Source organism: Bos indicus x Bos taurus, chromosome X (genome assembly GCF_003369695.1).
Source record: "Bos indicus x Bos taurus breed Angus x Brahman F1 hybrid chromosome X, Bos_hybrid_MaternalHap_v2.0, whole genome shotgun sequence".
In the NCBI taxonomy this organism is placed as follows: domain Eukaryota; kingdom Metazoa; phylum Chordata; class Mammalia; order Artiodactyla; family Bovidae; genus Bos; species Bos indicus x Bos taurus.
In genome coordinates, this window is record NC_040105.1 from 136459373 (window position 1) to 137612805 (window position 1153433).

Genomic DNA, 1153433 nt, shown 5'->3' on the forward strand with positions numbered 1-1153433 from the left:
TTGTATGATTTGACTCCTTCCTGCCTCTCCTTCCTCATATATGTCACTCTCTGCCACCCCCACCCCAATACACTACTCATGTTCACCACACTCCAGATGCACAGGCTGTCTTTCTGCACCTTGACATTGCACATTTCTCATGTCAAATACCATACATTCTTTACTTTGTGCCTGGAATGCTAACTACTGCTCATTCATGCCTCAGATTAGTAGCTGCTGTCTCAGGGACGCCTACCTCACTGCTTCCACCTCAATCTAAATTGAGTCTCCTCTGTTCTCTTGCCAATACTGTGTTCTGTTCTTTCAGAGTGCTCCTCATGGGATTGGTTATATCCATCTCTTGCCAGTGGACTCTAATTTACACAAAGGCTGGAACAGATATGTTTTCTTTACCATTCTCTTTCCAGTACTTAGCACTGAATAGGCACATAGTGGGTATTCTATAAATCTTTGCCTAATGAAAGCATGAATAAGAGAATGAAAATATGTATCGGGAGTCTGTTTCCTTAATCTGAGATGAAATTTTCGTGCTCATTGTGTAGCATGGAAAATGATAGCATCTTAGTTCCTGATTTTCATACAAAATGCATTTAAATTCTGTTTATGATAGACTAGTCTAATAATTGTTAGCATCTAGTAGCAATTATTAATGTACGTAGCTATAAAAATCTTATGGCCATTATTAAGTGTGCGTTTTTGAAGCACAAAATGCTATAGTTATTTCAATACAAATTAATAGTTAACTGTAAGTCAATCGTGATAATTCACTTAAAGGGTTATGACAACGAGGTCGTAAGTTAGAAGTTCAAATGCACTTAAATGCCAACAGGCCAATCCTAATTGTTCTATACTCTTTTCAATTTCTTTTTCAGGAGTGTAATTTCATCTCTCAAACAGAAATCATGGTACATTTTGAAATCAATATCTCCCCTTTTCAACAACTGTGATAGTTAAAAAGTGCCAGAAAGTAATATTCTTAAAAGTATTTCCAATAAAAAGACAAACACTAGCATAAAGTCAGCTTTCAGATCTGCAAGGGAAAGCACTATGTCATCTTTATGAGGGAACAAATTATTGTTATTGCCATATTTTTATGTGTATGCATATCAAACATAAGTGAATTTCATATAAATTAAAGCCCAAGGTGTCATTCTTTAAATGGTCTATAATTTTAAATTTAAGCAAATATTTGAATTCATTATAGCAATAATACAAATGAATTGTCAGTACACCCTATTGAGAAGTCTTGGTTTCTGAAGGTTATGATTAATCTGTAATAGTGATACATTTTATTTTGAGAGTAAGGTGCAGCAACATTGATGGAACCCTTCCAGTGAGGGATATTCTCTATAAATGTACACTTCCATGAGCAGGGCTTGCTATATGGAATGCAAAGTGACTTGCTAAAGCCCAAAGTTAAAAAAAAAAAAAAAAAAGTATTTTTCTTCTCCTTGGAACTCTAGCCAGAGAAGTGGATCCACAGGATCCATCTGGACACTAAGTAGGTATAGGTAGTGAAATTGTTAGTCACTCAGTCGTGTCCGACTCTTTGTGACCCCATGGACTGTAACCCGCTAGGCTCCTCTCTGCATGGAAATCTCCAGGCAAGAACACTGGAATGGGTTGCCATTCCCTTCTCCAGGGGATCTTCCTGACCAAAGGAAGATCAAATCCAGTCAAATCTGGTCTCCCGAATTGCAGGCAGACTCTCTACTGACTGAGCCACCAGGGAAGACCTGGTGGGGTTAGGTAGACAGAAGATTTTAATTGGGGATAGGAATAGAGAGACTTTAACTGACTTTTCTGTTGTTCTCCCGAGCCTTACTTGGGTGTGTGAAAAATGTGTCTGGCTATCTGTTCTGAACATATGGATGCAGAATCATGGCCACAACCTGTTCACATCAAGCTCAAGTGAACTTCCTCTAATGTGACTGCTTTTCTCAGAGGGGCCCATGACTACCTGGAAATGGGCACTCCCTAGCAGCAAACTGGTGACTGCAATTTTATAGTTGTTTATGAAAACTGATTGGGTACAAAATCATTATACCTTTCCCTGCTTCCAATCATAGTAGCCAAAAGCTGCGGTCCTGGCACCATTCATAATCTCTGGTAGTTGATCTCCAGACAGCATTGTTATCAGTTGCAATAGGAAATAATGGTTCACCACAACCAGTATGTACTGAAGCTGTGCCTTTGAAATCATCTTACCATTAGACAAGCACCCTAAAAACCTTCATTTCAGATGCTTCACGTTGATTTTCTCTATGTAATTGTTATTGACTTCAGTCTTCTAATATTATTGTACTTACACTTTTACTTATGAGGGTATTAGAAACAAGATTGAAATAAGTGATATTTTCCATTATGCATTCTTTGCAAAGAATGCAAGCTATGGATTAAACAAATTAACAGAAATCAAAGCTAACTATTGTTCTTTAGGACTGAATTGTTCTAGGAACATGGTAACAGCCATTCATTTTATGCTTGTTGATTAGTAAGTTGTTCACAAATCTTTGAACATATTTTAGCCTCTGCGATTTCTTTACTATTCTAAGTGCTGGCACAGTTCCTGAAACAAGGTAGATGCTCCATATGCAACAGCTGAATTGAACTTATGTGATTACATTAGTTTTGGGTATAAATGTATGTATGCATGCATGTGTGTGGTCTTTGTTAACGAAAAGGTATCTCTTTTAAAATTCCTAGCAAATTATTTGAATATTAATAACATAACCCAGGCAACTGGGTAACTGTCTTATACAGATTGTATGCTCCATTACAACTGGTTATATTTTCCTTCACATTGACCATTCTAAAACTGGCAATTTAGCATGGCTTCTTTCTGATATCCACATTCAAAATAGAAATTCCTGGTCCTGTGAGCAAAACACTTAAAAATTCTTCAATTTCCTGTTACTTAAATGTGTCTAGGGAATCTCTGAAGTTGAATAAATGCTTTCCGAAATCCACCTACAGTATCAGGCTATGGACCTCCAGAAGCACTAAATCGGTTCTGCAGAAATGGAGAAAAGTGAGAGCCGCCTGTACTTTGGAATTAGAAAGGGAAACAATGTTTTTGAAGGAACTAAAGGGAGACAGGTGCAGACCAAATGAATTAAGGACTCCAGGGAGTTGTGCAAGACTGGTAAGGAAAATGAGAGGGAAGAATGTGAGAGAAAACATAAGGAGGAGGCGATAGAGGAGAGTTTCTTTAAAAAAAAAAAAAAAGATGATTAAACAGACTGCCAAATTGCCAGGAGAGAAACAAGCTGAGTTTCCTTTCATGAAATCCCTGGGTATCAACCGTCCCTTCCTCCCTGTGTCTTCGAAATGACTAACAAAGAGGTAGCAAGTGTGAGAGTGAGGATGATCATGGTTTTAAATCGTACATTTCATTTCCATGGCCGTTATGATTTGTCCAAGTCTCATTCTGCCAAAATTCCCTTTTCATTAATGAGGAACTCTCTTTAATCATTATTTACAGAATTCCTTAGACTCAGAGAGTGATTTGAATCACTGGAGAAGTAACTGACCAGATGTTTCTATTTCCTCCTTCTAGAACTCTTAGATGGGAATTGAGGAGGTATCCTGAAAGTCTTTTCCCTCCACAGTTCATTGCTCAGGTAGTTCTTAATGAGAAATCTTTTCTTTATTTAGGATATATATATATATATATCTCCGAAATATATGTTTTCACATATACAGGTATTTGTTTTGTTTTTGGAGGAGGGTAGTGGGTTTTAGGAATGTTCGTTTACATATTGGTGGCTAGACACAGGTTTTATAGCCACCCCTTCCCCATTGCTTTTTCAACTGCCAACAGAGAGATGGTTCTGGAAGCAGTTGCTATCCCCCCCCAGAGTCGGGTTGTCATCTTTTGTTTCTTTGTTGGCAGAGCGAGGGGTGATGGTGAGCGGCAGTAATCCAAATGATTCCTGCCCGAAGCTGAAGGCAGTGTTTAAAAAGGGACGATGGGGATAAACGTTCTCTCGATTCTCTGATTCTTACCCTGAGAGTGTTCAGCTAGCTGTAGTTCCTCCCCTCGTTGGTGTGCTGGGCTTACAATGTTGCCTCTTTGCAAATACCTGTATCAAAACCTGCGAAGATGGGAACACACTGTTCCGAGATCTCCACTGGCATCATCCTGTACTATCTCTGTTTAGGAAACCGAATCCGGTCTCCCTGCTTGGGAGTGCAGGGACCGTCCAGCCCGGAAGCCATGCTCGTGCAGCTGCCACCACCCAGGGAGAAGAACAACTGGAAGCTTTGGTGGGCGCCCGACGAGCCGCGAGCAACTCTTCCTGTTAATTAGCGCCAGCCAAGGCTCCAAATGTGCCTTATTGCAACCCCTAGCGGACTCTCAACTCGCCAATAGTTTCTCGCTTTCCTGTCCCTGCTCTTGCGGAGAAAAATTACAAACGTGCGTGCACACATACACATTTTCACACACGCCCTTCTTTCTTCACTCAAGAAAACCATCGGTAACGTCTGTCTTCTAAAGAAAATTCAACTCTTCGCGCTCTCTTTCTTTACCTAGAGGCTAGCAGTCCCGGCAAACACTCACTGGGCTCTCTCCGCTGCTTTGCGCGCCCCCTACCTGCCTACGGCGGGGGTGGCGCTGGGGGAAGGGGGTCTGGGAGTACGCTAGACTCATTTCTCCAGTTGGTGCCGCTCCCCTGGCTCGGCACTTGGTATCTCCCACCGTCTTGCTCTCGCCGGGAAGCCGGGAAGGAGGAGGCGACTGTGGGCGTCGCCGCCGCCCTTCCCGGAACCGGAGCCAAACCCCGATCCGGGGTCCACGTCTCCCACTTCAGACTCACATCTGGCCCAGCCGTGAAGATATTGGCGGCTGGAGAGTTACTCCACGCGAGGCGCCCCAAGTCCTGAGCATGCCCAGTAGGACTCCTTAGGCTCCCAAAGCGAGTTTCTGAGCGTGCAGATTCCGCTTTTCCGCTTTTTCGCGGAAGCTCAAGAGGGTGGAAAAGGAGGGATCCAGGGCTTGGGGCACGGACCGAACCTGGGTGAGGGGCGGAGCCGGTTGGGGAGCCCAGGGAGCTGGCCGACCAGGCGGGGCAGCCGCTGGAGCGCAGAGCCCGGCTCCGGGGGTGGGGGAGGGGGGAATAGTGTCAGCGCTGACCCGACGCGCCGCCAGGAGGCTGCGTGTGGCCGGCCTTCGCTCACTGAGGTCACGCTGGCAGCGGGAGGCAGTCAGAGGTCCTCTCACAGGGACCGACGCTAAGAAAGCTTGCGGGTCTCTTTCGCACCGCACTCACGGGCTGGGCTTTTCTAGAAGGCGGGGTAGAGGGGGAAAGGAGGAACCCAAACATTTCTCTCTCTCCCCGCCACCTCGCTTTTTTCTTTTTTTTTTTTTTTTTTTGCTAAAGTTATGCTGGCAAGAGACTTTGCATTCTAAGTCAGTCCTCAGGCTTTACACATCGCGGTCGTGATCACGCTTCTGTATATGTGTGTGTGTGTGGTATGTGCAACAGCGCGTGCGTTTGTGTATGTCTTGACTATAAAACACTATCCCAGGTTGATTTGGGGATGACAAACACTCCTCCGAACCCCACTTCCCACCCCACCTAACCCTCTGGAGAAAATAGAAGCTGGTCATGAGAGTACTCTGGCCGGGAACTCATCGTGGTACGAAATCTAAATTTTGTTGATCCATATTTCCTTCCTTTGCTCCCCCACCCCCAGCTTTCTCCTTCCCTCCCTCCACCCTCTAACACCGTGATCTTTCTCATTTTGATTTCCCTTTCCTTTGCCCGCTACCTGCTCCCTCAGCCCTCCTCTTCTGCTCCTCCTCCGGAGCTCCCCCTTCCTCCCCACCCCATCTCAGCTGCGGCTAAAACCTGGAGTCTTGGTGGAAAAGGGAGAGGAAAAAAAAAAAAAAAAGAAAACCTTGGCTGTGGAACTGTCAAACCGGGCATGCTCAGTAGACAGGGCAGGTTTTTTGGTCTCGAGTAGCGGAGAAACATTTTTTGCACCACCGCGACCAGCCTTAGAGCGCGGCGGCGGCGGCCACAGCAACATCAGCACAGCCATCAGCCGTGCAGACGCCCCGCACCCGGGAGCGCGGCGGGCTCCGGCTTAGCCCGGAGTTCACCTCCGAGTGCCCCGGGGGCTGAGCTCATCCCTTCTGCTCGCACATACACGCACACTCTCTTTCACGGACACACACGGGTATACACACTCTCGCACCCACATACGACCCCGGGCGCTAGCACCCTCCGGGCAGCGATCGTCCACTGGCGCGGTAGTAGCCAGGTTCGGTACCTGCCCCCGGCGGCTGCCGGCTCGGAGCACCGTCGCGACGGACCGGAGGAGAGCGATGCTGGGGCCCGAGCGGCAGCTCGAACAGTAATGTGGATTTACAGTCGTTTCCCGCAGGAACCGGCTGAGACGCCTGAGGTCCCGGGCTCCGGCAGCGCCCGGCGGGGCTGAGCACCTGGCGAGGGGGCGGGGGACCGCACCTGGGGACGCCACTGAAACTTGCGCCTGGACTAGGTAGGTGCGTTGCTCCCGGCTCCCACATCCTTCCCTTTGGTTCGCGGCCCCTACCCTCCCGCCTCCCACCCCGAGGACTCGCGGCTAACTTCGCCCCGAGGCTGCAGGCGGCGGATGGCGGCTCCCGGCCCTGAGTGGCGGGCAGCGTCCGCTCGGAGAGCCCGGCTCGAGGTGGCAGAACCTCGGCTCCTTCTTCTCCAGGTCTTCGCCCGGCTCAGGGCTCTGGACCACCCGGGGCATATGGGAGGTCGGCCTTGTCCGCAGTTCAAGCTTTCAGCGGGCCCTGGGGGCGCTGCCCTTCGAGGGCTCACTAGGCTTCTTAGGCGACACTTTTGCCAACCAACTCCTCCGGTTCTGAAAGGCGGGGGGGAGGAGGGGCGGAGTGGGGCTCGCCTCAGCTAGCGCGCAGAGCCCCGGCGCTCTAACAAGTGGACCTGGACGTTGGGGACGGGGCGGGCTCGGTCCGAGAAGAGACAAGGGGGCGCCTCTCCTCCAGCAATTTTCCCACCTGGAGCGTCCGCCAGGGGCTGGGCCACTCGGGTCCCGCTCCTGTCTCTCTGAAGAGAAAATGCCTAGGGTCTAGGACGCACTTGAGTACCTGTTTGCTTTCGAATTTCTCTTTGAACCACACTCGGGGAGTCCAGGTTCCGGGGGAAACTCCAGGACCTCCTTCTAACCCACACCGTCTGGGGCCCTACCCAATGCGTCCTTCCTACACTCCAATCTTTGTCAAGAGACAGTCATTACGCAGCAGTCGGTGCTCTGGGAGCCGTCGGTGTTGGCTTTCACCACGCGCTCAGCTGCGCGGGTTGTGTGTTTTCGCATTTTATCCTGAGATGTGGTACGGGCAATATACCAGCGGACAGCACATTTGCGGAGTGCCAGGTACCCTCTAGGCATACCTGGGGAAATGTAACCTCACTTTCTACTCTACAACGGGCAGGTTGCCCGTTCAATTTTAGGAGGTGGAGAAGGGGAGACAGCGCAACTTGGTGAGTGGATGTGTTTGCAGTCAGGAGTATACTTAAACATTTCAGCAAACCCAGTGCGGTCGGTTGTTTACAGTTGCGGAGACGGACGATCTCACTCCACTCGTAGATGTCGTCTCAACATGTATTTCGCCACCGGGAGAGTAGGGGCGGGGGCGGGGGCTGGGGCTGGTTTGCAGCTCGTGCTAGCCGTCGGCAGCTTTGGGGCTTAGCGGATCTGCATCACTGCTACTGGCGATATGATAATATGGGTAGGTCTCCAAAATGAAGCAATTGGTCGGGAGATGTCCTGAACTTTCCTTTTTTTTTTTTTTAATTTACCTGGAATGTTAATTCGGAGGAGTATTTGAGGTGCCCGGAAAAAATACAAAAAGAAGTTCCTAGTGTCATAGTAGGGAAATTAGTAGCCACTCGGTTTTAGAAACAAAAAGGAAACGAAACACCCCAGTGGATCCTATTAGGTACTGTTAGATTAGCACTTAATTGATTGCGTTTGCGCTAAGGGTCACAGACAGCTTCTTTGAATTTTAGACTGTTGTTCTGTGATCATAATTAACAAACCAGGTACATTATACTATGAGCATCAATCGCTACTCTCAACCTGTTTGGGGAAAACATTGCAAATGTCTGCTTTATCTTTTGATTGAAATATCCTTGTCTGTCTTCTTAGTCCGAAGACTTCCGATTTGGAGCATAGGACACCCCTGTACTGCTAAGAAAGCACAGTCTAAGGAGGAAAGGCTTTATTATTAAAAGGAGATCCACAGCCTTACATTCTGCTCCCTGGTTACCCAGCATTTACTTGCTTGCTTACCACCCCCCTGCTCCTAATACCTGCAACGTGGGGGGAAAATGAATTTTCATAAGGCATTAGTATGACCCTTTAAATAGTTAACTGGAAAAGCAGAATCTTAATTTTGCCATTTTTGTCCAAGTTCATAAGACGTTTTATGTGTGTGTGTGTGTGATGTGTTAAATAATTTACTGTTGAAAAGTTTTTTTTAAAGGGTAGTGTGTAAGTATGTCAAAGTAATGTTGGAATCTTTTAATGATAATAAAAGAAAGTCCCAAGATGCATTCGGAAAGGGATTCAGGTAATTTCTAAAATGAATCCATGCTCTAAATGTTATTTAAAAGTTTTCAGATTGTCCCCCAGAATGTTTTTGAAAAACAGGTGTTTCTGGAAAACAGCTCAATGAACAATGGTTAACCTTTGTATAATAAAACCAATAGAGTCTATTCCCTAGAACCATGCCAGACACATAGTACAAACCGAGTATTTTTTGAATCCATGAATTTGTATTTACCATTAGTTCTAGGTCCCCATTATGAATTAAGAATAGTCATGTCATTTGACAAAGTATACAATGGAACTGAAGGAAAGACTGCTTTGTGGAGTCATTGTGCTCTAAGATTAAGTGAGATCCCAAATATTGAAATAAATAGCTGTGTTAAAAAGTAAAATCAGATTGTATATTAACTACTATCTCATTCAAAGGCCTAATTTGAAATCTAAATACTCTAAAGGTCTTGGTGTTTCACTTCACTGTCATCTGTGTAAATAATGCTGACATGATCATAGTTTCCCTTATAGTCATTATACCTTTCTGATGCCTTTAATACTAAGATTCTTGCTGAAACAGAACAGTCCAACATTCAAGTTTATTCTGTACAATACGATTTTAAATTGTCAAACTGCAAAGTATTCTTTTGATATGGTGCCTCTGAGAACAGAAAGCTTATTTTCCATGACAGTCTTAAAACTTGGAAATGGTTAGAAGGTTCAGTATTAACATAAAGTTTTTTTTTTCCATTTTATGTTAGAAATAGCAATTAGAATCCATGTAATTTTTACTTGAAGCTTTCTTTTCCTGAAAGTCCATCAGTTTCAGTTTTCAGTATTGTTGTCAAGTACTTGGTATAGATTATGGTTAATAAATTTCCTAAGGCTTCCCAAACCAGTGATTTATTTATCTATTTACTTACTTACTTACTGACCTGAGGTCAAAAGAAGAGCAGTACTTTGAATACTTGATGCAAAGATTAATTAATGAAAGCAAATTTTCTTATAATATTCACATATTCTAGCATTCTCACGCACACACACACATCATGCACACACACTTTTAGAAACAATCTCATGAGAATGCCGTGCATCAGATGTGAAACATGTATGATAATTTTATTAATATTATATATGTTTCTTTAAGCTCCTGTATGTAGATTTACCCTTGAAAGTAGTAATCTATGCATGCTTTTTTTTTTTTTTATATAAGAAGATTCCCTTCGTTTACCACTTGGAAGAATGGTTTGAATTGGATTACTAGCACAACTACAGGCAGATTAAATGATAAAGAATATTGTGAAGGATAGTATCTATTAATAGCAATTGTGATCAATAGAATATATCAATGACTGGAAATACAGCTGCTGATTATAAAAAATTAAAAGGAATCAGCTTTCAAAACTGTTTCCATGTACAAAAACTGCTTTAAATCATCTGTAGATTCTGAGTATTAGATTAAATTACTGTTTTGAATTGAAATTACTCCATTTCCTTTCCCTAGATGGTAAAACATTCTGATTCCTGGCTTAATATATAATTTCTTGTCCTTTCTGTTTTCCATTGATTTTTTTTAAGAACTGAGGAAAGTAAATATCACATAGAACCAGCTAGAACTGTGCTTAGTTTGAGCAGGTGAATGCTATAAAAGGTTTCACACAGCTTTTAATTATTCCAAACAACCTTGATGGTCCAACCATATGTGTGTCTACCGTATGTGGTACCCTGTAATGACAATTTATATAATGTATAGAGATTTTATAGTCTGCTAGATGTACTGTGGTACAATTTAGCAAGACCAATGAAATTGCTTACATTTGGAACTCATGAAAAATAGGGCTGAGTGAATTGGAGTATGATGGCATAAACTGAAAATTGTTTTGTAACAATATTTGTACTGAATTGTACTGTGAACATTTCTATATATAATCAAAGCAAACTAGTTTTAATTGGAGATAGTAAATATTTTTACAGTTGATGTTGAATCACTAATGCTTTAAAAATAATCATTTAGAGTCTAATAAATAAAGCCTGTTAAATTCTTATGTAACTTTGGGACTCATTTCTAGACCTGGAAGTATAATCTTGGATAATTTACAGCTTAAAAAAAATTCTGACTTTTACTTCCTGTCCAGGCCTCCACTTTAGGTAAACAATAGCATATGGTGAAACATGCATATATGCCAACTAACCACTATCTCTTGGATGATGTTTTCAATGTGATGTAATGATTCTGAAATATTGGGTTCTCCTTTCCCACCTACTTAAAATGGAGTGGAGAAGGGAATTGGAAAATGGACACAGGAAAATGTGTTAAATCATCTCTTTTTATATCAGTGAATCACGCCCTGAGAAGCTCTTACTCAGAGCCTTCATATCTGTGTTTATGGTAGATATGTGCCAAGATTAATATTTTTTTCCTGGGTACTTATGACAGGTCTCTATGGCTGTATCTAGGTGACACCTAAATATGTGAGTGAAAAGTTCCGTCAACCATCCAGCTGTTTGAGGTGATGCAAACAAACATCTGGTTGGTTGAGAGAATTTTTTACTTGGTCTCTGGATATTTTGGAGTCATTTAACAAGCTGATGAATCCTAATACCTATGTCAAAAAATAAAGACATAAAGTGAAACCCTTTAAAATACATATAGAGTACCTTAAACACTCTTGGGTTACTATAACACGTATAATGAGCCAAATGCTACCCTGAATCTACAGCCTTCTATGAAATGTTTAAGGAGATGCAGTGACAAAGCAGTTATAAAAACAGAAACACACTGGCCTTTTCAAAAAGCCAGGAAATAAAACACTTTAACTTCAATTCTATCTCCCCCACCTCCACCCCCGGTACTGATTCATCAGTTTAAAGAAATCAACTTAAAGAGTTTGATATGTTGGCTTCTTACGATTTCCTGCACCTCACTTTTCACCGATTCTTCCACTGCCATGGAAACTAGACGGGACAGACAGCTGGGAGTCACTAATTCAGGATGGGAACCTGCTTGTTAATTTAATTTCATGCCAGCCTGTTGGTCCCTGAGAGTAACTATAAAAAGCTAGGGGATTGAATTTATGAGCAATAAACAATTAAGCAGAACAAAAATCAGTGCCATCACTGTCATTTTCCTGAAGATCTTACTGCAGCCCCACTTGTCCCTAATCAAGCAGTTCTTTAAAACTAGTCACGAAAAAAGAACTTTGATTTGTGCATTCCTATTGATATTTATGTGTATGCTACAGAGAGTTTTTTGTTCTATGAGGACTTCACAGCTGTAAAATAGTTTTATATTAGCTATTGCATTGAAAAAATATGTTCAGTCAAATTATGATTTTGTAGACTTTTAAGAAGCCTAGTTAGAGATCATAGTAAAGTTAAATATAAACGATGCTTGAATTTTCCGGTAAGGTTCGTTATTTTCCCTTTTCAAGTATAAAAACAATTTTATTAAAATATCTATGCCCCACTTTTTTTTATTACAGAGACCAAATGGATTTGAATACATTTATTTGAAATCTGTAAAACACTCATTTTACCCATCACCATAAAGCATACTGATTGTTTTAACTTTAATTGACTAAGTTGTCAGTTGATAAGTAGTCAACAATGAGGAAATTGTCTTTTAATGTTTCTCATATTCTTTTGTAACATTTTTGTGGCTGATTATGACTAACAAAATTGAATTTGGGGATCACAAACTCTATACGAGCTGAATTGCAATCCATGTTAAGCCTTTTGCAATATTATCAGCTATGGGTTCTGATAAAATAAAATTTTCCCCCCTGAATTTGTAGCTGTACACCAATTTCTATATTATGGCTAAGAAAGAGTAATTCTCAAAAAGGATTTTGGTGAGAAAAAAAAGAGATATAAATCTATATCTATATTTATATGTCACCAGGTAATTTTCTGTTTCAAAGTGACTAGAACTTCAAAATACAGATGTCTCAGATAGAATTATTGAAGATAGAATGAAGTAGTGATTTAAGAGTTTAGGAAAAATAAGATTTTCATTTTTACATTTTAAGGAGTATTTTTGATATCATTATCCAGTTGTTGGGTATTGAATTGCATATATTTTGATAACTGGTTTATTTTTGTTACTTGAGCCATGTCTGAGTAAAATTACCAGAATATCTGAGTAAAATATGAAAATTTCAATCATCATTATTGATCATGTAGATTTCCTAGTATCTATCTGTGTCATATCTTTGTCATGTTGATTTCCTCTAACTTTTCAGCAGAAGCTTGACTTTTGGGTGTATAGTGAAAAAGAATAATCATCTGAATAGTTCCAAATATATAATCAGTTAATTTTAACTCTTCATCTAAATGATGTTATGAAGATAACAACCTCAGTTTCCCTTTAGAAATTAATGCATGCATGCTAAGTTGCTTCAATCATGTCTGACTCTTTGCGACACCATGGACTGTAGTCCAGCAGGCTCCTCTGTGCATGGAATTCTCCAGGCAAGAATACTGGAGTGGGTTGCCATCTCCTTCTCCAGGGGAATCTTCCTGACCTAGGGCTCGAACCTGTATCTCTTGAGTCTCTTGCATTGGCAGGAGCGTTATTTACCACTAGCGCCACCTGGGAAGCCCAGAAATTAAAGTTTTCCTATTTAGATGAAAGATACTGTAAATATTAAGAATGCTGATGAATATATGTATTAATATGTGTGTGCATGTATATGTGTGTGACTTTAAGTAGAACCCCTATATGGTTTTATCAAAGGAAATCCAGTTTCATTTTAATATTTGGAATCACAGCTTAGTGTTTTTAAATGCATGTGTGAATGAGAGTTTTTAAAGCAGCCAAAATAAAAAGTACATTGCTATCAGTTTGCATACTTCGGGGAAAATCTGATCACAAGCTAAGGTCAAGGAGAAAATTTCCCCGTTTCAAGGTTTTGTATAATTGGTGGATTCTAAGTGTTTATATTGGAGAAGGCAGTGGCACCCAATGTTAATTCTAATGCCTCTATGTGGTTGAGACACCAGTCAAAGAGAAAGTGCCAGATTAGCTGGACAATTGGTATATTAGATATTGCAATCCCTGTGTCCCAGCAGTGGATAGACATTTTAAGAAAATTCTTCAGTTCAGAGAAATTAGAAAAAAGATACCGCAGATGGCCTATCCCAATAATCCAGGTTTTTTTCTGGTACATTTAAAATTAAATGTCCTAAGAGATGATTAATTCAGGAAAGTTATTGATAATGAACTCATCTTATGTTACACATCCTTTGCACCTATGATGATGCCTTATTAAAGGTGTCTCAATCTTGCTAATTACCACCTGTGTTTAAATATAGAGTTGTATAAATACACTATAACCACACAGTGGCTGGAAGCTTTCTAAACCTGAAATGTTCCTAGCTAACTCAATTGCTATCAACAAAATGTTTCTGATCAACATTTTGAATGTATACGCTGTGCATTACCCCCCTTTAGCATTAATGATTTTCTTTTTTTAAAGCTGCTCTGCTTAATTGCAAACATTTGAGTGATATTGATGTGTGTTCTCCAGCTCTATTAACTAGCCCCCAAATATATTTGTATTTATGGAATTTTTTCTAAAGTTATATTTATTAAAAATTAAGTGTACATTATAGAAACATATAAGTACATCACCTGTTTGCTTGCTGCATGCTTGAAATGCATATATTTTTGTGACTGTAACTCATATCTTTAGAACTTTAAGGAGTATAGGGAAGCATTGACAGAATTGCTGTGCAAGTCAAGTAAGAAACTCCTTGTATTAATTTCACTAATGAGATCTAGTGACTTCTAAGGGAGAAGGTTGTGCTGTTGATTGGCCAGTTGATACCTATTACTTTAACTTGAGAAGACTCTTGTACCTCTAAGTGCCAATAACATCACTCTCATTTATTCCTCCCTCCTTTCCTTCTTTCTTTCAGCTGTTTCCAAGAGTTGAGGTCGTAGGTACAGATTTATGAGAAAAAACACTCTGGGACATTCACTAAAGTTTTGGGAGTGATTAATCTTTTTATTCTACTTCTAAATCTGACCTATTCTTTAAGTATATACTAAAAAATTATAAATATAATGTGATATTTGTATATTGTTTTTGGCTCATACATTCTTTCAATTATCTTAGGAGCTAAAATAGCACACTAATATTCTGGGTTGGTACCTTTTGTTACAGATTTACTCTGTGCGTGTTTCTATATGTTAGTGCACTTGTGATTGATTTTTCTTGTTTATTCTAAAAAAATGTCAACCTTTAGGTGTGACACCATTTATTTATTTTTTTATTTTCAATAAAGTGTTAACACAAGAGTGCTATATTTTTCATTTGTTTTGTTCTTATCCTCTGTTTGAGATATTGCCTTAATGAAACATTGGACAACTTGTGAAAGTGAAGTAATCTTAATATAAACAATTAGAATTCAGTGCAAGGGAAATATTTTAAGGGTAATTTAACATGGAATAGAGAAAAATTTAACAATATATTTCTGTTAATCATGGAATAAAACATGTTTAAGAAAATATAAAATAGCACTAGACTAAGTAAGAAGGGAACACTGGTCCTAGACATTTAACAAAATACTTGGGACTGCTTTGTTGTTAAGAAAGCAGAAGAATCAGTGTTTACACAGAGCTCTGGGACAATAGGTCTTGAAATCTCAAGTGTTTTCCATAGACTCTCCAAGTCTCATGGACTGGCTTCTTTTTACTGGAGATTTCAGTATTACACAGTTTTGGTTATACTTCATAAAACCATCTTCATGAAGAAAAAACTTCATCTGTTCAGTCATTCATTCATCAAAACTTTGTAAATGCCTGTTTATCCAGTAATACAGAGATATTAAAAAAAAAAAAAACTTACCATATAATGGGGGAGACAGACATTTGAATTGACTTTTAAATAATAGGGAAGAATTTTTTTAGAGAATACAGAGACCCACAGTCCACATGGCTAAAGGATTGTGAAAGGGTACAAGTCTAAATTAGCAATGGGGAATACTAACCCAGGAAAATAGAATATTGTTTTATTTCCTGTCTGGGTTTGGGGAACAGAGGTCAGGGATAATGTCTTATTTCCTTCTGTGTGCCTGACACACAGAGGAGGCTTAGTACATATTTGTTGAATGACTGAGAGTGTTAGTATTTTCCTGCATGGAAAGAAAATCCTGGAGAATTGTGGTTTTTATGATTTTTATCCAAAATCACATAGTGTACTGCACTGTAGCAGAATCTACTGAATTAGATGAGGGCCTTTAAAGTGAGGGGGGCAGGTCACCAACTTTGAGTTTTAGAAAGATGGCAGCCAGTATGAAGGATGGATTGAAGTCCATGAAGAGTACATTAAGGGACTGTGTTGCAATTATGAGGGTGTGAACCATGGCAGGGACAGCAAAGATGGAAAGGAGAGGGAAATTTTTGAAAATTATTTGTAAGGTAACAGCATTTGGGACATGGAAATCGATTACCTTTAAAGGCTAAGGAAAAGGGAGAAATGACACTAAGGCTTTTGGCTTGGAAAATTGTGTAATGCTGTTAAGCAATACAGGGAACATAGAAGAAGAAAAAGCCAGTTTTGATGGGGATAATCAGGTTGTTTGAACTTACTTAATATGAGACACTATCTAGACTTCCTGATAGAGATGATTTGTCACATATGGAAATTGCAGATCTGAAGATGAGGTCTGGAAAAAGATTTGTGTGTCATCAGTCAATGTAGTAGTTGAAATCATAGGAAGGTGAGTTCACCTAGAGAGTATATGTAGAGTAAGAAGAGAAGTAAGGATGAAATCTCCAGACACACTGAACTTAAAACGGTGGTGAAATACGAGGAACGTTCAAGAGAGAACAAGTCAAGAAAGAATAAAGTCAGAGAGGTAGAAGGCGAACCAGGAAATAATGAAATAAAAGCTTAGGGAGAAAAGGGTTTTATAAGTGCCATCTGAGCAAAGACTTGGGAAACTGATTCAGTAAAGGAAATTCAAATGGCTAGTAAGCATGAAAAAAGCTCAATCTCCAATAATCAAAATAAATGCAGATTAGAAAAAATAAATACAAAGAGTTTTGTTTTGTAAGATGACACTTGGTGTAATTGCTCAAGTCCCAAACTTCAGAGTTTTCTTGATTCTTCTTTTTTCACACCTGACATTACTATACCTTCAAGCCATATCCTTTGAATCATTTTCCTCTCATTTTAGTCTAAGCCACTGTCTCTCACCTACACTACTGAAATAGCCTTCTAATTTATGCCCTTATATACATTTTTGACCCTACATAGTTTTCCACACAGCAACTAGGTTGATCCTTTGAAAAAATAAATAAGATCTTGTGATTTCCCCACTTTCTACCCTCTGATGGCTGGCTTGTTATCACACATAAAATAAAATTTTACAAATCTTTACCATGTCCTACACAGTCCTGCAGGATTAGTGTGTGTATGTATATGTATATATATATATGTGTATATATATATATATATATATCTAGTATATATATTAGTGTATATATATATTTAGTATATTTATATATCTTTATATATCTGATTTCATATCCTTCTATTCTGCCCGCCAAATTTTGCTCATAACATTCTAGCCACCCTACCTTCCATTCTGTTCCTTAAACATGCCATGCACTTTTGTCTCCCAGGGCCTTTGCACTTGCTATTCCCTCTGCCCAAAATGAATTTTCTTACTTTGAACAAGTTTTCCTTCATCATAGAGATATTCCATGGCCATCCTATGTAATGAGTCCTCTCTATGCCTTTATCTGCCTCTGTTTTTCCCTCATACTGCTCATCACTATTTGGTATCACTCTGTATGTTTATTTATATTTATCAAATCTACTAATATATAAGATCCCTGAGGGCATGGACTTGGTGTCTGTTTTGCATTCATGTCACCTAGCACAGAGCCTGGTACATAGTAGATGTTTAATAGGAATTGGTTGAATAAATGCATGAATAATAAGGACATGCTGAAATGTTAGTTGGTATGGATTTGGCAGCTTGCAGCCAAAAGCCTTAAAAATGCTCATACCATTTGACCCAGTAGTTCTACCTCGGGATTTGTCCTGAAGAAATAGTGTAGAAAAGCAGCAAAAGCTTTATTTGGCAAAGATTTTCACCAAGCATTATTTGTAAGAGTGAAAAAAATGAAGAAACTTAAATATTCAGCAAGGGAATTGCTAAGTGATTTATGATAAGTTTAGACAGTGTAATATTTTATGATAAAAGGAGAATATTTAATGTTACACTATCAAATAATGAAGCAGAATACACAGTTATATATACCCAATATGTAAGAAGGAAAAAATGACTGGAAAAAGATTAATACCGCAAATAATTATCTCTGTTTAGAGGAGGTAGGTAATAGGTGATGTTTTTCCTTTCTGTATTTTTGAGATTTTCTAAATAAGTCTATATAATTTTCATTACAGAAAAAAATATGTTTATGAAACAAAGAGGAAGCAAAAACACAAATATAAATTGTGTTTCCACATTAGAAGTGAAGTTTAGGTAATAAATAATGAGAATAAACCTATTGTCCTTGAGGACTATACCAATTGTAATTGGGGCCAACTTTTGTATGGCTGCTTTATTTTGAAGAGTTCTACAGCCAGGGAAAATAATTGAGATCCACTGATCCAATCTAGTCTTCATTCACTGGAGAATCAAGGAGGGTTGAGTTTATCATGTTAGGATTTAAACAGGGTGTTCAAGGGAGATTAGGCAAGTTAAGCCTTCTTCATATTGCTGTGGAAAGCACTAGCAATTCACTTCATGTAAAACAGAAGTGATTACTCACTATATTTCTTCATGTCATGTAGTAAAAACAATTAAGTGTAGTTAGACTATAGATTACTTGGCTATTCAGCCACAGTCACCTCTAATGGAAAAGAAGAAAAATAGCATTGACAAGTTTTGGCAGGTCTCATCATTAGAGATTCCCATATTTCCAGAAAAAAAGAAGCTGAAGCCAATAATGTAAACCTAGAAGTTCTCCTGGCCCCCAGGAAGAAAGTGACAATACAGAGTGCTGCAGCATTAATTGTTTGAGAACACTGATCATTGTAATGGGGAAACTGTCTCTGTTATTAACACAATTATTTTCTACAAGGGCTTTGAGTAAATGTCCCATTAGAAAAAAAGCATTAGGGTTTTCAAAGCATGTGTAGCAATTGTAAAAGATATTCTCATCAGTATAATAATGTGTGACTGATATGCATCCCAAAGTCCTTTGAAAGTATAGTGTTAATATAGGTGTTTTGGTGTTTTAGTTATAGTTTGTAATTGAGTAATTATTGAAAAACAAATTTAAAAAGCCCCATTTTCTAAATGAGTAGGGGTTATACTTTTTAAATGCATCTGAGAAAGAGATCTAGCCATATACACATATAAGCATGTTCAAATTAATACATATGAGTACAAGGGATCTTCCCAGCCCAGGGATTGAACCCAGGTCTTCTCCTGCATTGCAGGCGGATTCTTTACCAGCTGAGCCACCAGGGAAGTCCTTTTTTTTGAACCAGATTTTTAGACCTTTCTTCTGCTCACCTCCAATTTATGCATTTTATATCCTTAGTCAATCTCAGATGGTAGTTTCATTTTAAGAAGCTGAGAACTGAAGGATGTAGAATATTATTCTCTAGGTGGGCCCAAACAAGAGGCAGTGGCACTAATGAAAGCTTAGGTTAGATGATCTCTTAATGAGCTTTTCAGATTTGGATTTAGTGCTCTTCTTATAGGCTCTAGCCTACCTCCAAAACCAATCGTTCTGTAAGATGCATTTCTAACACTTGTGGCTCCTGCTGTTTTTGCCTCTGTTATGCATCATCTGGTTGTGTTCAGTGATGGCCCTGTCAAACATTCTTTTTTTTTTTTTTTCCCTCTAAGGGTAGCTAGCCTTCATGCAGTATTAAGACAGTCAGCAGTTTTTTTTTTTTTTTTTTTTTTTTGTGGTAATGAATTATTAAGTCGAACAAAGAGGTAAAAGGTAAGGTAAGTGGTACATGTTGGGAACTGGTAAGTGATGGCAAGTGACTTGGGGTATCTTACATAGATTGTGTGAACTGGCCTTCGCTAATCATAAGGGGGAAGATAGGCTCGTAAAGGCTCAGTCAGAAGGCAATTAATAAGTGAGCAGAGAAGAGCTATCTGATTTTAAAGCCCTCTTGCTTCCCAGTCCTCTGTGTATCTCACCCAGGCGAAATGCTGCATATAGGACAGTCCGATTTTTAAAGCAATTTTGCTAGCTGCCTTGCAGAATCAGCCTGATGAGTATGAAGCCAATTTCTACAGACTGGCTCTGGTATATGTGGCAGAAGAGCCAGAAATACTTTTTGTAGTCTAGATCTAAGTACTTTGTGAAATGTCTTTCCTTAAAAGATTCTAACTTTGCACTATTATGGAACTACATGAACACTTGAGCAGAAGCATGTCTTTTTTGAGCAACATGAACAGTGATGAAAAATGCACATTGGGCAATTAGACTGCAGCCAATCAAGAGCAACACTCTAGTCTATTACAAATGATTTATATATATAGTGTATTGGATATGGAGATCATTACTAATAATATTATACTCTATTATCATTGCAAGGTCACCTTGGTGATCTTTGTCAAAGGTGACAATGATGTTATTGACCTACATTTTTTTAAAAAATTGCTTTTAGATATTGTCTTCTGTCTTGATTTACTGTGTAGAAAATTTAAGTTGTTTGCCCTTATTACTGAGACTTTTGCCTCAAATATTAAAAAAGATGGGTTTGGGAATTACTTAATTGATAAATTGGGGCCATCAGGTTAATGAAGTGCCAATCATAAAGTACTAAAATGTTAATATTTTCCTCTTTTTTTTGCTTTAATTTACCACAATGCATTTTCTAAAATGGATTTTTGAAGGATTTAAAACATATAGCTTTTTATTATATGGGTGATATAAGTTCATTTTAGAAAAATTAGAAATAATATGTTTTTTTAATTTATCAATATATTATTAATATATGTCTATGTCAGTAAAGTATATTATATATGTATACACACAGAGATGAAGATACAGAGTCAGAGACACAGCTGAAAAAGCAATCAAAAATGTAAAAAAAAATGTAATTATCCTCTTCCTCAATTCTTCCAGAGTATGATTTAAAAGCAGCAAATTAAAGCCATAGGTAGAGATGATATGGAATGATAATTAATATCCTAACAGTTCTCATATCATATTTAATGGCTTCTTAGTAAAACATATAGTTGTTCCTTGATATATTTCACCAAACTCCGATTATTGGGCATTAGGTAATTTCCAATATTTATATTAAAAAATCATGAAAAAATTCTTATATATACTTCTTTGTATACACATCTCTGATAATTGCCTTATAAATATATAAACATGGAGTAAATGGATTGAAGGGAGTACATATTTTTTAGGCTTTTGGTACCTATTGCCAAGTTGCCCTCCAAAAATACTGTACCAGTTTACATTACTACTGAAGGAGAAGTATCATATGACATCCTTATATGTGAAATTTAAAAAGAAATGATACAAATGAACTTACAGAACAGAAAGAAACTCACAGACTTAGAGAATGAACTTACGGTTGCTGAGGGGAGTTAAGGATTGGATAGTTAAGGAGTTTGAGATGGACATGTGCTATATTTAAAATGGATAACCACAAGGACCTACTATATAACACAGGGAACTCTGCTCAATGTTATATGGCAGCCTGGATGGGAGGGGAGTTTGGGGGAGAATGGATACAGGTATATGTGTGGCTGAGTCCCTTCACTGTCCACCTGAAACTATCACAGCATTGTTAATTGGCTATAACCCAACACAAAATAAAACGCTGAAACAAAGATACAGTTCTTATGTTAAACATATATGTGACTTCATACAAGGCCCTACATCAATTAGAGGGAGAAGTCTGTCAAGTGGAGTAAATTAATGGGGTTCATCACAGGGTACACTTCCTGCCCTATTCCCCAGTACCAAGTGTGCACATTTGTGGGCTTCCCAGATGGCGCTAGTTGTAAAGAATCTGCTTGCAATGCAGGAGACACAAGAGATGCAGGTTCAGTCCCGGGTGGGGAAGATCCCCTGAAGAAGGAAATGGCAACCCACTCCAGTATTCTTGGCTGGGAAATCCCATGGACAGAGGAGTCTAGTAGGTGACACAGTCCACAGGGTTGCAGAGTTAGACATGACTTAGCACACATGCTCACAAGTGTGCACATGGAGACATATACTCTATCTTATAACTTGCATAAAGAAAGTTGTGTGGAACTTGGGAAACCAAAGTGAGGGGACACGGGTGCTAGTCCTGGCTCTGCCACCTACCACATTATGTGACTTTACGCAGGCAATTTCACCTCTCCGGGCCTCACTTTGCTAATCTTATAACAAGGTTGTTCTGAGAATTAAATGAAATGTGTGTATGAAAGTTTTATGTAGATTGTAAAGGACTATCTTAATATAAGAAATTGTGATTGTTATAAATTGTCTACATTGGTGAAAAGATCTTGAAATTGTGGGTATTTCATCTCAAAATAAGTGGTATATTGAGTGAAAATTAAATAGTATTAATTTGGGAGAGTCTTTGTGGGTGAGAATTCCATAGCCCTTCATGTATACTCATTCATAATTAAGAGATTATTAGAAGCATAGTTAATATAATTATTTGGTGTTTCAAGCAGATCTTTTAAAAAACTGACCCCTTTATCCTTTGTGAATTACAAAATGAAGCCTTTTATTCACAACTCCCATGCCCACTCCCACCCCCACCCTACACGTCTCTCTCCTTTCCCTCATGTAAGGACTACTTTGGACCTGCTTGTACATATGTTTGAAGGATAATTTGGCCTAATTTGTTTACAGGAATTACAAGGGTGACCTTTATTCAGCTGTCTCCTTTTCGATTCTCATAACTTCTGGATCTATCAAGGTATGTACATTCTACACTGAAACTTACTTTGGAAATTGAACACACACATATATGATGTGAAAAGAACAGAATGTTCCACCTTAATAATGTTATATTTATTGAGTACTATGTAAACGAAATGCATTGTTTTAAACTTAAAATTTGGCTATTGTATAGATAATCTTGTGTCCATAATTGTTTGAGTCTTTGCAAATCCAAATGTACAGGCTGCCCTCTGTGTTTGAATGATTCTGTGACCTTTTCCACACACAACTGCTAAAACCAAGAGACTCCTTAACTAATGGGGGCATCTGCAGAGTACAAGGGAATAACAGTGGCCTTTGAGGATGTATACTAAACCATTTAGTAGTTACCGCTGACTGCAAATAAACATGGTCTTTCTCCATAATAATGGCAAAAATATTTCCATACAGATAATACTGCTTTAATGACAAAATAAATAGTTGCCTCCTGAAATGAATGTTTTAATTTTTTAGGAAAGTTCAAAGTAAAATGTCTGTATTGTCATAAGTATTGCATTAATTTATTTACTCTTCCATCTTTCCTTCTTTTCATCTATCCATCTGTGAATCCATACTGGTTAGAAGTCATTGTGACTTTTCATTTGGTAAATATGCCAACATAGATAGAATTCACCTGGAATATTGAGAAAAAGTGATTGCTTCTATATGCCGTCCTGTGTTAGATGGAATATGTGAGAAAATGTGGCAAGATGAGAGAGATTTTCAGATTAATCAAATCTTTGGTTACTTAAAAGATTTCCGTCTTAATTCTTATTAAAAAGAATGGGCTTCATTCTTATTAAAATGTTAAGTTTTTAGTAAGTACGAAATAGGAAGCAGTGACTTTTTTGCTTCAATACCTGTATCTGGCAGTGCTATGCATCGTGATTCAAATATTAATTCTCACCCCACATATAAAAAAATCAAAAGAATGATCTGTATTTGTGATATTTTTGGAATCACTTCATGCTTTCTTTAAAGAACATTAAATAATGAAATTACATAAAAATGAAATCTTTAAAATCTTGGAATTTGCATTGTCCTTCAAAAAACACAGTAGAAGTGCATTAAGAGTTTTTTAATTGGGTTTCAGTTAATTGAAATTAGTCTGTTATGGGAATTTAAAATAGATTTGTCAGTTTTAACTACGCACATAGTTCTATTTGCCATTCTTCTCGAGGTACTGTCTTTAAGGAAATACCATTGCCAAAAAACTCATTTCACTATGGGAAAAAAAAGTAAGATCAGAAAATAAAATGACATTAAAAGAGAAACTTACTGGGAAGGAAGATGTGTCATTCAATCCAGAAAATAATTTTCTTAATTTGGGAATTGTGAGTCTGCTAGTTGTGTAATATTAACTGAAAGGTATTTTTTTCCTATTAAAAAGGTTTAAACGTGTGAAAAATTATAGTCTTGCAAAGCTAATGTGAATGAATAGATCCAAACGGAGGAAAAATGCCTAGCAGGCCAAAAGAACGCACACTTAAGAAAATAATTGACACTAAATATTTAAAAGGTTCAGAGAGCAGCTGCTTTTCCTTCCTTAGAGAGACAACATAGTATAGTAGAAAAGCTCTTGCCTGTCAATCAGAAAACATAGGATCTATTCCCAGTCTTATAAGAGTGATATGGTCCTCCTAGGTCACCGATCTGCTCTGAGTCTTGGTTTTATCACATCTATAACAAAACCTTTTTCATGCTAAAGCAGTTGATGACTTTTATAAAATTAAGGGCTCTTCTCAAGTATGCAAAATGGAGTCAAGATTAGCCATTAACTTGAAATATACACACCAGTTGTTAAAAAGATTGCTGCTTGTTTAAGTGCTTTAGTGCATTGGTAATAGGGCATTTATTTACTTTTTATCTAAAAGCAATTGTGTATGCTAACAGCACTAGCCACTTCCCCCTACCCCCAACCATGCACACCAGTATTGGTGTTATACTAAATTGATTCAAGTAGAAGTTCAGTTAGTTAGTAGTCTCTTTTTCCTTTTTGATAAAATGCTTAACTTTGGGATGTTGTTGTGCTTTTCCTCTATCTCTTGAAGTTCAGCAGAACTGTATGTTTTCTCCCTCTTACAAGGTGGCCATTCAAAGTTAAGTATCTCTCTGAAACTTGGAACCAGTCAAGTGTATAACCTGATGACTTCAGACTCCAGTGTTTTGATCTGGCACCCTTCATGAGCATTGAGTTCATATTAAAGCACTTAAAATATATGCTCCATCATCTACATATCACAGCAGTAACACCCTGGGCACAGGACAGTGCCTGGGAGTAAATAACCACTTGGAGTTAATGATCTGAGGGGCAGCTGAAGGACCATTGACTCTTCCTAGTCAGTCCTTCATCCCTGCTGCTGCTGCTGCTGCTGCTGCTAAGTCGCTTCAGTCGTTTCTGACTGTATGCGACCCCATAGATGGCAGCCCACCAGGCTCCACTGTCCCTGGGATTCTCCAGGCAAGAAAACTTCATCCCTATAAAATGCCTATTCTGAGATGCCAATCCTTCAATAATTTTTCTGTCTCAGATCAGATTAAGGAGTAGCCATAAATAATAGCATTTAATATATAATAATGAGATATGGTAATGCAATAAAATGTCAACAATTCTAATACTATATAAAAATGTCTATTCTGATCAAACCAAGATAAGTAGTGGTAGATGAACTTCATCAGTCACAGTGTTTTAGAAGTGACTTTCCTCTTATTGATTTGAATGAAATATAAGTAAGAATTCCTATGGTTTAGGGGAACAGTTCCCTTTCTTTTGCTCCTTATTCCACTGATGAATGATCCATTTTAGAAATAATTTTAAAATACCTCTGATATCTATTTTAAATACATTTTTAAAAATTTTATATGTTCAGCTTTCTTCTCCCTTTTTAGCACTAGATTCCGTTTTCAAGATATGTACAACTCTAAAATATGTAACAAATGCAACTCTATGATTTCTTTCCCAGAGGAAGCATTTTTCACTTATTTATTACTGTGATAAGCTGTACATTTTTACAATGTGCCAGGCATGGTGCTAGTTGCTGGGGAAACAAAAATCAATGAGGGATTGATTTTTGAGTTTGTGATGGTCCCCAATTACAAACTATTGGTAGAGACGTGAGGACTGACCTATATAGAAAGAGGTAAAATAATCAAGTATTGTATATGTGGATTGCATATGAATTTATTTGCTCATGGCATTCATATTCTTTTTCTAAATTTAAAGAGCTTCACATATCAGAAACCTAATCAAATAGGGCAATGAGATATATAATCTCAAATAGCCCCCACTCAAAAAATCTGTAAGAATCACTGGTCCTGGTAGGCAGAAAACCCCCAAAGATGTCCATGTTCTAATCCCTGGAACCTGTGAATATGTTGCATCACATGGCAAAGGGAATGAAGATTGCAGCTGGGTAAGGTTGTTATTCAGCTCAGCTTATAGTAAAGGAGATATCCTGGTTAACTGGTAAACTCAATGTAATAGCAAGGATCCTTAAAAGTGGAAGAGGGAGGAGGCAGAAGAGAGAGAACCAGAGAAATGGCAGCATGAGAAGACAGTGGCCATGAGCCAAAGAATGGGGCGAAGCCTCTAGAAACTGAAAAGGATAAGGAAAAGGGTTATCTATAAGAGACTCTAGAAAGGAATGTAGCTGTGCTGACACCTTGATTTTAGCCCATCAAGACCCATTTCAGACTTCTGACTTAGAGAACTGTAAGATGAACCTGTGTTGTTTTATGCCACCAAGTCTGTGGTGGTTTATTACAACGGCAATAGAAAACTAGTGTATTGAGATTTTCCCAGTACAGAAAATCTGGGGAGAATTCTCTAGTTGTTAGCAATTGCTGTGGCTAAAAGGTATGGTTCATGCTGATCTTGGTACACGAAGATATTTGTCTAGTGATTATTTTTCCTAGATATCCATATCAGGCCCCTCTTTTGTTGAAGTACAATCACTTATGAGATCCCTGAGACACCTGACAATTCTCTGCTGCTCCCACCATGAGTCTCAGGGAGAATGTAGCCCTCTTTCCCTCTCCTTCTATAGAACACTGATGCCTCTTCCTCCCATCCCCTTATCTGTCATCCTCCTGCCTTGAAGTCTAGGATGCAAGACTTTGTGGATAGGTGACGAGTAGAAAATTCTTTCTTTCATGGGGTACCTACAGCAGTGAGAAAGATATAGGCACTACTATTTTAATAAATTATCCTAGTAGGGGCTTTATGACAAGCATAAAGTTGGAAATTGAATGTAGTATGGAATAGGAGTCTCAAGCTAGTGGCCTACTGCTCAGGATCAGTCTTCAGACATATTTTGTTTGCAACTTGGGACTCTTCTCCTCTCCTCTCCCCTTCCTTTTTAAAATGTTTATAGCTTGAGTGCTCTGTTCAATTCCATAGTGTCTGTCATCCACTGTTGTCTTATTCCTTGCTTACTTGACTTGTGTGATATGATCCTGGTCCCTGTGCTGTAGTAGTTAAGAGCAAATACTTTGGAGTTTAAATGGTGAGATGATCCAATTCTGCCATATATTGGCTGTACACCTTGGGTAAGTAGAATAAGAATAATCTTTCTAACTTCAGTCTTCTCTCTTCTAAAATGAAATAATAATTAGACTTAATACCTCATAGACTTTTGAAGTTTAAAATAGCCTGCACGTGACACATAAAGCACTCTACATGGTGGCTGGTATACAAAATTGTACATCCTTTATAAATATTATCACTGCAACAACCACGCTTAGGGCACAAAGCAGGAGGGTTAATCAAGTCCAGCTAGCACAAGGATAAGAAGCAGGCATCTGAAAAGTTTTAATGAAGAAAGTAATGCTAGTACTGTTGCTTCCTGACCTGCATACAGATTTCTCAAGAGGCAGGTCAGGTGGTCTGGTATTCCCATCTCTTTCAGAATTTTCCACACTTTATTGTGATCCACACAGTCAAAGGCTTTGGCATAGTCAATAAAGCAGAAATAGATGTTTTTCTGGAACTCTCTTGCTTTTTCCATGATCCAGCAGATGTTGGTAATTTGATCTCTGATTCCTCTGACTTTTCTAAAACCAGCTTAAACATCAGGAAGTTCATGGTTCACATATTGCTGAAGCCTGGCTTAGAGAATTTTGAGCATTACTTTACTAGCATGTGAGATGAGTACAATTGTGTGGTAGTTTGAGCATTCTTTGGCATTGCCTTTCTTTGGGATTGGAATGAAAACGGACCTTTTCCAGTCCTGTGGCCACTGCTGAGTTTTCCAAATTTGCTGGCATATTGAGTGCAGCACTTTCACAGCATCATGTTTCAGGATTTGAAATAGCTCAACTGGAATTCATCACCTCCACTAGTTTTGTTCGTAGTGATGCTTCCTAAGGCCCACTTGACTTCACATTCCAGGATGTCTGGCTCTAGATGAGTGATCACACCATTGTGATTATCTGGGTCGTGAAGATCTTTTTTGTACAGTTAGAATTGGACATGGAACAACACACTGGTTCCAAATAGGAAAAGGAGTACATTAAGGCTGTATATTGTCTCCCTGCTTATTTAACTTATATGCAGAGTACATCATGAGAAACGCTGGACTGGAAGAAACACAAGCTGGAATCAAGATTGCTGGGAGAAATATCAGTAACCTCAGATATGCAGATGACACCAGCCTTATGGCAGAAAGTGAAGAGGAACTCAAAAGCTTCTTGATGAAAGTGAAAGAGGAGAGTGAAAAAGTTGGCTTAAAGCTCAACATTCAGAAACGAAGATCATGGCATCCAGTCCCATCACTTCACGGGAAATAGATGGGGAAATAGTGGAAACAGTGTCAGACTTTATTTTTTGTGGCTTCAAAATCACTGCAGATGGTGATTGCAGCCATGAAATTAAAAGACGCTTACTCCTTGGAAGGAAAGTTATGACCAACCTAGATAGCATGTTGAAAAGCAGAGACATTACTTTGTCAAAAAAGGTCCGTCTAGTCAAGGCTATGGTTTTTCCAGTGGTCATGTATGGATGTGAGAGTTGGACTGTGAAGAAGGTTGAGTGCCGAAGAATTGATGCTTTTGAACTGTGGTGTTGGAGAAGACCCTTGAGAGTCCCTTGAACTGCAAGGAGATCCAACCAGTCCATTCTGAAGGAGATCAGCCCTGGGATTTCTTTGGAAGGAATATTGCTAAAGCTGAAACTCTAGTACTTTGGCCACCTCATTGGAAAAGACTCTGATGCTGGGAGGGATTGGGGGCAGGAGGAGAAGAGGACAACAGAGGATGAGATGGCTGGATGGCATCACTGACTCGATGGGCGTGAGTCTGAGTGAACTCCGGGAGTTGGTGATGGACAGGGAGGCCTGGCGTGCTGTGATTCATGGGGTCTCAAAGAGTCGGACACGACTGAGTGACTGAACTGAACTGAACTGCATGCTAGTACTAGAGATAGTCTGTAAATATACACTGGTAAGGTAGGTAGGGATTAGCAATTTGATTTCATCTGATGAACAAATGGTGGGGATGGGCAGACGTTCTATGCAAAAGAAGCAGTGACACAAAAACATGAAATAGCCTGGTCTCTTAGAGGAACAGCAATCATCCTCTTCAGCAAAAGGGTGATGTAGAAGACAGACATGAGAGAACATGAAGCTGCAGAGGTAGGCTAGGGACAGATGAAGAGGGACTTATGTGGTGTAAGAACATCTCCTTTTTCCAGGAAGCCAGTGGTTTTCTAACTCTACTTATGAACTTTGAAGTTTGTTGTACTATGCACTGAGCTTTTATCTTGTCTGATAGGCAACCCTTAAAACCAGTTTACCTAGGAACATGGCTTAAAAGCTGCTTCTATAGTCATAGAGGAACGAGGGAAGGACTTTAATAACCATATTTGTGATATAGAGGGTTCACCCAGGTGATAGTATGAAGAATGGATTGGAGGGGGCAGAACTTCTGATGGCCAGGAAATCATTTAGGAAACTGTTAAAATAGGTCAGATGAGAGATGACAAGGGCCAGATGGCTACTACCAGTGGGAACAATGATAAAGGGATAGGTTGAAAACAGTGGTTCTCAAACTTGAAGGTGTGTTGTAGGGCTTGTTAAATTACAAATTGCTAGACCCTACTCTTGAGTTTCTGCTTCAGTTAGTATGAGGTAGGGCCCAATAATTTGCATTTCTAGCAAGTTCTCAGAGGATGCTGATGCCATGGGTCCAGGGACTACAGTTTGAGGATCTTGAGATTTGAGATGTGCTAACTTTGTAGAACTGATAGGCATGAATCACTCACTAGATATGGGGAGTAAGGGGAAAGTTTCTGACTTGGGAGACTGAATGGAAGGTAATACCATTCACTGTTACTGAGATCAAGTTTAGGCTGAGTTGAAAAATTTTTTTCATGACCCAAGGGAGGGTCTTTAACTAGGATTTGTAGTCAGGTCCTGGGCCTGCTTTTAGATATCTTGACCCTGTACTTTTGCACTGTTTTTTTCCAACCATACCCCACCCACCCTAATCCCATTTATCTGCCTTGGTGATGGAAGGGAAAGTAGGAGTCTAGGTGAGGGAGGTTGAGTTCCATTTTATACCTACTTGTTTTTGAAGACTATGGAACATCCAAATGAGAGAATCTCAAAAAATTGAAAGCTTTAGGGTTTTTTAGTGTTTTTTTTTTTTAATTTAAAATAAGTCTATCTCCTTATATCAGTTTGGTCATCATCTTTCTTTGTATAAAATCAAAATAGTCAAGATACAGGTCCAGATGTAGTTACATTGAACTTTCATCTAGTGACTTCCTGTATATTTGCAGTCAATCCTGTAAGGATTTCTTAGTTTTAAATTTGCTCATAGCTGACAGTCATCCTTTTTATAGTATAGATCAGTGAATCCAAAGCATGTTCATTTTTAAATTCCCCTTGAACACTCCTATGACCTGCCTTTCTCTAAATTGCCGCTTCACCAAAAAGAAAAATCAAAGTATAGCAGAATATCCATGCTGTTAAGTAGGGGAGAGTAAGAGAGTATCATGTAGGTTGCTCTTTTTTCTTCTTTTCTTTTTTTTTTTTTTTTGTGTGGCCTATTTCAGTAATGGTCAGATTTTTCACCAAAGCTACAAGCTATCTCTGTAAGTTTGAGAGTAGGCAAAGAAAAGGTATTGCAACAGAATGAAGTACCTACATTCAATGGTGAGATGAGGAATAAAATAGAGCCTATGAGACCTTAGAGAAGCAGATACTAAGCAAGAAGAAATAAACTGACTTGATTTTGTTGCAAGGGGGCAGTTGTACAAGTTGATCTTTTGTGGCATAGAATATATCCTTACAAAGACAGACAGACAGATAGATAGAGATATATAGATGTATAGATTCTCAATTTACTTGTTAGCTTAGAGTTCCATGAAACTGTAGACTTACCTTAATATGGAGGCAGAAATACTTGGTTTGTAGATTCAATTCATTTTCTTGCAGCATTTAGTGCCAGTCTTTTAAGGATAATGGAAGCATTGTGTGGTTGGTACTTATTCCTCTACTCCAGGGAAGACACACACACACACACACACACAATCACAAAGCTGAAAAAAAAGCCTTGGGTTTTCCCTAAGTGTTTACAGATAAGCTATGATCTGAAATGCATCCATTATTTCCCAACAAAAAGTCCAAAACTGGATGTTTAGGAAATGGAATCAGAGTTAATAGAAATTGCTCTTAGGGTTCCTGGAAAATCTCTCTGAGCAGATCTTCTTTAGGAGTGTTATTTCAGTCCCAGAATATTGTTAACATGACAGGTGAATGCAGCAAAGTACCTTTTGCGTGAGACAAAGTCCAGCGCTCCATCTCACCTTAATAAATTTGAAATCACTGTTTCTTCAGCCTAACATACTTCCAAAGTATATGGAGAATCACTGTATATTATTTTTTAAGGTAAAAAAAAATCAGTGGCAGAAATTCTAAAATAAGTACAGAGGGACCGTGTAATCCCTTGCTGTGTGGTGCACTATCTGAAGTAGTCAGGGTCCTTTCTATAGGATAGACACTGAATTTGCGACCTTCAAGTATTGTCCTACTTTTGCTAGATGCCTGACATATGTCAGATGAAACTATTCAACTTATATGATTTTAAATGGCTGTTTTCTGAGAATACATCAGCCACCTATTTTCTCCCAGACTCATCTGTATGATGACTGCATGTGAACTTTAATTTTAAAAGATACACTTTCAGTGACATGGCTGACTATCACTGTGTGTAATAGATGACTTATTTGTTCTCTTCCTGTTTGCAAAATTCACACCTGGTTAAATGGGATGGATATAATTCACAGTGTATGATGTAAACCTTCAATGATAATTCATGTAAAGTATACAAGTTTTCAATGCCCTTCTTAATTTTATTTATTTTTATACACTGCTTTGTTCAAAAGCACTCTGATTGATGTTCGACTCTTTTGTATACTGTGTATGAACACAAAATAAAAGATGCATTTACTTGCATGCCCTGGTGTAAGCTCACATCTACATACTGTATGATGTGAATACCACCTAAGAGTACTAATTTGCATAAAGCTTATAGCTTTAATCACAAGAGAGCACATGAAGTTACTACTCATTTTATTGTTGACAGTAGTTTGAGGAGGCAGAGAAAGGAGCAGAAAGAAGACTGGTAATTCTAAGAAAGGCTGATTTTCAGTTAAGTACATTTTTGTAAGTCATTTTGTCATTTGGTAAACACACAATGGTTATTCCTTCAGACAGATGAAATATTCATTAGAAGGAGAAGTGAGGAAATGACAGTACTATTAAAGAATAGCAAGGGAGTGGGAGGCCTGTCAAGAATATTTTGACCCCAGGAAAAAGAAATCAGAATTGCCATAGAGAGGGACTACAGAATGCAAACTTTTTCAAAAGTTATTTCCATAAAGTCTGAGGAAATCTTGGCCTCCATTAAGATTTTTGTCCCTGAGAGTCTAAACTGTAAGTACGGTATCTGCTTTGTCTGCAGAATAAAAAAGGAGATCTTCGCTTAATCATTATCCTGGGAGCTGAACATCCTGCTACATTTGAATAAAAATGCCTACTTCATTACTGATGGGAACACAGAGTTCAGCGTACCCAATGATTTACAGTAGAAATTACTGACAGAGCTACCTTATAAATGAATGGGCTGTTTAAAGAATACTAGTTGTTAATGTGTTTAGTATTAGATGAAGTACCTAAGGCCCACAAATTCTAGGAAATCTACCAAATGAGTGCTGTCTATAAACAAAGAAATAGTTCTAGCATACCCTTAGGTAAAACGGAAACTGATGACATAGAAAATAGGATTCTGATGCATCAACAAATACCCTCAGTTAATTTCTCTAGTGAAACCTCTTAAAATTATGGGAAACATAGAGCTGTGAAATAATTGAGCTGCAGGAGATCTCGAAAAATCCTTTACTCTAGGCTTCTGCTTTCAAACATGTGAATGACTGTACAATGGGTAAGGAAGTCCTGTTGTCAGTGTTATGAGTAGAATTCTTTATTTAGCAAATATATATACACCACCTGACCTGCCTCTTGAGAAACCTATATGCAGGTCAGGAAGCAACAGTTAGAACTGGACATGGAACAACAGACTGGTTCCAAATAGGAAAAGGAGTACGTCAAGGCTGTATATTGTCACCCTGCTTATTTAACTTCTATGCATAGTACATCATGAGGAACACTGGGCTGGATGAAGCACAAGCTGGAATCAAGATTTCCAGGATAAATATCAATAACCTCAGATATTCAGATGATACCACCCTTATGGCAGAAAGCAAAGAACTAAAGAGCCTCTTGATGAAAGTGAAAGAGAAGAATTAAAAAGTTGGCTTAAAGCTCAACATTCAGAAAACTAAGATCATGGCATCCAGTCCCATCACTTCATGGCAATTAGATGGGGAAACAGTGACAGACTTTATTTTTGGGGGCTCCAAAATCACTGCAGATGGTGATTGCAGCCATGAAATTAAAAGACTCTTACTCCTTGGAAGGAAAGTTATGACCGACCTGGACAGTATATTAAAAAGCAGAGACATTACTTTGCCAACAAGGGTCTGTCTAGTCAAGGCTATGGTTTTTCCAGTAGTCCTGTATGGATGTGAGTGTTGGACTATAAAGAAAGCTGAGTGCCAAGGAATTGATACTTTTGAACTGTGGGGTTAGAAAAGACTCTTGCGAGTCCCTTGAACTACAAGGAGATCCAACCAGTCCATCCTAAAGGAGATCAGTCCTGAATATTCATTGGAAGGACTGATGCTGAAGCTGAAACTCCAATACTTTGGCCACCTGATGTGAAGAACTGACTCATTGGAAAAGACCCTGATGCTGGGAAAGATTGAAGGCAGGAGGAGAAGGGGACAACAGAGGATGAGATGGTTGGGTGGCATCACCGACTCAAAAGACATGTGTTTGAGTAAACTCCGAGAGTTGATGACGGACAGGGAGGCCTGGCCTGCTGCAGTCCATGGGGTCGTAAAGAGTCAGACACGACTGAGCGACTGAAATTGATTGATATATTTTGTGGGTCATGCACTGTTCTGAGCACTTTACAAATATTAACTGGGTACCTTTGTCATGGCATTCCTTTCCCCTCCTTCTATTCTTTCTTTTTTCTCAATACATCTTTTTCTGTTTCCCTTTCCCACTACTCATTTCTTAGTTTCACCATAGGCCCTCCTTAGCACTCCTCCAGGTTTGTTGGGGCCATCCAGGGTAATGAGGTTACTGAACACTAGTGCAACCCTCTTTTTTTTCTCATTGTTTTTAAGGATGCCATGTAATTTAGGTCAAATTTCTTATAGAAATAAAAATAGATTATTTTATCATTTTGCCTTCTGTGACTTTTCATTTTATCATTGAGATAAATAAAATTGTGCTAGAATAATTTGATATCCGCGTAGAATTGATAGTTACTTCCAGTGTCTTAAGATCATTTCTTTAATAATAATACTTTTGGATAAGACTCGAATTGGAAAGGGGGCTGCATGTAGACTATTCCTTAAATAGTGATTTCCCATCTTAAATTTCCAGTTTGCCAAAACACATAGAATCTTTTTTTCTCATTCTTGGCATTTAGCAAAAGAGGGTGAATGTACTTTCTTCATTTTATATTTTGTCTTCTCATTCTCAAGTTCGTGTTTTTTACTTTGTAAGTAAGTGGTATGGCCAGTAAACGAATATGGTTTCAGCTACTATTTTGTCTCTAAAAGTGAAAGTCGCTCAATCGTGTCTGACTGTTTGCGACCCCATGGACTGTAGCCCTCCAGGCTCCTCTGTCCATGGAATTCTCCAGGCAAGAATACTGGAGTGGGTTGCCATGCCCTCCTCCAGGGGATCTTCCTGGCTCAAGGATTAAACCTGGGTCTCTCACATTGCAGGCAGATTCTTTACCATTCTAATCACCAGGGAAGCACCACTTATATCTCTATTTGTTACTAAATCAACTAAGAAAAGAAATCAAGTTTTAAAAAATCTGACTTGTTTTTCTTGTTTGGATGCTCACATTTTGGAACTCCTGAGTTAAGGCATCTGAATCTTGGACTGGACCTTTTCATATGGGAAATGAATTTCAGACACCTGCACAGAGTGCTTTTATTGTGTGTGTGGTAAGTCTCTTCAGTTGTGTCTGACTTTGCAAACCTGTGGTCTGTAGCCCTCCAGGCTCCTCTGTCCATGGGATTCTCCAAGCAAGAATACTGGAGTGGGTTGCCATGCCCTTCTCCAGGGGACCTTCCCGACCCAGGGATCAAACCCATGTCTCTTAAGTCTCCTGCATTGGCAGGTGGGTTCTTTACCACTGGTGCTACCTACTAAGGGAGCCCAATGTTACCCCTCTAAAGGATGATTCTGGTAGGTATATTCTGAAATAAGTCTTTAAAATGTTTTCATTAGCCTGAATAGAAAGAAAGAAAAAAAAAATGAATCAGAATAACTTGGTTTTCTTGTGTCCTCTAATCCTTTGCCTACTCATTTCACCATTCTAGAACTTGTCTTCTCTTTGCCTGATGTCAGTATTGTTCATTTCCTGTGAAGTTTCCTTGAGTAAAGAAAATGGAGATTTTAGTACTTCTGTGGTGGCCCAGTGGTTGGGACTCCATGCTTTCACTGCAGGGAGTAAGGGAGTTTGCTGCCTGATTGGAGAACTAAGATCCCACAAGCTGCATGACATGGCCAAAAAGAAAGAAAGAAAATGGATATTTCTTCCTGGATTATTTTCTGTTTCTTATACTCAAACTGTAGATATACCCAAGATCTATTATTATTTTTTTCTCTCTGCCTTTTTTTTCTTGGAGATTTTGTCTACCTTTATGAATCTAACTACCATTTCTTATGTAAATAATTTTTAAATATCTATTTCCTGTACTATGGTCCCATATCTCCAACTTCCTGCCACACATGTATACTTGAATCGTCTACAGATATCAGAAATGCGTTGTGTTTCTAATGGTGAGGTCATCATCTTTCTCAGGTTGGATCCCCTATTCACCTTCTCACTTTCTGTCAGTAATTTCTTTATTCTTCCAGCTACCCAGGCTTAAAATCTTGAAGTTTTCTTTGCCCCTTTCTTGTATTGATACTTTGCTCTCTGTATATAATCAACCAGTGTGTCCCATTGGTGCTTCATAATGTCTTTCACTTCCCTCCTTTCTTTTTTGTATCACTGCCATGAGGTTTACCTCTAGTTTAGACAGTTTAGCATCTTGCTTATTAGTCCCCTACTACAGCTTAGTATGTAGCTCTGTCCATAGCAGGAACTCAGTGTATTTTGGTTTTGTGATTGACTGAGGCATGAGTTCCCTCCTACCTCTAGCGACAGTGAGCAAGTCACTTTTGGAACCAGATTTTTTGGAGTCCTTCTTTTCCTGCATGTGTGCACTGTTCCTTTTGTAGCCAAGTGTATATATTTTATCAGAGCAAGTATTATATATCTTTCGTGAGCTACTAGGGGGAAAGGGATTTAAATTGATCCTGAATTAATGAGTTCCAATGCTTTAGAAGGACAATCAGTACATTTTATTTAGTGATGGTGAGATAATAATCTTCATGATGGTGGAGACTATATAAACTTTATTCACTGCTGGACCCCAGCATCTAGCATCTAGTAAGTATTTACAAATGTATTTTGGATGACTTAATCGATAAATGACAATGATACTGATAACTATGCTGTCCCCAAATGGGAGAACAATAATCTCCTGATGTCTTGCCTCATTCATTCTAATATATTAGACTTAGGGGATTGTACCAAACACACTGAGATTTTTCCACATAGGCATATATTTAATGTAATAATTGAATCTTTAAGTAAAATTTATGTCCATTCTAAATTATGCTTCTTATGGGATATCATGGCATGATTTTGCTTGGGCACTACAAATTATATTGATGGAGTGAAATGTGTTTTCATGTCTGTTTGTGAAATGTGGAATGGTATTGAATTGCTTTAAGTGTCATGTTTGAGATGAGTTTAGGCTGCTTTCTTTGAGTTTGACACATTTCAGTCTGTCATCCTGTCCTTAGAGATGCTGAAAATTAAATGGGGATACTTAAATAATTTAATTTATAAACTTGCTTACAGCTATGTGGTTTATCAAGCCAGATGTCGGTAGCCTCAGTTTCTTGTGGCTCAGATACTGCCAGAACATAAATTAAAATTGTTTCTGTGTGTCAGGGATTAGCATGTAAAAACAGAAGAAACTATCTTTCAGAGGACCAGTCTCAGTATAGTCTCTGGTGGGCAGTGCCATTTTTGTTAACCATTGGCTAATTTTGAAAAAAGAAAAAAATATAATTCACTTATAAAACAAGTTCAGTTATACTTCTGGGGAAATCTTGCTCCCTGGGTATAGGATGACGTAACTCATTTCTATAACACAAAGTCTATAATAGAAATGGTATTCTGGTTTTATGCCTCTCCCTCCCCAGAAGTCATTTTCTGTTGTCATCTAATGCAATAGATTTACCCAACTTTTTATGGTTATATTGTCAACATTTCCAGGTTTTCTTTTAGAAATTGGTCTGGACAGTGTTTTAACAGGGTGTTCTTTCCTAGGAAAGATGTATGCATCTGAGCACATCTTCCCCCATACAAATAGAACCTGCTGCTAAGTCGCTTCAGTTGTATCCAACTCTGTGCAACCCCATAGACAGCACCCCACCAGGCTCCCCCATCCCTGGGATTCTCCAGGCAAGAACACTGGAGTGGGTTGCCATTTCCTTCTCCAATGCATGAAAGTGAAAAGTGAAAGTGAAGCTGCTCAGTCGTGCCGACTCTTAGTGACCCCATGGACTGCAGCCTACCAGGCTCCTCCGTCCATGAGATTTTCCAGGCAAGAGTACTAGAGTGGGGTGCCATTGCCTTCTCTGAATAGAAACCTAGTAGTCTCTATATAATTTAAGTGAGGCTGTAGGAGACAACTTGAAGTGGTAGGCACAATGAAGATTCTCTCCCAGCACTGCATACATGCATGCACTGTGGGACCTTGGGTAGGTCAGTTTCTCTATCTGGGTTTATTTCTTATGTAAAATGAGTTTAGGTTGAATCATCTTTTAGTTTCCTTGAATGATCTAGAATTCTTTAAGATGTTTTAAAATCTTCAGTTCAGTTCAGTCGCTCAGTTGTGTCCGACTCTTTGCGACCCCATGAATCGCAGCACGCCAGGCCTCCCTGTCCATCACCAACTCCCGGAGTTCACTCAGACTCAAGTCCATCGAGTCAGTGATGCCATCCAGCCATCTCATCCTCTGTCGTCCCCTTCTCCTCCTGCCCCCAATCCCTCCCGGCATCAGAGTCTTTTCCAACGAGTCAACTCTTCACATGAGGTGGCCAAAGTACTGGAGTTTCAGCTTTAGCATCATTCCTTCCAAAGAAATCCCAGGGCTGATCTCGTTCAGAATGGACTGGTTGGATCTCCATCTTAGGCAACCTTTATTTCAATTCTCTCTGTATTATTGAATTCTTCCCATCCTTTCAGGTCCATGAAATATTCTAAGGTACATGACTCTAGCCTGACTTTCCCATTTTTTGAATTCCTACAATGTTTATATAGTCAACATGCAGAATTTTACATGTTTATATAGTCCTCTATTTTATCTAATTATCTTTTGTGCATTAAAATGCTCTCCCCCACTACAGTGCAAGAGTGTTTAATGTAAGAATATGTCTTATCTTTCTGCTGTTTCCTTCGTTAAATTTGTCACATTATGAAGGACATAGAATTATTAATTGATTTGGATGAGATGTGAATCACTTATCACCTGTATTGAAAGAATTTAGAGTGTAAACAAAGATAGTCTCTTTTCATGGGTGGTTGATTCTTTGGTAGCTAAAAAAGAGTATAGAGGTTGCCTCTGAAATGACTACTCTATGCATGCTTGCATGTTCAATGGTGTCTGACTCTTTGCAACCCCATGGACTGTAGCCTGCCAGACTCCTCTGTCCATGGGATTTCCCAGGCATGAATACTGGAGTGGGTTGCCATTTCCTCTCCAGGGGATCTTCCTGACCCAGGGATCTAACCCCCATCTCCTGTGTCTCCTGCATCATAGATGTATTCTTTACCACCTGAGCTATCAGGAAAGCCCCGAAACTATTACTCTCGAGCCCTTAAATTGAAGTCACATTCCAACCAAAAAGAGTGTTTCTGGTTCTTTAGATCTGGGGGATTCCATTTATAAGAAACAAACCCTTATTTGGCAGGACAGAGCTATTTTGGTTATTTTTCTTCTCTGGACCTCTAATATAAATTTTTTAAGCCTGTCCAGCCAACATAAATTGAGCACATACTACGATCATGTTCTGTGATGAGTTTGGAGGAAGACTGGTGTGTGTAAAGACTGATGATCCTTTTTGCCCTCACGGGGTTCCTAGTCTGGATGTTGAGGTATAATCAACATAAAAACAAGCAAACAAACAAACCCCTTTTACAATATCATGTAATATGAACAGTAATTGATGTATATATGAAGTGATTTGGAATCACAGAGAAGGAAGCTTCTGACAGTACCTCATGTTTTATATCTGGAATATACTATAGAAAAGTGACATTTATTTGGAGTTTAGAAAATGAATAGGAACTTGGCTGTTAGAAAAGGTAGGAAAGTGAATCTAAGTTGGATATATTATAATAAGTAAAAGTATAAAGGCATGCAATCTATGGTATGTCTGAGCGACCATCTGGTATGACTAAATTATAGGGTGTTTAGGGAAAACGTTTCAGAAGAATGGACTGAAGTAGTAGGCCCGCTTCCTAGTTTATCACTGATCTTCCAAGTACATTTCATTCCCTAGAGGATATATATCATTGAGCATTTTCTAAAAGTGATGAAGACCATGCGATGGGGGAGATAGCACACAAGAAGTACTTGGTGTGGAAATATATTCCTTTCTGCTATGAATTTTTCAGAGTCAACTTCTTCAACTGTCTATATATTCAGTGCAGTAATATTTTTGTCCTTTTTCCTTGCATGTCTATTAGGAATGATGAGACTGTCTTAATTCATTTTCATGACTAATTAAAATGGAAAACCACCAAGTTTGCATCTGAAATTAAAATCTTACAACTCGTAGCAGTAGGCAACCACACAGACAGCTGACACTATATCACATTCGGGCTTGAATACAATAAAATTCTTCTGCCAGTTTTGAATGAGGATCTCACTTTCTTGTGTACTTTTTCAAGTCTCAGTGGTGGATGTCTCCTAGTCCCTCAGGCAACCAGAGAATTTAAGTTTACCCTCTTCCTTTGTGTCTACTCCCTGAAAAACATAAAGCCTACTTTCAGAAAAGAAGCTGATAAACTTAGTCATTTGGAACCCTAAAGTGACTTAAGGCTCTAAGGGATGGTCTCTCAGTGCTGTTTGCATTTTAACAAGGGGATAAAGGCCTTGCTTAAATTAAATAACAGACTTTAGAATTCCCTGGTAGCTGCTACCTCAGCATTAACAAGAAGTCACTGATAACACTTTATGTTCTTTCATCTTGTCCAATAATATTAAGCTACTTGAAGTCTGATATTTCTAGCAACTGAAATGAGAATATATATCTAGATTTTTATAATAAAAACTGTATGAAGGATTTGATTTTTTCATACTATCTCTCACACTTACTGTTTCCCTTTATAGTAATGAATAAACAATATTTTAGCTGGAGAGAAAGAGAGAGTGAGAACAAAAGAAGAAAAAGACAGAATGAAGAAAGGACTCTGTCAAAGAGCCAAAGAAAGTTGACTCTGAAAAATTCATAGCAGAAAAGAATATATTTCCACACCAGAAAGATTGTCTGGTCCTTGACTTCTTTCCTCTGAGACCTGTACACTGGCTTCTCCTATGTGTTGCTGAGTTTAAGAAATTGATCTTTGATTGGCAAGGAGAGTGTTAAGGTTTTGATTAGAAACTTAGCTATTAAGAGAGCTGTATTTTATGTAAGGAAATTAGCATGGGCTTGGGCTGTTTAGTTTTAAGATAAAACTAAATCTATTAAAAATTATCTGAGAGTCAGATAGGAAACAAATACCTCCGTTACTTTAAAAGCAAAGCTGTAGCCTGACTGAGAAGCAAATTAAGAAAGAGGAAAATAATTCTGATTTATACCAGCCATGTGTGGCCACCATAGCCAGTTTGTTAGTCAGTTCATTGTAATTGGATTTCTGAATTATTTTTTTCATCTTACATTATTGCCATCTTTAAAAGGAATGTGGTCATTTTTCAGCTTCATGCATTGATAAGTAGGTACACAACTCTCACTCTTTCTCATGTGTGTCTAATTTTTGCCACTCTGCTGAAAAATATGTGACAAAACAGAAGTCAGTATATTGCATTTTGCTTCCTCAGTAGAAAGCAGTTTCAGCAGGAAGTACGGTATAATACCTACTGTTCACAAGTAGAAACAATTTATTCTAGCCTGCAAGTATGCCTGTGTTGTGTACTTAGCTGAGCCCTTGACACTGAGACAGAGGGAAAGCAGATGTGCTTTCTTCCCTCAAAGTGCTTAGCCTCTAGGATGAGAAATATGATCTGTACACACACAGAGTGTATTGGTTTTCTTTGGCCCTCGAGCAAATGATCACAACCTGAGTGGCTGAAAATGACATCAGTTTATTAGCTCACAATTTCTGTAAGTCAGACATCTGAGCATGACTTCCATGATTTCTCTGCTTTGAGTCTCACAAGGCTGCAATCAGGGTGTTGACTGGGCTTGTTCTCATCTGGAGGCTAGACTGGGGAGAAAAATCCACTCCCAACTTCCTTATATTGTTGTCAGATTTCTTCCCAGCTATAAAATTCATGGTGGGTTGGTTCTTCAAAGCTAGCCAGAGAGAGAGAGAGGGGAAGAATCTCTGCTACTTATAACCTCTAACTTCAGAGACAGCCTTAACAGTCTTTTAAAGGGCTCTTCTGTTCACGTTAGATCTACCCAGGATAATCTATCTCTTGCTGCTAAGTCACTTCAGTCGTGTCCAACTCTGTGTGATCTCATAGATGGTAGCCCACCAGACTTCCCCACCCCTGGGATTCTCCAGGCAAGAACACTGGAGTGGGTTGCCATTTCCTTCTCCAGTGCATGAAGGTAAAAAGTGAAAGTGAAGTCACTCAGTCATGCCCGACTCTTAGCGACCCCATGGACTGCAGCCTACCAGGCTCCTTTGTCCATGGATTTTCCAGGCAAGAGTACTGGAGTGGGGTTCCATTGCCTTCTCCGCATTTCCTCTCTAACACCCCTCAACTCTTAAGAACTTGACCACCACAGTGTTCCTTCAATTTTTTTTATCTTACAATTATTTTAATAAAAGCATGTATTATTTATATAATGGGTGGGGACCCCCAAAATGTTTTCAAGGGAGAGAGAAAATCACCTGGATTGCTAAAAGAGAAACTCTACACTCAAGATCTATTCCAGGTTTAGAAAACCAATGGAGATTGGCTGACATCCTGAAAGACTCATCTGTTCTTTAATTTTTGACCAGATAGCTCCAAACTCAGGAAACCTGTAACCCTGCACACAGATAAGAATGACAACAGCAGTAGCTGCTGTTTAGAGGCTGGGCCTTGTGCTTACCTATTTGTATCTGTCATCTCCAGCACTCCTGTACGTTCCAGTTCAGTCCTGTTCAGTTGCTCAGTTGTGTCCGACTCTTTGCGACCCCGTGAATCACAGCACGCCAGGCCTCCCTGTCCATCACCAACTCCCGGAGTTCACTCAGACTCACGCCCATCAAGTCAGTGATGCCATCCAGCCATCTCATCCTCTGTCGTCCTCTTCTCCTCCTGCCCCCAATCCCTCCCAGCATCAGAGTCTTTTCCAACGAGTCAACTCTTCACATGAGGTGGCCAAAGTACTAGAGTTTCAGCTTTAGCATCATTCCTTCCAAAGAAATCCCAGGGCTGATCTCCTTCAGAATGGACTGGTTGGATCTCCTTGCAGTCCAAGGGACTCTCAAGAGTCTTCTCCAATACCACAGTTCAAAAGCATCAATTCTTTGGCACTCAGCCTTCTTCACAGTCCAACTCTCACATCTATACATGACCACCGGAAAAACCATAGCCTTGACTAGACGGACCTTTGTTGGCAAAGTAATGTCTCTGCTTTTCAATATGCTATCTAGGTTGGTCATAACTTTCCTTCCAAGGAGTAAGCGTCTTTTAATTTCATGGCTGCAATCACCATCTGCAGTGATTTTGGAGCCCCCCAAAATAAAGTCTGACACTGTTTCCACTGTTTCCCCATCTATTTCCGATGAAGTGATGGGACCAGATGCCATGATCTTCATTTTCTGAATGTTGAGCTTTAAGCCAACTTTTTCACTCTCCACTTTCACTTTCATCAAGAGGCTTTTTAGTTCTTCTTCACTTTGGGGGATCCTAATTATACGTGAAAAATCCCTTTGCCTTTTTCATATCCTGTTGATTAGAAGCAAGCGACAGATTCTGTCCACAAACAAGGGGAGAGGATTACATAAGAGCGTGAGTTATTGGGTGTTATCCTAGGATATGTTTGCCATGTACAGCAAACACCAAATACAAGCAAAGACAAAATACATGTACCTTGATCCAGACAAGAAATTTAGGTATAAAGTGTGCATAGGAACTGAGGGAACACAAAAAAACTGGGTAAACCCTGCATGAGAGTAGCTCATTTATTGAGCAAAAGTTTATTGTATACTTACCATAAAGACACTTGCTCCTTGGAAGAAAAGCTATGACCAACCTAGACAGCATATTAAAAAGCAGAAACATTAGTTCGCCATCAAAGGTCCATTTAGTCAAAGCTATGGTTTTTCCAGAGTTGTGTATGATGTGAGAGCTGGACTATAAAGAAAGCTGAGTTCCGAAGAATTGATGCTTTTGAACTGTGGTGTTGGAGAAGACTCTTGAGTGTTCCGTGGACTGCAAGGAGATCCAACCAATCAATCCTAAAGGAAATCAGTCCTGAATATTCGTTGGAAGGACTGATGCTGAAGCTGAAACTTCAATACTTTGGCCACCTGATGCAAAGAACTGACTCACTGGAAAAGACCCTGATGCTGGGAGGGATTGGGGGCAGGAGGAGAAGGGAACGACAGAGGATGAGATGGTTGGATGGCATCACCGACTCAATGGACATGAGTTTGAGTAAGCTTCAGGAGTTGGTGATGGACAGGGAAACCTGGTCCATGGTGTTGCAAAGAGTCAGACACGACTGAGTGACTTAACTGAACTACCATATACCAGGCCCGGTGTTAAGATTGGAGGCTGAAGTAAATGCTGAAAGGCAAGTGCCTTAGGTTACTCTTGAAGACAAACAATGCTCAATTCCAGAATACTCTAGAACCCTATTAAAGTATATTTGTCTGAAAAAGAGATATTGAATAAATAGATGATAGAAATATGTTTACTTATAGCCACGAATGGGCTTTCCTAGTGGCTCAGTAGTATAGAATTCTCCTGCAATGCAGGAGACGTGGGTTTGATTCCTGGGTCAGGAAGATTCCCTGGAAAAGGAAATGGCAACCCACTCCAGCATTCTTGCCTAGAAAATCCCATGGACAGAGGAGCCTGGCAGGCTTCAGTCCACAGGGTCATAAAAGAGTTGGACACAACTTAGTGACTAAACCACCACCAGTGTAGTTATGAATTCTTTTTATCTTGCTGTGGAGGTACAATACAGACACACAGAGACACACAGGCATATTAACAAAGCAACATCAATGCGTTTGCCTGAATATAACAATCTGCAAATATATCCCCAGCCAGAAAATTGTGATTGCTTTATTCTGGCCTCTTTATTTACCTTGTGAGGAAGGTGGGGAATTGCAGTGATCAAGGCCAGGGTTTGAAGATCTCATTACTGAGGTTATTCAGGTAAGGCTTGTTCATTTTAAAGCCCTGAAACTAGGAGTTTGGAGGCTTTTTTTAATGGAATCAAAATATTTACATTCAAGAGTTTATGAAAGTAAAAGTCATTGTTCCTAAAAAGTGCCCTCGGACACACACCTAGAGGGACCACTTCCTGCCATTAGATTCTCCATGCTCCACAAGTTTCTTGATCTTTCTACTGAGAGTATAAACAAGCGTACCATTTTCACAGTGATTGTAGTGATGTGACTATCTGCCCCGTTGGGAATGAGACGGAAATCACCAAATCATTTTGTATAGGCTATTGCACAATTGACAGTGATGATAATAAATTTCAGGACACAGAGTCGGACACGACTGAAGCGACTTAGCAGCAGCAGCAGCAGCAGCAGCAGCTGTCTGCTTTTTCAAATCCACTTTGGGATGTTTGCAGTTCAGGCAATTTTGCCTCAGATTTTATGTTCTAAATATTATTCAGGCTACTTTAAGCCAAATGCTTAGTCGGTTTTGAATTTTGTATCCTTACTATCTGCATTCAGACTCTACATAGTATGATACTGCTTAGTCACCTAGAATTGCCGCATCTTGTCAATGGGAGAGTGTGTTGGGCACTAAATCCTGAGAGGAATGGGCTCTTGTTTCATATAGGTATCTCGTAAGTTAATTGCAAAGGCCCTGTCAGGATTCTATTGCAGTGTTTGTTTTCTGCAGGTGAAACTCAAAGATTAAGGAATAGTGTCATATCTGGCTGAAGCTAACAGCCACAGACCAAACTAGTTATGGGGATTTGATTATGGGGAAATGGAATTTATGACTCCACGGTCATTTAGATACCACCCAATATACAATTTTATCTGTCTTCAATTATTTGTATCTCATTTCACAGACACATTAAAGTTATACCAACCCTTACATCCAACCATTTTTGATACTCTGTTTCTCTAAAAATCTCTTTAATAAGAATAAATGTAAATATTTCTAGTATCAATATTTAATATTTTATAGTGTAAACATAATAAGCCTTTCATTTTTGCACTGTAAGTATAAGGTTAGTAATCTGGGTCCTTTCATTTTAATTGTTGACTTTATTACTAACTAGCTGTGTGTCATTGAATAAGACACATAACCTCTCTAGGCCTTGGTTTTCTAGTTTATATCCCAAGGCTACTGTGATAAAAAATCAAGATAGTGTATGCAAAAATACTCTACAGAAAATGAAGTACAGTGGACAGAATAGCTATTAATAATAATAGCAAATGTTGGTAACTTGGTTAGGGCTACTATTTAAATTTATATGGTAACACATTTGTAAATGGTGTTTATGGGCATCCCTAATGTTGCTTCGTTTGAACTTCAGAGTTATTTTCTGATGTGTTTATGATTTTTTAAAGTTACCAAGTGTTAATGAAATAGGCCAAGTTTCTCAAAAATTCCTAATAATATGTTTTCTTTAAAAAGTAAGATATTTTGTTACTAGATTCTACTCCCTAACAAGTACGGTACAGAATGAGAAACAGATACAGGTTTGTTCTGCTTGCAATGCTGGTGTGCATCCATATGCGTTCTCAAAACATGCTCTATGTCAATATGTGTCACATGTGCAAAACTCACATGTCATGAGCACCAAGTCATTTGATTCATTCTTTATTAAAAATTGTTTTCTCTCTAATGGCAAGAACTGTGGCTCTTGAAGTACCCAGAATATAACTCAGGCCAACCACAATGGCTTAAAAATGTGACTACTTTGTTAATTATAGTAGTGATAAAATATATGGAGAACAAGGAGAAGACACAATTTTTTCTGCCCAAAAAAGTTCATGTAATTTTCACTACCTGTGTCCTCTGTGGAGACAAGGTTAAGGAGTTAGCATAATGCTCTGCTTGAATTGTGGACCTAGTGCCACTGGTCTCTCAGAAGTTGAACAGAAAAGTAGCTCAGCTTTGTCTTCCAACAGTCATTAAAAACATCCCTGCTTCTTTTCCCTCTACCTGTATCCATGGGAGTCTCAACACATCAAGGAACATTACCTGTCACTGTGATGCCTTTATGATGCAGGTGTCTAAATTCTCCTTTTTCCACTTTTTATTTCATGCAGCGTAGTAAAGTAAATTTAGGCTTCCTATGGAGAATATGTCTTATAAATAAAATAATGTCTCAGATCTGCATGCACATTTCTCCATGTTAGTGCCTAATGATTTTGTTTTGAACCATGGGTGTATTGGCTATTAATAGAGCCAGAGAATATGGCAAAAATCCAACTTCCTCCACATTTTTGTTTAATATGCAAAACCAATCCTTCTCCATCCTGTTCTTTCCCGCCTTCTCCTCCTGTGTCTCTTCCAGCCTCATAATGGTGTTAAGAATTGGTATAATTTCATTAACTAGAGGTTATGCAAATTAACATAGAAGGTTTCTTTTGATGGTCCAGATAATGTGAATGAGAATCACTTTCTCACTGTAAACTAATCTGTAATGACAGACACTCAATGTCATTTGTGTCACTGACAGCTTTTTATGCCAGCTTTAGCAATCCTTGTCCTACTGAATCGAGTTTGTTTTCTAGGCATAAACACAGCCTTGAATACTTCTTTGGTAGAAGTTGAATGGAGGAGGTGGTTGGTATTGGAAGTAAGCCCTAACTCCCTCTCCAGAAACTTACTGCCCATTGCAGGTTGACCCACTCTGTTATGTCTTTAGTGATAGAACATTGCCTACAACTATGGTATGCTTATACAAATTAACAGTGATTCAGTGGAGAATTAAAGGCACACAGGAAAAGAGCTTTTATCTTACTATTTACTAAATGAAGTATAATTTGGAAGGTTGTTATCACACCTTAGGTGCATTTTTATTCCATTGGAAGAAGTCGATGAGGCAAGTTTACAAATGTCCATGGAGTGTCTACTATGTGCTAGGTACTCTGCCGGGTACAAAGCAATAATTGTGACATTTCAAGTGTTAACTTTAAGTTCTTTAAGTTTTAAGTGCAATACATATTAAGAGAAGAGAAACTTACTGCAGACTGTAGTCGTTACCGATGCTTTTGTAGAGGAGTTGAGACCCTGGAACTTGAGGAAAATCTACCATCTGGAGAGATGAGGAGTGAAAATATTCCATTTGGACAGAATGACATAATCAAAAGCTCAGACTTTATTTTCTAGGCAAGAAAAAATTATTTGAGGATTTTAAGCAGGTATGTGGCATGATAAATGATAATATTGGAGGGATTGAAAGTGCCTTGGGAGGATGGGGGTTTATCATTTAAAAGGTTACCACAGTAAGCTATGTCTGTGCTACTCAGTTGCTTCGTGTCTGACTCTTTGCACCCCCAGTACTATAGCCCACCAGGCTCCTTTGTCCATGGGATTTTTCAGGCAAGAATACTGGAGTGTGTTTCCATGTCCTACTCCAGGGGATCTTCCCAACCCAGAGATTGAACTCACATCTTTTGAATTGCAGGCAGATTCTTTATCACTGAGCCACCAGGGAAGCCCCAAGCTACGTCTGTACATTACTTAAATAAATGGCCATTTCAGGTTTTGTGTACACACATGAGTGCAGTGAATCAAAGACCTAGTTGTTTTGAAATTAACTGACTTGGAACTGTTGTGAAAATAACCAGTTTGATTGAATTCACTTGTTTCTCTCCAAATCAGCTCATTATTATAGAAGCACTATGTGTTAATTACACTCAGGAAAAAAAAAATTACTTAAGCTTGTTGTTTCATGGCTTACAGGCAACCCAGCTTGTAGATAACTTAAAAATTTGGCTTTTCAGCTAGAAGTTTCAGTGTTGTGTCAATACAGCCTTTTAAGAGTTGCATAAGATATTGGCAGGCAGTACTAAGATATGTTAGAATTACTAGGTGTTAGGAAACAGACTTAAGTTATCACCCATAGCAAAATAAATCCTTGAGCAAAGAAATGACAAAAACCCATATAGTATACTTTTAAAATTATTTTCAGTGTTTTAGAATTTGATAACTTATAATTAAAATTTATAGAATGGAGACTGGTTGAGAATGAAAAGTGACTAAAAGGTCCTTTATTTTATATATCATGTTGAAAATAATCCATATTGAAGAATATGATATTGCTAGGAAATAGTCTTTTCTGAAGAGAAGTAGTTCATTTGTCAAAACCATATTCCAGAAGTTACTGCCATGCTAAACATTAAGCAGAGGTCATGAATATTTTTAAGCACGTATTTTCTCATATATGAAAGATGTTTCAAACTACTCTTCCTGAAGGAATACCAACCAACTTCTCTATCCTTAATAATATCCTGGGACATCTTTATTTTTGCTTCTCATAGCCAACCTATGTAGAATTGTTGTTGTTCAGTTGTTAACTCATCTCCGATTCTTTGCAATCTTACGCAGCATGCTAGGCTTCCCTGTCCTTCTCTATCTCCCGGAGTTTGCTCAAACTCATATCCCTTGAGTCGATGATGCCATTCAGCCATTTCATGGTCTGTCACCCCCTTCTCCTCTTGCACCCAATCTTTCCCAGCATCGGGGTCTTTTCTGATGAGTCAGCTCTTCGCATCAGGTGGCCAAAGTATTGGAGCTTCAGCTTCAGCATCAGTCTTTCCAATGAATATTCAGGTCTGATTTCCTTTAGGATTGACTGGTTAGATCACCTTGCAGTCCAAGGGACTCTCAAGAGTCTTCTCCAGCACCATAGTTTGAAAGCATCAATTCTTCAGCGCTCAGCCTTCTGTATGGTCCGACTCTCACATCTGTATGTGACTACTGGAAAAACAATAGCTTTGACTAGATGGACCTTTGTCGCTAAAGTAATGTCTCTGCTTTTTAATATGCTGTCTAGGTTTGTCATAGCTTATCTTCCAAGGAGCAACTGTCTTTTAATTTCATGGCTGCAGTCACCATCCACAGTGATACTGGAGCTCAAGAAAATAAAATCTCTCACTGCTTCCACTTTTTCCAATTCTATTTCCCAGGAAGTGATAAGATCAGATGCCATGATATTAGTTTTTATAATGTTGAGCTTTAAGCCAGCTTTTTCACTCTTGTCTTTCACCCTCAAAAGGCTCTTTAGTTCCTCTTCACTTTCTTCCATTAGACTGGTGTCGTCTGCATATCTGACGTTGTTGATATTTCTCCCAGCAGTCTTGATTCCAGCTTGTGATTCATCCAGCTGGACATTTTGCATAATGTACCCTGCATATAAGTTAAATAAGCAGGGTGACAATATACAGCCTTAACATACACCTTTCCCTATTTTGAACCAGTTCATTGTTTCATATCTGGTTCTAACTGTTGCTCCTTGACCTGCATACTGGTTTTGAAGGAAGCAGGTAAGGTGGTCTGATACTCCATCTCTTTAAGAATTTTCCACAGTTTGTTGTGATCCACACAGTCAAAGGCTTTAGCATAGTCAATGAAGCAGAAGTAGATGTTTTTTTGGAATTCCCTTGCTTTTACTGTGATCCAGTGGATGCTGACAATTTGATCTCTGGTTCCTCTGCCTTTTCTAAATCCAGCTTGTACATCTGGACGTTTTTGGTTCATGTACTGTTGAAGCCTAGCTTGAAGAATTTTGAGCATTACCTTGCTAGCATGTGAAATAAGTGCAATTGTGCAGTAGTTTGAACATTCTTTGGCATTGCCCTTCTTTGGGATTTGAATGAAAACTGACCTCTTCCAGTCCTGTGGCCATTGCTGAGTTTTCCAAATTTGCTAACATATTGAGTGCAGCACTTTTACACCATCATCTTTTAGGATTTGAAATAGCTCAACTGGAATTCCATCACATCCACTAGCTTTGTTCATAGTAATGCTTTCTAAAGCCCACTTGCCTTCACATTCCAGAATGTCTGGCTTTAGGTGAGTGATCACATCATTGTGGTTATGCAGGTCATTAAGACCTTGTAGTACAGTTCTTCTGTGTATTTTTTTATTACCTCTTCTTAATCTCTTTGGCTTCTGTTAGGTCCTTACCATTTGTGTCCTTTATCACACTCATCTTTCCATGAAGTGTTCCCTTGGTATCTCTAATTTTCTTGAAGTCATCTCTATAGTCTTTCCTGTTCTATTGTTTTTGTCTATTTCTTTGCATTGTTCACTTAGGAAGGCTTTCTTCTCCTTGCTATTCTTTGGAACTCTGCATTCAGATGGGTATATCTTTCTCTTTTTCCTTTGTCTTTCACTTCTCTTCTTTTCTCAGCTATTTGTAAGGCCTCCTCAGACAACCATTTTGCCTTCTTGCATTTCTTTTTCTTTGGGATGGTTTTTGTCACTGCCTCCCGTACAATGTTATGAACCTCTGTTCACAGTTCTTTAGGAACTCTGTCTACCAGATCTGAGCCCTTGAATCTCTTCATCACCTCCACTGTATAATCATAAGGGATTTGATTTAAGTCATACCTGAATGGTCTAGTGGTTTTACCTACATTTTTCAATTTAAGTCTGAATTTTGCAATAAGAAAGTCATGATCTGAACCAAAGTCAACTCCAGGTCTTTTTTTGCTGACTGTATAGAGCTTCTCCATCTTTGGCTTCAAAGAATGTAATCACTCTGATTTCAGTATTGACCATCTGGTGATGTCCATGTGTAGAGTCTTGTGTTGTTGGAAGAGAGTGTTTGCTGTGACCAGAGTGTTCTCTTGGCAAAACTCTGTTAGCCTTTGTCCTGCTTCATTTTGTACTCCAAGGCCAAACTTGTCTGTTACTCCAGGTGTATCTCTTGACTTCCTACTCTTGCATTCCAGTCTCCTATAATGAAGAGGACATGTATTTTTGGTATTAGTTCTAGAAGGTCTTGTAGGTCTTCATAGAAATGTTTGACTTCAGCTTCTTCAGTATTAATGATTGGGGCATAAACTTGGATTACGGTGATGTTGAATGGGTTGCCTTGGAAATGAACAGACATCATTCTGTCATTTTTGAGATTGCACCCAAAGTACTGCGTTTGGGACTCTTTTGTTGACTATGATGGCTACTGTATTTCTTCTAAGGGATTCTTGCCCACTGTAGTAGAAATAATGGTCATTTGAATTAAATTTGCCCATTCCGGTCCATTTTAGTGCACTGATTCCTAAAATATCAATGTTCACTCTTGCCATCTCCTGCTTGATCATGTCCAATTTACCTTGATTCATGGATCTAACATTCCAGGTTCCTATGCAAGATTGTTCCCATGCAATATTGTTCTTTACAGCATCAGATTTGACTTTCACTGCCAGACACATCCATAGCTGGGCATCGTTTCCGCTTTGGCACAGCTTCTTCATTCTTTCTGGAGCTATTTCTCCACTCTTCCGCAGTAGCATATTGGACACCTACCGACCTGGAGGTGGGGGCTTATCTTCTGCTTCCATATCATTTTGACTTTTCATATTGTTCATGGGGTTCTTGAGGCATAGGATAGTTAAAACAGTCTGTCTTGAAAATTAGCTATTGATGCTTTCTAGGTAGCTATTATGATGATATTGTCAATGCTGAATAAGTTTTCTGATTGTGACAACATATGGTAAAGGTTAGTCACTGGCTAATGCCACATACCCTAGGGTACATGGGGCAATATGAAGCAAGAGAGTCGCTTTGAGTAAAGAACCACTTCTCTGTTGGAGTTATTGACCACATATTGCCACTACTAATTTATTTCCAGCTTCCTCTAGGGACTAGAGGCAGGCATACCGTTTAAGAGGTCATTAGCACAGCCCAGGAAAGAGTTAATGGTTGTCTGAATTAAAGTATTGGCAATGGGTGCAGTAAGAGATGGGTATATGGTTGAGATATTATGACAACTGAATTTTAAGACATTGAAAACTCATGCAAGGTGCAGTGTTAAGACTGAAAGGGAAGGTAAAATGACTCCAAAGTTTCATCCTTTGGCAAATGGGAATTTGGGTACTATTAAATGAAATTGCATATTTAGGAGGTGGAGTAGATTTGTGATGGGGAAAAATGTTACGTTCTAGACATGGTGTCTTTGAGGTGCTTAATGTAGTAAAAGTTAACTGACTATTGTGATTGTGAGATTGGGATTTAGGTAAGAGATTAAGGTTGGAGTAGTAGACATGTAAGTCACCAGTATATTCAGAGTTTGAGTGTCAACTGAATCTGCAGCAATGGGTACAGTTGCCCATGCAGAGAATATAAAGAGCAAACAAAACACAGCATATAAAATGGACTGAGGAAGAGACCTGAGATGCTGGTGGAAGAAGAGTAGCCAATCAAGAACTTAGTGAAGGGGCAGTCAAAGAGAGAATATGAGAACCATGATAATGTAATATTTTGAAGTCTAAGGGAAAAGAGGGAATCAAGAGGTATGAGGGTGGTCAGCACTGTGACCTGTTGCAGAAAAGTTGAAGAGACTGAAGATTGAAAGAGGCACTTGGCACTTTGACTCTTTGGTGACCTTTATTTAAGGAGCAATTTCAGTGGAGTAGAAAGAGCAGATATCAGATTTCAATGAGTTATTGAAGAAGTAGAAGTAGGAAATATATGCTGGGACACATATCATCAGTGATAGGAACTATGGTGATAAAGTAAAAAGAAATATGAGAATTACCTTAAGGTTATGGATTTTAATTCTAACTGCACAGATGCTTCATTAGGTGTATCCCCAAGTCCATATGCTTATCCCTAATGAATCCAGTACAGCATGGTAAAATTCTATCAATAGCCATTCTAATTTTTACAGTGAAAACAGAGAGCAACAGAGATGAAGTCAAGGAATTCATTCCCTTACTGAATCCTTTTCTGAGTTCTTCTGAGTCTCCCAGCACCAGGCACATAGTAGGCACTCAACAATTGTTAGCTGAATTGAAATAGAATCCCTTGAGAATCTCTATAACACGCTGATTGCTTGAGGCAAAGACAACCAGATAAAAGCTTTTCTGCTGGCAAGGGCCCACAGTTCAGTTCAGTCACTCAGTCATGTCTGACTCTTTGCGACCCCATGAATTGCAGCACACCAGGCTTCCCTGTCCATCACCAACTCCCGGAGTTCACCCAAACTCATGTCCATTGAGTCGGTGATGCCATCCAGCCATCTCATCCTCTGTCTTCCCTTTCTCCTCCTGCCCCCAATCCCTCCCAGCATCAGAGTCTTTTCCATTGAGTCAAGTCTTCGCATGAGGTGGCCAAAGTACTGGAGTTTCAGCTTTAGCATCAGTCCTTCCAAAGAACACCCAGGACTGATCTCCTTTAGAAGGGACTGGTTGGATCTCCTTACAGTCCAAGGGACTCTCAAGAGTCTTCTCCAACACCACAGTTCAAAAGAATCAATTCTTCGGCACTCAGCTTTCTTCACAGTCCAACTCTCACATCCATACATGACCACTGGAAAAACCATAGCCTTGACTAGATGGACCTTTTTTGGCAAAGTAATGTCTCTGCTTTTGAATATGCTATCTAGTTTGGTCATAACTTTCCTTCCAAGGAGTAAGCGTCTTTTAAGTTCATGGCTGCAGTCACCATCTGCAGTGATTTTGGAGCCCCCCAAAATAAAGTCTGACACTGTTTCCACTGTTTCCCCATCTATTTCCCATGAAGTGATGGGACCAGATACCATGATCTTCGTTTTCTGAATGTTGAGCTTTAAGCCAACTTTTTCACTCTCCTCTTTCACTTTCACCAAGAGGCTTTTTAGTTCCTCATCTTTCTGCCATAAGGGTGGTGTCATCTGCATATCTGAGGTTATTGATATTTTCCTGGCAATCTTAATTTCAGCTTGTGCTTCTTCCAGCCTAGTGTTTCCCATGATGTACTCTGCATTAAAGTTAAATAAGCAGGGTGACAACATACACCCTTGACATACTCCTTTTCCTATTTGGAACCTGTCTGTTGTTCCATGTCCAGTTCTAACTGTTGCTTCCTGATCTGCATATAGGTTTCTCAAGAGGCAGGTCAGGTGGTCTGGTATTCCCATGTCTTCCAGAATTTTCCACAGTTTATTGTGATCCACACAGTCAAAGGCTTTGGCATAGTCAATAAAGCAGAAATAGATGTTTTTCTGGAACTCTCTTGCTTTTTCCATGATCCAGCGGATGTTGGAAATTTGATCTCTGGTTCCTCTGCCTTTTCTAAGACCAGCTTGAACATCTGGAAGTTCACGGTTCACATATTGCTGAAGCCTGGCTTGGAGAATTTTGAGCATTACTTTACTAGCATGTGAGATGAATGCAATTGTGCCGTAGTTTGAGCATTCTTTGGCATTGCCTTTCTTTGGGATTGGAATGAAAACTGACCTTTTCCAGTCCTGTAGCCACTGCTGAGTTTTCCAAATTTGCTGGCATATTGAGTGCAGCACTTTCACAGCATCATCTTTCAGGATTTGAAATAGCTCAACTGGAATTCCATCACCTGCACCACAGATGCTCCCATATCTTTTGAAAAAGGAGGGGCTGACATTTTTATTCTTCAGTGCCAGTATTTGGTGCTGAGCCTGTGGTGAAATGCTCTCAGTTTCTGTGTTTTTCAAAGCAATTTTAATTAGTAGTGACTTCATGTATATTAGCAAATGCTCTTAACAGAAACTCTAGAAATTCCCTCACCTAAATACACAGGTACAAACACTGCCTTAAAATCTATTGTGAAATGGAGAATTTTCTATCTGAAACTGAGAACGATTTAGAGTATTATTTCATTAAATATTTGTTATGATTTCTCAGACAAAACATTGCTGACATCCTTTCATCTAACTGGTTTGTCATCCAGACTTAAGTATCTGCATCAAATCTACTTAATCTGTTTATTATGATTAGAACTACTTGTTAGCTTACAAATTCTAAACATTTATTCTGCCTAAAATTTGTGCCACTGGTGGTTTTGCATGCTTCTATATCATGTTAACATTTTTCACATCAGGTTATATACAAGGAAGAACTTTCTAGAAGATATGTTAAACACTGGAAAGTAATGAAGAGAGAAGAATGTGTTCATTCTCTAAGGTCTATTAATGATTTAAATAATTGTCTCTTTGATAATGGGGTGCAGAGGTTCATTGTCAGAGAGGACTGATAGGCATGGCAATATAACCTCATAAAGACTTTTTCTTAATTTTAAATAATTATTTAGCCACCTCAAGTCATTTTTGGTATAAGATGGAATGTAAGTAAATACATTTTATTATTTAGTATGTTCTTAACTACAAATTGAAAAAATAAAACTCAGAGTGGCTTTATCAATGAAGAGATTTATTATCTCACATAACAAGCACTCCAAAGGTAGTGTTTTCCACCTCTGTAGCATAAATACAGCTTATTTTGCTGTTCTTCCATCCACAATGTGTAATTTGTCCCTCATATTATCAATATGGTTACAATAGCTCCAGGTATCACATCCTCACAGAACAATGCAGAAAGCAGCAGAAAAAGAATTACTTTATTCTTATAAGTCTCTAAGTGCTAAGAAATCTTTCTCTTCTTTTACCACCAAGAAACTGTTCCCTCACATACTGTTGGCTAAGATTGGGTCACATGAGTTTTCCTTACCCAGTTGTTGACCAAAGAGAGTGGAATTACCATAATCCACATATACTAATCTAGAGTGACACTCTGTGACTGAGTCTGGGCTTGCAGCTTTAGCTGGGACTGGGGATGCAGCTGTGGATGGAGCTTTTTTTCAACACCTTTATTAAGATATAACAAAATAAAATTCACACATTTAATGTGTACAGTTCAGTGGGTTTTGGTCTATTCACAGAGTAGTGCAACCAACACCACAATCAACTATAGAACATTTATATCACCCCTAAAGGAAATCCTATACTCTTTAAGTAGTCACTCTCTAGTCCTCCTTTAACTTTATATTCTATGCATTTTTTGAATTCTTAGAATTTCTCAATTACTGACTCAAGAAAGATTTGGTATAATAAGCAAACATAATCATTCTTTTTAAAACTGAAATATAGTTGATTTACAATGTTACATTAATTTCAGGTATATAACATAGTGATTCAGTGTTTTTGTAGATTATATTCCATTTAAAGTTACTATAAAATGTTGGTTATATTGCCTGTTTTATATATTATATCTTTGTATCTTATTTATTTTCTATCTAGTAGTTTGTACCTCTTAATCCCCTTCCCCAGTCTTGCCTCTCTCTTTACTCCCTCCCCATGGGTAACCACTAGATTGTTCTCTGTATCTATGAGTCTACTTATGTTTTGTTATATTCATTCATTGTATTTTTTAGATTCCACATATAAGTGATAACACACAGTATTTGTTTTTCTCTGACTTACTTCACTAAGCATAATGCCTTCTAGGCCCATTCATGTTGTTGCTGCTGCTGCTACTAAGTCGCTTCAGTCATGTCCGAATCTCTGTGACCCCATAGACGGCAGCCCACCAGGCTCCCCTGTCCCTGGGATTCTCCAGGCAAGAACACTGGAGTGGGTTGCCATTTCCTTCTCCAGTGCATGAAAGTGAAAAGTGAAAGGGAAGTCGCTCAGTCGTGTCCAACTCTTCGTGACCCCATGGACTTCAGCCTACCGGGCTCCTCTGTCCATGGGATTTGCCAGGCAAGAGTACTAGAGTGGGGTGCCATCGCCTTCTCTGATTTATGTTGTTACAAATGGCAAAATTTCATGTTTTTCTATATAATAATAATGAACTACTAGGAAGTGAAAGGAAGAAAACAATATAATTGCATCAAAAGCATAATATACCTAGGGATAAACTTAGCCAAGGAGGTGAAAGACCTACACTCTGAAAACTATAAGACACTGATGAAGGAAATTGAAGATGATAAAAATAAATGGAAAGATATACCATGCTCATGGATTGAAAGAATTGATATTGTTAAAATGTCCATATTATCCAAGGCAATCCCTATCAAAATACCCAAGACATTTTTCACAGAAACAGAAAAAATAATCCTAAAATTTATGCATAATCACAAAAGATCCCAAATAGCTGAAGCAATCTTAGGAAAAAAGAACAGAACTAGAGGTATCAAGCTCCCTGACTTCAGACTATATTACAAAGCTATAGAAATCAAAACAGCATGATTCTGTCACAAAAACAGACACATACGTCAATGGAACAGAATAGAGAGCCTAAAAATAAAGCCACACACATATGGTCAACTAGTCTATGGCAAAGGAAGCAAAAATATACAGTGGGAAAAGACAATCCCTTCAAAAAGTAGTGTTGATAAAACTGAATGGCTATATGTAGAAGAATGTGATTAGAACTTCTTCTTACAACATTTATAGCAATAAAGTCAAAATGGATTACAGACCTAAATGTAAGACCATAAATAATCAATTTTAAATTAAAATATGGCATGAATAATATAACTCTTCAAATTCATTTGGGCTGATGTGTTAATTACCCCCAACAGATGGTATGCACAATGCAAGAGATGATTAATGTTATAACATCAATTCCTAGAAGACCACAATACTTGTCAGGTCCATATATCCCAAGACTTGGAGTTGGGTTTGGTAAAGAATGGCAAATTAAAAAACTTTTTAGAAACATGATCATGCACATAGGAAGACTTATTTAGGAGATGGGTGCGTGGCAAATCCGTAAGCCAAAGCTGAATTCAATTTGAGAATTTCAAAGGGGCTAATATGAGAAGTTAAGGAGCTTAAAACCAAAAGAGTCTTAGCTTCTTTTTTTTCCCCTTTGATTAGCAATTATATGCCCATGGTGATTTATGTATACCTGTATACCTTCCTGATCATTTATGGGTCATTGTACCCAATTTCTTTTTTGACTGAACTCGGTTTCCTACTGGTTAGTTGTGTCCTTTGTGGATCTCAAAAATCACACCTCTTCATGTGTTTATGAACTATTTCTTCCTTTGTTCTCCTACACAGTTTGGATCTCTAGAGCTGACTCTAACCCTCCTTGTTTAAATAAGCACATTTATTTGTGATTAGATACTGCTACTTGCCTATCCAACAACCATTTGCTCTTCCTTCTTTGTTAACATAATATCAGATATTTTTCATGAATCCTAGAATCCTAGAGTCATAATCATATTTGATATTTTATACATGAAAGAGAACTTAAAAGTCATTTAGTCCTCATTTTCTAACTGTAGGAACTACATTCAAACCTATACCCTCCAGTTGGTCCTGTCATTTCAAACACTAACCTCTATTAGTACTCATGTTCATAATTATACAGTGGTTCCTTGACACCAGTCTGAGCATCACATTTTGCTTACTAATACCACATGGGCCCTTGCTCTCTCTTGGGAACCTATTAAATCAGAATCTCTTGGAGTGGAACCCAAAATTGGTACTTTATGAGCTCCCAAGAGTGATAAAAATGTGCATCTAGTGTTGAGATCTGCTGGTTAGTCTAACTTTCTAAAAAAACTGCTTTGAGAAGTATGGATATTAATGCCATAAAGGGCTATGCTTGGATATAGTCCTAAATTTTTCTGGTTGATATCATGTAGACACTCATGACCTTTCATCCCTACTGCGAAATGCTCCTTGATACCACTGTAACTGGGAAGGACCATAATCGATTCAGTTTGGTATTTTCTGTGATTTTTAAAAAACAAATATTATCTATGTCAGGATGTAGATAAGAACACATCCAAAAAATATTTCTCCCCTTCCATGAATTGGAAATATTTATTTTTGGTTTAGGGATGTATATCACAGAAAGTTCAGTTTCTTCCCATTTGTGGGATATATGCTATATATATTCAGTTTAAAAGATGGGTTTTATACTGAAGCATATCAAGTATTCTGCTCTTTTACTTTTTATCAGCTAGTGAATTTGTTCAAATGATGACCCTTTTCTCCTGATTTAGTGAGATTATTACCCGGATATATGTTCTAGTGAAGCATTCTAGGAAAGATATCTTGGCATTTCTAGGTTTTCTTTTACGAACTGTAATCTAATTAAGTTCTGAATAACATATGATTTTATTTTTATACCTTGGTTTTGGACTCTTTTCACTTTAGAAATGCATTCCAAACACAGCTATCAGTGTTGAATCCATAATGCAAAGTTATTTGGAAATTGCGACATGTTAGTTTGTTCACACCAAATAGACTTGTTGGGAGGTCAGCCATTCTTGGAAATTACTCCCAGAGAAACCAATCATCATCAATTTTTATTACATGTGTATACTGTAAAGTGCTCCAAAATCCATAATAGCAACAAAAACATGATGTCAGTTAATGTATACAGAAGTATATGCTGAGTACTTGGATTGTGACCTGGTGCTGACATTTATATTTTCAAACTGCATTGCATATTGGGGTGATTGCTATAACAAGCTAGTTAAATGGAAGCAGAACATTCTCCCAGAGCTTCTAATATAAGGCAAACAGCCTATGCCTACATGTATGACTACTCAACTCTGCCTGCATGTTAAGATCAGCTAGGGAAATTTAAAAAAAAAAAAAAAATGACACCCAATCTCCACTCTCACCAATTCTGATTTAATTGGTCTGGAGTGGGGCCCAGGCATCAGTATTTTTTTAAGTCCCCAAGATGATTCTCATGCACAATCAAAGCTAAGAATTGCTGGATTTAACTATATGCCTTTTCCTTGTGAGACTACCCCAGTGTCTGATATAATAAATACTCGTTTCATGCAAAGTTATCAGCAGTTGATTTAATAGAAAGCTGAACATTTAGATTCAATTTTTTAGGCAATTCAAATAGGAACATTTGCTAAATGTTTAGAGCAATCAGAGAGCTGCAAATAGTTACCAAAAAATATAATATCAGAAAAGCCCCCATTAAGAGGGTTTCCTAACTAATGATCCATTATGTTTGTGTCTTGCCTAAAATGCAGAAGTGTGAAAAACAAAAAATATACAGGCTTTGACCTCAAGATGTTGGTAATCAACATAGTTTTACTAATTTTCCATGTTCTCCATTTTGTGTGATCTCCTTCCTGGTCTTTAATCCCCTAAGAAATGGAAACAAATACTACTTCAGGTGGATGTGCTTTTTCTTTTCATAATAATTTAAAGAGGAGGAAGGTGAAAATAGGTTGAGTAAACAGACCAAGAGACTTCTGTAGAACTTTCAAGTTAGTTTCCAAGTCTGGTAGCACAGTAATGTCTTTGGTTTATACTCTTTCTGTAACTTCCTACTTTGAGATCTGCTACTGCTGCTAAGTCGCTTCAGTCGTGTCCGACTCTGTGCAACCCCATAGACAGCAGCCCACCAGGCTCCCCCGTCCCTGGGATTCTCCAGGCAAGAACACTGGAGTGGGTTGCCATTTCCTTCTCCAATGCATGAAAGTGAAAAGTGAAAGTAAACTCGCTCAGTCATGTCTGACGCTCAGCGACCCCACTTTGAGATCTAGTTACTCTTAATTGCATCTCAGAAACTTTTCCAAACAAAAATTTCAAGCTAGTTTCCATCTCTTACTCTTTGTCATAACTTCGATGACTTCAGAGTCTTATCCCATATCCCAGGGTTATGACTCCAATTAAAATATGTAAATTTAAGAACTGTAATGCCAGTGCCCTTTATTTTCAGTGTAGATTGGCTCCAAATGCTGGCATAGCTGGGATTTGATCATTACTTTGGCCTATAGTAAATCTAGTTGGGTAGTGAATCAGGTAACATTTAACTAATTGATTGTATTTTCTTTTTATTAATTCTATGTTTGCAGTTGAGTTGAGTTATGTGTGAAGCAGTAAAAACATCCTGCTGTTCTTTGAAAATGGTGTTATATTTTATCACACAGTGTCTTAAACGTACTGTTTAAGGAGATGACATGAGGATTAAAATGCAGCTTTAACCAACGGTATTTTTCACAGAGCTAGAACAAATAATTTCACAATTTGTATGGAAATACAAAAAACCTCTAATAGCTAAAGCAATCTTGAGAAAGAAGAATGGAACTGGAGGAATCAACCTGCCCGACTTCAGGCTCTACTACAAAGCCACAGTCATCAAGACAGTATGGTACTGGCACAAAATCAGAAATATAGATCAATGGAACAAAATAGAAAGCCCAGAGAGAAATCCACGCACCTATGGACACCTTATGTTTGACAAAGGAGGCAAGAATACACAATGGAGAAAAGACAATCTCTTTAACAAGTGGTGCTGGGAAAACTGGTCAACCACTTGTAAAAGAATGAAACTAGAACACTTTCTAACACCATACACAAAAATAAAGTCAAAATGGATTAAAGATCTAAATGTAAGACCAGAAACTATAGAACTCCTAGAGGAGAACATAGGCAAAACACTCTCCAACATAAATTAAAGCAGGATCCTATATGAACCACCTCCCAGAATATTGGAAATAAAAGCAAAAATAAACAAATGGGACCTAATTAAAATTAAAAGCTTCTGCACAACAAAGGAAGCTATAAGCAAGGTGAAAAGACAGCCTTCAGAATGGGAGAAAATAATAGCAAATTAAGCAACTGACAGAATTAATCTGAAAAATATACAAGCAACTCCTGCAGCTCAATTCCAGAAAAATAAACGACCCAATCAAAAAATGGGCCAAAGAACTAAACAGACATTTCTCCAAAGAAGACATACAGATGGCTAACAAACACATGAAAAGATGCTCAACATCACTCATTATCAGAGAAATGCAAATCAAAACCACAATGAGGTACCATTTCATGCCAGTCAGAATGGCTGCTATCCAAAAGTCTACAAGCAATAAATGCTGGAGAGGGTGTGGACAAAAGGGAACCCTCCTACACTGTTGATGGGAATGCAAACTAGTACAGCCACTATGGAGAACAGTGTGGAGATTCCTTAAAAAACTGGAAATAGAACTGCCATATGACCCAGCAATCCCACTGCTGGGCATACACACTGAGGAAACCAGAAGGGAAAGAGACACATGTACCCCAATGTTCATCGCAGCATTGTTTATAATAGCCAGGACATGGAAGCAACCTAGATGTCCATCAGCAGATGAATGGATAAGAAAGTTTTGGTAATGTACACAATGGAGTATTACTCAGCCATTAAAAAGAATACATTTGAATCAGTTCTAATGAGGTGGATGAAACTGGAGCCTATTATACAGAGTGAAGTAAGCCAGAAAGAAAAACACCAATACAGTATACGAATGCATATATATGGAATTTAGAAAGATGGTAACGATATCCGTGTATATGACACAGCAAAAGAGACACAGATGTATAGAACAGACTTTTGGACTCTGTGGGAGAGGGTGAGGGTGGGATGATTTGGGAGAATGGCATTGAAACATGTATAATATCATATGTGAAACAAATCGCCAGTCCAGGTTCAATGCATGATACAGGATGCTTGGGGCTGGTGCACTGGGAGGGGGGTTCAGGATGGGGAACACGCGTACACCCGTGGCGGATTCATGTTGATGTATGGCAAAACCAATACAATATTGTAAAGTAATTAGCCTCCAATTAAAATAAATAAATTTAAATAAATAAAATGCAGCTTTAGTTTATGGAAGAATACTGTTCAACAATAGTCAGTACAACTTACATGCAGTGAAAATGACAATCAACCGATTTATTAAGTGTGGAGACAGATGTCTTGTGTAAAAGATTTCTGTGTCATTGCTGGAAGACGTGAGTGTGCATTATTCATCTCTGCTCAGGCACTACGTTCAAATCCTTTCCAAGTGTTCCCTTTTAAAGCACTTTCATGCTGAATTGCTGTCTGTGAATTTGTGCCTTGTATTTAACACCCAATTTGACTTTTAGCAGAATCACAGTAGCAAAGTAGGGTAGAAACTAAGGGTCAAAGAATAGCTTAATCTGAAAATCCCAGTTTTATGTAGATACAGTTGGTATAAGAGGACTCCAGTGCCAAAGTGTTTTGTGAAAATGAAAGCTTCAGGATGTTAGATGGGATTATTGTATTCAAGTATGCTTGGCATTAAAACATCCACTTTTTTGCTGATTAGCCAACCTTCTCTAATTACCCATCAAGAAACGGGGGGGAAAGAAAGAAATACCTTTCACTTCTGTTTTAGTAGACTCACCTGAGGAATTTAAGCCTCACGTGAGGCTTTTTATTATTATTTTTTTACTCAGGAGATTCACTTTACATCTAAAAGAGGAAAAGACTTTTTTCTCCAAAGGGTTGAACTAGTGTTGAAAGGCTTATAATTAATGCATTAAGTGATTCCGGAAATTGTGTTTGAATAGAATCCCTGTCCCCCCAGTCAGATACCCCAAGGGCGTGCTAACAGTTGAAACTCAGAGAACTCAGCTTGTTTTACCTTTCCTGTGTTAAAAAAGAACACATGGTGGTCCTTAAGCACCATATTTCCTTGATTTAGTTCTTTCTTGGGGGAAACAAAAGTCTCCCTCAAGCTTTTCTAGGGCTCCTGACAGATTCTTTTCTCCTTTAAGTGGTAACTGAATTACTAAGACATTTCCTCTACTGAGGAAAAAGCAGTTAGGGGACTCTAGCCTTGATTTGCGTTTTCACTTGAGATTCAACCTGGTCAGGAAGGAATTGTTTCTTTGAGATTTTAAGACACACCTCCAGTTTTTGCATTATCACTGCCTTAATGGTTCTCTCTTCCTTCTCTTTTCTGAAGCAACTTTTCCAGTGAGTATACTTTGGATTAGCCTTGTCATGCTGCTGCTAAGTCGCTTCAGTTGTGTCCGACTCTGTGCGACCCCATAGACGGCAGCCCACCAGGCTTCCCCGTCCCTGGGATTCTCCTTAGCCTTGTCATAGTCCTCTTTAATAGCATCTACCAGCCTCTTGATCATGTAACACATCTTGAATCCGGACGGTATTTTTGGGTGGCAAATAATCTTGGACTTCACAAGCTTTCTTCTTCACAATATCATAGTTTGTACAAACTAGTCAGGCAAATCTGCTTCTGTGTATTCATAGAACTATGTGGCTGTAGCTCTCTCCTTAGAAATTTTCTTATGGAATGATGGCTCTTAAGTCATACTGGAAAGCTTTCTTTGAATATCATGAACAGAAAATCAAAGTATATGTGTTGTTTTTGACCAAATGAACAAAAATAGTCATTTTTTGGTAATTCATGTCCTCTCCTTTAATTACAATTAAATACTATTCCATATTTATGACTTTTGTTTCCTCTTCAACCATATCTGCATTGGGTGGGGAGGAAAAAGAATTTTCCCTCTGCCTTTCTGTGTTCTTGGCTGTGATCTTAATCAAAGACATGTTAACCGGAGAACAAACAGAAGTGTAATACCATGTATACCTATGTACACATGTAAGATACCCAGGAAAACTGAATAACATTGAAATGGCCCAAGCCAGAGAAGGCAATGGCAACCCACTCCAGTACACTTGCCTGGCAAATCCCATGGATGGAGGAGCCCGGTAGGCTTCATTCCATGGGGTCTCGAAGAGTCGGACACTTACTGAGCGACTTCACTTTCACTTTTCACTTTCATGCATTGGAGAAGGAAATGGCAACCCACTCCACTGTTCTTGCCTGGAGAATCCCAGGGACGGTGAAGCCTGGTGGGCTGCTGTCTATGGGGTCGCACAGAGTCGGACACGACTGAAGCGACATAGCAGCAGCATCTTAAATAGACAAAAAAAGAGTTGGTTGGGAGGCAGTTATACAAGGTTATCAGGAAAAACACAATAAATAAGAGTAAAGTTGTTATGCAGATTTAAGTCCTTGCTTTCTCCATTGAAAAGAGTTTCTGGAGATTTAGAGTCATCTTTCTCTTTCTTATACAAAGAGGGAGTGCAAATCTGCTAAGTCATTTCAGTCATGTCTTCTTTGTGACCCTGTGGACTGTAGCCCACCAGTCTCCTTTGTCCATGGCATTCTCCAAGCAAGAATACTAGAGTGGGTTGCATGCCGTCCTCCAGGGGATCATCCTCACCCAGGGATGGATCCAACCTCAGTCTCTTGCATCTCCAGTATTGCAGGTGGATTTTTTTTTTTTTACTTCTGAGCCACCAGGGAAACCTACAGAGAGGGAGACATCCTTACAAATGGAGATTTCACTTATAAATATCTATTACAAAAGCTTTCCCTTTGTATGCTATTTCATTCATTTAATTGTTTACTAAAAAGTTCTATTAAAGTATAATTATCTTACAATATTATTTTAGTTTCAGATGTGCAACATAGTGATTTGATAGTTTTATACATGAATGATTACAATAGTTACCATCTGTTATCATAAAAATTATTACAATATTATTGATTATATTCACTGTGCTGACATCATATCCTTAAGACTTATTTATCTATATCTGGAAGTTTGTACCTCTTAATTTCCCTAACCTATTTCACTTATTGCCTCCCCTCTGGCCTACCTGTTTGTTTTCTATGAGTCTATCTCTGTTTTGTTTTTTAGATTCCACATGTAAGTGAAATCATACACTATTTGTTTTTCTCTGTTTGACTTATTTCATTTAGCACAGTACTCTGTAGGTCCATCTGTTTTATCACACAAGACAAGATTTTTTTTATGGCTGAGTAATATTTCTGTGTGTGCACAGGTATATAACACACACTAATATGCTCCAATGGACATAGGGGTACATATTTCTTTTCAAATTGGTGTTTTTGTTTTTTGCGGGGAAATACCCAAAAGTGTTCTGTTTTTCATTTTTGAGGAAACTCCATATTGTTTTCCATATTGGCTGCACCAGTTGCAGTCCTACTAACAATGCGCAAGTGTTCTCTTTGCTCCATATCCTCCCCAGCACTTGTTATTTGTTGTCTTTTTGATGATAGCCATTATGACAGGTGTGAGGTGATTCTCATTTTGATTTTGATTTGCATTTCCCTGATGATGAGTGCTGTTGAGCATCTTTTCATGTGCCTGTTGGCCATCTGTATGTCTTCTTTGGAAAAATATCTATTCAGGTCCTCTGCCCATTTTTTAATTGGGTTGTTTGTTTTGCTGATGTTCATTTGCATGTGTTCTTTGTATATTTTCACTATCACCCCCTTATCAGATGTATTGCTTTCAAATATCTTCTCCCATTTAGTCAGCTGCCTTGTTGTTCTGTTAATAGTTTCCTTTACTGTGCAAAAGCTTTTTAGTTTGATGTAGCCTCATTTGCTTGTTTCTGTTTCCCATGCCTGAAGTGTCTATATCTGCTGTTTCTTAAAAATAATCAGCCTAGACTAATTCTTATACCAAAGAGGTATATTTTGGGGTGGTATATTCCAGTCTCCTTCAATTGATCAAGTCATCTCTTAGTTTCTTAAACCCACTGGCATTCATACTATTTCTAACTCTTCACTGTCTTCCATGGAGTATACTGCCCTACTAGATGAATACCCAGAGCAGTTTTATCATAATGCTTTCTAGGCAAACAGATAAATTGAAAGTAAAGTCAACTCCTAGGTAAAAACATCTTTTATTATGTTTGGTACAGTGCTTGGACCTGATATACATGATGGTATTCTTGGGACCCCTTTGGTGGTCCAGTGGTTAGGGCTCTGTGCTTCTAATGCAGCAGGCATGGGTTCAATCCCTGGTTGGGGAACGAAGGTCCCACATGCTGCGTTGTGTGGCCAAAATAATAAATACAAATAAAAATAAATAATTAAAAAAAAATGATATTCTGTAAGACAAATCTCAGTTGACGTTAGCTAAGGTTTGTGAGCTAAGGCTTCCCAAGTGGCGCTAGTGGTAAAGAACCTGTCTACCAATGCAAGAGACTTAAGAGATGTGAGTTTGATCCCTGGGTTGGGAAGATCCCCTGGAGGAGGGCGTGGCAATCCATTCAAGTATTCTTGCCTGGATAATCCCACAGACAGAAAAACCTGGAGGGCTACAGTCCATGGGGTCACAAAGAGTTGGACACAATTGAAGCCAATCAGCACATAAGTTTTGTGAAGTCTCAATATGGTCACTAAAGCCAGGGTTTCTCCACAGAAGTACTATTGATATTTGGGGTTGGCAATTGTTTGTTGTGAGGAGGTTAGGGTTGTAGGATGTCTTGCAGTATCCCTGATCTCTACTTGCTACATGCCAGTAGCATATTCCCCACCAACTGTGACAATCAGAAATGTCTCCAGACACTGTCAGATGTCCCCAGGGTGGGGGTGGGGTGAGGACAAAATTGCCCCCAGTTAATACATCCTGAATTAGAGTATCTTGGGCCTGGCCTTTCAATAAAAAGATAGTTACTTTTCAATAGAAACCATATATACAATTATCAATTAATGCCCATTATACTATTTGTTTGTACCACCCTCATGGCTTTCAGTATGCTTCCTGTATTTGAAGAGTTAAAAATAGCTTCATCTCTTTTCTATGACTGTGACATGATTATGCAAGTAATTTATAATATCCTTACCCAAACCCCATTTTCAAGCATTTTCTCTTACAAAGCAATAATCTATAATATACCACAAACAGTTCATCTGTGTCGTTTTCTGCATTGGTCTCTGATCAGTGTATTATGCTGACTTGCCATTATTTTTAAAGCAGTGATGCTAAACTATTTTGGATAAATACTTTCATTGCTTTTTAACTTTGCTGGAAAGATTAAAGACACTTTCTTTTAATATTTTGGGGGATTTCTTTTCTACCAAAGATTTTTAGCCAGCATTGCTTTTTAAGATATCATGTTCTGATGATTTATTTGTTAAGTTTACCCTTTCAGCATAACTGCTGCTATAAGCTTGAGATGCAACATACATTTTCAAGACCAGTCAGCCCACTAGAATTTCAATTTTTTCCCCATCACATTTGCAGGAACTTTATACAGACAGATTTCCTATTTAAAGATAACTTTGATTTTGTATAAACCTCACTGTGCCATTTAAGTAATAAATATTGGTTCATGAACTGGTTTAACTTTCTGCTGAGAACTGCTAAAAGCCTTTTAATAGAAAACAATAGGGAATGTCAAACATTGAATCACGATCTCACTGAAGCAATTTTTCTTAGACTTTCATCACACAGAAGTTTTCTCTGTGCTCCAATTTTGCTAGAAATTTTGTCTGGTTCAAATCTGTTGTGATGCTTTGTGCCACTTGTCTACCCATATTTTATGAATAAAAGACATAATTTTAATATGTTGCTCACTTTTAATTTATTTAATTTTTATCTATAGATACAGTTACAGACAAAGTGAGATCAGGACTTTATTTTAGGTTAAATATTCACTAGGAGATGTGGCAGAATAGCCACACGTATGTTTAATGGTATATGACTTGTTACTTTGAAGCAAATAAGCTAGAATTCCCCAAATGAGCCACTTATTTTCACTCTGTCTTCTTGCCAGTCTGTGCCCTCTAACCCAGGCCAGCTGTCTCACAACATAGACCAGGTGAAAGGAATGTAGACTTGGCAGAGTTCACCTGTCATATAGAAAATTTGCCAGAACAGTATAAACTACTAGGTTTATTTATTTTAGTATTTTTCAGCTACAATATGCCTTCTGTGGGTTTTGACTAGATCCTAATTTTTACAACTCATGTAGATCTATTGAGAACAGTTAAGAGGGGAAAATATAAATGAAAACCAAACAATAACTCAGCTTACTCATTCTGGCTTCATGTAAACAGTCTGCATGTATGCTATGTGAAAAGTCCCTTTTCCAGCTAGCCACCATTTTTGACTTTACCTTATCTTTCTCCTTCTCTTCCTTTCTTCCATTTCTTATAGAAATGTTTAGCAGTGGTGATCCTTATTAAACATTGTACAAACATGTGTTCATTGCTGAAATAGTGGTTTGATTAGGCTAGAAAATAAGAATGTTGGACCCTAGAGGAGGTGGGTCTTCAGACACCTAAAAGATGTAAGTCATGATTGAAAGTGAAGTTGCTCGGTTGTGTTCGACTCTTTGAGACCCCATGGATTGTAGCCCATGGAATTTTCCAGGGAAGAGTACTGGAGTGGCTTGCCATTTCCTTCTCTAGGGGATCTTCCTGACCCAGGGATCAAACCCAGATCTCCTGCATTGCAGGCAGAGGCTTTACCTCTGAGCCACCAGCGAAGCCCCTAAGTCCTGATTAGGTTGTATTTTATATTCCCTCATTGTGGACTTCCATCCAGTTTAACGCCTCGCATAAGAAAGGTACTTTTTTCCCCCTTTGATCAGTGTATCCTTACATTAGAAATGAAAAATGATCCTATTTTCTTTTCCATTTACTTTCCTCAGTGATCACAGTTAACTCCTCTTCCCAGATGGGGCTAGAAAAAAATTGTATACAGCTTACAATGCAATATGTTAAATATGCTCAGTTCCACAGCACGTGAGGTAAATTGGAACTTATCTTTTGTTGCATGGAAGCACATGACTTGTATGACTTGTGTGTCATATACTCCAGTGTGGCTGGAGCATAAGTTGCATTGGGACAGTTTAAAGGATATGATACTAGAAAGATAGAACCTTAAATGCCAGTTAATGAATTTGGACTTTATTCTGTATGCATAGTCATGGGAAGTGTTTTAAAGGATTCTGGCATAATCTGGTTTCCATTTTGCAGAGAAAATTTTGGAGTAATATTAAAGATGAATTAAAGGGAAAGGATATGGGATATAAACAGTCAGTTAAGAGTTCACTACAGTTATTCAGATGAGAGATAATGAGTGTATGAAATTCACAGGCAGTGTAAATGGAAAGGAACAAATATTTTGTAAATATGATAGACAGAAATTAGTGACTAATTACATATAGGGCATCAGGAGCAATAGAGAAGAATGACCCAAAAACTTCAGCTATGACCTAGGGGAATACAGGAGGAGGACAAGGAGGAGCAGGTTTGATTTGGAAAGGTGAGATTGGATGTGTTTGTTATGAGATTACTGTAGAACACTAGGCATTCAGAACAATGAAACTGGAGTTCAAGAGAGAATTCAGAGTAAGAGATATAGATCTGACAGCCATCAGCATTTATAGAATAGTTTAAACTATGACCTGAGCCACATTGCTCAGCGAGAACATATAGAATTGAGGAGAGGATATAATGCAGGGGAAAGATGGGTTTTAAGAAGCTGGTAAAGAAAAGAAGCAGATAAAGGGACCATGTAGTTGGGCTATGGATGTCCTGATCAGCCTAAAGGAAAACTAGGATATAGTGCTGCTGAGGAACTGAAAGAAGAGAATGCGAAGAAACAAAAGGAATGAGAAGAGAGAAATTGAGAAAGATTGAGAGAGAAATTGCGAGACTTAACAGTGACTGAGAAACAGATTGCTAGGAAGATCAAGAGAATGAGCGAGAGAAATATATGTATGCATAAATACAGAGTTAGAGCCAGAACTTTAAGAGGAAATAAAACTGATAGAGCAAATTTTCAGAAGAGACCATACAGGGGAGATGGAGTTAAAAGCATAGATAAGGGAAGATTCTTAGAAAATTAGGAGGACATTTCTTTCTCTGATGCAGAAGAGAGTAAGAATAGAGAAAATACTTTTTGAAGGATATATAGGTAAGGGAAGTTGAGAGTTCAGATCTGATGATCTTGATTTCTGTAAGAATAAGGGGAAAAGTCCCCCATGACCAAGAGAGTATGCTGGCCTGAGTGAAGTAGGGCTGAGTAAAAGCATAAATGTTAGATTTTTAAAGACCAAGAGTTGTTAAAAAAAAATTATAACTCTACAGTAGAACCAATTAGCAAGAATGTGTGGGTTTTCTCTTGCTTTCAGCTGCCTGTGAGTTTGAAGAGTTAAATAAAAAAATAAAAAAGGGAAGATTGTAAGGTTATGAATTGGCAGATCCAATGTGGTAACAGGTCGGAGGCCTTTTAGGCCTGTGATTACTGATGAGGGTCAGGTAGGCATGTCAGGCTAGTCAAGAAGGGGCTGATCAAGTAGAATGTGATTGGAGGTTTCATTGAGGTTGAAAAGCAGATTTAGTGGGAGTGAAAAAGTATATTTTAAAGCCTAATTATAAGATTAGAGTCTTGCAGATTTAAAGAGAGAGTCTATTATGGCTTAACTAATTTTTATAACTAAAAAGTAATGTTGAGTAAAACATGAAAAGAATCCTTAAATGCCCATGAAGTGTGTGTGCCCATGAAGAGTTGCAAAATCTTTTAAGGACTTTTAAGGAGTAAAATCAGAAAAACTGAAGCTGAAATGAAATGTTCTTTCTGTCTCGTGTGTGTATGTATATGCATGTTTGTGCATGTTAGTCTCTCAGTCATGTCCAACTCTTTGTGACCCATTGGACTGTAGTCTGCCAGGCTCCCCTGTCCATGGAATTCTCCAGGCAAGAATACTGGAGTGGGTTGCCATTCCCTTCTCCAGTATGTATGTATGTATATGTATATGTGTGTGTGTATAGTGTTTATATATGTACAAATTTATATACATATTGTTATACATATATTAATGGGCTTCCCAGGTGGTGCTAGTGGTAAGGAACCCACCTGCTAATGCAGCAGACATAAGGGACGTGGGTTTGATCCCTGAATCAAGAAGATCCCCTGGAGGAGGGCATGGCAACCCACTGCAGTATTCTTGCCTGGACAGTCCCATGGACAGAGGAGCCTGGTGAACTACAGTCCATAGGGTTACAAAGAGTCGGACATGACTGAAATGACTTAACATGCATGAATATATTAATGTTTATTATATGTGGTATATATTATATATTTTTCAGCCTATTTGAAACAAGAAAAGCTTGAAAAAATGGATGAATCCATGTTTAACTGCAAAGGAAAAGATTGAATGAGGAAGGTCTGGCTTGCTAATTATGAACGCTTTAACTTTTTTATACCTCACTAAATGCTGCATTCAGAGAAGGTGATGGCACCCCACTCCAGTACTCTTGCCTGGAAAATCCCATGGACGGAGGAGCCTGGTAGGCTGCAGTCAGTCCATGGGGTCGCTAAGAGTCAGACACAACTGAGCGACCTCATTTTCACTTTCATGCTTTAGAGAAGGAAATGGCAACCCACTCCAGTGTTCTTGCCTGGAGAATCTCAGGGACAGGGGAGCCTGGTGGGCTGCTGTCTATGGGGTCACCCAGATTTGGACAAGACTGAAGTGACTTAGCAGCAGCAGCAGCAAATGCTGCATTAACTTAAAATGTGAATAAATTTTCCTTATCAATATGAAAAACCTGCCATTAACTCTACCCTTCATTGTATTTACTATTAACTCTATCTCTCATCCTCTATCCAGTCCCTAGTTTTGGCTGGTTCTGCATCAGAAATATCTTCTTAAATTGATCTTTATACCTCTCTGTGTTGACATGTTGACTTCGTGTTCACATAAAATTCACAAATGTTGTCTTGTGAATTTTGCTGATCTTTACTGCATATTAAAAGGTATAAAAGTTCTCTTTGAAAAGGGATAGTGTTATAGTTAGGATTGCTATCATAGTTTCCATATTCAGAAAGTTAGAAAGCACGTTGTAAAGAGTTAACTTTGTCCTATGCCAGTGAACCCAACTTTGATCAAACTAAACTCAAGTCCTCAGCTCTGAGAGGGCATTTGTTCTCAGTGTTTTCTGCTTGATTTCCCTCAGTTGAAATGAAATGGATGAATAATTTTAATTTGTCTTTTTTGCATTCAAATATAAAAAGTCATTGAGTGTTAGTTGAAAATTTATGAAGTGACAGTCTTGTTAATAAAGATAAATGAGATGGCTTGTTTTATTAATATTAATGTTGCACATAATGTAGCTCTGCTAAATAAATATAGGGTTACATTTTGCAAATTTTGCAAACTAAAAAAAAATCTATAGCATTTGTAGAGCTTAAGGCCAAGTTGTGATCTTCAGGTGCATTTTATTTGTGGGTAAATTTAAAAAATTGGAAGATCACTTGAATTTATTTTAAATGTTTCTAAGAAAATATTGTTACAGATTTAATGATTTCCAGTATTTGTAGTGATGTCTCAATCATCATACTTAAACAATGAGGACTAATGTAAAACATATAGATGTCTGGTAAATGAAAGGCAGAATCCTCCATGCTTTAATATAAGTCAGTCCCATCATTATGAACTCCATAGGGGAGTCACATGTTCTGGCTACAGTGAAATGCTTATAGCCTCAAAGAAAAAGTCAGGCCCAGATTTTCTGTGGAAGATGGGTACTGAATTAATAGGGGAAAATGGGAAAGGAGAAAGTCTTGGGCATGTCTTCATTTCACTCATTTATTCTTTAAATATTTGTGAGTGCCTATTATGAGATGGTTGGTCCATTACCAACTCAATGGACATGAATCTGAGCAAACGCTGGGAGACAGTGAAGGACAAGGAAGCCTGGTGTGCTACAGTCCATGGTGTTGCAAAGAGTTGGACACGACTTAACAACTGAGCAGCAACAACGACAAAAATTATGTACCAGGTCTATGATGGGTCCTGTGAATAAGACAGTTCTTGCCCTCATGGCTGTTCATCCCTTTACTTCTCAGATGGGGTGCTCATGTGCTTCAATGATATTTTTGCTTCTCTTGGAATTTGGCTGAATCCTTCTGGTCAAAGTCCTAACTTAGTAAAGATGATTAAGATGTTGAGGTAGAGAGAAGGGAGGCAAGTTATTGCTGAACAAAAATGATGTGAAAAGCTTAGGTATTCTCTCCTTAACCTCTTTCCCTTTTGACTGCATGCCTAAGCTTTCACAATGGATTAGCAAGTGGAATGTGTGGGGTAGGCAGCACAGGACTCGATTTCAAGTTTTTTCATGATTATTTTGGAAAGTGATAGAAATTAGAAGCCCAGTTTGGCTACACCAGAGGTAGTTCACTTCAGTTCAGTCGCTCAGTCGTGTCCGATGCTTTGCGACCCCATGAATCGCAGCACACCAGGCCTCCCTGTCCATCACCAACTCCCGGAGTTTACCCAAACTCATGTCCATAGAGTCGGTGATGCCATCCAACCATCTCATCCTCTGTCATCCCCTTCTCCTCCTGCCCCCAATCCCTCCCAGCATCAGGGTCTTTTCCAATGAGTCAAGTCTTCGCATGAGGTGGCCAAAGTACTGGAGTTTCAGCTTTAGCATCAGTCCTTCCAAAGAACACCCAAGACTGATCTCCTTTAGGATGGACTGGTTGGATCTCCTTGCAGTCCAAGGGACTCTCAAGAGTCTTCTTCAACACCACAGTTCTAAAGCATCAATTCTTCGGCACTCAGCTTTCTTCACAGTCCAACTCTCACATCCATACATGACCACTGGAAAAACCATAGCCTTGACTAGATGGACCTTTGTTGGCAAAGTAATGTCTCTGCTTTTGAATATGCTATCTAGGTTGGTCATAACTTTCCTTCCAAGGAGTAAGCGTCTTTTAATTTCATGGCTGCAATCACCATCTGCAGTGATTTTGGAGCCCCCAAAAATAAAGTCTGACACTGTTTCCACTGTTTCCCCATCTATTTCCCATGAAGTGATGGGACCAGGTGCCATGATCTTCGTTTTCTGAATGTTGAGCTTTAAGCCAACTTTTTCACTCTCCTCTTTCACTTTCATCAAGAGGCTTTTTAGTTCCTCTTCACTTTCTGCCATAAGGGTGGTGTCATCTGCATATCTGAGGTTATTGATATTTCTCCCGGCAATCTTGATTCCAGCTTGTGCTTCTTCCAACCCAGCATTTCCCATGATGTACTCTGCATAGAAGTTATATAAGCAGGGTGACAATATACAGCCTTGACGTACTCCTTTTCCTATTTGGAACCAGTCTGTTGTTCCATGTCCAGTTCTAACTGTTGCTTCCTGACCTGCATATAGGTTTCTCAAGAGGCAGATCAGGTGGTCTGGTATTCCCATCTCTTTCAGAATTTTCCACAGTTTATTGTGATCCACAAAGTCAAAGGCTTTGGCATAGTCAATAAAGCAGAAATAGATGTTTTTCTGGAACTCTCTTGCTTTTTCCATGATCCAGAGGATGTTGGCAATTTGATCTGTGGTTCCTCTGCCTTTTCTAAAACCAGCTTCACACCAGAGGTAGAGGTGACATTTATTCCAGACTATTTTTTTTTCTCATTTTAGTTTTATGGTGTAAGCTGTGATTATGAATGTAACTGTATTATTCAGTGTTTACATTTTACATATCAAAACAAGTATTAATGTATTGAATATAAGAGGGGGAAATGTAAAAACTGAGCTACATCTTTAGGTTTATTGGAAGGTTAGCTTTCCTAACTTATGATTCAGGATCACTAACAATGCTAATGACTTTGACCAAAAGTTATCAGAATGATCCTCAGACATCATGTACATTTGGATTTAGTATCATACCTTTCTGTACTTCAATAGGGATCAAAACTATTTCAAAATCATTCTGTTTTGAGAAATTTAGTTTCTTCTTGCTCTTTTAAATGAAAGGATTTGCATTATGACTCAGAATTACTCAGTGTCAATAAGACATCAGAAATGTCTCTGACGAACTTATGGTTACCAGGAGGGAAGATTGAGGGGGAAGGATAGATTTGGAGATGGGGCTTGACGTATACACGCTGCTGCTGCTGCTGCTAAGTCGCTTCAGTCTTGTCCGACTCTGTGCGACCCCATGGACAGCAGCCTACCAGGCTCCCCCGTCCCTGGGATTCTCCAGGCAAGAGTACTGGAGTAGGGTGCCATTGCCTTCTCCGCATATACACACTATTATATATAAAATAGATAACCAAAAAGGACCTACTGGATAGCACAGGGAACTCTACTCATTATTTTGTAATAACCTAAATGTGAAAAGAATCTGAAAAAGAATAGATACATATATATGTATAACAAAATCACTTTGCTGGACACCAGGAACTAACACAACATTGTTAATCAGCTATGCTCCAATATAAAATGAAAACAAATGAAAGATCTCTGAAAAATAAAAATATATAACTTATCCATATGTTTTTTTGAGACATCTAGGTATTTAATTTGATGGTCTAGGAAAATTAACCTCTAGATTGACTATTTTTCCCAAATCTGCAAATGATGTTTTAGATAATGTAAAGGGAGAAGAAGTAAATGGTATTTTAGTCTGTTTTCCAAGAAGGTTTATGCCTTTGTTTTTGGGTTTTTTCTTCATGGAATTAATCATCACAGTATTAGAAGAATTCTTATTTCACAATGTTGCATCCCTTTGCTTTGTGTAGAGAATAGTTAATTTCTCTTTGACAGAATTTCAAATTTCTAATATGCCTATGTTAGCATGTAGGTATTTTGGTGATAGGTACTTTAAAGAAAGTTACAAATGGTTGCACTACATTTACCTAGTAGCTAACATTAGTTTCCATGGCAGAAGATATATAAGCTGTTGTCAGTCCTGACAATATAGAAATAAGATCAGCTTTGTTCAAGAAAGTTTTCATTTAGGTTAATAATATTAGAGTAAAATCCCAGCTGAGTCTATATCAGGAAAGCTTTCATGCTCTGATATCATTATACATTCAGAAATAACAACCTTTCCTTTAAATATAATTAGAGAGAATCTGTTTGAGACTGAATAAAAAAATATATTGGAATACTGTGTACAGTGGAGATACGTACTCTTGCTCTATTGGGAATCCATTTATCTCTGACTCTGAAACTAATCATATTATTAATAGTCATACACACTCTGGGAAACTTGAAAAACAATCAGTTTGTTCAGTTCCAGAAGGACCCTCTGAGATACCTTCTCTTGCCTGAAAAACCCTGTTTGACTCTCTTTCTGAGATGATTATTTTCTACATTTTTTGCATGTGTATGTATCCCAGGATGATGCTTCATACTTGAACTATCTTCAGTATTCATATTCTTTTATCTAATTTTTTTTCTCCTTTGGTAGACCCTGTCAAGTATTATTGATCCTTAACAGATATTTCCTTGGCAGTTCGGGGACCTACATATTATTTCCAAAGGGCTCTAGCATACCATTGGTCTGGAGAATCCAAACTGCTACTGCTATTTCCTTTATATAAGTTTGTTCATAACTGTGTTTGGGCACCATACACTTATACCAGTATACTTAAGATAGGTTAGGTTTTCAGATAGCACTTCTGACCCATGTTAGAGTGACCTGAAGCCTTATGGTTATAGCTATACCAAATGAGGTGGCTAGAAATGTGGAGACGTCATACTCAAGTAGAACTGCAGACCAGGCTTGACTGTCCATGCCAAGGGAAAGAGGCCATGTTGTATAGGAGTGGGGTTTTACAGTGATTTTTTTCTTGAAGAAGTGCAACCATCTTTTTAACTGAAATCCTGTGTGGAACTCCAATATCTAAAATAACTAAGAAAATGCACTTGCCCAGATTAGAGTAGTCTTTCATCTACTCTGTCTTCTGCCTGGCTTCCTCATCATCCCATACCTCTCTGGAGTCCTACGTGCTCTGAGGAATGAGACTGAAATCCACTGGAACAATAGTAACATTTTTTTAATATTTATTTTTATTTATTTGGTTGTACCAGGCCCTAGTTATGGCATGCAGACCCTTAATTGTGGCATATGAGATCTAGTTTCTTGACCAGGGACCAAACCTGGGCCCCCTGTATTGGGAGCATGGAGTCTTAACCACTGGACCATTAGGGAAGTCCCAAGAAAATTTTTTTGAAAAGCATTGATCGTTGACGTTTGAATATTTATTTATTTATTTTACATTTTAAAATTGGAGTGTTGACCATTTAGGGATGTCATATTAAGTCACATAAGAATTATAGTCCTACTATACAAATTGGCCCCACAGACCTGAAGAGGAACTAAAAAGCCTCTTGATGAAAGTGAAAGAGGAGAGTGAAAAAGTTGACTTAAAGCTCAACATTCAGAAAATGAAGATCATGGCATCCGGTCCCATCACTTCATGGGAAATAGATGGGGAAACAGTGGAAACTGTGGCTGACTTTATTTTTGGGGGCTCCAAAATCACTGCAGATGGTGATTGCAGCCATGAAATTAAAAGACGCTTACTCCTTGGAAGGAAAGTTATGACCAACCTAGATAGCATATTCAAAAGCAGAGACATTACTTTGTCAACAAAAGTCCATCTAGTCAAGGCTGTGGTTTTTCCAGTGGTCATGTATGGATGTGAGAGTTGGACTGTGAAGAAAGCTGAGCACCGAAGAATTGATGCTTTAGAACTGTGGTGTTGAAGAAGACTCTTGAGAGTCCCTTGGACTGCAAGGAGATCCAACCAGTCCATTCTAAAGGAGACCGGTCCTGGGTGTTCTTTGGAAGGACTGATGCTAAAGTTGAAACTCCAATACTTTGGCCACCTCATGCGAAGAGTTGACTCATTGGAAAAGACTCTGATGCTGGGAGGGATTGGGGGCAGGAGGAGAAGGGGATGACAGAGGATGAGATGGCTGGATGGCATCACCGACTCAATGGATGTGAGTCTGAGTGAACTCCGGGAGCTGGTGATGGACAGGGAGGCCTGGCGTGCTGCGATTCATGGGGTCACAAAGAGTTGGACATGACTGAGCAACTGAAGTGAATTGATACAAATTGGAATCAGGAAGAATTGCAAATCTGTCCATCTTTACCATTTTAACAAAAGTCTAAGTAAATATATGATATATGATGGAGTTTCATGTAATTTGAAAGCTGAATTCCATACCTACCTCCATATCCACCCACTGGCAGGAGGGAAATTAATTTGTTGAGCATCTCCTGTCTGGCAGGTACCCTGCCATATGTATGGTATTCTCTAATTTAATTCTCACAACAACCCTGGAGATAGCGATTATTCCTGTTTTACAAATAATGAAAATTTGGCTTGTAGAGATAAAGAAACTTATCTAAGTTTGCACAGCTAGGAAGAGAAGAATCTGGATTCTGAACCCTAAACTGGCTGGCTTACACCATGCTCATACCCTTTCCCCAGTGTTATGTTACCTTCCCAAGTAATATAATGAGGGGAGGCAGTGATATCATGAGAGGTAAATTCAAAAGAGTTAGGAAAATCTGCATAAAGATGCCTCTGACCACAAATGTGGTCTTTTTCATTTACTACTTATATTTTACTATGTTAGTACCTCTTCCTTTCATTTGCAATATATTTAGTATCTTCTTCCGCCTACACCCATCTTGTTCTCCCATGCCTCTCTCCTCCTTTCTCTTTTCCCTTCTGTCTATAGAGAGAGAGTTGCACAGTCTTAAGAGGGCTGGGTCCTCCTTTCCTCTAATCAAGATTCTTTTTGGTTACAAAAAAAAATGGAAATTCACTTAAGATAGTAAAATTGGGAGGTTATTGAGAAAACATACAGATAGCTCACAGAATGCAACAGCAAGACATGACTACTATTATCAGAAACTTAGGTGTCTATTTCTACCTCTCTGTGAGTGCATAGTTGTTCTTATGCCTGCTTCTTTTTCTTGGATTCTAACTAAATATCTGCTCTTTCCCCCTTCATACCTATACTCCCCTTAATTGGCTACCTCTTCTTAGTCATCTGAAGCATTGGTCACTCTGGATGTCCAGACTAACTTGGACCTTTCATCCATATGTCTAAGTTTAACCTCCTGATGGCTTATGATTAGCTTGGTCCAGCTCAGGAAAAGTCTCTCTTTCTAGCATTAGGTGTTCATCAGTGGTCCAGTCAGCTATATTGGTGTAGCAGCCCACAGGTTCAGATATAGTCCCTTCAGTAGAGGTTCTAGGTATGGCCTGAACCCCAAGACTTGTCAAGTATACTTTCCTCTATGTTTTACTTTGTTCCCAGGTGCAAAGTACTTTACTTTACTCTCCTCCCTTGTAGCCTCTGGCCTAGGAAAGAGGGACCCTGGTAGCTAGCCGGACTTTGTCCTACAAATGAGATCAGATTGTTCCATCCAGGACTTGTAGTGGGAGATGTGTTTAGTTCAGCTGGACTTGGGCATCCCAGAGTGTGGCAGAGGGCTCAGAAACCTTTGTAGGAAAACAAATGGAAAAATGTTCTTGGGTATTTGTTTTTCCTTGGAGTCAATCCTTACAAAACGACTTTTTGAATTAGAATGAACAACATAAAAAGCCTTTACCATGTGGAAGAGTTGGTATACACATGGGTAAGAAACATGAATGCAATCTACCTTGCCTGAGGTTTTCCTACCTGTGTAAATAGTAGGAAACATATTTCTATATATAAATTGTACTGGATGCTTTGTTTCTCATAGGTTCATCCATACTTGAAAGAGAAGTGTATATGATGTTGCTGCCATTTAAGGCCCAGGACTTCAAAGAGCATCGTCAAACTACACTGCAGCCCTTTTATACTCGTGTGTGTGTGTGTGTGTGTGTGTGTGTCTGTGTTGAGAATGGAGAATTACAGTGTGAGGTGGGAGTAATGCTTGCAATATAGGCTAATAAGGTTATAGGAAAGTTTGGCCTTAGGAGTTATGATTTGAGTAGATGATAACGGTCGTGATATATAAGGACTTGGTTAAGAGAATTCTAGGGCAATGAGTCTAGTCTTGATGTATCATATTGTGAGGTTGCAACTCTGATTTTCTAAAAAGATTAAAAAAGTTTCCTTGGTACTCCTCAGGCATCTTTCATTATGAATATTTAACTGAGGAGGTGAAGAAGAAGGTCATAATCAACAGCTCCTCAAACTTGGCTGCATATCACTTTCAGATTTGAGGGTTTTTCCTGGAAGTGCTTTGCTTCTACCTCTTGCCTCTTCCCAGTGTCAGCAGGTTTAGCAGCAGCTTAGGGAGGGCTCACCACTCTGTGGTTGCTCAAGCTTTTCTTCCTCAGGGCCTTTGTATATGATGAGTCTCCTAAACTTCATGGATAATGATGACTTGTCACTTCAGGGAGGCCCTCCCCAACTATCCTGTCTAAAACATCCCTCCTATTATCTCACTTAACAGTCTGTTTTATTTTCTGCATTTTACTTATCACAACCTACACTTATCTTGTTTAATCATTTTATGCTTTACTGAATGTTTCCCATCAGACTGTATCTATGTCAGTCACCATTGGTATCCCCAGTGCTTTACACAGCGTTTTGCACATAAAAGGTGTTCAGTAAGTATTTGATAGATGGATAAATGAAGAGAGCAGCGGAACATTATCACCCATGATTACAAAGGAGCCACATAAGCCATTGTTTCACTTTAGAAAACATGTACGAAATGTATTGCCACACTGGCTGTGTCTCTGATATTCACTTGGTTAGCATTGGTGTCATCCATGCAGAAAGGGATGAGGGATTTGAGCAAATCATATATATGGAAAGTCCTCACATCTGCCTTTTGAAAATGATATTTATCAAAGTTTATTATAAATATAGAAAAGCCCCCTTATTATAACTGTGCAGGCCAATGATTTTTCATACATTGAATGCACCCATGTAGTCAATACACAGATCAAGAAACTGAATATCCCTAGTACCCTGGAAGCTCCCTTCATGCCTTCTTCTAGTTACTATCCCTTCAAGGTTAACCACCATCTTGTCTTCTAACATCATACATTAGTTTTATCATAGTTTGTACTCTTTCAATATTGTGTTTGTGAGATTCATCCATCAGCCATATTCTTGCATGTCCACACTTAAGCTTTTTAAATGAGTAGAGATGAATCCCAAGACACAATGAGAAGCCAAGGTAATGGGAGAAGGAGGTTACTCATATAGAGTGAAGATTGGAGATTTATGTGCTGAAGTGAGCCATGTTCCATTCAATTCATTTTGCCCTCTTTGCTTCCTCTAGCCTTCCTTCCCAAATCTTAAACATGTAGCTTACAGATATCTTCCCTTGGGAAAAACACTTACTGATCCACTGAAATCCATCTCTGCTACTGCAAAATAAAGAAATAAAAAATCTTTTGAGCCCATGCTTTCTCCCTGAGGTGTGTCCATAGTGCCATTTTTTTTATACCAGGGGCAGCATTTAATTATTGATTCTTAATGCACATGTCTTGAAGGTGTTTATTAAACTGAGTTTAGGAACATTGTTCTTTCCATCTCAGTGCATGAGATTATGAGAAGATCTATTGGAGGGGCAATGAAAAAAACTGATTGAGTTTCTGGACTTTTAACACAGAGACAGATAAAAATAGGATACTATGTGTGATTTAAAATTGGCAAGGACAGGCTTTCAGCATGAAGAAATCTCTTTGAGCTATTAATCATGAGTTATATGTTTTTGTGACAGTGAAAGGTAGAAGCTTTAATTAAACACACCTTAATAACCTTCTCTTAGAAAAATTAAAAAAAAAATAAATGTGGCATCAAATAATCTATGGAAGGTGGGGAGTAACTCTTCTAGAGTCCAATATAATGAGGAAGCACTCCCTGACAGAGAAGGTTGCCAAACACTTGCACAAATTACTAAAGAAAGCTGGGGAATCAGTGGCCATCTGTTCAGCGTGATTCTCAGGCAAATGTGCCTGGAGGCAGGGGGCTGGTTGACATGATCTTAGAAGGGAAAGGCCTTTTGCTTTACATTTGATGATTATTGGAGACTTTTCAAGCCTTAAAAATGCCTTAAAACTTAAGGAATGAAATAAGATGTGCCTTTGGCTCATGTGGCATATGTGTCTCCCTTTCGAACATTTTGAGACTTTATGCCAGAGACTACTTGGAGGCAAAAGACACCATTTATTTTCCTTTTTCTACTCTTAGCACCACACATTAACAAAAGTTATTGTGCTGTTGCTTGGGTAAAGAGCTATTATTTACTGGGCCTCATTTTAAAATGTTTTTATTGCTTTTTAAAGTGGTCAAAATGACACTTTTAAAACCCACAGTTTTGTGTGACCTGCATATTGAACCAGCCCAGACACCACTTGAAAGGTCTTTGCAGGCCACTATGGCTCCATACACAATAATAATCAATACCACTTAGACTACTTATTGGGTGTATACTAGGTGCCAGGAACTGCTAGGCACTTTACATATATTATCTCATTTAATTCTCTCAATGATCTGGCAAGGCAGGTATCATTATTACTTCACTTATAATGAGGGAAATATGTCTTGGCCATGTCAGATAACTAGCCCTCAGTCACATAGCTAGTTGTTCTAAACACTGAATTATGAACTCAGGTCTCTTTGACTCCAAAGCCCACAGTTCTTTTCTGTATTACACTTTCCTAATACTTTGAGAACCCTGGTGTATTTAAAATAAGGCTCTGAAACAAATACCACTTCTGATTTGGATATATTTCTAGGTTCAACTGATTTGTTTCCTAGTCGTTTTTGACATATTGGTAAGATTGAGTTTCAGAATTGGAGAGTCCTAGGTTTGAAGTTTGAAGTCTTCCTCTTCTACCCATCACCTATGTGACCTGCAGCAAGTTAATTAACCTCTATAAACTTCAGGTTCCTCTTCTGTGAAGTAAATCAAATAAAAGAACCAACCTCACAGAGCTATTTTAAGGGTTAAATGAAATGATATAAGTGAAAGCATATATCAAAATAATAAAGAGCAGATAGTGAATTTTCTAGAAATATTAATAACAATGATACAAGAATGGATTTTGAACTTATGGAACCTTGACAGTCTCTCTTCCCCTGCTCAATAGTTAACTTGATTATCTCCTTCAGAAGGCTTTCCAGTTCCAACAGGGCAAGAAAATGTTGCCTACCACTGAGAATTTAGGTTTATCAATTGAATGGAGGCTGTCATAACAAAAGAATCTTGTTTCTCAAACTTAAACTTCTTAGCAGCCTATCTTCCCATTCTTAAGGTCTGAAGAATAACTACAAAAATATAAACTAACCTCAATCAAATTAAATCATAGTGTTCTAGCACCATAAATCTTTAAAATGTTTTATGAGTAGAATTCATGCCTATTTACCTGGCTCTTTCCCTGGTGGCTCAGCGGTAAAGAATCTGCCTGCCAATGCAGGAGATGCAGGTTTGATCCCTGGGTCAGGAAGATGCCCTGGAGAAGGAAGTGGTAACCTACTCCAGTATTCTTACAAGGGAAATTCCATGGACATAGGAGCCTGGTGGACTATAGTCCATGGGGTCACAAAAAAGAGTTGGACATGACTGAGTGACTAAACAACAACATGAGTCTCATATATTGCAAAATAAAGATTGGGACACATGGCCTAAGCAAGAATTTTTTTTTCTGATTTGTAGTCTTATTTATAGGCTAAGATTTATGCAGACATACAAATTAAACTGCATTTATGCATTTTATGCATCGCTCTTATGGGGGGAAATATAGGAATTCCATAGAGTTGAACTCTCCCCAAAATCAGGTGCTGCTCCACCTCCCTCTTTGGGGTGAAAGCTCATCAATGATCTTTTGAATCTCCTTGAAAAGTAGAAGGTGATTAGCATCTATTACAATGTTAATAACTTCATTCTAGAGTTTCCTTGGATTTCTCTTATATACCTTCACTTGTAGAACTCTTATTAATACAGTGCTCAGTTTACAGAAACAAATGTTTTGCCTAATTTTGAGTGTTGGTAACGGTAATGCATATTCAGGGAAGGAAAAAAGATAATTAGCCCCAGGGTTTGATAGACATTATTTAGTAGTTATGCAGGTAATCTAAAATCCTGCATATAATCAATTAATTAGCAGTATAATGAGAACTTTAATTTTCAAACTTCCTATCTAGTGTCTTTCAATCATTGCTGCAAAACATTTGAGAGCCAACAACGCAGAAGTTGCTTTATAGGCCTGTGTTAGAAATGGTCAGATCCCCAGTAACCTAAAACAAATCACACATGTAGAATGATCTTTTTACTCTGAGCGGTGTATAATTTAGGCTTTGAAAAAATTGTATTAAGGAGTAAATCTAGCAACTTTCAGTGATTGAAAAAAAAGCAATTATTGCAAAAACAATTTGCAATCCTGTTCATAGAATACTCACCCAATGCCATGTTTTCTCCTGAGTTTTCCAAGGAAATTGTAGTAACAAGTGAATCTAGATAAAGGATGTTGAAGGCCATGGGGGTTAGTAAGAGTCTTGTTTGTTTTCTGTAGGTCTTTATGTGGCTTTTGCTATTCAGGGTCTTCTCTGCTTCTCCTCCCTCATCCTCTTTCCTCTTCTACTTTGTTCTTAAAGAGATTGCCCTATTAGTTGAGGGTGATTCATTTCTACTAGTGGTGAAAAGGCATTTTCTTCCACCACTCTGAGGTAGTATTAATCTGCTAGGCCTTCATAAATTTCATTGTGAAGGGACTTAATTTGTTTCCATTATGAGAACTTTTGAGCACATTCAGTTATCATAATCAAAAAGCACTTAACTGCATGTGTGCTATGCCAAGAGAATTACAGAGACGCATTTTCTGCCCTCTGAGTGTTCCAGTTGAAAAGTAAGTGCAGGTTTTGTGGATCACTGTACAGAAGGACAGGATGATGCCTGATCTTGCTGAGCAAACTTGAGGTCAGAGTGTCTGTCCAGACCAGAGGGCCTGTCTCACAACTGGGAATTTCAGGGCAGCTGGGAGGCAATACAAGAAGTCCAGCCATGGTAAGGACACACATGGAAGCATGGTTACTTTGTGTAGACGGGAGAAAGAACTGCATCCAGAAAATCAAGCACAGCCAAAGGGTATAGGCAGGATTGGAATCCAAGCATGTTCATGTCAGACAAGAAGAAACAGGTGGTAGAGCTTCGACCCAGATTCAAAACAGATGGACCTGTCTACTTAATAACACAGCCATAGTGGGAATCTATTTTCCTTCCTTTGCCTTAATTTAAACAACTTTTCTGATATATTTGGTTTAAGAATACTGGTTTGGGCTACTTCCTGAGGTGAAGCAGTTAACTATTGATGCTAGAATTGCAACACAAACTGGAATCCTGGAGTGAGCTCTTATTATTTTCCCTTTGAGGCCATATAAATATGAATAATCATTCATTTGAAGATCAGATGATATCTAGTGTCTCTGAGCTTCAGTGTATCTGGATCTTTTCTTAGAATTCCTTCTTTCTTGGCAATGAAATACAGAATATAGACTGACTTCCATCAAAACAGCTTTTAACATTTAAAACAGAGGAAAACAATTGGTGTCTGAATAGAACTTTTTCTCCATTTCTTAGTCCCTAAGGACAGTAGCTTTCCCAGAAAGGGATCTTAGATTATGGTAAATTCCAATGAATCTGGTAAATACAGTGTTAAGTACCAAATTAGTCCCTGTTTGCAACTTAAAAAAAAAAATTATTTATTTTAAAATATTTACCTTGTACCTCTAGTCGTCATTTAGTTTGATGCACATTGGCTACTACACTGGTTTCAACTCAGGCAGTGGTATTCCTTCTTTATAGCGTCGACTGTGATTTGGTAAACAGATACCAGTGCCCTTTCTGGAATAAGCCCTTGGGCGAGTGAGAGAGGAAGGAGTCAAGGTCCTTAAGGGATTCTTGACAAGCTGCTAATTACTTTCGTTAGCATTATGCCACTGTACTGAACGACTTAGCAACAAATGCCATTGTACGTGCATTAAGGATTATCTTGACGTGGAAGCAATGAACCAGAGAATATCACTTGGAACCCTGACGGCAGGAGTAAGGGGTTGAAAAAACTGTCCTAAAGAATTCTGGAGCAGTAAGTCCAAGAAAGAGGAGGGCTCCGTTTAAGTCTGACAAAAAGAAGTTCTCATAATTCTTGCTTGTTTCTTTATTGTGTGTCTGCCTAGTCCCCTCTATAATGAAAGCTCCATGGGGGCAAGGACTTTGTTTTTTCCACTACTGCATTCCCACCACCCAGAATAGTGACTGGTACATACGGATGCTCAACATATGTTTACTGAATGAATGGATCAAAGACCATAAACAAATGAATATAGTCACTCTTAAAACTTGAATTTGAATGACCTTTTTAGAAAAATATTTCAATTAAGTATGATCAAGGTAAATATTTTATAGTATACATGTTCTATTTTAATTTTCCAGAATAATAAAAATACATAATACTGTCTCAGCTAAGGAGACTGATCTTCATGTTGACACTTGATGGTATCTAAAGTAATTAATTTTAAAGTAGTTATGCCAAATTTGTTAGCTTATTCTTGAATCATTAATGAAGATAATGAACCTTGTCATTGATGACAGTACAATTTACTAGCATTTTGTTATTTGATTTCAGTTTTTATTTCTGTTTTGAGCAGTTGTGTAATATTTTCTGGTGTCTCTGCTTATAATGACATCAGTTGTATTTGATCAGGACCCATCCTTATGATTTTATTTAACCTTAATTATTTCCTTATCTCTAAATATAGCTAAATATAAGTAGGATTAAGGCTTCAACATAAGAATCTAGGGGGACACAAACATTGAGTCTATAACACACTCCAAGAGCATCACCACAATAATGCTTAGAGTAACTAACATTTTTTAAAATTTATTTTAGTCGAAGGATAATTGCTTTTCAGTATTGTGTTGGTTTCTACCAAATATAAACATGAGTCAGCCATAGGTTTACCCATGTCCCCTTCCACTTGTACATCTCTCCCACTCCCTCCCCATCCCATCCCTCTAGATTGTTACCAAGCCCTGGTTTGAGTTCCCTGAGTCATGGAGTCATGCAGCAAATTCCCATTGGCTATCTATTTTACGTATGGTAATGTATGTTTCCATGTTACTCTCTCCATACATCCCACCCTCTCCTTCCTCCCCACTAGCCGTGTCCATAAATCTGTTTTCTATGACTGTGTTTCCATTGGTATTCTGCAGATAGGTTCATCAGTAGCAACTAAGATTTATTAAGCACTTTTTTGGATGTACCAGGCACTGTAATAGACACTTTAAATGAATTATCTCATTGTAGTCATCAAATATTTTGGTGTCTTCTCACAATAAATATTTATTTGGCATTCACATCACAATTCCCTGAGGGCCAGTGAAAGGAACTCTTTTTCCATGTAATTATTCAAAACACAGACTCTTTCCATCTTGTGGCTCTCATTTCCTCTGAGTCCTAGGAGTCTAGCCAGTACATGATTAAAAAGAGTGAAGATTGCAAAAGGGAGGTTTTTAGGGCCTATGCATGAAAGTGGTACTTCACCACTTTTCAGTATCATGAACCTAATCACATGGCTATACCTAACAGTTGAGAAATAGAGTCTACCTGTGTTTTGAGGAAGAGGACAACAAGGAAATATAGATCTTGGTGAGCTTCAGCAGTCTCTAGCACACTCATTTGATTTTCATGGTAACCCACTGAGGTCAGTATCATCATTGTCCTTATTTTACCAATAAAGAAAGGAGAAGTAATTTGCTCAGAGTAACACAACTAGTAATTTGGAGTTGAACTCAGTCCAACTTCAGTGGTTTGCTTTTAAACACTATGCTGTTCTTTCTGAACTAGAGATAAAAGCATTATTTCATTACTATAGTGAATGTTTAAAATGTTTAAACCATCTATCAAAAATGTTTTAGCAAATTGCTATGTTTGCATAGATCAGTTTATTTAGTGTTAATTTGTTTTGCTAAGGAAGGAAAGATGAAAAAAAGGAAAGAAGGAAGGAAATAAAGGAAGGAGAGAGAGAGAGAACAAACAAGAATAACAAGCATTTGGTGAAGATTTTGGATGCTGTTTGTTGTATTCAATGTGTATTTATTAACAGAAGTTTATTCACTATCAGGGTCTTTTCTTCATTGGCATAAATTATAGAGTTATTTTGAATGTATTTAGGGTGTGATTGTGATAACAAAGTGTATGGAGTCTTTTGTCTGCTCTCCCCTCATAACTACCTCTTCAACAAAGGAGGTTGTACTCTCCAGAAAGACAATGCAAGCTCATCTCAGAATTTAAATCCATTTGTCCACATTGACTGCAAATTGAAAGGTCAAAGACTAGGATCCTGCTTCCCATTGAACTAAGGGGTTCCTGAAGTGATCCAAGACAGGAGGAATAGAGATTCCCCCTTTCCTTTTATCTAAGTGAATATAGCACTGAATATAAATGACAATAGGCTACCACTTATCCTCTGTGTCTGGAGTGACTTGCAGCCACTTGGATTGGACTTCCTTTTCTTTGTACCACATTAAATGGTGCATTGGTTAATTTGTGCTGTGCTGTGTGCTGTGCTCAGTCGTGTCTGATTCTTTGTGACCCCACTGAAGTGGGTTGCCATTTCCTACTCCAGGGGATCTTCCCGACCCAGGATTAAACCCACATCTCCTGTGTCTTTTTCACTGGCAGGCAGATTCTTTACCACTGTGCCACAATTTGTAATATTCAACAAACATCCTTTTTTTTTTTCTATTCTTGAATTATAGTTGAGAGTTGTAAAGTGTTTAATTGAAATATAGTTGATTTGCAGCATTATGTTAGTTTCAGTTGTCTATTTTAATTTCAGTTGTACAACATAGTGATTCAAAACTTTTATAAAGTATTCTCCATTTAAAGTTATTATAAAATATTGTCTATATTCCCTGTGCTGTACAATATATTCTTGTGGCTTATTTACTTCATACATAGTAATTTATACTTGTTAATCCCTTACTCTATCTTGCCTCTCCCCACTTCCCTCTTCTCACTGGTAGCAATTAATTTGTTCTCTATATCCATGAATCTATTTCTATTTTTTAAATTCATTCATTTCCTTTTTTAGATTTCAAACATAAGTGAAAACACAGTGTTTGTCTTTATCTTATTTCACTGAGCATAATACCCTCCAAGTCCATCCATGTTGTTGCAAATGGCAAAATTTCCTTCTTTTTAAATAATGAATAGTATTCCATTTTATCTGTATCTGCCACATGTACTTTATCAGTTCATCTGTTGATGGACATTTGGGTTGCTTCCATATGTTGGCTATTGTAAATAATACTGCTGTGAACATTTGGGTGCATCTATCTTTTTGAATAAGTGTTTTCCTTTTTTCCAGATATATACCCAGGAGTGGTATAGTATATATCACTATATAGTATATAGTATATATCCAGTGGTATATACCTGGATTGTATAGTAGTTCTATTTTTAGTTTTTTGAGGAACTTCCATACTGTTTTCCAAAGCGGCTAGATAAATTTACATTTCTGTCTATAGTGTATGAGGGCTCCCTTTTCTCCACATCTTTGCCAGCATTTGTTATTTGTGGTCTTCTTAATGATAACCATTCTGACAGGTATGAGGTGATATCTTATTGTGATTTTGATTCACATTTCCCTGATAATTATCGATTTTGAGCATCTTTTCATGTGCCTGTTGGTCATCTGTATGTCTTCTTTTGAAAAATATCTATTCAGATATTCTGCCTATTTTTTAATCACATTGTTTATTTTTTTACATTGACTTGCATGTGGTGTTAATAAACTTTAGATATCAATCCCTATCAGTCATATTATTTGCAAATGTTTTCTCCCATTCAATAGGTTGTCTTTGCATTTTGTTGATGGTTTCCTTTTCTGTGCAAAAGCTTCTAAGTTTAATTAGATCTCATTTATGCTTGCTTTTATTTCTTTTGCCTTAGGAAACAGATTCAAAAATATATTGCTGTAATTCATGTCAAAGAATGTTCTGACTATGTTCTCTTCTGGAAGTTTTATGGTTTCATTTAGGTCTGTAATCCATTTTGAGTTTATTTTTGTACATGGTGTGAGAAAATGCTCTAATTGCATTCTTCTACATGTAGCTGTCCAGTTTTCCCAACACCACTTACTAAAGAGAGTGTCTTTTCCTCCACTGTATATTCTTATCTCCTTTATTGTAGATTAAGTCACCATAAGTGTGTGGGTTTATTCTGGGCTCTCTATTCTATTCCATTGATATATGTGTCCATTTTAGTTCCAGTACTATAGTGATTTGATTACTGTAGTTTTGCAATATAATCTGAGGTCAGGAAGCGTGATACCTACAGCTCTTTTCTTCTTTCTCAAGATTGCTGTTTTCATATAAATTTTAGAATTATTGGTTCTAGTTCTGTGAAAAAATGCCATTGGTGTTTTGATACGGATTGAACTGGTTCCAAATAGGAAAAGGAGTACATCAAGGCTGTATATTGTCACCCTGCTTATTTAACTTCTATGCAGAGTACATCATGAGAAACGCTGGGCTGGAAGAAGCACATGCTGGAATCAAGATTGCCAGGAGAAATATCAATAACTTCAGATATGCAGATGACACCACCCTTATGGCAGAAAGTGAAGAGGAACTCAAAAGCCTCTTGATGAAAGTGAAAGTGGAAAGTGAAAAAGTTGGCTTAAAGCTCAACATTCAGAAAACGAAGATCATGGCATCTGGTCCCATCACTTCATGGGAAATAGATGGGGAAACAGTGTCAGACTTTATTTTTTGGGGCTCCAAAATCACTGCAGATGGTGATTGCAGCCATGAAATTAAAAGACGCTTACTCCTTGGAAGGAAAGTTATGACCAACCTAGATAGCATATTCAAAAGCAGAGACATTACTTTGCTAACAAAGGTCCATCTGGTCAAGGCTATGTTTTTTCCAGTGGTCATGTTTGGATGTGAGAGTTGGACTGTGAAGAAGGCTGAGCGCCAAAGAATTGATGCTTTTGAACTGTGGTGTTGAAGAAGACTCTTGAGAGTCCCTTGGACTGCAAGGAGATCAGTCCTGGGTGTTCTTTGGAAGGACTAATGCTAAAGCTGAAACTCCAATACTTTGGCCACCTCATGCGAAGAGTTGACTCATTGGAAAAGACTGATGCTGGGAGGGATTGGGGGCAGGCAGAGAAGGGGACGACAGAGGATGAGATGGCTGGATGGCATCACCGACTCAATGCACATGAGTTTGGGTGAACTCCAGGAGTTGGTGACGGACAGGGAGGCCTGGCATGCTGCGATTCATGGGGTCGCAGAGTCGGACACGACCGACTGACTGAACTGAACTGAACAGAATTGGTTATGTAGATTGCCTTGGGTAGTATGATCGTTTTCACAATATTAATTCTTTCAATCTACATTGAGGGTTCATTTTCTTTTGATAGATGGTACAATACTATCCTAATTCTAGCTAAGTTGCACTAACAAAGTACAGAATATGAAATTCTAAGCTTCTAAAAGTTATTTTCCTACCATTCAGATGGTATGTTTCTTAAAATGCCAACATATCTCAAACATCTTATTTCAGCCTTCTTGAAGCACAAGAAGGAAGTATTTCTCTAGCAAAGCTGTTCTCCTACCATATTAAGTGAAATTTCTCCAATACTATAATAGTTCTGGTAGCTTTTGAAGGTGGAGGGAGATAAACTGTTTAGACAGTGTGTGAAAGAGCTTAAATGTTTCCTTCCTATATTAAGGAGAGTAGCACACTGAGTTAGTTTCATCTTAAAATAAATTTATGTTCTGTGGTTGTTGGTAAAGAGATAAGGAAGTACACTGGACTGACCTGTTCCGTTATTAAAAGGTAAGTCCAGATTGTTGCCTGTGCTTATATATGTGGTAAAATGAGAGTTCATAGATAATGATATTACAACATTAGGCTTTCATCTGGTGCTGTTGATAGTAACAATAATATGGATTAGGCCTGTCTTACCAATTCTGAAGCACTCTATAATCTGAGAAAACATTGAAGTCAGACTGATAGAACTGAATTAGAGATGTGTGGGTATTAAAATACTCCATCCAACCCATTTCCACATGTACCATCTGTTGTTTCCAGATGTACTGCTTCCTAGAGGCGGTATTCATGGGCATGGTATTATAACAACAACAAATCGGCATTCCTAGTTCTGAGAACTAATTCCCAGAAATACAAGTTTTCATTGGCTGCACTTCAGGGAATTAGACTCCTCTGTGACTAGGGACATGCCATTACAACCATGGTAATGGAAATAGACCAATTCAGAGCTTATAAGGCATTAGGGAGCCTTCAAGTTGGGAGCAGTACAAAGTTTCTCTTATGTGTCTGTAACTCAAGGTAAGTTGAGCAACACTTATTAATGCTCCCCCCCTTGGTGATTAGATATGCCTAGCTCATTGTAGATAATGTGTCAGAAGTATCTCTTCTATGTTAACTTTGATAAGGAAAGTTATAAAACACTCCAAAGGTTCTAGAGTATATGCTTAAAGGCTCGTATATTGTCCAGCACCTTAATCTGGTGCTGTCTGTAAAGCAATGGGCTGTCACCTCCCTCAAGACCACTGCTTGCCTCATTAATACCACTGGAACAAATTATCACTTCACAGCCCAGAAATCTTCTATAGCAGTTGTGGTGATTGATGTAACAAGGCTAAAAAATAATGATGAAATGCATGTTCCAGAAGACAGATTCAAATGGCAGGAGCTTCAAAGGCAATTAAATGTGACACAGAAGGAGTCTTCCTGGAATAAAGTATTTTCAAATAAATGGTAAGATAAGTGTGATAATCTCCTAGACTCACATTACACATAAATTAGTTTTCAATGAATAATTATTTCTGAAGGTTTAGTGTGCAATAAAATAAAAGTTTAGAAACAGCCAGTTTGAACTATTTAAAAAATGTATTTTGGGGTTTAAAATGGGAAAAAAGCAATGCTTTGGGACTGGCATATAGGCTCATAGTCTCATAAAGGGATTCATTTATTTGTAGCCATAGTATTTGAATGACACCTTTTGATATGCTTTAAAGACTCCTGTTGGTTGGAAAGTAATCATGACTACAGATGTCAGGTTTAACTGCCTTCCTCCAAAGTGAATCAAACGATCCTTATGATGTATTGATTCTATACCACTAAGTTACTAACTGTGCTGTGAGAGGAACCTGCCTACTCAAGAGAGTGTACCTGTGCATTAGACAGGCACATCAAGGTCGCCATGAAGGGGAAATTTAAGACATGTGGAAGTAATTGGAACAGCTGGGCAATGTTAAAGCACTCTGGCATCTAAAGTCTTGGAGAAGGTAAACCTCAAACTGCCTTTTTGGCCCTGTAAGTGCCCTTGTTTTCTTGAAATTTGGGCATAGGACAAATAAGATGAACACTGGCTCAGATGTAGCAAGAAAGGTTATTTTTATAGGAATTCTCCACTAAAAAAGTTAGTTAATCAAAGGACTGTACTTCCAAAGAGACATTTTAAATAACTTCTAAATAGTAATTAAAAAAAATCATGTTTTTGAGTTTGGGGTAAAATTATCTGGGGTTGTATTGGATACTTGTTTAAAATTATTTCTTCACTAGTCTATTATTAGCCAAACCTGATGAGGTCATTTTGTTGATTTCTTGGCATAATCAAAGGAACACATTTATTTAAGGTAGATTATGTGTCTCTCTTACTCAGAATTATTGAGATATAAGTCAATGCAAGTCAAAAATCATTCATTGCACTTCAATAATCAGTTTGACATTTTTTACAATATCTCGACCACCCTTTTTAATAACACGATTGAATTATTCAGAAATGTTTTATAATTGTACAGGTCATCATTAACAGTGTTATTTACCCTGAGTGGGAGTTTGAAGTGTCCTTTTGAAAGAAAAATTAAAGATTATTTTTACCTAGTTCTTTAAGTAATATTTTATGTCAAGACACTGGTTAATATGTAGAACACAGAAATATTCACCAACTGTCAAAAGAGGCTGAGGAATTATTTCCACTTTCAGATGTCTACAATTCACTAGGTTAGACTAAGAGACATAAACATGAATCAAGTGACTTTTTATTACTTAAATGAACTTTAAAAAATTGCGTTAGCCTCTTAAAAACTTTGAGTTTGGACTTAGGAAATTCTGCCTTTTACTTTCCTGGCCTGTTAATTGGTTGGAAATACTGAAAATACATAGTTATGTATCATGGATGGCAGAAAACACATATGACTAAAATGACAGCTGCTTGAAATAGAAAAACCAATAAAATGACTGTACTTTTATGACACATTTATAGGCTGGTAATAAAGCTCCTTCCTAATCTCATTCTGTCATCACAGCACCCAAGTGATTTGTGTAATAATTGTTTTATCTATCTTTTTAAACCATGGAAAAGCCAGAAGATGGACCTAATGACCCAGCGTTCCTTTTTTTATTGTTACCATCCTTCAACTGCATGCACATTCATAGTCGTTTTGAAGAAAACCCAGGATTTTTTAGTCCAATCCCAAAAGCATGTCACTAATTCTTGTGACAATTGACAAAGAATAGCTAACATGTATTTTTTTCACTAACTGCTTTTAAACAATGTTGAGAACTGGTTGCTTATATAGCGTAGTTAAATTAAAACACAGAAACAAGCCATCTTAACTGAATACTTGGAACCACCCCACTCCCAATTAGTCATGTAATATTTTCAGAAAGGAAGTATACTTACATTCACTGAGTGCCTGCTCTGGGCCAAACACTGTCGTGTATGTAAACTTATTTAACAGCAATTTCACAACAACATTGTGTGGTAGTTATTTTTATCCCTATTTTTATGGAGGAAGAAACTCAACCTCAGAGATGTTAAGGAGCTTCTCCAGTGACATAACAGCTACTCCATGGCAGAGCCAATATTCAAATGTACATCTGCCTTGTTCTAACTATTACATTGCATAGCTTTTTGTGGAAAATATGTTTGATAATAATGGTTATATTGTAATACATTGGAGTAGATCTGTATAACACTATTCATCAAGATAAAGTATGTGTTTAGTTTGTTAAATTGCTTGATTTAACATGCTGGAATAAATTAAATGCATGAGCAATATCAGAATGTACAGAATTGTGTTGATTATATTAATGCTATTTTATAAATTATAGTAATGATTTTCATATAGGAACAATCTATACAAGTATTTAATGGAAAAAATAAAGTTATTTGCACCCACGCATTCATAAAATTATGGGTTTTAAAGCTACAATTTCTGTTTTCCATAACCTCATATATAAAATAATTCACCTACCAAAATTGAAAAATTATATTGCTTCACATTTGAACTATCTGTTTCTAGGTGTAGGGACTGGAAAGATATTCAGGTGCAAATTATGCTTTAAAAAGAGAACTTAAATATATTTAATTGTATAATATACTTTTAGCTTTAGGTTGTAATACAATCAATTACTTCACTGTGATTTAATATTGACATATTTCTGCTGAAAAAAAGGCCGATGACTATGGAAAGCAATTGTATCATTCTACATGTGTAGAAATATTGCAATATAATTAAATTCCTGTTATGTTCCTACTAATCGTTTATGAATGTTTAAGGCTTTTTATTTTTTTCACTTTCAATTTAAATGATACTTTTTTTTGCAGTATTACAGAAAGAATAGGCAAAACCTAGAAATGTATTTATAAGATACAGTGACTCTATGAGAAAGTACATCAAATGAAGTTCCTATTTTTTTATGAGATGAATCAGTGCTATGTACCTATGATAACCCTTTAATTCCATATAACCTTGTAGTTCAGGGCTTCCCAGGTGGTGCTGTGCACTGTGTTTAGTCACTCGGCTGTGTCCAACTCTTTCTGACCCTATGGACTGTAGCCCACCAGTCTACTCTGTCCATGGGGATTCTCCAGGCAAGAACACTGGAGTGGGTTGCCATGCCCTCCTCCAGGGGATCTTCCCAATCCATAGGTCGAACCAAGTCTTCCACATTGCAGGCAGATTTTTTACCGTCTGAGCCACCAAGGAAGCCCACCTCCACCCCCTCAGGTGGCATTAGTGGTAAAGAACCTGCTTGCCAGTGCAGGAGACATAAGAGATAGGGTTCTATCCCTGGGTCAGGAAAATCCCCTGGAGGAGGGCATGGCAATCCATTCGAGTATTCTTGCCTGGAGAATCCCATGGACAGAGGAGCCTGGCAGTCCATAGTGTCACAAAGAGTCAGGCACAACTGAAGTGACTTAGCATGCATGCATGACCTTGTAATTCTGTAACCTCTCTGAGTCCATAGTTTTCCTTTATTAACTGTGAAATGGGATAGTAACTACTACTCTGGGCTCCTATGATAATCGCATGATATAATATACATAAAGAGTAATGAACAGTGTTGAGCAATGAGTAGTTATCAATTTGTTATAAAATCAATTAATATTTTGCATATGATTCAATATTTTCAAATATGATTTATGAATGTTTTAAAATCTGATGCAAGACCAGAAACTATAAAACTCCTAGAGGAGAACATAGGCAAAACACTCTCTGACATACATCACAGCAGGATCCTCTATGACCCACCTCCCAGAATATTGGAAATAAAAGCAAAAATAAACAAATGGGACCTAATTAACCTTAAAAGCTTCTGCACATCAAAGGAAACTATTAGCAAGGTGAAAAGACAGCCTTCAGAATGGGAGAAAATAATTGCAAATGAAGCAACTGACAAACAACTAATCTCAAAAATATACAAGCAACTCCTACAGCTCAACTCCAGAAAAATAAATGACCCAATCAAAAAATGGGCCAAAGAACTAAATAGACATTTCTCCAAAGAAGACATACAGATGGCTAACAAACACATGAAAAGATGCTCAACATCACTCATTATCAGAGAAATGCAAATCAAAACCACTATGAGGTACCATTTCACACCAGTCAGAATGGCTGCGATCCAAAAGTCTACAAATAATAAATGCTGGAGAGGGTGTGGAGAAAAGAGAACACTCTTACACTGTTGGTGGGAATGCAAACTAGTACAGCCACTATGGAGAACAGTGTGGAGATTCCTTAAAAAACTGGAAATAGAACTGCATTATGATCCAGCAATCCCACTGCTGGGCATACACACTGAGGAAACCAGAAGGGAAAGAGACACGTGTACCCCAATGTTCATCGCAGCACTGTTTATAATAGCCAGGACATGGAAGCAACCTAGATGTCCATCAGCAGACGAATGGGTAAGAAAGCAATGGTACATATACACAATGGAGTATTACTCAGCCATTAAAAAGAATACATTTGAATCAGTTCTAATGAGGTGGATGAAACTGGAGCCTATTATACAGAGTGAAATAAGCCAGAAGGAAAAACATAAATACAGTATACTAACGCATATATATGGAATTTAGAAAGATGGTAACAATAACCTGGTGTACGAGATAGCAAAAGAGACACTGATGTATAGAACAGTCTTATGGACTCTGTGGGAGAGGGAGAGGGTGGGAAGATTTGGGAGAGTGACATTGAAACATGTAGAATATCATGTAAGAAACGAGTTGCCAGTCCAGGTTCGATGCGCGATACTGGATGCTTGGGGCTGATGCACTGGGACGACCCAGAGGGATGGTGTGGGGAGGGAGGAGGGAGGAGGGTTCAGGATGGGGAACACATGTATGCCTGTGGCGGATTCATTTTGATATTTGGCAAAACTAATACAATTATGTAAAGTTTAAAAATAAAATAAAAAAAAAAGAAAATCTGATGCAAAATTTGATTTTTAAAATGAATGAAATTTCAATTACATTACAGCTGCTTATCAGATCCTTTTGCTAGCTTCCCCAACATTGATCAAAATGACACAGACCTCTTAAGAACATGCCTCCTTTACCATGTCTTACCCAGATTTTCCCTCTTGTGTTTCACTAGTTTCCGTCTCAAAGCAGAATGTTTTGGTATGACTGCCTGACATGACTATTTTGATGGAAGCATATTGACATAACCATATCCAAATAATCCTTTCAAATATAAAATCACTGTTTTTTCCTTCCATGGGTTGTATATCATATCAGATTTTTTTTAACTATAGCTCTTTATTTTCATATGGACAGTTCAAAGGAAATAGCAATAGCTTTTGTTTAATGTAAAAAAAAAAAAAAAAAAAAAAAAAGAAATAAAAAAAGCACCACCCCTACACAAACACCTTCCTTGAGAACTTGCTGCTAAGTCGCTTCAGTTGTGTCCAACTCTGTGTGACCCCATAGACGGCAGCCCACCAGGCTCCCTCGTCCCTGGGATTCTGCAGGCAAGAACACTGGAGTGGGTTGCCATTTCCTTCTCCAGTGCACGAAAGTGAAAAGTGAAAGTGAAGTTGCCCAGTCGTGTCCGATCTGTTATTAGAAGGCTGGGTAAAGGATTCTGTAGTTTAGAAGGGAAATACAGTGCAGATTTCTCTAGAGAGCAGTTATTAAAGAAGTTTGGGGGTAAGAAGTTTAAAGCTAGCTTGGTGAGCTTATTTCCCAGGCTCAATGTGATTTGGGAGAGGTGTCATAGGGCTAGGTATAGGGTATTGGGACAGTGGTCACTGCCCAGAGCCTTGGAATGGATTTTGCTGTCACACAATGCAGGCAACAGAGACCGAGATAACTAAAAATAATCAAGGCACCAACCAATGTTTTAGGATTGTGCGTTCATCATATAGGTCCAAAAGGTGTAAGCGTAGGCTGTGTTGGGGTAGAGGTGCTGGGAACTGTCACTGAGGGGCACAGCCTGCAGCAGTTTCCCGAAGCCCTGCTGCTCTTGTGGAGTGAAGCCAGCATTCTTTTTATTTCCCTTTGGGTTGCGAAGGGCAATTTCTTCATGAGCCACGTTGAGGTCCCCACATAGCACAAGGGGCTTGCAGGATGCCAAACCCTTCAGGAATTTGCAAAAGGCTTTATCCCAGTGCTGGCGGTACTTCAGGTGTACCAGACCTCCTCCTGCATTAGGCACATAGGCTGTCACCAGCACAAATGCATCATCTTCAGCCACAATCACTCGGCCTTCCTGATCATGTTCTTCCTCACCAATGCCATAGGAGACTTTGAGTGGGCACTGATGGGAGAGGAGGCCCACACCACTGTACCCCTCCTTGTCTGAAGGAGCTGACCAGTACTGATGGGATAACCCAGACAGCTCTTGAAGTTCAACTGGTAGTTTGTTCTCTGAACATTTGGTCTCTTGGAGGCACAGGATATCTGGGGCTTCTTCTTTACCCAATCTAAACATTTCTTCTTAATCCAGGTTTGAAGCCCATCCACATTCCACGAGCAGAGCCTGAGTGTGGCTGATTTGCCACTGGGTGAAGTTTTCTGATCTGGGAGTCTTCATACAGAACTGCGTCCTCTCCTGCTGCCTCTTTTTCACTCCTGTCTTACTCTTCTTGGCCTCTGGCTTGGTCTTGGGCTCTTCCCCGTCTTCGACCACCACTCCCTTTGTCCTGTTTCAGGCATCACTGTAATGAACGCCCTTCTGCTCCAGTTCCACATCGCCCACTAAAGCAGTATTTTGATCACATTGCTTGCTTCAGTCCCTGTCTGGCTCCTCCTTAACCCAGCACAAAGAATCTGAATCAGGTATTCTTGAACCTAGTTGTCTACCACCCAGACTGCATGGTTCTTTCTCTCCCAGTTTTACTCATATTTAAACTGTTGGATTTTTTTTCATTGAAATGTATTGCTTTTATAGTCATAAAAAAGAGAACTATTTTTAAAATGCATACAATTGAGTTAGCCTCTGAGGGGACGGGTGATTTTTGTCTTCTAAAATCATCATTATAAGAGTGCATAATGTATGTATATCACTGTGGAAACTGTTAGAAGAATTATTCTCATCCATAATCCCCAGTGTCTTATGGGGTTAGCAAAATCAAGAAACTTACCAAAAACAAATAGCCATTTAAAAACCATTTTCTACTGGAAAACAGGACAAATTCTATGATAACAAGGCTAAGTCTGTATATCACTAGAGATTAAGTATGACCATTATAACTGTAAGAGATCATATAATTTGAAATGGTGGCCAGCAAACAAAATGAATTATGACTGATACTCCTTTGTGAGAAAAGCATGTGTGATAAGCATGTGGCTCCTAGTTTTATGTCATGTGGATGCCAGATGGTGCCTAAGGCCAACCTCATCTTTTACTCTATTTCCGAGCTTCTTGTCATCTCATACACTCTGGGATATAGATCAGGGATGGGGTGAGGCTCAAAGATAGGCTGAGGATGACTGCTTTACATAAGCCGAATATTTAATAATTTTGTTGCTTAGACCTTGTCGCATTATTAAAATATAATGTACCCTCTTCCTTTCTTTTTAGTATACTTGTCTCCTCTCTCTACCAAAATATCGAGTGTTAGATGGTTGTGCTACAGATTGGGATTTTGTGTCTGTATGTGTATATGTTGGTGAGTAGGGATGGAGTAGAGAATGATGTATGCAGTTGGTATAAGATGCTGAGACTCATTTTCCATGATTTTTTAGGAAAAATTTGGATTCCCTGTGTCTGTGAAATAATAGAGAATATTAAAATGTGCTTTCAAACTAAAAATTAATCTCTATTCAAAGAGAATTTCTTGGAAAATGCAGTGGAAAGGCCAGAACATTGGGAAGAGATACAGAGATTTGGAGAGATATTCGTGTTAAAAAAAAAAGGGGGGGGGGCCCTTTTTTTGCAAGCAGCCTGCCTGACTTTAGTTATATAGTAATAGACAAAGATTTGAGTGAGTAGAATGACAATAGGAAATATTAATATGTATACATATATATAACTGAATCACTCTGCTGTACACCTGAAACTAACACAACATTGTAAATCAATACTTAAATACTTTAATAAAAAGAAAAGAAAATACCAATATGAAACAGGCTCTACTTTATAAGGCCACGTTGGTCTGGCATATCCCATACAACAGGCAGACGTTCAGATAGTGTCAATGATTAAGCATTTGATGAGGATCTATGAGCAGTGTGTTTTTATAACATAATGGATGCAGGCATTTTGATTCCTGTCTTTGATGGCTTTCAATCTAGAGGGGACCATATGACATACAACTCATTGTAAAGAAGAAAAAATGTTTTAATATTGCTTAGACTGATATTTAAATAGTGTTAGTTCATAGAACTCATATAATCTGGATCAATCCAAAAAAGTTCTCTGAACTAAATGAACCTTAAGATAAAATTTCTAGGAAAGAATTTTGTTACTGTTACTTTTGAATCAGACTTATTAAAGACTGCTCAAGGAACTCTGCAATCTGTATTAGCTTCTAAGCCCAGAGAGGAAGATTGCTGTCTTAAGAAAAAGTTTAAGAACAGAGACTGTTGGAGGCTTTGGTTGGGTTTAGTACATGCTGCTTTATGGTAGCAGTATTTCATCAACTGGTACTATAAAGACTATTACACAGTACTCACACAATTAGAAGATAGCAACCATTCATTTCCATTTTGATCATCTTCAGTTTTTCTAGGATATTTGTAACTTATAGGATAGCCTGATTAAATTTAGTCCCTTGAATCACAAGGAATTCTAGATTATTTCCTTTTTAATTCTGGGAGAATTTAAGCCATCTGTTGCCTTGAAGCAGAGAGATTTAGCAATCAGGCACAGCAGTAAGAAGATATTTGTCTAGGGATGCTATTAATTAACAAACTTGGAAAGCATTCTGCATTTCTTACCTTAAAGTCAAAGGACCCCTAACAAATACATTGGACACTTAGATGATCAAACTTGTCTTGGATCAGATGCTCTTTATGTTCTGCTTTGGATATACAGAATAAAATGTGAATGGAATGTATTAGATCCATTACCATAAAAAGAAAAAGGTACTAAGTGACAAAACTGTTGATTCTGAGATACCAAATAAGTGTGCATTTATAAAACCTGAATGTTTCTAAATAAATATGATGATATTTTCACATTATCCTTTTTCACTTAAAAGTAACTCTCCTGGCATTTCATCTAATGAAGTACTAAATTTAAATTGGAAAATTTGTGCAACAAATTTTGAGGAAACTGAAAGACATTTTTTGTTTCTTCTTAAATCAACTTTATTTAGGTGTAATTACATACAATAAAATTCACCCATTTTAAGTACATACATTAGTGACTTTTGACAAATACATAACCCATAAAAATCACCACCACTATTCAAGTCTTAGGATGTTTCCATAACCCCTTAAGATAGATTTTTTTTTTTTTTTGCCCATTCCTGGTTAATTCTGCCCTATCCCCAATCTCATTGATCTGGGAATCATTGATCAGCTTTCTATCACCATAGATTAAATTTGCCTTTTCTAGAATTTCATGTTAGTGAAATTGTATAGTATTTCAGTTCAGTTCAGTAGCCCAGTCATGTCTGACTCTTTGTGACCCCATGGACTGCAGCATACCAGGCTTCCCTGTCCATCACCAACTCCCGGAGCTTGCTCAAACTCATGTCCATTGAGTCGGTGATGCCATCCAACCATCTCATCCTCTGTCATCCCTTTCTCTTCCTGCCTTCAATCTTTCTCAGCATCAGGGTCTTTTCCAATGAGTCGGTTCTTTGCATCAGGTGACCAAAGTATTGGAGTTTCAGCTTCAGCATCAGTCTTTCCAATGAATATTCAGGAATGATTTCCTTTAGGATGGACTGGTTGGGTCTCCTTGCAGTCCAAGGGACTCTCAAGAGTCTTCTCCAACACCACAGTTCAAAAGCATCATTTACTCTTCTGTATATGACTTCTTTCACTTAGAATGAGGTTTCTGGAGAGTTTGCTTTGAGGGATAATTGACAAATTAAAAATTCTATATATTGAAGGTGTACACGTTGATGTTTTGATATATGCCTGCACTGTGAAATAGCACAGTCTCTTTATTTAATATATTTACCACCTCACAAAGTTGCCATTTTCCCTGTTATTCCTTCCTTTGTTCCTTCCACCCTCCCTCTCACTTTGCCTCCCTCCCTCCCTTTCCTTCATTCCTTTCTGTGAGAATACTTAAGATCTTTCCTTTAAGCAAATTTCAAGTATTCAATAGAGTAGCTATGCACTTCCCAGGTGTCTCAGATGGTAAAGAATCTGCCTGTAATGCGGGAGACCCAGGTTCGATCCCTGGGTTGGGAAGATCCCCTGGAGAACGGAATGGCAACCCACTCCACTCTTCTTGCCTGGAGTATCCCCATGGACAGAGGTGCCTACAGTCCATGGGGTCGCAAAGAGTCAGACACCTCTGAGTGACTTAAGCACAGCACAGAACAGGAGTGTAGACATCTCTTTGAGATCCAGATTTCTCTTCTTTGGATTTATACCCAGAAGTAGGATTGCCAGATCATAAAGTAGTTCTATTTTAATATTTTGAGGAACCTTCATGCTATCTTCAAAAATGGTTGTGCCAATTTACATTCCTAGCAACAGAGTCCCAGGGTTCTGTTAGTTCTCTCTGTATCCTCGTCAGTACTTATCCCTTGCCGTTTTTGCTAATAAGAAGTATGAGGTGGTATCTTACTGTGATTTAGCTTCAGATTTCCCTGCTGATTAGTGACACTAAGCACTTTTTCATGTAACTGTCAGCCATTTGTATGTCTTCTTTGGAGAAGTGTTTATACTCAAATTTTTTTTTTCCAGTCAGACATTTTTTGCTATTCAATTGTGTGAGTTATATATATAATGTTAGATATAAATTTTATATATTTACATATATAAGTCTTCCCTGTTGGCTAAGTCAGTAAAGAGTCTGCCTGCAATGTGGGAGATCTGGTTTCAATCCCTGAGTCAGAAAAACCCCCTGGAGAAAGGAATGGCAACCAACTCCAATATTCTTGCCTGGAGAAGTCTGTAGACAGAGGAGCCTGGTGGGCTGTAGTCCATGGGGTCGCAAAGAGTTGGACAAGACTTAGTGACTAATGCTTTCACTTTTCATATATATATATATAATTTATATGTTAAATATACATTTTATATATTTACATGTAAATATATGTAGGATACTAACCTCTTATCAAATAGATGGTTTGCAAATACCTTCTCCCATTCCATAGGTTGTTTTTTCATTTTGTTGAATTTCTGTCCTCAAGTGCTTCCAGGGTACATAAATAAGAATATCCAGTCTAGGCTTTAACATCAAGCATACTAGAATTGGAGTCCCAGCTCTTCTATTTACCACCTTTTTACTTGTGCAAATTCTTTTACTACCCTAAACCATTACTTTATGGTGAATTTATTATTATTGCTAGGATTGAATGAGATTTTATACATATACACATACATATATATATATATATATATATATATATATATATATATATATATATATATATAAAGTGCTTTTACAATAATGAACTGCCACATAGATATTTCCCACAAATGTTGGTCCCTTTCTTCTTCTGTCCCTCTAAGAATTGACTTTATTCTTTAATACACTTCTGTACATCCCATCCATGAAAGTGAAAGTGAAGTCACTCAGTCATGTCCAACTCTTTGCGACCCTGTGGACTGCAGCCTAACAGACTTCTCCATCCATGTGATTTTCCAGGCAAGAATACTGGGGGTTGCCCAGTATTCTGGGGGTTGCCATTTCCTTCTCCAGGAAATTTTCCCGACTCAGGGATTATACCCAGGTCTCCCACATTGTAGGCAGATGCTTTACCATCTAAGCCACCAAGGAAGTCCAGGGAAGATCCCATCCATGGGAATCTCCTAAAAATACCTTTTGGACCATGGTATACCCTGCCACACAGTGTCCAATGGCGCCTTATTATCTACTGGGTGAAGTCCAAACTTCAAATTCAAAATTCACGGTCCTCTACAATCTGAACCCAGCTGTTTCCTTCCTGCCACTACATGAATATTTCACTCAAGTTCAATTAGTAGACACCAGGGTTTCTTCAGTCTGTCAGAGGGCTTGTTTAAGAGTAGGGAGGTTTGGTCTTATAGGGGTGGATGGTAGTGTGATGATGGAAGTACTGATAGCATTTCAGAGAGATGACAGGATTGAGAAAAAAATTGTCTTTTTCATTCTGCTCCCTTTTCCCATTAAAATATCCTTCAATGAAGTGTGCCCAGGTTATCTCAGCTAGGAAATGTTTCTTTAAAAGACCAGTTACTGCACATCAGCTCTGTGTAAGATATTACCTTAGTAACGAGGACCAAAGTGACCTGAGAGTTCATCACAAATAGGAAACAGACTTGAAAACAGATAATTTTTTAAAAATGTAATATGATATAGTACTGATCATGGCATCCAGTCCCATCAGTTCATGGCAAATAGATGGGGAAACAGTGGCTGACTATTTTTTGGGCACCAAAATCACTGCAGATGATGATTGCAGCCATGAAATTAAAAGACGCTTACTCCTTGGAAGGAAAGTTATGACCAACCTAGACAGCATATTAAAAAGCAGAGACATTACTTTGCCAACAAAGGTCCATCTAGTCAAGGCTATGGTTTTTCCAGTGGTCATGTACAGATGTGAGAGTTGGACTGTGAAGAAAGCTGAGCACTGAAGAATTGACGCTTTTGGACTGTGGTGTTGGAGAAGACTCTTGAGAGTCCCTTGGACTGCGGGGAGATCCAACCAGTCCATCCTAAAGGAGATAAGTCCTGGGTGTTCATTGGAAGGACTGGTGTTGAATAATGGTAAGACACGGACAACATTTGAGACAGAGAGAACAGGAAATGCAGTGGGATAGAATCATACAAAATCTGATGAGGCTTCAGTATAGAATTGGGGCAAAGATGGAGTGGAAAATGAGAAATGAGGCTCTGAAGGTAGATCAGAGTCAGTCTGTGGTTCTTATATTACAATAATAATTGCAATTATAATTTATTGAACACCTACTATGTATTAGGTGCTCTGTAAAGTGCTATATATACATTGCTTTTTCCAAAGATTTCTATCAGCCCTGTGACGTATAAGGAATATTATTCCCATTTTTTTGTTGAGGAAACTGAGGCAGAAAGTAAGTAGTTGCCCAAGGTCACCAACTGGAAAAGGCAGAGCTAAGACTGAAATCCAGGTGTGAATAACCACTGAGTTCATGAACATGAATGGATGAGGCAGTGATGGTAGCAACATGGATGTAGAGCAGAGGGAGTTACATCCTCTGAGGCATCCTGTGAGGTAGAAAGATAGTGTTTTTGGGACCTGATGTTGAGGGATAAACCAGAGTGAGGCATAGAGGGTGATTCTAAGGTTTCTGGCTGGGGAGGTGTGGTTTTGGGAACATGGTTAACCCATTTGCAGACATGGAGAATTTAGGAAGCAGAAGAGTGAGAGGCGTTAATGAATTTGAATTTGGATGTTTCATAAACTTCAGGATCTTCCAGGGGATTGAAGCTAGTCACTAGAGATTTACAAATACAGATGGCGAGATCTGGACTGGATAGACAGATCTGGAATCAATCACCATGTTGACAATAATAGAAGTTGAGTCATGAATATAATTACTCAGGGAGAATGTATAAAAGTAAAAGAGCAGAGCCTCAAGAATAGATTGCCCCTTCCTTGGAAAATAGTTAACATTTTCCTTGCTAACTAGCATAAACTTCCTAGTGTTATACAGAGACTTTTTTTTAAATCTCTCTGATGTCTGTTGGATTATCAACTACTTGAAGACAGAGACTGTTCTGAGTAATTTCTACAAGCATTTAGCAGAAAGCCTTGTGCAGAGTGTGAATTCATTATATTGGATTGTCCTGGAACACTGGATGGTTTTAGAGACAGGACTGTGAGAAACCATAAATAAGGGGCTTTGGGTGAGACCTGTGTATTGGGAGCAGTGGAACTGAGGAGAAGGTGTCAATTTCTCCATCCATACCATAGGGAATGGTATGGATCCATTTCCATAGGGAAATATGGGCTATTTCCCTCATTTAAAGTTGGAAATATAGTCATTTCCCAAAGTACAAATTTTGTGCTTTGTTAAGCAAAGATTCTCAGGCTTGGTGTATGATAGAACTAATGAAGGCAGAGAGAAATCTTCAATTTGAGTTTCCACATTCTGAAGAAAACTTCTGATTGTAATAAATGACAAACTGAGTTCTTTTTTTAATTGAAGGAGAGTTGATTTATGATATTGTGTTAGTTTCTGATGTACAGCAAATTGATTCAGCTATATACATGCATATATATATTCTTTTTAAATTCTTTTCCATTATAGATTATTACAAGATATTGAACAAACTGAGTTTTTTATTTGTTTTAAAATTTAGGAATAGTATTTCAACTATGCCTCACACTGCAACTGCTTAAATGAACTATTCACTGATTATTCTGGGATTTGAGAAGACTCAGGGCACCGAATAAAAGCTGACTATTATTATTTCATTGTTGGTAAAAGACACAATCAATACTTGATTACTCTGAATTAGTACATCCAGCCATGCAAATCTTTAACCTCAGATTAATTAAATGTAGGACCATGACCCAACCTATAACAGTAATCTTTAGTAATAGAGAATTAAGTGATGTAAAGTCCATTTGTAAAGCATGTAGTTGTGCTGAAACCCAAGCTAGTTTTCTACCTATCATTCTGTCTGAAGTATCAACAGAGTTATGGCAAGCAGAGTGTTAACACTGGCATTTCTGAGCTCCTTCCCTTTCTCCCTATTCGTACTATTTTTACCACAGTTCATAAATGAGATATTTCTACACCCTGTGGTATTTTGCATCTTAGTGAAGATTGTTTCCTCTCTTAATATCCCAAATATTTTTACAAATTGCCATTTCTCATGTCCTGAAATATTCATTAAATCATTCAAAATGTAACACTTGTGTATTGGGTACCTGCTATGTGTCAGGTACTATACTACTACACTCGGCATTAGAGATGTTGTGGGGAACAAAACTGACAAGGAACTTGACTATACCTTCTGTAATGAGACAAATACATAATAGACAAACAAAGCATAGGTAAATGAGATAATTTTAGATTAGTGTCATGTAGACAATAGAAGTGAAAGGCAAAGAATAAAAGGAAAGATATATCCATTTGAATGCAGAGTTCCAAAGAATAGCAAGGAGAGATAAGAAAGCCTTCCTCAGTGATCAATGCAAAGAAATAGAGGAAAACAATAGAATGGAAAACTAGAGATCTCTGCAAGAAAATTAGAGATACCAAGGGAACATTTCATGCAAAGATGGGCTCGATAAAGGAAAGAAAAGGTAGGGACCTAAAAGAAGCAAAAGATATTAAGAAGAGGTGGCAAGAATACATAGAAGAACTGTACAAAAAAGAGCTTCACGACTCAGATAATCACGATGGTGTGATCACTCACCTAGAACCAGACATCCTGGAATGCGAAGTCAAGTGGGCCTTAGGAAGCATCACTATGAACAAAGCTAGTGGAGGTGATGGAATTCCAGTTGAGCTATTTCAAATCCTGAAAGAGTGCTGCATTCAATATGCCAGCAAATTTGGAAAACTCAGCAATGGCCACAGGACTGGAAAAGGTCAGTTTTCATTCCAATCCCAAAGAAAGGCAATGCCAAAGAATGCTCAAACTACCACACAATTGCACTCATCTCACACGCTAGTAAAGTAATGCTCAAAATTCTCCAAGCCAGACTTCAGCAATATGTAAACCATGAACTTCCAGATGTTCCAGCTGGTTTTAGAAAAAGCAGAGGAACCAGAGATCAAATTGCCAACATCTGCTGGATCATGGAAAAAGCAAGAGAGTTCCAGAAAAACATCTATTTCTGCTTTACTGACTATGCCAAAGCCTTTGACTGTATGGATCACCACAAACTGTAGAAAATTCTGAAAGAGATGGGAATACCAGACCACCTGACCTGCCTCTTGAGAAACCTGTATGCAGGTCAGGAAGCAACAGTTAGAACTGGACATGGAACAACAGACTGGTTCCAAATAGGAAAAAGGATACATCAAGGCTGTATATTGTCACCCTCCTTATTTAACTTTTATGCAGAGTACATCATGAGAAATGCCAGGCTGCATGAAGCACAAGCTGGAATCAAGATTGCTGGGAGAAATATCAATAACCTCAGATATGCAGATGACACCACCCTTATGGCAGAAAGAGAAGAAGAACTAAAAAGCCTCTTGATGAAAGTGAAAGAGGAAAGTGAAAAAGTTGGCTTAAAACTCAACATTCAGAAAATGAAGATCATGGCATCTGGTCCCATCACTTCATGGCAAATAGATGAGGAAGCAATGGAAACAGTGTCAGACTTTATTTTGGGGGGCTCTAAAATCACTTCAGATGGAGACTGCAGCCATGAAATTAAAAGACGCTTGTTCCTTGGAAGAAAAGTTATGACCAATCTAAATAGCATATCAAAAAGCAGAGACATTACTTTGCCAACAAAGGGTCATGTAATCAAAGCTATGGTTTTTCCAGTAGTCATGTATGGATGTGAGAGTTGGACTATAAAGAAAGCTGAGCACCAAAGAATTGATGCTTTTGAACTGTGGTGTTAGAGAAGACTCTTGAGAGTCCATTGGACTGCAAGGGGATCCAACCAGTCCATCCTAAAGGAAATCAGTCCTGAATATTCATTGGAAGGGCTGATGCTGAAGCTGAAGCTCCAATCCTTTGGCTACCTCTTGCAAAGAACTGACTCATTTGAAAAGACCCTGATGTTGGGAAAGATTGAAGGCAGGAGGAGAAGGGGACAACAGAGGATAAGTTGGTTGGATGGCATCACTGACTCAATGGACATGAGTTTGGGTAAACTCTGGGAGTTGATGATAGACAGGGAGGCTTTGCAGTCCATGGGCTTGCAAAGACTCCGACATGACTGAGTAACTGAACTGAACTGAACTGAAGACAATAGAACAAGATGACAGGATAGAGTGATTTTGTGGTGGTAGTATTGGAGAGTTGTGAAACATTAACTAAGATTGTCACCTCCCTGAGGTGACATTTGGGCTGAAACCTGAATGGTGGCCAGGCAAAGATACAGGAGAAGAGGGTACCAGATGGGAGGAAGAGCAGGTGCACAGACTCCAGGCTGGGAACGAGTTAGCAAATCTAAAGAACCTAAAGAATGTCATGGTGGGCCGAGCTAGTAATGGGGTAGGGGCAGTGAGTGTTTGAGGTGACGTTGGAGAAACAGGTGGGGTCTGGGTCACTTGGGGCCTCTTGGGCCAGGATACGCAGCTTGGATTGTGTTCCAAGAACAGTGGGAAGTCCCTGCTGGCTTTACCAGTTGGCTTCTGCAGTTTGCCTTTGGGCCCCCTGTGTCCCTCATCCTGCTTCTTTCTAGAGTGAATGACACCCAGTTTTCCCTGTTCCAGGGGCGTGCTTGGATCTCGGGTGGTCTAGAATCATCCATTCTGTGCTGTCACTGCCCCTCCCCAGTTTCACCTCCCTCTGCCCCGCCTCTGAGAAATCCTCATCGTTCTTAACAGAGGAGCACAGCTGGAACTGGGGAATCAGATCAGAAAAAGACACCCCCTCCAAGATGGAAAACAACAAGAGTCTTCCTGGAGTGGATCAGTGCCATCTCTTTTAAGCAACATCTCAAGACAGAGGAGTGAAGGTACAACCATGGTGTGTCCAATGCCAGGCAGAGCAGTGTCCCCAGGAAGGTGTCCACCTTGGAGGGAATTCATGGCACAGACCCTGCAACCAGCATCCATCATTTCTACCTATGCTTCACAAGGAGACAGCAGGATGATGGAAGCTTTGGGTGTCTAAGAAAGAGTTTTGAAAAAGGTGCTAGAGATTGAGACTTCTCCATGTGTCCAAGGCATGGAGACTATGTGTGGGGCTCTGAGTCCTTAGAAAAGCTGTCTCTCTGGTGCAGTAAGGATTTATCTTCCTTTCTACCAGAGTGGGGATCATATTGCCTACAGAACTCTCCAGTTCCCCTTTCCTAGACACTATGGGCACCAAACTGCCTTCTTGTTAAATATTTGTACTGTGCTCACAAATGTTGCCATCTCTGCAATCTAGTTTAGTCATCAAACCAACCCTACAAGGTAGGGCTTATTCTATGTCAAAGATTATCAAATTAAAGCTCATAGAAAGTGCCCCCAGGAAAATATAACTGTTTACATAAACTATAGGGAAATGAACATCGAATGTGGTAAATATCTTGGAAATAGAGCCACAAGGATTGTTTTTTTTAAGGCTTCGATGTGGAAGATGAATAATATAGTTTCTTTGTCATTGTTACAGACAGATTAATTCATTAAGATTAGTCTGTAGTTCTTGCTAGAAAACAGCTATTAATTCCAATACAGTGTTGTATTTAGGTTTCTGACAACTAAAATAAAAACTTTTAGGAAGACTTTTCTCTTTTATTTTTTCTAGTTGTTTCATCCTTGGGATAGTTGTGGATTAGTCACCCAATTAAGTCATCCAATTTTGAGTATACTGTTTGCTTACCTATTTACCAATGCAAAACCTTTTTTAATATGAGGAAATTGGCTATTTCCTTTAGTGGGTTGATGTGGTTGAGATGGAGGAAATTGGACCTTTGAGGTGGATAGAGAAGTTCTTATTGATGAAGTGCAGACTTCAGCTATACAGTGACAAATGGGGCAAAAGGAGGTCTGGGATTTTGTGAAGGACATTTGACAACATTTTAAATGAAGGATGGAGTTAGAGATAGATCTTAGTTTCCCTAGACTTCTGTAATCAGTGATGTGCTACATGTAAATCACTCCCCTTTCAGAGTTGTTGGTCGTAAGGAAAAGTTTAGGAAGTAACTGGGAAAGAGCAATTGAACTCAGATTTATAGATTTCCTATAACATGCCAGGAATTGCTGCAAGATTTTTCTAAATATCATCCTATTTCCTTTCCACAAAAACACTGGGAGGAGGAAATATAAAGCCCTCTTTACAGATGAAAGGATGTCACTGACCCTTAAAGAGTTTAAGTAACTTAGTCAAGGGACAAAGCTGCTAAGTGGCAGATTCATGATTCGAACCTAGGTGACTCCACCGCTTACCTTCTCTTTACACTTCAGCCCTTGTCAATGAACACGAATAAACTGGCTTAGTTAAAATTGCTGGTTTGTTTGTATTTTTAAATGTACATCTTAAGCTTCAGGCTGTAAGTAAGTCTTAATTTTACAGTAAGCAAGCAAGATTGACCTCCCTAACTCTGGAAATTCGATGGTTGAATCATGGAAAGATACTTTATGGAACCACTCTATATGATATTTCATTTTGCTCTCAAGTTTAGAAGAGCTATTTCTCTTAAAATCGCAGTTTTTTGGGAATTTGATTAGCTTTTTCTTGGGATTGTCAAAAATATCTAGAATGTTGTAATAAAAACGGAGTCCTAAAAATGTGAACAATCAGGTCGTGGGCCACAGAGAATGTCAAACACTAGTCAACATGGGAACCAAGACATTATGTACTGAGGTATCATTAAGACCTGAGGTGTTAGCTCCAAATGAGAACAAAATGGGACTTGTAATGTTCACAGCTTTCATGATGAATTTATAATATTGAAACCAAATTAACTTGGGGTACCATTTTATAATATTTCCATCAAAAAGAAAATTACCAGAGCTGGAAGAATCTAAGAAAAGCCCATAAGAACTACAAAGGAAAATCCTTATTGGATTTTTAAAAAATGGACTTCCCTGGTGGTTCAGCTGGTAAAGAATCTGCCTGCAATGCGGGAGACCTGTGTTCAGTCCCTGGTTTGGGAAGATCCCCTTGGGAAGGGAATGCCTACTCACTCCAGTATTCTGGCCTGGAGAATTCCATGGACTGTATAGTCCATGGGGTCACAAAGAGTTGGACACAAATGAAAGGCTTTCACTTTTTTTCAAGTTCAACACACACACAACTTTTGCATTAGAGTTGTAAACATTTTTGATTACATAGGAAAATATGTGTGCAATGTCAAGTCTGCTGCCTCAACGGGAATAATTTATTGAGAGTCCAACTGTGGGATTTAAAAATCACTTCAGATTAGAATTATTTTCATCGTGACATTTGTTAGTTTGTTTCCTATACTGCAGCAGAAATCTCCTCACTATTTTGGCTTCATTTTCCATCTCCAGGACACAATCTTGCAAGATCACCTCTCACTCTTATCTCTTGGTGACTGGGCACTGAGATGGGACATTATGAACTTGATCTGACAACTTAATAAGATGTAATAAGACCTGAAATAGGGGCAGTGCCCTCTCGACTGAGAAGATCTAGATAGGTAAAGAATCTTTTCAAGGGTATGTCTAACCAAATTCCCTTTAAGACTTCCCTTTAAAGCATTAAATGTCTTTTGCTGTTTCAAACTAAAATGTGATCAGTTGGAATATTGGCAAAGAACAGGTCATTAGCAAAAACTCCAATGAAGACAATTTGCTTTGGGTTTGATTTTCCTGTTTTTGTGGTTAGCTTAGCACCAGATGGTACCCTAGTGAGTTCCGTATAAATAATACAATCATAGGGTTGAGTGATTCTCTACCAGTCACAGAATCAAGCAGAAAATAGCACTTGTCTTTCTGCACAAGCCCATGTAGATTATCTTATTGCAGATTTGTTCTTATGCAGCTCAAACTCTCAAATTCTTGTTGTGGTTGGTGGGTGTTTTTTTTTTTTTTTTTTTTTCTATTTCTTTATTGGGCAAGCCAGCAGCCAACACCTCATTGTGACCCAGGGGGAAGGACTACTGACTTGAGGCTCTTTAGGTGATACATCCATCCATTGCAGAGAGGAGAAGAGGCGAAGAAGCAAAAATCTCTGCATTCCCTCTCTTGTTCCTGAAAAGGAAGAGTGGCCCCCAACACTCCCTTGACAGTTGGTGCACATTAGGGGGTGAGGGAACTGGCTTTGCCCACAGAAGCCCTGTGGCAACCCCTTACAGGCTTTCAAGGTCCGGCTCAAGTGCCAACTCCAGCCCATGATGCTCAGTGATCTTTCCTCTTTCTCCAGGTTCAGATGACAGTTACAGTTTGTTCCTTAAGATCTAGCTCTTCATTATGTTCTCTTTGATATTATAGTTTCCCTACACCTCTCCTTTTGGATGTAAGTCTTATCTCACCTGTGGGATTCTAAGTTGCTCAAATCTATTTTCTTACAACCTAAATGACTTAGCACAGAATTGGGCATTCAATAACTGCTGTTGAATTGATAACACATATGTGGGTCACAGCTCTCACACACTGGAGCACAGATTTAATGGTCAGTACCCCATTCAGTGAGCAGAGTTTATCTATTATGACACAAAGGATTCTCGTTTCTTAAGAGTGATGGAGAAAGAATGAAAAACTTCCCCTGCTTTTCCGCTTTCGTTTGACTGTCCTGAAGATGACCCATATAGTAGCAAACCACAGAAAAGGTGATGTAGCCCGTTGGAGGAAAATAGGTGGAATCACTGAGAACCTTTCTTCTTTTGAAAGCTGCCTGTATTTTTACCCTGGAAGCACAGATAACCATACGGTGTGTTCAGCATTCACATAGACCTGAAATAAAATTGAGCCACTCAAGTATTTTTCTGAGCTTGGGGCTCTATTTACAAGTCTTTGCTTTAATAGTTCCTATGTATTAGATGTTTTGGAGTGACCTCAAAAAAGCACTTAGGAATTCAGATCAGATTATTAAAACCAGTAATTTATTAATTATAAAGAACTAATTTCTAAAGAATTTATTTCACGTATTTCCCAAAACAACTTATGGTCTGCGACAGAGTTCTCAAAGTGTGTCCTATAGAATATTAGTATTTCATGACATATGAATGGATGCTTCCTAGAAAAATAATTGGTTGCTTGGTTGTTGGGAGAAATGTTATGTATCCTGTTTGCTTCTTGGAGCATCACATAGCATATTAAAGGCTCCAAAGTGTCTTGCAGCAAAAAGCTCTGTTTAATTTGTTTATCTTGGCATTTAGCAAACATATTTGATCTCAGGAAGAGAATAATATTTAGTGAGTATTCTGTGCCAGGTATATATTATCTTACCAAATTTTCACAATAAAATTCTAAAATTCCCTTGTGGCTCAGATGATAAAGAAGCTGCCTACAATGCAGGAGACCCATGTTCAATCCCTGGGTCAGGAAGATCCCCTGGAGAAGGGAATGGCAACCCACTCCAGTATTCTTGCCTGGAGAATTCCATGGACAGAGGAGCCTAACAGGCTATATAGTCCATGGGGTCAAAAAGAGTCAGACACGACTGAGCGACTAACACTTTTCACTTTCACCCATATTTAAAGATAGGGAACTGAGCTTCTGCTGTATTAAATGATTTGTTCCAGGTCAAACAGTGGCAGAGTCTTATATAGTGAATTTTCAGGTTGACTCTGCCACCAAGTAGCTATGTACAACTGTTTTGGACAAATAAGGCAATCTTAATTTCCTTATCTTTAAGTCACATGAAAATAATAATGGTTTATAGATGTAAGGAATTGAATTTATATTACCATGTTTTGACAGAAAAGTGCCATACAGGTAGCATTTGTACTTTTCAAAAATAGGAGGCGGGGGGCAGGAAGAGGGCAACAACTAGTTCCAGGAAACATGTTCACTCAAAACATACAAGGTTAAGTGCTAGACTTATAAGGAAGTGCAAGTGTTAGTCGCTCAGTGTCCAACTCTTTGCAACCCCATGGACTGGAACCCACTAGGTTCCTCTGTCCATGGGATTTCCCAGGCAAGAATATTGGAGTGGGTTGCCATTTCCTCTTCCAGGGGATCTTCCCAACCTAGGGATTGAACCTGTGTCTCCTGCATTGCAGGCAGATTCTTTACTGCCTGAGCCACCAGGGTAGCACATGTAAGAGCAAATGTAAAAAAAAAAAAAAAAAAGTTACAGCTGCCCTGAATGTTTACCAGAACACATATATTTTCACTTCATAACTGCTTTGTATTTTTGGTATAGTTAGATTCTCAGATTCATGGATTGATCACATTGGGGAGTACAGCATTAAAGCACTCAGTGGTACTGTTTTGAAATGTTAAGACTAGAAATACATTATCACTAGATATTGGAACTTTGACCCTTAACAGCAACTTTCTTTGCTTCTATGGCTTTAAGCCAGAAGCTAAGCTTCTTTCTATTTATTTTTGTATCATTCATTAAGAAGGCATTGCAAAGAGCTAATGGTCTTAGAAAGTGGCTCTGCCTCACTCTACCAATTCTAAGGTATGGTACTTGATTCTTAGGACTCTATCATCTGTCTCAATTTGTCGAGTTTACCATACGAGCTAACCCATTTTTACTTGGCCCCTTGGAAGCTTAAGTTTGAGTGAGTTGGATGTAGATACATTTTCCCCCTAAACTTTGAGAGTCTTTATAAATTTGTTCTACCTGTAAATTTAACAGATAAATAACACAGTGTGTAATATAACACTCTGGAACTTATTCCACATACTGACCTGAATGTGGTGATGGGTGTATGACAAAGGGGAAGAAGGCTGCTAATTAGACATCTACTTTGCCAAACTGGAAACTGATTTCCTCGTTACCTAAGTTGAACTGAATTCCGTTTCCAGTCTTGAAGTCATTACCAAGGCAGTGCACAGCTGAACTGAGACAGACTGCATTTTGCATTCTGTATCCCTGAACTATCATTAGCTGATATCATAAATATTGATAGATAGTATAATACTCCACCAAGTTTATTAAAAGAATAATTTAGAAGCCCATGGTGGTTTTATCATCTGGGGTTCTACCATTCTTTAAAGTGCGATGACTGTTTCTGTGGTTTTCCTAGATTTGGTATTTATGAGTTGTTTATGGCTCTGACATTATTTTATGCTAGAATTCATTAACCTTTAAAATGTTTCTGATATGGTTACTCACTATTGTCAGTCACCTCTGGTTTCTAGACACACAGACTGCATCCTAAAAAGAGGAGATGAAACTGATAGCATTCAGATTCACCAGAAGTTGCTTTCTTTGGCTACTTGGTTTCTGAGGTGTAGTGCCAGCTGTTCTGGAGAGAGCAGAACTGCCCTTAGTGTGATGACATTCCAGTTCCTTTGATAGAGCCTCAAATTACAAGCTTTACTGTCTGATAACTGTGATTTCTTGAAAGACGTGCATCTATATCTTTGCTGTAAAGAATAGAAGAGAAATAATGGCACTATTTAAAGGATAGTTTCAATATATAAAAAAGGGTAATTGCTGTGAAATCTGTGCATAGCCTAAACGAGCTTATACTCTGATAAAAGCATTTCTCTAAAGGCAACTGTCTGGGTAGATTAATGCTGCCGTCTGGGTTCTGCTCAATAGAGCTTATGGGACTGAATGGGGTGGACAGTAAAAACAGACAGACATAAAACCCAAAACTTCTTTCACTCTTTTCTAAACCCTTTGGTCTTTATGTAGCTCAAAAGATGAAGCAAGTATCAGAAGTACTTCTTAACGTGCATTAAATACTGAGCCTTCTGCTGCTACGGAGTGACTTAGGAAGGATTGAGGCTGAAGTAAGATGTATTCTAATATTGATTCTGGCCGGAAATAAATGCTTATGTCCTTGAAATAATTTGCCGGTAGCTGTTTATTATTTTTTTTTATACATTAAATAAAAAGTCCTTTGTTCTCTTTCAAGTTCTGGATGGGCTAATTAGCCATTTTGTAAACCAGCATAGTACAGTATTTCATCTGATAAATTAATTTATAGTCTTGCATTGAAATGTAATTAAAGTATTGTTGCAACTAGTTTTTAGTCCCTAATCAGCAATTGCTGTTACTCTTTACATGAATTGGACGGTAAATTTCATTAGCTTGTTTTCCTGGGCAAAAGATAGTGTCTAATTGCAGTCTCTGATCCACAGAGCTACAGAACAAACCCCCCTGGCTTCAGCTTGCTAACCAAAGGTTTGCCATGCCCTGTAAAGATACAGAGATGAAGATGCTCCTTTTAGCTTTGATAACATGTTTTTCATTTCCTTGAGGCTGTCTTTTGGGTTGATGATCCCAATTTATGAACTTGAAGTGAGGCTATTTTTGGCTACAATTTAAGCCAAAATTTGCTTATTTTGTTCTTCCTACATAAATGTCAAGTACAGTTACAATCAATCCATCAGTTTGTCTGCCAATGGTATTTAAAAGTTAATTTCAACACTGAAACTTATACATTCATTCGTTTATTCTGTCACTCAACAAATATTTATGTCTGACTATGTTGTTCAAGGCATTGTACTAAATATACCTTATGATGTTTTTTGTGAACATAGCAGGACAATTTCTTAAGTTTAAAATTTGAAGTTGAAAAAATTAAAAATTTTGAATATCAGATATTTAGTAGAAGCAGGCCAAATTGGTGGCATTATCTATCAGTAAGCATGGTGTATTTTCACAACTTTAATACTTAGTAACTGTGTAAAGAGCAACATATTTGCTGAATTAGCGACTTTTTTGGAAATTTAAATTGTTTGACTGGTAGTCTTTTAAGAAAACACTGACAGATTTTTCTGTAATGGTCTGTGTAATCATGTGATTTACATTGCTAAGCTTTTTTCCTGGGAAGGCACATTGCTGAAGGATTAAAATAAAAAATACTGTACTATGTTTGTGTCACAGACCTCAGTTTTTAACACATTTAGTAAATTAAATTGAAGAAATTAAAAATCAGCGAGGCTTTTGGGTTGTGAGAAGGTTATTTGGAATTTTGCGTAACAGCTCATTGCACCTTAGGTGAGATTTTTTAAAATGCTTAATGTTGCTTTACAACATTGCTTGAATTTGTAGAAATGGGGGTTTTGTGATTGTTTCTACACACATACACACACACACACACACACACACACACACTCTAGTTGAGAACCCAGTTGAGGAAAGAAGGTTGGATCAGTTCAAAATTAGTAGACACACCGTAGTTAATGAATTCACTTGTTTAGTTCAAGGTATACCTTCCTGATTGATTACAGTATAGGCCAGCAAAATATTCTGGTGTTTGAGCTAGTTTACATTATCCTTAAAGGGGTAAAGAAAGAACAGGAAATACCTTCTCATCTCAGCTTGTCCTCAGGCATCAGGTCACAACTACCACTCAGTAGCAGAAACCCAGTCTTCAGGAAGTAGGTCCAGACGGGAAGCCAGCTTTCTAACATGAAGGTTGAGTAGTAATGCTTGGTGAATGTGGAGATTGGACACCCTGGAGCACAGAGCAACACTCTGTGATGGAGGCTGAGCACACCACACAATGTGCCACTCTTTGACTAGCTTTTCTGTGTCCTACCAGGCTCTTGTTTTCACACTGCTATCTCATCTTTTCACCAATCTTTCTTTTAATGTTTTACCATTATGATAGTTGAAAAGAGAGCCTTTCCGAAGCAAGTGCTTGTTGAAGAAACTTTTTCCCATCACTCTGCTGCTGTGGTAGTTCTCCGGAGAAGTTTCCCCACTAGATACCTGATCCAGGTATCATAGGGAATTAGTGGTATTTGTCAAGTCTAGTTGGGCTTCCCAGGTGCCTCAGTGGTAAAGAATCCACCGTCCACTGCAAGAGATGTAGGAGAGTCGAGTTTGATCCCTGGGTTGGGAAGATCCCCTGGAAGAGAAAATGGCAGCCCACTCCAGTATTCTTGCCTAGGAAATCTCATGGACAGAGGAGTCTGTAGTCCATGGGGTTCCAAAGAGTTGGACATAACCAGGCAACTGAGCACTCACACACGCACACCTTATGTCTGGTTAATCACGTATCACAGACTTCCAGGGTAGGGGGAAACCTTCTGTTCATTTAGGCCGACATTCAGCTGATGTTTGGGTCTCTTTTGCTTTTAAAAAGAATCTCACAAGGAACTCATTGCCTCCCGAGACAGCCCTTATTTAGTATTTCCTCAAGGGTATCCTCTTTAATGGCAGTCCCACAGGGTACTTTACAAAAAGTGTTCCATGGTCAAGCAAGTTTGAGAAGTAATAGTCAACATTTAAGCTCTGAGTATTCCTACAGAAAGTAGACTTGTTTAAATTAACCTGAAGCTTCCCTCAGCTAATTTGGTCCTGAAAACTCTTTCTCCCATATAACACATTTTAATATTCATTCTATAGAAAATGTTTCAGTATATGTTTTTTTTCTAGATAATACGTGTTTGTTAAAGCAACATAAAATTGCATTGACTTTTTGGAAGCATGTCAAGCTGACCTTTTGACTCCTAGAGTCTCATTCTCTAGTACTACTTGCTGTTTAGTCACATTTTCCTGTTTTGCTGTGGTTGGCTTTTTGGATTCAAGTATTGGTCTTTTTTTCACATTTCATCTTATTGGATCCAGCTCACCTCTTCAGCTTGCCTTTTTGGATCCTGACTGTGTCATCCTAAACATTCATTAACAGTCTGAGATCTGTGCTACTCACTGATGTCATGAGCATGCCATCTAATATCTTTACTCAATTTGTTGATCAGAAGTGATGAATAGGACTGGGCAAGGTTGGTATTGAAGCGGAAAAGTTAAAATTTTGCCTAACCTCCTGCTCATTCTGTGTCTGTAACTCAGCTTGCTTCTTGCAAAATCTGGATCACGTAGGTCACGTAGTCTCAGAAAGTGGGGACTTAAAATACTAGGAACTGGAGCTTATCTCATTCACCCTTGTCCTGCTCTTTGCAATTGCCCAGCCCTGCAATCCTGTTTAATCATGCCTGTCCATGTAGAGGTCAGGCATCCCCCTCCCAGTCTTGACCACTATTCCCCCATGCATGAAACCCCTTAGTTTAAACCATCCTATTACCAGCTCATGTTGCCCACTATAGTCTGTCTATAAAAACTCTAACCCCTTTGTTCTGGGCTCAGAGCTTGGATAGTTTACTCCTCTGGGCCCTCTGGGGTAATAAATCTGAGTTCTCCAACTTTCCGAGTGTGGTGCTTGGTTTCTCCATTACTGGTTTCTTCAACAGTATCATTCCATAAGCCATCACCCTTTGGTTCCAATTGCTAATCTCTCTAGTTAGTGGCACCCCACTCCAGTACTCTTACCTGGAAAATCCCACAGACGGAGGAGCCTGGTAGGCTGCAGTCCATGGGGTCGCTAAGAGTTGGACACGACTGAACGACTTCACTTTCACTTTTCACTTTCATGCATTGGAGAAGGAAATAGCAACCCACTCCAGTGTTCTTGCCTGGAGAATCCCAGGGACAGGGGAGCCTGGTGGGCTGCCATCTATGGGGTTGCACAGAGTCGGACACGACTGAAGCGACTTAGCAGCAGCAGCAACTAGTTAGTAACAAATCCGTCAGAAGAGTTTCCAGTTTCTCTGGCCTCTAGTGTCTAGTCTTTTAGTTTGCAAACCAATTTTTTTTTCTAAGAGGCAAATCATCTTCTTCTATTATTAGCTCTTCCAATTTTTTTCCAAAGCAAAACTTAATAATTTTGCTTCTAAATATAGTGGCTCATCAACTCTTCATAAATCTAATGCCACATCTTTTCAGGAAGTAATGCTGGTCAAAATCCTGCTATATTTTTGCAGAAAATATTTTGGGGAGATGTCTTAAAACACCAGGGTGTCTTTCTGTGCCTAGATAATTTAGTTGGCGTGGTTTCAGTATATTTGTATTGTAATTTTCTATCTGGAGGAATAGTCTTTTGAAATTGTATACACTAATTAGTGTAGTTTGCAAAATAATAGATATTTTTGTATGTGTGGGAGGTAAGGCTTTCAAATGCAGCATTTAAACATAATTGCTCTTTAAACATCATTGCACTCAAAAGACATGTATTAATTTTTCTTATAACTGCAGGTTTGGGGTGGCCTATTAATTAATCTCCACATCAAGCCAAAAAAAAAAAAATCCAATGATTTCCCAAATGTGTCCCAAATATCCTATTTATCTGAAAGTCTGAAAGTGAAGTTGCTCAATCCTGTCCAACTTTGTGGCACCATGGACTGTAGCCTACCAGGTTCCTCTGTCCATGAAATTTTCCAGGCAAGAGTTCTGGAGTGGGTTGCCATTTCCTTTTCCAGGGGATCTTCCCCACCCAGGGATCAAACCTGGGTCTCTCGCATTTCAGGCAGACGCTTTACCATCTGAGCCACCAGGGAATAGTTTATTTATAATTGTGCCAGTATATTTGCCAAAGTTTAGCCCCAATTATTTATTTACACCAAAATGAATCCTAGAGAAGAATTTTTGCTTTGTTTGCAAATCACTAGAGTAATTTTATTGAGATTTTCAATCTACTTTTCAGTATCAGAGCATCTTCACATTTTTATTTTTAAAGTCGACTTAGAAGTATGTCAGAAGTTGTAGAAAGCTCAAGTTCTGAGACTGAAAACACATGAGTTCATAATTGGCACCATGCGTTTTTTAGTTGAGGTACCTGGGATAAAGGCTTCCCTCTTAGCTCAGCTAGTAAAGAATCTGCCTGCAGTGTAGGAGACCTGGGTTTGATCCCTGGGTTGCGAAGATTCCCTGGAGGAGGGCATGGCAACCCACTGCAGTTCTTGCCTGGAGAATCCCATGGCCAGAGGAGCCTGACAGGCTACAGTTCATGGGGTCGCAAGAGTTGGACATGACTGAGCCACTATATCCCACTCCCACCTGGAATAAGGTTATTCAATGTGTCTGAACCTCAGTTTTTCATTTGTAAGATGTGAGATGAGGATGATGATGGATACTTATCTCTTAGGATTCCTTTAAAGATTACATGAGGAGTATTTAAATAAAGCATGTTCCACATTGCTTTATACACATTGAGAATTGGATAAGTGATAATCAGTCTGTTAAGATTCATCTATAAGCAAAACCCTTAAAATGTCCAGAAAAATTTGGCATGTTATATCAAACTTTTATTTCTACAGTGTTCTTCTAATCAAAATGGTTACATTTTCCCAAAGTCTTCAGTTTTCATGACTGTGGATTTATATTATCTGACTCACAATCATAAAACATGGCAGCATTGTTAAAATTCAGACTGTTCTAGACAGTCTGTTTCACATAGCTACCATCCAGTAGTATCCAAAACGTGTCTCAATCACAGCACTTACCACAGTGCCTGATTCAGTCTGTAGGAAAAACCAAACAAAGCAAAACAATAGGCTCTTTCCATGGGGCATCTGACTATTCTGAATTTTTCAAAGTTTGGGCTTTTTAAGTTGAGTTTAGGACATAATTCTGGGTATTTTGTGTCAGGCGAGTGTAATCTCCTCGGTTCTGTCTTGTCTCAACAAAAATTTGAAGTGAAGGACATTAGAGCCCTCGGCGTGTCACAGCTCACAGACAGACCATGTTATAACTCTTAGGTCTTGGACAGACCATGTTATAGCTCTTAGACAGATCAGTATTACAGCTCCGTGTCACAGCTCAATTATATTTAGAAAATAGCAGGAAAATACATCCTCAAGGGTATGCTGACCCAAAGATGCGAAGAGAAGAGAAGAGAGCCCCCGCCCTTTGTCTCCTCTTTTTATGTGTTTTTTTCCTTCCCACTGGGCCTGCCCTATGTAAATTGGGCTAGCCAGGAGTGCTGTTTGTTCTACCTGAGGTCCTCACTCCAGTCCTCAGACCTTCTTTTGACCTTCCTTTGTTCTATTTTTGTGGGCTTTTCCCTTCCTTGTCTTTTAGCCACCGTCATTTTGGACTCCTGTTTCCTATTCTAACTACCTAACATTTTGTTTCCTTATCAAAGTCAGATAGTTTGATTAATTTTTATTCTGGGTATTTTTCATTCTTTTGGAACAGCCTAAGTTACAAAAAGACAGAAGGTTGTATCATGGGTAAGAGTAAAATGTCTTTGCGTAAGGTATACGCCTATTTAATATTAAAAGGACAATGAGGTTTCTCGACTGAAAAAAATGCACAACCTAAAAATTGAGAATTATGTTTTATTTGGGGTATTTCTGAGGACTGTGAGGCTGGGATATAGCCATGTAGATAGCTCTGAGAAACTATTCAAAGAGGTAAAGGAGGAACTAGGATTTGTAGTTTTTGCTGAGGGAAAATAAAACAAAACATGTATTCAGACTTCAAGAGGTTATTCTTAATCACAAAAAAACAGACATCTCAAGTTAATAATTTTAGTGCTTTTCTACAAGGTGAGAAGAGTCAGGAGTCTGGGTTCATTGAAATTATTCCTTTGATATAACTATCTAGGGCCTGTATCCTGTTGTATTTTTTTTTTTCATCCTGAATTCCCCTCAGGGGCATGGAGAAGAGTACAGTGGCTGATGGCTTGATGGCTACATCCTTTGTTTACTGAAATGGCTGGCAGTATTCTTTGTCTACACGTTTATTCATGACTAGTCCTGTGAGGACCTAGGTGAAGACATCAGCCAGCAGCCCAAGTCCTCTGGAGTGACAGCTCCAGAGAATAAATCCAATAGATGATTTTAGGCAGTCAGCCAGAGCACACAGATTCTTGTGCAATTTGTTTTCTATACAAGGATGCCTTACAGAGGGGACATGAATTTGGGTTGAAATTTAGTCTGCGTTATATTCACTGTAGGCTTCCCTGATGGCTCAGTAGTAAAGAATGCAGGAGATGCAGGTTCGATCCCTGGGTGGGGAAGATACCCTCAAGAAGGAACTCGCAACTCACTCCAGTATTCTTGCTTGGAGAATCCCATGGACAGAGGAGCCTGGCAGTCTACAGTCCACAGGGTTGCAGAGTCTGACACCACTGAGCACACACAGGCATGAGCTGAGAAGGCATAACCCAGCCCCTCTAGAAATATGTTCTTGGTTTCTGTGATATTGTGATTTATAAGAAAAATATATATTTAGTCATAGTTACCATTCAATCGAGAGGTGGACTATAAAGAAAACTGAACACCAAAGAATTGATGCTTTTAAACTGTGGTGTTGCAGAAGACTCTTGAGAGTCCCTTGGACAGCAAGGTGATCCAACCAGTCCATCCTAAAGGAAATCAGTCCTGAATATGCATTGGAAGGACTGATGCTGAAGCTGAAACTCCAATACTTTGGCCACCTCATGCGAAGAGCTGACTCATTGGAAAAGACCCTGATGCTGGGAAAGATTGAAGGAGGGAGGAGAAGGGGACAACAGAGGATAAGATGGTTGGATGGCATCACCAACTCAATGGACATGAATTTGAGCAAGCTCCAGGAGTTGGTGATGGACAGGGAGGCCTGGTGTGCTGCAGTCCATGGGGTCACAAAGAGTCAGACACGACTGAGCAACTGAACTGAACTGAAGGGAGTCTGGTTCTCAGCTCCCCAAGCCCTTGGCATTTCAGATATATAGAGAGATTAAGGTCTGTTTTGTTTTGTTAATGAATGTCCTTAGGAAAGAGCCTAAGGGTGGGGCCTGGTTGCTAGTAGAGCCAATCTAGCTACCACTAGAACTTGGGAACTTTGGGTTGGAACTTTCATTACCATCCCACCCCCAAACTCTGGGGAGGGGAGGGGAGGGGAACTTGAGGTTTAAATAATGGACAATAGCCAGTGATTTAATTGAACATTACTATGTAATGAAGCCTCCATAAAACCCCCAAAGAAAGGGCGATCTTCTGGTTTGGTGAACTTGTGGAGATTTGGGGAGAATGGCACTCCTGGAGGGCATGGAAGTGTTCTTGCCCTTTCCTCTTACCTTCTCTTGCATCTGGCTATTCCTGAGTTATATCCTTTTATAATGAAGCAGTGATCTAGTAAGTAAAATATTTCTCTGAATTCTGTGAACTGTTCTAGCAAATTAAGCAAACCTGAGGAGGTGGTCATGGGAATCTCTGATGGATAACTGACCAATTAGGCAGAAGTACAATGATAACCTGAACTAGCAACTGCCCTTTGAGTTGGGAGAGGGAGTGGCAGGGCAGACAGTCTTATGGGACTGAGGCTTTTATTTATATGTGGGGAATCTGATTCTATCTCCAGGTGGATAGTATCAGAATTGAGTTAAATTATAGGACACCCAGCTGGTGTTCTCCCTTCCCCATTGGAAATTGAGTTTCAGAATACCAAAAGAGTTCCATAATATTTCTAGAAATCATTCAAGGATCACATTAGTGATACAATAGAAAGAGCTGAGGGTTTGTAGTCAGAAAGCCCAGGATTTTAATCCTAATTTCAAGAGTTACTGCTTCGTGACCTTGGTCAAGTTATTGAAAAATTTGGGCTGTTCATCATCTCTTATATAATGTCTGCCTCTAGGATTGAGAGGGAGTGACTCCCCATGCTGTTATCTGGCCCACTGAGGTTTGAACATTTTAAATGATCATATATGCTGTGAGTTTTATTACATTTTGGTGAAATTTGGTACAGAAGTAGAAATAAATGACTTTTGAGACAAAGAAATGACTGTGAAAGTGTGAAAGTGAAAGTTGCTCAGTTGTGTCCAACTCTTTTCGACCCCATGGAGTATACAGCCCATGGAATTCTCCAGACCAAAATACTGGAATGGGTAGCCTTTCCTTCTCCAGGGGATCTTTCGAACCCAGGGATCGATCTCAGGTCTCCCTCATTGCAGGCAGATTCTTTACCAGCTGAGCCACGAGGGAAGCCCAAGAAATGACTAAGTTGCTATTTTAAAGCCAACTAGTCATCCTGCCTACAGTATTTACCATAGGTAAAAATTGCTTCTGGTTCACATTGACTGATAGAATATATGTATGATATTTACAATTGTGTGAATTCTAGAATTCAGAGAACCATCTCTTATATAATGTCTGCCTATAGGATTTAGAGGGAGTGACTCCCCATGCTGTTATCTGGCCCACTGAGGTTTGAACTGCAGATAGGTGATGCCCCATACCACTACATTTTGAATAGCTTGGATTTAAGAGCAGCAAGCCAGGTCACAGAACAGTCACCACAACATCCAGTGTGCCTTTCTTACAAGTATATTTCAGAAATTGATAGGTGGCCTACAAAAATCCTATTCTCTTAAGAAAGTTTAAATTATTTTTTCTTCAATTTCCCAACTAGAAATAGTTCTTTGGGAAGAGCCCATTGCATAGAAAATACACTTAGCTTAGTGGCTTTCCCTAGTGGCTCAGTGGTAAAGAATCCTCCTGCCAATGCAGAAGACTGCACATTTGATCCCTGAGTCAGGAAGATCCCCTGGAGAAGGGAATGGCTGGCTACCCACTCTAGTATTCTTGCCTGGAGAATCCCATGGATAGAGGACCTGGTGGGCTGTAGTCAAAGGGGTCACAAAAGAGTTGGGCACAACTGAGTGACATTAGTGATCTCCTGGACTGTAGCCTGTAGCCCACCAGTCTTCTCTGTCCATGGGATTCTCCAGGCAAGAATACTGGGGTGAGTAGCCATTCCTTTCTCCAGGGGATATTTCCATCCAGGGATTGAACCTGGATCTCCTGCATTGAAGGCAGATTCTTTACCATCTGTGCCACCAGAGAAGTCCCAGAAAACAACAAGCAACAAGAATATTCCAAGGTTCTTATTTACACAGGAATGGGAAAAACCAATAGAAGGTTCTAGGTAGCTTTCATCATTATAATATGCAGTATATATAGATTCTGCATATGTTAGTCAGACACAAGATGTTCTGCAGGAATCCTGAGGTGTAACCTAATACATGACTACAAAATCAAACTCCAGTAATATCCCTATAATTCTTACTAGCTCTAGGAAAACAGGAAGAAGCCCTCCAGAAAATGATTTCCTTTTGTGTAAATTCTTTTAGTAAACAACCCTGAATCATAAAGAATGTTCTGCCTTTTGTTTGCTAGTTGTTTTTATATTTTGATCTGTGATTCATATGTTTAATTCTGTTCCATACACGTAGTTCCTCATTACTTTCTGGTGGTACTTGGGTCAGAACCCATATTAACTTGTGGTTTCCTTGGTTCACAAATTACTACTTCTCTGGGGCACTTTACCCCCATATTACACCATAGAATTACGCTTTACCCCAAAACTGGTTTTTGTAGCACCTACATTTTTTGAAATCACATCTGCTATTGGGTTTTACTTTCCTGAAGAATATTTTCTTTCTTATGACTAGTTTCGTTGCAGAAACCAGTAATCAAGAAACCAAGCACCACACTTGGAGAGTTGGAGAACTCAGGTTTATTACGCCGGCAGGCCTAGAGGAGTTAACACTCGAGTTCTGAGTGCCAAACAAAGGGGTTATAGAGTTTTTATAGACAGACTATAGTGGGCAACACTAACTGTTAATAGGCTGGTTTAAACTAAGGGGTTTTGCGTGGGCAGGAATAGCAGTCAAGATGGGGAGGGGGCTACCTGACCTTTACAAGGACAGGCATGATTAAGCAGGTTTGCAGGGGCTGGGCAATTGCAAAGAGCAGGACAAGGGTGAGTGAGATAAGCTCCCATTCCTAGTATTGTAAGTCCCCACTTTCTGAGACTACATGACCTGTGTGATCCAACTTTGCAGGGTGCAAGCTGAGTTATAGAGGCAGAACAAGCAGGAGGTTAGATAAAATTTTAACTTTTCCTCTTCATTTCCCCCTCTTGATGCTTCTATCACTCATTGTGGAAAGCATCATCACATGTTTTGGTAGGACATTCAGAGCTCCTCATTGTTTAGGGGGCTATATTGAGCTATTACCATTTGTAACTTTATGGATTCAATCCAAGAGGTTATGAACTGGGTAATTGCATTGAGTATACAAGGACCAAACAAGAGCACTGCAAAGAGCATGAAGAGAGGACCCGTTAAAGGGAAAAGCCATGGTATTCAGCTCCAGATAATGTTCCAGTTACCCCAGGAATTAGCTAGTTTCTCTCTCCTTTTTATGATTTGTTCCCTTAGCTGCTGGGCCATGTCCCTGACTATTTCTGATTGGTTTACATAAAAGCAGCCTTCTTCATTCAAGAAAAGGCATAGCTCTTCAGCTGTCAGTAGGTCTAGCCCTCCCCTATTCTGTAAAACCATCTCAGCCAGGGAGTCTATTTGGTCCTATAATGAAGAGCACAGCAATAATATCGATTAGGAATAGAGGCCAGGGTTGACAATAAAAATCTATCAATATTTTGATAGCCAGATCCTCAAGCTCCTGCTGTGCATTAACCAGCCAGCTGCCAGAGTGTGGCTGGAGCAAGGGTGAAGAATCCTCAGGTTTCTGCCATGCATTGACTAGTCAGCTTCCAGAGTGATCAGAGCGGGACCCAGCATCCTTTGTGAGTGAGGGCCTCGTCTTTGGAATAAGACCTTGAGGATGTTTTTGGGTTCCCGAACTGCTTTCCAGGTGTCCTCATCACAGGAAGTCACTGCCTTCTTGACTCTGGTGTGGTGGATCCAAGGGATGACACCTATAATTCTAACAGCAGAAGGGGTTGCCAGAATGACCGTGTGAGGGCCTGTCCAAACTGGCTGAAGTGTTTTTTTTTTTTTTTTCCCTAATCTTTAACCCGTACCTCATCTCCTGGCTGATAGGGATGAACCCAATTGCCCAAAGGAATTGGTGTCCTTTCTAAGGTTTATCAGGCGATATGGCTGAAGACTTTTCCCAGAGCTTGGAGGTGTTGGGACATCTCCAGGTCAACTAGTTGTTGATGGTTTCCCTTGAGCTTTTCTATCACTGGGGGTGGTCCCCGTGTAAGATCTCAAAGGGAGACTAGCCTGAGGACCTCAGGGGGCATTTACAGAGGGAGGTGAGAGTCCACAGAAGGATAAGGCAGCTTGTACTAGCATTGTCTGGGTGTTGGCTGGGGGATATTCTTGTTGAACTGCTGCTGCTGCTAAGTCCCTTCAGTCGTGTCCGACTCTATGCAACCCCATAGACGGCATCCCACCAGGCTCCCCCAACCCTGGGATTCTCCAGGCAAGAACACTGGAGTGGGTGGCCATTTCCTTCTCCAGTGTGTGAAAGTGAAGTCACTCAGTCGTGTCCAACTCTTAGCAACCCCATGGACTACAGCCTACCAGGCTCCTCTGTCCATAGGATTTTCCAGGCAAGAGTACTAGAGTGGGCTGCCATTGCTTTTCAGCTTGTTGTACTACTACTTGGAGAAACAAACTTAACAGTAAAGTTAAAGATATGTGGCCCAAAGATTAATAGAGGAAAGCTGCTGAGGGGCTAGCCAGGAGAATGAGGTCCAGACATTGATTTGTGACATTAGTGTTTCCCTAGGTATGAGAAGATGGAAAAATTCAGACTCATAAAAATATTTACGTGAAAACATCTGACTGTCTGAAGGCCTGTTTTTTTGTTTTTGTTTTTCCCAGAGCACAGAGTGCCTTATTTCTTGTCTCCACCCTGAACTCCTTTCAAGGGAGTGTTGAAGGTCAGCATCTTGTAGTGCTCATGATTTAATCTTTGTAGAGGCAGCTGGCAAGGGCCAACATTCAGTCAGCCATGTCCCTTCATAGCCACATATCTGACCATGTTTTGGGGGCATTTCATGGTAATTGTGTCCCATGATGCTGGGAAGGCTCATTCCCAGGTCTAACAAAGATTTCATTGACAGGCCACTCAGTGTTTTTTCACTAGACCAGGCCTTGTAAGTAGCAAAAGTCTCTGGACCATACCTGTCTTACTAGCCTCTTGGTTAGGAAAATATTTCCTCTTGTTGCTTCTTCCCATATCTAGAGTTACATTATTACAATTATTGATCTCATATGAGACTGTATATCAGCATTTTATCACAGGCTTAGTCACACATTTGGGAATGTAAGAAATAATCTTCTGAAACAAGCTACGTAGAAAATAGTATAGCTAGCAGTTATTAGTAAGGTCACAAGCAAGAATTTAAGTCAAGAACTTTCATTGGGTATAGCCTGGTATACCCCAGGTGATCTGACTCAGTTAAATGATTATAGCTAAGTGTTCACCTCTTGGTTGTACATCATGGAACATCTGAGCTTTATCTAAAGACTGGTTACTGAGATAAGCTTTATAAACAATCTTAGAGTGTCCTTTTTATAACTTAATTAAAGCTTTTTAGCAATATAACATAAGAAGGAACTATCTCAGAAGTGAGTCTTAGTAAGCACAGAACTTAATTAACAAAACTAGAATTTAATATTCAGTGAAGCATAATTTTTTTTTTGGAGAATTCATTGTGAGGGCATTGACACCGTAGCCAGGGAAGCCTTTAACCCATCAAATGAAAATGAGGTCTGTCAGGGAGCCAGGGAAAGCCAAACAGCCATCTTGGATTTCCCATAGCCTTGGCTCTTTGATTTTTAGCTGTTGTTTGTCCATTTTTAATTTCCTGATTTAGGAGCAGACTATTGCCATGTTTTAAGGACATCAGGATAGCAAAAGTCTTACCGTGAGGGGTTAGTTTGTGTAGAAGCAGAATGAGCTTTGTCTACATGTACCATAATCTTAAATAATGAATATTTACTTTACCAATGTAACAAAAAGACTTTAAAAACAAATATAAATCACTTAAAGGCAAAGAAACTCATAATCTGTTATTGAAAGCTGCATTCTAAGAAAACTTTGTTCTCTAAACAGAGAAAAGACCAAATTCCAGTCTGGTACCAGCTTACTGTTAATAACAAAATTTGTTTATCTGCTTAACCTTAGGAAATCTTTTCCATAAATCTTGAAGAACTAGCAGTATTCCTCTAAATGCATGAGAGTAAAACCATAGAAAACATGTTTAAAAATCTGATTCTATTGCAATTGACAAAGAAACTTGGTCATTGTTGTGATATTTAACACTTTAATATGATACCTAGAATTGTAATTGACCATATTTTATCAGGGCATATGAGATCTATATGAATTTCAATTAATTTAAGGATATCTATATTAGTAACATCAACCATACAGTATAACCTGAAAGATTTATCACCCCTTCAACAGTACTTCCCATGTAATTTAACATATCCAGTGGACCCAGGTAGCTTAATAGCTCTTTTGGAAGTCTCAGGGGCCCTCTGAAGCATTCAACACTTAGCTAGAAGTCAAGCTATTTAGGAAGTTTTGTCAATAAAGATCAAAAGGGTTTATAACACTCAGTCAGGTAGGATCATATAGTTCAGTTCAGTCGCTCAGTCATGTCCAACTCTTTGCAACCCCATGAAGCGCAGCACGCCAGGCCTCCCTGTCCATCACCAACACCTGGAGTCCACCCAAACCCATGTCCATTGAGTCAGTGATGCCATCCAACCATTTTATCCTCTGTCGTCCCCTTCTCCTCCTGCCTTCAATCTTTCCCAGCATCAGGGTCTTTTCCAATGAGTCAGCTCTTCGCATGAGGTGGCCAAAGTATTGGAGTTTCAGCTTTAACATCAGTCCTTCCAATGAGCACCCAAGACTGATCTCCTTTAGGATGGACTGGTTGGATCTCCTTGCAGTCCAAGGGACTCTCAAGAGTCTTCTCCAACACCACAGTCCAAAAGCATCAATTCTGTGCTCAGCTTTCTTTATAGTCCAACACTCACATCCATACATGAACACTAGAAAAACCATAGCCTTGACTAGATGGACCTTTGTTGGCAAAGTAATGTCTGCTTTTTAATATGCTGTCTAGGTTGGTCATAACTTTCCTTCCAAGGAGTAAGCGTCTTTTAATTTCATGGCTGCAGTCAACATGTGCAGTGATTTTGGAGCCCAGAAAAATAAAGTCAGCCACTGTTTCCACTATTTCCCCATATAATTGCCATGAAGTGTTGGGACTGGATGTCATGATCTTAGTTTTCTGAATGCTGAGTTTTAAGCCAACTTCTTCACTCTCCTCTTTCACTTTCATCAAGAGGCTCTTCAGTTCTTCACTTTCTGCCATAAGGGTGGTGTCATCTGCATATCTGAGGTTATTGATATTTCTCCTGGCAGTCTTGATTCCACCTTGTGCTTCCTCCAGCCCAGTGTTTCTCATGATGTACTCTGCATTTAAGTTAAATAAGCAGGGTGACAATATACAGCCTTCACGTACTCCTTTTCCTATTTGGAACCAGTCTGTTGTTCCACGTCTAGTTCTAAGGGTTGCTTCCTGACCTTCATACAGATTTCTCAAGAGGCAGGTCAGGTGGTCTGGTATTCCCATCTCTTTCAGAATTTTCCACAGTTTATTGTGATCCGCACATTCCAAGGCTTTGGCATAGTCAATAAAGCAGAAATAGATGTTTTTTCTGGAACTCTCTTGCTTTTTCCATGATCCAGCGGATGTTGGCAGTTTGATCCCTGGTTCCTCTGCCTTTTCTAAGACCAGCTTGAACATCTGGAAGTTCATGGTTCACATATTGCTGAAGCCTGGCTTGGAGAATTTTAAGCATCACTTTACTAGCGTGTGACATGAGTGCAGTTGTGCAGTAGTTTGAGCATTCTTTGGCATTGCCTTTCTTTGGAGTTTGAATGAAAACTGACCTTTTCTAGTCCTGTGGCCATTGCTGAGTTTTCCAGATTTGCTGGCATATTGAGTGCAGCACTTTCACAACATCATCTTTCAGGATTTGAAATAGGTCAACTGGAATTACATCACCTCCACTAGCTTTGTTCATAGTGATGCTTCCTAAGGCCCCCTTGACTTCACATTCCAGGATGTCCGGCTCTAGGTGAGTGATCACACCATCGTGATTATCTGGGTCGTGAAACTCTTTCTTGTACAGTTCTTCTGTGTATTCTTGCCACCTCTTCTTAATCTCTTCTGCTTCTGTTAGGTCCATACTGTTTCTGTCCTTTATCAAGCCCATCTTTGCATAAAATGTTCCCTTGGTATCTCTAATTTTCTTGAAGAGATCTCTAGTCTTTCCCATTCTTTTTTCCCCCTCTATTTCTTTGCACTGATCAATGAGGAAGGCTTTCTCATCTCTCCTTGCTATTCTTTGGAACTCTGCATTCAAATGGGAATATCTTTCCTTTTCTCCTTTGCTTTTTGCTTCCCTTCTTTTCACAGCTATTTGTAAGGCCTCTTCAGACAGCCATTTTACTTTCTTACATTTCTTTTTCTTGGAGATGGTCTTGATCCCTGTCTCCTGTACAATGTCACAAACCTCCTTCCATAGTTCATCAGGCACTCTATCTATCAGATCTAGGCCCTTAAATATATTTCTCACTTCCACTGTATAGTCATAAGGGATTTGATTTAGGGCATACCTGAATGGTCTAGTGGTTTTCTCCACTTCTTCAATTTCAGTCTGAATTTGACAACAAGGAGTTCATGATCTGAGCCACAGTCAGCTCCTGGTCTTATTTTTGCTGACTATATAGAGCTTCTCCATCTTTGGCTGCAAAGAATATAATCGATCTGATTTCAGTGTTGACCATCTGGTGATGTCCATGTGTAGAGTCTTCTCTACACATTGTTGGAAGAGGGTGTTTGCTATGACCAGTGCATTCTCTTGGCAGAACTCTATTAGCCTTTGCCCTGCTTCATTCTGTACTCCAAGGCCAAATTTGCCTGTTACTCCAGGTGTTTCTTGACTTCCTACTTTTGCATTCCAGTCCCCTATAATCAAAAGGACATCTTTTTTAGGTATTAGTTCTAAAAGGTCTTGTAGGTCTTCATAGAATTGTTCACCTTCAGCTTCTTCAGCATTACTGGTCGGGGCATAGACTTGGATTACCATGATATGGAATGGTTTGCCTTGGAAACGAACAGAGATCATTCTGTCATTTTGAGATTGCATCCAAGGACTGCATTTCAGACTCTCTTGTTGACTATAATGGCTACTCCATTTCTTCTAAGGGAATCCTTCCCACAGTAGTAGGTATAATGGTCATCTGAGTTAAATTCACCCATTCCAGTCCATCTTAGTTCGCTGATTCCTAAAATGTCGATGTTCACTCTTGCCATCTCCTGTTTGACCACTTCCAATTTGCCTTGATTCATGGACCTGACATTCCAGGTTCCTATGTAATATTGCTCTTTACAGCATTGGGCCTTGCTTATATCACCAGTCCCATCCACAACTGTGTGTTGTTTCTGCTTTGGCTCCATCCCTTCATTCTTTCTGGAGTTATTTCTCCACTAATCTCCAGTAGCATATTGGGCACCTACCGACCTGGGGAGTTCCTCTTTCAGTGTCCTATCTTTTTGCCTTTTCATACTGTTCATGGGGTTCTCAAGGCAAGAACACTGAAGTGGGTTGCCATTCCCTTCTCCAGTGGACCACATTCTGTCAGACCTCTCCACCATGAACCATCGGTTTTGGGTGGCCCCGCACGGCATGGCTTATTTTCATTGAGACAAGACAGTAGGATCATATGAGTTATTGTGAAATAATATTTATTTCCTTAGCCAAAGTTAACAAACAATTTGAAAGGTAAATATAGAACAGATCAAGAGGTAAAGAAACTTTATTATGAAAAGCAGTTCAACATCTGAAGAAAGTATGTCTTCTTAACAGAGAGAAAGGCTGAATTAAAGTTTTTCACTAGCTTACTTTAAACTCATTTAGGTAAACTTAATTAAATTTATTTTAAACTTAGTTCTAACCATCCACAAAACTTTTTTCAGGGTTACTTTCCGCAAACCTTCTAATCACTTTTTGTAACAGTCAACTGTAAGTCAGACCTACTTTCTTTTCCCTTTATAAAATGTAATTTTATTTTTTATATCTTCTTTATTAAAAACATACATCCTACTTCCTTATTAGATTAGCAAACAAACATTAATACTAGATATTTAATATTGAATATTTCCCAGTTTATTTGAATCTGAAATTTATTGAGGTTAATTTTTCTTTTATTTAGAAATGTTTGATTTGTAAGCACTTACTTTCTCCAGTCCCATCACTTCATGGCAAATAGATGGGGAACCAGTGGAAACAGTGGCTGGCTTTATTTTTCTGGGCTCCAAAATCACTGCAGATGGTGACTGCAGCCATGAAATTAAAAGACGCTTACTCCTTGGAAGGAAAGTTATGACCAACCTAGACAGCATATTAAAAAGCAGACATTACTTTGCCAACAAAGGTCCATCTAGTCAAGGCTGTGGTTTTTCCAGTGGTCATGTATGGATGTGAGTGTTGGACTATAAAGAAAGCTGAGCATAGAAGAATTGATGCTTTTGAATTGTGGTGTTGGAGAAGACTCCTGAGAGTCCCTTGGACTGCAAGGAGTTCCAACCAGTCCATCCTAAAGGAGATCAGTCCTGGGTGTTCACTGAAGGACTGATGTTAAAGCTGAAACTCCAATACTTTGGCCACCTCATGCGAAGAGCTGACTCATTGGAAAAGACCCTGATGCTGGGAAATATTGAAGGCAGGAGGAGAAGGAACGACAGAGGATGAGATGGTTGGGTGGCATCACCGACTCAATGGACATGGGTTTGGGTGGACTCCAGGAGTTGGTGAAGGACAGGGAGGCCTGGCGTGCTGCAGTTCATTGGGTCGCAAAGAGTTGGACACGACTGAGCAACTGAACAGAACTGAACTTTCTTTAGGCCAATTAAATTAGAACTTATTTACAACTTCAATAATATTATCAGAAAAAAAACAAAAGATATACATAAATACAGACAGACAGAGATCTTACAGTTTTCTGTTTGAGATTTAAAATATCTTTGACCCCCTTTTTTTTTCTTTGCTTGGAGTTCTAATTTGCCCAAAGCTGAGGTCTCAGGCAAAGTTGGCTGTGTATTTCAAGGACATGGAAAGGGTTAACTTCAAGCTTTTTCCTAGGCAGGTCTTTTAACAAGCCAGTTGTTATTAATTGTATGTGCAAAAAGAATTGGTTTTGCAGTTTCCAAAAAGAAAAATTTCTCTCACTCTGTTCAATCAGCAGTCATGCACTCACAATCATTCAGAGGCTATCACAATGTCTCCCTTCTCCCGAGAACCCAGGTTTCCTTAACTGTTGCTCCTTTCCCAGGAGCTCCAAGGAGATCATCAGTCACAATGCGTCTCTTCTCCTGAGTCCCCAGTTCTCCCTATCTGATGCTCCCTTCAGCGGAGCTCCAAGTAGGTGATCAGTCTTATCTTCTACCAGTTGGGGTAGGACCTGACTGGGGACTGGGCCCAGGGCCTTACCTAATCCTGCAGCCATTCCTGGTGAGTTGGTCCGTCCCTCCCATGAGTCCAGTTGGGATTCGGCTGTCCATAGCGTTGGAACACTGGTCTGAAAGAGAACCTGGAATACCGTCAGGTGGCGTGCCTCCTTGTTCGTCTTGGGGTTCCTTTGCTCCAGCCTGGCTGAGCCACCTGTCCAGTGACTCAAAGGGCTGGTGTGGTTGGCATCTAGCTGGGGCCTCCAGAAATGTCACAGAAACCAGTAATTGAGAAACGAAGCACCACACTCGGAGAGTTGGAGAACTCAGGTTTATTATGCCAGCAGGCCCAGAGGAGTTAACACTCTAAGCTCTGAGCCGTGAACAAAGGGGTTACAGAGTTTTTATAGACAGACTGTGGTGGGCAACACTAGCTGTTAATAGGCTGGTTTAAACTAAGGGGTTTCATGTGCATGGGAACAGCAGTCAAGATTGGGAGGGGAATGCCTGACCTTTACAGACAGGCATGATTAAGCAGGTTTGCAGGGGCCAGGCAATTGCAAAGAGCAGGACAAGGGTGAGTGAGATAAGCTCCCGTTGCTAGTATTGTAAGTCTCCACTTTCTGAGACTACATGACCTATGTGATCCAACGTTGAAGGAGCAAGCTGAGTTATAGAGGCAGAATGAGCAGGAGATTATGTAAAATTTTAACTTTTCCTCTTCAGTTTTAATGTGCCTTTAGTTTTTTACTGTTGCCTTTATTGACAACATTTTGGGGAGAAATGTTAAATTAGTTCTGCAACTTTTTTGGCTGCTGTAAAGTCTACAAAGCTTTAATTGCAAAGTAATATTGGCAAACATAATAATTTTATAATGCATAAAACACTTTAATTTGACCTTTCTCCTTCCTTTTCTTGATTGAATAGCTTCCTTCTGTTGGGATCCTTAGATTGACAAGCTAGCTAAGCAAGGCATGTGTTTATTTGGTAGACTGAGTTGTCACATTCTAGTTTAATTTTGATGTGTGCTTTGATTAAAAGAATTTATATACAAGGGTGGGACATGCTTTCAGCAGTTGGTAGGGATTATTCAAACATGTTTTCCCTTACTTTTATGTGGATATCTTTCTTTCCAGAACATCACTTTGGCAGATAATGGTGTAAGTATCCTAAGGTAAAGAAAAAAATAAAGTTGTAACTATCCTTTGTCCCAATTACCACAAAATCATCATCCATTTGTCCCGTTAAAAATACTACTCATGGTTTAAATTATCAGTCAGTCAGTTCAGTCGCTCAGTCATGTCCGACTCTTTGCAACCTCATGGACTGCAGCACGGCAGGTTTCTCTGTCCTTCACCAACTCTCGGAGCTTGCTCAAAGTCATGTCCATCAAGTCGGTAATGCCATCCAACCATCTCATCCCCTTCTCCTCCTGCCTTCCGTCTTTCCCAGCGTCAGGGTCTTTTCCAATGAGTCTGTTCATTACATCAGGTTAAAATTATAGGTCTACATTAGATGCAAAGGAAACACTTTTTTCATCTAGCTCTCCTGACCTCTACATGACCTTCTTGGTATTCTGTTTACCTAGGGGCAGGTTTCTGGCCACCTGTCTTTATGCTCCCCCACCACCTTTATGGCAGAAAGTGAAGAGGAACTAAAAAGCCTCTTGATGAAAGTGAAAGTGGAGAGTGAAAAAGTTGGCTTAAAGCTCAACATTCAGAAAACGAAGATCATGGCATCCAGTCCCATCACTTCATAGGAAATAGATGGGGAAACAGCAGAAACAGTGTGAGATTTTATTTTGGGGGGCTCCAAAATCACTGCAGATGGTGACTGCAGCCATGAAATTAAAAGACGCTTACTCCTTGGAAGGAAAGTTATGACCAACCTAGATAGCATATTCAAAAGCAGAGACATTACTTTGCCAACAAAGGTCCGTCTAGTCAAGGCTATGGTTTTTCCTGTGGTCATGTATGGATGTGAGAGTTGGACTGTGAAGAAGGCTGAGTGCCGAAGAATTGATGCTTTTGAACTGTGGTGTTGGAGAAGACTCTTGAGAGTCCCTTGGACTGCAAGGAGATCCAACCAGTCCATTCTGAAGGAGATTAGCCCTGGGATTTCTTTGGAAGAAATGATGCTAAAGCTGAAACTCCAGTTCTTTGGCCACCTCATGCAAAGATTTGACTCATTGGAAAAGACTCTGATGCTGGCAAGGATTGGGGGCAGGAGAAGAAGGGGATGACGGAAGATGAGATGGCTGGATGGCATCACTGACTCGATGGACATGAGTCTGAGTGAACTCCAGGAGTTGGTCATGGACAGGGAGGCCTGGCAGGCTGTGATTCATGGGGTTGCAAAGAGTCGGACACGACTGAGTGACTGAACTGATGGATCAGTTCTCCTGACATCCTGGTGTCATTTGCTTAACATACTCCACTTACATGGTCTCCTATACTACAATAGACTATACTGCAATTAGACATTTGCAAACTTAGCTGATCTCTTAGCATTTCTTTTATAAGACAATCTTTTTATCCCTCCAAAGTAAGCTGCTTTTTCCATTCCTCTGAATAGCTGTCTTCCAACCATGTCTTCCTCTCAGTAGATGATTAGGTCTTCTAATTTCACTAAAATGCAGGTTATCAAGCATGAACGCCCTCAACTTTCCTCACGTCTGTCTTCAAAATAGGCTTAAAAGTATGCTTAAATCATTTTTCCTCTTTCCCTTTTGTTTGTGAGTAACAAACCTGCGCCAGTGTTTTCTCTTCTGTCCTTTTGCTTTCTACTTTCTTCCTGGGTTTCCCTGGTGGCTCAGATGGTAAAGAATCTGCCAGACTATTGTCATCTGTTATCTTCTAACTATCATTGTCTCCAGTCTTGTCCCACAACCCACTGATACATTCTCTTCAGTATAGCCAGAGCAATTTACCAATTGAGCCATGTCACTTTTCTGTTTCCAATTCTTTGTTACCTTAAGATTAATATCTAAAATACTTGACACCGTGAATAAGATCCTTCCTAATCTGGCATGCTGTAGTCTCATTTGCCACCATTCTATTTATTACAGTCATAGTCACTATTTCTGAACTGTAAAACATAATTTTATATCTTTGTGTTTTGCTCATGAAGCTATCTCTTATTCCGTTTATCTACAATGTCTTACCCATCTTCGGGATATAGTAAGTTCCTACTCATTCTGCAAGACCAAGTTGAAATATTGCCTCTATGTGAAGTCTTCTCAAGTCTAACTCTAAGCAGCATTCAATTTCTATATGTTAACATGGCCCTCTTTGCATATTTCTATACAGTGTCTCCACACTGCCTTCAATTATGTGTTTATGTGCCTTTATATCTTTTATAGACTGGTGAGCATCATGTCCTAATCATGTTTGTTTCTCAAGCTTCTAGCATAGTGCCTGGCATGCATTAGACACTCTGTGTTGCTGAATGAGCAAGTAGAAGAATTACAAGTGAGCAGAACAGGTTTCATTTTGGATAGTCTAGAATAATTTGATGCCTCAAACTCTAAACACTTAAAAAGATAACATTACAACAAAATTGTCAAAGTTTGAGATGCCACATATAGTGGCAGAGATAATTATGAAATTGCTAAAGATGTATAAAAGCTGAGGCTTTCATGTTGGTGGGGGAGTAGGGATGCAGGGATAGAAAGAGAAGTAGGGAGGCAGAATGAGTGGCCAACAATGGTGGATCTCCTCTTCAACCCATGACTTCCAGACACACTTCTAGATTTTCTCTTTGGCATGTCCTGTAATCCTCTTAGATGAATACTGGAAGTCACTATCTTTCACTTCTCTCCAGGAATACTGTCCCAAAGGGTCATGTTTACCACTTGACTGTGGTGTCCTTGAATGTTCTTCTTTGTGCTTCTCTATGGTAGAAATACCAAAAGGAGGATGGTTCAACTTACTCCCTTCCTCACCTGCTATGGCTTTATCCCATAGAGCATGCCCAATATTTTTATTGAGTTCTGTCTCAAAAAAGACTCTAAACAGATCCAATAGCCCACTAAGAGACATAACATGAGATTAAACTATGAGCTTCTAAACAAACGTGTTGAAAGACTGCCCTATTTATTCATTTATTCATTAATTCAACAGTCAGATTAAGAGTACCTACTGTGTCCCATATCACAGACTATTCAGAAAAAACATTCATCATGCCCTAAGTGGATGTCATATCCTCACATCCTTTGAGATGATGCATTCCTCTTGCTTTTTAATTTTTAAATAGTTTTTTAGAGTTTATTTACCAGTCATGTATAAGGGTAATTAAAGTTTCTGCTGCTGCTGTTTAGTTGCTAAGTTGTGTCTGACTCTTTGAGACCCCATTGGACTGTAGCCCCCAGACTTCTCTGTCCATGGGATTTCCCAAGCAAGAATACTGGAGTGGGTTGCTATTTCCTTCTCCCAGGGATCTTCTTAATCCTGGGATCAAACACACATCTCCTTGGAAGGTGGATTCTTTACCTAAGTGGTACTAATTGTTAGACCCAACAATCTTAAAAAGTAGCTGAGTGCAGGTAACCTCAGGTAAAGTTTGACAGAAGTCTTACAAAGTAATTGATAAAATCATAATTGACTGTGCAGATGACCCTGATAATTTATGAACCCTCTCTGAAGATCTTTATAAAAGATCAACACCCCTGTAAAATGTTACAGACAATAATAAACTTGGATCGGCTGATCTTTTTGAGGTCCTTTGAGCCCTAAGATCCTATGGTTAGAATCCATGGTTGATATTATAGATTCTAGGACAAACCTCTACTCAGCCCTCTGATCCCTTTTTGGCATCCCATTTAGGAAATCAAACAGTCTTTGGACTAATTTAAAGTACAGTGAATGCTCTTGTCATCACTGGTGATGGAGAAGGACTGTTTTATATCAAGATTTTACTGTGTATAGTTATTCTTAAGCTATGATTTTATTCATATTGTAATTGATCCTATTGTAATGAGCAATGTTATGACATTGACATTTATACAAAGTGGACTCAATGTTAGGAAAAGCCTCCTTGGTCTTGTCTTTATACCCTTTTTCCTGAAAGAGGTCTGGGAGTTGTTTTTTCCTCTTTCTTTTCTATTGTCTGCGTGCGTGCTCAGTCACGTCTGACTCTTTGTGTCCCCATGGACTGTAGCCTGCCAGGTTCCTCTGTCCATGGGATCTTCTAGGCAAGAGTACCAGAGTGGGTTTCCATTTCCTCCTCCAGGGGATCTTCCCTACCCAGGGATCAAACCCAGGTCTCCTGTGCCTCTTGCATTTTAGGCGGATTCTTTACCGCTGAGCCATCTGGGATAATCTCCTAATTTTTCTGATGTCTGCTGTTTTATAAAATAAAGTTTATTTGCAACAGTTTTAGGTTTACAGAAAAATTAAACAGATAGTTTAGAGATTTGCCATTATGCCCCCCTTCACACCCCCACACAGAATTTCCCCTCTTATTAACATCTTGCATTATTATGGCACATTTGTTACAATTAGTGAACTTATATTGATTCATTAACTGAAGGCAATAGTTTATTCAGATTTCCTTCGTTTTTACCTGATGTCATTTTTCTGTTCTAGGATCCCATCCATGTTACCACACTACAGTTACTTGTCATATTGCCCTAGACTCCATTTGACTCTGGCAATTCCTCAGATTTTTTTTTTTTTTTGATGATATGGACAGTTTTAAGGCATATAGGTCATGTATTTTGTAGGATGGCTTTTTATTGGAATATGTGGTATGTTTTCCTCATAATTAGCCTGGGGTCATGGGTGTTTGGGAGGAAGACTACAGAGACAAATACAGTTTTCTTCACAAATTATCATAGGTACATATTGTCAGCAGGACTTTTTGTTGATATTTGCCTTGCATCACCTGACTCTAATAGTGTTTGCTAGGGTTTTTCACTGTAAACTCATGCTTTCCCCCCTTTGTATAGTGTACTCTCAGGAAGAAAATCATTATGTGCAGTCCACACTTAGTGAGTAGAGTTAGAGTCCACTTCCTTGAAGGCAGAATATCACCACAAGTTATTTGGAGTACTGCACAGGATATCTGTCTCTTCTCTCTCATTCATTTATGTAATTTATTGTTTTAGTTTGGGTTTTTTACCTTTTGGCTGTGCTGAGGCTTTATTCCTGCACGCAGGCTTTGTCTAGTTGTGGCGAGTTGGGGCTACTCTGTAGTGGTGGTGCGTGGGCTTCTCATTGCGGTGGCTTATTTTCTTATTGCCCTTGGACTCTAGCGTGCAGGCTCAGTAGTTGTGGCCTGGGGAGTTGGCCTGCAGCATGTGGGATCTTCCTGGAGCAGGGAATGAACCTGTTTCTCCTGCATTGGCAGGCAGATTCTCAACCACTGGACCACCAGGGAAGTCCATGCATTCATTTATGTATTCAGTCATTTATTTATATCAGTGTGGACTCAGGAATATTTATTTTATACTTTAGGTCCAATACTATTTGTTGTTGTTGTTGTTCAAATTGCTCCAACTTTGGAGATCTTTCACTTGGTTTCTGTGACGCTCTAACATACCCCCATCAATGTAAGTTTTTTTTTTTTTTTTGTATGTACTTATGTTTTGGAACAAAGGGATGCTCCTGTTTTTTATTTCCGTTTCATTTTGTACATTCATCTCTTTGCTTTTAATCTTAGTGATTTTTGTAGAAGTTGCTAGAAGATCACAGATGACCACAACAAACTGATTAATGGTTTAGAAAAGTAGAATGACCTTACGCCTTTACTAGTCTCTCACCTGTGACTTCAGATGGCAGTTAATAAGAATTCTTTTCATGCTTTATATTGATTTCCCCAAAATTTAAACTGTTTTCTATACTAGTAACCTGGAATTTATACGTGAAATCGCCTTCTGTGAATTTTAAATTTACTGAATCAGCCTTAGTCTTTACAAAAAAGTAGCTAATATATTTGTGCTCAGACATCATAGGCATTAGTTATAATTAATGAGTTAGAAGAAAATATTTTTCTGTATGAAATATTGAAATATGATATATTGTCTAAATAATTGAAATGGCTATGTAGATTGATTATGCCCTAAAGGTAATTTTAAGGGAGATAATGGACATTGAATATGATAAATAAGACAGTGATTCTCAGGGGGAAAAAAACATAGTTTACATATATCGCCTATGTATACAGATATTGTTATTTACACATAAGTGACATTAGAAATGCTCAGTCTTCTCTTATAAGGCCTGTCAGCATTTTCATTGTAAACTTGCTTTTCAAGGGCACATAACATCTCCTCTAAAATTTCATTTGGGATTTAAACTTGCCAAACACAATTGCAGACTGTGAAAATTTCTTTCGATAATTTAATCAGAATCATTGTTTTTGTCCCAGTGCTTTGACTTGGGGAGAGCTACTTTCTTCCTGTGTCTTGATAAATGGTTGCTCTCTCATCTGAGAATGATGACTGTTGAATGAGAACATGGTCTTAAATTCTCTGAGTTTGATGGGTGGTATGTAACATCATAACTCTTTGATTCTACAAAAGGCAACTTCAAGCAGAGAACATGTTTCCTAAATGACAATGTTCTTTTTTTTTAATGGCCTATTAATGTAGTCCTTTGGGCTGTGCTATTCTCCTCTGTTGATTTCTCTGCAATAACCAGTTAGAAATTATAAATATGAAAAAAAAAGAGTTTATTGGCAATACTTAAAATATCTTCAAATTCTAAGGATGACTTTAACAAGAAAAATATAAAGCCTATATTTTCTTCAAAATTACTAAAATCTCTAGAGAAACATAAAGTAAAATTTGATTAAAGTGAGAGATGCATCATGTTCTTTGCTAGGATATCTGAATTACTAAAATATGCCAAGTTTTCCAATTTAATTGATTTCAGTACAGTTCAGTTCATTTGCTCAGTCATGTCCGACTCTTTGCGACCCCATGGACCACACCATGACAGGCCTCCTGGTCCATCACCAACTGCCGGAGTTTACCCAAATGCATGTCCATTGAGTCGGTGATGCCATCTAGTCATCTCATCTTCTGTTGTCCCCTTCTCCTCCTGCCCTCAATCTTTCCCAGAATCAGAGTCTTTTCACATGAGTCAGCTCTTTGCATCAGGTGGCCAAAGTATTGTGGTTTCAGCTTCAACATCAGCCCTTCCAATGAACTCCCAGGACTGATCTCCTTTAGGATGGACTGGTTGGATCTCCTTGCAGTCCAAGGGACTCTCAAGAGTCTTCTCCAACATCACAGTTCAAAAACATCAATTCTTCTGCTCTCAGCTTTCTTTATAGTCCAACTCTCACATCCATACATGACCACTGGAAAAACCATAGCCTTGACTAGATGGACTTTTGTTGACAAAGTAATGTCTCCGCTTTTTAATGTGCTGTCTAGGTTGGTCATAATTTTCCTTCCAAGGAGTAAGCGTCTTTTAATTTCATGGCTGCAGTCAACATCTGCAGTGATTTTGGAGCCCGGAAAAATAAAGTCAGCCACTGTTTCCACTGTTTCCGCATATATTTGCCATGAAGTGATGGGACTGGATGCCATGATCTTAGTTTTCTAAATGTTGAGTTTTAAGCCAACTTCTTCACTCTCTCTTTCACTTTCATCAAGAGGCTCTTTAGTTCTTCTTCACTTTCTGCCATAAGAGTGGTGTCATCTGCATATCTGAGGTTATTGATATTTCTCCTGGAAATCTTGATTCCACCTTGTGCTTCCACCAGCCCAGCATTTCTCATGATGTACTCTGCATTTAAGTTAAATAAGCAGGGTGACAATACACAGCCTTAACATACTCCTTTTTCCTATTTGGAACCTGTCTGTTGTTCCGTGTCCAGTTCTAACTGTTGCTTCCTGACCTGCATACAGGTTTCTCAAGAGGCAGGTCAGGTGGTCTGGTATTCCCATCTCTTTCAGAATTTTCCACAGTTTATTGTGATCCACACAGTCAAAGGCTTTGGCATAGTCAATAAAGGAGAAGTAGATATATTTCTGGAACTCTCTTGCTTTTTTGATGATCCAGTGGATGTTGGAAGTTTGATCTCTGGTTCCTCTGCCTTTTCTAAAACCAGCTTGAACATCTGGAAGTTCACGGTTCACATATTGCTGAAGCCTGGCTTGGAGAATTTTGAGCATTACTTTACTAGTGTGTGAGATGAGTGCAATTGTGTGGTAGTTTGAGCATTCTTTGGCATTGCCTTTCTTTGGGATTGGAATGAAACTGACCTTTTCCAGTCCTTTGGCCCCTGCTGAGTTTTCCAAATTTGCTGACATATTGAGTGCAGCACTTTCACAGCATCATTTTTCAGGATTTGGAATAGCTCAACTGGAATTCCATCACCTCCACTAACTTTGTTTGTAGTGATGCTTCCTAAGGCCCACTTGACTTCACATTCCAGGATGTCTGGCTCTAGGTGAGTGTGAGTGATCATACCATCATGATTATCTGGGTCGTGAAGATCTTTTTTGTATAGTTCTTCTGTGTATTCTTGATTTAGGAAATTAAAATTTAATTTATGTTTCATATAAATTCAACAAAAAATTCTGTTTACTTATTGACAATGATTCTAAAGTTCACTTTGGAAGAATAAAGATTTTAATAGTTAAAAATGTGTTTAAAATATCAATAAAAGATACTAAGATGTATCACCAAGTTAGAATAATTATTAGTATGGTAAGATTGTAAGGATTAAAGGGTGAATAAAATGAAAGAGATAGCTTTGAAAAATTATCATGCTTATGATTATAAAAGCCATGAACAATGGGATAAAGAATAATTCAATAAATAGTTCTTTGAAAATTAGCCATTCGAGAGGTGAAGGAGTTTACCATAAAACCTCAGACTAGAGTCCCACTTCACATTATATACCTAAATAACTTTTTGAAACATTTGAGTTAAATGTTGTAAAAGTTTAAAACTGAAAACAAATAGAGTTGGCTATTTAATTTTATGATGAAGAGCAATCCCAGAAGAAGGGCTTTGGGTTTAAATCTATAACAAACAACATTTGTTCATAAAAAATACAATTAACAACATGAAAAGGCAGCTCATAAACATGCAAAATATGTGCAATGCATATGACACAGGTCTAATATGTATAATAGATAAATACCTCTTATAAGTCTTAAGAAAAAAGTGAACACTCCTATAGGAAAAAGGCAACAATCTGAGTAGGAAATGCAAAGAAATGCACTTCAACAATAAACATATGGAAAATACAAATTAAAAGCAGATATTTTTTGCCAATAACATTCACAAAGATTAGTTCTTATGAAGATCTGAAGACTGGCAATCTCCTGTACTTATAGAAGAGAGTAAATGTAATTTTTCTGGAAAGCAAATGGCACTATGGAAAAAAATAATAAAGAACTCAATTTCTGCTCCAAGTAGGTACATCAAAAGGTTGACCATTCACTTGCCTAAAACTCTCTTTTCCTTACTGCTGGGTCCCCCCTCTTTCTGGTTGTTCACCCATATTTCAAATTTGTCCTCTACTGTCTTTCTAGTTTGAGTGGGGAGATACCATGGAGGTCCCTCAAACAACCCTCAGTTGTTGCAAATGACTCAGCTTTGGGTTAAGACACTTAATCTAGCATGAAACAGAATGATGAGTGTAGGATTGGGGGTCAGGCATACCCTAGCTTTGCTACCAGGTAGGTAATGACTTTAGGCAAATGGCCTAACCTCTCTGAACCTTATTTTGTTATGGATGAAAAGATAAAATATGTATAAAACAGTTCGTTGCCTGGAATATAGCAGGCAATTAAAATGGTCACTATTGTTACTACTATTGTATATCAGGGACTGCAGGAGACCAATGAATTTCTAAAGAAATTATTGAAGTTTTTAAGAAAAGGTACTTTATTGTTATTATTAATATCTAGTGCTACCAGATGGAGAAGGCAATGGCACCCCACTCCAGTACTCTTGCCTGGAAAATCCCATGGATGGAGGGGCCTGGTAGGCTGCAGTCCATGGGGTTGCAAAGAGTTGGACACGACAGAGTTACTTCACTTTCACTTTTCACTTTCATGCATTGGAGAAGGAAATGGCAACCCACTGCAGTGTTCTTGCCGGGAGAATCCCAGGGACGGGGGAGCCTGGTGGGCTGCAGTCCATGGGGTCGCACAGAGTCGGCCACAACTGAAGCGACTTAGCAGCAGCAGCAGCAGTGCTACCAGAAGGACGGAATATGAACTGAGCTGCCAGTCTAAGTACTTAAGATATAAAGGAAAGAAGTAGCTCTCAGGAAGTATTCTAAGCAAGTGACTCTTAGAGACTTCACCCATTTCTTCCATTTCTCTATTCCCAGCACCAAGCACAGTTCCCAGCAGGTAGTAATATGCAAAGGCTTGTTGATTAGGTGGATAGATGGCTGACTGATGACTGGCTGGCTGAGGTTTGACAAATCAAACCCCTGGTAGCCAGGGAGTAGTGTGAAGGAGTATAGTACATGTGTGTCTGGAGAAGAGGGGCATACATAATTGGGAAGAGAAGGAAAAGGTAAGACAAAGGGAGTCGCAGGATGTGAAAAGATAGCTTCAGTTTTTTGAGTTACAGTCCTCATGACCTTTATGTTGTTTTCACACTCAACTAAAAGAGCTGGGAACATACTGGAAGAAATGCAAACTCTTATGGTCTTACTAATGGACTTGAAAATCCCCTCCTTCACTTCCACCCTCCTAGTGAAAATTAGTGACAAGATGACAAGTCTGTGGGGATCCAGGATCTAGGCTAACAAAGGACCATGGCCTGAGTGACCTATTTTCTTTTTTTTTAATACATGAATGTATTTGTGGTGACAATCTAAAGAGATACATACATCATATGTCCTTTAATAAATTACCATTATTGGAAATAATAAAATTCTCTCAAATAAGAGCTGTCCTAAAAACTTGGAAGCATATGGTTGCCAAGGTTTTTGGAATCTTTTAAAATATGAGGATTCTGAAGGACTTTCAAAAGATTTAGTATTCTCATAGATTATGCATGCACGCGCACACACACACACACACACACACGGACATTTCTTTGTTGTAGGAAGTCCTATCAGGGTTTCAGACTGGTAAATTTTTCCGGAGTCATGACCTGGGTACAAAAGCCCAGGCAGGACATGTTCAGCTTCAGAAGTGGCAGAGGGGAGTCAGGGCCAATAGATGTAATGTTAAGCAGACTTGACTGATGAGGGTAACAGAATCTAGACAGCAGGAATAAAAAATGGGACTAGAAGGGAGGGTTAAGCATTTATTGGGATTGGAACATGATAATTATGTATACTTGTAAATAAACCAAGAAGTAGATACATTTGTTCAATAAGAAAGTTAATCTTTGTGGGAAGACCACAAGAGATGTCAGGCTTTATGAAAGACAAAAAGGGGCACCTACTCATTTGGCTCAAAAAGAGAATACTAGGATGACAAGTGAAAGTGTCAGTCACTCAGTGGTGTCTGACTCTGTGACCCCATGGACTGTAGCCTGCCAGGCTCCTCTGTCCATGGGATTTTCCAGGCAAGAATACTGGAGTGGCTTGCCGTGCCCTTCTCCAGGGTATCTTCCTGACCTGGGGATTGAACCTGGGTCTCCCATATTACAGGCAGACTCTTTACCAACTGAGCCACCAGGGAAGACCTACTAGGATGAGGAAGGTTTTAAAGACAAAGGTGATGTCCACCAATCTTCATTCACTTAGTGAATATTATTGGTGTGCCTTCCATGTGCCAGATAGTGTTCTAGGCACCAGGGGTTCTGTGCAATAATAAAGAAGATCTTCCAAGTTCCTGCTTTCATGGAACTCGTATTCTAATGGGAAGGCAAACAGTAAATGAATAAACACGTGGAGGCATAATGTGTTAGGTATAAATGTTATGAAGAAAATAACCCAAGACAAAGGGGTAAAGAATGGTATAATGCAGTAGGAATAGGTTTTGGCTATGATGGTCATCAGAGTCATCCTTATTCTTGAGGAGGTGACACTTGAACAGAAACATGAATGAAGTACAGTCAGTAACCATACAAAACCTAGGGAGAAGAGACTGGCATTGCAAACAGATTGATTAATAAGTCAATATGCCCTGAGGTGGGGTTAAGCTTGGAGTATTAGAAGAACCGAAAGCAAGCCAATGAGGTTGGAGCTGAGTGATTTTGAGGGAGGCAGGAACAGGTTGTGTGGGACCCTGTAGGCCATGGTGGTGAATTCACTTTATGTTTGCCAGAAAGCCATTGAAGGCCTTTGAGCAGAGGAGTTATGAGATCTGATTTATGTTTTAAAAGATTACCCTGGTTGCTGGCTAGAAAGAGACTTGAGGAAGGCAAGAATTGAAACAGTGAGGCCAGTGTAAAAGGTTATTGCCATAGCCTAGGTGCAGGCTGATAGTGGTGTGGATGAGAGAGTGCTGACGACTGGTTAGATTCAGAAGGTGTTTTGAAGGTAAACTTGATTACAATTTGCTGATCACTTGGCTATGGGATAGAAGGGAAAGAGGAACCAGGCAGGGCACGAGATTTTTAGTCTGAGTAACTGGGTAAGTAGTGATGCAATTTACAGAGGTGGGGTTATAAAGGTGGAGAATCAAGGGACAGATTTTGAACAACTTGAGATCTCTCTTACCTAGTGGCCGATAGGAGTAAGCAGTTGGATACATGAGTGTGAAGTTCAAGGTGTGGTCAGGATTGAAGTTACAATTTGAGGGGTGGATTTATTTAACTGTGGGACTGGACAAGATAATCTAAGGGATGGGTACAGATAGAGAAGAGCTCCTACAGATATGCATTCCATGGAAACTGCTGTCACTGAGATTTATTTGTTCAGTGAACACATGTTTTTGAGTGCTTATTTTATGTTAGACACTGTGTTAAACTCTGGAAATATAGTGGAGAACCAAATATAGCTTCTGTCTTTACAGACCTTAGAATGAAAAGCTACATGGCTGATAAAAGGATCGGGACAAAAATGTCACCCAGAAAGATAGACTAAAACATTGAGCTTTACAAAGAATAAAACAAACATAACAATTGCTGAGTCAGTATGTTCCAGTTAAACCAGAAGACAGAGAAAATGAGTATTCAGGATATGTATGGGAGTGGGAGATGGGGAAGCAGGAGATCAGAGTCAGGGACACTTCCAGGAGTGAGGCTAAATATCTCTGGAGAACATATAGGCAAAGAAGCCTTGGACAGAAAATTTTGAGCCTATGGGAAAATATATTTCTCACTCAGTGAAGGTATGGAATAGTAGTGCATTCACATTGTGCCAGAAAAGATATCCTAGAGTCACATTAGAGAAAAGATCAGAAAGGAAGGAAGTGGTTATAAGCTTAGGTTCCAAAGTCATGTGTAGATTAAAGTGAAAAGTATGGAAAAGTATCTAGGAAGTTGCATGGCATATAGTACACAGTGAATAAATGTTATATAATAATACTTACTCTGATGACAATAAATTTGAGAATATTCTACAGCTGAGCTAGTATTGCTCTTCATTTCCTCCCAACAAACTGAGGGAAGAAACTGAGTTAACTGAGGCTCATAGGTAAGCAGGTCAATGCTTGGTAAATATATCTGGATTTGTACTTTAAATTTTTTTCTTAAGTTGATCCTTTAATTTTTCATTGTTTGTTGGTCAGGGTCTTTTCATATGTCCCCTCTCAGTTACCTCAGAGAGAAAGAAAATATTTTCTTTAACTGGGCATCTTACCATCTCTAGAGCAGTGATTCTCAGACTTGAAGGTGCTCAGGAATCACCATGGGATTTTGTTAACATGCAGATCTCCATTCAGTAGATCTGGGGTGGGGCTTGAGATTCTGTAGTTCTAACAAGCTTCCAGGTGATGCTAATATTGGTGCTGCTTTCCATGAACCAAACTTTGAGTAGTGTTGAGCTAGGAAACCTACCTGGAAAACACTAGAAAACACAGGGCTGGGGCAATCAGTGATCTGAGTCTCAAATAAGTGAGGCATGCTTCACATGATTATCCCTGCTTCTCATCTCAGCCTCAGGTGGTTCTTTTACATTACAGCAGTGTAAGGAGAGCATTTCATGGTGGGAAACTGGGATTACCAAAACAGAAAGCCTGCACGTGATCCCTTACTGCCTCCATGTTGTCCTGAAACAGATGTAAATGCACAGCTGTCAGCTACAGAGAAAGCTCCTGAGGAAAGTCTCCATGGAGCAATATATCTTCCTTTTATCATTTTCCTCTTCATGATGTTTTCTATTCTCAATCCCATGAAAAATCACATAATAGGATTTTTATTGTAACCTGTTTGAATGGATAGGACAATGGAGAAATATTGCAGCCAAGAAAGTGTTCTCACAACTAAAAGAAGTTTATCTGAGAAATGTTTGTGGCAGAACATAAGCCACTATTAGAAATAAAATTTGGACAAGATGAAAAATCATTCAAAATAAATTGCATATTGTTTATCAGAAATACTTGCAATATACAGAAAGATTTTCATTATGATTATTGAGATAAAAATTGTGGCTTTCAAATATATTGTTCCAATATGACCAGCATATTTTATTACAAAAATAGTCCTTCCTCAAGAAAGGCCTCTGATAAATGGAGATTGAAATAGTATACTCTGATGCCACTGATTATCATCAGATATCTTGGCCTTTTCAACATGACCCACCCTTTTAATGAATGAAACATGGAATTTTATTCCATTACTTTAGAGGCATTTATTATCTTTGTATATTGTCCAGTCTTTCTTTCTTGTTTGAAATCATTTAGTTTTCCATCCACAGCCCTTTAGGAATTTTTTCTGTACATGATTGATAGATATGAGAGCAGTATAGTGAAGTGTTTAAGCTCATGGCCTTTAGAGATCGATTTGAATCCTCCTGTTGGCACTTATTACCTGTGTGACATTGGAGAACCAATTTAAGGTTCTGGTGTCGGTTTCTTCATCTGTGAAATGGGAATAATAATAGTCCTTAATTTATAGAGCTGCAAGTAATAGTTAATACTTTAAAACCAGCCAGTGTGCTTGTGAACATTTACTAAGCTTTTCAAATATTGTGGATAATCTTATTAATGATGTTAGATGGTAAACCATTTCATATCAGTGCTTATGTTGTATCTCCCCAGCTAGACTACAAATACATTTTCATTATGGGAGCAATATCTTTTATGTTCTGTTTATTACCTTCAGTGCATTGCTATTTCTGCATGTTTGCCATCGTCACAATGGATTTGGTTTGCAGATACAACTACCATGAAGTAAATTATAAAAAAAAAAAAAAATAGAGACTGCAATTAGGAAACACTGCCATCAATAAGCAAGTAATGAGGTGGGGTAAATGGAAAACATATTTTCTCACTAATAATTAATACTAATTATAATAATCCTATTTATCAAGTACCTATTTTACTATGTTAGACACTATCTCTTATTGTTCACATTAATTATATGAATTAAAAAACTGAAACTCATAGAAATTTAGTAACAAGTTTCAGGCCACTCAAATAGGAGTCACACTTATTACTCACTAATTACATATACTCCTTTGGCTTATTCCTAAATTTGAGATATGATTCTTGGTTAAAACAGCTGAATTGAGTTCACATAACAATTCTGCTTCTCACTAAACATGTGACAAGTTTGAATTCAGAACCCACATTTGTAAAATAGACTCTCTCTCTAAATGTAAATCTGAAGCTTCTTTGTAAAAGACTTCATCCTCTGTCATTTCCTGGGAGTTCTTGCCTCCAGAACTACATAAGTTGATCATTTCCTACAAATCTTTAGTTACTGCCAACCGAAGATGATGTGTCCTCTGTTATCATGCCCCAGGATTTGTCCTCTTTTTCCTCATAGGTATAAGTTATGATAATGCATTTCTGATTTTCCACTCAATGAGAATAATCCAGATGTGAAAACATTGTGTTTCTCCATCTGTTTCAACACTTGGGCTAGTGATCACATTTTAATTAGTAAAGCAGTGGTCCTGAACAGAAAGAGAATGATCAATACTGTTGGTTCAAGTCCAGTTGTACTATAATGAACATCTTGGCTATAAACTGGATTCTTTTGGTTGACTTATAGTCTTGCCATTGGCAGATTATTAAACCAGTAAAAATCTCCTAGTTCTACTTTACCTGGGGCCAGTAATTTCAAGAGTGTTTCCTTTCTCTCCTGATCACTTCAATTATTATTCTTATGAGGTGTGTGTTGAGTGGCAGACTTGGTCAAGGTAGATGTGGAGATGGTGATAGATCAGAGAGTAGGAAAATCTTGATTGTACTTTATTCCCAAGTATCCTTAGTATAGGAATATATTTTGCCTTATGTTGATTCAGTCACCTGAATAATATGCATCTTTAAGGTTTCAATTACAGTTCCTTCATCATTTGCTTTTCTTCCAATTTGAGTATCATTTGCAAACTAGGAAATGTTTTCAATATCCTCATCCAAATAATTACATTCATATAAAAAATCTGTTAATGAAACAGTAGAGCTAAGGGCTTAATTGCTGAAAAATCAACTCTCAGAGCTAGAAAATTCGGTTAAGGTTCCATGGCAACAAGATCTATTATTAACTGTATAAATGTTATCTAATAACATTTTGAAATTAACGTGCTAGTTTAGGTACAAGACTATATATAAAGGTAAGGTGCTGTTTAAAAATAAAATAGTCTGTTTAAATGGTTTCTCTGGATGAAAATTTTGGAAAACTTCCAGTTTCTTCCAATTATTTTAATCCTTATCAAATTTTATGCTCATTTTTCTAACAGTTAATAAGAAAATGCTCCATTTCTTTTGAAATACAACAGCATTTGATATCCAAGTCTTATTTCTGTCTCAGTTTTTTCTAAAGAAAAAAAACTAGCAGAAAAGAAAAATGCAAATACAAATGTAATGAAGTAGGAAAGTTGCTATAGGATGTGTCTAAGAAGGGAATCCAGGAGAGCAGGTCATCCTTTGAAGGAAAAACGTTAGACATGAGAAAAGATTTTTGCAATTTTAAAGTGTGATAAGTATAGCAAAGTATCTGAAGTTGAATGAAAGATATTATTACATGCTTATTTTGCCACAAAGAAGTAAAAACTGGCCCAGGTTAATAAAAATGAATGTAGAAAGGTAGTAAGAGTTTTTAGTAAACACTTTATTCATATCATGGAGAGGAAATGGCACCCCACTCCAGCACTCTTACCTGGAAAATCCCATGGACAGAGGAGCCTGATAGGCTACAGTCCATGGGGTCACAGAGTCGGACATGACTGAGTGACTTCACTTCACTTCACTTAACTTATTCTTATCAAAGCAAAAATGATTGAATACTTAAACTACTGAATGTATGACTGAGAACTTCTAGTAAGCACATTGAACAGATAGCTCAGAAGTGGGAAACACCACTGAGATTTTTCTCATTCCAAACAATACCCATGCTACAGATGGCAAAACAAAGGCCCAGGGCTGGGCAGTAATTTTTCCAAAGGCACACAGTAATTATAGCAGCCTAAGCATGTGGAAGAATGCCAGGTTCCATTCTTCCAGAGCAGGGGCGGGTATCATCATGAGAGATGATGATAGTATTCAAACACTGGAAGAAGCATTTATTGGAAACATGTTGTTTATTCATCACTATGCTGGTTGTCAGAGGGGATCCCAAGCAAAAAGACATAGTATTTGTCCATGAGAAGCTTTTTATCAAATTGGGAAGACAGGGTCTACATATTTACAGCAGCACCTTCAGGACAAGTCCAAATTCAGGTAAAACATGAAGATCTAAAAGACTGCACAGTGCAGACTAAGTACATGTTGCTGGAGCAATTCTTCGTAAAGGTAGTTATGGGGTGAAGTGACTAAAATATTGGACTTCAGCTGCTGGTGCTATATTGACACTAAAGGAAAAGACTGAAAATTGACCTTAATATGAGTACAAATTTAGGTTAATATTAAAGAATAACTTTCACTGAGTACTTCTTGGGACTGAGGAGAAGGCAAAGAAAGTATAGTAAGTTGTTCCACCTTACCTATGGTTTCAGTTACCTGCAGGCAATTGTGGTCTGAAAATAATAAATGGAAAATTCCAGAAATAAACAATTCATGATTTAAATTACATGCTGTTCTGAGTAGCATTATGAAATCTCATGTTGTCCACTCCATCCTGCCTGGAGGTGAGTCATGAGTTTGTCCAGAGCACTGGGCAGCCTTTTAGTAGCCACCTTGGGTATTGATTGAGAGGTAACCCTTATTTTACTTAATAATGGCCTCAAAGCACAAGAGGAGTGATGCTGGCAATTCTGTTATGCCAAAGAGAATACTTAAAGTGCTTCCTTTAAGTGAAAAGGAGAAAGTTCTTGACTTCATAAGGAAGGGAAAAAAAATTACTTACTGAGGTTGCTAAGATCTGTGGTAAGAACAAACCTCTTTAGGAAATTGAAGAAGGGGAAATAAATTAGTGCTAGTTTTGCTGATGCACCTCAAACTGATAATGTTATGGCCACAGTGCATGTTTAGTGCTTAGTTAAGATGAAAAAGATATTAAATCTGTACAGTAACCTATTTTGAGATATCACATTACCATAAATTTTATTAAAGTATATTGTTATAATTTTTGTATTTGATTATTATTGTTTTAATCACTTACTGTACTAATTTATAATTTAAACTTTATCATAGGTATGTATGTATAAGAAAAAAGTATTGAATATATATACATATAGGGTAAAAGTATTGAATATATATATAATCAATATATATTCAATACTATCTAACTATCTGTCTATATATAGGGCTTGGTATTATTTGAGATTTCAGGCATCCACTTGGGCTTTTGGAACATATCTCTCCCCCAATGCCAAGGATGGTTGGGGGCTACTGTATGTGCTTCTTGTTCTTCATAAACTTAAGGTTTGATCGTAGATACAAGGCATTATTTTTGAAGTGTAAGACATAGATAAGGAAGTTCATAATTAATTACTAAATGAGAGACATAAACAGGAAATCAAATGAATATCCTAGAGTGATCTCAAAGAAGAGGATTAGTGACTATATGGTAATGTGGAAATATTGTGAGTTATCAAGTCATACAGATTGGATTCTCATGCAGGCTATGATATTTAGTGGGTGTGTGGCTTTGCTGATCTTCTCTTTCTTTATCTGTAAAACTAGGGGTGTATTATCAATACTTGGGGCTCCCCTGGTGGCTCAGATGGTAAAGAATTTTCCTGCAATACAGGAGACCCAGATCCAGTCCCTGGGTTGCGAAGATCCCCTGAAGAAGGGCATGGCAACCCACTCCTGTATTCTTGCCTGGAGAATTCCATGGACAGAGGAGCCTGGCGGGCTACAGTCCATGGGGTCACAAAGAGTCGGACACGACCGAGCAACTTTCACTTTCGATATCAATATTTGCGTGGGTCCTGTGAAGATTATAAATAATGGATGTGATGGTATGGGACTTTTTGAGGTAGTGAAAACATCCAGAAGTTGATCGTGGTGACGGCTGCACAACTCTGTGAATATATTAAAATGTATTGACTTGTATAATACTTTATTTAAATGGGCAGATTTTAAGGTGTTATCTAAAAAAAATTAAACATAAATTTACCAAATTGGAAAAATTTACCATATGACCTACTCCAATGTATAGACATAAGAATAATAAAAACATATGCTCACAAAACACACCTGAATATTTGTAACAGTGTTATTACTAATAGCCCCAAAGCAGGCACAACCCAAATATCTAACTGTTGAATGGATAAGTAAAATGTAAAATACCCATACAATGGAATCTTATTCAGCCATAAAACAGAATGAAATTCTGATACATGCTATAACATGGATAAATCTCAAAAATGTTATGCTAAGTGAAAGAAGCCAGATGCAAAGGACCACATATCATATGATTCCATTCATAAGTAATATTCGGAAAAGGCAAATCTTTAGAGATAAATAATAGACTAGCTGTTGTCAGGGACTGGGGATGAGAACAGAGAGTGACTGCTAATGGATATTTGGGGCGTAATTAAGTATTGTAAAATTGGTTTGTGGTGATGGTTGCACAATTCAGTAAGTTAACTAAAAATCATTAAATTGTACATTTTAAATGGGTGCATTCTATAGTATGTAAATTATACCTCAATTAAACTAACAGATTCAAAGTGTCAAGTAATATATGCTAAACATAATATAATAGCTTTCATCATTGTTGAAGCAATCAGGGAAGGCCTTCTGAAGAAAGGGACTTTTGATGGTGGGTGATGGATAGGCTTTGGCTAGATAATGGGGAAGGGAAAAAGGAAGGATGAAGAAGTAGGGTGAGTAGTGACGTGTGGTGAGAAATAGGCCTGATGTAATGAGTGTTGCTCATGAGAGTAGGGGGTCTGTTGTTGTTTAATCACTAAGTCGTGTCTGACTCTTTGTGACCCCATGCATTGTAGCCCACCAGGACCCTCTGTCCATGGGATTCTCCAGGCAAGAAAACTGGAGTGGGTGTCCATGCCCTCCTCCAGGGGATCTTCTTAACCTGGGCATCAAACCCACGTCTGCACTGCAGGCAGATTCTTTACCACTGAGCCACCAGGGAAGCCCCTTATAGTGTCTGTACTAGGGGATGTTGTCAGATAAGAAACTGTTGCAATCAGACTAAAGACTGGTTGTACATGGCTGACACATGCTGGTGATGAGTTAAGAATGAAGAGGTTTGAGTGATAGAGTCCCCGGGTGATAGAGACAGTTTGTTGGCTGGCTGGTACTGATCCAAACTATTTAGAGACTGAGTTTGGAAGAGCTTTGGTGATAGGATGTGATACAGGTGGGTTGGGGTGTGATGTGATGTGACAGCTGTCTAAGCAGGAACTTACACAGTAAGATCAGTTTTATGGCTGAGCAAGTAGGCTAGAAGAGCCAGCCTTGAGGAGTCAGGCCCAGAGTGACTAGCTTCAGAACAGGTAAAGTAAAGATAGAGCTGTGATGTGCTGGTTAAAAAAAAAAAAAAAAATGGTGATCCAACTGGCTGTCTTTTCTCTGGCTGCTCTGGAATCATGGAAGAAGCACTGACTATACTACCTTCCAGTCTTATGAGTTAATTAAATAAGCAGCCCTGTCAACATTATGGCTTTCCAACAAATTCACTGAGGTTGCTGAGGGAGAAATGTCCACATGTCTTCTGGAAGTTGTCTAGAATTTTAAAGATTTCCTACTCAACCTGAAGCAAATCCTTACAGTGCTTAATCTAAGCAATGTGATAAGATCATGACCTTTTCAGAAATGCCTTTGATGTCAATCCTAATTCAGCTAAATTTTACCTGACAGAGTAAGAATGAAACATTATAAGCTAGTTTGTCAAGCATCTCAGTAATCTCTTGTGGCAATAACCTGCTATAACTCAGCTCTGCAATGACGGGGACTGGTGAGTGATGTTCTTTGACTTGGAAGGAACTTATTAAGTATTTGACCATTGATTAATGAAGTAAAAACGCACTAAGTAGACCTTGAAGTGAAGTAGACTGAATAGAAACCTAGCAGGCACTGGTCCCTCCTGCCCACTATCCATACTGTGATTTATTTTGAAAATGATGACTGTTTATAGCTACAATGACTCAGAAAAACCAGTGTTGAAAATCAACAGATACAGAGATGAAAAACATTGTGGGTAACTCCTGTCTTGAATTTTAATCACCATTATAAAAGTGAAAAAAAGGGGGCCTATAAAGGATTACAGTTGTGAAAGCCAATTTTTCCTCAAATGACCATTCTGATGTATAAATTTAAAAGCTATGCTATTATTTTTAATAATATAAACATAAAAGATCAAGGAAATTGAAATTGCATTTTTATTTTTTCAGGTACACTTTATGATTGGCTGTAACAGCAAAGTAAGTATATGATATTTTTGAGTTGATCATCCATTAAGTTTTAGAATGCTTTTAATCTCTTCTTCATCAATGTGTTCCATTTTCACAAAGACAATAGATACTACAGTGCAGAGACTGAAGAAATGGGATTATTTTGGTCATTATGACTTTTCTTAATATTTTCATAAGTTATCAGGTTTCTTTCCGTTAAAATTTCTCTCTGTATACACAAAGATTATTGAGTGTTTAGAGGATTGTCAGCACACAGCACACTGGTTTTTCTGCCTCTTGTTTTGTGCCTCAAAGTGATATACAGAGTACATTCTGAAATATTTCACACTGTTGTAGACTATCATCTCATGAATTCTTATTGAGGCTTCTTTGCCATGAGAAACTCTTTTTTTATTGTCCAGGTTAGATTTTAGCATCCCGTTCCAGACTATATATAGTTTTTGAGGCTTCTTTCTAGAGCTAATCTCTCAATGTGTTCATAAGGCAAATGACCAAAAACCTCCCCCTTTATCATAAAAAGGCATTACCTAACATTATGAACAAAATGTAACATTCATAATTGTCAATACCAAATGAGATATAAAATCAAGGTGGCATGGAAGCTTCTGCTAGAGATGGAATGCTTTCCAGTGTTGCCTTGCAGTTTCTTCCCTAGACTTTGAACATATTTTGTTCATTACAGCCCCTCGGACTTTGGATACTGCAGCCCCAAACCTTGCTTCATGACAGTCCCTGTGTGGGCAACTAATTTACCAAGAATTACAATTTCTTTAAAAAGAAAGTGAAAAGATACTAGTGTGTAACACAGAACAACTCTTCATGTCTTGGTGCCCAACAGGTACTCTTATAAATTACTGCCATATAATAGGAGATGGCAATTCCTGCATTACTGCCACTAAAAGATAAATTTATGATGCATTATTCTGTCTTTTATTGTCTCTTAAAACATCATCAGATTGAATTTAGAGTAGCAAGGATACAAAGTATATACACAAGACATCCTTCTCATAAAGTAGAGAAAAGCCAGCCTTCTTTGTGCCTGAGTGCTGTAGTATCAAAATGGAATGACAAGTCTGAGCAACTTCTTGTTTCAGCACACAAAAAATGTAGACCTGTTTCATCCTTTACTTTAAAGAATGCAGGGCCAGTTTGTAATAGGGAAAGAAAAGAGAAAGAAAAGCCAATGTTTCAGTCCTACTGATATCACTAACAAGCTGTATGACCTTTAACAAGTCACTTGAGTTCTCTGAACCATAGTTTCCACCTCTGTAAAGTTTTATGGTTAAATTAGATGACCTTCAGGTTCCCTTTTGGTTTTAATATCTTATAGTCTAATATGATTAATGCACATAATACCATATGTACCTTATTTATAATTGTATGTACCTTAGTTGTATGACATGACAGCAATATATGACTACAGAGCTAGCAATTTTTTGAAGATGAAAAAGACAATGTGGCTGCTGAGGCAGGCTAATAATAGTAGTAGTAGTAATACTTGTATATTATTACTTCACTTAAGAAATATTTATTGAACACCTGGGTGTCACATCAGTAGTAGGTGTAGAAGTGAAAATGAAATATTCCCTTTCCCTTCACATGCGGTAGTGAAGGATATGGTTCTGTAATATAGAAAATCCATTTCCCTAAGTATCTGATTAACTAGATACTTAGGGAAAGGGATGTTAATTGAGGCTTTTAAAAAATTAAGTAGTACAGCTATCTTTTATTTCAGTCTTTGTGGTTAAAACATTTTGTAAAACTGTAGTCCATTTTGCTACCTTAGTGAACATAATTGAGTTTTACTTTAGTATTTGGAATATTTTTTCAGGGTCTCAAGTTCATAATTATGAAATCAGTCCTTATTGTACAGAAAAAGTAAGAGCTTGTGATGAATAGGACCAGACCATTTCTTAGGAGATTAGTTTGTTTTTCTTTAAGTATTCATACATTCAAGATGCCCACTCACTTAATCACCATCTTCCTTTTTCTCATAAAAGTTGAGTATAGAACATGAAATAAAATGTTTCATTAGTTGGGCTTCAGTTAATTAAGGTTTTACTGTACATAAAATCCTGATTAGTAACATGGGAATCTGGTTGGTTCTGGGGGGAATTAGTACACTCAGCTTTCAGTGCCAGATTTGGTTAGGAACGTGGGCTGACTACATGATGGCATCTGGAAGAGATCAGCCAGAAAGGTAAAGGTGGAGTTACTGTTTTTTTACCCAGCTTTATTGAGATTATATAAGATTGTGTAAGTTTAAGACATATTCTGCAAAATGGATAAGGAGATTTAAAATATTAAGGTTGAGGGAATTCTCTCCTGGTCCAGTGGTTAGGACTTAGTGCTGTCACAGCTATGGCCTGGATTCAATCCCTAGGTTGGGGAAATAAGATCCCACAAACTGTGCAGGAGATAGATCTATCTTCCATCTATTTGAAGAGCTCTCTTGTGGAAGGGTGAGTAGAATCCCACTTAGAAGGCATCTGAAAAGTTATCTATTCCAATACCTCCCCTTCTATATATCCATAATATATGTGTATATATATATATATATATGCACACATATATATAAAATCAGTCAGTCAGTCAGTTCAGTCACTCAGTCATGTCCGACTCTTTGTGACCCTATGGACTGCAGCATGCCAGGCTTCCCTGTCCATCACCAACTCCCGGAGCTTGCTTAAACTCGTGTCCATCGAACTGGTGATGCCATCCAACCATCTCATCCTCTGTCTTCCCCTTCTCCTCCTGCCTTCACTCTTTCTCAGCATCAGGGTCTTTTCCAGTGAGTCAGTTCTTTGCATCAGGTGGCCAAAGTATTGGAGTTTCAGCTTCAGCATCAGTCCTTCCAATGGATATTCAGGACTGAGGATATATATAATATCCTCATATATATTCTATGCTATCTCCTTATACATATATTTATATAATACCCCCATATATGTATCCATATAATATTTGAGTCCCTTCTACAGTGTTCCACTAAGTGAGATCATCTGGAGAACTGCTGACGCAGCCCATTCCACCCTTGTTAGCACTTTCTCTAGTTGGGGCAAGTGAGGGCTACTCTTCATTGTGGCACATAGGCTTCTCATTGCCCGGTAGCTTCTCTTGTGGAGCAGCGGCTCTAGAGTGTGGACTCAATAGTTGTGGTGCACGGGTTTAGTTGCTTTGCATCATATGGGATCTTTCCAGACCAAGGATAGAGCCTGTGTCCCCTGCACTGGCAGGTGGATTCTTATTCACTGTACCACCAGAGCAGTCCCCACATCTTTTTTTAAATTTTATTTTTCAGCCATGCTGTATGTGTGATGTTAGTTTTCTGACTGCATATTGAACCCACACCTCCTGCATTGGAAACACAGAGTTTTAACCAGTGGATAGCCAGAGAAGTCCCCTAATATATCCTTATACTCATAACCCATAACTCTTTTAAATTATTTATAATATTTTTATCATGTTTAGGTTTTATGTATTTACCCAGCTGAAACATGAACTCGAGGTTGTATAATATCTTGTTCATATACCTTTCCCATAGATTTAACATATTTGAAACAAATAATGTATAAATGATATATAAAGTAGTATTTTATTTCATTGGTCATAAACCTCATTTATCAGTTTCATTCTGGAAAAGTGATTCATTCAATCCGTAACTTCTTTTGTTAGATTCCATCATATTCTTTTCTTTTCAACCTTTCTCTTTCTTGACTGAAGAATCTTTTTTTGTTGTTGTCCCTTATTCTAATAATTAAGTTTTTTTTCTGGATATTTTCCATATCTGTCATGGAGCAGAACAGTGAGCAGGAATAATTGGGGTTGAAGTGCGAAGAGAGAGGCACTGTGGCAACCATTCATCCTAGGTGAAAATTCTAAACATTGTTATCAATATTTCTTTTCATTCTTCCTTGCTTTCCCCAGGTCAACTTCTAATTCTCACTGTATCACATAGCAATTGTGATTATTTCCAGGTCAGTGGCTTATTATTAGTTTGTCTTTCGTTGCTCAATAATGTAAATCCAGAGTGCATATTTTAGTGTGTGGTACTAAAACGTTAATTCTTACTCTCCTTTGGACATATGTCTTCCTTAGCACTGCATATCAATTCTGAATCAACTTTTCGCTGGAACTTATAGAAAATTAAAGGATATTTCAAAGGCAACTTTTATTCTCTCAAAAAAGGGAAGGCAGGATGAGAAGGAAAAGTATAAAGGTTGAATGGGAGCCTGAAGTCAGTTTCTTTGATATAAGTCTGAAAACAAAAGCCATCTCTTTCTGAAGTGAAAAACAAAACCAAAACAGGAAACAACCACCTAGAGAATCCATTTCAAACTTTGGCAGCATCAAGAAAGCTCTGGCCTGCTACCTAGATTAGACATGATAGAAGTTTGCCTGCCTCACCAGTCTTTGAATAGCAATTCCTTTTGATGACTGAACTTGAGTTACTGAAAGCACAGGTAAGTGATAACAATAGATCAACTGGAACCCAAGAGGTGATGAGCAGAGATGAATGATTTTTAAAATACAGGGAAGCAATAGGAAAATCTTTCATTAAATAGACTATATATATTTCCCCTTCCCTGTCAACAAATAGCATTTCAAATTATTTACCCTAGAGTCTCTGGCAAAATGTGCCTTACCCAGAAGGCTCCAACATGATAAACTGAAATCTGTTTGAACAGCAATGTTATTTTGGGAATAAATGCTCTAAGATGCTTGGGGAATTGTTCATGTCATTGGATGTTTTCATGAGATTGGATTTTCCCCCAGACTTGTTGACTTGTAGTCTCAGGAAAATGAACCCTTTCTTTGGGGGGTGTTGAGGCAAGAATGAGCTGTTAACATTTGGTGTGTATCTCTGTAAACCAATGTACTGTTATGGTGAGAAGTGAACATTGGTCTCTGAGTTGTCATTTCTTTTCTTTTTTTTTTAAATTGCCTTACAATGTTGTGTTAGTTTCTACTGTACAGTACAATGACTCAGCCACATATATACATATACACCCTCTCTTTTTTGGATTTCCTTCCCATTTAGGTCATCACAGAGCGCTGGGTACAGCTCCCTGTGCTGTGCAGTAGGTTCTCATTAGTTTTCTGTTTTCTACATAGTGGTGTATATATGCCAACCCCAATCACCCAATCCATCCCACCCTCCCTGGGCTGCCATTTCTCTTTCTGAGAAAATTACATTCAAAAGCCACTGAAAAGGAAGCATTTATGCCTTAAATCCTACATCTATAAATACGGTTATGTTTGGGCCTTTTAGTTTTTCCTTATGTGAGATATTTCTGCCTTTAAGTAAATGACACATTTAGGTTCAAATATGTAAGTTGAATCAAAAACTAGAAGGAGCTATTCTAATTTGAAGAAACCCTACTTGGGGAAGGAAATTCATAGCAATAGCAGGTTCACTCCTCTTCTGTGGTCTTTTAGGGCTTCTGACCTTCTCTCTCAAGCATAGAATTTTTGCTCCAAGTTCCTTTTTTGCTTGTCCTGATATTTCCTATGCTAAGAGGCAGCTCTTTAAAGAGGGATAGTGTAAATTTCTACCAAATTGAACTAATGTTATAAAAAATGGACCTGAGTTTAAACCAACCAACTAAACACCAAACAAGAGACCACTTAAAGTGGTTAGAACCAGAAATAAAACTGCTAAGTTGCTTCAGTCATGTCTGACTCTCTGTGACCCTATGGACCATAGCCTGTCAGGCTCCTCTGTCCATGGGATTCTCCAGGCAAGAATACTGGAGTGGGTTGCCATTTCCTTCTCCAAGGGATCTTCCCAACCCAGGGATCAAACATGAGTCTCTTATGTCCCCTGCATTGGCAGGCGGGTTTAATCACTGAACTTAAAGTTTGTAGCATTCTCTGAATTGAATACGAAACATGGAAATATTTCATTCAGTTTAATTCACTGACTCAAAAAATGGCTTATTTTCATACTTTACTTCCTTAGAAAAAATCATAAGGTATTCTTTAAAAATTAACACAATTGTAATAGAATTATAGTATATTTTCAGTCTAAAAATGACCTTAGAGGCTAATCTGACTGCCTCCTTTCTCAGATGACAAAATTTAGACCCAGAGAAAATGGACTAAAGCAAGTCTTATGTAACATGGTGTTCTCACAGTTCAGTCATCTTTCCAACACTGCAAGATGTTCCCTATGTAGTTAACTCTTTGGGGATTATAGCTTAAAGAGAACAATAATGAAGGATATTAAAAAAAATCATCAGTGATTTTCTCTTCCTCTTCATTAGTGTAAATAGCTAGGTTCAGAATCTGGCAAATTGGAGGAAGGGGCTCTGGGCTAGAAGCCAGTTGGAACTGGGGAAGGTTGTCCCAGACCCTCTGAGTTTCAGAGAAAAGCTAACCTGATCAGAAATTTATCCATGGAATACCCTTCATTTAGTACCAGTCTTGTGTTCTTTAGTTCCCAGTTTCCCACCAGTTTGCCATCTTTAAGGCATTGACTTAGGCTTGGAAAAATCCTTATAGGTATGTAAGTCATCTGCTCATGTTATCTGAGTCCACAGCTTTCTTGACAAGTGGCCATTAACTACATGCAGGGATGACATATTTCATGCTGTTCAGCCATCCTCATCACTCTCTTCTGAACATGCCCTATTTGGTCCATGGGTTTTTAAAGACAGAAAACCCATAGTTGAATACAATACTCTAAGGACTAGTTTGGGCAGCCCAAATTAGATCAAGAGTATCATATTTCTTGTCCTAAGAGTCTACGAATCCATTCACATAGCCTATGCTCACATCAACCACATCATCCTGCCAACTCATTGTGCTTATAGTCAACTAGAATCTAGTCTCTATACACAGCACTGTTTTAAAGCCAATTTCTCCCACGATGTACTTATGTAGTATAGACAATTTTTAATGCAAATGCAAGATTTTATATATCTGTCTATGAAATTATAACATGTTATATTTGGCTCATAGTTCCATCCTGTCATGAATTTGGGGGGGATCACAATTGTGTTATTCAACATGTTAGCTATTCTGAATAACTCTGTGTCATCAAAAAACTACTTCCTCACCCATGGCATGGGTTAAAAAATTGTTAAATGGGATGCAGGTGAGGGGATTGCTAGACACAAATTAACCAAATTAAACCTTGATATGGTTGTTCATTCATTAAGCATTAACTTAATTGGCACCATCGTTTGTCTCTTGTGTTGTTTAAACTCAGCCAATGGTACATCATGAAAGACTTTGCAAAATGCTTTGCTGAATATGAAACACTTACATCTGTCTATTTCCCTGTTCTATCAATTAGTCAGCCTGCTCAAAAGGAAAGTGAAATTAGTCTGTTAAGACATATTCAGAGTTTATCTGCATTGACTACTGGTACTGGATGCATCCTAGCCTCAGAACTAAGTCAGTAATCTCAGAAATCTTTTGTGAGAGCCAAGAAACATTCAGATCAGATCAGATCAGATCAGTCGCTCAGTCATGTCCAACTCCTTGCGACCCCATGAATCACAGCACGCCAGGCCTCCCTGTCCATCACCAACTCCCGGAGTTCACTGAGACTCACGTCCATCGAGTCAGTGATGTCATCCAGCCATCTCATACTCTGTCGTCCCCTGCTCCTCCTGCCCCCAATCCCTACCAGCATCAGAGTCTTTTCCAATGAGTCAACTCTTCGCATGAGGTGGCCAAAGTACTGGAGTTTCAGCTTTAGCATCATTCCTTCCAAAGAAATCCCAGGGCTTATCTCCTTCAGAATGGACTGGTTGGATCTCCTTGCAGTCCAAGGGACTCTCAAGAGTCTTCTCCAACACCACAGTTCAAAAGCATCAATTCTTCGGCACTCAGCCTTCTTCACAGTCCAACTCTCACATCCATACATGACCACAGGAAAAACCATAGCCTTGACTAGACGAACCTTTGTTGGCGAAGTAATGTCTCTGCTTTTGAATATGCTATCTAGGTTGGTCATAACTTTCCCTCCAAGGAGTAAGCGTCTTTTAATTTCATGGCTGCAGTCACCATCTGCAATGATTTTGGAGCCCAGAAAAATAAAGTCTGACACTGTTTCCACTGTTTCCCCATCTATTTCCCATGAAGTGATGGGACCAGGTGCCATGATCTTCGTTTTCTGAATGTTGAGCTTTAAGCCAACATTTTCACTCTCCACTTTCACTTTAATCAAGAGGCTTTTGAGTTCCTCTTCACTTTCTGTCATAAGGGTGGTGTCATCTGCATATCTGAGGTTATTGATATTTCTCCCGGCAATCTTGATTCCAGCTTGTGTTTCTTCCAGTCCAGCGTTTCTCATGATGTACTCTGCATATAAGTTAAATAAACAGGGTGACAATATTCAGCCTTGATGAACTCCTTTTCCTATTTGGAAACAGTCTGTTGTTCCATGTCCAGTTCTAACTGTTGCTTCCTGACCTGCATACAGATTTCTCAAGAGGCAGGTCAGGTGGTTTGGTATTCCCATCTCTGTCAGAATTTTCCACAGTTTATTGTGATCCACACAGTCAAAGGCTTTGGCATAGTCAATAAAGCAGAAATAGACATTTTTCTGGAACTCTCCTGCTTTTTCCATGATCCAGCGGATGTTGGCAATTTGATCTCTGGTTCCTCTGGCTTTTCCAAAACCAGCTTGAACATCAGGAAGTTCATGGTTCACATACTGCTGAAGCCTGGCTTGGAGAATTTTGAGCATTACTTTACTAGCGTGTGAGATGAGTGCAATTGTGCGGTAGTTTGAGCATTGTTTGGCATTGCCTTTCTTTGGGATTGGAATGAAAACTGACCTTTTCCTGTCCTGTGGCCACTGCTGAGTTTTCCAAATTTGCTGGCATATTGAATGCAGCACTTTCACAGCATCATCTTTCAGGATTTGGAATAGCTCAACTGGAATTCCATCACCTCCACTAGCTTTGTTCGTAGTGATGCTTTCTAAGGCCCACTTGACTTCACATTCCAGGATGTCTGGCTCTAGGTCAGTGGTCACACCATAGTGGTTATGTGAGTCATGAAGATCTTTTTTGTACAGTTCTTCTAAGTGTTTTTATTAATAATACTTCTTTCTCATGAATCCTGGGCTTCAGTTTATTCTTATTAATGATTCTGTTATTCTTTTTAGTTCAAAAATAAGTCTCTTTGACAGAAAAGACAGATACAAAATAGGGGTTATCTACTTATTGATTCCAGGATTGGTTTGACAACTATCATCATATTCATATTCACTCATTTTTTTTTATCATGCCCTGGAGAGACCTTAAAAACCCTCCACCCCTGAATTTTTTGGCCTCCATGTCTTTCCTAAGTTATATTAGCTTAAGCTAGTCACACCCTGTTCTTTACTATATGCTATTATTTTCATATTTTAGCATCACCTTTAAATAATTCTGACTTTGTGAAAAATTCCCCAATGGTAGCCATATCTTCGGAGAAGGCAATGGCACCCCACTCCAGTACTCTTGCCTGGAAAATCCCATGGACGGAGGAGCCTGGGAAGCTTCAGTCCATGCGGTCACGATGAGTCGGACACGACTGAGCAACTTCATTTTCAGTTTTCACTTTCATGCATTGGAGAAGGAAATGGCAACCCACTCCAGTGTTCTTGCCTGGAGAATCCCAGGGACAGAGGAGCCTGGTGGGCTGCCGTCTGGGATCGCACAGAGTCAGACACGACTGAAGTGACTTAGCAGTAGCAGTAGCAGCCATATCTTAATCTGAAGGAAATTCCCCTTTTACCTCCTGTCAGTAGTACTAAGATGATGATGATGAAGGTTATGAAAATGACAATGACAACAACAAAAGTATTATAGGAGCTGACAGGTATTAAGCACTTACCAGGTGCCAAGAACTCTTCTTAGTTCATTCAGACTGCTATAACAAAGTACCATAGACAGATGGCTTATAAGCAGCAGGAATGTATTTCTCACAGGTCTGGAGGCTGGGAAGTCCAATATCAAGGTGCCAGCTGACTCAGGTCCTGGTGAGGGCCCACTTCTTGCTGTGTCCTCACAGGGTGAAAAGGACAAGAGAGGTCTCTGGGGTTTCTTTTATAAGGGTACTAATCCCATTTATGAGGATTCCACCCAAATGACCTAATCTCCTCCCAAAGGCCTCACCTCCTAACATGGTCCCACTGGGATCAAGATTGCAACATGAGTTTTGTGAGGGTGTAAACTTTCAGTTCATAACATATGTGTGTGTATGTGTATGTTCACTCAGTTGCTCAGTCATGTCTGACTTGTTGCAACCCCATGGACTGTTGCCTGCCAGGCTCCTCTGTTCATGGGATTTCCTAGGCAAGAATACTGGAGTGGGTTGCTATTTGCTACTCCAAGGGATCTTCCTGACCCAAGAATTGAACCCGTATCACTTACATCTCCTGCATTGGCAGGAGAATTCTTAACCACTAGTGCCAACTGGGAAGCCCCTCATAACATATTCCTGGATTAATTCTTAATTTCTACAACCCTTTGAGATAAATTGTATCATCTGCATTTCACATATGAGCAATATGATGGCATAGAGAGGTTGAGTACCTTTCCCCAGATCCTATAGTTAGTACGTCTCAGAGCTGAAAGCCCAACATTCGGATTCCATAGCCTGGGGTCTAAAGCTTTACTGCTTGAGAACACAGGTCAGACAGACACTGAAAGGCTGAATTGTCAAAGGAATTATGATGCAGTCTCAGAATATCTTATAGGCGAACTTGTGGGGTGTACAGAATTAGTTTTGGCATGCCTCATCTCCTCTTCTACACATGTAACTACCCTACAGCTTCTTGTTGCCAACCTCTAGGTTTTCTCCACTTGTAAGCTATCCTTAGATCTTCAGCTAAATTATAAAATTCTAGAGAATATGGTTTATGTTTCCCGCATACTGTAGCCAAGCACAATGTTAAATATGGGGTGTATGTGAAATCCTTGTGGAATTATATAAGTGACAAACTTTGGAGCTCATTGTTTAAAAAAATATAATGGGTTGTGTTCTAGAAGAGGTATGTGTGCATGTGCACATTCAGGAGCTCAAACGCATTCTCAAGTGAGCTCTGAGTAACCGAAGGGAAACACAATATTTGGCATAGAGCAGTGCTCAGTGACTGTCTGCTAAATGAATAAATGAATGAGTCAGAGAGGCAGAGTTTCCTTGAATTAAGATCAATATCAGCACGCCCCCATCCCGGCCTTATTTCTGCAAATTATATACTCTTTTGAGCCATTAACTAATGATGCAGTGTGCTAAAATCTTTTATTCAGGTCTGAGTCATAGTAATTATGCTAGCAGTTTACTATACTATTTCATTACAAGTTCAATTAAAAATGTGAGTGTGTATCTGTATGGGATGTGTGTTTGTATATATAATCTTCAAAGACAGATAAGAATATTATGTGTTTTTTGTTTGAGTAAACAGATCAACTTGTAGTCTCTTTCAGCTAGGTGAATACAGTTTATTATCTTAGTATCTGGGTAAATCTTGAGGTGCAAATTTACTCAGACCTATTCAAATTTAATATCAGACTTTAGACAAATCCTTTCATAGCAAAAAATAAATGGAGAACATATGATGGCTTAGGTCTTTTATATATAATTATATGGTTCCCAGAGGGGAGTTATAATTGAATTATAAGCTGCCTCATGAGTATTCTAGCCAGTGTTTAGAGAACCGCAAAGCAGAGCTGAGCAATTTTTTTTTCACCAGCTAGAATGTGAACAAGACACCCTATAATTCAATTATAACTAGCCTCCAGGAACCATATAATCATATTATAGAGTAGTTTGGGGAAACGGCATGTTTTTCCAAACATTGTATATGTTTAAATGATAATTTGATAATTCTACTTTCCCTCTCACTTTTCCTAAGCACACAGGTATGGGGACACCTTCTGTGACCTTATTCTCATGTACTTCAAAAATTTTCTTGAAATAAATTATCATCCTAGGAAGGCCTTAGCTTACAGTTCTTTGATTTTAGGACATGCCACTTAAATTCTTTGGTACTAAATTTTCTCAACCATAAAAAAATATGATTCAATTTAAATGATATTTAAAATACTTTCCAACATAAACATTCACTGGGTCTAACATTAGTCATAGTTCTTCAAAGTAGAAGACCAATAGGATGGATTGATTGATCTATGATATAAATATATGTTTTATTAAAATGTTCATTAGGACTTTTCTGTAAGATATTATGAGAAACCTGACTGAACTATTTGGCCAACCCAACATGAAGTGAGAGAGAGAGAGAGAAAGCAACTACACGAGTGAGGGAGAAGGAGTTTAAGAATTGGCTCACATAATTGTGGGAGCTGGCAAAGTCTGCAGGTTAGACTGGCCGGCTGGAGACCCAGGGTGTTGCAGCGAGGCTGTGAGCAAAATTCCTTATTCCTCACAGTACAACAGTCGTTTCTCTTAGGTCTTCAACTGGTTGGATGAGACATTTATATTATGGAAGATAATCTGCTTTACTCAAAGTCTACTGGTTTAGATGTTAACCACATCCACAAAATATACTTCCACAACAACATCTAGACTGGTGTTTGACCAATAAGTGAGTACTATGGCCTAGCCAAGTTTACACATAAAATTAACCATCCTAAGTCTGTATAGCAAGATAGTTTTGCACTCTTCAGGCTCTGCTTCTTCAAATTGTAGATTATCTTTTAGGAACTTGAATGTAAATTGGGAAGGTGAAACTTTAGCTCTGAAGCTTTGTTATAATTCAACATTGTCATGAATATAATATATGAAAGTAGGTATTTTTATTTCTAGCAAACTGACCCATATGCCTTCATAAAAGGAAAACCATGTGTTTAAATCTGTTTCCTATTGAAGACTTCCTCAAATTTTCTATTCTATAAGTAACTGATGGTACAATAACTCTCCATAGAAAACCCACCCTATCTACTTTTCCACTGTCTTATGGAGGTTTCCTCTGAGTGACTATAGTTCTGCTGGCTATATTAATTTTTAGTATTTGAACTAGTTTTTATTTAAAAATAATTCATACACATGTACATTAGTGCTAATAGCAGCACTATTCTTGACAGTTAAAAAGTAGAAACAACACGGATGTCCATCAAGTGCTCAATAGATAAACAAAATGTGATATATACATACCATGGTACACAACAAATTATGGAAAATTCTTACAGAGGTGGGAATACCAGACCACTTTACCTGTCTCCTGAGAAACCTGTATGCAGACCAAGAAACAACACTTAGAACCAGATATGGAACAATGGACTGGTTCAAAATTGGGAAAGGAGTATGACAAGGCTGTGTATTGTCACTCTGCTTATTTAAATTATAAGCAGAGAACATCATGTGAGATGCCAGGCTGGTTGAAGCACAAGTTGAATCAAGATTGCCAGGAGATGTATCAGCAACCTCAGATATGCAGATGATACCACTCTAATGACAGAAAGTGAAGAGGAACTAAAAAGCCTCTTGACGAAGGTGAAAGAGGAGAGTGAAAAAGCTGGTTTAAAACTCAACATTCAAAAAACTAGATCATTGCATCTAGTCCCATCATCACTTCATGGCAAACAGATGGGGAAAAAGTGGAAATAGGGACAGATTTTATTTTCTTTGGTTCCAAAATCACTGTGGATGGTGACTGCAGCCCTGAAATAAAAAGACACTTGTTCCTTGGAAGAAAAGCTATGACAAACCTAGACAGTATATTACAAAGCAGAGACATCACTGCCAACAAAGGTCTGTCTAGTCAAAGCTATGGTTTTTCCAGTAGTCAAGTATGGATGTTAAAGTTGGACCATAAGGAAGACTGAGTGCTGAAGAACTGATGCTTTTGAATTTTGGTGCTGAAGAAGACCATGGGATATTATTCAGCCATAAAGGAGAGTTCAATTCTGATTCATGGAAAATCAAGGGACTCACCTCCAGACTCAATTCCTATCATAACCACTGTTAATGTCTTATTTTATCCCTTCATTTTTCACTCAAGCATGTTTTAAAACTTTCTGTGTCAGTTCATGTACAGCTTTCACATTCTTTCTCCGTTATGTGGATACATCAGAATCTTTTTAAATATATCCCTCCTGTGGAATTCTTAGTTCTTTCCAGTTTTGCAAAAATGCCACATAGACATTATATCATATCTGTTCACAAAACAGTACAAAAATATATCTGTAGGATAAATTCTTAGACATGAAATTGTCTAGATAAAGGGAATGTGCATTTGAGATTTTGATAAGTATTGATTACTTCCTTGTCCTATACAATAGTTGAACCAATTTAGACTCCCAATGACAGGACTTCAGAGCACTTATTTCTCCTAAGTTAACACTAGATATTATCAAACTTGTTAATCTTTGCCAATATGACAAGTAAAAAAAAAAAAAAAACCTTTTTCTCTTTTCAGTTTGTAATTATGAAGAAAGTTGAACATCTTATATTTTGTTATATGTATTTTTTCTTGTGAATTTTCTGTATGCTTTGTTCAAATTTTATTGGGCTAATTGGTCTTTTTATTATTGATTTGTAAGTGCTCTCAAACATTAAGGAAATTATCCCCTTGTCTGTCTTAAATACTGTCAAGATTCCCCACTTTTTCTTTTGTCTCAGTTGTCTGTTTATGATACTTTTTGGATATGTACTTCTTTAAAGTGTTTGCTTTGCTGCCTTCAAATAGATTGGAATGAACAATAGAAAATATAGTCCAAACTAAAATCACACCGTTTTGTGACTTATTTTTTTTAATGAGACCATGAAGTCCCCTCTGGAGGAAACCTTCAAATCGCAAGTGTTATCAATACTCCACTTCACAGACCCTTGTCCTCAGAGACATCAGATATTCCTTAATTCTCATCCTGAAGTTTGCTTTTAGATAAGGGTATTTTTTGGTTGTTTATTTTTTAATTGGGCACAGATTGATCAATAAAAACATGATAACATTGAACAGATTTCAGATCTTTTTTTTCTTTGCCAGGGCATTCTCACTTCACTCAATATAACAGCTGCCACAGTGCTTACATTATTTGCTAATTTAACTCTATTCCTCTTTTCTCATATACCACATAAGAGTCTTTACAACACACAATTTTATAATAGAGACAAAGAGACACATAAAATGGTTTAAAGTAGAAAAATACAATTAAAAACCCAGAAGACCTGACAATAGAGTATAAGCTAAGGGTTGAAAAGAGTCAGACACGACTGAGTGACTTGCACTTTGCCCCTACTCTGGAACCTCCCCAACCCTTCAGGCACATACCACTGAAAGCACAAGTTTTCCTTATATGTAACGCTTTTCTTGAGATTTGCTCTGGGAATACAAATGGGTGGATATGTGTGTGCAGTATATCATCTTGCAAGAATATCTGCATGCAAATGAGTATGATTCTCTTAGAATAATCATCTCAGGCTATACACTAACTCTAGTGCCTTAACTGCTAACAATTTTCTTAGGGTTTCTTTCTGACTACTGCTTTTAGACCTTGGGAATTATCATGAAATGTACTCACTGGTGGCATTTGTTTTCTTTGAAGACAGAGTTGATTTAGGGGGAACAGGCAAATGCTATTTGGAGTCAAGTTTATTGAATATAGGTGTTCAAAATATATAGTATGACCTGTGATCAAAAACTCCAGAATAGTAAAGCTGATTTTTTCAGTTGCTCATAAACAGACACTAAAGATACTAATCACTGAGGAATTCTAGAAGTGTTCTGAGTAATGACAACATTGTATGTTTACAGCATCACACGGTGACAGAATCAATGATGGAGCCAAGGCTCATTTGGACCGTGCTGATTTTTGGATGTCAGAGTTCTACTTTTAAAATTTTGATATTTGGCAAAACTAATACAATTATGTAAAGTTTAAAAATAAAATAAAATAAAAAATTTGCCTTAGTTCCCCTGCTAAGGAGCCCAAGAAGCCTCATTCTAGGTCAGCAGTGCTGACAGTAGCCCTAAGGGGATAATGACAGTTGCAGAGGTGAGGAAGAGCCCCCTGAATTTTTTTTGGCAGTCTTTAATAATCCGTTGTATAATGACTATTTTTTTAAAAACGAAATCTATTTTTAAAAGAATGCCTGATTATAGTCTGTTTCTGACACAGATACGTTGTTTTAGTTTGGCTTAAATTCATCTCTTATCTCTTCAGAGATGTAAGATATACATCTTGTGACATTCTCGATTATCATTCACATTGAGATACTTCAAAAAACTTTTCAAAAGCTGTCACTTAATGAAATCATTATTATGTCCTAATGTTCAAGAGTTTTTTTGCTTACGGACAACTTCTATTTTCATTGACTTTGATAGCCATTATAGAAGCTTAAGATTTAAATTGATAAAGGGCACAATAATAATTTCTGGTCAATCTTTCCTAGTTTAAGTAAGTTTGGGGCATGATAACTGCTTTTGTTTTTCATTCTGCAACATGTACAGAGGCTAGATGCAATAGAACTAGGAAAAACATTGCACTGCAATTATAAAGAGAATTTTTGGTGCTATATGTGGGGCATGAAAGAAAGTAATTACAAAAACCATTCATAAGAAGTAAATCCTGGTTTCTAAATATGGTATGGTAGATAGGAGGAGGCCAGAGATTTGAATTATTAATAAGAGCCCTGATTTTCAAAACAAAGAATAGTCCTTTACATTTTATGCACATTTCCTTCTATATATATATATTTTTTTCAGATGAAATGTGATGAGACAATCCTATGTTGATTAACTATTTTCACTATGTAACTGTTCAAGTTTACATATAATGAAGTCCTTGTCAGGCAATCCCAGTTCTTGTTAAATACAAACTTCATGTTCCTTCTCACTAGTTTTCTCCTTTTTGGAACACGGCCCTTCACTGCAACTGAATGGATAAAATCTGGGTAGAATAGTCTTCCAAAGGCTTTATAGAATTTATGTTAACGAGATATCATCCCTTCTTTTAAAAAGCATATGTTGAATATCCACTATGCGCTTGTCACTGTGGTAGGTGCTGGAAATATGGGAATGAAGATGGCATATGCCCTTGAGGAACTCCTAGTCTGAGGACAGATGTTGGAGTAAGGGGGGAATTTGGTAATCAGGGCGATAAAATATAAAAGGTACCCAGAAAGAAGTATCTTTATACCTTTATGCCAAAGGCTTTCTCAATCTCTTCTTCCATTAAATTAATAAAAGGCAAATCTGATATCAAGTCCCAGCCCTGCCACTTGGTATCTGTAAAGCCTGGTACAAGTGCTCCAAATTCCTTGATCCTCTGTTTTCTCTTTGTGAAACTGAGGTAATAATAACCTCACAGAATTTGGGTGCCTTATAATTTATGCATATAGTGTGACTAGTCTTTTGTAAACAGTCAATAAATGGCAGGTAGGATCATGATTATTTATATATACTTTGTTTATGTAGATTGCAGTTGTGTGGCTTAGGCTTTTTTTTTTTTTTTCATTTTTGCAAACATGATTGATATTTACAATTTGAGAAGGTTTTTATTATTACAAATGATAAAAGATGCAAGAGATGTGGGTTCTTGCACATCTTGGATTGGGAAGATCCCCTGGAGGAGGAAATGGCAACCAACTCCAGTATTCTTGTCTGAAAAATCCTGTGGACAGAAGTGCCTGGCTGGCTACAACCACTCACATAGCACATTTACCCAAAGTCTTACAAGTGCTTGTAGATCACAGTAAACATGCTTTTATGGTAGCAGTAAACGTGCTTTTTATCACAGTAAACACACAAAAGGATGCATTTTGTATCTGTTCAGCATGGCATGCATATTACACTTGCCTTAAACACAATAATTTCATTTGCTGCTTTATTCCTGTCTCACATATTTTGCCTTCAAACTTCCCTTTTAAGAGTCATGCTAAGAACTGTGCAAAAAAATGTTACCCTCCCTTCATCCACATGTCTGCTTTCTAGTCTCTGATATCTTCCCTGTCAAATTGAAAACTTAAAATTGGGCTCAGTTTAGGACACGAAAAACCTGGAATAAAGAAACAAAAATATTTCATCCTGACTTAATGGCAGAAACTTATATAGGCTGTTTTCCTCTCTGTCCTTTATGTTGCTAGTTTCAAGCTTTCTCTGCTTAATGTTGAAACATTCAGCCATTGGGAAAAAATCAGCCAAATTAGTTGGCAATTTATAGATAGATTATTTTTTAACTGACTGCACTTCTTGAGTTTTTTCACTTTATGATATGTTGGTACAGACTTAAATGTATCTTTCAAATGAGAGATAATATTTGCATTGGAGTAGGAGTGTCAACTTAATCACATTTGTTTTGTTAACTGACGATTAAGCCTAAAATCACTTTTAGTTTATTGCTGATCGAAAGTCCAATAAGTAATTTTACTTCCTTAGTAAATTCAATAAAGGGGTGAATAGCACATATGTGTGTATTAAGGAATATGTGTCATGTGCCAGCTGTTGTGAAACATACTGAGGAAGCAGATAAGATGGTATCTCCTTCCCTTATCTTGAAGAAGGGTCACAGTGTAAATAGAGACCTACTGTAGAAACTTGGTGAGTGCTATGATAGAAATATAAACAGATAAGAGTTATCTTATCTGTTATCTTATCTGGGCAGTTATCTTTTCAATAACTAGAATTTATTCATTTAAGAATTATTTCTTGAGCACCTACTATATGCTAGTTACTATGCAAAGCTTTAGGTATTTAGCAATGAAATACACACTCCCACTTTGTTTTATGGAATTAATAATTGAGATAGCTATAAAAATAGCTATAAAGTTAAAATTGTAACCAGTATGCTGAAGGATGATTACCAAATGGTATAAAAATATATCAAGGAGGACTTCACTGGTAATCCAGTATATAGATGCACACTGTATATCAGGGGCCTTAAACTCATTTGGTGAGCAAGGAAAGCTTCCCTAAGCAAGTGACATTTCAGCTGATAGGTGGAAGAAAAAGCAGGAATGATCAGTGCAAAGAAAGGACAACAATTTGTCGCATTAGGGCAGTGGTTCTCAACTGGGGATGACTTTTCCCTCCATAGAACATTTGGATATTCATGGAGATGTATTTGATTGGCACAACTTGGAGGTTAGATGCTACTTAGCATCTGGTGCACAGAGGCCAAGGATGCTGCTAAACATACAAGGTACAGGGCAACTCCCTCCCCCAACAAAGAATTATTCAGTCAGTAGTGATGAGATTGGGCTTCCCTGGTGGCTCAGTGATAAAGAATCTGCATGCCAATGCAGGAAACTTGGGCTCAATCCCTGATCTGGGAAGATCCCACATGCCTGATCCAGGAAGATCCCACATGCCTGATCCAGGAAGATCCCACATGCCACAGAGCACCTAGGCCACAACTATTGAGCCCATGTGCTACAAACTTTGAAGCCCGTGTGCCCTAGAACCCATGCTCTGCAATGAGAGAAGCTACTACAGTGAGAAGCCCACACACCCACAACTAGAGAGGAGCTCCCACTCACACCAGCTAGAGGAAAGCCCATGCAGCAATGAAGACCCTGGATGGACAAAAATAAATACATAAAATTATTCATAAAAATAGTGACGAGGTTGAGAAACCCTGCCTTAGATTAAAAGAAGGGAAGGTCAGTGTACTGTGGAAAAGTACAGAAATAGTACAAAAGAAACCTGAGTTCAGTTCAGCAAACTTTATTGAGTATTTATTGTGTACTAGGTATGAGGGTGAAAGATATCATTCCTCTCTTTAATGAGCTTAATCTACTAGGGAAAACACAGTAATAGTTTTTTATAGTACCGATGATATAAATAGTTATACAGTGCATAGGACTCAGTGAGAAGGGGTACCTAACACATTTTGAAGAGGTCAGGAAAAGCTTCCTGACAGATAAGATACTCCAATAGATTTTAAATTGTGAATAGGAATGAATCTTCCAGAAACCTCTGGAATCACTGATGTGAGAGAATTAGAAAGTGGACTACAAAAAGTAAACATGGACTAGGCAGCCAAAATTCAGGCTTAGGAAGCAATGGCACCCCACTCCAGTAGTCTTCCCTGGAGAATCCCATGGGCGGAGGAGCCTGGTGGGCTACAGTCCATGGGGTCGCTAGGAGTTGGACACGACTGAGCAACTTCACTTTCACTTTTCACTTTTATGCATTGGAGAAGCAAATGGCAACCCACTCCAGTGTTCTTGCCTGGAGAATCCCAGGGACAGAGGAGCCTGTTGGGCTGCTGTCTGTGGGGTCGCACAGAGTCGGACACGACCGACGCGACTTAGCAGTAGCAGGAATACAAGACAGGCATAGGGCATTCCCTAAACGTAGCAAGCAGGTTCATCCCAGTGGGTCCTGGAACAATACAAATGGAGCCTTGGGCCTGTGACCTGACTGCCTTCTTTGCCATCCGCAGCTCTGTGTAGACAGTTTGGGAGAGGAATGGTGGAGCCTGTGAGGTCTGGATGGAGGGGAAGATGAGGCTTGGTGTGGGCATGCCTGCCTGGCTCTGCAACATCCTCATTCTGTGAGCAGAACAGCATCGAGGGTCCTCTGAGGTTCAGGGCAGGGATGTCAGCAGCTAGAAAACCCAGAAAGTACAACTAGAGGCTTGGAGTCAGTTAAGTAGTTACAAGTCAGGGCAAAGAAAACACAGATTACATTAGGTAATAGATATACTCTGGACTTAGGATAGCTTCAGGATAGTAAGCATGAGACACTGTTAACAAGGACATCTTCATCCTGAGGCCCCAACCTCTCAAAGAACATCTCAACCAGAAGCTTTTTGTGTATTTCCTGCTAGTAAAGGAGTCAATACAAAAGTATTGCAGATAAGTGGATATTTCTTCAAAATAATTCAAAATTTGGAGTATGTAATGTTCATTCTTCTGAAGTTCTTTTTTTTTATGTTCAGAATTGCACCTAGACATGGTATAGACTGTTTAGTTGATTGTATTTTGACCCTTGCGCCCGTGTTGTAAATTCTGATGCTAATTTAATTTAGTTACCTCATTGTTGAGCTATGGATTTTTTTTTTTTTTTTTTTTTTACAGCTAAAGAGGTCTTTAAAGCTCCTGTAGTCTAGTGGGGTTCAAATTTTTACCTTTTATTTTTAAGCAACAGAAACTCCTGTTTTTGAGACAGCATAGCCTAGGGCTCAGGGGCTTCCCAGGTGGTTCGGCAGTAAAGAACCTGCCTGCCAGTGCAGGAGCCGCAGGAGACATGGGTTCGATCCCTGGGTCAGGAAGATCCCTTGGAGGAGGAAATGGCAACCCACTCCTATATTCTTGCCTGGGGAATCCCATGGACAGAGGAGCCTGGCAGGCTACAGTCCATGGGGTCACAAAGAGTTGGACACAACTTAGCAATTAAAGAACAACAACAACAGGTGTAGTGGTGAGAGTGTGGATGGTGGAGCCAGACTGCCTAGGTTCAAATTTGCATCTTTTATTTACTGACTCCAAAAACTTGGGCAAGATCCTTAGTTTCTCTGTGTCTCAATTCTCTCATTTAAAAACAAATGGAGAGCATGTGAAAATTAAATCAGCTAGTGCATTAAAAGGCACTTAGAACACTTCTTGGTACCAAGAAAGTTCTAATAATCTTTTATAGACCCTAAACCTATACAGCGGACAAAACAAAACCATTCTGGGTGAATGGGAGAGGGTAACAGCGCTGCTGCTTGGCCACGTTCCATCCTACAGCAGCTGCCAATGGGGATCCATTCTTTTTTCCTTCCAGTAGAGGCAGCCTAGAGAGACTTTGAAAACCTGGAAATAATTTGAAAACCACCAGTCAAAGCCAGTCACCTGATTTTGCAAATGAGAAAATTGCTTTCGTATATTAACCCACTTAATCCTCACAGAAGTTCCCATTTGGAAAAGTTCAATAACTTGCTCAAGGTCATGCTGCTAGTAAACAGCAGAATGGAATTTGAACCTGTGAAGAAAGACTAGTCATATAATATAGATATTTTTACAAGTTGGCTCCCACACCTACCATCTTCCCAAAGAGGACTTTGTCAGTCATAGATTAGATATTTGATTTTGGAGTCATCTCAAGCTTCCCAGCTGGCTCAGTGGTAAAGAATCTGCCTGCCACTGAAGGAGCCATAGGAGACACAGGTTCAGTTCCTGGGTGAGGAAGATTCACTGGAGGAGGAAATGACTAACCCAATACAGTATTCTTGCCTTGATAATTCCATGGACAGGGAGCCTGGTGGCTATAGTCCATGGAGTCTCAGAGTCCAACATGACTTAAGTGACTGAGCATGAATACAACTTTGTTTAATCTCAATCAAATTACAGCATAGTAAATTTTCAATCACTATTATTTTTCTTCCCTCCATTTTCAGTCAAGTTCTACTTTTTTTTTAAATAATAGCAACTATCATGTCAACTGACTACATTCAGTTCAATTTAGTTCAGTCGCTCAGTTGTGTCTGACTCTTTGCGACCCCATGGACTGCAGCAGACCAGGCTTCCCTGTCCATCACCAACTCCCAGAGCTTGTTCAAATTCATGTTCATTGAGTCCGTGATGCCATCCAACCATCTTGTCCTCTGTCATCCCCTTCTCCTGCTTTCAATCTTTCCCAGCATCAGGGTCTTTTCTAATGAGTCAGTACTTTGCATTAGGTGGCCAAAGTATTGGAGCTTTTCTACTACCTTGCTGCTGCTCCTGCTGCTGCTAAGTCCCTTCAGTCATGTCTGACTCTGTGCGACCCCATACAGGGCAGCCCACCAGGCTCCGCCATCTCAGGGATTCTCCTGGCAAGAACACTGGAGTGGGTTGCCATTTCCTTCTCCAATGCATGAAAGTGAAAAGTGAAAGTGAAGTCGCTCAGTCCTGTCTGACTCTTCTCGATCCCATGGACTGCAGCCTACCAGGCTCCTCCACCCATGGGATTTTCCCAGCAAGAGTACTGGAGTGGGGTGCCATTGCCTTCTCCATTTCTACTACCTTGCTGCTGCTGCTGCTGCTAAGTCGCTTCCGTCATGTCCAACTCTGTGAGACCTCATGGACTGCAGCCCACCAAGCTTCTCCATCCATGGGATTCTCCAGGCAAGAACACTGGAGTGGGTTGCCATTTCCTTCTCCAACGCATGAAAGTGGAAAGTAGAAGTGAAGTCGCTCAGTCGTGTCTGACTCTTATCGACCCCATGGACTGCAGCCTACCAGGCTCCTCCATCCATGGGATTTTCCAGGCAACAGTACTGGAGTGGGGTGCCATTGCCTTCTCCCTTCTACTACCTTAGAGTTTATTTAATTAACTTTGTGCCACTTTAGGAAAATGAGCTTGGGCAAACAACCATTTCTATGCTTGTGTTTTCTGTTGGCAAAGCCTGATACACCCATGTTCTACTCATAAGAGTACTTGGTACTGGTGAGCAGCAGAGTGGGAATTGTAATATCTGTTTTATTTGAGGGATCTGTCCTTTAGGCTGCAGGGTTTGTTTTTTTTAACAATATTAGTCTTCATGTGCAAAATGTCCTTTTCATATTATTGTTATGATGATGATGATGTCTGTCAAGGAGCAGAGAAATCTGGCTGTTTCCTGTCTGGCACTATGGTAGGAATTGAGTTGCTCCTGCTGGAGGGCAAGCAAAGTTTCAGGGACTGGCTGGGCCCTTTCCAATATAAAGTGTCTTTTGTTAAAACTGAAAGCTTTAAATATCTCCACCGCATCCAATTACTTCAGTAATTGAAAAGGATAGCATTCCACTTTAATTATGTGTTCTCATTTCTGCATTTCTTTTAATTTATGGGACAATAAAAAGTAAAGCAATGCAAAAAACAACCATTTGAAGAGCCATTTGGTGCTGTTCCTATTTGACCCCATCCATTTGAGATTTTCGGATTTTCTGTGATTTTGGTCTGCCTCCCTAAGTATAATTGGTTAGCTTCACTGGTTATTTTCAACAGCACATTAAATGCCCCCTAAGACCCTGCTTTCTGGCTGACATTTGACACTGTTTCTGCCGTCACTTTGAAGATTCTGTACTTCTCCAGCTGTCAGGTTCTGGAGTAATCTGCCTGTGTTGCTTACATCAGAATCATTTAGAAATTACAAGGAAACATGAATGGGAATGTCGCTGCATCAGTATTTCTAATGAGCACTTTTTTACTAACTATAGATGAAGTAATAATAATCATAACAACAGCAGCAGCAATAATAAAAGTGAAAGATGGAGGATGAAGGTGAAGGAGGGGGATGTGGAAGATATCATCAAGAAAGAATGGGAAAAATATTTGCAAACTATTTATGTGATAAAGAACTTATGTCCAGAATATATAGGGAACTCTTACAAGCCAATAATATAAAAGGTAATAACCCAATTAAAAAATGGGCAGACACCAGCAAGATGACGTTATAGAAGGTATCACACTCATATGCCCCATCAGCAACAATAATTTGACAGCCATTCACAAACAAAAGCACCTTTGTGAAAGCTTTGAGCTTCAGGTAGGAGATTGTAAAACCCCAGGACAGTCTAACACTGAGGAGGGCATTTTGAGAAGTCACGCCCCTACCAGGTGGCCGATTCCCCAGACGTTGTCCCCAGAAACAGTTCTGTCCCTTGTGGACTCAGCTATAGACCCATTTGGCTTTGGTCCTGCTGCACCATCACCATTTGCTAAAGAACTTGGCAGAAGTCATATCTGACCATGCCTCAGATAACAGGCCTGCTGAACTCAGGCCTGTTATCTTGTCTGACTGTGACCCAGCTCCAGTCCCTCACAGCATCCAGTCCTGTCTGCCTGGGGACGGGGCAGGAGACATGCCTGATTGTGCCCTGAGACAGACCTTCATATCCTGAAATGGCCCTGTGACTCAGTTCCAGCCCCTCTCAGCCATGAGTTGACAACACGTGGCAACGTTAGCCATGGCCTGCTCAGAGACTGGGTATGACACATACCCATCTATGCCCCTGAAGCAGGCCCTTTGACATCGGTCCAACTGAAGATACTGAAATGGCCCCACAACTCACCTCAAGCCCCTCTAAGCTTTGGGCCAAGAATACTCTTGTGTACCTAGGAGCCAGCTGGGAGGCATGGCTGTCTCTACCTTTGGAGGTAGACCTGCTGGCCTTGGTCCAACTGTGGACCTTGAAGCAGTCCCATAACCTGGCTCCAGCTCCTTGCAGCCATAGCCTGGGAATAGTCCTGTCTGCCCATAGGGAGATATGCCTGTCTGTGCCTCTGAGGTGGTCCTTTAATCTTTGGTCCCAATTGCGGACCCTTAAGCCGCCCCATTACTTGGTTAAAGCCCCACTCAGCTATTATCTGGGGCCAATCTTACCTGCCCAGTGACCTGTTGGGAGCCTTCCCAGAGACTCAGAAGGAGCCACAGCTGTTTGCACAGCTGGTGACAGGTTTGCTATCTGCCAACACTGGAGAACCCCTGTCACAGTGCCAGTGCTACTGACCAAGGTCCTAGAGGCAGTCTCATCTACTCAGGGACCAGACCAGATCCACACTTACTGACACCCTGGGAACAGCCCCACCAATGAGCCACATCACCTAGCTCCAAATGACTTGACTGTGACTCTGGAGGCAGTACCATCAGATAAGGGACCTGACAAGAAGACTGTACCAGCTAAAATTACTCTTTAAAGACTAGGAGAGAAACTTGCTTCTTCAAATGCACAAACACCAATTCAGGGTTGCACAGATTGTGAAGAACCAGGCAAACAAGACACCACCCAAAGAAACTAATAACATTTCAGTAACCGACCCCAAAGAAATTGGGAACTATGAAATGCCTAACAAAGAATTCATATAATCCTCCTAAAGAAGCTCAGTGAGATGCAAGAAAACAGCAATAGACAACTAAAATAAATCAGGAAACAATGCATTAGCAAAATGAGAAGATTGATAAAGAAATAGAAACTGTAAACAGAGTGGAACAAAAGTCCTAGAGCTGAAGGATACAGTGATAGGACAGAAAAATTCAGCAGAGAGCTTCAATAGCAGACTTGATCATGCAGAAGGAAGAATCATCTTCCTTTCAAATGACTCACAGAGACCATTTGAAATTAGCCAGTTGGAGGAACACAAAGAAAGAAGAATGAAAACACATGCAGAAGTCAACTAATCTTTGACAAAGGAACCAAGGAATACAAGACAGGCAAAGAATAGTTTCTTCAGTAAGTGGTGTTGGGAAAACTGGTGTCTACATGCAGAAGAATGAAATTGGACCCTTATCTTGCACCATACACAGAAATTAACTTGAAATAAATGAATGACTTAAGTGTAAGACCTACAACCATAAAACTTCTTGAAGAAGCATAAGATAAAATTTTCTTGATATTGGTCTTGGCAGTGATTTTTTTTAAATGTATAACGGTTTGGAATATGACACCAAAGCACAGACAACTAAAACAAAAATGAAAGTGTGGGAATTATATTGAAATGAGAACCTCTGTATAGCAATGGTAACAACTGAAAAAAAACAAAAAGCAAGCTAGGGAAAGGGAAAAATCTGCAAATCATGTTTCTAATAAGGTACTAATATCCAAATATAAAAGGATCGCCTACAACTCAGTAGGTAAAAAGCAAATAACCTGATTTTAAAAACAGACGAAGGACCTGAATAGACTTGTTTCCAAATAAGACACACACATGGTCAATAGATTTATGAAAAGGTACTCAATACCAGTAATCATCAGGGAAATGCAAATCAAACCACAATGAGATATCACCTGTGGTATCGCCTAGTAGGATGGTTATTATTAAAAATGCAAGAGATAGAAGGTATTGGTGAGGATGTGGAGAAAAGTGAACCCCTGTACATTGTTGGTGGGAATATAAACTGGTACAGCCATTATGAAAACACTTTGGAGGTTTCTTTAAAAGTTAAAAATGAAACTATGACATGATCCAGGTATCTCTCATCTGGGTCGGTATCCAAAGGAAATGTAACCACTGATTAGAAATGATTTATGTACCCCATGTTCACTGTAGCATTATTTACAATAACCAAGACTTGGAAACAATCTAAGTGTCCACTAATGGATGAATGGATAGAGAAAATGTTATTTTATATATAAATATACATACACAAAATGGGACATCATTCAACCATAAAAAAGAATTAAATCTTGCCATGTACAAGAAAGATAGACCTTGAGGTATTATACTAAATGAAATAAGTCAAGCCGTGAAAGACAAATACTGTTTGATCTCACTTATATGTGGAACTTAAAAAAAAAAAAAGAAACAAGCCACGCTCCTAGATAGAAAGAACAGATTGGTCATCGCCAGAGTTGGAGGGTAAGGGTTGGCAAAATGGGAGGAGGGGGTCTAAAGGTTCAAACATCCAGTTATAAAATAAATCATGGGGATATAATATAGACCTTGGTGAATATGATTAATAATGCTCTATTGCATCTTTGGAGGTTGCAAAGAAAGTAAATCGTTAAAAGTTCTCAGTGCAAGAAAGCAATTGAAACTGTGACAGATTGTTAATTAGACATATTATGATCATTTCACAATGAATAAAAATATAAAATCATTAATACCCCTGAAATTAATATAATGTTATATGCCAGTTTCAGTTCAGTCACTCAGTCATGTCCAGCTCTTTGCAACCCCATGGACTGCAGCACGCGAGGCTTCCCTGTCCATCATAAACTCCTGGAGCTTGCTCAGACTCATGTCCATTGAGTAGTGATGACATCCAGCCATCTCATCCTCTGTCATCCCCTTCTCCTGCCTTCAATCTTTCCCAGCATCAGGGTCTTTTCAAATGAGTCAGTTCTTCGCGTCAGGTGGCCAAAGTATTGGAGCTTCAGCTTCAGCTGCAGTCCTTCTAATGAATATTCAGGATTTATTTCCTTTAGGATTGACTGGTTTGATCACCTTACAGTCCAAGGGACTCTCAAGAGTCTTCTCCAACACCACAGTTCAAAAGCATCAATTCTTCTGCACTCAACTTTCTTTATAGTCCAACTCTCACATCCGTACATGACTACTGGAAAAAAACATAGCTTTTTTCCCACTGTTTCTCCATCTATTTGCCATGAAGTGATGGGACCAGATTCCATGATCTTAGCTTTCTTAATGTTGAGTTTTAAGCCAGCTTTTTCAGGCTCCTCTTTGAATTTCATCAAGAGCCTCTTTAGTTTTTCTTCACTTTCTGCCATAAGAGTGGTTTCATCTGCATATCTGAGGTTATTGATATTTCTCCCAGAAAACTTGATTCCAGCTTGTGCTTATCCAGTCCAGCATTTCTCATGATGTACTCTGTATATAAGTTAAATAAGCAGGGTGACAATATATAGCCTTGACGTACTCCTTTCTCAATTTGGAACCAGTCTGTTGTTCCATGTCCAGTTCTAACTATTGCTTCTTGACCTGCATACAGATTTCTCAGGAGGCAGGTGAGGTAATCTGGTATTCCCATCTCGAAGAATTTTCCACAGTTTGTTGTGATCCACACGGTCAAAGGCTTTGGCATAGTCAATAAAGCAGAAGTAGATGTTTTTCTGGAACTCTCTTGCTTTTTTGATGATCCAACAGATGTCGGCAATTTGATCTCTGGTTCCTCTGCCTTTTTTAAATCCAGTTTGAACATCTGGAAGTTCACGGTTCACGTACTGTTGAAGCCTGGCTTGGAGAATGTTGAGCATTACTTTCTTAGCATGTGAGATGAGTGCAATTGTGTGGTAGTTTGAACATTCTTTGGCATTGCCTTTCTTTGGGATTGGAATGAAAACGGACCTTTTCCACTCCTGTGGTCACTGCTGAGATTTCCAAATTTGCTGGCATATTGAGTGCAGCACTTTCACAGCATCATCTTTCAGGATTTGAAATAGCTCAACTGGAATTCCATCACCTCCACTAGCTTTGTTCATAGTGATGTTTCCTTAGGCCCCCTCGACTTCACATTCCAGGATATCTGGTTCTAGGTGAGTGATCACACCATCATGGTTATCTGGGTCATGAAGATCTTTTTAGTATAGTCCTGTGTATTCTTGCCACCTCTTAATGTCTTCTGCTTCTGTTAGGTCCATACCATTTCAGTTCTTTATTGTGCCCATCTTTGCATGAAATGTTCCCTTGCTAGTTCTAATTTTCTTGAAGAGATGTCTAGTCTTTCCCATTCTGTTGTTTTCCTCTGTTTCTTTTTTGTTTTGGTAACATTTTATTTTATTCACATAAAAAATTTAAAATAATAAGCAAAGTCATAGCTTTGAATTCTTCACATTGATCACTGAGGAAGGATTTCTTATCTCTCATTGCTATTCTTTGGAACTCTGGATTCAAATGGGTATATCTTCCCTTTTCTCCTTTGCCTTTTGCTTCTCTTTTTTTCACAACTATTTGTATATGTTACTTATACCTCAATATAAAATATAAATAAATAAAATATAAGTAGATGTTTTCCTTTTTCATTGTTTAGAAAGATGATTTTATTTACTTTTATAGTCTGTCAGTTGTGAATATTTAAAATGTTACCATTTTATCCTACACATATCTTGGCCATCAGGAACTTCTATATTGATACGGGATATTGAGTAGGAAGGTACACAGGACTTTTGATCCCCCTTCTTGATGAAAAACAACAACAACAACAAAAAGTCAACTTACTTGAGTGTTCAAAGCAGCATTATTCCTAATAGCCAAAAAATAGAAATTCACAAAATGTCCATCATGTGATGAATGTGAAATATAACAAACAAAATGTGAAATATCCTTGCCAGGGAATATTATTCAGACATAAAAGGCAATAAAGTTCTGATGCATGATACAACATGGATAAGCTTCAAAAATATTATGCTAAGTGAAAAAGCCACACACAGAAGGCCACACATTATATGATTCCATTTATATGAAATGTCCGAAAGAGTCAAATCCAAAGAAACAGTAAGTAGATTATTGGCAAAGTCAAGTGGGCCTTAGGAAGCATCACTACAAACAAAGCTAGTGGAGGTGATGGAATTCCAGTTGAGCTATTTCAAATCCTAAAAGATGATTTTGTGAAAGTGCTGCACTCAATATGCCAGCAAATTTGGAAAACTCAGCAGTGACCACAGGAGTGGAAAAGGTCCGTTTTCATTCCAATCCCAAAGAAAGGCAATGCCAAAGAATGCTCAAACTACTGCACAATTGCACTCATCTCACATGGTAAGAAAGTAATGCTCAACATTCTCCAAGCCAGGCTTCAACAGTGCGTGAACCATGAACTTCCAGATGTTCAAGCTGGATTTAAAAAAGGCAGAGGAACCAGAGATAAATTGCCAATATCCGTTGGATCATGGAAAAAGCAAGAGAGTTCCAGAAAAATATCTACTTCTGCATTATTGACTACGCCAAAGCCTTTGACTGTGTGGATCACAATAAACTGTGGGAAATTCTTCAAGAGATGGGAATACCAGACCACCTGATCTGCCTCTTGAGAAATGTGTATGCAGGTCAGGAAGCAACAGTTAGACTGGACATGGAACAACCGACTGGTTCCAAATAGGAAAAGGAGTATGTTAAGGCTGTATATTGTCACCCTGCTTTTTTAACTTATATGCAGAGTACATCATGAGAAACGCTGGACTGGAAGAAACACAAGCTGGAATCAAGATTGCCGGGAGAAATATCAATAACCTCAGATATGCAGGTGACACCTCTGTTATGGCAGAAAGCGAAGAAGAATTAAAGAACTAATCCTAACCCCTTCTTGGTTGATTGGAATATTCTGGATTTAGATACTGGTGATGGTTGCACATTTATTTGGTTATATTAAAAATCACTGAATTGTATACTTTTTTAGAGTGAATTTTATAATATGTGAATTGGATCTCGATAAAGCTGTTACTGTTTTTTTAAGGGAAAGAGTAATAGCCAACATTGAGCACTTACTGAGTACTAGGTATTAGGCTAGGCCTTCTGCCACACATGATAGTATTGAATGTTCACAACAACTGCATGTGCATAAGTGCTATCTGTTTTCTCCATTTTTACAGATTTGAAAATTGCAGCTTCATAATGTTACTCAAGCTACTTCATAATTTACCCAAGGCCCCATAGGCTAAAAAGTCCAAGAACTGAAATTTAGCCTCTAGATAGCCGTCTGGCACTCTTGATTACTACGTTTTTCCTGCCAGTATTTTTTATAATAACTTTAAGATATTAACATACCATATAGTTTGCCAATTTAAACAAATCACCCATCAGTGTGTTTCTTTGAGTACATTCAAGGATATATGCATGTGACACTAGTCAGTTTTAAGACATTTTCATCTTATAACACGAACAAACCTTATCCCCAACCCCAAGGCCTAAGCAACCACCAGTCTGTCATTGTGCTGGTTGATTGATACTGCTACCTGTAGCCACTTGCATCACTGTATTAACTGTTACAATAGTTGTGTTAGTCGATATCGATACAAAAAGAAATTAAGACGGTAGATTTCCTTTTAAAAATGGCTTTGAAGCCTCCATTACTAGAAAAGACAATAACTGAATATGATTTAAATGTACTAAAGGCAAGGGAGAGACACCGCATGTGTCAATTCGCCCTGTTTCTGGACTTACATTATTTTACTGAGGAGCTGGGTCTACCTGCTCCCTCCAAAAAAAAAAAAAAAAAGGGAAAGGAAATCTTGATTGCAAAAAGTATATTTTGCTTCTGAGCAAGGATACAGAAATTGTTAGGAGCTTTCATTGTCTTTGAAATTGGCACAATGCCCTCCAGCTAAATGGTTTTGCTAAGTGGCTTTGCAAGAAAACCTTTCCTCCCCTCCTTGCCTGGAAGCTACTGCTTTTCCTCCTGACCCTCTTGACTTCAGTTTGAGTGCACGTCTTCCAGTTAACAAGTAATTTGGGGAGTGTCAAAAGGTAACTAGTGTCCCCTGGGTCACAATTAACCTAAAAATTAAAAGGTGGAGTTTAAAATCCTCATTAAGTATAACAAAACCATAAAAGGGAGTTTCTGAATTGGAGTTGGATTTAGAAAGTCACCTTTCAATTAATGAAGCTGACCATACTTACTAAGTACCAGGCTCAGTATTTGAGAGAGGATATATGTTTGAGAGAGGATCTGCAGTATAGTTTAGTAGCGATTAATGGTTTAGGCAAAATGAGTAGAAAATAATTCTTTCTGAGAGCCTTTTTCTGTGATCCCAGTCACTCATTATGCACATACTAATGCCCTTAAATTTTAATTACCACTAATTTCTGAAATATGCTTATGAGTATTACATTATTGGAATTAAGAATTAGTGTTTTCTCTTTTAACCTGGCTAGATAACTGGCAATGTCATATTGCCCTGAGAAATTTTCTTTGATAATTTATTTTTAAAGGTAGCATAATATATATAACTGGGGTCTCTAAAAATGATTTATGGTGAAGTCTTACAGCTTAGTAGTAAATTCTAACTAATATGTGTTACTTATAATGGAGGCCTGTAGCTTGTCAAATCTGAGCTAAAAGCGGGTAACAATATTGTTATTATGTAAACCTTAAACATATGTTTTGTGCTTGATTTTAACTCAAACCATGGTGATGATTAAAATATTTCATAATTCACATGCTAGTGTTTCTTTTAATAATTCTAAAAATTCGTTCTAGATGCAACAAGGTTCTTACTCTAAAAGAGCGCTTAGAATCCCATTTTATAGAAGTCTGTTTGTGACCTCTAGAAGCAGAAATGTAAAAATACCATAATCACCTACTGAACAGGAAACATTGATGGAAGGATTGAGAAATACCACTGCTCTTTTGAAATATTCAAAACTGAATTGTTCCCACAGATGTGCACACCCTCTCTTCTGGTATTTCTATTAAATGCTGCTTGGGCAGTAATAAACTTCATTTACTTATTTAAATGTATTCCTCTCACCCCCATCCCCCAACACATGTCTGAATGAGCAAATAAGCTGTGGGTTCCATTGTCTTAACCTTCTCAGTTACCAGGTTTTTAGGGACATGGAAGGATTTAGAGGTGAAATGAAGGTGACCCCACTGACCCACAGTCAGCATGACACGGTCCTTGAGTTTAGAAATTCAGATAGCCTTAGCAATTCCTTTGTACCCTGTGGTAAATATTTCTGTAGCAGCTGAAGTTGGAGTTAGACTTTCTTCTGTATCCATGGAGGAGAGAAAAGATAACTGGCCCATTTGAAGATCAAACCCCCACCTAGGCCTCATTAGTGCTGGGCTTTAACCAAAGAATATGGGATTATATAGAAAAGAACAAGTAGCAAAGGACAGCTAGCAAGTTCAAGGTTATATGACAAAAATATAGTGCAGATATCTAGGACATTTTCTTCATTAGGAATGCCTTTGAAAGGCTCACACACTTGAGTTCTTTGGAGAGCCATTTAAGATATCTCATGTGTAAGGTTTCAAACAGATTCAAACTGAATTTAGACTGTAGGTTTTTTGACTGAGGTCAAAGATTTTTAGTTGGTGTGAGTGTGTGAGCAAATCTGTCTAAGATGTAGGCATACAGATAAAAATAACACTTTCTAAAAGGGTAGTGTTTTTGTACTTATTTCCTTCATCTTTTAATAACATCTATAAAAAGTGAACAGATTTGGTTACTTAGTGGACCTTCTCTCAATTAAGTTTCTATCATGAGAAATGGGTTGGCAATATTTAGAATTTGCATTTTTGTTTGTTTTTAGTTTTACTCTTCCAGTATTTTTTTTTCCCCAAACTACCTCCAAATCAGGAGTGCAAATATAGGAAATGGTTGCTCTGCTTCTTCAAGAGAAAAAAATTTTCTAGTATTTGTAAATGAAAAATTGTATACTAATGCAAGTGAAGAGTGTTTTTTTTTTTTAATTGAAGTATAGTTGATACAATGTTGTATTAGTTTCTGGTGTAGAGCAAAGCAATACAGATATATATAGGCTTCCCTGGTGGCTCAGAGGATAAAGAATCTGCCTGCAGTGCGGGAGACCTGGGTTCAATCCCTGGGTTGGGAAGATCCCCTGGCAGAGGGTATGGCGACCCACTCTAGTATTCTTGCCTGGAAAATCCCTATAAGACAGAGGAGCCTGGTGGGCTGCAGTTCATAGGGGCCATAAAGAGTTGGACACGACTGAGCAACTAAGAACAGCACAGCATATATATGTGTGTGTGTGTGTGTGTGTGTGTGTGTATTCTTTCCCCTTACATTTTATTATAAGATATTGAATATAGTTCCTTGTGCTATAGAGAAGGCAATGGCACCCCACTCCAGTACTCTTGCCTGGAAAATCCCATGGACAGAGGAGACTGGTAGGCTGCAGTCCATGAGGTCGCTAAGAGTCGGACACGACTGAGCGACTTCACTTCACTTTCCTTGTGCTATACAGTAGAACCTTGTGTGTGTGTGTGTGTGTGTGTAGTAGTAGTAGTTTCTATCTGCTAACCCCAGTTTATCTCTCTCCCACCCCCTTTCCCTTTTGGTAACCATAAGTTTGTTTTCTGTGTCTGTGAGTCTATTTCTGTTTGGTAAGTAAGTTCATTTGTTTCATTATTAAAGATTCCACATATAAGTGATATTGTATGATATATATCTTTCTCTGTCTGACATTCTTCACTTAATATGATAATCTCTAGGTCCATACATGTTGTTGAAATGGCATTGCTTCATTCTTTTTTGTGGCTGAGTAATAGTTCGTATACACACACACACCACATATATATGTATATATACCACATCTTATTTATCCATTCATCAGTTGATGGACACTTATGTTGCTTCCATGTCTTGGCTCTGTAAATAGTGGTACTGTGAACATTGGGGTGCATATATCTTTTCAGATTACAGTTTTCTCCAGATATATGCCCAGGAGTAGGATTGCTAGATCATATGTTGACTCTAATTTTAGTTTTTAAAGGAACCGTCAAGCTGTTTTCCATAGTGACTGCATCAGTTTTCACTCCCACCCACAGTATAGGAAGGTTCCGTTTTCTCTCCACCCTCTCCAACATTTATTCTGACTGTGAGGTGTTACCTTATTGTAGTTTTTTTAAGCTTTCTTTATTTATTTGGCTGCACCAGGTCTTAGTTGCAGCACGTGGGATCTTTTTTTTTTAGCTATGGCATGTGGGATCTAGTTGCCGGAGCAGGGATCAAACCCAGGTCCCCTGCACTGAGTGTGCAGATTTTCAGCCACTGGCCCACCAGGGAAATCCCAACTCATTGTAGCTTTGATTTGCATTTCTCTAATAAATATCAATGTTGAGTATCTTTTCATGTGTGTAATGTCCATCTGTATATCTTCTTTGGATAAATGTCTATTTAGGTGTTCTGCCCAGTTGTTAATTGGGTTATTTGGATTTTGTTATTGAGTTGTTTGAACTGTTTGTATCAATATATATTGGAAATTAGACCCTTGTTGGTTACATCATTTGCAAATATTTTCTTAATAGAGAGGTTGTTTTTTAAATTGAAATTAATTGGTAAAACTGTTTTTGGGCTTAAGCTGAATGAGTCATTGATGTGCTTTAAACTCACACACACACAAAATGAAGAGATCTGACAGAGAAAAATATCTAGAGCAAACTGGTGACAATAATTCTCTAACTTGAGTGTGGGGACTATGTTCTACTCTTCTGAAGTCACAATGACAGTCAGAATTTCCATTGACAGTGGTTATTCTTAACTGGCATTCAGTTCACTTTAGTTGCTCAGTCTTGTCCGACTCTTTGAGACCCCATGAACCGCAGCACGCCAGGCCCCCCTGTCCATCACCAACTGCCAGAGTCTACCCAAACCCATATCCATTGAGTCAGTGATACCATCCAACCATCTCATCCTCTGTCATCCCCTTCTCCTCCTGCCCTCAATCTTTCCCAGCATCAGGGTCTTTTCAAATGAGTCAGCTCTTCGCATCAGGAGGCCAAAGTATTGGAGTTTCAGCCTCAGCATCAGTCCTTCCAATGAACACCCAGGACTGATTTCCTTTAGGATGGACTGGTTGGATCTCCTTGCAGTCCAAGGGACTCTCAAGAGTCTTCTTCAACACCACAGTTCAAAAGCATCAATTCTTCAGTGCTCAGCTTTATAGTCCAACTCTCACATCCGTACATGACTACTGGAAAAACAACAGCCTTGACTAGATGGACCTTTGTTGGCAAAGTAATGTCTCAGCTTTTGAATATGCTGTCTAGGTTGGTCATAACTTTCCTTCCAAGAAGTAAGTGTCTTTTAATTTCATGGCTGTAATGACCATCTACAGTGATTTTGGAACCTCAAAAAATAACGTCAGCCACTTTTTCCACTGTTTCCCCATCTATTTGCCATGAAGTGACGGGACCAGGTGGCATGCTCTTAGTTTTCTGAATGTTGAGTTTTAAGCCAACTTTTTCACTCTCCTCTTTTACTTTGATCAAGAGGCTCTTTATTCTTCTTCACTTTCTGCCATAAAGATGATGTCATCTGCATATCTGAGGTTATTGATATTTCTCCTGGCAGTCTTAATTCAGCTTGTGCTTCTTCCAGCCCAGCGTTTCTCATGATGTACTCTGCATAGAAGTTAAATAAGCAGGGTGACAATATACAGCCTTGACGTATTCCTTTTTCCTATTTGGAACCTGTCTGTTGTTCCATGTCCAGTTCTAACTGTTGCTTCCTGATCTGCATATAGGTTTCTCAAGAGGCAGGTCAGGTGGTCTGGTATTCTGATCTCATTCAGAATTTTCCACAGTTTATTGTGCTCCACGCAGTCAAAGGTTTTGGCATAGTCAATAAAGCATAAGTAGATGTTTTTCTGGAACTCTCTTGCTTTTTCCGTGATCCAGCTGATGTTGGCAATTTGATCTCTGGTTCCTCTGCCTTTTCTAAAACCAGCTTGAATATCAGAAAGTTCACAGTTCATGTATTGCTGAAGCTTGGCTTGGAGAATTTTGAGCATTACTTTACTAGCATGTGAGATGAGTGCAATTGTGCAGTAGTTTGAGCATTCTTTGGCATTGCCTTTCGTTAGGATTGGAGTGAAAACTGACCTTTTCCAGTCCTGTGGCAACTGCTGAGTTTTCCAAATTTGCTGACATATTGAGTGCAGCACTTTCACAGCATCATCTTTCAGGATTTGGAATAGCTCAACTGGAATTCCATCACCTCCACTAGCTTTGTTTGTAGTGATGCTTCCTAAGGCCCACTTGACTACACATTCCAGGATGTCTGGCTATAGGTGATTGATCACACCATCGTGATTATCTGGGTCATGAAGATCTTTTTTGTACAGTTCTTCTGTGTATTCTTGCCACCTCTTCTTAATATCTTCCACTTCTGTTGGGTCCATACCATTTCTGTCCTTTATTGAGCCCATCTTTGCATGAAATGTTCCCTTGGTATCTCTAATTTTCTTGAATATCTCTCTAGTCTTTCCCATTCTGTTGTTTTCTCTATTTCTTTGCATTGATCACTGAGGAAGGCTTTCTTATCTCTCCTTGCTATTCTTTGGAACTCTGCATTCAAATGGGAATATCTTTCCTTTTCACTTCTCTTCTTTTCACAGCTAATTGTAAGGCCTCCTCAGGCAGCCATTTTGCTTGTTTGCATTTCTTTTCCATGGGGATGGTCTTGATCCCTGTCACCTGTACAATGTCACGAACCTCATTCCATAGTTCATCAGGCACTCTGTCTATCAGATCTAGGCCCTTAAATCTATTTCTCACTTCCACTGTATAAGGGAATTGATTTAGGTCATACCTGAATGGTCTAGTGGTTTTCCCCACTTTCTTCAATTTCAGTCTGAATTTGGCAATAAGGAGTTCACGATCTGAGCCACAGTCAGCTCCCGGTCTTGTTTTTGCTGACTGTATAGAGCTTCTTCATCTTTGGCTGCAAATAATATAATCAGTCTGATTTCGGTGTTGGCCATCTGGTGATGTCTATGTGTAGAGTCTTCTCTCATGTTGTTGGAAGAGAGTGTTTGCTATAACCAGTGTGTTGGCTTGGCAAAACTCTGTTAGCCGTTGCCCTGCTTCATTCTGTACTCCAAGGCCAAATTTGCCTGTTACTCCAGGTGTTTCTTGACTTCCTACTTTTGCATTCCAGTCCCCTATAATGAAAAGGACATCTTTTTTGGGTGTCAGTTCTAAAATGTCTTGTAGGTCTTCATAGAACTGTTCAACTTCAGCTTCTTCAGCATTACTGCTCAAGGCATAGACTTGGATTACCGTGATATTGAATGGTTTGCCTTGGAAGTGAACAGAGATCATTCTGTCATTTTTGAGATTGCATCCAAGCACTGCATTTCGGACTCTTTTGTTGACTATGATGCTGCTCCATTTCTTCTAAGGGATTTATGCCCACAGTAGTAGATATAATGGTCATCTGAGTTAAATTCACCCATTCCAGTCCATCTTAGTTCACTGATTTGCATAATGATTAAAAAATGTGGATTTTCTGAATCCTGAACGTAGACTTCGTAGTTTCTATGGCATTTAATGCTGAACTCTTGCCACAAGTAGTAAAAGATTCAGGAGTTAAGGAAAAATGAAAAATAAACAAACTTAGTTCCACCTTTACCTTTGGATATATGCATAGAAAGAATGTCAGTCTACAATCTATGTTACTTTCAACCAACAATAAAAGTAGAAAACTCTTCGTAGCTTTGAGATTATTTCCATATATCATTAATTTTAGGTATGTTTCAGAAAGAAAGCAAAGAATCAACTATTAAGAATTGAATCACTAATGGAATACTAACATCAAAGATAATAAAATCATTGTTGTATCTTGTAACAAGTTTGGAATTACTCATTAAGTTATAAGATTTTTTTAGCTCTCCCTTCCTCTAAATGGTTCAGTTGCCATTTAATATAGAAAAATATTCTTGTATTGGTTTAACCAAAAAGTTCATTCAGGTTTTTCAGTAAGATGCTGTGGAAAAACCTGAACAAGCTTTTTGGCCAACCCAATATAATGACTTGGATTTAATGTGAATGTTTTCTAGGCTGATAAGACATTACAACCTAGAATTCATATAGGCTCTGTTGTAGTTAGTGATGAATCTTTCTGCTAAAGAGATATATTTCTATTTCAGGGTTGTTAAGGAAGATTACCTATGATTTGATGATTTTATAATTTTTAAATTTGTAATTTAATAGGTACCTACTCATCTCTAAAAGATGAAAGCCAAATGAACCTGTTCCTAAACTTTATGCCCAGATGTGATTTTCCTGCCTTATAATATCCTAATTTGTACAGTGGGCTGACCAACCTGTTTAACTCTAGGCCTGAATCTGACTTTTGTCACCTACTATCCCTCCAGAGATTTTTTAAATGTCAGTGTTTATTCAGAGTCTTGAACTTTGTTACCTAATGATATCCTCTTCTAATGGGTCAATTGCATTTCTTTTAAGAGCCCTACTTGGTATATGTTATAAAAGAGGAAGAATTTCTTATCACTGCCCTCTCCTTGTGTGTGTGTGTGCTCAGTCATGTCCGACTCTTTGCAACCCCATGGATGTAGCCTGCCAGGCTTCTCTGTCTGTGGAATTTTCTAGGCAAGAATACTGGAGTGGGTTGCTATTCCCTTTTCCAGAGGATCTTCCTAACCCAGGAATCAAGCTTGCATCTCTTGAGTCTCCTGCACTGGCAGGTGGATTCTTTACCACTGCACCCTCTGGGAAGCCCTACATAGTTTTATTTTGTCCCCAAACAGCTGTGACCACTCATCTGTGGTGCATGAAATTCCTTCTTTGGAGTTAAGGCATTATTGCTCTAGGAGACCCATGCTGAAATGCAATTACCTGTATTGATACATTTTGTTTTATTAGTTTATCCAAGTCGTCTTCAGATTTCTCATTGAAGAGCAGAGTCCTAAGGGAAAGGTTAAATTTTGGCTTGGCCTTGCAATGAGAGGAACAAGTCTGAAGATCATATCATTGTCCATTCTGTTATTAAGTGAGAAGACTGTTTAAATTCACTAGTGTTGCCTATAAACAAGGGAAGGGCTAGGGAAACAAGGAAAGAGGACTTAGAAGGAAAAACAGATCTGCAAAGACCAGCATCACCTACTTTACTGCTCTGGCCAAGCCTGATTAAAAAATGTAACTCAGTTCATTACTGGCATTTACTTCAAGGTATATTGGCTGCTTTTAAACTTAAACTATGTCTAATTCAGTGATGAAGAGAAATTAGTGAACAACCTCAGCTTTTCATATTTTTTTTTTAAAATATACTAGAGTCATACTTAAAGCTGTTGAATAGAAAGTGTCCATTAATTGATGTATGGGATATGTCCAGATACGAGAGATTTCATTATCCTTTGGAAGGTACAAGGAATAGTCTTTAAAAGTCATTAAAGTACATACAGTCTTTTGACCTGCTATATTTACATATGCTTTGCCAGGTATGTACCTCTAAGATTATATCCTCTTCAATTTTTTTTCTACTCTTTCTCCCTTTTATCCTCCTGTCTCTTCATTCATGCCTCCTTCAGCTGTTCTCAACATTGCTAGGCTAAAGTACTATCTAGTCCCCTGAGCGGCACCATTGAGTGGTACCATTGAGTGGTACTATTGAGCGGTACCACTTGAGGGATGTCACGAGGGCTACTTGCTAGTGTCTTTCATTCTGTCCTGCACTGCTGCCTGAAATTGTGGCTAAGATGTTAGCCTAAAAAATAAAAGACCAAAAAACCCCTAAGGATACTGTATATGTCCAAAGTAAGTATTTTTACATTTATTTCTTAGAAGGCAAAAATAAAATATCCCATTTCCTTAAGACTTAACTAACCAGGCATGTTAGAATTGAAAAGGATCTTTGAGGTCATCTCCAGTTTTTAATGAAAGCTGGGTTTTGTTTTGTTTTGGTTTCTTTTTGTTTTGTTTCATAATCCTTTTATTAAATGCGATTTGATATGAAAGTTCAATGAATAAAGTAGATGAACGAGAGAACATTAAGGCTCACTCCTCTGGTCATTATCAGTTCTATGGAAAGTTAGTTCTTCCATTTATTTTAAAATGAACTCATAGTTCATTTTGTGGAGAAAGGTGTTACTAGAAGCCCTGATTCTGATTCCTAATCTGTCCTCTTTCTATCCATTGAACTAGTCTAGTGATTATTAATACTTTTTGTTTAACTCACCCAAATTTCTTCTACTCTATGGAAATAGTCATATTAACATGCTATATAATAATGCTGCAGAAATACTAAATAGTGAAATGACAACCATAGGGACAGTAATCCAAAGGGGTAGGAATAAGGGTGATTCTGATATAGAACCCTTCCTTGCAGAGTCTACAGTTTTTTAAGAGAATCTTTGAAATATGACTACAAAGATTGGGGAAGGGGTTGTATTATTAGCAATTTCTATTGTTTTAACAATTCCTCAATTAACATTAAATTATATTCAACTAAAGTGGCCTTTAATAGAAAGGAGAGTAAATTGTAGGTCACATACTCTCAATTCCAGAAGATTACTTTCTGAAAACAAATAACAGTATCTGGTGAAAACCAGTTTACTGAGGTCATGAGCCTGAATTTTATTGCAAAGCTCCAAATGATGAATAGTATCAATTTTTTTTCCTTCAGCTCAGATTTTTAAAATTAGACAAAAACGATGTTATATATGGCAAAGCAGATGTAATCAGTGAATCCAATTAGAACACTTATTGTGTAATGAATCAGTGGATCCAAATGGAATCTTATTAATCAAAATATGTTATATTAATTAGAGGGACAGTTGATGTCATAACATATATCCAGATGTTTTAAAATATTGGTGATTTCCCTGTATTAAGCCTCTGGGTTTTTGCAATGGATGGGCTTTTTCAATTTCCCAGTATTTGAGAACTACAATCAGAGTGTTAGAGAGGTGCTCTCCATGAGGGAGAGAAATAAATATCATATTATGAGAATTTATGGCCCTAATTTCCATACAATTCTAATTATTCAATTTTTGTTGTCCTGAGTTTCTACAGCTTTTCCTTCAGAAACATTTCTGGAAGACACACAGGCAGGTAAAGATCCAGGGTTTGTTGGGGCCTGAGTTTTATACAATTTGGGGGCCCTCTCTTTAAAAAAGAATACAAGATCACAAATGCAAAATTAGATATGAAAGTGAATATTTAGAAGGGGCCTCTGCAAGTGAGGTGCCGTGAGGCTTAAGCTTCAAGGTAAATCCACTCTGGCATGCAGAACACACCACTAAATAATTCAGTAGTTGATCAGTGAAGGAAAGGGAAATTTTTCAAAAGCCACAACCCTTTGATATTGGCAGAGTTTTTGATATGTTAATGACATGTATAAATACAAGTGACAAGATTGCAATCATTTGGTCAAAGAAAGATGGAATTATAATTCACAGTAAGATGAGATCTACATTAGATCAATTAAACTGTGATAGTGCTGTGACAATCTGGTATATCTTTATGCAGTGCATCTTGAGGAATTTAGTTACAATTATTTTAAATCACTGGTTGTGCGATTTATACCAATGAAATGGGAATTACCAAGAAATACATTCAATCTGATCAAGGTTAATAAGAAAAGGCTCAACATTTTCATAAATGCCCTCTTAAACAGATGGTATTATATAACATGTAAAATGAAATCTAGGATTAAAGAAATGATTCATTTTTAAATTTGTGATCTACAGTCTGAAGTTGAATCTGGAATCACTATAGTTTTAGGCATCTGAGTCAATTGTCCAGGCTGTTCACAAAATAACAGCATCTAGTTGACTTTAGCTTCATTACGAACCTTTGTACACACTTTTATCTATCAGTTTCAGGTTTAATTATGGCTTTTTTTTCCCCCTATAATTCATTAGAAGCCTTTGTTAAAAGTCTGTATACCATTACTAGCAGAAAAGTTAGAATATATGTTGATGGTTACTAATGGTGGATGAGCACAGTTGATTCATGCTTTGGGGACCAATGATATAGGTTAGGGGAGCATTTGGCACCCTGAGAAGTACCACTTGTGGGGCACCACAAAATCTACTGCAGAATGTCTCCTCTCTGTCATACACTGGTGCCTGAAATTCTTCTCACCATCTTGGCTTTGATTTGAGGTTAAAACACTGGTCTGAAAACACAGATCTGAAAAATTAAACCTGCTAAAGGAGAAAAAAAACCTTATCTGATATCAATCCACACCAAAAATAAAACTGATAAGAGCTTAGCTATAAATCCAGTTAAAGGTGTATCTTCAAGAAGATACTGAGTGACATTGGAATGTATTCATAAACATGTAACTTGAATTTAGGGATATAGGTGTGTTAAATTGGCTCATTGACAAAGAGACCTTAGTTCTACTCTTTAACTTGATTATTAGGTAACTTCAGAAAAGTCACTTGAATTCTGTAAGTTGTCCCTCTCTAAGGCAATGGCACCCCACTCCAGTACTCTTGCCTGGAAAATCCCATGGATGGAGGAGCCTGGAGGGCTGCAGTCCATGGGGTCGCTGAGGGTTGGACACGACTGAGCGACTTCACTTCCACTTTTCACTTTCATGCTTTGCAGAAGGAAATGGCAACCCACTCCAGTGTTCTTGCCTGGAGAATCCCAGGGACGGGGGAGCCTGGTGGGCTGCCGTCTATGGGGTCGCACAGAGTCGGACACGACTGAAGTGACTTAGCATAATATGTAGGAATTAGTCTCTTCCAGTGCCAAAGTCTGTTTATTTAAATACATGTTGAGCATCAGTTTTTTTTGTGGCTTAGTCTTCTGGAATATTAATCTGGAGTTCTTCAAACTTGGGTCTGTAAGCCACTTGCCACTGACGATCCTTGCAGTCACCATCTGTTGATGTACTACTAAACTCATATTCACTCTCCCTTTTTTACTATTCACTTTTGGTATAGAGGTCTAGGTCAATTACACTGGTTTTGTGACATGAAAACTAAATTGAAAAATGAAGACTGTATAGGATGACTTAAAATTTCAACTTGAAAATTGTCTACTGTAGACATCCATGGCATAATTCAAAACAGGTGGGAATGTCCTTTTGACCATGATATCTATTGCATATAGTTAGATGTAGCCCTCAGGGAAAATTATAGTAGAGGTCTCAGTTTAAATAGCAGAGTATGCCATGTACCTACAATAGCTGTTGTGAACAATAAGGTGCTTTTATACGGAAATGTATGTTTGTAGAACTTACTATGAGTCAGGCACTGTTCTGAGTGCTTTAATATGTTTACTGACTTACTCTCTATAATATATCAGTGAGGCTTGGCTCTATTATTATCTCCACTTTACAAATGATAGAATTGAGACAAAGAGAGACTAACTAACCTGCTGAAGCTCACAAAACTCAAAGTGGCAGATGATGGAAGGACTGAACTTTCTGAATCCAAGATCATACTGATTAAAGGAAAACAAAGGAAGGCTAAGCTATCAAAGGGCATAGAAACATCTTTGTAAGTAGCCAAGCAAAGCAATTTCACATCTACAAAACTATATTCTAAAGAATATGTAGTTATTAAGAGCTTGGGCTTCCCTGGTGGTTCAGCTGGTAAAGAATCTGCCTGCAATGCAGGAGACCTGAGTTCAATCCCTGGGTTGGGAAGATCCCCTGGTGAAGGGAATGGCTAACCACTCCAGTATTCTGGCCTGGAGAATTCCATGGACTGTATAGTCCATGGGGTTGCAGAGTCAGACATGACTGAGCAACTTTCACTTTCAATAGCAATAATCTACAAGAGTGTTTAGTATGAGATAGAGAGGAAATGTAAGACAAGCATGGCTGGAGAAGTGGTGAAAACAGAGTGGTGAGGTTCTGTTGTTTTACTGAGTCTGTCTTTCTGCCTTGGAATAATGATTACAGTTCCTGCAGAGATACACCTGTGAATGTGATGTTCCATATACCAGTGTGAAACAGATAAAGTTCTTTCCCATTTGAGTCAGTCAGAATGGCATGAGGAAGACAGGGAAGCCTGTAACAAAATCTGGGAGCAAGTAGTGCACAGAACTGAGAACCTTCCAAGAGCCTAGAGAGACTAATTTATGGGGAAAGATTAAAATGATTATTATATACAGCTTTGTCAAGTAATGACTATGAGAAACATGAGAACTGCCTGTAAATATTTGAAGAGCAAATATTACAAGGAGAGAAGGGATTTTCTTATAAATGAAACTGGAAACATCGGTTGAAATTACAGAATGGATCATTTTGGCCTAACAGTGTATAAAACTTCTTGACAGGTTATATGTACTATATTGTAAAATAGATTCGGAAAATAAAACATAAAAGGATCCAATATGGCCTTTAAGAATATCAGTAGGGTTTACTGGAAGGTTCAGTGATGTATATCAAGAGGTATAGTCTAGGTTAAGTACTCTGGTTCTAGAATATGATATCCTTAGATTTGGGAAAGTCATTGCCCATCTCGCTCATAGCAGCATTGCAGTGCAAGTTAAGGTTGTAGTGTTTTTCTTTTTATTGCCCAGTGGCATGTCCAGTAGTTTTTGTGCCTGGTTCCCTGAATAGGTGTTGACTGAGTGACTAACACACACACACAGCAAGAGGGGGTGCCAGTGAGAATCAAAACCTATTCTTCTGAGGGAGGAAGTGCTGTTTCAAGTAGAAATGAGAGGCTAGAACTCAGGAGATTAGACATTGCAAATTGGGCATTTTACTTAACATAGTAAGTATTCACTAATTTATCGGATGAATACATGGATGAATGAACAAATCTCATTGAATCAAAATATCCTAATCTGTAAAGTAAAGTTAGCAAAAAAAAAAAAAAAGCATACCCATTAGCTAAATCAATGTATATGGAGCCTGACAAAGGGTATATATTCAATAAATGGTAGATATTATTATCTGGTGCTCAGTGGCCTGGTACAGAACAATGTTTAAACTCTTCCACTGACTCCTTCCTGCTTTTTCACCCCTCTTTATGCCTGCCTTATCAGGAGGGTGTTGACAGGGGTCATAATAATTAAACTCCTTAGGAGAAGTTAGGACTTCAGAATGAGCCACTATTGAAGCATTCACTTTTGAATTCAAATAAAGTCATTCTGCAGAGTGTAGAAGCCTGATGGTGCCATTGAAAAGAAAAAAATAAATCACCATGTTTCACAACATTGTTCTGGTAGAAGAAATTAAGATTATTTTATACAGTAGTTTGCCAAAGCATTTGCTTATCCTTTTGAATCTCTGTCACCAGAAGTAACCGTGTTTATTAGGCTGAAAGTCCCAGTTGGCCATTGGAATATTCTCATAGACGCTGCAAGTTGTAATGAACATTGCTGTACAAATATATTATATCCTAACCTCTCCTCAACACCCTGTATTATATTGAACTCCATGGAGTTTTTGTCTTTGTTTCCCCTTTACAATTCTTTGCACATTTTGGCGCCTTAACTCACAAGCATTTCAAACTTAAATGTGTTTTTAATTCTCAGATGTTGAAAATCAACACAAATATGTTGCAAAACTGTGATGCTTTATTTAGGGTGAAAAATCATTCTTTTTAAAGATACACTGGTTGAGCTTTCAACAAATGCATCCTCAAAATGAGTATAACAAAAGAAATACCAAGCATAAATTACATTCAAAGATAAATCAGGTAGAAATAGAGAATTTTTACTAAGTGCCAACTGCTACATAATGTTGCTAAGACGTAAAGAATACATTTACATTTATTTAGTAAAGATTAAAGGCATCTCTGTTTGTGAAATGTCAGTTAATAAGGACCAAGAGTTTTTGTTAGAGTGAGCATGCATTTTAATTGTTTCTGTGGAATTTTAATAATGATTAGATTGTCCTTTTAACCCGATTAGTAGCCCTCTGTCTCCAGAGTAGCCTGAGAAAGAATACACAAAATAGTTCCTGGTGTCTCTCTGTTGTTGTTTTTTTTTTTTTTGTAAACTTGTCCACTGAGAGTGACATGCTATTGTTTCTAAGGGAACACAGTAATGGGAGGACAGCACACCTTCTCACTCATGAGGGATAGGCCCTGAGACCTTTTTGACTCCCCACATCCTGAAATACCACTCTAGCATATAATTTCCCTCATAAAATGCAGTAAAGTATAACTGAAAAATTTAACAGACCCTTTTCAGATCATTAATGATTCTATAAATACAAGACTCTAGTCATTTACAAAGCCATTTTCTGGCTAAGAACTAGCACTTTCTTTTCACTGCCAGTATTAGCACTAGCAGTTGTTTTCCTTTTCAGGGCCATTTTTCACACAGAAATAAAGTTAACTTTTCTCACTTTGGAAGACTTGCTACATACACTTGCTACATAGCTAGTGAGTGGCCAGCTCACTCACTATACCAACCTGAGTAGACTATGCTCTCAGCACCAAAGATCCAAATTCATGTGTCAGCAACACTACCGCTTACTAAAGGTCACGGACCCATGGAGTCACTTCATGAGTAATTGAAGTTGCAAATGTTAAATCCATAAATTCCAAGGATCTACTATATTTACTGGCTAAGTGAACTTAGAAGTTGCTCTTCACTGGTTGTTAGAGCAGAGTATCATAAGCATCTGAATCTTATCGGACTCTTGTATATATAATTTTAAATGATTTATAGACTATTATAATGATTTATTGGCCTTCCCTGGTAGCTCAAACTGTAGAGAGTTCGCCTGCAATGCAGGAGACCTGGGTTTGATCCCTGGGTCAGGAAGATCCTTGGGAAAGGGAATAGCAACCCACTCCAGTGTTCTTGCTTGGATAAGTCCATGGACAGAGAAGGCTGGTGAGCTATACAGTCTGACACGACTGAGTGACTAACACAAACACACACGTAATATTTATCAAGAATATAATAACATTAGAGTAAATACTTAGTCTTATTGGGCCAATCTGCTTTTGTGCTTTCCATTGCATAATCTTACCAGTGATCTTAGATCAAAATTGCATTTTTTTTTTCCATAGGAGTTGCAGGCATGAGGCAGTCTTTTGAGCAAGCTCAACTTACTGAGTTAGAATTCGTTGATCAGTGCATATTGATGCCAACTTCTGGAAATGACAATTTTTGGTCTCCCGCCTCCTCTGGTGTATAGTAACTGAGAGCAGTATAACACAGAAAATCCTGCAAAACCAAACAGATTGCAGAAGTCTAGCATCTCGGATGGTATGTAGATTTGTTGCTTTTCCTGGAGGACTCTTATCTGTAAAGCAATAAAGGCAGATAAATAAAGTCTCCTGAATTATATATTGTCTAGGGAGTCAAGAACTCTGGCTTTTAGTCCAGACCTTGACACAAACTATGTGACTTCTAGCAGGTTACTTTATCTCTGGGGGCCATGGCTCCTACAGCTGTAAAATGGGATGATGATGTCTATCTCATAATGAGGCCTCATATAAGGACAAACACACACACACACACACACACACACACACACACACACATACACACACACAATGTGTTCCCTTCAGAAGGTACAATATACATCTAAAATAGTGTTCTTAGATATGCATATATGTATTTTTTCATTGTTGACACGTATAATGAAAACTATTTGTCATTTTATTTAACTGTTGCAGCCCAACAAGAGGTTCAGATGAATAAAATTTGGTCATATACAAAAGGAGAATATTGTGTAGATGAGCTGAATAAATTTTCTTCTGCAATGTATGCAGTTTCTGATTGTTATAGTCAGAAGAGGATACGAAAAAAGAAAGCAAATCTACAGTAATTCAGCACCAATCTCTATAAAGTAAAATGTTCTATAGCAAACTCATGGTTCAAGAGAAGGAATTGTGGCTTCCAGTGTTTTACTGACCCTTTGTTGTTCCCTATCTCCTACTACTTAATGCCAAAACCTGATTTTTCCACTCCTCAAATCACTTCGCTGGCTCTCATGGGGTTTAGCAGGCTCTCCCATCCCAGCTTTTTCTTCTTCATTGATTTTAAAATGGAGTAAGGTCAAGGGGGCCTTAGAAAGTGTCACTACAAACAAAGCTAGTGGAGGTGATGGAATTCCAGTTGAGCTATTTCAAATCCTGAAAGACGATGCTGATGCTGTGGAAGTGTTGCACTCAATATGCCAGCAAATTTGGAAAACTCAGCAGTGACCACAGGACTGGAAAAGGTCAGTTTTCATTCCAATCCCAAAGAAAGGCAATGCCAAAGAATGCTCAAACTACCGCACAATTTCACTCATGTCACATACCAGTAAAGTAATGCTCAAAATTCTCCAAGCCAGGCTTCAGCAATATGTGAACCGTGAACTTCCTGATGTTCAAGCTGGTTTTAGAAAAGGCAGAGGAACCAGAGATCAAATTGCCAACATCGGCTGGATCATCCAAAAAGCAAGAGAGTTCCAGAAAAACATCTATTTCTGCTTTATTGACTATGCCAAAGCCTTTGACTGTGTGGATCACAATAAACTGTGGGAAATTCTGAAAGAGATGGGAATACCAGACCACCTGATCTGCCTCTTGAGAAATTTGTATGCAGGTCAGGAAGCAACAGTTAGAACTGGACATGGAACAACAGACTGGTTCCAAATAGGAAAAGGAGTACGTCAAGGCTGCATATTGTCACCCTGCTTATTTAACTTATATGCAGAGTACATCATGAGAAACGCTGGGCTGGAAGAAGCACAAGCTGGAATCAAGATTGCCAGGAGAAATATCAATATGCAGATGACACCACCCTTATGGAAGAAAGTGAAGAAGAGCTAAAAAGCCTCTTGATGAAAGTGAAAGAGGAGAGTGAAAAAGTTGGCTTAAAGCTCAACATTCAGAAAACTAAGATCATGGCATGTGGTCCCATCACTTCATGGGAAATAGATGGGGAAACAGTGGAAACAGTATCAGACTTGATTTTTCTGGGCTCCAAAATCATCGCAGATGGTGATTGCAGCCATGAAATTAAAAGACACTTACTCTTTGGAAGGAAAGTCATGACCAACCTAGATAGCATATTCAAAAGCAGAAACATTACTTTGCCAACAAACGTTCATCTAGTCAAGGCTATGTTTTTTCCAGTGGTCATGTATGGATGTGAAAATTGGACTGTGAAGAAAGCTGAGTGCTAAAGAATTGATGCTTTTAGACTGTGGTGTTGGAGAAGACTCTTGAGAGTCCTTGGACTGCAAGGAGATCCAACCAGTCCATCCTAAAGGAGATGAGTCCTGGGTGTTTGTTGGAAAGACTGATGCTGCGGCTGAAACTCCAATACTTTGGCCACCTCATGCGAAGAGTTGACTCATCGAAAAAGACCCTGATCCTGGGAGGGATTGGGAGCAGGAGGAGAAGGGGATGACAGAGGATGAGATGACTGAATGGCATCACCAACTCAATGGACATGAGTTTGGGTAAACTCGGAGTTGATGATGGACAGGAAGGCCTGGCGTGCTGTGGTTCATGGAGTCCCAAAGAGTCGGACACGCCTGAGTGACTGAACTGAACTGAACCGAAGGATGATATGATTATTTATAGAACTATCCTTCCCCTTGATGATATAATAAACATTGAATTTGGGTGGTTTAAAAAAATTAGATTTCAAGTCAATTAAATCTTTACCTAGTATTCACCATGTATCCAGACTAGTGTTAGACACCACAAGGTTGATGGAAAATAACCAACACAGTCTTGATACCAAATGTTTTACTTGTTGAGATGTAACATTTTTATGGATAACACTCATGCTGTCTTCCCTTTGAACCAATAAGCTCATGAGCCATGTCTTATTCATCTTGGGGTCTTCCATACTCACCTTTTGGGAAGGATAGGTTTCCATGTACAGGACTGCCCAACACCACTGCATGATGATTATCTATGTGCTCTGTGTACGAAATGCCAGTAACATCTTTCAGTCACTGTAACAACCAAAACCATCCCCACACATTTTCAGATTTGGAGTAACTGTCCCCTCAACTGAGAGTCCAGAGAAGGCAATGGCACCCCACTCCAGTACTCTTGCCTGGAAAATCCCATGGACGGAGGAGCCTGGTAGGCTGCAGTCCATGGGATCGCTAAGAGTCAGACACGACTGAGCGACTTCACTTTCTCTTTTCACCTTCATGCATTGGAGAAGGAAATGGCAGCCCACTCCAGTGTTCTTGCCTGGAGAATCCCAGGGATGGGGGAGCCTGGTGGGCTGCCGTCTATGGGGTCACACAGAGTCAGACACAACTGAAGCGACTTAGCAGCAGCAGCAGCAACTGAGAGTCACTGTTCTATAGCCCCATAGCTGTTACCTTGCACATGACAGGAGCACTGTTAATATTTTCTGAAGGAATGAATTTGTCAAACATAACAATTGGAGAGTAATTGAAAAGAGTATGAAATCACATGTAAGAATCTTTGGAACAGAATATGAGTTCATTAGAGCTATGGGGAACAATATTGGATTATGTTGGGTTGTATGAATTGTTATCTTGGGCTGGACGTTAAAAGCTAGGTAGACTTTCAAAGTTGAATTGGAGAGTAGCATTGCCTGTAAGAGTAGCAAAATTAAATAAAAATAGTTTTTGGAAGATGCCACACTGACTGGGTTAGAAGATTGTTTAGGGAGTTGGTGTAAGAAATGTTTGTTTATGTAGGAGTGGACCAGGCTGTAGACAGCTGAAGGGTCTGGACTTGAGCCTGTAATCAATAGTGTGCTCCCAAAGGCTCATGTACAAGGTTATAACAAGATGGAAGTCTTATTTTATGAAGATGAATTTGATTATTTGGTATCAGTATCAGTATCAGTTCAGTCTCTCAGTCATGTCCGACTCTTTGCGACCCCATGAAGCACAGCACGCCAGGCCTCCCTATCCATCACCAACTCCCGGAGTCCACCCAAACCCATGCCCATTGAGTTGGTGATGCCATCCAACCATCTTATCCTCTGTCATCCCCTTCTCCTCCTGCCCTCAATCTTTCCCAGCATCAGGGTCTTTTCAAATGAGCCAGCTCTTCACATCAGGTGGCCAAAGTTTGGAGTTTCAGCTTCAACATCAGTCCTTCCAATAAGTTGGATTTAAGAAGACACGTGTTGATGACTAGTGAGGAAATTGTTGACATAATCTAGTTGTAAAACATGTCATTCCCCATTTTTTGTGTTTGTTTTCCCATCTATATTTTTCTTTTACTGTTTCTTCATCTGTCTTGGGTATTTTGATACCAGAACTCATTAATGTTTTCTTTTACTTCTCCTTACCCTTCTAGTTTCAGTCAAACATATTCTATATCTTTTGTAAAAATTTTTAAAAATCTGGTTAATTGTATCTTCTGGCCTTTATTTCACAGTTTAAAAGCCTTAAAATTTAAGTACTGGAAGATGGAAATAAGAATCAATTTAGTGATCAATCTGCTCTGCTCCTAGGAGAATAAGAGGAAACATTTAACTCTAAATATGAAGATTATTAAATATGAATGGATGAAGCTCACAGAGGTGCAATGCCTTCTAGTTTCTGAAAAACAAAAATCTTGATGATGAATTGGATTATATTAACTTACGTTTTTCTTAGATTCTTTTATTCAATTGTCAATGTTTAAAAATTTCAGATGGAAGGGGATTAGAAGAGGAAATAGTGTATGTCCTTACTTCTCAGATCAATTGTTACTTAAGATAACCAAAAAGGGGCAATATAATTATTAATATAACAATCTAGGGCTTCCCAGCTGGTGCTAGTGGTAAAGAACCCGCCTACCAATTCAGGAGATGTAAAAGATGCGGTTTGATCCTTGAGTCGGGAAGATCCCCTGGAGAAGGAAATGGCAACCCACTTCAGTATTCCTGCCTGGAGAATCCCACTGACAGAGGAGCCTGGCGGGCTACAGTCCATTGGGTTCCAAAGAGTCAGACACAACTGAAGCGACTGAGCGCTATAGCAATATAATATGGTAACAACTCATTAATTTCTATTAATTTATAAAACAGTTCAAATTAATAACCAATGCAAGATTCGTAGGCTTGTGATTTAAATGTCGAAAGGAATACATTTCCCAAACATATTTTTACTCAAAGTGAAGTCACTCAGTCATGTCCAACTCTTTGCAACCCCATGGACTGTAGCCTACCAGGCTCCTCCATCCATGGAATTTTCCAGGCAAGAATACTGAAGTGGGTTGCCATTTCCTTCTCCAGGGGATCTTCCCGACCCAGGGATCAAACCCAGGTCTCCCACATTGCAGGAAGACGCTTTACCATCTGAGCCACCAGGGAAGTCCAAAGTGTTAGTTGCATAGTCGCATCAGACTCTTTGTGACCCCATGGACTGTAGGTTCCTCTGTCCATGGGATTCTCTAGGCAAGAATACTACAGTGGGTAGCCATTCCTTTTTCCAGGGGATCTTTCCATCCAGGGTTTGAACCTGGGTCTCCTGCATTGCAGGCAGCTTCTTTCCATCTGAGCTACCAGGGAATGCCTATTTATATACAGTCAACATACTAATTTCAAATTGTTTTTATCTACTCATTATATGTCCGTAAGGGACCATCGCTTAGCAGTTAGCAAGAATCATTGTTTGCAAATTAATGAAACTATTGCATTAATTTAAATATTTGAAAATTTAGGCCTTTGAAAAAATTCACAGTTTTCTTACACCAGTAAGATTTTACTCTCTGTGTACAATATGTGTTAACATATAACATTAAGTAGAACAACTGTTAGACTGTTTGAGTGGAGATTAGTGAACTTCTGTTATCATATATACTTTGAAAGGGAATTCTGGGGGAAAAAACATGAGATTGAACATTTTTTGTGAACAAATAGTTAAGAAAATGTAGAATACAAAATTATAAATGATACAGGAAGCTATTTGGGTGGCTCAAAACTAGAATAGTGGCTTTTACCTTGATAATTAAATTTCCTCTGACATTTTTTTGAACTAAAGTCTTTTGGGAAGCCAATAAAAAAATGGTTAGCGTAGATACACTTATGAAGCAAAGACAACAATGTAATTAAGGGTGAGAAGTGTATTTTTCCCGTAAAAGTCCATTTGAGCTTCATGGGTTCCTAAATGTCAACCTTTGAATCTTTCAGGATTTAATTTTGGAAATATTTAGTCACTCTTGCCTGGAGAATCCATGGATGGAGGAGCCTGGTGGGCTGCAGTCCATGGGGTCACGAAAAGTCGGACACGACTGAGCGACTTCCCTTTCACTTTTCACTTCCATGCATTGGAGAAGGCAGTGGCAGCCCACTCCAGTGTTCTTGCCTGGAAAATCCCAGGGATGGGGGAGCCTGGTGGGCTGCCGTCTATGGGGTCGCACAGAGTCGGACACGACTGAATCGACTTAGCAGCAGCAGCAGCAGTCAGTTGTGATTATGCGATTTGAAGGGGGTGGGAAACAATCTCCTATTGCCTGTGAACTCTTTTCAAACATTGATTAGATTAACCAAAAGATATGCCACTTAAATATGTTTAAATGTCTTGAAATACATATTAGTTAAAAAGTAGTAGATACACTAAAGTCACTTAGCAACTTCAATCACTTAGAAAATACAAATGACACAAGTCAAACTCTGAGGCAAATTTCTTTTGTTTAGTTGTGCCAGTCAGTGGGTCAGGTTCATGGTCTACAGTTACTCCAATTACACCCGTGCTTGGTAGCCTTAGTTCTCTGTTCTCATCAGTGGGAACCTTGGGAACTCAGTTGGTCCATGTGTGAAGCGCAGGTCCCTTTTTGCCTAGGCTGTGGGCAGACTATAGTGATATGCAGCACCTCTTGTTTCCTCTTGGCTTTCTAAGAGGCTTGTGGTGAACTTGAGCCTGTGTTCCCTACAGAACCCCTCAACTTTCGTATTGTACTGGTTGCATGAGTTCCAAAAAATAAAACAGCAGAGCATTGTAATATTTACTTTTGAGGTTAAAATAAGTTATCTTAAACATAGGAGAAGAACATGGACTTTGTAATTGGACCAACCTGAATTCCAATCCCAGGTTTGACAAATGAACTTCGCCCTGAAACCTCAGGCAAGTTGTTCTACCACCCTGAGTCTAGGGTCCCCATCTGTAAAATGCCCCAAAATGTGTTTACTACCTGGCCTGGAGAATCCCAGGGACGGGGGAGCTTGGTGGGCTGCCGTCTCTGGGGTCGCACAGAGTCGGACACGACTGAAGCGACTTAGCAGCAGCAGCAGCAGGATGCTTTTTAAAGTGTGGCAAGACATGAGAAGAGATGGGGTATCTTCTTCTGAGTGTTGGAACGAGTTGATATAGGCTGGTTCCTAGAGTGATTAATAACTGTTGAGATTTAGCCTGAGGATAAAAAGAAATAAGAACAATCCTTAACATCTGGCCTATGAATAAATTTAAGGGAAATCAAGTAGGACATAGACCAGGAAAAAAGCAAGGCTTCCACTGACTGGAGCCAGAGAACTCTCCAGAAGAAGAGTGAAAGAACTACCTTTAAGTTCAGGGTCAGGCAGCCTTGAAGGCCTGCCTGAAGGCCAGTGTCATCATTACTCTGAGTGCATCGGGGCAGAATCAGCTGTGCCCAAGGTATTTGCAGAGCAGAAAATCAGAATATTTTATGGCCAGCATCTATAAAATGGAGGACTATACCAGGAAACAAGAGTGAAATTTTTATCTAATGACAATAGGGTTCACATCCATAAAACCAATTCATTTTTACCACAGATCTGTGGAATAAGCATGATGACTATTTTTATCTTTTTTTTTTTTTGTATTTTTTAAAAAATAGACTGGAAACAGGTTTGAGGGAAGCAAGAAAATGATAAAAGATCAAGATAGGCCCATCCCTAACATTTCCCAGGCCTCAGGGTAAAAATCTATATATTATCATATGACTAAAAATTTTAAAGCTGTATGTTAACCTGACATACTTTTAAATAAAATGTATAATACCTTCCTGCCTATGAAATTTATCTTCATAGTGACCTAGAGGATCAGGTTCCAATTTAGAACACTTCTAAATGTCCTCATGTATACACAGTTGACATTCCAGCCAATGTATACACTCTATTCACATCTCCTGCCAACAGCTTCTTCTTGACCCCAGTGAACCTAGGGGTATGGACCCAGAAGTCATTCTGCCATTAGGGGTAAGGACTTGGGGAAGAAACTCTTTAAAATCTTGGAAATGGCTTCTAGCTATTTGGGGAATTCCAGGGTTTTGGACACTGAGAGCATCATGTCTCCCTCCCTTCCTATCTCCCCTTCCCTGTCTTCTTCACCCTCTCATCTTCTTTATGTGAAGCTTTGAGCAATTACTGTGTAAGATATTTGACTAATCAAGTCAAATGTCATTAAAGGCATCTTTACTGTAATACTATGAGTCACTTCAGTCATGTCCGACTCTGTGCGACCCCATAGACAGCAGCCCACCAGGCTCCCCCATCCCTGGGATTCTCAAAGCATGAACACTGGAGTGGGTTGCCATTTCCTTCTCCAATGCATGAAAGTGAAACATGAAAGTGAAGTCACTCAGTAGCGTCCGACTCTTCTCGACCTTATGGACTGCAGCCTACCAGGCTCCTCGGTCCATGGGATTCTCCAGACAAGAGTACTGGAGTGGGGTGCCACTGCCTTCTCCGGAGGCATCTTTAACCTAGCAGAAATTCATAAGAAATTTAAAAATTGCTGCTCAGCTCACAATTTTTAGGCTTCTTTGGTTTCTCTTTTAAGTGCTGTACTTTATTTGGGGGGGGGTGGCATTAAGATGCATTAATATTTTTAAATCAGCTTCTCTGTTCATTTAAATCATTTGATGTTTTATAGAATTTGATATCTTTGGAGTCAATATTTGGAAATCTTTCATGGAATGTGAAGTCAGCATACAGCTGCTAAATGTCAACTTAACTAGTACCTCAGTATAAAATTTTTAATTCTGGATGAGTTTATCCTGGGTCTTTAATGCCAGACTGGTTCCTAAACCTGGGAGAAAGTTTCAGGAACATTAGATTAAATGGTTTTTATTTTCCTCTAAATATTTTTATTAATGATGAAATATGTCAAATACATAGGAATTCCACATAGCATATACTCACATACCCATCACACTTTCCTCAGGTCAAATCTAACATACACCATTTTTCTTTAGATTTATTGTCAGGCAATAAAACATTAAGAACAAAATTGAAGCTTTTTATGTATCATCCCATTTCCCTCCCTCTCACATACAATTAATTCTCAGATATAACCAGTATCCTGAATTTGATATTTATCATTCTCATGTATATTTTTTTCAGAATCCATTTAAATATCTATCCTTCATCAGTGGTATTTTATCTCTTAACATTGTTTCTATGCTGGTATGTGAGGTTCTGTTTCAATCTGTTAATTTATATAAATGGTCTATTAGATTCATATACTAATCCTCCCCTACTAATAGATATTTAGACTGTTCTTCAAATTTAATTTTACAAACAGCTGCATTAGACAGGCTCCTGAATGTTTTTTGTGTGTTTTTGTGTGAGAGTCTTGTAGAGTGTGTACCTAAAAGTTGAATTTCTGAGTCAAAGAGCATGAGTATCTTTAATTTTGCTAGATTTGCCAGATTGCTCTTCAAAATGCATGCAGTAAGACTTCCACCATCAGTACCTGAAATTCCTAATTCTCTATATTCTTTTTTTTTTTCTTTAATTCTTTATTTATTTTTAGCTGTGCTGGGTCTTAGTTACTGCGCAGGAGCTTTTGTGGAGAGCGGGGGCTACTCTGTAGTTGCGGGCCAGGGCTTCTCTTTGCAGTGGGTTCTCTTGTTCTGGAGCATGGCCTCTAGGGCACACGGGCTTGAGCAGTTGTGGCTCCAGGCCTCTAGAGCACAGGCTCAACAGTTGTGGTGCAGTGGCTTAGTTGCTCTGTGGCATTTGGGATCTTCCTGGGCCAGGGATCAAACCCATGTTCCTTGCACTGGCAGGTGAATTCTTAACTCCTGGACCACCAAAAAAGCCCCTAATTCTCTATATTCTTCTCAACATTTGTTTTTGTTAAATTTTTACCAATCTGCATTCATGTTATTTTACTTCACTGATTTAATGTATATGCCATTGATTGCTTATGAAGTAAAGGCCTTTTTCATATGTCTCTCCTCTATTCAGACTTCTTTGAGGATTGCCTCTTGGTATGCTTTGTTTATTTTTCTACTTTTTGTTTACTTGTAGTTTTTAAAGAGAGAAATTCTGGATACCAAACTTTCTAATTAGGATCTTTGCAATTGTCTCCAAGTTTGTGACTTATGTTTTCAGTTTGTTTCTTGTGTCTTTGGTTGATTGGCATTGCATCAGATTTATAGATTAATTTGAATACAATTCATATCTTTATGATATTGAGTCTTCCAATTCATGAATATGTTTCATCTCATCCATTCATTATAATCTTTTATATCCTTCAGTAACTTTTGCAGCTTATTCCATAAAGGTTTTGCAAAGTGTTTGCCAGATTTATCCTTAGGTTCTTCTTAGCTTTTGTTAATACTATACATAGGATCTTACTTTTTTTTCTATTGAATTATCTAATTGGTTATTACTTGTATAGGAGTTTCTATTGATTTTGGTATATTGATTTTGTTTCCAGCAACCTTGCTAAACTTTCTTGTTAGTTCTAATAGTTTTCACTGACTCTTGGATTTTTTTTTTTTATGTGGATAGCAATACCATTTGCAAATGATAACAATTTTGTCCCAAAAATGTCCCTTTCCATTTTTATACCTGATTTATTTTCCTTATTTTATTGCATTGTCTAGTAAATCCATTAAAACATTGAATAGAAGTAGTGAGAGTGTGTATCTTTGTCTTGACTTTAATGGGAACACTTCCAAAATTATATCATTGCTTATTATGTTTACTGCAGGATTTTAATAGATATGCTTCAGAAAATCAGAGGACTACTGCTATATTCCTAATTTGTTATATAAAATAGATTTTTAAACATAAATAGATGGTGATTTTGTTGAATGTTCTTTCTGTATCTATTCCAATGATACATATTTTTGTTTCCTCATTTTGTTAATTTGCTTAATTACATTGATTCATTTTTCTAATGAATGCCTTTCATTTCTTGGATAAACTCAGCTTATCCATGATATTTTATCTTTTCTCACACATTCATGGATTGATTTGTTCTTTTTTGAAAACAGGATTCTTGCATAAGTAAGATTAGCCTGTAATTCTCCTTTCTTAAATTGCCCATGTCAGGTTTTTCTATCATGGTTATACAAGCCTCAATGAATGAATTGGATAGCTTTCCCTCTTTTTTTAGTCTCTGGAACTGTTTATGTAGATAGAAGCTATCTATTCCTTGAAAGTCTTATAAATTTTGCATTTAAAATTGTGTGAGCCTGTGGTATTTTAGAATAGGAGACTTTTGGTTACACATTCCATTTATGTAATGGTTATTGCTTATTTTTAATTTTTTATTTAAAGTGTTTTGGTAATTTATATTTTTATCTTCTATCTCATTTTTCAAATGTATTTACATAAAGATGTTTATAGTTATCTTTTATGGTTTTTGTAGTCTTTATTATATCTGTATTACTTCTTTTTGGTCTTTGCCTTTTATCCTTTTTTATTTATCAGTTTTACCAAAAGATAGTTCATTTTATTTTTTTTTATTATTTTATTTTTTTAACTTTACAATATTGTATTAGTTTTGCCATATATCAAAATGAATCCGCCACAGGTATACGTGTGTTCCCCATCCTGAGCCCTCCTCCCTCCTCCCTCCCCATACCATCCCTCTGGGTCGTCCCAGTGCACCAGCCCCAAGCATCCAGTATTGTGCATTGAACCTGGATTGGCGACTCATTTCATATGTGATATTATACATGTTTCAATGCCATTCTCCCAAATCATCCCACCCTCGCCCTCTCCCACAGAGTCCAAAAGACTGTTCTATACATCAGTGTCTCTTTTGCTGTCTCATATACAAGGTTATTGTTACCATCTTTCTAAATTCCATATATATGTGTTAGTATACTGCATTGGTGTTTTTCTTTCTGGCTTACTTCACTCTGTATAATAGGCTCCAGTTTCATCCACCTCATTAGAACTGATTCAAATGTATTCTTTTTAATGGCTGAGTAATAGTCCATTGTGTATATGTACCACAGCTTTCTTATCCATTCATCTGCTGATGGGCATCTAGGTTGCTTCCATGTCCTGGCTATTATAAACAGTGCTGTGATGAACATTGGGGTACACGTGTCTCTTTCCCTTCTGGTTTCCTCAGTGTGTATGCCCAGCAGTGGGATTGCTGGATCATAAGGCAGTTCTATTTCCAGTTTTTTAAGGAATCTCCACACTGTTCTCCATAGTGGCTGTACTAGTTTGCATTCCCACCAACAGTGTAAGAGGGTTCCCTTTTCTCCACACCCTCTCCAGCATTTATTGCTTGTAGACTTTTGGATCGCAGCCATTCTGACTGGTGTGAGATGGTACCTCATAGTGGTTTTGATTTGCATTTCTCTGATATTGAGTGATGTTGAGCATCTTTTCATGTGTTTGTTAGACATTTGTATGTCTTCTTTGGAGAAATGTCTATTTAGTTCTTTGGCCCATTTTTTCATTTTATTTTTTTTTAAGTGAACCAGCTTTTAGTTTTGTTTCTTTCTCTGCTTTCTTTTTTTCTATTAGAATAATTTCTGTGCATGTTTTTATTTTCCCTTCTGTTTACTTTCTGTAAGTTTAATTTGAGGTTATTTTAATAACTTTTTGAAATAAATATGTAACTCAATTTTCCTACCTTCCTTGTTAGTTAATAAAGGTATTTAATGCTCTTTCCTTCATTGTATAACTGTAGGTATGTCCCTCAGATGTTGATATGTGGACTTTTGCTGTCTCTAAATTCTAAATGTGATTTTTAATTTCCATTATGATTTCATGTTTAACTCATTAGACATTAGGTATTTGGAAGTGTCTTTAAATTTTCTGTACATCTGGGGGTTGAGGACTATCATGCTAGCGTTGATTTCTTAGTGCTCATCATTGTGTTCAAGGGCTCTCACTCATCCTGCCCCTGAGCCAGTGGGTACTAAGTTCAGTGCTGGAGTCTGTGCCTTGTTCTCTTTTCTCTCTAGATCAGCAGTTTCTTATAAATCTGTAACTCTGTTCAGGAGGCCTGCTGTCAGGACTTTTTACTATTCACCTAGGCAGCCTGCCTCAGAGCACTTTTATGGCTGACAGTCCTCTGGAACTGAAGTGTTGGGTAGCACCACATGTTTTCAGACTCAGAACCCAGCACATCATGCTTCACACCACTTTGCAGTTTCTTCTCTGTTCTCAATCCAATGAGGTATTAACCTTGTCTTTGAATGCAGCTGGGTTTTTTATTTTTTTGCTTTTCCCTTTTCATGAATTATCTATCATTTCTATGTATTTAGAATAGGAGGAGTGAGTCATTTTGATTTTCAGTAGCTTTCATATTGTTAAAGCATTTTATTTCTCTGTAAAGATGAAGAATTGGTGTAACAACCTCACTTTCCACTTCCCCACCCTGCAAACAACAGTGTGTATACTTATGGCCTCAATTAATCTTTTATTTTGACTAAACACTCCTCTTCATGAAATGTTGAAAATTCCTTTTTGCTTTGCAGTCCTGTGGCACGATACTTACGCAGGAACTTTCCCCTCTGATTTTTGGAGCCTCCAGAAGTGACTATTCCCAAATAAAATAATACTATTGTGTCAACTATTCACAACATAACTTTAAAAAAAAATTCAGCTTTTGAGTATAAAACTGAAGGTCATTCTGCCTGTTGATAACTAGTTGATTCAAGTAACAGTGAATCATAAGGCCAAATAGAATTGATTGGGAATTGGCAGGACTCTCTGCATTCTCAGGGCTTATCAGGAGATTTGGGGCTAAAGCTATTCACTTCACTGCAAAAAGAGCTAAAAATGTGAAGATCCCTTTTGCATTAGGTAAAGCATATTGACGGAGAAGGTGATGGCACCCCACTCCAGTACTCTTGCCTGGAAAATCCCATGGATGGAGGAGCCTGGTGGGCTGCAGTCCATGGGGTCGCTAAGAGTCGGACACGACTGAGTGACTTCCCTTTCACTTCTCACTTTCATGCATTGGAGAAGGAAATGGCAACCCACTCCAGTGTTCTTGCCTGGAGAATCCCAGGGACGGGGAGCCTGGTGGGCTGCCGTCTATGGGGTCACACAGAGTAGGACATGACTGAAGTGATTTAGCAGTAGCAGTAGCAAAGCATATTGATAGCAATTAGATGAGAATAATAAAGCTAACTAAGTGCATCATTCTAAGCACATCTTAGTAGATAGTAAGGGTATAGGCTTTGGACTAAAGGAGGCATTGAAGAATGCATCTCCTCTACCAGCGTCCAAGACTGAAAACAGTGGCTACATGCTTTATACTGATTATCTGGGAGTGTTACTTATACCGCTGACCCATCTAGTGAATTTTTTTTAGGTTCTTTTGTCCTTATTCATGATGCCCAAGCTGCTCAGTAAAATTGTATGCCTGTTATCACCTATCATCATCTGATGTTACTCTTCTGGAGCATTATTCCTTTCCAGAATCTTAACCTGCCTAGTTGATGAAGAACTATAAGACTTTGTTCAGTCTTCAAAATATAATGTCACATATTCCTGCTGAAAATTTAGCCAAATGGTGGATTCCACAATCTGATACTTGTGACTTTCAGAAATCATGTGGGCCAAAGCTTAGAGGACCACTTATTCCTTTAATCCTGCATATTATTTCTATATACTCAATATGTAGAATATGTGATTTGTAATAAATCTACATTTTAAAAGATCACTGAACACACAAAAGATAAATGAAAAGTCTTATAGAATTAAGTTTTATTTCTTGGGGATCCACAGAGAATATGTGCACATTTATTGCAGACCTAAGTTTCTCGAATATTATAAAATCAATTGTACTTTAACTCATACCTTGGAGGGATAAATGGTCTATTTTAGTAGAGGTGCCTTACTCTAAATTAATTAGGCCCCGTGATGCTTGGGATGCTAAACAGAAATTTCTAAAAGTAATTTTGTAGTAGGCATAGAAATGTTCTTTAAAGGGTTCATTATGTATAATATTTGAGACTGGAGGTTTTAGAGCATTGGGCTGTTACTGAAGTTGCTAAGAGTAAGCATCAAACTCTGTTTAGTATAAGAATTTTGCTACTTGGCCCCCATATCATAATGTCACCCGAATCTCCAAGGAGTTAACTTAAAACAAGATCTTGTATTTTATACATTTGATCTGAAAGCTTTCATCTTGTATTCAGCCTAATTTTACTGAACCCTAAACACCACTTCTGCTGGTTCTTTGGTTTCCTCTTTGTATAGGACACTAGATAAGGTCAATATTAAGAAGATTGAAACCTCTAAGGTTCTGGTTTTATTTTTTTCTACAATTTTACTTTCTTTGGGTCTTTCAGCCACTGAGTGTAGAGTCACTAAGCTGTAAAGTGAGGCCTATTTCCTTGTGGAAAGACTTATTAACTTATTATTTGCCTCACAAGGGTGAAGCGCATATCAATATTTGAATACTGGGGTGGAGAGGCTCGATGTTACACACGAGGAGTTAGCCACATTCATTTCTTATTTTTTTAATTTAAATTTATTTATTTTAATTGGTGGCTAATTACTTTAGACACTCAACAAATAATTTGATGAATGAATGAGTAACCATAAACTGTACTAGAACTTGCTATAACTTCTTAATTTTTTAGTGCTGTATCTTCATCAGAGGAAAAGAGAATAATAATTTCTGGCATGTACAAGTGTCACAACTTAGAGTGGGGTTGGGCAAACTACAATCCTCAGCCATATGCAGCCTGCCTCCTGTTTGGTTTTTTTTTTTGTGTGTGTGTGTGGTTTGTGAGCTAAGAATGATTTTTGAATGGTTGAAACAAACAAAAAAAATCAAAAGGAGGATAATATTTTGTGATATGTAAAATTATATGAAAATTCCAGTTTCTGTACCCCTAAACAAAGCTTTATGTTCATTTACTTACACACTTTCTGTTTTCATACTGCAAAGGAAGAGTTGTGTATGACAGATTCTATATAAACTGAAAAACCTAAAAAATTTACTATCTAATTCTTTACAGAAAAAAAAAATACATACCAACCCCTGACTTAGTGGATTAATGAAACGGTCCTCATAAAGAAACCTGCTAGGGGAAAACCAGTGCAATATAAGTACAGAAATGTTAAAACTTTCATTTCTAAATCTGTTGCTATTATTTCTGAGCTATTTGCTTGCAGGCCTTATAATGGTAACAGGTGCTAATGCACAAGAATAGAACAGTAATTCCTACCATAATTGTCCACATTCATAGAAAACTACAGGTATAGCTACAGCCAGATGTTAAAGAATAGGAACTGAAATGCAAATATAAATGTAAAAGTCTTTACTGGAAGAAAAAGGATAAATGATATAGGAATTGCACCTAAGACCTGGTAAGAAGCACAGGCAAAATAACTGTTTGTCTTTAATTCATGTGTATAATCCCTGGGGTGGATTTTTAATAGCCCAACAAAAGCTCAATAAATTTTCTAAGACCATAAAACAGTTTTCTATGGCAAAAACCTTAATTTCCTTCAAATTTACATAACATCAACCAGTTCAAATAAAAGTTACATTTTATTAACAATGAGTCATAGAGAAAATTTTGGTAATTTATTTACAATCACAACATAAAGCCTTGGTGAGATATTTATATCCCTATGGGGTAAATGTGTAGTGAATTAATTCCGTGGTGGTGGGGAACAAAGAATGGAATATTAGATTTTGAATAATACAAGGAAAATTAGGCAGATTTTAGGACCACAGCCATTTTTAGGACTAAAAGCTTGTAACGTAGGCTATCTTACAAATGTACAAATGGAAGTGAAGTTTAACTAATGGAGTTCATTTAACTAATGTAGACACTAAAACCGGATACTTCACTCCCCGAATGGGATTACATTTTGGCAGTTATCTAGTTAATTTGATTCATGGGGATTTGTAAATTGGATCATTCTGAGTCCAAAGTGAAATGGTGATTTAAGTGTAGCCCAGTGGCCTCTGGAGAAATAATCAATTCTTTAGAATTCATGTGAAGAATTAAGTTTTATCCTAATTACTCACCTGGAGAATTAACTTGAATTTTGAAGCATTTGACTAGGAAAAAAAAAAACCCTCGACCTTCCATTTAGAAAAACCCTCTAGGGAACAAGTTTGGAAATATTTGAGCCCAGAAACAACAGGCCCAAGGCCCAAGGCCCAAGGCCTGAAGAAGAAGAAGAAGTAGTTATATTGCTTCATGGAGTTAGCAGATCTTTTCATTTGTTTATTTAGCAAATATTTATGAAATCCTTCTATATGCCAAGTATTTATGTAGCTACTGGGAATACAGAGGTAAACATGTGGACAAGACAAATAGGTTCTCTGCCTCTCTGGAGCTCACATTCCTGTGGGGGGAGATAGATGATAACTGTATTTAAAAAAAGCTTATTTCAGGAAGCAATGTGTTTCGTGTAATAAAAAAATAAAACAGATAATTCCTAGAGACCGAGATAAGAGATACTACTATGTGGTGAGCGAAGGTCTCCCTGAGGAGTGGCTTTTGAGCTAAGACCTGAAAGATGAGAAGGAGCTAGTAATGAGGAGTTAATAAAGAAGATACATGGAAATATGTGAAATTAATCCCAGTATAGAGGCAGATTTCTCTCTAGAGACTACATGATTTTGCTCCATATTGAAATCCAACCTGTGTTTTCCAGTCAGTACTCAAAAATGCCTTTGAGGGACAATTAGGGCATGGATTTTATTGCTATCATTTTTATTAGATTATTATGAACATTTTATAACTCTTAAGAGTTGTGGAATGTTTTCATGTATATCATACCATTTGAACCTCATGTGGTATGGGTCCTAATAATATCCCCATTTTGTAGAAAAGAAGACTTGGGATTCAGGGAGTTCAAGTAGCTTACCCAAATCCAGTGAGAGAACAGTTTAGTAATTGTGAAGATAGGTCCTTGCATTCAGACCTTTTGTTTCAAATGTTCAAATTGCTCACTTTATTATACCATTTCATCTTACGCCATACCTGTAATTATAAATATCTCACTACTAATTAATATCCACAGTAGACAATGTATTTCTGTCTGATAAAGTAAGATGGTTTAATATGTGCTACTTAGGAAAAATAATCAGAACAAAATTTTCCGTCTGAAACATCATGATGATTTATGATCAAAATAGAGGATATGATTGATTTTATGTAGTATCACACGAGTACCCATACTTAATTTTTTGGCTTCCTCTTTTCAAAGTAATGCAACATGTGTAAATAACAGTATTGTTACTGGTTTATTTTTAAAAGGTGAATGGTTCTTTGAGCATAGAATTAGTGTAAATCTGCAATTCAGTGGGGTTTGTTTGGTTTATTTTTTGTCTTGCTTTCTGTTTTTATTTTTGAGCCTCCCTGGCACTAATGCTTAAAATGCCCACCTGCAGTGACCTGGGTTTGTGGGGTGTTCATTGACTTTATGTCCATAGTGAAATAGTACACATCGTCTTATGTGCAAAACACATTTGGCTATGGTTGACAGGATTTTCATTTTCCATTCACAGATGTAAAGCGTTTTCAATATAACACAAGCCTCAGCATAACAAAGTCAGCAATTTATGAGAGTTATACAGCTCTGCTTACCTTTCATTTGTCAAAGGTTGATGGAAAACATCTATATTGCTTGTTCAATCTGTTAATTGTATGTTTTCATCCAAGCTGAACTGACAAGCTAAGATCTGTCCACTCATATTAGTCTGTAAGGATGTGCTTGTCAATAAGGCCTTTAAACTGCTTTACATGTGACCTATAATTCAAGTAATTTTTAATAAAACAATATTTAAAATTTTTCTACACTTTAACATTACAGTTGTGGCACACTCTAAAAAAGGATGCAAACTTCAAAAACTGCAGTTTCATTATCTCTAAGGTTTGTAACTTAGTTAATTTTAGATGGCTTAATATTACCTTTGAGAAAGGAGTTAGGAAATTGACCACAGAGATAGTGTGGTTTTAATTTTTAAGTTACTCAAACTTTTACAAGGAATTTAGAAAAGCTTGGAGAAGTAACATTGTGAGTTTTAGAGATTTTTTTCCCGGCTATAGATAAGACCTGAAATTTTATTTCAAAATTCAAATTGTAGAATATTCGAACTAGAAGCATAGTTGACTCTGGGCCCCTTGAGAGGAGTGTCTCAACTGCCTAGCTCTGGGTCTAGTATATAAAAGGTGCTCAGTAAACAATTGATGAGTGAGTCAGTGGTCTAACTCATTATTACTTACTATTTTTGAACCTGGGGCCCAAAAAGATAAAATGGGTTTTACATGGTCACACAACGGGGAATGTTAGAAGAGGAAAGAACTCTAGTTTCTTGAATCCCCTTCTCCTCACTGCCCTTTCCTCTACTGTGTGCGTGCGTGTAAGTCGCTTTAGTCCTGTCCCACTCTTTGTGACCCCATGGACTGTAGCCCTCCAGGCTCCTCTTTCCATGTTATTCTCCAGGCGAGAATCCTGGAGTGAGTTGCCATGTCCTCCTCTAGGAGATCTTCCCGACCCGGGGATTGAACCCATGTCTCTTATGTCTCCTGCGTCGGCAGGCGGGTTCTTTACCACTAGTGCCACCTGGGAAGCCCTTCCTCTACTGTACCATGTTTCTTTTAATTAATTTACCTTGCTTCCTCAATCCTAATTTCCAATGACTTGGGTTGAGTAGGTGATTGGCTATTTAGACTCTATCCCAGTATAAGGCTGCACTCTCAAAACAAAGCAAGTATAAATAATATATCAAAGCATATATATGGATCTTTTAAGGTTAATAATTTTTCCATAAAGGGGTCAGCTTTTATTTGCTATGCCTAGCATAGGTTGGAGCTCAGCAGTGACAGCTGAAACTAATGTACAGCAGAGCTTTTTCTCATTAAAGAGCTGTTGGGCAACATTGGAAGCAAGAACATTTTCTGAATAAATGATCAAGTTGAATTGCTTGTTCTGATATATTACATATATGCCCTTATGATATATTGCATAATCCCTTGGGAAGTGTTATTTTATTGATGCACTGGAAGGATGGTTTCACTAAGTGTTGCCAGATAAAATGCCAGGTGCCCAGTAAATTGTAACATCAGAGAAACAATTAATATTTCTTTTTAGTGTAAGTATGTCCCAACTGGGGTTTATTTGCTAAACCTGGCAATCTGAGATTATCTATCACGTAAAACACCCAAGTCTGTCTTGATTTGCTTTTTGACAGCCTGCTCTTCATTGCTCGATTTTAATAGTGGTAGTGATTGCTTTGCTCACTGTCCTCTTCAATGTGTTAACAAATCTTCAGAGCATCACTGTGGGCCAGTTGCTAATGCTAGCAATTTACAGGACCTGTTAACAGATTAGTGATCCAGGCATAACAGAAACCGTTTCCCAGAGGATTTTGGGAGCTGTGGCTAAACATTTGAACTGTTTTTTTAACCTATTCAAACACATATCTCCTCTTAAGAAACATAAAACTTACATCCCTGAACTCCACTGAGAGTGTTATGTTCTGTAGATTCTCTTATGAAAATAGTTTATCATTTTTCATTTTATAACTAGAAAATTATAATAGTAAGTATGCTTTTTCAAGTTACATTCCATATAACATCGTTCTTGAAATTTTGAATTCCACCCCTGGAGAATTAATTAGGCCCCTGATTGAGAATCAGTGGTCTATGAGATGCCAAAACCAATCAAGCTACCTATTTAAATTTTTCTCTTTTCTTTTTTGGCTAAATCAATGTTTCTTCAATGTAACTTCAACAAAAGTTAAATAATAGTTATATAGTTATTTTAATGTGTATCACAAAATTATAGCTTTGCATTCTGCTGGACATATAGAAAGCTTCAGTTTGGAAACCACTGGGGCACATGAAAACAAAGAAGCAGTTTGCCTTTTAAAAGAATTCCATTACCTTCTACCTTCCTCCCCTAATTTGACCAGCTCTTTGAGCCCTTTATAGGTAAGCAGAAGACTGCTGCCTTTAAAGATGGCCACGTACACATCTGAAAAACCTTTTATTGTTAACAAATGTAATATTATAATACCTTGCTTTTTTTTCTCAATTTATCTTTTCAACACAGGGTTATAATTATATTATTCCCATTTTGCAGATGAAAAAGCTAAAATTCAGAGTGAAGCGATACCTGGTTAAACTATTGAGGATCAGATCATATTCTTTAGTATAAACTATAACTTTTTTATCTCTATTGAATTAATTTAAAAATTACAACATTGTACATTTCTGTGCTTCAAGTGTATATTGATATTTGAACTATTAGATTTAAAGGAGAAAATTTTTATGAGGAGATTGATATCTAGGCAATTAGAGCTCTAGGTAAGAAGCTTAGAGATCTGTATTAATTCTCCTTATAGATATTTGTTTTATTTTCACCCAAATGATAGGTTTAGCATCATGCAAAGAAATATTTAATAGCCATGTTTTATATTGTATCATCCACTTGTGGATTAAGCTTACTGAAATGCTGTAGTAGCCCAGGATTCGTACACTTAATCTGGTTAGGCTGTTGCCTGCCAGTTAGCTAGGACTTATTGATTTTTCTCAAGTTCGAGAGCACTGTGACTCAGAAATCTTTACCCTTTGATTTAATCAACATAAAATAAATACCAAACATAAACTGATTTCTGAGTCTATCACATAATATCACTCAAGTGCACACCATCATTTATCATTGTGGCATATCCTGGCCTCCTAAATAAAGGAAAATGCAAATTACCTAGTGAAATTTTTTGGTAGAAAGGTATGAAAACACCATTTTTACAAATTAATTAGACATCCAATATTAGTTCTTCATGTTAACCAAAGGCAGAAATGAAGAATCAGGATCTTTAGTGGTTACTGTGATATGAATTATGTATTTTAAGGTTATTGCAGATTAAAGTATTAAGTACCCCTTATTATTAAAATTAAATACTAAGATATTTATCAAACTCAATTTAAAATTCATTGTCTAAAAAAATAAAATAAAATTTGTCTGTCTTAAAATTTATACATTAATGAAATTTAGATAACATGTGTAAAATTCTAACCTAAAGCAATCATTTTATAGTTACTTTTCACTTATGACTGCCCATCTCCATTTGCCTTGACAGCTTGACTTTTGAGACAATCAGTTTTGTATTTTCTATTTATCATCATAGAAACCTAAAAGGTTACCAACTGCTTTGGAGATGAGGGACATTGAGGTGTAAGATTAAGTAACATCATAAAGGACATTTCTGAAGCTTTTTCCTCAGCCATCACTAGACAGAATTGTAGATTTTGAATATTTCGGTGCTCTTTCTGATTTAAAAAAAAAAAAAAAGCATTCATAGAAAAAGTGAAATATTGCCTGTTAACTAGGTAATCAATCTACACAATGCCCAGCTTTCAGATCCTTGGATACTTGACAAGCTTATTGCCCAGGCCATCTTGAATATATTTAGATAAAGCTAAAATACCATGTTAATCAATGAAATAGATGCCAAATGACCTCAGCTAATATCCATGAAGTGCTTTGATCACATGCACACCCATCTTTGGTCTTGTACTATATCAGTGTTTTCATGTTTCCTTCCTTTAGCTTTCATATAAATTGATTTTAGGGATAACAAAGTATAATTCAGGTTAAATATAGTTCTCACTTGATTTACAGTGTTTTTTTGCAAATATTATACTATTCTGTGAATATCTAAGTCACTTCCAATTTACTATAATGAGATTATCAAGATATATATCCAAAAGAACAGTTTAATTAAATTATTAAAATCTAAAAAACTGGCTCTGGGTATGATGGTGTGATTAAATTATTATAATTGTATGATGCTCTTATTTTAAAGTACAGTTATAAATATATTTAATTTGAAAATCTACTTTATTACTTTAAAGTTGTAAGGAGCCAATTCACTTCTACATGGGTAGTCAAATATTAATTTTGATATTTGAAAGTGGACAAGAATCTTAGTTTCTATCATGGGAATATTACATCATTTTTCCTTGAAAGTTTTCTTGAGCATATAAAGTAAAGCAAATCCTAGATTCTCCTAGTGGAACATTCATCAAAATATTTTCTAGAGATACTCCCTAAACAACAAAAGCAACACACACACACATACACAGAGCAACAACAACAATCAAAAGTTTATCATTTAATAAAATGGAGAAATATTGCATAGTAACCATAATATTATCTTGGAGATTCCCAATGTATATTAGTTAATTAGAGGCTTTATAAAGTTCTGCAATAAAGAAACCTGTTTATTTGACCACAGAAGTATTTTTGTGGCTGTGTGTTACATTTATTAACATCCTAGACAATGAGTATTATGTGGAACACACTTTGGCTAATGCTGCTGCTGCTGCTGCTGCTGCTAAGTCGCTTCAGTCGTGTCCGACTCTGTGCGACCCCATAGACGGCAGCCCACCAGGCTCCCGCGTCCCTGGGATCCTCCAGGCAAGAACACTGGAGTGGGTTGCCATTTCCTTCTCCAGTGCATGAAAGTGAAAAGTGAAAGTGAAGTCGCTCAGTCCTGTCCGACCCTCAGCGACCCCATGGACTGCAGCCTTCCAAGCTCCCCCGTCCATGGGATTTTCCGGGCAAGAGTTTTGGAGTGGGATGCCAATGCTGACCCAGTCTAATTCCTTTCAGTATTCTTTTGGAATGAATCTGGACCAGCAGCTTAGTTTCCTGGAAAAGGCATAGAGCTAAGAGGAAGGCAAGTTGCCATTACTATCCTAGTGCCTAGCCCAATGTCTCACACAAAAAAGGATCCGTCGTTTCTGTTCAGTTACAAACTTGCCCTGGATCAGTCTTTTGAATATTTCTTAAATTTCTTTGTCTTTTGTCTCTTTTTTGTCTACTTCAGACCAAAAAACATAAGATCTCTTGCCCTGGATGTTGGAAAAAATAGTAGAAATGTAAACATTTTGAAAGTAAAAGTACAGTATAAAATGTTACATTATTTTTATATACAGAAATATTTAGGGAAGAGATATCATTTTAAATACTCCAGCAAAAAGAAAAATAAAGCAAATTTAGTAAATATTCAACCTAGGTAACAGGTATGTGGGTGTCTATTATACTATCCTATTTTAATGTAAGTTTGAAAATTTTCAGAATTAAAAGTTTTAAAAATTAAAAAGGGTATACTTTTTGTATGTAAATCTGCAATCACAATTCAAATATGTTTGCATGATTGTGCAGAACAGGGCATAAGATTACAAAGAAGCGTGCCTATTTTGCCATCTTGTCCTCCCTGTAACCTAGAGCAGACATATGTTGAACTGTCATATCTAGTTAGGGTGATCACATCAGAATTTTTCTCTGTGTAAAACCAACTGATTGAAATGAGATTTCAACTTAAAACCTCAGGCTCCTTATGACCGTGCTCTAGCACAGTAATTCTCAAAGCATGTTCCTTGAACCAGCAGCATTGGCATCACCCGGGAACTTGCTTGAAATGCAAATCCACGATCCTACCCCATACTCACTGAATTAGGAACTCTGGGGGCAGAGTCTAGAAATCTGTGTTGTTACAGGTCCCCTAGATGATTGCTGCTTCTCCATCTTTGGAGCATTGTTTACACAGGTTGAGTAGACTAGGGTAGGAGCTGCGAAAGTGTCTGCTCTCTTAATGACCTGAGAGCCTTGCTACGTGCCACAGTGGTCCCATCCACACAAGGCAGACTTCCGCCATGCAGTAAGAACCTTTCATTGTGCGTGTATTTTTAGACACATCTTCTGAATTGCTGTGAATAGCTTATTATCTTGGTTTCTGTGACAAGGATATTCTCTAGCAGGGTCTGCTTATCTATGGATGGTGGGTAACATCCCATCTCCATGCTGCTGCTGCTAAGTCGCTTCAGTCATGTCCGACTCTGTGCGACTCCATAGACGGCAGCCCACCAGGCTCCCCTGTCCCTGGGATTCTCCAGGCAAGAACACTGGAGTGGGTTACCATTTCCTTCTCCAATGCATGAAAGTGAAAAGTGAAAGTGAAGTCGCTCAGTCGTGCCTGACTCTTAGTGACCCCATGGACTGCAGCCTACTAGGCTCCTCCATCCATGGGATTTTCCAGGCAAGAGTACTGGAGTGGGGTGCCATTGCCTTCTCTGTCCCATCTCCATACCTGTGGCATATATAAAAGCACTGAAATTACTGGATCACAGATTTGGGTTCAGTTACTCTTTAACCAGAACTGGCTGCTGAAGTAAAAACGTCCTTTTTAGTTCTGGTAAAAAGCAAAAGAAACCCGTAGTCATCAGGCTGAGTCTTCCAAAACTTATAAAGCAGCCCAAACTCTCTCCCTTAAGGCTTTATGGTAGAGGTGTCTAATATCTTATAACTTGAAAATAAAATTCTAAATCAAGCTTCAGAGGAATTCACAAATCTCTACAATCCACTATTTGAATTAGTGGCGAATTATTAATATTCCCATACAGGGGGAATTGATGAGGAAATGGAAATTTGGGAACTTTTCTCTAATTGCATACTTGGCATTATAGATGCATTCGAAATGCAAAGCAATATAACCCTCTGTTCTTAACATTTCTTAATGAGGAAGGCCAAATTGTTGCTCGTATTTCACTTTTTATGCTAACACTCGGCAGAAGATCTTCCCAAATGTTCATGGAAACACAGGATGAGACATAGCATCACAGGTAATTTCCTCAAAACTTCTCCTTCTCTCTGTTGCCCCATTCAAAAATGGTGGAAGCTTCTGGCTTCATAGAGACCATGGCCATTTCTAATCATGAGACTTACTGGTGCTGTCTTGTTGGCAAATCAAGGGCATGTTCTCACTTTGTATATTGAATCAGTATTGCAATAGGTTTTATCATTTACAATGTTTCCTTTCCTGCTTACTTTTAATTTATTCCATTCTAGAGCAATTAGGACTGTGAAAGAGTCCCAGCCCCATTTAAAAAGCCTCTTGGGACAGTCGAGTTAAGTTATTTTTTTGAAGAGGTGAATTGTAGAAACCAAAGGGCCCGTTAATTAGTAGAATCACTTGGATTTTTAAAGGAAGGATCCATTTTCTGGGATTTCTCAGGTAGTTGCTATAACAGAATCTAGTAAAGAGGAAAAAAGGAAAAAGTAAGTGTTACGAATATGGTTCATTTTCTTCTTTTACATGATTTAAATGAAACATTTTAACTGAAACCCACTTGGAAAGGGCTTACTTTTGTGAGTCAAATGTACAACAATAAGTGTTGAGGCTATTTTTCCTAGCTCTATTGAAATATAATTGACAGACAAATTGTATACTATTTAAGGTGTACAAAGTGTATACCTTAAATAGTATACAATTTTTGTCAACTGTCTGAGCCAACAGGGAAGCTGTAGAGCCTCCGGTTTTGACTTGAATTGTGTTGTGTGCGTATTTAATCTCTTTGGACAAATAGAGGTAGAGATAAAGGTATATGTAGAAGTATATATGAGGTTACGGTAACTAATACTTACTGCTGTAACAAACCACCCTCAGATCCCAGTGGTTAAACACAATGAAAGTTTGTTTGCTTACTTCTTAGTCCAGTGTGGACTGATGGGAGTGGAGTTAAGGGATTCCACTCTATGCTCCCATGCCTCTTATTTTGGTACATAGCCTTTCCTACTCTGCATTGTTTTGTATCCGTGTATGGACATATCTTATTTCTCTAATTAGGTGTCTAGCCACCTTTGGAATCTTATATCTCTTTGTCTGCGCAGTGCCTATCATGTTTGTTGATAATTTTCTACATGTGTGTAGATGATTAAATCAAATAATAGAGCAGATTTAAAGTGGGTTGAATCATAGATGGTTAAAGCAGGGGCAAGAATTTGGACATCATTTGGTCCCAACTACCTCATTTTACAGACAAGGAAACTGAGATCTAGAAAATAGTTCTAAGACATCATTTCTGCCGGTAAATCTCACCTTACACAGTTAGCCAACTGTGTCCTGTCTCATATGGAAAGGATATTATGGGACCAGAGGAGATGATAAAAGGTACCTAACTATGGTGTGCCTTGCTTCCTATTACCTTGCAAGGGAGGCTGGAGGGGTGTTTTAGTTAATCCACATTATTCACTGTCTCTGATGCTTGGCTCCCTTCTTCATCTCATAAATTTATATACAAGGACACTTTCAGATATACAGCAGACTTAGAAAAGAATTGAAATTAGACAAAAATAAAAACAAGGTCACACATGTAAGTACTGGATGACTGGAATACACTCTTAGAACAGTGGGCAAGCCTTTGGCAGGCTTGTAAAAAAGTCCAATCTGGAATTTAATCAAGGCACTAATTTGAATTGAAACGGGTGGGGGAAAAAAAGCAAGCTCATTCCAACTACAGTAAATTGAACTCTAGTGGAGTCAGTCTCTGGTTGTGATTAGAAGCCTTTGAAAGTCTAAAAACCTAGAAAGTCTCAAAAAACTCATAGAGTTGGCAGCTCAAGGTGAGTTTGGGAAAGGCTTTATTTCAGAATATACTTCTCAGGTGGTTGGGCTTGCTGGCCAGCAAGAAACCATGTGGCTTCAACAAATACCACATGTACAGGTCATTTCTAATTTTATGTGAAAAAGCAGACTCAAACAGGTATTAGAATTTTCCATACAGTTTATCATTTGTTGCAAAATAAATAAAGAAGACTTACTATTTTGATATTAAGGCAAGTATCTTCCGTTCATACTGTTGCAGGAAAGGGGACCCCTTCCAGGGCCCGAAACTGGGCTCTTGTCTAACATTCGGAAATGAATTGTCCGAGGAGACACATGTGCTGACAAAGCAAGAGATTTTATTGGGAAAGGGCACCTGGGTGGAGAGCAGTAGGGTAAGGGAGCCCAGGAGAACTGCTCTGCCGCGTGGCTCCCAGTCTCGGGTTTTATGGTGATGGGATTAGTTTCCAGGTGGTCTTTGGCCGATCATTCTAATTCAGAGTCTTTCCTAGTGGCACACGCATAGCTCAGCCAAGGTGGATGTTAGCAAGAGGGATTCTGGGAAGTGGACGGACACCCAGTGTCTCCTTTCGACCTTTCCAGAACTCTTTTGGTTGGTGGTGGCTTATTAGTTCGTATTCCTTATCAGGATCTCCTGTCATAAAACAACTCATGCAAATGGTTACTATGGTGCCTGGCCAGGGTGGGCGGTTTCAATCAGTATTGCTTCCCCTAACAATACCAGACTCTAACTTGATGTACATTAATGTGGCTCCTCTCATATTTGTAACGTGTATTTTGAAAGTATGATGGTTTTAAATGAATTCTGGAACTATAAATTCCACAAAACAATGTAATTTTCTTTATTTATTTATTGTATATTTTTCTATTCTGACATAAATAAAAAGATGGCCCCAGTGTTCAAAGACTTCTGTTATTCTCAACCATGAATTTGAGATGAACTTTCAAGTTTAAACGTTTCCCTTGCTGTAGGTCAGATAGAATTTTCAATTATTAAAAACCATCATCTTGAAGATAAGCATAATTTTGTAGCTTACTTGTAAATTTGTAATTTTAATGACTTAGTTTATGCTGAACATGAATAATAAACTATCACCTATTAAACCTGGAGAGCACCAGAAGTTACTAATATGATTTACAATGCACTGCAAAATGGGATTCATTATTATCTTGCATTTTAAAGATTTGCTGTAGACCAGTATAAACCAAGTATTTACTTTAATTAAGGAAATAACAAGGTTTTTTTTAGGGCTGTGTTTTATATAGAAAATAATTATCCAATAACCAGCAAACTCACCCTTGGTAAGAAGAATTCTCTGCATTTACTGAATTCTACCTGAAAACCCATTCATCCTTTTGAAAGCCAATAAGGCATTTCTAAAAGCTTATCTAGGAGGTGCTGATGGCCCCTTTTCGATCTTGCCAGCTCACCCTGTCTTTAAAGCAAGGTCAGTGGGAGGGCCTTTACTCAAAGGAGAAAGAATTTGAAGTATCCATGTTACTTTTCTTTCTTTCTTTCTTTTTTTTTTTTTTTCTTAAATTGCCTTTGTAGAGCAAGACATTTATTAGTGGGCCTTGACAGATCCTTGAGACTTACAAAATCACAGGTGGAGGGATAATAGGCTAACTTTAGATCATGCTGCAACTCCCCAGCAAGCATTCATTCAGCAGTCCTCCTCCCGCTCTGATATGCCTCTACCATACTGTCTATGTCTGTCTCTCACTCTTCTCTAATATTAACATCTGCTTTTCTTGATGTTTGATTTAAAAATGTATTTCAGGAGGGCTTCTGTTTCATGGATTAGAATCTTTTTCAAGTCCACTTGTATTAATTCATCAAATCAGAATCCTCTACCCTACATGGAAGATCTTTTCCCTTGCTTAGTGAAATTTTACTCATGCTTTAAGCCTAGGTCATCCTTCCATAAAGCCCTTGTCAACTAATCTAGTCCATGTTGATCTCTACATCATTTGAATACACATAGTGTTTATAATGTATCTGTGCTTGGATAGCTCATACACAGGAATTATTCTTCTCTAATGGTCTTTCATCAGAGAAGGCAATGGCAACCCACTCCAGTACTCTTGCCTGGAAAATCCCAGGGACAGAGGAGTCTGATAGGCTGAAGTTCATGAGGTTGCTATGAGTTGGACATGACTGAGCGATTTCACTTTCACTTTTCACTTTCATGCATTGGAGAAGGAAATGGCAACCCACTCCAGTGTTCTTGGCTGGAGAATCCCAGGGACGGAGGAGCCTGGTGGGCTGCCGTCTATGGGGTCGCACAGAGTTGGACATGACTGAAGCGACTTAGCAGCAGCAATGGTCTTTCATAAAACATGTGATGTAAAGTGTATAACCTTTTAATTTTAATATAAATATTAGCAATTTAATATGAATGCACATACTAGAACCAGCATTTATAGAGATAGGTTTTCTTCTAGGAAGTTATTGCTGATTTTAGAGGTGCTGCCACTGCTCCAGAATTTGGGGGGAATACTTTCAGAGAAAAATCCCATCTCATTTCTTCATGTCACATTATGTTCTTGATCCCAAATGAAATTATGTAGCTTGAAAGCATACTTCATTTGACAGACTTTGTTCCAACTTATTTTTTTTTTAGATGTTTACAATATTTAAACTTCACCCCAAGGACAGAAGGTCTCCACTAGTGAATAGGATGTTTCAGGTTTGAGCACAGTCACTAAAAAGAGTTTTGGAAATGTTTGCAGTAGTGTAATACATGTATAGCTCCCTGAGATTGAACAAGACAATCCTCATTCGTTTGTATAACTTCTACTGTATGGTTAAAAATAATCCATGGTTGCTGTGCTCTCAGAAGGCATGTGTGAAATTGTATATCCAAATTGTATATCTTATTGCCTCAACCAGAATGTAACCTCATGACTCAACCCAACATTTAACCTCAGGAAACTTACTTGAGTTCTCTGTGCCTCCCTTTTCCTATAAGTCAAATGGTTATAATAAGGTATGTCTTATAGGATGCTATGAATACTAAATGAGAATACATAGAAAGCAGTTATATATCGAACCTGCCATGCAGCAAATATTCAATAAATATTAGTGGCTCTTGTTATTATCAATACTGGTTCTTTATAAATCCTTGTTCATGTCTACCCTCTTTTCTCAAATCCTGTGGCCACATTTCATATTTTGGATCCCAGTCATCTTACGTTAAGTGGACCATGCTAAAATCATCTCTATTTGTTTCTAAGCTTTCTCTTGAAACCTCTCAGTAGCTTTCAGTAGCTTATTTAATTCTGTTCCAGCTTCAAACCCCTTGATGCCAGTTTCAATGCTTATGTCCTATTACGCTCATTGAAGTCAGAGACTGTATGTCTTTATGGTATCTACCATCATGTAAATTACATTAATAAATAACAATAAACCATAATGAGCTACATTGAAGAACTGGCAGCAACCAGAAAAGCACTTGTGGGAAACGAAATTTTTTTTTTTGCTGAAATGAAACTCTCCAATTTGAAGTCACATGGTGATTGGCCATAATATAGAATCACAGGTGAAGCAATTGAAAAACTCATCCCTTGTAAAATGAACATGGACAACTGATGCTGTTAATAAACAAGTCAGGGATCACTGCCTTGACCTTGTATTATATATAGATGAAAACAGAGTGGTTTAGGAGATGGAGGCTTTCCAGGGTGGTTGAATAAATGGTCAGAGGTCGTTCTACTTGAGCAACCATACTAGCCATGTTGAAAATGGGATAAGGGAGCAATCAGATCTAAAGTAGAAAATTACAGCCCAATTTGTGTTCAGGTCTCCTCTGTATCTTCTTGTGGTATCCAGAACCACTGCCTCACACCTGTTACTACATGTACCAGGAAATTTGAGACTCTGACATTTGACAGAGCGCGTTGTCAAAGTTCTTATCATTCACCTGACCCAAATTAATGGAAGCATTCCTGATGAGAGCACACCAGTAAGGTTAAAACACATTAAACTGAGACCTTTTGTCTCTGCAGAATAATGTTTCTCATTACACAAAGTAATGAAACAGCCAAATCACTATGTACATCTGTGTTTGTTGATACTTGACATTTGGTTTTAAAGTGAGATTTAAGAGGACCTGTATTTAAACTGGGCTGGACTCTCCTGTGATCCAGTTTATTTGCTGCCATTTGGATTTCATTTCTATAGTTGAGCATCCAGTTGCCCCAATATAAAATTAAAAAGCTTCCTCCCTTTAATTAATTATACTTACCGTATTCTGTACTATTATTTAGCTCATTCACCTTGAAGAGTTGGAATTAACTGTATATCAGGGCCATAGACAAATGGTACTCTCAGCTAAAGTTGTGTTTTGGAGAGGTTTTGGAATAAAGTTGTAATTGCTATTGGCTCAAATTCAAACTCCTTAATCTACTAGCATTTGAGGCCTTCCAAAATCTGATCCCAATTTGCCTTTTCCTTTCATAAATTCCCATGCATGTTCCCTGCACAAGATAGTTGCTTAATAAACCAAGTATGTTCCTCTTTCCTTGTACTTTACTGTTGTCTTCATACCTCTGTCTTTTAAAGTGTAGACACTAAAGTGAAATCCCACCTTTTCTTCAAAGTTTTCGTTGTAGTATAGTCTCCACTATGCTTTCTCTCTTCTCTTTAACTTCTTTGGGTCTAGGTGCTAAATGCTGGTGGCTAGATGATAAATGTTTTACAAAGGTAGATCTTTTCAATAAAATTATAATGGCTAAGATGTCAAGGACCACATCTTATTCACTTATAAATCCTCCAGAGTACCGGGCACAATGATAAGCTTATAAACAACATTTACTGACCTGTGATCAAGTAGTTGATTGGCCTGCTGTACCTTTGAAATTGTTATTTGACGAGTAGATATTGCCTGCCGTAAGGAGGATTTTGAGAAGGTGAGAATTTCATGATGAATGAAATATGGTATTGAATTTCATTTGAAAATGCAATGTTATTCTGGAAAGATAAAAGTGGTTGTTTCTTATGGTGGCGATGGTGTTTTTGTTTGTTTGTTTTTGGTTATTTGGTTATTTGCCTTTTAATTGTAATGGAATCAGTAAATCCCCTCCTGATTTAACATGGAATCTGTTGGGAAGCAGCTGTTAGGTTTCTAATCCTGAAATCCAGAAAATAAAATTGGGCTTTCGACTGGAATATCTATTTTTAGGAGTGCTGTACTAGACATGTTTTTGTATGGACTACTCAGAACTAAACTACATATGTAAGATAGTTGCTAACATAGAGCAGCTTGAAAAAATTAGGTTTTTGTGTCACTAAAATATTTTCAGGAACTTGAGTATTTGCAAAAAGCTAGGTCAAAAAGTTAATATGGAGAAGGATTAAGGAATTTGAAAGATCAGGCATCTATTAGATGATTATAGTACTTCAGGATTATAACTTGGATTTTCTAAAGAATATGCACAATTCTCAGATTTCACTCTTAAAAGTCTACCTATTAGTTTAAAATAAAAACCTTCTATAAGTAGTTTTTCCAGAAAAGCATTTCATAAATTTTCTTTATTACGTAACTGAACTTTAAACGTCTAAAAATGTACGCATTTCCGCTTATATTTTTTTAAGGAAGAACGGAGTTCTGTTTTATTTTTTCCTTCCAAATAAATAATGACTTAGTCTGTGAAAGGTTGTTTGTGATGTTTCTATAAAAACACTAGGCATTTTAGAGACAAATTCAGAAACCCAGGTCAGAAATCTTAAAGTATTGAGGAAAAAACTTTGAAAAGGAACTTAAATATTCTTGTACTAGTACTGCCTTCATTCCTTTTATGGTTAATGCTCAAATACTTACCTTTAAAATTCACATATATACATACTACTTTAAAGATAATAAAAATACTTTGTGCTCACATTCTTTTTTTTCCCCAAACTTTAAATTTTTTATTTTGTGTTGTGGTATAGCCAATTAACAACGCTGTGATAGTTTCAGGTGGACAGTGAAGGGACTCAGCCATATGTATACATGTATCCATTCTCCCCCAAACTCCCTCCCATCCAGGCTGCCACAGAACATTGAGCAGAGTTCCCTGTTCTATACACTAGGTCCTTGTTGGTTATCCATTTTAATTATACCAGTATTGTACTGACATTCTTTAAAGCATGTGATTCATTTTTCTACTAATGACACTGAGTTACTGATGCATTCATATACTCCCCGTGGTGAAAGATGTCATACTTATATGTACCAGTTGGCAGAAGTTAAAGGGTTAATTTGAAGCCAAGAAATAGGAAAATGCTCCAATCCTGTGTTGTTGGCCTAAGTAGAAGCAACATTGTGCCATGAAGAGTTCTGAACTAGGACTCAGGAAACTTGGATGCTAACTTTGTGAACTTCTGGAAATTCATGCATTAATTTATTAAATTAGTATTTATTGAATTAAGGTGGGCTTCCCAGGTGGCACTTGCAGTAAAGAACCAGCCTGCCAATGCAGGAGACATAAGAGATGTAGGTTCAATCCCTGGGTCCGGAAGATCTCCTGGAGGAGGGCATGGCAACCCACTCCATGGACAGAGGAGCCTGGCTAGCTACAGTCCATAAGGTCACAAAGAGTCAGACACGACTGAAGTAAGTTAGCATGCACAGGTACATACGAGCTAAGGGCAGGCATTGGGCTGCGTAATGGGGCTACAGTAAAATAAAATAGACAGGATCCCTGACCTGATGGAACTTACAGGCCAGTGGTGAAGACAGACATTCTTAAAATAATCACACATCTATACTATAATACTGTACCCATGATAAGTACATGAAAGGAAAGACAATGCTAAATAAGAGCATATAACAAGGGAATTTAAACAAGTCAGGAAAGTCAGAATAGGCTTTCCCGAAGAAGTGATGACTAATGCCTGAAGATACAAATTAGGCAAAGGGGGAGAGGGAAGATCAAGCAAGATATAGGAAAGGCATGTGCAAAGGCCTGGTGGTATGAAGGAGCTTGGCAAGTTTAAGGGACTGAAAACAATTAGAATGATTAGAGCAGAGGGAGTGAGAATGAAGGTGGGACAAGATGAGATTGCAGAGATCTGCAGAGGCTAGATCGTATAAGGCTGTTTGGGTCATATTAAAGATACCATCCCAAGATACCTTAGAAGAGTTTTTGGCAAAGGTAAGTTGTGATCAGATTTGCAGTGTGAACACATCACTCAGACTACAGCACGAAGAGCAAATCAGAGCAGGACCAAAGGAGAAGCAGGGAAACCACCTAGGAGACTGTTGCAGTGGTACAGCGGAGTGATGTGGCAGGTTGCAGTAGGATGGTGGCAGTGGAGAGAGGTGGAAAGACTCAACAGGGAGAACACCAAATTAGAAGTGCTTAGACTGGATCTTGGAGGAGGCAATGGCACCCCACTCCAGTACTCTTGCCTGGAAAATCCCATGGGCAGAGGAGCCTGGTAGTCTGACTAAGAGCCAGACTCGACTGAGCGACTTCACCTTCACTTTTCACTTTCCTGCATTGGAGAAGGAAATGGCAACCCACTCCGGTGTTCTTGCCTGGAGAATCCCAGGGACGGGGGAGCCTGGTGGGCTGCCGTCTCTGGGGTCGCGCAGAGTTGGACACGACTGAAGTGACTTAGCAGCAGCAGCAGCAGACTGGATCTAGGGATGATATAGAGGGGTATGTCAGATGACTTGTGAATTTCAGGCTTATCTAACTAGGTAGATGGCATGTCATTCCTTGACATGAAGAACACTAGAGGAATTGTGATTATTTGGGTAGGGGGCCAGGAGGGTGACAAAGACTATGCATTTTTAAGTCAGATATATTGAATTTAAGTCATTTAACCTGTTTGGACCTCAGTTCTCTAATCTATAAAATAGGGGTGGTGGTTCATTGAGGTCTTGGTCTCCTCTAGAGCAGAGGTTGGCAAGTTTTTTTCTATAAAGACTTGGACAGTGTTTTTTGGCTTTGTGAAACATGCCACCTCTTGTTGCAACTACTCCATTTAGCTGTTGTAGTTGAATTAAAGCATTGTACTTCAGTTATCAGATAAATCGTCCTTAGACCATGTCAACATGAGCCTACCAACTGACTTGACCAATTGCAGAAACTAATCAGTCAATTCAATGAAGAACCAATTATGTATTCAGTTAATGAGTCAAATCAGTAAAATTAATTGATGCAGTAGACATGAATAGACATAGCTATATGAATTATGAATATAACAGACTCTGCTGCCAACTTAAGGGGTTATGATCAGGAAGGTATGGATTACCCAACAATGTATAATCAAAGCAAATCAGAACTATCATTGTGAAATGAGGGCTGTTCTAGGCATTTACTTTCTGGATAAAGTTACTGTTTTTGCAGATGTGACTTTCTGTTCCAGTCATGGATGTTGCCACTGCTTCTGTTTTGTAGCCTCAGACTAGTGGGACAGTCTAGCTACTAAAATGATATGTGTATACATGCACATTTGAGGAAATAAAACTGTATAAAGAATATTCAATTGTAATCTGATTTTTCAACTTAATGTTTTGGACACGTTAATTTTATTAACTTTTTGTGGAAAAATTATTATTCTTAATTTTATGAATTATCTGTATTTTTTTCTTTTTGGCTACACTGGGTCTTAGTTGAGGCATGCAGGATCTAGTTCCCTGATCAGGGATCCAACCCCAGGCCCCCTCCATTGGGAGTGTGGAGTCCTAACCACTGGACTACCAGAGAAGTCCTGAATTGTCTGTATTTATTTCTCATTTGACTTTATACTTGACACTCAAATGTTTCTGAAATAGCTTCCTCACATCCTTAACTGGTATATATTTTGTCTATAGCCACTGCTCAGTAAATGTTTTATGGGAGTGGAGTAGAAGCATTGTATAATGTACTCCCCAAATTCAGTAGATTTAGATTTTGAATAATGTGCTATTGTTGATGAAATGTTTTTCTGCTCCTCACTATTAATAGGGATGATCAAGGGTTATCCATGTTTGAACATGACTTGTGTAATAGATGTGCAAAATGAGGCTTCTGAGTATATGGACTATGGCAGTTGGGTGAATAATTGAGTATATCAGGGAAAAGTAAAAATTTTAATCGAATCATACCCATTTTCATCCTTATGAAATGCTAGTTAATTTCCATTCTTTATGACTTATCATGAATGAATGCGAGAAAGCAAAACCTAAAAGCAAAAATATTTTTCATAAAATTCTTTCAATTTGAGACAGGTAGGTCGATATTTCCATGATTTATTGAATGAGATACTTTTACTTCATGCTATATTATTGTTATTTAATATTAATTGAACACTATAGACTGAGATGGTTGGAGGGGGGAAAGAAAGGAGTTTGTCAGATCTTAGTTTACCCCAGTTCTGAGCAAACATTTTCCTCTAGCACTGAATCAAAGCCACTCACCCCAACCCTGTGATGAGTGGAACATGACCAGCATGTGGGCAAACTAAAGAGGCCAGACAAAAGAGAGAAAGTAGAGCATTACAAAACCCAGGAAAGTCTTGACTGTGGGGAATAAACAGAAGAAAAGTCTAGACATGTAGGGAATGGTCCTCAGGGAAACTGAGCAGTAAACAAAAATCTTAATAAGCAAGTTTAATATGTAGCAAAGAATGCCAGTGATGGATATCTAGGTATGCTGTTAGTCACTAAATGTTAGGTTTAGCTGTACTGTGAGATGATGGGGCCTGAGATTCAGCAACAGGTTCCCATTTCCCCAAAAGTACTAGAGTGAAGATACTATCCATGCCCAGGGAAGTGTAGACTAGGGAGTATAAGGAGGGAAGTCAAAGACTTGGCTCTAGAGCTAGGAACATGGATGGGGCTTAATTGTAAAGGAGCCATAGTGGAATACTGAGTTTACAAAGTTAGAGCAAGTCCAGCACCAAAGCTGATTTGATGCCAGACACTTGAGTCACTTAGGGCTTTTAAAAATAATTCCACTTGTCTAATTGATCCCAGATTCAGGGATGGAAGGGGGAGCATTGGACACAAATGTGGGGTCCTAGTGACACTGGCTGCTCATATAAAAGGACATGGAGTCAAGTATCTTATCGTTGTTGAGGCAGGATAATAAGAGGTACAAATTTCCCTTTTTGCATCATTTGACTAAAAATGATAGAAACAATCATTAGAACAGCTTTGCTACATGAATTTGAATGCTCTTTCTCTCTACCACAAATACACACACACCACACCACTTACACTCTCACAAATAAACATGAGTCCACCAGAAGAGAGCAGAGCCAGCCTTAAGTGTACTAGCCTTCCCTGTGGTGAGCTGTGCTGTCCCCCAACTATATCCCTTTCTCACTATGATTGGTCTGAAATTCCTGCACTGAACAGTCCTTTGGAAAGAAATAGAGATGGTTGCTGAATGGTTGCCTTGAGGGGGAAATATTCCAGATATTTCAGGGAAGACACAGAAGCGGCAGCAAGTATCCCTTTTAAGTAGGGGTGAAATCCATTTTTACCTCTTTCCCACCTCCCCTCTCGTACCCTTCTTCCCAATAGGGCAAGTCTATCAAATTATGTTCAAACTCTTCTGCACAACAACAAAACTGCCAATCATACATAGTTCATGTCCCTTCCTAGCCTTATCACTCCATGCTCTCCTATACTGTCCCTCTACTTGACAAACGGACCTCCTCAGCATTCTGTGAAAAGCATCAGCATATTTCCACCACACTGCATTAACTCATACTGTTCCCTATACTGATATTTATATCATGGTTCTTCCACTTATGGTGTGACTGTGAGCAAGTTATTTCACCTTCTGTAAACCTCAATTTCCTTGTGTATAAAATGGGAATAATAGTCTCTTTCTTGTAGAGGGATTGTGAGACTTAAATGAGTAATGAATAAAAGCTGCAGACCATAATGCTTGACACATAGGATATGTTCAATATATAATAACTAATTAGTTTTATGAGCATATCTTAAATAACCTATCTCTTTCATGAAATCCCTTCTTGATATGATTTTACGTGCTTTGGACCTATTTCAACATTTCCTTTCACTTCCAGAAATTCTTAATTAACTGCCACTCAATGATAATAGATAATTGTGATGTTGTAATTTATAGTAAGAAATAGATATTTAGTCTTCATCCACTTTTACTGGCACAGAGCTACTAAAATCCTTGGCATTTCCTAAGCTATGATGAGCGCAATAAAGGTGTCTCTTGTTATGTTTATGAGGTGACTTTTGGACCTCACTTAAATATGGAGACTGGTTCCCAGGAAAACCAATCCTGTGACTACAGGGTTGTAACTTCAGTCCACTCCCCTGACTTCTAGGGCTGGGAAAAGGGGCTGGAGATTGAGTTCAGTCACCAAAGGCCAAAGATTGAATTAATCATGCATCATGCCTATATACTAAAACTTCCATTAAAAGCCAAAAGCATGGGGTTCAGAGAGCTACCAGGTTGGTGAACACGTGGAGGAACTAGGAGAGGGCATGGAAGCTCTGCACTTTCCCCCTACTTTGTCCTGTGCATCTCTTCCATCTAGTTGCTTCTGAGTTATATCCTTTTATAATAAACCAGTAATCACTAAGTAAAATGTTTCTCAGAGTTCTGTAAGCCACTCTAGCAAATGAAGTGAACCCAAGGAGGGAGTCTTAGGATCCTTTGATTTATAGCCAGTTGGTCACAGGTACAGGTAACAACCTGGACTTGCAGCTGCCCTCTGGAGTCTAAGAAGTAGGTCATGGGAACCTCCACTCTACAGCAGATATGTCAGAAGCATAGGTAAACAATTTTTTGAATGTTGAGTTTTAAGCCACATTTTTCACTCTCCTCTTTCACCCCCATCAAGAGGCTCTTTAGTTTCTCTTCACTTTCTGCCATTAGAGTGGTATCGTCTTTATATCTGAGGTTGTTGATATTTCTCCCAGCAATCTAGATTCCAGCTTGGGAGTTATCCAGCCCAGCATTTCACAGGGTGTACTCTGCATATAGGGCTTCCCAGGTAGCTCAGACGGTAAAGAAACTGCCTGCAATGCAGCAGACACAGGTTCAATCCCTGGGTCAGGAAGATACCCTGGAAAAGGGAATGGCAACCCATTCCAGTATTTTTGCCTGGAGAATTCCATGGACAGACCATGGGGTCAAAAAGAGTCGGCTACAACTGAGCAACTAACACTTCCACACTTTGACTCTGCACATGAGTTAAATATGCAGGATGACAATATAAAGCCTGTATGTACTCCTTTCCCAATTTTGAACCAGTCAGTTGTTCATGTAACTTTCTAACTGTTGCTTCTTGTCCTGCATACAGGTTTCTCAGAAGACAGGTAAGGTGGTCTGGTATTCCCATCTCTTTAAGAATTTTCCACAGTTGCCTGTGATCCACACAAAGGCTTTAGCATAGTCAGTGATGTTTTTCTGGAATTCCCTTGCTTTTTCTATGATCCAATAGATGTTGGCAATTTGATCTCTGGCTCCTCTGCCTTTTCTAAATCCAGCTTGTACATCTGGACATTTTCTGTTCACATATTGCTGAAGCCCTAGCTTGAAGGACTTTGAGTATAATCTTGCTAGCATATGAAATGAGTGCAATTGTAAGATAGTTTGAACATTCTTTGGCATTGCCTTTCTTTGGGATTGGAATAAAAACTGACTTTTTCCAGTCCTGTGACCACAGCTGAGTTTTCCAAATTTGCTAGCATATCTTATATCATGCCAGGCACTATATTAAGCCCTCAACATGCATTATCACATTCAGTCCTTTCCTCAATTTTATGAGGGAGGTACATTCTCTGTTTTTCCAGGCACCAGTTCTTTTCCATGCCTGTGATGAAGGTGAACAATACATTTATTATTGTTTCTAGGCTCAGTGACTAACGTGGTGGCTGTCTTGTTATAGGCACTCAATGGAAGATTACTGATTGAGGAAATGAACACTGTTCTTTTGCTGTTCAGCAGCCCCCCCCTCCCCACCATGGTGCTCTACCTAGGTTTCTACACCTGGGCTCATCCTTAGCTCCACCCACATTCAGATGTGTCTTTCCTAAGTTAGATACCCTCAGGCCTTTTATTTCTGCTGGACAGCTGATAAATTAATCCTGATAGGATGATAGCAGCAGATAATTACTGTATGTTAATGCGTCACTCCTCCTACATACTTTATTTGCATTTTAATGGAGCAATTCTGGAGATAATCCCTTAAGGCAAAGGAATGAAACTTGAGGGTGAGAAACCCAGAATCAGTACCAAGCTGCAGTTGTAGGGGTGGGGAGGAAGGGTGTGATGCATATATCTCAAGAGTGACACCATATAGATAGCTGCCTACTCAATGTGTTGTGCCAGCTTTGATGAGTAATTTTTAAAAGCCAAGAGTTATTATCCCTGGCTGTCATTCCTTAGTTTTTGTTTTGTTGTGTTTTAAATTATTATTAGATTTGTGGATCCTCTAGAGCAAAACCTCAAGCCCATTTGGGCAAAGATGAATGGCTAAGCCTAATAAGATGCATGGTGCTGTGAAATTAGATTAATTAACTAGGATTTGAATTGAAGTTGAATTTGTCCAGAATGTATTCCTATGAAATGTTTGTTTGCAGTGCCTACAGTGTGCCACATTGAATGTAATTTTTCTTTTTGTATTGGGAAGGAGAGCATGTAGTGGAACATCTTAGAAGAGGAGAAAAATATCTCACTGTATACCCTTCTGTTCTCCACGAGGCCTCAGATTAATTCACCATGGTGTATTCCATTTTGGGTCAATTATATCTTTAAGAGGTCATAAGAGTAACCTTTAAAAATTATATTTTTTAAAATAGAGGTCATAAGAAGTATATTACCACAGATTTTAAAAGGTTTGCTCATTTTACCTTGCCAAGATATATGCACATAATCTGTTTTTATACATAGATGATTAATTTTTAGGTTGATCAGTTCAGTTCAGTTCAGTCGCTCAGTTGTGTCCAACTCTTTGCGACCCCATGAATCGCAGCACGCTAGGCCTCCCTGTCCATCACCAACTCCCGGAGTTCACTCAGACTCACGTCCATCAAGTCAGTGATGCCATCCAGCCATCTCATCCTCTGTCGTCCCCTTCTCCTCCTGCCCCCAATCCCTCCCAGCATCAGAGTCTTTTCTAATGAGTCAACTCTTCGCATGAGGTGGCCAAAGTACTGGACTTTCAGCTTTAGCATCATTCCCTCCAAAGAAATCCCAGGACTGATCTCCTTCAGAATGGATTGGTTGGATCTCCTTGCAGTCCAAGGGACTCTCAAGGGTCTTCTCCAACACCACAGTTCAAAAGCATCAATTCTTTGGCACTCAGCCTTCTTCACAGTCCAACTCTCACATCCATACATGACCACAGGAAAAACCATAGCCTTGACTAGATGGACCTTTGTTGACAAAGTAATGTCTCTGCTTTTCAATATGCTATCTAGGTTGGTCATAACTTTTCTTCCAAGGAGTAAGCATCTTTTAATTTCATGGCTGCAGTCACCATCTGCAGTTAGAGAAATGCAAATCAAAACTGCAATGAAGTGTTATCTCACACAGTTCAGAATGGCCACCATCAAAAAGTCTGCAAACAATAAATGCTGGAGAGGGTGTGGAGAAAAGGGAACCCTCTTACACTGTTGGTGGGAATGCAAACTGGTACAGCCACTATGGAGAATAGTGCAGATATTCCTTTAAAAACTGGAAATAGAACTGCCATATGACCCAGCAATCCCACTGCTGGGCATACACACCGAGGAAACCAGAATTGAAAGAGACATGTACCCCAGTGTTCATTGCAGCACTGTTTATAATAGCTAGGGCATGGAAGCAACCCAGATGTCCATTGGCAGACAAATGGATAAGGAAGTGGTGGTACATATACATAATGGAGTATTACTCAGCTATAAAAAGGAACATGAATCAGTTCTAATGAGGTAGAATAAACTAGAGCCTATTATACAGAGTGAAGTAAGTCAGAAAGAGAAACAGCAATATTGTATATTAATGCATATATATTGAATTTAGAAAGATCTTATATGCAAGGCAGCAAAAGAGACACAGATGTAAAAAACAGACCTTTGGTCTCTGTGGGAGAAGGCGAGGGTGGGGTCATTTGAGAGACTAGCATTGAAACATGTATATTACCATATGTAAAATAGATGACCAGTGCAAGTTCGATGCGTGAAACAGAGCACTCAAAGCTGGTGCTCTGTGACAATCCAGAGGGGTGGGGCGGGCAGGGATGTGGGAGGAGGTTTCAGGATAGCGGGACATGTGCACGCATGGCTAACTCATGTTGGTGTATGCAAAAACCATCACAATATTGTAAAGTAATTCTCCAATTAAAATAAAGTAATTAAAACAAAAGAAGCATTTTCCACAGTTTGTTGTGATCCACACAGTCAAAGGCTTTAGTGTAGTTAATGAAGCAGAAGTAGTTGTCTTTCTGGAATGCTCTTGGTTTTTCTATGATCCAATAGATGTTGGCAATTTGATCTCTGGTTTCTCTGCCTTTTCTAAATCCAGCTTGAATATCTGGAGTTCTTGGTTCACGTACTCTTCTCTGTATCTGTGACAGGAAAATATTTATTTTTTCCCCTGTATAAACTACTGCTGTTTTTCAGTGAATTTTTAATCAGTAAGAAATAATCCATTATCTTGAGTCAATCAAACCTGACTCCAAAAATAGCTACCACTTTGAACTTTAAGCGACAGTAAGTTTTCAGATTGTTTGAGGAACAACCAGTAATCTCATGTTAATGTAAATGCTTGAAGTAATCAGCCAGAGTTTACGGTTCTAGAGGTTGTCTTCTAAATTCCTAGGGAGAGAAACATAAAGGTAGTTAGGAAGCATGAAATCTTTAGCTGAAATCACATAAATATCTTTGAAGACAATCTCATGTGATCTTTTAAGATAAAAAGATATATATATAAAATGGAGAGCATGTGGGCAGTGCTGCAGTTAAGATTATCTGCTGTCATTTTCATGCATTTTCATTTGGTCCTTTTTAGGTGTTTCCATTTGGTCCTTTTTATGCACAGATTTGTTTTGACTTAGTTATAAACAATAGGATGTATTTCTTTTTCCTTCAGTTAAAATTGTATCATATACATGTTTTTAAGTCTCTGCATAGTTTTCTGTATCTTCACTATTAATGATGGCATTATAGCAAATCAAGTGGTATACCAAAATATAGCTATTTCCCTACTTTGACCCATTGGATTTTCCCCCAAATATTTTAGTTCTCTAAACAATGCTGAGATGAATATCTTCAAATATATAACTTTCCTTAATATTTTTTTTAATTAGCATAGGTTCATAGGGGTGAGATTTCAGTCAAGTGTTTAATAGGAAAGCCATCTGATTCTTTTTTAAATTAGGCTAATTGCAGAGACTGTGATCATGAACTTCTTATTGGAATTCCTTACATGTTTAAAATAATGGTTAGTATTATTATCATGGGATCTCAGTTTGGCATACTAAAAAACATTCTTGAGAGCGAAAGGTAAAGTATAGTGTAAGAGAAACACAGGAAAATTTTAAGGCTTTTAAAAGTATGGATTTATAAGGAACCCAGGTCTGGGTGAAGGATGTGGTGAAGGAATGTCGTAGGGCAAGGTGTACTTCTTACTGAAGTGTGAGAAGACATATAGCAGCTTAAGGCCTGCTGGTGAGACAGCTGAGATATATTCACTGGGAAGGCCCTTATTTCATGGAAAAGCCATTTAAATATTCTCTGTAAGGACTCAAAGCTGTAAGTGCTTCTCAGATTGTTGCATATTATATTATCTTGTATTCAGAGGGAGGTGTTTATAAGACATCGCCTAAAAGAGAGTGGTGTACGATCAAGTAAACCCTATGACAGCAGCTTCTACACTTGAAAGAGTCCATGAGGCTTTCAAATTCTTCCTCAGCATAAAGTTTAAGTATTAGATGAAAGTGACAACTCCGTTTCATTTCTTAATTAAAAGAAATGTCAGCCTGACCATCATACTCAGAAAGGTTTAAAAAAATTCAGAAGTATGTTATGTGATATAATTGGGCTAGCCTTCCCCCCCCCCCAAAATGTACACCTTAATATTTCATTTTCATTGATTGAAAGGTCTTAGGTCAAGGAAAAGGGAATTTTAGAAATAAAACATGAAATAACTCCTTCTTTAATATATATCTGATTATCTGATTTTTGAATAGAACTACTATTACTATTATTATTGAACAAAATAATGTGACCACCCCTCCTTATATTTCCCCCTGTGTCTGTTTTGTACAGCATTCTTTTCTAACCTATATCCTGAATATTGGTTAGAAACTGCAAACTTTTAACTACCAGATATCCCCCATCACTGGCACTGCAACTCAGTATATTTGATGTGCCATATTTAATTTTTCATGCTTTTTAAAATGATATTTGAGTTGTGATGTCATATAGAGAGCTACTGACTTGTCACCCTCATTATACTGTGCTTCAGTGACTACTTCCCAAACATTAATTACATTGCACAAAGACTATGTCTATTGTTTTTAGTTTTTTTCCCCCTTAACTATGAACTTTAAATTGCTTTAAAAATTAAATGCAGCCAATTAGTGTTTATAATATTCTCTTAATTAAACACAGTTGGAGGTCCAGGCTATGTAGTATATGAAACACTGACAGCATTGCCAAAAGATAACCCACACCCAGTTCATTTTTTGTGACAAGGAGTTTGTAAATGATTACAGCTCATGCCACATTTGTCAACCTATGTGTATTCTGATGTCAAGATACCTTAGAGATATAAATGACTACTTATCTCTAAGTATAGTGGATGTCACCCATGTGTTAGTCACAGTTGCTCATGAGTAAATGCTGTAAGGGGACACTGCATCAAAGAAAGCTATAGTGGGCCTAGAGGGCGATTCAGGGGGCTTCCCAGGTGGCTCAGTGGTAAAGTATCCACCTGCCAATGCAGGAGCTGCCGAAGATTCAAGTTCGATCCCTGGGTTGGGAAGATCCCCTGGAGGAGAAAATGGAAACCCACTCCAGTTTTCTCCTGGAAAATCCGATGGACAGGAGAAGCCTGGTGGGCAACAGTCCATGGGGTCAAAAGAGTCTGACACGAATGAGCCGCTGAACCTGCACAAGAGGTCTGTGCCTTGATGATAGTGGTGTTTTTATAAATTCTGTGTGATTGCATAACCGGATGCCCAGCTTAATGAAATATTATGCTTTGTACCACTTCCAAGGAATGAGAATTTGGTAAACTGTATTTAGTGTAAAACTTCAAGAAGTATTGTCTTTCTTTGGATACTCAGAAGGTACCTACCTCCAGTTGAGACTCTTCTTCAGGGTCACCATTAGAATTGTCTATTATAGTACTGGCTGAAGCCTCAGTCAATAGAGATTTCTTGACAGAATGCCAGAACACAGAGTTTTGACTGTAATTCACATGCTTTCTTGAAGACAAAAGGGTTAGAGTCAGTCAGTGTGGGCCTTAAATATTTGAAACAGACACCAAATGAGACTCAGTGAAAAAAAAAAATATAGTAGAAATACAAATTCCTTCTCAGTAACTCGAGGCCAGTATCTTCTTCAGGACTCTTACAGCTTTGGCAGAGGGGGAAAAGAACTCTACCTTTGTATCACTGAATCCTGTTAGAGGAATTTTATATAAGCACATGAATACTACAATTTATGTGCTGTGCTGTGCTTAGTCACTCAGTCATGTCCAACTCTTTGCAACCCCATGGACTGTAGCCCGCCAGGCTCCCCTGTCCATGGGGATTCTCCAGGCAAGAATACTGGAGTGGGTTGCCATGCCCTCCTACAGGGGATCTTCCTAACGCAAGGATTGAACCCAGGTCTCCTCCATTGCAGGCATCTTTACCAACTGAGCCACCAGGGAAGCCCAAGAATATTGGAGTGGGTAGTCTATCCCTTCTCCGGGGGAACTTCCTGACCCAGGAAACAAACTGGGGTCTCCTGCCTTGCAGGCGGATTCTTTACCAGCTGTAGGAAGGTCCAAATTCTTAATCTTGTTCAGCAGTGTTAATTCATATGTTCAAGCAACCAGGGGTGTAACACTGAGTCCCTCTGAGGCTGTGGAAGGGAAAGTTTTATCATTGTTCGTTTCTATCTAGAGATGAGCTCAATTCTCCTCATTTATCCATGGAAGACATTCCGTGAGGATTCAGGCCAGTCCTGTCTCTGCCCTAAGGCTTAAAGAATCATGTCTGGCTAGAAGGCAGCCCTGTAAATTTGGTGGTTGCTGGAATACTTTGCCTTTAGAGGCACAAAGGAAAGCACTCTAGTCACAGGACAGCTTCTTTAATGGTCTGCCATGTGACTTAAGTTTCAAAACTAGAAATTAGTACCTTTAGTCAAAGATGCTGAATTTTGAAATGGCCTCTGGAAAAGCTAACTTCTAGTAGGGATAAGCCATTTAGGTCTGATTAGTCATTAATCACTTTGAATAAGTTGTTGACAGGTAACATCTGGAAAGGGGATGAAAGATGCCAGAAAGGGATATACAGACAGATCAAGTAACCTTTGGTGAAAGAGAGGAAAGAGTGGTATATTTAGAGTAGGAATGCAGGAAAGGTGCTGTAGTAGGCTCTTTTATTCAGTCTACGAGCAGCAACAAGCCACTGGAGTTCTGAAGAAGCCAGAAGAAGGGACTGTGTGTGTGGCTGTGAGTGTAGGAGGGGGTGTGCACATACTATACAAGACAGAGAGAGAGAAACTTTACCAATTGAAATCTGTAAGAATTTGGTAAATTATTATTGGAGAGCATTGCTGTTCTTTAATTTTTAATACTGGAAATCCCTTCCTTTTCTTAATGTGATTTTATGACTCTCTAAAATCTTTATATAACTTCTTGCATACATTGTCCCCCTGCCAAAATTTTGCTCCGTTTTAAGCAGTCTGATTGAGTGAGGGCTTGTGTGTTGCTCACGTTTAGGTTGGTGACTTATTCAACCAAATCTACTTATTCATGATCCGTGAAATGAGATGTGTTTATATTATGTGTACATTTTAAGCAGTATGTTAGGCATTTTACTTGCTTCTAAGATACATGGAATTAAGTAAGCTACCAAATCTCTCTAGACCTCCATTTTCACACCTGTATTAGGAAGAGTGAAATGATGATATTAATGACAATGATGATGGCAGCCACCAATAAGGAATGAATCTTTACTGTGTTCCCCACACTAGAATAGGAACGTCACATATATTATTTTAAAATTGTATGTGATATTCTTTTTCTCATTATACTATTAGAATGTGTTCATTATAAGAAAAAAATAAGATAATAGAAAGAAAATAGTCAAAACTTGCCTTAGTGCTATCATCTAATAATCAACATAAGTATTCTATCATCTATCCATTGTTGATACTTTGATGATGTGCATACTCTCAAATTTTTTTTGCTACCAAACACATCCAGCATATGCTTTTGTTAATTCTCACCTCAAAATTTCAAGGTAGATATTATTATTCTAATTTTATAGATGAGCAAACATGAAGTTAAGGGAATAGAAGAGCTGATAATAGAACCCAGGTCTGTCTGACTTAAGACCTTTCTCCAATATACTTCTTCTCATTCTTTTATAATAGAAGTACTTGAGGATACATCCTCCTCCCGTTAGCCAATGTCTGTACTTACACTTAACTGCTGAATGTGTCATTTCTTCCCCTATACAAAACAACTTGCCAGTAAGGTGTCATCTTCACGTTAAGACAAGATTTACCAAATAAAAATGATTGACTATACAGTTAGGGAACCAAGTCATCCAAAGTGATAGTGATATTTCTGGAAAAGTCCTCTGCCTCATCCATGAACCCCTTTACCTCTTAGCTTAAACAGAAATTATTTTTCCTGAGAGTTTCTATTAAAATGATAGCAAAGGTTCTTGTGGCTGATGAAGTAAAATGTTCTTATTCTTAAAAATCTATAGTAATGTCTTCTTCAGATATTCCACAGTGCCCTGCTCTCTAGGATCTTCCTTCCCTGTTAGAGAAGTAGTCTCCCTTGCAATGATTAGATCCTTTGTGTCAAACTAAGGTCTATTTAGAGGTTTTGCAACCCCCAAGGGCAAAAATATTATTCTGCATAGGAGCCTTTAGCTACTTTGCCCTATGCTTTTAGTATTCTCAGTTGCTTCCTGGCTTAAATTCTTATTTTCTTTTCTGGAAATGACTTTCATTTTCTGAAATGATAAATCCCCATTCTCTAGCCAGAGATAAAGCTTAGGCTCAGTTATATCCCCACTTTCCTTGAACTGATGGCGAATCCAGATGACAAGCTAGAGCCTTTCTCCACAGTGGAGAATCTGGATAATTTGTACTCACAAATGGGTCAAGCATATTGCATTCAGTATTCCGTCAAGTCATGCCAAGGCCATGCTCTCACAGGTTTAGTTTTCAAAAGAATGGACTAGGAGGTTGTGTATTTCCTGGCATGGAGTATACCTCTTAGTGAAATGAAAGACACTTTGCAGACCAAAAACTGGCATGAAGCATACCTTTGATTTCATCGGCAAGCATGCCATATGTCACAGAATTCTACTGCTTCCTGTTGTTTCATCTGAGAGCGTCTTTCCTGCACATGGCTCTGAGTTGCAGTTAAGGAAAATGGATAGTGCAGTTAATTGATGTAAATAACTTGAATTCATTTGGGCCTAAGGTAGTTATTTGCCAAATGAATAGTATGCTGAGTTTGATACTCTTTATGGGAGGTAACATGTTACAGTGAAAAGAGCAGCAGACTAGGAATAATGAAACCTGGGTTCTCATCCAAAGTTGCTACTACTGCCTTGCTGTGTTTTACAAATATTTGAGGCTCTGTTTTCTCATGTGAAAGTGGGAGTAATAACATCCTGGCAATGGACTATGTCAGACGGGTGTAAGTGTATAAATTGTAATGCTGTATGTGAGATTTAAAAGTTGAAAATGTCTAAAGTACTTTGCAAAATACTCTTTATATATACCTTCTAATGAATGGCTGAGTAGCCATACATTTATATGAACATAGATTGGAAAAGCAGAAAAGACAGTAAATATTTCATGTTTTCTACACAAAACTTGTCATTGCTAATATTCTGATGAAAAGGTAATATATCCTCAATGTAGAGAACAGGGAAAATAGAAAGAAAATAAAAATCACGCAATACAATACAGAGATAATTGTCATTAGTATTTTGATGTATTTCCTTTCAGTTTTTAATTAAAAAAAAATTGGTAATAAACCTCTATGTATGAGGGGTACTGCTTTTCTGGTTAAAAATTAATAGAACTTAATTATAAGAAATTTAATAGGAAGTTCTCTGTAATCAAGCCCTTTTAAATAATTTTTCACATTTAATTTCCATTTTGTATCTTATTATTTTCATGTAGCATTATATTCTAGGGTTTCCCAAATCATTAAAAATTCTCTGAAGCTATTTTAGCTTTTTAGTATCTAAAATTTTAAACTTATGTGTAAGTAGAGAGCATGATTGACTAAACCCAGCATTTAGCCATCAGATAACTTCATTAATTTTCAGCTCATGGACAGTCTTTATTTATACCTGACTCGTGCCTCTCTTGCCTCACTAGATTTTTTGAAGTAAGTCCAAGATTTCATTTCATCCATAAAACTTTAGCAGATGGCTCTAAGATATGAAGACTCGTCCTTAACCTAATTATACCATATTGCACCTTAAAAATAGACAAAAGTAAAGTAAAGTCGCTCAGCCGTGTCCAACTCCTTGTGACCCCATGGACTGTAGCTTACAGGACTCCTCCATTCATGGGATTTTCCAGGCAAGAGTATGGGAGTGGGTTGCCATTTTCTTCTCCAGAGGATCTTCCCGACCCAGGAATCGAGCCCAGGTCGCCCGCATTGTGGGCAGACACTTTACCTTAAAAATAGACAATTAAACAGTAAATCTTTAATATCAGCAGATATGCTGTACATTTTCAGATTTCTGGGACTATTTCATACATATATGTATAGTTTTTTTCATTTCTTTATTCTGAGAATCAAAATAAGATGTACAGATGAGAATTTATAGCTTTGTCTCTTAAATCTTTTTCAATTTCTATATTTCCCTTCCCACTATTAATTTTTTTCTTACAATTTATGTGTTGAGGAAAATTGATCATTTCTCACTGTCTTGATTTTGCTCTTTACATTCCTGTTGCATTATGTGATAAGTTTCTCTGCCTGTAGTACTTTCTATAAACTGGATGTTAGATTTAGACTCCCACTGGTTAATAGAAATATAATGCAGAATACATATGTAGTTTTTAAATTCTGGGAGCCATGCTGAAAAAGGGAAAACTAGGTGAAATTAATTTTAAAAATATATTTTATTTAACCCAGTATACCCAACTGTTATCACATCCATGTACAATCCATGTAAAATTATTCAGCTCAGTTCAGTCGCTCAGTCGTGTCCGACTCTTTGTGACCCCATGGACTGCAGCATGCCAGGCCTCCCTGTCCATCACCAACTCCCAGAATTTACCCAAACCCATGTCCATTGAGTCGGTGATGCCATCCCACCATCTCATCCTCTGTTGTCCCCTTCTCCTCCCACCTTCAATCTTTCCCAGCATCAGGGTCTTTTCAAATGAGTCAAATTATTAATGAGTTGTTTAAAATGGTTTTTCTTATAGTAAGCCTTTGAATTACTAAGCAAAAAAGCTACAGACCCCTAATGTGTGTAGCATTTTTATAAAGTCCTGCCATTAAAATATCAGGATTTGGGCTAGATTTCTAGCTATGGCCTAGCAAGAATCTATAAAACCACTCCTTAAGAAACAACTATAAACTATGAAGCACTACAAGTTGACAGAAACAACCTTTGAAGCCCCCTGGAAATTAACCAAAAGCCTCCAACATCCAGAAGGCACCTATACTTGAGTAAACTATTGGACTCTGAGTAATAATAATGGGACTCTGGTGTTTTGCCTTGGGCATGCTCATGTGCCACACATACTCTTCCCCACTTCTGTACACATATACATGTGCACGCATTTGCACAGAAGCACACACACACAGATCGGTCAGTGCCCATGTTGGGCAGGCTATGCCAGTTGGCTGGTTCACTTAATGTGGAGAGGTGTACAATGCCCACGTCCAGGGACATTGTTGGTAGAAGTGATACTCTCAGCGGAGTTGAGCCAGTGGGGTGGGTCAACAGTTCTCCTAATCTGAGGTTGTGATAAGCATATTTCAGTCTGAGACTGTGAACACGTGCAGCATGCAGTGGACACTTGAGAGAGCTTGGACCAGTTCTGTTCATTAACCCTGAAGCAGTGCACAGAGGAAATGCAAAAGGCCCAGTGGAAAATGAAAGCTTTGGCAAAGTTGAAAATGGCATGAGCTTTGATTGTTCTCTTTCCCTCACACAGATCCATTGACAGAAGATAGAAAGAACCCTTATAGGTTTGAGGTGGTTGAGGACAACCTCTGTGCAGTTTTTGACTGACCACAAAGCTACGAGAACGCAGAATTCACCCTTAGGAAACCAAGCTTAAAAAGAGAATATAGCAAAAATACTAATCAGAGAAATCAGCAGCCATACATCACTGGGGGATGTATTTCTCAGATTTAGCCTGGGCAGATTACTAAATAAATTTTAAAAATCTGTAATAGTTACTTTCAGGGGGAAAAAAATCAGAATCCAGAGTTGTTATATTTCCCAAAATGTCCAGATTTTAGCAAAAAATTATGAAATATGCAAAGAAAAAGTCAATCAACATAAACTGTATCTGAATATCTCCAGATGTTGTAATTAACAGACAAGACTTCAAAGACTTTTGAATATGTTCAAAGAATAAAAGGAGACCACGAATAATGACTTCATGGAAAGCATGACAAAAATGAACAAACTCATGATTTTCAAGAAGGAAATAAAAATATAAGAAGAACCAAATAGAAATAATTAAAATGAAAAATCCACTAGAGGGACTCGACAGCAGATTTAAGATGGCAATGGAAGCAATCAGTTAACTTGAAGATTGAGCTATAGAAATTGTCTAATCTGAAGAACAGAGAGAAAAAAAATCAAAGAAAAATGAACAGAGCCTCAGGGACATGAAGGGTAACATCAAGAATACAAAAAAAAAAAAAAAAGAATACCAACATACATATTAATACCAGAAGGAAGGCGGAAAAGTGGCAGCAGGACATGCTTAACAAAAATATTTGCAAATTTAACACAAGGACTGTGTTCAGAAATAAAAAGGCCAGAAAAGACATACATGCTCCAATATGGATGAACAGCGGCACAGGGGCATTATGAAAGAAGTCAGATGCAGAAAGACTACATATTGTGTGATTCCATTTATAGAAAATATCCAGAATAGGCAAATCTATAGACAGAAATTGTATTAGTAGTTGTCAAGTGCTGTGGGGAGGTTGAATTGGAAATGAATGCTTAATGGATTTAGGGATTATTTTTAGGATGGTGAAAATGTTTAAAAGTGGATGGTGGTCATGGCTTCAAACTGTGTAAATGTACCCCAAATCATTGAATTTCACATTTGAAGTGGTTCACTGTATATAATTTATATCTAAATAAAGCAGTTTAAAAAGAAATAGTTAACAAACAAAAACAAAAAAAAAAAGATCAGTAATATTGGCTCCCTGAATATGATGTTTTCAAAACAATAGATAACCTAGGATTGATACATTTACAGTTATGAACGTTATTAATTAATAATCATGACTGTAAACTGTTTTGCAAATTACATGGGGCTTTCACATGTTATATTTTATTGGAGTCATCTACCAGCACTCTGGGAGAAGGTGTTTAGCCTTTATTATGCAAAAGGAGCGGCTTTCCTGGTGGCTCAGAGGATAAAGCATCTGCCTGCAATGCAGAAGACCTGGGTTCAATCCCTGGGTTGGGAAGATTCCCTGGAGAAGGAAATGGCAACCCACTCCAGTATTCTTGCCTGGAGAATCCCATGGACAGAGGAGCCTAGCAAGCTACAGTCCGTGGGGTTGCAAAGAGTCAGACACGACTGAGCGACTTCACTTTCTTTCTTTCTATGCAAAAGGAGAAGAGTTAGATGATTTCTCCAGTGCCATATAGTAAGTGACAAACTCTGACTTTCTGACTCCAAGTTCACTGCCATTCCTACTCTATCAACCCTACTGTCTGTGGTAGCAACCCAATTGTAATTATTAATGCATTGTATTACTCCCTGTAGATAAATATGGAAACTTAAATATTAGAAGATGGGATCAAAAAGGTGAAAATCACAGCTCAATCTGTGCTATGTTCTTAGTGAGCATTTATTGGTAGGAAGGCTGAGGAAGTCTAATAAATTTGCAGCTTGTGACCTGGAATGGCGCAGAAATCTGTATCAAACTGATCACACATTGACCCAGCAACACCACTCTTCTTCCAGCCCTCTTTCATGTGGGTGTCTAGTAAAGGCAAAATGTAGTAAGCAACAGAAATTGTGTGGATTTATACCCAATAACATGTTTGCAGAAAGAAAGTGAAGTCGCTCAGTCATGTCCTACTCTTTGAGACCCCATGGACGGTAGCCTGCCAGGCTCCTCCACCCATGGGATTTTCTGGGCAAGAGTACTGGAGTGGATTGCCATTTCCTTCTTGATGGGATCTTCCCAACCCAGGGATTGAACCCGGGTCTCCTGCACTGCAGGCAGACTCTTTACCGTCTGAGCCACCAGGGAAGCCTCCATGTTTGCAGAACAGCCATGTTTTTATAGTTTTACTGGTTTCACTCTGGGCATTGTAGGCTCCTTCCACTTAGATCTAAATAGCTCTTTTCCTGGACATCTTCTTATACCATCCTGGTCCATGAAGCTTATTCTCTTTGTTACATAGGTAATACCTTGCAGGTGCTCTATAGGGTCTAGAAGCCACATTGTCTCCTTCTAAGCTGCAAACTAAAATCTTGCCTAAGTTTCTCACTCATTTCTAGCACCTTCCTCTGAATCTTATTTCAAACAATCTGTGACCCTCATAACAAAGAGGTTAAGAGTACAGGGTCTAGAGCTGGACATTTTGGATTTGAATTCTAGCTCCATTAGCTGTGTGATCTTGGTGAAATTACTTAATCTTTCAGTGCTTCTGTTTTTTAATCTGTAAATGAGGAAAGCATATCTTATGAAATTTTTGAGGATTAAGTGCAATCATGGATGTAAATTGCTTAAAATAGTGCCTGGATCATCTTTTTAGTCCTTTTAGTTCTGATGATAATAATAATGATAATGAGGAGAAGGAGGAGAAGAATGACTATTTAAGCAAGCTGACAACTTGAACTTATACTAGGGGCTTGCCTCTGGTACTTGTTTTTTTGTTTTGTTTTTTTTAATTTCATGTGCTAACCATAACAGCCCTGAGAGGCTCATAGGATTAATGATATTAGGTATTTTCCACACTTTACAGAAGAGAAATGTTGGCACACTACTTTGTCATAAAGCTGGGTCTGGAACATACATTTTAGGATTCTCTCATAGGGCTCTTTCTATTATAATATAGCTTGCTGCCTTTGAAATGGTTAGCATTTGCCCAAAGGAGCAAAATACTTGGTGCAAACCTCAGCAATTATTATTAACCCCTGTATCCACCTCTACAATTAAGTCACTAAAGCGTCTACATGTTTGTAGCATATGTTATGTTAATTGGAGTAGCTCCTTTTCCACATAATACTTAACATAATTGAAAATGAAGTTCAAGTAGTGAGCAGTGAAAATGTTTTTGTTCCCAGTTGTTTTACATGAAACTTGATAGAGTTACTGATAAAGTGCAAATTTCAATGAACTAATGGATAGCAATAGAAAGCTATGATTAATATTTGCTATTGGCAAACGATGAAAGAAATTGATATCTCTGGTTGTTTAATATCATATTTAAAGCCTATTACTTTTCAACATACTGTATTAAATGTGATGCTGCATTTTGGATAAGTGTGTTAATGCTAAAATTACTATGAAATTTACAGAACCTCAGTGGATTTCATTGTAAGAAAAATGAATTGAATATGATTGTTTACTAGGGGAAATAAGCAGCTCTTGTTCTTCTCCAAAGAGTAAAAAGACTTTTATACATTGTTACGTTCAATTTTTTTGAAGATTGTCCCCGTATTAAGTGTTTAGCTGATTTACATAATCTACCACAAAGGATATTGAGAAGTTATAAGAGAAAGACAATTTGAAATTACTTTAGGTAGTTGCTGGAGTTCAGAAAAGATGGTGTGCTGGAGATAGACGTCAGTACAACTCAGAGATTTATTATTATTTTCAAATTACCAAGGTATAGAAGTATGCTAAGTTCAGTTCAGTCGCTCAGTCATGTCCAACTCTGTGCAACCCCATGAACCGCAGCATGCCAGGCCTCCCTGTCCATCACCAACTCCTGGAGTCCACCCAAACCCATGTCCATTGAGTCGGTGATGCCATCCAACCATCTCATCCTCTGTTGTCCCCTTCTCCTCCTGCCCTCAATCTTTCCCAGCATCAGGGTCTTTTCAAATGAGTCAGCTCTTCGCATCAGGTGGTCAAAGTACTGGAGTTTCAGCTTCAACATCAGTCCTTCCAATGAATACCCAGGACTAATCTCCTTGAGGATGGACTGGTTGGATCTCCTTGCAGTCCAAGGGACTCTCAAGAGTCTTCTCCAACACCACAGTTCAAAAGCATCAATTCTTCGGCACTCAGCTTTCTTCACAGTCCAACTCTCATATCCATACATGACCACTGGAAAAAACATAGCCTTGACTAGATGGACCTTTGTTGACAAAGTAATGTCTCCGCTTTTTAATATGCTATCTAGGTTGGTCATAACTTTCTTTCCAAGGAGTAAGCATCTTTTAATTTCATGGCTGCAGTCACCATCTGCAGTGATTTTTGGAGCCCAGAAAAATAAAGTCAGCCACTGTTTCCCCACCTATTTGCCATGAAGTGATGGGACTGGGTGCCATGATCTTCGTTTTCTGAATGTTGAGCTTTAAGCCAACTTTTTCACTGTCTTCTTTCACTTTCAAGAGGCTCTTTAATTCTTCTTCACTTTCTGCCATAAGGGTGGTGTCATGTGCATATCTGAGGTTATTGATATTTCTCCCAGCAATCTTGATTCCAGCTTGTGCTTCTTCCAGCCCAGCGTTTCTCATGATGTATTATGCATGTAAGTTAAATAAGCAGGGTGACAATATATAGCCTTGACGTACTCCTTTTCCTATTTGGAACCTGTCTGTTGTTCCATGTCCAGTTCTAACTGTTGCTTCCTGACCTGCATACAGGTTTCTCAAGAGGCAGGTCAGGTGGCCTGATATTCCCATCTCTTTCAGAATTTTCCACAGTTTATTGTGATCCACACAGTCAAAGGCTTTGGCATCGTCAATAAAGCAGAAATAGATGTTTTTCTGGAACTCCTTTTTCGATGATCTAGTGGATGTTGGCAATTTGATCTCTGGTTCCTCTGCCTTTTCTAAAAGTAGTTTAGAAGTAGTAATACACAATTAAAAAAAAAAATCCTGCTCATTAAATGTGAAATATGAACCAGAGATTCTGGGCCCTCATTTGGGCATTAAGTAAGTTGTTGCCATTTATCTAATGGGATATTATGAAACACTCAATAAATCTTTAAAATTATGATATATATTGTTCCAGTTCCCAAGAACTTTGACCGTATGTCTGTGTGTGTGAGTTTTAGAGTCCAAATTTCCTCAGTAGCAATGGAGAATATAAAATGAGAGTAAGTGCCCAAAATAATTGGTCTACAATTCTTGATTTTTTCTTTTAAAATCATTTTCCAGGTTAGAGTGTTTTTGTGGAGCCTGGAAGCAACACCACCTTTTCCATTCTCTCTCCCTGCTCGCCTCATGTGATCTAGCATCCGTATCCATAAAAATGTTTAGAGTTTTTATCCAAAAATAATGAGAACAAATAGATACAAGAAGCTGGGGAGGGGGGCGGGAAACAGAGCCTAAACAGGAAGAGATGTGAGATTAATTAATCATCACTATTTAGTTGTGGAATTAAATGACTTTCATTTTTCTCTTTCAAAATGGCCTAAAGCGCCTGCCGGGGCGCTGTGAGGAAATCCACTGCAGCTGTTCTCACAACTGAGTCAAATCAGTTGTTTTGGAGGAATATTTTTCCAGTAGGGACCTTTCATGCTCCCATTTTTTAGATTTTGAAAGCACTAATGAAACAGGTTAAACAAGCTCATGTAAACCAGTACAAGTAGACAGAATTTCATTTCAACTCTTGAGTGCTATCTCTGATATAACGGAATATCAATGTACCACAAAAGCAGTCTACTTCTACAGGTATCATTTCCTGGATAAGAAGACCCGTATGCAGTACGTAAAATTCTCAGCCTGTCTCCTGAAAAATGATGATTTACTTCTCTTTGTATTTACTAGAATGTTATGACAGTATCCATGAAACCCCATAATACTTGGCCAGTTCGGTTACAAAAGCCATATGATATCATCATACACACATTGATAGGTATTTTTAAAAAAATAATGTACTTCCATCAAACTAGAATTTATTTGGTATGTAAGTAAATGAAGTCAATCAAACAGTTGGAGTGTAATTAGATACTAACAATTTTTTTCAGAAAGGCTCTTACTTTTATCAAGTTGGTCATTTTTCTAAAACATCTAAAGCAACTGATTTCTGTCCAGCCACTGACCTGCTTTCTTCTTAGTACAATGTTCCTTCATCTAAAAAGGGGAAAAATAAAAAGGGCAAACAGCAAACTATGAAAGATAGTTCAGCAAATATTATAAAGGCTTAATTTATTTGCTTTATTGTACCAATATAGTTTAATTTTTAAAAAACTCAGTAAGATTCCCAGTCTATAAAGACACAAAAACCATAAATAGTTCACAAGAGAGAAAACAGAAGTAGAAAACACATGCAGAGAAAATGTCCAGCCTCACTAATAATCAAGGAAATGCAAATTAAAGGAAGAAGATCCTTTCATTTACTTATTTCAAATAAACATTAAAAAGAAATACTCAAAGTTGGTCAGGGTACAGCTGAAGAAGAGTGTTCCCACACATGCCTGACAGCAGTGTAAATCATTACAGTCCTCCAAAGCCACAAAAATGTTCAAACCTTTTGGCTCATTAATTCAACTTCTTGGAATCTACCCTAAGGAAATAATAAAAAACATTGAAGATGTTCGTATTATTTTTATATGCCTCCAATTATAATACTTATAAATAGAAAGGGAAGAATGTAAATACCCAATAATAGGGGAATGGGTGTGTAAATTATGATACATCCATTACTATACTGCCATTAAAAATGATCGTTACACAAATTCTACAGAAACACATGAAAAACATCTACAGAGACATAAAGAACATGAAAAAATATATGTGTACATTAGGACTGTAAGGAAATGGGCCAGAGTGACAGCAGTAACTCTTACTTGGCTGGTAAGATTATAGGGGAGCTTTCTCCCTCAAGCAATTGTGCCACTTTTAAAGCTATTCTCACCCACCATGAGAGTTCAGTACTTAAGTGTTTGCTTAGGAGAAACAAAGATGAGAAAAGAATCAGCCAAGAGTTCACATTCACTTCCTAAGTCCAATGTTTTCTGAATCAGTCAATCTCCATTAAAATAAAAGGTCATTATTAAAGACAAATTATTATAATAATTTCAAAGAGTACTATCCCCCTTTGCTAGGTGTTCTCCAGGTACTTGGTACTCCCATTTCCTCTTGTCTGGTGTGCTAAGAAGGCCTGTTTTCCTTGGGTAATGTGCTTTGTTTTTTTCTTTAGGGTGGAGTGAGCCTTTTTAGTGAAAGCCCAAACTTGTGAACAGTTCCTACGAGTAGGACAGATCTGTTTTCCAATATGAGAGGGCAGCCATATGCTAAAGAACAAAATATGGAAAGAAAATAACAGCGTAGATAAAAAGGAAGGGAGGTTATGTTCAACACATACATGTATACACAGACTCATGGATTCAAAAGCAATAGTTTACTTACAGTACTCTATAGTAGACTGGAATGAGTGTGAAGGGTTGGGGAAAGGGACAGTAAAGGAAGAAAAGGGAGCTGAGGGGAGGGGAGTGCAAAGTTGGCTTTGAATATACCCACCATTTTTTGGGTCAGTCAATGTAAATTTCCCTTCAATTTCATATATAGTCATGGGATTTTAGAGTTGGAGGAGCTCTTTGAGATAATCTAATCTCCTATGACCTTGAGATAAACTAGAGGCTGCAAGAGAGGGGAAGGTTGTGTACCTTAGGCCACTCTTCCCGGTATTCTTCTGAAAGATAAAGTGGAACAGTGATGTCTTTGGAGACAGATTGTATGAATTGAAATCTCAGCTGTACTGCTAGTTACTAGCTGTGTGACCTTGGGCAAGTCACCTAACTGCTCTGTTCCTTGGTTTTCTTTTTAGAATGCCTATAAAAATAGTACCTACCTCATAGAGTGCTGTAAGAATGAAAAGATTTAATATGTGAAAGCATTTAGGACAGTGACTGGTAGGCGTGATACCTGCTGTGAGGTAGTCACTGCTGTGGCTGCTGCTGCTTCGTTGAGGTTTGATAATCCTACCATTGCAAGGCCAGTCATTTCCCTACATCAAGTTGTCTCTCCCTAGCCTTATGGTGACTAAAGAAATACACAAGAACCTCCTTGGGTCTCCTCTGAAGTCACCTTGAAGTTTATCTTGTTAGCAAGTAGAAAGTGGAAAACACAAGGGTAAACCGCAGGTGGTGACATTTGAATTTATACTCTGCGATCTATCAGGATGAATCTTCTGCAGTAGCAAAGATAATTGACTTCTTTTTTTTTTAGTCTGTTACATAGGAGCATGTGTTTTACCTACACAGTTGCTTTTTTTTAAAGTTTATTATTCATCAAAATAATCGAGAAATTAAAAAATATTTTGGTGTGAATTGCATTATATGTACATTTGGTTTTTCTATGAGTTGACAATATCATCATCATGTCTAAATGACATTGGCTTGTCAGTGGCCCTCCAGGATGCCATGTTGAGCACTGAATGAAAAAGTCAATTAAGCAAATATGAGCATTTTCTTTACCATGGCATATTTAGAACAGCATCTTTTCAGACGTATTGTGTTTTCAAACATTGTTACATTTAAAATATTAATATTTTTCTTAATGTTTAATCACTTTTTATTTTCAAAAGGTAAACTAGTTGTGAGTAATGTCAAGCTCTGTCTCTCAAGACCTGGGTAAATCTCTATTATATACTTTCACAGCTCTAGGCACACAGTTATATATGCCTCCATATCATGTGTCTAAAGAGAACTGGAATGTATTTTCTGCCATCTGGGTCCACTGATGTAAATTTTAAGAAGAAATTGTGGTTGAGGGTTAGGGAGCAGGGAAGGATTATTTTCTCTTGTTTTTTTTTCTTTGTTTCTTTTTTTTTTTTTTTTTTTACCAATTTGTCCTGTAAGATTGTTTCCAGGCTATACTCAATGATTATAGCTGTGAATAGCTGTGATGAGAACATTAAGAATGGTTTAAAATGGATATAGGCATCTCTCACTCTCTCTCCTCATCTCATTTTCGTGTTGCAAATACATATACTGAGGGAAAGAAGAATGTCTAAATTTCTATACGTAAAAATAGAGATTTTAACAGGATAAATCATAGTGACCAAAATACAGTGTTAGGCATTAGAAGTTAAATGGTTTTCATTTTTAAATTTAAATTGACAGGTTTGAGTGACGTAAGTTTATAACCAACTGAAACTTAACAGGGAGCATTATTTTGACCATATCTCTGCTATGTTAATCCCAGGCAGAGTGAACCAAAGACTTCACTGAAAGAGCAAGTAAGAGTTGGGAAGTGTGTTTAGAAAGTAGAACAATACCTATTTATCTCCATATTATGACATTTTATTAAACATTTAATTATTATTTTTTTTTAAATTTTATTTTTAAACTTTACATAATTGTATTAGTTCTGCCAAATATCAAAATGAATCCGCCACAGGTATAAATGTGTTCCCCATCCTGAACCCTCCTCCCTCCTCCCTCCCCATACCAGCAACTCCTACAGCTCAACTCCAGAAAAATAAACGACCCAATCAAAAAATGGGCCAAAGAACTAAATAGACATTTCTCCAAAGAAGACATACAGATGGCTAATAAACATTTAATTATTTTTTTAATTATAAGATTCTTGTTTGTTATTTTTCCATTATCAATGACCTTATGTGGAAAATAGCTCTCCACCCCTGCTCAGTAAACTTTCAGTCTTTAATAAACAAAGAACTGTATGTGTTGGTTAAAGTGAAGTGAAATAAATGTTATTAATGTCTCCTTTTCTGGGTGAAAGTCCAATCTTCAGCTGCAATGATGCATCTCAGAAGTCTGTTATTGTTACATATCTCATGGTGCACTGCTGCTGCTGCTAAGTCGCTTCAGCTGTGTCCGACTCTGTGCGACCCCATAGACGGCAGCCCACCAGGCTCCCCCGTCCCTGGGATTCTCCAGGCAAGAACACTGGTAGCTAAATCAAGGGGCTTCTCTGGTGGCTCAGACAGTAAGGAATCTGCCTGTAAAGCAGAAGACCCAGGATTTGATCAGGAAGATCCCCTGGAGAAGGCAATGGCAACCCACTTCAGTATTCTTGCCTAGAAAATTCCATGGGCAGAGGAACCTGGCAGACTACAGTCCGTGGAGCAGCCAAGAGTCAGACATGACTGAGCAACTAACATTTTCACTTTCACTTTCAAGGCCTAAAATCCAGACAACTACCTACCTTCTGAAGAACATGCTATGGGAACTTGAAAAGAAAGAGATTAAAATTTCCCTTAGATGCTCATTGGAATTTCATTGGTTGTAATGATGGTGGTGGTGGTGAACAAATTAGCAGTCCTTTCCCAATACCTTCATCTTTAATGCTTAGATAGAACTTTGTTTTGTTTTTTTGTGAGTTATTCCATTCTACTTTGTAGTAGAGTTGTTTGTTATCACTTATATTACAACTGTGAGTTCCTTGGGCGCAGAGACTATGGTCTATTCATTTCTACATTTTCTCTAGACCGTCCTATAAGTCTTAAGTAAGTAAGTGAAGTCGCTCAGTCGTGTCCGACTCTTTGCGATCCCATGGACTATAGCCTACCAGGCTTCTCCGTCCATGGGATTCTCCAGGCAAGGATACTGGAGTGGGTTACCATTTCCTTCTCCAGGGTTTCTTCCCGACCCAGGGATCGAACCCGGGTCTCCCGCATTGGAGGCAGACACTTTAACCTCTGAGCCACCAGGGAAGATGTAAGTCTTGACATTGGTTTATTCAATTCATTTAGCAGATATTGATCAAACGTGTACTATATGCAAGGCACTGTGCTCATTTTAGGAATATAGAAATGAATAGAACAAATACAAATCTCCACTTTCATGGAGGTTGCATTTTCGATGGGAGAGACATGTGGCAGATAATATACAAATAAAATATACAGTATACCGTTTAGTGACAAGTTCTATGAAAGACAGGAAGGAGGATGAGAAATGACATTTTTTAGTGGTTTACAATGAGAGGTTGCAAAGGCCCTGAGGTGGAATTGTGCCTGGTATTTTCGGAAACAGCAAGGAGGCTAATATTGGGTTGGCCAAAAACTTCATTTGGGTTTTTCCATAACACCTTATGAAAACCCACACAAGCTTTTTGGCCAACCCAATACATCTGGAATGGGTGACATAGGAAGAAATATCAAAGGATGAGTTTGGAGAGGTTAGGGTGGGTAGAGGTAGACATTGTAGGAGTTCACCTAGGTCATTGTAAGAATTTCAGCTTTTATTTTAAAGGACATGACTGAGCAACTGAACTGAAGGTGCCAATAATGCTTTTGAGCCAAAAAGAGATGATATGGCTTAGATTTAAAAGCTTCATTCTGGCTGGAGTGTGAGGAATGTGCTATAAGGGAGCAATGGTATAAACCAGGGGATCAATTGGGAGGCTTTGGCAATAACTCTGGTGTGGTATTGGGGAAGTAGAGGATGCCTTTGGATTCTGGATATATTTCAAAGGTAGTACCAACAGGTTGAACTGATGGATTGTATGTGGGACGTGAAAGGTGGGAATCAAGCATGAATTCAGAGTCTGTGGCTTGAGCAAACAGAATAATGAAGTGGCCTTTTACCAAGAAAGAGAAGACTATGAAAGAAAGTGTGGGGAAGGGGTGGGAATCAGGAGCTCAGTTTTGAACTCAATACATTTGAGATACCTTTTAGATATCTAAGTAGATACCTTGAGAAAGCTGTTGGATACTCAAGTCTGTGGCACAGGGGAGGGACCTAGGCTGGAGCTGTGAATTGAGGATTTTAGATTCAGTATGTAAGAAGGCATGAACTTAGATTGTTGCTGAATCACCAGTATATATTCATTTATCTGCTTTCTCTCCAAGGATGCTCAGCTCTGATATCAATTCAAGCAAACAAGGGGCCTCCATAGACCACTTATGGAATTTGTAGGTTCAGGAGTTAAATAGTTTTTACTATGTATGTGCCTAGAGTAGTGCTAAGTGGTATGGGGTATATAAAGATGCATAAGACTCAGAGTCTGCCTTCAAGGACCTTAATATGTGGTTAAGGCCTCAACTAGTGCAACTGTTCATGCTACGAAACATTGTGTACCTTTGAATGCTCATCAATCTATCAGCTTTACAGAGTGATTTCAATGTTCTTTTTGTTATGCATGTGATAGAAATTCCCAAAAGTGAGATACTGTACGTGACAAAGGAGCCACCATCCAGATGTCAGTAGATTTCTTTGAAAATGCATATGGTGAAGAGCTGAAGAAAAATCAGGGAGTCATTTTCACTGCAAAATAAAATCATGGCCTTGTTTGGTTTCAAGCTAAGTTTCTTTAACATTGTATGAAAGAGCCAAGTTGCAAAGTTGCAACAGTGCAGGAAAATGATGATAAAATAATATATAGAATGAAGATAAGCACATGTTTACAGGACTTAAAACTTTTCAGAAGGCTTTGACATCTCAGATGGTGTTTGAGCTGCTCAAACCGCTCTGTGCTCAGTAAGGGGGATAATGCCTCTACTGGTCTTAAGAGCCTTATGACTCCTAGCTCAGCGTTCTGTGGGGAAGGGGATTTCTTTCAATGATTTATCATGAAGTTTTAAATTTCTATTTCTAAACCCGATTTAGATCCTGCTGTTTCTACACCACTATACTCACTATAAGTGCTGTTTATATCCTCTTGGTACTATGAAGAACAAAAATTTACCACCACCTAACTCATTAAAAATGCTCTGCAAGCCCGAGGCACAGAAGCCACAATATGAACACAAAGAACTCAGTCCCCCTTAAGGACACTTTATTTCATGAGCCTCTCTAACTCAGATTCATTCTCTTCCTCGGAGCCCCTTTCTTAAATGCAATATTAAACCAGAGGCAAGAACGTGTTTTTTTCTGAATGTAGTTCTCTTACCAGTTTTCATTTCAAATGTAGGATGTGCTGGGTTAATATTTGTACTTCTGGCCACTTGAAAATCTTATATATATATTTTTAATCTGACCACAGACTTTAACATTAAAAACAAGCACACACCGTAGAACAACACAGTCAGTCTTTATTTGCATTCCGTTACACATATTTTTGAAGGCTGTCTCTTTTTAACCCTAAGTGTTTTCTGATACTGCTACCTCCAGCTTAATCCTAAATGCTGGATGAAGTGTGCATGGAACACAGTGTTGTTATTGCCCCAGGCTAGTTTCGTGTCCTGCAGTTTGTCTTTGGCTCCCCTCCTTTGACAGTATTATCAGGACCAATTGTGAATCTGCCAGATGCATTTTCTTGCAAAAGGACAAATCTAAGCAAGCTTGTGTTTTTCCATCCCTCTTTCAGGACTGCTTACACTGAAGGAGTTCCTCTTCCTTTTTTCATGAAACTGAGCTTGCTTCGTCAGAGATGGAGCAAACAGACTGCAAACCCTACCAGCCTCTGTCAAAAGTCAAGCATGAAATGGACCTAGCTTATACCAGTTCTTCCGATGAGAGTGAAGATGGAAGAAAACCAAGACAGTCATACAACTCCAGAGAAACTCTGCATGAATATAACCAAGAGCTGAGGATGAATTACAATAGCCAGAGTAGGACGAGGAAAGAAGTCGAGAAATCTACCCAAGGTATGTTTTTATTGGATTTTTATAGCTAATATGATTTCTCACTGGGGAATGGGTTGTGTGCATAAACTTATGTTTTGGAAACAAATTTGCTGATGTTAATTGGTTAACAATTCGTACTTCTTACATATGCTTAGTGAATCTGTTTCATATGCCAATCCTAACTGGTTGTAGGTTACATGTGCTTTTTACGGATTATGCATGAGTTTGCATGCAACAATCCTCTTATCAGAGCATTCAAAATTTGCTTAATCCTACAAATAGCCATTTACAGATTGAAAGATAAATAATTTATAGTAAGAGGAAAAGTAAACAGCTAAGTGCTTTTCAAGCCATTGCCTATATAGGACGAAAGTCTCAAATAAATCTTCAGCATCAAAAAGAGCTGTAAAAAGTTAGTGGAGACTACCAAGCAAAGGTCCAGAAAGTTTGTCGACAGAATGCTGAAACCTTGTGCAGCATAGTCCAAAGGGAAGCCATGTGTGGGGCATATCCTTTGGACAACCTTAGTTTCTCAATTGTAGATTGACAAGATAGTTTCTAATAAGTAGACAACAGGTAGATAGAAATATGATTTCCTTATTTCTTTTCAGATGATAGAGAAGTGGTATTAGACCCCATTTTCACTTCATAGGAAAAAAAAAGAGATACTGATGTTGGCACTGATTACTTTAAAAAAAAAAAACAATAAGTCTGTGTGGAGATTTTTTTTTAATGATTTGATTATCTAGATCAGTGGTTCTCAAAGCATGGACCCTGGTCCACCAGCAGCAGAATCACCTACTGACTTATTAGAAAGGCAAATTCTCAGGGATCACCACAGATCATGTCAAATTCTTACAAATGAAAATTGCTTTATTGGAATCTTACAGTAGAAAAATTTTAAATTGAGCCAAAATTTGAGATATTCATACCAACATTTAGATATACACTAAATATTTAGATTAACTATGTTACTAATGTTTTCAGTTCAGTTCAGTCGCTCAGTCATGTTTGACTCTTTGCGACCCCATGGACTGCAGCACGCCAGGCCTCCCTGTCCATCACCAACTCCCGGAGTTTACTCAAACTCATGTCCATTGAGTCGGTGACGCCATTCAACCATCTCATCCTCTGTCATCCCCTTCTTCTCCTGCCTTTAATCTTTCCCAGCATCAGAGTCTTTTCAAACGGGTCAGCTCTTCACATCAGGTGACCAAAGTATTGGAGTTTCAGCTTCAACATCAGTCCTTCCAATGAATACTCAGGACTGATTTCCTTTAGGATGGACTGGTTGGATCTCCTTGCAGTCCAAGGGACACTCTATGGACAGAGTTTTGTGACATTGTACAGGAGACAGGGAGCAAGACCATCCCCAAGAAAAAGAAATGCAAAAAAGCACTAATGTTTTAGCTCTTAACATACTTGGTAAAAGTTTTATATCTGTCTTTTCAAGAACTTCATTTTAGTCTTCCCTATTTAGTCTGCTGAAGACTGCAACTTTGTTATGAGTAATTTTTTTCTTCTGCGTAACTGGAAATTGGGAAATATTTTCATATGGGAATTTTTTTGGCTCTATTTTGCTTTAAGCAATGTGTAATTACCATCAATGTTTCTCTATAAGATTGTCTTTACAGAATATGAACTTATAATTGTGAGTTGTAGCTTATAGAATCAGTGTATAGAGTGTTTGACCTAATAATGTTATAAATTTAAATAAGAATGCGTTTCTGGTGACAGTTTGTTCTAAAAATATAAGTGATTTTATATTGAGTCAGTATAAAGACCTAGCCAGATTTTGTCTGCATGCATTGTGCTCAAAATAAATTTTGAGATGAGAGAAAGTTTGTCTTCTAAAATGTCATCCTAATTTCTCTTTAATAGCCTATTATTATTCAGTAAGCTTTTATTGAGCACTTGCTATGTGTCAGGCTTCAAGTCAGATGGTTGGGATGTAGATGACCATGATAGTTTCTGGTTGTAGGAAACTCATAATGTTGTGGAGAAAATAGACATCTGACAAATCATTACACTTAAATGTAGCAGGTACATTTACAGATAAATTGCTATGGAAGTACATGGGTGAATCAGGGTCCATAGAAAAGTGATATTTGATCAATTTTTTCACATTTGAATAAGAGTTTACCAGGAAAAGGATGAGGGCTTCCCAGGTGGTACGATGGTAAGAATTAGCCTGCTAATACCGGAGATGCAGGTTTGATCCTTGGATGGGGAAGATCCCCTGGAGGAAGAAATGGCAACCTACTCCAGTATTCTTGCCTGGGAAATCCAATGGACAGAGGAACCTGGTGAGTTCTAATCCATAGGGTCACAAAGAGTTGGACATGACTGAGTGACTGTACACACACACACACACACACACACACACACACACACACACACACACACACACACACTCAGGAAAAGGACATTCCAAGAGGGCAGATTCTTTTCCAGTAGATCTTCCCCACCCAGGAATCGAATCCAGGTCTCCTGCATTGCAGGCAGATTCTTTACCAACTGAGCTATCAGGGAAGCCCAGAGGGTAGGTTAGCAGGTGCAAAAGCATAAAACTGAAAAGACTTAGCATGATGAAAATTTCAACATGAAAATTGGTGCAATGGCATCAGATCACAAAAAGTCTTCCATGCCCAAGTTAGGAGTTCCATTTTTTCCTTTACACAGTTTTTAAAAAAAGCTTTTAAGTAATAGAGAATTTCATGATGACTTATAATTTTTAGGATGAGAAGTGAAGAGTATTGTAGATGTGTAAGCAGCAGTGTATAAGATTGATTGCAATTGGGGGAAATTGGATGCAGGGAGACCATCTATGAAGCCACTGAATTATCCCAGGCTAAGGATGGTGATGAATGTCTAAACTCTGGCTGTATCAGTAGAGGTGAAGAAACATATTCAAGAGGTATTAGTGTGGTAGAATTGATAAGCCTTAGTAATTGATTACTTGTCGAGTTTGAAAGAGATAACAGAGTCAAAGATTATTCTGAATTTCAAGTCAGAAAACTGGGAGGATGGTGATCCATTTACCAAGAGAAGAAAAATAGGAGGAGTGGGTTTGAAAGGGAATGAGTTTCTTTCTGAACATGTTAGGTTGAAGTTGCTTGGGTGACATCCAGGTGGATTTTCCTGCCAAGCAGTTGTTAATGTATGTCTAGACTTCAGGAAAGATCTGGACTGTTGAAATAAATAGACTTGAGTTCACTGATGTCTTATATAGTAGGAGATGCCTGGAGATGGATGAGATTACCCAGGGAGAATGTGTAGAGTGAGACCTGAAAAAAATTAAGGACCAAAACCCGAATCTATCATCCATGAACTGAAATAAACATGTTTTCGACCTATTTTAATTAGCACCATCATTTGCTATATTGACTTATGTCAAGTATAAAGATCCAGGAAGTGAGAGTTTAGAAAGTTAGTCTTCTTGTCATTGACTTCATGATCTTTAGAGACACCCAGGAGGGAACATATGTGTCTCTTTAGAGGATAAATGAATTAACCTACATCAGGCAAAATTGTGGGCCCCTGGTTGTCTTTTTTTGGTGAAGTCTGGAATCCTCTGTGTTATTTTGGCCCATGTATACCTTTATGTATAAGAAAATGTTCTTGATTTTCACAAATATATGGTAGCATCTTGCATCAAACTAGCTAGAGGTGACCTGACTCATTATTTTTAAGGAATAAAATTCTTAGAAAATCATTGAGTTTTAAGATAGGAAAGAAGAAAGTTAACATAAGTTTGACTGGGCTCCTGCTATAGTATCAGACACTGTGCTAGATGCCTTCTAAGCTCACTAACTGTGCAGCCTTAAGCAAGTTACCTCAGCTCTCTGAGCCTATAAAGTTGACTGCAGAGTTGACTTCATTGTCATCAATACCATAATCGCAATAGAAAAAATAAAAGTAGCAATAATAATAAAAGAAAACTTGAGTAGTACCTGCTGTGTTCCAGGGCTCTACTGGATACTTAAATTTACTCCTCATGAATGCCTTATGAGATGAGATGTTATCTCCAGTTTACCAATGAGGTAACTGAGGCTCGGAGAGAAATAACTTGCTGGTTTTTACAGCCAAGAAGTAGTAAGAGTTGGCCTTGGAAATCAAGTCTATGACTCCAAAGTTTCCATTGTTCACTGTGCTACACTGCCTCCCATATGTACATCATGAGGTTGTTGTGAGGATCAGTTGTGATCATAAATGTGAAAGTGTTTAGAAACTCAGTAATTGTTAGTTTCCTTTCATTTGCTTTCCTAAAATCCTTTTCAGCTTCTTTTGTGTTCAGTGACCAAGGTTTTGCAAGGAGGTTTAAAAAGCCTTTGTGTTCTGATTTTCTTTAGTAAGGGGCAAATGATATGCTATATCATATTCAATATTTATAATGAAATATTTCTGAGTCTTGTTTTTTTTCACTTTTTAGGGAACTTACTGTGTCATTCAATTCAGGACTTGCTTGGGGAAATATTAATAAGAGTAAATACTTGATCCTATTTTAAATCTTCATATTCTTATCTTTATTTGCCAAAAACCCATCCCCACCCCCACTGTGTACACAGAGCACTGGATTTTAAAACCAGTTTTCTTATTTTCCAAAAGCTTTCTAATTAAGAGATGGACCCTAATCTAATATTACACACAATTCTTTGCTAATAGGATGAATGAGCCTTAGGCAAGCTTATTTTATATGATTTTTGGCAGGTCTAATAGCTGGGGTACATTTCCTGGAGGCACACAGGCTAGCAGTTGTTCCCAAGCAGCCTCACTTCCAAGTGAGGCATCAATTAACTAAGAAATGATTATAAAATGAATGAAAATGTGTGGATATATAAATCAAAGATAATAATTTTAGTTATGAGAATTGCCCTATGATTTTTATAATAAGTAAGATTGGTTTTGAATATAGCTGCTTTACTGAAAAGTAATTATGAATGAAAGTCATCCATGCATAACAAATGGTATGAAGAAGAGCTGTTAAAAATCCCACGGGATCATAGATTCTTGAGAACTGCATCTGACACAAACATTTCATTTCTTCCTTCTTAACCTCTCTTGTGGCTTCTCTTTCTCCTAATACGGTTTTTGTTTGTTTTTCTGCTTTCTGTATTGCAACCTAAACCTAAATCTCACATTATCGCCATCTGGTGGAAAGAAAGTAAAATTGCCAATCTGAATTTACCAAAATTACATGGAAGCAAAGCTAATCTGTCATCCTTCCATCCACCTATCCTCCCATCTATCCATCCATCCATCCCTCCAACCATCCATCCATCCCTCCAACCATCCATCCATCCCTCCCTCCACCATCCCTCCCTCCATCCATTTTTTCATTTACTCATTTATGCATTAAACATTCATTTAGTGTCAAGTGTTCCAGGTACTTTGCTAGGTGAATGAAGTTCGTCTTGAAATAAATGGGCACAGATGATTATTATTTTCCTCCTAATTGCCCCTGACTAATAAGCTACTTCAGCCCACAGCAGAAGCTGCTCAAACAGTATTGCCACTTGTGGGTTCAAGGCGTAGACAGAAGCCCAGATTTGAAAAGCACATCTTGACTCTAATTTCAAGCACTTATCAGTAGTATAAACTATTGTTGGCTTATATATAAACAGTTTGGATAACAGTTCCCACAAAAATCTTGAAAGAATTCAGTCTCCAAATCTGTATTTATATGGGATGGCATATACAGATGGCAGGTGTAATATAATGTAGCAAGGCCTGTAAAATGAAATTTCAACCACATTTGATTACCTGTGATGAATTTCCTGCTGTAAGCATGTTATGCTTCTAGTTGTCACAAGTTTCTAGCATAAAAATCTATAGTGACTACCGAAAATTTTAAACTATAAGAGAAAACTAAGTTCTTTAGCAACAACTTCACCTGGTTCATGTCTTTCAGCTAGTATCATTTGTTTATGAAAAGTTAATCAATAGATGGTTATTTATGTAGTATCTAAAACTGCTATGGAATATCCATGGCATTTATGCACTGTACCCTCTACCTGTAGCACAGCAAACGTCCCTAATCAAATCGTGGAACTCTTTCCTGCTGAGCCCAACTGTGGCCTCACATCCTTATCTACACATTATTCTGTGCAAACATTGTCAATCAATTAGAGCTGGCAAGGGAGATGAAACCTATTTCCTATCTGTGGTCTGCTTATCTGTGCCAAGTCTGCCAAGTTAAACTCTGAAGATACAGATGAACAAAAAGCAATCTTTCCCCTCAAAGAATTCAGAGGACATTTAGGAAGGCAGATATAAACTAGCTACAGCACTGCTGTATGATTAATGTTACAAAAGTGGTATATGTAAGTGTTCTTGCCTGGAGAATCCCAGGGACGGGGGAGCCTGGTGGGCTGCCATCTGTGGGGTTGCACAGAGTCGGACACAACTGAGCGACTTCACTTTCACTTTTCACTTTCCTGCATTGGAGAAGGAAATGGCAACCCACTCCAGTGTTCTTGCCTGGAGAATCCCAGGGACGGGGGAGCCTGGTGGGCTGCCATCCATGGGGTTGCACAGAGTCGGACACGACTGAAGCGACTTAGCAGCAGCAGCAGCATGAGAGTCTAGAACCATGTATTCTGCCTGTGGAATGATAATGATGATTATAAGTGAAACATCTAACATTTATTAAGCACCAGTCACTGAGTAAGGTACTTTTGATGGATTGTGTTATTTAATATTCCTAATATGCTGTGAGGTTTGGATCATTATTATCCCTATTTTACAGACGAGTAAAGTGAGAATCAGAGATGCTAAATAACTTGCCCAGTATTACAGAGATATTAAGTAATAGGACTGGGATATTGGAACCCAGGAAGTCTGACATTAGGTCCCACTGCTGTCACTGTATGCAGACATAGCTCCAAATTTAGATCTCGAGTTCCAGGAAATGGTATCTGGGTGTGTGTGTGTGTGTGTGTGTGTGTGTGTGTGTGTGTGTAATCATCTAGAGATAGGTGGTTCCTGAAGTAGCAAGAGTAGAAAAGATCATCCAGTGAGAAGATGTACAGTCAAAAATAAAGAATGCCAAATATAATACCCTGAGAGACCTATGAATTTAAAATAATGGGTAGAAGATAAAGGCTGGTTTTGAGATGTCAGAGAAGAATCAAAGGGAAGGGGAGAGGCTTTCCAGTGGGAAGAGGTGACTAAACAGTCAAAGACTTCAGAATCAACAAGTAGAATGAAAATCGAGAAAAAGCAAAAAAAAAAAAAAAGGCCGTTAGAAGATCATTGCTGGCTTTGGACCAGAGATTCTCTACCTTAGTTGGACATTAAAATTACCTGGGGTTTTACAAATCCCAGTGCCAACACTGCTCCTCGGACCAATTAAATCCAAATTTTTAGTGGTGAGACCCAGGCATTAAAAAACATCCCCGAGAAGATTCCATTGTGCAGTGTGCATTCAAGATGATAAACAGTTCCAATAATCTTAAAGAATGACACCAAATCACAAGGACTTGAAGAGTGAGTACAAATGAATGTAGTGACAGGAATAAGGCTCTATTGGAGAATATTTCAGAATCTCAGGTAGAAGGAAAGGCTTTGAAAGAGTTCAGTGCTTCCTCTCAGACAGGAGGTAAATTCCAAAATGGAGTGGCAAACATTTAATTTCATGTCTTGGATAAAGGAGAAAGAAGGCTGTCTGCTGAAAGTGGGCATCAAGTCAAGAGCTTTATATGAGTAACAAGGGAGGTTTTCAACCTGGCCAAGATGGAGTATACATACATATCTTCAGCTCAGGTGAGGCAGGACTGAAGATGGAGATGCAGAAATATTAATGACAATTAATATTATTGGCCATTATATGCCAAGTGGGCTTTCCTGGTGGCTCAGATAGTAAAGAATCCACCTGCCAATGTAGGAGACCCAGGTTCGATCCCTGGGCAGGGAAGATCCCCTGGAGAAGGGAATGGCAACCCACTCTAGTATTCTTGCCTGGGAAATCTCATGGACAGATGAGCTTGGTGGGCTGCTCAAGAGGTTGCACAATGGGGTTGTCAAAGAGCTGGACATGACTGACCGACTAAACAACAACATGTCAAGTAATCTGCTGAGTGGGTTCACATATTGCTTCTCTTTAGTCCTTCTTATAACCCTGTGATGTGGAGATAAGCACCATGACCCCTGTATTATAGAAGTATATAGCTTGAGTAAATTGCAGAGCTAAAATATAAATTCGTGACTCATTAAAGCCTATGTTCTTCCATCTACACTCTTAGATGCAGCTCTAGTACATGATAGCCACACTGTACTCCATGCTTTAAATATTTGTTCTCATTTGCAAAAATGATTTCCAAGTAGTATTGAGTGCCAAACTGAGGTTGGAAATTCTTTATTTGGGGGGACACCACTCTGTAATATATCTGAGGGAGATAGGATATTTACTTTATATGTTATAATTTCTTCTTCTAATGAAAAGGGAACTCCAGACGCTCCTCCATATTGTTAGCAGTGATCTCTGTAAACACAAATCAGATCATACCGTTCTTCTGAAAATCCATCAACATCTCCTAATGCCCAGAGTAATGGCTCTTCACAGTAGAGGACAAAGGGGCAGAGGACTACTAAATGCTTTGAGAATCTGATCAAAGCTCTGAATCTTTTTTCAGAAAAAAAAAATGCACGTATATACTATATCAGCCATGTATGTCAAGGGTTTCAGGAAGCTTGAAGTCCTTCTGTATCCGTGGACCATAGGTTAAGATTCTCTGCTAAGGGAATTTCATCTCCCCCTAGCTAATGCAGCGTAGATCTTACACGATTTAGTACTAAAAGTAGAAGCTACAAGGAAAAGCTTTTGAAGGTGGAAGGCTCAGCCCCTGAATTTCACCTTCCCTTGGCACTGAGTCACCTTGATTTACTGTGTCATCATCAACTGGGAAGTTTTCTACCTAGTGCTAAATCCACAGATGGTCTGCATTTTGTTTCTGACAAGGGAGATGATATTTCCTTATATAGACATTTATATAACACACTTCTACATACAAATGATTTCAAGTTAGGCTGATGTGTACAAAAATACATATTGTACATGTAAGTTTGGAACCTGACTTCAGAGAAGGGAAGGGAGCCAAATAGTTGCAAAAATGGAGGAAGGCTATTTACAGTGATGCACTATAGAAATTGCACCTTCATGCATCCTTCAGAAGTCCTCATTTCTGCAAAACTCCCCTTTACTCTTCATCATTAAGCTATGAGTGTAGGTAGCCATATCTCTCCAGGTGGCTCAGTGATAAAGAATCAGCCTGCCAATGCAGATGAGGGTCCTATCCCTGGGTCGGGAAGATCCCCTGGAAGAGGAAATGTCAACCCACTCCAGTATTCCTGCCCGGGAAATCTCATGGACAGGGGAGCCTGCTGGGCTATAGTCCATGGAATCACAAAGTCAGATACAACTGAATGACTAACGACACACACACACACATAGATAGCCATGATCAGTCACAATTCATCACCTCCTAGATACCAAGATATTATCAAATGGTAAGATTCACCTCGGTCAGTTCAGTTCAGTCGCTCAGTCGTGTCCGACTCTTTGCAACCCCATGAATTGCAGCACACCAGGCCTCCCTGTCCATCACCAACTCCCAGAGTTCACTCAGACTCACGTCCATCGAGTCGGTGATGCCATCCAGCCATCTCATCCTCTGTCGTCCCCTTCTCCTCCTGCCCCCAATCCCTCCCAGCATCACAGTCTTTTCCAATGAGTCAACTCTTCGCATGAGGTGGCCAAAGTACTGGAGTTACAGCTTTAGCATCATTCCTTCCAAAGAACACCCAGGACTGATCTCCTTTAGAATGGACTGGTTGGATCTCCTTGCAGTCCAAGGGACTCTCAAGAGTCTTCTCCAACACCACAGTTCTAAAGCATCAATTCTTTGGCACTCAGCCTTCTTCACAGTCCAACTCTCACATCCATACATGACCACTGGAAAAACCATAGCCTTGACTAGACAGACCTTTGTTGGCAAAGTAATGTCTCTGCTTTTGAATATTCTATCTAGGTTGGTCATAACTTTCCTTCCAAGGAGTAAGTGTCTTTTAATTTCATGGCTGCAGTCACCATCTGCAGTGATTTTGGAGCCCAAAAAAATAAAGTGTGACACTGTTTCCACTGTTTCCCCATCTATTTCCCATGAAGGGTTATATTTCATAATAGCCCTATATAATTCTCTATATAGATTTTAATCTATACAGCAAATTCTCTGTATAGATTCTCTATATAGATTCTTAAACTAACTTCATAAAACAATACATAGTTATCACTAATTGTAGACATATTACACAGTGTGTTTTTACCTTTGACCAATCTCTCTTATTTATGGAAACACTTTATCCAGGAATAGCTAGGTCAGTTTCCCACTTCAGCCTTGCAGCTTTTGAGGCTGCGTGGTCTTTTGCTCTCAGTCTGAAAATATCTCTTACCTCTGCACATTCATCCATTTCAACTATCTATCCCTGAGCTCACTTTGCTTAATACTATGCTTAAACCTTAAATGTGTCTTCCTCAATCTAGATTAAAACCTACAGCACAGTATGAAGAATAATTCTGGAGTTTTCTTCATAAATAACTCTCTACACTGTGGAATTATGTATTTTCCTTTGTGGATGTACGTAATTTCAGAAGTGAAAGACTGGCTTCCTGGCTGAGTGTCACAGAAATGACTATGCCCTGGGAAACAAAGCAACTGTCCTCTTTTTAGGTACATAATGTGGTTCCTCTGCTTGAATTGGTTCAGCCACAGGGCAAACTCAAAGGAGATATATACTCTGGGAGTGGTGAAAACGGGGGAAAAAAGCTTTGTTCTTTTCCTTTTTAACTCTTTAGGGCCCATTTATTATATGGTTAGCTCAAAGGCCAGGCATGGGTAAGTCAGACCATTTGAATGACAAACATGATAGATAACTCGGCTGAAGCAGAGAGACTACTGAAGATTGATGAAAAAGGGAGGTTCTTGAAATACAGAAGAAAGCAGTTGCTAAACCTAAAAAGTGAAGTGAAGGGGCATGGATTTGGTTCAGTACCTAAAAGGGAAGCCGTGGCATCTTGAAAAGTCCGTAGAATTGATTGAGACAGTATCCATGTTACATGTTGATTCTCTTTTATTACAAAGATTTGAACAAGATTTCAGAATTGGCATTTCAAAATGTAGCTTTATATTTATGTGAACAGCGAAAGCAGTTTTAAATATCTGCAAAAGAATGACTGTGAGGTAATGCCAACATGTCCTGTCAGGAAATCATCCTGTCAGAAAACGGTTATTCTGCTTTTTTGGTCATCTGTGATACAGAACTAGCTCCATCCATATACAAATCAGTTCTATTTATTTTTGGCACTTTTCTTTCTCATTATAATTCTGAAAGGGTCTAGAGGTGACAGAAGATAAATCTTGAATCCCCTTGAACCTTGGAAATCTTCTCATTTGAAGCCGTTTATACTAAAAGCTGAGAATTCTGCTGTCCTGTCAGTATAAACTGGACCATATGCAGTGCTATTTTGGTGCCAGTCATTCCTGTAACATATGAAGTATTTAATTTTATTACTCCTGAGTCTTTAACTGTTTGAGAAAATGACCCTTTGTGTCTTTTTATATCATGGAAGAAGTTAGAAATGAGCTCACAGGCAAAAAAATAAAAAGAATTGAATAAGGACACACCCAAACCTTTCCTAGAATTTAAAGGTTTAAGGTAAGATTCATTTCTTTACCCTCAACTAAGACATTTACAAGGTTTCACTCCTAAAGTCCAATTATGTCTCCTTGGTAATGGTTCAAGTCCAGAGTTTTGAGAATACTTTAAAAAATTATCACATTGACATGCAAGTAGGCTGAATGCTAAAATGTCTCAGATATTGTATTGATATCAGGTGTATCAATAAATAGGGTACAAAATCACCTTCACTAATTGGAAAAAAGTTATCTGTAGTGTTGAAAAATAAGAGTCACAGGAAATATATAATGTTATCCATTTTCTATGTATAAATACACATGTTTATATTATATTTTGTGATCGTTATTATATGTATATAACATAATTTATAGTTTTATATTTATATAATTTATATGTGTAATTTAAAGAAATAATGAGGTAGATTAATTTTTCATGGAATGGCTCTCTAATTTTTTTCCTATTAATTGCATTTTCTTAAACAAGACATACTTATGTATAAAAATGGAGAGGCAAAAACAGAAGAGAAGCTATATGGAGTAGCATCTAAAATTCATGCATGGACACTTATGCCTCCTACTTTTCCCATAATTTCCCACTCCAAATGCCCTAATCTCCAAGTATGCTTGACAAGTGTTAGTGGCTGGCAAGCTACGTTCCTAAATTGTTTCCCTCACACACATGTCTCATATAGAGAACAATATAGCTGATTTCTGCTGTATCCACCCCACTGCCAGGTCTGTCAGTCAGCATGTTCTGTCCAAACCACACTGTGATTAGTGGGGTCAGTATATCTGGTCAATGGGCTATGAAATCTATCAGATGTATAGATATTTGACTTAAAAACACAATTGGGCTGGCTATGCTATCTTTTCAGAGAAGGCAATGGCACCCCACTCCAGTACTCTTGCCTGGAAAATCCCATGGACGGAGAAGCCTGGTAGGCTGCAGTCCATGGGGTCGCGAAGAGTCGGACACGACTGAGCGACTTCACTTTCACTTTTCACTTTCATGCATTGGAGGAGAAATGGCAACCCACTCCAGTGTTCTTGCCTGGAGAATCCCAGGGACGGGGGAGCCTGTTGGGCTGCCGTCTATGGGGTCGCACAGATTCGGACACGACTGAAGCGACTTAGCAGCAGCAGCAGCAGCATGCTATCTTTTCTGCCACCATGCTTTTGGAATTAACTTTAGAGCATAGAACAATATTTGACAAATTATAGGTGTTTGATGAATATTATTGAACAAATGAATTTATTAAATGTGTTGCACTTAGCATTTCTCTCCTGGTAAGGTAAATTTGTAAGAGGCTCAAATTTGAATTTTGGCCACCTTGATTGCTATGTATCTCTTTTACTTTTCATAGAAGAGTATTTGATAGTTTTAGTATATGATGTTTTGTCTGAATGGTTTCTAGTCTTTGCCATACCATAAATAACAAGTTTAGATAAAATTGAAATGTAAGTTCAAAACCTTTTACAGTTAACAGTTAGCCTAAAATTCATTGACAAAAAGCTGTTTAAAATATATGAGTTTTCTTTTTTTCCATGCCTTAGTTTGTAGAGTTGAATTTAGCTGGGGAATTGGTGTAAGTGACTTTCTGTGGATGAGGAGGATGTTACTCTGATCAGTTACTTCCAGTTTTATTGTACTAGACTATGGATGCAAAAGCCAATGAAGAATGGCCTCAATGTAGAAATAAAGAAATGGAAAGCTCAGAGGTGACTTTGTGTTGTTTATCAATGCCAACTGCCAGTGGTGAATGGAGAGGGAGATAACTTCAGTTAAATGAGACTCCCTAATATTTAGAATTTTAATTGTGGTTCTACTGTACTAATAGGATGATCTAGAAGGTTGATTTGCAATTCTTATTTGCACATATTTAAATATTGTCAGATTGAAATGTACATTTCAATGTAAAGTTTGGAGCCCACGTTGTTAGAATTCTGCCTTCCTAAGAATACTGTGGAGGGCTGTTGTCCTGGATTTGTAATCTTATGTGATGTTGGAGTGCCATCAGAAAGATACATTTTCAAAAGAACACAAATAACATAAGTTATTCTCTTGGTAGAACACTTGAACTTCTGCTAAAATAATGCTTAAAAAAATAGAAGCTGTAAAAGGAACCCAATTAAGCAGTTTTTATTACTCAGGTTCTGAACCAAAGTTCAAAGCACTTAAAATTGAATCACAAGGCTGCCAAGGACCTTCAGAGAACATGCCTTCAGGCAGGACCACACTAAACCTAGCCCTCTATGAGTTTTGTGAAATTTGATTCTATTTCAGTTGTATCACCAAGCTTCTGTGGTAGTGCAATGTGTTGATTTTTTTTCCTCCCTGTGTAAGCACAGCGATTCTAATTATGCATCCTTTATACCCTAAGTCTCACCAGAGTTCAACTCAGTACTCATTGTTTTCCAGAGGAAGCATTCAATAAATATTTATTGATTATTGATTTTTGAAGGCATCAAGGAATTTCTACCATTTTCTAGTGTTTGACAATGTATACTACTAAGCGTTTTTTACCAGAATTCCATGGAGAGAACTTTAAACCCTTTCCCCCTTGTCCTGTCCTTGAAGATTATGGAGTAAAACCAGATGTCATTAACCAGTAACTGGACATTTTTATATAGTGCAATATTTGACACATAGTGAGCCAGTCATTGAACAATATTTATAAATTGAATTTAAAAGTTGCATATCTTGGTTTTGATGTATTTGGTGATGAATTATTCAGGATGGTATAAGAGAAAAAGAATACTGAAGTAACAGTGACTTAAATTCAAATTGCTCTTTTACTTAATAGCTTAGCAGACTATCATTACAGAGTAAATGCTTAGTAACTGTTTCCTTAAAGAATGAATGCACTGAATTGAACTAATGAAACTTTGAACGCCCCTTCCCCTGCAGCCCTCTCAGGCAGCTCTGCTTACCTTCCATCCTGCCTCAGACATGACTCTCCTCTGAGGCCACTATTTCTCATTCAGCCACTTTCTTAGAGCTACTTGGCTACTCTTTACTTTCTCACACTCCACAAACCTCGGTTCCCACTGCAGCACTAAAACCCTTATGTTAGAAACCAGCAAACCTCAATAAAACAAAAGTTGTGCTCCTTTGTGTTGTATACCATCCAGCTATACCACTTTACCAACCCTACTGGCGTGGTCCCTTATTGCTTTATGGTTTTTGGAGCTGGTAGAATTCTTCCTGTTGATTCCAAATGCTGGTAGAGCCCTGGGTTCACTTGCAGCAGCTTTCATCTATGGCCCAAGTATTGTTATAAACCTGCTCTTCCCCTCTCCCCACCTGGCGAGGTCTTGTTCCACCTTCAGGCCTCTGTCTGGATACTGCCTGCTCTGGAAAGCTTGTCTTGGTCCTGTGCAGTCTCAGCTTGATGCCCCTCTGATCTGTAGCACTCAGTACATATTCCTACCAAAGCACCAATCACTCTTAATTGTAATTGACTAGTAACTTGTTTATTTCACCAGCTAAACTGTGAACTTCTTGAGGGCAGGGACTCTGTCTTTTTTTTTTTTTTTACTCTTGTAGACTTTGCTACATAGGTAAGTTCTGAAGACATAATTTTTCTTTTCATAAGATAACTTCTACAAGGTTTTGTTTCTCTTATGTAAAGTGAGGATAATATTTGCTTACTGTGGTATAGAGGATCAACTGAGATTGTATACATAAATCATTCTGAAAGCTGCTGGGACACAAATATTATTTCCAGTTGTCAAATCTTTTCACAGGTGCCTTCTACTCACAGAATGCCAATTACAGTCATTTTCAGATAGTCATTTCCTGCCCATTCTTAGGATCTAGGAAATTGTGTCACTGTAAATAACATGCAAATGAATGAAGCAGAACTTTATGAATGGGAATAAGGGTGCATGCTATGGCCGCACCAGTCAGTCTGAGTTCGCTGAAGATTGTAGAGTCTCATCCATTTGCTTTGTAACTTAACTATATGGATGAGCAACAGCAATAGTGAAAACAGGTTTAACAAAAACTTCTTGGTTCTGTCACAGTGATTGTAAGATCTCTAATTAAACTGCTGTGGAACACCAGAGAATGGTTTTCAGATCTTCCTGAGAATATCTCTGCTAAAATCAACATGATTAACAGTAGTTAATAAAAATTTTAAAAACTGAAAGAGTACTGAAAGTTGCTTAGTCATGTCTGACTCTTTGCGACCCCATGGACTATGGACTATACAGTCTGTGGAGTTCTCCAGGGCCAGAATACTAGAGTGGGTAGCCGTTCCCTTCTCCAGGGCATCTTCCCAACTCAGAGATCAAACCCAGGTCTCCTGTACTGCAGGTGGATTCTTTACCAGCTGAGCTACTAGGAAAAGTATTGCTGAAAATCTAATTTCTGACATCCATCTTTTTCAGTCTTGTAGTCATGCATATTAACCAATTAGATTAGCAGAGTCTTATTCTGCTATAATCTACCAGAAGCATCATGGCTTTTGTTACATTGTACACACTATCCAAAGTAGTTTAGCATGTGCTACCTCTAATACTTGCTGATGACATTGACCTCAAAGATGGGGATCTTAGTGACCTTTCAATAGAAGATGAGTCTTAGCCTGTTGGATTCTTCATCACCTTTCATTGCCTTCATGCCACAAACCCATTTGAAAAGTTGTATGATCCAATCTCATTCAGTTACTATCATTGCACACTCATATATATATTCAAAACTCTGTACGTGTTAATGTGTCTGTTATGTTGGGAGTTCCTAGGAACTGTTAAAAATTGAATACATTTATCTGAACACTTCCCTTTGCTGGTAGAATATAGGAGGCACATTCTATTGATGTTATAGTTTGAATAAATGGAAATATTGCTCTTTATTATCCTGATGGCCTTCCTAACTAAGCATCCACTGGATTAGTTTACCATTTAGTCTACTTAGAGTGAGAATGGGAGAGTTTCTAATCTTCTAGGGGATTTTTCTTTCTTCCTTGAAGGGTTATGATAACTAGAATTGGTAGCTCATAAAAAGCCCAAATCAATATTGCCATTGACTTAATCCACATAAGAGGCTTAACTTCATAGGTGACTTCTGAAAAGCTGAAACAAAACAGAAATCAGTCTCTGGTGAGTTCTCAAGTTTAAAATAAAGTTGAAAGCTGCTGCAGAAAAATGCTTCTAGGCTCACAAAGACAGCAGGGTGGGACTCAGTAGACAATTATATGTCAGCAAATAAATGCTCCTGTTTTCCCATTCTCAAGAATAATGAGAGCTAATGTTTATTATGTGTCAGACACTGTGCTAAGCATGAATTTTAAGACAACCCTATGACATTTTGACATAGTTATAATCCCAGTTTACAGATGATGAAACTGAGACTTAAGAAAGTTCCCTTTCCCAATATGACACATCTTATAAGTGGCCCAGTGGAGACTTGAACATATGTTTGCTGGATACTAAAGGTCATGTTTTTAATCAATATACTGTATACAAAATTCATTCATCAGCTATAGTAGTTGATGTTCAAATAGGTCTATAATAGAAAATGATGCTCCTTACCTACCATTAGAAGTATTTGTATGCCTTTGATGTAGGGAAACACCCTGCACCTTCTGCTTTTCAATGTCAGGAATCCACTGTGATTAGCATCAGGCCAGTATGCCTGTGCAAGACTGTAGTGTATACTACGGCCATTCGACAGTGTTCCTTTCTTTATCAGAAGAGCTATCTAGAATTAAGATCAAATTCTTGACTTTATTCTTTCTAGCATTATGCTCTTAAGTACTTGAATTAATTGAGTCAGAAGTAATGTACTCATTGATAAACAATTTATTCCAGCCTTCAGTTTAACAGCCTCTCTTCTTTTGAAATTCATACCATCTGACTTTTCTTTTCTCCTTCCTTCCAACTCATTAAAGTGGTCTATTAATCTACAGACTACCGACAGGTGTTTTTCAAGTCTGAATGTTGCATCATTTCATTCTCTACTAATAATCTACACGAAGCCCAACATTTAGGTTACCAATACTTCTAATGTCTAAGCCTTAAAATTCTTTGATGTCCTTAGCAAATGCAGTTGTCAAGATCACCAAGGCCTCGACGTTGCTAAATTCAGTGGTCAGTTCTTAGTTCTCATCTTGACCTTTCAGCTGCATTTAACATCATCGATCACGCCTCCTTCCTGTTCACTTGGTTTTCAGGATATCTATATTCTTCTGAGTCATCCTATGCTTCTCTGTTGGATCTTCCCCATCTTCCCAACCATGAAATCTTGGGGGGCCTGAATACTTTGTCTCTTTTTTTTGATACACTTATTCCCTTGGTCCTGTCATTTTGTCTCATGATATTAATATCGTTTATATGCTGGAAAAAATTCACAGTTCTGGTTTGGAACTTTCCCATCAAATTCAGATTCGTATATCCAGCTGGCTATTTTTCATCTCCACTTGGGTGGCTGATAAGTATCTCAAACTTAACATATCTGTACCAGACACCTCTTGTTCTCCACCACACATTCTCTCATTCAACCTTTTTATTCCAGCTGTTGCTGCAGCTACCAGCTGTGTGCATATGTCACTAACAATACCTCATCTCCTGCCTTTTCTGCTACCTCTGTGTGGAATGCCTGTGGCCACTCAGTCAGTCTGCAGCATGTGTAAACCTGGAAATATGAGAGAGTTGATATAGAATAGGACAACCTCTGACCTAAAAGAGACAGGAAGTCAGTCGTGAATGCCTCTGTCTTCTAAGTTCAAGCAGATGGTCTTCCAGGCATTTTTCCTTGGAGCGTCTCCAGTAAGAGTAAGCATCAGTTGCCCATTGCTGTGACCAGCTCAAAAACTCACCCTTCGATTGACTTTCCTTACTCCTCTATTTCACTATTACTGATCCTTCATTCATGTGTGGGCATCACTTCCCAAAGTTCACTCCTGGCAACAGAATCTCTTATCTCAGGTTCTGCTTTTTGGAGGAAACTGACTGAGATGTTCTTCAAAACCAAACCCCTAACCCTCCCTCCAAAAGCTGACTTCTCTATCTCAGCTTATGACAGCTCTTTCCAGGGCCTTTTATCAAAATCCTTGGTGTGGTCACTAACCTCATCTATTTTATCAGGAGTCCTTGTCATCTCTACCTTCAAAATATGTTTGGAATCTGAATTTCTTTCACTTCCTCTGTGACTATCCAAGTCTAAGCCAGTCTCATTTTTCATACTGGTTTTTGCAGTAGTTTTCTAACCTATGTCCCTGCTTCTGCCCTTGTACCCCTACATTTATTCTCAATATAATTGTCAGAATGATCATTTTAAAACCCAAGGCAGATCATGCCCCCACCACGCCCTCACAAACTGCAGTGGCTCCCCATCTCACTCAGAACACCAGAGTCTACATAATGTGGTCTTTCTTTACAATTGTGACCTCGCCTACTACTAACTTGTTTACTCCTCCTGCTAACAACACATTAGCCCCTGTGATGGCTCTCAGTACAGGTATTCTTCTGCCCTAGGACCTTTGCAGTTGCCATTCCTCTGTCTGGAATGTTCTCCCCCTTAATAACTCCCAGGTTTGCTCTCACCTGATGCAGGTCCATACTCAAATGCCACCTCAGTGGGCATTTCCTGACCATGCTACTGAAAATTAAAATCTTCCCCATATATGCTCCTTTTCTGCTTTTTTTCCCATAGTACTTATCACTTAGGTGACTGTATAATTTATTGTCCAAACTGGGACATTTTTGAAAGTGAAAGAGTGCACTAGGAAAAAAAAAAAAAAAACACTGGAACCGCAAGTATAAACAAAGACTGTCTGAGACCAAGTGAGTTACTATGGTCATCTTTCTTATCACCAACTGACATACTATTTTGCTTTTTAAAAATTTATATTTTATATATTTATTCTTACTATGTGTCTGTAAGATAAAATAATTCAATGCGTATTTATTTATGTTTTTACTGCATTTTATGTTACTCATTTATTTTCTATCTCCTCCACTAGAATTAAGTTCTATGACAGCAGGAAATTTTTGTCTGGTTTGATTTCTTTTGAATCCTCAGAACATTGCCTGGAACATATTAGGCATCTGATAAATATTTATTGAATTAAGGCAACCCCGCTGGATGAGTGTCTGGTACATAGTTAACTCTCCATAATTATTAGTTATTGTTATCAATACTTATTATTTATCATCAAAGACAAGTAATTGCTTTTAGCTCTGACTGAGAATGGTGTTTCTTGGGTGGCATTTACTCTATTTTATTTACTCTTCAGTAAAATTTTCATGGGCCACCTGTATAAAGATGCTTGCAACTGCCTAATAATTTTTATTGAAATGGTCTGTTCTCCAGTTTTTTAATCAAGATGCCCTATATTTGGGTGACTTATAATCCTCTATGATTCATGACATACTGATGAATTGTTCTTTTATATGTCAAGGCAGATAAAAGATTTAGCTCGTATAATCTGATATGAAGTTTGTGTTTTAAAACATTGGATTATTTTATTTATTTAAAGTCCAGGGGTGATGCTTGAACTTCTAATTATAATAAAAAGTAACACATCTCTTGTGCATTTTATCCAGTAGGGGAATGTGGCTTAAAATATCTTAGAAGAATGATTTTGAGTTCTTTCAGTAGAATTCTAGAAATGCAAATTCAAATAATTATAATGATCAATCATTTACTGGTATGTTAATTTCTTAATGCAGTCAATTTATCAGCAGCAGGTTTTTCCTAATTCTAAAGAAGCAACACTTAATTCTCTTTTTACTGATTAATTGTGGAGAATTATAGTTCTGGCAGTTGACAAAGGGATTTACATGGCTTGCCTCAATACCATTCAAGACACAGGTAAATAATAAAAGTAAACAATTCATGAGAAGTGGAAACATAATTAACAGCAATCTTATAAATGTTTGTCTCCTCTTTTGAAAACCTTGGTAAACTATGGCATGAGCTTCTGGTTTTCTTTGGATGAGAAGTACTTGCTAGCTGATCAATGTATAATCCTAAATGCTCCTTAAACATTAAAAAATTGACATTAGCCAATTAGATAATTCAATTGGACAAGCATTTATGAAACATTTACTATTCACAGAATTTCCTCTTGGTCACAGTCACAAATTAAATACAGCAGCATCCCTTTGTAAAGCTGATGTTTGGAAGCATGACTGGTAACTTTTATTTTGGCTTTTGTCTTACTGAGCCTTTGTATTTCAAGGCACAGGATTTTCTCCACAGTACATCTGTGGCCTTATAATCGTGGGCTGCGTTGTAACAGGATTGTGCTTTATTGAGATGGCATGAATGCATTGAAAGTTCACTTGGTAAGTTCTTTTAATACAGAATTCCATGCTGAGCAGCCTTGTCTTATAACCTTTTGTGCAGATAGTGTCCCTTATTCCCATTTGCCCCCTTTTGGATTGCCTTTACTATATTGTCTACCGGAAAGATCACATCACTGGGTCAAGACTCATGCTTTCAATTTTGCTTCATTCACTCACTGAATGACCTTAGGTCTTCTTTTAACTGCCTTTACTAGTATATTAATAGTCACCTGGGGTCTTGTGGCACAGTTAATCAAAGTCCTAAAAATAATTTGAAATGTACAGCCCTCCCTTCTGCCGCCAGAGAGAATCTTTGAACCAAAGAAGAAAAGTAAAATGGAAAGGGAGATTTGCTAGGATAATCAACAATGTCTCTGTGTGATGATTTTCTTTTTGGCACTGCCCTGTCTGATCCTCCTTAGTCTCCTAAAACTGAAATACTCATTTCTGAGATTCTTCTTTATAATTCCTCATTTGAAGAACAGACCTTAGAAAATGACAAGACTCACATCTATTTGAAATAAAAATAATAAAGCTGGTGATATTTCTTGATGATGCCTGTGTTAAGATACAAGAGAACAGCAATGACTTCCAATATATGCTAATCATATAATATTGGGCTTGGTCTGCATGGAGATATGGTTCAGAAGAAGTGATTGAACTCGAACAATATCAAAATTGTAACAGGAAGTCAGGTGAGAACTTAATTCTTCTCTAAATTACATTCCCATAACTTTTTCTCTCCTGTTTTACCTCTAACGCTGCTACCAATATTCAGTGACTTCTTATTGCTACTAATAGACTTCTACTTTACTTATTTAATTGCAGCCTTATAAAAATAACTTTGAAACATTCAAAGGTACACTTTCAAATCATTTATAATGAGCCTGGTAGGGGGGAAATGTATAGACTTAAGGGTGGACTTAGGTGTGCTTTAAGCGCACTCCTTTACTGTGGGGGAAATTTCCTAACTTTTGTGGTTTCTGTTGGGAATGTAGTGGGCATATTGGAAAATAAATGACAGGTTAAAAAGTTCCCAGTTAGGAAGACATTGCAGTAATCTAGAGGAAGAGATGATGAAGTGCTTAACGTAAGCATTGACTTTCTGAGTAAAGAAAAAGGAGACATACATAAGAGAGAAATTACAATTAGCAGGACCTGGTGACTGACTGGATGTGGGTGATGAAGAAGAGAGAAGAGTGAAGGTTTCCATCTTTGGTAAGTCAATGAAGAGCCGTGCTAACCATCAAGGTAGGGAAGCAAGAAAGGCATAGTTTTGGAGAAAAAGTGTTCTCATTTGAACATGATTTTGCAGGTTTTTCAGGTAGAAATAGCCAGCATGAAATTAGATATGAACTTGGAGTAATGGTGCTGGAAAATGTATTTGGGAGTTGTCGATGCTTAAATGATACAGAAGATTAGATATGATCACAGAGGAAGAGCATATATAATGAGTAGAATGCAGAAAAAATAACATATGGACAAAACCATAGTGTATACAAACATTTAAAAGGCTGATAGGAAGAGGTGAAAGTGTTAGTGGCTCAGTTGGGTCCGACTCTTTGCAACCGTATGAACTGTAGCTCGCTAGGCTTCTCTGTCCATGGGATTCTCCAGGCAAGACACTGGAGTGGGTAGCCATTTCCTTCTCCAGGGGATCTTCCCAAGTCAGGGATGGAATCTGGGTCTTCTGCATTGTAGGGAGATTCTTTACCATCTGAGTCACCAGGGAAGACCAGTAGGATAAGGTGCTCAGGAAAAATCCTGAGTAGTTAGAGAACTAGATGGAGAATGAAGACAAAATGGTATTACAGAAGTCAAGAAAGAACAAAGAATCCAGAAAGCGGGGATAACAGTATCATATACAAAGAAAGTTCGAGTAAAGATACAGAATACTGATGGAAGAGTTAGTCTCTGAAACATGAAAGAAGGAATTTGTGATGTCTTGTAACATCTGTTTTTGATGCTAAGTAGGAGACAATGTCATTTACCAAGATTCAATGAGAGAGGGTTGTGAATGGAGTAAGACATTAGCAGAGTGAATCATTAAGACATTGAACAGACTAGGAACAAATATGCTAATGCTATTAGGATTGCAGGAAAAGTTAGCATATAAATTAGGATCTTGGTTGTAAGTGACAATGTCAACTCAAAGTAACTGAAGTAGAAAGGGGGAACTTATTGGTTCAGAAAATTTTAGAAAAGAATTTTGAATATCAAACTTTGGAAAAGTAGTGTTGTAACTGACATCCAAAACAACTAGAGCTAGTGAACCATATACTCCCAGCATGGTCTTTAAATCTTTCTAGTGGTCTTTAAGCTTCATTTTCTTTTATGCACACAGAATTTCTCCACAGAATGAGAAACATGGCTGGTAAGGGCACATGAGCTTCTCCACTTAGAGTTCTAGCCATCCTGAGAGGAAAAGATTCTATTCTATGGGCTGTAAGTCCAAAAACAGTAAGCAAGGACTGATTATTCCTGCCTGGTTCAGTTGTCCACTCCTGGATTCATCCATTCATTCATCCCACAGGAGTGGGATCTGTGAAATGTACTTTGATTGATAAAGTTTGGGTTAGGTGTTCACACATGAACTGATCAACTGTGGCAATTCATTGCATCAATTCATTAAGTATTTGTTGGATGCTTAGAGTGTGCCATGTCTTGTTCTAGATGTTGATCATACAGTGATGAAAAACATAGACACAGTCCCTATGATCCCTACTTCCAAGAGCTTACACTCTAGTAAAGGGAGATTGCGGAGAAGGCAATGGCACCCCACTCCAGTACTCTTGCCTGGAAGGCTGCAGTCCATGGGGTCGCTGAGGGTCAGACACAACTGAGCGACTTCACTTTCACTTTTCACTTTCCTGCATTGGAGAAGGAAATGGCAACCCACTCCAGTGTTCTTGCCTGGAGAATCCCAGGGAGGGGGGAGCCTGGCGAGCTGCCGTCTATGGGGTCGCACAGAGTCGGACACGACTGAAGTGACTTAGCAGCAGCAAAGGGAGATTGATAATAAACAGGATGTTTCTGGCTATTGATAGACTGAAGAAACTAAAACAGAATGGGGCTGACAGACTGAGAGAATAGAAAGATGTCTTCAGTCTTGTGGTTTTTGAACCACCAAGTTGAAGAGCAGATTTTACAGTCATGATAAAATCTAATAGGTAAAAGCGTAGGAGATCATTATCAGAAGGAGATTTCCTAGTTAAAGGTGTTGTAATGCCCTTTCTTGCTCAGATGAGTATTAACTTTTATATTTTTAGTTATATCTAACCTACATCTATGACTACTTTGTTAATGTACCTAGTTTCTGGGAACTTGCTGATGTGGGTTCAAAATACCCTCTCTTTTCCTCCCTCGCTTTTAAATTTGTGATCTTTTCCATTATTAAACATTGGCTTTTTTCCCAGGGATGGCACTGAAGAAGAAAATCAATGACATATCTAGCCAGCCGCCTTGGACTGAATGGGCATTCAAATAGACTCCAAGGGCCAAGTACAGATGGTGATTTATTGTGCATACAACTTCTACAGAATGCCTTCATTTGAGCATTGATGTATATACAATTACTTACCAGAATGCTGCAGTTTTATAATTTAGCCAGGAATCTGTGGAGAGATTATGTTCACTAAGAAATCCACAAATGCAGTTTTCACCTTTTCAGTAATTGTACAAACTCTCAGTTGTCTTCTACATGAAGCTACATGAAGAAAAGAGATTTCAAGAATAGTTCTTCCATTTTACCAGGGTTCTCACTTTCATCATCATTATGCAATTCTTCTTTCACTACCAATTCAAATTTATTAAACTATGTTTCTCTCCTGACATATAAGAAGATGGAGTTGCTAGAGGCGAATCATTTACTGTGGCTATTTTGAAAACCAAAATTGTGGTAGTCATCCACACATTATAGGCCTGCTCGTTGTAAAGATCGTTTTTAGGCAATGTTTATATGATACTGAAATAGTCAATTGAAAGTTGGAACAGTTTAAATAAACCAGATACTTGACATCTCATAGGCAGAAAAATTATGAGGGCACTCTTAAAATCCTTTTTTCTTACTGAAAACAGTTTGAATTGCTTGTTTGTCCTTATAATTTGAAATTGAAATTGTAAGGATGTTACTGTCTTTAAGAGGATATTTTCCAAATCTTACTTTGTCTCTGTGGTCAAATATTACCTCATTGCTATGCTTTTTTGAGGATGGCACCCATGTCCAAGCATTTATGAGTTTATATTGTTTTTGTGTTTTATTGTGTTATGGGCAATGGGTTGTTTACAGCTGAAATTAAATTATGTCTTTCTTTGCACCAACATATTGGGTTGGACAAAAATTTGCGGGGGGGGGGGGAGTTATATCACAATGTATTTTCTTTAGTATTTGGCTAAATCTCAGTGAAAAAAATGTTAATCATTTTAATAGAAACACTTCAGACCACTCCATAATGCAAACAATACACAGTCAAGATTAATAGAACCTATAAATAAAAAGAAGCTGTAATAGTATTGATAAAAATCAGCTCGGCAGATGAAAATGAAGAAATTCAATAACAAATAATATACTGCCATGACATAGCCCATCGAGTTGCTCTATGAGGCAGCATGAATAATAGCCCTTGATTTATTCATGTTCTTTACAGTATAATCAGCGTCTTGGATGGTAAGCTACTAGAAGGGATAATCAGACTCAGTATGCGTACAGTGTTGAGCCCAGTGGCACCCCCAAATTCACTGTGAACGTGCCTTCAGTGCCACGTGATAGTGCGTCCCCTAGTGTGGTTGTGCCCATCGCCACTGACTTTCTCGTTCTCATGAGGGTTTTTTCTTATCTGTGCTTTCTCAGGGAAATTCTCCATTTGAATCTTAGTCTGAATTTCATAATGGAAAAGTTCATGGTCTGTGTCTGTTAATACAGTGAGACACTCTGATCTGAGCATCATTTGCTGAGTATTGCAATAGGCACTCTTATAACAATAAAAATAAAGTAAAATCTACAGATGCTAGTATCCACATATAGAGTCTATTCTCTATTTATAGGAAGAATAAGCACATAGCTGTGGAGAGATTTACAGGCACTTAAATATAATTCACCAAAAAGTAAATAAACAATAGTTTCATTTGATTTTTAACTGGATCCATCCATTTATGATAACAGCATTTCTATATACCGATTGTCATAGTCATCATTGATTGCATGTTACTATATCATTTGTTTAATGAGTGAGTGAATAAATAAATGGGTGAGTGTTTTCAGTGGTTCTTGCCAATATTTATGTGTGAGGTGTGGTAGATAAGTGCTTAATAATTAAGTCATTTTAAGACTTGTGACTAGCCACTAAAGATCTGTTTATTAATAGAACCCCTCCCTCATAGTTAACCATGTTTTGGTTTTGCAACAAAGATAGTCATTATTATTGTACTTTCAATCAAGTATTGATAATCAAGTATTGATTATGCATTTGCTTAGCATTACATTTCAACATACTGAAATATATGTGCTGAGTGTTGTGGTCAGTGAAAGATTATCTACCCTACCTTCATTGAGCTTATGGTCTACTAGGAGATATACACAGCAAACACTGCTATGAAGGTAACCAGCAGATTGTGTTGTTAGAAGACAGGATGATAACTGTAGAGATCTACTTAGTGTGCTCAAGGATGGCCTATCTAAAGTCCTCTTTAGGACTCCCCTGGTGGTGTGGTGGATGGAAAGCCACCTGCCAATGCAGGAGATACAGGATCAATCCTTGATGCATGAAGGTTTCACATGCTGCAGGGAACTAAAGCCCATGTGCCACAACTACTGAGCCTGCGTGCAGCAATGAAGAACCAGGGCAACCAAAAAAAAAAAAAAAAAAAAACTAAATAAAATAAAGAAGTCATCTTTAAATTGAGATAAGATGATAAGGAAGAGCGAAGCAAGTGAAGAACCAGGAATATCACTCTGTGTAGGGGGAACAGCATATGCAAAGTCTCAAAGATATGAAAATGTTTGGTATGTTTCTGTAACTTGAAAGAGACCGCTGTGGCTATAGTGCAAAGAAAGAGGGAAAAGATGTTACTTGCTGAAGCTGGGGACATAGGAAAAGGCCAGGCCTAGGGCGTGCTATAGATTTTAGTCTTTCACTTAAGGGTAATAGGAAGATACTGATGAATTTTAATTAGGGTTAGGAGGGGGGTTACACGTTTAAAAGAGTACCTTGGCTGTTGTTTGGATAATGACTGGAGAATACAAAAGATGGATGGCAGAAATCAATTATAAAGTTATTGCAGAGGTTCATGTAATAGGTGAACCTAGAGGGCGTGGACCAAATTGAGGTATATTCTGGAGATACAACCTTCAGGACTTTCTGTTCTGGGCTATATTTGAGCAGAGAGGGAGAGGAAAGAATCAAGAATGAGTCAGGTTTCTGGCAGGAGCACTGATATGAAGACTAAGAAATGAATGGGTTTTAGGCTATGAATCAAGAATTTTGTTTTAAACATCTTCATTAGAGATATTAATTCAATATCTAAGAATATAAATAAGTATTTTCATTTACTAGGCAATGATGTAGAAGTTTCAGAGTTTCTACCATAAAATAATTGACAAGAGTGGTTTAACTGTCATGCTTTAATTCAGCAGAAGTTTGTTTAGACTTTGCTGTGTGGCAGGTATTGTATTAAGCACTAGGAATAATAACTCATAGTCACGGCTAATAAGGAGTTTATTATAGTCTAATGAGGAGACTGGAAAAAATATGAATAACTTAAAATCTAGTGTGGTGACAGTAGTAGAAGAAACATCTTACTAAATAGGGGATTCAGAGGGTAAGGAAAGGACTCCTGGAAGATATAATATCTGAGTTAGGTTCAAAAGTCAAATCTTGCCAGGCATAGGGGAGCAGAAAGCATTCTAAACTATCTTTATTAGAGAAAATTGTGTCAATAATGGACTTATGACAAATCTGCAAAGGAACATTTTAGTATTGTTCTGATCACAATATTTTATGGCTATATAATATGATTATTGAATATGTCCTCAGTATTAGAATCATAGAAGTGAAATAGCTGTTAGAAATCATCTAGCATAGCCACCTGGTTTTACAGATGGGGAATTAGGCTGAGAAAAGTGACCTATCTAAATAATCAATTCCACTGTTACTTTTCATTTACAAATACTATAAGTATGCTGTGAATGTACAGTCCAAGTGGTGCCTTCAAAGCATTAATTTAACCCCCTGTATTGTCCACTTATTACAAAAGAGTATTTTATTCCCAGAGTGATTGTGTTTGTACCCCAATTCTGCTCAGTTATTATCTCCCCTTTAATTCACAGGGAATTATATGAATCAGTCCTTCAATAAGTACGATTAAACAGCCAGTTTAACATTATAGCGCAACATTAACATATAGTCTTTCAAAAGAATGGTTGTGGTCATATTCTCTTTATCTCCTAAACCGTTTATATTTTCATTTTCTTCTACTGGACATACTAGTACTTTGGGGAAATATGGAAGAATTAACTGTTCATAATTAATTACTTTGATAATCTCATAGGCCTTTGATTCTATTGTTCCTGTCCTTTGCCAGACTGATTCTCTGTTCAGCTGCACTTTTGATTTGCTACCTGTTCTGCCATCATTGTTTCTAGTTTTTGTACATACTAGGAAGAGCAGCTACTCACAAATTGTGTAGTCAAAAATAATACAAAAGCAGAGAACAACACAGTTTTCTTCTTCTCCCTTTCCCTGCGATGCCAAAAATAATATAAATGAGCTAAAAACCAGCAAAGAGGGCAAATTATGTTACAGTAACAGCAGTGTCTTCAAAATAAGAGGAAAATATTGTATACTGATTGGTCCTCACTAATTTAGACCAGTTGAGAAGTTCATCAAAATGTTTGAATACATTAGTAAGAATTACAATTTTATTAACCTAAAATACGGAGAATCAGGTATTCTTCTGTAATGTAAGTCCACGCAGTCTCTTTTGGGGGAAGATTGTGATTATATCTGGCAAAAACAAAATGGAATAATCTTAAATCTATACCAATAGGGACTGCTTTAAAAAAAAAATCAATTCTTACATATAATGGAATACTATGCAGACCTTAAAAAGGATGTGGGTGGATATATCTCCAAGATATTATACTGTTAAACAAAATTATCAAAGTATGGAATAGTATATGTGAAAAGTTCCCCAATTTTATTTGAAGTATATTATACATACACTCAAAAAATACGCATGCACTGTACTTTGATCCACATATACAAAGGTGCACACACACAAATACAAACACATATGCTGCTGCTGCTGCTGCTAAGTCGCTTCAGTCGTGTCCAACTCTGTGCGACCCCATAGATGGCAGCCCACCAGGCTCCGCTGTCCCTGGGATTCTCCAGGCAAGAATACTGGAGCGGGTTGCCATTTCCTTCTCCAGTGCATGAAAGTGAAAAGTCAAAGTGAAGTCACTCAGTCCTGTCTGACTCTTAGCGACCTCATGGGCTGCAGCCTACCAGGCTCCTCCATCCATGGGATTTTCCAGGCAAGAGTACTGGAGTGGGGTGCCATTGATATTCATAAAAGATACACAAATACTCTTAATTGTTACCTATGGGGAGTAGTACTTAGGAACAGGGATAGAGGAAGTATCACTTTTCAGTCCATACTTTTTTTTATTCTTTTGGAAATGTTTACTATGTGCAACTAAAGTTCCTCTTGACGAAAGTAAAAGAGTAGAGTCAAAAAGTTGGCTTAAAACTCAACATTGAGAAAACTAAGATCATGGCGTCTGGTCCCATCAGTTCATGGCAAATAGACGGGGAAACAGTGGAAACATTGGCAGACTTTATTTTCTTGGGCTCCAAAATCACTGCAGATGGTGACTGCAGCCATGAAATTAAAAGACGCTTGTTCCTTGGAAGAAAAGTTATGACCAACCTAGATAGCATATTAAAAAGCAGAGACATTGCTTTGCCAAAAAGGCCTGTCTAGTCAAAGCCATGGTTTTTCCAGTAGTAATGTATGGATGTGAGAGTTGGACTATAAAGAAAGCTGAGCGCTGAAGAATTGATGCTTTTGAACTGTGGTGTTGGAGAAGACTCTTGAGAGTCCCTTGGACAGCAAGGAGATCCAAACAGTCCATCCTAAAGGAAATCATTCCTGAATATTCATTGGAAGGACTGATGTTGAAGCTGAAACTCCAATACTTTGGCCACCTGATGCAAAGAGCTGAATCATTTGAAAAGACCCTGATGCTGAGAAAGATTGAAGGTGGGAGGAGAAGGGGACGACGGAGGATGAGGTGGTTGAATGGCTTCACCGACTCAATGGACATGAGTTTGAGTAAGCTCTGGGAGTTGGCGATGGACAGGGAGGCCTGGCGTGCTGTAGTCCATAACGTCTCAAAGAGTCGGACACGACAGCGACTGAACTGAACTGAACCGTGCGCAAATACTTTTTTTTAATAATGAAAGGGTATGAGATAATGTGAAATTTGGAGAAGGAAATGGCAACTCACTCCAGTATTCTTGCCTGGAAAATCCCATGGGCAGAGGAGCCTGGTGGACTGCATGGGTCTCAAAGAGTCAGACACGACCTAGGGACTAAACATACAATTGTGAAATTATTTCTATTGAAAATATATCATGCTAAATAGTATACATAGTATTATGTAGCCATATAAATATTATGGAGCAAAATATGACAACATGATTTTTTAATGTAGAGAAACTTCAACTGGGTAAATAAAGTGTGGCCAAACAGATTCTTTGGTGTCTGCTTTAGTGAAAAGATAAGAATGATTATCAATTGTTGGAATGTAAATACGTGCCTTTAAAACACTTTCTAAAAACTTATTTTAAATAGCTTAAGGTTTTCCTCTCCAAATTTTAATTTTGCAATTAATTTGTCTTACATGTATTTTTTCACTAGTGGTAAATTTCTAACAAAGCCTGTTGGTATTTTAACAAATTCTGGATTTGTAGAACACTAAAGAGAATTTTACCCATCTTTTTAAAATGAACAATGGATAATATCTAATCCCTCTTTTAAGTACTCTTTGAAATACTGAATTGAATACCGTTTGTAAATTGAGAAGTCACTCAAGATTGCTCTAATCACCCTTGATGCATCTTTAGATTTATTTGGCCTCTTTGAAATCATAGGTATGTTCTGTCTGGTGAGTCAGAATCTCACAACTTTGGGTTGTTGAAAGAGGGCTTTCCCAGTTGGTGGACTGTGGGTGTCTTTCTTTTAGTGGCTGCAAGCCTTTGGCCTTCTGCCTACTCATTAACATATCCTTCTTAAGAGTGCTTGTAATTGAAAGGAAAGGTGAAGTACGAACTGGTTAATATTGCTGCCCCAGCCCCCCAATAAAAATCTGGGAGGATTCTATGAAAACCAGGGGTTAATTTTCTCTAGTGCTACCACATAGATAATCAAGTCAGAATCTATAGAGTTGGAGGATTTGGTTTTATGGTTACCCCTGGGATTATTTTTAAATAGAATTTATGATTGATTTAAACATGAATTCACCAAGTGTAGTGACTTTATTATGGAACACATTCAGAGACACCCCTTGGGACTTTTCTACTCTGGCACTGATTGTGATCTTGAACTGAAGAATGCAGAGATACCTAAAATTTAATTAAAGAAAAAATTTTTAAATTAATGGTTTCTGTTTGCATTCTCTGCAACTTTAGGAAAAAACATGAATTGTGACAAACTTCATTTTAATCTCTAGGGACTTTAATCTTCATATTAATAAGAATATCTCCACTGATTCATATATTCAAGAGTAAACATAATAACTGACTTACGCTAAAGGTCATATTTGGAATCTTATATTTCCCCTGAGTTTTGGTTACAAACATTCTTTCTGGGATTCTTTCTTGCATTTACAAACCCTACCCATCTCTCAAGACCTAACTCGAGTCTCCAGTCTTTGATAAAAATCTTCCTTCCCGCATGTATCGTGCACTGCTTTCTATGAACTCCTGTGGTTTTGATTGTCTGACATTCAGTCTTGCTGTTGACTATTTACTAGCTTAAGCATTGGTTATAAAGCGTGTCTCCCCAAAGAAATGATAGCTTCCTTAAGGGCAGGAACTGTAAATAGTTTTAATTGTATTGACATAGAGGGCTTTTGAATTCATTACAGTACCTACCAGAGAGGACCTAGTGGGTGCTCAGAAATATTAGATTATTTTTTTAGTCCATCTTCAGGCTGTTACGTAAGTTACATTAAACATTCTTTCTATCTCGCTATTGCCACTGCCTCAATTAGTTCCATCCCTTACTATATCATTTTTTTTTTTACAAGGCAGGACAAAATATTGCCACTGATATTGAACTCTAGTTTGGCTTATCTGCTGGCAGCAGGCTTTCCTGTAGGGCATTGTGAGTGTTTACAAAGCTAGTATAGCTAATCTGTTACAGAGCTATCTTGCCCTTTTGGTCTGATTTATTTTCATGGTGCTGCAATATTCTCTGGGTGACTGTGGAAGCTCAGACTTCGACTTTTGCAGGCATCAATGACGAAGTAGTAACTTTGTGGAACCAGAAATTATGGCATGTTCACAAGTGACCATCTACACTTAAAGGCCGAGCACTTCTGTGATGATGAAGGGCCTTCTGGCCAGTATGTCGGAAAGGGAGCGGGGTGACTGTACCTGCTGTCCCCACTACCTCTTTCTACCCTGCCCGTCTCTGTAGGCCTCATGCCATCTCAGCTCTAACACCTTCACATAATATTTTAATATGGCACATGACAATTTATCTTCTTTCTCCAATGAAAGCCAGAGAAAATGTTTGCCTCCCTCTTCTGCTCGTGTCTTTAAGGAATTTCCTTCTGCCAGAAAAACAACTTGAGATACTATGAAATTTGCGAGACTCGCGTGGAACTTTATGTGGCTGCTTTGCAGCCATCCCTGCCAAGGAAATAACTCCAGAGGAATTAGGGACAATATTTCAGGGTCACAAGAGGCATCCTATCTTGGACTTGGGTATTTTCTGCTGTTTCAGCCTCATGGTTGCTCTCCCTGAAAAGAACAGGTGTGCCTGACAGCAGGTGTGTTTGTTCTACTTTTCCTATGGCAGCTGTCACTCCCCAGGTAACTCCCTTTTCCAGGTGGTGAATTCTTACAGCCCATCATCTTCTTTCCTGGCTACCATTACTTTAAAAAAAGGTTTGGCTGTCAACCTCCCTCGTTGGACTTCATATTCTGTTGAAATGTTATTGTGGTTGTTGGGCTTTTTTTTTTTTTTGCCTTTGGGTTTTGGGTTGAGTTTTTAAAAGGGAAAATATGTCTTCCAATGGATTGCATTTACAATTCAGACAAACTTAACATTTTCCTTTCAAAAGCCTCTGTGAAAGTCTGTACCCATCTTTGATTTGGATGGAGTTTTGAAGCCTTCTTCTGCGACAGCTTTGGGTATCTCCATTTTTGCATTTTCCAATAGATATTGGGGTCTGTCCTCAGTCAAGACACCTGCTGCTGGGACTGCCAGTCACCACATGCTTGGCTTTTATCCTCCCTTGTTTCTATTCATATCGTGTACTTCTCATAACTCTAAAGGACTATTTGATGCCCCCACGTTGTTTAATATCTACATGATTAAAACAGCTGAGAGAATTAGCATGTGTCCTAAGCCTAAGGAAAAATCCAGTCCAAAAGAAATTGTATCACAGGCCAAATCATTTTTAATAAGCTCTGCTGCTCAATCTTACCTATTCCTCTGTTGGGCTCCCTTGGGCATTTTGTAGATATTTGAGAGTCAGCTTTAAAGGGGAACTTTCAGGCGTGCACTCGACTCTCAGTATAACAACATTTACTGAGCCCTCACAGTGCACGGGACCCTTATAGTGGCCCTCTTATAAGATACAAAAGAAGCAATCACTGTTCTAACACTCAGGCAATCAAGGGACCTGGACTGAGTGAGACAGAATTCAGGCAAATAAAAGACTTATGTGTATTTTGAAGACACTAGACGGATAAGGGTGACATGGCTGCCCCTGGGGTACCTAAGGGAGGGTACATAAAATGAATGTGTGATCACAGTTAGAAGAAGGTAGGCATCTTTAGTGAGTGCCTCAGAGGAGTGAATGGTGTGAATGGAAGAGCTTTTCTCATGAGGCTTTTCAGGGACTTCAGTAAATGTGACGAATGCACAGTACAGAAAACAGGTTTGTCTTCTGATAGAGTTATAGGATAATAATAACAATAACTCCCCTTTTATTGAAGTTTTACTCAGTGTCAGTGTAAAACGAATGAAAGAATTAAGAGAACATGAAAATTTAAGCTTTAGAGAAATACATTAAAAGAATTTTTTTTTTTTGGCGATACTGCACACCTTGCGGGATCTTAGTTCCCCAACCAGGGACTCAACCCATGCCCTGGCAGTGGAAACATGGAATCCTAACCACTAGACCTCTAGGGAACTCCCAAGAAATACATTCATGAAGTGTATCACCATGGGTTGCAGTGTACCTGGGGAGGTGAGTGAAGTGTGTGTGTGGGGGGGGGTAGGGGGTGGGGGGCAGAGACAGATGGAAAGGGAGAGGGACAGAGAAAGACAACGAGAGACAGATACAGAAAGAGGGAGACAGAGAAACTTGGAGACTAGGGCAGGGTCTGGGAATTAGGGGTTACAGTATAGATGAAGAGTAAATTAATTGAGGAAAAGAGTACAAGAAAAGAGAGTGTTCAAAGAGAATTCATAGTTCTACATCTTGGAGTTACATTCTTTACCTTCTAAATAGATATGTCAGTGGAACCTTGGACTTGCTTTGCTCATGCTGAATGAAATAGAACATTTAAATTTACAAGGAGTCTTCACAGAAAATAAAGTGTTTCTTTATAATGCTAAATTCTTGACTTTCAGAGTATGTCCAATTTTTTCCACGTATTTGTAATCCATGGCAAGTCTAGGGCATAGCTTATTGGAAATTAGAATGCCAAAGCCATGTCAGAAAACTAAGCAGGTAGAGATTTACAGTGAATTATTTAAGAAATTCACATCATCACATTAGCACATGGCTTAGCTGTATTATGACAGTGGAAAAGCTGGCATAAGAGCCTCCTAGAGCACCAAGTAATATGCCTGAGGTCCTTTTCCTGCAGTTGAACTCTCTAGTGGCAGTTATCGCAATTTATGCCAGAGGCTTATTTTTATGCAGACATAATCTCTGGCAGAAATTTCACAGCCTCTGTTGACAGAACTGACAGTGTCTATAGGCCCAGGCTACAGGACAACACCAGCAATCAGTTAGCAGTCAGCAAATATTTATCATGCCTTGACCATGCACTGAACACCCAGCTATCAATGAGGTGGGTATAAAAGAAGTGCCATACAGGATCTCCTCAAATACTTTATAGTCTGGTTTGGGCAAGAGGCTGACACACTTAAAGCAACTAAAGTAGTGACAAGGCTATATTGAAGCAAATGCCAGGTAGGGGGAGGGGTGAGTATTTTGTGATATTAGCAAAGGGAGAGATCAATTAGTTCAATCGATTGGGGCCGTCTTCACGAAGGAAATAGAACTTGTCCTATTAACTCAAAAGATGGTAAAGGTTAGAGAAATAGGGTTCAAAAAGGATATCTGTTTATGAGGAAAATAATTCAAAGGAAAGCAAAGAAGAAACTTGGTATTTTCATAGTACAACAAGGAGATCAGTTTGATTGGCATGGAAGACAGGTTTGACATCAATGGAAAATAAGGTTGGGCCAGATTATCAAAGGACCTTAACAAGCACATCAAATATTTTGAATTAAATATATTGAGAAATGGGGGACCATTGATAGTTGCAAGATAGGAGTATACCATGATCATTAAGGGAGTATTTTAAGAAGGTGAATATGATACTGATATACTAGACAGATTAGAGAGGGGAGAGAAAGTTATAAAAAATATCGTAGCTATAAAAGAAGCACATATTTGACTTCCATCTCACCTTTCAAAGAAGTCATGCAGACCATTCCCAACAGAGTCCTAGATTCTGTTCTTAGAGGGACCATGCATTTATCTCAGTTGAGAAAATCTCCAGTTTTCAAGTGTAATTAGGTTTCTAGAGATTTTCTTTTAGGAATTATCATTCCTTTTTATTAGAGCTACCTCTCAAAATTTCTCCATCTAAGGCTGATGAAATATGGCAACTCTTGCTATAGAAAAGTGGAGCATATAAAAAGATGGAGATTTCTGTCTGTTTTTGTTTTTGGTGGTTGTTTGTTTCTTTTTTAGAAGAAACAAGATGTTGCAAGAGGAAAATACAGGCAAATCAAAATAATTTAGGTGAATGACCCAAAACCCAGGATGTAGTTGAAAATTGAAAACCAAACATGTGCCATTCCAAAGAAAGAAAAACTAGAAGAAGAAGTTGGGCACTCTGGAGAACTCAGGACATAAAGTAAATATTACTGGAAGTATGCCTGAACATTAAGATAATTATTTCACTTTTGATTCGTGCACATGGTTATTTCACTGTCAAACTTTGTGTCAACTTGATTATATTTATATCATCATCAAAGGAAAACTGATTGCTCGATTTGAGGGAAATGGTTTTCTTTAAAAAATTTGGAAATGACTCATGAAAGCTAGTTCTTCACTGAAAACCTTTTAAAGATAATTGATATCACAAAGAGGTTAATTATAAATGACACTGTAAGGGTAAACGAAGTCAAGTATATCTTGTTTGTCTTTTACCTTCCTCTGTCTTCCCTGTGGTTCAGTGGTAAAGAATCCACCTGCCAATGCAGGAGGTGCAAGAGACGTGGGTTCAATCCTTGGGTCAAGGAGATCTCCTGGAGGAGGCCATGGCAACCCACTCCAGTATTCTTGCCTGGGAAATCCCATGGACAGGGAGCCTGGTGGGCTACGGTCCATAGTCGCAGAGTCGGACACGACTGAAGCAACTTAGCACGCATGCACATTCTTTCCCTACAACATGATTTCTTTCCCTTAGACCACTGGTTCTCAGCTCTGCCTGCACATTAGGATGTCTATAAGAACTTTCCAAAAATTTCACTGCCCAGACTCCACCCTTGATTAATTTAAGCTTTGATATTTTCCAAAGCTCTCTGAATGCATGCTAAATCTCTTCAGTCATGTCCAACTCTGTGCGACCCCATGGACTGTGGCCCACCAGGCTCCTCTTTCCATGGGATTCTCCAGGCAAGAATTCTAGAGTGGGTTACCAATTCCTTCTCCAGGGGATCTTCCCGACTCAGGGATCGAACCCACGTCTCTTACATCTCCTGCATTGTCTAGAGGGTTCTTTACCACTAGCACCACCTGGGAAGCCCTCTTCAAAGCTCCCGAGAGGATTTTAATAGGTAGCAATGATCTTTGCCTCTTCCCCTCCTTGTATAATTTCTTAAGGCAAAACACTTGTTGCAAGGAACGTATTTTACCTAGACTAAAAACTGATGTTACACTGATGACTGAAATCTCTTGAGGGCAGATCCTTGTTTTGTTCCTTTTTGTGTCCCTCACCTGGCTGTGGTCAGTAAAGTCTGTTAAATTAATATTAAGTAGAGATATAAGCGGTAACTGGGATTGCAACTAGGACCTAAGATATGTGAGTTTTTACATAAGGGGTGAGGGGCAGGGAAAACCTAGATTGTAGGATACAGTAGTGGTGGCTATAGCGAGAAAGTCCTGGCTAGATCCTGTGGATGTAAAATGCCACTTTAGAACTGCAGTCTATTGCTAGATCTTTTAGTTATTCATGCTGTGACTTTAGGTAAGGTACTTGTCACTGGTTGTCTCTGATCTTTGTAAAATGAGGAAAATAGTTTCAGCCCTACTTACTTCACAGGGTTGATGTGCAATTCAGTTGAAATTTATAGTTATTAGTGTTCATTTAACAGTATTTTTAAGTACAATAAGCTAGATATATGTAGAGTTGTTATTATGATTCATAAAGCCAGTGAATAGACTTTTTGTCAGGATGAAAAGCCTGCGAGAATCAATAGAGTACTATAAGTGCCTTTAACCATCAAATTCAGTAGAAGCGAAAGAAATAGACAGTTTTTGAAAGGCTTCTTCCCTCAAAGGTTGTGTTCTTTATAAACTCAAAAGAGAATTATGTCCATGTTGGACATCGCATAATTTTTGCAGATTTCATTAATACTATGAAAATAATACTAAAGAAGGAAGTTGATATGAATTTAAGTTCAAGGTGCAGTTATTAACTTGCATTACAAGCTTGAACAACATACACATGCATGTACTTGCATTTGTTTATTCATTAAAGGGAAGGCATCAAAGACATTATTGTTTGTTGAAAACATTAATCTATTCAGTCTATATGTATTCAACACCTGTTATATGTCTGCCAATACTTTTTAGAGCCTGGAATAAAACAGTGAAAAAAAATAGACAAATTTCCTACCCTAATGAAACTTTCTTGTAGGAGGTGGGACATAATAGATTTAAAGTGCAAAGAATTACTATTGGATAAAAAACAAAGCAGGGTAGGGACATAGAATGATGAATGAGGCTAGAAAAGTGCGTGATTTTTACGTGTCAAGATTCACTATAGGCACCTTCCACATGTTACATTTATATAATCTTTATAAGTATCTTATGTAATATATATTATTATCTTTATTTTAAAGAGAAGGAAACTAGACTCAGAGTTTAAGAAACTTGCCTAAGATTACATAGTGGCTGTAAAAAAATATTAGAATTGAAACTCAGATCTACCTGAGTTCAAAACTCATTTTCTTTCTACTACATGTGGCTAAGCACTTATGTGACTTCATCAATGTTTCCATATTCCTTTCTGCAAAAGAAAAAGGTTGGACTTGATCAGAAATTTAAATCTGGTATATTATGCACCCTATATGTCTTGCAGATAATAACATTTTAAAAACTGAAATAATTATCAGTATTGAAAAGTAAATGATTTCATATAAAATTATTGATTGCTAATTTGTCTTTAAGTATCAGAAAGTCTGGCACCCTCAGCCCGGGCCTGTATTACCACTTTTCAACACCAGCTGCAGCTGAGCAGTAGCACCTCTTTCAGACAGAGTATATTTTATGATTATCCACCAATTCTTACAGCTGTAACCCACCCAGTTCCCTTACTTACATTAACTTATGTACCTGACCCATGCCGGTATTTGAATGTATCACTTGATGGAACCCATGGTCTGAAAAGCCCCTACCAATTCCAAAATATGATTCAGTGTTGAAAATTCAGCTTTAAATGTTATTTTTCTTTTTAGCTTTTAACTATTTGACAGCCTTAGTTACGTTTCAGCAAGTTTTCTTCCTTCATATATTTCTCACTTTGTGTATTTTTTATGGTTTAGCAACCATGTAGATGATAATCAAGGCTGCACACTAACTCCTTTATTTTTCCACTTAAAAATATGATCCGGTGAGTCTCTATGAAGGAAAAGAAAACATGAAACATGCTAAACATGTTAAGTCTCAAGCATGCATACAAAATAAAAGCAGCATAATTAGCAAGTCATTCATAATGGTAGTTAAATTCTGCCAATATGGAAGCATGAAAGCCAGTTTAGAAGTCCATGTTTTAGTTAAGCCTATTATTCACCCTAGCCTTTAAAACCCAAATAATTTATTAAGCTAATATTGGTGAGGAGAGAAATCCAATGATAATACAGAAAGGGGTGTAGTAAAAGAACTCTTTCATGAAAATCATTCAAAGTATAATTATTCTTAAGCATAACATTATTAAAATGTATTTCTATAACATAAAAGGTTTTATTAGTATTCTGTGATATAAGGTACCCTATTGCATTATTATGTTCAATTATTTCTCTTAATATTTATGTTTTTATAGCTTTAATTTTATAGTGATAAACAATGGAATCTCTGCTAGACACAGAGTGAATTACAGTTGTGTTTAATGTTGTAGGTACAAGTTGTTTTGTCAGCTCACAGCCCCAATTATCTGTCCATATAGTTGTCCTAGAGCTGCCCTGAGGCACAAAAGCCTCTAAGTCCTGTTTAGTGATTCATATTCTTGTTACTTGTTTGATTTCACACAAGTGTAGTAGGAGCTCACTTACATTGTGCATGGTGAAGTATGACATGGAGTCCCTTTCCCTCATTCCAGCCCCAGTGTTTCCCTTTGTAGCCTGCCACAATGCCTGGGATTCCCAGCCTTAAAGAGTCGTTTCTTTGAGTATAGTTATTGTTCCCTTTTGGAAAGCAAACCACTTAAGAAAAAAAGTGAAGCCATTGTCCCATATATAAATAATATAGGCTTCATTCAGTTCAGTTCAGTTCAGTTGTTCAGTCATGTCCGACTCTTTGCATCCCCATGGACTGCAGCATGCCAGGCTTCCCTGTCCATCACCAACTCCCAGAGCTTACTCAAACTCATGTCCATTGACTCAGTGATGCCATTCAGCCATCTCATCCTCTGTCGTCCCCTTCTCCTCCTGCCTTCAATCTTTCCAAGCATCAGGATCTTTTCAAATGAGTCAGTTATTTGCATCAGGTGGCCAAAGTATTGGAGTTTCAGCTTCAGCATAAGTGCTTCCAATGAATATTCAGGAACAATTTCCTTTAGGATGGACTGGTTGGATCTCCTTGCAGTCCAAGGGACTCTCAAAAGTCTTCTCCAACACCACAGTTCAAAAGCATCAATTCTTCAGTGCTCAGCTTTCTACATAATCCATATCTCACATCCATACATGACTACTGGAAAAACCATAGCTTTGACTAGATGGGCCTTTGTTGGCAAAGTAATATCTCTGCTTTTTAATATGCTGTCTAAGTTGGTCATAACTTTTCTTCCAAGGAGCAAGCATCTTTTAATTTCATGGCTGCAGTCACCATCTGCAGTGATTTTGGAGCCCAAGAAAATAAAGTCTGTCACTGTTTCCCCAACTATTTGCCATGAAGTGATGCGACCAGATGCCATGATCTTAGTTTTCGTTGAGTTTTAAGCCAACTTATTCACTCTCCTCTTTCACTTTCATCAGGAGGCTCTTTAGTTCTTCTTCACTTTCTGCCACAAGGGTGGTGTCATCTTCATATCTGAGGTTATGATATTTCTCCCAGCAATCTTGATTCCAACTTGTGCTTCATCCAGTCCAGCATTTCTTTTTTCTTTCTTTCTTTTCTTTTTTTTTTTTTTTTACAGCTCATTACAGCTCAGAGTTTTATTTGGCAAGCAAAGAAAAGTACACCCTTGAGGCATAAAGGCGGGCTGACCCCAAAGGAGAGGCCTCAATCCATCTTGGCTTCCTCCTTTTATAAGTTTGTCTCCTCCCAACCCTGAGCCTGCCCTGTGCAAATTGGACTGGCCATGAAGAGGGTGTATTTGTTTCACCTGAAGTTCTCACTCTGGTCTGCAGATATTCTTTCATTCTCATTTTTGCAGGCTTTTCCCTTTCTTTGTCTTTTAGCCACTGCCATTTTGGACTCCTTTTTCCTGTTCTAACTACCTAACATTCCCCCCTCAAAGATGGGAAACACAATTCTTTGGGAGTAGGGGCGTCAAGGTCTCTCTGTCTACTTCCTGCTGAGCTAGGATGGCTAGGGGCATTCCCTGCTTCCCCCCACCACCCCACCCCCACCCCCGCTCTTGCCAGTCTCAAGCCTCAGAGTCCTTATAGCAGTGTCCAGCTAAGGGTGAATGATATTTTCCATGGTCGGGTGTAGTTTTATATATCCTTGTGGAACTGGCACTGCATATTATAGCTTGTTGACCTTAACTGGAGGTCTGGAATCTGAGGCTGAGCCATGTGAGCATTCTGCCGAGTTTGTTTTTGCTGTCCTGGTTTCTCACATGCTGAGCTTCCTTTTCCTTCTGCTGCACTGGGTTTTCTTCACATTCAGCTTCCACAGCGAGAGCTTTCGCCTTGTTGGGCTTCTGCTGGGCTTGGCCTCCACCTTGTGGGGTCTGAGCTAAGGTTGTTTCAGCCAAGTTAAATCCAAGAAATGGCACCAGATATGTTGGAGGAGTGTGAAATTTTCTTGGTTCTGTCTCGCCACAGCAAAGATTTGAAACAGCAGACCAGTGTTACAGCTCTGTTACAAAGTTCAGAATTTTATTCAGCAAGCAAAGGAAAGTACATCCTCGAGGCATGAAGGCAGGCTAACCCCAAAGGAGAGGCCCAGTCCCGCATTTCTCATGATGTACTCTGCATATAAGTTAAATAAGCAGGGTGACAATATACAGCCTTCACCTACTCCTTTTCCTATTTGGAACCAGTCTGTTGTTCCATGTCCAGTTCTAACTGTTGCTTCTTGACCTGCATACAGATTTCTCAGGAGGCAGGTCACGTCTGGTATTCCCATCTCTTGAAGAATTTTCCACAGTTTGTTTTGATCCATACAGCCAAAGGCTTTGACATAGTCAGTAAAGCAGAAATAAATGTTTTTCTGGAACTCTCTTGCTCTTTTGATGACCCAACGGATGTTGGCAATTTGATCTCTGGTTCCTCTGTCTTTTCTAAATCCAGGCTTCATTAGCAGGATGAAATCTTTCATTGGTTTGCATGCCAAAGTGTTATCGAGCATAGAGCAAGTCCCTGGAGATGCAGGACACAAAACAGGTAACTCTTAAGGGGAGAGAGAATAATTGGGTCCAGATATAAGAGAGTCACCAGGAAGGTCATGTCTGGGATGGCTTTGGTGGAGAGCCTGGGACAGTCTATCCTTGGTTGGGGATAAAAGGAAAGGGACAGTAAAATGGGGACATGAAAGTAAAATAAGGCTAAATTTCACCAATTTCCTGTTACTCTGTCCTTGGGCTAACCCTCATGTTATGTGTTGGTTATACATTAAAAAGATAGTAAACCTCCCATTAGTATTAGTGTTTGAGGAATGGGCCACTATAACTGAAAGCTTTTGTTTATTTGGATTGAGATATACTGTAAAATAAAGATAGCAGTAAAGTTACAAATTGCTGTGAAGCAGCAGATAAGGGAGGAAAAGCCATATTAAATTTGCTGTGTGACACAGAGAGCTCAACCCAGTGCTCTGTGACAACCTAAAGGGGTGAGACGGGGTGGGAAACAGGAGGGAGGTTCAAGATGGTGAAGACATATGTATACCTCTGGCAGATCATTTTGATGTATGGCAGAAACCAGCACAATATTGTAAAGCAATTATCTTCCAATAAATTTTTAATTAAAAAATAAATAAGGAAATGGAAAGAATAAATAACAAAGATGAATATTAATATCCTTATTTAATTCTTGAATTGACATTTTCTCATTATCCCATCAGCCCCTTCCCTCTGCCCCCAGTTATTTGGAAACATACCGTTATCTACATTTTACAATATTGTATTAGTTTTCTCTTGCTGCTGCAATAAATCACCACAAACTTACTGGGTTTAAACAACAAAAATATGTTATCTTACAGTTCTGAAAGTCAGAAGTTTTAAATAAGTCTCACTGGGCTAGCATCAGGGTATCGGCAATGCCATGTTTCTCTTTAAAGCTTCTAGAAGATAATCTGATTCTTTGCCTTTTCCAGCTTCTGGAGGCTGTCCACATTCCTTGGCTCATGGCCCCTTTCTCTACCTTTAAAAGCCACATAATTACATCTCTTTGATCCTTTCTCCAATGTTCTATCTCCTTTTATCTCCTTTTCTGCCTCATTTCTATTTTTAAGGGCCTTGAAATTACATTAGATACACTTAGGTAATCCAGGATGGTCTCCCTATTTTAAGATGAGTTGATTAGCAACCTTAATTCCATCTGCAATATTAATTCCCCTTTGCCATGAATCCAAATATATTTACAGGTTGTGGGGATTAGGACATAGACATCTTTGGAGGGGCCGTTATTCTGCCAACCACAAATATAATGAGCACTAATTATTACACTGATTAAAACATTGGGTTTTTCACAATAATAAAAGTGAGCTGACATCTCTTATTCCCAGAATAAAACACACAGATTTATAACATTTTAACTAGATGCACATATAAGAGAGAAACATTAAACAAAATGGTGACAATGTTTTAAAGTAAAGGAATGGAAAAAGAGGTGCAAGAAAGCTTTCAATAAATAGTGAGCAGAGAGATGCCAGTATCAAATAAAGTGGTATTTAAGGCCAAAAGCTTGAAATAGAACCTACATGTATTCATTTATTGAATAAATGTTTATTATATTAACTATTTGAATGATACATGAAGCATTTGGTAAAACTACAAAGACAGTTGTGGAATACAGCTATCAGAATTTTAAAAACAGGTAGTAAAAATAATACAATATATTTGAATAACATAATTAAGAAACTTGACCTAATATTTTGACAAATACATAGAATTGTATACTCCAATGGAAAAGAATGTACATTCATAACTTATGCCCTGGGCCCTTTACAAAAACTGACTGTGTACTTCACCACAGGAAAAACCTTGATCAATTCCCAAGTAGAGAACTGACAAGTAACATTCCCAGATGAAATTTATAAAGTTTAGAAATTGACAATAAAAATATTAAAAAATAGAATCTTGTAAGCATAAAATATTTTAATAAATAATTTTTGTATCAAAAATGAAGTTGAAACATTTAAAATTATTCAAAAATAAACAAAACTGAGATTACTTCATAAAAAAACCTAAGGGTGTAGTTAAAAACATCACAAAAGAAATATTAAGGCATTAAATGAATTTAAGGAAATATTGGAAGAAACATGCAACTCATGGGAACAGAAAAAGAAAAAATACATATATCACATGAAAGTAGTCATTCATAACTAGCTAAAATTGTTTAAAGAACTTAAAAGCTAAAAGTTGACTCCACAAAAAGATGTATATAGAAAAAAAAGTTCTTTGTTTTACGCTTAAACGTACATACATTGATAAATTTCCTGAACTCCGAAAATAATGAGAAAAACTTGCAGGTTTCCTGGCAGAAATAGCAAAGAAAAAAATTAAGACAGGTATTGGCTGTCTCTTATCTAGAGATATTGGGTTTTTTTTCTTATCTACACAGGAAAAAATTAAGACAGTATTGGTTTTCTCATCTCTATCATAGAAGCTAGAATATAATGTAATAGCATCTAGTCCAAGGTAAAAAGACTTCAATCCAAGCATCTTATTATAACTCAATCAGGATATCAGTCACCTGTTTGATCTGTAGCAAGAGAGATGTTTGAGGACATGCCCGAATTCATAAAGTATATTACTCTCATGGGCTCCCCAGGTGGCGCTAGTGGTAAAGAATCTGTCTGCAATTCAAGAGACATAGGAGACCTAGGTTCAATCCCTGGGTGGAGAAAATCCCCTGGAGGAGGGCATGGCGACCCACTCCAGTATTCTTGCCTGGAGAATCCCGCGGACAGAGGAGCTTAGCAGGTTGTGGTCCAGGGAGTCGCAAAGACTGAAGTGACTTAGCACACACGCACGCACACACATCACTCTCATACATTCCCATCTTATATCATTAAGTAAAATAAACAAATGTAATTTATAAAATATCTCATTTACATAAAAATAAGAGGAAAGTCTTTTCATATGTGTCTATATATGTTTATGGGTCTACAGAAATGTAAGGAAAGATAGCTACTCACTCTATGATGAATATCAGTTGCCTTGTAATGGGATTGGAGGAGGCAGAGAAGGACCTATTAATTCATTTTGTCTTTTTGAACATCTGTATTGTTTGAATCATAATGAGAAATTTTTTGGTAATTAAAAAAATGTATAGTATAAGTGGACTGAGAAAGAGAAATAAGCAGCAATGGCTCTTGGTGAGTAGATCTCTCTTGATGGAGTCAGAGCCTCAGTTGCTAGCATAATTCAGTCATTAATGAAGGGAGGGTGGGGTTAAAGGGAAAAATGTGTAAAAATAATCCTGTTATATAGAAGGCCTTCCTCAGTGAAGCATGAGACCCAGAACCTATAAAGGACAAAACTGGGCAGATTTGATGACATAAAAATTGAACATGCATAAGCAACAAGCATGCGAAGAGTTGACTCATTGGAAAAGACTCTGATGCTGGGAGGGATTGGGGGCAAGAGGAGAAGGGGACGACAGAGGATGAGATGGCTGGATGGCATCACTGACTCAATGGATGCAAGTCTCAGTGAACTCCGGGAGTTGGTGATGGACAGGGAGGCCTGGCGTGCTGCGATTCATGGGGTCGCAAAGAGTCAGACACGACTGAGCGACTGAACTGATCTGATCTGAAGCAACAAACTCCAGGGCTTCCCTGGTGGCTCAGACATTAAAGAATCCGCCTGTAATACAGGTGACCTGGGTTCAATCCCTGGGTCGGGAAAATCCCCTGGAGAAGGGAATGGCAACCCACCCCAGTATTCTTGCCTGGAGAATTCCACGGACAGAGGAGCCTGTCAGGCTACAGTCCATGGGCTCCCCAAAAGTCAGACAGGACTGAGTGACTAACACACACAAGCAACAAGGAGAAGCAAGAGGTTGAGAGATAATATTTGGCACATCTAAAATGAAACAGGCTAGAACATTCCATATACAAATGAAAGAATTACATATTACCAATAAATATATAAAAAGACACTCAAAAAGAATACAAATGTAAATACATATAAATAAAATGCAAATAAGAATGAAATAGCATTTTTACCTTCATATTTGGCAAAAGGAACAAAAAGATAGCTGATAAAATCTACTGTTTTTAAGGACAGAAGGAAGGTGGCGCTTGGGCACACTGTTGGGTAGGAATGTGAGTTAGAATAATCTTTCATAGCTTAACTTGGCAGAATCTAACAAGTCTTAAAAAGCATATGTGCTGTGACCAGCAATCAGGTTTTCAGGAGTTTAACTTACATAAAAATAGCAAGAGTACAGAAAGATGTGTGTACAAGGATAGTGATTGAACCTTGATTGTAATCGTAAATACTTCAAAACAAGCTAAACATGAAAGTCTGGTTAATAAATTATGATATCATCAGATAATGGAATTCCTTGCAAGTATTGGTGGCAGAGGATGAAATGGTTAGATAGCATCGCTAACTCAATGGGTATGAATTTGAGTAAATTCCAGGAGATAGTGAAGGACAGGGGAACCTGATGCACTACAGTCCATGGGGTTGCAAACAGTTGGACATGACTTGGCCACTGAACAACAACAAAATTAAACAAAATGAAGCAGATCCATATATTCTGACATGGAAAAAGTCCATGATATAGTATTTAGAGGTGAGAGAGGAGTTGTAGAACTTGTCATATATATCAGTTAACATGATGCTTAGAGAGTGAGGAATTCACATAAAATCCATATTTTGGATTGATTCAGAGTTAACCATATTTTCTTATAAAAATTCAACCTTTAATTATTGAAAGTCTTTTTAAAATTACTCCTTTTCTGTGTGATATCTGAGAAACATTCTTAAGCCTTCATTCTATGACTATCTGGTAATAGAAGAAAGAGACAAAACAGAGAAATACTGTAAGGCATTTAATAATGACTATTTAGTAATGAGTAAAATAAAACTGTAATTACCACACTAATTGGTTAGACCAAAACTTTGAAATGAGACAATTTGAAGTAAACCTTGAAAAATAATTTTGACTTTCAACAGACAAATAGAGAGAGGTTGGTCTTTCTATGCAAAAAAATTACTTGAATTTAAGGACAATATTCAAATACTGAATAGTTGTTGAAGTGCAGGTACTTGAAGGTTTGGCTTATTCAGGCTAGGCAGGAACAGACTTCAGAGTCAAATAGATATGTGATCAAATTGTAGCTCCATTTTTAAAATTGACAATGCCACGGTACTTAGCTTGACCATGTTCTCTCATGTGTAAAATAAAGTTAATAATGGCTACCTCTCTGAGTCATTGTGATGATTGTATCTTTAAATGTGAAATATATATAAAACTTTTTCTTAGCACAAAATAGACCCGTACTGAATGTCAGTTCCGATCTCTTCCTTGAGTTCAGTAAGACCTCTTTCACTTGGCTGAATAGCTAATGGGCAGTATATTTTTTCTTAGAATTTCTCTTCATGCTTAGAACCCCAAAATGACACTTTTCCTTGCTTCTGTTGGAAAATTGGCTACTCCCTGACTCAAGTTCTCGATATATTCATTGAAATGTCTTCCTCTTCCTAAATTCTTACATGTAAATATTAATTCCTATACTTCAGAGATAGCCCAAGCCAGGATATGAAACTCAGTCCAAAGAGTTTGGATAGAAAGAAGGAAAAATGTAGACAAGTTTTCTGTTTGGTTAACTTTAATAGAGAAACCAGCATCAGAAAGTGGGTTTGACATTTTGAGTCCAGATCTTATAAGCTTGATATTCCCTTTCTGTTTCATTCCTAGGGGCAGAGTTAATGTCAGAATATAGAGAGCTCTGAGCACACACATGATTTGGCTACCACAGAGTAGTGTTGAGCCAAGTGACTTAATTTTTCTTGATAAAGGTGAGAAAGTCAGATGAGCCAGTGAATGTACTGCTGCTGCTGCTGCTGCTAACTTGCTTCAGTCGTGTCCGACTCTGTGCAACCCCATAGACGGCAGCCCACCAGGCTCTCCCGTCCCTGGGATTCTCCAGGCAAGAACACTGGAGTGGATTGCCATTTCCTTCTCCAATGCACGAAAGTGAAAAGTGAAAGTGAAGTCGCTCAGTCGTGTCCAACCCTCAGCGACCCCATGGACTGCAGCCTTCCAGGCTCCTCCATCCATGGGATTCTCCAGGCAAGAGTACTGGAGTGGGGTGCCATTGCCTTCTCCAGTGAATGTACTAGAAGGAAGCAAAGGGTGAATAAGTTAGACAGGGGTGTCCACAGTAAGATCATATCAGAAGGCAGCAGAAGAGTGTGGTCAACTAGCAGAACAAGCTCATCAACCAGGCTTATTGGAGTTGAAATAATAAGAAAATTAAAAATCTATAGGAGGAATCTATCAGAGTTCAATTCAGTAGATAGTTATAAGGCACTGATTATGGATCAGGCTCTTCCCTTGGTCCTGGGAGGTACAGGTGATACACTCAAGGACAGTTAAAAATCCAAGTCAAAAAACAAGAGCTAGTAAATTTGTGTGGGGATAAGGGATGGGATACAAACATCCATTAGCAGAGACTTGACCATGAAGACATTTCCCAGATTCAACTCTATACCTATTTCCTCTGAATTATTTTTTTAGTAGTCAGGACTCTGATTGCAATGATGGAAACCCAATGCCAAGTAGCTTAAGAGAAGACAAATTTTTATTGGCTAGTATCCATTCAACAAGGTGGACGTGGTCTTAAGGAAAGCTAGAACACAGGCTGAAAGCATTGACTTGAGCACTATCAAGACTCCTTCTTATGCCTAGCTCTCTCTCTCTGCATATCAGCTTCATTATGCACAAATTGGAAATCTGGCCAGTGCTAACTGCTCTGGGCTGTCTACCTATGTAGCAGACTAAGAGGAAAGGGTCTCTTCTACCTACTTGCAATAAACATTAAAAAAATAAATAAAACCTGAGAACATATCTGGATTGGCATGGCCTAAGTCCCAGACTAGATCAGGTGTCCACCTCTTAAATAGTCACTGTGGCTAAGACTGCAAAACAGATAGGAGCTTCGTTTTTCCAATCAGAAGTCTAAGATAGTGGTAAAAAGAACAGTTTCCTTAAAGAAGTGAGACTACAGATAGATATGGTCACTGGGGAAATCACAGTGAGTCAGTCATTCAAACATGTGGCAGTTCCATTGGGCAGGAATGTCTCCAAGCACAGCTGGTCCATATATACTGAAGCTAAGGCCAGATATTTGGAAACTCTTGGAGAACACACAAGCAATCGTGAGAGCAACAGATAACCAAGAGGCAGGTCTGAACCACCTCAAGCCTTCAGTTGTTCTCTATTATTGCCTATAGAAAAAATTCTGAAATACATACCTTATTAATTAAGGTCCTTCACAATCTTCCTTCACAGTACCATCTTTCTTTTCACCCTCTATTTTGCTTTGTTCATGGTCAGTTGTGTCTGATTCTTTGTGACCCCATGGACTGTAGCCTACCAGGCTCCTCTGTTCATGGGATTTTCCAGGCAGGAATACTGGAGTGGGTTGACATTTCTTTCTCCAGGGGATTCTTCTTGACCCAAGGATTGAGCCCTCATCTCCTATGTCTCCTGCATTAACAGGTGAACTTTCTACAACTGCACCACCCAAGAAGCCCTTTTACTGTTTATGTTGTTGTTGTTCAGCTGCTAAGTCATGTCCAAATCTTTGCAGCCACATGGACCGCAGCACACCAAGCTTCCCTGTCCTTCACTATCTCCCAGAGTTTGCTCAAACTCATGTCCATTGAGTTGGTGATGCCATCCAACCATCTTATCCTCTGTGGCCCCCTTCTCCTCCTGCCCTCAATCTTTCCCAGAATCAGGGCCTTTCCCAATGAGTTGGCTCTGCATCAGGTGGCCAAAGTATTGCAGCTTCAGCATCAGTCTTTCTGATGAATATTCAGGATTTATTTCCTTTAGGATTGATTGGTTTGATCTCCTTACTGTCCAAGGGACTCTCAAAAGTCTTCTCCAGCACCACAGTTTGAAAGCATCAATTCTTAGGTGCTCAGTCTTCTTTAAGGTACATCTCTCACATCCTTACATGACTACTGGAAAAACCATAGTTTTGACTGGTTTGTTGGCAAAGTAATGTCTCTGCTTTTTTAATATACTGTCTAGGTTTGTCATAGATTTCTTTCCAAGGAGCAAGCATCTTTTAATTTCATGGCTTCAGTCATTGTCTGCAGTGATTTTGAAGCCTAAGAAATAAAGTCTGTCACCACTTCCACTTTTTCCCCTTCTATTTGCCTTAAAGTTATGAAATCGGATGCCATGATCTTAGTTTTCTGAATATTGAATTTTAAGCCAGCTTTTTCACTCTCCTCTTTCACCCTCATCAAGAGGCTCTTTAGTTTCTCTTCACCCTCTGTATGAATTCTATAATCCAGAAAAGCTGGTTTATTTCCTGAGCAAAGAACCATGTGTTGAAGCTACTCTCAGGCTATCATCAATTGCCTAGGTCTGGCATTCTTATTCCCACTGTCTGCTTATACTACTGTCTTAGCTTAGTAAGCACTCCCAATGCACTCATTAATTCACCAAATATATATTGATGCTTCTTTGAATAAAAAGTTATTTTGAACATGGTTATATACAATGATGATTAAGCCAGTCATGGTCGCTACTCTCAAGGAATTCATATTCTGGTCATTTTAGACAGTCATTGCATAATTATGTAAATAATCCTGAAATTATAATTTTGATCAGTGCTATGAAGAAAGAAGGATCTAATCTAGACTGAAGGGCCAAAGAAGTGAGCTATCACCTGATAGAGAAGAAGGAATTAACCAGGTAAAGAGTAAAGCAATGAGAAGGAAAAGAGGGAACAGTATGCATAAATATCATGAGGTGAAGAGGAGGATGAGAAAGTGGAAGAAGTGCAGTATTGCTAGAGGGAGAGAGAAAGAGGCTAGAGAAATAGGAAGCCAGATCATATAGGGGCTTTGAACAGTATATTAAGGGCTTTGAGATTTACTCTGAACATTACAGGAAGGTATTGACAGGGGGAGATGTGGTTAGTTTTTTCATAGGTTTGTTGGCAATGCAGAGAATGTATTAGAAGGGGAACAAGATTAGAACCAAGGGGGCCAGTTAAGTTATTGCAGTCATTTAAACTAGGGATTATTAAAAGTGGAAAGGAAAGAATTGGATAGGTTCAAGGTATAATTAAGAGATAAAAATGAGCAGGTTTGATGTGTTGAATCTGGGGTTGGCAGGATGACTCCTAGGTTTCAGGTTTTTGCACAGAAAACTAAAATGCAATGGCAAGAGGAGGGTTGGATTTGGAGGCAATGATAGTCATATTAGCTGTGCACATTTTCTTTTTATTTGAGGTAGCTTTTACATAGGACTTACCTTGTGGCTCAGATGGTAAAGCATCCACCTACAATGCAGGAGACCCGGGTTTGATCCCTTGGACGGGAAGATCCTCTGGAGAAGGAAGTGGCAACCTACTCCAGTACTCTTGCCTGGAAAATCCCATGGATGGAGAAGTGTGGTAGGTACAGTCTATGGGGTCGCAAACAGTCGGACACTACTGAGTGACTGCACTTTCACTTTACATAGCTAAGGTAGATGACTAATGAATAGTTGAATATACAAATATGGAGCACAGTATTGAGTCCAAACGTCCCTCTACTCTTTCAAACCTACCCATTCATTAAATCCTAGCTACTCTTTCAAACCTACCCATTCATTAAATCCTAGCTTAATCTACCACCACCATGAGATGTCACTAACCCATTTTTCTGACCCTCCTCTCCTCCATGCTCTCCTAGTACTTATTATCTGGACCGTTCATTAGGCTCCAGTTGTATATTCTACCACGTATATGTAGTTATATCTTGTTTCTCTAATTAGAAATTAAGTTTCTTGATATTAGAGACTATGTTAGCTTCAACTATCCTTTGCTACCACCACTAGCTTTACATATAGTAAGAGTTCATTTTACCTGTAACAAAGTGAATTCATAACCTTTTTGCTACTAGGTAGTATACAGTTAGAAGTGCGTGCGTGCATGTGTGTGTGTATGCTCAGTCGCTTTAGTAGTGTCCAACTCTTTGCGACCCCATGGACCACAGCCTGCCAGGTTCCTCTGCCCATGAAATTCTCCAGGCAAGAATAGTGGAGTAAGTAGTTGTTCTCCTCTCCAGGTGATCTTTCCAACCCAGTGGTTGAACCCATGTCTCCTGCATCTCCTGCATTGCAGGCAAATTCTTTATTGCTGAGCCACTGGGGGACAGGTGTTAGAAGGAACAGGTGTTAAATACAGATGACTGGGATTTGAAATGTAACTTCACCTCTTACAAGAAGAGGTGGCTATAATCAAGTATTTTAACCTCTTCTCAGTTTCCTCATTTGTTAATTCATGATAATACTAATACCTGTCTCAGAGAGTTATTGTTAGGATTAAATGCATAATGTTTGAAAAGTATATAGCATAGTGTTTGTCACATGGTAAGCTTAGAATAGGGCTTCCCAGGTGGCTCAGTGGTAAAGAATCTGCCTGCCAATGCAGGAGTTGCAGAAGACCTGGGTTCGATCCCTGGGTTAGGGAATGACTACCCTCTCTAGTATATTTGCCTAGAGAATTCCATGGACAGAGGAGCCTGGCAGGCTACAGTCCATGGGGTCACAAAGGGTTGGACACAACTGAGCAACTGCCACTTTCGTTTTCAAGCATTAGAATGATGGTTTACTGTTGTTGTTACTATTGTTGTTGTTATTTTGGTAGGGATCAGAAGGTTCTGTAATATGATATCCAATGAAGATCAGTCATCAACTTGTCATCTTTATCTCTGGATGGAGCTTGACTCCTGATTTTAGAGAACATTCTAGTGGAGGCAATCTCTTGTGTTTCAGAAAGCATAAGTTAAGGTATGGCTGGAAATCACAATGTATGAGTTGTGTGCACATGTGGATATATGTATATAAATATGTACCTATTAATCATTTTTATTAAGAGGACCCATTGCTCACGATGCCTGCTATGTACTGGTTTTTATGTTGCTGCTGCTGCTGCTAAGTCGCTTCAGTCGTGTCCGACTCTGTGCGATCCCATAGACGGCAGCCCACCAGGTTCCGCCGTCCCTGGGATTCTCCAGGCAAGAACACTGGAGTGGGTTGCCATTTCCTTCTCCAATGCATGAAAGTGAAAAGTGAAAGTGAAGTCTCTCAGTAAGTGTCCAACTCTTTGCGACCCCATGGACTGCAGCCTACCAGGCTCCTCCGTCCATGGGATTTTCCAAGCAAGAGTACTGGAGTGGGGTGCCATTGCCTTCTCCAGGTTTTTATGTTGCTAACAACTAAAAAGAAATCATTCATTTCAGAAGAGAGAAACATATTAACTCTTCAAACTAGTAGGAGGTGCTTTTTATAAATTACTTGTTCCAGTTGCTTTAATGGTGCCCTAGTCACCCCTCCCCTCATTAATGTATGTGCGAAGAATAAATAGTTTTCTGTCACCTTACCATGAAAACTAGGATATTTCTTTTTTAACATGAAGAGTCATAGGGGGGAATGTGGGCTTTTTTTCCTTATTTATATTAATGAACTATTTATGGATGAAAACATGTTGGGAATGTATATAACTGTATAGTAGACATAAGTTGCTACCTCCGCTTATAAAAACCCAATATCTCTTTTACATGAATAGTAGTAGTAAAAAAAAATATGATAAATGTTTTTCTAATTTTTTACACTGATGAGTCCAAGTTTATACTTAAATTATTCTACTAATTCTTATTGTAAAGGACTTCTTTATTGAAATGTGAATTTGAAATCTAGTGGCATTTTTAATATACCAGTAGACACTTACTCCTTGGAAGAAAAGTTATGACCAACCTAGATAGCATATTCAAAAGCAGAGACATTACTTTGCCAACAAAGGTCCGTCAAGTCAAGGCTATGGTTTTTCCTGTGGTCATGTATGGATTCGAGAGTTGGACTGTGAAGAAAGCTGAGCGCCGAAGAATTGATGCTTTTGAACTGTGGTGTTGGAGAAGACTCTTGAGAGTCCCTTGGACTGCAAGGAGATCCAACCAGTCCATTCTGAAGGAGATCAGCCCTGGGATTTCTTTGGAAGGAATGATGCTAAAGCTGAAACTCCAGTACTTTGGCCACCTCATGCAAAGAGTTGACTCATTGGAAAAGACTCTGATGCTGGGAGGGATTGGGGGCAGGAGGAGAAGGGAACGACAGAGGATGAGATGGCTGGATGGCATCACTGACTTGATGGACATTAGTCTGAGTGAACTCCGGGAGTTGGTGATAGACAGGGAGGCCTGGCGTGCTGCGATTCATGGGGTCACAAAGAGTCGACACGACTGAGCAACTGAACTAAACTGAACTGAATATATATAATTCATATATGAATAATTAGAATTCCAAATGGCCGTTCCAGTTTTCTTTTCACACCTCTCCTAAGGCCCATTTGAATTTTATGTAGGCTAAGAAATAAAACTGATTTCCTAGATGAGTGAAAGTTATCTTTCTGTAATTTTAACCTAATGCTAAAATTAAACTGTTCACAATTGGACTGTTTTAAATAACCCTGCCCAGACTTGAAACTCTTAGAGCGAATATTGTTTGCTATTTATGTAGGACACCCTATCCAGAATGTGTGTGTGTGTGTTTTTATTGATTATAAAGCATGAAGTAGAACAGTGATAGGCTTATCATTCTATAGATAAACTGTGGAATAATTCAATTTTTCTCTTCCTCCTCTCTACCAAGTCCCAGTCACTGAAGGCTGGTCTCCCCCTTCATCCCCTTCCCTCAAGATTATTTTAACCTCTCAAGTATTTAGCCAAAAATCTCTCTGTAGGCAAACTGAACACATATAGCAGGGTCAAATGTAGCACATCTTCAGCCTAGCTTCCCAAGGTCCTCAACCTCCCTGACAGAGGATACACAGAAGACAGTGTTTTCACAGGGTAGATTCAGGTGTTACAAGAAGCTAAATTCTAGCACGTCACTGTTTTCATATAGACAAGATTTAATGAAACCTCTAGAAGAACCTTGAATGAATACCCAGATGAAATAGCCAGAGATTAATGTACAGAAATACACAGATTAATGTACAGATGAAAATCTATGTAATTCTGATACTGAGTTTGGTCTTAACACCATTATTACAAATTTATTCCAAGTAGAACATGAGCTCCATAATGGCAGGGATTTTTCTCTGTATTGTCCATTGATTTTTCACTAGTACCTGTAAAAATACTTGCCGCATTATATGGTTAATACATAATTGTTAAAAAATGTATTTTCTTACATTCTGGAGGAAGATTCAGAACTCCAGAATTTCCAGGATATTTCATAGACTTCTGAAAAATTCTTAAAATTTGATTGTGTATAATGATTCTGGCACCCTTACATATAAGGAACAGTAGGCAGAGTGGGATATAATTTGAGGCAAAAAAGGCCCTTTGCAAACTAGCCCCTCAACCTATACACCCATAGCATGTTGTTCAGTTACTAAGTCCTGTCCAACTCTTTGTGACCCCATGGACTGCACCACACCAGGCTTTTCTGTCCTGCACTGTTTCCTGGAGTTTGCTCAGACTCATATCCATTGAGTCCATGATGCCATCCAACCATTTCATCATCTGTTGCCCCCTTCTCCTACTGCCCTCAATCTTTCTCAACATCAAGGTCTTTTCTAACAAGTCAGCTCTTTGCATCAGGTGGCCAAAGTATTGGAGTTTTAGCTTCAGTATCAGTCCTTCCAGTGAATATTCAGGGTTAATCTATTTTAGAGTTGACTGGTTTAATCTCCTTGCAGTCCAAGGGACTCTCAAGCGTCTTCTCCAGCACCATAGTTCAAAAGCATCAATTCGTCCCTCAGTCTTCTTTATGGTCCAACTCTCACATCCATATATGACTACTTTAAAACCATTGCTTTGACTATACAGACCTTTGTAGGCAAAATGATGCCTCTGCTTTTTAATATGCTGTCTAGGTTTGTCATTGCTTTTCTTCCAAGGAGCATCTTTCAATGTCATGGCTACAGTCACCATCCACAGTGATTTTGGAGCCCAAGAAAATAATCTGCCACTGTCCCATTTTTCCCCATCTATTTGCCATGAAGTGATGGGGCCATATGCCATGATCTTCGTTTTTTGAATGTTGAGTTTTAAGCCAGCTTTCTCACGCTCCTTTTTCACCCTCATCAGAGGCTCTTTAGTTCCTCTTCACTTTCTGCCATTACAGTGGTGGCATCTGCATATCTGAGGTTATTGATATTTCTCCCAGCAATCTCAGTTCCAGCTTGTGATTCATCCAGTCCAACAGCTCACATGATGTGATTCATCCAGTCCAACATTTCACATGATGTACTCTGCATGTAAGTTAAATCAGCAGGGTGACAATATACAGCCTTTACATACTCCTTTCCCAATTTTGAACTAGTCCATTGTCCCATGTCCAGTTCTAACTGTTGCTTCTTGACCCACATATGGTTTTCTCAAGGTGGTCTGGTATTCCCATCTCTTTAATAATTTTCCACCGTTTGTTGTGATTCACATAGTCAAAGGCTTTACTGTAGTCAATGAGCAGAAATAAATGTTTTTCTGGAATTCTCTTGCTTTTTGTATGATCCAGTGGATGTTGGCAATTTGATCTGTGGTTCCTCTGCCTTTTCTAAATCCAGCTTGTACATCTGGAAGTTTTCATAATGCTGAAACCTAGCTTGAGGAATTTCATTTATGACATAGGCACAGCAAATTTGCTATTCTTTCAATTTACCATTTCCTTGCACAGACCATTGCCTTTAAACATGTGATTCTCTCTGCTAGAAATGATCTTACCATATTTTTAACTTTCCAGAGTCACATTCATCATTTTTAAAGATTTAACTCTTCTCTGAAGCCATTCTCAATCTTCTAGGCAGGAAGAGTCCCTCACGTCCCTGGGACTCCACAGTCCTTTATGCATAAATTTGTCATGGGACTTCCTCCTTGTCCTGTCATCGTTTCCAGGCTGGTACTAGATTGTCAGCTGTTCAAGGGGAGAGGTCATGTCTTTCCCATTCTTTCTTATCTGACTGAATCCTATCATAGTGTATATCATACAGTAGGTGCTTAATAGATGTTTATTTTATAACTTATGATTTGAGTGTATGAAAACTAAAAGTGGGAGTGTTCTACTAAAAATGATGGGATATAGTTTGGCATGAGTTTGGAGAAAGTAAGTGTACTAAATAAACCTGGCTTCATTTTATCAGATTTGCTAGCATAGTGCTCTGCTCTGAGGAACCTGTCTACAAAAAGGAACAGTTGAAAAAGAAAGAGAATAAACAGATGGAGTTAAAGTTCTAGTCAAGGAGGTGACTCCATAAAAATAATGGATGCTGGGTATGAAGTAGGGGAGGCTCAGGGGCAAGTGGGTAGACAGAAGGAAGAGACGTACCTTAGAATCGTGTCTAGGACACACCTTGGAACCAGTGAAAGAGCCAGTAACTATGTAAATAATGAATATTCACCAAGCAGTTTGTGTGGGATCTTTTTTCCCTGAAAATGATGATTTGGGGATTGGACGGAGTCAACTGTTCAGGCATTGTGTCTACTTGTGTTACATCTGTCCTTATATCATTAATGTCCTTGGGCAATTCTCATATACTGATTCACCCACACATCTTTCCAAAATCTGTAAAATGAACACAATTGCAATTGTTTATATAGATTGAGCATTGTTTTTTAAGTGCCTGAAATGTTCATTTGCTTGTTTGGGTTAAATGTTTAGGGCAGCGTTTATAATGGATTGGGCCATAGAAGTTTCCAATTCAAAAGCACTAATGTTATTGTTGCTGTTTGTATTTGCTTTCTAGCTTTAAGAGGTTTTGGAAAACGCATTTTGTAGAAATTGCCTGCAGTGTTAGCACTAAATGATCACTAAAGAGAAGCGTGCCTTTATCTAATTTCAAACCTCCTTGATAAATTTAAAATAAAGAGAAACTTCCTCAACATTTAATCAAAATTTTTAGAGTATTTTGAACTCAAAGCCATTCTCTGAATGCTGTGATACATGTTAACTTCTGAATGTATATCACAGATTTAGGCTCAATCTATTTAGCCTGAAATGGTAATGTTACCTTGTAAACAGGAAATGCCCCAGTTTTGATCTGATTGTCTCCTCTGGCTGGGTGATAATGTGCTGAAATAATACCCCAACACACATTTCCCAATGAATAATATTCTTCTCATTTTTGTAAATGTTAAATAATTTCAAAACTCTCCTCAAGGCAGCTGCTATGAGCTAGGAATCTGAACACAGGAGAGGCCAACGTTTTCTTTTATTTGTCTGCCTGTAGACCCAGATATTGCTTGTGTTGTCTAGAAGCATGGAATGTGCTCTAAAATATCACTGTTGTTTTCAGTGAGTCAAAGTGACATGATGGTGATGAAGTGAATCCGTAAGAATCAGTACAGAGTGAAATAATACTTCAAAAGAAGTTGTAAAAATACATTAACCTCTTATAAGAACAATGAGTTAATATATGCATAGTTTAAGGATCTCTTTTTCATACTGTCAGTGACAAAGGAAATGCCCATTTTCTCCCAGCTGCCATATCCCTCAAAGCGTTTTGACGGCTGGCTGTGAAAATCCGGATGGAAACAGCAGCGAGCTGAATGAAACCTAGGAAAGCAAGAAGCAGAAAGGTCTAGCATGAGCCACATGCACATTGTACCAATGAGGAAAGGTAGGCTGTGCATTGGAATGTGCTACTTAGAGCTTCATATGCTATGTAAGGTGATTAGGACTCAGTCTTAAAACTGTTCGAAGTTGGCCTTGCCACTTGATATCTATGTGGTCTTGGACAATTTACATATACTCTCTTTGAGCTTCAGTTGCTTTGTTTGGAAGATAGGGATGATAATAACTTTTCTCACAGAACATACTGTGAGAAATAAAATAATGTGTCTTAGGGCCTGTTGTGTTGAAGATGCTAAATTCATGTCTGGATGTGATCTCGGGTGGCCTCTGTCTGTGCCCCTCGATGCAGGATCTCAATTCCCTGACCAGTGATTGAAGCCAGGCCGTGGCAGTGAGAGGGCCGATCATAGCCACTAGACCACGATTGCCAGCGGCTGGTGACAAGGCCCTGGCACATCTACTTTGGAAAAAGGAATTTCAATAAAGAGATGGAAAGTGGTGAAACAAGTAAAGTGTTTACTCTGAGGGAAAAAAGCACACATAGGTGGGCTCAGACAGAGTCGTGCCTTTGTGGTAGATTGAATCACTTACATGGAGGCAGTTCTTCTGGGTTCCCTCTGGCCAGTCATCTTGCTTTGCCTGCGTTGAGTCCATCATTACGTCTCACTCGGGACCCTCCCCTGTGTGCGCCAGCATCTTTTAGCCAAGATGAATTCTCCTGCAAGGATCTTTAGGAAGTTGACCTAACTTCCTAGTATAGTTAGGTCCATATATACTTCCTAGTATAGTTAGACCATACCTATATAGTATGGTCTGGCATCCCATCCCTTCTCTGACCTCTGAGGATGCTTTCTGCACACGTGTAGTTTGGGAAGTCTCCTTGATCTCAGGAATGAGAAATGTGATCTCTTTATCTTTTATCTCCTTGCTCCTGACATTATCTTTGTCTTGGATTTTCTGTCCACAGGAGACAGATTCCAGCTATTCAGCCTGAGGCCCATCTATCTCCTGCCTCAGATGTACTTTCTTTCCCAATATGTAAAACAAAAAAAGAAAATGAAAAAAAAAAATTACTGCATGTCCCTTTGTAGCTTGAGTTCCATCTGCTTGTGCCCTAGGACTGGAGAATGTGTGCTTTGAAATCAGAATTACTAGTCCAAGTGGTTAAGTCTGAAACCTTGTACTTTATCAGCTACAAATGAATTTCCTCATAAATCAGGTAGTTTCCCAATTTCCACAGCAAATAGAGAACGGCTTTTCTTTCTAAATAAGAGTTTGTACAGGTAGGATTGTAATGTAAACACAACTCTCAAAAATAATTCTATTAGTTCAGTTGAACTGTACTTCAGAATGAGGTCAAGACTGGCTCTGATTACTAGAATATTTGACTACTGTGCAACTGTTTCTGTGTAATAACCAATTCTACCATTGAATATATATACATGATGCTACTAAAGAGCCCTTGCATAAATTAGTGGTAAACAAAGGGGACATTATAACCTCCCATTAGTGAGAGGTAGCTTTTGAGTGTTGTTTAAAGAGTAGGGCTGCATCTGCACTGAATTAATCATATCTTCTCTTCTAGTCTTCTTTGCAACAAAGAACATGCATTTGGACAGAATAGTTAGGATTATGTGAGAAATATATAGCTATAAAATAAAACAAAGGCAACTAACCTGTTAAGGTGGGAATGGCAAATGTGTGTCACTAGTATTGAGTCCACCTGATTGGTCATAGTACTTTGTTGTTGAGCCCAGATTGGCCCATGAATCTTTCCTGCCACACTAGGATTGAACCTAATTTGTTGATCATTTTTACATGTCTGCAACAATCAAAGCATTCAGGAATTTTAATATCCAAAATTGAAACCCGTCTGATTTTACCAGGGTGAAGGAAAAATGGAAGGCAAGTCAAGAGAAATTCACCTGCCATTTCCTTCACTCATGGCAGTTTGTGAACACAGATGGATTTTTCAGTCTTATCAGTTGTTATTTTGTTTCATTGTTCCCAGTATTCAACTGGGAAATTTAAATTGTGCAAACGAAATGTTCTTTTCTTCTCCATTTTCTAGAACCTTGCTTACTAAGGTATAATTAATATATAATAAATTGTACATATTTATAGTGTAAAACTTGGCAAATTTTGACCCATGAAAATACTACAATCATCATAATGCATGTATCAATAACCTCTCAAAGTTTTCTCTTGCCACTTTGTAATGCTTTATACTCTACCACTCCCAACCATCTCCACTCCAGGCAACCTGGGATTTGCTTTCTGTCACTATAGATTAGTTTGCATTTTGTAGAGTTTTACATAAATGAAAGCATAGAGTATGTAGACTTTTTGACCCTTAAAAAAAACTCAGCATAGTTTGATATTTATCCATTTTTAAAAATCTATCAATGGTTTATTCCTTTTTATGGCTCAATAGAAGTTCCAATACTTTGGCCAGTTGATGTGAAGAGCTGACTCATTGAAAAGACCCTGATGCTGGGAGAGATTGAAAGCAAAAGGAGAAGGGGACCGCAGAGGATGAGATGGTTAAATAGCATCACCAACTCAATGGACATGAATTTGAACAAACTCCGGGTGATAGCAGAGGACAGAGGAACCTGGCATGCTACAGTCCATGGGGTTGAAAAGATTAAGACACGACTTAGCAACTTAAGAACAACAGTAGTCCACTGTATGAATGTAGGAGAGTATGCAGTTATGTATCTGTTGATGGCTATTTGAACTATTTCTAACTTTTGACTATTACAAATAAAAATGCTGTGAGCATTTGTGTACATGTCTTTGTATGAATACATGATTTCATTTCTATTGGATAAATAGTTATCTAAGAGTATGTATAACTTTATAAGACATGGGGGCTTCCCTGGTGGCTCAACTGGTCAAGAATCTGCCTGCAATGTGGAAGACCTGGACTTGATCCCTGGGTTGGGAAGATCCCCTGGAGAAGGGAACTGCTACCCACTCCAGTATTCTGGCCTGGAGAATTCCATGGACAGTCCATGGGGTCACAAAGAGTCAGACATTTCACTTCACTTCACACCTAAGAATACTTAATAGCAAGATGCAAAAGGAGAAAACTGTTGCCAGGCATTGACAACACCCCTTAACAAATTTCAATAATAGATATAGGACTATAGAACTCTTTTTTGAGTACCCTACTCAGTGCTCATGAATACTGGAGTGTTTCAAATACTGGAGTATCCCTGTTTCAAATTCGTTTCCTTTAATCATCTCAGATGGTTCTTTCTCCAGTTTCAGGTGGTTTCCTTGCATCCATGTGCTATTCTGGACTCTGGGGACATCTGCATATCTCTAGAATTCTCTTTTCTCTGAAGCTCTCTCCTGTTTGGTACTCAGTACAGCCAATTCTAGTTGTTGGCTTTTCCAGACAAGCAGGTTTGTCTCCTCAACTCATAGAAACTGCCAGGCTCCCCCTACACTCTCCCTCCCTGTGCTAAGATCTGGAAATTGCAGGCAGTAAGCTGGAGCATTCATAGGGCTCATGCCATTTGTTTCCCATATCTCAGGGATCACTTTCCTTTGTTGCCTAATATCTGAAAACCAGTGTTTCATACATTTTGTCTGCTTTGTGTTGCTGTTTCAGGCATGAGAATACATTTGGTCCCTGTCACCCTATCTTGCCTGGAAGTAGAATTCTCCTCCAGAATTGTTCTCTAAACAGAATTCAAATTTGGAAGTTCCTAATGAGCATTCTAAAAGTTCTTTCCACAACTTTTGCCCATTTGGAAAGCTACTTCAATCTCTGAAAAGAAAAAAAAAGGATTCTCTGAGTTCATGAAAACAGTCCCTCAGAGGAGCCACCTACACACTCCAGGACACTCTATAAACTTGCCAAGGTGGTCATTTGTATATGGTATATAGGATTGAACTGATGGGTAAGAGCAGAAGAAATTTTGACTCCAGTCAACTGAAAGATCATCTTCTACCAGGGCTTTGTGGCTGGTTTGATCAAAGACTTCCCAGTTCTATACCCTAGGGTGTATTTTGAAGAATTTTTTAGGAATTCATTTTCCAATTCTTTAAGCTAAAAATAGTAGTGAGGAAAACTTTCTTTGTGAGACTATTTCAATCAGAAGACAATGCAGAGAACTTGTTCCCCATTAGTTTAACATTGCTATAAATTGTTTTGTTTTGTTTTTCCTAAATCCATGGCCAATGGGTTGCTGTCCTTCTCTTTTTTTTTTTTTTTTTTGTTTCTTTTTTTTTTTTTCTTTTCCTCTAATTTTATTTTATTTTTAAACTTTACATAATTGTATTAGTTTTGCCAAATATCAAAATGAATCCGCCACAGGTATACATGTGTTCCCCATCCCGAACCCTCCTCCCTCCTCCCTCCCCATACCATCCCTCTGGGCCGTCCCAGTGCACCAGCCCCAAGCATCCAGCATCATGCATCGAACCTGGACTGGCAACTCGTTTCCTACATGATATTTTACATGTTTCATTGCCATTCTCCCAAATCTTCCCACCCTCTCCCTCTCCCACAGAGTCCATAAGACTGTTCTATACATCAGTGTCTCTTTTGCTGTCTCGTACACCGGGTTATTGTTACCATCTTTCTAAATTCCATATATATGCGTTAGTATACTGTATTTATGTTTTTCCTTCTGGCTTACTTCACTCTGTATAATAGGCTCCAGTTTCATCCACCTCATTAGAACTGATTCAAATGTATTCTTTTTAATGGCTGAGTAATACTCCATTGTGTATATGTACCACAGCTTTCTTATCCATTCATCTGCTGATGGACATCTAGGTTGCTTCCATGTCTTGGCTATTATAAACAGTGCTGCAATGAACATTTGGGTACACGTGTCTCTTTCCCTTCTGGTTTTCTCAGTGTGTATGCCCAGCAGTGGGGTTGCTGGTGTCCTTCTCTTTTCACCAAATTTCTGGAGCATTCATTATTTGAAATTCATAGCTTGTATACCAAAATATCAATTTTTAAATTTGCAGTGGTCAGCCTTGTTTTATGTTAAACAAAACCAATTCATATGTGTCAGAATTTTATTAAACAATTTAACCTTTTCAAGACTGCTTTTATATTAACTACTGACTTTAAATTTTTCTTATTTTTTGATCACTCCTTGTCTAGAGTTATTCTAAGGCCTGAAGGGATGGCAGTACTACCTTTTATTTATATGGCCCTTCATGGACCATGGGCTTCCCTTGTGGCTCAGCTGGTAAAGCATCCGCCTGCAATGTGAGAGATCTGGGTTCGATCCCTGGGTTGGGAAAATCCCTGGGAGAAGGGAAAGGCTACCCACTCCAGTATTCTGGCCTGGAGAATTCCATGAACTGTATAGTCCATGGGGTCGCAAAGAGTTGGACATGACTGAGCGACTTTCACTCATAGATCATACAACACTTTGCAGAAGTTATCTCATTCAATTTTGGGAGATTCTAAAAATTTAGGAAACATTAGGGTCTGGAAGTCTAATTCAGCAGGTAATGCAGAAAATATACATACAGAGAAAGAATATAAAAGTCATATAGTAAAGATTAGAAATGCTCTAAGGAAGGGTATAAGATTATTGGCAGGAGGGAGAAAGTTGGAGAATACTTTGTAAAGGTACTGACCCAAGCCAGATATTAGAAATTAAACTGGTGAAAAATCAGAGGGACATATTCTAGGTGGTTGATACAAGATGTCCAAAGATACTGAGGCAAAAATAAATAGGTCGTCTTTGAAAGATGGTGATAAGAATCCCTTAATGGAGCAGAATGCCATTTACTCAGTAGTTCTTGGTGGACAGTGACTCTAGTACACAGTTCTCTCTTGATATCTTCACTCAATCGTCACAAAATAAATGCTTATAGATTAGAGTAGAATGTTACAGGGGTCACATTGTTTGCCTTTAAGAATATAAGCAGCAAGGGGAAAACAGTGAATAATACACAAGGAGGTTCCCATAAGGATAACAGCTGATTTTTCAATAGAAACTCTTCAGCCCAGAAGGGAATGGCAGGACATACTTAAAGTGAAGAAAGAAAAGAACCTACAGCCCAGATTACTGTACCCAGCAAGGATCTCATTCAAATACAAAGGAGAAATCAAAAGCTTTGCAGACAAGGAAAAGCTGAGAGAATTCAGCATCATGAAACCAGCTCTCCAACAAATGTTAAAGGATCTTCTCTACACAGGAAACACAGAAAGGGTGTATAACTCGAATCCAAAACAACAAAGTAAATGCCAATGGGATCATACTTATCAATAATTACCTTAGATGTAAATGGGTTGAATGCCACAACCAAAAGACAAAAACTGGCTGAATGGATACAAAAACAAGACCCCTATATATGTTGTCTACAAGAGACCCACCTCAAAACAAGGGACACTTATAGACTGAAAGTGAAGGGCTGGAAAAAGATATTCCATGTAAATAGACACCAAAAGAAAGCAGGAGTAGCAATACTCATATCAGATAAAACAGACTTTAAAACAAAAGGTGTGAAAAGAGACAAACAAGGACACTACATAATGATCAAAGGATCAATCCAAGAAGAAGATATAACAATTATAAATATATATGCACCCAACATAGGATCACCGCAATATGTAAGACAAATGCTAACAAGTATAAAAGGGGAAATTAACAATAACACAATAATAGTGGGAGACTTTAATACCCCACTCACACCTATGGATAGGTCAACTAAACAGAAAATTAACAAGGAAACACAAACTTTAAATGATACAATAGACCAGTTAGACCTAATTGATATCTATAGGACATTTCACGCCAAAACAATGAATTTCACCTTTCTCTCAAGCACACACGGAACCTTCTCCAGGATAGATCACATCCTGCGCCATAAATCTAGCCTTGGTAAATTCAAAAAATTGAAATCATTCCAAGCATCTTTTCTGACCATAAGGCAGTAAGATTAGATCTCAATTACAGGAGAAAAACTATTAAAAATTCCAACAAATGGAGGCTGAACAACACACTGCTGAATAACCAACAAATCACAGAAGAAATAAAAAAAAGAAATCAAAATATGCATAGAAACGAATGAAAATGAAAACACAACAACTCAAAACCTGTGGGACACTGTAAAAGCAGTGCTAAGAGGAAAGTTCATAGCAATCCAGGCATACCTCAAGAAACAAGAAAAAAGTCAAATAAATAACCTAACTCTTCACCTAAAGCAACTAGAAAAGGAAGAAATGAAGAACCCCAGGGTTAGTAGAAGGAAAGAAATCTTAAAAATTAGGGCAAAAATAAATGCAAAAGAAACAAAAGAGACCATAGCAAAAATCAACAAAGCCAAAAGCTGGTTCTTTGAAAGGATAAATAAAATTGACAAACCATTAGCCAGACTCATCAAGAAACAAAGGGAGAAAAATCAAATCAATAAAATTAGAAACGAAAATGGATAGATCACAACAGACAACACAGAAATACAAAGGATCATAAGAGACTCCTACCAGCAATTATATGCCAATAAAATGGACAATGTGGAAGAAATGGACAAATTCTTAGAAAAGTACAAATTTCCAAAACTGAACCAGGAAGAAATAGAAAATCTTAACAGACCCATCACAAGCACGGAAATTGAAACTGTAATTAGAAATCTTCCAGCAAACAAAAGCCCAGGTCCAGATGGCTTTACAGCTGAATTCTACCAAAAATGTACAGAAGAGCTAACACCTATGCTACTCAAACTCTTCTGGAAAATTGCAGAGGAATGTTAACTTCCAAACTCATTCTATGAGGTCACCATCACCCTAATACCAAAACCTGACAAAGATGCCACAAAAAAAGAAAACTACAGGCCAATATCACTGATGAACATAGATGCAAAAATCCTTAACAAAATTCTAGCAAACAGAATCCAACAACACATTAAAAAGATCATACATCATGACCAAGTGGGCTTTATTCCAGGGATGCAAGGATTCTTCAATATCCGCAAATCAATCAATGTAATACACCATATTAACAAATCGAAAGATAAAAACCATATGATATCTCAATAGATGCAGAGAAAGCCTTTGACAAAATTCAACATCCATTTATGATAAAAACTCTCCAGAAAGCAGGAATAGAAGGAGCATACCTCAACATAATAAAAGCTATATATGACAAACCAACAGCAAATGTTATCCTCAATGGTGAAAAATTGAAAGCATTTCCCCCAAAGTCAGGAACAAGACAAGGGTGCCCACTCTCACCACTACTATTCAACATAGTTTTGGAAGTTTTGGCCTCAGCAATCAGAGCAAAAAAGAAATAAAAGGAATCTAAATTGGAAAAGAAGAAGTAAAACTCTCTCTGTTTTCAGATAACATGATCCTCTACATAGAAAACCCTAAAGACTCCACCAGAAAATTACTAGAGCTAATCAATGAATATAGTAAAGTTGCAGGATATAAAATAAACACACAGAAATCCCTTGCATTCCTATACATTAACAATGAGAAAACAGAAAGAGAAATTAAGGAAACAATTCCATTCACCATTGCAATGAAAACAATAAAATACTTAGGAATATATCTACCTAAAGAAACTAAAGACCTATATATAGAAAACTATAAAACACTGATGAAAGAAATCAAAGAGGACACAAATACATGGAGAAATATACTGTGTTCATGGATCAGAAGAATCAATATAGTGAAAATGAGTATACTACCCAAAGCAATCTATAGATTCAATGCAATCCCTATCAATCCCTGACTTCAGGCTCTACTACAAAGCCATAGTCATCAAGACAGTATGGTACTGGCACAAAGACAGAAATATAGATCAATGGAACAAAATAGAAAGCCCAGAGATAAATCCATGCACCTATGGACACCTTATCTTTGACAAAGGAGGCAAGAATACACAATGGAGAAAAGACAATCTCTTTAACAAGTGGTGCTGGGAAAACTGGCCAACCACTTGTAAAAGCAGGAAACTAGAACACTTTCTAACACCATACACAAAAATAAACCCAAAATGGATTAAAGATCTAAATGTAAGACCAGAAACTATAAAACTGCTAGAGGAGAACATAGGCAAAACACTCTCCAACATAAATCACAGCAGGATCCTCTATGACCCACCTCCCAGAATATTGGAAATAAAAGCAAAAATAAACAAATGGGACCTAAGTAAAATTAAAAGCTTCTGTACAACAAAGGAAACTATAAGCCTGGTGAAAAGACAGCCTTCAGAATGGGAGAAAATAATAGCAAATGAAGCAATGGACAAAGAATTAATCTCAAAAATATACAAGCAACACCTGCAGCTCAATTCCAGAAAAATAAAAGACCCAGTCAAAAAATGGGCCAAAGAATTAAACAGACATTTCTCCAAAGAAGACATACAGATGGCTAGCAAACACATGAAAAGATGCTCAACATCACTCATTATCAGAGAAATGCAAATCAAAACCACAATGAGGTACCATTTCATGCCAGTCAGAATGGCTGCTATCCAAAAATCTACAAGCAATAAATGCTAGAGAGGTTGTGGAGAAAAGGGTGTGGAGAAAAATTCCCACTGTTGATGGGAATGCAAACTAGTACAGCCACTGTGGAGAACAGTGTGGAGATTCCCTAAAAAGCTGGAAATAGAATTGACATATGACCCAGCAATCCCACTGCTGGGCATACACAGTGAGGAAACCAGAATTGAAAGAGACACGTGTACCCCAGTGTTCATCACAGCACTGTTTATAATAGCCAGGACATGGTAGCAACCTAGATGTCCATCAGCAGACAAATGGATAACAAAGCTGTGGTACATATACACAATGGAATATTACTCAGCTGTTATAAAGAATACATTTGAATCAGTTCTAATGAGGTGGATGAAACTGGAGCCTATTATACAGAGTGAAGTAAGCCAGAAAGGAAAACACCAATATAGTATACTAACATATATATATGGAATTTAGAAAGATGGTAACAATAACCCTGTATGCAAGACAGCAAAAGAGACTCAGATGTATAGAACAGTCTTTGGGACTCTGTGGGAGAGGACGAGGGTGGGATGATTTGGGAGAATGGCATTGAAACATGTATATTATCATATGTGAAACGAATCACCAGTCCAGGTTCGATGCATGAGACAGGGGCTCAGGGCTGGTGCACTGGGATGACCCTAGAGGGATGGGATGGGGAGAAGTGGGAGGGGGATTCAGGATGGGGAACGCATGTACACCTGTGGGAGATCCATGTCGATGTATGGCAAAACCGATACAATATAGTTAAGTAATTAGCCTCAAATTAAAATAAATTTAAAAAAGAGTATGTGTTTGAAGCATTTGCTAGTGTTTTAATAAAGCAGTCATTTAACTCTTTAGCTCACTGTTCTCACTTCTCTAGATGGTATTGTGCTGCAAATTAATGCAGTTTGTTACACACACACATGCATACATTCAAAATGCACACAATAAACAAACAGCTTCACATCCTTAGTAAACATAATGAAAATACACAAGTATACATGGAAGACCACAATAGTCAATAAGAATTCAGGCTCCAGAGTGATATGAATAGCCAGAAAATTGGACCAGCATAGGTAAGAAATGAGAAATTTTTAGGGCCATTGAGCACCATGCATTTTCAGTGTTCAGTAGCCCTGAAAATTTCTCATTTAGGTCAGGAAGTCTCTGTCTCATTTGAAATGTTGAAATAAAGGGAACCTGTATAGGTTCTCATTGATCTAAACTTCTGTTGAAGTCCAGGACCTCCCACCATCATTTCTAGTCCCTGAATCTTTTTCTAGACTCTTGTCACGAAGGCTCTAAAACAGGCCTTTTTGTTGTGGTAACTGAATTAGCTTCAGAGAAAATTCTCCCATTTTATGTGAGTACAGTCTAAGCTGGACCCTGCAGTAAGATGAGTATTTGTTCAAGGAAATAAACAGAAATTGTTTATTCCCACATCATATTTCCTTCCTTCTTAGGTTGCTGAAGGATATTTTCATGTCTATCTAAATAAGATTGAAGTCCCTTTTTATTTCTTCCAAGTTCCTGCCTCACATCATCATCTTCCTACCTCATCTCAAAGAATTATGCTGTAATTCTGTGTCCTTCTCTGGTTTGGGCCATGTTTACAGATTCGCAACTCACTATACTTTGGAGTGCATCCTTTCTAACATTAACATGGTCTTTTCACTGCGTTCTGGGATGGCTCCAGTGAGACAATATCAGTCACAAAGCATGAATGTTTATACTTTAGGCTTTTAACTCTGCCCAGGTTTTTTGCCTTATTTTTCACTATACTGACAAGGTGGAGAAATCTTGAAAATTAAATGAGGCAAAATTGGTAGGTCCTGAGTACCGAGATAATGAGTGCATTTGGAGCTGTGAGGTGGGGAGACTAGGCTTCAGGAAGCTTAGTTATTTAAGTCCTCTGATACCCACAGGCTCCAGACTTGCATGTGGGAGCAGTCCATTTATTACTCCTGTGCCCTAGAAAAGGCTGATGAGGCCTGAGCAGAAAAATAAAGGTCAGGTCTGGGTGGTGTACCTTTATTACTCTGTTGTCATTTGGACCTTTAAAAAGGCTCTCTGTGAAAATTGCCAAAGGACATGAAATGGTCCTGTTAACTCACTGTTCAGGGCCTAGTGTAGTACTGTGGATTTGATAAAGCTTTTTCACAAAGTAAGAGAAGAAGACGTTAAATTGGGCTAATTTTCGAAGACTAGGAGAAATCAGAGAAGTCTATTTTGTTTTGTTTTCGACTTGAAATTGAGTGGGTGTTCAGCAGAACTGTGTTTAAGTAAACTTACATGAACTGATTAGTTTGACAATTTGATATCATTTTCCTTTCAAAGTCCCGAAACAGAAATATAAAATGGTACCCAGTTGTGAAAATTATTTGCCTCCTGTCTGGTGTTGATCCTTTCTACCTTCTTCTCTCCCTCCCCATCTCTCTCCCTCCTTCCTTCTGCCTTCCTTCCTTATTCCCTCTTTCCCTCTTTTTTTTTTCTATCCTTCCTTCCCTTCTTCATATTTCTTGCTGAAGACTATAATAACTCATTGAAAATTTCCCTAGAGCCAGGAATGAGTTACTAGTGGCTGTGTAGTATTTTTTAATTGTGTGAATTTTTATTCACTGTGCCATAGAGTGGTGATGGTTTAGTTGCTAAATTGTGTCCAACTCTTATGACCCCCATGGACTGTAGCCCGCCAGGCTAATTTGTCCATGGGATTTCCAATGCATTGCCATAGAGTAATTTTTGTAATAGCCACGTTCATAAACTGATGATTTCATGTTTCATGAGGAACTATTTACTAAATTGATTTTTTACATGATATGGCTTATGTACTCTGTTTATCAATAATCTTACAATTCACAATGGATACCTAGGCTGTATCAATGCTTTAACATAGTAAGACTTGTAATCATGACAAGATCTTACTTAGCTAATGTGACTGATTATCCTTCACAGTAGAAATATAACTAGCACCTTGACCCATAGAACCACTAATACTTTTCCCATTTGAAAATATTAACCATTTCACATTTTGCACTAACAGCCTTAAGTTATAGTTAACAGAATTTTATTACAAGAGAGTTTACCTAGAGATTTGTTTCTAGTTGGACCTGAACATTTTGCAAATGAGGAAACTGAGGCCCCAAGATATTAATTGACTTATCTAAAAATCACATGGCTAATTAATAACACCTGTCTTTGCATATAGTCCATAAGGCTTGTTATGAATTACAGTAATTAAGGATAATAATTTTATGACCTCTCTCTCTCTTTCTTATTTTGGAAGTAGAGTAAATTCTTTGGAAGTTATATTCCAAATCACTCAGGTCATGGCTAAGATTTATCACCCTTTTTGACTTCCAATGATTTATTTGGAGTGCGATGTCCTAAAGCTCCATTTTTAGAGGAAGTGTGGATAGGTAGAATTGAAAGAAAAATAAAGTCTTGAGCTTATCAGAAACTCAGAAATGGCATTTCTAGAAAAATGCTGATATAAATAACCATTACTCTCTCTTTCAAGTCTTGATAAATGACTTCTTCAGGCTGAACACCTGAAGATCAATCCCTAGATTCATAAAGAATATATAGTAGTTCATTTTATTCAGTATGTTTTAGAATTTTTAAAAAATCATTAACTCATTAGCATTAATAGAGACCTATGTGATTCTGCATTGGAGAAGGAAATGGCAACCCACTCCATTCTATCACTTTCTATCACTGCAGGTAGGTTTGCATTTATAGAATTTTATTTAAATGGAAACATGCAGTACATACACCTTCTGTTGGTCTTTTTTTTTTCACTCACCATAATTATTTTGAGGTCCATGCATCGTATTATATATCAAATGTTCTTTTTTTTTTTAACTGAGTAGTATTCCACAGTATGTACATACCACATGATTCATCCTATTAGCTATTTATGGACACTTGGGTTGTTTCTAATTTTTAGCTGTTACTTAGTGAAGTTTCTCAGTGTTCTTGCCTGGAGAATCCCAGGGACCGGGGAGCCTGGTGAGCTGCCGTCTATGGGGTCGCACAGAGTCAGACACGACTGAAGCGACTTAGCAGCAGCAGCAGCAGCATAGTGATTCTGCAAGGAGATCCAACCAGTCCATTCTAAAGGACATCAGTCCTGGGTGTTCTTTGGAAGGAATGATGCTAAAGTTGAAACTCCAGTACTTTGGCCACCTCATACGAACAGTTGACTCATTGGAAAAGACTCTAATGCTGGGGGGAATTGGGGACAGGAGGAAAAGGGGATGACAGAGGATGAGATGGCTGGATGGCATCACCAACTTGATGGACATGAGTTTGAGTGAACTCCGGGAGTTGGTGATGGATGGGGAGGACTGGCGTGCTGCAGTTTATGAGGTCGCAAAGAGTCGGACACAACTGAGTGACTGAACTGAACTGATAGTGATTCTTCATGCCAGATCCACTCAACTTAGTCTCATGATTCCCAACTACAGAATGTTCCCTTAGCCGCTGAAAGCTCATCAGTGATCAGTTTCATCTTTAGTTTCCCCTCTAAAACTGACTTTCAACTCTTATGTTCCTTACGAAAAAAATGCTCCCAAGAGGATCAATGACAAATCATGAGTCACTTAGCCTTGAGTGCCTCTTAGCTTATAAGTAAGCAGAACAGCATTTTGAATACCTTTCTGTTCATTATTACATGTACTTTCTACCACTAGGAGGAAAAAAGCTGAGCCTCCTTCTGGCTCAGAGACCCTTGGCTCCACTTGTGAAAACTAAGGGGTTCTTCAGTCTCCTAACTCTCTATCGTATGGTCTTATCGTTGTTGTTGTTTAGTCCCTAAGTCATGTCCAGCTCTTTTGCAACCCCATGGATTACAGCCTACTAGCCTCCTCTGTCCATTGGATTTTCCAGGCAAGAGTACTGAAGTGGGTTACCATTTCCTCCTCCAGGGAATCTTTCTGACCCAGGGATTAAACCCATGTCTCCTGCTTGGCAGGTGGATTCTTTACCACTGAGCCACCTCGGAAGCCCATCTTATGGAGTACAATGCACTGAAAAAAACAATAAGTATAGAGGTATAACTGAAGTAACGATAAACTACACAAACGTAAAGTGTACAATCTGGTAAACTTTGGTATGCATACACATGTGTGACTATTGCCACAGTCAAGATGGCAGAGGTTTAGATATCCCAAAGGTATCTTTGTGCCCCTTTGTTCCCTATTTCTCCCTTACTTTCTTCCCCTAGACATAACCACTGATTGGCTTTCTATCACTGCAGGTAGGTTTGCATTTATAGAATTTTATTTAAATGGAAACATGCAGTACATACACCTTCTGTTGGTCTTTTTTTTTTCACTCACCATAATTATTTTGAGGTCCATGCATCGTATTATATATCAAATGTTCTTTTTTTTTTTAACTGAGTAGTATTCCACAGTATGTACATACCACATGATTCATCCTATTAGCTATTCATGGACACTTGGGTTGTTTCTAATTTTTAGCTGTTACTGAGTAAAGTTTCTGAACAATCTCATACAGGTGTTTGTGTAGACAGTAATTTTTATTTCTTTGTGATAAATGTCCCAAAGTACCTTGTTCTCCTGTTAAATTTAGCTTTACCTCTTTAGGAAGCTGCCAGATTATTTTCCAAAGTGATTGTACCATTTGACTTTCTTACCAGCAGTGTATGTAGTTGATCCACAGCTGATGTGATCAGAACTTTTGAACCATTCTGGTAGGTCTGTAGTGGTATCTCATTATAGTTTTAGTTTGTACTTTCCTAATAACTAATGATGTTGAACATCTTTTCATTTGTTTGTTCCTTCCTGTATCTTTCTCTGTGAATTTTCTCTTTGAATCTCTTGCCCATTTTAAAAACTGATTTCAACTCTTTATTAATCTGCTCAGATTTGTCTCCTACAAGGCTGCAAAATCGTTTTTCCTTTCAATCAGAATTAAATACATGTTCATAAGGCCTACATACATCATTCACTTGGGATCCTCTTTGTCTGTTTACTCCTGAAATGTAGTTTCTCATGTTGCCAGTCTATCCATTTACATCTTAGATATTCTAAGATTGTACTTACATTTCTCTTGTGGCTAGCTTTTTGGTAAGAATAGATCTATACTAAATCCAATTGAACTTTATCTTCTCTTGGGAAAAAGTAGTATTTTAGGTAACAAGGTTATATGTGCAAGGTTAAAAACATCCACTTATGGTGCCTTGTAAGTGCTTTTATAGAAAGTACATCCTATGGGAATTTTGAATACCACCAAGACATTTGTGCTTTTAAGGAAATAATTTACAATGGTAACATTGATTTCAAGAAAGGGAAGTGAGGCTGTTCAATGAATATCATTTACTGTAAATAAGTGAAACTTTTCCTTTTCTTTCTTATTTATTTAACTTTTTTCTTTATCATCAGAAAACAGGCAGCTGATAGCTTACTTGGATTGTTACTTTTGAAAGTTACATATTGGTAAGGAAGTATACTTTTATCTGACTGTGTTTAAGGGAATGTGGTGTTTAGTCTTTGCATTCAAATCATTGTTCTAATAGAAATCTTACATAATTTTATACCACTTTTCCTTAGATGGGAACAAATCCACATTCAAATTTCTTTTTGAATGGGGGGAAAATCACTTTAACAAAGAGGGATTCTGCTTACATCCATCAGTGGTTATTTTAAAAGAACTTTTCTATTATTTTATTATCTGAAGTGACAAATTAGCTTTCTATTTTTATTTGCTCATCCTTTTCCAATGAATGTCTTTAATATGACTCAGATGTGTATATTAAAATCTTTGGAAAGTCACATCTCATACATCATTGTATGAGTGAAAATAAATGCAGGTTTGTGCTTTTAAAAGTAAATTCTGGAATTAATGCCCTGAATCCATGCAAATAGATGGGAGGGGGGCACTTCAGAGTAATTCAGTTCAATAATTTTCTTGCTGGTGTCCAAATAGAATTTGAATTGTTGCAAAATCTTTGGTAATGCCACAGTAAGATTGCTCTCTGACTTCTCCCATTTTCCTAGCTCCCACTGATTTCTAAGAAAACTGTAGGGAAGAAGTTTTCAAAGTATGGTCCCTGGGCAAATTGCATAAGCCTTTACCTGTGAACTTGTGAGAAATGCAGATTCTTTAGCTCTACCACAGACCAGCTGAATAAGACATTGAAACAGGTTGGGGGAGGGCAGGCACAGCAACCTGTTTCTTGACAAACCTTTCAGGTGATTCTGAAGCATGCAGAAGTTTGGGAACCACTAGTCTAGGGGAAGGAAGGAAGTTGTGAATCCAGGCCAAAATAAACTTCGTGAACCAAGCTGACAGGCCTAGATAAACTTCATGAACCAAACTGACAGGTTCATGACAAGGTTGCTGCAGCAACAACTACACAGGATTGGATAGCTTTGTGAAAGTAAGAGGCATGAATACTAACTGATCACAGTGTTCTAGATCACTAAGATTTATATTGGGAAAGATGGATTTTTACGTTTAGCCTTATGTCGAGGAAAAGCCCAGTTTCATAAGGTTTTGTGTATGACGTGGAAACCATGCCTATTTTTTTAAACATCACTCCTTTGGAATTTAGAAAATTTTGGTAGAAAAACAGAATTACTCTTAAAGACATTCATCACAAAAATGATAAGCAACATCCTCAACAGTGATGAATAACCCTGAAAAAATTTATAATTGACTTTCCCTAATACAATATAGTAGCTTTATTTGCCTGCAACATGTTTCACAGAACATGGTGCTGGACACCTAATGGCTATTGAATAAGCATTAAGATTTGATTTGTTAAACCCTCGTTTGACAATTACATGTCACACACACACAAAATAGACATTTAGAAACCCTGTTTGTGTTCTGTACTCGTCTTTCTAGAAGAGTCAGTTTAAATTGGTCTAAATATGGTCAGTCTAAATTCTAGCACTTTCTGTATTCAAAGAATTAAATTCATTTTAGGGTTTGCATTTTATTGATATGTGCTAAGGATTAGATGCACTCAGTTAAGCTTCTTCCTGGCCAAATGACATACCCTGTCTCTGATGTCAGTCTGAGAAAATCCTATATAGTGTACAACATCCCCGGATTACCTTATCTAAGTATTACATGGACATTGCAGATGATATGTCTTGGCATGTGGTCATTTTTCATTAACTTATTAAGGTCTGTTAAAGCATCTTTCCCCCTTTTTGACACTTTGCCATAAGTGAATGCAAAATCGACTATAAAACTGAATGAATGCCTGATATCCATGCAGTAAGTTGATGACACTTCCTTGGTGTCCAGCAGACATCAATTGCAGATGTTCTAGGAAAAAGGGCTCTGTTGCTACCCAACATTGGCTATGGACAGTGCTGTCTGTCCTCTGGCCTTTATTTTCCTCAACTGTAGACAGAGGGGATTCATTATATCATCTCTAAGATCCTAAATATTTTATGATTCTAAGGCTTAGGGGAAGTTTGGTGCTGGGGGGGCGGGGGGCGGGATCCAACCCTCAAAGCACTGCTGAGTTATAATCTACGATTGAAAGATTTTATGTATTTCTTGAAAGAATGAATGAAACAGAATAACTAGCATAAAGTCAGCCTCGATATTCTTTGGAGACAACAGGAAATAGTGATATTAGGTACTCATAATTTTACAGTTTAGACTAATGTGTTTGGGAAAAATACTTTTGAAAAGTATATTTAATCTTAATGCTTTTTCCTCACAGTTTTCACATTGAATTATGTATTCTTAACTCTAAGGTATATGAAATACTTAGAAAAGGCAATAATTTTAATATTTTAAGCATAGGTGTGCTCTGACGATCATATATATTCTTCCTAGAAGAGAAATATCTTTTAAAGGACAGCTCTCTGCACTTTATACTCCCCTGTACTCACTTATTTCATTACATTTGTGTAATCTAAAATTGTAGCTATAAAGCTATGTGGGGCATGCTTTTGCCAGAACCTTGTAAGAATCAACAGGAGCATAATTTTAAGCTGCTGCTGCTGCTAAGTCACTTCAGTCATGTCCGACTCTGTGCGACCCCATAATTTTAAGCTACAGAAGCGCAAAATAAGCACAGAATCCTAGCTACCAGAAATAAAATGGCCAGAATTCTAACTTTGCAAAGACATAAATACTAACAATGGAGGAATGGAACATAAGGACAAAAAAGTAGAATTTGACCAGGTATTTGTTTCCTTCTAAATTTTTCCTCTGAACTTTGTTTCTTCTCAGAGATGGAATTCTGTGAGACTCCTCACACTCTGTGCTCTGGCTACCAGACAGACATGCACAGTGTTTCCCGGCATGGCTACCAACTAGAGATGGGATCTGATGTGGACACGGAGACAGAAGGCGCTGCCTCCCCTGACCATGCGCTGAGAATGTGGATCCGGGGGATGAAATCAGAGCATAGTTCCTGTTTGTCCAGCCGGGCCAACTCCGCATTGTCCTTGACTGACACTGACCATGAAAGGAAGTCTGATGGAGAGAACGGTAATATAACCACCTATATTAATAGTTTATGGAAAACCCAGAGAGAATGTAGGTTTTAGCCTTTGATTTGTTTTTTCTTCCTTATATCTGATACCTTTCATTTCCTATACAAAATGAAAATGCAGGGTCCCATGGACAAGGCATGTACCTAAGTATCAGGCAAATAGACACATTCATTTACAATAATAAATAAAGTACTTTTTATTTCTGGTTGTTCCCCCAAGGGAAATCAATCTTATATCATCAGCAATATTGTGCATGTCTTATTCATCACTCACCTTTTATTTTCATCTTTATTTTCTAGTACAATGCTAGTGATATTTATTTTAGAAGTACTCATTTCATGTATTTTGACTTTGTATCAATATATGAACAATGAGGCGAACAGCTGTATAGCCAAGCCTATTTTGTATGTGTTTTCTATTTTGATTCAGATTAACCTGTCAAGTGTACAGACAAAGGCAAAGTAACCAGATTAGGCTGAAATGATTAAAAAAAAAAACAACAAAGTGAATTACCATCAGCCATTTGCCAGACAATAAGTAATAAGGGCAGTATCATTAAATTGTAATTATGTATTATTGTCTTAAAACTTTTAGAAATGGAAAAGTTTTTGTCACTTTGATTTGTTGGGAAGAGGTTAATTTGTTTTGTTTCCTGCTTTTCTATCCCTACAAAAGAACAAAGTCCTTTCATAAAAATCACATTAATGCTTATTAAACACATTATCTACTCTTCTCATCATTCTGTTTGTCTGTATTTCATAGGTCCCATCAGTGGGGACCTGGTCTGTCAGCAGTGGCTAATTAGTATTTTCTCAGGTACCAGAGAGGTAGCCAACAGCCCTGTACCTGCAGTTCTTTCTGTTCTGTCCTCCTCTGCCTCCCCCAGCCCAGAGGGGACATTGGCCACAAAGATATAATCAGGAATGACATTTGTCCACTAGTTAGAATATCATTTCCTAAATGAGAGGCCATTACACTTTGTAATATCACCAAATATCCTTGATGGTCTGGATATTTTAGGTTTATTTTCATGTTTGTATATATGCAATGCTGAATTTGACCAAGAGTATGGAGGAGGTAAAGTGTGGAAGTGAGAAAGGAATCTACTTGATCTCTGTCATGCATATTCATGTAAGTGAAGCAGCAGTAGCATGGATGTTGGGAAACCCTGCACTGGTCCCTAAAGTTTTCTGGGCTTTAACTATCAAACCAGAAAAATAACAACCAAATTTATGTGACATCAGGTAATAGAGGAGCTCCTCTATTTCCAAGACTTCTTGTTCTCCCTTATCTCACCACCCACGCACATGCGTAAGTCCACAGTCATGTCTGACTCTGTACAACCCCATGGACTGTAGCCCACCAGACTCCTCTGTGCATGAAATTTTCCAGACAAGAATACTGGAGTGGGTTGCCATTTCCCATTCCAGGGTATCTTCCCAACCCAGGGATAGAACCCACATCTCCTGCATTTGCAGGCAGATTCTTTACCACTGAGCCACCTAGGAAGCCCTCACACCTCACAAAAGGAATATATGCTAAGTTCACTGGGCTGAAACATTAAAAGAAAAGACTTCCCCTAGGCTCAACCATTCTTCTACTCCTGCAAGACCCTAAGTCTGGGGTTTCTTCTGGGGTGACGAAACTACTCTGGAATTAGATAGTGATAATAATTCCACAACTCTGAAAATACTAAAAGCCACTTTAGGAGTGTGAACATTATGGTATGTGAATCGTATTTTGATTGAATCTATTATTTAAAAAATAATATTGGACGAAGAGTAAAGATTGAAGAATCCCAGATGAGTTGAACAAGGATTAATTAGTAAAAAATATTTGCTACTACAGGTTTTAAATTCTCTCCTGTTTGCTGTGACATGGAGGCTCAAGCTGGGTCTACTCAAGGCAAGTGTTTCCAAATATTTGATGACAAATTGTTTTTACCTCACCCCATCTCTGACAACCAGCCTGCACAGTTCAACCCTGCCAACAACACACAGGCCTGGTTCATTAACCTGTCAAAGATTAGTTTATTGGTAGCTTGTTGGTTTGTTTTCCTCTGGAAGATTTCATGGGTATGTGTTGATGGTAACAGTGAGGAGGTGAGGGAGGAGCTGAGGACAAAGACAAGATTTAAGGTCGAATAGAGAAACACTGATTTAGCATGAGAGTAGAGATTTAAATCAGGTATGGTTGGTTTTGGCCTCATGACTTTCTACATCATCTATGGTTTTTTGCATGACTCTAGCCATTGATTTAGTATAGTTTAGATACTGTCATAACTTCACAATGCCACCTGGCAAATGGCCTTGGGCTTTTCCTTCCAATGCTCTGGCTTGGCTTAAGAATCACACTACAGCTCTGTCCCTGTTGTCAATTATAAATAACACCTTCAAATGAAGGAAATGCCATTCATTCTTTTCTGTAGACGTGTTGTCATTCTTCAGTGAGGGGACACTGGTGTCCTTTTACTTTTGCCTTCATTGTGCTCACTGGCTTTGCCCCTTTGCAGAGGGATACTTAAAACAATATTTATAAATGATTTTGATGAAAATCAAGTACTTTGCGAGATGGGGAACCCTCACATCTGACCACAGGACAATGACTCAAAATTTGTTAGCAACTGGGGGAAATGTATCAGGGGGAAGATGTATTAGAATCAGTTTTAGCAAAATGCACATTATCCTACCCCACCATGAGAACTGCTTACTGTGATGAGCCACTGTATGTACTGTATTCATGTGCCATATCCCTGGGAGGTTTGGGGAACTTTCAGGAATGTTTGGGGCTGTACAGCTTCATTTCGCCTTCTGTCTAATCAGCCATCTACCTTGGTCATGTAACACTATTTACTGAGACCGAGTTAGAAGACTCAGGAGTAAAGGATATGTGTCCTGTCTTTTTCTTTACAGGTTTATCTCCCTTATGGTTTATTTCAGAAATTGGATAGGGTACCACAAAATTGGGCAGGACTGCCAAGGTAAAAAGTGATCCAGTCTGCTAAAAACTAGTGTAAATGCCAGCCTCTTTTGGCCCAATGTATACCTCCAAAGAGGATTCAATAGAGCATAGTGATAAATAGTTTGTACTGTGAAGCCAGACTTAGATTTAAATCCCAGCTTAGATTTAAATCCCAGCTGTGTGATATTGGGAAAGTTGTATAATGTTTCTGTGCCTGAATTTCATCATCTGTTAAACCAGGAGGATATTACTATCTACCTCTAAGATTTTGTGATCACTGAATAAATGAATGTATATAAAGGATAGCAGTTGTATCATATAAGTATAGTCAGAATGTTCATTATTCTTATTGATCAGTACTTTATAATTTCCAAATACACTTTTAATATCTTTATCTCATTTCATCCTCATGACCCATCTATAGAATGATTCTATTGTTTCAGCATTTTACATAGGAGGAAGACTTAAAACAGCAATTTAGAAACAAGTTAGCTAAATACAATTGATTGTTTTCAAATAGCCAGACTTTTTAGCTCCTTTGACTCATGTATGAATATAAGACATGAAGAACTTTATTCAGTTAGATAGAGTTCTGTAAGTTTTACTCTGCTCCTGCTAGCAATTTTCAGTAAGGAGTATAAAATTTCGAATCTTATTTATGACCTTGTGTAAGATTTTACCAATTTAGATTCCATAAATTTTCAATAAGTGATAACCAGGCCTGGCCTGCCTTCAGCATTTCCATAGATTCTTACAGAGGAGGTTTGAGTTGAGATGAGAGTGTAAATGGTTTTTCTAAAAGCATGTTAATTTGAAAAAAACAAGTTATTTTCAATGAATTGAACTTAATGTTTGTGTGCAAATATTGCTATTTATTTCTCATTGATCTCCTGCATTCATGAAAGCAGGCCTGGTAGGGAATCTATTTAGTAATTTGAGTTTGTCTATACTATGTTTGAAAAGAGTAAAATAGCTTAAAATTTTTAGGATTTATATGCTTCACAACCTAAGACTCCATGCCACTCCATCCATGTGCTTCAGTTAGTGTCAATGACATTTTATTTTGTTTCTGTCTTCCTATATATTCTGATTTTTAGATTATTGATGATGCAATGATATAATATCATGGGGTTGATTTGGGATGATTTAAGCTTCACTCCTATAAATTAGGGAGAGAAGTGAAAGTAGGGGAATTTGTTAATTTGAGTAGGTTTTTCAACTGGGAAAGATTTGAGATGCAGTTTCAAAGACACTTTGAATTCTATTCATCCTAGGCTATTACGACTTGCATTTTCAACTTATATTTCTGAAATTATGTCTGTAAGGACTTATTTCTTTCATTTAATTAATTAGTCAAGCCTTTCAAAATATTTATATTTTTTTCTCACTTTTGTAAACTCTGTTTGGTTACCCTTAATTGAATTGAAGTTTCCAATATGCTTTAAGCCATGAAAAATTAAAATAAATAACCTTTACTTTCCGAATGAAACCAACTGAGAGGTCTGAAGCACAGGGAAGGGAGAGCAGCAGGTAACAGAAGAGAATGTGGTTTCTTGGCTTTTAGAGGACAGTCAGAACACTAATGCACTTTATTTCCATTCCCTCAGATATGTCCTAAGTAAACTCTTTGTTGTGTATTGATGCTTAATCATCTGTTAGGAAAACTGCAGATTTACTCAAATCAGCTTCATCCTGAGGCCCATAAGCAGGAAACTTTGATATCAGTCACAAAGCTTTATTCATTTTACCCCTTTTCTACTCCCATTTCACATTACTACCAGTGTAACTATTCATTGTAGGCTAATACTTGAGTTGTTTATCTTCTGTCTTCAAAATGGTTTTTAATAAGTACTAGACGGGAAGCTACTTGAAGACAGAGCCTGGTTTATTCACTGTTTTTTCTTAAGGACTTAGCCACTGAATCTAGAGAACAATAGGTACTAAAAAATGAAGAATATACTTTACTCTTTGGGATTCCCTGGTAGATCAGTCAGTAAAGAATCCACCGACAATGCAGGAGACTGGCTAAAATACGTAGGAGATGAGGGTTTGATCCCTAAATCAGGAATTTCCCTAGGGGGAAGGACATGGCAACCCACTCCAGTATTCTTGCCTGGGAAATCCCATGGACAGAGAAGCCTGGCAGGCTATAATCGATGGACTTGCAAGAGTTGGACATGACAGCAACTAAACCACCACCACCACCATGCTTTACTCTAAAAGTTAAAACTGAGAGATAATATATTTTGTAGTTCTCGAAATAGAAATGTTGCGTGCATGTTCAGTTGCTCAGTTGTGTCCAAATCTTTGTGATCCCATGAACTGTAGCCCGCCAGGCTCCTCTGTTCATGGGATTTTCCAGGCAAGAATACTGGAGTGGGTAGCCATTCCCTTCCCCAGGAGATCTTCCCAACCCAGGGATCAAACCCACATTTCTTGTATCCCCCACATTGGCAGGCAGATTCTTTACCAACTATGCCACTTGGGAAGCCCTTAATAGAAATGCTGCAGTGAATCAAACCTCTTGTCATCTAACACACGACTCTACCTCTGACAGGTAATATAGTGGGCTTTTCTTAGAAGAACTTGGCAGGCCTACTTGAGCATTAACATCAGTGATTAGAGTGTTTCTCAATAATGATATTTGACTCTACATTAGGTTGAAGAAAAAAAACTATATTAGCAGCTAAATTTGAGTAATCAATTTCCAGGAATGTGTTTTTCACATGTGGCCTAAATGAAACATTTGGATTAGAAAACATCAAAGTGCTTATCAAGGTGCTAAATAGAAGGAAATAGTTAAAGAAAGGCATTTTTAACCTGTAATAATGTCACAAAGAAATTACTATGGCTATGTGCTTGTTGTTAATGATATTTCTGTGTAAACAGTATTTATTGAGCAACTACTCTTTGCCAGGCTCTGTATTGGAGAGTGTGCTGTGCTGGGCCTAGTCACTCAGTCGTGTCTGACTGTTTGTGACCCCATGGACTGCAGCCCTCCAGGCTCCTCTGTCCATGGGGATTTTCCAGGCAAGAATACTGGAGAGGGTACCATGCTCTCCTCCAGGGGATCTTCCCAACCCAGGGATCAAACCCAGGCCTCCCGCATTGCAGGCGGATTCTTTACCACCTGAGCCACAAGGGAAGCCCGTATTGGAGACTGGGGATATATAAAAGATGACCACTACACAACTTTCACTCTCTCAGAATTTACAGTCTAGAGGACAATAATGATGCCCTATGAGTTAGAATTGTTTATTATTCCTTATTGTTATTGCAGGTAACAGAAACCAACTTGAGCTAACTTAAACCTAAAAAAGCAAATTTATAAAATGGGGCATGTGAATGCTTCATGGGACAAGGACAAAAGAAGGAACTAGATTAGAAGAATTGCCTGTTCCTTTGCCTCTTGCTTCTGCATCCATTTCCTTCAATCCTGTCTCTGTAGATTTACTTTCTCTAAATCTCCATCCACAAAGCAAGCATAAAACCTGGCAAAGATTTCCCCAGTTTATATTTCTTATGTTCGGGAAAGAAGTTGAGATTAACTGGATATTTTTCAATGCCATTTCTAAATTCCAGTGAGATAGAATACTTTTCCCAGCTTGAGTCAGATGTCTACCACTGGTCCCATCAGCTACAACCAGGGAGTAAATTTAGGAATACACATGTAGCTTTTGGGGAACCCACCCACTGGATTCTTGGAGCAGTTTGCAATGCAGGTGGTCAGAGTCAAGTGGGCATATATACCTAAAGAAGTCTACTGGAGACAATAAAGGCTAAGTGTAATATAATTTAGAACCATAATAAAAAATATGTGCAGCTTGCTGTGAGAACACAAGGGATGTGAATTCATTTGTCAAAGTAAAAATTATTATATTAGTGCAATCTAAATAAACATTGTTCTGATGGTGAGTGATTAAGTAAATGGATTGTGGTGTAAGATAGTCCTACGTTTGTACCATGGTTCTGTATCTTAACTCTGTGTGTCCTTGGACAAGTAATTAAAGGTTTCCAGGTCTTAGTTTGCTTGTCTGTCAAATGGAAACATTACCTATTTCCATTTTTGTGTGTGAGGATTAAATGGGAAAATGAATATATAGCACCTTACAGTTTGCCTGTTATATATTAAATGCTCAATACATCTTAGTGTGGTTATTTGTTACACAAAAAGAATTTATTATGCATGTATTGTGGGGTAGATGCTCCAGGGTAAAGTCTCTTTTATCAAGGATTTACCAGGCATACAATGTGGCTTCTGAAACATCTGGTATCCCAGGAAACTCTAGTCTAGCAGAACTCAGCCCACTTTCTCATTTCCTTGCACTTTTCTTACTTTAAATAATATATCATTTTGAGAGTGAAGGTGAAAGTGTTAGTCGCTCAGTCCTGTCCAACTCTTTGTGACCCCACAGACTGTAGCCCACCAGATTCCTCTGTCCATGGAATTCTCCAGGCAAAAATACTGGAATGGGTCGCCATTTCCTTCTCCAGGGGATCTTTCTGACCCAGGGATCAAACCCAGGTCTCTCGCATTGCAGGCAGATTCTTTACCATCTGAGCCACCAGGGGATATATCATTTTAATAGCCAACAATCTTGTTCTGCGAAGTAGAGGCGACTGAGAGGAAATTCAGTGAAGCAGTTCAGACCTGGCTGAGGGTTAAATCCATACTATTGTATTTCCTACTGTCATTGGAGTAGCCCCTTAAGATAGAGCTGGGATTTCAACTACTCAGAGGCCTTGTTGATTTCCATGATTGTTGGGCAGCTGAGCTCCCTATGCAGTGCTTGGAACTTTACAGGTAGCAGATTATCTGATACAATCCCATGATAGCCAAAAAATCCATTAATACTACTCCCCATTGCTTCTTAGTGCATATGGCAGAAACCTGGTAATATACCATGTGCTATCAATAAACACCATACCATCATAGCCATGCATTTGTCATTCTCAGAACCTGAGTTGCTCCATCAGAACAGCAGGAGTGGTGAAAAAATAGCTAGCCTAACACCTGAGTTTCTTGAATGACATATAATAGTTTATGCCAAAATAAGGAGTTATTCCTTCTGATGTTTGACCATGTGGGGTCATTCATGTGCAATTAATGAAAGGAATTTGTTTATTTTACATTTCTTTCTTTTGCTTTTTTGTTTTCCCCTGCTAGTGTAAGTTATACAGGACACTTCCACAGCAATGTAAACAGTTCCTCAGGAACCATCTGAATGTCAAAGGAAGTGTGTGAAACAATGCAATGACTTGGTAATAGCTTCGACAGAAGCCCTGCCATATAACTGACATCCTAATGGCTCTGGTGGACCCATTAGACATGTATAAGACAGTGCAGTTGACTTTGTAATGGCTCCTTTGGAAACGTTACACGATCAGAGGAAGAGTGTAAGTCATTGGGATTACTTGATCTGTGGGTGAGACACTTCTGGGATGACTGTGGTACTCTTACAATTGAGAACAGATTTGATGATACTGAAATTTCAAGTCATTATAAAATTAGATATTTTAATTTTAGTATTAAAAGTAATACTTTTTTTAGTATTAAAGTAGTATCAACTGATGTTTTAAAAATTAAAACAGTAAAAGCATGTTTAAAGTGAAAAATCTTTCTTCTTTATGCTTCTATATAAAATATAGAAGTCACAGGATCACAAATATTCCATCCTTCACCTGCAAGAAAATAAAAATTATCAACTGGCATATAAGTCTTTTAGGTAATATTATAACTTTGGGAAATACACAGATAGGACTTCCAATTGTGTCAGCAAGACAAAAAATTATCAAGCCATTCTTGAGAGGTAACAGTGTTAACAGTATCTTATATATAATTCCCCCCAAATGTTCTGTATATATACAAATGGGATAACATAAAATTAAAAAAATCAATAACTTTTTTCTACTAAAGATTATATCATGGATATTTTCCCATGTTTGTAGTATAGATCTGCCTTATTCTTTTTAATAGCTGTATAGTATTCTGCTTCTCTATGTATCATTTTTTATTTAGTTAGACTTATATTTGTGGAAATCTGAGTTTCCAGTGCTTTAATATTAAAAACAATGCTGTACTTAACATCCTTGCACACATGTGTTTGCACACCTGTTAGATAATTCCTTAGAAGTAGAAGTGATGGGCCAAGGATATGTACATTTAGCAATTTCTATAGATAATACAAAATTCCTCTGTACAAAACCAATTTTTCTTCCTACTAGTGCTATATATAGCACTACCAATGCATGTGTTCTCCTGTATGATTATCAACACTGGCAATGAATGGAATGTCCCAATCTGCTACATGAAGTGTGCTATTTTGTGCTATTATTTTGCAATTTAACTATGAGTGAACTTGAACATCATTTTGTATGTTAATAGACCATATACGTTTTTTCTAAACTGTTGATATCCTTTACCCGTTTTTTCTATTCATATTTTTCTATTTCATTTTTAATTAAGTTTTAATTGAAGTACAGTTGATTTACAGTGCTACACTAAAATGACTCAGTTATACACAGGTGTGCTTAGTTGCTCAGTCATGTCCAAGTCTTTATGACCCCATGGACTATAGCCTGCCAGGCTCCTTTATCCATGAGGATTCTCCAGACAAGAATACTGGAGTGGGTTGCCATGCCTTCCTCCAGGGGATCTTCCCGACCCAGGGATCAGACTCCTGCATTGCAGGCGGTTTCTGTACATCTGAGCCACCACATACATACATATATTCTTTTTTGTATTCTTTTCCATTATGGTTTGTCCCAAGATATTGAATAGTGTTCTCTGTGTTATACAGTAGAACCTTGTTGTTTACCATTCTATATGTAATACAGATTTTCATACTAATTAATTTTCAAGAACTTTTTATATATAAAGGGTAAAAAAAAAAAACTCTAAACACATATTATGCGTTTTTCCTAGTTTGTTATTTGCCTTTTGAAATAGGTTCATATGGTACATTTGTATTTGTAGATATAGAGGTTTATATTTTTAAGTGATCAAATTCAACTGTCTCTATTTTATAGCTTCTGGAAGTAGATGGAGATGATAGATAGATACAAACAAAAAATCCAGAACGTGTTAATGTGCTTACAGTACATCGTGTTCCTTTATAATAGCGATCCTTAACCTTTTTGGCACCAGGAACTAGTTTCTTGGAAGATAATTTTTCCATGGACAGGGTTAGGGGAAGGGAGTTGATTCAGGGACGATTGAAATGCATTACACTTATTGTGCACTTTATTTCTATTGTGACTCAGCTGGTGAAGGACCCGCCTGCAATGCAAGAGACCTGGGTTCGATCCCTGAGTTGGGAAAATCCCCTGGCGAAGGGAAAGGCTACCCATTCCAGTATTCTGGCCTGGAAAATTCCGCAGACTGTATAGTCCATGGGGTTGCAAAGAGTCGGACATGATTGAGCGACTTTCACTTTCACTTTATTTCTCTAATTGTTATATCAGCTCCACCTCAGGTCAGCAGGGATTAGATCCCACAGGTTGGGAATTCCTGCTTTATAAGGATCCATGCAACTTGTTATTTCAGTTGAATTAAAACAGGCATGTTCCATGTTACCAAGTCTTAATTAAATAGTATTTTAAATATATTAGTTAAGATGTAACATATCTTAACTATACCTTATTTTTTAATATTAGCATTTCCAATGTTTTACTAGTATAAAAATGCTGTTAATACAATTGGCATCTTTGTGGTCAAAATGTTGGTCTTTTTCTGATTTCTTCCTTATAGTAGATTTTTGCAAATAAAATTACAGGACTCAATAATGTTTATATTAAGACTCAAGAGAGATATTAACAAAGTACTTCTGAATTTATATTAACCCATTTAGCAAAGCATGAGTGACCATTTCCCTAACTAGCACTAGATGATTTACTTTAAAATATTTTTGCTAATTTTTCAATGAAATTTTAAAACAGTAATAACTATATGTTTTAAATTACATGTCATTTATTGATTCTGAAGTTGAACCTTTTATCATCTTTTTTAATGGCATTTCCTTCAGATTTTAAAATATGTATAATAAAAGATGAAAATATGTATCATAAAAAACCTAGAACTAACAAATAAATCTAAGAGCCAATTCTGGGGTGGGGAAGCAATAAAATAGATAAGAGAGTGCAGAAAATAAAAGAAGACAAGAAATAAGCATGTCAAAATAACTATAGATAAAGAGGAAGTTAAATGATTCATAAGAGACTACTTTGTGTACCTCTTTTAAGATATACTTAACCTGAGTGGAATAAATGATTTTATAGAACAAATATAAATGGCAAAAATGGCCTGAGAAAAGAGAAAACCTAACTTTTCTAATTTATATTATAGAAATAAAATTTTCAAAGAACCACCAAAACCAAAGAAAGTAGCAGAAATAGACAAAACTGCCAAAACTTTAAGAACCACATACATCATTCCAATGCTACTTAAATGTCTTCAGAGCATAACAAAAGGGAACTCTTCCAAATCTTCTTTTAATTTTTTGAAAGCAAGAAAAACAAGATCTAAAGCAGAAAAAGAAATCACAAAGTAAATCTACAAACCAATTGTAGTAATGAATACTGATACAAAATTCTGAGGTAAAATACTGGCAAACAAGGTCCAGCAATATAGTAAAAGAATAATACACTACAACTAAGTGCAGTTCTTACTGGGGATGCAAGGAGAGTTCAATATTAGGACTTTTGTTACTCTAGCTCATCATATGAATAGGGAAATATAGGCGCATCACATGAAAAGTTGCATAGGTGCCAAAAAATCATTTTATAAAACCCAATGTTGTATTAAACAAACACATAATTCTTACTGTCTCCTAGATACTGTTCTAACTCTTTTGCGATATTAATGAATTTAATTCTCATAACTACTCTCTGACTTAGCTACTAATAATGTCCTTAGCTACAAATGTAAAAACTGAGGCACAACGAGGATGCTGCTGCTGCTGATGAGTCGCTTCAGTCGTGTCCGACTCTGTGCGACCCCTGAGACGGCAGCCCACCAGGCTCCGCCATCCCTGGGATTCTCCAGGCAAGAACACTGGAGTGGGTTGCCAGTTCCTTCTCCAACGCATGAAAGTGAAAAGTGAAAGTGAAGTTGCTCAGTCGTGTCCGACTCTTAATGACCCCTATGGACTGCAGCCTACCAGGCTCCTCCATCCATAGGATTTTCCAGGCAAGAGTACTGGAGTGGGGTGCCATTGCCTTCTCCAACAACGAGGATAGGCCAAGTCATTTAGCTAGTATGTGGAAAAGCCAGGACTTAAACCCAGGCTGATTTCAAACCCTTCCATTTATCCACCATACGATATTCAGTTCAGTTCAGTAGCTCAGTCGTGTCCGACTCTTTGCAACCCCATGAATTGCAGCGCGCCAGGCCTCCCTGTCCATCACCAACTCCTGGAGTTCACACAAACTTATGTCCATCGAGTCAGTGATGCCATCCAGCCATCTCATCCTCTGTCATCCACTTTTACTCCTGCCCCCAATCCCTCCCAGCATCAGAGTCTTTTCCAATGAGTCAACTCTTTGCATGAGATGGCCAAAGTATTAGAGTTTCAGCTTTAGCATCAGTCCTTCCAAAGAACACCCAGACCTGATCTCCTTTAGAATGAACTGGTTGGATCTCCTTGCAGTCCAAGGGACTCTCAAGAGTCTTCTCCAACACCACAGTTCAAAAGCATCAATTCTTCAGCACTCAGCTTTCTTTATAGTCCAACTTTCACATCCATACATGACCACTGGAAAAACAATAGCCTTGACTAGATGGACCTTTGTTGGCAAACTAATATCTCTGCTTTTGATTATGCTATCTAGGTTGGTCATAACTTTCTTTCCAGGGAGTAAGCGTTTTTTAATTTCATGGCTGCAGTCACCATCTGCAATGATTTTGGAGCCCAAAAAAATAAAGTCTGACACTGTTTCCACTGTTTCCCCGTCTATTTGCCATGAAGTGATGGTATCAGATGCCATGATCTTAGTTTTCTGAATGTTGAGGTTTAAGCCAACTTTTTCACTCTCCTCTTTCATTTTCATCAAGAGGCTCTTTAGTTCCTCTTCACTTTCTGCCATAACGATGGTGTCATCTGCATATCTGAGGTTATTGATATTTCTCCTGGCAATCTTGACTCCAGCTTGTGCTTCTTCCAGTCCAGCGTTTCTCATGATGTACTCTGCAATAAGTTAAATAAGCAGGGAGACAATATACAGCCTTGACGTACTCCTTTTCCTATTTGGAACTAGTCTGTTGTTCCATGTCCGGTTCTGACTGTTGCTTCCTGACCTGCATACAGATTTCTCAAGAGGCAGATCAGGTGGTCTGGTATTCCCATCTCTTTCAGAATTTTCCACAGTTTACTATGATCCACACAGTCAAAGGCTTTGGCATAGTCAATAAAGCAGAAATAGATGTTTTTTCTGGAATTCTCTTGCTTTTTCTATGATCCAGCAGATGTTGGCAATTTGATCTCTGGTTCCTCTGCCTTTTCTAAAACCAGCTTGAACATCTGGAAGTTCATGGTTCATGTATTGCTGAAGCCTGGCTTGGAGAGTTTTGAGCATTACTTTACTAGCGTGTGAGATGAGTGCAATTGTGTGGTAGTGTGAGCATTCTTTGGCATTGCCTTTCTTTGGGACGAGAATGAAAACTGACCTTTTCCCGTCCTGTGGCTACTGCTGAGTTTTCCAAATTTGCTGGCATATTGAGTGCAGCACTTTCACAGCATCATCTTTTAGGATTTGAAATAGGTCAACTGGAATGCCATCACCTCCACTAGCTTTGTTCGTAGTGATGATTTCTAAGGCCCACTTGACTTCACATTCCAGGATGTCCAGCTCTAGGTGAGTGATCACACCATCGTGATTATCTTGGTCATGAAGATCTTTTTTGTACAGTCTTCTGTATATTCTTGCCACCTCTTCGTAATATCTTCTGCTTCTGTTAGGTCCATACCATTTCTGTCCTTTATCAAGCCCATCTTTGCATGAAATGTTCCCTTGGTATCTCTAATTTTCTTGAAGAGATCTCTAGTCTGTCCCATTCTGTTGTTTTCCCCTATTTCTTTGCACTGATCACTGAGGAAGGCTTTCTTATCTCTTCTTGCTATTCTTTGGAACTCTGCATTCGGATGCTTGTATCTTTCCTTTTCTCCTTTGCTTTTCCCTTCTCTTCTTTTCACAGCTATTTGTAAGGCCTCCCCAGACATCCATTTTGCTTTTTTGCATTTCTTTTCCATGGGGATTGTCTTGATCCCTGTCTCCTGTACAATGGCATGAACCTCTGTCCATGGTTCATCAGGCACTCTATCAGATCTAGTCCCTTAAATCTATTTCTCACTTCCACTGTATAATCATAAGGGATTTGATTTAGGTCATATCTGAATGGTCTAGTGGTTTTCCCTACTTTCTTCAATTTAAGTCTGAATTTGGCAATAAGGAGTTCATGATATGAGCCACAGTCAGCTCCCGGTCTTGTTTTTGCTGACTGTATAGAGCTTCTCCATCTTTGACTGCAAAGAATATAATCAATCTGATTTCGGTATTGACCATCTGGTGATGTCCATGTGTAGAGTCTTCTCTTGTGTTGTTGGAAGAGGGTGTTTGCTATGACCAGTGCGTTCTCTTGGCAAAACTCTATTAGCCTTTGCCCTGCTTCATTCCATATTCCATGGTGAAATTTGCCTGTTACTCCAGGTGTTTCATGACTTCCTACTTTTGCCTTCCAGTCCCCTATAATTAAAAGGACATCTTTTTTGGGTGTTAGTTCTAAAAGGTCTTGTAGGTCTTCATAGAACCGTTCAACTTCAGCTTCTTCAGCATTACTGGTTGGGGCATAGACTTGGATTACTGTGACCCAGAGTAAGAAATACAGTTTACCTTGTGACCCAGTTCTCAATGAATCTCTAAACAAACAAACAAACAAACAAACAAAAGAACTAGAAAAAAATTTCACAAGGCAGTATCTACCCCTACTATAAACAATGCACTCTGACATTTTCTATCTTATTTAATGTCTTTCTAACATTAATTTGTAATCCAGTAAATTAATTTCCTAATCAACTAATTGGTCACAACCTGCAGTTTAAAAGCAGTGATGTCTGGTACACTACACTTGGTGTGTGGTTTTACATGGAACTACATGTATAATATGCTTGTCTTGTCTAGTCTAGTCTGTTGTTGCCAAGTTGTGTCTGACTCTTGTGACCCCATGGACTGTAACCCACCAGGCTCCTCTTTCCGTGGGATTCTCCAGGCAAGAATACTGGAGTGGGTTGCCATTTCCTTCTCCAAGGGATCTTCCCAACCCAGGAATCGAACCCAGGTCTCCTGCATTGCAGGCAAATTCTTTACCAACTGAGCTACAAGGGAAGCCTATATATGCTTGAAGATGCATAGAATTTCTCTGGAAATATTCAAATAAATGGATTATTATTATTGCATTTGTGGAAGGCAACTAGGTGACGGTGGATAGGGATTGGAGGAAGATTTGTGTGCGTTTTTGTTCTTTTTTTTTCTGTCATTTTTCATTTTATTTTTTAACTTTACAATATTGTATTGGTTTTGCTATATATCAACATGAATCCGCCACAGGAATAGAATTTTGTACCATATGTTATTAAAATTTGTGTTTAACATATCTAAAAAGTAAATAAAATGACAGTGATATCACAGAGGAATGAATCCAAGTCACTTGCTTTCTACACTACTTTTAAAAATAACCAACAATTAATTGTTGCTTACAGGGATCTTTCCAATGTTTTAAAAAAATAGGAAAAAAAAGCTTCCTTTACAAAACATAAAAGCACAGGATTATTAAATATTTCCTTTATGGCAATATCCAGGTTTAGCTCTTAATTTCTTTCTTTCACACAGCTTTTGTGATGTGTGTTCCTTCTAAAAATAAGATGAGAAAAAATATATTAGACCAAGGGTAATGTAATATTTTGCTCTTTACATCATTATTAAGTCACCGGCTCATTTTAAATTTTCATTATGAAATTAGAGCCCCATATGTGGCTGAGACATGCTCTTCTATTTACTTAGGGAAAAGCTATGCTTGGAGATCAAGTTTATGTCTTACAGAGAAAGCAAGGAAGACATGGAAGTGTTGTTAACCAGCCGATCAGCAGTTTTATGTTTCAAAGATGTCTGCCCAAATTAGCAGTTTTAAAAACAAAGCTGCACATTTCAAATCTTTGATGTCATATATACTATACTATTTTCCTTTGAAGCCGAAACCATGTATTTGTCATTTAACAATTTCAACAGTGTACACATAATTGTGTTTCCATGAGAAAATAACTATTATACTAAGTGGTTGACTTTACACAGCATTTCTTTATTCTCCAAAGTCTATATTTTTAATTTTTTGTTTTCAGTTGTATTCTATCATCTGAAAATCTGTGCTTAAATAATTTTCATTTATTTTGATGTTTATAAGTGTAAATCTTGTTTTTTTGAGATAACTCATCTTTTATTTTCATTGTTCCTTGGCAAGTTTAGATTTGCCGAAATAATCCTTCAGCTAGAATGATTGTGTGGCCTGTAGAAATCTTCTGTGCAAAAGTTTAATAACTTTTTCTATGAGGAAATTGGCAGCCTTGTGAAATAATCCAAGAATTCCCCTTCTACCACGTTTTTTAATTAATATAAACCTTGGGTTACCTCTGCTAAACAAGGGCCAAGAGGAGGAGAAGATTAAGACTAATGGAATATGTCATTTTCTGATGAATTTATGAGTTCTCTGGGCTTTCTTTGCCTGGTTTCCAGGTTACCATGCTCTTAATTTTCCCCTTATCTCCGTAGTTACTTCTCTTACTTGCTGATTCTTCCTCTTCTCTGTGATATTTTAATATTGGAGTGTCCCAGTGCTCCTTGTCCTAGAATCTTCTCCATTTACACTCACTCACTGTGTGATCTCATATGGTCTTGCTGCTTAAAATACCATCTACTATACAAATGAGCCCCAGACTCATATCCCTCCAAGACCTCTCTGCCAACATCCATTTTTGTTTTTGTTTTTTAATTTTATTTTATTTTTACACTTTACAAATTGTATTAGTTTTGCCAAATATCAAAATGAATCCGCCACAGGTATACCTGTGTTCCCCATCCTGAACCCTCCTCCCTCCTCCCTCCCCATACCATCCCTCTGGGTCGTCCCAGTGCACTAGCCCCAAGCATCCAGTATCGTGCATCGAACCTGGACTGGCAACTCGTTTCATACATGATATTATACATGTTTCAATGCCATTCTCCCAAATCTTCCCACCCTCTACCTCTGCCACAGAGTCCATAAGACTGTTCTATACATCAGTGTCTCTTTTGCTGTCTCGTACACAGGGTTATTGTTAGCATCTTTCTAAATTCCATATATATGCGTTAGTATACTGTATTGGTGTTTTTCTTTCTGGCTTACTTCACTCTGTATAATAGGCTCCAGTTTCATCCACCTCATTAGAACTGATTCAAATGTATTCTTTTTAATGGCTGAGTAATACTCCATTGTGTATATGTACCACTGCTTTCTTATCCATTCATCTGCTGATGGACATCTAGGTTGCTTCCATGTCCTGGCTATTATAAACAGTGCTGCGATGAACATTGGGGTACACGTGTCTCTTTCCCTTCTGGTTTCCTCAGTGTGTATGCCCAGCAGTGGGATTGCTGGATCATAAGGCAGTTCTATTTCCAGTTTTTTAAGGAATCTCCACACTGTTCTCCATAGTGGCTGTACTAGTTTGCATTCCCACCAACAGTGTAAGAGGGTTCCCAAAGGGAACCCTCTAGTGGGTATTTTAAATTTCACTTGTCTAAAACAGAATTCCTAATCTTCCCTCTACTTCAAACTTGCTCCACTTGCAGACTTGCCCATTTCAGTTGACGAAAACTCTAGCCTACCACTTGCTCAAGCCAAAATGCTTGGTGTCGTCCTGAGAACTCTCTCACTCCCACACCTTACATCCACTCGATCAGTGAACACTGTTTCTTCACTACCAACTCCATTGCTATTACCCTTGTCCAAACCACTATCATCTCTTGCCTGGTTAATACAGCAGCCCCCTAATAGGTCTTCCTCCTTCCTAGAATGATCCATTAAAAATATATATATATATATATTTTTTATTTGGCTGTGCCAGGTCTTAGTTGTGGCATGCAGGATCTTCGATCTTTGCTATGGCATGGAAGCTCTAGTTCTCTGACCAGGGATTGAACACAGAGTCTTAGCCACTGGACCACCAAGGAAGTACCTCGAATGATTCTTTTAAAATGTCAGTCTGCTCTGCTTAAAAATATGCCAATGTTTTCTCCTTTAACTGAGAGTAAAATATTTACTGTGGTCTAAAATTTGCTCCCTGATACCTTTCTGTGCTCATCTCCTACACTTCCCCTTATTAGTTCCCCTCCCATCTCAACGGCATCTTTGTCAATCTCCAGAAAAGCTGCGGCACACTTCTGCCTTAGGGACTTGACCTTAGCTGAGTCTTGTGCATGGGACTCTCTTCCTCCAGGTGTTACATGTTTAATTCTGACGGCTCCTCACGTCTTTGTTCAGATGTTTCCTGCTCAATGAAGCTGACTCTGAGTGGTGCTATATAATACTGTAACTATCACCCAGCCCCAAACTCCCAATACCCTTTACCCTGTCCTTTTTTTCCCCCATAGCATGTATTGTCTTCTATATAATTAACTTCTGTTCTGTGATTGCTGTTTATTGTCTGGATTATAAGCTCCACAAGGTCTGGGATCCTTGTCTGTTTTGCTTACTGAAGTATTTCAAGCTTCTATATTGTTTTGGACACTTACTAAGTATTCAACAAATATTTTTTAACTAGTAAATAAATATAGAGATGTAATTCTTATTCTGTATGTTTTGACTGTGTCTTTGCACAGAACTGAATAACTGTATTTGATTGATTTGAGCTGTTATTTCTTGCACAATTGATTTTTTAGTGCCTTGTCTATGTGTATAAACCAGTTTGGTTTCTATGATTTGGCCAGTCAGCTCAATAAACTCAGTAGTTTTTAAACCCCTATGTTAGTAGTTGAATCAGTCAGACCTGTTTTCTTGTTTCTTGGATTTGTTTAATTTTGGTTTGTGAAGACTGTACTGATTTTTATAGGTAAAATATTCAAGCTAATTTCTGCATGGAAAAACCACTGCAGTTGATATGCCAAATCAATGCATGTAGACATAACCATATTCAATCACAATTAGACTACAAGTCAAATGAGTATTGTAGGAGAACTTTATAGTCAGCATAGTTTAAGACTAAGAAATAGCAAATACCAATTACTTGCATATCCATAAATAAATAAGCAGATACAGCTATCTTTTTGAGTGATTTATGAAAATAAGGAAGTCAATCAAAATTGTCAAAGAGGTTAATTGATTTAAGACATTGCCTAAATTGATATGTTGTCTGAATTGCCTGGTCATTCCAGTGGAAGTTATTGAACCTTTTGTTTATGAAGACACAACCATATTTTATCAAATAACCCATCAATTGTTTTTTTTCAAAGCATTCTGATTAGACGTAATCAGTCAGTTCAGTCAAAATTGAAATATGAGTCTGTAGGACAGTCAAGTCTAAATTAAAGCTATGATAAGAAAGTATAAGATGTTAAAGTGAGATTTTACTAATCCTGAGTCATGTCAGAGTTTGAGGAAGTGTCTGTAAAAATGGAAAAAAGACTGGGAAATGAAATTTCAACATTTCAGCCTTGAAGAGTCATGAACCCATCAACTCATGACATTTTCACCAGTCCTCCCATACTTACTGGTGTCAAAACAATGCCATAACAGATATTGAAGTACTTCCGGAAGAAAAACAAGACAAAACAGAACAAAACAAAGCAATCACTAAAAATGAAAGAAAGGAAACAAACAGGAGCTCTATGAGTATTAAGTACTTGATATATATGTGTTTACTTGCCTGCAACATATATGCATAAAATTACTTTAACCTTTGGGTGCTTTCATTTAGTCCTGGATCTGTAGAATACCTTCTGTTAATTTTAGTAACTTGCACAGGGAGCAGTAGGATTTGGAAAGTAATTGTATCTTTTCCCTCAAGTATAGTTTTCTCCCTAAGCTCTGTCATTTGGACATCAAACTAACACTGCCATTTTTATCAGCTTCAGCCACAAGAAGGTTTATCAAGATGTTTCTGTTTTACTTCTCGTTTCTAAGCAGCTGCCTACAACTAGAGTCATGAGTCTGCTAAATTGAGCAGTCGTTTGGAACTTGTTTTTTTTTTTTTTTTTAATCACATTCTTCTAAGAACCATAATTGTATAAAAAGAAATTAGCCCAAGGTAAATCTCAGCAGATATGTGGTTTTCTCTGATAATGGTTTGCCTCCAATGACGAGGTTAGTCTTTACCTACAAGAACTAGAAAGAATAATTTGGACATATTTTCTTATACCTTATACCTTGGGCCTGTGAGACTTAAAATAAAGAAATATCTTGCTTTCCAACAAGTTAAGTTTCAGTTGTTCCAGATTGAATTAGTGTAAATAAAATAGAAAGAAGAGCCCTAGCAAATCAATACCGCATTGGTAGTAAACTGGAAAATACTGACAAATTATCCTTTTAGGCCTTAGCGAGGTTTAATCTAAACATCGTTTTCTCCTGACAGTATGAGAGAGAAGAGGGTAATTTATTACAGAGTCCTGATATGGATGAGAAAAGACTGCTGCTTGTTCTTCACTGTTCTGGCTCATACCAGTTCAATTTTTGTTTTGCTCCAGAAAATCTTTCTCCAATAATATGTTTATAGGTCTTATAACTTTAGTGCATAGCAACTGCTGCCTTATCATGGTACATTTGATTACTTGCTAGCTTGTTTAAGAATGTAGATTTTTAAGTGCTCTCTTGAAGCTCAGGTGTCTCTTAGCTCCGTCATGAAGTATGTTCTTAAAGGGTCATATGCAAATCTTTGCATAGTTTACCTGCTGTGTGAGATCAATATATAAACTAATATAGAAAATCTGGTCATATTATAATGCAAATAAATACCTGTTCCTAAATGATGATTTTCATGACTTGAGCTTTTTGCTTGCCGCATGTATTTAAAGTGAAAAGTGAAAGTGTTAGTGGCTCAGTCATGTCCGACTCTTCATGACCCCATGGACAGTAGCCCACCAGGCTCCTCTTCCATGGAATTCTCCAGGCAAGGATACTGGAGATGGTTGTCATTTCCTTTTCCAGGGAATCTTCCCAACCGAGGGATAGAACCGAGGTCTCCTACTTGGCAGGCAGATTCTTTACCATCTGGGCCACCAGGGAAGCCCCAAGAATATTGGAATAGGTAGCCATTCCCTTCTCCAGGAGATCTTCCTGACCCAGGAATCAAACCTGGGTCTCTTGCTTTGCAGGCAAATTCTTTACTGTCTGAGCCACCTTCTAGGGCAGTTAAAACTTATTAACTATTTACAGCAAAGGAGAACTTTGTGTCTTTTGGTGGAAAAAATTTTTAGTGTTGTTTCTTTCAAGTTTCTTACAATGTTAATGGTTTATTCATGTAAGTTTTATTCTATGTGAAAGGTGTGAAGTTCAAATACGCAAAATGTGTGGTAGAAAAAATTAGGTCAGCAATTTGTTCATCTTTTTCTGTTAAATAAATTAGCTGTGTTAAATGTCACATTATCTAACATGAATATGATAAAATAACATTTTTAATTAACCCAAGAGGGATATGGACGTAAGAAAACCAAACACTTGCTCCAGGCAGGATCATTTCTCAAGATACTGCATTATGAACAATATTTAAATTACTGATTATATTTATCCCATGTATTTTACAAAACTTAAAAGTCTTATATTAACAGTGTACCTCAACAGTTATTATTAAAATACTAAGGAAATGAACCTCAAACTTTTTACACATTTGGGGGATATTATATATATACTAAGTAGTAATAATGTTTTCTTACATGGTGTACTCCATACCAAATTGAAGCCTTAATGTGTTTAATTGCTCATCTGGACTCTAGAAATATATAAATTCCAAGGTAAATCTAACCTAAAGAGTAAAAAGTTAAGATGGAAATGGTGAACATATTTACAAAAGGAAGAATTTTAGTAAGAAACTCTGTTAAATTTTGTTTTATTGATTCAAAAGGGAAATAAATATCTTTTGGAAAGCATTTTCTAAAAGAGAAAAATATATTATGGATATATGGTTGGAGTATTAAATATAAATGTTGCAATCTTAATCTTCTGTAGACCAAGCCATTGTGACAAGATTTCCTTGTATAATTAGCAGCTTTCAGCTTAAGCCAGTAAATTAAGAAGAGAAAAGAATCAATTTGATTCCTTAAACACAATTCACTACAATATATGAATTTGCTTTACTTCAGATATTATATGAAATATTATTACCAGTTTGTGAGACTCCTAAAGTTATTAAACACAAAAATTCCCTTTGGGGGAAAGGGGTTGTTATAGGAGAGATATGGGGAGGTGTGTGTTGAGGGAGTAGTATTAAAAACAAATGTGATCACAGGTCTTCTACTTAGCGATTTGCTTACTTACAGTTTTGATAAAAGTAATTCTGGTGGCCATGAATACAACTAGGCCTATTGACCAGAATAAGATCAATATTTTTTCCCAACTGTCAAGACAGCCAATCACCACGAATTTGATTGGATCACTGCACAGTTGATCCAATTCATTAGTTAAGATTACTGAAATAAATCACACTTGAAAGAACTGAAATGCAAGTTAGCAGCCTAGTGCCAAGTGGTGGAAGAGTTCCGTAAGAGCAAGCTCATGAAATGATTTCTGCAAGTCATTATTTATATCCAGAATTTATTCAGTAAGTAAAGTCATTTGAAGGATCTAGAAGATATAAGTAGAAAAAGATGTGTTTTTGTTTTTGTCTTTTTACAATTTTAAGTGAAAAACATTTGTTACTATTTGTTAAAGTCTGTTTCAACACTAGAATTTATTGATTCAACAAGCATTTGGCAAGCACCTTCCATGAGCAAAGGACTGGGGTCCTAGAAATGAAAAGTTAGACAATTTTCCTGACCTTGAGAAGTTCACAATCAGCTGGTAGAGTGGAGGAGTAGACAAATAATTATGGTGTGATGTAGTAAGTTTTATAATAAAGATATAAGCAACATGCATGTGATGAAAGCATAGAGAATTAAATAACAAACAGGAAATCTAGGAAGCCATCACATAGAAGGTGAGATTTGAAGTATGAATACAAATTTATCAGATAGAAAAGGAAAGGCAGGACATTTCCAGCAGAGTGAACAGAATGTGCATAAGCACAGAGGCATGAAAGGGCATGGCATATTCTAGAAACTGCAAGAATTTGAATCTGGCTAAGTGGTAGCATACTAACAGAAGCAATAAAAGATGATACGTCAAGATAATTTGGGGACAGCTTATAAGGGCCTCACATGCTTGGCATATTTCTTCTGAAAATGTGGAGCCCCACCAGTTTATTTGTTTGTTTTTTTTTTAATTTTATTTTATTTTTAAACTTTACATAGTGATCAGATTTGTCATGCAGAATATTGATTGGAATTCATTCACTAATTCAACAATACTTATTGAATACTTACCATTTGTCAAGCAAGTGGAAGAGATAAAAAGACCAATAAATCACAGCCCCTTCCCTAGAAAACTCAGTCTGGTTGGAAAGGCAAATATGCAAATAATTACAATTCAACACAATATGTCCTTTATTATAACTGTGTCCCCAATACAATGAAAAGAGAGAGCAAAGGGTACCTAAGTTTTCCAGAGGAAGTAAGATAAAGTTTCAAAAATTAAGTTGACATTTGAGCTAAGACTTAATGGAAAAGTAGAAATTTGTCACACTGGCAAAGAAGAAAGACATTGTAGCATAAGGAGAATCTAGAAGTGACTTACATTTTTAGAATGGCAGAGTAAAGGGGACCCTGCCCTTTCTTTTCTCTAAAATTACCCAAATACAAAAGGAGAACGAAAATCAGAATAACTTTATGCCCGAATCACAATGAATGGGTAAAGCCTGCCAAGTGCCATAATGATCCAGGAGTGTGGGAAGATGCCTAGAGATGACTAATTTTCAGACAAAGCAGAGCATATCTTCTCAAAGTATTAATCTCATACGGTGAAATAAACCAATAATCCTTTATTTGGAAAAATGAGAATAGTGCTACAGACTGTTGGTGGAAGGTTCCATGGGCCAAAGAGAGTTCAAGTCTGAATAAGGAAGCATATACATACATCATCTTTGCAGTAATTGTTTTGAGGAATGATAGAGGAGAGGGATTGAATTTTGAGTAGCCATACAGCTTCCAATATTCATTCACTGGAGATAAATAAAAGCTAAAACAATTCTCTATCTGTCATGCACACACACACACACACTCACATTATGTTGAAAGGATCTTTACTCTGAACCACGTAAAATTTCTGTTAGAAACAGTGCATTAGCCTGTCCCCTGCATGAACCTATTAATAATAGCTGGTCCAGGAAGTACTAACCTTATTCAAAGATGAGTAATAATCTAAATGGAACCAGAAAATAATCTGCAAAGGAACCAGAAGATAAATTTTAAAAAATAGAAAAAACAAATGGCAGATAAGCACTCACTAAGGACAGATGGGATGTGAGAGTTGGACTGTGAAGAAAGCTAAGTGCTGAAGAACTGATGCTTTTGAACTGTGGTGTTGGAAAAGACTCTTGAGAGTCCCTTGGACTTCGAGGAGATCCAACAAGTCCATTCTAAAGGAGATCAGTCCTGGGTGTTCTTTGGAAGGACTGATGCTAAAGCTAAAACTCCAGTACTTTGGCCACCTCATGCGAAGAGTTGACTCATTGGAAAAGACTCTGATGCTGGGAGGGATTGGGGGCAGGAGTAAAAGGGGACGACAGAGGATGAGATGGCTGGATGGCATCACCGACTTGACGGACATGTGTTTGGGTGAACTCCGGGAGTTGGTGATGGACAGGGAGGCCTGGCGTGCTGCAATTCATGGGGTCGCAAAGAGTAGGACACGACTGAGCGACTGAACTGAACTGAAGGACATATGACCCACAAGCACAAAAAAGTTGGAACACAACATATTGCCATGAAAGGACACAGTATATAAATCAGAGAGCTCAAAAGACAGTGATAAAGTTATAATGAAACAACATAAAGGGAAATAATGTGAGACAGTGAAGCTCATGAAAATAACAGAAGAGAAAAAAATAATCATGAAAATGAAACAAACACTGGCAGTGCTAGGAACAGACACTGCCCAAAATACAGTTAAGACACATGAAGAACAAAACAGAAAAAAGCAAAATAAATTAATAGGATAAATAGTTTTAAATAAAAATCTATGTAATATGGACAAAGTAGATCCCACTTAGGTGAGCATGTTACTCCCAGAGAACTAAACAAAAGTAACAAAAAATATGCAAAGATCAAATTCAAGAAAACATTCTAGAAGTTGAATTTGTAGGTTGAAAAAGCACAATATATCCCAAGATGATCATTGAGACATGCACTGTTAAAGTGATGAGACTTTAAGAGTCTTTAGCACATCTAGGTAAAACAAGGTGCCCTGAGACTACTTCACAATAATATTCAAAACTGGTAGACAGTGAATCAGCCTATAAAGCCATTTTGTGTGTGTGTGCACGCATGGGTGTTAAGTCGCCGCTCAGTCATGTCTGACTCTTTGCAACCCTGTGGACTGTAGCCCACCAGACTCCTCTGTCCATAGGAATCTCCAGGCAAGAATACTGGAGTGGGTTGCTATGCCTTCCTCCAGGGGATTTCCCAACCCAGGGATCCAACCCACATTGCTTATGTCTCCTGCATTGGCAGATGGGTTCTTTACCATTAGCGCCACCTGGCTCCCCTATTAAGTCATTGGGGTGAAAAATAGAGCTCATGAAATGTGAGGCAAGCAAAGTGTGCAGACCACTGAATTTAAGGTAGCACTCAGTCTCAGGTGCCAGCACTATCCTTCACAAAAGCGTTAGTGCCTTCTTGAATTCTATGGCCTAGGAGCCTCACTTGGCTCTCCCTGATACCAGTTCCACATACTGGCTACAAAATTGTAGAATATTTTATAAATATAGATAAGTAATTTAAAACCACAGAGGTAACCATTAGTAGGTAATAGTAGAACTGAAAACACTGTATGAAACTTCCATATTATCAGAAGAGACATGCAAACATAATATGCACAACAGAGAAAATATATAGCATGTCAATTAAGAGAAAAGGTACCACTCTTAGCTCCTAGAGACCACTCTCAGGTCTTTGTCCCATAGCCTCTTCCATCTCAGCAACAGAGAACCTTCTTCACATTGAATGCCTTCTACTTCCTAATTTCTCTTAAATCTAAGGTTCCTTTCCTGGCATTTAAAATAACCTGTAATCTGATTCCTTTTCAACTCCAACTTTATGTCAGCAGTGTGAAAATTCTATTATAGTCAGCTCTGTCTCTTTGATTTTACCTCAGTTGTTTTACTGAAAGAAGGCTTGAACCTTTTCTCTACTTCAGCATATCCTATGCCTGTTCAAAGTGTATCTCATATATGGGGTTATCAGGAGTCTGCTTGTTATGTATTCTAGCCCACACTGACCTTCTTTTCTTAACTTCTACACACTCATATTTTGTTCTATCTCTGTTTTCTTAACTGTACGTAGTATCTTTCATTATTCTTTTCATGTGTGTGTTTCTGCATAAATTTTCCTCTCTCCCCATATAGTCTATAGGCTCCTAAACAATAAGAAGAATGCCTTGTACAATCCCACGGTGCTTAGTGCAATGCTTTGTCTAATGTAGACATGTAGTGTAAGTAGTTATTCATTGATTTCAGGCAGTGAGGCTAGCTGGTAATGTATTTGTTAGTCAAAAGGACCCTTACTCATGCCTCTTCAAATCAGATAATAACTGCCTTACCTGCCTATTTTGTAAATACATATCTTTAATGGCCTGTTACTAACAGAAATATATTATGTAAGTTAAGGCTTTTAGGTCCCTGTTTTTTTTTTTTCCCTACTCCATACTTGTTTCCATAAAGATCTGATTGGAGACTGAGTGACACCTCTGATTTTGCAGAGTTATTTTTTTAATACATTTTTGCCATAATCCTATGTTTTGAAAATACTGTTAATAGATGGTGGTGGTTTTGCACTTGAACTGAACTGATAAAGTGATAGGCAGCTAGTTAAGACTACTGTAGCAGGATGGATATACTTTTCAAGTAATTTTTTTTTTCTTTTTGGTTTCTACCAAATCTCATTCTCCTCACATCAAGCATCTCTCTTTTTCCTTATTTTCTTGAATAAGTGTGAGTGTCTGTGCACACACATGCATTAGTATCTATATCATTTATTACTCTTCAGTATGAGAGTGACAGATTACCTGATACAATCTGGCTGAAGGACGAGGTGAATGTTGGACTCCAGGTTTATTATCTGTCTTCAGATATGGCTTGATTAGTGAAAGTGAAAGTTGCTCAGTCATGTCTGACTCTTTGCAACCCCATGGACTGCACAGTCCATAGAATTCTCCAGGCCAGAATACTGAAGTGGGAAACCTTTCCCTTCTCCAGGGGATATTCCCAACCCAGGGATCAAACCCAGGTCTCCCCCATTGCAGGTGGATTCTTTACCTGCTGAGCCACAAGGGAAGCCCATGGCTTGATTAGGGTGCAATTAATATCATTCAGGTCTAATTTATCTCTCTTTCTTGATTCAGGTCTACTCTCTGGTTCTCAGCTACGTTTTCAGGATATGTCGTGATGGCGAAATGTCTTCTCGTGGGGGAGGAAAGCCTTCTTCTTTCCCAGAAACTCTAGGAAATGTCTAAGACATCTCGTTCCCTTTGGTTAGTCATTTGCCCAACTCAATTAATCCCCATGGCCAGAGGAGTGAGTTTTACTGATTGTTTAAGCCTGTTAAAGGTTTACATATGGATCTGGGAATGAGATCAGCCTCAACCAAAAGAGGAGAGTTAGGGAGGGATAGTGTACAAAAAAATATTTAAGGTACAGTTTTATAAAAAGAAGGTTGAAAAGTACTGACTAGTGAAAACAACAGCTCACCAACACATTTTGACCTAGTTTTTCTTTCCCCTGACCTATGTGTAATATTGATATTCAGATTGCTACTGAGTTTATTTTTGAAGAATATTTTAGGTATTTTTCAATAGCTTTTTGAGGTATAGTTCACATGCCATACACTTCACTGGTTTTCAGTATATCCACAGTTACTGATAATGCAACCATAAACACAATTTTAGAATATTTTCATCACTACAAAAAGAACCTCCTACCCTTTAGCCATCAGACCCCTAACCCTGTATCTTCCAACGCTATGAAAGCACTAATGTACTTGCTGTCTCTATAGGTTTACCTATTCTGAACATTTCACAGAAATGGAATCATATACTCTGTCGCATTTTGCATCTGGCTTCTTTCACTTTGTGTGTATTCAAGGTTTGTCCGTGGCATAATACGCATCAGCATTTCATTCCTTTCAGTTACCAAATACTTGTCCACTGTATGGGCACAGCAAATTTATCTATTCACCAGTTAATGGAAATTTGGGTTTCTACTTTTGCCTTTCTGTTTTCACAGGAAATTTTCTTTTTTCTTTTATATTTCTATTGTTCCATCTTGCTGATTTTTTTTATCGTCTTGGAGATTCATATGCATCTATATATCATTTTTCCCAGTTGAGAAGTATTTGTTCTCCTGAGAATGTGATAAATGTGGTTTTCCCCGAGAGGAAAATAATCTTGTGGTCATATCTGTGGTCATGAGTAAAGTTCTTTTCTACTTTCTGTGAGATTTAGAGGCAGCTCCTAAAACAGTAACTTTCAAACTTTTTTGGCAGTAATCCACAATAGGAAAGACATTTTCCATTGCAACCCAGCAAACACGTTGTTTAGTCACTAAGTCATGTTTGACTCTTCTGCTACTCCATGGACTATAACCCATCAGGCTCCTCTGTCCATGTGATTTCCCAGGCAAGAATACTGGAGTGGGTTGCCTTTTCCTTCTCTAGGGGATCTTCCTGACCCAGGGATCAAAAGTGCATCTCCTGTGTCTCCTGCATTGCATGTAGATTCTTTACCTCTGAGCTACCAGGGAAGCCCAGTAAATACACAATATGTGTGAATGTATTAAAGTTTCACAGAGCAGTTTCACCAAACACTACATAGCAATGCACTGTGATAACCTATCCTATTGTAGTCTACTCTGTTTTACCCTATCCTACAATAATCTTTTGTTTTAAAGTGCATTTTATGACCCCATACATTGATTTCACAACCCATTAATGAAACATGCCCTGAAGATTCAAAAATCCTGTCCAGAAAGATCCTTTCTCATATTTCTGAGGTAATGGCTAAAGGAAGATTTTTCATTGTCTGATACCCATCAAATGCTTGTGGATAGTAGAAAACTTCTATGTTGACAACTCTGTTCTCACCCTACTGACCTGAAGAAAAAGAGTAATTATTGACATAATTTGTCATGTTGGGAATACTTAGAGTAACTCTGCTATATATATTACCCATTCTCTTAGGAATTAATTTCCCTATTATAGCCCATAATATTTATTTTGTACCAAGAATCTAGGATTTATAATTTAAAAGTTGTTACCATGACAAACTCTTTATAGGACTTCCCATCTGTGCTTTATTTTATTTCATTTTATTTTAATATTTTTATGTATAGTAATTCTTTTCCTTCTCTTGATTGCAGTACAGTTGCTGTACAGTATTATATGTTAGGTGTATAATATAGTGTTTCACAATCTTTAAAAGTTATACTCCATTTATTATCATTATAAAATATTGGCTATATCCCCATGTTGTACAATATATCCTTATAGTTTGTTTTATACGTAATAGTTTGCCTCTCATAATCCCCTACCCCCATGTTTCTTTTCCCCTATTCTCTCTCCCCAGTAACCTGTTCTCTGTATTTGTGAGTCTGTTTCTATTTTGTTATATTCACTAGTTTGTTGTAATATTTTAGATTCCACATATAATTGATACCATACAGTATTTGTCTTTCTCTGATTTATTTCAGTTAGCATATCTTCCAAGTCCACCCATATCGCTGCAAATGCAAACTATTTTTTACGGCTGAGTAGGATTCCATTGTGTGTATATGTATGAATAATAACATCTTCTTTATCTATTCCTCTGTGGATGGTCACTTAGGTTGCTGCCAAACATCGCCTATTGTGCACAATGCTGCTATGAACTTTGGGGCGCATGTGATCTTTTCAAATTAATGTTTTTGGATATATACCCAGGAATGGAACTGATGGATCATGTGATAGTTCTATTTTTAGTTTTTTGAGAAACTTCCATATTGTTTTCCACAGTGTCTCTACCAATCTATATACCCATCAACAGTATACAAGGGTTCCCTTTTCTCCATATCCTTGCCTATATTTGTTATTTGTGATCTTTTTATGATAGCCAATCTGACAAATGTGAGGTGATAGGTTTTATCTCATTATGGTTTGGATTAGCCGTATTGAATATCTTTCCATGTGCCATGTGTATTTTAAAGGATGTCTTAAGGTGACAGGATTTCTCTGGAGTGAAAAGTCCAAAGAAAACATAAATAAAATGTTCCCTATGGAAACTAGAATAAGCTGAAAGACCACTGAGACTCTCTCTCATATGAACTGCTTTACTAAATTTGGTTTTAACAGCTTACATTCTAGAAGGGAGGATAATTGCCAGTTAGAATTGAAATAGCAGTGAATAAAGTGTGTATCTAAGACACAATATTATAATATATAGTAGCAACGTATTCTTTAAAAAAACGAGAAATCCTACAACCTTACTTAATACCCCTTCATAGATCCTAAAGGGAGAAGGCAATGGCACCCCACTCCAGTACTCTTGCCCAGAAAATCCCATGGACGGAGGAGCCTGGTAGGCTGCAGTCCATGGGGTCGCTAAGAGTCAGACACCACTGAGCGACTTCACTTTCACTTTCCACTTTCATGCGTTGGGGAAGGAAATGGCACCGCACTCCAGTACTCTTGCCTGGAGAATCCCATGGACGGAGAAGCCTGGTAGGCTGTAGTCCATGGGGTCGCACAGAGTTGGACGCGACTGAAGTGACTTAGCAGCAACAGCAGCATAGATCCTAAAGAGGGGAGCACTCTTATTTTCTTTCTATGTTGACATTATTGTCAAATTTACTCCTTTCCCCTTCCCACACTTCTCCCCAAACATACATAAACTGCGGAGACTCCTCCAAAGTACCTTCTCACCCTCTATACACAAATCTTCCTTTCCCCTTGGCTTTATTTCCCATCCCCCCCTACCCACCTAGAGTCTACTTTTCTCTCTTGTGACCATCATTTCCAAAAGAATCCAAGATGTAAAACTGAAAGGAAACAGAGTCTGGATTAGGGGAAAGGACAGAGGCTTCAACTTCCCTTTTTCTTCTTCACCTGTCACCCTAATCTTTTAGATAATTAAAGTTTTGCTTGTAAAATTACTTCAAAATCAAAACTGAGAAAAACTGCACAGTGAAGGGCTTAAGAAATCTTACAAAGGAATAAAGTAAAGATAAGAACCCTCCAGCCTGTTACATGTTCTTCATGTTACTTGTTCAAATTCTATACTTTTTAAAATCTGTATTTCTAGCATGAGTCATCATAACAACTCTATTGAACTTCCAGCTCTTTTTTGTATTGAGTTATTATTTCTTTGAGTGGAGAATTTCACACAAAGTAATGCATTTAAGTAATGCTCAATAATGGCTGGGAAAGATGATTTTGTATAGAAAAGACATAGATGAAAAGTTTAGTATGTGCTTCTATACTCGTTTTATCTTGATTTCAGTTAAGAACTGTGATTTATAAAGGTAAATATAAGAATGTAAAATACATGAAAGCCATCAAATGTAAAATATATGGAAGTCTCACCTGTGAAATATTCCTGGACACTAATGATTTTAATTAAACCAGAACATCTCAAAATAACACTAATGAAGATTATGTAGGTTAGATGACTATGAAGTGGACTTGATTTAATGAGTTTTCTTTTTCTTTAGTGATGTTGGCTAATATTCAGTCTTTAAGTATTCTTTGTATGTCCATTTGCAGAAAACATCATTTTTAATCCAATTACATTTTATGTTTTCCTCTCACCCTAGCAGGCAGAGTTGAGTGCAGTATAGCTGGACTTGTATTATCTTTTATTGAATAAGTTTATCCTACTTCCCCAGAGTTAATGCGTTTTATTACTTTGAAAGTCATTATTTTAACTTAAATGCATTTTCCACTATTTCGCCTAACAACAGTTGAGAGTATCTATTTAAAATATGTCTTTAGATTTTGAGATTCTTTCTCCAAATAGTATTTGCAAAACATTTTCTGTTGTTGTATTGCAATGAGTTTTTTTTTTTTTTTTTTTTTTACAATAGGCATTTAGGGGGATATTTTCTCATTTACTGAATGGCTGTTGACGATAGCAACCCACTCCAGTATTCTTGACTGGAGAATCCTGTGGACAGAGGATCTTGGAGGGCTGCTGTCCATAGGGTCGCACAGAGTTGGACACGACTGAAGTGACTTAGCACGCATGCTTGCATTGGAGAAGGAAATGGCACCCGACTCCAGTATTCTTGCCTGGAGAATCCCAGGGACAGAGGAGCCTGGTGGGCTGCCGTCTATGGGGTCGAAAAGAGTCGGACACAACTGAAGCGACTTAGCAGCAGCAGCAGTTGACATTGTTAGATAGATTTATGATTCAGTTAATGTGTTTACCTCTTTCAGCATGCCAGGCTCTAGTGATGAAAAGATAAACAATGTATTATACCTACTCTCCATAAGACTAAGATACTAGCAGAAAAGTTAAGTATCCTATGATAACAATGTAATATATGCCATACTGGGCTTCCTAGGTGGTGTTAGTGGTAAAGAACTTGCCTGCCAATGCAACAGATGGAAGAGACGCAGGTTAGATCCCTGGGTCGGAAAGATCACCTGGAGAACGGCATGACAACCCACTATAGTACTCTTGCCTGGGGAACCCCATGGACAGAGAAGCCTGGCAGGCTATAGTCCATAGGATTGCAAAGAGTCAGATACAACTGAAGCAACGTGGCATGCATGCACACACACAAATGCCACACTTGAGATATGAGGAAAGGAGTAATGGAATACAGAGAAGGAAGGAAGTCATTTGGCCAGGAAAGAGAAGAAAGAGGGATGCAGGAAGCCTTCACTTGAAGGGAAATTCTAGTTGAGCTTGTATAATTGACATTTTAATTTTTTTGTACCTTGAATATGTCTAGATTTATATTCTGCCTAATTTTTAATTAAGATTGACAAATCTACTTTTTTGACAGAAAAAATACTCACCTGAAATAATCTGTATGTTTTGACAGATAACTCACCTGAAACCCCAACTTAAATCATTGTTCCTTGACTTTCTTCAGGCCAATGATCATTGCCTCCACTCTTCTTCAGAAAGTCACTTCTCCTTTCCTCTCACTAAATCACTTCTGGTACCAAGAACTCTAGGGCCTCACAACTCCTTAGCTACCTATTTACCTAAACTTCAGATCTTTTTATGATTTCTTTTTTTTTTTTTTAAGATTTCTTTCTTACTAATTCCAACACATTTTACTGTGAACTTTTTGAGATCCTTGTGCCATCTTACCCATCTTCTGCATTGATCGTTTACAGTTGATATTTTCTTTCTTTCTTTTTCCACTGTGCTGACAGTTGTCGGAGAAAATCACATGCCTGATTGGTGCCACTTCATATTCATAATATCAAACCTTAGCCAAGTCCTTAAGACTACCCCCTTGTCCTTATTTTTATCCCTAACTCAACTCCTTTTCTAACCACCCCGTTCTTATTGCTATATTGCCATCTTTGAACTACTTGCTTTACACATACTCTCACAGCCAGCAGAAACGCTTGCTTCCTGTCTCAGCATTCTATCCTGTGTTTATACTGAGTCTCTCCAGAATTTTCAGTCATAAGTAGCCCTCCCCCTTTTCAATGTCAATTTTCATTCTGTGTTTTTAACCCCATACATCCCTCATTTCCTTTAGAACTTAAACCTTTACTTCTCTCTCACTTGTATCAATTTCTCTATTACCTTGTAAGTACTTCTTCCTTTACCATTAAGTCCTCAGTCTTCATGACTTATTCCTTAATATTTTGGGGTCTTGACCTAATTATAACCTACTCTATGAGTCCTTACCTGACTGTATCATCTAAAATGACAACTTCAGATTCCTTACCCGTACATGTATACCCTATCTCCCTTCTATGTTTTAATTTTGTATTTAGCTCTTGTCACCATCTAATATACTTCAACTTATTTGTCTTATTATTTATCTGCTTTCCCCACTAGAACTTAAGTCCATACACAAAGGACTTTTATCTGAATTCTTACCAGCTGTAACAATGTTTGGCTCGTAGTTGGAGAAAAATAAGTATTTGTTGAATCAAATGAATAAAATAAACTGTAATTTGACTTCTATTTCCACTATTCTATTACAGTCATAAAGATCATCACTAACATTTTGACCCAGTCCTCATTTTACTTCTTATCCTACTTAAACTTTCAGTAGAAGTTAGTACTGTTGTCCAATTGTTCCTTTGAGGAAAATGATTTCTCTAGATTCTCCAGAATTTTTAGATGCCGTTGATGTTGTTTCGTCATCCTGCCCAAGGTCAAGTGGAAGAGTAGTGAGACGTGTACTGGGACAGGCAGATCTGAACTTGATTATGGGTCGCTTGAATATGAGGAATTTATGTTTGTATTGTGTATGTGTGTGCCTGGGCACATGCATGCCACTTCAATATAAGATATATTTTGATCTATTATATATCCTTTTCTATCCATTCTCATCCCCAAATAATCAGATGTAAACCAGTTTTCTGGAGTCCTCAGAAAATCTACCTGAGTATTCTCTTGCATTACCCTGTAATACTCAGAGCTGTCCTCCTGGTGTCTCCTCCATTCATTTTGACCTCTGATCTCAGGGTCCAAGTTATACATTGCATTGACTCTGAAGAGAAGGCAGAGAGAGGAGAGGTCATAAATGGGAGAAAATGTGGATCACGAAGATCATTTTCTTGCTGTGGCAACAATTTTCAGCTGATAAGGTGAAGAGGCAATAAAAGCAGCAGTGCATATGGTTCTGCAGTTTGAACAGCAGATTCAGCCATAGCATTGGATATCCCTTTTGCTCTCTGGTTGTGTCTTTATTCAGAAATCTAAGTTAATTAAACTTTGTTCTCCTAGTGTTTGAATGCTAATTCTCAATGCCTATGGTGAGAAAATCACAGCCTATAAAATCAGTCAAAATGCACATTCTAGAAGAGTCATCACAATTGATAGTGATATTTCCTAATATCCTTTTGCCCTGAGTATTCCTGATTTTTTTTTGTACTGTGTTTTTTCTAATTATTATCTGTGGAGATTAGTGGTTTGCCCTTTGCTTTCTGGCATGGCATAGTATACAAATGCTTTGTGGTAGGAGTTTAATTTGTTCGTGATGACATTCTTTCTGCCTTTGCCCATGGGAAAAATAAAATTGAGTCATTCTTCCTCTGGCCTTCTTCAGCTACATATCCTGTCAGGATGATGTTTATCTCAACTTGCCTATTGATGATTACATTGATTGTGTCATATTCTGGTATGCAGCTCTATGCCTCAGGCTTTTTAGTTTTGTAGGGTTTATTTCCTTTAAAAGGAAGCCCATGTGAACTTAAAAAGTCACTGATCTCCTGATATTAAGGAACAGAACTACCCTTGACATGGGTTATCAGCCACTACTATGATGTAACTCAGAGAGGAAATTATAAGAATGGCAGAATACATAAAGCTGTGTGATATTGTGGCCAAGTTCTACTGTTAATAACTCGTACTTTTTATTTCAAATCACTGGAAGATGTAACATATTTTAGGGAAAAGAAGTAGTATTTGATCTACTAACTTTGGGTGGATAGCCAGACTACCATCTTGTTTTATAATCACTGATTTTAAATATATTATCTGAAAGGGAAATGGGTTTTTTGAACATTGGATAACTTGTTGATTTTTTGAATGTCCTGTTAAACAGAGATTTGAGGTATGAATCCTGGCTTAGCTACGTACTAGCTGTGCCACCTTGGGCAAATTCTGTAAACTTTTCAAGCCACAGCATCCTTATCTGTGGCCATTTCCTAGGAGTAATGTGAGGATATTGTTAGATAAGTGATGTAAATGCATAGGCTAGTGTCTAACATACAGAAAGTGATTTGTAAAGTTCATATATATGGACTCATTAGTGATTCAGTGAGAGGGAGTTGGTAGACAAATTAGTTGATAGTGCATTCTCTTATATTCTACTGGTTTCTATGGCATCAGACGGATTGTAGAATGAGGTAATTGTATAACAAATGAGCACACAACTTAAGGACTTTCAACAACAAATCATTTATTATCTCACAACTGTTATGAGTCAGGAATCTAGGCACACCCAAATGAGTTATCTGCTCATGGTTTACCAGGCTGAAATTATGATGTTAGTTGGGACTGATGTCTCATCCGAGGATCGTCTTCTGAATGCATGTGGTTGTTGGCAGAATTAAATTCCTGTGGTTGTAGGACTGACTTTCCTATTTTCTTGCTGGTTGTAAGCCAAGGATTGCTCTCAAGCCACTGGAAGCTACTCTCCGGTCCTTGCCACATGGTTCCCTTGTGGGTTAGTGAACTCAAGAGTTCCCCAGGTAAAATCTGAAGTGCCCCCATACACAGAGGGTAAGGAGAGACCAAAGAAGACTTAGACCACTCCAAACTTGCAGGTAGCAGTTTTAATAAACAAGGGAATTTACATATAAGGCTTCTCTTGGGTGGTTACAAGATAAGTAAATCTCTGTACCTACTCACCAGAATCTTAAAAGTTTACATAGAGGTCTTAGCTGGGTTTGTTCACTTATAACATCCAAATGGTCTCCACAACATTTTTCTTTCTCAAAGCTGCTTATTTGAAACAGCTCCTACCCTGGGGACAGAATGTACAATCCAAGGGTAGGGGGAGGGATGAGGAACCTCTGCCCAGGTTTCAGCTGAAGGGTCAACTGGCAGTCATGCCTTTTTGATGACCCCCTCCAATACCTCCTTCATAAGCCCACTCAAAGCATGGCAGCTTCTTCAAAGACAGCATGAGGGAGAAAGAGAGAGAGAAAGGCTCTCTACTATATGCTGGTAAAATGATTCTTATATGTATAAGTCGCAGTATAATTAGGGGAGTGATATTCCATCACCTTTGCCATATTCTGTTGGCTAGAAGCAAGTCATAGGCTGTGCCTACACTCAAAGGAGGGGATTATATAAGGACATGAACATGGGGGACACTCTAAGGTCTGTGCACCACCAGTACTCAAAAAAGTAATAGATATTTCACTGGCCTAAAACCTAAGAGAAGTAATGAGTATGTCCCTTAATAATACTTTAATCTGCCTGATGAGAACTATCATCAAATGCCTTTCATTTCTTTCCTCTGAGTGCATGACTTTTGAAACTAATGTTTTGGAGGTTATTACAATCTCATTTTACTGTAAAAATATTAGTTATGCAATTAATACAGCATTATATGCTTACTGCAGAAATGAAACAAACTATACAAAAGTATAAAACTGAAAATTCCTGTAGTTTTCACCCCACCCTGTCTCAACCCATTCCCCTATGCAGAAGTACTCAATAATAATAATGTATTAGGTGTCCTTCTATGATATTTTTAAAATGTAAATAAGATGGTGTTATATGTATTATTATGTCTGGCTTCTTCCCTTTCTTAACAATGTACACTGGAAATCCTTTTATGTCAGTATATATAGATCTACCTTGGCTGCTTTATATCCATTTGTATGTGTGGGCAATTAGGCCATTTCCAATTTTTTACTTATATGAGCAACACTACAATGAATTCCATGTACATCCATATTTATGCACCTGTGTAATTATCCTTTAGGAAGTGGAATTGAGTCAAAGGATATACACATTTAATATTTTGACAGGAAAATAAATGAAAGATATCTGATATGTATATACTGCTAAAAATGTCCTCCCCAAAGATTATATATGTTTACAATCCTAGCAACAGTGTATAAGTGAGAGTGCCCATTCTTTTTCACAGGATAGTCCTCCAAAATCAGTAATGTGTTACATTTAGCAACACTATAGGGAGAGCAGTAGAAATGGATGAGCATAGGCATGAGTAGGAGTGGGAAAGTACTGGAAACAACGAGCAAGGTCAGTATCCTTTTGACTAACCACAGGAAATTTAAGTATACTAAGAGTGTTTGAAAATGACTTCCAGGCCTGTACTATATCAAGAGATGCTATCTCTCATGATATGTAAAATTAGAGTACTCATTCTAATTCAGCCCACATTATGTACACATACCCACATAGATGAGGAGAGAGGAGGAGGGAAAGAGAATAAGAATGGCTCATTTAGAGAGTGAACATTTTGGAATGTTGGTAATGCATGTTATTAACTCAACAGCTCTAAGAGTCCTTCAAAGCCATTTCCAAATCACCTATGATTAGATGATTAGAGACCTCTTAAAAAAAGTAAAATAGTTCTATAAACTAGGTTATCTATCAGTACTAAAAGGCCCGTTGAGAGCTATCATGTAAAAATGTCACAATGCATAACCCCTCAAAAAAGAACTACAATTGCCTTGATAATATATAATAATGCTAAAAGACATACCGTAGGATGGTATTTCTGGGGCTGCATGGTGATTTTTCAATTTGCTGATTACAAAGCCTGCTCAGAATATCAAGGCTCATTCTGAACTATTGTGGCTTGTTAAGACCCACATTCCTTGTTCAGTCTTAAAGTAATTATGAATGCTGCAGAAATACTCAATTTTATCCACTTTCTGACAACTCCATTCTGATAACTTCTCCAATTTTGTTCTTCTGTTTTGAGTGAGAATGTACAGGAGGAATACAACAAGCAAATAAACCTTCTTTCTCCATACTTTCTGTTTTACACACACACATTTTTAATTAATTATGTCTACACTGTGTGACTCAGTCATGTGAAGTGGTACTCTTGGCTCAGTCCAATTTGTTTAGTCACCCTGGATTGCATGTCCAATATGGAAGTTATAGACACACTCCACTGCCAAAGCTGAAAGTTGCTGACTAGAGGACTGCATTGGTGAAATGTTTTAAGAGATTTGAAGATCTCTTGAATGCAGGTAATTTTAAAAGAAGTGATTAAACAAGATTTATACCGTTTCTTAAGTTTAGAGGTAATGATTTTTTCAAATGATTCTAATTTCCCAAAATATAAAGGCAGAGTTTTTTTTAATTAATTTATTTTAATTGGAGGATAATTACAATATTGTGGTTTTAAAGGCAGAGTTTTGAACTATTTACTGAAGAAAGGTAAACAGTCAGTGTGCTTAGGAACTCCTGCTTACCATAAACTTCTCTTGGTAATTGATATGTGTCAGCATATTAAAGACTCTGAGAAGTCCTATAATTAAGAAACCTGTACATATGTAGTTATCACAAAGTTTTCCAAATTTATTTGTATTAATAATTTTTTCTTTTAAAACATTCACTAACCTCCCCATATATTGTGCTTGCCAGGTATCACTAGTGGTAAAGAACCCATCTGCCAATGCAGGAGATACAAGAATCATGGGTTCGATCCCTGGGTCAGGAAGATCCTCTGGAGGAGGGCATGGCAACTCATCCTAGTAATCTGCCTGGAAAATCCCCACGGACAGAGAAGCCTGTAAGGCTATGGTCCATAGGGTCGCAAAGAGTTGAACATGACTGAAGCGATCTTGCACACATGCATGCAACATTCTTACATATTATGAAATGCTGATTTAAAATATATCATTACTAGTATTAGAACTATTTAGCTGTAAACTGTTTATTTCAACTTTTACCATGCTAGTTTCCTATCATTCCTTTTGATTTATTTGATGAAAGTTTTCATTCCTTTTAAAAATACAAGTGTGTCTCAAAATAATAAGGTAATATATTTGGCTGGCAAACTGATGGCAGCTTTTGTTTATAATACTCATCATAAAAGGCTTTCTTAATTAAGATTGTTGAATTAGCCATGCAAGGGGAAAGAAGATTCTGGATAACCACACCCCTCATTTCAAAAGATTATTTGATTAATGTTTAATAAAAAAGCACAGCCCACAGAAGATCGCATCTGATAAACCCTCATCTTTGATTTAATTTATTTTTCCTGTTATCATTGTAGACTTTGTTTGTGACAGATAATCTAAGGGCACCTCAGGAATTAGATAAAGAAGGGCTGCTTGGGTCACCTTCATCCAAGTGATGAACTGATAACTGTGATTGAAAATTGTAGCCAACTTAAAACAAAACAAAATTTAAAAAGAGGAAATAACTGTCAAATGGAAGTGTAGCTTTGGAAGCTAAACCATTATAAATTGTATTGACAGAGAGCCTGTACCTGAGCCACAGTGAATCACTTGACTTGGATTATATTTAATAGCAATTGGAAATACTCTTATTCCTTATGCTCTTTATTGTATGGCACTTTTTTTTTTTTCTTTTTTTGGTTCAGCTCAGAAAGTCTAGTTTATTGGGAAATAAATTTTCAGTGTTTCATATGTTGTCTTAAGAAACAGTGGTCACCACCTGCTGCTTAACACCTACTAAAGTCGTTTTTCTTCCCAATCAGAAGAAGCAGGTCAGCAATTTTCTAGCAGGACAGAAATAGTAAAGATTGCTTTTTACCCTGGCACAGTATCACGGGCAAGGCTTCCACCTAGTATGATGTGGGACATATATCTTCCTAACCTCCCTCTAACTACCCCACTCCCCCCAAGAATAAAGTATTTATACACTTGTCCCAAGGCCTGAAATTCCATGTTACCTTTTCCTTTGGATCTGAATATATTTTCTGTGAAAAGTAAATTTTGGCCAAGTGCTTATTCATGCAAAACTTTGATCACTTCTAAGCCTTCATATAATCTGTTCCCTGTGCCTGAAACATTATCCACCTCTCTCTCCTCCCTCGGTCACTCATCCATCTCCTTCCCAGCCTACCAGACTCCTATGCAGCCTTCAGATCTAAACTTCAATGGCATTTTCTCCAGGACTCTTCCCCTACCCTCTACCACACACATCCAGTCACACCTTGTAATTTCCCCACCGTGTCAATTTTTTTTTAAATGTTAAGTTCCAATGTTTTATAAAATTAGACAAAATATAATTTTTACAATAACTGTGTTTCTTTTATTTTTAATCCCCTGGTCATCTGGAGTGCTTATGTTTTTAAATTTATTTATTTTAATTGGAGGCTAATTACTTTACAATATTGTAGTGGTTTTTGCCATACTACAGCCACTATGGAAAACAGTGTGGAGATTCCTTCAAAACTAGAAATAGAACTGCCATATGACCCAGCAGTCCCACTGCTGGGCATACACACCGAGGAAACCAGAATTGAAAGAGACACGTATATCCCAATGTTCATTGCAGCACTGTTTACAATAGCCAGGACATGGAAGCAACCTAGATGTCCATCAGCAGATGAATGGATAAGAAAGCTGTGGTACATATACACAGTGGAGTGCTTATTATACATGCAGATTTCTAGACCACAGTCCCAGAGATTATGCATTATGTGGCCTCTGATGGGTTTATGAATCTGCTGTTTTAACAAGCTTCAGAGGTGAGTGTGAAGCAGGTGGTCCATGGCCTCATTTTGAAAAACACTGGGAGGTTAGTTCAGTTGTTCAGTTGTGTCTGACTCTTTGTGACCCCATAGACTGTAGCATGCCAGACCTCCCTGTACATCACAGCTCCAGAGCTTGCTCAATCAAACTCATGTCCATCGAGTCAGTGATGCCATCCAACCATCTCATTCTCTGTCATCCCCTTCTCCTCCCGCCTTCAATCTTTTGCAGCATCAGGGTCTTTTCTAATGAGTCAGCTCTTTGCATCAGGTGGCCAAAGTATTGTAGTTTCAGTTTCAGCATCTGTCCTTCTGATGAATATTCAGGACTGATTTCCTTTAGCATGGAATGGTTGGATCTCCTTGCAGTCCAAAGGACTCTCAAGAGTCTTCTCCAACACCACAGTTCAAAAGCATCAATTCTTCATTGCTCAGCTTTCTTTATAGTCCAACTCTCACATCCATACATGACCACAGGAAAAACCATAACTTTGACTAGATGGACCTTTGTTGTTAAACTAATGTCTCTGCTTTTTAATATGCTGTCTAGGTTGGTCATAGCTTTTCTTCCAAGGAGCAAGTGTCTTTTAATTTCATGGCTGCAGTCAGCATGTGCAGTGATTTTGGAGCCTTGGGAGTGATAGAGAATGCAATATAAATATATTAATAATAATACTAATAATAAATAATTAAAATAAACACCACCTGCATCAAGCCAGCTGTAGATGGTACACAAGTGTGTGCTCTGTTGTGTCTGACTCTTTGCAACCCTATGGACTGTAGCCTGCCAGGCTCCTCTGTCCATGGGATTCTCCAGGCAAGAATACTGGAGTGGGTTGCCATTCTTCCTCCAGGGGAGCTTCCCAACCCAGGGATCAAACCTGCGTCTCCTGCATTGGCAAGTGGATTCTTTACCACTGAGCCACCAGGGAAGCATCCTGGTTAGCTACTGCTAATTGTACGTGGAGATCATTGAGGGGGTTAAGGTTAGGATCCTGCCCTAAAAATAAAGCAGCAAATGGCAGAGAGTTTATTTTCAAGGGGCCAGGTGAACAACATATTTTACTTCCAGCACAACTTTTATTCATGTTTGCCAAAGTTCCACAGTTAGTGATACATAATTTTTCAACATGAAATGTTAGTTCTGTGGAAGGGCCTGTGGTTAAAAGCCTTAGCTATCATTATTAATAGGTATCAGAGTGTAGACAGTCTTTTACAGGAAGCACTCAAAACATAGTACCAAATGATTACCCACCACCCCCCGCCCAGCATCCACCACTACCACCCCATTCAACCACACAGTCCATCAAGACTGAGAAATTGCTGTTGGGAGCACCAAAGGGAATGGTGTAGAAGGGGAACTTTCTCTTAAAAAGCCAACGTTGATCTATAGACTGTAGCCCATGCATTTATAAGAACTCGAGAATAACTTAGATCAGGATGTATCTGTCTGCCTGGCATAAGATTCTTGGACAGAGTAATTAGATGCATTGGAAGCGATAATCTGGAATACACCTTTACAATATTTTGTGTGCTAAAAATAATAACATTTCTGTAGTTGTATGCCTTTGAAAATTCCTTTCTACTTGGCTAGAAGATCCATTGCTGTAAACCCTAGATGCAGCAATCAAGATTTGCCTACGCTAAGATTCCACAGAGCACCGCACTAGACAGAGGTCAGTCTGTTACATCAACTGTGCACCTAGAGAGGAAGGGGAGCATAACGTGGTTCCATTGTGAACTGAACAAGGAGGCAGGACAGTTGATGAAGTTCTTGGTTCCACTCTGGCTGCTCATGGAAATGAATCATTGAATGCATCTTTTCATTGCATTCCTCTGCCATCCCCAGAGGAAAGGAATGTAAAACATAAAACCTTCTAGGAAGTGAAACAAAAACAGAAACTGGAACACTAAGAAAAGTAGGCATCTCAGTGAATGGATCTACAGGCACCAGGTGGTGCTGCTTGGGAGGTAGCAGAGCCCAGGGAGATCGAGATCTACATCATGACTTCGATGGATTTATAAAGAAGAAACGGAATCAAGCTTGGACCCATCCCTTAAAAAAGCTGTTTGGGGGACTTCCCTGGTGGTCCAGTGGCGAAGACCCCATGCTCCCAAGGCAGGAGGCCTGGGTTTGATACCTGGTCGGGGACCTCAATCCCACATGCCACAATTAAAGACCTTGCATGCTGCAACTAAGACCTGGCATAGCCAAATAATTACATAAATTTTTACTAAGATATATATTTAATAAAAGTTTTAAGAAAACTGTTGAAAGATAACTGCCAATGATATCTGAATTTCCTCCCAATAAGCTGCTGTGGTGTTTTATAAATTATGTGAAAATTAAGTTGATTAGCTTCCACTCGGCTTCAAACATTGTTCAGATTAGCTGGCGAACAACTGAGGAGCAGTGGTGAGGCGAGGATCAGATCTCCAAAATGGGGGAGGTTGTGATGGGGATAGGAAGAGTGGAGAGGCAGCAAGAATGTGCCATGGCTGATGCACTCCTCGGCTCTGAATGAAGTGGCAAATAACTATGAAGAACGAGGGGCTCCAGATGAATAGAATACTGGATAAAGCAGCTCCAGGAGTTAATGGCATGGGTCTAGAAAAGTGGAGGAGAGTGCTGCTGCTGCTGCTGCTGCTGCTGCTGCTGCTAAGTCACTTCAGTCATGTCCGACTCTAGTGACCCCATGGACTGCAGCCTACCAGGCTTCTCCATCCATGGGATTTTCCAGGCAAGAGTACTGGAGTGGGGTGCCATTGCCTTCTCCGGGAAGAGAGTGAAGCTTGGATTAAAAAAAAAAAAAATAGTGTCTCATTTTGAGAGTGAAACAATGCTTAGTGAGAACAGGTTTTATTTGTTTGTTACAGATAATAGAAACCCTGTTAACTATCTAATTTAATGTGGCTAGTGTGCCAATCGGAATCCTTAGTACATGATTACTTCTTGTTACTGCTTGCATTTGAGCTCTGATAAAGCAAAATGAATTACAGCATTTGAGGCTTCCATTAATAACAGATATGCTCATGCTTAATGAGAGGATCTGGAGTTTGAAAGAAGAGGTGGGACTATGTAGGCAATGGCATCAACTGATACAAAGGAACTTATATAGAATGGCTGACGGTGATGGTGTCAAGGAATTCTATGCAGTTTTGTTTTTTTTTTTTTTTTCCCAAGAATACATTCCAACTGTATTCTGACCTTCAGACTAGAAATCCTTGGCAGGTAGCCTAAAAACAAAACCAGTACGCTATGGACTGAATTGTGTCCCTGAAAATTGAAAGGTTTAAGCCCTAACTTTCAATGTGATAATATATAGAGATGGAAGCTTTGGTAGGCTAGGTAATTAGGTTTAGATGAGGTCGCAAGGGTGGGACTGTCATGATGGCATTATTGCTTTTCTAAAACAAGACAGAAAGTTTGCTGTCCCTCTCTCTGTCATGTGAGGACACAGCAAGAAAGTGGCCATGTGCAAGCCCTCACCAGAATCCAACCGTACTGACAGCCATGTCTCAGAATTCCAGCCTCTAGAACTGTGAGAAAATAAATTCCTGGTGTTTAAGTCACCACCTGTATGGTATTTTGTTATGGCGCCCAAGCTGACTAAGACACAGTGTAGTTGTCATTCCAGTTCCAACTTAGTTTCCTTTACGTAAACAGAGTATCAGCAAAGGAATCTGCTGCTTGTGAGGAAAGAATGGATGTGTTTGCATATCAACCTTCATTATTTCATGAGTTAATCTCATTTTTCTAGTCATTTCCCACATCTCTGAGAATTTCTGTCAGGCTTGGGTTTTTCACTGATTCATTTATTTATGTAACAAATAATTGTTAAGTGTATACTTTGCATCAGAGAGTACACAAGGCATTTGGTCTTAGTAATATGGATTTCTAGGCAGTAGACTTAGAGCAAGGAAATCCCAAGGTGTGATGAAGAAATAACAGAAGAGACATAGGAAACTTGGAGGGAAAGTAAACACCTGTGTCACGATTTTATCTACACTCAGCTCTGATCACACTTCAAGTAAGAGATTCAGTGCTGTAAACTTTGAAATATTTCTAGGAAACCACATTGACTTTCTAGAGGCCAACTGTTCAATGGCAAATATAGCTAGCTATTGAAAAACAGATCACAGAGATAAACACACTGCTGTATATAAAATAGATAACTAATAAAGACCTGTTGTATAGCACAGAGAACTCTACTCAGTACTCTGCAATGGTCTATATAGGAAAAAAAATCTAAAAAAGAGTTATCCATATATATGTATATAAGTAAGTAAGTGTTAGTTGCTCAGTCATGTTCTACTCTTTGTGATCCCATGGACTGTAGCTCGCCAGACTCCTCTGTCCATGGAGTTTTCCAGGCAAAAATACTTGAGTGGTTGCCATTCCCTTCCCCAGAGATATATATATATATACATACACATATACATATATGTATGTATATATGCATACATATGTGTGTGTGTGTATATAACAGATTCACTTGGCTGTACACCTGCAACTAACACAACATTGTAAAGCAACTATACTCCAATAAAAAATTTAAATTAACAGACCACAGAGAAGGCAACCTAGAGTGATTATGCATGAGAGACAAAGCTATTCAACATGTTCTCAATATCTCCTGGAGGTTTTGTTTACAGATCTTCAGGAGTTTATATAAGCCCCGGCAGGGACTCTTGTTTCCATCAAGGTGATGTTGGCATCACATATCTTCCCATTCAGTAAGCGGGTAGTGTGGTTTGAGAGCATCTGAGGTGATAAAGACATGGTAAGTCTTTACCACAGGTAAAAGGACCGATTGGTGGCATGTTGATTCTGTGTCTATCAAACTCTCTCCAAATCCATTCCTTTTTTTCTTAATCATTCGCAGAAAGAAGCAGCCACACTACTCACCTGCTAGCCAGGATGGGTCACAACCTATGCTCTGCATGCAGAGCTTTTGAGAAGCCCTGGTTATTGGGAATGATGCAAAAGCAATTGTACATGATTGGTGCTCCTCTGGGCTGAGTTTTGTCCACTCTTTCCTAATAATGGGGAACACATGTTGTGTACCAAGGAAGTCTTTTTGCCTTTGCAGGAGTCCAGGAGTCCTTGCTTTCATTTACAGAATACAAGCTCCCTAAATATTGTAGCTGGGTTTAGTTTTAGCGTAAATTCTATTGCTTATCTGGTTTCTCTCCTGCTTTCCCCGCTCTTTCTTTAGCCAAAAGGGAAAAACAAACAAACAAAAAAAGTGTTTATCTAAGTGTATGCTTTCCATTGATGTAGAAAGGCAGGAATAAAAATGTTTTCTCCACCCAACTGAGGGTAATGTTCAGAAACAGCTAACTATTTTTTGACTATTTTTGTTGCCTGTCGTTTTACCAAAAGTATCTAGTTACATGGAAAGGTTTTACTTTTCTGAGCCCTTGAGTATAAACTCTAGAATTTTAGGCATAGAAATATATTATCAATGGTGAGTATGTCCCTATTTTGATCAACAAAAATGTGTAAATCACTATGAAATAAGCAGAGCAAATCAAATTCTAACTTCATTCCTTTTTTGTTAGAGAAATTGAACTGAAATGTAAAAGTAAAATGGCATATTAACTTTGCTATAGCATATTAATGCTTAAATAAAATGATATGTGCATTTGTGTGTGTGTGTATATCTGGAGATAAGTACACCCATCTCCAGGTATTTTTAGCTCTTTTCACTTGAGGTGGTCAAATAGGCAGTCGGGTACTGATTATCATGTATTTTAAGCATGATCTAATTAACCTAAGGAGAATAGATCAGCTTTTTGAAATATAAGGCATTTCAGAGATGTGTTATATGCTTTGGGAGATTTGTATGATTTTATGCTATAACCTAGACAGCATATTAAAAAGCAGAGACATTACTTTGCCAACAGGTCCGTCTAGTCAAGGCTATGTTTTTTCCAGTGGTCATGTATGAATGTGAGAGTTGGACTATAAAGAAAGCTGAGCACAGAAGAATTGATGCTTTTGAACTATGGTATTGGAGAAGACTCTTGAGAGTCCCTTGGACTGCGAGGAGATCCAACCAGTCCATCCTAAAGGAGATCAGTTCTGGGTGTTCATTAGAAGGACTGATATTGAACCTGAAACTCCAATACTTTGGCCACCTAATGCAAAGAGCTGACTCATTGGAAAAGACCCTGATGCTGGGAAAGATTGAGGCCAGGAGGAGAAGGGGATGACAGAGGATGAGATGGTTGGATGGCATCACTGACTCAATGGACATGGGTTTGGGTGGCCTCCAGGAGTTGGTGATGGACAGGGAGGCCTGGCGTGCTGCGATTCACGGGGTCACAAAGAGTCGGACACGACTGAGTGACTGAACTGAACTGAACTGAAGCTATATCGAAGCCCCTCTCCTTTATCTTTTTCATGTTTAACTACAAATGTGCATTCAAGAGGTTAGTCCTAAGCTGTTTCTAAAATTTACCATCTAACATAATTTGTACACATAAAGATACCTTAGTGGTCATTCTGCAAGACAAATAAATGCCTGATTTTTTTCCCCATGTTCCTTCTATGTTTATTACTAAGTTTCACTGTGAAATGAATAGCTCATACTCATAGCTCAGTGATGGTTAATCTGGAAATTTAATACTTTATAATCATATAATCGGAGAAGGCAATGGCACCCCACTTCAGTACTCTTGCCTGGGAAATCCCATGGATGGAGGAGCCTGGTGGGCTACAGTTCATGTGGTTGCTGGGAGTCAGACACGACTGAGCGACTTCACTTTCATGTTTCACTTTCATGCACTGGAGGAGGAAATGGAAACCCACTCCAGTATTCTTGCCTGGAGAATCCCAGGGACGGGGGAGCCTGGTGGGCTGCCGTCTATGGGGTCACACACAGTCGGACATGACTGACGCGACTTAGCAGCAGCAGTAGCAATCATACAATAATCAGTGTGCGGTAGATCAATTTCTAGGCCCTCCCATGACATTTTAGTTGAGGGAGGGATACCAAAAGAACTCATCAAGGTGGTTGTAAGAGAATCTTAGACCATGTGTTCCAATGGCATCATTATCATGTGGTTGTTGTGTAGGATAGTGTGTTTATCTAAAGATGAATATCCAAGAAAAGAAGTCTATTTTAAAAGTACTGTCTGGTGGTCGATATTATCTTCATTTAAAAGATGGAAGAACAGAGGTCTGGAGAGGTCAAGCCACATGTCCAACTTGTAAAAAGTCATTGCCAGAGACTGAATTCTCAAGGCTCCAGTCCTGTACTCTATCCACTCTTGTCGCTAAGCTGGGAAGCCATCAAGGGTTTACTATAAGCAGAACTAAAAACAGCAGGACCTCCTCCACTTATGATGTGCCATGGAGATAAGGCCCAATCACTTGGCAGAATGGATTGAGGCTGATTACATCTGAAGGACAGGGACCAAGTGATTTAAAAGGACTTCTTTTTTTTTTTTTTTTTTGGTGCATGCCTTAAACAACCACTGATATACTTCACTTAGAAAAAAATTCTGTGAAGATGTTTCATTAATTTCCCTGTTCTGAATATGGTACCCTTTGATTATTAGCTGATAAACATTTTCATTGGATGAACAGAGCTGATGATGTCACTTCCGTTCAATCAGCAACTCTCTGTTGCTCTTTTGTACAGAGGCACTCCTTTTTCTGTCTCTAGCCTTTTCTAAACACAAACACTAACTTTATTTTTCTGTATGAAACCTTTAAAACATATCAAAAAAGTGCAGAAAATATAAAATGTGTGTGCCTGCAACCAATATTAAGCCTATATTAATATCTTGACACATTTGTTCCACAGTGTTCTTTCTTTTCAAAGAAACAAAATGTTAAGCACCTGTGTAAAGCTCTGCCCCCTCCTTTTCTTCCCAGAGTTAACCAGTTACCATTGAAGTTTCCTCCTCTGTAAATTGTCTCATTTTGTCCTTTTCCTATTTCTTCTTTTGAGTAGGTAATGATTTTCTAATTTATTTGTAGAACTTCTTTATGTATTCTGAATATTGATCCTTGGTCAGCCACATACATTGAAAATATCTCCTGTCTATGCCTTGTCTTTTCACTTTGTTTATGGTTTTCTAACCTTTCCAATCTTTTTCTTTTGTTTTGATTTTCAGATATAAAACAAGCTATAGAAAACGTAGGTTCATACCCTATTAAGAGACAAATGCCTTGTGTAAATACAGTTGTTCTGATCTCCCTGTCTTCCATATAACTTCCAAACTTCTTTATTAAAAAATTCAGCTCAAAGTCTAAAATGATTACTGCAATTCTGTGATTACAGAGAAATATAAGATTAATTTTGGATTGTACTGGTGTAAGGCATATTTATTTCTTTTCCTCTTGTTCTTTCTGCTTCAGCACAAAAACTAATTGCTTATGCATTTACCAGGCCCATCTGCCCAGTTGAAGGAAGAATCTGCCTGTCTAGCTAGAGAACTGCTCTTCTTCACAAGTTTGACGAGCTGGTATGCCTGGGGGCCATGTCTGAAATCTCTCTGCTCATATTTTATCCTGTTTGATTTCATTTTCTTTAAGTGTGAGCAATGTATTTTCTGTTTGTGCGTAACATTAGGGAGCACACTTTTCACACATTTGTGAAATACAGAATGCTTGGCAATGCATTTTTGGTCTTTTACAACTAACTACCTAGATAGCATATTCAAAAGCAGAGACATTACTTTGCCAACAAAGGTCCGTCTAGTCAAGGCTATGGTTTTTCCTGTGGTGATGTATGGATGTGAGACTTGGACTGTGAAGAAGGCTGAGTGCTGAAGAATTGATGCTTTTGAAGTGTGGTGTTGGAGAAGACTCTTGAGAGTCCCTTGGCCTGCAAGGAGATCCAACCAGTCCATTCTGAAGGAGATCAGCCCTGGGATTTCTTTGGAAGGAATGACGCTAAAGCTGAAACTCCAGTACTCTGGCCACCTCATGTGAAGAGTTGACTCATTGGAAAAGACTCTGATGCTGGGAGGGATTGGGGCAGGAGGAGAAGGGGAAGACAGAGGATGAGATGGCTGGATGGCATCACTGACTCAATGGACGTGAGTCTGAGTGAACTCCGGGAGTTGGTGATGGACAGGGAGGCCTGGTGTGCTGCGATTCATGGGGTAACAAAGAGTAGGACACGACTGAGCAACTGAACTGAACTTACTGATGCAGCAGTTAACATCCTTCTCTGCAGTGTTGTAAAACTCTTTCCACATCTTTTTTCCCCTATCTAACCTATAATTAAAATAATTCTATTTTAAAAATATTTTTCCATTGTCATCATCCTTGTGAGTTTCAGTAAATGTCTTTCGTTAGCTCTTAAGCCCAGTAGACATTTTAGATATGAAAGAGGCCATGTCACATTCACTCAAATTTGATTGTTTAAGGTTCTTGATGGATGGTAATATAATATGTTTAGAGGCAGCATTTATATGGTTTGAACATAACCCATTTTACAGTTCGCTGATTTTCACCAAGCACGGACCATTTCTGCCTTTTTTTCCCTATGCCTATGGAGCCATATTCACCTCTTTAGACATAATTGCCTTCAAGGGAAAGAAGTAAGTTTCTTTTTCAACTCTGTTTTACTGAAAGTATGTGTTGGTGAACCAAGTGATCAGGACATGATAGAAAAACCTAAGGGTCAAACTACAATCTAGATTATACCAGGTTGAGGTAGATGAGCAGCCCAGGAACATAACCTGGTTAACATCACAAGCCATGGGATGAACAAACTTGAAGAGCAGAGTAAGAGTCCAAATCCAGATAGAGAGCAAGGATCCAAACAAAGACTTTGAGAGAGACAAAGGTCCAAACTTAGAAAGCCAGAGCAGTAGAGAAGAAAGCAAAAATTAAGTACTAGCAAAACAAGAGATTACATGGAGCCTGGTGTCTTACGCATTTTAAGTCTGATTCTAGGATGTGAGACACCATGGAGGTCTACATTCAGCGCAAATATCAGGGAACGATCTACTCTTAAGAGAGAGTCGGTTCAACAGGTAAATGAGATGGTGGTGGCATCCTGAGAAACGCTGGGCTGGAAGAAGCACAAACTGGAATGAAGATTGCCGGGAGAAATATCAATAACCTCAGATATGCAGATGACACCACCCTTATGGCAGAAAGGGAAGAGGAACTCAAAAGCCTCTTGATGAAAGTGAAAGAGGAGAGTGAAAAAGTTGGCCTAAAACTCAACATTCAGAAAACAAAGATCATGGCATCTGGTCCCATCACTTCATGGGAAATAGATGGGGAAACAGTGGAAACAGTGTCAGACTTTATTTTTGGGGGCTCCAAAATCACTGCAGATGGTGACTGCAGCCATGAAATTAAAAGACACTCCTTGGAAGTAAAGTTGTGCCCAACCTAGATAGCATATTCAAAAGCAGAGACATTACTTTGCCAACAAAGGTCCGTCTAGTCAAGGCTATGGTTTTTCCAGTGGTCATGTATGGATGTGAGAGTTGGACTGTGAAGAAGGCTGAGAGCTGAAGAATTGATGCTTTTGAAGTGTGGTGTTGGAGAAGACTCTTGAGAGTCCCTTGGACTGCAAGGAGATCCAACCAGTCCATTCTGAAGGAGACCAGCCCTTGGATTTCTTTGGAAGGAATGATGCTAAAGCTGAAACTCCAATACTTTGGCCAGCTCATGCAAAACGTTGACTCATTGGAAAAGACTGTGATGCTGGGAGGGATTGGGGGCAGGAGGAGTAGGGGACGACAGAGGATGAGATGGCTGGATGGCATCACTGACTCAATGGACATGAGTCTGAGTGAACTCCGGGAGTTGGTGATGGACAGGGAGGCCTGGCGTGCTGCGATTCATGGGCTCGCAAAGAGTCGGACACAACTGAGTGACTGAACTGAACTGAACTGAACTGTGGCATATTTAAGTGGTTGTACTACATTTTTCATCTTTATATATTTTCTAGAGCTTGGATATACAAGAGGTAAAAAATTTCAAGAAAAATATCTCCCTACTTAAAAGGATAAAATTTTTATCTGCTTATGTAGAGATAAAGGGTAATGGTCGGACTGATGATGTATAGTCTAGTGAAGACTAGAAGAAGAAGGGGAAATTTTAAGACGAGAAAGAGGAAGATACAAAGTTTTTGAAGTAAGGGTTGTCAGGGAACTGAGAGAGGGACTCAGACACTAATGATGAAAGAGGGTTGTAAAGGATTTGGAGACAAAAGATAAGTGGTACTTTGAACAGGGGGAAGGGTATATTTTCCTGCATAATCACAAATATATTTAGCATTTGTATATATACATACTATTCTGTACAAAGTACTGATATGGGCCTAGGAAATGATATATTTTAGACAACAGTTCTTAAAATCAAGTTATATTGAACATGCTTTACTGGTGTGACATGAAATTGTAATTTAAAGTGTTCACCTGCTTATCCCTTAAACCAATATCACTAAGCCACCTGTGTCCGTGGAAAATCGTTTTATTGGTAAAGTCATCATGAGCCTTTCCAGAGCCCACACTATATATTTTAAACTCAATTTCACCCCCTCGAAAAGCTTCCCTATTGTGCATGCAACAGCTGTGCCTTTTCCCTATGTCCTTGAAGCAACTTTTAATGAATGGCTAAGTGGGATGCTTCCCCCGAGGAATGATAGTCCAATGATCGTTTTTCACTTCTAGAGCCCCATTTTTGCTGTTATTTCTTTAATTTTAATATTTCTCATTACTTTGAATCATTTATGAAGGTAACTCTGTGCCAAGTCCTAGTGACCAGCAAACTGAAAACAAATCCATGACCTCTTAGAAGCTAATATGGGGAATGTGTCCTATTGCTCCCAATAGGATGGGAAATATTAACACTTAGAGTAAGATGTTAATAAAAACTAGAGTCGAATGTTGTAATGAATTCATTCATAGAGCAGAAATGTATTTTAACATTTTGTAATATATATAAAACATTTATAAATATCAACTAATGTATATTTAATGAACATAGCAAGGATTCTACTGCCTAATATCCAAACATTATATTTCATAATTATGATCTGCTCACTGGGCAACATTTTACAGATGAGAGGTCATGGCTGTGAAAACAATTTCTCGAAGCATAAGCCCCAAATGTACTTTTCATAGCATTTTAGCAAATCAGATTACTGTATTTACTCATGTTCATCTCTATCCCTTAATTTTGAAAACAAAATAGCCTTTATTATTGTTTTAGGCCCGAGATATTTACTGAACACCTCCTATGTGCTGAGGAGACTTCAAGGACAGACAGAAGTCTAGGTCATGAAATGGGGTTGACCTTTCCAGGCCTTGGGAATCACAAGTGCAAAAACCCAGAGGCATGGGAGCATGAGATTATTGGAGAAACTAAGGCCAGCTTCATTCACCCAAAACAAAAGGTACTTGTGGGGGAGTTGAGACGAGAGATGGTCAAGTACCACCTTACCAAGGGCCTTCCTTCTTTGTCATCTGTGGAATTTGGACTTCATTCTAAAGTCAATGAGGAGCATGCAAGTGACATGATGGCATTTGCATTTCAGAAAGCTAAGTCCAGCAGCAGACTGAAATAGAGACTGAGTGCACGGGATGGTTAAATCTGGAGACAAGGAAGTCAATTAAGAGATTTTTCCATTGATCCAAATGAGAAATACAGGTTTGGACTAACACTGTGGAAGATGAAATAAGGTGACGGAATAGGCAGCATGGTGTGAGCATGGGCTTTGGAGCCCATCAGAAACAACTATTAATTCCAGCAATTATCATTTACTATCTCTGTGGCTTTGGGAAAGTTATTGACTTCTTTGAGCCTGCAGTGATGTGGCATGGTGCCTGGTGTGAGCTTTCAATTAATAGTTAATATTATTTTACTATTTGAATGGCATGATCTACAGAACTTGGTAACCAGTCATACATAGAGGATGAAACCAAGAACATAGTCTACAATGACTCCCAAATTTTCTCTTCAGATGAAATTATCAATGGCAAGCAAAGTCCCTGAGAAGTTGAAGAGTGTTATAAATGGTCATTTGTCAATAAGGAAAGAAAAAGTACACAATCCTATTTGTACACTTATATTTGTGGATATGACTTAAAAATAGGAACAGTGGCTGGTGACTATATGGTAGAGAACTGGGGATAAAAAGAAAACGTAAGCAAGACAGATGGGACATCAAGGTCATGACTTATACTTCGTAGGTTTTAACAGAAAGCTAATGGACAGTTTTAAGTGTACAAGTTATTTAATAAAAATAGGAGAAATAGTGTGTGTCATAGGATCATAGAATTCTAAAGTCAAAATGAAATGTGGAGTCCATCTAGTTCAATTGGCAAACTTACAACTCCGAGAACCCACTGAGCACATAAGCATCTCTGCACGAAGGCTACCTGTGTGTTCACCCAACTCAGAATCTCCTCGGAACAGACTTTTTGGAAACTAAGGTGGTGATTTTCCATGAAATACTTCTCCAGACTTAGATGGATCATTTTCTAACCACTCATAGATCGAGCATTGAAAGGGTTGGTAAAAATCTCTTGAGCTAATTCAGCTTATGCTTAGAAGTTCATCTTTCTCTATACCAATTTCACCTATGCTATGCTATGCCAAGCTATGCTAAGTCACTTCAGTCGTGTCCGACTCTGTGTGACCCCATAGACGGCAGCCCACCAGGCTCCCCCGTCCCTGGGATTCTCCAGGCAAGAACACTGGAGTGGGTTGCCATTTCCTTCTCCAATGCATGAAAGTGAAAAAGTGAAAGTGAAGTCGCTCAGTCGTGTCCGACCCTCAGCGACCCCACGGACTCCAGCCTACCAGGCTCCTCCGTCCAGGCAAGAGTACTGGAGTGGGGTGCCATTGCCTTCTCTGAGACAAACCTCACTGCTGCTGCTGCTGCTAAGTCACTTCAGTCATGTCTGACTCCGTGCGACCCCATAGGCAGCAGCCAACCAGGCTCCCCCGTCCCTGGGATTCTCCAGGCAAGAACACTGGAGTGGGTTGCCATTTCCTTCTCCAACGCATGAAAGTGAAAAGTGAAAGTGAAGTCGCTCAGTCGTGTCCGACTCTTAGCGACCCCATGGATTGCAACCTAACAGGCTCCTCCATCCATGGGATTTTCCAGGCAAGAGTACTGGAGTGGGGTGCCATTGCCTTCTCCGAATTTCACCTATAATATGTACCTAATTTTAGCTTTCAGTTATTTGGTGATTTCCACCTATCAGTGCAGGATGTAATATTTCTATTGAATTTTCTTTCAGCTACTTTTATTTCTTGCTATTTCCATAAAAGATGTGCTTTGATGGCCAAAAGTCATGTCACCAAAACCCTTTTTCCTGTTACATTTAATGGTGCCAATAATAACACCTAATGTGTTTATTGCATGCTTACTACCTGCCAAACACCATTTTAAGTGTTTTGTGTATATGAACTCCTCTAATCCTTACATGAGATAGATCCTATTATGATTCCCATTTTGCCAAAGAGGAAACCAAAGCCAGAGAACTTCAGTAGTTTGTCCAAGGACACACAGCTGGTAAACGGCAGAGCCTGTGTTCAAACATAGGCAGTGGCAATCTGACTTCCAAGCCAGGCTCTTACTCTCTCATCACACTCACTAGAATGTTTTCCTGGCTAAGGACCAGACACTATTTTGAACATTATATGGTACTGTTCTATTCAGGTATAATTTTAACTCCCTTAATAATATTTATTCCTCTCAAGTTGCCTGTGCTAAATTCTTCATCTAGGCATTTATTTCTGTTTTGACAATTGCCTTAAGATGCATATGTTTTCATTTGTTCTAATTTTGTTTAAGTTTTTTTTATTATGACTATATGCCCAGGGCAATAGCTAGGGTCACGTTTTAAAAAAAAAAAAAGGAAGGGGGAGAGATAAGTAAAGAAGCCCCCCCCCCCCCCCCCCCGCAACTCCCCAAGGATCTCCAGGGGCTCTGGAATGTGATAAAGCAAAACACTGTTAAAAATTCATACTAGTAACTTGTGTTGTATATTATGCATGGCAACTAAACTTTTTAGTGTCTTGGCAAAACCCTAGGGCAGCAAAGAGGTACCTCAGAGCACAGAAAGTGCATTTGAAATGGTAATGAGAAGTGAGCCGTGTGACAAAGTGCTAGTCAGTGAAATATTTCTCTGAGACAAACATATATTTGGGGAGGTTGGAAAGTTATTGACTGCTGCCATATCTTGACCTATTTTAATGTTTTCCTTTTCTTCCCCTATGCAATGCTTAGGTGACTTCACAGAGGGTACAATTTTCATAAGGCAATAAATACCACTCCATTTGAAGCTTGATGCTAACATGTTGCATTCTTAGTTCTCAGAATGGGAATTTGGGGTATCATTGTTTTAAAAAAGATCCTATATTAAAGTATTTCCAAGGTTTAGAATCCTTGAAATGCTACTCTGTTTTAAAGGACATTCCAGAGTTCTTCTTCATCATGCCTCAACAGACCATAAACTTGCTTTTTCTCTGGACTGTTGGATAAACAGAAGTGAAGTTCCTTATAGAACACATTTTTGTTGGTAGAAAGTTCGTTAAAGTCTCAGCCTTCTGGTCGCTGATGAATAAAATATGATAATGAGAAAGAAGCAGCTTCCAAATTTGCAAGAGTCATTGAGTACCATTTCTCATCCCCCACATATACACTTCAGTATTCAGCACAGCCTGTGGGATACTAGTACAACGAGCTGCCTTAAATCAGTTGGAACTTCCGGATGCTCTAGGTTTTTGTTCAGAACTTTTCAGTGAGAGATTAGGAAAGAGAGACTGTCTAAGGAAGCTCTCAGTTCAGGCCCTAAGAAGAAATATAAGGGAAGAGAGGTGACTGCAAGGGATTATGAAAACTAAAGAAACAATCTCCAGAGACAGAGCATGAAGTTATGAAAATGTTATATTGGGAAGAGGGACATACAGATTTTCAAAAATTATCCTTCACTAAAAGACAACTATGAACTTTCCCCTTGCTGAATGCTCACAGGCTATTATTCCCTGGAGCTCTAGACGAGAACAGCTGAAAACTTGGAACATGTTTGTCCAGTCTCTCAGCTGTGTCCGACTCTTTGCAACCCCATGGACAGTAGCCTGCCAGGGTCCTCTGTCCATGGGATTTCCCAGGCAAGACAATTGGAGTTGGTAACTATTTCCTTGTCCAGGAGATCTTCCTGACCAGAGATCAAACCCACATCTCCTGCATTGGCAGGTGGATTCTTTACCAGTAGAGTGATCTGGGAAGCTGAAACACAAACAAAATTGAAACACAAACAAAACCAGTATGGAATTCTAGTGTCTTTTGACTGGATGTGATGTTCTTTAGTCCTCTTGAGAGGGTTATAGAGTTCAGTATCGTAACTTAGTAGCCAGTCTTGTGTTTATAAACCAATACAGTATACTAACACATATATGGAATTTAGAAAGATGGTAACAGTAACCCTGTGTACGAGACAGCAAAAGAGACACCGATGTATAGATCAGTCTTATGGACTCTGTGGGAGAGAGAGAGGGTGGGGAGATTTGGGAGAATAGCATTGAAACATGTATAATATCATGTATGAAACGAGTCGCCAGTCCAGGTTCGATGCACGGTACTGGATGCTTGGGGCTGGTGCACTGGGACGACCCAGAGGGAGGGTAGGGGAGGGAGGAGGGAGGAGGGTTCAGGACGGGGAACGCGGGTATACCTGCAGTGGATTCATTTCGATATTTGGCAAAACTAATACAATATTGTAAAGTTTAAAAATAAAATAAAATTAAAAAAAAATAAAAAGAGGTGGGATTGGTTGTGGATAAGCTCAAGAGCCTGTTTAGAAAATGCCTTCAATTTTTTCGTTATCCAAAGACCATAGGCCTTCATCTCTTCAGGAACAAATGAGGTCACATGAACATTAGTACTCAGATTTCTCAATAAACACTCACAGGTTTTCCCTGCAATTTGCAGGTTCACAGCTTCTCGCTACTTTTGTCTTTCTAAATGTTTCTGGAATCACCCAGTACCCCTCATGCTCAAGGCCAGTCATTTCATGGTTTTCTGCTCTGGCCTTTCTATTGCCTTTGCCACAACTAATGCTGCACTCTTTACATAGACTGTGTCCCCTTCAGGACTCCCAACACTACCCACCCATTCAATGGACCAAACTCTGCCACTACTTCTTGGCCCTTGCTCTGTTGCCAGAGTTGTACTATATTCCATACAGAAATGAGCAGACTGTCTCTTTCCCCTATTTTATGTCCATTTTGGTCACCTGGTCCCTGAAGCAGCTACACTTACTTATTCTCAATCCTTCATGACTGCTGATCTTCAGTTTTTGTCAGCAGCCCTTACTAACATATAGCCTCCTGGAGCCAGGCAGAGAAAGTGTGTTATGTCACCCAGCCTCAGTTGTCCATGTCAAAACCCCAGATATCTCTCTCTACAAATTTCCATTTAATACGTATACTCAAAGATTCCCTCCCTACTTAACCAGTCTGGACCACTTATCACCTAACTTGAGATACCTGGTGCCATGGATGTTTACTGTGTTTGAGGTACTGGGGCCAAATGATTTTTTCCAAGTTTTATGTGTTATTTGAAGAAACATGAGGAATAAGTATTTAAGAAGAAATGTTTTAGTTTTGTTTTTGTTTTATGGGGAGGTTAGGTAGAGGTAGTTTGTGGTGAATATTACTCACATGTCAAAACTAATAAACTATGTTACCAGCTACCACCCAATTATGAGCCCAGAAAGTCCCAAATTTTCATTACCCAGTGTGAACACTTACAGGAAATAGTAAAGATGTCCAAACTGAGCAATGCCCACCCTCCCTTTGGATCTCTCACCCACTAGCTGCTGTTGCCTTGGACCTTTTTAAAGTAGAGGCCACAGGTCTTGTATACAATGCCCGTGAGACTCGAGAGATGCTGGTTTGAAGACTATACTGTCTTAGAGGACACAGAGGGTGTCTCCTGTGTATCTTTCCATCATCTAGCACGTGTATACTCTCAATGAATATTAAACGATAAGGTATGACCCTCCTAACCATAAGAGATGATTCTTTGTTTTGAGATAGTGTGCCCTGGGAATAAAGAATGCTTCCTTCATTTTCCATGGCTGTCAAACTGGCATCTTTCATCAACACTAAATTCCCTTTTAAGTAGTGGAATGCCTTACACAGTTTTAACAGGAAATCTCTCAGCACTTCTAGCTATTTGTTGAAAAGAAAACAGCTCTTGTTTTTCAGATACATCTTGCAGAAAACCACTTCCCAAATAAAATACAAAAACGTGGCATCATATTTAGAATGAAAGAAATAAGCCCCTGAATCATAGTGCCGGTTTCGTGTTTTCCTTAGTGTTGCAAAGGTGATTATTTTTGCCATAATCTTCTTCTGGCTGTTAGCCCAGGATGACAAGCTGCATAGTGCCTTGCTAAATAAAAGAGGGGAGACTTCCTTGAAGCCATTTTTTCAGAGGATTTGTACATATGTATGTGGGAAGAGTGTGGGTAGAATCTTCAGGACAAAAATTTCCCATCTACTACTTTCCTAATAATTCATGGAAAAATGGAGTTCTATCACTGGTTATTAATTCAAGCCCTGGGAATATACTCTAATCATCAATAGTGTTTCCAAACAACATATAAATATCATGTGTTTCATGTCATCAAAGAACTTACATTCTGTAGTTTCTTTTTCCTTTCTTTCTTTCTGTTAGTTGGGAATCTCTTTTGGTTCAATAAGAAGAGGGATGGGTACATGTAGAATGGGTTAGTTCCTTGCCCTCTATGATAACCATTCTTTACATTTCTTTTGTCTAATCAAATGTGTGTGCTGTGTACTCAGTCGCTCAGTTGTGTCCGACTTTTTGCAACTCCATGGACTGTAGCCTGCCAGGCTCCTCTGCTCATGTAATTTTATTGGCGAGAATACTTTATTGGCGAAATTTTACTGGAGTGGGTTGCCATTCCCTTCTCCAAGGGATCTTCCCAACCCAGGGATTGAACCTGTGTCTCTTGTGTCTCCTGCGTTGGCAAGTGGATTCTTTAGCACTAGCACCACCTCAGAAGCCCAATCAAATGTGTACATGTAGAATGGGCATAGTCTTCACCATGTATGATAATCATTCTTTACATTTCTTTTGTCTAATCAAATACGTACTGTGCTAAAAAGAACAGTTTATTGGAAAAGGGTCAAATTGGCATGGCTGCCGTTGCTGTCACGCTGAAGTCCCACTGACAAGGCTGAGGTTGGCAGAAAAACAAATAAAAGCAACTGATAAATGTCAGAAGTGAGTTGTAGTAAAACATACTGTTTGTTTAATGTTGATAAAAGGGCAGGTGGAAAGTACATCAAATTATCTTCTGAGACAGTCCTTGACTCATACATTGCAAATGCTTGCCAGAAATTAAATTTATGTCTTATTTAGTCGTGGCTAAAACAATTCGATAGTGAGTATACTAGGAGTACAGCATATAGCAGGCACCACTCATATTCCATGCTTGACTGTAACAAATCTGAGAATCATGAGCAATGTATTTCAAAAGAATGATATTCTAATGTATCCTTTAGCCATTATTAAATACTTAGATTTTAATATCAGAGCAGAAGGACCATAGTATTCCAGAAAAATAACCCAAGAGTAAGATAACTCACTGTTTGAAATGAAAATATCGTTGGAAAATGTGTGTCAATGGTTGTTAATCAAAGCCTGTTTTTAAACTGATTAGATTTACTTTCAAATTTCTGAGATCTGTCACCTTCCATTCTGATTGCTCTGAAATTGACCATGACTCCTAATGTTTTATCCAAAGTTTTTAGTTTCCTGCTTTATTTATATCATCTGACTAGCATTGGGATCCCTTCTGTTTTAAGGGTCACCTTCTTCTGAAATATATATACATATAAAGAAAAGGATTGAGTGGGTGAATAATAATTTACCTATTTTTGCCTATTCCTTTAAGTCTGTGTTCACTGTATTAACTTTTCCTAAAGGGGAAAATCTGTGACTAGCTAAATCAGGCCAAAAATATTTTAAATTGCACTTTTTTTTAGTGCAGTGAAGCTGTATAATAGCCTCTGACTTGGCATTATAACCAGGGTCTTGTCAGAATAATAAGGGCATACACATGCTGCTTATCTGATTGACACTTTTTTTCAGAAGCAGGAGATAGTTTTATTGACTTTAGTGTAAATCCCATAGTCAGGGTTTCCTTCATATAAAAAAATAATAATGTGAACCTTGGCTGTTGGGAAGGTCACAGACTTTGGATCTGAGCCAAAGATCGAAGTTTTATCGGGGGCTCCCATGCACAATTTTTGCACGAGAATTCCTCAGATCCACTTCACTGCAACATAATCACATTTTCATTCCCTCCCAGGCTTACTGTGAGAGGCCCCTTTGTTGCACGGGGCAGCTTGGGCAGTACGGGCAGTATTTATACTACCATGATGACTCCCTGCAAACCACTCAACTAGAAAAGTAAAAGTCATCCAGGTGGGCTTGATAAAAATCAGAAAACCCACCTAAAATTTTAGCAAAGTCGCTCTTCTTGCCTTGCTTTGCTCTTGTAGAGAATCTGCAATTTGGAGAGAAGTGACACAATTTCACTATTTGAAACATCACTAACGGAAGAAACAACCAAGGACTGTTTCAGTGTACAGAAGTGTGACCTTCCCACATACTGGTCTTGTCAATAAAACACAGTCCAAAGTTTTGATGTCAGATGACTTAAAAAATCTTTCTTCTCTTCTGATTTTTGAGGAAATAGATGATCATTAGAAAATTTAGAAAGCACAGAGCAGTGAATTTCAAAAATACAGAAAATATTAAAAGTGGAAGGGGGAAAACTTTTCCCACAACCCAGAAGGAACAACTGTCAACATTCTGGCTTATTGTCTTACAGGTTTTTCATTTTTTTATTTTAACGTATATCATATTATTTATATAATATCTTGTCTTTTGTTTAACACTAGTCACATGCAAGTTATAATACCAGTAAACAACTTTTTGGTAATCATTTTAATGGCTCCATCAAATTGTATAATTCACTTAAATATTCCCCTGATGCTGGATATTTAGGGTGCCTCCAATTTTTCAATGTTCTACACTGACTGCTTTTTTTTTGGATGAATCGTTGCCTACATTTCAGATTATCTCCCTAGGAGAGCTTCCAGCAATAAAATAATATGTCAAACAGAATGAACATTTTTAAGATTTTTGTTATTCTGGCTTCAAATTAATTTTCAGAAAAATAGGACGAATTTATATTACAAACAACAGTGGGTGAGAAGACCCGTCTCGTTGCTGACTTTCTCTAGCACTGGGCTTTAATATCTTTTTAACCTTTGTTAATTTTGTTGGTACAGTGTGGTTTATGTTTGAATAACCATTTTTGCCTTTGATTGATTTTTAAACTAATACAAGCTTGTTGACGGACCTGAAAGACAGATCCTGTACCGCAGGCACTTCTGCAAGAGGCGGCAGTTTGTTTATAGTACAAATTGCCTATTAAGTATTGCTGCATATTTGAAATTACATAAAAATTATATCATGCACACATATTTTATATCAGTTAAATGCAAAACAAAAACTGGTGAAATGGGGGTTAGGAAGGTCCAAAAAGAAAAATGTTTGCATAATGAATTCTTGATTCTTTTTTTCTTTTCAATTATTAATATCACAACCTACAGACTTAAGAGTAAAAACGTGCAGAAGTAGTCATCTTGAATTGTTTGGATTTTGGGGGATTGATATTTTCTGCCCAGTTGTCCACCTAAAAGGGGATAAAGAAAGTTGACTCATGTGAAAGAGAAACTCGATGTTTTCTACTTGTTAGAATATCATCCAATTCAAAATCAGCCTATAATAGAGTAGTATTTTAGAAATCTTCTATTATCACTTTTCTGGGAAGACCTTGAAAGAATAAAAAGAAATGTTAAGCATAGTCTTTCCTGTCATGAAGTGTTTTGCTTTGATTTGATGTGATTTTGTGGCAAAGCCTGAATACATGATATTTGCATTCAGCAAGACCTGGAAGTATGAGTAGAAAGTTAAGAAATTAGCTGCATACAGTAATAATAATAATAATTTTCTCACTTTCCTGTATTCCTCCCCTTCCCATTTCATTTTTTTTTTAATTTTAGTGGAAGTAACGTGTGTTTAATGAGAGAAGAATCTCTGTCCTTTGTGCTTTTTACAATTTTATTTTTGGTAAGGAAAAGTTTGGAATGTGAAATTAGTTCATTTCTAGAAATTCTCGGAGAAGGCAATGGCACCCCACTCCAGTACTCTTGCCTGGAGAATCCCAGGGACGGGGAAGTCTAGTGGGGTGCTGTCTATGGGGTCGCACAGAGTTGGACACGACTAAAGTGACTTAGCAGCAGCAGCAGCAGAAATTCTCTAGTTGGGAATAAATGCTATCCTTTAACAATAACATTATTCTGCCTTTAAAGTATGGAAGGTAAGAAGTAATCATGAGTATTCATAATACTGCACATTAAATGGATTGTGTTTGCAATTTTCAAAGTTACATCCTGCTACTGTTTTTTTTTTTTTTTGTAATGTCTCTGCTTTTTTTTAATATAAATTTATTTATTTTAATTGGAGGATAATTACTTTACAATATTGTATTGGCTTTGCCATACATCAGCATGAATCCACCACGGGTGTACACGTGTTCCCCATCCTGAAACCTCCTCCCACCTCCCTCCCCGTACCATCCCTCTGGGTCATCCCAGTGCACCAGCCCCAAGCATCCTGTATCATGAATTGACCTGGGACTGGTGATTCATTTCACATATGATATTATACATGTTTCAATGCCATTCTCCCAAATCATCCCACCCTCACCCTCTCCCACAGAGTCCAAAAGACTGTTCTGTACATCTGTGTCTCTTTTGCTGTCTCGCATACCAGGTTATCATTACCATCTTTCTAAATTCCATATATATGTGCTGCTGCTGCTAAGTCACTTCAGTTGTGTCCGACTTTGTGCGACCCCGTAGATGGCAGCCCACCAGACTCCCCCGTCCCTGGGATTCTCCAGGCAAGAACACTGGAGTGGGTTGCCATTGCCTTCTCCAATGCATGAAAGTGAAAAGTGAAAGTGAAGTCGCTCAGTCCTGTCCACGCTAGTTATACTGTGTTGGGGTTTTCCTTTCTGGCTTACTTCACTCTGTATAATAGGCTCCAGTTTCATCCACCTCATTAGAACTGATTCAAATGTATTCTTTTTAATGGCTGAGTAATACTCCATTGTGTATATGTACCACAGCTTTCTTATCCGTTCATCTGCTGATGCACATCTAGGTTGCTTCCATGTCCTGGCTATTAACAGTGCTGCAATGAACACTGGGATACACGTGTCTCTTTCAATTCTGCAAGGTGCAAAGACAGCCTGCTATTGTTTTATTTGGACATGATAAGAAGAACTTGGCAGTGGTATAGAGCCAGACAGATTCAAAGTTTCAGATTCTGATGCCACCCTTTACCAGCTATGTCATCTTAGTTTAAATACTTGGAAACTGATTTTCTAATTTGTAAAATGGAAATAATAATAATTCTAAGACTGGAGGTGAAAATTATAAGATGATTGGGAATTAAGTACACACACATTTCACTGCAGACTGCCTATGTCAAGGGCATGTATGTGCTACTCCCTCTTATACTTACCTGTTTAGTTCTTGCTACCATCATGTGGCTACTAATCCTGCTTAATGTGTTTCTTTTGTGGTCCTCCATGAAGTTCATGAAAAAAAATGTCTAAAGTGGATATACTAGTTAAGAAAAAGAGTTACTGGCAGGCACAAAGGGCCATACTCCAAGACATTTGCCTCATTTACCTTTTTTAAAAAAAAAATTATTTGGGGGGCACACAGCATGCAGAATCTTAGGTTCCCCAACCAGCGATCGAACCCACAACCCCTGCATTGGAAGCCCAGAGTCTTAACCACTGCACTTCCAGGGAAGTCCTATTGCCTCATTTACGTTTTTTATTTTTAAAAAGATTTATTTACACATTTGGGTTTTTTCGGCTGTGGTGGTTCTTCATTGCTGCGTGTGGGCTTTCTCTAGTTGTGGCAAACAGGGGCTGCTCTTCATTGTCGTGTGCGGGCTTCTCACTCTGGCAGCTTCTCTTGTTGCAGAGCACAGGCTCTAGGTGCACAGGCCTCAGTAGTTATGGCTTGTGGGCTTAGTTGCTCCTTGGCATGTGGGAAAAATTTTGACAAAAGCAAACTCCTCATAAAATATCTCACTAAATAATTGCTAAGTTTTTTACCCCACATTTTGTGCAATTAGGCATAAATGAGATAAATGTGAAGAAATAAGAAGACATAGAGACAGGAGGGATGTCCTAGACTGGAGGTCTAGTTAAATAAATTATGGTATATCTGTACAGCAGAACATTATGCAGCATTAACCATAATGTTTTAGAAGACTAATGACATGAGACATTTTTCATGATGTGTTAAGTGGGAAAAAAGCTAATTATAAAACATTGTCTATGTAATGATCATGATTTCTTGGAAAACATAATTATATATGCTTTAAATCAACCAGAAAAAATGTCCACAAAGTTGTTTATGATGGTCATGTCTGCTGGGTAGTGAGTACATGAAACCTACATTACTTTTGTAAATTTAGAATATTATTTTCAGAGAAAGGAAGAAAATAATAGTATTAATTTATTCCCATACTAAACTTTTGGATTCACAGATAAAAAAACTATTATTAATATCTAGTGGTTTACAATTTGTCTTTTAATTTTCCCCTTTGTCTGACACAAAGAATTAAGAAATGTTACTGAATAATGATATTTCAGAGTATAAAGAAGAAAATAAGTTTGTAAGACTGCTCAAATTTTTCTATTTTCTATTGATTTAGTATGGTAGGGGAAAAAATCTCAGCCCAAGATCTCATGTGCAAATTGGTAAGCATATTTATTTGTTTCTGAATAATTTCTTTGAAAATTTCAAGTCAATATCCAATTTTACTACTCCCTGTTGCTCCTTAGTATCAAATATAACACATGGGTCTCTGTCATAACAATGATGGTGGCACATGAAGACAAGTAAAAGAAAAGCAGCTTGATATAACAGTATAGGTTTTCAACTCAAAATGGGTCTTGGCCTATTCAGTTCCTAACTCTACTGAGCTTTTGTAAATGAACAAAAGTTGACACGAAGGAGCACTTTGCCCCAGTCCAGTTAGGGTAAACTCTTTGAGGTAATTACCACACATCCTTTATCTTCTTTGGTGCTACGAAATGCTGGAAACAGAAAGCGGCATAAGACATAAGATAGCAAGGTCATAGGTAAAATTTGTTTTGAGGCCAACTCGTTATCAATTTTGGGACCTAGATTCCTTTATGCTTCTGTTGCCCTTGACAAATATGTTCTTGCTTCAGGCTTATTCAGCTACAACAGTGGATTATAGACAGACAGCATGAAGCACATATGTTTCAGTCCTTCATTCAGACAGTAAGCAATTCTCGAGAAAAGCACAGTACTAGCACTGCAGAGGTTATACAGGAGAATAAGACATGAACTCGCTCTCATGGAATTTGTTCTGGTAGATGAGATAAGACATACATAAACAAAACTTACTTTATGAGGATAGAAAATGAGATATCCCATGAGAAAGGAACAAACAAGGTTATGTTCAGCTGGTGGAAGTGAGTGAAAGTCGCTCAATCGTGTCCAACTCTTTGCGACCCCATGGACTGTACAGTCCATGGAATTCTCCAGGCCAGAATACTGGAGTGGGTAGCCTTTCCCTTCTCCAGGGGATCTTCCCAACCCAGGGATCAAACCCAGGTCTCCCGCATTGCAGGTGGATTCTTTACCAGCTGAGCCACAAGGAAAGCCCAAGAATACTGGAGTGGGTAGCCTATCCCTTCTCCAGGAGATCTTCCCAACCCAGGAATCAAACCGGGATCTCCTGCATTGTGGGCAGATTCTTTACCAGCTAAGCTATGAGGGAAGCCAGTGGAAATGGAGGTAAATAGGGAAAAGATTTGTGAAGTTGCATTTCACTTATGACCCAAAGTATGGGGAGCATTTTGGCATAAGTAGATGAATGCAATGAGCACATGTAATAATAAGCACTTTAGTCTGCAATGTGTGTATTTGTTTCTGGTGTGTTTGTAAAGGCTTAGTCACTGTAACAAAATGACCCAACAGAGAAAATTATTGCATTCTCATGCGACAGTCCAAGGTGGGTGAGCAGACACCTCTGCTGCACACTGTCATGCCAAGACCCAGATTCATCTCTTCATGTTATTCTATCATCCCTAGGACCACTGTTGTCATCTAGATAGTTGAAACTGCTCCTACCACATCTTAAGGCCAGCAGGTAAGAATGGAGACGTGCACTTGCAATGTGTTAATGCAATGGTAAGCACATGGTCACCTGGCTGAATTGAGGCTGGGAAATGTGGTCTCTGGCTGGATAGTCATGTGATTTCTATAACCGTTGTTCAGTTGCCAAGTCATATCTGACTCTTTGCGACCCCATAGGCTGAAGCACGCCAGGCCTCCCTGCCCCTCACCATCTCCTGGAGTTTTCCCAAGTTCATCTTCATTGAATCAGTGATGCTATCCAACCATCTCATCCTCTGTCATCCTTTTCTCCTGCCTTCAGTCTTTCCCAGTATCAAGGTCTTTTCCAGTGAATCAGCTCTTTGCATCAGGTGGCCAAAGTATTGGAGCTTCAGCTTCAGCATCAGTCCTTCCAATGAGTATTCAAGGTTGATTTCCTTTAGGATTGACTGGTTTGATCTCCTTGCTGTCCAAGGTACTCTCAAGAGTCTTCTCTAACACCACAGTTTGAAAGTATCATTTCTTTGGCACTCAACCTTCTTTATGGTCCAACTCTTACATCCATATATGACTACTGGAAAGACCATAGCTTTGGCTATGCAGACCTTTGTTGGAAAAGTGATGTCTTTGCTTTTTAATATACTGTCTAGGTTTGTTATAGCTTTCCTGCCAAGAAACAATCATCTTCTAATTTCTTGGCTGCACTCATCATCCGCAGTGATTTTAGAGCCCAAGAAGAGGAAATCTGTCACTGCTTCCACCTTTCTCCCTTCTTTTTGCCATGAAGTGATGGGACCAGATGCCATGATCTTGAAGAAAGAAAGAGAAAACAGACTTTAGTGGGTAGAGCTAGTAGTCCCCGCCACAGCTATGATTCTTATTGCACATTACACAATTACTACCAGGCCATAAATGGGCCATAGGAATCTAAGATGGCTAGTCCATCTCACTATGCAGTGAATTTTCTATTATGTAAGTGGCTCAAGTCCAAGATATTCTTGTCACTATTTCTATGGAATAAGGTCTAAAACATTCCTATACCTAGCTCAAGTTATCACTGAGTAAACTTCCTTAACTGCTTAAATCTCGTATCTTTGCTCCTCATTATCAGGCTGTGAAGTGCAGTGGGTTATAAAAGAGTGAATTACAAAACCAGTGCATCCACCTGCACTGAATGCTCTGCTCTTTTGATTAATTCATTTCACAATAGAGTGGCAAGGGAAGATTGGTTGAAATGTTTTATTCTATACTAAATTCTTCTCCTTTGCCTTTTAAAAATCACTTACAGTAAAAAGAAAGCTTCAGCAGTTCATTTTGAAGTTTCAAATAATAGTTCTATTTGTGAAATATTTTATAGTAAATTAAATGGATAATAATAAATATCATGGGATGTTTATAGCTTTCACAATATGTACTTTTCTAGTTGTTCTAATTTTTCATGGTCATCTTAGATAAGAAATAGCACATCATCTTATCTAAGCCTGGGAATCATACCAATTGAGGGCTGTGCAGAAATGTCTATTTTTTTTTTCTTTTAAATTTTATTTTATTTTTAAACTTTACATAATTGTATTAGTTTTGCCAAATATCAAAACGAATCCGCCACAGGCATACATGTGTTCCCCATCCTGAACCCTCCTCCCTCCTCCCTCCCCACACCATCCCTCTGGGTCATCCCAGTGCACCAGCCCCAAGCATCCAGTATCGCGCATCGAACCTGGACTGGCAACTCGTTTCTTACATGATATTCTACATGTTTCAATGTCACTCTCCCAAATCTTCCCACCCTCTCCCTCTCCCACAGAGTCCATAAGACTGTTCTATACATCAGTGTCTCTTTTGCTATCTCGTACACCAGGTTATTGTTACCATCTTTCTAAATTCCATATATATGCGTTAGTATACTGTATTTATGTTTTTCCTTCTGGCTTACTTCACTCTGTATAATAGGCTCCAGTTTCATCCACCTCATTAGAACTGATTCAAATGTATTCTTTTTAATGGCTGAGTAATACTCCATTGTGTATATGTACCACTGCTTTCTTATCCATTCATCTGCTGATGGACATCTAGGTTGCTTCCATGTCCTGGCTATTATAAACAGTGCTGCGATGAACATTGGGGTACACGTGTCTCTTTCCCTTCTGGTTTCCTCAGTGTGTATGCCCAGCAGTGGGATTGCTGGATCATAAGGCAGTTCTATTTCCAGTTTTTTAAGGAATCTCCACGCTGTTCTCCATAGTGGCTGTACTAGTTTGCATTCCCACCAACAGTGTAAGAGGGTTCCCTTTATTTTTAAGCAACTTTTCATTCTGTATCCTGTTGACATAATGATTTATTTGTAACTCAGAAATGGAAGGACAAGAAGCCACCTGTCTGTAGTGATCACTTCTCTTATGGAATTTTAATTGCTGTGCTAATTCAGTCTTGACATTAGACAGGCAACTAAATCATAAGTACAAGATATTGATAAATGACAAATAAGGGAAGTCTTTAGTAGGTCTCCAGTAAGCCTGTTTTATCTTACTGTGTTGAGAAATTTGAAAATTAGAAGGAAATAAGAGCATATTTATGAAATTTGATAAATTAAATCTGCTGTGCCACAGATGTTGTTCTAGATGTTGAGGAGGGTTATATAAAGGAGGAAGAATAAATTCAGCGTTTGGTTAATCTTTGCTTTCATCAAACAGAAGACAACATACACGTAATCAAAAAGACAAGGCAATATAAGTACAGGTCATATCGGAAGAAAAGAACTGGGGTGTAAGGCAGGTGATGTGGCTTTCAGGATATTCACCACCTGAGTATGTGACCCTGAGAAGGTTTCTGCTTCTTTCTAGACCTTAGTTTCCCCGCCTGCAATATGAGGGAGTTGCATTAAGTCGACTATGATCCCATAGAAATTATGTGGTTATTTGACTTATATAGCTGTGTACTTAATGGAAACTACCTACTGATCATGAGAGAATACAGAACATTGAAGGAAAGCAAGTGTGAGAAGTTCATATTCCCAGTAATACGAGTCAATGGAGAAATGTTATCTAAGATATTTCGAGTGATTGCTTTCAGTGACCTTCAAGAACCCTTCTAATGCAAGGACTTTATGATTATTATTGGGCAAAAAGTGAGATCGCTCTTGTTCTCTCTGAAACCCCTGGAAGATATAAATTGGATGCCATTTTCACATCTGAATCTCTACTCATCAGACAAAGAGAACCCAAATGGAAAGAATAAAAATTGAAGATCTGTGTCTGTTCAACACTGAACATGGAGGGCAGGAGTGGTTCTCTGACTTTAGATAAGATAATAAACTGTAATTTATGTAATCAGAATAAGATAAGACATAAAAATAATATATGACTAGCTGAAAAGTGTAAGTAAAAGCCAAGCAGAAAGAGAAATGAGTTATCTGATACAGGGAAAAATTGAAATGAAAATGATGGGCTGCATGTCAGAAAGTGAAATCAGGACAGAAACACTAGGACAAAAATACATTGACCGACATATGAAAAAGGAATCGGACTGGCATATTTTAAATTCCTATGGCCCAGAATCATTCACATTAATTTAAAGCCTTGAAGCTTGAGAATTTCATGGTGCTTGTGCATGAGAGAGAGTTGAGGTTAGTAGTAATTAAAGAGGGGGAAGAAGTTTCTTACAATTATATAGACCAGAAACAGTTTCTCCTACTCTCGGTATTATGTTCTCTTGCCTGTTTCCTGAAAAAGACTTAGTATTGGAAAAGTTTTAGGTATAACACTCTGTAATAAAGAAAGAATTAGAGCTTAAGACTCTAGGTGTCAAGCCATTGAGAGCCTACGATCTAGTGTCAATTCTGAATTCAGGTCTACACTCTGCCACTGACATCAATGACATGTCAAGCCTTTAGCCAAGTCACTAAACCTATCTATACAAGTTTTCTCATATAGTCAGTAGGGATGGCTACGTCATGGGATTGAATATCATAAGAATCAGTAGAGGGTATATCACTTTGAAATTTTTAAGGAGCTATAAAAATTTACCAGTTTCTTGAACCTTATTATTTGCTGTCCTATTTTTTTTTTTTATTTTAAGTGACTTGATTCATAAAATATTTTTAAATTTCAGATTGTTTGGACCACCTGGAAATTTTGAAATTCAGATAAATTTCTCAAATTATATCATTCAAGTCCTTCTTTATATTGCTGTTAAGAATAACCCATAGCCCTGATTCAGACCAGGAGACACTGAAATTTGTGGTTGGATTATTTAAAACTTTTTGGATTATGTTACATTTTTATCTTCCCAGAATCATGTCATCATTATCTTATTTTGTCCAAAATTGGCCTGAGGTGTATAGCCTTGCAATAACCTTCCTGTGAGATTACTATTTGCTCTTTGGAAAATTGTGTAGTTCTTCTTTAATGTCTCAAGTATTCTTACACAACCTTACAACTTTCTGCTGTGGACTGACCTGAGCATGTGGAACATTGAGTTTTTTGTTTGTTTGTTTAAAAATGGTAGCCTCTGGAGGAGTCCTGAGATGATTGAGGGTTATTTTCTCCAAAACCTCATTATCAGGTTAAAGTAAAAGCAAATCTCAAACCAGATCCTGCCATGTGCATATATATTATTTAGACATTTATGAGCAATTCAGCATGTAAAACAGTTTGTTCAACATGTGCCCTAAACTCAAGGAAATCCCAGTTCAATGTCCTTTTCATGTACTTAAGAGATTCAGAGAAACAGCTTCCCTATGAGAAATCTAAAAGATATTATGGGCTTAAAAATAAGTAATAAGTGTTAGTCACTCAGTCATGTCTGACTCTTTGGGAGCCCATGAACCATAGCCCACCAGGTTCTTCTGTCCATGGAATTCTCCAGGCAAGAATAATGGCATGGGTTGCCATACCCTTCTCCAGGAGATCTTCCTGACCCAGGGATTGAACCTGGGACTCTTGCATTGCAGGCGGATTATTTACCATCTGAGAGAAGTCCATTATGGGCTTAATCCTATCTTATAAAACGTGCCCCTTGTGGTGAGAAGACCATGTAATCATGGTATGAAGTTCAGAGATAGTGCATCTTTGGCTGTTGGTTGCTTGAGAAATGATGATGATGAATACAGTAAAAAAGAAAATAGTAAATAGCATCAACCATATTATCATATCACAATTACATTACCAAAAGGTAATTTCACAAGGGAAGGAACTTTATTTACCACTCTGTCTCCACTACCTAGAATTTTTCTTGGAACATTCAGTTCAGTTTAGTTCAGTCACTCAGTCATGTCTGAATCTTTGCAACCCTATGGACTGCAGCATGCCAGACCTCCCTGTCCATCACCAACTCCCAGAGTTTACTCAAACTCATCTCCGTTGGGTTTGTGATGCCATCCAACCATCTCATCCTCTGTCATCCCCTTCTCCTCCCACCAACAATCTTTCCCAGCATCAGGGTCTTTTCAAATGAGTCAACTCTTCCCATCAGGTGGGCAAAGTATTGGAGTTTCAATTTCAGCATCAGTCCTTCCAATGAATATTCAGGAATGATTTCCTTTAGGATGGACTGGTTGGATCTCCTTGCAGTCCAAGGGACTCTCAAGAGTCTTCTCCAACACCACACTTCAAAAGCATCAATTCTTCAGTGCTCAGCTTTCTTTATAGTCCAACTCTCACATCCATACATGACTACTGGAAAAACCATAGCCTTGACTAGACAGACTTTTGTTGGCAAAGTACTGTCTCTGCTTTTTAATATGCTGTCTAGGTTGGTCATAACTTTCCTTCCAAGAAGCAAGCATCTTTTAATTTTATGGCTGCAGTCAACATCTGCAGTGATTTTGGAGCCCCCAAAAATAAACTCTGCTACTGTTTCCACTGTTTCCCATCTATTTGCCATGAAGTGATGGGACCAGATGCCATGATCTTAGTTTTCTGAATGTTGAGCTTTAAGCCAACTTTTTCACTCTCCTCTTTCACTTTAATCAAGAGGCTCTGTAGTTCTTCTTCACTTTCTGCCATAAGGGTGGTGTCATCTGCATATCTGAAGTTATTGATATTTCTCCTGGCAATCTTGATTCCAGCCTGTGCTTCATCCAGTCCAGCATTTCTCATGATGTACTCTGCAAATAAGTTAAATAAGCAGGGTGACAATATACAGCCTTGACGTATTCCTTTTCCTATTTAGACCCAGTCTGTTGTTCTATGTCCAGTTCTAACTGTTGCCTCCTGACCTGAATACAGGTTTCTCAAGAGGCAGGTCAGGTGGTCTAGCGTTCTCATCACTTTCAGAATTTTCCAGTTTATTGTGATCCACACAGTCAAAGGCTTTGGCATAGCCAGTAAAGCAGAAGCAGATGTTTTCCTGGAACTCTCTTGCTTTTTTGATAATCCAACGGATGTTGGTAATTTGATTTCTGGTTCTTCTGCCTTTTCTAAAACCAGCTGCAACATCTTGAATTTCACAGTTCATGCATAGTTGAAGCCTGGCTGGGACAATTTTGAGCATTAGTTTACTAAGATGTGAGATGAGTGCAATTGTGCGGTACGTTGAACATTCTTTGGCATTGCCTTTCTTAGGGATTGGAATAAAAACTGACATTTCCAGTCCTGTGGCCACTGTTGAGTTTTCCAAATTTGCTGGCATATTGAGTGCAGCACTTTCACAGCATCATCTTTTAGGATTTGAAATAGCTCCACTGGAATTCCATCACCTCTACTAGCTTTGTTCATAGTGATGCTTCCTAAGGTCCACTTCACTTCACATTCCAGCACGTTTGGCTCTAGGTGAGTGATCACACCTTCGTAGTTATCTGGGTCATGAAGATCTTTTTTGTACAGTTCTTCTGTGTATTCTTGCCACCTCTTCTTAATATCTTCCGCTTCTGTTAGGTCCATACCATTTCTGTCCTTTATTGAGCCCATCTTTGCATGAAATGTTCCCTTGGTATCTCTAATTTTCTTGAAGAGATCTCTAGTCTTTCCCATTCTGTTGTTTTCCTTTCTTTCTTTACACTGATCACTGAGAAGGGCTTTCTTATCTCTCCTTGCTATTCTTTGGAACTCTGCATTCAAATGGATATATCTTTCCTTTTCTCCTTTGCTTTTCCCTTCTCTTCTTTTCACAGCTATTTGTAAGGCCTCCTCAGACAGCCATTTTACTTTTTTGCATTTCTTTTTCTTGGGGATGGTCTTGATCCCTGCCTCCTCTACAATGTCAGGAACATAATTCCATAGATCTTCAGGCACTCTGTCTATCAGATCTAATCCCTTGAATCTATTTGTCACTTCCAATGTATAATTGTAAGGGATCTGATTTAGATCATACCTAAATGGTCTAGTGGTTTTCCCTGCTTTCTTCCATTTAAGTCTGAATTTGGCAATAAGGAGTTCATGATCTGAGCCACAGTCAGCTCCCAGTCTTGTTTTTGCTGAATGTATAGGGCTTCTCCATCTTTGGCTGCAAAGAATATAATCAATCTGATTTTGGTATTGACCATCTGGTGATGTCCATGTGTAGAGTCTTCCCTTGTGTTGTTGGAAGAGGGTGTTTGCTATGACCAGTGCATTCTCTTGGCAAAACTCTACTAGCCTTTGCCCTGTTTCATTCCGTACTCCACAGCCAAATTTGCCTATTACTCCAGGTGTTTCTTGACTTCCTACTTTTGCATTCCAGTCCCATATAATGAAAAGGACATCTTTTTTGGGTGTTAGTTCTAAAAGGTCTTGTAGGTCTTCATAGAACCGTTCAACTTCAGCTTCTTCAGCATTACTGGTCCGGGCATAGACTTGGATTACATGATATTGAATGGTTTGCCTTGGAAATGAACAGAGATCATTCTGTCGATTTTGAGATTGCATCCAAGTACTGCATTTTGGACTCTTTGTTGACTGTGATGGCTACTCTATTTCTTTTGAGGGATTCCTGCCCACAGTAGTAGATATAATGGTCATCTGAGTTAAATTCACCCATTGCAGTCCATTTTAGGTTGCTGATTCCTAAAATGTCAACATTCACTCTTGCCATCTCCTGTTTGACCACTTCCAACATGCCTTGATTCATAGACCTAACAGTCCAGGTTCCTATGCAATATTTCTCTTTGCAGCATTGGACCTTACTTCCATCACCAGTCGTAGCCACAACTGGGTGTTGTTTTTGCTTTGGCAAAACAACATAGAAAGCATTTAGAAAATTTTTGTTGTGTGAACAAATGAACAACACTGGTGGGCCAGCCACTGTTCTAGGCATTACCCCATTTACTCACCATATAAACATATGTGACAGACAAGTTAAATAAAGTTTTTCTTCTATTTGAATGTTCAGGAAATGAAGTCTATTAATTGAATGAAATTTATGGTTAACAGAGCATCACATTTCAATTCTTTTTTATTTTAACCCTTTTAACTGCAAATTAAAAAAAAAAAAAAATCAGCAATTTTCCTGCCTCAGTAAATAGAATCCAGAGGACATTCTTGAATTTTTGATTAGCTGATTGAAGCTTTTCTCAGAGTCCCAGGAGAAACTTTAAGCATCAGTTGTTTCACACAGAATAAAAAATGGAGAAGGTGTAATACATTAGATTAAATGCATAAATAATCTCATAACATTCTCTAGAAGTTGCTTTTTCTTTTTTTTCTCTTCTTGTGGGTGTGGACAGGGTTATGTTATTAAAGTTTTAATATAACCGTGTTTTCTTCTGCCAGTTCTCTCATTTACTCATACATATTTCATGGAGAGCCAGTAGTGCACAGTGAAGAAAGCACAGGTTTTGGAGTATGAAACATTACACTAGAATCTAAGTTCTATCATTTAACGATTGTGTAATTTAGGCAATTCTCTTAACATCTCAGAGTCTCAGTTTCCCCTTATGTGAAATGAGTAGAATCCCATTTAATCTCAGGTTTGTTGTGAAGATTGAATTAGTAGTATATGAAAATCTTTCACATCATTGCTGTTGCTGTGAGAATCTCATGCACTCTGAAAGGCAATTTAAAATATGTAACTTGCTTTAGAAACACATGAAGTATGACTCATAGGCAAGAGATTATTCTTTGAATGTTGGCAAATCTTTGATAGGATATATACCAAAAATTAATTAGAAAAATACTTTGTTCCTTTTTTAACAAATGACAATGATAAAATACTAATCCAAAATAACTAAGGTAATTTTTAAAGTTTTACAGCAAATGGTCTATTTGATAAATTCTGTATAGTAATGTATTAATTCTGAAACTATTAATTATTTATGATTATGAATGCAGTGGCTAGGGTACATTCCATTGCTCTGTGTAAGGTGATAAGCAAATTCAGACTTAAGGTGGCAAAGAGCATAAAATACTTGAGGGAAACCAAAGTGTTTTCAAACACTTTATAAGCACTCATTTACATAAAAGTAACTGATATGCAAATTGTAAATCATTCTTCTATATTTGCAAAAGCAAATGCTTAGAAATATTTCTTTAGCTTATGTTGGACTCTTGTATATATTTTAAACATGTTGTATGTACACATACACAAATGTACACACACATGCACACAAATATACATACCCGTGTATATTAAGTGCTTGTATTTTAATGAGCTATAATTCTTTTGAATCTTTTTGCAAATTAAGCCAAAAGAAAGGTTATTTTGTTGTATTTCATTAATAGCTATTTTATCATCTCCTTTCTTTCCAGGATACTGATGTAAGTACCATTTTATACCAAGTGATTGATTTTGTCTTTATGGCAGTTGTGTGATTTTTAATCTTTGTAATCATCTCTTGATATATTCACAGATAGAGTAATTTCCAAGATATTTAGAAAGAAGCAAACATGTTCTGTTTATTTTCAAATTTCATACCCAATGCATTTTCATTAGCACAGTTTTACAAGATTTTAAAATACTTTTTACGTTTTTTCAAATGCATTAAACCCCTAAGTGAAACTAATTTCCTTTCAAATTGCTTAAAATTTGAAGCAAATACTATTTTTTTGCATAGAGGGATCCTTATCTCAGCTATTTTATGTGCTTTTGTTTCAAACAAGTGCTTCTTTTCTATCTAATGTTCAAATAACTATTTGCCAAATCTTTTCCGATTGTTTCATTGAATGATTCTGTTTCATTGAACAATTCACAATGTCTTAAATCAATTTAATTTCCTTGAGTATGGTATTTAGATAAAATTCGCTTTAGTCACCTAAACTACTTATTTTTTAATTAACAGAAGTTTTTATTATTGAAAATTATCTCTAAAGTATAAAATGCTATGTACTTACTGATGGCACTTTAAAGAAAATAATAGAATCTATTTAGCTTCTGCCCATAATTTTCTTGGCAGCTATTTCAGAGGACAACAGTGATTTAAAATTTAATATTGTCTGGTATTTTGCAAAGTCCCAATTAGGACATTATAATTTATTGTATAATGAAATTGGTGTTGGAATAAAAATCACTGGATTTAACAGAGTAAATCAATTGTATCTTGGTTTTAGGAAAATTTCCTTAATGTGTTGTTTCATGCCATGACAATTGAAAATTGTCTTTATAAACAGTGTAAAGCACTGTAAGTGAAATTTTTTTGTTTTACACATTTATTTGCAGTTGTGCTACAGCGTATGATTTGGTGGAACATAAGTAGAAAGTAAGCCTTTTATTTTGTGCACATGGGCTCTTTGAATTGTCTAAATAAGCATTTCTAAAACCCTGAGTTGACTCTGACAGACCTGGGGTATTGATATAGTAGCCTGCCAGCCGTTTACAGTCATGCATAGCCTCTTGAACTCAATAGGAAATAATGAGGAAACAGTCATAAATACATTCAATTGATTATGCATTACTACTGATGCTTGTATTGCCTTTCAGTACTGGCCAGGCCTAGAGTTTTAATAGTTTCTTGCACTTACTGATGGAAACATTAGATATGTGCCATCAAGACAGAAATAACTTCTTTGTTTGATTTAGTGAAAATGTTAAATCCTGTTAAAACTTGGTTTCCACAGTACTACCAGGCTTCCCTGGTGGCTCAGATGGTAAAGAGTCTGCCTGCAATGAGGGAGACCCAGGTTCAATCCCTGGGTTGGAAAGATCCCCTGGAGAAGGAAATGGCAACCTACTCCAGTATTATTGCCTGGGAAATCCCATGGACAAAGGAGCCTGGCAGGCTATATAGTCCATGGGGTCGCATAGTGTCAGATACAACTGAACAACTAATACTTTCTTCTTTCTTCTACCATAATACTGGTTGCAGAGTCAGACACAACTGAAGTGACTGAGCACTCATGCACACACCGCAGTACTAACATTGGACATTACTTTCAGTGTCAGCTCATTCATATCCATAGGATTCAGTTAAATAAAACCGTTCATGAACTGGAATCATTTCTGGCCACCAATACCAGTCATATCCTGCCTACCCTCATCCTTTATCACACCTCTTTGTGTTTGCCCTACTATATTAGTCAAGGTCTAATTAAGAAGACAGAAATAGAAATGAAAACAGAGAGATAACATTGGAACTTGGTTACACAAACCATGAAGGAATTGAGGAACTGAATGTGGGACATTTAGGACACCACTGCCTCTTGGGTAAAGGGATAAAGGAAGAGTCAGCTAACACAGAAACCTAGGAATGGGGAGCAGGAATAAGGAGCAGAGGAAGGGAAACATGAATACAGAGTCTGAGGGCAAAGAGATTCAAAACAAGCACAATTGTTGTGGGCTTTTGGAAGGAAAATGGGGAGAGAACAAACAGATGAAAGTGAGCTTGAAGCTCTGGAAAAGTGAATAAGCCATGTTAATAATAATAATAACAATGATAATAGTAGTGATGGTGATGATAATAGTAGCTAATATTATGGTATTTCAGGCATTGTTCCAAGCACTTTAGATATTAGGTCTTTTTTATCCAACAGTGTCCTGCTGAGTTAGGCATTATTACTATTTCCATTTTGCAGATGAAGCAGGAGTACAGAAAGACTACTTAACTTGCCCAAAGTCATACAGCCAAGATTCAAACCTAGGTAGTCTGATTCCACATACTTAACCTCTACCCTACACTACCTCCCAAAGGAAAACTGTGCCATTTCCCTCTTGGCCATTCCATTCCCTAGCCATCTGCACAAATGACCATGTCCTAAGCTAAGTTGATGGAACTATTATAATTCTGGTAAAAAATAAACTCCTTTGCCCCTGGGATTTTCTAGAAAAGAATAATGGAGTAGGTTAAGAAATTAAAAAAAAAAAAAAAAAGCTTTGGCAAGTATTGCAGCTTTTATTAAGACATTTTCTTTTTGGGCAAAGCAATCTTGATAAAAAAGAACAAAGTTGAACGTACCAAACTCACTGATCAGACTATACTACAAAGCTATAGTAATCAAAACACTGTGGTGTGTCACAAAAAGAGACACAGAACGGTAGAACAGAATAGAGAGCCCCAAAATAAATTCAAGCACTTAGGATCAGTTGATCCATAATAGAGTAGGCAAGAATATACAATGGGGAAAAGACAGTCTCTTCAATAATTGGTGCTGGGAAAACTGGACAGCCCCATGTAAAAAAAAGAGATTAGAACATTTTCTCATACCATATACAAAAACAAATTACAAATGGATTAAAGCCCTAAATGTAAGATTGGAAAACATAAAACCCTCTTGAGGAAAACACAGATAGATGGCCTTTAACATAAATCAGGAATATTTTTTGAATCTGTCTCCTCAGGCAAAGGAAACAAAAGCAAAAATAAACAAAGGGGGCATAAATAAACTTAAAAGCTTTTGCACAACAAATGAAACCATTAACAAAATGAAAAAACAGTCTACTGAATGGGATAGAATATTTGCAATAATATCACTGACAAGAGATTAATATCCAAAATAACAGCCCATACAACTGAATGTTAAAAAACAAATGCCCAGATTTAAAAAAAAAAAAAACCAAAGATCTGACATTTTTCCAAAGAAGACATACAGATGACCAACAGGCAAATGAAAAGATGGTCAAACAGCACTAATCCTCAGGGAAATGCAAATCAAAACCACAAAGAAATATCACCTCACAGAATATATCAGAATGACTATCATTTAAAAAAAAAATATTTTGGCAAGACTATGGAGAAGGGAACTCTTGAACACCATTGGTGGGAATGTAGATTAGTAGCCACTGTGGAAAACAGTATGGAGGTTTCTCAAAAAAAACTAATAGAACTACCATATGATCCAGCAATTCTACTTCTGGGTCTATAGCCAAAGAAAATAAAATCACTAATTTGAAAACATACATATATATCAGTGTTCATGCTAGTATTTTTTAGAAGAGTCCAAAATATGGAAGCAACCTAAAGTGTTCATCAATAGATGAATGGATAAAGAAAATGTGGTGTATATATATATAAATGGAATTTTCCTCAGCAATAAAAGAAGAACAAAATAATACTATTTACATTGAAATGGGTGGAACTAGAGGTTATTATTCTTAGTGAAATAAGTCAGAGAAAGACAAATACTCTATGTTAGCACTTATGTATAGAATGTAAAAGATAAAACTAATGAACAAATATAACAAAACAGAAACAGACTCACACATATAGGGAACAAACTAGTGGTTAGCAGTGGGGAAAAGGAAGAGAGGAGGGACATGATAGGAGGTAGAAACTACCATGTATAAAATAAATAAGCTACCAGGACACATTGTATAGTGCAGGGAATCTAGCAAATATTTTATAATAGTTTTAAATGGACTATAATCTATAAAAATTTGGAATCACTAGGTTGTACACCTGAAAATAATATTTTAAATCAACTATACTTCAATAAAAAAATGAAAAAATTCCTTTTTAATAATAGGTAGTACATGCATGTAGTAGATATTATAATGTTATTTTGAAACAATATCAAATTGCTATTTTTGTATATCAAAAACAGTTCACTATTAGCAATTTCTTATAGTTCAGCCTATATGCAAAGGTTATCCAGTAAAGATAGCTATCGCCCATTCTCCCCCCAACCCAGTTTCTCTGAAATCAACCACTCCTAGATACTAGGTATTTCTCCAGAGATAATATGTAAATATATAATCACATATGCAGATACATTCTCTCTTTTGACCCAAATAGGACACTTACTGTTCTGCACCTTGTGTTTTGCCGTTTAACAGTATCTTAAAGATCCTTATTTTAAATAGGTGACAAGTTTCCAGTTGCACAAATGTCCTATAATGTGTTTACCGACACTGCTCTCAGTTAATTTCATTCATTTGCTATTATAAAAACATTCTGTATTTTTATTCATGTCATTTTATACATAAAAAGTGCTAGAAGTAGAATTTCTCTTCTGAAATATCTGTGAATTTTTAATTTTGATAAATATTGTCAATATTTGTCAAATATTGTTAAATTGTCATCAGTAAAATTAGATGAGTTTGGTTGTATCACCAATGTATGACATTGCTTCAAGCACTTGCAAACATAGGGTGTTATCAAACTTATTGAATTCTGCCAATCTGATAGACTCAAAATGCAATAATACTGTATTTTCATTTGCATTTTACTTATGATTTATGAGAGGGGGAATTTTTCATATGTTCCAAGGTCATTGATATTTTATTGTCTATAAACCACATTATTTATCACTTTGGATTGTACATCTTTTATTATAGATTTTTAGGGTACTCTTTGTATAATTAAGGAAAAAGTGAAAGTGAAAGTGAAGTTGCTCAGTTGTGTCCGACTCTGCAACCCATGGACTGCAGCCTACCACGCTCCTCGGTCCATGGGATTTTCCAGGCAACAGTACTGGAGTGGGGTGCCATTGCCTTCTCCAGGAGATCTTCCCAACCCAGGGATCAAAGCCAGGTCGTCTGCATTGTAGACAGACACTTTTACCGTCTGAGCCACCAGGGAAGTCAGGAAACCAGTCATTTATTTGGGGTTTGATTTGCAAATACCCTTTCTATTTTGTTTTCTTTTGTGTTTTTAATAGAGTGCATATGTATGTGTGTCTGTGCATAATAGTTTTTTTTTTTTAAATGTTCTATGAGGTTTAAATACCCATACTGGGAAAAACAGGCTATGCTTAGTAATCAAGAAATCTTACTAATCAAGAAAGTTTCAAAATTGGCTGGCTTATTTTCAGTGTAGTTGGGAAGGTTCTACTGTTATGTTTTATTTTAATCAAAACTACTTTTATCCTTTATTTCAAAATTTCTATTCTGGATTTTTAATTCTAAAAATGATTTTATGTAAGCATTCATTGTATGCTTGGAAAAGTGTGTCATATAAAGTGTGTAAAAATATTTTTTCTTGTTAATGTAGTATATTCACATAGAAGAAAAAACAGAATAAAAAGAAATAAGAAAACCTTTCAGCATAATTTTTTTGTTCTGATCCTTGTTTCTGATTTGTGGAAACAAATTGGAAGCCTTTATCCAAGATAGTTTATACAAAGTTATCAGATTTTTTTTATTCTGATACCATTAATCTTAATGATCAAGTTATGACATTTGTTAGGTAGCTGTATGTATCTAAGCATGCGTGTTCAGTTGCATCCAACTCTTTTCGACCCTATGGACTGTAGCCCATGGCTCCTCTGTCCATGAGATTCTCCAGGCAAGAATACAGAAGTGGGTTGCCATTCCCTTTTCCAGGGATCATCCTAACCCAGGGATCGAACCTAGGTCTCCTGCATTGCAGGCAGATTCTTTACCACTGAGATACCTGGGAAGCTATATGTATCTATAGGAATGTAAAATAAGACCTTAATATTTAGTGCTGATTGAGATCACCTGTGTCTTTTCATTCTGGCCAAACATTAATATTTTAAAAAGTCATTGATACTGTCACATTAAGTGCTTTCTTATTATTAATATACCAAACCTATTTGATAACTGATAACAAATGATTTAAATGTTTGTTAATTATTAGCACAAATAATTTCATTTGTGTTCCAAAGCATTTTCTTAGTGTCAAGTTAAATCTCTGTCTAGTTTATGTCCATGATGTCACACACATCTCCTGTAACCATTCATTCCTTTATTACTCTGTATGGTAATCTACATGATTTTATTGAGCACTTAGTATACAGGCACTGTTCTAAGGGTTGGAGATGCAGCTCCATTGAGGAGCATATATTCTGGCTTATTTAATGAAATTGCCTTTTTTTTTTTTTTTTATCATCATTACACTCCAGTTCCACTCTGTCTACAATACTGACTGTATTCCTCTCTTACCTCTTATAATCCTATCAGCTTCTGAAAAACAAGTATGCTCCATTTTACCATGTAACTCATTTGATTTGAATTTCTACCTTATTACATCCAAATTCTTCTTTGAGACTTTCGAGATTAGAAATATCAAATATCATCTGTTACTTCCCTTTGTATCTATTTGAGATGATTTTCCTATGACTCCACAACATATTTGCTCTTGAAGTAATATCTTCAGCACTGCTACTGCTGCTGCTGCTAAGTCGCTTCAGTCGTGTCCGACTCTGTGCGCCCCCATAGACGGCAGCCCACCAGGCTCCCCCGTCCCTGGGATTCTCCAGGCAAGAACACTGGAGTGGGTTGCCATTTCCTTCTCCAGTGCATGAAGGTGAAAAGTGAAAGTGAAGTCATTCAGTCATGTCTGACTCTTCGAGACCACATGGACTGCAGCCTACCAGGCTCCTCCGTCCATGGGGTTTTCCAGGCAAGAGTACTGGAGTGGGGTGCCATGGCCTTCTCCGATCTTCAGCACAGCACACTTCAAAATCATTCTTCCTCTTACTCATGTTGTTGTTCTCACCTCATCTGTTTTCTCCATCCTTCAAGGCTAGCATGTAGCTGAGTGAGAAATGCATATAATGATGTATCTGGATTCTTGTCCCAGATCTTAGCAGCTCTGAATAACTGTGTGACCTTGATCAGGTTAATGAGATAAAGCAGTTAGAATATTTCCTGGCACACAGAAGACACTATTTTTTTTCTCTCCAGTCTCACTCCACATAGTTTTCCTTGAAGACTTTACTGAATACACACTTGTCTGAACTAAGCTGTCTTTCCTCTTAACTGCAAATATTCCCTATGTCACACAAACCAAGGCTATTTTATGATGATGTTATTTGTAATTTTTTCTCCCTAACTAGATTATAAACGTCTTTTTTTTAAGTATTTTTTTTGATGTGGACCATTTTTAAAGTCTTTATTGAATTTGTTACAGTATTGCTTCTGTTTTGTGTTTTGACTTTCTGGCTGCAAGGCATGTGGGATCTTAGGTCCCCAACCAGGGATCAAACATGTACCCCCCTGCATTGAAAGGCCAAGTTCTAACCATTAGATTGCCAGAGGTGTTCCTAAATTATAAACATCTTGAAGTGAAACTTTTCTCCTTGTGTATCCACTACCCCCTTCCCCAAAGCACGTGAGGTTATGAGGCATTCAGTATTTTGGTGGTTAGTTTGTCTATATGTGAAAATAGGCTAAAAGTATCAAACTTTCTTCTATTGGTAAGATACCACCCTAGGAACATATATAATTTGAGGACCTTGTACTTCTTTTTTCATCCTGTTGTCCCTGCTAATGTCTATTGGTTTACAGATGACTGGATACACAAATTTATCAAGAACCATTTCGCGATTCACAAAAATCTTTGTTATTCAAAATAATTTTTCAATACCTCTTAATTGGTTTTAGGATTATAGAGGGAAATGGAACAAAAACTGTAGTGATTTAAAATATCGTAGGATAGAGGCACCAGTGAATTAACATATTTAATTATAGATTTTGAATGACTTCAAAGGAAGCTCATTTTTTTTCAAGGGATTAAGCCAGGAACTGGGCCCTTATTACAGGAGGCCACTTGGGCCTCCATTTAGCCAGTTTCTGGCACATTCGTTGACAGGAATAATTTAATGACTGTGAGTAATCACCAAGTGTAGGAAATAAGGTCCTCTTTGAATCATAAAGCTTTTAAACATGAAAAATATTATGCATTTGTTTGAGAACGGTGAAATGTGTGAACTAATTTTGTATTGTCCTACCAATTATGAATGTGTTATTTCTGGCAAGCAGGTCTCTTTAAAATTGCATATGCTCAGTTCCTTGCCAGGGAGGTGAGAGAAAAACATTGTCAGCGTCTTTATACCCAGCTGGGGCCAGGTGTTGTTCATTAACATGTAAATAGTGCAATTACTGCCAATTAATATTTTTTGAAACATTAAAGTTGATCAGAACAGTTATAGCACTTATAAAATTTTAAAAAATGCATGCATCTTACTGCATAGGTTCATAGAAGGCATATAATATATAATTTGTACTTTTATTTACACACAGCATCAAATTGCTATTCCTTTGCAGAATGTCATGTATGTGATTAGAATGGAAAGTAAAAAGTACATTGGCTGGTTACTGACCATAGTCAAAGAGTGTGATTTTATTCTAGTTTACAATTGATTGTCAGGTTACAGTGGCTTTTCCTTCAAAAATATTTATTCAGTTCCTACGGTGTATAAGGAATTGCATTAAGTGCTAGGCATTCAGTGATAAACAAGACAGAAATGGTCTGTGCTCCATGGACTTTATAGTCTAGTTGGTCTCCACAAATAAACACACAGTAAACATACAAATAAACAAACAAATCAATGCCACTATTAGCACTCATGTGAAACAAGAGGGTGCCATTTGAAAACATTATGGAGTGGGGTAGACACAATTTGGATAGAGTTAGGAAACGATATGTGAATAAGCAACATTTTAGCTGAAATCCAAAATGTGAGCTGGTGATATCATAGTGAAAGAGTGAAGAAGAGTAGTTAGCAACAGAGAACAGTGCTTAGGAAGACCTTGAAGCAGGAAAGAGTTTGATGTTGTCAAAGAACTGACAAAAAGAATGAATATCCACTTCAAGATAGTGGTTGCCTCTGGGGAACAAGCGAGCAGGATAGAATTTAGCTAAGGTAAGAATGGGACTTCAAGAGTAACTGTAATGTTTTAATTCTTTAATAAGAGATGTGAAGCAAATATGATGAAAAGGTAACATTTGTTAATTTCCCATGGTGGATTTATGGATGTTTGTTATATTACTGTCAGTACTTTTCTATGTTATTGAAATACCTGATCACCAAAGAAAAAAAGCTAATGAGAAAAGATGAAGTCGAAAATTTCTTTCACTAGCATGCTGCTGCTGCTGCTGCTGCTAAGTCACTTCAGTCATGTCCGACTCTGTGCGACCCCATAGATGGCAGCCCACCAGGCTCCCTCGTCCCTGGGACTCTTCAGGCAAGAACACTGGAGTGGGTTGCCATTTCCTTCTCCAATGCATGAAAGTGAAAAGTGAAAGTGAAGTTGCTCAGTCGTATCCAACTCTAGCGACCCCATGGACTGCAGCCTACCAGGCTCCTCCATCCATGGGATTTTCCAGGCAAGAGTACTGGAGTGGGGTGCCATTGCCTTCACTAGCATACACTGAGTTTAATTTGGTATAAGGTAGAGTCAAAACTTTTCATCTATTTTTGCCTCAATCTAGTCTTTTTTTTTTTTTAATTTTATTTTTAAACTTTACATAATTGTATTAGTTTTGCCAAACATCAAAATGAATCCATCACAGGTATACATGTGCTCCCCCTCCTGAACCCTCCTCCCTCCTCCCTCCCCATACCATCCCTCCAGGTCGTCCCAATGCACCAGCCCCAAGCATCCAGTATCGTGCATTGAACCTGGACTGGCATCTCGTTTCATACATGATATTTTACATGTTTCAATGCCATTCTCCCAAATCTTCCCACCCTCTCCCTCTCCCACAGAGTCCATAAGACTGTTCCATACATCAGCGTCACTATTGCTGTCTCGTACACAGGGTTATTGTTATCATCTTTCTAAATTCCATCAATCTAGTCTTTAGAAAAATACTCTTTATGTGCTTGAGGTATTCAACATCCTTAGCTGGTACTGATACTTAAGCAAACTCTATTACTTGTAGATGACTTGTGATGTCAGTAGATATAACATGGCAACAAGCACATCTTTCTGCTGCACCCCACCCTTAGGTCCAATAATTTGATTTTTGCTTTTGTTTTATTTTTTGTCTGCACTGGGCCTTTGTTGCTGTGTGGTGACTTTTTCTAATTGCAGTGAGTGGTGGCTACACTTCATTGTGGTGCTTGGGCTTCTCGTTACTGTGGCTTCTCATGTTATGGGCTCTAGTCTGACGGGCTTCAGTATTGTGGCAAATGGGGGCTTAGTTGCCTGGCCACATGTGGGATCTACCCAGACCCAGTATAGAATCCATGTCCCCTGCACTGACAGGCGGATTCTTAACCACTGGACCACCAGGGGAGTCCTCAATAATTTGTTTTTATAGATATAAGACCACTTGGAGCTAACACAGTAGGACTTAAACAGTGGGACTTTTTGCAGGTAACTAAATCCATTTAATGAGAACAACTATTAATAAATAAGCCCATCCTACATCAATTGCTATTATCATCTAGCTAACTGTTATAATGTTAAGTCTTTAATTATATTCCCAGGGAAAAATAAGTCATGCCACCCTGCCTGAAAACTACAATCAAATAAGGTGCCCTTGAAAGTAAGTTCTTAAATTGTGGTATTTTAAGCCCTATGCCTTATCAATGTGATTTTATACCTGGATTGATAAATCTCTAGGAATACCTAGTGAATAAAAAAAAAGTTGGAGAGAAAAACATTCTTGTAAATTGTTTTGGGAAGCCCCCCAAAACTATATGAGATGGAAAACCAGTCAGAAAATAGTCATCTGGAGATTGCTCTTATTAATCTATTCATGTGACTGAGGACAGGGAGCCAGACACATCCAGTTTAGTCACATTAGGACTAAATTTCAGTTCAACAAATATTTGAGTCATTACCATATACAAGGAACTTTATAGGCTGAAACTGAGTAAGAAAACTGAGTAAGATACAGCTTGAATACACAAGGAGTTTATGGTCTACTTGTGGAGGTGAAATGCAAACTCTACCTTATTTAGGAATAGGAGTAAGAATGGGAGTGGGGGACATGCTAAGGTGGCCAGGGAATGGGAAATAACTCTATTTCTTTCAGTTCTTGGATAAAATGGTTCCAGTTAGACTGGTGCCCTTTATTCTTATCACATTTTCATGGAAGACAAGCTAGTAGAAATCTAGAAATATTCATTGTAGTTTAAATGGCTGTTTTAAATACCAAAGTAAAATTAATGATGTAGGATTATCTTTCAAAACCCAGGGAAACTGTATTTTTCTTCATAAAAAGTCCATTTATAACAATGAATGTCAAGGTCCCATAAGCATTAATATAAATCTTACAGTTGTGGTTTAAATAACTGAGATTGTATTTGGTACTCCAGAATATAGAGCTTGATGCATTATATTTCATAAAGTTTCAAGCAGAAATTTTATTCTGTTTGACAAAGTGTATCTTCTGTATTTAGTATAACAGTGAGCTCTTCCCAACAGAGTACAACATTCTTGACTAATGTTTGATGCTGGTCCCAAGACAGTGGTACTCCAGGTACTTGTCTTAGAAAGAAAACAGAAGGATTAGCTTATACTTTAAGGTTGGGAAGACCTGATTTTATAAATTGACTTGGATGGAAAAGTGCATAAAGTATAAGGCGAAGGTCATTGAAGTCTGTTGTCTGTTCCAAAATAGTGATCCCTGGTGGAAAGGCAGTGTAGTGCATATTGCTATGTGCTGCAAAATGAAAATCTGTTATATCACCGTTCATAAGCAGGACCTGCTGAACTGAATAAGCACAGATGTACTTCAAATTAATATTTAATCTCATACCAGAAGCACTTAAAGGAGTTAGGGATATGAGTTCCTCATAAGAAATGACTTCTTTCTCACAGAGAGCAATTATGGTACCAGAAGATAACACAAATAAGATTCTCATTAGGCTTAAATAGTAAATCTGAAGGTGATAGTGGGTTGTTGTCTCTAGTTTGAATTTTCTACAAATTTCTTTAAAGAAGAAAAAGAATTATTTTTTAACGTCATGGCATGGATCAAAACTAAAGCTAATAAAGTGACTTTGATTAAGAGACTATCTCAGTCCTTGAGAGTAGATGAGAGTGACTTTTCATTGACATCATTAGAATATTATTAGAATAAAATTGAACCAAGTAACCCTTATTAATCTTTAAAAGGAAAGTGCCGTAATCAGGTTACAATTCTAATTTATTTTTGTTGCTTTTTGAGGCCAACTTTAGAAAATAAATCCCCCAAATAACTTTGAGTCCAGAGCCATCTCGTGCCTTTCATTTTAAACTCAATTTTCTTCCAAGATTTTAGCATCTCATTACATATTAGCTACTCAGAAACTACCATGTTATGTTAAAGTGACATTTCATATTTTTGATTGTAAAAGGAACAACTGAACCTACTATTTCAAATAGGAGGTTTAAAACAAAAGACATTTTGCAAATTGTATAGGTATTAACTGGAACACATTGTATGACACTGAAAAGCAGGCAATATTATACTTTACTGACTGTCATGTTTACTTTTATTTTTTGCCGAGCTTTATGGTTTTATTAACACAAAGAAAGTGTGCACACAAGCTGTCTATTCCTTTTCTTCCCTGCACAACCTGGCATTGGTATTGCTAATTCTGATGCCCAAGTGGGCTGCTCTGTCCACAAGGGTTTTGCGGCTCTTGGAGAGGACTTTGTGAGCAATCTCAGCACAGTAAGATTTGTTGCACATCAGCAGCGCTTCAAGCTCCTTGACATTGTGAACCAAAAAATTCCAGAAGCCACTGGGCAGCATGTGCTTTGTTTCCTTGTTGCTCCTGTAACTGATGTTGGCATCCAGATTTGGCCTTTGAATCTACAGACCCTGTTGTCAATGCCTCTGGTTTCCGCCAGTTCCACTTAATTTTGACATGTCATTCTGACTGGTGCTGGATGAACTTCTTGGTCCTCTTTTTGATAATCTTGGGCTTCACAAGGGGTCTGAGGGCAGCCACAATGCCGTAGGAGATGGCTGCCACCTCCATAGGCAGCGCTGTCGGGTTTAAAGTACTAACTCCTTCTGAAGGATAGTTAGCTTTTATATGATCAAAATGACAAGTGCGTGTTGTATTGAGGTAACTATTTTTAGATGATGGGTAGGTCTTATACATGGTGTCAATGAGAAGCTATGTATATCTTTCTGTGTTAGAGGGGATTAAAAAAAAAAAAGATGTTCCTTCCCAACCATTCATTAAATGATTATTGAAATGTACTATTTATTCATATATTTGCTGAGCACCAACTATAGCCAGACCCTAGATGTACAACATTGAATAATGCTGCTTATGGAGTTTGTAGTCTAGTGGGAAAAAGAGGGACACATCCAAAAAACAAGGGAAAAATTTAAATTAAAGACATAAGTATTATGAAGGAAATAGACAAGATGTGATGAGGCAATGGTAGGGTAGGGAGAATCTTTCAAGCATAGGCATAGTACTTGTGGTGGGAAGAGCTGGCTCCATCTAGGGGCTGCTAGAAGACCAGTGTGCCAAAAACGTAGTGCATTAAGTGGAGAACAGCTCAACAGGAAACGGAAAGCTAAACACAGGTCAAGTCACAAGGCTTTGGAGGCTATGATGATGAGTTTAAACGTCTTCCTAACTGCAGTAGAAGGCCTTTGAAGGCATTTAAGCAAAGGAAGGGAGTATCCAGGGCTGTTTATTGTAAAAGAAATAGATTGAAAGGGGTAAGATTGGAAGTGGGGGACTAGAAAGGAGATTATTGCAGTTATTCAGGTAACAGATGATAGTAGCTTGTAATGGGAAACAAAGAGAAGTAGATAGGTTCAAGATATATTTTTGAAGGAAGTCACTAGAATTTGGTGATGAAGTGGGTGTCGGAGGTATGTGAAAAAGTGAAATTTCTAATAACTCCATTTTCTTGTTTGAGCAACTGGGTACCTTGTGGTATCACCTAGGTAAGAAAGGAAAAGAGTGTGGTGAGATTAAGAGACTCAGTAGTTATACTTTAGGGGGACTTCCCTGGCAGTCCAGTGATTAAGACTCTAAGCTACCACTGCAGGGGGCTTGGGTTCAATCCATGGTTGGGGAACTAAGACTCTGCATGCTGCACAGTGTGGTCAAAAAATAAAATAAAACCAACCAGAGTTATATTTTAGAGACGTTAAATGCATATTTATGAGATACCAAAATTATGTCTTGAATTTTAGCTGGATACCCAAACTTAGGCTCCAGGAGCTCTTGAGTTATCCTTCAACTAACTGAGAGGAGTCAGCAAACAGCCACATTTAGAGTCATTATGTCTTGATGATAATCTCTGAATACCCACCCCTTTGGATTCAGACATTGAAGGCTCTTATCAAAATATCAGCACCACCTCCATGGTAGTTCATCATTCCAATTGCAATCCCATGGCACTGACTTGAGAGAATGTGCCACAGGATGAATGAGTTTTGTTGGGATACATGAGAGTTTTCTAAAAGGGACTCAATTATAGTTTTATTTAAGAAGGTATATTTGGGTGGGATTTCATAGCCAGAGGGGGAAGGGCCACTTGGGAGGAAAAGATGAAGCTGTAAAGAAAAGGGGATTTTTAAAGAAAGAGGGAAGAAAGTGCTCTAAATGAAACTTTGAGTCATTTCACAACTTTGCATAGAACCAACCTAGACAGCATATTAAAAAGCAGAGACATTACTTTGCCAACAAAGGTCTGTCTAGTCAAAGCTATGGTTTTTCCAATAGTCATATATAGATGTGAGAGTTGGACCATAAAGAAAGGTGAGTGCCAAAGAATGGATGCTTTCGAACTGAACTGTGGTGCTGGAGAAGACTCTTGAGAGTCCCTTGGACAGCAAGGAGATCAAACCAGTCAATCCTAAAGGAAATCAACCCTGAATATTCATTGGAAGGACTGATGAAGCTAAAGCTCCAATATTTTGGCCACCTGATAAGAATAACCGACTCATTGGAAAAGACCCTGATGTTGGGAAAGATTGAGGGTAGGAGGAGAAGGGGGTGACAGAGGATGAGATGGTTGGATGGTATCACTGACTCAATAGACATGAGAGTGAGCAAACTCTAGGAGATAGTAAAGGACAGGGAAGCCTGACATGCTGCAGTCTTAGTGACTGAACAACAATAATACCTAGCTTCTAAATGTTTATATGTAAATTATTCCAAATTCCTCTTTATTAATAAGATTGCAAAATTTAGTGAGCACTTACCCTGTGTCAGGCAGTTCTAAGTACATGAACTAACTCATTCAATTCTCTCCAGAAATCTATGGGTTATTTGTTAATTGACCACTTTTACAGATGAGGAAACTGGCCCAGAGAGGTTTAGCAATGCCTAAATTAACAGAGACATTAAGTGGTGTGCTAGGATTAAAACCTTCATAGTCAGTTTCCAGAACCTCTGATCTTAACACTACACTATCCATTTAAGTTTGAAAGTGAAAGTGAAGTCGCTCAGTCGTGTCCGACTCTTTGCGACCCCATGGACTATAGCCTACCAGGCTCCTCCCTCCATTGGATTCTCCAGTCAAGAGTACTGGAGTGGGTTGCCATTTCCTTCTCCAGGGGATCTTCCCGACCCAGGGATCGAACCCAGGTCTCCCGAATTCCAGGCAGACGCTTTAACCTCTGAGCCACGTCTACATATATTGTAACTTTTATTTTACTTTACTTTATTTTTGTTTTCTTCTCATAGCTCTTAGCTCTTTGCCCTTTAAAAACAGTGACAAGAGCATTATTCACTGGTCATGATAGAAACCAACACCCAATTCTCCAATACTGTTACACTGACCATAATTTATTGATGAAGTCTGCCATCTCAAACTCTTTACCCATATTTCCTCCCCTGGGGAAGAAGATGATAAAATTACTTTCTTGCCTGGAACATTTAATTCCATAAACTTGTATCTAACTAGTATTGTGGTAAACAACTTCAACAGCTGTGCCAGATTCCAGGCCATTTTACCCTGTAGAGAAAAATGAAGTTTGCCAATTGGCTAATCTATATATTATCATATTTGTCTATTTAATGGGATAGTTTTAAGTTAGTTTAGCCATTAATTAAACCCTTGTTTAGAACCCAGTCTATTTTCAAACTAACATTTAAGAAATGCCCAAGTGTAACAAAGCTTGATGGAGGTTTGTTTTTTTGTTTGTTTGTTTTTTATTTTTTGGCTGTGCTGCATGGCACCTGGGATCCTAGTTTCTACACCAGGGACACCATGCCCTCTACGTTGGAAGCCTGAGTGGAATCTTAATCACTGGACCACCAGGGAAGTCCCCTGAGATCTTTAAAATGCAACAAAAATGATCTTCTGTTGAGTTTGAAGTTATGTGTTAATGACTGGCTGTTTTTTAACCTCAGAATACTTAAAACTCATTGAAATTTTGTTGTAATCTATTGATTTTCAATTTACTAATTTGAAAGTGTTTTGCGTTTTTTAAATGGTTTTTACATACTCTTTAAGAAATATTTTTCCCCCTTATGCCTGGTTCCCATCTGTCCCTGTGCATATGGTCTTGCCCTTTTTCTTTTGCAATTAATTTCTCTTTTAACAAATATGTTCCCAATTTTTATAGAAAATATGAAACAATATTTGTTCTTATCCTGTGGCTGAGAAATGGCACAGACATATGACTCTAAAAAGTTTTATTACTGAGAAGGTCTGTCTCTTTGAACCTACAGATGAATCTTGGTAAAAATTACAAGAAATTTTTCCTCTCTTGATCATCTTGAATAATACTTCAGTGGAAGGTCAGTTTAGAGGTAATTCCTCTGTCACCAACGTGTTTTTTTAATGCCCTGACCAAATAATAGACAAAATCTATAAAACAGAGTGAACTACAGTTACTGGAAGGTTGCGGGTTATCAAGACTCTGGAAGTCTACTTACAGAATACTTAACACACAATTTTTAATTCAGCAATGAATAGGAAAAGAAAATGCAAATTTTCTCAAAGAAAAAAATGTATAAGGAAAAGTGTTGAGGAAAGAAGGGAATATGGGATTTAGGGAGGTGGAAAATCAGATTACTTGAGTTATTGAAATGATTCAGCCTGGCAAGTTTCTAGAAATACTCTGTTTCCCTCTTGAGACAATTCAGTCCCTCCCAAAGATATGTCAAGTATTTACCAGAGACAGGAAATACTGTACTATCTGAAAGAAGTCAAATCCTTGCCTGGATCTATCCTTCAGAGGGAGGTTAACATTCCCCTGAAGGCTCACTCTCACCTCTGGAGACACAGTGTGGTGTGTCTAGGGGCCTGGGGGCTACATTTTACAAACACAGTATACACACACACACACACAACACTAAAATAAGATAGAGAAATAATGACTCTACTTATTGCTAGCTTCTAACTGAAGTGTGCCAATCCCATTGCTCTCATAATAGAGAAAGTTAATATATCCTGTCAGGGCCACATGACATGAATAGTAAAATGCTGTGAAGTGACTGCATATAGAAGAGTCAGGAAATCCACTTTGATCTACATTTTTGATGTTTGATAATTACACTTATTATCGGGTCCTTTATGCTCTTTTTCTTTGACACAAGATCCATTATCAGTGACAGCATGAGTGTGAGTATGGGTTTGATTTGAAAAACTACTTAAGATGAGGTAATGGAAAAAAAAAAAAAGCTTTTTTTTTTTTTTTTTGTTCCACGAATATTAAGAGAATGGGAGAAAATTAAGTCTCCTCATACAATGGCTCACTTGAATTCTTTCTCTTTTATGTGTGGTATTGTTTAGGCACCTTATGAAGTTAGATTCTTAGGAATGTGTCTCCTAATGAAATATTTTGTACACATAGACTGTGATTTGCTTTGATATTTTCATTCTCTGACAAAGCATTGAGTGAATAGATAAAAAAATGATGGCCACAAAGAATAGGACAGGTCATATAGCCAACCTTTGTAGCTTCAGAAATTATTCTAAGTAGAATTCAAAAGCAGATGTGGATCAGACTAAAAACAAAACACAAACTCATAGCTGGACAGATAATTGGCAAATTCATTAATTAAGATTCTTTCTGTATCTGTTAACTTACTTTAAATAACACAAATTACCTTCATACAAGTCATTACTGGCAATTAATATGTGATAATGTATTTGAACTTTTCTGCTTGCCTATATTTCACAACAAGGGCCAAGGCTAATTTAGCATTTTAATGTGGAAACTTGAACATTAACATATTAGTATTCATCACAGTAGAAGCCTAGGTAAAATGCTGGTTCATTCATTTATTTCTTGTTTGTCTCTGTTACTAGCATCACCTACTGTTTGATCTTTGGTTGTAAGTATTATATGTATAAATAAAAATGAGATAAATAACATTAATGCCTATGGCATCATTGACTCAATGGACATGAGTTTGAACAAACTCTGGGAGATAGTGAAGGACAGGGAGGCCTGGCATGCTGGAGTCCATGGGGTCACAAAGAGTTGGACCCGTCTTAGCAATTGAACAACAACAACAATAATAGTAATACATAGTTGAAGAATAAAACTATAAAACTCTTTCACCAAAACCAAATGCTATTCCAATAGTTTTGCTTTTGAGTTGTTCTTTGCTGCATAGAAGAGAAAATAAACTTGTCTTTAATTGATGGCCACTGCAGATGGTGACTGCAGCCATGAAATTAAAAGATGCTTACTCCTTGGAAGGAAAGTTATGACCAACCTAGATAGCATATTCAAAAGCAGAGACATTACTTTGCCAACAAAGGTTTGTCTAGTCAAGGCTATGGTTTTTCCTGTGGTCATGTATGGATGTGAGAGTTGGACTGTGAAGAAGGCTGAGCGCCGAAGAATTGATGCTTTTGAACTGTGGTGTTGGAGAAGACTCTTGAGAGTCCCTTGGACTGCAAGGAGATCCAACCAGTCCATTCTGAAGGAGATCAGCTCTGGGATTTCTTTGGAAGGAATGATGCTAAAGCTGAAACTCCAGTACTTTGGCCACCTCATGCGAAGAGTTGACTCATTGGAAAAGACTGTGATGCTGGGAGGGATTGGGGGCAGGAGGAGAAGGGGACGACAGAGGATGAGATGGCTGGATGGCATCACTGACTCGATGGACGTGAGTCTGAGTGAACTCCAGGAGTTGATGATGGACAGGGAGGCCTGGCGTGCTGCGATTCATGGGGTCGCAAAGAGTCGGACACGACTGAGTGACTGATCTGATCTGATCTGAATAGTAATAGTCTTTAATGTTCCTCTTTTCCATTAACTATTTTTTTTTCAGATATGTTCTCAATAAAAAGTTCCTGGAAAGGTAGTATTCCTCACAGCTTTTGGAAAAAATGACATTGTATTTGGAAATGGTTTATGAAGTAGCTTTTTGTAGTCCCTAACTTTCTCTGAGTGACTATGCAATGATCTGATGAAAGTATTTTATAAAGTGTGACACACCTTGCAGTTGTCATCAGGTGTTAGGAAAAGTAGAATATGAGAAGGTATGACAAAGTACAACCACAGACTTTCTAAATGAAAGCCTTAGCCAAATTTGCACTACATTTGTGCTACCTTAAAATTGCCACTCTACTTGTTCCTATTCAAGTGCATGTATGTTTAGATTCCAGGTTCTTATTTCATTGTTTTCTGGATTTGTGTAAATCATTTAGTACATCTTTAGGGGACTGGGAGGAGGTTTAAAGTAGTTTTGATTGGAAATTTGTAAAATCATATTAAAAATTTATGGGGAAGGAAAAATAATTTTCCCACTACCCTTCTAGTTACTTGGCTGAGACCCCCATAATACAAGACAGATTAACAGGAGAAAAATGAATAGAAGTTCAATAATATGCATCAGTCACTCATTTGTGTCTGACTCTTTGAGATCCCATGGACTGCAGCACACCAGGCTTCCCTGTCCATCACCAACTCCTGGAGCCTGCCCAAATCCATGTCCATTGAGTCGGTGATGCCATCCAACCATCTCATCCTCTGTCATCCCCTTCTCCTCCTGCCTTCAATCTTTCCCAGAATCAGGGAAATAATATGAATACCTTGGGAGATACCCTAGAAAACTGAGTAACCCCCACTAATGGCCCAAACTATCAGCTTAAATAAATACCTTCTCCAACTAAAGACTAGAAGATGTTGGTGGGGGTGGAGAGGCTGGCAGTCATGACAGGTAACCAAGAAAAGCACAGTAATCCAGGGTAAGGCTGTTATGCAGATTTAAATCATTACCTTAACCATTGATAAGAGAATTTCTAGAAATTTACAGTCATCCTTCCTCCCTCATCCAGAGTGGGAGATACCCTTACAAGTGGAGATTTTCCACGTAAATGTTAAATATCTCTTACAAAAGGATAACTTCTTTTTTGTGTGTGTGTTAGCCATTTTTGTTTTTTAATTTATTTATTTTAATTAGAGGCTAATTACTTTAAAAAAAAAAAAAAAGGATAACTTCTACGTGATTTAAACTTCTCTAGTGTAGTTGGATGCTGTTGTTTGAATTTGATCTCCAGGGAAAAGCGAGAGCCTATTGGGAAGTGCTGAGCCTCCAATACCATTTTGATAGAAGCCAACCCTGGTACTGAACTATGAATATCCAGCTATATCAAGAGGATTACTAAAGGCAGGGTCTGAAGTCAAAGGATTAAAAGAAATTGCAAAGAAGCCCCAAACAACCAATCTGATCTCAAATCTGCTTATAGTCAGTAACATCAAGATTTACAAGAGGATGAGTTTTCCCAAAGTTTATAAAATCGTTTAAGTGAATTAATTCCATATGGTGAAAGTATACACGAAATGTTTGTAGAGAGACATTAATTGTTAGTAAGATTATATTTCCCAGACAGTTTCAAAGAATATTAATTTCAATGCCTGATCAATACTATTAGCTGATGACCTTAGATATTTCTGAGGTTGCAACTAATATGCATCTGCCTTTGTACAGAAGTGTTAACAGCACTGTAATGAAATGCTGTGTAACATTTTAAAATTGAAAGTTGTGTTGGGTGAGCAATAACATGTTTGTTTAAATGATAGAGTAGGGTATTGAATGAAATTACTAATGTTTTCAATGAACACTAAGAAGAAAGTATAGAATTTCTGTGATTATAGAACTATTGTTTTTAGTTGCTAGGTCGTGGTCTGACTCTTTTGCGACCCCATGGACTGTAGCCCACCAGGCTCCTCTGTCCATGGGATTCTCCAGGCAAAAATACTGGAGTGGGTTGCCATGTCCTCCTACAGGGGATTTTCCAGACCTAGGGATTAAACTCATGTCTCCTTCATTGGCAGGTGGATTCTTTACTGTTGCGCCATCAGGGAAGCCTCTGTAGAACTATTAACCTCTTTCAACTTGAGATTTTTTTGTCACATTTTCATAGTGAGTTACATTAGTTTTTAAGAATAGAAAATCATTTCTCCATTCATATTTGCTTTGAGTTGTTGTTATACCATGTTCATTCCTTCGCTTTGTCTTTCTGACTTGATTTTTGCATTATTATGGATAAGAAGAGGAAGGGCTAACATTGTATAATAACTTGCTTTTTCCATACAAATAGTGTTTAGCCATGAAAAAATAGCAAGTTGTTTAACCATGGTAATATTGCATTTCATATTAAAAGTCAGCTACAGGAGCTCCAGGCTTCCACCGATTTTTCATTTCTGTTTTGTAACATTTGTGTATATATATATATTTCTTTTAAGCTCTTTCATTTTGATACAGTTGATTTCCAGAATGTTCAATTTGTGGGTAGTGTTCATTTAAGAATTTCCTGAGTGTTTGAGAAAATAATTTGAATGTTGACTGATGGTCCGCTAAATTCTTTGAAGTTGACCACATAGTCCTCCTGCATACCATAAACCTAAATTGATGTGTGTAGGTTTTAGGGGGAGTCATCTGTACAAAAAAAATACTTTATTTTGCAGTACAATTTATTACAAGTTCATTTTCAATCATGCGGTTAAAATATAATTTAACAGAGCACTGGTTATGTATATGCACTCACCAGAGCATATATGTTGCATACGGAAGAGATATGTCTGAAAACTCATTGGCAAAAGCAAATACCTTTTTATTAATTTGTCTTCCTGTATAAATATCAGCTGCTTCTGACTTCGAAAATTCAGAGTTAAGGTAGAAAATATAGAGCAGTTTTCTTTCCCTGCTTCTAAATAAGATAATAACATAATGAATATATATTATGCTTTATAGTAAACATTCTTGCAATGTACATTTTCCAGCTTTACCTGGAAATGCCCTAGCACATTTAAATATATGTATATTATTTTTTATATTCAAGAGTAACATTGGTCTATTGCACTAATAAAACATGAGCTGTAATAAGTTTCTACTTGAAATAAATGTATTTTTAGTAAGAAGCTCCTATAAGATGTTACAAATATTCCTGGACTAGGGTAGACATAGTTGAGCAAGATGCAATATCTGTGAATAATATGAACTTTAACATACTTGTTTTTTTTGTTTGTTTTTTTTTTTTTTTCGGATAATGAGAAGATAGAGTCATTATATAGAAAGACTGGATTGCAGATCTGGGCCTCGTGGGGAGGTACTATCCTGTAACGCTTGTTGCTATTGTTCACTTACTCGGTTGTGTCTGACTCTTTGCAACCCTACTGGACTACAGTACGCCAGGCTTCCCTGCCCTTCACTGTCTCCCAGACTTTGCTCACTATCTGGTACCACTATGAGATATAGTTTACCACGATCTGGTACCTGAAGTCTATTTTAATTTTTTACAGCATCTAGAGTTATTTGGCCAGTAGGAGTCTGCCTTTCCTTAACCAAACTCATAAGATACTGATGTATAAAAACAGTAGGTACATTGATCTTTTTAAAACATGAAATATAGCTATTAAGTAGGTTAAAATATTCTTGTCAGTCATCCAAGCATTAATTTCCTTTGGGAAGCTACATGAGAAATAAAATGATAACCTGAAGGCTTCTTATGTAGGGCTAGAAAAAATTTTCCTTCTTCCCTTTTAGGTTCTTTGGCTGGTCTAATAACTAAATTGACCCAAGATAGATTACCAGGAGAAAAACAAATTTCACATATAGAGGAGCCCATTAAAATACTCAGATACCATCTTGAGCTATGGAGAAGGGGTAAAGATCTAGGACCTCAGAGGGAAGGAAAACAGTTCACAGGAAGATGAGAAGAGCAAATGTTTGGCAAACAAATGTTTGCCTTGCCATATAGATAAGTCTTGTGATGTAAAATGTTCTCTCTGGCAGTAGTTCTTTTTCCAGACCAGGTCTCCTATATCAATTCTCCTAGGCAATTAATTGTTTTGTAGTTGTTTGGCCCCTGAGTCATGTCTGACTCTGCGACCCCCAGCTTACCAGGGTCCTCTGTCCATGGGATTCTCCGGGCAAGGATACTGGAGTTGTTTGCCATTTCCTTCTCGAGTGGATCTTCCTGACCAAGGGATAGAACCTGCATCTCCTACACTGTCAGGGCACCAGGGAAGCTTCTAGACAGTTAAGGGGGAAGTAAAAGGCTTTTCTCGAGTATGCTGATTTTAATTGCCTTTATCTCAAAACAGTACACATGTGAAAGTATTACATTTTGGGGTGCTGTGTTCTGCTCCCCCTCACTTGAAAACAATAGATATGAGAGAAAAAAGGAGTTAGTTTGGAAGATCAAACTCTCAATATGCCAGTATTGAGGCAGGACTTACTGTTGCCTCTCTGAGATTGGTATGGGATAGACCTAGTTTAATGCCAGATGCTTAGGTTCTTGAATCAGGGAACCTCTTTAACTAGACAACATGGTTAAGGGGGACAATGATGAATTTTTTCTCTGATAACGTTCTCAGAATTTCAGAAGAATCACATAAGTGTCACAGGAGCCCTTTCTCTGTGGGTGCTGGGCAGTTTTCAAACAAAAGGTAAGATGAACTAAGCAAATAACCCCAAACTAACTGTTACCTATGAAGGGACTAATGAGAATGAATCATGTTCTTTACTTGCACGTCCTCACTTTTTATTTCAATGATTGTAATTTTCACATTAGCATTTCCATTAGTCTTTTAAAATAGTTTCTGTTTCTCTGCTGAGATTCCCTTTCTTTCCATTTATAATAAGCATATCTTCCTTCATATTCATGACCATAATTACAATAGCTACTTTGAAATCCCTGTATACTAATTCCAACATCTGGATTATCTTGGAGTGAGTTTCTATAAGGCCATCTCTTCTTTTGAGAATGGGTCACTTTTTCCTATCATATTATTAATATTAGACTGTATCTTGGACATTGTGATTGTTATATCGTGGGGACTTTGGTTTCTGTTATGTTCCCCTAAAGAATTTTGATTTTCTCATTCCATTTTATCTCTAGTAAACAGTTCATTTTTTTTTTAACTCAGTCAACGAACTCTGCCTCTTGGGTTGCAACTCAAATCTCAGTTCAGTTCCTTTATTCTCAGCTGGAGTCTGCCCTACACATGCGTGGTTCCAGCATCAGCCAGAGATTGGGGCAAAGTTTATATGAAGAATGTGGATTGCAGCCTCTCTATATATTTGTCTCCTTTTGGAAGTTCCTTCTTTAGTTTTCAGTGACTGTCATTGCCTGACTGTCTTCTGGTCCTTTAACTCATACTGAGAGTTATACGTCAAGGTTTTTACCACTTCATGCAGCTCTGACCATTCCCTACACTCAATTAAAAAAAAATTTAGAAATGGAAACTCACTAACACCTTCTCTTCTTCCAAGTTTTTATTCCCCACCAGAATCTGCTTGCTTTTGTTTACTCTCCAGTGTCTAAGGTCATTGTGTTTTTTTTTTTTTTAATTGAACTTTGTCCAGTGAATATTATCTGCAGGAGGGCAAGGTAAAGAAGTGTACTCAGCTATAAGGTTCTCTTTGGGCTTCTCTGGTGGCTCAGATGGTAAAGAATCTGCCTGCAATGCAGGACTCTCATAAGATACTTTGAAAAGTTTAATTTGCTAAATAAACCTGGTAATACCAATTCCACCTCTGTTTCTTCAGTCACTACTGTGTATAAAAGCATGTGCTGATTGCTGGGGTTTATACAAATGAGTGAGATTCAATTGTGTCTTCAAGGTGATAGCAATCTAAGTTTTGAAAATAGACGTATGAACAGCCAAAATGTATTTCAATTTAGAGGTAAAGTTAATGCTAATGCTACAGAATTGTTTAATGTGTTATCGGAGTGCCAATGGGAAGGCAATTGATTATGACAAAGAGGAACAGAGAAAGATGTCTTAGAGATGATGACATATGAACTGGATCATGAATGATAAAAAGAATTTCAACTATGAGATAGAAGAAAGAGAATGGATTCTAAAGTGAAGGAGCAGCATGGATGTTGGCATGAATGTACTCTTTTACCTTCTGAGAATGCCAAGTAATTCATTGTGGTTTAACAGAAAGTATGGTATATGACCATGGGAAGGTAAGAGTTAAGGAATTAAAATAGAATGAGACTGATAGAGTGATTCACATTTAGATTATGAAGGGCCTGAAAAAAGTGAAAATGTTAGTTGCTCAGTGGTGTCTGACTCTATGACCCCATGGACTGCAGCCCACCAGGCTCCTCTGTCCATGGGATTTTCCAGGCAAGAATACTGGAGTGGGCTGCCATTCCCTTCACCAGGGGGTCTTCCCCACCCAGGGATCGAAGCTGGGTCTCCTGCATTGCAGGCAAATTCTTTACCACTGAGCCAGCAGGGAAACCCCCTGCTGAAGGACCCAGTACATGTCATGCTAAGGATTTTGCAGAGAGTATGATAGCCAATGGGTCAAAGATTTTGACCAGAAGAACAACATGGTGTGTTAGTTAAGATAATACCAGCTTCTGTTACAAACTAATCTAAAAATGTACAGTGGCTCAAAAATGGTAATTTATTTCTTGTTCATCTAAATGCAACCTGATAATTCCTCATTTGTATGCAATTTTCCCAGGTTTGACTCAGGTCCCAGGCTCTTTCTACTCTGTGGCTCCACATTCTTCTCCATGGCTTGAAAAGTTACCATGTTTGCCTACATTAAACTAGAGGAAGGGAGAGGAGCAAATAAGATCATGAATGGGAGTTTCTTATGGATCAGACCTGGAAATGGTGCTCAACACTTGTATTCTAGACTCAGTCATATATCTGTGTATGTTAGTCATTTGGTTATGTCCGACTCTACGATCTCATGGACTGTAGCCCGCCAGGCTCCTCTGGCCATGGAATTCTCCAGGCAAGAATACTGGAGTGGGTTGCTATTTCCTCCTCCAGGGTCATATGGACCTATCTGTAAGAAAGGCTGAAAAATGTGATCTAACTGTGTTCCTTAGAAGACGGAAAAGATGGTGAACAAGCAGGTAGTCTATGTCCTGCCCAGTCAGATTCAGTTTGTAGAAAGCGTATTCTCCTGGCACTGTTACTGCTGGACTGGGGAGGGGGCAGATACTAAAGGCAGGCTGTTGTAATAGTTCAGAGGAGACATAATAAGGCCCCTCAGGCAATGCCTAAGGCATTTGCTGCAGGGGTAAAACAGGGATAGATTGCAGAGGCAGGATTGGGTGACTGAGATTTGGTGGGTGGGAAGGTTGGTGACATGATCAACTAGATGAACAATGAATTCTCTATTTCATGGCAATAATGCCCATCCAAAAGTAAAAGGTTGCTTTCTTTGACTCATAACTATTGAGTGCTTAATTGATTGGTGCCCTTTACTAAGAAGTATAGACACACAGGAAATTTCCCCTGTGGCTCAGTGGTAAAGAATCTGCTCACAATGCAGGAGACGCTAGTTCGATCCCTGGGTCGGGAAGATCCCCTGGAGGAAGACCTGGCAACTCACTCCAGTATTCTTGCCTAGAAATTCCCATGGACAGAGTAGCCTGGCAGACTATAGTCCAGTCAGACACAACTGAAGCAACTGAGTGCGCGCACACACACACACACACACACACACACACACACACACACACAGAAGCAGGCAAATAGAGTAGAAATATTTGATAGAGCCCTTTCCCTCAAGGAGTTTTTTATTTATCTGGGGAGGGAGAATATACCAACAGAAGAATTTGAGAATTTGTTGTGTATCTGTAACATAAGTGAATTCATAGTAAACTGAATCCAAAGTGCTAGAGATATGCAAGGGAGAGTTATGATCAGGGATGCTTGGGATCATTTGAACTAAGTTTGGAGTTTAGAGTTTATTCCTTCATTTAACAAGCATGTATTAAATGTATGGTGTGCTTGATAACCATAGTATCTGGCTCATAAAGCGTTCAATTAATATTTTTATTGAATTAAATATTAGCTGATTAATGAGACAAATAAAACACAGTTCTTGCTTTTGCAGGACTATCTGAAATCCGTAATATGTTCAATAGGTTTAACATAAAGATAAATCAACTTGTACAATAAAGTGTAACACGTGCTAGGACACAAAGGCAGGAGTGTTCAGGAAAGTGTTTGTAAAGGAGGAAACCCTTGAGTTTGTCTTGAAAAAAGAGTGCAGGTGAACACACAAACCAAAGATAAAAGATGAGAGCAGAAATGTCTTTTCAGTTCAGAGGCAAAGAAGGAAAAATAAGTAGACACAAGGTATAGTGTTACTGGAGGCTGAGGACTGGGTTGTGTTAATATCTGTACCCCCTCACCTACCATAGTCCTTAGCCCTTCACAGATGCTCAGAAATGCTGCATTCTATCCCTGTATGCATTTCCATAGTCCATAGTCCTTAGCCCTTCACAGATGCTCAGAAATGCTGCATTCTATCCCTGTATGCATTTCCATAGTCCATAGTCCTAGCTAGAATGTTTAGTTTACTCCTCTCCAACTTCAGACATGAAAGAAAGTAATTAACAGAGGTGGTAAAATAATGATTTTTCCATCAGTAGTTGAAGGCGCTGCTTGTCCCTACTGGTGACCTCACTTTGCATTCCCCTAAGGCTACAAAGTCATTTGCAGGTATATGTGGTTGCTTTAAATCACAGTTGCAAACCATCACTGATATAAGCCATCTGGGTCCCAATTTCTGTTCAAAGGGAGATGCCTAACTGAAATAATAGTGTCACCAAATACCATCTTGAATTCAAAATCAGATTGAGGCAACAAATAAATTTTTATGTGATGTGAATCACCAACAGTTTGAGTTTCTCTTACTGTAGCAGAACTATATTTCTTAAAAGCTAACAACCATATTTTCTGAGTGAAATTTACTGTTTGAAGTATGTAAGTATACTTTGCTCCTTGAAGGACAATAATTTTAACCTGAAATATTTCAGAATAGGATAATAAGTTAAGAAATGAGCACTTGGGCAAGGAGTTTGGAAATGTAATTTTATTTCATTGGAATTTTGGTATCTATCCTTGTTTGTGTGTTTATACATAAAATAAATATCTATCGTAACTTATACCTTATAGTTTAATTTTCCAAGAGCTCATTTCCTACTCTACATGGGCAGAATTGATACTGTTTTAAAATGAAGCATGCCTAAAGCTTCACTGGTGTTTTCCTACTATTAAATAACTTACATTAATGAAAATAGAATAAGGTGAATATTTGATGTCAGACAGACTCAAGTTCAGTTCCCAAGCTTGCCACTTAACAAACAAGGTAGCCTTTCTGAGCCTTGGTTTCTTCATCTGTGTTCATTTGGGCTGCTATATCAGAATTCCATGGACTGGGTGGCTTATAAACAACAGAAATTTATTTCTCACAGTTTCAGAGGCTGGGAAGTCCAAGATCAAGAAAGCAGCAGGACCAGTGTCTGGTGAGAACCCATTTCCTTATTCATAGGTGGCCGTCTTTGTACTGTGTCCTCTCATGGTGGAGGACACCAGGGGCTGTGTGGGTTCTTTTTTTAAGGGCACTAATCCCACTCATGAGGGCTCTGCTCATGACCTAAGCACCCCCCAAAGACCCTACCTGCTAATACCATCACTTTGGGGATTAGGTCTCAACATATGAATTTTGAGGGGACAAAACATTCTTTATATATAGCTGTTTGTAAGTAACAGCTACCCTCTTGCAGGGTTTTTTGAGGATTAGAGATTATGTTGTGGAAATGACCAAGTTTGACATGTTTAAAGATTGCAAACTTCTGTTGCCACCAATGTTGTTGTCTGCATCTTTCAATTAAATACATTCTTTCTGGGGGAGGAGGAAAGTGTGTTTGGAACTGTCCTCTGCATATAACACTTTTCAAACTTTTCCTCCTTCGCAGCAGGATACTATGTGCATTGCCAGCATAAACAACCCCAATAAATACCATAAGAGTGAAAGTGAACCCTTCAAAGCTCCAACTTCCATCCAAGCCCCTCAGACATGTTCCTGAAACACAATTAGAAAATCATTCCATCAGTGGCACACATTAAAAGGACAGGGGAAACAAGACATAGCATTAAGAACAATAGCTTTCCCAGGTGGCACAGTGTTAAAGAATCTGCCTGCCAATGCAGGAGACTCAAAAGATGCAAGTTCAATCCCTGGGCTGGGAAGATTCTCTGGAGGAGGAAATGGGCAGCCCACTCCAATATTCTTGCCTGGGAAATCCCATGGACACAAGAGCCCGATGAGGTCCATGTGGTCACTAAGAGTCAGACACAACTGAGCGACTGAGCATGCATGCATGCAGGAACGATAGCAAGATGATTAGGAAACGCTGTATAGTTTCTGGTAGTTCCCTGTGTAAAATATTTATTCTATGATTGGTATGATAAAATCACCGCAGTGGGGACCTACAACAAAACTGTGCACTTTGCTTTTCAAAAAGAAACAAATGGAAATGGATATCCTTTGAAGAGCGAAGTATAAACTTTTCATAGTTTTCTTTCTTACAGTCTTGCCAAGGAGGTTCGCTGCAACCTGTGCCCACAGTTTTTAGAGGAAGGGACCCTCAGTAACATAAGGCTACTACTGAACCAAATGTTCTTTTGTTTTTATTTTTAATGTGAATATAAGTAACAGCCCTTCCTTGAGATACTTCATTACAATCCACTAGAAAATGACTGTAAAATATGGGTTGTTAGAATAACACTCTCTACAGTCATTTTCCAGAAGACTTGTAATACACCTGTAGATTTGCAGTATACTCAGTGATCTGCAGTGTCCCCAGCGTGGATTGTTACTCCCTGGGGTGGTGCACTTGTGTGTAGCATGCGGTCTCCAGACCGTTATACTGTGACCCTGCCAATATCCACATTTTTTAATGAAGATGAACTGTTTGGGTAATTTTCAATGGTAGCTAATTAAAAGTAGAATTTTCACTTTAAAATTTTTACAAAATCTTTAGGAATTGCATTCAAATAAAGCTACAGCTACATAGATTGTATTACAACTACATAGATTCTTGAATTTCAAGGGCTTCTCTGTAGGTAGATAGAAGAGCAGAAATGCAGCTGTCAACAAAATTATAAGCAGATTAGGTACTATCTATGAATTTAAATGTAAAATTTGTAATAATCTTCCTGGAGGTGACTGAGCTGAACATAATTTACTCACATTGACAGATGAACTCCTTCTTTCACTTTTTATGATTTAAAATATATTGGAAATATATATGCATCCCCTTGACTCGTAAGCTGAAGTACCTTTAGAATATTGAAAAACCAAGGCAACATTTCTTTCAGTCCTTAAAAGCAAATTTTCATGAAGGTTCCTCATTGGAACAAAAGTAGTTTGCAGTTTAAGAGAACAATTAAATAATCCCGGGAGCAAACTCCACTTTGTGACATGGATTCACTGAGTATTGAAAACCGAACCAGTTTAACAGGGGTCAGCAAACTGTAGCCAGTGGGCCAAATCTGGCCTACTGCCTGTTTTTCTAAATGAAGTTTAATTGGATCACAGCCATGTCCATTCATTATGTATGGGTTGCTTTGCACAGAGACCATAAGACCTGCAAAGCCCAAAATATTTATGATCTGGTCCTTCACAGAAAAGTTCTGCTGACATATACAATATTAAGTTATTTCAGGTAAATATTAAGTTCTAATTTAATATTTCATTATTAAATTATACGATTGTGTAAGCAAATTCATACATATAGTGAAGAATATTCACCACTTTTCAAAAAGGTATTGGGAAGTAAATAGAACTTTTTAACCTCCCTGTTGTACAACCTTAATCTGCCCAGACAGAAACATTGTGGTGGTGGTTTAGGCACTCAGTCATGTCTGACTCTTTGCAACCCCATGGACTGTAGCCCTCCAGGCTCCTCTGTCCATGGTATTTCCCGGACAAGAATCCTGGAGTAGACTGCCATTTCCTTCTCCAGGGGATCTTCCCAACCCAGGGAGGGGACCCTCACCTCCTGCATCTCCTATATTGCAGGCAGATTATAAGGGGCTACCAGGGAAGCCCATAAGATCACTGCTGCTACTGCTAAGTCGCTTCAGTCATGTCCAACTCTGTGCGACCCCATAGATGGCAGCCCAACAGGCTCCCCCGTACCTGGGATTCTCCAGGCAAGAACACTGGAGTGGGTTGCCATTTCCTTCTCCAATGCATGAAAGTGAAAAGTGAAAGTGAAGTCCCTCAGTCGTACCCGACTCTTAGCGACCCCATGGACTGCAGCCCACCAGGCTCCTCCATCCATGGGATTTTCCAGGCAAGAGTACTGGAGTGGGGTGCCATCGCCTTCTCCACATAAGATCACTACATGACATCAAACAAATGCCAGTACTGATATGGAGCCATCCTACAGAGAGAGCTATTGTGACAGTCACAGTCTGAGGGAGAAGCAAAAAGTCAGTTCTGGAATACAGGAGCTCAGCATCAGGAAGACAGGAATATGCTTAGGAGAAGTGGTGCTCAGGCTTTATTGCAGAACCCTTTCTTTAAACAAAATTTCCAGTGGAAAACCAAGGTATGAAAAACAAAGAAGTGAAGGTGATGATGAAGCTGGGGAGGATGAATGTTACAGTTCTGCTTGCTTGGATCCTTCTCTTCTGTCTGTCTCTTCCATGGAGAGGAACTAAGTATTTTTAATTAGCAGTATCTTACTGAAAGCAAATAAGAAGTCTTACTCAAAGAAATGGAATATATGTGTCCAGCCCATCTAATTTCCAGCATGTCCTGATAGGTGTCTTATGCTCAGTTGCTCTCTCCCACTTATTTTGTCCTTTGTTTTCCTGTTACCAAATACTTGAGACATATTGGGGAAACTTGTGTTTAATTTTTACTAATCAAATTTTGTAAAACTTTAAGCCTAGTAAATGTGTCCATAAACAGAGATACAGTTTAGAATGCTTTTCAGCCAGTATTCATGGGGAAAAAATATATTACTTCTTCAAAAGAAACAGTGTTTTTTGACATTCTGTTCATCATTGTAATCTTCCCTGGTGGCTCAGTCAGTAAAGAGTCTGTCTGCAATGCATGAGACTCCAGTTCAATCCCTGGATCGGGAAGATCCCCTGGAGAAGGAAACAGCAACCCACTCCAGTATTCTTGCCTGGAGAATTCCATGGACAGAGGAGCCTGGCAGGTTGCAATCCATAGGGTTGCACAGAGTCGGACATGACTGAAGTGACTTAGCACACATGCACGCACAGTAGTACATGTGAAACTCAATAGCACATACTTACATTTTAAATATGATTTGAATTTAACAATGAAACTTGACTCTCTGAATTAGGCTGAATTAATAGAGGCAGAAAATATTTCTGCCTATTTTCTTAAATATAAATATTGTATAAACTGAGAGAAACTACAGTTTCTTTTTTGTAAGCTGTTTTCTTAAAGAATCGTTACATTTTCATGACTCACATCTTTGGATTCTGTTTTTACTTACAATTCTACATCGAGCTGTTTAGGCTCTTCTCTATTTCAAGCCATCTTTTGTCCCATTCATTTTGAAGATGTGGTCAGAGACCGGGGCGGGGAGTGGATAATGTTCAATCCAAACAACATGACTACACATAATTTAAAGCATTCACTGCATTTTAAACTGACATTTAAGGATTGCTCTGGACTAATTTGTCCTGCACTCTTCAGCCTACATATTTCTTCTGTGCATAATTCCTTCTTGAAGTTAATGGGAATTTGGCATGTGGCAGGAGTACATGTTTCATGAAATGGGAATCTGGGTCCTGTCATTTAATAAGAATTCTGCTTCTACCTTAATTGGTCGGTCTCCCTAATGTCTTTCACTGTACTATAGCGGTGTAGGCAGACCTTCCATTCCAACGTGAAATGAAACTATTTTAAAATGCAAGGTATCTGTGGGTTACCATGTGCAGAAGACAAGTCATATGATCTATTGGAGTAATGACAGAAGGATTTTGAAATGCTATGCTTACTGGACATAACATAGAAGTAAAAATTGCTATGTGCTACATTGTAAACATTTTCATTGTAACACATGTTTTCACTTATCCATATCAGTAAAACTTAGGAAAACCTCTCAATTATGCAGTGAGCTTCAAGACTAGGACTTTAAATCAAAGGGGAAATAATGGCTTTCTAGTTTTTCTTCAGTGCTGTGCACTCTGCCCTGAGTTTAGCTTTTATCTTGATATATATTTTTCTCTATAAATACATTTTCCATTATGCAGATAAGTATTTCTTATGGATACAGTGAAATAATTTTTAGCATCTAAAACATTTTCAATTAGTTGTTAGTAATTTGCCAACACATTGAATAAACTATATAAGGGAATACTACGCAGCTTAAAAGAAGAAAAAAACAACAGGAAGATTTCTGTGTACTGATATGGAATGATCTCAAGATGGATATTTCAGTGAATAAAGCAAGATGTAAATACATATATAGGGTGTACTATATTTACATACAGTAAAGGAGAAAATAGTAATGTATATTCGTACATTGTGCAGTGGCATGAAAAACCACTGGGGAGATGAATGAGAAACTAGTAAAAATGGTTACTTGCAGGGGTTGGAGGAAGAATGGAGTTGATTGGGAAACGAGAAAATGAAACTTCTCAGTGTATATCTTTGTATACAGGTTTGGGTTTGTTGCTTCGTTTTTAGTTTTGATATATGTTGCTTTAATGGAATAATGAGAAAAGGAATTTACCAGTAGCAATACACGCAGTTCTTTGTACCTGTTGATGCTCCAGGAATACACAAGTTTACGTGTTGGACCTAGATTTTTTTTCCCTGTCTCTGCCACTAATTAGCTATATGACCTTAAGCAACTCACTTCACTCATCTGGACTTAAATATTATAAAATTAGGAACTTAGAAGAGGTGGTTTCCAAGATTCACTTCAGCTCCAACACTCTATGAAATACAAATAGTTGACAGCATAATATGAGGATATATAAGTCAACTTCTTAAGGATTGAAGTGTGTGTGATTGATAAGAATATTTATTGCTGCTCTAGGGCTTTCTGTTTTGGCTAATTTTTCTCCAGAAAAAGGAACAGTTAAGGTGAGTTTTCTTTCTCTGGCAGATAGATGCCTGTAAATAAATTACCTTTTGAAAACCCAAATTTACTGCTCTACTAAGGAGAATTTCTTTTAACTTTGAGTAAGAAGTTGTAGTATTCCCTGGTGGCTCAGAGGGTAAAGCATCTGCCTGCAGTGCAGGAGACCTGGGGTCGATCCCTGGGTCAGGAAGATCCCCTGGAGAAGGAAATGGCAACCCACTCCAGTACTCTTGCCTGGAAAATCCCATGGCCAGAGAAGCCTGGTAGACTACAGTCCATGGGATCGCAGAGTCGGACACGGCTGAGTGACTTCACTTTCACTTTGGGTAAGAACTTTATACAAATATTTTTTAAGATACCATAAGTGTGCTAACACAGATGAACTCAAAACATTGACTTTAATTGCTAATCAGTATTTTGATAAGCTTCTGAGTCTTTATTAAATATGTGTTCGTGTTTGATATCCATTCTGTTTAAGCTTCAATTATTTAATTACAGGTCTTGATATGAAACTAATCATGCATATATCCATACGAAGCTCGCATACTGACGGGATAAAATCATTAAACAGTCATTACTGTAAACTGACGATGGCCTGAAATTTTTGCAGTTAACGGGGGAGTTGATGCTTGATGAACAATCCAATTAAAACTGGCAACAAAAGACCTAAAATGTCAGCCAAATTGCTTTTTAATAGTCAATGCAGCCGTCACAAAACATAAACATTAAAGTCCCCATAGAAGCATAAAGCTTCATGGTGAAACAATTCTAGAAAATGAATAATAATTACAGCATCTTGAGGATTCTTTTAATAGATGTGCACTCATTAAAAATATTTTGTTGGTTAGAATCACATGATAAAGTATATTTTGCTGAATACTTCCTTATATTTGTTATAGTAATGCTTTTATTTAATATTAGATAGGTATGATTTCTATTATTTAAAAAGCATGTCACTAACCTGGAAAACAAAGCTCTGAAAAAATACACAATATGACCTGCTAACATATTTACATCTCAAAATATAAAAAAATAATGAATCCTCAGTCCTACTGAAGTTCTGATGAAAAGGCAGGGAAGCCAGTTTAATTTCCACAAGTAACCTGAAAGCAGTAGCCAACATTTAGACTTTTCAGGCTCTGGGTCAATACTGCATATGTGAATGGTTTAATCACTTAGATGTTTCCTCCTATAACAACAGTTTGATGTTTAGCTGAAAATACAAATCCAAATATTTTACTGAATTTTTCACCTCTCATTCAGTTGTTTCACACATGGAGGCCAAAGTCTTAGATTGCTATGAAAGATTGTTTTGTGTGTTATGAGTCATTCAATTTCTCCCTTTGTTATTACTGCCATGTTTTTCAATAAGCCAAGAAAGAAATTGTGAGGATTTTATCTTTGTTGCATTATAACACAGGAGAAAATATCAAATGGCTCCTAGGGGAAATGTTTAAAACATCAGGGCTTTAATAATATATTCATTTATTTTTTCAATAAACATTTGCTGAACACTTATTATGTGTCAACACAGTGTTGACCATGCTGGGAATCTGGAGCTGAGTAAGATTTGGACACATCCTAAGCTTTCTATTGAGTTGAAGGTTAAATATGTAAACAATCAGCTGTAATACAAGGGGGAAATGTATGAAGAATTCAAATCAGGAAAATAAAAAACATCATCTCTCAGATTCATATGTGAGTTAGAGATTCTTAGCTTACCATATATTTTTTGAAAATATTTTGTAGTGTATATGTACACAATAGAGCCATCAAACAGATGGCACCCTAATACATTTATGTATTAGAATATCTGTCAATTAAATATCGCCTTCCTCTACACTCATGAAGTGTAATTTTACGTGCTATGAAGGGTAAATTGGCATTCACACTTCTCCAGCTGTGGTTTCTCTGTTTTATTCTTTGAGGAAGTTAGTGCTGTGTTTTCAGAGCAACAATTTTTTTTTGTAAAAAAATCCCTCAAAGGAGTGATAGACACATTGGGACTTCAAACTCTATTAGCTGAAACAGTGAGGAGAAAATCCTATGGGAATATAAATGAAACTTTAATGGTAGCATCTAACAAAATACTAAATGACCCAACTATCCATAAAAAATTGCTTATCTTTTAACTTTTTTCTTGATGTAATGATGACTAAAAGATGGAGGGAGAATTCTAATATGTAGGCTGTATCTCTAAACCACCATCTCAGTCTGTGGGAAGATGAAAATGCCTTGGCCTGTATCTTACACATAATCAAATTAAATGATGTCAGCAATTTGATTAAATGTTGGCTTGAATACACCAAATCAGCCAGCTCTTTTGCCACTGTATGGACCACAGAATAATATATATGAATATAATTTTCTGCCCCTAAATTAATATTTTAACATTCAGACATTTAAAAGAGAACAATGAAGTTTTCAGTGTAAAAATGAATAGATAGATAATAGATGATAGATTAAAATTCTTAAGATCTCATGTCAAATGTTTTGTGTTTTGTATTTGCCAATGTCCATTAAAACGAAATAACATCTCTCACATGTTTAGCAAAGAATCAAGTGTCTGTTATGTCCTAGGCATTGTTATGGGCACCAAGGATTTAAGAATGTGTAGGACATAGACTTCACCTTCAAGTAACTCATTGCCTAGCTGAAGAAACTCACAGAAGGTAATAATTATAATAATGTGAGATCTCTGATAAATGACTGTAATAGATTATGTGAGAACAACACGAAAGAGAATGGATGAAGGCACCATGGAAGAGATAACATTGCCTAAAATACTTGTATTCATCCTTTAAGACCCAGCTTCATTAAGAAAGGTGAAAGATAATGACTTCAAAGGAAAGGGAGCATGAACAAAATTGTAAAGACAGGAAAGAGCGTGGCCTATGTGAAGTGGTGGAGTAGAAGATAAAGCTCCTAGCACTTACATGCTCTACTAAGGATCTTGCACTATGGCTTATAGGCAATGATTACTGTATTAATCGTAACTAAGAAAACAATTGTGGAATCATTCATTTTGATTATTCGTTGTTATAATTAAGGAGGCTTCCCCAGTCACTCCAATATTCTGGCCTGGAGAATTCCATGGACAGTATAGTCCATGGGGTTGCAAAGAGTCAGACACGACTGAGCAATGTTCACGTTCACGTTCAATTGGCTCAGCAGTAAAAGAATCCACCTGTAATGCAGGAGATGCAGGTTCAATCCCTGGGTCGGGAAGATCCCCTGGAGGAGGGCATGGCTACCCACTCCAGTATCCTTGCCTGGAGAATCCCCATGGGCAGGGGAGCCTAGCAGACTACAGTCCATGGGGCCACAAAGAGTAGAACATGATTGAGCGACTGAGCATGCACTCAGGCATATGTAATTCCAGAGATACCAGATATTTTTATTTTGATAAGAATCAAATATCTGAATTCCCTGGTGTTATCTATACTCAATGTATCCTGCATTACCCTGAATATATTTAGTCAGGTAAAGATTTGCTAAGATCATTTCTTAATAAAGTATGATTAACATTTTTCCCATAAAAGCTTCAATAAAACCAGAATCATGTCTATATAAAACCCTCAAATTTTAAATATAATATTCAAGTAGAACTCCTAAAAGAGGTCAGTGAAATTGCCCCATATAATTAATACCTAACTGAAGAATTGCCAGAAAATACATTTTTATTATCCACAATTATTTTAATGTTAAAGCCAATAACATGGAGACTTTTGGCATCATAAATTACTTTTGAGCAACTTAATGATTTAATGGGCAATGCAGTATGTAGATCAGTGACTTTCAATTTAATTTTCTCAAAATTTCTCATGATAATATCTTTTATATTATAATAGACAAAAGTTTCAGGAAAACCTTCCTTCACTAAACAAATTCTTACTTTCAGTAAAAAATGAAATCATGAAGCTAATGCCCTATGATGTATTCTGTTCTATTTCATTCTTTAAATGCTGGTCAAAGTCAGTCTCACAACTGAAGTTTGAAAAGCACTGTCCTATACAGACTAGTTGCAAGAAAACTGGATCTGAAGTCAAAAGAATACTGGGTTAAAAGTTGAAAGACTTTAGTTCTTTTCCTAGTTCTCTTCACTATTTCCTACCTCTGTGACCTTGGCAAAGTCAGTTAGCCTCTCCGTTTTAATGTACAAAGTGGGGATGGCACCTTCCATGTCTATCTCACAGACTCCTGTTGTAAGGAACAAATAAGATAATATATTTCAAAGTGCTTTGCCAACCATAAAATACTTTGTAGGTATAAGGAAGTGATATTTATGAAATGAGACTATACTTCATTGTTATATATTTCATGTGACTTTGGTGAACATTTTAATACTTCAAATTCATTCTTGAAAAATAATTTCCTTGAGGTTATCTAGTCAAACCAGGTATATATGAAAATAAGATTGACAAAGTATTTCCCATTCTGAATAAGAGACAACAGTCATATTAGTTCAATACCGTTTACATTTTCTGGCATTTCAGAAGAGAACCTGATACAGATCACCACCCTTTAAACAAGGATACTTGTTAAAATAATGGGAGGAATGCATGGTTTCATACTATATAATTTACTTATATGACACATCTTTTATGATACATGGTGCTACTGCCAAAGTTAGCCTTTGGCAAAGATATGTCATAAACACATTCACAGAACTCTAATAGGAAGAAATCTATAACATTGAAGAGAGAGACAGGCAAGCCATTCATTTGAAAAAGCAGTGTTTACTAAAATATTATTATGAGCTACCTGTGTTCAGTTCTTGCCTTGCTAAGAGTGACCTGAAATTCAGTATTATTTGATGAGCTGTTGTGCAGTTTTCTACATCCCTCCAACAAGCATTCATTGAGCACTGACTGTGTGCCACACTATAGGTGCTGCTAAGGAGGAAAAAAGAAGGTATGGTCATTGTCTTTCAAAGAATTTATGGCCTATGAGGGCAGGTCAAAGCAGTTTGTAAACACAAGGCACAATATTAGGCTGTTTGGGTTGCTTGAAACATAGACTTGCTCAGAGCAGCTCAGGTGATAAACATTTATTGTCAGTGTACGTATCCAAAGATTGAAAATGAATCGAATTCTAGAAACCTCAGCAGGACGAATTTGTGAATCTTCACCTAGGCTTCTGCTAGTTGTATGACGCAGTGATTGGCCTCAGGTCTGCTTTTTTCTGTGACCATCTGCTTCTCTTCCCGCCGCCACCACCTAGCTTCACATGTCTTAGGAGGTGCTGAGAGCGTAAGAGGAATACAACGCTGGAGGTCAGAAGAGAAAAACAGTGCTTCTTTATTTAGATTTCAAGGCATGCTTAATGAAAGGAATAACACTGGTGATGGGCCTCAGAGGAGTAGGATGTAGACAGAATATTGGAGGAAAGGACACAACATGGAAAATCAAATATAAAACTAACGGTTCAGAAATGGAAAGCACTGACTGTTAAATGACAAGCATTGCAATTTGGTTGGAGAACGAAAAGTACAGAAAGGTCAACTGCAGCAAAATGATGCCCTTTTAACCTCCCAAACATGTTTTTTTTTTTTTAATTTTTATTTGGAGGATAATTGCTTTACAATGTTGTGTTTGTTTCTGTCCTACAGCAATGTGAATTAGCCATAAGTATACATATATCCCCTCCAAATTTTTTTAAAATTTTGAATTGAATTGTAATGTAATCATTCTCTATATACAAATTAAATAAAAATAATAGCTTATATGTGCTCAGTCATGGCTGACTCTTTGCAACCCCATGGACTGTAGCCCACCATGCTCCTCTGTCCATGGAATTTTCTAGGCAAGAATATTGGAGTGAGGAGTTGACTTTCCCTTCTGCAGGACTCTTCCCGACCCAGGGACTGAACCCACATCTCTTGAGTCCCCTACATTGTCAGGCATATTGTTCATCACTGTGCCACCTGGAAAGCCCCCCAAATTTTACATTGTATAAAATGATTATCTATATATAATTAGTTTTACAATTTAAAAACTAGTTTGCACAAAGCATACTTCAAAAAATGTCTTCAACTGGCCTCTTCTGTTTATTTTGCAGAAAGGGACACATTTGTCACTCCACTGACAAGCTTATCTAGTGAGACCTTGCACTAGGTGGTATGTGGATTGAGAAAATAAGAAATTCTCTGTCTTTAAAATACACCATTTAGTTGAGGGACAAGATAAACAAGCACAGACACAGACATAATGGTACCAGAGGCAGTTACTTGTAAACAGTTGTCACCAAGTGTTTGTATAATCCCTAACCACTGTATACAGATACTACCACCTAAATACCTTATTAGCTTTCTTGTCTCCTTACTTTTTTTCAGATCCCTTCCCCCACTTTCTATCCTTTAGCAACACAGAGACACCTAACTGGTTCTCAAGTGGAAATATCTAGTCCTGGGTTTGAAAAAGTGAAAGTGAAAGTCTCTCAGTCATGTCCGATTCTTTGTGACCTCATGGGCTATAGTTCATGGTATTCTCCAGGCCAGAATACTGGAGTGGGTAGCCTTTCCCTTCTCCAGGGGATCTTCCCAACCCAGGGATCAAACCCAGGTTTCCCACATTGCTAGCAGATTCTTTACCAGCTGAGCCACTAGGGAAGCCCAAGAATACTGGAGTGGGTAGCCTATCCCTTCTCCAGCGGATCTTCCCAACCCAGGAATCAAACCCAGGTCTCCCACATTGCAGGCAGATTTCTCAACTGAGCTGTCAAAGGCCAACAATCAGTTGCTGCCTACTCCCATACTCATCTGATTGTAATCAGTTCCCATTTGTACTTAGCCATGCTCTCCTCTCCAGAGTCTCCAACTTATTCATCATTGGAAAAGATGGTCTTTTGAAGATCTCAGAGTCTTTCTTAATAGAAGACAGAAGGGCAAACAGTGAATCACTGATAAAATAAAATTTGGTGGCCTTTGATAAAGTAACATGAATAAGGACTTAAAATATAATTTCCTTGATAAGTGTTGGGTCAAAGCTTAACCAAACCCTGCAAATAACAGTTATATGTTAAATAATTGAGATGTTTCAGCAAGTCTTTTATTTTTCTTACTAATTCTCCAGGAAACAGAGGCTAACTGATCCAAGGTGACCTGATTAAAATAGGCTTCAACAAAGCCCCATTCTGTTCCAGGATAGACAGGTATATTCTTGCTTCCTGCAAATGCTCTCCAGAAAGAGAAGACCACATCCACATCCACGCCTATTCCAAATTAATTTCAAACCCAAGACATATCTCTATGCGTATTACCTAATTCAGCGACTGCCATAGCATGATCATCTTGTAAAGCACACATGTAAATGGCTCTGGAAAGACAGAGAGACGTGTTCTCACATGAAACTTAGAATATCTGTGGGATAATTATGTATAGATTAATGACGTAGCCTTTAGTAGTGGCAGCTCTACTAAGACTAGCAGACAGACTCCTAAAGAGACAACCTCGTGTCTCACCATTTTTTCAAGTTGACTCTAAACTTTTGAAGATGGGTATGTATGTGCGTGTCTGTTTGCATGATAGTAATAGAAATCAGCTTTCTTACGCAATCTGAACGTTTAACATGTAATTTGGTTTTCTTGAACTTGTTCTAGTATCTGGGATTAATAATATTTATAAGGTATTAAAACAAGATACCATGAGTTGACTGTAAAACTTTATAATGGATTCATGGAAAATAATTTACAGTAAGAACATATTTCTAAAATGAATGGGCTTGGCACTTGAGAAACTAGGGTCTCGTAATTGTATATACATCTGTCCCCCATGCTCCAGTCCCCAACCTATCACACTGTTTGCTTTTGAGCTCTGACAGTCACCTTCACCTTTGTATCTTATGTATAAAACATCCTAACCCTTAATAGGGGCTTGCCCAATGGCTTAGCAGGTAAAGAATCTGCTTGAGATGCAGGAGATGAAGGTTCAGTCCCTGGATTGGGAAGATCCCCTGGAAAAGGGCATGGCAACCCATTCCAGTATTCCTGACTGGAAATCTCATGGACAAAGGAGCCTGGTGGGCTCCATGGGGTCATAAAGAGTTACACATGACTGAAGTGACTGAGCACACATGCACAAACCTTAATAAGTATGTGAAAGTGAAGTCGCTCAGTCGTGTCCGACTCTTTGTTAACCCATGGACTGTAGCCTACCAGGCTCCTCTGTTCTTGGGATTTTCCAGGCAAGAATACTGGAGTGGGGTGCCATTTCCTTCTCCAGGAGATCTTCCTGACCCAGGGATTGAACCCTGGTCTCCTGCATTGTAGGCAGACGCTTTACCATCTGAGCAACCAGGGAAGTCCTAATAAGTATTAAAGAAGTCTATAAATGCTTCTTTAGAGAATTAAATGACTGGTTTGGGGTAGGAAAAATATTAAATCAGCATTAGCATGTGTATAATTTTTTGTCCCATCTTTTATTTCATTATTTGCTTCTGCCATCTTGCCATTCCCACATGTCATTCACTAACCCACCAACAAACTGATCCCTTTCTCTCAGGACATTTCCCTTCCCTATCACTTTTCTGTGACTAGTAGACTAGTCTGTTCTCTCGCTCTCTTTTTAACTGTATCCCTCTTTGCTCTTCCCTGCTGGTTAAGTCAGTTCTGTTCATATGTACGTGCTTCCTCTCCCTCCGTGTCAGCTGTATTACCTTCTCTGATGACCACCCATTGTTTCCTGTGGTGATTTTCAGGCCTGTGTTAGGGGAAGGGTGAAAGGGTTGAATGACAGATCCATGTCTGTAAACTCTAGAGTGAGGTTCGTCAGTAAAGAGTACACGTTTTGCTCTTCCTTAGTTCAGCCTATAATGTGTTTTCGGAAAGACGCAGGATGCGGATCATTTGGTATAAAGGTGGAAACTGGTTATGATATGGATTCAAGCTGTCTTCATCAGAAATGCCAGCCTTGGTTGACCATGTGATCTTGGGCAAATAACACATTTTCTGTGCCTCATTTTCCTCATCTTATATTTAAATATATTTATGTATTGCACCAGCAACTGTTAATCATAATAATTTACCAGGTTTTTAAATGGGAATGATATATAAATGGAATGATAGTTGCACCTCTCCATGTGTCAGAGAACTGGGAGTAATTAAATACAGTAGAAAACCATTTATTCAGAATGTCTGAGACCTAATCTGTTCTACATTAATTATATCAGTGCTTATATATCCTAATTCCAAATGAGCATAACAATTTTTAAAGGGATGTTAGCTCATAAATTATGCCATACATTGTCGGATGGTAAAGTATAATGAGAAATAACTTTTAAATCAACTGTTTTACAAACTATGAAACATAATATGGAATGTAAGATATGTTGGAAAATAAATAAGAAAATGTTTGTTTAGTGTTTATATAGCATTATCTAGATCAATAAAAGAATATGTTGGCACCAGGGGTTGAATTGTGTCTCACCCCACTCCCTAATTCCTATATTGATGCCTTAACCCCTAATGTATTTTGGTAGACCTTTGGGAGACAGTTAGGTTTAGAGGAGGCCGTGAGGGCAGGGCCCTAATGATGGGATTTTGTGTGTCTGTGTGTTAGTCCCTCAGTCGTGTCTGACTCTTTGTGACCCCATGCACTGTAACCCTCCAGGCTCCTCTGTCCATGGCGGTTTTCTAGGCAAGAATACTGGAATGGGTTGCCAGTTCCTCCTCCAGGGGATCTTCCCACTCAGGGATCGAACTTGGGTCTCCTGCATTCCAGGGGGATTCTTTACCGTCTGAGCCACCAGAGAAGCCCAATGATGGGATTAGTGCTCTTACTCAAGAGCCACCAGAGAGCTAGCACTCCTTTCTCTTTTCTTTCTTTATTTCTTGCCTCTGGATGAATGATACTTCTAGTCTCACCCAAATCTGATTTAGATGATATTTAACTAAAAATTTGGACTTTGGACTTTAGCATTGATGCTGAAATGTGTTAAGACTTCGGGGCTGTTTGAATGGAATGAAATATTTTGCATATGAGAACATGAATTTGCGGGGACCAGGAGCAGAATGCTATGGAATGAATTGCATCCCTTCAAAATTCATATGTGTAACCCTAACCCCCAATGTGATATAGTCGGAGATGGAGACTTTGGGAGATAATTAGTTTTAGATGAGATCATGAGGATGTGGGGCCCTCATGATGGGATCATTGCCCTTATAAGAAAAGATATCAGAGAGATTTCTCTCTCTTTCTCTTGCCATGTGAAGATACAGTGAGAAGATGGCCATCTATAAGTAAGGCCCTAAACTGACCATGCTGGCACCTTGACTGGGGCTTCTATCCCCCAGGACTGTGAGAAAAAGTTTTGTTGCTTAAGCCACCCAGTCTATGGCATTGTGTTATGTCAGTCTGATCTGATGAAGAGAGTTGGCTATTTATCATTTTATTTATGTAAATATTTTGCCCAGATTTTCCAATAGGATCACTTGTTTTCTCTTTCCATTGTATAAATTAAGGAATAGGTTGTACACATTTACACAATTCAGTGCATTAAAACTATTCTTGCCCATGGAAGCATAAATGACCAAGAACCCCACAGTTCTTATATTACCAGCAAGATCTATACGCTGACTGTGTCATTATCTATTGCAATTTGTCTACCTTGTCCTGAATGCTTGGATTTGGCCACTGTGATATCACAAACTCACATTATCACACTGTCACTATATGACTAAGATAAAATAAAGATTCTGTTAATGAAGGAATGGCATGACTTTCTTATTGAGGTAAAAGAACATATAAATTCATCATCCTAAACATTTATAAGTGTACAGTGGGACTGTGTACATTTTTAAGTGCACAGTGGGACTATACGCATATGGTTTTGCAAAGGGTCTCTTTTTCATCTTGCAAAATTGAAACTCTTTACCCATTGAATAGCTCCCCAGCTGCTCTCCACTCTTCGAAGTCACCATTCATTTTCTGATAGTTTGACTACTTTAGATATCACATATAAATAGAATCATATAGGCTTATTTCATGTATAATATCCTCAAGGTTCCTTCCTGTGGTAGCATACAATGTGATTTTCTTCTGAATGGAAGAAGCTGAATAGTATTCTATCCTACGTATTTACCGCATTTTCCTTTTCAGTTCATCCACCAGTGGACACTGACATTTCTACCACACTTTGGCTATTGTGACTAATGCTTCAATAAACATGGGTGTGTAAATACTCTTCAGGATCCTATTTTTAATTATTTTAGATGTGACCCACCCAGAAATGGGGTTGCCAGATCATATGGCAATTATATTTTTAATTTTTTGAAGAACCTCCATACATCAACATTTTACATTCCAAAATAAGTTCACAGATTTCTAATTTCTGCATATATTCACCAGCACTAATGATATTCTGTTTTGTGATAGTGGCCATCCTAACGAGCTCAATCAGTAAAGAATCTGCCTGCCATGCAGGAGAGCCAAGTTCAGTCCCTGGGTCAGGAGGGTCCCCTGGAGAAGGAAATGGCAACCCACTCCAGTATTCTTGCCTGGGAAATCCCATGAACAGAAGAGCCTGCTGGGCTACAGTCCATGGCATTGCAAGAGTCAGGCATGACTTAGCAACTAAACCACCACCATCCTAATGAGTATGAGGCAATATCGCATTGTGGTTTTGATTTACATTTTCATGATGATTAGTGAGGATGAACATCTTTTTGTATGATTCTTGGACATTTGCATATATCCTTTGGATAAATGTCTTTTCAACTCCTTTGCCTATTTTAAAATAAGATTTTTTTTGTTGTTTTTGTTGAATCTTAGGAGTTCTTTACATATTCTGTATATTAACTCCTAATCAGATATATGACTTGAGAATATTTTCTCCCATTTCCGAGATTGCCTTTTCTTTCTGTGGGTTGTTTTCTTTGTTTCACAGAATGAACAATCATTTCATTTTTAGAATAAGTATGTTGTTCTGATACGTCTACTCAACGGACTCATGGATAAACAAACTTGTATGTTTAGGGCATTATGGGCTTGGTTTTTGTTTTACTCTTGTTTTTTACTTTTTTTAAAATTGAAGTATGGTTGCTGTACATATTACATAAGTTATAGGTATGTAATATAGGGATTCACAATTTGTAAAGGTCATACTTCATTTATGATTATAATAAAAAATTGGCTATATTCCCCATATTGTACAATATATCCTTCTAGCCTATTTTATAACTGATAGTATGTACCTCTTAATCCCCTATCCCTATATTGCCCCTCCCCTCTTACCTCTCTTAACTGGTAACCACTAGTTTCTTCTTTGTATGTGTGAGTCTGTTTCTTTTTTGTTTTATTCACTAGCTTGTTGTATTTTTGAGATTGCACAAATAAGTGATATCATACAGTATCTGTCTTTCTCTGTGTGACTTACTGCACTTAGCATAATACTCTCCAAGGCCATCCATGTTGCTGCAAATAACAAAAATCTCCTTTTTAATGGCTGAGTAGTATTCCATCATGTGTGTGTGTGTGTGTGTGTGTGTGTGTGTGTACATCTTCTTTATCCATTCATCTGTTGACGAACACTTAGTTTGCTTCTATATTTTGGTAATTGTAAATAATGTTACTATGAACATTGGGGTGCATACATCATTTTGGATTAGTGTTTTTTCTTTCTTTCTATATATACCCAGGGGTGGAGTTGCTGGGTCAGTGGTAGTTCTATTTTTACTTTTTTGAGAAACCTCCAAACTTTCCCACAATGGTTGCGTGAATTTACATTCTCACTAACAGTGTACAAGGGCTCTCTTTTCCTCTATGTCCTCACCACTGTTGGCTGTTTGTGTTATTTTTGATGATAGACATTATGGCAGGCGTGAGGTGATACCTCTTTGCGGTTTTGATTTGCATTTGCCTGATGATTAGCAAAGTTTAGCTTCTTTTCATATGCCTGTTGGACACCTGCATTTCCTTTTTGGAAAAATGTCTGTTCAGTTCTTCTGTCCATTTTCAAATCAGATTGTTTGTTTTTTTGATGTGGAGTTGTATGAGATGCTTGTATATGTTGGATATTAACACCTTATTGATCATATCATGTGCTCATTTTTTTTCCCCATTCAGAAGATTGTCTGAATCAGTAGGCTGTTTTGTTGATGGCTTCCTTTGCTGTGCAAAAGCTTTTAAGTTTAATTAGGTCCCATTTGTTTATTTTTGCTTTTATTTCCTTTGCTTTAGAAGACAGATATAAAACAATATTGCTGTGATTTATGTCAAAGAGTGTTCTGCCTAAGATTTCCTCTAGGAGTTTTACGGTTTCCGGTCTTACATTTAGATCTGTAATCCATTTTGAGTTTATTTTTCTATATAGTATTACAGAATGTTGTGTTTTGGTTTCTTGGTTTTGTTTTTAACATTTCCAGCTCTTTCAAATGAAAGTGCTACACAAATTACATTAGAATGGTTGTATTATAAACAATACAGTAACTTATGCATAACAAGTTACTAAAATCCTTAAAATATAAAATAATATTTAATTACTTTTTAAAAAGCAAAAGGCAGCTCTAATATCCCTAACATTTTTAGACTTTAGATTTTGCCATAGCCATTAAGCATTACACTATAGATATGCATAATACAGCCAAGCGTTAGAGCTATTTTACTGAGTGACATGGAGTCATACTATTTCTAGAATTGCTATTTGAACTACCCTAACTGAAGACACCCTCACGATTATCCATCGTTGTAGCTCTAAATCATACTTAGTAAAGGGAAAACTACTACCTGTGATTTGTAATTGAAGGAAATCTATTTTATTTTTAATAGCATGTATTTGAAAACTAATTTTGTACTCTCCACAAGTAGAAAGATGGTCATCATGAGTATCAGGTGTAAGAAGAATTTATTTTAGTGCCATAATATTTCATTAATAAATATGATTAGGTTTTACTGTATAGAAAGAAAAATACCATAAATAAATTGGTCAGTTGGTCTTTTTAAAGCAAGCCCATTAAACAATCTCTTCTGATATTTTTCAGGATCCACATGGGATAAAATGATATAAGGTAAAGACTGCTGATAAGGATCACATAAATTATATAGATACTTCTGAAATGAGGCTGTTTGCTCCTGACAAGTAAAAGGAAGCAAGTAATGATTTGTGCACAAGCATACTGAACTGAGTTAACAAATAAAGTAACCTATTACATACAATGAGTTGTTACATAGCTGATTCAGTCACAGCATTTTATCTTCATTGGTTGCAATGAATATGAATGGCAAGTGTGACAGAAGTACCGTTGATGTGACTTGCTTGGAATCCCAGAAGAGATGGCTGAGTGGCAGCTAATAGAGTTAGTTCAACACTATAGAATCAAGGCCTTGGACCAGGTTCTTTACTTCAATAGGCCTCATATTAGCCATGTCTAAAGTGGGAGCAATATATGATTTTAAAGCGATGTATTTTCTTCAAATAAGTTCAAATTTTTCATCTCCTCTGAAGACTTTCATGATCCCACATACTTTTTTTTTTTTGGATTTTTATTTTATTTTATTTTTTATTTTATTTATTTTAATTAGAGGCTAATTACTTTACAATATGTATTGTATTGGTTTTGTCATGCATCAACATGAATCCGCCATGGGTGTACACGTGTTCCCAATCCTAAGCCCCCCTCCCACCTCCCTCCACATTATCCCACATTCTTAACAACAATTTTTTTCAAATAATTGAATTTTACAACGTATTGAGTTCAATTGCTTGGTCGTGTATGAGCAATTGTCATACACAAGTCATACACGACTCATACACAAGTCATACACGACTCTTTGACACCCCATGAATCACAGCACGCCAGGCCTCCCTGTCCATCACCAACTCCCAGAGTTTACTCAAACTCATGTCCATCGACTAGGTGATGCCATCCAGCCATCTCATCCTCTGTCGTCCCCTTCTCCTCCTGCCCCCAATCCTTCCCAGTATCAGAGTCTTTTCCAATGAGTCAACTCTTCACATGAGGTGGCCAAAGTACTGGAGTTTCAGCTTTAGCATCAGTCCATCCAGTGAACACCCAGGACTGATCTCCTTTAGGATGGACTGGTTGGATCTCCTTGCAGTCCAAGGGACTCTCAAGAGTCTTCTCCAACACGACAGTTGAAAAGAATCAATTCTTCGGCATTCAGCTTTCTTCACAGTCCAACTCTCACATGTATGCATGACCACTGGAAAAACCATAGCCTTGACTAGACGGACCTTTGTTGGCAAAGTAATGTCTCTGCTTTTGAATATGCTATCTACATTGATCATAACTTTCCTTCCAAGGAGTAAGCATCTTTTAATTTCATGGCTGCAATCACCATCTGCAGTGATTTTGGAGCCCCCAAAAATAAACTCTGCCACTGTTTCCACTGTTTCCCCATCTATTTGCCATGCAGTGATGGGACTAGATGCCATGATCTTAGTTTTCTGAATGTGGAGCTTTAGGCCAACTTTTTCACTCTCCTCTTTCGCTTTCATCAGGAGGCTCTTTAGTTCCTCTTCACTTTCTGCCATAAGGGTGGCATCATCTGCATATCTGAGGTTATTGATATTTCTCCCGGCAATCTTGATTCCAGCTTGTGCTTCTTCCAGTCCAGCGTTTCTCATGATGTACTCTGCATATAAGTTAAATAAGCAGGGAGACAATATACAGCCTTGACATACTCCTTTTCCTATTTGGAACCAGTATGTTGTTCCATGTCCAGTTCTAACTGTTGCTTCCTGACCTGCATACAGATTTCTCCAGAGGCAGATCAGGTGGTCTGGTATTCCCATCTCTTTCAGAATTTTCCATAGTTTATTTTGATCCACACAGTCAAAGGCTTTGGCATAGTCAATAAAGCAGAAATAGATGTTTTTTCTGGAATGCTGTTGCTTTTTCCATGATCCAGCAGATGTTGGCAATTTGATCTCTGGTTCCTCTGCCTTTTCTAAAACCAGCTTGAACATCTGGAAGTTCATGGTTCACGTATTGCTGAAGCCTGGCTTGGAGAATTTTGAGCATTACTTTACTAGCATGTGAGATGAGTGCAATTGTGTGGTAGTTTGGGCATTCTTTGGCCTTGCCTTTCTTTGGGATTGGAATGAAAACTGACCTTTTCCTGTCCTGTGGCCACTGCTGAGTTTTCCAAATTTGCTGGCATATTGAGTGCAGCACTTTCACAGCATCATCTTTCAGGATTTGAAATAGCTCAGCTGGAATTCCATCACCTCTACTAGCTTTGTTCGTAGTGATGCTTCCTAAGGCCAACTTGACTTTGCATTCCAGGATGTCTGGCTCTAGGTGAGTGATCACACCATCGTGATTATCTTGGTCGTGAAGATCTTTTTTGTACAGTTCTTCTGTGTATTCTTGCCACCTCTTCTTAATATCTTCCGCTTCTGTTAGATCCCTACCATTTCTGTCCTTTATCGAGCCCATCTTTGCATGAAATGTTCCCTTGATATCTCTAATTTTCTTGAAGAGATCTCTAGTCTTTTCCATTCTGTTGTTTTCCTCTCTTTCTTTGCACTGATCACTGAGGAAGGCTTTCTTATCTCTCCTTGCTATTCTTTGGAACTCTGCATTCAGATGCTTATATCTTTCCTTTTCTCCTTTACTTATCACTTCTCTTCTTTTCACAGCTATTTGTAAGGCCTCCCCAGACAGCCATTTTGCTTTTTTGCATTTCTTTTCCATGGGGATGATCTTGATCCCTGTCGCCTGTGCAATGTCATGAACCTCCATCCATAGTTCATCAGGCACTCTATCTATCAGATCTAGTCCCTTAAATATATTTCTCACTTCCACTGTATAATCATAAGGGATTTGATTTAGGTCATACCTAAATGGTCTAGTGGTTTTCCCTACTTTCTTCAATTTAAGTCTGAATTTCGCAATAAGGAGTTCATGATCTGAGCCACAGTCAGTTCCTGGTCTTGTTTTTGCTGACTGTATAGAGCTTCTCCGTCTTTGGCTGCAAAGAATATAATCAATCTGATTTCAGTGTTGACCATCTGGTGTTATCCATGTGTAGAGTCTTCTCTTGTGTTGTTGGAAGAGGGTCTTTGCTATGACGAGTGTGTTCTCTTGGCAAAACTCTATTAGACTTTGCTCTCCTTCATTCTGTACTCCAAGGTCAAATTTGCCTGTTATTCCAGGTGTTTCTTAGGTGTGAATGATAAGATACAATAATTGAGTATCTAGAACTAAAAATAATAACCCTACGAAGCAGTACATGAAGCTAAGGGCGACTCCACAGTGAATCTGTATACATTAATGTGTTTTTGTGGCATCAATATAATTGATTAAAGTTCTCTAAGTCAGTTATTTCCTTTGGATTATATAAATTCCCTCACTTGATACAGTCTCCCCTCCCCCAAACCCACCCCCAAATTTTCCACATGTTTTCATGGCGTATCCACAACCATAGGGGCTTCCGTGGTGGCTCAGACTGTAAAGAACCTGCCTGCAGTGCAGGAGATCTGAGTTCCATTCCTGGGTTGGGAAGATCCCCTGGAGGAGAGCATGGCAACCCACTCAGTATTCTTGCCTGGATAATCACCATGGACAGAGGAACCTGGTGGGCTACAGTCCATGGGGTGCTGCTGCTGCTGCTAAATCACTTCAATCGTGTCCAACTCTGTGCGACCCCATAGACGGCAGCCCACCAGGCTCTGCCGTCCCTGGGATTCTCCAGGCAAGAACACTGGAGTGGGTTGCCATTTCCTTCTCCAACGCAAGAAAGTGAAAGTGAAGTCTCTCTGCCATGTCTGACTCTTCGTGACCCCATGGACTGCAGCATACCAGGCTCCTCCATCCATGGGATTTTCCAGGCAAGAGTACTAGGCTGGGTTGCCATTGCCTTCTCCGAGTCCATAGGGTGACAAAGAATCAAACACTACTGAGCAACTAAGCACGCGCACACACCACAGCCGTAGTCTGTGACAACCAGACACTGATAAATGATTACAGTCAGAAGCCTATAAAAGGTCTTGGTGTGCAAGTAGTCATGCTTCTCCCCATCTTGAGAAAGGGGGTGAGTTTTTCTTTCCCTCTTAGTTCATAGGTACATATTTTAGGAACAGTAGCAACTAATGTGAATACAGGTAGGCTTTCACTCAATTCTGTTAAAGAAAATAATTTTCCTAATCTAAATTCATAATGATAATATTTACAATAATTATTTTGGTAGCTAACATTAACTGAGAACCAGTCACTGTGCTAAGTACTTGGTATACAATCCTGGTCTGACTTCCATGCTTTTTACATATACTAGGGACTATCATTAATATCATTAATATTGGGGATTCTCCAGTGGCTCAGTGGTAGAGAATCTGCCTGCAATGCAGGAGCCACGGGTTTGATCCCTGGGTCGGGAAGATCCCCTAGAAGAGGGCATAGCAACCCACTCCAGTATTCTTGCCTGGAGAATCCCCATGGACAGAAGGGCCTGGCAGGCTACAGTCCATGGGGTCACAAAGATTCAGACATGACCAAAGCAACTTAGCACATACAAATCATTAAGATGCAATGCTTTAATAAATATATATATGTATATAAGGTAAGTCATCTACACCAAATTAGGTTACAAAATTGATCAAATGTCATTAACTTATAATGTGAATGTTGGTCTTAGTGCCCATACAACAAAGTTCCTGTGTATGTATTTACTCTGAAAGCTATACCTATGGGGACCTCATGTTTCTAAGAAGCAGTCGCACTTTGTTGATATTTTCATATATACTATTTTTTAATGTCTCTGAATATTCCTGACACTTTAACCAACTATCTACAGTTCCTTCCCTCATGAGGTTTTATGTACTTTGAGGGACTTCGCTGAAAGGCAATTTTCTTTGCAGTGTGGCCCAGTGAATAAAGCATCAGATAATATTTGTGAAGGACTTTGAGAGATGCAGATGAAAGGTGCTTCCTAAATACAAAGCGCTAATGTGGTATTCACGAAAATGGTTTTTCTTCACATCCTTTGCTCTAACGTTAAAGTCCTGAGGTATTATCGCAATAGGTACTTTAGAAAGCATGTATTTCCCAAATCATTTAGAAATAGAGTTTGTTATCTGAAGTAAAAAAGGACTGAGAGCATAATAAGAAAGCTAATCAATAGAGAGTGTTTGGTGTGGCTTGGAGGAAGAGGAAAGGATAGGAGTCAACTATTCTCATATTGACTCATGATTTCAATAATAGCTTCTCAGAACTATTGAGAAGAAAATAAGAAACCTGTAAAGATTCTAAAATGTTTTTTCATTATAATGGAGAAGTTTTAAATAATCAAAAAGTTTAGAATCAGATTTTTTTCTTAGGTTATGTACTAGCTGGTGCTTGAATTTTATAGACTTTGTTGGATTCGATAATTGATCATTTGTTTAATAATATTATTTAGTGGTTACTATGTGCCAGGTACTCTGTTTTATACGTGTGACCTCATTTAATTTTCACAAAAACAGTAAGAGATTTTCATTAAGATCCCTATTTTACAGATAAAGAAATAGAGGCTTGAAACGGTTTGATTGTTCAACATCAAACATTGAGGAAACAGCAGAACTATGATTTAAACTCAGATTGATCTGATCCTAATATTGTAACTTAACCACCATGTCATTGGAAATGTCAGGATGTACTTATAAATTTAAACAAGTTATGTACAGATTCAGTTCTCTAAATAACTAGATAAGTAATAGAGCAAGTACTCTATCCTTGTTTCTCCTTACTGAAAATAAGTAAATGAAACCAAGACACACCCTCCCCTTTGTTTCCTGCTTCTGAATGAAACGTATTCCATAGCTAATTAGGTTTAATTCTTTCTCTATCATTTATTTTGAACATTATAAGCAGTAATAACATATTAGTAAGATATGAGCCCTATTTTCAGTTCAGTTGAGTTCAGTCGCTCAGTCGTGTCCGACTCTTCACAACCCCATGAATCGCAGCACGCCAGATCTCCCTGTCCATCACCAACTCCCGGAGTTCACTCAGACTCACGTCCATTGAGTCAGTGATGCCATCCAGCCATCTCATCCTCTGTCATCCCCTTCTCCTCCTGCCCCCTATCCCTCCCAGCAACAGAGTCTTTTCTAATGAGTCAACTCTTCACATGAGGTGACCAAATATTAGAGTTTAAGCTTTAGCATCATTCCTTCCAAAGAAATCCCAGGGCTGATCTCCTTCAGAATGGACTGGTTGGATCTCCTTGCAGTCCAAAGGACTCAAGAGTCTTCTCCAACACCACAGTTCAAAAGCATCAATTCTTTGGCGCTCAGCCTTCTTCACAGTCCAACTCTCACATCCATACATGACCACTGGAAAAACCATAGCCTTGACTAGACGGACCTTTTTTGGCAAAGTAATGTCTCTGCTTTTTAATATGCTATCTAGGTTGGTCATAACTTTCCTTCCAAGGAGTAAGCGTCTTTTAATTTCATGGCTGCAGTCACCATCTGCAGTGATTTTGGAGCCCAGAAAAATAAAGTCTAACACTGTTTCTACTGTTTCTCCATCTATTTCCCATGAAGTGATGGGACTGATGCCATGATCTTCGTTTTCTGAATGCTGAGCTTTAAGCCATCTTTTTCAGTCTGCACTTTTACCTTCATCAAGAGGCTTTTGAGTTCCTCTTCACTTTCTGCCATAAGGGTGGTGTCATCTGCATATCTGAGGATATTGATATTTCTCCTGGCAATCTTGATTCCAGCTTGTGCTTCTTCCAGTCCAGCATTTCTTATGATGTACTCTGCATAGAAGTTAAATAAGCAGGGTGACAATATACAGCCTTGACGTACTCCTTTTCCTATTTGGAACCAGTCTGTTGTTCCATGTTCAATTCTGACTGTTGCTTCCTGACCTGCATACAGATTTCTCAAGAGGCAGGTCAGGTGGTCTGGTATGCCCATCTCTTTCAGAATTTTCCACAGTTTATTGTGATCCACACAGTCAAAGGCTTTGGCATAGTCAATAAAGCAGAAATAGATGTTTTTCTGGAACTCTCTTGCTTTTTTGATGATCCAGCGGATGTTGGCAATTTGATCTCTTGTTCCTCTGCCTTTTCTAAAACCAGCTTGAACATCTGGAAGTTCATGGTTCACGTATTGCTGAAGCCTGGCTTGGAGCATTTTGAGCATTACTTTCCTAGCGTGTGAGATGAGTGCAATTGTGCAGTAGTTTGAGCATTCTTTGGCTTTGCCTTTCTTTGGGATTGGAATGAAAACGGACCTTTCCCAGTCCTGTGGCCACTGCTGAGTTTTCCAAATTTGCTGGCATATTGAGTGCAGCACTTGCACAGCATCATCTTTCAGGATTTGAAATAGCTCAACTCGAATTCCATCACCTCCACTAGCTTTGTTCATAGTGATGCTTTCTAAGGCCCACTTGACTTCACATTCCAGGATGTCTGGCTCTAGGTAAGTGATCACACCATCGTGATTATCTGGGTCGTGAAGATCTTTTTTGTACAGTTCTTCTGTGTATTCTTGCCACCTCTTCTTAATATCTTCCGCTTCTGTTAGATCCCTACCATTTCTGTCCTTTATCGAGCCCATCTTTGCATGAAATGTTCCCTTGATATCTCTAATTTTCTTGAAGAGATCTCTAGTCTTTCCCATTCTGTTGTTTTCCTCCATTTCTTTGCATTGATCGCTGAGGAAGGCTTTCTTATCTCTTCTTGCTATTCTTTGGAACTCTGCATTCAGATGCTTATATCTTTCCTTTTCTCCTTTGTTTTTTGCTTCTCTTCTTTTCACAGCTATTTGTAAGGCCTCCCCAGACAGCCATTTTGCTTTTTTGCATTTCTTTTCCATGGAGATGGTCTTTTTTTTTTCTCCTATACAATGTCATGAACCTCTTTCCATAGTTCATCAGGCACTCTATCAGATCTAGGCCCTTAAATCTATTTCTCATTTACACTGTATAATCATAAGGGATTTGATTTAGGTCATACCTGAATGGTCTAGTGGTTTTCCCTACTTTCTTCAATTTAAGTCTGAATTTGGTAATAAGGAGCTCATGATCTGAGCCACAGTCAGCTCCCAGTCTTGTTTTTGCTGACTGTATAGAGCGTCTCCATCTTTGTCTGCAAAGAACATAATCAGTCTGATTTCAGTGTTGACCATCTGGTGATGTCCATGTGTAGAGTCTTCTCTTGTGTTGTTGGAAGAGGGTGTTTGCTATGACCAGTGCATTTCCTTGGCAAGACTGTATTAGTCTTTGCCCTGCTTCATTCCGTATTCCAAGGCCAAATTTGCCTGTTACTCCAGGTGTTTCTTGACTTCCTACTTTTGCATTCCAGTCCCCTATAATGAAAAGGACATCTCTTTTGGGTGTTAGTTCTAAAAGGTCTTGTAGGTCTTCATAGAACCGTTCAGCTTCTTCAGTGTTACTGGTTGGGGCATAGACTTGGATTAATTTGATATTGAATGGTTTGCCTTGAAACGAACAGAGATCATTCTGTCGTTTTTGAGATTGCATCCAAGTACTGCATTATGGACTCTTTTGTTGACCATGATGGCTACTCCATTTCTTCTGAGGGATTCCTGCCCACAGTAGTAGATATAATGGTCATCTGAGTTAAATTCACCCATTCTAGTCCACTTGAGTTCACCGATTCCTAGAATGTCGATGTTCACTCTTGCCATCTCCTGTTTGACCACTCCCAATTTGCCTTGATTCATGGACCTGACATCCAGGTTCCTATGCAATATTGCTCTTTACAGCATTGGACCTGGCTTCTATCACCAGTCACATCCACAGATGGGTATTGTTTTTGCTTTGGCTCCATCCCTTCATTCTTTCTGGAGTTATTTCTCCACTGATCTCCAGTAGCATATTGGGCACCTACTGACCTGGGGAGTTCCTCTTTCAGTATCCTATCATTTTGCCTTTTCATACTGTTCATGGGGTTCTCAAGGCCTACTTTAAAAAAAAAAATATTTCAATAGTGGTTCACACTTTACCTTTTATTTCTGTACCCTGACTTACAACTTAGTTTTTAGGATTACTACTAGAAGTCCCCGTGGTATCCTGTGGCCAGATTTTTCCATGGAAACCCTCTAAGGGAAATAAATGGGAATCACCTAGGACTTGTATCGTGCAGAGACAAGGGAAGATTTCCCTCGTGCTGCCATGACAAGAATTTGAAGATCAGGGAGCTGGCTGGGCATTAACCCTGCATGAGATGACTTCCTGAGTAGCAGGATTATGCTTTACATAAGCTGTTTCCAAATGCTAATGAATCGGGAAGTACAAAAGACAACAGTCCTGTAATACTGAGTTCTTTCCTCCATTAGACATCTCACTCTGGGCAGGCTACCAATCACCAAATCAAGACTTGCTTTCATGAAGTACAAGGAAGGCAAATGGAGCCATGTACACATGCCTTGTGTTCAAATTTTATTTAATATCTTTTGTAGTGCTTATTTGCCGTTAGGGAGTAAACCAAAGGAAAAGCAAACTTGAATCAAATCCAGGTTGTCATCACCGCCACTGCTGCCACCAAGTCACTTCAGGCGTGTGTGACTCTGTGCGACCCCATGGACTGCAGCCCACCAGGCTCCCCTGTCCCTGGGATTCTCCAGGCAAGAACACTGGAGTGGGTTGCCATTTCCTTCTCCAGTGCGTGAAAATGGAAAGTGAAAGTGAAGTCACCCAGTCGTGTCCGACTCTTAGCGACCCCATGGACTGCAGCCTACCAGGCTCCTCCATCATGGGATTTTCCAGGCAACAGTACTGGAGTGGGGTGCCATTGCCTTCTCCCGGTTGTCATCACACCCTGCCATAAACCCAGATCACACTCTGCAGTTTGGTCTGGTACAGACCCCCGTACCCCTCCATATTAATACACAGGAAAGAGCTTTTGTGCACCCATTCACTGATTTCAAACACTAACAAGAGGTTTCTTTGAGAACTGCTTCACATAAGCAATGTGTGTTTAATCCTCTGTCCCTCTCAGCATCTCATCTATCATACATGTATGTTTCCCCTGTGTACCATTTGAAGAAATTGATTTAAATGACCTTAACTAAGAATTAAGTTAATTAAGATACTTTATGGAAACACTGATCAATCACTACCTAGGAAATATTTTCTTAATTTCTCAGATTACCATTTATATTTCTTTGTTACTGCAGTTTCAAATATTCATAGTTTCCTCAACACATGTTCTCATTTTTCCTTCTGCTTCTGTACACTGACACTCTTCCTCTCGAGACAAGATAATTTTTTAGTTTTCCTAAGGCACCTATACATTAAATCTCAGTGGGTGAGAGTTGGGAGAAACCTGTGTGAATTCACTGGATGTTCATTCGACTCTAACATTATATTAGTAGATTCCACTAATTTGCGTATTTTGATGGACATTTTGCTTGATCCACTAATAGACACATCTGTATCAATATATCACTATATTTCCTAATTGAGCTGCCTTCTCATGACTTCATTAGCCATCTTCCAGTTAATGAAGTCTCAAGTGCATTCTATATGTAATTTGAGGATGCATGTGAAAAGACATCATTACAAAAGAATTTTTCAGATAACTTTCTTGTATTCTGGGTGATGTTCATCTAGAATGTTGCATTTTGTTTGGGGAACCATAAAGGCCTAGTTAAATTGGAGGGAGTCCAGAGAGATAAGCAGTAATGTAATTGAGGGAATGAATCAGAGTTTGAAGGGAAAAATAAAATGAGTTAAGTATGCATAACTTAGCATAAGCAAAGTTTATAAGGCAGGCTTAGTAATAGGTCTTAATGTCGGCACCTCTCCAAGAAATAACTCTATTTAACATCTCAGTAAAATAACATGCTGAAAAACAAGAAAATGAAAATTTGTAATAATGAGTGAGTTAATCAATGAACATTTCAGAACACTTCAGGCAGAAACTTTCAGAGACAGGCTGTGCCCACACAATTCCAAAACAGCTGGTAGGAATGTGAAGAATTCAATCAAATAAGGTATTCGTCATCATCAAACAGTCTCCCACCAGAGTGACTATAATTGGTTTTTAAAAAATACACTTAATTGAATTTAAAATTTTGATTTTGTTCAAATTAATTAAATTTTCGAACAAACAAAATTATAAAGTTGTATTGAATAAAATTTTGAGCTAAGTGTGTGGGAGCTATAAAGATGATTCAGACCCCAGCTCTTGATATATGACAAGTAGATACATTACTTGAATACCAGAGAGAAGTAAAAGTTACTCTCTGCTTCCTCGCAGAACTCTCTCTTCCTAGCTCATACCTCTCTGGGAGAGTCCCTCAGTAACCCAAAATCTATCAGGCAGAAAGGTTGCTGGAAGATACTGGTGTTCTGCCATCCTCCATCAAGATCACAGTTCTTTTTTTGGCTGCAGCATATCTGAATAATGTACGTGTGTCAGACACTCCTGTGAGAATGTGAAGATTTTCCCCCAATTTCCCCCCCTTATTTTCTTTTTTGGGGGTGTGAATAACCAAATTTTCTTCATGTCCATGGTATGCATAGAATCATTCAGCAAGCATGAGAATATGGAAATTGTTTCTGAGATCAGAGTTGTTCCAATTCCTAGCACTAGCTATAGCCCCACCCCTTTACTCCTATCCAGGAAAGCACATCCAAGGGTAACTCGGAGTGGCACTGTTAGAGGTATCACCTTTTCATCCACCATTTTTAAAATAAATTGTCTGTGAACTTGAGTCCTCTATTGTAGTAACAAGTGATAGCAAAACATTGGTTTGTTTGGCTCCTCTAGCTGAGAACTGCTGAGTTAGAGCAAAGATGAAAACGAGGGAGAATCATCTGGGTCATGTGAATACAGCCATAACAGGGCTGTCTCTTCCCACTGTCCCTGGTGGACACTACATGTGTTTTCAATCTCCCAGTATAGATGTTGGAGCCCCTTTTCACCACTTCACTTGGTATCCATGGGTTTCTCTTATTCCTGGGAGAGTACCTACAGGGTATGGAGGAGGTTTCTCACCAAATAGCCAGACAATGATGGTTATATAATGGTTAATGTAAGATTGTTGTTCAGTTGCTGAGTCATGTCCGACGCTTTGCGACCCCATGGGCTGCAGCACACCAGGCTTCCCTGTCCTTCACTATCTCTTCAAGGTATTAATTTTTAATAACAAGTACTTTTTCTTCATTCTTTTTGTTGAAAAGTTTGGGATGGAGGTGCTAAAACCTTCCCCAGTCTTCCCTAGTTCTCCATGTTTTCTTTTTATCCTCTAGGGATTTTTCTTTTTGTTTTTTACTACTCAATATAGTTTGCCCTCATTATTTAACATATGGTGGTTTGAAAAATATTTTTCTTAGAGCTTTTAGACACAGTCATAATGTTTTCTTGATTTGTGCTTCAAACATTCAGAATTCCATTTTTATAAATAACATTAGAAAGATTTTTATCTGTTGCTTTTTGAACAAATATAGGGTGACCATTTCTAATAGTCTAATAAAAAAGTGAAGCTCTGAAAATGAAAACTTTGTAAAATTCCACAATATCTGTTATTAGCCAATTTATTAAAGGATTCACTGTCAATTAATTCATAACCCTCCATTACCTACTTGCAAATAAATAATGAACTTGGGGACTGAAAATAATTGAAATACCTACATAGGACTTTAGTTGAGTATAAAGTAAATGTGAACTTTTAAGGATCATTACTTTTTATATTTTCTTTTTGATATACTTCACTGCCTAATAATGGAAGCCACAGCATCACTGTCAGCATAAGATAAAACAGGGCAATTATCTATTTCATGTTTCATGGTACATAATGGATAACAGAGTTTCCTTCAAGACCATAGTGAAAAAGGCTTTGGCCAACCACTAAATTTAATTTGAATTGTTAATACCATATATTAATATTTAGAATCTGACATTTAAAATTCCAAATTTTGTCACAAGGTAGAGCTCTTTACCATTCTGCATAGAAAAATAAATAGGTAATAAATGTATTGGTTTCATTTTTCTTTTGTTCTTTTTAACATCATCAAGCTACTCTGAAAATATAAGTGAAGATGTATCCTCCTTGTATTCTCACAACCAAGAAAATTAGTTTATACATTTACATGAATAATTTAACCAAAATAGCATTAGCCACAGTCCTCTCTTTCTTTCTATTATTTTCTTGGTTGTAAAGTCCTAGTTTGTCTTAATCTTTGTCAGACAGTTGATTGAGTTAACAAACCAGGTACTGTCGGTAGGAATATTGACTGTTATGCCTGAGATTGGCTAATTGCACTATGTAAAGCCAATACAGTGCATGGCACAGTTGGATTCCCCCAATAATAGAGACAGGGAGAAATGGATTGGAAGAGGGCTGCCTTGTGTATATCTGACTCTTTGTTTCGCTTGTACAACTGATTGGAGAGCAGGAAAGGAAGTTAATGAGACCTAGATTTTCAGGAGGTAGACCAGCACAGCCTTTAAAGATATGCATCAGCTTATGGAGAGACTGAAGTGTAAATAGGAGTTTCAGCACAAACATGTCAAAGGATTGTAGGTGCTCCAGTGTTCAGCTTTATTTCTAGTGGTTGTAACAAAGATCAATCTAACTGACAAAAATTAATGGAGCATATCTCTTACTTGCTGGCTTACTGAGAGGACCGTTTAAAGTCCTCAAAGGGATGGACTTTACAATCATACATAACATTGCAGGGCTCAGGAGCCATGCAGAGGGAAGAAATCCAGCACCAGGTTGAAACCATGTCAGCCTGATGGTATTATAATTTATTATTGTTAGCCTTCCCCAGGCCTCTGTGACTCTTCTCCCACAGTCATCTGCTGTCATTGTGAGTTCTCCTCTCTGTTTCTCTCTCCTTCTGCCTCGTTCTGTTGTTCTCTATGTCTCACTCATTCACATGCCCATGTGTGTGCTCAGTTGCTCAGTCGTGTCCAACTCTTTGTGACCCATGGAATATAGCATGCCAGGTCCTCTTCCCATGGGATTCTCTGGGCAAGAATACTGGAGTGGGTTGCCATGCCCTCCTCCAGGGGATCTTCCTGACCCAAGGACTGAACTCGCATCTCTTATGTCTTCTGCATTGGCAGCAAGTTCTTTACCACTAGCACCATGTGGGAAGCCCTCACATGCCCACACACACACACACACACATCTATTAAACATTAGCTATGTAATAGACTTTATTTCTGTTCTCAATCTAATGGTTTATTTAACTAATGAATCTGCTTTTATTAAAGACTGTTAGTATATCAATATTAAAGCAGTATTATTTGAGCCAGAAGAATGATAAGGTATACCTGTTTATTCCATTTTCTTCAGAAAACCAATTTTATTACCTCCATATTCTTTGAGCCTATAATAATAATTATAAGGTTAAGAACAGAAATGTCTACAGCCAGATACACTTAGGACTAATTTGATGATCACTGAACACTATCAAGTTAATGGATATTAGCCATAACATGCAAATGTATAACTGCCTCCTCACTGGTTGTGAAGGCTACTTGTGACAAGTACTCTAAAGTAGTAATATCCATTGAGAATTAGTGTGCGAAGTCGCTTCAGTCCTGTCCAACTCTGTGCGACCCTATGGACTGTAGCCTGCAAGGCTCCTCTGTCCATGGGATTCTCCAGGCAAGAGTACTGGAGTGGATTGCCATGCCCTTCTTCAGGGGATCTTCCAAACCCAGGGATTGAACCTGTGTCTCTTACATCTCCTGCATTGGCAGGCAAAATTAGTAGGAATAGTTAATATTACTAATAAACCTCTCTTGTTTTTATTAAATCTGTTTCTTTTTATTCCCTCTCCTTCCTAGGACAGAGAATAGCTCAGAAAACCAATCCCAGAAACCAAAGCCTTATAATTGGCCTCAAGAGACTTGACATAAGTAGTTATGGCAATAACCCTTGGTGCCCTGATGTTCTTTGCTCATGTAGATTACTAAGGCCGTCAGAAGCATTAATTAATTTTGCCTCATAAGAGTTCAGAGAGGTGCTTAAATAATAATACAGACTCAATGCTTTATCTAGAATCTTTGGGGTACACTTATTTTACAATTTAGAATTTTTAAGACTTTCTAAAGGCAATAGCATAAAGATACACTGTCTATTGTGCAACCCCTGAATTGGGATGTGGGCCAGCACCACTTCATAAAACACATCAGTATTTCCACAGCTAAAAGTAGGGGAATTCACTAAATGAAATGCAGAGAGACTGGAAATATCATCATATCAGTTCTGGTTAGGTTTTCCCACCAAATGAGTTAGGAAAAAAAACCTCACATTTTCAGACATTTTTTGGATTCAGAATTGGAGCCAAAGCATCATGATGCTGTCCCCACTTTAGCCAAAGGGGTAATGAAACAGACTAAATGAGGAAGTACATACATGTTCTCTGACCTCCTGTGACCTTTCCCTTGAGTTATAGGAATATATGTGCCCCCCTTTGCAACATATACTGTATAGTAACTTTGGGACAAAACATATTTGAGGCTGTATTGTCATAGTGTCATTATAGAAAACTGATCAATTAGTTAAATACATAGACTTTGCAAAACAAGGCTTGTGTCTATTTTGGTCAAATTGTTTAAGGAAAAAAAATCTATTTGACTTTACCATATTAATGACAATATTTTTAACACCTACTGAAAGCTATTTTATCTGTACAGTCAGTTCTGCTACAATGCTTGTTTTGAAAACATTGATTTGTCCCCATGTTATTAGTACATTTGAGAACAATTTGAACGTAAGAGAAATTTCACATTTGCACATGTGCGATTCCATCTGTTAAAAATACTAGGTGCATGCAGGAGACCACATACAGCAGATACAGCCATGGACGAATATACAAAACATGCACATGCTTACATCTGAAACATCTACCGGCTACCTTAGCTCACCATGTGTGTTAGAAGCCTTGCCCACCCACATCTGGTGTTAGAACTCCCTGTCTGATTCAGATAGCCCTCCTTCCACCACTTCACAATAACTCATAAGCTGCGATCCTTCTGACACCCACTTTCACAAGCACCCTTCAGATATTGTGCCCAAACACCATTTTTCCCATAAGACCCTTACCCATGCATGATTCTGTGATAGTGCGGTGAATTTTCAAAATGCAGTCATCACCTTATAACTGAATGGACTGTATGTGTTAATGAAATGAAAGGGGTGAAACACCCTGATGGATATCTTGAGCAGTCCTCGCACAGTGTTTCTGGGAAGATATATTCTAATTTCTGGTGCAAAGTTTCTCTAACACATGATCCAGAAGGTTTATTTGCAGAAAAAGAGGGGGGGGAAAGTCTATGCATGACAACTTTTCTTCTCCCACTTACCTTTTGGTGACAGACAGCATTGCTTCTGAAGGCTTATACTTCTGTTAATAGCTCTGCCGTGCCTAAAATGCCTTGGATACAGAGTTTGGAGGAATCCCACCCCTACCCCTACCCGCCCCTGAGAGATTTTCTTTCCAAGTTATTTTAGGACCTTAAACCTGAAACTGGCTCCTATCCAAGAATATTATGTGAATTAGACCTTTCTATCTGAAAACTTAATTTACTCTCAGAAAGCTTTGTATGTCTGGATACCCACATTTGCATAATCGCTACTCCCCCCTCTCCCTTGCATGTCTCTTTCAGGCACAGAAACGTATGGTTGCCAGATACATTCGGAAGTGAGTGACTCTTAACCCCTTGCAATTGGTGTTCTAGAGCTCCTGACACTGAACCCTCATGCATTTTTTATTAATGTTTAATGTTGAGAAATCCCATTTCGTGGAGCCCAAGGATTAAATTACTTCATTTGGGAGGGAATGAGTGTATTCCCCACATCTTTTTCCTGAAGTGAAAAAAAGAATGAAGCTGAGATGATTTGTATTTCTTAAAGGCTTAAGGTCCGGATATATTCTACTCAGTCCAATATCGTGAAATACTTTAAAGATGGTATGAACAACTAGGGAAACCTCAGCATATTCAAAATGTAGGAACAACAGTACACAATAAAATAGATATAAATAAGAACATATGTATATATAGTCAAAATGTATGTTTTCAATACATATAAGCATATATAATAAAAATGACTATACAAAGCAGTTCTACCTGAGGCAGAAATGACAGAATATGTTATAATAATAGCAGGATTGTACTTTTCAGTGAAGTAGAATTTTTTTATCATTTTTTTATGATTAAAAACGAGTCAGAAAGATTTTGGGGTTAAATCAACAATAAACAAGAGAGTTCTATCTGAACTGATATGAAACAGTTTTCTAAAAAAAAAAAAAAGATTTTGGGGAAATCCAGCATGCATTAAATCCAGACGATAATGAGCGATCCTTTCTTTCAAGCAATTGTACTGAATAAAAACTTTCTTTCTTTGACCAACTGTATTGACAGAAACACCTACTCATTAGGCTAGCAGATCTCACACATGTTGCTTGGAAGTTGTTCTGAACACATGACCCAAAATTGATTCCTTTTCTTCTTCTACCTGCGGACTCCCACCTTTGGCTTCTCTTCGTTGCATCATTAAGTTCATGTATTCAGATGACAAATCTGTCCAGTGTGTCACTGCTGCCCTTTTCACATCCTGGAGGACATGATTTTAAGCTCCCTCTTCCAGGTATCATTGTCCTTCCCCATGGTTTTGGGAGAGATTTCACTGAGACTTCCAAGGAGGAAGCCTACTGCTCTGTGAACTAAGTAGATATCCAGTGGCTACATCAGAATGAAAGAGCCAAGGGCACATTTGGGGTGGTTCTGTAGGTCTCACAGACCATTGAAACACTCCTCTATCAATAAAAGTTTTCAGGGATCTTACTCTGTACTCACTGTGCTCAATGTTACCGTGGCATTCAAGAAAGGTAGAAGGTGATTTGCTCTAAGAAACGTGTGGCCTAACTGGGGACATAGGACAAAAACATGGAGTATTAAGAGACTGCTATAACATTGCAAACTCAGAGGCCAAATTTATGATAAAAATATTAAGTGCTAAAGTTCCAGAAGAGACTCATTTATTTTATAGAATAGTATAATGGAAAGAGTTCTAGGCTAGGAATCAACAGACACAGGCAGGCAAATTCATACAAGTTGAATGACTGAACAAATCACTTCACCTCTGAGACTTGGGTTCCTTGGCTGTAAAATGGAGAGGGAATGAGGGAGGGCTGAACTAGATGATTCCTATGGTCAATTCCAGCTCATCTTGGTTTTTTTGGCGGGGAGGGAGGGTGCCCATGGTGCATGGTTTGCAAAATCTTAGTTCCTCAACCAGGGATTGAACCCAGGTATTTAACAGTGAAAGGGCTGAGTCCTAATGAGTGGAACGCAAAGGAATTCTCCAATCTTAAAGTTTTATACTCCTGTTACATTCAATAAAGTCACTGACATACTATGTCCAAGCACATGTTAAATGAATTAAATGTAATTACTAGGTAAAAGGATTATTGTCTGCATTTGACAAATGAGGGGGTAAAGTTCCCAAGTGGTAGAAGAACTCAAACCCCTGAATTCAGTGCCCTTTCCACTATACTATGCTGCACTTCATTACACCACTCTGCCTTCCTGTGTACACAAAGGAGATATCATCTACCACAGGAACAGTGTGTGCTAAGTCATTTCAGTAGTGTCCAACTCTTAGCGACCCTACGGACTGTGGCCTGCCAGGCTCCTCTGTCCATGGGATTCTGCAGGCAAGAATGCTGGAGTGGGTTCCATGCCCTCCTCCACGGGATCTTACCAACCCAGAGATGGAATTCACATCTCTTATGTATCCTGCATTCTTTACCACTAGTGCCACCTGGGAAGCCCAGAAGAAGGGAGCTGACATAGACGCAAATAACTGCAGGGCAGTGGTATGTCATAAGTGAAGAATTCAGAAAATGTGGAGGAATTGTTGTCTCTACATCTTAAGAAAGTGAAGAGAACTTGTATTACAGAGAGCTGCAGGAGAGTGAATGGAGCTTTGGCCAGAGTGAGGTGATGTGGGTTCTAATCTGAACCATGCCACTAACTTGCCAAGGGTCCCTGGACAAACAATTCTCTGGGTGTCAGTTTTCTCATCTACAAAATTAGAGAATCCCCAGGTGTTTTGGATCCCAGCATTCAATCCTTCATTGAGCCCCAAGGATGGAAAGCAGGCTTCTTGTTAAGGTCATGAGTATGAATCCAGAGGTTTAAAAAAAATTAATGGGATGTTAAGTACTTTTGATGATTTTTTTTTAGTGGATATGGGATTTGGACTGGGTCTAGAGTAAAGGGAGTGCTTTAGAAAATTCATGAAGCATTTTAGTTCCTTTTAAATATACAAGGGTAGCTGACTTTCTACAAGAATGCTTCATGTAAAATGAATGATCACCACTCCCTATCCAATATACAATTGGATACAATTCCCTATACACAATTCCCTATATACAATTCCGTTTTTCACATAGCAAGTTTATTTAAAGGGAGAACCACCTGTAGTAGAAAACACTGCTGAAAATTTGTCATGCTCTTGAGGCACTAGTATCATTTTAAAGGATGAAAATGATGCCAGTGTCTTCACAGTTCAAGTCTGAGGTGGAAGGATTGAAGAAAGTGATTTTTTCCCCCCTCTGATCAACCACTGCAAAGTGAGTCTCAGCACAAACCAGCTGAGCCCTTTGCTAGACATGGAAAGCCTCTGGCATTTTTCTGCTTTTCAAGTCTCAGTCATTTGGGAGGTGGGACAAAGCCATGCTGTCTACAAAGTTTATCGGCAACATGCTGGTGTTACAAGAAATCGCTTGACATCTGTTATGTTTTTCCCGTGAAAGAGATGTGACTATCAACTACAATAGTGATTTCTTTTCAAAGGGTTTAATTGGGGTATTTCGCATGGGCCAAATTCTAACTTACTGTCTATATGTCTGCCTGCCAGGAAAATGGCAGAAAAATACCAAACAATAATAATAAAGAAGGTCTGAGGACCGCTGTCCCAGGATGCCTCCTCTGCAAACAGGCATAAAAAAATAGTTTCCTTGCTGTCTCAGCTGCAGCTAATATCGCTGAGCTTCTAGAAAGGTGTGGCAAAGAGGGGAGAGGTATGGACTGTGTTTTGCACAGCCGTAGAAGTATGTCTAACAACCTGAACAAACTCCTAGCCTCCCTTTTATAAGAAGCACTGAGTTGGGGAGAAGGGGAACTGGCCAAGAGAGTTACACACTTCTGAGCTGTTTTTCTGAAGTTTGGTTTTGCTCCCATGCAGGCAGGCTAGCATCCTTTCCTGAGGAAAGCCAGAAGGTGGCCTTATACTTTTAAGTGTCAAGTAATTTTCCTTGCAACAAATTTGTGCCTTTCACTGGTATTTTCCAAAGTGAGACTTTTGCAAGTGATGGAAATCGGCTCACTTCTCGTTGATACTTTATTTGTTCAGTAGCAGAAACTGATAAATTGTGTGAGGCGGCCTCGTTTACTTTAGAGCTGCTATAGCCCTGATGAATTTACATGTAAATGCGGTTGTGAATGTCTTACATTTCAGAAGCTCACTGCACGTGTTTTTGTATGTTAAGTGACATTTTTACAGAGAGACTGAACTTCCAACTCTCCCGCCCACCCCCACCCCATCCCACGGATTATGTTATTGGGAAATCCTCAGAAGTCTGACGTGCTGTGTTTTCCTGACTGCCTAGTGAGTCAGTCTCTATTTTGTGTTTTTCTTCTCTCCTCTTTAGACATGCAGAGCAGCCCACACAACCAGTTCACCTTCAGACCCCTCCCGCCGCCACCACCGCCTCCGCACGCCTGCACCTGTGCCAGGAAGCCACCCCCAGCGGCTGACTCTCTTCAGAGGAGATCAATGACTACCCGCAGCCAGCCCAGCCCAGCCGCTCCAGCTCCCCCAACCAGTACCCAGGATTCGGTTCATCTGCATAACAGCTGGGTCTTGAATAGCAACATACCATTGGAGACCAGGTACTTGAGCTATGATTGATCCCACTAAAGTTAAACATTGGCACAGGATGATTCCACTGAGGGCAGAAACACATCGTAGACAGCTCCTGAGATGCAGAAATACATTGATATGCACCCAGACGCCTGGGCAAAAAGGCAGACCTCCTCCACAAGCCTGGAGACACACACAGGCACACCCATCTAGATCCAGGCACACCCATAGACACAGACCAAACAAAGCAGATGCCCCTGTGAAGAGGAAGCCATAGATGCATAAACACCCCATAGGCAGACACCCACAAAAGCATATGAAAGCAAGCAATTACCTAAATTGTCATTGTATCCTCAAGAGTTGTCCCTTGTTTTAAGATCCTGCAATATTACAGGGAAATCCAAGCAAAATTGGAGGAAAATCAATAGTTTACATTTTATTTAAGATCTTTTTGACTAAGTTGCCTTCAAACATTTTGAAAATGGATTTGTTCCATCAGAAGTCCATATGTGTAATTTTCAAAACTTGATTCTGCCATTAGGGTGGAGTTTGATCTTTTGATCAAAAATTAGCCTCTATGTTTCTGTTGCTTGATATATTTAAGTTTCCAAATTCCTCCTCAAATCTTTGTCAGGTGATTAAAGTTCTACTCCTCCATAGTTCTAGATGCCTTGATCATAATAGATTTCAGCACTCGATGTGATTAACTGAGAAATTATTCATTATTTCTAGGTACTCTATCTTAAGCCAAAAATTACAACTTTCTATTGTTGTAGAAAAATATTGCCTAATAAGGCATAGTATTCTGTTGTCTGTTAAACTCAAGGACTTCCCTTTGTCTTATATGTCTTCTTTAGGTCTACCACCAAAGCTTTTTCTAAACACACTTGCATGTAAACACTGGGTATAAGGTGTTACTTGACAAGCAATGTCTGGTGTCACCTCTGATCAACTTCTATCCCAATAATCTGAGAATTGGAATGGAAAGGGGAGGACTAATAAACTCACATTTTAAAATTATTGTTTCTCCTTAGCAGCATATTAACTTAAATGCCAGCCAGAGCATCAGAAATATGCCACCACCAACAACCTGAAAACACTATGGCCCACATCCAGGAAACTCTATATCATCCATCACTAACTAGATTAAATAGCTTCAAAAAGTGATATTACTGATCTCTTCCAAGAGATAATATAGCAATAAGCACCTGTGGGTACTAGTGAGAGGGTTTGTATAGCGTAGCATTTCTTTTTCTTTTTTTTTAAAGGGAGGAAGTGAATTAAGTAAGAAAAGCAGAGAACAATGTTTATCTTCAAGGAGTTTTCACTAATGGTGGTGATTTACTCACTCTTTTAATTCCTTTGCAGGGCTTAGTGATAGCTAAGAAAGCAGTGGGCCCATTTGGTTAACTAGCAGTCTTGATAAGCAAACATATTTCTTTCATCTAAGAAGCCAAATAACAGGAAATCTGGAAGGAGGGTGGGGAATGGGCTCAGGCAAATGGAGAGAGAAAACTATTCTTGTTTGAAATGTACATCTAGGCATGTTTGTACAAACTGCACCCACGGACCTTCTGTATCTGTGCAAGGAATGTATTAATTGGTCTCAGTTTCATAAGACGCAGAGAAGAACATAAGTTTTCATACGAGAATGAGCAGAGAGAGTACCTTTTTTGTGCATTTGAAAATATATTCAGCATCACAAAGATGAATTTTTAAAAACCTAGAAACCCTATCAGCTTGATCAGCTAGGATTTTCCAAATATATCCTTTATAATGTTCATTTCACATGCAGTCAATAGAAGGTAACTCTGCGAGTGCCCTGGTACTTAATTAAGAGCTGTATGACAGCTCTCTGAGCCTCAGCTTCCACATCTGTAAACATGAATATAAAAATGCCCATCTCAACAGATTGTTAGGAGGATCAAGCCAGTGTAACAGAATGTGCATTGTGAAGCATTATAGAATTCAAAGGTAATATTGCCATCCTTATTGTGTGGTTACCTGCCTCTCCCTAAATATCTCCAGAATAAGACATTAGCTCATTCCTCAGGCATTCCATTTCATGTCAGACAACTACTGGAAGATTCTTAATGAACACAAATCTCCCACCCCTTAACTCTACCCATTCCTTCCAGACCTAGTTCTGGGATCTCACAAAATAAATAAAACCCCTCTCACATCTAACAGCCCTTCACTGATCCTGAATCTTCTCTACTTAGAGCTAAACGTTTCCCCCATCCCTCCACCTGCTCCTCACATTAACTGATTTCAAATCCTCCATCCTGGCTGTTCCCTTAGAGCACACTTCAGTCTGTCCAGTCTGCTCTTGAAGTGTCACAGCCAAGGCTGAAGGCACGCGTGGATTATTAGGCTCTTGGATTGAAAGGAGCAGTGGTTATTCAAACTGCCTCAAACAACTGAGAATATCTTTTTAAGACTATTAATGCCAGGCAATACTGGTCAATACACAAGGAAGGGTAAGGCCTATAGATCTCTGGCAGTGATATGACTCAGCAATTCTCTGCAGTGTTGCCACTCTTTATCTTTTTCTTTGTCCAATAGCTTTTATCGTCAGCTCAGTATTTCTTTGGTCTACCACACAGTTTCTACTTTCTCATAGCAGGGTCAGTGTTTCATCGCACCACGTGATTCCAAGTGTGCCTCCCAGCACCTTGCACTTTCTCCCTTCAGTGCCTGTTCCGTTGCTACCTGCCTAATTCTCCTGCTAGCCTTAGGTTTAAAAACCTAAGAGAGGGACTTTCCTGGTGGTCCAGTGGCTAAGACTCCAGGCTCTCGATGCAAGGGGCCTGGGGTTCCATCCCTGGTCTGGGAGCTAGATTCCGATATGCTGCAACTGAAATCAAAGATCCCATGTGTCCCAACTAAGACCTGGCACAGCCAAATACATAAATACTTTTTAAAATATATTTAGAAAAACCAAGAAGAGTGCATTTGATTAGCCCAATTCATCCCTTTTGTACCAGGCAGTGTTCATGTTTCTTGGCAAGCCTTGTCAGTTATTCTTTCAGTCAGCTGAGGCTGATGGGAGAGGAAGGTCGTATGATTAAAAAAGCAATAGCCTGGACACCTATGGATGTCATTGAGCACAGGCTGGGAGCAGATCCGATGTATGGTAGACGGAACGCTCAGTAGACAAGCAATTTGATTGACTCATTCAGGAATTTGCATTATGATAAATAATCAGTTGTCTCCCCTATTCTAAGTAAATATTGGGTTCCATAACATCTTATGGAAAAAACCCAAATGAACGTTTTGGCCAACCCAATATTTCTCTTAATGTTCTTTAAACCAATGTCTGCATTTTTGGTGAACACATAACACTACTGATACACACCAAAAACACTATTTAACTCAACTCAAAACTTTTAAACGAGTTCTAAGGCTAAGCCACATCTCATTTATTTTATAATTATTACATAGTTGGCAGGTTTTTTAAACTGTGTGTTTGGGATGGAAAGGATATAGGTGGAAAATAGGTTTAGAGCTTCGATTTAGCCTAATTGGATTTCATCTTGTTAAGATGTAGCTGAATTCTAATTCTGCCATAGAAAGTATTTGCACTGTACTACACTCATTACTGTGTCATTTGTAGGTTTGTTAGATATGCCTTGCTCTTTTTTTTTTTAAAAAAAAATTTTTTTTGTATAAGGGCTTCCCAGGTGGCACTAGTTGTAAAGAATCAGACTGCCAGTGCTGGAGACGTGAGTTGGTTCCATCCCTGGGTTGCAAAGATGCCCTGGAGGAGGGCACGGCAACCCACTCCAGTATTCTTGCCTGGAGAATCCCATGGACAGAGGAGCATGGTGGGCTACAGTCCATGGGGTCACATAGAGTCAGACACGACTGAAGCGACTTAGCATGCACCCATAGCCAATTAACAATGCTGTGATAGCTTCAGGTGAACAGTGAAGGGACCCAGCCATACATATACCTGTATCTATTCTCCCCCAAACTCCCCTCCCATCCAGGCTGCCACATAACACTGAACAGAGTTCCATGTGCTAGGCAGTAGGTCTTTGTTGGCTATCCATTTCAAATATAGTAGTGTGTACATTTCCATCCCAAACTCCCTTACTATCCCTTCCCTCTATCCTTCTCTGGCAACCATAAGTTTGTTCTCTAAGTCTGTGAGTCTCTTTCTGTTTCGTAAGTTCATTTGTTTCATTTCTTCTAAACTTTCACAAATAACTGTGATGTCATACAATATTTTGCCTTCTCTTTCTGACTTACTTCACTCATATGAGTATGTAAATCATTAATAAAAATGTTATATAGGACAAAATCGAGGTCAGAGCTCAGTGGCATGCCACTGGAAATCTCCCTGCAGGTTGACATTTATCCATCAGGCAGCATTCTACATTTCTCTATCTCGTTCACAGACATATCATGAAAGACCTTGTCAAATGCCTTGCTGATACCCAGATACAGAGTGCTTACATTTTTACTGATCTGCCAAGCCAGTAATCAAAAATAGAAATGAAATGAGGTTTGTCTAACATGACTTGTTCTTAAAGAATTTATGCTGCCTTCTGATGGTTACTACTTTTTTGAAGTGCTTACAAATCCTCTTTTTAATAGCCTGTTTCAGGATTTTGCACTCAATCAGCATGCTGTCCCTTGTCTAACCTAAGGCGCCCATGTGCTTTGTGTCCCTTTTCAAAACCAAAGCTCATATTAGGGTCTTTAGTCTTCTGACACATGTCACCCACACCACAATCCCAAAACGTAAACAACTATGACTAGGCCATCTAACCGCAGGCCCTCTCACCACTCTGGAATGTAATTTCAATTCATTTAGAACAGCTGAGTGCCTTCTTATGGGCACCTTGCCTATATTAGGCTTCAATTTATGGCTATGATATTGATTACCCTTTTAGGTTGAGTGAAAGTGAAAGTCGCTTAGTCGTGTCCAACTCTTTGCGACCCCATGGACTATACAGTCCATGGAATTCTCCAGGCCGGAATACTGGAATGGGTAGCTGTTCCCTTCTCCAGGGGATCTTACCAACCCAGGGGTTGAACCCAGATCTCCCACACTGTAGGCGGATTCTTTACCAGCTGAGCCACCAGGGAAACCCAAGAATACTGGAGTGCGTAGCCTATCCCTTCTCCAGTGGATCTTCCCTACTCAGGAATCAGACTGGGATTTCCTGCATTGCAGGCAGATTCTTTACCAGCTGAGCTATGAGGGAAGCTCCTCTTTTAGGTTAGAATCATTCTTTTTCACAAAAAAAGATATGATCACTCATTTGATACCATTCCATGAGTTGCATGTCTAGCCTATCCTTGCTCTTCTTGTTCTAAACATATTTTTTTTAAAGACTGTTCTGTTATCTTTAGCAGGTTTTTTCAACCTTTAGGGTCATTTCAGGTGTGATTCTTTTCGGCATTTTTAACCACGCCTTCTTATATTTATTTATCTTTGATTTTCATCCCTTCTTTTCAGTACATGTTCTTTAGAAATATAGGTTGGAGAGCACCCAGTCAAGGCACACTTATTTCAATAGCCAGCAGATCTCCCCAGCTCTTTATTCATCTCCTTTTCTTCACTGTCTCCGGGCGTGGACTCATACCTACTTCACTGCAGAAAACCACTTTCCTGAAGTCTAGGATTTTGCTTTATAGAGTACTTATGGACTTTCAGATAAAATGGTTGCTTTCCCTAAAAGTTTCTGTCACCTTCAGTTCACCAATTTTTCTTTTCTAGTCAGTGAGAGAAGCAATTCTCCTTATCATTTTCTCTACCTTCTGGGAGGTGGAGTTTTCAACAGTGGAGGTTGAAAACTTGTCAGATATTGGCCTTTAGTTAAATGATATGTCTAGCTGGTTGCTGTGGAGCTGAAATCACTCGTGTTTACTACATTTGCTCTTAGAACAATTTTGGAGTCATGTTGGAGCATCTATGTCTTCCGTCTAGCCAAGTGGCTTACTGTAGACTCCCTAAACTAGTCACCAAAATGAATCTTGCTGAAAGATTTTGCCATGATAGTCAATACTAGGGAGAACTTGGAATTGATATTAACATAACCACTCCAACTCACAATGACAAATCAGAATTGTGTGGAGGAGTCAGGCCTAGCCAGAAGAATGGATACCAACTATCCTCATTGATTTTTAGCATATTCTGACAGATGGCTGTAGCTTGTTATGTGGCTAACCGCCCTTGCTGGCTTTAGGCCAGTGTGACAACTCAGGGGAGCCAAAAGGTTATTTTTACAAAAGAAGAGCCAATGCCATTGGCGGAGGAAATGTTGACAAGGAATGGAAAGAGAAAAGAAATTTACATGACCAATGCTTGTTAGCAGACTTACAGAGCTAGTGTCTATCTTGGGGAAATAAGAATCATTTGGAAGAATCATTCATTAGTGGTGATGGCCGTGATTTAAATATCTATGGGATAGCACTCTTTAAATATTAACCCGTAAATGTAAGGTTTCTACTGGTAGTTAACTTTATTTTATAGTACCATTAAAATCTACCTAACATTTAGAAGTAGTTCCCCCCACACACCCTTAGGACATTCGCTCTGGGAAAATAGATTCAGAGACCTTTTTTTTTTTTTTTCCTTTAATAATGACTAGAGGAAAAAAATAGCTCAGAATGTACATATTCAGTGCTTAGATCCAACAATATTGCGTGCTTTAATCCTTTAACAGCACTGGGGTTAGCAAAATCTATCTTCAGCCACAGATTTAAAGATTCTTTTTAAGACAGGAAAAGACTTCGTGGAAACTAATCTATGACCTATAAATCCTGTTTATTACAGATGAACAGGAGTCAACCAAGCTTTTCAGCCTACACCAAATGATGGATGTGGAAGATGCTAAATTTACATGAAGGAAAACTCTTAGCCGTTAAAATATATTTACATATTGAGAATAAAAAATATATCTATAGTAGTCAGTTGTGCTTGGGCAGTGAAGAGCAGTATTTTGGAGATTATTGTGATACAGACTCTAGTCACTTTGGTGGTGGTATTACTTTTAAAAATGCTTTTGAATTGACTATTTATGGTTTCAATTCAAAATTAAAACCACAGGCAAACATGTGTTTCGTTTTATAAAGAAAGGAAATTTTACCATAGGTGAGATGAAACCTGGTTTTAATATGGAGATTTATTTAGTAATCCAAATGTGAACATAAACAGATGTTTTTAGGGAATTTTGACATAATGAATTGATTGGGGAAATATATAACTATAGCAAACAAAAGATACATTTTAGAGGCATCTCTGTACTAACCTTTCTGCCCTCCCTCATCATTCATATATACTTCCCTATCCTGGGTTATATATTTAAAACAGAAATATCTGGTTTTGATCCAGAAAGGAGCTAGTTCTTAACAACTCATTGATTACAAAGTTACTTATCCAGTTAATCATAATAATTATTTTCATTACCATGTCGAGTTAATAGACACTTGTCCCTTACTCAGTTCAGGTCAGTCGTGTCCGACTCTTTGCGACCCCATGAATCCCAGCACGCCAGGCCTCCCTGTCCATCACCAATACCTGGAGTTCACCCAGACTCACGTCCATCGAGTCAGTGATGCCATCCACCCATCTCATCCTCTGTCGTCCCCTTCTCCCCCTGCCCTCAATCCCTCCCAGCATCAGAGTCTTTTCCAATGAGTCAACTCTTCGCATGAGGTGGCCAAAGTACTGGAGCTTCAGCTTTAGCATCATTCCTTCCAAAGAAATCCCAGGGCTGATCTCCTTCAGAATGGACTGGTTGGAATCTCCTTGCAGTCCAAGGGACTCTCAAGAGTCTTCTCCAACACCACACTTCAAAAGCATCAATTCTTCGGTGCTCAGCCTTCTTCACAGTCCAACTCTCACATCCATACATGACCACAGGAAAAACCATAGCCTTGACTAGACGAACCTTTGTTGGCAAAGTAATGTCTCTGCTTTTGAATATGCTATCTAGCTTTGTCATAACTTTCCTTCCAAGGAGTAAGCATCTTTTAATTTCATGGCTGCAATCACCATCTGCAGTGATTTTGGAGCCCAGAAAAATAAAGTCTGACACTGTTCCCACTGTTTCCCTATCTATTTGCCATGAGTGATGGGACCAGATACCATGATCTTAGTTTTCTGAATGTTGAGCTTTAAGCCAACATTTTCACTCTCCACTTTCACTTTCATCAAGAGGCTTTTTAGTTCCTCTTCACTTTCTGCCATAAGGGTGGTGTCATCTGCATATCTGAGGTTATTGATATTTCTCCCAGCAATCTTGATTCCAGCTTGTGCTTCTTCCAGCCCAGCATTTCTCATGATGTACTCTTCATATAAGTTAAATAAGCAGGGTGACAATATACAGCCTTGACGTACTCCTTTTCCTATTTGGAACCAGTCTGTTGTTCCATGTCCAGTTCTAACTGTTGCTTCCTGACCTGCATACAGATTTCTCAAGAGGCAGATCAGGTGGTCTGGTATTCCCATCTCTTTCAGAGTTTTCCACAGTTTATTGTGATCCATACAGTCAAAGGCTTTGGCATAGTCAATAAAGCAGAAATAGATGTTTTTCTGGAACTCTCTTGCTTTTTCCATGATCCAGTCAATGTTGGCAATTTGATCTCTGGTTCCTCTGCCTTTTCTAAAACCAGCTTGAACATCAGGAAGTTCACGGTTCACATATTGCTGAAGCCTGGATTGGAGAATTTTGAGCATTACTTTACTAGCGTGTGATATGAGTGCAATTGTGCAGTAGTTTGAGCATTCTTTGGCATTGCCTTTGTTTGGGATTGGAATGAAAATGGACCTTTTCCAGTCCTGTGGCCACTGCTGAGTTTTCCAAATTTGCTGGCATATTGAGTGCAGCACTTTCACAGCATCATCTTTCAGGATTTGTCCCTTATATTTTACTAAAATTATGAAATATATTTGAGGTAGCAAAAAATTATTTTCCTGTGAACAGTTTTCCTTATTTTTACAGAGTGGTGCGTGTGTGTGTGTGTGTGTGTGTATGTGTGTATGTGTGTATCAAAGACATTCTATTAAACATCTCCCTTTGGGAAAATCCAGCTGCTTCTTTATTAATTCCACAAGACAAAAAGTTTGTAGCTTTAAAACCAAAATATAAGATCAGGTTAAGTCCTAAGATCTTTGAAATGTCTCAGCAAGAATGGTGAAAATGTAGTACTGAGGATTCCATTTAAAGAAGAGCAAAGCTCAAAAAGAATTGCTCCCTTTGGCAAACAAATAAGCAAATAAACAATAACAGATACTTTGCCATTCTGTTAATTTTTTGGTGTGATATCTGAGGGTATAAGAATGTGTACAATGTGAATATTTTAAATGAAAAACAGTTCATTGTAAACATTATGATGAATTAATTCTAACATAGATAAATTTTAAGAAGTTTTGACAAATATTCATTGAGTGTGTACCATGTACCATCCACTATTCTAGTTGCTGGGGCTACATCAAAGAAAAATTCAGACAAAATCTCTGTTTTCATGAAGCTGACATTCTAGTGAGGTAGAGAGCCTTTACCCTAAAATGTTAATTATATTGAAGCTACTAATATTGTAGAAATTGTGGACGGAGGACAGGGGACCAAGATACCTCTTAAAAGCCTTCTTTTACTTGCCTTCACTTCCCTACAAGTTTCACAGTATTTCCCCTTATCTGTGGTCTCATAACACCCTGTTCATTTGTCTATGGAGATCTTTCTCCATTGTACATTTACACTGGAGATACTTTATTTACTTGTCTTTATTCCCTGTTGCATCTCGAGTAAAGGACTGTGCCTTTTTTTTCACTTTGACTCCTTCGTTCTTGGTTTATATAGTTCAACAAAATTTTTGTAGGGTATATGGACAGACTGATAGAGAAACTGAGCAAGAAACTCCAGATGGAGTAGGTTTCTGAAATCAGAAACAGTAGTTTGTAGAAGCCAACAGTGAGTTTTATTTTGGAAACGTATACGCAGGACATCTAGTTTGAGATGTCCAGTATCTAATAAGTAGTTGCAAATATGGATCTGTGTTCCAGAAAAGGAAGAAAAATGGAAAGTGTTTTTCTCCTACCACTTACCGAATGCTTATACTATATGCCAATTATTGTGCCAAGCCATCATCACATTAATTCCAACTTAAGGTTTTTAAAACTGAGGTTTATAGAAGTTGAACAATGTACCACAAGGTCACCAGTTAGTATGTAATGAATCCAGTTAATGATAGACATGGATAATTAAGAATTTCATCAGTCAATGTATTAATAATAATTGAATTTCCATGAATGATGGAGGAAATACTATAAAACCTATAGGAGTGTTTAGTATAAGAAGACGGCAGTAAACGAAACCCATGGAAACACATTTTAAGAGTCCACGAAGGAAAGAAAGCCAGCACTGGCGTTTGAGGAGTCATCTTAGAATGGAACAGAACAGAGAGAAGAAAATTTCAAGGAGATAGTGACCATGATTTCCAAGTGCCTCAGAGGAATTAAATAGGATATGGATGAGAAAACACCATTGATTCTGTCCATTACAGGCTTCTTGATTTTTAAGCAGCTAATTTCAGTATAGTGACAAGATTGAAGACAATAGGTTTTAAGAACTGGGAAGATGTAAGAAAAGAGAAATAGAAGGTAGAGTACTGGTTTGAAATGGAATAGTAGATTGAAAAGAAGCAGAATGGGCAAAGCATTCATATAAATTGGAAGGAGGAAAAAGAAAATGGAAGGAACTACATTTAATAACTAGGTACACAGTAGTCACCAAGATGGTGATGTGACTGACAGAAAGAAACCTACAGATCAAGTTAGAGATTAAGTTTCCTTAACGGTAAAGAATATGGAAACTTGCAGAGATACTCACATAATGCTGAAGAAACCTGCATGATCCTACAATGGTACAGGCTTCTGGGGTTACCAAGTCTCATACAACTGGGAATGACACTGCCTTTGGGGAACAATTCATCCTTTAGGTCTGAGAAGTTTGTCTTTGCTAATCCCATACTGGAAGGACGTATTATATCAATACCACACTTATTTAAAGTTGACTCTTGAATATAAGTCATATTTCCAAGGCCAAGCAGATATTATTGGCCATTCCAAGATTATAATTCAAACTTCTGGTCTCCATCTGGCACACACAAAACACTAGGCAGCCCCTGTTGTTGATGAAGATATTCAATAGTGACATGTATGCATAGGGCTTCGCTGATAACATAAATGCTGACTTATGACTATTTCCTACTGAACTAGCAAAATATCAAGTATAGTATAAAAACACAGATATCATTGATTCATTCCTTTTGTGGCATTATATAAGCCTCCTAAGTAAATTGCTTTTCTTCACAAATAAAATCTTTGCAATCTGCTATTTCCCCACCATTCAACCTTTCAACTAAATACTTGGGTTGGTTTTGGTCTATGAAGTCAGATCTTTCAAATTTGTCAGTTACCATACTGAATAGTGTCATTAACTTAGACACTTTTATAACAGTATGGCTGGTTGCTTTTTATTAGATATGCTTGTAGCTAAATACTTTTCCTTATTTGTAATACTCAAAAGATTCAGATTTTAGATAACATATTGTATATATGTGCATATGTGTGTGCACATGTAGGCATATGTATATATATAATTATGTCTGATTTTCTATTATCCAAAGTCTTTTCATTCATTATCTCATGTTAAACTCTAAACAACCCTAGGAATTGTACAATAGAAATAATGTCCAGTTTAAAGATAATGAAATTGGGTCTTGGGAAATTTTACTAATATTTCCCTATGGCAGTTTATAAGATTTGGAGTTAGGATGCAAGTCTCCATGCAACCAATCCAATACTCTTTGTACTATAACAACTTGTCTCTGGAATATAAAGAACTGCAAGTCATTTATTTTTGTCTTTTGATGAATATTTATAGTTCAGTTAAATTTCCCTGCCTGGAGACATAATCTCGGTTTTATTCTATTTATATTAAAATCTTGATGAGTCTAAAAACCCAGAAAACTGAGGGTTCTGGTTAATTGGATTTGGTAGTTAGCTTAAGGTTAAATAGAACTTTTGAAAAATTACCAGTCTTATTCAAAATTATTCTTAAATGTGAATCTACTTTCCATTTTAATCCAAATGATCATAATTTAATCTCTTATAAATGAAAATCTTACAGTAAGTGAGGGTTGTCATTGTAAACATAATTTTTTTTATTGCATAGTACTCTAGATGTAAAAGATATGGTAGACAGAGCCAAATGTCTCTGGATATACTTTGAAAATTTTGGATGGTCTCTTGTGACTAGTTGAAAAAGCACTGAATTTAGAGTTAGAAATCATGAGTTAAGTCCGGTTCTGCAATGAAATGGATATATGACCTTGTTAATGTCTCTTTCTTCTCCCAACCTCATTTTACTCAACAATCAGTTGAGAGAATAAAGTTAAATGATATATGAAGTTGTTTCTGGCTTTATGTTGTTCTATGGTTTGCCTTCTTGTCATTTGTTCCTTTACTGAAAGAATGCTATTCAATTAAGATTTCCAGTTAGTTAGATTCTAATTAATTGCACTGTAGATGAAGTCCCCCCAAAAGTCATATAAATTTAAATTGAGAAATCATGATTCCTTCCAGAATTTCCATTAGCCAAGAGGAAATGAATAAAACCCTATATATCCCTGTGTGTCAGAGGGTAGCAGTAATGGCAGGCAAGTATAGTCAAGAAGGCATTCTTAGGCCAGTGCAAGACTAGTATATGTTTCTGTTTTGTCTGATACACAATAGGTGTTCAGTAAAAGTTGGTTGAATAAATGAATTTAAGAACAAATTCCTTCCTAGAGACAGATTCAACATGTAACACCTAGGCATAAATTTATCTTGCCTTGGGTCATGTTGTAAAGCTGCAGTACTTGCAATATTTTCTTTCATATTGTCATTTTCTAATTGTGAAATAAACATAACCTCATTTTGAGATTCTTGTTCAAAGGTAAAAACACAAATCTGTTTTGGGTTTAAGTTCCAAACAGCACTTCTGTATCGCATCCTATAAATTCATGATGATTTTTTTCTGAGTATTGACAACGATGCAGAGAAAATAGGCTCAGGTTTAATAATGTATTTGCCAAATGGAGATGTATATTTAGAGGTCGAAGAAGTACATGAAATCATTATACTCTTGAAGTTAGTTTCACCTTGTTTATCTTTCTGTGTTGTCCCTGAATAATTAAAGTGAACCAATGAGTTTCTCGTTTGCATTCTTTAATCCACTCAGCAGGGAACCAAGGAGAGAGTATTTCTGTGGAAGGAAGACCTGATTTCCAAAAAGTCTCTTATGCTCAAATGGGAATATAATCACTGAGTTTAGAGCATGGCACAAAGCTGAGTTTGACTGTTTCTTAGGTGGTATAACCTGAGGGGAGTTAATGTTTCAGTTGCTGTGATTATTATATATTTTTATCAGTAGTTCAGGTTTTGGATTTATGCCTCATGACAGGTTCATGAGGGGTACAATTTGAAAAGCAATTTTAAAAATGGAAAGTGGAAAATGCTTTCTATTCTCCAGCTTTTATAAAGATTTTCTTGTTTGGTCAGCAGGGTAAATGTTGGAGGTAATTTTGAGTGAGTCCTGTATGTTCTCTGGCCCTACAGTTCAGGATATTTGTTTGGATACTAGAACAATCCCAGGTGCAAACAGTCTCAAGGGAGGAACAGCTGTGAGCTTGGGGAGGAAGATAAGATCATGAGTTTCTGGCAAGAAAATCTTTCTCTGAAAGTCTTTAAAGAATGACAGATTTCCTCCCACAGGGACACTGAATACTTCAAAACTGCATGTTCCAATTGGAGAAATAGTTTCTGACCAAGATTTCTCAACCTTGGCCCTGTTGATATTGCAGCCTGGATGATTCATTACTGTGGGGGCTGTCCTGTGCATTAGAGGCTGTATAGGAGCATCCCTGACCTCTACCCACCCCCAGATGCCAGGAGTGCCCTCTACTCAGTCGTGACAACCAAAAATGTCCCCAGTTCAGTTCAGCCACTCAGTCATGTCTGACTGTTTGCGACCCCATGAATCGCAGCACTCCAGGCCTCCCTGTCCATTACCAACTCCCGGAGTTCACTCAGACTCACGTCCATTGAGTCAGTGATGCCATCCAGCCATCTCATCCTCTGTTGTCTCCTTCTCCTCCTGCCCCCAATCCCTCCCAGCATCAGGGTCTTTTCAAATGAGTCAGCTCCTTGCATCAGTGGCCAAAGTATTGGAGTTTCAGCTTCAACATCAATCCTCCCAATGAACACTCAGGACTGATCACCTTTAGGATGGACTGGTTGGACCTCCTTGCAGTCCAAAGGACTCTCAAGAGTCTTCTCCAATAACACAGTTCAAAAGCATCAATTCTTTGGTGCTCAGCTTTCTTTATAGTCCAACTCTCACATCCATACATGACTACTGGAAAAACCATAGGCTTGACTAGACGGACCTTTGTTGGCATAGCAATGTCTCTGCTTTTTAATATGCTGTCTAGGTTGGTCATAACTTTCCTTCCAAGGAGTAAGCGTCTTTTAATTTCATGGCTGCAGTCACCATCTGTAGTGATTTTGGAACCCAGAAAAATAAAGTCTGACACTGTTTCCACTGTTTCCCCATCTATTTCCCATGAAGTGATGGGACCGGATGCCATGATCTTTGTTTTCTGAATGTTGAGCTTTAAGCCAACTTTTTCACTCTCCACTTTCACTTTCATCAAGAGGATTTTTAGTTCCTCTTCACTTTCTGCCATAAGGGTGCTGTCATCTGCATATCTGAGGTTATTGATATTTCTCCCGGCAATCTTGATTCCAGCTTGTGCTTCTTCCAGTCCAGCGTTTCTCATGATGTACTCTGCATATAAGTTAAATAAGCAGGGTGACAGTGTACAGCCTTGACGTACTCCTTTTCCTATTTGGAACCAGTCTGTTGTTCCATGTCCAGTTCTAACTGTTGCTTCCTGACCTGCATACAGGTTTCTCAAGAGGCAGGTCAGGTGGTGTGGTATTCCCATCTCTTTCAGAATTTTCCACAGTTTATTGTGATCCACACAGTCAAAGGCTTTGGCATAGTCAATAAAGCAGAAATACATGTTTTTCTGGAACTCTCTTCCTTTTTCCATGATCCAGCGGATGTTGGCAATTTGATCTCTTGTTCCTCTGCCTTTTCTAAAACCAGCTTGAGCATCAGGAAGTTCACGGTTCACATATTGCTGAAGCCTGGCTTGGAGAATTTTGAGCATGTGAGATGAGTGCAACTGTGCAGTAGTTTGAACATTTTTTGGCATTGCCTTTCTTTGGGATTGGAATGAAAACTGACCTTTTCCAGTCCTGTGGCCACTGCTGAGTTTTCCAAATTTGCTGGCATATTGAATGCAGCACTTTCACAGCATCTTCTTTCAGAATTTGAAAGAGCTCAACTGGAATTCCATCACCTCCACTAGCTTTGTTCATAGTGATGCTTTATAAGGCCCACTTGACTTCACATTCTAGGATGTCTGGCTCTAGGTCAGCGATACACCATCGTGATTATCTGGGTCGTGAAGATCTTTTTTGTACAGTTCTTCTGTGTATTCTTGCCACCTCTTCTTAATATCTTCTGCTTCTGTTAGGTCCATACCATTTCTGTCCTTTATTGAGCCCATCTTTGCATGAAATGTTCCCTTGGTATCTCTAATTTTCTTGGCGAGATCTCTAGTCTTTCCCATTCTGTTGTTTTCCTCTATTTCTTTACATTGATCGCTGAGGAAGGCTTTCTTATGTCTTCTTGCTATTCTTTGGAACTCTGCATTCAGATGCTTATATCTTTCCTCTTCTCCTTTGCTTTTGGCTTCTCTTCTTTTCACAGCTATTTGTAAGGCCTCCCCAGACAGCCATTTTGCTTTTTTGCATTTCTTTTCCATGGGGATGGTCTTGATCCCTGTCTCCTGTACAATGTCACAAACCTCATTCCATAGTTCATCAGGCACTCTATCTATCAGATCTATTTCTGACTTCCACTGTATAATCATAAGGGATTTGATTTACATCATACCTGAATGGTCTAGTGGTTTTCCCTACTTTCTTCAATTTAAGTCTGAATTTGGTAATAAGGAGCTCATGATCTGAGCCACAGTCAGCTCCCAGTCTTGTTTTTGTGGACTGTATAGAGCTTCTCCGTCTTTGGCTGCAAAGAATATAATCAATCTGATTTTGGTGTTGACCATCTGGTGATGTCCATGTGTAGAGTCTTCTCTTGTGTTGTTGGAAGAGGGTGTTTGCTATGACCAGTGCATTTTCTTGGCAAGACTGTATTAGTCTTTGCCCTGCTTCATTCCGTATTCCAAGGCCAAATTTGCCTGTTACTCCAGGTGTTTCTTGACTTCCTACTTTTGCATTCCAGTCCCCTATAATGAAAAGGACATCTTTTTTGGGTGTTAGTTCTAAAAGGTCTTGTAGGTCTTCATAGAACCGTTCAACTTCAGCTTCTTCAGTGTTACTGGTTGGGGCATAGACTTGGATTACTGTGATACTGAATGGTTTGCCTTGGAAATGAACAGGGATCATTCTGTCGTTTTTGAGATTGCATCCAAGTACTGCATTATGGACTCTCTTGTTGACCATGATGGCTACTCCATTTCTTCTGAGGGATTCCTGCCCGCAGTAGTAGATATAATGGTCATCTGAGTTAAATTCACCCATTCCAGTCCATTTTAGTTCACGACATTACCAAATGTCCACTGTGGGCCTGTTTGTCCCCAGCTGAGAAACACTCTTTTTGATTAACGGTGAGACAAAATCCATTGTTTCCTTACCTGCTCCCTTTAGCCACCCCTCTTCAGACTCTTGCAATTTCTTTTTTCCCCTCCTACCTTCCCCTTTCCTATTCTTTTCTGCTTAAGCCTTCATTGGAGGGTTTAATTTATATAACTCTCCAGTTGATAACATAATTGGGGTTGGAAACCACTGTTATTCATTGAATGTTTGTATCGCTCCCAAATTCACATGTAAAACATAATGCCCAAGGGGTGAAAGTATTTATTAATGGGATTAGTGCTCTTATAAAAGAGAACTCAGGATGCTCCCTACCCCCTTCTGCCATGTGAGGACATAGTAAGAAGTTGGCAGTCTGCAACCCAGAAGAGAGCCTTCACAGAATCCTACCATGCTGGTACCCTGATCATGTCCAGCTTCTGCAACTGTGAGAAACATATTTCTATTGTTTATAAGCTACCCAGTCTGTGGTATTTTGTTATAGTAGCCCAGATGGACTAAAACAACCACTAAACTAAATCTATTTAGTGTATCAATGCTGACTAATAGCTAGACAGCCTATAGCAATGGAGGCCAGAATGACCCCCAAAACAACTAACAAATGATATCATACTTTTGCATAGATAGCTGCTGCTGCTGCTGCTGCTGCTAACTTGCTTCAGTCGTGTCCGACTCTGTGCAACCCCATAGACAGCAGCCCACCCGGCTCCCCCATCCCTGGAATTCTCCAGGCAAGAACACTGGAGTGGGTTGCCATTTCCTTCTCCAGTGCATGAAAGTGAAAAGTGAAAGTGAAGTCGCTCAGTCATGTCCGACTCTTCAGGACCCCATGGACTGCAGCCCACCAGGCTCCTCCATCCATGGGATTTTCCAGGCAAGAGTACTGGAGTGGGGTGCCATTACCTTCTCCACATAGATAGCTACCCATCATCTACTTTTCTATAAAATTTCCTTCCTTATTCTATTCCTTTCTATTCCCCTGCACTCTTCATCCTTCCTATATTCACTCTCTATTCTGTCTTTCCTTTCTTTGTATCTACACTATTCTTGGGCATTTCTCAGCTCTTCTGATATTGTCCTTTCTAAAAGACTTACATAAGGGCACAGGAGCCTGAAAACCAAATGGCACATTTGGGAAACTGTATATGACATAGGAGGGCCAGAGCTTAGGGAGCATGGGACACAATAGCAGTGGTGAGGCAGAGGGGTCTACAGAGGTCAAATCATGAAGGATCTTATACAAGAAATAGAAGTAATAGAGCTTCATTTCAAAAACAGGAAAAAACACAGGAAATCAGAAACAAAAGTATATCTACAAATTCTCTCCCCCAAAGGTAGTAACTATTAAGATTTCCTTACATTTCTTTGGCGCTAGATCTCTGCACAGTAGGGATTTGAAGTGGGAATTGTTGCTTTTTTGTGTGTGGTGGGGGACAGCACATAGTTCTGGTTGCACTGCATATATGTATATGTCTGTATACATGAATTCTGGGTTTTGTTTCCCAACATGGAAAATCATGTATTGCCTTAGAAATTATCTGGTTAATGTGAACAGAACTGCTTTAAAAAATCAAATCTAGTAAAAAAGGAGTTTTTGAAAAATTATACAGGAGAGTCTCATAGGGAAAGGACAGTGAGTGCAACAAGGCCTAACGAGAGATGGAGCTCTTCTCGTTGCTCTGTTTTTTTCTGGGATCTCTCTTTCTCCCTGTATGCATGCTCTATTCTCAGATTTCATTCTTGATGGGGTGTTTTTGTATCTGTTTCCCTATTCAGTTCAATTCAGTTCAGTCGCTCAGTCCTGTCCAACTCTTTGCGACCCCAAGAACAGCAGCACGCCAGGCCTCCCTGTCCATCACCAACTCCTGGAGGCCACCCAAAGCCATGTCCATTGAATCGGTGATGCCATCCAACCATCTCATCCTCTGTCCTCTCCTTCTCCTCCTGCCCTCAATCTTTCCCAGCATCAGGGCCTTTTCCAATGAGTCAGCTCTTCGCATCAGGTGGCCAAAGTACTGGAGTTTCAGTTTCAACATCAGCCCTTCCAATGAACACCCAGAACTGATCTCCTTTAGGGTGGACTGGTTGGATCTCCTTGCAGTCCAAGGGACTCTCAACAGTCTTCTTCAACACCAAAGTTCAAAAGCATCAATTCTTCGGCACTCAGCTTTCTTTATAGTCCAACTCTCACATCCATACCTGACCACTGGAAAAACCATAGCCTTGACTAGATGGACCTTTGTTGAGAAGTAATGTCTCTGCTTTTTAATATGCTGTCTAGGTTGGTCATAACTTTCCTTCCAAGGAGTAAGCATCTTTTAATTTCCTGGCTGCAATCACCATCTGCAGTGATTTTGGAGCCCAGAAAAATAAAGTCAGCCACTGTTTCCCCACTTATTTGCCATGAAGTGATGGGACCAGATGCCATGATCTTAGTTTTCTGAATGTTGAGCTTTAAGCCAACTTTTTCACTCTCCTCTTTGACTTTCATCAAGAGGCTCTTTAGTTCTTCACTTTCTGCCATAACGATGGTGTCATCTGCATATCTGAGGTTATTGATTTTTCTCCCAGCAATCTTGATTCCAGCTTGTGCTTCTTCCAGCCCAGCCTTTCTCATGATGTACTCTGCATATAAGTTAAATAAGCAGGGTGACAATATACAGCCTTGACATACTCCTTTTCCTATTTGGAACCAGTCTGTTGTTCCACGTCCAGTTCTAACTGTTGCTTCCTGACCTGCATATAGGTTTCTCAAGAGGCAGATCAGGTGGTCTGTTATTCCCATCTCTTTCAGAATTTTCCACAGTTTATTGTGATCCACACAGTCAAAGGCTTTGGCATAGTCAGAAAAGCAGAAGTAGATGTTTGTCGGGAACTCTCTTGCTTTTTCGATGATCCAGCGGATGTTGGCAATTTGATCTCTGGTTCCTCTGCCTTTTCTAAAACCAGCTTGAACATCTTGAAGTTCACGGTTCACGTATTGCTGAAGCCTGGCTTGGAGAATTTTGAGCATTACTTTACTAGCATGTGAGATGAGTGCAATTGTGCGGTAGTTCGAGCATTCTTTGGCATTGTCTTTCTTTGGGATTGGAATGAAAATGGACCTTTTCCAGTCCTGTGGCCACTGCTGAATTTTCCAAATTTGCTGTCATATTGAGTGCAGCACTTTCACAGCATCATCTTTCAGGATTTGAAATCCTGTTTCCCTATTATGCTGCAATTCCAGCTCTGACTCAAAATGAGCTTACATCTTTGCTTTCCTAGCTGACAGGTTTCTAGGTCTAGATTTCTCAAAGAGAAGTCAACACACACACACACACAGAGAAAGATGCATGAGGGAGAGAACATACGATTATCTCTGAGATTGGATGTCCAATTCTGGTCCAATGAACTGTGACTGCGAGAAGAGGGGAGTGAGTTTGGGAAGGTCATGGACAGAGATGCTCTGGCCAGGGCTGTGCAGAGAGACAAAGGTCGCATATCTAATATGCTTATGTGGTTAAAAATTCTTAATATTTTTATGACTTCATAATATTCCATGGAGCGAATGGACTAGAATCTTCACATATTTGAATCTTCTCTCTTTTAGTCAGTGGATGAAGGAGATTGAGAATCATGGGTTGGAAGTTTTCCGGCTGAAGACTGAAAGTGTCAAACACCACTTTTTGTCACCCTTCACATTTCATTATCTAGAACTCAGTCACATGACCACATCTAATGGAAACTGTGACTGGGAAATGTAGTCTGTCTGTGTGCCCAAGAGAAAAGGAGAATATGGACGTTTATCAGGAGAAGAAAATTTCTGCCTCAGGCCACATCTTTGATTTTGAGGCTAATATTTCAGAGGACAGCTGTGCCCTTTGCCAGTTTGTCTCTTAGAGAAACGTTATGCTGAATAGGCTAGAGTACTGATTTGAGAGGCATTCCTTTTGTTATCTTATGGCATTATAAAAAACATTATTGCCTTTATTATACATGTATGAGTAAGACTTTCAGAGAAATGAAAGCTAACGAAAGCAAATGTTGATCAACATCCTTTAAAAGTTGCACTCGAATGATCATCTAGATTTTTAACCTGAAGAGCTTAGTGGTAAACTCTTAGGCTCTGTCCTTATTATACTCCTTTGTATTTAGTTTGAAACACTTTTTCTTTAAAATAAAATGTTCTTGCTAGTACAGATTACAATTCAATAAAAAGAAATGATACAGAAAAGTATACCATGTCAACTGGCTCATAAAATAAAAGAGTATAATACATATCTGAGGAAAATGAATATTAATAAAAAGGTAATTAAGGTATATAATACTCTGCCCACTACCTACTCCCCTAAAAAGAAAAATAAATAAGTAAGCCAACTAACTAGTGAAGACCAATTCTACAAAATCAGCAGGTTGCTCTGGTGAGTAAAATTGGGAATGGACTTTCAGCATTTGCAAAGGGAAATATAACTGAATTTCTTTACAAAATGAATGAATTTCTCTTAACTCCTAGTAAATTTGAGATCTGGTTTAATTTTAAATGTGTGCTCATAAATTTTGCCTAGTTCCCATGTTTGTTCCCATTTTAAAATGGTCCCTGGTGGGAAACGAAGTCTTGAAAACTGTGGGATGGTATCTTGTTATGCTTTCATGGAGAAGATGTATAAAATCATAAGAGGATTGAAAGTCTTACCTATCAGTAGCTTTCCAAATTGTTTCTAATTTGAAAGGATTACAGCTGTCACATCTTGGAACGTAAATTACCTTTAAAGATAAAGAGAATGAAAAATGGTAATTTTACTAATCTAAGTAAATAATTTTTGTATGCTGGCCATAGCCTTTTAATACAGGAACATTTACATTAATAGAAAATTCTAATTTGATATTTACCCTTCAAGGGGTGTAGAGTTTCTTAATATCAATTTTTAAATTAAAATTACATTTACAGAGCATGAATTTAACTTAGAGGAAGAGAATGATAGGATGACTTGGAAGGGCGTTATTATAAAGTGGAGCATAATTGTTTATTTTCATTTATTTTGGAGACTACTAAAGCATCTTGGTCAAACATTAGAGAATATGTAGTATTTTCTTTCTCTACCATTATATATATATATATATATATATATGTATGTATACACACACACACACATATATATACATGTACGCCAGCCCTACTAACCCTAGCATCTCTCTAGATGTCCTTTTATAGACATGTTTAGTTTCTATACAGAAGTCTGTTACACTGTTGAATTAAAAACATTCTGATGTATTCTAAACAAAGAGACATGACAATTAGTTCACTTTCATAAGTATGTATTGTCCTAATATTATGTCAATTCTGTAATTAAAAGTCAAAATAAATATTCCTATAAAAACACATTCAGTGGAATAACAAGCTCATATATATTCATTTTGAAAAGAGAAATGCCACATGATCATGTGATTAGGAAGATTTTGTGACCTTAATGATTAGCATATCCTAAAGGAGATCAGTCCTGGGTGTTCATTGGAAGGACTGATGTTGAAGCTGAAACTCCAGTACTTTGGCTGCCTGATACAAAGAGCTGACTCATTTGGAAAGACTCTGATGCTGGGAGGGATTGGGGGCAGGAGGAGAATGGGATGACAGAGGATGAGATGGCTGGATGGCATCACTGACTCGATGGATATGAGTCTGAGTAAACTCCAGGAGTTGGTGATAGACAGGGAGGCCTGGTGTGCTGCGGTTCATGGGGTCACAAAGAGTCAGACACAACTGGGCAACTGAACTGAACTGAATGATTAGCATTAGGAATGAAATCAGGGATGTCATATTAGTATGTGCATAGTGGTTAAGTAGATGGATTTCATTGTTCATGCATAGAGTTTAAAGTATTTATTGAGATAATTCCCTGGTAGTCCAGTGGTTAGGCCTCCATGCTTCCACTGCCCCAGGTGCCCGGGTTGGATCCCTGGTCAAAGAACTAAGATCTCGCATGTGGCCAAAAAGAAATGTATTTGTTGAGCACCACTTGTTTGTTAGGCATGATTCTATGTAGATTGTATTCCAGTAATCAAAAAAACTGAAGTAGATTCCCAATTCTATCATTTACCAGTTGCATGACTTTGGAAATTTACTTAAACTTAGCAGCTGAAACTCAGCTTTCTCAACTATGACATGTGGATAATATAGATGGGGTAAAAGTGGAAACAGTGACAGACTTTATTTTCTTGGGCTCCAAAATCACTGTGGACAGTGACTGCAGCCATGAAATTAAAAGACACTTGCTCCTTGGAAGGAAAGATATGACAAACCTAGATAATGTATTAAAAAGCAGAGACATCACTTTGCTGACAAAGGTCTGTATAATCAAAGCTAAACTTTTTTCCAGTGATAAGCTTTCATTTTATTTTCACAATCTAAAAGAAACAAGTCAAAGAAATAGTTGAGTCACATCTCATCTCAGTTTGAGACATTTGAGTAAGGAAAGATTTGTTAATAAAAATATGAATAATTAGAAATAATTGCTGTGAATGATAATTGTCCTTTCACATTCAGGAATGCAAGAGATTATTTTCTCACAAGTGAAACAGTTATTTTAGAGTCCCCAAGCCTCATTCTTTCTGTACAGGGAATCAAGATCCTTTTAGAAGAAGCAAAAACATCTTTCAAATCAATATGTATTCAATGAGTACCTTTGAAGTATGAGACAGGAATGTAAAAATTAAGACTAGGTCTCTGCCCTTAGCGAATATACAGTCCAGAGGCAACTGATGAGGTAGGGCAGATATTACTTCTGATTAACAGGCAAGAGGAAATAATAGCCACCAAAAAAAAAAAAAAAAAAGATTTCTAAAGATCTCTCCCATTAGCAACAAGCTACCTCACTTGGAAAATCACAAGAATGCTGATCTAGATCATAGAATATTACCATTTAAGAATAGATTATAGGACTTCCCTGGTGGTATGGTAGATAAGAATCCACCTGGCAACACAGGGGAAATGGTTCAGTTCCTGGTCCAGGAGGATTCCATGTGACATGGGGCAAACTAAGGCCATGTGCCACAACTGTTGAGCTGTGGCTGTTCAGTAGTTGTTCTGCAACTACTGAAGCCCATGGGCCTGGAGTCCATGCTCTACAGAAAGAGAAGCCATTGCAGTCAGAAGCTCTTGCACCACAATGAAGATCAATCAATAAATAAGTAAAATAATAAACCAGTCATCTCAAATTTTAAAAAAATAGATTATAGAACCAAGGCTTAAACTTAGAAAAATTAAGGTTTAGATATTGCGTTGGCCACAAAGTTTGTTAAAATGCAAACAAACTTTGTGGCCAACCCAATAGATGCGTGCGTGCATGCTAAGTCACTTCAGTCATGTCCTACTCTTTGCAACCCTATGGACTGTAGCCTGCCAGGCTCCTCTGTCCATGGGGTTCTCCAGGCAAGAATACTGGAGTGAGTTGCCATGCCCACCTCCAGGGGATCTTCCTGACCTAGGGATTGAACCTGCCTTTCCTGTGATTCCTGCATTGTAGGTGGATTCTTTACCGCTGAGCCACCAGGAAAGCCCAATCCATAGATATCCTGACACTATTTAAAAAAAAAAAAAAAAAAAAACAACAACTGTTAAAAACTATGAAAACATGGAGAGACTATAGACTTCTTTATGAACCCTTGCATATAAGGTTTGAATGGGACATATGGACAGGGTGGCCTAAAATTTGAAAGAAAGGACCCTAGAACAAATAAATTGAAATCTACTTTTACATAGCTGTTAATAAAAAAAAAATGTTACCCTAAGAGGTTGTCCAAGCTAATAATACCATTTAGGCTCAAACAGAGTTTGGATCTATTTATCCTAAAAAGGAGTATCAAGAATAGGCTATTATGTAAAAACTAGAGATGTTGAGGTTGGTATCTTGCCAGTAATCACACTTTGCCACAAAACAACATGAAATATTCTTGTCAGAGAAGAAAATGGGGCTGACCCAGCATGCCATTTTCTTTTATTTTCTCATGTTTTTGAAGGCATAAGAATAAATATGTGTGAATACACATTTCTCCAAATAGGATATGAAGAACAGCCAACAAGCACATGAAAAGACACTCAACATCACCAGTCATCAAAGAAATACAAATCAATACCATGATGAAGTGTCACCTCATACCCATTAGGATGGCTATCATCAGAAAGACAAGAAATAACAAGTGTTAGCAAGGATGTGGAGAAATGGAACTCTGCACTGTTGGTGGGAATGTAAAATGATACAACTACTATGGAGAACAGTATGGAGATTTCCTGTAAAAATTAAAATAGAGCTGGCACATGATCCAGCACTCTCAATTTGGGATATATATTCAAAAGAATAGAAAGCAGGATCTCAGAGATATTTGCATGCCCATGTTCATAGCAGCATTATTCACAGTAACCAACAGGTGGAAGCAACCCAAGTGTTCATCAATGGATGAATGGCCAAACAAATAGCGATATATACATGCAATTAGTCAGCCTTGAAAAGGAAGGAGATCCAGTCACATAGTTAAAGCTAGAGAATATCATGTTAAGTGAAATGTCACAAAAAGACAAATATTTAATGATTCTACTTACATGAAGTATATAAAATAGTCAAATTTGAGGAAAAAAATTAGAATGGTGGTTACCAGAGGCTGAGGAGATTGGGGAAAGAGGAGTTGTTTAATGGGTTTAGAGTTTCACATGCGCAAGATGAAGTAGTTTTGGAGATCTGTTTCATCATAATGGGAATATACTTAATACTACTGAACTATACACTCTAAAATGGTATAGGGTAGTAAATTTTGTATTTTGTGTTTTTGTATCACAATAAAAAATGCATTTTATAATTTTTAAAAAGAGTAAATATCTAAATTCCACTACCATATCTGAATGTGATTTGGCCCTAATAACTTGACTCAAGACCTTTTCATTGCAGTCTTCCTCTTTATTATTTTTTTAAAAATCAACCTCAGCTTTTAACTGGCAGTAAGTTAAATTCCTTCTTCTGGGTAAAAAAATGAGTTTAATGCTTGTAACTAAGTGAATGCAGGTTTGGAAACGCATCTCCTAAGTATGTTTACAAGATGTAAAAGGAGAAATTCACTGGTTATTTATGCATCTGTTGTTAGAAAGCTGTAGATTTCTGTTTATTTCCTATAGAATTTCAAGTGCCACATTAAATCACATCATTTAGTGCTAACAGATACCCTCAGAATTATGTTGTATGTAGGGTTTAAAAAGAGATAGTACATTTTCCCCCTTTAAAATCCTTACAGGAGCATTTATTATATTCCCATTTACCACCACTGAGTCTCATCAGTCTTAAAGATATTTTTTTCAATTTCCTTATATGCCCATTTCCTTTTGGCAATATCTTGCTTTTCCTTTTTAAATTTGAAGTTGAATATTAAAACAGATGCAAAGGAGAGTACTACTTACACATAAACTCTTGAACTGCATTTTTATCATTTCCTCTGTGGAAAAAAACCCAATTGTATGAAATTGATAGCAACATTTTAGTATATCCTCAGGTCCCCTGGGAAAAGCAATGTGCTTAGACAGATGATCTGATTTTATGAGCACATAGCTGAAGTCTAGCACTGTGCATTTGTCTTTATGCTCCTACTTTTTTCAGGGACTATGAAAACACATTAGGCAGTAGTTTTGCTTTCCAACAATGGACTGCAAAGCCTTTGACAATACATAGCATTTGCATTGCTGTTTTTCATGATGCACATCAAAGTATAGATCACTTTCAGCAGAGACTCTTAATCTCAGCTTGTTAATAAGAAAACAGGAACCTTAGTACCAGAACTCATTTTATTATCTACCCTCACCAAGGACTGTGATTTGGATTCCACTCAAATATGAATTAGTTTAAATGTTGCTCTGCTGCGACTGTTGAATTTATTCATTATGCTGTAATATTTTACTTATGAAACTGCATTTGGAAATCCTTTGGTATATATCAAGATGAAATTACAGTGCTCAGGAATATTGATTATTGCTTGTAATTGCCATCATAATAGCCAACAATTCTCTGTCTTTCTTTGTCTTTCTTCTACCTCTTAATGATATACCAAACCAAATCAATATCCAACATATGGGGCCACTTATGTTGTCTCAAAAATTCAATTGTTCTTCATAAATATGCAGAGGATCAAAGATTTTATCTCCAAACATTGAATAAAAAAGCCCCATGCTGCTAGATTTCTCTTCTATTCCATAGGAGCTTATTTGAGTGTTGCTGTATATTATCAATTATATGCAAGTGATGTTTTATCACCTCCAGAGTAACTACATGTTGTGACAGGGAGATGGGGAGGCTTCTCCACTCTGCTAGATGGTCACAGAAAACATAGGCTGGGAGAGATAAGACATCAAAGAAGAAATCTACCTCCTTATGACATGAAGGTGATTATTTCAGGGACTAATGAGGAAGTACAATCAAATGAAAGAAACCTAATGCTATGAGTCACTTTTTCAATAAAATGTATTTAATCTTATTTCTGCTACGTACTGTTTTTCCATTCTAGGGATACATTCAGTGCTTTTAAAAGCAGCAATAATTCCTTTACAGTCCTGATGACCGAACACTAGCTTCTCTCTAATGGTCCCCCATTCATTCAAAACAATTAAGATGGTCTTTAAAACTTACTGTGAGAACATGTGACCTACAGAAAAAAATAGATATGTATTATGTAGTACTGTTTGAACAGATTGTGTTTGGTTAGCTTGGGTCAGTTAATCCAAATTAGAACTCTGTGGTGATTCCATGAAGACTGGTTGGCAGGTAGCACAGGGCAATGGAAATATACTATTTTACAAGTCCCCAATTCATTCATGCCATTAGCTGCTGATGTTTCTTTTAAGTAATCCACTTTTATTCTCTGGGCCTCCATTTATATCTGCAGAATGAGCATGTTGAGCTGCTAGATGATTTCTGAGATCCTTTCTAACTGATTCTATAGCCATCATTCTCATGTTTTTCCCTCGGGTACCAAAGGCAACAGGGTAAAAGTGTGGCTCAATTCAGTATCATCCACATGACCAAATGAACACAGAGCATGCTTCTTCTGTGATGTACAAGGCCTGGGTTCAAATTTTCTTGTGTCCACTAACTGCAGAACCCTGGTGTGCTGTGCTATAATGTCGTAGTTAGGATCAATGGCTCTAGAGCCAGACTTCTTGGGCTTGAAAGTCCGCTTTACCAGTTACTAGGTGTTGGACTGTGAACAAACTACTTAACCTCTCTGTGTGTTGGTTTTCTCATCTGTAAATGTAAATGCTTACTCTAATGGGGTTGTTGTGAAGCTTAAATTATATAATGCTTTATGAATTAATTAGAATAATGCCTGGCACAAATAAGCACTTAATGAATGTTACCTCATTATGATAAGACCCTTATCATCATATCATTTTGCTGTTATCATACCACTTTGCTCCTATTAAACCTCTTTTGGTCTCTGTTTCATCATCTGTAAGATTACAATAATAATATCAACCCCACACACATATTAGGATCAAAATATTGCATATAAAGTACCTAATTTGGTACCTGACATTTCTAGGCACTCAATAAATCATGCACATAAATAGAACCAACTGTGCCTGTGGTTGGTGTTAGTCACTGCATTCTTTCCACCCATCCCACTCCCTATCTTTTCGATACTAGTTACAAGAAAAAATATAAGCTCAAGGCAGAAAATTTTAAAGAAATAAGCCTACTATCCAAGGGTAACACAAATTATTATTTTTCCATGAGCATCTCTTTTATTTTAAAAATTGTATTGCCCACCTTGTTTTGAAAGCTACATGATTTTACTTGATGATCTGTAAACACTTTTTCTAGTGAATATTCTTTTACAATTAAATTTGTAATGGTTATATAGTATTCTCTGTATTTATAAAATAATATTAATGAACATCCGAGTGTTTATCTTGTGCTGTTATAAATAACACTGCAATATACATTGTCATACACATCATTTCCTAAGGAGAAATTCCTGTAGGCATAATTTTTGGACAAAGAATATGCATCTTTTAAGCCTTTTGTTATAGAAAGCCAATTATCTTCCAGAAAGTCTTGTGAATCTCCACTCCCCTCAGCAATCCTGCCCTTTAAATACCATTTATCCTCATAAACTAAAGCAAAATTCTAATGTGGACAGTTTCATTAACTGACATGTGGACAGTTATTTTTTCATTTAAACGTACGTGCTTTCATTCTTTAAAAATGGAAGCTAGAAATCAGTTTTCAAATATTCCTAATGATGAGCATTATGTGACATGTACAAGGTGATGTTGTCTCTTTGTTCAGTAGAAGGGTCTTGTGAAGTATTACATTAACACGTGGCAACAGAATGTTTTCTAGTTAGCAGTGTGTTTTACTGCCCTAGGCTGAAGAGTAGAGTAGTAGATTGAGGACTTTGGAGCTGGAATGGCCAGGGATCCTATTATGGCTTTGTTATTCTTTTACTAGGTGGATTTAAGCAAGTTACTTAACCTCTTTAGGCCTCCATTTCTTAAATACACCATGAAGATAATAATATAGCCTATTCCATATGAGTGAATATTAACTGAGAGAATGAGTGTTTAACACAATGCATGGTACTTAGCACTTGGTAAGGGTAAAGTATTACGCAAAATCATTTTCATGCCAACTGCTTCCATGTGAATGTATCACTACTGTTTATGAAATATCCATATTACAATAGTCATGAGCTGTCAATAAACATCCTTTAGTAAATCAAACATGACAGCAGTATGAAGTTCTGGGACAGGTAAAATTAATGCAGGGTAGGAAAAAAAAATGCAAACTAGCAGTTGCCTCTGGGGATTAGAGACAGAGATTTACTTAGAAAGACAGGACACTTCCTGGGGTGACAGAAATGTTCTGTATCTTCACAGGGCTTTGGGTTGCACAGGTGATTGCATTTGTTAGGTCACAGAAAAGTTACACTGCAAATTTGTGCATTTAATTGTGTATAGTTTTTAAATTGAAATATATTTACTTATAACAGTGTATAAGTTTGTGTACACCATATTGAATTGATATTTTTATATTGCAATACCATTGTCATCTGTAGTATTAGCTAACATCTCTATCACATAATTATTCTTACTTTTTGTATTGGGAATAATTAAGATCTACCACCTTAGCATCTTTTATTTTTTTTTTACATTATTATTGTCTATAACAATACTGTGCACTAGATCTCCAAGACTTGTTTCTCTGCTAGTTGCAAGTTTGTAGCCTTAAACATCCCCCCATCCCCACTTACCAGCCCTTGGTAACCAATACTCTGCTCTTTGTTTTTACCAGTTCATGTACGGACCTCAAGGATCTTATGCTGTGAGATAAATCAGAGAAAGAAATACTGTAGGATATCACTCATATGTGGAATCTAAAAAACTCAAACTCATTGTGTATAAATTTTACATTAAAAATCTGTAAGAACTTATTGAACTCTAGATAATAATATAAAAATTAAAATATGTCAAGAGAAGTGTACTGATGTATGCAGCTTATTTTGAAATGCTTACAAATGAAATAAAAAATGAGATGTTTTTTAAAAAGATGGATTAAGACAGGAATGGTGAGATGGATAAAAATGTGATAAAGTGAATATAATCATATGTTAAGTATAGAATCTAGTTCACAAGTATATGTGTGGTTTTGTTTTTTTATTTTTAAAAATATTTATTTGATAATCGTCTTTTAAAATTTAAATCTAGTATTTTTAAGACCAGTGCTGCTCAACTGGAGATACACATTAAACTTACCTAGGATGTTTTATTAAAATATACTTGCTTAGGACCTAGTCCAGATTTACTGAATTTCATCACTTGATATTCTCTGGAGTAGATGTATGTTTGTTATAAAAATTCTTTGCTTTAGCTGTATGTTTGGCAATTTTTGTAATAAAATATTAGGTGAAAATGTGTCTGTGAAAGCTAGTCTCTAAATACTGGCCTCTGGGCCATTCATATTATCAAAATGCCTGATGATACTTCTCCTCCTGTTCTTGCGTATTATATTAAATGAAAGGGAACGGTATAGTGAATGCCACCAAATGTGGAAGGGTAATGCTCAGAGATTGAGAACCTCATTAGTCAAAAATTCAGGAACAGAAGATCTCTTTCTTCCTCTTAAAAATCTAAAATAGGAAGACAAAAAGAAGACCACCATGGGCATTGTGGAGTTAAGTGTTAGGTGTATGAAAATTTTGTTGAGTTCTTCCTAGTTCCCTTTTGCTCTATTGTAGCATGATTGTTTAATGGGGTTTATGTTTCTGTAGCAAGTGGCTTTGGTTTTGATAGCCCAAATTTTTGTTTCTTTTCTGCAGGCATTTCCTATTCAAGCATGGATCTGGTTCCTCGGCCATCTTTAGTGCAGCCAGTCAGAACTACCCACTGACATCCAATACTGTGTACTCGCCTCCTCCCAGGCCACTTCCTCGAAGCACCTTTTCCAGACCTGCCTTTACCTTCAGCAAACCCTACAGGTGCTGCAATTGGAAGTGCACAGCCTTGAGTGCCACTGCAATCACAGTGACTCTGGCCTTGTTACTAGCCTATGTGATTGGTAAGCCCTTTTTGCCATGCTTCACTTTTCTTCTTCATCAAAATCTGGTTTTGCTTGTGCTGGAGTTGGGAGTGAGGGGTTTCTTTCTATACTCTCTGACCTACAAATTTGAACTAAGGCTTAGTATTACAAATAACAAATAGATTTCTAATTCGGTTTTTTTGGTACTTCCTAACCTTAAATACTGCTGAGGAGGGTAAGAACTGCTCTTTGAGAAGAAATATTTATACTACTAACACAGTCTTATTGATTGCAATTACTGTAGTTAACCATTTTCCCTTCAATTAGAAGGTTGTTATGGTTTTCTCATTAGAAGTCATAAGTACCAATCTACAGTAGCTTCTTAAATTATAGTTAAAAAATAATACTGCTACTGAATTTTCAGGTAGCAATTTCATTAAAGTAGTAGTTATTTGGAAGCTATTGGAAAATCTAGGGCATAATTTCTTTCCAAGGATGTGGAATTTTACACTGGGACTAAAAAAATGTCTTCTTATTTTCACTCGGTAAATGGCGGCAAAATTGTGTGGTTACTGTGTTTGCAATGATAAAGGAGAAAATAGTAGTGAGGCACACTTTCTACCTTTAAGAAAAATATTCTTCTTCTTGAGGCATCTTGATTAAAGTCACCCTTTGTGTGTGTGTGTGTGTGTGCGCGCGTGTGTGCGTGCGTGCACTCACATGCTCAATGACTAAGTCGTGTCTGACTCTTTGCAACTCCACGGACTGAAGCCCGCCAGGCTCCTCTGTCCCTGGGATTTCCCCAGGCAAGAATACTAGAGTGGGTTGCCATTTTCTTCTCCAGGGGGTCTTCCCAAATTAGAGTTCGAACCCGTGTCTCCTGCATTGCAGGCATATTCTTTATCACTGAGCCACTTGGGAAGCCCCCAAGTCACCCTTTCTCAATAGCAAGTCATATTGATTTTTCTGGATGACATTTTAATTTGACTGAACATTAATTTCCTTGTTTGAGTGCTTTTGTGGTCTAAAATGTAAATTAACTTAAGAAATATGTATTTTGTGGAAGCAGTATTCCTAGAAGACTAACATATGATGGTAGAAAAAAAATTCTTTCTAAGTATGTCACTCATATCTTCCTTTCAAGTTTAGCCTGATTTCCTAATTGAAGGGGAATTATCCAGAAAGATATATTGAATATGATTCTGAGAGATAGATAAAAAAGGAATTTAGAGTTTCTTCTAATTATAAAAAAGTAAGTTTTGTTGAGTCTGGTTTATTAAAAATGTGAACAATAAGAAAGTTCTCATGACCAGTTTTTATGAGTCATAGAACAAAGGATAGTAAGTAAGCAAATATATTTTGTAGGGGAGTCACTGATAATGTCAGCAATATAAGATCACAGCCTATATTGATGTTCATGATTACCTCTTTTCTATTTTCATTGTACAATCTGAATATATTGAACAATGCTTCTATTAGATGTGGATAATATTAACCTATAAGATCAAAAATACATCCTTTATCTCAGACAATTTAGGACAACTCAGTATGAACATTTATTTAGATTGTAATAACGTTTAATGAGGAATGATGCGGAAGGAATGGAGGTCTGAGATGAGAAAGTACTGTAATATAAACAGGATTTTAATATGGTATCATTCAAATCAAGGAATAATTTGACAAGTTTAAATACATTAGAGGCCCTTTAAAATGTCCTTGTTCAATTATGAGACCAATTTTTATCTTATAGGTTATCTTCTTTTAGCTTTTACTGTACAAAGAGATGATATTTTAGACATAAGACTCTACATTTGGAATAAACAAATCCAAGTTCTTTATTAATAGATTTATACTCTGTCCAAACCTATGTTTCTATTTAAATTTTTTACATGCCCACTTATATAAAAATTGTATTATACATTCTGAGCCTTGTTTAATTAGATTATACATTCATTTCAGATGTGAAAATGAAATGTTTCAGTTATTTCAAGGACTGCCATTTTCATAGGGTAAACAGTGGCATATATTAATATATTTAATATGACAACAAGGCAATACAGTACAATGGTCATGAACAAGGATATTCAGACCTCTGCCACTTCTTACGCACATTATCTTTGGCAAATTATTTACCCTTTTAAGGCCTCCATTTTCTCATCTGTAAAATTGTCCTAAAACACTACCTGTAACATAGGGTTGTCATCTAATTAAAGGAGTTAATATATCTAAAGAACTTGGAAGACTGCCTAAAACATAGTGAAGTGAAAGTTGCTCAGTTGTGTCCGACTCTGCAACCCCATTGACTATACAGTCCATGGAATTCTCCAGGCCAGAATACTGGAGCGGAAAGCCTTTCCCCTCTCTAGGCAATCTTTCCAACCCAGGGATCAAACCCAAGTCTCCTGCATTGCAGGCAGACTCTTTACCAGCTGAGCCATATAAGTATGTCATAAATGTTAAATATTATTATTGCTGTTGTTACCATTCAGTTCAGTTCAGTCGCTCAGTCGTGTCCGACTCTTTGAGACCCCATGAATCGCAGCACGCCAGGCCTCCCTGTCCATCACCAACTCCGGGAGTTCACCCAGACTCATGTGCATTGAGTCGGTGATGCCATCCAGCCATCTCATCCTCTGTCATCCCCTTCTCCTCCTGCCCTCAATCCCTCCCAGCATCAGGATCTTTTCCAATGAGTCAATTCTTCGCATAAGGTGGCCAAAGTATTGGAGTTTCAGCCTCAGCATCAGTCCTTCCAGTGAATACCCAAGACTGATCTCCTTTAGGATGGCCTGGTTGGATCTCCTGGCAGTCCAAGGGACTCTCAAGAATCTTTTCTAACACCACAGTTCAAAAGCATCATCTTTATAATTACTACTCACTGTTAACATTCACTGTTTCTCAGAGTTAACTGTTTTATTCATGGCTGTATCCCAGCTCCACAAACACTGCCTGGCACATAGCAACTCTGTGCATAAAAGTTACTGAAAAAAAAAATTACACTAAGCACTGTACTTGTATTAGCTCATTGCATCCTCACAACAGTCATTAAGGATAGTTATCAGATTAAATCTGTTTTATAAATGAGACAACTGAGGCATAGCCAATGTAAGAGATCACATATAGGTCACACGGAAATTAAGAGGTCACATCACTAAGAAGGGGATATCCTGAGCTTTAAGCCAGAGCAGACTGACTCTAGAGGACAAGCTTTTGAGTGCCAGGCCTTGCTGCTCTCCTAGCACTGCAATAAACTTTGCAGCTCACTTACTACTTGGGCTTCCCTGATGGCTCAGACAGTAAAGAATCAGCCTGCAATGCAGGAGACCCAGGTTCGATCGCTAGATCAGGAAGGTCCCCTAGAGAAGGGAATGGCAACCAGCTCCAGTATTCTTGCCGGGAGACTTCCATGGACAGAGGAGTTTGTCAGGCTATAGCCCCTGGGGTCACAAAGAGTTGGACACAAGTGAACTAACACCCAAAAAAGATGTCCTTTTCATTACAGGGGACTGTAATGCAAAAGTAGGAAGTCAAGAAACACCTGGAGTAACAGGCAAATTTGGCCTTGGAGTACAGAATGAAGCAGGGCAAAGGCTAATAGAGTTTTGCTAAGAAAATGCACTGGTCATAGCAAACACCCTCTTCCAACAACACAAGAGAAGACTCTACACATGGACATCACCAGATGACCAACACCGAAATCAGATTGATTATATTCTTTGCAGCCAAAGATGGAAAAGCTCTATACAGTCAAAAAAACAAGACCAGGAGCTGACTGTGGCTCATTATCACAAACTTCTTACTGTCAAATTCAGACTGAAATTGAAGAAAGTAGAGAAAACCACTAGACCGTTCAGGTATGACCTAAATCAAATCCCTTATGACCATACAGTGGAAGTGAGAAATAGATTTAAGGGACTAGATCTGATAGACAGAATATCTGGTGAACTATGGATGGAGGTTCATGACATTGTACAGGAGACAGGAATAAACACCATCCCCCCAAAAAAAGAAATTCAAAAAAGTAAAATGGCTGTCTGAGGAAGCCTTACAAATAGCTGTGAAAAGAAGGGAAGTGAAAAGCAAAGGAGAAAAGGAAAGATATACCCATTTGAATGCAGAATTCGAAAGAATAGCAAGGAGAGATAAAAAAGCTTTCCTCAGTGATTAATGCAGATACAGAGAAAAACAATAGAATGGGAAAGACTAGAGATCTCTTCAAGAAAATTAGAGATACCAAGCAACATTTCATGCAAAGATGGGCTCAATAAAGGAAGGAAATGGTATGGACCTAACAGAAGCAGAAGATATTAAGAAGAGGTGGCAAGAATACACAGAAGACTGTACAAAAAAGATCTTCATGACCCAGATAATCACAATGGTGTGATCACTCACCTAGAGCCAGACATCCTGCAAAGTGATGTCAAGTGGGCCTTAGAAAGCATCACTACGAACAAAGCTAGTGGAGGTGATGGAATTCCAGTTGAGCTATTTCAAATCTGGAAAGATGATGCTGCGAAAGTGCTGGACTCAATATGCCAGCAAATTTGGAAAACTCAGCATGGCCACAGGACTGGAAAAGGTCCATTTTCATTCCAATCCCAAAGAAAGGCAATGCCAAAGAATGCTCAAACTACCAAACAATTGCACTCATCTCACATGCTAGTAAAGTGATGCTTAAAATTCTCCAAGCCAGACTTCAGCAATACATGAACCGTGAACTTCCAGATGTTCAAGCTGGTTTTAGAAAAGGCAGAGGAACCAGAGATCAAATTGCCAACATCGGCTGGATCATCGAAAAAGCAAGAGAGTTCCAGAAAAACATCTATTTCTGCTTTATTGACTATGCCAAAGCCTTTGACAGTGTGGAACAATAAACTGTGGAAAATTCTGAATGAGATGGGAATACCAGACCACCTGACCTGCCTCTTGAGAAACCTGTATGCAGGTCAGGAAGCAACAGTTGGAAGTGGACATGGAACAACAGACTGGTTCCAAATAGGAAAAGGAGTATATCAAGGCTGTATATTGTCACCCTGCTTATTTAACTTATATGCAGAGTACATCATGAAAAACACTGGGCTGGAGGAAACACAAGCTGGAATCAAGATTGTTGAGAGAAATATCAATAACCTCAGATATACAGATTACACCACCCTTATGGCAGAAAGTGAAGAAAAACTAAAGAGCCTCTTGATGAAAGTGAAAGAGGAGAGTGAAAAAGTTGGCTCTAAGCTCAACATTCAGAAAACTGAGACCATGGCATCCGGTCCCATCACTTCATGTCAAATAGATGAGGAAACAGTGGGAGCAGTGGCTGACTTTATTTTTTGGGCTCCAAAATCACTGCAGATACTGATTGCAGCCAGGAAATTAAGAGATGCTTACTCCTTGGAAGGAAAGTTATGACCAAACTAGACAGCATATTCAAAAGCAGAGACATTACTTTGCCAACAAAGGTTCGTCTAGTCAAGGCTATGGTTTTTCCAGTGGTCATGTATGAATGTGAAAGTTAGACTATAAAGAAAGCTGAGCGCCAAAGAATTGATGCTTTTGAACTGTAGTGTTGGAGAAGACTCTTGAGAGTCCCTTGGACTGCAAGGAGATCCAACCAGTCCATCCTAAAGGAGATGCGTCCTGGGTGTTCACCGGATGGACTGATGCTGAAGCTGAAACTCCATTACTTTGGCCACCTCATGTGATGAGCTGACTCATTGGAAAAGACCCTGATGCTGGGAAAGATTGAGGGCAGGAGGAGAAGGGGACAACAGAGGATAAGATGGTTGGATGGCATCACTGAGTCAATGGACATGAGTTTGAGTAAACTCTGGGAGTTGGTGATGGACAGGGAGGCCTGGAGTGCTGCAGTTCATGGGATCGCAAAGAGTCAGACACGACTGAGTGACTGAACTGAACTGAACTGAGAAACTTTCACTTTCACTACTAAGTAAACCCACCATGTTTTTTTCTTATTAAATCACCAATTAAATTAGATTTACCAGGCCATCCATTGCAATGGTTACGTCAACTAAGATGTGTGGATTGGTGAGAGTATCTACTGAAATGATTTACCATGAGACTTTGAAAAGACAGAAATACCAGGTTAAATGCTAGTACAGTAGGTTGAGGGCTTCTCTGGTGGCTCAGATGGTAAAGAAACCACCTGCAGTGCAGGACACCTGGGTTTGATTCCCTGGGTTGGGGCGATCCCCTGGAGGAGGGCATGGCAACCCATTCCAGGATTCTTGTCTGGAGAATCCCCAGGGACAGAGGAGCCTGACAGGCTACAGTCCATGCATTGGGTTACAAAGAGTCGGACATGACTGAGCGACTAAGCACAGCACGGTAGGTTGAGGGGTTCAGGATGAGGCGATATTAATGGCAAACATTAACTTTGTTCTGACTTCTGTCATGAGTTGAACATTATGTGACTTTGGACAAATTGGTTAAAATCTCTTCCTCCACTTACTCCATCTGTGCTGTATCCTGGACCACCTCAGGAGGGTAGAGTAGGAATTCATAAATAGGCATTCAGCTGAAAGATGTCACATAACAACTGTAACACACAAGATGATTTTTAAATGGCTTTCTGTGGTTGAAATAAAAAAGTATTATATTTCACAATAGGAAACCATTTCACTCTCAACTCTTGCTGAGTCTGTAAGAGTTACCGGGCCTTTTTTTTTTTTTTTTAATCCCCCTGCAGTTGCTGCGTAACCCAACTAAGATCTTTCACTGAAACTATTTACTGCTTCTGTTTGCCATGCAGATTCCTTTCCGCTATTTCATTTTCCTCTAGTGTCCATTGTACATAACCTTTAGACACTAATGCCTGTAGGCTGTGCTGCCCCCAATCCACTAGGGGAAATCACATCAATGTCAATGGGACATCAATAGTCATTCTGTGAATTATGGCTCTGTAAGTGGTCATTGAAAAGCAGTGGAAATCCAGCAAGTGAAAAGTCAGAGCTGGGTTCATGCAACTAGCCCCATCCCCACTTCTCCCCACAATACCTTTTGGGTCAGCAAAAAAATAATTTCTTTGAATAAGTTTTGAGGTCATAAAATTCAGTGAAGGGAGGCATGGGAACATACTGATTATATGAAGATATTATGGAATGACTATTGTCATCACTTACCCATAAATCTGTAGTATTTTCCATCTGAATCCAAAAAAAGGTCCTTATACTTCATCCTCTCTGATATTTTGGCATCAGTGATGTATCAGTGCCAGTCAGAAGCACATTTGCTTGAATTTACAAATAAGCCTTATGAAGTCGTAGTCAGGAAGACAGATGACCATATGCAAGGCATAAGAGGAGGCGAGGTTAAGGTACTTCATCAATGGTTGTGAAGGGCACAAACTTGGCTTCTCTGGTAATATTTGATGTTTTGATCAAGTTTCTCCACAGTCAGCAGTTTGTATATAAGAGGCAATAGAAACTCACAAGAATACATTGTGCTTGGGGTCAAACAGGCTGTTGCATTGAAAGAGTTGGGGAGTAGAGATTTCTGGCTCTCATACTAAATATGATCAGTTAATGGTATCGATGTTGCTTTCTTTTGCCATGAAATTAGTAGTAATTCCTCCCACCTTCACAGGATGCAGTTAGTATCCAAACTCTACAGATGAAATAAGTTAAGTCTATAAATCTCTTTGCCATGACATACTATAGAGCCCACCTATAGAAAGTTGACCAGAATGGTTATTAATACAGAATTAGGAGAGAGAGAATACTGAACCCAATTCTGTGATCAAAAGCTTAAGAATGGAACTATTCAAGAGGACAAAGTGCCTACTTCACTTGCTCTCTGCACAAAAATTGAGGAACAGTGAGTTCAGGGCTTTCTTCTGCCTCCTTTATGCTAGTCCAAATTACCCTCCTTTCTAGGGCTACAATTATGGTGGAGGAATAACATGCTGAAAGCTATAGAATGAATGTGCTTATTTTGCCTGCATGACAAAAAAAGTGCAAATACTTTAAAATATAGGGAAAAAACAGAGTAAGACAAATTTTGATTTTGGAAAATTCAGAAACTTAGTTGTTGTTGTTGTTGTTGTTTTTAATAGAGAGAATTGAAATGGAGTTTTTTCCCCAAAGGCAATGCCCTTTGCCACAAGTTTTACGAGGTATAGATAAACACGCTCACCAAAAAGGATCTCTTTCAATTACTGGTAACTTCATTAATGCCTCTATGCCTCAGTTTCCTCATCTGTAAAATGGAATGTTGACAACAACTTCCTCATAGATTTTCTTTTTAATTAAATGGAACAGACCATGTAAAACACCCAAGACATTGCTTAATAGATCTAAGTAACATACATAATATTGTTTTTTTCTTAAAATAGAATTGAAATCAAGTTTTGTTGCCCCAACAAGCTAGATGGACAATGCCCTTTCCCACAAAGTTTACTTAGATAAATATGCTTACCAAAGAGAATCTTGTAAACTTAGTAGTAATGTCATTAATGCCTCTTTGCCTCAGTTTCCTCATCTAATAAATGGGAATGTTGATGATAACTTCCTTGTAGAATTTCTTTTTAATTAAATGAAGCAGAACATGTAAAAAACCGAGGACATTTCTTAGCAGATCTAAGTAAGATACTTAATTTTATCTTTTTTAAATAGGGAGAATGAAATTGCAGTTTTTCCCCCAAACAATCTAGGTAGACAATGCCTTTCCCACAATGTTTACAAGTATACATAAATATTCTCACCAAAACTTATCTCTTTCACTTACTAGTAACTTCATTAATGCCTCTGTGCCTCAGTTTCCTCATCTGTAAAATGAGAATGTTAATAACACCTTCCTCATAGATTTTCTTTTTAATTAAATGAAGCAGAGCAAGTAAAATACCCAGGACATTGCTTAATAGATCTAAGTTACATATTTAATTATTTTTTAATAGAACTGAAATTGAGTATTTTTTCCTCAAAAATCTACATAGACAATGCCCTTACCCTAATAGTTAACCGAGTGTAGATAAATATGCTCACCAAAAAGCATCTCTTTCATTTACTAGTAATCCGTTAATGCCACTGTGCCTCAGTTTCCTCATCTATAAAATGGGAATGTATTTGGCAAAACTAATACAATTATGTAAAGTTTAAAAATAAAATAAAATTAGAAAAAAAAATAAAATGGGAATGTTGATAAGACTTTCCTCACAGATTTTCTTTTTAATTAAATGAAGCAGAGTATGTAAAACACCCAGGACATTGCTTAGTAGATCGAAGTAACATACTTATGTTATTTTTTTAAATAGAGATAATTGAAATCAAGTTTATTTTTTCCAAAAAATCTAGACTATGCCCTTTCCCACAAAGTTTACTAATTTTAGATAAATATGCTATAAAAAAAGCATCTCTTCACATTCCAGTAACTTCATTAATACCTCTGTGCCTCAGTTTCCTCATCTATAAATTGGGAATGTTGATAACACCTTCCTCAAAGATTTTTTTTTTATTTAAATGAAGCAGAGCATGTAAAACACCCAGAACATTGCTTAGTAGATCTAAGTGACATAGTTAACTTTTCTTTTTTGTTCTTTAACAGATAGAATTGATATCGAGATTTTTTTCCCCCATCACTCTAAGTAGGAAAGGGAAATATCCTTTCCCAAAAGGTTACTAAGTATACATTAATATGCTCACCAAAAAGCATCTCTTTCACTTACTCGTAACTTCATTAATGTCTCTAGCCTCTGTTTACTCATCTATAAAATGGGAGTGTTGATAACACATTCCTCATAGATTTTTGTTTAATTAAATGCAGAAGAGCATGTAAAACACTCAGGACAATGCTTAGTACATCTAAGTAACCACACTTTTTTTTAAATATATAGAATTGAAATCGAGTTTTCTTTCCCCAGAAATCTATATAGACAACGCTGTTTCCCACAAAGTTTCCTAAGTATGGATAAAGACACTCACCAAAAAGTATTTCTTTCACTTACTAGTAACTTCATTAATACCTCTCTGCCTAAGTTTCCTCATCTATAAAATGGGAATGTAAAACACCCAGGACATTGCTTAGTAGATCTAACTAACATACTTAATTTTGTTTCTTTTTAATAGAGAGAATTGAAATAGAGGTTAATTTTGCTCACAATATAGATAGTCAATGCCCATTCCCATGAATTTTACTAAATGTATATATATATGCTCCTAAAAAGTTTCTCTTCCACATACTAGCAACTTCATTAATGCCTCTAGCCTCAGTTTCCTCCTCTATAAAATGGGAATGTTGATAACACCTTACTGGTAGATTTTTTTTTCAGTTAAATGAAGCAGAGATGTAAAATACCCAGGACATTGCTTAGTAGACTTAAGTAACATATTTAAGTATCTTTTTTTAACAGAAATGAAATCTAGTTTTTCTCCTATCAATCTAGATAGACAGTGCCCTTTCCCACAGTCTTTACTAAGTGTAGATGAATACTATCATGAAAAATCTTCTCTTTCACTTATTAGTAACTTCATTAATGCCTCTATGTCTCAGCTTCCTCATCTGTAAAATGGGAATTATGATAACACATTCCTCGTATATTTTCTTTTTAATTAAATAAAATAGAGCATGTAAACACCCAGGACATTGCTTAATAGATCTAAGTAACATTCTTATTTTTTAATAGAATTAAAATCTAGATAGTCAATGCCCTTTCCCACAGTTTGCAAAATTTCAATGCATACGCTCTCAAAAAGCATCTCATTCACATCATTAATGCCTCTGTGCCTCAGTTTCCTAATTTATAAAATGGGAATATTGATAACACTTTCCTGGTAGATTTTTTTCAACTAATTGAAGCAGTGTATGTAAAACCCACATGACATTGCTTAGTAGATCTAGTAAATAATTTTATCTGTTTTAATATAGAATTGAAATCAAGTATTTTTCCCCAACAATCTAGGTAGAGAATGCCCTTTCCCACAAAGTTTACTAAGTATAGATAAACACTCACCAAAAAGCATCTCAGTATCCAGTGACATCACTAATGACTCTGTACCTCAGTTTCCTCATATATAATATGGGAATCTTGAAAACAGCTTTCTCATAGATTTTCTTTTAAATTAAATGAAACACAGAATGTAAAATACTAAGGACTTTGCTTAGTAGAACCAAGTAACATACTTAATTTTGTTCTTTTTTAATAGAATTGAAGTCAACTTTTTTTTGCCCAACAATCTAGATAGATGCCCTTTCCCACAAGGTTTACCTTTATTGGTAAATAGGCTCACCAAAACTCATCTCTTTCACTTACTAGTAACTTCATTTATGCCTCAGTGCCTCAGTTTCCTCATCTATAAAATGTGAATGTTGATAACACCTTCCTCGTTGATTTTCTTTTTAATGAAATTAGGCAAAGCATTTAAAACTCCCAGGACATTGCTTCATAGATCTAAGTTAACATACTTCATTTTGTTTTTCTTTAATAGAATTGAAATCGAGATTTATTTTGCTCACAATCTAGGTAGTAAATGAACTTTCCATCGGATTTTACTAAGTGTTGATAAAAATGCTTACCAAAAAGGATCTCTTTTACTTATGAATTCTCTAGCCCAGAATACTGGAGTGGGTAGCCTTTCCCTTCTCCAGGGAATCTTCCCAACCCAGGGATCAAACCCAGGTCTCCTGCACTGCAGACAGATTCTTTACCAACTGAGCTATCAGGGAAGCCTTTTACTTATTAGTAACATATTAATGCCTCTAGCCTCAGTTTCCTCATCTATCAAATGGGAATGTTGATAACACCTTACTTCTAGGTTTGTTTTTTTTTTTTAATTAAATGAAGCAGAGCATGTAAAATACCTGGGACATTTCTTAGTAGATCTGAGTAATATATTTACATTTTTTAATAGGTTGAATTGAAATCAACTGTTTTCCCCATCAATCTAGATAGCCAGTGCCCTTTCCCACAAAGTTTACTAAGTACACATGTACATGCTCACCTAAAAGCATCTCTTTCACTTACTAGTATCTTTATTAATGCCTCTATCCCTCATCTATAAATGAGTTTCCTCGTCTATAAAATTGGGAATGTTGATAACACCTTCATCATATTTTTAATTAAATGAAATAGAGCATGCAAAACACCCAGGACATTGCTTGCTCCATTTACATGACATACTTAATTTTCTTTAATAGATAGAATTTAAGTCGAGTTTTTTCCCCAAGAATCTTCACAGGCAGTGCCCTTTCTCACAAAGTGTCCTATCGATAAGTACACTCACCAAAAAGCATCTCAGTCACTTTGGTAGCTTCATTACTGCCTCCATCCCTCAGCTTCCTCATCTGTAAAATGGGAATCTTGATAACGTCCTTATAGGTTTTCTTTTTAATTTAATTAGCAAACCATGTAAAACACCCAGGATATTGCTTTGTAGAGCTAAATAACATACTTAATTTTGTGTGTGTGTTTTTTTTAAAGGAGAGAATTCAAATCGAGATTTCTTTTGCTCACAATCTAGATAGTCAGTGCTCATTCCCACAAATTTTACTGTCGATAAATACGCTCACCAAAAAGCATCTCTTTCAGTTCATAGTAACTTCATTAGTGGCTCTTGCTTGACTCAGTTTCCTCATCTGTAAGATGGGAATGTTGATAAGACCTTCCTCATAGATTTTCTTTTTAATTAAATGAAGCAGAGATTGTAAAACACCCATTCATCGCTTAGTAGATCTAAGTAATGTACTTAAATTTGTCCTTTTTTAAATAGAATTGAAATTGAGTTTTTTTCCACAATCTAGACCATGCCCTTTCCAACAAAGTTTACTAAGTATAGATAAATATGCTCACCAGAAAGCGTCTTTTTCACTAAATAGCAACTTTATTAATGCCTCTGTGTCTCAGATTCCTCATCTATAAAATGAGAATGTTGATAACACCTGCCTGGTAGATTTTTTTTAATTAAATGAAGTAGTACCTGTAAAACCCACAGGACATTTCTTAGTAGATCTAGTAACATAGTTATTTTTAACCTTTTTTAAATATAGAATTGAAATTGAGTATTTTTCCCCAACAATCTAGATAGAGAATGCCCTTTCCCACGAAGTTTACTGTGTATAGATAAACACTCACCAAAAAGCATCTGTTTCACTTACTAGTAATTCATTAATGCCTCTAGCCTCAGTTTCCTCATCTATAAAATGGGAATGCTGAAAACACCGTGCTTGTAGAGTTTATTTTCAATTAAATGAAGCAGAGCATGTAAACACTCAGGACATTGCTGAGTAGATCTAAGTAACATACTTAATTTTGTTTTTTATTTTATAGGTAGAATTGAAATCGAGGTCTTTTCCCCATCAATCTAGGTAGACAGTGCCCTTTCCTACATGGTTTACTAAGTATACATGAATATGCTCACCAAAAAACATCTCTTTCACTTACTAGTAACTTCATTAATGCCTCTAGCCTCAGTTTTTTCATCTATAAAATGGGAATGTTGATAACACATTCTTCATAGATTTTTGTTTAATTAAATGAAGTAGACCCTGTAAACACCCAGGACATTGCTTACTAGATCTAAGTAAAATGCTTAATCTGTTTTTTTTAATAGAATTGAAATCGAGTTTTTCCCCCAACAATCTAGACAATGCCCTTTCCCACAAAGTTTACTAAGTATAGTGAATACGCTCAGCAAAAAGTATCTCTTTCACTTACTAATAAATTGACTAATACCTCTGTGCTTCACTTTCCTCGTGTATAAAATGGGAATGTTGATAACACCTTCCTCTTAGATTTTTTTTTTTTTTTAGTTGAATGAAGCAGAGCATGTAAAACACCCAGGACATTGCTTAGTAGATCAAAGTAACATAATTGAATTTTGTGGGTTTTTTTAAGAAGAGAGAGTTGAAACCCAGTGTTTTCCACAAAAATCTAGATAAACAATGCCCTACCCACAATGTTTACTAAGTACAGATAAATAGGCTCACCAAAAAATATCTCTTTCTCTTACCAGTAACTTCATTAATGCCTCAGTGCCTCAGTTTCCACAGCTATAAAATGGGAATGCTGCTGAAGCATTCCTCATTGATTTTCTCTTTAATTAAATTGTGTAAAGCACATAAAACTCCCAGACCATTGCTTCCTAGATCTAACTAACATACTTAATTTTGTTTTTTTTTTCATAGTGAGAATTGAAATCGAGATTTTACTCACAATCTAGATAGTCAGTGACCTTTCTTGACAATTTTATTAAGTGTCAATAAATACGCTCACCAAAAAGCATCTCTTTAACTTACTACTAACTTAATTAATGCCTCTATGCCTCAGTTTCCTCATCTATAAAATGGGAATGTTGGTAATACCATCTTCATCATTTTTTGTTTAGTTCAATGAAGTAGACCATGTAAAATACATAGGACATTGCTTAGTAGGTCTCATAACATACTTAATATTGATTTATTTTTAATATAAAATTGAAATCAAGTATTTTTGCCCAACACTGTAGATCCACAATGCCCTTTCCCAGAAAGTTTACTAATTATAGAGAAATACGCTCATCAAAAAGCATCTCTTTCACTAAAAAGTAACTTCATTAATGACTCTGCACCTTAGGTTCCTCATGTATAAAATGGGAATCTTGATAACACCTTCCTCATACATTTTCTTTTTAATTAAATGAAGCAGAACATGAAAAACACCCAGGACATTGCTTAGTAGAAACTAAGTAACATAATTTTGTTTTCTTTAATAGGGAGATTTGAAGTAGATTTTTCCCCCCAACAATCTAGACAGACAATTCCCTTTCCGGCAACATTTACCTGTAGATAAAGTAGCTCACCAAGACACATCTCTTTCACATACTAGTAATTCATTAATGCCTTTAGCCTCAGTTTCCTCGTCTATAAAATGGGAATGTTGATAACACCTTACCCATAGGGTTTTTTTTTTTCTTTTAGTTAAATGAAGTACAGCCTATAAAACCCCTAGGACATTGCTTAGTAGATCTAAGTAACATCCTTTTTTTGTTTGTTTTAATAGGTAGAATTGAAATCAAGTTTTATTCCCGATCAATCTAGATAGACAATGCCCTTTCCCACAAAGTTTACTAAGTATACATGAATATACTCACCAAAAAGCATCTCTTTGACTTATAGTAACTTAATTAATGCCTCTATGCCTCAATTTCCTCATCTATAAAGTGGGAATGTTGATAACACCTTGCTCGTTGATTTTTTTTAAATTTTATTTTATTTTTTAACTTTACAATATTGTATTGGTTTTGCCATATTAATTAAATGAAAAGTGAAGTGAAGTCGCTCAGTCATGTCTGACTCTTTGCGACCTCTTTGCAACTGTAGCCTACCAGGTTCCTCCATCCATGGGATTTTCCAGGCAAGAATACTGGAGTGGGTTGCCATTTCCTTCCCCAGGAGATCTTCTCACCCCAGGGATTGAACCCCGGTCTCCCACTACAGTGCGGCAGACCCTTTACCATCTGAGCCACCAGGGAAGTCCAATTAAATGAAGGAGAACATATAAAACACCCAGGGCATTGCTTTGACCTAAGTAACATAATTTTGTTTTTGTTTTTTAATATACACATTTGAGAACAAGTTTTTCCCCAATAATCTCGATAGATAATGCCATTACCCCCAAAGTTTATTCAGTTCAGTTCAGTCGCTCAGTCGTGTCTGACTCTTTGTGACCCTATGGACTGCAGCATGCCAGGCCTCCTTGTCCATCACCAACTCCCGGAGCCTACTCAAACTCATGTCCATCATGTCAATAATGCCATCCAACCAGCTCATCCTCTGTTGTCTGCTTTTCCTCCCACCTTCAGTTTTTCCCAGCATCAGGGTCTTTTCCAATGAGTCACTTCTTTGCATCAGGTGGCCAAAGTGTTGGAGTTTCAGCTTCAGCATTGCAGGCAGATTCTTTACCAACTGAGATATCAGGGAAACCCCACAAAGTTTAGATTTATCTATCCACTAAGTATAGATAAATATGCTCACCAAAATGCATGTCATTCCCTTTGGTAACTTCATTAATGCCTCTGTGCCTCAGTTTCCTCACTGGTAAAGTGGATATTTTGATAACACCTTCCTCACTGATGTTTTTTAATTAAATGAAACAGAACATATTAAAACACCCAGGACATGGCTTAGATCAAGTAACATACTTAATTTTAATTTTTTTTTTTTTAGAAGAGAGGCTGAAATCTAGTTTTCTCCACAGTAATCCAGATAGACAATGCCCTTTTCCACAAAGTTTACTAATTACAGATAAATAGGCTCACAAAAAAAAAAAAAACATCTCTTTCACTTATTTTATTTTTATTCATCCACTTTATTTTGCTCACTATCTACATTGTCATGCCGTTTCCTACAAATTTTATTGTGTCGATAAATACACTCACCAGAAATCATCTTTCCCTTACTAGTAACTTCATTAATGCCTTTAGCCTCAATTTTCTCAGCTATAAAATGGGAATATTGATAACACCTTACTAGTAGATTTTTTTTCAATTAATTGAAGCAGAGAATGTAAAACACCCAGGACATTGCTTAGTAGGTCTAAGTAAGATACCTTATTTTTTTTTTTTTTAATTTACACAATTGAAATCGAGTTTTATTCCCCATCAATCTAGATAGAGAATGCCATTTCCCACAAAGTTTACTAAGTATAATTAATATGCTCACCAAAAAGCATCTCTTTCATTTATTGGTAACTTAATGCCTCTATGCAGAGAAGGCAATAGCACCCCACTCCAGTGCTCTTGCCTGGAAAATCCCATGGATGGAGGAGCCTGGTAGGCTGGAGTCCGTGGGGTCGCTGAGGGTCGGACACGACTGAGCGACTTCACTTTCACTTTTCACTTTCATGCATTGGAGAAGGAAATGGCCACCCACTCCAGTGTTCTTGCCTGGAGAATCCCAGGGACAGAGGAGCCTGGTGGGCTGCCGTCTATGGGGTCGCACAGAGTCGGACACAACTGAACTGACTTGGCAGTAGCAGCAGCAATGCCTCTATGTCTTAGTTTCCTAATCTATAAAATGGGAATATTGATAAGACCTTCGTCATCATTTTTTGTTTAACTAAATGAAATAGAGCATGTAAAACACCCAGGACATTGCTCACTATATCTAAGTGACATACTTAATTTTGTTGTTTTTTTAATAGATAGAACTAAAATCGAGTTTTCTTCCCCAACAACATAGATAGGCAATGCCCTTTCCCACAATGTTTACTAAGTATAGGTGAATACTCTCACCAAAAGCATCTCTTTCACTAACTAGTAACTTCATTAATGTCCCTGTGACAGTTTCCTCATCTATAAAATGGGAATATTGATAACACCTTCTTTGTAGATTTTCTTTTTCTTTTTATTGAGATAAAATTATTCATTTTAATATTTTAAAATAGATAATTTATTTTGTAATAATTTTAGAATTACAGAATTATTTTAGGTAGTGCAGAGACTTCCCATTTACACTGTACCCTGCTCTTTTGGTTATTTACATCTTACACTAGCATGGTACTTTTTTCCACTCTTAATGAATCAATATAGCAGAGCATGTAAAACACCCAGGATATTGCTTAGTAGAACTAAGTAACATACTTAATTTTGTTTTTTTTAACAGAATAGAAGTCGATTGTTTTCCCCGACAATCTACATAGACTATGCCCTTTCCCACAATGGTTACTTGTATAGATAAATACCCTCACCAAAACACATCTCTTTCACTTATTAGTAACTTCAGTAATGCCTCTGTGACTTAGTTTCCTCATCTATAAAATGGGAATATTGATAACACCTTCCTGTTAGATTTTCATTTTAATTCAATTAAGCAAAGAATGTAAAACACCAAGGACATTGCTTAGCAGAACTAAGTAACATAATTTTCCTTTTTTTCAAATAGAAACGAAATTGAATTTTGCTCACCACCTAGATTGTCAAGGTCCATTCCCACAAATTTTACTAAGTGTCGGTAAATACACTCACCAAAAAGCATCTCTTTCACTTACTAGTAACTTCATTAATGCCTCCAGCCTCAGTATCCTCATCTATAAAATGGGAATGTTGATAACACCTTCTCATTGATTTTTTTAATATATAAATGAAGGGGAGCATATAAAACACCCAGGACATTTCTTAGATCTAAATAACATACTTAATTTTGTTTTTTTTTTCCAGTACACAGAATTGAAAATGAATTTGTTTCCCTAATAATCTAGATAGACAATGCTCTTTCCCACAGTTTCCTATTATAGATAAATACACTCACCAGAAAGCATCTCTTTAACTTACTAGTAACTTCATTAATGACCCTGTGCCTCAGTTTCCCCATCTATAAAATGGGATTCTTGATAACACCTTCCAAGTAGATTTCTTTTTAATTTAATGAAGCAGAATATTTAAAACACCCAGGACATTGCCTATTAGAAGTAAGTAACTAAGTTATTTATTTTTGTGTTTTTAAAATAGTTAATTTTGAAATAATTTTAGATTTACAGAATTATTTTAGGTAGTGCAGACTTCCCTTTTATCCTGTACCTTGTTTTTTCCATTGCATGTATCTTACACTGGCATGGTACTTTTGCTGCTATTGATGAATTAAAATAGCAGAGCATGTAAAACACCCAGAACATTGTTTAGTAGAACTAAGTAACATACATAAATTTGTTTTTTTCTTAAACAGAATTGAAATCAATTATTTTTCCACAACAATCTATATCCACAATGCCCTTTCCCTCAAAGTTTACTAATTATAGATAACTATGCTCAACCGAAAAGCATCTCTTTCACTAACTAGTAACTTCATTAATGATTCTACCCTCAGTTTCCTCACCTATAAAATGCAAATCTTTTTAACTAAATTAATTTTTCTTTTATTTATTAATTTTTTTTAGATTCATGTTACAGGATGCAATTTATTTATTTTTGTTGCAGATTTTAAATACTGGAAAATGTTCCAGGTATTTTTATTTATTTTTTTATTTTTAGTTTTTCTTTTAAATTAAAAGAACCAGAGCATGTAAAACAGACAGGACATTGCTTAGAGGAACTAAGTAACATAATTATTTTGTTTTTTTTTAATAGAGAGAATTGAAGTATTTTTTTCCAAACAATCTAGAAATACAATGACCTTTCCCACAATATTTACCTGTATAGATAAATAAACTCATTAAAATGCATCTCTTTCACTTACTAGTAACTTCATTAATGACTCTGTGCCTCATATTCAGTTCAGTTCAGTTCAGTTCAGTCGCTCAGTCATGTCTAACTCTTTTTGACCCCATGGACTGCAGCACGCCAGACCACCCTGCCCATCAACAGCTCCCGGAGTTTACTCAACTCATCTCCAATGAGTTGGTGATGCCATTCCAACCATCTCATGATCTGTCATCCCCTTCTCCTCCTGCCTTCAATCTTTCCCAGCATCGGGGTCTTTTCCAATGAGTCAGTTTTGGAGTTTCAGCTTCAGCATCAGTCCTTCCAGGGAATATGCAGGACTGATTTCCTTTAGGATGGACTGGTTGGATCTCCTTGCAGTCCAAGGGACTCTCAAGAGTCTTCTCCAACACCACACTTCAAAAGCATCAGTTCTTCGGCACTCAGCTTTCTTTATAGTCCAGCTCTCACATCCATACATGACTACTGGAAAAACCAAAGCTTTGACTAGAGAGACCTTTGTTGGCAAAGTAATGTCTCTGCTTTTTAATATGCTGTCTAGGTTAGTCATAACTTTTCTTCCAAGGAGCAAGTGTCTTTTAATTTCATGGCTGCAGTCACCATCCACAGTGATTTTGGAGCTCAAAAAAAGAAAGTGTGTCACTGTTTCCACTGTTTCCCCATCTATTTGCCATGAAGTGATGGGACCGGATGCCATGGTCTTAGTTTTCTGAATGTTAAGCTTTAAGCTAACTTTTTCACTCTCCTCTTTCACTTTCATCAAGAGGCTTTTGAGTTCCTCTTCACTTTCTGCCATAAGGGTGCTGTCATCTGCATATCTGAGGTTATTGATATTTCTCCCGGCAATCTTGATTCCAGCTTGTGCTTCTTCCAGTCCAGCATTTCTCATGATGTACTCTGCATATAAGTTAAATAAGCAGGGTGACAGTATACAGCCTTGACGAACTCCTTTTCCTATAGTGTTCCATGTCCAGTTCTGTTGCTTCCTGACCTGCATACAGATTTCTTAAAAGGCAGGTCAGGTGGTCTGGGATTCCCATCTCATTCAGAATTTTTCAGAGTTTGTTGTGGTCACACAGTCAAAGGCTTTGGCAGAGTCAATAAAGCAGAAGTAGATATTTTTCTCAGAGAAGGCAATGGCAGCCCATTGCAGTACTCTTGCCTGGAAAATCCCATGGATGGAGGAGCCTGGTGGGCTGCTGTCTATGGGGTCGCAGAGTTGGACACGTGAAGTGACTTAGCAGCAGCCGCAGATGTTTTTCTGGAACTTTCTTGCTTTTTTGATGATTCAGCGGATGTTGGCAATTTGATCTCTGGTTCCTCTGCCTTTTCTAAAACCAGCTTGAAAATCTGGAAGTTCATGGTTCATGTATTATTGAAGCCTGGCTTGGAGAATTTTGAGCATCACCTTACTAGTGTGTGAGATGAGTGCAACTGTGCATTAGTTTGCGCATTCTTTGGCACTGCCTTTCTTTGGGATTGGAGTGAAAACTGACCTTTTTTAGTCCTGTGGCCACTGCTGAGTTTTCCAAATTTGCTGGCATATTGAGTGCAGCATTTTCACAGCATCATATTTTAGGATTTGAAATAGCTCAACTGGAATTTCATCACTTCCACTAGCTTTGTTCATAGTGATGCTTCCTAAGGCCCACTTGACTTTACATTCCAGGATGTCTGGCTCTAGGTTGATGATCACACCATCGTGAAGATCATTTTTGTATAGTTTTTCTGTGTATTCCTGCCACCTCTTCTTAATATCTTCTGCTTCTTTTAGTTCTGTACCATTTCTGTCCTTTATTGAGCCCATCTTTGCATGAAATGTTTCCTTGGTATCTCTAATTTTCCTGAAGAGATCTCTAGTCTTTCCCATTCTATTGCTTTCCTCTATTTCTTTGCATTGATCACTGAGGAAGGCTTTCTTATCTTTCCTTGCTATTCTTTAGAATTCTGCATTCAAATGGGCATATCTTTCCTTTTCTCCTTTGCCTTTCACTTCTCTTCTATTCACAGCTATTTGTAAGGCCTCCTCAGACAACCATTTTGCCTTTTTGTATTTCTTTTTCTTGGGGATGGTTTTCATCCCTGACTCCTGTAGTGTCAGGAACCTCCATCCATAGTTCTTCAGGCACTCTGTCTATCAGATCTAATCCCTTGAATCTATTTCTCACTTCCACTGTATAGTCGTAAGGGATTTGATTTAGGTCATACCTGAATGGTCTAGTGGTTTTCCCACTTTCTTCAATTTAAGTCTGAATTTAGCAATAAGGAATTCGTGATCTGTGCCACAGTCAGCTCCCGGTCTTGTTTTTGCTGACTGTATAGAGTTCTCCATCTTTGGCTGCAGAGAATATAATCAATCTGATTTCGGTGTTGACCATCTGGTGAGGTCCCTGTGTAGAGTCTTCTCTTGTGTTGTTGGAAGAGGGTGTTTGCTATGACCAATGTGTTTTCTTGGCAAAACTCTGTTAGCCTTTGCCCTGCTTCATTGTGTACTCCAAGGCCAAGTTTGCCTGTTATTCCCGGTATTTCTTGACCTCCTACTTTTGCATTCCAGTCCCCTATAATGAAAAGGACATCTTTTTGAGGTGTTAGTTCTAGAAGGTCTTGTAGTTTCCTCATCTTTAAATGGAAATCTTGATAACATCTTCTTGGCAGATTTTCCTTTTAATTAAGTTAAGCAAACCATGTAAAACACAGAGGACATTGCTTAGTAGATCGAACTAACATACTTATTTTTTTTTAATAGACAGAATTGAAAGTGAGATTTATTTTGCTCACAATCTAGGTATTCAGTGCCCTTTCCCACGAAATTTACTATAGATAAAAATGCTCACCAGAAAGCATCTCTTTCCCTTACTAGTAACTATTTTAATGCCTCTAGCCTCAGTTTCCTCATCTATAAAATGAGAATGTTGATAACACATTTCTTGTAGATTTATCCTTAATTAAATAAAGCAGAGCATGTAAAACACAGCACAGTGCTTACTTGATCTGAGTGAAATACTTAGTATGTTTTTTTAAATACAATTGAAATTGAGTTTTTTTCCCCCCAAAATCTAGATAGACAAGTTTTCCCACAAAGTTTACTAAGTATAGATAAATAGGCTCACCAAAAAACATTTCTTTCAGTTGCTTGTAAATAACATTAATGCCTCCATGCCTCAGTTTCTTCATCTATAAAATGGGAATGTTGATAACACCTCCTTGCAGATTTTCTTTCTAATTAAATGAAGCTGAGCATATAAAACAACCAATACATTACTTAGTAGATCTAAGTAACATACTTATTTTTGCTCTTTTTTAATAGAATTGAAAGCGAGTTTTCCCCCCCAACAATCTGGATAGACCCTTTTCCACAAAGTTTTGTTAATATAGATAAATAGACTCACCAAAAAGCATCTCCTCACATTCTAGTAACTTCATTAATACCTCTGTGCCTCAGTTTCCTCACCTATAAAATGAGAATGTTTATAACACCTTCCTCATTTATTTATTTTTAATTAAATGAAGCAGAGCATATAAAACACCCAGGACATTGCTTAGATCTAAGTAACATAGTTAATATTTTTTTTAATACATCGAATTGAAAATGAGTTTTTTCCCCTAATAATCTATATACATAATGCCCTTTCCCACAAAGTTTGCTAAGTATAGATAAATAGACTCACCAGAAAGCATCTCTTTCACTAAATAGCAACTTCATTAATGACTCTGTGCTTCAGTTTTCTCATCTATAAAATGGATTCTTTATAACGCCTTCCTCATATGTAATCCTTTTATTAAATGAAGCAGAGCACCTTTTATTGAATGAAGCAGAGCATATTAAACACCCAGGACATTGCTTGGTAGAACTAACTAACATGGTTAATTTTTTTTTAATAGAGAGAAGTGAAACCGAGATTTATTTTCTCAATATCTAGATTGCCAATGCCCATTCCCACAAATTTTATGAAATGTTGATAAATACACTCTCCAAAAAGCATCTCTTCCACTTTCTAGTAACTTGATTAATGCCTCTAGCCTCACTCATCTATAAAATGGGAATGTTGTTAACAGTTTTAGTTGATTTTTTTTTAATTAAATGAAGGCGAGCATATAAAACACCCAGGACATTTCCTGAAAATGAAAATGAAAGTTGCTCTGTTGTTTCCAACTGTTTGCAACCCCATGGACTGTATAGTCCATGGACTTCTCCAGGCCAGCATACTGGAGTAGGTAGCCTTTCCCTTCTCCAGGGGGTCTTCCCAACCCAGGGATAGAACCCAGGTCTGCCACATTGCAGGCGGATTCATTACCAGCTGAGCCATAACCTAAGTAACATAATTTTTTAATAATACACAGAATTGAAAACTTTTTTCCCCAGTAATCTAGATAGATAATGCCCTTACCCACAAAGTTTACCAAATATAGATAATATGCTCACCATAAAGCATCTCTTTCACTATTAACTTCATTAAAGACTCTGCCTCAGTTTCCTCATCTATAAAATGGGGTTCTTGATAACACCTTTCTCATATTATTTCTTTTTATTTATATGAAGCAGAGCATGTAAAACACCCAGGACATTGCTTAGTACAAATACATAACATACTTCATTGTTTTGTAATAAAGAGAATTATAATCAAAATTTCTTTTGCTCATCATCTAGTCAATGCCCAATCCCACAAATTTTACTGTGTTGATAAATACACTCACTAAAAAGAATCTCTTTCACTTAATAGTAACTTTACTAATGTCTCTAGCCTCAGATTCCTCATCTATAAAATGAGAATACTGATAACACCTTATTTGTAGATTTTGTTTTTCAATTGAATGAAGCAGAGTATATAATACACCCAGGACATTGCTTAGATCTAAGTAACATACTAATTTTGTTTTTGTTTTTTTTTTAGAAGAGAGGGTTGAAATCAAGTTTTTTCCTCCACAATCTAGATAGACCATGCCCTTACCCAGAAATTTTGCTAAGTACAGATAATAGAAAGTGAAAGTGAAGTAAAGTAACTTCATTAATGCCTTGGTGCCTCAGTTTCCTCATCTATAAAATGGGAATGTTGATAACACATTTATCATTAATTTTTCTTTAATTAAATGAAGGATAGTATGTAAAACACCCAGGAAATTGCTTAGATCCAAGTAACATACTTAATTATTTTTAATACACAAAATTGGAAACGAATTTTTTCCCCAATAATCTGGATAGAGAATGCTCTTTCCCACAAAGGTTACTAAGCACAGATAAATGTGCTCATCAAAAAAGATCTTATTCACTTTGGCAAGTTCATTAATGCCTTCTGCCTCAGTTTCTTCATCTATAAAATGGGAATGTTGGTAACATCTTCTTCATCATTTTTTGTTTAATTAAATTAAGCAGAGCTTGTAAAAAACACAGAACATTGCTTAGTAGATCTAAGTATACATTAAATTTTTTTTTAATATAGAATTGAAATCGAGTATTTTTCCTCAACAATCTAGATCCATAATGCCCTTTCCCACAAAGTTTACTAATTATAGATAAATACGCTCACAAAAAGTATCTCTTTCACTAAATAGTAATTTCATTAATGACTCTGTGCCTCATTTTACTCATCTATAAAATGGGAATGTTGATAACACCTTCCTCATTGATTTTTTTCTAATTAAATGAAGGAGAGAATGAAAAACAACCAGGCTATTGCTTAGATGTAAGTATAACATACCTAATTTTTTTTTTAATAGAGAGAATTTAAGTCAAGTTATTTCCCCAGCAATTTGTTACAAGGCCCTTTTCACAATGTTTACATTTATAGATAAATATGCTCACCAAAATGCATGTCTTTCACTTACTAGTAACTTCATTAATACCTCTAGCCTCAGTTTCCTCAGCTATAAAATGGGAATGTTGATAACACCTTCAGTCAGTCTGTTCACTCAGTCGTGTCCGACTCTTTGCGACCCCATGAATTGTAGCACGCCAGGCCTCCCTGTCCATCACCAACTCCCGGAGTTCACCCAAACTCGTGTCCATCGAGTCGGTGATGCCATCCAGCCATCTCATCCTCTGTCGTCCCCTTCTCCTCCTGCCCCCAGTCCCTCCCAGCATCAGGGTCTTTTCCAATGAGTCAACTCTTCGCATGAGGTGGCCAAAGTATTGGAATTTCAGCTTTAGCATCAGTCCTTCCAATGAACACCCAGGACTGATCGCCTTTAGAATGGACTGGTTGGATCTCCTTGCAGTCCAAGGGACTCTCAAGAGTCTTCTCCAACACCACAGTTCTAAAGCATCAATTCTTTGGCACTCAGCTTTCTTCACAGTCCAACTCTCACATCCATACGTGACTACTGGAAAAACCATAGCCTTGACTAGATGGAAATTTGTTGACAAAGTAATGTCTCTGCTTTTGAATATGCTATCTAGGTTGGTCATAACTTTCCTTCTAAGGAGTAAGTGTCTTTTAATTTCATTGCTGCAATCACCATCTGCAGGCTACTTGTGTATGTGTGTGTGTGTGTGTGTGTGTGTGTATGTATATATATATATATATTTTTTTTTTTTTTCAGTTAAATGAAGCAGAGCATGTGAAACACCCAGGACATTGCTTACTAGATCTAAGTAACATACTCTCTTTTGTTTTATTTTTAATAGATAAAATTGAAATCGAGTTTTATTCCCCATAAATCTAGATAGAAAATGCCCTCCCCACCTAGTTTAGTAAGTATACATGAATACACTCAAAAAAAAGCATCTCTTTCACTTATTAATAACTTAATTAATGCCTCTATGACTCAGTTTCCTAAACTATAAAATGGGAATGTTGAGGACACCTTCTCACTGATTTTTTTAATTAAATGAAGAAGATCATATAAAACAGCCAGAACATTACTTAGATCTAAGTAACATATTTAATTTTGGTTTTCTTTTAGTACAAATTTTTGAAAATGAGTTTTTTCCATCAATAATCTAGGTAGGTAATACCCTTTCCCACAGAGTTTACTAAATATAGATAAATATGCTCACCAGAAAGCATCTCTTTACTAACAAGTAATTTCATTAATGACTGTGTGTCTCAGTTTCCTCATGTATAAAATGGGATTCTTGATAACACTTTCCTCGTACATTTTCTTTTTAATTAAATGAAGCAAAGCCTGTAAAACATCCTAGTTCTACTAAGCAATATATGTTACTTAGTAACATACTTCATTTCATTTTTTTTAATAGAGAAAATTGAAACTGAGATTTATTATGCTAACCATCTAGATAGTCAGAGCCCATTCCCACAAATTGTACTATGTCACTAAATACACTCTCCAAAAAGAATCTCTTTCACTTACTAGTAACTTCATTAATGCCTCCAGCCTCAGTTTCCTCATCTGTAAAATGGGAATATTGATAACACCTTACTTGTAGATTTTTTTTTTCAATTAAATGAAGCCCGGTATCTAATACACCCAGGACATGCTTAGTAGATCTAAGTAACATATTTAAATTTGCTTTTTTTTAATAGATAGAATTGAAATCGAGTTTTTTTGTTTTTTTGGGGTTTTTTTTTGCCATCAGTCTAGATAGACATTGCCCTTTCCACAAAGTTTACTACGTATACATGAATATGCTCATGAAAAAGCATCTCATTCACTTACTAGTAACTTCATTAATGCCTCTAAGCCTCAGTTTCCTCATCTATAAAATGGGAATGTTGATACATCTTTCATAGTTTTTTTTTTTTTTTAAGTAAATGAAATAGAGCATGTAAAACACCCAGGATATTGCTTACTAGATCTACGTGACATACATAATCTTGTCATTTTTTAAAATAGATAGAATTGAAATTGATTTTTTTCCAAACAATCTAGATAGACAGTGCCCTTTCCAAAAAAGTTTACTGATTATAAAAAAATATGCTCACCAAAAAGCATGTCTTTCACTAATGACTCTGCCTCAGTTTCCTCATCTATAAAATGAGAATCTTGGTAACACCTTTCTCTTAGATTTTCTTTTTAATTAAATGAAGCAGAGCTTATAAAACACCCAGAACATTGCTTAGATCTAAGTGACATACTTTGTTTTTTTTTTTTTAGAAAAGAGAGTTGAAATCAAGTTTTCTCCCCAATAATCTAGATAGACAATACCCTTTCCCACAAAGCTTACCAAGAACAGATAAATAGGCTCACCAAAAAACATCTCTTTCACTTACTAGTAACTTCATTAATGCCTCAGTGCCTTAGTTTCCTCATGTATAAAATGGAAATATTTATGATAGTTTCTCATTGAATTTTTTTAATTGAATGAAGGATAGTATATAAAGCACCCAGGACATTGCTTATATCTAAGTAACATACTTAATTTGTTTTTTTTTTTTAATACACAGAATTGAAAACAAGTTTTTTTCCTCAATAATCTAGATAGAGAATGCCCTTTCCCACAAAGTTTATTAGTAGAGATAAATATGTTCACCAAAAATCATCACATTCACTGCTAATTTCATTAATGCCTCTGTGTCTCAGTTTCCTCATCTATAAAATGGGAATGTTGATAACATCTTCCTCATCATTTTTTGTTTAATTAAATGAAGCAGAGCATGTAAAAAACACAGGACATTGTTTAGTAGATCTAAGTAACCCACTAATTTTGATTTTTGTTTAATATACAATTGAAATCAAGTGTTTTTCCCCACCAATCTTGATCCGCAATGCCCATTCCTACAAATTTTACTCATTATAGGTAACTACACTCACCAAAACATCTCTATCACTAACTAGTAACCTCATTAATGTCTGTGTGCCTCAGTTTACTCATCTACAAAATGGGAATCTTGATAACACCGTCCTTGTAGATTTTGTTTTTAATTAAATGAAGGAGAGCATGTAAAATACCCAGGACATTGCTTTGTCGAACTAAGCAACATACTTTTTTTTTTTTTTAATAGAGAGGATTGAAGTCGATTTTTTTTTCTCCAACAGTCTAGATAATACCCTTTCCCACAACATTTACCTTTTTAGATACACTCACCAAAATGCATCTCTTTCACTTACTGATAACTTTATTAATGCCTCTAGACTCAGTTTCCTCCTCTATAAAATGGGAATGTTGATAACATCTTACTCCTAGATTTTTTTCAGTTAAATGCAGCAGAGCATGTACAATACCCAGGACATTGTTTTCTAGATCCATGTAACATACTTTCTTTTTCTTTATTTAATAGATAGAATTGAAATCGAGTTTCCTTCCCCATCAGTCTAGATAGACAATGCCCTTTCCCACAAAGTTCACTAAGTATACATGAATACACTCACCAAAAAGCATCTCTTTCACTTATGAATAACTTAATTAATGCCTCTATGCCTCAGTTTGCTCATCTATAAAATGGGTAAGTTGATAACACATTTCTCAAACATTTTTTTAATTAAATCAAGCACCTCATGTAAAACACCCAGGACATTGCTTAGTAGATCTAAGTAACGTATTTCCATTTTTTAATAGATAGAATTGAAATCATTTTATTTCTCCCACAATCTAGATAGTCATTGCCCTGTCCCTCAAAGTTTTCAAACTTTCAAAAAATACACTCACGAAAAAGAATCTCTTTCACTTATTAATAACTTTATTAGTGACTCTAGCCTCTGTTTCCTCATCTATAAAATGGGTAAGTTGATAACACCTTACTCATAGATTATTTTTTCGATTAAATGAAGCAGAGTATGTACATACCTAGGACATTGCTTAGTAGAACTAAGTAACATATTTAAATTTGTTTTATTTTTTGATAGAATTTAAATTGAGGTTTTTTCCCTCCATCAATATAGATATTCCCCTTTCCACAAAGTTTACTAAGTATATATGAATAGGCTCACAAAAATGCATCTCCTCCACTTACTATTAACTTCATTAATACCTCTAGCCTCAGTTTCCTCATCTATAAAATGGGAATGTTGATAACTTCTCATTTATTTTTTTAATTAAATGAAGGAGAACATATAAAACACCCAGGACATTTCTTAGATCTAAGTAACATGATTTCTTTTTTAATATGGAGAATTGAAAATGAGTTTTATTCTCCAGTAATCTAGATAGATAATGCCCTTTCCCAAAATGTTTACCAAATGTAGATCAATACGCTCACCAAAAAGCATCTCTTTCACTAACTAGTAACTTCATTAATAACTCTCTGCCTCAGTTTCCTCATCTATAAAATGGAATTATTGATAACACCTTCCTCATAGTTTTTTATTTTTAAGTAAACGAAGCAGAGCATGTAAATCAACCAGGACATTGCTGGGTAGAACTAAGTAACATACTTAATTTTTTTTTAAATAGAGAGAATTGTAATCAAAATTTCTTTTGCTCATCATCGTCAATGTCCATTCCCATGAATTTTACTGTCAATAACTACACTCACCAAAAAGCATCTCTTTCACTTACTAGTAACTTCATTAATTCCTCTAGCTTCAGTTTCCTCATCTATAAAATGGCAATGTTGATAACACCTTCCTCGTAGATTTTCTTTTTAATTAAATGAAGCAGAGTGTGTAAAACACACAGAACATTGCTTAGTAGATCTAAGTAACATTCTTAAATAACATAAGATCTAAGTAACATACTTAAGTAACATAAGATTGAATTAACATTCTTAGACTTACTAAGCAATGTCCTGGGTATTTAACATGCTCTGCTTCATTTAATTAAAAAGAAAAACTACAAGGAAGGTGTTATCAACATACCATTTTATAGGTGAAGAAACTGAGGCACAGACTCAATAATAAAGTTACTAGTAAGTGAAAGAGCTTGGAGAAGGCAATGGCACCCCACTCCAGTACTCTTGCCTGGAAAATCCCATGGACGGAGGAGCCTGGTAGGCTGCAGTCCATGGGGTCGCTAAGAGTTGGACATGACTGAGTGACTTCACTTTCACTTTTCACTTTGATGCATTGGAGAAGGAAATGGCAACCCACTCCAGTGTTCTTGCCTGGAGAATCCCAGGGACGGGGGAGACTGGTGGGCTGCCGTCTATGGGGTCGTACAGAGTCGGACACGACTGAAGCGACTTACCAGCAGGAGCAAGTGAAAGAGCTGCTTTTTGGTGAGCTTGTTTATCTTAGTAAACTCTGTCAGAAAGGGCATTGTCTATCTAGATTGTTGGGGGAAAAAAACTCATTTTCAGTTCTCTCTATTGAAAAAAGTTAGTGGAAAAATAAAACTCTTGTTAGTGGAATAGGATTATTACTAGGATTATTAATTTGATCTGTGCATAGTCAGTCCGTCCTGTCTGACTCTTTGCAACTCCATGGACTGTAGCCTGCCAGGCTTCTCTGTCCATAGGGATTCCCCAGGCAAGAATACTGGAGTGGATATCTTCCCTACCGAAGGATCAAACCTAGGTCTCCCACATTGCAGGTGGATTCCTTACCATCTGAGCCACCAGGGAAGCCCAAGAATACTGTAGTGGGTAGCATATCCCTTCTCCAGGGGAACTTAACCAACCCAGAATTGAACCAGCATTTCCTGCATTGCAGGCAGAATTTGAGCTGAGGTAAGTTCCAAAAAAACATCTATTTCTGCTTTACTGACTATGCCAAAGCCTGTGACTATATGAATCACAATAAACTGCAGAAAATTCTGAAAGAAATGGGAATACCAGACCACCTGACCTGCCTCTTGAGAAATCTGTATGCAGGACAGGAAGCATCAGTTAGAACTGGACATGGAACACCAGACTGGTTCCAAATAGGAAAAGGAGTATGTCAAGGCTGTATATTGTCACCCTGCTTATTTAACTTCTATGCAGAGTACGTCATGAGAAACGCTGGACTGGATGAAGCACAAGCTGGAATCAAGATTGCCAGGAGAAATATCAATAACCTCAGATATGCAGATGATACCACCCTTATGGCAGAAAGTGAAGAGGAACTAAAAGCCTCTTGATGAAAGTGAAAGGGGAGAGTGAAAAAGTTGGCTTAAAGCTCAACATTCAGAAAACTAAGATCATGGCATCTGGTCCCATCACTTCATGAGAAATAGATGGGGAAACAGTGGAAACAGTGTCAGACTTTATTTTGGGAGGCTCCAAAATCACTACAGATGGTGACTGCAGCCATGAAATTAAAAGATGCTTACTCCTTGGAAGGAATGTTATGACCAACCTAGATAGCATATTCAAAAGCAGAGACATTACTTTGCCAACAAGGGTCCGTCTAGTCAAGGCTATGGTTTTTCCAGTAGTCATGTATGGATGTAAAATTTGGACTATAAAGAAAACTGAGCACAGAAGAATTGATGCTTTTGAACTGTATTGTTGGAGAAGACTCTTGAGAGTCCCTTGGACTACAAGGAGATCCAACCAGTCCATTCTGAAGATCATCCCTGGGATTTCTTTGGAAGGAATGATGCTAAAGTTGAAACTCCAGTACTTTGGCCACCTCATGCGAAGAGTTGACTCATTGGAAAACACTGTGATGCTGGGAGGGATTGGGGCAGGAGGAGAAGGGGACAATAGAGGATGAGATGGCTGGATGGCATCACGGACTCGATGGACGTGAGTCTCAGTGAACTCCGGGAGTTGTGATGGACAGGGAGGCCTGGCGTGCTGCAATTCATGGGGTCGCAAAGAGTCAGACACGACTGAGCGACTGATCTGATCTGATCATTTTAAAAAAAGATTTATAATTTCCTCTGACATCACCTTTTTGGTGTAATATGTCCCATAAGTTTTATCCCCACCATGTTAAGTGGCATTATTACCTGTCATAAATAAAAGTATAAATTCAAGTTAAACATACTAAAATGACAGGAAGAACCTATGCCATGTAGAACTAATTTCAGAACCATAATTAGCACCTATCACTGAAGATGAAGGCACTTTAATGGAAGGCAAATGCTACACTTTTTTTTGGTAACTGTAGCATGGTGTGGATTTATGACAGACTAAAGATATAATTTCTTGCATGAATGAGTAATGGATGCTAAACCTATGTCTTGCATCAAGTGATTATTTTTTTTTGTCTCAAGGAGAAGTAGTCACCCTGCTAAATACTTCCCATACACCACTGTCTAAGCCTAGGTGGGGAAATTAAAATGGAACTTTATGGAATAGATAAAGATTCACTGGAAGGCATAGTAAAAGAAGATTGAACAACATGTTAGTAATTTTGGAGCTTTACATGCTTAAGATATTTTAGAACCATAGGAATCAATCTTGCAAATTCAGGGGAAAACTTCCCTCTCAAAAAAATCTCTTTCAGAGTAAATAATTTGAATTCTTTTGCATAAAGGAAATTTCACTCCTGTTTAACTTAGTTTCTGCTCATCCAAATTATATATATAATATATACATAGACATGTTATGTGAATATTTTTAGACCCACATTGCATAAGTCGTTAAGCTATACTTACTCTGAAGTGAATAAGAATAAACTAAATTAGAGCAATGATTCTGAAACAGATGGCAGGTTAACCCATTTTAAACTTCAGAGATGTGACTGAATTTTCATATAGATCAACCAGAATGGGGAGGGCCAGGATCACCAACAGAATATCTGATTTATCAGTTAAAACTGAGAGATGGCATCTTACGTGGTGGAGACACATTCATTTAAAGCTTAGCAATATTCCCTTTACAGAGAGATGGAATAGCATAATATGTTTTATTAAATACAAATACATTGGAAAACCTGAGGCAGCACAAATGGAGGATGTGGGAGGGTGGCAGGAACTGAAAATAATGAAATGATAATAAGCAGGAGTAGACCATGAAAAGCATTTAAGTCATGATAAGGAGCTTCTAGTTTATCTGAAGAGCAAATGGGAAGTTTTTTTTATGGTTTTTCATTATGAGAAGAAAATTATTTGCTCAGATTTGCATTGAGAAAAATCACCCTAATGGCAATATGGAACTTAGAATTGGCAGACAGGACCATGTTACACCAAAATGGAGGCTTGCAGGGCAAGTGCAGCAAGAAGACAAAAGGGATAAGGAAATCATAGTTGTGACTGATGCAGTTTTTTAAGTGGTCAACCAAAGGATCAAACTTAATAGGAAAGGAAAATAGGAAGAAGAAACCAATGGCATTCTAAGCAAAAGATGGGTCCAAGTGTCTAGAGTTATCAATGATATTGGTGGGTAGTTATGACTATGAGCAAAGTGAATAGTTAAAATGAGATGGTCATGTGTCCCATTGTTCACTGCAGCACTATTTACAATAGCTGGAACGTGGAAGCAATCTAGATGTCCACCAACAGATGAATGGATAAAGAAGTTGTGGTACATATACACAATGGAATATTACTCAGCCATAAAAAGGAACACAATTGAGTCAGCTCTGATGAGGTGGATGAACCTAAAACCTATTATATAGAGTGAAGTGAGTCACACAGAGAGAGATAAATATCATATTCTAATGCACATATATGGAATCTAGAAAAATTGTTCTGAAGAATTTATTTACAGGGCAGCAGCGGAGAAACAGAGAATAGATTTATGGACATGGGGAGAGGGGAGGAGAGGGTGAGATGTATGGAGAGAGTAACGTGGAAACTTACATTACCATATGTAAAATAGATAGCCAACGGGAATTTGTTGTATGGCTCAGAAAACTCAAGCAGGGGCTCTGTATCAACCTAGAGGAGTGGGATGGGGAAGGAGATGGGAGGGAAGTTCAAAAGGGAAGGGATATATATATATACCTATGGCTGATTCATGTTGAGGTTTGACAGAAAACAACAAAATTCTGTAAAGCAATTATCCTTCAATAAAAATTTTTTAATAAAAATTTTTTAAAAATGAGATTGTCAGAGGCGAGTATATCAGAATTTTAAATTTAAGACTTGGAGCATAAAAATGTTGCTCTTCTGTATATTTTAGACCTAGTTACGGAACATATATTGGAGAAGGAAATGGCAACCCACTCCAGCGTTCTTGCCTGGAGAATCCCAGGGACAGGGGAGCCTGGTGGGCGGCTGTCTATGGGGTTGCACAGAGTAGGACATGACAGAAGTGACTTAGCAGCACAGAACATATATGAGGACCTCCTTACAGATGAATCATTTGCTCAGGGAAGGCTAAATTTTTGGTTAGGTTTGATCTCACCAGTTTGTCCTCCCTGGGTAGACTCACAAGCTCACCAAAGTGTGGATACTGTTTAAACAAGAGCACTACATTACATTGGATCCTCCAGTAGAGACAAGACCCACGTGGAATTTCAGATCACAATATGGCTCCTCAAGAGCTCCCTTCTTGGGGACCCTGTTGATCTCTATGAGATAATAATGAACAAATTAAGAGGGTCCAAAATGACCCACTGCAATTTTCTTCTGATTAAAACCTCATTATAGCTTTGCCAATCTAATTAATGTAGACCTGATATAACAAATTGTAGTTAACATCTAGAGTAATTGCTTACCCTGAGCGTTTCTAAGGAAAGGTCTCACAAATGTCTCATTATTGGGTTGAATTGGCAACAGGAAATTTTTAACTAAAGACTTATGATATAGTGCTCTGTAAAAAACAAACAACAACAACAACAAAAAAAAAAAAAAACCTCGACTCCACTTCATTTCTTTAATATGAAATGAGCTTCATGTCCGGATCAAATGATCATGTAACTGAAGGCTAGCATATGTATATAGAATATCAGAGGTGGTTGTGAGTTCCCAGAAAAACTAATTGTGGCTGTGGCCAAAAATGAATACAAATGTGATTTTGATAGTAAGCAGTCTGTGCTGTTCTACCACCTGGTACAGAAGAGGTAGATTTTGCTTTTTGATATTCGTAGGTTTCACCACGTCAACTAGCCCCATTTTTTATGTTCTACGTAACCTTGTTTCAACCTTAATTCAGTTTTGTCTTTTGTTCCCTGAAGGAAGAACTTGGATTCCCTTTGATCTTAAACTTTATTTTAATTATACATAGATGTTAAATATGACAAATAACAATAGTACATAGTGTCTTTTCTGTATTTAATATGTCCAGATACTTTGCAGAATTAGTTAGTAAAATTATGGAGTTAAATGAAAATAATATCAAATAGAGAGAGTACATATTAGCTTTTGGATTTTACTCATCACAAACAAACAAGCTATTACTAGGTACACAGTGCTTAAGAGAGAGAGAGAGATGCCCACTGTCAAGAAATTAAGAACAATAGGACTTCCCTGGTTGTCCAGTGGTTAAGACTCTGCACTTCCAGTGCAGGAGGTATGAGTTCAGTCCCTGACTGGAGAACTAAGATCCCACATGCCACAAGGTGCGACCAAGAATTTTTTTAATTAATTTTAAAAGAAATTAGGAAAGCATATACTGTGCTATGAAAGAAAGTGGATGTTTTTGAAATGGAACAGTTTTTGTTTAAAAGATCACGTGCTGCCTCCAAACAGAATCGTGATGGATCCAAACCCTCTGAAGTTATCAAATAGTTCAGTGGTTTCCCTGCCAACCCACTGAGGGCCAATAAGTTGTGTGTGTGTGTGTGTGTCTGTGTGTGTGTGTGTGTGTGTGTGTGTGTGTGTGTGTGTGTGTGTATCATTGAGCTTGGTGGTAAAGCTTGCCTCAGTTGGTCCATAAGTAATTGAAAGGTCAGATGGCTTTTGAAACTAGTTGAACTACTTGGTTTTGGGGAGACGAAAATTTTTCTGCCAGTGGGAAAATGTGGTAAAGCATTGCACATGCTCTGTGCTACTCTAGGTTATAATAACACATGCTCAAGAGTATCATATAGGATGTTGCAGATACAGCACTAGTTAAGATTTACCAACATGGAAGACTGGGAGCATTTGAAAGCCAGATGGTACAAATAGATCTTTCTTTGTCATACCTAAAACACAGCCTGTTCCAAGATTGAACAAAACCCAAACAAACCATTAGTATCTTTGGTTTCTGTTCCTGTCTGCTGTGTGTTCTTAGTTTGGTTTCCCTAACCAAATCCTGCCCTTGGATTAGCTGGCATAAATCTCCTTGCTGACAGGCACTAATCTAGTCTTTTGAATCAGTGAAATATCAAATGTAGAGATAAGAATCCATCAAAAGAGCAAGAAGAAAATTTTAAAAATAGGAGATTCAATGGGCAATCAGGATCAAGTATATAAATACACATTTAAGAAAATGAGTTTATGGAGTCCAGTGATGAATATGTCTTTCAGCCCAAAATAAACAGAATGAATTATTAGCATATACAGCAAACTGATGAGTATAGTTCTATTTTTATTAGAAATTACAGCATGTATCTTTTGTGATTTGAGTAGGTAGGAAGGAAAAATATTTAGATTACTTACTGACTATCAAAGCAGCATTCCTGCTAATTAGGCCAAAGTCATGTGCTCAGTTACTGTTTCAACCTTTTAGCTGTTTTCTGTTTCATTACTAAAGTCCACAGTCTCAATCTTCCTTTTTGTTCCATCCCCCAAATCAGAAACCTAGCCTTTCCTTCTATACCCTAGCAAAACCTGAACTCATAAGTGAATCTAATGAATTAGGCAGGTTTTCCTTGGCACACATAGAATTTGTTAAAAGATGTCAACTAATTTAAAAACTTAAATCTAGAGAGGTTACATAAAATCTCTGGTTTACACAAAATTTTTAGCCTTTCTTAAAAATAGAAAGGTCTGACATTCCCATACATGCATTCATGCATTCATACACACATTTGTTGAGTAACTATATGCTAGGCACTATTCTGGTCTTTGGTTTTGCAAAAATAATATAAACACCATTGACTAAAGCTAAGTAGGGACTGCTCCTCAAAGGACCATGAACTCTCCAGTCCATCAGAGTAGCCATACTTCCCTCTTCACTCTTTTATACTGCCTGCCTTCCTTCTGGGTTGGCATTTATGCTTGCAGTCCATGTAATAAAATAGTTCACAATGGAGTAAAAATTGCTGTGACGAAGAAAATGTATTATGTCTCCCCAAGATTATTGGCATTTTAACAGAAGACAGAGACACACACCAAGAGTGGCAAATCTCTGACATTAATGTCATCACTTCCCTGTCCCAGATTCATGGAAGATATAAGGAATCAAAGCAACAAGCATTCTTTCCTGCTGAGTCTAAATTCTGCAGTTTGAGTTTACTTAGAACTTGAAATATATTTGCCATCACTAGTTTCAGCCAAAGAAATGAAAAACTCATTATGAATTTCCTATCATTAGAAGTTTAGGAGAAGGAACTATATAATGGAAAGAAAAATGTAATATAATCACCCTATTAGTAAATCTGGCCCAGTTCAGGGTTACTAATGGTAGCCCTAACCATGTCCAACTATCTCATAGATGAATACAACTGAACGTAAAGAACAGTGACAGGCAAATTTATAACACATCTTCATTATTAGAGACTCATTTCAAAGGAATGTCCTGTAGATCTGGATATACAACATTCAAGTAAATATTTCTGCATATGTATTATATAACTGTAAAAATAGATATTAATAGTGAGTTCTCAGTTCCCATAGAATAACACTGGCCCGTTAAATTCAAACCTCTCCACACCATCCTCCAGAAAGAAATTCAGATCAATAAGGAGAGCAAATAAAATCACACATAACCCACTTCAGTAGCATCACTAGGAGACAGAATTCTATACACTACAAATTACACATAAGGAGAGAAAAAACACTCAAAGTAGAACTAGCTCTGTAGCCCATGCCAGAGCCAAGACTCAAGTGAAGACTAAGTAGAAAAGAAGATATGAGAGCTGTGGCCTGGCGATGGCAAAAGTCATCAAATAAAATGCCCTTGGTAGACAGCTACTGAGAACAGATCTCATACGTAGCATTTGAGAACACTGGCTACTGAATATTTAAAAGAACATACCGTAAAGCACACAGAGCCAGCAAGGGCTGCCTTGGAAAGGCACAGCTTCTGAAAGTATATGGGCATTGACTTGTAAAGAATGTCTCTCGGGGGCTTGATGGTGAAAGGGAAGAAGGAAGCAAGACGTTAGAATTTCAAGATCCTGCAGAAATAAAGATGAATCAAGAAATTAGGAGATATATGAGGTTTGACAGAAAACAACAAAATTCTATAAAGCAATTATCCTTCAATTAAAAAATAAATAAATTTAAAAGAAAGGAAATTAGGAGATATACCAAACCCCCTATCCAAAAGAACCTAGAACCAAGAAATCTAGTAACCTGGTGAGTCACCCAAATGCTTGACTGCATACAAATCTTCTTGCTGATCCAGAAAAATAAAATATTTCAGAATGGACATAAAAAGGCAGACAACATCCACACAAAGTTTTGAATATAATAAGAAAACAGAAAATAAGACTCAATCATTTCAGCTGTTGAAAAAACTCTAAACAACCACCCTTAGAGCACAAGAACACTGCAATAAAACATCTCAATTAAATATCCTTAGGCATTTGAAGATACGAAAAAAAACACAAAGGATAAATTTTAAAACTCAAGAACAGAAATATACAAAAAGAACTTGCAAAATGAGAGTTTATGGAACTCAGGAAATAAGTTTAAGAAAAATTGAAATACAACCGTATTGAAAATGAATTCTGTAGTGAATAATGACTGAGAGAGAAAAGTTGAAACTATGAGTTGCAATGATGAAAGACACTAAAATAGCAATGATGGTGAAGTTAAAATAAATAGTTAGGAGGGATCAGAGAAAATAATTGCTATAGACAATAGCCAAAGAAATCCAGACTACATATATTTGTTGTTTCTGAAAAAGAAAAACTAAACCATGAAATGTAAATAATATTTAAAACTATAATCAAAGAAAACTTTCCAGGAATAAAAGGCCTGACTGCAAATATTGAAGGGAAAAACCAAAAGTACATTAGAAAACTGATTCAAAACAGCCAACTTCAGGTCATATTATAGCAAAAAACAGTAGACTTTAATGATAAAAAAATAATTCCCTGAGCTTTGGAATGGAAGAAGTCAGTTACAAAGGAAAGAAAATCAGGTTGACATCAGATATCTTGACAACAGACAAAATGAGGTAAGAATAAAGCAACATTTTCAGATAACACAAGAAAAGAAGTGTGAGTCAAGGCTTTTATTTTTTTTTAAGTCATCTTTCAATTATTCAGTTCAGTTCAGTTCAGTTGCTCAGTCATGTCCGACTCTTTGCAACCCCATGAATCACAGCACGCCAGGCCTCCCTGTCCATCACCAACTCCCAGAGTTCACTCAGACTCATGTCCATCGAGTCAGTGATGCCATCCAGTCATCTCATCCGCTGTCGTCCCCTTCTCCTCCGGCCCCCAGTCCCTCGCAGCATCGGAATCTTTTCCAATGAGTCAACTCTTCGCATGAGGTGGCCAAAGTACTGGAGTTTCAGCTTCAGCATCATTCCTTCCAAAGAAATCCCAGGGCTGATCTCCTTCAGAATGGACTGGTTGGATTTCCTTGAAGTCCAAGGGACTCTCAAAAGTCTTCTCCAACACCACAGTTCTAAAGCATCAATTCTTTGGTGCTCAGCTTTCTTCACAGTCCAACTCTCACATCCATACATGACCAATTATTAAAGGAATAGAAAAACAGTTTTGAACATGCAAGAACTCAGGGAATAACATACTCACAAGTCCTTCTAGACTTGGTGTCAGCAAACTTTTTCCATAAAGGAATAGATGGTAGTAAATATTCCAAGCCTTGCAGGCCATACAGTCTCTGTCACAACTATTAACCAAACTTATAATCAAAAGTAGCTATGCATGTGTGCATGCTAATTCGTTCAGTCTTGTGCAACTCTTTGCGACCCCATGGACTGTAGCCCGCCAGGCTCTTCTGTGCATGGGATTCTCCAGGCGAGAATACTGGAGTGGGTTGCCATTTCCTACTCCAAAAGTAGCCATAGACAATATGTAAATGCATCAGTGTGGCTATGTTCCAATAAAATTTTATTTATGGACACTGGAATTTGAATTTCATAAAATTTTCATGTGTCCTAAAATGTTGTTATTCTTTTGATCTTTTCCAAACCATTTAAAAATGTAAAAGCTGGAAATCCCTGGTGATCCAGTTTTAGGGCTCTCTGCACTCTCACATCGGAGAAGGCAATGGCACCCCACTCCAGTACTCTTGCCTGGAAAATCCCATGGATGGAGGAGCCTGGTGGGCTTCAGTCCATGAGGTCGCTAAGAGTCAGACAGGACTGAACGACTTCACTTTCACTTTTCACTTTCATGCATTGGAGAAGGAAATGGTGACCCACTCCAGTGTTCTTGCCTGGAGAATCCCAGGGACAGGGGAGCCTGGTGGGCTGCCGTCTATGGGGTCGCACAGAGCTGGACACGACTGAAGCGACTTAGCAGCAGCAGCAGCAGCACTCTCACATCTGAGGACCCAGCTTCGATCCCTGGTTGCAGAACTAAGATCCCACAAGCAGTGCTTTGGGGCCAAAATAAATTTAAAGAAAACTTTTTTTTTTTTTAATGAAAAAGAAAACTTAAAAAAAAAAAGTAAGCTATTCTTAACTCTTAGACCATACAAAAACAGACAGCAGGCCCGATTTGGTCAAGCATTGCAGTTTTTTGACTTATGATTTAGAGAACAAACTTAATCCAACTAAGAGTTAATGAAGGAAACTTTGGCCAAAGGGCTGTTGGTGAATGACAGTATGCTTAATTGTAGATTTAAGGTTAAAACAAAGGTGGGGACATGCATGGAAAAATTGTAGTAAAATGTTATAGAGGGTGTGGAGAAAAGGGAACCCTCTTCCACTGTTGGTGGGAATGCAAACTAGTACAGCCACTATGGAGAACAGTGTGGAGATTCCTTAAAAAACTGGAAATAGAACTGCCTTATGATCCAGCAACCCCACTGCTGGGCATACACACCGAGGAAACCAGAAGGGAAAGAGACATGTGTACCCCAATGTTCATCGCAGCACTGTTTATAATAGCCAGGACATGGAAGCAACCTAGATGTCCATCAGCAGATGAATGGAAAAGAAAGCTATGGTACATATATACAATGGAGTATTACTCAGCCATTAAAAAGAATTCATTTGAATCAGTTCTAATGAGATGGATGAAACTGGAGCCTATTATACAGAGTGAAGTAAGCCAGAAAGAAAAACACCAATACAGTATAATAACGCATATATATGGAATTTAGAAAGACGGTAACAATAACCCTGTATACGAGACAGCAAAAGAGACACTGATGTATAGAACAGTCTTATGGACTCTGTGGGAGAGGGAGAGGGTGGGAAGATTTGGGACAATGGCATTGAAACATGTATACTATCATGTATGAAACGAGTCGCCAGTCCAGGTTCGATGCACGATACTGGATACTTGGGGCTGGTGCACTGGGACGACCCAGAGTGATGGTATGGGGAGGGAGGAGGGAGGAGGGTTCAGAATGGGGAACACATGTATACCTGTGGCGGATTCATTTCGATATTTGGAAAACCAATACAATATTGTAAAGTTTAAAAATAAAATAAAATTTAAAAAAATAAAATAAAATGCTAACAATATGTTGTATATTTTTATAAAGTTGATAAAGTAGTTACTATGCAGCTAAAACTTGGGAGATGAAAATAAAAATGTAAAAAAAAGCTCATTGATTGTCACATAGAGAGTCAACGAGTATAATTTAAAGCTGACAAACCAAATAGAAAGCCAAGCAAGCATAAAGGGGACCAAGGTCTTTATAAAAAATAGTAGAATAAAGGTATTTAACAGAACAACAATACAAACCTTCTTAAATATCCAAAGAAATTTTATTTTAATTTATTGGAGATTTACAATGTTGTGTTAGTTTCAGGTATACAGCAAACTGAATCTGTTATACACATAGCCACTCTTTTTTAGATTCTTTTCCCATATAGACCATTACAGAGTATTGAATAAAGTTTCCTGTGCTATACAATAAGCCCTTATTAGTTATCAATTTTATATATAGTAGTGTGTATATGTCAATCCCAATCTTCCAGTTTATCAAAAGAAATTTTTAAAAAACCAAAGAAACAAACTACATAAAGAAATAAAATTAACATAATACTGTAAACGTAACAAAATAATATGTTGACTAAACATATCTGTCACATCAATAAATGTAAATGGGCTTAATCATCTATCAGTAAAAGGAAAAGATTTTCAAAAGAGCTCACAAAGCAAAACCTAATTCTATGCTGTTCAGAAGACACATCTGCAGTAAAAGGAGTCAGAAATGGCTAACAGTTAAATAATAAGCAAAAGGTTTATAAGGCAAATGGAAAAAGCAGTAAGAAAACAAATCTTATAAAATTCATATCAGACAAAGTAGAATTCAGGTCAAAAACCATTAAATCCAATAAAGAGGATGCTCTTTTTAAAAACAGAGCTATGACCATCTATTCACTGCCTTTACAAAGCAGAAACTATATGAAACATAAGAAGAAATAAATTAGTAATAGGATATCTTACCCCACCATTCAATTCAAGACATGTCACATGGATAGTTATTAAGTGTATAGAAGACCTAAAAAAGCAAATCAATAAGATAGATCTATGGCTGTATATTGAATTTAATACTCTGATAACAGAAAATATACCTTCTCAAGAACTTACAGAACCTTCACAGAATTTGAACATATATTAGGTCATAACAGGAACCTCAAAGAGGAGTTTGATGTAGATGAAAACACTGATTTCAAAGAGGAGGAATTTGATAAAGTAGAAATTACACAAACATCATTCCCAAATCACAGTGAAATGAAACTAAAATTTAGGAAGAAAATTTTAAAAACAGAAGAGTCCTTCCAGCTGGAAATTGTAAACATCTTAAGTCTTAGGTAACAGGGGAAATAAAACTTTAAAATTATAAAAATTTGAAGAAATAATGATAATGAACATCCACATGTCAAAATGTATGGGATACAATTAAACCAGTTATAAAAGAAAAAAATTGTATCAGTAAAAATGAAAGAATAAAAAATAAAGCTTAAAAAGCCATCAAATAAGTTAGAAAAAAACATAAGAAAGGAAATAATAAAAATAAAGCAGAAACCACCCTTATGGCAGAAAGTGAAGAGGAACTAAAAAGCCTCTTGATGAAAGTGAAAGTGGAGAGTGAAAAAGTTGGCTTAGAGCTCAACATTCAGAAAACGAAGATCATGGCATCTGGTCCCATCACTTCATGAGAAATAGATGGGGAAACGGTGTCAGACTTTATTTTGGGGGGCTCCAGAATCACTGCAGATGGTGACTGCAGCCATGAAATTAAAAGACGCTTACTTCTTGCAAGAAAAGTTATGACCAACCTAGATAGCATGTTGAAAAGCAGAGACATTACTTTGCCAACAAGGATCCATCTAGTCAAGGCTATGGTTTTTCCAGTGGTCATGTATGGATGTGAGAGTTGGACTGTGAAGAAGGCTGAGCACCGAAGAATTGATGCTTTTGAACTGTGGTGTTGGAGAAGACTCTTGGGAGTCCCTTGGACTGCAAGGAGATTCAACCAGTTCATTCTGAAGGAGATCAGCCCTGGGATTTCTTTGGAAGGAATGATGCTAAAGCTGAAACTCCAGTACTTTGGCCACCTCATGCAAAGAGTTGACTCATTGGAAAAGACTCTGATGCTGGGAGGGATTGGGGGCAGGAGGAGAAGGGGACGACAGAGGATGAGATGGCTGGATGGCATCACTGACTCGATGGACGTGAGTCTGACTGAACTCCCGCAGTTGGTGATGGACAGGGAGGCCTGTCGTGCTGTGATTCATGGGGTTGCAAAGAGTCGGACACGACTGAGCGACTGAACTGAACTGAACTGAACTGAATGGAGTGAAAGTGAAAGTGGCATCCGACTCTGCAAAGTCCATAGAATTCTCCAGGCCAGAGTACTGGAGTGGGTAACCTTTCCCTTCTCCAGGGATCTTCCCAACCCAGGGATCTTCCCAACCCAGGTCTCCCGCATTACAGGTGGATTCTTTACCAGCTGAGCCACAAGGGAAGCCCAAGAATACTGGGGTGGGTAGCCTGTACCTTTGCCAGTGGATCTTCCCAACCCAGGAATCAAACCGGGGTGGGAAGATCTAAGCTATTAGGGAAGCCCCAATTAATGGGGTGGAAAACAGAAAAAGATAAGTAAAGTGATGTTAAAAATCAACAAACAGGGAGACCACAAGCTATGTTAAATCAAGAGGAAAGGAGGAAATGTGTGCAACACAAGAAATGACAGGAAATATCTGTTGAAACAGGAAAGTTTAAAAACATAATAAGTGGCTACTTGGAGCTATTCCCTTCTCCAGGGGATCTTCCCAAACCAGAGATCGAACCCAGGTCCCCTGCATTGCAGGCGGATTCTTTACCATCTGGGTCACGAGGGAAGCCCCGATATTCATTGGAAGAACTGATGCTGCAGCTGGGGCTCCAATATTTTGGACACCTGATGTGAAGAGCCAACTCATTGGAAAAGACCCTGATGCTGGGAAAGACTGAAGGCAAGAGGAGAAGCAGGTGACAGAGGATGAGATGGTTGGATGGCATCACTGACTCAGTGGACAAGAATTTGAGCAAACTCCGGGAGATAGTGAAGGACAGGCTTGCTACAGTCCATGGCGTCGCAAAGAGTCGGACATGACTTACCAACTGAACAACAACACTGGACGTGATGAACCAAAAATTCCATTAGTATAAAAGGGTGAGATTTCTTTTTGATTTTACATCTTTTTAGTCATTAACTGTGATAGGCATGGTATAATGCTTACTCAATAATAAAACTTTTTTCTTTTTGAAAAAAAAAATAATAAGTGGCTACTTTGCATAAACCTCTTTCACAGGGGGTGTAGCATTCTGTACACCCACCAGCAGTGTGACAGTGCCATGTCCTGATGGACTTCCCATCAATGTGTCACAAGTTTTTGAATTTTTGTCAATCAGATAGGTGAGAAAGGATATTTCTCTTATTATAAGTGAAGTTGAATATCTTTGCATATGTTTAGGGATCTCTTGTTTGTGAACTATAGGCTCATATCTTCTGTCCATTTTTCTACTTTTTCTTTGTCAGCTTTGTCTCAATTTTTTAGAGTTCTTGATGTATTAGGAAGATTCACTGTTTTTTTAATTAATTTATTTTTTATTGAAGGCTAATAGCTTTACAGAATTTTGCTGTTTTCTGTCAAACCTGGAGAATCAGACTTAGAGAACAGACTTATGGACATGGGGAGAAAAGGAGGAGAGGGTGAGACGTATGGAAAGAATAACATGAAAACTTACACGGCCATATGTAAAATAGATAGCCAACGGGAATTTGCTGTATGGCTCAGGAAACTCAAGCAGGAGCTCTGTATCGACCTAGAGGGGTGGGATGGGGAGGGAGATGGGAGGAAGATTCACTATTTTTAATATGGAACTCTTTTTTGACACCCTCAGGAGGTTATATTCTATGGACCAAAAGACACAAACTTTGAACTTGGTAGGATTAGTTCTGGCAGAGATATTGGTATCATAATTCTAATACTTATTTTATGACTCTTGTGCAGTAAGCAAATTAGTAAATATATTGATATTATTGAGAACATAGTTCACTCAGAAAAAGGAGATAAAAATACGGGATGAGGGAGAGGAAGAACTCTGTGGTACTGGTTTAGAATTAGGGATAGTAATACAAACTCTTTTAAAAATATGCACCACTGAGAAGCCCTTGAAAATACACAAGTTTTGTTCCATGTGTTCCCTGAAAAGACTTAATGACACCTCAGTAGTCATGAGTATATCTTATACGTAGACTTTGTTTTCTAAATACATTTCCTACTGAGAGCTCCTTGGAGAAATGGCTGATTCTAGGTCTGTCAGAAAAAGTCTGTGCAAAGTAAGCCTGGAATATCTTTTGCTAGAAAATAGAAAGCAAGGAAGAGTTGAGACATGTCAAAATGACACAGAAACCAATTTGGAGGAGCTCCCGCTGCCTAAATTTGAGCATCTAATGATGGTAATGGATTATGCATTGAACAACATCAACAAAAAAGAATCTGTGAGTCTATTGTAATACTTTTTTTCATTTTATTTTTTTTTTTTTGTAATACTTTTTTTTAAAAGGCACTTAATTTCTAGGAACAGATCTGAATTGTAACTTGTGTAGTTTGCTTTATGCATACTCATAGTATCTTTCAAATTAGATATTATTATTTCTAGTTTATATGTGAAAATTGACATCCAGAGAGGTTAAGCAGCTTGCTGTGAACCACACAGCTAGTTAGAGGAAGGGCCATCACTCTTCAGATCTATCTGACATTTCAAAAACAGCCTGTGGTGCCCTCATTTATTAACAGTAACTGGCCTCTAAAAATGAACTCGTATAATGAATACTGTTGTATACCCTGCTTTGTGAACACCATTTTGTATTTTGTAACATTTTCCTACAGCATTATTTTTTTCTTGTTAATTTTGGGGAGGGGGTGCTGTAGTGGGTCTTTGTTGTTGTAGGCGGGCTTTCTCTAGTTGAGGCACGTGGGGGTTGCTCTCCAGTTGGTTTGCAGGCTTCCCATTGCAGTGGCGTGTCTTGTTGCGCAGCACAGGCTCTAGGGTCACAGGCTTCAGTAGTTGTGACGCACAGGCTTCGTTGCTCCTTGACATGTGAGATCTTTCCAGACCAGGAACTGAACCAGTGTTCCTTGCATTGGAAGCCGGGCTCTTAACCATTGGGCCACCAGGGAAGTCCTACAACATTATTTTTAATGGCAGCATCATCCTCTATTGTATACAGTCACTAATATAATCAATCCCTATTTGCTGGATATTCAAGTACTTTTCCTTATCTTGCTGTTACATACAGCATCATGTTGAATGTAGTTGTTTTAAAATTTATTCAGATCATTTTCTGAGTATAAACTTCTAAAAATGGAATTACTGGATCAAAATGTTCAAAACCATCTCCAACACTTTGGGTACAGTTTGCCAATTTGCTCAAACGTTTTACAACAATTTATACTCCTACGAGCAGGACAGGAGAGTGCTCATTTCTCTGAACCCTTGAAAACTTTTGATATCATCATTTATTTTTTTAAAGCCATTTTTATAGGCAAAATGATATTTCAGAGTTTTAGCTTGCATTTTATAATTACCACTATTGTTGAGCATTTTAAAAAGTCACTGCTAACTTGCATTTCTTCTTTTACAAATTGCCTGTTGATATCTTTTGCCCATGTTTCTACTAGAGGGCCAACTTATATTTATTGTTTAATACGAAGTTTTATATCATAAATATTTTGATATAAACTGCATATTTTAACATTGACTAAAAAGGAATCAAAATTATAATTTTAAGTCATCGGGAAAAAATGAAAACTGAGAGACTGCCATATTCTTTTCCCACATTTCCTAATATCCTGGCAAGACATTTCAGGTAATAGTAAAAAAAAAAAAAGAAGTTTAGACACATTTTCAATAATTATGTGAATTTGAGTAAACTTCCCACCGCTTACCTTTTCTTTAAAACAAAACTTGACTCTTTCAAAAATAGAAAACAAGGCCTTGGACAGCAAAGTGATTAGTTTTAACAAAAATACTATGAATGTTGAGATAAAAAAGAAAAGAGATTGTAAAACCAATAGAAAATATATGGTGTTTACTTCACCTGTATGTAACCCAGTAATCCAATAAAATAATCAAAGTGTCCATATAAAAAGATTCTATGCATGTTCATGTATTTTGAATGGATGGAAGATTGTTAGTGAGCTTTCAGTTCTCCCCTAGGCACTTACCTGAGATGGATGGATGAAATTAGTTGGAGTAATCACTCTGTGGGCAAAGAGCAGAGTTTTCCTCTATGCAGAAGCAACTGGTTGGCATAAAACTTTAACCTATAACATTGGCCTCATTAGCACAATATTGCAGCCAAATGACTTCAGTACAAAATGTCAATGACTAGCAGAAATGGATCATTTCCTCCCTTGGTCCTGAATAAGAGAGAAGCTGGTTTTCTGTGTGTCCTAGAGCAAAGCACATCCTCTCTAGCTTTCAGTTTCCTCTTCTGTAAAATGAGATTGAACCAAATGGCTGGTCTCTGGTCTTGCGTATATGTTTTTGCTTGTTTTTGTTTTTTTTTTTTTTTTCTTTTCCAAAATAAGCTTTTCAGTTTAGAACAAGTGGAGATTTACAGAACAGTTGCAAAGATAGTACAGAAAATTCCCATACACTTCTCCTCTGGTTTCTCTTATTATTGACATCTTATGTCACCATGGTATACTTCTCACAGCTAAAAAACCAACATTGAATATTACTGTTAACTGAACTTGACACTTGATTCAGATTTTACCAATTTTTCCCCAATGTCATTTTTCTGTTCCAGGATAGGATATTATATTATATGCCATGTCTCCCTTGTCTCCTATAGTCTGTGACAGTTTCTTAGATGACCTTGACAGTTTTGAGTAGCACTGGTCACATTTTTTACAGAATGTCCCTCAATTTTAATTTCTCCAGTGTTGTTCTTATGTTTAGACTTGGGATAATGGGCTTCCCTGGTGGCTCAGATGGTAAAGAATCTGCCTGCAATGTAGGAGACCCAGGTTCGATCCCTGGGTTGGAAAAATCCCCTGGAAAAGGAAATGGCAACCCACTCCAGTATTCTTGCCTGGAGAATTCCATGGACAGAGGACCCTGGTGGGCTACAGACCATGGGGTCACAAAGAGTCGGTCATGACTGAGCGGCTAACACTTTCACTTCACTTTCTAAGCGTTTGGAGGAGGGAAGGCTAAAGAGTTACCATCACCACATCATATCAAGGATATATGCTATTAATGTACATGCTATCACTGATGATGTTAACCTTGGCTGACATAATGTTTCTGGGTTTCTTTACTGTAAGCTTACTCCCTCCCTCTTTTATAAACTATTAGTCTGTGGTCTTTTGAGCTCTGACATACCATAATTTTATTATGTTACATATATAACATTCCCTTACCTGCACAGATCAATTTGCTAGACTTTCATCCATCACCCAGCAATGCATACTTGTGCTGGGTAACTCAGCCGAAAATTTTCTTGGAACCCATTGCATACTATGCAGCCATATGAGAATTATCAGTTATGTTTCATAAAATGAAACCACTTTCTACTAACCTTTGTAGAAAGTGCACTCTACATTTCTTCGTAAAGAAATGACAAATTTTAAGGATGCTCTGATTTCCGGAAACCTTTTGAACCCCAAATCTACAGCTTCCAAGTTGCAATGACCAATATGATGGAGAGGACTTCCCTGGCGGTGCCGTGATAGAAGTCCACTTGCCAATGCAGAGGATTTGGATTAGATCCCTGATCTGGGCAGATTCTGCGCTATGGAGCAGCTAAGCCTGCGCACCACAACTACTGATGCTCATGCACCTACAGCCTGTGCTCCACCACAAGAGAAGCCGCCACAATGAGAAGCCGGCACACCACAACTGGAGAAAGCCCACGCACAGCAATAAAGACCCAGTGCAGCAAAAAATAAATACTTCATTAACTTTTAAAACTCCCTTTGGCATCTTGAAAACAAATATGATGAAGAAAAGGACATGAGCAGGTTTGCGGGATGTTGATGGGGGTGAGGAGAGAAATGAATGTCTGTTCTGAAGTCAAGGATTTGGAATTCAGAAGTCAGGTAAGGTTTGTGTTTAATTCTGCCATACAGCATGTGAAGACGGAGAAGGCAATGGCACCCCACTCCAGTACTTCTGCCTGGAAAATCCCATGGACGGAGGAGCCTAGTAGGCTGCAGTCCATGGGGTCGCTGAGGGTCGGACACAACTGAGCGACTTCACTTTCACTTTTCACTTTCATGCACTGGAGAAGGCAATGGCAAGCCACTCCAGTGTTCTTGCCTGGAGAATCCCAGGGACGGGGGAGCCTGGTGGGCTGCTGTCTATGGGGTTGCACAGAGTCGGACACGACTGAAGCGACTTAGCAGCAGCAGCAACATGTGAAGATGGCAGCTGCAGTTCTCTCAGAGACTTAAGCTCTACTTAAGTAGTGCTACTCAAAACCTCTATACTGCTCTCCCCGCATAAATGCAAATACATAAACCTCTTTTAGGACAAGCAAGCAAAGGATGCAATGGGTAAATGACTTTCTGCTTTTCTCCTCTTCCAAGGTAGTTTTGGAGAGGCTAACCTAAGGGGCCAATTAACCAGACCTAGTAATAATGGTTAGCATTTATGGAGAATTTACCAAGCATTTTTCTAGATACTTTACATGTACTGACTCACAAGGTCCTCACAAGAAGCCTATGGGGCAGGTGCTATTATTATGCATATTTTATAGTGAGGATACTGAGACACAACAGTTGAGTAACTTACCCAAGGTCATTCTGATACTAATTGTAGCAGAATTGTGATTTGAAACAAGACACCTCCACTCCAGACACATGACAACTGCCTCCTTTTAGACAGAGTGTAAGCTCCAGGAGGGTAAGCATTTTTGCAACCAAGCAGTTACTGTTGTATCTTCGACAACTAGGACAGAGTCTAATACATAGTAGTCGGATAACAGATAATTATTGCATGAAAGAAGGAAAGGCTTAAAGACTCTGATCGTGAGTTAAGCCCAAACACTGATGACTCTTCCAGAAGAACACTGTCATGATGCCACCTCATGAAACTCAGAACAAACTGGATCATTATAATCTCCACCAGGGCTTCCCTGGTGGCTCAGACAGTAAAGAATCTGCCCTCAATGCGGGAGACCTGGGTTCAATCCCTGGGTTGGGAAGATCCCCTGGAGAAGGGAACAGCTACTCACTCCAGTATTCTGGCCTGGAGAATTCTATGGACAGAGGAGACTGGTGAGCTACAGTCCATGGGGTCGCAAAGAGGAGCAACTTTCATTTCACACTATAATCTCTACCAAGTCATCCTACCGCCCCCTCTGATCAAATCGTACAAGGCAGAAATCTCAAGATTCAAGCAAATCTCAAGTTTGAAGAACACATGCCATATATCTATGGCTGTGACAATATGATGCCAGATCAGAAAAGTAAGCTTCAAAGCACCAGCTTTAGGGGTTGAGGTCATAAATTAATGAATACGTTCCCATATTTTAAATTTAAATACATACACAGCAAATGGGTAAGAGGAGGAGAGAGCTTCTGTGTAGGTCTATTTCTCACTGTCTATAGTCACCAGTTTTATTTGGATTTTTTTTAAAGAACATGCCTATTATTACCAATAAGCATTCAACCAGGAAAGAGAATGAGAGACTGTTTAGGAATCTAAGAGACTTCCATCATCAATAATGATGAAGTAATAGACAGTGATTTGAACCATAGCAAAAGGGAAAATTCATTGAGCAGAAAACAAAGTAAAATGAGAAAGAAAAAGAAAATTTTAAGGAAGAATCAAAAGTGCTGGCTCCTGGCTAAATTGATACTTTTGCTGCATTATTCATTAAGATAGGGTTTTTTTTTTTTGAGGGGGGGACAGTCCCGTCATTATGCTGCCTATTTCACCTGACTCCACAAAGCAAATAATAATACAAAAGTAAATAAGTTTTGAGTTATTGAGAGCACTTATTGTTGCTGTGACTTGAGATGAAAACACTATATAATTGTGTCTGTCTGATAAGGAGTACACAGATGGGCCCGTTATGCAACTGCAAATGGAGATCATATATTAAACCTGTGATAAGGTACCCAAATAGACATGTTATTTATAAATATTGCTGCAGCCTTGGAATGGAAAATATAAAATACATAATAAATGAAAGTTTTAAGATAATATAATATAGAACTGGGATATTAAAATGATTTATTACCTTGATAGAATCTTTTCTAGCCTCAATATTGGGTAAAACTAGGACCGTGCTAAGGCAAAAAAAAAAAAGTATGCAGCAATAGAGAATATTTCATTTCACTTAGGAGAGGAAATATAGGGATTCAAACATGTGGCGCAACAAGAAAGGTGTCCTTATTACCTCTGTTGTACTGTCTCAATCTTTCCTTTAATTGGCATTTAATTTTACTGTTTCACCATGGCAAGCCAGCAAAATGTGTTATGTAAAACTGTTCAGATTATAAAATGCTGTTCTTGCTTATTTTTTTTTTAATTGGTGAGGTCCTTCTTTCAAAGGAAATTCTACCCATACCCAACATGACAGCTTTTCAGGCTTTTAAAAATGCTTGAAAGGAATCTCACAGCCATATTGACTCCATTCAAACTGCTTTGAAAAGGAACATTTAAGTATGTTTTATTTATGTTTACGATGTCGTGCAAGCACAGATAATATTTTTAGTAGAAAATGTATATGTATAACCCTAGGAAAAAAAGAGAAAATTTGCATGAAACTGCTGAAGCAAAAGTAAGGCACCATAAATAAACATGTATTACTTCCTTTATTTAGTTCTTGAAAAATGCTTCTCTGAAAACTAATGGTTTTCAATCCTGCGTGTAATCTGGTTATTACCAGGATAAAAACCAAGATCTGAAGGTAATTTATCAAAGGGCTGTAGTTCACTCATATACCAATTTGATGTTTAATATAATGAAAATGGGATTTATTTTATGATGGAAAGATAACCTGGTTTCTGTAATGTTAGCAGTCACTGCATTTAATTCAAGGAGCATTTGTTTTTGCAGTGATGTTCCCTCTTGTAGTAGCCTCTCACTTCACACAATGTCCACTGAAGTATCAGTCTGGTGAGATTGCTTCTCACAGGAGTTAACTTGAAAGCCTGAAGTCATCAGGGGTCACCATCTGGGTAATGTACCAGGGATATTTTTCAGGAAGGGAACTGTTTAACATACAAGTAGATCTGTAGCTTTGACAAGCTTTGGAAGTAAAGTACAAAAGCAGTAGCAGTCCTTAGCCTGAAGGAATATGAAGCAAGATATATAAGGGAACTAGTGGGGAATTTTTTTTTTTTTTTTACAAAAAAGGAAAAACAAATTATATTGAAAAATATCATATGCTTTTGCCTTGGCATGATTTGAAACATGACAGCATTTACAATGGGCAGGACTTTTATCTATAAGATATATTTCATATTTTCTAAATTTATTTGGCCAAATTTGAAGATAACACCAAAAAATTTTTGCAATAAAAAATTATAGCTTGCTTAGCTGAATATGTGTGCAGTTTGAGATACAAGATGAATTTCTTGAAAGCAGACTTTTATTTGCCTTGCAAATCTTGCAATTTAAAGGTTTACTTGTGTATTCATTACCAAAGCTCTATTTCCCTTGTTATTAAGTGGATTGGAATATTATCTATAAGAGTGTGTGTTGTGCTCATTGCTCAGTCATGTCTCTTTGTGACCCCATGGACTGTGGCCCGCCAGGCTTCTCTGTCCAGTATTCTCCAGGCAAGAACACTGGAGTGGTTGCCATGCCCTTCTCCAGGGGATTGTCCAGACCCAGAAATTGAACCTGGGTCTTCTGCATTGCAGGTGGATTCTTTACCACTGAGCCACTGGGGAAGCCCTGTAAGAGTAAAAGAGTGGACACAAAACACCAAGAGATACAGAAAAACATGAAAGTTTTCATATCTTCTGACCCTGGTATTATGAAGTAAATTTAATTGCCTAAAAAGATTCTTACCAGCATCCAAATTTTCCTCATTAAGTTATTTTGAGGCTGATTTTTTAGGCCAGTACATTTCAAACTATATCTGTGCAGCTTTTGGACAAGGCTTTTGTACTCCCAGTTCCTTTCAATCAAAACAGTTCTATTTTATCTTTTGATGTGTTTGGGGTTATTCATATTTAATTGCCGAATTGTTCTGATGCTTTTAAACATTGTGAAAAGCTCTACTTTAGACAGAAAGCAAAAATAAGAGATGGAATAAAACAATGCACCTATCCATTCAGCTTAAAAAAGATTTGTTGAGCACCTATTTTTTAACAGTATGAGAATACAGTATCATTGTAAAAGATTCTAACAATACTATGAAAATGTTGACTTCCTCCGGCTCCCCACTCTAAAGATCAATAATTTGGTATTAATCCTTCCAGTTCTCTTTCTACATATTTATATATACATATAGAGAGATACCTTTTCTTTTATTTACATAGGGTCATGCATTGGATGTGCCTTGTTCTACATTATTTTTTATATAAATCCTAGAGCTCTTTCCATGTCAATACATATAGGTCATCTAGTGGTGTGCTGATAAATGTTTAACAACTAGCTCTCTGGGTTAAAAAACAAAATACTTGATTTGCAACATTTGCTGATTCCTGCAGTGTTAATACCGGAGAAGGCAATGGCAACCACTCCAGTACTCTTGCCTGGAAAACCCCATGGACAGAGGAGCCTGGTAGGCTGCAGTCCATGGGGTCGCGAAGGGTCTGACATGACTGAACGACTTCACTTTCACTTTTCACTTTCCTGCATTGGAGAAGGAAATGGCAACCCACTCCAGTGTTCTTGCCTGGAGAATCCCAGGGACGGGGGAGCCTGGTGGGCTGCCGTCTATGGGGTTGCACAGAGTTGGACACGACTGAAGTGACTTAGCAGCAGCAGCAGCAGCAGTGTTAATACACCCAATACCGGTGTGAAGTCATCGAAGGAGGAATTGGGAAAGGATGTACACTGTTGGCTCTTGTAAATGATTAGAAAACACACCACTGAGTCAGTTCTTCTTCCGTCTCTCTCTTTTTTTGGGGGGCGGGGGGGAATCTTATCTTGAAATGAATTGAGACTTACAGAAAAGTTGCAAATACAGCACAGAATTCCGTAAACCTTTTTCCACCAATATTAACATCTTGCATAACCATAGTGCCGTTGTTAAATTTAAGAAATTAGCATTAGTATTATGCTATTAACTCATTTATTTTGGATTTCTTCAGTTTTCCACTATTTGTTGTTTTTGTTCCAGGATCCTATCTAGTATACCACAGTGCGTTTAATTGCCACGTCTCCTCTCATCTCATAGTTTCTTAGTATCAATCTTTTTCATTCTTACATAGGGCTTCATATTATGAGTATATCAGTCTTTCATAGATATGTTGGTAGATTTTTTAACCATATTAACAGAGTCATTATATTAACCATAATACTCTGAACTGCCTTGTACATGCCCCTATGGACACATATAGGCATGCTTCCCAGGTGGTGCTATTAGTAAAGAATCAGCCTGCCAATGCAGGAGACATAAAAGACACGGGTTTAATTTCTGGGTCAGAAACATCCCCTAGAGAAGGGCATGGCAACCCACTCCAGTATTCTTGACTGGAGAATCCCATGGACAGAGGAGCCTGGTAGGCTATAGTCCATGGGGTCACAAAGAGTCAGACATGACTGAAATCAGACATAGACTCTTAAGTATGGATTTGATGAGATTATATTTTTGATGAGATTTAATTGGTTTGATTTGATTGGATAAAAAGAACTGTTGTACATAGGCCTTTACTGATGTGGTGGTTGATGCCCTGACCCGTAACGCTGACGAAGCTGAAGTTGAACGGTTCTATGAAGACCTATGGAGAAGACAATGGCAACCCACCCCAGTACTCTTGCCTGGAAAACCCCATAGACAGAGGAGCCTGGTAGGCTGCAGTCCATGGAGTCGCTAGGAATTGGACACGACTGAGCGACTTCACTTTCAATTTTCATTTTCATGCATTGGAAAAGGAAATGGTAACCCACTCCAGTGTTCTTGCCTGGAGAATCCCAGGGACGGGGGAGCCCGGTAAGCTGCTGTCTATGGGGTCGCACAGAGTCAGACAGGACTGAAGCGACTTAGCAGCAGCAGCAGCAGCAGCATGAAGACCTATAAGACCTTTTAGAACAATACCCAATGCAAAATCAGAAAGTCAAGAAACACCTGGAGTAACAGGCAAATTTGGCCTTGGAGTACAGAATGAGGCAGGGCAAAGGCTAATAGAGTTTTGCCAAAAGAACACACTGATCACAGCAAACACCCTCTTTCAACAACACAAGAGAAGACTCTACACATGGACATCACCAGATGGTCAACTCCGAAATCAGATTGATTATATTCTTTGCAGCCAAAGGTGGAGAAGCTCTATAAAGTCAGCAAAAACAAGACCAGGAGCTGACTGTGGCTCAGATCATGAACTCCTTATTGCCAAATTCAAACTTAAATAGAAGAAAGTAGGGGAAACCACTAGACTATTTAGGTATGACCTAAATTAAATCCCTTACAGTTATACAGTAGAAGTGAGAAATAGATTTAAGGAACTAGATCTGATAGACAGAGTACCCGATGAACTATGGATGAAGGTTCGTGACATTGTACAGGAGACCGGGATCAAGACCATCCACAAGAAAAAGAGATGCAAAAAAAGCAAAATGGCTGTCTGAGGAGGCCTTACAAATAGCTGTGAAAAGAAGAGGAATGAAAAGCAAAGGAGAAAAGGAAAGATATACCCGTTTGAATGCAGAATTCCAAAGAATAGCCAGGCTCCTCCGTCCATGGGATTTTCCAGGCAAGAGTACTGGAGTGGGGTGCCATTGCCTTCTCCGAAAGAATAGCAAGGAGAGATAAAACAGCCTTCCTCAGTGATCAGTGCAAACAAATAGAGGAAAACAGTAGAATGGGAAAGACTAGAGATCTCTTCAAGAAAATTAGAGATACCAAGGGAACATTTCATGCAAAGATGGGTTCAATAAAGGACAGAAATGGTACAGAACTCATAGAAGCAGAAGATATTAAGAAGAGATGGCAAGAATGCACAGAAGAACTGTACAAAAAAGATCTTCCTGACCCAGATAATCACGATGGTGTGATCACTCACCTAGAGCCAGACATCCTGGAATGTGAAGTCAAGTGGGCCTTAGGAAGCATCACTACAAACAAAGCTAGTGGAGGTGATGGAATTCCAGCTGAGCTATTTCAAATCCTAAAAGATGATGCTGTGAAAGTGCTGCACTCAATATGCCAGCAAATTTGGAAAACTCAGCAGTGGCCACAGGACTGGAAAAGGTCAGTTTTCATTCCAATCCCAAAGAAGGGCAATGCCAAAGAATGCTCAAACTACCGCACAATTACACTCATCTCACACACTAGTAAGGTGGTGCTCAAAATTCTCCAAGCCAGGCTTCAACAATACATAAACCGTGAACTTCCAGATGTTCAAGCTGGTTTTAGAAAAGGCAGAGGAACCAGAGATCAAATCGCCAACATCTCCTGGATCATCAAAAAAGCAAGAGAGTTCCAGAAAAACATCTACTTCTGCTTTATTGAATATGCCAAAGCCTAGTACTATTGTGTGGATCACAATAAACTGTGGAAATTTCTGAAAGAGATGGGAATCCAAGACCACCTGATCTGCCTCCTGAGAAACCTGTGTACAGATCAGGAAGCAACAGTTAGAACTGGACATGGAACAACAGACTGGTTCCAAATAGGAAAAGGGTTACATCAAGGCTGTATATTGTCACCCTGCTTATTGAACTTATATGCAGAGTACATCAGAAGAAACGCTGGGCTGGATGAAGTACAAGCTGGAATCAAGATTGCTGGGAGAAACATCAATAACCTAAGATATGCAGATGACACCACCCTTATGGCAGAAAGTGAAGAAGAACTAAAGAGCCTCTTGATGAAAGTGAAAGAGGAGCATGAAAAAGTTGGCTTAAAGCTCAACATTCAGAAAACAAAGATCATGGCATCTGGTCCCGTTGCTTCATGGCAAATAGATGGGGAAACAGTGGAAACAGTGACATACTTTATTTCGGGGGGCTCCAAAATCACTGCAGATGGTGACTGCAGCCATGAAATTAAAAGATGCTTGCTCCTTGGAAGGAAAGTTATGACCAACCTAGACCGCATATTTAAAAGCAGAGATGTTACTTTGTCAACAAAGGTCCATCTAGTCAAGGCTATGGTTTTTCCAGTAGCAATGTTTGGATGTGAGAGTTGGACTATAAAGAAAGCTGATTGCCAAAGAATTGATGCTTTTGAATTGTGGTGTTGGAGAACTCTTGCAAGTTCTTTGGACTGCAAGGAGATCCAACCAGTTCATCCTAAAGGAGATCAGTCCTGTGTGTTCATTGGAAGGACTGATGTTGAAGCTGAAACTCCAATACTTTGGCCACCTTATGCAAAGAGCTGATTGCTGGATGCAAGGGGATGCAAGACCCTGATGCTGGAAAAGATTGAAGCCAGGAGAAGGGAACAACAGAGAATGAGATGGTTGGCTGGCATCACCAACTCAGTGGACATGAGTCTGGGTAAACTCCGGGAGTTGGTGATGGACAGGGAGGCCTGGCATGCTGCAGTCCACTGGGTCGCAAAGAGTCGGACATGACTGAGCGACTAAATTGAACTGATGTGGTAGTGAGCTATGGGGTTGGAGAAGCATTCTGCGAGCCTATATTTAGGTCTCAGTCTTTAGTGAGCTTTTCCTCTGGACTGTGAACTTCACACTAATTTTTGAGTTTTTTTTTTTTTCTTCCCCCATCAGGTGAACAGGATGGCTAGATTAGATTGGAGTTGGGAATAGGCACATCTCAAAGACATTGTGAGTTTGGTTCCAGACCACTGCAACAGAGTGAATATTTTAATTAAAAAATCACATGAATTTTTTGGCTTCTCAGTGCATATAAAAGTTATATTGATAACATAATGTTTTATATTAATTATACAATAGCATTATGTCTAAAAGAAACAATGTACAGACCTTAGTTGAGAAATACTTCATTGCTGGAACCATCATCTGAGTCTTCAGCAAGTCATAAACTTTTTGACTGATGGATGGTCTTGCCTCCACGTTGACAGCTACTGACTGATCAGGGTGGTGGCAACTAGGGCTAGGGGTGGCTGTGGCAATTTGTTAAAATAAGTCAACAATGAAGTTTGCTTCAGGGAGTGACTCTTCCTTTCACAAATGATTTCTCTGCAGTATGCAATGCTGTTTGATAGCATTTTACCCACAGTAGAACTCCTTTCAAAATTGGAGTCAATCCTCTCAAAACCTTTCCCTGGCTTATCAACTAAGTTTATGTAATATTCTAATTTCTTTGTTGTCATTTCAACAGTCTTTATAGCGTCTTCCCCAGGAGTAGACTCCATCTCAAGAAATCACTTTCTTTGCTCATCCATAAGAAGCAATTCCTCTTCTTTAAAGTATTATCTTAAAATTGCAGCAATTCACTCACATCTTCAGGCTCCACTTCTAATTCTAGTTCTCTTTATATTTCTACCTTAATATTTCTGCAGTTACTTCCTCCACTGAAGTCCTGAACCCTTCAAAGTCACCCAAGAGGGTTAGAATCAACTTTTTCCAAACTCCTGTTTATGTTGATATTTTGACCTCCTCCCATGAACCACAAATGTTCTTAAGGGCATCTAGAATCCTTTCTAGAAGGTTTTTAATTTAATTTGCCTAGATTCATCAGAGGAACCTCTATCTATAGCAGCTGTAGCTTTATGAAGTGTATTTCTCAAATAATGAGACTTGAAAGCTGAAATGACTCCTTGATCCATGGGTTGCAGAATGGATGTTGTGTTAGGAGACATGCAAACAACATTAATCTCATTGTACATCTCCATCAGAGCTCTTGGGTGACCACATGCATTGTCCATGAGCAGTAATAATTTGAAAGGAATATTTTTGTTTTGAGCAGTAGGTCTCAACAGTGGGCTTAAGGTATTTAAGAAAACATGTCATAAACAGACGTGCTATCATCCAGGCTTTGTTGTTCTATTTACAGAGCATAGCCTGGGTGAATTTAGCATAATTCTTAGGTGCCATAGGATTTGCAGAGTGGTAAATGAGCACTGGCTTCAACTGAAAGTCATCAGCTGCATTAATCCCTAACAAGAGAGTCAGCCTGTCCTTTGAAGCTTTGAAACCAGGCATTGACCTTCTTCCAATAGAAAACCACTTCTTCTACTTCAAAAGTCTGTTGTTTAATATGTAGGCAGCTCAATAATTATCTTGACTAAGTTCTTCTGGATAACTTGCTGTAACTTGTACATCAGCACTTGCTGCTTCACCTTGCACTTTCGTGTGATAGAGACGACTTCTTTCCTTAAACTTCACAAACCAACGTCTGCTGGCTTCAGACTTTCCTTCTGCAGCTTTCTCACTTCTCTCAGCCATCACAGAATAAAAGGGGAGTCCTTTCTCTGAATGAGGCGTTGGTTTAAGGGAATGTTGTTGCTGGCTTGATCCTCCAGACCACTAAAAACTTTCTCCAAATCAGCCATAAGGCAGTTCTACTTTCTTATCATTCGTGTGTACACTGGAGTAGCACTTTTGATTTCCTTCAAGAACTTTTCCCTTGCATTCACAACTTGTTTAACTGGCATAAGAGGCCTGTCTCAGCTTTCAACATGCCTTCCTTGCTAACCTTCATCATTCCTAGCTTTTGATTTAAAGTGTGACTCTTCCTTTCACTTGAACACCCAGAGGCCATTGTACGGTTAACTGGTTGTTTCAACATTGCTGTGTCTCAGGGAATGGGAAGGCTGGAGGAAAGAAAGAGAGATGGGGGAATGGCCAGTAGAGCAGTCAGAACACACACAGAATTTGTCAATTAAGTTTTCCATCTTATACGGGCATGGTTCTGGAGAAGGCGATGGCACCCCACTCCAGTACTCTTGCCTGGAAAATCCCATGGACAGAGGAGCCTGGTAGGCTACAGTCCATGGGGTCGCGAAGAGTCGGACATGACTGAGCAACTTCACTTTCACTTTTCACTTTGATGCATTGGAGAAGGAAATGGCAACCCACTCCAGTGTTCTTGCCTGGAGAATCCCAGGGATGGGGGAGCCTGGTGGGCTGCCGTCTATGGGGTCACACAGAGTCAGACATGACTGAAGTGACTTAGCAGCAGCAGCAGCATGGGCATGGTTCATGGCATTCCAAAGCAGTTAAGGTAATAATATCAAAGATCACTGATCACAGATCACCACAACAAATATATTGATAATAATAATGAAAAAGTTTGAAATATTGTGAGAATTACAAACATGTGACACAGAGACACAAAGTGAGCAAATGTTGTTGGAAAAATGGTGTTAATAGACTTTCTGGACACAGGGTGGCCACAAACCTTCCATTCTTAAAAATCATAATATCTGTGAAGCACAATAAAGCAAAATGCAGTTAAGAAATGTAGGCCTGTATGTGATTATTTCTTTAGGGCAGATTCTTAGAAGTAGAATTCCTTGGTCAAGGAACATTCCCAGTATAAATTTTGATAGACAATCAATAGCAATCGCAAAAGTGCTTTCCAAAAGCAATTTACCACTTTATAGACCTATCAGCAGTGTGTAAGCAAGAGTACTTGACTCCCAGGTGCCAAGTTAGGTACCAGGACAAAAAGATAAAGAAGACACAGTACCTGTCCTTTCAGTGCTTAAAATTATGAGGCATTCATATAAGTAGGTATCTTCAATATAGCATGGTAAGTTCTGCGACACGGTTCAGAAAGAGGAAGACCATACCGCTTTGTGAAATGCTCTAGATAGTCAAGATCAACACTGTCCAACAGAAATACAACCCAAACCACATATAGAGTTTTAAATTTTATAATTGCCACATTAAAAATGTGATAAGGAACTGGTGGAGTTAATTTAAATAAATTTTGATGTAATCAAATATATATATAAAATATTAACATTTCAGCATGTAATCAATATAAAAAGTATTAATTGGATAATTTACATGATCTCCTTTATATTAAGTCTTTGACTCTGACTAATCACATTTCAAATGTTTGGTACACACGTGTTGCCACGTTGTGGCTGCCATATTAGACAGTACAGACCTAGGTCATTCAGCATGCATTTCCTGTATCTACTTCTGAAGCATTTCTCCCTGAAGTCTCTCCTTATAAGTGTATATTTGCCTATTTAAGGGGATTGGAATGGGGAAGTATTATCGATTATAAACATTACTAGACACCATCAGTCTTAATCATGAGAAACAAAGGCCAACATCCTAACACAGAGTGCAGGGAAATAACTGCAGAGAGACTTGGAGGTTTCAGCCTATAGAGATATGCAAAAAGTGGTTCTTATGAAGTCAGCCTGCCTTGAGAGCCAAGATGCTTGATTGAGTTTGACAACTGGGGACAGCGAGATACTCCATTTGTTACCTTAACTTTGTAATAAATTTATAATTTCAGAGCATAGCTTTTTGCAATTGGATAAAACAAGAAGGATAAGAATTATAAAATCTATACGACTCAGCACTAAGGAACATTTGTGAGGAGAGCATTAGGAACTGCCATTCTTAATCAACTGAAAAGACATTACTCCTAGAATATCTGAATAGGCAGACACATTCTGTCCAGACATTGAATTTCAGGGTAGTGCAAATATTGGAATGGTACTTCTTGAGAGATCTGGGTAGTGTCCAACTCTACTCATTAAGTTTGTATATTTTTATATAGTTTATATATGTCTTTAAGAAAAAGAATTTTGACGTTGAGGTCAGGAGTCATTGTATTAGATCTACTGTAACCAGTAGTGCTCATTTGTAGGTAAATGTTCTGGCATTGTGCGATTTAGTTTTATTACTTTCTATACCACTCTAATGACAGAAAGTGAAGTGGAACTAAAGAGCCTCTTGATGAGGGTGAAGGAGGAGAGTGAAAAAGCTGGCTTAAAACTAAATATTAAAAAAAAACTAAGATCATGGCATATGGTCCCATCACTTCATGGCAAATAGAAGGAGAAAACGTGGAAGCAGTGACAGATTTCCTCTTCTTGGGCTCTAAACTCACAGCAGAACAGCAGATGGTGACTGCAGCCATGAAATTAGATGATAATTGCTTCTTGGAAGGAATGCTATGACAAACCTAGATAGTGTGTTTAAAAAGCAAAGACATCACTTTGCCGACAAAGGTCTGTATAGTCAAGGCTATGATCTTTCCAGTAGTCACATGCAGTTGTGAGAGCTGGACCATAAAGAAGGCAAGCACTGAAGAATTGATGCTTTTGAACTGTGGTGCTGGAGAAGACTCTTGATAGTCCCTTGGACTGCAAGGAAATCAAACAAGTCAATCTTAAAAGAAATCGATGCTGAATACTCATTGAAAGGACTGGTGCTGAAGCTGAAGCTCCAATACTTTGGCCACCTGATGAGAACAGCCAACTCATTGGAAAAGACCCTGATGCTGGGAAAGATTGAGGGAAAGAGAAGGGGGTGACAGAGGATGAGATGGTTGGATGAAATCACCAATTCAATGGATGTGAGTTTGAGCAAACTCCAGGAGATAGTGATGGACAAGGAAGCCTGGCGTGCTGCAATCCATAGGGTTGTGAAGAGTTGGACATGACTTGGCAACTAAAAAACAATAACTTGTAGTTTATTGGTGATCAGTTTGTGAAGTTGATTAGAGCACAGAGATAACAGGATTATAGTTCCAATCCTGTTTTTGAGTTTTCCTACCACTCTTCTCTTTCCTGACTGAGCTCTGGTCACACTGAACTCCTTAGTGTTCTTCACATAATTCATATAAGACTTCAGGGCTTTCTGTAATTCCTTTTCCCTTCTTCCTTGAAGGTTTTTAAACTAGATATTCATATGGGTTCACGTCAGTCAAATCTTGGTTCAAATATCACATACTCCAGAAGTTTTCCCTGACTACTCTAATTTTTTTTCCCTTTTTAGCACTTGTTACCGATGGGTATTATTTTACCCACATGAGTTATGGGAGGGTAGAGCTTTTGTTTTTTTATTCACTGCTATAAATAGAAAAACAGTGCCTGGCACAAACTAGGCATTCAAGAAGTACTTGTTAAATCAATATGTGAATATAACTTAACACTGCCCTGTTTGTTCATTACCAGTTGTACCCTTACTTCTAACCAGTGGGCTCATAATGTTTATACTTGGGTTTGGGGGACTTGCTTAAAGTGTGGCTATAAATATGTAACCTAGATCTGGATGGTGATCCACTAGAAGCTAAAGACTATGTATCTTCCTCTTTGGGTATCCAAGGCTGATATGCAACCAATGTGTTCAACAGGCTATGTTGGTTGTTTATATCGAACATCCATATTTGTCAGCCAATACCTTTGTATTCATGGCTGTTTATTACCTTTTCCTGTATTCCCGACATTCCCCATGTACCCAGCATATGCTTTGAAAATACCTGTTGAATGAATCAATAAATACATCCCCATAATAGAAGTACTGCCATATCTTTCCCATGGGTGTGTTGGTATATCCTGAAGTTCAATATAGTTTTATACATTGGTCTTAGTGTTAAAAAAATATTATTTCTAAAAAAAAAAAAATATATATATATATATATATATTATTTCTAACAGAACTCAAACACTAGAGTTGCTTAGTTACCCCAATCTACCCTGCACATAAATGCTCTCTTTGATTTCTTTTCACATCTCAGTATGTGGAAGTTCAGTTTGGAGGAGAGAAAAGACCCATAGCCTTGGTACCCATAGTCTGTAGCAAGTCACTTTCATTAGGTATTCATGCAAATGTACATTACAAACAATTTGTTACCTAGAAAGGATACAACTAAACTAAAAAAAAAAAAAAATTATCAAGTTTTACCACCCCCAAAGGGTATTTGACTAATTATGCATACCTTTTTATGTGTCTTGATTGTCTGGAAGCAATCCATTCCATTTATGATGAAAAATTAAACCTTATTTTATTATTTTGAAATGATTCTCAGCACATATATTTTCTCTCTCATTATGTGCCCTTGTGTCTGACTCTTTGTGACCCCATAGACTATACAGTCCATGGAGTTCTCCAGGCCAGAATACTGGAGTGGGCAGCCTTTCCCTTCTCCAGGGGATCTTCCCAACCCAGGGATCAAACCCAGGTCTCCTACATTGCAGGCGGATTCTTTACCAGCTGAGCCACAAGGGAAGCCCCCCCTGCCTTCAAGAAACTAGCTTACCTTAAATAAAGTATATAAAATAGCCCTTGATCTTCAAACTGAGAACTACTATGCCTTTTGTTCTTTATGGCCCATCTAATTTCAAAAAAATATCTGAATCAAGAAAGTCAAACACATTTTCAATATAACTTCTAATATCCATCATATTCAAATTATTTGGGGACTGAATAGACTGAATTTTCTATAAAGCTGATGAATACCTTTAATTGGAGAGAGTATGTTAAACCAACTGTACTTTGAGCAAGGAAATCTCAGGGATGTTCTAATAGAGCTCTATTAGCATGCCATCCTGTACCTTATTCAGAACCAGTATCATCTGAGTTTCCATTGTTTCCAATAATTGCAAGAGAAATTCATCAGAGTGCTGGCCTTAATCCAAATAAAAGGGTAGAAACCATTAAATGCTTAAAAGTTTTAAGGATAAATTAGAAGGTAGGTGTTAGAAATCTCTTTGGCTCAACTCAAAGTGGATGAATGATTTTTAAATAGGCTATCTGGCTAGCTTTCCTGTTCTTGGTTGCTAATTCATATGCTATATATTTGTGTTAGACATATAAATTAGCCCCTATCAGTCCACCTAGGAACAAAAAGGAAAATATGAGATGGCTTATGAACAGATAAACTTTTTTTTCCCTTTTGGTTGATGTTGAAAATTGCAGTGAGAAAACAGGATTACCCCACCTTCTGTCCTAGGCAATGTTTTCTCCTAACATTCTCTTCACTCAGTAATCTCAATCATTCTCACTTCAGCTATTGCTTATGTGCCTACTTGATTCTGCAGTCTTTCCCTAGCCTTTATGTTTCTCCAGAATTTCAAACCCTTGTGTCTGACATGACTTTCTAGATAATCCTTCAGTCCCTGGAACCGGGCATCTCCAAATGTGAATTCACTATATTCCTCCTGGGGTTTCCCAGTTGGCACTAGTAGTAAAGAACCTGCCTGCCAATGCAGGAGACATAAGAGATGTGGGTTTGATCCCTGGGTCAGGAAGATCCCCTAGAGGAGGGCATGGCAACCCACCCCACTATTCTTGCCTTAAGAATCCCATGGACAGAGGAGCCTGGCGGACTGCAGTCCATAGGGTCGTAAGGAGTCGGACATGACTGAAGCGACTTAGCATGCATGCACACATATTCCGCCCATCACTCCTCCCTTCCCCAGACCACCTAGTAAGCATTTAATAAACACATATCTGGTACCAACTATTTGTAGCTAGTACTAAGCTAAGTGTGAAATCCCTAACTCCACCATGCTTTCAGTTCAGTTCAGTTCAGTCACTCAGTCGTGTCCAACTCTTTGCAACCCCATGAATCACAGCACACCAGGCCTCCCTGTCCATCACCAACTCCTGGAATTCACTCAAACTCAAATCCATCGAGTCAGTGATGCCATCCAGCCATCTCATCCTCTGTCATCCCCTTTTCCTCCGGCCCCCAATCCCTCCCAGCATCAGAACCTTTTCCAGTGAGTCATGAGGTGGCCAAAGTACTGAAGTTTCAGCTTTAGCATCATTCCTTCCAAAGAATACCCAGGGCTTATCTCCTTCAGAATGGACTGGTTGGATCTCCATGCAGTCCAAGGGACTCTCAAGAGTCTTCTCCAACACCACAGTTCAAAAGCATCAATTCTTCGGCACTCAGATTTCTTCACAGTCCAACTCTCACATCCAACACCATAGTTCAAAGCATCATTTCTTCAGTGCTCAGCTTTCTTCACAGTCCAACTCTCACATCCATACATGACCACTGGAAAAACCATAGCCTTGACTAAATGGACCTTAGTTGGCAAAGTAATGTCTCTGCTTTTTAATATGCTATCTAGGTTGGTCACAACTTTCCTTCCAAGGAGTAAGCGTCTTTTAATTTCATGGCTGCAGTCAACATCTGCAGTGATTTTGGAGCCCCAAAATATAAAGTCTGATACTGTTTCCACTCAGGCTCAAAATCTTAATCATTTTGGTTTCCGTCACTCTTTCCTATGCCCATCCCCAGCACAGCTACACACGTGCACATTAGTGCAAGCACACACACACCCACTCATACACAGAGCTTGTTGCCAAATCCTGAGATGATGTTTATGCAGTTTCTCCTTAAAGAATCACCTTCTTTGCATTCGCACAGCTACCACCCTAAATGAGGCGCTCATCATTTTTCACCTACATTATCACAATGCCATGCCAATTTGTGTTCTTGCCAGAACTTTAGCCTCCGATCCATCCTTCTCCACATTACTACCGGATTTATCTTTTTACAAAGGGTGCTCTGATGATATCATTTATTTGCCTAGAAACCATCAGTGCTCCTCATTGCTATCAAATTAATCTTCCTAAAGAAAACTGATCCTATTACTCATCTATTCAGAAAATGGCAGTGTCTCCCAGTTGCCCAGTAAATTGAATCCAGATAGCTAAGTGTGGCATTCTATGTCCTCTACAATATGGCCCTTGTCTACTATTCTGGCCTTAATTTCCACTAACTTTTATACATAGTTAAACTTCAATCAACCCCAGCAACTTCCTTTGCCTCAAATACATCCTGTGCTTTTACAAAGTCATATTTTGTTCAGCCTGCCCCCTCACCCCACCTATTCTGGACACCTGCCCCACACATCCTTCAGAGTCTATCTCAAATCCTACTTCCTTCATAAAACCATCCCTGATCAACCAAGTCAATTTTACTCTATTGTTCCTTTAAAACATTTATTTTAAAACAAAATTTTCTTTTTTTTCCCCCAGATGACAAACATCACACATGTTCATTGTAAAAAATATAGACAATACAGAAATCATAAAGATGAAAAATAATTCCTCCATAATCCCCCTATACTGTTAATATGTTGTGGTATATCCTCTCAGCCCTTTCTCCAGACAGCAACATATGTACACACACACACACACACGCACACAGACACACACACGATATAGATCACGCTATTCATACTGTTTAGTAGCCTGATGTTTTTCATTTGATGCATCATAAATATTTCCCATGCCATTACATAGTCTTCTGCAACATGATTTAATAACCACTTAATCTTGTACTATTTATAATATCATCAGTTATTTAATTAATCTTCTATGGCTTGTTTTCTTGCAGCAGTACATTTGTTCGGCCTGACTTGGCAGTTGCAACCCGCTGAAGGACAGCTCTATGAAAATGGAGTTAGCAAGGGGAACAGAGGGACCGAATCCATGGATACTACTTACTCTCCAATTGGAGGAAAAGTTTCCGATAAATCAGAGAAAAAAGGTACAGATCAAAATGATTGATTGATTATTGATTACTTTTTTTCCATTTTGGTCATTAGTGCCAAATCTGGGATGGTTTCATTTCACATTAAATTTCATGATCACTCAAAAGAAATACTCTACGTGAACAGAATAAATACATGTAAATGTCTTGTGAAAAGAGATTCTCTATTGCCTTGAGTATAAACCAATTAAACTTTTCAAATATATTGGCAATTTTCAAAATAGATAAATATTTACAGGATGGAGGTTTCAATACAATGGAAATTGCATTTTACATATAGCTACCCTGAAGCAACGTGGGATTTTGATTAAGTTCTCTGTGTTCAAGCTGAGCATTTATATATAACATTTTACAAAGGGTATATGGAAATTTCTTCTGTTTATAATAAGAAAATGCCTTCTATGTGTGATACAAGGGTGAATGTTTATGTCAATGTGGGGGAATATGAATTGTTTCCTCTTTGGGAAACATGAATTCTTCCTAGTTGGGGAAAAGAAAAAAGCACTTTGAGCATTGAATTGTTAAATTTAACCAACCTAAGCTTGAACTACCTGACTTATTTACAATAAATATCACAGTACCAGCAGTCTGAACATCTTATTTCATGCTAAATTATCTTAGTCTTAAAATTCAAATATTGAAAATTTGTATTGTGATTTCTCTTGATTTGTCTTGATGTAAGATACAGTATAAAAGAGCCCTGTAAAATATCAGTACATCATTTCCAAAAGTAAAAGTTGCAAACAAAATGTATGACCACCACTATTCTAAAAAAATGTTTAGATCAAATATAAACAAATGAATAAATGAATGACTCAAACCCTACCCTTAAGAAGCTTATAATTTTATACGGGTGGAAAAACAGTTTTGGTTCACTAGTTGAGAATAGATTTTTATAGTTATTCTGATTACTATGCTTGTGTTTTTAGTTCCTTTTGTGGATCTTTTATTTTGGGGTCTTGTTTGGTTTTATTTTTCTTTGCTTTTCAAAAAGGAATTTTCCTTTGGTCTATGCTTTAGTAAAAAATTAATGGTTAGGGTTCAGGCAAACATTATGGTTTATTCTAGTTTTCAATTCACAATGCAGTTTGCTTTGTGTCCTTCCTTAGAATTACTGTTTCTAGCCTGAGCTGACCTTTCCCAGCAATTTCATTGTTGCTGCTGAGAGGGGTTGAGGGTAGTACAGGGGTCACAGATGGCGGAGGAAAGGGTCTGAATACACTTGGGCTTGGATATTTTCTCCCTTACCTTCTCTCCTACTATTTATTTAATTCCTTTACATCTGCAAGTATAAGAGCCACCATTTGGCATCATATGCCTAGGTTTTGCCAGGCACACTGAAAATCATGAATTATCTGTTTGGTAAAAAATAACAGGTTATCATATAGCTGCCATCAAAGCATATTCACTTTTTATTCTAATTCAGGTTTCTATAGTCCTTTCCAAAAAAATAGTTTGATGATGATGATGACTAAATTGTATTAAACAATTACCATGTGCCAAAAATTACCCCAGACAATTAATATGTAGAGCTTCCCTGATAGCTCAGTTGGTAAAGAATCTGTCTACAATGCAGAAGACTCTGGTTCGATTCCTGGGTCAGGAAGATGTGCTGGAGAAGGGATAGGCTACCCACTTCAGTATTCTTGGGCTTCCCTTGTGGGTCCACTGGTAAAGAATCCGCCTGCAATGCAGGAGAGCTGGGTTTGATCCCTGGGTTGGGAAGATCCCCTGGAGAAGGGAATAGCTACCCAGTCCAATATTCTGGCCTGGAGAATTCCATGGACTGTATAGTCCATGGAGTCACAAAGACTCAGACATGACTGAGCGACTTTCACTTTCATTTAACATGTATTATATCATGAAAGTAACCCTGTGGTCCCCATTTTCAAAATGAGAAATTTAAGCACAGAGAGTTTAAGTAATTTTCCCAAGGTAACAAAGCTAGAAACTGGTGGTCTGATTGCAGAGATCTGTCTCTTAACTTTTGCCTTCTACTGAAATTCACACATGAAATGTAAATAAAAATCACACACAAAAAAAACATTTCATACACTGAAAGGAGAGCCTCAGTGTCTATTCATGATATATTTTAGATAAATTCTGTATGTGTGTCCAACTCTTTGCAACACTATGGACAAACTCTGTATACCTCTCTTTTAATGTACTGTGACAAGTTTCATAAATGAAAAATGGTTTTAAGTTTATGCTCAGTTACAACAAGAAACAGGCCAAAGCAATTTCAATGTAATACTTATTAAGAAGAATCATTAAAGGTTGATGCCATATATCCCAGATTATAATCTTAAACTGACTTTTTATGGAAGTCTAAACAAAACCTTAACAAGAACTGCACATCATAGTCCTGCTCTATTTGGTCTTTACTGCATATTACTTACCAAATGAAAACATAGTACCTCTTTTATAATGTCATGTGTATACTAAACCAATCCTTACAGAAGACGTAATATGCCGTAAGGATGTTTCCAAATGGCCAGTGTATCCATTTACAATTTTCTAGACATCACACAAGCCCATAAATACAGTTCTAAAAACATGTCTTAATATAAACTTGAAAACCAGATCATTCCTTTTACATTGTTTTCTTTACTCTCCTAGAGAATTGGACAATACAGCATTGTAGTTAAGAGCCTGGACTCTGGAGTCAGATTTGGCTTTGAATACTGACTGATTTTGTCATTTACTGGCTCTCTAGCCTCAGGCAATTAACACAGTCTTGCTGAACCAGGGTTTCCCATGTGGCACAGTGATAAAGAATCTGCCTGCCAACGCAGGAGACATAAGAGACTCAGGTTCAATACCTGGGTCGGGAAGATCCCCTGGAGAAGAGCATGGCAACCCACTCCAGCATTGTTGCCTGGAGAAGCCCATGGACAGAGGAGCCTGGCGGGCTACAGTCCATAGGGTCACAAAGAGTCAGACACGACTGAAGCACTTTGGAAGCATGCATGCCTTGCTGAACCAGTGTCCTCATGTGCAACATAAGGGTGATAATAATAGTAACTGTCTCTTACAGTGGTTTTAAGAAGTAAATGAGACAATGAATAAAAAGCATATAGCACATATGTTAAGCATATTTTTTAATTTATAAAATTAATTATTATAGGGTCAAATGATTGGAAAATTACCTTGAGTTTATTGGCATCCTACTAGCTACTATGTAATTCCCTGTCTGCCTACAATGAGGAAGACCCGGGTTCAATCCCTGGGTTGGGAAGATCTCCTGGAGAAGGAAATGGCAACCCACTCCAGTATTCTTGCCTGGAAAATCCCATGGACGGAGAAGCCTGGTATACTACAGTCCATGGGGTTGCAAAGAGTCGGACATGACTGAGCGACTTGACTTACTTTACTTATTAGCTACTATAGATCCTGCTTTCTAACTGACATCAACTTTTTCATTTCAAATGATGTCCTCCCTAGTGTTTAGATGTTTTCTCTCTTTAAAGTTTCATCTCTCTTTACTTATCCATTTAGCGTCTATTATTTTTAAATTATCATCATCTTCATCATCAAAGGCATGGATAAGTAGAATGGCACTTTAAAAATAATCAAATTCTACTGGACTTGGTCCCCCATTAACAGTAGCTGTGTGTATCTGCTTCTCATTAGGAGATGAAAGAATTTTCTTATCGCTTAGTTTTCAAAATGGAAGAAAAAAAGAATATTTGATTATAGATATTTAATGTGCTAGAATTTTCTTTTTGAAATTTATCTGAATAATTTACATTTAATTTCAAAAAGAAGACATAAGTCACAACCACATGTTGGAATCTACCAGAAAAATCAGTTATCCATTGTTCAGCAATGTAGTATTGAAAGTATTGTTCTAAAACAGGCCCTACTACCTTAGAAGCTAACAAACTAGCCATAACTCACTCTCTTTAGCTCATAAATATTATGTAACAACTGGTTTAAACAAAGAAGGGGATATAAACAAATGAGAGACTTGTTCCCAGACCTGAGTCATGTAATGTCCATAAACTGAACTACAAATAACTGCAGTGTAATTTATCAACAGATACAGAATGTTAAAATCTTAAAGATTATCAAATCCAACATCTTTATTTAAAGATGAAGAAACTGAGGTCCAGAAGGGTCAAGAACACACAGAGAGAACTGGGGCTAGAAAAGGACACCTGGTTCTACCTCTTTTGTCTTTTCATCTGTTATTGTAATAATGTAACACAAACTAAACATATCAATTGCTAAAGAGGTTTTCTAAGAGGGTATCAAAGACAAAAACTGAGCCAGCAAGAAAAGCTGTTTTATTCAGGCCATAGCAATAGACAGAACACCCCAGATTCAAAGATCAGAGTGTGTGGGCCAGGCGGTTTTGCCCAAGACTTATCAGAGGAGTACATGATTTACAGTTGGAATTGTTTGGTACTCAGGGGAAATCTCCATCACTCAGATGAACAGGAAATATTTTCTGTCTATCTAGTTGAAGGGAAACAAATAGTTCTAATCTCAGCTAATTATTTATGAGAGAGAATGGGAAATTGGAGAATCTGTATCTGGTCTTTCAGCAGGTTCCAGCCAGAAGGGCAAGATCTGTGTAAACAAGGGAGTCATATACAATTCTGTGGGAGTCCTGAGAAAGAAAGGACAGAGAGCTTTAATCTAATAAATCATAGGCAAAAAGGTTTTCAACTTGGTTATTTCTGTTTATTTGTTTTGTGGTAAGCCACTTCCTAAAGCATAAAAGGGTTGGAAGGACGTCTGAAAGCAAAAGCTTGGGGGAATCTCTTAACCAGCTCTGTACTCCAGGAGCATAAGGCTGAGGTAAAATCCAGCAATGTCAGTAGCAATTTGAATGTGGAGAAAGTTTATTGGGTAGATGAGGAGACTGAATTCCTGCGGGTTGTATGCCCAAATAGAGCACCAGGAATGACAAGGGTGGGTGGAGAGACCAAAAACTAAAGGACAGTAAGCGAAATTCGCTCAGTCATGTCCGATTCTTTGCAATCCCATGGACTGTACAGTCCATGGAATTCTCTAGGCCAGAATACTGGAGTGGGTAGCTGTTTCCTTCTCCAGGGATCTTTCCAACCCAGGGATCAAACCCAGGTCTCCTGCATTGCAAGCAGATTCTTTACCAGCTGAGCCACCAGGAAAGTCCAAAGGATAATAAAGATAGCCTTTATCTCCTTTACAATTTTTGCAAAAGGCTGGCCTTGGGGAGAAGTGACATTTCGTTTATGTTAATCCTACAAAACCTACCTCTGCAAAGTTGAAGACAAAGAGCTAAGATATTTTCTAGTCAACATCTGCTGACTGTACAACCAGGTAAACAATGTATAGCTGATTAATATGATGCAGTTTACAGCCTGTCTTGAAGATGCTTCAGCGAAGACTAAACTGACTGTAGCTTCACCTCTCTAGGCTCCAATTTCTCCTCTGGAAAAAAAAAAAGGAGTTGGCTTTGCAGGGGAGAAAAAATAATTTTCCCTCTACCCTTCTAGGTTCTTGGATGAGACCCCCTTGTAATAAAAAGAAAGATAAACAGGAGAAAAACAAGCAAGTTAAATAACATGTATTCCTCCTGTATTCATGGGAGATACCCAGGAAAACTGAGCAACTGTCCAAAATGACCTAAGTCAAGTGAAGACAAAAGATGTGAGGGGAGTCAGTCAAGGGAGGGTATTAGGAAAAGCAGAGTAAATAGTATGGTTTATGCAGATTTAAGTCATTTCCTTCTCTGATCAGAGCTTCTAAAGATTTAGAATTACCCTTCTCTTTCTTGTAGAGAGAATGAGTGCTTGTGTGCTCAGTGGCTCAGTCGTGTCCAACTCTTTGTGACCCCATGGACTGTAGCTTGCCAGGCTCCTCTGTCCATGGGATTCTCCAGGCAAGAATACTGGAGTGGGTTGCCATGCCCTCCTCCAGGGGACCTTCCCAACCTGGGATTGAACCCGGGTCTCTGTCATCTCCTGCACTGGTAGGCAGGTTCTTTGCCACTGAGCCATCTGGGAAGCCCAGAGAGGGGGGAGATACCCATACAAATGGAGATTTCCCTTATAAGTCTTGCAAAGGATAACTTTTAACTTGTAATTTTTAACTTGCTAAAGGGTCTCTTGTAAAAGGGTAAGTCCTACTCACTTGTCAGATCTTTTCCTATGTCTAATGTTTCTCAAGAATAATCAACTCACGATAACCCTTATGCCAAAGAGGAATATTTTGGGGTGGCAAATTCTGCTCCCCTTCGGCTTGTAAACCTTTTGGTGGGGGAGGGGTCGTGGGAAGTGAAATACTGTTTGCAAATAAAATCTTACCTGGAAATTAGAAACAGATAAGGCTTTTATCTGTTATATATTTCCAATTGCCAGGTAAGATTTCATTTGTCAGTTGGACAAGCTTGTCTCTAAGGTCCATTCTAGCTATTTATGAGTCAGTGAATTCAAATTATGCAATAAATGAAGAACAATTAGTCATCCCAAGTAAAACTTGACCTATTTTTGCAAAAGAGCCATCTACTCCTGGAAAGTGGTTGAAATGTGTGTCTATAAAATTTGTAAACCACGTTTTTCTCTTTAAAGTACTTGCAAAGAATTCTGTTGTAATTCAAATAGTTAATTCCCAATTTTCTGCATTATAAGTTTCAGTTTTTGACATGTATGTTAACAATAATCATCTGCACTTAGAAAGCATTTACAATTTCAAAATACTTTAATGTCTTTTATCCACATAACAGTTTTATGAGGTAGCAGCTATTGTTACCCTTGTTTTATAGTTGAAAAGCAAAGTGCAAGAAGGTTAAGTGACTTGCGTTGCTTAGTAGACATAACTACAGGCAGAACTCAGATTAGAATCCAGTGTCTTTACTGTTATCTAAGCACCCTTCTTTGAGTCTTTTCTTTTTATAAAACATTCTTTTTTCAAGGCCAGTTGTTTAAATAATTGCTGTCCTGATCAAAGATCTCAATGAGAAGAGTGATATCCTTTCCCTAAGAGCACTTTTTTTTTTGCCTTTTCTGCACTGTATTTTTTTATCTTATTTAATTTTTCTTGTAATTCCTTTTAAACCTTTTATTCTCCCACTACATGTATTACCATATCTTCCCCATGTGAATAGTCATCGGTAGTTATCCATTTTCTAGTCCCACAACCAATATAAAAAGTCACCATACCCACCATGTTTTATCAGTTTTCTCTTGCTTTATCCTTAACGTCTATTTTCCAAAGCATTCTAGCTGCCATCATTACTTAATTTCAGACTTAATCTTCTTACCTGTCTCTATAGTGTTCTGCATTAAAAAAAAATTATTGAAGTATAGTTAATTTACTGCATTAAATAGTTGTGTACAGCATGGTGGTGGTTTATCGTTAAGTCATGTCTGACTCTTGCAACCCCATAGATTGTAGCCCACCAGGACCCTCTGTCCATGGGATTTCCCAGGCAAAAATACTGGATTGCCATTTACAGCATAGTGATTCAGTATTTGTACAGACTATACTTCAGTGTAACTTATTATAATGGCTATAATTCTCTGCTATACAATATTATCTTGGTTGCTTATCTATTTAATCTTTTAACCCCATATTTCTAATTTGTCACTTCCCTTTCCACACTGGTAACCATTAGTTTGTTTTTTATATCTGTGAATCTGCTTCTATTTTCCATATATATTCATTTGTATTGTTTTTTAGATTCTATATATAAATTATATCATACAAGTATTTGTCTTTCTTTGACTTGTTTCACTAAGCATAATATTCTCTAGGTTCATCCATGTTGCTGCAAACAGTGATATTTTATTCTTTTTATGGCTGAGCAATATGCCATTGTGTGTGCATGTATATATACGTACACACAATGGAATATATGTGTATATACCACATCTGAAGCCAATCATCTGTTGATGGGCAGTAGGGCTCCTTCCATTTCTTGATCATTGTAAATAAAGATGCTGTGAACATTGGGATGCATGTAACTTTTCATTTTTTCTATTTATATACCCAGGAGTTGGATAGCTGGATCATATGATAGTTTAATTTTTATATTTTTTTGAGGCAACTCCATACTATTGGTGTGTGCGCCAATTTACATTCCCACCAACAGTGTACAAGGATCCCTTCACTCCACATTCATTCTAGCCTTGGTTATTTGTAGACTTTTTGATGATAGCCATTCTGATAGTTGTGAGGTGATATCTCATTTTTGTTTTGATTTGCATTTCTCTAATAATTAGCAGTGTTGAGCATCTTTTCATGTGCCTGTTAGCCATCTGTATTCTTATTTGATAAAACATCTGTTTAAGTCTTCTGTCCACTTTTTGATTGGGTTGTTAATTTTTTGATATTGATTGTAAGAGCTCTTTGTATATTTTAGGTATTAACCCCTTGTTGGTCATATTGTTTGCAAATATTTTCTTCCTTTCAGTAGGCAGTTTTTTCATTTAGTTTACTTGTTTCCCTCACTATGAAAAAGCTTTTAAATTTGATTAGGTCTGATTTGTTTATTTTTGCTTTTATTTCTTTTCCCTTAGGAGACAAATCCCCAAAAAATGTTGCTGTGATTTATGTCAAAGAGTGTTCTACCTGTGTTTTCTTCTAGGAGTTCTGTGGTTTCAGGTCTTGCATTTAGGTTTTTAATCCATTTTGAGTTTATTTTTGCATATAGTGTGAGGAAATGTTTTGACCTCATTGATTTACATGTATCTGTTCAGTTTTCCCAACAGCACTTGTTGAAGAGTCTGTCTTTTCTCCATTGTATAATTTTGCCTGCTTTGTCATAGATTAGGTGACCATAGGTGCATGGTTTAATCTCTGGGTTTTCTATCCTGTTCCATTGATCTATGTGTCTGATTTAGTGCCAGTACCATGCTTTTTGATTACTGTAGCTTTATATTATAGTATGAACTCTGGGAACATGATACCTCCAGCTTTGTTCTTTATTCTCAAGATTGCTTTGGCAATTCAGGGTCTTTTTGTGGTTCCATATGAATTTTAATGTTGTTGTTCTAGGTTCTGTGAAAAATGTCATGGGTATTTTAATAGGAATTGCATTAAATCTGTATATTGCTTTGGATAGTACAGCCATTTTAACAATACTAATTCTTCCAATGCAAGAGCGTGGGATACCTTTCCATTTCTTTGTATCATCTTCAGTTTCCTTCATCAATGTTTTATAGTTTTCAGAGTATAGGTCTTTCACCTCCTTGATTAAGTTTTTCTTAGATATTTTATTCTTTCTCTTTCTGATAGTTAATTATTAATGTATAGAAAAGCAACTGATTTCTGTACATTAGTCTTGTATTCTGCAACTTTGTGGAGTTCGTTTGTTAGTTCTTATAGTTTGAGGATGAAGACTTTAGGGTTTTCTATATGAAGTATCATGTCATCTTCAAAGAGTGACACTTTTAATTCTTCCTTTCCAATTTGGATGCCTTTTATTTCTTTTCATTGTCTGATTTCTGTGGCTTGAAATTCCAATACTATGTTAAATAGAAGTGGCCATCCTTGTCTTGTTCCTGAATTTAGAGGAAAGCCTTTCTTTTTCACCATTGAGTATGATGTTAGCTGTGTGTTTGTCATAAATTGTCTTTATTATGTTGAGATATGTTCCCTCTACCCACTTTAATGAGAGTTTGCATCACTAATGGATGTTAAATTTTTGTCAAATGCTTTTTCTATGTCTGTTGAGATGATCATGTGATTTCTATTTCCATTCCTCCTTTTGTTTATGTTGTGTATCACATTGATTGATATGTGAATTCTGAAGCATCCTTGCATCCTTGGAATAATTCCAGCTTGGTCATGGTATCTCATTCTTTCTGTGTATTGTTGGATTTGGTTTGCTCATATTTTGTTAAGGAATTTTGCATGTATATTTCATCAAATACATTGGCCTGTAATTTTCTTTTTTTTAGTTGTGCCTTTGTCTGATTTTGGTATCAGGGTAATGGTGGCCTCGAATGAATTTGGGGATGTTCCATCCTCTTCAACTTTTTAGGGTAGTTGGAGGATAAGTATTAGTTCTTCTTTATATGTTTTATTCCCCCATGAAGCTGTCTGGTCCTGGACTTTTGTTTGCTGGGAGTTTTGTAATTACACCTTCATTTTTACTACTAGTGGTCACTCTGGTCATATTGTCTGTTTCTTCTTGATTCGGTCTTGGAAGATTGTATCTTTTAAGAAATGTGTCTATTTCTTATAGGTTGTCCAAGTTGTTGGCATACATAAGGGTCTTGTTTATTTTTTTTTAATCTAATCAGCCATCCTGTCTTTTGATTGGAGCATTTAGTCCATTGATGTTTAAAGTAATTTTGATAGATATGTACTTATTGCCATTTTATTACTTGTTTTCCATCGATTCTAAATGATAATCTTGCTGGGTAAAGTATACTAGGTTGCAGGTTTTTCCCTTTTAGGACTTTGAATACATTATGCTACTCCATCTGGCCTGCACAGTTTCTATGGAGAGATCCGCTGATAGCATTATCGCGATTCTCTTGTATATGACTCTGTTTTTTCTCTTCTGCTTTAGAATTCTCTTTAACTTCTGCCATTTTAATTATGAAATTCCTTGATATGGGTCTGTTTGGGCTTATCTTGTTTGGGATCGTCTGTGATTCCTGTACCTAGATATCTCTTTCCTTCTTCAAGTTTGGGACTTTTTTAGTCATAATTTCCTCAAATACATTTTTGATGCCCTTCTGTCTATTTTCTGTTTTGGGGAGTCTGAATATGTTGGAAAGTTTAATGTTATCTTAGAGATCTCTTAAGTTGTATTCGTTTTTAAAAATGTATTCTTCTTTCTGCTGTTCTGATTCAGTGGTTGGTATTATTCTATCTTCCAGACCACTATGTGTTCTCTGTATCACTCAGTCTGCTCTTCATTCCCTCTAGGGGGTCTTTTTGTTTCAGCTTTTGAATTATTCATTTCTGATTGGGCTACTTCCTTGTTAAAGTGTTCATTGTTTAGATCAATTCTTTTCCATAATTTAGTTAACATTTGTATACCAATGTTTTGAATTCTTTATCTGATAAATGATTATCTGATAATTTGTTTATTTCTGCTTCAGTATTCTTTTTTTCAGGGCTTTTCTCTTGTTCTTTAAATTGTGAGTAGCTCCTCTGCGTTTTAATTTTGCTCAACTTTTTCCATCTGTGTGTGCATGCTCAGTCGCTTCAGTCATGTTGGACTCTGTGCAACCCTATGTAGCAGTTACCTATTATGGTCTTGAAAGAGTTTTCTTATGTGGGAGCATCTCTATACAGACTGATTGTGCCCAGTGCCTTTGATGGGACAACTGGTTTTGTTGTGGATGCAGATCAGAATTTTTCCTCAGGGTGTGCTGGCAGTGATTGCCTTGGTAGTGTGTGGGGCTGGAAATGAAGGAGTTAGAGATGGTCAGGGTGTGAGGTGGGGCTTCCTCTCTGCTCAGTGGTTATCAGTGCTCTGTCAGGAACAGGGTCTGATACCAAGTTGCTGGAGCAGAAGCCCCAAGGGTGGGGCTCAAACTGGCTGTGTTTCCTTTTAAGTGTGTGATTTCCCCTCACCCCGCACTGGGACATTTGCCTCAGAGGAGGGGAGTGGTGCAGTAAGTGGGGCCCATGTGCAGACAGAGGCCTCATGCGCTGCCTGTATAGGGGTCTGCAGCTCTACTCAGATGCAGCCTCGGGTGTGAGCCCCCTTCATCACTCACAGTTGATCACTGCACTGCCTCCACCACCCCTGGTCTCTTGTGGAACTGCTCCGCAGATCTGGTAGGACCCGCTTGGACTCTGCGCGTATCAAGTAGTCAATTGTGGAGAGCAGCTGCCCTCAGAGATCTGGGCTGCTTCTGAGGTGCTGCCTGAGGAAGTGTCAACCACAGTTACCACGATTCCACTGGGGCTCTGCCCCGCTACACTGAGTCACTTCTGCGTCCCAAGATCTAATCTTTTCTCTCAATCCTCTGTTTCCCAGATCCAGTGCCATGCTGTGGCCTGGAGTGCGTGGGGCCAGAGTGTTCACTCTGCTCAGGCTGTGGTGCATGGCAAGGTGGTCTCAGGAAACCCAGCATCTGCTAGGGCAGATGTCTTTCTTCCCTGCCTGAGGGCAAGTCAGTGAGTCCAGTCTTCTCACAAGCAGAGTCCCGCCTTCACCAGACTTTCTATCTGATTCAGTGGTCTTCCAGACAGCTAAAGGGGGCTTGTCTTCTTCACACAATACTCACAGACTGGGCTGTCCAGTCTGTGGCTCACGCTGCTCCCTCCCCAGGGCTGGTATCTGCCCATGTGGTCTTCCTTTTCCTCCAAGTCCACTCCCAGGAACACAGGTCCCAACCAGAGACTTTTCTCTCTGTCCTACCCATTATGTGGGTATCTTTCTTACAGCCTTGGTCATACAGGAGTCCTTCTACCAGTTTACAGTTAGTTTTCAGTGAGGATTGTCCCACACGTAGATGTACTTTTTAAAATAATTATGTATTTATTTTGGCTGTGCCAGTTCTTAGTTGCGGTACAGGGAACCTTCAGTCTTCACAACGTGTGGGATCTCTAGTTGTGGCATGCCAACTCTATCTGCAGCATGTGGGACCTAGTTCACTGACCGGGATCAAACCCAGATGCTGTGCATTGGGCGTGTGGAGTCTTAGCCATGGGAACACCAGGAAAGTCTTGTACATGTATTTTTGATATGTTCCTAGAGGGATGTGACCTCCGCATCCTCTTACTCTGCTGTCTGGATCTCCCTCCTCTCCCTAAGAGTACTTTGCAAATCTTTTATTTCACACCAAAGTTCTAGGTTCTCCAAACAGTCCCTCCTTCTCAAAGCAGTACACATGCAGTTGCACTCAAACAAGTACCCTTGGGAATTGAAAGTTAAGCAGCAACACAAAATGCACCTTTCTGACCTTTCCTTGTAGACTTAGCTGAAGAGGGGTGTGTGTGTGTGTTGTTTTTGTTTTTTGGCTTTGTTTTCTTTTGACCTACAGCATAGTTACATTTGGCGGCCATTTATGCAATAACAATTCTGGACCCTGAACAACAGGTTGAATTCTAAATTTACTTACAGTTTCACTATATTTATTTCATAGACCCAGTCAGTAAAGATTCATTTTGTACCAAAGTAAAAAACTGCTGCAACTCCATCCAGGTAATCATTGTGCATTCAGATGGAACATAATCTTGCATTAGAATTCTGTGGTTCTTCAATATTCTTTCATAGGACATGTGGATATTAAAATGCACTCAGCTGCCCTTTGAGTCAACCATAGTTTCAGTATCTTTTACTTAAAGGATATGAAAGCCTAGGACACTGTTGTAGAATTGGGAATAATTCATATAAGCACAACAAACCACATGAATAAAATAGTAGTCATGTACTAACAAAGCCAACAATGTTGGGACCGTAACATTATTATTTTTAAAGATTGATGGCAAATTACAGTAAATGTTTCCTTTAATGCCATATAGATGTTTCTCTAACACAGGATTTCAGGGGGCTCAGCTAGAGTGCTGCAGCTTGTTTTCAACTACATTAAATCACTTTATCAATATACTTCAGTTTTAACAAAAGCTTTTCTAAAGCTTACTGGAGACCTGACTTCTCAAATAGATTTATGGAAAGAGTTCACTATTTACTCACAGGTAAGCTTATTTACAGTATAAAAAATTCATGCTAAATGTTCTTGGCCATATATGTTTTATGTTTTACCCTTGTTTCATTTTAATCCTCTTTCTTGTTTTAATCATCTTCCTTTTTAAATAACTTTTTTAAAAAAACATACCTGTGATGCCATGTAGAATGTGTCTGCCTTTTGGTCCCTCTGGCCCAGTAGTCTACCTCTGACAGAGGCACCAAGTGGTATGCTATAGAATGACATATTTATCCTCCTGAACTAGTCCTTGAAAGGCTAGAGAATCTTCCCATATTGTGCTAACAATATCTTATATTTTTTTGGAAGAAATAATCCATTGTAGAAATTTATCAGCCACATGTATATCTAATCCTATGGAGTGCCCGCTTGTATTTTTTTTGGAGAAAGTTCAAACATTTACTAGCTTTTTCATGAAGTCAAAGGTAACTTTAGTGTGTAAAATTTCCTTTTGAAAATAAAGTGCTAGAGTTCCAGGATCTAATGCACAAGTTTGCATGTTTTCCTGTGCATATCTTTGGCAGTCCTATAGATAATATTCACCAATCTTTTCTTAGTCTTTGCCTTTCTAATGCTAAAAGCCTTTGGTTTTACTTTTTACTTGACTTGTAGCTCCTATGCTCCCTTAGTAATTTTAGTTGCCTTTTCATATTTCCATTTTATATTCTGCCAAAGGTGTCTTCACCAGAACTGTACACAGATACCATCTTGCCATTGCCAGGGGTTCAGTGAGAGGGAAGAATATATGTGAAAAGTTGAATTGTACAAGATTCTTGGCCACCTCAAACCCTCCAGTCAAATATTATCAAGGGGGGAAATGAAATCTTAGTATTTGGGAACATAGAATAGAAGCTCATGATTTTTAATGCTGTTTTGAGTCAAGGTAGTATTTTAACTGTGGTTTAAGTACTATGGAAAGTTAACAAATGAAGCAGAAGACATAGCTTTTGCCTTTGAAAAAGTTCCTATTAAATAGGAGAGCTGTGAGAAACACACATATATACACAGCGCAAAGTAACATGCAAGCAACTGTTGTACAGAAATAGAAGTAAAATGGCTAGGTGACTAAGAGGCCTAAAAGAAAGAAGATGAAAAGATTGTTATTATAGAAGTAACCTGAGCTGAGCCTTGAGAAACGAGAAAAATCAATCCTAGATGACCTTAAAGAGTGCCTGTTTAGGAGACTGGAATAATAGAGTGGTAAGGGGGAAATGCAGATGGTAATAGCCTGTGTGCTAAATGGATAATGAAGCAATAGAGGCAGCAGATGGAGACAGTTTGGCAAGGAAAAGAAGGAGATAAATAGTTTGATAACTAGATAAAAGGGCAGTTGGGTCATTTTATTCCTTTCTTTTTATTAAAGAGAGACGTGTGGTTGTTTGAATAAGACACCAATAGAGAAGGAGACATTGAGGACGCTAGGAAGAAAGGAGATGGTAAAGGGACCAAAGTCTCTTGGGAGAAGAGAAGGGGAGGGAGAAGCCTCAGAGATAAACTGACACCGATTGTATTGCACACTGAGTACGAGAGAGACATTTTGATACTATGGAAATAAGAGATAGGGGTTCAAAAAGGGAGCACAATATGTTCAATAAATGTTATCATCTATTATGATTATTATTACTATTATTATGGTCTGTAATGTATTTTTTTTGTGAAGAAAAGTTTTAATTTGATATATATTTTCTGGATTCCTAAAATCTTTTAAAATATGTAGCAATATGACAACCCATGAGAACTAGTGCCTAAGCTGGCCACTTCTCTTTCCCAAGACCTGGCACAAGATATATGTGTTCAGGTATATGTGCTCAGACTCTTTGCAACCCCATGGACTGTAGCCCGCCAGGCTCCTCTGTCCATGGGATTATCCAGGCAAGAATGTTAGAGTGGGTTGCTATGCTTTCCTCCAGGGGATCTTCCCAACCCAGGGATCAAACCCAGGTTTCCCGTATTGCAGGTGGATTCTTTACCAGCTGAGCCACAAGGGAAGCCCACAAAAGGGGAAGCTAGAGAAAATGAGCTATGACCTTCCCTGCTGCCACCTTTCCAAAGTCCAGAAGGATGTGATCAGAGTAACCTACATGTAACAAACATATAACATTGTATAAAATTTATAAAATAGGCATCCCTGCTGTGAACTACCAATTACATGTCCTAAAAGTTCTGGCCAGGAGACAGTTCAGCCTCTAGATAGCAAGTGACCTTCTAATACCACTTGGAAACACATCAAAACTCTTATGACTCTCTATGGTAGTTTGTGTGAATGCATGTGTAGGTTATGCATGGCAATTTATACCTTCCAACCATATTTTTTGTCACAGCTTTGTTGAGATATACAGTTGCATGATTAGAACTTTTAAAAAGTGACAGGAATATGTACATCCATATACAGTTGTCTCTTGGTATCCATGGGGATGGGTTCTAGGACCCTCACAGATACCAAAATCTGTGGATGCTCAAGTCCCTTATAAAAAATGGTGTAGAATTCGTATATGCAGTCCTCCCATATACCTTAAATCATCTCTATATAACTTATAATACCTGATACAATGTAAATGCTGTTAAATAGTTGTAAACTTGTGTGCAGCAAATTCGATTTTTGCTTTGTCGAACTTTCTGGGATTTTTTTTTTTCTGAATATTTTTGATCTACCATTAGTTGACTCTACAGATATGGAAACCATGGATATGGAGGGCCAACTGTTATTTACATACTATGTAATTCACTGGTTTAATGTCTACAGCTCAGTGATTCTTAGTATATTTAGAGTTGGGTAGCCATCACTACAATTTAATTCTAGAATAGTTTCATCATGCCAAAAATATACTTCATAGGCACTGGCAGTCGCTTCCCATTCCCAGCTCCCCCCAGCCCCTGGCTACCACTAATGTAGTTTCTGTCTCTATAGACTTGCCTGTTTGTACATTTCATATAAACGCAGTCAAAATATGTAGACTTTTCTTTCTGGCTTCTTTCACTTAACATAAGGTTTTCAAGGTTGTCCATGTTGTAGCATATACCAATACTTGGCTCCTTTTTATGGCTGAATAATATTTCGTCGTATGAATATAACATATTTGTTTATCCATTCATTAGTTGATGAATCTTTATGGATTTTCACCTTTTTTGGGTGTTATGAATAATACTGATATATGTTCAAAGATAGATCATAGAGTCTAAATCCAATTCAAAATTCATCCTTTAACTAATGGTACAATTTTAATAATGCCATTTTATTGCTGTCTGGGAAGATGTATGTAATAGTCAATAAGCTACTGTCCTGGAATCTGAAGTCTGTCAGTGTATGGTCATAACTGTTAACACCTATACTGTACTGTATTTCTCAAGTGTAAGAATAGGCTCCCCGGTGGCTCAGTGGTAAAAAATCTACCTGCCAAGGCAAGAGACACAGAGAGAAGGAGTCAGTCCCTGGGTCAGGAAGATCCTCTGGAGGAAGAAATGGCAACACACTCCAGTATTCTTTCCTGGAAAATCCCATGGACAGAGGAGCTGGGTGGGCTACAGTCCATGGGGTCACAAAGAGTTGGACACGACTGAGCAACTGAACCTGCATTCAAGATTAGTTAATGGACTTTTCTACACAATCAGCTATGTATTATCAGTGTCAATAAAACAGAGATATTTCATTTCTGAGCATATTTTATTCGCAGTTAATTCCCAAAGTTCTATGTGTGTAGATGATTTCAATTCTTCCTCCCACCAAACCTTGTACTGAAATGTCAAAGTACTAAATAAATTATCAAGATTACTATTTTATTTTATTAATTGATTGAAATAGCAATTACCAAGCACCTACTACATCCAAAGTTCATTCTTCCTTATCTTTCTCTTGCCTACTAAGTGTAACAATATGAAAGTGAAAGTGAAGTCATTCAGTCATGTCTGACTCTTTGTGACCCCGTGGACTGTAGCCTACCAGGCTCCTCCGTCCATGGGGTTCTCCAGGCAAGAATACTGGAGTGGGTTGCCATTTGGGATCGAACCTGGGTCTCCTGCATCGCAGGCAGACGCTTTAACCTCTGAGCTGCCAGGGACAATATGAAAGGCATGTGTAATACACTATCTGGAAAGTGAGAGTTGAATACATGTTTTTCTTGAATGGTTCACATAAGGAAAATTATACAAAGCCACATAGATGGACAGGATAGGTTTTTCATTATCTCCTTTTCATCTCTGAAAAAGATCACTTTTGATCACTGGGAATAAAACCATTTTGCTCCAAGCACAGATATTCTAAATTTCACAATGATTCAAGTGTTACTGTGAAACACTTATTATATTTGAAAGAACACAGAGAAGATGGTACTTAAATCATGAGACACACACTAGGACTAATTCAGGTGAAAGACTGTACCAAAGCCATTTGATTGTGTCTTTTAATGGTTTGGAACATGCTATAGGATGAAATGAAGGGGAACCAGGACCTTAAGGCTTATTTCTTTTTTATATCATTGGACAACATCCCCTTCCATTAAAATGGTACTTTTTTAGCTTAGGTGCTTTTTATGGAATTTGCAAATGTCTTTAAAAGACTGTAAGATTGTTGTTATGGGCACCAGCACAGCCTTTAACCTAGTGATTTTTACACAAGGACCTGGTAGTGGACAGGGAAGCCTGGTGTGCTGCAGGCCATGGGATCGCAAAGAGTCAGACATGACTGAGACCAAACTGAACTGAAAAAACTATATTCTTGACATATAAATGTGTTTATTTTTTCTACGTAATATAACTAGACTGCATTCAATGATTCTGTGCAAAACTCAGTGGGACATTCCTAGAAGACCCCACTCCCCCTTCTCAGCCCCCTTCTGCAGCCCCCCCCCCCCCGGGAGCCCCAGAGGCACAGGGCCTCCTCCTATCCCCACCCGCCCTGCCTCCCTCCCTCCCTCCCTCCCTCCCACTCTCCCTCTTTGGCCAGCCTGTTGATAAACATTGAATTTGGAAGATGCTTTGGGATGGAGAGAGGCCAGCGTCCAGGCACCCCCCTCCAATTAGGAACCCTGGGGTGCTGCCTGTCCGCCCATGCGGCCTGATTCCTGGTGACACTCTGCCCCCTGCTACTAGCAGCCGTCATGTCTTCTAGGAATGTCCCACTGAGTTTTGCACAGAATCATTGAATGCAGTCTAGTTATATTACATAGAAAAAATAAACACATTTATATGTCAAGAATATAGTTTTTTCAGTTCAGTTTGGTCTCAGTCATGTCTGACTCTTTGCGATCCCATGGCCTGCAGCACACCAGGCTTCCCTGTCCATCACCAACTCCCAGAGCTTACTCAAACTCATGTCCATCAATTCGGTGATACCATCCAACCATCTCATCCTCTGTCGTCCCCTTCTCCTCATGCTTCCATCTTTCCCAGCATCAGGGTCTTTTTCCAATGAGTCAGTTCTTCACGTCAGGTGGCCAAAGTGTTGGAACTTCAGCATCACTCCTTCCAATGAATATACAGGACTCATTTCCTTTAGGATTGACTGGTTTGATCACATTCGTGTCCAAGGGACTCCCAAGAGTCTTCTCCAACACCGCAGTTCAAAAGCATCAATTCTTCAGCGCTCAGCTTTCTTTATGGTCCAACTCTCACATCTATATATGACTACTGGAAAAACCATAGCTTTGACTAGATGGACCTTTGCTGGCAAAGTAATATCTCTGCTTTTTAATATGCTGTGTAGGTTTGTTATAGTTTTTCTTCCAAGGAACAACCTATCTTATAAGAACAACACTATTATAATCACATTATTAGTATTCAGGTATGTGTCTCAATGAAACTTTGGATTAGTCAATAGAACCACTACACATGATGTCTGTCACCAGTTCCTCCATCTGTATTTAATCTTACAGGTAGATTGACCTTTTCCTTTGCATCACCAGTTTGCCATCCTTCAACCTGGCCTATCTGCCATTGTTTTTTTCCTACTCAGCAGTTGATGCCTGTGTTGCAACCTATAAAGAGAGTGTTTAGCTCAAACTAAATTGGTGGATATTGGTGAGACTATGATAACTACAGTACTTCACAGTTTGATATAATCTTCTTGGATTTGTGCAGGAGGCATTTGTTATTAGAGAATATGTTCTTCTAGGGCCTTCTGATATACTTCAGTAAAATAACTGATTAAATGACAATTAAAACATGAATATTACAAAATCTGTACCCTAGTGCTATATTTTAACTCTGCCACTGATGATTTGCAAATGAAGAATCAGAGTCAACGTTAAGTTTGTCCAAAAGTATTCCACTTACCTATATTGATATAGAATTTCATCGTGAAATCACGCTACATATTGTTTTTTGCATGTAATTTCCTTCTCTTTGGTTTTCCCCTTTGAACTACATTAAGAAAACTAATGAAATAATAAATTAACCAATAATCACTATATTGTAATCCATAACTAGTTTTGAGAGAAGTGAAAATGGAGCAGTCTATTTAGTGAAGTAAATTGCTAACAGGGAGATACCTTCCTTTCTGATGCACTAAGCTCTAAAAGATTAGGGGCTGAGAAATTTTGTATCTGCAAGCTGTGAGAATTTTTCTAATACCAAATCACTGCAAAAAAAACTTGCTTTGCTATTTTTATTTAAATTATAGTCCACATGTTCATTCATGTTAGCCTGTCTCTTTAACTACCTTGTCTTAACTGTGATACCAGTTCTCAAAGGGTAAGACCATCTTCTTTTAAAATCATTTTATAGATGACATGTATATATGCTTTGTATATTTAGTAATTCTAAAAACCAGGGAACTCCAACAACACAACTTCACAAGTTTATTTTCATTTAGTGAATAACATTAAAGTGGCCTTATGCAATATATGATGCTATAAAATGCAGAAGAGAGAGATACTGTAGCATTTGGTAAGGCTCATATATAAAGGTTAACATCAAAAAAAAAAAGGTTAATGTCCATCAGCCAGTTTTGTCCTGAGTTTTTAAAAATGACAACATCTGCATTCATTGGAGACCATGTTCAGCACCTTTAAAATACTATTTGCTGAACCTAAAACATTTTAAATTGTCTTATATTTATAATATTGTTTGCATGACCAAATGATGCATTTTAACCAGTGATAAAAGCCCCTAATGAGGCTAGCAGTTGGATAAACTGAACATTAAGTTGAGAATAGAAGTGTCCACATAAATACAGTCTGTTAAGTACTGCTCATTGAAGAGATCTGTCTGCTCCAGGACCTTGAGAGTTAAATGTATAATCAACCCGTTATGGACCAAACTTCTGTCTCACATGGAAAAAATAACTTCCACTGAAAAATAGGGTCCTCAGTTGGTCATTTATGATCTCAAAGGGCATATTTTATTATAAATGTCAATTTCACAAAATTATGTGTCCTGTAATACATAATTATGTTCAAAATTGCATTTGAAATCTATTATTAACAGTTAACAGTGAACATTCTTAAAATAGTTATTACTCTTGGCCTTAACACAAAAAGCAATAATGGAGGTATTTTAGGGAGTTAAAAGCTGCAAGGCATTGGCCTCCGAATAAAGTCACTGCAGGTGTGTTTCTTAATGGGCTGTTAATTTTATAGCTGGTGAACACAAAGGACAGAGACCATGTGTGTTTTTAAACTGTGTTTGGTGTGGAAAAGGAGTTGATGGCTGAAAAATATAAAGGCAGTGTGAAATAAGGCCAAATTGAGCTTGCCCTCCTGAGATGTAATCCTCCTTGCTCAAAACCAAGGCCAACTCAATTCTTGCCATTCTGCTTCTGTTCCCACCACCACATAACAAAGAATCCCAGAGAAACTTATATTAAGCCAGCACATCAGAAATAATTAGGAAATATGACAACAAATAATAAAGACCTAATACACTAACATTCTCTCACACTAACCAGCTCTATAAAGAGCTGTTTCCTGTTTTTGCTACCAAGTCACTCAAACTTAGAGTTTTGACTCCCTCCTCCTGCATCCCTCATACCTAGGTTCTCAGGGTTCTTAGAACTTTGCATCTCAGTGTGTGCGCTAAGGACCAAGAAACATGAGCGTTACTTGGGAACTCACAAGATCTAAGTTCTCCAACCAGGGATTGAACCTGGGCCACCACAGTGAAAGCATCTTTTCTTCCTGGGGAAATAATTTGTTTTATTGTTATCAGTTCAGTTCAAGTTCAGTTCAATCGCTCAGTCATGTCTGACTCTTTGTGACACCATGGACTGCAGCATGCCAGGCCTCCCTGTCCATCACCAACTCCTGGAGTCTACCCAAACTCAAGACTGAAGCGACTTAGCAGCAGCAGCAGCAGCATGTCCATTGAGTCGATGATGCCATCCAACCATCTCATCCTCTGTCGTCCCCTTCTCCCATCTTCAGTCTTTCCCAGCATTAGGGTCTTTTCAAATGAGTCAGTTCTTTGCATCAGGTGGCCAAAGTATTGGAGTTTCAGCTTCAACATCAATCGTTCCAATGAATATTCAGGACTGATTTCCTTTAGGATGGACTGGTTTGATCTCCTTGCTGTCCAAGGGACTCTCAAGAGTCTTCTCCAACACCACAGTTCAAAAGCATCAATTCGTGTTCCCCAGTGCACCAGCCCCAAGCTTCCTGTATCCTGCATCGAACCTGGACTGGCAATATTGTAAAGTAAAAAAAAATAATAATAACAAAAGCATCAATTCTTTGGCACTCAGCTTTCTTTATAGTCCAACTATCACATCCATACATGACTATGGGAAAAACCTTTGACTAGACAGACCTTTGTTGGCAAAGTAACATCTATGCTTTTTAACATGCTGTCTAGGTTGGTCATAACTTTTCTTCCAAGGAGCAAGTGTCTTTTAATTTCATGGCTGCAGTCACCATCTGCAGTGATTTTGGAGCCCCAAAAAATAAAGTATGTCACTGTTTCCACTGTTTGCCCTTCTATTTCCCATGAAGTGATGGGACCAGATGCCATGATCTTAGTTTTCTGAGTGTTGAGCTTTAAGCCAACTTTTTCACTCTCCTCTTTCACTTTGGTCAAGAGGCTCTTTAGTTCTTCTTCACTTTCTGCCATAAGGGTGGTGTCATCTGCATATCTGAGGTTAATATTTTTCCTTGCAATCTTGATCCCAGCTCGTGCTTCATGTAGCCCAGCATTTTGCATGATGTACTCTGCATATAAGTTAAATAAGCAGGGTGACGATATACAGCCTTGACGTATTCCTTTCCCAATTTGGAACCAGCCCATTGTTCCATGTACATTTCTAACTGCTGCTTCTCAACCTGCATACAGATTTCTCAAGAGGCAGGTAAGGTGGTCTGGTATTCCCATCTCTTTCAAAGGCTTTGGCATAGTCAATAAAGCAGAAGTAGATGTTTTCCTGGAACTCTCTTGCTTTTTCGATGTTCCAACGGATGTCAGTAATTTGATCCCTGGATCCTCTCTGCCTTTTCTAAATCCAGCTTGAACATCTGGAGGTTCATGGTTCATGTACTGTTGAAGCTTGGCTTGGAGAATTTTGAGCATTACTTTGCCGGCATGTGAGATGGGTGCAACTGTGCGACAGTTTGAGCACTCTTTGGCATTGTTATAAATAATAAATAATTATTATAGTAATTATTATATAATAATTTGTTTATATAATATATATTATAATTTGTGTATATATAATAATATATAATTTGCTTTGTTGATATAAATAATTATAAATAATAATCTTTATAGTTTAGGTATATTTTTTATAAGAAACATATAATTAGATATTTCTTCTTCATTCAGATTGGTCGTTCTTACTGTTTAACGCAAATGTCTAGTTCATGACTCCTTATTTTTAATGATAAATACAGGTATATGGCAGAAGGAAATGACAACCCACTCCAGTTTTCTTGCCTGGAGAATCCCGTAGACAGAGGAGCCTGGCGAGCTACAGTCCATGGGGTTGCAAAGAGTCAGACATGACTGGGAGCAACTAACACACACACACACACACACACACACACACACACACACACAGATATATGGGGCTTCCCCGGTGGCTCAGATGGTAAAGATATAGATATATGAAATTTATCTTCCATCTTCCTCATGCTTTCTAATTGACCCATCTAGTCTGTATTCCCTTTCTTGTCTTCATTTAGAATGAATTATTTTTATCTCAGTACTATTTTCTCTATGCTAGTTCAAAAAATAAATTTTTATCTTTTAGTATTTACAAAAGATAAAATACAAAATTACAATAAGATTTTTGAATTTATAGTAATCTGAAGTTAATTGATATTTGTACCATTCCTTAGGATAATCCAGCTTTACACTTCCCAGATAATATGTGATTTTTTTAACCTAATTGTGGCAAATATGGTCATATATATTTAAAGTATACGTCATGATGACTTGATATACATATATATTATAAAATGGTTTCCAAGATCAAGATAATGAAAACATTTATCACCTCACATCGTTAACACATGTCAGCTCGTGTGTGTGTGTGTGTGTGTGTGTGTGTGTGTGTGGTTGAAAATGCTTAATATTTACTCATAGCAATTTTCAAGTATATATTACCATATCATGAACTATATTCACTATGCTGTATATTAGAGCCTCAAAACTTTTTATAAGTGAAAATTTGTTTCCTTTGACCTATATCACCCCATTTCCCCCTCCCTCCAGCCCTGGCAACCAGCATTCTATTCTTATTTGTATGAAATCAACTTTTGTCTGTCTGCCTTATTTCACTAAGCACAATGCCCTTCAGATTCATCTTTATCCATTTATCCACTGAAGGACATTCAGGTTGTTTCCATATCTTGGCTATTGTGAATAATGCTGCAATGAATGTGGGATCCTGATTTCGATTTCTTTGGATATATACCCAGAAGTAGCAATGCTGTATCATATGGTAGTTCTATTTTTGGCTTCCTTTGTGGCTTAGCTGGTAAAGAATCCACCTGCAATGAGGGAGACCTGGGTTTGAAATCTGGGTTGGGAAGATCCCCTGGAGAAGGAAAAGGCTACCTACTCGAGTATTCTGGCCTGGAGAATTCCATGGACTGTATAGTCCATGGGGTCACAAAGAGTCAGACATGACTAAGCAACTTTCACTTTCACTTTTATTTTGCATTCCCACTGATGTAGCCACGCGTTCCGGGAAACAAACTCACTCAGATGGACAATGCAGATAGTGGAGTGTAGTTATTACACCAGTGGGCCCAAGGCAGAGTCGCCTCTTAGCCAAGAACCCCGACCAGCATTTGTGAAAATCTTTTATACCCCATGTGTATGTGTCTGAACCCACCACTCCAAATTCCTTGAGACTTATATGAACCAAGGAAAATACAATCCCAATAACCCCATCATTCACGTGCCACATACTCATGTGCTCAAACAGTCAAACAATTAGTCAATAATCAATACACCTGAGGTTACACTCCGATAGATACAGAAAAATTTATGGCCTGTCTGGAGGAAGGGGTGATTAGTGTATGTTTTCTCTTAGGCAAAGAGTAACCTAGATATGATCTTCAAGGTTCCCCTGTCTGGAGGGGGTCTTATCCTTCTGTTGTTGTTTTCATAGGCACTAAACACAGAGTTCAGAGTCCATTGGAAAGGTGGCCGAGCATGATCAGCATGAACAGGCCTAAGATGGAGTCCAGGCCCTATGAATTCCTTCTTCACCACCAACAGTGCGCAAGGGTTTTCTTTTCTCCACATCCTAACCAATATTTATCTCTTGTCTTTTTGATACTATCCAGCCTAACAGGAGTGAGGTGACATCTCATTGTGATTTTGATTTGCATTTCCCCAGTGATTAGTGATGTTAAACATCTTTCATATACCTATTGGTTATTAATATGTCTTCTTTGGAAAATATATATACTCAAGTCCTTTATCCATTTTTAAAAACTGGATTATTTGCATTTTGTTATTGAGTTGTACAAGTTCTTTATATATTTTGGATATTAATGCCTTATCAGATACACTTCGCCTTCCATCCTTTCCCTCTAACCCTACTTCCAGCTTCTTCTATCTACATACACGTACCCTGCACCTTAGCTTTATAGAGTCTCTCTCTGTTTTGGTTCAAGCTGTTCCTTTCACATGGAAAATTCTTCCCACAGAAAATTCTTCAACTCTGTTGAAATCCTTTCCATCCTTTAAGGCTCATCTTGAGTACCACTTCCCATAAATATGCTTTTCTGATTCACTCATTTGTTTATTCATTGAATAAATATGTACTGATCACAGAACTACATTCTTCTGGTTACTGGAGATAAAGCAATAAACAAAACAGCCACAGCCTCATGGACCTTATATTCTATCAGGTGAAAACAGGTGATAAACAGGAAATAAGTAAAAGACATGTTATATTAAGTGGTGATAAGTGCTAAGAAGAAAATAAAAGAATATAAAGGGGGTTCAGACAGCCAGGAATGATGAGTATCCTCTGATCAAATACCTTTCCTTCCTTTGTATACCCAATGCAAGTATTTTCCTTTACAATGTGGCTATTTGCATATTTGCCCTATTTTTCTCTCTTATATTCAAAGTTCCTTGAGAGCCAGAACTTAATTTTACTCATCTTTGTATCTCCTTTACCATCTGAGCCACCAGGAAAGCGCATCGTAAAGGAGATATCTCCTGGGGTTCCCCTGGTACTTCAGCTGGTAAAGAATCCACCTGCAATGCAGGAGACCCCAGTTCAATTCCAGGGTTGGGAAGATCCCCTGGAGAAGGGAATAGCTACCCACTCCAGTACTGTGGGCTGCAGAATTCCATGGACTGTATAGTCAATGGGGTCACGAAGAGTCGGACATGACTAACTTTCGCTTATAGCTGTATCTCCTATACAGCTGTAGGTATCTCCAACAGCTACCAAGACAAAGTTCAGTAAATAATGGTTCAAATGACTCAAATGATGGAAATAAGTGCAATAGTACTTAAGAGGAAGGAGAGACTGATACAGTGGTTGGTTGGGAAAGACTCCTTGGAGATAGTTAATTTGGATAAGGTTTTACAAGATGGGTGGGGTGAAAAGGAAGGAAGAGCTGAGTAAGTCTGATTTGATATATATGTTCTTGAAAATCTAAAAACCATTGTTTTATTAACTGACTAATATTATGAATAATTTTCTTTATTTTTAAAACCAGTGTTTCAGAAGGGACGGGCAATAGACACTGGAGAAGTTGACATTGGTGCACAGGTCATGCAGACCATTCCACCTGGCTTATTCTGGCGTTTTCAGATTACTATCCACCATCCTATATATCTGAAATTCAATATTTCTTTAGCCAAGGACTCATTGCTGGGAATTTATGGCAGAAGAAACATTCCACCTACACACACTCAGGTATTTGATATTGTAGATATTTCTTGACCCTTTCAGAGAGTGGCGGGATGAATAGTTCAGGGTTTGTGACTTGCAAAGTATGTGGGAGTCAAAGGTGATGGCAGACAATTTTGTAATGAGCAAATATCCAGAATAATCACAGTCAAGTGAATGAAAAAAAAAAAAAGATGCTATTGAGCAATAACAACTAGAATTTAGCAAAACAGGTTCAAAAAAGGAAGTTTAAGAAAATATTCTTGCAACTGAAGTTCTGCTTCCTGGAACAGGATGGTCATGAGCCTTCCCAGCCCCCTCCTCTTTTTTAGTCTTGGTGCCCACACCTCCACTGGTTCCATACATTCCTGACCTGTTGTCCCAATAAAGGAATGCAAATCAAGAGGGAAATGTGTCAAAAAGGCGTGTTTTGTCTTGTAGGTAAAACATACTCCTTATTATTGTTAAGAAAAACTTAAATAGGTAAAACCTCTATGGTTTACAAGACCCTTCTAGAAACCTTTGCCACTTCCTTTCCCTTAATTTCTTTCTCTTATCTCTTCCTACACAAACCCATTTGAGGCCCTGTTCCATCTAGGTAGAATAAGGAATGGTAACCATTTGGGGCTTGGGATACATGTGCCATGTTCTTGTCCAATTAGGGACAAAAGAAAAGAGGACAGGGTCTTTGAATATTTCATTGTGTTACCACAAAAGTAGTACATTATGTTGAATGTTTTGACTATTCATTTATTAGTTTTAAAAACTAGAAAACTTTTTAATTTGTAATGACGATCATGGTAACATTTCAAGGGGAATGTCTATTTTCAAGTATCTTCTATCAGATACTTTTTTGTAAAATATCAAGATTCTCTTGCATAATACCAAATAATTCTTCTATATCTTGCTTAATTATTTTTAATACTCCAAAACTGAAGGGTTGGTAACATTTATAAATATCATGGAGGGTTATTTTGTTTTCAGAATTAATAATATGCTTTGGGGTTTAGATGTACTTAAGAATGAATTGCCTCTTTTCCCACTCTGCCCACTTCCAGGGCAAAGAAGCATGAAGTATAAGTGATGTGAGAGATGTTTATCAGTCTAGAGGTAAAAGTCGTGGCTCATATCTGTGTTTGCATTTGTTCCAGTTTGATTTTGTAAAGCTAATGGATGGAAAACAACTGGTCAAACAGGACTCCAGGAGCTCTGATGATACCCAGCATTCTCCTCGGAACCTAATCTTAACCTCACTGCAGGAAACAGGTTTCATAGAATATATGGACCAAGGGCCTTGGTATCTGGCATTTTACAATGATGGAAAAAAGATGGAACAAGTATTTGTGTTAACTACAGCAATTGGTAAGCTGCCTTGGCTATGATTTTGAATCGACAGCATAGCCCCAGAAAGACACAGTGATGAAAGAGATACAGATGTTATTGAAGCTTATTGCTCATTCTGTCTTAAAGTCATTACTCAGGATACATCACAATGAGACGGGTTTACATTGCTGTTGTCAGTACTGTTGTTTAAATGCAGATTAAGATTTTTAAAATGCTCCATTATTTGCGGCTATTTTAGGATACCTGCCATGCTCCTTTTTATATGTTTTCAACAGGAATAATACCCTGGATAACACTATTACTGAGACTACATAGATGAAAACCTTCACGAAGAAGGGAAATAAGCAAGAGAAGCCCTGTTAATTCAAGTTCTATTAAAAAAGAAAAGGCAAATAAATACCTTTTTGAAATGGAAAACCTAGCATCAACCGAGTTCTTCTTTAGAACAACTGATTCTGGAAACATTAAGATTGCAAAATATAACCTAAGCATAGAGAAGAGTCTTAAGGATAATAACTTGGGTCATTCAGAGTTCTTTTTTTTTTTTCTTTTTTTTAACTTTACATAATTGTATTAGTTTTGCCAAATATCAAAATGAATCCACCACAGGTATACATGTGTTCCCCATCCTGAACCCTCCTCCCTCCTCCCTCCCCATACCATCCCTCTGGGTCGTCCCAGTGCTCTAGCCCCATGCATCCAGTATCGTGCATTGAACCTGGACTGGCATCTCGTTTCATACATGATATTTTACATGTTTCAATGCCATTCTCCCAAATCTTCCCACCCTCTCCCTCTCCCACAGAGTCCATAAGACTGTTCTATACATCAGTGTCTCTTTTGCTGTCTCATACAAAGGGTTATTGTTACCATCTTTCTAAATTCCATATATATGCGTTAGTATACTGTAATGGTGTTTTTCCTTCTGGCTTACTTCACTGTGTATAATAGGCTCCAGTTTCATCCACCTCATTAGAACTGATTCAAATGTATTCTTTTTAATGGCTGAGTAATACTCCATTGTGTATATATACCACAGCTTTCTTATCCATTCATCTGCTGATGGACATCTAGGTTGCTTCCATGTCCTGGCTATGATAAACAGTGCTGTGATGAACATTGGGGTACACGTGTCTCTTTCCCTTCTGGTTTCCTCAGTGTGTATGCCCAGCAGTGGGATTGCTGGATCATAAGGCAGTGTTTAGTTTAAAAATCATCACAATGACTTGTTCACTGCGCTCAGAGCCTATTAAAGAATATTCTTTTCAGTACAATGTCTACACACACTCTTACTCATTTTCACCCTAGTTAATCAGAGACAGCTCACTCTTGTCATTTTGGGGGGTGAAGTCATTCCCCTTTATATAACCCTTTATATGAATAAAGCTGAGCTCTTTAGCAAATTTAGAGCCCTAAGAGTATACAACTCATAGACACAGTATTTTACTGTGTGAATTTTCTGAAACACATGTCTTTTAAAAGAAGGGAAAATATTTTACAGCTGTCAGTTTTCTATACAACTCTCACCACTTTATCCTTTAGTTAACCTGTTCTACCATATGTTTAGGATATCGTGTTGATTGTTAATAGATATGCCATGTGCTCTTTATAACAATTATATTCTTTATAACAATTATATTCTATTTTTACTTGATGCTGAAGACCTTTTGTCAGTATAAAATGGTATTCTAGCCACAGATTATCAAAAACTTGCCTCTAAAGTAATCAAAAAGGCAATAAAAATGCACCAATGATTTTTTCACTTAGAGAAAAGCTCTACTGATCTTACATCTTCAAAAGACAAAATGTTTGTTAAATTAGAAATATATATATATATATACATTTTAAGTCATGACACTGTTTTGCTTCTCAGAGATTCAGTGGGGGCAAATTCAACAATTGCATCTTTCATGATATTTGTCCACCAAGACTCAGTTTTGATAATGCAAACTAATCAGATATGAGAGATTGAGTTTCTCCTAAGAAATCAGAGCAATTAGAAGACTTAAAATATTTGTGAAGAGGATTTTCTCTCTTCCTGTTATCCTTACCCCTAAGTTCAAGTTAAAACACTAACCAAGCTATTAACCTTTCAAAAATCAATAGACCCAGAAACACGCTTGGAGTTTTTTTCATGTCCCTTAATTCCTTTCCCAAAGAACCTAACCTTTGAGATATAATTTCCTATTATCCAGAGATTAAGCTCTTAGTTTCACATGCAACAACATATTTGCTTCTTCCTTACACAAGTCTGTTTCTTATTTCTCCTACAATTTCACTTAAAGAGAATTCAAGTAAATTTGCCAAAATGTCAAAGGTATATAAATTATTTACTCTAAATTCTCCCCATTATTTTTATGTTTTTTGTAATCGTTAAAAGAGGATAATATATTTGCTCCTTTGTCTATTATGTGGTAATATTATAATCAGTTGGATTGATCTTAACTATATTTGGTCTGGAGAAGGCAATGGCACCCCACTCCAGTACTCTTGCCTGGAAAATCCCATGGAGGGAGGAGCCTGGTGGGCTGCAGTCCATGGGGTCGCTAAGAGTTGGACCCGACTGAGCGACTTCACTTTCACTTTTCACTTTCATGCATTGGAGAAGGAAATGGCAACCCACTCCAGTGTTCTTGACTGGAGAATCCCAGGGATGGGGAGCCTGGTGGGCTGCTGTCTATGGGGTCGCACAGAGTCGGGCACGACTGAAGCGACTTAGCAGCATATTTGGTCTGCTCATAGGGATCAAAACAGCATGATAACCATGTATTAAGTGACTAATATAGGGGAGCAACTAGCCTGTATTACTATATGTTATTTTCTAGTTTCATAGACAAAGTTATGAATAAGCCAAAGTCTTCACCAACCAGCTCAATAACATAATGTATACCATTAATGGAGTGCCATTCTGCCCCAAGCACTCTACATTCAGTTATCTTGTTTGATTCTCATCACAAGCCTAGCATAGGTATGCTGCTGCTGCTGCTAAGTTGCTTCAGTCGCGTCTGACTCTGCAACCCCATAGACGGCAGCCCACCAGGCTTCCCCATTCCTGGGATTCTCCAGGCGAGAGTACTGGAGTGGGTTGCCATTGCCTTCTCCAGCATAGGTATAGTGGTACTTATATTACAAATAAGAAATCAGAGACTTGGGATGAATAAAGAAGTCTCACAGCCAGCAAGTGGCAAAATTGATATGGGAGACACTCAATATCTCTGATTCCAAACCCCTGCTCTTTAGAATATGCTCATTCCATAGGATTACTCATTAGGTTTGGTTTCTCCCATGAGAAAATCTGCCAGAAGCAAAACCCATCATCAGCGCAGATGCAGATCCAAAAGCTCTAGCATAAGAACAGGGTTTTAATCATAGAACTTTAAAATAATTCTCAACGCTAATGAACTGGTGTCTAGGAAGTGATTCTGGAGTAAGATTTAAAAGATGGAAGACAAACTTCCTGGAGGCCATTATAAATAGAAAAGCACATTCTTTTTTATCACTATCTATTTATGTGTTTCTGCTGTAGCCATCCTCTTCTGGAGTCCCCAGGCTATCCCAATGTCTCTTTGATACCAGTGGAGGTGGCAGCTTCCAAAACCTCCTCCATTGCCTTCTCTTCTCATTTGCATTGCAGGTGTTAAGCTCTGTGCAGCATTATGGGCCTCAGGACAATTCTTAGATAGTCAATAAGACAGAGGGATTTTTATTTATTTTGATAGCAAATTTTATTAAACATTTTCTCTCTCCAGTAGCTACATTCCCACAAGGCTGCTTCCATGAAGCTGTCAATAGGACCTGGTATGAAATTAAATTCAAGTATATTTACCTTTGAAATTTTCCTCTATAGCCTCCTATTAACCATGCAGGGCAGGGAAAATCCAAATGTAGATTTAAGAATGGCCACTTCTTTTTGGTATAACAAAGCAAAACAAGAAAAGAGATAATAATTGTTCCATCTCTGAATGAAAAGAAATTAGACTCTTTGTGCCTTTTTGTAATGATCTTTTAAATAAAGGAATGATTTTCTGAAAATTACTAATGTTTTAATGAGTTAAAAAGTGGTTAGCTCATTGTCAAATGTTACATTCCTGCCAGCCCAGTTTTCAGCAAATGCCATGTGTCAGTTCTTATCCACTTCAGTTTTCTAGCACAGAAATCAGAGAACAGACCATTGTAAACTTGCAAAAAGGAATCTGATGTGTTCATATGGATGTCACAAGAATGATCTCCACTGTAGATAGGATAGCCATCCACATGGCCACTGGATTCATTCTCAGCTTCCTAAGGATCCCCTAAATGGACTAGATGCCACGTTTTTCCTCTTGCTTTTCTTCTGCCCAAGGCAGAATTCCAAGTCTAGATTAGAATTCCTCTAACCATGGAAGTTTGCTCTTTGAAGCACTGGTTCTCAATTCTTTAATTCAGTCTTCACCTGCAGGGTCACTTGAGGTATTTGTTAGAATGTAGATTACTGGGCTGCATCCTCAGAGATGGGGGCTTCCCAAGTGGTGCTAGAGGTAAAGAATCCTCCTGCCAATGCAGGAGACACAAGAGATGCACTTTCGATCCCTGGGTCAGGAAGATCCCCTGGAGTAAAAAATGGCAACCCACTCTAGTGTTCTTGCCTGGAAAATTTCATGAGCAGAGGAGCCTGGCGGGCTACAGTTGTTGGGGCTGCAGAGTTGGACACCACTGAGCAACCGAGCATGACTAATATCCTCAGAGATAGATTCAATAAATCTGGTGTGAAGCTCGGGTATCTGCATTTTAAGTACTTCAGGTGATCCTCCTGATGTAGGTGGTCAAAAGGCCACAATTGAAGAACTGCTATTTCTCAACTCTAATTGTAAATTCTCAGAGTTCAGTGGAAGACACCAAGACTATTTAACTAGAATATTTCCTTCTGATTGGAAATAGCTTATCCAAGTATAACTAGATGAAGTAGATGATTTGGATTGAAAAGAAAAAACTGGTACCTACGAGAAGTATGAGTGTAATGGGCCAGAACATAAAAGTCAGAATCCAGGAGTGCTAAGTTATAGAAAACATATGGAAAAAAGTCATGAAAAGGTGGAATTTTTTTAAACTGCAGGAGTAAAGTATACATAATCATAATAGGCCGTGGACTTGGAATTTGATGCTGTTACACTCAAATAAAATTTTAAACTAAAAACAGTTTTCAATATCATCGTCAGAGATTGATTTTCATAAAACTTTATAACTCTTCAATTAAGTTACTTAGCACAAGATTGGTCAAAGTTCTGTTGTATTGAAGATACTATGTTACCAGAACTATGTACGGGCACCTTCAAAGCCTTCTCAATTCCCCCTGAAACCTATTCTTCTCTAAGAATAGATTGAAGGGAAATTAGTGGCAAAGAACTGATAGGCATTTACAGCCAAGAAAGCATTTCTCAACAAAATGCTTAGGTTCTAATGCTTTTCATGGTGGTGAGTTTAATATGAACACTTACTTTAAAAGCTTTCCATTGTCACTTATTAGTGAAAATAAAATACTGATTATCATATTTAAGCTGTCAAGATAGTAGATTAAACATTTTAAGGTGCTAGAGAAGACATTTTTCTTTGCTACCACCTAAATTTAAAAAATAAACAATAGACTTCATTTTCTGGGTTATATTTTAAAGCCCTTTTTGCTTTTGAGAAATGACCTATAATCCTAGTACATTTTTAGTTTTATCATGAATGTCTTTTAAGAATTCAGCTCATCTAGACCCTTGATGCATTTTAGAGGTGAGGTTGGTTTTTAATACCACTCTTGAATAGCCAATTCAGCAAATCCAGGGTGCTTTAAATAATTTGGTACTGTGACCTCTTACAGAAATCTTTGGCATCTGACTTTAGACAGTAAGTGCTTTGTAGATAGCAGAGGGCAAAGATTGTTATAGGCCCAGGGTTTTCGCAATTTAGTAAAAAATAAAGACTGTACAGCCTATAGCTTTGTTCTTTTTTTTTTTTTCTTCTTTTTCTCTCTATTAATAGAAATAATGGATGACTGTTCGACAAATTGCAATGGAAATGGAGAATGTATCTCTGGCCATTGTCACTGCTTCCCAGGATTCCTTGGACCTGACTGCGCTAGAGGTAAGGTTGCCCTGTTATACCGATTGGTTAGGGAACTTGATGTCATTTGAGAACTTAGAATTAGTAACAATAGGAAAAGGAGGAGGGATAGGAGTGAGAGTAGCAGTAGCAACATCCGAGATGGTCTCTACCGGAAGTTGAGCACTTGCTCTGCCAGGCACCATTCTAAACACTTTGTGGTACTTTTAATTCATATATTGTATAATAATCCTATGCTATAGATCTATTATCCTGGCTTAATGGGCAAAGAAATAACATCAGAGAAGTCAAATCACTTAACTAAGGTTATCTAACCACTGAGATACCTGGATCCTCTGAAACCAACTACTCCATGATATTGGATTGGCCAAAAAGTTAATTCAGGTTTTTCCATAGCATCTTACGGAAAAGCTCAAGCAAACCTTTTGGCCAACTCAGTACTTCTATTCCCTTCATAAACTCATTTATAATGGAGGAACTTTGGGTAACCACTTATACAAACTAGGGTAAAGTGGAAGAGGTGGACAGTCACCAGCTAGCTGAGTAGCTTATAAAGCAAAGACTGGGAAGGCAGAAGTTAAAGTTTCAAACTTTACTAAACCAGACTTGCCCATAGTTTAATTCTTGAAAAGCTGTGGGTAAATCATGCTGGGTTTTCCCCACAGGCTTACAGTTATTATCAATACTTTAGAGATGCTTTCTGCTTGTTCACAATGTGTTCTTAAAGTTCTCAGTCTGCTAATGCTTTCATCTCAGGTTTCTCAGCCACTCAGTTTCTTTAGATTAAATTCTATTCAGCAGAGAATTCAATAGCACTTGCTAGATTCCCAGTTCTCCAATAGATCTTAAGGAGGGTAGGGGGTAGAAGCAGAGGTTATGGCTGGTATGGAAAAAAATGAATAAGACGAGATATAGGCCCTGCCCTCAGGGAGGTCCATATTTTTTTTAATAAGAAGACAAAGAATAACAGAGCAGAGTGAATGTTCCAATGAAGGTCTGCACAGCTGGAATAGGCACAGACATCTGTCCAGTACCAATCTCTAAATGCCCAACTTTTGAAAGATAACACTCTATAATAGGAATACCTTCCTCCTAGTTCTATGAATTTTATCTGCCTGAGGAAGAAACCCCAAAAGAGAGAAAAATCCTAACTTATAATAATGATGATGGTGATGATGATAGTTGTTTAAGAGTATCAAAAGCAAGTGCTTGAAATAATTTCTTCACTCAGGGTGTTTTTATAATTTATCTTTCCCCCAATCCCATAAGAGGAAAATTCTGTTTGTAATCATGAACATGTGCCGATTTAATAAAGGCTAAGCCAGAAATAGTACAATTTTTTTGCCAGAAATATTATATGAGAATCGATAGAGAATTACTCTTTGGAGATTTTACAAGCATTATGAGAACATTACAAGTTCATTTGCCAACCTTCAGATTCGTGCCCTGTGCTGTGTGGTGGGAATGGAGAATATGAAAAAGGACACTGTGTCTGCCGAAATGGCTGGAAGGGGCCAGAGTGCGACGTTCCAGAAGAGCAATGCATTGATCCAACGTGCTTTGGCCACGGCACCTGCATCATGGGAGTTTGCATCTGTGTGCCAGGATACAAAGGAGAAATATGCGAGGAAGGTCAGAGCCCTGTGTTAATATATTGCTTCAGGCTTTTCGCTCACTGAATGGTCCAAGGTGTCATTCTGTGTTTCTAGAAGAGACATAAGTGGTCTTTGCAAACCATAAATGCACAACATGTCTACTTAGTACATGGAGCAATGGGAGTTCATGTCTCTTCTGACAGCCTCTAATAATAACATGAGGCCATACCTCTGACCCTTACAGAGCAGTAGTGGAAAATGCCATACGCCCCCCTCATTTTAACACTGTTTTATGATGAAAATTTCCATCATGATTATTTTAGGTGTTAATTTATATGCTTTCATTATTATAGAGTGCACTAGGCTACATCTTTCTCTAAAGCACATAATAAAAATAATATTATTGTGCACATTTGGAACCATTTCATAAACGTTTTCTTTGGGAGTGATTTGTAATTACCATTATTATTATTGCTTTATATTATTTATTTTTATATACCTCATGCTGAAACTTGACCTCCCTGCCTAAGGAAGTAGGCTTACCACTAATGAGTTTCAAGACAATGCCTTTATATTAAAATTCACCCCAAAGGAGCATTACACATACATGCACAATAATTTTATCATTTAAAAAACATACTTTGAAACAGCAGTAGTTTTATCATTTAAAGAAGACACATTGGAAAATAAGTTTGCTAGTAATCAGACCTTTTTCATGCCACATTCCTCAAATAAGACTGATTTCAGAAATAATATTAAACCATTACCATGGGAGATGGTCTCATCACAACTGTTGTTCAGGAAATAGATTGCTGAAAATGCACTATAATTGCTTTTTAAAGATGGCTCATTAAGACTATTACACAGCATTTTAAAGGGTTTAATCTCATTCTGCTCCATGAGCAAACAAGAGTTTAGCTTTCCACCTTCCATTAGCCATAGTAGAATTTTGGTGTGAAGATTGTATCTGTTCCAATATGAATGTCATTGGGACTTGACAGGCAGTAAAGTTCCTGACTTACTTTTAGAAGCTGTTTTTATGGGGATCCATCAGCAATCATGATATTTAAGCTATACATTCAGATGCTATATAGATACACACATGTTTTCACCCCCCCAAAAAATGGTGTCTATTACAACATCTACAATCTGCCCTAAAAAACGTTTAACCTAAGTTAGACCGTCCTAATTTAAATTTTGTAAATAGTTGAAAAAGGACTTGGCTACAGTTTGCCTTCTAGGCCACAAAGAAAATTCATAGACTAACCAAGATAGCAAGGAGTACCACGTTTAAAGGTAGAAACTTTCCAAATACAATTTTTTTTAATAATAAAAAATGTTTTAAGTCAGATTTCACAAACAGGAACTCACAGCCTGAATGGGCGCATGGGTGGATTTCGTTTCACTAAGTGGTGGTGGTGGTGTTTTCATTGTTGTTTAATGTGGTGTATTTTGCAAAATTTAAAATAGAGAAGTATCATATAAAAATCTCTATTTCTGGCCTCTTTTGAGCAACAAAAATATCTGGTGACCCTCAGCCCACACTCCTACATGGTAGCAATGATTGGAGCCAATTAACAGCAACTTGGGCTTCCCTAGTAGCTCAGGCAATAAAGAATCCACCTGCAATGCAGGAGACCTGGGTTCCATCCCTTGGTCGGGAAGATCCCCTGTGGAAGAGGAAATGGCAACCCACTCCAGTATTCTTGCCTAGAGAATCCCATGGACAGATGAACCAGGCAGGCTCTACAGTCCATTGGGTAACAAAGAGTCAGATATGACTCAGCAACCAACACACAGACACACACACACAGAGGCAGCAGCTTCCTTTAAACCGGACACTTATTCCCAGCACACCCTGCTTTCTTATATCCAGCCCACCTCATTCATGTATGCAACCCACCTGGTCCCTGCAGCCAAATGACTTTGTGCCTCTGACTTAAGTATGACTTACCTACTCATTGAAGGTGGTCTTCTAAAAAAAAGAATAAACCTATATTAAGTTAATACTGTTTTATTTATTAAAATTGTTATATTTTGATGCAACAAAATTACCTCCTTTTGAAATAATATTGAACACTAAAGAACCTGCCTGCCAGTGCAGGAGACATAAGAGACTTGGGTTTGATCCCTGGGTTGGGAAGATTCCCTGGAGGAGGGCATGGCAACCCACTCCAGTATTCTTACCTGGAGAATCCCTACGGACAGGGGAGCCTAGTGGCTACAGTCCATAGGGTCGCAAAGAGTCGGACACAACTGAAGTGACTGAGCGCACGCGCACACACACACACACACACACACACACACACACTTTTCCTCTCCCTCCAAATAACGAATAGATCAAATTAGATGTACCTTCTGGTGTTTATTTGCTGATTAGCTCAGGTATTAAAGCATTGTGCTAATGACCCTGAGATCATGGGCTAATTATAATGGCAATAACACTAATTATAAAATGCCTAGTTAGACTTAACTCTATTCCAAGTCACATTTGTTGTTGCTGTTTAGTCACTAAGTTGTGTCCAGCTCTTTGCAGCCTTATGGACTGTAGCCCTTGAGGCTCCTCTGTCCATGGGATTTTCCAGGCAAGAATATTGGAGTGGGTTGCCATTTTCTCCTCCAGGGGATCTTCCCTGACCCAGGGATGGAACCCACATCTCCTGCATTGCAGGCAGATTCTTTATCACTGAGCCACCTGGGAAGCCCATTCCATGGCACATGCTACACACTAAAACTAGGCCAGTCTTGCAAATGATGGCAGATCGTATCAGCCTGTTTCCATTGCTAGAAAAGTAATTCAAAGCGTACGTCCTCATAATGGTTAGCTTATTTTGGTCTCATCTTATTTGTATGGGAAGATCAGAATTTGGACATCAACTTGCCTGTTACCTGTGGGGTGGTCACTCAGTTAAAAGCACAAAATAATTTTCCCCAAGGCAAGCATAGAAATCTACTTGTGAAATAGTTTAGAGTATTTGTTAGAATGTGTCCAAAAATTTCCAGACTTCACAGAATCAGAGTCAAATATAATTGAGTCTGTGATATTCTAAAGCATTGAAAACTATGTCACAGTGTCCTGGTAGAAAGAGAATCCAGGAGGCAAAGAATTTTTAAATTGTGTTTAAAATGTTGCATTTTCAGTGCTTCTTAGGAATAAATGAGAGATTATAAGAAATTAGTTATATTATATGATTCCATGAAACAGCAGTCACCTCAGCCAATACCTTAAATAATCCAAACTTAAATATATATAAAAATTCCTCTAGACACATCAAATAAAAGCCATTTCTGGGAGCTATGATTCCAATTTCAGAAGACAGAGAATGACTTACCAAAAATTCTTGATTTTTTTTTTTTTTTGCAAAGCTGAGGAATCCCTACTGAAGGCTCATTCTGGTCCACCCACCCACTTGTGTGGGAGTGCTACATGCTGCTCTTAATTTCATAGAACGTATCTGTGGTTTCCTTCTTCTACATTTAGATTGCAACCTTTATGGTAGCCTACCACGTTTTTAAGTGTTGATAATATTCTGGTTCAAACACAGCATTTACGTAAGTCATTTTATTGCCTAGTGAAAATAGCATAAATAATGTAATATCGGAAAATCAATGTATCTCAGTGTCCTGGCCACACCTGTTCACTTTCAACCTTTCCCCCCACCCCCGCCTTTTTTTTTTTTTCTGGCCTTCAGAGGACTGCTTAGACCCCATGTGTTCTGGCCATGGCATCTGTGTAAAAGGAGAATGTCACTGTTCTACTGGTTGGGGAGGAGTCAACTGTGAAACGCCACTTCCAATATGTCAGGAGCAGTGCTCAGGACACGGGACTTTTCTGCTGGAAACTGGCACGTGCAGCTGCGATCCCAAGTGGACAGGGGCTGACTGCTCAACAGGTACATCCGAGTCTAATTCTTCACCCCCTTCTCTCACTCCTGAGTTCTTACTGGTCTTTCCTTAAGGTAATATTTCTTAAAGTCAGATCTGTATGCCTTCATAAGGGGCTTCCCCATGTTTTCTAGGCTTGTATTTTACTGAGTTTTCATATACAACTGGGCTTTCACACCACTGGGCTTTTCATCACATTTTTCATTGTCATAGTTCCGTAGTTGAACCTCTGTCTTCATTTTGCACTCTCCTGTAGTTATTCCATCCATTCTGAAGTCTGTTATGATCAATTCTCTATAGATTATTTCAAATCTATGTCTTACTTCACTCAGGATGACAATCCCCAGGTCCATCCATGTTGCTACAAATGGTATCATTTTATTCTTTTCTATGGCTGAGTAGCATTCCATTGTATATATGTACTACATCTTCTTTATCCATTCTTCTGTCCATGAACATCTAGGTTGCCTCCATATCTTGACTATTGTAAACAGTGCTGCAATGAACATTGGGGTTCATGTATCTTTTCAAGTTAGAGTTTTCTCTGGATATATGCCTAGGAGTGGGATTGCTGGATCATATGGCAACTCTATTTTTAGTGTTTTAAAGACTCTTCATACTGTTTTCCATAATGGCTGCGCCAATTTACATTCCCCCCAACAGTGTAGGAGGGTTCCCTTTTCTGACTTTGGAAACATCTTAACACTTGAATGAACACTAAAAAGATAATTATATGTTTATCAGGTGGATTTGAGAGCCAAGAATATCCCAGGCAGAAGGAATAATTTAAACTAAGAAATGTGAAACCAAATATTCCATTTGACGAATTGCTAGTCATTGGGTATGGCTGCACCTAGGAATCCAGAAGATATAATTGGAGAGATGGGCAGGGATGAGAACGTAGGGAGTTTTGTTTGCACGCCATGCTAAGGAACTTGCATTTCTTCTTGACACAGTAAGAAGCTACTGCGCAGTTTATAAAAGATTGTGTTTTAGGTCGAGGTTAGGAAACAGGACATGGTTACTATATAAGTGCTGCTGGAGGCAGGAATTATCACTAACTATGATTTCTACCTTGGGAGATGGGTGACTGGTAACAAGTCTTAGTTGCAGCCTGTGAAATCTAGTTCCCTGACCAGGAATCGAACTCGAGCCTCCTGCATTGGGAACACGAAGTCTTAGCCACTGGACCACCAGAGAAGTCCGCCTAAAATATTCTGTGAACAGATTTTCCTTGAGCACTTACCGTGGCCCATGTGCTAACTCTCGGGATACATCAGTGAGGAATACATGATTCCTGCACTACTGGAACTTGGAGTCTGGCTGGAGGAGATAAAGTCAACAATGAATAAGAGCTATATAAGTCTTTGAAACAAGAGGAAAAGTGAGAGCTAGTGAGGTTAAATTATTTTTCCAAGGTCATAGAGCTGGCTAATTGCAAACCTGAAAGTTGTTTGCAGGACTGTTGATTTCATCCCACATCTAGCATTTCTTTTCAGCCCCTCACCCCCACCAAAGGAAGAGTTAGACAAGGAGCAGGGACTCAGGTGAATAGATGAGCTTATGGAAAAGGGAACATTCGAGGAGATGAAGGGCATCAAATATCACCTGCATTCTTGTCCAGATATAACATGGATTCAAGGTAGACTAAATTAGAATGGGGGCTTCCCTGATAGCTCAATTGGTAAAGAATCCGCTTGCAATGCAGGAGACCCAGGTTCGATCCCTGGGTTGGGAAGATCCCCTGGAGAAGGGAAAGGCTACCCACTGCAGTATTCTGGACTGGAGAATTAGTCCATGGAATTGTAAAAAGTCAGACACAACGGAGCAATTTCCACTTTCACTTTCAAAAGTGGACTAAAGCCACATCCATCCATTCTGGATGCAATAGAAAAAGAACACTAGAAGCACCTCTTGGTCAGAGAAGCAAAAGGATGAATAGGTATAACCCCAAACTCTGCAGTCTCTCAGGCAAAAGCCTTCCTAATAAAACTACCAACTTGAAAAATAGGGACAGGAAATGCCTCCTGAATCTCCGGTGTCATGGTAGGAATAGTCCTTCTGTGATTTTTAAGCTCCATAAAGGTTGTTCCCACAGAGCATATTTAACCATCGAGATGATCTCACTGTGCAGACTTTTAATTGAGTATGCTCAGTACAGGAAGCAATTTAACATCTGATTCTTATAATGGATCATGTCATTTCAAAGGTGGATATGCTCTTTGCCATTGATCATTCTCTTCCTCTAAGCGCATGAAGCTTAGCTGTTAGCATGTTAACAGTGTTGCTCTGATACCAAGGGGACTGCAGTGAATGGTTTACTGATTATTTTCAGTCTGTTTTCTAGGTACACTGAGTATTGTTAGCGGCACTGAATGGATACTTGATATAGGGTTCTTTCACCTGGAGGTCTCATGGTACTTCACAAAGGTTAACTCATTAGTCTTTAAAAAACACCTCAAGGGGAATACAACAGAAGCTTGTTATAACATAGTTTAGATTTGGATATACTGCAGGTCAAATCATGCTCCCTTAAAATAGAGCTCCTTGCCATGAAATCTCAGTAATACATTTAGCCCTATACTGAAGATACCGGCTGCAGCTTTGAAGATCAGCATTGTAAAACACATCTACTACATGTCTTTCATAAAATCTGGCTTCTCCTGGTCTCATAGTCTCTGAGGGGAGCATAAAAGCAGAATTTAGAGCTTTGTACTCCTTTCTTCTTGATGAAACTTCCTGTGAGCCATTCTATCTATTGTTATTCTCATATAGCAGACTGTGAAATTTGTGGAAGATAAGCATCCACAAAGAGAGGACAGTTTCTGTCCTTTCTACCATCATCCCCTCTCATTATCCTGGATCTTAGAACTGGATTAATCAGCTAGAGAGATGGCACATTAGGTCCTGAAGTATTCCTGAACTATGGACCATAGCCTGCCAGGCTTCTTTGTCCATGAAATTTTTCAGGCAAGAATACTGGAGTGGGTTGCCATGCCCTCCTCCAGGGAATCTTCCCAACTCAAGGGTCGAACCCCTGAGTCTCCTGCATTTTCTGCATTGGCAGGCAGATTCTTTACCACTGAGCCACCTGGGAAGCTGTGTGTGTGTGTGTGTGTGTGTGTGTGTGTGTGTGTGTACACAGTTGCTATATAACAGGAATCATCTGTAGTTCTGGGTGAAGATTCCATAAGGCTTTGTTGTAAGGATATTTATTTTCAGGCTATCCTATGACATGTGGCCATTTTGTCCATTGGAGAGATGACAGTGTGTGTGTGCTTGTGCTCATGTGTGCTTGTGTGTGTATTCACAGCATAGTGATTTTGAGTAACTCATTTAACTTTTTTGAGTCTCATCTGCCTCATTTTTGAAATAGTAGAAGATTAGCCAAGTGGCTCTTAAGGCCCTTTTCAATACTGAGATCTATGGTTCTTTAGCCTGTATATTGAGCTGTTGACACTGATTATCAATGGTTTGTGGATACAGTTCATAAACTCTCAACTCCATATTGTTTATGGTGAGAAAATATTAATTGCAAATAGCTTTGTTTATGTTATAATGAAATCCACACTTTGATATATAGACCATTTTGTTTGAGAATCTACCTCTATTCGTAGAGATACACATGTACACACACACATAAACATGTGTGTATATAACAATGTCTTGTTATGTTTTTAAGTGTTCCCTAATGGATGGTGATATGCATCTACTAATAAAACAGGTAATTAGAGGAGGAAGTTGTAAAAGGCTCATATAATTATAATTGCTAGAAAAACTTTCCTTGATTATACAAGTATATGCTTTTAGAACATTATTCATTTTCCCCTTTATTGAAAGTGCCAATAATCAAAAAGTTTTCCTCTGATTCTATATATCTATCACATATAATGCATCACTTTCCTGAAATTCCCAGGTATTGAGTAGGCCATTTGAAATGATTAGTGTACACTGTATTTTTCCTATAGATATTACAGTAACAGCAGGGTTGTACATGCCATTTGATAAAGAAGCTTTGTTCAAAACAGAATGTACATGCTACGGGTACAACTATATAGTCCTTCATCATGCCACTGAAGAGAAAAAGCCACTCATATATAAAGTAACTGAAATTAAGTATCTTCAATAGAAAAGAGATAATCAGTGTACCCAGATTAGGAACCTAGGATTGCAGATAATCTTGTCTATTCAGTTTGGGATACACACCTGAATTTCTTAAGAGCTGTAGCTGACTTCACAAAAGAAAAGTCTCTACTGGTTATCAAACAATGTTAATATATTATAATGAACAAATTTCATGGACTAAAAAGCTCAAATATAGACAGTCACTGAAACATGATGGGAAGTTTTATATTGCTTTTTAGAATACAGGGACAAAAAGGCTTATGACTAATTCCTATGTAGGCTTAATTATTTTTAACTTGCAAAGTACGACAACCTCTGATCAAGTTTATTTTAAAGTCATTTTTTTTTTCTATTCTGGAAGAAATAAAGGGTAAACCTTAAGGTGACTCTGGTTTGATTGATTTAATAAAATAACCCCCTCCTTGAAACATAGTGGCTACACCATTAACACCATAGTGAAGTAGAAACATTAACTGTAGACCTGCGGAATCTGTCAGTGCAGTTCATTGGTGGCACTAGAAATACAACCCCAAAAGCATCCTTAATAGAATTCAAGTCAGACTAAGAATGTAAGAATCCACAAAAATATTTTTTGGGAGGCAGATATGAAATGGAAAAAAAATCATACTATTATCATGATTTCCTAGCAATACATCCTACTCAGAGATGGTTTGACACCCCCTAAGTTTTTTTGTCTTGAATGAAAATAGAAATCAACCCCCCAAAATTCTAAGATTCAAAAATACCTTATCTTTATCAAAGAGAGTCCGTTTAATAGCCATCAAATCTTATGATGTGATTTAAAGCACATCAAATATCAAATGTTTTCAAAATACATCTTTTACATTTTGTTCTGAGGTGATAAAAACCATACCTTTTCTGCCATCATTAGCAGACTGCAGTGCAAAAATCCAGTGAAACTTTTGACAATTTGACAGGTTTGAACAATGAGATAAATTTGCAGCTCCCTCTCTGTAAATCTGAGCTAACTCCGCTGACTATTCCAGGACATTAAAGCTTTAAAATTGTTTTTCAAACCAGGGACATATATATAAGGTGGCAACTGTGAGGTAAGAAAATGTAACTAAGTAAACCTGAGTGTGAGGAGCCATGCTTATTTACATGGCTCAAGTACAGTTAATAATAAGGAGTGCATTTGGAAAGACCAATAGGAACATCAAAAGAAACCAGGAAAATTTTGTACTGCACCATTAAATGCATTTCTCATTCACCCAAACTTTTTCTGAATTCCAAGTTCATTCTCTGTTTGGCATTTTTCTCAATTCATGTTCATCTGCATGAAATGAAATAGACCCAGAAAAGGGTGTAATCTAAAAGATGTGTTTGGCCCTGGAGGTGAGATCCTGCAGGAAAGGCGGCCACCTGGGTGCTCCCCTCCACAGTCTGACCTGCTGTCTGCTTCTCTGACATGGGGGGTGGGGGTTGGTCTGAGCAGGGGCGGGGCAGGAAGGTAGAAAGGGTCTCTAGTAGAGATGGTTGAGAGAGACTTCGAAGGAAGCCAGAATTCAGTTGTGCAAAATCAGTGGCCAAGACATGGAGAAGGATCAGAATAAGTTGTTCCAATCCTGTACAAAATCAAATTATTAGAGATATTAAAGAGCACTCCCTCATAAACTCTCATACATCTCATACATATAAACTCTCATACTCCCTCATATATCTCCCCCTCCCTCATAAACTGAAAGATACTTTCATTCCTGTAATAAAAACACCCTGCATTTATCCATTGGTTTTAATTTTTTCTCCAAATACTGACATAGCCATTTTCTTCATTTCATTATTTATTTTTAATAAAGCCTTATTTTCAATCATGTACTTACTTTTATTTTTGGCTGCATGGGTTGGTACTTGGGATCTTTCGTTGCAGTGCACAGACTCTCTAGTTAGGGTGTGCTGGGCTCAGTAGTTGTGGCGTGTGGACCCAGCCACCCCCACAGCAAGTGGAATCTCAGTTCCCCCACCAGGGATCAAACCCACATCCCCAGCATTGGAAAGGGGATTCTTAACCACTGGACTGCCAGCGAAGTCCCTTCATTCATTATTATGGCCATACTCCAGGGACATTATTAGAGTGTGGATTGCATATTGAGCTTTAATAATAAAAACTACCTCTAGAACCTTTCCAGAGATTTGCTTTACATGTATTCTTCTGAGTCATCGGAAAGGGATAGGCTACCCACTCCAGTATTATTGGGTTTCCCTTGTGGCTCAACTGGTAAAGAATCCACCTGCAATGTGGGAGACCTGGGTTTGATCCCTGGGTTGAGAAGATCCCCTGGAGAAGGGAAAGGCTACCCACTCCAGTATTCTGGCCTGAAGAATTCCATGGGCTGTATAGTCCATGGGATGGCAAAGAGTAGGACACGACTGAGCGACTTTCACTTTCATTCTTCTGAGTCGTTGGAAAGGACAGAGATTTGTCCTTCATTAAAGAAGGACCATACATTTTCACCTGGTAAGAACTTGACTTATACTTCCACATTCCCAGTAACCTAGCAAACAAGTTTCTCTTATTCTCATAACATCGTTAAGGTGTAAGCAGGGTTAATAATGTTTCCTCATTTTATAGCTGAAGGAACTAATCTGCTGTGAGACATGGGGAAAGTTACTTTATTGTGTGTGCTTCAGCATTGAAGTTGGCAATAGAATTCACAACCCAATGTCTTATCCTAAAGATCAGTGTGGATTAATCTTGTTTTTATCCTGCTTGTGACTTGCTGAGCCTCTTGAATATAAGAACCCATGTCTTCCATAAATCATAGAAAATATTTAGTCACTATCTCAATGAATTTTGATTTTCACACTTTCTCTGCTACTTCCTTTTGGAATTTCCATTAGACTCTCCCACTCTGGCCTCTATGTCTTTTATGCTTTTTCCAATTTTCCATTTCTTTGTTTCTCTGTTATTTTATTGGCAATTTCTTCAAATTTGTCTTCTGGCTCATGAAATATCTCTTCAGCTGTGTTTACTATGATGTTTACCCTTCATTTAAATTTTAAATTTCAGTGATTTCATTTCTAAAATTATTTAGTTTGTTTTTCAAATATCTCTCATTAATTTTTGGAAATTTCTTGCTCCTTAATCCTGTCTTTATCTACTATTTTCTTTATGCATATTAAACATAGTTATTTTACATGCTATATCTGATAAATAGATCATGTTAAGGCTTTGTGGGCCTGGATCTATGGTTTCTTGTTTCTGTCAACTCTTGCATATGATTGGCTTGCTTTCTTACTTCTGTTCATTTTTTATAGTTGGTTAAAATATGTTGAAATTCTAAGTCTGGGGAAGATTTATGTTTGTTTCTCATAAGAAGTTGTCTGCACTACAAACCAGGGTAAAACTTTATTTTTTTACTGTAGTTGATTTACAATATTTATTAGTTTCAGGTGTACAACATGATGACCATTTGTACTAATTTAAAGTTTAAATTAAAAATCTCAAGTTACAGTTTTGGGACCATACATTTAGTACAAACTCAGGCTCCAACAGAGAAGGCGATGGCACCCCACTCCAGTACTCTTGCCTGGAAAATCCCATGGACGGAGGAGCCTGGTAGGCTGAAGTCCATGGGGTCGCTAAGAGTCGGACATGACTGAGTGACTTCACTTTCACTTTTCACTTTCATGCATTGGAGAAGGAAATGGCAACCCACTCCAGTGTTCTTGCCTGGAGAATCCCAGGGATGGGGGAGCCTGGTGGGCTGCCATCTATGGGGTCGCACAGAGTCAGACGACTGAAGCGACTTAGCAGCAGCAGCAGCAGCAGCAGGCTCCAAACCCGCATGAAACTCAGCTAGTTGTCATGAAGTCTCAGAGGAGGCTTGTTATTTAACATCTTCAGACCCAAGCCTGAGACAGATCATTTTCTTCTAACCTATTTTTGCAAGGCACATTTGCTTCTAGATTGGTTTCAGTATGGATCCCTGATCCTGTATAGGCCCAAGGTTCAGCTAACAATCTGTTTCCCACTCTGAACCCTCACCAAAACTCTAGGTTACCCAGATCAGCTGATGCCTCTGATGTCCTGGCACAGCCCTAACTCTCCATGTAATCTTGGACTAATTAGCCACTATGGATCTCAATTTATACATCTGTAAAATGTGTTTTTCAGCTAAATTCACATTTCAATTTATTTTTAATAATTAACATTTTCACTTTAAGTGGAGAAAAATATTTAAGTTGCAATTAAGTCAAGAATTTTTTTCTACTGGGTTATGTGTAAACACATTAGAGTTCTACAAACCTAGAAGAGTTTATTCCAGCTAGAAAAATGGTTCAGCTAGTGAGCTTTAAAAGAGTGTTCTGAGAAGTATTGTTTAAAAGATGTTTCTGGGACTTCCCTGGTGATACAGTGGATTAGAATCCACCTGCCAGTGCAGAGGGCCTGGAGTCGATCCCTGGTCCGGGAAGATTCCACATGTCACACAGCAACTAAGCCTGAGTACCACAACTACTGAGCTCATGCTGTAGAGACTGCGAGCCACAACTACTGAAGCCAGCATGCTCTAGAGCCCAGTGCTCTGCAACAAGAGTAAGCCGAGCACCAAAATTAGAGAGAGTAGCCCCTCGCTCACCACAACTAGAGAAAGCCTGTGCGCAGCAACAAAGACCCAGTGAAGCCAAGAATAAAATAAATAAATTTGATTTAAATTTATATAAATAAATTTTTATTATTTAAATAAATGGAAAAAAGATATTTCTGAAGCCATAGGAGCGAAAATTAACAGTGGAATCAAGAGTAAACAATTTAAACAATCAGAGACAGCTTGCCACACTTTTCTGGTAGGTCCATTCATTTTTAAAATTGAATTGTGCATGTCAAACAATGAAAGTTAAAGCATTCTAAATAATACTGCCTACTTTCATTTCCAGCTGTCTTTGTTTATTTTTTATTTGACAGATTTTGACATAATCATAGAATATTCACACTAGATTAGATCTTAGAGATCACCTAGTTTTGTCCTTCCTTTTATAGAAGAAAACTGAGGCCCAGAAAGGTTGAATGATTTGCGTAAGGACCAACCTAGATAGCATATTCAAAAGCAGAGACATTACTTTGCCAACAAAGGTCCATCTAGTCAAGGCTATGGTTTTTCCTGTGGTCATGTATGGATGCGAGAGTTGGACTATGAAGAAAGCTGAGCACCGAAGAATTGATGCTTTTGAACTGTGGTGTTGGAGAAGACTCTTGAGAGTTCCTTGGACTGCAAGGAGATCCAACCAGTCCATTCTAAAGGAGATCAGTCCTGGGTGTTCTTTGGAAGGAATGATGCTAAAGCTGAAACTCCAGTACTTTGGCCACCTCATGCGAAGAATTGACTCATTGGAAAAGACTCTGATGCTGGGAGGGATTGGGGGCAGGAGGAAAAGGGGACGACAGAGGATGAGATGGCTGGATGGCATTACCGACTCAATGGATGTGAGTTTGGGTGAACTCTGGGAGTTGGTGATGGACAGGGAGGCCTGGAGTGCTGCAATTCATGGGGTCGCAAAGAGTCGGACTGAGCGACTGAACTGAACTGAACTGAACTGAATGTAGCTGATTAGATACATAGTTAATATGAGAGACAAGTCTCAATTTCTGGTTTAGACCTTTTGTCTAATATACCATTAAGAGAGCCTTGTTCAAATTCAAGAGATGTTACCTTTCCATTGTCATCGCTTCCACTGAATCTCTAGGAAAATTAGCAGTGAGTATATACACAGGGCAGGACCCCAGAGTCTGTCTGTTCCTTGACTATCACAATGTTATGATTAAGGGGAGAAGTCGGTTGATGAAAGTGATCTGAGCCAGTGTTGGGGAGGGGGAAAACAGTGTTATGAAAATTGTCAGAGTTTCAGCATAGAAAAGTCAGACAGAAATGACCTCAAATCCCAGCTCTTCCTCTAAGTTACTATGTGACCTTGAATAAGTTACTTGGTTTCTCTGAGCCTCTCCTGTAAAATAGGGAAATAATTCCTACTTTGTTAGGGTAGTTGTAAGAGTTAAATGAGATAATATATGTGAAACACCTAACATAGTGCTTCTCCCATAGTAGACATTAGATTATAATAATAAATGGTAGCCATTATTATCATTTATATTTCAATTCTCATTGTAAAGACACATTTCAAAGACAAATCTTTTGTAAGTAGAAGATAAATTAGTAGCTGTCTCACAGAATTCATTTTCAGACATGGTAAAGCTGAATTAATTTAAAGGAGTATGAAAATTCTTTCTATTCCAAAGTCATTACATTTTTTTATCCCCACCTGAGTGGTGTTATTTTTTTGTTTGTAGAACAGATGTTTCACTGAAAAGTTAGGTGAAAAGTATTTATTCTATCTTTTCACTCCCTTTAAGCCCTGCTCTTCATCATAAAATCACATTCAAGGAAAATTTATATTCCTGGTCTGTCTGCTAAGATTAGGTTTAGTGACAGGAAATACCTCCCTCAGGGGAGGCAAATAAAAGAGTAGCTTAAACAAGATATAACTGTGACCTTACTTTCACACAAAAGAAATCTAGAAGTAGGCAGACCAAGGCTTAGGTGATGACTCCAAAAAGATTCTTCTGGCTCACACCTCTAGTATCCCTAAGATGGGACTTTTATCCTCATTGTACACAATGGCAGCCAATGTTCCAGTCACCACATCTTCATTCCAGACAAGATGAAAGAGTGGAGGGGGAAACAGTCTGTTTGCTCTCTTTTAAGGAGACTTCATTTATGGTACTGCTGGAAACATTCATTTATATCTCACTGACCAGTAACTATGTCATGTGACCACATCTAGATGCAAAGGAAGCCAAGAAATATAATCTTTGTTTAAGGAAGCCATGTGAACAGCTAAATGACATCAAATTTCACTGTAGCATTCAACTTTCCAACTAGCACAACAGGGCAACATGATCAGTTGTGTGACTCACCACGTCTTCAACATAAAGCCAAGCCCATGGCTCAATGGAAATAAAACTTTCTTTGTATTGAGACCAGTGAGACACTTTCCCTACAGATCATATTCAAGATTTTCTATGGAAAAATGAATTAAAGTATCTCCTTATTAGTTATCATTTTGATTACATATTGAAATGATAATACTTTGGACATACTGGGTTAGATACTATATATTTAACATTAATTTCACCTGCAGTTTTAATGTGGCTACTAAAAAATTTAAGGTTGCATCTGTGGCTTGCATTTGAGGCTCACTTTCTATTTTATTGGACAGCACTGCTGTGGCATATGGCAGTATTAAGTTTAGCCTGGAAAATATAATTAAATGTATTTTCCAAATTAAACTGAATATATTCAGATACCAAGGTAACTTGAATAAGTACTTTGTAGTATAGGATTGTTGACAAAGTCAGCTATATGTGGAAAAGGTTTACCAAAAATGATTATTTGGGTTTTAGTATAACTGACCAAAAGTCATTTTTGGCAATATTAAGACACCAAGGGTAACCATAAATCTGGTTCTGGTTTATGACAATAAAAGCATAAGAAAGAAGTATAAATGAATGCATATATTTCCTAAGACAGGAGAAGCATAAAATCATTCTACTCAGATTTCTGCAAAATATGATAAAGAATACAAATGTGGGACAGTAGTAGCATAATTAAATGCCTAGTGATAATCTATTCATGTATAGTACACAGACCTCAAAGGCCCAGATTTTCCACCTCTCAAGAAGGAAACCAATGTATGTTTTAAATAAAATGTCTAATAAAGCAATAGGTTCATAACTTTGTTGGATAAGTTTTTATGTCATAAAATGAATTAGAACACTCGAGTCCAGCTGGAAAACTTATAGATAATAAGCAAACTGGCACAGATTAGAGCTTGTCATTCAGAGTGTCTCTAGGGTGGTTCTTCAGCCATGAAATCTTCCTCAGATGCTTTATTTAGCTTGATTGTTTAAAAAATCATGTGTGCTCTGTAAGGGGGAATTACTAAAACATAGACAGAGGTGGCTCGGATCATCAAGTTGTCAGTTGTCATCTGAGCTGCCATGACCTCGCTCTCCAAGTTTATAAACCTCTGTGTATGCCACAGAGCCTGGCCTCTTTACAGGATGAAACAGTCACATTCAGATCTTTCCACAAGGTCATATTAAATCTGACGTTTTAACTTAGCAATAAGCTTTTCATAAATATAACTTGACTTTTATAAAAATCCAACGGCCTCTTTTTCTTTATGAAGGTCACCACATTAACCTGGCCAGAATTGTTTGTTTTTCTCTATCCACGATTCTTGGCAAGCCAGATATTAGGACACTTAGAGACAGAGTGTGTCCATTTTAATTATCATCAGCTCATTCATAATGGAAGATGTCCTTCACTTAAGGCCCATGAGGGAAGGATTGAAATGGTCCTTAGAAATCAATGGATTACCGATAGAACATGAAAGCTCTCAGTCCATCTCAAACCTCTCAGCCTCCAGACATTGTTAATCCAAACATAAATGCAAAAAAGCTCCAGAACACTATATCAGGGGTTAAAATAGTGACAAAATTATTCATTTCTGCCTTTGTCATAATATCCATCTAAGCAAAATAGTGAAAAGGAGGAGCTAATCTTAGTCAATAATCCTATGTAGCAAATAAAATCTATAATGTTGGCCTCTAGGCTAGATACAGATAAAGTTTCTTGTGGATTTATCCCACAACCTCCTCTTCAGTACCAGCAGGTTAGGTACATAAATACATTTTTTATGTGTGAAGAAATTTCCTTTTGGGTTAATACACCCCCCTCTAAAAATATATTTCTCTCTAAAAGATTGGTTCATGGGGAAGCAACCCACACAATCCCTGAAGACTTCTGGTAGAAAGCAATAGTATCTACCACCATCCTAGAATTCCACTCTGAAAATATGATTAATTCTACCATAAGGAGCATAGAAAGGATAAAAGTTTAAAGACGATTTTAAAAGGGCCATATATCTCAGCAAACTGTGTGCACATTGAAAACAGGAGATATACAAGGGTGAAGGCAAATCATTTCCAGATTGTCAGGGAACTGAATCAGGATGGAAAGTTAGACAGTCCAGTATAAACATCAGACATTCAATAACAGCTCACCGTACTTCTCCCAAGCTTTATAGTTGTTATTGTTTTTTACGGGGAAAGAGGCAAAACTCTCATGTATGGGAAGATACTTGTGTTAAGTACAACATCTCATGAACATGTTAAAACCAGTCAAAAAAGACAATGCAACAGCAGCGTTTTGGAATGCCGACCTGGGGTGAACCAGAAAAATTCTGGTTCTCAAAGAACACTTTGGTGACTCGGAGAATTCTATTTTATATAGATAGATATGCCCAGTGTAATTATTATGTAGTATATTGTCTGCTAAAGTGTCTACCAACACTGAATCATTTCACCCTAATCTGGCAGACAAAAAAGTTCTGTCTGCAAAGTTGCCAGACCCTTACTTCTAGAAGTGTATTAGACATAACTTTTCTGGCCTGGGTTAACTGTACCATGGTGGGGCTCATTAATGACTATAATGATGATTATGGTAATAATAATAATAACAATATTATATTTATTAAACTCTCACTATATATGTGTTTTACAAATGTTATCCATTTAATCATCATGAGTCAGTATTTCTAAAGTATTTTCTATACAACTCTTTCCTGCAGGATGTTACAGACAAACAAAAAACATTCTATGGTGAAAAACTAAAAGGAGAAATCTACGGGTTAGCTCCCACTTGAAAATTCACCAAGCATATTCTCACGTTATAGATTCTAAAAATTCCCTGCAATAAGGAAAGCTGTCTACCAGAGCTTCCCACAAAACTTTGATCAGTAAATGCTTAACACTTCTTTATATCCTACAGAGATAGAAGTGTTCTTTAGAACCACTTTCAGAAACGGTGCTGTAGAACATTATCATCATTTTATAGAGAAAGAAATGAAAACCTAGAGAAATTCAGCAGTGCTCCTTAGATCACGTAGCCAGCTGAAGGCAGAACCTTTGAAGATAGGTCTATTTATTGCCAAAGTCCATATTCATCATTAACTGTAATGACTCAGATAATTGTTATCCTGTTAACAATTAACATAATAGTTAATAGCATTAACTATTATGCTCAGTATAGTATGTATATATATATATATGATATATATATATCCTTTCATCCTTATAACAGTATATATATGTATATATTTAGTGTATATATTATACTTATGTATATATTATATACTTTATGTAATATATGTATATTATATTATATATACATATATTATATATAATATATGTATATTATATATTATATATAATATATGTATATTATATATATACATATATACTTATAATTATGTATATATTATAGTATATATACAGTATATGTGTGTGTATATCCCCTGGAGAAGGAAATGGCAACCCACTCCATTACTCTTGCCTGGATCCTTTCATCCTTGTAACAGTCCTGCAGTGAGAATACTGTTATTCCCATTTTATAAATGAAGAAAATGAGGGTTGATTAGAGCTGGTGGCTTACTAGGAGTGTCAACAGGACTGTAGAGTCAGCAGGTTCTACTTATCTAGCCTTAAGCAAATTACCTAACCTCTTGAATGCTCAATGTCTGTATCTATAAAATGGGTATAATATCCCTGGCATATACTGGTTAGTCAGTAAAGTTTCTAAAACAAGTTTAATTGAGCCAGTATACTTTGAAATAACCACATACTGAGGTTTAACATCATTGGAAGTATGGTCCATGAATTTATTCATTGCCTCTAAGGTAGATATGAACTTGATATCAATCAAATTTTTAGGCATCATTAGAGAAAGCAGTTGAGGGCCAAAGAGTAGCAGGCAATCAAATAAACCCCAGGCCCAGGGAGAGAAGATATAAATTCTGTAAAGGTCATACTTTCAGATTCAATCATAAAGGTTCAGCATAGTGTAGTACAAAGAACACAATTTAGAGTCAGACCGAGTATGATGCCAGCCTCACCCCTAATTAGCCACATGACCTTAAGCAACTCATTTAACCTCTCTAAGCAACAACACTTCATCTCAAACATGGAATTAACACTACCTTGCAAGGTTGCCATGAAGATGAAATGTGGTAATGCCTGCAGAGACTCTGGCACTGCACCTGGCACTCATGACATGGTAGCCTTGGCCCTAGGACCTTGGCTTTTACCTTCTAGAGCAGCATGCTTTAACCAACAAAAGCGAGATTATCCATGAATGGGCATCTGTCTGATCCCAGAAACGTGTCTGGTGCCCTCTGCATCTTTCAGAGTGATCTGAAGTGGAAATGGATGTTAATTACAATCTTTTAAATATCAATCTCAAAGTATTCTCAATCGCTGTGAAAGTGACATGTGTCACTGTGAATAAGGAATCCTGAGAGAATAAAGTAATCAAAAAAATTTTTTTAAGCAACAGGGAAGGAAGATTTCCCAACTTTGGCAGCTGATTTACATCTATTACACTGATATAACCAGGTGCAAAATCCTGGGGCAAAATTTAAATATTGCTATTTTTTTCCCCTGTAGATTTCAAGCAAGGTATAAGTTGTGTGCATGTTTATTCAAATATCTTATAGATGTGGTATAGATACAGTTGGGGGCATCTCCCCCATTCTATGCTGAGGCTGGAGCACACTTTAATGACCACCTCAATAAAAGTGCACATAACATTTTATCTCTCAGCACATATTTAAATCAGAACATCACACACACACAAACATGCATACACTTCAACACTCATGCACACATTCTTAAACACACTTGTATCCATGCACATACTCTTTAACACACTGCACAGTCACACATATACTGAAATACACCATAGTACACTCCTGCATGCACTCAAACACACATGCTGGCCCACTTATACACACCCATGCCCACTTGCACACATTCACACACTCTCTTCACATGCACACAATGTATTGTCCATTTATAAAGAATATTGTCATTAGTTTGAATGAAAAGAAAATTATTTTATAATATCTTCAGCCTAATGCTTCTTTTATGTGCCCATTGAACACTTCAGAATTTATTTACTTAGGTTGCGTTCTACATGAGAAAGGGTAGAGAATTTTAAAGGCTGTAAATTGTATTCTGCCCTTTTAAAAGTTAACTCTCATTCTATCTGCAAATACAGAGCATCTTTAAAACTGAAATGCTTTGGGAAAAAAATGTAAAATTTTGTAATAGTCATAAATTGGTATGTGCACTGTAGAGTAATCTAAAATCATTAGAATGATGCATTTTTTTTAAGTAAGTGCCTCGCAAGAAAATGAGTGAAGCAATATCACAGTGTATTAATGGAGCTCAAGACATCTTAAATTGACTTGGAAATTAAACATCAAAAACTGCAACTTGAAAAAAATAATTAGGTAAACCATTATATTGCAATCAAAAATTTAAAAAAAAACCTCTTGAAATTTAGGAAATTGCAAATTAAGGGTGTCAATCATCCTGATTTGGCAAGGGCACAGATTGTCAATGAAAAGAAAATATATTCCTACTTAAAATATTCTTGAAAACTGAACTGTGCCCAGGGTTTGCTGCTTTGTTTCCATTTCTGGTGGGACATCCTTTTGCTTGTATTACGTATCAGTGTAAGAGCTTCCTTCTGACTTCTTGACCCTGTGATCCTTTTGCAAAGGTAGCTGGTGACACTAGCCTGGAGAAAATGGTCAAGTTACTCATCTCCTCTTTCCCACTCCTAATATTAGATTGAACTGCATGAAATTGCTGATATTTGACCTATAAATGTGACATTGTCATATGATTCAGCCTAATATTTTCAATAGAACTAGATTTGCAAGAAAAGAGAGTGCTAATTATCTAGGAAGCAGTAGTGATAAAGATAATTAGCACTCTCTTTTCTTCCAAATCTAGTTCTATTGAAAATATTAGGCTGAATCATATGACAATGTCACATTTATAGGTCAAGCTGCAGTCCATGGGGTCGCTAAGAGTCGGACCCGACTGAGCAACTTCACTTTCACTCTTCACTTTCGTGCATTGGAGAAGGAAATGGCAACCCACTCCAGTGTTCTTGCCTGGAGAATCCCAGGGATGGGGGAGCCTGGTGGGCTGCCGTCTATGGGGTCGCACAGAGTCGGACACGACTGAAGCGACTTAGCAGCAGCAGCAGCAGCAGTGATAAAGAAGCCACCTGCCAGTGTAGGAGATGTAAGAGACACAGGTTCAGTCCCTGGGTTGGGAAGATCTCCTGGAGGAGGGCATGGTAACCCACTCCAGTATTCTTGTCTGGAGAATCCCATGGACAGAGGAGCCTGGCAGGCTACAGTCCACAGGGTCACAAAGAGTTGGACACAACTGGAGCAACTTAGCACACACAGCACACCCCTGCCTAAGAAGGATTTAAGAAATATTCAATTTTATCTGGATTTCCCTATTATATGGATTAAACGCAGTCTCTGTCAATACAGGTGCCTGTAGTTTTGTTCTATTCTATTCTTCTTTTCCTATCTTCCTGGGTCTCTAGCAACTCCTGTCAAGTGGAGTGATGAGATACAATCTTCACCCTCCTTCTAGGTAATTCCTCCTGTTATTTATTCTTCAGGGACACACTGGTGATATTTTATACTTTGCTTGTGACCTTGATCATTTATAATAATTATCTCCATAAGATGAATGATCTCAGCCTTGGCGAGAACTTACTCAGGCTCTGTGTAAGGCAGCAGGCTTATATTATGCACCTACTGTGTGCTGAATCCTATGTGCTGTAGGAATGGGACATGCAAACATAATGGTAATCCAAACATTATACCTGTTATTCAAAATAGAAATCAGCCACAACTGAAATGTGCCACAGCATCAGAATGGTTAGATAAACTAGGGTGCATTTTGGAATATCACCTTGCAATTACAGTGCCTACCAAGAGTGTTTAACTTACATTAGAATGTTCTGAAGATACAAGAAGTCCAAAAGTAAACTAAAAATTGTATCCCATATTGTTCAAGAGTATCTAGAAACAAGTGTTCTTTCACTCTCCTTGTAGGTTATTAAATGGTACAGTCTTTTGTCAGTACCTATCAAAATTTAAAATATACATAGCCATCATCCCAGTAATTCCATTTCTAAGAAATATCCTAGTGAAATGCTGGCACGTATGCACAAAGAGGCATTGTTTACAATAGAAGAAAGTGTAGAAACTATCTAGATGTCCATTTGTACAGATTAAACTATACAACATCCAGACTAGGGTATATGCTAAGTCACTTCAGCCGTGTCCAACTCTTTGCAACACCATGGACTCTAGCCCACCAGGCTCCTCTGTCCATGGGCTTTTCCTGGTGAGAATACTGCAGTGGGTTGCCATTTCCTCCTCCAGGGAATCGTCCTGACCCAGGGATTGAACCCACATCTCTTAAGTCTCCTGTGATGGCAGCAGGTTCTTTACCACTAGCGCCACCTGGGAATGCTATAGACCAAAAGAATGAGTTAGTTCTAAATGGACAATAGTATGTCTTAGAAATATTTCCCAGTCCTAGAAAAATATTCATTGATTTGAGAGATAGGGTATGTCAGAGGTATTAGAATTACAACATTATACCATTTAGGATGAAATAATACTTAGTCATATATCTCTATGCACAAATCTTAATTTCATACATAGAAAGATGTCCAGAGAGAATTTTTATCAGAGTCATTGGTGGTTACCCTCTTGAGAAGTAACTATGACTGGTGGCTCTATCTGTATTCATAAGTCTTACAGTGAAAATTTATTTTTAATAACTTGTGCTGCTGCTAAGTCACTTCAGTCGTGTCCAACTCTGTGCGACCCCATAGACGGCAGCCCACCAGGCTTCCCCGTCCCTGGGATTCTCCAGGCAAGAACACTGGAGTGGGTTGCCATTTCCTTCTCCAAATTTACTTCTCCAAAATTACTTGTAAAAGCATGTAATTAAAGACAAAGAAAAATTAGGAAACAGGTATACAATATAGAAATGGAGGCAAATGTCTAAAATAGATGGTTGTGGCATTGACAAGGTAAAAGACTAGGAAAACTAAGCTAAAGCTAAAAAGGATGGTGGCAGCAGGGTTTTCAGGGAGGGATGAAATATAATGGAAAGAATCATGCTTACAAAAGCAAAAATAAAAATTCTTAAGATTAAATAATACAAAAGGTGCAGCACTGTGAATAAAGGTATAAAACTACTGAGTAATGCTCTCAGTTCAGTTCAGTTCAGTCGCTCAGTCGTGTCCGACTCTTTGCGACCCCATTAATCGCAGCACGCCAGGCCTCCCTGTCCCTCACCAACTCCCGAGTTCACTCAGACTCATATCCATCGAGTCAGTGATGCCATCCAGCCATCTCATCCTCTGTCGTCCCCTTCTCCTCCTGCCCCCAATCCCTCCCAGCATCAGAGTCTTTTCCAATGAGTCAACTCTTCACATGAGGTGGCCAAAGTACTGGAGTTTCAGCTTTAGCATCATTCCTTCCAAAGAAATCCCAGGGCTGATCTCCTTCAGAATGGACTGGTTGGATCTCCTTGCAGTCCAAGGGACTCTCAAGAGTCTTCTCCAACATCACAGTTCAAAAGCATCAATTCTTTGGCACTCAGCTTTCTTCACAGTCCAACTCTCACATCCATACATGACCACTGGAAAAACCATAGCCTTGACTAGACGGACCTTTGTTGGCAAAGTAATGTCTCTGCTTTTGAATATGCTATCGAGGTTGGTCATAACTTTTCTTCCAAGGAGTAAGCATCTTTTAATTTCATGGCTGCAGTCACCATCTGCAGTGATTTTGGAGCCCAAAAAAAACAAAGTCTGACACTGTTTCCACTGTTTCCCCATCTATTTCCCATGAAGCCATGGGACCAGATGCCATGATCTTCGTTTTCTGGATGTTGAGTTTTAAGCCAACTTTTTCACTCTCCTCTTTCACCTTCATCAAGAGGCTTTTTAGTTCCTCTTGACTTTCTGCCATAAGGGTGGTGTCATCTGCATATCTGAGGTTATTGATATTTCTCCCGGCAATCTTGATTCCATCTTGTGCTTCTTCCAGCCCAGCGTTTCTCATGATGTACTCTGCATAGAAGTTAAATAAGCGGTGTGACAATATACAGCCTTGACATACTCCTTTTCCTATTTGGAACCAGTCTGTTCTTCCATGTCCAGTTCTAACTGTTGCTTCCTGACCTGAGTACAAATTTCTCAATTTTGTGATTGAGTAATGCCCTACCAGGGGTCAAAATGTGTTATAAATATAAGTAAACAAAATAAGTTGGTACTGATGCTGAAGAGACACATCATGGGATGGGACAGGGTAGAAAGTCTAGAAAGCAACCGAGTATACAGAAGAGTTTGGAATATGATAAATCAGCAAAGAGAGGATGAGTAAACCAACATATTCTAAGAAGTTTCATGCCAACCCAAGCAGAATGAAAATCTCACCACATCTCTCTGAATAAGTAGGAAAATGATAGGTGGCATAAAATTCCCCAGAGTAGGAGTACAAAGGAGTTTTTAGATACTACAGCATAAAGGAGTTCTCCTGCTTTAAATATATGATATTTCATGGTCCTTGGGGCCTATGTGTTTTCAACTTTTTACTTTGTATTAGAATATAGCTGATTAACAATGCTGTGATAGTTTCAGTCGAACAGCAAAGGGACTCAGCCATGCATATACATGTATCCATTCTCCCCTAAACTCCCCTCCCATCAAGGCTGCCACATAACATTGAGCAGAGTTCCCTGTGTTATACAGTAGCTCCGTGGTGGTTATCCATTTTAAATATAGCAGCACATACCTGTCCATCCCAAACTCCCTAAGTATCCCTTCCTCTCTTTCTTCCCCACCCACCCCTGGCTTTAGTTTCTATATGTTTACTCAAAGATTTTACTTTTCTGTGATGACACAGGAAATGATAGGGGAAGTTCTTAAGGATGTTTGTGAATGGAAGCCAGGTATTATTTTCCCTTAATATATAACCCTCACTTTCATTTTATCAACAGCCTCTTGCCTCTTCTGGTGAATTTATAAATAAGGTCTCATTGTCCAGGAATCTCAGTATTTCTCAGAGACTCTAAATGATCTCAGGGGGAAACTAACTGGTGAACTAGTTTCCTTTCTGGGAAAAAAAAAATATATCATCATCATAACAGGAAGAAAAGCTTAATTCAAGTCCCCGAGGAATTTAAAGTAAAAATCATAGGGCAGCAAGATGGAAACCCCTAGGTTTTTGGAACCAATCCAAGTTGAACCAGAAGGCCTAATGCAGTCATTCATTGATTTGAGAGATAGGATATGTCAAAGGTATTAGAGTTACAGTGAGGCAACCTACAACACAGAAGCTAGCCTGCCAACCTTTACTTGATCATTTGCTGCTTGATATTACTGGCAGGAGGGTCAGAAATATTGCCTCTTCCCTGCCCCCTTTCCTCTTTACGTTATATCTAGTCAATTCTCAATTCCCCTCTGCTTCAGCTCCAGTTACCTCAAAAATAAACCCTCTCCAGAAAGCCTACCTTTATTACACATTTATCATTTTCCTCATACTTGGCACTGTTCAATCTAGTTAGCTGTGAAAATTAGGGAGGAATGATTAGAAATCCCTTAGTATCCTTTTGTCTCAAGTCATCCTTGTCATTTCTATTTAGTGACACCTGTTCAGTGACACCTCTTAGGACATACGGCAAGATACTAAGCACCTTCATTTTTGCATAAAAGAAGGGAACCTAATTAACAGCACACGTAGTAATAATGATGCTCAAAACTTTGGCATGATCCAAAAGAAGTCTAAAAATTATACAAACATCCTAATGACTGAACTTCATATACTGAGGAGTCTCAGGATTCTTCTAAAGACCACTTTCCATGTTAGATACTTTTTTTTTCTTAGCACCATGGCCAAAAGTGGGGAAGATGCTCAATAAAATAGAGTCTCCCTTCTTCAGACAGAAATATCTTAGGAAGATAGGTTTTTGTTTGTTTTCTCTGAATTCCTATGTAAGTTCTTCCACTAGTTCATCCATAGATATTTAGCAAATACTCCTTCTGTACCAGGCACTGTGCTTACATGATGAAAAAAATCCAAACTCATCCCCGCCCTTCATAGAATTCACACTCGAGGTGGTCTGGTACCATTTGGTACCACCTCCAGGTGATCATGCATTCTGTTTCTACCATAGCACCATCACCAAGAATCAGGACTCATTCACTTGTTGAATATGTGTCTTTTTTTTTAACTTTACAATATTGTATTGGTTTTGCTATATATCAACATGAATCCGCCACAGGTATACACGTGTTCCCCATCCTGAACCCTCGTCCCTCCTCCCTCCCCGTACCATCCCTCTGAGTCGTCCCAGTGCACCAGCCCCAAGCATCCAGTATCGTGCATTGAACCTGGACTGGCGACTCGTTTCATATATGATATTATACATGTTTCAGTGTCATTCTCCCAAATCATCCCACCCTTTCCCTCTCCCAGAGTCCAAAAGACTATTCTAATATGTGTCTTAAAGCTCACTTGAATGTACCTCAGAAGTAACCGTGGTGCTTGCTTATTGAACTTACAGATATTTGTAACAGCACCCCCCCCACTGCCACACACACACACACGCATGCACGCGCACGCACACGCACACGCACACACACATTCTACTACAGGAAGCCTGGGATGGGGATCGGGTATCAGCATGTTTAACAAGCTTCCCAGATGATCACCATGTGGATAACGGAAGGACAGCACATTGAGAACACTGCCTCCGTTTTTGCTCGCAGCTGATTAGTATTTCGCACTTCCCCAGTAGTCAGTGGTAAAGAGCCACCTGCCAACGCAAGAGTCACAGGTTCAGTCCCTGGGTTGGGAAGATCCCCTGGAGGACGAAATGGCAATCCACTACAGTATTCTTGCCTGGAAAATCCCATGGACAGAGGAGCCTGGTGGGCTACAGTCCTTGGGGTCACAAAGAATCAGACACGACTTAGCTACTAAACAACAAGGACAATTAGTATTTCATATATTTTAATTTAAGGCAGTTAACTTTTGTTCAGTCTTTTCTGGACCCAAAAAGCAGATGCTCAGCATTTTCTTCATAAAAGTCTAAACACAAACCAGAGTTGACCATTCTGTGGTTAATTTGGATATTTCAGCCATATTAATAGCCAGTTGCTGTGAAATCTAGCAGAACAGATATGTGGTCAATTCAACCAGTAAGATGCCCAACAAAATAACTGAGCTGATGGTGCCATGCTGACACTGAGACATGTCCAAAATCTAGCAAGTCACAACAAGGACAGTTTTTCATTCTTCCCTAATCATGGTGACACAGCTTAAAGAAGAACACACTAGTCAGGGGTCTCCAACCCCTGGGCTATCTGTAGTTATAGCTGCTCCCCATTGCTCGCATGATCTCCTGAGTTGCACCTCCTGTCAGATCAGCAGCACATAATAAATATGATGTGCTTGAATAATCCTTGAATCATTCCAAAACCGTTCCCTCCCCTGCTACCCTATCCGTGGAAAAACTGTCTTCCATGAAACTGATCCCTGGTGCCAACAAGTTTGGAGAGGTCTAAGTAATTTCCATCAAAATGGTTTAATTTTTTGATCCACCAATGGCTGATTCAGATCTGAATGTTGGCAACTAATGATGACAAGGAATATTTATGTCCTTGTCCCTAAAGGACCATAATGATATCAACTTATTTGAGGATTGAATGACACAATATGTAAAAATGCTGATAACATCACTCCAGTAGGTGCTCAATAAATCTTTTCTCTACAGAATTATCTAGAATTCATAGAAGTTAATCCATATTATAAATCATTAAGTAGCTGTGATAATAGTATATATGACACTACCAAAAACCAAAACAAAAAGAAAAACTAAGAGAAAACACTTAGGTTTTATGAACTATCATTTTTTACACCTTATTTCCTGGAAGTTGTTCGTTTTTGAAAGAGATTTTGGCTTTAAAAAAAAGTGCTCCCTTACCTTTGTGTGGCCTTTAACTTTTCAAAGCTCTTTCCCTATCATTATTACATTTGATACATCAACACTATAAGGAAATGTTATTACCATTAGACAGGTGAGGAAACCAAGGCCCTGAGAATATAGATATATGATTCACTCAAATTCATCCAGTTCGTGAAGTAAGTGCCTCAAGTAGATACTAAGTTTCTTGAGCAAGTCCAGTTCACCCTGTATATAGGTTGTTTAATAACTGAGGTCATGCTTGAGTATCAATAAAGTGTGTTTGAATTTCAGCAGCCTTTCAGTTCAGGCCTTGAAGCCAAAACACTTTCATGCAGAAACACCTCTGATCTTCGCGTGAAATGCTACTTCAACCAACATTTATTCAACTGTTTGGATTGTTCTGTTATACCCAGTGCCACACAGTTTTTAAAAAATAAATATAAATCTTTGTATTATCTTCAATACACATTGCTTTCTTCCTTTTGTGGAAGAAATGAGAATTAAGAATGCTATAGGGAAGTCTTCTAGTCATAAAATCACATAGTTTAAAGTTCCTGGCCTTATATTAAATCTCAGAACTGTTCCTACCAAAAAGAGCCTATTTTGCTCTTGAAAATACCTTTATCATAACTTCCCAGATAGGGACACTTGCCCCAGTGCACTAAGCAAACCAGAACAAACACCAAAGAAATTACTCACTCTGTGCCCAGATTTTATAGATTTAGATCAAAAACCATTTGGCTTTGACCATCTCATAACTCAATTCTTGTTTTTTCTTTCTCTTCAAACTTCATTCATTTAAATCCCTTCTATATTTACACCTTCAACAAATTCCCTCCAGTCTGAGGCACGTTCAGTTCCTCCTAGTTTCTGTCTTGGATTTGCCTTCTAGTTACTGTTCAGTACATCTAAAATGCTATCCTGGTAACCTCCCTTCTGACTTGAATAAACCCTGGCTCCTTCCCTCATGTATTGTAATGGTCAGCCACCTCATTTCAGAGTAGTCTTTTATATGCATGACCTAGAAGAAGAAGAATTGGAGATTATTTTCATGGACCAGCAAGCATAGCATAGGGCTTCTTGAGAGGCAGATTTATTAACTTCTTAGGTGCAAGATCTATACTGTGGCTAATTTTCTAGGTTGCCTTGAGATTCCACACATTGGGCTGTCAAAAGAGAATCTTATGTGGGCTGCATTCTTTGCAAGCATGCTGCTGCTGCTGCTAAGTCGCTTCAGTCGTGTCCAACTCTGAGCGACCCCAGAGACGGCAGCCCACCAGGCTCCCCCGTCCCTGGGATTCTCCAGGCAAGAACACTGGAGTGGGTTGCCATTTCCTTCTCCAATGCATGAAAGTGAAAAGTGAAAGTGAAGTTGCTCAGTCATGTCCGACTCTTTGCAACCCCATGGACTGCAGCCTACCAGGCTCCTCCATCCATGGGATTTTCCAGGCAAGAGTGCTGGAATTGGGTGCCATTGCCTTCTCCAATCTTTGCAAGTATAATAGGTGCAAACAAGGCCACCCCTAAAATTTGTGCCAACACTTGTGGAGCCTGAGCAAGGATTCAAATGGAGACCTGCCTGTCTCTAGACCCCCTTCTCCTCCCAGTGCTGACTGCCCATGAAGGGCTTCATATGGATGTTCCTAGATGCACCAGCCAAGCCCTATCCATTACCATGCCCTCTCACCCCTAGAGAACAACTGTCCTTTGGCCATTGCTCAAGCCTAGTGATGCATATGTTAGCAGCGTATTTCCTATGAGGCAGAGTCCTACATAGCCTGGAAGTAGGCCCAAGCCCTATAGACAGGGAATTACAGGCTCCCTGGATGCTGGGCTAGTGGGGGTTGGAGATGCAAACTCCAGGTAGGCCTATACCACTGGCCCAGTGGACATCTTACCCCAAGGAAAGAGTGTGACTGTACGAAGGCCAGATGGGGCCATGCAAAATGGGCTCAAAGGAGACTTCGTTGCCCAGATGTAAAGGTGATAATAGTGTCTTGGAGTTTTTAGTATTGTTAAGGCCTAACCATCTAGTGCTATAGAAAATAGATTGAAGATAAGAGTCTTATGATTCCAGTGAGATGTTATCAGACAGTGAAATGAAATAGAGGATGAGATGGGCAGATTTAAAGGTTACAAAAATAATATGAAGAATGAAATACATTATGACCACCTGACCTCTATTATTCTGTGCCTGGGTTCTATCTGAATTGTCAGGGATGCTTAGTTTTTTTAATGGTTTGTTAAAACTAGGATACTACGGTGTTCTTTGTTTTATTTTCATAATGAGTTTAGTGTACATGTACATTAAAATCACATACACTGGGATCAGGAGGTGGCCCTTTCCTTGATTTTTTCAACTTCATTCCTTGCCCTGGTCATTTCTATTTTTTCCTCATAATGCCTCAGGCCTGGGAAAGTTTAAGGTGATGTACATGACTTGAGACATTATGATAATGGATCAGAAAGTGCTTGGTAATGGGTAAAGTTCTATACAAATGTCAATTGTTGATCATCTTAGCAGGCAGCATCTTTCTGTAGCAGACTTGCTCCAAATAGTACATCTCACTCAACACCAAAAGGGAATTTTGAGCTAGGGCCTTGACTCAGCTTTACAGAATGTAGAAAGGAAAGAAAGGTAACATCTAGTCAATAGAATAGAATGGAGATTTTCTTTCCTTTCCTGCTCTAGGAAACAAAAGTAGATTGAGGAACTAGTAAATTGATTTGCTAATCTCTTGTATAATCAACTACATATGTATTCTATGTGAAAAGTCTTTGCCTTCGTATGTGAACACAAAATTGATGTGAGAATTGCTTTAGATAAATAGATAGATAGACAGATGGGAGTTAGAGAGAAGCAGAAAGGGAGAGATTCAAATTAATAAGTCCTCCTCTTCCCTATACCTCCCCAACTTTGAAAATATAGGCCTTGAACAAAAATATCTTTATTCTGTATATAGTTCTGTAATCAGTTGTCATTTCAAATGCATAGCACAATAAGAAATCTCTTCTCCCTTGGGGATTTGCTATTGGCATCCTTTTTATCACCACAGTTGGGATGGATGGATGACACTGCTGGAAGGAGAATTCTGGGTTTAAATCCTAGGAAAAACATTGTCACATATGTTTGCAGTATATAATATTGTTTCAACCTACTAGATTTCAACCTTTTTATTCTATGTGATCTATCTGAAGGCTATGACAGGCTCCTCCTCTCAGTACAGACAACTTATTGCAGGATAGATTCTTAAATAGGAATAGTTATCAGAATGGACGTGGTAGAGTGGATACAGTTTGGAAAAGCTCCCCTCCAGGTGGTTTTGATATGCCTCCCAACACACACATATGCACACACATACACAGGTCTTGACAACACTGTTCTAACCATTTGTATTCTATGCCTAAGCAAGTGCTCCTGAAATATACATACTCTGAATTTTTTTCTGTCTTGATTGAAACTGTTCCTCGTAAAAGCAGGTGACACTGAATGACCTTTCTCATATTTAAAATGATTACTTTTCTTCCAGCCATAATCCAGTAAGAGAATTTGTGTTTTGTGAACAAATTATATTTTGAAATTCATCAAGGATAAAAACTTACAGGCATATTTTATTAAAACATTTACTCTTGCATACAAGGCAAGTTGCTTAGTGGTAAGAGGTAGCTGTGCAGTTCAGATGAATCTACAAATGTGCACCCCCTTTAGAAATTAGTTTCTAAACCATGCTGTGTACTTGAGACTCAGCATTCATTATGGGCAACATTATGTGCACCTAATACATTGTGACATGAAAAGCCACAATACTCTTAAGGATTTTCTGCATCGCCATGGGAGAACCAACAGCTAGTGACTAAAACAAGAGACAAAGAATGGATCATTCTGTGATTTACTCCCATTCTAGCTTCTACTTTATCTCATGACCCTGAAAGAGATTATTGCTCTTCTTGTCTGTAATCTGGGCTTCCCTGCTGCCTCCGATGGTAAAGAATCTGTCTGCAATGCAAGAGACCCAAGTTTGGTCCCTGGGTCAGGAAGATCCCCTGGAGAAGGGAATGGCTACCCACTCCAGGATTCTCGCCTGGTGAATTCCATGGAGAGAGGAGCCTGACGGGCTACAGTCCATGGGGTTGCAAAGAGTCGGTCATGAATGAGCAACTAACACTGTCTGTAATATGAAGATACTTATTCTGTATGTTTGCTTTGTATGTGTATTGGAGCAGCGATTTTAAGTTGTATTCACTAAATCCTGAGGTTCCTTAAAGGTATCTTAATGTCTTCCAAAGAAGCAAGGGGATGTTAAATAGGCTTGGGTGTCTTCACCATTTTGTATCTGTTTTATATAAACAGGGGGTCTAAGTAAGATTTCATTTGAACAAAAGTTGTTGTGGTAGACATATTAGTGTTCACCAAGATTCCAGTTTTCTCCTATGAGGCAGAGGGCCCCTTTGACCACATGACTTGCTTTGGCCTATGACATGTGAGCATATATTAGGTGTAACATTTCTGCTGCTGCTGCTGCTGCTAAGTCACTTCAGTTGTGTCCGACTCTGTGCAACCCCATAGACGGCAGCCCACCAGGCTCCCCCGTCCCTGGGATTCTCCAGGCAAGAACACTGGAGTGGGTTGCCATTTCCTTCTCCAATGCATGAAAGTGAAAAGTGAAAGTGAAGTTGCTCAGTCGAGTCCGACCCTCAGCGACCCCATGGACTGTAGCCCACCAGGCTCCTCTGTCCATGGGATTCTCCAGGCAAGAGTACTGGAGTGGGGTGCCATCGCCTTCTCCGGTAACATTTCTAAGGGGAAGCATTTAAGAACCATGACATAATTCTCCAAGTTCTTTTATCCTGTCTTGGAAGACCCTGAAAGAAAAGCCTCATATCATGTCAGTGTTCTATTTGGTGAACAAAGCATTGCCTCCTGAATTACACTGGACTTGTTACTTGAATGAGAAATAAGCTTCTGTTGTTTCAAGCCACTGAGAGCTGAGGGCTTATTTGTTACCCGATCTAACCTATACTGACTAGTACAAGTGTCCCTTCAGAGCTACTGTTATAATGGAAAGAGCTGATGTCTGGAGAACTAGGTCTAGTTTCAGCTCTGCTCCTGACCAATGCTGTGACTTCAGAGTCAAGTCACTCATTTCTTTGAGCTTCAATTTCCTCTTATTTAAAAAAGCAGAAATAAGTAAGCTACATGCTTCATAGAATGTTTAGAATATAAAATGTTTATATTAGATATGAGTAATTATTTGCTTATTTTATAAACTCTAAGCCAATATGTTTGCAAATGGAAACGTCTCAAAAGGGAAGGACAAAAGACAAAATTCCTAAATGTTTTCTCCCAAGTCCCAAGGGCTTAGTGGGAGTTCCACCATACTTCCCCTGGTGAAACTATCTTATGTAAAGGAGGCATTGGGCTTCCCTGGTAGCTCAGTGGTAAAGAATCTGCCTACCAATACAGGAGATGTGGGTTTGCCCTGGGTTGGGAAGATCCCTTGAAGGAGGCATGACAATCGACTCCAGTACTCTTCCCTGGGAAATCCCATGGACAGAGGAACCTGAGGTGCTACAGTCCAAAGGATTGCAAAAGAGTTGGACATAGTAACTAAAAAGCAACAACAAAAGGAGGCATCATCCCTCATCCAAGCCACTAGTATACCTAAATCTGGCTCACTTATTTTACTAAGGATCCACCAAGAAATAATACTTCCTATTGAGATTTGACTACACACACTTACTAGGAAGAAATGTAAGACATGTCATGATCAAAGAATTCAATGGCAACCCACTCCAGTACTCTTGCCTGGAAAATCCCATGGGCGGAGGAGCCTGGTAGGCTGCAGTCCATGGGGTTGTGAAGAGTCAGACATGACTGAGCGACTTCACTTTCACTTTTCACTTTCCACTTTCAGGCATTGGAGAAGGAAATGACAACCCACTCCAGTGTTCTTGCCTGGAGAATCCCAGGGACGGGGGAGCCTGGTGGGCTGCCGTCTTTGGGGTCGCACAGAGTTGGACATGACTGAAGCGACTTAGCATGCTCAAAGAATTTAGAAGGCAGTAAACTTTACAAAGAAAGAAGAGAAGTGAAAAGCAAAGGAGGAAGGGAAAGGTATACCCAACTAAATGCAGAGTTCCAAAGAAGAGCAAGGAGAGACAAGTAGGCCTTCTTCAATGAACAGCACATAAAACTTGAACAAAACAACAGAAGGGGAAAGACTAGAGAACTCTTCAGGAAAATTGGAAATATCAAGGGAACATTTCACCCAAAGATAGGCACAATAAAGGACAGTAATGGTAGAGACCTAGTAGATGCTGAAGAGCTCAAGAAAGGATGGAAGGAATACATGAAAGAACTGAATAAAAAAGGTCTTAATGAACCAGATTACTCTGATGGTGTGGTCAGCCACTCAGAGCCAGACATTCTGAAGTGTGAAGTCAAGTGGGCCTTAGGAAGCACTGCTGTTAATAAAGCTAGTGGATACAATGGAATTCCAGTAGAACTATTCAAAACCCTAAAGGCTGGTGCCTTCAAGGTGTTGCATTCAATATGTCAGCAAATCTGGAAGACCTAGAAGTGGCCACAGGACTGGAAAAGGTCAATCCTCATCCCAGTTCTCAAGAAGGTTAGTACTAAAGAATGTGCTAACCATCGGACAGTTGCACTCATCTCCCATGCTACTCAGTTCAGTTCAATCACTCAGTTGTGTCCGACTCTTTGCGACCCCATGAATCACAGCACACCAGGCCTCCCTGTCCATCACCAACTCCCGGAGTTCACTCAGACTCACATCCATCGAGTCAGTGATGCCACCCAGCCATCTCATCCTCTGTCGTCCCCTTTTCCTCCTGCCCCCAATCCCTCCCAACATCAGACTCTTTTGCAATGAGTCAACTCTTTGCATGAGGTCGCCAAAGTACTGGAGTTTCAGCTTTAGCATCAGTCCTTCCAATGAACACCCAGGGCTGATCTCCTTCAGAATGGACTGGTTGGATCTCCTTGCAGTCCAAGGGACTCTCAAGAGTCTTCTCCAACAACACAGTTCAAAAGCATCAATTCTTCGGTGCTCAGCCTTCTTCACAGTCCAACTCTCACATCCATACATGACCACTGGAAAAACCATAGCCTTGACTAGATGGACCTTTGTTGGCAAAGTAATGTCTCTGCTTTTGAATATGCTATCTAGGTTGGTCATAACTTTCCTTCCAAGGAGTAAGCGTCTTTTAATTTCATGGCTGCAGTCACCATCTGCAGTGATTTTGGCGCCCCAAAAAACAAAGTCTGACACTGTTTCCACTCTTTCTCCATCTATTTCCCATGAAGTGATGGGACCACATGACATGATCTTCGTTTTCTGAATGTTGAGCTTTAAGCCAACTTTTTCACTCTCCTCTTTCACTTTCATCAAGAGGCTTTTTAGTTCCTCTTCACTTTCTGCCATAAGGATGGTGTCATCTGCATATCTGCATATTTCTCCCGGCAATTTTGATTCCAGCTTGTGCTTATTCCAGTCCAACGTTTCTCATGATGTACTCTGCATATAAGTTAAATAAGCAGGGTGACAATATACAGCCTTGACGTACTCCTTTTCCTATTTGGAACCAGCTACTAAGGTCATGCTTAAAATCATGCATGCTAGGCTTCAGCATTATGCAAAGCAAGAATTTCCAGATGTCCAAGCTGGGTTTAGAAAAGGAAGAGGAACCAGAGATCAAATTGCCGACATTTGCTGGATCATAGAGAAAGCTAGAGAATTCCAGAAAAATATCTACCTCTGTTTCATCAACTAAGCTAAAGCCTTTGTCTTTGTGGGTCATAATAAACTGTGGAAAACTCTTACAGACACGGGAATACCAGACCATCTTACCTGTCTCCTGAGAAACCTGTATGCGGGTCAAGAAGCAACAATTAGAACCCTGTATGGAACAACTGATTGGTTCAAGATTGAGAAAGGAGTACAACAGAGCTGTCTGTGGTCACCCTGTTTGTTTAACCTATATGCTGAGCACATCATGAGAAATGCCGGGCTGGATGAGTTACAAGCTGGAATCAAGATACATGGGAGAAACATCAACAATCTCAGATATGCGGATGATACTACTCTAATGGCAGCAAGTGAAGAGATACTAAAGAGCCTCTCAATGAGGGTGAAGGAGAGTGAAAGAGCTGGTTTAAAGCTAAATATTAGTAAAACCAAGAGCATGGCATCTGACCCCATTACTTCATGGCAAATAGAAGGGAAAAAGGTGGAAGTATTGACAGATGCCTCTTCTTGGGTTCTAAAATCACTGTGGATGGTGACTGCAGCCATGAAATCAGAAGACGCTTGCTTCTTGGCAGGAAAGCTATGACAAACCTAGACAGTGTTGAAAAGCAGAGACATTACTCTGTCGACAAAAGTTTGTATTGTCAATGCTATGGTTTTCCCAGTGGTCACGTACAGTTGTGAGAGCTGGACCATAAAGAAGGCAGAGTGCCAAAAAATTGATGCCTTTAAACTGTGGTGCTGAGAAGTCTCCTGAAAGCCCCTTAGGCAGCAAGATCAAGCCAGTCAATCTTAAGATAAATAAACCCTGAAGATTCACTGGAAGGACTGATACTGAAGCTGAAGCTCCAGTATTTTAGTCATCTAATGCAAACAGAGGACTCATTGGAAAAGTCCCTGATGTTGGGAAAGATTGAGGGCAGAAGGAGAACAGTGCATCAGAGAATGAGATGGCTGGATGGCATCACCAATGCAATGGACATGAACTTGGGTGAACTTTGGGAGATGGTGAGGGACAGAGAAGCCTGGCACACTGCAGTCCATGGGGTCACAAAGAGTTGGACATGACTGGGTGACTGAACAATAAAACTTTCCAAGCTTGTAAAAGACCAAAAGACAAAGGTAGAATTCATAGCTTTTCTGTATTATGACAAAATTACTACAAAATGGATTCCAAGGACACAGAAATTTGGATATTTCAGATTCCTGTTTCTCTTATAGTGACTTCATATGTTCAAAGGTAAAGAGCAAATACCTACTTCCTGAACTATGTAAATTTGTATGCCGTGGAAGATAGGGGGAAGACAATCTCTCCCCCTATTCATTTCTGAATTATTAGCTCCTATTTTTGTGCACTGTAAGTGTTAGTCACTCAGTCGTGCCCGACTCTTTGTGACCCCATGGACTACAGCCCACCAGGCTCCTCTGTCCATGAGATTTTCCAGGCAAGGATACTGAAGCAGGTCGCCATTTCCTTCTCAGGGTATCTTCCCAACCCAGGGATCGAACCTGGGTTTCTGCACTACAGGCAGATTCTTTACTAACTGAGCTACAAGGGAATAGGCAGCATCAGGTATTTTGAGTATATATATTGTCAGCTTTCTGAAGGGATCTAAAGCAATACAATGAAACTGCTGTAGAATTTTCAAAACAATTATTCTGTTCCTCATTTTCTCAATTATCAAAACAAAAAGAGCTATCCATCTCTTCTCTTATGGAGAGATTATGTGCCTGTTTTAACTTGGGATAGAGAATTGAAAGCATTGTGAGCTATTGTGAGCAAGTTCCCACTCACAAATTGATTATAGGAAATATCAATTATTATCTTTGGATCACCCAGAGTAATCACAACCTAGTACTTACCAGCATTATCTTTATTGCCTAGCCTGCCCTTGGGTGATTCTAGGGTAAAATTTATACCTGAATTTTTAATATCCACTTCCTATGGTCACTGTATATTTATAGCCATAGCCATACATTTTCCTTACTTTCATGCTTACTTGGCTTTGAGCATCAAGAGCCAGACATCCTGGAATGTGAAGTCAAGTGGGCCTTAGGAAGCATCACTATGAACAAAGCTAGTGGAGGTGATGGAATTTCAGTTGAGCTATTCAAATCCTGAAAATGATGCTGTGAAAGTGCGGCACTCAATATGCCAGCAAATTTGGAAAACTCAGCAGTGGCCACAGGACTGGAAAAGGTCAGTTTTTATTCCAATCCCAAAGAAAGGCAATGCCAAAGAATGCTCAAACTACCGCACAATTGCACTCATCTCAAACACTAGTAAAGTAATGCTTAAAATTCTCCAAGCCAGGCTTCAGCAATACGTGAACCGTGAACGTCCAGATGTTCAAGCTGGTTTTAGAAAATGCAGAGGAACCAGAGATCAAATTGCCAACATCCGATGGATCATCAAAAAAGCAAGAGAGTTCCAGAAAAACATCTATTTCTGCTTTATTGACTATGCCAAAGCCTTTGACTATGTGGATCACAATAAACTGTGGAAAATTCTGAAAGAGATGGGAATACCAGACCACCTGACCTGCCTCTTGAGAAATCTGTATGCAGGTCAGGAAGCAACAGTTAGAACTGGACATGGAACAACAGACTGGTTCCAAATAGGAAAAGGAGTACGTCAAGGCTGTATATTTTCACCCTGCTTATTTAACTTATATGCAGAGTACATCATGAGAAACGCTGGACTGGAAGAAGCACAAGCTGGAATCAAAATTGCCAGGAGAAATATGAATAACCTCAGATATGCAGATGATACCACCCTTATGGCAGAAAGTGAAGAAGAACTAAAGAACCTCTTGGTGAAAGAGGAGAGTGAAAAAGTTGGCTTAAAGCTCAACATTCAGAAAACTAAGATCATGGCATCTGATACCATCACTTCATGGCAAATAGGTGGGGAAACAGTGGGAACAGTGGCTGACTTTATTTTTCTGGCTCCAAAATCACTGCAGATGGTGATTGCAGCCATGAAATTAAAAGACGCTTACTCCTTGGAAGGAAAGTTATGACCAACCTAGATAGCATATTCAAAAGCAGAGACATTACTTTGCCAACAAAGGTCCGTCTAGTCAAGGCTATGGTTTTTCCAGTGGTCATGTATGGATGTGAGAGTTGGACTATAAAGAAAGCTGAGCACAGAAGAATTGATGCTTTTGAACTGTGGTATTGCAGAAGACTCTTGAGAGTCCCCTGGACTGCAAGGAGATCCATCCAGTCCATCCTAAAGGAGATGAGTCCTGGGTGTTCATTGAAAGGACTGATGTTGAAGCTGAACCTCCAGTACTTTGGCCACCTGATGTGAAGAGCTGACTCATTGGAAAAGACCCTGATGCTGGGAAAGATTGAGGGCAGGAGGAGAAGGGGACGACAGAGGATGAGATAGTTGGATAGCATCACCGACTCAATGGACATGGGTTTGGGTGGACTCCCGCAGTTGGTGATGGACAGGGAGGCCTGGCATGCTGCTATTCATGGGGTCGCAAAGAGTTGGACATGACTGGGCGACTGAACTGAACTGAACTGAACTGATGTATTCAAGGGTCATAGTCCTTAGGCACATTGTTGCTTTTTCCTTTACCCAGGTGAATTATTTCTCCCGGTCTCAATTCTGTGTGTGCTTCTGCACTCTAGGTTTCCACTACACTTAACTCCCAGTGAGGGCAACCAAGGGTTATGTGAGCATGCTGCTGCTGCTGCTAAATCACTTCAGTCGTGTCCGACTCTGTGCGACCCCATAGATGGCAGCCCACCAGGCTCCCCCTTCCCTGGGATTCTCCAGGCAAGAACACTGGAGTGGGTTGCCATTTCCTTCTCCAATGCATGAAAGTGAAAAGTGAAAGTGAAGTTGCTCAGTCGTGTCTGACTCTAGCGACCTCATGGACTGCAGCCTACCAGGCTCCTCTGTCCATGGGATTTTCCAGGCAAAAGTAGCATGAGACAGAGGCAAGTCTGAGTTACAACTTTTGATGAATTTCATTTCCCCACTCCAGGTGCACTAGAAATGATGAAACACAGTTCCTTTGGTATTGCCACACTTTTGACTAAGTATGTTAAAAGACTTACTGGCTGCAACTGAAACCCCTGGCAACAATTGTCTTATAATTTCACTTGTTACCTGTCTTGCTCAAAACCGAATGTTTGAAATACATGTGATAGAAGAAAGAACAGCACTGGTTCAAGGATCTGCAAAGCTATCTCCTTCGAAAGCTTAATTTTTAAAAAGTTGATCTTGGCTTGGGAGACTCTTATTTCTTCAACAACTATGTCAGTCTAATTTTCCACCCTATCAGATTAAGCTTTTTTTCCCCCTTTTATTGTAAACAATTTCCCACCATACCCTTATTTGATCTGCCAACTTGTACGATCTATGGGTCCTAGGGGGTACTGGGGAAGGCAAGTTCTACTATTCAGAAACCTCTTGTGTGTTGGCCACAGCATAATTGTATTTCTGCTTTACACCTATATCATGGTTGGGTAAACAAAGTTATACCCAATGGTGAATGAGTAATCCTTTTCAGTAGTATCAATTTCCAGAGCTTTGGCCCCATGAAATGAAATATCTGTTAGTATGTTTACCATTACCAGTCCAACTCATAAGATGGTATTGATTAGATTTTTTTTGCACTGCAAAAATACCATTTTAAACCAGAGTGAAATCAATATGGGTGTGTATTTTTTATAAACAAATTGGATTTAGCTCAAAAAGAATATTCTTCGTTGGAGCAGAAATGAACCTGCAAAGAAAATCTGATAAAGCATCCTAAGATGAAAAAAAAAAAAAAAAGTTTATCCTTCCTGGTGCTTCAGTCCTTTCACCTGACTATTAATCTGAGCTCAGTCTTTGCTGTCTGAGTGGAGATCTCTTTTCTGTTCAAAGCAGATCAATGTTTGCACAAATTAGGACTTGAGATAGCATCATCGGCGTGCAAATGCCTTCTTTAGATTTAAATGACACAATAGCGTTCCATTCAGCTCTTTGGGAAGCTGCACAAACCAAAGTACAAAACAGTCAGCAAGGCTCCTGATAGCAGTGCGCTTACTGTAAAGCATAGAAGCTCTTTTTCTTGGAGCACTTAATGCTTCAGAAACATCCCACCAGATGGGGTAGGATTATTTCCAGAAAGCAATTAAGGCAGTTACTGGAGCGATGGTAAGGCATCACTGTGAGTAAGCAAATAGCAAAGTTGCAGCCCCTCAACTTGTACTAGTTTTCATTTTATTTGGTTAAAGCTGAAGTTCAGAGATAATAAATATGGCTTTGGAAAGCTGAAAAGTGAGGTATATTAACTCTGAATGTGGACTTCCCTTGCATGAGGAGGACTGAAGCTTATTCCCAAAATAATTTTATAAGCACTGGACTAAAGCTAAAGACAGTATTCCCTAGTTCCCTTATAAAACTAACAAGAGCGCTTTACTAATAAAATCCCAGAGCTCCTGTGCCTGGGTTCCTCACATAAGAAATGCTCGCTCAGATGACTGACTCCTCTCAGATATCAGCTGATTCACATATATATTCTTTCTCATAGCTGCTACACCCATAGTCTTCCCCATCTCAGGAAATGCAATTTCAAGTCTTTCAGTTGCTCACACCAAAACTTGTGAAGACATCATTCTCTCTCATATCCACATTCACCTTATCAGCACAGCCTATTGGCTCCATCCTCAAAATATATCCAGAAGCTGACTACCTCTCACCACCTACGCAGCTACGGTCCTGGTCCCAGGCCACCCTCATCTCTTACCTGGATTATTGCGGTAGTCTTAACTGCTTCCTCTAGAGTCTATTCTTAACACAACGATCCTTTGTAAATCACATCATGTCACTCTTCTGCTCGGAACCTTCCATTTTCTTCCCATTTCAGAGTCAAAACTGACTTCCTTACCACAGTTTATAAGGCTCTACACAATCTCTTCTCCCCTGTTCCCATGACCTCTCTCCCACCATCTCCTGCTGCTCCCTCTCCCCCTCATACATTCTTCTCTACCTACATACTTTGGACTCTGTTCTTGTTATTCCTTAACACTCTGGGCCTTTCTGTTTGCTATCGCTTCTACCTTTCCCCCAAAATGGCTTCAAGGCTTTCTGACTTCAAGTATCTGGTCAGTGGAAACATTATTAATAATTGATACATTATTAATAATTGATACATTATTAGACAGACCGTCCTCTGTAACATGGCAGTTCCTCACCCCCCTGCCACTCTGTCTCCTTACCCTGCTTTAAGTTTTATCACAGTAGTTATTGCCCCCTGAAATGTTCTATATTCATTTATTTATTTTCTTCCATACCCATGCCCCCTCTGCCGAAATGTGTGTGTATACATTTCAGATCATAAGCTCCACAAGGTAGAAACTATTTGTTTTGGCCTTTGCTGTATCTCCAGTGCCTGGAGGAGTACTTGGCACATCATAAGTTCCCAACCAATGTTTGTTATCAAATGAATCTACCAGACCATGAAAAGGACCACGATCTTATCTCACTCCCTTCCTCTCCTTTCTCCTTGTCTCCTTTGTCCTTCGCCTCATCTTTCCCTTCCGTCTCTTCTTTATCACATCTGTTACATATTGCTCAAGATGACTCAAATAGTATATTAGAGCTATGACCTAAACCATAGTCTGATTCCATAACTCATGGTCCTCCCACTCCTGCAAGCCTACTGACTTTGTCAGCTTATCCTCCTGGCTACCTTTTCCCTCTGTTATTCTCCCTCTAGCAGCTGCAACATTTATAAAATCCAGGAATGTTCAATCCAGACAAAATCTTTGTCATTAACTCGTCTAATAATCTTGCTTCCTCTCCTTCCTTCCCTACCTTCCACCATTTTGCAGTTGGTGAAACCAAAGCTCAGAAATATTGACACCTAGGGCTTCCCTGGTGGCTCAATGGTAAAGACTGCCTGACAATGCAGGATACATGGATTCCATCCCTGGTCCAGGAAGATCCCACATGCCACAGAGCAACTAAGGCCGTGTGCACAACTACTAAGTCTGTGCTCTAGAGCCTGGGAGCCACAACTACTGAGCCCACGCACCACAACTACGGAAGCCCGCATGCCCTAGAGCCTGTGCTCAGTCCACCACAATCAGAAGCCCACGCTCTGCAACAGGAGGGTAGTCCCCACTATCTGCAGCTAGAGGAAAGCCCACACAGCACCAAAAACCCAGCAGAGCCAAAAATTAATATTAATTTTTTAAAAAATATTAAAACCTCTCCAGTTGTCTCATGAATAATCAGAGGCAAAGTGAGGGCTAGAACTTTCTTATGTCCAATCTTGTATTCTCAGTGGAACACCTATACATCTCTTAATAGCCAGTAGGGCAGCATGAGGTTACTGAGAAGAGATTCAGATGAAGAGGGTAAAGGTTCCTAAGGAAAGAAAAGACAGATTGAAGAGTGCTTGCTCTCTTCACATGGAACCAGTGGTTCTAAAATATTAGAATGCATGAAAATTACCTACTAATGCTGCTGCTAAGTCGCTTCAGTCGTGTCCGACTCTGTGCGACCCCATAGATGGCAGCCCACCAGGCTCCCCCGTCCCTGGGATTCTCCAGGCAAGAACACTGGAGTGGGCTGCCATTTCCTTCTCCAGTGCATGAAAGTGAAAAGTGAAAGTGAATTTGCTCAGTCTGACTCCTAGCAACCCCATGGACTGCAGCCCACCAGCCTCCTCCGTCCATGGGATTTTCCAGGCAATCGTATTGGAGTGGGGTGCCATACCTAGGATATCATTAAAAGGCAAGTTCCCAGATCCTGCCCCCACATTTGACTCAGTAAATCTGGAATAGGGACCAAGAATTTATATACTTAGCTGGATCTTCAGCAGGTGGTCTGGAGACCATACTTAGTTAAACTCAATAATCCAAACTAAGTTTAGGGTGACAGCATATGGTCTTGTTGCAAAGGTGCCATAGAAATTATTTTTAAGAAGAAAAACATCACATTGCTCCATTTAAGAAAGCTTGAAGAAAATCAAGTTGTCATTTCCATACTGAAAATAGCTTGGAGTGGTTTATAAATTCTGGATGTTAATACACATTGCCACAATAAGAATTCAGCTTTTCAAGTCAGCAAAAGTAACACAAGATGAGAAAAAGTCTGCTTGGTTTGATATATGATGACAAAAGTATGTATGCTAATTAAGAGCCTCTCACTTAATGGGAACAGTGCATTTATTAATGATGCATGACATTGGCATTCCAGTGGAACAGTAGATCATGTTCCATATTATCCAATGCATTGTATTACAGTAAACACCCCAAGGATTAATAATGTTTCATTCTCAGAAAATGGAGTTTAAAATCACTGTTAGGTTACTGGACAAGTGATATCAGTTCCCAGAGGCTGAAAAATACAGACGACACTGAGAAAAGCAAACATTACCAAAGACAGAATTAGCAAAGCAAAACCAGCACTGTATTCACAAATGTTAGGTAGCTGTGCTTTCAATATTGGGAAAAGGTACCAAAGATTAGAAAATGGAATTTTCTCCCAAAGCTTACCAACAATTCTCTTACCTCTTGACTCCATATATAGCAAATGGTCTCATAGGTCACACCTGGAGAGAGAAAGGAGAAAAGAAGTTGCTTTTATGTGTGATTTTTTTAAGGTAAAACTTTCTGTTGGACCTAAGAAAGAACAAAACTCATCTTATACACGTGAAGTCACCTAGTCAAAAGTAGTAAAATTCACTCCTTTTATTATCTGTACTGAAAGAAAACCCCATCTACTATGGTGAAAATGGTATCGAATTTAGAGAACACTTTGAAAACTCATACTCTAGATATTAAAGGCCAATTTTCCAAAATGCAGCCTTTTTTTTTTTTTTTTTGGTTAGACTCAAATTGATTTTTCCAAGAAAATTCAGAGCCTGACACTTTGACTTCACAGTAGTTCCTGGGGCTCTGTCCTCGGGGTTTTTTTTTTTTTTCTCACAGGCTGGAGTTTTTATTTTTTATTTGAGATGGCCAACTAGGGTATCAAAGAAAACAATTTAAGTTGTTAATAAAGTCTCCAGAAAGCCTTGAGAGTTCTGCTAATTCTCAAGTTATACACATGACCGGTTTCTCTCTTCACACTCTCAGGGCTTTTTTAATGAGCTTCATGTAGGGGAAATGTAACATGGGCCCTAAATGGGTTATCATATCTGTCCTGGGTCTAGAGGTGTTCTTCAGAAATAGAAAGGGCATAAAGGGGAGAGATAGGAAGGAGATGATATGTGACAGTCAGTGTGCTAAATACTTTCAGACATATCACCTGTGGAAAACATCCCTTTTAAGCAGCTATTTTTATCTCATTTGCCAGATTAGGAAACTAAGATTAATTTCTGCAAGTCCGCACACCTAGAAGATGGCAGATCCAGGATTCAAATCTAAGTCTGTCCATCATGAAAGCCCATACTCTTCTTGTATATTAAGATTAGTTTATTGTTTAAGCTTTCAAAGTGTCTTCACATATTTACACCATATTTTTGAGATTCCTATAAATTAGGTTAGGAGATAGCATGAGCATACTCCTTTTGCAAATGAAGATAGAAACTCAGACTAAATTCCATGTCCAAGTTCACAGGGTTGATAATTAGACCTGGGACGCCCAGCTGGGTCTTTTGATTCTACCTCGCACATCAGAGACTTTGTACCTAAAGATGATTTTCTGTCCCAGCACTTTAAGAATCATTTGGGGCATTTTAATTCAGAAAAGTAAAGAATTTAATCCCTTGACAGAATAAAATTTGGGGGGGAAAGCAATGTGATTCTGTTTGAGGAAGCCAACATTTGAAGACATCTCATACATAGAGAGATATTAAAAATATGGTATTGAGCCTACTCCACATTAGTACTCTCTTATGTCATTGTTAGCTTCTGAAATAAAAATATAATCAAGAGGATATGCCAAGAGAATGGAAGGTGTCTAAGCAGAAGAATTTCCTATGACAGCTGAATAATCCAAATGTCAAGGCAGAGCAGAGGACCCTTCATTTTTGAGGAGAAACTGTTGATTTTGAGATAGCACCATATTACTATGTCTTTTTTCCATTACGCTGAATAACTTATGTAGATTAAGTAAATTTACAACAGAAGTTAGTGCAAAGGTGTGAGGATGAAAGAGGAATATAGTCAAAGGGTGAAAATGTTATTGTGATAATGTAATGATTTTATTAAGTGTCATTTGCATATATTATAGAGCAAATAGCTTAAATGCAATAGAAAAACTGAACACTATTAGTAAAATAACATCCCAATTTAATGTTGGCTGTAGTAAGTATGGCACTGCAAGAGTCACCACTTTTTTGCTTTTGTCAACTCTGGTGACTTGAACGAAGTGACAAGAAGTCTTGTAAAGCTTCCATTTCATTGTGATGTACACTTGTACTTATTATATAGCAATGACTGTCTGAATTAGATTGTACTTAAAAATAAAATTCCCCTTCTTGTCCAGCCAATCAGAGTATAAGCGTCTACCAGCTGCCATAGGGCATCCAAACTACCCTTGAAAGCAGTCCAGTGTAGGGGTTAAAAGTGTGGGCTCTAGAGTCAGACTGTATGGGTTCAAATCCCTGCTCTAATGCCTGGTAGTTATATGACCTTAGGCAAATTGCTATGTCTTGATCCCTTCATCTGTAGAGTAGGGTTAATAACAGTGCCTCGATCATAGAGCCACTGTGAAAACTAAGGAAAAGAATTCCCTTAACTCATTTAGTACAGTGTCTAGTATCTACGATTCCCAACACTAGCAATGGATACTACTATCATTATTCTTAATTAGTGCCAAGAGATGTACAGGTTGATCATATGTGGTCTTGATAGCTACAGTAGAACTGCTGTTTGTTTAATGATAGAAATGTATTCTCTCACAGTTCTGGAGGTTAAAAGTCTGAAATTCAAGTATCAACAGATAAGAACCTCCTCTCGAGGCTGTAGAGGAAAACCTTGCTTCCTCCAGCTTCTGGTATCTGTTAGCATCCTTTGGCTTATCACATAACTCGAGGCTATGGTGTAGTCTTTGTGTGGTTTTCTCTCCTCTTCTCCCTTTCTGTCTCTCTCTTTTTTTTTTTAATTTTATTTTATTTTTAAACTTTACAAATTGTATTAGTTTTGCCAAATATCAAAATGAATCCGCCACAGGTATACATGTGTTCCCCATCCTGAACCCTCCTCCCTCCTCCCTCCCCATACCATCCCTCTGGGTCGTCCCAGTGCACTAGCCCCAAGCATCCAGTATCGTGCATCGAACCTGGACTGGCAACTCGTTTCATACATGATAGTATACATGTTTCAATGCCATTCTCCCAAATCTTCCCACCCTCTCCCTCTTCCACAGAGTCCATAAGACTGTTCTATACATCAGTGTCTCTTTTGCTGTCTCGCACACAGGGTTATTGTTACTATCTTTCTAAATTCCATATATATGCGTTAGTATACTGTGTTGGTGTTTTTCTTTCTGGCTTACTTCACTCTGTATAATAGGCTCCAGTTTCATCCACCTCATTAGAACTGATTCTAATGTATTCTTTTTAATGGCTGAGTAATACTCCATTGTGTATATGTACCACAGCTTTCTTATCCATTCATCTGCTGATGGACATCTAGGTTGCTTCCATGTCCTGGCTATTATAAACAGTGCTGCGATGAACATTGGGGTACACATGTCTCTTTCCCTTCTGGTTTCCTCAGTATGTATGCCCAGCAGTGGGATTGCTGGATCATAAGGCAGTTCTATTTCCAGTTTTTTAAGGAATCTCCACACTGTTCTCCATAGTGGCTATACTAGTTTGCATTCCCACCAACAGTGTAAGAGGGTTCCCTTTTCTCCACACCCTATCCAGCATAAAGTGAAGGGCTGGAAAAAGATTTTCCATGCAAATAGGGACCAAAAGAAAGCAGGAGTAGCAATACTCATATCAGATAAAATAGACTTTAAAACAAAGGCTGTGAAAAGAGACAAAGATGGTCACTACATAATGATCAAAGTATCAATCCAAGAAGAAGATATAACAATTATAAATATATATGCACCCAATACGGGAGCACCACAGTATGTAAGACAAATGCTAACAAGTATGAAAGGAGAAATTAACAATAACACAATAATAGTGGGAGACTTTAATACCCCACTCACACCTATGGATAAATCAACTAAACAGAAAATTAACAAGGAAACACAAACTTTAAATGATACAATAGACCAGTTAGACCTAGTTGATATCTATAGGACATTTCATCCCAAAACAATGAATTTCACCTTTTTCTCAGGCGCACATGGAACCTTCTCCAGGATAGATCACATCCTGGGCCATAAATCTAGACTTGGTAAATTCAAAAAAATTGAAATCATTCCAAGCATCTTTTCTGACCACAATGCAGTAAGATTAGATCTCAATTACAGGAGAAAAACTATTAAAAATTCCAACATATGGAGGCTGAACAACACGCTGCTGAATAACCAACAAATCACAGAAGAAGTCAAAAAAGAAATCAAAATTTGCATAGAAACGAATGAAAATGAAAACACAACAACCCAAAACCTGTGGGACACTGTAAAAGCAGTCCTAAGGGGAAAGTTCATAGCAATACAGGCACACCTCAAGAAACAAGAAAAAAGTCAAATAAATAACCTAACTCTACACCTAAAGCAACTAGAAAAGGAAGAAATGAAGAACCCCAGGGTTAGTAGAAGGAAAGAAATCTTAAAAATTAGAGCAGAAATAAATGCAAAAGAAACAAAAGAGACCATAGCAAAAATCAACAAAGCCAAAAGCTGGTTCTTTGAAAGGATAAATAAAATTGACAAACCATTAGCCAGACTCATCAAGAAACAAAGGGAGAAAAATCAAATCAATAAAATTAGAAATGACAATGGAGAGATCACAACAGACAACACAGAAATACAAAGGATCATAAGAGACTACTATCAACAATTATATGCCAATAAAATGGACAACGTGGAAGAAATGGACAAATTCTTAGAAAAGTACAACTTTCCAAAACTGGACCAGGAAGAAATAGAAAATCTTAACAGACCCATCACAAGCACGGAAATTGAAACTGTAATCAAAAATCTTCCAGCAAACAAAAGCCCAGGTCCAGACAGCTTCACAGCTGAATTCTACCAAAAATTTAGAGAAGAGCTAACACCTATCCTACTCAAACTCTTCCAGAAAATTGCAGAGGAAGGTAAACTTCCAAACTCATTCTATGAGGCCACCATCACCCTAATCCCAAAACCTGACAAAGATCCCACAAAAAAAGAAAACTACAGGCCAATATCACTGATGAACATAGATGCAAAAATCCTTAACAAAATTCTAGCAATCAGAATCCAACAACACATTAAAAAGATCATACACCATGACCAAGTGGGCTTTATCCCAGGGATGCAAGGATTCTTCAATATCCACAAATCAATCAATGTAATACACCACATTAACAAATTGAAAAACAAAAACCATATGATTATCTCAATAGATGCAGAGAAAGCCTTTGACAAAATTCAACATCCATTTATGATAAAAACTCTCCAGAAAGCAGGAATAGAAGGAACATACCTCAACATAATAAAAGCTATATATGACAAACCCACAGCAAACATTATCCTCAATGGTGAAAAATTGAAAGCATTCCCTCTAAAGTCAGGAACAAGACAAGGGTGCCCACTTTCACCACTACTGTTCAACATAGTTTTGGAAGTTTTGGCCACAGCAATCAGACCTTTCTGTGTCTTATATGGACATTTATCATTGGATTTAGGGCCACCAAATTAATCCAGAATGATATTATCTCCAACTCTTTAACTTAATTACATCTGCAAAGACTCTTTTTCAAAATCAGGTCTAATTCCCAGGTTGTAGGGGTTATGATAAGGACATCATATTCTACCCATCACATGAGGTAAAATATCTGAAGTCTCATTGCCTTCACCTTCATCAGCTCTTGGAGTGATACCTGCAGGGAGAGGGCTTGTCCATTGAGGCTGCTATAATGAAATGCAACAGACTGGGTAACCTACAAACAACAGAAATTTATGTCTTAAATTTCTGGAGGCTGGGAAGTCCAAGATCAAGGCACTTCAGTGTCTGATGGGGGTCTGCTTTCTGGTTCATAGCTGATTCCTTCTTGCCTCCTCTTCACATGGCAGCAGGGGTGACCTAGCTCTCTGTGGCCTCTTTCTTAAGGGCGCTAGTCCCTTTCATGATGGCTCCATGCTCATGACTGAGTTACCTCCCAAAGGTCTCACCTCCAAATACCATCACACTAAGAATTAGGACTTCAACGTATGAACTGGAGGTGGGGTATGGGGCCACAGTCTATAGAAGAGTTGTATCATTTTTTCAAAGACATAATCTCATCAAAATTGTGAAAAGAGCAAGGTTTCTCTTCAGTGGCCTATAACCTCTTCCTAGGCTCTTGCCTTCCTCATTCCTCTGCTCTACACATAGCCCCTTCATTCTGCATAGGACACCCTCCTGCCATCCTCCCCCAAGTCTTCCTTACCCTGAGTAGTACCTCAGATTCAAGACATTTTTCTCCTTGCAAATTCTCAATAATCTTATTATTGTTTATTTTTAACAATGCTTTGTTAGTGCATTCACCAAAAAATCTGGTAAGGGAAATCATGTTGGCCTTATAATTAAAATTTGTGAGAAAATTGACTCACTGTTGTTAAGGATTCTTTTCACTAGACTAGTCAGTGGCTTTTGAACTCCATTTTTGGCAAAAGAAACTTCCAGTTCAATCTTCTTTAGTGCCCCAGTAAATAAAACTGATAACAGTGGAGCTGCTCATATGAACGTGGAGGTGTCTGAATTGTAACAGGATCATATCTTAGTTTTTGAGATTTCAGGCACTAGCTGCAAAAGCCTAGCTGTCCTTTGACTCTAGAATCAATATATTTAACCCAGTTCTAATGACCCTGAACAGATAGAATCTTCTCAACCTAAAGTCTATAATTATGTGGTACTGCTTTAAAGTTCTGATTAGTGATTTCAAATGATAAGCAAACTAGAGAACATTATTATAATTTATTGAGAAGAGTAAGATTTTCAGCTTGGAGCATATTCAACTTTGCATTTATTCTGACACCTCAGAAGTTTACTAAATTATACTTTCAGTGGATTTTTTTCCCATCAGTAAAAGGTTACAGAATTTCTATGTAAATGGTTCATTTAAAGGAGAAAGCACAAAAACTTATTTCCCCCTGGTTCCAATGCAAATGGTCTATCTTTTCAACCCTTCCTGCAAATACCCTAATGTCCCCTGCTCCATTGAAACTTCCTGGCAAAACCTGAACAATGATGTCATCTGTTAGCCTTGTTCCTGTCTGTACCCCACAGCCAAACTCTGTTGGAGAAAAATCACCACTTGGGTTGTTGCTGTTCAGTCGCTTAGTCATGTCCAACTCTGCAACTCCATGGACTGCAGCATGCCAGGTTTCCCCATCCTTCACTGTTTCCCAGAGTTTGTTTACTCAAATTCATATCCACTGAGTCTGTGATGCCATCCAACCATCTCATCCTCTGTCACCCCCTTCTCTTCCTGGCCTCAATCTTTCCCAGCAACAGGGTCTTTTCCAATGAGTCAGCTCTTCACACCAGGTAGCCGAAGTATTGGAGCTTCAGCTTCAGCATCAGTCCTTCCAATGAATATTCGGGGTTGATTTCCTTTAGAATTGACTGGTTTGATCTCCTTGCTGTCCAAGGGACTCTCAAGAGTCTTCTCCAGCACACAATTTGAAAGCATCACTTCTTCAGCACTCAACATTTTTTATGATCCAACTCTCACATCCATACATATCTACTGAAAAAGCCATAGCTGTGGTTATATGGACCTTTGTCAGCAAAGTGATGTCTCTGCTTTTTGATATGTTGTCTAGATTGATACCATTTGGGTAGATTGGTACCAAGAAAAATTCATGATCACCAACCTCACCTGCCCCCTCAACAGTAACATAGCCCAGCAATACATTTATCAAACGTTCAACTTCCCCACTGTCCATTCATTCTCAGCGGATGACCTTGCTTCCTGCTTCACAGAGAAAATAACCATCATATGAGAACTCTCTCAATTTCCTGCCATCAAATCTTAAATAAGATTGTGTCTGCTCCAGTGCCCTCTTTCTTCCTCCTGTCAAAGGTCAGTCCTTCCACCTGTACTCAAAACCCTGCCCCTTTTCCATTTTCTCACATATACGAGTTTAACCCCAAAGTTTCTACTAAATCTTTTTCAAGAGCTTTTAAACCTGATCTTGTCTCTTTCATTTGAAAAAAAAATTTTTTTAGTTGGCATCCCATATTCTCTGCTAGCTAGCCAAACATCTATTTCCTCCTTTTCATGATTCAACTTCACTTCCCCACTTCCTTTCATTCATACTTTTGTTTTCGTTTTGAAAGTCACAAGACTACAGAAAACTTTAAGTAAAGAATTTCCCTCTAGAACATGAATGATTAAGTTGTCGACCCATTTCCCTCAATTCCTTTATTATGTATTTCCTAAAATCAGGATACTTTTCTGCATAACCACAATAAAATTACCAAAATAATGAAATTAACATTCAGACATCACTATCATCTAATTCTTAGAACTCGTTCATGTCTTGCCATTTGTCCCAGTAATGTCTCTTGTAGCAAAAGGATCTGGTTCAAAATCAAGCATTGAGTTTTAGTTGTCATATCGCTTTATTTTCCTTCATCTTGGAAAGTGCTTCATTCTTTCCTTGACATTCGTGACTCACATTTGTGAAGATTGTACCAGTTATTTTGTAGAATGATTCTCAATGTTAGGTTTTTCTGGTATTTCCTCATAATGAGATTTGGGTTATGCATCTTTGGCAAGAATATCACAAAATGAATACTGTGTTGTTATGGTATCCCATCAGGTGGTGTCTGTCATTGATTTGTCCCACCACCAGTGAAGTTAACTTGAATACTTAATTAAGATGGTATCTGCAAGGCTTCTCCACTGCACTCTCCCCCTTTCCACTTGTAATTAATAAGCGTTTTGTTGGGAGGTGCTTTCAAGCTATATACATCTTCCATTATTCATCAAACTTTCAATTTATACAGTCATTTATGTAGATCTGTTTGAACTCATGGCTTCACCTGTAATTCAGTGGATTATATTTGTTGGTATTTGAATTTATTTTGATACCCAAATTGTTTTGTTTCAGCCGGTGATAACCGCTTCAAGCTGGCTGGCTTTTGTGTCCTTTGGACATATCCTCATCATTCTTTGAGCCCTTCATTACTTACTTTCTGGCACAGCGCGATGTCCCAGTCTCATTTTGTACTTTCTCTGTTCTAACCCTGGAATCGGGATTTCTCCAGGGAGCCTGGTATTTTTTGGTGTAATGGCATTTAGAAGTCAAGTTCTGGGCACTAGGTTTGTCCATTGCTATTAGGATGTTACTATTCCTAGACCCTCACAGTGAACAGAACTAGGGAATATACACATATGTTTACAATAATAATATACTTATTTATATCTATAGTGATTTAGCAAAAGAAAGCTACAAATTTCCATTAATAACTCTAATTCCAATCCAACAACACAGGATTTATTCTAGTTTTCTCCTTTTTCATATTTGTACCTCTCTTCTCTGACAGACCTTAGCTTTAATTCTTGTATCCTTAATATATGTACTTTTAATATATCTTAATATATAATACAGGTACTTAATATTTGTCATTCATCAACCATTTGACTTGGGCTTCTACCCACCACCCCCCATCACTCTACCAAAACAGCTGTCACTTAAGTTACCAGTGACCATCATTTTACTAAATACAGTGGACACTTTTAAATATTCATCATATTTGCTTTTAGTAGCATTTGGCACAGCCACAGCTCTGTATTTATGGAAAACTCTTCTGCTGGTTTCTGTAATAGTGTTGGGTTGGCCAAAAAGTACATTCGAAATTTTCCATAACATCATATGGAAAAACCCAAATGAACTTTTGGCCAACTCAATACGTTTTTCTGATTTCTTCTTACATCTATGGCTAATTCCTCTCACTCTCCTTTGCTGGATCTTCCTCTTCTACTTGACCTTTAAATGTTAAAGTTTCTCAGTCTTAGGCTCTATTCATTCTCATCTTGGTCTACATTCACTCCCTTGGCCTCAATTACTGTTTCTACTTGTGACTCACAAATTTAACCTCTACTCCTAACCTCTATTAATTCCAAACACATAGATCCATCTGCTTACTTAACTTTTTCACTTGGATTCCTCACAGGCACCTCAGGTCAACATGTCTAACACTGAACTCGTGATCTTCCCCAAAATACTTGCTCTTCCTCCACTATTCCCTATATTGATAAAAATAACATAACTACCCACACAGTTGCCCATGCCAAATCTAGACATTCATGCTACCTCCATATCTTCACCACTGTTTTATCTCATCACTCCAAGTCTTGTTGCCTCTACCTCCTAAAAATATTTTGAATACATCTTTTTCTCTTTGTCTCCATTGCATCTACCCTCACCCTAGTGACAATTGTCCATCACCTGGACTCCTATAATCGTCACCTAAATGATCTCCTTGAACCTACTCTTCTTCCTTCCACCCCATTCTCTATATTGTATTCAAAGAGGCCTTTCTTAATACAAATCTGATTTTTGTCACTCTCTTACTACCTTTCAATACTTTTCCACTGCTGCTACAATAAAGTCCAAAATTTTTAGCAAAGCTTGTGCTAAGTCACTTCAGTCGTGTCCGACTCTGTATGACCCCATAGATGGTAGCCTACCAGGCTCCTCTGTCCCTGGGATTCTCCAGGCAAGAACACTGGAGTGGGTTGCCATTTCCTTCTCCAATGCAGGAAAGTGAAAAGTGAAAGTGAAGTCGCCTAGTCGTGTCCGACTCTTAGCAACCCCATGGACTGCAGCCTACCAGGCTCCTCCATCCACGGGATTTTCCAGGCAAGAGTACTGGAGTGGGGTGCCATTGCCTTCTCCGTAGCAAAGCTTACAAGGTCCTGAATTCTCTGACCACCATTTTTTCTCTAGTCTTATCTCACGCTATTCTACTCATCTCTCTTATTCTCCTTCAAACACACAGTATCTGTTTTGTCTACCCCATCACCACATGCTTATACCCATGCAGCTTATAGGTTTCAACTTAAATACCAGTACCTGAATGAGGTCAAAATTGTAGCATCCTCAAATTAAATTAGCGCACCCTGTTACAGCCATTGCACTTTGTCTTGTCCCTCCATAGTACTTATCACAGTGTGTGGCTACACAGCTCTTTGGATATTTACGCAGTAGATTTTATGCTCATGAAGGCGGAGTACATATCTATCTTTGTTGTATTTCCCCCAGTTAACACAATGCTTCACCCATGATGCACATTTCACAAATATTTATGAGATGGATAAATGGGTGGAAAGTTAAAAGGAAGTAAAAAGGAAGGAGTGCTGGTCTTCACAATGACAAATATTTGGGTAAAAGATTTTGGTCAAACATTTAGATATATCCAATAGTCACATATTTTAGGTTTACATGAATATAGGCAAGCTATTTTTTTCTCTTAAGTCAGGGATAAGATCCAGTCTGATTGGCTGTCTTCTAATCATTTCCACTTTTGTCATTCAGAAATCACTTTGTGATTTTGAAACCTTTTCTTAACTCGGTTGCTCAAAAATGAAATTGGATTGTATCCTGGACACAGCAGGAAGGTAATTTAAAGAACCCATGAACATTGTTGAAATTATCATGCAAGCTTATTAAATGCAATGTATATTTAAATTGAAAAAACTTTCTTTATTAAAACTAGATAGGTGAATTTTTACAGCTTCCAGCACTAAAATATATTAGATTTGAGAGTCAGGTTAGATTAATTTCTAATCTTTATGGAAATCATTTTTATTAAAAAGTGGGAAGTTAAGAATTTGACAGTTACAGGGTTTGGATAACTTTAAAAGGGTCATCATTTATATATGCAGGAAAGTAAAATCAGAGTGCTTTCATGATAAAGATAATTTGTTTATTTTATGTGCTCATATTTAAAAGCTGTTGTAATATTTAGACTTGTTAAAGAAAATATGAAATGTGGCTGAATATATTAGAACCTAAATAAGAGTTTTGACTTTCATTTCCTTTTATAAGAGTGAACCAAGTAAATCTGAGCCTGGCCTTACATGCTGAAATGAAAAAGATTAAGGGGTTATTTTCACTTATCATGGAAGTAATCAAAATATTTGTTTTTTATTTGCAAATACATTCTATAATTTTGAAGTTAGCTGATACTTTCTACTTTGATAAAAAAAATATCTCACATAATTGTAACTTATTGGCTGGTCGTTTATATTTCTTATTATTTCAATTTAAAGGACACTTTGGTTTCTGGGGGTGGTTCACTCAGAGGTAGATCAAAACATGGTTTTCCCCAGGAGGTAGATGACAACAGAGTGACTTGAAGGTACCTCTCCCCTTTGATTTTGGATTGTCCTTGGTGTTCTTAAAAATTGGAAACCAAACCTCAAATTAATACAAAATTTTCCTCCTCCAAAAGAGCAGGGGCATTTGTCTAGTGTGTTTATTGCTGGTTTGCAAGTCACATTCTAGTCCTTTCAAACCAATGATTCTGTAGAACGAAGTCCCCACTAAATGAAGATAAGAATGAAAACTGAGATTCTGGTGTTTACTGTTGAGTATCTAGCAGAGAAATTTAGTGGCTCATTGCCACTGGTTTTCTCTCATTACTTTGACTTATTGTTAATCTTAGCCAAGTGTGTAAGAATTAACAGTTCCCTTTCCTGCTGCTTAAAAAAAAAAATTCTTTTAATTGAAGTAGAGTCGATTTACAATGTTGTGTTAGTTTCAGGTGTATAGCAAAGTGGTTCAGTTATACATAGACATATGTTCGTTTTCAGGTTCATTACCAGTATAGGTTATGTAAAGATATTGAATATAGTACCCTATACCATACAGTACATCCTTGTTATCTCTTGTTTATATAGTAACGTGTATCTGTTTATCCCAAACTCTTAACTTATCCCTCTCCTCCCCTTCCCCTTTGGTAGCCTTAAGTTTGTTTTCTATGTCAGTGAGTCTATTTCTGTTTTGTAAATAAGTTCATTCGTATCATTTTTATAGAGTCCACATATAAGTGATGCCACATGATATTTACCTTTGCCTGACTTAGTGTGATAATTTCTGAGTCCATCCATGTTGCTGCTGCAAATGGCGTTACTTCATCCTTTTAATGGCTGAGTAGTATTCCATTGTGTACATGTGTGCTGCGTGCATGCTAAGTTGCTTCAGTCATGTCCAGCTCTTTGCACTCCTATGGACTGTAGCCCATCAGACTCCTCTGTCCGTGTCATTCTCTAGGCAAAATACTGGAATGGGTTGCCATTCTCTTCTCCAGGGAATCTTCCCGACCCAGGGACTGAACCCATGTCTTTTTGTGGCTTCTGCATTGGCAGGCAGGTTCTTTACAACTAGTGCCACCTGGGTGGGTGGGTGGGTGGGTGTGTGTGTCTGTGTGTGTGTGTGTGTGTGTGTGTACACCACATCTTATTTGTCCATTCATGTGTCAGTGGACATTTAGGTTGTTTCCATGTCTTGGCTGTTGTAAATAGTGCTGCTATGAATGCACTTTGGCCACCTGATGTGAAGAGATGACTCATTGGAAAAGACCCTGATGCTGGGAAAGATTGAAGGCAGGAGGAGAAGGAGACGACAGAGGATGAGATGGTTGGATGGCGTCACCAATTCAATGGACATGAGTTTGAGCAAACTCTGGGAGATAGTGAAGGACAGGGAAGCCTGGCATGCTGCAGTCCATGGGATTTCAAAGAGTTGGACATGACTGAGTGACTGAGCAACAACATGAACACTTGGGTGCACGTATGTTTTGGAATTAGAGTTTTCATCTTTTCCAGATATATGCCCAGGACTGCCTGCCTTCTTTTTGTACCCACAACAGCACTTAGCATGGAGCTTTCAAAATGTCAGCTCTGTGTCTACCATTCTACATCTTGTGCCAGCATTTTAAATTCAAGATGTCTAAAACCAAACACAATGCTCATCCCAGTCAATCACTGCTCTTTCTAGATGCCCTGGTTTCTCTCAATGGTGCCAACCTTTTTCTAGTCACCCAGACTGAGAACTGCAGTCATACACTTTTATATTTATCAGTAATTGATGTATAAAACATATCTTAAGGTCTTGTTATACCCTGAGCTACATAGGGTACTCAATATATGTTTACTAAATGAATTAATGAAATAATTCCACATGTATTTATTGAGTGATCATCATGTGTTAGGAAACTTAAGAGAGAAAAGAAAGATTGAGACTCAGCTACTGCCTTCATCACCTTATAATATAGTAAGGAGAATATGTATACAAAACTACAGATACAGATTCTATGCAGTAACAGCCATAGTGAAGTGAAAAGTCACTCAGTCGTTTCTGACTCTTTGCGACCCCATGGACTATACAGTCCATGGAATTCTCTAGGCCAGAATACTGGAGTGGGTAGCTTTTCCCTTCTCCATGGGATCTTCTCAACCCAGGGATCAAACCCGGGTCTCCCACATTGCAGGCGGATTCTTTAGCAGCTTAGCCACAAGGTAAACCCAAGAATACTGGAGTGGGTAGCCTATCCCTTCTCCAGCGGATCTTCCTGACCCAGGAATCGAACCAGGGTCTCCTGCATTGCAAGCAGATTCTTCACCAACTGAGCTATCAGGGAAGCCCCTAGTAACAGCCATAATAGATGTGTAAACAAAGCACTATGTGAGTACAGAGAGGGTGATATCTTCCTTGCCTTGAAGCATCATGAACCATGGACTATTGCCTTCAGACACCATCACTCAAGCTGAAAGATCATTTGAGCAGATGGAGATAGGTTGTGGGAAGAGCACTGAAGGAAGAGAAAACATGATGTAGCTCTAGATGCATGAAAAGGAAGGATTTGAGATTAGGGCTGGTAGTCAAATTTGTCTGTAGCCAAGGATGCAAAAAAGAGAATGACGAACGCTAAAGTCAGAAAGGTAATGATTATGGTTCGGTTAGGAAGAGTTTCAATTTCTAGGCTAAGGATGTTGGACGATCCTTTGTGCTTTGGGAAACTATGAAATATTTTTACACACAATGTATGACAAGAGTTGTGCCTTGTCCAAAGAGAAACCCAAATGTTAAGTGAGACAAGCCATGCAATAATGAGGAACACCTAAACTCAGGAATGGTTAGAAGAAAAACTTTGAGATCAAATAGCTATTTTCAATTATCCAAGAGGCTGACTAGTGGAAGAGAGACCATGTCAATTTTTGGTAGATCAAAAGGACAGAAATAAAACCAATTGGTGAAAGGAAGAGAATAACCAATATCAGCTCAAATCAACAAATTACCTTCTAATTTGGCTGCATAAAAATAGAATTGAGGGAACTTCCTTGGTGGTCCAGTGGTTAAGACTTCACCTTCCAATGCAGGGACTGTGGGTTTGATCCCTGGTCAGGGAGCTAAGATCCCACTTGCCTTAGAGCCAAAAAATCAAAACATATAACAGAAGCAATACTGTAACAAATTCAATAAAGCCTTTTAAAATGGTCCACATTTTTTAAAGTCTTTTAAAAAATAAAAAGATCATATTCCAAAAAGTAGAACTGGAATTGACTGGTTTTACAAAGCAATAGCTGAACTTCAGGGCAAATATCGGAAAGGTAGGAGGTTTGGATATCAAAGTAAGGGGTTGAACTTGATGAATTTTCTAGCTCTCCTAGGTCCTAACACCCTATTATTCTAGGTTATAGTTGGTTGTGGCATGTTTAAAGAGAGAACAGAGCATTTGAGAAACCAATAAGGAGGTTTTTGTAAGACTCAAGACGAAAAAGATGATGGAGGTCCTGATTAGCAGAGATCATCATAATAGCTAACACTTACACAGCATTTATTGTCCACCCAGCCCTACTATAAGCACTTTACATATATTTACTCATTTGGTCCTTACAACAACCCATATTATAGGTGGGAAACGAAAGCACAGAAAGATTTAGTGACTTGCCCAAGGTCACATAGTTAATCTATAGCTGAGCTAGTATTCCAGCCCACGAATTCAGGCTTCAGAGTCCCGACTGTTAACTACTATGCTATGCTGGCTCTCAGAGAGAGAACTAGACATGGAAATGAAAACAAAAGAATTAAGAGACCTGGCTAAATATGAGCAGAAGGGGAGAAGAATATGAAAACATGATGCCAAGTTTCCTAGTTTTAGAAACCAGGAACATTATCATGATATTAACAAAAATAATGAAATCAGGGTGAAAAAACTGTGTTATGAGTAGAAATTAAAAGGCAGGTTAGAAATATTTTGAGTTTAAGGTGATGATAGACTAGTCAGGGAGAAATATGTAACATGATATCTGTGGAATTGAAAGTCAAGGACTTTAACTTTGTATAAGTATAGCCAGGTTAATATACTTCCTACCCGTAGCTTTCCCACAGTACAGTACAACCTCTCTGGAATGCTGATATTATGGGACAAGGATAGATATGAAGTCAAATTCTTTATATAATAATTCCATTATTAATTCTTAGAACAGTGAATATGGCAGCTTTAAGGAAACATAAAATATATCTCTTAGAGTTCAGATGACACTAATAACCAGACAGCCTTTTAACCACTTTAGTGATTTCCATAGAGTAAAATTATAAAGACTAAATGTATTCAACAGCACTAAGTTGTGCATTCAAATGATATACAAGGACATTTATATGCTGTTGTCTTCATCGTGCAGAGGGTGTTGTTGACTCTGGATTCTTTACATTTTGTCTCTCCTTGTCATATTTATTTACAGGGGTAAAAATAAACCGTAGGTACATGGTCTGCTGGGCAATGGTGGCAGCTTTGTAAATATGTATGCAGCCCTTCCCCAGGTCTATGGCAGAAAGCAGTGCCTCTGTAATGCCTTGAACACACCTTCTGCATTAAGGATGCAGGGAGAGCCTATCAGTTTCAGAGATTGCCTGACGACCGCTAGCAGTGTCTCTCTTGTGAACTCCAATTAGACTTCATTTTCTAAATCCCAAGAGCCCTTAGCCACAGTGCTGAATGGGGTAAAAATGACTGTATAAGCTCTCGTTCATTCCGAGTAAATTTCCCATCTGCATGAAATATCCTTTCAGCCAACTGCTTTGGCTTTACCACTGAAGTATGCTATCAGATATGTTTGAGAGTTTGGATGTGTCTGAAGATCTCTCAGTGCATCGTCTATAGAGCTTCAGGGGACATAGACCTTTCCATGCTCACTTGGGAGGCTTATTGCCTCAGAAAAACCCCAAGCAAGAGTTTTAGGTGTCCATCAAGGGGACTAATGAAATTCATTTGGGGGAGAAGAGAGGTAATGTCAACATTTTTTCAAGAAGGAAGAAGAGGTGTAATATCAGTCAGAAGGAAGAGAAAGTTCTCCTTAGCACAATTTTAACAGTATGTCCAATCATGCCAAAAGGAATGCTAATCATTATGTATAAGGAACAGGGCTTCCCACGTGGTGCTAGTGGTAAAGAACCTGCCTCCCACTGCAGGAGACATAACAGATGAGGGTTTGATCCCTGGGTTAGGACAATCCCCTGGAAGAGGACATGGCAACCCACTCCAGTATTCTTGCCTGGGAAATCCTATGGACAGAAGAGCCTGGAGGGCTATGGTCCATCAGGTTGCAAAGAGTCAGACACAACTAAAGCGACTTAGCATGCATACATAAAAAGCAGCTTTCTAACTTACAAATAAATGTCTCAAGTAGCCACTCTGAGCCAGGATGTAATAATAATTGTTCCAGTAGCAGTTGTTTATTGTTTAATAAGTGAGAGCACTGTTTTATTGAGGCCAAGAACATAGGTTTGATACCTTGATACTTTTGATATTGTGATGTCTTCAGCTTGCCCTTTTGGGAGATCACAGTCTGCAAATAGGTAGAAATGATGATAAGAGAATCTAAGCACAGAGCCGTGGATAGACCAATACAAAGTTTTCCATAGCTGAACAATCAGTTCAGAGCACAGAGCCTGCTACAAATCACGAATCATACATTAGGAGTTTCCAGCATTAATATTTTCTTCTGAAGGGTTTTACCTTGTTGGGTTAAGTGAAAAGCATTTGTGTGACAAGTGTCTAGATTTCAGCATTCTTTGCTAACTGAGGATATTATTGGATAGACCAGTGTGTTGGGTTTCTAATCAAAGGACTGAGACAGTTTTGCATCTGTAGCCAAGAATGAGTAGAGATTCACCTCAACCTCAGTGTTTCCAGCCACTGATCACTGAGCTAAGCAATATACGATCTTGAGTTATGAGAGAATATTTCATTTGGCCGAAAAGCAAACAGGATTTATTCCAAAGGAAATATTCTAGATATTGAAAAAAAGCCAGTTGAGTATTTTATTGAATTCAAAAATTGTAAGATTTTTGAGATTTTTTTGATTTTTCTGTCTTGGCAGGTTTTTCAGATTTGCCAAAGAACTTTTCACCAATTTATAAAGGAAATCCAAAGCCACATGATAAACATAATCCAGGAAGCATTAAGCTGAAAGTCAATTCCACTCTTGATCTTCAACACTAGATTCTTTCACATTTAGTTCTTATCCAAGAATTTGAGACTCCTCTCAAGAGTTTTATAGGTTGGAGTGTGTTGTTGTTGTTGCTGCTGTGTTGTTACTGCTGCTTCTGTGTACAGAAAGAGCTAGCTGACATGTTGTATCATCTTGTGGTCTCTTCAATCAAATTGTTGTTCAAATGTAAGATAGTGTTAAGTTACTAAAATATATTGAAGCCCTTTTTGATGCTGGGGCTAAAAGACAAGTGTTATGCTTATGTCATAGGTTTTCTGTGTAAAATGAGAGATATACTGTTACACCTCAAACACAGAAATGTGATATATAGCCCACAGTAAAACCAAATCTTCTTTAAATTTAATTTTGTTTTTAGTTGTAGGATAATTACTTTACAATATTGTGATGGTTTCCACCATACATCAACATGAATTAACCACATTATACACATGTCCCCTTCCTCTTAAACCTCTCTCACACCCCTCTAGGTAATCACAGAGCACTGGCTTTGGGTTCCCTGCATCATACAGCAAATTCCCATTGGCTGTCTATTTTACATATGGTACTGTATATGTTTCAATCTCTTTCAAGTCATCCCACCCTCTCCCTTCTGAGCTCTGACCAAAAGTCTGTTCTTTATGTCTGCATCTCCTTTGCTGTCCTGCAAATAGAATTATCAGGACCATCTTTCTAGATTCCATATATATGCGTTAGTATACAATATTTAGCATACAATATTTGTCTTTCCCTTTCTGACTTATTTCACTCTGTATAATAGGTTCTAGCTTCATCCAGTTTATTAGGACTGACACAAATGTGTTCCTTTTTATAGCTGTGCAGTATTCCATGTGTATATACGGAACAACTTCTTTATCCATTCATCTATCAATGGATATCTAGGTTGCTTCCATGCCTAGCCATTGTACATAGTGCTGCAGTGAACACTGGGTACATGTGTCTTTTTCAATTATGGTTTCCCAGGGGTATACGCTGGGTCATATGGTAGTTTTATTCCTATTTTGTAAAGGAATCTCCATACTGTTCTCCATTGTGGCTGTATCAATTTTCTTTCCCACCAACAGTATGAGAGGGTTCCCTTTTTTCCCTTTCCAACTTTTATTAAAACCAAATCTTTGTCATAGCAAAGTACTATAAAGATCGCAGGGAGGTTGTATTGAATTTAGCTCTGTGCAATAAGTGTGTTATCAACTAATAGATATGTTATCAGCTAATAGATATGTTATCAACTAATAGATATGTTATCAACTAATATTTTCCCAACTGCTTTTCAGAGAAACAAGGACTCAAAGTGTATGTGTACATGCATGTGTATGTGTATACCTGCATGTGTACTGAGCATGTGTGCCACAAAGTTAACAGTTATTCCACTCTCAGGTAGAATGCCTACCACTGAAGAATTCAAAGAGCTGAAAAACAATACCAAGTACACCCTTTATTCTTGTTGTTGTTTAGTCTCTAAGTCATGTCTGACTCTTTGCAACTGCATGGACTACAGTGTGCCAGACTTCCCCATCCTTCATTATCTTCTGGAGTTTGCTCAAAGTCATGTCCATTGAGTCGGTGATGCTACTATTTTTGGTTGAGCCATTGCTTGATTTTAGTGAACAACTGGGTATACACTCTAATAACTTTTCCAGTTCTTAACCTGCTTGATTTGGACAATGCTCACACTTATCAAATCAACTTACTTTTTCCCTTACTCTTATTTCCCATATTCAATCACAAAAAAACAATGAGAAAATCTTCATAGTTTCCCCAATAAAATTTGTATTATAGTCTATCAAAGAGAAGGTCTCTATGTATTCAGGTTCTTTCATCCCGAATTCTTTATTTTCCTTATGCTCCCAGTCTGCTTTCCTTTAATCTTTAACTGATTCTACTGGATGCTGAACAAGTGGACATGTAATACTTTTGTATTTTTCATGAATTTTTACATAAAAGGTGTCCTTTTCTTGTTGAGAATGCCATATGATATTATTTGAAATATTACTTACATGTGTATTTTGGAACCTGATACCCAGGGCTTCTGGGTTGGTGCTAGTGGTAAAGAATCCACTGGCCATTACAGGAGACAAAAGAGAGGTGGGTTCGATCCCTGGTGGGGAAGACCCCCTGAAGGAGGAAATGGCAACCCACTCCAGTATTCTTGCCTGGAGAAGTCCATGGACAGAGGAGCCTGGCAGGCTTCAGTCCATGGGGTTGCAAAGAGTTGGACATGAATGAAGCTACTTAGCACACATGCAACTGATACCCAGACTTAATATTTCAGAGTATCCAATATTATTATTGTTTAACATTGAGCACAGCCAAAGTGCCAAGAATAACAGAATTTACTAAGAATTTTTGCCTACAAAGTAAATCTGAGAGAAACGGTTCTGAGGTAGGCTGTGAAGGATTTACTGTTTAATCAAATAGTTCTTTGTCAGCATGCAACAAAGAGGTGTTCCAGCTGTATCCTAGTCCAATTTATACAAGTGTTGTTCATTGTTGACATGCATAAAGAAACTTATTAAAAATGAAATGTCTCAATAGAACTTTAAAGTGTCTGCCTATATTTTTCATGTCCTTTTCCAGTACATTGGCACAGAAGACTGTTTATGTTTTAGCATTCTTTTGTCATATTTTGTAGTCTGTAATGTTAATGTATTTTCAACCAGATAGAAAATATTGCACAAAGAACTATTCATAAGACAAATATATTAGAACAAATATCATGTCTATCATGTTTATAAATTATACAGTCGCCAGCATCTGTTTTCTGTTAGTCCTTCCCCCACACCCACAGCACTGCTGATCATAAAAGATTGGGATTGAAAACATCTTAGAATCAGTCCAGAAACTCCATTTGGAAATGGATGCAATTGCAAGAGTGTGGATGCAGTTCAAAGTGAGGAATGCTTCATGTTGGAAACCTGCTTCTCCATGTGTAGTGATTTATTTCTTAGAGGATTTCCTTCATCAGGCGAATATTGCTTCTCACCTGGATCCTTGTGGGGCTGAAACTGTCAATCAGATTAAGAGTTGTGGCTTATATCTCTGGAGAGAGGGATTAAGTGCGAAGTTAAGCCACATCTCCATTTATTTACATGGACTTCCCTGGTGGCTCAGTGGTAAAGAATCTGCCTGCCAATGCAGGAAACACAGGTTCAATCCCTGTGTTGGCAAGATCTCCTGGATAAGGAAATGGCAACCCATGCCAGTATTCTTGCCTGGGAAATCCCACGGACAGAGGAGTCTGATGGGCTGCAGTCCATGGCGTTGCAAAAGAGTCGGACATGACAGAGTGCCTAAATGACAACAAGAAAAACCACTTATTTATTCAACAGAAAATAAGTACTGAAAGTGAAGTCGCTCAGTCGTGTCCGACTCTTTGCGACCCCATGGACTATAGCCTACCAAGCTTCTCCGTCCATGAGGTTTTCCAGGCAAGAATACTGGAGTGGGTTGCCATTTCCTTCTCCAGGGGATCTTCCCCACCCGGGGATCGAACCCAGGTCTCTGGCATTGCAGGCAGATGCTTTACCCTCTGAGCCACTGTCCCTAAAGACAGTCATTTCTTTTTTTTTTTATTGTTGATAACATTTTCAGTTCACTTCAGTCACTCAGTTGTGTCTGACTCTTTGTGACCCCATGGACTGTAGCATACCAGGCCTCCCTGTCCATCGCCAACTCCTGGAGTTTACTCAAACTCATGTCCATTGAGTCGGTGATGCCATCCAACCTTCTCATCCTCTGTTGTCCCCTTCTCCTCCTGCCTTCAATCTTTCCCAGCATCATGGTCTTTCCAAATGAGTCAGTTCTTCGCATCAGGTGGCCAAAGTATTGGAGGTTCAGCTTCAGCATCAGTCCTTCCAGTGAATATTCAGGACTGATTTCCTCTAGGATGGACTGGTTGGATCTCCTTGAAGTCCAAGGGACTGTCAAGAGTCTTCTCCAGCATCACAGTTCAAAAGCATCAATTCTTCAGTGCTCAGCCTTCTTTATGGTCCAATTTTCACATCCACACATGACTACTGGAAAAACCATAGCTTTGACTAGATGGACTTTTGTTGGCAAAGTGATGTCTCTGCTTGTTAACATGCTGTCTAGGTTGGTCATAGCTTTTCTTCCAAGGAACAAGCGTCTTTTAATTTCATGACTGCAGTCACCATCTACAGTGATTTTGGAGCCCAAGAAAATAAAGTCTGTCACCGTTTCCATTGTTTACCCATCTATTTGCCATGCAGTGATGGGACCGGATGCCATGTTCTTAATTTTCTGAATGTTGTGTTTTAAGCCAGCTTTTTCACTCTCCTCTTTCACTTTCATTAAGAGGCTCTTTAGTTCTTCTTCACTATCTGCCATAAGGGTGGTGTCATCTGCATATCTGAGGTTATTGATATTTCTCCCAGAAATCTTGTTTCCAGCTTGTGCTTCATCCAGACTGGCATTTCGCATAATATACTCTGCATATAAGTTAAATAAGCAGGGTGACAGTATATAGCCTTGGCATATTTCTTTCCCAATTTGGAACGAGTTCATTGTTCCATGTCCAGTTCTAACTGTTGCTTCTTGACCTGCATACAGATTTCTCAGGAGGCAGGTCAGGTGGTCTGGTATTCCCATCTCTTAAAGAATTTTCCACAGTTTGTTGTGATCCACACAGTCGAAAGCTTTAGGGTAGTCAATAAAGCAGAAATAGATGTTTTTCTGGAACTCTCTTGCTTTTCCTAGGATACAACAGATGTTGGCAATTTGATTTCTGGTTCCTCTGCCTTTTCTAAATCCAGCTTGAACATCTGGAAGTTCTTTGCCAATAAGTATATATCCATAAAAATATCTTGATCAGCATATATTTAAATTTCATATGTATAACTTGCTTTCTACCATTATCATTATGTTTTGAAGGTTTATCAATTTTGTACCTCTACTGTGTTCAACTTCTGTATTTTGTTTTTTGCATCATATGAACACACCAAAATTTATATATCCACTTTCCTATTGATGTACATTTAGGTTGGACACACACATACACATGCACGTATCAATGAATATATTTTGAAATGTTCTTAGTCTTTTCTGTTTCATATGGATTTTAAGGTCAGATTTTCAAGCTCTATGAAAAAGGTTATTGGAATATTGACTGTAATTACATTGAATTTACACAACTAGTAGAGGAAAATTAACATCTTAATGATTTTGAGGTTTGTGAGCCATGAGCATAGTAGTCTCTCCATTGATTGAGTCTTTGTATGTGTCCTTCAATTCAAAAGATTTTAAATTCTTGCATGAAAGGACATTGAAGTTTTTTTTTGCAAGATATGTTATTATTATGAATGGGATCTTTTTTTAAAAAAATTGTACGTTCTACTTATAGTTGGCTGTGCCTGATATATAGCCATGCTGCTGATTTTTTTCTGTTAATCCTGTTTACAGTAACTTTGCTATCCTCTCTTCCTGTTTTCATAGTTCATCTGTATATTCAGTTTTGTATCTTCCTCTACAGGCATTGGAGAAGGAAATAGCAACCCACTCCAGTATCCTTGCCTGGAAACTCCCATGAACAGAGAAGCCTGGTGGGCTGCAGTCCATGGGGTCACAAAGAGTTGGGCACGACTGAGCGACTAACACTTTACTACAGGCATTAAACATTTTATATTGTAATTGCTTTATTGTGCTAGCTAAGTTATCCAGTACCATACTGAATTAGAAGCAGTAGTTAACTGTGGTACTTCTGACTTTAAGGGAACTATGTTATTTTATTACTAAGTTTGATGCTTATTTTAGGGTTTTGGTAAATCACCTTTATCATATTCCGTAAATTCCCATCTAGTCCTATTGTGCTAAGAGATTATATTATAAATAGGAAATATATTATAAATATATAATATTATATAATACTATTTCTATATATAAGATGATAGTTTTTCTTTAATCCATTATGAAATGAGACTAAAGTCAAATGGATTAATTCAGTGATCAATTATTTTAATAGATTTTCAAAAGTTAAACCATCCTAGCATTCATGCCTACTTTGTTGTAATTTCTTATATTTGTATGTATCTGGTTTGATTTCCAGATCTTTTATTAAAGATTTTTGCATCCATGTTTATAAGTGAGATGAGGCCACAAAAAAGTCCTTTCTTCTTTTCTCACCTTACTTTGGAACCAGATTATAGTAGTCTCATAAAATAGTTCAGGAAGTCTTCTCTCTATTCATGTTCTCTGGTGTGACTTAAAATAGAGATTACCTGTCTCTTAGAAGTTTCACTAAATATACCTGTAAAATCATCTGGGCCATTTTCAATGTCTTTAAGATCTATCCAGGCTTTCGGTTTCTTCTCAAATCCATTTTTTTCTTGAAAAATCATCTACTTCATCTATGATTTCAAACTTACTGTCATAAAATTGTTTATAGTACTTTTTCATTTACTTTTATATTTTAAACTTTAATATTTATTTTCATCATTTCCTTTCTTTTTTTCTTATTCTATTTTTTCAAGGCTTTCTCTACTTTATTATTCATGTCAAAGACACAAATTTTGGTTTTGTTCATCTTCTCTATTGTTTCTTTGTTTCTCCCTTCATTAACTTTTAGCTCTATTATTGTTTCCTCCCTTCTACTTATGTGTAATCTTTTTTCTTACTCCTTGAGTTGGATGCTTTGTTCATTAATTTTCAATTGTTCTTTTCTACTAAATGTATGAAAAGATATAAGTTTCCTCTAAGTTACTGTCTAAGCTGCATCCCACAAGTTTTTATAAATAGTATTTTCATTGTTACCCAGTTCCTAATTTCCAATATAATTTTTATGTGATTCATGAATTATTTTACAGTATATTTTTAAGGAGCACTTTTCTGCATTTTTGCTTTTGCTTTTTGTTCACTGATTTCTAATTTTAGTGCATTTTGCTGAAGCAGCATGATCTGTATGGTGTAGAATATTTGTCATTTGTTGAACTTTCCTTTGTAAACTAATAATTGTCTGTTTTCTGGGTATTCTGTATGTTCTTGAAAAGAATATGTGTTTATAGTCATAGCTTTGGGGTTCTATACATGTTCATTATATTAAAGTTTTTAATTGTACTATTCAACTTTTCTACATCCTCATTAATTTTTTATCTTTTTATTCCTGATGGTGAAATTTTCAATTTGTCTCATTACAAGTATGTCAAGGTTTGCTTTATATATATTGAAGCTATATTTTCTTACAGGATCACAATTGTTACCTCTTCCTGGTGAATTAATCCTTTTATCATTATATAATGACTCTATCCATAATGATCTTTACACCTTGAAATCTATTTCATCTGATAATATTGTAGCTACTGCAATTTTCTTGGTACTTTACTACCATGCTTTTTTCTCTTATTGATAACTTTTCTGTATTAGTATGTTTCAGCACACCTCTTATTAACAGAAAGAACAAAACTACATTTTCTGTTTCACTCAGTTCCAGAGTCTCAGTCTTTTAAACTGCAAGTTCAATTTGTTTTTATTTACTATGATTACTGACATGTTTGGATTTATATCCTATATCCTTCTCTGTCTCCTATTTACATCATTTATTTTTTCATTGACTTTTACCCTTTTTCTGCCTTTTCTCTGATTACCTAGGTTATCTTTATTCTTATTCCTCTATTTCTGGTTAGGAAATTATATATTCAGTTTATGTTCTTTTGCATATTATCTTTAACTTCTTAACATTTCTTTAAAACATAATACACATACAGAAAAGGACAAAAGTGCTAGGTGTACAACTCAGTGAATTATCCAGATAGGAAACACCTGTGGTAGAATATATTCTACCACCAACAGCATGTGTTTACTCTATCTTTCGATTAAAAGAAGTTCTTAATTTTGATATTGTCCAATTTTATCTTTTATCTTTATGGTTAGCATTTTGTGTACAGTTTTTAAAAATTTTTTGTGTGCTAAGGATCATGAAATTGTTTTTTAATGTTGTGTTCTAGAAGCTTTGTCAATTTATTTTTAGTACATTTTATCTGGAATTGATTTTGTATATAGGATTTGGTAGAGATGAATTTTTCTTAAAGGATATTCAGTTTCCCAGAACCATTTCAAACAGTAGTCATTTCTCATTTGCCTACAGTACCACCTTTACCATAAATCAAGTATCCTTGTATGTATGGATCTATTTTAGGAATCTATTTACTCTGATTGGTCTATTTGCCATTGTACCAATGCCCACTGTCTAAATTAACATAGCTTTATAATGTCTTCCTATCAGCTAGAGTAGGTCTTTTCACCTTATTCTTCTCCTTTCTTTGACTGATCAATATACACATAAACATACAAACACACACATACAACTGCTGAGATGTTGATTGGGGATGTATTGAATCTGCAGGAGAATTTGGGGGAAATTGGCATCTTTAGTTTTGAGTTTTTCAGTTCATGAACATGTTGTAGCTTTCCATTTATCCAGTTTTTCCACTAGTTTATCTCACAAATTTTAATAATTTTCCAGTATAGGTCTTACAAATATTGTGTTAAAATTATTATTAAGCATATTAATTCCAATAATATATACAGATACTTTTTGTAGTTTGTATATGCACAATCATACTATCCTTGAATAATAATTGTTTGTTCCTTTTCAATTTTTATACTTCTTTTTTTTCCTTTTCTTACATTATTGCACTGGCTAGGACCTCAAGAATTAGGTTGTATAGAAGTGATGATCATAGGCATCTTTGCTCAGTGTCAATAATAGAAGAAACGATTTCAACATCTCACAATTAAATAATGTTTTTGTTGTGGGGTTTTTATAGCTTATCTTTATTGGTTAAAGTTGCTTTTAGTCTTAGTTTGCTATTTTTATCATGAATGAATGTTTAGTGTTTTATGAAATACTCATTATGTATCTGTGAAGATGATCATATGAGTTTCATCTTTTACTCTATATATATGATGAATTGCAATTATTGATTTTCAAAGTTTAAAACAATCTTGCTTTTCTAGAATAAATACAAATGGGTAATTATATGATTTCCTGTTATGTAATACTAGTTTTGCTGTATTTACAGAGTTTTTACATCCATATTTATGAGTGAGATTAGCCAGTATTTTTTCTTATAATATCATTGTCAGATTTTTACATCAAGGTTATGTTGACCTCATAAACACACTATGAAGTGTTTTCTTTTTTCCTATTCTTTGGAAAAGTTTATTCAAGATTGGCAATTTTTCTTCCTTAAAATTTTGGTATATTTACAAATGAAGTTATCTGAGATTGTAATTTTTGCGGGGGGATATTTTTCATTGTTTATTAAGATTTTTATAGAAAATACTGTTTCCTTGTTTTCCTTGTGTGCATTATTGTAAGCTTGATTTTTCTGGGAATTTATCCATTCCACTGACAGTTTTAAATGTATTGACAAAAAGTTATTTGTGCTACCTTCTTATGATGTTTTATGTCTGAACAATCTGCAACAATGTCATCTTTTCCATTCCCAATATTAGTTATTTGGGCCTTCTGTATTTTCTTCTTCGTGAGCCCCATCAGGAGTTTATCAATTTTATTAGTTTATGCAAATCATCACATATTGGCTTTGTTGATTCTTTCTATCACATATTTATTCCTATTTACTTAATTTTAGCTTTTAAAATTATTATCTTCTTCCTTATACCCTCTTGGAGTTTCCTTTGCTCTTCTTTACATAATTTCTTTGAATTGGATGCTTGGGTCATTGTTTTTTCAGCTGACTCCCCTTTCTATCATATAAATGTTCCTATACATATGGACTGAGTTATATTACACAAATTTTTACATATTTGTTGTTGTTGCGTTGCTAAATCATTTCCGATTCTTTGTGACCTCATGGACTGCAGCACGCCAGATTCCTCTGTCCTCCACTGAGGACATTTTCATTCATTTCAAAATATTTCCTTATTTCCATGATGATTTCTTCTCTGTTCTATAGTTCATTCAGAAGACTATTTCTTAATTTCTAAATTATGTGGATTTTATAATTATCTTTTGTTACTGATTTCAAGTTTAATTCCATAGTAGGGAGAAAACGTGTTTATATAATTTCAGTACTTAGAAATACATTGAGACTTGCTTTACAACCCAGCCTATGGTCAATATTTGTAAATGCTTTCTGTGTACTTGAAATTTCTGTGTATGTTGTAGTTATTTAATGCAGTATTCTGTATTATCAACTAGATCAAATTTGTTAGTCATATTCTCAAATATTACATATGCTTTCTGAGTTATCTGCTTGTTCTGTCAGTTAATGAGAAAGGGAATCATAAAAATCTCTGACTATAATTGTGAATCTGTCTTTTTCTCTTTTTTGTTCCTTCACTTTTGCTTCAATATTTGGCTTCAGTACTGGAAACTTTTCAGCCATTATCTAGTCAAGTATTTTTTCTGTACCCATAAGATTGACAAAAGCTCTGCTCAACCTTTGAGCCTTCCAGCTGCATCCACCAGAACTGACAGATATTTCTAGAAGAGAAACATCTATAAATGTCAGACACCTCTCTGGGTTATCATTTTCTCCTGGAAGTTGGCCCAGTAACCCTTTACTATTTTGTGAATTCTAGTAATATTCAACAAAATTTTAAATATTTTTTGTCTAGGTTTTCTAGTTCTTATCAGAAGAGAATAGTAAAAATTACTTAGGTCACAATCACTTTTCCACTTTTATATGCATACTTGACAAAGTATCTCTTACCTAACTCCTGAAGAATATAAGGCTTTAGAAATATTGCACACAGGGGATTCCATTGCACCTAATATGATAAGGTAATATTTTATTTCACTATTGTTTTCTAATCCCCCAGTTTTATAATTATTGTTATTATGTAGTCAATGCTTCCTTGCCATCTCTCTAGGCTAGTGGATAGTTTATTAATCCCCATCTATTGAGGTTGCAGTTTTTCAAGGGTTGTCCTTGCTTTCTGCAGAAGTTTCTGCTCCAACTCCCTATCTTAAATGGGCCAAAGACCTCATCTCTTTTCCCTTTGTGGACACAGATACCCAAGCTCCTAGTCATTACTGGATATAATAACCCCTCTAGGCTGCCAGAGGGTTGACTTACATGCTTACATGTTTGTATGTTAGCATCTGCTTTCCATTGGCATTTGAGAATTTCTTTTTCTCATGAACTAAGACAGGCAATTTTAAAAAATATTATATTATATTATATTCAACATTCCTAACGGTTTATGTTGAGGTGGTTTAAGGATAGCCTAGTCTGCCATTTTGCTGATGCTATTCATCCAGTCCTACTACTTTTCAGGAAATCATCAGAATAATGCTACTCCTCTGTGTCTAAAATTTATAGTCGTATAAAGCAATGTATGCAAAATGTTTGCCTCTAATTGCTTCAGTCAGCTCTGGTTTGATTGCCTTTGACCTATTTAGTTCCCTAATCTTAGAAAGGCCCTTTCATTTCAGCTTTTAGTGTCTTGAGGGAAGCCATTAAGGGGAATATAATTACAATATCAAGTTCACTACAAGAACTAAATTTTAAAATACAGATTATCAATCAGAGATTCAGAATCAAGATATACAATGTTGGCACTAATTCAAGATTAACCTACTTGAGCTAGCATTTTTTAGGGTAAGTCCCCCTTTTTTTGGTATTTTCTTGGTCCTGGAATTTTCTCACAATCTGGTGATCCCACACACAATTTTCTATTCACTTTTCCACCCAGTCCAACCTGCCTTTACAACTACTACTTTATCAATACAGCTCTTCCTAAAGTTGCCAACAATTTCCATATTGGTAAATCTAATGGGTACTTCTCTGCCCACTGACCTCTCAGCAATATTTTACATGTAACTGAAACCTCTAGGTGGCATTTTGGGCACTCCAAGGAGCTCCAGTTCTTTGTGTCTCAGCTCAGAAAGAATTCAGTGAGAGGCAAAGTGATATCTAAGGAGTAATTTATTAGTCTAGGACCTTTGTGAGGCTTGCAAGTAGGTGAGCAAGAGGGTGCCCCGCCCTGAAAACTTAGTGGGTCACAGTTTTATAGTCAAAAGAAAAATGGACGGGGAACACTGCCTTCTTCCTCATTCTTGAATAGACATCACACTTCCATCATCAGTTTCTCCTCCATGTTTGGTGAGGGAGTATTCTTGTCCCTACCTAGTCAAGCCAGGACTGTCATGGTGCTATGGAAATGAGCAAAAAGGTGGTAACTTATGCTAAAAATGGTAAATCATCTCATTTCAGTTCAGTTCAGTCACTCAGTCATGTCCAACTCTTTGCGACCCCATGAAACGCAGCACGCCAGGCCTCCCTGTCCATCACCAACTCCCGGAGTTCACTCAGACTCACGTCCATCGAGTCAGTGATGCCATCCAGCCATCTCATCCTCTGTCATCCCCTTCTCCTCCTGCCCCCAATCCCTCCCAGCATCAGAGTCTTTTCCAATGAGTCAACTCTTCGCATGAGGTGGCCAAAGTACTGGAGTTTCAGCTTTAGCATCATTCCTTCCAAAGAAATCCCAGGACTGATCTCCTTCAGAATGGACTGGTTGGATCTCCTTGCAGTCCAAGGGACTCTCAAGAGTCTTCTCCAACACCACAGTTCAAAAGCATCAATTCTTCGGCGCTCAGCCTTCTTCACAGTCCAACTCTCACATCCATACATGACCACAGGAAAAACCATAGCCTTGACTAGACGAACCTTTGTTGGCAAAGTAATGTCTCTGCTGTTGAATATGCTATCTAGGTTGGTCATAGATAGTAATAAAACTCACTTGGATTCCAGAATATTCTCTTTTTCATTCACCCCAAACCTATGGCATTCTTTTGACAGGCTTTTATCTCCTTTCTGCCCCTCCAGCAAGGGAGTTTCATCAAGAAACAGTCTAACCAAACTTTTATTTTGGCTTTCTACTGTCATGATTTTATTAATATTCAGTGTGCCTCAAAAAATAAGTCAGTGAGACAGAAGAGAGAAACTGGACAGAACTGGTAATACATATTGATTACATTGGCTAAATATTGAATGGCATTTTGAGATAAGAAGATGTATAATAATCAATCAAGAGTCATTCTAAATATTTAAAATAAATGCAAATATCGTTAGTATGATCAGGGAAACCAGTTGATTACCATCATTGGCAGCTTTACCTCTTGTGTATTATGAATTGTATAGAAAGTTATCACCTTTCTGATTGTAAATCCTGTCTTCCCAAATGAAGTTAGGATACTATTTTACTATGTGTGTTTTCCCCAGTGATTTCTTATAGCATCACAAAAATCTCTGCAACAAAATTTCTGTGGTCCTAATGAATTTTTAGTGAAAACCACTTGACATTTGTTTGCCACTGACTTCATTTCTGAGCCTTGAATGCTATTTTCATTTTTTAGACTCCTCAAAAGCAAGATGATTTAGAGTTTATTTTATACATAGAGACATAATTACCTTTTTTTAATAGAATTATTTGTACATTCACTCACATGCTAGAAGTCTTTGTGACCTTTTGAATATAGGTATAGATGGAAATTTTGGTCATTGTAATGTGTTTTTGAAAGAGTAGACTTTGGTTGTAATAAAATATGTAAATATATCTTCTTTAAATTCCCTACAGAGCTGTGTACCATGGAGTGTGGTAGCCATGGAGTCTGTGCAAGGGGAATTTGCCAGTGTGAAGAAGGTTGGGTTGGACCAACATGTGAAGAACGCTCCTGTCACTCTCACTGTGCTGAGCATGGCCAGTGCAAAGATGGAAAATGTGAGTGCAGCCCTGGATGGGAGGGCGACCACTGCACAATTGGTAAGTACTTGAAACAAAGTACACTGGATTAACTGAGAAAGTAAAGCAGTCTAACAAATCAATCACCAGGGATTTTGTAGACTTTGAAATGGGAGGAGAGAAGTAGGAGGGTTGGCCATAAGTTTGAAAGTTTCTTTAACTAGGAGGTTTCCTGTTTTGAGGATAATATTTGATTTACTTCTTTGCCATTTTCTTCTTCATTACTTTGGTATTCTTTGTATTTTCTGCTTTCAAGTGTTTTGAGTTACTCAAATGAAAGATGATACATTAGAATAGTGTCATTAGTTAATAAGAGAAGGGCTTTTGTTGTAAAGGTAGCATTCACTGGCCATTTTTCCTTTTGAAAAGTATGAATTGTTTTGGTTGAAAGTACTTAGATTGCCTCTAAGTCCCATTTCATTAAATGGCACTACTTTATCAGCGGCCATTCAATAGCATTAAGGACTATCTTTAGTGCATAAGGCAGACACTCCTGACCTACCATCAAAAGAACATCTGTGTTGAATTGTTTATTGGGTAGTATAGATACTTTGTAACAAAGCATCCAGGCTGTGTCATCCCTCATCACCAATTTCACAAATTTTTAGGATACTGCCTGGGAGAACAGTCTGTGGGTATGAAAAAATCTATGTCATAGTCAATGTATCACATGGTCTTCACACCGTAAAAAAACACTAATTAATGTTTCAATTATAAAATACTTAATTAAAAAAATATAGCCCTTGACACACACATGTATCTGCCACAAAGGTTTCCCGTGTATAGAGAAGGACAAGTACGATTCCCATTGTTCAGCTAAGGAAAGTGGGTCACACAATGTTCCAATGTCATTCTATGAACACACAGAAAATTCATACAGTGCAAAAGCAAGCGTGAGCCTCTGGATACCTAGTTCGTTGTTGTGAGCTCTTTTTCCCCACTAGACTATACTACAGCTTTCATTTCTAGATGAAAGTATTTTGTTATAATGGTTGGAACATTCCAAAATAATGTATAATATATATAACACAATTTGAATAAACTGTATTATTACTCTGCTAAAGGTACAGTAAGTCTTGTTCTATGACTGTGGAAAATATTTAAAATTCATTGAAAAGGTGGTGAGGGGTGAGATTCAGACACAGCTTAAGTAATTACATTCCTGCACTAGAGTAAGTTTATTGCCTTCACATAGGAGGATTCTAATATTGCAATGATTACCAAAGTGGCTACTCCAGAACCCCCTTCTAAAGATACTAGTCTTAAGAAGTTCAAGCTAGTGCTCTCTCATGAAAGTTACTACTGAAATATAAAAATGCAGTTCTTATACTTTTAACGAAATGTGACACTTTTTTAGGAAGCCTAATAGAGTTGCTTGCAAAAAAGCCATTAGTATCTTTCCCAAAGAAAATATTACTCACAAACTACACAGACCAGTGTACCAACTTTTGAGCTGCAGGCGTTTCAGTGTTCAGTTTTCTCTTCTCCTCCCAGGCAACAGATGGTAAACCATTAGTATTTGTATAGCTTTGGTCTCCCAGAAATTCATTCCATCACTCTTTTCCCCCCTTTTAGCTCACTACTTAGATGCTGTCCGAGGTAAGCTTGTTCTCTCTAGTTTTATAAGAGAAAATTATGTTAAGCAGAGAATATGCATGTGGGAAAGAAATTGTTGGTGGGTTTTGGTGGTGGTGGTGGTGGTGTTATTGTTTTTAATTTTGGCAATCTTAAGTGTAATATTGCCAGGTTCATGCTATAATAGACCTAAAAGTAATTTGCTTTCCCAATATCAATGCATTTTTTTTGCCATAGAGTTTAATAGATCATTAAGCAGTTTTAAGAATTTTTTTGCTTTGTCTTTAAGTCGAGTTGTGTGTGTGTGTCTGTTTATATTGACAGGGAAGTAATTATTAAATAAAATAGGTTTAGGTGGACAGCTGAACTTTTTATTTAACATAACAATATAGCTTTATGTCCATGTATACTTTCAAGGGCAGAATTATTCCCCTGTTAGTACCTCATCATCCATCCCCCCAGGGATCTGCATTTGATAGAGACTACAAGAGTTTTTCTGTCAGATACCCTGGTGCCTTTCATTACCTTAGCCTCAGAAGGTTGAAAATGTCCCATTCAAATTATTCCTAGTTTCTTTTTCCTTTGTATGTGCCTGAGACTGGAACTAGATAAATTTCTTTCTTGATCTTCTGCATGTTCATCCTATACTATTTTGTGATGAACATATACATATGTATAATCTTTTCATATTTTTTAACAGCCATCTGTCATTTTTTTTCTTCCTCTGTTGTTGATAGTTGCTAGAAAGACCATTTGTAAGAAATACTGGGTTGCGTCTACAGATTAAAAACAGCATTCTTTTGCTTTTTATACTTCTGGAATTTTCTTTCAAACAGAGAAAATGAAAAGAGCATTCATTGGACTATCTAGAACTTGTAAAATCTAGATCTTGTTCTGCATTGCTACTGGGGAAATTTCCAGAAGCAATATGCCTTTGTTTCTCTCTCGAGCACTTGGGACATGCAGAGTTGTCCTTGGGGATAGCGTATCTCTGAACCACTGGTACAGAGAGTAGGTCATCCCTGAGAAACTAAATGTCTAAATAGAGAGCGTCCAGCATTTGTGGTTAGGGTTACCAGTGGATAGAAGTCATTTAAGCATAACGATTTTCTCTTGACTATATTTATTCAGTTATCCCTAGAATTCTGAAAGTCTAAATTTGGCATGCATGAATTCCACCAACATTTGTTGAGCACTGACAACAGGTATACTATTATGCTAGTTTCTGAGAGAAATACCAGATAAGTAAAAAAAAAAAAAAATCAATCCTTAGCTCTCAGATCAATAATAATCTTGATGAGAAAAGCTGAAATGATGTAAAGCAAGTGCAGCATATTTCTAAGGCACCATATGGGCAATTAATGGTATGACCTGAATTGTATACCAACATACCTAAGTCCTGAAGCAACATATCACTAGGGAAAAATCAGCAGAGGGTGGCAGTAGTTAGGAGAAGTGCCTCTTCCTAGAGATGGCTGTCTTATCCCACCTTTTTTGCATAACTGGATACAATATCATCCATCCAGTTTTGATTGAAATGAGGAGATACCGTTTTTGAAAAGAAACAAAATGCATTGCTTGTCCCCATCACAGATTTTATCCTATCTGAATCAGAGGTTGGGAATTGGGGTTAGCATTAATAATGTTTAATTGGCTCTCTAAGGAAAAGCACAGCAGAGTAAGGGATAACAAGTTCCCTGGAAAAGTGGTATAAGCAAGCAAGCCCCTCCTCCATTTATTTAACACTTCATCTCAACATCTCACCAGATGATTCAGTTTTTCCCTATGGGCAGATACTTCATCGTTGGCCAATCCCATTGTGATGTCTCTGAATTTGTTACTCACTGCTGTCTTTCCAGATGGCTGCCCGGGGCTCTGCTTTGGAAATGGGCGATGTACCCTGGATCAAAATGGTTGGCACTGTGTGTGTCAGGTGGGTTGGAGTGGGACAGGCTGCAACGTTGTCATGGAAATGCTTTGTGGAGATAACTTGGACAATGATGGAGGTGAGTCATTTATTAAATGTCCATATAAGAAGGAATATCCCAGCCTCTAGCACAGTGATGACCAATCTGGCCAAAAGGGGAAGTTAAGAATCCTTGGTTTAAACAATATAAGATCATACTATGTTTCGAATCTCAATTCATTGAATATTTACTGTAACCAGGCAATACTCCAAACTCTTTGTGTGTATTATATGTCATTTCATGCTCACAATAACGCTATAAGGTATAGGTAATATTTTCCCTATTATTAAATAGAAAGGCTAATGCTTGGAGTGAAAATGGTAAGTGACTTTTCCAAGATCACACAGCTCAAAAGTGCCAGAACCAAGGTTCCAATTCAAGGCTATATGACTTCAGTTTCTCTTTTCTTAATTGTTACAACCATGCCAGCTCCCATACCTGTGGCATTTATTATGCTATATAAAATCCATGTGCCAACGTCTAAACTGTCAGATGCTGATGTACCTTGCACTACACACACTATGAGGTAGTTATCTTTATTCTTAGTTATTTAGGGCTCCCTCTTGTGTCTTTACTTTTTAGTAGCACTTTATATCTTTCAAAGGACACGGCATCAAGACAATTCACAGTAGAAATTTTATATTTAATTCAAGAGCTGCACATGTTTTAAAAAGCCATATGTGGCTCTGAGGCCTCAGGGTAACCACTTCTATTTTAGTCTAGCAAACAAAGTCATCTAATGCATTGTACAATCAGCCTCAAAACAACCCAGATCACTTCTGAATGAGCCTAAAACAATAAATCCTCTTACTTTCTAATCAAGAAAACATGAAATTGACAGGAAAAAAATAATTTCTAATTTCTGTATATTAACTTAAAATGAAGTAGGTTATTAAATTTAACTCCTCAAGGTTTCTACTTGTGCCTGGACAATTACATACCTTGTCATTTGAGCACGTAGGGCTTAAAACAATAAGGTTACAATCATCATTTAAGCACAAAATTGGGCATAAAAGTGTCCTCTTTTATTGTTCTAGCTAACAGTTTGCCTTGAAAAGGTATAAGACCTTATGAATTTTAAGTAGAAACAACTTTCTCATTAAGAGCACAGGGCTTTGAAGTCAGAATTTCTGGATTCAAATATGAGCTCTGTTATATACTTCTAGCTGTTGGGTTTGGGAAGAGTTTCTTGCTATCTCTGTGCTTCAGTTTCCTTATCTTCAAAATGGGTCTGATAATAATAACTGTCTAATAGGGTTGTTATAAGTATTAAACAAGATATTTCATGTGAACTACTTGAGAGATGATAAAGTACACCAATCACCACTCTGTCAATACAAAGGATAACAGACCATTTTCTGAAGAGACTGTTCCTTCCTATCTAAATTAAAATTTTTGTTTGGGAGGCCAGAGTGAGATTTTCAATTAAATGGTACACTGATCAACTATTAACTTGCCTTTTATGGTTCACCAAGACTCATCTTCTTTTTCAAGCCTCATCCTCTACACCCATCATTCTCAGTCCATCATTGAAGTTCCAACTCAAGCTGTATCTCCCATGATGCCTGACACCCACCACCCTAGTCTACCATGCTGTCTATCATATACACCATACAATCCAGCACTTAATTATATCCTGTCTATATTGTTTTCTTGTTACATATTAAGTGTGACCCAGAGTCTATTTTTTTATGTTTGTTTTTGGCCACACCACACAGCATGCGGGATCCTAGTTCCCCAACCAGGGATCAAACCCACACCTGCTGCATTGGAAATGCAGAGTCTAACCACTGGACAACCAAAGAAGTCCGAGCGTCCATAGTTTGGTGCCAAATATAATTACTAGTAATATTAGCTCACTTGTATTGTGCTTACGATGTACAAGGCACTGTGCTGAGTCCTTTATGTGAATTATTTCACCTAATCTCCATGAGGTTGAAACTACTATTAACTCTACTGTACAAATTAGGAAACTGAGGCACCAAGAAGTTCAATAAAATGCTCAAGATCATATAGAAAGTAAATGACAGAGCCAGAGTGTAAACCTAGGTAGTCTGCTTATTTACAAAAAGGATTGAAGGTGTAGTAATAGAAATTTCTCAATTGATATATTGATTCAAATGATATGCTCAGAAAATACTTTAACAACCTATGCAAGTAAAATTTCTGACTCAGTGTTGAGCCACAGTAAGTTTCCTCCCTTAATAATATACAGCTTTATTTTAAAAAAATAATTGAATGTTTAATTATCAAGCATTTTTTTGTGGCCTCAAGTTTACCTCAGGGGAGTCAAAAATGTTTAATGAATGGATCAGTTACATAGTAATGAAATAGTGGATTATCAAATTTCAATATCTGTGGTATATATAGATGCAAAAAGTATAGAAGATGTTGCTGAATCTGTTTTGACCTATGAACATTGCTTTAAAAATGTGCATCTATGTGAGAATCAAAAATGAAGGACCCGATGTGATTTTAGTATATTTATATGATTGTCTCTTTAGGGAGTAGGAGGGGGAGGCTCCTTGGTGGGATTAAGATGATACTGATGACAAATAAATATTTAGCTCTTCCTTGAGATGGAAAGATAGATTAAATAGCTGGATTAAATAGCCTCTGAAAGTCCCATGACTGAAATTTTGGACAATAAATGTGTTTTTATACTGTTTAAGTAACACCCCTAAGAATACATTAAATGCCCTTTATTTGTTGGTCTCAGTTTTCCAACTCTCCAGAATGGCAGGGTTCATTTCCAGCCATCCAAAATGGTTGGATATGCCTTATGATGAATATTTGCATACTTGTTTGTGCATGTAGGTGTGTGAGTTTTAATTAAATCAGAAAGTACCAATTGAACCTTTTGGGGAGAAAAATATGGTCCTTATTTTTTTTAATGTTAATTCTTAAGAAATCTTCAGTTTCCAAAAAAACGTTACAGTAACTTTCAAGCAGTTGCTTCAAGTAGCTGCTATCTCATTACTCCATATCATTGCTGATACATAAAGAATGGCAGGATTGTTTTTTTTGCATTGCAATCAGCTTTGAATACTCATTAGTATTACTGCTACTTCCTGCAGCTCTGACTTTAGTTACACTCTGATTCAGTGCATTGTGACTCTTGGTAACTAATTGGGCTGCATTGAATATGTGGGTGTCACAGGTCTCGGAGCTACCTTAGAACTCCTTAAACAGTAAAAACAGAACCAAGAACACTTGGATTTTTTTAATATGCGAGAAAAGAGAAAACTCTCTTTTGCATTTTATATATATATAAACTAATTACCACAGAAATCACAAATCTATCAAATGTCTTAACCTCATATATCCCTTTAGTCAACAAGCACACAGCATGTGCACAATCTTGTGCTTGAAAGAGGAGACTTAACCTTATGGTAACCACATTTTCATGTGTTAATCATGTGTCTTGCTTTGTTGTTGTTGTTCAGTCACCCAGTCATGTCCAACTCTTTGCAACCCCATGGACTACAGCATGCTAGGCCTTCCTGTCCTTCACCATCTCCCAAAGTTTGCCCAAGTTCATGTCCATGGCATCGGTGATGCCATCCAGCTATCTCATTCTCTGATGCCCTCTTCTCCTCCTACCCTCAATCTTTCCCAGCATCAGGGACTTTTAAAATGAGTCAGCTATTTTCATTAGGTGACCAAAATACTTCACCTTCAGCATCAGTCCTTCCAATGAATATTCAGGGTTGATTTCCCTTAAGATTGACTGGTTTGATCTCCTTGCAGTCCAAGAGACTTTCAGGAGTCTTCTCAGCACCACAGTTTGAAGGCATCAATTCTTTGTCGTTCTGCCTTCTTTATAGTCAAGCTCTCACTACCGTATATGACCACTTGACTGTACAGACCTTTGTCAATGGAGTAATGTCCTGCTTTTCAACACATTGTCTAGGTTTGTCATAGCTTTCCTGCCTAAAAGCAATCATCTCCTTATTTCATGGCTGTAGTCACTATCTGCAGTGATTTTGGAGCTCAAGAAGAGGAAATCTGTCACTGGTTCCATCATTTCCCCTTCTATTTGCTGTGAAGTAATGGGGCTGGATGCCATGATCTTAGTATTTTTAATATTTAGTTTTAAGCTGGTTCTTTCACTCTCCTCCTTCACCCTCATCAAGAGGCTCTTTAGTTCCTTTTTGCTTTCTGCCATTAGACTGGTATCATCTTCATATCTGAGATTGTAGATGTTTCTCCCGCATATCTTGATTCCAACTTGTAATTTATCCAACCCAGCATTTCTCATGATGTAGTCAGCATACAGGTTAAACAAACAGGGTGACCCCAAACAGCACTGTCGTACTCCTTTCTCAATCTTGAACCAATCAGTTGTTCCATACAGGGTTCTAACTGTTGTTTCCTGACCAGCATATAGGTTTCTCAGGAGATAGGTAAGATGGTCTGGTATTCCCATCTCTTCAAGAGCTTTCCACAGTTTGTTATGATCCACACAGTCAAAGGTTTTAGCATAGTTGGTGAAACAGAGGTAGATGTTTTTCTAGAATTCCCTTGCTTTCTCTATGATCCTGTGAATGTTGGCAATTTGATCTTTGGCTCCTTTGCCTTTTCTAAACCCAGCTTAGACATCTGGAAGTTCTTGGTTTGCATAATGCTGAAGCCTAGCATGCAAGATTTTAAGCATGACCTTACTAGCATGGGTGCTTAGTCGCTCAGTCATGTCCAACTCTTTGTGACCCCATGGGCTGTAGCCAGCCAGGCTCCTCCACCCATGGGAGTTCTCCAGGCAAGAGCACTGGAGTGGGTTGCCAGGCCCTCCTCTACTAGCATGGGAGATGAGTGCAATTGTTCAATAGTTTGACCATCCTTTAGTACTTACCCTTCTTGGGAATTGGGATAAGGATTGACCTTTTCCAGTCCTGTGGCCACTGCTGGGTCTTCCAGATTTGCTGACCTATTGAGTGTAACACCTTGATGGCATCATCCTTTATGGTTTTGAATACCTCTACCAGAATTCCATCTGAAGAACTATGTGTGCCTGAGGAACTATGGATGGAGGTCCGTAATATTGTACAAGGGGCAGTGAACAAAACTATCCCAAAGAAAAAGAAAAGCAAAAAGGCAAAGTGGTTATCCAAGGAGGCTTTACAAATAGATGAGGAAAGAAGAGAAGCAAAAAACAAGGGAGAAGGGGAAAGGTACATCCAACTAAACACAGAGTTCCAAAGAATAGCAAAGAGAGGCAAGATGGCCTTATTCAATGAACAATGCATAAAACTAGAGGAAAACAACAGAAGTGGAAAGACTAGAGATCCCTCGGGAAAATTGAAGATATCAAGGGAATATTTTGCCCAAAGGTGGGCACAATAAAGGACAGAAATGGTAGAGACCTAGTAAATGCTGAAGAGATCAAGAAGAGATGGAAAGAATACACTGAAGAATTGTACAAGACAGATCTTAATGAACCGGACCACTACGGTGGTGTGGTCCATCACGTAGAGCCAGACATTCTGGAGTGTGAAGTCAGGTGGGCCTTAGGAAGCACTGCTGTTAATAAAGCTAGCGTCCTGATTTAGGATTTGGAAAATTAATCACCATATATTACAGGCTCATATGAATTGACATGAGAAAAGAAGTTTAGACATTATATTAACTGAATCAGAATAGCTAAAACAAAGAATAGTGAGAACAAGCTAGAACTATCATATGTTAAAGAATAATTTTAAACTATGGTAATTAAAACAAAGTGGTACTAATGTAAGAGTAGACAGACCAATACAACCAAATAAAAGCTCAGGAACACACCCCAGTACAAGTAGTTACTATCTGATAAAACCAAGCATCAGAAGTCAGTAGGGAAAAGAAGCATTATGAAGTAAGAGGTGCTGAGTCAAATATGCAGATAACACCACCCTTATGGCAGAAAGTGAAGAAGAACTAAAGAGCCTCTTGATGAAAGTGAAAGAGGAGAGTTAAAAAGTTGGCTTAAAGCTCAACATTCAGAAAATTAAAACAATGGCATCCGGTCCCATCACTTCATGGCAAATAGATGGGGAAACAGTGGAAACAGTGGCTGACTTTATTTTTTGGGGCCCCAAAATCACTGCAGATGGTGACTGCAGCCATGAAATTAAAAGATGCTTATTCCTTGGAAGGAAAGTTATGACCAACCTAGACAGCATATTAACAAGCAGAGACATTACTTTGCCAACAAAGATCTGTCTAGTTAAGGCTACGGTTTTTCCAGTAGTCATGTATGGATGTGAGAGTTGAATAAAGAAAGCTGAACACTGAAGAATTGATGCTTTTGAACTGTGGTGTTGGAGAAGACTCTTGAGAGTCCCTTGGACTGCAAGGAGATCCAACCAGTCCATCCTAAAGGAAATAAGTCCTGAATATTCATTGGAAGGACTGATGTTGAAGCTGAAACTCCTATACTTTGGCCCCCTGATGTGAAGAGCTGACTCATTGGAAAAGACCCTGATGCTGGGAAAGATTGAGGGCGGGAGGAGAAGGGGATGACAGAGGATGAGATGGTTGGATGACATCACCGACTCAATGGACATGAGTTTGAGTAAACTCTGGGAATTGGTGATGGAAAGGGAGGCCTGGTGTGCTGCGATTCATGGGGTCACAAAGAGTCGGACACGACTGAGCGACTGAACTGAAACAACTATTAAGAAAAAAAACTTAGGTTTTCAATTTATGCCATATTCCAAAAGAATAAAATATATAGAAATACTCAAGCTGATTAATGAGTTGAAAGTAAAAGAAAACTCAAACACAATTAGAAGAAAGTATAGGTGATAGATCTCAAGATTGGAAAGGACTTCTCAAACATAAAAGCTAGGAAATAAACCACAATAGGAAAAGAATGATAAATTGGACTTCGTAAAAATTTCAAACTTCTTTGTATTCTTTGGCTGAGTTTATAGATCATTCAACATCTATTTGGAGATCTCAAAACCTGCATTGTCTGATATGGTAGCCACTAGCCACATGTGACTATTTAAATATGATTGAAATAACCTTAAAAATCTCATTTCTCAGCTGCACTAGCCACATCTCAATTGCTCAGTGGTCACATGAGGCATGTGACTACTGTGTTAGGGCGTATCTAGAGCATTCCTATCAATGGCGAAAGGTCTATTGGAGAGTGCTGATCCAAATGTTTGATTCAAAATTTTACCTTTCAGCCCAACATTTCAAATTGGGTACCCAATTTTCCATTCATTCATCACTGCCTTGTGCCAAGTATTGTGCTTGACACTAAGGAGAAAAAGACAAATGACTTTCTGCCTGCACAAGTTTATGGTTTACATATTAAACAAGAAACCACACAATTAAGTATATATTTACAATTGTGAAGAGTGCCATAAAGTTTTCACAGTGCTATAAACATGTATAGCAGAACCTAACCAGGTCTATGTGGCAAGGGAGGCCTGCCATGAGTCAAAAGAAGAATGTTCCAGGCCAAGGAAACAGCATGTACAAATGCCCTGAGGTGAAACTATACTAGACTCTTCTAGAAAGTGAAAGATAAGTTATTGTGGCTGGAATACAGTGAGTCAAGGAGAGATTGGTAGGAGGTGAGAATATAAAGGTAGGCACTGGCCAGATTATACAGAACATTGTAAATTTTTAAAGATTATCAGCTATCAAAGATTATTTTATTCACTCAAGTTATAAAGGAATGAAGGTGAATTTTTATACTGTGGAAAGATTGTCACAGAGGTTAAAAAGATGCATAATAAGAGTGTTTAATCAAAACAGCCTTTTTCCCTCTTATCTTTTAAGTATTTGTCACCTGTTTGTCAAAGTTTTTCTTATATAAATTCTTCCAGTGGGCTATATTCATATTCATTGGTAAAATCAATAAGTTAATTGCCTAAAAGAGAATGATCTTCCAGGAATCATTCTTCATAACAAGTCACCATTCATTAAGGACAATAGCTATTTGCAAGCCAGTTTAATGATGTAGTGTTTCTAGATCTAGAAATCAGCACCATGGGTGAATTATGAACACATATAAGCTCATGGATCAATAAGCCTCATGTTTTGAATGTCACCAGCATCCTGCAGTGTTTAATAAATAGGAAAATGAAATAGAAGGAGCAGTGAATTGATAACATTTGCTCTGTTTAAGGGCCCCTCCATTTACTTTTAAGCTTTGGCTGAGAAAAGAGGCTTGGCTTTGGAAGTATATTCCTTATTTTTTCTTCTGACCATATCCCCCCTCATTTCCAAGGAACTCATTTATTAGAAGATCATCTTAGTTATGAGAACCTAAACTGCCAAGTGACTCCAGATATAAGTGGAAGTTGGAACATCTAAACTCTATAACTCAGTTAACCATTCTATAACTAGATTTGTCACATCATCTATCAACTAAGGCTAATAATACTTGACATCTTCCTGCTTGTGGTGAGAATGAATAAGAATGTCTGAAGTAGGGCTTTCCTGGTGGCTCAGACAGCAAAGAATCTGCCTGCAGTGCAGGAGACTTGGGTTTAATCCCTGAGTTGGGAAGATTCCCTAGAGAAGAAAATGGCTACCCACTCCAATATTCTTGCCTGGAGAATTCCATGGGCAGAGGAGCCTGGAGGGCTATAGTCCATGGGGTTGCAAAGAGTCGGACATGATGAGCAACTAACACTTTCACCTTTTTTCACTTTCAATATAAAGTGGGTAATAAAGGTGTGGTGTCAACGAAGAATCCATCTGTAACTTACATATTTTGATGCATTAATTGAACATTTATTAACTTCTAGGTACATTTATAAGTGTCCTATAAATAGGACTTTTAAGACATCCATTTATTCATCCAACAAATATTTATTGAATGCTTACTTGGACTCAGGCACTGTTCTAGTCATTAAGGAAATAGCAATGAATAAAGAAGACTAAATCCTTGTTTCATGGATCTTATATTCTAGTTATGAGAGGCAAACAATAAACCCCCCAATTTTTTAAACAGTATGATAGAAGCTGGTAAGTGTTATGGAGAAATTTTTAAACAGGTTAAAACAAGATAGGAATGTGCAACAGAGGTGAACTTTTAAATATTGTGGTCAGAGGAAGCCTCACTGAGAAGGTGGCATTTGAGTAAAGAATTAAATGAAGTAAGGAGTGGGCCATATTAACACTGGAGAGAAGTTTCCAGGCATAGACATAGTGGTGAAGGGAGTTGTGGGATATGGTAATGGGAGAGAGGTGAGGTAAGAGAGAGATGGTGGAGAACCAGACTATGAGAAAACAGGTCTTTGTCAGAATGCTGGCTTTTATTCTGAGCAATGTGGAAGCCATTGATGGCAGGTGGGGAGGACGTGAACATTAGTGGAATATAAACAATTTACTTTCCTGATGCAGAAAAGTAACTGTATAGGTTATAGCAATAACAACGATTTAGGCAGTTACAATGCAAATGCCCTTAACCTCTCCCACTTTCTTTTTACTAATACAGCAAAATACTAAGGTAAAAGTCAGCCTGAGTAAATGAAAAAAGATGAATTATAGACTATTTCCAAAAGAAATACAATCATATTACCTTTGATGCTTATAAGAGCAACAATGAAGCTACCAGGATTTCCTAGTAGAGGCCTTGCTTTAGTAAATATTTATGAATGATTCAAAATTAGTCCATTGTTTGTAGAGTCCTAAATGTCTGAGAAGATTCTGTTCAACTGAATCATTGGAATGATCAGCCCTTCAATTTCCTTTTCATTATTAATTTGCTTGGCAGATCCTCTATTCTATACACACTGAAAAGGTTAAGCTTCAGTCCAGCCCCTGTCCAAATGATAACAAATTCTGAACTTGTGAAATTCAATGAATAAAGATTTACTGTAGCATTAGTGTCCATTTAGAGCCACATAGATTCCTACCTATCTGACAACCTAATGAAGCAGAGTTCACAAAATGAACAAGTTCTAATGAACTGAATATGCTACAGAGAAGTTAATTGCCCTCTGGTCAGTGATAAGGCAACTTGAAAAAACGTGAGTCTGAACATTTTAAGCTGCCACTGCAGACCATTAACATCTACCCCTAGGACTCTGTCCCTGGACTCTTTGTTGTCTGTACAGACTAGAATTTGGTTAATGACCATAGCTAAGTAACATTTATTGAGAGTGCTAGCTACTAAACCCTAAGCGCTGTGCTAATATGATCATGATAGCATGTGATGATCCTCACAACAGCCCTCTACTCATGCCATCTAACAGATGAGGAAACAGAATCCAGGAGTTGCACTGATTTGTAAATGGCAAAGTCAAGGTTAGACGAAAGTTGTCTGATTCTTTCACCTTAACCACTTCATGTGTTCTAAATACTACATTAAGGGACTTCCCTGGTGGTCTAGCGTCTATGACTCTCTGCTCCCAATGCAGGGGGCCTGGGTTTGATCTGGAAAATCCCATGGACTGAGGAGCCTGATGGGCTGCAGTCCATGGGGTCGCTAAGAGTCGGACACGACTGAGCGACTTCATTTTCACTTTTCACTTTCATGCATTGGAGAAGGAAATGGCAACCCACTCCAGTGTTCTTGCCTGGAGAATCCCAGGGACAGGGGAGCCTGGTGGGCTGCCGTCTCTGGGGTCGCACAGAGTCGGACACGACTGAAGCGACTTAGCAGCAGCAGCAGGGAACTAGATCCCACAGGCCATAACTAAAAGATCCTGCATGTCTCAATGAAGACTGGAGATACCATGTACCACAACCAGGACCTGGCACAGTCAGCTAAATAAATATTTTTAAAATAGCTAAATATTATATTAATCAGGCACTTGGAGGTCTTACACCGAGGTCAATAGTACTAGTAATACTGCTTGGATGATAATGTCAGGCATGTTATTTGTAGTCAGAACACTGGGTATTAATATGGCTCCCAAATTTCTTCCAACCACATTTCGGCCCCCCCTCATTTATTTGTGAAATGGAGATGAGAATGTCTACCGAACAGGGTTGTCACAGGGATTTAGTTAAAATAATACACATGGTAGTACCTAGTGCCATACCTGACGCATATTAACTAAACTATGCTGTTGCGGCTGCTGTTTAGTCCCTAAGTTGTGTCCGATTCTTTGTGACCCTGTGGACTGTAGCCCACTAGGCTCCTCTGTCCATGGGATTCTCTAGGCAAGAATACTAGAGTGGTTTGCCATGCCCTCCTCCAGGGGGCCTTCCCCACCCAGGGATAGAACCCCCATCTCTAGTGTCTCTTGCATTGGCAGGCAAGTTTTTTACCACTAGTGCCACCTGAGAAGCCCCTCACTAATCTGTACATGTTGCCAAATCCTTTTGGATAGCCTACCATGAACTAGCTGTCCCTTTTCATCAAAGTGATGATATGGGTGCTGTCCCTAAGATGATATATATTTGTAAATTCATTTTAAGGATTAGGAAAATATGGGTTTTCCCTGTATCATTCATATTCCCTTATTCAATCCGGCTTTCAACCAAGGCATGCATCTAATAGGTAAAAGTTAAATAGTGAAGAAATGTTCCGAAGAAATCAGTGTCCTTGATCTTCATGATCGCCAACTGAGCCAGCTGGAATGGCCCTTACCTGGCTGGCAAAGCTAGGATCAGTGAATGCTGTATTTAGTCCTTTAAGACAATTTAACCTCCCCTTTTTTTTTGCCTGCTTTTATTTTTATTCCTTTAAAGGGAATAGGCCCCAAAAGTAAAATAAGTTAACATTTCATGTGTCCATATCTGACACCTTGAGCCTGGCTGTCAGGAGGGTGCCACAGCTTCCAGTTCAGAAAGATAAAAGATCCATTAATACCCAAAGGAAGAAAAAAAGCAACCCACACACAAGCAGTGTGACTGTCATTTACACTTCTTTGTAACAGTCTAGACATACTGTATGGAGTGCTATCCAATGTGATAATTGGTAAGTAGATCTTTGCCCATGTACTGGGCTTACCTATGAATTATAATTCAAGGGTTGCATACCATTATTGGTTGGCTTGCCTGTAGCCTTTCTAGATTCAAGAGAAGTTGTACTATTCTCTCAGAAAACAGAGGTCGTAGAGGGTCAACCCCCTATAATAGACAATTATGGCATATGAAACATTAGCTTGGAATTTATAGCACATAATTCTATGAGAATGTGAGTCCAAATTTTCAACTGGCTCTGTGTTTAGTTTTAGACTCCAGTTTTGAAGATCATTTGGGCATTACTATTTATTTAAAATCCATTTCTTTTCAAAAATAAGTTAGAATCGTGCGGTAGACAGATTGAAACCTCTGAAAGCCCAATCTTATGACTACTGCATTTGCTGCCAATTTGAAAGATAAAGGTGACTGCCCATCTGAAAAAGCAGTTTTTCATTGTTTAGTATTTTATGCACAATTCCAGACATCGGAAAACAGTTTTTATCAGACTGATATTTTTGCCAGCTTTTCAGCACATTGGATGTTTCATTAGCAGAGTCAAGAGGGAAGGTGCTAAGAGGAGGCTATGAACAATGTCCTGGAAGGAGAGGTGGTTGTGGCATCTACAATCTAGAGAAAATCTGTTCATAAAATTTGCTGAATGAGGGGAGAAAGGGCACCAGAAGGGAACCTCTTAGTGAAACTAATCCACACTTAACAATTATTCATCAGTGAAAAAGAAACATATATACAGAAAAGCAAAAATCGGGGGCAAAAATATACTGAACTAACAGCGGAGGCCAGAAAGCAGCAAACTGCATTTTAAATCAAAGTAGTGTCTATAGTACAGGGAATTTGAAAGGACCTCATGTGGGGAAAAATATTTCCTGGGTGCCCTGGGGCTACTGCTCCAAATGCCTACTCCCTTGGTGTTCCTGGCTTCCATTGCCTCCAGCTGTGGTGCCTCCCCCTCCAGCTCAACAGGAGCAGTCTTGTAAGCACCTGTGAGCGAGCAAAAGAACCACATGAAAACCGTGCCAGTGACTTTCATCATCAGCCTAAGGAGCTGTGATCCATCCGCACCTCCCTATTCCACGGCAAGCAAGAAGTTGAGCATCTTTATATTTATCCTTGTTAAGCATCGACACTAGAGCTACTTGTCTGCTTTAAGGACCTTGCAAGGACCTTAATTTTTATTTTTCTGTATTGGATGTAGAATGAAGTGTCTATATGCTCAGTTAATCTCTCCAGCCCCTTCTCTTTGCAGTTAACTCTCTTGTAACACCTACTGCAGGTTTAACAAGTGTAAGAGTCAGCTGTTTTGTGTGCCTATTCCTCCTACTAAGCTCTGAGCTCCTAAAGACAGGAAAAAAGTTGGTTTTAGCTTTTTACTTTCCAGGCGCCTAACACAGTGCTGTGTACCTACAGTCAGCCCTTTGTATCCTCGCATTCCGTACGTATGGATCCAACCAACCGCAGATCAAAAATATTTGGAAAAAAAGAAGAATTCCAGAAAGTTCTAAGAGCAAAACTTGACACACCCCTCATAACTATTTACATAGCATTTACATTATACTTATAACTGTGTACATGGTATTTACATTGTATTAGTTCCCTGGTCAGCAGTAAAGAATCCTTCTGCCAATGCAGTTCGATCCCTGGGTCGGAAGATCCCCTGGAGGAGGGCATGGCAACCCACTCCAGTATTCTTGCCTGGGAAATCCCATGGACAGAGAAGCCTGGCAGGCTACAGTCCACAGGGTCACAAAAAGTTAGACAGGACTTAGTCACTAAACAACAAAGGCATTATAAGTAATCTAGAGATGACAAAGTATGCAGGAGGATATGCATAGGTTATGTGCAAATAGTATACCATTTTATATAAAAGAGTGAGTCCCCTCATGGCTCAGATGGTGACGAGTCTGCCTACAATGCAAGAGACCGGGTTCAATCCCTGGGTCAGGAAGATCCCCTGGAGAAGGGAGTGGCAAGCTACTCCAGTATTCTTGCCTGGAGAATCCCGTAGACAGAGCAGCCTGGCAGGCTAGAGTCCATGGAGTCACAGAGTCAGACACAACTGAGCGGACTCACACTTTCACTTTTGAGTGTCTTCTGATTTGGGTATCCGTGGGGGTCCTTGGACCAATCACCCTCAGATACCAAGGAATGACTGTATTCTCAAGTCTCCCTTCCTCCTAGAACCCCTGTGTACCACATCATTCCTCTACCAAAGAATGAAGCTTTTATGTGATATATTTATTGGAACAACCCTGGATTCTTGAGTCTGGAATAAATGGTGAAGGCCTAGAATGAAACAGAGTGACTTATCACTAAATACCGGAAGTTACCTTAGTATATGCCTCGAATAATGCTGTTCGGGACAAGTAAGTTCTAGTCACTTCTACAGATTCTCAAAAAAAGTGGTTCTGAAAATTTAGTATGCTTCAGAATCACCCAGATTAAGTATGGCATAATCCTGGGCTCTGAGAAAATTCTGCTTTAATAGGTGGGACTGAAGAATATACAGGTTTAATAAACTCTCCAGTAATTGATTCAAGCTCTCCAGGTAATTTTCAGAAGTGAAAATCACCGCCGTACTTTAGACATTTCTAAATGTCTAAGGATACCATAAGGATACCAACTTCTATTGTGGCAGTTAGGACTAGACAAGTATGTTGGGAGAATTTTTTAAAGTACAGACAAATTTAGGTTGGTAAACCTTTGTTAATTGTATGTTCAGAAATGTACTTGATGTGATAAATTCAAAAAAATATAAGAAATAGTTATTTTCCTGAAGGGATGGTCTTGCTGAGGAAGAAGGAAACTTCAAAAGAGTGATATCTATTTTATCAGTTCAGTTCAGTCACTCAGCCATATCCAACTCTTTGCTACCCCATGGACTGCAGCACACCAGGCTTTCCTGTCCATCACCAACTCCCGGAGCTTGTTCAAACTCATGTCCATTGAGTCAGTGATGCGATCCAACCATCTCATCCTCTGTCATCCCGTTCTCCTCCTGCCTTCAATCTTTTCCAGCATCAGAGTCTTTTTAAGAGTCAGTTCTTCGCATCAAGTGGCCAAAGTATTAGAGCTTCAGTTTCAACATCAATCCTTCCAAGGAATATTCAGGACTGATTTCTTTTAGGATTGACTGGTTTGATCTCCTGGCAGTCCAAGGGAGTCTCAAGAGTCTTATTCATGGCTGTACGTGTGTTCCCCATCCTGCACTCCCCACCCACCTCCCTCCCCGTGGTGGATTCATGTTGATATATGGCAAAACCAACACAATATTGTAAAGTAATTAGCCTTCAATTAAAATAAATAAATGTATATTAAAAAAAAGAGTCTTCTTCAACACCACAGTTCAAAAGCATCAATTCTTCAGCGCTCAGCTTTCTTTATGGTCCAACTCACACATCCATACATGACTACTGGAAAAAACCTAGCTTTGACTAGACAGACATTTGTTGGCAAAGTAATGTCTCTGCTTGTTAATATGCTGTCTAGGTTGGTCATAGCTTTTCTTCCTAGGAGCAAGCATCTTTTAATTTCATGGCTGCAGTCATCATCTGCAGTGATTTTGCAGCCCAAGAAAATAAAGTCTGTCAATGAATACTGGAATGGGGCCAGTTCCCTTCTCCAGGGGATCGTCCCAACCCAGGGATTGAACCCAGGTATCCCCGCATTGCAGGTGTATTTTTTACCATCTGAGCCACCAAGGAAACCCTATCTATTTTATACATCATATCAGTAGTGTATATGTATCAATCTCCCAAAACCTTCCACCCCTCTTCCCCTTTGATATCCATGTATGTTTTTCCCTACATCTGTATCTCAGTTCCTGTCCTGCAAATAGGATCATCTATACCATTTTTCTAGATTCTACATATATGCATTAGTATATGACATTTATTTTTCTCGTTCTGACTTTCTTCACTCTGTGTGACACTCTCTAAGTCCATCCATGTCTCTACAAATGACCCAGTTTCACTCCTTTTTATTGGTAATATTCCCTTGTGTATATATACACCACATCTCCTTTGTCTATTCCTGTTGATGAACAGTAGAAACTAAGACAACATTGTAAAGCAAGCATACGCCAATAAAAATTAATTTTTTAAAAAGTGGTAACTCATAGAATACTCTCTTCAAATGCTAACCAATGTAGCACTACAGGAGGACTCAGGAAGGAAAGATTTATGAACAAAATAGTTTGAATTTCACTGATGTGCCATGTAAACTCAGAGACAGTGATAGATACATCATGAGAAATATGTGAATTTAATAGATCCTAAACTCAAAACATGGACAGTTACCTTTGGCTATATTCTAGGTTTTTCTCCATTTGTGCATATTTTAAATTATGTTGTTTCTCCCGAAGCTAAATTTCAAAATTTTCTTTTTCAGATGGTTTGACTGACTGTGTGGACCCGGATTGTTGTCAACAAAGCAACTGTTATGTCAGTCCTCTCTGCCAGGGCTCACCAGATCCTCTTGACCTCATTCAGCAAAGCCAATCTCTCTTGTCTCAGCACACTTTAAGACTCTTCTATGATCGAATCAAATTCCTTATTGGCAAGGACAGTACTCATGTCATTCCTCCAGAGATCTCATTTGACAGCAGGTATATATGTATTTATTTTATTCCTTAACGAACAGTGGTCATGTTTTTCTTTAACTGTGAAAGAAACACACACATATACGCACAAAACTCACATGATGTATATTATTCATGGTGAAGTGTAAGCAAGGCTTTTAATGACAAAAACAAAAGTATAATTTACAAATTTATTGTTTATCTTCTGGATTGATCCCTTGAAAAATTATTGAATTTCAGAAACTAAATTTTAAGTTTTGTTCTATGGGTGTAAAATGTTTCCAGATGAGAGAATTGGGTGCATTTGATATTCTAAAGTGAAATGCAAGACGTGCGAAAATCTGTCTTCTAGGGAAGCTCAGATGTGTGAATTGTCACTAAAGGCCTGAGACCAAAATCCAACCCATTAGATGAAATTTTTTTTTAATTAACTTACTTATTTGAAATGTAATAACATGAATTTGCTCATTGTCCTTCTCTGCTTCATCTTCAGCAATGATAGGTTTTAGTCATTAGCACTAGATATAAGTAACTCAATATTTCTGATCGCTTAAAAATGTCCTCTTTTGTTCATGCCACAGTTAAACATATTTAAATATTGTTGTTAAACAGTAAGGATGTTTATCTCTCAAAATAGAAAGTCCAGCAGTTGTGGGGTTCAGGGGTTGGCTCAGCTGAGGCTTCAGTCCCATCATCAAGGCCCCAGGTGCTTTACATTTCTCTAATCTACCACGTTCAGCAGAAACTTCATTCTCAGGTTTGATAGAAAGATGGTTGTGGCAGCTGCAAGTTCAATTCAGATGCAATCAAGACCAGAGGATAAAAAAGAAATACCACCCCCAGCATGGAATATAGAGTCTTCCCTTCATTCTGTTTCTGATATTTCAGTAGCTTCTAGACTATTACAAACAGAAAGTTTAAAAAAAAAAAAAACATGGAAAGTATTTGTCCGGGACCACTTGTCTACATCCCACCCACACAGTCACATCCTTGTCGGTATTATCAGTCCCTGAGAAAAGCTCGGTCAAGAGTTTATATTGATCTGAGTGACAATTGACGTTCAGTCTTCACCCCTGTGCACAGTAGGAAAGGGGTAAAAAAGACATGCATGGAAATTTAAAACAGTCAACATCCTTCTCCCAAATTGTATGCCAGAACTGTTATTGAAACTTAAACATTTCTCATTATGTTTATTTTTCTTTCTTCTTGATCTGTTATTTTTTGTTTTGTTTTTTAAATTTTGTATTATTTATTTGGCCGCACTGGGTCTTTGTTGCCATGCACCAGCTTTCTCTGGCTGTGGCGAGCAGGGGCTGCTCTCTGTTGTCGTGCACAGGCTTCTCATTGCAGTCATTCTTTTGCTGTGGGACGCAGGCTCTAGGTGCGTGGGTTTCAGGGCTTGTGGTGCGTGGGCCCCGTAGTTGTGGCTCACGGGCCCTGGAGCATGTGGACTTTGATAGTTGTGGTGCACAGGCTTAGTTGCTTCTCATTATGTTTACTATGTGCAGTTCTAACCTTTTAAAGCTTTAAACAGAACCCCAAACTCAAATGCTCATGCACCACAAGAAAGACCTTCTCTGCCAGGGGATCTAGTCAAAGTTTGCCTTCTTCCAAGAGACTCAGTCATCTCCATTTTGAAGTATCTCCCCCAGTTCAATAACAAGTCTGGGGTGATTTCAAATGGCTGCAGTCAAAGTATTTATTTAGATAGTAGATGCTTCACTTTCACTTTTCACTTTCACGCATTGGAGAAGGAAATGGCAGCCCACTCCAGTGTTCTTGCCTGGAGAATCCCAGGGACGGGGGAGCCTGGTGGGCTGCCGTCTATGGGGTCGCACAGAGTCAGACACGACTGAAGTGACTTAGCAGCAGCAGCAGCAGCAGATGCTTATTTATTGCACTCCAGAGGAACAAAGGAAACAAAAAACCTTCATGCTTAAGGAAATTCAGTCGAAACGAAGAAAAGAAGGTAAATGAAACTTCCATGACATGGAGATACATATTTAAATGACTCACTGAACTCAAGTACAGGGAGAAAGTCAGGACCTGAGAGAGACAGGAGCCAAGCTATTGTGACCCAGAGGAGGGCATTTGAGCAATAAACTTAGAAAAGTGAAGAGAAATTCCAGCCCCTGTGGTTCGGCTTCATGCTTCAGCAGTGTTTGCCAGCCAGTCGCAGAGTGAACAAACCTATTACTTGTGGTGCTTAATGCCCTTCTCCTCCTCCTGGCTTGATTGAGTTTTTCTTATTCTTTGGTAAAAGCCTCCAAGTTATCAAGTAGCTCTGAAAGTCGCATTTGAATTCAGAACTACGGTCTCCTTCACCCAGTGGTCTCAGCTCTGACACACATCTCTAATCTGTCAGAAAAGGGAAATAGTTGAGGACAAGCAATCTAACTATATTTCCTCTAAAAAATCAACACGTAATACAGTGTTATTCAGAGTATCTCTGGATAAAATAAATCCAACTCTGATCATGTAGAGTATAAGTAATAATAGTTATAAGCTCTTACATCTCTATTGTACTTTTTAGTTTGTGCAGCTTTCAAACAAACATTCTTTCCTTGTATCCTCACGGTATCCCTGTGAAGTAGGTATTGTCCTGGTGCATTTTATATATGAGGACACTGAGGTTCAGAGAGATTAAATGATTGTCCAACATCACACAGCCAGTAGCCTTGTTTTGTAGCAATTCTTTTCTTTTAATTAGAGGATAATTGCTTTACAATGTTGTGTTGGTTTCTGCCATAGGACAACACCAATCAGCTGTAAGTATATATGTGTATATCACCTCCCTCTTGAGCTTCTCTCCTACCCACCCCCTCTCCCACCCCTCTAGGCTATCATGGAGCACAGGGCTGAGCTCCCTGTATTTTATAGTGGCTTCCCACTAACTGTCTATTTTACACACGGTAGTGTATATATATATATATATGTATGTCAATGCTACTCTCTCAGTTCATCCCACATTCTCCTTCCCCTTGTGTCCACAAGTCCGTTCTCTACATCTGTGTGTCCATTCCCGCTCTGCAAATATGTTCATGAGTACCATTTTTCTAGATCCCATATATATACACTAATATACAGTGTTTGTTTTTCTCTTTCTGACTTACTTCACTCTGTATAACAGGCTCTAGCTTCATCCACCTCACTAGAACTGACTTAAATTCACTCCTTTTATGGCTGAGTAATATTCCATTGTATAAATGTACCACATCTTCTTTATCTATTCATCTGTCAGTGGACATCTAGGTTGCTTCCATGTCCTGACTATTGTAAATAGTGCTGCAATGCACATTGGGATACATGTGTCTTTTTCAGTTATGATTTTCTCATGGTATATGCCCAGTAGTGGGTCACATGTTAGTTTTATTCCTATGCAGTAACTCTTGTTTTCTTTCTGTTACACCACTGCTGCCTCATTTCAACTTGTTTTTAAATAAGCCAAGTGACTGAGATCTAATTTATACAGGATGAATGACAACTGGTTGAATGACATCTGGAAACCAGGCAATATTGTAAAACCCACCTCATTTGAACACATTTCAATGATATTTCGCTGATATTATTTACAAAGTTGAAGCCAGTGTTAATGAACTTCTTGGTAGAACAACTGGTAAAATGGGCCTTTTGCTACATGTAAATTGTTATTAAGCACTTCTTTTGTGTCAGGTCTCATACTAAACTTTTACATGTGTTATTTAATCCTTACAAAAACCTGCTATGGTAGGTACCATTGTGATCCCCACTTTTGGGGTAACAAAACAATAACTGAGTTATCAAGTTGCTTGCCCAAGGTCACAATCAGTGAGTGTCAGAGCCAGGATCTGAACGCAAGCAGATTCATACTGAGAGCCAGACTTCTAAACCACTATGTTGAGCCACTTTGGCTCCTTAGAGAGCTGGGCTAAAGACTTTTGGTCCTTATACATATCTGACTGTGGGGTTGCTCTCCTCAGACAGATCTAGAACACAGGTACTGTAATCAGGGAATCCAATCTGCTCTTAGGTTTTTGCCACATAATTGAGTGACAGCTGGGGAGGCAGATGAAGAAATCATTGCTGAGGGGCTCATTTGCCTACTGGCAAACTGTGAGCCACACGGAGGACTTGCTGCTGAGTGTGGCCACCATCAGAGGCCTGTGAGTTAAAGATGGTGGCATATAGGTGAGTAACTGTTGCAAGGATGCATAAAGGTTAAATAGCTGTTCATCCTTGTGCATCCAAGTGAGACTGGCTTTCTTGCTGTGAGTTCTCTGCACTGGTATGTGAGAGCACATGGAACGTGGACCTCATGTGCCTCCGATGGTGTGATGTCACTGGCAACATGCCATTTGCCCACAGTAGAGTCTCCCAGCAAGCCTGGCAGTTACCGTTTTTTCCTTAAATACACTTTACCCTGTAGCCTGAGTTTCTTTCTTTTTTTTCAACTGACTCCAAACATGACTACAAAGTAAATGACATATTCTGCACGCCCTGTATGACTTATTACTTTTTAATAATGTAAATAGGTGAACAGAAGCATTATTGATCTTCAGTGTCTAAGCATTTAATCACTATTAATAATGTAAAAGGTTTTTATAAATATGTAAAAACAAGAGTACATTAAACTAAACGACAGCAGTAATTTGCAAAGCCAGACATTTCACTCGCCATCACTAATGGAGAAGTGCATTTAAAAAACAAAATCCTACCGGGGTTAGTGCAACCGCTGACAGCAAGGTCTGGCCAAACTCATTTGTCTGTTTTGTAGCCACAAGAGGCTGATCCACACATCAATCCACGTCTAGTGTCTACATCAGGCCTTACTTACTATCAGCCCACAGCTGTATTTTGTTTGGCCCAACATTTAGAAACTAAGAGATCTAACATAAAAATTGGAATGTCTTCATTCTCTAGAAAATTGACAAAATTTGACATCTCTGGTATAGGTGTTCCAGAGTTGAGGGCCAGCCACCCCTCTGGAATGTCAATGGCATGCCTCTCTAGCTCACCAGTCACTGGTTCCCTTGCTCCTGGCTCAACTCCTGCACTTTTAATGTCCTGCCTGACCCTCTTGGCATTTGAGTTTGTAACATCTGGACTACACAGCTTCTCTAGCTTTCCGTGGAAAGACCTCAAGTGTTTTGTTTTTTTTTACTTTCTGATCTGTTTCCCTGAGAGTCTGTAAAAATCCTATCTTAACTAAGAGGAAAAAAGTGACTGAGCGTGAACTAGAAATCAGATTAATGGAAGGATATTTCCACCAATATTTCATTAAGGGGCCTGCGTGCACCTCATGAGTAAGTTGATAGACACTCTGCCTCACACTTTAGGCTAATAGACTCCCAGGTCCCACCATAGTGGAAACAAAACGTCCACTTTCTGTGAGAAAGATGTGGATATTAAGAGGCACTTTACTATTATGTTCGTCACTTAGAGTAAGTTTTAAGAACAATCTGAAGATCTTAAAATTTGCAGCGCTGCTGCTGGGTGTGGTTGTGGCAGTCTGATGCATCTGCTTCTTCTGGAATCCTTAGCCCAGTTGAAAAGCACTAAGCACACGAGGGCTTCCCTGGTGGCTCAGGGGTAAAGAATCCGTCTGCAGTGCAGGAGACACAGGTTCAATCCCTGGGTCAGGAAACTCCCCTGGAGGAGGAAGTGGCAACCCACTCTACTATGGCCTGGAGAATCCCATGGACAGAAGAACCTGGTGGGCCACAGTCCATGGGGTCACAAAAGGTCGGACACGACTGAGCAACTAAACAAAAACAAAGCCCATGACAGTGGTGTTGCTGCTGCTGCTGCTGCTGCTAAGTCGCTTCAGTCGTGTCCGACTCTGTGCGACCCCATTGACGGCAGCCCACCAGGCTCCCCCATTCCTGGGATTCTCCAGGCAAGAACACTGGCTACAAAATGAAGAGGTTGAGCAGGGTGATAGGTTTCTTCTAGTTCTAACTTTCTGTGAAGTTGCTCTATTTTAAATTCTTGTGCCACTCTGGGATGTGCAGTACAGAAGCTCTGAACCATCCTCACTGCTAAATCTGGTTTCTGTGAGGACAAGGATCAAGTCTGATTTGTTCTCTTGTTTTGATTATCTATCACTGTATAGCAAACTCCTCCAAAATATAGTGGATTAAAATAATTGGTGATGATTAGATTTCTTGATTCTGTGGGTTAGAAAATAAGGCAGGGAAAAAAAGGAAAGGAAGGAAGGATAAGAAATTCTGACAGGGTGTGGCCAGGATGACTTGTCTTTTCTCCATGATACTTGGGCTTTCAGCTAATCTAATTCAGCTGGGAGCTAGAAGAGCTGGCTAGCCTCCAGGAATCCCTCTTCCTGCTTAAATCCTCTCCATTCAGGCTTCCTATGGGAGGGCAGCCTATAGGTTGGCAGCCAACCTTGAGTTTGTCTGAGCTCAGAACTCCAAGTTGGAGTATTCCAAGAGACAGGAACCAGAAGGTGCCAGTCTCTTAAGACCTGGATCCAAAATCACACCAGTGTCACTTGTGTTATATACTATGTATTAAAGTAGTCACAGAGGTTGTTCAGATTCAAAGGGAGGGTCATAAATCCCACCTTTTACTGAGAGAAGTATCAAAGAATGTATGACCATCTTTAATCTACCACACCACCATATCCCCAGATTCTAACACAGGATTTGGCAGAAAAGAGGTTAAAAAAAAGGAGTGGATGAGTGAGTGACATAGATGCAGTGATATTGAAGTGCTCTTCTCATATTTACTAATGAAAAACTCATTTTCGTTGCCTAGAACACACAGATGATATTAGGACCTCAAATTAGTTAATTCCCAAATGTCGGAGCAGCCTAAAGGTAAGGTTACTGTTCTCCAAATAGCACAGGAACAAATTCATAAAAGATGAAGTGATTATATAACAGTAGCAAAGTAATTACTCTTGTTTTTTTTTTAACTTATGAGACATTCCACCACTGGCAGAGCCTATCCATAATTGACATCATTTATAACTCTGTGTAACCATCAATAATGCTCTCTGCCTTCAGTGGGCTTGATAATCAAAACTTAGAACCAAGAAAAAATTAGAAAATAATGAGCAGTATCAGGGAGTCAGTAGGAAGACTGCTGTGAACTGGCTCTTTGGAGTGAACTGGAAGACAACTGGAACTTTGGTGTTCCAGCTCATGAGAAAACCCAAGATAAGCACCCCAAAACAAACTGAGGTGCTGCAAATGCCTTGAGTGTGGCCTTCTTGGATAACTCTTTATTTACCCGAGTCCTTCCCTTCGTTTATGACACTTCCCTCCATAATGAAATCTTGATGCACACACCTGATTATTCATGATACCAGGTAACAGCCATAATTACTTATCATAACTTATTTAATAAAATATGTTTTTCTGCACTTAGTTGATTTGGGAACATATACCATGTAAAATCCTGTGAATGGCAAAATGAGTTATTAAATCAAGACTGAGGTTAAGGGAAAGGCTCTAGGAAGATGATCATTGCTGCAGAAGTTGCTGATCTCAGATTAGACTAAAGACTTAAGAATAACCATACTCGACAGATACAAATTATTGTTTTTGAAGTGTACATTTTACTGATACATTAATATTCCAGAGTTACTGAGGATCCTAAATTTCTCTACAATATTTACCAAAGTCCTCTACTCTCCCTAATGTAATCTAATATCCTGCTATCAACTCATTTTTACAAAATGATGAAGATATGTGTTCACTCCTTTATTCAACAGATATTTCTTGAGTCACCCACTCTGTGCCAGGAACTGTGGAGATGGGGGTAAACAAAAGAAACAGGGTCCCCTTATTCACAGAATTCCCTTTACATTCCAGTGGGGGAAGCAGTCAGAATTTCATGTAAATACATAAAAAAATAAATTAATTATAAATTTTAATAAATTCTGTGGATTATGGAACATCAAGTAGCTTGGGGTTCATCAACTCAGAGTCCCAAATTCTGCTGCTTTGCTGGAGTAGACAGGTAACCTAAATGGATGTAAGAGAAGACATATTCTATCAAATGAGATAAAGTCATTAAACAATTTCAGAAGGGAGACTAACCTGGAAGTTTTCAGCAGTCATTCAGAGATGTGACTAATTGAGTCAGGTGAGCATGAGGAGCTGCTAAAATGGACACTCACAGGAGTCTATTGGTGACTTGCAAGAAAAAATTCAAAGCTTATTTGGACAGTGAGCAGCTTAACTATTTGCAAGATGTTTCATCCTATGACATCTGGAGCTATAAATAATTTTTAATACAATTTGGAATGTTTGTGTTAGATTAATTCAAGGGGAAAAAACAATCACCCCAAAAAACTCCCATTCACCGCAGTGAAAAAATGTCCCCATTAACCATACTTTGGCATCATTTGTAATGATAGATCCTACAATTTCTTTCAAGATAATCCATATTTGGGGAAGATTAATCATTTCATCTTGAGATTGATGAAAATGACAGTGTTGACTTGGTTCGTGTATTGGCCCTGTCCTAGGCTCCGGACTACAGCGGACAAATTGGCTTCCCTGGTGGCTCAGATGATAAAGAATCCACCTGTAATGCAGAAGACCCTGGTTCAATCCCTGGGTTGGGAAGATCCCCTAGAGGAGGGCATGGCAACCCACTCCAGTATTCTTATCTGGAAAACCCCATGGACAGGAGCCTGGCAGGCTGCAGTCCATGGGGTTGCAAAGAGTCAGACACAGCTAAACGACTAAGCACAGCACATATAGTCCAGTGAAGAAAACTGACAATAATGAAAAAGGTAAATGTCAGGTAGGAATAGGTACCGTCGACTGAGGTAAAGAAAGGTTAGGGACAAAGAGTGACCATTTTAGACAGAGTGGTCTGGGAGATCCTCTCTGGGGAGATGACACTAGAGCTGAAACCTCATAGTATTCATCTATATGTTAGTTGATTGTGACATGAACATTTCCTGCCACGTGGACCCTTGTGCAGTAGCCTATCACACAATCCAGAGCCTGGCTGTCACTTGTAGGGGCCCACTGAATCAGGATCCTGTGGCCTTGTGTGAAACAGAAAGGTAGAACAAACCTTTCTCAAGGAACTACTACACACTGGTTACTGTACCAGGTTTTCCTGATAAGTGGATGGGGTGCCTGTCCTCTAGGACTATTGAGAAAAGCTGACTACTTCGGACAAACTGAATAGCCTCCAGAAAGAGAAATCAGCAACAGCCATTGACCATTTAGTTATGAAAAGAAAAAAAAAATTGCAGATCTTCATCCATTAGTGTTTGACCCTAAAAGAAATCAAATATATAGAAACTGTGTCCTGATTTGGAATTATGAAAAAGAAAAGATAAGAAAACTTTATATTTTAGAATATTTATAAGAAATGCAATGTTATTGCAGTACTGAAGCATTCATTGAGGACTTCCTTGGTGGGCTTCCCTGATGACTCAGATGGTAAAGAATTTGCCTGCAATATAGGATACCCAGGTTTGATCCCTGGGTTGGGAAGATCCCCCAGAGAAGGGAATGGCAACCCACTCCAGTATTCTTGCCTGGAGAATCCCATGGACAGAGGAGCCTGGCAGGCTACAGTCCATGGGGTCACAAAGAGTTGGACATGACTGAGTGACTAATACTTTCAGTTTCACTTGGTGGTCCAATGATAAGGAATCTGCCTTGCCAGTGCAGGGGACGTGGGGTTGATCCCTGTTCTGGGAAGATCCCACATGCCTAGGAGCAACTAAGCCCATGCACTACAGCTACGTTGAAACCTGTGTACCCTAAAGCCCATGCTCTGCAACGAGAGAAGCACAGCAATGAGAAGCCCATGCACCTCAACTAGTAGCTCCCACTCCACTCACTGCAACTAGAGGAAGCCTGAGTGCAGTAACAAAGACCCAGCACAGCCAAAAATAAATTAATTAATTAAAATTTAAAAAGCATTCATTGAATTAACATTCACAGTCTATGTACAGGTCTTCCCCCAGAAGGTTTGTGACGTAATCATTCGTAATTTTGCTGAGGAACAAATTTGAATCCATATGTTTTGTGTTTAACTTTTTCATGAATCTAGTAGTTATGGACCTCCAAGTCTATTTACATATGGCAAATCTGTGTGTATTTTTAATTTTAAGAATATGAAAGACATTATACCATGTATACAACTAGGGGTTGGTAAACACACAATGCAACAGTTGCTGAATAAATTGAATAAACTAAGGACTGAGGAAATCTCTTTCTAGAGCATCAGCACCTGCCAATGTCTGTGTTCACCTTTCTTTCTAAAGGGAGGCACTGCACATAACCTGCCCACATTTGGAAAAGGAACCCGAGTGGTTTGGCTCTGCCATGATCCCTTGTGATCCTGTCTTCCCACATTACTTTTCCTAAGCAACCTCCTTTGCTTATCCCTTGTGCAGTTGTTGTCCCAAGTGAGAAGTTAGATTGTTGCTACTTGCTAATAAAGCACTTTGATCTCGCTTATGTGAAAGGTGTTACACCTGTGAAGATGGGAACTCCTGATTGTTCAGTGAACTATTTTATCTAATGCTAAAGTTCAGGAAACACATGTTCAAGACACATTTAAAAAATTACAAAGTGCTGAAGGCTCCAAGATTTATAGTGCTGACTAGCTCTTGAAATCAGCAGTCAACACCTAAAGGTACCAAAAAAGAAAGAATGTGCGACTTTCACTTCTTTGCAAGTTCTTGAGCAAAGAAATCCAACAAATCTTTAAAAAGCCGTTCAATTGGTTACTTGTGATATTTTGAAACTCAGATGTCCTGAGGTCCTTAATAACAGTCATTAGTAATGCCCAGTAGCTGTCTACAACTTATCTCAGTGTGAATAGGTGTTTTCTAATATTTTATCTTACTGCGAAGTTGAGATTGAAAGGCTCAAATCCTTAGTACCTACTTCTCAGCCATATGATCTGCGTGAAGTGACTTTAGCTGGTTCTGTCATCTAAACTTGTCCCTAGAGAGGGCAGAGTAAATGCTAGTTTATGGAGAAAGAATAAATGACACAGTGTGGCATATCCACTATACACCCTGCACGTAGAAAGTGCCCAGCAGTTGGTAAAGGTCTACAAAGTAGTGATAGCCTATGGATAGCACCATCTTTGTGGGTGAGCACTTTCTTTTCCTTTGTAGCCACATCATTCACATCTTCTCTTTAAAATGCTACAGCTTAGGCCCTTGAGAGTCCAGATCAAAAGACCTCCACCAATTCTGCCACTTAATAGCTGTGTTATCTTAAGCAACATTTTTCGACCTCTTTGAATCCATTTCCTCATTTTTTAAAACAGGCTATTAGTCGCACCTACTCAGAGCTATATTGATGGTAAGTGAAATAAAATAAGGAAGGTGCCTTGCATGGTACCTGACTCATAGTAAGTGCTTAATGAATGTCTTATTTTTATAAATACATATATTCATATTGTATATTTGTATATATTATATGCATTTATATATATAAATATAGATATCAGGGTACATAATATAATTTGAAAGGTCAAGTTCAAAAGGCAGTCACTTTACTGGGTTATTTTATTGTTCCAGTGTCTTCATGAGCTGATTAGGAATAAGGCAGGGAAGAACTATTAGTCTCACTTTCCATAAGGAACAAACGAGGCTGAGAGTAATTCCATTTCTTAGGAAAAGTCACATCGATGATTATTAACGAGCCAGAGCTAGTACTGGGGTGGACAAAGTTAGACCCCACTTTTTCCTCCTGGAGGGAAGAGTAATCCATGGCCAAGCTATAGCCAACAAGACAGACTTGCCCTGTATTTAATGACTATCCATTATTTGAAGGGCAGATTCACAGAGAAGTGACAGGAAAGGTTAATGAGGTTAATAAAACCCCATCAGGCTGATTACAAAGATAAAACCATTTGAGTAAGGTATAAAACAAGCCAAAAACAAACCAACCAAAAAAATAAAATAAAACTTGAGATTATTCAAGGGTTGCAAGGGCTTCCAGGACACATATTTCAGGATTCAAATTCTGGACAAAAATAATCATGTGTCTAAATGAGGCAAACCGGTACTTTCACAGCCCTGAAAAATGTGACTGTGTCGTCAGTTTTCTTATTGCTTCAAAACACTTGATCTCTTTCCCATTACTTTCGGGATCTCAGGCATCCAAAGCAAGCCTACTTTTGACAAGCAATTACCAGGGCAGATGGGAAAATAGCCACCCTACCTCAGGGGGGTGCCCCCATTTTGTTTTACTTGAAACATCACTAGCCATGAGGAAAATAATTCTGCTTAAAAAACTATCTGCATTTTCCATAGCACCACCTTTCCCAAAGTCCTAGAATGTTGATGGGTAATGCTCCTACCTAGCTGCTTTTAATGTTACCCAGTTAGTAGGTATTATTTATTTGGACTAGTGACCAACTGAGTAGGATTAAATCAGCCAGTTCTATTTAAGTAAAAACTAATGAGATTTTACTGGGTTTGCATCTGAACTTTCACTGCATTCACATTTTCAGAACATGAAAACAGGTTTATGCTGTAACATTATATGTTTTCATGGTGCTGTACCAGCTTAGATAACTTATATCAAAAAAACAGTATGTGATAATCATATGGTTTTTATTTTTCAATTTGTTAATGTGGTGTATTACATTTGATACATGGCGAAACCAATACAATATTGTAAAGTTAAAAAATAAAATTAATTAAAAAAAATAAAATAAAAAAAAACAGTATGTGATATGTGGAAACCCCCAGATACCCAATATCAGAGCCTTCAAATATATGTGAGTTATGAAATACCAAATTGTAATTACATGGTTGTAGATAAAGGAAAAAATGGGGTTAGTGTTCATAAATTAAGTATTTGAGGAGGACTATTCATTCATCCTTCCCAATCACAGGGGTACTATTTAATTCCCTGAAGTAATCAATTATCAAACAAAACTCTCATGATGAAGTCATAGAACGCTGGCTTCTAATAAATGAACTGTAAGACATCTATCTGTCACACATGAACCTCAAAGTGGTCTCTGAAACACTTGAAGTAGTGCTGTGGGATTGGTTGGAAATATTTTGCAACTTCACATAAAGATATTTGAGCTGAAATTCAGTGGAGCTTTGTTGAGCACATGCTATGTACACAAGGCACTAGGAAGGACACAGAAGAAAATCACACTGCCCTTGCCCTGGAGTGACTATCTAATAAGAAAGACAGACCTATAACTCCTACCCAGGATAGGCTGTGACACATGTAGTAGCACGGATTCGGCGCTGAGAAAAATGAAAGTGAAAGTCGCTCAGTCGTGTCCTACTCTTTGCATGGACTATAGGCCATGTAGTCCATGGGATTCTCCAGGCCAGAACACTGGAGTGGGTAGCCTTTCCCTTCTCCAGGGATTGAACCCAGGTCTCCCACATTGCGGGCAGATTCTTGACCAACTGAGCTCTCAGAGAAGCCCAAATATAAAAGCTTTTATTCATTGTGTGCCGCCATGGATACGAGGGTATCATTAGCCCTTTGTCCCAACTGCTCAGAGGTATTTGTGTTCTAGGAGGGCCCCCCAGAAGCAGCGGTCATTTAGCCCAAATGACACAATCTACAGCTGTGGAACCTTATGATATAATAAGCCTGTGGAGAAGATGTCGGGAGAACCATTAAAGCACGCCTCACAGGCAGCAGATTTCTGTCCCTTGGAGACTTGAGCCAACTGACAACTCATAGAAGAATTTACAAGGCAGGATTCCAGTGCCAGTGAGCAGAGGATCCACATGGCCTCTCCCAGCTCAGCCTTTCTCAATTCTGCCTCTTGACCAGAGCTGTCAGCTGTGGAAAGGATTTCATCTGTTCCTGTGGAAAAAACAACCTCACCTGCCCACCTGCTGCCAGACCCCCCACTGGCCAGGCCTTGACTTGGGACACTACCCTTCAAAGGTTCTTATGCTCCTGTTGGCAGCAAAAGCAAATAGCTCTAACTTCCCGAGCCCTTCAGCCTCATTTTCCTTATGAAAGATTTTAATCAGAAATACAATGCAGTAAATTACATCTTCTTTCAGCAATTTAGTTTTCAGCGTTGTTTTTCAAACCAACTTCTGTGCTTGAGGTTAATGTTTTCGCCTGAGGTGTTGAATGAATATTGGAAATTTGACATTGAAGACAAAAGGCAACAAATAAGGGAAAAGGAAAATGGAACCCAGAGTTTATTGAAGGCTAGGGATAATTTGACTATGCCACGAAAATAGCAAATACAGAATGAATTAGACCTTTTGCATCAGAACTATCTAACAAGCAGCTTGTTAGCTCAATAAGGCTCTCGGTAAAGTGTATTCGGACTTACATTTCCCAAGATGCCCTGTTCTTCAAACCAAACTCCCAACATCTAGAGGATTCAGCATTTAGTTAAAGGGAGAAGCAGTTCCTTTGAGGTTGCTGCTTTAGCATAGTGACAGCCGGTAGACAGCTTGGCAGCAGTCTGTATTCTCCAGAGAGCAAGAAAAGAGATACTTGTGAGGGGTGATCTTCCCCATACGTGTTTTTAAAGTCACTTTGGACATGTTCATCCAAGTTCAAGTTATCTTGCTGTAACCCACCACAGCAGAGAGAGGTCCTTGTTTCTAAAGGTTGAAGGAAGCAGAGTCTTCCTTCAAGTCTGAATCAAAGAACAAGAGCCCCAGGGAAAGATGGAGAGCATGCAGCACCCGCCTCTAAGAGTACACACACACACACACACAACACAACACAAAAGACAGTCGCACTGGGCACATACATGCTATACACATTTGCAGTGACAGCTTCGTGACAGTTCAGACAGTAATTTCTGGTGTCTCATTTCAAAGGTTCAGAAGAGTTCCGAGTATTATTTAATTGAAAATGTTTCAGAAAAAGGTCCTTGAAAGATTAGGACTCACGTCGAGGGTTGTTTTCACGTGGCAAAAATTTCAGAGTTCAAAATGTTTCCTTAGAACAGACCAAGGACAGGCCAAGGATGACTGCCTCATTTAAAGGGTGATTTGAAGAAGCTTGGGGTTTCCCTGGTGGCTCAGACAGTAAAGAATCTGCTTGCAATGCAGGAGACGAAGATTCGATCCCTGGGTCGGGAAGATCCCCTCATGGAGGAAATGGCAACCCACTCCAGTATTCTTGCTTGGAGGATCCCATGAACAAAGGAGCCTGGCAGGCTACAGTCCATGAGGATCAAAGACTTAACTGAACAACTAACACTTTCACTTTCACTTTTTGGAGAAACTGGAGAGGAAACATGGAGGCAGCACAATGCACAGGACAGAAAACACAGAAAGTAGGATTCTGGGGTTACCAAAGTCAGACCCCGGGCATACCCACCTCACTGCTTCAGCAAGGATCTAATCTAGGAAAAACATGAATTATTCAGGCTGCCTTGGATATGAGAAGCATACACAAACAGATTATACACATGCGGGAGAAACTACATTTTGGTGGCTGTGTAAATCAGGAAAAATAAAGCAGCTACAAGGCTACCATCCACAATTATGAAGAAAATTGAGTTTAGAAGCTGGGAGCACACAAAATGGCAGTTGAGCTGTACGAAGTGGCACAACACACCATATTTGCCAAGAATATATCTGGAGTTCCCTAAGGGCCATCTGGAGCTGCAGCAACCTGGGAAAGTGAGCAGACTTGAGAGCATTCATTCTGAAATGGAGAGTTTGCCTGAAAACATTTTTTCCTAGGTTTCTGCCTGCAGTGCCAGTTCAAATTACTGCCAATTAAAAAAGAACACTTTAATACTGTCCTGCTGCTGCTGCTGCTAAGTCGCTTCAGTCGTGTCCGACTCTGTGCGACCCCATAGACGGCAGCCCACCAGGCTCCCCTGTCCCTGGGATTCTCCAGGCAAGAATACTGGAGTGGGTTGCCATTTCCTTCTCCAATGTATGACAGTAAAAAGTGAAAGTGAAGTCGCTCAGTCATGTCTGACTCCCAGCGACCCTATGGACTGCAGCCTACCAGGCTCCTCCATCCATGGGATTTTCCAGGCAAGAGTACTGGAGTGGGTTGCCATTTCTTTCTCCAATGCATGAAAGTGAAAAGTGAAAGTGAAGTCTCTCAGTCATGTCTGACTCCCAGCGACCCCATGGACTGCAGCCTACCAGGCTCCTCTGTCCATGGGATTTTCCAGGCAAGAGTACTGGAGTGGGTTGCCATTGCCTTCTCCGAATGCTGTCCTGAAATTTAGACAATTTATACTGATGCAGGATGTCTGATTTGGTCAAAGATTATAGTAAGTACTAGTAATCCAGGAATAAAAAGAGCTAAGAGTTATTCTTGTGAAAAACGGATGACATGAAGTGTGTAAATAATGGGAGCAAATGCAGCAAGATACAGGGAATCTTAGAACATTTAAAGTCTAATACATTACAAAGAGAGTTCAGTGCTGATAAATGTGGAATAATAAGTTTTATGGGGCTTTATCATATGCTGTAAGTTCGTGTGGGTCATAAAATATGAGGAATAAAAAAAGTAGGGGAGTTCAAAGACAAGTCTGCACATTATTTATGAATGATGAAGAGTGAAATGAATGAGAAGAAGAACAGGTAGACAATGTCTGGAATAATGATGACTTTGATGAGTCATTATCACACAAATCCGTGTGCTTCATAAAATATGAGGAATATTAAAGAGCAGAGGAGTCAAAAGACAAGTCTACTCAGAATGAGATACAGAATGAAGGAAGAGAGGAATACAAGAGAAATGCACAGGATAATGATAACTTTTATGAGACTTTCACTCACCAGCCTGGATCCTTCATAAATATAAGCTGTATAGAAAATAAAAGAACAGCAAAGAGAAGAGACAGGCCTGTGTCTGTCGTAAAATATGGACAAATAATGTCAACTAGACTTGACAAAATAAAAACAAAAATAATTGAGCCTAGTACAGCTGTGGGAAGACACACTATATAGATTAATGTGAACAAATAAAATAAGCGAATGTAGAATTGTCTTGCCAACAGGGAATCAGCAACCACCTAGGAAGGCATCATTGCTGAAAAGCCCACCTTGCTAACTGGTAAAGCCTTGGCAAGTTCATAAATACCCCCATCACACTCTCCAAAAAGCTATCAGCATGTAGGCTCAGGAGGCAATGCTGTGCTGATTTTCAAATGGAGGTGGCCTCCCAAATGTCCCTCTGTTCTCAACCCCTCTGGCTCCAGTCCATATGTAGTTTGCAGGAGATTTTCTCAGCTGGTTTCTACTTAATCTATACCTAGTTTGTCAAATTTTGGTTTGTAAAGATTTTCAAAGGGTTACTGTGTAAAACTAAAGACATCCTTCTCTTTTCATTTCTTGTTACATTGGATTTAAAAACAGGGACCAGATCTGTCAGAATTAATTCAAAATCCAGAATTCAGTGCCTTTCAAATGTCTTCTCTATTAGAAAAAAAATGGGATTTCAAGATCTCAAAATTTCAAAATCTCCACAAAAAGGAACTAGAGGAATCAGATAAGGCAAAGCAAGTGCCAATGTGCCATTTGCATGCCATTCAGAATCATTATTTATAGAATTCATAAGACGGACAGCTCACTAGTAAGAGGAAAGCCACTGATTCATATCAGAACTAGGAATGTTGGCCTGAAGAGCTCAATAAAAGCACTAAGAGCATCAATTATACTAGCTTAAATTTGTTGTTGTTGTTTAGTTGCTAAGTCATGTCTGACTCCTTTGCAACCCCATGGACTGTAGCACACCAGGCTCCTCTGTCCATGGTATTTCCCAGGCAAGAATACTGGAGTGGGTTGCCATGCCCTCCTCCAGGGGATCTTCGCGACCCAGGCATCAAACCTGCATCTCCTGCATTGGCAGGCAGATTTTTTACCACTGAGCCACCTGGGAAGCCCAGCTTAGCTTTGTGCTATATTTAGTGGCTTATAGTTTGTGTTGGGGGAAGGCTTTAGATGATGCAGGAAACATCCTATTAGTATAACTTCTATCCCAGTTCCTCTGATTGCAATATTTTAGTAGTGATGTTTATTGGCTCTAACATATAACCCAAGCTTTGGCTGGTAACTGTCTTTTGCTTTCTCGGGGTACTTTTTTCTCTCTCTCTTGAATGAGCTTTTGTGGCCGAGAGCTTTTTTTTTTTTTTAATATAAATTAATTTATTTTAACTGGAGGCTAATTACAATATTGTATTGGTTTTGCCATACATCAACATGAATCTGCCACGGGTGTACACGTGTTCCCCATCCTGAACCCCCCTCCCACTTCCCTCCTCATGACTTGATGATTCAAAGAATATATAATGCCAGGGTGAAATTACTATGATTACTTTGGAAAAGTCATGTTTGCCCAAATAACATGGCTCCTTTTAATCCAAGATTGAGCTTGCCTGGATACCCTGAATTTCGCTTTGTGAAAAAAAAAAAAAATTACATTGATGCCCTAGGAAAAGTCATTGCTCTTGCCCAACCTTCTTCAACCCTACTAGCTCCAGCTATAAAATGCACATTCTAGAGACTTCTTCCTCCCCACTGCCATGGTAATGACAGAGAAGTGAATACTCCATGCTTGTGGGTTGCCCATGAGCCCTCTTCTTAACTCCCAAGCTCCTAAACTTTGTTACAACTTGTTGGCCAGGCTAGACCTGAAAGTCTACTTGTTTTAGTGGACTGGGTCCCTGGGGGCCAGCACTATTAAGGGCTAGTCTAATGGAGTCCCCCATTTGGCAAGAATGAAACTCATTTGTTTAAAGGGAAAATCTGAAATATTTCATTTCACTCAGGTCAGAGAAACAGGGTCCATATATCACCAGGGACCATGTCTCTTTTGCCAACTTTAACTGTCAAAATTCATCCAACTAAGTCTGCTTTGTTAAAATTCTTTTTCCAATAAAAACAATTTGGCAATATGTATTTAGGGCCTAAAAAATGTTCAGATCAGATCAGTCTCTCAGTCGTGTCCGACTCTTTGCGACCCCATGAATCGCAGCAGGCCAGGCCTCCCTGTCCATCACCAACTCCGGGAGTTCACACCTATGTATATAAATACATAGAAAATGCACTCAACACAATGTTACTGATGATTGCCTCTGGGGAAAAGACTAGGAACAACAGGAGCAGGGTGGTCAGCAGGGACTTTAATCATATCTACAGTGTATTTAGGTATTAACTAATTTTAGTTTTTATTAATTTTAATAAGAGAAAAGTATCTTTCCACAACTAGGACTACCTCCCAAGGAAATAATAAGAAATTCGATGTAGAAAAAATAAGAACTAAATATCCCAAAATAGGGGCTGTATTAAACAAGAAATACTGTTTTAGGGCTATATTATATAATAACAAAATGATATATTAAGGAATTTCTAATTATATTGGACAAAGTTCATAATATACCATGGGCTACGTTTAGTCGCTGAGTTGTGTCCAACTCATTGTGACTCTATGGACTGTAGCCCACCAGGCTCCTCTATCCATGGGGATTCTCCAGGCAAGAGTAATGGCGTGGATTGCCATGCCCTCCTCCTGGAGATTTTCCCAACCCAGAGATCAAGCCCAAGTCTCCTGCATTGCAGGTGATTCTTTACCATCTGAGCCACCAGGGAAGCCCAAGAATATTGGGTTGGGTTACCTATCCTTTCTCCAGAAGATCTTCCCAACCCAGGAATCGAACTGGGGTCTCCTGCATTGTAAAGGTGTATCTCCTGGTAAAGGCAGATTTCTTTACCAGCTGAGCTACCCGGGAAGCCCTAATAATATACTACCAACATTAAAATATCAGGATTCAGAACTATGCTGAGTATAATCCCAATTTATATCGGTAAAAAAGATATGCACACCCTCACCAAAATGTTATTAGAAGTGACTACCCATTGGTGAAATTACTGTTTTCTTTGTTATGCTTAACTGTGTTTTCTGTAGTTTCTCCAGCTTGGCTTCTAGAATCTAGTTTCAGGATGCTTTTATATTCGTCTTTCATCTTGTGTTGCAGGCGTGCTTGTGTGATCCGAGGCCAAGTGGTGGCTGTGGATGGAACCCCTCTAGTAGGGGTGAATGTTAGTTTCTTGCACCACAGTGATTATGGATTTACCATCAGCCGGCAAGATGGAAGGTAGGTCAACGTTGTTTCTGATCACTGTGAGGGGCCAATACTGACTTCTAGCCATTAGTCAAACCAGCGTTCAAATGATGCAGGCTTCATTAGCCTATCTTCCTTCAAGCTGCATCTAAAAAGTCATTGGTGTTATCTCCTCTATTCCCCATCTAAATCAAACCAAATTTCTCTTCTAAACCTGCACTATTACTCTCAAGTCTTCTTGAAACCCTAGCTATTTGGAAAGTTTTCTAGCCTTCATCTAGTTCCATTTATAAATCCAGCTTCAAAATCCAGTGAGATGATGCAGATAATAAAGTATTGTACATGTGGGCTGTTCTTTCATGATAGTCTCAATATAGTTCTGAAATAAAGCTGTCCAAAAGGTTTCTGCCAAAGGTATACAATTCAACTGCATTAAGACATTTTTTGTTTAAATGTGTCCTGTCTAGTTTACTAGTGGCTGTACTGGATCAATGAGCACAGGCAGCTTAATCAATTCCCCCTTGATGTCCATGTAACCATAGTGATTAACCTTAAGCACCAATCAGCAAGCTTCTCTCTAAGGGCTTCCCCAGGTTCTCTGAGACCTGGGAAGCAAGACCACTAGTTAAATCTTCTCCTCCTGGAAAAGGATTTGCTCACAAAAAACATTTTTGTTGCCATCATTTAGGTAGACATTTATTCAGAATATTCGTCGATAGGCCCATGTGTCCAGCTTAAAGGTACCTATCTATGATTCTCAGGAACACTGTAATGATGGCTTTGAGGTACCCTAGTCTCCAGGTGGCTACCCTTAAAATGCCCTACTCATAACAAGTCGTTCAGTACTCACATAAAGAGACCTGTTGCCTTGAAGCTTTATCACAGTGTAAGAGACTATCTCATTTCAAGAGATAAAATCAAACCTTATTTTTAGTCCTAACCACTTCAGACTTGTTAATGGTTCAACGTGGGCTATGCTGACTTTATTTTTTCAACTGCCTCTCAAGAAAAGGCTTATAGAAATACTTAGAGAAATTGTAAGGAAGAGTTTTGACCTACTTAAGAAAAATTGTTTTTAAGACTTTAGGAAATTATATGAATGATTTGGATGTAAATTGTATTGCTAATTATTAATGAGCCATCTATTCATTATAACGAGCTCAGCAGAACTACTCTGGGAGCAGCTAGTCTGAATATGTATGTGTGTGTGTGTATATATATACATATACACACACACACACATACATATATATGCAATATAAAACTATATTTCCATTCAAATATTCTATAATCAGAGCTCTATACTAATTCAAATGGACTTTTCTCTCAGTTAGATTGAATGATGGAATTTTGGTAGTTCATGTACCAGTAGCTGGTATACAAAGCTGGTCTCTCCCTCGCCAGCATTTCAACCACGTACCAGAAATTTAGAAATGAAGATTATTTCTTTAAATAGAATATGCCTTCAGGGACATTTGTCTTCCCATGGAAAATGATGGGGCCTCAATTTTTTAGCTAGTATATAAAGGTTTCAGTGAATTATTTGATATTCAGAAAAGAACCTAAAAGAAATGTGATATCTAAAAAGACTATAAATTTGTTTCCAGTTTACAGAAAGCGTTAAAGAGGGACCATTTGTGTTGTTATTTTTAGTCTTAAGTAAAATTCCAAGACCATCCTCCTCCGAGCTCACCGTGAGAACTAGGTTTATATAGATGGCAGATTCTAGTCAGAGTCCCCTCTGGCAGTAACTCTTCCCTCAGGCACCACTAAGGGTGTAAACACTCAAAATATGTGCCCCAAATGCCAACCAGACTCTCCCACTGTCGTCTCTTGGACATAAAGTGACAGAGTGATGAGAGTTTCCACTTAGGTGTCTCTGCTGGTTGCTACCTCAGATTGAGTTATATACATTTCAAAAGTAGACTATCATAGGGAAACTACAGCTCTTCCTCAATTTGTGATGGGCTTACATCCAATAAACCCATCATAAGTTGAAAGTATTTTAAGTTGAAAATGCATTTAATACACCTAACTTACTGAACATCACAGCTTAGCCTAGCCTTCCTTAAATGTGCTCAGAACATTTCGATTAGCTTACAGTTGGGCAATATTTATGTAACATGAAGCCTGTTAGAATAAAGTGTTGAATATTTCATGTAATTGATTGAATATGTCAGTGAAAGTGAAAAACAGACTGGTTGTGTGGGTACAGAAGAGTTGTAAGCAAATGGTTATTTACCCTCAAAATCATGTGACCAGCAGAGCTGCAGCTCACAGCACTGCCCAGCATCAAAAGAGAATTTCTATCCCATATCGCTAGCCCAGGAAAAGATCAAAATATGTTTCTGCTGAATGCATATTGCTTTTGCACCATCATCAAGTTGAAACAGTCAAACCCTTGTAACTCAAGAACCATCTGTATACCTGAGGGCAAAAGGATTATAGAAAGGTTGAGGTTAGCATTTAGTTACCTAGTAGACGGTCTGTGATATGCAAGGTGCTGAAAAGTTCTGGCTTTCTGCCTCCACATGTCAATCTCACCTGTCTGCCACTGTGCCTGTTGTTCCCACAAATGGTATCACTGCTTTGGGTTAACATACTGACTCTTCTAAAGTCGCCGTTACATGCAGATGTGTTGTGGGGACTGTAGAACTAATTGACAACTTTTTCCTAGGAAATAGGAAAAGTCCAGGTCATAGGAACAAAGTGACGCAGAAGGAAGGATAGGAGTGGAAGATGGGTGTCTCTAAAAGTAAGAAGAGCTCTCCTATGCATATTAGGAAAGGTCAGAGTAGCAGAAAATAAAAAAGCAGCAATTCTAAAGGAAAGATGAATATGTACCGGTATCTACTGTATTCTTTGTCATACATGTTATTCGATTTCATCTTCACAACAGCTTCATGAGACAGGAATCATTATTATCATCCTCCCCATTTGGCAGAGGAGGAAACTTATCCAAATTAACACAGCTAATAAGGACAGAGCCAAAAGTTGAACCCAAGGAACCTGGCTCTTATCTTCTGTGATTTGTCACACTCAACTTAGATACATAACAGGTGCTCAGATAAATAGTTCAGCCAGTGATAAACAAAATAGGTGAAGAGGTGACATTCTTATAAGATTCTTGGGAGCATTAAAGGTCTTGAGAACTTTGTTTGGAAGACTTTGGAAGATGAAGAAAGGGTTTCCTCTGATGCCCCTCAAGGTAAGAGTTTGTTCATTTTTGGATACCGTAAGACAGACATAAGCATCTTACATAGGCTACAATAGTCTTCTACCTATGGATAGGACTAGTCTTATTGTAGATTGACAACAATCTTCAAACAAATATGTCCTTTCCCTTCGGTGTTTTATGCTCACTGTCACGTGATTTTATAACTTGTTCTTAATGTCCCATGCCAATGGAGACCATTTGTGATGGGGGAACCCCAAAGCAATTAATTATTCAGAGTATTCTACTGGGTCTTGCAATAGTGTTAGCTATAGACAGTGATTAGATGGGAAGAGGAGAAACAGAACCTCTGTGCGTGCATATACACATGTACATAAACATGCATATATGTACATACACATTTGTTGTCATTCAGTCACTAAGTTGTGTCCAACTCTTTGCAACCCCATAAACTACAGCACTCCAGGCTCCTCTGTCCTCCACTCTCTCCCAGAGTTTGCTCAAATTCACATCCATTGCATCAGTGATGCTATCTAACCATCTCAGCCTCTGCCACCCCCTTCTCCTTTTGCTTTCAATCTTTCCCAGCATCGGGGTCTTTTCCAACAAGTTGGCTCTTCGCATCAGGTGGCCAAAGTATTAGAGCTTCAGCATCAGTCTTTCCAATAAATATTCAGGGTTGATTATTTTTAGGATGGACTGGTTTCATTTCCTTGCAGTCCAAAGGACTCTCAAAACTCTTCTCCAGCCCCACAGTTCAAAAGTGTATACACACACACACACACACACACACATATATACACACATATATACACACACACATATATACACAATTCAGTTGGTCCTTGAACAACGTGGGTTTGACCTTCTTGGGTCCGTATACAGATTTTTTTTCAGTACATACGTATTATCATACTACGTGATTTGCAGTTGGTTGAATCCATGAATGTGAAACTTCAGATATGGAGGGCCAACTGTAAAGTTATAAGTGAATTTTCAGCTGTGCCTGGGGAGAGCCTAACCCCCACATTTTTCAAGGGTTAGCTGCATATAGGGAGAGGAAGAGAGAGAGTTTCAAGAAATTGCAATGTGATTGTGGGGATTGGCAAGTCCAAAAATTGTAGGATACACTGCTGCTGCTAAGTCGCTTCAGTCGTGTCCGACTCTGTGCGACCCCATAGACAGCAGCCCACCAGGCTTCTCTGTCCCTGGGATTCTCCAGGCAAGAACACTGGAGTGGGTTGCCATTTCCTTCTCCGTAGGATACACTAGAAAACTGGAATCTCTTGGCAAGGAGTAGATGCTACTCTACAGTCTTGAGGCAGAATTCCTTCTTCCTCAGAGAAAATTTAGTTTTGCTCTTTCAACTAATTGGATGAGGCCCTTCCACATTATCAAGGGTAATCCTCTTTACTTAAAGTCAGCTTATTGTAGATATTAACCACATGTACAATATACCTTCACAACAACGCCTAAGTGTTTGATTAAATAACTGGGTACTAGAGCCCAACCAAATTGACACATCAAACTAACCCAACACAGGACGCCTAGGGGCAGTTACCAGGAAAGCTTAAAAATCAGTATCTGCTTATAAAGATCATAAAAAAAAACTGGCCTCGAGTTCATTTGAACAAGAGAATACATCTGTAAATTTAATAGGGCAATGGATCTGATTTGAGAAGAAAGTTAATATTTGTTAAGTCCCTACCATATGCTTGGCCCTTAAGTCTTTATCTCATTTGCTCACTTGCAGTAGTAGCTGAGTGATAGACCATATTAACCCCATTTTACTCAGGAGGAAACTGAAGCTCATGAAGTTTAAATAATTAGCCCAAAGACACAAAGTTAACATGGCAGAGCCAGGATACAACCCCAGGTGTGTATGAAGCCAAAACCACATTCTTTCTACAAAATAAGAAGCCTGCCCTCTCTACCTTGTCTTTCTAGAAGTAGAGAATAATTCTCAGGTATATATGTTCTTGTTTGGATAGCTTATTTTGCTTTTGTGTTTGCATTTGTTTTTGTTTTCAAATAAATCAGCAGTTCAATTTTAAGGAGTCAAGAGCTGAGGCTTGGGTGAAGCAAATAAACTTGCCCAAGAACACACTTAAATCAATGTAGAATGTGAACCAGAGAAAAGATCTCTTGCCAAGTAATGTAGGATTTTCCCCTACTATGCTTGCCTTAAACTGCTCCTGTATTATCATGAATTCAGCCTGTCTTAAACCGTAAACCATTTGGGGTTTTCTTTTTTTAGCTCAAACCTAGATTACTTTCTATAGCAAATGCAGTTCTTCAAATCCTCTTTTTGGAAACTGCCTTAATATTACAGCAACTTGACTGAAAAAGCAACAATAAAAAATACAGTATTAGCTATCCTTTTTTACTGTCCACTTATCTTTATCTGAAAGACTTCTGCAACAGGACACAATTGGTAATACTATAATAAATATAATAAATGTCATATGAAGGGAGTGGTGAGATATGCATAATTAAGTCTGATTCCCTATCAGGGCATTTTACCATTGAAAAGTGTTTTAAGAAAGTTCTTTTTTTTTTTTTAACACAAAGAATTGCTTATATCTCTCTCCTGTGGATGTAAGTTGCTTTGAATATTAAGGAGAATCCCATTGCCCTTTATTCATTTTAAAAATATGTTGTTGTTCACTCCATAAATTGTGTCCTACTCTTTGCAACCCAATGGACTGCAGCATGCCAGGCAGCATACCAGCTTCCCTGTCTTTCACTATCTCCCAGAGTTTGCTCAAACTCATGTCCGTGGAGTCAGTGGTGGCATCCAACCATCTCATCCTCTGTTGCCCCCTTCTCCTCCTGCCCTCAACCTTTCCAAGCATCAAGATCTTTTCCAATGAGTCTGCTGTTTGCATCAGGTGGCCAAAGTATTGGCACTTCAGCATCATTCCTTCCAATGAATGTTCAGGGTTGATTTCCTTTAGGATTGACTGGTTTGATCTTGCTGTCCAAGGGACTCTCAAGAGACTGCTCCAGCACCACAGTTTGAAAGCATCAGTTCTTTGGTGCTCAGCCTTCTTTATGGTTCAACTCTCACATCTGTACCTGACTACTGGAAAGACCATAGCTTTGACTATAGAGACCTTTGTCAGCAAAGTGATGTCTCTGCTTTTTAACACAGTCTAGGTTTGTCATAGCTTTTCTTCCAAGCAGCAAGCGTCTTTTAATTTCATGGCTGCAGTCACCATCTGCAGTGATTTGGGAACCCAAGAAAAGAAAATCTTCTACTGTTTTCATTTTTTTTCCCATTTGCCATGAAGTGATGGGACCAGATGCCATGATCTTTGTTTTCTGAATGTTGAGTTTTAAGCCAACTTTTTCACTCTCCTCTTTAACCCTTTTCAAGAGGCTCTTTAGTTCCTCTTCACTTTTTACCATTAGAGTGGTATCATCTGCATATCTGTGGTTATTGGTATTTCTCTTGGCAGTGTTGATTCCATCTTGTGATTCATCCAACTCAGCATTTCATATGATGTACTCTGCATAGAAGATAAATAAGCAAAGAAACAATATACAGCCTTGATGCACTCCTTTCCCAATTTTGAACCAGTCCATTGTTCAATTTCCAGTTCTTACTGTTGCTTCTTGACCTATATACAGGTCTCTCAGGAGATCAGTCAGGTGGTCTGGTATTCCCACCTCTCTAAGAATTTTCCACAGTTTATTATGATCCACACAGTCAAAGGCTTAATGTAGTCAATGAAGCAGAAGTAGATGTTTTTCTGGAATACCCTTGCTTTCTCTAAGATCCAGTGAATGTTTGCAATTTGATCTCTGCTTCCTCTGCCTTTTCTAAATACAGCTTGAACATCTGGAAGTTCTCAGTTCATATAGTGCTGAAGCATAGCTTGAAGGATTTTGAGCATTACCTTGTTAGCATGTGAAATGAGCGAAACTGGGTGATAGTTTGTATGTTTTTTGGCACTGCCCTTCTTTGGGATTGCAATGAAAACTGACCTTTTCCAGTCCTGTGGCCACTGCTGAGTTTTCCAAATTTGCTCGCATATTGAGTACAGCACTTTCACAGCATCATCTTTTAGGATTTGAAATAGCTCAACTGGAATTCCATCACCTCCACTAGCCTTGTTCATAGTCATGCTTCCTAAGGCCCACTTGACTTCACATTCCAGGATGTCCGGCTCTAGGTGAGTGATCACACCATGGTGGTTATGCAGGTCATTAAGTCCTTTTTTATACAGTTCTTCTGTGTATTCTTGCCACCTCTTCTTAATATCTTCTGCTTCTGTTAGGTCCATACCATTTCTGTCCTTTATTGTGCCCATCCTTCCATGAAATATTCCCTTGGTAGCTCCAATTTCCTGAAGCAATTTCTAGTTTTTCCCATTTCTATTGTTTTCCTCTATTTCTTTCATTGTTCACTTAAGAAGGTTTTCTTATCTCTCCTTGCTGTACTTTGGAACTCTGCATTCAGTTGGGTATCTCTTTCCCTTTCTCCTTTGCCTTTCACTTCTTTTCTCAGCTATTTGTAAGACCTCCTCAGACAACCATTTTACCTTTTTGCATTTCTTTTTCTTTGGAGTGGTTTTGGTTACCGCCTCCTATACAGTGTTATAAACCTCTGTCCGTAGTTCTTCAGGCACTCTGTCTACCAGATCTAATCCTTTGAATGTATTCATCATCTCCACTGAATTATCATAAGGAATTTCATTTAGGTCATACCTGAATGGTCTAGTAGTTTTCCCTACTTTGTTCAATTTAAACCAGAATTTTGCAATAAGGAGCTGATGATCTCAGCCACAATCAGCTCCAGGTCTTGTTTTTGCTAACTATATAGACCTTCTCCATCTTCAGCTGCAAAAAATATAATTAATCTGATTTCAGTATTGACCATCTGGCGATGTCCATGTGTAGAGTTGTCTCTTGTGTTGTTGGAAGAGGGTGTTTGCTATGACCAGTGCTTTCTCTTGGCAGAACTTTGTTAGCCTTTGCCCTGCTTCATTTTGTACTACAAGGCCAAATTTGCCTGTTACTCCCGGTATCTCTTGACTTCCAGCTTTTGCATTCTAATCCCCTATGATGAAAAAGACATTTTTTTTTTTTTGGTGTTAGTTCTAGAATGTCTTGTAGGTCTTCACAGAACCATTCAACTTTAGCTTCTTCAACATTAGTTGTTGCTACAGAGACTTGGATTACTGTGGTATCGAATGGTTTACCTTGGAAATGAACCAAGTTCATTCTGTCATTTTTGAGACTGCATCCAAGTACTGCATTTCAGACTCTTTTGTTGACTATGAGGGCTACTCCATTTCTTCTAATAGCTTCTTGCCCACAGTATCAGATATAATCATCATCTGAATTAAATTCGCCCATTCCTGCCCATTTTAGTTCACTGATTCCTAAAATGTCGATGTTCACATCGCCTGCTTGACCACGTCCAATTTACCTTGATTCCTATGCAGTATTGTTCTTTACAACATCGGACTTTACTTTCACCACCAGACACATCCACAACTGAGCATCATTTCCATTTTGGCCCTGCCTCTTCATTCTTTCTGGAGCTATTTCTCTGCTCTTTCCCACTAGCATGTTGGATACCTACTGAGCTGGTGAGCTCACCTCCTGGAGTCATATCTTCTTGCCTTTTCATACTGTTCATGGGTGTCTTGAGGCAAGAATGCTGGAGTGGTTCACCATTCCCTTTTCTAGTGGGCCACATTCTGTCAGAACTCTCCACCATTACCTGTCTGCCTTGAGTGGACCTGCATGGCATGGCTCATAGCTTCACTGAGTTACACAAGGCTCTGATTCATGTGATCATTTGGATAACTTTCTGTGATTGTAGTTTTCGTTGTGTAGGCTGTGGGATTGTAGTTCTTGCTTCTTCTGTCTGCCTTCTGATGGATGAGGATAAGAGGCTTGCACAAGCTTTGTGATGGGAGGGATCGGCTGTGGCTGTGGGGAAAACTGGGTCTTGCTCTGGTGGGCAGGGCCATGCTCAGTAAACCTTTAATCCAATTTTCTGCTATTGGGTAGAGCTGTGCTCCATCCTTGTTAGTTGTTTGGCCTGAGGTGACCTGCAAAAGGACTTGTGCCAACACGTGCCTCCCAGGACTGCTGCTGCAGTGCCTCTGTCCCCGAATCAGGCCACTGCTGACCCATGCCTCCGCAGGAGACCCCCAAACACTCACAGGCAGGTCTGGCCCAGTCTCCTGTGGGATCGCTGCTCCTTTCCCTGGGTCTTTCTGTGCACAGGGTTTGTTTGTGCCCTCCAAGAGTCTCTGATTCCCCAGTCCCGTGGAAGTCTTATAATCAAATCCCACTGTCCTTCAAAGTCAGATTCCCAGGGGATTCCCACTCCCTTTGCCAAATCCACAGGTTGGGAAGTCTGATGTGAGGCCCAGAACCTTCACAACAGTGGGAGAACTTCTTTGGTATTATCGTTCTCCAGTTTATGGGTCGCCCACCTGGCAGGTATGGGATTTGATTTTAGTGTGATCGCACCCTCCTACTGTCTCGTTGCAGCTCCTCCTTTGTCCTTGGACATGGCGTATCTTTTTTTGGTGGGTTCCAACATCCTCCTGTCAAAGGTTTCTTCAGCAGCTACTTGCAATTTAGGTGCTCTCACAGGAGAAGATGAGCGCACCTTTTAAAGATATAATGATATAATGAAAAATGCATTATCTCAAAGACATCAGTATACATAAAAGAGCAGGAAGGTAGAGCCATCTAGTACATAATGAACTGAACTCTGAGTCTTTTGTGCTCCAACTCAAGAGTCATTTCAGAGACCACATTAAGAGGTGGACTTACAGGAGAGGTAGTCTCGTTTTGTCAAGTAATATGGAAGGAGTTGTCAGTGGAGATGGACAGGGTCCATTACAGACTTCCTTACAACAAGAAATGAAGAGGCATTCTAGAGAAAACCAGAAAATCCTATATCTAGAGTTCAAATAGAATCAAGCCAGGGGGTAGCCAGATGTGGAGGGTTCCGCCAGATGGTCTTGTTCAAGCCAATTTCACTGAACAAATTTCCTCAGCTGGTGTCTTTCTTCAAATGCCATCTCAAAGACACCATCAGGTTTCTGACACTGTTTGTGACCATGAACAAGGTATTTAACCTTTGGCTCCTTACTTTTATTGAGTTACATTACAGGGATTTTGAAAAAGAATAATGCAGCATATTAAAATGTTGATGAATGTTCAGTGGTCATCTTTCCATTCTCTCTAGCACAGGGAGGAACAAGGATGTTTGATTTGACTGAAGAAATACATGCAGTGATTTTGTTTAAGACAGCATTAAAATTGGTTTAAAAATCCTGGGTGAATAGCAACGGGTGATATGGAATTTTTTCTTGGAAATCTACTGGATAGTGAAAAGAAGTCTCCATGGAATGAATATGTGGTTAGATGGAATAGAAGGAATAAAATAGAGAAGACAAATGGATATACTTGCATCCCCAAAGAAAGAAAGGGCACTCAAACTGCCTATTTTTTAAACTGTTATTTTATTTTAATTGAAACTTTCTGCTTTTCCTTCTCAGCTTTGACCTTGTAGCCATCGGTGGTATCTCTGTTGTCTTAATCTTTGACCGGTCACCTTTTCTACCTGAGAAGAGGACACTCTGGTTGCCTTGGAACCAGTTCATTGTAGTGGAGAAAGTGACCATGCAGAGAGTTATGTCAGACCCACCATCCTGCGATATCTCCAACTTTATCAGCCCAAACCCTATTGTGCTTCCCTCACCACTCACATCATTTGGAGGATCCTGTCCAGAGAGGGGAACTATTGTTCCTGAGCTGCAGGTGGGTACATGGACCTTGAAATTACAAAAGTCATAGTACAGTAAGTCTCCAACATACGAATCTTCAACTTGCAACCTTTCAAAGAGACGAACATGTGTTCACATAAGTTAGTTCACATGTCTGGCATATATTGTCACATCCTTTACAAGTTCTTGTGCTTTTGTGTCGTGTACTGTAAGATTTAAAACTTTTTTAACTTTTAAATTGCATTTTTTAATTTATTTTTAATTGGAGGATCATTGCTTTACAATGTTGTGTTGGTTTCTGTCATACATCAACATGAATCAGCCATAGGTATACATATGTCCCCTCCCTCTTGAACCTCCCATAAAAAGTTTTATTTTTTGTATTTTTATATATTATTTGTGTGAAAAATATAAACCTATTACATTACAGTACTATATAGTTGATTGTGTTATTGGGTACCTCCACTAACTTTGCTGGACTTAGGAACAAATTGGACTTATGAATACACTCTCGGAATAGAACTCATTTGTATGTAGGGGACTTGCTGTATCCATGGGGTGGTCAACAGTCCATAATGACTAGCTTCCTTTTCCTGGTACTCCTGCCAGCCCTGTAATGTGCTGCCCTTCATTTTTCAAGAGAAGCTTTCAAATGTAATCTCTCTGGCACACATTTGCAAGGTGATTGGCCAGGGCTATAATGCTCCATCTCTGGCCGTGGAACAAAAGCAAGATGAACTAGCTATCATGAGGATTAGAACCCAAACCTTGACCTGATGAACACTGTGCTCAAAAGAACAAAGCTCACTGGCTCCGTAGTGATAACAGTATAATCAATGAGGTGGGACCATTTATGGTTCTGAAATTTAACTCCTTAAGAAATCGAGTTTCCTTCCACTGTCTAGTTTATGTCTGTTGTCATTGTTCTTAGAAGTCGTGACATCTCCTCTTGTTTAGCTATGTTTTAGTAAAGGTGGTTGTCAAGTCTATACATTTTGTCTGAAACTTGGCTTTTTATGTGTTCAAGCTTTATAGTCAGAGAGGACATATTTTTGAAGCCTCATATTTTAGGACTCCTAAGGGTTTTTCTTTATTGAGCATTCAGTATTTTCATTTCAATTCTAAGTCATTCAAACAAACACAGTACAATTTTCTTACTGTATTACAGAAATATTTTAATGATAGTTTAATGTTAATATTATAATGATAGTTTAATGTCCACCAAAATGAACTCATAAATCAGACCCAGAATTCAAGTATACTCAAGAAGAGGTAAATGGACAGTCAAAGATTGAATTGGTTTTTCTTCCCTTACAACATCCCCAACAGCTGTTAGCAAAGCCTTCAGGAAAGGCTGACAAAAAATAATATACACAGAAGAGTCTGAAGAGTCGGCACTCTTGTCTTTTCCATTGTTTTCCTGTGGAAAGGAAGAAAAAAACTATATAGTATTTAATGAGTACTTTGGAATTCTACACCAATCCTTTCACGATGTCATTAGGAAGCATGGGTCTTCCTCAAAAGAAAAGTTTTCCAGCTGCTCTAGGATTGCATGATTCCTTATGGAAATGAAATACCAAGGTGGTGAGTGTCATGCTATCCTGTTCTGCTTCTGCCACCATCTAAGAAGACAGAGCCAGTGGACAGCTTTGATATCAAATACCTAATGTAGAGGAAGAAAAACTGGACAAAGAGTAGACAAAAAGGATTTGTGCCCTCAGAAAGAAAGGAATGATCAGAAATCCCCAACAATATGAGATAGACTATGTTTAACAATCAGTTCTATTCTGCACCAACCTGGGAAAGGAAGCAGGTACAAGGTCCTGAGCTAAAAATGAATAAGGGCACAAAAATATCCATACTATCCATCCATCCATGCTAAGTCGCTTCCATTGTGTCCAACTCTGCAACTCCATGGACTGTAGCCTGCCAGGCTCCACTGTCCATCGGATTCTCCAGGCAAGAATACTGGAGCAGGTTGCCATTTCTTTCTCCAGGGGATCGTCCCAACCCAGGGATCGAACCCGCATCTCCTGCATCTCCCACACCGGCAGCTGGGTTCTCTACCACTGGTGCTACCTGGAAGCCCATGTCCTCTTCAACATGTTAAACAGGACGGGCCCTTTGTTCAGCTGTATTTGGAAAGTTGAAAGTCACAGAATACAAGATGCAGTTTCAGTGACCACTTTTGGTTGTTTAACGCCATCTGTGCTAATAAAAAATAAATAATAGTAATTAATGAAAGAAATCAAGTATTATTTTCACTCTGGGACCTATGTTTGTAAAAGATTTGCAGAGGAGTTAATGGGAGTTATTTGCTTCTCGGTCACAGGTGTCAGTTTGGAAAAGCTTGTTCCCAGTTCTTGGTACAGCCAAGACACAGAGAAATGTGTAAACAAAATTAGATTACAAAGTTGGCCCTTGGGGTCATTGCAAAGCTCCAGAGAAGACAAGTTTGATGGCATCAGGAAAGATCAGTTCTAGGGACAGCATAGTCTCTGTCATAAAATATCATTTGCTGGGCCTACTTCCAGAGTCCTTCCTCGTAGAGAGCCTAACCTGAATGTGGGCTCCAATAATGGTTTGTGATAGATGACTTCACATGCCAAATAAGCTTTTGTGTCTGAATAGATGGAACCCATGCCACTGAAATCCTTGACATTCACAGGGTGATCTCCCAACTCCTACCAAGACATTTTTGAAACACTGTTGGAAAACCAAATGGTTATTTTACTAGTCTTTCCTGGCAGGGGAAAAAAAAAAAAAAAGGGAGAACTGTCCTCAGGATAGGCTGGATGTCTTGTCCTCATGCAGATTTGGTGCAAAATGTAAAACCTATGTTCATGTAACCTCACAAAGATTCTAGAATAAATGCCTTGATATCCATAATCCATTTAATCCTTTGGCATGCTTCTAGGACAAAAGCGTGCAGTGTCCTTGTCTCCCTGTGACCACTGATAAGGGCCAATTTGACTTTCTTTCTTTCAGGTTGTACAGGAGGAGATCCTCATTCCTTCCAGTTTTGTGAGGCTGAGTTACCTAAGCAGCCGCACCCCCGGATACAAAACCCTGTTACGGATCCTTCTAACACATTCAACCATTCCTGTGGGGATGATAAAAGTACACCTCACAGTAGCTGTGGAAGGGCGACTCACACAGAAGTGGTTTCCTGCTGCAGTTAATCTTGTCTACACATTTGCTTGGAACAAGACCGACATCTATGGACAGAAGGTTTGGGGCCTGGCAGAGGCTTTGGGTATGTTGAAATCATTCTGTGTAAATAGCAGTGTTGTGTTCACAAAACAGAAAGTACTATCTGCCTGTTAATTTGTATTTAGAATAATTATGGGTTTTCTTCTGTTTGAAGGATCTAAGGCACTTTTTCATTTAAACACTCCCTTTGGGCCTGTTGAGAGTTTCCTTTTGACACATTTTTGCTTCAAAATGATTTTAGTTCTCCTTTCATGATGGCTGCATACCAATGGAATCACACAATATCTGACTTGTAACTGTCTCCAAAGCTGAATATTGCCTTCTAACTATGACCTTTGAGGGGGCGTTCTTTGGGTCATGTTTCTGTATTTGACATTTAGACTACCATTTCCACTTAAAAAATACAAAATTTTAACTTAGAGGATTCTCCGTTTACTGTCTTTTATGTCTAGGATGGTTAGACTCCATTAACTTGTTACTGTGGTTGGTTAAATAAAAAATCATCCTGCCTTCCTAGTCCTTTTGACTTTAAAACCTAGCATCTTACAGGTTGCAGAGACTTTAAGCAGCCCTTTGGATCTGTGGTTTTCAGATATTTAATGCTTCAGACACACGGCATTTTTTAAAAATGAGACTCAGATTTGCCAACCTTTTATTTTGCCAAGTAGGAGTATTTTTAGAAGGAAAAAAAAAAAAAAAACCCTGCCATCTACTATTGCTACCACTACAATAATTTCATAAAGAAGGGATAACTTCCTTAACATAAAAAAAAGGAATAGTCTGTCTTAAGAAATGATACTCAGAGAGACAGATAGGCAGACAGACACCAATGTCTGTTTCTCTTAGTCTATAAAAGACAGTGAAAACTTTCTAAGAGACCTGGCAGGTCTTGGGAACCGCAGTTGGGATCCATTGATTCTTGTGCCTTCAGGCAGTAGCTCATGGTAACCACCCTTTGACAGATGAGAAGACTATTTTTAAAGTCCAGAGGAAAAAAAATTAATAAATAAAGTCCAGAGGAGATGTTTTCATATTCTCCCTTGGAAGTGTCTGTCATGGTACGAGTCCCATATAAGTGACCTATATTTCTTAGACTACCATGTCTCAATTTCCTCTTTCTTTCCAGAGGGAACCAGAGAGAGGGGGGAAAAAGACTGGTGAGTCTTCTTTGCCCAAGAGATCCTCACATATTTAAATAATTAAGTCATCTCTGTTGGGCTTTTTTAGAATGCAGGGACCATGGAATGCTTCAGATTTCCTCAGTTAGTGAAGAATTATTGTAAAGACATAGGGGAACGTAAAGAAAGAACCAGAAAAGGCATCAGCAGCCTCAAAGGCAAACTTCATCAAATTGCAGGCTTGCTCTGGATACACTGCAGTCCTAGAAGGTCAGCATCTGCTCTATCAAGTGAGCAACAGCTCTTGTCTCCCTGCAGCAAGAGTCCACTCCTTCCCACCATGGTGACCCAGCCATGCTGATGACGAAGCTCATCACTTCTCCTGTGGTACTAACTACGCTCGTTTTCTCTGGGCTCTTGCCAACTCCATGATCTGGTTTCTTGCTCTGTATTTTCCATTCAGATCCCTCTTAGAATTTCAGGTTTCATCAGCCAGTCTCTACCATTAGGCTAACTACTAGCAAGGTCATTGGCCCTCCTGTGGAGTCCTGCTCAGTCTCTAGTCCAGTGAATGTGGTGGCAAAGAAAATTCTGGATCCAGACTCCCTCCCTGGATTCAAATCATCCTTCTCTACTTACTAGCTATGCAACACTGGGTAAATTAATCTCCAAATGCAGTTTCTCCATATATTAAATGGATATTATAAACAGAATGTTACTCCCAAGTTATGATGTGAGGATTAAATGAGGTAAGTGAGTGCTGGTTGCTGGTATGGTTTTGTCAGTTTTGCTATGGTCAACATATTGACATCACAAGGTATAAAGCATAGCACCTATGCAGGTGTCTGTTGCCTAAGCTTCTCTTATAAGGGGGTTGTTATTAAAGGTCTGATGCTGTAAAGAGCAATATTGCATAGGAACCTGGAATGTCAGGTCCATGAATCAAGGCAAATTGGAAGTGGTCAAACAAGAGATGGCAAGAGTGAATGTCGACATTCTAGGAATCAGCAAACTGAAATGGACTGGAATGGGTGAATTTAAATCAGATGACCATTATATCTACTACTGTGGGCAGGAATCCCTTAGAAGAAATGGAGTAGCCATCATGGTCAACAAAAGAGTCTGAAATACAGTACTTGGACGCAATCTCAAAAATGACAGAATGATCTCTGTTCATTTCCAAGGCAAACCATTCAACATCACAGTAATCCAAGTCTATGCCCCAACCAGCAATGCTGAAGAAGCTGAAGTTGAACGGCTCTATGAAGACCTACAAGACCTTTTAGGACTAACACCCAAAAAAGATGTCCTTTTCATTATAGGGGACTGGAATGTAAAAGTAGGAAGTCAAGAAACACCTGGAGTAACAGGCAAATTTGGCCTTGGAATACAGAATGAAGCAGGGCAAAGGCTAATAGAGTTTTGCCAAGAGAACGCACTGGTCATAGCAAACACCCTCTTCCAACACAAGAGAGGACTCTACACATGGACATCACCAGATGGTCAACACCGAAATCAGATTTATTATATTCTTTGCAGCCAAAGATGGAGAAGCTCTATACAGTCAGCAAAAACAAGACCGGGAGCTGACTGTGGCTCAGATCATGAACTCCTTATTGCCAAATTCAGACTGAAATTGAAGAAAGTAGGGAAAACCACTAGACCATTCACGTATGAACTCAATCAAATCCCTTATGATTATACAGTGGAAGTGAGAAATAGATTTAAGGGAATAGATCTGATAGACAGAGTGCCTGAAGAACTGTGGACGGAAGTTCATGACATTGTACAGGAGACAGGGATCAAGACCATCCCCATGGAAAAGAAATGCAAAAAAGCAAAATGGCTGTCAGGAGGCCTTACAAATGGCTGTGAAAAGAAGAGAAGTGAAAAGCAAAGGAGAAGAGGAAAGATACAAGCATCTGAATGCAGAGTTCCAAAGAATAGCAAGGAGAGATAAGAAAGCCTTCCTCAGCGATCAATGCAAAGATTAGAGGAAAACAACAGAATGGGAAAGACTAGAGATCTCTTCAAGAAAATTAGAGATACCAAGGGAACATTTCATGCAAAGATGGGCTCGATAAAGGACAGAAATGGTATTGACCTAACAGAAGCAGAAGATATGAAGAAGAGGTGGCAAGAATACACAGAAGAATTGTAGAAAAAAGATCTTCATGACCCAGATAATCACGATGGTGTGATCATCAACCTAGAGCCAGACATCCTGGAATGTGAAGTCAAGTGGGCCTTAGAAAGCATCACTACGAACAAAGCTAGTGGAGGTGATGGAATTCCAGTTGAGCTATTTCAAATCCTGAAAGATGATGCTGTGAAAGTGCTGCACTCAACATGCCAGCAAATTTGGAAAACTCAGCAGTGGCCACAGGACTGGAAAAGGCCCATTTTCATTCCAATCCCAAAGAAAGGCAATGCCAAAGAATGCTCAAACTACCGCACAATTGCACTCATCTCACATGCTAGTAAAGTAATGCTCAAAATTCTCCAAACCAGGCTTCAGCAATACATGAACCATGAACTTCCAGATGTTCAAGCTGGTTTTAGAAAAGGCAGAGGAACCAGAGATTAAATTGCCAACATCTGCTGGATCATGGAAAAAGCAAGAGAGTTCCAGAAAAACATATATTTCTGCTTTATTGATTATACCAAAGCCTTTGACTGTGTGGATCACAATAAACTGTGGAAAATTCTGAAAGAGATGGGAATACCAGACCACCTGACCTGCCTCTTGAGAAACCTATATGCAGGTCAGGAAGCAACAGTTAGAACTGGACATGGAACACCAGACTGGTTCCAAATAGGAAAAGGAGTTCATCAAGGCTGTATATTGTCACCCTGCTTATTTAACTTATATGCAGAGTACATCATGAGAAATGCTGGACTGGAAGAAACACAGGCTGGAATCAAGATTTCCGGGAGAAATATCAATAACCTCAGATATGCAGATGACACCACCCTTATGGCAGAAAGTGAAGAGGAACTAAAAAGCCTCTTGATGAAAGTGAAAGTGGAGAGTGAAAAAGTTGACTTAAAGCTCAACATTCAGAAAACGAAGATCATGGCATCTGGTCCCATCACTTCATGGGAAATAGATGGGGAAACAGTGGAAACAGTGGCAGACTTTATTTTGGGGGGCTCCAAAATCATTGCAGATGGTGACTGCAGCCATGAAATTAAAAGACGCTTACTCCTTGGAAGAAAAGTTATGACCAACCTAGACAGCATGTTAACAAGCAGAGACATTACTTTACCAACAAAGGTCCGTCTAGTCAAGGCTATGATTTTTCCAGTGGTCATGTACAGATGTGATAGTTAGACTGTGAAGAAAGCTGAGCACTGAAGAATTGATGCTTTTGAACTGTGGTGTTGGAGAAGACTCTTGAGAGTCCCTTGGACTGCAAGGAGATCCAACCAGTCCATTCTGAAGGAGATCAGCCCTGGGTGTTCTTTGAAAGGAATGATGCTAAAGCTGAAACTCCAGTACTTTGGCCACCTCATGTGAAGAGTTGACTCATTGGAAAAGACTCTGATGCTGGGAGGGATTGGGGGCAGGAGGAGAAGGGGACGACAGAGGATGAAATGGCTGGATGGCATCACCAACTTGATGGACATGAGTTTGGGTGAACTCCGGGAGATGGTGATGGACAGGGAGGCCTGGCATGCTGCGATTCATGGGGTCGCAAAGAGTTGGACACGACTGAGTGACTGAACTGAACTGATTATGGGTTTAATAGGTAGGTACCAGTGGTACTTGTAGTAAAGAACCTGCCTGCCATTGCAGGAGATGTAAGAGACATGAGTTTGATCCCTGGGTCAGGAAGATCCCCTGGAGGTGGGCATGGCAACCCACTCCAGTATTCTTGCCTGGGACCATGGCCAGAGGACCCCGGTGGGCTACTGTCCATGGAGTCACAAAGAGTCAGACAACTGAAACAACTTTATATGTACACACTATGTTAATTATTCTCATTTTGCCTTCCCTCACACACACACACACACACACACACACACACACACAGTCTATTCTCTGCCCTTTTCTGTGCTTTGAAAGACTGCCTTCTATGGATCACATTGTCTGGATTCCTTTACTCTCTGGCTTCCCTTTTGATTTGGTCAGTGGATGGCACCATCAAGGGCCAGCAGAATGGAAGGAGGAAGGTGGTCAGGGTATTTATCCTTCTCCCTGCTTCAGTGCACTGCTGGCAGTGACTGCACTGGAAGATGGCAGCTCCTGTTGAGGAGCCCCTCCTCCAAGTCCCCACACTCTCTCCAGATCACTCCCTCCCTTAACCCCTCTCTGCAAACCCAGACAGCTTCCCACAGTTGCCAGTCCCTGAGTAGATCACGATCCTTGTTCATTCCCTTCACCCTGCTCACGCCTCTGTAAATAGTCCCTTCATTCAACTCTCTGAACACTTCTGAGTGTGATATCTGACTCTGGCTCGGACCCTGGCTGATGCATACTCAAAGCCTCATATTCCCCTCTCCAGGATATGATCCTAAAGCCTTTTATTCACCTCCTGCATGCATGCTAAGTCACTTCAGTCATGTCTGACTCTTTGTGACCCTATGGACTGTAGCCCACCAGGCTCCTTGTCCGTGAAATTCTCAAGGCGAGAATACTGGAGTGGGCTGCCATGCCCTCCTCCAGGGGATCTTTCTGACCCTGGGACTGAACCTGGGTCTCCTGCATTGGCAGGCAGATTCTTTACCACTACTGCCACCTGAGAAGCCCCTTTGCTTCAGTAGAATAACCTTAAATTCCTCTAACTTTTCTCCACAGGGCTTTGTTTTCCAATTCTTTATGACTTTTATCAAAACCCTTGTCGGGTTGTTAGATTTGAGGGTTTTTGTTTTGTTTTACTTTTTTCTTAAGTTATAACGCAGCAATTTATCCAGTACTCTGATGAAGAGCTGAACAAGACAGTGCCTAGCAGAAATTCCTTGCTGGGGTTCACATAAATGCAGCTCAGCCTGACTTTTAAAAAAAGTAACAGCTTTATCAACGTATAATTCACATACCATAAAGTTTACTCATTTAAAGCGTGCAATTCAGTGGGTTTTAGTATTATCACAAGTTTGTACAACCATCACCAACATCTCATTCCAGAACATTTTCAACAGCACATCACAAAGTAGCCCTAAACACATTAGCAGTCACTCTCCACTTCTCCTTCCCCTCGAGACCCTGGCAACCACCAGTCTCCTTTCTGTCTCTATGGGTTTACCTGTTCTGGATATTTCAAACACAGTCATACAGTATGTGGTCTTTTGCATCTGGCTTCTTTCAGTTGACGTGTTTCCCAAGTTCATCCACGTCATAACAGGTGTCAGTCCTTCGTTCCTTTTTATGACTGAATAATATTCCATTGCATGGATATACCACATTTGTTTGTCCAGTCATCAACTGGTTGACATGTGGGTTGTTTCCACCTTTTGACTATTGTGAATAATGCTGCTATTAACATTTTTATACAAATATTGGTATGAATACCTGTTTTCAATTCTTTGGAGAATATACCTAGGAGTAGAATTGTTAGGTCATATGGTAATTCTGTTTGACTTGTTGAGGAGCCATCAAATTGTTTTCCACAGTGACTGCACTGTTTTATCAACCTCACTTTATGTATAAAAATGTGTTGTACCCCTTCCTTTTAAATACTCCCAGTGTTGAAGATTCTAAAATTATCCTCCTTGTTATAGTTAAGCACTCTTAATGACTTAGTTTCTCATATATCCATGGATGCAGCTTCCCTGATGGGTCAGACTGTAAAGAATCTGCCTGCAATCCAGAAGACCCAGGTTCAATCCCTGGGTGAGGAAGATACCTTGGAAAAGGGAATAACTACCCACTCCAGTATTCTTGTCCGGGAAATCCCATGGACAGAGGGGCCTGGCAGGCTACAGTTCATGGGGTCACCGAGTTGGACACAACTGAGCATTGAATAAACAACTAAATCACAAAAAGAAGCAATAGTGTTCTAGTATACACACCAGTTGGAGAAGGCAATGGCACCCCACTCCAGTATTCTTGCCTGGAAAATCCCATGGACGGAGGAGCCTGGTAGGCTGCAGTCCATGGGGTCGCAAAGAGTCGGACATGACTGAGCAACTTCACTTTCACTTTTCACTTTCGTGCATTGGAGAAGGAAATGGCAACCCACTCCAGTGTTCCTGCCTGGAGAATCCCAGTGATGGCGGAGCCTGGTGGGCTGCCGTCTATGGGGTCGCACAGAGTTGGACATGACTGAAGTGACTTAGCAGCAGCATACACACCAGTGCTGAAGGATTCGTCCCTACTGTTTGCCTATGGATGTTGATTTACTTCCTATTTCTACAATTATGTTTCTGGTCAAAACTTGCTCCAGCATTCTGACTACAAAAATGGCCTTAATTAAAATGCTGAAATATATATTGTTGGTTCCTTTTAAAAGCTAATAACAGTAATAAAAGCATGAGACAACTGACCCACTCAGAAATATCCAAGGGAGAGGGGAAAATGTTCCTCATGGTGTTTTATGTGCACTTAAGGGACATATTTTTTTTTGAGTAGAGAAAGAAAATTGGCAAGGATCCCAAGGGAAATAGCCAAAATAATTTCAAGTGTGGTACCTAAGATGGAATATGGATTCTTTACCTTGTAGGAAATGTTCCTGATAACTTAATCATGGTTAAAGGGATTTTATTTACTACCTCGTCTCCATTTCCATCTCCACAGAGACTAAGGGAATTTTCCTGACAGTAGTAAAGCATTAGGACAAGCGGTAGAATGAAGCTGGAGAATCAACTTCTCTGAAAATGGATTGTGAACACCTTAAGAATATAACAGACAATAAATAGTTCACGTGATAAATGGATAGAGCAAAGGGATCAAGTATGTTACCATCGTGTCCATACCTTAATAGATATGATTGAATCTTTGGAAGGAATGGTGCTAAAGCTGAAACTCCAGTACTTTGGCCACCTCATGTGAAGAGTTGACTCATTGGAAAAGACTCTGATGCTGGGAGGGATTGGGGTCAGGAGGAGAAGGGGACGACAGAGGATGAGATGGCTGGATGGCATCACTGACTCGATGGAAGTGAGTCTGAGTGAATTCTGGGAATTGGTGATGGACAGAGAGGCCTGGTGTGCTGCAATTCATGGGGTCGCAAAGAGTCGGACACAAGTGAGCGACTGATCTGATCTGAAGCAAAGAAGAAAACACTTAGCTGTATTCCTGGCCATATCTTATCATCACTTAACTGATGTGAGAAGAAACAGAGTAAATTTTGCACCAGATATTAATAATGGTGCTATATATGACACTTCTCAGATTTGCTTCAATTTCAGAAGTCTTAGTATAGCCTTTTGGTAGGTGGAATAATAGCCATCACCTCCCAAAGATGTAAATAAATTATGTTACACAGCAAAAGATCATTAAGGTTATAGATGGCATTAGAGTTGCCAAGCAGCTGACCTTGAGATGGAATAACTATCCTGGATTGTCCAGGTTGATCCATTGTTATCACAGAGGTCCTTAAAAGTGGAAGAAGGAGGCAGAAGGGGAGGTCAGAGTTAGAGGGAAATATAACTATAGAAGGAACGCACAGCAAGATGCAGTCTTGCTGGCTTGGAGGATGAAAGAAGGGAGCCAAGGACCAAGGAATGTAGGTGGCCTCTAGAAGCTGGAAAAGGCAAAGAAATAAAATCTCCCCTAGAGACTTCAGAAGAAATTCATCCCACTGCGCCCTTGAATTTAGCTCAATGAGACCCTTTTCAGACTTCTGACCTCCTTATCTGTAAGATGATAAATCTGTCCTGTTTGAAGCCTTTCAGTTTGTCTGGATATCTTACAACAGCACTAGGAAACAAACCTTGACCACTATTCCTACAGTCCCAGTTTCAGCTGGAATTTTGATTAAAACTATGGCTTGAAAGATCTGCTCTTCTTCCTTCCCATGCCTGTTAAATGTGAACCTGTCCTGCCCAACCCCCGTTTCTGGGTGTTGGAGAAAGAAGTCAGATGTAAACAAGCTGAGTCTGAAATCACGTGAATACCTAAGTTGAAATGCCCACTAAGTGTGAAATGTAGGACTCTTTCCCATATGGTTCAGCTGTGGGAAATTGATGTGATCTCTAAGGGCTCAAGTGTCACAAAAGAAGAATAAATTGTTCAGAGACAGGCAAAAGGAGAAAAGGAGAACCTGAGATCCTAAGGTATCCCACCAGTTTTTATAATGAAACAGATTTTGCAATGAGAGGGATAGTACCAGAATGAATAAATTACCAACGGAGGCTGTGCAGACTAATTCCTTGGAGAAGTATCAATGGCAGCTGATAAGATTGATTAATCCAAGAACAATATTGATTAAGTGGAAGAAGAGGAAAATCACCCCCAGGGTTGCAGTACAAAAACCACAATCACTAGTTCATCCAGCTTAAAGATTTTGTTGTCTGATACACAGACAAGACTCCCCTGCTAAAAACTCCATGTGAGCATTTGAAATAATTTGGCCTTAGTACTTTATTCTCTGGCTCTAAAAAGGCATGATGTCTGAAAATCATTGTATATTATTTTGTTTCTTTCCCAACTCTGCTCCTTGCAAAACAGTGTTAAAAAGAATCATTATTTTTCAGTTCACAGTGCTGTTAAAATTCTAGAGACAGCTTATTTAATGTGACAGACTGGCTTGTTCAGGAGCTCTGATCTGCATCCATTATATAAATTTTGTCAAAATAATTCCCTCTGTCCGCCTGTGTCCGCATACATTATCAATATATAGTAATGCATTATGCCTGGTCTTCATTTTAATTAAATTAAATTGCAGTGGTTAGGAGTCCTGGAAGTTCAGGAAATCAGCCATCCACCTTTAGTAGCACTGCTATAAACAATTCTACTTTTCTTCAAGGTTATTGGCAACAACAATTGCGTAATTATTTAGTACAGTAGTTTGGCAAGAAAGAGTGGTGATTCAGGAAGAACTAGACTTCCTAAAGGTTCATGACACAAAGGAGTCTGTCTAAATTGTGTTAGAAGAAACAAGGGAACATTAATGGTAATAGGTGCTAAGCTACGGTTGCTTTGTGCACACAAAACATCCCTGAGAATGATGCTTTAGTGTTCATAAATTTCCCTTCAGTAAAGCCTAAGCAGGCTGGGCAGCCACAAAAATAGCATCCACTGAATATTTTAATAGTAAATGGGTAGTGCTTTACAATTTGCAAAGTACTTTCACATACATTTTCTCATTTTAATCCTTAGAACATTCCTGCCTGGTAGGCATGGCACGATGAATGTGATCTTCATTTTACAGAGCAGAAAAGCAAGGTTCAGAAAGAGCAAGTGACTTGCCAAAAGACCTTTCCCAAGCAGGGATTCAAACTTGAATCTCACCATCCTGAGTTCTGTATGCCTTTCACTGCTGCCTATCTTCACTAAAGGGACCAATCCACCTTACCCAATTCAACGCCCCAGTGGCCTTCTGTCCAAGAAGCTAGCAGAGATAATAATCTTTCATCATTTCTCTCCACTTATAAATTTGTAATCATTAACTGAGAGCAGGGCTGTTTTATCCATTCAGCTTTTCAGTCGCAGCACCAAGGATATGAGTTTTTCAAGGACCTACAAAAATCTTTGCAACCTGAAAAATAAATTTATTGGCACCAAAATGTGCAAAGAAAACCAGAAAATCAACATTAACAAATTGTTTAAATAAATGTCTGCTAAATGGAGCATTATGTCAGCTTGTCAACTCCAAGTCAATTTTCACATTTAAATATGAAATGTGTTTAATGTTGGATATGAGTTGTAGGTTGTATACATTTTAATATCCCTGATAAAATGTGAGATATGCCCTCCAAAGAGTACCTAGAGCTTACTAGGGTCTTTAAATGACCCTAGTAAGTATTAACTTATGCTCCAGTAAGCACGTGGTCTGTGTTCATTTCAAACTGCTGGTCACACTCAGTAGTAGATTACAAAATCTGTCTGGTGAGTCAGCCAGTATTTTTTTTAGTGGAATAAAATGAAATGGAATGGAATAGAACATAAGTGAATAGAATAGAGTAGAAGATATCAATGTAAAACTATTAAGAGAGTACTGTTTCAGAGTACTGTTTCAGTACTGTTATCAGAAAACTTTGTTTCACTTATACCTGTCCATATATGCATGTATCTTTCCATGTGTATATTGGGTCACAATTAAATGACTTTCAAGCATAAGAATTTGAAAGCCATTGGTAAGGTAATATAGTCAAGAGATAGAGAAGTGAAAATGATTTGCCAAACCATATGATTTATTTTTTTTAAGTCAGCATTCATGACTATTCAGGCCTCCCAGCCCCCTCTTCCAGCCCATCTCAGGTCATTACAACCATGTCTCTTTAAGATTAGGTGACCATATATATAATTTATCATTCAATCCAAGATACTCTTGAGAGTGAAAAGGGATGCTGTTAACAATTGAATAACTGGACACTGTTTTTGGCCAACCAGGATATATGATACTTCTACTTCAAGGTTATCTCTAGCTTCCAATCCTTATATCTTAAATTCAGAGCAAATAAAAGCTTATCTATTTAAAGGACTTCTGAATCATGGGTCTTCCCCTTAACCACATAGCATGATCCAGTGTAGAGGTAAAAGCACTTGCTAAGTGAGTAACTGTGTTTGAGCTGTGGCTCTGCCATCTGCTACTTAGTCAGATGACCTTAGACTAATCACTTCACCTCTCTGGGTCTACTGTCTCATCTATCAAATTGGAGTAAATATATCTTCCTCGTGAGTTTTTGTGAGTCTTCAAATTAGGTCATATACACAAAAATGTGTTTAACTGTTCAGTGTTATGCAAATGTGAGATGATATTATTTTAAGGAGGCCACGAATGAAAGTTCCGAAAGGTAGGTAACCCTTCAGGGTATGGGCTCTTTGACATGATGAATGATCACTGTATCTGCAGCGCTTAGCAAATCACCTGCCTGGCACATAGAGCTGCTCTGTGTAGGTCTGCTGACTCATTAAATAACCAGCCCCTTTAGAATAACCAGTCCATTTTCAAGGCGAATTTATTTCCTAAACCCCCTCCCAAAGAAAAATGCCTAAATACTGCTAGAAGATAGGAATCTTTTTTTCTCTCTTGTCCTGGGCAAGTGGTGAGGTGGTAGGGAAGGGGAAGGTTTGCTCTTCATTTGGTTTTGATGCACTAGCCAGATCACAGCTACCCTGACCTTCTTTCAGTCTTGCAGAGATACAAAGCCTCACCATCTTGCCCATATGCCACTCTCTGCCTAGAATGTTCTTCCCTGTACTTCATGAGATAAAGCCCTTCTATATGAAGAGGTTTCCCCTTGCCTTCCCTTTCCAAAACTTAAACTTTTGTTGCACTGGCTCATAGTACCCTGCACTTCCATACAAGCTATCACAATTTGTGTGTGCGTGTGTGTGTGATCTTATTTCATATTTGTTCCTCTCACTGGATTGTAAGCAATGTGAGCTCTGCTGGGGGGGGTGTTATCTTGTTCTGTCTTGTTCGTTCTCACATCCCCAGGGCCTGACAACACAAAAGTGAAAGTGTTAGTCGCTCAGTTGTATCCGACTGTTTTTCGACCCCATGGACTGTAGTGCACCAGACTCCTCTGTCCATGGGATTTCCCCATGCAAGAATACTGGAGTGGGTTGCCATTCTCTTCTTCAGTGGATCTTCCTGACCCAGGGCTCGAGCCCGGGTGTCCCACATTGCGGCAGATTCTTTACCCTCTGAGCCACTAGGGAAGCCCTGACGACAGGAGGTACTCATCAAATATTGCATATTTGTTGAATGACTGAACAAACAAATGCATAAGGACAGAGGCTAAGGTGGGGCCCTGAGCCTGACCGATTTAATGGAATGGTGGGCCCACCAAGGGAGAGAAGGGCAGTACCCAGGTCTCCAAAGGCACTCGAAAATGTGCCTGTGAGCTAGTACATCACGTTGCCTCTGTGGCACACAGGTCACCCAGGTTCCAGATTCCCTTTTTTGCAGCTAGGCTTGGAAAAGGCAGTCAGAAAAAAAAAATCATAAAGTGTCATTGTACATGACCTCTTGGCCTAAGTGTTGTGTGGCTGCCTCACCTGGATTCTTTTTACCTTTTCTACCTGTTCTTTTTCTTCATTCAACTACTATGTCACTTTTAGCACTAGCATGTTTAAACTGGTAAGATATAGATCCTAAGTAAAATATTACCAAATCAAATCCAATGACTCATTAAAAAGATAGTACATCATAACCAAGTACTGTAGAGTATGTTTTAGGACCTCAAAGATAGTTCAATGTTAGGAAATATATTGCTCTAATTTATCACCTCAATAGATTAAGAGAGAAAACTATGTGAATATCTCCATAAGTGCTGAAAAGGCACTTGGTAAAAATTCATTACCTGATTCTGACACTCTTAGTAAGCCAGGAATAATAGATAAACAAAGCATTTCAGGCCACTGGGCAGTGTGTCAAATCGGGGAGCCTCTGGGGTCATCCTATCCTATGAGAAATCACTAGAGAATAGGAAAAAGTAGAAGTCATGCTGGGAGCAGGTACCCGATCTCAGTAGATAACATTTTATCTGTACAGTCTTTGTCTCTTGTGGCTATGGCCTTCACTTGGCTTGTTAGGTCTCTTATCTTTCATTGTGGTTTTACATGAATCTACTGTTTTAAAAGAATGGGATATATTTCTGGTTCTATTTAATCATTTCTTTCAGATAAGAAGGTTTTGATCTCATTGTTAGTTACCTTTTAAATGTGATGACATTATTTTTATATATTCCTTGAGTTCATGAAGGAAACATAAATTTCTCACACCATCAGACTACTTCTAATTATATATTGCCCTCATAAATGCAACCATTATGAATTCTGAAGCCTTAGCCCGAAGCTGTTGAAAATCATCTGCTTAATCTTGTCATATTTTGCACATCAGCTTCATTGCATGGAATCTTTACCTTGGCTATTTAATGTCAATCTCCCATCCCAGCCCTTATAGGTGAAGGTCACCGTCACTAAATTGGGTGTCAGGAGCACTGTGGCCCTCCACCTTCTTGTAGTCCCCACATTAAACTAATGCTGCTGCTCTGATAAATAGAATGGGATTCAGTGACTATTTTTCTAATGTCAAATGGCTTTGAGGGAGCAAGCTGCAGTCTTTCTCTATAAGCCAGTAGAATAAAGCCTTCTTTAGAAGCCACTGTAATACTTGCAAGATGACTAACAGTGAAGTCAGAGCTGCAAATCCTATGACCAGAGGACAGAGTCCTCTACAAAAGTAGCAAGTCCTGTCTTGACAGTCAGTGACTCTTGGTGGAGGAAAATCCCATTTTATAACCCATTTATATAAATCCCCAAAATTTATATCTCTGTGTCGAGGTGAGGGAGAGAATACAGGAAGACAGAAATCCAGATGGAATTAAGAGTATCACAAGAGAGGCGGTCACTTGGTTCAGAGAAAGTATTCAACTGTATGAATGGCTCTTTCTCAACTGCCTTCCCAAAAGTCTTCTCCAGCATGGGACCACTACACCAGCCCCAGGGAAGTATAGTCCACCCTCCATCCCCACGTATCTCCACTCACAGCCAGACTAGTCTATCTTCTAGAGGTCCTCTGAAATGTTGATGGATAATTATTCTTTCCTTCCTATTAAACACTAGTCTTCCTGATCCCCAGTCCGGAATGCCAGAGGCTGAATTCGTGGCCTCCACCCAGCTGTGTTGATGATCAGATGTGATAGGCACCAGGCCGCCGGGGAGATGGTAGTGGGTCCAGTCTGCTTATTTAACTAAGACTCAGCTGTCACAGTACCAGCAGAGTGTAGTGTCAGGGCTCAGCATTTTTGGTGCTAGCCCTGAGTAGCCCTTTTTTCCCCCATATTTCATTATATGAAAAAGAAAAGGCGTTCAGTGCATTACAGTCTGCTTTCACGAGAGGAAGTCTACGATTGGTTGCTACTGCATTTGCCAGTTCCTTGCGCATTTAGCGAGCAGCTCAACTCCATGGGGTGATTCGTCTGCCTTCTCATACACGGATTGCAAGTTCCAGGATTCTGTTCCAGTGGGCTGCTGTCAGAAAGAAACCTTGCCTTGTTACTCTGCGCAAGGAGCCACATACAAAAATATCCCAACACACAGCCATTCTCATTAAAGTCAGTTGGAATTTTGGACAAATCTTCAGTATAAATTATAACTTTATTAGCTCATAGAGCTTTCTCGAGAGAAAGTAAATCTAATAAAATTTAGAAGGAACTTATTAAGTGGCTGCCTTGTTGCTATTTGCTATGACAAGGGAGAAAAGTAATATAATTGTGGGGTGTGCAGCCAGTACTCTTTTTTGTTGTGGGCTAGAGAGCAATTCAGATAGGAGGAGGTGAAGAGGATGTCTCATTACCATTGTGCTGAGGATACTTAATAGAAGCATTTCCTGCCACAGAGTTGGGAGGATCTTTAACTGTTACGGAGATGGGAAAATCAGGCTCCAAACCACCATGAGAGGTCACCAGGGTACGCTACTTATTTGCAAAACTTGCACAATCACCTTCCGGAGAAGAGATTTTAGGGGCACATACCAGGCTTAAAATACACAAAAGGCAGATCCTGACAACGGTAGGGAAGGAGATGATGGCCCAGAGCTTGTAATTATTATTATGATTATTTATTAATCAAGACTTTTCAGTGTTGGCAAGAGAAGCAGAAACCATATTTTTCTTCATACCAACATGGCCTGATTTTTCCAACGTGAGATATAGGGGTTTGATTCCCCAACTTGAACTGATGAAATACAATCTTGAAAGAATGCACTTTAGAATCATATAGTAAAATGCTAAAGGGGGACTTTAAGACCTGTCTAGTATAGGGACTTCCTTGGTGGTTCAATAGTTAAGACTCCACACTCCCACTGCAGTGGGTACGGGTTTAATCCCTGGTCGAGAAATTAAGATACCACATGACATGTGGCGTGGCCCCCCCAAAAAAGAAAAAGAATTGTCTAGTACAGCAGTCTTTGATCTGATATCTTTATTTAGATTTCAGGAGGTCAGTGAACCCCCTAGAATTATATACAAAATTTTGTGTGCATATGCATTTTTCTAGGAGAAAGATCCATAACTTTGATCACATTCATAACAAAAGGTTCCCTGATTCAAAAGGGTCTAAGAACCACCAATTCTAGTCCATCCTCTCCCCCTGTCCTTTGTTACCAATGAAGAACAGAGTTGGAGAATCATATGCCTGCAACCATACAGCCCGTTAATCGCAGACCCAGGAACTGAAGTGTTTTCTGACTCTTAGGACTAAAATCAACTCTTTCCACTAGAGTTGTTTTAGCAAAGCACTGGGGCCATGATAAGATATTAAGGAGATTGTAGACAGCAATGATTTATGCCACATGTGTAACCTGAACTAGATTACCTGTGAGATCCTTGGCATCGCTGAAATTCTGTTTCTATCCATCTTCATAGAGAACACCATTGACACAGATGATCCCAAACTAATTTCCTCTTAGAAATCATTTCCATTTTGTCATTAGTCTTTCCTGCTCCCATTGATCTGCCTTGCTAATAGAGCTTGGTTAGGGCTAATACTAAAATAAGTTTGCATTCCAAGAGTCCTCACCAGCTGATGGCAGGGTAGAACGACATCCCCATCAGGACTAGCTACATAATTTGCAGGGCCCAGTGTTAAAGCAAAATACCCAGCCCTTTGTTTAAAATAGATTAAGGATTTCAAGACAGTGACAGCAGAGCATTAAGCCAAGGGTGGGGCCCTTCTAAGCAGAGGCCCCTGCGTGACTGCACAGGTCACACACCCATGAAGATGGTCCTGATCCCTGTTAAAGCTTAGATGGAGCAGAGACAAAGAGAAGTCAGTCTGTGGTTTACAGTGGCCACACATGACCCCCAAAGTTAGCGAGTGTGTATTCACAATCATAAGGAGTTGGCTTATCTATGTTTGTGCTTGCACACACACATGCTTGCCTACTGTTGCTCAGTCAGATCCAACTCTTCTGTGACCACCAACTCCTCTGTCCATGGGATTTTCCAGGCAAGAATACTGGAATGGATTGCCATTTCCTTCTTCAGGGGATCTTCCCAGCCCATATATTGAAGCCACGTCTCCTGCATTGTCAGGCAGATTCTTTACCACTGAGCCACCTAGGAAGCCCTTGTGCACACACACACATGCACACGTATATCAGTTGGACTAAAATTGCCTCTTTTCACCTAATGTCAAAATCCAAAACTTGTCTGCTTGAATTTTTCCACCTCGAACCTATTGTGCTGGCATTGTTTTAGCACATAATTTTCATTACCAGTTTTCATAACCAGATGACCAAAGAATAAGTGAGTTCTCCAGGGGCATCTGAAGAGTCAGGTAGAGTCAGGTACTCAAAAGGAAGGGCAAACAACCAGCTAGGGATATTTTAAGCTGCCAGAAAGGGGGAAAGGAGCTTCGAAGTATGCAGTGTAATGAGCTGATAGTCTCAGGCTTAGAACAACATGAGGACACAAAGCATTTTAAACTCAAGAATCAGAACTCTGGGGTTCCAACAGGTAAGCACGTTTGCCAACTGAGAAGATGGTTGGGTCTTGGTCTACTTGAGTTCTGCATGTTTCAGTAGAGCAAAGACACCCACGCTGGGCCATTCTGCACTTCCCATTTTAGCGGCATACTGGGGTTCCCAGCTTAATGTACAACATCTGTGCTTCAGGAGGGTTGAAGCCAAATGTTGGGTGATGTCCCGTTGGTTAGAAACCAAAATCTAACTGCACAAAGTGGAATTTACACTCGAATGGCTTATAACACTCTAAGCAAACTCAGACTTCTCAGCAAACTAAAGGCCAGTTAGCATGGAAGAAAATAAAATGGGTGAATTGATTTTTATTAGCCTCATGTGTAGTGAGGTGTTGTATAAGTGACCCCGTACTCCACTGCCCACTTCCTAAGTGTATTTTGCACTCCAGAGAGATCAGAAGAAACTTTCCCTGCACTTCTTCTACAAAGGTAAAGAAAGAAATGGTATCACCACAGCTTAAGATTTCAGAGGGCTTATTTCTTCAATTTTACAACACAGCCTTTTACCCAAAAGCCCATACTGAAGCTCGATGTCCAAAACATACCTAATGACAGCCTCAGTGAGTCACTCATTCATGTATGTATCCAATATGCACTGACTGGTCATTTTTGGATGCCCAGTGCTTCCAAAAGGTAAAAGGTAGTTGTTGTTTAGTCACTAAGTGGTGTTTGTTTGACTCTTTGCAACCCCGTGGACTGTAGCCTGCCAGGCTCCTCTGTCCATGGGATTTCCCCAGGCAAGAATACTGGAATAGCTGGCCATTGTCTTTTATTAGTGGTCAAATTTCAACCCAAATCAGAATTCAATAGCAAATGTGGTATCCAGAGAATTATCAACTACTGCCAAAAAAGAAGCAAGTCTTTTTAAACATTCTAAAGCATTATTAACTCTTTGTTTGCAGTGTCTGTGGGATATGAATATGAAATGTGCCCAGACTTTATTCTCTGGGAGAAAAGGACAGTTATCTTACAAGGTTTCGAGATGGATGCTTCTAACCTAGGAGGCTGGTCATTGAACAAGCATCATATTTTGAATCCTCAAAGTGGTAAGCACATTTTAAAATATTCATTAATATTGTTTTCCTAATGCTATATACATATATATGTAATATTTACTGCATAAAATTTGGAAAAGTATAAGGAAAAAATTATTTATAACTCCACCACCTAGAGATGACCACATTATATTTCTTTTCAAATGCAATCATCTGATTTCAAATTAGTGCTAGTCAAGTGAGACCTCTTCACAAAGTTTTCTATCATTACTGCTCTGGCCCAAATGATTAACCAGTTTATCCAACCTTGTAGCCAACTTTTAACAATTGGAATAATAATTGCTGTATTTCATGTGATCTAAAATACCATTGATTATAAGTATGTGTGTGATTAGTCGCTCAGTCATGTCTGACTCTTGCAACCCTGTCAGGCTCCTCTGTCCATGGGATTCTCCAGGCAAGATTACTGGAGTGGGTTGCCATTTCCTTCTCCAGGGGATCTTCCCCACCCAGGGATCGAACCCGGGTCTCCTGCATTGCAGACAGACTCTTTACTGACTGAGCTACAAGGAAAGCCCACGATTATAAGTATACCATTATTTTATGGAAAATAGTGCCAGTTAAACAATGACACACATTGTTTGCAAGATACATGCTTAGTCCAGAGATGTTAAAATGGGAAGCATCTTAGAATTAATGCATCATATGTGCCATACAGTTTTCAACGGACTTTAGTGAACTCTGTCCCATTTTAAACACAACAACCCTGCAGTGTGGCCTTAACCTCATTTAAAAGGTCAGGAATCCAAGGCTGAGTCACATGACTTTCCCCCAGGGCTCACAGTAAGTGGCCAGAGCCATGTACTCTCTCTACACCAGTTTTTTATTTTTTTTATCCATATAAATGTCAGTATATGTAGTAAGAAGCAAGGGATAGAGTAAAGGGCTAGCAATGGATAGTGGTGACAAAGAGGTAGGAGGAACACAGGGAAGAAGAGAAAGAATCTGGGGAAAGAGTACAGCTCTGGACTTGACTTAGTTTTCAGCCTCCTGAGTCCTGGACTTAGGAAAAGCAGGTCAAGCAGTGGAAATCCGTACATGCTCATCTTCAGTCGTTGCCTTCTTTGGAACACTTTTCCTGCTGTCACTGTCACCTAGTATGTAATTTCGATGTGAAGTCAGAAGAGACCACAGGTGGCCCTTAGCCCGTGCTTCTCTCAGACAAACTGATTTTGCTCCCCTGGTTATAAAGGCTTCATCCAAGTTCCTTCACCTCCTTTTGCTGGGAAACCTATCATTGGTGTTTCCACCCAGCATCATTTGAACATCTGCTGGTAAGTTTTCATTGTGAAATCATATTCCTTTTCATCTAAAGAGGCAGATTCTGAGCAGCCTTTAGTCGGATGTTGTCTTGGGGTAATTTCTCCAGGACTGGTGATGTGAACGTACTGAGACAACTATACCCTTCCGTCCTTGTATCCATCTGACCTTTGTGAAACAGCTGGCTAAAGCAGGGTTCTCTTTTAAGGCCATGAATTGACCAAGGCTAAGAGATCCATTTTATAAACACACCTCTGGTCTTATTCATGTGCACTGTAGTTGAATCAGCCAAGCCGACCAGCCCCACAGGCTAGGAACTTTTGATCACCTAAGCTAACCAGGTTTGCTTCAACCATAGCCTGAGACTACTGCCATATGCCTCCCATTACATGTCCTTCCCCTCTTTCAAGGAAGACTCTGAATTCCCCTTCCAACTGTTTGCTTGTTTAAGAGCAAAGATTCAGGCACAGATATAAAATGTCAACCCTTTTTCTGTTGTCAAAAGGAGAATCACAGTTTCAAAAGTATAAAAATAAAAGGGCAGATGCCAGTTATTAAATTATTAGGTTTTTTGTTTTGATTTGAAAGAGTTTGACATTTTAAGCAGCCGTTTCTTTTCCACTCACTTTTATTGGCTGGTATGGATTGTCTCTTTCAAATGCCTGTCATTGACATTAAACACAAAGTGGGAATGACCTCAATCGAGCCAGTCCCCAGCTGTGTGCTCCCAGTCCTATATTCTCTTACCATTTGAGGCTGAAAAATTCAGAACAGATGGAAGCCATTCAGAAAGTTGGCTTTGGGGGCCCCCCTGATTTCCACAAATGTGTTCTTTCCACCTCTAATCCACCAGTAATTCATGTTTAGGGTAATAGGTATCAAGTTACTTCTGAGAATCTTTTTCACAGCTTTATTGAAGTATAATTTATACACCATAAAATTCACCCATTTTAAGGGTACACTTCAATAATTTTTAGTAAAGTGTGGAGTTCTGCAACCGTCACCACCACAGAGTTTTAGAATATTTTTATCACTCCAAAAGATCCCTGGTACTCACCCCAGCCCCACTAAATCTACTTTGTCTGTTTCTGAGAATTTTATCCTGAGAAAGAAACCTTACTTAAGACAGACTTATTTAAAGGAAGATTTGTTCATTTTATCCAGGGCTCCCCAACCTCCAGGATCTAACGCCTGATAATCTGAGGTGGGGCTGATGTCATAATAATAGAAATTAAGTTGCACAATAAGTGTAATGCGCTGGAATCATCCTGAAACCATTCCCCCTCTCCCCCCAGTCCCTGGAAGAATTGTCCTCCATGAAACCGGTCCCTGGGGCCGAAAAGGGTGAGTTGATATTATCTTTATCAACTCATTTGTAGGCACGTGCCTACACACACACAGGACAGGTCATGCCTGCCAGGAAACAGGGCTGAAGCCAGCACTGCCACTGCCTTTCAGCCTGCCCTTGGATACCAGCACCTCTCTTGGGACATTTTGGGAGTCTAAACCCTACCCACAAAGGCAGTTTTAGAAGCAGGAATGATGAGTGTGAAGGAGCAGCTTTGAGAGGACCAATTAGAAAGCAACGCACTCTCCCGGTCAGGTCAGACAGTCTTTTCTGACTGATTAAGGCCAGAGCCTAACTCTTTAGGCACCCTGCTTTTTTGATCTGAGACAGATAGCAGATTAGAAACAAGAAATCTGTCTTCCCCCAATTTCTTCTCACTGGTTAAAAAGACACCTGTAATTAAATTGGATGTCTGCTGCCATTCAATTCTGCAGTTTTTCTTTGCCTCCAAAATCATTATGCAGTGGGTAGTTTCTAGCAGGAAGTGTTTTCAGACCATTTGTCATTTCAGTTGCAGCAATTGTATTTACCTGACAATTAGCCATTGGTTGTGGAGCATTGTTTCCAAATATTATGTCTGATATATCAAGATGGTTCTTACTTTCACTGAAATTAACAAAGAAAACCAACTGGGAACTTGTGTTTTTCAATATTATTCCTTCAAAATACATCTTATTAGTGATTGCAGAGAGTACATATTTATTTCTTTTAAGATAAATCAGTTCTTTAAAATTATGCCAGTTGAGTATTTTAAATTATTAGAAAAAAACTATCCAGGGTTCTAATTGGGTGTAGTCATCTGTCTGAAATAGATCAAGAATCTCCTTTAACTTAACCTCCAAGATAAGCCAGTAGTTTTTTGGCAAATGGTTTTACTGGGAGGGAAAGTAAATTTCCATTGATCACATTGGCATGTCTCCCAGTTTGTGTTTATATCCTCTCAATCAAGTCCTAAGAGAAATATTTATTGTGTCCCTTGTTGTTCATAAGCCTGAAAAATGGTTTCTTCTTTGAAATCAGTATAAAGCACCACCCACTGGCTTCCAAGGGGAATTGTATTTCAAACTTATTTATAAGCTTCAAAAGAAGTTCTGAGCAAGGTAACAGGAGGATATGAGTCATGTGTTTAGAAGTATGCTTAAATTATTATACAACAGACTTGACTTTTTGGCAGAGAAAAGGAAAACTTGAGGGAGAAAATATGCCACAGGCCCCCAGCCAGTGGGGTTTCTTTGTTAACTGTAAACAAAACACCCAATCCTTAGCAGGAAGTTGGCCTTCCTATAAATAATGTGTGTAGTCTCTGGATCATTTGATTCTGTTTTCAAAATGAGCATGTGTGGCAGAATAAACTGGAAAGGAGGCAGCAGTAATTGATCAAGATTTCCAGGAACATAAACAAAATGTTTTCAAAGCAACCTTTTGCAGAAGAATTGGTGTTAAATCATTGTTGCTAGATGGTATGCCCCGGTTCTATGTAATGGAAGGTTAAACAGATTCTTGAAACAACAAAAACACCCTTCAAAATGATCTATTTTTCCAGGGCAATACAAAAGGGGTTTGCCCATTTTTGTTTTGATTGCTTCAGCTTTAAACAGGAATGGTAATTTCGGTACACGGGCACTTTAGTACCTTGCATGAAAGCAAGACATCAATTGTTGAGATGTAATCAGAAAGTACATTGCCTTATGTTTTATTTCCTTTAATCATTCTTCTTATTTGATGGAGTACTGGGCTTTCTAATAGAAAAGAGGAGTTTTCGAATTGCAGGCTTAGAAGAATGGTTTAGAATAGCCATCTTCAGTTTTTAAATTGCCAGGAGCCTGGTAATAGCATGTCATTTTGAAGGTAATTGTTAACTATATCATTATATTGATATAAAAAATGGATATCTATCTGTGAAAATAGATGTTAATAGCAAATCTGGTATTTCCAAGCCAATAATTGGAAATATTTTTGAATGATATACCCTGTAGTGCATTGCTGAAATACTGACATGCTAAACAATTGGTTTCCTCATTTATTGAAGAACATATCATAGTCTCATTGGTAGGATATTCAGTGAGCGATTATCAGGAGATTTCTTTTCAATGATGTTGTGCAACTATCATGCCAGTTCTCACTCAGTTTCTCCCAATTCATTTAAATTGTGATACTGATCACACTGCAATTAAGTGTTTTGGGGGAAATGAAATTCTATCCTATTAATCTAACTTAATTAACTATTCTAAATCTTGAGACATTTCTTCAGTGCCTAATAAAGTTATTAATAAAATTAATAAGAAAGTAGTGAGCCTCAAGATATCTATCTCATGGTTCTGCAATAAAAGAGCAATTTGTTGGGGCATAAGCTCATAGCTGCTCCTGCAGATATGTTGGGGGAAAAAAATAGCCAGAAATCACCTTGGGAAAGAAAGTAAAATTACTTGAGATTTGAAATCTAAAGCCTATAGAAGTATGGCATTTCTGTTTCCAGGTTCATATTTGGTGCCATGGCTTTCTGCATGTTTTACCCTCTTAATTTTTGCCAGTGACATTCCTATTTCAGAGTGATCAATGGTTTCTATTGTAGGACTGTGGGACCAAAAGTTGGAAAAAAAACCAAGGGAGACATTTCAGGAAATGTTTAGGGAGAATAACAGGCAGTCCAAGGAGATAGATAGCAGGAGTCATAGGCGAAAAAATAAGACTGGACAGGATAGCTGCATTCATTCATTTGCTGTCAGCTGCTACAGCCTGACACACTGGCATGTCTTCTCACCACATGGATTTTTTTTTACCTGCCCTGGCTCATTCTGGGGCAGACTTGAGCTGTTTAGCATAGCAGTACTTGTTCCTTGGGTTTTCTGCCCAGGCTCAGCAGGTTCTCAAAATCATTGGGATTTGGACAAGGAAACTACAAGAGACTCAAAGCCTGTTTCCAACATTTATTGAGCACTTCTAATGACTTGGCCACAGGGATTGGCACTGAAATGCAGAAAAGAGTAAGACAGAGGAAGGAGTTCATGTTGTGATAGGGAAGATAGAGAAGTCATGAAAACTGTATCTTACATGTGGCAAGTGTCATAATAGAGCTATGGAAAAGAAACTGTGCATACTCACAGAGGAGGGAATAATAAATTCTGCCTGGACAGAGCATCCAAGGAGAACTGGGCTGAGCTTTGGAGGCTAGATTAGAGTTTCCCAAGCAAACAAAATGAGGAGGGCATTCAGGATGGAGGGACCGGCAAAACACAAAAGCAGAGAAGAACAGAAGCGTGTGAAAATACTTGTGCATAGTTTGCTGTAGCTGAAACTCAGGATAAAAATGAGAGGGTAATGAGAGGGGAGACTGAAGAAGGAGACAAGAGCCAAATCATGAAGGACTTTGTATGGCTTAATCATAAGAAATGAGCCCTTTATCCCATAAAGCAGGGGTCCCCAACCCCTGGGCCACAGATCAGTACCTGTGTGTGGCCTGTTAGGAACTGAGCCGCACGGCAGGAGATGAGCAGCAGGCAAGCGAATAAAGCTTCTCCTGTACAGAGTGAAGCTCCCCATCTCTCACATTACGTCTGAGCTCCACCTCCTGCTCAACAAACTCAATAAATGTAATGCGCTGAATCATCCCAAAACCACCCGCCATTCTCGCCCCCATCCATGGAAAATTTGTCTTCCATGAAACTGGTCCCTGGTACCAAAAAGGCTGGAGACTGCTGCCATAGAGGATATGGAACTACTGAAAGGTTTTAATCTACATATTGAAATAATCTTTATTTATTTTTAATTGGAGGATAATTGCTTTGCAATATTGTGTTGATTTTTGCCATATATCAACATGAAATAACCTTTATGGCAGAAATATGGACGATAGTTTGGAGATGGGTAAACACAGAAACCAAGAAACTAAGAAGTTAAGAAAAACTGAACTAAAGCAGCAGTAGTAAGAACAGAGACCATAGAACTGGTTCAATATATTTGAGGAGATAGTGGGGGTTTAGTAATTAATTAGGGCTAGAGAATGAGGAAAAGAAGAGCCACAGTGGTGCCCATGTTCCCAACATGAGTAAATACATTCCTGGTGATACCACTCAGAAGATCAGCAGAGAACATAGGAGAAATAGCATAGTTTGCGGGGTGGAGCAGTACAGAAAAATAATGAGTTCAGTCTTTTTTTCTTTCTCTTCTTTTTTTTTAAATTAATTTATTTAATTGGAGGCTAATTACTTTACAATATTGTGATGGTTTTTGCCAATACATTGACATGAATCAGCCACAGGTATACATGTGTCCCCCATCCCAAACCCCCACCCACCTCCCTCCCCATCCCATCCCTCTGGGTGGTCCTAGTGCACTGGCTGTTTCATGCATTGAACTTAGACTGGTCATCTATTTCACATATGGTAATATACATGTTTCAATGCTATTCTCTCAAATCATCCCACCCTTGCCTTCTCTCACAGAGTCCAAAAGTCTGTTCTTTATATCTGTGTCTCTTTTGTTATCTTGCATATAGGGTCATCATTACGATCTTTCTAAATTCTGTATATATGCATTAATATACTGTACTGGTGTTCTTCCTTCTGACTTACTTCATTCTGTATAATAGGCTTCAGTTTCATCCACCTCATTAGAACTGATTCAAATGCATTCTTCTTAATAGCTGAGTAATATTCCACTGTGTATATGTACCACAGCTTTCTTATCCAGGTTTCTTATCCAGGACATCTAGGTTGCTTCCATGTCCTGGCGATTGTAAACAGTGCTGTGATGAAATTGGGGTACACATGTCTCTTTCAATTCTGATTTCCTCGGTGTGTATGCCCAGCAGTGGGATTGCTGGGTCGTATAGCAGATCTATTTCCAGTTTTTTAAGGAATCTCCACACTGTTCTCCTTAGTGGCTGTACTAGTTTGCATTCCCACCAACAGTGTAAGAGGGTTCCCTTTTCTCCACACTCTCTCCAGCATTTATTGTTTGTAGACTTTTGGATCGCAGCCATTCTGACAGGTGTGAGACGGTACCTCATTGTGGTTTTGATTTGCATTTCTTTTTTTTTTTTTTAAGGGTTCAATGTTCAGTTTCCTTTAATGACCCCCATGATTTGCATTTCTCTGATAATGAGTGATGTTGAGCACTTTTTCATGTGTTTGTTAGCCATCTTTATGTCTTCTTTGGATAAATGTCTGTTTAGTTCTTTGGCCCATTTTTTGATAGGGTCGTTTATTTTTCTGGTATTGAGCTGCAGGAGCTGCTTGTATATTTTTGAGATTAATTCTTTGTCAGTTGCTTCCTTTACTATTATTTTCTCCCACTCTGAAGGCTGTCTTTTCACCTTGTTTATAGTTTCCTTCATTGTGCCAGAGTTTTTAAGTTTAATTAGGTCCCGTTTGTTTATTTTTGCTTTCATTTCCATTACTCTGGGAGGTGGGTCATAGAGGATCTTGCTGTGATTTATGTCAGAGAGTGTTTTGCCTACTGAGTTCAGTCTTAAACTTGTTGAGTTTGGGGTACCAGTAGGACAGCCAAGTAAAGAAATGTAGTAGGAAATTGCATGTCAGGTGAGAACTCTGGACAGGAGAAAAGTTTCAACGTAGAGAGATGGGAGTTAAGTCATGAGAATGGATGAGATTTCCCAGAGAAAATGACTGCAGAGTACTTTCCAGCAGTTTCATAAGTCAGTATCTTTTATTTCCTGCACTGATGATAGTGAGATATGGTCCAAAAGAGGGGAACATTCAAGTTCTTTTCTCTTATCTTTGAAGTGCATTCTAGTAGTATGATTTCTTTTTACCAAAGTAGATTACCTTTCTGATTGTGTTCTGCTAGGTTAATATTAAAATTGACTGATCCTCCCTTTTCATAGTTGTATAGAGCAGGTGGTTTGAAGTCAGACAGATGTGCACCAGGCATCAGAAGAAAGTCAGAGATTGAAAACCAGCCACAGATGATTCACAGAGCCCAAAGTGAACAGGAAATCATTAAAAGTTTGTCATTAAACACTTTATTGAGGCATTTAGAATCAACATTAAAGGGACTGGGTATATTATCCCATTTCATAGATGGACAAACTGAGGCAAAGTGTTATGCTGCCATTTGTTGTAGCTGTGCAGTTAAATAAAAGCTGGGGTGATGTGCTTCGCTCTCAAGTTCTTTTATAGCAAGCCAACGCTCCTTCCTGCTTTGAACAATGAGAGAGAATGTAAAATATTGCTGAGAATATGGTGTGGTTATTTTTTAATTCTTTTTTTTCCCCCTTGGATCTAGGAATCATACATAAAGGGAATGGAGAAAATATGTTCATTTCCCAGCAGCCTCCAGTCATAGCAACCATCATGGGTAATGGACACCAACGGAGCGTAGCCTGCACCAACTGCAACGGCCCCGCCCACAACAACAAACTCTTCGCTCCCGTTGCCTTAGCTTCTGGCCCTGATGGTAGTGTGTATGTTGGTGACTTCAATTTTGTAAGGCGAATATTTCCCTCAGGAAACTCCGTTAGTATTTTGGAATTAAGGTAAGTCTCCTCTAATCTCTGTGTTTGCTTAGCGGATAAGGTAAAAACAAGAATGAGATAACAGGAACAGACAAGGCATTACATGAAGGAACAGAAAATGCAGTTGCCATATTGTAGTACCCAGCTGAGATGCAGGAATAGGGCCACAGACATAGGTCACCATGTCTACTCCCACTTGAAGAAACCTTTGAGCACTGCTTTGGAGAACCAGGAGGCGTTGACATGCCTGTATGTGTGGCCTTCCCTGAGTGCATTCCTGACGCTGATGTGGAGCTCCATTCTGTCACGTGCTCAGGTAAGTCACTCAACCCCTGCTCTGCCCACGACAAAGACTGATCAAAAATACATAGTATTGTTTCTAGCAGGTAGGTGTTGTCAGAGCCAAAAACTACATTTTCTAAGTTCTCCAGGTCCAGTCTTTTGAAGTGGTCTGTTCATCAAAAGGAAAATGGCCGCCTGTGTTTACACGACAGTTGAAGAAGGATTAGTTTTTTCATCCTTAAAAGCTCTGATCCATTGGAAAAAATGATTAAAGCATTCATCTTTAGACTTTCTCACACTGTTTTAGGAATATTCTTGAAGGACGAAGTATTTTGACACCATTTGAAAGGAATTCATACCTTTTGGCACTGTCGTTCATATTTTGGAGTTATACAGAAATAACAACTAAAGAGACTTCGACTTAATCATCTTTATTTCTCCCTTTCTAAGGATTATTGTTGTTGTTCAATTGCTCAGTTGTGTCTGACTCTTTGCAACCCCATAGACTGCAGCATGCAAGCTTTCTATGGCAAGATTTTCACCATCTCCTGGAGTTTGCTTAACTCATGTCCACTGAGTCAGTGATGCCATCTAACCACTTCATCCTCTGTCTTCCCCTTCTCCTCCTGCCTTCAATCTTTCCCAGCATCAGGGTCTTTTCAAATGAGTCGGCTCTTCACATCAGGTGGCCAAAGTATTGGAACGTCAGCTTCAGCATCAGTCCTTCCAATGAATATTCAGGTTTCTAAGGATATAAGGCACAAATATATGTCCCCTGGAGTCCTAGAAAAGGAAGACATCCTCTCCCATCCCAAGAGGGATAGACAGATCTGTTTCCCCTCTCCTGGGTAAACTAATAGAGCCTTCTCCTAATTGGTTGTGACAGTTTTATCCCTGACACATGCCTTCAGGACATGAGGCTGAAAATTTCCCTATGTTCCAGAAAAATTTCCCTATGTTCCCTATGTTTATACGGTGGTTGATGCCACCTTATAAACTCTTCCATAAAACAGTTCTTGCCTCAGGCATCACCTCATTGACCTGAAAAGTAGTGACCAAGAACAGTGACTGGGAGAATAGAGACAATGACGGAGCAATGTGTATGCATGGAGCACGGTCAGGACCAGTCAAATCACATGAAAAGTCTTGGGTCATTTTCGTTTAACACTTATGATCACATAAGAGTGGAAATTTGAATACATAAGGACATTCCTCAAAAGTTTTCAAATTCTCATGCTTTCCTTTGAAATCTACCTCCCTTTTCTCAGACTGAGTCTTTCATACCTAGTTAGAGAACTCTTCTAGTCCCAAACCCCCATCCATTTTTCACATTAATTCACTCCAGTTTTAATACATTTCTTAATTATAATTGCAAACGCTGTCATAGAGAAAAAAGCTGTTAAATCCCTTGACTGATAAAAAAATAGACTGTAAAATTAAGATTTTATAAAGATAAAGCACATCTACAGAGTCTAAAGAGGTACTAATTCATAGCACCCTGCCCTAATCAAATGTTCATGTACCTTGGGATGTCATACCTCACAGGGATTTGTCATTACAAGCAGTGTATCCCTTTGGGCACCTACTTACTGGAAAATCAATGAAGAAGGCCATGATGATTGTAGCCTGGATTTGAAAATGTTTTATACAACATTCTACATTGTCTTCAAAATCCTAGGGATGCTCTGTCTACATGATGCCAAACATAAATGGAGCACTGAACAATGCGTTCACCATCTGAATGTTTCCAGGCGTGCAGATATTGGCCCTTGCATAGAGACCTTGTCTGGCTGACCCCATATAGCCAACCCTATAAAACCTATGTAACTAGCTCCTATGTATCAATAGCTGCCTTCTCAGAGGAAAAAACCCATAGGATTATCTATAAAAACCAAAAATATTACTATAAAGAAAACCCAGCTAAATAGACTCCTTTCCCTTGTCATTTAAATGCAAATTTACCTGAGGTGGAGCAATTGTCATTCATTGAGAAGATTCTCTCTTGGTCAAGGGTCCTTAACAGTTCACAAATTTGCATTTTAGTCCAAAGTACCTATGACCTTCCTTTAACACAAAGTCATTTGAAGAATAAAATGGAATAACTTGGACCCTAACTGCAAAGTGATTTTCTCAGTATAAGGAAAATTTTGTTTTGGACAGAGTGAAGTAGTTTCCAATCCCTGTCACTGCCACAGCTCTTCAAAGGCACAGGCGAGCACACACCATGAGCTCACACACCTAGGCTTTCACTTAGCGTGAGTCTGCCTAGCTGGCTCTTCTGAGCTGACAGAAGTTCTTCCTAACATTTTTCTTTAAGTTCTCAGACCTTTTTGAGAACTTAAAGGTCTCAAAGAACTTATGGGCCTTCTCCCCCAGAAATAAACACATTCACACAAAACTCAGCTGTTACATATTTTCGTTCTCTCCCCATATCTCCACTCCCCACCTCCCACCCTAGCAACTTATCCCTGTGGATGAAGCCCTTTCATAGACTCATGGTTAAGATTCCCTGCATTTCTTTCAAGGAGAAAAACTTATTCTTCCTTCTCTACTCCCAACACTCTTGTGAATGGCCATCAGAGAAATAACCTGATGGAATATAAATATATAGACATGATCGTTTAGATGTAATTAACAGGTAACTCCCTATTTGATGATAGTCAAAACCATCAACCCAGTCTATGACAGCAAACATTATCTGTCATGTTTAATCAGAAACTAGTATAGTCCTTATTAGATTCACTTAAAAAAAAAGTATCCTAATCAGTAGTCTATTCTGTATACTTTGCATCTTTCACATATGATTGGTGAATTTATATATTTGCTTTATAACTTTTCCAAGTTTAAACTTTCTTGGGAGAAATAAGTTGACACAAGGTGGTTTTGCTAGCTTAATAACCATAATGTTCGTTGAATTCTACTTTATATATAGAGAGTTAATTTTGTACCAATTTTTGGTTGATGTTAAATCAATTAATTTAATCGCCCCCCCCAGCGCATATTAGTCATTTTATTTGGTTGAGTCATCTGTTTCCTTGGAAACACAGACTATATAGAGTCATTATGTCAATTGGTTGCATTTAAAACTGAGTGGAAGAGCAATATTGTCAATAAGTTATTACAGAAAAAAATAGAGAACATTCTAGATCTTCACTCTCTGTCAGGTTATTCATTGTATAATTTAACTACTCTGTTTTCTACTTTTGTATCTATAGAATTGTCAATTTAGTATTTGAGCATCCTCTTACATGTCTTATACAGTTTAACCTGTTTTAAGATCCACAAATGTGTAGTTATCTGCCCAGTGTTTGATGACATCTTGAGAGGACATAAAGCTTGCCCCTACTGGGTGCCCTTCTATATTTCCTTCTCTTTCATCTTCTTGTTCCATTTTGGGCCACATTGAACAATTCTAGATGCCCCTTGACATTTCAAAGACTGGCAGACTATAGATTTTTCCTCTCAGCTCCACTGATCCAAACTGTCCCCAATTGAGTTTCTTTCATCTGACCTCAAAAATAATTTCATTTTCATTGGTGGATGATCATTTATTTCCTCTAGCTGATCCCCCATTCGCTGAATGGGGAGGGTACAAAAAAGTCAGTTATGTCATTATTATTAGCAACATGCCGAGATCAACAAGGTTATTTCTTGTTATTTAAGCATACAGTATCCCTTTGCCTGTTTCCTGCAGATTTCATCTGCACATATACATCTCAGTGCTTCCTTCCAGTGGGAAATGAAGATACAATAATAAAGAAGGGAAGCTTATAAGATCATGCAATTAAACCTGCGGGAGTCTCAAAAATACATTCTGTGAAGTTTTTTTTTTAAGATAGATTTATGAGATAGCTTAGGTTTAGATATCCCTAGTGCTTTGCTTCTCATGTTAAAATTTTAAACACACATACACACACACATATTTCAGTAACTAAAAAGTGATATCACAGATTTATGAGCTTAGTGATAGAAGAGTCCATAGAGGTGTCTGGTAAAACGTAGTGTGCACTGCATCCCTGACGGTTGATCATCTTTACTTTGTTTATCCCTCTCAATAACAGAAAACTTACTTATCTCACCCAACAACCCACTGCATCTTTGGTATGCTGTGTTGAAAATTCTTCCTTATATTGAGCAAAAATCTGCCTTCATGAAACATCCACTCAGTAGTGGCAAATGTTTACATCTAAAGCACAGAAGCCACTTCCGTCATTTACCTGAGAAGCTTTCAGAAGTGTTAAGATAGATTATCATAGGTACCTGAACTTTCTCTTCTTCATTCTCAGCATCCCCAAATCTATCAGTTGTTTCTCATCAATTACGACTGTTTCATCTTCCTTTGATTATGACCTCAGAGTCATTTTTCAGTTTTCTAAAACTCACATGGGTTATTATATAAATAAAAACAGGAGACACCATATGAAGTGCTTTGTAAGAATTTAAATATGAGTATCCTCTTGCTCCCCTCTCATCTTCTAATTTCACAAATCTATTAAGCATAACTGGAAATGATTTATTCTTTGTAAAAACCTCATGCTGTATTGTTCAAGATGCCCTGATTCTCCAGATATTTGTTTTGTCCTTCACTTAAAAATGAAAAAAAAAAAAAAAAAAAAAGAGCCTACCAAATGCTTCTTGGTGCCTTGAGTAATTTGGACTTGACAAATGTCAATGTGACATGAAAATTTTCTCTTGAGATTTTACTGTTTCTTTCACAGTGACTAGTTAATATTTCCTACATTGTTGTTAGTGCTCAACTCCTGTCTTTTACTGGAGATTGGGTAGAACTTGAATAGCACCCATTTAGGGGCAGTTAGCATGATGAAGGACAGTAGAAGTTGTAGAGAGCTCTGCTGAAGGAACAAATGGAACACAGACTTTAAGGGCCCTGAAAATATCTGAAAAATGACCAAGAACCTTCCTCTCGTCAGCAACACTGGAGTTGCAAACAGAGAAACAGACTACATATAGATGAAATAGGTGGTTAGCTTTCCAGTTTAGTCTCATGTATTAGCATTGTCACCCAAAAGCTCCATTTACCTCACACCCAAAACATCTTTGCTGACCTTCCAAGGGGTCCAAATTGCCACCCTAAGAAATGCATTCCTCTGAGTTGAGACATTGGCTTTCCAAGAGTTCCCAACACGAGAACCTGTGTTGGAAAAACCCATCAAGCTAAAATCATCATTAATCACCAAGCATGGATTCGTTTGTCAGATTGATTTTCAAGCGAATGGCTAGCTGAAAGCAGGGCCCTAAACACAACACAGGAAAGTTGTGATAAGGCCAAGGGACAGAGAATGAGAAGGATAGTCTTAACTGAGAGTTTCCTGAAGTTGGAAGCTCTAAGAAGTGGCAGGAGTGGGAAGTCAGTCTTCAAAGGCAGACTCCCATGAGAAGATGAACACACAGGGAAGTCCGTTCTTTGATATCAGATATTTTCTGACTAAGGATAAGGGAAGAAGCTAAGAACAGCATGAAGAACAAGCAAAGTGCTGCAACCAGCACAGAGCAGGCCAAGCAAACTCTTGTGATGTCTGGTCATGAGCCAGAAACTCCAAAGTTGGCTTACCCCTTTTTCTCCATCCATGAAATGTACTAAAGAATGGGTCATACATCCTTACCAAAATGTACAAGGAATGGGTCATACATGATGCTAAATGAAAGAAGCCAGGCACAAAATACCACATATTATCTAATTCCGTGTATAAGAAATGTCAAGAATAAACAAATTCATAGAGACAAAAAGCAGATGAATGGTTGCCTGGGGCTGGAGAAATGGGGGAAATGGGAACTGACTGCTAATGGCTACAGGGTTTCTTCATAAGATGATTCAAATGTTCTGGAATCGGACGATGGCCAGGGTTGTACAACTCTATGAGTCTACTGGAAACTGCTGAATTGCACTTTCTCAAAGGGTGAAATTTTGTGGTATGTGAATTATAACTCAGTAAAAAGTTTTTAATTAAAAAAGAATAGCCCTTTTAATCTTGCAGGTCCTGAACAAAATCAAAGATCGACTTAAAGATCCTACCATCACAAGAATTTCTTGCTCTGAAAACATTTGCCCTTCCATACCTTTCTCCTCCAAACTCACGGCAAACTTCAAGTCCGTCAGTTGCCAGGTGGTGATGCCCACTGATGGGCCGTGCCTGTGAGGCGCTCACACACTGACACCTCAGCGTGCAGTCCATTGCCAGCTAGACAGCAAACCGACTTTGGTGGTGGCTCAATCCTGAATCTTTAACTAAAAGTAATTCTGAGACAGAACAAGGTCACACACTGGAAATAAATTCCGTCATTTTCTCTTCCTCCCTCTGAGATGTTAATGAGAGAAGCTGCTCTGCATAATATGGGACATCTTCCCAAATTCACGGTGACATTATTGGCACGATCAGAAGTGGCCACAAGAAAATCAAACCACCCCCTCTCCCCACTCCTTGCCATCACCTAAGAATTTCAAAACCTTTTGGAGCCACACACATGGTTCTGTACCGTGAGAGTCTGTGGCAGATGAAACCATGCTTTAATGTTCACAACTCAACTTCCTTCAAGAAGATCAACCATGTAACGGTGATTAGAGCCAGCCTTAAGCGCTTTCACCCTATGGTTCAGAAGCCACAAAAATAAGCAAGTGTCTGGAGACAAAGAAACTGAAAGAGGTTCAAACGCCTGAGGCCAGATTTCTAATCACATCACCTCACCCTTACTTTTTGATCTTTTGTGTCAACCCTGGGGATACCCAGGCTTTAGAGGTGGCCCCATGAAATAGAAGGGGCTTCCCTGATGGCTCAGTTGGTAAAAAGTCTGCCTACAGTGCAGGAGAGCCAGGTTCAATTCCTGGGTTGGGAAGATCCCCTGGAGGAGGGCATGGCAACTCACTCCAGTATTCTTGCCTGGAGAATTCCATGGACAGAGGAGCCTAGTGAGCTACAGTCCATGGGGTCACAAAGAGTCGGACACGGCTGGAGTGACTAACACATAAAATGGAAAAGTCAGTGGATTGTCACTGTAGCCCACCTAGTCAAATCCCAAAAGGATTTTCTTCAACAAGAGTTAAGTAGTTGCAGATGGCTTCAAAGGAAATCATTTTGTATCTTTTCTTCTTTGCTGATGTTCCAACTAATAAGAACATTTTCTAGTTTAGATAAAAAGATTTGTTATCTTCATGATTTTCAAAATGACCTAAGGGCCAGGTTTAAAAGCATTTTAAAACTGCAATGACTATATTTCACAGATGATTATAACCTTTTAATTCTGGGCAGATTGGACCCAAGGTCAGGCCTATACACAGACTGTGCTCCCTGGGCGAGAAGACCCATACCCCATCCCAGAGTAAGATACCCTAGGCAGTGCCCTGTGCCAAGCTGCTTACAGATCAGGGACCCCCGAAGCGTTCTGCTGTTTCTGACATGACAGTTCTGTTTTACCCACCCAGGTTGCTCCCTCAGAGCATGAGTAGCTGGCCAATACAAGGCTCTTGTAGTTTGATGTAAACAATGTTTTATTGAAACTTTCTTGATGCAGCAGTTTTGATGCCAGGTACATTCTATCATGGTTGAAGAAAAAAGTTTTATACTTTCAATTTGTTAAATTGTTTAATATTGCTAAATACTTGTGCTAATGTGCACAAGTGATGTCCCTATCTCACCTCTACAATCATATAAGTGGCTTAAGCTTGGGTTGGGGATGTCTCTTGTACATAGACTGGATAATGAAAGAGTTTGCATTTTGATAAAGTGGCTTTCAAGTTAGAGACTTGCATGATCAGACCCTTTGCAGTGGGTACTTCTTCAAAACTTAGCCCAGGGGTTCTTAAGCCTTATTCTGCCTCAGAATCACCAGCTGAGTTTGTTAAAAATGGAATTGTTGGGCCCCACTCCCACTTCCAGATTCTGATTTGGCATGACTGGGGAGAGCCCCCAGGAAACTGCACATGTGGCAAGAGCTCAGCTGCTTCCAATGAAAACAGTCCAGAGAGAACTTTTTGAAAAAAACTACCTTAGAGCTTTAGCCCAGGCACCAAGCTGGATGTTCAGTCATCTTGGCGCCATCTCAGGATAAGCAGCCAGGAGGGATTGGGTCCACTTTGGCTTACCCATCTGACTGAGTGATCCCTATGGAGTCCCTCTACTGACCACAAGCTGAGTTAGGAAGAGGTGTGTCTGGTTCAGTTTGGCTTGTTGGATGATACTGATGACTCTCTGTTTGCTTTTACTTGCTATTCGTGGATACCTTGTGCACCCTAGAAACAGAGATACCAGACATAGGTAAGCAAATCACATGGGTGGGTGCCTAATGCCCCTTCCTGCCTAAGACATCACCTCCTAATAATATGCTAATAGGGAAACTTTACTTCTTAAATAAGTTTAAAGGAATAATGTAAATGTTAACTTAGGAGTTATAACTCAGGTAAGTGTTTTCCAAAAGGAGAGCTCCACTAAGTGGAATTTGCTGGAGGATCAGAATGTACCAAAAAGAAAACATGATAAGAGAAAGTTGGCAGTTCAGTACTTCCCGGGAAAGCAAAGCCTCCAGCCTCATGGTGTTTTCTTAGGTGATATCACAAGTGAGTCTGTAAGTTCAAATAGATTTGATTTTGTGGACTCCCCTGGTGGCTCAGATGGTAAAGAATCCTCTTGCCAATGTAGGAGACAAGAGATGGGGGTTTGATCCCCAGATCAGGAAGACCCCCTGGAGGAGGGTATGGCAAAGTACTCCAGTATTATTGCCTGGGAGTCCCATGGATAGAGGAGTCCTGCAGGCTACAGTCCATGGAATCACAAAGAGTCAGACACGACTGAGCGACTAACACTTTCACCTCACTTTCACTTTCAAGTTGCAAGTAGAGAAAGAGACGGTGCAGCAGTCTTCCTACTTCCAGGAATTTAGTTGGCAAGTGTATTAAGAGAATGCCCATGATGACCTTCTTGAATAAGATTTCTCCATGTTCCCCTTATGCAACCTCATGGTTTCTGTTTTGCCCCATCAAAAAAAAAGATAATAAACTTTAAACTGACCATTTACTGACAATGGCATATAACTCTGAAATTAGTCATAAGTATGTCTATTCAACTTGTTAACACATTACACTTGTCAAAACTGTTCTAAGTTACCTGAAATTGCAAAGGAGAAAATTGAATTTGTTCACTTTCGAATGCCAATTGTCATCAAAATGGCAGTGATGGGGTTTGTCATTTGGAGTCCATTTGGGAGAGGCACTTCCCAAATGCCAGTGCACAAGATCAGCCTTGCTACTTTGGCATGACTGACTCCTTAAGCAAATTAAGTTGGTTATCAAATTGCTTGCTGGTAAAATGTTGCACCGTATTAATTATGAGCATTAATTGCCCATTTCACAATCTATGTGGTTTTAACTGGCATGAGTGAAGTGATATTTGCTAAGTGATCTTTGCTAAGTCTCCATGCAGGCATTGCTTGCATGGAAAACTAACCAGAAGATGACAATACCACTAAAGTTATAATCTTCACATATCTCAAATCGCAATATGTATTTAGACACAAGGGATTAGAACAAATTGGAATGTATTCCAGTGGTTTTTCTTTCTCAGGTTTGGCATGTTTCACAAAGTAGAAAGAAACCAATCTCAAAAGAGCTGAAGTGCACTTGGGAAATGGCATGAAATGGCAAGAAATTGCTTCTCAGTATAGGAGACCTTCCTGACTGTTGGCTGTCAAGAAAATAGCAATCAAATTTGAATTTGGTGCATTTGGGCTATTCCATTTTCTAAAGGCCAGTGCACAGAGTTTGAGAACAGCCTCGCAAAGCAACATAGTTAGAAGAAGATTGTAACACTGAATTTTTTTTTGTCACTTTCAGAACAAGAGTATTCTGAAGGTATTTATTTTGCACACTCAGTTACATACAATCTAATCTAATATTGGTCCAAGCACAGACTTGTTAGTGACCCTGGGTGAGCTTTCTATGTGCCTGGGTTTCCTCAGTTGAGATTTGAGAAGAATGATAATTCCAAGTTCCCTCACAGGCACTTTGAGGATATTCAATAATAAATGAATGTAATGCATTCCAAAGTGTTTTTGTACAAATAACATTTCTCTTGGAAAAATAGCCTATGGACTTTCCCTAAACAAAACATGATTAATCTGGTTCAGTTGAAACTTCCACAAGCTGGCTACCAAAGTATTGAAGGTTGTTTTGAGGAGGGGTGTGACCCCTTCTTTATTCTAGAAAGATCTAAGGGCACTGGAAAATTTTTATTCTGAAGGCAAAAAGTACAACTAAATATGTGAAAACTTTTACTCAAACCCATATTTAAGCAGTCTTTGCTACAGAGATGCTTTGTCTCGTATGACTGCCAAAGCAATACTGGAATCTGTCGGGCCCTTCACGGTTTATTTACAGCAGCTGGCATGGTAATTCCAGGGTTGAGGATGTCCCTGGAATCTACCGGACTCTCTTATTTGATGAAGGTAAGTAGAAAAAAATCAAGTATTCCAATTGGATTTGATTTTTTTCCAATTAAAACTATAAACTGGATCTCAAGTCAGTATTTGCCAGCCTTACTATCATTAACATAAATATGCTTAGAGGGCAAATGGCAATTACAAATACAATCAGGAACATGCCAGTCTTTTTTTTTTTTTTTTACTCTTAACAGCTCTGGGTTTTATTTACAGTTTAATGCCAGTCTTTAAGAGCATCTTAATTAGTCTAATGACCCTCTCCCGTCCATTTTGCTTGGCTAAGTAGCCAAGGCCTGAACTCCTCTATGTCTTAGTTAGATTCATGTCCTACAGTTTAGTTCAGCACTTACTGAGCATCAGCCCTGTCAGACCCTCTGTTGGCACTGAGGTAGAAAGGTAAGGTTCCTGCCTGCAAAGAGTTCACAGAGTAGTTGAGACAGCAAGGTGTGGAGGGGAAAAAATAGTGCTTACACCCAGTATTCAGATCTTACTCTCTAATACCATTTTTCAATAAAAGGACTAGGGATACTTGGAAAAACGATTCATTCTGGTGCCAGGGCAGGTATCATACAAGATGAGCCTGGAGCATCATGTAGTTCCAGAAAGGAAGGACGTGCTCAAAAAACAAACAAAGCACACCCGCACTGATGGCGGTGGATGAGGGGCACACGAGCCAACAGAAAGAGCTCCCAGGGGGTAAAGCTGCGACAATTTGAGCAACAAAATAAAGTAGTATTGGATTTAATGCAAAATATAAAGCAAATATCCATGAGTCCATATTGATATGAAAAAAAATGGTTGAGTTCATAAATAAATGGAGAAGAAAACATAAAGTTGTCATGCAGAAGAACTCCAAATAATTTATATAGATACTCGACCCTCAAGGAGGTACACTCCCTACTCTTTAAGTGTTGTCTTGGCAGAGTAACTTCCTCCAAAGAATACAGTGTGGAAAATAAGACAGAAAGAGTTAACTTACAGAGGACAAACCCAACAAACACTACCTCAGTCAGGTGATTGAGGTCAACATTAACAGTGATAAGCCATGTTGATATTATGTACCCTTGATTTGATTTGATGAGAATGGCACTTTACCCCTGTGGTCTTCCTTCCCTGTCTAACTGTGAGAAAAAAAAATCAGACACATTCCAATAGGAGCATCCTACAAAATACCTGACCAGTACTCCTTAAAACTGTTAAGGTCATCAAAACCCAGCAAACTCTGAGAAACTGTCACAGCCCTGTGGAGCCTAAGGAGACTGGAAGGCTAAATATAATTTGGTATCCTAGATGGAATCCTGAAACAGAAAAGGGATATTAAGTAAAAACTAAGTAAATCTGAATAAAATATGAACTTCAGTTAATAATTTTAAAAAATAATGCTAATACCATGTCATGGGTGCTGCTAGGTAATGTGTTCCTCCTATCTGCTCATTTCTCTCCTTTCTACTTCTGTTGTAACACTCCTATTTACAAGTCATAGCCTATTTACTGATCTGACTCCCCCACGAGACTGTGAGTTTCATGAAGAAAAGGGCTTTGCTGTGCACACAAGTAGGTCTCCCGACCATAGCACAGTTCCTTGGCACATTGTTTGCACTTAGTAAATATTTTTTAATGACTCCACGAACAAATACAAACATAGAAATAGTACCAAGGAAGGAATGCAGGTGAGAGATGGCAGAACCCTGGACTGCGGACAGTGGAGATAAAGACAAGTGGGCAGATTGGAGACGAGTTTAGGAGGTAGAATTTTTTTTCTTTAATGTTGTTTTACTGGATATGGGGAATGGCGGAAAGAAGGAGTAGTAAAGAATGGCTGCCAGTTTCCGATTTAGGCTACCAGGTGTGAGGCGGAGTGCTGTGCAGTGAGCACACTAGAAATGAGACAGGGTAGCTCTTGTCCAACCTCTCATGGTTTATTAGGGGATACAAATACATTTTTTTTAAGTTAATATGACATGTGATCACCCAGAATAGAGGTAAGCATAGGCAAATAACTGAGCCTAGAGATTTAGGGTAAGCTTTCTTCAGAAGATAATGCCTGTATAAAACCTTAAAAGGCATACAAGAATTAATTACTTAGTAAATAAAGGAATGTGCCCCATACCAAGGAATATTTAAAAGTCTGTAGAGTTTTTAAAGATGGGAAGCAAATGATCAGATTAACTCTGGAGGCAAGATGGGGAAAAATGGATTTAAGGTTTCAAAAACACCTCCTATGGGCAGGGCTGTGGAAAATATTGCAGGCCAGAGATGATGAAGGTTAAAACTAATGTAATGGCAGGAGGGATAGAAGAAAAGTTCTGAAAGTTCATTTGCAGGCACAATTACATGTGGAGAGAAAGGGGGAGAGTAAGGGTTAGACCTCAAGGTTTAGAGCTTAGATGATGTCAGCAGTACATGACCCTTAAGTTCAAGCAAAATGTCCCCCAAACCAAAACTCCTGCAGTGATAGGAAAAATGAAATTAGGAAGATCAAAACTAGTGAATGAGCTCAGCCACATATGCAGATAAAAATAATACAAGGTCCCGTGTAAATATATAATTGAAGAATTTCAGGAATACCAAAATCCAGTCAAGGTAACTTGTCACCTTTAGGAGGTATGGATGATTGTGATTACAACCAAAAGAAAGGTCAAATGTAATCACTTGTATTATGTCCTGAAAGAAGAAGATGTGGATTCAAGAAATATGGTAGTCAGCTAAAAAACAAAAAAGTGAAAAACAAGGAAGCTTGGAAAGGAGAAGTTTGGCACAATGTATCTGCAGCACAGCTCAACCTAAGCCACGCTCGTCACAGTTTATGGATGCCTTTCAGTTTCCAACAGGACCCCAGGAGGACAGTAGGGACCCCGAGTGAGGTAGGAAGCTCAGAAGACAAGAAGTAGGTTTGTGAAGGATGGGGAATTCAGGAAGAGAATAACTAACTTCGGTTTTGGATTTTGAGGTGACTGGGGAGTTTCTGTTTGGGGTGCCTGAGATATCCAGGCAGTAATCTAGTAGGTAATTGGAGAACTGGGTGGGGGGAGTAGAAAAGGTATGTATGAGAAAACAGATCTCCTGGGATTTTCTCTCCTCTGCATCTTTCTCTACCCTCAAACGGATGGTACTGGGATATCAGATCATTACAGGTTAGCAGTACACACTGAATTTTTTTTAATCCCAGACCCATTACTAGAAAAACAAAGAGGTGTCTATCTCCTCAGTACATAAGAAGGAAGATACATTAATACTTTCACCTCTGAAGAGAGTTTTCCACTTGTGACAAAAGGCAGAGCCCAGGGAGTGTAGGCTGAACAAATTACTTTAAATAACTTTCTTTTTCTCTTCTCTTAGCACAAGCCCTGCTCACAAATACTATCTGGCTATGGACCCAATGTCTGAATCACTTTATCTATCAGACACCAATACCCGAAAAGTCTACAAGCTGAAATCTCTTGTGGAAACAAAAGATTTGTCCAAGAATTTTGAAGTGGTGGCAGGGACTGGTGATCAGTGCCTGCCCTTTGACCAGAGCCACTGTGGAGATGGCGGAAGAGCCTCAGAAGCTTCCCTGAATAGCCCACGAGGTAAGAAAAATTCCTTGGTCATCTAAAGGTTTCATTTGACTTCACAGATCCCTAAGACTGTTGTCCCAGTGTGGTCCATCCATCCCAATATACTGTACCTCTGACAGACGTCATCTCTGAAGTCTGTATGGGAAGATAGGCACTGCTGCTGCTGCTGCTAAGTTGCTTCAGTTGTGTCCGACTCTGTGCGACCCCATAGACAGCAGCCCACCAGGCTCCCCCGTCCCTGGGATTCTCCAGGCAAGAATACTGGAGTGGGTTGTCATTTCCTTCTCCAATGCATGAAAGTGAAAAGTGAAAGTGAAGTCGCTCAGTTGTGTCCAGCTCTTAGCGACCCCATGGACTGCAGCCTACCAGGCTCCTCCGTCCATGGGATTTTCCAGGCAAGAGTACTGGAGTGGGGTGCCATTGCCTTCTCCGGAAGATAGGCACACCCAGGACTAATTTTTAGCCGATATGCATTGGGATAGTCATAACTATTAGGAACATATTGGAATGCCTCTTTTCTGGTTGATAAATAATTATTGCCCAGGACCCTCTGCCTCCTGGACACCCCAGCCCATGATCTCCTTCTTGGAATCTCCCAACAGTCCAACAACTAAAGGGTTAACTCCTGGCCCAGCAAAGGGCCCCCAGGAGGATGGCTTTAGCACTGTGGCCTGCACTGGTTAGGGGTCAAATCTGTGCCACATTCTGCCACTTTCAAATATATTGAGTATCTCATAGACTTGAGACATTCCTGCCTTTTGCTTAACAATCACCAACCTTTAATGAACCTTTCTTCCATTAACTTATCTAAATCATTGTTGAAGTGAAAGTGAAAGGGTTAGTCACTCAGTCGTGTCTTAATTCCTCTGTTCATGGATTATCCAGGCAAGAATACTGGAGTGGGTTGCCATTCCCTTTTCCAGGGGATCTTCCCAACCCAGCAGCTGAGCCCAGGTCTGCCACATTGCAGGCAGATTCTTTACCACCTGAGCCACTGGGGAAATCATCCTTGAAGCTATATACTTACATTTTAAATTTATATCACCCATAGTATGCATGTGTGCAGGCTAAGTTGTTTCAGTCGTGTCCAACTCTTTGCCACCCTATGGACTGTAGCCTGCCAGGCCCCTCTGTCCATGGGATTCTCCAGGCAAGACTACTGGAGTGAGTTGCCATGCCCTCCTCCAGGATCTTCCCAATCCAGGGATCAAATCCACGTCTCTTATATCTCCTGCATTAGTAGGCAGATTCTTTACCACCAGCATCACCTGGGAAGCCCCACCCCTGGGAAGCCCCACCCCTAGTATCCTAGTATAACAAATTCCTTTTTTTTCTTTTGCCTTCTGTGAGAGCTCAGACTTAATTTTATTTGTCCTAAATTTAACTTCCCAATATTCAAGGGTCAACCCTCGATTCTGTTGCCTGAAATTTTTAAATAAATCTATGTTCTCCTAGTCAGCTTCATGATTTTATAGACTTGGATCATATTCCCATCTTAGGCTACTAAGCTGAAGGATAGTCAGCTGTTAACTCTGTCGCCATATATAATCCACCCTATCTCCTTCATTATTTAATCATTCTCTCTTCCTTCTCCAAGAAACTTTTATGAAGTATTCATTGTAGTGAGTTTTAAGAACCCAACATGGTTTTTTTTTTTAACTATTACACAAATAATATACAATTGTTGCAGAAAAATCAGAAAATAGAGAACACAAAAAAATGTTTTTAACTAAAGTTACCCATAATCCTACCACATCTACAAAACCACTGTCAACATTTTTATCCTTCTAGACTTTTTTTCTGTGCATATCATATATTTTATTCTCTAATAATAGAATCATAGAATGCTGTTCTATAATCTGCTTTTCGTACTTAACGTATTATGAACACCTTTCCATGCCAAAAAATATAGTGAGGTCAATGTGTTTAATTCATTAGATGGTCAGTTACTGTTTCAAATATTAAGAGGTTACTCTTTAGCTATTTGACATTTGCCATATGGGGATTAAATTTCAACTCCAATCAGAGTTTAAAGGCTTCCCTTTCTTCAAGGCCATATTCAAGGCCTGTGTCTTTCTTAAAGCCCCTCTGGCTAACCAACCCATTAAATCTGAATTTCTTTAACAGTGTCTACACTACCCAATTAGCACCTAGTTATATTTTGCCTTCTTTTGCTTTCCAATTCTTTCATGAATGGGAGGCTTGAGATGAGAAACTATATTTCTTTTGACTCTTCCCCACCTCCCCAGCAAAATCTTGCACAGTATGAAATCTACTACACAGGTTTCTTGTGTAATTGATAAATTAGGTCTTATCCATACCCAAGTACTCCTAAAAGGAATTTCAGTAGCACTGAAAGGAAATGATGTTTTCTCCCTAAGGGAACATAAGCGCCCCCACCCATAAGTATCGTGGTAAAGTGTTTGGGAATGTTTCTTTTCTCTTGTGCCTGTACTTGTTTCTTACATATAGTAGGTCTGCAATAAACGTTTGATGAGTGAATGCTTAACTCAGGTGCAACTATAATTAGCTCATCTTTCAAGGAAAGACATCAGGTTGGAGTTCCACCTTATGCACAGGTTTAAAACTCTTGCAGGTATTTTAAGGATTTCTGCATAAGAAATAGGGAGGAATCAACCTTGTATTGTGCCTGAAATTGACATCCTCCTGAGTGGCTGCTAGTATGAAAACCACTCATCTCACCTACCACATTCAACCTGCCACATAGAGAATGAATATCAGCTTTTCCAAATAAAGCAAATAATTGGTTCCTGCAGCTTTTTTTTTCTTTTTGCTCAAAAAGCAGCAATAATAGAGTCCTGATGAGCAGGATTTACATGAACTCTGGAAGCATCAGTAATGAGAGTGCCAAAATGTATGTGTCTATTAAAGTTAATATTTAAGTTTTTCTTCTGGTCATAGCTAGTAGCACATTTTTCTTTGGCTTGATTTACTCAACCTTCTATCCAAGCGTGGCCTTTACAATAATGTGGTACACTTTATTCATCCCAAAGCAGTAAGGGGCCCTAAGAACAGCTGGCCCAGGTTTCAGACATCTGAATGTCTAATCCGTCCAACACAGCTTTCACATAATGTACTGAAGCTGCTGTTGGCAACATCTGCTCTAATCCAGTGAGTGAAGGAGGATGCTTAAAGGAGGGGTACAAGTGGCTCACACTAAGTGTCCATCACATCTCCTTCCATCATGTTCACAGTGGATGAGGACCCTGTTAGTGATCTTCAAAATCACTTTGATGACAAAACCTATGTCCAGGCGTCAGTTGCTCTGAAAATGCTGGTCAGAACACTTCAGTGCCTAGTTAGGGCACCTATCTCCACGCTGAATCTAGACAGCACTTACCCTTGGCAGTGAGTCAGAAGTGAGAGTCTCATTATATGGAATGCTGCAGGGCAATTTCATAGACTTCCATAGAAGGAAAAATCCTGCAAGAAGTCGTTAAGGCACCATGTGCAAACTGAGAGGAGAGTATTGCTAATTGCTAATTATGTCTTTGAGGTTCTCCTGCAGGTCCTTTCTCTCTCAAAAAAGCCCAATTTGTTTGTGTTTTTTTTTTTTTGGCTTTACAGCTACCATGCACATCAGCTCCTTCATCCTTCCCCCTTAGAAGACAGCAAATGTTTAATGGATTTCTTTAAGGAGAGGTTTGATTTTTCTCTCCACCTAGAAGCTAATAAAGAAAAGCTGTAGATCAGTAGAAAATGGAAATGTACATCTAGGGAGTACCATTTCTAGGTTAGGAAAGAGAGCTCCCTCTAAGACTTTAACAAGCAACATATTGCAATTACAGGCAGGCTCTCCAACATGTCCTTAATTATGCAAGGTAAGTCAAATAAATGTTAATCTGCAAGACAGCTAATTTATTTGCTGAATCTATTCTAAATATAGGATGAAATAACATTTTCTTTTGAGATCATTTGTCCTAACGTTGGAATAGATCATCCAATCGGATTAAAACCAGTCAGCAAAAGGCGAAAGGTCAAAAGCCATGGTTTTCAGTTTTTGTGTGTGTGTTGTTGTTTTTTTAGAGTTGGGGGGCTTTTTGTTGTTGTTTTGAGAAATGAAGGCAAACTGTGATGAACACAGGATTAGGAAGCCTAGATTTTCACGTCCCCTCCATGTAATGATTCTTGGTATGACCCTGTGTAAGTCACTGTACCTCCCTGAACCCTGAAATTGACTTAATGATGCCACTGACTAGTTTTGTTACACTGGGCTAGGCATACACATACTGAGTCCTGAGATTGTTCAGTTGTGTAAACTGAAGGGCTTAGGATGCTCTCCTTCCCAGCTCTAATGTATTAAAATAACCATAAGTATAACTTACTGAGTGTCTGCTGTGTGCTGTACACTGTTAGATATTTTACGCATGGTATCTCTGATGTTCGAAACTCACAAGGTGAATAGTATTATTCCCATTGTATAGATGAGAGGATAGAGGCACAGATACCTTAAGAAATTTGTGTGTGTTAAGTTGTTTCAGTTGTGTCCGACTCTTTGGAAATTTACCTAGGGTCAGACGTTCTACAGATAACACTGGAATTCAAACCAGGTCTGCCTGAGTTCAAAACCCATGAGGCACAGGGATGGGATGGTGGGTGGGGGAGCTGATGCCTGCACTATACCACACTACTAAAATCCATGATCTCTCTGGGAGGTTGGTTTCTCTGGGAGGGTAGGAAAGAGTGGGAAATGCTTTTCAATGTAATGACATGTATTCAATGAAAACAAAATATTTTTATTTGGAAGATGAATGACTTTTAGTCTACTTTCATCTTCCTATTAAAACTATTTCTCAGATTTTACTGACCCAGTAGTATACCCATAGTGCACTCTTTAGCATTTGCATCATCTGTCAATAGAATTGTTCAAATAAATCCCCAAGAAACTTTGTCACATCTCTTTGGAAGATTCTGCAATTAGAAATTTCACCAACTTTTTCTTAATAGATGGAGTTTTATGTAAGATAACCCCTGGGTACTTCTCCTAGGAAGAAGTCTTTATCTAATCCAGTTTTCTGCACTTTGATTGGAATCCCAATAAAGAGAAACATTTGCCATTTTACTCATCAATACTTCAATATGATGGGGCAAGGAAAAAAGTTTAGCAAGGAGGTTGATGGTGTGCTAATCCCTGGCATTGTATATGAGTTTGAATTGACTTTGAAAGATGCTTTTAAAACATGCATGGATGATGTAGTTGAAACTTAGGTTCCATTTATTATTTTTACTGCAACTTTCTTTAATTCTACAGAGAACTCAAACTAATGAGTCATGTAATAGATGACCAAGTACTTAAACAAAATGTGAAATGGTACTATGTGGAGATATAAAATAAAATTTGTGACAAGCTGAATACATTTATTTTTTAAAAAGTAGAGACAGAGGGTGAAGGAGTGACTGGACAGCATGAAATTAATCAATGACTTAATATGGTTTTCTTGGACCTCACCAAGGAGTATATCTCCATTTTCATGTGCATCTTTAAGCATATTGACCTCAGAACTCGACAAGGATTAGGCAGTATCTACACACATGCAAACAGCCCCGGAGCTGTTCCCGAGAAGGGAGATGACCCTTAAATCTTCATGGCTTCTAAAAGTGTTTTTGGGTTATTCATGACACTAATCATACAGGAGTTCCTTTAACTTTATTGGCAATTAAGAAAGCTGGGTATGATAAAGTCTAGACAAAAATAATCTGTTTTTGTCCCTACCCAGATATATCCAAGGTGCATCCTAAAGTTCTGCTGATGCCCCCTGTTATTTATATGCTGTTTTGAAGGGCTAATTTTGGGGTTAGTGGAAAGATGGTAAAACTCTCATCAGTGATGTCACTAGTATCTTGCTGATACAACTGGTATCTATGAGGGAGAGAGTATAGTGCACAAACACGTGAGAATGTTCTTTTGTTTCTACTATGCAATGGGGTGCAGTGAGGCTTTTCCTAAATTCCTTTAGTACATGATCCATTATGGTGACATAACTGTTTGTGTTGACACTAAGGCCAACCCTCATCAAAATTACAGGCAAGCTGCAGCATGCGTAAAATGAATGGTATATTTGGGCAACTATAAATAATTCAGAATTGTTAAAGTAAACATATTTGAGGGTGATAGGAGCAAGGCAAGAAAAAGAAGTTTGCATTTTGTCCTGTAGGCAAAAGGTTTGAAGCAGGGAAATGACTTGATCATCTGGTGGATGCATTTGTCTACTTTTCTTATTTTTAATTGGAGGATAATTGCTTTACAATGCTGTGTTGGTTTCTGCCATATATCAACATGAATCAGGCATAAGTATATATATGTCCCCTCCCTCTTGAACTCCCACCCCCACACTTCCCCCTCATCCCACCCCTCTAGCTCATCACAGAACACCAGGCTGAGCTCCCTGTGTTATACAGCAACTTCCTCCTAGCTATGTATTTTGCACATGGTAATGTATATATGTCAATGCTACTCTCTCAATTCATTCCTCCCTCTCCTTCCCCTGCTACATCCACAGGTCCATTCACTACGTCCGTGTCTCTATTCCCGCCCTGCAAATAGGTTCATCAGTACCATTTTTCTTGATGGATACATTTTGGACAGATTATTTTAGTGACAGGGTAGATATGCTGGAGCAAAGCTGGGGTAAAAAAATCATTGGAAATACCAATAGGTATACAGTAGGCAATGGAAGAGAATCTCATGAAATAGAGAAGAAATCTTCACAAGAAGAGGAAGTGAACAGAGAGAGCTTGGTATCCAGGAAGCCAAGGAAATGGTTTGTTTCCACAAGGGGTGAAAAACAATATCAGGTGTCACACAATTGTAGCCATTGGATTCCGCAGTGAGGAGCTCATTGGTGATTTGAATGATGGTAGAGGTGGAAGCCAGATTTCAGGCATTTGATGAGCCAGTGAGAGGTGAGGAAGTAAATATGACTACTGAAGATCACTCTTTTGAAGAGAGGCTTGGGTGCAAAAGATAGAGGGATAACGAGTGAGAGGACAAGGCACTCAGGAGCTTTTTCTATGAGATACATGCAATGATTACAGGTCAATGGTAAGATACAAGAGGCAGAGAATAAATGATGAAACCAGATTGGAAGGAAACTGGAGTAGGCCTGGAATCGGAGGGGAGATTGAAGAGACCTCCCTAAGATAGTGTGTCGGTGTAGGGATGTGGAAGTTTGTAGATAGAAGGGCTAGAAAATTGACCAGTCCTCCATTCTGATGGCCTCAGTGTTCTAGAGAAGTGAATCTCTTCTGCTAAAAATGACAAAGTACAATCAGACCTGGAGGTATGTAGGAATGGTTTGGACACCCCACCTAGTAAAGTCAGCTTTCTGGGTAAGATCAGCTTTCTGCCACACATGACCAAATTCCTGCCTCAGCTTCAAGGCATTTCCTGTGAGAACTTTCCTCCCACATCCTTGTCCTAGAATCAGAGGCATCTTGAAAAAAAAAGTTTGACAAATCCTTAAAATTCAGGTAAAATATTTGTTCTTTATTGCTCAGTGATCCTGTGTTGTTTCCACTTCTGGGTATTTCTTTCCTAAACTGTTATTGTTCCCTCAGTTTGTGGTAGCTACACCTGATGACTTAGTACCTATGATGCAACCAGAAGGAGAGTTTAACTTTTATTGATGTTTATTTATGTTTTGGCTCCGATGGGTCTTAGCTGTGGCATGCTAGGTCTTCACTGTGGCATGTGGGGTCTAGTTCCCTGACCAGAGATCTAACCCAGGGCCCCTGAATTGGGAGCACAGAGTTTTCACCACTGCATCACCAGGGAAGTCCCAGAGCTTAATTGATTATTTGCACAGTGGGTCTAATGCATCTGCTTATGAATGGTCAAAAGATTTAGAGCTTATATTACATCAGCAGCTGGAACTTGAGAACCTTTCTGGCTTTTCTATCACAATCCTAAAATCATAACCTGTTGGTAGAGAAGTCAGACAAAAGGAAGGCACTTATATCTAGCCTTGGCTAGTTGGTCCAGGACACATCCATAATTAATACAGGGAACTTGTATTAAGTTCATTCAAGTTTTATAAAGCTACAAGGACATTATTAAATGACTTATCTTCTGCATTTATTTTCATTTTCATGTATAACATTCTAGCAAACAGATAATACTTTAGAGGACAAATACCATGAGAGACAAGTTCCCAGGTTCTGGAGTCAAAACACTGCACACAGATCCCAGATCCACCACTCGTTAAATGTGTGGTCTTGGGTAAGTCACCAGACTTCCCTGAGCTTCAACTTCCTCATCTATGAAGTTAGAATAGGAGTAATCATGCCGACATGGGAGTGTTCGGTAATGCATGTGAAAGAAAGTGAAAGTCGCTCAGTCATGTCTGACTCTTTTCGACCATGTGGACCATACAGTCCATAGAGTCCTCCAGGCCCGAATACTGGAGTGGGTAGCCTTTCCCTTCTCCAGGGGATCTTCCCAATCCAGGAACTGAACCCAGGTCTCCCACATTGCAGGCGGATTCTTTACCATCTGAGCTTCCAGGGAAGCCCAAGAATACTGGAGTGGGTAGCCTATCCCTCCTCCAGGGGATCTTCCCGACCCAGGAATGGAACCGGGGCCTCCTGCATTGTGTGAAGTGTGTTGTAAAGCACAGTGCCCAGCATGTAGTGTCTACATGTTAAATATTACCTGCCATTCTGATCAGGCCTGCTGTTTTGTTGCTAATAATAAGGCTGCTTATAATAATGACCCAAATACGGAATAAGTTACTTCGAAAGGAGGCAAGTTTCAAATTATCCTTGTCAGTCAGTCTGAGCCTTGATCATTTCTAGGGTAGAAAGGTGTGGGATTTGGGGATATGACTGGCTGATCCCTCCAGACCTTGAGATGCAGTACTTCTATTGCTGGTTCTTTCTACATGTTATATTTTGAGGAACCCCCCCACGACCCTCGTTACCAAAATTATGCCCTTTAGCAGCCTACACTTTCACCATTAAATTCATTCCGTAATGGTTTTCTTTAGAGGTGAACTTCAGTGTTGAGTGCAGGTACTGCCTAGGAGAGCAACAGATTAATCCCTCATTCAAACACGTAAGGGGGGCATTGAGGACATGGAGCACAGGATGGGTGGGTTGGGATAGATGAGATCACCAGAGGGGGACCAGCCGAGGTGGCAGCCACTCCAGGTGGCATGAGGAAGGGCAGTGCTAGGTATCTAGCAGAACAGCAGCAAAGTGGGGAGAGATGGGAGGATAACGATGATATACTTCTCTGCGGTATTGTCTCCAGTGACGCTTCCACCCCTACATAGCAAGACAGACTATATGGAATTATGATTCTTCCTCTTTTTACTTGAGATCACTAGCCCCCCGAACTTTCCTTATTACAGCTCCTCAGTGTCACATCTTTCTTATCTGTCCACTTAAGGATCACCTTAGCTAATATAAAGACCCCCCCCCATCAAACAAAAATGACAGAGATCACACACTAACAGACTGCAAATCAGTTAAACCATATTTTGAGTGGTGTATTATGGTAACCTATAAATAACTAATTGCATAAAATTGCTTTAGTAGTTTCTAGATGGCAGCTTTAATTAAAAGCACCAGAGACATTTAGAAGTTTAGAAATGGATGGTATGTAATTTGCCCTTTTACCAACCGTAAAATGGTAATTAAGGAATTTGATTCACTTCTTCCTATTAAAAGTTTTATGAGAATAGCAAGTTCCTTCTAAATACAATTTCTCTTCAACAGAAGGTAGTACGTTTGCTTTATCAGTCTTCTCCAGCAGGGTAAGATGTTTAAATGTACAAATTCTTCAGAAGTTAATTAGGAAATTTCTTTCAATGCAAAATGTTTGTTTTTAAGGTTCTAAAACATGAAACTATATTAGAGCTAAAGCTTTGATCATGGCCCCATATTGCTCCACCATCAATACAAGATAGCCCAGTAATTTCAAGTTTACCAAATGCATGGTGCTGACTGTAAAATCAAAGAAATGAGGGAGTCATTTCCTGGTGAGTCTAGCATGCTTTGCTGATTCTTGAAGGAATGTGAAGTCTGCCATGCATTGACTTCCCAGGGGACCAAGAATATTCACTCCACAACAGAGGAGTCATCAGAAGATGTCTTTAGTTTCATTGATCCTCCAGCCATACTGGATGAATTAGCAGGTGTAGAGTGTAAAACTCAATCAACATGCAAAAGTCCAGATATCTTTGGAAATCCATTATTTTAATATCATCAGGGGCTAAAACACAGCTGGAAATGGAGCCAGGAAAGCCACTTTTATTTTATAATTGATCAATTAATTGCATTTTGGCCACTTCAGACCAAAATTTACAGATGGCACCACAGAGGGCATTTCAACCAGCATTTTGGAGGTACTGATGGATAGGGAGGCCTGGCATGCTGCGATTCATGGGGTCTCAAAGAGTCAGACACGACTGAGCGACTGAACTGAACTGAATGACTTCAGTTACACGCACATAAGAAAGACAACTGCTAAGTTTGTTTTGTTTTGTTTTGTTTTGTTTTTTTAAGTCAAGCAGTTTCTCAAGCGAACTGAATCTAAGCAGAAAACTTGTAAAGGAGGGGCTGTTTGAAATGTCTTCTCCTTTTTCCTCTTTCGGGGACTCCCTTGGCTAACTCTGAGCCCCCTCCCAAGACAGAAATCCAGGCTTTCCCCTCTCTCACCCTTAGTCAGAGCAGGGTTAGGCATACTGTGGCATATGTTAAAGGCAGACAACTCCGTGGGAGGAATGTTTTATCCTGACATTGTTTACGATTTCCAGTGAATGCTGATAGTAAACACAGATCTGTCATCAATTTCATTATTATTTTCAATATTCCTACCAAAAATGTACTTCCCTTGTTGTCAGCGCCAGGACAGGTCATTCCCATAGCCCCCAAACCTTCAGGTATAAGGAAAATACCCACAAAATAATACTCAGTACAAAACGATGTACCGTATACTGCTGCATCTATAACAGTAAAGGGTTGGTTTATACATACAGAGAAAAAAAGATTGAGAGGAAGTTAATCTAAATGTTAGCAATGGGAATTGCTACATAAGGAATATTGAATGATTTGATTTTTGTTCTCTTGAACTTCCTGAGAATTTATTATTTTGTAATTCAACAAAAGACAAAACATATTATTTGAAAACACACACACACACTGTCCTGTCCTATGACTAGTCCCTGAGATTTCAGGTCTCTTTGCTTCCATAAGAGACAGCTCTCCACAAAGCGTCTCAAAGTGCTGATGGTTGTCACTGGGTTGCTCTTAACCAGAGGGGCTGTACTATGAGTCAAGGAAAAAGGCTCAGTGGAAGACTTTGAAGGCCATCCTGGCAGTCCCATAGTAAAAAAAAAAAAAAAAAATTATTATATTTATTATTTTTTAAGAAAGAGAAATATAAAGAATACAAAATTAAAACAGCCTATAATCTCGCCATCTAGATAAGCCCCATTCATATTGAAACATAAAAATATAAAAGTAATATATGTCTGTGATTTGAAAGTCCAGACTCTATAGAAAAGTTCAGCAAATTCTAGGCTTCTTCACCACAAACATACACACCCCATTCCCTCTTTTTAAAGTGTTCATAGTTTCTTGAGATTCCTTTGAGATCTTCATATGTATTTTTCCCTTACATAAAAGGAATCATATATGCATTAATTTTCACCCTGCTTCTATTGTTTGATTATAGTTTTTAAGCTCTTTGAAGTATTTTTGAAGCATATACATCTACCTCTGTTTTTAAGAGATATTACATATTATATTACAATATATGGACATACCATTTATTAAGTAATTTGTTTCTTGATGGACATGTTGGTTTTTTAAATCCTTTATCACTATAGCACTGCATTGAACAACCTCATTCATGTGTTTTGGGGCATTTTTGTGAGTATCTACACCAGATTAATTTTCAACAGTAGTAGATATTACCAAATTGCCCTCTCAAAAGATTGAACACCAGTAGTGTGCAAAGATGCCCATTTTGCCATACCCTCAGCCACACTAAGTATTACTAAACCTTTTAATATATGCCCATCTGATTGGCAGAAAATGGTAGCTTGTAGCTTAAATTATAATTTCTTTATAAATGAGGCTGAATGTCATTTCATATCTGTTGTGACCATTTGTATTTCTTTTTCAGTAAATTCACTTTCATATCCTCTGCCAATTTTAATACTGAGCTTTTGATCTTTCTCTTTGGTAAATTAAGAAAAACATCCCTTTGTCTCTCCTACGTGTTGCAAGTATTTTCCAAGTTTGTCATTTCTTGTCTTGTAGAAGTTTTCTAATTTTATTTGGTCAGGTTTAGCAATATATGTCCTTAAGGTCTCTAAATTCTGTGTCCTTCTAGAAATCTTCCTGTAGAAAAAGTATTTTTAAGACAAGTGGGCAAGCCTTACAATGACCCTTAAATCATATTCTTTGTATATCCCATTTGGGCCTTGTGAAATCTGGAAAACTTAAGAAGTGTTTAGAGTAGTTAAAACCAGAGACTTTGGGATCCAGCAGGTAAGACTGAGCTCAAATTTATTGCTAACCTCTCTGAGCCACTGCTTTCTCATGTTGGAGTAGAGACAGTGCTCCTACCTTCCTTATAGGATTATAGCAGATAAAATGACACAAAATAGGTTAAACCAGTACCTGGTACAGATTAAGTGCTAAATAAAGTATGATGATGAGAAGGAAGATAAGAAATTTTTTTAAAACTAATAGAACTGGATTGTCTTCAAGACTACTAGTAAACATTTTGTTTTCAAAATTGCTTTGCTGTATACAACTTTTCTGTCAAACTTCATTGACTGGATATACACAGTCCTACTTTAATTCTCTTTGCCTGCAAAATACACTGTCCAACTAAAGGGAGAACTTGCAGCTATGTTTTTAAAATATTTAGAAAGAGGTGCTGAAGGGAGCTTGGTGAAGAAAAGTGTATAGGAAATCACAAGTACACATGTGCATAAGGAGACACACTAGGCTGACAGTACACTCTACAAAATGGGAACAACCTTTCATGGTGGCTCAGACAGTAAAGAATCTGCCTGCAATGCAGGAGACACAGGTTCAATCCCTAGGTCAGGAAGATCCCCTGGAAAGGGAATGGCTACCCACTCTAGTATTCTTGCCTGGGAAATCCCATGGACAGAGGAGCCCGGTGGGCTACAGTCCGTGGGGTTGCAAGAATCAGACACCACTGAGTGACTAACACTTTCACTTTCACAGTATAAAAAGGGGGAACAACCTAACAATCCATCAATCAGGTTTAGTCAAATGATGGAATATATATAGCAATAAAAATGAATTAACTAGATGCCCATGTAAAAGCATTAATAGTCACAAAACATAAGGTTGCATGAATGAAAGAGAAAATTGCAAAAGAATATATGTGATGTGATATCATTAGCATATTTTTGTGGTTAAAATATACAAAACTAAAATTTACCATTTTTTGGGGGGGAAGCACTGTGTGGTTTTCAGGATCTTAGTTCTCCAACAAGGGATTGAACACCAGCCCAGTGAGTAAAAACGTGGAGTCCTAGCCACTGGAGCAGGGAATTCTCCCATTTTGACCATTTTTAAGTTACAATTTTGAGGCATTAAGTAGATTCACGTTGTTGTGCAGCCATCACCACCATCCATCTCCTACATAAATTTTTGAAGCATAGAAACAAACAACACTATATATTATTTTTTGACATATACATATATAGAGAATGTATAAAAACATGCAAAGAAATGACACACACGAACTGCAGACTAGTACTTACCTCCAGGGAGGGAAGGGAAAAGGGAACAGAGATAAAAGACATGGGTTTTGCCTGTTTTCACAACATTTTCTTTTTTTTTAAGAGATATAGGAAGCAAATATTAACACCTCTTAAATTGGGGTGGTAGGTGCACAGCAGTTTGTAATGATTTTCTGAGTTGTCTTCCATTTGAAATCTTTCATAAATTAAAACAATGTTAAGTCAGAAGTCGGGCTTAGAAAACAACTTTCAAATTTATACCTGATAATTCCATTTTAAAAAGTGTTTGATTGATTTAAATAAGGCTTTCACTCACAGAGACAGTGTTCAAAATATTTAACAACCTCTAAGGCACAGGAACCAACATATCAGGATATGTACCAGCGTTGGCCCTGAAGTAGAGTCTTTCAGGACCCCTGCAGTGGCCAGTATTAACTCCTTATTTTCTGAACTGATTGCATTTGAGGATCTTCCATTAGCTACAGAGCTCACCAACACATCTAGTGTGTGTCTGTAGGTGGAGTTCCCTAAATGGCTGACATTGAACTTCCTCAATATTAAAGACCCTTTGATGTAATGAGTCAGCTTTATTGTTGACCAAAGAAAGTCACTGTTTCCTTGGGAGTGAGTCCTGGCCCATTTAAAGTTTCCCTCTGAGGAATCAAAGGCTTAATAATTCAAATGTGAGGTTATCTTCAAGCCCCAAATATCAAAGCCTAGCCAGAAAGCCCCAGTGTTATTTGCTCTATTTTTCTTCCAGTTTCGTTTGCTAGCTATTCCATTTGGTTTTTCAAAAGGCTTGTTAGACTGTGTAATAGGTTTTTGGGGAAAGGAAGGTGAGTGGGTGCCCCATTTTACCAGTGTTTACTCAGGAAAGAAAGCTGATCACAGCAGTAATTTCCCTTAGTGGGCAGGAATCATTCCTCATTCTGGAAGGCATCTCTAACCCAAGGATCTGCTCCTCCTACTTCTCCCCCCGCCCCAAGTCAAAGAGCCACCAGAATGTCTTGTACCAAGGCTGCCTACTTTGGTTTCTATAATCTTTTCTGTGTACTCTTGAACAAAGTCAAACCAGAACTGTAGGCAGGCAATTGTCCCAGCCCTACCTTAGGACCTCAAAAGTGCCTCCCACCTTTCCCAAAGTGGGAAAACTGGCAGCATTTCTGGGGTGAGAGGTCTGAATACCGGCTACTTCTAAATCTTCTTATTTTAGCCTGTTAGGCTTAAATTTTTGAGAAACCAGAGATCAACATCTAGCACCCTCAAAATCTTGATGTTGTCGGGGGGTGGGGTTGTTCGCTTTTGTTTTTTGTTTGTTAGGTTGTTGTTGTTTACTAATACTGGGCACTATTTTATTTCCCAAACATATCTGGTCTAGTTTTAACAGTATGACTTTATTTAAATAATTTATTTGAATTTTTTTAATTAACATGTTACTAAAACCACTGCCTTCTGAGTTGGCCCAAAAGTGATATCTTCTTAGTTCTAGGAAATGCTAGCTATATTTTGAACAGTGGCATTAAGGAACCTTTGCAGTTGCGAAATGTTGTCTGGAAGTATTTGTAAATGCCTCTGTTTCCTTTTATTTTACCTTCTTTATTAGACTCACTGACTGTTATGAATTTGTTTTTTTCCTAAATGCTCAAATCATTCTCTTTTTTAATATAGACCTTAGTCATTTATTATTCTATAAACACACAGGAACTATGCTAAATGCTTTCATCAAATATGGGAACTGTCTCTTGTTACAACAAAGATCTGGCCATCAAGCAGGTGTCCAGAGGTGCCATCATCTTAATATTTTCAACACATTTGTGTGTGTGTGTGTGTGTGTGTGCGTGCACACACGCTCAGTTACATAGTCATGTCTGACTCTCTGCAACTCCATGGACTGCAGCCCACCAGGCTCCTCTGCCCATGGAATTTTCCAGGCAGTGGGTTGCCATTTCATACTCCATGGAATAATTCCCAACCCAGGAATTGAGCCAGCTCTCTTGCATCTCCTTCATTGGTAGGCATATTCTTTGCTGCTGCTGCTGCTGCTGCTAAGTCACTTCAGTCGTGTCCGACTCTGTGCGACCCCATAGACGCACCACCTAACTAGTGTCAGTGAGACACTAGTGTCAGTGACCCACTATACTATTTATAACACTCCCACTGATTTTAGCTACTCTGTCAGACCCATGTCATGCTCCTGGTATATCTTATCAGGAAAAGAACCATGTTCACTGACCTTCACTGTTTTATTAAGCTTTTCAACAGCAGACAGTCTGGTCTGCATTGGGAAATTTGAAAATTATAAGTGGAGTAAAAAGGCTTGATCCCTCCTGTGAGTGAAATATGATCTGGTTGGGGAGACAAGAGAGGAATCACTCAAGGAGGCAGTAATCAACTTTAGGTTGTGTGATGCAAACTGTAAGCACTGGAGTGGCTCAGAGAATGGAGAGCTGGGGGGGATTTGGAGAAGAGGGAAGAGGAAAATGAGCAGAAGGGAGAAGATGTGTAAGAAAGAAAAGGAATCTGAAAAAGGACAGGACACATGGGTAAAGAAAAACTGGGAACAGATTCTAACCTTCTTCCTGATAGGTTAGGAAAATGTAAAAATGAATGATATCAATGCACAAGGCAAAGAAGTAAGGAAGGGTAGGGCTGTGGAGAACAAAGAGGCATCATAAGTGGGAAACGAATGACTCAGCTCTTCCTACAAAGGTTGGGGTGATCTTGAAATGGATTTGTTAAAATGGCCCTATCTCACTATGTAAAATGCATTCTTAAGTGTAGGTGAAAAAGCTTCACATTCTTAGTTACAGGCCAAACTTAAGATTTTCAACCTAATGGCATATACCTGTTGTGATCCTCATTCATACTCACTTGTATTGGTGGGATAACATCTCTTCTGAGATGCTCAGATTTCCACCATCAGACAAGACCAATGAAATTGACATCACTGACAAGGAAGTATCTCCATCAAGGTGTTTGCAAGTCTTGCATATTATGATTATTGAGGCTAGACTTGGCACTGTGTCTTAAAAGATGAGTAGGGGAGCCACTGGCTTCCCCAGTGGCTCAGGTGGTAAAGAACCTTCCTGCCAATGCAGGAGATGCAAAGAGACACAGGTTCAAACCCTTTTGGGAAGATCCCCTGAAGGAGGAAATAGTCCACTCCAGTATTCTTGCCTGGGAAATCCCATGGACAGAACAGCCTGGTGGGCTATAGTCCATAGGGTTGCAAAGAGTCAGACAGGACTGAGCACACATACGCACACAGGATCTGGATACTAGGAGAAGAAAAGGGTATTTCCAGGCACAGGAATAGTGCAGACAAATATGTGGTGATGGGAAAGACGCTGAGAGAACTACACAGAGGGTTCCTGCCATCTAAGTGCTGAAGGAGGCCATCATGTAACAGATAAACTGAAACAAGATGCCAGAAAACTCACAGTTAACAAAAACAGAAATATTAACAGCACTTGTGGTAGCCTTTCAAAAAGATTTCACAGACTATTCTGTTCTGATGTTATTTTATTTGGTCTTTACAGTAATCCACTGACGTGTGCAGCTTGGCTTTTCTCCTCACCATTAGACAAAAACAAAACCCCAAAGACTGGGAGATTATATAAATGTTTGAAAGTCAGAGGGAGTCTCACAACAGGAGCTCCTAGCTTCTACCCCCAGACTCATTCTTCCTCCTCTCACAGCTCTCCTGAACATGGCTGGGTGATTGAACTTGGAGGGAAAAATGTGTGGAAATGGCCTTGGAAACCCCAGTCTCAATCAAGATAAGGCCAGAGATGTCACCAGCCCCCTTTGAACAACAAATCCCAATTTTTTCACTCCCTTTCAATGTAACCTTCTTCTGCACACAGATTGTCAAACTTGTAGGCCGGAGCGTGGAAAAGAAATAAGTCCAAAAGTTGTCTCATCAGACTACTGCTTTGCTTCATTTTTTTCTTTTACTCACCTATCATATTTGTGTTTGTTAATGTTCTGATCATGTATTTTTGGTGGAGTCTAACCAGATGGTCCTCCTGAGTACCTCTTTAAACTTCATTTCAAAGGTTTGAAAATTGTATTCACAGAGTGTTCATCATCCTGCTTTACCTTTGACGAATGATTGTCTACCACTTCTGACTTCGTGAACTCCTCTTCTAGCATTAGCTTCATTAGTCAAGATATACGGGTGTTGGAAGAATTTTAAATGGGCCTTCCATGTTGTCTTTGAATAGGTACTCCAAGCAAATAATTGTCCTACAGAAATTTTCATTCTTCTTGAGTTAGCCCACTATTGTGAATAGTAAGCACTGTCAGACTTAATTCCTCATATCCTTCTTTAATTGAGTATTCAGGCTAAGGTATTCTACTTACTTTGCCTTTTTTTTATCAGAACCTCTTGGTCATTTACATATCTTGAAAGAGACTCATTTCCCCCCAGAGTGCAACAACTGCAATCAGTTTTTTGCTGCTCCATGGGCAATAAGTGAACTTTCCTCCTCGGGCTAATTGTTCATATAAAGTTCTTGTGCGGTGGTTTGTTTCCTTAGGATGACCGAGGCATTTCCTCAAATTGTATCTAAGAAGTGTCCCAGATATACTTGCTTGATATTTGAAGAATTTTTTAAGCAGGAGATATAAAATATTCAGTTCGTGTCCCATCAACCTCATTTATCCCATATGTACTGACTCCCCCGAAATCTGAACTTGCAGGCATTTTTGAGCAAGAAGTCTAGCACAAAAATAAAACATGAGGTACTCATTTCAACTTGAACTAGAACCATCTACTTAACCAGTTGCTCACACACACAGACACACACACACCTCTATAAAGCAAGGAAAAAATAACTCACACTATCCTTAGAGTCTGACGTCACTGTGAAATGTTGAGGCACCAGTACCACCCCCAGCACAGGGTCTCCCTCAGCCAGTTGCAGAGCTTGGGGCTTCATTTATTTGATCCTCTGGATGAAAGCTTTAGTCATCTTGTAAAAGCCTGAAGGCCTTAACACCGATAGCTCAGTACTGCCGTATTTCCCCTCAGCTAACAAAATTATTTTCAACCACTGCCTTCTGTCTGCGGTGAGTCTAACATAGGGCCTTCTGCCCAGGCAAGGTTTATAGAATGCTTTTTGGACTTAAAGCTTCTATGTCTGTCTGACCTAGAAGAGCTTAAAATTTTGAAGCAAAACCATGTGGAAATCTTTGTTTATGGTTCTAAGGCTGAGAAAAGTCACTTTCAGAAAGAATTAGAGCAACAACTGAGCAATTAGGACACCACTTAGCACAACCATAATACTTCATCCTCTTCAGTTTTAGTTGCTCAGTCATATTCAACTCTTTGCGACCCCATGGACTGTAGCCCACTAGGCTCCTCTGTCCAGGGGATTATGCAGACAAGAGTACTGGAATGGGTAGCCATTCCCTTTTCCAGGGGATCTTCCCAAGCCAGGGATCGAACCCAGGTCTCCTGCCTTGCAGGCAGATTCTTTACCAGCTGAGCCAGCAGGGAAGCCTCTTCAAAGGGCTCTCATTTCATTGGCTCTTGTGAGCTTCACACCATTTAACAATGTGAATGGGTAGTGGGTAGGCTGTGGGTTGGGAAGTCAAGACAAGTCCTACAACTAATCTATCCCAGGTCAGCCTGAAGCCCAGATCCCCTGATGTGACCCTTCAGCCAGTGTTCTCTCTGCTTTCCCTTATGTGGTCCAGAGTGAAGCAAATTAAGGTGAAATCTTGAGACACTGCTGTTTTCTTAGAACTAAGATTAGAGCAAGGTTGGCAGAGATCATAAGATCATAACCCAAAGTTGTGTTGATACAGTAGAGTGGCTTTGCAGGGAACCTGAGCTATTCAGTGTAGCTGTCTACATGGACCAAATTCATTTTCAGTTATTTTTTTTTTAATATTTATTTATTTGATGCTGGAGACGGTGTGAAGGAAAGGGAACCCTCTTACACTGTTGGTGGGAATGCAAACTAGTACAGCCAGTATGGAGAACAGGGTGGAGAGTCCTTAAAAAACTGGAAATAGAACTGCCATATGACCCAGCAATCCCCCTGCTGGGCATACACACCAAGGAAACCAGAATTGAAAGAGACATGTATATCCCAATGTTCATTGCAGCACTGTTTACAATATCTAGGACATGGAAGCAATCTAGATGTCCGTTGGCAGATGAATGGATAAGAAAGTTGTGGTACATATACACAATGGAATATTACTCAGCTATAAAAAAAAAATACATTTGAGTCAGTTCTAATGAAGTGAATGAAACTGGAGCCTATTATACAGAGTGAAGTAAATCAGAAAGAAAAACACCAATACAGTATATTAATGCATATATATGAAATTTAGAAAGATGGTAATGACAATCCTATATGCAAGACAGCAAAAAGACACAGATGTAAAGAACAGACTTTTGGACTCTGGGGAGAAGGCGAGGGTGGGATGACTTGAGAGAATAGCATTGAAACATGTATATTACCATATATGAAATAGATCACCAGTCCAAGTTCAATGCATGAAGCAGGGCACTCAAAACCAGTGCACTGGGACAACCCGCGGATGAGATGGGGAGGGAGGTGGAAGGGGGGTTAGGACAGGGGAGACACATGTACACCCATGGCTGACTCATGTCAATGTATGGCAAAAACCACCACAATATTGTAAACTAGTTAGCTTCCAAATAAAATTAATTAATTAATTATATATATTTATTTATTTGGCTGTGCCGGGTCTTAGTTGCGACATGCAGACTCTGAGTTGCAGCACGTGGGATCTAGTTCCCTGACCAGGGATTGAACCTGGGCCCACTGCATTGAGAATGTGGAGTCTTAGCCACTAGACCACCAGAGAAGTCCCACATCTGCCACTGATTTGATCCATGGTCCTTATTGATATCATGGCATGTTTTATTTGGTTCAAAATAGATGTGCTTCATTATGAATGTGTGACAATTAAGTCTATAATTCAGCAAGATTTACTGAACATTTGTGCCCAGGTCTACTGGATTTGTTGAGATATAAAACTAAAGCATAAAATCTAGTTCTTGCCCTCAAGGAGCTTATTGCCTACACAGAGTGTGATTGAAGAATTCACATTAAAAAAAAAAAAAATGCTTCCATAGGTTAGAAAACAGAGACCAGAAAGAAGTGGAGTTTGCAGAGAAGGCTTCCTGGAAGAGAAACATCTCATAAAAACCTTGTAAGATGAACAGGGTTTGAGCTGGTGGTTGGTGAATGTAATAGTGAGACCAAGCAAACAACTAGAGATTCCACACACACGAAATCTCAATAGCTTAACAACACAGTAGTTTAGTTCTTGCTCACATCACAGTCCAATAAACATTTCCTGTGGGACTGGAGAAATCCCCACTCCTAGCAGTGACTCTGGAACCAGGCTCCTCCCATCCAGAAGCTCATCAATCCCTTAGGCTCGGAGTCCTCCACTGGGCACTCTGTATCCAGCCAACCAGCCTAGGAGGAGGGGTGCTCTATAGAGGAGCTCAGCTGAAGTTTTTATCACCTAAAAACCACAGGGGGCCAGGTTTAGAACTAGCATATATTCTTTCTTCCTACACGTAACTGCAGAGGAGGCTGGGAAACATTATCTAGTTCTATTCTCAGAAAAATAAATAAGATGACCCAAATACATAGCACTGTCTCTGTCATACTAAAGAGGGAGTTTTGCAAAACCAATACAATATTGTCAAGTAATTAGCCTCCAATTAAAATAAATAAATTTAAATTAAAAAAAAAATAAAGAGGTAGTTTTCTGAAGGAAGGATGAAGAAGACAAGGGTGGCAGAGCAAGAGAAAGTCAAATTCAGCTTGGACAGTTTTCTGGTTTGATTTGACTAAATTTGATGAACTTGTCACAAATTCTGAGCTTTGATCTTGGTGGGAACAAAAGAAGGTTCATTCTTAGCAAGTATTATATCACTAGCCATCCATTCATCATTTTCCCGTGATGACAGTCATAGCTAGATTTGATTATCTTTGTTTTCTCAGCACTTAGAAACCAAGACATAACTTTTTAAAAATAGAATTCACTGTTTTAGAGCAGTTTCAGGTTCACAGAAAAATTAAGCATAATCCTTATACCCTGAAACCAATCTGTCTGATACTCTAATAGTGGAAACATGCTATTATACTTTTGTCCAAACTCAGACTATGTCCAACAGTGAGAGTGAGCCCTAATGTAAACTGTGGTTTTTAGGTGATAATGATTTGTCAACGTGGGTTCATGAATTGTAACAGACTTACCAGTCTGCTGCAGGACCTTGATAGTGGGAGAGGTTTGGGGGGTGGGTAGAGGAGGCTGGGGGTAAATGGGAAATCTCTGCATCAGTACATAACTTCTCATGGCTATGCTGTACTGGTTATTAGATTTATTCTAGGCTCATGGATCTTGTCTGCTCACGGCCTCTTCACTGACAATATATCCCTCCTGATTGTCCTCTAGCAAGCAGCATAAATTGGCAACTCAGGGAATAAATCCAGTTCAAAGATATGATTCATTTGGCCCACACTGTGTCTTTCTTTAAAAATAAATAAATGTTGAGTGCGTTTAGGTAGGACATGCTGTCTTTAGTTAACCTTTGTTTCCCTAGAACCTGTATAATCTAACACCTGACCTAACTTACCAACTTATGTCACCCACCTGTTCCCTGATGATATATGAGTTTGTGACCCTTATTTTTGAGGTCTCCTTTTTATTTAGTAGATCATAAATAATAGTCAAGTTACCAAAGTCCCCATCACACGGAAACTAATTTCATGAGACTCACCAGCTCTACAGGAATGAAGCCACAGAATATCTTTGAAGAATAATCCTAAAGAGGTCCAAGGGATCTACAGAAATAACAGAATGCTTAGCGTTTGAAAGAAGGGTCATGGTTCACTCTGACAATCTAACAAAAGCCATGGACCATCTTCTCATGGTGATACTCATACACAAAACATTTTGTAGATAATTTCATGGAGTTCTTTGATCCTCTGAAACAAGTCTGTACACTGCCCCTGTGGTAGAGTGATCAATAGCCCCATTTAGGCTTCTTGGGATGGTGATGAAAAGAATGGACATTAAAGTCAGACAAACAAGGACTAAATCTAGCATTTTCTCGGTAGGCAACCTGGAGTTAGTCATTTGACCTCTGAACATCTATTTCCTGACATGTATTAAGTAAGTGAAAGTTGCTCAGTAGTCGTGTCTGACTCTTTGCGGCCCCATGGACTATACCGTCCATGGAATTCTCCAGGCCAGAATACTGGAGTGGGTAGCCTTTCCCTTCTCCAGGGATCTTCCCAACCCAGGGACTGAACCCAGGTCTCCCACATTGCAGGCAAATTCTTTACCAGCTGAGCCACAAGGGAAGCCCAAGAATACTGGAGTGGGTAGCCTATCCCTTCTCCAGTGGATCTTCCTGACCCAGGAATCGAACCGGGGTCTCCTGCATTGCAGGCAGTTTCTTTACCAACTGAGCCATCAGGGAAGCCCTGACATGTAATAGGTGCAAAATAAATCCTGAATAAATTAACAAGTGAGGAGAAAAACAGCTTTCTCAGTAAACTTAGGAAAATAGTGGTGGTGGAGATGAGAGAGCTCTTCATTCACTCTGCCTTGCCCTGAAGGCTCAAGCTTTGAGAGGATCAGAAGCCTCAAAAAAGACAAATGACCTTACCTGTCTTTCCCTCAATCACAATTCTTGGTCAACTGGCCCACCTATCTTATGATGTCTCTGAGTGCCTTCTGAGTCTTGAAAGAGAGGACATATCAGTCTGAATGCTTATCATTTTTAATTTGCATTTAAATTCCTTGGAAATTGACCTTTACTGTTTAGAACATACTGTAACATTTTTTTATTAAATAGTCATGTGATTAAATACCTCACACTGTTCTCTAGTCATGTAATGTTACAGTAAGTTTATTAGAATCTCTTCTTGAGGAACTCGCATTCTCATTGTTAACCACACAGTGAGATCATCTCAGCTGGTCATTAAGCTCTGCTTCCTTCCAACCCTAGTAACATCCAGATATGTGTAATCTCTCCAAGTTCTAGAAGCTCCATTTAGTGTCTACCTAGCAAGATAACTGAATAGGCTTATTGTGCAGAAGTAACTTGGCCCTTTCTGATCCCAGTAGGTAATTATAAGTGGACAGTTGTTAGATCAATTGGGAAATGGACTTTTCTGCTTAGTTGAGAATTGCCTTATAGACCACACATATGATGCCAATTTTCAGAGAATTGAAATGCACATAAACAAAGCAAAATATTTTAATCTCTCTTTGATTTAAAGGGCACTTTGCAACCTCCTGGTTAATGTCAGCTACACAATTCGGTCCTCTCAGTATTGGAGATTTAGCTGATGCCATATTTGCACTTAAGATATTTGCTGAAAGTTTATTTTGAGCATTTACCTCTGTCTCATAAAATTAAAGAGCAGATTGTGGCAGGGGAAAAAAAGCAGTATTTCAGTTTTCTGGTTGCTAGGGCTATAGATGGAGAGAATTTTATGACTACTTTCCAAAGCTTATATCATGCAAGAAGGTTCATTTTTAATACAGAAATAATAAAAATGTAGGTGGCCTCAACAGCTGTAATTTTTATAAATTAAATACAGAGATGCCTTCTGCCAACATTTGAAATTGGCATTCTGCACAGCCCAAAACTCTGATCTTCGCTGTTATCTAATTTGGGATTTTAGCTACTATTTCCAGGCTATTAACCTGCACATCTGGACTCCTAGTGATACCACATCAGGCTGCCCCTACTGCTTCACTATCGATCAGCAGCAGCCTCTTCCCCAACAGGTGATAAATTTATTAGTAACTATCCAGGCTGCCCCAGCTTTAGGCAATTGCCTTCTTAAGAATTATAGTATTTATTCATTGGAGGATAATAAGACAAGAGAAGAAGTCAAATACTTTCGCCCGTTAATTTGCAGCTGTTTCATATAGAGCTATGCTTCACAGAGAAAAGAGCCTGCAGTTCAGATATAATGTCCCCTACTTTGCATAAGACACTGTGAATAATTTTTTTTTTACAAGATGCACTTTATTTATGAGCAGTTTCCTCCATAGAAAGAGCTGGTTAGGGCTTAATGCTGATGAATGGAGACAGCACCATTCACACTTCCAGGTTATGGTCTGTCAGTGCTTTCATTATATGCACTAATTTACAAGGATTTATTTATTTTCTTACAAATGTAAAAATGTGCTCCAAGCTAAACATGCTGTCTGGGCGCCTGAGTGCAGCGCTTTCCTTGGTGGGGATGGGGTGGGGTGGGGACTCAGCTGTCTTGTCTTGTTCTTCCCACCTCCACCCCCACCCACCCCGCATCACCGCCGAACCTTGTGGTAATAGCACAGATCTCTACGTTTTTGCTTGCTCTAAAAATGAATCCTGGTTAACATTTTAAACCCTGGAAGCGATTTTCTCAGTGCCTGTTCAAATCCGTTCTCATTCAAAGACTGTGCCTTCCATTGTGTTTTAAGTGCTAATGAAAACCCTGTCAAGTAAGCACAGCAAGGGACATGACCCTTGGAACAAATTATGCCTGCAACATTGGGTAACAAATTTTGGAAAGCTGGGTATAACTATATCAAAATCTGAAAGTCATATTGAATCTGCAAGATCTTGCTGGCCCCAGATGGCTTTATGTGATCTGAAATCACTCACATCCCCATCTCCAAAGAATAAAACTTAAGATATACTGGGCATGAGCCACCGCCTCCCACTCACTCTAACAAACAGTAGTAGATCATACTGCATCATCAGCATCCCTGGGCTATAAGAATACTCATTATGTGAGATGACCCCTCCCCCCACCCTCCCACCAAGTAATGGCAGAAATAATTCTCTTTTTTCTTGCCTGTGATTTCATTTGGTTTTTAACCTCAGTGAAAATTAAAAACCCCTTAAACTTCGCCAGTGAAGAGTTTGTAAAACTAATTGTTTGGGGAATTTGTGTGTGGGGGTGGGTTGGTGTAGGAAAATGAGAGGAAATGAAAATATGCACATATAAAATATGCCTAGATGCCTTAAAAAAAACTATCACACAGTCCCTCAAAACTCTTTCTACTATTTCTTTTTCAACTCCAAATGTCAGTATAACCCAATTAAATTTAATTAAAGAACCTCAAAAAAAGGAGTATTTTGGAATTTGGACAGTGATAAAAGAAATTACCACACAAATATATGAAAGGAGAATATCCTACAAACCATCAGCCAAATAAGCCCTGGAGGCCAACAGTAAGTATTTAATAAGCCTCATCTGTGGAGTTCAGCTGAGATGTACAGAGAGAGAGCAGTTCAGTGTTTAGAAGTTCACAAAAATTAAAAGCGGGAAAACAATGTAAGTCCAAGATTATCCTCCCCAGAGCAGGACAAACTCCACCCTCTGATGGGGATAAAGAGTGTAGTAGTCAAGAAACAGAATTATCCTCCCTGATGTCAGCATCAAGACGTATGTTCCTGTATTGCTAGTTTCTGTAGGAATACACTTATTTCTCTATACCTTGTGGGAATCTGTTTCAATTTTCAGGGATTTGATTCTCCAAGTTTATCACCTCCCAGTTAGAGCGACACTGAGTCTTACTGTCCATGTACATGGGTTCTTTGTCCTTTGATTCTTACAGAACTTGCACAGTGTTTGATGTGATTTCATAGACTTGAAGCATATCTACTCTTAGCCTTTCTCTCTCCAGACTTGATTCTTGATTTCTCAGTCCATCCTTTTATGACAGCCAAATTTCCAAGTTCACATTCAGTGATGTTGTATACAGAAGCCATAGAAGGTGATCCCAAATCACAGTCCTGCCACACACCAGAGCAAGCATTCAAGAAATTGATTTTGATAAAACACAAAAATAAAAAGCAAAGATACTCCTTGGTTCATCTTCAGTCCAGATATTCTGGAGATGAAAGAAATGTTCATGTACCTTTGACCTGCCCCAGTCTTAAAATGGTTTATTAAAAAAAAAAAAAAACCTCCTTAAAGGTCTTTGTTGAAAGTGAAAATGTTAGTCACTGAGTTGTGTCAAACTCTTTGTGACCCCATGGACTGTAGCCCACCAGGCTCTTCTGTCCATGGAATTCTCCAGGCAAGAATACTGGAATGGGTAGCCATTCCCTTCTCCAGGGGATCTTCCCGACCCAGGGATGGAACCCAGGTCTCCTGCATTGCAGGCAGATTCTTTACCATCTGAGCCCCCAGGGAAGCCCATAAGGGAACTATGGTCTGTCAAGGTCTTTATGCCTCCAAAAATAATAAAGGGACTTATTGACATGGAATTCCCCTTGTCTGGATGTGCTGATTTCCTTGGTGAACTCACCAAAACATAGATGACTTTAGAGGCATTCAGGGAAACTTAAAATGAATCTGTAACTTCTGTAGATCTTAAGGATTAATACTTCATGAAGAACATCAGGATTAATCAAAATACATCATAAAGTCAAGCCTTAATATTAACCTCCTGCCAAAGAATTAGCTCATCTAAAAGCAGTTTATTAAGCTGGGTTTATAAACTGTCTTGGAGAAGGCAATGGCACCCCACTCCAGTACTCTTGCCTGGAAAATCCCATGGACGGAGGAGCCTGGTAGGCTGCAGTCCATGGGGTCGCTAAGAGCCGGACACGACTGAGCGACTTCACTTGCACTTTTCACTTTCATGCATTGGAGAAGGAAATGACAACCCACTCCAGTGTTCTTGCCTGGAGAATCCCAGGGATGGGGGAGCCTGGTGGGCTGCCGTCTATGGGGTCGCACAGAGTCGGACACGACTGAAGTGACTTAGCAGTTAGCAATAAACTGTCTTTAGATGAGTTCACTCTTTGCCAGGAAAGTTATTGTGAGTGTGTGAGTGTGTGTGTGTGTGAGTGTGTGTGTGTGTGTGTGTGTGTGTGCATACGCACGCATGAGCACTGAAGGGATATGCTTGTTATCACAGATCTTCCTAACTTTAACATACAGTCTGAGTTTCACAGGGTCTGAATAAAGGAGAGATGGGAAAAGGCAGACAAAGACTAAATTGTAGACTAGTTTTAAAGTAATATCATGTGCTTATTTTCAAAGTAGCAAGGGAAACAGGAGTTGAACGATATGTTCTTTATCATGACTGACTCTCCTTAAATGCATTACGTTATTAGATATTGGTAACAGCCTAGGTGTAGAATAGCCAACTCATGCCAGTGTGTCCAGGATTGTCTCACTTTGCCTCATGTGTGCATACCTGCTCAGTCACTTCAGTCACATCCGGCTCTTTGCGATGCCATGGACTGTAGCTTGCCAGTCTTCTCTGTCCATGGGTATTCTCCAGGCAAGAATACTCAAGTGGGTTACAGTGCCCTCCTCCAGGGCATCTTCCCAACCCAGGTATCGAACCGGCATCTCTTATTTCTCCTGCATTCGCAGGTGAGTTCTTTACCACTAACTCCACCTGGGAAGCCCGAACCCTGCCTCAGTCCCAAGCAAACCAGGACAGCTGATCACTTTAGCCAAGGAAGGCAGTAAAAGGTGTTTTGAGACCAATTTCCAGCATGGCAAGAACTGCCACCACCACCACCAAGCAATTCTACACCAGTTGGGTGTACAACAATTTCACTCAATTCTGACATGATCTACCAGCAAATAGCATCAGATCCTACAGCTTAGGGTGTCGGTCCTGCAAGGCTGCTTCCCCACCACTTCAGAGGCCAGTCAAAAGTCCAGGTTGTCACCTGTGTTTCTGACAGAATTGCTGTGGATAGGAGGGTCCAACACCTCCCTTTTTGGGTTCCATTAATTTGCTAGAGCAGGTAACAGAACTCAGAGAAACATTTTATTCACTAGATCACTTGTTCAGTATAAAAAGATACAACTCAGGAACAGCCAGAGATGCATAAGGCAAGGTATGGGGAAAGAGCGAGGAGGCTTCCATGCCCTCTCTAGGTGTGCTGTTCTCCCCACATCTCCATGTTCACCAACCTGGAAACTCTCCAAACCATGTCCTTTTGGGTTTTTATGGAGGCTTCATAATCAGTTCAGTTCAGTTCATTCACTCAGTCATGTCCGACTCTTTGCGACCCCATGGACTGCAGCACTCCAGGCTTCCCTGTCCATCACCAACTCCCAGAGTTTACTCAAACTCATGTCCATTGAGTCGGTGACGCCATCCAGCCATCTTATCCTCTGTCGTCCCCTTCTCCTCCTGCCCTCAATCCTTCGCAGCATCAGGGTCTTTTCCAATGAGTCAGCTCTTCACATCAGGTGGCCAAAGTATTGGAGTTTCAGCTTCAACATCAGTCCTTCCAATGAGTATTCAGGACTGATCTCCTTTAGGATGGACTGGTTGGATCTCCTTGCAGTCCAAGGGACTCTTAAAAGTCTTCTCCAACACCACAGTTCAAAAGCATCAATTCTTCGGCGCTCAGGTTTCTTTATAGTCCAACTCTCACATTCATACATGACTACTGGAAAAACCATAGCCTTGACTAGATGGACTTTTGTTGGCAAAGTAATATCTCTGCTTTTTAATATGCTATCTAGGTTGGCCATAACTTTCCTTCCAAGGAGTAAGCGTCTTTTTATTTCATGACTGAAGCCACCATCTGCCGGGATTTTGGAGCCCCCAAAAATAAAGTCAGCCACTGTTTCCCCATCTTTCTGCCATGAAGTGATGGGACTGGAAGCCATGACCTTTGTTTTCTGAATCTTGAGCCTTAAGCCAACTTTTTCACTCTCCTCTTTCACTTTCATCAAGAGGCGCTTTAGTTCTTCTTCACTTTCTGCCATAAGGGTGGTGTCATCTGCATATCTGAGGTTATTGATATTTCTCCCGGAAATCTTGATTCCAGCTTGTGCTTCATCCAGCCCAGAGTTTCTCATGATGTACTCTGCATATAAGGTAAATAAGCAGGCTGACAATATACAGTCTTGACGTACTCCTTTCCTGATTTGGAACCAGTCTGTTGTTCCATGTCCAGTTCTAACTGTTGCTTCCTGACCTGCATACAGATTTCTCAAGAGGCAGGTCAGGTGGTCTGGTACTCTCATCTCTTTCAGAATTGTCCACAGTTTATTGTGATCCACACAGTCAATAGTCAATAAAGCAGAAATTTTTTCTTTTTCGATGATCCAGCAGATGTTGGCAATTTGGTCTCTGGTTCCTCTGCCTTTTCTAAAACCAGCTTGAACATCTGGAACTTCATGGTTCACGTATTGCTGAAGCCTGCCTTGGAGAATTTTGAGCATTACTTTACTAGCGTGTGAGATGAGTGCAATTGTGTGGTAGTTTGAGCATTCATTGGCCTTGCCTTTCTTTGGGATTGGAATGAAAACTGACCTTTTCCTGTCCCGTGCCCACTGCTGAGTTTTCCAAATTTGCTGGCATACTGAGTGCCACACTTGCACAGCATCATCTTTTAGGATTTGAAATAGCTCAACTGGAATTCCATCACCTCCACTAATTTTGTTCATAGTCATGCTTCCTAAGGCCCACTTGACTTTGGACTCCAGGATGTTTGGTTCAGGGTGAGTGATCACACCATCCTGATTATCTGGGTCGTGAAGATCTTTTTTGTACAGTTCTTCTGTGTATTCTTGCCACCTCTTCTTAATATCTTCTGCTTCTGTTAGGTCCATACCATTTCTGTCCTTTATTGAGCCCATCTTTGCATGAAAAGTTCCCTTGGTATCTCTAATTTTCTTGAAGAGATCTCTAGTCTTTCCCATTCTATTGTTTTCCTCTATTTCTTTCCACTGATCACTGAGGAAGGCTTTCTTATCTCTCCTTGCTGTTCTTTGGAACTCTGCATTCAGATGGGTATATCTTTCCTTTTCTCCTTTGCTTTTGGCTTCTCTTCTTTGCACAGCTATTTTTAAGCTATTTGGCTTTTTATGGAGGCTTCATAATCATGGTTGATTAAATTATTGACCATTGGCATGTGAACTCAGTCCCTAGCCCCTAGGTCAGGAGGTGGCCTTCAAAGTCTTCCACTGAGCTTTCTTCTTTGACTCATAGTATAGCCCCTCCGGTAGGTCTCCAGTAACATGCTCAGATAAGAGCAACCCTGTGGCAACCATCAGTACTATGAAACGCTTTCTGGAGAGCTGTCACTTATGGAAGCAAAGAGACCTGAGCCCTCGGAGACTGGTCGCATTTCTCTCTCTCACTACGGGAAATTCTAAGAGTTTTAGGAGCTCTGTGCTAGAAAAGGGAACAGAGACCAAAATTTCCTTATTATATAAATCACAATCTCACAGGCAGATAATCTTTTCCATATTTTACCAAAGAGGAGGCTGAAATTTTCCAAGACGAATGACTCAAAGTCACACAACAGTTGTAAGTCGTGCATTCAGTATTAGAACCCAAGCCTTCTAACTGCCTTTATATAGTTTCCAAGAAACCAGACTTTAATTAACACAGTGTGCAAAACTACTGTGAGAATTTTATTGACTTTTATGTTTTCTAGAAGCTTAACCATTCCTTTTGTGACACCATAATTTTGCTCTCCAGCCCCCTCTTAACAGATAATACAGAAAAAAAGAAAAAACTCAGCCCAGTTTATCAGAATTATTACAGACTCCGCTAACTGACTGTGAATTGATGAAAATAATTTTAGTGCTTTCCAAGTCAGTTATTTCTAACGCAGCTATGAAAATAAGCAGTGGCCTATGCATCTGCACTCTGAAAGCACTGTAACCTACACTGCCTCCCCTGTTTTTTCCCATCTGTCTTAAAGAGGAATTTCTTTTTTCTGTTTGTGGGGCTGAGCAAGTGTCAGGAGAGTGAGTGGCAATGTAAACCTGGACAATGAAATGATGAGACCTGGCTTGATCTCCACGTGTTACACTTTGTCCTTTCTTCTCGATACATGAAGAAGTGGATGTGTGTCCACACAAACCTCTCCCATTACTGTCCTGTGTGTGCTGAGCAAAATTGAACCCATATGTCTTTAAAATGCCTTTTCATTTCGATGGCTTCTTTGAACATACTGATCTTGGTGCAAATGTGGCCCTTTGGACTACTAATGCCCGTTTGCTCTTCCCCAACAGGCATCACAGTTGATAGGCACGGATTCATTTACTTTGTGGATGGGACCATGATTCGGAGAATTGATGAGAATGCTGTGATCACGACTGTCATTGGCTCAAATGGTCTGACTTCCACACAGCCACTGAGCTGTGACTCAGGAATGGACATCACTCAGGTAGGCACCACTGGTTTTCAAGCGCTATCACCATTTGGCATCATGGAAATGGATAACAATTTTCTCATACAGAAATTAGGTAGAAAGGAAGCCTGGCGTATCCGTTATAACACCAGATAGCAGGAGTTTCTCTTGATGTAAGTGACTTTCTTCCTCCTCTGAAAAACTCCAATTGAGAGAAAAGGGAAAACTAGGATGGGAGTAATGCTAGGCAGAATGCTGGCGTGAAAAGTAAAGTCCAAGTTTGAATCAACTAGAGGGTAAGACCAATTTCATTTATTGAATTATTTTCCAAGATATCTAATTTTATTCTTTTTGAATAATACAGTAACTCCCATTTGGAAAAGCACTGATTACTAAAGTCTTTAGAAATCTTTTTTAATGAATATATGAACATGACTTCTTATTCATGTGTCTGTAAATAGCTATTTCTAGGGCATTATTTTTCTTTTTTAAGTAAAAGCAACATTCCCTCTGAGATCTATTTTACATTTATTTAGGAAAGCTTTTTTGCCAATGAGAATAAAAGGGAAATTCAGTGTAGTTCCCATCTGAGTCCAAAATTCTGATTTTACAAGAATTCTAGAAAATCAGGATTAGACAGATAGAGATTACAGAGCATATAGCACAGTCCCTGCACCTTGTGAACGACTGTCTTAGTTTGCAGAGACAAGAGGTTGGTGTGTTAAATGAGGGAAATAGACTAGACAGTCATCAAAGGGACTTTCAAACTAACTTCCATGAATCTATGACTCTGATGAAGTAGATTACTTATCTTCTCAAATGGATTAAAACAGAAGTTTAGAGTTTTAGAATTGGTGTATCAGAAAGAATGGTTTTGACTATAAGTGATCAGACAAAGTGATTTCAACAAGAAGGTTTCATTAACTCACATCGTGAGATGAGCAGAAGTAGGCAAAGATGCCAGCAGATCACATTGTGTCACATTGACCAGAATTAAATCACTGGCAGAGGGGAAACAGGTTTCCAAAATGGATTCGGAACTGGGGCAGCCTCCCTGAGCATATCGCTACCTAATTCTAGAACCCAAATCAGGGTTCTGTTAGCAAGGAATGAAGGACTGCTGTTTGGTAGGCAACCAGCCATAGTCTCCATAGTTAGGGTACCCCTGCCTCACCCCAGTAACTCAGAAAATACTCAGAGTCAACTACAAAAAATAAAATAAGAATTGGAAGGCCTGGAAAGTGACAAAAGGAATGGACTATCTTTGAGATACAAGTGGATCAGGCTATCCTGGAGCAACCTAACTTTCCATGATGCAAAATCCTGCAGGAGGCAAGCAAGGGGAGCAGTATTTATGGCCATGAGGAAGGGTGTGAATGTGTTTATATGGAGGAAAGGGATGAAAGAGAGAAGGTGCACGTATATGATTCACTTGTGGGATATTTTTTACTTAAAATAGAACACTTAGTATTGCAATCAGTCAGCTGTAGACAATCTATCTGTTTCTGTGTGGCAAAGTTATGCTGAAAAGAGAGTTCTTTGTCTACATAGAGCAAGCACAGGATCGCCATCACCACGAGAAAGGTTCTTTTCCACATAACAGTTCACAAGCCATAATTGCCTCCGTAAAAGCTACCTCACCCCTTTCAGACTGTAGCCCACTGAACAGGAACCTGGTAACCAGGAGACAGACTTACAGTTTTTCTATGGCACTTCACCCCAAGTCTCGATTTCCCTGAAAGGCACCCCTGACTCCTCCCTTCCCTTTTCCTTACATAACCTCAGCATGAGAAAAACAGTTGGGTTTTTTGGGGGGGTGTGGGAGATGGAGAGTTGAGTGGGGTAGGAGGGGGTAGATGCTACAAACCAACAGGACAGACTAGGAGAGAAATCAGGCTTCATGGGACTTCCCTGGTAGTCCAGTGGTTATGGCTTCATGTTTCCAATGCAGGGAACACAGGTTTGATCCCTGCTCAGGAAACTAAGATCCTGCATGCTGCATGGTGGTCAAAAAAAGAAATCAGGCTTCATGTCCAAATTATTTAGCTGCTATCTCCACTGCTGTCCATCACTTCCTGTGGTGTCCTTCAAACACCCTAAAGAGTAACTAGCATCTTTCTTCTTAGGCTGGCGCAAGACAGTGAGGCCAGACTGATTTCTCCTTAAGTGTCCACAGTATAACCTTCCATTTTTGTTAGGGGCCTGCTTTTCAGGGTCCCAGTTCTTCCGTCTGGAATTTCCACTGCTGGTCCAAATCCCCTTTTCCACTCTCCTTACACCTTACCTCTTCTTGGTCTCATTCCCTTCCTGAAATTTAACATCACTACATTTACTGTATAATCTGCTCTCTGTTGCCAAGCTATGTATCCAACTGTAAAGAACTGTATGTAAAGTTCTTTAGACAAGCATGGTAAGTGCTCAGCAGGCACAGTTAACATACATACCAATACCAAAGAGATACTATGATGCAATAAGCTTGAAGGAGTAGTGAGAGATGAAGCTAGAGGGTAAGTGGGAATAATGTGGTAAATGACCATATAAGCACGATCGAGTTTCAGTTTTATCCAGTGGACAATGGGGAGCCAATGAGAGCATTAAGCAAGAAAATGTATTTTTAAGATAGTCTTAAACATGAAAATTCTTTTTTAAAACTTTTATTGGAATATAGTTGATTTACAATGTTGTGCTAATTTCAGGTGTACAGCAGAATGAATCAGTTATACATATACATATGTCCACTCTTTAAAATTCTTTTCCCACTATAGGTCATTACTGGGTTTTGAGTAGAGTTCCCTTTGCTATACAGTAAGGCCTTATTTTATATATATATATATATATATATTTATATATATATACACACACACACACATACATACATACACACACACCAGAGAAGGCAATGGCACCCACTGGAGTGGCACCCCACTCCAGTACTCTTGCCTGAAAAATCCCATGGAGGGAGGAGCCTGGTAGGCTGCAGTCCATGGGGTCGCTAAGAGTCGGACAGGATTGAGTGACTTCACTTTCATGCATTGGAGAAGGAAATGGCAACCCACTCCAGTGTTCTTGCCTGGAGAATCCCAGGGATGGGGGAGCCTGGTGGGCTGCCGTCTATGGGGTTGCACAAAGTCGGACATGACTGAAGCGACTTAGCAGCAGCAGCATACACACAAACACACACATTATATATATATATATATATATATATATATATTTATTTATTTATTTATATATTTATATGCGTATGTGTGTGTGAATGTGCACACTAAGTCACTTGAGTCATGTCCAACTCTTTGCAACCCCATGGACCACAGCCCGCCAGGCTACTCTGTTCATGGGATTCTCCAGGCAAGAACACTGGAGTGGGTTGCCATTTCGTCTTCCAGGGGATCGTCCCAGACCAGGGATCGAACCCGTGTCTCTTATGTCTCCTGCACTGGCAGGTGGGTTCTTTACCACTAGCGCCACCTGGCGGGATTATCAGCTTAATCACATAGTAAGAGCAAATAAAGGATTGAGTGAGATCTTCCAGGGAGGGGATGTAAGGATAAAAAAAGAGAGAGAGAGAGAAGGCTTCAGACCAAATTCCAGCCATATCAATATTCAAGAAAAGGCTAAGGAATAGGAACCCACAAAAAGGAAACTGAGATAAAGAGACATGACAAGTAAGAGGAAAACAAGGAATGTGTGTGGTCAAAAAACCCAGGGAAGTGAGCTTTTCAAAAAGAGGGGAACGATTAATATCAAATTCTGCTTATAGGTCACTAAAATTAGGTAGTTTTTTTTTTTTTTTTTTAAGAAGCCATTTGGTTTGACGGCATTAGTGACTCTGATAAGAGTGCCTTTGGTAGAGTGCTAATTAATTGGAGTTGGATGGCAGTGTTAGAGTGGGAGGTGAGGAAATGAAGAAAGTGAAAATAGATCACTCTTTTGAGATGTTGGGCTCGTAAGAGGAGGATTTGGCATTGAAACAAACCAGCTCCCAGGTGCGTGCGAGTAAGAACCCAGGTGCGGTACAGGTAGACGAAAGCTGGAAGACACTGAAGGAAATCCTCTGGGTTAGAGTGTCGACCAGGAGGAAGCCAGCATGTGGCACGGCTCATCCTTTGTGGCCAGAGCCTCCCCTGTCTGTTTTGACAGTGGTGGCAGATCGGGGGCTTAGGTTTAGCGTGACTTTACTTAAGCACATGGGCTGTGTTGAGCTAAGGGAAGAAAGCTGAGTAGGGAGCTTCATAACACCTTCCAAGAGGAAAGCCCCAGTTGTTTATAGTGGTACTTACAGTGATCCAGCTGAGCTTACACAGTTCTCAGTTTTATATTTCAGTAAATCAAAATATATTGATGGGTGAGGGTGGAGACAGATGTCTAAATGAAAGCACACAGATTCTGCTGACAGGCACAGGCAGGAGAGAAAAGAGAGGCCTGACTGCAGCATGAAGATTTGAATCAGACCTCATGAAGAGCTTACTGATTCTAAGACTATGTGGCAGCATCATACATTATCGAAAGACTTTATAGAATTACCACCTTTTGAAACTTTTAAGGCAAATGTTGGATAGCAATCATCTATGAACACTTGGAATACATACCTCTCTGGATTCAGGAAGATGGATCAGCTGTTTGCTGAAGATCCTTTACAATATCTTGAATGTTTCTCTACAGAAATATAACCCAAATGCAAAGTTCCTTGTTACTTTTCCTATATTTCAAAACCAAAAGGTCCTGGGACTTAACCCTGGAAGTCCAGTGGTTAAGATCCATGCTTTCACTGCCTGGGGCCCAGTTTCAATCCCTGGTTGGTGAACTAAGATCCCGCAAAAAAGAAAAAGGTCCCCAACAAGGGAAGTCCCATTCATGCTAGCAGAGTACCTCTGGAATCTGAGGTGATGCATTGGTATTCTGTACTTCTCTGAGACAAACCTGAACCCCTAGAAAGAATCAGTCCTCAGAAGATAATGAATGTCCTCCCTCTAATAATTCTAATAATACCTGCTACCACTTATTGAGAACTTACTATGTGCCAGGAACTATGCTAAGCATCTTATTCACACTGTTCCATTTTGTCTCCACCAGCCTTAGGAGGTAGGTATAATTATCCCCCATCTATAGAGAAGAAAACTAGTAGTCAGAAGGATGACGTATTGTATATGAGCACAGAGTCATTAAGTGATACAGCCAAGATCTGAGCACAAGCCTTCTGACTCCCATGTGAAGTTTCCCCACTTCTACATTTTCAGTGACAACTGGAGATGACTAGATATCATTGTATTTAGTGGGTGACAAATGTCATTTGGTTGAGGAAGATGCTGTTTATTTAGTGGCACTTTAGGCAATAGTTTAATAAAATCTAATCATCTCAAGAAATGAAATTTGCTTTGACAATAAAATCAGCCATTTGTTCAAAATCAATATCCTTTTTCTGATTTACTGAAATGCGAAACTGAACTCTCAGTATAAACTCTGAAGCATAACTGCCCATTGTAAGCACTGCTATAAACAACCAGGCCTTTCACTTCAGGAGATGAGTTGATTATGAAGAGATCAGGCTCTTTATTTCCATTGCTGCTGCTGAATCATCTAGCTCTGGTAACTCACTTCCATCTCGTGCCCGACTAGAACAGAATTGGGAGTTAGACCAAGTCTCTTGGTGCGATAACAAATTTGAGAGTTGATTTGCTCCTTGGATCCAGCCTAATGCTCTCCCCAAAACCAACCCAAGAGAAGATACACAGGCAATGTAGGCCTCTTGTAGGCAGATAATCCTGTTTACCCACTGTCCATGATGTGCACACTTTGAGGTGTTTGAGTATCCAGGACGTAACCAGTCCTCTCTGTATGCTTGTTGGATCATCTTCATACTACAGAGTGGTTCCCCAAAGCATGCACTTGTCTAATGGGCCTAACAAGTGGAAGGAGGTTCATGGTCCTTGGTTATGAAAGAACAGTATCTGGTTCTTTGGAGGAAACAACCTTGATCCCACGCATTCAATCTATTGAGCTAATCTACTGGGAATTCTCCTCCTCTCCCCAGTCATTCCCTCCAGAATATTCTCACAATTCAGTAATAGTGAGATTATTGTGAGATTATTAATAGAATATTAAGCCAGCCTCTCCTCAAATGCCTCTTGGGATAGGAAACTCTTTCTCCATCGAATGTCTCTGACTGATGGAAACCTCTTCTGGGATCCCTTTAACATTAACTTTTTAATCTTCCTTTAATTTTCACCATCTAGCCTTTACTGCAACTCTTTAGGCCTTGTGGTATGAATTTAATCTGTCTTCTAGGAAATAAATATATTTTTGAACCAAGTACTATGCTTAGTGCTTTCATATATATTATCTTCTTTAATCCTCATGGCAATTTTTCACGAGAAGTATTATGTTCCTCTATTTTTAATCAACATGAAAAGCAAGGTTCAGAGGAGTTGAGAAACGTAGTGAAGGTCATACAACCGATCAGTGGCAGAGTTAAAATTTGAACCTGGTCGACCTGATTCCAAAGTTCACGTTCTTTTCACCAAACTACTATATCAAACCACTTTTTCCACCTGACAGCCTTCTCGGTGCATGTGATCAACTCTCTCAGACCTCCTAAGTCACATCCCTGGTTCACTGAACAACACTTCACTTGCCACGGTATTGTTTCCTTCAGCATTCTCCTCACTCTTCTCTGAATGTGTTCTCATTTATCTATATCTCTTTGCAAGTGAGGCTTCCAGAAATGAATAAAATAATCCAGATGTGTTCTGACTCAGTCCGAGGTAAAATGGTGACTGTCACAACCCTTTTTCTCTACTCTCTGTTTCTGTTCATTTTGCCTGGGGGTTTTCAAAAGGTTTTGCCAAAGAGCATTTACTTCAAACAAAAGAAGTCCCCATTTATAAAACTGGTGCCAACAGCAGATTCAAACAAGTAGTATCCTAGAAACTTCTCTATTCAAACTCACTCCCATACAGTAGGACTTTGTATGGAGACCCCCAAGTCACTTTTGAAAAATGTTAGGGAAATAAAAAGCACAGGTTAAGAAACCACAGTCAAAGCTGTGTTGGATTTTTGGTCACTTTTGACATACGTTGTGATTATAGAGGGACTTCCCAGATGGCACGATGGTAAAGAATCTACCTGCCAATGCAGAAGACTTAGGAGACGTGGGTTTGATCCCTGAGTTGGGAAAGTACCCTGGAGAAAGAAATGGCAACCCACTTCACTATTCTTGCCTGGAAAATTCCATGGACAGAGGAGCCTGGTGGGTGGGCTACAGTCCTTGGGGTTGCAAAGAGGTGGGCATGACTGAGCATGCATGCAAACACATGATTATAGAGGACTAAAAATTCACATGTCTCTCATCCCCATCTCCTCACCCTGTACTTACAGACTTGATTCTTTGCTTGTTTTGACTGTAACCCTCACTGATAATTATATTTTACACTATTGTTCAGGATATAAGTTGAAATAAAAATTTCAGGAAATAATACTTACTTTTACTACACATGCATCATAATACAGGATCATATGTTAGTTTGCATTCAATTCCAGCTCATTAGATTCAGTCCTCATCTTTGTTTTCTGCTACCATCCAGTATCTTCACTACCCTTCCTAGCCTTGTGTCACCTATAGATCTGAATGCTTTCTGTGTCTTCATCCATGATGAAATTTATGGATAGATAGACCCAGGAAATTGTGGCACCACTTGACTAGTTATCTCTTAGATTGTGAACCCATCTGTTTGAACTATCACCTATAGGGTATAATTCATAGTAGATCAGGAAATCAATATGATGGCCTATGACTAGTTCTTAAGAAAAATGAAATATAACAAAAAAATTCAGAGTGCATCATTTATGGTAAGTGTAAGTAAGTATTGTTTCATAAAACTTATTTCAATTGTATATCCTGAACAATAGTGTAAAATATAATTCTTACTGAGGTCATAGTCAAAACAAGCTTGAAAGGCACTACCCTCACCCATATTTCCCCTAACTTGTCCACAAAGGTATCATAAGAAACCTTACCAAGTTGGTAACTCTGTTTAAAAGGAAATAAGAGGACTTCCCTGGTCATCCAGTGGTTGAGAATCCACCTGCCAATGCAGGGGACACAGGTTCAATTCCTGGCCCAGAAAGATTCCACATGCTGCAGGGCAACTAAGCCCACGAGCCACAGCTACTGAGCCCATGTGCTCTAGAGCCCAAGCTTCACAGTCGGAGAGGCCACCACAGTGAGAAGCCTGAGCACCGCAACTGGAGGACAACTAGGGAAAGCTGGCATGCAGCAACAAAGACCCAGCACAGGCAAGAATGAATTTGTTTTTTAAAAGAAGCAACTTTATTTAAAAAAAAAAAAAAAGAGAGAAAGGAAATTAGAATCCCTTGACATAATTTGTTTTGAGTCATAGTATCCAAAAACACCACTTCCTCATCTAAGAACTAAGAAAAAAACTGTTTAATAATGCTTTCCTACAGCAGCATCCTTGGAAGGAAAGTTATGACCAACCTAGATAGCATATTAAAAAGCAGAGATATTACTTTGCCAACAAAGGTCCATCTAGTCAAGGCTATGGTTTTTCCAGTGGTCATGTATGGATGTGAGAGTTGGACTGTGAAGAAAGCTGAGCGCCGAAGAATTGATGCTTTGGAACTGTGGTGCTGGAGAAAACTCTTGAGAGTCCCTTGGACTGCAAGGAGATCCAACCAGTCCATCCTAAAGGAGACCAGTCCTGGGTGTTCATTGGAAGGACTGATGCTGAGGCTGAAACTCCAGTACTTTGGCCACCTCATGCGAAGAGTTGACTCATTGGAAAAGACCCTGATGCTGGGAGGGATTGGGGGCAGGAAGAGAAGGGGATGACAGAGGATGAGATTGCTGGAAGGCATCACCGACTCGATGCACATGAGTTTGGGTGAACTCCGGGAGTTGGTGATAGACAGGGAGGCCTGGCATGCTGCAGTTCATGGGGTGGCAAAGAGTCAGACACGACTGAGTGACTGAACTGAACTGAACTGAAAGCAACATCAGGTCCCCTCCTTGCAGTTTGTGGAGCCCATCTTTGGATTCTTCTTGAAGTCAGACCTATGTGTAATGACCTGTAATCTTCTAGCACACCTTCTACTGCCCAGTATTACTCATAAAAACTTGCTCTAAAAACTCATTTGCAAGTTCTAAGAGGTAACTCTTTCTGTCCAGAAAAACTTGAACTCAATGTAAAGAATTGAAAGAATTTGATGCCTTTCCTCAATCCCTGCACCCATCTTGGACTTTAGGAACTTAGAATCAGTGTTCTTTGTGGCCCCGGCTGATCCAGGGTATTCGAAGGAGAGACGGCATAGGCGAGGATCAGGATACGATAGCTTCAATTAGGTATTAATTAAAGATATAAAGAGTAATAGAATAAGGATAGCTCAGTAGGAAAATTCAGTGGAGAAAAGAGGCTGAGTAGCTTGGTTTACGCGGGAGACCAATAAAACTTCAAGACAAGAAGTTTGCACCACTTACGTAGGCCGCAGGCGTCCTTCCGTTCTCCCGAAGGAGAGGAGACACTGAGGCCTCCCCGGTCGGATCTTAGAAGCCCAGGCATAATTAGTAAGCATGGTGGGTTCCGCGCTCCAGATGGAGACTCAACCAGAGTGAGAGAGAGAGCGACATGGGGAGACCAGTATTTCGAGAAACTGATCCCAATTCTTTATTTTCCAGAGTCTGTTTTTATACACTGAGATGTTATACAAAAGTCACGTGGGGACAGCAGTCCTGACTTTTATTAAAGTCAGGTGCTTCACACAAATGTATACAGAGGTCTTAGGGGTGTTACATCATCTTCTGGCCAGGGGGGCCTGCTGACAATTTACGACCCTCTCCTTGTGACAGCGGTCAGTCAATCAGGACACTTATTTCTCCAGGGCTGATTATTCTCAAAACAGACGCCACCCAAGTAAAGTTACATTCCTACAGGGTGAGGGTGTAGTGGGTTTTAGCTAAGGAAAGAATTTACTTAGCCTAAGGTCTAACGTGATTAATATCAAAGGTTAATACTTATTTCTTCTATATATTCATTAATGTGTGTAAGGGCAGGGGATGTGGAGACTTAGCAACAAACATTGGCTCAACAAATGAAAAACCCTTCACCAATACAATTTCTAATCAGCCCGTTATACTTATACTAATAGTTTTCTAACTTCTCTAAAGAACCCGTTTTTAGAGGGTTTAAAGCATCTTGTGCCTCTCACGGTTGGGAGGCTGTGAGCAATCACATGTGGCCGGACGAGCCTGTCAGGCAGGCTAGAGAACCTTCAGAGGAGTTTGTAGGTTAAAACACTCTTATCACGCCCAGGAATTATTATAAACTGGAGCTCTAAGTTAACTCCTTCTCCAAAAGAGGTGGTGGGGGACAGCCCCCCGTAAAGTCAGAGGTGTAGGTGAGCACAAAGTAGTAAAGTAGGCAGGCTCTGGTTATGGGGGTAGATGCTCGAGGAGTTCCAGGGGGACTCCTGAGGCTCGATCCCGCCTTTGCGTATGTCGAGCCTCCTTCCTCATGACCTTTGTCACGGGCGGAGTACCTCACTCTGGCCCCCAACACTCTTTAACAAAGAAAGCAAAACTTACCTCTCTCTCATCCGTCAGCATTATACCACCTGCCCCAAGCCTCAAAACTTTGCCTCCCTGGTAGTCTTCAGCTCTCTATGTGCCTGAAAAAAAGCTATATTCTATTTTTCTTTCAATTTTTTTTGCAAGTTTCAGATAAACTAACCACAACTGGATAGAAGGGAATCAAAAAGCCTCCTCTTCAAAATCTACATGTCAATTCAATTTTGTACAAGTGGATTCAGCATATTCTGTTGTTCGAAAAACTACATATAATAACATGGAAGCATGAAAAGTTACAGCAATCCAGGGAGAACAAAGAAAAGAAACAGTAGCTTTAGTACAAAAAAGGCACCTTCCTTTCCCCTTTTTAAACTCTTGCCTAATATCTCTCATTGTCTCTTCTTCAGTCCCCTGCCAACCCTTTCATGTCTACAGAATAGCCTCCATCATCCTGAGTGATACAGATGATATTGAAACTCAAGTTCTTCAGGGGTTACTGGCTTTCTTTGTGCACTTCCATCACTCTCCATGTGCACACTGAAAGAGAACAGAATTAGATCTTTGGAATGAAGGCCATTATAAGTGAAATTCCCTGCAGGGACAGACTTCTGAATTTTGTGAAGCTCCGTAGGGAATCAAGAAAAATCTGAATTATAACAAGTTTGCTTGAATAAAGGGATTTCCCAGGGGAGGGAAAAAAGAAAGTTTATTTTAAAAGTTCTTGCCACCAGAGATGAAAATCTCACCACCTCCACCCCCAACACACCCTCCCAATGCTTCAATGACTATAGAACCTATCTTATACTCAGAGCCAAGAAAAAGTCTGTGGCCATGCTGCAGAGAATTCAGACTAGGGACATGTAGTAAAAGGAAGGAGTAGTGCTTCAGATAAACGGCAACACAGGGAAGATGTAAGCAAGTTTTCTGAGACATATGTAAGCACCTCTATCCAGAGCCAGCAAGACCAGTGGGCAGCAGGGACAGCTGGGTGGGAATAAAAGCTGCTAAGCTGCTAAGTCACTTCAGTCGTGTCCAACTCTGTGCCACCGGCAGCCCACCAGGCGCCCCCGTCCCTGGGATTCTCCAGGCAAGAACACTGGAGTGGGTTGCCATTTCCTTCTCCAATGCATGAAAGTGAAAAGTGAAAGTGAAGTCGCTCAGTCATGTCCGACCCTCAGCGACCCCATGGACTGCAGCCTACCAGGCTCCTCCATCCATGGGATTTTCCAGGCAAGAGTACTGGAGTGGGGTGCCATTGCCTTCTCTGGGGGATAAAAGAGAGGTGACCAAATAGATAAGAGAAGTTTAGGGAATAGAGAATGGCTCAAAGGGCAGATTAACAAGGCCCAGGGTGTAGTTGGCCAAAAAGTTCGTTCAGGTTTTTCCAGCACACCTTACCCGAACGAACTTTTTGGCCAAACCAATAAAATGAAACCACTATTTGCTGGCCCTTGTGCCAACCATTTACTTCATCATATTTGGTTACAGTTAGTTTAAAAACTACATCAACCACTTTTTGTGTGTGGCCACACCATGTGATATGTGGGATCATAGTTCCTTCAACAGGGATCAAACGTGTGTCCCCTGCAGTGGAAGCAGGGAGCGTTAACCACTGGACTGCCAGGGAAGTTCCTGAATCAACCACTTCTATAGTGGCCACCGACTAATGGACTGGATGGCATTACAACTCATATCAGGATCATGAAAATCTGGTGCATACATCCAAGGGAATATTATATAGCCTTTAAAAAGGAGGAAACCTTGTCACATCCTACAATATGGATGAACCTTGAGGACATGCAAAATGAAATAAGCCAGTCACAAAAAGACAAATACTGAGTGAGTCCACTCATATGAAATATCTAAAGTAGTAAAAAAAATCATAGGAACAGAAAGTAGCAATGTGGATACCATGGGGAATGAGGAGAGGAAATTAAAGTTTAGAGTGTCCTTATTGCAAGATGAAAAAGCTCTAGAGATCTGTTGCACAAAAATATGAATATATCTAACACAACTGAACTGTGTTTAAGCATGATTAAGACAGTAAATTTAATGTTATGTGTAGGGGGTATTATAATAATAATGATAAACTCATACCAACCAAACCTCCAATGGATTTTCTCACTTTCTTTCCCTATTCTCATGCCTGGACAGCATAAGAAGTGCAGCAGTCTTACTGATCAGCCATTGGCTGTTGCAGCAGTCCAGATGTAAACATCCTAAATCAGCAATGTTCTGCTCTATTCACTTGAGCCACATGCACCCTGTCAATCCGTGTCAGTCATAGCCAGTCCCTCCCATGGATCCAAAGGCTCATGTGTGAATGTAGAAATCGGGGGAGGGGGTAGTACTATCCTCTACAGTAAAGAGGGAGCCCAGTCTACACCAATTATTAGCCACACTGTTCTCGAAGAGCTCAATATATCAATAACTTTAAATGTGAAAGTATTTAGAGAGTGGTGACTGTTGAATAAAAATGAGCAAACTTCTTGTCAGATGCATTTATAAGGGATTCCTTGGTGGCTCAGTGGTAAAGAGACTGCCTACCAATGCAGGAGACAGGTTCAATCCCTGATCTGGGAAGATCCCACATGCTGAGGAGCAACTACACCCGTGAGCCACAACTTCTGAGCGTGTGCTCTAGAGCCCAGGAGCCACAACTACTGTGCCCATGTGCCTCAACTCCTGAAGCCCTTGCACCTTAGAGCCTGTGCTCCACAGCAAGAGAAGCAACCCCCATGAGAAACCTGCACACCGCAACTAGAGAGTAGCCCGCGGGCAACAACAGAGACCAGCACAGACAAAAATAAAAACATAAAATTATTTTTAAAAAACACGTTTATAACCTTGGAACAATCATTCACATCTTCAAGAGTACTAGGGGATATTTTACTAAAGTTCTCTGGACGATTCCCTAACCACCGACTTCCCTTTGCCTACGGGAGCGTGTCTAGTAGAGAGAAATAGACAGTCCCAGGTGTGAGTCCAGATTCTGCCATTTATTAGCAGTGCAACCTCAAGCAAGTTACTTAAGGTCTCTGTGTCTGCGCTTCCTCAACATTAGGAAGTGAGATAAAACCCTGCCTTGTCTCCTAAGGCTATTGGGATAGTTAAACAAGAAAACAAATATGAAAGAACTTTGTTTTTGGAAAGGCACTTGCAATTGTAAAATGTTGGTCTTGATCAGAAGTGAAGAGAGAGGTCATGTGGCATTACATGTAACCTTGGGTTTTATATTTCCCTTTGCACCATCAGTTAGGTGAGTGGAAAGGTTTCACAACCCTCCATCTATACAGCAATCAAATTATGCTATCACACAGCATGAGATGACAGTTAATGTTAATGTTGTTCAGATTCTGATTTGACAGAATCAAACAGCACTAAGAACCATTTTTTTTAAAAAAGTTGACTGTAGGAGTCCCTAGAGGCTTTTCATATTACTCACCTATAAAGGAATGATCCATTAGCATTTGTGGCTGAAAATTACATAATAGTGCAAAATAAACAATGTTTTTAGTTGCCATCTCTATATTTGAAGAAGAGAACATCTATTTTTGAATCATTTATTCTGTTGTCCTTTGAAATACGGCAATATATTTTAAAAAATTAAATTGTCTTTGTCTACTTCTTGACCCCAAAGAAGTTGCTGTCATTTCAGATTCTGTCATTTCAGATTCAGCACTACACTTGGAAAACAGACAGTAGAATTTTAAAGCCAGTTAATTATTCCTCCTTATGAAGGCTAATTCAATAAATGACCCAATTGTTGATTAAGTGACATCGCTTTTTTTTTATATATAAAAGCACTTGGAAAGTATGAACTGCTTTACAAATATAAGGGATGATGTAAGGTGTTAATTGGCATCTTCAGGAAATATTTTCTGTTGATTCATCATGCACTTGTTAAAATGGGAGGACACAAGAACAAAAAAGTCTGCAAGGTCATTCTTCTGATTTTGTAGTATCTGTGGTTTTCAGTCGCTAATTTAAATGCATTCCTGGATAATGTTATTTATTGCTCACTCAGTCCAAAGCTACTCTCCTTGCTCTGTCCAATGCAGGAAAACACCTTCTGAAACTGCAAAAAGAGAGCCAAACTTTTCTCTAATCCTTTAATACAGGGTGCAAGAGACAAAATCAGGCCTTGAGGGCAGACTCTCCTTCATAATAAAAGTTCATATTAGAAGTCAGTAAAGTAGACTGTGTGGGAACACAGACCACATGGATTTGGGTCCCAGCTCCACCACTTGCTGGATGTGTCCCTCTGGGGGAAATTCTGTACCTGTCCGTGGGGATGATAATGATGTTTTTCTCTATAAGAAAGTTGTGAGGACTAAATGAGATAATATATTTTAAAAAGATCACTTACTTAGCAGGACTTCCCCAGCGATCCAATGATTACAACTCTGCCTTCCAATGCAGGGGGTGTGGGTTTGATCCCTGGTTGGGAAACTATCTATCCCACATGCCCCAGAACACAGCCAAAAAAAAAAATCACTTAGCAAAGTACGTGACTCATAAGTGCTCAATGAATTAGAGGAGGAGAAAGAGCAGCAGCACTGGCTGTAGTATTTGACCTTCCATTCACAGAATAGAAAATTGAACAGATCATTTACAGAACCAAGATGTTTTCAAAGGGCCAAGAAGTTTGGAACTGCTATAGAAACTGTCTAATCTTCCCTTTTGTCCTTTGTACATAGGTGGACCTTCTCAGAGAGCCATGCAAATACTTGTAGATGAGTTTGATGGCCTGTAGCAAGCATATGCTCCAGAGATGGCTCTTAATCTGCTGTGACCTTCACAGAATGTTTTATCTGCCTAATGCTGATATGAAAAGCTCTATCTAGATCACTTAAAGCATGTTTATGCTAGTCATTGAATGGTGCCCCAAATCCTTCATTTTCTTTCTACTTTCAAGAAGGGTCTCACTGACTGTGGAGCTAAGGTTGGGATGTAGTATGAGTGTCATACATCTGTGACTTTGAGATGTAGAGGTTTTAGATCATCTTCCAGCTTTGAAATCAGGAGGTAAAAGAGCAGCTCGTTTAGTGGATGGCCATTCTACGTGGGTCAATTTCACACAAAAAATTTAATATGAAAGTACATAAGTAGGAGGACATAGTTTATCTAGGTCAACACGAAGGATATGACTCTCCCAAGACAAAAGAAAGGCCCCCAGGTAAGTGGAAAATCAAAAGGAAAGAAGTTATGAGGCTGATATATTCATAATAAGAAAGACAGCAGTGTCCTAGGATTTTTGAAGCAAGCTTAGTCTGTGAGTTGCTTTGTCTTTTTCTTTTTTATCAAGATATTCAGGTTCCAAAGCATGTCAATCAAGTTGAAAAATTCAAATGTGTAAAAACCCAAATTTAACAAAATTATAAACTGAGAGAAGCTTTACAGTAAAATTCTCCACAGAGTTCCTTTAAATATCAATCATTTCCCTTCTCCAAATTCATTCAAACTCTTTTTTTTTTAACTGCACTTTAATTCTCTTAGGTAAAATCATAACCGGGGTAGAATAAGCTATTACCTGAGATATTTGCATTATTGCTCCCTCCAAAGTGAACACGTGGTTGTTTACATAAGAAATAAAGAACAGCAGGCCAACATCTTCAACTCCAGCACAGCCAAATTCTGCTGAAATGTCTGCACACAAGCAAATAGCCAGAGTTGTCAGAGCCCTTAAAATAAAAGTCAAGTACCGTGCTCAATGCTATATCGAAAACATAATTTATCCCATAAATAAAACTCCCTTAGCAGTGTCCTCTTTCCACACAAAGGACAATGGCATGTTAGCTCTTATTAAAACTATTAAGCACCAGAGGGAAAGCATCTTCAAAATTCAGAGAGAGTCACAAGATGCAAAGCTTGCAAACTACTTTTGAACCACTCAGTCTTACACACATTTTGCCTGGCAGGCGCCATGACCTGAAATAAACCTGAAACTCTCTAAGATGCAGAAATATTTGGTTGGCAAATTCAGTGGTGAGTATCTAGGGCTTATATGGCCAACACCTTGGACCGAGTCCCAATGTAAGCCTATTGGCCTATCGTTCAGACTTTATCTTTAAAAGTAGACTTACAAAAAAATTAAAAAAATAAAAGTAGACTTACTCTCTATTAACTTTGGGAGGGGAAAGTGCCTGAATCAGTGCCAACACATCTTTATTAAATGGAAGCACAATTCAAAGAGAAAGTTCTGTTGGCTGTCATCAGTAGTGTCATCCTTTCATGCAAAAGTTAGTATATTTGCAAAAGTGAACACGTGAGGTTATAAAACAAGGGTCCCCAACATCCGAGATCTAATGCCTGATGATCTGAGGTGGAGCTGATGTCATAATAATAGAAATAAATACACAATGAATGTAATGTTCTTGAATCATCCAGAAACCATCCCCCTCCCTGCAGTCCATGGAAAATTTGTTTTCCATGAAACCAGTCCCCGGCACCAAAATGACTGGGAACGACTGGTACAATACACTTACAAAGAGGCCGCACCTGCTGAGAGATGTTTTTCTTGAGATGCATCAGCCGACTAGGTGTGCATTTGGGCCACCTCAGAATACATTCCCATTCCAAATCAAGGGGAAAAGGATTCTGAAGGAACAATCCCAATTTCTGACAAGGATACAGCAAGAGAGAATATAAAAGATATTTAGTAGTAAATGCCCAATGTATTATTATTTATAAGTAAATTCTAAGCACACAGGAAACATTGTCATGGGCCCACTTTATGAACCGTTCGGTACGAACTGTGTCTTCAAAAGACGTATGGGAGAGTAGAATGATCCATCATGAAATCATCCTCAAAAATCACAAGAGTGAGAAGCTTTTCAGCAACAAGGGCATCAACTTCATTCAAGTCCACACACAGAGAAGCCCTGGTTAAAGTCAGTCACAACCAACTTCATTCAAGTCCACACACAGTGGGTTTATTTCATGTAGATATTTTCTGGAAATGGCAGGTTCACAGACCAGGAGATAAACCAAGGATGCTAGTGACTAAGGAATTCTCTCAGTACCAGAGTCTTTGCTGGTTCTGGCTCAATTTTACTAGTTTTCTATGACCAGTGTCCTGCAGTGGGTATTGCTCTTCCTCTGTCCTTGTATACGAGCTGATGCTGTGAATATCTCTAAAGATCCAGTCAGAAAAACAGAAGGCACATTAGTCATTTTAACAGAAAGAAATTGAATAGAGGGAATGGGCTGCACAGGTGTTAGGGGGTTGCAAAACAAGAGAGAGAATACCTTCAGCCACCACCTCTAGGGCTGTGGAAACAGAGGAAGGGGTTGAAATTGTCAGAACCAAGAGGGCTACATGTGTGCGTGCTAAGTCATTTCAGTCATGTCTGACTCTTTGCAACCCCATGGATTGTAGCCCACCAGGCTCCTCTCTCCATGGGATTCTCCAGGCAAGAATACTGAGATGGGGGAGGACTTGATCCATTGAAGTGGTACCTACTCCTCTGAGAAGAGGATGCCACTGCTTTGGGCTGCTTCTGGTCACTCTGAGGGCGTGTGATGAGGCTGATGTGAGTATGGAAAGTGCAGCCAGTTACTGCCGCTCAGTAGGAAGGGCTACAGTTACAGCAGAATTCCTTTAGCTCCCACATTGGCAGGATCTATCAAAAAGCCAGCTGGGGGAAAAAAAAAAGAAAAGAAATGGAGTTTGCAGAGTCCCAACCCCAGTATCACAGAGCAGTGCCGTTAAAGGGGTGAGTCTGGGGCTGCAAGCTGATCGCTCACTAGCACACTGTGCAATGAGGTGTTAGATTTCCATGTCATTGTTCCTGCTGGAGTCACTCAGATGCGGCTACAGTTTGGAGGAAACATTAATTAGAGTGGACTGTTTGCCACAGAGGATTTCATCATTGCTGGGAATCCATAAGAAGCCGTTATGGGGAGTCCTCAACCAGAGCTGCTCAATGTGTTTGTGAGAGTGACTGACTCCCCTCTTGTTGAAGCTCGGGTCATCACTATTTTTTGCTTTTGTTCAGGCTCAAGTCTGTAGCCTGTCTGCTTCCTTAAATGATTCTGTACACATGGTAAGCGGTCAGGTGGCCAGTCTCCAGAGTTCTGGAAGCATGAGCCTGAGCTGGGCCATCTGTTGAAGACGTGCTGTTTTGTATTACACACAGGGAAGTGGTGGGCAAAACCCGGAAGCGCACTGGAGGCCTAATGAAAATAAGACCAGTTAAATCTTCCCTCTAAATGTTCATTAGGCCATCTGTTCTTATTAGTGTCCTTATCATTTGGAAACATTACCGAGTTAAGATGAGACACAATCTGTGGAATTCTAGTCTAACTTGAAATGAACTTTTGAATAGAGCAATCATGACTTGTGATATTTCTCTTCCCCTTTAGAACCCTGCCCACTTCTAAACATTGCCATGGTGAAATGTTTTAATAGTTCCTTCCTGAAATATTATACCGGAAAGCAGGGTTAGCAGTAGCTACAGAAATGAAAACATAATCTCCAAGTGGCTGATCAATGAAATCAGGCCATTTCATAAAAGCCATGCAGTCATACTTCTGGCCTGTAAATTGCTTTAGGTGCCAAAGGGAATTGGAAGCTTGGTCTATCCTGTCGAGCCAATTCTATAATATTAACAACCTGCAACAGACACGTTTCTGCAACTGCTCAACAGGAAGAAATGCTACAGAATGATTCCAGGGGCTTCTTCAAAGTCCCTGGGTCCTACAGGTAGGCAAAGCCTTGGCTCTCAGGAGGATGTAAGCCCTACCTCCACTGTATGAAGACCTACAGCGGTCTTCTCCTTACTCTAAATTCTCTCTGAATGCATGGTCTTATCACCTGGTCTCACAGGGGATTTCATGTTACCTTGGACTGTTCTCTGGTTGTCTCCCCTTCAATGTGTGTATCTCCCACAGTGCTGAATATATAGTGGGAATTTAAGATGAAAAAGTGAAAGCATTAGTCACTCAGTCATGTCCAACTCTTTGTAACCCCATGGACTGTAGCTCGCCAGGCTCCTCTATCCATGGGATTTCCCAGGCAAGAACACTGGAGTGGATAGCCATTCCCTTCTCCAGGGAATCTTCCCAACCCACGGATTGAACCCAGGTCTCCTGCACTGCAGGGCAGATTCTTTACCATCTGAGCCACCAGGGAGTTTAAGATACATATAGGGAATTCCCTGACAATCCAGTGGTTAAGACTTTGCCTTCCAATGTGAACTGACTTCCAATGTCAGTTTGATCCCTGGCGGAGGAGCTAAGATCCCACATGCCTCACAGTCAAGAAACCAAAGCATAAAACAGAAGCCATATTGTGATAGATTCAATAAAGCCTTTAAAAGTGGTCCATATCCCAAAAAGTTATTTTTTGATAACAACAACAACAAAAGAAATACATATAAAATTGAATTGAAATAAAAACTCACACACACACACACACACAAAAACGGTAAAGGTTTCACGTTCCTCTCCCCACTCACAGAAGTGCTGAAGGGGTTAAGTTCTTTGACTCTAATGATAAAACCCAAGAAACAGAGAGATACAAATAGTAAATTGGCAAGTAGCATCATGTACAATATGTTCTTGTTACAATAACAATCAAATTTACAAACAAATTAGCTGTGGAGTCTGAAGGACATTCTGTAGTTTTCACACTGGGCCTTCATCTCCTGCTGATAGATGACTTTGACTGTAAATTGAAAACTGGAAGTGGTTAAACATTTTGTGTATTCACAAGTGCCATTTCTAAAATTGAGGCTTCAGAGAGGAGATGCAAGAAAGGGTGACGGAAACTCAGAGCAATTATGCCTGTTATTAAGATGAGGTAGTGGCAATTACACAGCAGACTCATACAGAGTGTGCACGTGCTGATTGCTCTGAGGGAGCCTCTAAGAACAAACTTTTATAGCACCCATCAGGCCTTGGGTCTCTAGAGGAAGGAGAGATTTTTCAGCCACTCTGTCAGTGTGCTTTTGGACTGAGCTCATGGCCACAGGAACCATCTTGGAAGAGATATGTACTTTTTTCTTAATAAGTGTGAATGAAACTCTCATGTAACAGAGTGGTTTCATTCACTCTTTCCTATTCTCAAGCTCTTTTTGTGTCAGGACCCCTCGACCCTTCTAAAAATTGCTGGAGACTTCAAAGAGGTTTTCTCTGTGTGGGTTTTATCTATTAATATTTATCTTATTAGAAATTAAAAGTGTAAATTTTTTAAACATAAAGCTATAGTAGCCTCAGGCACCTTCCAGAAAACTCCACTGTATACTCATAAGAAAGTACAAAAAGCAAATAGTATTAAGAACAGTTTTGACCTCACAGACCTCCTTGGAAGACTCTCAGGGATCCTCGAAGTCTGTGGACCAAAACAGAAATATTTCCTCAATTCAAAGACACCATGTATCTAAGACATGGCATCAATTTGATACTTTAGGTAGTAAGGAGAGATACTCCATTAAATGTATGTATTTATTATAAGACACAACCTCATTTCAGAAAACTTAAAATTTAAGATTGAGGGAATATGGCCATTCCCATTAACCTCAGTGGGTCTCTGGAAACCCAGATTCACTAACTCAAACATGTTGATGAAAGTTGGTTTTTCTTAGAGCTTATTTGTGTTTTACAATTTCTAAAATGCTTTCATGGACTGAAAATGTTACAGTTAGTGAGGCACTAATGTTTTCCTTCAACAAGCATTTGCCAACTGTAATACCAAATACTGGAAATACAAATATGAATGAGTCCTCATTCCTGTGCTTGACGACTCACAGCCCTAATAGAAAACAAAGGAAGGCAAACAAGTATTTATGGTATAATGGAGAAGCATTGGATCTGAATGAGTCACAGAACTGGAGGAACAGCTTGAAATACCCGAAGATGGAGCTCTGGGTACACAGGAAGGCTTGAGGTTAATCACCAAGTTAGTCATCCTCATAACAAAGGGCTGCCCTAGTGGGCTTTGGCTCTGGTGTCAGCCACTTTCGGGGCATTAATTTATGTCAATTTAATTTAATTTTGCAAACACTGGTCATCTATCACAGAGACGTAAACCTAGAAATTTGCTACACCAGTGTGACCAGTAGCGCCAGACACAAACAAAGCCTAACAGAGCATTTTCTTGGTTGTGATTGGATTCAGCTGAGAAGAACAGAATGTCGCACACACACACCCCCGCCCCCTGCCACACACACACACGCACGCACACACACACACACAACTGTGACATAAGCAAGATAGCAGCCAGACTTGATCCACAGTCCAGGACTGGGTGGTACTTCTATGAGGTCATCTGGGACCCAGGCTCCTAGAATTCTGCCCCGCCATCTTGGTGCATGCCTTTCATTTTCATGGCCACCTCATGGTCTAAGACATCTGCTAAAATTACCACCGCTTATATCCATACTGCATGCTGGAAGAAAGGGCAAAAGGGGCTCATTCCGGTTGGGTCAGCTCTCCTTAGGCAGCAGCAACTTAAAAGTGTGGCTACTTTCTCACCTTGTCTTATATCTTATTGCCTTGAACTTAATCACATGGCTACAGATAATTGCAAATAAGGCTAGGATGTCTTCTGTTCTAGACAGCAGTGTGCCCAAATTTGAAGATTAGATATATACTACTAAGGAGGAAAGGCTTCCCTGGTGGCTCAGTGGTAAAGAATCCACCATCAATGCAGGAGCCGCAGGAGACTCAGTTTCGATCCCTGGATCAGAAAGATCCATTGGAGGAGGAAAATGGCAACCCACTCCAGTATTCTTGCCTGGAGAATCCCAGGGACAGAGGAGCCTGGTGGGCCACAGTCCATAGGATGGCAAAGAGTCGACCACGACTAAAGAGACTTAGCATGCACGCAGGCACTACGGAGGAAAGAGTGAAATAATGGTAGGGTAGCCCTAGAACTGGTAGTCTCTGCCACAGCATCTTAGTAACCACAAATTCAACACTTTGTTTTGACCCTGATACTGTCTAAGCTTCTTCAAATTTATAAAAGTCATCTAGAGAAGTTTGGTTTGGGGAGTTGGAAAGCACATGTTGTTTCAGAGTGGAGGCTCTTGTTGATCTTCCTTTTAAAAAGTGGAAATTGGGACTTCCCTGGTGGTCCAGTGTTTAAGACACAGCTCTCCCAATGCAGGGGCCCCAGGTTCCATCCCCGATCAGGGAACTAGATCCCACATGCCACAACTAAGATCAAAGATGCCATGTGCTATAGCTAACACCTGGCACAGTCAAATAAGTAAATTTAAAAAATAATTAATAAAAGTGGAAATTATTACAATATAAAATATACCAGGTCTGCTTTGGAATTTTTTTGTTTGTTTTGCTTTGCTTTTTTTCCTCAACTTCCAAAATGTTCTTGAAACATTGGGGTAGATGTGATTTAATCTATAGGTTCTGCAGCAAAGATCAGTCCAGCTGTAACTCTTGATTAGATTAATCCTGGCTATGCATCTGCCATGAGTGATGTGACTTAAGTGTCAGTTTTTCTGATTAGGCAGCCACGGACACAGACCAAGCTGAGACATCTGACCAAAGGTTGAGGGGTTCCTCAAACTCTCCAGCCCTTATTCAGAGAAACACAAGAATGTGAATATGAGATAATGGAAAATAATTTGCCAGTTGACAAGTCCATGTAGACTTGGTGTATTTCATCTTCTAATAATTTCCACTTTTTAAAAGCAAGATCAATAAGGGCCATCACTCTCAAAGGTGTCATCATGCCTTCCAATTGCAGAAAGCCAAACTTTCTCCAGACGGTTTTTTCCCTCTTTTATAATTTTGAAGAAGCTCAGACAGTATCGGTGTCAAGAAATGAGAAGGCCATTTGAAAACTGACAAAAAGTGATGCTAACAATCTGGAGTTGTCAGCTTTTAGAAGCATGGGGAAATCTAACATGGAGCTGGCAGCTCACCTGGTGGAGAGCATCACGTCCCATCACTGCATCTTCCCCAGGGTTGGTGCACTACAGAAATGATCATCATACGCTTCCTGGAAACTCCTGCTGAAGAGGCCTCGGAGATCAGAAGCAAACAGTTGTTTTTTAAATGAGCCATAAGGCTGGAAATGTACAAAAGGAAAGAGATGAGAAGTGTCCTGTTTAGGACAGGGAGACAGGGCCATTTGAGATACAGCTGGTTTCTTCAGCACAGTTGAACTTGGGGAAAAGAAGTTATTAGCACTTGGTAGCAATGGCAAAATATAGTAACATCATGATATGTTTCTCAGGCTCTTCCATGAAACTTAATTTCGTAAAATAATGGAATGTAACCGAAGCAGTCTACTGCTCTATGTCACTAACACCCTGTACCTATTGGAGAACAAAGGAAATGAAGTCAGCCAAAAATTGTCAACTTCATGAGGGCAGGGCCTAGTTTGTCTTGGTTAGAACTGGCTCCCTAGTGCCTGGCATAATGCCTAAAATGGGATAGAGAGCTACTGGGGGCAAAAGAAAGGAAAATATATAAGTAGCATGTTCTAACACTTGGAACTGTACCAAGAGTACTGTTACAAATAACAGTAGGGATTCTAAGTAATAAGCTAAAATATTAGCCATGAAACTGGCTGACAAATATATGTGAAATAATATATCCCAATATAAGCCAAATGTTTCTTGGAGGATGCATGGCTTAAAAGGATTCCCAAGCAATGGAATAAATGAACAAGGAGGAAATGGTTGGTGACAGAAAAGCAAGGGAAACCTTGAAAGAGCATAACAAAGTGACTGCACTTAAGAGTTTATGAGAGAGACTTCCCTGATGGTCCAGTAGTTAAGACTCCATGCTTTCAGTGCAGGGGGTGCACGTTTGATCCCTGGTTGGGGAACTAGGATATCCCACATGCCCCATGGTGAAGCCAAAAAAAGACAAAGAGAGAAACTTCATGAGATAGCCAAGGAAGACAACATTGAGGTAGTCTTAACAGGAATGTGAAGAAATACAGGCATGTTCCGTAATAAAAAGTAGCTTTTTGCAGAGCTCTTTCTGTGTATCAGGCAGTGTGCTTAGTGCTTTATGTAGATTTTTTAGTATAGTTTCTATAATAAGTTTTTGAGAACATATTACTATCCCCAATTTCTAGATGACAAAACTGAAGCTCAGACAAGTTACCTGATTTGCTCCAGGGTCACAGAGCTAGAAAATAACAGAATTTTGAACCCAGGAAATCTTACCTCCAAAACCTGAGCTCCTAACCACTTTCTTCTACCACATCTGAGTCCTTTTCTAGGGAGAGAGTATAGAGCTTCAATTAGACTCTCAAAGGGCTTTGTAAATACAAAAAAGCATGAGATACAGTAAAGCCAACTCTAAGCACCATGAGGGCAGGGACTGTGCCTGAATCAGCACTCAGATATTTGTGAGGGGTTTGGGTGGCATATTAAAAAGCAGAGACATTACTTTGCCAACAAAGGTCCATCTAGTCAAGGCTATGGTTTTTCCAGTAGTCCTGTATGGATGTGAGAGTTGGACTGTGAAGAAAGCTGAGCGCCGAAAAATTGAACTTTTTGAACTGTGGTGTTGGAGAAGACTCTTGAAAGTCCCTTGGACTGCAAGGAGATCCAACCAGTCCATTCTAAAGGAGATCAGTCCTGGGTGTTCACTGGAAGGACTGATGCTGAAGCTGAAACTCCAGTACTTTGGCCACCTCATGCGAAGAGTTGACTCATTGGAAAAGACCCTGATGCTGGGAGGGATTGGGGGCAGGAGGAGAAGGGGACGACAGAGGATGAGATGGCTAGATGGCATCACTGACTCGATGGACACGAGTTTGGGTGAATTCCGGGAGTTGGTGATGGGCAGGGAGGCCTAGCATGCTACAATTCATGGGGTCGCAAAGAGTCGGACACAACTGAGCGACTGAACTGAACTGAACTGGGTGGATGGATGACTACATTAATGTGTGAGGGTACTGGTGATGATCTGGCCTCCAAATTGGTTCTCGTTCATCACTCTGGTATCCCTCCAGCCTGCCCCCTGAACTGCAGCCTAAGTGATCTCTCTAAAGCCCTAGTCTGACCATATGAACCCTCGACTTAAAAGATCGTCATTGATACCTCAATACCCACAGTTCAAGTCTAAAGTCCTTAGCATACACAGTCCTTCATGCTTAGTGCAGTGGTTCTCAACAGGGACAGTTTCCCCCTCAGGGGACATTTGTTAATATCTGGAGACATTTTGGTTATCACAAGTCAGGGGAAGATGCTAGTTGCATTTAGTGAATAAAGACCAGAGACGCTGCTTAACCCTAACCCTAACCCTAACCCTATCTTATACAGTACAGGACAGCCCCCAAAACAAAGATTTATCTGGCCACAAAAGACAATAGTGCCCCAGGGGAGAGACTTAAAATTAGTCCTTGGAAACATGTGAACTTCATTTGCCACTGCTGCTGCTGCTGCTAAATCGCTTCAGTCGTGTCCGACTCTGTGCTACCCCATAGACGGCAGCCCACCAGACTCCCCCATCCCTGGGATTCTCCAGGCAAGAACACTGGAGTGGGTTGCCATTTCCTTCTCCAATGCATGACAGTGAAAAGTGAAAGGGAAGTCGCTCAGTCGTGTCCGACTGCTAGCAACCCCATGGACTGCAGCCCACCAGGCTCCTCCGTCCATGGGATTCACCAGGCAAGAACACTGGAGTGGGTTGCCATTTCCTTCTCCAATGCATGACAGTGAAAAGTGAAAGGGAAGTCGCTCAGTCGCGTCTGACTGCTAGCAACCCCATGGACTGCAGCCCACCAGGCTCCTCCGTCCATGGGATTCTCCAGGCAAGAGTACTGGAGTGGGGTGCCATCACCTTCTCCTCATTTGCCACTACTACCTACCCTATTTCATGTTCCAGCAATCCCAGGCTGTGGAGAACACCCCACTCCCATATGGTTTCGTGCTTTTTCCCAGTACCTTTGCTTCATCCTTCAAGATGTTTACAAAATATTTATTTGGCTGCTCCAGATATTAATTGTGGCACATGGAATCTTCAATCTTTATTGCAGCATGTGGCATCTTTAGCATGAGGGATCTAGTTCCCTAACCAGAAATCAAACCCAGGCCCCCTGCCTTGGGAGCTCAGAATCTTAGCCACTGGACCATCAGGGAGGTCCCATCCTTTAAGACTAAGTTTACATTCTCTTCTATTAATAGCAGTATTGCCCCAAACTTCCTCCTATGTGTTCGCATGTCACCCTAGGGATGTGTTTTTTGTGGCAATTAACCGCGTTATATTGACATGACCTGTTTCTGTATCTACCTTCTGTCACTTGAACTGTGAACTAATCAAGGGCAGGGACCTTTTTTATTTACCTTTATAATAGTGCTTGACACTGAGTAGGCACCCACAAAGCCTTGAACTGAAAGAAAACAAATGAGAAAGAGGAAGATAAATCACTCAATTACTAGTGAGCTTTGACCTTCTCAGCAAAAAAAAAAAAAAAAGAAAGAAAGAAAAGGTTGAGATCAACCTTTAGAGTAAAGAGAGGGCCAGACTTGGTGAGAAGAACATGAAGAAACATGTCCATTCTTCTAGGTAAGAAATCAGAAAGCAGAAAGGCTAAGAGCCGACATCTGAAAATGGGGATATTGATAGTTTCTTTCTCAAGTGATTACTCTAAGCATATAAAGTAATAATCCATGTAAAGAACCTGACACATAGGAAGCACTCAATAAACAGTAGTTACTTTTATTAAAGGCTCAGATGAGTGGGCCTGTAATTTTATAGATGTTATTGATTAGGACCATTTCAAAGGAAGGGGCAGCACCTATTTATATTTTAAAAGTAGGTCAATTTAAAGAAAAATATGAAGTCAATAGTAGTACAAGTAGTGGACGGCTAAGGCAGAATTCATGAACCTGTGATGTGCACAAGTGAAGTCTGGGAAGCAGAGCTGAAAGGGAACTATATTGTATGGTAACTGGACTAGATCCCTAAAGGTTTGTGACTTTGAAACCACTTTTCATGTTAACACCATTTCCTGTCCCTTACTTTGTCCAGACCCTGGGCTGAGTATCTTACATCCCCATCTCAATCAATCCACACAATCTCTCTAAAAGGTAGGTAGACTATCATTAGCTTCTTTTTCTTGTGGCAGATGAAGGAACCAGAGACTCATAGGAGATAACCTCATTTGCCAGGATTACACACTAATATGCCTGGAGAATCCTCAGGACAGAGGAGCCTGGTGGGCTACAGTCCATAGGGTCACAAAAAGTCAGACACAACTGAGCAACTGAGCACGTACACTTGGGCAAGAACCAGCCTTGAAACTGTTAAGGAGACCCCCAGTTAACTAATTATGGCCTGTGTCTACAGTGTGGGGTGAAGTTTATAACTGAAGAATTTTCTAGTTTGGTCTAATCGCAGGCTCATATTCAGATATTGCTGTTACACATGGATTTTCCCCTATAAGAGCATGCTGCTTTATAAACTACCACTTGGGTCAAACTTAGCTTGCTCTTTAAGCCAACCGTGGTACTGACTGACCTGAGAGCCAAGTGCCTTCAAGGCAAATTTTCATTTAGCAGAGGAAGACATGGTGTTGTCAAGGCTTGACATCCAGACCGAGGGCTCCTTTCTGCTCAGGGTTATTTCTCAGGGAAGGTTGTTGGGAGATGGGCATATTCCACCAGCTGGCGGCTACACCAGTGACCTTTACTGCTAGTTTAGCTTAAATACATTTTGACATTTCAAACAAATTAATGTATTTTTACAAGGTGGAGCAATGACCACAAATTAGGCCAAATGGTTTGCCTGCAAGCTGGGTCACAATGCAAAGATCCCAGAACCTCATGACTGTCCCTACAGCTCTTTCTGTTGCTAACACCCCCAAAGAAATGTTTCTTTCTGTCCACTTGGACAAATGCCAACAGCCCTCAGGGGTGAACCTTAGCCCCACCTCAGTAGTGTGTAATTCTGGGGTTTCTCTGCAACTAACAGATGCTAATTCTGACTGCCGGAGTCAGTGCAAAGACTCCATCCCCTAGTTAGGTTGTATATTGTGGAAATGCCTTGGTACAAACCACCAGTTCCTTGAAAAAATTACCCGGAAACGGGAGTATTTAACATGAGAAAGATATAAAAGGAACTAACACCCTAAGAGAGGTGAAAAGGTTCAGTTTCTGAAAACACAGGCCCCAGACTACTAAGTAACCACACATCTTTCATCTGAGGAGATTTCAGAGACTAGCTGCCCAGCCAAATCAAATGGGAATTAAAGGGATTCTGTGTAGCTGGTACAGAAAGTGTCTCAGAAGCACAAACGCCACTTTAGTCACAGGAAACTGCCAGAGGGAGGCTTATTTGATGGAACAAAAAACAAACAGAGTAGCTGGTGTATTTTTGAGGTGATATTAAACCTAATAAACATGACACCAATAGTGTTGACTTAAATCAGATGGGGCGAGTTGGAGAATTTAACAGCTCATCTTCCAACTACCAGCCTTTATTTCAGAGGCGGCCTTGACAGCAGAGAACAGAGTCCAAAATGTGTCCTGTCTGACTTCTGCCAGGTGTGTGCTGTCCCTGGCCTCTGCCCTGGCCTCAGCTCTTGGAGTGGGGGTAATTAGAACGTCATTTCTGCCAGCATTGTTTTTTCTGGGTCGCTGACTTCAGACTTGATCCAAATAGGAGTGTTGGACTGAAATAAATTCATTTCCTCTTCCTCAGCCAACGCCAGCTTATTTCCTGGGGGACCATGCTCCATAGGCCCAGCGCACGCAAACAGCTTCTGTACCAGCCTGATGCTGCATATGGAGGTCCAGAGTGGGGGCCCACGGAGGAAGTGCCCCATATCCCTCTTCTCCCTCTTAGTTGACAGGGCATTGACATGCAAGGGCCTCAGACAGACGTGCGGAGGAACACATCACAGCAAACTGCTCTGGGAGCTGTTAAGGCTGATGTTTAATGTTTATCCAATGGCCTCAGTCTGAAAGGCTCTGTAGAACATGCATAACACAAGCTCAGCTTTATACTCCATTAGCATTCAAATTCCTAGCTGCCCAGAGGCATATGGTACTGACCAGAGAAGGCCAGCCCATGTCGAGACTGAGGGCACGTACAGACAGGAGCACAGGTTGAGGCTTCTGGGTGTCTAGGGGAGACACTCAGACACAGGGGGCAGAGAGCCCCAGGTGGTGCAAGAGGGGAGGTCAGAGACAACCTTTGTCTTCTTTACAATGTCACCAGTTGCCCTCCAATAAGATACAGAATTAGAGGGAGATTTATCTCAGACTGGCCTTTGTCCACTTCATTACTGAGTGGAAGGCCTCTTCCAACTGGGAAATAGTGGGCCTCAGAATGCGATGACAGCCCGTATCTTGTTTTCAGACTTTCAGATTCAGTGAAAAAAAACAAAGCTTTCCTTGGACTTTCACTCAAGGCAGAAAGAAGAGCAGTACATCACTGCTACTATCTTGGCCAGGAATGGGGCCCACTTATGGCCTTGTCTAGCCATAAGACAAGAGAAATAAAGTACAGAATAAGTGAGTGGTGGAGTTGAGAGTGCACATAGCGTAACGTTGTTCTCTGAGAAGTGCCCAGTGGTGAACAACAGCTGGTGGGGAAATGCCAGGGTAGGCACTGGGCTGACTCCTGTGTCGAAAAAGGAACTAGGGTAGATCTGCGTTTGCTTGCCTGTGTGTCCCCAGTGCCCAGCACACCAGACCTCCCACACACACACACACACACATACACACTAGTCCTTTTGCTTCTAACTCCAGTGCCCAGCACACCAGACCACACCCACACACACACACACACTCACACACACACACACACATACATACTAGTCCTTTTGCTTCTAACTCCAGTGCCCAGCACACCAGACCACCCCCCCCACACACACACACACACTCACACACACACACACACACATATACACACTAGTCCTTTTGCTTCTAACTCCAGTGCCCAGCACACCAGACCACCCCACACACACACACACACATACACACTAGTCCTTTTGCTTCTAACTCCAGTGCCCAGCACACCAGACCACCCGACACACACACACACACACTCACACACACACACTCACACACACACACTCACACACACACACACATACACACACCAGTCCTCTTGCTCCTAACTCCTTGATGTGTCTCAGGCTCCTGCAGTGGTGCAGGTGAGGGATGACGGTGGCCTGAATTAGGTTGGCAACAGTGGGGATGGGGAGAAGTAGATGAATTTGAGATGCAGTAAGGAGACCGTACTCTGAAAAGGGTCTTTCTGGAATTATAGGGATAAAATAATTCACAGTATGTTGGAAATCCATAAATGGTAAATGTGTTTACCAGAACATTTAATCAACTGTCCTTCCCAGCTTTGCCAGATAATACCAACATTGCCGGAATTCAAGAGACGGGGCTGTTGCAGGCAGTGGGAGACCAATAAGCCAATTTTTCTTTCAAGATAAAACTGCCCCAGAAAGATATTGTAACCTAATGGTGTGTGTTCTGTTCTTTTTGCAGGTGCGATTAGAGTGGCCAACAGACCTTGCAGTCAATCCCATGGACAATTCATTGTATGTCTTGGATAACAACATTGTGCTGCAAATTTCTGAGAACCGGCGAGTGCGGATCATTGCAGGGCGCCCCATTCACTGCCAGGTGCCAGGCATCGATCATTTCTTGGTCAGCAAGGTAGCAATTCACTCCACTCTAGAGTCGGCAAGGGCCATCAGCGTCTCCCACAGCGGGCTGCTCTTCATAGCTGAAACAGATGAGAGGAAAGTAAACCGCATTCAGCAAGTTACCACCAATGGGGAGATCTCCATCATAGCTGGGGCCCCCACCGACTGTGACTGCAAAATTGATCCCAACTGTGACTGTTTTTCAGGTATGACCTTTTTAGCAATTCACTGGCTCCCCTTCTCTGTTATCAAAAGAAAAATGGGCATCGGAAAAGTCAAAAAAAGAACAAAAGTAGTCCTTGTAAACATTGGTATGAGGCAGTGGAGAAAGCAATGGATTGGCAGTCAGACAGCTTAGTACCTGGTCCTGGCTCTGCAGTTGGGTCACTGAGGGACCCTACGAAAGCCATAAAACCTCTTCATGACTCATTCCACCTGCTAAGTAGAGTGATCACGTGTCTCAGTTACATCACCTCACTGTTTTGAAGATAAACTAGTATAATAAAAGTTTGGGTGCTCAAGAAGTTAGGACCACTATCCAAATGTGACATCCCCATATTTTTTGTACTTTAGAGAAAGGATAGCTAGGTAAAACCTACACTTACTGATTTGGGTAAGGAAAAAATACTTCTACTAAGTGACTGGTTTCCAGATTAATAATGCGAGCTACTTGAAACCCAAAGGGACTAGGAGCAGACTGCTTTGGGGGTCCGTGGACAAAATTAAATCTCACAATGGAGGGTTCTCAAGACATCAGTCTTCTACTTACATTGTTTTTTTTAATCCAAAATTTTTTCATAACCAATAATGCCCTTTACTTCCAATTGATAAGGAGGTGGGGAGCAGAAAGAGCCTTTGCACCAAAACACAGAGTGGATATTTCAGATAGTAAACAGTCCTGTAAATGTCGATAGATGTATTTATTGCTGGAATGTGGAAATCCCTCCGTGCAACATGCAGCCCTATTAAACTGCTCATCTGGGCCCAAATGGTTCTTTTAACCTTTGTCTTTCCTTGGGACAGAGGAGTCAGGAGTGAGCAACTTGGTCGATAGGACTTTTAATCAATATTTCCAGTGTTTTCCTGGACAATTAGTTTTATAGTTATTTTGCTAATTGGCATCTTTCTTTCAAGGCAAAACTGGAATATTTATTCTGGTTATCAAATTTGATGTTCTGAGTCATTGTTGTACTTACAGACTTAGTGTACTTTGACAAAGTGACAGTGAGAATTAACAAAAGAAAGGTTCTCTGGGCAGAGAAGGAATGGAAAGCCCTGACATAGATCCTATGAGCATGGACAGGCATAAGTCTCATGGATTTCCAGCCAGATTTGGGGTGGCTGTTATTATTTGCTGTTTTTGTATCCAGCAATACAACAGATACAGAACAGCAGGATTGAAGATTTCACAAAATTGGTGTTCACTGACAGCATTGCATCTTCTGTTCATCTTCAGTGGTGTGGACTCAAAAATTGTGAATAATGGACTTCAAATATCCAATTGGGGCACATGGAGAATGTTGGTTCACTGATTGTTCCCTTTAAAATTATTCTTGGCACGGGGGTAAATTCTTTTTTTTTCTTTAAGTTTAATTTTTAATTGGAGGAAAATTGCTTTACAATGTTGTATAAAATGATTCTTGCTATATAGACATTTTTTGTATTTGGTATGTTTCTAAAGTGCTGTGACAACAGCTATTACAGTCAGGGTCTTCCTTCCACAGGTGATGGTGGCTACGCCAAAGATGCCAAGATGAAAGCCCCTTCCTCCTTAGCGGTGTCACCTGATGGTACTCTCTATGTGGCAGACCTTGGGAACGTTCGAATTCGTACCATTAGCAGGAACCAAGCCCACTTAAATGACATGAATCTTTATGAGATTGCCTCACCTGCTGATCAGGAGCTCTATCAGTTCACCGTCAATGGAACCCACCTGCACACCTTGAACCTGATAACGAGAGACTATGTGTACAATTTCACCTACAACGCTGAAGGCGACTTGGGTGCTATTACCAGCAGCAATGGCAACTCCGTGCATATTCGCCGAGACGCAAGTGGAATGCCCCTTTGGCTTGTGGTGCCCGGCGGGCAGGTGTACTGGCTGACCATAAGCAGCAACGGAGTCCTGAAAAGAGTGTCAGCTCAAGGCTACAATCTGGCCTTGATGACCTATCCAGGGAACACAGGGCTCCTGGCTACCAAAAGTAACGAAAATGGCTGGACAACCGTTTATGAGTAAGTTTCTAATTCTCAACATGGGCTCTTTTAGGTTTGTATTTGAAATTGTATTACAGTGGGAAAATGACTTAGTAATTGCTGGGTGTTGCATGCTATTTTCTCCTAACAACCACAATTAAAAAAAAATAAAAAGTCAAGGAGAAAATTTTAACCCATCTCCTAGGGTTCAAACCCATTTCTCCAGGGCACTTTTGCAGAGCATAATAATAAAAACATAGGCTGAATGAAGAATCAAGCATGGCACTGCAGGAGACAAGAATGAGGTGGAAGTCCATGTACTCAGAAAAATGTACAGCATTGCTGGGAAAACAAGAGAAATTTTCGTTTAAATAACAAAACTAGAAAGTAGTTCTAAAGTAGCAAAGGAACAGTGTAGTTTAACTGGTATTTATTGATCCCTGCGGGGTTTAATGAATGAATGAATGAATGCGTGCCCAGCCCAGTCCAGCCCAACTCAGTGTAAAATTGCTGTGGGAACTAGGAACAGTGTGCCGTGAAAGCTTGTGTGAAGTGATGTGGGACAAATGCTCAAACTGGAGAGGCTGCTTCTGGGACAAGTGGAATCAAAACTCCAGTACAGGCTTGCACCACCCTCTCCCCGAGTTTCCCCACATAAGGCAGACTCCAGCACATTTGGGCATTCACAGACCAGGTCTATGATAATTTTAATGGGGAATTTACACAAGGTGTGTCTGAGGGCAGGCTACTAGGAGGTGTCCTGATGGAAACAGAGACCATTGTCCTTGACTGTTAAGGCGGGGCAACCTTGTTTGAATGTCAACCTGTTTAGAAAGCTAGTTTGTGAACAGTCAGCAAGCGTCGTTCCCACGAAGGGAATTGCTGACATTTTAACCAATTTGCCGAGTGAAAAGAATTGGTGGAGCTGAACCCAGAGCCTGAAATGACATTCAAGTTGAGGAATGTGAGAAGCAAAGATATTCAATATGAGGAATCATGAGGACATGTTAAGTGGCTCCTCTGTCCATGGGATTCTCCAGGCAAGAATACTGGAGTGGGTTGCCATGCCCTCCTCCAAGGGACCTTCCCAACCCAGGGATTGAACCTGGGTCTTTTATGTCTCCTGCATCGGCAGGTGAGTTCTTCACCACTAGCACCACCTGGGAAGGATATAGAAATGTGGGAAGAATTGGTCCAGTCCCATGAAAGCCTCCAGAGGAAAGGGACAGAACAATTGGTCTTCAAATTTTGGATCATATCCCAAAGAAATGCCACTTGTACAAAAGAGCTGGACAGCTATTTTAGTTTCAGTTAGAAAAATATATTCACTTGTTTCTGTTGCAGGTGTTCCTCTATTTCTTGAAAAATTTCTCTTACATCTTAATAAGAGTAATTAAATCTACTGTTCACTGAGGCATTACTATGTGCCAGCTCCTAGGCTAGGTGATTACATATTTTCTTTGATCCCCAAAATGACAACGTGGGATCCATGCTCCTGTGATGCCTATTTTATGGATGAAGAAACTGAGACCCAGAATGGTGAACTTGTCCTTATTCACACAGATGTTCAGGATTCAAACTCCAACTGTCTGACTCAAGAGCCCACATTCTAAAATATACTACCCTTAAGAAAGATAAACATTCTAATGAGGGATTTTTTTGAAAAAAAAGTCACACAAGATCACACTGCAGCTGAAATTAAACAAACAAGTATCTTAAAAGCTACTGGTTAAATTCAGTTAAGCAACCAGAAATGGCAGAATTATTAACTAGTTTTCAAAATAACCAGTTCAACCATTCACTTATTTATCAAATCACTTTGTATGTTTGAACTGTATGCAGTTTTATTTATTTATACCTCAGTAAAACTAGAGACAAAAAAAAGAACACAAAGTAGCCAGTTTAACTGTTCATTTCTTTATGCAACCAATATTTGCTGAGCACCTGGCATATACCTGGTGCTGAGGATAGAGCCATGAGCAAGACAGATACCAATCCCTACCTCCACAGCACTTACATTGTACAGAACTTCAGATGATGGTAAGTTCTGTGAAGGAAATAAAGCAGGGTAAGGGGGAATCAAGATGTGGGGGCAGAAAGGGGTTTTATTTTAGGTTGGGTATCAGAAAAAGTGAAACTGTTAGCGGCTCAGTTGTGTCTGATTCTTTGTGATCCCATGGACAGAGGAGCCTGGCGGGCTACAGTCAGATGTTCTTAATACAAAACATTAAAATATTTTACATATCCACTTTAACTATTTATAGCACCAGATGTTTAAAAGTGGAGGGAAGAGTGAAAGTGTTAGTTGCTCAGTCGTGTCTGACTCCTTGTGATCCCGTGGACTGTAGCCAGCCAGGCTCCTCTGTCCCTGGGATTCTCCAGGCAAGAATACTGGAGTGGGTTGCCATGCCCTCCTCCAGGGGATCTTCCTGATCCAGGGACCAAACCTGGGTCTCCTGCATTGCAGGCAGATTCTTTACCGTCTGAGCCACCAGGGAAGCCCCTGGGTGATCAGGAAAGGGCTCATTAAGAAGGTGACATTTGAATAAATGCCTGTAGGAGGTGAGGGGCTGAGTATATGGGTGTATGGGGGGAAGAAGGGGAAAATCTTCCCAGCAGGGTGAACAGCAAGGGCAAATACCCTGCAGCAGGAGCAAACCTGACGTGTTCAAGTAAGGCAGCCACTGTGAGTGGGGTGAGCAAGCAGAGTTGGGAGAGGAGATCGACAAAGTGGCCAGGGCCACTTTGCATAGGGCTTTGAAGGCCTTTGTAAAGACTGAGTAGAAGGTGGAACCATTGGAGAGCTTCGAGGAAATGAGTGACATAATCAGCCTTACATGTTTAAAGAGTTGCTCTGTACAGAAAACAGACTGTGTGATGGAAGCAAAGGAATGTAGTGGAGGGAGGACGATACTTCAATAATCCAGGCAATATGGTGACTTAGACCAGGGAGTGAGGGCAGTAAGTGGTAATAATCGAAATATATTTTGACAGTAGAGCTATCAGGATAGATAAATGGGATGTGGGGTGTGGGAGAAAAAAAGGGTCAGAAATAACTCCAAAGTGTTTGACCACAGCAAGTGGGTGTTGAACTTTCCATTTACCAGGATGGGGAAGACCAGGCAAGGAGTACATGATAGAGGGTGGGAGTTCAGGATCGGCTACAATCTGTTTAGACATCCAAGGGAATATAGCAAGTTGGCAAGTGGATATACGAGTCTGGAATTGGGGGGAGAGGCTGGAGATTTGAAATTTGGAGATCCAATATACACAATGGAGTATTACTCAGCCATTAAAAAGAATACATTTGAATCAGTTCTAATGAGGTGGATGAAACTGGAGCCTATTATACAGAGTGAAGTAAGCCAGAAGGAAAAACATAAATACAGTATACTAACGCATATATATGGAATTTAGAAAGATGGTAACAATAACCTGGTGTACGAGACAGCAAAAGAGACAGTGATGTATAGAACAGTCTTATGGACTCTGTGGGAGAGGGAGAGGGCGGGAAGATGTGGGAGAATGGCAATGAAACATGTAAAATATCATGTAGGAAACGAGTTGCCAGTCCAGGTTCGATGCATGATGCTGGATGCTTGGGGCTGGTGCACTGGGACGGCCCAGAGGGATGGTATGGGGAGGGAGGAGGGAGGAGGGTTCGGGATGGGGAACACATGTATACCTGTGGTGGATTCATTTTGATATTTGGCAAAACTAATACAATTATGTAAAGTTTAAAAATAAAATAAAATTGGAAGGATAAAAAAAAAAAAAAAGAAATTTGGAGATCCAAATTTGGTATCCACTAGTGTTTAGATTGTATTTAAAGTCACGATATCTTCATGGCAAAGTGAGTGTAGTCAAGGAAGGAAAGAGATCTGATGACGGAACCTGGAGCCCACCAATGTTTAAAGTTGAGTATATGAAGAGGAACCAGTGAAAAAGAGACTGAGAAAGTCTAGTGAAGTAGGAAGAAGACCAGGAGAGTGGGATGTCCTGGAAGCAAAGTCAAACAAGTGACTCAAGGAAGGAGAAGTGATCAGCTGTACCAAATACTCCTGATAAGTCAAGTAAGATAAGTGCTGAGAGTTGACCACTCCACCCAGCACTGTGAAGATCATTGTTTACCTTGACAAGAGCAGGTTTAAGAGGGAATGGACACACGTGTCTTCATAGCAGTGTTATTCAGAATAGTCAAGAAGTGTAAAGTACCATGTCCATCAAGTCACGAATAGCCAAACAAACTGTGGTACATTCATAATGGGGTATCATTAATCCATGAAAAGCAATGAAGTTTTGGTACATGCTACAATGTAGATGAACCCCAAAGACATCATGCTAACTGAAAGAAGCCAGATACAAAAGGACAAATATCGTATAATTCTGTTTATATGAGATGTCCACAAAAGGCAGAGTCATACAAAGTAGGTGAGTGGTTGCCAAGAACTAGGGAGAGGAGTGAATGGGGGAGTGACTGCTCTTGAGTACGGGGTTTATTTTGAGGGTGATGGAAATGTTCTAGAAATGGTGCGGATGGTTGCACACATTGTCAACGTATTGAAAGCCACTGAATTGCATACTGAGTACTTTTAAAAGTATTCATTTATTTTTGGCTGTGCCAGGTCTTCTTTGCTGTGTGGGGGCTTCTCTCTAGTTGCAGCGAGTGGAAGATACTCTGCAGTTGCGGTGCACAGGCTTCTCCTTGTGGTGGCTTCTCTGGTTGCAGAGCATGAACTCTAGACTCTTAGCTCAGTAGCTGCAGCTCCCAGGCTCTAGAGCACAGGCATAGTGTCCTGGTTGCTCTGTGGCGTGTGGGATCTTCCCGGACCAGGGATTGCACCCATGTCTCCTGCAGCGGCAGGTGGATTCTTTACCACTAAGCCACCAGGGAAGCCCTACTGTGTACTTTTAAATGATGACTTTTATAATATGTTGATTGTATTTCAATAATAATAGTAATTAGAGCAACTGGGAGGAGAAAGTTTGGAGACCGTGAGTAAAGAACCCTTCTGAGAACATTGCTGTAATGAGGAGCAAAGAAATTGGAGCAGAGGGGGATGGAGTAAAGAGAAGGAGAGAAAAATCAGTTTATTTGTATGCTGATGAAAATGACCCAATGCAGAGGGGGAAATTGATGATGTGGGATAGGAAGACAGTGTTGTAGTCGGCTAGTCTGTGGGTCCATGGTGGCATGGTGATGCAGGAAAACAGGATGCTTAACAGTGAGGGGAGCTCAACCCTCTCACCAGGACTCGGCAGGCAGTGAGTAAAAAGGTAATCTAATGTCACTGTTGTCGGTGAGCTTGAGGCATTAAGAGATGAGAAACATCGGCATTTACGTGGGGTTATCATGGGATTTTTATGGCCTCAAAGAGACATTAGAGGTCATTTGACAAATAAGGAAATGGAAGCCCAGAGTAGAGGAATAACTTGGCCATTCCCTTTGCTAGTTGGCCAGGTCTAGAGTCAGTCTTTGAGCTTCTAGCCCAGTGCTCTTTCCACCACCATGCCACTGCCTTCCAGAAAAACAAAGAGGACTTGGAATAACAAGAGTGACCATTGGAAGTCTGGGGAGCTAGAAGATTGTGCTGCAGGAGCTGGACAAGAGGAATAGGAGAGCTCCAGGAAAGAGAAAGGGAGGCTGAATATCCATTTCTTCCTTCTCCCACCTTCTAAATTCCAGCCAGCACTATGCCAAAACCCTCTTGACCAGGTAGCATCTGTGGAAGGTTCCTCTTCATCCTGAATCAGTGTATTCTGTCCCCAACGGAACACTGCTCCCATCCCTTCTTGCCTGCACATATCAGAATGAGCAATTTTCCAGCCTTCAAATGGAACTCATTCTTCCCAGTCTACCCTGTACAAGCCCTGACTTTTTTCACTTGTATCCTCCAACACTTTAGCCAGTCCTGAGCACTGACTTGAGTTTTTCCTTGTCTTTCTGAAGCTGGGGGACACAGAATCAGACCTACTCTTCTGGTCAGGGTTAGAGCCATGCTGGGGTTGGGAGAAAGTGGTGTGGGGAACGATGCTCTGAGATGAAAGACAGGCTGCCTTCTGTGGCCCACAGGGGACAAATCCTTTGCCAAGGTGAACATCAAATTTCTTTTCTGAGATGACAAACAGAAAAAGAGAAACAGAAGCAAAAGTTGGCAGGATGAACGACTGCCACAGAGAAGTAGCGAAGCCAGTCAACCATTCAACTTTCGATGATCTGCAGTGACACTGAGGAAGAATGACATGGGATTTGAAAATGCATCTTGTGCCGTGGTAGTGGGTGGGCTTGTCCTGTGTAGTGTGATGTTGTTTAAATAGTTCCTTGCTTTTCCTAATTCCATTTGACTTGGACCAGGATCAAAAGTTGCACACCCCACGTATTAGTACTTGATGCTCCACCGCCCCTAAGTGTCCTGAGTGTCAGGGGAAAGCTGACCACAGAGAAATAGCTAACAGGGAAGTGATTGTCAAGACAGGAATAGGAACGAGGCAGGGCTCATGGTCCCAGGGGCTGGTGGACTCCTGATTGCGATGACCCTGCCCCAGCGGAGGTCTAAGGGAGGGACCCAGCATCTCCACACTAGGGCAGCCTCCTCATTTCGCAAGGCTTTTCCTGGCAAAGGCTTCTGCTACACTCATCTGCAGAGGTCCCAGTTTTGTCAGTGCTGCCAGTGCAGACTGAGCTGACAGCTCCTTGGGCCCTTGACCTTTGTGGGAGCCCTCTGCTCGAAGGGGACTCTGCATTTCCATGATCTCTTGATCCTTGGTTTTCTGTATTCTCTCCATCTCAGGTCTTGATTAGCACATTCCCCACCCCCACCCGCCAAACCCGCCATTCGCTGACAACTTGGAAATGCCCTCATGACGGCTCTAGGTGCTTTCTAGGCTGCTTTACAAATGCTCAGTCTTATGGAAATGGCTAAGGGAAGGCTTTTCCTCCTACCTGATAAGATTCAGGGAACGGGGGCAAGGGGAGGAGGGGAACAAGGTAAACCCGCCGGGTCTGTGGGTAAAATATTTGCCTAAGGAGAGGATGTGATTCCCATGGTTATGAAAGTGAATAGTCAGTCCGAGCACATCAAAAAAGAAAGAATGTAGCATCGCCAACAGTTCCTTGAGGACTTCACAGACAGACTGGATACTTTCACTCAGTCCCCTCCCCTTGGGCTTTATGCCCTTGAGAAGTCTCAGGAATGGGCAGCAAGAGCTGTGGAGGGTCATGCTGGGGAGAAAGAACTAGCAAAGGGACAGGGGCTGAAGTGAAGGAAGACAGGTTGCAGAACAAACTTTCCGAGCCTTGCTGGGAGGATGAGTTGCACCACACAGGACGTCTCTCTAAACTGAGCCTCCACATCCCCCGGGATGGCTGTCTGTCCTCTCACCACGCTCACTCTCGTCTCCACCCCGTCCTTCCCATCTGCACAGGCAGATCCTGCTTCCCACATTCAACAAGTGTAAGCAGTGAGAGTTTGCTCTGGGCCACACACTGACGATACAGAGGTGAACGAGGCACTGTGCCCTCTCTCTAAAGATGCAAGAGTTTACCACCTAGGAGAACTATCACCATGCGTTTCATAAAGGCAAGGGGCCACAATCTTCTCTTACACAAACTGGGGCAGTAAGCCTCCCAACAGTTTTCCCTGCTCCATAGCTCCCATTCCAAGATTCACTGCCACCACAGCACCTAAGGAGTCATACTGCTCTCCCCCTGAGAGCTTCCTATGCCTCTCCATTGCCCATCGACTGCGTGCTTTCCTCCAGAGCCTGGCACCCCAGTATCCCCATGCTCTGTTTCCAGCAAGCCTCTCCAGCCTCATCTCCCATGCCCCTCCTAGAGGACCCTCGCGCTCCCGCATCCAGCTTCCCTCAATGGTCTTCCCAAACACCAGAGTGCCCGCCTTCACAATGCCTTCCTCCCCTCCTCCGTCTCTACCTATCAAGGGATTGATCTCCCACTACCTTCCAGGATTCGAATACCAACCACCTCATTCTCCTCCTTTCCTTGTGCTCAGACTGGAGGGAAATCTGGCAGCTCCTTGTTTACAGAAGTATATGGCAGTATTCTGGCATCAGAGCGATTCGTGTGCCTATCATATCTACCGTAATAGACTTCGAATTTCATTCAGCACAGTATCCCCAGGACCCAGCCCAAGACTGATGATATTTATTGAATGAAGGACAAGTGAAAATAGAAGGGCATGATGGACCTGGGCTGAGTCATAGGAAGCCAAATGAAGTTGTTGGCAAGGAAAGGGGAATCTAGTATTTCCTAAAGAATGCTTATTCGGTTGTTCAGGTTTCTGAGAGGGTAAAGAGGGTCTATTTCCTTTTATAAAATAATTAATGAATTTTTCTTCTATAATCTTCAATGTTTTCTTAAAAGCAAAGATGGAAGAGCTTCTGGTTTTTACTCGGCGTGGTCTAACTGTGACTATGACTGTCCTCAAGGGAAAGGGCAGGCTAGCCCTTGTGACAAAATATCAGACCAAATATATTTTAATAATGTGTAAATATCATCTGCCCTACTGTAAACCATATGGTCCTCAAGGACAAGAATGAATCCTGAATTTCTTTCCACATGTTTCCTTTGCTCCGCAGGAACACGTGTGTGTGTGCACGCACGCAGTGGAACTCTGTAAAATCAAGACAGAAAGGAATAGGGTGATAGCAAACTCACTCCTGATAACCGTGAAGGCAACAGTCAATGTCCGATCACACAGTTCACCAAACCAGAATTTATGGGCCTGGTTGAGTGCATGCTACTCACAGCCCAGGGTGCAGAGGACAAGTAGGGGTGCAAAGAAGGAAGTTAGTACCCTGTTATGGCCTGAGGGGATCAGTTGCAGCATATTGGGCTTGTGCTCTCTGCACCAAAGGATGCAGGCACCAAAGGGAAACCCACAGCATAAGAGATTTTGATTAAACTTGTTTCTTTGACATTCAGTTGGGGAAAATGCAGTCCCCTATGATGGAGGGGGGAAAAAAAAACTCAAGCAAGCCATAGGAAATCAAAGATTTCCTTTATTTCTTATCCACTTCAGAGCAATCTTTCCAAAGTTGTGGGATCTGCCTGTTGCTCTTCCTTTGGAAATGACCCCACAGAAGAGACATAGGCCTGTTGTTTTTGACGGAGGGCCGTGTGCATGGCTGAGCCCAGGAAAGGTGCCACTCTGCAGATACCACCAATGCCATTGCCTTGACTGTGACTAGCAGAATAGGGGTGGGTGAGTGTGTTGGGGGTAGAGTGCTTTGGGTTTTTTTGGCTTTTTCCCCTTCAGTTTTATTGAGATATAATCGACATACAGCACTCTATAAGTTTAAGGCATACAGCCTAGTGACTTGACTTCTATATATCACAAAGTGATGACAACAGTAAGTTTAGTGAACATCCATCATCCCACATAGACACACACACAAAAAAGAAAAATATTGTTTTCTTTATGATGAGAACTTTTAGGATTTAGTTTCTTAGGAAGCTTCATACATACCACACAGCAATGTTCATTATCACCTTGTTGTACATGGCATCTCCAGTACTTTTAACAAATATATTGATTTATTTAATTAATTTGGCTGTGTTAGGTCTTAGCTGCAGTGTTTTTGCTCCTGCCTAGTTGCAGCTCAAGGGCTCTAGAGCGCACAGGCTCAGTAGTTGTAGTGCACAGGCTTAGCTGCCCTGTAGCACGTGGGATCTTAGTTCCCTAACCTGGGATTGAACCCACATCCCCTGCACTGCAAGGTGGATTTTTAACCATTGGACCACCAGGAAAGTCCCCCCAGTACTTATTTATCTTATAACTGGAAGTTTCTACCTTTTGACCACTTCTATGCTATTCCTTCACCCACCCCCAACTCTGAAAACCACAAATCTGATCTTTACCTACGAGCTTGGTGTGTTCAGGTTTTTTGAGTTTGAATTTTTTTTAGAGTCCACGTATAACTGAGATCATACAGTATTTACTGTCTGACTTATTTCACTTAGCAAAACACCCTCAAGGTACTTTGTTTATGATAAAGTCAAATGTACATCTTCAAATAAAGAGGCTTATCCAGCCACAGAAAGGAAATCAGACAATATAACTTTTGAGCTGTCTAGCGCTTGGGCAGGACTATGAGAAAGCCTACCTTATCCCTACCCCATTACCTCCCTCACCAGAAAAGGAGCAGGTGGCAGCCTCCCAGCTACGTCTATCCAGGGAATTACACCACAGGCCAGTGCTAACATTCGTTCAGATTTTTGGCCCTTGTACCTCTGCTCGTGGATGGCTCAGTTGGCATCTGATCCTGTCATCTAGCCCTGAGAAGTGGGCACCACCACTGCTGGCACCTTTAGAGGAAATCTTGCTTTAAAACAAGGGGCTGTGTGACTGAGAGAGGTCAGATCTCCTGGGGGAATAATGAGGCGTGACCTTGCCAAGTGCTGAGGAAACCCTTTAGAAATCAGGAAAGGGAAACTGATGCGGCCGGGTGACTGGTGAAGGATGTGAAACAGAGAGCAACTGCCTGCGTAATCCAGGCTGTGGGGCCACAGTCTCCCTCGGGAGGGGGCCTGCAGTAGCTTCCTTCTGTCTGAGCCTGGAGACTCCTCCCTACAGGCCAAAGCAGATTGGTACCTTGTGAGAATCAAAGCTCGGTACTGTTTTCCTCCCCTGAAAGAAAGACCAGGCAGACAAAGTCAGGCTGTGTTAGGCACTCAGGCCCTTCCATGCCCTGTTCTCATCAAGGGTCTTCTCACAGCCCCAGAGCAGGCCATGGGCAAACAGGCTGAGCAGCAGGGAAGATCTTGCCATTAACCCCAGGCGCAAACAGCACCCTTCAGCCTTTCTTTGATAATAAGGCCTTAGCATCATAGTAGCAACATGCCAATAGCCATTTTGACTGAAATCCATTTAAACAAAGGGTGCATCCAATTAAATACCTGGGGCTTGCCATATCCGTGATGCCAAACGACCTATTTGATTATTTTTATTTGCATGCCTGATTGTTTTTAACTGATCGAGTGTGCCTGTGAGCATGCTCATGTACACACAGAACTGAACTTGACATGCCATTGTGTATAGCCTCAAGTCCAGTTTCGTCCTGTAAAATAATGTCTAGCCCCTTTTCCCAAGTCTACCAAAGACTGGTCTATGTTTTAAAATTTTAGCAACTCTCCAGACTGAATTCTTTAAAACATAGTGGATTCACACTGAGTCACTAGGCCATTTTGCATCATTCCAGGGGTCAGGGGGCTTCCCTGATGGCTCAGTGGTACAGAATCCACCTGCAGTGCAGGAGACATGTGTTCAATCCCTGGGTTGGGAAGATCCTCTGGAGAAGGAAATAGCAACCCACTCCAGTATTCCTGCCTGGACAATCCCCATGGACAGAGGGAGCCTGGTGGGCTACGGTCCATGGGGTCACAAAGAATCGGACAGGACTGAAGTGACTGAACAACAGGCAGTAGGGCCAGGCTCCACCACTGTGTCCAGGCTCTATCCTGCTCACTTTAGGTTAAAAGAATATAATTGTTTAACATTTTAAAAGCAAATAAAAGTACTTAAATATTTTTAAATTTGCAACTTGAAAAGAAAACAGTAATGGGTTTCCGAGTGCATGTCTTTACTTTTAATGAAGAGTTTATTTTTCTTGGTTCTATTGGCAATAAAAGAACAGTTCCACATCAGAAGCCTTCAGGGAAGTTCTCTCCATTCGGAAGCCAGTCAGATTGCCAATAGTTCTGATTTAAAAAAAAAAATTCAACTCACCAGAGTCTATTTCTAGATATAGGTTATTGCCTATTATCCCAGGTAATTATTTGGCGGGGGTGGGGGGGAGCTCTTACTCATAGAGGCAAATTACAACACATTATGTACTATACTATAAAAAGAGAAAAAAATTAAGTGACACTGAGATCAGGGGGTTCCAGAATGTTTTAATGAGTATGTTTCCATTATCTTCTGTGCTTGTTCATTTTGTTGGAAGAATGATTCATTCATTTCAAATTTGGCAACTTAAACAGCAGCAAATATAATTTTCCTATCACAATGCAAAATCGTTTATTGGCCTTCTCTGCCTGTTTGGGGGGGTTGAGGGGAGGCGAACATTTGTGCGTCCTTTTTCTTTGCCAACAGCACCCTCTGCTGGTTTTTGTGATCCATCACATCTGATGGGATCGACCCAAATTGCAAATGGAAGGCTCCCTGCAACATTGCACACAGCGGGACATGATTCATAAATCAGTTTTCCACCCTGGTGATTCATTATCAGATATATTTTTTCTGTAAAACAGCACAGCTCAAGGAAGTCATCAAGAATTCAGAAGCTGCAAAAAATACCTTCGTTTGATTAATCATCTCTCTGACCTTTTTCTTCTTATTGAACAAGGTTAATAATACTTGTTATCACTCAAAGTTTAACTGTATTAGCTGCCAAGTGAGTTTTATTTTGCAAAGGCCCGTTATCACTGCCAAGAGACTTCAAAGTTGGGTTTGGTTACATTCCGCAGGTATGACCCCGAGGGGCATCTGACCAATGCAACGTTTCCCACTGGAGATGTCAGCAGCTTCCACAGTGACCTGGAGAAGCTGACGAAAGTGGAGCTAGATACTTCCAACCGCGAAAACGTCCTCATGTCAACTAATCTGACAGCCACGAGTACCATATATATTTTGAAACAAGGTAAGAATATTTCCAACTTTGCCGCCTCTAATGGCATCTCTCTCACTTCTACCATCAAACCTCCACACACTGTTAATTAATAGAAGACTTCTTGTCCCCATATTCCAGCTGTGGAGGCTGAATCCCAAGTCAGCCCTTTCATAAAGTTCCTACAGCAACATTGGGCCACATCCCTGTGGGAGTTAGGAGGTTCAATTCCTGCCAAATATACTCTTCCATCAAGCCATTTCCCAACACCCAGCTGTTTGTAAAGCTCTTTAAGCTCTGATTGGGGGTATACTAAAGGCACGAAGTCTCTGTCCCATCTGAAATTAGCATTCTAGAGCAGTGATGACGTGGGTGAATAAAAAGGAGGAGTGAGGGTGCATACCAAGCTGGAATATAAGGGAAATGTAAGAGAGAATGGAAGGAAAAAAGAAGGAAAGGAGAGAGAGGGAGAGAGCAAGAGGGAAGTAAACAGGACGGAAGGAAAAAAGGAAGGTGGATTTGGAAAGAATGTCTTAGAAGCTGAGAGAAATGGACACAGAGAAATCATTTTCTCTCTGCCCAGTCATTAAGGACCCGTTCTATTGTTAGGCTGTGAGGCCAAACACAGAACTGTCCAACATCAGATCCACTCTAAAAGGATCGGCGGCAACCTTTGTCAGCGTATCCTTTCCTGGAGACTAGCCACTGTGCTTATGTCCCCAGGTTGAGGGTTCTGAATTACACTGCATACTCCGCTCATTCTAGCTCCCAGCATATCAAATGGAGAAGGCCAATCCACCAAGTCAGAGAAGAAGTTTGTGAGGAAATCCTTTAAAAATGAGAACGTTTTGAAAAACAGAAACAGCCTGCAGTATTACTCAGGAGTCTTTTGTCCAAGAAACAAGACAGCCCAGCTGTGAAACTAACAAGACCCAAATGGACAGAGGGCTTGTCAGAATGGTTGTCTGTAGCCCTGAGGGCAGTGAGGTCCATGGCGCCACACCTGCTCATCCTTTCCCAAACTTGCCTCCTGAAGCTCAAGTTGTCTCTCCTCTACTTCTGTGCTTCCCTCTTCTTCCCCCGCTTCCTCCTTTGCTCCTCTCTCTGCAGAAAATACCCAGAGCACCTATCGGGTGAGTCCAGACGGCTCCCTGCGTGTCACGTTTGCCAGTGGGATGGAGATCAGCCTCAGTTCAGAGCCCCACATCCTGGCCGGGGCGGTCAACCCCACCCTGGGCAAATGCAACATCTCTCTGCCCGGGGAGCACAACGCCAACCTCATCGAGTGGCGGCAGCGCAAGGAGCAGAACAAAGGCAACATTTCAGCTTTCGAAAGGAGGCTGAGGGTAAGTCTCGACCTGACAGCACCTAGATAACTGGTATTGTATTTTTGAAAACCACAGCACCTCCCTAATCAGAAGTCCCATTTCTCTAAAGGTTTTCTAGGTGACTAACTTATATAATATAGTAATTCAAGAGAGGGTGCTAATGGCTGATAATGGTTCACTATCCTTAAATGAACATTCTAATAAGAGCTTTCTTTGTCATTAGCCAGCTAAAGTGCTCTGACAGTAGCAATTTCAGGCACCGACAATGTCTGGATCTAGAAATGCGTGTAGTCAGGAGGCCCTCTGGAACCCCTCATATGGCCTGGAGATGCCTCAAACCCCTGCTTCCTGGTAAAAAGTGAAAGTGAAAGTCGCTCAGTCATGTCGGACTCTTTACGACCCAGTGGACTACACAGTCCATGGAATTCTCCAGGCCAGAATACTGGAGTGGGTAACCTTTCCCTTCTCCAGGGGATCTTCCCAACCCAGGGATTGAACCCAGGTCTCCTGCATTGCAGGTAGATTCATTACCAGCTGAGCCACAAGGGAAGCCCCATGTGGTGGTAGATACTTTATTTGAAAAGGCCAGGCAGGTACACACAGAAGGATATGCAACATCAGGCAACATTTGGACAAAGGCAATTAAAGGAGAAATCAGTGAATGATATCATTGCCTTGAATATACATATTAAGGGCCAGAGAGGTCAAGGACTAGTGCTCCTGTTGGCTTAATGGCACTCAGAGAGAGCATGGATGCGTGCTTCAGTTGTGTCCGACCCTTTGTGACCTCATGGACTGTAGCCCACCAGGCTCCTCTGTCCATGGGATTCTCCAGGCAAGAATACTGGAGTGGGGTGCCATGTCCTCCTCCAGGGGATCTTCCCGACCCAGGATTGAACCCGGGTCTCTTCCATCTCCTGCGTTGGCAGGCAGCTTCTTTACCACTAGCATCACCTGGGAAGCCCAGAAGAGAGCTGCCTGGGAGAAATGCAGGATTTGGGAGTTTTCAAGTTTTTACCAAGCACAGTCACCACAGTTAACCTGGGATCTCTCAGTCAGAATTGCCTTTCTGCTGAACACGAAACCCACAAGTACCACCGCACTCTTTCTACCTGTCCCTTGTTGAACATGAAGCAATGTTAGGATGACATGACCAACTTTCCAAATATAGCAACATTCAATATGAGCCCAAGAGCAACTGCCAACCTGAGGCAGTTACTCACTATTGAGGCTAGGCCTGCTTTGAGCACCTGTGTCTTGCCTGGGATACCTGGAACACTTGCATTTCTTCGCTCACAGTAAAAATGCAGTAACCTCTAGGCTGTGACAGGGCAACACCAAACAACCACCCAATTCCAGCAACAAGCAGTCAGGCCAGTCCCATGTGCTCACTTCTGAGTCAGTTCTGTTGGTGACTCAGAGATAGACTTTTGTGGTTGTTTTTGTAACAGCCACTAAAGTTGTCTACATGCACAAGTCAGTTTGTATGCTTTGATTCGATTGCCAGAATATTTACCAGAAATGCCACTGAAATGAGAGGTGCTGCTGCTGCTGCTAAGTCGCTTCAGTCGTGTCCGACTCTGTGCAATCACGTAGACAGCAGCCCACCAGGCTCCCCCGTCCCTGGGATTCTCCAGGCAAGAACACTGGAGTGGGTTGCCATTTCCTTCTCCAATGCATGAAAGTAAAAAGTGAAAGTGAAGTTGCTTAGTCGTGTCCGACCCTTAGCGACCCCATGGACTGCAGCCTACCAGGCTCCTCCATCCATGGGATTTTCCAGGCAAGAGTACTGGAGTGGGAGAAATGAGAGGTGAAACCAGCCCAAATAGTCCAAACCTCTCTATGTGTGGGCAGTAAGGGTTTCCTATCAGAGTTCTTCTAGAAATGGGATCTCCTGCTTAGAACCCTAAATGGGGGAGTCTTACAACTGGCTTAAGAAATGCCTTTATTTTTTTCACCTGTGAAATGAAGATGTCATACTAGAGAAAAGTCAGAATTATATACACATGGTATATCAACCTCATGGACTCACCCTAGGAAAATTACATCAAATAAATGGTATTTTGGTGCCTCCCCAGCTTAGAGTCGGAGAAGGCAATGGCACCCCACTCCAGTACTCTTGCCTGGAAAATCCCATGGACGGAGGAGTCTGGTAGGCTGCTGTCTATGGTGTCGCATAGAGTCAGACACAACTGAGCGACTTCACTTTCACTTTTCATGCATTGGAGAAGAAAATGGCAGCCCACTGCAGTGTTCTTGCCTGGAGAATACCAGGGACAGCGGAGCCTGGTGGGCTGCTGTCTATGGGGTCGCACAGAGTTGGACACGACTGAAGCGCCTTAGCAGTAGCAGCAGCAGCTTAGAGTCTGAATAAAGTTTGTGAGTCATATCATACACTATATGACTTTGGGATTTTCCATCTTTTAGAACACATTCTATACCATGTGGCTTTATTATTTTCCGCTTTCTATGATGGCCCATCCTATTTTCTCCCCTCCATATGTACAGATAATGGAGAGAGAGTATAAAGTGTAATTTTCACATCATATTCCAAATTGTTCTTAATACTGAGGTTAGTGGGCATAAAATATATGGGCACTCTTCCGTGTGAGTAGAGTGAAGTGTTATTTGTTGTTGTTGTTCAGTCACTAAGTCATGTCCATCTCTTTGCCACCCCATGGACTGAAGCATGCCAGGCTTCCCTGTCCTTCACTATCTCCCAGAGCTTGCTCAAACTCATGTCCATTGAGTTGATGCTGCCATCCAACCATCTCATCCTCTATCATCCTCCTTTCCTCCTGCCCTCAATCTTCCCAGCATCAGGGTCTTTTCCAGTGAGTCAGCTCTTCGCATCAAGTAGCCAAAGTATTGGAGCTTCAGTTTCAGCATCAGTCCTTTCAATGAATATTCAGGGTTGATTTCCTTTAGGACTGACTGGTTTGATCTCCTTGCTGTCCAGGGGACTCCCAAGATTCTTCTCCAGCACCACAGTTTAAAAGCATCAATTCTTTTGTGCTCAGCCTTCTTTATGGTCCAACTCAAATCTGTACATGGCTACTAGAAAAACCATAGCTTTGACTATATGGACCTTTGTTGGTAAAGTGATGTCTCTGCTTTTTAATATGCTGTCTAGGTTTGTCATACCTTTTCCTCCAAGGAGCAAGCGTCTTTTACTTTCATGGCTGCAATCACCATCCACAGTGATTTTGGAACCCAAGAAAATAAAATCTGCCACTGTTTCCTTTTTTTTTTCCCCATCTATTTGCCATGAAGTGAGGGGACTGGATGCCATGATCTTAGTATTTTTTTTTCCTTTTTTATTCAAAGTGTACTTCTTTTTTTTTAATAATTGCATTTATTTTTTAGTTTATTTTATTTTATTTTTTAACTTTACAATATTGTATTGGTTTTGCCATAATGAGTTTTAAGCTAGCTTTTTCACTCTCCTCTTTCATCCTCATCAAGAGGCTTTTTAATTCCTCTTTGCTTTCTGCCATTATTGTGGTATCATCTACATATCTGAGCTTGTTGATATTTCTCCTGGAAATCTTGATTTCAGCTTGTGATTCATCTAACATTTCATATTATGTACTCTACATGTAAGTTAAGTAAACAGGGCGACTATATACAGCCTTTCCCAATTTTGAACCAGTCTGCTGTTCCATGTCCAGTTCTAACTGTTGTTCCTTGATCATATACAGGTTTCTCAGTAGACAGGTAAGGTGGTCTGATACTCCCATCTCTTTAAGAGTTTTCCACAGTGTTGTAATCCACACAGTCAAAGGCTTTCTCATAGTCAATGGAGCAGAAGTAGATGCTTTTCTGGAATTCCCTTGCTTTCTCTATGATCCAGTGAATGTTGGCAATTTGATCTCTGGCTCCTCTGCCTTTTCTAAACCCAGCTTGTACATCTGGCAGTTCCAGGTACATCTGGAAGTTCAGTGCTATTGAAGCCTGCCTTGAAGGATTTTTAGCATTACCTTGCTGGCATGTGTGTGTGTGCATGCCAAGTCGTTTCAGTCATGTCTGACTCTTTGCAACCTTATGGACTGTAGCCCACCAAGCTATTCTGTCCATTGGATTCTCCAGGCAAGAAAACTGGAGTGGGTTACCATGCCCTCCTCCAGGGGACCTTCCCAACCCAGGGGTCAAACACGCATCCCTTACATCTCCTGCATTGGCATTACCACTAGCCCCACCTGGGAAGCCCTGCTAACATGTGAGATGAGTGCAATTGTGCGGTAGTTTGAACATTCTTTGGCATTGCCCTTCTTTGGGATTGGAATGAAATCTGACCTTTTCCAGTCCTGTGGCTACTGCTGAGTTTTCCAAATTTGCTGGCATTTGAGTGCAGTACTTTAACCACACCATCTTTTAAGATTTTAAATAGCTCAGCTTGAATTCCACCACCTCCACTAGCTTTGTTTATAGTAACGCTTCCTAAGGCCCACTTGACTTTGCACTCTAGGATGTCTGGCTCTAGGTGAATGATCATACCATCATGGTTATCTGGGTCATTAAGACCTTTTTTGTAAGTTCTTTTGTGTATTATTGCCACCTCTTCCTAATCTCTTCTGCTTCTGTTAGATCCTTGTTAGATCCTTCTGTTAGATCCTTGCCATTTCTGAAGTGTTATGTAGTTAATACTATTTATAATTGACCAGTTTCCCATCTGGTGGTAGAGTTGAGCAGATTTGTAGAATGGCTTATAACGGCAGCAAATTCAGGGCCCTCTCATCTGTGACTTCAGGGGTTCTTCCTGACGTTCTGGGACTGGAGACTGGCTAGGTGGTGTTACTGTACACGTCCCTAGAAAATTCTAACACCAATAATGATCCTTTACATATGTTTAAAGTGAAGTAAAGTCGCTCAGTCGTGTCCGACTCTTTTCGACCCCATGGATTGTAGCCCACAGGATTTTCCAGGCAAGAGTACTGGAGTGTGTTGCCATTTCCTACAATTAACAAAATGTTTTCATAGTCAGAGTTTTGTTTGATCACCACAACCATTAATGATTGGCTATTCCCAATTTACAGATAAGGAGACTAAGGCCTAGAGAGGTTAGGTGATTTGCCCAAAGTCAAACAGCTATTATGGATCAGAGCCAGCACTAAAATGCAAGTCTTTGCCTAGTGCAGTACTCTTTCCACTCCATCATGTTGTACTTCCTTGTTCCTTAAAATAATTAATCTATAAATCATTGCCCCACTCAGTGGAGCCCATCTTGGCAGGGCCTGACTCCTCATTTCAATGCTGACAAAAAGAGACAAATAATCGACTCTAATGTACTGGCAAGTGTGGGTGGGCAGGAAAAGTGTGAAGGAGGCGAGAGGAAGGAGGCTGTTTAACTCGACAGTCCTTATCTACTCTCTCCATCCTTAGGCACTCTTGCTTATATCACTGCCTCAGTTTCCCCAGATTAGGCATAGCCAATTTAATGGAATGAATATGTTCCCCAAAGGCCAGTGTGGATCCAGCCCAGACCTTCTAGTGGAAAGGAAAAAAATTGGAAAATGATAGACTTCCCTTGAAGATAAAGCAAAAAGAGTCACTTTTCTCCAGTGATTGGTGACTTTTTTTTTTCACACACACACTCAGGGTCCTCTTCAAGGTGAGGAAACAAACTGCTGGGGAACATGAGAACCTGCTTTGGCACCAGCTCCATTAAGTGAAATAAATCACATTAACATCCTAAAATTTCACCTATTTAAAAAATCCATTTCCTCCCCCCGACACACACACCGAACCTGAGTTGTGTTTGAATCATCTTCCTTGCAATGTACTTTCCACTCCAGTCTATGTATATCCTCATCTGCTGCATTCATCTGTCCCCATAAATACCTTTCCCTGGACCATCAAGAAATTCGACATTCACCGAAAGCAAACTGGTTTAGAAAATACATCCAGATCGCACCTTGCTGTGTCCATGAATCGTAATGCTGTTTAGATGAGACTTATCCCAGCACTGGGCCTCAAGCTCTTTATAAGATTTCTCAGACTGAGATGTGAGGTGACAGCAAAGCTCCAAAACTGCAGCGTCCTTTATTAAAAAGAAAAAAAAAATCCAAGAAGCTTAGCACTTCACACTGAAGTCATCAAATCAGGTAAGATGATTATGTGTTTACAAGCAAAATGAAGACTCGTCTAAAAACCCTCACAATTGATTGTTTTTCTCTCCATTCAAAGATAACTAAGAACAGGGTAGAGTGGTTTTAAAATGCAACATGTGAGTAGTCCTACGTGAGCTGAGCTCTGAAAGGCAGAACAAGCCTGGTGAAACACAAGGTCCCAGGCTGACAAATGATGGGGAACGTGGGAGGCGCGTTCCCTCTAGCATCTCCCTCCTTTCTCAGAAAACATGTTTGCTTCATGCTGTTTTGACTTCCTTCTCTCCAGGTTTGCTGGAGGGATTCATTTTGTGAAAATTTAGGTAAGAAGCCTGCTTACAGATAGATTTGTCTGTTTTTAAAATATATCTGTGGTTCTCCATCCCAGGTAACAGTGTATTTACCCATAAGGAGTCACCTGGAGATTTCAGGCATCCAGGCTACTGAGCAGTGTTGGTTTTCAGGGTCAGGGGGATCCTTGGGGCCTTCAAATCATAGAAACAACTATGTTTGTTAATCCTGGGACGACTCTGCTAAGATAACTAGGCAGAAAGTCTTATTTCACACACTATTTCATTTGTATATAAGTATTAGTTAATTGATATTAAAATTTTTAAATGCCGATTGTATGGTCACCCAGATGAATTCACCAACAGGAAAGTATTTCCACAAGAGCAAATTAATTTAGTGCAAAAAGTATCCAGGTTAAATGGTATGGCAGAAATCAGGTGAGAGGAATGAATAAGGTTTTAAAGAAGAACCGGTATGCCCATAATTTTGCACCACTTTTCCCATATATAAAATGAGGGATATGGTGTATACAATCTCTATTATTAGTAGTATTGTTACCACTAAGCATAATTATAACAGCTACCACTAAGCATAATTATAACAGCTAACATTCATTGAAATCTTATATGTATATTGCCATATAGTAACTTATTTACTATTCACAACATCTTATCAGACATGTCCTCTTATTAGCATTCTCACTTTACAGATAAAGAAACTGAGGCACATAGAGGTCACACAGCTAGTAAAGGGTGACACAGGATTTGAACCTAGGCAGTCCAGCTCAATAGCCCATGTTGTAAGATTTCTTCTGGCACTAAGATTCTGTTGGCTGCCCAGGTAAAGAGTGTGTCTTGGGAGGAAAAAAGCAAACTACAGGTTAAAAAAGTTCCCAGTGGAGTAATGGAGGCTGATGTTAATGCTGCCTACATGCCCTGTTCCTTTGTAGGCCACTCTGAAATAAAAGTAAGCCTAAGTGGGTTTTGATTGTCAGCATAGCAATATCAGTCAAAAATAAAGTCTTTAGAATTGTATTGATCAATATCTAAAAATCAAGTACTAATTACCTTTAAACCAGCGAGAATAAAGGAACATGTCCCAATTTAAAAGCAGCTCTGACTCCTGCATCCATTCTCACAGCTTCATGAAACTTAAATGCAGTATGTCTTCCAAACCACAGAGTGAATATTTGGCCCATCTGACTTATTCACCTTCAAACTTCTTCAGCAAAAATCTAACAGGTACCTCAGTTGCATTGTGAGTTGAAATGCTAGATAGCATTCTTGAAAATTCAGCCTTCTCCTCCTTTCTTGCGAAAGAAAATCAGCTGCTCTGATTGTAGCTTAGAGTTTAGCACTGTGTGTGTATGTGCGAATGAGCATACCAGTTCTTCTTCAAAACCTTATTCATTCCTCTCACCTGATTTCTGCCATACCATTTAACTTGCACAGTTTTACACTAAGTTAATTTGCTCTTGATTAAATACTTTCCTGTTGGTGTGTGTGTGTGTTGGATTAAACCATAGCAAGCTGCCCTTTTCGTAGACCAAAAAACACTCAAACACCAGCAGTTGTCTTATAGATCAACCTAATATAATCTTTAGGCTACTAATTGAATGAGTTTCAAATTGAAGGGAGTTGAAAGGACTGTCTCTTAAGCAATTAAAACACAAACTCTTCAGAAAGAGCAAGGAAAGGCTCTGGGGGGAGGCAGAGGACACCTTTCTTTGGATCTTTGGCCTGTGCCCATGCTTTGCAGGTACGTTGATTCCTGCTGGCAACACAACCCATGGCTCCCCAGGGCATACTCTTTCCTCTTTCCTCTCTGGTCCAAGTGTGAACAAAAAGCAAGCCTTTCTCCTTACTTATCTTCAGCAAAGCTGAAAAAAAGCCTAAGGAAAACCAAAGAATAAATTAAAGCACAAATACATCCTTTCTTATGAAAAATTTTACCACGTCCAGCTTCCTTACCCCAGTGGACAGCTCATCAGTTGCCAAACTCAGATCTCTCATTCAATGCGCAGCTTGTCCAAAGGGACCCTTTTTAACTTGGGGCTATTCTCAAACGTCAACCTTTGCTTTGCCCCTCTCTTTTCCAGGTCAGGGATTGCTATAGATTGTTTGGGGGAAGAGCTGAAATAAGGATTGATGGCCCACACTTGGGTCAAGGGCTATTACTGTCTTTCAGGCAAACAATAGCTTGTATGAACACGTTGCTTTTCCAACCTCGCTCATGATCCCAGCAGTCAGAGGCGGTCAGCCTCGTTCTGCTTCCTGCCATACGGGCTGGAGTCACATAAGCAGTCAATAAGGAAGGTCAAGGAGCTTACCTAAGAAAACCATTCTTTCCCACAGTCTTCTCACAAGTCCACAGGAGACTCGCCAGATGGAGGGCTGTGGTATCTTCAATTCTTTCATCCCCTTGCAGCTCTGAGCCAAATTTCACATTACCTTCCAAACCTGACTTTGAAACTAGTGTTTCAGCAACATCTGAATATCAGAGTGCATTATCCAAAAACGGAGAAGCATGGTAGCATAAGTCTTGACAGGCAGAGAAGGAACATTAGGCAGACTTTTCCTCTGCTCGCTTTGTAGTGGATTTTCAACAGTGGTCCCTTGCTTGTGTGGCTGTAATGATTTTATTAAGAAATGTGTTCTTGAGTAGTAAACTTAATCTATCAGACAAAGAAAACCACAAATTTAGTTGAACTGAAAATCACTTGATACTTTGGCTCTTTAACTACCATTATAACATAAATTGTAACAGTTACAACTGTCTCTGGGAGTACATGGATATTTTACAGCTATTGTAAATGAACAGTGTTACAGTTAGAGATATGTGGCTATAAAACCACAGGAAAGGTAGTTGAAGAAAGAACACCTGGTTTTGTGTAGGTTTCCAAGCCCTGTGTATCAAAAGACAGGAAATATGTGCTTCTCTATCACCTTTTAGGTTATAACAGCAGGTTAGTTTGTATTTATGCTACAACACTGCACACATAGGCTACAGGTGGTTAGAGTCACGCTTCCTGATCTGTGGCTCTATTCCATGAATGAAACCTACCACTGCAGCTAGCAAGACTTCCTCCCAAATAATTGGAATATCTAATCACTAGTCTTCTGGAATTCATAGCGTGGAACACTTGCTGTCCTTTTTTTTTTTTTTTTTTCTGCAGCTCAAAACTAAGGGCAAATATCATTAGCCCTAGCTGGCTGATAAAGAAACTGAAACCAAAAAACGTTGAAAATAGCAGACAATTCATAGAAGACATAGGTGTGGCCAATAGCCATTTAAAACGGTTCAATCTCATTGGTAATTAAATACATGCAAATTCAAACCACAATAACATACCGTTTTCTCCACTCTCATATTGGGAAAAGCTTACTAACAATGATAATCCTCAGTGCTGGTTACAATGCAGACAGGAACTCCTCCACTGCTAGTTAATAAGAGCATACATTTGTAAACCTTTGTGCACTGTAAAGTAATATCTCAAGTTGCAGCAGGAGTCTTTAATATGTTATCATTTGACCCAGTAATTTCCCTTATAGGGTTTGTATTAAGGAAATAATTACTTACAAAACTTCTCAACAAATCATGAACATTGAAAGAAAAATGGACAACAAAAACTAATTTCCAACAATAGGAAAAAGGATAGATAAATGTTTATCGTGTTGATATAACCATTAAAATCCACATATTCAGAAGATCTAATAACATGAGGAATGATGGAGATAAAACATTAGCTGAACAGTAGGATATGAAACAATTCTTGTTGTATTCTTTAAGTGTAAGATTATATTTTTAAAAAGTGGGTATGAAATGCTGGAAATGATTAGCAGTGATTAGCAGTGATTCATGCTGGAGGATAGGATTACAGATAATTACTTTCTTTGTATATTTCTATACTTTCCAGTTTTTCTGCAATGGAAAAATATCACTTTTATAATTGGAGGGAGGTACTTAAAGAGGTTATTTTAAAAAGCAAAGTGCATAAAAGGAGCAAAGGAAGACCAGAGTCTGAAATGAGAATGTTGGCTTTGCACTCATCCAGGCCACTAAGATAAAAATTCTGCATCTCATTTAGATGTTGAATCCCACCCCCTGCAAAAAAAAAAAGAGCTAATAGATACAGAGAGAGAACAGATTGGTGGTGGCCAGAGGCAGGGAGTGAAGGGTGGGTGAAATGGGTGGAGGAGGTCAAAAGGTACAAAGTTTCAGTTAAAAGATATGAGCATGTAATGTACAGCATGGTGACTATAGTGAATAATACTGTATTGTATACTTGACAGTTGCTAAGAGAATAGATCTTAAAAGTCCTCATCTCTGGAAAAAAAATTGTAACTACATGTGGTGATAGATGTCAACTAGATTTATCGTGGTGATTATTTTGAAATATATACCAATACTGAATCATACCATACACCTAAAACTAATATAATGTTTTATGTCAGTTTTATCTCAGTTTTTTAAACAGCAAAAAAAAATTAACATTTTTTAAAACCTCTTTCTGAGGTTTTTGAAATTGGACTCAAGACCCCTAAAAGTTTCATGATTTCAGAGCCCACTTGAGATTTTGTTTAAAATGTTCATTGATGTGTTTATATGCATTTTTCTGGGGAAACAGTGTATAGCTTTCAGATAATTAAAGGAATCCTTGACCACAAAAATTTTAAATGAATTATCATAAAGTTTAGTTGAATAGCTAGTGAATTGGTTTAGTATGACTATGATTAATGTAGTCAAACCCTAATATTGAATTTTTTCCCCTACCTCATTAACCAGATATTTAACACTCTGTCCTGGATCATGTTGACAGTTCCTACAGTCACTTTGGAATCTGACACATGGGCCCATTTAGAAGCCTAACTGAGATGAGAAGAGTAATCATATCTAAAAATAACAATTACTGAGACTTCCCTGGTGGTTAGGAAAGTTAAGACTTCACGCTTCCACTGCAGGGGGTACACGTTTGATCTCTGGTTGAGGAACTAAGATCCCACATACCCTGTGGTATGGCAGAAAATAAATAAATATTTTTAAAAGTAATAAAAATAACAATTACTAATATTGTTTTTATACATCACCAGGTACCTGTATATGTAATCTCATTTAATTCTTAGCACAGGTGTGTGATGTTGAGTGTTAAACATTACTCCCGTTTCACAGATGAAAACTAAGGCCCAAGTAGAAAAAATTAGCACAGACAAGCAGCTAATTCAGTCTCCTGACTCCCGGGTCACTGTTGTTTACATTTCTCAAAGTTTCTCCGTGTTTATTTGTAGGGGAGATGAATTTGCCACCCCAAAATATTCCTCTTTGGCATAAAGATTATTTTAGGCCAGTGGAGGAGGCAACGACTTAAAGCTGCACAACCTCATTGAATGGTGCCCCCCTTGCAAGTACTGGGGGACCTACCAATACCTCCCACAGTTACCTGCTGGCCTCCATGCAGACACTGCTGAGTGGGCTTTCATGTCTAGGAGACAGTCTGAGTTGCTCTGTGTTCCCCTGTGATAGATGCAAAGTATTACAATAAAACTCCATGCCCAGAGGAACGAGGAAGCCAGAGAAGGGAATCTCTGTATAAATTAGAGGGGGCTCTCTATATTCCTTTTTCCTGCTTGCTAATTATGTAAATAATTGACCATTCTATGTTCTAGCCACTTCATTGTTAAAAGCAGGGGAGGAAGCCCCATTCCTCTGTAGGCATCTGACTTACATAAAGTAAGATTACATAATCACTGAAAACTGGATCAGCACAGTTGAGACTTGAGTTGGAAAAAAACAGTCAACAACCATATGCTGAGAATCTAGCACATCCCAGTAGTTAAGACATGGCCCCGGCCTTCCAAGGTTGTAAAGTCTCCTGGGAGAATAAAGACAGGTTGTCATCCAAGGAGAAGCCATGCAGATTCAAAGGCAAGAGAGACCCCATTGCTGGAGAAACAGAAAAAGCTTTGGGATTGTGAATGCCCTTGATGAGGGGAACTAAGGCAGTGCTTCAGATGTACTTCCTATCTCTTTTTTGTAGGCCCATAACAGAAACCTGCTGTCCATCGATTTTGATCATATGACTCGCACAGGCAAGATCTATGATGACCATCGGAAATTCACCCTGCGAATTCTTTATGACCAGACTGGACGACCTGTTCTGTGGTCTCCTGTAAGCAGATATAATGAAGTGAACATCACATATTCACCTTCGGGATTGGTGACATTTATTCAAAGAGGGACATGGAATGAAAAAATGGAATATGACCAGAGTGGAAAAATCATTTCAAGAACTTGGGCTGATGGGAAAATTTGGAGCTATACCTACTTAGAAAAGGTAAGTGTGTAGGGAAAATAAACTAGTTCTGAGTTTCTGAATGAGAACATTGAAAGCAGCACTGATTACCTGCCTTGCTGAGGACCTGTGGGAGTGAAGTCTGTATTCTGGCTGTCCTGTTCCATAAAAGTAGCAACAACAACCACCACAAATTATACCTACAAGGATAAGCTGTTTTTCAGCTGAAAACTTTCCCTAGCCCCACTCTCTGCCAGGTACTCTTTCAAACTGAAGTCAGGATAATGGCTTAGCTTTCTCCTCATTTGAGCATATTTGTTCATGCTCCTGAAGATGTATCTTTATTACTATGAAAGCTCACACTGAAGTAAAATAGGTAGAAAATTATAAAATTGCATGTTAATGTATCTCAGCTCTGGAAAAGAGGCTCTTGCACAGAGGATATGGAATTCTAATTTTGTTAGGATAGTCAGTGACGGTTTAGTGGTATACATTGGAGGACATATTTTCCCAAGGAATGGTTCTGAGGAAATAGTAGCAGTGGGGCTCCCTTGGTGTTAGTACTCCTTTGTACACAATGAGTCTCCAGTAGCATCTGTAATGGGAGCTCCTGGTCTCTATCTGCTGGGAATGGGCAAGGATTTTAATCCACCCCCTGGATCCATTTGTCAAACATCAGCCTCACACAGCAAAATGGTTTCTAGCCAGACCAGTAGCAGAAGACAATAAGAGAAATTGATCTCTGTCTGCCATCTCAATTTCTGACATCCTAAGATGCTGTCTCTTTTCCCCTAAATCTATCCTTTCAACTCAGTTCATTAGTCCTGAATTAATTTCTGGGAAAACTGAAAAACTTTTTCCCCTGAGGTTTCAAGGGGAGTCAGTATGGATTAACCCCTAGAAGTTCTTAGAAAAGTCATGGGTGCTCATAACTCACGTGGTGAAATTTCACTATTTGCACCAAATAATGCTAGGCCTTTTGATATACCCCTGAAAGCTTTTTTTAAAGTGTGCCAGGGGTTGTATGTTATTATAAAGCCATTGTACTATTTCCCAGAGTCAGTCACTGGGAAATTTGCCAAATTAGAAATGTCTAGGAGATAAAGCAGAACTCCACTTGGGAGCCAGGGTAAAGGACTGAGTCCTTTGCTGTCTGTACCCTCTGTCCTTTTCTGCTGAAGAAATCAATGAAATCTCTAATCCGCACTCTACACTGGGAACATCTGAATCTTATAGAGTGGGTGTTTTCTCTTTTGAATTTTGGTTAACAAGAATGATTAGCAAAATCATACGATTAATGTCCACAAAGTGCTAAACTTATTACAAAATTAACTGAATCCAAATATTTGTTGTATGTTCACAGAGGCAAGGCATGTAAGATGACCTTATATGAAAAAAAGAAAAAGAAAAAGGTGCCACTGATCACTAGCAGAATATAGGCTGATTAGTTTTTTCAAGAATGAGGATTTGTTTGCTCTGATCCTCCCACAGGTCTACATGTGACTCGTGAAGGAGCTGACATGCCTCAGGAGTATGTACAGCTTTGAGGGACTTCCCTCACAGTCCAGTGGTTAGGATGCCACGCTTTCACTGCCAAGGACCCAGGTTCAATCCCTGGTTGGGGAACTAAGATCCCACAGGAATATTTATAGGTTTGAACTCAGAGCCTTAACCTCATTAGCGCCACAGTCTGGCTGCTGAGCTAACTGCCTATAGACAATTGCTTCTAGGTCTCATAAATCTTTCCCTTTAAACTGTCTATACAGTGACAGAAAAGCTTGTTGAAACTTAAACTTCAGTTATTTAGCCTCTTCTCTGACATTAATGAAGAATTTTATTGTTTCCCTTTTCTAAATTAACTGATTACTTCATCACAGTTATTTCAGCAAAGAATCATGTGAAGCAAATTTCACATGAATTCTTCTTTTTCACATAAATTCTTTTGGCTGTAGAAACTTACTTGGCAATAATTCTTTAAAAACAAAACAAAGAAACTCCCTGAGACTGTCAGTGTCTGCAGTGGACAGAAATAAGACCTTATTGACACTGAGTAATGTATGGAGAAAAGCCCCAGCAACTCCCCAGAACTCATTTATTGACCAGTGAGACGAGCCAAATCACTTGTGCCTTTCAGCTGACTTTTCTCCCTTTCTGAATCTTACATTTAATTTGTTCTCTAATTACCAGGTAGCCCCTGACTTAAGCAATGCTATTATGCAAAACTCAGAGCCTACAAAACCCATAATTATGGAATGGTTCTTTACTTTCCAAAAATCATTTATCACGAGATTGATTTTATTAACATTATTACCAGTGATAATAATTAATTCACTGAATAGAAGCAGCAATTAAATGAAATAACTTAATATAAAGCACCTGGCATATCTAGTCATTCAATAAAAGTTTCTTTCCATTTAAATTATGCATTCTGATATTTATTCTAGTATGTATTAAGTTGGAAAACTTAGTGCTAGCACCTACTGCTACCTGAAGGTGAATTAAAACAGGAAAGAACAGAAGGATGGAAGGAAATTAAAGTATCTTTAAAATTGTGATTCTAGAAAGAAAAAGGAAAGAATATTCAATTTACCAAAATCCAATTTACATGTACTCTTCCAGGGAGGTGATGAAGTTCTGTGCCTCCTGTGCTCTTTTCTAGTCCTCTCTTTATCGTGGCCTTTGCTAGAACATTCTTTCACTATGTCTGGGGCAGAGAAAGACTAAGAGGCTGGCTCCAGAACTATATTTTGAAGTAACAGTTCTCCAACTTTAAAAATATAAATCTCTTTTTATGCCTCAAAATACTTCTCTTTGTACCTTTATACATTTGCTGGGCATCCCTATACCATGATATATTGAAAAAAGCAAACAGCAAATATTTTACCTCAGTGTGCAGAAATTTTGTAAAAATTATTTGACTTCCTCTAGAGTAAGTAAAAATTATGGGTATCATTTTCATGCACAATGGTTTGTAGCCATTAGGAGAAAAATAATTATTTGGGTAATAGCTGTGGTTGCTTAAATGATCTCTTCTCTAATAAAAAAAATCAATTATTGTTTCTTAAATTTTCTCTATGTGGTCATTAATTGTCTGTCTTGATTCATGAGGCTTCCCTGAGTTAATTATATTTTGAAGACTTGTGGGGCTAAAATTTTGTATTACAGGAAATGTAAATCTTTCCATTTCCTAAAAACATTCTTAAGAACTTCATTTTAAATGCATTTAAATATATTTTATAATCATTTAATAAGATGCTTAAGTCTGATACATTTACACAAAATTGCCTCTTTGGGGCTGAAGTTTTCAAAGGCTGCCTAGAGGGAGAGAATGCAGCCTTTGGCTTGCGCTTCCAGGTGGCCCCACACTGCCATCTGGTGGTCATTCAGATGCCTTACTTTTTCAAATTTCTGCCATCTCTCATTTCTGAAAGTGTTAGTCACTCAGTCGTGTCCGACTCTTTGCGACCCCATGGACTGTAGCCCGCCAAGCTCCTCTGTCTATGGAATTCTCCAGGCAAGAATACTGGAGTGGGTTGCCATGGCCTTCTCCAGGGGATCTTCCTGATCCAGGGAATCAAACCCCAGCCTCCCGTATTGCAGGCAGATTCTTTACTGTTTGAGCTACCTGGGAAGCCCATCTCTCATTTCTACTCCTGTTCAAATGAATATGCAGCCATGGTTTTAGTTTTCTTCTTTACAATGATCTCACAATCATTTCAGTTCTCACAATCAACTTTTTGGAAAATACTAAATATAAAATTCTAGTGTTTGGACTAATAAGAAATGACCTTTTATTCTATAGCAGCGCTGGGGGCATTGGATGGACTTATAAGTATATTTTTTTGAACAAACTGATAACAATGCCCACCCAAAGTGACAAAGTAGCCAAGTGAGAGCTAAATGCTATTCTGGCCACACAACAGTTACATTCACGAGATTTCTAATCACATCATCCACATTCTTGGGCAGCACAGCATCAGCACCACCTAGGAACAGGGTCAGGCTGTGGTTTACTACAGCACGGAAGATGAGAGCAGGGAGAGAATGCAGTGGTGATGTGCTATAAATGTTTGGCAAGGCTGGTGCAGCAACTGGAAAAGGCAGGCTGGTACTGGATAATGTGTGCGAACCATATGGTGACTGTCCCTGGCCCGCCTCGCAGGTGACAGATGTCATTTGTTCATGGCAAGTTGACAGAAGAGAGTGGAAAGGAGCTGAGAAATCTGGCTTTCAGCAAAGAGGCATTGCCTACCAGTCTCACCTTAGGTTCTGTTGAGTTCTGCCTTGGTCAAGGGTGGTCCCTTTGTGTCCTCGTGCCCAGGCCGGACTTCCACGTCTCCCGCCTTCTGTTCAGCAGGGTTTCTGGAGTTGCAGAGTATCCACAGGTTATGAGGTGACAGGGTTTCCACACACGGCTCTGTATCCCCAGGCAGAGTACCTGGTGGAAAAGCAAGAAAGGATAAGCCAATGAGCAAATAAGTGCTGACTTTGACTTCATGGTATTGACATGTGATTTGAAATCAATTCTCAGAAGAGCAGGGAGGACATGCAGTTTCAAGAAGCATGTTCAATATTAGAATATAATTTCATATTTAGAAGATTTAAATGTACATTATATATGCTTCTGTAATTCATTAATATTTATGTAGTTTATATTTAAAAGATGAAATGGTACCTATTGTTTTCATAACAGAAACTTCAGAAAATAAAGCTCAACTAAATCTTTTTGCTTGATAAGCCAATTCTCTAGAAAGTAAGGGTAAAATCTCCCTTGGGGAGATACATCAGAATTTCCAGGGGTGAGCAATTTTTATTAAAAGATGAGATTTAAATGCTTTTCAATTAAAAATAGAGTTTGAGTTCTCCTTCAGTGTTCCTTTTATGACTATATTTAAAATTAGAATAAGATAAACCAATATCAGTGAAACACCTGTTACATGCATGGCATTATACCTCAACAAATAACTTTCTGAAATACAGATCAGTTGGGGTGGGAGGGCTTGCATAACCAGAGAATTCTCCACTTTTAATGGCATGTTTCCTTCATATCATTTAAAACATGAATTGTAAAGCTGTGCAGTAGTCCCTCCTCGCCCACAGGGGATACACTCCAAGACCCCTCCATGGATGCCTGAAAGTGGGAATAGTAGGGAAGCCTATATATACTGTTATTTCCTGTACTATCGGGCGGGTAGCATATATAGCATGGATGCACTGAACAAAGAGATGATTCACGTCCTGGGAAGGACAGCATGAGATTTCATCATACTACTCAGAACAGCATGCATTGTAAAGCTTAGGAACTGTTTATTTCTGGAATTTTCCATTGAATATTTTCAGACAGCAGTTGACTGTGGGTGACTCAGAAAGCAAAACTGCCGATAAGGGGGGATCACTGTAATGATAATATTTTATATACTACTTTTCAGAAAGACATCTGCTATATGAACTCAATAAGTAATTTTTGGTGACTAATACTTAATATATGGCATGCCCTGCCCTCTGTGTCCCTCCCTCCAATTCATCTCCACATTGAAGCAATAGTAACCTTTCTGAAATACCAACTGGATTGTTTTTCCAGTGGCGCAAGTGTCCTCTCCTTCCATCTGCTTTCAGTGGTTCCCTTGTTGTCAACAGGTAAAAGTCCAAACTCCTTAGCACGGCTTAGAAAGTGTGATCTAAACGCAGCCTACCTGACTGGCTTCATCACTTGCCGTTTACCCATCCCTTCCAACATACCCATGCTCTGGCCACGCCAAATGCCCCATGTTCTTTGAAAAAACCATGTTCTCTTTCTTATCTAGCCACTCACAATGTTCTGCTCTGTGTCAGGAGTACTCTCCCCATCCAGCCCACCCACCTCCCTGCCTTCATCTGGCCACGCCTAGTCACCCTTTAGGTCTCAGCTGTAAATGTCACGGTCTCCAGGACGCCTTTCTTGACCTCTTAAGTCTCGGTTGCTGCTCTTCCTCCACCTCCCATAAGCACCCTGGAATTTCCTCTGTCATAACACATTTCACACTATATTGTAGTTGTTTGGTTATTTGTCTTTCTCCTCCAGTAATCTGTAAATTCCATGAGGACAGACACATTATTGCCACTGTATAACTAGGGTCCACCACAGTGCCCGGCACACAGGAAGTGCTCGATGACTTTGTACTGAAAGGATGAATGGGTATTTTCTTTAATCTCGTCAACTTTAGTGGTACTATTATGCTGTCGTACCTTTGTCTCGTTTCAGTCTGTGATGCTTCTCTTACATAGCCAGCGGCGTTATATCTTTGAGTACGACCAATCGGATTGTCTGCTCTCAGTCACCATGCCTAGTATGGTGCGCCACAGCTTACAAACCATGCTTTCGGTGGGCTACTACCGGAACATCTACACCCCACCAGACAGTAGCACTTCTTTTATCCAAGACTACAGTCGAGATGGCCGACTACTGCAAACCCTGCATCTGGGGACAGGGCGCAGAGTTTTGTACAAGTACACCAAACAAGCAAGGCTGTCCGAGATTCTCTACGATACCACCCAGGTCACATTAACATATGAAGAGTCTTCTGGAGTGATTAAGACAATACATCTGATGCACGATGGCTTCATTTGCACAATCAGATACAGGCAAACAGGTTTGTGGTAAAAGGATGGTGATGTATACAAGCACATCGGTCTTAGAAAGTTTTTGCTGGCCACAGTCCGAGATAGAAGCATTAACTTACAGACACGCAATTCAACCAAATTTGAGTTATCAAATTATCTTCCATTGAAAATGAAAAATATGTGATAGATGGTGTGAAAGCCAATTCCTTAAAAAATACAGTGCATTTCCCTTTCTCTCAGCCCTCAAGAAGGTTGAACTCTAAGTACCTAGTCTAACTGGGTACCCCTCCCTAGTCACCACCAAATCGTCCCAAAGATGCAAAGTCTCACTCAAAGTCCCAAAGATATGAGTCTCACTGAAACTAGTTCAAGCCTTGTGTAACATCTATAAGCCTCAGTTGATGGCAACATGTCTTCAAAAGTCACCATTTTTTATTATATTTCATCCTGTGGGTTTATAAAATACCGAAATCCAGTTACTGTAATACTGGATTTGGTCAAAACCTGACCTTCTGACCTTGTTGTTGCTAAGTCGCTTCAGTCGTGTCCGACTCTGTGCGACCCCATAGACGGCAGCCCACCAGGCTCCCCCGTCCCTGGGATTCTCCAGACAAGAACACTGGAATGGGTTGCCATTTCCTTTTCCAATGAATGAAAGTGAAAAGTGACAGTGAAGTCACTCAGTCGTGTCTGACTCCTAGCGACCCCATGGACTGCAGCCTACCATGCTCCTCTGTCCATGGGATTTTCCAGGCAAGAGTACCGGAGTGGGGTGCCATTGCCTCTGACCTTGTAGCACGTGTTAAATGAACTGAAAGTATTTTTGTCAGTAATTATAAAAAGAGAGCATGTTTATAATATCAGTTTCATCACTTCAACTACTGGTTGGGTAGTTGAGAATGGGTTATTACTTCTGAAGTTCCTATAATTAATTTATTCTATAACTATAATATGCAGTGTTTTAATTTTTTTTCATATTTGGTGACCACAGTGATGACATTATGTATCTATGAGATGAGATGTCTGGGCGTTAGATATCAAACATCAATCTCTAATATTTCATTTTGAATGTAAAAACATCACTACTAAAGAGAAGAACACTAGAACTTTCTGATTGTTCAATATTGAGTCTCTTGCATTGTTCTCATGATTTTTATTTTGACCCCTTCAGGACCTCTTATTGGGCGCCAGATTTTCAGATTCAGTGAAGAAGGCCTTGTAAATGCTCGCTTTGACTACAGCTACAACAACTTCCGTGTCACCAGCATGCAAGCTGTGATCAATGAAACCCCTTTGCCCATAGATCTGTACCGATACGTCGATGTCTCTGGTCGAACAGAGCAGTTTGGAAAGTTCAGTGTAATTAATTACGATTTAAATCAAGTCATAACTACTACCGTGATGAAGCACACCAAGATCTTCAGCGCCAACGGACAAGTCATTGAAGTCCAGTATGAAATCCTAAAGGCAATTGCCTACTGGATGACTATTCAATATGATAACATGGGCCGAATGGTAATATGTGATATCAGAGTAGGAGTAGATGCCAATATAACAAGATACTTCTATGAATATGATGCTGATGGGCAACTTCAAACTGTTTCTGTAAACGATAAAACCCAGTGGCGTTACAGTTATGATCTGAATGGGAACATCAACCTCTTAAGCCATGGGAATAGTGCTCGTCTTACTCCTCTCCGATATGACCTCCGAGATCGCATCACCAGACTTGGAGAAATTCAGTACAAGATGGATGAAGATGGCTTTCTGAGACAGAGGGGAAATGACGTATTTGAATATAATTCTAATGGTCTGCTGCAGAAAGCCTACAATAAGGCTTCTGGCTGGACTGTGCAGTATTACTATGATGGGCTTGGGCGACGTGTGGCCAGTAAGTCCAGCCCTGGACAGCACCTCCAGTTCTTTTATGCAGACCTTGCCAACCCCATAAGAGTTACTCATTTGTACAACCACACCAGCTCAGAGATTACATCCCTGTATTATGATCTCCAAGGTCACCTTATTGCCATGGAGCTAAGCAGTGGTGAAGAATATTACGTAGCCTGTGATAATACAGGCACCCCACTAGCCGTGTTCAGCAGTCGGGGTCAGGTGATCAAAGAGATACTGTACACGCCTTATGGAGATATCTACCATGACACTTATCCTGACTTTCAGGTCATCATTGGTTTTCATGGAGGACTCTATGATTTCCTTACTAAACTAGTGCACCTGGGGCAAAGGGATTATGATGTTATCGCTGGTCGATGGACGACGCCTAATCATCATATATGGAAACAGTTGAACCTCCTTCCTAAACCATTCAACCTCTACTCTTTTGAAAATAACTACCCTGTTGGCAAAATTCAAGATGTTGCCAAGTATACCACAGGTATTTAAATGGCGTGATGCTTTATGCTAAAGAGAAAACGCTCCATGGTGTTTATCACATAATCTCAATGCCTTTGTAAAGATGCTTCCTCTTCCTGCCAGCTAGCCCACAAGTTATTGTGCAGTCAATCTCTTCCTTAGTCTTCTAGAGTGAGCAGAACTGTACACGTTGGACTAAAACATGATACTTTTGCATCCTAGTACATTTTCTTCTTTCCTTTTAAGCTCTCTGTTCATAGTTTTCACTCTTAAAAGCTTCTACAAATAATTTCACAGAAGAAAAATCAGGATTGTGTTGCATCAGATAAATCTAATACCAGAGTCTGTGTGGCCTTAATACCACTACCACACTAAGAATTTCCACACAGTAAACTGAGCCAATCTCTATGATTATCCATGAATCAAAAGGTTTCCCCAGAGAAAGGATCAGATGTTTTAGAGTGATATAAAGGGGAGCTTATCCCTAACTTACCATTGGCTAAACATATCAAAGGCAGGAAAGGCATCTTTCAAGCTTTCCACAAAAGTTGTAAAGTATGGGCTTTAAAATGTTTTTTTTTTTTTTTCTTTTAAATTTTGTGTCTCACAGATATTGGAAGTTGGTTGGAGCTATTTGGTTTCCAGTTACACAATGTACTACCTGGATTTCCCAAACCAGAATTAGAAAATTTGGAATTAACTTATGAGCTTCTACAGCTTCAGACAAAAACTCAAGAGTGGGATCCTGGAAAGGTTAGTAAATGTTTTACCATCCCTATTTAGCTGAAAAAAACAGAAGGGCATCCAACACCATGAAATAGTATTAACATATATGTGCTTACTTCTGTTTGAGTCTTCTTGACTATCCACTTAAATGTCCATGATTAATGAGGACGTAGGATAAAAGCTTCCATGAGGAAAGGATCAGAGAATTGGAGCTTTGGGAAAAGAAAAGACCAACGTATGACTTGATGACTGCTGCAGTAGACTGACAAGAGGAAAGTGGAACTGAACTTTCATGATTCTAAAATGGGTAGTTATGGATTCTATAGAGAGAAAATTATTCTCTGAGAGACATAAAACATCAGATCTCCAGCTGAAAAATAAATCAGAGCATAGTGCATTAGAAGCATGGGAATAACAAATTATTCTGATAAATGGGACTTACCTAGTGATCCAGTGGTTAAGACTCAGAGCTTGCATTTCAGGAGGCACAGGTTCATTTCCTGGTCAGAGAACTAGGATCCGCATGCCACACAGTGCAGTCAAAAAAATTATTCTGATAAAGAAAAAGTATGTAAGAGCAATGAAGCAAAATAACAAATATTAGAAACTTTCTGGAAAAATAGGAATACCAAAACATTCAAAGCTCAGCAGGAAATTCCATCACTTGATGAGACACAAAGTGAAAGCAAGAAGGAACTTTTTCTTTCAGATGAAAGAAAGAGGAATATCTGTGTCTGCAAATGGATATATATACACACACACACACACACACATATATGGCTTTAACAAAATAAAACTGAAATTTGGGTGGGAGGGCTTGAAATTCAAGTATTAAAAAATTATAAGTGAAAGGCAATTCTAAGTAGGTACTAGAGGCTTATCCCTTTTTGTAAAAATGCTTTTTTTATTATTATTATTTTTTTTTACTTTACAATAGTGTATTGGTTTTGCCATACATCAACATGTATCCGCCACGAGTATACACATGTTCCCCATCCTGAACCCCCCTCCCACCTCCCTCCCCATACCATCCCTCTGGGTCATCCCAGTGCACCAGCCCCAAGCTGTAATTAAAAGTCCTGCAAAAAGTTCATCAAAATTTTGGAAATTTCTGATGCTTTTAAATGGATACCTGGAGGTTCATTATTCTCTTGTTTATTTCTTAATATGTTTGAAATCTGCCATAGTAAAGAGGTTTTTTAGGTATTTATGTTTATTTTTGGCCACTCTGGGTCTTTGTTGCTGCTGAAAGTCTTTCTCTAGTTGCAGCGAGCAGAGGCTACTCTTCATTTGAGTTACGCAGGCTTCTCATTGCAGTGTCTTCTCTTGCTGTGGAGCACAGACACTAGGGCGCATGGGACCAGGGATCAAACCTGTGTCCCTGCAGTGGCAGGTGTATTCTTAAGGACTGGACCACCGGGAAAGTCCCAAAAGTGTTTTGTTTTTTTTTAATCCACATAAAAAGACCCATGAACTGGCTGATTTGCTCTTGTTATGTATAAGATCATGAGCTACTTGAAAGTAAGAATGATGCCTTATACCTCACTGTGGCTAATATATTACTCTACATCCAGTAATAAACAGCTAGTTAGTGTCTGTTGAATTGGAAAAAATAAAGTGTCTTTGTTTGGGGGGAGCTTCCCAGGTGGCACTTGTGGTAAAGAACCCACCTGCCAATACAGGAGATGTAAGAGACATGGGTTTGATCCCTAGGTTGGGAAGATACCCTGGAGGAGGGCATGGCAACCCACTCCAGTATTCTTGCCTAAAGAATCCCATGGACAGAGGAGCTACGGGCTATGGTCCATAGGGTCACAAAGGGTCAGACATGACTGAAACGACTCAGCACACACACAGACCCACTTAAGTGCCTTCTAGGTCTCGGATTCTATGGTATCAAATTTGAACATATTTGCTTATGCTTAACCCTTAACTCACCAAGATATCAAGAAATATATGCCAGGTAATCAAATCACCTGTTAGTCTTTTCCTTTCCAAAACGCCGGTGAAGAGATTCCAAATTAGGCTTGTTTTTAAATCACAAACCAGAAAATTAAGGAAAGGGGGAAGCAACCTGGCAAACCTTTGCTTTCTGCGATCACCAAGCATATGACAAGTGTCTAACCCTCTGCTACACTTGCTCAGTGCCTTTCTTCTTTCCTAGACCATCCTGGGTATTCAATGTGAGCTCCAGAAACAGCTCAGGAATTTCATTTCCTTGGACCAACTTCCTATGACTCCCCGATATGGTGATGGACGGTGCCTTGAAGGAGGGAAGCAACCAAGGTTTGCCGCTGTCCCTTCTGTTTTCGGCAAAGGTATAAAATTCGCCATCAAGGATGGCATCGTAACAGCCGATATTATAGGAGTAGCCAATGAAGATAGCAGGCGGCTAGCTGCCATTCTCAACAATGCTCATTACCTGGAAAACCTACATTTTACCATAGAGGGGAGGGACACACACTACTTCATTAAGCTCGGGTCTCTGGAGGAAGACCTGGTGCTCATTGGTAACACTGGGGGGAGGCGCATTCTGGAGAACGGTGTCAATGTCACCGTGTCCCAGATGACTTCCGTGTTGAATGGGAGGACTAGACGGTTTGCAGATATCCAGCTCCAGCATGGGGCTCTGTGCTTCAACATCCGGTATGGGACGACTGTCGAAGAGGAGAAGAACCACGTGTTGGAGATCGCCAGACAGCGCGCTGTGGCCCAGGCCTGGACTAAGGAACAAAGAAGGCTGCAAGAAGGGGAAGAGGGGATCCGGGCGTGGACAGAGGGGGAGAAACAGCAGCTGCTGAGTACCGGGAGAGTGCAAGGTTATGATGGGTATTTTGTTTTGTCTGTCGAGCAGTATTTAGAACTTTCTGACAGTGCCAATAATATTCACTTTATGAGACAGAGCGAAATAGGCAGGAGGTAACAGAAAAAACTCTGCCTTTGCGTCACCAAAGACTGCCTGTTTTTAAAACATACAATGGTTTATTGTATCGGTTTTCTAGATCAGAACTCTGTATATGTAAATATGGAGGAAAAACATATCCAACTGCCTTTCAATGTGACAGAAGATGGTATTTTAATATTGTTTGTTTAAACTCTTTAAGAAATGACGGATTTTTAGTTCTTGTGTGGCAGTATTCAAAATAACACAAGTAGAAATCAAACAACTAAAAAAAAAGTTTTCAGCAAGCACCACTTTCAATTTGTTGAGCCATGCATATGTTCAAATATAAAGCAAGAACCCGAGGTTCTCTGTTGCGACACAAGGTTACATACTCAGCTGTTGGCAGAACTTGCGGGCTATTTGAAAGGTGGTGCAATAGGATCTGAGCCGTGTGTTTCGAAAGACTACCAGCTCTTTCACGTGTTCCGGATCTGTTACAGGAAACTTCAAAAGAAGTGTAAAATGTCCTTGGCCACCATCTCCTAGAATCAGGACCCATTTACCCTTCCTCCCTGATGATTCCTCCTTGCTTGTTGAAATAAATGCCATGTTGTTGTGCTGTGTTTTGGCGTGTGGTGGCTGGGTTCCGTCTACCACACTTCCCTGTGGGTGTGGTCACCAAACCCAATTGCCACTATCTGCTTGTGTATACATGATACCAAGGCAGCTGGCCAATGAAACTCCTCCCACCCAACCTGTTTTGACTACATTTTGTACTCAGTTGTCCAGCTGTATTGGTGTCATGTAAACATAGCTTTTATTAACCCAAGTAGGAATTTCTCATTTATATATAGGGTGTGTTTTGGTCATAGTTTCACATTCGTGATTCAGTATTTATACACTAATCCAATGGTTTTGTGCACATGAAAGGTAATTTACTACCAAGTGTGATTCTGATACAAAAAAAAAAAAAGGCTTTCACAGACATACATGCCTGTGATGTTGATACATTACACTCACTACTACTGCAGAAATTCATAAGAGCCAAAACCTTAAAAAAAAAAAAAAGACATAATATTAAGGTGAAAGGAAAGTACCAGTGAGAAGACCAAACTAAACATCACGAAAGTTGCTGCCATGTTGTTTACCCCACTTAGATTTATCTTTCAAATGTACAGTTCTGTAGTGAACATCTCCCAGCCGTAGTCAGGAAATGTAATTGAGCCCTTTCCAACCTAACACATTTCAACTAATTATAGAGAGGCAGACTATTTTTTACTAAGATAATTTATATGGATAGTTATTTCAGTTCTCTGTCTTTGCCCATTTATTATTTATTTAATCATCTCTCCTGCCTGGGAAAATAGCTATTTTCCAGGAAGGGTTATTTTGTTCTGTGATCATTTAAAATTTAGAAAAAAAGATCAGGATTAGTGTTAATATCAGCTGCAATTTCTCAATCTGTATGAATCCTGTCATCCAAGAAGCCCCTTGGTGAACTGGGAGATTTGTGCCCAGTGACAAAGATTTTGTAAGCTGCTGTGCAATTGTGAGTTACCACAAATGAAAATACAGGACAGCACAATGTGGCCTGTGGAGAAATCCCCTGAGCCAGCTTCAGCACTTTTCATCACCGAGTCTGGACATTTGCTCTGTCTGAAGGAGAATTTGTGATGGAATGTCGCAGTTTGGACTCTTGCCAGCTACTACCTAAATGCAGTGTGGGGTCAGTGCCTTGCTTTGTGATGACTGTCTTTTTGGGAAATATGCAAAGTCAGAATCCAGGCTCACATTAAGGTTTTTAAAGAGTCTGACTCCTAACTACACAAAGTAGAGTGAGACAAAGGCAAGGACCCACAGACAGCAGGGGAGGGTGTATCCAAACATTTCATTTTCAAAACCTTCAGGTTGGGGTTACCACATTCTTACACACATATTGTGAGAGAGAGAATTCATGATGAACCCATCTCTCTTTTTAATTGGAAGGACACCAGCTCAAGAGATGACTAATCCAGACTACAACCATACTATTGGAGTTTTTTCCCCTGAATCAGGCCTGTGTTAATGGTAGAGTATTTATCAGGACAGGATTCTAAAATTACTCACAAACTTGTTGAAAATTTGAATACCTCCACACCAGCCTAAAAAAGGACCTTAAGTTCCTAGAACCTCTGATGTTCTTTTAAATCAATGGAAAAATGATTTATGAACTGTATATAGAGAGTACATTCATAAATGTGATGATGTATTTTATCACTAATCCAAGATGTCAATATTAGAGTCTATTTTGCTTATATTTTAAGCAATTATACTTTTTTGCAATTCACTGATGATGTATCATTTTCAAACTGCTTTAAATATCCATTAGGAACAAGTATTTGAAGCTTTTACTTAATAGTAATTGCCTTGAACTGTGCATTTCTAGTTTGTAATACATATTTATTTAGTTTGTGCCTTTGGTTTCTTAAAGTTATATTTGTATTATAGTCAGGAAATGCACTTTTTATCACTAACAGCTGTGGTTCTAATACTGCCTTGAACCATTACTGTTCTCTTTACCACTTCCAAAGTTTTTTGGAGGTAAGAGGAAAAAACCCAAAAGGTTAGCACACTAATGAGTAGTAAATCTAAGAGAAACATTTGTCATTTCTTAATAAGAACGTGGAGATATTGAATACATCACTTCCTGTTCATCTGAATACAAAGAACGCCTTTACTGACTTGTAGTTCTGAAGTTTAAAGAAAGAACAATTCGTTTGCATTTCCTGATGAAAGTAAAAGCATTTTAAAGAGAAATACATGAATTTCTCATACCCAGAAGACATGCAGCTGACACTACTACACAGCCACACAGCATTCAAGTCAGCTTGAGTGAGAGCACAGCAGTTGGGCTCTCCTTTGAAGACTCTTCTGGGCTGGAGGCAGGGAATACTCCGTGATTGTTTCTTTTTCCTAGTTAGGCCCATTTTACTTGTTTGTTTTGTTTTGTTTTGACTCTTGCACTACAGTCTAGAGATCCAAAAGAGCTGAAAAGTTCATAGTTGAACAGCCATTTAAATATATTTATTTTTAGTTGTCATTCTAATCATTGCTGATTAGAAGCATGACTCCTGAAGGAAAGGGAAATAAAGCCCAATTCATACTAATTTTTAGTAAAACACTCACCATATAAATAGGCTTTATTGGGTTTAATTTTTAACCCAACAAAATAATGTATAAAATAAGTGTGTCCTTTACTGTCAATTTATCTATAAGATCTATAATATATAGACTATATATATAACATAATATATACAACATAGCAAATATATGAAAACTTAACAATGTATAATTTGGAATTCACATGCTACGTAGAGAGGTATACAACTAAATTCTGATTTTCATAAGGTTTTTTTTTTTATTACTATTGACACAGTTTCAAGCATCCTATCATGTTGTTTCTACTACTTTTTTCTTCTCTTTCATTTTTTTGAAACAAATTTTTTTAACCAGACCAGGCCCCACTGTAATATCACCTAAGAGAGTCAGGACAGTTTTTGCATTTATAAAGATATGTTCCTGTAAGGGCAATTGTAATGGAGTTCAGTGGTAATGGAAGCAAAAGTACAGTAATCAAGTGTGGAAAGGAACTTTTGGAGAGACTGAAATGTATTATAGCTTCTGGAAAAAGTGAAGGCTACAGATTAGATGCAACATTCTTGTGTTCTTGGAGGAACTCACATACACATAGGTGACCTGAGTAGTACTTCAGATCTCAGACTGCTCTTCCACAGCCTTCTGTAAGGTTCTTTATTCTGCAAAAAAAAAAAAAAAAAAACACAAAAACAAAAAAAAACAAAAAAGCAAAACAAAAAAAAAACAGAAAACAACAAACAACAAAAAATAATTCAACCACAAAATAGTGACTGTTCCAGTGTGTCCTTCATGTGAAAGCTATTAAGGACCAAATATACTACTGTGTATAAGAAGAAATTACTTCCTAAACAGTAACTGAAAATAGTTAGAGTTAAACTTGCTGTGGATTTTGTCTTGGCAGTTGTCATCTTACATTATTTGTCAAAGGAAATGTGTTTGGCAGTTAAAAAAATCTTTCCTTAGATTTAGTGGTGGACTTTAACCTCTTAAATAAATGTTAGTATATCAGATTGTGTCCTTGAAAAATATTTTACTTGTATGATTCATGACAATGTCTAAATCTTTACTATTCTTCTGGCAAAAGCATCAGTAAGAGAGAAGGTGAAAAAGAGAAGTATAGCCTTTACGTCAGAAAAATATTCTTTTTAGCTGCTTACTTTCTCATGAGAAGTAAAGGTGTTTACAGTGTATGCCAAGATTTTCAGTTTCTATATAACAACAGTTAGAGGTTCTAATCATACTGGAAATTGTGTTATAATGGCCTGAGCCATGTTGCTAGGAAACAATAAGTTCCAGTTTTGTATTCCTGCTCTCACTCCTGTGCTGAAAAGTGACTGGATACTGTACAGGTTCATGTTCTCTGGCTGCAGTTAAATGGTCTTTTGCATTTCGCTCTGGCTTTCAGGTCAGAAGCATGCATTTTTCTACAGAGCATCACAACAACATGCTGTAAATATTTAAAGTTAAACATTATGTGTTGATATTTGAAACAAAAAAGTACTTTGAATATTTCATTTCTAAAAAATAAAATGACAAATGAACACTGTGTCTCATTTTATTCATGCGCCAAACTGCATTCTCAAGTCAGTCTGGTCACCTGAGATTTGAAAAGTGGCTCCCTAACATAGAGCAATAAAACCGCATAATCTTGAAAATATACGTGTAGAAATCAGAAAGGCACTAATCGTAAGAGGACATCTTTTCACTTTTATTTTTCATACATATAGGATCACTGACACCAATGACCATTTAATAAAAAAAGAAGAGTAGCTGTTTCAAGTTTAAAAGCCTCTAGGCTAGGACTTATAAAGGTTCTCCCTCCTGTTGATACCTTTCTCAGCAATAGAAAGAAAATTAAGGATTGAAAAACAGGGGTGGGAGGGAGCTAGGAGAGCAAGGCAACCCAATGCACTGGCAAAGAATTGGATGGGCCAGGGGAGGCGATCAGGAGAGACTAAAAAATAACTCTTCTGAGGCCCAAAATCCTGGGCAGTTACAATGGCCCTTTGGCACTTACTTTTCACAAAAAGACATTTACAAGTGACACTGGGAAAGCTGGCCAACAGATTTTCCAAAATTCATCTTTATAATAATGTAATATAATATATATTATATATAATATATTATATTATAATATAATATAATAATACAATATAATATATATTATATATAATATATTATATTATAATATAATATAATAATACAATCCAAATAGGCTGTTATTGCACTTTGCTTGAAATCCTGGAATTTACACCACTCTCAAATGTCCTGTGCTTTTTTATTCACCAATATATAGCTGCTGCTGCTGCTTAGTCGCTTCAGTCGTGTCCAACTCTGTGCGACCCCATAGACAGCAGCCCACCAGGCTCCCCCATCCCTGGGATTCTCCAGGCAAGAACACTGGAGTGGGTTGCCATTTCCTTCTCCAACGCGTGAAAGTAAAGTCGCTCAGTTGTGTCTGACTCTTAGCGACCCCATGGACTGCAGCCTACCAGGCTCCTCCATCCATGGGATTTTCCAGGCAAGAGTACCAATATATAGAGATACCTTGAAAAGATTCACAGAACAGAAGACAATCTTGATTGTTTCAACCCAACCAATCAACAAAAAAAGCAATGGGGGTGGGAGTGTAGCTGGGATATATTAGTATCATCTGGAGATTGTTTTTTCAACCTACGCATCTCACCCTCAGTTCAAAAAGAAAGCAGAGCTTGTACATTGAGAGAATTATAAAGGAAATAAGGGATTTCTCCATGTTTCTTTCCTAGTCACCGTCGCTTTCAGAGATCTTTGAATATCAATGCTATTTAAACATTTGGTAATATTACTATTGTGAATGTATTTAATTTATTTATTCCTATTTGGCAAATGCGATACTAGCAACAGACTGACTTACTGTACATCACTGGCATAATCAGTGACAAAGCCGAAAAGCAAATTCAAGTCTCATTTGTTACTTTGATGGGCTCTCTCCAGTCGATCAGGTTTGTTATATTCTTTCCACATAAAAATATTCATTTAAAAAGCAAATGACCTAATGATGAAATTCCAGCCTTTTACTACAAGTTGGGCCAATGAGCCCAAATTATAAAAGTGTCCAAATTGGGCAGTTTAACTTCACCCTGAGTGCAAACTGCAAAATTATGGTGCCCCATTTACTGCAAGGGCAAACATAGTCACCAAAGTTGAATTTATAGCCCACTAACAGGAAGACTAGGCATCTCATAACCTTGACATGCTCAAGGGCAAATCTGAGTTTTATTATTAATAGACTTTGGATTCTGAACTCAATAAAGTGAATCAAATAAACCATAAGCTGACATCTAAACATTCTTAACAGGTTTTAAAGCTGGTTCTCACATTTTAAAATCTCTATCCATTCTACCACAAATAATATCTTAAACCCAGCCCTCGATTTATACCAGAAGAGTTAATCAGAGTTAATATAGGCATATTCTCCCTATGTACTACCACAAAGTTTCCCTGCCTGCAACAGCCAAATGGACAATTATCTAAGCTTGTCTTCCTACTGACCTTAAGAACAAATTTCAGAGGAAATGAACAAGTATTTGATAAACTGTCATGTTCCTCGTGGGCTTGCTGACACACTTTTTTTTCCCCTGAAGAAACGTGTACATGTAGAAATATATGTGCATTTTTCTGCCTGTACTCAGCATATTATAGGTATATGTTAGCATGGCAATATTTTAGATATGGCAAGGATATGACCTTTCTGTAAAGGTGCAAGCTATTATATACTGGGAAATAGCAAGCATGCTCATGCCAGGAAAGAAAAAGTGGAAAAAAAAAAAAAAAAACGATGAATAAAAGGCCAGCAAAAGAAGACAGTGGGTAGGCACATCAACTGTAAAATTTGACAGTAGCAAAATCAGAAAAGCACTTACCTTTTTCAGTGAATTAGTCCAATAAGAAAAGATGAACTTCATCAATGCTTTATTTAGTATATCAATAGCACCTATCTTTGAATATTTTTGAAAGGATTATTTTAAGACAAATTAGGAAAATAAAGCTTTCAAATACTTTATTATAATAGGATAAACCATAGATGATTCCAAAAAAAAGTTTTTTCAAAAAAGACTCTGGTAAAGGAACATGCAAACAATTCATACTTTTAGGATTATTCCAGAATGAACAAGTTAGGGTAAAAATTAATTATACCTATTAAGATTTAAACCCAAGCTACAAATATTTTAAAAGTACTTAAACATATGCATTTTATATTGAAAGTCAGCTTTCTTAATTCCGTTACAAATTAAAGTGATGCTTTTACTTCTAGAAATGGTAACTGGCACACAAATACATCATTGTGGCCATATTCCACCTTTGCAATCCCATAGCATCCAAGTTAAATGCTCAGAAACCAGACCTTGCCAACAGAGAGAGTAGCTTTGTGTCTCAGCAGGTCACTAATTATTAACCAAGCTCACCACCTCACATGAAGAACACAGAACTCCAAGTCACTAGTTTACACAGAAACTTTGCTTTTTCCTATGGACTACAGGCTGAAATACTTGGATTAACACATTCTGCCTTTAGAGACAGCTCTACCTAGGGAACCCTCATACACTGTTGGTGAGAATGCAAATTGGTGGAGTCCCTGGGTGCTCTTCGGATGCTAAAGCTGAAACTCCAGTACTTTGGCCACCTCATGCGAAGAGTTGACTCACTGGAAAAGACTCATGCTGGTAGGGATTGCAGGCAGGAGGAAAATGGGACGACAGAGGATGAGATGGCTGGATGGCATCACCGACTCGATGGACATGAGTCTGAGTGAACTCCGGGAGTTGGTGATGGACAGGGAGGCCTGGCATGCTGCGATTCATGGGGTCAGAAAGAGTCCGACACGACTGAGCGACTGAACTGAACTGTGAAAAAACAATATGGAGGTTTCTCAAAAAAAACTAAAAATAGAGCTACCATATGATCCAGCAATTCCACTTTGGAGTATATATCCAAATAAAAACAAAAACACGAATTCGAGGGATATGTGCACCCCAATGTTCAGAGCAGCATTATTTATAATTGCCAAGCTATGGAAGCAACCTGTCCATCAACAGATTAATGGATAAAGAAGATGTAGTATATATACAATGGAATACTACTCAGGCATATAAGAGAAGGAAATGTTGTTATTTGCAGCAACATGGGTACTTAAAGGGTATTATGCTAAGTGCAACAAGTCAGAGAAAGACAAATACCATATGGGGTCACATATGTAGAATCTTAAAAATACAACAAATTAGTGAATTTAAAAATTAAAAAAGCAAACAGGTATAGAAAACAAACTAGTCATCACCAATGACAAGAGGGAGGGGGAGGGGAAATAAAGGCGTAGGGAATTGAGGTACAAACTATTCTGTATAAAATACGCTACAAGGATATATTGTAAAACACAGGGAATATCCAATATTTTATAACCATAAATGGAGTAGAACATTTAGAAAAAAGACAAATCCACCTACACATTGGACCCTCACTTACCATGTACTTATCAACTTTTATTGTTACTTTCTTGGTTTTTATTGTTACTTTCTTTATTATCTTTTATTGACTGTTTTCTTGTCCAACTAGGCAAGGGGCTGCCTGACCAGGGAGGCCAGGTGTTCTCACTTCTCCACGCGGGTACCTATTGTGTTTGCTGAGTGAATGAATTCTCTGAGCCCTGAAGCAACTTGACATATAATCGAACTGCAAGAGTCGTGAAAATAAAAATGTGAGAAGAAAATACCAGTAGCCATCACTGTGTAAAATCTTGGCTCTCACTTAGGTTGCAATCACTTGGAATTGTTAAAAATTAATGTCACCTGTAAACTTCTGATGGCCTTGTCTGGCCACCTCATAGAAGACGGCTTGTAACTCAGCTGCTCACGAGCCACGGCCAATGAGCCGCAACTGCTAAAGCTCCCTTTCAAAATGAGGTTTTACATGGAGTGGCAACTACTGCGGTAGAGGTAAATGAAAAAAAGTAAAGCCCACTTCATTGGATTTGTAATATAATTTCAATTCTATAGCATCAAATATAATAAACATTTAGAGCGTAATTTAAATTATAAGATTTTTAAACTCCAGACTGGTCTGTGGATTTTACTGTCTAACATCAGAACACTAGGTAAGACTAGGCAAGAAGGTTGCTTTCAGAATTAAAGAGAAATTCTTCACTGTTTAGCACTTGTTTTCAACACACAGGGCATAGCTTCAAAAATCCCCAAAGAGCCTACAACATCTTAGCTAGTGGAGAGCATCATACCTAATGCAGAACCCCACGTGACAAAGATGAAGGACACGAACCAGCTTCCTGCCATATAATCAAGCAAGACATTTTCAAATCAGTAGCTATCAAATAATATTTCACTAAAAATGGTGCTTTTGAGAAAAACTGAGGATTATTTTTATTTATATTTGGCAAGAAATGACATTAATCTTTTATAAAGTATCATTATTTTTTAAATCGTTTCCCATTTGTAAATATAATAAATGAAAATAATCTGTGGAATTATTTTTCCCCAATCCTCATTTCAAAGCTCCTCATTATCCGAAAAGTCCATTTCAGCTTTAACATCATGCTAGATGCTTCCATTACAGGGCTATGATGGTTTTTAGAAATACATTTGTAGCTCACTGAACTATATTATCTATTATATATAAGACTTAGCATATATTTAAATTATTGAAAATAAAGTACAAGGTGTGTTTTCCTTTTCTTCATGGTGTTTTCAGGAAGACATCAGGATCGTCTCTTCTTCCTAAAGAAAAACAATAACAAAATCAAGGAAAGATAAATTTACAAGCTATTAAAATTACAAGTTAACTCAAACTTATAAAATTTCCCACTTTATAAAGTTCACAAAGATAAAATCCCATGATCTAGCTCAAGCAACTAGTATTCAAAACTGTTACAGAGAGTAGAATACCGAGCCAATTTGTAAATTGGAGTTCTATTTACATTTCTTTTCAAAAAGCTAACTACTCAATTTAATTCACCACTTGAGTCTAATTGTCAGTTTATGCCTGAGCTTGGGTCCTGTCAAAAACGGAAATAACAACTCATTTCATTTTATCATAAATATTTATTGTTTCAATCAACACGTATCCTCTTACTTCAGACAAATGATTAACCCCTTTCAATAGATGTCAGCTATCACAAATCTGACAGCTGAGGACATTGGCTAGTGTTCGGTCATTAGCTTTACATATCCATTAAAATGGCTTTGCTCAAGAGATTTAACAATTTGCACTAGAGGAATAATAAAGTCGACTAACCTCCTTTCCTTTGCTACAATAAAATTTTATTAATTCAAGCGTCACAAATCCAGAAATCAGGATCGCGTGGACCAACCTAACATTAGCCTTTCCACCCTTGAAGGGAGAACACTATCTGCTAAGCAAAGGTAAAGAACAAACCCAGATGTTCTCAGAATTGTCCTTATTTCAAATGATTTGTGTCTGAATTCGTGAAGTGAAATGGTACTTATGGAGCCACAAAACAGGCTTGGGAAAACAAGACGGGAAAAGAGAGATGAAAATGTTGTGGGCTCATAGTATTTTTTATATTTCCGCAAAGTTTTATTAAAAGTTTATAGTATAGCATGTGGAAATCCAGTAGCATAGGAACAGCCTCCCCTCAGCTGGGGTGTCGGCTCCATCTACTTTCTCGTTGCATTTTTCTTTGTTGTTGTTCAGTCGCTCAGTCTCATCCGACTCTTTGTGACCCCATGGACTGCAGCACGCCAGGCTTTCCTGTCCTTCACTATCTCTCAGAATTTGCTCAAACTCATGTCCTTTGAGTCAGTGATGCCATCCAACCACCTCATCCTCTGTTGCTCTCTTCTCTTGCTGCCCTCAATCTTTTCCAGCATCGGGGTCTTTTCCAATAAGTCGACTCTTCGCAAGAGGTGGACAAAGTACTGGAACTTCAGCATCAGTTCTTCCAATGAATATTCGGGGTTGATTTCCTTTAGGATTGACTGGTTTGATCTCCTTGTTTGGATTTTTCTTACAGAACTGTATGTTTATGACTAGGGTCGACTCATAGCCCTGAGCTTCCAAAGCCCATCAAAGAAGGACAGTAAACCATACCTGTAGCACCTTGTGTACTTCTAGCTGAAGGCTTCTTCTCAACTGGATACTGCAAAGGTATTACAATACCTTGATCTGGCTTCTGAAATGCTGAAATGAGATTTTTTATTTTCCGGAAAAATCTTTTATGTACCCCCGGTGCTGTCTGGAAAATAAAAGGTCAAGCAGATTATTCATCTTCCTCGTAATTCTACAAAAAGGGCCTACAAAATGTGTAAGGGATGCTGAGAGAGGTGACATTTGTGTAATTTATTCAAATATTTGAAAACAGAAGGAAGCGGGAAAAACAACATTCTAGAAGAGCTCACTTTGGTTGGCTGAACTGCCCTGCAAGAGGAGCTAATGAGCTGTCATTTCAGTTCTCCCGAGGGTGGTATTAGTTTGTACAAGCCCCTGCTCATCACCCTGCCCTTCCCACCTGCTACCCTTCATACATCCCAAACCTCTAAGGGTATACAGGCCATTACCCACAATGAATTCACCAACGAAGAGGATGAAATTAAACAGGGTGAAAAAAACACAGATCCTATAGGTCATTAATAAAAAGCCTAAAGAACCAAGAAAAATTTTAAAAGCAAACAAAACAAGCACCCATTTTCCCTGTCATCATTCTACAATGTAAAATGCTACACAGGAAATTTAAAATTGCATTTTAAATGCAGGGCTGGCTAGTCCTCGTACTCTGACTCCACAATCTGTCCTGCCTCATCCTTAACATTCAATTTTTTCCTGCTTGGGAAACTTCCCTATCCTCCCCCAAATTGTTCTCTCCATCACCACTTCACTTGACAAGGTTTTCTCTATGACATGAAAATGAAAGACTCTCTGAGGTCACCTTTATTTATTTATCTGGTTGGTTTTGAAGGGATCATTATTTGCAGGTGACTATTAAAATGTACTCCTTTCCTGACATCAATTATCTTGTAAAGACACTACTTGAAATCAACAACAATTTCCTGCAAAAGCTTATGAGTCAAGCTTTAAGCATCAGCTCAAAACTGTCATTTTACATAAAATAAAATAATATTGCTATAAGCGATTGAACAATGACCAGGTTTTTTGTTTTTTTTTTTTTTTTAGAAAGCTGTTTTTCAGCTCTTCCATCTGGAAAATTTTTGAGGTGGAAGCTGTTCATTTGTTAGCATTTAATGAGAAAACAGGAAGGCTGGCAGACAGACTTCCGTCAGCTAGACTAAATGCTGAAGGTAACACACTATCCACTGTAACTCTTGGCCATTTCCTACAGTGGGGTAGTTTTTCGTTTAAAACACTGAAAAAGTTCTCTTTATTGATAGTTTTATTTAAGTGTCCACTCAGAGGCCCACACAGCTACTCAGTAGACGTACAATACTCTCTCACTCAGCTCCACCCTTATGGTCAAAACGCCTTTCCAGAATTCTATTGAACCCTCATCCAAAAGAACATGGCCATTCTTACAGGAGTCCAAAATTCCCTGGACTCTTAAGAAGTCCTAGAGTTCCTTGGCTTCAGGATAGAATCTCCAAATGGCAAAGGCAAGCTGTAGGCACAAAATAACCTTCTTGTGTCTTCCTTAGAGTACTTTTTCATTTTCAAAGCCCTTTCCCATCTCTTGCCCCCACTATTTGACAGACTGGCTGTTCTTGGATGATTTGGTTACTCCCATTTGACAGATAAGAAAATGAAAATACAAGGAGATAATTCAGCTTGCCCAAGTCACACAGATAACCAGAGGCAGAATTGGCCCTGGATCCCAGGACCCAGTGCCTTTCCTCTCAGATTAGGACTAGACCAAACAGGTTCTACTGAGGTTAGAGTCACAGACCAGAAGAGAAACTATACACTCCCCCAGTATGGAAAGATTTCAAACCACACATTTTTTCACCTGTTCTTGTGGCTTGTAAAACCTTTTATCAACAGAAGCATCTTTTTTATGGGGATTTATATGTAGTTAACCTTGATTATCCACGCTAACAGAGAGGAATAATAGCACAGGATGTAAAAAAGCAATTGAAATTTGGCATGTAATGTTGCACTGGCAGATAAGTGACCAAATTTATAATGTTTTGCTTAGGTCAATAAGTGAAATTATTTAACGTCTACTGATCTACTGATGATCAAGCATCCAGAAAAGCCCCAAAGCACTGAAGTCAGCAGAAGGGTGTTAGTACATTTCTTACAATGTACCACAGACAATGTACATATTAGTAAACGATGGCTGACTGTCTGTAGAATTCTCTGAATTAACAATTCGGCTAAATTTTAACCTGAGTCACATGAGATAAATTAATACACTTGGCAACGATACAACCTAAAATTCTATCTAAAATGAGAAATTCACATCATATTTGTCTTTCATAATTGAGTGGATCCAGGGTTCAATTTTACTCCACTCTTTGAAACAAATCGCAGACATACCTCAATTTCTAGCACAATCCTTGCACAGAAGATGAAGTGCTACTGTCAAGATTTTTCCTGCAGGGTAGCAAACTAAAGCATTGTTCCAAAAAGCAATATAAATATCTGTTATTTACCCAATTTTGAAAATACATTTACCACAAGAATTGTACCACTGACATCTCCCATCCTGTCACTGAACTCAGCTATTGTTCAAATTTGCACATTTACCATACTGTCATCTCTGTTATCCATGGAAACATGTTTTGGATCACAGCTGGTCTTCGATATGCTCTAGAGAAATTTCTTCTAGTCAGGTGATATGAGATCTGAGAATACACACTAGTTTAATATTCACCTTAAGAAAAACGTAACTAAGAAGGCAAATTTAGTAGATAGGGAAAAATGCAATGCATTTCAAAAATAAATCGAGAGTTTGTTTTTTTTTTTTTTAACTGTTTTCCTTTTGGAGAAAACATGCCAATCTTCTGCTCTCTTGGTGCAGATAATTACAATATTATTGGATAAACGGGTCAGACCAGACAATAGAATGAGAGAGCATTTGTGTTCAATAAGCCTTTTCTCTCCTAACATGATCACAAACATGTACCATTCTGCGTGTGATGTTGTACTTGAAATGGAAGAAAATGAATTAAAACAAAAGGTTAGCTAAACCCTACTAATTTAAGATCCTTTTCATACAGAATATTCTTCAGAAGCAGAAGGCTACTTCTCTAGGGAGAAGGGCTATTTCTGGTCAAATTATATACACATATATATGTATGTATCAAATGCTGCTATTCCTCATAATAAATGAAATTTCATTTCCTATTCAATCATCTCTGCAGTGATGCAGAGAATTTTTTTAAATAAACAGGTATAAACAGTTTTGATTAGAGATAGTACTGCTTTTCCTCTAATTAGTATCATGGCATTAATTATCCTGGTATAAAGCAACAACGTGTTTGAAAACTTGCCCTAATTTATCTCAGTAGTTCAAAACATTTGTAGTGTGCAGTTTGTGCTTTCTAGTTTACTGATGCATCTTTAAAGGTTTAGAGCTATTTTAATTTTTTTAAGTCTAGTCTTTAGAGTTTCTTAAATGCATAGAATGTGTTATTAATAGAGGTTGATATTAGCATTTACATTTTCAAACAGCTCATGATGAAGTGCTTTCATTATAAAGACAGACTTTTTATATAAGAGTCAGAAATCATTTGAAATCAGAAGTTTCCATTGCAGAGACCTCTATTTTGACAGCAGGGTAATATACTATCCTGGTAGGTAGAAAGAGATCCACTCTATAGGCATTTCTTGCAATGGCACAGTGACTTTCAAATTTTTCAAAGCCATCAGAATCCATTTTTCTAATGAAATCTTTCTCAGAGCCCCACTTGCTAAGCAAAATAAAGAGCTGCTCAGATTAAAGACAAATTGGGGACCCAAAGCATACCCGCACATCCTCCTCTCCTCCTATAACCCCCTGGGCAACTCCAAGGTACTAGATGGAAGGGCCTTAGGATTTTGAAGAGCGTAGCTCGAAAGCTACTATAATATTCCCTCTCTCTCTTTCTCACCTATCCTTGTCCTTTCATGTGGCTCAGCAGGGACTCCTGTCACCAAAGTAGAGCAGCCTTGATTACCCTAATACTTGGAAAATCCTATATTCTTCAAACTTTTATGATAGATAATGTGTAACACTTAACTGTATATAATCACACTGTTCAGCAACTTGGGTGAATTCCCATTGTTGAGGGCTTTGCTATTTAGGCCTGTGGCTAAGAGCTTTCCTTACACGCATTATCTCATTTAATCTTCAAAATGAATACTATGAGTAAGCAACTATTTTTAGCCTTATTTTACAGATGAAGAAACTCGTTCAAAGAAAAGTTAAGTAACCTACCCAAGGTCAGAGACCTCTCAGAAAGGGGGTGAGGGTGGACAAGACGTGCAACCCAGATCCACCCTGACAGCAAACGCCAGGCTCTCACATTGCTGTTGAATTCATTTGGTATCACCTCAAGGGTCTTATAAGCTCTTAGAAAACAGGAGTCATGTTGTTTGATCCCCCACAGAACCACTTGCGTTAGTATTATTTAGTAAATAATTGTAGATTTGATTCTTTTATATATTTTTGATAGACTTTCTAAAATTTCACCTAGGTGCTACAACTTTAACACAATCCTTTAGCTTTGTTATCTTTCCTCCAAAGTCAGACAGACACTCAATACAATGGTGGCTGAACAGAACTGGGACCAAAAAATTTTTTTTAATGATCCATGAACAATTTTGGATTAGAGCATTAGTGATTTGATTTGGAGGAATATTTGGGGAATGTAGGATTTGACAGCTCTTTTATGAAAGCAATTGAAAAGTCAAACAGCTCCCCAATACCCCCAGAAGCAAAAATAAATAAAATAGCTATACCTCAGCACTCCAAGAACCTGTTTCTGTCTGGGACACTCGGTATGTATAAATGTAACCTTGATACCTGTGAAAGAATAAACTTTCATTACTGAAAAATTCCAAAAGAACAATGGGTGTTCTAAATTTGAGCTTTAACTATTACATATAAATATACATATACTGGGACACACATATATGGCACCAAGTCATTCGTAGAAATAAAAGCCTGGGGAATCTAACTTGCTCACACATTATATCTAGCTAGTCACAGTTTCCAGTAAGCCTTCTTTATCTTTACTTTTTTTTTTTTTAATGAGGGCATTCACACTCCTAAGGATTTGTCAAGTTGAGAGACTGCTGGGACAGAAAGAAACTAGAGACCTATTGTAATTGGTAAAAATTACAAATTATTAAGCCAGCCTAGGTGTCACAGTTGGTAAAGAATCCACCTCCCAATGCGGGAGACACAAGAGATGTGGGTTCGACCCCTGGGTCAGGAAGATCCCTTAAAGTAGGAAATGGCAATCCACTCCGATATTCTTGACTGGAAAATTCCATGGACAGAGGAGCCTGATGGGCTGCAGTCCCTGGAGTCGCAAAGAGTCGGGCATGATGGAACATGCACACAATGACAAATTATTACATAGATTCAACAAAGTCTAGTTATATTACTTTTTAAGTACATATTGAGCCTTAAGGTGAAAACATTTCACTGGGCTAAGGTACTATGATGCCTACTTAAGTTAACAGTAATAATATTAATTATAAATATAATAAATGTGCTATATCCCTATGATGTTACTATTATTATGTAAATTTATAATATAGTACTAATAATAATTTGAAGGAGTCCTGCCAAAGTACTTGAAATCAGCTTGTCCTTTTAGATGGCATAAATATTTTCCCCAATTATTCAGTATGTATGCATATTATATATCTGTATAGTTGATTTCTACTACATGCCAAGAGTTTTACATGCTGTATTAGTTTGCTCAGACAATATAGCAAAATACCATAGTCTGTGTGGCTTAAACAAAAGAAATGTATTTTTGCACAGTCCTGGAGGCTAGAAATCCAAGATCAAGGTGCCAGCTACATAGGTTTTATTCTGAGGCCTCTTTTTTTTTTTTTTTTTTCCAGGTGGAGTGTTTTATGAGAACTCTCATTATTTTTTTTTTTTATTCTGAGGCCTCTTATCTTGCCTTGTAGGCAGCCACCTTCTTGCTGTGTGCTCACATGACCTTTTCCTTGTGTGTGTGTGTGTGTGTGTGTGTGTGTGTGTGTGTGTGTAGAAAGACATCTCTCTTCTTAAAAGGCCACCAATCCTATTGGGTTGGGGCCTCACCCTTACAACCTCATTTAACCTTAATTACATCCTAAAGGCCTATTTTCAAACATAGCCACTTTGGGGATTAAGCTTCAACATATGAATTTGAGGGGAGGGGGACATAATTCAGTTCATAGTGCTCCAACACTGGCACCCCCAGATTCACACCTTCTCTCATGTAAAATACATTCATTCCATCCCAACAGCCTCAAAAGTCTTCAATACATTCCAGGATAAACTCTACAGTCTAAATAAAGCCCAAAGTCTCATCTAAATATCATCTAATGAGGTATGACTGCTCCTGAGTCAAAATTCTTCTCCAGCTGTGAACCTGTGAAACCAGACAAGTCACATGCTTCCAAAATACAGCAAGGCAAGCATAGGACAGATATTCTCATTCCAAGAAGGAGATATCAGGAGAAAAGGGGTGACAGGTCCCCCAAATGTGCAAAATTTCATAAGGTAAATTCCATTAGATCTTAATGCTTGAGAATAATCTTTTTTGAATTGACGCTCTACCCTCCAGCCCCACTGGGTGGCACTGTCACCCCCGTGGCTCTGCAGCAGCAGCCCTGCCCACCTGGCTCTGCTGGGCACTGATCCTGCCTTTGAAATTTAGGTGAAAGTGACCTTGTCCTCCTAGGCTTATGCACTCTGGCGCTGTGGTGGGAGTGGCAGCCCTGATGATCTCTGAAACGCTTTCAAGATCATCTTTCCATTTTCTTGAAAGATAAAGCATTTTTGCAGCCAAATTGCTCTGCTGCCCTATCATGTTCCCTTTGGTCCAAACGGACAGTGTCGCTGATGCTTTGGTTCAAACTCTATTCCCAGCTTCTGCTGAGATGACTAGTTAACATCGTGGGTAATCTACTTAAGAAGCAATTGTCCAGCCATTCTCTTGGTGTTCTCTCCAGACCAAGCTTCCTCATTTTTTGCCATATGAGTGGGCTGAGAATTTTCCAAATCTTTAAATTCTGGTTTCTTTTTGCTTAACAACTCCTTTTTTGCTTCATCTTTCTCCTTTTGCATTTTATCATAAGTAGTCACGAGGAACCAAGGTATTCTTTCAACACCTTGCTTAGAGATCTCCACAGCTAAATATCCAATTTTCAGGTTCTACCTTCCACAAAATATTAGAACACAGTTCAGCCAAGATCTTTGCCATTTATAATCAGGATGGCTTTTCCTTTAGCTTCTAACAACACATTTCTCATTTTCACCTGAGACCTCACCAGAATGACCTTTAACATCCATCATTCTCCCAACACTGTGTTCACAGCAATGTAGCTTTTTTCTAGCATGCATCTCCAAACTTCTCTAGTGTCTACCCGTGATCCAGCTCCAAAGCCACTTCCACATTTTTAGGTTTTTGTTACAACAGCACTAGACTTCTCAGTACCCAAATCTATACTAGTCTGCTTGGGCTGTCATAACAAAGTACAAGATCAAGCTGCCAGCAACATAGGTTTCATTCCAAGTCCTTTTTGCTGGCCTGCTGGACAACCACCTTCTTGCTGTGCTCTCACATGACCTTTTCTTTGTGTGCATGCATTGAGAGAGAGTGCTGTCTCTCTTCTCATAAGGCCAAGACACTATTGGATTACAGCCGCACCCTTACGATCTCATTTAACCTAAATTGCCTCCCAAAGGCCCTATCTCCAAGTACATCCACACTGGGAGTTAGAACTTCAACGTAGGAGTTTGACAAGAACACAATCCAGCCCACAGCACATGCATTATCTCTTTTGGGCCCAACAGTAATCCTATGAGCTTTATACTGTGAAATTGATTTTATAGATGAGGAAACGGAAACTTTGAAAAGGTAAGTAACCAAAGCCACACTACAAATCAAGCACCAAAGGTGGGCTTTAAATCAGAGCTCTTTGACTGTAGAGCTCTGGCTTTTGATTCCCACCCTGTAATGGATATAGATTATTTATTATATTTTAGCATATATGGTACGTGTGTGCATGCTTAATCACTCAGTCACGTCTGACTCTTTGCGACCCATGAACTGTAGCCCGCCAGGCCCCTCTGTCCATGGGATTCTTCAGGCAAGAATACTGCAGTGGGTAGCCATTCCCTTCTCCAGGGGATCTTCCCAACCCAGGGGTCAAACCTGGGTCTTCCGCATTGCAGGCAGATTCTTTATCATCTGAGCTATCAGGGAAGCCCCAGTATGTAAGGTACTGCTATTTAATTTGCCTCACAAAAACCTTTGCTTCCTAGAAAAGTACAGTAAACTTTATGCTGAATCATTTCAAATTATGAATCTGAATATTCACAGTTTTATTTCAGACATTTTCTGATTGCTATTCTTTGGCACAAGTTTGGGTCAAAATATATCTTTGATTAGAATACGTGTTAAACTCTGGTAAAAGTAAATGTGTTTAAATCTAAAAGAACCTAAAGAATCTAAAGTATCTCAAACAGGGTCACCCTTGACTAATTGACCTCACTTACCATTAATCCCTTAAAGAACTAAAAGTCTTTAAATATGTGGATTAAATTACTGTATTTTTAATCAATATCCAAGAGTACTATTACCTAAGGGATAAAAAAATTAGGTCTAAAACACTTTAGTCAGGTTCATTCGATTTGTGAAATCCAAAAAAGGGTCAATTTAATTTGCTGCTGCGATTACAGGAAATGTTTCATTTTTGTTATAAAGATATGCCAGAATATTTACATCATATATAAAATAGCTTGATAGATGCATATAATATACTATTTAGCACATATAATATGCTAAATAAATATAAAATATTACATTGTAAAGCCTTTTGCTTTTTTAAGCAATTGAAATGTACCTCAAAATCCACTGATTTCAGTAAGTACTCTACAGGGAACAAGTCAAGCACTTCGATTTCCATTTTTCACTATGAGAACTCCAAACATAAAGCTTTAAGTGGTTTTCTTAAAGTTACACAGCAGGGAATTCCCTGGCAGTCCAGTGACTAGGACTTAGTGCTTTCACTGCAGGGGCCTGGATTCAGTCCCTGGTTGGGGAACTAAGATCCCACATGCCACCAGAAAAAGAAAAAAAAAAAAAAAAAGGAAAATGGAGGTAGGAGCAGGGAAATAGCATAGGCCTTTATTTAGTTTCTTTTTCCCTATGGAAAGCGATTAATGGCAATAATTCAGTATCATTAAAGGTATTCTGGAAATTATTTAAAATCTCAGCAACGATGCAAGCAAAATCATAGGCAACTGGTTTTCTACTTTCTCAAACAATGGGTTTCTAAAAGATACAATGAATCTATCTCTCTACTATCATTCAGCCTCATTTAGTCAAAATAAAGGAGTCTGTTTTGAAAATTGTTTCCTAACGAATCTGATCTTATCGCACTTTCAGTTAAGAAGCAGGAACCTGAGTACCACTTCAAAAGTCCTTACCTCTTCAGTCTTGAACAACCTGATGTTAGTGGCACATAAAACTCCTTGTGATCAACCCATCCAACTTTAACAGTCTCCTACGCCCCAGCTCCTTCGATTTCTGAATGAGCAAAATTGTCTCCCCACTCAAACAAGCCAGCATTTCATCTCTTCCACTTCCAAGTTGCTGGAGTAATTGACCAAAGATCTCCTGTAGCCAGCTCTCGTGGATATACTCTCATCACTGATGGAAGAGATTTAAAACAGTGCAATTCAAATTATATTCCCAGGGTATTAGCAGAGCATCACCTGGGACCTTGCTAGAAATGTAGAATCTCGTGCCCACTCCAGAACTGCTGAGTCAGAATCTGAACTTTTAACAAGGTTTCCAGATGATTTGTAGGCACATTGAAGTTACAGAAGGATTGATTAAAAATGCATGGAAAATGCTCACACCTCATTGGCTTCTTTCACTCAACCTGGGCGCATCTGTGCCGCCACCCCTATAGTCAGTCTATGTTTTCAGAAAGAAATTTTATTTAAATATAAGCTGAAGCTTTTTCAAGGGTTTCAGTCTTCATAAAACAGTGTTTCTAAACTTCTTACTCTTTCTTCCCCAACAAAATTTCAGTTTTGTTTTCTGTAGCTTGTATTAAGAAATAGTAATCTTATAATGTAAAAGTAAACTAAAATATGGATTATCTCTTTTTCAAACTACTCATGCTCTCTCCCCATCCACTGAAAAATCACTGTTTTAGGGAATAAATTGGCAAGTTATAACAAGGGCTATAAAACTGCATATTTTTGACCTAATGACCTTCCTTATCTTCATCCGCTCTAAGGAATGAAATGGAAAAGGCAATTTGACCAAGATTTTCATACGAGTTCTATTTTAATAGTGAAAAAATGGAATTAACCTAAGGAATGTAACTCAAAATAAAGAAATGGCAGCAGAAAGAATGGTTCAAAACTAAACCAAAGTTCAAAGATATTAAAGAGCTATACTTTTTTAAAAAAATTTAAGCACATGGACCATGTCAATATAAAATGATAGTATGTGAAAAAAGCGGACACAAGGAGAGAGAGATGCCACTCTAATTACTGTTCAAAACTATCCTTGTATGTACATAAATGTAAATTTAAATTAACATAAATACGTCTTTGTATATTATTTTTCCTTTTTTTCTTTTTTGGCCATGCCATGGCATTCAGGCTCTTACTTCTCTAACCAGGGATCAAACCTATACTCCGTGCAATGGGAGTCTTAACTAGTGGACCACCAGGGAGGTCTGTTAATTTTCCTTATAATGTTATACAACTGACTAATAACATTTTTTTAAATAAACAGAAGTGAAATTGCAATTTGAAGCTTTAAAAATCTAACCTAAACAAATCACAAATTAGAAAAATATTGTTCATTTTAAAAAACTGAAATTCCAATATTTGGCCACCTGATGCAAAGAACTAACTCATTTAAAAAGAACCTGATGCTGGGAAAGATTGAAAGCAGGAGGAGAGGGGGACGACAGAGAATGAGATGGTTGGATGGCATCACCGACCCAATGGACATGAGTTTGAGCAGGCTCCAGGAGTTGGTGATGGACAGGGAAGCCTGGTGTGCTACAGTTCATGGGGTCGCAAATAGTCGGACATGACTGAGTGACTGAACTGAACTGACTGACATCCCTTTAGGATTATTTTTCCTCTGACTATTAATATAGACAAACCAAGAATGTAGTAGTGTAATCTTTGGTGGGGGGCAAGCTGTGATACATGTGGGATCTTAGCTCCCCAACCAGGGATCAAACCTGTGCCCCCTTCATTGGGAGCATAGAGTCTTAACCACTGGACAGCCAGGGAAACCCCGAATATACTGTAATTTTAACTTCCTTCCTCCATCAAACTGTTAGTCACACTTGTTGATAAGCCTGGAATTTTAAATTTATCATGAGAAAAAAATCTAGAAAATTAATAATTGGTATAAAGCAATTTTGTTGCTGTTGCCATTGACTAATTTTCTTGAAAAATTAATTTCTTAAAAAAACAAATATTTTGCATTTCAATGACTACAAAGCATGTGTTGATTCTAATATTAAAATGTGCCTTTATCTTTTCAAAAGCTGTCCCCAATTCTTGAAAAATGTTCTGGTTAGAAACAGACAAGAAGAAAGCAACCCGACTTATTTCTTATTCTCTCAAAAGGTCAGCATTGGGGACAGATCTTGCTTTAAAATTGATGAAACCACATCAATTCCTTCTTTATACCACTTCAAGGGCTACACAAAAGAAAAAGTTTAGCTACACCTGACTTCATGACACCACAAATAAAGCAAGCTAGTGCCCAGGCTGCCTATGTCTATACAAACAAATGTTATGTGCAAAATTCAAGGCATAATTATAATGTGACAGATTTTTTAACAACTATTTCAGAGCTTTTATACCCAGAGGAATGGTGTCCTATACAAAGCCATCATTACTGAGAGTGTTCTCTGATTCAAGAGGTTTTCCAGTTTCGTATGCCCCAATCTTCTTTCTTTCAGAGTGAATTTGAATTTTCAGAACCATCGAAAGTCATTCAGCTTCAAGTTTGATGGTAAAACTCTGTAAAACCAACTTCAATGAGTCATGACAATGAATATAATCTCTTCTTCCCTTGAAGTGCCACAGAACATTTTATTTCTGTACTCATACAATGGTCTAACTTTATCTCACAATTATTTATAGATTTTTTATTTATATTAATGAACACCTACTACATATTAACTTTGTAAATGTTAACTCATGCAAGAATTCTCATAACAACTCCATGAGGTGACTAGTATTATTGTCACCGTTCCCCTTTCCACAGATAGGAAACCTGAGCCATGGATAATTTAAGTAAATTGCTCAAGGTAAAATAGCCAGGTAAGGGCCACAGTTGGGATGCACACCCAGAGGGTTTGACTGTAAGACATGGGCTCTTAACCATTTTTCTATGCTGTCTCTCTCTTACATAAGAGGGACTGAACAAACTGATCTTTAGGCGAATCCTAAAGCCAGGACTTGCCTGGCGGTCCAGTGGTTAAGACTTCTCCTTCCAGTGCAGAGGGTGAGGGTCAATCCCTGGTAGAGGAGCTAAGATCCCACATGCCTCATGGCCAAAAAAAAAAACATAAAACGGAAGCCATATTGTAACAAATTCAATAAAGACTTTTAAAATGGTCCACATAAAAAAGAATCTTTAAAAAAGCATAGTTCTCAAAAAGGGAAGGCGTCTGCTTGGCCTTATGACTGGAAAGAAAGAGCAAAGGAAGAGGCTAAAGCATAGAGACCAGATGGGGAGAGCCCCAAAGAGTCAATCTAGGCTTCCCTTTTGCTTTAAGCTAATGACATCTTTAGACTAATCTTACACCTTAATTTTACATTGTCAACCAGAGTCAGCACTTGATTTATTGCCTTGTGAATTGTCCTTTTGGTGGTCTGTGTATTGCAAATTTAATCCTATGCCGTTAATGGATTGTGCTCAGATAATTCAAAATAATTCTAGTGGCCTAAATTATCATGAAGATAAATGTGGCACCAACACACATAGCCAGTTGTATTCAAAAACGAACTCATTAAGTTTTATAATTTCTCATTCTTCTGTTCCCTTAAATACAACCGAGAAGCTGGAGTTTTCTTTTGTCACTGTTACTTCCCCCATTTCTCCAGTTCAGTTGTTTGACAGGCACTTTATTCCCAGTCATCCTTTAAATCTTAAAGGACAAAAAGATAATTATCCTTTCATCTAAAGACACATATGTCAAATGACTTCATTATGTGTCCCTTTATATATATATTTATTATATATAAAAAATATAATAGCATTTCTTCTTCCCAATTTTTCATCAGATAAAAGTAGCAAATTCAGATATGTACAGAAAGATGTACAGAAATTAACTATTTATTCGAACTAATTATTTTAAATATTTTAAATTGGTTTTTCTTTTATTACCATCAAACTATCCCAGTGGGCATTTAGGACTTTCCCAATGGTTGTCTATATTGAGGGTGAAAAAGAAATGCGAGGGCTCAAATGTACCTTAGTGAAAAGAAACTTGATATACCTTGAAAACCAAAAAGAATAAAATTAAATTGAATTTAAACTATTTGCATGGATATGAACATTTAGTATACTGGATAAATACAGAAAAAATACATAAAGTCAGCAGATTTTCTGTTGCAAAAGAAAATACGGTGGGAAAATTTTCCATTTATGATAGAAAAAAAAATAGACACATACATGCATGCTCACAGTAACTAGAAATAAACCTAAAAAAATATGCAAGACCAATGGGAAGAAAGCTATAAAACTCTATTGATGAATATAAATGAAAAAATTAATAAATGGAGAGACAGATCAGGTTTTTGGATGGAAAAACTAAATTCTTTAAAGATGACAATCCCTCCTTAACTTATGAATGAGTTTAACATAACCTCAGTGGGATTTTTTTAATTTAACAAAATTATTCTAGATTTCATCTTGAAGAACCAACAGATAAGAATAGCAAATAATTTTTAATATATTCAAATATTATCATACTACAGAGCTAGTATTACAAGAATAAACCAATTGATCCAAATAGATAACTGCAAAATAGTAACTGTTATATGTAAGAATTTAACATATGATAAACTAGGCTAATAAATCAATCAGGAATGGAAGTTCTATTTATAAATCATTCACTATTTTGAAACAAAATCAATTAGATCCTTTCTCCACATCAAAATAAAACTCCAAATGGAATTAAAGAGTTAAACATAAACTAACCAAATCATAAATTTAAAGCAAAAATTGAAGTGAAGTTATAGGATATCTCTGCAAGTCAAAGAACTTTCTATGTTGGGAAGCAAAGGGAGAAATCAAACACAAGGAAAATGAATGATGGACTTTATTAAAAATGTTAATTTTTGTGTGTCAAAGAAAAGTGATGGCAAACACCAAACTGAGAAAAGATACATCAGATCAAGGATTCGAATATAAAAACTCATACTGTATTCAGAAAAATAGTAAGATCCAAATGGTTAAATGGACAAAATACACACCAAAGAGTCAATTCATGAGCAAGGAAATACAACAGTTTACCAACCACACAGATACTTGATCACTAGTTAAAGAAATATGAAATAAAGAATGAGACATCAAATTTCAAGAATTTTTTTAACAAGAATACTCATTTCTAGGGAGCATGCAGTGAGACAGACACTTTCATGCAGTACTGGTAAGCATATATATAAACTGGGATAACCACTTGGGAAAAAATATTTGGTGATCATGTGTACATCAAGAATCTTAAACTATTCATGTTTTCTGATTTAAAAATAACACATCTTGAAATTTGTTATAAGGAAGTAAGCGTAAATATGAGGAAATCTTTAGGGATTGAAATATGAATCATGACAAACTTCATAATAGCCAAAAAAGAATGGAATGATTCATATATCTAAAAATAGATGACTGGTTAAGGAAAACATAGTTGGGTTGGTTGGACTACCATGAAACTATTAAAAATAATGTTTTAAAATCACTTGTAAGAACATTATATACAAACGTGCCTTTTTCAAGTTAGGTGGAAAACACAGCAGAATATAGTATTAGAAAAGCACATGCGTTTATAAAGCAATTGTTTTATTAAAATATAGAAGAAAAACCACTTAATTTTCAACAATAATTGTCTTTAAGTTATAAAACTATAGATTATTTTCTCTCATTTCTATTATCTACATCTTAAAAAATTTCTATAATGTGAATAGGTGCTTAGGAATTATTTTTAATAGACTTATTATACCAAAATCTGGATTTATTTATTGAAAATAATTGGAAGAAAAACTTCTTGCTTTAAATGACGATGAGCAATCCTATCAATGGAAGATCTCTTTAATACCTTTTGACATTCAGTTTTCCAAAATGAACAGAGGAAAAGGCCATGATCAGGGGTTCAGAACTGGGGAAAGGAGCAAATCTAGTGAGAAAGTATAGTATAAAGTACAGCTCAGCTTCCCTGGTGGCTCCGACAGTAAAGAATCCACCTGTAGTGCAGAAGACCCAGGTTCGATCCCTGGGTCAGGAAGATCCCCTGGAGAAGGGAATGGCTACCCACTCCAATATCCTTGCCTGGAAAATTCCATGGACAGAGGAGCCTGGCGGGCTACAGAGGGTGGCCACAAAGAGTCGGACACAACTGAGCAACTAAGCCACCTTACCACCACTTGAAAGGCACATGCAGTGTGTTATTTCTGCAATAAAAGTACAGAAACTAAAGCTCAACCAAACCTTCTTGGACAATGAAAACAAACAAAAGACAGAATGAGAAACTATTTTGCGTGAACACTGCAATAAATGCATGTTTGTTAGCTATACTTTGTTGTTCATTTATATATGACACCATTGACATTGTCATTTCTACTGTATATCATAATTATACGTGTTTTGGTTTAAAATGAGTATATGGTTTATTTCAAAATAAATTTGATTTTGTTACTACGGTGTAGTACTAAAAAAGAGGAAATGAAATGTTGACGTTTATCAGGAGGGATCCTTGGCTCAAAAAAAAAGCTGAGAAACTGTCATAAAAGGCAATGTATCATTGTGTCTTCCCTCTGCAGCAGTCTGGCCATCACCCTCTAGGACTTGGAGGCCCAGTATGCCCACTGAAAGATATGTTAGGGGGACTCCCAATTTGCTGACTATTTTCCACTACTTCATTAAAAGGTTTGCATGGAGAACCTAGAGTCATAAAAACAGATTTTAGGCAAGATTCACTTTGGGCAAAAAACTTAATCTGAGAATTTCCCATCTGCCTAAGTTAATTCCTTATGTGGTCCTGGCCCATATGAGTAATAGGCTAAGATTATCCTTCTCTCTTGCATCTTTTACCAACTATAATCTTCTGCAGAAAATAGAGCACACATTACTATTCTTGTTTTACAAATATGAAAACCAAGACCTACAGAAGTTGAGTGACGTCCCAGAGGCCACAGCCTGGCCTCCTGATATCAGCCCAAAAGCCTATTGCCATAAAGAATTTGCCTTGACAGTTCATTCATTAATTCAAAAACATTTATTGAGTGCCTATTGCATGCCTTATGATACCTGTTGCACGCCAGGCTGTGTTCCTGGTGTGGGAGATGGTGTCTCTGCCCCAGAGAGATTACATTCTAGCAGGAGAGCCCAGCAAGACAAAAGTAGACAAGCAAACGTCAGACAGCTGAAAGCTCCCAGAAGAAAAATAAAGTGGCGGATTATAACTGGGACAGGGAGAAGGTACTTATTTTAGAGGCTAGTCAAGGAAGTCCTCTCTAAGAGAAGAGGGAGAAGGAACAGTTAAGTGTGAAGATCCTAAGCAAGGAGCAGCTTGGCAAGCTCGAGAAACAACAAAGAGGCCAGTGCATCTGAAGTCTTAGGAACATCCTGCCACACACTTGTCCCCGGCTCTTCCTTCCCTTCCCAGGCTTTTTGTACCTTAATTTTTACCTCTAGGTTGAGGGTCCCATTACCTCCTTTGGTGAGCTTTCCTAAAGAAGCTCCTCTCACCAGTCCACTCACTCCTCCACCTTCTATTGATAAGAAAAGAGCCTAGGAATACGAGTTGGCTTTCACTGACCTACCCCAGTTTTCACTTTGGAAAAACAATAATATAAGGAAAACCTAAAATCTGAGCCCAAGGGATTCACTAGCTTGCACATATTTCCCTTGAAGCTTTTATAACAAACGTATTTAGCTTGGCCTGAGAGTTGCCACAAATATGCCTTGCCCATTTAAAAAAATACAATAAACAATGAAAATCCTCTAACACCAGGCTCAATACAATCTCTCATCAATGACCCAGAAGGAACTTCAAAATCTTGCCATGTATCATCAGACACCAAAATTACAACCAAGCATGTTCCCTCATTTTGTTTCTGTCTAGAAGCTACTGTACAGGGCTGCTGCTTTCATGAGTGTTTTTACCCTGCTAACAAAGAGTGATTGAGCTAGGGACTTCCTTAGAAACGCCCCGTGAGTACTTAAAGATATTGACTGAAATATATATATATATTATATATATATATTATAATAAAAAGTACTGAGAGTGAAAAAATAATAATAATAACAACAACAGCTTACTTTTACTGAACACTTAGTATGCATCAGGTCCAGTGCTAAATTTTCTATGTGCATTACAGCATTTAATGCTCAGTCCTATGAGGCAGGTAGTAATATTACATTTTTTGGACAAGAAAACTGAGGGACTGCGAGGTTAACTTGCCAAAGCCAGCATCAGACTAGCACAAGATTAGGTCTCAGCTCTGCCTGACCCTGGAGCCCTGGAGCAAAGATGAAGGTGCATCTGATTCAAAATGGGGCTTTAGACCAAGAGATGCTTAGGTAAAGGGCAAAGCTGAATCATACCGGGTGTTTTCCCTCCATGTCCTTTACGACTATTGTCTCTCCTAGCGCTTATCACGGAAAGGCCCTATTTCTGAAACCCCACCCCACCCCCCTCCAACTCCTGTAAAGAAAGCTAATTAAGCAAATCCAGAGAGGTGGTTTTATTCTGAAACGTCCCTCTCTCCCGCATCCTGACCTAACTGGTATTGCTGTCTTAAAGGATTCCGTTTCTTAGTCTTTTTCCTCTCTTGAATTTGAAATCTTCCTTTGGGAAGATACCTCCAAAGCCATTGCCAGAGAGCTGGAGAGAGAGGCCTCTCCTCTGAGGAGCTGGCAGCCCTAAATCTGGCCATTCCCTCATCCCAGGCCTCCACCTTGCTAGCCTCTACCAGAGGTCCAATCTGAAGCCAGGAGCCTGAGTCCTTTTGGCAGCAAAGGCATATTCTAGGCTCCTTTTCCTCCACTGCAAAGAGCGTTCCTACAGCCGCCCACAAAGGCACTGGAGAGGACCCTCTGAAGAGCAGGAAGCCCAGGCGAGACACCCCCAGTGAGGGACGTGAGCCGAGCGGCGGGCAGTGGGGGCTCCAGGTCCCCGTCATGTACTCACAGCACACACAGACAGTACACGCCCGGGACACTCTCGCTGTCCCTCAGCAGATAGCTGCCGTCCAGGCCCGTGGCGAGCAGGAGCTTCTCCCCCGTCTCCCGGCTGATCTTGCCGTGATACACAGCCACCGCGTCCATGGCCAGGGGACAGTCGCAGGGAAAGGCCGCTGTTGCTGCTGCCGCCGCAAGCAGACACGACTCAGCCACCTGCCTCCCTGTTCAGCCAGATGTTCAAAAAAGAGAAAGGAGCGCCCCAACAACAGGATGTTGTCTACCTGCCTCACAGCCTCCTTCTCGCACTTCAGTGAAAACCAGGTCAGCAGTTTAGCAGCTTGGCTACTGCCCTAGGGTTCGATTCCCCCCTCCCCTCTCTGCTCCGCCCCCGCCACGCAGGGTTGGGGTGGATGGACGGACAGAGAGGGGAGGACTATTGGAAGAAGGTCCTTGCAGGATGTGGCCTGTGCTCCCAAATGCACGCAGACACGAATGCCTGGTAATGTTTCTGTCCTTGCAGTTTTCCCAGGAAGGCCACCCTGACTTAGCTTAAATAGTCCCCAATGGGGTTAATGAGACAGGCGAGCTGTGTTGATCTTCATGTGGGGCAGAAACATACTGACAGAGAATGAAAGGCCCAAAAGCTCTGAGACCAAAACACAGAAGTCATCAGTATTGTCAGTGGGTGATCCCCACTGAGCACAGGCGGGAGGCTCCTAGGGAATCAGGCAGGAAGTGAACAGCGCACTTGAGATCCGCTGCCTCACCTACCCAAGCCCTCCCCTTCTCTTTGATTCCTCCTAATCATCTCCAGCAGTCTTGATCCTGAACAAATCAAACATTTCCAGCCTTCTTGTCCAAGATCCCAAAGTGCTGGTTGAGGTACAAAAATCAGTCTGTGTCCAAAGATGTTCCAGATGTATCTATTTGATGGGCTTTCGATGAGAGAATAAATCATTTCATTGGTGCTTTGCCTTTATGTGGACTTGTCTGTGCCTTTTGACATGCAGGGCCTACCTTTTAGCATCTGGGACATCAAACTTGTTTTAAGTCCATTGTGAGTGTTGATAATTGTGTTGTATCTTTTATCGTCTGTAGTTAATAGAGAATATGGTTTTTGTTCAATTGATGCTAAACTATCAAATTTTTTAGAACCTTTCAATCTTTATTTCCTTCTGTCTTGTATTTCAAGATGTGCTGCTAAGGAATATTTCACCCAAACTTCCTCATTTTTCACTAGAACGAGAGCTTGTTTAATGTTTGAAGCTGAACGCTCTTCTACATTTTTTCTTTTGAGTGTGTAAAATACTTTTCTCTTTCTTTTTAGATTGTTTTTGATGTAGACCATTTTTAGTCTTTATGGAATTTTTTATAATATTGCTTCTGTTTTATGCTTTGGTTTTTTGGCTGCAAAGCATCTGGGATCTTAGCTCCCCATGCATGTATGCTAAGTCACTTCAGTTGTGTTCAATTCTTTGCAACCCTGCGGACTGTAGCCCACCAGGCTCCTCTGTCCATGGGATTCTCCAGGCAAGAACAGTGGAGAAGGTTGCCATGCTCTCCTCCAGGGGGTCTTCATCAAACCCACACCCCCTACATCGGAAGGTGAAATCTTAAACCACTGGACCACCAGGGAAGTCCCTGTAAAATGCTTTTTAAAATTGAAATTTAAGTAGCTGAAATTATGTTGTCTGTTGTGTCTCTTCAACAATGTCACACCTAGTTCCTTGAGAGCCTGGCCATCTGGGACCCCAATAGGGAGAAATTTTTAAATCCTCACCAGTCCTACCGATGGATCAGATGTTGCAGAGCTGCCTTACGCCAAAAACCAGATATTTGCCATCCACTAGGGTTGAAAACAGCCCTCTACCATGTAAATGGCAGCTCATAGTAACTCTCTTTGATTGATGCATGCTCAGCCTTAGAATCTAACAACTTTGGAAGATAAACTGTAAACATAAGCCTTCTACATTCACTTGCCACACCAAGAATAAAAAAAATAAAATAAAACAGCAGACTGGGGGATGGCTCTGAGGAACCGAACTAAGATTGTCTCATTATCTTCCTACTTCACTTGCTATGGCCGACTCCATCTGTCATCCTTTTTCATGCTTTGGGTCAGAGAAGAAATTGATCTGATAAGTAAACGCATACACCAGTGTTAAGGATTTGAGAAGTTAGTCCCCCCTGAACTCTTTATATTTTGAGTGGACAAATCCATCACAATGGCGGAATTTCAAAGATGAAAGCAGAAGATAGGGAAGGGATCCCCTCACTCACTCCCCATGAACAGCAGCCCACCTACGAGATGAACTGTGAGAACATGCAGTGTCACACAGGCAAAAACAAAACCTAAGATTTTTTGTCTCTGAACAACCCTGAACAAATCATTCGCAAATTTAGGAACGTTGCAACCTCGAGCTGACAGCAAAAGTGTAGCATGCATTCTTCTTTTCGTTCTCTGTTTTGTCCTATGTTGCTAAAATAGCACACCTGTCAAAGCAGCCAGGTACGATGGGGTTCAGCACAACTAAAACGGTATTAAAAAGGAACAGATAAATTATAAGGTAGTAGTACAACTCGCACATCCAGTCCCTCATTATCATCTCACAAGCAAGCTGACAGCCGAGCCAGCCCACGACTGCAGTGTTGATGAAAAATACTGACATCTTCACTCTAGTGCTACACGGGTACTAAACCTGATTTTAGCAAATTCAAAATTTCACACTGAGCTTGAAGTGTAAAGAAAGAGGAATTGTGATGGCGCTCTTCTCTCTCACCAGACCCACAAGAGAGGAAAGGGTGAAAAACACAAGGGGAAAGCAAGAGAACTTGCAGGGCACCAATAGAGAAAAACGAAGGAAGACTGGGCCCTCTAATACAAATATAATCCCATTAGAAGCAGAATTATCTGATTGTTCATTGTCTGTCTCGTGCACTAGAACATAGGGTCCATGATGGCAGGATTCTGTGTGCCTTGGTCACCACTGTATCTTCAGTGTCTGAAACATATTAGATGCTAAATATATTTGTTTTAGAGAGTGAAATTAGTGCTCTCAAGAAAATAAGAGGAAAAAATACACACACACACAAATTTGATCCTACATGCCTCTGCTCCACCTTTTTTGTTGTTGTTTTTTTGCCCACTTTTAAAATAGGAAGATGAATTGGATGGACTAATCCAGCAATTATGAGAGTCTGATTACACTCCGTATTTTGCTACTAAATCACTTCCTCTCTCTGAGCCTCATTTTCTCCATCTGTTATATGGTGTTGAACCAGATGACCCCTAAGGCTACTTCCAACTTGAACATGCTGGGCTTTAAACAAAAGCCAAGCATTCTTTAGAGAGACCAGAGGAGATGGACTGAACTCATTTAAGTGCAAGAAGCAAGAGTTGTTTCCTCAGGTCTCACCCAACAGAGAAAACATTTTCATTCTTGTTGTTTTTAAATAAACTAAGAAATAAAAATCAAGAGGAAAAGGAAGAGAACTTCACAGTTTAAGCAAACTACCGCCTTTTAGAATATAAATGCCATTTTAATCAAATATAAAAGCATTGACAAACTGTCAGCCAAGGTCAAAAGTATCTTCTTATCTACACGTGCCACCTCCTGAAGTCTCTGAGAGGTGACAGTATTTTGTGTGTGGATGCCCTGTCTGAGGTGTTAATTGTCTTCATTTCAAATGCCCTAGGCTATTCTCAAACTCAGTTAGATTAAAAGGATGATGGCAAGGGTGGTTAGTTTTATAGAGTGGATCTCACATTTCAAAATCTTTTTCTCTAACCTTTCAAAACTAACTTTGTTCTTCAACTAGCTCATCTATAGGTGTGAATTCGCCTGTGACAGTGTTATAATATTGTCACCTGTGGTGAGTTTACACATTCTCTCTTGCTGAAATTCACTTCCTTTACAAAAATGAGACAAGAAAAAAATAAAAGTGTTTTTTTTTTTAAGAAGATCACCTTCGTATGGTAATACGTTGGTTTGTCTATGAAGTTAATTTTCCTAATACCCTTTTGTGAGTCAAGAGTCAGAAACAGTGTTGTGTGTGCTCATTTAAGCCTCTAAAAAATGTTTATTCTTTCAACCAACATTTATGAGCATCTACTGTATGATGGGGGCTTCCCAGTGGTAAAGAATCCACCTGCCAAGGCAGGAGACACAGGAGATTCGAGTTCGATCCCTGGGTTGGGAAGATCCCCTGGAGGAGGAAACGGCAACCCGCTCCAGTATTCTTGCCTGGAGAATTCCATGGACAGAGGAACCTGGCAGGCTACAGTCCATGGGGTCGGAAAGAGTTGAACACAACTGGGCAACCGAGCGTGAGCACTGTATGACGGTCACTGCGGTAGGTACTTGGGTCAGAGAGAGAAAAAGCATAAACCTGAACTCACGTAGCTCATAGTCCAGTGAAGACAGACAAGTAAACAATTAAAATGCACTCAATAAGAGCTGTCATAGAGGGAGGGATGGGGCCCTAGGGGCACACTAGTGGGACATCTAACTCGGTTTATATTCTAAATCTGCACAACCTGCTTGGGACAGCCAAGTCTTTATCTTCTGTCTGCTACATGTAGTTCCTCTTACTTGTCCAAAGCTTACCTTCTTCTTGCCTCAGAAGGTAATCCCTAATTCTAGCTGAAACTCTGCCTGCTTCTGAGGTTTTAAATATTTGTTAACCAAATACTACATTCCAGGCACTCCTGCTTAAGCACTTTGCATAAATTATCTCATTTATTTATATGAACAACCCTCTGAAGCAAATATTATTATTATCCCTGTTTTACCGATGAGGAAACCAAAACTCAAGAGACCTGGGTAGCCTGCTTAAGGGTTCACAACTGGTCAGTGTCAGGCCCTGGATTTGAACACAGGTTGCTGACTTCAGAGCCTGTGCATCTCCCCATATCCTCCTCTGCCTCCCAATGTTAATTCTGAGGTCACTGCACCAGATTGGTCAGGCTTCAGTTTCCTATCTAGCAACTGTAATTTTGACTTCTAGAATATTCTTCTCACACTTCTCAACTGTCAAATGTTCCTAAGCCCTGACTCATAGCATGTCTATGTCTATCTATATATGTCTTATGAGGTCAGAGACACTGTTCTATCCTGAGCCTCATTGGGCAGTAGGCCATGGAAGGTTCCTACAGAGTCAAGGTCTATTCGCCCAGGCTTCAAGGTCTGGGATCTGGATCACCAGCTTATTCATGTAAAATAATAGATCCCTGAGTCATTTGTTTTTGAAGTGGTCCAGGCATCTTGTACACTGGACAGACCTGGATATACTGGTAAAGTCTTCTTGCCCAAGTCTTTTTCTAGATCAAATGAAGGCCATGCCTAGCCAGTTTTTACTTATCTTTCCCTGTGAAGATAAAGTTAAATGACATATGTGATTTGTCTAGAAACTAAGAGACACTCAAAGTTTCTTTTTCCTACTGGTCTTTGCACTCCTAGAAAACAAGAATGATGTCTTATTCCTCTTTACACACCCAGATCCTAACATGGCATTTGCATGTAGTTAGCTCCCTTGCTTTCCCCTTCCTCTTTCCCTTTGTTGAAAGAACCCTCTGCAAAGTGTACTTCTTACTTGTCTCGAGGAGTATATCATTTCTGACGTTGACTTCTTTCACATTCATTGTTTACCAACGACAATCCTGTGGTCTGCCTCATTTGGGTTTTTGGAAACAATTCTTCACATCCCACAACTCAGCACCTGACAGACATATAAATCATCATGGAGCTCTTTGATGTTCTCATCAAACCCCTTGTCTCTGGACCGTGACTGAATCTTCTTTCTACTTCCCTTCATCCTCGGTGGGGGCACTCAGAATATGATATAAATACAAAAAAAAAAAAATAGCACTTCTTTGTAGGGGAGGCTCTAGCTTTCCTTATAAAAATCTATTCTCTTTCTTGGAAGCTCAAAATGAAGTTCCACAACTAACACTTAAACTAAAAGATTAAAGTCCAAGAGACTACTTGCCAGTCCAGGTTCGATACACGATTCTGGATGCTTGGGGCTAGTGCACTGGGACGACCCAGAGGGATGGTATGGGGAGGGAGGAGGGAGGAGGGTTCAGGATGGGGAACACATGTATACCTGTGGCGGATTCATTTTGATATTTGGCAAAACTAATACAATTATGTAAAGTTTAAAAATAAAATAAAATGTTTAAAAAAAAGGAAAAAAAGAAAAATAAATAAATAAAAATTAAAAAAAAAAAAACCGTTTGTCTTTATTTATTTATTTCTTTTTGGCTGTGCTGGCTCTGTGTTGTGGCCCTAGGGCTTTCTCTAATTATGGAGCAAGCACTCTAAAGCCTGCAGGGACTCAGTAGTTGCAGCGCGCGGGCCTCTCTAGTTGCAGTGCACAGGCTTAGTTGCCCCACGGCATGTGGGATCTTAGTTCCCTGACCAAGAATGGAACCCATGGCCACTGCACTGGAAAGTGGATTCTCAACCACTGGACTACAAGTGGGGACAGGCAAGTCCCCACAGAGACTACTTTGTCATACAATTTTTTTTTTTTTGGCCTGAGCACTTTTTACAAAATCTCTGATGCTTTGAAAAACATAGATGACCACTTTGATCTATACACTACAAACACCAAAATTTGGCAATGAAATGGACTATATAAATGTTTCCCTAAGCAGCTTAGTAAATACAAGTGAAATATATCCCAGCAAGAAAAATAGCTAATGGTGGATTTCTAAATGCATTTTGTGGTTACAGATGCAATATTGGCATTATTTTTCTTTTCCTTCTCAGTAATAAATATTTCATGAAAAAATGTTAGAAACATCAATCAGTGGGGAGTCCAATAGTATGAGTCTTTTACAAAGCAGGTCATATGTGTTCTGCAGTTTCACAACTGTCTACACAATATCAGGGACTGTAGTGGTAAAGGCATGAAATTTTCAACATTTGCTCATTCTTTTCTTTCCTGGAACCAATATGGCTTATTGAAGTGATCAAAGTAAATATATATCAAACAAAAAAATCTTTAAGTGAGATTAAATATCCTAAAACTTTTACTTACAGACAAAACCATCAGAGAGCTCTTTGTCATCCTTTTCTAAACACTGGAGTATGGTTTAACTCTGCCTACCAAAAAAGTAATCACAAGTTTTTGCCTTGTGTGCAATTATTTTTGTAATGTAGTGCAGAATGAAGAATAAAACATGAAATAGTAGGTATAAACATAAAAACAAAAAGTTGCAGAATGTCACAAGTGAAACTGTAATATTACATATTATTTTGAAGTAAAACAAAGTCAACTTTTCTAGCAACTGTTTAGTCAAATGAGGGCATAATGTGAAACTATCTGACTATCGTGGAAGCTTTGCAAACTAAAATTGTCCATACTGAACTTAGACTGCTCTAAAATATTTTAGCACTCACTGGTATTTAACATGTATTAAAACTACCAGCTTCCTATACAACTTTCTCCTAACTTGTGCTCCCAAAGTTCATAGAAGTTTAAGTAATGATGGATTTTGGGGTATTGTCGGTATTACAAAGAGCCTAGTAAAATGATCCATTTGCCTGTGATTAGGCTGCATGTCATAATAATAATAATAATAATACTCATTGAATCCTCTCAGAAATCCTAAACTTAAATGGCAAGTAACTGCTCTTAGTTGGAATTATATCAACTTGTGTGAGGAAACTTTATACAGACTTTCTTAATTTTGACTGAGAAAATAATTATTTGTTAAATAACACTGTTTGATACACAGAATCCTTTGAAAACCAACATCTACAGGCCAGAAAATATGTTTCAACAATTGAAAAAAAAAAGGCTGATGACTGGTGTTTGGTGTATATTTGTTTTATTTCTTTAAACAGAACAGGAGACCGCTGAGGGCAATAATGATTGCCTCTGCAGAATCTAACACTGTGCTCGGTGCATAGGTAGCCTTCTTTCCATGAATGCTGTTTGCTTTATCTATAAAGTGGTAAAGAGCTAGAGACTCCTGTTGGCATTTCTTATTATCTAAAAATTGATGTAAGGGCCTTCCCTGGTGGTCCAGTGGTTAAGAATCCACCTTCCAATGGAGGGTCTCAGGTTCAGTCTCTGGTCAGGGAACTAAGATCCCACATGCTGTGGGGCAGCTAAGCCCATGAGCCACTAGAGAAGTCCCCGCATGGTGTGATAGAAAGCCTGTGCACTGCAAGAAAGACCAAGTGCAGCCAAAATTTTTAAGAATAGTAATAAAGTAAACTTGACCCTAAGGAGGCTATGATGCTTTCCTACAATGGCTTTAAGCCCCAGAGAAGTTGGGCTAGATGGGCCAGGATCTGACCTACAGGGGGGATTCTGAGGTCCATTGGCTAAAGTGTTTCCAGCAGCAAACCAAACAGGGTTTACCAAATAGATCCCCTGGGGATATTGCTACCAGTGCAGCAGCACTTCCTACACCTGTTTCATCACGGTCTTGAACACTTGGCTGAAGTACTGAAGAACAAACATAGCCAATGAGAAACTCTGTTCTACAGCAACCTCAGAAGGTCGCGGGCCAGGGTGGTTCAATATGCTAAAGTTTATGTGAAGCTTAGCGCCCTCACTCTGTCACATACTAGAAGTGATGTAACCATTCAGGAGTGCTGTACACAATGCCGGCACCACATAATTAAAGTCTGCTATTATTTGGTGTTGAGACTTTACAAAGCTTGTGATAAAGAAATTATGTCTTTCTCTCCCATTCCATCATAGATTTGGTACGCCAATTTTAAAAACATTGATTCCATTACCCGGTTTGCAACATGTCTGGAGATTTGAAGTCTCCTTTCCCCCTACTTACTCACTGAAAAGTACATAGACATAACTTATTGGACTGTTAGAGCTGGCACCTTACCCACTTAAAACAAAAACTAATTCAGACCAACTTTAGATAAGCTGTTGGCTTCTCTGATAGCTCAGTTGGTAAAGAATCCACCTGCAATGCAGGAGACCCTGGTTCGATTCCTGGATCGGGAAGATCCCCTAGAGAAGGGATAGGCTACCCACTCCAGTATTCTTGGGCTTCCCTGGTAGCTCAGCTGGTAAAGAACCCACCTGCAATGTGGGAGACCTGGGTTCGATCCCTGGGTTGGGAAGATCCTCTGGAGAAGGGAAAGGCTTCCCACTCCAGTATTCTGGCCTGGAGAATTCCATGGACTATACAGTCCATGGGGTCACAAAGAACCAGATATGACTGAGCGACTTTCACTTTCACTTTAGATAAGAAAGATGGGCTCTATCTTAATAGTATTTTTTTTCTTGGCCACGCCACATGGCATGTGGGATCTTAGTTCCCCGAGCAGGGATCAAACCTGCACTCCATACAGTGAAAGCTGGGAATCTTAACTATTGGACCACCAGGGAAGTCCCTGTCTTAATATTGAACTAGGCTTAATCACCTTTTCATAAGGCCAGTCTGTTGAATCAAATACAAGTCATTCCCACTGCCTAAATTACTGCCCCTCTCTTTTTTTTTTTTTTTTGCAGTCCTGAAATAATTAGTGTTCCTACTTACTGGCGGCCTGCTGCTGCTGCTACTGCTGCTAAGTCAATTCAGTCGTGTCCGACTCTGTGCAACCCCATAGACGGCAGCCCACCAGGCTCCCCCATCCCTGGGATTCTCCAGGCAAGAACACTGGAGTGGGTTGCCATTTCCTTCTCCAACGCATGAAAGTGAAAAGTGAAAGTGAAGTCGCTCAGTCGTATCCGACTCCCAGTGACCCCATGGACTGCAGCCCACCAGGCTCCTCCATCCATGGGATTTTCCAGGCAAGAGTACTGGAGTGGGGTGCCATTGCCTTCTCCGACTGGCAGCCTAGATGGTCATATATCCCAAAGCCTGAGAGATTCTAAAAGAGCAGCTCCTGACCACCAGATTGCCACTATGTCTCAAAGCCTCTCCATTAGTCATTTCATTGGGCTTAGGCATTGATAATCCATGTTAACTTACAAATATATTACTTAATAAGGGTAAAAGGTTAAGGCAGTGTGTTACAATGGTGAGAGCATAGATGTTAGAATCAGTAAAATATCATTTTGAAGCCAGGCTTCACCAATTCCCAAATTTCAATATTGAGTTACTACATCCGTAAAATGGGGATGATAATATTCACTTGGAAGAACTAATATACAGTCACCAAAAGGGTAATGTGCTTATAGTGCCTAGCACATAGTAAGCACTCAATGTTAACTGTTAAGATCATTAATAATCCCATATATTCATTACTACAGCATCCAGGGCAGAACCTTAAGGGCAGGGAAAAGGAACAGCCACTCACTGGGGCTCAGAGAAGTTCAGTAACTTGTTTAAGTTCACAAAGCCAGTGAATAGCAGAGCAAGTATCTGAACTCAGGTCTCTCTAATTCCAAAGCCCAGGTTCTTGCCTCAAAAACCTCCTGCCTTTTCCTGTGTGTACCCAACCCAGAAGAAAGTAGTGATTTGACAGCCTCAATAATTCTGGTTGCTTTGGGAAAATTCAGCCCTGAAAGACAGTTATATTAACTACATAAAAGCTATGCACAGGGTGAGTGATTTCATGCAAACCTAAATGTATACCAATGAATAGCAGAGTCCATTTGAAACCATAAATGCAGCAAATGTAGTGAGATCTAAAATGATCTGCTGGTACACCAAAATGGATTATGCTGGAAAATTCCAAAATCTCTTCTTCCCAGAATTCCAGGGTGTTATCAGCATACACAAGTGTATCACAAAACCAGCCTCCAACCCAGAAAGCTTAGCTTTATGTTGATGTCCCTGATGGTCCCCTTCCTCCCGAGCACCCTCCCAAATAACCAAGGCCTCCCAGTAATCAGGACCCTGGGAGCGAGGACGCTGGCGGGGCAGCTTCATGTCTGCTCTCTGCCCCATGTGTCTCTACACCAAGCAGGGAGCCAGACTCTACCCCTTTTGCCTCTGGAAACATTTGCCACATTAGCCAACTGGCTAAGCCTGGCTCTTCTCCAGAATCCTGAGCACCTTGATGGGACTGTGCATAGGAAGGAGGGGAGAGAGCCCTGCAGGGCAGAAATTTCTGCTCAAGGCACTTCTGGGAGACAGGGCCTCAGGGAAATGGCTTCTTGGTGCAGATAGGGAGGCTGGACACATCCCAGCCTAGGCAGAAGCCCCCACTCCTCACCTCACCTCACCTCTCCTCTCCTGCCCCACGGGCCCAGGACTAGCAGAGAAGCGCACCTTCAAGGACACAGACAGTGAGGGGAGCAGGCACAATCACAATGGACTGAAGACCCCATGGAAGTCCCTCCCCCCAGTTCTTGAGTAACTCACAGGAAGAGGAGGGGCCCTTCCACAGTGAATGACATGGAATTCTCTAGTCACCTCAGTGGGATGGAGGGAAGAGGCAGATTTAAAACACCACTTCTGAGCAAACCTGCCCCTCGGTACACACAGCGCAGAAGACACAGCAGGTAAGTGAACACTCTATTACTAGTTAGAAGCAGAAAACCTCATTCAAAGGCTGATCCTGGTGAGCTGGAATCTCCTGGGGAAACTCGAGGACACCTCTTGTTCAGACTGGAGGCTGATCTGACTTCCAGCCCCTGGGCTCCACCCTGGCTCCCCCTGGCCTGCAGCAGGTGCCTCAGGGGAGCAGAGCGCCTGCAGAGAACACACAAAGTGGAAGAGAAGGGCCCAAGGGCATTCTCAAGAGTACTTGTCCCAGTCCAGTTCTACTTTTAATCCAATTAGCCCTCCCAAGAGAAGCACCATCCACAGCACGATGTCTGTCCTTAGAACACATTTTGTTCTTCATCCACTGGCTGGAAAGGGGCTTGGGATGGTGGCTGCCTGAAGCTGTGTTGCCAGCACTCCCCGAAGCACTTCTTTAAGGCAGTCACTCAGTGGTCTTTCAGGCAACCAGGGAACTAGCTGTCCCTCTCGAGGGAGGAAATCAGGAGAGTATCAGAAAAATCCTGCCTGAACTTTCCTGCTCTTTGCCACTACTCATTTGTGTCATCTGGGACCAACGAGATGAGCTGTTGGCAAATCAAGTCCATCCACATAAATCTTTTTGATCTTGCCCCCGGAACTACAGAAATATCTGGATGCTATTTCAACTGGGTTTATGCAAAGGCCACATGACATAAGAGACAAAGAAATCACTCCGGATATAATTTGTATCCCAAAGTTGGCTCTCTCCTGTTATCTAACTAAACTCACCAAATCAGGTTATAAGGTATGCACCAGATATTAACATATAACTCTAGCTTCTAACACATATCAGAAAATAACCATTTGTTTAATGAATTAAATGAAATTCAACAAATTTGCTATCATCTATACAACTTAACACTTCATCCTTCAACTCTTTGAATTCCTTGACCCAACAGAAAAATTAAATCCTAACAAAATTCTTTTGCCCTCCTTCTCTCCAAAGTGCCAAAGCATCTCTTCTTCCCTGACTTTTCTCTCTTCTCAGATCCAGTCAGTGTGGGGTCTCATCGTGGTATGGGTCAGATAGAAATGAGGATTATGTCTTAGGCTCTTGGAAGATCTAATGGGATAGGTTCAGATTCTTCAGAAGAAGCAAATTCTGTAGGGCTCAGAGACATAAAAACAGACTTATGTAAAGTTTAAAAATAAAATAAAATTTAAAAAAAAATAAGAAGCAAACATGAGCTTTGCAGTAGTTAACAAATGAACAATAGAATTTTCAAGGAACAGCAGGGTTCCTAAAATTCAATATAGCTTATAACTAAAAATGCATGGTTGTTTCCAGCCAAAGACATGGCATTTTCTGGAAAACAAGATTATTAAGAAAAAAGAGGGACTTCCCTTGTGGTTCATTAGTTACGAATCCACCTGCCATTGCAGGGGACACAGGTTCCAGCCCTGGTCTAGGAAGATCCCACAGTATGCAACTAAGCCCATGCACTACAACTACTGGGCCTGAGCGCTCTAGAGCCTGGACTCTGAGACAAGAGAAGCCACCATAATGAGAAGCCCACACACGCAAAGAAGAGTAGATCCCACTGGCTGCAACAAGATAGCCCGCGAGCAGCAATGAGGACCCAGCATGGCCAGCCATAAATAAAAAAAAATTTTTTTAAAGAAAGAAAGAAAACAGAAAAGAGTGAAAAAGGAAAAATAAAAGTCTTGACTTCAGCTTCTCTGGGATGTCAACCAATCAGTATCAAACATGTAGAATTCAGCACCTGGGAACATAAATTCAATTAGGAGAAATTCCTTAGAGTATGATACTCAAAAGCCATCCATCTTTCTTCAAGTAAATGAAAACATATATATATATGTGTGTGTGTGTGTGTGTGTGTGTGTGTGTGTGTGTGTGTGTATGTATGTATGTATGTATGTGTGGGCTTCCCACATGGCACTAATGATAAAGAATCCACCTGCCAATGCAGGAGACATAAGAAACTTGGGTTCAATCCCTGGATCAGGAAGATCCCCTGGAGGAGGGCATGGTAGCCCACTCCAGTATTCTTGCCCAGAAAATCCCATGTACAGAGGAGCCTGGCAGGCTACAGTCCATAGGGTCACAAAGAGTCGGACATGACTGAAGCCACTGAGCATGCACATTATTTACGTGTATATGTATACCCATGGGGGATTTCCCTGGTGGCTCAGACAGTAAAGTGTCTACCTGCAATGCGGGAGACCTGGGATCGATTCCTGGGTCGGAAGATCCCCTGGAGAAGGAAATGGCAGTCCACTCCAGCACTCTTGCCTGGAAAATCCCATGGACGGAGGAGCCTGATAGGCTACAGTCCCTGGGGTCACGAAGAGTCCGACACGACTGAGTGACTTCATTTCACTTCACTTCACTTCATTTTGTATACCACAATGATAAAAAGTTGTTATTTAGGTAATGGGATAATGAATTACTTTAATTTTTATATCATAATTTTGGTTTCACATTTTCTGTAAAGTAAATGAGTACTTTCTTATCAAAAGAGTATGGGTTCTTAGGAAATTGGTTTTTCTTTGGAGTGTTTCCATTCTCACTTACCTTCCTTAAATCACAAAGTTTGTCCTGAGTCCGGGCCTCCACTCTCAACTGCCCTGCAGACTTTCCTGAATTTATAGCAGGACTTGCACCATGGAAATTTTATCACTTTACAGCATGGGCACTTTCAATTCACTGAACTGCAACCTGAGGCAGACTTCTCCTTGTGGTACGATTCTGAGGCTTTTTTCCCTTTTGTTGTTTCTTTGGGTTTTCTCTCCCATCATGGCTCCAGCTGTCCCCCTGGGTAGTAGCCTGAGGCCTCTCTGGACCTCCTTCCTGGCTCTGGCTTCTGCTGACTTCCAGGTGGTCAGTCCCCTGGGGTCTCTCTGGATCTTCTTGCTTGTGACTTCTATTGTACTCCAGGGGGAGAATCCTCTGGAAACTCTCTAGATATCTCTCCTGATTCTGGTTTCTGCTGTCCCCCAGGGGAACAGTCCCCTGGGGTCTTCTGGAAACTTCTTCCTGGCTGTGGCTCCCACTGGTCCCCAGAGGGATCATCCCCTGGGGTCTCTCTGGACCTTCTTCTTGGCTGTGGCTCCACCTATCCCCAAAGGGGACCATCTCCTGTGATCTCTCTTGACCTTCTTCCTGGCTGTGGCTCCCATTGGTCCCCTGAGGGATCATCCCCTGGGGTCTCTCTGGACCTTCTTCTTAGCTGTGGCTCCAGCTATCCTCAAGGGGGACCATCTCCTGTAATCTCTCTTGACCTTCCTGGCTGTGGCTCCCACTGGTCCCCAGAGGGATCATCCCCTGGGGTCTCTCTGGACCTTCTTCCTGGCTGTGGCTCCCACTGGTCCCCAGAGAGATCATCCCCTGGGGTCTCTCTGGACCTTCTTTTTGGCTGTGGTTCCAGCTATCCCCAAGGGGGACCATCTCCTGTGACCTCTCCTGACCTTCTTCCTGGTTAAGACTTCTGAGATCCCCTAAGGGGACTGTACCCTGCAGGACCTCAGGACCTTCTCCCTGGCTGTAGCTCTTCTCATTGCCCAGGGGGGCCATCTTCTCTTGCAAGCCTACTTCAACCAGTGGGCTAGGTAGATTGATTCCTTGAGAAGGCATCTGAAATGGGACTACTGCAGCTTCTGCTTCTGCTGGTGGTATAGGTGGAAAGAATGTCGATCCCATGGGTAATGGTGCATGGTATGGAAATGGATACAGCCTCGGCATTGGCATAGGGGGTTGCATAGCCTGGGACCAGGGACTCGGTGGTCCCGGCACATAAACAGCAGCTTTTGGGGCAGCATCTGTCTCGGCATATGGGCAGCTCCCTCAAAATAAAGCCTGCCATGCACCCCCATAGCCACCTGCTGTTCCATGCTCATGGGCCATGCTACTGCCCCAAATTGCTTGGTTCGAGGCCCAGGCCCCATATCTTGGGCCAATGGGGGGACCTGGAGCAGCCGCCCACAAAGCATATCACACTCCTTCAGCACCTGCTGCAGTGAGGCCCAGGTGAAACACAACTGTGCAACCATCTCCTCCCACTCCTCACACATGTGCTGCAGCTCAGAGGCCATGGCCCAGGAAGTCTCCTCTCACTTCTCTACCTGCTCCTGCAGCCACTGGATCTGACACTCCTGCCGCTCCTGCTGCCTCATGCCCACACATACACTCAAGACCAGCGTGCTCCAGCCACAGGCCCTCTTGATGGCGTGTGGCACCTGCAGATTAGCTATGACAACTCGCAGCCAATCCTCTACCTCATTCCAAGGTTGCAAGTGGAAGGCCATGTAGAAATCAGGGTCGCCTCTGTTCACAAGGACCTCACTGTTGATGAAACTGATTACATCGTTGTGACGAAAGCCACTCGTATAATCCGCAAAGTTCACCACCATGGCTGCCGAGGCCTAGTCAACCAACCACTTGAGGAACCAACACTGAGGAAGATGCTACTTCCCGGCAGCCGTGGCAGCTAAAAGCTGCAGCTGCTACCAAGTCCGCCCTTCACCTGCCGGGTCAGTCCTCCTTCAGTCCTAGCCCAGCCTTGGCCTTCCTCCCTCAGAGGCTCCTGCTTTCCACACAGAAAGTAAAGCAGGTTCCCTCACGACGCCAACCTCAGTTTGGCAGTTGACGGTGAGACACATCACAGGTGAGACACGTCACAGTCGTGCTGAGCCACCCACAAGGCCTGATGGGATCTGCCTCCCAGCAAGCGCCCCCTCTACAGGGTGAGCGGACCAGAAGCTGCACTGGGCGCCACAGTGAGCCTCTAGAAGGCTTTATTGTTACAACTTCCGAAGGACAATACCCAGCATGGTGGAATGAATCCCTAACTGGTTGGAGCTGCATAGGTGGGTGCAGTTCTACTTTTGTCTCACCTTCCTCTCCCATAGTTCTTAGATATACTTCAGACCTTTAACGCAGTCAGTCCCACTGTCGGCACATTTCCCTCAGCATCCTGAATAGACAAACTTAGAATCCCTGTCTGGAGAAAGAAACGGCAACCCACTCCAGTATCCTTGCCTAGAGAATCCTGTGGACAGAGGAGGCTGGTGGGCTGCTGTCCATAGGGTCACACAGAGTCGGACACGACTGAATCGACTTAGCACGCATGCATGCATTGGAGAAGGAAATGGCAACCCACTCCAGTATTCTTGCCTGGAGAATCCCAGGGACAGAGGAGCTTGGTGGGGTGCTGTCTACGGGGTCACACAGAGTTGGACTTGACTGAAGCGACTTAGCAGCAGCAGCAGCAGCAGAATCCCTGTCATCAAGAAAATCTTGTGATTGAGCCATGAATTTTTCTGAACTCTCCCTATAAGTTCACTGTCACGTTTACCTGATCAACCCTGTTTACCAAGGATGTCTCTCTTATGTTAATCTAAATGCTCTCATGACCTGTGTTTTCCCTACAGAAAATGCTAAGGAGTTCTGCAGGCAGCCCCAAAAGGAAACTGGAATCCACACAAAAAACAAAGCACACGCTAAAGGTAACTACTGGCTTCCCTGGTGGCTCAGACAGTAAAGAATCAGCCTGCAATGCCAGAGACCGAAGTTCGATCCCTGGGTCAGGAAGATCCCCTGGAAAAGAGAATGGCAACCCACTCCAGTATTCTTGCCTGGAGAATTCCATGGACAGAGGAGCCTGGCAACCTACAGCCCATAGGGTTGCAAAGAGTCGGAGAGGACTGAGCGACTAACACTTTCACTTTCAAAGGCAACTACGTGCATGCTAAGTCGCTTTAGTTGTGTCTGACTCTTTGCGACCCTATGGACTGTAGCCCACTAGGCTCCTCTGTCTATGGGATTCTCCAGGGGAGAATACTGGAATGGATTACCATGCCCTCCTCCAGGGGATCTTCCCCGACCCAGTGATCGAACCTGTGTCTCCTGGGGCTCCAGCACTACAGGCTGATTTTTTACAGGAAGCCAAACTACACACTCAGTTCAGTTCAGTCACTCAGTCATGTCCGACTCTTTGCGACCCCATGAATCACAGCACGCCAGGCCTCCCTGCCCATCACCAACTCCTGGAGTTCACTCAGACTCACGTGCATCAAGTCGGTGATGCCATCCAGCCATCTCATCCTCTGTCGTCCCCTTCTCCTCCTGCCCCCAATCCCTCCCAGCATCAGAGTCTTTTCCAACTCTTCGCATGAGGTGGCATACAAAAGACAGTGTTACTGTATTTTGTGATTCCTCTTTTTTAATATAGGATTTAAAAGACGACTATATAAAACAATATAAATCTGTCTTCATGGTACACAATGTATGAAGGTGTAATTTGTGTCAGTAAAAACACAAAGGGGGTGGAGCTATATAGGAGCAATGACTTTGTATACTGTTGAAATTAAGTTTGTATTAATCCAAAATATACTGTTACAAGTTAACATGTTAATTGTAATTCCCAGAGCAACCGCTATGAAAATAGCTAAAAAATATACAGAAAAAGAAATAAGCGGGAAATCAAAGTGGTAAACTACAAAAAAAAAGAAAAAAGAAATCAGTGAAATACAAAAAAAAAGTAGTAATGGAGGAATGGGAAGTGATATAAGACATTTTAGAAGGCAAATAGCAAAATATCAGAAGTCCTTCCTTATCAGTAATGATATCAAATGCAAACAGATTAAACTCCAGTTAACAGGAGAGATTGGAAGAATAGATAATTTTTTAAAAACATGATCCAGATGTATATTGTCTGTAAGAGATTCATTTTAGATTCAAAGATTTGAACTGGTTGCAAGTATAATAAAAAGATAGAAAAGGCTATCCCATACAAACAGCAATAATTAAAAACTAGAGTAGCTCTCCAAATATCAAAGTATACTTTATGACAAAAATTGTTAAGATTAAAAAAGAGGATATTTTATCTATATTTTTTTAAAAGTCAATCCATATAGAAAACAAACTTATGGTTGCCAAAGAGGAAAGATGGTGGGAGAGGGATAAATTAGGAGTATGGGATTAACAAATACTTACTACCACATAGATTTACTATATAGCACAAAAAACTATTACAAGATAATCAATATTTTGTAATAACCTATAATGGAAAAGAATCTGAAAATATATATAGATATATACATATAAGTGAATCACTTTGCAGTATACCTGAAACTAACACAATAGTGGAAATCAACTACACTTTAATAAAAATATTTTAAGGGTTAATCCATCAAGAAGATATATGAATTATAAATGTATATGCATGTTATATATGCACCTAACATCAAAATCCCAAAATACATGCCAAAAGTAGACAGAATTGGAGAGAAGATGCAATTCTACAGTAATAGCTGGAGACTTCAATACTCCATTTTCAATAATTGATAGAAAGACTTGATAGAAGATCAAGAAGGAAATACAAGACTCGAACACCACTATAAACTAAACACACGTTACAAACATCTGTAGAACAGTCAACCCCAAAACAGCACACTATAATACATATTCTTCTCAAGTGCGTATAAAAGATTCTCAAGGATAAACATTTTGTGAGGCCACAAAACAAGCCTCAATAAATGTATGAAGATTGAAATCATACTAAGTATGTCCTCTGATCACAGTGAAATGAAATTGGAACTCAAAATATAAAGAAATATACAAAATATACAAATATGTGAAATTTAAATAACATTACTAAATGACCATCGGGTTGAAGAAATAAACCAAGGGAAATTAGAGAGCATGTTGAGATTAATGAAAATAAAAACACAACATACCAAAACTAATGAGACTCAGTGAAAGCAGTGCTCAGAGGGAAATTTATACCTACGAAGGCCTACATTTGAAAAAAGAAACATATCAATTCATAACCTAACTAGCCCACCTTAAGGAAATATAAAAAGGAGAGAAAACTAAACTCAAAACAAGCAGAAGAACAGAAATAAAAATTAGAGTGGTGATAAAACAGAGAAGAGAAAAAAATAGAAAAAATAAATGAAACAATAGATGGTTCTTTGGAAGGATCAACAAAATTGACAAACTTAAATAGATTGTTCCAGGAAAAAAAAAAAAAAGATTCAAATTACTAAAATCTGGAATAAATGTGGGACATTTACCACCAACCTTACAGAAGTAAAAAGGATTATAAAAGACTACTATGAAGAATTATATGCCAGTGAGTTAGATGAAATGGACATATTCCTAGAAACACACAAACTACCAAAACACATTCAAGAAGAAATAGAAAATTTGAACAGACCTGTAAAAAATATAGATTGAAAAAGTAACCAAAAACCTTCCAACACAGAAAAGCTTCCCTGGTGAATTCTACCAAATATTTAAAGAGGAATTAACAGAAATCTATCTCAGGCTCTTCTAATCAAGAGGAGGGGACACTTTTCTAACTCATTAATGAGACTAGTAATGTTGTTATCAAAGCCAGACAAAGACATCACAAGAATAAAAAACTATAGACCAATACCCTTTATAAAACTTCTCAACCAAATATTAGCAAATGGAATCTAGCAGCACATTAAAAGAATTTTCCTTTAAATATAAATTTATTTATTTTAATTGGAGGTTAATTACTTTACAATATTGTATTGGTTTTGCCATACATCAACAAGAATACACCATGTGTGTACACATGTTCCCAATTCTGAACCCTCCTCCCACCTCCCTTCCCATACCATCCCTCTGGGTCATCCCAGTGCACCAGCCCCAAGCATCCTGTATCCTGCATCGAACCTGGACTGGCAATTCATATCATATATGATATTATACATGTTTCAATGCCATTCTCCCAAATCATCCCACCCTCTCCTTCTCCCACAGAGTCCAACAGACTGTTCTATACATCTGTGTCTCTTTTGCTGTCTCACATACAGGGTTATCATTACCATTTTTCTAAATTCCATATATATGCATTAGTATACTATATTGGTGTTTTTCTTTCTGGCTTACTTCACTCTGTATGATAGGCTCCAGTTTCATCCACCTCATTAAACCTGATTCAAATTTATTCTTTTTAATGGCTTAGTAATACTCCATTGTATATATGTACCACTGCTTTCTTATCCATTCATCTGCTGATGGACATCTAGGTTGCTTCCATGTCCTGGCTATTATAAACAGTGCTGCAATGAACATTGGGGTACATGTGTCTCTTTCAATTCTGGTTTCCTCAGTGTGTATGCCCAGTAGTGGGATTCCTGGGTCATATGGCAGATCTATTTCCAGTTTTTTAAGGAATCTCCACACTGTTCTCCATAGTGGCTGTACTAGTTTGCATTCCCACCAACAGTGTAAGAGTGTTCCCTTTTCTCCACACGCTCTCCAGCATTTATTGCTTGTAGACTTTTGGATAGCAGCCATTCTGACAGGCGTGAAATGGTACCTTATTGTGGTTTTGATTTGCATTTCTCTGATAATGAGTGATGTTGAGCATCTTTTCATATGTTTGTTAGCCATCTGTATGTCTTCTTTGGAGAAATGTCTGTCTAGTTCTTTGGCCCATTTTTTGATTGGGTCGTTTATTTTTCTGAAATTGAGCTGCTGGAGTTTCTTGTATACTTTTGACATTAATTCTTTGTCAGTTGCTTTATTTGCTATTATTTTCTCCCATTCTGAAGGCTGTCTTTTCACCTTGCTTATAGTTTCCTTTGTTGTGCAGAAGCTTTTAAGTTTAATTAGGTCCCATTTGTTTATTTTTGTTTTTATTTCCAATATTCTGAGAGGTGGGTCATAGAGGATCCTGCTGTGATTTGTGTTGGAGAGTGTTTTGCCTATGTTCTCCTCTAGGAGTTTTATATTTTCTGGTCTTATGTTTACATCTTTAATCCATTTTGAGTTTATTTTTGTGTATGGTGTTAGTAAGTGTTCTAGTTTCATTCTTTTACAAGTGGTTGCCCAGTTTTCTCAGCACCACTTGTAAAAAGATTGTCTTTTCTCCATTGTAAATTCTTGCTTCCTTTGTCAAAGATAAGGTGTCCATAGGTGCGTGGATTTATCTCTGGGCTTTCTATTTTGTTCCATTGATCTATATTTCTGTCTTTGTGCCAGTACCATACTGTCTTGATGACTGTGGCTTTGTAGTAGAGCCTGAAGTCAGGCAGGTTGATTCCTCCAGTTCCATTCTTCGTTCTCAATATTGCTTTGGCTATTTGAGGTTTTTTGTATTTCCATACAAATTGTGAAATTGTTCTAGCTCTGTGAAAAATACTGTTGGTAGCTTGATAGGGATTGCATTGAATCTATAGATTGCTTTGGGTAGTATACTCATTTTCACTCTATTGATTCTTCCGATCCATGAACATGGTATGTTTCTGCATCTATTAGTGTCCTCTTTGATTTCTTTCACCAGTGTTTTATAGTTTTCTATATATAGGACTTTAGTTTCTTTAGGAAGATATATTCCTAAGTATTTTATTCTTTTTGTTGCAATGGTGAATGGAATTGTTTCGTTAATTTCTCTTTCTATTTTCTCATTATTAGTGTATAGGAATGCAAGGGATTTCTGTGTGTTGATTTAATATCCTGCAACTTTACTATATTCATTGATAAGCTCTAGTAATTTTCTGGTGGAGTCTTTAGGGTTTTCTATGTAGAGGATCATGTCATCTGCAAACAGTGAGAGTTTTACTTCTTCTTTTCCAATTTGGATTCCTTTTATTTCTTTTTCTGCTCTGATTGCTGTGGCCAAAACTTCCAAAACTATGTTGAATAGTAGTGGTGAGAGTGGGCACCCTTGTCTTGTTCCTGACTTTAGGGGAAATGCTTTCAATTTTTCACCTTTGAGGATAATGTTTGCTGTGGGTTTGTCATATATAGCTTTTATTATGTTGAGATATGTTCCTTCTATTTCTGCTTTCTGGAGAGTTCTTATCATAAATGGATGCTGAATTTTGTCAAAGGCTTTCCCTGCATCTATTGAGATAGTCATATGGCTTTTATTTTTCAATTTGTTAATGTGGTGTATTACATTGATTGATTTGCGGATATTGAAGAATCCTTTCATCCCTAGGATAAAGCCCACTTGGTCATGGTGTATGATCTTTTTAATGTGTTGTTGTGATTGCTAGAATTTTGTTAAGGATTTTTGCATCTATGTTCATCAGTGATACTGGCCTGTTGTTTTCCTTTCTTGTGGCATCTTTGTCAGGTTTTGGGATTAGGGTGATGGTGGCCTCATAGAATGAGTTTGGAAGTTTACCTTCCTCTGCAGTTTTCTGGAAGAGTTTGAGTAGGATAGGTGTTAGCTCTTCTCTAAATTTTTGGTAGAATTCAGCTGTGAAGCCATCTGGATCTGGGCTTTTATTTGCTGGAAGATTTCTGATTACAGTTTCAATTTCTGTGCTTATGATGGGTCTGTTAAGATTTTCTATTTCTTCCTGGTTCAGTTTTTTAAAGTTGTACTTTTCTAAGAATTTGTCCATTTCTTCCAAGTTGTCCATTTTATTGGCATATAATTGCTGATAGTAGTCTCTTATAATCCTTTGTATTTCTGTGTTGTCTGTTGTGATCTCTCCATTTTCATTTCTAATTTTATTGATTTGATTTTTCTCCCTTTGTTTCTTGATGAGTCTGGCTATTTGTTTGTCAATTTTATTTATCCTTTCAAATAATCAGCTTTTGGCTTTGTTGATTTTTGCTATGGTCTCTTTTGTTTCTTTTGCATTGATTTATGCCCTAATTTTTAAGATTTCTTTCCTTCTATTAACCCTAGGGTTCTTCATTTCTTCCTTTTCTAATTGCTTTAGGTGTAGAGTTAGGTTATTTATTTCACTTTTTTCTTGTTTCTTGAGGTATGCGTGTATTGCTATGAACCTTCCCCTTAGCACTGCTTTTACAGTGTCCCACAGGTTTTGGGTTGTTGTGTTTTCATTTCATTCATTTCTATGCATATATTTATTTCCTTTTTGATTTCTTCTGTGATTTGTTGGTTATTCAGCAGCATGTTGTTCAGCCTTCATATGTTGGAATTTTTAATAGTTTTTCTCCTGTAATTGAGATCTAATCTTACTGCATTGTGGTCAGAAAAGATGCTTGGAATGATTTCAATTTTTTTGAATTTACCAAGGCTACATTTATGGCCCAGGATGTGATCTATCCTGAAGAAGGTTCTGTGTGCACTTGAGAAAAAGGTGAAATCATTGTTTGGGGGTGAAATGTCCTATAGATATCAATTAGGTCTAACTGGTCTATTGTATCATTTAAAGTTTGTGTTTCCTTGTTAATTTTCTGTTTAGTTGATCTATCCATAGGTGTGAGTGGGGTATTAAAGTCTCCCACTATTATTGTGTCATTGTTAATTTCCCCTTTCATACTTGTTAGCATTTGTCTTACATACTGCGGTGCTCCTGTGTTGGGTGCATATATATTTATAATTGTTATATCTTCTTCTTGGGTTGATCCTTTGATCATTATGTAGTGTCCTTCTTTGTCTCTTTTCACAGCCTTTGTTTTAAAGTCTATTTTATCTCATATGAGTATTGATACTCCTGCTTTCTTTTGGTCTCTATTTGCACGGAACATCTTTTTCCAGCCCTTCCCTTTCAGTCTGTATGTGTCCCCTGTTTTGAGGTGGGCCTCTTGTAAACAACATATATAGGGGTCTTGTTTTTGTACCCATTCAGCCAGTCTTTGTCTTTTGGTTGGGGCATTCAACCCATTTATATTGAAGGTAATTATTGCTAAGTATGATCCAGTTGCCATTTACTTTATTGTTTGGGGTTCGAGTTTATACACCCTTTTTGTGTTTCCTGTCTAGAGAAGATCCTTTAGCATTTGTTGGAGAGCTGGTTTGATGGTGCTGAATTCTCTCAGCTTTTGCTTGTCTGTAAAGCTTTTGATTTCTCCTTCATATTTGAATGAGATCCTTGCTGGGTACAGTAATCTGGGCTGTAGGTTATTTTCTTTCATCACTTTAAGTATGTCCTGACATTGCCTCCTGGCCTGAAGAGTTTCTATGGAAAGATCAGCTGTTATCCTTATGGGAACCCCCTTGTGTGTTATTTGTTGTTTTTCCCTTGCTGCTTTTAATGTTTGTTCTTTGTGTTTGATCTTTCTTAATTTGATTAATATGTGTCTTGGGGTGTTTCATCTTGGGTTTATCCTATTTGGGACTCTCTGGGTTTCTTGGACTTGGGTGATTATTTCCTTCCCCATTTTAGGGAAGTTTTCAACTATTATCTCCTCAAGTATTTTCTCATGGTCTTTCTTTTTGTCTTCTTCTTCTGGGACTCCTATGATTTGAATGTTGGGGTGTTTAACATTGTCCTGGAGGTCTCTGAGATTGTCCTCATTTCTTTTAATTCATTTTTCTTTTTTCCTCTCTGATTCATTTATTCCTACCATTCTATGTTCTACCTCACTAATCCTATCTTCTGCCTCCTTATTCTACTATTTGTTCCCTCCAGAGTGTTTTTGATCTCATTTATTGCATTATTCATTATATATTGACTCTTTTTTTTTATTTCTTCTAGGTCATTGTTAAACCTTTCTTGCATCTTCTCAATCCTTGTCTCCAGGCTATTTATCTGTGATTCCATTTTGATTTCAAGATTTTGGATCATTTTCACTATCATTGTTCAGAATTCTTTATCAGGTAGATTCCCTATCTCTTCCTCTTTTGTTTGGTTTGGTGGGCATTTATCCTGTTCCTTTACCTGCTGGGTATTCCTCTGTCTCTTCATCTTGTTTATGTTGCTGTGTTTGGGGTGGGCTTTCTGTATTCTGGCAGTTTGTGGAGTTCTCTTTATTGTGGAGTTTCCTTGCTGTGGGTGGGGTTGTACAGGTGGTTTGTCAAGGTTTCCTGGTTAGGGAAGCTTGTGTCGGTGTTCTGGTGGGTGGAGCTGGATTTCTTCCCTCTGGAGTGCAATGAAGTGTCCAGTAATGAGTTATGAGATGTCAGTGGGTTTGGAATGACTTTGGACATTGAAGCTCAGGGCTGTGTTCCTGTGTTGCTGGAGAATTTGCATGGTATGTCTTGCTCTGGAACTTGTTGGCCCTTGTGTGGTGCTTGGTTTCAGTGTAGGGATGGAGGCATTTGATGAGCTCCTGTCAATTAATGTTCCCTGGAGTCAGGAGTTCTCTGGTGTTCTCAGGATTTGGACTTAAGTCTCCTGCTCCTGGTTTTCTTATTTTTACCGTAGCCTCAAAACTTCTCCATCTATAAGCACCGTTGATAAAACATTTCCTTTCGAAGACAATGGGCTGCTTTTCTGGGTGCCTGATGTCCTCTGCCGGCATTCAGAAGTTGTTTTGTGGCATTTCCTCAACGTTTAAATGTTCTTTTGATGAATTTGTGGGGGAGAAAGTGGTCTCCCCGTCCTATTCCTCTGCCATCTTAGGACCGCCTCACATTAAAATAATTATAAAACATGACTAAATGGGATTTACCTCAGGAAAACAAGGATGGCTCAAAAATTAAAATCAATGGCTGTAATACACCATATTACTAGAAGAAAGGAGAAAAAAATCCACATGATCATCTAATAAATACCAAAAAAAAAATTTTTTTTAAACTGCAACACACTTTCATGAGGGAACAAAAAACACTCAAAAAACAAAATAGAAAGGTATGTCCTCAACCTGATAAAGGGCATTTATGAAAAACCCATAGCTAGCATTATACTCAGAGAAGGCAATGGCACCCCACTCCAGTGTTCTTGCCTGGAGAATCCCAGGAATGGGGTAGCCTGGTGGGCTGCCGTCTATGGGGTCGCACAGAGTTGGACACGACTGAAGCAACTTAGCAGCAGCAGCAGCAGCATTATACTAAATGGTGAAAGACTCAAAGCTTCCCTGCTAAGATCAGGAACGGATAAGAATACCACATGTACCATTGCTATTCAACATTGTCCTAGAACTTCCAGCTCAAGCCATTAGACAACAAAAAGAAAAGTTATCCAGGTTAGAAAGGAATAACTAAAATTGTTTCTCTTTATAGAGGACATGATCCTATATAAACAAATCCCCAAAGAATCCACAAGAAAGTACTAAAACTAATAAATTCAGCACAGTGACAAGGTACAGGATCAACATCCGAAAATCAGTGGTATCTCTATACACTACCAAAGAATAATTCCATTTCCAGAAAATTATGAAAAGAATTTCACTTTCAGTACTGTCAAAAGAATAAAATACTTAAAAATAAATTTAATCAAAAAAGTACGAGACTTATACTCTGAAAATCATGAAGCATTGCTGAATGTTCTGCTGCTGCTGCTGCTAAGTCGCTTCAGTCGTGTCCAACTCTGTGCGACTCCATGAACTGCAGCCTACCAGGCTCCTCTGTCCATGGGATTTTCCAGGCAAGAGTACTGCAGTGGGTTGCCATTTGCTGAATGTGAAGAACACCTAAATAAATGGAAAGACACCTCATGTTCATGAACTAGAAGGTGTTGTATTGTTAAGATGGCAATACTCGCCAAGTTCAGTTCAGTTCAGTCACTCAGTCATGTCTGACTCTTTGCGACCCCATGAATTGCAGCACGCCAGGCCTCCCTGTCCATCACGAACTCCCGGAGTTCACTCAAACTCACATCCATCGAGTCAGTGATGCCATCCAACCATCTCATCCTCTGTCGTCCCCTTCTCCCCCTGCCCTCAATCCCTCCCAGCATCAGAGTCTTTTCCAATGAGTCAACTCTTCGCATGAGGTGGCCAAAGTACTGGAGTTTCAGCTTTAGCATCATTCTTTCCAAAGAACACCCAGGACTGATCTCCTTTAGGATGGACTGGTTGGATCTCCTTGCAGTCCAAGGGATTCTCAAGAGTCTTCTCCAACACCACAGTTCAAAAGCATCAGTTCTTCGGCACTCAGCTTTTTTCACAGTCCAACTCTCACATCCATACATGACTACTGGAAAAACCATAGCCTTGACTAGATGGACCTTTGTCGGCAAAGTAATGTCTCTGCTTTTGAATATGCTATCTAGGTTGGTCATAACTTTCCTTCCAAGGAGTAAGCGTCTTTTAATTTCATGGCTGCAATCACCATCTGCAGTGATTTTGGAGCCCAAAAAATTAAAGTCTGACACTGTTTCCACTGTTTCCCCATCTATTTGCCATGAAGTGACGGGACCAGATGCTCTCCAAAGTGATCTGCAAATTCAATTCAGTACCTATAGCCTTTATTTTTGAAAAAATGTAAAAGCTGATCCTAAAATAATCATTGAATTGCAAGGGACTCTAATAACCAAAAAAAGAGAATAAAGTTCTAGGAGTCATGCTCCCTGATTTCAAAACTTACAAGGTTAGGGTATCAACACAGAGTGATACTGGCATAAAGATAGACCTGCAGTTCAATGGGATAGAGAGTCCAGAAATAAATTTATCATCTGTGGTCAATTGATTTTTAAGGGCACCAAGACCAATCAGTGGGAAAGGAATCATCTTTTCAACAAATGATTTGGAGGTAACTAGACATCCACATGTCAAAAAATGAAGGCAGACTATTCAGTTCAGTTTAGTCATTCAGTTGTGTCCGACTCTGCGACCCCATGGACTGCAGCACACCAGGCCTCCCTGTCCATCACCAACTCCCGGAGCTTACTCATATTCATGTCCACTGAGTCGATGATGCCATCCAACCATCTCATCCTCTGTCATCCCCTTCTCCTCCTGCCTTCAATCTTTCTAAGTATTAGGTTCTTTTCAAATGAGTCAGTTCTTCACATCAGGTGGCCAAAGTATTGGAGTTTCAGCTTCAACATCAGTCCTTCCAATGAATATTCAGGACTGATTTCCTTTAGGATGGACTGGTTGGATCTCCTTGCTGTCCAAGGGACCCTCAAGAGTGTTCTCCAACACTACAGTTCAAAAGCATCAATTCTTCGGTGCTCAGCCTTCTTTATAGTCCAACTCTCACGTCCATACATGACTACTGGAAAAACCAAGGCTTTGACTAGATGGACCTCTGTTGGCAAAGTAATATCTTTGCTTTTTAATATGCCATCTAGGTTGGTCATAACTTTTCTTCCAAGGAGCAAGCGTCTTTTAATTTCATGGTTGCAGTCACCATCTGCAGTGATTTTGGAGCCCTAAAAAATAGTCACTGTTTCCACTGTTTCCCCATCTATTTGCCATGAAGTGATGGGACCAGATACCATGATCTTAGTTTTCTGAATGTTGAGCTTTTTTTTTTTTTTTGCCCTGCTTCATTGTGTACTCCAAGGCCAAATTTGCCTGTTATTCCAGGTGTTTCTTGACTTCCTACTTTTGCATTCCAGTCCCCTATAATGAAAAGGACATCTTTTTTGGGTATTAGTTCTAGAAGGTCTTGTAGGTCTTCATAGGACTGTTCAACTTCAGCTTCTTCAGCATTACTGGTCAGGGCATAGACTTGAATTACCGTAATATTGGATGGTTTGCCTTGGAAATGTTTTTAAGTTTAATTAGGTCCCATTTGTTTATTTTTGCTTTTATTTCCAATATTCTGGGAGGTGGGTCATAGAGGATCCTGCTGTGATGTATGTCAGAGAGTGTTTTGCCTATGTTCTCCTCTAGGAGTTTTATAGTTTCTGGTCTTACGTTGAGATCTTTAATCCATTTTGAGTTTATTTTTGTATATGGTGTTAGAAAGTGTTCTAGTTTCATTCTTTTACAAGTGGTTGACCAGATTTCCCAGCACCACTTGTTAAAGAGATTGTCTAATCCATTGTATATTCTTGCCTCCTTTGTCAAAGATAAAGGTGTCCATATGTGCGTGGATTTATCTCTGGGCTTTCTATTTTGTTCCATTTATCTATATTTCTGTCTTTGTGCCAGTACCATACTGTCTTGATAACTGTGGCTTTGTAGTAGAGCCTGAAGTCAGGTAGGTTGATTCCTCCAGTTCCATTTTTCTTTCTCAAGATCGCTTTGGCTATTCGAGGTTTTTTGTATTTCCATACAATTTGTGAAATTATTTGTTCTAGCTCTGTGAAGAATACTGTTGGTAGCTTGATAGGGATTGCATTGAATCTATAAATTGCTTTGGGTAGTATACTCATTTTCACTATATTGATTCTTCCAATCCATGAACATGGTATATTTCTCCATCTAGTAGTGTCCTCTTTGATTTCTTTCACCAGTGTTTTATAGTTTTCTATATATAGGACTTTAGTTTCTTTAGGTAGATATATTCCTAAGTATTTTATTCTTTTCGTTGCAATGGTGAATGGAATTGTTTCCTTAATTTCTCTTTCTGTTTTCTCATTATTAGTGTATAGGAATGCAAGGGATTTCTGTGTGTTGATTTTATATCCTGCAACTTTACTATAATCATTGATTAGTTCTAGTAATTTTCTGGTGGAGTCTTTAGGGTTTTCTATGTAGAGGATCATGTCATCTGCAAATAGTGAGAGTTTTACTTCTTCTTTTCCAATTTGGATTCCTTTTATTTCTTTTTCTGCTCTGATTGCTGTGGCCAAAACTTCCAAAACTATGTTGAATAGTAATGGTGAAAGTGGGCACCCTTGTCTTGTTCCTGACTTTAGAGGAAATGCTTTCAATTTTTCACCATTGAGGATAATGTTTGCTGTGGGTTTGTCATATATAGCTTTTATTATGTTGAGGTATGTTCCTTCTATTCCTGCTTTCTGGAGAGTTTTTATCATAAATGGGTGTTGAATTTTGTCAAAGGCTTTCTCTGCATCTATTGAGATAATCATATGGTTTTTGTTTTTCAATTTGTTAATGTGGTGTATTACATTGATTGATTTGCGGATATTGAAGAATCCTTGCATCCCTGGGATAAAGCCCACTTGGTCATGGTGTATGTTGAGCTTTAAGCCAACATGAATGTTGAGCTTTAAGCCAACTTTTTCACTCTCCTCTTTCCCTTTCATCAAGAGGCTCTTTAGTTCTTCTTCACTTTCTGCCATAAATGTGGTGTCATCTGCATATCTGAGACTGCATATCTGGTAATAGGTAGACTATTACCTCAGTCCATATACAAAAATTAAATCAATTTTTTGTTTGTTTTATCTGTTGTTGCTAGTTGTTTTGAGTTATTGTCATTTTAGCTACTTTTCTAAATGATTTTTATAAAATTTCTATTCTTTATCATATGTGGCCACTGAAACCTCTGTTCCATTAGTTTAGTGGTCAGCTAATGTATTGACAGAGTATCTCTAAACACCTAAAGCCCAATAATATTTTTTAAAAGAATTTTTAAAACCCTTCCCCACTCTTGGAAGATTGTCTTGGGACACAGCTTCAGTGCTTAGCCAAGCCATTTACAACCCTGCCCTCACCTTTGCTTCCTGCTTGTGCAGAGCCTGAATGTTAGCCAGAGGTGAAAATTTAGGCTCTTTTGTGAGGATTAGGCCTTTTCTAAATATGTATCCAGTCTTGGGCATATGCATGGCCTTCTCAACTCCCTGACTTAAGCAAGAGATTTTAAAAACTCTCATTCCCCCATAGATCCCCTTTCCCAAACTCTTTCTTATCAAGGCTTTTTGATCTGTCTCTTGTTTTTCCTGATGGTTATCCCTTGACCCAAGCTGCTCTAGCCAATACTTTTGCTTTTAAGTGCTTTTGGCAAATGCCACTTGGGAAGCTGCCCCAGATCTGGGAATGCTCTGAACTGGGCAAAACAAAGGCAAGCGCTTGTGTACCAGTCCTTCCAGGAGCCACTAGACAGATTGAAAAAAAATAAATAAACAACCATACTTCTTTCAGAATAAAGTCTATGATTGCTCCCTGAGGTGCCTGACAACCTGCACCAAGAGTACAGGCTGCTATCCTCATGACTGCCTCCCATCTGGTATGTGGGGAAGGGCTGGTAGACAATTTAAAACACCAGAGAACTCTCTCATTGCAATGCAGCAGCGTCTTTCTTCATTAAGTTTTCCCCCGGTTGTTATAAGTTTTCAACTAGATTCCAGAGTTCTGTAAAGTTGATTCTGACAGTTTTTTGCCAACTCATTAGTTGCTTTAATGGAGGGACGGAGCCCCAGGGTTCTCTACTCTGTCATTTTGGGTATAAAGAAAGCTATCATAGCCCCAAACCATTAATAATCCAAGTAAGATCAATTTCATCTCCTTGTCATCTCTCACTCATCCTTCCAGCTCAGCTATCACCTCCTCCAGGAAGACCACTCTACATCCCATACTGTAATGAGTTTTTTAGTCTTCTTTTTCACCAATGAGTCTCTCTGCAGCAGAGACTGTATCCCTTCATTTCTGGATCCCTAGTGCCTAATATAGTTCTAGTTACTTAATGGTGCTTGTAAATGCCAAAGGGAAGGAACAACAGAATAATGGAAGATATGGGGAAGAAAGAGGGAAAAGGAAACTATTCCATGATTTCTATACTGCTGTTTAAAAATCAAACTGAACCCTATAAGAAGATGTCCCTGTCATGGTTTCAATTTTTTAAAAAAGTAATTTTGGGAATTCTCTGGCAGTCCAGTGGTTAGGACTCCACAGTGTGATCCCCCCTCCCACCCCCACCCCCACAAAAAAAGACATACACATCCCTAAAGAAAAAAATTCACCAGTGCCAAACTCAGGCATCTATCTTGTGGGGAAGTACTTTTATACAATGTCAAACTTTATAAAAGTTTCAAACTATTTCTAAATGAATGCAATAACACTTCATAAATGCCAAGGTATTTTAAAATTATTATCAAATTTAAGATACATTTGACCTTTAAGACCTTTATGGAATCAATTTACACTGTATTGGAACAGGAAAGTGATAGATAATGGCCTATAAAGTGAGATTTTTTAAAGTAACCTGACTGAGTTATCATTCTTGATGAAACAATGATAACATCACAAATACCACCACACTTTACTTTGCAGGTGTGCAAGTTTGCAAAGTGTGAATATATGTTTACAAGAGAGTAGAACAATTCAATTGCATAAATTAATCAATCTGAGAAACCACATTAAAAACATAGCTAATTTTTACATGATTTTCAGTAAGTTCATATACTTTCAATTTTAGTGTAACCTCTGTCACAAAGCCTTCATAACAACTTTAAATGATAATCATTGATGATAAAGGAAGGAAAATAACATTTTAAAGTTCATCATATTAGTATGTATCTACGCTTGTGCAGATTTAATCTCCTAGGAATCAAAAGTGGTAAATAGAATAGAGAAAAGCATATACAGTAAATATAAGCTATATATGCTGAGTACTGAGGAACAATTTTACAGTGCTTTAGGAAAATTTACACCTTTTATTACATATGCTTTATTTTCTTGTACTTTGCAACCCACAGTGACCTCTGTGATATGGCTGTCCAGAAGATGCCGAAAGAAAAGAGAGGCAGCACCTGGGCAGTTAATCTCAGAAATACTAAAGCCCCGTTCCAGGAATTCTTTTCCCCATGGGAGCAGAATATATGGGCAGAAAACCACTGTAGGTAATCAACACAAGCGTGAGCATAGCTGAATACAGTGTCACATCGTAAGTAAATATAGCTTACAATCAATTTCATCTGACTCATATTGACAACTTGCATAGTTATTATTGTCCATACGGTAAAACTAGCTACAAAGAGTAAACAGATTCTGTAAATTCATTTTATATAGACAAACTAGACTTTTGTATTTCCTTTCTCCATGTTTAATTCTCAAGTATCTGAAGTTACAACACTGTTGAACATGTTGGCTGAAGTCACTCACAGTTTTATGTCTTCCTACCCCCATTCTCACCACAAACAACTCATATACACAACTTCTTACATCTGCTCACATTCCAAGATGCTCTGGAGAGCTTAAGGAAGCAAGAACTCTTGGACATTAAGCTCCAGCTGACTGACTGACTGACAAGTCATGCTTGGATCATCACACTGGGAGGGGAGGGTGGGTACAGATGAGCCATCAACCCAGAGCTGCAGTGTGAAACAAAGAGGAATGAACTCTCAGTCCCCAAGGACCTGAGAGTTTTAAGGTTGGGACAGAAGGTAGGGGACTGAAGCAGAAGGGGAGGAACCAACTAATGGCAGATCTGTGATCAGTAATTATCTCAGGACACGCATAGACCAACTGGGACAGAAAAACTGGGGGCACAACCTTTGAGAAAAATCACTGGACTAGAACTGAAGGAAATTGACAGGCCTTTTTTGCCCTAACCATTCTTAGAAATAGCTTACCAGTTGTGCCATCTTTAACATACACTTATGTTATTCATATAAATTCATTTATACTAGAGTGTAAAATGACTATTGCTCTGGTTTTGGTCTAATGGCAGCAAGGAGGAGACTTTTGAGGATACTAGATACCTAAAGGTCAATAGACTAAAGCTGATGATTGAATCAACAGGAAGAGGTGAAGTCAACTTCTATAATATTATCTGGTGAGGGTACCCCACACTACCTCACAGCCTTTTTTTTTAATGCCACAGAATGCAATTTTTCAGTACTTTCCACAGGGCAAATGGGTGGTGGGTTGGCTCTAGCCATTAGTTCCAGGCTTAAAACTTAGTTTTAACACCAAGAACAGATCCAAATGCTGGACTGGATGAAGCACAAGCTGGAATCAAGATTGCCGGGAGACATATCAGTAACCTCAGATATGCAGATGACACCACCCTTATGGCAGAAAGCGAAGAAGAACTAAAAAGCCTCTTGATGAAAGTGAAAGAGGAGAGTAAAAAGTTGGCTTAAAACTCAACATTCAGAAAACTAAGATCATGGTATCTGGTCCCTTCACTTCATGGCAAATAGATGGGGAAACAATGGAAACAGTGAAAGACTATTTTGGGGGGCTCCAAAATCACTGCAGATGGTGACTGCAACCATGAAATTAAAAGATGCTTGCTCCTTGGAAGAAAAGTTATGACCAACCTAGACAGCATATTAAAAAGCAAAGATTCAGGATGGGGAACACATGTATACCTGTGGCGGATTCATTTTGATGTTTGGCAAAACTAATACAATTATGTAAAGTTTAAAAATAAAATAAAATTAGGAAAAAAAAATAAAATAAAAAGCAAAGACATTACTTTGCCAACAAAGGTCCGTCTAGTCAAAGCTATGGTTTTTCCAGTAGTCATGTATGGATGTGAGAGTTGGACTATAAAAAAGGCTTAGCTCCAAAGAATTGATGCTTTTGAACTGTGGTGTTGGAGAAGACTCTTGAGGGTCCCTTGGAGTGCAAGGAGATCCAACCAGTCCATCCTAAAGGAGATCTGTCCTGAATGTTCATTGGAAGGACTGATGTTGAAGATGAAACTCCAATACTTTGGCAACCTGATGCAAAGAACTGACTCATTTGAAAAGATCCTGATGCTGGGAATGATTGAAGGCAGGAGAAGGAGACAACAGAGGATGAGATGGTTGGATGGCATCATCAACTCAGTGAACATGAGTCAGAGCAAGCTCTGGGAATTGGTGATGGACAGGGAAGCCTGGTGTACTGCAGTCTGTGGGATCACAAAGAGTCGAACACGACTGAGTGACTGCACTGAACTGAAGGTACCCCTGTGATTTTTTTTTCCATAACCTTTGTGGGCCTTGCTCAGTGGACTCCATTTTGCTATTAGAAAGGAATAAGCAACATGGAGCACTGACAGGACTCTATCCAGATTTCCTTAACCTGAAAAGGACATAAAGCCATTGGCAGAAGAAATCAATTATTCTTCCAGACTTGCCTCAAGGCTGAGAAGAGAAGACAATGACTTCTTTACCAGCTCTGCCAGTGTCTGAGTTCCGCACTCCACTGTCTTGCTCTTCACAAGTCAATGGATAGGAGGACAGCAGACATCTCTAGAGGTGCCACCTCTTTCTATGAAAATTTGGGATTAAAACCTTGTACTAGATAAGGGCACTCATTCCCCACCACCCTAAGAAAGACAAACTTACACAGTCACTTCAGAGGAGACAGACGCTATACCCAATGGAGCAGCGCAATGAGAAGGCAACATTCCAGCCCTGCTCCCTCTACCCAAGGGCACCCTCAGCACTGTGCCCTCACCAGAGGGGTTTTGGCTCTGAAGTGCTACTCATCTCCCTCTGGAATGTACTTTTTCTCATATGCCCTTACTGACCCATAGCTGAGTAAATCCTTTGGACCCTTTCTTGCTGGTAATAATAACAGCTATGATTTAGGGAGTGCTCACGTGGTGACTAGGGCTTCCCTCATAGCTCAGTTGGTAAAGAATTCGCCTGCAATGCATGAGACCCTGGTTCGATTCCTGGATCAGGAAGATCCGCTGGAGAAGGGATAGGCTACCCACTCCAGCGTTCTTGGGCTCCCCTTGTGGCTCAGCTGGTAAAGAGTACACTTGCAATGCGGAAGACCTGGGTTTGACCCCTGGGTTGGGAAGATCCCCTGGAGAAGGGAAAGGCTACCCATTCCAGTATTCTGGCCTGGAGAATTCCATGGACTATATAGTCCATGGGATCGCAGAGTTGGACATGACTGAGTGACTTTCACTTTCACTTCACTTCACTTTCACGTGGTGACTGTGCAAAAAAAAACACACTCTATATATTATCTCATTTAATCCTCAAAACAACTTTATGAATTATAGGTACAATTATTATGCCTTTTTATAGACAGGAAACTGGGGTTCATAAAGATTAATTAATCTGCCCAAGATCACAGAGCTAGGAAGTGGTGGATCATAACACTTTGGTGAAGATAGCATACTTACTTTCAATCTTTTTCTTTAAAGAAATTTAATGTTAGTGATAGAGCTAAAGTTCTCCTCCATCATATTTTCTCCCTGTCTCCCTCTCTCCTTCTCTCTCCAAAAGTAACACAAGGTTGGTGTATATCTTCCTGGGTATGCTTTTATAAATGTATGTTTATCCATAAACAATATATAGTATTACCTCTGTGGTAAATGATATCAACTTTTTTCAGACTTTTTCACTTTACATGATGTTTTCTAAATCTTCACATGTTGATAACTGTAAATTGGTGGTGGTTTAGTCACTAAGTAGTGTCTGACTCTTGCAGTCCCATGGACTGTAGCCTGCTCGGTTCCTCTGTCCTTGGGATTCTCCAAGCAAGAATATTGGAGTGGGTTGCCATTTCCTTCTCCAGGGGATCTTCCCAACCCAGGAATCGAACCCAGGTCTCCTGCACTGCAGGCAGATTCTTTAATGACTGAGCTATGAGGGAAGATTAGTTCATTCATTCTAACTGCTGTTTGGGAATTCCCTGGCAGTCCAGAGGTTAGGACTTTGTACTTTCATTGCACGGGGCATGAGTTCCATTCCTGGTTGGGGAACTAAGATCCTGCAAGGCGTGTGTCATGGCCAAAAATAAAATTTTTTACCTGCTGTTTAATAGTTCACTCTATGAATGTGCACTTTCCATTTTTTTCACCATTAGCAACAGCTGCAAACAACATTGTACATGTCTACTGGGATATACATGTGAGTATATGCCTAGAAATGGAATTTTCTCCATACATATACCTCTATGAGACATTCTTAAGGAATATTCACCTGATTGCAACAGCCTATGTAAAATTATCTCCTTAAATGTCCAGTGATTTTGTCTTTCACATCATCTTTATTGTTTTCATCCTTCTGCAACATTTGAACTAATTTTTTTAACTATGAGCCTAGCTCTTTAAATTTCAACCTTTCTTCTTTTTGATATATACATTTAAGGCTGTAATTTTCCCTCCAGGTACTACTTTAATTGCATCCCACAAATTTTTATATGTAATATATTCATTGTGAAAATCAAAATATCTCTTAATTTTCAAAATTGTACTTGATCCAAGTGTTATTTCAAAATCTATTTTTAATTTTTCAAATATGAGGATTTTCTAGATATATTTTTGAAATTTATACCTAATTTAATTACATCAAAGTTGGCATATTCTCTGATTTTAATTATTTGAAATGTCAGGCATATTATTACAGCCCAGTTCATAATCATATTTGATAAGTGTTCCACATGTATGTGAAAAAATTATATTCTGCAGATGTTGATAAAGTGTTCAATATCTTTTTCTTAGCTCAAATTTGTTCATTGTACAATTCGAGCAATAAAACAGATAACAATAATATTGGATTACACAGAGAATAAAGTAAATATCCATGAGTCTCTACAGGTATAAATAGATTGAATAAACATATAAATGGGGGAGAAGGGACAAAACTCCCACACAAAAGTATTTGGAATAAATTATGTAGATATCCTACCCAAAAGGAGGGGGAGCTTAACACCCATTCCTTGAGGGTACGCTGGATTTAATGGCTCAATTCCAAAGAATAGACTATGGGAAAGGGAAAACAGTAACTTCACAGTGGAAAAACCTGGAAGACACCACTTTAACCAAGTGATCAGAGTTAATATCATCAGTAATAAGCGATATTGAAGTCACATACCTCCATTTGATGCAAAGAAATGGGTACTTTACTTCTATGATGTTCTTTCCCAAAACCCATAACCCAAGAGAAATCATCAGAAAAATTTCAATCATGAGAAAATATCGCATCAAACAAACCCAGATTGATAGACATTCTACAAAATACTTGATCATGCAAATTTAGCCAAGGTCATAAAAGACCAAGACTGACAAATTGTGACATACTGCTGGAAACTAAAGAGACATGATAACTAATGCAATGTGGTATCTTGGATTGGATACTGGAAAAGAAAAGGGATGTCAGTGGAAAAACTGGTGAAATCTGAATAAAGTATGCACTTTAATTAATAATAAATCTACCAATGTTAATTTCTCAATTTTTATAAATGTACTGTGGTCACTCAAGATGTTCACATGAAGGAATTCCCTGAAGGTCCAGTGGTTAAGACTCCATGCTCCCACTGCAGGGGTGTGTGTTCCATCCCTGGTCAGGGAACTAAGATCCCACAAGCAGCATAGCACAGCCAAAAAATAAAGATGTTCACATTAGGAGAAGTTTGGTGAAGAGAGTATGGGAACTCTGTACTATCTTTGTAACTTTTCTATAAAGTTATTCTAAAATTATAATTTTATTAAAAACACATTTATTCATTGTATTCAAATTATATATGTGTGTATGTGTATATATATATATATACATATATATATACATACACATATATGTATGTATCAGAGAGAGAAGGAGAGAGAGGATTTTTTTTTTTCTATTTGTACTATCATCTGTTTCCAATAGTCACATATGGATGTGAGAGTTGGACTATAAAGAAAGCTGAGCACCAAAGAATTGATGCTTTTGAACTGTGGTGTTGGAGAAGACTCTTGAGAGTCCCTTGGACTGCAAGGAGATCCAACTAGTCCATCCTAAAGGAAATCAGTCCTGGGTGTCCATTGGAAGGACTGATGTTGAAGCTGAAACTCCAATATTTTGGTCACCTGATGCGAAGAGCTGACTCATTTGAAAAGACCCTGATGTTGGGAAAGATTGAAGGCAGGAGGAGAAGGGGACAACAGAGGATGAGATGGTTAGATGGCATCACTGACTCAATGGACATGAGTTTCAGTAAACTCTGGGAGTTGGTGATGGACAGGGAGGCCTGGCATGCTGTGGTTCATCGGGTCGCAAAGAGTTGGACACGACTGAGTGACTGAACTGAACTGAACTGTACTATCATCTATTGAGAGAAGTATGTTGAAATCTACCACTATTATTGTGGATGTGTTTAATTCTCCTTATGGTATTCTCAATGCTTTGCCTTTATATTTTGAGGCTATGTTATTAAGAACATAAACATTTTATATTTTTATCTCTTGATGAATTGAACCATTTATTTGTATGAAGATTCCCTTTTCATCTCTAGTAATGATTTTTACCTTAAATTTTGTATTGTCTGTTATATTTTTGAGCTTCCATGCTCTTTACCATTTTCCCTTCATTTTTGACATGGTATTTCTTACTGTGTTGTTAGTTTTCAGTGCTTTTGAGAAGTTGTCATTAATAAGCCAAGACAATTCAATGGGGGAAAGAATGTTCTTTTCAACAAATGGCGCTGGAAAAGCTAAACACATGTCAATGAATAAATTTGGACCCCTATCTCATAGTGTATACAAAACTAAACTTAAAATGGATCAAAGACTTAAATGTAATAGTTAAAGCTATAAAACTCACTCAAGATCCAATGGGGTGGGTAAAGATTTCACAATAGAACAGAAAAAACTTTCATCATAAAAGAAAATACTGATTATTTGGACTTTGTTAAAACTGAGAACTTCTGCTATCAAAAGAGACCATTAAGAAAAGGAAAAGATAAGCCATTTGTAATACATGTATACAATAACAAACTCATGGCATACTAAAGAACTTCTACAAAACAAGAAAAAGACAAACAACCCAATTTTTTAAATGGCACATCACAAAAATACCAAACAAGCACTCCATGAAAAGGATAGCCAAATGACCATTAACACATGAAAATATGCTCAGCATCATTAGTCATCAAGGAGATACAAAATCAAAACAATGAGATACCATTAAATACCTGTTAGAATGGCTGAAAACTTAAACAGCTAACAGTACCAAGTATTTACAAGGATATGGAGCAACCAAAACTCTCATACATTGTTTATGGGTGTGTAAATTAATGCAATCACTTCAGAAAACTATTTGGCAATATTTTCTAAAGCTCAGTCCTAGCCTACTTTCTGACCCAATAATTATATTCCTGGGTACATATCCAAGATAGTTAAGTACATATACCCTTTGAAAGACATGCAAAAGAATATCAATAATAACTTTTTTAATAATGGCCACAAACTAGAAACAAGTCAAATGTTCATCACTAGTAGAATGAATAAATAAATTGTGGTAAATCCATATAGTGGAATATGGGCAGCAGCAATAGAAAAGAGCAGTCTACTGCCACACAGAAAAATATGGCTGGATTTCACATACATAATATTAAACAAAAGAAGCCAGAAACAAGAATACTGTCAGTATGACTCCATTTATATGAAGTTTAAGAACAGACAAAATTAACAAATTGTAATGTGATAAAAAGAAAAATGGCCACAAGCTTTTTTGCAGCTCCTGCCCTCAGAAAGTAGAGTTTATTTCTCCACTCCTGGAATCTGAGATGGCCTTGTGTCTTGCTTTGACTAAAAGAATGCACTAAGGGTGACACAGTAAAACTTCTCCGCAATTTGTTGTTGCCTTTTTGATGCCCTGATATCTCCATGTAAAGCAGCCCAGTCTAACCTCTTTGAGGATTAAATATCCATGTGGAGAGTGGGGCCCACCTGACAGCCAGCACCAACCAGCAGATATACGTATGGTAACATCTTGGGCCATCCAGCTAAAGAATCTGCCTGCAATACAGGAGACCTGGGTTTGATCCCTGGGTCAGGAAGATCCCCTGGAGAATGGAATGGCTACCCACTCCAGTATTCTTGCCTGGAGAATTCCATGGACAGAAGAGCCTGATGGGCTACAATCCATGGGGTCGCAGAGTCGGACACAGCTAAGTGACTAACACTTTCACTTTCCTTCCTCAGGTAGTAAGGCAGCTCTGAGAGAGCCAGGGCAAGAACAGTTCTCTTGTGCACAGCCTCAGAAAACCAAGCCCATCGTCCAGGGCTGGCTTCATGGGTGTACAATCCATGTAGTCACACAATGCCTTTTGCAGAAGGGCCTTGCCCTTGGTTCAATGCTTGCTCTTGCTGTCTTGAAATGCATACTACTTTGTGAACTAGGGGCCTGCCTTTTCATTTTGCACTAGGTGCCAAACATATTGTCAGTTCTGCCGCCACTGCCTGCACTCCCCTTTACTCTTTGTCAGAGCCAGCCCACCAGACCAGCCTCTCTTTAATTGCTGGTAATTTTATTTCATGGGTCCTCTTATCCTTCCCTGGCATTAGGCCTTGAAAACAGCCATTCTCTCTACCTTGATAGATCCTCCTAACTCCAAATCCCAGGACAGAGGGGATGGACATATAGTTCTCTTCCCTCCCTGGACTTCTCATGGTGGTTGGCCCACCCTTGCCCCAGACTGCTGTACATTTGCCTGGTGAACATCTACATATATGAGATGGCCTCTCAAAGACCTGCCCTTCTAACTGCGTATATGGAGAGTAACTGGCATCTTCTTTCTCTAAAGAGGAGAGAATATACAGTCAGTCCTTGATATCCTCAGGGGATTGGTTCCCAATACCAGAATCTGTGAATGCACAAGTCTCTTATATAAATGGCATAGTATTTGCACATAACCTACATACATCCTCTCATATACTTCAAATCATCTCTGGATTACCTGTAGTACCTAATTATATTGTCAGTGTAATTCTCAATGTAATGTAAATAGTTGTACATACAATGTAAATAGTTGCTGGCGTGGCAAATTTAAGTTTTGCTTTTTGGAATTTTCTAGAATTTTTTCTAATATTTTTGATCAGCAGTTGGTTGGATCCACGAATTCAGAACTTGTGGATACAGAAGACTGATTGGATCTTGGATAGGACACCCACTACATACAGAATAGTAGTGCCTGGAAATATTAATAAATGTTACCCAAAAAAGGAGTTATGTGGCCAAGGAACTTTGTCAGACTAAGTTTAAAAAATTAAATAGGTTTTTTTCCTGAAGGACTTATCTCTCTTAATGTGCTAAAGGACATTACGATTTGCCAAGGTGGGGACTGAGGGAAAACTGAAGTATTAACATGTAGTGCTTCACAAACTTATTTGACAAGGCACCTGTTTTCTCCTAGGAAATCATGCAGGACTAATTTTCCATGGAAAAAGTTTAGGGAAATTGTCTCCTAAACCAAGTAAGCTGTTACCAGTGAACCTTCAGTTTATCTCCTTTTCCACTGAATATAAGCATGCAAACAAACATATATCTAAGTGAGAAGACTCTTTGTCTCTAATTCCTTCCTTCCACTTCCTTGCTGCTCACATACATATATACTATACTGCTGCTGCTGCTGCTGCTGCTAAGTCGCGTCAGTTGTGTCCAACTCTGTGCGACCCCATAGACGGCAGCCCACCAGGCTCACCCGTCCCTGGGATTCTGCAGGCAAGAACACTGGAGTGAGTTGCCATTTCCTTCTCCAACGCATGAAAGTGAAAAGTGAAAGTGAAGTCGCTCAGTCGTGTCTGATTCTTTGCCACCCCATGGACTATAGCCTACCAGGCTCCTCTGTCCATGGGACTTTCCAGGCAAGAGTACTGGAGTGGGGTGCCATTGCCTTCTTCAGGGGATCTTACCCACCCAGGGATTGAACCCGGGTCTCCCGCATTGTAGGCAGATGCTTTACTGTCTGAGCCACCAGGAAGTCCTATAGAAACAAAGCACAAAATACATGTAATGTGCTTGAATCATCCCAAAACCATCCCCCACCCCAACCTATAGAAAAATTGTCTTCCATGGAATCAGGCCCTGGTGCCAAAAAGGTTGGGAACATTATACAGAAGGACAGCAGTTGAGAGAGTAGAATTCAAATTCATGCTTCTTGAGTGGAGTGATGACAGTGATAGTGATGGTGACGATGATGGTGATAGCTAACATTTTTAAAAGACTCATTCTGTACCAATAAGCTCTATTCTAAGCACTTGTCAGACAAGGTTTTACTTAGTACCATGGCTTAGTTTTAATTAATACCCTGCAGAAAAAGAGAATACCCTGCCTTTATAATGCAGGAACCTCAATTTATTTAATACAATTGATAAATCTCAACGGACACCACTAATGGTAAACCCAGCATTATTTTTGTCACAGGGTAGCAGCATTTCCCATGACACATCTCCACCCAAAGGATTAGAGAATTCCTTTTCTGTACATAAGTCAAACAAACCAAACCAACCAACCAAACCTTTTAAGACCAACAGCTGACTACTGACAGCTTAATTGCAAATCTTAAGGGGATGAAGTTGAAACACCTGGCATTTTTTCCATTCAAATATACATCAGTGAATGACTGCTGATACTGCTGTTTAAGAAAACTAAGATTTGTTCTGGAAGCTGGGAGCTGATTACCCGAGTGAGCTCTAAAGCAACTGCTGGGGGAAATGTGCTCTCAGCCTCTGAAGTAACACTCAGGTCATAAAACATTTCTGTAAACACATGTGGAAGATGTTCAGCTAATGGAATATTGAACACAAAAAGGACAACTCGGTTTTTATCTTTTATATAAAAAAGTAACAATAAAAGCCAACATGATGGCTATTACTCTCACAACAAATGGCTTTAGAACACAAATTTCTTCAGGCCACTCTAGCCTGTGGATACTGCAGAACTAAATGTAATCACCAAATTTTACTGTTTCTTCCACTCAATGTACCCCAAACCCCAAGTTCTTCAATTAAGGGCCCTCTGGAACAGTGGTTCCCAACCTTTTTGGCACCAGGAACTGATTTTGTGGAAGACAGTTTGTCCACGGACCCGGGGTGGGGATGGGGGATGATGGTTTCGAGATGAGTCAAGCACATTACACTTACTGTGCACTTTATTTCTATTATTACCTCAGCTCCACCTCAGATCATCAGGCATTAGATCCTGGAGACTGGGGACCCCTGCTCTAGAGTGTTTCTAGGTTTTCCTGGAGAGTGGTTATCACCAGTGAGCACAAACAACTCTAACTACTGTCTCATCAACTGCCACGTGGTTTCTGCCATTTCTTCTGCTTCCACCTTCCCTGCCCCCTCTCTGCACTGGGCATTATGACATCAGCTAGGCATGATTGTCCCCCTCTAGGCATCTTCTGCCATCTCCTACCAGGATTCTTGATGTCTCACTGAAGCCAAGGCACTGGACTCTAGAGCTGTCAGATCTGCATGGTACTGTGCTAAGTGAAGAAGGCTCCTTATGCCCCATTATCTTTTTTAGTGAATGGAGGAGAAATGGATACTATAAGTGAACCGAAAGCTTTATCATTCTTATTGGGAGCATGTAGACATTGTTTTCATCATAAGTTACTAAAGGGGAGCAGAATTTGCCACATGAAACTGTATCTCTTTGGCAAAAGGATTATTTTAGCTTGATTATTTATTTTAAAGGATTTTATTTGATGTGGACCATTTTTAAAGTTTTTATTGAATTTTTTACATTATTGTTCCTGTTTGACACTTCGGGGTTTTTTGGCCATGAGGCATATGTAGCTCCCTGACCAGGATTGAACTGGCACCCCCTGCATTGGAAGACAAAGTGTTAACCACTGGACTGCCAGGTTGGTTATTTTTAAGAAACAGCAGACACAGGAGTTCTGACAACCAAGTAGAAGTTACCCTTTTATGAGAGAAATTTACATTTATTAGAATTTATTTTGGCACCCCACTCCAGTACTCTTGCCTGGAAAATCCCATGGATGGAGGAGCCTGGTGGGCTGCCGTCTATGGGGTCACACAGAGACGGACACGACTGAAGCGACTGAGCGGCAGCAGCAGCAGAATTTATTAGGGAAATATCCTAAAATTGCTCCTTGGAAGAAAAGCTATTACAAACCTAGACAACATATTAAAAAGCAGAGATATCACTTCACTGACAAAGGTCTGTAGTCATGTATGGATGTGAGAGTTGGACCAAAAGAAGGCCGAGCACTGAAGAATTGATGCTTTCAAACTATGGTGCTGGAGAAGACTCTTGAGAATCCCTTGGACGGCAAAGAAATCAAACCAGTCAATCCTAAAGGAAATCAACCCTGAATATTCATTGGAAGGACTGATGCTGAAGCTGAAGCTCCAATACTTTGGCCATATGATGCAAAGAGCCAACTCATTGGAAAAGACCCTGATGCTTAGAAAGATTGAGGGCAAGAGAAGAAGGGGGCACCAGAGGATGAGATGGTTGGATGGCATCACCAACTCAATGGACATGAGTTTGAGCAAACTCTGGGAGATAGTGGTGGACAGGGAAGCCTGGCATGCTGTTGTTTATGAGATGGCAAAGAGTCAGACACAACTTAGCAACTGAACAACAGGGAAATATCCATTTGTAAGGCACTCTCTCTTTTTCTGTCTTTCCCCCAAGAAAAGGAGGGGAGACTGACTAAATCTCTAGAAACTTATCAATGGAGAAGGCGATGACTTAAAACTGCATGACAGCATTACCCTTGTTTATTGGGCTTTTCCTGGTTACCTCCCAAAACTGCCCCTCTCCCACCATCTTCTTTTGTCTTTAGCTGGAGATAGTATTTAAGGTGTTGACCTTTGGGCCATTTCAAAATTACTTAGTTTTCCTGGGTCTCTCCCGTGTATGCAAGAGGAATATATGCTACTAAATTTCTGTTTATTTTTCTCCTTTAATCTGTATTTAATTTCAGGGAGGAGTCTCAGCTGAGACTGTAGAGGGTAGAGGGGAAATAATTTTTCCTCCCCGACAGTACTCACTCTCACATTTCAATGGACAGGGAGACAAATGTAAGTGATTCTTTTTTCCTTAAATAGGAGTTCTTGACCCTCTCTTTGTGTACCATGCAACCCTTTGGCAGGCTGGTGAACTCTGTGGACTCTTTCTTAGAATAGTGTTCTTAAATGTATAAAATAAAATACATCAGATGACAAAGGAAACCAATTATGTTGAAAGATAGTTATCAAACAACTTTCACCACAAATTTTATATGGTAATATGTATGCTTTTTATTAGCATGTTAAAGAAATGATCTAGCAGCAAGCCTATTACCACAATAATTCAAAGCAGTACCTGAGTAAATAATATTTTGAGACATCTGAAAAAAACTGCAGTGTGGTGTAAAAATATCTATGATTTGTTTCCATGACAGAGTCACAGATACTGTTACTACCATTGTGGTCTGTTGCCTATGTTCATAATTGAAAGGAAGTGCTAAATTTCAAAGATGTTAATTGCTTTCCATTCAGTCACAGACTCCATGAGTTCTATTCTTGAAGCCCAGGTTAAGAATCACTGCCTTAGAATGAGTTCTCTTTAAAGAGCACCCCTAGGGCCTCATGCTAAAAGACATAGCTGCCCATCCCTGCAGTTCATTGCACAAGCCCAGACAAATCCAAATCCCAGCCAGGACTCAAGCTGGGAACCCTACTATATTCAGATGAAACATTTTTAAAAATAGATGGGTCTATTATTAGCATATTTCTAGATAATCGAGAGATCTTGACTGGGTCAGTTTTAACCTGGCATTGCTTCCGGGTATCCACAATCCCCACCAATCTACCTACCACACTGTGAAACGAGTGAGCATTTAAAATGCAAATATTATCGTTTCACTCCCCTACTTAAAATACTTGGCCCTTCTGGACCTCTATCACTTTCAGAAAGAAAGGCATAAGCAGGTTTCCACATGTTAGCCCATCTCCTTCCCCTACCCAACCACACTTTAGACCATCGTAATTCAAAATCACTAAAACACATGCAGTTGCCTCCTGTTTTTTTACATACCATTCCCTTTTCCTGGAATGTGCTCCCACCCCATCCTCACCCAGCAATTTCTTCTTCTTCTTTAAAATCCAGCTCAAGCACTAACTCCTCTGAGAGAAGGTGTCAGGGCTTCCCTGGCCTCCCTGGAAAAAGTTTATTACTTTCTCCTATGTGCTACCACTCACTGAACCTTGACTATACATATAGCGTGGCACTTATATAAACTAGTTTATTGAATGAGCTAGACACAGTAGGGTGTAAGCAGAAAGCAATATAATTCTTTCACACCACTGCTTCACACCACAAGCTCTGTGGAATCATTTTTCCCCACCCCTGCATGAAATTTCAGACAGAGCTCATACCTTTTTCAGTCACTCTCAGATATTAAAAAATAGTTTTGTTTTTTAGGCATTAAAAATTCTAGTCTAGTCTAATATATCACAGCTTCAGTCTATCACCTATTTCCAACCTTCTTCCCTCCCCCAGCTCAGGTCTAACTCAGCCAGGAAATTTGCAGTGGGGGAAGGGGAGGGAGTGTGGTTGGCTTCTTCCCTCATCCATTTCCTCCTTCATCCCTCCTCCCCCAATTACTGTACTGCCTCACACCAGGGCCTCCAAGGTTGAAGCACAGGGAAGGACTAGAAAGAGTGGCCAAAACAAGCTTTTCTTCACTGGTTCAATTTTAACCTGGCATTGGAGAGTGTCACAGATGTCCAAAGCTGATACTTTCTCCAGAGGGTTCCTTGGAACTCCCCTGTCACTGGAAATCTCTCACCTGCAGTTTCCTTGACCTGGGCAACACCTCCCCTGGCTGGCCTTGAAACAGAGCAGGACCCTGTGGGACCCTCCTGGGTGCAAAAGCCTCTCCATGTCCCGTTTCTTGTTTGCAGGAAAAGATTTCAGGCTCTCTCTCAGAGTACCAAAGGGCAAATTCAGCTGTTAATGAAGGAAGAGAAGGAATGCAGAAACAAAGGAGGAGCAGTCAAGAAACAATAGAACAGCGATAAACTAGAGTCCTGGTTCCTCCTCAAGGACTATATATAACAATATCTTTGAGGGAGTTCCCTGGCGGTCCAACGGTTAGGACTCAGTGCTTTCATGGCCCTGGCCGGGGTTCAAGCCCTGGTCCAGGAGCTAAGAACTATTATATATATCTTTGAGTTCTTCTTCAAGAACTAAAATACCTATCCAGGTGGAGGATGAAAGCTTCAGGCTGAGCACAGGATTCCTGGAACTCCACCCTGTTACATTACCACCAACCAGAAAAAGTCGATCATCCTGTAGCCTTCACCCTAAATTTTGCCTATAAAAACTATTACCCCCCACTAAACCATCAGGGAGGAGATCTTTTGAGCAGGAGCCACCTATTCTCCTTGCTCGGTCCTGCAATAAACTTTTCTGTGCTCTAAACTCCAATATCTTGTTTTGTTTGGCCTCACTGTGTGTTGGGCACACAGACTTGCATTTGGCAATAGCCTCTTTCAACTCCTCTGCCCCTGGTTTCTATCAGTCCATTCCTCTACTGGGGTTACTTCATACCTCTGAGTGTTCTTCTTAGGGGACATCCCTTATAATATGACCCAACTGTAAATTCCTACTGTGGGGACTATTTCTGGCCCCTGGAAAACAGACAGCTTTGCCCATATGTTGGTGGAAGTACAGCTCTCTGCAAGTGTTGCCCTTTCGTCTGTTGTCACAGGCTGATTTAGCCATAGCCTCTCTCACCTTAAGATTTTGTTTTCACATGTAAGTCAGTTGCCGGTCCCTGCAAAATGTCAATCTCCAGAGAACCCATGTCAAGCCTTTGGATTGTTTCTCTTGTAGCCTCATTCCTCTTAAGTGAGCCTCGAGTACCTCCTCCACACCCCAGGAACAGGAAAGACTCCAAGGCATTCTTAAAATTCTCTTCAAAAAAATCATCCTCTCTACTACTTTTCTTTCAATCAATCCTCTGGCTAAGGGGCCACAGATCATGTTTTGGAAGTCACCCATTAGCAAATTTCATAAAGATGGCATGTTACCTTTTTTTAAAATATGTGATCTCTTTGTTTTAGGCTTTGGATTCTCATATAAAACCAAAACAAGAAAGTTTCATCATAATATTTTTTGCATAAGACTGCATTCACTACTATACTGTGAGCTGCTTGACACCAGGAAATAAGTTTAACTCATTTTTATACCCCCAGAACCTAGCATAGTGCATGGTACAGGGAAGGTGCTCAAAATTGTTTGTTGCATCCAGTTCAAGATATTGGACTAGGTACATGCCTTGTTCACAATCCCTCCTATAGTCCACTAAAATAAAAGTACAGCAGTACATAAAAGAATAAACCTCTAACAGGAAAAAATGAGATGAAGTTTAAAGGACTGCCAACAAGAGATTCCAACAAATTTCTGGGAGTAGGAAAGTGGATATGAGCAAAGTGGCAGGTGAAACAGATGGATGAAACCACAGTCTGGAATATATTATGAGGAAGCTACAGAGGAGATGGGAGCCAGACTGCCTGGCAGAACCCTGGAGATACTCTGGGCTCTGAGTCAGCAAGTACAGAGGAAGCAGCAATGAGAAGTGAGGATTTAAACTGGGAATTAATTGAAGATTTGTAAAAGAGAACAGCTGCATCAGTCTCCACCACCAAAATCCTCCCCAAATTCTTTGCCCAGAGTACCAGTTACTGGCATTTGCCAACAAGCAAAAAACAAAATTAAAAACAAAGCAAACAAAAACTAGAAGGCTTTTAGCTAAAAAATATTGAATGCCATGGAGAAAGTTAAGATTTCTAGTTTGAAATCAGCTTCCCAGAGAAATGACCTTTTCACTGGGCATTTAGAGGGCTAATAGCCAGATAATCAATTGCCAGCTTACTGACCCTAAAATAAAGCTTGCCAAGCCTACATTACCTCATAAAGTGTTCCCTGTCCAAATTTCCAGTCAACCATTAGAGAAGAGAGCTACCTGGAAAACAGACCTGCTTTACCTGGGAAACAGTCTTGGTTTCCAAAACAGCAAAGACAGAAACCCACATTGACTACCTAGTAATTTTTCTTTAAAAACAAATGGACAGGGTAGTGACATCACCAAAAATTGTGAAGTGGGGGACTTCACTGCTCCATCCCTTCACAAAAGCAGCTAATTAGCTTGTAAAAAACCTGTCAGAAACAACTTTTGCAGAACTCTGGATTCTACTCAAAAACTTAAAACATTCATGGAAGGCTTGGTGAAAAAAAGAAGTGGTTGCTACATGGTAAAAGAAAGAGATGTATCATTTTAAACTGCCTCTCTATCATCCCCAATCTCCAGATTGGTAGTGGCTCCAAAGATGGTAGCCAACACCCCTGGAGTACCAGAGGGAGCAACACAACTTATTCTCAAACACTTGTGGTTGTCCATTTCTGCCTATCTGGCGGCCCTTCGAAGAATAGGCACAAAGATTTTCCTTTGTTTCACACAACTCAGAGTATTTTCAGGACTGGGACAGATTCTTAGGTAGCATTTACCAAAAACGGTATAAGGCACAGATATTGGCTACAGAAGATTGTGGCAAGGGGCTGCAGTGGGGACAAGTAATAGACAGACCAAAACACATGGGAAGGAAGAGGTTATGAAAAGAGATATGTGTGGATATAATGGATTTTGAAAGCTCACAGGGCTGAATGCCTTCACAGAGAAGGCCAGAGAGGACTGTAAGTTTCATTTATGGTTGACCTTCAGGCTCTACATAAGCATGAAGTGAAAGCTGAGGCAGAGTTGTAAACAATGTGGCTAATGTTTCAAGGAGTGCAAGACAAAACTAATGTATCAAGAACAGCAGCAGATATGTTTTTTCCTTCTCTGGCCACAGGCACTTAAGAAAACTGTCAACACACTAGCTTACCGCCAAGTTCATAGATCGTAGACGTTATTGCCCAAACCAAACAAAGAATAGAGTTGATACAAAAATAGTTCTGAAAAGTCACTAAACAAACAACCATAATTCAAAGTAAGCAGCAACAAAAGGCCATGAAAAGGGAAAGAATCTGATCTCCGGATGTACCAAATTAATAGTCAAAATGTCCAGTTTTCAACAAAGTTTCAAGACATGCAAAGAAATGAGAGTCTGACTCATTCCCAGTAAAAGATGAAATCAATAGAAATTGTCCCTGAGAAAGCCCCCAGACACTGGACTTAACTAAACAATGACTTTAAACCAAATGTCTTACATATTTGTGTTTCTTCCCCCTTTCTGACTTACTTCACTCTGTACGATGGTCTCTAGGTTCATCCATGTCCATCCACATATATCACTTACATGTTGAATCTATAAAAATTACAGATGAACTTATTTGCAAAGCAGAAATAGAGACACAGATGTAGAGAACAAACATGTGGATGTCAAGGGAGGAGAGTGTGGGATAAACTGGGAGATTGGGACTGACTTATATACACTACTATGTATAAAATAGATAACTAATGATAACCTACTGTATAGCACAGGGAACTCTACTCAGTGCCCTGTGGTGACCTAACTGGAAAGGAAATTCAAAAAAGAAGGGATATGTGTATACATATAGCTGATTCACTTTGCTGTACAATAGAAACTAATACAACATTGTAAAGCAACTATATGTCAATAAAAAAAATTTTAATAAAATAAATCAGTGTCTTAAATATGCTCAAAGAGCAAAGGAAAATCATGGACCAAGAACTGAAGGAAACTAAAAGAATACAGTGTTAAATACAGAATATCCAATAAAGCAAAATAAATTATTTTAAAAAAATAGAAATTCTGGAATATAATAACTAAAAAAATTCACTAGAACAGTTCAACAGACTTCAGCAGGGAAAAAACAATTGTGAGAAGTTGAAGATTGATCAGTTGAAATGATTTCATCTAAGGAGCAGAAAAAGAAGAAGCAAAATAAATGAACAGAGCTTAAGGAAGACATAGACTACCACCAAGTCCCAGAAAGAAAGAGAGAGAAATGAGCAGAAAGAATATTTGAAGAAATAATGGCTGTCAAATTCCAAAACTGGATGAAATATATGGATCTAAATATCCATGAAGCTCAACGAGCACTAAATAGGAAAAATTCAAAGACTTACACCAAAACATACTATAATCAAATTGTTGAAAGAGAATCTTAAAATAAAAAAGAGAGAAGTGACTCATTATATATAAAGGATTTTTATAAGATCAACCGCCAATTTCTCTTTAGAACCAAGGAGGACAGAAGACAATACTATAAAATATTTAAAGTGCTGAAAAAGAAAAACTTGTCAACCAGGAACTCTATATATTTGGTGAAACTATCCTTCAACAATGAAGAAGAAATAAATAAATAAACCCTAAAGGAGTTCCTTGCTATTATATCTGCTCTACAGGAAATACTAAAAGGAGTCTTGTGGGCAGAAATTAAAGCACACTAGATAGACAGTAAAAACCTTACAAAGAAATAAAGAACATCAGTAAATGTTTTTTACATACAGAGGTAAATATGAAATCCAGTATTTTGCATTTATAACTCCTCTCTTTTTCCTATATGATTTAAAAGAAGCATAAAACAATACTTATAAGTCTATATTAATGTGCATGCAATGTAGATGTAATTTGTGACAATATCAACATAAAGGGAAAGGACAGAGCTGTATAAATGATCAGAGTTTTATATGCAATTTTTACATACTGTTGAAGATGTTAGCATTAATTCAACTTCTTTAGTTATGCATTTAGCATGTGAATTATAATCCTCAGGATAACCACTAAGAAAATAGCTAAAAACATAGGGAAAATAAATGAGAAAGAAATTAAAATGATACACTGAAAAAAATTAATGAAATATAAAAGAAAGCAGTAATAGAGGAATTGAGGAGGAAAAAAGATATATGACATATAGAAAACAAAGAGCAAAATGGCAGAAGTCCTTCCTTATCAATAATTACATTAAATGCAAAGAAATTTAAGTCTATAATTAAAAAACAGAGATTGGCAGAATGGATAGAAAACATGACCAAACTACATACAGTCTATAAGAGACTCACTTACTTTAGATCCAAAGATGCAATTTGTAAGTGAATGGATGGAAAAAAAATATTTCATGCAAATAGTAATCAAAAGAGAACTGGGTTGGCTATACAAATGTCAGACAAAATAGTCTCTAAGTCAAAAATTTTTATAAAAGATAACGAAAGACTTTATATGTCGGTAAAAGAGTCCACCCATGTAAAAGATACAGCAATTGTAAATATATCATACCAAACAACAGAGCTCCAAAATATATAAAGCAAAAACTGGCAGGAATGAAGTGAGAAATAGTACTTCAATAACACTTGAAATCTTTAATACTTTTAATCATGAATAGACAAAAGATCAATAGGGAAATAAGGATAAACTAACTAGACCTAACAAATGTATACAGAACATTTCATGCAAAAAGAGCAGAATGTATATTCTTCTCTAGTGCGCATGGAATATTCTCCCAATAAGCCATATGGTAGGCCACAAAATGGGCTTCCCAGGTCGTTCAAATGGTAAAGAATCTGCCTGAAATGCAGGAGACCTGGGTTCGACACCTGGGTTGGAAAGATCCCCTGGAGAAGGGCTTGGTAACCCACTCCAGTATTCTTGCCTGGAGAATTCCATAGACAGAACAGCCTGGCAGGCTACAGTCCATGGGGTTGCAGAGTTGGATGTGACTGAGCGACTAATACTTTCACTTTCAGGCTACAAAATAAGTCTCAATATATTTGAAAATTTTTAAATCATACAAAGTATCTTCTCTGACCATAATGAAGTGGACCTGGAAAACTATAACAGAAGGAAATTGGGAGAATGTACACATATGTGAATACTCTCAAATACCCAATGGATCAGGGAAGAAATCAGAAGAAAAATTAGAAAATACAATGAATGAAAATGATAACATAACAACTTATTAGATATAGTGACAGCAGTGCTCAGAGGGAAATTTATATATGTAAATACCTACAATAAAAAAAGAAAGAAGATCTCAAATTAATAACCTAGCTTTCCACCATAAGGAAAAATCAGAAAAAAAGAGAAAACTAAAAGCTAGCAGAAGGAAGGAAATTAAGTTTACAGCAGATATAAATGAAATGGATAATATAAAAACAATGAAGTAAATCAATGAAATCAAAAGTTAGTTTTGTGAACTTTGAAAAAAAGATCAACAAAATTGTTAAACCTTTAACTAGACTAAGAAAATAGAAGATGGAAACTACTAAAATCAGAAGTGAAAGTAGGTAAATTACTACCAACCATATAGAAAAAGATGCTCAACATCAGTAGTCATTAAGGAAATGCACATCAAACCAAGAGATACCACCTCACACCCACTAGGATGGCTACAATCAAAAAAGAGAAAATAACAAATGCTATGAGGATACAGCCCACTCCAGTACTCTTGTCTGGAGAATCCCCATAGACAGAGAAGCCTGGTGGACTACACTTCATGGGGTTGCAGAGAGTAGGACATGACTGAGCAACAAAGCACACAATGAGGACATAGAGAAATTAGCACCCTCATACATTCCTGGTAAGAATGAAAATGGTACAGCCACTGTGAGAAATAGTTATGGTTATTCCTCAGTAGTGTTAAACATAGAATTACTGTATGACCCAGGAATTCCCTCCAGAAATATACCCTAGATAACTGAAAACATATGTTCACACAGAAACTTAAAACAAACTTCATAGCAGCATTATTCATAGAAGTCAAAAATCAGAAACAACCCAAATGTCCATCAACTGATGAATGGATAAACAAGATGTGGAAATACCATACAATGGGATTATTTTCAACCATAAATAATAATAAAGTCCTGATACATGCTACAACATGGATGAACTTTGGAATCAAATGCTGAGAGAAAGAAGCCAGATACATAAGACTACATATTATATAATTCCATTTATACGAAATATCTAGAATAGGCAAACCCATAGAGACAGAAAAGAGATTAGTGTTTCCCTGAGGCTTGGGAAAGGAGGGACTGGGTGATGACTGCTCAGTGGTATGAGGTTTCTTTTTGTGGTGATAAAAATGTTCTAGGACTAGATGGGGTGATAGTTGCACAGCATTGTAAAAGTACTAAGTACCTTTTTCAAATGGTAAATTTTATGTCATGTGTATTCCTACCACAATTAAAAAAAAAAAAGAATGGGCAATTCAACCAACTGAACAAAACTAACATTACCATGGATACAACATAGAAATGGAAATGAACAAATGACAGCTATTCATAATCGTTTGATGAATTGCACAAATATAAGCCAAACATAAAAGAATACATTCCGTATGATTTCACTTATATTAAGTCCCAAAACAAGCAAAATAGTTTTTTTTTTCAGTTTGTCCATACTCATTTAGAATTTTTCAAATATACCAAACATTAATTTTTTTAAAAAATGTTGGTGGTTGAGGGTTTTGTGAGCAGTATTTTTTTCTGTTTTAACTGATGTGTTAGTCACTCAGTCATGTCCAACTGAACCCATGGACTGTAGCCTTCCAGGCTTCTCTGTCCATGAAATTCTCCAGGTAAGAATACTGGAGTGGGTTGCAATCTCCTTCTCCAGGGGATCTTCCCAACCCAGGGATCAAACTCAGGTCTTCTGCATTGCATGCAGGTTCTTTACCATCCGAGGTACCAGGGAAGCCCCAAAGTGTCTGTAGCTCAAGACAATATTCTGGTTTCCTTTACATCTAAGTTCCTTACCTGGGGTTTGTTTTAACTGAACCAATCATTTTATTTATCTATTTTAAATTGAGGCATAGTTGATTTATAATGTTGTATAAGGTTCAGGTGTACAACATAGTGATTAAAATTTTTAAAGGTTATACTCCACGTATAGTTATTGTGAATTATTGGCTATATTCCCTGTGCTATACAGTATGTCCTTAAACCTTATTTATTTTGTGCATAATAGCTTGTACCTCTTAATCCCCTATCCCTATATTGCTCCTCCTCACTGGTAAACACTAGTTTGTTCTCTATATCTATGAATCTGTTTCTGTTTTGTGTATACATTCATTTGTATTATTTTTTAGATTCCACACATAAATGATATCATACAGTGCTTCTCTTTCTCTGACTTACTTCATTAAGCCTAATACCCTCCAAGTTCATCTGTATTGTTGCAAATGGCAAAATTTCATTCTTTTTTATGACTTAGTATTTTCATTGTGTGTGTGTGTGTGATATGTGTGTATGTGTGGTATGTGTGTGTATGTGTGTGTATATATATATACATATATATGTGTGTGTGTGTATATATATACATATATGTGTGTATGTGGTCATGTATGGATGTGAGAGTTGGACTGTGAAGAAGGCTGAGCGCCGAAGAATTGATGCTTTTGAACTGTGGTGTTGGAGAAGACTCTTGAGAGTCCCTTGGACTGCAAGGAGATCCAACCAATCCATTCTGAAGGAGATCAGCCCTGGGATTTCTTTAGAAGGAATGATGCTAAAGCTGAAACTCCAGTACTTTGGCCACCTGATGCGAAGAGTTGACTCATTGGAAAAGACTCTGATGCTGGGAGGGATTGGGGGCAGGAGGAGAAGGGGACAACAGAGAATGAGATGGCTGGATGGCATCACTGACTCGATGGACGTGAGTCTCAGTGAACTCCGGGAGTTGGTGATGGACAGGGAGGCCTGGCATGCTGTGGTTCATGGGGTCGCAAAGAGTCGGACACGACTGAGCGACTGATCTGATCTGATGTGTGTATGTACATATATATGCATATATATATACACACCACATCTCTTTCATCCATTCATCTACTGATGGGACATTTAGGCTCCTTCCATATCTTGGCTATTATAAATAAAGTTGTTATGAACATTGGGGTGCATGTATCTTTTTGAAGTAGTGTTTTAGTTTTCTTCAGATATATGCCCCAAAGTGGAATTGTTGGATCCTAGGTATGGTAGTCCTATGTTTAGTTTTTGAGGAGCCTCCCTATTGTTTTCCACAGGGCCTGTATCAATTTACATTCCCACCAGCAGCATACAAGGGTTCACTTTTCTCCACATCCTAACCAACATTGGTTATCTGTAGTCTTTTTGGTGATAGTAATTCTGACGTGTGTGAGTTGATATCTCTTTGTGGTTTTGATTTTCATTTCTCTGATGATTAGCAATGTTGAGTATCTTTTCACATGTCTCTTGGCCATTTGTATGACTTCTTTGGAAAATGTCTGTTCAGGTCTTTTGCCCATTTTTTTAATCAAGTTTTTTTTTTTTTTTGATGTTGAGTTGTAGGAGCTGCTTATATATTTTAGGTATTAACTTTTAATCAGTAATATAATTTGTAAATATTTTCTCCCTTTCAGTAGGTTGCCTTTGCATTTTGTAGATGGTTTCCTTTACTGTGCAAAAGCTCTTAAGTTTAATTAGGTCCCATATGTTTATTTTTGCTTTTGTTTCCTTTGCTTTTAGGAGACAGACCCAAAACCATGTTGCTACAGTTTATGTCAAAGAGTGTTCTGCCTGCTTTTTCTTCCAGGAGTTTATGGTTTCCAGTCTTACGTTTAGGTCTTTAATTCATTTTGAGCTTTTTTTTTTGTTTATGGTGTTAGAAAAAGTTCTTATTTCATTCTTTTACATGTAGCTGTCCAGTGTTCCCAGTACCATCGCTGTACTGTTCTGGTTACTCTAAGTAAGTAAGTGTTAGTCACTCAGTCGTGCCCGACTCTTTGCGACCCCATGGACTGCAGCCCACCAGGCTCCTCTGTTCATAAGATTTTGGTTACTGTAGCTACAAGCAAAATAGTATTAATTCTAAAAGTCAGGACAGTGATTATTTTTCAGGAATATGGGAGTGGTAATGGAGACAATATATTATAGAAATATTTAGGATGTCAGTAAATATTTTTTGACCTAGTGAGTTTGTTAACTTTGTGATAGATTTATGATAAATTTGTGACAAATTCATGATCATTTTACTTTTCTCTATATGTGCTATATTTTAACTAAAAGTTGTTTATTTATTTTTCAGTGCAGCTTGTGGGATCTTAGTTTCCTGACCAGGGATTGAACCCAGGCCCTTGTCAGTGAGCGTAGAGTCCTATCCACTGGACTACTAGGGAATTCCCATAAATTTTCTTTTAATTGTTTTTAAATTGATATTGCCAATAATGGGAAGGAAGAAAGGGGAGGAGGAAGGAAGGAAAGAAAGAAGGAGGGAAGAAAGGATGGAAGGAGGGAAGGAAGGAAATAAAATAAATATAAAATACCAGAAAATTTTTTTAAATGTACAAGAAGCCATATTCCAAACATCAAACAAACTAAATTAGTATAGGTTTTATTCAACTAGTGAATTGCAAGAAAATACTTTAAAATACACACATACAGAAAATTCATTTCACCTTGATTCTAGGATCCATAGAGAATGTTACATGCTTTTAGCACACTGATTAGCTTGGCATTTCTTAGCCCAACATTACATGACTTAGTATTGAATAACAATTATATGAACATATCTAATTTTTTACTTGGTTTTCTAATTTTAGAGTTGATCTATGGACAAGGCATGAGAACTTAGCTGTATTTGCAGAAAGGATTTAGTCAAGAAAGTGGAGTCATTATGTGTATTATGGAATAAGAGATTTGTTATAAGACTATAACTTTACATAATTGTAAAAGAGGATAGAAGAGGAAGGATCAGAAAGAGAGTTGGAAGATCAGGAGAAAGGAACAAAACATCCAGACACATCCTGCTGTCAGAGTGGGAACTCTCAGGATTGATGATGGAGAAGTCTATGGTATAAAGACACATGCTATGCTATGCTATGAAGTCACTTCAGTCGTGTCCAACTCTATGTGACCCCACAGAAGGCAGCCACCAGGCTCCCCCGTCCCTGGGATTCTCCAGGCAAGAACACTGGAGTGGGTTGCCATTTCCTTCTCCAATGCATCAAAGTGAAAATTGAAAAGGAAGTCGCTCAGTCATGTCCGACTCTTAGCGACCCCATGGACTGCAGCCTACCAGGCTCCTCCATCCATGGGATTTTCCAGGCAAAAGTACTGGAGTAGGGTGCCATTGCTTTCTCCGATAAAGACACACATATATACGTATGTATATTTTAAATATGTGTATAAAACATATACATGTGTATATATGTATATATGGTTATATACATCTTTTAAACATATTTACATAGAAATACATTTTATATTTTAAAAGTATATATATATATATGTATATGTAGTGTATGTGTGCTTTCCTGGTGGCTCAGCTGGTAAAGCATCTGCCTGCAATGCAGGAAACTCCGGTTCAATTCCTGGGTCGGGAAGATCCTCTGGAGAAGAGATAGGCTACCCACTCCAGTATTCATGGGCTTCCCTGGTAGCTCAGACAATAAAGAATCCACCTGCAATGTGGGAGACCTAGGTTTGATCCCTGGGTTGGGAAGATCCCTGGAGGCGGGCATGGCAACCCGCTCCAGTGTCCTTGCCTGGAGAATCCCCATGGACAGAGGAGCCTGGTGAGCCCCAGTCCATGGGCTTGCAAAGAATCGGACATGACTAAGCGACTAAGCACAGCACAGTGTGTTTGTAAACCATACGTATTCTAAAAAATTATCCGTTGTTTTTCTGAATTCAATGTAACTGCCGTCCTGATTTACCTGGCAACTCACAGCCCTAGCCTGGGATAGCCCTTAGTTAGCAAGGCTGGCAGTTGGGAAGAAGAGCAGGACTCCAAGTCGGGGGAAAGCAAGGACAAGCTGGAACTGGCAGGCACCTCTGCATCTGGCTCTCCCTGCATATAACAACAGCCTTCAGAGTGAAATAGCTGCTTCATTTCTCCCTTCCAAATCTCAAATTTCTCTTTAGGCCAACTCTAACCTGGTACCATAAAAGGAGGGACATTCTGAAAAATGTAGTTCCAGCTTGCTGCTGCTGCTGCTAAGTTGCTTCAGTCGTGTCCAACTCTGTGCGACCCCATAGACAGCAGCCCACCAGGCTCCCCCGTCCCTGGGATTCTCCAGGCAAGAACACTGGAGTGGGTTGCCATTTCCTTCTCCAATGCATGAAAGTGAAAAGTGAAAGTGAAGTCACTCAGTCGTGCCCGACTCTTAGCGACCCCATGGACTGCAGGCTACCAGGCTCCTCCGTCCATGGGGTTTGCCAGGCAAGAGTACTGGAGTGGGGTGCCATTGCCTACCCCAAGCTGATAAAAATTACAGAGGATTGAAACCCATCTAATAAATGTGTAAACTGTAGGAAGTATACCACTGGTTAACCCCATAGCAGATGAAGGCAATTGCTCTTCATAAAGCTATTCCAGCTAATGAATGAAGAAGAAACTATAACAAAATGTCACTATTTTGCAACCTCTATGGCTTAGTAGATATAAGCATTAAGTATCAATAGCTACTAACATTACAAAAAGAGAGACGGCCAGACACTATAGTCCTCCTCCCATATTCTTGCCAAACACCACCTATGGTTTTGCCAAAGGGATCAAACCTGAGTTTGATCCAGTCTCTGCATTCACCTGCCAATGTGCCAGAAAACACAGAGAACAGAGAAACATGTTGGATTCCACCATGAGTGTAAAATCAGCAAAAATCCAGCTATGGAAAACTACAGATTTTATTAGCTGAGTTCATTAAGAGTTTAATTGTAAAGAAAAGAGAGAGAGAAATGGTGAACCTAAAGATTAAACATACTGAAAAGATGTATCAAAATGTGCATATTTTAATGATAAAATTATTTTTAAACACAAAAAAGCAATTACTCTCAAAGTCAGCAGATTGGTTTCTTAGGACAGAAATGAGGTGTTTGTGACTGGGATTGGGCTATGGAAGGGCTCCTGGAATAGCCGGCAAAGTTATATTACCTGGTCTGGGTAATAGTTACAAGAATGTTCGCTGTACAGTAGTTTATTGAGCTATAGGTTTGTTTTCTTTATTTTCTGAATCTTTTGATTTATGATAAAACAATTTTCAAAAAGCAATTTGGAGGAAAGATTATTTAAAGGAAACTTTTGAAAATATTAGTAATATTTTAATATATATAAGAAAGGATATTGCATTGACAGAAAATAGCAAAATTCCAAAGCAACTATCCTTCAATAAAAAATAAATTAATTAATAAAAAAAAAAACTTAGCACAGGAAAAAAAAAGAAAGGAGATTGCAGGATTTCCCTGGTGGTCCAGTGGCTAAGACTCTGGGCTCCCAACGCAGGGGGCCTGGGTTTGATTCCTGGTCTGGGAACTAGATCTTGCATGCTGCAATAAAAGATCCGCAGGCTGCAACTAAGACCAGGGGCAGCCAAATAAATAAACAAAAATAAATATTAAAAAATATTAAAAAAAAAAAAGAAAGGAGATTGTATTCACAATACAAAACGAAGCTTTATAAAAAAAAGAAAATTTGGACACCAGAAAGAAAGGTTGATAGAAATTTAAAACTGCATAACAGAAATGAAAAAAAAATCAGAATGAAAATAAAACTCAAAAATAAAGTTGAAGAAATTAGAGCAAAACGATAACTAAGTTCTGGCCAATGAGATATCAGTGAACTATATACTTTGAAAAGGAAACTGGCTTATCCTCCACCCCTCATTCCTTCTCTCCATGGCTAGAGTGAAGAAGTCATGGTCATTATCCTGTTTGAAACTTGTGGACATGGACAGCACTATAGGGTAAGGATCAGCAAACTCTTTCTTATAAAAGACCAGAAAATAAATATTTTAGTCTTTGTGGGCAATGTAGCCTCTGTCCCAATTACTCAGCTCTGTCACAGTAGCTCAAAAGCAGCCTTGGACAATATGGAAACAAATGGCTATGGCTGTGTTCCAATAAAAATTTATTTATGGACACTGAAATTTTAATTTCATCTTATTTTCACATGTCACAAGTCTTTTTTTCCCAATCATTAAAAAATATAAAAACCACTCATAGTTTGTGGCCCTAAAAACAAACAAAAAACAAGTGGTGGACAGGATTTGGCCTAGGACTATAGTTTAGACTCCCTGGCCTAGGAATGTCAGAGCATTGTGACAGAGGAGCCTGAGGTTATGGAACAGCTCATGGAACAGAGCCACCTATCTGGACTGACCTCCAGACCACTACATGAGAGAAATATACTTCTATTTTGTTTGGCCAGGGTATTTTGTATCTCTGTTATATTGACATATTCTAAACTCTAATCCAAAGCACTCTTTAAAAGTCTCAGAGACACTGAAGTTAAATAATTCTTAATAAGCTACTAAAGCATTTAATGAAGAGGAGGGGAAAGGAGTACAGCCTACAACCTAGCAATTCCACTTCTAGGTAAAAACTTTAGAGAATCTCTTATATATGAACATAAGGAAACTAGTATAAGAAAGTTCATTGCTGTATTTCTTACAACAAACTTAGAAGCCACCTAAATGATTACCAACAGGAGATTGGATGAATGAATTGTGATGTATTCATTGAATTGAATACTATAGAGAAGTCAACATGAATGAACTAGAGCTACATATATCAACATGGAAAATTTCACAAACATGACTGAGCAAAAAGCAAGTTGCAAGATAATAAATACACAATGATGCCACTTATGTAGTTTTAAAAAAGAAAAATAATATTAAATATCATTTATGGATATGTATACACTGAAAAACCTGGCTTAAAACTCAATATTCAAAAAGCTAAGATCATGGCATCTGGTCGCATCACTTCATGGCAAATAGATGGGGAAAAAGTGGAAACAGTGACAGATTTTATTTTCTTGGTTCCCAAAATCACTGCAGACAGTGACTGCAGCCACAAAATTAAAAGACGTTTGCTCCTTGGAAGAAAAGCTATGACAAACCTAGACCATGTGTTAAAAAGGAGAGACATCACTTTGCCAACAATGGTCCATATAATCAAAGCTATGATTTTCCAATAGTCGTAGGGCTGTGAGAGTTGAACCATAAAGAAGGCTGGGTGCTGAAGAATTGATGCTTTCAAATTGTGGTGATGGAGAAGACTCTTGAGAGTTCCTTGGACAGGAAGGAGATCAAACCAGTCAATCCTAAAGGAAATAACCCTGAATATTCATTGGAAGGACTGATGCTGAAGCTGAAGCTCCAATACTTTGGCCACCTGATGTGAAGAGCTGACTCATTGGAAAAGACCCTGATGCTGGGAAAGATTGAAGGCAGGAGGAGAAGTGAGTGAGAGAGGATGAGATGGTTGGATGGCATCATTGACTCAATGGACATGAGTTTTAGCAAACTCTGGGAGAGAGTGAAGGACAGGGAAGCCTGGTGTGCTGCAGTCCATGGGGTCGCACGGAGTCAGGCACAACTTAGCAACTGAACAACAAAACATCGTTGTTCTATTGAACAGCAACAGTACGTATATACTGTGCATGGAAATGTTAACTATGACGTTCAGGGTAGTACTCATCACGGGGGAGGGAAGGATAGAGGAAAATGGGACCCAGGAAGGGTATAAGAAATGCTTCAATCACATCTTTCCAAATGATCACTGTGAAAAATCTAGTTGCCATCTGTCACCATTCAGAGATATTAGATAATTTTTTACTATTTTCTCCACACATTTCATACTTGTGACATCTATTTTGTAACTGGAAGTTTGTACTTCTTAATCTCCCTCACCTATTTCTCTCATGCCTGATCTCCTCCCCTCTGGAAACCACGTTTGTTCTCTATATCTATGACCCTCTTTCTGTTTAGTTCTGTTTGTTCTCATTTTGTTTTTTAGGTTCCACATATAAGTGATATCATGCAGTATTTGTCTTTCTTTGTCTGACTTATTTTACTTCTCTGGGTCCATCATGTTATTCCAAATTGCAAGATTTCATTTTGTATGGCTGAGTGATATTCTGTTTTGTGGTATGTGTGTGGTGGTGGTGGTGGTTTAGTCACTAAGTCATGTCTGACTCTTGCGACCCTGTGAACTATAGCCCGCCAGGCTCCTCTGTCCATGGGATTTTTCAGGCAAGAATACTGGAGTATACATATATTTTTTAATTACTTTTTTTTAATTACTATACCTTGGCTGTTATAAATAATGCTGCTATGAACACCAGAGTACATGTATCTTTTATAACTAGTGTTTTCATTTTATTTAAATAAATATCCAGGAGTGGAACTGCTGTATTGTATGGTAGTTCTATTTTAATCTTTTGAGTCATTTAATTTACTGTGTTAATTTTTTTGAATCAAAGCAAACCAAATTAAATGCTCATTGAATGAATGGTGAATTCATGAATGTATACATCAAATACCCTGATATTTTGTATATTTGCAATTTCATCTTGAGCTTTAGGTTTACAAAGATTTCATGGCTAATTATTCAAGGCTAGCTAACATAAAAGTGTTAGTCACTCAGTCATGTCCAACTCTTTGTGACCCCGTGGACTGTAGCCCATTAGGCTCCTCTGTCCATGGGATTCTCCAGGCAAGAATACTGGAGTGGGTTGCCATTTCCTTCTCCAAGCTAACATAAGAGCAGTAATAAATTCACTCAGTGTCCTTTTGTTTATGCATCAAACAAGGTTTCTAGCCCAAATATCCAGGAACGGCAAAAAGGCATTTCTTCTACCAAGATTTCCAGAAACAATTAGGATATATATGATTTGCATTATATAGACCTTCAAAGGTTAAAACTAGATAGTCAGCACAGCCATCAAGAGCAAGTACATCAAATGCAAAGGTATTTTTCTGTTTGCCATGTACTCTGGTGGATTGTTTATGGTAACAGTGTATAATGAATGATAAAGGTGATGAGGATATGGGAGAAATCCAAGCTAAAGACTACAGCAGTGAGTGGAATAGAAAGGCAACTTACTTTTGAACAAAAGCTAACTGTAGTCAAAAGCTGGATTTGCTCTGTGATGCCTAGGTTATAACTAAACATTTATAGCCATATTTTTTAACCCTGCTTTTACTTAAGATTCCTATAGGAAACAACCCCAAAATATCCATCAACAGTAAACTAGAAAACTTGTAGTGTATTTATAAATGAAATACTACATGTCAGCTTAAAAAAAGAGACTACCAATAAGCTCAAGAACATGAATGAATTTCAGAAATATGATTCTGAGTGAAAGAAGCCAGTCAGAAGAGTACATACTGTTTGATTCCATTAAATCAAGTTCTCCAACAGGCAAAACTAAATTATGGTAATATCAGTTGGAACAGCAGCTATGGATCAAGAAGGATTTACTATAAAGTTTCAAGGAAATGTTATTCATCTTGATTTGGGGTAGTGATTAAACAACTGTATACATTTGTTAAAAATAACAACAAAACCACCTCATTGACCTATATATTTAAACTGTATGCATTGTATTTTATGCAAATTGTACCTCAAAAAAGCTCACTATTTAGAATCCCTATAGAAAAATAGCATCCTAATTATGAGTTTGAAATCTCTCTTACCCAGAGACCACAAACTGGCAGCCCACAGATATATTTTGTTTGGATTCCATTTTTTAAATTGAATTAGTAGCAAACATTTGAAAATTGACATTAAAGTTTTTCGTTTTTGTTTAAAAAAAAAAAAGTCCAGTTTTTCCTGAAAAATCTTGAGATCTTACAATATTGGGCCCACATTTTTACATGACAATAATTTGCTGATATGTGTGCCCTGTTATACAAAGCATGTACTATCCATTCTCCACAGCTCCCACCACTGAACATTATGTTATAGCAGACCAATTTCATTCAATCTCTATTTTCTGTCATTAGACTAGAGAGGCTAGAGATGAAAGAACAAGAAAGAAAGTGTACATTGCCAGAAGCCAAGAGAAGAGAGAACTTAAAGGTATCAATTGTGAAGTTTTACAGAGAGAGCAACAGGAAATGAGAATTGAGAAAAGGTCATCTGGCCAATTAAAAAGGTCATTAGTGGTTTCAGTAGATACTGGGAATGGAGGCAAGATTACAAGCGGTTAAGGGGTAAAGGGATGGTTAATAAAAAGAAACAAGTGATAGAAGGATGATGGAACATAAAAAACCAATCCCAATATCCAAAGTCTATCATCAAAGTTTCTTGGGTTATAGAATATATCATTTCCACATCCATCTTCTTATATCTCTGCTTTAAGAAGTGGGGATAAAATCCAGAGCAAATATAGACCCTGTCCCCACCCTCTTAGAGCTCACAGTTGAATGAAATGATACCAGGTAACAGTCACTTTGAAGGTGGGATAAAACAGAAATGCAAAAAAAGGTTATCAAGGAAAGAAAAAGAAGAAATCAAAATGACAGCTACAGAATAGAAAAACAAGGATAAAGATGGAAGTCTTCCAATTTACTTTTCAAAGTAATCATAATTCTTATTCCATGCTGATAGTGTGTGTGTGCACACACAAACATAAGATCAATATTAGCTATGAGTATACATGCAAAAATTCCATATAAAGTACCAGCAGAATGAATCCAGTAGCATGTAAAAAGAATAATATGTTGCTAAATATGGTTTATTTCCAGGATACAATGAATACAATGAAACCTATCAATACTATTCATCAAGTCATTGGAGCAAAGGAAGAAAATATTGTGCTTATAAACACAAATGGCAATGGTACATTTGATTAAATTCAGTTTTACAAAACAGATGGAAGAAAGTCTCTTGATAAACATAAATAAAAGGATATTTCTTTGTTAAGATAAAAATGTTTCTTAATCCAAATGTCAAAAATCTTACTTAAGGGTATAACACTAGAAGCATTTTCTTTAAAATCAGGGACAAAGCAAGGATTTGCCCTACAATCGGCATTATGTACATTTTCTAAAATTGCAATTAGTAAAGCATGAAAATGATTTAGAAACATAATTATTAAATAAGATACACAATCATAATTTTTCCAAATTATATGTTGTCTTCCTAGAAATGCCAAGAGAATCAATCAACTGAAAATCTAACAGAATAAGTGGCAGTATACCAAATAAATACACAATATCAGTACCCTTCTCATTTAACAGCAATAACCAATGAGAAAATATAATGGGCGGAAGAAATTCCATTCACCTTATAGTATATGAGATAACTAGAAATAATCTCACTTACAAGTATGCAAGCAAGATCTCTTTGAAGAAAACTACATGAATAAACTAAAAGATAAAAAGAATATATAAAAAAATAAAAAGAGCTGAATAAATGGAGAGACATACAAAAGGCCTAGATAATAAACATAAGGCTGATAATCATAAAGATGTCAATTCTTCACTAAGTTATGGCTGTAAGGTAATTTCAATCAAGTTGATAAAGGAAAAGTTATTTAACTATTAGAAAAACAAAATAAAGTGAGAACATTTCTTCAAACTTTATACCAAAATGAATTCCAAATGTATTTAAGAGTTCATTTCTTTAAAAAAAAAAAAAAAAACTTTAGGGAATTCCCCGGTGGTCCAGTGGTTAGGACCTGGCGCTTTCACTGCCAGGGCCTGGGTTCAATCCCTGGTTTGGGGACTAAGATTCCACAAGGTAAAAATAAATAAAGCTTTAAGAATATTTTTTTAATATTTATTCAAGTGTAGTTGATGTACAATATTATGTTAGTTTCAGGTATACAGCAAAATAATTCAGTTGTGTGTATGTATATATATATATATATTCTTTTCCATTATAGGTCATTATAAGATATTGAATATACTTCCCTCTGCTATATAGTAGGACCTTATTATTTATCTTTTTTATATATAGTAGTTTGTATCTGTCAATCCCAGACTTCTAATTTATCCCTCCATCCCCTCTCTCCCCTTTGGTAACCATAAGTGTGTTCTCTATGTCTATGAGGCTGTTTCTGTTTTGTAAATAAGTTCATTTGTATCATATTCCACATACAAGTGATATCATAAGATATTTTTAATCTGTCTGACTTCACTTAGTACTATATTCTCTATGCTAAGTCATTTCAGTTATGTACGACTCTGTGCGACCCCATAGACGGCAGCCCACCAGGCTCCCCCGTCCCTGGGATTCTCCAGGCAAGAACACTGGAGTGGGTTGCCATTTCCTTCTCCAATGCATGAAAGTGAAAAGTGAAAGTGAAGTCGCTCTGTCATGCCCGACTCTTCACGACCCCATGGACTGCAGCCCACCAGGCTCCTCTGTCCATGGGATTTTCCAGGCAAGAGCACTGGAGTGGGGTGCCGCTGCCTTCTCCGACTATACTCTCTAGGTCCATTCATATTGCTGCAAATGGCATAATTTCATGCTTTTTGTGGCTGAGTAATATTCCATTATATGTATATACCACATCTTTTCTATCTATTGATCTCTCAATGTACATTTAGTTTGCTTCCATGTCTTGGCTATTGTAAATACTGCTGCTATGAACATCGGGATACATGAATGTTTTTGAATTAGAGTTTTCTTAGGGAGAAATGCCCAGGAGTGGAACTGCTGGATCATATGGTAGTTCTATTTTTAGTTTTTTAGGGAACCTCCATACTGTTTTCCACGGTGGGTTGCACCAATTTACATTCCCACGAATAGTGTAGGAGGGTTCTGTTTACTCCACACCCTCACCAGCATTTATTACTTGTAGACTTAAGTGATGGCCGTTCTGACTAATGTGAAGTGATACCACATTGGAGTTTTGATTTGCATTTTCTAATAATTAGTGATAATGAGCATCTTTTCATATACCTTTTGACCATCTGTATGTCTTCTTTGGAGAAATGTCTATTTAGGTCTTCTGTCCATTTTTGCCTGTTTGTTTTGTGTTTTGTTTTGTTGCTATGCTGTGCACCTTGCGGAATCTTAGCTCCCCAGTGAGGAATCAAACCTGGGCCACTAACCAATGGACCACCAGGGAATTCCCAGGGTATTTGGTGTGGGTTTTTTTTTTATTGTTGTTATTGAGTTGTGTGAGGTGCTTGTATACTTATGGAAGTAAGCCCTTGTCAGTCACATCATTTGCAAATATTTTCTCCCAATCCATAGGTTCTTTGTGCTTTGCTTATGGTTTCCTTGCTGTGCAAAAGCTTATACATTTGATTAGTTCCCATGTGTTTATTTTTGCTTTTATTTCTATTGCCTTGGGAAACTGACCTAAAAAAGCATTGTTATAATTTATGTCAGAGAATGTTTAGCCTGCGTTCTCTTCTAGGAGTTTTATAGTATCCTGTCTTATGTTTAGTCTTTAAGCAGTTTCACATTTATTTTTGTGTACAGTGTGAGGGTGTGTTCTAGCTTCATTTATTTTGCATGTATTAATAGCTGTCCAGTTTTCCCAAAACCATTTGCTGAAGAGACTTCTTTCTCCTTTGTATACTCTTGCCTCCTTTGTCAAAGATTGTAGATGTTTGGGTTTATTTCAGGACTCTCTATTCTGTTCCATTGATCCATATGTCTGGTTTTTGGTTTTGGGGTTTTTTTGCCAAACCATGCTGTGGTGATTACTGTAGCTTTGTAGTATTGTCTGACATCTGGGAGGGTTATGCCTCCTGTTTTGTTCTTTTTCCTCAGGACTGCTCTGGCAATTCTGGGTCTTTAATGTTTCCATATTAATTTTAAGATTATTTATTCTAGCTCTGTGAAAAATGTCATGGGTAATTTGACAGGGATCTCATTAACTCTGTAGATTTCTTTGGGTAGTATGGCCATTTTAACAATATAAATTCTTTCAATCCAAGAGCATGGTATGTCTTTCCAAGAAATAAAGTATTTTTAATTTAAAAAAATCACATGGAAAATAAGTGGTACAGTCCAAAATAATGTGTTAGAAACAATTCCCACTGCCCTATCCAACTTGAAGATTTAGGAAGCTGCATTAAAGATGAGAAAATTCAACTTCTTCATTGACATGTGCTAAGCAAGGACTGAACTCCCAGTCAGTCAGGAATGTGAGTAAATCTTTGCTTATAATGAACCTGGATCTATTGAAGGATCACCTGTCTAAAAAGCATGTATAAGCTAAAAATGATCAAGAACATACAACCTATGTGTGGTGCCTCCATGAGTGGATTTTACTTACAGTGTTTGATTTTACACAATATTTAATGTTACAGGACTTTTTATTACATGCAGTTATAGCAAGTAACAATTCTCTTTATATATAATTCTAAAGCACAAATGTCCTTTATTCATATTTATTTTATTCCAATGTTATTTGTAAATTACAAATTTATTTAGAAAATATAGAAAATTCATATATATTATAAATCTACAAATAAATTATTGATAAAATATATTTTATAAATCCATATTTATTCCTAAATTATTTTCTAAATTAATTTGTGGTTTTTATTTTATTTTATTTTTTATTTTTTTTATTTTATTTTATTTTTTAACTTTACAATATTGTATTGGTTTTGCCATATATCAACATGAATCCGCCACAGGTATACACGTGTTCCCCATCCTGGACCCTCCTCCCTCCTCCCTTCCCATACCATCCCTCTGGGTCATCCCAGTGCACCAGCCCCAAGCATCCAGTATCGTGCATCGAACCTGGACTGGCGACTCATTTCATATATGATATTATACATGTTTCAATGCCATTCTCCCAAATCATCCCACCCTCTCCCTCTCCCACAGAGTCCAAAAGACTGTTCTATACATCAGTGTTTCTTTTGCTGTCTCGTATACAGGGTTATTGTTACCATCTTTCTAAATTCCATATATATGCGTTACTATACTGTATTGGTGTTTTTCTTTCTGGCTTACTTCACTCTGTATTATAGGCTCCAGTTTCATCCACCTCATTAGAATAAATTTGATTTGTAATATTATAAGCAGAATTTGTGAAGTGTTAATTTTATAAGTATAAATCTATTTGGTAATGTAGATATCATATAACTTATAGAATTAATTCCTGAATATCATTTCTAAAATGGATTATTTTATAAATGGTTGATAAAAGAGGGAGAAAGCAGGCATTCTGAGGCATTTCTTTCTGTATTCCTGGTTTCCCATTTTGATCTGCAGAAATCAAAGGCAAGATTCAATTACTAAGGAAAGAATAGCTTCCTCATTGTGTATGCTTCAGTGGAGTGCATGCCTGATTAACTCACAACTGCTTTAAAGCCATAGGAGCTAGATTCATTCCAGGTACTCACTAAAAAGCAGGCAAATGGGGAACCAAGGCACTGTTATTGATTACATTTAACTGCTCTGTTCCTTCCACACTAATAGTTGAGCCTCTTTCAGTTGTGGTACCAGAAAGCCATCATAGTATATATATATATATATATATATATATATATAGTAGGATAATATATCATCACTTCTCTAAGATTTTGAAGCTCATTAAAAAGTATATTGTCCAAATAATCAATCAATTGTTTTTACAGTGCATCCATGGAATGAGACATATTCTGACAGCATGTCAACAAAGTGTCAGGCCCTGTAAAGATACTTGGGAATTATTTATACCATTCTATTCAGTTTGCTGGAGGGAAGGGGGTTCTTACAAATTTCTTTTATAAATTTGATTCTAAAGTTTGCTATATCTGAATGCTCCTTCTGGTTCATAAAACTATGTCACCAGAGAGAAGAAGATGCTTGACTTACTATGTGTTTATTCAGTATATTCAATTATCAAGTTATTTAAATGGAAGATGTTGAGAAGGGCATCTAGGACAAAGCCCTGCTTCATTCTACTTCCAGTTATAACTTAAACTGTCATGTATTTCTATTTAGATTCTTAAAGGATTGTTTTTTAAGAAATTTAAAATGTACTTAAAACTTCAGATGATAACATAAAAATACATATATTTTCATTATACAAAACTGAGGATTGTTAATATTGTCATCAATGGCTCAGGTTTTCACACACACACACAAAATGTTGCACCGCAGCCAGTTCATAATGTATTCTCAAGAGCTGTTAAATTTGGGGGAATTTTGAGAGCTGATTGCTAAATCTTTGGTGGGAGTATTATACCACAGAAATCTACAAACACTATAAATCATGTTTGTTTGGTTTTTATTCCTGGAGAGCCAGTTGTTAAACATTTATCAGCATACTACTGCTTATATATAAAAGAAAGAAAGCCTTTACAGGTAAATTCAGCTTGTCTTGGATTCCCACTCCCAATCCTATTATCTATCCCCCTCTTCAGAGGCAATGGCCATCATAAATTTGGTGTATGTTATTCCAGAACATCTTCTCTATTTTAAATACATCTACATACATCCATAAACAACAGAGTATACTTTGGGTATGTTTTAAAATGCATGGATACCACAACTTGCTTTTCTCATACAACATTTTGTTGTAAATGGATCTAGATCATTCCTTTCTTCTTCTATTTGTTCTATATATGAATATACCTTATTTTATCTATCCATACTTCTATTAATGGACATCTGGACATCTAGGTTGTTTCCAACTTTTTATCTAGAAACAATGCGAAAATGAATGGTTTTTGTCCACGTGTACATGAATTATCTCGATACTTGCCTAGAAGTATAATTAATTGCTAGGTTATGTGCACAGTGTCAAGTTTACATGCGTGTCCAACTCTGCGACCCTATGGACGGTAGCCTATCTCCTCTGTCCATGGGATTTCCCAGGCTCCTCTGTCCATGGGATTTCCCAGGCAAGAATACTGGAGTGGATTGCCATTTCCTACTCCAGGGGATTTTCGCAACCCAGGGATCAAAGCCATGTCTCTTGCATCTCCTATATTGGCAGGTGGAATCTTTATCACTGAGGCACCTATCAAGCTTACTATATATTGGCAAATTCTTCTCTCAACCAATTTATGCTTTTACTCAACAGGAGTGAATGCAAATTCTCTTTGTTCCACATTTCAGCCATAATACGTACTGTCAGACTTTCAATTTTTGTCAGTCTGATGGGTACACAATGACATCTCATTGTATTTAATTTTCATTTCCTTGATCACTAGTGAGGATGAGCATTTTTCTCATATTTATGGGCCAGCTGTGTTTTCTACTCCTGAATTCCCTTTTGTTTGCCTATTTTTCTATTGGGTTGCTTGCCTTTTTGTTCTTGACTTATATACTCTGGAAACTAATACTTGTCTTTTTACTTTGTTTATGGTGAGTTGTTTTGTTTTGGTGTTTTGGATGGAGTGAAAGGCAGGTGCACTTCATCTCTGTGAGATCTTTGAGGACGTGGTCTGTGGCCTAGTGGTCAGAGGACTTGTCTCACACACCCAAAAGATACAGTTTCCAAGGCCACAAGTTCTGGCTGGCGGCAGATCTAGAAACAATAGACTTATCCAGCCAAAGAGGTTTTTTTTTTTTTTTTTCAATTGTTCCACACTACCTTTCCTCTAGGCCTTTGCACATGCCATTTCATCCACCTGGAATGCTTTTTAATCCCCTGTCCGTGCCCCCAGAGTACCTTTTACTTTCCATCTCTTAGCGCTCACCACACTGCACTGTGATAAGTTGTTAGCTTATCTTGCTCCTCTATATCTGCCTCTGTAGCCCCAGTGCCTAGTAGAAGTCTTGATAGAGTCATTGCTTAAAAAAAAAGTTTGTTGTATGAATAATTGAGCAAGTGGGTGAATATAGTTGAGTGTGTACACATACGCGCGTGCACACACACACACACACACACACACACACATACACTATAGGGGCAACTATATTGAAGGTCAGAAAATGTTTCATTCATTCCTCCAACAACAAATCCGTAACACTTGCCAGGCACCCACTAGTGATGTGGACCCTCCCCTCACCAAGCTCATAGCCAGATGGGGAAGGCAGACTCATACCTGCCAAGCACCATACACTGACATCAATGTCTTGATGGAGAGAAGCACAGAGTGCTGTGAGTAGGCAGAGGAAGGACACCTATTCCAGCCATGACTGGGAAAGAGTTTGGAAAAAGATCTCTCAAAGATGGAGATAAGCCAAGAAGAGCTGACAATTCAATAATCAGGCCCTTAATTAAAAATGTAAATGAAATTCTCCCTAGCAATCCCAGGGGCTACTGTTAGGCTTTCTTGAAGTGAAGTGAAGTGAAAGTCACTCAGTCATGTCCGACTCTTTGCAACCCCATGGCCTGTTTAGTCCATGGAACTCTCCAGGCCAGAATACTGGAGTGGGTAGCCTTTCCCTTCTCCAGGGGATCTTCCCAACCCAGAGATCAAACCCAGGTGTCCCGCATTGCAGGCAGGTTCTTTACTTAGATTATGTCAATGAGTGAATCTGACCACGTGTTTTCCTCCTTGGTTCAGGTTACAGCAGCACCTATCAGTGAACTCCCAGTACTAGAGCTCCACCCTTGGATAACAGGTTAAACCCAAGGATCACCCACTGCCCTTCCCCTGCTCACTCTACTTCCCATTTTTTCCTTCTAGCTACAAACTGCCTCACATCCCCATCTTTGTCTTCATCCACAGCCCCAATCCTGGCCCCTCCACCCACTCTCTGCAGCCCCTTCCTATCATCAGGCCAAAAGAAACACAGTCGCCCCACTACAATCTGCTCCCAATCAGTGTTTCCTTGGTGCCAAGTATGTACTAGGCACTGGCAAGGCCCTGCAAACTGAAGAATGAGTAGGAACCAGCCATCAAGGATCTGAGGGAAGAGCTTTCTCAGCAGAGCAAAAAGCTAGTAGCAAATCCTGCTACTGAGAGAAGGCCTAGAGTGTTCTAGAAATGGATAAAAAGCCAGGGAGATAAGAGAGAGCATAATAAGTGGGGGGAGAGTGGTATGAGTCTGTAGAGATGGGCAAGAGAACGGAAATGATAGGTTTTGTACTTGGTCTTTTCTCTTTGTCTTTCATGGCATCTGCCAGTTCTGGCCATATACTACATGGGGTAGAACAGAGTGTAGTCCAGCCCTTAGGCATAATCTGTGTACCGTCGCGGGATTTCTAGGAGAAATCCACAGATAAGAAAAGTTCGGATTCTTTTTATCAAAAGGGGGCTTCAGTTCAAGGAAAGCAGGGTAAGAAAACCTAAGACTGGAAGAGCTAGAAAACTCTCTGGCCCTGGTTCGCTGGCTCTTCCTGAATCACATTGCAAAGCTTTTTTCATCTCTATCCCCAGAGTAATCATCATTCAGGCATTAAGACCCAAACTGGGCCAAAATGACATGCACAGGTTGGAGCATGCACAAGTTTATTTGTGACTTGCTGTCTGGGACTTAGGAACACGCACCTGCATGGGAACAGTCTTTACTCCCAGGGCAAGGGACAGCTCGCACATCTCTAGTTAGGAGTCATTTCAATTGAGCATTACATCATTGACACAGCATAACGGCCTCCTGGGTCCGTTTGCTATTATTCAAACATCTGCTTCCTCTCACCTCCCCATGCCTTCTTCTGGGGTCCAGGAACCCTCTTTTGCACATGGCTCCCTTCCTGAAAAATCAATCATTCTTATTATTTTCCTGGAACTGGAGAAGAGTTGGAAGGTCTGGCCCTCTCCCTTCTAGACCCTGCCTCTCTGTCAACTGTTAAAGCCTCTGACACCCCAAAGGTGCTGGAAACAGAGGGGGCTTATCTTCTCTCAGGGACAAGAAACCCTGTCAGAACTTTACTTAGGCTTCTACTACGCCCTCACAATGCCTACTGTTTGCTTGGATGCAAGGTTCCTTGCCTCGGGCCTAATTCCTTGATCTCTGGTCTAGTGCAAGAAGGTCCATCTCTGGTGACCACATTTTACAGCCACGTGAAGTCTCTAGAGCAGGGCAGGCAGTCTTCAGCAAGGTGGAGTGTCCCAGATGATGAGCGCAAAGAACCAACCTTCCTCAAAAGGAGCCAGTGCTTTACTCTAGGAAATGTGCCAGAAATCTTTGAGACCTCCTTCTCAGAATTAAAAAAAGGCAAAACCATGAGAATGGCATTGAAACATGTATAATATCATGTAAGAAATGAATGGCCAGTCCAGGTTCGATGCAGGATACAGGATGCTTGGGGCTGGTACACTGGGATGACCCAGAGGGATGGTACGGGGAGGGAGGTGGGAGGGGGTTCAGGATGGGGAACACGTGTATACCTGTGGCAGATTCATGTTGATGTATGGCAAAACCAATACAATATTGTAAGTAATTAGCCTCCAATTAAAATAAATAAATTTAAATTAAAAAAAAGGCAAAACCAGTCACTGGCTCTTTATTCCTAATAGACATCCATCACTAGAATAACAAAGCTCACACAATTTACCAGTGAAATGGAATGTTTAAATCAAACAATAAATGGTGTTTATCTATATTCAACTTTGGGTCTCCTTACATAGAAGGAATTATATTTTCATCCGGTGATTTTTTTTCCAGTCAGTGCACCCCTCTCCAACTTTTTCTAGATCTGATATGAAGTCAATACTTTTTAATACTACTGGGAAAAACAAAGATAGAGAAAGTCTGAGAAGCAGCAGTGGATCAAATATACATGTTTGTGATTCTGTATAGGTAAAATTCTACCTCACCTCTGTAACTCCTGAATCTGCTGGGAAGACAGATGGCATCTGAAAGAGAAAAATATAATAGCATGCCCAAAGCATAAAGCCCCCCTTTGCCTTTCCTTTCCTTGTTTATATAAAATAACTTGGTCTAATACTAATGGAAAGGATGTGCTCCAACGCTTTTTTTTCTCCAGAAAGAGCTGAAAGAGCCACCTAGACGCCCAGCATGGAATTAGAGATCACTCAAAATACATTTCATTTCAAAGTCCCTCCAACCAGTGTTTTTCTCTTCATAGGCATATTTCTTCCTGTCCCTCTACACCCACACATTCTCATAGTTCCCTTTAAGAAATGTGTCATGAAATAGAAAAGTTATCAAGATTGTATTTTATTTTTTCAGCTTTATTGAAGTGTAATTGACAAATACAATTGTAAGATATTTAAAGTGTTCATCTTGATGGCTTGATATACATGTACATTGTGAAAGGATTCCTCCCATCTAGTTAAACATCCATCACTATGTATGTGTGATATATATACACACACATATATATAAAGTTCTACTCTTTTAGCAAATTTCAATTATACAATACAATGTTGTCAACTATAGGCACCATGTTTTACATTAGATGCTCAGACCTTATTCATTTTATGACTGAAAGTTTGTACTCTCTTACCAATCTCTGCCTATTTCCCCATCTCACAGCCCCTGGCAACCACTTTCTCACTCTCCATGAAACAGTTTTTAAACTGGGCAGTTCTACTTCCCCCAGCCTGCTCCCTTCTCCCTTGGTCGGGCCTCTGTTGGGTCTGTTTGACCGTTTTTTTTTTTCCTTTAACTTACCGAATTGAAATTCATATAATATAAAATTTGCCATTTCAAAGTGAACAATTCAGTGACATATAGTATATTCAGTGTTGTCAGCTACCTTCTTTATGTAGTTCTAAAACATTTCCCTGAATCCAGAAAGAAACCCTGTACCCATTAGGCAGTTTTCCCCATCTCCCCTCCCCCAGCCTCTGGCAAACACCAAGCTGCTTTCTGTCACTATGGATCTGTCTATTCTGGATATTTTGTATAAATGGAATCACACAGTATGTGACTTTGTGTCTGGCTTCTTTCACTTAGCATCATGTTTTCAAGATTCATCCACAGTGTTGTAGAGCAATTATCCTTCATTAAAACAAATAAATTATAAAAAAAAAAAAAGATTCACCCACAGTGTAGCAGGTATCAGTACTCCATTCTTCTTAAGGATGAATACTGTTTCATCATATGGATGTATCACATTTTGTTTATCCATTTATCCATTTCATGGACTTTTGGGCTGGCCTCTCATCTTGAGCCTCCTCTTGCAATCGTGAAAGTCTTTGGATCCTACCATGTGATCTGTAGGGACCTAGAGTCAACTTATGGAAACCTGAACCTTTACCATCTTCTAACCCAGGAGTTTTCAAGTTGGGGCAATTTCAAACCAGCCCCTTTGCCCGCTGCGGACATCTGATAGCACCTGCAGGTATTTCTGGTTGTCATAACAAGGGATGCGCTAGTAGCATCTGGTGGGTAGCGGCCAGAAATGCTGTTAAACATTCTACAATTCAAAGGACAGGACCCAAAACAGAGAATTTTTTGACCCAGAGTATCAACAATGCCAAGGATGAGAGACCCTGTCAACTTATTCTAAGAGATCAGCAGCATTGCCAGAGGTTCTAGAGAGATTTAATACGATAGACAACTGTTCATAGAGCTGATCACTTTGACTGTCTTGAAACTGCAGTTATATATATAAGACATTCATGGGCAACATACATGAACCGAGCACCTGTATAAGAGCCCGACTCTGGCCTGCCTCAAAGTATTCACAACTTGAGCTTCATATAACCATTCATTTATGTAATATCTACTGATATTGTACATAAGATGTTGTAAAGCTAATAAAGTAGCTTCTTAAGGGTCTGAGGTTTTTGATTCTAGCTTTTTAAATTGCGGAAACATTGAGAAACTAGTTACTACATCTACAACATATTGTATTAGTATTATTTCAACACAATAAACCAACTTCTTTAATTTGGCTTCCCTCAGTTTACCCATTCCCGTGCCTTAGTCACTTGTGTAAGAGATTTCATAATGGACTCTATAAACCTTAAATCCCATCATTTTAGACTGAGTGATTCTTTCATTTCTTTTAAACAGAAAAGCCATGTTTTTTCTTGCCTTCTTGTTGCGGTGGTTGTTTTGCATGTTTTGAGTTTTTTGGTATTTGTTTATTTAATGGCAAGAAACAGAAGTTCAGTGGCAAGAAAGAACAAGACATTATTTGAAAACCCAAACTGTTAACACAGGACATGTCAAAACCTCCTCTCCGCTCTCCACCCACTGTGAAAGACAATTATATATAAGGCCCCCAGGAAATGCACAATGTTAACATCTACCAAACCCCCTTTCCCCTAGCCCATGCCACGTTTGTTTATGATTAAGAGAAAATCCTGACTCTCTAGGCCATACCCAAAGTGTTATTGCAAGGCAGGCAGTTGGTCCTGTTGAGATTTATATCATTTGTTTTACTGCTGCCATGGGAGATTAAAAATTAAATCATAATTTTAAATATTTTCATAAAGGTTAGGTAGGCATGTTTGATTTCTTTATTGCTCTATTGAATGTCAGAGGCTAGAGCATTTACAGAGGACTGACAGTGAGGAATGATGGTATTTATAAAACAAATGTCATTAAGTTTACCTTTGAAGAAGATGCATTCTTGACTTTACCTAGAAAATTATGCACAAATTAATTCCAATGATAAACTAGTTTTTTCCACACGAAGACTGTTATACTCTATTTTAAAAACCATGACAACAAAATATGTCTAAAGCAGTGAATGATCCATTCCAGGGTTCATCTAAGCTGGGCACATACACAGGCAGGACCACACAACCTCAGAAGGCTCCAGAACAGCCTTGGCTTGCTCACACAACTGAGGATAGCAGGGAGAACCTAAGCCAGACTAAAAGTTTTTCTTCAGGGCCCAGGTCTCAGGTTTAAGTGTTCTTTGTATCCATAAGGAAAGATAAAGTCAGCAAGTGTAAAACCTGGCCCAGCGACAGAGCCAGAACTCTCTGCAAAGCTGGTCACATGACATAAGGATGGACTCTCATGGAGAGAGAATTCCGCTAGTGAGCCTGGAACCTTAAAATGGAAGCAGATTCCGTGCATGTTGTTCCTGTAGAATTCTCAGCACCTTTAATATCCTAATATGCCCTATGACTCTCTAAGAAAGAAGGTAGTTTATTCTGCAAACATATTTGACCATTTATCAAGGTATATTCCCATCTTGTGAGACCCTATGGTTTCGTGGAACGTGTTTGGGGAAATGTTGCCCCAGGAACATTATATCCAAAGGTCAGCAAGGCATCTAATAAAGTTCTTATAATCTTGTGAAAATGATAGAGTAATGAGAACTGGATGAAATCACTCTTGTAGGGTTGCCACATAAAATATAGGACACCAAATATTGCATGGCACATACTTATATTTAAAATGTAATCATTGTTTATCTGAAATCCAAATTTAACTAGACATTCTAGGTTTCTTGTTTGTTTGATTTTGTTAAATCTGACAATGCTACACTGTTAAGGTTTGTGAGTCTCTGAAACAAAGGTTTTTTTTTTTTTTTTTTTTCTCTCTTCAAAAGACACATTTCCTCCTTAACCAGAAACTCATTGTTCTGCCATGAGGCACAGTCCAGAAAATTAGATCCTGCTCAACATTATGAATGTGGTCAACTGTTCATTTTCTATATCTTCTATTCTCTGCCAAGGTCATCCCTTTCACCCTAGGAAAGAAATAAAAATGCTACCTGTAACTCCCAAGCTGTTCAAGTTTCACATCTGACTTCAGAATCAGTAACAAGCCAGTTCAGTTTCTTCATTATATCATTTGTTCCCACATGAATCAGCAAATGTGGATAGAGGTCACTGAGCTGGACAAATCTTAGCAGAATTTGTTCTGTGGCTGTACACTCCAGGAAGGAGTGTGCCTTCTGTCCTTCTCATTCATTCACTGAACAAAAAACAGCTCCTTATCACCCAGAATGCACCAGGCACTGTGCTAAGCATTGGTCATCTACAACAGCTCAACGTGACAGACATGGTCCCTGTCTGCATAGAGCTTATAGCCTAGTGGGGAGGGAAGAGGGGAAAAACAAGTCATAAACTAGAGTATTTCAGACTGTGATAAATTGCTTTGCAAGAAATTAGAGGAATATGACACAGAGAGTGAATAGGCTGGGGAGAGGCCAGCTCCATTAGATGGGCTGCTCAGGGTCTGGTCTTTTTGAAGAAGTAACATACATATAACCTGAGGAGTGAAGAACTAGCAATTCAAGATGCCAAGAGCCAAGGGAACAGCAATCCAAGCAGAACGAAGGCCTCAGTGCTTGGTCCCAGAGTTAGTCACAGGAACAAGACTGATACAACCTGGTAAGTGCATCCTCTCACCCGCAAGATGTCAATCCTCACCCCATGCTGGCTTTCACACTCTTTCCACTAAAGGACAGCAACTTAAAAGGCTGAAGTGAAGGAAATAGTACCAAAAATAGGTCAAGAAAGAACAGAGAAGCAAATGGTATTTGGCCTCTGTTGCCATTTAATACGAGAGAGAAAACACAGAGGCAGTGGCTGGAAAACAGTATTTTTATCACATGTAGCCTTTATTTTCAAAGAAGTTCTGGAAGTTCTCACCTAAAACCTACTGTGCTCTTTCAGATTCTCTCTCCCTGTCTTGTTCCTTGGGGAAACTGTGCAGCAGTGTTTTTTTGAACTCAGGTTCGGCTCTGAGCAGTGGAATGAAAATGATTCTCAAACCCTTTGGGGAACTTTCCCTCCCATGACTGAGTAGCAAGAACAGCAAAAGTAATTTGTCCTCAAGCTCATCTTGGGCTCAAGTTTTTACATGCATTTTTCAATGACTCCTAAATTACGTGCCTTCTGAAGTGACAGAATGATCAACTGTTTTCTCATATTTTGGTGTGGTTTGCTATGAGGTTGCTAAAAGTGAAGAAGGTGGCCAACTGAAAATTCGAGTGTCAAATACCACAAGTAAGAGATACAGACTGACGAATGCAGGTTGTTTCAGGGTGGTACTTACAAAATGTAACACAGTGAATGTAGGCCAGGTATGGAAAAGAAGATGAACTAAGACCCCGTGTTTTAATTAAGTATGAAGAATACATCAAGTTACTTTAGCTTGCATGTGAGAGAAAAAGGTGTTATGGTTGCCAAAAGGTGCTTTTAAGGAAGTTTCAAATGGAAAAGGATGGGACTTCCCCAGTGGCCCAGTGGTTAAATATCTGCCTTCCAATGCAGGGGACATGAGTTCAATCCCTGGTTGGGGGACTAGATCCCACATGCCATGGGGTCAACTAAGCCTGCATGCTACAACTAAGTCCATGAACCACAACAGAGATCTTGGCACTCAGCAACAAAGATACAGGGCAGCCAAAAAATTAAAAAAATATTTTTTAAAAAACTTTTTTAATAGAAAAGGACCATTTGGGGGCTTTTCAGCAACATATCTGGGTGTCTTTCGAGGCAATAGCAACTTAGTGAACTTACCGTTGTCTAACCTTCAGGCTTATGATCCCAAGAGGCTTATTTTGTCAGTAAATGCAGGGTAAACTTAATCTCTCAGGAGTATCACCTTTAGTCATTCAACAATGTTCATTAAGAGCTTTCTGTGTGCCAGACTCTGTGTTCTAGGCTCTAAGATGTAATAGTGAGTAACAGATACTAACAAATCCCTTCTGATGGAGGCATTCTTTTTTCAACTGGGTTAGTACATTTACAACCTAATTATGTCTGATTTCACTGACCTGTGACATCACACAACCTTTTAATGACCAAATCTGAGCATTATCCCACCTCACTATAGAAAATCTATTCTTTTACCAAATTTCCGTCCCCAGGAATCTTTAAGAGTCCCTAAGCAATATTTACATGGTCCTTAGATCTAGCCTAGTTATCCAGCACAGCAGGTGTTCAGTAAACAATTATTATATGTGTAAATGAATTTTTATAATACCATTTATTTAGGTTTACAAAGCACTTTTGTGGTTTTTTCATCTTAATCACTTACTGTGTGCTCTGCAGAATACATGGCTCTGTGGGTGATAACTCTCCTTGGCTTCAGGAGCGGGGGGTCAAATCTCATTTGTGGGAAACAAAAATATAACATACAATACTTAGATAGCTAAGACTCTGAGCAGTATACTAGTGAGCATCGTAGAAGAACTCAGTGGGTATTGAGCAGTCAGAGTGTCACATTTGGGAATGGGAGATCTTAATGTGGCAAAAGGAAAAGATAAGAATTAGGACTCTGCTCAGTTAGAGCCCAGTGGTAAGACCCATCTGGCTGGAGCACAAGACATGGTAGGAAATAGATTTGAGTAGGTCAGATGGGGCCAAGGTAAATGTCAGGCCTTCAGTGCCAGATTCAGGAGTTTGGGCTTCACTGGCAAACAGGGAAGAGTCATTTTTGAACGGTGTTTATGCAGAGAGAAGCATCGTGATATTGCTAGCACTGGCCTATTAGGTCGAAGGAGAGGAAAGACCCAAGTATTTCAAATTTTACAAATAAAAAGTAATACCACTGATGAAAAAGGGAAGATTGTGGATTTTCCCCTAGACAATGAAACTTGTATAAATCTATGAAAAGAGGTGCTGCATCAAGATCCGAGATTAAAAAGCTTCAGAATGCTGTTCCAAAAGAAGTCATTTTAGCAGGTGGAAGGAGATAAATTGATCGAAAGTGTCTAATCTCAGCTTACACTAGATTCCTAATCAACCTTGTTGCTGATACGGCTTTCCCACTAATTCTGTTCAGTTCCACAAGTACTAACTGAGCACCTAGCATACACTGATCTCTGCAGTAGGCACTGTGGGCATAGGAAAGAAGCACAGAGCATCTACATGGTTCCAACAACCATCAGGAGGTAACAGCCTGGAGGATAATGCTGTTGCTCCTGAGTACCTGCTCTGTGCCAGGTTCGTTACTAAATGCTTTCTATGAATTTACATGAATTTAATCCTCTCAACCACCACGTAAGGCAGGTTTAGTACAGTCAGCCCTCTGAATCTACAGCTTTCATATCTACAGATTCAACCAGCTACGGATCAAAAATATTCACAGGAAAAAAGTTCCAGAAAGCTCCAAAAAGCCAAACTTGAATTTGCTGTGCATCAGAAACTATTTACATAGCATTTAAATTGTATTTACAACTATTTACATAACATTTACATTGTATTAGGTATTAGAAGTAATCTAGAGCTGATTTAAAGTACAGGGGAGAATGTGCATAGCTTATACGCAAATACTACACCATTTTATACAAGAGATTTGAACATCTGCACATTTTGGTATCCAGAGGGGTCCTGGCACCAATCCCCCATGGATAATAAGGGACAACTGTATCTTCATTTGGTGGATGAAGGAACTAAGATTAAAAAAAAAAAAAATTAACCAAAAGATTGGTTAAATTATTTGCCCTAAGTCACAGAGTCAGCAAGCAAACCATGGATTCAAATTAAGGCCTGTCTGATGTTCTTGCTTTTAACTACTACTCCATTATCCAGGGCTTACATGCATAAAACAATTAAGGAACAATACCGGATAATAGCATTCAGCACTTCTCACTCCTCTTTATGGTCTTGTATGTTTTGTGTGAACTGGAGGCAGGTTTATAAGGAGAATGAGAAGTGCTATAGAATATTATCTTGGGATGACCTTTCTAAGGACTAAAGGCGGGTCAAGCAAGAGATGGAGAATGTCAGATTTCAATTTCACCATACCTTGGTACATTTCTCCCTCTCTGGTTGTCTGTGTTTGTGTGTGTGTGTGTATTCAGTTGCCGAGTTGTGTCCGACTCTTTGCAAACCTATGGACTGTAGCCCACTAGGCTCCTCGGTCCATGGGATTCTCCCAGCAAGAATACTGGAGTGGGTTGCCATGCCCTCCTCCAGGGAATCTCCCTGACCCAGGGTTCAAACCCACATCTTCAGCATTGCAGGCAGAGTCTTTACTGGTGAGCTACCGGGAAAACCCTCTCTGATTACTGACCCACATTCATTCTCTAATACCTTTCAGCTTCTACCCTTTCATCTTAACCCACCTTTAGACCTAGATTGGAGAAGGAAATGGCAACCCACTCCAGTATTCTTGCCTAGAGAATCCCGTGGACAGAGGAGCCTGGTGGGCTGCTGTCCATAAGATCACACAGAGTCGGACACAACTGAAGCGACTTAACACACATGCATGCATTGGAGAAGGAAATGGCAACCTATTCCAGTGTTCTTGCCTGGAGAATCCCAGGGACAGAGGAGCCTGGTGGGCTGCCATCTATGGGGTCGCACAGAGTCGGACACAACTGAAGCGACTTAGCAGCAGCAGCAGCAGCAGGCCTCCTAGATATGTAGCCTTTCAGTGGGCTACCTTGAGCCAACAGACAACACACAGTATCTATAGGAGTAGAGGAGGTGAGAGTGGGTAACATATCTCTTACCTAACATCAGTTATTTCAACCAGGCTCTTGATAGAGCTAGACAATTCAGTTATATTCACTATCAAGTATCTGGTGCAAATGGATAGTCTAGTTCAGCAGCCTCCCAGTTTTTAACACAATCAAGTTTAAAAAGATGCATAGTCCCCAAAAAAGTAAATATAAATTTATCTCCAAATTATATATACATACTACAACTATTATATATACATACAACTATACTCAAGTATTGCATTCGTCATGATATAAATATACACAATACAACTATTATATATACATACAACTATACACAACTATTGCATACGTCATGATATAAACATACACAAAAATATTAATTTTAAAAAGATGAGAAAAGATAAAATTAGTCATATTTAAAACGAAACTTTAGGAACTTCCCTGGTCGTCCACTGGCTAAGACTCTGTGCTCCCAGTGCCAGAGGCCCAGGTTCAATCCCTGGTCAGGGACTGAATCTCATATGCCGCAACTAGGAGTTCGCATGCCACAGGGAGACCCAGAACAGCCAAATAAATAACTATTTTAAAAATAAAATAAAACTTTATGAGGGAGGGGCAAAATAGGGGCAGGGGATTAAGAGGCACAAACTACTGTGTTTAAAATAAATAATCTACATGGCTATACTGTATAGCACAGGGAATATAGCCAATATTTTATAAAAATCTTAATTAGAATATAATCTATAAAAATTTTGAATCACTATGTTGTATACCTAAAACCAATATAACATTGCAAATCGACTATACCACAATAAAAACAGACTTTTTATTAATGGCACAAAAATAATTTTGATCTCCCTTAAAAGTATTATTCAGCTAAATTTATTAAATGAGAGCAGTACACAATTTCTTAATCTTTAAAATCTTATAATATATCCATTTGAAGGACTACTTCTAAATTTAGATTATCTAAATATTAGGTTTTACTGGATATCTTGCTTAAAAAGAGAGAACACAAAGATACATAGATCCAAACAGAAAAAGGACATCATTGTCTGTGCTTAATGTATCATCACAATAGCATTTTTTAAAATTTCATACTCCAATTATTCAAGAGTTTTTGTGAGTTGCCTAGCAAATTTTTATATTTCTTCATGTTCATCAGTTATGCCTACATACTAATTAGCAAATGTGGTACCTTAGTGTTTTGAATAAATAGGGTCAAATTTTACTAAAATTCTTCATTTGGAAAAGTTTTAAAGAGGATAGAAATATTTTTTGAGTTTTAAAAATTATGCAGATACCAGAGATTTTTCTTAGGTGACAAAAGTAACAGAACCACATAAAAGAAACATTTTCCAGTATCCATTTTTAAAATATTTTTTTAAAAAAAAAAGCGGTTATATTTTTCACTCATTAAAATTCACCTTGAAGGGATAGATTAAGTCTTCTTCTTTTTAAATAATATCTTCTGGGTATCAAACTGTTGCCAACTACTTAGCAAGTAAAAGTCAGCAAATTTGGAATACTCGTTTTTGCTTAAAAGAAAAGAATATAAAATCTCTAAGTTCAACAACTTTTAAAATCTTTTTCTCAGGATAACTCGTGAACCCTCTGGGTGCTACAAAAAATTTCCATGGTCATTCTCCCTACAAATTATTCAAAAGATTCTATTATTTAAGATTATATGAGCCATAACCTTCTCCCTGAACAGGTGGACCACAGTGTGTTATAATAGACTGAAAGCAAAAACAAGTGAGGCTGGTGCTGAGAACCACTTTGAACTGTGAAACACTCCTTCTTCCTTCATGGTGCTGATGGAGGCATGTGACATGTCTAACCCAGAGATCCAAGTGAGGAAGGCAATGTCAACCTAAAGATGAAACTTTAGTCTGGCGTAACCTTTTTCTTTTTGAGGTTAAAAAGGCAATAGAAATTTTAATGTTTTCCCCATCCTCAGATAGATCATCATGCATATCCCCTGGGGGTCCATACATATTCCACTTTGGAGACCACAGGCCTAGGTTACTGATTAAGTGCAAGCCATAAACTTGGAAACCAAATGAGTTAGTGGGTGGTAGGGAGAGTAGTTAAGAGAGCTGAGAAACTCACACAGTGTTCTTAACCAGGGGCAGGCCATCCTAGGTCTGCTCACAAGTGGGCTGAAGGAGTAGCTAAGACAAAATAGCATCAGTGGCTAAACTTGCTACTATCAGCTGTTAAAGCATATTTTCAATTCCGTACTGTGAGAGATTCTTGGGAAAGTAATAAACATTTGTGAGAAAGAAAAGCTAATAAATTCTCAGGGCTTCCCTGATGGCTCAGTGGTAAAGAATTCACCTGCCAATGCAGAAGACACATGTTCAATCCTTGGTCTGGGAAGATCCCACCTGTTGTAGAGCAACTAAGCCCGTGTGCCACACTATTGAGCCTGCTCTCTAGAGCCCACATGCCACAACTACTGATGCCCACATGCCCTAGAGCCCGTGCTCTGCCACAAGAGAAGCCACCCCAACAAGAAGCCTGAGCACCGAAACTAGAGAATAGCTCCCGCTCACTGCAACTATGGGGCTTCCCTCATTGCTCAGTTGGTAAAGAATCCACCTGCAATGTGGGAGACCTGAGTTTGATCCCTGGGTCGGGAAGATCCTCTGGAGAAGGGAAAGAAAGAGAGAAAAAAGAGAAAAGAAAGAGAAAAGCGGCTTTACCCCCTTAGTGCTTTTAGCTCCAATAGAGCTAATAGAGTTTTGCATTTTCCCCATGCCACATTTTTTTCAGACTTTTAAACAACTTTGGTATGCAGTAGCATCTGAAATTGCATTCTTTAAACCTTACAAAATAGACTTTTCTTATCCTAAATAAATGCAGGAAAACCCATACCCATGGGTACACTCCAGTATTCTGGCCTGGAGAATTCCAGGGACTGTATAGTCCATGGGGTCATGAAGAGTTGGACACGACTGAGTGAGTTTCACTTTCACTGCAACTAGAGAAAGCCCACACAGAAACCAACACCTAGCACAGCCAAAAATAAATAAATAATATTTTTTAAAAAGAAAAAATATTCATATAGAATGCATGCTATGTTGCTTCAGTTACGCCCAACTTTTTGCAACCCAATGGGCTATAGTCCACCAGGCTCCTCTGTCCATGGGATTCTCCAGGCAAGAATACTGGAATGGGTTGCCATGCCCTCCTCCGGGGATCTTCCCAACCCAGGGAATGAGTCCACGTCAGTTACATCTCCTGCATTTGCAAACAGGTTGTTGACCTTTAGCACCACCTGGGAAGCCCTCATATAGACTACAACACACTCAAAACATAATTATTCATAATCACTAACATTTCTAATGCTGTCTATAGATGCAAAGCAGTCTAGTTATTAACTTGTGTAATCATCTCAACAATGAGGTATATATAGTCTCATACCCACTTTATAAGTAAGGAAACTGAGGCCCAGAGGGAAGACTTTACTTGCCCAAGGTTGTACACCTACAAAACGGCAGAGACAAGCTTAGGATTCAAGTGTAGCTGCTCTTCCCTTTGCCCCCAGCCTAACGCGGCACACAGCAGGGCCAATCTGAGACCAGCAGCTCAATTCCAATACAAAACTGATGAATTCCACATTAGGAACTCCTCTAATCCTCCCTGGGCCCTTGCCTTCAGTCCTAACCCAAATGCCTTATCCTGGATCCCTGACTTCCCAGACACTATTAACCCACCTGAAAATCTCCACTTTGCTACCTGTATTCCTCAGTCCTCCGAAGCCCAGGAGCAACTCTGGAAATATACTTAGTGCACAAAAGCCACATGCAGCATGGGACATTTTCACCTACAATGTATGCTTAAGTTTATTCTTCCTACCAGGCTAAAAAGCATTGCAAAGTGGCCTGTGGTCCATTCACTGGGGATATGCAATGGTTCCTCTTAGTTAATACATGACATTCCCTGGGACTGGGAGGCAAGGCATGGAGTAGGAGCTACTGTAAAATTTTATCAACTATGACATATGTGGATAGAATAAAGGTGAAAATATTAAAATTCCTTTGGATTTAGCACTTTGAAGCTTAATGTAGCATCCTTCATAGAACTAATTTGTTCTTCAAGGCAGCTTATTAATGGAAAAAAGAAATGGAATATTCCTAAGGGAATAATTTCAGTATAGATGAAGGTCAGCTAGTCTTTCCTTTAAAAAGTTTTAATACCTCAGCATGGCACAAAGTAGCATGACACTTATTTAGCAAATTTGCATACATACATATATATATATAATACATATACACACAAATATATATATTTGAAAAACAAACATACAGGAAATTCAGAGTACTCTTAATAATTAGAGGAGCTATAGAGCATCACAGAAAGATATGGGTTAAACTGAGAGTGTGAACCTGGGCAAATTAACCCTCAGTCTCAGTTTCCTGATCTTTGAAACAGCAAAATAATAATTTCTGCCCCCACCAGATTATCAGAAAGATAAAATGAGCTAATACATGTAAAATCCTTAGCATGCTACCTGGCAATTAGCACTCAATAAATGTTAGCTTTTTAATAAATGATAAGTATTAGCTATTATTATTATTATCATTGTTATTATAAAAGCAAGATACCTAAAGATTCATTTCTTCTGGAGTGAATTGAGAAAAGCCTATATTGTCACTATGGAAAGTCATTTAGCCTAGAGAAGACTTTAGGAGCATGCTCCAATAGTCCATGAAGGGGTTGGACGAGGACAATGCTGAGAAGCTATTCTCAGTATAAATGAAACATTGATCAAAGAGAAATGGGAGAAATTCAAGTAAGAGGGACATGGCTGAAAAGAAAGTTTCTTGACTTCCCTCAAAATGGAGCAGGCTGCTGAGAAAATCAGTGGGGTCCCAACCCTAGATACCACCCCAAAGTTACAAATACCCATTCATCTGGCAGAAAGTAGGTCTCAGGTCCCAAGAATTGTATTTATGAATCTTTTATATATCACATGCCCACCAGCTGTAATTGGAAATTTCCATGATCAATCTACTGGGAACCCATACCAGAACCCTGGCTTCTGCCTTTGACAAAACCAGTTCACACGACCAGAACAGTAGCTCTCTGCTCCAGCACCATAAAGATCACGATCCCCAAGCAGCTTCCCAGCACCATTATCACTTTCACCTTTAAAGGTCATCATCTGAAGAAATTAATAGGCACATTACATTTTCCACCTGCAAATGAGCAAATCCAATTTTTTCAGATGACTCAAACTGAGATGTAATCTGAAGTTTCCATCCAACATTGAACTCAGAAAAGCCAACACCACACCCACATGGGGTTTTATTGATTGCTCTGTACCCCAAACCAACCCGAAAAGCACATTTCTTTCTGATTACAAAAAGGCTCAGTTGTAGAATTAAAGTGAGATGGGATTATGAATGTCAAATTAACCATTTTAAGTCAAAGAGATGTCACTGAACATGGCGCTCCTTTTGGCCTTAGAGTTTTAAGTTTCATAAAGCTCCCTCTTTGTAGGTCCAATGCGCCTTCTATATTCTGAGGATTAGACGAGACTCCAGACTGATTTGACTTGTACATTTGAAATAGTCAAATCCAACCTTTATTGAGATCCTGCCCATCTTCCTAGCTTCTTAGAGTACATTTTCCTTTGCTTTCAAAAGAAAAGGGGGTTTTTGTTTTCCCAGCTTAGTGAGGTTGGACTGATTGCTAAAAATAGCTGGGAATGAAGACCCAAGAGGCAATTTTGTGTGTTTTTTTTTTTTAATTTTATTTTATTTTTAAACTTTACATAATTGTATTAGTTTTGCCAAATATCAAAATGAATCCGCCACAGGCATACATGTTTTTAAGAAGTAAGATCAGTTTTCAGGATGCCAGGCTGCAGGGTATAGAAGACACAATCAGAAAGCTTTGCTTTCCATATCACTTCATTTGCTTAGAAAGGGTGGGGCTTCTGGCTCTCATCTCACACACCAGAGAGTCCTGCTTCTAATCTAAAGTATCAGGTTATTTGTAGAGAAGTGACAACTTCTGTAACGGCTAATCTCTCCATTCACGTCATGGGCTTCACACTCCTAACCTGGCCCCCACTTTCTGTGGGGGCTGGCAGAGACGTTTTTAAGAAAGCCCTTTGAGATGTTCAGCCTGGGGATGCTTCAGTGGGCCATCTTCTTGATCAGTTCTTAGCAAGTCTCTGCAATCAACCTGATATCTCAGAGAGTAAATCACTGCAGACACCAAACATATGGTCAATGAACCAAGTTCAAGTGCATTAAATACTACCATTCTAATCTGTATGGGGTCAGCTTTTGCAAACACACTGACACCCAGCATGCACACACGTGCACACAGATATAGATATATACACACACTCCTACCCTATCCCATGGGTCCTATTCTTCCCTCTAGTTCTGCGAGGCTAATTGAATAAACCTCTCCAGCAAGTTTCTGGTAAATGTTTCCACCTTATTGTGTCGGAGTCCCTCCCCATCCAGTTGCGTATATTTTTAAGAGGAGGCTCCAAAAGAAACAATATTTTGTTTTTTTCTATAATGGAAAGTTTGGGCCTTGGGGTTTGCCTGTAAGGGAAGAATTTGGCAAAGGAAGACCCATTCCCCACACCCTACAAATCACAAGACTTGGGTGGCTGCCTACTCCCTCGACATAAAGCCCTAAGTCCAAACATGCACATATGGTGTCCAGCTGCCTCTCACTTCAGAGTCAGAGACTTGGCCTTTCTCTTGTCTTCCCCAACCTACATTCCATCACCTCCTCATAGATCACTGATGGGAGCCATATGTTCAGAATTTACATGTACTGTATTCATAACGGAAAATTCTAGTCAGACTTCTGCAATAGATATCTGGATGTCAGCTTTGTTAAATTTCTCTGGACACAGAGCAAAGCCATTTGGCAGTCATATGTCTCTCCACGTCTTATAAAAGTAAAACAATAATTTTTTGTACTGAGGTAGACTTCCTTGACTGTAGAGTCTGAAGACTTTTATAAATATTCTCACAAGCATGTGATTCCCTCTCATCTGTTTAGACTATTATATCACTTTCAGAGGCAAAACTTAACTCTTTACATTTCTAAATACATTCCAACTTGTCCTCATACAGAAAGATACACACAAGTAGTATGTCATTTCAGTTGCAGAAGCCTTTTGTCCAGCCTAAACAGATGTTTCCCCATGTGCTGATCGATGCCAATTTTGCACTTGCTTGTATAGTGTCTTATATGGCCCTCTAATTACTTCCAGTGTGTTAAGCAGATCTTGGCCAACCACAGTGTAACATCACTGAAGCCCTGGTCTGCATGTGATATTTCTTACATAGCCTGCAGAACTTGCCATGGTGGAGAGCATCTGGAAGGAACTCTCGAGTAAATGAATGGTTGAATCAAATTCGTCTTCTTAATGTATTCTCTTAAAATACTGGGTAGAACATTTGAAAATAAAATCAAGGCATATGAGTGGGAGGAGAGTGTGAGTATAAAACTACAGCACAAGGAAGGTTTCAGGGGAGATGGTTTACATGAATCTATACACGTACTAAATTCATGGAACTGTGTGCTTCCCCCCAAAGTCAATTTTACTGTGTGATCATTTTAAAAATTAAAAGGATTTTAAATCAAATAAGTGAATACATTTTACTTTAAGTACTGTTCTCCCACTAATTTTAAAATTTACTCTAATCCTTTTTCATATCCAGAATTGAGTACAATGTTTCTTTCAAAGCACATGCACCTTTTATAAAGCAGGAAAAATCATCACATAGGTTTTAGCTACCTCTCCTCATTCATAATCATCTGAATCATGCCAGAGTTTACACTATTCAAGGAAAGTGAGGTTCTAAGAAGTCTATTAAAGTGATAGAGCTTAGGGACTTCCTTAGTGGTCTAGTGATTAAGAATCCACCTTTCAATGCCAGGGACTTGGGTTTGATCCCTGGTCAGTGAACTAAGAACCTACATGCCACAGAGCAACTGAATCCTTGTACCACAACTAGAGAGTTGTGTGCTGCAACAGAAGATTCCGCAGGATGCAACGAAGGTCTCACAAACTGCAACTGAGACCCAACACAGCCAAATACATAAGTAAATAAAATGACAGATCTTAGACTAGATGCTATTTTAAATCCAATGCTTTTTCACTGTGCCACAGAGGTAAAATAATATGGGATTCTTCTGTTTATATGTTAACGTCCTTCCTCATACCACAGAGGATCTGAGGCAATTTATACATACTTACATATAAAACACTTTTACATGTAAAAACTATATTAACTAAAAATCAAGATCAGGAGAGAAAAAAGCAACAAAGTTAGAAGGCAGAGTAGGACATGGATATTAAGCCATAGAGTCCTACGTGGTTAATACAGTTGGAACTTCCAGTTTGGCTCAGAACATCCTGGCAGCCAAAGCAAAATGATCATGTTTCCACATGATCACTTATCAGATCTGTATTGTCCACAAGGAATAAAAGCATACCAGTTCCTCAGGATAAACAAAGTTTTTCCTAGCACTTAGTTCTAGAATTTCTCACATGCTGGTCATATACAGGACACTGAATAAGAGTGGATGAAGTCTTCAACTACACCCTTATAATGTATTTAACTGTCTCTGCAGGATTCTAAAAAAAAAAAAAAATCCTACAAAAAAATGTTCCTGGGTCAAACAAGTTACAGTGTGAAAGTGAAAGTGATAGTCGTTCAATCATGTCCAACTCTTTGTAACTCCACAGACTGGAGCCCTCCAGGCTCCTCTGTCCATGGAATTCTCCAAGCAAGAATACTGGAGTGGGTTACCATTCCCTTCTCCAGGGGATCTTCCTGACTCAGGGATCAAACCCGCGTCTCTTGCACCTCCTGCACTGCAGTTGGATTCTTTACCATCTGACCCACCAGGGAAGTCCCAAACAAGCTATGCCTTTAGCAAATCAGCTACCCTGCTCTGAGCCTCAGTTTCCCTACCTGTGAAAATTCGGGGTTAGACTAGTTGACCTCTTAATTTTCTACCAGCTCTAACATTTCTAGACTGTGACTTAATGAATTCAATGTTGGCTTTCCACCAACTTATGTGATCCTTTCCAATCTATCTTCATTGCACGTATGTATGTATGTATGCTGGATATATCTTCAGTGGTCTAGGTCATTCAGTTTCTCTTTCACATCCTCAAGCAGGGCCAACCTCAAATACAGACATAACAGCCAGCTTGTCATCTGAAAACCCCCAAACAATAAAACCCTCTCCATAGGCCCTGGTGTCTGAAATCATGCTATCCCTTAGGCAAAGGGTAGGAGAAAGGAAGAAAATTGATGACCCTCTAGGCACAAAATACTTTTACACGGCTTTTATCTCATGTATTCTTTATAAGAATCCTGAGTTAAGTATGATTATCCCTATTAAGAAATAGGCTTGTGGATTTGTATGCTGTCCACCTAGCTAAGCTGGAACTAGAGTCTCTAGCATTTCCTTCCCTATTTCAAATAATTTGGATTTAGCCAGGGCCATGAGAGATATTTTGCATGAAATTTGAAAGGTGGAAGTGAAGTGGCAGCCATCATTTTATTATGCCCAGATGGTGGGGGCAAGGCTCCAGGTGCTATGGCAGTCTAAGTATGCTGTCCCTTCTTTCCTGGCTCTTGTTTTTGGAATGGGACAGTGTCTGAGCCCCCAGCAATAGCTAAGCTTCCTCTTTCAGCTCCTCTGACTCAGGGGCCAGGTGTGAATTCAGTTCCATAATGCAGCAACCATCTTCTCCTGCAGGACACCCCCATCTTTGAATCTGGACACTTAAAGGCTATGAGAAATTGATGTGGATTCCAGTTTGTTTCGTGGGTTCCAGCCGTTCCTCATAAGCTCTAGTTTGACATTGCTGTCCTCTACTTGACATTCATCTTTCCTATCTGTCTTGCTGACTTCAGTTCCAACACCAGATATAGAAGTAACAGCCTCATGTGAACTGGTTATTCTGCTCCCACTATTGTATAAGTTCAAATCCCCATCATAAATCCTTTGCTTTATATCATTCCTAATGGTTCTGCTTCTCTAATTCAACACTGAGGGATCCAAGGCTCAATGAAGTAAAATTATTTGACCAGGATCATAAAGCTGGCAGCAGAGTTGTAAATTCAAGGTTTATCTGACTCCAAAGTCCACACTTAATTGCCTAGGTACAGAATTTCCTGTTACCTAAACCCTGATGAGGACCAGCACTGATTTTCCCAGAGAGATAGTAAGCAACTGTACTCAAAACTTCAAATCCCCTGTACGTGTGCACTAAGTCACTTCAGCCATGTCTATCTCTCTGCAACCCTATGGACTGTAGCCCACCAGGCTCCTCTGTCCAAGGGATTCTCCAGGCAAGAATACTGGAGTGAATTGCCATTTCCTTTTCCAGGGGATCTAAACCCCCTATTCTGCTTTATTTCTGCAATAGAGCTTACTGCTAATAAGCTCCATGAGGGTAGACAGGTGTATTTTTTTTTGTTGTTCATTGATATATCCTCAATACCTAGAAAAATATTTTGCACAGAGCAGATGCTCAGTTAATATTTGTGGCTGGGGACTTCCCTGGTGGTACAATGAATAGGATTGCACCTGTCAATGCAGAGGACACAGGTTCGATCCCTGGTCCAGGAAGATTCCATACGCCATGAAGCAACTAAGCCCGTACACCACAATGACCAAGCCCGCCTGCTACAACTGCTGAAGCCTGTGCTCTACAACAAGAGAAGCCACTGCAATGAGAAGTCCACACACCACAGCAAAGAGTAGCCCCTGCTTGCTGCAACTAGAGAAAGCCTGTGCACAGCAACAAAGACCCAGGGCAACCAGAAATAATAATAAGAATTAATTAACATGTGTGTCCAAATGAGTAAATCTATGTCACACCAATCAATGAGGACAGCACTTTAGGGTAACAATAAGCACTAAAAGAATCAGACTTTTGTCAAGAAAAATGTTATAAATGTTCCAAGTGTTGATCTGTTGATCTCTCTTAAAACAAAAGCTGATGGTGATAACAAAGCATTTTAATAGAGCTGAGAACTCATTTCAACATAATGAAAAACCGCCACTAATAACAACACAAAAACCTAAACAAATACATTGTCCATGGTAACCTACGTTTCTGACACTAGCTCAGTTGTACAGTAAGATTACATTTTGAAACATTGCTAGTTGCAATTCAGTCATTTTTTCCACTTCTTCCCTTTATCTCCTTAGGAAACAACACCTAGGTAACAGTAGGAAGAAGCGCAGGCACAAAATCATATACTGTCACAGCAAAAAGTACTTAAAAGTTAATCTTTCATTTTACAGGTGAGAGAACTGAAGCCCGGAGAAGTGACTCACCCAAGCTCACACAATTAGATTTAAGTTTGGGTCTCTTGCTGCTGCTGCTGCTAAGTCGCTTCAGTCGTGTCCAACTCTGTGCGACCCCATAGACGGCAGCCCACCAGGCTCCCCTGTCCCTGGGATTCTCCAGGCCTAAGAACACTGGAGTGGGTTGCCATTTCCTTCTCCAATGCATGAAAGTGAAAAGTGAAAGTGAAGTCACTCAGTCTTGTCCGACTCTTCGCGACCCCATGGACTGCAGCCCACCAGGCTCCTCCATCCATGGGATTTTCCAGGCAAGAGGGGTCTCTTGCTACCTAGAATCAAATCTCTACTGGGCTGTGACTAAGTAGCAGAAGGAGACTAATAGTATCTACCTTAGAGTTGACATGAGAATTAAGTGAAATAAACACGAAAAACACTCAGCATGGTGCCTCACACATAATAAACATGTTAGTTACCTCTCCTTGCCAGACAGACACACACACCCCATAGCCTATCAGAATAAATCTTTTCTCTTCTCTCCTGGGTCCCCTATGACTCATACCATCTAAGTAAGCTTTTCTACTTATTTTAACTGTCTTCTGTGGTAACAATTCTGGAACCACTTTAAGAATCTAAAGAACCCAAATAAAATGCAAATTTCAGAAACAAGGACACTTATTTGCTGAATAAACAGATTCAGAGCTGGGTTTCTTTAGCTAGCATATTCCACTGGCACATTTAAAATTGGAATTGTTCACCAAAAGTGCATTTACTACCATTTCAGGATGAGACACAATGGCAGAGTTCCAGGCACACCTGCCTTCATTTCAAGCCATCTGGAAAACTCCTGACATCTTCATTTCCCCCAGTGTAAGTTCAACAGTCCCCATCCTGTTGTCTGCCCTCCAAAAATTGATGAAAAGGGAAAGAAGTAACTTTTTTTTGGAGGGGGGGTCCTCTGCTTGGCATTTTGCTAGGCACAAATTAAGACATGGTGGGATGACTGGCAGCAACATTGGGGGCAGTAATGCATTGCCAACTGTTTCCTCTCATTTCATCCTGTAGAGGACTGCATCTTCCACCACTTCTTAAAGTTAACTCTGCTGGGGTTAACTTGAAGATGTTACTAGAAAGCTGTATATGCTCTCCACAGTCAGTGGAAAGTCTGTCCTGAAAACCATGGTGACAAGACATACCCATCTGATACTTCAAGGGCAAAACTGAATTCATGTTCCTAAAGATTTCCAGTCAACAATCACTAACAGTCTGTCCTAAAAGACTGTCCTTCTCCATGTCTATCAAACATAAGTGCATCTTATCTTGTATATGCTCCTAGGAACCTGTGACAGGCTAGAGGGACTAAGATTCTCAGCAGCACTGCAGTACTCTAGTGGAAGGGTGTTGGGGGGTAAGGGGAAGAATGTGAGGCTCAAGTTCGATTCCTCGTCCATCCCAGGACCATGCAAGCACTAAAGCCATCACTAGGTCCTCCAAGACAGACACCACTGCTGCCATTTCCCAAAATCATTTTTTCAGACTTGAGATTTGCTAAGTGGCAAGCATCTAAGAGGGCCGAAGGCAGGTAATGAATCCAGACAACCACATTCTACCTGGGGGCTAGCTTCCAACCGCTAAGAACATTCGGTATTCAAAAGTTTTTAAAAACATTCTTCACATGACCACAAAAAAAAAAAAAAAAAAACATAAAATGATGCTTTTGGCCATAAAATAATACTTAAGATATGTGGCGCCTCAAAGAGCTGGGTTAAAATCCGAGTTCTATCACTTATTATCTGGGGATCCGTAAACAAATAACTGAATCTCCCTAAATTTCAGTTTCCTCATCCATAACACGGAGATGGTAATTCTACTTCTACAGTCACGGGACTGTTGTGAGTATTAAACAGAATATGTGGTGCAGTATCTGCCATGAACTTTTTAACACTTCAGCCTACACAGTGTGTTTTTATATATTGTGACAGTGGGTTTTGGCTTTACATCTAGGGTCAGCCATCTGCCCTCATCCGGATAGAGACGGGGGAAGGGAACCAGAGTAATACCAGAAAGGGCCACTATCCAGAGGTGTTGACCATAAGTGTTTCTGTTAGCTATATCTCAGACACAGAACCTACACTTTGCTAATTAGCATAAGAAATGTCAAAAGTTGGTTTCATTGATGCCTATTAACTTGAATGATAAAAATAGATTCTAACTAGCAATATATATACGTGTATATATATATATATATATATATATATATATATATTATACACACATACACACACACACATATATATATCTTAGAGACACTACCACCTTTTCATGAACAGGATATAAGTTCTACTGACACCATGCAGCCAGCCCCTCACCCAGAGCAGGGCCTGGTACCCATTTTGCACCCAGTAAATGCTCGATGGAGGATGCATTCCACCACAGGGGCCAGGGTGGTGTGTAGACCAAGAATTCTTATGTCCCCTGTAAGTTTTTAGTCCTAGAGGAACCTAAATTTTTAAAATCAGCTGTTCTTCAAAACCTTTCTTCTAGCAGCTGATTTAGAACCAGAGAAAAGTTCTAGAAAGGCCAAGAGGACATCACCTGGATCGGCTCTGAGCTCCCCACTCAAGATGGTACAGTGGCCTCAGCCTGCAGGGCACACATATCAGGTCTAAGAGGGGTGAAGGAGGAAAGCTGAAGAGGAGGAGGATGGCAGGGTGGAGTATGAGGAAGAGCAAGCGAGAAAGAGAGAAATTGGTCCATCTCCAGCCATCTGCTTTCTTCAAATGCTAAGGTCAACTGGACCACAGCTCCACAGGTCCCAAGTGGACCACAGTGGTCGTGTTAAGACTGGTACAGCCATGGGAATCTGGCTGCTTAGGTCTGAATTCGAATCCTAGCAGAGAATGGGCTTCCCGCGCCTGATCATCGTTGGCAACACTGTGTGATTCTACCTTTTGGACCTGGTGGCTTGCCCCCTGACTCCCCACAGTGCAGACAGGCGAGGTGGCGGGGAGCACACCTCACCAGGGACTCGAGGCAGTCCAGCCTCCACTGGAAAATCCCAAGACTTGGAGTCAGCATCCCCTCCAGCTGTACCTTCGCTGAGGCTCAGGGTCCTGCCGTCCTAAGAACTGTGCCTGCTGCTCCAAGAACAACATTCTCTTCTGTGTAGCTGGGGCATCTGGCTGGGTCGATCAGAATCCACCCCTTTCTGGCGTCATGCGTCCAGGCAACTCCTAGGTAGTGCGCCGGCCCTGCAGGGGCCTTGAGGGGTCGCCACGTTCCTGCGGATAGGAGCTTGGCTTGCAAAGAAGGGCTTCCGCTGATTTCGATTTCCCTGGCCTAGGCTGTGCAAGCTGAACCAAGACTCAAGGATGGCGGTGACCCAAAACAGGGAACCTCTCCTGTCTATTTTCTTTGTGGATGGCGTGCTCCTATATACAGAAAAATCCCCAGTAACCACACACAAGAAAACTCCAAGTCAACAAGTGAATTCTGCATGGCCTTCCTTGGTGGCGCTAGTGGTAAAAAAAAAAACCTGCCTGCCAATGCAGGAGATGTGAGAGACACTGGTTTGATCCCTGGGTTGGGAAGATCCCCTGGAGGAGGACATGGCAACCCATTCCAGTATTCTTGCTTGGAGATCCCATGGACAGAGGAGCCTGACAGGCAGGTTACAGTCCATGAGGTGGCACAGAGTCAGACATGACTGAGCAACTTCGCATGCACACTAGCAATGAACAATTTGAAAAAAAAAATTAAGAAAACAAATCAATTTAGATAGTACCCAAAACAAATAAAATATCTACCAAAAAATTAAAAAGAATCTAGTAAATCTTATAACCTCTCTGTCCCATTAGTGAAATAATTGAACATGAATATCTAAAGAATCTTATTGCAGCCACTGGTTTAATTTTTTTTTTCTTGGTTGTCTAATGGCTACCATAAGGCACAAAAATCCTGCTTCTGGGAGGAATGTCACTGAATATAGAAGGATAGAGAATACAGGAATCATCCCTAAATGCAACTAATGACCTAGCAAAAACTGCCAAAGTCAACCTTTGAAGAATTCTTGAATACAAAATCGAAAACTGACAATAACCAAAGAGAGATTTGAAGAAAAAGGAGGCTGCTTTGCGGTGATAGAGTGCAGAGTTATTTTAAATCATCCCCCCACCACCCACCCCGCCCCAACACACACACATATCAGACTGGCAGTAGCTGTGCAAACCACAGGCTGCATCTCTAAGGCAGACTGCTAGTGCCAGAGGCAGCAATATGGACCTTTTTCTCAACAACTTGAGTCTTGACCTCTATGGCATTTCTCGAAAAATCAGAACCCATACCCTTTGTTTTGCCCAACTCTGAGTTGCCAGTGCTGGGGCAGATTTTACTGGGCAAAAGCATTAAAAAAGGCACAGGCATTAGCTGAAGCAGTTTGGGGAAAGGGACGACACCTAAAACAAGAAACAGACAAAGAAGTCTTGAAAGGAAGATGTTGGGAAAGGAGCTACATGTGAGAATAAAGGCTTTAACAAGCTCCCATAAATACCAAGGAATTGAGGAATGCACAAACATGCCCTATTTAGGATGCATATTCACAAAAGGCCAGAGAAGACCCTGAATTTTAACATCTGGCTAGCCTTCAAGCTCTGTACAAGAAGTAACGACTTAGAGTTGTAAACACCTTGGCTAAGCATTAAAGGAGTACCCCAACACAGAATCAATCTGCAAATACTAGGAGAGTACTTCTTTTTCTTTCTTCATTATCTTTTCTTCCTTTTATCTTTTGTTGGCTGTAAGCATTTAAGGTAACTCTGTCAAAACATCAGCTGACCACTAGACTAATAGAACACAGGCTTCAGGGCCACAAATAACAAAGAATACAGATTTTACAAAAGTAGTTTAGAAAAACCCACAAAGGCAACAGCGACAAATTCTCGGCAGGGTGGAATATCTGGTTTCCAGAATTGCCACACTATACTATTCAAAATGCCCAGTTTTCAACAACAACAAAAAATTTCTGAGGGATGCAAAGATACAGGAAACTACATCCCATCAACGGGGGAAAAATGAAACCATTCCTTAGGAAGCCTAGGTATTGGACTTAATAGACAAAGATTTTCAGTGAATTGTCAAATATGGACAAAGAACTAAAGCAAACCAGTAGAAGAATGTTCAACAAATAGAGAATATCAGTGAAGAGATAGAAATCATAAAAAACCAAATAGAAATAAATGAAAAATTCACTAGAGGATTTAGCAGTTGATTGAGGAAGTGGAAGAAAGAAATAGCAAACTTAAAGATAGGTCAGTTGAGATTATTGTCAGAGAAGCAGAAAGAGAAAAGAATAAAGAAAAATCAATAGAGCCTAAGAGGCCTGTGGGATACCATCTAGTATGTACCAACATATGCATAAACAGATTCCCAGAAGGAAAGCAGAGACAGAAAGGAGCACAAAGAATGTTGGAGATATAGCCAAAAACTTCCCAAATTGGATGAAAACCATGAATGTGCAGATGCAAGCTTAACTAAATCCAGCCATGATAAATTCAAGGAGCTTCACAGAAAGAAACAAAATAGTCAAATTGTCAAAAGACAAAGAGAGAAGCAGCCCATCACATATGAGAGAGCCTCAAAAGATTAGCAGTCAATGTCTCTTCAGAACCCATGGGGGAAGTAGGATGACATACTTAAAGTTTTGAAAGAAAAATAATGTACACCAATCTTCCTACATCTAGCAAAACTATCCTTCAAAAATGAAGGAAAAATTAAGGCAGTCCCAGATAAACAAAAGCTGAGGAAGTTCATCACCAGTAAACCTGCCATATAAGAAATATTAAGGTGAATCCTACAGAATAAAACAAAAGAGCATCAGATAATAATCCAAAAATACATAATGAAATAAAGATCACTAGTAAAGGAAGATACATAGGTAAGCAGAAAAGCTGGTGATATTGCATATATGATTTCTAACTCCTTTTATCATTTTTTGTTCCAATTGATTTAAAAGATAAATGTATAAAATAATAATTACAAAGCCACATTAATGGGCACACAACATATAAAAATGTAATTTGTGAAAATAACGACACAATGCAGGGGCACAGATGTAAAGGAACAGTTTCTGTATACTATTCATTTTATTAATACTAAATTAGTATTCAAATTTTATTAGTATAAAATTAACATATTAATTGTAATCTCTAGGGTAACCTCTAAGGAAAAAACTTTAAAAAATATAGGGGATTCATTCCCTGGTCAAGGAACTGGATCCCACATGCTGCAATTAAGGGTTTGCATGCTGCAACTCAGAGATTGTTACCTCATCTAAGACTCAGTGCAGTTAAATAATAAATAATTTTTTTAAAAAACAAAATATACAGGGGAAAACAGATGAGAAGGGAATCAAAATTGTACTCTAGAAACAAATCAGCTAACCATAAAAGATGGTAGTGATGGAAGAACTGAAGAACAGAAAATGTCTAACCCAACAACCAAATGAGAAAAAACCCAATGAAAAAAATGGGCAAAGGATTTGAATAGACATTTATCCAAGGAAGATATACAAATGACTAACAAACACATGAGGAGATGTTCAACATCATTAATCATAGAGGAATGCAAATTAAAACCACAATGAGACACCACTTTATGCCCACTAGGATAGTTATAATTAAGATAAAACACAAACAAAAACAGAAAATAACAAGAGTTGGTGAGGATGTGGAGAAACAGGAACCCATATACATTGCTGGTGAGAATGCAAAATGTTGCAGTCCAGTAGAGAGCAGTTTGGCAATTTCTCAAGAAGTTAAAGGTAAAATTACCATATGATCCAGCAGTTCCACTCCTAGGAATACACCTCAAAGAATTAAAAACAGATACTCAAATCAAATGCTTGCACATGAATGTTAGTAGCAGCACCAATCACAATAGCTAAAATGTAGAAACAACTCAAATGGCCAAATCAATAGATTAAAAACTGTGGAATATACACAGGGAAATATATCCAACATCCTGTGACAAACCATAATGGAAAAGAATATAAAAAGTATGTATATGTACAACTTAAACCTTTGCTATACAGCTGAACTGGAGAAGGCGATGGTACCCCACTCCAGTACTCTTGCCTGGAAAATCCCATGGATGGAAATGGCTGGTGGGCTGCAGTCCATGGGGTCGCGAAGAGTCGGACACGACTGAGCGACTTCACTTTCACTTTTCACTTTCATGCATTGGAGAAGGAAATGGCACCCCACTCCAGTGTTCTTGCCTGGAGAATCCCAGGGACGGGGGAGCCTGGTGGGCTGCCGTCTGTGGGGTCGCACAGAATCAGACAGACTGAAGCGACTTAGCAGCAGCAGCAGCATATAGCTGAAAGTACCACAACATGGTAAATCAACTATACTTCAGTAAAAATTAATTAACTAGGAAGGGAGGAGGGAGAAGGTGAATGGGGAATGACTTCTTAATATATATGAGATTTTCTTTGAGGATGATGAAATGCTCTGGAATTAGTGGTGATGCTTACACAATATTATGAATGCACCATGTCATCAATTGTACACTTTATAATGATTAATGGTTAATTTTTTGATGTGTGATTTTTACCTTAACAAAAGGAATAATTTTTTTAAATCTAGCTTCTGAAATGCGGTTGTATCTTCTTCCTGTGACCTTTCTTAGGCATGTTGTGGTCAAAGCCTTTTAAATGACAGGACATTAATCGCTGGGACATTATCAAGCTTACAGAACAAGTTGCATGAAATATTCTGTCACTGCTATTAATGAATATTCACTTAATGAATGTTAATGTGTATGACAAAATTTCATCCAAGACTTGCTTCCATTATAACCTCATAGGGAGATTGTGAAAAGTAAGACCCTCACCCACCTCAAACTCAGACTTGTTTGCCAGCTACCATTATCTCAAAACAAATAAACACAGATATAACTAAATTGACTAAGGTCAGTTTGTAATACATGGTAAGTGGCAAATAATGCTAAATATTGTTATTATACTTCAAAATGAATTCAGTTGTGACATTTAAACCTGCAAAAGCAGTGGCAAGGGAGGGGTATGATTTATTATAATGCAAAAAAGAGAATTTCTAAATAAATTACATGTCTCTGACCAAGTAAAATCATATGGAGTACAGGTTTCAGAAGCCCACCACCACCACCACACATGCAGAACCATAAACACTATAAGGAGAATTTTAGAAGTCATCAGATTCCTTTGGACAATAATATAAATCTTACGCTTAATCACACAAGCAAATTTACCAGCTCCCAGTGGTTCAAGAATGTGCCCCTGAAGCCAGAATGTGTTTAAACTCCATTTAAAATAATACGTCCTAAATTTGTTAAGGCTTTTCACATTCCTAAGCATGCTCACACATGCTAATCATCTTATTCTCTCCACATCAGTGTGAGATAGGTAAAGCAGGCCTTATTCTTATTTCACTGATGAGGAAACTGAGGCACAGTGAAAAGAAGTTACTTGGCTAAAGGTAGACACAGACTCAGGTCTTCTAATTCTCTTCCTAAGCTTTTTTCAACTCAACTTCCAATTTCATAGATTCAGATTCAAATGGGTTCCATCTGAAACAAAGAGAATATCACAATCGAGATAAACAAGCAAACAACTAAACAAAAGAAACCAAACAGTGTAAAGCCACAGAACGAAACACATGACACATTTTTCTCCAAAGAGTCACACTTTTTTTGGGGGGGTAGGGGGGCCACACCATAAAGCTTGTGGGATCTCACCAACCAGGACTTGAACCCGGGCCCTCCACAGTAAGAACATGGAGTCCTAATCACTGGACCGCCAGAAAATTCCCAGAGTCACATTTTCTTAATCTCCATTTGCAATATCATCTTGCAACAACTTTGGTAACACTCAGAGGCAACCACTAAATAGAGATTCAAAGGAAAAAACCATACCACCACTATACAAACACCCCACCCTACCGGAAGCCAAAGCCATTGGTCTTTACTGATGTGATGAACTGGCCGCTGAATGCAGGCTCAGTGCCACAGTAATTCAGGCCTCCATCTTGACCCAAGGGTGGAAGCAATACAAACTGGGATGGAGACTCTTCCATCCAAATAAGATCCTGGCGTTGAAACTTAGTGGTGGGAAGCAAGCATGAAAGCTACTGACCAGAAGGGAGGTAGCAAAAAGGAAGTATTCTGCATGGAAGTTCCATCCCCTTAAGCTGCAGACAATTCTTTCTTCCCAGCTTCTATAGTACTTTTAGTTTGTGCTACTTAATACTTCTGGGCTTCCCTGGTGGCTCAGTGGTAAAGATTCTGACTGCGATGCAGGAGACCCAGGTTCGATCCCTGGGTCAGGAAGATACCCGGGAGAAGGGGATGGCTACCCATTCCAGTATTCTTGCCTGGAGAATTCCATGGACAGAGGAGCCTGGCAGGCTACAGTCCGTGGAGCTGCAAAGAGTCAGACACGACTGAGCGACTAACACTTAATACTTAGAAAATTGGCAAGCACATGTGGAATACCTTCTGTATTGGCTCAGTGTACAATAAGAGAATTCAGAGGGCATCAGAGAGAAGTGGCAAGTACAGTGCCTCCCCTTAAAAGAGCTTTAGTATCAAGATGGGGAGAAAAGATACTTGTATCCATGAAACAATGAGGCCAGGGTAGAGGGCATTAGATAAATAAAAGTCAAAGTTATGTAGTAAAGAGTAGGCAATATGAGAGGTCAGAAAAGAGGGAGGGAGAAAAAGAACTCATTTAATCTTTCTTATAACCCTATGAGGTAGAAACTAGTGTTAGTCCCACTGCACAGATGAGGAAACTATAACCAAGTTTATGCAAATTGCCCAGGAAACGTAGGTAGTAAGTAGCGAAGTCGGGAGTTCAACCAAGAGCTGTCTGAATGCAGGAAGATTGGAGTAAAAAGAAGATGCTTCCTGGAGGAGCTAGGGCTTGAACCAGGGGCCTTCAAAGATGTGGGGGGCTTGGAATTTGAAGGGCCTTTAAAACAGATAAGAATTTAACCATCAAAAGTCTTTGTGACGAATCACATGATGAAGACAGTGCCTTAAGAATATGAAGCTATAGAAATACGCAGAATGACCAGAAAGAGTGAAAGACTGGAATCAGGAAACCAGCTAGGTAGCTGTTACAGAATGGAAGCATGCAGTGCTGTAGGACAGCCTGAACCAGGATATAAGATGATATGATGGAGTAGAATTAAAATGTATCAAGGGGAGGAAAAAAAACAGGACGACTTAAAAAATAGGGGTAAAGGGACGGATAAGAAAAGATGCCAAGAATTTAAGCCTGATGTACTCTGAGAAAGTTGCTACCACATGATATTATAGAAATAATGTCATCAGGATGGAAAGCAGGCTGGAACACTTGGTTTGGAGCAAATCGAGATTGAGGTGCAGACAAAAGTCCAAGTATAAATGCCAGGACACAGTTGAAGAAGTAGGTCAAGAGCTCAGATGAGGTCAGAGCCAGAAGTGTCAGTCTCCACACAAAAGTGCTAGTTGAAATCACGAATGCTGATTAGTTACTATGTAAGATATTGTGATTTGCTATTTGACATATTTGCTATATGACAAAGCTATTCTTCATTTCTTGCTTCCTTACAGAATCCCAGTTTTGTCCTAGAGCTGCTGCAGCTGCTAAGTCACGTCAGTCGTGTCCAACTCTGTGCAACCCCAAAGACGGCAGCCCACCAGGCTCCCATCCTTGGAATTCTCCAGGCAAGAACACTGGAGTGGGTTGCCATTTCCTTCTCCAATGCATGGAAGTGAAAAGTGAAAGTGAAGTCGCTCAGTCGTGTCCAACTCTTCGCGACCCCATGAACTGCAGCCCACCAGGCTCCTCCGTCCATGGGATTTTCTAGGCAAGAGTGCTGGAGTGGGTGGCCATTGCCTTCTCCTGTCCTAGAGCAGACACTTGGATTTTTAAGGGAAGCTAGGCATGCCTCTGCTCCAGAGGAAAAAAAATCAGAGGGAGTCGTCTAGGTGAATGGTTCTCAACCTTGGCTGCACAGGGGAGTCATCTGGGGAACTTTAAAACCATTGATGCCCAGATCCTACAGTCAGGGATTCTGATTTAATTGCTCTAAGAGGTGCTGGGGCATGGGTTCTAAAAAGCTTCTAAAGCTTCCAAAGCTTCTAAAAAGCTCTACAAGGTGATTCTTATGTGCTGCCAAAGTTGAGACCCACTTGTCTAAACCAATCATGGTAGCTTCATTCCCTTTGTCAGTAACTGACTTAGGTAATTGTAGCTGATGGGTCCCAAGGGGAAGTTAGGTGGCGGCATGGAAGACAGGTTTTTCTTATTCATTAAATTAAACACACTACAGGAAACACCTTTTTTAAGATGAACATCATCACTTCTACATGTAATATGTGGAACTGCTACAACCATCTTGCAGTTCTGAAAGGGATATACTAAAGATAGCAGATGAAAAGATGGAAAATTCCTAGGTTCTTAATGAGGTCCTTGAACTAGTGAATAGAACAATTCTGGGACCTCTCTACCTTTAGATATCTTTTTATAAGAAATAATATTTGTCCTTATGGTTTACATCATCTTGAGTTTTCTGTTACTTGCAGCTGAAAGCATCCCACTTGGAAACACATATATAGGTGCCTCTGCCATGGATTTCCATTAAAAGTTTTCATATATATTTCATAGTAAATGTAACACTATATTGTGTTCACTGACTTCCTGCCTGTCTCTTTCCTGAGTTTGAATTCTCAGAAAACAAGAATTGTATCTAATACGTTTCTGTATCCCCAGAGTACAATTTAAAACTCCAAACATAAATAAATAAATACTTTTTAAAAGTTTGATGGGTGGATGAAAGAGCTCATAAACAGGAGAGTGCCGATGACTGTGTCTTCAGGAGAATTCACAGTGAGAATGAAGAAAGGAGAGAACTAGAAGTCCCAGAGGTGCAGGGAAAGGGATAGAAGGAAAACTACCACAGGGCTTGGTCAGTGGAGCCAAAATACTTTCAAAATCTAATAAGTTAGTGGTAGTCTGTGTGCACAAGAAGAAAAACATGGGAGTGAAGAAAAGGTTATTGAGATTTGGAGAGAAAGAAATGCCTAGAAACTTTTGGTATGTATTTTCCCAAGCAGACCCAAAGGCTCACATAGAATTATTTCTCAACAGCCTGTCACTCATCCTCTGCAATGGAATCTGGCACAATCAGGTGCCTAAGGAGTCAAAGTAGTGTTTAACAGAATCTCAATAACTTCAGGTTGGTTTCTGGTGACATCATCAGCACTGGGGACCCCACACCCAACAGAAACTAGATCAAAGTCAAGAATTATCACCATCATTAAGTGTTAATATATCTTTAGAGGAAGAAAAAAAAAAGATCAAGTTTTTTCTTCAGGAAAGTAAAGAACTTTGGGTGTCAATTTCTGCAAACACAGAACAGCACCTGTCCGGGTGGCATGAAAAGGTCACCTGCTCACAGCCTTACTTTCTTGCTCACAAGTCAAACAGGGGGTTTCCCAGCATGGTAACACTCTCATATAAGACATTCTGGAGCCCTAATTTCCATTTCAAATAATAGGTTATCTGTACTTTCGATTAAACAAGTAACCTTAACCCATTGCCATGGAATTCCTCTGCATGACTTTGGTCTCTGAGAACAGCATGTTTCTGGGAAGGAGTCTTGGGGAAAGTCCCCTTCTGCAGTGCACAAGCCCTTTCTCTTTTTCCATCCAGGAGCTTTTGCCACTGCCCCACAAGAAAAGAGCATTAGATCTTATAGGTAGGAAGTTGTTTTTTAGTCACTAAGTCATGTCTGACCCTTTGCGACCCCATGGACTGTAGCCCACCAGGCTCCTCTGTCCATGGGATTCTCCAGGCAAGAATACTGGAGTGGGTTGCCATTTCCTTCTCCAGGAGATCTTCCAAACCCAGGGATCAAATCCACATCTCCTGCATTGCAGGCAGATTATTTACTGCTGAGCCACCAGGGAAGTGCAAGGTACGAAGTACCCTTTGAGAATCCTGCCTATTCTAACCTCTAAACAGTCATCTGAGAAATGCCAGGAACTCCCTAAATCCAATGAAGTGTGACTTTAGCACAGTCTTCAAAGATAATAATTATACTAATATTACCATGTTTAATAACATAGTCCAGTTTCCCTTTGTTCCCTGTGGTAGGTAAAATAATGACCCCACCACCCAGCAAAGATATGTAATCCCCAAAACTTATGAACACGTTAAGTCACATGGCAAAAAGTATCTTGCAAGTGTGATTCAGTTAAATATCTTGAGAAGATTACCCTGAATCATAAGAGTCCTTATAAGAGTGAGGCAGGAGTATCAGAATCAGAAGATGTTATGACAAGTAGAGAGGGGGAAAGGGAGGGATTTGAAGATGGTGTGCTATGGCTTTGAAGATGTAGAAGGAATGTGGATGGCCTCTAGAAGCTGGAAAAGCAAGCAGATTCTCCCCTTTGAGTCTCCCGAAGGAAGACAGCCCTGATGACACCTTGATTTCAGGACTTCTGAACTATAGAACTGTAAGATAATAGATTTCTGTCGTTTCAAGCCCCTAAGTCTATGCTGACTTGTTCCAGCAACAGTAGTAAACCAATATATTTGCTGTCCTGATTTCTTTGGAAAAATACAACCAAGTGGTCGAATAAATCTGTGGCCTCCAGGCTTCTTTCGGAAATTCACAGTGCATGTTAGTTCACTAAAGGCTCTGAGAAATTCTATGGAAAAGAAACCTATTTAAGTTTAATGCATGTTGACTTGGTAAAAATTTTGAGCTGCAGCCATCAGTGAGCATCCTGCAGAACTAGGTTCCTTTCTCAGAACACACATTTGAGGTGACTACTGCACAATTTGACTGAAGCTGAAGATAAATGTGTTAACCAAAGAAGAGGTTAGCGTAGAGATCTAGAAGGTGGTGAGTCAAAGAACCAGAAACTCTCAATTGTTGCTCAACTGGTCCAGGAAAACTCATTCTCATAAACGAATATGAGTGTTTAGTTTTTGTTCTCTGATCTATTCCTAGGGTGGGGCTAGCACAGGTGGATGGCAGATGCCATTGAGATAATTCAAGGAATTCCCCTACTTCTCATTCCATGTGCCCCAAAGAACCTTCACCTATCATTAAGCTTCCCTTTCAAATCTGGCCTGACAGGCTGACATGCCAACTCCAATCTAATTAACAGTTATCTGTACCCCTGAAAATGAATAAGTTGGAATTCTGGCTTTGGATCTCTATTGCTTGTGATTTAGATTTGGTTAGCATGAAGCCATCCCCAGGAGATTACTGACCTCTAAGCATCTTTGACAAAATTCAGCTTCTGGACCTAACTAATACCCTCTGAGGTCCTGCCTAAATTTCCAGACAGGCCAAACGTTCTTCACACATCCACCCTGCCACACTCCTCTAATTGCCATATCGCTATCTGGTGTGATTTCCTTTTCCATAACAGCTCTATCACCGTGTCTAAGAAAAGCTCACTAGAAGTGCATTCACTCGACTGAGTTCACTTGCAGGGTGACATCAAGCAGTATTGGACATGGACAGAAAAGGGCCACATGGGCAGAGAGCAGGGGCAACCTGGAACAGACATGAGGATCCTCCCTTTAGTTTGTTAGTTCAGTCGCTCAGTCGTGTCCGACTCTTTGCGACCCCATGAACCGCAGCACGCCAGGCCTCCCTGTCCATCACCAACTCCCAGAGTCCACCCAAACTCATGTCCATCGAGTTGGTGATGCCATCCAGCCATCTCATCCTCTTTCATCCCTTTCTCCTCCTGCCCCCAATCCCTCCCAGCATCAGGGTCTTTTCAAATGAGTCAACTCTTCACATGAGGTAGCCAAAGTATTGGAGTTAGCTTCAGCATCAGTCCTTCCAATGAACATTCAGGACTGATTTCCCTTAGGATGGACTGGTTGGATCTCCTTGCAGTCCAAGGGACTCTCAAGAATTTTCTCCAGCATCACAGTTCAAAAGCATCAATTCTTCGGCGCTCAGCCTTCTTCACAGTCCAACTCTCACATCCATACATGACCACTGGAAAAAACCATAGCCTTGACTAGATGGACCTTTGTTGGCAAAGTAATGTCTCTGCTTTTTAGTATGCTATCTGGGTTGGTCATAACTTTCCTTCCAAGAAGTAAGCGTCTTTTAATTTCATGGCTGCAATCACCATCTGCAGTGATTTTGGAACCCAGGAAAATAAAGTCTGCCACTGTTTCCACTGTTTCCCCATCTATTTACCATGAAGTGATGGGACCTGATGCCATGATCTTCGTTTTCTGAATGGTGAGCTTTAAGCCAACTTTTTCACTCTCCTCTTTCACTTTCATCAAGAGCCTTTTTAGTTCCTTTTCACTTTCTGCCATAAGGGTGGTGTCATCTGCATATCTGAGGTTATTGATATTTCTCCCAGCAATCTTGATTCCAGCTTGTGTTTCTTCCAGCCCAGCATTTCTCATGATGTATTCTGCATATAAGTTAAAGAAGCAGGGTGACAGTATACAGCCTTGACGTACTCCTTTTCCTATTTGGAACCAGTCTGTTGTTCCAGGTCCAGTTCTAACTGTTGCTTCCTGACCTGCATACAGGTTTCTCAAGAGGCAGGTCAGGTGGTCTGGTATTCCCATCTCTTTCAGAATTTTCCACAGTTTATTGTGATCTACACAGACAAAGGCTAAAAGTAGGAAGTTAAGAAACACCTGGAGTAACAGGCAAATTTGGCCTTGGAGTATGGAATAAAGCAGGGCAAAGGCAAGAGTTTTGCCAAGAGAATGCACTGGTCATAGCAAACACCCTCTTCCAACAACACAAGAGAAGACTCTACACATGGACATCACCAGATGGTCAACACCGAAATCAGATTGATTATATTCTTTGCAGCCAAAGATGGAGAAGCTCTATACAGTCAGCAAAAACAAGAGCGGGAGCTGAGTGTGCCTCAGATCATGAACTCCTTATTGCCAAATTCAGACTTAAATTGAAGAAAGTAGGGAAAACCACTAGACCATTCAGGTATGACCTAAACCAAATCCCTTATGATTATACAGTGGAAGTGAGAAATAGATTTAAGGGACTAGATCTGATAGATAGAGTGCCTGATGAACTATGGACGGAGGTTCATGACATTGTACAGGAGACAGGGATCAAGACCATCCCCATGGAAAAGAAATGCAAAAAAGCAAAATGGCTGTCTGGGGAGGCCTTACAAATAGCTGTGAAAAGAAGAGAAGTGAAAAGCACAGGAGAAAAGGAAATATAAGCATCTGAATGCAGAGTTCCAAAGAACAGCAAGGAGAGATAAGAAAGCCTTCCTCAGTGATCAATGCAAAGAAATAGAGGAAAACAACAGAATGGGAAAGACTAGAGACCTCTTCAAGAAAATTAGAGATACCAAGGGAACATTTCATGCAAAGATGGGCTCAATAAAGGACAGAAATGGTATGGACCTCCCTTTAGATCAATGCAATGAGTATAAATGAGGCTATCACTGCATTACCTGTACCAGAGGGAGGAGGTCAGAGCAGAGATGACAAGAATACCATGTATCACTTCTGATCACTTGGTAGAAGACAGATGGAATGGTGGGTTAAGGTTTTGTGGACAGCTGTTGTCTTCCCAATATTCAAGGACTTTTTCATTCCCTCCCTCTGTTTATATGGTATCAGTAGAAACTACCTCTTCCTACAATAGGACTTGGAGCCCTTTCTCTATGGTTTTGTATATCCCTCTTTTATGAGTTACATTTGCTTAGCAAAATTTATCCCCAGGAGACTGGATCCCTGGCTGGACACCTAATCAAATTGAGCTAATCAATTCCCTTCAAGGACGTTATTGAACTGAGAGATCAGTTTCTCTCTCTGGATGGTCAGATCCAAAATGTGTAAAACTTGGGTGGTATTAGCCATCATATTTTCCCCCATACTAGAAAGAGAAAGCTAATCTAATGTCAGAGGGAAAAATGAGCACAGCACAGAGAGGTACAGAAACAAGTGGTAGAAAGATGGTTTTTATCCCATAGTCCTAGTACATCTCTGAAGTTCACTTACATTCACTTGGGTTTTGTGAGACACTCCTGAATCCATACTAAAAAAAAAAAATCCCCTTTTTGCTTAATCTGTAAAATTGGAATACTAACTCTACCTTCTATGGTTCATTTAAAAGAGTCTGTGCATTTGAAAATTTATAAAGCCTTTAGAACCCTGCTTGGCACATAATAAGCGCTAGATAAGGATTTAAATTTTTCTGTCACTTGCAACCAAGAATGCCCTGACTAATGACAGAAGGATACAAAATGCATGCCCAGGCTCAATGGGAAAGAGGGCGGTGATCAAGTAACCGTGTCTTCCATGAGAGCAAAGGAGAGAGGAGACAACATATATATTATATGCATAAGAAGTACCTGCTGTTTCACCAACTCAAAATACAAATTTTAACATTTCCTTCAATATCCAAATTATGATGACTGAGTTTTTCTATGCCCATGCTGACAGGAAAGTCAGGTTTTATCTTGGGGTCCCTTAGAACACAAGGTATCAGACACCGTCCCAGAAACCACAACAGTTGGCCCTCTGTATCAGTGCGTTTCTCATCTGCACCTTCAACCAACCACGTATTGAACATATTTGAAAAAAAACCTCCATAAAGTACCAAACACTAAACCTTGAATTTGCTATGCTTCAACAACTATTTACATAGCATTTACATTGTATTTACTACTATTTACATAACATTCACACTGTATTAGGTATCCTAAGTAATCAAGAGATGATTTAAAGTATAGGGGAGGATGTGCATAAGGATATATGCAAATACTACATCATTTTATATAAGGAACTTGAGAATCTGAGATTTTTGTATCCAAGGGAGTCCCAGAATCAATCCCCCACAGATATGGAGGGATGACTGTATACGATCTTGACTGCTAGGCCAGTTACATCCCATAAGGACGATGGGATGTGGTTGACCCAGACCTATGTTTCTGGACAAAGTAGGCTGCGGCTCTCTAGCTCTTTCATACACATGGATCTTTGCTTGTGGCTTAACCTTGTCCCCAGGAGGGGCTTCATTGAGGCAGAGTTTGGTATCACTGTCTTCAAAGACTTGTCAGAAATGTCTCCCAATCCCCCTAGTCCCATGGGCCCCCCTAGTGCAGAGGCCAGCCACCTGGACCTGTCTCTATTCTCACGGTGCTTTTTGTCTCTGGGGCTTTGTTGCCCTTTACCAACCCCTAGAATGGGCCAAGGCTACCCTCCTGCATCCTGACTATGTTACAACAACTCTGGGTCTCAAATAGAAAGGGTCAGGATCTCAGTATCAACTAGAAGTCCCGCTACTCCTTATACAAATCTCCCCCATTCCATCCAGTAAGTATCAGTATCCTATGATGATGGGCATGTAGTCATCTCTATTTTTGTAACTAAAGGGTCATTCTGATGACTTGCTCCAAAGAAAGGAAGAAAGCCTAAAAGTGAATCAACATCTTTGCATCCCTGGTTTAGAGAATGGAAAAACACTGGCACCAAGAGGAAGGGATGGAGGGACAGATTTTAAAGTCGACATAGGTACAAACAAGACTGGAAGCAACAAATCCAAACCACAATTTTGCTTATCATCAACCTAACATAGTCCAGAGGGATTACGCATGGAGGTAGCTGAGAGCAGCATGGGGACTGCATTCTCCTTGAAGGAGCACTGCCAGGGAGCCTCCAACCCCTGCTGCAAGCAATCTGCAAAGCTTTCTGCTTCCTTATTATCAACTTGGCAACAAGAGCTTTATCCCCATTGGATGTACTTACTGAGGTTGTGTTAGAGCAGTGGTTCCTGAAATTAGGGTCCCAGACCAGCAGTACCCAGTCACCTGGGAATTTGTTAGAAATTCTAATTGGGGGGCACCTCTCCAGACTTGCTGAATCAGAAACTCCAGAGGCGGGAACCAGAAGTCTGTGTCTTAATCACCTCCAGGTGATTCTGGGCACACTCAAATGTGTTAACCACTGGCCTATATCTATTTTCATCCATAAGCTCTGTACTAGGGTGGCATTGCCAGATAAAAGCCAGAACACCAAGTTAAAGTTGAATATCATGTAAACAACACTAATTTTAGTATAAATATCTCCAAAATATTGCATGGGATATGTTTATTATGTGTTTATAGAAGCATTTGTTGTATATCTGGAATTCAAATTAACTGAGCATCGTATGTTTTTATTTGCTAAATTTGGTAACTCTAGGTGGGGAGACTTCAGACAGGATGATGATGGCACAGCCTAGCCCTTGAAGAAGAGCACAATTTGCCACCCTAAAATATGCCTTTGGGAACAAGGATTATTTTAGGCTGATTATTAAACAGCAGACACTGAGAAAGTTCAGGAAACTGAGCAGAAAAGTGTTAGTAGTTCAGCTGTGTCCAACTCTTTGCAACCCCATGGACTATAGCCCACCAGGCTCCTCTCTCCGTGGAATTGCCTAGGAAAGAATACTGGTGTGGATTGCCATTTCCTTCTCCAGGAGATCTTCCCAACCCAGGGATCAAACCCAGATCTCCAGCATTGCAGGCAGATTCTTTACTGTCTGAGGCACCAGGGAAGCCCCAACTGAGCAGAAGGTACCATTTGTAAGAGCTGTTTACATTTATAAGGGAAATCTCCATTTGTAAAGGCGTCTCCCTCTCTGTACCTGGAAGGAAAGAAGGGGAAGGAAAGGATGACAAAATCTCTAGAAACTCTTACCAATGGAGAAGTGAAGTGAAAGTCGCTCAGTCGTGTCCAGCTCTTTTCAACCCCGTGGACTGTATAGTGCATGGAATTCTCCAGGCCAGAATACTAGAGTAGGTTGCCTTTCCCTTCTCCAGGGGATCTTCCCAACCCAGGGATGGAAACCAGGTCTCCTGCATTGCAGGCGGATTTGTTACCTGCTGAGCCACAAGGGAGAAGACCAAGACCTAAATCTGCATAACAACCATGCCTGCCCTTGTTTCTGTGCTTTTTCTGATATACTCCCATAACTGGCCACCTGCCCACACCATCTTTTGTCTTTGGCTGGAGATGGTCTTTAAGGTGGTGGCTTGGGCCATTTCAAAGAGTAACTCGGTTTTCCTGGTCTCTCCCATGTATACAAGAGGCACACATGTTATTAAACTTGTTTTTCTTGGGTTAGTCTGTTTTAATTACAGGAAGGGGGGGTTCTCAGCCAAGAACCCAGAAGAAGAGAGGGAAAATGATTCCCTCTACACACACCCTCAAGGGTCCCCCAGTTCAGGGGATGTGCAAAAACTTGACATGAATCAGATAGCTATCACTAAGAGCAAGCACTCCAGAGTGTAAAACTCAGATCCCGGGAAATTTTAAATGGTGGCAGAGGGACTGTAGGATAAACTAGAAAAATTAGATATTATATTCAAGTTCAGCTCAGACTCCAGAGATCTCAGCTTCTGTAGTTTCTGGCAATGAGAATGGTACTCTTCCCGCCTCTCTTTGACCAGACTTCTGCCTTGTATCCATAAGGCAGCTTTGTGTGAATTAGAAAAAGGAATACTTTGCTTGGATCACCTGGCTGTGCAGCTTGGTGCATGGATCCTGGGCTGGACTCCAGCCCCCATGGTCCCCTTAGCTAGCTAGGCACAAGCTGCAGAACCCTTTGTGGCAGCTGTGAGCCTACTGCCCTTGTGACAGGTCTGCCTTTTTGCTGGCTAACTCGATTCATTCCAACTGCTTACTTTTTGTCTGCTTTGTTTCAGGGTCCCGGCTATCAGTAGGGGGGCCCTGCCCCCCACCACCCAAGTCTTGCTTTTGTAAAGCCATGTTCGTCAAAAGCATCCATGTGCAAATTCCTTTGTTCATAATGGTGGCATTCAAGTTGAATTGTGCATGAAATTGTCTTGCTAAAGAAGCAGCTTTCTCTGTATAAAAGGGGGCAAGAGAAATTGAAGGATCTGATTAGTTAATAAGAATTCTGAGTAGTGAAATTCCAAATTAGCATAAAACAATTTCTCGTTCAGAGCACGTGCAGCACCAGAGTAAAAGAATTCTTCCTCTTTTTTTGTTAAAGCATTTTGTTCTAAAATAGTATAATCACAATAAGACATTCCAATGTGTGAATTATAGTATATTAAGTCATGACTAATTGCATTGATTTGCATTCAGCGTTTTTTAACATCTGTGTGGTAATTATCCTAATCCAATTTGTTATGCAGAATACAATCAGTGTTATGGATGTTAGTGTTTAGGGCCCCAGCACAATTTCCTGTAATAAAACGGAATGAAATACAAAGGTAGCTCAGGTGGAAAGACAGGCACATCTTTTATAGATATCAAACTTCCTTTCTTGATCTCCAAAATTAGCTGGGGGTGGGGGGTGGGGAAGCAGAGATCAAACAAATTTAATTAGCATTTTAAAAGAAGGCCCAAGAAAACAGAGAAAGAGAGCGCGTGCGCTCTCGAGAAGAGCCGAGCTAGAGCAAGCGGTATTCAACCGTCAGGAAGAAGACTTTTTTCTAACAGGCTGTGGCTTTCAGAAGCTGCCAGAAATAATGTCCTGACCCCGCTTAATAATGAACCAATGAGAGCGTGTTCTGCTGACATAGTGCTATTTCAGTAAGGGTTGCATCTTACCTGAGAATCAGGATTTAGCTTTAAACCTTTCATTTTTCTGTTCTTTTAGGTAAAAGGTAGACATGTGCCTGATAGCTCCCAAAAAGTCCTCGGAATCTAGGGCACAAAGTGTCTGTCCCAATGTGAGGGACAGGCAAAGAAAGCAGCTACCTCTGTGTCAGTGGTTGGGGTCCTAGAGACTCTTTCCCCTCTACCTCGGCACACACACGAACACACACACACAGACAGAAAACCTTGCCACTGCTGTGACTTTCCTACTTTGGTACATCCAGTTCTTTAACTTTTGGATCTGTCCCCTTTCAAAAAATTGCCAATTTGCCTCATCAAAAGTACACACCTTAGAGAGCAGCCTCTTTCAAAAAGAAGAGGCGTGAGAAGTAGGGAGACTCAAGAGGGAGGGGATATATCTATACAGAGAGCTGATTCACTACTGTTGTACAGCAGAAACACAACACTGTAAAGCAATTATCCTCCAAAAAAAGAGAGAAGAGAGTAGAGAGAAGGTGAGGGTCCCAGATGTCAGAGAGGGAATAGAGGCTCTAAAGAGGTTAAAAAAAAAAAGACCTGAGAAGCAAAAGCGGCAGACCTTACAAACACTATTTATTCACTTACTTTGCTATTTAGCTGAGTACACAAGTTCTGGCACCCTGCAAATGTGGAGAGAACCCACGACTATGGGTAAAGAGAGCAAAGTAGACATCGGGTGCCCTCCGGCGCCCATCTTCTCCATGTCTCCTCCCCTTTTCCACCCGTCAGTCCCCATTCCCTTTCTATCACTCTCTTGGTCAATCCATAGTGTAAACTCCTGGGTCCCCAGCCTGACTAATACTGAAAGTCGCCAGGAAACCTTCTTAAGTAGCCGCCTCATCTCCACATCAATTCAGATTTAGTAGGTAGGCGGCCCCGCACAGGTACGGGTGAAGCTGCACCCGGGTGATTCTAATGGACGGCTCCACCCAACTAGCACTGGCTTCAGCTTAGGTTTCACCAAGTACGCCTGTCTGTGCAAAATTTGCCTGGGCAAATGAAGGTCACAGTGGTGTGGCAGATGCCAGACATAATGACCAAAACTATGCCTCAGCAGACTAGGCCTGAAAGAGACTTCCTCCTTGACCAAAACTTAGTCAGGCTCCTCTAAGCCCTATTTTCAACTAGGCATCGTTTTCAGCCCTGTCCTTGGCCTGCAGAGAATCCTTCTAAGTCAGTTTAGGGGAATATCCCCCTCACCTGAGATATATGATCACCCTGATATCTAATCAAGTTCTTTATCCCTCATCTTTGATTTCTGTGTCTTTGGCTTCCCTTAATAATAATCCTGTTATTAAGCCAGTTTAGCAAGAATTCCCTCACCTTTAGTCTGTCTTAGCTTCCCTGGTGGCTCAGACGGTAAAGAATCTGCCTGCAATGCAGGAAACTCAGATTCAATCCCTGGGTCAGGAAGATCCCTGGAAATGGAAATGGCTACCCAACTCCAGTATTCTTGCCTGGGAATCCCATAGACAGAGGAGCCTGGTGGGTATTGGTCCATGGGGTCTCAAAGAGTCGACACGACTGAGCGACTCTCACTTTAAATATTTTGTCTTTGTCAGCTAGGGCTGCTGTAACAAGCTACTACCAACTGGGTAGATTAAACAACATTTATTTCTTACAGTTTTGGAGGCTGGAAAGCCCAAGATCAAGAGGTTGACAGATGCAGTTTCTGATGAAAACCCTTTCCCTGGCTTACAGACCTTCTTCTCACTGTATGTGGGAGAGGGGTGGAAGGTACTCTGGCCTCTCTTCCACTTCTTATAAGGACACTAATCCCATCATGAGGGCCTCATCCTCATGACCTCCTCTAAACCTAATCACCTCCCAAAGGCCCCACCTCCAGATACCATTACAATGGGGATTAGGGTTTCAACATATGAATGGGGGCCACACAAACATTCAGACCATAGCAACATCGAATAAAATTCCTCCTGATTATTTTGCATCCACTTACTCCCTCACCCTGCTCATTGGCTTGTTATCCTTGTTATATTAAGAACTGAGTTCAGTCTCTCTCCCCTGTTGCAATAGTCTTGAAGAAAGTCTTCTTTACCATTTTAACAAGCCTCAGAATAACTGCTAACAGGTCCTTAAGGGAAAAAACTACCTCTGCCAGGCACCAGGACTCCACATAGCCAACTATTCTCTAGCTAGTCAAGGCCTGCTTCACTCCATTAAACAGGACCCCAGTGGCTCCACCCAGGTGCCTAATATATAATTAGGAAAGACTCTGCTAAGGATTGGCAGTCCTTGGTGGGGATTTGTTTGCTGTATCTGTGAGCAAAGTTATGAAATTCCCATCATTCAAACAAGTATTTACTCCAGCTCTTGTCATATGCTAGGAAACTGGGGAATAAAACTAGGCCCCTTTGCTCTCAAAATTCATAGAAAAGCAGGGAAGGCAGACAAGTAAATAGATAAGTACAGCACACTTGAGAGCTGTGACCAGCTCTTCATAACCATTTGCTGGAAGGTGGGGAGCCAGCTATTGTGATGAATTGGCACAGTCTCCCTTGGATCACACCTCTGAGGTGATGCCTTCACATTGTTTATACTGCAAAGCTGCTCCTACTTCCTACTTTTCTTTCTACAACATCATCCCAGGGCACAACTTTTCCCCAGGGTTTCCTTCTAACTCCCAGCACATTCACCATTTCATGGCTAACCTCTGCCTATAAGATAAAGCTCAAATTTGTTAACCCTCCATTTCAGGTACCCCATGGTCCAGAAAGGATGGTTTAATCCCCATAAGCATCAGCAGTCAGCAAGGCATGCCGGACACCTAGCTCAGGAAGTTAGAAGACAAGGCAGTGCACTTTTTCCTGGGACATGGGGTGCAGCGGGAAAGATGGCCACCCCCTGGCCCATCATGCACTGCACTGCATGAAAAACCTGGTGCTAAACCATTCATAGACTACCTGTTTCTGGGTCGGGATTTCATATGTAGCAGGGCAGCTCCCTCACTGTGATCTATTGAAAGTCAGCCCTTTCAATAAGGGTTTGTAAAAAACACAAGTGTTTGTAAAAAAAAAAAAAAAAAAAAAGATGAAAGAATGAAGGAAGGAATAATTTCAAAACAAAGAGGAAAAAAATAATAAGTAATTTTTTAAACTATATTAGAAGACAAGGCACTGCAGGACATTCCCTGATTTCTGTGTCTATGCTGTCTTCGCTGGACCTCGGCCAGTTTGGCAGGGGAGTTGCGGTGGGAGTGTTGCTGTAGGGACTTTCCAACTCCAGGGGAAAGAGAAGGACTGGGCTAGAAAGGAGAAGCTAAAGAAAAAAAAAAAGTGAGGCATAAGATAACCCACAGAAGCTACTAATGCTGTCAACACCTATAACCACTGCAACTCCATGACAACCCATCATGCCAGCTGTGGTGCCTCCCTTCCTAGCAACCAGACTTCTCTCCCTTCTCCCAAAAGCAAGGGAGACAGCAGGATGGGCTACTAGCAACTTTGAGAAGTGGAAAGATAGCCTGATATCTGGGATTGCAGTCAGGCACCACTCAAACACTACCTTGCAAAGAAACTTTGAGGCCTCTCTCAGTCTCCATCTCCTCACCATTAAAATGGGGATGGGGACTTCCCTGGCAGTCCAGTGGTTAAGACTCTATGCTTCCACTGCAGAGAGCCCAGGTTTGAGCCCTGGTCGGGGAACTAAGATCCTACAAGCCATGAATCGTGGGAAAAAAAAACAAAGAACAGAAAAAATGGAGATGATACTGTCATTCTCCCTACTTCCTAGACAGCCATGATATGCCCTTGTCCAGGGGCTTTTCCCAACCCAGGGATCAAACCGGGGTCTCATGTCTCCTGCATTGGCAGGCAGGTTCTTTACCACTAGTGCCACCTAAGAATAAAGACAGACCAAGGGCTCAAAAATGCTCTTTCAACTTCAGCAGGTCAATTGAGCGTGCAAGCTTCTTATGACTATTCAGATGGGCCTTCCAGGCATTTTGAACAGGTTTTTTTTTTTTTTAAGATTTATTTTTTATTGAAGTAACATTATATAAGTTTCATGTGTACAACATTATTTTTCTAATTCTGTATGCTCCACAGGATGCTCACCACCAAAAAATTTAGTCTCTGTCACCTTACAGTTGATCCCTTCACCCATTTTGCCCTCCCCCTCCCCCTTCCCCTGTCTTGTAACCACTATTCTGTTCTCTGTAGCTATGCCTTTGTTTTTCTTGTTTGATTTTTTTATGTTCCACACACACGTGAAATCATACAGTATTTGTCTTTCTCTGACTTATTTCACTTAACATAATACCCTGAAGGTCCATACATGTTGCAAATGGCAAGATTTCATTCTTTTTATGGTTGAATAATATTCCACTGTATGAATATGTGTATATATACACACACACATATATATCACATCTTTATTCATTCATCTGCCAATGAGCACTTAGGTTGTTTCCATATCTTGGCTATTATAAATTATGCTGAGATGAACATCAGATCAGTCACTCAGTCATGTCGGACTCTTTGCGACCCCATGAATCGCAGCACGCCAGGCCTCCCTGTCCATCACCAACTCCTGGAGTTCACTCAGACTCACGTCCATCGAGTCAGTGATGCCATCCAGCCATCTCATCCTCTGTCGTCCCCTTCTCCTCTTGCCCCCAATCCCTCCCAGCATCAGAGGCTTTTCCAATCAGTCAACTCTTCGCATGAGGTGGCCAAAGGACTGGAGTTTCAGTTTCAACATCAGTCCTTCCAATGACCACTCAGGACTGATCTCCTTTAGGATGGACTGGTTGGATCTCCTTGCAGTCCAAGGGACTCTCAAGAGTCTTCTCCAACACCACAGTTCAAAAGCATCAATTCTTCGGTGCTCAGCCTTCTTCACAGTCCAACTCTCACATCCATACATGACCACAGGAAAAACCATAGCCTTGACTAGACGAACCTTTTTTGGCAAAGTAATGTCTCTGCTTTTGAATATGCTGTCTAGGTTAGTCATAACTTTCATTCCAAGGAGTAAGCATCTTTTAATTTCATGGCTGCAGTCACCATCTGTAGTGATTTTGGAGCCACAAAAAATAAAGTCTGACACTGTTTCCCCATCTATTTCCCATGAAGTGGTGGGACCGGATGCCATGATCTTTGTTTTCTGAATGTTGAGCTTAAAGCCAACTTTTTCACTCTCCTCTTTCACTTTCATCAAGAGGCTTTTGAGTTCCTCTTCACTTTCTGCCATAAGGGTGGTGTCATCTGCATATCTGAGGTTATTGATATTTCTCCTGGCAATCTTGATTCTAGTTTGTGTTTCTTCCAGTCCAGCGTTTCCCATGATGTACTCTGCATATAAGTTAAAGAAGCAGGGTGACAATATACAGCCTTGATGAACTCCTTTTCCTATTTGGAACCAGTCTGTTGTTCCACGTCCAGTTCTAGGGGTGCATATATCTTTTTTAATTAGTGTTTTTGCATTCTTCAGATAAATACCCAGGAGTGGAATTGCTGGACTGTGTGGTAATTCTATTTTTAGTTTTCTGAGGAACCTCCATACTGCTCTGCATAGCGGCTGCACCAATTTACATTCCCAGCAATAAAGCCTGATGGGGCCCTTTTCTCACATCCTCGCCAACACTTGTTGATGTTTGCCTTGCAAGGTTTGTAACAACACACATGACGGCAACAGGGACAAGAAGAGGGAACAGCAGTGATTCAGACACAGGTTCTCCGAGTCCCCTCCCCCATAGGCACTGGGTACTTGGTGGGATAAATTGCTTCAGCCACCACCTTCCCTCACCTCCTGTTGACATGACAGCAAAGCACCTGCTCTATCAAACATAGAAACCAAGACTTACCCACAAACAACCGTTCCGTACCCCTCATTCTTTTTGAAAACTGGTCATTATCATTCTCGAAGTCCTGGTGCTGGCATGCCCTGAGAAATATCCATTTATGAAAGCCATTGTGCCGCAGAAGAGCCTTTGCAAGCCTTCTTTCCAACTGAATTTGAACCGGCAGACAGGTCCCCAGGCTAAAGAGAGAAGTAAGTGGAGTGTGTCTGGCATATTTGCAACTTTTCAGCAAACTACTCCCGACTCATCGAAACATCTCCACTCTTGACTCAGGGCCCTGGGGTTGGGGGAGAGAATGGGCAACACTCTGCCCCATTGACATTGACTTGGCATGTTGGCCAACAAGAAAACATTACACTCTCACTTTTCTTGTTTGCTTGTTCGGCTGCACTGGGTCTTAGTCGCAGCATGCAGGATCTAGTTCCCTGACCAGGGATCGAACCCAGGTACTCTGCATTGCGAGTACAGCGTACAGAGTCTTAACCACTGGACCACCAGGGACATCCCCACACTCTCACTTTGAAGGGGAGGAAGCATCACAGACTTCCTGCAAGGTCCAGAGGGAGATTTATTCTAGGGGTGGAAGGACATAGAGTTTTGTCCATTGCCCTATAGATAGCCACCTGCTAATAAGGAGGATCTTACTTTGTTAGGCCTCTGAAAACTCACAAAAATCTCCTTTGGTTATCACTGTCCATCACTCGGCAGCTGGCCCCAGTCATGAGGAATTTTGTGGTATTGCCTATAAATCAGTGTAGCAAAGGAGAGCTGCTGCAGCCTTGTATTCTGTGACTCTTGTTTGGAAGCTCTTTTATTTCTTCTCTTCCTATAGGCAGCACATGGGACTGATTTGATAAAGGCCAAGGTCTAGAGACAGAAGTAGCAAGGGGCTTAACAACGAACACCCCCTTGGCATCTTTCCTTTCCCTACCATGACTTGAGGCTTCCAGAGGGGTCTGCAGGCTTTCACACAAAGTTCTGAGCTTTGTGACTGTTCAAACATCAAGGCATCAGTAGGGGTCTGAGGTCAGGTGAGATTGGTTGGGGCAGTGGAGGGGGCAGTGGGGTGAATTAGCAGATGAGGCTTAGGTCAGAGCTTTTAAAAGGGCTGAATATGCTCTCCTTTCATCAATCAAGCTAAAAAAGAGAAAGTGAGAGAGAGAGAGAATGGGACAGAAAATTGGAAAATTAAGTGGAGACCAAGCCAGGAACACAGGGAGCTGTACTCATATACTTCTTTGAGAGTCCCGTACCATTTAAATGCCTTTTAGCCATTTAAAAGCACAGACTCTAGCTGAGTGCTACACAATGTAACCCTCTGCAATGATGGAAATGTGTTATAAATACACTACCCTATAGTGGTAGCCACTGGCCACATGTGGCTGTTAAGCACTTGAAATGTGATTGGTATGACTGAAAAACTGAATTTTAAACTTTATTTTTTTATTAATTAAATGATTTAAAATTTTTTAATTCATTTAAATTTCAACTTTAATAGCTACATGTGGCTAGTGGCTACGATGGACCAGTACTGGTCTAGAGTTACCAAACTCTGGGTTCAAATGCCAGATCTGCCTCTTATTAGCTAGGAAACTTTAGCAAGTTATTTAACATCTGTGCCTCAATTTATTCATCTGCAAAATTGGAATATAAGGATTCTCACAGGACTGTTGTGAGGATTAGAGGAATTAATATGTATAAAGTGATTAGAGAAGTGGCTAATGCATCATAAGTGCTGTATATAATTTGTTTTTCCAATTAGAGACACAGAGTGACATTCCCATAGCCACTGAGAGGCCTCTGTAGAGAGAGAAAAAGGCCCTTCTCCACTACAGAGATAGCAGGTGGAATTCATTCATACTGCTTATGCCAGACTTCAGAAGAGATGCAATTCAAATCATGGTCCTTCTCCTGAAGGGCTGGGAGCAGTGTGTGTGTGTGGTAGGGTGTAGAAGGAAGTGCTCAACCCTAGTCACCATCTGCAACTAGCTCCTCATCACAGATCACAGAATGCTCCTTGTCCTTCCAAGCTCATCCCCTTACAGGTATGTGAGAGAATTCAGACAGGTGTCACCATCCTCAGTAATGGGAGACAGTGAGTTGTGGCCATGGAAATCTGCGTTCGAGTCCCAACCTAACTGTTAACTTACCAAGGTGAGGTTAGGTGAAGGACTTAACTCTCCCTGAACCTCAGTTTCCCCATCTGTAAAGTAGGGGTATCTTAAGTTCTCTCTTCCAAGATCGGTGTGATGACTGAAGGGAATAATGTAAGCAAAGTGCTTAGTGCAGCACCTGGTAGCTGCTATTTCCTTATCCACTTCTGTATGTTGGAATGAGAACCAATCCAGTCAGTAAGTGAGTGAGGTTCTTTCACAATCCATCATCAACAATTCTCTGAGCTCAGTTTGGGGATAAGGACATCTACTTCCTATTGCCCAGAAAAGTGGAAATTAACTGTAAAGCCATGGCTAAAATCCAGTCCTGCTGCCTCCTAGCCCTAGGCCAGGCAAGTGCAACAAAGGGCCTGCTGGCTGCTAATTTCTGATGGGGTTATAGAGTGTTTTTTTTTCATCAATCACTCTCACTGTAAGGAACACAAGTGCAAGTTACTTCGTTAAAAGCACTCACACATAACTGGGTACATTTACATATTAAGCAGGCAACTGAGACTCTAATCTTTCTATTTTATGTACAGCTGTAATCATTCCTCAGCATCAGAACACTTGTTAAATACTCAGGATACTACAGAGAACTCTCAAACCTTTGCTAAGGACAGGTGATGATTTGAAAAGCACTCCCATTCACAAGCTGGAGGCAAGCTCCCCTCAACATTCCTTGTACCCTGGTGACCACGTGTGCAGGCACCCCTGGAGCTCAGACTGACACAAAGCATAAACAGAGGGATGACTATGGGTCTCTTGGGCCCCTGAAGTTTGATGTATCTGAATAGGTAACTAGTACATATAGGGAGCAGGTCTCTATTAATCTGTGCACCCTGTTGTTGGTTTGGAAATGGAGCAGAGAAGAGAGACAGAAAATTCCAGTGCTCTGAGCAGCAGTTGTGGGAAGAAAGGTCAGTAGTGTGGCTCCGCAGAGAAAAGGAAGGCAGAGTGCCTCTGAGAAACTTGGCCTTCTTACAACACTGTTGTCTCAGATCAGCTCTAAATTCAGCCCCTCCACTCGAAAAATAACTCCAATTCAAAACCCAATCCAGACAAATACCAAACCAAACAAAGGCGTTATAAGAAAACTAGAGGTGCCGCCATATCTGCTGCTGCCGCCGCAGTTGCAAATGCAGTGTCGGGACCCGGCTGCCTCCACGCCGCCGCCAAGGGCTGAAGACGATGGATGGGCAGCAGCAGCAGTGACTCGGCTCCCGACTGCTGGGACCAGGTGGACATGGAAGCACCGGGTTTGGCCCCGAGCGGGGACTGAGCCTTCTTGGCGTTGGCGGCGGCCGCCGCCGAGGTGCAGCATGAGCCCCTCAGCTCGGCCTTCAGCCATCAGCTCAACATCAACGCCAAACCCTTCGTGCCTAACGTCCATGCCGTGGAGTTCATGCCGGCCTTCCTGCGGGGCCCGAGCCAGCCGCAGACCGCCCCCCCCTCCCCGATGACGCCCCCGGATTCTATGAAGCCTGTCCGGGCGCGGGCGACCCTCAAGGTAAAAGGCTGGGACGGGGGGGGGGGGGCGGGGCACCTGTGGAACATTCCAAAGAGGAACAGTTATTGTGGCGTGAAGGTTCCAATTCAGCCGTTACCATGGAACTTTCAGAACCTGTTGTAGAAAATGGAGAGGTGGAGATGGTTTTAGAAGAGTCATGAGAGCACAATAAAGAAGTAAGTGAAGCCGAACCAGGGGGTAGTTCTTTGGGAGATTTGGGGCCCCCAGAAGAAAGTGGCCAGGAAATGATGGAGAAAGAGGAAATCAGAAAATCGAAATCTGTGGTCGTACCCTCAGGTGCTCCTAAAAAAGAACACGTAAATTTGGTATTCATTGGGCATGTCGATGCCGGGAAATCAACCATTGGAGGACAGATCATGTTTTTGACAGGAATGGTTGACAAAAGAACACTTGAGAAATATGAAAGAGAAGCTAAAGAAAAAAATAGAGAATCTTGGTATTTGTCCTGGGCCTTAGATACAAACCAGGAAGAACGAGACAAGGGTAAAACAGTAGAAGTGGGTCGTGCCTATTTTGAAACGGAAAAGAAACATTTCACGATTTTAGATGCCCCTGGCCATAAGAGTTTTGTCCCAAATATGATCGGTGGTGCTTCTCAAGCTGATTTGGCTGTACTGGTAATCTCTGCCAGGAAAGGAGAGTTTGAGACTGGATTTGAAAAAGGTGGACAGACAAAAGAACATGCAATGTTGGCAAAAACGGCAGGGGTGAAATATTTGATAGTGCTTATTAATAAGATGGATGATCCCACAGTAAATTGGAGCGTTGAGAGATATGAAGAATGTAAAGAAAAGCTAGTGCCCTTTTTGAAAAAAGTCGGGTTTAGTCCCAAAAAGGACATTCACTTTATGCCCTGCTCAGGGCTGACCGGGGCAAATATTAAAGAGCAATCAGATTTCTGCCCTTGGTACACTGGATTACCATTCATTCCCTATTTGGATAATATGCCAAACTTCAACAGACCCATTGATGGACCAATTAGACTGCCAATTGTGGATAAGTTCAAGGATATGGGCACTGTGGTCCTGGGAAAGCTGGAATCAGGATCCATTTTTAAAGGCCAGCAGCTTGTGATGATGCCGAATAAGCACAATGTGGAGGTTCTTGGAATACTTTCTGATGATGCTGAAACTGATTATGTAGCCCCAGGTGAAAACCTTAAAATCAGACTGAAGGGAATTGAAGAAGAAGAGATTCTTCCAGGATTCATACTCTGTGATCCTACTAATCTTTGCCATTCTGGACGCACATTTGATGTTCAGATAGTGATTATTGAGCACAAATCCATCATCTGCCCAGGTTATAATGCAGTGCTGCACATTCATACTTGTATTGAGGAAGTTGAGATAACAGCCTTAATCTCCTTGGTAGATAAAAAATCAGGAGAAAAGAGTAAGACACGGCCCCGCTTCGTGAAGCAAGATCAAGTGTGCATTGCCCGTTTAAAGACAGCAGGAACTATCTGCCTTGAGACATTCAAAGATTTTCCTCAGATGGGTCGTTTTACTTTAAGAGATGAGGGTAAGACCATTGCAATTGGCAAAGTTCTGAAACTGGTCCCAGAGAAGGACTAAGCAGTTTTCTTGATGCCCCTATACCATACTGGGAGAATTGACTATGATAAAGTTCACCATCTTCTCTTATTTACTACACATTGACAAACTTTTCTCCATCTTTTGCAAAGAAAAATTCCACAGCAAAAATCCATGTTTTGTCAGCTATCATGTTGAGATCTCAGCTATGTCACTGCTGAATTTACCCACAATTTCCTCCTCCTATTCCATTCTGCTTCCTTGAACAAAATCAGTAAAATCTTTGTAACTGATGTGGATGTAATTGTCTATAACAATGAAAAATTAATACATTTTTAATTTTTCATTTTCCTTTAAGATACTTAGACAACCCTTGTTCCAATTAGACCAATCAGAGTGTGTCAGTGTGTGTGTACATGTTAAAGACAACTAACATGTGAATAAAATATTCCATTTGAAAAAAAAGATAACTAGAGACCAGTATCTTTCATGAACACAGACCAAGAACTGCTCAACAAATTATCAGCAAATTGAATTCTGCTAAGTCACTTCAGTCGTGACTAACTCAAAAGCATATATACTATATGATTCCATTTATACAACATTCTGGAAAAGGGAAAACTACAGAAATAGATCAGTTGTTGCCAAAGGTTGGTATGGGGCATGGGATTGACTGCAAACGAGCTCAGACAACTTTTGGTGGATAATGAAAATCTTCTATATCTTCATAGTGTTGGTGTTGGTAAAGATATTTGTCAAAACTCACTGAATAGTACTTTAAAAAAAGAGAACTTTATGGTATGAAAATTATAGCTTAATAGGGACTTCTCGGAGAAGGCAATGGCACCCCACTCCAGTACTCTTGCCTGGAAAATCCCATGGATGGAGGAGCCTGGTAGGCTGCAGTCCATGGGGTCGCTAAGAGTCAGACATGACTGAGTGACTTCCCTTTCACTTTTCACTTTCATGCATTGGAGAAGGAAATGGCAACCCGCTCCAGTGTTCTTGCCTGGAGAATCCCAGGGACGGGGGAGCCTGGCTGGCTGCCGTCTATGGGGTCGCACAGAGTCAGACACGACTGAAGCGACTTAGCAGCAGCAGCAGCAGCAGCAGCAGGGACTTCTCTGGCAGTCCAGTGATTAGGACTCCACACTTCCACTGCAGGGGATACGTGTTGGATGCCTGGTCAAGGAACTAAGATTCCGCATGCCACATGACGCGGCCAAAAAAAAAAAAAAAAAGAAAGCAAATGATACCTTGATAAACCTGACTTAAAAAACAGGAATCGTATTATGAGCCCATGATAGAGAAAGGGCCTACCAAGCTTGTCTTCCATCCTGAAGGCACGTGTGTTTGGGAGGGAATGTCTCACATTCAGGAAGGACTTTCATACTTGCCCTGTTTGTCAGAATGCCAACCTTGGGAGGTTTGCCTTTTGATTAACAGTTGATTAATAGTTGATTAACTATTTAGGGAAGAATGGTGCAAATGGAAAACAGTCACCAATGCACAGTAGTTTAGGGCATAGGTTTTGACATCAGGCCGATATGGGTTCAAATCCTAGCTTTGCTATTTCCAACTTCTGTGACCTGGGTAACCCATTTAATCTCTCTAAGCCACAGTTTGCTCATTTCTCAGACAAGCAATAATATCCAATTATCTCCCTGGGGTAGGTGAGAAGCTCAAATGAGCAACAGAAGTGAAAGTGCCTGGCACCCAGGTGTAACATAGTGATGGGAGATAACATAGGAAGTAATGTATATGCAAGTGTTTGGTAAATGGTAACCAATCTTATTCCTAAATCAAAAGATGCTGTGGGGTAGAAAGAGGGCAGCCTGGCTGGTAGGAAAGTTATGTGGGAGGGGTTGGTGCCTCCCACCTGCAACCACACTTAACCCTGCTCCCCACTTGTGACAATACCCATTCAGTGGGCGACCTACATTCTGGAATTTCCAGGACAGCCACAACACAAGTCCATCCTCGTAGGGGACCACATGTCAGAGTTGGGGGGAAATAGAGGGACTGTAGTTAGGGTTAGGGTTCCTAGCCTCTCCCTCCTGCGCCTTCTTCCTATCTCTTCTTTCCTCTCCACCCCAACAGTGGCGAAGTGCCCAGACTTCTCTCGTAGGAAATCAAACAGAACTAGGAAGGTAAATCTCCTGGGGTGGGGGTGGGCGGTGGGTAGGTAGGGGAGGCAACCAAAAATCCACCCACCTCAGTACAATACATTTGAAGTCCAACTAGAAGTGTTTGAGAGATCACCGCTCCTGTAGTTATCTGTGACACCCCTCCTGTCCCCCGACCCCATACCTGCTCCCACCCGCTCTGCTCCTCTGTCGCCCCTCCCTTCCCCAGAGGTGGCTACAGTTGAAAAAACAACATTTGTCTCCCAGCTGATCAACTGGGACTGAGAGGAAGGCAAATGAATTATTTCGGTTCAGCAGCAAGTGCGAGCGTGGGTTTTTCAGCACCCGCCCCCCCTTTTTAATTAATGAACAACCTCGTCCACGGCCGCTCCCCGTATGTATGCAAAACAGCTTCTTCATTTGAAATCCCTGTTGTTGAATGTGTACGTGGGGCACAATCACATTGCCGCCCCCTGTTTTGCATAAGAAACCGCTGTTTCCAAGATAAGAATCTTTTCATTTAGCCGTCATGAGCTCATCTTTTTTCCTGTGCATTGTGGCTCCGGCTCCTTTGAGTCAATACCCAAACAATGACTGCCTGCACTCGCTCCAGGCACCCTCCGGCCCCCAGCCCCCAGCCCCTGAAGACAGAAGGCTGTAGCCTCCGGAAGCCTGCTTAGGCAGGCAACGCAAGATCTTTTCAAACCTCAGATGTCAAGAGGGCAAGAAATAAGATTCGAAACCTCTGCAAATCTTCCTCTGGCTTCAAAGCAGAGCCTGGGAAAGAAGCCGTGAATGGCGGTGGCGTGTATGGCAGGGGGCGGACAGGCAGTGCCCTGGGATCATGAACAGTCTGGGAAATCGAAGGTCGGGGAGTGAGGCACCCACAAGTGTGCAAAGCTGCTCAGCCACTCCTCCTGTGTCCCTGATCATCAGACTGCATCCTGTCCCTGCCCTTTGGTTTGGAACAACCACGCCCACAGCAAAAACCACACAATGCACTGCACTCAAATTAGAAACTGGAAGGGGCCTCAAGAGTCTATGGAATCGAAACCCTTTCCTCCTTCGGTCTGTAGGTAAATTAAGGCCCGGGGGGGGGGGGCAACGTGCCTAATAACACTGGCAGATAATTAGCTGAAGAGGTAGGTGCTAAAACTCCAGTTTGAATGCGGTTTCTTGCACCACACATGGCTGACTCTGGAGGGAATAAAAAACACTTGTGTAGAAAGCGCTGAGGAAAAAGATAAGATAGAAGATTAACTGAGATCCCAGTATAGGATAAAGCCTGTATAAACAGTAGGGGTTTTACTGTTAGCCTCATTTGTAGCAGAGATTTTCAAAAGAGTCAGGAGAACAGCGAAAGTTTAAGCTTTAGCAGTGAGAAAGAATTCTGCAGAAGCCAGTTGAGTTTCCAGGCAAAATGTATATAGTCACTGTACTCGGCGGAATGGGGCTACGGCTGCTGCTGCTGCTAAGTCGCTTCAGTTGTGTCCGACTCTGTGCTGCGGGGTTGCCTTCAACTCGGCAGTCATTGTTTCCCCTTTAGGGAGAGGAAATCGTGCAACAAAGAAGCTTTAATCGAACCGTAGATAACGAACACGTATCCTGAGGGAGGCCAGGTGCACTGAGGCCCTTAAGAAAGGGGGAAGACAAAGGCCGCGCCTTCAGAGAGCCTGAGCGGATAGAGCCTGAGAGGATAGACGTTTCGTCTCTGCAGTGTGAACTTACATCCCTTCAGGGCAGAGCCTACGTATCCTTGGTAACTGCTAGCATCCAAGAGCTCGCAGTAGGAGTCGAATCTATCCCTGCTGATTGGTTGGTAGGCTAGGATCGACAAGACCTCCCGCGCTGACTCTAAAGCGTTCACAGCCTAGCTTTTCTCCATGTTTGGTGGAGAGGAACCTTTATTACATTTCAAACGAACAGTTCCACCCCACCCTCCACCCCCACCCTGGGACTTTGAGAAAGCTCCAGTGACTCCCCAGTGTGTTGACCCCTCGGGGGGGCGGGGGGGGGGCGGCGCTCAGATTGCGGGGGCGAAGGTGGGGGGGGGGCCGGCGTTTTCCTACTAGGCATCAGAAGAAGTAATGTTTCAACATCCCCGAATGATATTGCTGAGAAAAGCCACTGTGCAGTCAGAAGGAAAGATTTCCTTCACCTGCCTATCAGTTTGTTGCTGTTTAGTCGCTCAGTTGTGTCCAGCTCTTTTTGTGACCCCATGGACTATAGCCCACCATGCTCCTCTGTCTATGAGATTCTCCAGGCAAGAATACTGAAGTGGGTTGTCATTTCCTTCTCCAGGGGATCTTCTCAACCCAGGGATCAAACCCGCTTCTTCTGCCTTGGCAGGCGGATTCTTTACGGCTGAGCCACCCACCAGGGAAACCCACTTATCAGTTTGGGGGAACATAAATGAATCTTATTTCGCAGATAAAAAAGGAGCACTAGAACCAAAGGCAGGAGACCTGGGGTTCACATCCTAAGTTGGCCCGTCACTAGTGTCAGGGAGGGGGAAATTTCCCTCTTCCGCTCTTGGTTCTTTAAGTTGGTCAAATAAATAAAATGACACAAAAATTAACAGGAGGAGAAAATCCAATTTAATTTTGTGCGTATGGGGGCTCCATAGGACTATGAGGCTCACAGGACTCCTGGACTAAAGAGAAGAGGATAAGGCCTGGGACATCAAAGGGAAGGAAAGCAATTCACAGGAAGATGAAAAAGAGAATGTTTGTACACAAATGTTTCCTGGGCCATACAGAAACAATGGGACACAGAGGGCAATTTGAACAAACAGACTTTGCTAGGTTCCTCCCTGCCCACCACACCTAGTTCATATTATGCTGTAGTTATCTATGGTGATATCTCCCTTCCTAGGACTTCCCATGTGGGGCTCGTGGTAAAGAACCTGCCTGCCAATGCAGGAGACATAAGAGATAGGGGTCGATCCCTAGATCAGGAAGATCCCCTGGAGGAGGGCATGGCACTCCACTCCAGTATTCTTGCCTGGAGAATCCTATGGACAGAGGAGCCTGGCAGGCTACAGTCCATAGGGTCTCAAAGAACAGGAAACGACTGAAGCGGCTTAGCACGAATGTACCCTTCCTAGAACAGGTCTTCTGTGTAAATTCTTTTAGGCAGTTGGGGGAGGTCACAAGTTCTTTCTGGGCTTCCCTGGTGGTCCAGTGCTTAAGAGTCCACCTGCCAATGCAGGGGACACAAGTTCAATTCCTAGTCTGGGAAGATCCCACAAACTCATGCACCACAACTTCTGAGCCCATGCTGTGGAGCCCATGCGCTGCTACTGCTGAAGCCCACACATCCTAGAGCTCATGCCCTGCAACAAGAGAAGCCACTGCAATGAGAAGCCTGCGCACCGCACTAGAGACTAGCCCCTGCTTGCCACACCTAGAGAAAACCCACGTACAGCAACAAAAACCCGGTACAGCCAAAAATAAAATTAATTCAATTTAATTAATTTTAAAAGTTCTTCCTGAGTCTTTTGGGCCTTGATAGTTTTCAGCTCAAAATAATCTGCATACCAAAGTGACACATCGTGGGGCAGCCTGCCCTAAACCCCATCAATTTCCTCTTCAGAGACTTCCCTTGAAGTTTTACAGTCCAGAAGTTGAGTTGATAAACTGTTCCTTCTCAATGAACCAGTCACCTAATCCTAACGCTAGGTCGGTTCAGTTCAATTCATTTCTGAAATCAGTGATGCAGATGGGCCCTCAAAGTCAGGCCTTTAGTGCAAGCAATCAGGTGTTTAAGAGAGGCATTTCTATGGAAACAAAAGAAAAACAATGGTTAACGATTGGAGCAGACCATAATCTCTTTCTGAGTTCTGAAGCAGCCAGTTGAGAAGATTTTTATTATCAAAGCATTTTCAAATGGAGTGAGGGCAGGCAGTGACGATGCTGTAAGCTCAGCCTCTCTGTACCAGTGCCGAATCAAATCTCAGACAGAGTTTTGGGTGAAGTAGAAAAGAATAGCTCTATTGCTTTTCCAGACAAAGAGGGACACAGCGGGCTCCTCCTCTTGAAAACTATGTGTCCCAACCCAGGGGAGTTTGGTGAGGAGTTTTATGGCGAAAGGCTAAAGGCTGGGGCTGCTGATAAAATTAAGGTGTGTGCCCGGCCTGCATTGTTTAATCTTGTCTCAGGTAATCTTCTTGATGAGCTTCTCTGGTTCCTTTAGTTTGGCCTCAGGTGGTCTTCTCTGATATGAAAAAACGCTGACATCTTTCATTTGCTGGGTTTTAATTCTATGGTGGTGGTGGTTTAGTTGCTAAGTCATGTCTGACTCTTGCAATCCACAGGTGGTGGTTTAGTCGCTAAGTCATGTCTGACTCTTGCAATCCCACGGACTGTAATCTGGCAGGCTCCTCTGTCCATGGGATTCTCCAGGCAAGAATACTGGAGTGGGTTGCCATTTCCTTCTCCGGGGATCTTACTGACCCAGGAATCAAACCCCCAGTCTCCTGCACTGCAGGCAGATTCTTTACTGACTGAACTATGAGGGAAGATTTAATTCTATAAAGGGCTTAAAGACATTTTGTGTATCCCTTGAGGTGGAGCCTACCCCAAAGCAGCAGTATTGTTTCTTGGCTGTCTCCACCTTGTCTTTGCATCCCCTCTCTTCCCTGATTAGCAATTGTTTGAATGTGCCCTTTGGAACTCAGGGAAAGTCATGGAGGCTGGAGGGAGACAGAAAGGCTTCCATGTCCAGGAGCCCCACAAGGTCCTGCTCAGTTTCAGTGACAATCGGCTGGATGTTTCTGGTTTGCAGTTTGAATGCCTCTGGTGATCTTTCTGAGTGGCCCACAGAGCTACAGGCATGAAGATTGTCTATACATGAACTGTTGTGATTTCTCTGATGTTTATATCAAGATGTCCAAGTTTAGTTTAAATAGCTTTGCACAAAGAGAAATTTAAGTTCTTAATGATTCTTGGTCAGGAAAATTGGAGGAAAAAAAGTTGAAAACATTGGAGAATTGTAATGAAGTACTGGAGGAAACTGGAAGAGTTTAAGGATCCAGTTCAGTTCACAGGTAGAAAACAAAACCTTAAAAAAGAGATAAATTTGCCATACCAAAAAAAAAAAGTGAACAGCAGTAGAATCTAATATCCAAAAAGATTTATTGCTGAAACAATTTTTGTCTCTAAAATTACTCCCATTTTTTACCAAAGTTAGCCAAATTAAGACATTTCTTTGCAAAATAAGTCTAGTTTCAATCACCTTGCCCTGATTATTCACATAAGTATGGCAAGAATAGCGATTGCCCATATAGGCTCTTTTAAATCTTCTTTGCTGGGACTTTTCATAAGGAGTCTCAGGTTGACCTTTAAATGCCCCTTGAGGCCAGGAATCCTAGCCAGAAACTTGCTATCAGACTTGCCTGCAATACCTATAGATTTGGCTGAAATCCTCTCCTCAAGAGTCCCCAAATATTCTGAGGTTCCTGTACGTGCAGGGAAGTGACCTTCCTTTCTCACCTGGTAAGGCTGCTGAAAACCCTATAGTCAAGGTACCATACTATATTTCCAGGGGGTTTAATTGGCACCATAAAGTCAATTTTTGTTCCTTAAAGCTGTCTGCTCGTATCTGAGTCTATGCATGTCTCTCTCAAATATGACTTTCCAGTCAAAGCCTTGGTGATATAACATTTCTAATTAACACATCTAATTGTGTTAGAGGAGAATAGATTCTTATTAAAATTATGCAAATAACTATATTGCTATGAAAATACGAATACTTACTACAAGTTTCGAAATTCTGGAGGGATCGGGTAGGGAGAAAAAGTAAATGTCTCATCTTTATTGACAAAGGTATAGCTTACCAAATTGTTGACAGCTTAAGAAGAATGATAAAAATTTCCCTTAAATCTGGAAAAACAAAACATTTTTTAAAAAACAATAATGTTTCTAAGAAAAAGTCATAAAAATTATTATTACCCATCTCAGCTCATTCAGTCTCTTGTAATTATTACTTGTTCTGCTTGAATCCAATTTATTTTTGTTAATTTTGGAAATGTTTACCCATTTAAGTTTTATGATCTTAAACTTATGAGAAACCTGTGTATGTCAAAAGTCCTTTTCATGAATCTCCTTGAAGATGAAGCATTTTTTAAAATTGAAGTATAATTGACTTGCAATGGTATATTAATTTCTGCTGTACAGCAAAGTGATTTAGTTATACATATATGTACATTCTTTTTCATATTGCGTATTCTTATTTTTATTTATTTTTTGGCCATGCTGCGTGGCTTGTGGGATCCTAGTTCCCTGACCAGGGATCAAACCCAGGCCCTTGGCAGTGAAAGTGTGGAGTCCTAACCACTGGACTACCAGGGAATTCCCTTAAATGCACTTTAAAAATTATCTTAGCTAATTTGAGCCTTCCTCTTAAGGGCCATTAGAATTTCAGGTTGTAATTTCCCTGAGAGCTGACAGCAGTTTGGTAAAACACTAGCCACAAGTGGAGTTTAGCCCACATTTTCTTAGCTGCATGTGGGATATAACCCACATTTTTGTCCAGCCATATTGTGGATCACCTAACCTGATAGTTGCCAAATCAAGTTCCCAGGATATAAAACAAATTTAGTGAGATTTTGGCCTGTTGTTGCTGTTACTGTTGTTAGGCGTCTACAACTTCTGGGATCATAGTTCTTAGACATAAAATAAACAGGTGGGCTGGAAGGTGGTATGCGTAACTCTTTGGATTTTAAGAAGAGGTAATTTACATTGACTGTGGAGTTTTGTGTTTTGTTCTGATTTTAAGAAAAGACGGAATTTACAATGACTGTGGAGTTTTGCTTTTTGCTCTAATTTCTTGTTCTTTCATCTTGTTACAAGTGTCTCTAAGGCTAGCCATTATACCAATAAGACAATTGTTTAGGATGAGAGCTCTACCAAAATTCTTTTACTTTTTTTTTAAATTTTATTTTATTTTTAAACTTTACATAATTGTATTAGTTTTGCCAAATATCAAAATGAATCCGCCACAGGTATACATGTGTTCCCCATCCTGAACCCTCCTCCCTCCTCCCTCCCCATACCATCCCTCTGGATCGTCCCAGTGCACCAGCCCCAAGCATCCAGCATCGTGCATCGAACCTGGACTGGCAACTCGTTTCATACATGATATTTTACATGTTTCAATGTCATTCTCCCAAATCTTCCCACCCTCTCCCTCTCCCACAGAGTCCATAAGAGTGTTCTATACATCAGTGTCTCTTTTGCTGTCTCGTACACCGGGTTATTGTTACCATCTTTCTAAATTCCATATATATGCGTTAGTATACTGTATTTATGTTTTTCCTTCTGGCTTACTTCACTCTGTATAATAGGCTCCAGTTTCATCCACCTCATTAGAACTGATTCAAATGTATTCTTTTTAAAATGTAGCCAATTCTGTTAGCCACTCAAATCAATAAGCCTTTTTATGGCTTAAACAAGGATGCAAAAGTCATTTCACAAGAGAGAAAGATGCAACCTTCATAATATCCGGAAAGTGTACTCCCAAAGATAGTCTAAGAAAGTAAAGACCTTTGTTGCACAGGCTGTAAGGATGATGCACACACAGTGTCTCAGCCTCTCATAGGAGCATGAGGTGCAAACCCACTCATCTGTGACACTGAGCAGGCACTACTGGAATGGGATTTTTCTAGAGCTAACAAAGCAGTGAAGGCCCCTTAGGAACTAGGATCCTCTTTGACAAACACCTCTGAGAACCAGCATGGCTAGAAAAGAGAGAGCTACTTGTGACTTCATGTCTCAGAATCCCAGTCTATTCAACTGGCCACCAAGGTGCACGTAGGTAGGTGTGCTCTCCCGATGGGGGAGGCCAGAGAGACTAGTCTCACTGGTCACAAAGAAAGCTTTTAAGACGTGAAACAAGATGCAAGGAAAAAACCTCATCTGGTTTTTACATCGGGGACCCACAGCCAAGTTTATCTAAAAAGTCACCAGTCTGGTGAGAATCATAAACTCAGCAGTCTGTCAGGCCGGTTCACACAGCAGGACCATACGGCCTATGCCTGCGTTCTTACCCTACGGTATTTCCTCTTTATGACAAACAACACAGCAGACAGAAACAAAAAGAGTAATCATCTTTGGCAGGAAGTAGATGAATAAAAATCAAGAGTTCTCACTAATAAATTTGCCAGAGTTGTTATGACCAAGACCCTAGTTCAACAAATATTTTCCCCTGCTAATCTAAATTTAAAGAGAGAAAAGACTCTCACCACTTTTGCTTCCACCGGAGCCCACAGATAGAGATCCAGGAGACTGACATGATGTGAAGTCTTACCGTTTGTCAGATGCCCAGGATCTCTCAGCTGCAGCAGCCTCGAGAAAGTAGTGTCCAGCCAGCAAAGCTGACCCTGCCGACTACACCAGAAGTGTTGGAGAGGGGAACATCTCCCTTGCCCCTCTTGGTTCTTTTGGCCAGTTGAATCATTTAAATGACATAAGACAGATTAACAGGGGAAAATAAAATTTAGTTTTGTGCATATGGGGGCTTCATAGGACTATCAGGCTCATATGACAGCCAGATAAAAGAGAGTGTATGTCATCTTGGACTAAGGAGACGGGGGTAAGGGTCTGGGACTTCAAAGGGAAAGAAGGCAATTCATAGCAAGATGAAAAAGAGCAAGTGTCTGTACACAAATGTTTGCTGGGCCATACAGAAACAACGGGACACAGAATTCTCACAGATTTTGCTGTTCCTCCCCATCCACCACACCTAGTTCATACTGTGTTGTGCTCGCTCAGTCACTCAGTCGTGTCCAACTCTTTTCAATCCCATGGACTGTAGCCCACCAGGCTCCTCTGTCCATGGCATTTTCCAGGCAAGAATACTGGAGCTGGTTGCCATGTATTCTCTAGTTATCTATGATGATATCTCCCTTCCTAGAACAGGTCCTCAATGAAAATTATTTTAGGCAGTTAGAGGGGAGGCCAAAAGTTCTTGACTGTTTTCAGCTCAAAATAATCTGCATGCCCAAGTGACACATTGCCCTAACCCCTATCAGTCGTTTTGAGATTTTGATGAATCATCTCTCCTCTCTGGGCCTCAGTCTCCTCATCTATAACATGACTAAACCAAAGTTTCTCACACTGAATTTTGGAAACCTTAACTCTTTTCAAACATGAGGATTTGGTGAGGGAAGGTGAATAGATTATAAAAGAGGTACCTGGTGGTAAAAAGACATGGAGTCGTACATCCAGACAATGGAATATTGCTCAACACTAAAAATAAATGAGCTGTCTAGCCATGAAGAGATGTGCAGGAAACTTAAATACATATTACTGAGTGAAAGAAGTCAATTGAAAACGCTACATACTGTATGATTCCAACTATGTGACATTCTGGAAAAGGTAAAACTATGGAGATGGTAAAATCTTCAGAGGTAGGGGTGGAGACAGAGGACTTTTAAGGTAGTGAAGATACTCTGATTGATATTATAATAATGGATCGATGTCACCATGCATGCATGCGTGATAAGTACCCTCAGTCATGTCCAACTGTTTGCAACCCTATGGACTGTAGCCCACCAGGCTCCTCTGTCCATGGGATTCTCCAGGCAAGAATACTGGCATGGGTTGCCGTGTCCTCCTCCAGGGGATCTTACTGACCCAGGGATCGAACCTGCATCTCTTATGTCTCCTGCACTGGGAGGTGGGTTCTTTACCACTAGTGCCACCTGGGAAGCCTATATGTCATCATACATTCGACCAAACCCACAGAATGTACAACACCAACGGTGAACCCTAAGGTCACCTCTAGACTCTGGGTAATGATGTGTCAACATACATTCATCAACTGTAGCAAATGCATCCCTCTGCTGGAGGATGTTGATAACAGGGGAGGCTATGCATATCTGGGGCTAGGGAGTATATGGGAAAATTTTGTATCTTCCTCTCAATTTTGTTGTAAACCTAAAACTACTCTCAAAAATCAAATCTGTTTTTTAAAAAAAGAACCACTGGACTGAATAAGTGTTTCTAATTATATTTCATGATTCTATGAAATCCAATTTTTGTTCATGGAATGTGCTTTAAAAGGAACCAGGGTGTTAACTATTTAAGACAACTCCACTTTCAGTTAAATTTGGCAAACTGAATACATGCAATTAACCTCCTTCCTGAGCCCCCCCCCCCCAAAAAAAGATGGTAAAGGAATTAAAAGCCCAAACACCATGAGGACAAAGGAAATAGGAAGAGAAGCTACAACAGACAAGACAACACACCTCCTACTTACCTCAAACAAAATGTGGAAACTAGAAAATGGATAAATGAGTAGTAACTGATTAAGCAGACTAGAGAAAGCTGAAACCTAAGGCAGCTGTTTATATGGCAAACCCCAAAACGCTCAGGAATTAAATGTACCAGGTATCTCTGAAAGTGGAAGTATGGAGTAGATATCAGGATGATTGATTAAACATGTTTATAAGGACCAGCTAGTTCCCAGATCCCTTCCTCCATCTGTGGAAAGGATGAGACACTTAAACCAAGCATAGTTGAGGGCCCACTGAGATGCCATTCCAAAAATGGGGATTAAGTTGAAGTCTGCTTTCTGATCATTGAGACCTCCAGTCCCTTTCCTTGGCTCAGTTCCCAAAATACTGACAGCCAAGGTTTACACACTCCAAGCTGGAGATTGGAAAATTCCGCTCTGGGAAACTGATTGAACACAGAGAAACAAAACAGAGACTATACTGGGAAAGTAGGCAGGTTGTCAATTACGTTGGGTCTTGTAGGTCATATTAGCATTTTGGGATTTTAGCCTTAGGGCCAGAAAAACATCCAAAGGTTTTTAGGGAACAACAAGATCAAGCTTGCATTTTTAAATGATTGGAAAATGCCGTGGACAGAGGAGCCTGGTAGGCTGCAGTCCATGGGGTCGCTAAGAGTCGGACACGACTGAGCGACTTCACTTTCACTTTTCACTTTCATGCACTGGAGAAGGAAATGGCAACCCATTCCAGTATTCTTGCCTGGAGAATCCCAGGGATGGGGGAGCCTGGTGGGCTGCCGTCTGTGGGGTTGCACAGAGTCGGACACGACTGAAATGACTTAGCAGCAGCAGCAGCGTGGCTATTCAAAGACAGAGGACTCTGGACCTCATATTGGCCAGTTTCAATCAGGTTAAAATACAATTGCTAATTTTCCGTTTCCATCTTCCCTTCCAAGGTTGGAGGGGTCAGTGGCAGTGAAGAGAGCTGCTATGTGGTGTACATCAGTGGTATGCCTGCTGGTACCTGAAGACGTAGAACTCAAGAGGGAGACAAGAGGTGCTATGAAGGAATGTTAGTATTGTGCCCAGTGGCACCCAAGGACATCAGATGGTAAGGGCAAGAAGACGGAACTGCACGGAGATACACTAGAGGTGTGCCTTTTGGTGCTCAGAGATATGGCTTACTGAAGCAGTATAGGATGCCACATGGAAACTCATTGGCAATGTGCCTGCTGATATCTGAGAATGCAGAATGCTGGTGGCAGGGTGCAGGGATGGCAGGTGGAAGAGAAAGCTAGTGTGGTTGGGAGACTGGTTATATTAACTGAGCAAATAAGTGAGGATTGTATTGAAGGGCTTCTTTGTAGCTCAGACGGTAAAGAATTTGCCTGCAATGCAGGAGACCTGGGTTCAGTCCCCAGGGTGGGAAGATCCCCAGGAGTAGGGAATGGCAATCCACTCCAACATTCTTACCTGCAGAATCCCATGGACAGAGGAGCCTGGCGGGCTACAGTCCATGGGGTCACAAAGAGTCTGACATGGCTGAGCGACTAACACTATACAAGTACATATTGAAGATAATAAACACCAGGTTTCTTACTGTTGGAGAAGAGAGGAAAATCATAGAAAGGAGCAAGACCAGAATGAACTCCAAGATTCTGAGTTGAAATTGGAGGTCTTGATATGAGCCTATTTTTTTTTAACATCTATACTCAGAGAGATGGATAAATAGTTATAGATGTATTTATGTGTACATGTGTGTGTATGTATTCTAGACCTTCTTACAGACTAGCTCTGGCGATAAAAGGGCCTAAAGGCAATGGCAGCCCATAGCAATGAGCGCACCATGTACCAGACCATGGTTTATGATATACCATCCTCCACCAAAGAAAATGCTCAAAAAATAATGGAAACATGTCAGAAGAATACAGCTACCACCTTGGAAGGGGCTCCCAGTAGTCAAATCTGGGACAGTTTGAGTGTCAAAATAAATATGATAATAATGGATTATAAGCTGAAACTCCAATCCTTTAGCCACCTGATGCGAAGAACTGACTCATTGGAAAAGACCCTGATGCTGGAAAAGATTGACGGAAGGAGGAGAAGGGGATGACAGAGGATGAGATGGTTGGGTGGCATCACTGACTCAATGGACATGAGTTTGAACAAGCTCCAAGTGTTGGACAGGGTTGCCAGGCATGCTGCAGTCCATGGGGTCACAAAGAGTCAAACATGACTGAGTGACTGAACTGACTGAATGGATTACAATCAATAATATAAGTGATTATATAACATTGGAATCCATGTTTCCATATAGATAAAAACAAATGAATGGATAAATGGGAATGGGGCAGACTGTATTTTACAAAGATGCCACCACAATATATGGTATCCTACCTGCTATTCTTACAATGTGATATTAACAAGTTTCCCACTGAGAGGTAAATGCTATGTCCCCTCCCCTGGGACCTGGGTGGATACTTGTAACTTCTTTAACTGAGAGAGTACAATGAAAGTGAAGCTCTGTGACTTCTGAGGTTGTATCAGAAAAAATGCCATGCACTTTCACCTTACTCTGTTGGGATGCTTGCTGTTGAATCTCAGTCACAATGCTACAAGCAGCCACAGAGAAAGGCTTTGTGTAGTGGTTCAGGCTGACCCACTGAGGTCATGGCTAAAAGTCAGTACCAACTTGTCAGCCACGTGAGTGGGCCATCTTGAAAGTGGATCCTCCAGATCCAGTTGACTGCACTGATACATCACCTTGCCCGGATGCAGATTCATGAGCTAGATCAATGATTATTGTTTTAAGCTACTAAGCTTGAGGATATTTTGATACACAGCAATAGATAGCAGGAACAGGGGAGAATCCCTTTTCTTCTTTATTGTGGAATGCCAACTAATAAATGTAGAAAGATTGATGGAAACAGAAAATCACTGGGGTGGGAGGTGGAAGGAGACTCAAGAGGAAGGGGATATATGTATGCCTATGACTAATTCATGTTGATGTATGACAGAAACCAACACAATACTGTACAATTTATGCTTCAATTAAAAATAAATAAATTTTTAAAAGGAAAAAGAAAATCACTATTTGGTCACCATGACAAGTAGGGGTTGATTCAGGAGGCTAAGGGTGTCTGGTGGAGGATTGATGGGGAATAAGATGTTGGCGTAATCTAGGAATATCTTCCCACAAAATACTAGTTACCAAGAGAAAAAATAGTGTCTTTATGGTGGAGAAACCTGCAGGCACCAACATGACCAGGTGATGAAGGTTCATGGTACCAGTGACGCAACAGGTTGGCATTGTGTGCCTTATGACGTGATGCATTGAGAAGGGCACAGCATCAGTTCTGTGCCAAGAAAACATGGCCTGCGTCTAGTCCTAAGGAAACATGTGGGTCATCATTCAACATACAAAACCAGAAGTTTCTAAAACTTCTAAGGACATGAAAGATAGGAAAAGACTATGGAGCTATTTCAAAATGGAGAAGCCTGAATGATATGACTGCTCAATGCAACACACGTTCCTGGAGGGAATCCTGGACCGGAGGGAAGAAGAAACATTATTGGGTCAGTTTGGGGATGGGAGAAGGAGAAAGAGAACAAGTGAGCACAAATACAGTGAATTGTTAACATTAGGAAACTAGATGAAAGGGATCTGGAAGTTCTTTGTACTGCACTTGTAACTTTTCTGTAGGTTTGAAAACATTTCAAAATATATTATTTTTTAAAACCACGCAATTGCTTATTTTACCAAACCATTTTAGATCAAAGGCTCATTGCTTAATTTCAACCAATTCTGTTCTTCAGGGCAAAGAGGTAAAGATATGGTATGCCTAACCCCAAACCACAGGTATGCAAATCATGTTGCTAACCAGGCCCCAATTCATACTAATTCATCAACATTTCCATGCCCAGTGCTGCATCAGCTCTCTCAGGTCCAACTGAGACACCAAGGTTTGCAGACTTCACTTCCAATGTCGCAGGTGCTCATTGCTCAAAACAGCCCCACCCCTGCTGTGATGCAACAAAGAGGTACTCCTTTGTGGTAACAGTCCTTATCTGTCATCTGTCAGCCTTTGGCAAACATGTATCTCTTCAGTGTCCCTCTGATTTTTTTCTACGTGCTCTTCCTCTGTCACCTCATTCTCTGCTCCTGCTGCCTTGAGGGCTTAGGGGGTAGTTTTGAGGCTCAATAGTTCGTGGGGACACGACTTAGCAACTAAACAACAACAACCTCCTCAATTAGCATCCTACATGCAGGGTCTCCCTCCGAAGTGTCCTGTCCCTCAAGCACAAAAGTTCTACACCAGGGATAACCAAATATTGGGTTGGCCAAAAATGTCTTTCAAGTTCTTCCATAAGCGGGCCCAGAAAACCTGAATGAACTTTTTGGCAACATAACTATATGAAAGAAATTAGATAATATGAATAATTAAAGAATACAAATTAAACCACAATGTGGTTGTCATGAATTGTAAATTAGTAGTCTTCATGGCGGCATGATGGTAATGTATATTGAGAATCATGAAAATATTCATGCCTTATGTCATACATTTTGATACGATAACCTGACTTTTAGAACTTTTCCCAGAAAGATTATGCAAAAGATAGAGTATTATTTGCAATAATGAAAAGATGCAAATAATATAAACATGTGATAGTCATGTATTCTTTCATAAATTTCCTGAGAACCTACTACAAACCAAATGTACACTAGAACAGTCATGTTTAAGTATTATGAGAAATTGACACAGTGAAATGTTACAAAACTCTTAAAATTCTGAGTAGAAAAGAAATACTCATAGGAGAACATTCATGAAAATGTAAAGTAGAACACAGAGTTTTATAAACACTGTGTAAAACTGTGTACAAACTGTAAATTATAAGAAATCCAGAAACTTCATCAGATGTGTAAGTATCTCATTTAAATACCCACAGAAACTGTAGTATTATTGCCCCCATGGTATATATTAGGAAACTGAGGCTCACAGGGGTTATGAAAATACAATACTAGAATGTTAGTTCCAGAAGTTAATGTTTTTGTCTGTCTTGTATCACCAGTGCCTGGAACAGTGCATACAGCAGACACTCAATAGTTCTTGACTGCCTGAAGTGACTGACCCATGATTTGGACTCAGTGCCCCTATCTGAAATAAGAGCTTCATTCAAATAAGCTAGACCCACCAGGACCATGAGGGAAGAGTGCGCAAATGGAAAAGTTTAGGTAGCTTGAGTCCTTTGATTCTCCAGGGTCTCACAGCAAGGCCTCTCCTTTCCTTTCTTGTTTACTGCTTGCCCCCTGGTGGAGATACTAAGGAGTAGCAGGAAGAAAAGGGCCAGGGTCATCACTGATTGGACAGATTATACCCATGTCTTACTGCTACTGCTAAGTCACTTCAGTCGTGTCCGACTCTGTGCGACCCCATAGACGGCAGCCCACCAGGCTCCCCCGTCCCTGGGATTCTCCAGGCAAGAACACTGGAGTGGGTTGCCATTTCCTTCTCCAATGCATGAAGGTGAAAAGTATCTATATGTAATTAACATCCACTTTTGTCTGGTTTGTGTGTGTGTGTGTGTGTGTGTGGTATGGAAACAGGCACACAAAAATTGGAAGTTATGTTTGAGTTGATATAATTTAGAAAGGGGCTTCCCTGGTGGCTCAGAGGTTAAGCCTCTGCCTGCAATGCAGGAGACCTGGGTTCAATCCCTGGGTCAGGAAGATCCCCTGGAGCAGGAAATGGCAACCCACTCCAGTATTCTTGCCTGGAGAATCCCATGGACAGAGGAGCCTGGTGGGCTACAGTCCACGGGGTCGCAAAGAGTCGGACACGACTGAGCGACTTCACTTTCACTTTCATATTGACAAAACTAACTTTGGGGACCTGGAGTTATTTTTTCCTTTCTTAGGGTGTTGTGTGGCCCATCATTTGAAAGATTTGTATGAGTTAAGAAATGGACAACTTTTGAATTTTTCTAAAATGTCATGGATGAAGAGGACATTCCAAAATTGCATTAAATTTTCAAACTTATTTTAATTTTGTTTTTTTTTTTTTCCTCTGAACACAAAGAAATTACATGCCAAAAATTCACACCAAAGATTTGGAATACTATTAGTTTCACATCACCAAGAGCACTTTTAAATGAGAATTTTAAGAGAGATGGAAACGCAATTTGAAAGGCATACCCATGTGAGAGCCACTTGGAAAGAGAGGTTCTTTAAAGGGCACATTAAAGTGCAATGAGAAGAATGCTTGGTGGACGATCAGGAGAATCATGTTCTTTCACAGGCAGTTGAAATCAAAGTCCAGTTCAAAGAGACACTTGGCCGCTGACCAGGAGATATGTGAGCTGTGAATTCAGATGCTTCTGCTAGAGAAAATAGTGCTCTTAAATTTGAGCTCCAAATCAATTATACCAAGGAATCTACACCAGTTCTATGTCTGGAATCTGAAAGGAGAGCCTGAATGTCCAATGAAAAGGTCATGTTGGAGCCAATTACTAAGCCCCCAAAGTTACTAAAATCTTTATTAATGAAGCAGCATCTAGAATTCCAAGATCTTTAAAATAATATCAGAGCTTAAACTGTCTATTTCCATGGGGTGCAGTAGAGAGGAATCAGTATTAAAGTCCTCCAAACCACTTGTTCCCTCAAACTACCCCTTCATCTTTTAGATGCCTGAAATACCAAGTGAGTATCTTGACCCTCATGGCTATTAATAAATCACAAGCACGGATGCTTCAAATAATCGACGTTGTTTTGCAGTGGGGCTGCTGCTCATATAGGCAACACTATGTAACTGGTTAGCAACAGAGATCCATTCAAATCACACCAGAATACAACCATACATATGACCTTTAAAGAAATGCATTACAAAGTTCAAAATTATTACACAGTAATAGTTTAAAAACATATATGTAATAGTTAAAAAGCATAGACTCTGAATTAAGTATTTCAATTAGAGAAAAGTATTACAATCCCAACATTCATGTTTTTATTGTTTCTATTAAACTTTATTTAATGATAATTATTAATTCCCAGTGTTTCACTGGGAGTTTCCTAGCGTCTCTTTCTTTCCTGACACTTATAGTGAAGGCTTATAGAGTTAACCCCCAGTTTTCTCTCTTACTGACAAAAAGAGATCATCAGCCTGTTAAGCACTTGGAAAGCCCTGCCCACCACCGCCCCCCGCCCCCACCCCCCGCCACACACACACACACCGTGACTGGATCATTGCTTGACAAATAGTAAATACTTAATAAGTGTCTGCTGAATGAGTGAATGGATCACCATGACTATATAAGTTGGGGTTTTTTGGTTGTGAATTAAAAAATCCAACTCTGGTAAACTCAGGGGGGGAAAGGGGATTTAATTGAAGGATATAGGGGCACAAGCAGGTTTAAGAAAACGCTGGTGAACCCAGGTCTTCACAAACCAAGGCAGAAACCAGGCAACTTCGGAAGGCATCAAGCAAGATCTACTTACCATTTTGTTTAGTCTCTATCACTACTCACTAATCAAATCCAAGTGGAAGACCCAGCTTGCATCCACATCACTGCTCCCGAGTTAGGAGAAGACAAGATATCTTTAATATTCCTGCCAGACTTTATCCAGTACATATACATAGAATTTCCCAAAAAGTAGTTGAGGTCCGCTGGCCCAAAGTAGGTAGAATGGATGCAGGAAAGGAAGGAGAAAGGAATAAAATTGTTTCCTAAGTGCCAAGTAAGAAGGTACCTGGGCTTCCCAGATGGCCCAGTGGTAAAGAATCCATCGGCCAATGCAAGAGACGCAAAAAACACAGGTTCAATCCCTGGGTGGGGAAGATCCCCTGGAGAAGGAAATGGCAACCCACTCCAGTAATCTTGCCTGGGAAATTCCATGGACAGAGGAGCCTGGCAGGCTACCACAGAGAGTCACCAAGAGTCAGACTCGACCAAGCAACTGAGCACATGCGCGTGCACATGCGCGTGCGCACGCGCCCACGAACACACACACACACACACACACACACACACACACACAAGAAAATACTTTTAGGAAGAAAATACTTTAATAGTAAGTTCTTAGTAAGAAAAATTACTAAGTAATATTTAAAAAAATTTTTGTTGTTGTTGTGCTGGGTCTTTGCTGCTGCATACAGACTCCATCTAGTTGAGGTAAGCAGGGGCTACTCTTTGTGGCAATGCATGGGCTTCTCATTGTGGTGGCTTCTCTCGGTGCAGAGCACAGGCTGTAGGTGCTTGTGCTTCGGCAGTTGCAGCTCATGGGCTCAGTCATTGTGGCATACGGGCTTAGTTGCCTTGCGGCATATGGGATCTTCCCAGACAGGGATTGAACCCGTGTCCCCTGCATTGGCAGGTAGAGTCTTAGCCACTGTACCACCAGAGAAGTTCCATAGTAATATTTTAAAGTATTGCCCTAGAAGGCAGTACTCTCCTATGGAGAGTCTACTCTCCCATGGAGGAGTCTGACTCTCCATAGAGGATGTCATAGACCCCAGAAACAGGGAAATTACTTTCAAAGGGATATTAAAATGAGGGGGGCTTTTGCTATCTAGTATCAATATAGTGCCAGGACCTGAGAGGAGTTTTCATTGCTTCAGAAAAGTTGATAGACTATAAAATGTAGGCAGGTAACAATGGCCTTCATCATGTACATTCTCAGTAGAGGTGCAGGGTACACAAGAGGCTGTGATCTGAAAGACCTAGTCATAATTTGTATCTCTTCCAATTATCTTCATTTAGTAAGACTTAACCACGCTTGGGCTTCAACTTACTCAAAAGCAAAATGGGGTTAATAATATTAGGTTGGCCAAAATGTTCATTCAGGTTGTTCTGTAACAGCTCACTGAAAAACCTGAACAAACATTTTTGCCAACCCAATACTTGCGTCATCCACTGGATTAGCAGAGTTTGAGAGAGAAACCAATAGGGCATGTGGTATGTACGTGTGTGTATTTGTCTGTCGGTGTGTGCATGCACACAGGAAGGGGAGGAAGAGAGAGAGAGAGATCAAATGACAGAGATTGACTGATTATAAGGAACTGGCTCACACAATTAATGGAGGCTGAGAAATCCTACAACCTGCAGTTGGTCAGCTGGAGACCCAGGACGCCTGAAGGTGTAGTTCCAATCTGAAAGTCAGCAGGCTTAAAACACAGGAAGGGCCAGTGTTTCAGTTTGACTCCAAAGGCAGTAAAAAAACAGACGCCCCAGCTTGAAGGTGCAGGCCGGAGGAGTTCTGCCTTGCTCACAGAAAGGTCAGCCTTTTAGTTCTATTCAGGCCTACAACTGATTGAGTGAGGCCCACCCACATGAGGGAGGGAAATTTGTCTCCGTTTCTCTGGAGAATGCAGACTAATACAGAGCTTGGCACCAAGAAGTATAGTTCCTCTGTAACAACTACCCACAATGTGGAAGTGGCTCAGGAACTGGATGGTGACTGGAGGCGTTTTGAGGCACAGGCTAGAAAAGGCCTAGCTTGCTTTAAGGGGACAGATGGTAAAAATATGAATGTAAAAGGCAATTCTGGGGACAGCTCAGAAAACAAAGAGGAGAGCTGGAAAGAAAGCCTCTATCTACTTAGAGACTATATAAATATTCATGAACAGAATGTTAACAGAAATATTATTAAAGTTCATTGTGTTGAGGTCTCAGAAGGAAAATGAAAAACAGGCTATTGGAAACTAGAGGAAAGGTGATGCCTGTTATAAAATGGCAAAGAAATTGGCTGAATTGCATTCTAGTGTTTTATGTAAGATAGACCTTAGGAACAATGAAATTGGCTGTTTAACTGATGACATTTCTAAGCAAAATGTTGGAGATGTAACCTAGGTCCTCCTAACTGCTTACAGTAAAAGGTGAGAGGAGAGAGAAATTGAAGAAGCTGTTAAGAAAAATGGAATCAGAACTTAAAGATTTGAAAAACTCTTACCCTGAATGTATTGCAAAAAATGAAAAAGTGTGTTCTGAGGAGAACATGTAAGGTGTGGCTAGACTATCACTCAATAAAGATGTGTTGGGATCAAACAAGCAGAAATACTGCCAGTTCTGGGGACCTCCCTGGTGGTCCAGTGGTTAAGACTCCACCTTCCAGTGCAGAGGGCATGAGTTTGATCCCTAGTTGGGGAACAAAGGCCCTATAAGATCCCACATGGCATATGGTGTGGCCAAAAAAAAAAAAGGAAAGAAAAGAAATACTACCAGGTCCTATTGAAGTGGGAGTGAGGCTACCAAAGAAGGAAGGCTATGGAAATTCTTGGGTTCTAAAGAATGGGACCATACAGCTATCTGGCTGTGAATATATGCTGCTGCTGCTGCTAAGTCGCTTCAGTCGTGTCCAACCCTGTGCGACCCCATGGACGGCAGCCCACCAGGCTCCCCCATCCCTGGGATTCTCCAGGCAAGAACACTGGAGTGGGTTGCCATTTCCTTCTCCAATGCATGAAAGTGGAAAGTGAAAGTGAAGCTGCTCAGTCGTGTCCAACTCTCAACGACCCCATGGACTGCAGCCTACCGGGCTCCTCCGTCCATGGGATTTTCCAGGTAAGAGTACTGGAGTGGGGTGCCATGCTATCCTTCCACAAAACACAAAAATGGTTCTGAAAGCGATTCAGAGATCATCAGCGCCACCACTCCCATTACAGACCCAGAGGACAAAGTTAATTCCTCCTCAGTTTTTGAGGGTGGGCCCAACTCTAAAGTTTCAACAGACCAGGTTGCCACATCCTGGAGCGGGGACACAGGGACCGGAATACCACCCAGCAGAGCTTGGGGGCCGAGAGAGCCGTTTAGGGCCGTGGGGACAACACGGCAGACCTCAGTTGATCAGGATGGCAGGACATCAAGTCAAAAAGACTTATTTTCAAACCTCAAGGTCTAATGCAGTTTGCCTTGCTAGCTTTCAGACTCACTTGGGACCAGTCAGCCCTTGCTTCTTTCCTATTTCTTTCTCTTGGAAAGGAAATGTCTGTCCTGTGCCTGTTCCACTGTATTTTGTAAGCACATAACCTGTCTGGTTTCACAAGTTCATAGCTGGAAAGGAATTTTGCCTCAGGATGACTTATACCTGAGCCTTGCCTGTATCTGATTTAAATGTTATTTAGATGATACTTTGGAATTTAGAGTTGATGCTGGAATGAATTAAGACTTTGGGGGCTGTTGAGGTGGAATGAATAGATTTTAAGTGTTAGAAGGACATGAATTTGAGGGAGACCAGGAAGTGAATATCATGGATTGAATGCTTGTGTCCCTCAAATTCTTGTATTGAAACCCTAATCTTCAGGGTGGCAGTACTTGGAGATAATGACCTCTAAGGAAGTAACTGAAGTTAAATAAAGTCATAAAGATAGGACCTTGATCTGAGAGGATTAGTGTCCTCATAAGAAGAGACACCAGAGTTCTCTCTTTCTCTCTCCCCCAGGCACATACCAAGTAAATGCTGTGTGAGCACAGGGGAAGAAGGCAGCCATCTGCAACCCAAAGGGAGAGCCCACATCACACACCAGCCCTGCTAACACCTTGATCTTAGATTTCCAGTCTCCATAGCTATGATAAAACAAACCTTTGTTATTTAAACCACCAAGTCTATGGTATTCTGGTTTGGCAGCCCTAGCAGACAAATACACCCACCATAAAAATTGTTGAGACAATGAAATAGTTTAAGAAATACAAAAGTGCCTTGTGGGGAAAATAGTTAAAATAACTGCATAGGTATAAATATCATTATTTTACATGTCTATAATTCAAATAGAATAGGCTACACTGACCATTGGTTGGTAGGGAGGAATCTCTGAAAGAGCTGAGTGTGAAAGACTACTACATTTTCAATGTTCTTATCAAAATATGTACAGGCAACATTTCAAATCAGTGAGGAAAGCATGAATTATTCAATGAATTCTGTAGGACCATTTGGAAAAAAATAAAGCTAAACTCCCACTTTATGCTAAACATATAAAAAGTCTATATGCTTTTAAAATATACACTTTTAAAAGCAGCTCAACAAGATTCAAGAGAAATGTTGAAAGCATTTTAATATTCTTGAGATAGAAAATATCTTAAGTTTTAAATTCAGAAGCCACAATGAAAAATATTAACAGATCATACCATGTAAAAATTTGTAACTTTTGTGCAGCAAAAAATAACACAAACAAATGGACAATCAACAGACTCTTTTGAGAGAGAATATTTGAAGCATATAAAAAAAGGATTAATATCCACCAAATATAAAGAGTTTCCACAAATTAATAAAATACCAACTATACAATAGCAATATCACCAAAAGAGGTAAACAGGCAATTCTTTTCATTAGAGAATGTTTAATACAGTCACATCACCACTATCTAAATTCCAGAATATTTCATCATCCCAGTAAGTAACTCTTTCCTCTCTACCCCAAGTCCCTGGCAATCATTAATCTACATTCTACATAAACCTACAATCTACATTAATTATGAATTTAACTATTCTGGACATTTCATGAAAATTAAACCATATAATGTATGACCTCTTGTGTCTGGCTACTTTAACTTAGCATAATGTTTTTAAGGTTTATCTGCATTGTATCATGTATCAGTACATACATTATTTCTACGGCTGAATAATGTTCCATCATATGGATATGCCACCTTTTTTAACCATTCATAAGTTGATGGACATTTGGGTTGTCCAAAAACACAAGTTTTTGTGTGAATATATATTTCTAAGTCTCTCAAATATATACCTAGGCATGGAATTGCTGGCTCATTTGGTAATTCTATGTTTTAAACTGAGGAACTGCAAAAACATTTTCAGCAGCAGCTGAACCATTTTCTATTCCCAACAACAAGATATGAACGTTCCCATTTACCCACATCCTTGCTATAGCTTGTTACTTTCTCGAGTTGTTTGTTTTTATATAGCTATCCTAGTGGGTATAAAGCAGTATCCCATTGTGGCTTTGATTTTCATTTTTCTAAAAACTAATGATATCAAGCATCTGTTCATGTGCTTATTGGCTGTTTGCATATATTCTTTGGAAAAATATCTATTTCTTTGCACATATTAATTAGATTGTTTTCCTTTTTGTTGCTGAGTTGTAAGAGTTTTATATATCCTGGATGCTCATCAGATACATGTATGAAAATACAAATATTTTCTCTCATTCTATGGGTTGTCTTTCTACTTTCTTAGTAGTATCCATTGAAGCATAAAAGCTTTTAATACTTATGAAATCTAACTTATCTGTTTTTTCTTTTGTTGCTTGTGCTCTTAGTATCATATTCAAATAACCATTGCCTAATCTAAAGTTACAAAGATTTACACTTGTGTTTCTTTCTACACAAGTTGTACAGCTCTTACAGTTAGGTCTTTTGATCCATGTTGAGTTAGCTTTTGCATTTGTTTTTAAGGTAGGGGTCCAGCTTCATTCTTTTGTGCAGGGGTATCCAATTTGTCCCAGCACCATTCATTGAAGACTATTCCTCACTGAACAGCTTTGGCACACTTGTCAAAAACAGTTGACCATAATGTATGGGTTTATTTCTGGATTCTCACATCTATTCCTTTGGTCTCTATGTGTATACTTATGCCAGTACCACTTTGTTAAAATTACTGTAGCTTTGTAGTAAGTTTTTAAATGGGAAAGTATAAGACCTCCAAAATTGTTCTTCTTTATCAAGATTTTTTTGGCTATTAGGGGTCTTTTGTAATTCCATATAAATTTTTGTTTTAAATTTTTTACTTTTGCAAAAAAAGTCTTTGGGATTTTGATAGAGAATGCACTCTATCTGTAGATCACTTCAGGTAGTACTGCCATCCTAACAATACTAAATCTTCAAATCCACAAACACAGGCTATCTTTCCATTCAGTTCAGTTCAGTTGCTCAGTCGTGTCTGACTCTTTGCAACTCCATGGACTGCGGCACGCCAGGCCTCCCTGTACACCACCAACTACCGGAGTTTACCCAAACTCATGTCCACTGAGTCAGTGATACCATGCAACCATCTCATCCTCTGTCATCCCTTTCTCCTCCTGCTTTCAATCTTCCCCAGCATCAGGGTCTTTTCAAATAAGTCAGCTCTTTGCATCAGGTGGCCAAAGTACTGGAGTTTCAGCTTTAGCATCAGTCCTTCCAATGAACACTCAGGACTGAGCTCCCTTAGGATGGACTGGTTGGATCTCCTTGCAGTCCAAGGGACTCTCAAGAGTCTTCTCCAACACCACAGTTCAAAAGTATCAATTCTTCAGCACTCAGCTTTCTTTATAGTCCAACTCTCATATCCATACATGACTACTGGAAAAACCATAGCCTTGACTAGATGGACCTTTGTTAACAAAGTGATGTCTCTGCTTTTTAATCTGCTGTCTAGGTTGGTCATAACTTTCCTTCCAAGGAGTAAGCGTCTTTTAATTTCATGGCTGCAATCACCATCTGCAGTGATTTTGGATCCCCTCCCAAAATAAAGTCAGCCACTGTTTCCATTGTGCCCCCATCTATTTGCCATGGAGTGATGGGACTGGATGCCATGATCTTAGTTTTCTACATGTTGAATTTTAAGCCAACTTTTTCACTCTCCTCTTTCACTTTCATCAAGAGGCTCTTTAGTTCTTTTTCACTTTCTGCCATAAGGGTGGTGTCATCTGCATATCTGAGGTTATTGATATTTCTCCCAGCAAACTTGATTCCAGCTTGTGCTTCATCCATCCCAGTGTTTCTCATGATGTACTCTGCATAGAAGTTAAATAAGCAGGGTGATAATATACAGCCTTGACATACTCCTTGCCCAATTTGGAACCAGTCTGTTGTTCCATGTCCAGTTCTAACTGTTGCTTCCTGACCTGCATACAGATTTCTCAAGAGGCAGATCAGGTGGTCTGGTATTCCCATCTATTTCAGAATTTTCCACCGTTTATTGTGATCCACACAGTCAAAGGCTTTGGCATAGTCAATAAAGCAGAAATAGATGTTTTTCTGGAACTCTCTTGCTTTTTCAATGATCCAGTGGATGTTTGCAATTTTACGTCTGGTTCCTCTGCCTTTTCTAAAACCAGCTTGAACATCTGGAAGTTCACAGGTCACATATTGCTGAAGCCTGGCTTGGAGAATTTTGAGCATTACTTTACTAGTGTGTGAGATGAGTGCAATTGTGCAGTAGTTTGAGCATTCTTCGGCATTGCCTTTCTTTGGAATTGGAAAGAAAACTGATCTTTTCCATTCCTGTGGCCACTGCTGAGTTTTCCAAATTTGCTGGCATATTGAGTGCAGCACTTTCACAGCATCATCTTTTAGGATTTGAAATAGCTCAACTGGAATTCCATCACCTCCACTAGCTTTGTTCATTGATGTCTTTTAGCATATTGAGAAGGTTCCTTTTTAGTCCTAGTTTTCTGTTTTTCTCATGAAAAAGTATTAGATTTTTGTCACATGCTTTTACTGTATCAATTTAGATGAGTTGGTGGGATTTTATCCTTCATTCTTTTAATATGAGAATATCAATTAGAGAATATTAACATTCTCTAATATGGCATATTACAGTGTTTAGTTTTCACATGTTGAAACTATTCTTGCATACCTTGGATAAGTTCTTCTTGGTCATGGAGTATAATCCTTTTAACATGCCACAGGATTCAGTTTGCTAGTAATTTATTGATGATTTTTACATCTATATTCATGAGGGATGTTAGTCTGTATTCTTTTCAGTGGGCTCTTTGGCTTTGATATCAAAGTAATACAGGCTTCATAGAAGGAGTTAGGAAGTGTTCTCTACTACTCTATACTTTGGAATTAGGGTTGTTGTTTTTTTCTTTATTGACTTTTCTGAAATAATTTTGTAAGATCTGTATTCTTTGCCTAGTGTGGCCAAGGAATTCCTTCTTCCATACTGTTAGCAATCAGCTAGTGATTTAACAGAATTTCTTAAACGCCTGGAACTACAACAATTTCCTAGTCTTTGCTGAGGGGCTCTGTGTGTGTCGTGCTGGGCCATCAACTTGCAATCAGGCAATTTACAGCTCTGCCTGACCTTCCTGCCCTGTTTCCAGAGCCTCAGGGTGAGCCTTAGGCGAGAGCTTACAACCTTCTCAGATCTTTCCTGAGCATCTGCACAGCCTTGGGCATACATGTGGCCTTCTAAATTCCCAGGAATACATAGAAGTTTTTCAAAGCTCTTTTCCCCCATGGCATCTCATTTCCCAGCCTCTCCTCACAAGCGCTTCAGTCTTCTGTTGTCTATCCCTTACTCCAGGGAGTAGCTGCTAAAAACACTTGCCTTTAAATATTTTCAACAAACATTCCCTGGGTAGACACCTAAGCCCTGGAAAAGTTGCAAGTTAGGTAAAATTAAGACAAGCCTTTTGAGAGAACCTCCAGGGAGATACCAGATAGGTCAAAATCTTAATCACAATTCTTTGAGAATAAGGTCTGTTCTACTTCTTGCAATACTAGGTGCTTGTAGCAGGAATATGCCTTCTTGTCTTCAAGGTCACTGCCAAGCTTGTGGGTAGGGAGTGGTACCAGGGTAAGTTTAAATGCCACGTATCTCTGTTATGTGGATTTCTCTGGTGGCTCAGATGATAAAGAATCTGCCTGCAATGTGGGAGACCTGGGTTCAATCCCTGGATTGGTAAGATCCTCTGGAGAAGGGAATGGCAACCCACTCCAGCATTCTTGTCTGGGAATCCCATGGACATGGGTTTCTTCCTTGTTTTCATGGAGGGATAGATTCTTCCCTCCACTGGGCACCAATTTCTTAATTCATGCTTTTCTTCATTCTTTTGACCTTTCCATTTTTATTAAGGTAAAAATATACATAATAAAACAATTTACCATTTTAACAATTCTTTTTTTTTTTTTTTAACAATTCTTAACACTATAATTCAGGGACATCAACTACATTTCCATTGTTGTACAAAGAGGAGCTACCCCACTTCTGAGGTCAGAGGTGGCGGCCGAGAGGAGCAACCCCACATCCAAGAAGTGGTGGCTGCGTGGGCGCAGGAGGGCTGAGAGGAGCTACTCCACATTCACTGTCAGGAAGGGTGACCTCGTCCAAGGTAAGGAACAGCGGCTGTGCTTTGCTGGAGCAGCCATGAAGAGATACCCCACATCCAAGGTAAGAGAAACCCAAGTGAGACAGTAGGTGTTATGAGAGGGCATCAGGGGGCAGACACACTAAAACCATAATCACAGAGAACTAGCCAATCTGATCACATGGACCACAGCCTTGTCTAACTCAATGAAACTAAGCCATGCCATGTAGGGCCACCCAAGACAGATGGGTCATGGTAAGAGGTCTAACAGAATGTGGTCCACTGGAGAAGGGAATGGCAAACCACTTCAGTATTCTTGCCTTGAGAACCCCATGAACAGTGTGAAAAGGTAAAATGATAGGATACTGAAAGAGGAACTCCCCAAGTCGGTAGGTGCCCTGTATGCTAAAGGAGATCAATGGAGAAATACTCCAGAAAGAATGAAGGGATTGAGCCAAAGCAAAAACAATACCCAGTTGTGGATGTGACTGGTGATAGAAGCAAGGTCCGATGCTGTAGAGAGCAATATTGCATAGGAACCTGGAATCTTAGGTCCGTGAATCAAGGCATATTGGAAGTGGTCAAACAGGAGATGGCAAGAGTTAATGTCGACATTCTAGGAATCAGTGAACTAAAGTGGATTGGAATGGGTGAATTTAGCTTGGATGACCATTATATCTACTACCGTGGCCAGGAATCCCTTAAAAGAAATGGAGTAGCCATCATAGTCAACAAAGGAGTCCAAAATGAAGTAAGCGGATGAAATCTCAAAAACGACAGAATGATCTCTGTTCATTTCCAAGGCAAAACCATTCAATATCACAGTAATCCAAGTCTATGCCCCAACCAGTAATGCTGAAGAAGGTGAAGTTGAACAGTTCTATGAAGACCTACAAGACCTTTTAGAACTAACACCCAAAAAAGATGTCCTTTTCATTATAGGGGACTGGAAGGCAAAAGTAGGAAGTCAGGAAACACCTGGAGTAACAGGCAAATTTGGCCTTGGAGTACGGAATGAAGCAGGGCAAAGGCTAATAGAGTTTTGCCAAGAAAATGCACTGGTCATAACAAACACCCTCTTCCAACAACACAAGAGAAGACTACACGTGGACATCACCACATGGTCAACACCGAAATCAGATTGATTATATTCTTTGCAGCCAAAGATGGAGAAGCTGTATACAGTCAGCAAAAACAAGACCAGGAGCTGACTGTGGCTCAGATCATGAACTCCTTATTGCCAAATTCAGACTTAAATTGAAGAAAGTAGGGAAAACCACTAGACCATTCAGGTAAAGTGAAAGTGCCTCTGAGCCACCAGGGAACATTCAGGTATGACCTAAATCAAATCCCTTATGATTATACAATGGAAGTGAGAAATAGATTTAAGGGACTAGATCTGATAGACAGAGTGCCTGATGAACTATGGACGCAGGTTCGTGACACTGTATAGGAGACAGGGATCAAGACCATCCCCGTGGAAAAGAAATGCAAAAAAGCAAAATGGCTGTCTGGGGAGGCCTTAGAAATAGCTGTGAAAAGAAGAGAAGTGAAAAGCAAAGGAGAAAAGGAAAGATATAAGCATCTGAATGCAGAGTTCCAAAGAATAGCAAGGAGAGATAAGAAAGCCTTCCTCAGTGATCAATGCAGAGAAATAGAGGAAAACAACAGAATGGGAAAGACTAGAGATCTCTTAAAGAACATTAGAGATACCAAGGGAACATTTCATGCAAAGATGGGCTCGATAAAGGACAGAAATGGTATGGACCTAACAGAAGCAGAAGATATGAAGAAGAGATGGCAAGAATACACAGAAGAACTGTACAAAAAAGACCTTCACGACCCAGATAATCACGATGGTGTGATCACTGACCTAGAGCCAGACATCCTGGAATGTGAGGTCCAGTGGGCCTTAGAAAGCATCACTACGAACAAAGCTGGTGGAGGTGATGGAATTCCAATTGAGCTATTTCAAATCCTGAAAGATGACTCTGTGAAAGTGCTGCACTCAATATGCCAGCAAATTTGGAAAACTCAGCAGTGGCCACAGGAATGGAAAAGGTCAGTTTTCATTCCAATCCCAAAGAAAGGCAATGCCAAAGAATGCTCAAACTACTGCACAATTGCACTCATCTCACACGCTAGTAAAGTAATGCTTAAAATTCTCCAAGCCAGGCTTCAGCAAAACATGAACCGTGAACTTCCAGATGTTCAAGCTGGTTTTAGGAAAGGCAGAGGAACCAGAGACCGAATTGCTGACATCTGCTGGATCATCAAAAAAGCAAGAGAGTTCCAGAAAAACATCTATTTCTGCTTTATTGACTATGTCAAAGCCTTTGACTGTGTGGACCACCACAAACTGTGAAAAATTCTGAAAGAGATGGGAATGCCAGACCACCTGACCTGCCTCTTGAGAAACCTATATGCAAGTCAGGAAGCAACAGTTAGAACTGGACGTGAAACAACAGACTGGTTCCAAATTGGGAAAGGAGTACATCAAAGCTGTATATTTGTCACCCTGCTTATTTAACTTATATGCAGAGTACATCATGAGAAACGCTGGGCTGGAAGAACCACAAGCTGGAATCAAGATTGCCAGGAGAAATATCAATAACCTCAGATATGCAAATGACACCACCCTTATGGCAGAAAGTGAAGAAGAACTAAAGAGCCTCTTGATGAAAGTGAAAGAGGAGAGTGAAAAAGTTGGCTTAAAGCTCAACATTCAGAAAACTAAGATCATGGTATCTGGTCCCATCACTTCATGGCAAATAGATGGAGAAACAGTGGAAACAGTGGCAGACTTTATTTTGGGGGACTCCAAAGTCACTGCAGATGGTGACTGCAGGCATGAAAATAAAAGACGGTTACTCCTTGGAAGGAAAGTTATGACCAACCTAGATAGCATATTCAAAAGCAGAGACATTACTTTGCCCACAAAGGTCCATCTAGTCAAGGTTATGGTTTTTCCAGTGGTCATGTATGGATGTGAGAGTTGGACTGTGAAGAAAGCTGAGCGCCGAAGAATTGATGCTTTTGAACTGTGGTGTTGGAGAAGACTCTTGAGAGTCCCTTGGACTGCAAGGAGATCTAACCAGTCCATCCTAAAGGAGATGAGCCCTGGGTGTTCATTGAAAGGACTGATGCTGAGGCTGAAACTCCAGTACTTTGGCCACCTCATGCAAAGAGTTGACTCATTGGAAAAGACTCTGATGCTGGGAGGGATTGGGGGCAGGAGGAGAAGGGGACAACAGAGGATGAGATGGCTGGATGGCATCACCGACTCGATGCACATGAGTTTGGGTGAACTCCAGGAGTTGGTGATGGACAGGGAGGCCTGGCATGCTGTGATTCATGCAGTCGCAAAGAGTTGGACATGACTGAGGGACTGAACTGAACTGAACTGTACTCAACAAACTTCTCTGTTCTCCATCTGCTGGATTCCCCATGAGTAATTTCATCTCTGTTATCATTAAACAGTTACTCCCAGTTACTCCTCCCTCAAGTCCCTTGGAAACATTATTCAACTTTCTTTGTCTAAGGACATCATATAAGTAAAATCCATCATTCTAAGGATATCATATAAGTAAAATCGTACAGAATGTGTTTTTGGAGTCTGGCTTGTTTCACATAGCATAACACTTCCAAGATTACCACACATTGTAGCATGGTGTCAGATAATTTCATTCCTTTTTACGGCATAATAATGTTGTGTAATCATGTACAACATTTTGTTTATCCATTTATTTGTCAATGGATATTTGGTTTGTTTCCATTTCTTGATTATTGTAAGTAATGCTGGTAAGACCTTATTCAAGTCACTGCCTTCAATTATGGGGAGGGTATACACCTAGGTGGGGATTGCTCACTCATAAAGTAATTCTATTTTTAATTATTTGAAGAACTCCTAGACTGTTTCCCACCGCAGCTGCACCATTTTATTTTATTGCACCATTCTACATGCCTAGCAAGAACATAGAAAAGTCCCAATTTTAACCTCCTCACGAACACTTTGTAGTTTGGTGCATCTGAATATTACATCAAAGGGGGTCCATATGCACAATGCACATGTGCACAATGATGAAAATATTTTTTTTTACCACATATTAAAACGTGGTAAAAATGAAGACATTGTGAAAATGAAATGCTGAGTGTGCTTTCTTCCCAGATATAAAGCAGTGTGTCCAGTGCCCAGCTCAAGAGCATCCAAACAGGGAGGAAAATCACTGCCTCCCCAAAGTTGTGACCTTCCTTGTCTTTGATGATTTTCTGGGGATATCACTGACCAACATGACTCTGTGCTTCTGTGTCATCACAGGTGTGGTTTTGCCGGTCTTTGTGAAGCACCAAGACACCCCCATTGTCAAGGCCAATATCCAGGCTTTCAGCTATGTCCTGTTTATCTCCCTCCTCCTGTGCTCCCTCTGCTCCTTACTCTTCATTGGTCATCCCCAAACAGCCATCTGCATCCTCCAACAGATCACATTTGGAGCTTCCCTGATAGCTCAGTTGGTAAAGAATCCACCTGCAATGCAGGAGACCCCGGGTCAATTCCTGGGTTGGGAAGATCCACCAGAGAAGGGAAAGGCTACCCACTCCAGTATTCTTGGGCTTCCCTTGTGGCTCAGCTGGTAAAGAATCCACCTGCAATGTGGGAGACCTGGGTTTGATCCCTGGCTTGGGAAGATCCCCTGGAGAAGGGAAAGACTACCCACTCCAGTATTCTGGCCTAGAAAATTCCATGGAGTGTATAGTCCATGGGGTCACAAAGAGTCAGACACGACTGAGCGACTTTCACTTCACTTCACTCACTGTGACTGTTGCCACTGTTTTGGCCAAAACCCTGACTGTGATCCTGGCATTCAAGACCAGGAAACCAAGAATAACCATGAGACGATTGCTGGTAACAGGAGCTGCTAACTGTCATTCCCATGTGCTCCCTGATCCAGGTGATTATCTATGGAGCCTGCTGGAAAGCTCTCTCCCTTTCCTTGAGATGGACACTCATTCTGAGCACAAGGAGCTCCTCATTGTGTGCAACAAGGGCTCAATCACTGCCTTCTACTGTGTCCTGGGATTTCTGGGCTCCATAACTCTGGGGACTTTCTCGGCTTTCCTGGCCATGAACCTGCCTGACACCTTCAATGAAGCCAAATTCCTGACCTTCAGCACACTGGTGTTCTGCAGTGTCTGGGTCACTTTTCTCCCCATCTACCACAGCACCAAGGGCAAGGTCATGGTGGCCGTGGAGATTTTCTCCATCTTGGCCTCCAGTGCTGGGCTCCTAGGCTGCACGTTTGCCCCAAAGTTATTCTGTGCTTCCCAGGTGGTGCTAGTGGTAAAGAACCTGCCTGCAATGCAGGAGACCCTGGTTTGATCCCTGGGTCAGGAAGATCCCCTGGAGGAGGGCAAGCAAACCACTCCAGTATTCTTGTCTGCAGAATTCTGTGGACAGAGGAGCCTGATGGGCTACAGTCCATGGGGTCGCTAAGAGTCGGACACGACTGAAGTGACTGAGCATGCATTCACTCTATGTTATTCTCCTAAAACCTGAGAAGAACTCTATGAAAGGTTTAGGGATTAAAATAAATTCTCAGGGAAATAAGCTTTCAGGTTTTATCTCATAAGTCTCTCACCATTTTGGCCTTCAACAATAAACCACTCATAAAAATAATATGTTTATTCATTCAAATGTTAGAAACCATCAAACCTGCTTTACCTCTATTTATCAAGGGATTCTTCCCTCTCTTTTTAAGAGTCTTTGTGTACAACTACCCTCAGTCATCAAGACTCACAGAAAGGCATTCTACCTCAGATTAATGACTTTCCTCAAAACTTTTGCTATTGATCTATTTCTTCCATCATTAAGTTAAGTATACAGTAAGCACATCCTTATTGTTCCAGCCACTCCCCTATCCCACAAAGGTTCATTTACAACTAAATACTATTCAGAATACCCTTTACTGTACCTTTCCTATTTTGTTTCTTAAACTGACAGTGTAAAAAGTCATATTTTTAATTAATTTTTTATTGGAGTATGGTTGAACTTCTGGATGGAGCAGAAGGTCCAGGATAAAGTAAGCTGGCAGACATGTGATGAACAGCTGACTTCTGTCCACCCAGCACCTGCATCCCCGGCACTTTTTAGGATGATGTTTGACTATCCATCACTAGCCCCCACCTCCTTAAACACAGCGATGAGCATGTGACCCAAGGTAGACCAATTCAACTCCCTCTTCTAGGAATCTTACCCAAGTGGAGACACGTAAGTGCCGAAGGAAATGGGAGTTGTGCAAATCAATGACACACTCTGCAAATGTGGTTCATGAGTCCCCATTCAGAAGCTCCTCTGGTTTCTCTCCTCCTAGTCCCTCGCATTGGGCTGCACTGGGAACATGGTGAGAGCAAAAGGGTACCTCACTCAGGCCCGAGTCATCAGAACTGGAGCTTGAAGGAGACTGCGTCACAAGAAGGAGCTGCCCAGTTATCAGAAGTGGGACCTGAGGTCAGGGCTTGCCCGGCAATGAGAAGGACCTGAGGAAGAGTGTCATAGTGCTGGCCCATGGTCGGGGAGGGTCCAAGAACCTGGGACAGAGCTGAGCCTATAGCTCAGTGAGTGGATGGTCTGCTAGTAAATAGTCCCAGCAGGGAGAACGCATCAGTCATGGTTGAATTCAAGAAACAGAGCCACCAGGAGCGGCCTTAGCCACTAAGAGCCACTATACGTACATATGTATTCTGTTCTATATATGTGTAGGCTATATGCGTTTGCTGGGCTTCCCTGATAGCTCAGTTGGTAAAAAATCCGCCTGCAATGCAGGAGACCCCGGTTCGATCCCTGGGTCAGGAAGATCCCCTGGAGAAGGGAAAGGCTACCCACTCCAGTGTTCTTGGGCTTCCCTTGTGGCTCAGCTGGTAAAGAATCTGCTTGCAATGTGAGAGACCTGGGTTCGATCTCTGGGTTGGGATAATCCCCTGGAGAAGGGAAAGGCTACCCACTCCAATATTTTGACCTAGAGAATTTCATGGATGTTATAGTCCATGGGGTTGCAAAGAGTCAGACATGACTGAGCAACTTGCACTTCACTTTTCATATGGGTTTGCTACAGAGCTGTGACAGTATGTAATTGTGACAGCTGGTTAAGCATCCTCTGGATGTCTATAAGGCTGTTGTCTTTGCATTGAATATCCCAGCTTGAAGTCCACAGAGCAGCCACTTGGCAAGGGAAGATGGATGTAAAATGCGGAAGAACGAGGACACGCTGAAACCCATCAGCACATGCTGGAGCCTGCGAGGACAGACCAAAACCCTCGTCAGTTCTGTTCACCTCTGACGTTGATAGTATTACTGCCGTCACAGACTACCACTGATGCAGTGGCTGCAAACAACAGAAATTTATTCTCTTACAGTCCTGGAGGCTGCAAGTCCAAAAGGAGTCTCAAGGCTCAGACAGGGCTGGCTCTTTCTGAATTTTCCCAGGGAGAATCTGTGTCCTGCCTCTTTCCGCTTCTGGTGGCTGTCCGCATTCCTTGCCTGGTGACTGTGTCACTCCACTCTCTGCCTCCACAGTCACATGGCCTTCTCTTTTGTTTCCAATTTCCTTCAGCCTCTCTCTTTTAAGGATACTTATGATTATATAGGCTGCTCCCCTCACTCTGGATGACTTTCCCATTTCACGATTTTTTAATTAACTAATCAATGAATTGGCTGCACCAGGTCTTAGCTGTGGCACGTGGGATCTAGTTCCCTGACCAGGGGTGGAACCTGGGCTCCCTGCATTGGGAGCTCAGAGTCTTAGCCCCTGGATCACCAGGGAAGTCCCATCAAGATTGTTAATCACGTCTGAAAATCCCTTTGCTTTACAGGGTAACATTCACAGGGGTTGGGAGGTGGCTAGGGCTACCCAGGTAGTGCAGTGGTAAGGAACCCACCTGCCAACGCAAGAGATAGAAGAGATGTGGGTTCAATCCCTGGCTCGGGAAGATCCCCTGGAGAAGGGAATGGCAACCCACTCCATTATTCTTGCCTGGAGAAGTCCATGGCTAGAGGAGCCTGTCAGGCTATAGTTCATGGGATTGCAAAGAGTCGGACACGATTGAAGCAACTTTGCACACATCATGCAAGAAGCAATTATTCACCTATCACACGTAGTAAAAAGAAGAAAGGCAACTATAACCCTGGGGCCTCAAATCTGCGTGATGCAAATAATGATAGAATTATTAACACAGAAATGTCAATAAGAAGTGAAAACAGCCTGGGGGAGAAGAGTTTAACTTGGAATATATCACAGACGATATGAGGGACTGATGGGACATCCATATGGACATGCCTGGGGGTGGGGAGTGGTAACTAGAAGTTTTGGAAAAGCATCTAACCTGAAGATCAAGATTTGAGAGCATCTGCAGAGATGTGATAGAGGAAGAATATAAAGACTTTGAAGGTAGGATTTAGATACTTACAGTTCTATCCTCGGTGTCTAGCATGGCATCTGGCCTGTAGAAGATACTCAACAAATGTTCACGGAATGAACGGACGAAAGGAAGAACCCAGAGGAGAATGGCAGAGACCGGTAGAGAGTACGGATGAAGGAGTGAACTTTGGCTGGAAGGAGAAAGCTTTCTTCTTTGAAACAAGAGGTAATAAAAGGGGGAGGAGACAGCCTATGCAAACTAATTTTGAAACATGATATATTGCATGATCTCACTTTGGACAGTTCAGGGATTATCAACATGGAAGGTGAAGTCATCAGCGAGAAATGTGACTGGGATTGGATGGAGGTTTGAGGAAAGCAAACCCTAAAATGTCAGAACTTGAAAGGACCTTGGAGGGTATCTACCCCACAACCCTCATTTTACAGATAGGGCTTAGGTAAAGGAATAAATCTGCTTAGGTCACCAAGCCAAATAGAGTTTAGTTCAATTCATGCAATAAATATATATTGGATGCTGACTCTCTGCCAGGCAGAGCCCACGCCAGGTGTGGGAAGTACAGTGGAGAACTGTACAGAAGAGAACTGACAGAAGCCCAGCCTCACTGAGATTTTAGGATAGTGGGGAAGACAAAGGAGTCAGTGAGGTGCAAAACACTATGGTGGGAAAAGCTTACCTTGCTTAGGGGAGCGTGAGGTTCAACCAGAAATGAAGAGTGCAGTTGGCAAACTGGATACCAGCCCAGCTGAGAGTAGACACTGTCTTGGCTGTTAACCCAGTAACCTGGCTGTTAACCTGGGTAAGTTTATACATTTATAAATATAAACTTATATTTATTGGATATAAATATCCAGTCTCCTTGGATACTTATAATTCCAAAGAGAAGAAAAGAAGGCAACTCCCAGGACCTTGACTCTGGTTCCAACCTTCCTTTGTACTTGGCTCTTCTCTTCCCATTTCCCCAGGCAGATCACAGCACAGAACAGGGAACTCCTCAGTACATCAAGTGGTCAACTGGCGGACTAAATCCTGTCCCTTTGAGCAGACGAGCAAATAGGAAAAGAACTCAAACGTTTTGTTCTACTTGTCCAAGGGCATCCAGGATTAAAGAAGCTGACAGAGCAGGGATTAGCTTCTTGAAGAAAATGAGGTCTGCAATGAGATTTGATGTCCACCATGCGCAAGATGAACGGAGAGGGCAGCACATTTTGTTCTACTCCTTTAATATGTCATCACATCTCTCTTAAGGCCAGTTGTGCTAGAAGCCAATAATAACTTAAGGCAATTACGTTTTGGAAGAGAACAGATTTTAAAAGTGTGGAAAAGCATAGACCACTTATCTAGCTTGAAGTTAAACAATGCAATTCCTATGACTTCTCTCATGAAATTCTCCCTAGTCCCTCATTTTACCTATCCTTAGAACACACCTCTGCCTTCTCTAGGGTGCGCCCTCTCATAAGAGTTCGACAAATCTCCAGGGTACATATTCATTTCAAAGGGGCATCTCTGGCTTCTGTTGCTTTGAAGAAAGAAAGCTGGAAGCCTGCCCAGTCCACCTAGGAAATGTTTTCTTCAGCTGTTGTCCCTGTTGCTACAACATGGCATTGCTAGGAGTCCAGCGGTCCACGCCCATCCCTGAGCTGGCACAGAAACTTCTCTGGGTATCAGAAGGCATAACAGAAGAAGTGTTATGTTCAGCTGTGGGCAGGTCACGCCACCGTAGGCCTCAGCCTCAGAGCCTGTCAAGCCGGGTAGGAGCAAGCCTCCATCTGCACGCAGATGAAGAAACCTGAACTCTCTGCAACTCTTTCTCTTGAGGAGATGAGTTTAGTTTCCCAAGGAAAAGGTTTAGAATACTGGAGGGACTTCAGAACAGATGCTGGGGGGACTTGAGAGAGAAAGAGAGAGAGGTTGAGAGAGAGTGACAATGCAAGGAGATCCCCCTCTTCAGAAGGCCTAAAATGGTGAGACTTCCTCACATCCTCCTGCTAGTCCTAGTGAAAGATTAAGGAGAGCTTCCCAACCAACGGGCCTTGGCATACTGGGTGCTGCCAGTGGATGAGAAGTGGGCAAGAATTTTTGATCTTAGGATTGGGGGCAATCAAACAGGGCTTGGGGGAGCCAGAGCCCCCAGGCCAGTCACCCCCAGTGGCTAGGAGACTAGATAGGGTTTTTGTTGTTGTTGTTTTGTTTTCTTCAGAAGACAGAGCCTGTAGAACAGAATCTGGAATTTTGCCCTACAGTCTTCATGGGCAGCCAGCACTCAGGGCACTTCCGGCCCTACTGCTCTACTGCTTCCTGATGAGTGCTCTCAAGGAAGTGGTCCACCACTAGGACGGGGATTTGAAGGAGTAACCCACTCCAGTGTTCTTGCCTGGAGAATCCCAGGGACGGGGGAGCCTGGCGGGCTGCCGTCTATAGGGTCGCACAGAGTCAGACATGACGGAAGTGACTTAGCAGCAGCAGCAGCAGGGGAGAGAGTGAGGGGGAGAACTGCTGGGGGCACAGTACCAGGTACGAGACTCAACTCTGTATCTTCACATGTCACATACTTAACCTCTGATACACCCTTTTCAGTTGCACAGAAGTTAGCCACATATGACGACATGTGTGTCCTGCAAATTGTTGCATTATCATGATTTCAAAATACTGTGCGTGACATGAAAAGGTTTGATTGGTATTGAAATTCATTTGTGTCATTGCATGATATTTCATCATAGTATTTATCAATGAGAGAAAATGAAAAGCTGTTAGACTCTAAATAGATTTTCAACTGTTGTAAATTTGGGGATGACTGTACAACACAACCTGTCTTTATCACTTACTCATGGGAACAAAGTTGCTTGTCAATGGTGACCTGGAAGAATTCCAAGAGTCATCACTAAAATCTTGATAGGGAACCATGTGTAATCCTTTCAAGCACAATAGCAGATGTAAAATGTTACATTGAAGGAAGCAACTTCAAGATTTTATGAAACATTTTTTAAAACATTCAACTGGTAAGTTTGACATGAATATTTAGTGTTTTTTGGAATTTTTATATTTATTTTCTTATCATAACTATATGATAAATGTTGTCAATGAGTCCCATATCAGTCGTGTCCAACTCTTTGCGACCCCATGAATCGCAGCACGCCAGGCCTCCCTGTCCATGACCAACTCCCGGAGTTCACTCAGACTCATGTCCATCGAGTCAGTGATGCCATCCAGCCATCTCATCCTCTGTCATCCCCTTGTCCTCTTGCCCCCAATCCCTCCCAGCATCAGACTCTTTTCCAATCAGTCAACTCTTCGCATGAGGTGGCCAAAGTACTGGAGTTTCAGCTTTAGCATCATTCCTTCCAAAGAAATCCCAGGGCTGATCTCCTTCAGAATGGACTGGTTGGATCTCCTTGCAGTCCAAGGGACTCTCAAGAGTCTTCTTCAACACCACAGTTCAAAAACATCAATTCTTTGGTGATCAGCCTTCTTCACAGTCCAACTCTCACATCCATACATGACCACAGGAAAAACCATAGCCTTGATTAGACGGACCTTTGTTGGCAAAGCAATGTCTCTGCTTTTGAATATGCTATCTAGGTTGGTCATAACTTTCCTTCCAGGGAGTAAGTGCCTTTTAATTTCATGGCTGCAGTCAACATCTGTAGTGATTTTGGAGCCCAGAAAAATAAAGTCTGACACTGTTTCCACTGTTTGGCTGCAGTCAACATCTGTAGTGATTTTGGAGCCCAGAAAAATAAAGTCTGACACTGTTTCCACTGTTTCCTCATCTATTTCCCATGAAATGATGGGACTGGATGCCATGATCTTTGTTTTCTAAATGTTGAGCTTTAAGCCAACTTTTTCACTCTTTCACTTTCATCAAGAGGCTTTTTAGTTCCTCTTTACTTTCTGCCATAAGGGTGGTGTCATCTGCATATCTGAGGTTATTGATATTTCTCCCAGCAACCTTGATTCCAGCTTGTGTTTCTTCCAGTCCAGCGTTTCTCATGATGTACTCTGCATATAAGTTAAATAAACAGGGTGACAATATACAGCCTTGATGAACTCCTTTTCCTATTTGGAACCAGTCTGTTGTTCCATGTCCAGTTCTAACTGTTGCTTCCTGACCTGCATACAAATTTCTCAAGAGGCAGATCAGGTGGTCTGGTATTCCCATCTCTTTCAGAATTTTCCACAGTTTGTTGTGATCCACACAGTCAAAGGCTTTGGCATAGTCCATAAAGCAGAAATAGATGCTTTTCTGGAACTCTCTTGCTTTTTCCATGATCCAGCGGATGTTGACAATTTGATCTCTGGTTCCTCTGCCCTTTCTAAAACCAGCTTGAACATCAGGAAGTTCATGGACACCCACAAATTCCTTCCAGTTTACCCCCAGGTGTCATACAAATGTTATCCCTTTCCATCTGTGTCATGAAGTACAAGAGTTGGGAAACACTGAGATAAAGTCACGTTAAGAGAAGAAAAAGAGGGACTTCCATGGTGGTCCTGCAGCTAAGACTCTGTGCTCCCAATGCAGGGGACCTGGGTTTGATATCTGGTCAGGGAACTTGATCCCACATGCTGCAACTGAGACCTGGTACAGCCAAATAAATAAAATTTTTTTAAACAGAAAAGAATAAAGAGAGTTGCTTAAACCACTTTGTTAATCAGGAATCATTTACTTGTAAGTGGTAGAAGTTAAACTCAAAGTAGCCTGAGCCAAATAAGCAATGGGGATGGGGGCGTACCTTTATTGACTCAAGAACAAAAAATGCATAAATGACAGGGATGGAGTTGGCCTTAGTGATGACTGGCCAAAGGGACACAAATACCATTAGCTGTCTATTGCTCACTACCTCTACTTCTCATTGCTGCTTCTCTTGGAATGTTTACTTTTCTACCTCCTGCTGTCAGCTAGATAAGCTAGATCTACTGGGGATAATAACCCTCAAATCTCAGTGGCTTAAAATAACAAGTACTCATTTCTCACTCTTGTTTCATATCTGTCATGAGTTGGCAGGCTCTCTGCTCATGATTATCACTCATGGACCCAGAGTGATGGAAAGAGAAAGCTCCAGAGTCCTACCAACTAACTCCGTAACTAAGTGCTCTGGTCTAGACGTGACATATCATGACCACTGTCTTAGTCAGCTTGGGCAGCTCTAACACAATACCATTGACTGAGTAGCTTAACAGAAATGCATTTCTCACAGTTCTAGGGCTGGGAAGTCCAAGATCAAGGTGCCACCTAATTTAGTTCCTGATGAGAATTCTCTCTTTGGCTTGCAGATGGCCTCCTTCTCACTGTGTCCTTACGCAGGACGGAGAGAGAGTATCTCTCTCTCTTTTTTTTCAGGCCGTACCCACATGTGCAACATTGGTGGGGTGGTGGTGTTTAGCTGCTCAGTCATCTGACTCTTTGTGACCCCATGGACTGTAGCCCACCAGGCTCCTCTATTCATGGGATCCTATAAGCAGGAATACTGGAGTGGGTTGCCATTTCCTCCTCCAGGGGATTTTCCTGATTCAGGGATGGAACCTGGGTTTCCTGTGTCTCCTGCATTGGCAAGTGAACTCTTTACCACTAGCACCACGTGGAAAGCCCCATGCGTGGCATGCGGATGCTAGTTCCCAAAACAGGGATGGAAGCCCCTGCAGTGGAAGCATGGACCTTAACCCGGACCACCAGGGGAGTCCTGAGAGCATCTCTCTTGTGCCTCTTATTTTCTTCTTCGTTTTTGTCATTTCTTACTTTGCCCTTAATTTTATTTTTTCATGTCTCCTCTTATAAGGGCACTAATCCCATTCATAAGAGCTCTGCTCTCATGACCTTAAAACTTTGATTTCTTTTAACACAGCTAAATGTTTATTTAGAGATCATTTATTGAAGAATTCTGCAACCCTTGTGTTGAAACTTAGGTTAACTCTTATTACGAACCTTTGAATTCTTACTGTACATCGCCTACCTCAGTGTTTCTAGCACATAACATATAAATGAAACCATAGGTTCTCTGGGGTGAGTTGTAAAGAGTTTGTGGTTAGTTACACTCGAGAAGACTTAAAGGCACAGTACAATCAAAACTGTGACATTAATTATACAGAGTAAGAACTCTACAAGACTGCGACAAGAGGAATCTCTTCCTCCAGATATAAAGTGCCCACTTTTCTCTTCAGAAGTGGCTGATGGGATTTTCCAAGGAGACTCACTAGTTGACACGTTTACACATTAAAATGAATAACAAAGACCTGGGAAGGAACTTTATTCCCACAGCAAAGTTGTTGTAACAGTAACCCAATATTTGCATACAGCCATGCCTGTCCTCAAGGAGACACCCCACACTGCTATGGAACAAGGGCAAAGAGCGTGCTTCGGGTCCAGTTATCTTTGCCAATGAGCCTCAAAATCATCAGCAACCAAAGCACAGCCAAGTTTTGCTACTTCTGGCAAGACGAGCTGAATGAAGCATTCGATCGTCTTGCGCACAAACTTTCAATCAGCCCTTGGGGATGCTGCTCATCTAGTGTTAAGTACTGGGCCTGCAAAGTTGGAAGCCTCCAAAAATAGTAGAAAACTTGGCACCAGTCCTGATGAACTTGGCATTCCACTTGAGACAGATGTGGTATTAAGAAAAATTGTACAAAGCATTATATTGTGCACCTGGAACTAACATAGTACAGTTCTCTTTTTAAAAAGAGAAGAGGGGAGAGGCAATGGCCATGACACTTGAGGACCCCAAAATGAAGAGGAAATGCTGGAGGTAGTGTAAGTGAATAACTATACTAGAAAGTGATTCCTGCACATAACCTTATGATAATATACATTACATGGTGTTGAAACTGTCTGAAAGATTTTCATTACAAGTATGAAAAAACATAGCCTTCAACTACATGCTGCATGTATGGGTCAAAGAAACAAGAAAATCAATGGAAGTTCCTTCCTGGGGCAAAAATAGCAATTTTGGGGGGTGCTGAGGTACAAGGAGAATCCTGATATCAGAAGATACAAAATGTCTGAGGTTCATTCATCCCTTTACTTAGTAATTCATTCACAAACATTTATGAACACCCATTAATTGCTAAGTCATGTGCTGGACACTGGATAAGACAGACATGGTCTCTGCCCTTATAGAGCTCACATGCTGGTGAGGAAGACAAGTGCACTGTCTTTTCTCTGGGGGATGGAGACAGCCCACATGGCAGATGACCTTATCAGTGCTGACCAGAAAATTCCAGGCTGGGTGGTGAAGATTACATTTCTGCTGAAGGTCAAAACTGCAATATGTTAGGTATTAAATCTAGGTTTGGTACCATGGGCCTTCAGTACAGTGACACCATTTTGGGCCTGGATCTTTCCTTTGTTTTAACAAGGTAGTGGAGAGCCTTACAGGCCCTGGAATTAGAACTTGGACTTTACCCTAATGGCAGTAGGAATGGGAATGAGATTTTTGTTTGTTTATTTTAATTTTTCGTGGTATAGTTTCCTTACAATGTTGTGTTAGCTTCTGCTGTACAGCAAATTATGACCTTAGTCATGTCTGACTCTTTGAGGCCCCATGGACTGTAGCCTGCCAGGCTCCTCTGTCCGTGGGATTTCCCAGGCAAGAATACTGGAGTGGGTTGCCATTTCCTTCTCTAGGGGCTCTTCCGAACCCAGGGATTGAACCTGTGCCTCCCACGTCTCCTTCACTGCAGGCAAATTCTTTACCCACTGAGCCATCAGGGAAGCCCATGTGTACATGTATGCCCTCTTTTTTTTGGATTTCCTTCCCATTTAGGTCACCACAGAGCATTGAATTAAGTTCCCTGTGCTATACAGTAGGTTCTCGTTAATTATTAATTTTATACATAGTAGTACATATATGTTAATCCCAATTTCCCAATTCATCCCACCCCGTCTTCCTCCCTTGGTTTCCATACATTTGTTCTCTATGTCTGTGTCTCTATTTCTGATTTGCAAATAGGTTCGTTTGTACCGTATTTCTAAATTCCACATATATGCATTAATGTATGATATTTATTTTTCTCTCTGACTTACTTCAGTCTGTATGACAGTCTTCTGATCCATCCATGTCTTTACAAATGACCCAATTTCATTCCTTTTTATGGCTGAGTAATATTCCATTGTATATGGGTACCACATCTTCTTTATGCACTCCTCTGTTGATGGACATTTAGGTTGCTTCCATGTCCTGGCTATTGTAAATAGTGTTGCAGTGAACATTGGGGTACATATACCTTTGTGAATTATGGAGTGAGTTTTTCTAAAGACAAATGGCTCCTTCTTCTTCACCATGTGCACAGCCATGCATCTGACAGGCTTGTATTCTGTGGCTAAGAATCATATATTTCCACCTAAGTTTTATGACACAATAACTTACAAGACAGAGAAAGAGTCTCTGCTGTGCACCTCTGTAGTACAGACTTCCCACACTCAACAATGTCTGACTCTCCTCGCCTTCCAGGCACATAGCAAATTATACTTATCCATCCATCATGAACTTGGTCAGGGCCACGTGACAAGATTGGCCAGTGGTTTGCAGGCTGAAGTGATATGTATCACTTCTGGAAGAGAGTATTTAATTTCTTGTGCAAGATCCTTAAACTCTCTCTCTTCTCATGTTACATCAGCTAAGTTTAGAACAACCAGATGTTTAAGAGGGTGCAAATATCGGTTGTCAAAGTCACCATCAGTCGGGATGGAATACTTACACAGAGGTACAATTGTGCTAGGAAGTCCCTCAGACCTACCTTGGACATGAGGGACAAATACATCTCTGTTGAATTAAGGCAGTAACATTGGAAGTTATTTACCATATCGTAACCTAGAATATCCTCAACTAATTGTCCCTAAAAACTTGGAGGGACAAGGGGAGGCAGGTGGCCAGCTTTAACTAAATTGTCCATTCTTCCCCTCTGCCTAAGAAACAGCTAACACCCTTCTCTCCTCCCTGCATCTTTTTTTTCTGATAGATTATCTATCACACACAGACACTCTCCCTCCATTTCCCATCTATACCCACTATACAAACTTCCTCATGTTAAAACAAATTGTTCTAAAACTTGATATTTTAAGATGCTTATTTGAAATATCCTGTACTTACATCAAATAATAAGTGAAAACTTGATGGACAGTGATCACTAATTTTCTAATTTAAAAACCAATAGAGAGCCCCTTCAAGTACCATGCTCTTCCTTACTCATATTCTTCCTTATTCATTATTCTTCCTCTTCAGTGTCTCTTTGATGTGTTAAAATACCTCAGCTTGGGCTTCTTAGTCAGCCAAAACATAAGACCAAAAAATGTAAAGCTAAACAATTGACTCCATTGTACTAAGGGCAATGGATCAAAACGATTGCATTTCTGGCATATACTGGTAGAATGGAAAAAGCATCACTGGAATAAAATATTGCCACAGAGGTGCCTGTTTTTTATAAGCAAATGTGTTGGCAAGACCTATGCAGCAATAGGCAGCTTTTATGAAAGGCATCATTGTAGGTTATCAACTTTTGTTCCACTTAAACTATCCAAGAGAACATGGAAGACGAAGGAGAGAGTCAGTTGGAATCTGCCTCTTATGATGGAAAGTTAACAAGGTACCTAGAATGAATTGTGAGGCCTAGGAATTTGGGGGAAATATTGGTGGCTAAAAGTTGAGAAGGTTGTTATTTACAAAATACAAGCACAGAGCTCAGGAAGCAGAAATATGAATTCATCTTTAGTTCACATTGCTCCTTTTTGGGGAGAGGTTGGGGAGAACCCTTACTTTGTATGTTTGGACCCCTTCAGTCCCATACATGTAAAATAAATATTGATGCTTTGTTCTTGAAGGAAACAATGAGGCAACTTGAATGAAGATGTTTTTAGACTGATGAACCGACTTCTGTTCGGTAATATGTGTGCTCAGTTGCTCAGTCATGTCCAACTCTTCATGACCCCATGGACTATAGCCTGCCAGGCCCCTCTGTCCATGGGATTATCCAGGAAAGAATACTGGAGTGGATTGCCATGCCCTCCTCCAGGGGCTCTTCCCAACCCAAGGATCAAACGCACATCTCCTCAGTCTCCTGCATTGGCAGGTGGATTCTTTACCATTGCGCCACCTGGGAAGCCCATTTGGTAATACGAATTGTTCCAAAACTTGTTGGGTGTAGTTGAACTAGAGTTACCTTATGTTGCTGTAGATTGTTTTCTTTTGCCCTGGGAGACTGTCCTTTGCCTTATAACTACTGTTTATTCTTGTGGAAATACGTGTTTGAGTGATCAAGTACAAGAGATGAGAAATTGAGCCTGAAAGAATAAACAGGAATGGCTTTCATCTTCCAGAAGAGATTAAAAATAAAATGGGATGGAACTAAATGCTAGCTTCCTAATTCTGGTCATTGAGGGCTAGATTATTTGAACAATCTTCCTACTGAAAACAAATGAAAACCCTGCATAAAAATATAAAAATGACCCCCTTAAAGGCATAAAAGACACAATAAGACGGTGGGGAATTACCAGGCCAATAGTGAAGGGAAGATATTCACCAGAGAGTTGAATAGAACAAAAGGCACTTTTTTCCTGGGGTTTTTTGACAGTTCCAAAAGTTTCAAATTTTCACTTTGGAAACTCACAGAACAAGTGGCAGCAGGTCAGAAGTTAAAGCCCAGAGCTCTCACAGACAGGAGACTCTCCCCATAGCAAGATTGGACCCCAAAGTGCTACACCCTCAGGAAAACGGTGAACCCGAATTGGGACAGTCCTTACATGGGGTTACAGCCCAAGTCTGACTCTCTGGGTCATTCAGAGAACTTCAGTCCTTTAACTAGACTTAAAACAGTGCTGTATTGCTGGTATCCCCAGTGCCTAACAGAAACAAATCCATATCCTTTTTTGGAGGAAGACACCTTCACTCTTTTTTTTTTTAATTGAAGTATAGTTAATTTACAGTGTGGTGTTAGGTTTTTGGTGTACACCAAAAACATGGGTTCAATCCCTGGTCCGGGAAGATTCCGCATGCCACAGAGCAGCTAAGCCATGCACCACAACTGCTACTGCTCACTGCAGTATTTCCCAATGGTTGCAACAGAGCCTAGCACGTGGCCAGTACATAATAAATATTTCCTAAAGGAATGGATACAAAGAGTTTTGCTGTTTTCTCATAGGGGCAGTTGCCTGCATGGGTTCATGTTAGTCTAGTATCTGATCCTCACTTCTGGAGGTCTAGAAACTTGTTTCAGTCAGGGTACCAAGATTTGCTCAGTCTCTGCACAACTATTGCACACTAAAACTGGCAGGAAGCTCTTTTTTGTAGTAGGGTGCCTAGTGAAAACAGTAACTTGAAAAAAATCACTATTTTCTTAATTAAAAAACTGCCGTCTTCTTCCCTGTAGAGGAGATAGAGAAAATTCTGTTGGATCACATCCATCCAGGCAGAATCTCTTGAAGAGTACCTCTCTCTCAGAGGAGAGATGTGGAGATGGTTATTACTCTGGGTAAAGAGATGACAGGATCTTTCATATCCTCACAACACCTGCCCCTCAGGCACTCAGAGCTGGGAAAAGGGTACAGAGCCTTCTGGAATGGAAGGCATGGGAAGGGGAACCACTCTCTTTCAGATTCTAAGTTCAGGAAACTGTCAAGTTAGATCCAACCTCAAAGTCCCTGTTTTTCTACCCACAAGTCAATATGATTATCAATCTTCTCAATTTTTACCAATCTAAGATGATGTCCATCTAAATGATCTCAGTGTTGTATTAATTTTTATCTCTTTGATTGCTAGTGAGGCTGAGCATTTTTATGTGTCTATTGGTCATTTGGGGTTATTTTAACAAATTATTCTTTCATATAAGTTGTGGAAATAAAACCACCATCTTGGAAATTTTTCAGTATGCCTTTTGTCATGGATTAGCAGGCAAAAAGAAATGAGAGGGATTGAGTGAAACCAGCCAGAATTCAGCAACTGTCACACTCTCAGATCTTAGCACACCAGTTCTACATTTCTTTTCAAGTGGGTACAAAGATCTATCCTCATATCTTTTCAGGTGTTCTTTTGAGATTCATAGGAAAGAGAGACCATTGTGCTCATATGTAGACATATTTCAAAAGGTTAATGTACATTTGAAAAGTGGTTCAAGTATACATTCTGAAAACAAGGGCAGCAAAATAAAGACGGTAAAATATTCGTCTGAACAGAGATTCAGGTATACATATTTGAGAATAGTCAATCTTTGTCCAGAAAAACAAAGGAGATTAAAGAAGTAAAGTATTAGAGGATTTTTAGTTGAGTTTTTAACATTTATAATACATGACAAAGTTATCTGATTATAGAGAATCTAATTAGATTATCAACATCCACTGGCCATTTTCTAATTCTTGTGTTGGGTTTTTTCTTATTGGTCTTAAAAGAGCTCTTTATATATTAAATAAAATTTCCCTTTATCATAAATATTACAAATATTTTCCACAGATCATTGTTTTTATTTTAGTTTCATGGACTATTAGGGAGCTATACATTTTTATGTAGCCATATTTCTCAATCTTTTTGTTGTTTCTGAGTTTAGAATCAGTTCAGTTCAGTTCAGTCACTCAGTCATGTCCGACTCTTTGCGACCCCATGAATTGCAACACGCCAGGCCTCCCTGTCCATCACCAACTCCTGGAGTTCACTCAAACTCACGTCCATCGAATTGATGATGCCATCCGGCCATCTCATCCTCTGTCGTCCCATTTTCCTCCTGCCCCCAATCCCTCCCAGCATCAGAGTCTTTTCTAATGAGTCAACTCTTTGCATGAGGTGCCCAAAGTACTAGAGTTTCAGCTTTAGCATCATTCTTTCCAAAGAACACCCAGGACTGATCTCCTTTAGAATGGACTGGTTGGATCTCCTTGCAGTCCAAGGGACTCTCAAGAGTCTTCTCCAGCACCACAGTTCAAAAGCATCAATTCTTCGGCACTCAGCTTTCTTCACAGTCCAACTCTCACATCCATATATGACCACTGGAAAAACCATAGCCTTGACTATACTTTACAATATCTTCCCCATCTCAAGATAATCAAAATGTTTACTTATATTTTCTTCTACTATTTTCATTTTAATTTTAAATATTTGCTCCATCTGGAATTTATTCAGTATAAGGAATGAAGTAGGGCTCAGCTTCCCCCCTCCAAAGGTTAACTAATTGTTCCAACATCATTTCCTGAAGAGTCCATTCTTTCTATATTGATTTGAAATGCTACTTGTACCATATAATTAATTTCCAAAGAGATTTGGATCTTTTCTGAACACTATTCTAATTTGTGAATTTTAAATGAAGTTCTATTTTTCCTGTTGTTTCCACTCACCACTCTGAATATTCCTTTCTGATATCATGGTATCTCTAAGACCAAGCAAAGAAATACATGGTTCAGGGATATTTCATCCAAGCTATGTGTACCATCCTTGACCAACAAGAGAAAACACCTGTCTAGTGATCAGTGGTATACAAAGCGCTTTTGTGATTTAACTCTTATTCCTTTCCAACATCATCTCTGGCCGCTTTTCATCCTCCCCTCCCATCACCATTAGCCTATAAGTTCCCCAAAACATCTTGTCATTTCACATCTTCTTGTCTTGTACTTGCTATTCATTCTGCCTGGAAGCTCTTCTCTTCTTTGTCCACCTGGCAAAGTCCTAGTCAATCCTTTTCCACCCAGTCATACATATAAATTGCCTGTCACTCCTTCCATCTCATGATGCTTGTCCCTTAAAGAGTGAACTCTTTGACTCAGGACTATCTTCTTCATATTTGTATTTTCAATGCCTAAAACAATGAGCACACAGATGTTCAACTAATGTTTGTTGAATGAAAGAGTTAATTCAAATCATGCAATGTTTCCATTGTTATTGGTGTTTTTACACTGCCTTGAGGTGGTTTGCATTCAGCAGTTTTTCAAAAAAAAGTTTATTTCAACCAATATATCACTCCTTCCCACCCCATCCCATTGATCTAGTACACTTTACTGAACTGGATAGGGGTGAGGATAGGACAAAAGAGGCAAAGGGGAAGGAGAAAATGAGTAGTTTCTTTAAAGCAGCATAACCATGTCAGACAATGTCAGTGGAGGGTGCGTGCGAGCGTGCTCAGTTGCCTCAGTCGTATCTGACTCTTTGTGACCCTGTGGACTATAGCCCACCAGGCTCCTCTATCCATGCGATTCTACAGGCAAGAATATTGGAGTGGGGTGCCATGCCCTCCTCCAGGAGATCTTCCTGACCCAGGGATTGAACCCGCGTCTCCTCTGTCTCCTGCATTGCAGTGGGATTCTTTACCGCTGAGCCACTGCAGAAGCCTCCAGTGGAGGGTAATAAGATTCTATTTCCGTATATATTTTTCTGATTTCATTGCTAAAAGCAGCAGAGTATCAATACTGTAATAGTAGGGCATTGAAATTGTCACACGGAATTTAGTCAGATATGGTGCTGCTTTGATTGGACAGATATTAAAAAATAATTAAGGTACTTCCCTGTTGGCCCAGCGGTTAAGACTCTGTGCTTTCAATGCAGGGGACATGGGTTCAGTCTCTGGTTGGGCAACTAAGACCTCCCCCTCACGACATGTGGTGCAGCCAAAAAAATATTGTGAGCTGTTTTTTTATACTGATAGGCACTTTACGGTATAATTTTGAAACTAGAGACAGTTTCATAAAATAATGCTCATTAGGGCCCAAAGACATCTTTATTTGCATGAACTATCAATATATCTCTAAAAAATAAAAATTTTAATAGCAAATGTGAGCTTTAAAGTCTTCTCAAAATTTTACCAAAAATATGGCTGACATAGAAATGTGCTTATGCATTCAAATCCCCTGTCTCTAGGGACCAGTCATTTTAATCTGCTTTAGACACACAGTTCTTGGAGCCAATTGCATTATAAAATGACTTGAATTCTTTCAAGTTGTTCTCCACATAATTTTTTAATCTCAATATTTCACTTAAAAATTTTCCTCTTGATTTATCAGCATACGTTCTACCATATCCAACCATTATCTAATTTTATAGAAACAAAAGAAGGTGAGGTTATTACTAGGTGATGAAGACAGGGTTGATTTGTGTCAAAACCAGCAGTGAAAACTCCATAATTCATTTTGTTTCTCTTAAACATATTTCTTAGAAGTGCAATATATAGAGACTTCCTGAAAACCTAGTGTATTTACTTTTCATGACCTTTTCTGGTGGTATGTTTCCCAGAATGATGGAGGAAATAGGAAAGTTTATCTGGATAAATTGCTTTGAACCAAGTCAAGGCAGGAAATCTAGCCACTGAGTTATTTCCACACTCTGATGATTTGTTTGGAACAACTGAGGAAGGATGAGCAGTAGCTTTGTATATTTCACTTTGCTGGAGCTGTTCAGCTTCCACCACTGGTCTTATCAGCAGACATCAATCAGGAGGTGGCTAGGATGTCACTGGCGAGAAGGGAAGAAACGTGACGTGGTAGTGGTAAGCCTCTCTCTGACATGGTGCTCGTAGTCTGTTTTTACCGTCTATCTTGGTCTTTTAAAATGTCCTATGTTTACATGTCACAGAATAAATAGAATCATGATTTATATTTTACCAGCCTTCTCCCACACAACATCTTTTATATGGGTCATCTGATCTTACTGAACTGAGAGACATTCATGCTAATCTTTGATGTCATCACCATGAAGAAAAAAGTGAAAGTGAAAGTGTTAGTTGCTCACTTGTGTCCAGCTCTTTGTGACCCCATGGAATGTAGTTCCCAAGGCTCCTCTGCCCATGGAATTCTCCAGGCAAGAATACTGGAGTGGGTAGTCATTTCCTTCTCCACGGGATCTTTGTGACCCAGGGATCGAACTTGGGTCTCCCACACTGGCAGGCAGATTCTTCACCATCTGAGCCACCATATCTTACAACAAATACTATTGAACACCATCTTGACCAGGCTCGGTTAATAATACTCCAAAGGAATGAATCTAATAACAAATTTCCTGGCATCAGACCAGCCAGAGAGCTATTTCGGGGTAGGAGGAAAAGGCTACACAGATGACTGGCTCTTCTGATGCAGTTACAATGTCTTTTCCTCAGTATATTCCCTAATCTTGATCCTTCAGTCAACTGAAGATTTATTTACAGGATTCCACAAGAATGAGGAAAGTTGGTATGAGTATAAGCTTTTATAGGACTTTGAAAAGAAAACAGAGGATCATATAAAATAAAAATTAGGAAAAAGGAAACAGAGGATTTAATCTTTGCCATTAAGATTTTTGCTGAAGCTTTCTGGGAACTGAAGTGAGGGGAGCTTTCAGAACTCGTGGCAACAAACTGAACTAAGTGAGGTAACTTGCAGGAGCCTCTCACCGTCTCATTCCATACCTCATCATTCACCTCCATAGACCTCCAAAGGGGGCTATTGCCATACTCTGTACTCAAGATCTTTTCTGCTTTCTCATCCAAGTTTACCAGTCTTAGAATAAGATAAACCAATCTATGCTAAGGTATTAATGTTCATACAGTATTTCAAAGAGCAGTTGCACTCAAATAGGGTACTCCAGATAGCATAGACTTTTACAAAAGGAATTTGTGGAGCAATATTCATAAAAATGACCAGGGGAGATGAGATTCTTTTGGTCCATCTGTGGTGGGGCAAGACTTGGAGGCGCTGGGCTTAATTAGATCCCTGCTGCACACATTTCTTCAAACAACTTCATTGTTGAGACACAGTAGTTGGACTTGTAACTATATGACACATCTTCATAACTCAAGTGAGGGCTGAGACCATATCTAATACTTCTTTTCTGCCCATGGCACTTAGTCAAACCTATGCAGAGGAAACGTTCAATGTTCTTTTAGGAACTGAAACAACACTTGATGCTTAACTTTGAGAGAATGTTCAATATCACCTGGTTTGTGTGTTTCACGCAGCAATTAAATCTCCTCTTTCTGCTCTGTATTATGGTTCTTGCCATTTCCTATGGTAGATAACCCCTGAGGTGTCTGCACAGCTTACAGTGCTTGCGTCTCTCAGTACTATTCTTCTACTTATATGGATAGGAAGCCATGTTTACTCCATGTGACTCTGTCTCCATGGTTATTTATTAGACTAGGGGTTGTGTCTGCCAGAGTTAGCCAATCAGATTTTCTCTCTGGGGACTTTTTCATGGGGCCTAGAATCAGCCAGCCAGTCACTGTGTAGACAGAGGAGGCAAGAAAGTCATTCTGTAAGGAGACAGAAGCAAAGGTGAGAGGCCAACAAAGAATATGCTTCTTGGGTTCTTTGCTGGCTTTCTGGTTACTGACTATGCCAAAGCCTTTGACTGTGTGGATCACAATAAACTGTGGACAATTCTGAAAGAGATGGGAATACCAGACCACCTGAACTGCCTCTTGAGAAACCTGTATGCATGTCAGGAAGCAACAGTTAGAACTGGACATGGAACAACAGACTGGTTCCAAATCGGGAAAGGAGTACGTCAAGGCTGTATATTGTCACCCTGCTTGTTTAGCTTCTATGCAGAGTACATCATGAGAAATGCTGGGCTGGAAGCACAAGCTGGAATCAAGATCGCTGGGAGAAATATCAATAACCTCAGATATACAGATGACACCACCCTTATGGCAGAAAGTGAAGAAGAACTAAAGAGCCCCCTGATGAAAGTGAAAGAGGAGAGTGAAAAAGTTGGCTTAAAGCTCAACATTCAGAAAACTAAGATCATGGCATGCAGTCCCATCACTTCATGGTCCCATCACTTCATGGCAAATAGATGGGGAAACAGTGGAAACAGTGGCTGACTTTATTTTTGGGGGCTCCAAAATCACTGCAGATGGTGATTGAAGCCATGAAATTAAAAGACGCTTACTCCTTAGAAGGAAAGTTATGACCAACCTAGACAGCATATTAAAAAGCAGAGACTACTTTGCCAGCAAAGGTCCATCTAGTCAAGGTTATGGTTTTTCCAGTAGTCATGTATGGATATGAGAGTTGGACTATAAAGAAAGCTGAGCACTGAAGAATTGAAGCTTTTGAACTGTGGTGTTGGAGAAGACTCTTGAGAGTCCCTTGGACTGCAAGGAGATCCAACCAGTCCATTCTAAAGGAGATCAGTCCTGAGTGGTCATTGGAAGGACTGATGTTGAAACTGAAACTCCAATACTTTGGCCACCTCATGCTAAGAGTTGACTCATTGGAAAGACTCTGATGCTGGGAGGGATTGGGGGCAGGAGGAGAAGGGGACGACAGAGGATGAGATGCTTGGATGGCATCACTGACTCGATGGACGTGAGTCTGAGTGAACTCCGGGAGTTGGTGATGGACAGGGAGGCCTGGCGTGCTGCAGTCCATGGGGTCACAAAGAGTGGGACACGACTGAGCGACTAAACTGAACTGAACTGAGCTGGTTCCTGGTTCTAGTTTCTGCCTGAAATCCAGCTACATTCTTGCCTGTAGATACCATGAGGCCTCCACCAGTTCCTTTTTGTAAATGACAATGTATAGGTTTTTGGCTTAAGCTGGCTTAAGACACTATTTACTATGTAAAACCAAAATCTTACCCAATTCACCTCCCAGTATCCAAGTCTACCAAAAGGGAGTGGGGCAACTAAACTGGTTGGCTGGCACAATTTACACACCTAGCCTTAGAGAGCTGGACAAGTGGTGGCACGGCTTGTGACTTGTTACATGCATAGTAACCATTCAGGAATCCAGGAAGCTGTGATCTAAGATCCAGTCATCATTTACAGACTCAGGGGACATGAAGAAGGTCTAGTCCCATTACCGAAGCATGCTTCTTGTATTATGAGGTGTGGTTTTTTTTAAGTGGATGTAATTTATAATCATGTTTAAAGCTGTTTAATTTTTTAAATGCAGAATTTGACAGTACAGGGACTTCTCTGGTGGTCTAGTGGCTAAGATTCTGTGCTCCCAATGCACGGGGCTTGGGTTTGATCCCTGGTCAGGGAACTAGGTCCCACATGCTGCAACTAAAGATCCTGTGTGGCACAACTAAAGCATGGTACAGCCAGATAAATAACTATTTCTTAAAAAAGAATTTGACACTAGGAAACAACATGCTAAGAAGAAAAAAAAATTAAACATTTCACTCAAAATCTAAGGATTAACTGCAGCTCGCATTTACAGGGAAGAAGAGAAGAACTCTATAACTCTCACGAAAGGTGGCAAATATCAGTTTGTGTGAAATTGGACATTGGTTAATGACTAAAAGATAACCTGTCTTAGAGAATGGGTTTGTATTAGGCCAACCATTACTATTTCATTATAATAAACATATTCTTATTAAGATATTTTCCGTATTTTCTGTAAAATTTATACTAAGTATCCTGATGTGAGTCTGCCTACTTTTTTTCCTTAAGTGTGGTTTCTGGTTCATATCTGGAGCAGTCCTTTCATCTTTCTAAATTTACCTTCTCTGTTAGGTTTGTCTTGCTCCTAAGGCAACAGTTCTCCACCAAAACCCAGCATCCTTCTTCCAAATTGAATCTTTCTTTTTTTTTTTTACCCCCAGTTTTAGTTATTTTTACATGTTTTTAGTAAGTTTAGAGGCTTCCCCAGTGGCTCAGCAGTAAAGCATATGCCTGCAATGCAGGAGCTGCAGGAGCCGTGGGTTCAATCCCTGAATGGGGAAGATCCCCTGGAGGTGGAAATGGCAACCCACTCCAGTATTCTTGCTGGAGATTCCCATGGACAGAGGAGCCTGGTGGGCTGCAGTCCATGGCGTTGCAAAGAGTCAGATACAACTGAAGCAACTTAGCTCCACTCATTCCGCCAAGATTAACATTTTATATGACCATGGTGTATTCATCAAAACTAAGAAACCAACATTGGTACATTATTATTAACTAAAATCCAGACTTAGATTTCACCAGTCTTTTCCACTGATGTCCTTTTTCTGTTCCAGGATCCAATCCAAGATACAGTACTGAATTCAGCAGGCCTTCCTTTTAATCCACCATAGACATCCAGGAACATGAGGGAAACCCATCTTTTATTCAGGACATCCTTTATTATGGGCTTCCCTGGTAGCTCAGATGGTAAAGAGCCTGCCTACAATGTGGGAGACTCCAGTTCAATCCCTGGGCCAGGAGAAGGAAATGGCAACCCACTCCAATATTCTTGCCTGGAAAATTCCATGGACAGAGGAGCCTGGTGGGCTACAGTTCATGGGTCACAAAGAGTCGGTGATGCCATCCAACCATCTCATCCTCTGTCGTCCCCTTCTCCTCCTGCCCTCAATCTTTCCCAGCATCAGGGTCTTTTCAAATGAGTCAGCTCTTCACATCAGGTGGCCAAAGTACTGGAGTTTCAGCTTCAACATCAGTTCTTCCAATGAACACTCAGGACTGATCCCCCTTAGGATAGACTGGTTGGATCTCCTTGCAGTCCAAGGGACTCTCAAGAGTCTTCTCCAACACCACAGTTCAAAAGCATCAATTCTTCGGGACTCAGCTTTCTTTATAGTCCAACTCTCACATCCATACATGACTACTGGAAAAACCATAACCTTGACTAGATGGACCTTTGTTAACAAAGTGATGTCTCTGCTTCTTAATCTGCTGTCTAGGTTGGTCATAACTTTCCTTCCAAGGAGTAAGCGTCTTTTAATTTCATGGCTGCAATCATCATCTGCAGTGATTTTGAAGCCCCCCCAAAAATAAAGTCTGACACTGTTTCCACTGTTTCCCCATCTATTTCCCATGAAGTGATGGGACCAGATGCCATGATCTTAGGTTTCTGAATGATGAGCTTTAAGCCAACTTTTTCACTCTCCTCTTTCACTTTCATCAAGAGGCTCTTTAGTTCTTCTTCTCTTTCTACCATAAGGGTGGTGTCATCTGCATATCTGAGGTTATTGATATTTCTCCTGGCAATCTTGATTCCAGCTTGTGCTTCCTCCAGCCCAGCGTTTCTCATGATGTACTCTGCATAGAAGTTAAATAAGCAGGGTGACAGTATACAGCCTTGACGTACTCCCTTTCCTATTTGGAACCAGTCTGTTGTTCCATGTCCAGTTCTAACTGTTGCTTCCTGACCTGCATACAGATTTCTCAAGAGGCACGTCAGGTGGTCTGGTATTCCCATCTCTTTCAGAATTGTCCACAGTTTATTGTGATCCACACAGTCAAAGGCTTTGGTATAATCAATAAAGCAGAAATAGATGTTTTTCTGGAACTCTCTTGCTTTTTTTGATGATCCAGCAGATGTTGGCAATTTGATCTCTGGTTCCTCTGCCTTTTCTAAAACCACCTTGAATGTCTGGAAGTTCATGGCTCACGTATTGCTGAAGCCTGGCTTGGAGAATTTTGAGCATTACTTTACTAGTGTGTGAGATGAGTGCAATTGTGCGGTAGTTTGAGCATTCTTTGGCATTGCCTTTTTTTGCGATTGGAATGAAAACTGACCTTTTCCAGTCCTGTGGCCACTGCTGAGTTTTCCAAATTTGCTGGCATATTGAGTGCAGCACTTTCACAGCATCATCTTTTAGGATTTGAAATAGCTCAACTGAAATTCCATCACCTCCACTAGCTTTGTTCATAACTAGCTTTGTTCGTAGTGATGCTTCCTAAGGCCCATTTGACTTCACATTCCTGGATGTCTGGCTCTAGGTGAGTGATCACACCATCATGATTATCTGGGTTGTGAAGATCTTTTTTGTACAGTTCTTCTGTGTATTCTTGCCACCTCTTCTTAATATCTTCTTCTTCTCTTAGGTCCATACCATTTCTGTCCTTTATTGAGCCCATCTTTGCATGATATGTTCCTTTGGTATGTCTAATCATCTTGAAGAGATCTTTAGTCTTTCCCATTCTATTATTTTCCTCTATTTCTTTGCATTGATCACTGAGGAAGGCTTTCTTATCTCTCCTTGCTATTCTTTGGAACTCTGCATTCAAATGGGTATATCTTTCCTTTTCTCCTTTGCTTTTCGCTTCTCTTCTTTTCACAGCTATTTGTAAGGCCTCTCCAGACAGCCATTTTGCTTTTTCACATTTCTTTTTCTTGGGGATGGTTTTGATCCCTGTCTCCTATACAATGTCATGAACCTCCATCCACAGTTCATCAGGCACTGTGTCTGTCAGATCTAGTCCCTTAAATCTATTTCTCACTTCCACTGTATAATCATAAGGGATTTGATTTAGGTCATACCTGAATGGTCTAGTGGTTTTCCCCACTTTCTTCAATTTAAGTCTGAATTTGTCAATAAGGAGTTCATGATCTAATTAAATTATTGGAAAACATTTTTTTCTGAATTATATTCTACTGTGCACAAAATGATTAATGATACCATTAGATGTGCTATTTAAAAAATTTTGTGCATCATACACTTGGACATGCAGAAAACACTTGGAATTTTAAAAAATAAAATAGTACAATGGATTTATGCTTTTGTTTCACTTATTTACAGAATCAGTTTTCTATTTCTATGTTAGGAAAAAAAAAAACTGTTCCCAAACTTACTGGTTTAATGATACAAACATCATTTATTTGGCTCACAATTCTTTGGGTTGGCAGTTTAGTCTGGGCCCAGCTGGGCAGAGAACTAGTGCTGGGCAGGGAAACCTTAACTGTAACTGACCAATGACTGAAGTTTCAGTGTGGACAATCTGAGAGCTTAAAACTGCAGGGAGACCCAGCCATCAGGAGTACCCCAGACTTTTGTGAGACTGGATCTCTATCACGATCTTACAGTGAATGTCAGAGAACAATCCCCTTCCACTTCCAGCAAGGGGAGGGGAAAAGGAAATACACGGGAGTATTCTGTTCTTAACAAGCTCGCCCTCAGGAAAAACTATTTAACCAAAGCCTAACTTGCTGGGGTTTTATCAGAGCCTAACTGACTTGGGGAAAGGAAATATTCAAATACAGCCAACTCTAGCCTTCCAACTGGGAAAAAGGAAATACCCAACTCCAGTCCACTCAAGCCATCTTGTACCACCAAGGCAGTAGGAAAAAACAGAGAAGGACATATGAAGTTCACAGTCCACAGGGACAGGCTTGCTTAGAGTCTGAGATCTGTCAACTAAAAAAAAAAAAAAAAAAAAAAACAGTGTACAACCTAGAAGTTGAGAATTATGTGTTATTTGAAGGAATTTCTGAGGACTTAAACCTGGAAGACAGCCTGTCAGATAGCTCTGAGGGACTGCTCTGAAGAAGTAAGGGAGGAGCCAGGATAAACAGGAGTTCTGCAACAAAAACCCGGTAGTTGGAACATCAAAACATTACTGTTAATTAAAGAAAACCAGACAGGACTTCCCTGGTGGTACAATGGATAAGAGTCTACCTGCTGGTCAAGAAGCAATGGCTAGAACTGGACATGGAACAGACTGGTTACAAATTAGGAAAGGAGTACGTCAAGGCTGTATATTGTCACCCTGCTTATTTAACTTCTATGCAAGTACATCATGTTAAATGCTGGGCTGATTGAAGCACAAGCTGGAATCAAGATTGCTGGGAGAAATATCAATAATCTCAGATATGCAGATGACACCACCCTTATGGCAGAAAGAGAAGAAGAACTAAAGAGCCTCTTGATGAAAGTGAAAGAGGAGAGTGAAAAAGCTTAAAACTCAGCATTCAAAAAATGAAGATAATGGCATCCAGTCCCATCACTCCATGGCAAATAGATGGGGAAACAATGGAAACAGTGAGAGACCTTACTGTCTCACTATACAAGCATGCTATTTCTAGCATGGAATACCTTTTGTCTTATGCCTTATAACCATTACTGATAATGCATTAAACTGATCAGGTGAAGATTAAATATAGGGGGAAAAAAGACAAGAAAGACTCTTAAGATAAACTATTCCAAGCTTTGCATCAGAAAATGGCTGAGCAGAAGTATAAATTAAAGGGAAAAAAGTCAAAAACAGCAACAGAAAAACAGCATTTGTGGTTTACACTTAGAATCAAAACTAGATTTCTTATTGTATTAGATGATCAATAGCATAAGAATGGAAAATGTACTGAGAATAAAGACATATGTTAAACTTGGTGAATCTTACGGAGATGCACCAAAATTACACAATGTACTCTGTACTATGTTGAACGTATTAAACCTGAGTACAAGCCTGGTTCCTGAGGAACTGGGAAGCAAATTCTCTGCTTAAATGTCAACATAAAATATTGTTATGAATTATCAAATGGAAGATTGACTGTATGTAAGAAGAAATATATCAAATATTAAATTTTATTAGATTGAAAAAAAAAGAGTCCACCTGCCAGTGCAGGGGGCACAGGTTAGATTCCTGGTCTGGGAAGGTTCTACATGCCGTGGAGCAGCTAAGCTGGTGCGCCACAGCTACTGAGCCTATGAGTCACAACTACTGATGCTCATGCTGCAGCTACTCAAGTCTGAAGGCCCTAGAGCCTGTGCTCTGCAATAAGAGAAGCCACTACAGTGAGAAGCCCGTGCACCACAATGAAGAGTAACCCTCACTCGCTGCACCTAGAGAAAGCCTGTGTGCAGCAATGAAGACCCAGTGCAACCAAAAATAAAATAAATAAATATTTTTTATTTAAATAAAAAAAACCAAACATCTCTGCTGCTGCTCACTTCAGTCGTGTCCGTTTCAGTGCAACCCCATAGACAGCCGCCCACCAGGCTCCTCCATCCCTGGGATTCTCCAGGCAAGAGTGGTTTGCCATTTCCTTCTCCACAAACATCTCAAGTTTATGAATTTAGTGCTTTTATAAGTATGGGGAAATGCAAGAGTCTGGGCTCACTGATATCATTCCTTTGATGTGTACCTTAAGGGCCAGTGTCTTGCTTTTCTCCATCCTGAATCCTCTCAGGGTACACACTTGGGGGTGGCTGCAGTGGCTGATGGCTTGGTGGCATCTTCTGTATGCTGATATGGCAGGCAGCATTCTTCTTTCACAGATCTAATACAGGATTACAGAATGCTTCGTCTTCCCCCACACCCTATCACCACACCACTAAAGGCCTATTTACAGCAGTTCCTTTTACTCAGTACGTCACACCTGCCTATCAAGACAAAAATTACAAGACACTAAAGAGCAAATACAGCTTGAAAAGATAGAGCAAGAATCATAATTAAACTCAGATATGGCAGTGAAGTAGGAATTATCAGACCAGCAATTTAAAACAACTATGATTAATATACTAAGGGCTCTAATGGATAAAGTAGACAGTATGCAAGAACAGATGGGCAATGTAAACAAAGAAAGAAGCAAAAAATGCTAGAGATCAAAAACACTAATAAAAATGAAGAATGCTATTGATGGGCTTCTTAGTAGACTAGACTTGGCTGAGAAAAGAATCTCTAAGCTTGAGGATATCTGAATAGAAATCTCCCAAACTGAAAAGCAAACAGAAAAAAGATCAAACCCCTTCAATATCCAAGAACTGTGGAACAACTACAAAAGATGTAATATTTGCATAATGGGAATATCAGAAGGAGAAGAAAGAAAGGAGCAAAATAATATCTGAAACAGTAATTACTGAGACTTTACACGAATCTGTATTAGACACAAAACCACAGACCCAGGAATCTTAGAAAACATCAAACAGGATAAATGCTCAAAAAACTATACCTAAACATATTATTTCCAAATCACACAAAATTAAAGGAAAAAAACTCTTGAAAGAAATTAATGGGAAAAATACTTTACCCGTAGAGAAGTAAAGATAAGATTTACACCCAACTTCTCAGAAACCTTGCAAGCAAGAAGAGGGTGAATAAAGTGTTGAGTGGAAAAAAAAATAAACCACCAATCTAGAATTCTGTACTCTGCAAAAGTAATCCTTCAAAAGTGAAAGAGGCTGTCTTTTCCTGGTTGTCCAGTGGTTAAGACTCCATGCTTCTGCTGCAAAGGGCATGGATTCAATCCCTGGTTGGAGAACTAAGACTTCACATGCCACATGGTGCAACCAAGCCAGTATACCTGCCTTGCAAGAAATGTTAAAAGAAGTTCTTTAAAGGAAAGGACAATTATATAGGTTAAAAACTCAGATGAATATAAAGAAAGGAAGAACACCAGAAAAGGAATAATTGAAGGTAAAATTAAAACTTTAATATTTATTATTCTTAATAATAGCAACACTGTATTCAACTATTATGCCTGTGTGTGTGTGTGTGTACAGGCACACCTCAGACATACTGTGGGTTCAATTCTAGACTGCCAAAATAAAGCAGATAGTGCAATAAAGCTCGTCACACAAATTTTTTGTTTTCCCAGTACGTATAAAATTTATGTTAAAAAATAAAAGCTTGGGACTTCCCTAGTGGTCCAGTAGCTAAGACTCTACACTCCCAATGCAGGGGGCCTGGCTTCAATCTCCGGTCAGGGAACTACATCCCACATGCCACAACTAAGAGTTCACAAGCCACGGCTAAAGATCTTGCATGCCACAATTAAGACCTGGTGAAGCCAAATAAATATTACAAAAATAAAAAGTTAGGTTTACACTATACTGCACTATTAAGTGTATAACAGCATAATGTCTTAGGAAAACAGTATACATACTTTAAAAATATTTCATTACAAAAAAACGCTAATGATCATCTGAGTCATTAGGAACTCATAGTAGTTACATCAAAGATTGCTGATCACAGATCATTTTAACAAGTATAATAATAATGGAAAAAACTTGAAATGTTGTGATACCAAATGTGACACAGAGACACAGAACAAACAAATGCTATTGGGAAAATGGTGCCATAGACCTGCTCAGTGAAGAGTTGCCACAAATCTTCAATTTGTAAAATATGCAATATCTATGAAGTGTAATGAAGCAAGGAGCAATAAAATGAGATACATATATGTATATGTATAAGTGAGATAAATGACACCAATAATATGGAAGACAGGAGGAGTGTATTAGTATTGCTTTGTTATTATAAGATATTTATACTACCTATGAAGCAGTATCATCTTATTTTAAAGTGAAGTGGACTTGGATTCATCATAAATGTATATTGCAAACTCTAGGGAAGCCACTGAAAAAAGTTTTAAAAAAAAGTATAACTGGGGCTTCCCTGGTGGCTTAGTGGTAAAGAATCCACCTGCCAATGCAGCAGACTCGGGTTTGATCCCTCCCTGGTCTGGGAACATCCCACATGCCATGGAGCAACTAAGCCTGTGTGTCACAACTACTGAGCCTGTGCTCTAGAGCCCATGAGCCACGACTACTGAAGCCTGCGTGCCCTAGAGCCCGTGCTCCACAACAGGAGAAGCCATTGCTATGAGAAACCTGCACACCACAACTAGAAAGGAGAGCCCGCAACTAGAGAAAGCCCATGCAGCAACAAAGATCCAGCAAGCCAAAAATAAAGAAACAAATACATTTCAAAAGTTAAAAAACTGATAAGCTAAGAAAGGAGAGACAATGGAATTATATAAAATGTTCAAAGAAAACCACAAAAGGCCAAAAAACTAGAAGACAAAAATAGAAACAAAGAACAATGACAACAAGTAAAAAGCAATAACAGATATGGTGGCTATTAATCTAACTATAGTGGCTCGGATGGTAAAGAATCTGCCTGCAATGCAGGAGACCTGGGTTCGATCCCTGGGTTGGGAAGATCCCCTGGAGAAGGGCATGACAACCCAGTCCAGTTTTCTTGCCTGGACAGAAGAGCCTAGCAGGCTACAGTCCATAGGATCACACAGAGTCAGACACGACTGAAGCAACTAGCACACACGCAATCTAATCAATAATCACTTTGAATATTGAGTCTAAATGCAACAATTAAAAGACAGAGATTGTCAGAGTAGATAAAAAAATAAGACCCAACACTATATGTTGTCTACAAGAAGCCCACTTTAAATATGAAGACACATATTAATTAAAAGTAAATGGAATATTGTAAAGTAATTAGCCTCCAATTTAATTTTTTTAAAAAGTAAATGGAAAGAGAAAGATATACCTTGCTAACACTAATCAAATAAAGTAGGAGTAGCTATATTAATTTCAGACAGAGCAGATATTAGACCAAGGAAGGTTTTCAGGGATAAACAGGGGCGTTACATAATGATAAAGGGGTCAATTCTCTAAAAAGATATAACAATCCTTAATGTGTATGTTCTCAAAAATGCATCAAACCAGTGAGGCAAAAACAGATAAAACTGCACAGAGAAAGAGATGAACCCATTATCACAATTGGAGCCGTCAACACCCTTGTATCGGACATAGATCCAGCAGGCAAAAAATCAGTAAGAACAAAGTTAGATTCAAGAGCACCATCTATCAGCTAGATATAAGGGACATCTACGGACTACTTCATCAAACAATAGCAGAATACACCTTATTCTCAAGCTCACAAGGAACATTCACCAAGATAGATCACATTCTGGGCCAAAAACCACACCTTAATATTAAAAGAATAGAAATCATACAATGTATGCTTTCAAACTACAGTGGAATTAAGGTAAAAATCAATAACAACAACAACAAAAGGTAAATGGAAAATTCCAAAATACAACCCATTTCCAAAGAACACATGGGTCAAAGAAGAAATCTCAATAGAAATTTGAAGATATTTTGAACTTAATTAAAAAGAAAATTTAACTTATCAAAGTTTGTAAGATGCAGTAAAGGCAGTGCTTAGGCTACAGTACTAAATTACAATATTGAATGCATATATTAGAAAAGAAGAAAGAGGTAAAATCAATAATCTAAGCTTCCACTTAAGCATACTAGAAAAACAAAAGCAAATTAAACCCAAAGTTAACAGAAGAGAAAAAAATAAGAATTAGAGCAGAAATCAATGAGATTGAAAACAGGAAATCAATAAAGAAAATTACTGAAACCAAAAGCTGGTTCCTTGAAAAGATCGATGAAAGTGATAAGCCTCTAGCCAGGCTAATTAAGAAAAAAAGAGAGGATACAAATTACTAATATCTGGAATAAAAGAAGGGACCATAGGTCTGATAGCCATTACAAGGGTAATAAAGAAAGGCATACTACCAACAACTCTATGTTGACAAATGTGGTAACTTAGATGAAGTGGACCAATTCCGTGAAAGATACAATCTACAAAAACTTACATTAAGAAGAAATAGACAATCGGAATAGGCCTATATCTGTTAATGAAATTGAACCAATAATTAATAACCTTTCTGTTATTAACTAGGCCCAGATGAATTCTACCAAATATTTAATACCAATTCTCTACAATCTCTTTCAGAAGATAGAAACAGAGGAAATAACCTCCTAATTCATTCTGCGAAACTAAAGAAAAGAAAGTGAAAGTGAAGTTGCTCAATCGTGTCCAACTCTTTGCGACCCCATGGACTGTAGCCTACCAGGCTCCTCCGCCCATGGGATTTTCAAGGCAAGAGTAGTGGAGTTCATTGCCATTTCCTACACTCCAGGGGATCTTCCCAACCCAGGGATCGGACCCGGGTCTCCCACATTGTAGGCAGACGCTTTTACCCTCTGAGCCACCAGGGAAGTCCCAGCATTACAGCGTTACCCTAATACCGAAACCAGACAAAGATATTAAAAGAAAAGTATAGATTAGTAGCTCTCATGAGCATAGATGCAAAAATCCTTAACAAAAAATTAGCAAATCAAAACCAACAATGTACAAAATAAATTATACACCACAGCCAAGTGGGATTTAACCCAGGTATGCAAAGCTGGTTCAACATTCAAAAATCAGTAATTTAACCCATCACATCAACAGGCTAAAGAAGAAAAATCATGTGATCATATCAATAGATGAAGAAAAAGTATTTGACAAAATCCAGTTGGACTATAAAGAAGGATGAGTGTTGAAGAACTGATGTTTTTGAACTGTGGTGTTGGAGAAGACTCTTGAGAATCCCTTGGGCTGCAAGGAGATCAAACCAGTCAATTCTAAAGGAAATCAATCCTGAATATTCATTGGAAGGACTGATGGTGAAGCTGAAGCTCTAGTATTTCGGCCACCTGATGTGAAGAGCTGACTCATTAGAAAAGACCCTGATGCTGGGAAAGATTGAAGGCAGGAGGAGAAGGGGATGACAGAGGATGAGATGGTTGGATGACATCACTGACTCAATGGATATTACTTTGAGCAAGCTCTGGGAGATGGTGAAGGACAGAGAAGCCTGGCATGCTGTAGTCCATGGGGTCACAAAGAGTCGGACATGACTGAGTGACTGAACCATGACATCTGTGCATGATAAAAAATCTCAGTAAACTAACAACAAAGGGAAACTTTCTTCAACTTTTGTAGAAAGAACATCTACAAAAAACCTATAGCTAATAACACACTTAATGGTGAGCAGCTTAGGGCTTTTCCCACTAAGAACAGGAACAAGGCAAGATGTCTCCCTTGCCTCTGTTTTTTAACATCATAAGTCCTAGCAAATGTAGTAAGACAAGGAAAGGAAATAATAGGTATATAGACTGGAAGGGAAGAAATAAAATTGTCTGTTCCAGATGACATGATTGTTTATGTAGAAAATCTGACTGTATAGACCAAAAAAAAAAAAAAAAAAAAAGAACTCCTAGAATTAATAAGCAATTATAGCAAGGTTGCTGGATACAAGGTTAGTATACAAAAGAAGTCAATTGCTTTCCTATATACCAGCAATGAATAAGTGGAATTTGAAATTTTAAATACAATGTCATTTACATTACCACACCAGAAATGTAAAACTTAGTTATAAGTCTAACAAAATATACACAAGATCTATATGAGGAAAACTATAAAACTCTTATGATAAAAATCAAAGAACTAAATACATGGAAAGATATTCCATATTAATGTGTAGAAAGACTCAATATTGTCATCAGTTCTTCACAACTTGATCTGCAGATTCAATGTAACCAATTAAAACCTCAGCAAGTTATTTTGTGGATATCAACAAATTGAGTCTAAAGTTTATAGAAAGGAAACAAACCCAGAATAGTCAGCACTATTGAAGGAGAAAAAAATGTTGGAGAACTAACAGTACACAACTTCAAGACTTAGTATAATCAGGATAGTGTGGTATTGGTGAAAGAATAGACAAATGGATCAATGGAACAGAATAGAGACCCCAGGAATAGATCTACATAAAATAGCTGATTTTTTATAAAGGAGCAAAGGGAAATCAGTGGAGCAAAAGTAGTCTCTTCAATAAATAGTGCTGAAACAACTGGACATCCACATGCAAAGAAGGAACTGAGACACAGACCTTACACTCTTCAAGAAACTAGCTCAAAATGAATCACAGATCTAAATGTAGAATGTAAAACTATAAAACTCCTAGAATATAACATAGGAGAAAATCTAGATGATCTTGGATTTGATAGTGACTCTTTAGATAAAACACCAAAGGCACAATTCATAAAAGGAAGGATTAGCAAGTTGGACTTCATTGAAATTAATACTTTTCTGCTCTGCAAAAGACACTGTCAAGAGAATGAATAGTTGATCCACAGACTGGGAAAAAATATTTGCAAAACACATATTTGATAAAGGATTGTTATCCAATATAAAGTCTTAAAATCAAACTGTAAGAAAACAAAAGGCCTGATTTTAAAAAAAGGCCCAAAGACCTTAACAGTCACCTCACCAAAGAAGATATACAGATAGCAAATAAGCATATGAGAAGATGTTACACATCATATGTCATCAGGGAAATGCAAATTAAAATAATAGTGAGATACCAGTACACACCAATTAGAATGGCCAAAATTCAGAACACAGACAACACCAGTTGCTGGCAAGGATGTGGAGCAGCAGGCATTCTCAATCATTGCTGGTGGGAATGCAAAATGGTATAGCCACTTTGGGAGACAGTTTGGTGGTTCCTTTAAAAACTAAAAATACATATAATTCAGCAATCATGCTCCTTGGTATTTACCAAAAGAAGCTGAAAACCTGGGTCCACACAAAGACCCGCACACAGATGTTTATAGAAGTTTTATTCATAATTTCCAAAACTTGGAAGCAACCACAATGTCTTGTAGCAGGTGAATAGATAAACTGGTACATTTAGATGATGGAATACTACTTAGTGATAAAAAGAAATAAGCTATCAAGCTACAAGAAGACATGGGAGAATCTTAAAATGCATATTAGTAAGTGAAAGAAGTCAATCTGAAAAGGCTACGTGTTGTAGGATTCCAACTATATAACATTCTGAAAAAGGCAAAATTATGGAGACAGTAAAAAGATCACTGGTTGCCTGGGGTTCGGGGTGGGAGTGAGGGATGAATAGAATGAATAAGGAGGAATGAATGAGGAGCTCAGAGAATTTTTAGGGCAGTGAAAATACTCTCTTTGATATTCTAATGATGGATATGTATCATTATGCATTTGTCCAAACCTATGGAATGTACAAGACCACGAGTGAACTCTAATGTAAACTATGGACTTTGGATGATAATTGTATATCAATATAGGTTGACTGATTTTTAACAAATGTACAACTGTGGGTGCAGAGTGTGGATAATGGGGCAGGCTATCCATGCGAGGAGGTGGGAGGGATATTAAAAATCTCTGTATCTTCCACTTAGTTTTGCTGTGAACCTGAAACTGCTCTAAAAAATAAAGTCTATCAAAAACTATTCCGAAAACATTTTCTTCAAGCAGTGCACAGAACTGACAGTGGTGAGAAATTAGTGTTTCTGCATCATAAACTCAAAACTTTATAATGTGAAAACCTCATTTGTAAACAAATATTTTAAATCATTTTTCAATAATGTTTTGAATTTACTCTTCTATTCCAGATGTTTTTTCCATTAATATGATAGTGTTATTTATCTTTGGCCTTAGCTTCAGGAAAATATTGACTTTAAGATGTGGCCATTTGGCATTTTGCCTAAATGTATATTCAGTGCACCTCTAGTCACCAAATAAACAAGAACCTCAGAGTCACTAGGAGTATTTCATTTAATCCGCTATCAGTTTTCTGATTCATCCAATGGGTGTGTGTTCTAGTTGCTCCTCAGTTTAGGTGTACCTTCATAACTTAATATCACTTTGAAAAAAGAAGATAGATGTCTTATCCTTTCCCACATGCAGAAGTTTTATTGTCAAAAACTAGGAGTGACGATAATAAAAGGCTTCAAACCAACCCTTAGAAAATCACAGTCACCTCTTTTCATGCCTAGCGCAGCCATGGCTTGGGGTCCCAAGAAGCACCTGAAACATGTTTCAGCTCCAAAACATTGGATGCTGGATAAACTGACTGGTGTGTTTGCCCCTCGTCCATCTACTGGCCCCCACAAGCTAAGGGAATGTCTCCCCCTAATTATCTTCCTAAGGAATAGACTTAGTATGCCCTAACAGGAGATGAAGTAAAGAAGATTTGCATGCACCGTTTCATTAAGATTGATGGCAAAGTCCGCACAGATATAACCTACCCTGCTGGTTTTATCCAAGAAGGCAATGGCACCCCACTCCAGTACTCTTGCCTGGAGAATCCCATAGATGGAGGAGCCTGGTAGGCTGTAGTCCATGGGGTCGCGAAGAGTCAGACACGACTGAGCGACTTCACTTTCACTTTTCACTCTCATGCATTGGAGAAGGAAATGGCAACCCACTCCAGTGTTCTTGCCTGGAGAATCCCAGGGACGGGGGAGCCTGGTGGGCTGCGGTCTATGGGGTCACGCAGAGTCTGACACGACTGAAGCGACTTAGCAGCAGCAGCAGCTGGTTTTATGGATGTCATCAGCACTGATAAGACTGGAGAGAATTTTCTTTTGATCTATGACACCAAGGGTCGCTTTGCTGTTCATTGTATTACACCTGAGGAGGCCAAGTATAAACTGTGCAAAGTAAGAAAGATATTTGTGGGGACAAAAGGAATCCCTCATCTGGTAACCCATGACGCTCGTACCATCCATTACCCTGATCCCCTCATCAAGGTGAATGACACCATTCAGACTGACTTGGAGACTGGCAAGATTACTGATTTCATCAAATTTGACACTGGTAACCTGTGCATGGTGACTGGAGGTGATAACCTGGGAAGAATTGGTGTGATTACAAACCAGGAGAGACATCCAGGTTCTTTTGATTTAGTTCATGTGAAAGACGTGAACGGCAACAGCTTTGCCACATGGCTCTCAAACATTTTCGTTATTGGCAAAGGCAACAAACCGTGGATCTCTCTTCCCCGTGGAAAGGTATTTGCCTTACCATTGCTGAGGAGAGAGATAAGAGATTGGCAGCCAAACAGAGCAGTGGATATAATGATCTCTATGTGATGTGATTGGAAAAGTCTTTGTACTTAATTAAAGATAATACCAAGTGGAAAAAAAAAAAAAAGAAAATCACAGTCACCATTTGGGTAGATATTCCCCAACATTTTTCAAGCTCAGCACTAACGATTTTTTCTAATCGGTGTATAGTTGCTTTCCAGTTTGCGCTGGTGGTAAAGAACTGGCCTGCCAACGCAGGAGATGTAAGAGATGCAGGTTCCATCCCTGGGTCAGGAAGATCCCCCGGAGGAGGGCATGGCTACCCACTCCAGCATTCTTTCCTGGAGAATCCCATGGGCAGGAGACTTGTGGGTTACATTGCACAGGGCCACAAAGAATTGGACACGACTGAAGTCACCTAACACACACACACGCATAGTTGCTTTACACTGTTGTGTTAGTTTCTGCTGTACAACAATGTGATCAGCCATACAGGACTAACAATCTTATTCAGTAAGTCAATTCATTTGGTTACCTGGACATACCTTTTACAACTAGTTCCTCTTTGGTGGCTGGCCCATCAGGAAATAGCATTGTCCAAATCCAAATCTTTCCTGCTGTTCTTTTTCATGACAGATTTGGTTATTGCTTTAAATTTTTTCCAACCTAAAATTGCTATAGTGTTGCTCTCTAGTTTTGAATTTGGGGGTTTGATTTATCTGTGTGCTAAAGCAAATCCCAACTTACTTCTCGAGACTTATATTGGCTCTGACAGTGTGTATTCCCTTGGCCTGCCTTCACATTGAAGGGCCTTGGCTTTCTACTCCAGGATGGGTTTTTGTTTGGCTCATCTACTCAGATTGACTTTTATTTTATTTTTTTTTTTCAGATTGACTTTTAAAACACATGGCTCTGTACTTTAGCAAACACAGAATCGTTGTGCTGTAAGGATTTGTCAGACAGCATACCCTCAAACCCACAGTTGCTCATCTTATCAAAAACTCTACTGAGAGAAATCGAATTTTATGGAGGATTGCCTGAAGGCTGTGAAGTCCATCCACTTCTCTGTTCTAAAATTCATCCCTGGATAAAAGTGTATCTCTGAATACAATAAAACTATCCCTGGACAAAATTGTCCCTGACATAACTGCTTTTTCAAACATTGAGATATAATTTACATACCATAAAATTCTATTTAAAGTGTACAATGTTTTTTTAGTATATTCAGAGAGTTGTGTAACCATCACCACAGTTATTCTTTGGAACATTTTCATCACCCCTCCCCCGCAAAATCCCATACTCATTAGCTGTCATACTCTCTTTCCCCTCACCAACTACCATCATCATCCACTGGAAACCATTTTTCTCTCTTCTCTTATGTGAAAGTTCAGTCATGTCTGACTTTCTGCAACCCCTGTGGACTATAGCCCACCAGGCTCCTCTGTCCATGAGATGTCCCAGACAAGAATACTGAGTGGGTTCCCATTTCCTTCTACAGGGGATCTTCCCTCACCCAGGGATCAAACCCATGTCTCTTACATCTCCTGCATTGGCTGGTGGGTTCTTTACCATCTGAGCCTCAGGGAAGTCCTTTTCTCTTATAGATTTGTCTTTTTTAAACAGTTCATAAATGAAATCATCCAATATATGGCCTTTTTTGACTAGAGTCTTTCACTAAGAATAATATTTTCAAGATTCATCCATGTTGTAACATGTATCATTACTTCATTCCTTTTTATGGATGAATAATACTCCATTTGTGGACATACCTCATTTTATTCATTCATTCATCAGTTGGTTGCTATCTGGCTTGTTTCCACTTTCTGGCTATTGTGAATAATGCTGCTGTGGAACTACATTTTTTTTTAGCTCTGCCATGTGGCTTATGGGATCTTATTTCCCTGACCAGGGATTGAACCCAGACCCCCAGAAGTGTTAGCACCAGAGTCAGAACCACTGGACATCAGGGAATTTCCTGGAACAACTTTTAGCATTACACTAATAGAGTACACTGAGGGAGGTCATAAGAAATATACTAGAAATGTGAGATTTTTGACAGTAAGTAAATTTATTGCCCAGGATTCTATCAATAAGAATGTTTGAGTTGGGCTTAATCTGAAAAACTTAGATGCTTAGAGACACTGTGAATCCTGTAGCAATCTTTTCACTTTTGTTTTTTTATTTAAATTTATTTATTTTAATTGGAGGCTATCAACATGAATCCACCATGGGTGTACACGTGTTCCCCACCCTGAACCCCCCTCCCACGTCCCTCCCCGTACCATCCCTCCAGGTCATCTCAGTGCACCAGCCCCAAGAATCCTGTATCAAACCTGGACTGGCGATTCGTTTCTTATATGATATTATACATGTTTCCATGCCATTCCCCCAAATCATCCCACCCTCTCCCTCTCCCACAGAGTCCAAAAGACTGTTCTATACATCTGTGTCTCTTTTGCTGTCTCGCATACAGGGTTATCGTTACCATCTTTCTAAATTCCATATATATGCATTAGTATACTGTATTGGTGTTTTTCCTTCTGGCTTACTTCACTCTGTATAATAGGCTCCAGTTTCATCCACCTCATTAGAACTGATTCAAATGTATTCTTTTTAATGGCTGAGTAATACTCCATTGTGTATATGTACCACAGCTTTCTTATCCATTCATCTGCTGATGGACATCTAGGTTGCTTCCATGTCCTGGCTATTATAAACAGTGCTGCAATGAACACTGGGGTACACGTGTCTCTTTCAATTCTGGTTTCCTCGGTGTGTATGCCCAGCAGTGGGATTGCTGGGTCATAAGGCAGTTCTGTTTCCAGTTTTTTAAGGAATCTCCACACTGTTCTCCATAGTGGCTGTACTAGTTTGCATTTCCACCAACAGTGTAAGAGGATTCCCTTTTCTCCACACCCTCTCCAGCATTTATTGCTTGTAGACTTTTGGATCACAGCCATTCTGACAGGCGTGAAATGGTACCTTATTGTGGTTTTAATTTGCATTTCTCTGATAATGAGTGATGTTGAGCATCTTTTCATGTGTCTGTTAGCCATCTGCATGTCTTCTTTGGAGAAATGTCTGTTTAGTTCTTTGGCCCATTTTTTGATTGGGTCGTTTATTTTTCTGGAATTGAGCTGCAGGAGTTGCTTGTATATTTTTGAGATTAGGTGTTTTTCAGTGCTTCATTTGCTATTATTTTCTCCCATTCTGAAGGCTGTCTTTTCACCTTCTTTATAGTTTCCTTTGTTGTGCAGAAGCTTTTAATTTTAGTTAGGTCCCATTTGTTTATTTTTTCTTTTATTTCCAATATTCTGGGAGGTGGGTCATAGAGGATCCTGCTGTGATGTATGTCAGAGAGTGTTTTGCCTATGTTCTCGTCTAAGAGTTTTATAGTTTCTGGTCTTACGTTTAGATCTTTAATCCATTTTGAATTTATTTTTGTGTATGGTGTTAGAAAGTATTCTAGTTTCATTCTTTTACAAGTGGTTGACCAGTTTTCCCAGCACCACTTGTTAAAGAGATTGTTTTTTCTCCACTGTATATTCTTGCCTCCTTTGTCAAAGATAAGGTGTCCATACGTGCATGGATTTATCTCTGGGCTTTCTATTTTGTTCCATTGATCTATATTTCTGTCTTTGTGCCAGTACCATACTGTCTTGATGACTGTGGCTTTGTAGTAGAGCCTGAAGTCAGGCAGGTTGATTTCTCCAGTTCCATTCTTCTTTCTCAAGATTGCTTTGGCTATTCAAGGTTTTTTGTATTTCCATACAAATTGTGAAATTATTTGTTCTAGCTCTGTGAAAAATACCATTGGTAGCTTGATAGGGATTGCATTGAATCTATAGATTGCTTTGGGTAGTATACTCATTTTCACTCTATTGATTCTTCCGATCCATGAACATGGCATATTTCTCCATCTATTAGTGTCCTCTTTGATTTCTTTCACCAGTGTTTTATAGTTTTCTACATATAGGTCTTTAGTTTCTTTAGGTAGATATATTCCCAAGTATTTTATTCTTTCTGTTGCAATGGTGAATGGAATTGTTTCCTTAATTTCTCTTTCTATTTTCTCATTATTAGTGAATAGGAATGCAAGGGATTTCTGTGTGTTGATGTTATATCCTGCAACTTTACTATATTCATTGATTAGCTCTAGTAATTTTCTGGTGGAGTCTTTAGGGTTTTCTATGTAGAGGATCATGTCATCTGCAAACAGTGAGAGTTTTACTTCTTCTTTTCCAATTTGGATTCCTTTTATTTCTTTTTCTGCTCTGATTGCTGTGGCCAAAACTTCCAAAACTATGTTGAATAGTAATGGTGAAAGTGGGCACCCTTGTCTTGTTCCTGATTTTAGGGGAAATGCTTTCAGTTTTTCACCATTGAGGATAATTTTTGCTGTGGGTTTGTCATATATAGCTTTTATTATGTTGATGTATGTTCTTTCTAGTCCTGCTTTCTGGAGAGTTTTTATCATAAATGGATGTTGAATTTTGTCAAAGGCTTTCTCTGCATCTATTGAGATAGTCATATGGCTTTTATTTTTCAATTTGTTAATGTGGTGTATTACATTGATTGATTTGTGGATATTGAAGAATCCTTGCATCCCTAGGATAAAGCTCACTTGGTCATGGTGTATGACCTTTTTAATGTGTTGTTGGATTCTGATTGCTAGAATTTTGTTAAGGATTTTTGCATCTGTGTTCATCAGTGATATTGGCCTGTAGTTTTCTTTTTTTGTGGGATCTTTGTCAGGTTTTGGGATTAGGGTGATGGTGGCCTCATAGAATGAGTTTGGAAGTTTACCTTCCTCTGCAATTTTCTGGAAGAGTTTGAATAGGATAGATGTTTTCCTTATCTCTTCCTCTTTTGTTTGGTTTGGTGGGCATTAATATTGTTCCTTTACCTGATGGGTATTCCTCTGTCTCTTCATCTTGTTTATATTGCTGTGTTTGGGGTAGCCTTTCTGTATTCTGGCAGTTTGTGGAGTTCTCTTTATTGTGGAGTTTCCTCGCTGTGGGTGGGGTTGTACGGGTGGCTTGTCAAGGTTTCCTGGTTAGGGAAGCTTGTGTCGGTGTTCTAGTGGGTGGAGCTGGATTTCTTCTCTCTGGAGTGCAATGAAGTGTCCAGTAATGAGTTATGAGATGTCAGTGGGTTTGGAGTAACTTTTGGCAGCCTGTATATTGAAGCTCAGGGCTGTGTTCCTGTGTTGCTGGAGAATTTGTGTGGTATGTCTTGCTCTGGAACTTGTTGGCTTTGGGTGGTGCTTGGTTTCAGTGTAGGTATGGAGGCATTTGATGAGCTCCTGTCGATTAATGTTCCCTGGAGTCAGGAGTTCTCTGGTGTTCTCAAGATTTGGACTTAAGCCACCTGCTTCTGGTTTTCAGTCTTATTTTTACAGTAGTCTCAAGACTTCTCCATCTTCTCCAATGATGCTGTACAGCATCATTGATAAAACATCTAGGTTAAAGATGAAAAGTTTCTCCACAGTGAGGGACACCCAGATAGGTTCACAGATTTACATGGAGAAGAGAAGAGGGAGGAGGGAGTTAGAGGTGACCCGAATGAGATGAGGAGGAATCAAAAGAGGAGAGATCAAGCTAGCCAGTAATCACTTCCTTATGTGTGCTCCACAGTCTGGACCGCTCAGAGATGTTCACAGAGTTATACAGAGAAGAGAAGAGGGAGGAAGGAGATAGAGGTGGCCAGGAGGATAAAGGGGGGAATCAAAAGGAGAGAGACAGATCCAGCCATTAATCAGTTCCTTAAGTGTTCTCCACCGTCTGGAACACACAAAGAGATTCACAGAGTTGGGTAGAGAAGAGAAGGGGGAGGGAGGAGATAGAGGTGACCTGGTGGAGAAAAAGGAGAGTCCAAAGGGGGAGAGAGCAATCAGGCCAGTGATCTCGCTCCCAAGTAAAAATGGGTAACAAAGATTGGGTTCTTAAAGGTACAAAATTGATAACAAATACAAAAAATCAAAGATTAAAAATCTAGAGTACAGGTTGGATTTTCAAAAATGCAATATTAAAGAAAAGAAAAAAAAGTCACAAAAATTATTGTGGTAGACACAAAAGATAATACTAAATACTAAAATACTAAATACTGATACTAAAAGATAATACTAAGAAGTTAATATTGATATCCTGAGCACCTATATAAACAAAAGATTCAGCTACTTTTGAGAAGCACTAGTCCACCAGGTGACTCTCCCCATGGAATTCTTCAGGCAAGAATACTGAAGTAGGTTGCCATTCCCTTCTCCAGGGGATCTTCCCGATTCAAAGATCAAACCCAGGTCTCTTGCATTACAGGCAGATTCTTTACAGTCTGAGCCACCAGGGAAGCCCAAATAAGTTAAATACAACATACACTTTCTCCTAAATTTAGAAAGAAACATCGGAAAAGTTCTGTAACAATACTGCATTAAAGAATTATTTTTAGGATACATATATGCCTTGTCATAAAATAGCAAAATATTACCAAATAAAATTGGAATTTTAGACCCAAAAAAAAAAATATATATATATGACATTTGCTTTAAAAAATAGGGTCTCTTTTTTTTGCAAAGTAATAGTAGGTTATAAAAATGAAAATTAAAGGAGTAATAGAGGACTTAAAAATTAAAAAAAAAAGTAATGACAGTAAAAATAGTAAAAATATATCTAGGACTTTCTCTGGTGTTGTTGTGGGCAGTGTGGGGTCAGTTCATTTTCAGATAGTTCCTTGGTCCGGCTTATTTCTCAAGATCTATAGGCCCCTTCCTATGTGGTAGGTACTAACTACAGGGTTTTAATCTATTGCATCTGTCACTTCCAAGGCAGTTCCCTCTGTTTTAGCTTCTTCTGTTTGCTGGTTTCTTCAGTGTCTGATTTCCACCCTGACACAAGGGATTGTGGTGGACACTTTTTTAGGCTTGCTTGTTCAGTCACGCTGTGGGGAGGGAGGGACGCTGCAAACAAATAACACTGGCGTGTGCTCGCAATGTCTCAGCCACACTGGGCCTGCCCCCGCTCATAGCGCGTGCACCCTTCCTGCCCACACTGCTCAGGCTCTAGGTTGCTCCAACTGGAAACGTCCGAGGCTGGCCCTGGGCTTCACACACCCCCCAGGTCTAAGCCGCTCAGGTTCAGGCACTCGGGTAGTCCTCAGAGGCACAGACTCGGTTGGGTCTGCTTTTTGTGCCCTTCCCAGGTCCGAGCAGCTCAGGTAATGAGGTGTTTGGCGAGTGCGGTTGCTGCAACTTATCACCTCCCCTGTCCCTGCCGCTTGGTTTTCTGGGTGTACAACCAGCGCACCTTCTCAGGTGGATGTTGACCATCCAGAACCCTAAGAAGTCTTAGTTAGCAAAGAAGCCTGCTTGCAGTTTGGTAGATAATGCCTCTCCAGGGCTGTGATTGCCCCCATGCGGCTCTGACTGCCTGTCACTGGAGGGGGATGGTCTGCAGCGGGCTAGCTCTGTTCAGTCCTTTGTTCTGAGAGCGGGCCTGGCGGTGTCTTAGGTTAGGGCTTTTCTCATGGTAGTTATCCCACAGTCTGGTTTGCTAGCCCAAGTTAGTTCCCTCAGATTGCCCTTGGGGCATTCAGGCCCGGTCCTTACTCTAAGCAATGCAGCCTGTGCCTCCCTGCCCAGCCCCCGCTTGCTAGTGGCGGGTGCAGGCGTCTGCGCTGCTTCTCCACTGGGGGAGTTACCGCTGGGCTCATAATCTGTGGGGATTAATTATTTATTTATTTTTCCTCCCAGTTATGTTGCCCTCTGTGGTTCCAAGGCTTGCCACAGACTCAGCCGTGAGAGTGTTTCCTGGTGTTTGGAAATCTCTCTCTTTCTAAGACTCCCTTCCTGGGACAGAGCTCCATCCCTACCTCTTTTTTCTCTTTTTTTGTCTTTTATATTTTTTCATACCTCCTTTCGAAGACACTGGGCTGCTTTTCTGGGTGCCTGATGTCCTCTGCCAGCATTCAGAAGTGGTTTTGTGGAATTTATTCAGCATTTAAATGCTCTTTTGATGAATTTGTGGGGGAGAAATTGGTCTCCCCGTCCTATTCCTCCGCCATCTTAGGACCGCCCCCTCTTTTCACTTTTGGTGTTCATCTTTGGAAAGCTAGGAAACAAATTTATGGCCCACTTTTAGCAGGTATACAGGATCTTGATTTTTACTTTTAATTATCTTTTGTCCTGGTTACTTGCTTATTTTTATATTGTTGTATTATACTTGTTTGAACAACATAGAGTATAAACATTAATGGACATTTAGCCTCCTCTACTAGTCATTACTGAACAGAAGCAGGGACTTGAGTATTGAGAAAAAGCAAACTAGAAGTCAGTTGGACAAGAGGACCATACACATAGCTTTTTAAATTTTAATAACTGCCTTCAGGGCAGAGATGTAAAATTGTAAGTTCAGTTCAGTTCAGTGACTCAGTTGTATCCAACTCTGCGACCTCATGAGTCAGCACGCCAGGCCTCCCTGTCTATCACCAACTCCCGGAGTTCACTCAGACTCATGTGCATCGAGTCGGTGATGCCATCCAGCCATCTCATCCTCTGACATCCCCTTCTCCTCCTGCACCCCCAATTCCTCCCAGCATCAGGGTCTTTTCCAATGAGTCAACTCTTCGCATGAGGTGGCCAAAGTATTGGAGTTTCAGCTTCAACATCAGTCCTTGCAATGAACACTCAGGACTGATCGCCTTTAGGATGGACTGGTTGGATCTCCTTGCAGTCCAAGGGACTCTCAAGAGTCTTCTCCAACACCACAGTTCAAAAGCATCAATTCTTCGGCACTCAGCTTTCTTCACAGTCCAACACTCACATCCATACATGACCACTGGAAAAACCACAGCCTTGACTAGATGGACCTTTGTTGGCAAAGTAATGTCTCTGCTTTTGAATATGCTATCTAGGTTGGTCATAACTTTCCTTCCAAGGAGTAAGCGTCTTTTAATTTCATGCCTGCAATCACCATCTGCAGTGATTTTGAAGCCCAGAAAAATAAAGTCTGACACTGTTTCCACTGTTTCCCCATCTATTTGCCAAGAAGTGATGGGACCAGGTGCCATGATCTAAGTTTTCTGAATGTTGAGCTTTAAGCCAACTCTTTCACTCTCCACTTTCACTTTCATCAAGAGGCTTTTTAGTTACTCTTCACTTTCTGCCATAAGGGTGGTGTCATCAGCATATCTGGGGTTATTGATATTTCACCCAGCAATCTTGATTCCAGCTTGTGCTTCCTCCAGCCCAGCGTTTCTGATGATGTACTCTGCATAGAAGTTAAATAAACAGGGTGACAATATACAGCCTTGACGTACGCCTTTTCCTATTTGGAACCAGTCTGTTGTTCCATGTCCAGTTCTAACTGTTGCTTCCTGACCTGCATACAAATTTCTCAAGAGTCAGATCAGGTGTTCTGGTATTCCCATCTCTTTCAGAATTTTCCACAGTTTATTGTGATCCACACAGTCAAAGGCTTTGGCATAGTCAATAAAGCAGAAATAGATGTTTTTCTGGAACTCTCTTGCTTTTTCCATGATCCAGCAGATGTTGGCAATTTGATCTCTGGTTCCTCTGCCTTTTCTAAAACCAGCTTGAACATCAGGAAGTTCACGGTTCACATATTGCTGAAGCCTGGCTTGGAGAATTTTGAGCATTACTTTACTAGTGTGTGAGATGAGTGCAATTGTGCGGTAGTTTGAGCATTCTTTGGCATTGCCTTTCTTTGGGATTGGAATGAAAACTGACCTTTTCCTTTCCTGTGGCCACTGCTGAGTTTTCCAAATTTGCTGGCATATTGAGTGCAGCACTTTCACAGCATCATCTTTCAGGATTTGAAATAGCTCAACTGGAATTCTATCACCTCCACTAGCTTTGTTCCTAGTGATGCTTTCTAAGGCCCACTTGACTTCACATTCCAGGATGTCTGGCTCTAGGTCAGTGATCACACCATCGTGATTATCTGGGTCGTGAAGATCTTTTTTGTACAGTTCTTCTGTGTATTCTTGCCATCTCTTCTTAATATCTTCTGCTTCTGTTAGGTCCATACCATTTCTGTGCTTTATCGAGCTCATCTTTGCATGAAATATTCCTTTGGTATCTCTGATTTTCTTGAAGAGATCCCTAGTCTTTCCCATTCTGTTGTTTTCCTCGATTTCTTTGCATTGATCACTGAAGAAGGCTTTCTTATCTCTCTTTGCTATTCTTTGGAACTCTGCATTCAAATGTTTATATCTTTCCTTTTCTCCTTTGCTTTTGGCTTCTCTTCTTTTCACAGCTATTTGTAAGGCCTCCCCAGACAACCATTTTGCTTTTTTGCATTTCTTTTCCAAGGGGATGATCTTGATCCCTGTCTCCTGTACAATGTCACGAACCTCATTCCATTGTTCATCAGGCACTCTATCTATAGATCTAGGCCCTTAAATCTATTTCTCACTTCCACTGTACAATCATAAGGGATTTGATTTAGGTCATACCTGAATGGTCTACTGGTTTTCCCTACTTTCTTCAATTTAAGTCTGAATTTGGCAATAAGGAGTTCATGGTCTGAGCCACAGTCAGCTCCTGGTCTTGTTTTTGCTGACTGTATACAGCTTCTCCATCTTTGACTACAAAGAATATAATCAATCTGATTTTGGTGTTGGCCATCTGGTGATGTCCATGTATAGAGTCTTCTCTTGTGTTGTTGGAAGAGGGTGTTTGTTATGACCAGTGTATTTTCTTGGCAAAACTCTATTAGCCTTTTCCCTGCTTCATTCCGTACTCCAAGGCCAAATTTGCCTGTTACTGCAGGTGTTTCTTGACTTTCTACTTTTGCATTCCAGTCCTCTATAATGAAAAGGACATCTTTTTTGGGTGTTAGTTCTAAAAGGTCTTGTAGGTCTTCATAGAGCTGTTAAACTTCAGCTTCTTCAGCGTTACTGGTTGGGGCATAGGCTTGGATTATCGTGATATTGAATGGTTTGCCTTGGAAATGAACAGAGATCATTCTGTCGTTTTTCTGAATGCATCCAAGTACTGCACTTTGGACTCTCTTGTTGACCATGATGACTACTCCATTTCTTCTAAGGGATTCCTGCCCGCAGTAGTAGATATAATGGTCATCTGAGTTAAATTCACCCATTCCAGTCCATTTCAGTTCGCTGATTCCTAGAATGTTGACGTTCACTCTTGCCATCTCCTGTTTGACCACTTCCAATTTGCCTTGATTCATGGACTTGACATTCCAGGTTCCTATGCAATATTACTCTTTACAGCATCGGACCTTGCTTCTATCACCAGTCACATCCGCAACTGTGTGTTGTTTTTGCTTTGGCTCCATCCCTTCATTCTTTCTGGAGTTATTTCTCCACTGATCTCCATTCAGGTAGCACATTGGGCACCTACCAACCCAGAGAGTTCCTCTTTCAGTATCATATCATTTTGCCTTTTCATACTGTTCATGGGGTTCTCAGGGCAAGAATACTGAAGTGGTTTGCCATTCCCTTCTCCAGTGGACCACATTCTGTCATAAATAAATAAAATAAAAAATCATCAGACATAAATAAAAAATCATGTTATTTTTATCCACATTTTCTAAAATGGGATCCTAGAAACACTAGAGGTTCTTCAGTTATATTTTCTATCAAACAGATCTAAACTACCTATGGAAGTCATTTGTTATTTTAACCCATTTGTATATAGGGGTTCCATGTAAAATTTCATTTTACAGGATAGTTCTAAAATGCTTGAAAATTCCTGGGAGTGAGAAAAACAAGAGACAGGTAGTTGGTGGGGACAAAGGGATTCCCAAGTGATGCAGTGGTAAAAAAAAAAAACCCGCCTGCTGATGTAGGAGAGGCGGGTTTGATCCTTAGGTGGGGAAGATCCCCTGGAGAAGGAAATGGCAACACATTCCAGTATTCTTGCCTGGGAAATCCCATGGACAGAGGAGCCTGGCGGGCTGCAGTCCATAAGGTCGCTAAGAGTTGGGCACGAATGAGCACGCATATGCATGCATCTGGAAAACGTGGGTTTGCCCTTACCCTGCTTTTTTATTCCCTGGGCATGCTTTCTTCTTTGTAGAAAAGGTGAGTTGGATTAGAACTTTCTGAAGTTCTTTCCAGCTCTGCCACTCTATACGTCATAAAAATTAAATAGCTATCTGAATGCAGCCCCACTACCAATTATTTAACAAGGCAAAATCTTATTTAAACAGATTGCATTGATTTAGGTTCGAGGAGTTCTGTCATATAGGAAGTAAATAAGCCACCAGTGGTGTTCTTGTTCCTTTTGTTACTTAAGCTTTTGAATTAAAACTGTACATATTTTAAAAACTTTTTATTTTATATTGGAGTATAGTGATTAACAATGTTGTGATTGTTTCAGGTGGATGGCAAAGGGACTCAGCCATACATATACATGTATCCATTCGCCCCCAAACTCCCCTCCCATCCAGGCTGCCCCATAACATTCTGCAGAGTTCCATGTGCAGTAGGTCCTTGTTGGTTATCCATTTTAAATATAGCAGTGTGTATCTATCAATCCCAAACTCCCTAACTAGCCCTTCTCCCCACCCTTCCCACCTGGCAACCTTAAGTTCGTTCTCTAAGCCTATGAGTCTGTTTCTGTA

At 39.1% G+C, this 1153433-nt stretch overlaps 3 protein-coding genes and 3 pseudogenes across 8 annotated transcripts; 3 read left to right on the forward strand and 3 right to left on the reverse strand.

Annotated features, from left to right (window-relative positions):
* Positions 1–6428: 6428 nt before the first annotated feature.
* On the forward strand, positions 6429–914659 carry TENM1 (teneurin transmembrane protein 1). Of its 6 annotated transcripts, none has more exons than XM_027535180.1 (35): positions 6429–6510; positions 22421–22487; positions 160400–160429; positions 273403–273682; positions 351484–351744; positions 353598–353654; positions 498573–498813; positions 529860–530098; positions 597979–598131; positions 624851–625050; positions 626175–626385; positions 632371–632472; positions 633889–634083; positions 637739–637939; positions 709914–710099; positions 711654–711677; positions 713513–713659; positions 729881–730097; positions 749970–750089; positions 760767–761028; positions 763983–764250; positions 782822–782965; positions 791829–792078; positions 800589–800609; positions 806125–806357; positions 838129–838283; positions 869265–869631; positions 871150–871660; positions 884109–884281; positions 885359–885594; positions 898009–898305; positions 904505–904892; positions 906035–907255; positions 907844–907986; positions 910124–911944. In XM_027535180.1, exons 4-35 carry the CDS (start codon positions 273466–273468, stop codon positions 910880–910882), a joined length of 8199 nt encoding a protein of 2732 aa, XP_027390981.1. In that variant the 5' UTR covers positions 6429–6510; positions 22421–22487; positions 160400–160429; positions 273403–273465; the 3' UTR covers positions 910883–911944. The 6 variants fall into 6 exon arrangements, with proteins under 6 accessions (XP_027390981.1, XP_027390983.1, XP_027390984.1 ...); XM_027535181.1 differs by lacking the exon at positions 6429–6510 and adding an exon at positions 7163–7502 and having other exon boundaries at positions 910124–914659; XM_027535182.1 differs by lacking the exon at positions 800589–800609.
* Positions 99303–100440, reverse strand: LOC113887912 (annotated as a pseudogene).
* On the reverse strand, positions 442222–442780 carry LOC113887494 (annotated as a pseudogene).
* Positions 914660–920360: 5701 nt separating the features above from the next.
* On the reverse strand, positions 920361–941849 carry SH2D1A (SH2 domain containing 1A). Its single transcript, XM_027533938.1, has 4 exons — positions 940556–941849; positions 926879–926942; positions 922076–922220; positions 920361–920742 (listed from the first exon to the last, which is right to left on the reverse strand). The coding sequence occupies exons 1-4, from the start codon at positions 940690–940692 to the stop codon at positions 920702–920704; spliced, it is 387 nt and encodes a 128-aa protein (XP_027389739.1). The 5' UTR covers positions 940693–941849; the 3' UTR covers positions 920361–920701.
* A 125226-nt stretch (positions 941850–1067075) lies between these two features.
* On the forward strand, positions 1067076–1069041 carry LOC113887092 (eukaryotic peptide chain release factor GTP-binding subunit ERF3A-like). The gene is given in 2 exon segments (XM_027533937.1): positions 1067076–1067351; positions 1067354–1069041. Coding segments are annotated over 2 exon segments (1908 nt in total). The 5' UTR covers positions 1067076–1067090; the 3' UTR covers positions 1069001–1069041.
* A 70765-nt stretch (positions 1069042–1139806) lies between these two features.
* On the forward strand, positions 1139807–1140912 carry LOC113887165 (annotated as a pseudogene).
* Positions 1140913–1153433: the final 12521 nt, after the last annotated feature.

Coding starts and splice junctions, on each gene's coding strand:
- SH2D1A (XM_027533938.1), bottom strand. CDS start 940,692: ATGGACGCGGTGGCTGTGTATCACGGCAAGATCAGCCGGGAGACGGGG. Junction 926,943..940,555: donor GTGTACTGTCTGTGTGTGCT/GTGAGTACATGA, acceptor ATTCTTTCACAG/GTATCAAGGTTACATTTATA. Junction 920,743..922,075: donor AAGTACACAAGGTGCTACAG/GTATGGTTTACT, acceptor GTTTTTCTTTAG/GAAGAAGAGACGATCCTGAT.
- TENM1 (XM_027535180.1), top strand. CDS start 273,466: ATGGAGCAAACAGACTGCAAACCCTACCAGCCTCTGTCAAAAGTCAAG. Junction 884,282..885,358: donor CATATATATTTTGAAACAAG/GTAAGAATATTT, acceptor CTCTCTCTGCAG/AAAATACCCAGAGCACCTAT. Junction 898,306..904,504: donor GCTATACCTACTTAGAAAAG/GTAAGTGTGTAG, acceptor GTCTCGTTTCAG/TCTGTGATGCTTCTCTTACA.